Here is a 1083641-nt window from a genome sequence, read left to right as displayed (position 1 = left end):
CAGAAGAGGAAGAACTACTGGCTCCCTATTAAGCAAGCAACAGTCTGGCTTTTTAGAGTCCAAAATCTTATTCCCTCCACATAGTTGAAACAATACAGGCATTAGTTTAAGGCAGACATTGAAAAGGTTCTTTGCAGAAACCTCTGGCAAATTCCAGAAGCCCAGTAAAATTTGTTTCCTGGAAAGCTATTTGCTTTTTCTTGCCACCTTCTCTCCTTCCTCCCCTTAGGATTTTGATTGTGATCATTTTGAGCTACTTTTCATTTTTTTTCCTATTTTTAGAGTCTATGACTAATTCTTGCCCAATAGCAAGAGTCAGGAAGGACCTTCTATTTCAGCCAAGCTCTACTTTTTTTGGGTAGGAAATTGTCTTTCACAATATCTACAAATTTGCTTGATGATCTGTGGGTCCTGACAACTGGATTGCTTTTCCATTTTCTCTTTAACCATTGGGGTGGTTAGCTTGGGGGGCAGCCTTTCTGACATCATTAGTGGATAGGTGTTTAATCAGCCTTGAATAGATTAGGTAAGTTCACATTTCATCACTGGATGAATTAAAAACTGTTCTGAAAAAAAATTACAATCTTCTCCTATAACTTCTATCCATTAATCTTACTTTTATCACATGGGGCAGAAATAGCCCATCAAATGTTTCATAAAATCTGTCATATCCTCCTTTAGTTATCTCTTAGCTAGACTAAACATACCCAATTCCTAATCAGTTCTTGGTTATTCCTTCATTCCTTCTATATTTTTCAGGATCTTATACATGCTAGGCAAGCATTTTACCATTGAGCTATTCCCTCACCCTTTGGTGATTTTGTGACTCTTCTGTAGATGCACTATGGCTTATAAATATTCACTTTCAAATATGTCCCCTAGAAATGGACACATTTCCCCCTATTATGACTTGACAAGTACTGAGTAATTTAGGGACTGTTACTTCCTATGATCTTCTTAAGCAATTTCATAATTGTTACAGCTTAAAAAAGAGTAAGTCTCTTCTTCATATTTATTGAACACTTGCTTTGGGTCAGGTACCTAATATCTACCAAATAACCAACCTATCAAAAATTTCAATGGTAGAGGTTCTCTGTTCTTTCTTATCATGTGGGGCCAGGGAACGGCACAGCCACTCTCTTCTGATCCTTTCCACTGCCCTCTGCTGCTCTCTAGTTCTTTTACATGTTAAGTACCTCACTACCTCATTTATAGTTTCCCTCTGTACTCCAATTATGACCACCATTTTAAGTGAATTTACTTTTCTTTAGATGACCCAGGTATAAGTTGTATCTTTTCAATCATTTTCACCTCTACTCCACTTCATCATCATCTTTCCATTTTCCACTTTATTCTAAGCAGATGACCTTACCTTTTATTTCATTACAAAAATATAAGCCATCAGATGCTAATGCTAATTTTTCTGCTCTCACCTTGCCCTGCCACATAGCTTCATCCCTAAATGTCCTAGCCTCTTTTTGTTGTCTTGAAGGAATAAACATAGCTCTTTAGTTCAAAGCTAATCCATCTACCTGTGCTTTGGAGCCCATGATATCCCACCTTCTTGGGGAACTTTCTTTATCAGCAATCCCATTTCTCATCTGTCTTTCAACAACTTGTCCTTTTTTCTGGTTACTTCCCATCAGTATTTAGATATATTCAAATTTCCTTTATTTAAAAACAAGCAAAAAAACACAACTTTCCTTCAAGTGTATCTCCAACTGGCACTTGCCCTATTTCTCTTCTTCCATGACCATGGAAGATTTTCTAAAGTGTAGATATATGTTTCATTTCCTCACCTCTTCTTCAAAACTCAGCCCAACTCCAGTTTTTCTGACCCACTGTTATAAATGAGAAAAAGCAATGACATCCTATTTGCCAAATCCAATGAACAATTTTAAGTCTTTATATTACTGGCAGTCTCTCTGTTGTGTGGAACATAATTGATTGCTCTCATTCTACTTCTGTCCTCATGCCTCTCTTAAAACTGTCTACTCCTTGGCTTTGGTGATTCTGTACCTTTCCTGATTTTCCTCATTCCTCTTCTCATGCTCCTTTGTGGACCCTTCCTTTGCCACCCCTTAAATGACAGTCTTTTCCAGGATTTTTTAAATCATTCTATACATTTTCCCTAGATCAACTCATCCATCCCTATGGTTTTGTCAACCATGCTATTAATCTCTAGATCTTTATCTGTAGCCTGAGATCTCCCTTGGAGCTTTGGAGCCTGTATACTAAATTAGTACTAGACATGTAAAATATGATACATCCCATAAGTAACTTCAGACCAAACTCAGTATGTCCCAAATTCATCTTCTTTACTCAAACCCAGCCCTTCACCCCTATCTACCTCACTGCCAACATTTTGGTGACTTAAATTTCTATCCACACAGTTGTCCAGGCCTGAAACTTGCAAGTTCTCCTAATTTTTTCATTCAATCAAACATTGAGACCTATTAAGTCTGTCTTCTTAATATCTACGTGATATGTCTCTTCCTGAAGTTATTACAACATATTAGTCCTGGCTTTCCATTATCTCTTTTTTGAACAATTCAAATAATTTCTTAACTGGTCTCCCTGCCTCTTGGCCTATTTCACTTTAGTTCTTCCTCCATATTGGTGCTAGAATGAGTTTAATCTAATGTGAATCCAGTCACACCACTCCTGCTTAAAGCCCTATCATGGTTCCCCACTTCTTATTAGTAGAGTTCAAACTGCTCACTGGGACTAACAAGGCCCCTCACAACCTAACTCTGCCTACACTTTCAATCTTATCTCCTGCTATCCTTTCTTATTTTCATGCCCAAATGATATCAAGCTGAACACCCCATAGTGCCTCTGTCCTTCAAATATACTCTTGTCTATGCTGATAATGATCCCTTGTCCTATAGCCATACCCCTTCTTGGCTTTCAAACTTGGATTCAATATGTCTGGATAGATTCCCAAGAAACTAACATAGTGATTTGCCTCTGTAGAGAACTGAGTATCTGGGGAACAGGAGTGGAAGAGTTAATTTGGTTACCATTTTGTACTTTGTACCAAAAATCTGAATTAACTTCTTAGCATGTACAAGGCCCTCTGCATTCAGATACAAGCACAAAGGGGGGAAAAAGAAATAAAAAGAAAAAAAGTATGAGTTACCTATCCAAAAATAAATATTTTTTTTAAAAAAGTTCAAGGATTACATTCCTATAGAAAGTTCTCTTATCCTTAATCTCTTCCTCTATAGTTTTGCATTCCCTTCTGTGTACTCTTTTTGGGTCCATTATATGCTTTTATGATTAGAATAATCACATTTTGTTATAATTGAACTTTTAAGTTGTCTTTGTTCTGAGATTGTGGTGAATTATTTGATGGAATGGATTGGATCTTATACTTATTGCCTCAGAATATACCACAGTGCCCCATACATGTTTATGGAATGAATGAAGAAATGAGTGAAGAAATATTAATATATGGGATGCTCCAATTGTAAAATAGAGCTCCCAAGCTTGACTCTTTTCATATCTACCTCACTCCATCCTTTTTGCATGCATTTAGCCTAAAACAATAATTAAACTTATAATTGTTGAGTATTATCACATTGTCATTTTGGGCTCAGCCTCCTCCATGACTACATAGATCAGTTCAAAGTCCCTCCTACCTTTGTGTCGTTGGTAGATTTGAGATATATTTATATTTCCTATTCTGAGTCACTGAATCAGAATAATTGGTATAAGATCTACCATTTATTGAACACCTACAGTGTGTCAAGCTTTTACATTTGATTTTGTCATGGCATTTGCTTCAAGGTAGGTATTTTGATCCCCAGTTTATAGAGGAGGAAATTGAAAAAAGTATAAGTGCCTTGCCCAGGATCACATTGCTAGTAAGTGGTGACACTGAAATTTGAACCAAGGTTTTTTGACTTCAAAATTCATGCTTGAATCAGGCATGGTGGCACAGGCCTATTGTCCCAGGAGGCTAAGGCAGGAGGATCACAAGTTTGAGGTCAGCCTCAGCAACTAAGCAAGACCCTGTCTCAAATAAAAAAAAAATTAGGGCTGGGATGTCGCTCATTGGAAGGTGCTTCTGGTTCAAACTCAAGTTCAAAAAAAAAAAAAAAGTGCTGGCAATGAAACTCAGTGACCAAGTTCTGCTGCATTCAGTCTCCAGTATGCACCCCCTAAATTCATCCTTGATTCATAATACCACACTGATTGTAAGGGGCCTGCCTACTGCTTGACTGCCATTCAAGAGGTTCTCCAAGGTTGGCATGCATCCCTTGGTGCCTAGTGCTCACTGCTCTTCAAAGAAGCCATTTCCATCTTTGGACTGCACAGACCATTTAGAAAACTCTTATTTGTATTATGTAAAAGTTATAAATGAACCAAACAAGATATGACCAGGAACAGGGCCTTTTGGCTGTCTTCTATAACTTCCCTTCCACTCTGACCAAAACATTCTTTTACTCCTTTGGCTACAGTGATTCAACTAGTTACAGGCTCATCTCAACAAACAGTGTAAGTTTCCAGTTTATATTTTTCTATCTTATCTACAAGGAAATTATAAGAAACTTTGTCCAATGCATGGATGAAATGAAATATCCTATAACTATCACATTCTCTGATCTGCCAATCTAGCAACCAGATCAAAAAAAGGAAATGAAGTCTGGGAGGGATATTTGTTTTTTAGCAGGGCAATTTGTCAATGACTCAAAGTAATGAGTTTCCAGTGACATTTTCAGGCATCATTGAAAGGCTGTCAGGAAGATGATTTTTTTTGGGGGGGGGCAGTGGGCTTCCTACTGTTCTTCAAATGACATCTAAATAGACAGGGCCTCCCACTTTTATTGTTTTGAATTGTACATCACTCTTTGCTCCTGTTTATTTATTTTAGGTTTCCATTTCAATTTTCTTTGCTTGTATTAGTCTCTGTGTTTTGCCCTACCACATCTTTTCTCTCCCTAATTTATTTCCTAAACTCCTATATTTCCTGCCCCAAAAATGTACATGCACATGTGCACACACACCCCACATCCTCTGCTAAGCAGTGTCTGAACCCTTCCTCTACAAGCATTCTCTGTTGTTCCCAACTTGGGCTAACTATTACTCCTCCTGTGTGATGTAGTGGGAAGTGTATACAATGTCTGTCACAAAGCAGATACTCAATAAATATTAGTTTCCTTCTCTCCTACCTCCACAAATAGCTCTCAAATAATACTAATCACATTATGTTGTATTTTATTGTCTGATATCACTCAGTTATGAATTAATTCATTCATTTGTTTGTTCATTCAACAGATATTTGTTGCTTATCTACTGTGTTTACAAGTCCTATCATGTTGGTATCTGGGATTCTATGATTTCCAAAATATTGCTTTTCACTCTTTCTTTGTATTTCTGTATTCACAGCACCTAGCATAATGTTTGGTAAATAGAGTACTCATTAAATGTGTGTTAAGGGAAAGCACTTCCTCAGCAGTTTCTTTAATTGTGGTCCTTATATTACTTGCGGCTGGATCACTGAGGGTTGTAGGTTAATTCCCAGGTCCCTCTCCAAATCTACTGAATCAGAATCTCTTAAGGGTGGGCTGAACGAATCTGCATTTAAACTTAGTTCTGTGTTTCTTTCACCCTAAAATTTGGGAGCCACTGAGAAATAGGAGAGGGAAAGGAAACTAATGTCTATTTTTGAAAAGTGTTGCAAAACCAATTGAATAATTTTTAGTGCTTCTGTCTTCTGTAAGAAAATTAGTAAAGGGAGAAAATGGCATTAGTTGAAATTCTCTAAAAAGATTTTTAAAATAGACTTGGAATAGTCAACTAATTAAATGCAAGACTTTCTAAAATTGAAGATGAGTAAGTGGAATTATTGATAATAAAATCTAATCTTAATTTAGGCCAAATTTATTTATGATACCAGAGAGTTTTCATTTTTACAGAGCTGTATAACAGTAATATATATATATATATATATATATATATATATATATATATATGTATATATATATATTATATAACAGCATTATATTTTGATTCCCATATTGTGGACTTAGATTACAAATTATCACTATATGTCCCAACAGTATTTGTGCTTTGACACTGATCATAAATGTGATTTACCTAATGCCTAGTCCTTATTCAAGGATAGTAATGCTCATTTTCCATGGAAATTTGATCCATTTTCCTGTTTTATGCCATAATTTCCAAGGGCTCACTTTTATTTAAAGTGCTCTTTGGTAACAGATTAAGTATATAAGGTTTAAGTCAACCAAAGATAAACAGACTCTATGTAGACTCTTTCAGGAAGATTTTAAAAGTGGGATTTCATGATCATCTTCTTGGGTCTGGAACTGCTCATTTTTAGTTTGCCTTGACATGGTCAAGAGCTCATGGTCAAGAGCTGAGGTATCCTTGCATTTGGATATGAATTAAATATCCACAAATTTGTACTTTCATTTCCCTTCTTATAATTTCCTTTTTGTTTTTAATTTTAAACAAACTCAGGCTGCAGTGGTGGTATCACTGTTTCCAAGGGGAACTGAAAACTGCTATTTACACTCTGTCCACTCAATACCATGTCCAGTGACTTGAGATTTCTGAATAATGTCTCCTTTCTGGAACTGAGTGATTACCAGGACCAGAAATTCAGTGTTGATAATGTTGAGTATGAAAAATTACTGAAAGAGAACTCTACACTGTATGTGGGGAATCTTTCATTTCATACAGAGCCAATATATGAGCTCTTTAATGGATATAATGATATCAAGAATGTATTTATGGGGCTGGGGTTGTACCCCAGTGGTACAGTGCTTGCCTGACTTGTGTGAGGCACTGGGTTTGATTCTCAACACCACATAAAAATAAATAAAATAAAGGTATTGTGTCCCTCTACAACTAAAATCTTTTTTTTAAGGAAAGTATATTTATGGGACTGGGTAGAACTGGATAGATATGATTTCTGTTTTGTACAATACCATAACAGAGCTGATGTTGAAAATGCCATGCAATTCCTAAATGGGACTTGCCTAAATGACCATATCATTGGAACAGATTGGGATCTCAGTTATTTAGAGGGTAGACAGTGTAGCAAGGGCCAATCTGGGGGCCAGGTAATAGATGATTTTCTTGAAGACTTTGATGTTGGTGGGGGACGCTTTAGAAAAAAGGTTCAGGCCCACAACAGGAGAGGAATACACTAGAGAAAACTTTGCAGCTCATTTTTTTTAAATCAATTAAAGAACAATATCAGCTCTATAAATAACCCATTCCACAAGAAGTTTAAATTACTTGCTGAGCAGAAACCCTTGTGATGTAGTTTTCTCTCTGAAAATTTATTAAATGACACAAAATAAACAGAATCCTTTTGTTCCCACCTTTTATGTGTGTGTGCATGTGTGTATTTGTGCGCTGTGCTGGGGATTAAACCCATGGGCACTTTACTCTTGAGTTGCATTCTCAGACCTTTTTTAAGTTTTTTTTTCTCTTTTTTGAGACAGGATCTCACTAAGTTGCTGAGGCTGGCCTTGAACTTGTGGTCCTCATGTCTCAGCCTCCAAAGTTGTTGAGATTACAAACAAGCACCACCGTGGCCTGCCCATCTTAATTTTGTAGGTGGTTGACAAATTGCCAGTTTACCAGTTTGACTATTAAACTGGTCAAAAGTGAAGTGTTCTTCAGGAACGAATTAGATATATTAGATCTGTGTCCTATAAAGTCCAACTTCTAGGAAGACTGCAGTTGAATTTTATGAACACATTCCAGGGGCCCCAAATCATCATTTTTTAAAGTGCATATAAAATAAAGTCAAATAAATGGAAAATTTAAAAAATTATCAAAGTAACACAAGAATATTACTTTAAACCATAAAACGTCTGGAAGAGTTTATGATGAAATGAGACTCCTCTTGCTCTTCTCTTTCATATCTTAGGGCTATTAACTTTTTTTTGGTACCAGGGATTGAACCTAGGAGCACTCAAGCACTGAGCCACACCCCTAGCCCTTTTTGTATTTTATTTAGAGACAGAGTCTTTCTAAGTTGCTTAGGGCCTTGCTAAATTGCTGAGGGTGGCTTTGAACTCACAATCCTCCTGCCTCAGCCTCCCTAGCTGCTGGAATTAGAGGCATGTTCTAGGAACTTAGGCCTGTTCCTTAGGCAATAAGTTAATTTTTAAGCAGTTGTTTTGTTTGGTTTTTTTTTGTTTTTCATCCATATCGCTAAATAGCATGACTGCTTATTTATTTTCATTTGAAACATTATCTATTGAATTCCTGCCTTCATAATGGGGATTTAGGTCACTTCTTACTTCAGTTTGCACTTTTCTAATCTGCATCCTCTCAGTATAGTTTACAATACTTTACTTATGTTTTCTATTATTAATTAGTGTAGGCTAGATTATACTGCAGTAACAAATAACCCCTCAAATCTTACTGGTATAACATCACTAAGAGCTATTCCTCCCACTACATTTCCATTGTTAAATACCTGAGGTCTTTGTATCATGACATGATCATCCTCCCTTTTGGGTCCCAGGATGATATTATAATCACTAAGGGGATGGTGGTAGAAGGAAATTCAGTGGCAAAGTATGAGCTGGCTCTTTGAGCTTCCTCCCAGAAATGATAATATGTCACTTTTTACTCACGTTTCAGTTCTCAAAATATATTACCAAAGCTGACTTTGAGGGAGTGAGGGGGTGGGGAAGTTTCTGCTGGGAGAGGCCCCAAATACAATAGACATTCTTGTATTTTAACATAGGTACACCTCCATTTTTGTTCTACCACATAGTACTCTCCACTTTGTAAGATGAAGATGTTAATTCCCCTTAGCCTGTATATCATCTTTCCTCTACCCTTTCAACTTCCCAGCTTCTTTCATTGTACTTTTGATTTTACTTTTAATAATTAAGTTGTCCATGCTCTGTCTTTAATTCCAAATGGTTAAAATTAGTAAGGAATATTTTATTTTATTGTGACTATGTAAATACTATTCTTTAAAAAGCCAAGGAAAATCCAACAATTGTATTTTTCTTGAAATTGTTCATCTTTTTCTATTTTTTAAGGGTGGTGGTTGTTTACTTATTTATTTTCATAGTCATAGTTGGACATAACACCTTTATTTATTTCTATGAGGTGCTGAGGATCGAACCAAGTGCCTTGCATGTGCTAGGCAAGTGCTCTAGCACTGAGCTACAACCCCAGCCCTTTTGTCTATTTTTTACACTATTAGTCTTTATTGCATCCCCTAATTTTCTGCAAATTTCTGTTAAAATCAAGTCTTCTATTCCCCTACTCTTTTCCTGTAATCTGTCTGTCCTTATGCTCCAATCTGGGTTTTTTACACTATTGATATTAAGATCAGATAGTTCTTTCTTGTGAGGGGTTGTCCTGTGCTTTATAAGATGTTTAGTGGCATTCTTGACCTTGTATATCCATTAAATATAGTATCACATATGCACACAAATGTATGCACAAGAATGCACATGCACACACACACTCCAAATCTGACAACCAAAAATATCTTTAGACATTACCAATTGTTCTTGGTGGCAAAACCACCACTGGTTGAGAACTCCTATTCTAAGATAATAGTTGCCATCCAGGGACTTTTTTTTCACTATTTTCCTGGGTCTGATTGACCATATTATAGATTTTGTATTTCTCTCTTCTGTGGTTTACTACTTTGCTTGCTGGAACACATTATCAAGGAACCAAGGCAAAACATGTGGCAAATTGATTTTTATGAGTCATCTTTATTCTTCCCAACACTTTCTTGATAGTTTGAATTGATGTATAATTCTAGATGACAATATTATTTCCATCAGGAGTGTTAAGTCCCTTGTGCTCTAACATCCAATACCGGTCAGGTTTTTAAGTCTTGCTTTTTCTCTGTCAGAAATCTTGGTTTTCTCTTTATTATTGGTGTCCTGATGTTTCACAACAATGTTTATACAGTTGTATTTTGTTTTGTTTTAATTTACTATGATGGGATTTCAAGGGGGAACTTTCAATCTAGAGATTTGTACCTATTTTTAGAAATTCATTTGTATTATTTATTTGTTTCCTCACCCTCCATTTCCTCTGTTATTTTGTAATCCCCATTAGCTGGATATTGGGCCTCCTGGATTAATTCTCTAGTTTTCATGGGTTTAGCTATGTAAAGCATTATGGTAATCCTCTCCCTCTTGCTGGTCATTGGTTTAGTAGTAAAGACTTAAACCAATCAGAGATTGGCAATCCTGTGATGATAGTTATTATGCTCAGGGATAGATAACAAGCAATGAGAATCCAAGTGAGACTGAAATAAAAGATTTTTTACTTTATGCTTGAAGGAGAGGCATGTGATGTGAACAGGTATACATACAGTGATTAATATAAGCAGCTTTCTTATAATCACAGGAGAAACTAGCCCTAAGATGAATGGGACACTTCAAATGGTGAAAAGAGGGATCAAATATCCCCATGTCCTTCATGAGATAATTCAACTGCTGACTAACTGTATAGCACACATTATGTCTGGATGTCTTATTATGTAAGGAAATACATTATATTTTATTGTTTAAGCCATCTTGTGGCAGGATATTCTGTTGACATGGCAGCTAAAAGCAATCTGATCCCAAAGTTCACACATTTTTGCCTTTGGTTTCATCCTTGTTGTAAAGGAATTGAATCAATGCCTCATAAATTCAAGCATGTATTTCCAGGGTTTGTGATCTTCTGGAAAATTGGGTAAAATCACCTTCTTATTTTTGACTCCTTTACCTTGTAACCTGATGTCATCCTCTCTGGTCAGTAACTTTATTTCCTGAATCAGGAAGGAAAGGGAATGTCCATTTTTATGGAGTGATTATGTGCTAGGCACTTGTGATAATTAATCTGGGTTGTCAATCTGATTGGATTGAGATACTTTAAGATTCAGAGACTTCTGGGTGTTCATTGAAAGTGTTTCCAGAGATGAGACGTGCACTGAACCTTGATGTCTCAGTTCCATAGGCCTGGGCCCTGGATGAAAAACATGTGGAAGAAGAAAGAAGCCAAGTGCAGACATAGCTCAATTCTTGAGTGGGTACTTGGATTCCTCCTGTGATCACCAGAGGATATTGAACTTTAGGTCCTTCACTCTGCCAAAGTGGATTGTGACCATCAATTCTCCAGGGAGTTTCTAGGCCTTCAGTCCTGGACTGAAACTGCATTATTGTTCTTTCTTCTGAAGCTCCAACTTCTTGGACTGAGCAACCCCCTTGGTTTCTCCAGTCCTCCAGCCTTCAGACAGCCATTGTGGGACTATCTGACTTCAGGTCCTATAAACTAATCTAATAAATGCCCTTTTTATAATCATATAATCATTCTCATATATATATGAATGTGTGTATATATATATATATGAATGTGTGTGTATATTATATATATATATGAATGTGTGTATATTTTATATATATATGAATGTGTCCATAATATATATATATATATATATATATATATATATATATATATATATATATATATATATATATATATATATATATCCTGTTGGTTCTGTTCCTCTAGAGAACTCTGACATACAGAATTTGGTAGCAGGAGTGACTTCTGGAGTTGTTAGGATTCAAGATGCTTCTCCAGCTGGTAGTATGGAGAATACAGATTGCCCATGCTGTGAACTCTTTAAAGAGATATGCCAAGTAAATGTTTTTGATGATCCCAATTCACCATTTGAGAGAGGCACAGGAGTTTAGTGACTCTAAACATTATACTTCTGAACATTTCAGGAAAACTAAGGAAAATAATGATGTTGGCCAGTTACTTCTGGTTTCACAGGACAAAGGAACAAAGGAGAAGGATGAACTTAGAGATTCACCTTCTAGCTCCATATTGTCACAACCAATCTTAAATTTTCTCATTGTCCTCTAAAGGAGAACCTTTTCTCCTGCAGCCACAGGGCTCAGGTTGCTGAAAAACAGACACAAACCCTCATCCTGTGATTGGCTCAACTGGGAGGCAAGTTTAACTCTCAGCCTCAAAGGCTGTCTGTAGTTAATGTGAGGATATTGCTTGGGAAAGAATGGGATCCTGTAAATTGGGATGGAGACATGTGGTAGGAGGACCCTGAAGAAGCTGGAGACATTGAACACCTATGTTCCAATGTTTTTTTTTTCCTTGCCCAAGGAAGTAGCTTCCCCACTGTTACTAACAGAAGAAACATCCCCATCCATATCCTCTGTGGTATTGAACTCTCCACCTCTCCATGAGGGAAGGAATCCTACATTGCCTGTGGAAACAGTAATGACCTCCTATGAATGAAGGGGAGGTTAGGTCCCCTTGAGGATGGACCGTGGTACAATACCAAAGGCTTTCACTGTTAATCTTTCCCCCCATGCTTCCCAAAGAGACCTATGGCTTTTTACCAGGATGAGTGTTCATTGGGGAAAAGGTAATGATTGGACCTTTTGGGGACCACTAGACATTAGCTCTGAATTGACATTGATGGGAGATCCAAAACATCACCCTGGCCCTCCAGTCTAAGTAAGGACTTATGGAGATCAGTTGATCAATGGAATTTTGGCTAAGATATGACAGTTGGTCCAGGGGTTCCCTGAAAACTCATCCTGTGGCTATTTTCTCAGTCCCACAATGCATAATTCTGGTACATGTAATTAGCTTGGTAGAACCCCCACATTGGTTCTCTGAGTAGTGGAGTGAGGGCTATTATTGTGGGAAAGGCCAAATGGAAACCATTAGAGTTGTCTCTACCTGTGAAAATAGTAAATAAAAATTGCATCCCTGGAGGTATTGCAGAGGTTAGTGCCACCATCAAGGACTTGAAAGATGCAGGGATGGTGGTCCCCACCACATTCCCATTTAAATCTCCTATTTGACCTCTGAAGAAGAGAGATGGATCTTGGAGGATAGTTGATTATCAAAAGCTTAATCAGGTGGTGACTCAATTGTGGCTACTGTACCAGATGTGTTTTCTTTGCTTGAGCAGATTAACACATTTTCTGGTTTCTAATATGTGGCTATTGATTTGGATTTTTTTCCATACCTATTCATAACCCCCCCCCCAGAATCAATTTGCTTTCAGCTGGCAAGACTAGCAATACACCTTCACTGACCTCCTCTAAGATATATCCATGTCTCCAGTTATGACAGCCCTGTGTCATAACTTAGTTCATAAGGACTCTGGTCACCTTTCTGTTCTACAAGTTATCACACTGATACATTACACTGATGACATTATGCTGATTTAACAAGGTGATCAAGAGGAAGCAACTACTCTGGACTTATTAGTAAACCAGCTGAATGTTAAAAGATGGGAAATAAACCAACTAAAGTTAAAAGACCTTCTACCTCAGTGAAATTTCTAGAAGTCCAGTGGTGTAGAGCCTGATGAGATATCCCTCAAATTTTTTTTTGTACTGGGGATTTAATCCAAGGATGCCTAACCACTGAACTACATCCCCAGCATTTTTGTTTACTTTATTTTGAGACAGAGGCTCATTGAGTTGCTTAGAGCCTAACTAACTTGCTGAAGCTGGCTTTGAACTTGCAATCCTTCTGCCTCATCCTCCCCAGCCACTGGGATTACAGGTGTACACCACTCTATCCAGCTGAGATATCCCTTCTAAGGTAAAGGATAAGTTATTATATCTGGCCCCTCCTTCAAACAAGAAAGAAGTACAATGCCTGGTGAATCTATTTAGATTTTTGGAGGCAACACATTCCTCACTTGGTTGTTTTATTTTGGCCCATCTTCCAAGTGACTTGAAAGGTTACCAGTTTTGAGTGGGCCCAGAGCAGAAGAAGGCTCTACAACAGGTCCAGACTGCTGTGAAGCCTGCTCTGCCACTTAGGCAATATGATCCAGCAGGTCCAATGGTATTTGAGGTGTCAGTGGCAGATAGGGATGTTGTCTGGATCCTTTGGCAGGCCCTTATAGGTGAATCACAGAGTAGACCACTGGGAGTTTGGAGCAAGGTCGTATCATCTGCAAACCACTGTCTGAGTTCTTGGCCTGAAACTAGACCTTTGTGAAAACTGAATAATTGACCATGGGCCACCACCAAGTTACTATGCAACCTGAGCTGTCCATCATGAACTGGGTGCTATCTGATCCACAGGGTCCTAAAGTTAGGCATGCACAGCAGCAATATTCTTTCAAATGGAAGTAGCACATACATGATTGAGCCCAGGAGTGTCCTGAAGGCATGAGTAAGTTGCATAAAGAAGTGGCCCAATGGCCAAGGTTCCTACTCTTGTTACAATACCTTTTGTTCCCCAGCTTGAGCCTATGGCTTCATGAGCTGTACCTTATGATTAGTTGATAGAGGAAGAGAAGACTAGAGCCTAATTTACAAATGGTTCTGTACATTAGTGAGTACCATTGGAAAGTGAATGGCTCTAGCACAATAGCAACTTTCTGGGACATCCTTGAACATGAAAGGAAAACTTCAGTTTGCAGAGAGCTTCAGGCAGTGCAGCTGGTTGTACATTTCACATGGAAGGAAAAATGGCAAGATGTGTGACTGTATACTTATTCATGGGCTGTAACCAGTAGTTTGACAGGATGGTTAGGAGCCTGGAAAGAACAGGATTGGAAAATTGATGGAAAAAAAATTGGGGAAGAGGTGCGTGGATGGACTTCTCCAAATGGGCAAAGAATGCGAAGATATTTTTGTCCCATGTAGATGTTCACCAAAAGATGACCTTAGCAGAACAGGACTTTAATAATGATGTTTAATAGGACGAATTGGTCTGTGGATAACAGTCAACCTCTTTTTTTAGCCACCCTTGTCATTGCCCAATGGGCTCATGAACAATATGACCATGATGGCAGGAATGTAGTTTATGCCTGGGCTTGGCAACATGGACTTCCACTCAGCAAGATTGATCTGCAGCCATTCATGGGTGTCCAGTATGCCAGCATCAGAGTCTAGCCCAAAGCCCCAAATATGGTATCCTTGCCTGGGGTAATGAGCCAGTGACTTGGTGGCAGTTTGATCCATCTTGTAAGGGGCAGTAGTTCACCCTTACTGAAATAGATACTTGTTCTGTGAATAAACTTGTCTTCCTTGCTTCTGCCAAAACTACCATCCATGGATTTACAGAATGCCTTATTTGTTGTCATGGTATGCCATGCAGCATTGTTCCTGACCAAGAAACTTACTTCACAGCCAAAGAAGTGTGGTATTGGTCTCATGCTCACAGAATTCACTGGTCTTATGTTTCTGAAGCAGCTGGGTTGATAGTACAGTGGAATGACCTTTTGAAGATGCAGTTACAGTGCCAGCTAGGTGGCAATTTCTGGCAGGGATGGGACAAGGTTCTCCAGAAGGCTGAATGTGCCTTGAACCTATATGATACCGCTATATGATACTGTTTCTCCTGTAGCCAGGATTCATGGGTTCAGAAATTAAGGAGTGGAAAGGGGAACAGTATCACTCACCATTACTCCTAGTGTCCCACTATCAAAATGTTTGCTTCTTGTTTTTGCAGATTTATGCTATGCTGGCCTAGAAGTCTTGTTTCTAAATGGGACAATGCCCCTACCAGGAGGCACAATGATTCCAAGGAATTTGAAGTTAAGATTTCCCTCTGGATACTTAGGGCTTCTCATGCCTCTTAAGTCAACAGGCTAAAAAAGCAATTATGGTGTTGGCAGGGGTGAGTGATCCAGATTATCAGGGGCAAATTGGACTGTGATTCCACAATGGAACTAAGGAAAAGTATGTGTATATTGCTGGAACTCCCTTAGGATGTCTCTTAGCATTACCTCCTAGCATTAAGGTCAGTGAGAAACTATAGCAACCAAATGTCTCAGATCCTTCAGGAATGAAGGTGTGTGTTACCCCTCCAGGTAGATAACCAAGACTTGCTGAAGTGCTTCTTGAAGGCAGAAAGAATACAGAATGGGTAGTTGAAGAAGGTAGTTATAAATAACAACTATAGCCACATGACCAGTTATGGAAATGAGGATTATAATTGTCATGAGTTCTTTCTTTCCTATTTTGTTAAGAATATGTTTGTGCATATATGCATATGTATTATAAGCAGCCATGTCTGTTTCCTCTCCTCTCTTATTCCTTTATCTTGTAATAATATTAATTGACTTAATGTCAATGCTAAAAGTCATGTTAAATCTACTTTATAGTATTTAAGTTGTGGGATGTCAGAAGAGTAAACACCACCCAAAACTTTGCTGCATATTCTGGGGAAGAAATTAGTGCATTTTTTGGTTCTACAAAGGATAGTTATATCATGCTAGGTGAAATCATGACCTTGTTGTTGTGTTTATTTGGAGACTAAGTATGATTTAAAAAGATATTTGGGTGTCAGGTTAACATGGGGTGGATTTGTGATGGTTAATCTGCATTATCAACCTGATTGAATTAAGAGATGCTTTAAGATTCAGAGACTTCTGGGTATGTCAATGAGGGTGCTTCCAGAGATGACTGGCATGTGTGATAACAAACTGAGTGGAGAGACATACCCAGAATATGGGTGGCACAGTCAAATAAGCTGAAATCTGGATGGAAAAATGGCGGAAGATGGAAGAAACCAGTGCAGATGAAGCTCAATTCTTCTTGAGTGGGTGTTTGGATTGCTGCTGCAGTTGCCCAAGGATGATTCTTCTGAGGCTCCAGTTTCTTGGACTGAGTAGCTCACTGGTTCCTCCAGCTCTTATCTACAGATGGCCATTGTAGTATTCTCTGGCTTCAGATCCTGTAAGCCAATCTAATAAATCCCCCTTTTATAATTATATACATATATATATATGTATGTATATATATATATATCACAACACATATATGTGTACACACACACACACACACACACACACACACACACCCTATTGGTTCTGTTCCTCTAGAGAACCCTGACAAATACAGCACTTTATATTTAGAACACATTTATTCCTGTGTCCATTACCTAGGTGAGGAAACTGAGGATCAAAGAGGTAAAATAATTTGCTCAAGGGCATCAACTAGTAAGTGGCAGAGCTGGGATTCAAACCAAGAGAGTCATTAAGCTGATGCCCTTAATTAGAGTACTTTATTATCTCTTTCCCTTTCTCTCAGGCCACTAACTCTAAAACCTTCTGCGAGTTTCTTTTTTCTCAGGGAATAATTCGACTATATCACACTGGAGCTCTCTCTTTCTCCAGTAATCTTTCTGGCTTGACTTGCAGGATCTCTTAGATCTCACATCTACTGCCACCTAGCCATAGCTATTTTTACATTTAGGGAGAAGGAAGACCATCTGACAGTATTTCTGGCCAATTTAGCTTACTCTGCATACAGCAATAGAGTTTACCAAATTTTCAGCATCTCCCTTCTGCAACTTCCCTAAAATAGAAAAAGAAAATTTAAAGTCATTGGAGTAAAATTTGTTTTCATTACAGGGTGCTTTTGGAAGGAAATTTTGAAGTATAACTCAGCTATTCCTCCTAGTGGCTTCCCACTTGGATTGGTCCCAAGGATGTCTTCCTAGACTCAGAAAATGCTTTTAAGAATTTCTTCTGAATGATACTTTTGGTTAAGTAAAAGATTTTTTTTTTTACTGTGTGGTTGGAAAACTCCTCCAGTAGCTCTTACGATATGTTCCTCAATATCATGCTGAATGCATCAATAGATTAAAGGATAAAACCTACACAATCACCTTAATAGACTCGGAAAAAAGCATTTGAAAAAATGCACTACCCCTTTCCTTAGTAAAAGAAACTCTCAGAAAACTAGGAATAGAAGAGAATGTCCTCACCCTGATAAAGGGTACCTATGAAAACCCCATAGCTAACATCATCAGTGATGAAATATAAAAAACTTTCCCTTGATGTCAGGAACAAGACATTTCTATTCAACATTATCCTACAGGTTCTAGCTAGAGCAATTAGGTAAGAAAATGAAATAAAAGGCATTCAGATTGGAAAAGAATAAATAAATTTTTAAATTATCTTTATTTTCAGGTGACATGATTATTTATAGATAAAACCCTAAGGAATCCCCCCAAAAGAACTATTGGGATTAATAGTTCCACAAAAATTGCAGTATGCAAGATAAATATACCCAAATCAATTGTGTTCTAAATACAATTAATAAAAAAAATTCCAAAGGGAAATTAAGAAGGCAATTCCATTTACAATAGCATCAAAAAGAATGAACTACTTAGGAATGAAATTACCAAAAGAAGTGCTAAACTTGTACACTGAAAACTATAAAACCTTGTTGACAGAAACAAAAGAAGACTTAAATAAATGGAAATATATTCCATATTCATGGATTGAAAGATTTAATGATTTAATATTCATCGATTTAATTATTTAATGATTTAATAAGAAGATTTAATAAGAGGGTAATACCTCCCATATTGATCTATAGATTCAATGCAATTCCTATAAAAATTCCAGGTGACTTTTTTTGTAGACAAGATGATCTCAAAATTCATATGGAAATGCAGCAGTTAGAATAGCCAAAACAATCATGAAAGAGAAGAACAAAGTTGGAGGACACAAACTTCCTGATTTCAAAACTTACTACAAAGTTACAATATACAAGACAGCATGGTACTGGCATAATCATAGACATGGAAATCAATGGGATATAATTAACAATCCAGAATAACCTTTCCATTTATAGTCAACTAAGTTTTTTAGTTGTAGATGGACATAATAACTTTGTTTTTTAAATTTATTTTTTTGTGGTGCTGAGGATTGAACCAAAAGCCTCACACATGCTAAGCAAGTGCTCTACTACTGAGCTACAACCCTAGCCACAGTCACTTAATTTTTGACAAGGCCATTCAATGGGTAAAAGAATAGCTTTTGATAGAAATATGCACAATTGGATGTATACATGATGGGTGAAAGGACAGATATATGTGAAAGAATGAAATTGGACCCCCTACTTCATACCATATACTTAACTGAAAATGGATCAAAGATCTAAATGTAAGAGCCAGCACTATGAGACTCTTGGAAGAAAATAATAGGCATACACTTTTAGATATGGATTTTTAGCAATGGATTTTTAGATATGACACCAAAAGCAAGTCAACCAAAGGAAAAAGAAATAACTTGGATATTATCAAAATTAAAAATCATATCTGATAAGAAACTGTATATATCCGTATATGTAACATTTAAATAACTCCTATAATTCAATAATAAAATGATAAACCAATTTAGAAAGTGAGCATCCAGGCACAGTGGTACACACCTATACTCTCAGGTACTCAGGAGGCTGAGGCAGGAGGATCACATGTTTGAGGCTAGCCTGGACAAAATAAAAAATAAAGAGGATTGGTAGATGTACTTAAGTGATAGAGTGCCTCTAAGTTAAATCTCCAGTATCAATCAATCAATCAATCAATCTATATTGGGCAAAATATCTGAATAGGTGTTCCTTCAAAGAAGAGATACCCATGATGAATGAATACATGTTTCAGCCAGCTTTTTCGCTGCTGTGACTAAAGGACCTGATCAGCACAATTATAGAGGAGGACTCATGGTGTCAGAGGTCTTAGTCCATAGAAGGCTGGCTCCATTTCTCAGGGCTCAGGATGAGGCTGAACATTATGGCGGAGTGTGTAGCAGAGGGAAGCAATGGACATCATGGTGATCAAGAAGCACAGTATCTCCACTCGTCAGATACAAATATATACCCCAAAGCCACACCCCAATTCCCACCTCCCCCAGCCACACCCTACCACTTCCCCTACTACTCAGTTAATCCCTATCAGGGGATTAACTCACTGATTAGATTAAACTCTTACAACTCAACCATTTCTCCTCTGAATCTTCTTGCATTGTTTCACATCCAAACCATAACAGCACATAAAAAGATGTTCAACATTGTTAACCATTCAGGGAAACTGAAATCAAACCCAAAATGAGGTACAGTCAGGATGACTGTAACCAAAATGTCAGATAACAAATGTTAGTGTAGATGTAGAGAAATTGTAACTTTCATACATTGCTGATAGGAATGTAAAGTAATGCAACCACTTTGAAAACATTCTAAATGGTCCTTGAGAAGTCAAACATGGAGGACCATATGACCTAACAATTCTACTATCAGGATACATTCATGAGAAATGAAAACATGTTCATACAAAAACTTGTACTCCAATGTTCACAGTGCCATAATTCATTATAGCCCCAAAGTAGGAACAACCCAAATGTTCATATATTGATTATGGATAAACAAATTATGGTATACCCATACAATAAAATATTATTCAGTTAAAAAGAAATTAAATACTGATACATGCTACTAAATGAGTGAATTTTTTATTATTTATTTTTAGTTATTCATGACAGTAGAATTTTGAAAACACAATGCTAAGTGAATGAACCCAAACACAAAGGGCCATAGGTGGTACGATTTCACATATATGAAATATTCAGAGTAAGTAAATTCATATAGACAAAAAGAAGATTAATAATTTACAGGAGCAGGTGGTGGGATGGGGATTTGGGGAAAAATGACCACTGATGAGTATGAAGTTTATTTTTGGAATGGTGGAAATGGCATTTAAATCCATGCAAATAAGTTCACCCACTGAGAGAACATAGAGTGAAGACAGGGTATGGGGTGGTTCACCGAACAATGCAGTTTTTAAAAAGGTAAAGGAAGCATGGCAGCATTTAGTAAAGGTGAATGAGAAATACCTAAGAAGTTAGGAGGAAAACCATGGGATTATAGCGTCAAGACAGACAACTAGGAAGTGTATTTCAAAATGGAAGGCATGCTGAATGCTATTGAGAGCATGAGTAAAATGAGGACAGATAAGTGCTCATTAGATTTAGCAAAATGTAGGTTATTGACAACAACAGTTGTTTGGATGAAATGGTTGGGGTGGTGGGCTGATTATAATGGATTGGGAACTGAATGGGAAGGCAGGAATTCCAGACAGCATATTTACACAACTCTATATATGAGAAGTTGGCTATAAAGGGGATAGGATAAGTGGGATGGAAGTTGGAGGTTTGTATATGATCAAGGGAGAGTGTTTATTTTTTTAAGATCAGCAGTATTAGGACATGCTTGAACTCTGAAGGAAACTGCCCAAGGTGAGTAGGGGAGTGGGAGGGAGAGGGAGAGGCAGAGGACTGCAAAAAGAGAAAGGAGCTAATTAAAGGTGCATATTCCTCAAAGAGAATAAATGGAATGGGATTCATAGCATAATGGAGAGACTATTTACTTTCTTGTGGTATAATTGTATGAACTTAAAGTGAAAGTAATCAGCTAAATTGTGTAATTTCCCCCTGAACTATTCAGTATCTTGGGTGCATGCCCCAAGAAGGCAGATGGCAGAGGATTAGAGTTTTGCCAGGAGAATAAAATGAAGGAGAGATGGGCAAGGTAGCTGAGTGTACTTGCAAAGATGAAACATGCATTCAAGTTAGAGATGAAGTGAGGAGGGAGGCTGATGGACAGTGAGAAAAGTAAATGACAATGGATTTGAGGTCTTAGGAAGGCTTCTTACATATACATTTATCTACATACACATAGTTTCTTGTTTTGTTTTCTTATCCTAAGTGGGAAATCTATACATTCTACTAAGGTTAATGCTCCATCAATGTTCCTACTGCCAAAAATGACTCCTATATCTTTACCCTCTTTCTACTTGATAGTTCCCTTGAGACTATAAACAAGCCCAAATGTCTCCCACCTATACAATAGGCAACTTCTGCAACAACTACCACAACTGGACTTCTTTTCAGTCAAACTTGTTGAAAGAATTTGAAAAGTAAAGCAAAACTGATTGAGAAGTTGCTGTTTTCACTTCAAATCATTTGTTTGCTCTTTTATTTTTGCATAATTTTAGATTCACAGAAAAGTTACAAGAAGAGTAGAAGAAAGATACCATTTACCCTTCTCCCAGATTCCCCAAATGCTAATATTTATTACATTTTTACCACATTTGTCTCTTCCTTCCTCTCCCTACACACACACACACACACACACACACACACACACACACACACGTACGTACGTACATACATATTTTCTCATTACTTCTCAGACTTTAATGTACTAGTTTAAGTATTCACTGATGATTCTTGCCTGATTCAGCTATTATTCTGATGGAGGCCAAATGGTGTTTTATTTTTATTCCATCATTTCTCCTACGTTGATTATTACTGTAAAGATGAACTTTCCCTTCTTTCTCATTTGTTTATAGCAGTGTGGACTCATAGATTCTTATATTATTCAACGAGTTAGCATCTTTTATCATGATTATTTTAATGCTTCAGATTTCCAGATTTGGTCAGTGGAAGTCTCTTCATGCTGGCATTGTGTCTATTTGTCCATTTGACATTCCCTCATTATTTCTGAATGCAGTATTACTTTCTTACATAAAAACAATATTCTAGGCTTATATTGTATTTCTCTTACCCCAGCCATGAAACCATCCATTTCTTTAATAAGTACTATTTCTTTCAGTTGAGAATAGCATTTAGCAACCAAGGTCTGGATACCTGCTTATTATTATTATTATTATTTTTTAATCAGGCGTTGGACCCAAGGGTGCTTAACTACTAAGCCACATCCCCAGCCTTCTTTACTTTTTATTTAGAGACAGGGTCCTGGATTATTTGGGTGGACTTAATGTAATCACAAGGATCTTTATAAGAGGGAGGCAGAAGAACAGTCAGAGAAGGGGATGTGATGGCAGAAGCAGAGAGAGTGAAGGAGATATAAGTATAATATGCTGCTGGTTTTGATGAAGGAGGAAGGGTCCAAGGAGCTAGAAGCTGGCAAAGGCAAGAAAACAAATTATTCCCTAGATGGCAGAAAGGGTCAGTCCTGTTGAAACCTTGACTTTCACTCAGTGAGACTAGTTTTAGATTCCCTATCTTCAGGAGTGTGAGCTAATAAATTTGTGTTGTTTTAAGCTTCTAAATTTGTGGTGATTGGATACAGCAGCAATAAGAAACTAATATGCTTCACTCCCTGATATTCTACCATCCTGCTTTTCCTACCTTTCTGGCTGCTCATTGTCTACCTCCTTCTGGGGCCCCTCTTCATCCACCATTCCTTAAATGTTAATGTTCCCCAGGCTTCTGTCTTTAGCCCTACCCTCAACTTTCCTTGGAGCCTTATCTGCTCTCTCAATTCCAATTCACATGCTCATAATATCTACATCTGGGTATTCAGTGCTCATCTCTCTCCTGAGCAATCCACACACATATCCATTTATCTACTCAACAATTTCACTGGATTCTTTCATAGACTCTTTCAATTCTGCAAGTCCAAAACTAATCTCATTATCCTTCTCCCATTTCCCCATTCCCATTTCCCTTCAAAGTTTCCTTCTTCTTCTGCATTCCCTACCACCATCCCCTTTACCCAAACAGAATTCTGAATAATGTCTATATCCCTTGGAATGTCATGAAGCGTGTTTGTGATCTAGCCTCTGACTACTTGATCAACTTCTCTTCATTTCACTCCACACTCAGCCTATGTGTCTAGAATATTATTACATCATGGAAGCTGCTACATTTCCTCTGGCATTTTTGCAATTTTGTGCTATCTTTCTGAAATGCCTTCTTGCCCCCAGATAACTTCTAGACTGCTTTCAAGACTCCTCTTTCCCTGACTATCCTCTTGCCACTTCCACTGCTGATTATGACCTTATTGTACATGTTCTGTAGCAGCTTGTATTTATCCTATCTCAGGACTTTATCAAATTTTTGAATTTGTGTATTTAGCCCCTACTAGATTTTGGGTTCCTTGAGGAAAGGGACTCAATTCATATTGAAAAATTAAATTCTAGAATAATGAGTTTGGTTTATATAAGGTACCCATGGAAATCCATCGAATTGCTTTCTAGTCACAAGTTTTTATCTTATTGTATTATATGTTGTACATTGAAAATTATTTGAAATAAAATATAAAGTTGATGTATTGATTGTCATATAGCTTTTAGATATTTTTAATCATCTAATTCTGTACATCTGGACTGCATTTTCATTACTTAAAGTTTGTATTTCCTAAAAAAAAAATTTGTATTTCCTTAGAATGAAAGTTGAAGTCTCACCTAAAAGACTGTCTTCAGTGAACAGGTAAGCAATTTTCTATAGAGCTGCACATAACTGAGTTTTCATTCTTTCCTGCAAATAAATCAGGAATTAGAGACTCTAAGGGTTGAGAAAGACCTTTATATATCTCATTTTCCAGTGATTCTCAACCCGGATATCTCGTCTCAGGGATCCTGTAAATATGTAGATTCTAACACCTTGCCCCAGAGATACAATACAGTAAATCTTAGGTCAGTATTTCTAAAGTTCTCCTCAGTAAATTCAGATGAACAATCAATTTTTAGAACCCTTAATCTGGTCTACTGATCCTTCCAGGGCTTAAATACTCTGGATACCAGTAAACAGCATATATATATATTTTTTTTTTCAAAATTGATTATGTAGACTAATTTATAGGAAGTGTCTTTACAATACTGCCTTCCATGTATCTATTTTTTATTTAGGTCTTTCTTACATGCTATAATTAAATTAGATGAGATAATGCTTTAAAAAATCTCAAACATCAGGGGGCAGTGGCATACTCCTGTAATTCTAGTGGCTCAGGAGGCTAAGGCAGGAGGATCAAGAGTTCAAAGCCAGCCTCAGTAACTTAGTAAGGTGCTGCTTTAAGCAGCTCAGTGAGACCCTGTATCTAAATAAAATACAAAATAGGGCTGGGATGTGGCTCAGTGGTCGAGTGCCCCTGAGTTCAATCCTTAGTATCCACCCCCCCAAATCTCAAACATACACAGAAAGGATGTTATAAATGTATTTCCACATATCCATCATTCCTGTTTCAACAATAATCAACATGTGGACAATCTTCTTTTATCTGCAAACCAACTCATCTCTTCTTCCTCTAAATTATTTTAAAACAAATCCTAGGCATCCATATGATTTTCTCCAGGAATACTGAAGTGGTAATTCTAAAAGATAAGTTGTCTCTTCCTCTGCCTTTTTCTGTCCCTCGCTCATTATAATCAATAGACTATTCTTTTCACCTAAAAATTAGCATGAAATCATTAATATAATCAAATATCCAATCAGCTTTCAAAATACCCAATTGTGTCATAAGCATCTTTTAGAAGTTGGTTTGTTTAGATTAGGATGAGGTTTTTAGTTGTACTGTTAATACTAGTATTACCATTACATTCTCTGCCAAACAAACCTCTATCCTATACATTGACCTTCAGTGATGGGGAGCTTGCTGACTTCCATGGCAGCTCATTTTAATCTTTGGATAGCCTGACTATGAAGTTCCCATTTGATTTAAAGTATTTCTGTCTCCCTATGTCTCTCATCTATTGGGTCTTACACAAAACCAATCTGCTCTCCCTGCTCCATGACAGGCTGTATTGGTTTCCTGTGGCTGCCATAACAAAGTATCACAAACTATGTGGTTGAAAACAACAGAAATGTATTGTCTCACAGTTCTGGAGTTTGCAAATCTGCAATTAAGGTGTTGACAAGACTATGTTCCCCCTGAAGGTTCTAGGGGAGAATCTTTCCTTTTCTCTTCCAGATTTTTTTTGGTGGGGGTTCCTTGTTCCTTGGCTTGTGGCAGTGTAATCCAATCTTTGACTATCTTCACATGACTATCTTCCTTCTACATTTGTGCTCAAATTTCCCTGTTCTCATAAAAACACCAGTTTTATCAGAGTAAGGGCTCACTTTATTACAATGTGACTTCATCTTAATCAATCACATCTTCAAAGAGAACTTTCTCAAGTGAGGTCACATTCTGAGGTTCTGGGGGTTAGAACTTCAACAATCTTTTGGGGGCACACAATTCAAACAGTAATATAGCTATTCAAAACTTGAAGAGAACCATCAAATCCCTCAGTCTTCCCTTATCCTGATTAAACTTTCTCTAATCCTTCAACCATTTCTCAAACTTGGATTTATTTTTTCAAAAGCTCTGGTATTTATTGGATAATCCAACTTACCTTGCCAGTCGAAAAGTTGTTTATGTGTAGTTTGACCATTCAGAATAGATCCACAGTATCTCTTTGCTGGTTCCTCATACACTATTTCTATTTCTGCAGTCCAAATTTGAATCACTACACTTCTATATCTTTTTTCCTCTATCTCCCTCACCTTACCCCAAGTTATGTGTCCTTCTTCTGTTTGATTATTTATTTATTTGTTTGTTCAGTTATTTATTTATTCATTTTTGGTACTGCAATTTGAACGCAGGGGTGCTTTAACTACTGAGCTACATCCCAAGCCATTTTTATTTTTTATTTTGAGATAGACTCTCACTAAGCTGATCAGTGCCTCACTCAGTTTTTGAGGAACTTGTGATCCTCCTGCCTCATCCTCTCAGGCCACTGAGATTACCAGTGTGTGCCACCATGCCCAGCTCTTTTATTTTTCCTCCTTTATAATCGCACTTACTACACTATGTAATAATTGTGTAAAAATAATTAAGGATGTCATAAGTCAACTTAATGAGACAATAGTGTGTTGTGGCCATAAATAGGTGATTTATCAAGCAGTCATTTAATTCTTAGTATGTGCCAGGCACTGTAAATGGTGCCATGGGTACAACTTTGGATAAGCCATAGTCCCTGACTTTGAGTAGCTCATAATCTAATGAGGGATGTGAGCAGACAGGACAAATACAGTCAAATGAGAGCTGTGATAAAGGCCAGTTCAGGATGCCTTGAAAATACGGAAGAAAGCCATCTAACCCAGCCCAGTATGGAACCTATTAAAGGAAGCCTTGTTTGAGGAGATGATGTCTAGGCTGTCTGAGAGGATGACAAAAAGTCAGCCAGGCAAAAGGGGAGTCAATAGTGGGGGAATGGGGGAGCTGGGGATGTGGCTCAAGTGGTAGCGTGCTCACCTAGCATGCATGAGGCACTGGGTTCGATTCTCAGCACCACATAAAAATAAAATAAAGATGTTATTTCCACCTAAAACTAAAAAATAAATATTTAAAAAGAATAGTGGGGGAGTGGGCACAAAAACAGAGGCCACATTGTGAAGGAATACATAAAATGGAGAATTGTAATGTTGCAAGCAGTTTGGAATTGTTGAAACATTAGCTGTGAGACAGCAGTTTGCAAGTTTCAGGAGATTGGTATGGTCTTTGACGTAACTTAAACTCCATTCTGGTAGGCAATGGGGTGTTACATGATCAGATTTTCACTTTAAGAGACTAATTCTGGTGACTGTGTGGGGAACTAAATAGGGGAAGAACTGGAGGCAGAGAGAGTGGCTAACAGTTGGTTATAACTAATAGGTGTATGATGAGTTGAGAAATATTTGAGAAGTAGAATCACTAAGATTGGGTCAATTGGGGCTGGGGATGTGGCTCAAGGGGTAGGGCACTTGCCTGGCATGCATGCGGCCTGAATTCGATCCTCAGCACCACATACAAATAAAGATGTTGTGTCCGCCGAGAACTAAAAAATAAAAAAAAATTAAATAAATCTCTCTCTCTCAAAAAAAAAAAATTGGGTCAATGTTTACTAATGGGTGGAATGAGAGTTGTAAGAAGGCAAAAATGACTTTCAAATTTCTAGCCCGGGGATGAGAGGATGATGCTGTTAATTGAGGCAGGGAACATAGGAAAAGAATAAATTTGGTGAAAAGATATTGAGTTTGGTTTTGGAAATGTTAAATTTGAGGTGCCTGTGCAATTTTTTAGGCCTGAAATACACTTTTGGCCTGGAGATGGAGATTGTGGTGTCATCAGGATGAAGGTAAAAGTGGAAACAATGACAGAAGATGGAACCACCTAAGATAATTTGAAAAGTGGGAAGAGCCAAGGGCTGAGGACAGAATTCTTCTCAATACCCACATTTTAGGGGCTGTCAGAGAAGGGAAAAGAGAAGGATCACATAAGGGACAAAGTAAGAATAGTAAGGTGTGCAGGGAACTAGGAAACCAAAAAATGTCATGGAAACAACAACAAAAAAAGTAAACTAGCTGGGGCTGGGGCTCAGTGGTAGTGCACTTGCCTAGCATGTGTGAGGCACTGGGTTCGATTCTCAGCACCACATATAAATAAAAATAAATAAATAAATAAAGGTCTATCGGGCTGGGGATGTGGCTTAAGCGGTAGCGCGCCTGCCTGGCATGCATGCGGCCCGGGTTCGATCCTCAGCACCACATACCAACAAAGATGTTGTGTCCGCCGAGAACTAAAAAATAAATGTTGGAAATTCTCTCTCTCTCTCTCCTCTCTCCTCTCACTCTCTCTTAAAAAAAATAAATAAAGGTCTATCAACAACTAATATATACATTTTTTTAAAAAGTAAACTACCATTAAATGGTATGGGAAGTTCCAGTAAAATAAGGGTTTCTGAAAAGATTTTGTGTGATGCATTGCTAAAATCCAAAGAAATGCAAAACTTTATTCCCCTTTCTTTGTTCTAAATATTAGCTTCACCATTCTTTGTTCTATTAGCCTAATCAAAGAAGAAAATAGGGTTGATCTGACTTACTCTTAGTGAATACTGTGTTACTAATCAGTGTTTTAGAATTTTTATTAAATTGACAAATGTGTATTGATCACTTATTGCCAAGGCCAATGTCTCGGCTTGGCACCAGAATCACGAGGCACTCACAGCTTTGTAGGTTCAAACAGCAATTCTTTATTCCAGCTCTCACACCACCTCCACACAGGTCCAGGGGCAAATGCGTTCTGCTGTCTCCCGCACAAACCACCTACTCCCCGAGGCTATCTCCAAATCCCATTTTAATCTCACGAGAACTCAACGGGAACAAGCAGCAGGAACACCCTAATCCCAGCAATAATCTTCAACTTCCAACTTCCCTAAAACCCATTATCTTAAACTGGCAACGCCTTAAACTCAAGGAGCCGGTTACTTCCTCAAACCTGATCAGCTCTAAACCCGGATCTGCCTAGGTCCTTGAGCAAGGTCACCTCATTAAAGCATGCATGCAATGTCCCATCAAATGTCCTCTAAGCAGCATGGGGTACGCTTGGCAAGGAAATTTCGATGCGTCATTCCTACTTGGTAATGGCCCTCAGCAACTTATTTTGAGCCAAACATTGTTCTAGGCTCTGTTCTAGTGTCCTCAGTAAGCAACACTGACAGGATTTTTGCTGTTATGGAGCTTGTCATTGAGATATAACATTGCATAATGCTTATGAGCCTTGATCTAAATTCTGGAAAATCACTGGCTAAGCTATGTGACCATGGATAAATTAATTAATCTCTCAGCCTTCATTTCCTCATCTATAAAATTAAGAGATTATGGATTATTGTCATGAGGTTATTAGTGACATTTAAAGAGTTAATTTATATAAAGTGCTTAGAACAATGCTAAGCACACAAAAAGATCTTAGTAAATGTTATTGTGTTTGTGTGTGTGTGTGTGTGCGTGTGTAGAAGTGGGGATAAGCCAATGAATAAGAAAATACCAGTTGGTGATAGGTGCAGTGGAGATCATTAAAATGGGAATATTTCAAAGCAAGTAAATGTGTAGTTACTTTAGATTGGGTGGTGTAATCCAAAACAATGCTGTTTGAGTTGAATTCTGAACAAAAAAAGAATCCTGGTAGTGCTTACTCCAAATTCAACAACTTTAGCCCTTGAGCTAAATCTGGCTCACAACCTAATTTTGAAAATAAAGTTTTATTGCTTATGTATTGTCTATGACTGTTTCTACACTCAACAACAGAGCTGAATAATTGGGACAGAGATCATATGGCCCAAAAAGTCTGAAATATTTATCACTGGTTTCTTACAGAAAAAAGTTCAGCAGTCTCTGCTCCAGTAGAGGGAACAGCAAATGCAAAGCTCATAAGCATGGGCAAGTATGACTAGTACAAGGAACAGAAAAGAATACTCAAATGAATAAGAGGACTAGTGGTGTGAATCTTGTCTCAAAACAAGTCTATTGATCCTTACTTTGCAGAATCCACCTTCCTCCTTTTGAAACCTGCCCGTCTGTAGTTTTTGAATCTTTTATTGATATTTCTCTCATTTGTTTGCTTTCTCAAGGAGCATTGACAGTGGTTCATTGATCTTGTTTGCAGGTTCTTAGTAGCCTCAAGGTAATTCATTCAGGCTAGAATATTTGAACTAATTTAGTACTCTCCCTCCACTGTAGGCCAGTACCCTCCTAACAGATCAATATCAACAGCATGCAATATATCCATTCGTTGCTTTATTTTAAACTTGCATCACACTGTATTTCCTCACATAAATGTCTTTGAATTGGAATTTATTGTCATGGACCTAAAGTTAATTCTCATTAATATCTGTGATACAGACATACACATATGTACACACACCTCTATCTCTATCACACATGTACACACATGTGTGATATCTATGGCAGTGTTTCCAAAACAATTTTGAGAGATGCTTGAACCCTGTGAGACATTAATAAGTGAAATAGAATATAAATATTCCATGGCCAACTGTGTTTGAGAAATGCTAAATGCAGTTAAAATAGGTTTCATTTCTGGAAGGACTTCTTAGAGCCTTTATATGCTAATGTGTGCTGTGAGTCTCTGAGAGAGAGAGAGAGAAGGAGAGAGCTTCAGTCTGCAGCATTTCCTAAGCATGTTTGATCAATTTCTTTTCTCAGAATATTAGTTAATATCTTGAGGGATGCTAGTGTTTCTTTAGCCAGTTTAAGAATTGCTGGCATATAGGCAATTGAGGTACTAAGTTATGCATCTGTCCTTCCACCATGAAACTGCTGTGAATGCACTGGTCTTCTAAGATCTCTTTTCCATGCAATGTTCTCATTGCAGATTGAAGGTGGGGGTAAGTTCATGTTAGACTTACTCAGATCATCTTTGCACCAAACTCTTTCCTGTTTATTGCTATTCATTCAGAAAATGTTAGTATCTACTGTGATCTAGGTACTGTTCTAGGTGTTGGAGATGTATCTGTGATACAGACAAGTGTCTTGCTCTCATGCAATGTGTATTCATGTGTGTGCATTCATGCATGTATGGGGGCATATAGTAAACATGTTTATGTATGTTTACATTAATTTTAGCTAGTGATAAATTCCCTGGAGAAACAGAATGGGATATTATACTAGAGAATATAGACAGGGTACATTAGATATGATGGTAAGAAGAGGCTTCTCAATGAAGTGACGTATAATCTGAGAGAAGGCACTAGGCAGTCATGTGAATAGTAGAAGGAAGAGCATTTGAGCAGAAGGAAAAGAGCATGCAAATATTCTGGGATGGCTAAGGGCATTGTGTAGTTTCAGAGGTATCAGAAGGCCCAGTGTATTTGGATTGCAGTGAGCAAGGGTAAGAGTAGAACAGAATGAGGTTGAAAAGATAGGCAGGGCTAGCTAATGCCAGGTCCTGTAGACCATCTTAAGTATTTTGAATTTTATTCTAATGACAAAGCACATCGAAGAGTTTGAAACTGGGAACAGGTGTCAAATGATCATTTTGAAAAGATAACACTGGCTGCATTACTGATTGTAATTAGAAGTGGGGATGCCAAAATACGGCTTGGTCATAGATTGAATGAATGTTGGGCATTGCAGCAAGGGAGGTGTAAGGTTGACATCCCAATGTCTGGCTTAAGTAGTTGGGTGGTGCCATTAACTGAGATGAGGAGGAGTAGAAACTAAGAGCTCTCTTGTGTCCACATTAAGTTAGTGATGGCTATGAGACAGCCAGGTGGAGATGTAAAATATTTAGGTGGATATGCAAGTTTGGATCTAGGGGCAAGATCAGAGATGGAAAGATAAAATGGAGATCCATCAGCATATGTATTGTACTTAAAATTTTGAGATTAGAGGAGGTCAACTAGGGAGTGAGTGTCTATGGAGAAGGGCGCCAAGGTCTGAGCCCTGGGGCATGGCAACCTTCAGAGGTAGAAAAGCAGGAGGAGGAAGCCACAGAACCTGAGGAACAGGCAGTGAGATGGGAGGAAAACCAGGAAGACGTGGTTTCATGGAAGGCAGGTGTGACTCTGGTTAGAAAGCATGGCCAGCAGAAAGGTTTTAGACTTAGTTATAAAGTCACATTAAAACTCCAGAAAAATATTTACCAATGCAACATAGTTAGCAAACATACAACATATATATTGTAGCAAGCACAATTTGGGTAAGTTACAAAATTGATAATAGCAATAGTAGAATATAAATCAAAGGAGAATAAAGAGTACCAGGAGCATGTCATTTCTCCATACTGGGAACATATTTATTTTAAACCACTCTCTCTTAAGCTGCCTGCATAGGCTATTCACAACCAGTGTTTTAGAACAATGTCCTATTGATGAGTCCATGCCAAAAGTGCTTTTCTTCTTACCATCTTATTAAGAGTCCCCTGGTTAGAAAAGCCTTTCTTTGGTCAACCTCTGGATTTCAGACAACTAGCTGCTTCTTTTGAGAGCGGTATGAAGGTCCCCTTCTGCAGAAGCATGGATTCTGTTGCACAACAGAATCACCCTTCTGTGAATTTTCCTCCTAGAACAGACTGGGCTCTGTGCTTCTCTCAGTAGAAAGTATCTGGAGCCATTCCTCTCTGCTCCACATTCTTAGCTGGAAAAAATAGCCCATAAGCTATCCCTTTCATACTGTGGGCCTGTGGTGTGGTAAATCTGCCTCAGATTAATTCAATTAAACACCTCAAGCTGAATCTGTCAAATGTCCTTTTTCTTTTTCATGGGCCAGATTTATTTTGTTAATAGGATCAACATATGTTCTATACAAAGGTAACCATTAAATAATTATAAACAAATAATTTCATCACATACTCCCAGCCAATTTTGCATCTCCTGCCAGATACAAAACATTTACTTTAATAAATTTACAGTGAGTAATTTACATAAAACCACTGAAAGTGAGGATATTTTCAAAGCAGCTGCTTATGTGCTGTGATTAGCAAAAATCTCCCACCCCCCATTCCCACCCACACACACTATTAGTCATTCCTTTGAATTAATACATTGAAGGCCTCTGTTAAAATTAAAATATTATCTACTAATAGAGAGACAAATGAAGCTATTAACATTTAGCTCAAATTAGTTGGTTGAATTCTTAATCATTAGCAAGATTCTTTGTGAACAGAACCCAGAAGTGATTAAGTTTTGAGGAGGAAAAGGAAAAGTCCAGAACATGGGCTGCTGCTGCGGAGGGAAGATGGAGTTGGGGAGCTGTTAATAGAGCTCTGGTGAGCCAGGGGCTATTTTAAAAGCCCTGGAAGCTCAGGTGGAAGGGAGATTGCTAAAATGTGAAGGATAGGATAGTTTCTAAAGGATGAGAAATTCCATTAAAAACAAATATCCTTTATTGTCAGTTCTGTCAAGAACTAGTTACCTTTTACTGGGAATGTCACTGATGAAAGTGGTCACTTCTTCACATTTTAGAAAATTATCTGGCTCTCTGTAGAGAGCATAGCAGGTGAGATTGAAGGATTCTCAAGGAACTTCTGACTCAGTTGGGGGTTCAATTTGGTTTTTGGAGACATACCTTAAAATTTTGTTTGAAAATGACTAAAGACAATCTCACTGCACAATATCTAATTATGAAATGAATAAAATCAAACACCAACCTCAGTTCCAGGATCACACTGTTTGCAAGGTGCTCCCATCTCCTGAAATGTACAGATATTTGGTTTTTTATGCAGATAGAATAGTCTGTACTTGTTGTGATAAAATATACATAACACACAATTTACCATTCTAATCATTTTTCAGTGTGCAATTTAGTGGCATTAAGTCCACTCACAATGCTGTGTAACATACTATTTCCAGAATTTTGCATCATCCCAGACAGAAACTCTATGCTTTAAACAATAATTCCTTAGTTCCCCTTCCCATTAACCCCTGGTAACCTCCATTCTGCTTTCTATCTCTTTGCTCCTTGCTCTTTTAAATGGCTTTTGAAAAGGCAATTCATGACCATTACAAAAAATTAAAACAGTACAGAACAGCATATACAATGTTAACTCTTTTGGGTTTGATTTTCCAACCTATGCTTCACCTCCAGACTATCAGTGTAATCAGTTTCTTGGGTAGCTTTTTCAGAAGAGTGTCGATGTATGCACACACAGACATATAATACCTCTTCCTTTTTTACACGACTACTAACAAATCATGCATAGTTGTTGTTATTGTTGTTGTTGTTGTTGTTGTTGTTGTTCTTCTTCTTCTTCTTCTTCTTCTTCTTCTTCTTCTTCTTCTTCTTCTTCTTCTTCTTCTTCTTCTTCTTTTTTTTTTTGGTACTGGAGATTAAACTTAGGGATACTCAACCACTGAGCCACATTCCCAGCCCCTACCCACTTTTGGTACTGGGGGTTGAACTCAGGGACACTTGACCACTGAGCCACATCTTCAGCCCTATTTTGTATTTTATTTAGAGACAGGGTCTCACTGAGTTGTTTAGCACCTTGCTAAGTTTCTAAGGCTGGCTTTGAACTCTCCATCCTCCTGCCTCAGCCTCCCAAGCTGCTGGGATTGTAAGTGTGCCATTGTGTCTGGCAATGCATGCATAGTTCTTTCCTGTTTTTATTTAACAATACCATATATACTCTAATATATACACACATCCAATGTATGCATATGCATATATGTGATTGTTTTTAGCAACTACATAATTTATTTATCTGCTCTGTTATGGTGAGATCAACAGACTTCTCACCCATTAACATTTTTTTGTAGTACTAGGGATTGAGCCCAGGGTATTGCATGTGCTAGGCAAATGTTCTACTATTGAACTATTTTGAGATACCCTCACCAAGTTGCCCAGGCTGGCCTCCATCTTGGGATGCTCCTGCCTTGGTCACCTGAGTAGCTGGGACACAGGTGTGCACCACCATATCTAGCCTGACTCATTAACTTTTTAAAAAGCAATTAACTTTTTTATTGAGGCAAAAAAACACATAATATAAAATTTACCCTTTGAACAATTTCCAAGTACACAGTACAATATTGTCAAGTGCATGCATATTGTGCAACAAATCCCCAGAACTGCCCCCATCCTGCATGACTGAAACTCTACACTCATCAAACAACAATTTTCATGCCCCCACGCCCTAGCCTCTGGCAACCACCATTCTAATTTCTGTTTCTATGAATCTGATTTATTTTATCTTTTTAGACTCCTCATATGAGTAGAATTATTCAATATTTGTCTTTTTTGATTGACTTATTTAATGTAGCATAAAGTTCATCTATATTGTATCATGTGACAGGATTTCCTTCTTTTTAAAGGCTGAATAGTATTCCGTGGCATGTATATATCAGATTTTCCTTATGCATTAATCTGTTGATGAACACTTAGATGATTTTCATTTCTTCGATATTTTGAATAGTACTGAAATAAACATGGGAGTGAAGTTGTCACTTCTATTTTAGAGAAGGATCCATGTGCTGCTGAGAAGAAAGTGTATTTAGTCAAGATGTCTCTTCTATATACAGATTTCATTTCTTTTGGGTACATACTCAGAAGTGGATTTGCTGGATCATATGGTAATTTTGTTTTTAACTTTTTGAGGAGACTCCATATTGTTTTCTATAGTGGCTACACCAATTTAAAATCCCTTACATAGTGACTGCACCATTTTTCAACAGTGTGCAAAGGTTCCAATTTCTCTACAACCTTGTCAGCATTTATTATTTTCTATAATAAATATTTAATATAATGGCCATCCTAATAGGAGTGAGATGACATCTCATTGTGATTAGTGATGTTGAACATCTTATCACAATACTTGTTGGCCATTCATTCCTCTTCTTTAGAAAAAATGTCTATCCTTTGCCAATTTTTAGTGTTTTTGATTGAGTTCTAAAAGTTCTTTATATATTCTGAATACTAATTCTTTATCAAATATATGATTTGCAAATATTTTCTGCCATTCTGTAGGTTGCCTTTTCACTCTGTTGATTGTGTTCTTTGTTGTACAGATGTTTTTAAGATGCATGTAGTCCCATTGTTTATTTTTTGCCTTTGTTGCCTGTGTTTTTGGTGTGACTCATTAACTTTTACTTCTCCTAGGGCTGGACTTTCATCAGGGTAGCTTGGTTGTGATTTTTGCCTTTGTTTCCACCTCAGTGCTCTCCAGCACATTGTTTAACAGGGGTGTTGGCTGAATACTATTGGTTCCCTGACAGGATACACCCAGAGCTACCTTAATTTTTCTGGACTTGTTCCCATACACAATAATGGAAGGCTTAACTGAGAGGAATTGTTTCCTCCCATTTTATGGCTTCTTTTCCCTTTTCACCTTTTGCTCCTTATTAGAAATAGTCTTTTCTGGGGCTTCCTCTTCCTTTCCTCTCTCATTCACCTTGTGAGTGGGGCGGTGGTCTCTGAGCCAATGAAAGGTCAGCAGACAGGCCGACTCCAGACCAATGGGAGGCTCCAGGGTTCCAAATGGACCAATCAGCTTTTTAGGGATATTGTATACCTGGATAGCTAGCATCTGCCCCATTGTCCTCCTTGTATTGACCCTCTTGTTTTGCTCAACAAGGATTTGAAGATGCAAAAAACGCCCCTACCCACACACACACTCTCTCTGATAGCTTTAATACATCTGCATAACTTCTGCCCAAGGCCAGTGTTACAGAGCCATTCTCCCTTTGTAAAAAGAAAGAGGGGTTGGGTTTCCTTCAATTGTCTGCCCTTTTCTGTCTCCTCCACTATTTTTGTTTTACTCTGTAGTTAACTTTGCATAGAGGAGCTTCGTCGGGAGGACCTGTTCGATGGACCCAGATACTCTCTTCTCATTGGCGGGTGCAACGGCCTTTTCCTTGTTCTAACCTGGGGGTTTGTGGGGCGAGGGGGCTGGTGGGTGGGAGAAGAGTTTGGCCATAGTCTTCCTTCTTCATTTCACACACATTCTGCGCTCTTCCCCTCTGTCTCTGTTTCTCTCTCTCTCTCTCTCTCTCTCTCTCTCTCTCTCTCTCTCTCTCTCTCTCTCTCACACACACACACACACACACACACACACACACACACACACACACGCCCGCTCGGGCCCCTCTCCGTGTGTCTTCGTTCAAGATGACAGGGCGCTGGAGAAAAGGCTGCTGGAATCAGCTGGTAGGTACAGTAGTAACCCGAACCCCACCCACCCTCTGTCTTTGCTTGCTCAGGTTTCTCCGGTCACTCCTGCCAGGGGAGAAAACATGTAAACGCGTCTCAAGAGGAGGGGCTGGGGGAGCTGGGAGTGGCGGTGGCGGTGGAAGGTGAGCCCAGGAAGGTGGCCCAGCGCCCCTTCTGCCGGGGCCCCTCCCAGTGCTCCCTTGGGGTGTCAACCTCAGCCCTGTATGCTCCCACTCCACCCCCCTTTTCGAAGGGATTGCCTTTTTTTTTTTCCCTCTGCGGCGGCGGAAATGACAGTGGTGCTGCTGTAGTGTCATGGTGCTGCCCCTGGACTGAGGGGCGAAAACTCTTAAGTTTAGCCCGGGAGATCCAGCCGCGGTAGCGTCACTATTGCCGTGCAGTCCCCTGCGGAGCGCGCAGGCTGGCGGATTCTGCTGGCTGCGCGGCGGCGGCAGCTGAGCGGAGGCAGCGAAGGCGAAGGCGGGCGGCGGCCTAGAGTGGTGGTGGCGGCGGCAGCGACGGCGGCCCGGGAGCTCGCGCCAGAGCCCGAGCCAGCTTGCTGCGGAGGCAGGCGGGCGCCCAGCGCTCTTGAGCGCGCGTAGGAGATGGCTGGCACACGGGAACGCTATGGGTAAAATGCGCCCCCTCGCCGCGGCCCTGGGGGTCCAGTGTAGCCGTCCGCGCAGGGCTCGGCCCGGGTTCCGGCTACTCCTCAGGTGCCACTGGGGCCCGGAGCTGGGCAAGGTCTCCCGGGTCAGCAGAAAGGGGTGACGGGGCCCATGAAGCCGGGGCCGGCAGCAACAGGGACCCTGGCCTGTCTCTGGCTCCTGCCGCTGCCCTCCTGGGACGGTGTTAGCACTCCTGGGTGCCGGGCGGGGGTGGCTGGAGGCCTCCCCGGGGCCGGGTGGTGCGGGGCAGAGCAGTTGAGCTGCTCTCCCCGGCGCCTGGGCGTGAGTCTGGGAAAGGGCACTGCTGCCTTCCCACGCTCTCGCGGCCAGTAGCCTCTTCAGCCCGGGCGGCGCCCCTGGGTCGGCCGTCTGACCAGCGGTGCTGGCGCAGCAGCCTGTGATGCTGCGGACACCCTCTCGGCGGGGAGGCCTGGCGAAACTTAATCCTTTTCTAGCCAGGGGAGCGATCCTCGAGTCTCCGTCTGGGTGGTTCCTTATTTCTGGCCTAGCTGTGAAACCAGCTCTGTGGGGGAGAGGGAAAACTTACATATGTCCACAGGACAGACTGCGACTGAACCGGGGGAAGGTGGGGATTTCCATTTCTGGCTCGTGAGAATTAAGTAAATAACGGCAGAGTAGATTTACAGAAACATTACTGGTGATGGTCCGGTTTAGCACTTAGTGTGCAACACACTATTTTCAGAGGCATTTCTTCTTAGAGCAACAAATTGAGGGTCCTGGGTTCATTGGGCTTTCCTCTCTCTTTCTCTCTCTCCCCCCTCTCCCCTCTCCTCTCCTCTTCTCTTCTTCCTCCCCACTCTCTCCTTTTCCTATCTCTCCTTCTTCCGCTTCTTCTTCCTGTCCCTCTCTGTCTCCCCCACCCATTTTCAAGATCACTCACTTTATTCCTGCCTTGCAACACCTACTTACTCACTCAAACCTCCCACCAGAGCCCCTCATCCCCAGCTTTTCTCCATCATCCTGTGCACTCCCAGCCATACGGCTTCTTGTTTCTCAACCACGTTGCCTTTTTTTGAGGATTTCTGATTGTGGGATGGGTGGATGGTTATGGTTGCATGTCTTTGAAGAGGAACCCTTATGAAAGAATATCTTGAAAGCAGCAAATAGATAAGTACACTATGGGGATTAATACATGTGATTCTTAAGTTGAGCCTTTAACCTCATTCTTTTACATCCCTGTACTCCAATCAGTCTCTCTGGCAATGTTCCAATAAAAGGGGGTTGCCAATTTTGGAGTCCCCCTCCTCTACTTCTCTTCTGTTTGGGAGTAGTTTTGCTTTATCCCAGATGATTACCCCCATACACCCCTCTATCGCTTGTACACTCACACTGCCCTGAGGGAGGGACAGTCTTTGCTATTTTTATATATTCCTGCCCAATTAACTTAATACAGATATATAATGTGAATTAGATTTCTCCTGATTGTTCCTCACAACTTGATTTATGTGGTTGAAATACAGGTCTAGGAGCCAAGAAGATCAGAGAGTTCATCCCAAATCTGATGTTGCATTGGCTTTATGGCCTTAGGACATTCCTATGACCTTTCTTTCATAGTTGGTTACTTGTATAAAAGGCACAATATTGTGTACTGGGTATTGTGAGTCTTGGCTTGGTCCTTTGAAGATGAAAGGATTCTATAAATCCTCAGTATTCTACTTCTCAAAGAAAGCACTTCATTTACCTTTTATGGGGTTAGTGGACTGACTGGGTATAAGTAGGGACCCTAGTTTACCAAAATATTAATTTGCCATTATTAGTTCCCTGGGATTCAAGTCTATCATTGTACTTAGGTACTAAGTCTGTTTTTCCCCAGTGAATGTACAACTGTATGAAAACATACATACAAGTAGGCATACAGAGTAATGGTGATGATTTTAAGTCGAGTCTTGCATCACATATAATGTACTCTAAACAACAATCTGAGTCAGACTCATTCAAAAACAACCTCACCCATTTTTAGCCCATATGGGGGCAGTTAGCTAATTTCTAATGAAAAGTGGCATAAATAATTTTAGACTTTGCTATATTAACATGATTAGCATCTGGCAGCAGTGAGTCAACAATATTTATTAAGCACCTATGATGTGCAGGGTCCTCTGTTGACTGGACTAAGTATTTGGCCCAGTATTTTGCTCTCAGCTCATTCCAGGCTAGATTTCATACTTGTAGCTCCAGCATTAGGACGGGGAAGTGCTGTGCAGGGTAGGGGCAGAGGGCTAGGTATGTAAAGGGCTTGTCATGTTTCTTCTGTTTACTCTCAAGACTGCTAAAATTCTCATTTAGCATGTTGTACCTTGTAAGGCCACCTCCAGGAAATACTGTTGCAAATCAGTGACTTGGTTGCTTCATAAGCATATCATCTGAACAGTGCAAATTGATTTAAATGAAATTGGTTTAGTTAATCCCTTGTCTAAGAACAGGGCAACTTGCTTCAACTTGCAGAACTTAAAGTAGTGCCAGTGGAGTCTCATAATTGCATCCAAATATTGCTCTGGGTAGTGAGCCTGTCCATTCCCCCATCCCTCCTCCCATAAAATCTGCTGACATCACAGCAATTGAGAAGGAAACTATAGAAGGAATATGTCTTTATCACTCAGAAAAACTCATTGGCTTGACGATGAGGAGAGAATTCTGTGTGTTCATTTAGTCCCTTAGAACTCAAGTTTTCTCTTATTGAATAGTGACATAGATATGCCCTAAAAAGGGTGAAAACAGGGCTGAGGTGCAGTCTCTGTCTCAAATGGCTGTTCTTGGAAGTACCTGCTTGGTCTTGTGTGTGTCTGTCATCTAATCTTTATGGATCTCGGTAACTCCCTAGCTGTTATGCCCTGGAACTGGGCTCTTGGGTTCTGAGTCTTAAGTCCTTTGCTACTAAGGAGCTGTAAGAGGCATAAGGGTGCTCCATTTCCATTTAGCATTAAATTTTTGTCCTCTCTTCTGTGCAAAAGAGAAAAAATGAGGCTTTGTGTTCATGAAGTGCCTCCTTACTTAAGCTGGGTTTCTTGACTTGGAGAATTGCATCATCTAAATATGAAGTGTAACATGTTCATACTAGATATCCCATAGTTCAGGAGAGTTTGAAATGCTTCACTTTTTCGTGATTGAAAATTTGATATGAAGGTTGTATTGCACAAAGATTGATATTTCAGGTCTCTCAAAAAGCATTGTGTTCTTTGCTGAGCAGTTTAAAAAAAGAGACTAGAGAAGAGTTTCTCAACCAGTGTGTTAGGTCACATTAACAAGTCAGAAGATCAGACAAGTGGCATTGATATAAGAAATTCCAACTTTAGTTATCCCCCTGTGCAGATAGCTATTCCCCTTTCAGTTTCCTCTTCCTCTGATAATTGGTATTGGCATCCACTTTCATTTATTAAAAATCTTCTTAGAGTTTTTTTATGGGCTCTAGAGGTTTGTGGCTCTTCCTGACTGTTACTGTTTTCATATTCCCCTTCTTTGTAACCATAGGCAGATACAATGTTTTTGTTAGTCAATCTTCCAGATTCTGTATTTTTCCTTATAAATTATATATGCTGATAAGACTACTAGATGATATAAGCTGTTTAAAATATGAGTGATGGAGGGATTTTGAATAATGTGTCAACACCCAATCACTCCCTTCTTCATGTAGAGTTCACCTGAATACACACTAGGATGTTGGTTCAGGCTAACTGGATTGGCAAAGTATCATTTGTAAAGAGTTATCCTACTTGGGTTCTTGTCTCCTTGCAATGCTCTGACTGCCTGACCTTGGCCTTTGTTTCAGCCTCTTTCCTGCAGGTCAGCCTTTTCTGTCTCTGGAGTATCTTGAAACCAGATGATCTAATAACAAACACATTATATAATCTAAAATCCTCCAGAAATATAAAAATCCCAGTATTTGCAATTTGTCCTGATAGGATCATAATGCAGAGGCATGGTAAACAATGTTAATTCAGGACAGTGAAATGTCTAAATATATACAGCCCAGAGGTAGAAAAATGGTTTATGGTCCAGAATCCTCTATCACTTTTTCTATAGCCCTTTGTTAAGTGTTGCTAGGATCCATGTGGTTCCCAGGAGAATAGAAGCTTGATTTCAAGTAGGCCTCTGTTCTCTGTCCCTTGTTTCTGACCTGAACTTGGGGTCCTCGCAGCCTAACATTCAACAGCAGGTCTTACATTCATATATATTGCAAAATTTATTCTGTAAAAATAGAGATGACTGGCCCATCCAGGTGGACTGCTGAACTTAAAAAAAAAATCACAAATATTTCATTGGGAAACAGGCTGAGAAAAATAGTCCTGGAATAGATGAAAAGCTGTACTGATAGCAGTAGGTAAATTAAATTTGTTCTCCATTTGTTCTCCAACCTTCTAACCTTGCCAGTGTAATCTGCATTAAGATAAAGGCGTTATGAATTGTACTTAGGATTCCTGTCAATTATCATGTGTTACCTTGGCAAATCCGTTTCTTGGTTACTTAGATTAATCTTTTGCATTTGCAGCAGATTCAGGACTATTAGTTCTGCTACTTCCATATTATTTTAATGTTTATGGTGACTATACTATATAAAATACCCAATGGTTGGATTTAATTATTGAAAGGAAAATATCATTAAATCCATATACTATAAAATATTAAGTAGGCTTTAATAACCTATTAGACAGGAACTGCCTGTGGTTTTCTCTGCCAGTCAGTAATCAACCTCCAGTCCTGAGCTCTCTCTGTGTGTTGTGAGAGCTTAAGAGAACAGAGACAGTGTTTTTTTCCTTGGGGGGGGGGGGATCCTAGCCTAAAGGGGAATACATAGGAGACTAAGCAATACCATAGACCCATGCCTTCCAACAATCTTGTGGGGAAGTGTGATTATCCTCCATTATGACAATCATGTGTTTGGGATGAATTTCCAAATATTTTCAGCTTGTAAAAAAATAACATGTTTTATGTGTATCCTCTATGAAGTATATGATGAGAATATTTATATTTGTCAAACAGGTTAATTATTTTCTTTTATCCTCATCTGATCCTCACAAGAGCCTGTGAGATGCATAGGACAAGTATTTTTAATCCAATAGATATGGAAACTGTGGCCCAAAGAGATGAAATGACTTCCTTTGGATGGTTCTGCTAATTTGGTTTAGATCCTGGACTACAACCAGACTCTATTTGGATGATCAAATAAGATAATGGCTTTGAAATTTGAAAACTATAAAATACTATACAAATGTAAGGTAACTATTCTTATGAATTACAATTACTTAATACCTAGCCCTCTTTTTGGGGGTTTCTTTTTTTCTTTTTCTTTTTCTTTTTTGTCCTTATCCTCTATGGTAAGAATTCTACACATTGTTTGCATAGAATTTGAACTTCAAAGGGTCCTTTGCTAATCATAGTGTCCTGGGATTTGGTTGTCTTCTTTTTTCAGTTGAAAAAAAGAAGTTTATACTCACCTGTGACTCCTCTCTACTTCAGTTGTCCGCTGGAACATTCATTGTAACTTCTTTGAGATACAACAGGCAAAACCATCCACTGTAATTCAGCACCTTGACTTAGCCAAGGGGAAGTCATGCATTTTGTTCATTTTTAGTTCCCTTGATGATGATGTCCATCACTTGTTAGCCTTTCTAGTTAAAACTAGAAATAATAAATAAGATTTGTGTTCATATTAGCTAATTTACAATAATCTAAGTTATCTTTCCTATTCATCAACAAATAGCAGGAGCTCTATAGTAATAAGATGTCAGAGATGGAAAGCATCTTAAAGATATTATTTGATGATTCTAGTACAACTTAAACAATATTTTACCATGGAGGAAACATTAGACTAAGCCATGACTCATCTTCTCATTCCCCTACAGTTTCTAATATTTTAAGGAAGATCTCATGGGAGATTAATGTTGATATTCTGAACAACATTTATTTCATATTAATTTATTTTTAAATAAAACCTTACAACTCAGGTCAATTCTTAATCTACACCCCAGAGGTCAGGCTTGGTTTGATACTCATGGATTTTCTGTGAAGGAAAAAAGATTGTGGCTCCTCAGGTAGGTTGGTAGGTAGGTAGGTAGGTAGGTAGTGAGAGCCCAGAACCATGTTCTGCAGAATAGAAGATGAAAACTAGATGATGTATTAGCTGCTAGAATAAGTGGACATTTAAGTATATTCAGATAACATTTTAAGTAATAGAACTCTGCCAAGTGCAGATCAGAGTTATCTAGATGCTGTATTTAGAGGGCTATGCTAAAATCAATCTTTCATCTTGTAAGGGTAGAATGCATTGTTTTTTTCTGAAATTTTAAATTTTATATTGAGAAGAATCAAATAATTCAAATTGCCTTAAGAAATAACCAAAAAATATGAATGATAAATTGGCAACTTCAAATTACCCAATTAATAATAGATACATATGTATATATTGCATTTACAATAAATTACAATATACATACATACACACAGACTCATGTGCTGTGTAATGATGCTTCAGGCAGTGACAAACTGCTAATATTACAGTGGTCCCATAAGATATCTGTCACCTAGTGATGTCCTGCTCATCAAAACTCCTCTTTTATGTTTCTACCCAGGCACAGAACTTTCTGATAACTCACTGATGAGTTTATACTCATTAGTTTTTTTTTCATGGATTTTAGCCTAAAGAAGAGAGCAGGATAAAGATAAACCATACAGAAACAATTTTATAATAGAACAAGGGAAAATACATAAACATATATTTGACTACACAGCAGTAACTCAATGATTTGGAAGCAAATTAATCCAGTTATATGCACATGGGCATTTGCTTCTTAACCCACTATGCATTTGCATTCTGTATATAGGATACTATAAAAACTTAAATTGAGTTAAAGTTTGTTGCTCAATTTAAGTTTTTATGGATATACTACATACAGGATACCAGGACATATACCAAATGGTCCTACCCTCCCAGGCATTTCCTTAATTTTTATGACAAACCATTGCATTTTCTGGAATAAGTTTCATGATTACTTGTCATCGGGTTGCACCTATTAGGTCTTGTCTTTGTCCTTAGCATACCCTTTAATTCCTCATAGATCACTGATGTGAAATCTGTTTGAAGTTGCAACTCTATGTTATTGTTTTGTTTTTGTCATACCACTTCCTTCTTCTAAAATTACGTTGTGATGATAGGAGTAAAATATTTTTCAGGAGCTACTTGAATATTTTTAGCTGAATAAAAATTGTGAGTTGAGAATTTTATGACACCTGTTGATCATTAACAATATCTCAGGGCATTGCAAAACTTAGATAGGGAATCACTGACCTAGAAAAACAATCAAAAGAAGTAAGCAATCCAGTAGAGTTCGTAAATACTATATAATTACACAGTTAGCAGTATAGTACAGTGGTTAATTATTTCCACTCTGGAGTCAGACAGATTTGGATTTGAATCTCTCTTTTTAAAAAATTGAGCTACAATTCACACACCAATATATTCACCATTTTAAGGTGTTTAATTCAATGATTTTTAGTATATTAAAAATGTGCAACCATCACCACTATATAATTAATTACAGAACATTTTCCTCATCCCAGAAAGAAATTGTACCTGTTATCATTCCCCCTCCCCCTTTCCTGACCCTTAACAACCACTAATCCACTTTCTATTCCTGTGGGTTTACCTATTCTGGTCATTTCACATCAACAGAATCATACAATACACATGGCCTTTGTGTCTGGCTTCTTTCACTCTGAATAATGTTTCCAAGGGTCATCCATGTTGTAGCAAGTATCAGTACTTCATTCCTTTCGCAGTCAAATAATATTCTATTATATGTATAACCATATTTTCTTTATATGTTCATCTCTTAATGGACTTTTGGGTTTTTTTCTTTTTGGCTACCATGAATACTGCTACTGTGTACATTTTGTGTACAAATTTTTCAATGAGTACATTACATTTCCAATTCTTTTAGGTATATTCCTTGGAGTGTAATTTCTGGGTCTTATGATAACTGTTTAACATTTTGAGGAACTGCTGAACTATTTTCCAAAGTAGCTGCACCATTTTACATCCCAACCAGCAATGTATAATGTCTCTAATTTCTTCACATTCTGACTGACACTTGCTATTTTATGATTTTGGCTTGTTTGTTGACAGCCTTCTTGGCATATGTGAAGTAGTATTACAGTGTGGCATTGATTTGCATTTCTCTAATGGCTAATGATGTTGCGCATGTCTTTATGTGTGTTTTGGCTATTTGTATTTCATCTTTGAAGAAATGTGTATCAAACCCTTTGCCTATTTTTAAATTGGGCCATTTGTCTTTTTATTGTTGAGTTATAAGTTTTCTGTGTTTCTAAGATGCCAGATTCCTATCAGATATGATTTGCAAATATTTTCTTCTATTCTGTGAGTTGTCTTTTCACTATGTTGATGGCTCGGTTGGCTGCCCTAGAGTTTTAAATTCATTTATATTTTATTTGGTTGTTTGTGCTTTTGGTATCATTTAAGAAGCTGTTGTGGGCTGGGGTTGTGGCTCAGAGGTAGATCACTCTCCTGGCATGTGTAAGGCCCTGGGTTTGATCCTCAGCACCACATAAAAAATAAATAAAATAAAGATATTTTTAAAAAGCTGTTACCTAATCTAAGTTCATGAAAATGTATACTTTCCTTCCAAAAATTTTATTGTTTCAGCCTTTACTTTTCCATTTTTTAATTAATTTTATATATGTTATGAGGTAGGGCTCCAGCTTCATCCTTTTGCTTGTGGAGATCCAATTGTCCGAGGACACATTTGTTGAGAAGATTCTTCTTTGTGTATTGAATGACCTTGAACCTCTTATTAAAAATAAGTTGGCCATAAATATATAGGTTTATTTCTGGAGTTTTCTCCATAAGTTTGAATATTAGCATTACTATTTGCAAACAAGTATGACCTTGGACAAATTATTTTCTTGTAATAATATTACCACCTTTTAGAAAATTGAGGAAGCTAATTGAGATAATGTATGTAAAAGTTTTTTGATATTCATGGAGGTATAGAAAAATAGAACAGTTAGGAGGATGCTGAATCACTAAGAGTAACCACAACCTCATAAATGAGAGTTTATGCATATAAATAAATGTTTGAAGAAGTTAATAAAAGTATCCAGTTCCCCACCATTGGCTAAAGTAAATACTATATGATAATAAAATAGAACAGAATAGAAAAATTACTTACAATAAGCAACAGATTGTAACCATTTTACATTGTTCTTCATAGAGCTGAAATCAGTTAAGTTTGGTTACTTTGAGCCCTGTGCTGCTTGAGTTTTCTGTCAAGGACTCTTAAGAATCCTTTGAAAGTTATGGACAAGGGGCTGGGGATGTGGTACAGTGGTAAAGTGCCTTTGGGTTCAAACTCCAGTATGAAAAAAAAAAAAAAGAACAAGTATTTTTGACCTTACTCAAGGTAATCCTGACCCATTGCACATTTTCCCATGCTCAGTTTCATAGTGAGTTTCAATGGTCACGCCGATTTGGGAACACATTTTAGGGCTTCAGCAAAATAGGAGAACATTCCCTCTGTGTAGAATAACTCTTCTAAGACAGGAAAACTGTGGCACTCTGGTAGATTTTATATAGGTTTCGGCCATAAATGTGCTTTCCCCAATGCTTCTGATCAACCCAGGTAGCTTCTAACACAGACGCTGAGGAATGCAGACATGCAGCCCTGGAAGATAGTAGTAGAAGTGTAGTGTGAAGTGGAGATGGCCCTAGAGCAAAGAGATATGATTCTGGAAGTGATCAGAATGAAGGAGACAGATTTGGAGGGACAGAGAGTCAAAAATAGAAGTAGAAACATGCTCTTTAGAATACTCTTATAAATAGTCAAGATAAAATACAGTGAAGGAAGTGAGATGATTGAAATTAAAGTGTAAAGAGCACAGGTATTGGCATTAGATTGACCTGTGACTGAGTATTATGTTCCCAATTGATTTACTTAATAACCCTGAGTCCCACTTTCCTAACTATATGATGAAAATAATAATAATACCTTCCTCACAGGTATTGTGAAAGAATTCAATGAAATAATGTGTGTAAAGTGCTTAACATTGTACTCAGAATACAGGAGGTACTCAATAAATGCTAAATCCCTTCTTACTGCTACTTTAAGGAATACTTTATTAACAACTATTGAATACCTAGTTTGTGGAGGTGTCATGCTGTGAATAAAAATATGAAATCATTGATGTCCTGAAAGAGCAGAGAGAGTTCACTAGAGATACAGATATGTAAATGAAATGAAACAGAATGTTCTGGACGTCACCAGTAGTTGAAGTTATAAATGTAAATGAGAGAACTCCTAGGTTTATAGGCTTGATATTTACCAGGCAGAGATAATTGGAAAAGGAGCTGATATTATTTTCAAGGATAGTGGGGGAACACAAGTTCATTTATGGACATGTTGAATTTGAGCATCTAAATGAAATAAGGTGGAGCTATCTTAGCAATATTTCTGCCTTGAGCGGAAATTGGAATCTTTCTTTTCTGAAACCTTTTCCAATTCTAAGATTCTGATATATATGTGCATATTTTAATTTTTCATCTCTATAAATGCACATTAATAGGTTTTATAAGCTATAAAATACTGACCAACAATTTTCAAGTACTTACAGATTGTAAAATAAAAATACATGTCTCAGGTTTTAGTTTTCAGTTTTCTTTAGCACACATGTGCTAGGCATGCACTCTAATACTGAGCTACATCCCTAGATCCACATCTCACATTTCCTTTGAAAAGTGGTTACACACACCTTTGAACCTATTAAACTAACTGAGAGTGGTTGCTTTACAAAGAGTCTTCCCTTTTATACCCCACTTTCCTATTTTTAACTAGATTTTCATTAAGTATCTAGCTAGTTCAGTGCACTTAAAAGATCTGATTTAGAAACAGCCTTTGGGTGTACATCTATTGTACATATGCACTAGGTTTAATTGTACTCAGTATTTATGCATCCTGTGAGAGGTATGCAGATATTACTGATAAATATCTGAGTGGAATAAAAAATTCAAGCCCCCATGAGGTTTTGAATGATGATAGTGTGATGATGATCAAAAGCTCAAAATCAAAAGATGCCTTTTTCTTTCCTATACTAATAGAATTAACAATTTCACTCAATTAAAGATGTTTTATATTTTTCCTTATTTAAAGCTAACTTTGAATATTTATGTGTGTGGATTTTAATTAATGGAAGATACATTACAGTAAGATCTGTATAGCTCAGAAATACCTGTAGGAGAATGGTGAGACTGAGAGGCTAACCAGGTTGTTAGTTTCATGTCAGTTGGGTGATTTCTTTTACTCTCTGATGCACACTAAAATGAAAGTCTCCAGATCTTAAAATTTCTGGCTGCTCATCTGGCTAAGTTCTATCTTGATCTTGATTTGCATCTGGTTATGTTTTAGGAAGTATTAAAAGACATATGGGAGATAAGCTTCATAACACACTTTTGCTAGTTCAGTGGTGTTTAAAAATAAAATCAAACTGAAGCCACAAGGTAGTATGACTACCATTGATCAGCAACTATTGCTGAATATGTCAAAATTTAAAGTTCATTCCCATTTGACTTGATGGGTTTTCTGAAGGTGAGGAAAGAAAGCAAAAGTGAGAATTCTCATTTTTTGTTTCTACCAACTCAGTTTACTAGAAATGGGATGTAACAGACATTTCCATGTGGGATAATAGGAAGTAATTCAAGTTCACACTCTGAAGAAGAACTTATTATCCTGCACTGAGAACCACATTTTTCTAAAGTTATCTCTCCTTTTTCATGCAGGCTCTCAGAATGGAATCATTTCAGGAAGTAGAGAGTTAGCTTGAAATATGGGCTTGTTTTCTTTCCACTGGATGTGAAATAGGAGTAGCCCTTATATCTTTCCTTGAAGTGAAATAGAGAACAATATTGGAGAATAGAGATTAAGAATTTTGCAGGGCCTTCAACTCATCATAGCCCTGGAGAAGAGATGTCAGTGGAGAATATGTGAGAGAATGATCATGCCAATATTTTGAGCTGGAATGGAAATGTTAATCAGAAAACCAGAGGTGGCCACTTGGCTCATTTATTAGTGCAAGAGGATAAATGCAGGCATTTGTCAAAAACAAGGTTTGAAGAGGGAAGAAAGGTTTCCTGATTAATTCCCAAATTACTTTCCTATTGCTCAAGCATCCCTGGGTAGTCCAGCATGTAAAGTCTCGATTGGTTAGAATATAATTTTGCAATATCCACTTTTCCTTTGGAAATACTTAATGACTCTTGCTTTGTATTCCTTACAGGTGAAAGCCCAGCCTCTGTGGTTCTTAATGCCTCAGCAGGATTATTTTCACTAAAGATGGAAACACTGGAGTCTGAATTGACCTGTCCAATCTGCCTCGAGTTGTTTGAAGACCCCCTCCTGCTCCCTTGTGCTCACAGTCTGTGCTTCAGCTGTGCCCATCGCATCTTGGTCTCAAGCTGCAGCTCCGGTGAATCCATTGAACCCATTACTGCTTTCCAGTGTCCCACGTGCAGGTATGTTATCTCGCTGAACCACCGGGGCCTGGATGGCCTCAAGAGGAATGTGACCCTGCAGAACATTATTGATCGCTTCCAGAAGGCTTCAGTCAGTGGGCCCAATTCCCCAAGTGAGAGCCGCCGGGAAAGGACATATAGGCCCAGTTCCGCCATGTCTAGTGAGCGAATTGCTTGCCAATTCTGTGAGCAGGACCCGCCAAGGGATGCAGTGAAAACATGTATCACCTGTGAGGTCTCCTACTGTGACCGTTGCCTAAGGGCCACACACCCCAACAAGAAACCTTTCACTAGCCATCGCCTGGTGGAACCAGTGCCGGACACACATCTTCGAGGGATCACCTGCCTGGACCATGAGAATGAGAAAGTGAATATGTACTGTGTATCTGATGACCAATTGATCTGTGCCTTATGCAAACTGGTGGGTCGTCACCGAGACCATCAGGTCGCCTCACTGAATGATCGATTTGAGAAACTCAAGGTAAGGGATCTGGAAAATATTCCTTACATGACTTTGACTCTTAACACATTGTTATACAGTTAGCAAGTTCCCTAATAAAATGGGTCACTTTTCCTATAGACAACTGAGTGATCTCCAAGTTGTTCTCATGAGCAATAACCTCACCTGCACGCTTTCATATACTTCTGGATAATTCTAGGGGAGTTAGCCCATGGCTCACTCCACCAGTAGTCCATCCAGAGAACCAGCACCCTCTGTCAGTGGCATATTGCACATTGCATATCTTTGCTATGATCTTTCTACCTCTTCTTTTAAGTATGTGAGTGCCTGTGTAGGTGTACTACAATAAGCATATGCACTGATTTGCATGTTTGGGTGTGTCTCTGTGTAGGTGTGGGTGGAGGTGTCTGAGTGTATCTATATAGATGAGAGATTTTTGTGGAGGAAGTTAGCATATGTTTGTGTTTGCATGTTCAGTGCAGTAAAGAAACAAAAGTATTGGGGCTGGGGATGTGGCTCAAGCAGTAGCGCGCTCGCCTGGCATGTGTGCGGCCCGGGTTCGATCCTCAGCATCACACACAAACAAAGATGTTGTGTCTGCCGAAAACTAAAAAATAAATATTAAAAATTCTCTCTCTCTCTCTCTCTCTTTAAAAAAAAGAAACAAAAGTATGCTATTGGCCATTACAAATTGTCATTAAGCACTTAACACTGGTAATTCTAAACCTGCCTTAAGAATAAAAAAAAACTCAAAACAAACAACAAAAAATTTTAATGCACCACAAAATTAGGAGGGATAATCAAAGACCTGTACTAGCAATTTCAACTAAATGCAATAAATATTTAATTCAGTATTGAATTTTGTGCCAGTGCTTGTTATTGTGGGCTACAGACTGAAGCACTTGTTTGCAGTACCCACCTGGGAAGTTCCAAGTCTTTCATTTGTGTTCAGTGGACAGTGGACAGTTTTCTGAAGTTGTAGCATCTGAAGTTTATGTGCAAGTCAAAGTTCCTATTTTTTTAAAGTCCTCCTACCTCACATTGATGCTAACAAATGTCATATGTATTGTTTTATTCCCATTGCCTGCTATGTGGTATAATTTTTCTTAAGAATGAAGCTACAAAACAAAGATTCCATAAAAATAAAATCTTTAAATGGATAGTACTATTATTACCTCAAAATAGGACCTGAGTACAGAGGCCAAGCTAGAATAAAGAGCTAGATAGGGGCTAGGTGTGGTGGCGCATGCCTGTAATCCCAGTTGCTTGAGAGACTGAGGCAGGAGGATCTCGAATTCAAAGCCAGTCTCAACAATTTATGGAGGAACTAAACAATTCAGTGAGACGCTGTCTCTAAATAAAATACAGAAAAGGGGTGGGAGTGTGGCTCAGTGGTTAAGTACATCTGAGTTCAATCCCCAGTACCAAAAAAGAAAGAAAGAAAGAAAGAAAGAAAGAAAGAAAGAAAGAAAGAAAGAAAGAAAGAGCTACATAGCATGTAAGGAGAGCAAGAAGGGAGTGAATATTTTCTTGCTTCCATGTTCTGGGAAATTCTTTCAAACTTATGTAAAATATATAATGTTGATGAGGGTAGCAGTAGTCAGAACAGAACACTTTTTCCCTTCTGTAATTTGTTGTAATTAATATTGAGAGTGGTCACATTGATAATGGTTTGTGCCAATTCAGGTTATTATTTATATCTAATGTGTATAAAATTCAATGTTTATCATTTGATTTCACTCAAAGTGATACTCTCATTCATATCAAGGCAACAGAGGGGGATTATCTCATTGACTTCAGTCCTTAGAATCATAAAATTTTAGTCCTTATATCTGGTCTAGCCGAAATCTTACACTTTAAAGCTGCATAAACTGAGTCTTTGAAAGTTTAAGGGATTTGGCCAAAGTCACAGAATTGTTTAGTAGTAGGAGAGCTGCAACTAAATCTCAGTGTCTAGATCAAATTGACAATTTTTTCCATTGTAGCCTTCTGCCACTTTGTTTTGGATGTATGTTCATGAAATGTGATTTGAAACTTAACTTTATGCTCTAGCAACTGCACATTTCATGGGTCATAGATAAATGATTAGCAGCATCAAAGAAAGGGCATATTATATAAACTTACAACTTCATAGTGGTGATAGATGGCGGTGGGATTGTAGGAAGAATGGGGGGATTTGGAGAGGATGGAACAATCTCTGCCAAATATTTGCAGGTGTTAGGACTATAATAAGGCATTGGCCTTGAGAAATTTTCCAAACAAATATCCGTATCCATATGTACTGTTGAGATAACAAAAAGACTGGAGAGAGTAAGCCTGTATCTACTGAACACCAACTATATGAAAACATATGAAAACATTGGATGATTGATTAGACATTTGGCATCATACAGCTATATAACTCTTGTCTCAAGGGATAGAGGAAACATGAAAGTATTTATCAAAAGATGCTTCAGTCTGTGACTAGTCAGTAATTTTTAGAGAAAAAAAGAGCAGATTTTTAATAGTTCCCCTTTCGTTTTTTAGGAAATGTGCAGAAAATTTTGATTATAAATTAAGTGGAAACTATTTTTGCTCATTTTTGGACAGAGAGCGGAAACATATGAATCATTTCCAACTGTGTGGTTTGTTATGTTGTCTGGAACATCTTGGACTTTGGGGAAGAGAAGGAGGTGCTGCTTTGTGTGTGTGTGTATGTGTGGGTGTGTGTATGTGTGTGTGTGCGTATGCACACGCTCGTGCTCATGAGTTTGGTGGGGTCATTTTTGTTTGGTGCCAAGTGGAAAATGATATTAGTTCCCCACATTAAGCAGAGAGCAGTTCTGATTTTTAGTGTCATATATACTCACTTCTTTGGGTTAAGTTTAAATTAGAGAAGCATTTAGGATTATCCTCTTAATCTGCTTGATTCCTCCCCAAGGAGAAAAGAAGAAAGCTGGCTAGAAGAAGCTGTGGGGGGGAGACTGTCTGAGCATATTCCCCTGGCCCTGAGAGGGGCAGGGAAGTCCTGTAAGAGGAGAGAAGGAGAAAACTGATTTTATTTATGTATATCTCAAAGAGGTTGACTTTCTGTCCTGTAACTAATACAGTGTTTATTTTTACTTTTCAACTCTGGAGCTTTGTTTTTAGTGTTTATAACTAACTTTTATGTACTAACTTCTCTGATTAAGATTAGTTGTTTCTAATATTTGCTTGTTCAGCAAAGTACAAACAAACCATTATGTTATAGATGAAAGGTTAGAATAACCAGAAGCCGGCTTGTCTTCTTAACATATACTCAAAATGAATTAGAAAGCTTGGGGATACTTACATAGTATCAGGATCTTATTTAGTTGTCTAGTCTGCCTAAAAGATTGAGATGCAGGACACACATCCTTCAAAAGGCTACCAGTGGTTCAATTAATTCTTCAATTTCAAAGGATACTTGTGTTCTTGATAGTTAGTACAGTTGTAAGACCTACAAGAGTAATTATTTTGTTCATTGCTTTTGTTCCTGCTTCTCTTGCTTCTCACTTACTAGTCCCAATATATATCTTAGTTCATGATATGCAGTGCATTTGTATAAAACTATTTTACATTCCAGAATTTTTATCATCCCATTAGTTTCTCCCCTTATCAAAGATTGATATTATAACAATGATTGTTGACTTTATAAAAAGTGGTCAAATGTTGGTGGCTCTCTATTGCTGATAGACCTCAACTTGATACTCTGTCCTATACAACTTGGTTTCTATGCTGCTCATTTATCATTTCCCATTAGTACTCTGAAACATTCTATCTTCATTTACCCTCTTGTCTCTTAAACATCCCATTATCTTTTCTCACTCTTAACTTTTGCTAGTGCTATTCCCTTGGCCTGCTTAGAAATTATACCTATTTTTAGTGCTCAATTAAAACCCTGAAAGTCCACTCCAACGTACCACAGGTACATCCATAAATTCATTGAGATTAGTTTCTTTAGTTCCTCCTTAGTGCTTAGCACACATAGTATGCTTTTGAAATACAAATGAATTGCCACCTCAATGGATTTGCAGGAAGTATACTATTTTCTATAGCTTGCTTTGGTTCTCATCTTAGTGGATATAAATTGGTCTTGCCACTATGAATACTTTTGAGGTCTGAAAAGTCTCCAGTAAACCACTGACAATCTTCAAAACCAGAGTGTTAGCAAAAGTATGGCATGTCCTTAATTTTAAATGCCTATTCATTTTGATTGCTGGATTTTCCAACTGCCTAACCCTATGGTGACATCTGTATAAATCAGATGTGATTATTATAATTCTCTTTGTGAATGATGTCTTCACATTTCCATGCCCACAGCCTGCCAAAACTATAGCTGATGAAAACCAGGGGGAATAGAGGAATTTCCTGAAAGGAATAAACAAGCACATTTTCTTTTTCTCATTACATTTCCACAAACTCATTACTACAAATAATTCTTAAATGAAGTTACATTTACATATGAGGGATCTCGTTGTTATAAAATATTACCTGGCACTGGAGTAAGCATTTTGCCAGTGGGAAATACACACACACACACACACACACACACACACACACACACACACACATAAAGAGATTCCAAAACAGAGAGAACCAAAGATTGCCAGACAAAGAAAAAGGAGATATGAGACTTGGAGAATGTTCAAAGGAAAGCCACAACAGGAGTTAAAAGGTTGGAAAATATGATATTCTAGAATCTTATCACAGTTGATTACTTGTCCTTCTTCCTACTCAGTTGCTCTGTCATCCACTTATCCATTCTCACTCAGCTGCCACCTTTTCCCAGTTGTCCACTCACCCACTTGACACTCACTTCTGTTGACAGAGACAGATACCCTCTCAACTTATATATCAGTGGGCATTTGACTATTTCTGAACCAGTATGAGTAGAAGATAAAAGTAAGGAAGAAAAATATCTTTATGAGAGATCAGCTTGAAAGAGGATATATTTCTATACATACGTATACATCATTTTATATGAATGTGTGTATTCTTGCATGAATGAGTGCCTGAGAATGACTCTGTGGCTGTGTATCCTTGTTTCTTTTTGGGGTGTGTGGCCCATAGTGGTCATGGCACACATGTGTGGATGGGAATAGGCCCAATAATTGTCAAGGGGTTTCTCAGTTAAACCAACTAATGGTCATAAAGTCATTATTTCTTGTAGATTTGGCTTCTTTGCTGTCTCTAACGATTCAATTTGCTCCCCATTACATATAATATGTATAAATCTGTACATGTTCCCTGTAACTATATGGGTAAAAATGTATTTTATTTTATCTCTACTCAAAGAGTGTTCTAAGACTACTTTGATTCTTTGTTCTTTTTCCTCCATGATTTATATTGATTTATCTGGCTTTATACTAACTTAATATTAATAGAATCCTGTGTTGAAAGATTTTTTCTGGTTTTTTTTTTGGGGAGGATCAAGTTTAACAAGTACAATACTCCTATCATTTGTGCTCTTATCTTTCTGTTTTTGTTATTTGTTTTGTACTAAGTCTTCTCTTCATCAACATCTGAAAGGTGCTAATGATCATTAGTCTGAGAATAATTTTCAAATGTTGACTCAGATTGTTTTGGGGTTGATAAAAATCCTGTTTTTTTGGGAGGGGGGAAGAAACATATTACAGAAACATAATACAGGTGAGGAAAGATTAAAGAAACAAGAATTATTAAACTCAAAGCAATGGGGTTTGAAGGGAAAATGTGATAGTGACCTTTAAGTTCATGAAAGGTTGAAATAATGAAGTAACACCTTGTTCTTTGTCATTCCTAGATAGAACAGCTCCGAAAGATAGAGTTCTTGCCTAGTGTGCACAAGGTCATAGGTTAAATCCCCAGTATCTAATAAAAGATGGAATAGTTAATAACCTAAATTATAGCATCAGGGATTTAGGCTAGGGATTCATTCACTCTTTTAACAATTAATGAATACTTGAAATTTACTGAATGCTTTGGACATCGTGGTAGGAGCTGGGGACACAGAAAGACACAGTCCCTACCAAGAAGGGTCTTTGAGTTTAGTAGGGGAAACAGACAAGTAAATGGAAAGTTCTAATTCAGAAAGGTGAATGCCATGACAGAGATTTTCTTTCACAAAATGCTCTGAGGCACAGAGGATAAGTCAAGGCAAGAATTTCATCAAGTCAAAAACAGAGAATCATGAATGAATTTGTCAAGAGTAGAAGTCCTGGGCTGGGGTTGTGGCTCAGTGGTAGAGTGCTCACCTAGCATGTACAAGGCACTAGGTTCAATCCTCATCACCATATAAAAATAAGTAAATTAAAAAGGCATTGTGTCCAACTAAAACCAAAAAATATTTTTAAAAGAGTAGAAGTCTCAAACTAGAGAGAGTCTGTGAAGAAAGAATTGACAGGACTTGGCATATAACTGTAGTGGTTATAGATGATGGGGAGAAAGAAATTTAAAAAGATTTTTGAGTTGCAAATATCTTGAATAATTATATTATTCAAGGCATTGTCCTGGCATTGAGAACAGAAATGGGGAAATTAGGAAAAGGCAACAGTTTGGGTTGAATGTTTTAACTTTAGGTTTGAATTTAATGTGATTGTGAGTCATTCACCTTTAACTTATTCATCAGAATTTACTGGACATCTACTAGATTCCAGTCACTAGGAGAGGTTTTGGGGTTGCAGTGATTAATGACAGGATAGTCTCATCCCTGGTGGAGCTCTCAGTTTAGTGTGGGAGACAGACAAGTAAGGTCATAGTTATAAGACCGTGTAGACATAGGGAGTTGGGAGGGAGCATAGGAGGGGCACTAAGAGATTTGGGGTAAATTTTTACATCCCCTCCAATCAGGGGATGGGGTGGACTCAGGGAAGGGAATGTTCTAGTACAGAGAAAAGAATGTGTTCAAACATCTGGAAATAGAGAAGCATGGAGTAAATATGGAGTGCTCTTAGAAAGGAAAAGGTAAGTGTCCTAGATGAAATTGAAATTCAGGCCTTTCCAGTGGCAGAAAAGTCCAAGCTAGAGAAATAGACTGGAGTGGCTTCAGCATGGAGGTAGATTTGTGTAGTGGTGAGCCAAGTGGGGGCCAAGAATTTAGCCTTGCAGCATACTCATGTTCTAGAAATGAAGGAAAACAGATGAAAGATAAAAGAAAGGATATGCATGAGAGGCTGGCACAAAAGAGGAAGAGTGCAAGTGGAATACAATCCTGAGGCCTTTAGGAAAGTAGAGTGGCTTTGGCTAACTATTCTGAGTGGTAGCAAACTAAACACTGGATTTAGATTTTTAGTTTATATTTTCTTTTAGAAGGTCCTAATAAGGGGCTGTGGTTGTAGCTCAGTGGTACAGCACTCACCTAGCATGTGTGAGGACTGGGGTTCAATCCTCAGGACCACATAAAAATAAATAAATAAAATAAAGGTATTGTGTCCATCTACAACTAAAAGAAATGAAAAAAGAAGGTCCAAATAATAATTTAATCATTTAAGTTAGATAATTAATTATGCTCTGTGCCTGATGATGGGAAAAATGCAGATGGTTAGGGTAGCATTCCTGATGAGGGGAAATGAGTAGGTGTGTGTCTTTGTTTGGTAGTTACAGAGACTTCTGTAAAGAAGAGAAATGCAACCTGCTTCACCTGGCTTGAGGGTCTAGTTATTCTCTAACAAGCCTCAAGTAGAGTAGGCCTATGTGATATACATCCAGTATATCACCTGCATTTCATTCTGGGATGTAGCCTGTGTCTATACAACAGCAAATAAATGTTTGGGGAAAGAATAAACTCTGGCATAAGGGTGTGGGCTTCAGTTTGTGGACCAGATGGTGTGTTCTGTTGTTGAAAGGCCATATGTAATTCATACATAAAGTGACAGACTGAAGCGAAAGCAAAGTAAGTATTTTAAGACAAGCAATTTAAAAAAGAAGGCAGAATGTGACCCCAAAAGCATGTGAAGATTCTGGCTTCTGGCTTTTGGAAGAGCTAGGAATATCTGTGTGTAGACAGGATGTCTAAAAAGAACATGTCAACAATAGTAATGGGGTCAATGGCTCAGATTATTTTTAAAGATGAGATTGTCTTCTGTCAATTGGGAAGAGTCAGGCTTGGATGTATTATCCTTTCTTCCCTTCTTCACTTCTCCCTCTCCTACTCACCTCAAGGTTCAATTTCCACATCAAAACTACAAGATTGGAATCTTGCCTAGGTTTAGATAATGTTCCCCTTGTACCTGTTAGAAAGCCAGATAGATACAGATATTCAATGGCAATACTAGATGTTTCAGTAGAACAAACAGAAAGGCTGCATCCCATTTTAGTCTTTAGAATTTACTGTGTCAGGTTGGTGCATGTAAGCGTGCTCATAAACGTGTGAATACATCTGCCTTCATAGAGTATGACAGATGGAGATCAGAGTCCAGTTTGTCCTCTAACAATAATCTCTTGCTTTAATGAAGAGCTGGTGTTTTGATGCATGGCCAAGTTTTTTTGAGGGAGCACGTAAGAAAGTTACCTGAAATAACCTGTGACTAGAGAAGCTAAAAAACAAAAAAAACAAAAAAAACCCCAGCAATTGTTTTGATAGGGTTAGACAAGTCATTTTTTAAAATTGGATGGATGCTTTCTGGAAGAATAACCTGTGCCCACCTTTCTCAGATGGCAAAACATGTTCATCTTTGGGAAAGGTACTATGGAGCACAAAGAGGCTGTCTATATAACACAAATGAAGTGGAACATGGGTAAAAATGGAATCAGTGTAGACTGCCAATTTAGCTAACTTGGGCCGTTTGAATCTCAATTATGCAAGCCAGCTAAATCTTCTCCTTGTTTTGTGTTGTTTAGACACATGTACAGTTTTGTAAGAGCTAGAATGATATAGACATCTGGAGGGAAAGAGGGTCTCCCAGTTTCATAAACAAATTGGTTTCTCTAACCCTCACAAAGGGGAAGCACAAAGGACCCAGAGGTAACCTCCTGCAGCAGGAAATGGGAGCTTCATCCTGCTCTCCCTGCCAACCTCCTGTCCCCATTTCCTCCCAGCAGATATCTCCATTCCAATCTCCCCTGCCACTTTGGCTCTCTTGCTGTCATGGTTCAACTATTCTGAGAAAGTTGTACTAACTGAGTTTAGACAGAGGGAACCTGGCCCAGTCATTAACAGGACTGCACAAGAAAAGAACAAAACAAACCAATTCTTCAAACTAAATGACAACAAAGCATGTTTATTTTTACCTAAAGAGAATTTATACACACTCATGTGCACATACTCACATGTATACACACACACACACACACACACACACACACACACACACACACACTTTGTTTACTCAGAGTATAGACAAGATAATCTGTTGGCCAAATCAATCAAATCATTCAAACCTAGAATGGCCCAGAATTTTTAGTTCTAAATTATTTGTCAGTGCTAGGCTTGATAAGGAAAGGGTGAGGAAACAGGCTGCATAATTGCTTCAATTCTCTGCTTCCCTTTGCATATGTTCATTATTGAGAATCAATTCCAATTTGAGAGGAGGCTTTAATTCTTTGTAAATGAATAGGAAGTGAGTAAGTAAATGTTCGGTGTTTTCCTCAAATTATGTCTCATAATGTAAGAAAACAGTGGCAAAAAGCCATCAACAGATGGTGTTTTCATTAGCCAAAGATTTATTTTTCAAAGCATTTTCATATTAATGAAGCAAGGTTGAAATTAGAATCATCTTGTCATTTCTAGTTTGGTGTTGTTAAAATGCACTAGCATTCTGCAAATTGCTAGGGGGTCAGAGCAAACTAACCATTTACCATAATTTTGTGATGGTAACCCAAGGCCCATAGTCTAACCAGACCCAAAATTATGTGTTCATTTCTAATTTTTGTTTTCAGTGGCTTTATAGAGAAGGCGTGAGTCTCAGTTTGGGGCCATAAATGAGGAACACACAGCAGGAATCTTAGTCCTGCTCTACACTATGAATTATTTATGAGTTATCAATTTCAGGACCAGTGTTGCAACAGGTCGCTTATGATTGTTAAAAAAAAATTCCCCATGGAATCCTATGTTTGAATGGAAATATTTCACAGTTGGAAACAGATTTCTAATACTGTTTCTGCTCTGCATTTATCAATACACATTATATTTACCTAATAGGTTGATATATTCATTTGTTGATACATGGAATTTCCATTGATTTAAGAATTTAGACCACTTGTAGAGGAAATTGTTGACCAATTGGATGTATTACCAATTCCCACTCTCTAATTTAAGTTAGATCTTTTGACCAAACTGAGCTCTGTCACAGTTACCTTACAACAAAACTTTTGAAGAGGAGTCTAGACTTGTAGCCTCTACTATGTCACTAATGACGTACTCTTTAACCCTATGATTTGGCATCTGTTTTAAAAACCCTACTGAAATTCCTTTTTCAAAGGCTATCTGTGATCTCTAATTAGCGAATCTAGCTGCCTTTTACCAATGCTCATATTTCTTGTACTCTCTGCATATTTGACAGTGACAAATCTTTTCTTCAAATGTGTTTCTATTCATTATCTTCTTAGCTTGGCTCAGACCTGCATTAGCAACTGCCTAATATTTCAGTCTTCTAACCAGTGTCTCTTCCCCCAAGGCTTTCCTGTTTCAGTCTGCCCCACATACTGCTGCTAGGTAAATGTCTTAAATGAAACCCTGATTATTACATTAGCTTGCTCAACAGCCTTTGGTAAGCACTTTATACTGGAAAAAAATGTATGTACAAATTCATCTATACACTTCATAACAGGACTTTGATCTCCATTTCCAACCTTGTCCCCTACAAATCTCTTTGTACCCTCTGTTCTAGCCATCTAAACTACCATTCTCTGAACAGTATCTCTATCCCTTCCTCCTACCTTTCTTTTCTTTCCTTTACCTCCCTCCCTCCCTCCCTCCCTCCCTTCCTTCCTCTCTATATCTCTGTTTCTTCCTCCTTTCCTCCCTCTTCACTGTATTCCTTTCCTTTCTTTTTGAGATGAGATCTTACTTATATTATCCAAGCTTTCCTGGAATTTCTGGGCTCAGGTGATCATACTGCCTCAGTCTTTCAAGTAGCTAGGCATGCACCACAGTGCCTAACTACTTTATTCATTTTTACTTTTGCTCATGCTTTCCTTGTGCCTGGAACACCCTGCCCTCTCCCATCTGTCTGATAAAATCCAACATATACTTCAAAATCCATCTTAATTTCATGTCCTATCTGTGAAGTCACTGTACTGAACAGAGTAAATGCTCAATATATTTTTGTTATATTAAAAATCCAAACTGGGGCTGGGGTTATAGCTCAGCGGTAGAGCACTTGTCTCGCACTTGTGAGGTACTGGGTTCGATCCTCAGCACCACATAAAAAAATAAATAAAGATATTTTAAAAAGTTACCATTTAAAAAAATCCAAACTGCTGTTTTCCCCCTATCTGGTATCTATTTAGCTTAGAGATCATGCCCAAATCAATTGTCAATACTCTGCCTTTTTCCTTCTTCCCTTTCCTTGTGCTTACTAAGAAGACCACAGATGGAGATGTTAGTAGGATTAAAGAAGGTCAGGGAGGAAATCCTCAAGCCAAGAAAAGTGTAATAAATGTTGAAAAACCACTTTTATGGAAATAAAGCTGAAGAAAATGAGGCACTTGGCAAGAAGGGAAGCAATGGTTAAGGTGGTCTTCAAAATCCAGTTTGAGGGCTAGGGTTGTGGCTCAGCGGTAGAGTGCTCACCTAGCACGTGCGAGGCCCTGGGTTCAATCCTCAGCACCACATAAAAATATATAAATAAAGGTATTGTGTCAAACTACAACTAAAAAAATAAATATATATTTTTTAAAAATCCAGCTTTAGAACAAGTGAAATCAGAATATCCAGCCTAGAAATACATATGTCTGTGTGAATATATCCTCTGAGATATATTCGTAGGGACAGTGCCCACTTAATGAGCTATGATACTTAGTAGATAGGAAAGGGCCAAGAACACAAGCCCCCTCTCTTCATCCATGTCTGCTCACTGCCCACTGTTATTCTTATCCTCTCTTTCAAAAGTTCGAACTTTGAACAATTAGAAACCATTAATAACCACAGAGACATCAATGAAGCAGTTAATAAGACTGAGAGAAGGAATAATATCATGACAAAGGCCAACAAGGTGGTGTATTACATTTGGAACAGACTTTGCGGTATGTTGGTATGTTGGATGAGAAGGTATTGGGACAGGTCCTGGAGGAAAAATAGCCATCAAAGATAAAGACTTGAGGAGAGAAAAGGATTTAAAAACCCATAATTCATCTAGAGTAAAATAGCACTCAAATCTTTACATAAGGAATAGGAGAGAGTTGCCTGCTTAACTGAAAATATACCGGAGTTCCAAATACTGTTCTAGCTACTTTATTTTCAACAAATATGCAAAGTACTCTCCTAATGTGTACATAAAAGAATGCATGTGCTAATAAATGATGGTAAGCAACGGATGTCCTCTTGACATAGTTGAGGCCTTGTGTTTGAAGCTGAGCATATCTGTGGATGATGCCTTAGTTCCAAAGAAGGAATGTTGTGAGATGCAATGCTTGATTTTTTTATGAATTTCTTTTTGATGGAGCCTACAGATAAATTTATAGTGTCATCAACAAGAAGACCAACAAAGTAAAACAAAACACAAAAACTAGAGTACTGAGTCAAAACTGTGTCTAGGGGATAGAGATCTGGGTTCCAATCCTCACTTTACTGCAAACTTATATGACTTCAAAATGCTTTACACTCACTCTGAAGTTCAGCTTTCTCATCAGTAAAATACTAGCATCTCCTTTGTGAAATTGTTACAATATATTAATGGTATATATGAAATTGCATGGAGTATAATCTGGCAAGCAGTAATCATTCAATAAATTATAGTTTTCTTAGTTTACTCATTGGTAGAAGAGATGCTACCAATTTTTATATGCTATAAAATTACTATGAGGGAAAATTGAGATATTTGCTATGAGATATTTTGAAAAGTTCCAAATATTATAATATTATAAAACATTACATTTTTAATGTTAATAAATCCCTACATCTACCTACAAAGTGAGGAATATTGTCTTTTGCCCAATAATTACACTCTGGAACAGATGGACAGCATTATTAACTAGTATCTAGAACAGGCCTGGCCTGTAGCAAGTGCTCAATGAATCTCTGAAATATCTATTTATTGAATGATGTCTACATGATATTGGTTCTTGGTCTCATTGTTCTTTTTCCCCCCCTTCTTCCCTGTTTCCCTCTGGCTTCACATTCTCTGCGATGACAGCAAACTCTGGAGATGAACCTCACCAACCTGGTTAAACGCAACAGTGAACTAGAAAATCAAATGGCCAAACTAATACAGATTTGCCAGCAGGTTGAGGTATGTAACAGAAATATTTGCAATTTTTTCAGAGGACCTGGATTGGGAAATCATTTGGGACTTGTATTTTGACAGAGTATAGCTCAGTCATTTGGAACAAAGGTCAGAATGGAAGTTTTAGAAAGTCTCATTCCTTTAGGATGTTTGTCCTAAGAAGAAAAGTGACAGATATCTATGTTTTTAAAAATGGGTAATGGTGATAATTTGCGGGGATAGCAGTTAAAGAGGGCATCCCTCTCCTTTCCAAAAAGCAGGTAGTATGAGAATCAGAGATGAAATGTGCTTCTTCTTTCACCAAACTGGACATTATCACTGCCTAAAGATTTTACTGGGGTATCATAAGGAAGTTGGGAACTCTGAGTCCTTGAGCTAAGGTGAGGGACATTAGTGTAATATTGTTTCTGTAACAATATGATTAAGACTGCTTGCCTGTCCTCCCTTCATTCCCTGCCTTTGGTCATAGCTATACCATGCACCCTACCTGGCCCTCACTCATCGTCTTTCCTCTTATTCTTTTCATCAACAAACAATGTCTACATTGAGGTTGTCTGTGTATTGTAAAGTGCTGTACAAGTGTAAGGGTTTTTAAAAATTGTTACCTACATAGAATATTAGAGCATAGCTCAAAAGAGAAGTTGACTTCTTCTTTATTGAGCATCATGAAAGAAAGATTTTATTCCTTTCTCTTTCTCAACAACATGCACAAAACTTCAGCTTTATCAGTTTAGTTTTGTTGTTGTTGATGGTCCTTTATTTTATTCATTTATTTATATACAGTGCTGAGAATCAAACCCAGCGCCTCACACATGCTAGGCAACCACTCTTAACTCTGAGCCACAACCCAGACCCATGTATCATTTAGTTTTATGTTGCTTTTGTTGAAGAACTGATCATAGGCCTTAAAATCTAAATAGGGCCATATAAAAAAATAGAGGATTCCTCATGGGTAATGATGGATAAGAATGTTTCTGATTCTATTTAGAGCCTGATTTTCTAGTTCTAATCTTACTTGTATGATAGATGAATGTTAAGTGTTCAAGTTTATTTTATTTTAAGTAGTTAAATATTTTACTATAATACCACCTGGGTATTCCTATTTAAGAGACTGTAGAGACTTTGTTTCTTATAAAGCAAAGACTTGCTCTTATTATATGAATAACGCCACATCTTCCAGTTGTTTGGACTTAAAGTCTTAGGTTTCCTGGAGTAGAGTGTACTTGTATGAGCATACCATTGCAACTTAATCCCTGTGCAGCACTCTGTGGAACAGAATGGTACTTTATATAGGTATATATGGTACTGGTTAAACTTAGGTGTGAGAGCATAGAATAGGATAGGGGATTAGAGAAGAAGCATAAGACATAAAAGAAAAAAAATTGGAATGTGAGTTGGAAAATTGGGTTCTAGACTTGGCTGTTCTGTTAACTGGCCACATAAATGTAAGCAATTTAACCTCCCAGCTTCAACGTCCTTACCTATAAAATACGGAGTTAAAACTGACTCTACAACCTTCAGTGTATTTCCAGATTTCATATGTCACAATCTGTAAATGGTTACTTTATTCTGTACTTTTTCTCTACTGTCTCATCCTTTCCAAGAGGGGAGAAACAAAATAGTAGTTCAGAGTGTTTTTCAGCTAGTCAGAATCCCTCTGTGTTCTGTTCTTTCAAAGCTTCTGATTATGCTGCTAGATTACAGCATAAGAAATCCACACTGGTGAAGGGACAATGGAGTATTGTGAATAAGAGACTAGATAAGTGATCCTTTGGTTTAGAACTTGCATGATTGAAGGTGGAGTAACACTTAATAGTGAATAAAATATGATTAGAAATTATAATTATCACCTTTCTCATTCTAATCAAAAGACTATTAAACACAGACAAGTAGTAGTCAAAATAGCAAAGTAAGTGGTTTATTTCTATTGCTCATTTATGTTAGCACCTCTCTAGTGTTTCATCTCCTCACCCCAGGGAAGCTTATCACTGTGACCAGCCTTACCCAAACACAGCCCTATTCCAACCTTTCCCAGCTCTTGCTGCCAACCAAGCCTTTACATTCCGTGCCCTACTGTTTTCAAGTGGCAAGGAGCTAGTCCGCCCTCCCAAATTAATTCATCATTGTTTTGGTAGGGGAGGACTCACTCTGACCTTTTGGATAACAGTTGATGCTTTATCAGTGCTTTTCTGAAGTTAGCATTACACCCTGAGCCTTAAGGAGGTGGCACTAGTATAAGTAAAATAAGAGGGGAAAGTAGCCCTGTGATGAGCTAGCAAAGTAAGTATTCAAGGAAAACTCTTAAGGATGTTTGTTAAATCCCATCATGTATGTACTGTCTGTTCTGGCTACACAAAAAGTCACCTTTTACTAGTACTTCTGTATGCATGTCACCATACCAGATCCAAAGAAAACAGTGCAGATGCAGTGTCTACTTTCTGAGGGTTTACACTACAAAAGCCTAACCTGATGTGGATATCCACATGCAATAAATATGGACAATGGGATAAAAACATTAACTGAAAACTAAGAAAGAATAGTGAGATAATATAATAAATGTTGAACATGAAAGTATATTTTTCTGGGTTAACTTCAGGGTTTTTCAGTTTAGGATTCTATCCTTGATAGGGGCCTTATGGGATAGCTTGTGGAAGGCCATGTCTGTCCTCTATGACATCATCCTGTGTGAAAGGTTAGGGCTGTGCCCTTACCTTCCCCTTAATAATAGGGTGAATCCAGGCTACTTATTATATTCATTCAACGCAAAGCCTGTGTGTCCAAAATGCTTCAGGACAAGCCCCAGGATTAGAAATGGAGTTAAAGGAGGGATTTGAAATTTCATAAATGCTTATAAATACTTTATAAAATGAAATAATAGGATACTGTCAAACTTGAGAACCAGACACTTAAGGATGGTTTGGTTTGTTTTCATTTTAACTAATCCAGATTCGTCTATAAGGAATAACTATATTCACAGTGCAAACCAGGCATTTTACATTGGGTGGGGGTGGAGGTTTCACATCTAAGGCACTTCTGAGAAAACTGGAATAGGCTATTTCCCTGCCAAACCTGTTCCCTTCCTTATTGTCTGCAAATGTTTTTGTCACAGATTGACTTTTCATAAAGAAGCCATAAATACTGCCTCCCTATCCTAGTTCTTTCTCCCTGTTCTCTATTCTCTTCAGAAAGTAAACAAAGCTGCAGTCTTCCTATTATTACAGAAACAGAGATTAAGATCACCACAGATTTATTAGCTGAATTGTAGCTTGTTATAGTTGCTGCTCAGCTTTCAGAATTCAGTAAATAGGCAGTTGAAAATAATTTCTTTGGGGGCATGGGAAGGAGGTAGAAGCAGATCAAGACTCCCTTTAATCTGGTTAAGGAAGGGCATGCCTTGACCTTGCTACTCTGGCCACTTGATCTCTATATATAGTTCTTTGTCCTGGCTCATCAGGCATCCTTTGTTTATATTTCCAAAGGAAATCTCTGTATAATGCATAGTCAAGGAAAAATGTATACCAACAGATGGATACTTCCTTTTGGCTTCCAAGATTCCATGATTCTGTGAATAACAAACATTCCTGAAAAATAGCAAAGGGAAAAGTAAATACTTAGTAATCACTCAGTCAACAGTACTTCTTGGAGCATACACGACATGCTCAATATGATGATCATCTTAGAAGCTACAAAAGAAATACACATGGTTGATGACCCGCAGGAGCTTTTAGTATAGCTGGGGAAAGCACAATATCTAGTGGAAAATTATGCAGTACAGTAAGTACAAATGAATGTAATAGAGCCCTTACAAGTTTACTTTGTTTTGTTCTTAGCTTTTAGGACACTGAACACATTAAAACACTTTCCTGGAAATTTAATGTGCCATCTTCTTTTTTCCTCTCCAGAGTTGCTACAATATGATGAGTTAATCTATCCCAGAAGCTGCATGGGCAGGTTGCTTTTTTATGGCCCTTCACAAACCTTTTAAGGAGCTGGGTGGCCCTGCTTTTTCAGGCTTAGGACAAAGAAGAAAGAAAGAAGATGAGTTAAAAGAGAAGAAAGAGAGGTTTCCCTTAATTTGGGGAATTTCAGCTTTCTACCTAGCACTGGGTCTCAGCTTCAATCACTTTTAGAAATATTTCTCTTTGGAGTTCACATTTTAGGTGGCTTGTTCCTTTCCCTTTTCTGATGCTATTGCTCCCTGGAAGGGTATTAGGTTTGGGAAGAGCAAAAATCTTGGGGCCTATGTACTAGCGGTTTGACCTCTTCTTCAAGCCCCAAAACAGGTCTTTGAAAAGCAAGTAATTTAAAAAGCACTGCTATAAATGTTTTTAGGAGATGATCCCTAAATGTTTTAGGAAGATTGAGCTAGAAGAAGGAATGGAATGTAAACAATTCAAGTACAAACATGTTTGTTGGAGGAGCCCTCTATAAGCACTGAAGACATGATAAAATGCAGGTGTGATTAGGGTGAAACAAGTGTAATCAGGAAAAATTTAGTGGAGATAATGCATTTTGGTCAAATGTCAAAGAAGAAAAAATAAATTACTTCTCTTTGCTGGAGAGGCACACAGCAGAAGTATTAGTGAGGATGGGAATGACAAATCGTATCATTGAAATGGTTCCCTAAGCTTCTGGGTGTATAACAGTAAATAGAAAATGATTCCTGCCCTCGAGGAACACAGATTGGTTGAGAATCTTACTGGCAAAATGGCAAATAGAATATGAAGTGATCATTGTTGTAATGAAGGTAATTTCAAGATGACAAGCTAAGATAGAAGAAGAAACACCTAATTCTGCCTGAGGGACTTGAGAAAGACTAAAAATTGGAAATATAAATGGAATTATCTTGAAATATGAGTAGAATTTTGCCAACAAAAATGAGATAAAGGAGAATAGGTGATGATATGCAAGAAAATAGAACGGTCATAATCCTAGAGATATGTATCAGAAGTTTGGTTCAGCCAAAATGTAAGTTGTAAGAATCATTGCAAAAAGTGAGTCTGATGATCAGGTAGATGCAATGAGAGAGACTACTAGAATGATCCATAGCTTTATGCCTTGGAGGGCTGAATGGGTCTGTTGCCTTTACCTAGGTTAGGAAATAGAGTTCTTTTTATACATGTGAGGTTTGTTGTGCATGGCTCAGAGAGTCAGGTGGGAAATGCCTGTTAGGCAGCTTGTTGGCTGTATCTGTAGGTTAGGAGAGAGATCTGGGAAAGGGATAAACCTGGAAGTCATCAGCATCTAAGTAGCACTTCAAGCCGTGGAGAATGTGCAGGAGAAGGGGAGCTAAGATGGATTTCCAATAATTGTTTGTTGCTCAGAATACAACCACAATTGATCTTCTGAAAATAAATATAAAGACTGTGGTGCTTTAATGAGATTACCAAGGTATGGTATATATTTTTAAAGTTAAATATCAGAAGTAAACTCTTCATTTGTGGAAAGAATAAAAGTTTTAGGTTTCATGTTTTAAAGACTACAATAAGAAATAACAGTGAGTATTTCCTCTCCACCAGGTGAACATTTTATATGTGTTAACTCATTTAATCCTCACAAAAATTCTATGATGTAAACATTGTTGTTATTCTTGCTTTGCAGTTAGATAAATGGAGGTACAGAAAGATGTAAGTGATTTGCCAAGGTCATGCCACCAGTAGGTAACGTAGTGGGGATTTGAATCCAGATTCTTTTTCTTCAGAGCTTGTACCCCTAATTGATCTATTACACATTCTTTTGCAAGACTAATGTATATACTACTTGGATGTCTCCTTGTCACTGGTGGTTCCTGGACCCATTTTTCAAGATGACTTGTAGTGAGTAAGAAATATGAGATAGGGATGTGGGTTCTGGAGGAGAGCAAAGGAAAGGTGGAAAGAACAGTTAAGGGAAGAGGAATACCATCAGAAACCAAGGATCAAAATTTCAAAGGAAAAGAGATCCTTATGGTATGAAAGTTTTGATAGAATCCATTGGTGCAGAGAAAACATAGAATAAAATATAATTAGTGATCTTTGAGGGACAAAGTTCTGTGCAAAGATGAAAATAGAAGATAGATTTAAAGAGGTCAAGAAGAAAGTAAGTTGTAAGGAAATGCAAAGCTACAAGGAGTTGGATCATGAAAATGAGAGAGAAATAGGGTGGTAGTTTTTATCCTTTTGAAGTGGAAAACAATTGGAATTACAAATAAACACATGTGTAAAGCTCTTGTTTATTATTTTGTTACTGAGTAACTAACAATAGAACTTACTAGATCCACTACTTCCAACCACACATGCTCCCCTTCCCTTCCTGACTTGGTGTTCAGGCACCTCTCCAAGGACTCTCTTGCCCATTTCCAGAGCTTCCCTTTCTCAGTATGGGGGATTGAACCCGAGAGTGCTTTACTATTAGCTTCTTTCCCAGCCCTTTTAGTTTTTGTTTTTATTTTGAGACAGGGTCTTGCTAAGTTGTGACCCTGGAACCTGCTATCTTCCTGCCTTAGCCTCCTGAGTGGCTGTAAATACGAGTATGCACCATTGTGCTCACCAAAGCCTTGTTTTTATAACTTGGTTCCCCTAGAAATGATATGTAGGTTCTCAGATGCAGTGTGATATGGTAGCTTTGGAGGTGGACAGACAGGAATCATGCCAAGTGTGTAACTGAACATCTCTGAGCTTCAGTTTCATCATTTCATCATCTATAAAACTTGGACTGATATCTTAAAAGGAAAAGGTAAGACATGGAAAACTCCTGTTACTGGACCTGGCATTATAATCAAGGCTAAATAAATGGTGGTGTGGGAGAAGAAGGGGTGGAGGGAAAGGTAGAAAAGGAGGAAGAAGAAGCAAAATAGTAGTAGGAACAGTTGTTGATAGTAGTACTTATGGACATCATACCCTTTGCTAGAGATTATCCTATCCTTGACCTTAGGACTTCCAGAGGATTTATCACTATCTCTGAGGGGGGTGGAGGAAAGTCATTCCCAAAGGTTCACAATTTCAAATATAACATATATGAACCAGAACTTTCTTTGGAAAGAGGGAGGTGTAATGAAATTGCAGCACGAAAAATGCTGGCAATCCCAGTCCTATGGCCTTATTCAATAACCCCTGTAAGTTTGAAAAGGCCATAAACTAAAAAAAGATTCTGTGCTCCATTAGCTGCTAGTTGTCAGTTACTAACTTAAACAAATTTTATTTGGTAGGCGAAAGTTCGTTGCCCTTCTGCAAGAATATCTAAGGAATTCTTTACATTGATACTTCAGTAAACTTGCCTTTTATCCTGCCCAAAGCCCTCTGGATTACTGCCTCTAAGAAAAGGCAAAAGAGAAATTTTAGGGAGGGATGCATCTTTCATTTTTTGACTTCTTTGGGATTTTAAAATGTTTATTAGCCAAAGTATTCTGTTAGTATTTTTTGTGAGAGATGGAAGAGTAAGGGAAGCAGACATAATAGCTCCTGAGAAGGACTTGAGCTACCAGTGCCTTATGAGAATAAAATACCTATTTTGAAACTACGGTGGAATTATAGGAGAAGAAAATGGTTTCCATGGACAATGCAAGAATAAGTGCCTATTGACCTAGTCATTCTATTCATTTATATTTGAGTTCTGACTAATTCAGTGTATTTCATTCAATATATTAAGTATATAGCAATTTACATTTAATATATGTGAAAAACTTAAATCAGCTGCAATCTGAATGTGGGCATAGCCTATTTTTATACTAGAAAAGAAAACACTTTATAATATTTCAGACACCTAAGGTGTTCAGTCCTTTTTCAAAAATGCTTTGTGACAATTCTTGATGTATTACAGTGAAATAACATCTTCGATGCCATTAAATGTTGCAGTTGAAATATATGGAAGAACATATAATATGGATTAGGGATAAAGTGAGTTGGGATTAATATTGTTTTCCTTCCTCACATATATAGGACAGGAAGGTTTCGGGTATGGTCATGTTTTCTTAGCCAAAATAGTTCATATAGGCATGCATTATCATTCTGTTTTTACATTTTGCTTGGGTCCAATGAATCCCCTCTTGTAACCCCATTTATAATCTGCTGAATCCCTCTTCCATTACCATTCCTCAGTGTTCAAATTCCATATGACACTAAATGACCAGAACACTTGCCTAATTTTTCTCCCCTCCTGCTTGCTCCATTCTTCATGATCTGCCCAAGTTATGTATTTCCAATGAGCTCTTGGAAAGTTGATACCTAATAAAGACCTATCAAGCCTAACTTGCACCTTTGAACATTTTTGGTCCTACTCTTACCTCCATTCTCTTCTGCCATCAACCCAGCCAAAAACCCAAATTAAAAAACAATTTCAAACCTAAACCAAACATCCATTACCACAACAGACATGCATACAGCTGTTGAGACATCCTTTCTGTCTCTGCCTGTCAAGGAGTCCAGCTGTGTGGTATGGTTAAGCAGGGACTGGGAAGGAGAGAGAATCATATTTGAATAATTTATTCTGGGTACTGTGTAGCAGGCATTCTTGTTTCCAGTCTCACTTAATGTTTATGACAACTCTGTAATATAGTTGATATTCCCATTTTGTAAAAGAATTGGAGGTTTAGAGAAATTAGATGCCTAACTCAAGGTCACACATAGGATAAGCTGGGACTCTACTCTATATCTCTCCTACCCCAAAGCCCATGTTCTTGCCATTGCACTAGGCAGCTTTTCAGAGAAGCTGTTTGTTTGCTTGCCACTGATTAATTTGTGTTCAGAAAGGAAGGAAACAACTCTGGAATTCCCACTGTTTTTCTCCCCCAAATAGTTTTAGCTCTGGAAGAATAGATGGTCTGTTTGGGGACTTGACATTACTGGATCCAAGGCAAACCTCTTATGTATCCCTGCCTTTGGCCTATCTTGATAATCCAGAGTGGCTCTATCCTAAGAGTCCTTCTTGGGTAGGGAGAAGGAAACTGCTAGCATTGGCAAAAGGAAGCAGTAGTGCCCAACATCAAGAAGTTACTTGCTCATATTATTTTTCAGGCAGGTGGGAGGTGAAAATAGGATGGGTAGTTCCAGGTAGCAGCATTATTCCTAGCCATATAGTCAGTTTATTATAGAATCTGCACTTTGTTTTGTCAGACTACTTAGCTAGGTCCTCCTTTTTAAGGCTTTGCATGACCATGTTGCAGGGTAAAAGTTGTCTTGATGAGACACAACTTCTCTTTCATTTTTTTTCCAGGATTCATTACCATCCCCCAGCTTTCTTTCTTTTTATTGTCACATTATTATTATATATAATAGTCTGATTTATTGTTACATATTCATACATGCATACAGTATAATAGTATAATATGGTCAATGTTGTTCCACTTTTTCTTCCCTCCTCCCTCCCCCTGATCCCTTTTCTCTGTTCTATTGGTATCCCTTCTCTTTTACTGAGTTGAAAAGAGAAGGGATTTTTTAAAAATCTTCTCTAGTTTCTACATAGGCAAGAAAACATACTACTCTTAACTTTCTGAATTTGTCTTATTTTGCTTAACATAATGCTCTCAAGCTCCGTCCATTTTCCTGCAAATGACAGTTGCATTATTCTTTATGGTTGAATATAACTCCATTGTGTATATATATCACATTTTCTTTATTCATTCTTCTGTTGACAGACACCTAGACTGGTTCCATAATTTGGCTATTGTGAATTGTGCTGCTGTAAACATGAGTACACATGCATCTCTAGAGTATGCTGACTTTAATTCTTTTGGAGAAATACCAAGGAGTAGTATGGCTGGGTCATATGGTGGTTCTATTTTTAGTCTTTAGAGAAGCCTCCATAGTGATTTCCATATTGACTGTACTTATTTTAAATTCCACCAACAGTCTAAAACTGTTTCTTTTTCTTTTTTTTTCTTTCTTTTTTTTTCTTTTCTTCTTCTTCTTTTTTTTTATTGTTGGTCGTTCAAAACATTACACAGTTCTTAATACATCATCTTTCACAGTTTGATTCAAGTGGGTTATGAACTCCCAACTTTACCCCATATACAGATTGCTGTTTCTTTTTCTTCATGTCCTCTTCAGCATTTATTATGATTTGTATTCTCTTTTTTTCCCTCAGTGTTGGAGATTTAACCTAGGGCTTTGTACATGCAAGGCAAGTGCTCTACTACTGAGCTATATCGTAGCCCTACTATTTGTATTTTTGATGTCTGCCATTCTAACTGGAGTGAGATGAAATCTCAACAACAACAACAAAAATTTGTACCAGGGATTGAACCCAGGGGTGCTTAATCACTGAGCCCCATTCCCAGCCTTTTTAATTTTTATTTTGAGACAGGGTCTCACTACATTTCTCACAGCCTCACTAAGTTGCTGATGCTGGCTTCAAATATATGATCCTCCTGTATCAACCTCCTGGGTTACTGAGATTACAGGCATGAGCCATGCTTGGTCTCAATGAAGTTTTGATTTGTATTTTCCTAATTGCATTTTTCATGTATATGAAGGTCACTTGTATTTCTTCTTGTCTGTTTAGTTTGTTTGCTCATTTATTGGCTAGGTTGTTTATTTATTTATAGTTCTTTGTATATTCTGGGTATTAATCCTTTAAGAACAGCTAGCAAAGATTTTCTCCCACAACCCCAGCCTGAGACACAGATTTTCTTAACAGTTACAAAGAGTTTGGCAATAAGGAGGTACTCTCTAAAGCATATTTCTGTAGGTTCTCTCTTCATGCTCTTGTTTCCTTGGGTATGTAGAAGCCTTTTAACTTGATGTCATCCCATTTATTGGTTATCAATTTTATTTCCTGAGTCTTAGGAGTCCTATTGAGAAAAGTTGTCACTTGTGCCTATATGTTGGAGTGTTAAGCCTACATTTTGTTCTAGCAGTTGCAGGATTTCTGGTTTAATTCTTAGGACTTTGATCCACTTTAAGTTGAATTTGGTGTAGGGTGAAAGGGATCTAGTTTCATTTTTCTACATATAGATATCTAGTTTTCTCAGCACTGTTTGTTAAAAAGATTAGACACAGATTTTCTTTCTCAAAAATATTTTTTAGTATTTTTATTTGTTTAAAAAAGAATATCAGAAAAAGGAAAAAGAATATTTTTTAGTTATAGTTGGACACAATACCTTTATTTTATTTATTTATTTTTATGTGGTACTGAGGATCAAACCCAGTGCCCTGTACATGCTAGGCGAGGGCTCTACCACAACCCCAGCCTGAGACACAGATTTTCTTAACAGTTACAAAGTGTTTGGCCATAAGGAGGTATTCTCTAAAGCATATTTAACATTACCTTATTGAAAACAGACTAAAAACAATAAATATAATACCACAATGACAGCAAATATATATTTCCTTTGAAAAAGAGTGAGTATGCTGTTATTAAGTGTGGATCCATGTCCTTTGATAGAATTATTATCAAGAAGTGTGTGTAGGGTGCTGGGGCTGTAGCTCAGCAGCAGAGCACTTGCTTAGCATGTGTGAGGCATTGGGTTTGATCCTCAGCACCACATAAAAATCAGCAAATAAAATAAAGGCATTCTGTCCATCTACAACTACAAAAAAAATTTTTAAAGGAATGCATGTAGTACTGTGGCTGTGGGTCAGTGGTAGAGTGTTTGCTTGGCATGCATGAGGCACTGGGTTCAATCCTCAGCACCACATAAAAAAATAAAAATAAAGGTATGTGTCCACCTACAACTAAAAAATACATATTTTTTAAAAAGAGAAATTCATGTATATCCAGGAAATCAGCTATTTACCACCTGAAGACAGAAAGGGAATCCCATACCTCAGCTCATTCTCACTGCTTCTCCTTTCACTTAAGTCAAATCTTGAATTCATATTTACCCTATCTTGGTTTGTCCTAGGAGCATTCAGTACCCCAAGAGATTTAAGTGCATGAGTTCATTTAATCTGCACAATAATCTGATGAAGTACATATTATTCTCATATTACAAACAGGGAAACTGAGACATAGAGCAAGTAACCAATATGTTCAAAGTCACACATGGAGTGTCAGAATGGGGGTTTATATGCAGTTTGACTCTAAATATATGCTCCTAACCACTGTGCTGTGTTAAAAGTATAGGTCAAAACACAAGATTAATCAATTGATGGCTCTATGTGCAATGTTCTGCAAGTTGCTGATTATTGTGTTTATGGACAGGGTAAAGGAGATGTTTGTGTTACCAGTCTTGGTGTGTTACATAGGTGTGTGTCCATGTGGGAATGATGCAATGTGATAGTAGAGCAGTATTTTGGGCATGCCTTTCTCTGTACTGATAATCTCTTTAGAACATGCATCTTAATGCCCTTGTGTGTGGTATGTATTATGCATCTATTTTATAGATGGCAGCCTGAGTGTTCATCTCTTGTGTTTGGGGATATGTGTGTGCGTGTAAGAGGATTTATCTGGGAAGAAGTGTGTATGTTCAGTGAGAGAATTCATGTTTTAACCAGGTGGTGGGGACTGCTTTTTCCTACCAAGGGTTCTTTTCAATTCCTTGCGTTTTTCTCCACATAAGCAGAAGAACTGGAACACAACAGGAGGATCCCCTGGCCTTTTGCTTCTTCTAATTGGAAACATTGTCTTTTCTGTTCAGAACTGACTTTCCCCTCCCCTTCATGTAAGAAGCATCTTTCAGCTTCTCCTTAGTAACCTCAAAGGCACAAAATAGTCATTGGCTTTGGAACAATTTCTAAACTGATAAAACTTTAGCTCAAAGATTGCATTCTACCAATGGGAGTCCATATTGCATAGAACCATTGAGTTTCAGTTTTTGCTTCTTCATTCTACAGAGTAGTCATGCCCTGGCATAGAACAGCAGGCATGTGAATGCTCAAAGGTATCAGGTGCAGGGGCAAGTCTAGGACATGAAGTGACAGGATTAGGTAGGGGATGTAAAAATGATAGACGAAGAAAAATTATGTGAAAAGGAAAGGGAACCAATCAAGGATGCCAGTTTATAGTGCACATACTATGAAATTCTTGCCAAATTTGTGGGATGTTCTAGCATCTGAAGAGCTCTGTGAGGAGCTCTGGATAGTCTAGCCCCCTGGGGCTAGTCTGGGTTTCTGATTGCCAAAGGTCATCAGTTCAGAAATCCAAACTAGGGGACTGGGATTGTAGCTCAGTGGTAGAGCACTCACCTAGCATGTGTGAAGCACTGGGTTCAATCCTCAGTGCCACATAAAAATAAATAAAAAGTAAAGGTATATTAAAAAATATTTTCTATTAAAAAAGAAATACAAATCATTTTGGGAGGATTCTATTGGCTTTCTAATGGAACAGAATTTATATTATATTGGTAGCTCAGTGAACATTTATATTCAAGAAGTAAAAATCTGATACCACAGATGAGTAGGCAAATTGCATATTGTCTGCATGCCAGAGAGTAGAATTAAACACCCATGCTTTCACACTCAATTTCTGTAAAAAACAGAATATTGGCAGCAAACCATTGTGGGGGGAACCCACTGACTTACAGTGATTACAGCCAAGTCCCATGCTAAACCAGTGACACATGATTAGCCTAAAAAATGAAAGCCAATGATGTTCACAAGGTTTTGGTGTCTATTATTTATGGACTTAAAATATAACTAACCTTCTAGAGATGCAGTAAAACTTTCATCACCTTTTTCCTTTCTTAATCTTTATCAGAAAGTATTAAGATTCATTATGTGTTTAGCATTGTGCTAAATGCTACAGGGCATACAGCAGGTGTGTAAGTCACTATCCTTTTTTTCAAGGACTTTGTAGTCATTAGAAGTTACAGTATGAAGCATTTGCAAGCAACACAAAATAAAATAATCCATGTTAAATTGTATGATATTAACCAGAAGCACTGTAGTAGTTTATTAGAAGAGGGGAATTAAAGAAGGCTAACATCATCACTACTATCAATGCTAACACTAATTAGCATTTACTATGCACCAGGTATTGTGTTAAGTGCTTTACATGTATTATTGCATTTAATCTTCTCAACTATTGGGAGAGGCACTATTATCCCCAATTTTTTCATATGAATAAATTTAGATAGCTAAGTGACTTATCCAAAGGGAGTGATAAGAGGCTAGAGAGGTACTAGAGAGGTACATAGGGACTTGATCACCAAGAATCTTAAAAGCCATGTTAAGAAGTTTGGAATTTATCTTATGGTCAGATAGAATTTATCTTATTGCATCTTAGCTATTGAATCTTAGCATAAAACCATTTTAAGCATGGGAGTGGTGTGTTTCCAAAGAGTATGCTGCTTGGCGGCTGAATTAAGAATGCTTTTGGGAAGATAACACTGGAGACAGAGATACTAGTCAGGGAATGTTGTAGCACAGTGCTTGGCACATTGTAGGCATTCAATATGTGATTGTTTGAATGTATGTGCAGATAGATTCATTTAAGGACAAGATTTTGGTGGACATATAGCAAAGTAATAACTAGTAAGAACAGAAAAGAGTCTATTTGAATTGAACCTAGGAGGTAAAATATATGGAATGTGATGATTCATTGGATATGGAGATGACAAAGTTAGAGAAAATAAGAATGATACCAGATGTTTCTGAGGAGGCAGTGGTGCCCTTCTTTGATTTAGAGAACATTAGAGAAGAATCAAATTTAATGGAAAAAGGTGTGGGAAGGAGATGAGTTCAGCTTTGGAAACACTGAGTTTTTGGTGTCTGTGATTATGTAAATGAAAATATCTGGTAAACAGTGAGATACATGAGTCTAAATTTCAGAACAGTTTTAAGAGAGATAAATGTTAAGGGAGGCAAAAAGAGGTCTTTTTGAGGCAATGGAATTGTTCTAAAATTGAATTGTGATTGTGGTTGTATAATTTGTAAATTTACCCAAATCACTGACTTATCCACTATTAAAATGGATGAATGTTATGGCATATATATTATATGTCAAAAATTTTTTAAAGATAAAAAATAAGAAAGATTAAATTGTATCTCAATAAAGATTTTGATTTGATATATTTTCTTATATATGATAATCTTACCAGACTGATAATTTTAGATTTAAAGAGAACTGGAGTCTCTTGGGTTTATCTGTGATGCTTTTATCTACTTTACCAATATTTATGCTAATTATTTAATTTCCTAATTTCTTTTGCCTCAACCAAAACATTAGAAGCACTGTGGTGAGGGCTGGGAATGTGACAAAGTGATATGGTAGTTACATGGAGGCCCTGGGGTCAATCCCCAACACCACAACAAATAAACAAACAAACAAAACACTGTGGTGATATCAGATATCTTTGCCTTGTTTATGATCTTATTGGAAATGGCTTTAGCATTTTACCATTTAGTATATTTGCTATTTGTTTGAATCATATTTAAATATTGTCTTTATTATTTAGAGTTTTTATTTTGCTGGCCGCTGAATTTTGTTTTGAAAGGTTTAGAATGAACAATGGAAAGATGATGGTTGAAGAATGGATGGGATATCATAAAGATACAGAGAATATCAGTGGAGTAGATGAAGGAGAACAAGAGTGAGGAAGGAAGGAAAGGAAAGGGGAAGAAATATGGAATAACAAAATTGTGTTATATACATATATAAAGGAACCAAAGGGAATTTCACCTTTATGTATATATAGATGAAAAGAAGTTTAATAGAATTGAGGAGGTAAAATAGAGGGAAGCAGAGGGGGGAAAAAGGGGGAGAGAATGGGGATTCAAATCAAATTCCTTGCATGTATGATTTTGTCAAATGAACCAAAATACTATGCTCTAATTTTAAAAAAGGTTTTAAATATTTTAACATAGTTCTATAAGTTGATATATTTTCTAATGTTGAGTCATTCTTTTATTCCTGGAATAAACCTTATTTGATTTTGGTATTTTAATTCCTTTGTTGTCCTGTTGGATTTCTTTTTAAAAATTTATATAGAACATTTTTGTATATATTCAAAAGTGAAATCAATCCACAATCTTAGTATTTCTCATATATATAATCTCCAGGAGTACTTAACCACTGAGCCACATCCCCAGTCCTTTTTATTTTTCATTTGAGATAAGGTCTTGCTAAGTTGCTGAGTCTGGCTTTGAACTTGTGGTCCTCCTGCCTCAGCCTCATGAGCCCCTGGGATTACAGTCATGCACCACTGAGCTCTCTGGTTTTTTAAAAAATATATTTTATTTAGAGACAGGGTCTCACTAAGTTGCTGAGGCTGGCCTTGAACTTGCGATCCTCCTGCCTCAGCCTCCTGATCCACCAGAATTACAGGTGTGGGCCACCACACGTGGCCTGATTATATTGTTTTAGGTTTTGGGTATTATAGTAGATTCACTAAATGCATTTGGGTTGTTTTTATTTTTCTCTTTGGCCTTTAATAGCTCAGACAGCTTAAGAATGATCTGTTCTTTTAAGAGTTTATAGAATATGACTCTAAAATCATCTGGAATCTTGGAAAAAAAGATAGATCTTTAGTCACCTCTCCAGTCTGATGTAAAGTTATCAATCTCTTGAACCTATGTTATTTTTTATTGGCTAAAATTAGGTAGTATGCAATAGATTAGGCTATTTGCCATAGATTGTATATAATATTCCCTTACCATTACTTTTATATCTATCTAGTAGTGTGATGGAGCTGGCTTGCCAATTGTATGCCCTTTTCCCCCATGGCGAGTTTAGTGGCTATACATTGGTAGCATAAAATCCACCATTGTGGGAATTTTTATACCAGGAAAACCAGTAAGCACTTCAAATTGTGGCCAATAATTAAATGTTTACCAGCACACTATTGTCTTTATAAATGAGTATTATCTCCTTTCACTTTGTTGATGTTGTTTTCTTTTGCCTTCTCTTGTCCCTTAATCAGGATTTTCAAATGATCAGCTTTTGGTCTTAATTATTTTTGTATGATAGTTTCATTTTGATTTGATTAATTTCAGATTTTTAAAAATGAATTTACTCCTAAATATCTTATTTTATAGTCCTCTCCAGTTTTTTAAATTAAACAGCTAATTCATGTATTTTCTAATTTTTACATTTTCCTGAGTAGAACTTTAACTGTATCCCATAGATTTTGGTATTAAGTTTGAGCCCTTTTTTATTTTCTAGAGAATTAACAATTTCAGTTTTGATTTTTTTCTTTGATTCCAAGGTTATTTAGGAGTATGTTTCTTAATTTCTAAGTCGTTAAGAATTTGGAGCTTCATCTTTTTAAAAATTTTTCTTATTTTACAAGATAATGGTCAGAGATGGTAAACTATAAACTCTTTACTTTTTAAATGTACCTGCATTATGTTTTTTGTGGCTGAGTCAATTGTGAATGTTCATGAATGTAGAAGAAGAATGCATATTTTCTGTAAGGTACAAAGTACTATAAATATATAACTATTACATGGATTTACTGGTAGTTTTATTTTTCAAGCCTATATTCCTTTTTTTTTTTTTTGGTCCTGGGGATTGAACCCAGGCATACTCTACCACTGAGCTACATCCCCAACCCTTTTATTTTGAAGCAGAGTCTCTCTGAGAGACTGAAACTGGCCTTAAACTTGTAATTCTCTTGCTTCAGCCTCCTGAGTCATCAGGATTACAGGCCATGTGCCACTGTACCTGGCTCAGATCTTCTATATTCTTGCTTTTTTCCCTCACTTGATCTGTTTCATATTATAACTGTATATTATTTTCTCATCATCATCATGTCTCTCTCTCCTCTCTCTCTTTCTTTCTCTCTCTCTCTCTCTCTCTCTCTCTCTCTCTCTCTCTCTCTCTCTCTCTCCCTCCCTCCCTCCCTCCCTCCCTCCCTCCTCTCTCTCTCTTTATTTTTTGCAGTGCTGGGGATTGAACTCAGGGCCTCACACATGCTACACAAGCCTTTTACCACTGAGCTACATCCCAGCCCTTCTCCTTCTTTTCTTGAGAATATTTGTTTCCTAGAAGTGAATGGTCATTTTAAAGTTATTCATACATATTGTCAATAATCTGTATTTACTGAAGCATTTATACTCCCACCAGAGATGTACCAGGGAGAAGATGGTGCTTTCATGTTTTCCTTTATCATGTTGTTATAGAACACTATTGAATTCAGTCACATACACATAGACTTTTTGTTCATCTCTCTAAAAATAATTCTTGGATGCCAGGCTATAGTTGAGAACAGAAACTTCCATTGGGTTAAGGTTAGTGCTGCAAACCTAATGAATATCATCCAATGGGCCTAGTATCCATGGTACAAACAAAACTTTTGAATTGTAAGTGCATGGTTGTTTCAATGCATAAAAAATGTCAGAGAAATCAGAAACAATTTTCAATATGCAGTTGAATGTCCCCTGATGGACTTAAGTAGTCCCCTCCAAAATTCCTGCTGCTCATGCATCTCTCAAGTTTCTGTCTTTTTTCTACCTAATGATAACCTTTTCTTCTTTCCAGTATCTCCTTCAAAACTTGTTTTCTGATATACTGAAATTCATAATGCTGCATGCCTGAATGAAACCCATTGTACAGGGATCTGTGTTTTCATAAAGGACATGCATTCCTAAAGATGGAATTTTAAGTGTCAATAATGAGGGTGGGAGAGATGTATAGAACCTGATGAGGTCTCCTGTTTTTTCACTATGAAACAACAGCAATTATTCATGAGAAATACACATGGCCTTTGAAAAAATCAATATCAGATTCCTTTTCATAAAGTTCCTGATTCAAGCAAGACATTTTTAAGGGTAATTTTTTTTCATTAATGGGGAAATTTAAATACAGAACAAGCATTAGAGGAATAATATTGATGGATTATTTTAATCATTCTTATGTGATAAAATTTCCTTTGTTGTTTGAGATGCCTACTGAAGTATTAAGGGTGAAATAACATGGTGTCTTAAATTTATTTAAAAATACCCCAACAGAAAAAGGAAGGGGCAGATTAAACACATGTAGAAAAGTGTTGATAGCTTCTTAAGCTGTGTGTGTGTGGGGGGGGTGGGCACATGGAATTTCATCATATTCTCTAGTTTTAAATATCTATAGAAAATGTTATATAAAATGTTTAAAATGATAATACTAATATATTTTCACTGCAACCAGGAAAAATGCCAAAATATATTTAAAATTTTAAAACTTTCCCTATTGTTTCTAGTGACAACCTACAGCCTAGCTTATTTTTCTGGTACACCAAATCCATTTTTTCAAAGTCCTACATCCCCACCCCCAGGACTATCCCAGTTTTCTCCCATGCCTAATTTATTTTCCTTTTTGTCATATTGTTTGAAGCTCCTCAGTGAGGAGAATGTGACAATAGGGAAAGATCCAGGTGCAAGCTAAACCACATGACTGTGTATACACAACCCACGGGAAATGGGCTGTTAGTAGATGCATCCTTTGTTAGAAAATTTTATTTGGAATCTGGTGCTGAGTATGTGAAATCTGATCTTGGTAAGAGATCATAGACAAGAAGTGCTACAGTATATTCAGATAAGACTAACTGAACAAGTTTGCTCACTATTCAAATAAAGGCAACCCAGCCTTTTAGGTTCTACTTAGATGAACTTAAGAATAATTTATCTGATTTTTAGAATGGAAGTAATTTCTGAGTAATAGCTCAAAGTTTTAAAATTATTTGGAAACACATTTGCATGTACATGCATATATACAAATATAAGTTTCCATCTAATGTCAAATAACCAACAAAAGATTATGGGCATGCATGTCATAAGTTATAAACCAAAAGTTGAAATGCCAGCCATCCTATATTATAATAAGACAAATAGAGACATGAATCAAAGACTGATTTTTAGTTTTCTGGGAAAGAAGTACTGGCTGTTTTCAGATAAGGGTGGCAAGTTGTGGTGGAAGAGGAGTAGGGAAGGAAGTCAGTATTTGACTTTTACTGTGTTCCAGGTAGTGTAAGATCTTTGTCTCTATTATTTCATTTGTTGTGAGATAGCTAACATTATTTCTATATTACTGATAGAAAGATTTGGCTCAGAGATGTTAAGTGACTTGTCTGAGATCCCTCAGGTTATAAGTATGAAAGGTGGAATTCAGACTCAGGCCTATTTGACTTCAAATCCATGTCCCTTTCTACTCTAGTCTGTTGCCTCCTGGGAGAAAAAAAAGTGCTGAGAAGAAATGGAAACTTAGCATGTGAAAATCCTCAAAAGAGAGAGTGTGGCTTCCTCCAAATAATACCTTTAGCTACAAAGACAGTGATCAAAGGGCAGGGTTACTTTGATGGTTTGAATGAGACATGGGTAATCTGCTGGAGCCCTGGCCTTGGAGTTAGAAAGCCCAGTTTGGGAGTTGTAATTCCATCACTTGCTAGCTTATATGACTTCAGTAATTCACTTTACCCTTCTGTTTTTTAAAATTAATTAATTAATTATTTTTTTTCACATTACCCTTCTGGTTCTTAGTTTCCTTATCCATAAAATGCATAGAGAAGTGCCTGCCTTATCTATCTCATAGGGTTGTTGTGAAGATCAAATATAGAGATCAAATACATCTGAAAGCACTTTATACATTAAACCTTAACAACTGTGTAGCTATAATAACTACACAACTGTAATTGTTTTCTTTTTTAACAGTAACAATGTGTTAGATGATTGGATCCTTGGAATTTCCCAGTAGATGGGGTTTCATTCCCTTTTGGTTTATTCCAGAAGCCATTGAACTTTCCAAAATGTGGAACCTTGAGCCACAGGGTTCAGATTTATGGTATATATGGTATACCCATAGTTAAGGGCTATTCCCCACATGCCCTCACCATTTTGATACAGGCAGATGAGATTAAGAGGAACTCAAGGACAGACCTATATGGAAAAGAAGCTCCATAAAGGTAGCCTTTTGCCTAGCAAGTGTGGGGATGGGGGATATACTTGCTTTGCTCTAGTGATAGTAGAGAGAGATTATAAATTATAGACATTATACATACATAAATACACATATATGAACCTCAGGGCATTTTAACCATAAGGCAGAACCCATCCAGATTCCTGTGTAATCTAGGGCCTGTGTAAACTAGGGCCACCTCTGACTCCAGTAAGACTTTTATAGTACCTCATTTTTGGTTGATAATTTTTAAAAAATTTTCCTCATTTTTAAATTTTAATATGTTATGTATGACAGTAGAACACATTACAATTCATATTACACATATAGAGCACAATTTTTCATATCTCTGGTTGTATATAGAGTCACACCATTCATGTCTTCATATGTGTACTGAAGGTAATGATGTCCATCTCATTTCACTATCTTTCCTACCCCCATACCCTTTCCCTTCCCCTCCCTCCCCTTTTCTGCTTTGCCTTATCTAGAGTTCATTTAATCCTCCCATGTCTTTCTACCACATTATGAATCAGCATACTTAACTCACAGAAAACATTTGGCATTTGTTTTTTGGGGATTGGCTAATTTCACTTAGCATTGTATTCTCCAACTCCATCCATTTACCTGCAAATGCCACAATTTTATTCTCTTTTAATGCTGAATAATATTCCATTGTGTATATATACCACATTTTTTTATCCATTCATCTTCTGAAAGGCATTTAGGTTGGTTCCACAGTTTAGCTATTGTGAATTGTGCTGCTATAAACATTGATGTGGCTGTGTCTCTGTAGTATGCTGTTTTTAAGTCCTTTGGGTATAGGCTGAGGAGAGGGATAGCTGAGTCAAATGATGGTTCCATTCCCAGTTTTCCAAGGGTTCTCTATACTGTTTTCCATATTGACTGCACCATTTTGCAGTCCCACCAGCAATGTATGAGTGTGCCTTTTTCCTCACATCCTTGCCAACACTTATGGTTGTTTGTCTTCATAATAGCTGCCATTCTGACTGGAGTGAAATGAAATCTTAGAGTAGTTTTGATTTGAATTTCGCTAATTGCTAGAGATGTTGAACATTTTTCCTATATTTGTTGATTGATTGTATATCCTCTTCTGAGAAGTGTCTGTTCAGTTCCTTGGCCCATTTATTGATTGGGTTATTTGTTTTTTTGATAAGATTTTTGGGTTCTTTATATACCTTAGAGATTAGTGCTCTGATGTGTGTGTGGGAAGAATTGTTCCCAAATTGTAGGCTCTCTATTCACCTTACTGATTGTCTCTTTTGCTGAGAAGAAGCTTTTTAGTTTGAATCCATCCCATTTATTGATTCTTGATATTAATTCTTGTGCTATAGGATTCTTATTAAGGAAGTTGAGGCCTAATCTGAAATGATAGAGATTTGGGCCTACTTTTTCTTCTAATAGACACAGTGTCTCTGGTTTAATTCCTAGGTCTTTAGTCCATTGACTTGAGTTTTGTTCATGGTGAGAGATAGGGGTTTAATTTCATTTTGTTGCATGTGCTTTTCCAGTTTTCCCAGCACCATTTGTTGAAGAGGCTATCTTTTCTCCAATTTACGTTTTTGGTGCCTTTGTCTGATATAAGATTATTGTAATTATGTGGGTTAATCTCTGTGTCCTTTATTCTCTACCATTGGCATACCAGTCTATTTAATAACATGCTGTTTTTGTTACTGTTCCTCTGTAGTATAGTTTAAGTTCTGGTATAGTGATGCCACCTGCTTTACTCTTCTTGCTAAGCCTTGCTTTAGTTATTCTGGGTCTCTCATTTTCCAGATGAATTTCATGACTGCTTTTTCTATTTCTATGAGGAATGTCATTGGGATTTTGATTGGAATTGTAAATCTGTGTAGTGCTTTTGGTAGTACGGTCATTTTAACAATATTAATTCTGCCTATCCAAGAACAAGGGAGATCTTTCCATCTTCTAAGATCTTCTTTAATTTCTTTCCTTTGCATTCTGTAGTTTTCATTGTAGAGGTTTTTTACCTCTTTCGTTGATTCCCAAGTTTTGTTTTGTTTTGTTTTGTTGATGCTATTGTAAATGAGGTAGTTTTCCTCGTTCCCTTTCAGAGGATTTGTCACTGATATACAGAAATGCCTTTGAATTATCAGTGTTGATTTTGTATCTTGCTACTTTGCTGAATTCATTTCCTAGTTCTAGAAGTTTTCTGGTGGAATTTTGTGGGTCTTCTAGGTATGGAATCATATCATTGGCAAGTAGTGCTAATTTGAGTTCTTCTTTACCTATCTGTATCACTTTAATTTCTTTTGTCTCTAATTGCTCTGGCCAATGTTTCAAGAACTATGTTAAATAGAAGTGGTGAAAGAAGCTGTCTTGTTCTAGTTTTTAAAGGAATGCTTTCAATTTTTCTCCATTTAGAATGATGTTGGCCTGAGACTTAGCATAGATAGCTTTTATGATATTTAGATATATTCCTGTTATCCCTAGTTTTTCTAGTGTTTTGAACAAGAAGGAGTGCTGTATTTTGTCAAATGCTTTTTTGGGGATCTATTGATACGACTATATGGTTCTTATCTTTAAGTCTATTGATGTGATGAATTACATTTACTGATTTCTGTACGTTGAACCAACCTTGCATCACTGGGATGAACCCCACTTGATCATGGTGCACTGTATTTTTGTATTTGATTTGCCAGAATTTTATTGAGAATTTTTGCATGTATGTTCATTAGAGATATTGGTCTGAAGTTTAATTTCTTTGATGTGTCTTGGTTGGTTTTGGAATTAGGGTTATATTGGCCTCATAGAATGAGTTTGGAAATGCTCCCTCTTTTTCTATTTCCCAAAATAAATTGAAGAGTATTGGTATTACTTCTTCTTTAAAGGTCTTGTAGAATTTGGCTATGTATCCATCCAGTTCTGAGCTTTTCTTGGTTGGTAGTCTTCTGATGGCATCTTCTGTTTCATCACTTGAAATTGATCTGTTTAAATTGTGTATATCATCCTGATTCAATTTTGGCAAATCATATGACTCTAGAAATTTGTTGATGCCTTTGATATTTTCTATTTTATTGGAATACAAGTTTTCAAAATGATTTCTAATTATCTTCTGTATTTCTGTAATGTCTATTGTGATATTCCCTTTTTCATCACAGATGTTAGTAATTTGAGTTTTCTCTCTCCTTTTTTTCAAAAATCCAACTTTCTGTTTTGTCAATTTTTTTCTTTAGTTTCAATTTCATTGATTTCAGTTCTGATTTTAATTATTTCCTGTCTTCTCCTGCTTTTGGTGTTGATTTGTTCTTCTTTTTCTAGGGCTTTGAGGTGTTATGTTAAGTCATTTGTTTATTTACTTTTTCTGCTTTTAAAGAATGAACTCCACACAATGAACTTTCCTCTTAGTACTGCCTTCATATTGTCCCGGAGATTTTGATATGTTGTATCAGGGTTCTCACTTACCTCTGTGAATTTTTAAATATCCTCTTTAATGTCTTCTGTAATTCATTGTTCATTCAAAAGCATATTATTTAGTCTCCAGGTGTTGGAGTAGCTTCTATTTTTATTTTATCATTGATTTCTAATTTCATTCCATAATGTTCTGATAGAATTCAGGGTAGTATCTCTACTTTTTTTGTATTTGCTAAGAGTTGCTTTGTGGCATAATATATGATCTATTTTAGAGAAGGTTCTATGTGCTGCTGAGAAGAAAGTGTATTCATTTGTTGATGCATGAAATATTCTATATATGTCTGTTAAGTCTAAGTTATTGATTGTATTATTGAATTCTGTAGTTTCTTTGTTTAGCTTTTGTTTGGAAGGTCTATCCAGTGGTGAAAGAGGTGTGTCACTCGGAATTATTGTGTTTATGGTCTATTTGAGCCTTGAACTTGAAAGAGTTTATTGGATGAACATAGATGTTCCATTGTTTAGGGCATATATAATTGTTATGTCTTGTTGATATATGGTTTCCTTAAGCAGTATGTAATACCCTTCTTAATCCATTTTGATTAACTTTGGCTTGAAATCTACTTTATTTGATATGAAGATGGAAACCCGTGCTTGTTTCTGCAGTCCATATGAGTGGTATGTTTTTTTCCCCAACCTTTCACATTCAGTCTGTGGATGTCTTTTCCTATGAGATAAGTCTCTTGGAGGCAGCATATTGTTGGGACTTTTTAAAAATCCAATCTTCCAGTCTATGTCTTTTGATTTGTGAGTTTAGGCCATTAACATCCAGGGTTATTTGAGACATGATTTGTATTCCCAGTTATTTTTGTTTAATTTTGGCAATTTAACTTGACTTTGTTTCTCTTTTGATTGATTTTCCCTTTAGTGTAATATCTCCCTTTGCTGATTTTCATTGTTATTTTTCATTTCCTCTTCATGGAATATTTTGCCAACGCTATAGTGTAGGCTTTCTAGTTATAAATTCTTTTAACTTTTATTTATCATGGAAAGCTTTTATTTCATCATCAAATCTAAAGCTTATTTTTGCTGGATATAAGATTCTTGGTTAGCATCCATTTTCTTTCAGAGCTTGGCATATGCTGTTCCTGGCTTTGAGGGTCTGGGTTGAAAAATCTGCTGAGATATGAATTGGTCTCCCCCTATATGTGATCTGATTCTTCTCTCTTATTGCTTTTAAAATTCTAGCCTTATTCTCTATGCTACACATTTTCATTATAATGTGACTTGGTGTAGATCTGTTGTAATTTTGTATATTTGGTGTCCTGTAAGCTTCTTGTATTTGGTTTTCCAATTTGTTCTTTGTGCTTGGGAAATTTTCTGATATTATCTCATTAAAAGAGATTGTGCATTCCTTTGGTTTGAAACTTTGGGCCTTCTTCTATCCCAATAACTCTCAGATCATTTTAATTATAAACATTCTTAACTCATTCTCTGACATTTCATCAACCACACAGTCCATGGTTCTGTTATTGTAGTATCCTGGTTTATTTGGGGCACTTTCCTCCCCGCCCTTTTTTTTTTCATGTTGTCTATGTAATTTCCTTATTTGCAGTGTGGATCTGAGGTATCACAGTTCCTACCCTATAATCTTGTAGTTTCTGTGCAGATTATCTGTACCTCACCTTGGTATTGGGCTTCCAGACCCTGCCAGTGTCCCAGGATGGATGCTACTGCAACTATAGGTTGGTGGCAGCAATAGCAGGAGCTAACTCAAGATAGCAGTGGAGGTGCCCCAAGATGGATGCAATGTCTTTCAGAATGTGGCTGAAAGGGTGGGCCTTACACTGACTTTGGGATGCCTGCTTCAAGATGCAGCTACTTCTAGGCCCTGTCTGTTGTCCTAAGGTAGAGGCTATTGCATGAGGAAGGTAATGGGGATGGCTGCAGTGTCTCAAGATGGAAATTGATTAGACCTGGGCTCCCATGTGGTTGTGGCGTGTGGTGGGGGTGGACCTAAGCTTACCCTGGGCCCTGATTCCCACGCAGGTCAGGGAGGCAGATCTGGGCTGGGTCTGAACTCTGGTGTGTGTCAGCCAGTGGTGGGATGGACTTGTGCCTACTCTGGACCCAAGCTCCCCGTGCAAGTCAGCGAGGCGGGTCTGGGCTGAGCCTGACTCCAGCGGGTATCTTTTCTGTTGATATTTTTGACAACTGTTTCTTACTCCTGCATCCAACCATGGGCGGGCTAGTAAGAGTATTTACTACTATATAGAACAGAGATTGGATGTGGGATGGTGTGTATTCATCAATTCATTAACAAATCTTTTAATGAGCTTCTAGTACATAAAGCACTACTCTGCTCAGAGAATAGTAGCACAGAAGAGGCATAGTTCTTTCTCTCAAGGAGCAAAGAGAAACTACAATTGAAGGTAATTACAGTATTATATTTTTATAAGCAAGGAAACATGTTAGATATCTTTCCTGCTTACACACCTATTTCTTCTAAACTCAAGCTATTATCTTTTGGGCTCTGAGCCTGGGGGATTGTGTTAATTATGGGGGAGCCTAGAGCAGAAAAACAAGCTCAGGCCAGCCAAATTCATTCCCAGCCAGTGATGTGAAATGTAATTGGTGTTTTGTCAGAAATTAGTAGTTGACCTCCTTTCTGGCATTGACCTTCTTGTCTGAATTAAAGAGTAGGTGGTAGTATAGTTTCTGGTAGGGAGAGAGACCTTCTTACCTTAGGAGTCAAGGCTAACCCTGTATGGAGATTGACTGCATTTGGAAATAATGTCTATGAGCTTATATGTGGAAGGAAGAGTAAGGGGAAAACAAATTATGACCCAGTATGTTCCAGAAAGCAAAGCAGACTATATTCAGAAACTAATTTAAAATAGACCAGATGAACCACAGTGAATTTCATCTTTATGTCTATCTATAGGGCACCAATTTAAAAAGCAATAGATAAATAGAAGGAAGACCAATAAGAGTATAGAAAAGGGAATAGGGGGAGGAAAAGAGGAAGTACTAGGTACTAAAAGGAGTAAATTATATTCCATGCATGTATGATTATATAAAAATGAACCCCTCTGTTATGTATAACTATAATGCCCTAACAAAACCATTAAAAATAGACCATATGATAAAATTATACTGATTGTTGGCTCCGTAGAAAACTTCAGAATATATAGTGTATAACATTAGGAGTCACAGTTGTTGTCACTGTCTTAGTAGTAATAGTAAAACAAATTTAAAAAAAACCAAAATACAAGTATTTGACAACCTAGCATATATCAGGAAAGATATTAGGTGCTTTATATATGTTATTTAATTTAATAAATATATACAAAATCACATGAGTCTAGGTATTAGTGTTATCCTCATTTACAGAAGAAGAAACTGAGTCCATTTACCCCAGATCAAATAGGGTTTTGGTAAGTAGCAGAACCAGGAGGCTAACATGTGTGTGTGTGTGTGTGTGTGTGTGTGTGTTGGTGGTGGTGTTTGGCTTCAAAGTCCATTTTTTAACTACTTCCAATTTTAGTTTAATTTATTTTTGGTTCAAGAAAATATGCCCTCATCCCAGGCCTCCCAGGATCCCATATTCCTTGACATTGCCTTTAGGGAATTTGTCTTTACAGCCCTTGCTGTGATCTTTGTCTGCCTCTGTCTCTGTCTCTGTCTCCCTGTAAGTTTCTATCTCTTTCTCTTTTTCTCCTTATCCCATCCTCACCAAGGTAACCTGGCCAAGGCCTCTAGTCAGGACCCCCCCATCCCTGTGGACTTTGCTCCATAGAAACCTCTTAAGTGTAGTCTTTTTCCTGACATATAAGGGATTTGAGATCTGTGGAAATATATCTTCAAGACATCTTTGTTACCATAGAGTTGGGATTATTCTAAGGCTTCCCTTCCCACTAATCTTTTCATAAAGAATTTCTCAGGTTCTTGTTCTTGGGGCTCTTTCCTGGTACTTCTCTATCTTTTCTCACTACCTCCCAGCCCAGCCCTACAGCTTCAAGGCAATACAAGCCATTCATTAGCTCTTTCCACTCTTCCACTTGTGCTTTGTTTCTCCTAGTGATCATCTGGCTTTCTGAATGTAGAACCAAAGGGTTTTTTTCCTCTTTGTCATCCAAAGACCCCTGCCTTAAAATGTGTGACTTCTTTCTCAGGACAATGCCCTAGTTTGAATTTCTGTGGTCCTTCTGATAGAGATTCATGGCTCTGTATGTATATAGGAGTATCAGGATGCTGATACCTTCTCCCAGAAGTGAAGGCCTTAGGGGAGGAATGCTTGTATCAGACTTGAGTATAAAGAGGGACTAAATTCTCCCTATAGTCCTGTTTGAGGCTAAAGAGGGCATAAGCTTTCACTGGCTTGCCTTGCTCTTCTTTGCTTATATAATTTCATGGTTGTGAAAGGCAGCAAAAAGGGTAGCTTTGAAAATGCCCTGGACTAGGAATTTGGAATCCTGGATTCTGATACTGGCTCTGCCACCTGCCATCTACATAAACTCAGGCAGTGTGGCCTGTGCATATCTCTATTACTTGGCTGTATCGGAATTTCCTGATTACATGTTATTTCCTTCATTGGAATATAAGCTTCCTGAAGGCAGTGGCCGTGACCATGTCTCATTCACTTTGGAAACTAGAGTTCCTAACTATTCTTTCTGACATATTTGGTCACCTTCAGCATCCATTTCTACACTGTTGTGGGAATAAGCTTTCTAAAATGCAACATCCCTCATATCTCTCCTTTCCCACAAACCCTTCAATGGTTACCCATCACCTTTAAAATAAAAATTTATAAGACTCATTACAAGAGGAACCCTGCCTATCTTACCAGCCTGTTCTTTTACCATCTGTACCTTATACTTTGTTCATTCATTCCACAAATATTTAAGCATATTTTTGCCTAGAGACAGGCACTGGGAACACTATGGTGGACATGGCACTTATCTTCATAGAAATTACACTCTCTCCCTTTTCTTCTGGCTGACTACTGCTTGTTGCATAAGACTCAGTTCAAGTGTCACCTCTTCCAGAAAGCCATCACCCATACACCATGCTTTTCTCTGAACCTCCCATATCTAGTTCAGGGGTTCCTCCTTTGCAATCTGTACCTACTTTCTTTTTTTTTTTTTAAAGAGAGAGTGAGAGACAGAGAGAGAGAGAGAGGAGAGAATTTTTTAATCTTTATTTTTTAGTTTTCGGCAGGCACAACATCTTTGTTGGTATGTGGTGCTGAGAATCAAACCCGGGCCGCACACATGCCAGGCGAGCGCGCTACCGCTTGAGCCACATCCCCAGCCCAGTACTTTCATCTTAGCACTTATATGTGCCAATTTGTCTCTTCATCAGACTAAACTGTAAATACGGATACTATACCCTATCCAGTTTTCTTTTTATACCCAGCACATGACTTGGTACACAAAGTATACTGAGAAAGGATAAACAAGTAAACAGTACCCTCTGGTGGCTAGCTGATGAAAGTACAATTTTTTCCTTTGGAAGTATGATTGGAGTACAGCCAATAAACTAGGAAAAGCAACATTTTTTTTTTTAATATTGGGAAAGAAAATATTTCAGAACACATGGCCTTCTAGAACTTAGGTTGTTATTGTAACATCTTTTTTCATAATTCAGCAAACAATATTGAAATGACAGAACAGATAAAATAAAATCATTTTGAGTAATTGTGTAAAAAAGGAAATTTATCTCATGTAATGAAGAAGCATAACACAGCACATTCATTACACAGTATCCATGGGGAATTGGTTTCAGGATCCCCTCAGATATGAAATCCACAGATGTCCTTACATAATATGGTGCAGTATTTGCATGTAACTTACCCACATCCTCCAATATACTTTAAATAGCTCTAAAGTACACTTTATACAATATAATGCTATATAAATAGTTGTTACGCTGTATTATCTAGGGAGTAGTGACAGAAACCCTGTGCATGTACAGTGCAGATACAATATCTTTTTCCAAATATTTTCAATGTGAGTTTGGTTAAATCTACAAATATGGAACCCATGGATACTGAAGGTCAAATTACACATTTTTCTTTATATCTTTATTGCATGGCCAACACACACATATTCATTCATTCCACAAATATTTATAAAGCACCTAGGGTATGCCAGGCATTATTCTATGTGTGGAGGCTGCAGTAATGAACACAATGAAATATTTAGCCTTATGGAATCTACATTCTACTGGGGGGAGATGCATAATAAAACATGTATATTATAAAAAAATGTATATTCTTAGCTGGACTCAGTGGCACATGCCTGTAATCCCAGCAGCTCCAGAGGCTGAGGCAGGAGAACCATGAGTTCAAAGCCAGCTTCAGCAAAAGCAAGGCACTAAGCAACTCAGTGAGACCCTGTCTTTAAATAAAATACAAAATATGGCTGGGGATATGGCTCAGTGGTTAAGCACCTCTGGGTTCAATTCCCAATAGCTAAATAAATAATAAATAAATATTCTTATTAAGGATTATAAGTGGTATAAAAATAAGATAGAATGAGGTACATGTGTGTGAAAGAGAGAGAGATGGAGACAGAGAGAGAGAGAATTTCTGATTCAAGTCGTTTATCATATATGTGCAAGGGCCTGAAGATGTAATAGGATATATGAGTTAGATTTTCAGAAAACTACAGAAATATTGAGTCACTAGGATTGCCTAAGAGGTTGTGGGACTTCCCCAAAGTTTGTGTTTTCTTTTTTCAAATTTTTATCTTGAAGTAGTTTAATTTCACATGGAGGTTACTTAACAAATTAAAAATTCACATATATCATTTACCCAACCTTCCCCAGCACCAATATCTTACATGACCACCTAATTATGAGAATCAGGAAACTATCATTGTTACAATAATATATTGAGCAAACTCCAGGCCCGATTAAATTTTTTTGCCAGTTTTTACATGCACTTAGCTTTCTAGGTACATGTATATTTGTGTGTGTGTTTGTATATGTTTGTGTGTGTGTGTGTGTGTGTGTGTGTGTGTGTAATTTTAACACATGTATAGATTCTGGTAATCACCACTGTAATTAGGATGGCATAGTTTATCACCCCCCAATCTCATTCGTGCTACCTCTTTATTGTTATATCTGCCTTCCCTTGCAACCACAGATCTGTTTTTCATGCTTATAGTTTGGTCATTTCAGGAATGTTATGTAAATGGAATCATATAGCATGTAAAATATTGTGATTTTCTGTTACTCATCATAATTCCCCTGAGATTCATTCAAATTGTATGAATAGTTTTTATTTTTTACTTTTATTACCAAATAGTTTTCTATTGTGTAGATGTTTCCCAATTTATTTGTCCTTTCTCCAAGTAAAGAACTTTTCAGTTGTTTTCAGTTTTTGGCTAATGCAAACAGAGCTGTTATGAACATTCCTGTAGGTTTTTTTTCCCATCGACATAAATGTTCATATTTCTAGGGTAAATGCATAGTGCTAAGAATTGGAAAGTTTTATGTCTTCAGAGGAGTTTATAAGCAAGTGCTATGCTTCACAAAATAAGCAGTAGAGTGGAAAGAACACTGGGTGGGGAGTCAAAAGATCTGACTCTGGACTTGGCACTGTCACTTCTTAATAGTAATGTTAAATAGGCCCCACCCCTCTCTAGGGCTTATATTTCTATATATAAACTAAAAGGATCAGAATATATGATTTTGTAGTCTTTTCTACATCTATTCCTTTCATGGTTCTGAAGACATATGAAAGAGGTTTCTCCCTCATTTCACATAAAATTTATAGCTATGTAAGGAAACTACTATATGCAAAACCTAGGTTATATATTCCCACTTTTTATTTCATGTTTTAAGCAGTTACCTGATATGAAAAGAGACATGGGGGATACAGTAACTAACCTTAAGACTATAAAAGTTTGGTGATCTGAACTCTGGAGAGGAAGAACTCCAAAACCAATAATGAATAGCCAAAAAACAAAAGCCATTCCTAAAGCATATATGTGGAACAAAGTGTCCTTGCTCTCTGTCTCCAATATGTTTATTAGGTAGACTAGGTAAAATAAGCATGGAATATGTGTGTGTGTGAGCATTATTTATGTTTTCTAAATATATTTCATTTTATGTATCTCTACAGTATATTTTTCCCAAAAGGAAGGAAATACACAAAACACTTGCAATGGTTAACTCTAGGGAATGTGATTATCTTGACAGGAAATTCAAAGGGGAAAAGAAGCATGTTTGTGAACATTCTCTCTCTCTCTCTCTCTCTCTCTCTCTCTCTCTCTCTCTCTCTCCTCTTTCACACACACACACACACATAGTGCACACAGAGAGAGAGAGAGAGAGAGAGAGAGAGAGAGAGAGGGAGAGAGAGAGAGAGGTTAAAATCAAAGACATGAGGCAGACTATAAATACTGGCTGATATTTACTACTAGTTTTATGATCCTGGACAAGTTACATAACTTCTATGTTTCTCAGTTTCTTCTGTAGAATGAGAATGATAATAAGAGGGTCTACCTCACAGGACTAAGTATGAGTTAAAATATATGAAACATTTAGAATAGTGCCTAGCATGTGGCAAGTACTAGAAAAGGGTTCACTATTATATATTTTTCCCCCAAGCTGACAGGAAACCTCTCAGTCAATGTCTTCCTAGAGGCCTCCCATAGTCTGTGGTTTGGAGCCCAATTCAGTAGCATTCTTTCACTGTTAGAGATGCCTTAGCTGCCACCTCCCCATCCATACTACTTTTCTAACTCAAACAGCCTATTCTTCACCTACTTCCAACTCCACCCTCTTAATCTCTGTCCACTTTTCCTGCCAAAATATAATAACTTAGGAACTGAGACCATAGATTGCTTAACTTACTTCAGTAAAAAAAAATAATAATAATAACCTCCTAGCCTGTAGTTACTCCAGGAGAGGAAACTAAAACTCCTATTAATAGTTTCACATATCCATTAGTACTTAAGTGGCCACCTCTAACTAAATCTAAAGAAACAGATAAGAACCCAATGTGATAGACATAATTATCCAAAGTACATGTATGAAGACACGAATTGGTGTCAATATTCTTTATATACAACCAGAGATAAGAAAAATTGTGCTGTGTATGTGTAACAAAATTTTAATGCATTCCGCTGTCATTTATTTTTTAAAAAAATCAATAAAAAACAATAGAACCATTAAAGAAATTACTGCTTCATTTAGTTATTTTTATATAAAGCTAGCAGGACCATCTTTGAAATGCTGTGGTGTTTCAAAAACAAAAAGGAAAATAGTTTCTCCTATTTATTCATTTGAATCTTCCTGATACAACAGAACTGTGCCACTGAAGGTGCTGGTGTGTGTGTGTGTGTGTGTGTGTGTGTGTGTGTGTGTGTGTGTATGTGTGTATGTGTGTATGTGTATGTGTGTGTCTCCTCAAAGTGCAATCTGGTTTAACACATTAGCATCGTTGCTGCCACAGTGATTGCTGTCTGCTTCATAAACACTGCATTTTCTTATAAAAAAGTAATGAAGTCTTTGCAGCTCACTAAGATGACAAAGCTGTTCATAACAACTTCTTGATAATTTATCAGATGTCCAATTTACCTCCTACTTTTCCTTCTCATTTCCCTTGTATAGAAAGCAACTGCATGTTGAATGAAGTCCAATTCAGCCTTTTTTCCCTGATGTTATGGAATCTGAGAGAGTGGGCTAAGGGCAATTGTGGGAAGTGGGGAGCTTGTCATGCCCTCCCACTTTGAGTACAGTGCCTGCTTTCTCTCTCTACATTGTTCTCAACAATACTTGAAGTGTTACTATAGTGCTAAATTCCTGACATTTCATCCAGGTACTTTCAGAGACACAAAACGACAGCACATTCTTTATAATAGATCTGCAACCTCCATTTCCAGCCTTATTTCCTCCATTGTATCTGTCAGGCTGATTTGCTTTACCCAAGCAAATTCTCTACTTTTCTGCCTGTGCTTTTGCTCATATTATTTATAACATTCTCTCTGGCTGGAATTGTCTCCTTAAATCCCACTTCTTTTTATGTTTCTATTGGTTCTCTTTAGTTATGCATAACATTTAGGATACATTTTGACAAAATCATAAAAGCATGGAATATAATTTGTTCTAATTCAGTCCCCAGTACTTCCCCTTTCCTTTCCCTCTTCCCTTCCCCTATATCCTTCCCTCTCATTTACTGTACTTTTTGCTATTATAGTTTTTTTTAATTAGTGTCTTGTGGATATACATGATGGTGAGACTCACTGTGGTATATTCATATATGTACATAGGAATGTTAGGTCAGATTCATTCTACTGTTCTTTTCTTATCCCAGTCCTCCTCCCTCCCCTTCAATCTCCTTCATCTACTCCACTAATATTCTACTTTTTTATACCCCCTTATCTTGGATTATCTTCTGCATATCAGAGAAACATTCAACCTTTGACTTTTGGAGGCTGGCATCTATCATTAAGCATGATAACCTCCAGTTCCATCCATTTATTAGTGATTATCATAAAGTCATTCTTCTCTATGGCTGAGTAATACTCCCTTGTATATGTATACAACATTTTCTTTATCCATTCATCTGTCGAAGGGTAACTACATTTGTTCTATAGCTTGGCTATTGTGAATTGTGCTGCTATTTACATTGATCAAGAACAATTTAGCTACAGGAAACCTACCTGAATTCTGTGGTTGTCCTTTTCTGGACAAATATTGTTTTCCCTTCTGAAAGTTCTAGATCTTTATTTATATCCTATTATATTATTTGTTTTGTTGTTTCCTAAATTATAATTAGTTATATCCTCGTTTTATCTACTACATTGCAAGTACCTTGATGGCAGAAGTGTTGAGTCTTATTCCCACTCAGGAAATGACAAGCACTCAACAAATGTTTGCTGAAATAAAAACTTCCCCAAATGATATTTAATGCTAGAATTTCAGAATCTTCTAGGTGGGATGGGAATATATATTTGGATAACAGATTTGAAGAAATAAACCAGTCTGGTATTTACTGTGTAGAGTAGAAGACACTAAGATGGAAAAGTCAACAAGGATCCTGTTGCCATATAAACACATCGCATTTGCGTCTGGTTATATAGAATCATCTACTACTGTATATATATTGTTCCACCTGAACAGGAAATGTCAGTGCCTTCTATACTCCTGTACAATACTCTGTAGGACTGATGGGTAGGACTGAGCTGAGGGGAGAGTGTGAATGGGGAAGTTTCTCATGGGTATAAATACGGAGGGAAAGCTGATAAACTTTATTTATTTATTTTACTAGGAATTGAACTCAGGAGCACTTAACCATTGAGCAATATCCCCAGTCTTTTTTACTTTTTGTTTTGAGACAGAGTATCTCTAAATTGCTTAAGGCCTTGCTAAATTGCTGAAGCTGACCTTGAATTTGTGATCCTCCTGCTTCAGCCTTCTAAATTACAGGGATTATAGGTGTGAGCCACCAATCCCAGCAAGGCTGATGAACTTTAATCATAGGAATAAAAGACCTATAGAACAAACATATGAGAGACCTCTTAAAAATTATCAAATAAGTTCTCTTTAAGAAGTTAAGGGTACAAAGCTCTAGTCCATTTACATTTTAAAATATTTTTTTTAGTTGTAGCTAGACACAATACCTTTATTATTTGTTTTTATGTGGTGCTGAGGATCGAACCGAGGGCCTCGTGCTTGCTAGGTGAGCCTGCTGCCACTGAGCCACAATGCCAGCTCCCACTTACATTTTAATACAAAATTGAAACAATTGCCAAAATAGCTTTTGGTTGTTTGTTAAGTTTATTTCTTCATAGTGACCAGCAGTAAAATTCTTCCAACAAGGGACTTGTATATTTGCATTAGGGAAGAGTGGAATTTTGGGAGGACTGGAGGTCTTACTATACAGTCATTCTTTGGGCTGGGAGGTAAGAAAGAACTTCAGGAAGTAGAGTAGAATGGGCACTTTGAAAGAAATAACACAAATCGAAAACAATTGTCATCTTTGGGAAGAAAGTAAAAGTGCACAGAGCAGAATGAGGACCTGGGGACTTACAAAGGAAGCCTGTGTTTCTAGGGCTTAGGTCCTGGAATATTGAGGCTGGGGCTCCTAGTCTTAAGCATCACAAACTGCCTCTTAGAGGTATTTTTTTTTTTGAGGTGGGTAGATTTGCATAAGTAGATTGACAAAAATTACCCTAATGGTATTTTCAAGGAGGATAAATTGTTCCATAGACATAAAGCACTTTAATCAAACCCACTAACCCCAAACAAAGAGCAAAGGTCAAATAAAGAGCTGGGGTCTTCCATAAAACAAACAACCAAGGACACTTAAGGATATAGCCCCAGTTATTTCCAATAAGGGTTAATATGCATGTAAAATACCTTACTGCATTTTCAAACAAAACATCTGGGCTTTCAAGTGCCTTCCAAGCAATTTAAGTTGTTTTATTCACATCATGAAGGCAGTTTTTCCCCTGGAGTATTTCCTGTTCAGAAAACACTTAAATACCCTGCTCTTTTGGGCTGCTTCTTGACATGGAAAGATTTTAATGCCACTCTTTACCTTCAGTTTGGGATTTTGCCTCTTCAGCCAAACTTCTGCTCCACCAGTCATGCTGGGTTGTTTTATCTCCCCTGATGTTGCTGTCCAAAGACCCTTCTTGCACAAGCTCCCACCCTTTAACTTATATTTTATCTACAAAATACATTTACGAAAGTGTGTTTTCTAATGCTTGGCATTATCATTTTGATATTCTACTGTGTTAAAGTAATCAGTAAAATGTTTCATAAGCATTCACTGTGTGTAAAGCTTAAGGCCAGGTACCAAGGGAGGAGCAAAGTAGCGTAAAAGCCTTTCCTTTCCTCGGAGCTTGTTGTCTAGATTTTTCAGCAAGGGACTATTTGACCTTTCCTTTCTATTCCTGTTATCCCCCCTGGCTAGGCCCTGTTCACATCACTATAGCTTCCTAACTTGCCCGTAAGGTTGCAATTACCCCCATCACATCAATCCCAGTTTCTCTTCTCAAAAGTCAACTGTGGTCATCCTCCCATCATATTACCTTCCCTCTATTCAAAACTATTTTTTTTCAAAGATAGCATATTGCCTGAAGAATAAAGTTTGGCAATATGTTATCTTACACAAACCCTATTGCATGGTTTGAAATATACCCCCACTCTTACATTTAAATCTAAATCTTACTCCATCTTTAAGATTCAATCCAAGTCCCATGACATTCATGCATCTTTTCTCCATTTCCCCACTGAGGGTCTGATCTTTCCTTTCAGTTTCTGTGATTATACTCTACATCATTTATTTGGTGTTTAACTTCTGCTACCATGACTGGTTTGTTTTACATGTATAAGCAGCTTCCCCATCTAGATTATAAATTTATTGAGGGCAGAACTTTAGCATAATGCATTGCACACAAATATGTTTAATACCAGTTTGACAATGAAGATGGTGTTTTTTTCCTGGCTTTTGGGTAAAGAAAGATGCTGGAGGTAGATTAGTTGAGGAGGCTATTGCAATAATAATCCAAAAGGGTGATTAATGAAGGCCTCAATTTATTGACTCCTTGGCTCAGATCATCACTTTATTACCAAAGGAGCCTTAGCAAGATTGAAAAGAATGGAAAGACTTTAAGACTGTTGTGAGTTTATGTGGGGGATGAGGGAGAAGTAGAAGTCAAAGTTTTACTGAACCTGACAAACTGTAGTACTCATAGTAACATTGACAAAAAATAAGTCAGGAGTGAAGGACAAATCGGGAGAGGAGATATTTGTCTTTAGATATAGTGTAGAGAGTTTAGGATAACTTGGATGATCAAATGGATGTGCCTAGCAAGCAGAAAAACAAAAACAAAAACAAAAACTTTTTATCATCATTGAATTCAATCTAACAGATATTTACTTAACATATCCCATGTGTCATTCATTATGCTGGAGATACACAAAGTCAAATAAGACATAGTTCCTGGCCTTCAGAATTCATGTTTAAGTGGGAAAAGCAGACTAACAAAATTGCTATAAGATAGTAAATGGTGTTACTGAATTATATATAAAGTGCTATGGAAATATAAAGAGGGGACCAATTGATTGTGTATGGGAAGCTGAGAAGAAGTTACAAAAGTGATGACTATGGATAGAACTTTGAAAGATAAGTAGAAGTTTGTTCAATAATGTGGACATGCCCTTCCAAGGAAAAGGGTAATCATAGGCAAAGTCACAGAACATGAAAGTTCATTGCATTCTAGGGGAACAGCAAGGACTCTGAAATGACTAAAGAAAAAGGGATAACAGGATAAAGATAAATGGTACAAAAAGACATAATGATTGTCAGAAATCAAAGATGTGTTGTTATATTAATCTGGAGAGGCAATATGTGTAACAGGTAAAAATATAGACTCTGGTGTTTGATTCCCTGGATCCAAATCTCACTTCTACCACTACTAGCTGTGTAGCCTTGAGCAAATCACTTAATTTCTCTGTGCTCAAGTTTCCCTACCTGTCAAAGAGGAGTGATGATACCTGTCTCATAGGATTGTTTTCAGAATTGAGAGAGCTGATATTTGTAAACTGGTAAAGCAGTGTCTATCATAGAATAAGTGTTGTGTAAAGATTAGTTCAAGAACTAAATTATAAGTAACGAGGTTGCACACCATTTTTTACTACACCAGTAGCAGCTCAAAAAGAGAAACTATAAACGGGCAGTGCCTAAGTTTCCAGATACTCTAAGCAAGGACCCAAGGAGAATTAGATAAATCTCTTATTCTTGGATGAGTGTGAGTTCCTTGAGATGTTAAGATATCTGCCTTGGGAAGGTAAATACAATTTAGGGAAAGGAAGGGTAGTCAGAGGAAAAAGAAAGTGCAATGGCCAGAGTAGGAATGTTCACTTGAAATAAGTGGAAGCTCCCATTGTGCCATTCTCCCTGGAACATAGAAATAAAGCAAAATAAGTTTGTCACTCACTGGCTAATAGATTTTATTTTGGTTAAATAATAAACAGGAAATTATCCAGTAGGGGCCTTAGAGGCTGGGAGAGGAGGTAACAGGTTCCAGGCAAAGATATCTTGCTGGGGTTGAAGTATGTAGAGGAACCTTGTAAAAGAAAGATAGCAATTAGAAATGCAGCCCTGCCTTGCTAATGAAGCACAGGTAGCCCCTTGAGTTTTGATGCTCTCAAGTAACCCATATCTATTCCTCAGCCTTCTAGAGCTCTGCTCGAGTGATCCTTGAATAGACTCTTGGAATGATTGTGCTTCCCTGTGTGACTGCTCTGTGTGCTGCTGAAATGGAACTGAACCTCGTCTGCCCACCCAGCCTGCCAAAGGGTTTCACTTGACAGAACTTGGTTTGAATTCTGGTTTTACCACTTTCTAACTATGTGACTTGGAGCAGGTCACTAAAATTCTCAGAGCCCCAGCTTGCCTGTCTGAAATGCAAATAAAAATTATTCCTATGTCATAGAGTCATATGGATAATTATATGAAATTTTTATTTCTAAAGTGCTTGGCACACTAAATGTTTGGAAAAATGTTAGTTGTTGGTCCCTTTCTTTCCCTTTACATTTAGGCAGCCTCCAAATGCGCTGCTCTCATTTTAACCACTTCTGGTGGCTCTGTACCATATAATATAAATAGTGATAGAGATGAGTAGAAAAAGAAATCAACCCATGGAAAGGCAATAAAAAATAGTATTCTTTTTCAATTCTATCTACACATTCATATATTTAATGTGAAAATGTATCTGCACATTCATATATTTAGAAGGTAGAAGGGAACAAGGAAACTGAAAACATTTTTGGTGAGGACAGCTAAAAATATATTGTTGCATTGTTATCTTAATATTATTGTGCCTGTGGAGAAGGATCCTCTTTTCCTGACATACATAAATCTCCTTACCCTCTTTACAAAAGAACATCAGGAGGACAGGGTGCTGGAGTAAAGGGAATTGCACAGTGGGAATAACATGCCCCATCTCATCTGTCCTTCTGCCCAGCTTTCCATTAACCATCATGACCTACCAGAGGCCCGGAGAGCTTCCTATCTGTGGTGCTTCAATGCCCTTGCATCATTAATATCATCATCTCTACTCTTCTTCTAGGAGTGGATCTTATCGAGGGAGGTATGGAGGAAGTTGTGCATGTTTAGCTGTCAGTCCGAATCTTTTAGAGCCAGCAGGGGACAAAGGCAACAATCACTGTGTAATACTCTGGACTTTCTTGGCAGGTGAATACTGCTATGCATGAGGCAAAACTTATGGAAGAATGTGACGAGTTGGTAGAGATCATCCAGCAGAGGAAGCAAATGATTGCTGTCAAAATCAAAGAGACAAAGGTAAAGCACAGCACTTCAGTGAAGCCAAGGAAGAGTTGACTCTATAAATGAAAGAGTTGAATCCTGATGATTGCAGTTTGAAATTAGATCATGAAAGCAAGAAGAAATGAGGTTATAGGAAGAAAGGCAAAGAAGCAATGTTTGGCCTAGTGCTATGGATCCAATAAGAAGTATAGCAGATCTGGATACTGGAAACATATTATACCTTGGCCTAGTTGTTGGTTTCATGCGTGTATATATGTGTAAACATTCACTGAGTTGTATACTTAGGATCTGAGTGCTTTACTGTTTATTGTAAGTGAACACAAAGAAAGAAAAAGAAAAAAGTAATGATAGAAATATTAGTTAGAATTATGGAAAGACCATGAATGTCACTATGAGTACTTTGGCTTTAGACTGAATGGTGTTGGGAAGCCATTCTAGAAGACTGATTGATATGGCCAGAATGTGCAGAGCAGATCTTTTGATGCTGAAGTCTGGGAAGTACATTAGGAGGCTTACAACATGATTCTTCATATGAATTGTTGAAGACCTAAAGCAGAATGTAGACAGCACACACAGAAGGAAAGAACAGAATAGGTAGTGCCAACAAGAAAATGATTGGAATCATCCAATTTATTTAAGTATAAAAGATGAAGGAGAGAGAGAAGTCCAGAAAAACTCCCAGATTTTTAAAAACTTGGGAACTGAAGAATCATGGTCAAAACATCAGCTGTGAGCCTCCATGCAGCTATATGGTTTTAGGTTTGATGGCCTGCTGGTCAGTGTTAGTGATCATAAGCTCATGCTGTGGGCACAATGTAAAAAGTTATGAGAGTCTGGTTTGATGGTCAATACTTTATGCCATGCTGGGTAGCTCCAGTTAACAGGAATGGAAGCTTCCAAGAACACAGATTTGTGTACACACAGGTATGTGTAAAGATATTTAGAGAAATATATACATAGAAATATATATACTCATAAAGAAAAATGAGGTACTTCTTATGAAATTTATGTGCAAAAGTATATTGACAATAAAATGTAAACAATGGTGATCTCTAGGTGTTAGCATTTCTTTTTTATACTTTCAACTTTTTAGCTTTTCTATAATGAGCATGGACTGCTTCTACAATCAGTAAAATTAATATTATTAATATAAAGAAGAGGTAGATAACAGAATACATGGCTGAGTGCAACATAAGTAAGGGAGCTGTAGATTGGAGGAGGAGGGGTTGGCAAGAGAGTTTTTAGTGGGTGGGGTGAGAAGGTGAATGGTTAGTAAAGGGATCATGGGGTATTAATAAGCCTTATTTTTAGAATCACTGCAGCAGATCTCCTTCAAGTTGTTTTATTGTTTTTAATTAAGTGCTGTGTCTTTATCTTATTTTTTCTTTGACTAATTCCTTTAAGGTTATGAAACTAAGAAAGTTGGCACAGCAGGTTGCTAATTGCCGCCAGTGTCTTGAACGGTCAACGGTCCTCATCAACCAAGCTGAACATATCCTCAAAGAAAATGACCAGGCACGGTTTCTACAGTCTGCAAAAAATATTGCTGAGAGGTGGGTTTCTTATATTCTTTTGAAATGTCCTGTATTGTGAAAAGGGGCAAGCTTAAAGTCAGTGAATTATATTCAGGCATGTATATAGCAGCTGTCATTTGAAGATTTTACCAGCTAGGTAATTCTTGAGCCTCAGTGGTAAATTTCCCTGTGGATTTCTGTATCATTCTCTCCATCTTTGCAGCCTGCTAGTTCTTTTAATGCGCAGCCAAACATGAGGCCTAGCTATTGCCTCCTCTCCTTGTTGCTCACTTAGAGCTTGAGCTCTCTGTGATGGTAGTGGTGTAGGGTCAGAAAAACTTTTGGTTACATTGATAGGTGTGTGCCTTTCTGAAGGGTACATGCAGTTTCTATTGTTTTTATTAAATTCTTGCTTTTATAAAACATCTAGAGCAATGATAATTCGACTTTTATTTAGTCACTTTCTTCTTTGAAAATCTGATGAAAGTCATGAACCTTATTCCAGAGTGGAGAAAATGCATTTTAATCTGTACAATTAGAAAAATGAGAAATTATACCCCAATGATACAAATGTATGAATTGCCAAGATCATTGTAATGTCATGTGTAGATATTAATAAAAATGTAAAAAAATGCATTTTAGATGTATACACAGAGAATTTTGTATATAATTTTATGATGGATTTTTAGAAGCCCATCTATAAACTATTGGCAGAGTCCATGGCCTAAAGTGAAACATTGTTGAGTATAATCTCCAAGGCTTCAAGGGGATACAGTAGATCATTAGGCCAGACTTAACCTCCTGATTTCTCCCTCTCATTCATTGGAGAATTGGGTTCCAGGCTCATAGTCTTCTTCGTATTGCCTGTGCACGATTATGGTGACTTTAGCTGCACCCACATGACTGACCCATCTAATGCTCTAGCCATTTAGCACTGCCCCCCCCAACAATTGTTCCTCCAGTGACTCTCACCTTGGCTCCACTTCATCCACCCACTCCCATGGACTACATGCTGAACCTTATCCTCACTCAGAGTTGCACTGAAATCATAAAGTGAAGCATCCCACTTTTTAATTACAACCTCCATGCTTAAAACTCTTTGCTTCAAATGCATCTCTATTTTTGAACTTCATTGGGACTTCTAATCTGGACTCCTATTCTTTTTTCCTCCCTACCAGCTACTTCCTGTCTTCACTTCTTTCTTTAACCTATTTTGGATCTGTGATTTCTTCCTTCAGCTATTCTTTTCAATCTGCCCAATTCCATTGCTCATTGTCCTTTTATCACATCCACCTGATAAAATCCTAACCCCGAATCACTCCACCTATTCTTAACATTTTCATGCCTGTATTTGAGTTGCAGAACTTTGCTGGAAAAATCACATAGCCAAACAGGTTGGTACTATTTTACCAAAAATGTGTGGCTTCTCATCTGACCTGAGCCTTAAGTACTGACTTAAAATCTTGTTGTGTTGCTTTAGTCCACTTCCTTTTTAAGTCATCTCCACACTTACTATTTTAAATCTTTTGTACTAGCTTCAAAATTGCAACCCAGGCTCCTTCCTGCTTAAGTTCAGGAAATGCCTGCCCATCCTTTTAAACTGAAAATGGTGGGTATGAAATGATAAATTCCTCATCTACTCATACCAAAGTGCCGGACACACCTACATCTACATCCATTACTTCTACCCTCTTTCTGTGTACAATGAAGAGATGTTCCTTCATTTGTCCTTTGACCACATGCCCTCTTTTTTCCCATAGCTTCAATTTCTGCCACTCTTTAGTTGACTTCACATCCACATTCAAAACCACTAATGTCTTTCCTACCTGAAAGCAAAAACAAAAATCCCTGAAACTTTCCTTTCTTCATATCCTCTCTAGCTGTCACCATATCCCTCTCCTTTTCTTCACATTAAACTACTGTTAAGACTTTCCAGGTCCTCACCCTTAATTTACCATAATATTTTAAATATATTTATGTCAAGTGATACCATGTGCATGATTAGAAAGTAAAATATTATTGCAAATCACGTTGAAAGAAATATTAATCTTCTCATTTATAATTTCAGATCTATAATAATAATAATAATAGCAACAGCACCTTACTTTATGTTGGGTACTATGCTAAGTCTTTATAAGGACTAACCATATTTAATCCTCATAAAAACCTTATGTGGTAGACTCTGCTACTACTACCATTTTATAAATAAGACAACAAGGTTCATAAAGGTTAAGCAACCTGCCTAAGATCACCCAACTAGTGATGGGCAGAAGCTGGATTCAAATCTGTGGAGTCTAATATCATCATCTACATTTTCTCAACAAAGCCAAGCAATTTCAACTCTATTAGATATTTCAATGGGCATAAACTTTACATTTATAAATAGCATTCTTACGTTGCTACTTTTATTTTCTCTTTTTAATCTTAGATATCAATTGACATGCAAATTTGGCAACATTTTCCTATTATTTTTTCAAATATTTTTAGGCTAATTCCTTCTTCTATTTTAGGGATTCTAATTACTTGTGTATTAGGGTGCCTAAAGCTGTCCTATGGTTTAATGATGTTCTTTTTGTTTGTTTGTTTGGATTTTTTTTTTCCCTCGGTGTTTCACTGATATTTTTTCAAGTTCATTAACTTTTTCTTTTATAATGACTAATCTGCTTTTGACCCCCTCCAGTGTATTTTTCATCTCAAATATTGTAGTTTTAATCTCTAGAAGTTTGGGTCTTTCTAAAAATATCTTCTAAAATATCTACTTAGGATATGCAGCCTTTCCTCTAGTTTCTGAACATACAGAATAAAAATTTAATAACTATTTTAATGTTTTTGATTGCTAATTCTAACATCTGTGTCAGATCTGGGTCAGTTTCAATTGGTTGATTTTGTTTTCATGATGGGTTGTATTTTTTTATTCTTTGCATGTGGTATTTTTTTTATCAGATGCCAAGTTTTGTGAATTTTATCTTGATGTTTTTTTTAATCAGATGCCAAACTTTGTGAATATTATCTTGTTGGCTTTTTTATTGTAAAGATTTGTAAACTTTGTTCTGAGACACAGTCAAATTACTTAAAAATAGCTTGATACTTTTCAGACTTGTTTTTAGGTTTGTTAGGAGAAGGGCTGGTGATATACTTACTTAGCAGTGGAATGCTTGCCTATCCTGTGCAAGGCCCTGTACCATCCCCAGCACTGCAAAGATTAGATGAGAGCAGAGAAGTGTCTAGTCTAGAATAGTTTTTCCTCACTACTGAGGTGAAATACTTATGAGTGCTTTATACAGTGTCTCATGAATCCATGATTTTCTGGAACCACTGTGGAAGCAGACAATATTGCCACTATTTCTGGCCCTATATTACCATCAGAGATTGTTCTCCCTAATCTTTTTAAGTGATTCTTTCACAGCACTGGTAATGTCTTCCCATGTATATGTTGATCAGTATTCTGTTGAATACTAGATGGAAACCCTCTGAAGATCTCTAGAATTTTCTTACTGTAGCTCTTTACTTTCTGGTTTTCTGCCTTGTGAACTCTACAAACTTATTTTCTCTCCATTCTTCACTCTGTCTCCTTAATTATGGGAAGTCAATCAGGCTGTGCCTGGATTTTCTCTTCCTCTACAAGTTTACATTCTTAATTTTTAATTTTTTGAAACAAAATTTCTCAGTGTTTCTTAAGAAATAAAAGCACATAAGAAGCAAAATTTTTGAGAACTTTGTCTCAAAAATATTTTAAATTAATTTTCATACTTCACAGATTATAAATAAATTTTGTTTATAATTCTGAAAGCATGACTCCATTGTGTTCTGACTTCCAGTGTTGTGTGGATAAGTTCACTGTCATTCTGATTCCTGGTCTTATGAATATGACATATTTTTAAATGTACAAGTTTCTTTGAAATTAGCATTATTAGACAAGTTATGATTGTATACATTAGTGGTGTACAATATGATGTGTTGATATATGTACATGATATGGAATATTAAATTGAACTGATTAATATATATTTCACCTCACTTATATTTTTGTGGTGAGACATTTGAAATTTGTTCTCTTAGCTGTTTTGAAATATACAATATATGATTATAGACTGCAGTAACTCTGCTATGCAACAGATCTTAAAAACTATTCTCCTGAGGAGGGAAGGGAAAGGAAATTCCTGGGGAATGAGATTGATCAAATTGTGTTATGTGCATGTATGAATATGACATAATAAATTCCCCTATTATGTATAACTATAATGCACCAATAAAAATAAAAATGATTGCTCCTGTCTAAGTGAAATATTGTACCCTGTAAGCAATAACTTCCAATTCTCTCCCTCCACCAGCCTCTGGTAAATATTGTTATATTCCCAACATATATGAATTGGACATTTTTAGATTTTACATATAAGTGAGATTATATGGTATTTGTCTTTCTCTCTCTGGCTTATTTTACTTAGCATATGGTCCTCTAGCTTTATTCATGCTGTCATGGATAAAGCTTTTAAGGCTAAATAATATTCCAGTGTGTGTGTGTGTGTGTGTGTGTGTGTGTGTGTGTATGTATATATATATATATATATCATATTTTTTTATTCATTCATCCATTGACAGAAACTTGTGTTGACTCTATATATCAATTATTGTGAATACATATAAACATGGGGAGTTTGGCATGTTGATTTCAATTCCTTTGTATATACATTGAGAAATAGGACGGTTGTATTGTATAATAGTTCTATTTATCATTTTTTGAGACACTTCATACAGTTTCCCTTAATGGCTCTATTAACTTACATTCTAGCTAACAGTGTAAAAAGGTTCTCCTTTCTCTACATTCATGTCAGCATTTGTTATCTTTCACCTTCTTAATAATAACCATTAAAATCTAGAAGGTTTTAAAATCCTATCTTTATACCAATAAAATATATGAAAGTCATTTCTTTAACCCAGTTTTTCCAAAATCTTACCAAGTTTTGCTTTGATTATGCATCTTTGACTATTCATTTTTCTGGATACTCAGGGAGTCTTTCCAGTCTAAACACTAGTGATCTTTGATTCTGAAAAATTTTCTCTTATTATTCACTAATAACTTCCTCCCCTCTATCCTCTCTCTATTTCTGGGACTCTAATTAATCATGCAATTGACATCCTAGATTTTCCTCCAATTAAAAAAAATGTTTCCTATTTTCCATGACTGTTTATTCTTGTTTTAGTTTTTTTATTTCCTTAACTTCTCTTCCCCATCTTTCTTTAAATTTTTTAATACTTTTTATACCTTTATTTTATTTGTTTATTTTTATATGGTTCCTGGGATCGAACCTGTGTCTCAGGCATGCTAGGCAATTACTCTACCACTGAGCCATAACCCTGGCCCTCTATTAAAATTTTAATTCCAACATTCATATTTTTATTTACAAGGGTTCTTTCTAGATATTTTTTGGCATTATTCTTGCCTTTTTGTTTCTCTTTAGCATGATTGCTTTGTGGATTCAAATTATTTGTCTTTCTGAGAATATTTTCATTTTAAAAAGTTTCCGTTCAAATCCTACATTGTCTTGATATCTTCCAAGTTTCTTTTCTCTATTAGTTTGTTTTGGTTTCTGTTCTCTAAATTTCTAATAAGTTTTCGGCTGCCTTTTTTAATTTAAGCACTATAAGATGTCTGGAAGCTCAGAGTGGATGGGGGCAATTCATTGCTTAGTGAACTTTGCTGTAGTAATACAAGGTAGAGTGCCAGTTTTTTATTGAGAGACCTGAAGTGTCAATTCTATAGGCATTTTCTCTTGGGTTATTTTCCCTCGGAAGAAATTCTCCAATCTCCTGCTTTGGTGGGTGGGGGTTATAAGCCTGGCTGCCAGGATTCTGGGAGCCAACTGGGGAAAGAGAACTGAGAGATTTAAGACTGCTTTTAGTATAATGTCAAAGCTCTGCAGAAGGCAAACCTCACATCTCCTGCCAGGATGAGGGAAATGCAGTCTCTGATTGAGTGAATCTGGGATCTAGCTGTTCTTCATGCAAACTTTCAAATTTGTGGCACTAAATCAGTTTGATGTTGTTGGCTTCCTGATCTAGCTTTTTCTGATCTGTTGTTGGTTACCACACACCCATCCCTTTCTAGCTTCCAAACATATGTTGACAATCTCTTAATTATTGGCATCTTTTTTTCCATTCTCTTTGTCTTTGTGGATTTATGATGCTTTATTCTTTGTCATTTCAGTGGGATTTCATGAAAGCAAAGCTAAAACATGTATTGAAACCAGTGTATTTAATCGTTACCACTTACTCTTCAACCGTGTAAAGTTTTCTCCCACTTCCATATCTTTGATAGTGCTTTTTCTTGAAGATCACTAAAAAAAGATCTTGTTGCTAAATATAGTAGCCACTCCTTTTTTTCATCTTTGTCTTTCATCTTACTTGCTATCTAAGTAGCATTTTCTCTGCCGATCATATTTTTTGTTTGCTAACTCCATTTTATTCATAGTACAAATAGGCAGTTACAATTGGTTATCACTGATAATCAAAGCCACTGGTATAACAGTCTTCATGAAAATATATTGTACAATGGAGAATATACAGTAATAGTCTTTTCAAAAGCAGTGGTTGCAAACATCCATCTTTCTAAGAAATATACCTGTTATATAAATTCAGACAATAGAAAGAGTGTGAAATAATAATGCTTATTTTATGGAAAAATGAAAATAATTTTAATTATGACCTATATGATTTTAAGTAATTAGAGTCCTCTTAGATTGGATGTAGAACATAAAGACATTTTCCATAGCTTACAACCATCCTAGTCAAAAAGAACTGAAAAGTTAATAAGTAAGTAGAATTGCCATAACCAACTGTGTTCAAACCATTTTTGGTACAAGGAATTGAATTTACGGGCACTTGATCACGAGCTATCTGCAGCCCTATTTTTGTTTGTATTTTATTCAGAGACAGGGTCTCACTGAGTTGCTTAGTGTCTTGCTTTTTAAAAAATATATATTTTAGTTGTTGATAGACCTTTATTTTATTTATTTGTACACAGTGCTGAGAATTGAACCCGGTGTCTCACATGTGCCAGGCAAACACTCTGCCACTGAGCTACAGGCCCAGCCTAGTGCCTTGCTTTTGCTGAGGCTGGCTTTGAACTCACACTCCTCCTGCCTCAGCCTGCTAAGCCTCTGGGATTTTAGGCCTGCGCTGCCATGCCCAGCTTAAACAGAATTCTTTAGGTACAAATTGTAAATTGTTTTAACTCCAGCTAATTAAGGGAAATAAGCAAGAAGAGAACAGTATTCAGGTTTAAATGACTTTCATTGAGCTCTTGACTAAACTAATTTTTATGAGAAGTTCATTTTTTTTGAGAGAGAGAGAGAGAGAGAGAGAGAGAGAGAGAGAGAGAGAGAGAGAGAGAATTTTTTAAATATTTATTTTTCAGTTCTCGGCGGACACAACATCTTTGTTGGTATGTGGTGCTGAGGATCGAACCCGGGTTGCACGCATGCCAGGCGAGCGCGCTACCGCTTGAGCCACATCCCCAGCCCAAGTTCATTTGTTTTTAACCTAAAATGATTTAAAGATTATTTTATGAACTCTGAACATTCTAGTTCTTTAGTTTTTCTCAAGGAAAGAGAACTTTGTATGCTTAATATTTTTCCTTGCAATTGGAATCTTCCCTTATCTTCCATGAATGTTCCTGGTTTCATTTCTTTCTTTCTTTCTTTCTTCCTTCCTTCCTTCCTTCCTTCCTTCCTTCCTTCCTTCCTTCCTTCCTTCCTTCCTTCCTTCCTTCCTTCCTTCTTTCTTTCTTTCTTTCTTTTCCTTTTTTTAACCTATTTGTGATCGGTTTTGCCTTTGTGAGCAATTCTCCCTTGATCTATTCCGTTAATGCTATTGCTCCTCTTGATTCTGATTTAGGATATTCCCTTCTCTCCCTATACATTCTCCTCTTTGCCAACCTATTAGCTTGTAGGGCTTCAATTACCATTGAATTATCATCAATTACCATGTTGATGATTCCCAACTTTCTGTGTTAATCTTTTTTCATAGGCTCAAATGTAGTGTGTGGTGTAGGTGGAATAAATGACTGTTTATGTGGTATGACTTGAGAATCAATTATCCAACTTTCTCATTGGTTTTTCCCAGAGTCTGAAATTCTTTCCCACCATTATTCCTTATATTGTCTTAAGGCACCATGACTTCAAATAAAATTAAATTTTAGATAAAAGAGCTGTCTCTTTCCCCTTAGAAATAGCAATTGTTATATTATCCCTAATAGAGATCAATACCTTGGGAGACTGCAACAAGATGTGGATATTGTGTTTTGCAGAGACAGAAAGACATACACACCCACATCCCACTGCATTACTTTAACTGATTCTTAACCTTCCAGCCACCATTAACATTTGTGAATTTAGCATTCTAGTGGTTGAATATGTGTGTGTGTGTGTGTGTGTGTGTGTGTATCATATGGTCATATTGTATATACTGCATTATATCCTACATTTGAAACAACATATCACAGGTTTTTCCCTATCAGTGTAAAACCAATGGTCTAGTGATATTTCATCTTTTGATGTATAATACAATGTTTAACTCACTCTCCATTGTAAGGCAATTAGGTTACATACACTGTGTTGAATGCCCATGTAGTTGTGTCACTGCATATATCTAAATTATTTCCTTGTTAAAATTTTTATGAAGTAGAACTGCAATGTCAAAGAATATTTCACTTTAATGTATTTTAATATTCAATGCTAAATGAACCTTCAAAATTTCTATCAATTTCAGTCCTAATAAAAGTACCCCTATATCATCATTATTTATAACTTACATGCTATCTCATTTCAATTTATATTTCTTTGATTTCTCATGTAGTTTGGATTTTTTATAAACTTGTTTTCCATTTGCTTTCACAGTTTTTGAATAAATTCTTTCTGTTTTATTTGTCTACATGCCCATTACCACTTTTTACTTGCTACTCCATTTCTGGCACCTTAAAATCCAGTCCAATTGCTTCTAATTTTGTCCCTTTCCAGTCCATCCACTGCAGTCATAATACTCTTCTAAAAACATAAATATGAGCATATCACTCCTCTTCTTAAAATGCTTCAGTGGTCCATTATTCTTATTATAAAGGCAAAAGTTTGTAACATGAGGTCCTACAAGGCCCTGCATGACTGTCTCATTCTCCAGTCTTCAGGCAAAAGAGAACACACATACCCACACTGCCGTTGCTTAGCTAACTCCTATTCATCATGTAGGTGATTGCTCAAAATTAACTTCTTCTGGGGAGATTTCCCTTAGATTCCAAGTCCTGAGGGTGACTCCCTTTGCACATTAGTTTTGCTTAAGTATTTGTTGAATGGGTGGGCTGATGGATGGATGGATGGATAGAAGAAAGAAAGATTGGGGAGGCCAGGAAGAGATTTTATGTACCATTATTTTGGCTGAAATTTTACCCTAAGGAGTTATCTCCTTATTCACCAAATCTTAGAAGACTGGCTGTTAAATGTGAGACCTAAAGATTTTACCAAATTGTATTTGATTTGTGTATGTGTGTGTGTGTATATATATATATATATATATATATATATATATATATTAGTTGTACATGGGCACAATACCTTTGTTTTATTTATTTATTTTTATGTGGTGCTGAGGATCGAACCCAGGGCTTCACATGTGCTAGGCGAGCACTCTACCACTGAACCACAATCCCAGCCCCTTGATTTGTTTATATTGATCTGTACTTTATTCCCAAAATATCTCTATTTTCAAAAACATACAAGAGATATTTGTAGATGTGTATGAGGGCATGCCTACATGAGGATATGTATTTGTTCAACTCCCTATCCCCTTATAATTTGTTCCCCATAAAAATTTCCTTTCTTAACTTTCTACATGTGATGCTTCTTCCTTCCACCCTAATCTGCATGTTGTTATGCCAATTTAATATTTCTTTCCAGCCTATCATTTGCATGCAAAAAGATCTTCATTGGCTTTGATTCAGAAGATCTGATATATAACTTAAATATATGTATTTTGTTAAAAGCCCTTGCCCCCCAGGTAATTCTGATGCAGAAACATGGTTAAGAGTTGCTCAAGTGTAGCCAGGTGAGGTGGCATATGCCTATAATCCCAGTGGCTTGGGAGCCTGAGGCAGGAAGATTACAAATTCAAAGTCAGCCTCAGCAATTTAGTGAGGCCCTAAGCAACCAGTGAGACCCTGTCTCTTAAATAAAATATAAAATAGAGCTATGGATGTTACTCAGTGGTTAAGCACTGCTGAGTTCAATCCCTGGTACAAAAAACAAACAAAAAAAGATTTGCTCAAGTGTGTAAAACATACACCATTTTTTTTAAATAAAAGGAATAGTAGAAATGGTTATGGGTACAGAGGTTAAAGTCAGGTGGACAAAGGTTCAATTATATTTTGATCTTTATTCGTTGTGTGATTTGGGGCAAGTTGCTTTGTTTTTTCATTGTGTCAGTTTTCTCACTTGCAAAATAGAAATTGCATCTACTACGTAGGGTTATGGTAAGGAGTAAATTATATAATGCATTAAAGTATATACAAAATGTCCTATATGTATTAAACACTCAATAAATCTTAGTAATTGTATTGTTGTTGCTAGTAATTCAACAATTATTTATTCACCATATTTCCAACACTGTTTTAGGTACCATGGAAAATTAAGAAGTACAAAATATGAACCTCGTTCTTGAGTCTCTTAGAATTAGTTGGAAAAATAAAATTATTGTAGCATATACAATATATAACAATAAAATGAAACATAAATAATATAAAAGATCAAATAAAGGACAGGATTTACAGTAAGGTATTAACCCAGCATGTCATTTTGTTGATTAGCATGAACAAAATAGAGAGGGAGGAAACAATTTCTCAAACTGCTCTTACCAAGCCTTCAGAGGTCTAGTTCTGATGCTGCCTGCCAGATGGAAAATGATGCAGAGGGGAAAAAATCCTGTATTTACTTCTCAAAATTAAGACAGGATGGGGGAGTATGTTTGAGGGGTGAACATATGTGAATAAATATGGTATAACTCTTAATTGGTTCCTGACGATTAAAATTGAAATAGTTTCTGTTGGAAAAGCACAGCTATGATGTTTTCAGTTAACAAATCAAGCCTTACAGTAAGTCATTTATTTTCACCTCGTTAAACCAGAAATCAAACACTGGATGAAGGTTGCAAACCTATGTTGATGTATATTGATGAACTTTTTTTCTTTTTTTTTTTTTCAGGGTCGCTATGGCAACTGCATCTTCTCAAGTTCTGATTCCAGACATCAATTTTAATGATGCCTTTGAAAACTTTGCTTTAGATTTTTCTAGAGAAAAGAAATTGTTGGAGGGGCTAGACTATTTAACAGGTGTGAAATTACTGTGCTTTCCTTCCCATTTTAATTTTTCAATGAGCTTTTAGTTTAAAATAATCTGAAAAGGACAATATTTACAAGTAAATGATTTTGCAATCTTTAAAATGATTGTAAAATATAGAATGTGTCTTAGTTTATATAATTGGAATGAAAAATGATTTGTCAAATATTTCTGGAGTCAGAAAGGGTATACCATCCATACTTAAAGGTAAAACACAAGAAATTGCTGAGTCTATCAGTTATATATTTTTAACTGTTATAAGGGTAAAACATAGGTAAGAATTAGGGAATATTATAGAATGTCCCACATTGTTAAGTCCTACTCAAATGGTTTTAAGGAAACTTAGGAATCAACAGATCAGGAAGAAAATTGTAAGAAATAACTGGCTTGCAGACAACTTTAGAAAATACAGGATACCAAACAAATGTGATCCCTCTTGATCTGTTTTTTTCTTTAAGCATGAGCTATCTCAGCCTTACTGAGAATTTATCCTCTCTAACATCGGTTTTAGTTACCATGTTTATTTTTTAAATGTTTTGTAAAACATTATATCCAGTCTCAGAGCTATTAGGACTCAGGATTAGTTTTCAAGACATGTTTTGCATATCAGAAACATCTGTCAAAAGTGACAGGGTACAATTGTTAAAATGTCTGAAATAGAGGGTAATAAATGTCTACAAAAAAGAAAATAAGGGATACAGCCTGCCTGTTAAAAATGCTGCTTATATTGAGGGATATTGAATGGTTATTTCCTAAGAAAATATACACACACTAACATTATATTTATAGCTGTTTTGTTAATATATTAACATAGCTATCATTTACTGAACATCTACTTTATACAGACACTGTATATTAATTTTATATAATTAATCCTCACAACAAATCTATAAGGTAATTATCATCCCCATTTACAGATGGGGGAACTCATACTGATTTGCATTTGAATATACTATCAAACATATATAATAAAACTCATTCTGAAATATAAATAAATATGCTAAGAACCATGTAATAAGAAAACCATGTGGCTACTTTGCTCTAATACCTACATATGTGTTTATAGGCAGACCAGACAGCTGGGGTGATCATCATAATAACTTAAGCTTGTATGTTGGCCTAAAATATTTCATCATTGAAATAAAAGTACTTTGGGAGAGCTTAAGTCTCAGCACTGTACTTCAGGCTGCATGGTTCTTGCAATCCTAAGTTTTTCTAAGAAAACGTCTCCATGGATAGGGTGCAGCTCCGTGGTAGTGTTTGCCTAGCATGTCCAAGGCCCTGGGTTGGATCCCCAGCACCACAAAGCAAAACAAAATAATGAAAACTACTCCAAAAGATGTTGGGTTAGGCAGAAAGAGTAAGGATTATAAACTTGGATAAAGGAGAATGTGCTTTCCTTACCGTCTTGTCTACCTTTCCTTACAGCCCCAAACCCACCATCCATCCGAGAAGAACTCTGTACTGCCTCCCATGACACCATTACAGTCCATTGGATCTCGGATGATGAGTTCAGCATCAGCTCCTATGAGCTTCAGTACACCATATTCACTGGCCAGGCTAACTTCATCAGTAAGTCATGGTGTAGTTGGGGCCTGTGGCCAGAGATAAGGAAATGTAAGGAAGCAGTAAGCTGCTCAAGATTGGCCGGGGCGCCACGAGGCAAGTGTTTGTAAGACATGTTAGGTTGTTTAGTATAGTCTTTCATAGACAGTGTAAGCTCCTCAGGGCATTGCAAAAACTTTATTTATGGGTGGACAAGCAAGTTGTGTATTTCCTTGCTGGGCAGTCACTGGGGGCACTCACATTCGTTTATGTAATCTCTAGCCTTTTCTCAACTAATCCATGGCACTCCACTCTCCTAAGGAGAGCTCTGCTCAGCATTTGTTCCTGGACAGTTAAGCTACCATCATCACTGATTCCATGTGTGTGAACATCTCTTTCCCTGACTCTTCTTCCACTTCATTATCATGATAAAATGTTTTGTTCAAAGACTATTACTTCCTTTGGTGTACTGATTTGTATTAGTAAACATGGTGACAAGCCTCCTGCCTCTGTCACTCTTCCCTTTACTCCTTCTCCCTTTCCATGAAAAATTACAGTAAATATAAAAACATGTCAGTGGACCACAAAATGAAAGATGTTATAAAGCAGTTGTTTAGCTCACCTGTTATGATGGTTTCACCCTCTGGCAGAGTAGGAACTTGATTCATCTATTGCCAGTTTACAGGCATTGAACTGAAAATTCCCCTCAATGCACTTGATGGGAGGATAGAAATAAAAGCAATATTAAAGCTGGATTCAAGACTGGGACTGATCCCCACCCTATGGTTGCATCTCCATAGCTGCAAATCAATATTTTTTTAACTTTGTGTTTTTCATTTATGTCTGACTTTACAGGCCAACATGAGAGGAATTTTTCTAACTGATCCCTCATTTTGGACTTCCTTTTCCTATTTTGTGACAATTCTGGGGCAGAATTCTGTTTTGTGACAATAGTGGGGAGGGGATAAAAGAGGACATTTGGGAGTCGAACACTAAAAAACACTTGCCTCGTGCAGCTCCAGCCTAAGCCACTTGGCTCATGTAGCTAAGTTCCTGGATGTTTCTTCAGTGACATACCTTTCTGTACTTGTCTTTCATGTTCTTAGAAAGTCTTAGAGCCAGTATCTGTGCTTCTACTTCCTAATACGGGGAGAACAGTCATTCCCTGAGAGTTGAGAGCAAATTTAAAAATTGACAAAGATCTAAAGGTTGTCACCTTTTGTTTTCAAAGTTATATATTCCTTTGTAAAGAAATATCTGAAGGATAATTCCTAAGAGTGATAGAATTATGACATCTTAGAATTGGAATGGACCTTAGAGGTCTACTCTAATCTTCTCTTCTGCCAGACATCCAGTAAATTATCATCTTGTCTCTGCTTGAACATTGCCAGTGATGGGGAGCTCACTTCTAACAAAATAGCCCAGTTGATTTTTGTATAGCTATAAATAATTATCAGTGCTTCTTTTCTCTTCGTAAATAATAATAACAATAATACTTTCTATGCATATTATCATTGCCATTTATAAATACTCCTACATATATTATTTCATTTGATCCTTATGACTTCTTATTTAGCCATATGAAGTAGATTATATTGATTTTATTTCATACATTTAAAAACTGAGACTCAAGAGAGTTGCCCAAGGTCACAGAGCTACAGAATTATGGAGTCAGGATTGAAAACCAAACCTGTCAGAGTTCAAGCTTAATGCTCCTTGACTTAAACTATATCTACCAGTTAGTAATAGGTCTGGTATTTTGTGCCTTATTAACAAACCTGATCCATCTTTAACATACCAGTTCATCAGATAAATTTTAGGTAACTTGTATATGTTCCATCTAAATTTTATCTTTTCTTGGCTAGTTATTTCAGTTGCTCCTCATACAGCATGGTTTTCAGACCCTTTCCCATCCTGATATCCTTTTTATTAACACTCTCCTGTTTGTTAAAGTGGTTTACAAAGTGTGATGTAAAAAGGGTGAATAGCATATCCAAATGTGGTCACCACAAAATATTGCTGGATTATTTCTCTTGTACATGAGTCACTGTCCTATTGCTCTGTACTCTTACTTTTTGTATTTTGGTGGCCATATTGACTACTGACTTCACTGAGCATATAGTCAACTGAAAACTCTACGAAGTCCAAATCCTATTCCTGTAATTGAGTATCTGAAACTCAACACCTTGCATTTATCTCTATTATATTTTATCTGGAACTCATTCATTGGCACATACCTATAATCCCAGTGACTTGGGAGTTTGAGGCAGGAGGATTGCAAATTCAAGACCAGCTTCAGCAACTTAGCAAGATCCTCAGCAATTTAATGAGACCTTGTCTCAATTTTTTTTAAAAAAAATAGCTGGGGATATGACTCAGTGGTACAGTGCCCCTGGGTTCAATTCCCAGTACCACCACAAGAAAAAAAAATCTGGTTAGATCTAAACCCTGATTTTCGTATGCCAAGATCCTTTTGAATCCAAATACTTTCCAATACATTTGATTTCCCTACCAGCCTGACTCTTATTTCTTCCATTGAAAGAAAAGTGCAGTAGCACAGGAATAAAGGAAGAGACCCCTGAAGCAAAATTTCTAATTGAAACGGGAAATAATTTTATAAGAAATAAAGATGAAAATTCAAGGGGTAGTAGGGCCTGCCACTGTGGACTGAACTCCAGTTCTGAGAGCTACTTCCCCTTGAGGTTTTTTCATGTTTTCTTTATCCACATGTTTCTTTCTTGATGGTTAAAATTAAGGCTAGAAAAGTAGTTCTCCCTGTTTTTCAACTTCCTTCCTTCCTTTTAAACCATCTTTCCACCTCTTGTAAGATTTGCAATCATGACCAATACTGTTTCAGATGATCGTGTTAGCTGAATGAGAATTCCAACAGATGTTAGTCTTCCCAATTATTCTTTTTTCTTTCCTCGTCTCAGTTTTGTATTTTGCATTACAAAAGCAATGTTCATAACCTGTGACTGACTAGGCAGTCTATAACATACTACCACAAAGATATAACTTTTATTTTCCCTCCTTTTCTTTCCCGTGCAAATGCTCTCTACTATTCATTTACACTAAGGTTCATAGAATTCCACATTGTGGTGTTTCCCTTTTGAACAAGAGATAAACTTCTGTTTCCATAGTTCAGTCATAAGTCCCATCTCATCACATCTCAGTGATAGTTAGAGGATCATATATTCATCCAATTAAATTTAGAAATAATTTCAAAATTACAGAACAGTTCAAGACTAGCACAAAAAAAATGCCCATGTACTCATCACCCACATTAACCTGTTGTTAATATTTTTCCCCATTTCCTTTGTCATTTGAAACATTCTATTTTTGGATTTATTTATTTTTCTCTGCATTTTTATTGGTGCATTATAGTTGCATATATTAATGGGGTTTGTTGTGCCATGTTCATACAGGCACACAATTCTCTTTTTTTTTTCAGAACTGTTTGAGAGTAAATTGCATACATCATAGTCTTTCACCCCTAAAGTCTTCAGTGGGTGTTTCCTAAGAATAAGGACATTCTCTTACATAATCATAGTACAGTTATCAACTTTGAGAAATTTAACACTGAGGCAACACTTCTATTTAAACCATCATTCATATTCCAATTTTGACAATTAACCCCAAAATGTTCATTATAATTTATAAAGAACCCAATATTGTCCTTTATAGTCTAGGATCAGGTAATGCATTTAATTATCATTTCTCTTTTTTTAATATATGTATTTTTTAGTTGTTGTTGGACCTTTCTTTTGTTTTATATGTGGTGCTGAAGATCAAACCCAGTGCCTCACACATGCTAGGCAAGTGCATGCTGAGCCAACAACATCATTTCTCTTTAGCTTCCTTTAGTCTGGAACATTTCCTCAGCCCTTCCTTGTCTTTAATGATACTTACTTTTTTTGTAAATATTTTATTGGTTCTTTTTAGTTATATGTGACAATAGAATATACTATGGCATAATTATAAAAGCATGGAATGTAATTTGTTCTAATTCAGTCCCCTTTTAATTTCTTTATTATACTGTTCCTCATTTTAATGTTTCCTCACAATTATTTTTGGGTCACACATTCATGGATGGAATACTATATAAGGGATGTTATGTCCCCAGGGTGTCATATCTAGAGGCACATGATGCTGACTTGCCCTTTATTGGTTTTTTTTTTTGCCCTTTATTGTTGATACTGCTTTTGATCACCTAGTCAAGATATCTTCTGGTTTCTTCACCATGCCATTTATGTTTTTCTTTTGCTACTAATAAGCAATCTTTTAAATCTGTTGATCATTAAAATGTTCTGCTACAACATCAAACCCATCTCACCTCACACCTGTTTTAGCATCAATTGATTTTTGTCTTATCCATTCTTTACTATGATGATAGCAAGATGATGATTCTCCAGCTGAGTATTCCCTCCCACAATTACAAGTTAGCACTCATATTTCTATTGTAAGCAAGAGCCCTACCCCTTGTACCCCCTCATTTGTTTGTTTACTTACCAGTATGGACTCATGAATTCTCCATAATCAATAATTTATAATTCTTTACTGCCCTTATTTATTTTGGTGCTCAATTTGTCCAGCTCTGGCCACTAGTAATCTTTCAGGATGACTTCTGAGTCTTATATTCATTCTCCCATCATTTTCATGAGGACTTCCTTACTTTCTGTCATTAAAAAAATGTTCTAGGCTTGGGGCTGGGGCTGTAACTCAGTGGAAGAGCACTTGCCTAGCATGTGTGAGGCACTGGGTTTGATCCTTAGCACCATATAAAAATAAACAAATAAAATAAAGGTATGCTGTCCATTTAAAACTACAAAATATTTTTTTCAAAAATGTTCTAATTTTGAACTTATCCTGTCCTAGCCTTGAAATCAGCCATTTTGTTCAATCAGCCTTGGTTTCTTTTAGTGGGAGAAGTAGAGACCAAGATCTGGTTATTAGGTATACACCTATGTAAGCATATGCATATACCTATAATATACATACATATATACTCTGTGTGCACACCTATATGCCCATACAAAAACATATGTAATCATCCCTTGGTATCCAGGTAAAATTGGTTCCATGATCTCCTAAGAATACCGAACTATACATATGTTTAAGTCCCTTATATAAAATCATATAATGTTTGCATATAACCTACACACATCCTCCTGTTATACTCTGAATCATTCCTAGATTACTTATAATACCTAAAGAAATATAAATGCTATATAAATAGTTATGGTATTGTTTTGGAAATAACGACAAGGAAAAAAATCTGTACATGTCCAGTACAGATGCAGTTTTTAAACATTTTGGACATGTAGTTAGTTGTTTCTTTAGACAGAGAACTTCAAGATAAGGAGGGCTGATCTATATATTTTAGAAGTCATTCAGTCACATCAGTGTCAATTCCAATCCATCCCCATGAGTTCTTTCTCACCTTCCCTCATTCCATATTTATATGTTCCTTCTTCCATAGTGGGAACCTTGTCTCCCAACAACATCAATATATATATATATATACTTATTTACTCAATATCATATCTAAAATACTTTCAGAGTTGCTCTGCTCATATGTCTACAAACAGAAACCACCTAACAATAATTCAAGGGTCTGCTTGTAGTTCTACCATCCCCATTGCTGTGGTGTGATTATTATTTATTGGAAATTCAGTTGTCATTAGTTCCAGTCTAATTTTCAGTCTTTTCCCATCCTTGCTGATTTAACTCAAAAAGATATACTCAAAGAAGTATCATTTCCTCCCATGTCCTTTTAAGACTTTTTTTTTAGTTGTAAATAGATACAATACCTTGTTTTAATTATTTATTTTTATGGGGTGATGAGGATAGAACCCAGTGCCTCACACATGAGAAACAAGTGCTCTACCACTGAGCTACAACCCCAGGCCATTCTCCCATGTCCATTTAATCCTCTTCCTCCATCCTCATCCTTTCAGGATAACTAACTTCATTATTTTGGGGGTTATCTTTCCTATTGCTATTATTGTTGTTTTGCAAATACAAGACACTTTATTATGTTCTCACTTTAATTTTTCTCTCAAAAGTGTGGCATACTATAGATGCTTTTGTTTAACTTTTTACAATTCATCATATATCCTGGAAATCACCCTATATTAACTCATAGAGATCATACATATTCTTTTTCTGCAGATATATAATACTTAATTTTGAAGTTTTTTTTTTATTTTTGGAAGTGTATCTAGAAGATCATATAATTTCCTCTTTGTGTTAAAATTTTATGTGCACTTTTTGATTCACATGTGTATTGGTACATAGATATGCAGGGTCTCAAATAATATTCCTGACTGTTATCCTTATTGTCTTTTCATAAGAATCACCAGTGCCTCCATGTACTTATTCTTTATACAACATAGGTTTGCTTCCTATTATGTTTCTTTTTCTAGTTTTAATTTAGGCTTTTTCAACCTTCCCCCAAATGAATTATAAAACCCTTTTGATCAGATCTCTTGCAAAACACTCATGACTTATTATTTCCAATTTCCAACCTCAGTACATCCTTTACTAGAGCTGCATAGAAGTGACCAAATCCATTACTCATTTTCCTTGCCCTTTCCATCATCTGGTAGAACTGTGGTTAAAAAGTGGTAAGCTGACTGAAAAAAGAGATAACAGCAGAGGGAAATCTAGATAACCCGTAGACTAGAATGTAGGTTCTTCTTTTACTGAAAGCTAGTCAAATATATATTTTTAATTATGTATATCCCCCTTTTTTAGTCAATGTTTATAGTCTAAAAGACCTTCAAAGTCAGAAGTCTGGATCTCTGATTTCTTTCCATACTTTGGAGGGGAAAAGGTTCCAGATGATAATGTGTTCCTAGACTATCCAACCCCAGAGAAGTATGAGAATCAGCCAGGAAGGGACAAAAATGTACAGTGTCAGACTGAGATGACATCTTATTTTGATTATCATGTAATCTCATTGACTTCTCTGACACTTTGAAACCCAGCAAGATTGGTACATGTGAAGATGGGTACTAAAGAGGAATCATAAACCCTGAAAGCCTCGTAAGCTTACAGAGACAAACACTGTCCTTAACTCCATTAAATGTGATGTAGTGGAGAGATTACTAGACTGGGATTAAAAGATTCTACTTAGCACTCTCATCAAAAATCTATGACCTCAGGCATGTCTTCTCTGCATTCTAGTTTCCCATTTGTAAAATGAGGGAAATTCAATGTCTAGGTGTCCCTTATGCTTTGAGTTTTCATGTTTCTGTGCTCTGCACAGGACTGCTCCACCCATGAAAGGCCAGATTCAGCCTGTAGAGGAATGGGCACTTGGGGTAAAGATCCAGTGACTCCATAAGAATGATGGTTCTGTGTATTTGGCATAATGGTCATTCCTGAGTTATTTGGCAAAAAAATGAAATAACCTAACTTTTGTTAGTGGTTACAAGTCAAGAACGTGGCATAAGCCTAGCTCTGTGGGACTAAAAAATAGTGGAATCATAAGCTCTTGTTCATTTCATTTTGTTGTCCAGGACTCAAAAGAAAATGAATTCACTTTGGGGGGCTTATGATTGAATTTTCAGTGTTCTTTTCATCTTCTCTTTAGAACCTGTTTATTGATGTCCTTGTCTTTTCTCACTTTACAGGCCTGTATAACTCAGTGGATAGCTGGATGATTGTTCCCAACATTAAACAGAACCATTACACAGTGCATGGACTTCAGAGTGGAACACGCTACATCTTCATTGTTAAAGCCATAAACCAGGCAGGCAGCCGGAACAGTGAACCTACCCGACTAAAAACTAACAGTATGTTGTGATTCTAAAAGGAAAGATCCATTTTCTTCTCCCCAGGAAGGATAACCCGAGCAGGCACCCACAATAGTGTGTGAGAGCAGCGGCACTGTGTAGAGGAGCTTTACTCTTGTAATTTGTGTTTTGAACAAGAGGTTTGTTGGTGTCTATGGGAAATTTGTGGACAGAGAGATACATAAAATAGCTGATTGTTTGGGAGAATGTAACTGAAACGTTTTTCTCTGCTTTTTCCTGCCCCCATGCTTGGTGGAAAATTGAGAGAAAGACCATTATTTGTGATTATGCAGCAAACCTCTACTGCAGAGAAGCCATATCTGTTAGGAATGCTTTTGACCACAAATAATAGAAAATGTAACTAACTTAGCTTAACCAGTAGTATTTGTTAGTAACTCAAACAAATAGTTTTTTATTCTTTTGAATGCACAATGAGTGTAACTCTTCATCATGTACAAACACAAGAATGTTATCAAAATTGTAATGGGTTGCACTCCATGTGTGTATAATATGTCAAAATACACCCTACTGTCATGTATTTCTAAAAATAAAAGCAATAACAAAAAAGAAGTTTGAAGGTAGGCAATTCAGGGCTGGAGCAGCAGCTCTGCAGTATCATAAATGGCACTGGTACCTTCTCCTTTTGTGCATTGGCTTATTGCCATGTGATCACAAAATGGCTACTCCAGATATCTTATTTCTTTTAAAGATAGGAAGACAGAATTAAACCATTGGTACACATGATGACTATCTCTTCTATCAGGAAAATAGAAAACTTCCCAGAAGTTTCTACCCCTCTGACTTTAGTTCCATCTCATTAGCCACCTTTGGCAGCAAAGGAGGATAGGAGATTGGGTAAAAGAGAATAAATAGGGAATGAGAATTGGGCCAGCCAATAGTGTCTGTCACAGAAGCATTTTAATAATAAAGATTTTGCCATACCCAGCAACTGGCCTCTGATAACAATGCTTTGGTCGTATAGTTATAAAGAATTCTCTGTGGTGAATGATCCTTACACAATAAATGTTTTCTCTCATCACTGATGATGCACTGTCACTCAAAGATGCCTAATGATATTTTGTTTACATTCCAATTTAATGAGAGCAAAAACTTATTCTTTTGCTGAGTTCTTTTCAGGTTTGTCTTCTGTTTTTGCCACCAAACAGCAGTTGCCTTATAGGTACTCCTCACTTTGTCCCCCTCAAATATCATGATACTCCTTCTCTTACAATCTACCTGAATTTCAAACCACCCACTGAAATAAAGCAAAGTACAAAACATATTTGAGGACAGAAGCCTTAGAGACATCCCTTTTAATTTGATAATATATTCTAGTGGGAAGCTGACTAGCTCTCATATACTTAGAATATGATTTCAGGAAAATACTCATATGAGAGATCCAATTTTTTCCTGCAGTGGTGAAATAAATGCCTTTAGAAGATAATTTTGTTGGGGATTGGCCTCTATTCTTATTTAATTGAAAATGTGGCTTCTGATCTGCCTCCTTAATATAGTCTAAACAGCAGCCAACTTGCACTGACCAAAGAATGATCATTATATCAAGGCTCCACTGCTATTGATGGTCCTGGAAGACAAAAGTAAAATTCTTAAAAGCTTCATCATGCTTTTTCTCTTTTCAATTTTTTCAGGCCAGCCCTTTAAACTAGATCCTAAAATGACTCATAAGAAGTTGAAGATCTCCAATGATGGATTGCAGATGGAGAAGGATGAAAGCTCTCTGAAGAAAAGTCATACCCCAGAGAGGTTTAGTGGCACAGGGTGCTATGGGGCTGCAGGAAATATATTCATTGATAGTGGCTGCCACTATTGGGAGGTGGTCATGGGTTCTTCAACATGGTGAGTGGATCCAATTTTTCTTTTTTCTTATTCCCTCTCTTTTTAAATCCCTGGGGATTCAATTTTATAGCATAACCATAATATCAATAAGACATGGTTTAAAAGTATGTGATGAAAATCAGTCCTAGACAAAATTTCCATTTTTAATAAGATTAAAATTTCCCAGAAGTTTCTACACCTCTGATTTTAGTTCCATCTCATTAGCCACCTTTGGCAGCAAGGGAGGATAGGAGATTGGGTAAAAGAGAATAAATAGGGAGATGGAAATGACTACATAGCTCTAATTGCTAACTTTTCAAAGTTCTATTGATATTAGCATTTTGTAACTATTGAAGGCAAAAACATGTATTCTACTTCTTATATGTCCTATATGGTGTCTAGAACAACTCATATAATTTATGAATGTGTATTTCTCTCTCCTTTCCATTGTTTCACAGGTATGCAATTGGTATTGCCTATAAATCAGCTCCAAAGAATGAATGGATTGGCAAGAATGCATCTTCATGGGTCTTCTCTCGCTGCAATAGTAACTTTGTAGTGAGACATAACAACAAGGAAATGCTAGTGGACGTGCCCCCACAGTTGAAGCGTCTAGGTGTCCTCCTGGATTATGACAACAACATGCTGTCTTTCTATGACCCAGCTAACTCTCTCCATCTTCATACCTTTGATGTGACCTTCATTCTTCCAGTGTGTCCAACATTTACAATCTGGAACAAATCCCTAATGATCCTGTCTGGCTTGCCTGCCCCAGATTTTATTGATTACCCTGAGCGGCAGGAATGCAACTGTAGGCCTCAAGAATCCCCTTATGTTTCTGGGATGAAAGCTTGCCATTAAATTTCAAGAGAGCATATAATTCACTGGCTCTCCTGTTCAGCAGTTCTTCCCCTCAGTTAGTGTTCAATATACAAGATAAAAATAAAATTCATCTGAAGCATACAAAATAACTAGATATTGTAGAGTTAATTTTTGTGCATTAAAGCTTGTATTTGAATCAGTGTAATTGAGTTCCTCAGAACAAATTATCTAAATAGTCTGGGTTCAAGCCATTGAAGATGAAATTTAGAGAAAGCCTCTGTTGTCAATGGACAATTAAAAATTCCCAGTGATTTAAGAGTTTAAATTATATTGGAAGGAATTAGGGTAATTCTAGATAATAATGTAGAAAGATACTCTGAACAAGGATCTAGCCAGCCAGAATAGGGTATGGTTGTCAGCCTTTCTAGTACTGGCCAGTTTGGCCAAGTAGAATTTTGAACAGTGTCAATTGATCACATATTGTATGTTTCTTTTAATAAAAACCTACAAGCAATGCTTCACTACAAAGAAAACATGGGTGTATATATAATATATAAAATAATCAAATTCATTTTATATATTATATTTACAAAATAAAAGTTTTAATTTGCACATTTGAGTGATAAATATACTGGAAGGAAAAATAAATTACACCATTCATTTTTTCCCTAAAATAAACCACAAAATCAATCAGCATTTCTCCCCTCCCCCTTCCAACTCTTCCTTCCCTCCTCTTGTCACACACACACACATAATAGATGCAATCATTGACATAGACAGTGAGAAGCACTCTTGGTTCGATTAAGAGAGACTTGAGGAGAACACTGTACAAGAGATGCTATTGCTAGATAGAAAACTGATCCAGGTGGAAGTGTCCTATGTGGCACAATTTCATGGATGATACTTAATAGAGGAGATCCATCTGAATTGTTAAAAATTATATCAGAATATTACAAAGAAATATGGTTTCATCATTCACACATATATACAGTTCCCAGAATTAGGCCAAAACAGTTGTATAATGCAGCTTCTGTAGAAACTTGCTTTACTTAATCAGTAAGGAAGGAACTGTATAGATGCAACAACTATTTGCATATAAATATACTGTTTTCAGATTTTAAAAAACCCCAAAACTTCTGAAGTGCTCAAATGCCTGAGAATAGTTTGTTATTGTTAAATGAGGTTAAATACTATTTCCATTTGCAATCTTCTTCACACTATTCATTTACTTAACCATCTTTTCAAATGCAGACATTAATTTCATCCTCATCAGCAAAGTTGAAGGGAAATGAACTTCATGGTCTATGATTTTTGCCAGTTGTATTGCAGAGACTAAGAGCTATCAGATTCATAGCTTTCTCCTTTTCCAGGAGCTAAGTCTTCCCCAAGGAGTCTATTCTTTGGGAATTGTGATAATACTGTTTTGCAATTATGAAGTGATAGCTATAGCTACAATCACTTGTAGATTGGAGCCTTAAAGTAATGTCAAAACTCTGCTCCTCTTCCTTTCCTTCAGCATGGTAAATGCTCATTTATTAATTTGTTAAATAAACTATTAGATGCCAGGTAACACACTACTGCCCTGAGAATGCACATATTAAGAAAACAGTTCTTGCTCTCAAATGGCTTATGATTCTGCATAAGAGAAAGAGTATCTCTATAAATATCACCCAATTACAGATATTGTTTACCCAACATGGAAAGCAAGACTGATGCAGATATAAAAGGAAGGCTCAAATTTATACATGTAATGGTAAAGTCAGCGGCTTTAAAGACCGTATGGACTTACTGCTAATCAGGAAATGAGCAACCCCAGTAAGATTAAGTAGTGCTGGCAAGCAGCTTACTGTAATGGAAAGCCTTTGGGTTATAATTTTGGATTAGAATAATCCTAGTTTCTCTGCTATTTACTAGTAGTGTGACCAAGGGTAGGCATTTCACTTCTCCAAGCCTTTGTTTTCTTTTCTGTAAAATAATACTTCACAGGCTGTTTCAAAGATTTCAAAAGATAGCAAGTGGGGGCTGGGGCTGTAGCTCAGTGGTAGAGCACTTGCCTAGCATGTGTGAGACACTGGGTTCCATCCTCAGCACCACATGAAAATAAATAAAGATATTGTGTCCATCTACAATAAAAAATAATAAAAAAGATTGCATGTGGAAACTGCCTAGCACAGCACCTGGCATTTAGTAAGTGTGTCATATATATTAATCTCCTTCTCAAAGCCTTTTACTGCCCTGGGACAATAATTTTTCCACCCTACTTTTGACTCAACCTGGATTAAATTTCTCCACCTCTCACTCTCTCAACCAGACTAACACCTGATCTCCTAACTGAGTTATGGGCCCCTCTTTGGAACCCACATGGCACTCTAAGTATCCCCTCCCTGAGCAATAATCACAGTGTATAGTAATGTTTTTCAAAATGTGGTCTTCAGAACACTTATGTTAGGATTACCTTCCATGATTTGTTTGTTAAAACAATCGATTTCTGGACCCCGCATAATTAGACTATTGGAAACAGGCGGAAATGTACATTTTTGTCAAGCTCCTCAGGTTATTCTAATGCACATGAAAGTTTAATGTATAATAATTATCTTCCCTATTAGACTGGGAATGCCTTGAGGGCAAGGACTTTGTCTTCTTGTTGTTGTTGTTGTTGTTGTGTTTTTAATACTTGGCACAGTGTCTGGAACAGAATAGTTGCCTGTCTAATGTTTGTTGAACAAATGTATGAATGAACAAATGAACAAGCAAAATTTATCTCTTGTACTCTGATGATCAGGGTGGTATTTGTTACTAACTGGGCAGAAAAGTTTGGTTACTTCTCCATTTTGTCTGTATTGATATTATTTTGAAAATGCAATAGGGCTCATACATATAAATGAGCATTGTTCTCCTCAAATACACTTTGGCAGTCATCTTGGGGAATTGTCTTTGGAACATGTGACACAATTCTTTTCAATAACACTTCAATTTTTTTCACTTTGTTCTTTGAAGGTATGTTTAAGTTGATTATAGGCTAAAATCACTCGGAACTAAGCCTACTAAATAAACTGGGAAGTGAAACAGTTTGAGTTAAGCAATGAAGTTTGACTGTAAAGTCCCAACTTCTGAGCCAAATAATGAAGTGACTTCCAAGATACAGCAAAGTTGCAAAGCACACAATAGGGATTCCTCAAGTCCCACATATTGACTTTAGTAAACTTAAGACTTTCGTAGAATCCTGGCAGTGCCAGGAACCATAAGAGAAGCCATTGGCTGTCTCTAGCTTAACCCAGTTGCACAAGGGGAATAGAATCTGTATTTAACATCTTCAAGGAAGGTGACTTCATAAACTTTTTTTGTTGCTTTACTCAATCTATTCTCCACAGCTCTTTCTGCTAGAAAATTATTTTCTGTCTGTAGTTTATGCTTTTTTTCACTTTTTATATTGTCTTCTTGAAGAAAGCACAAAAATAAAGTTTAGCCTGTTTGAGAATATGAAAGAAATTTTAATGCCACATAGAGGTTCTGGCTATTTACCTATAAGTAAGAGTAACTGCATCTGGCTGTATTTTTATTATGTCATTCCATTGTGTATCTTTAGATGCAGTGAAATTCCAATTGCAGCAAAATCACTTATACATTCTTTTCAGCAAATATACTCTAGGCGAATTTTTTAAGCTTCCATGGTTTACATATTTATATATGATGACTACCTGGATGGAGCAATCCATGGATGGACTTTTGAATTAGCTCAAATATTTGATACCCTTTCTTCCAAGAAATAGAGAAAGTGAGGCAGGTAGATATGAACCACACCCACACTTATTTCTAGCTCCTGAAGCCAATTTCAGCCTTAGAGCCATTGGCTGTATTTGGCTGTGTATTACAAGTTGGCCAGACATTGCCATCAGGTCGGGAAAAGCTGCCCTTTATGGTGTGGTCTGCCGGCTTCAGACATATGCTGTGTTAATGTTATTGGCTAGAATATTTATTAGACTCTTGTTGGACTATTTTTTATCAAATGCTTTATCCCAGGCTTGTTTGTACTGGGAGTTCTGGACCAATAGTGTCTCTCCCAGTGAAACAAATATGAGCATCTGTGAATTAAACACAGTCTCATCCCTCTCTGAAATATCCCAGCCCATCCAAAATGCTATATTATGAATTAAATAAATATATATGTATTCATGAGTTCTTGGCTGTCTGTCACTGGAATTTAATTGGGGGAGGACTAAATGAACTAAATGAACAATTATGGGTTACTGGAATTGGGTAAGTGACTTGGGGGAAAACACTCATAATATGTAGAGATCTGTGCAGAGAGGGGTCTAGGAGGTCTGGAACTCAGGATCCAATAATGAAGACTTTTATTTTAGGAGCAGTATACAGTCACCTCCAAGGAAATAAAGATATAAAGTCCAAAGAAATATGACACATCCAGTTTCAGGAAATGGAATGGAAGTTAGGAACTACAGGAGAACAAGTAAGTCCCTAGTGCCAGAACTCATTGGTTAAGGTCAGAGTAGGACCAGAAGCCAGTGAGCTAACTTATTGTTAAATAATTGCTTTATAAGAGGAGCCTAGGAATGGTAGGCAGTACCTCAGGGTTGGTATTTAAAAGAAATTTTAATGCCACATAGTAATTAATCAGATTTGATGTTGCCCTGAGACTAAAAGTCCATGCAATGTGAAGCAAACAGGGCAGTCAAGTAGGGAGTTAGAGTAGTGACTTGAAACGAGGTCAGACCAAGGGCCTACAGAAGTATAGCCCAAAGGCAAGAGGATTAAAATATAAAGGAAAAAAACCATAAAGGAGACAAGAATTTGGAGTATTAGGGAATAATTGGTCTAATTGGTAATCTGGAGAAATGCCAGATATGAGGCCACTGTCCACAGCTGTTTTAGTCAGCTTTTTAGCTGCTATGACTAAAGGACCCTACTAGAACAATTGTAGAGAAAGAACTGTTTATTTAGGGCTCATGATTACAGAGATTTCAGTCCACAGAAGTCCAACTCCATTCCTAGGGACTCCAGGTGAGGGTGAACATCATGGTGAAAGAGTGTGGCAGAGGGAAGCAGCTCACATCACGATAATTAGGAAGTGGAGAGAGAAACTCCACTTTCTAGATACAAATATATACCCAAAGCCACGCCCCAATTCCTGCATCCCCCAGCCACTCATTACCACTTCAGTTACCACTCAGTTCATTGCTACCAGGGGATTAATTCACTGATTGCGTTAAGACTTTCACAACCCATTCACTTGTCCTCTGAACCTTCTTGTATTGTCTCACACGTAAGCATTTGGGGGCACAACTAACATCTGAACTGTTAGGTGCAGGACAGGCTGAGTAAGTTGTCTGCAGGGCATGCCAAACAAAGTTAGCTGCAGGATGACCTGGCCACTGAAACCCTCTGTCTGGTTCTTTATCACCTGTTTGCTTCAAGCCCAAACGCCCAAGCCCCTGCTCAAGGCTGAACCATAGCCCGCTGCTCAAGGCCGAGCACTTAACCCCCTTATGCCAACAAGGCAGGTTGCAGACCCAGAGACCCCATTAGATTTGGGCTATAAAAACTCCTTCCTGCTGGGCCCCTCTCTCTTGCTCTCTCTGTCCTCTTGCTCTCTCTCTCTTGCTATCTCTCTTGCTTTCTCTGTCTCTCTCTTGTTCTCTCTCTTCTCTTCTCTTTCTCTCTTTTCTCCTCTGTTGCACTGCTGTAATAAAGATCTCTTGGTGCTCCAAGTGTTATGGTCACTTTCCTTTCATGAACCATAATAACAGTGAAGGTTTTCAGGTGTTTTTTTTTTTTTTTTTTTTTTTTTTTTTTTTTTTTTTTTTGGTCTATGAATGTGTGATGTGATGTTTGGAAAGACCATCTCTGTTCAATGTGCCAGAACAAAGAAAGGAATCTTATACGCTATGTAGGAAAAGAGTTGGCCCCAGAATCTCAGTGAAGCAGAGCCCATAGGTGGGGATGAGGGGGTCTCAGTTACAAATGTTAGGAGTAACAGAGATCAAGAAAGTTCTGTAGATACAGGGGGTATATATAGCATGATAGTTAATGAGAACGAGTCCTCCACTGTGAATTTGCAGGAGTGGAGAAGGAAGTGATCTTATAAATGCAGGGCACAATGCACAAATTATAGTTGTGACTGATCTGGCCTGATTCAAGAAGCATTTATTGACCACTCATTATATTCCTAGCACTCTTCATTTCAGTGAGGGGATCCTAAGATGAAAAATATTGTGAACACTCATATTAGAGCACCCAAATCAATAATTCTCAAATACTGTTAGGTGTCTGAACTCAGTGAGTTATTGATAATTGAGAAAGGAGCATTTAATGGAGACATAGGGACAAAAGTGGAAGCTCTTATTAGTACCTACTATGGAGACTTGTTCCTAGTAAATTTTTAGTGAATGCTGGTAAAATAGAAACAGAACCTGATCAGCAGACTAACAAGCAGGAGTCACCATCACCACTTATATAATTCCCCCCTGCCATGTACTCCTGACCCAGCATTCCTGTAAATGTGTATTTTGGTTATTCTTTAGGGCCAGGCTTCTTCAAAGAGAACAGTTAGAAGAATATATGAATTAGTTATCAATAATGTGCTAATGAAGAAGTGTGGGCAAAATACATACCCCTACCAACTACTTACTCTACCTCTTCCTTTTCATAAATGTTAACAAGGACCTTTTAAAGACACACTTTCATTGTCATCTAGGGGTAACAAGGTGGGGAGGGCAAGCTCTGAGCTTTCAGATTTATAAGGGTCAACAGACAATGTATTGGAAGACTTGTAGGGAACATATTGTGAGCCAAGAAGAATCCTTCAAATACTGGAATATAGATGCCAACTCTACTTTCTGTAAGGTTGGCCTCATATAGAGAATGCAAAGAGAATCTGTTACTCCTCCAGACAAATTGAAAGTCCCAGAAAATGGACTGATTTTCCCTTTGATGTACAGGGGCAGGAAAAAGCCATTATGAGCTACACCTTTTTTGTCCAGCTCAACTCCCTTTGTAACAAAGGAGGGTGCTATACCAGAATGTGAAATTCACAGCAAGCAACTATCAGGCACATAAGGCAAGGCCAAATTCAAGGCCTGGCTGATTCAACAAGTAAAGATAAAATGAATCACTTTTAGATTTGTTGCATTTATTATTAACAGATGGTTGTTAACATAGTGAAACAGAAAGCACCAGAAGTTCCAGTTTCTATGGGTGCTTCTCCCAAACACAAGAAAGGACGACTTTGGGGCCAGAGGACTACCATGTGAAGTGTGGGATACATCCCATGCTGAGAAGGCAATTCTATACTGCAGCTAAATGGCTATATATTTTGTAGTCCTGTTCTGAGGAAAATGGGTCAGGAAGCCTTGTACCTCATCAGAACCTAGATGGTGGGAGGTGATGAAAAACTGACTCACACAGCCTCCCAGGGGAGATAAGGAGACAAGTGGTGATGGCTTTGAAGCATCTCCTCTCAGGCTAGCCATACTCTTGTGCTCTGGGAAAGGATCACAGGCACTCTGACAAGACTAGTTGTGTGTGGTTCAAGCCTTTGTCTGCCAGACCTATGTGAATAGTGTAACATCTCCAAAGTGCCAGAGTGAAGTCCTTCTACAGAGGCTTCCCGAAGTTTCAAATAACTTTCCTGGGGGTGGGGGAAAGCAAAAGGAAGTAAGTCAGGGTCTAGTGAGAAACCTCCTTTCTCTGTCCCTTCTGGTGACCTTCCATTTATGTCCTTCCCTTCTTCTCAGCTTCTTTGGTATAGAGGGTGGACATGGTTCAGGGATTAAAGGAATAATGGGAGAATAAAAAAAATACAGGTCTCGCAATATTCAGTACGAAGGCCAGAGAATCCCAAGGCCCAAAACCTTTGCTACCTCTAGTCCTTATTTTTTTAATTAATTTTTTAAATTTCAGTTATACATGACAGTAGAATTTATTTTGGCAGATTATACATACATAAAGTATGACTTACTTTATTTAAGTTCCCACTCTTGTGGTTGTACATGATTTGGAGTTACCCTGGTCATGTAAACAAATACAAGGCTAGGAAAGTTATGGCCAGTTAATTCTACTATCTTTCTTATTCCTCTTCCCCTCCCTTCCCTTCATTTCCCTTTGTTTAATCCATTGGATTTCTATTATTCCCCTCCCCAGCCTCCCTTGTTTGGGGTTAGCTTAAGTTTTTTAAATTATCAATTGAAGTATATGGGTAATTTACAAGGTCTCTGCTAGCCCTAACTGGATTTCCATGAATGCAAATTTAGTGAATGTAGTGATAGAAGCTAAATCTGTATACCTGCCCAAGAATGTTGGGACATTAAAATAGATCACAGGGAATCCTAATGACTACAACAAAGAGGCAGATGACATACCTTTACTTTAGTGGGTATGGAGGATTCACTTTTGAAGTGACTATCCTCCCCCATACCCACTTCACTTCACTTGGAACTCCAATCTCTCCCACTTATATTTGCATCTTTAGTTTTAGTTTTTCACTTCAGACCTTTCCCCTTATCCTGCTTTACTCACTGATAGTACAAGATGCAAATACTGCTCTAGATAGCCATGTCTCAGTTTCAACTTTCACAATCTTCCATGTGTCTGTGTAGGAAATTGCTAAAGCTATTCCATATTCCAAGAGTAGAACAGGTCTTTTGATATAGCAACCAACAGGGTCCTTTGCACCACCTTCCCAATCATTGCCTTTCTCCTACCCCTCCACCAAATTTCCACAAATACACACCTTATCTGACTGAGAAAGAGGGTCTTGGTCTAGCCATTAGCCCAAATTATCATTCAACCATCTATTTATTGATTCATTCAACAAATTATTTGTCTATAGTCCCTTTGTGTTAGGTGCTGGAGTTCAGTAATAAACATGTCTACATAGTCCCTGCCCTGATAAAACTCATAATCTAACGAGGCAGAGATACACGAATAAGCACTTTTCTAATCATAAGAGCTATCATTAATTGATTGCTTATACTGTGCCTGACAGTATGCTAAGCTCTTGGGATGCAGTGATTCATTTAATCCATTCAGCAAGCATATGTAATAAAGACTATTATTACCTCCCTAGAACAAGAATAGTTAATCCCTACATCCTGTGCCTAGACCAGCAGAGAGACACCTGGCAACTGCAGGCAAGGGTGTTAGCCATAATTGCCTTTGGCATGGAGTATCAAGTTTAAGAAGAAAATCATCTAGCCCAGTAGCTTCTGGGGTCAGTGTTGACCAGGAGGGATTTCCAAGTTTTCTCTAGACATCCTCAAAATCTCTCTTCTGGAGCAGTTTCTCCACCGCATTTTCCTCTCCTTTCCCTCCTGCTCCCCAGTGCCCCACCTCCTTCCAGGCCGGTCCCTCCCTCTGGGCCGCCTCCTCCACGAGTCATTTCCCCTTCCCCCGCCCCAAAGACTTTGGTTGTCTCTTGGAATCCCTTCCCCACTAACAGGAAGTAAAGAAAGGCAAGCTGCTTTGGGAACCAGGTAAGTGCTTTCTGCTGCGAGGATGGGAAACAACTTCCCGCACCTGGATTCTGAAGGACCCAAATAGGGGAAGTTCCCGTAGACAGTTCTGCTGACGTCCCTGAAGTTCCTGTGGTCTGAAAGCCTAGTGGCTGGCTGTGGAAGGTGCAATACCTGTCTCCTGGGACTGGAGTGTAGTGGCAGTCCAGTCTCACAGGCCTGCGGAACTGTGGTGGGTTTGGGTGGGATGAACTCAGCGGCTAGGGAGGGACCTCACCATTGTGGAAGCTGGAGGGCGGGACGGGTCGGCTCCAGAAACCAGCCATTGCTAGGAAGCTGGGGGAAAAGGTTTCGAGGATGCTGATGGGAATGGGGGCGTTTGCAAGTGAGCCTATGGTGAGCTGGGAATGCATGTGTGCGAAGGGATGTGGAGAGGTGGGTGTGTGAGTGTGGAGGCGCCTGTGTGCAGGGATATGTATGTATGTGTGGAAATGTGTGGGGGTGTATGGTGATTATTCAAGTGTGGGTGTAGGGGGTGGTGCATAAGATAAATCTTGTTATGTTCCTGCGTGGAGGGGTGTGTGTTGGGATTTCTTGTGGCGCTTCTGGAGATGTGTATGTGTATGGAACTGTGTGAAGTGATTTATATGCATGTGTGGAGTGTGTGGGGGTGCCGCGTACATGGGGTGCGGGTATGTAGGCATTCATGGGGAATAGAGTTGAGAACCAAAAGGAAAGAGTTGAGAACCAAAAGGAAAGCTGACCTACCGAGGGAGTAGGGACTGACACTGCTTGTGCGCCCACGTGCGACTCAGGTAAAGATGTCACAAAACCTCTGGCTGACAGAACTTGAAGTCAGGATTCTCAATGGTTTGTGTTTTGGGGGGGTCTTCAATTTGCATATGGATTCCTGGGCCCCTGCATGACCATTTGACTCCAGATTATGGTTTAAAGGGGAATAGCAGATCCCAAAATAGCAGATCCAAATAGGTTACTTTGATACTTGTCATTGACTGTTTTGATTTCGTGAGAGCAGAAATGAAACTTGACTGAGCGGTTCTCTAATCTTTCTGTGGGCCTGTTGGCTTGCTGTGATAGGTTTGCTGCTCCTGTGAGACAAAGTGCCCTCAGAATGAGGGGAGAGGTTAAAAAACATGATCACTCCCCAGAGTAAGTTTGCAGAAAGCTAATTGTGATACATTGTATGCAAGACCCTCTCAGAGGGGATCTTGGGAACTCTAATAGTCTCAAGCTTTACTTCTCAGCTCTTTGTTAAGTAAGGTTGGAACAAAGATTTTCAGTGCTTCCTTAGGGTACCCCTACCCACAATTTTGGACAGTCACTGGATAATTTGTGAAGTAGGAATGTAAGTTTGGGACTTTGTTAGGTGACTAGGAGACAGCAGACTTGGATTATGATCCCATCTTTACCATGAACTATGTATAACCTTAAGTAGTTTTCTTAATCTTCCCATGCCTCACTTTCCTCTTATAAAATGGCTCATGGGGCAGCTGAAAGTATAAATATGACTATAATAAATTCCCAGCACATGGAAAATAGTAGTATACCTAGAAATACACACACACACACACACACACACACACACACACACACACATACACACACACACACACACACACAGTGGTCTGTAGGTATCCTAGGAGAATTGTCTCCAGGGACCCTAGTACATACAAAAATTATCAGATGTACAAGTCCCTTATACAATAAAATGGTGTTCAATTTGCATGTAACCTGTGATATCCTCCCGTGTACCATAAATCATCTCTAAGTTACAGTGCCTAATGCAATGTAAATGCTATGTAAATAGGTTTTATGCTCTATTGTTGAAGCAATAATGCAAGGAAAAGAAAAGTGAAAGCTGTTAACAAGAGAGTGTTTGAAGAGATATTGATGTGATGCACCCTGGCACCAGACTGGATAGGGAGTGAAGCTGCTATGGAATGACCCCTGAGGGTTCATGTGTTAAAGGCTTTGGTTGCTGGCCTGTGGTAATATTAGGAGGTGGTGGAACCTTTAGGAAGTTCAGATACAGGTCCCCTCCCTTGGCTTCTGGGGATTGAATTCAGGGCCTAACAGGTGCTAGGTAAATGCTCTACCACTGAGTTACATCCCCTGTCCCAGTACAGGTTTTTAAAAAATAATTTTTTAGTTGTCAATGGACCTTTATTTTATTCATTTATTTATATGTGGTGCTGAGAATCAAACCCAGTACCTCACACATGCTAGGCAAGTGCTCTACCACTGAATCAAAACCACAGTCCCCCAGTACAGGTTTTTAAAAGAATAGTTTCAATCCTTTTTTAGTTGGATGCACAGACATGGAGCCTACTGATAAGGAGGTAATAAGGAGGACTGATTGAAAATAAATATACATATATAAAATATATAATATGTATATTTCCAAAGAAGTTAAGGTAAACATTTTATTCTGAGAGAAGATATTGAATTGATTTGTTTTTGGTTTATTCTAGGCACTCCTAGTTGTGCATCCTCAGTCAAAGTCAACTGGATCCAGCCTGTAAAGTCACACATCTACTAATTCTTACCTGAATTGCTGTTTTGGTCTCCAATCCTTCACATTTGTCTGCTTTCCTCTCCTACATTCTTCAATTGTACCCTACTCCCCCACTGTCTAGCAGTGTCACCTTTTGTAAGATACCTCATTTCTTTAAATACTTTAAAAATGATCAATGATATTTACCATGTATGGATTTTGTGAGGAGTAGCAGAGATGATGTCTGTAGATTGGCCCATAGTAGTAATTGCTTAATAAATGGTAGAGGAAAAATGGTAAGAGCAGTGAAACTCCTAATAAAAGAGTGGTTGAAGTGCTTTGACACTTCAACTGGGTAGGGAGTGAAGTTCCTATGGTTTGGATCTGGAACATCTTCTAAGGGCTCATATGTTTTTTAAAAAAACTCCTTTTTTTAAAAAAGTTTTTTAGTTGTTGATGGATATCTATCTATCTATTTATTCATCCATTTATGTATTTATATGCAGTACTGAGAATCAACCCAGTGCCTCATACATAGTAGGTAAGTGCTCTACCACTGAGCCACAACCCCAGTCCCAGGGCTCATATGTTGCCAGCCTGTGGCCCTATTGAGAGGTGGTGGAACTTAGAGGAGGTGGGTCCTAGTGGAAGAAAGTTAGGTCATTGGAAGCATACCCTAGAAAGGGATGTTGGGACTTCCCTTTCTCTCCCCCTCCCTCCCCTATTCCCTTCCATCTACACTACTGACCTTTCTGATACATACATATATATATATATATATATATATATATATATATATATATATATATATATATATATATATATATATATATTAATTAGTGTCTTGTGGATTTTTGAAAATTGATGGTATACTGCAGGAATTCCATGTCTGCTCAGTGAGTATCTTCAGGTTATCAGTGCTTTCCCTGGTCTGACAACCTATGTTAGGGAGATTCAAATACCTCCTCTGGGAATTACTGATTCTCTCTCTCGGTAGGGACTCCTGGGCTTTCCCCATGGCAGGCACATCCCAGCTTTCTTGAGTTTGTTATCTGTTCCTCTTGAGGATATGTTGATTATTGTTTGTTTTTATAAAGTTTGATGGAAAAGTGTCTTTCATCTTGACAGAAGAGTGCTTCCCCTGCCCACTGAGCTAAAGCATATCCCACACTGCCACCATATGTTGCCTTTATTAATTCTTTTTCTATTCTAAGACCCAATATTTTGGGGTTTCTCATTGAGTTGCCTCCCTGTTTTTCCTTGTTTTCTTACCACAGTTTGTCACTGTAGAACTACTAATTTAATTCACTCTTGGAGAGCTGCTGTAACACTGTGGATTCCTCTGAGCTGCCATCTTTATATATTCTTATGTTGATGGATACCCAGGTTGTTTTTTACTTTTGGGTTATTATGGATAAATCTATATACTTTTTTAAATAATTCTCTTTTAGGACATATGTTTTCATTTTTCTTGGGAGATACCCAGGAATGGAATTGTAGGACAAAAAAGTATGTTTACTTTTTTGAGAAACTTCTATACCTTTATATTATTTTACTATTTCACCAACATCCTCATAATCATTTGGTAATTTCAGTGTTTTTCATATTAACCATTTTGGTGGGTGTGAAGTGGTACTTCATTGCAGTTTTAATTTGCATTTCCCTAACAACTAATATTGAACACATGTGTTGTTGGCCAGTTATATATCTTCCTTTGTGAAAGATCTCATCAAATATTTTTCTCATATTCTCTTTTTTTCATTGTAGTAAAATATATATAACAAAGGGCTGGGGATATAGCTCAGTGGAAGAGCAGAATTGATATAAAATATATAGGTCATAAAATTTGACGTTTTAGCCATTTTTAGGTATATATATCAATGGAATTAAATTTGCATTGTTGTGCAACCATCAATACCATCAGTTTTCATCTTCTCAAACTGAAACTCTGATAGTATTTGTTATGATTTGGATATGTGGTGTCCCCCAAAAGCTCACTCATGTGGGTGGCATGCGAGAACATTTACAGTTAAAATGATCAGGTTAGAGTATGAGAACCTTAACCTAATCAGTAGATTAATCTACTGATAAGGATTGTCTGAGTGGTAGCTGTAGGCAGATAGGGTATGACTGAAGGTGGTAGGTCACCAGAGGCATGACTTTGGGGTTCATATTTTGTCCCTGGTGACCAGAGCTCTCTTTCTACTTCCTGGTTGCCAGATCGTGAGCCGCTTTCCTCTGCCATACCCTTTTGCCATGATATTCTGCCTCACCTCATGCCTTCATGTTAGATATATTGGTCACAGTGATGGAAAAGCTGATGAAAATACCATTAAATATTTATTCCAGGTTACTCTTTCCCCCAGTTCCTCACAAACACTATTTTCTGAATGCATGAATTTGACAACTCTAGTTATATAAAGGGAATCACTATATTTGTCCTTTTGTGCCTAGCTTATTTCACTTATCATAATGTCTTCAAGACTCATCTATTTTATAGCGTGTGTTGGATGTTCTTTCCATCTTAAGGCTGTATAATATTTCGTTTGTGTGTGCGTGTGTATATGTGTGTATATATAAAATTTTGTTTATGCACTTATCCATTGATGAATATTTGGGTTGTTTCCAGTTTCCAATTTTCTTTTTAATTTGCATTTTAAATTAATTTTATTAATATTGATTGGTTCTATTCATATACCATAAAATCCACTCTTTCAAAGTGTGCATTTTAATTATTTTTACAATGTTGTACAACTATAACCACTATATAAAATCCCCAAATATTTTCTACATCCTACACAAAATCCTCATACTTACTTGTAGTCAACACCAATTTTCCTTTATCTCCAGCCTCTTGCAACCACTAATCTACTTTCTGTATCTATTAATTTAAGCATTCTAGGAATTTCATAGAAATGGAATCACACAATATGTAGCCTTTTGTTTCTGGCTTCTTCATTTACTATATTTTTCCTTTTTTATTACAGCATCATAATTATACAGATTTATGTACTTATACCCATAATTATAATTGGGTTCATATTGATAAAATGATACATGTAAGAATTTAATTCAAATCTCCATTTCCCCAACTTTTTCCTTCCTCCCTCCCTCTATTCTCCTTCTTCTACTCTACTAAACTTCCTTTCTTCTACCTATATATAAAGGTGAAATTCCCTTTGGTACATTTTCTTAATCCATTCATCTATGGAATCTGGATTGATTCCATAATTAAGCTATTGTGAATTGTGCTGTTGTAAACATGAAGTGACTGTATTGCTGTATTATGCTGATTTTAGATCTTTTGGATAAATACCAAGGTGTGGGATAGCTGGATCATATGATGATTCCATTCCTAATTTTTGAGGAATATCCACACTGCTTTCTAGAATGGTTGTACTAATTTGCAGTCATACTAACAATGTAAGAGTGTACCTGTTTACCCATATCCTTGCCAGTATTTGTTATTAATCATATTCTTGATAATTGCCATTCTGACTGGAGTGAGATTAATGCAAATCAAAACTACATTAAGATTATATTAATATTAGTTTTTATTTGCATTTCCCTAATTGCTAGAGATGCTGAACATTTTTTCATATGTTTCTTGACCATTTGTGTTTCTTCTTTTGAGAAGGTTTTGTTTAGTTATTTTGCCCCTTTATTGATAGGCTATTTGGTTTTTTGGCATTGCGTTTTTTTAATTCTTTATATATCCTTGAGATTAATCCTCTGTCAGAGGAGCAGCTGGCAAAGATTCTCTCCCATCATAAGCTTTGTAATTTGATGAAATCCCTCTTATAAAGTCTTATTTTTGTTTCTTGAGATTTAGGGGTCTTGTTGAGGACATTGGTACCTGCACTTATATGATGGATTGTTGACTCTGTGTTTTCTTATAGCACTCGAAAGATTTCTGGTCTAATTCCTAAGACTTTAATCATTTTGATTTGACTTTTGTGCCATGTGAATGATAAGGTTCTAAATTCTGTATATGGATATCCAGTTTTCATAGCACCATTTATTAAAAAGGCTATCTTTCCTCCAGTGTACATTTTTAGCACCTGTGTCCAGTATCAGATGGCTGTTAATATTTTTTTCCTCTGTGTCTTCAACTCTGTTCCATGGGTCTTCAAATGTATTTAAATGCCAATACCATGCTGTTTTTGATACTATAGCTGTGTAGTATAATTTGAGATGAGGTATTGTGCTGCCTCCTGTATCACTTTTCTTATTCAGAATTGCTTTGACTATTCTGGGTCTCTTATTCTTCCAAATGAATCTTAGGACTATTTTTTCTAGTTTTGTAAAGAGTGACATTGGTATTTTGATGGGGCTTGCATTGAATATGTCTATTGCTTTTTAGTATCATGGCCATTTTGACTATATTAATTCTATCTGAGAACATGGAAGGTCCATTCATCTTTTGTGGTCCTTTTCAATCTCTTTCTTAAGTGTTGTATAGTTTTCATAGTAGAGATAATTTACCTCCTTGGTTAGATTAATTCCCAAGTATTTAAAAAAAACTTTTTTTGAGGTTATCATGAAGGGAATATTTTTTCCTGGTCTCTTTCTCAGTTGAAGCACTGTTGGAGTATAGAAAAACTATTGATTTATGATTGTTGATCTTGTATCCTGCTACCTTACTAAATTCCTTGATCAGCTCTAGAAGTCTTCTGGTGGAATTTTTGGAATATTCTATATATAGAATCATGTCATCAGCAAACAGTGATAATTTGTTTATGTGGTTTCTATTATTTTCTTGTTGTCAATTTCTAGGTTCATTCCATTATTTTTCGATAGAAAGCATGATCTTTTTGTATTTGCTAAGATTTATCTTGTGACCTAGAATATGGCCTGTTTTGGAAAAGTTCCATGTCCTGCTAAGGAGAAAGTGAATTCAGCTGTTTTGGGGTGAAATATTTTGTAGATGTTCATTTGATTCATAGTTTTATTTAAATTGAATATGTTTTTATTAACTGTATACTCTGATAATCTATTGGTGATAACAGTATGTTTAAATATTCAGTATTGTTGTATTGGGATCTATGTGAGGTTTAATATCAATGATTATTTTTATTAATGTAACTGGATGTGCTGACATTTGGGACATAGGAATTTACTATCATTATATCTTCTTCATGGATTGTTCCCTTTACCAGGATGCAATGGCTTTCTTTGTCTCTTCTGGTTAATTTTTACTTGAAATCAGCTTTGTCATATTCACATATAGCTACTCCAGCTTGTTTTTGAATTTCATTTGTCTTAGATACTTTTTTCTATACTTTTACCTTCAGCCTGTGAGTGTATGTAAGGCAGTGATTCTCAGGTTTGGTCTTTTAATGTTGTCCCAGATTTCCTGTTTATTCTGATCATGTTCTGTTATTTTTCCCCTTTAGTGTATTCCATGTACTCAATTGATATATCCTGTCTTGCAGGCCTGAGGCTCTGTATTCAAGGGATGATGTTCTATTTTCTGTGCATTCTAATCTGTTGGTGATTGTTGATGACTTTTAAAAAATATTTTTAGTTGTTGGATGCAATACCTTTATTTTATTTATTTTCATGTGGTGCTGAGGATCGAACCCTCATACGTGCTAGACAAACTTTCTACCACCCCCACCCCTTGTTGATGTTGTTTTCAAGTGAATTTTTATTTATTTATTTATTTATTCATTCATTCATTTTAGTTGTAGATGGACACAATACCTTTATTTTGTTTATTCATTTTTATGCGGTGCTGAGGATCCAACCCAGAGCCTCACACATGCTAGGCAAGTGCTCTACCACTGAGCCACAACCCCAGCCCTCCATTGAATTTTTTTAACTTATTGACAACAGGTTACTTTATCCAGCTGTAAAACATCAAATGACTTGAATAAATACCAACCTAATTTGTTATTTCTATATAAACCCGAGATTATTGCTGCAGATAATTTTAGTTGGCAAAGTGCTCTCATAAGCTCTACATTTAACTAAGTTTAACTTTTAAAGTACAATTTAGAATCTATAATCACAGGTCTGCATGGGTTAGCAAAAATCAAAAGATAGCCTTATATACACTTAGGAAACAGTGTTAATTATCAGAAATTGACTTAGTCAAAGCAAACAGATATAAGACAAGTCTTTCAAATGAATATGGCCCTTCTAAGACACATATAATGTATAAAGAGAGCACTCATTGATTATCTTGCTGGAAAACCTACATAAATTTTATTTTATAAACTTTTACATAACACTTAGTCAAGACTTAGACAGATATAGTTCTCAGATGCATACATTTAACTAGTCACATATATTTAGGGTGTCAACTGTATTGTTATAACCTAAGTAAGAATTGTTTTTTTAAAATATTTTTTTAGTTGTAGTTGGACACAATACCTTTTATTTTATTTATTTATTTTTATGTAGTGCTGAAGAGTTGTTTGTTTAACCAGTTCAAAGTAATCATTTAAGACTTTTAAACAGGTGCAAACTCTAATTCCTTTAAGACAGTTTCCCCAAGTAATAAAACCTAACAAATACAAGAAAATTATCCTTTTTTTAAAAAAAAAATATTTATATTTTTAGGTGTAGTTGGACACAATGTCTTTATTTTATTTACTTGTTTTTATGTGGTGCTGAGGATCAAACCCAGGGCCTTGCACATGCTAGGCATGCACTCTACCGCTGAGCTACAACCCCAGCCCAAGAAAATTATCTTGATAGATAAGAGCTGATCAGGGTTTCAGACTTTGCTTCCTATTAAAGTTCAAATAACTTTGTGCTCATTATAGCCAATTTGATCACAAACACAAACTTTTTGAGATTTATCTTCTGCAAATCTTTTGTGAATTACTTAGACCTGCACAACTTGTTAACATCCTTAGTTTTGCCCTCTTTCATTTTGGGCTTTAGCACAAGAATATTATTTTACCAGACAAAATACTTTCTCACCCAGAAACATTTATTTTACCTTCAAATTTTCCATACTAAAATATTTCCATACCTATAACTTTGTTTTATCTTTTCTAGTTTCAGACCTTTCTTAAATTAATACTCTGAAATAATTCTTATAAATGTTATCTGTTTCATTCCAGGAGAGGGTTGGACAATACAGCATATGCAAAAACTGTGCCTTAACATTTTCTCTCCCAGATTGCATGTAAGGGGTTGGAGCACAGGATATTTTTTAGCCTGACCTGTCTGCCTTGTCATTATCATGATGCCATCAACTTTAAGTGAGTTTTCCACTATCACTTGTACCCAGAGGCTCCTTTTGGGTCTTTTTCTTATATTGGACATATTGATATGGAATGGAGGAGGCCCTTTACGTTCTTTTTTTAGGCTTCCTTGAAGATCCGTTTGCAGAGGCTGTCTACAAAACACAGGTTGGCCTTAGTTTCTTTTTCTTTTCTGGGTACAGTTGTTTATTCTGCCAGTCTCCCCATGCATTTAGTTTGATGGGATAACATTAAAGCAGGAACTACTTTGCCCCAGTGATGGATATCCACTGGCCAAATGAGGTGTCCTGTCAGATCTTAAAAGGGGAGACTACTTCTGTCCCCAGGCTATAAACCAACAGTGCTAGAAATTACTGTCCCGTCCTCTGTGGCCCACAGCCTCCAACTCCCATGGGTAAACGGGGTGGAAGGCAGGGCAGAGAGGAGATTCTCTTGGGCCATTTTTTTTTTACAGCTCAGGCAGTTTTTCTGGGATTTCCCCCCCCCTCCCCCGCTAGTTTAGAGTTAGTTTCCTTGACCTTAGTGATATGATCTTCAGCTGCCTGGGGCCAGGCAGAGAAACAGTGCTGGGAGCGCCTACACTGGGTTTAAAAGATTGAAATCTTTTTGTAACCCTTTCTTCTGGTGTCCTGCTATCCTTATTCACCTGAGGCAATGCCTTTAGGCTCCTTCAAATTAGTTCCTGACTGTTCAGAATCCTTATCATACAGCTGCATAAATGCCTGTACTTACAGAATCTGTTTCATATACTTTATCCCTGACAGACTAACTTCAACTTCAAAATTGTGTAATAACCCAGAAAAACCATTCGAAGGCTAGATTGTGTTACAGTACTCTGTCTTTCTCTTAGACAGGCTTATACCTATAGGTGGCCCATTCAGTCAAGTTCTCTCTGCTCAGGAGACTACTGGTAAGATCAATGCAGCATGGCCCATGTCTTAAAGGGCCAGTAACAGATACAAAAGAAAAAAAAAACAGATGAGAAGATCACCAAAACCAGGGCTGACAGATGGGAACCTTTAAAACAGAGAGACCTGCACATACAAATTTCTTCTACTTACTTTACCTTTGACAGATCAACTCCAATTATGCAAACTTGTATAATAGTCCAGAAGGCTATTCAAAAGCCAGATCATTACAGTAAAACTTTATCTTCAATAGGTTTATACCTAACAGTGGTCTTTCTAACTTACTTTACCTTTGACGGACTAACTTCAATTGCATGATTGGACAAAAAATAAACACAGAGCGAGACCACCAGAGTGGATCCCCAAAACCATGTCCAACAAACTGGAACCTTTAAAACAGACCAGCCAAGATCTTTCCCAAGAGGGTACCTATAGAACCAATGCAAGTGCCCAGGTCACTATTGGGTCAATAACAGATACAAACAAAAACACAGACAACCAGAGGGAATTCCCAAACCCAAGGCAAATAAACAGATGACAACCTAGAACAGACCAGAAGGGAGCAAATAACTTTACGTTCTCAAGTCATACTTAATCTTGACTCCTATATCAGCGCACCATAGATGTTCCCACAAAGAGGGACCAGATGTGTAGAATCAAGGGTCTTGACGTGCACACTGGAGGACTTCAATGGCCAAAGTTGTTGCAACTTTCCTGAGTTCAGTTTCCTTTTTCTTAAAAGTGGACCACAATGGAGCAAGTACACTGTTTGGGGAGTGCAGGTGGGAGTTCCCTGAAGCAAAAGGAACTTCAGCTGCTGCTGGGATGGTCCCTCAGTCCTTTCCTTTACTCACAGGTACAGCTCCTGTAGTGCACCCAAGGCAAACTCACCCATCCCCTAACTCTCCTGCATTTGGCTCTCAAGTTCACAGCCTCCTTGCATCCTCAACATGGAAGTGGGGTTCCTTGGAGAGCCAAGCCTTCTCAAGAAAGCTGGAGCAAGGGCTGCTCTCAGGTCCCACCTGCAGTACCAAATTTGTTACCAAAAGTTCAATCTTTTCTCCGATGCCAATCCATTAATGAGGACACAGTTTTGACAGAAAGGAAAACAAAGTTTTATAGCTTTGATAGCAAAGGAGAAACACAAGGGGCTCCTGCCCCAGAGGCTATGATTCTCTCAAGTGAATTTTTATGTGCCTTTAATTTCCAAGAGTTCTGATTTACTTTCACTATTTCTATTTCTTTATCCAGGTGGTCTTTCATCTCCTGTATTTGCTTTCTTAATCAATGCCTTAGATCTTCTTTTAGTTCATTGAATATTTTAATAATCAATTTTTCATAATCTTTCTCTAGAATTTCATCTACTTCTGTGTGGGATCCTTTTTTGAAGAGTTCTGTATTTGGGGGACAGGGGTTTGTTTGCCTGTTTCCTTATGTTTTCAGGGGTACTGGATTTGTGCATCAATTGATGTGTATACCCTTACTCTTTTATATGTGTGTAGTTTTTTTTTTTAGTTCTGCAATTTCTGTTTTTGATATATATGTAGATGTTAAAGGGGAGTGCACATGAAGTTCCCTTCTGGTTGTTCCTTCTTGGAGCCTGGTTTCTGTTCTGGGTACTTTCTCTCCCCTAATTCTATGAGTTGAAGTTATATTTAGGCTCAGGGTGGGGTTAGATCTTGTGTGGAGTGAGATTCACTATTGTTTGGCTAGGTTGTAAAAATTTCTCAGCAATAGGGTTTAGTCTCTAATCTTGAAGTGTCCCAGTCACTTTTCAGCCCCTCTTAGAGTGAGGGAGGGGGTGGGTTAGGAGTAGCACTAACATCAGTAACTGATGAATAAAGGTCTAGAGTCTACTTTGATGTCTATAACAGTAATTGCGACCTTGCTGAGACGCTGATGCTGAGGGACTGCTCTGAGATGCTTCTTTCCTCTAATCAGCCACCTCAATCCCCTCCTCCAACATAATTCTATTTTGTTTCTTTGGTTTTTGTTTTGTTTTGTTTACTTGGGATTGAACTCCTCAGGGGTGCTCTACCACTGAGCTATATCTCCAGCCCTTTATATATCTATATCTATATCTATAACTATATTTATCGATCTATATAATTTTTTTAAAGAGAGAGAGTGAGAGAAATTTTAATATTTATTTTTCAGTTTTCAGTGGACACAACATCTTTATTTTATTTATGTGGTGCTGAGGATCAAACCCAGCACTCTGCGCATGCCAGGTGAGCATGTTACTGCTTGAGCCACATCCCCAGCCCAATATATATATAATTTTAATTTTGAGATGGGTTATTGCTGTGTTGCCCAGGCTAGCCTCAAACTTCTGATTCTCCTGCCTTATTCTCCTGAGTATCTGGGATTATAAGAGTGTGACACCATGCCTGCCACACATGTTTTCAAGGGACATCTATGCTAGATGTATCAGTTCTTCATTCCTTTTTGTGGTTGAATAATTCTTCATCATATACATATATCACATTTTATCAGTTTATAAATTGGTGGGCATTTGGGTTGTTTTCATGTTTTGCTATTGTGTACAGTACTGCAAGGAACATTCTTGTACAAGTTGTTTGAATACTAGTTTTCAGTTTTTTTGAGTATGACTTAGGTGTGGAATTGCTGGGTCATTTGGTAATTCTGTTTAATTTTTTGAGCAATTGCCAACTGTTCTCCAGAGTGTCCACATCATTTTATGTTCCCACCAGCAATGCATTAGGGTGCTAAGTTTTCTGCATCCTTGCTATAATTTTAAAAATGAAAAATAGCAAGGATGTGGTATAGCCATTCTAGTGGATATGAAATGGATTATTAATCAGCTATAAAAAGGGAACAAAGTACCAATACATGGTATACTATGCATAGGCCTTGATAATATAGTGGCAAGTCAGAAAAGCCAGATACAAAAGACCATATATTGTATGACTGCATTTACATAAAATGTTCAGAATAGACAAATCCTTAGAGACAGAAAATAGAATTGTGGCTACCAAGTACTAGGAGTACAGAGGGAATAGAGAGTGTCTGCCTTATTGATGCAGTTTTTCTTATTGGGGTGATGTAAATGTTTTGGAATTAGTGGTGATAGTTATAAAACGTTATGTATATACTATAAAACATTGAATTGTACACTTAGAGTAACTTTATGATATGCTAATTATGTCTCACGTTTTTGAAGTGCAATCTCATTTTAGGCTTGGGAATGAGGGTTGATCTTTGAATTTTTATTGCATATATAACTAATCCTAACACAAAAATAAGCAAAGGACTGAATGAACATTTTTTTCCAAATATTAAAAGGTGGTAAGCATCATTAATCATCAGGAAAATGCAAATGAAAATTACAGTGAGCTATCACTTCACATTTATTAAGATAGTTGTCATAAAAAAAGACAGGAAAAAACAAAAGTTGGTGAGGGATGATAAAAAGGGAACCCTTGTATTCTGTTCCTGGGAAAATAAATTGGCACATAGTCATTGTGGAAAACAGTGTGAAAGATCCTCATAATATTAAAAGTAGATTTGCTATATGATCCAGCTATTCTACTTCTGAGTATAGAGTCAAAGGAAGTGGAATTAATATTTTGAAGAGAATTCAGCACTCTCACATTCATTGCAGCATTATTCAAAATAACCAATAAGACAGGGAAAATTATACTATCTCCCCCATTTTTGGTAGCATGCATAATGTAGAGTCATCACGTAGAGTTGAGCAGTTTGTTGAATGAAAAGGCACACAGCCAAAGATGTGAATGGGGACTGAAATTATCCGATACTCTGTTATAACTTGTGTGTCCCATGGAAACAACCTGAGTGTCTGTCAATAGATGACTGGATAAAGGAAATGTAGTATGTAAAGGAATATGAAAAGAAAGAAATCTTTCCATTTATAATATGGATGAACCCATAGGACATTACACTAAATGAAATAAACCAGACACAGAAAGAAAGAACTGTATGATCTCCCTTGTATGTGGAATCTAAAAAAGTTGATCTCATAGAAGCACAGAAGAAAGGTGATTACCAGGAGCTGGGGCTCTGGAAAAATGGGAAAGTGTTCAAAGAGTATAAGCTTTCAATTACAAGATGTGTAGGTTCAAGGGTTCTAACATACAGTACAGTGACTATAGTTATACTGTATTGTATACTTGATATTTGATAAGAGAATAGATCTTCAGCATTCTCACCACATAAAGAAAAAGAAAAACTGAAGTGACTGATATGTAAGCTTGATTGTGGTAATCATTTTACAGTGTATGTATATATCAAACCATCACATATACCTTTAACATATAGTTTTTGGTTCTCATTTATACCTCAATAAGACTGGGAAAACATTCTAGTAAATTCCTTATTTTTGGCAGCATGCATTTTGTAGAGTCACCATGTAAAACTGCAGTTTGTTGAATGAAAAAACACACATTTATAGATGTAAATGGGGACTGAATTTATTCTGTACTCTGTTCTTACTTATGTACCCTAGCTTGGTGCTGTGTTGTCTCACAGGAAAGCATATAATTTTATCATTTTATTATTCAGCTACCTAGAGGAGACAATCTTATCTGTCTTCTTGGAGAGGGCACCTTTTAATACCTTGCATAAAGATTTCAAGTGTTCTAGTGGTAATCCTAGTACAATGAATACTTTCCTATTCTGGAATTTGGGCCATCTCTCAGCCTTTACTCTAGCTGGAACTGATATCCAGCAATAAAATACCTCCCCTATAATTCCCAAAGCATGTTAACTTTAATTCACTCTCACATATAACTTTTATATTAGAATTCTTTACTTACATATAGCAGAAATTGATTTGCATAAGTTAATTAAAAACAGGGATATTTGGAAAGATACTGGGTTGATCAAATTCAAATTGAAATGCTGAAAATCAAGGCCTTGAGTTCAGAAACCAGGGAGGCATTTTGGTAGTAGAACTCCAGAATCTTCAATCAAGTTTAAAAATTTAAGGATAAATAATCTGATTATTTCCTTGAGGTATTTTCATTTCTTATTAGAGCAAAGGTCAGTGAAAGAATGCCAGATGAATAAAACAACAATCAAAGGAGGTAAAAATAGAGACATGTCAATATATATAAATATTGGATATGTTGAATAAGCTTTTTATTGGGGGTGGGTACTGGGGATTGAACCCAACACACTTAACCACTGAGCCAAATTCCCAGCCTTTTAAAAATATTTTATTTAGAGACAGAGTCTCGCTGAGTTGCTAAGTGCCTTACTAATCTGCTGAGGCCAGCTTTCTACTTGCAATCCTCCTGCTCAGCCTTCCGAGTTGCTGGGATTATAGGCATGTGCCACTGTGCCTGGCTGAATAATCTTTTAAATATATAAATTGGAATATCAGAGGAAGGGACTAGATTGGAATAAACAATTAGGAGTCAAAAGGATAATTGAAATAATGGACAAGTCTTAGATTGCTCAGGAAAAGAGCAGGAGACCATGCATCTCTCCATCTCCTTTATCCAGGACAGACACTTTTACTGGAATAATTTATAGCTAGAGCATTGATTCTTTTTTTTTATGGTGCTAGGGATTGAGTCCAAGGCCTTGCACATGCTAGGCAAGTGCTATGCCATTAAACCACATCCCCAGCCCAAGGATTGATTCTATCTTGAGGGGGATAATGATATTCCTAGAGACTGGGAAAAAATATAATTCTACCTTGGAAACATTTCACATGATAGGAATTAAATTTTTATGTATAGATTTTAGTAGCATATGACTTCTTTCTGTCAAAGTTATAATAAATGACATCTTATTTTTTTCTCTTAACATTTACCATTTGTATTGTACCTGTCCCCATGCTAAGCATTTTATGAATGCCATATTATTTAATCCTCACAATTAATGAAGTAGATATTATTCTATCAATCATATTTTACATGTGGGTTACTGGAGTCTTAGTTTAATTTACTCAAGTTCATTTTTCTAGAAAGATTGGAAATGGGACTTAAAGTTTATGTGAGTTCAAAGATATATCTACTCCATATAAGATGATAAAATACATTAGCTATAGTTTAGGATTATTTAGTCCTTACTATATACTGCATAGTGGACTGACTAAAACTTTATATGCCTTATCTCATTTGGTCTTCTTAACCACCTTATAAGGAAAGTACTGTTGTTATCTCCACTTAATGAATAACAAAATCTGATGTGTAGAGATGTTAATTCCATGGTTGTCACATAGTAAATGGTAGAATCAGGGTTTGAACATACTTGTTGGATTCTAAAAGTTCTGTGCTTCACTAATCCATTTTTTTTTTATCAAGAAGAACCAAATCTTAGAACAGTGGCTTTCTTTGCTGGCCATGTATTGGAATCACCTGGAGATGCTTTTAAGAAAATCAATGCCAGACCTCACCAAAGATTCTGATTTATCAAGAGTATGGGCCAGTAATTGGATTATCTTTAAAAGCATCTATCCATTCAATTTATTCATCAAATATTTAATATCTACTCTGTGCCAAATATGTACTAGGCATATGTGTTCTATCAAGATTTATCAGTTAGCTATTGCCACAGTGGTATGTAGCAACCACATAATCTCTGTGATATTAAGCACTTATATTATCACAACTTTGGAGGCCATCTGGGACTCAGCTGCTTAGCTCTATTGGGCAACTGTAAGACTCTACATTTTTGTTCTAGGATTATGGGTAAACTAGATGGTGTGCTTCACATACTCCTCCTTCTTGGACCAGTGGACTAGCTGAGGATTGTTTCTCTTAAGACTCCTCTCCTAATAGTAATGGAATTACAAGACAGGGAGAGATTCAAGATGGCAGATTAGAGGAAGGCTCATTTCTAGTTGCTCTGTGGCTTGGAATTCAAGTAGCAGGAGTATTGCTTCTCACTGAGGTGGGTGAAAGAGCAATCTTGCCAAAATTCAATAATTGGACAGAGTGTCTTAGAGACTCAGAAATTCTGGCATATTGAACAAAGAAGAAAGAGTACATAAAATCAAACTGGTTGCAGCAGAGGCAGCAGTCTGGTTTACCACAGAGGGGACAACACAGAGAGAAACACAATAAACAAATTTGCTACAGAAAACCCTGTAGATCAGAAAAGCTGCCTGAACTTTGTTGAACCGGAAACTGCACCACAAACTGATGTTTTTAAAAGTGGTCTGTATTTCTCAACTGGTAAGCGGAGAGCTGAGGCAGGAGCCATTTTGAGATAGCCATGTTGCAGCTAGCTGTTTCAGGAACCCAGGAGATCATAGCAAACATAGCTATATTCTCCTGGCAAGTGCCTACTGTGTGGCATAGGGTGTATCTAGCAGAAAACATGAAAGAAACAAGCACAGGGAAGATTGTTCCTGGGGGATTCAGTTAGAAAAATGAAGAGGAGCTGAGTTCACTTCTCCTTTGAGTCTGATGGCTCATGTGACCAGCTGAAGAGGCTATGGAGTCTTAACAGGTGGATGTGAATATACTCAATGACTAAGTGTGGATAGGCTGTGTTTGTGGGCAGCAGAGTGTGTATAGAGTTGGTTCCCCTGCCCAGTAAGTAGAGTTCTTGGGAGGATCCTGAAATTTAGACTCCCATCAGAGATCAGCATCTGAGGGGGCCTAGGGGTGTGTTGATCTAATCTCTCCAGAGCAGATAGCATCCAACAAAATCCCTAAGGCCTGATTAATCCTACACCCTAGCTGCCAGAACTTTCCTTATAGAATTTTGCAGCAGCCCACTCTCGGAGTGCATCTGTCTCGTCTGTCCAGACAAAAATCCAATCAGCAGTACATACCACTTCATCCAATCTTAAACTGGTGAGAAGGGAAACTAAAAGCTATTTTAGATTCAATCCTTAGACACTTGAAATGGCAGCTTTGTGAGCAACACAAAAAGAGGAAGCACTTAATAACTCCCAGCCCTTGCATGCATGCATACCCCCCACCTCAGTACAAAGCCCATATGACCTAGCTAGCTCTACCATTTCTTGGTTTTCATCCTGAACAATCTTGTTACAGTGATAACATGTACCCCCGTGTTTATAGCAGCATAACCCACAATAGCCAAACTATGGAACCAGCTTAGGTGTCTGTCAATAGATGAATGGATAAAGAAAATGTGATAGATATAAACAATGGAGTTTTCATCAGTCATAAAGAAGAATGAAATTATGTCATTTGCAGGAAGATGGATGGAACTTGAGACCATTATGTTAAGCAAACTAAGTCAAACCCAGAAGGTCAAGGGTCATGTGTTTTCTCTCAAATGTGGAAGCTAGAGACGAAAAAGGAAAAGAAAGGTTGAGGTGGATCTCCTAAAATTTAAAGTGGGATCTGTAAAACAATAGAGGAAAGTGACCAGGGGATGGAGGAGGGGAGGGGGGAAGTGCAGGGGAGTGATATTAGCTAAATTTATTATATTGTGTGCACATATGAATATATAGCAACAAATCCCACCAGTATGTACAACTATAATGCACCAATAAAAATGTGGGGAAAAAAAAGAATTTCAAGAGGGGGCATGTCCAATTATGGGTGTACTGTTTTGGTCAAAGCAAATCTCAAGGTTGAGCTAAAAGGAAAAAATAGAAAAATAAACCCCACATTTTTGTGTAGAATTGTAAAGTTCATGGCAATGACTATAATACAGTTTAGGTGAGAAAACTGACAAATAACAATAAGTGTAATACATTGCAAGGTCCTTGCTTAGCATCTAGATGGTCATTTTTAAGAAAAAGTTTTGCTTTCCTGCCCAAGGTCCTGTCTGAGAAAGGTTCACCACTCCCTCATACCAACCCAACCCTTCACTGCGTAGATTAGGACCCATGCAGCTCTGATTCCTGAGCCTGCCCTATAAAAGTTGGAACCCAAGCCTGTATTGCTTCTCTCCTTCTATGGAGAGATGGCCTTTATTTGTCAGCTCTGATAAATAAACTCTTGTGTGTATCTGTGCCTGGTCTTTGTCTTTCATTTCTTGCTCACCCACCTCCTGGTTCCTTGCTTTCCCTTCATACAAAAGTAAATGACTAAATATATTAGAATGTGATAATTCATATTGCAAAGAAGGAAAATTAGTTCCAGATGGTAGTATAAAAATGATTCTAATATGCAATGGTATAACTGAAAACCACTTTTCTTTCAATGTGAAACCTAAAAAGAAAGAAATCTGGTCTAGCATTTCCTCAGCCATTTTGAAAATGGTAACACAGACCAAGAAAAGTAAATAATTTTACACAAATTCCATAGGTAGACAGAAATGGAAATAGGGCCCATGTCTCTTGATTTTCTAGACTATTTTTTCTAAACTACAGCATTCCAAGTCTTAGAATTCTCTCTTTACCAAGATCACCAAAGATATTTTGTAGAAGGGTATTATAGCTGTTATTTCTATTTTCTTGATTTTCTAGGATGAACAGTCAGAAGAAAAGATATGGAACCTGCTTGTACCTGGAGTTTGTTGTCTGCAGAGAAAGGTAATTGAATGAATAAGGAGTATTCTAGATAAAACTTTTCATTCTCTTTCTTTTATTTATCATAGCCTTTGTGATTCTTCTGAAAACTTAAATTTTTTGTTAGATATATGTGTGTGTATGTGTGTGTATCTTAAGATATTACTTGGATACAGTATTTACTTCTTAATTTAGAATGGACTGCACAATTTTTGTGTTGCCGAAAATGAGGAAAAAGAAAGCAGAAAGGTGAAGAGGCAACTGTGGTTTATTATTTTCCATAATCTCCAAAGCATTCATAATCATATAATCAGAAAAGGCTCATCATCTCCGTTTGCTGTAACCACAGCTTTCTAACAAGAGAGCACAAAAGAGCAAAGAGTAAACTTTGCTAGAGTCCTCCCCTGGTGGCTGATTCCTGAACTACAAGGAATGTTTAGCAGCTGGGAACAAAACCTGGTACCAGTTTCTTGCCTTCTCATTTCTGTGACATTCTAATGTCTGCCTCTGCAGACCCTGCTTCCATCCATCCACCTTTATCACCCATCTAGTCACACCTTCTCCTAGAGATTGCAAGTAGTAAACAAACAATAACTACTACTATAGGAATGTGGACTTGTATGCTTGCTTGTTTATTCTTATTTATTTACTTTTATGTGCACGTGTTTGGATTGAACATGGATATATGTATGTGAATGTAGGCCATTGTATATATTGTTAAAGGCCAATGCTTTATTCTTTCCCATTTACCAAGTTAGGCTCAATAGGCTAATTAATGTTCAATGGAAAGAAAAATAGCAGAAAACAGTCATTTCAAGTATTGTATACATCTTTTTATGCCTAAATTTTTCTTATTAATCATAAGTTAAAATGTTCACAACCCATATATGTATATAAGGGAAGTTCTTACATTTTCCTTTATGGTGGACATTAGCTATAAAATATCTTTGTGGGTACATTAAAAAAAGATGTGAAGTGACTTACTTTGTTCCTTGTATTTCTGTTTGAGGAACAGTATGAATGGCTGTAGCAATGTGGCTATATTTCTGTTTGTTTCAGGTATGAAGGTATATTAGGTATGAAGGTATATTTGTGCTTCTCCTAACTCAAACTCTTCCTCCACAGCTGCTTCTTGTTCTCTGGCTTCGTTTTTCAAGGAAGGAGCTTACAGGTAGATGTCTTTTTTATTTTACCCTCTTTTTCTATTTTGGGATTAGTGTCTCTCATGAACCACCTTCTCATCCCCAACCTTTTCACATTTCCACTTTATTCTTTAGCAATCATTAACAAAAGTTGTTAAGAGACAGATGTAGAAATTTTTATAGGCTAGCAAATTCTCTTTGGGAATTATGTAAATAAGGATCAACAAACTGTAGCTAGTAGGCCAAATCCAGCCAGTTGCCTATTTTTGTAAAAATGTTTTACTGGAAAAGACTATTCATTTACATATTGTCTATGGCTGCTTTCATGCTAAGATGGCAAAATTGAGTAATTGCAATAGAGACTGAAAAACACAAACTATTCATGACAATTTTTTCAGAAAATATTTGCCAACTCTTATGTGGTTCAGCATTCCCCTTCATTCTACAGACATTGTTTTCCAGGAGTTAACAACTTTGCTGTTAGGGTTCTTTAGTCATTTAAGACCAGAAAATGTTAGATTAAATGAATTTAAATAGCCTATTTAACTTGAAATAAAGAAGCATTTCATAAGCTAATATCTAACATTTAGAAACCCGGGGAAATTTATTTGGTCACAGAACACCTTTTTACAGCTTTCCTTACTAATATATCGCATAATAATGTTCTAAGGAACAACTCATTTGGAAAATACTGTGTAGACATTCACATAACAGTAGTTTTAACTGGATATCGGATTTCCTGAGTTACTTTTTCTAGATGCAGGTGAAAAGCTACTTAGTATAGTGTTTAAGCACATAAACCTCAGATAAACCTGGATCAGAATTAAAGCTCTTTCATTTACCAGAATTGATCAAGCTACCAAATGCCATAAGGAGGACTGACTATATAATTTGCAGTTTTGTACAAAGTGAAAACACAGGATCTCTTGTTCAAATGTTAAGAATTTCAAGACAGCAATAGCTGAATATTAAATCAAGCATGGGTCTTGAGCATGAAGACCTGACACACACTCCAGAAGCCAGTCCTGGTTATATGTTTGAATTTCTTCATCTATCAAATGTGGACAATACCTAACTTTTGAGATTGTTTTGAGAATTAAATCAGAAATGTATGTAAAGGGCCAAGCACAATATGAAGCACAGAATATTTAATAATAAATGAGTTGCTTTTAATTCAAAAGCATTAATAGCCATATTCAATAAATATGTATTTAGTGTCCACTATGTGCTCGCCACTGTGCTAAATATTCTGGGTACTGTGGTAAAAAAGACAGATAAGACCTTTGTTGTCATTTAGATTATTATTTAGTGGGGAAGACAAATAATTGAAGCAAAAAAATAAGATAATTATAAATTGTGATAAGTGACATACCGGGAAAAATAGGGTGCTGGGAAGAGGAATAGTGGAATGAATCTTAATTTTGGTGGCCAGGCAGAATCTCTTCTGAGAAGTCCTATTTGAGATCAGAAGTATAAGAAGAAACTCACCATGGGAAGAACAGGAGGAAGAATATTCAAGGTAGAAAGGACTGCTAGTGAAAAGGCTCTGAAGTAGGAGAGAAAATGGTATTTATGAGAGGCTTTGGTGGAGGAAGTAAGGAGAATGATATAAAATGAGGCTGGGGAAGGGAGGTAGGTAGGGTCCAGATAATGGAATACCTTGTAGAATGAAATAAGGATTTTGTTTTTTAGACCAAGTGCAATGAAAAGCTCTTGAACTATTTTGGACAGGGCAGTGACATGATCTAATTGATGTTTATAGAAACTCACTTTGGCTACTTGGATCAGATAGATAAGAGTAGAAAAGTAGGAGTCTGTTTCAGTAGTCCAGTAGAGTTCATAGTACCTTGGACTTATGTGATCTTGAGGACATGCTGATAAATAAATGAATTTGAGGCTTATGCTTTTTAAAATTTTATTAAATTTCATTTCTAAATTTTATTTTTATTAGTTCTTTTTAGTTATACATGACAATAAGATTTATTTTGACATAATTAGAGAATCATGGAATAAAATTTGTTCTAGTTCACTCCCCAGTATTTCCCCTTCCCTTCTCTTCCTCTCACCCCCCTATTCCCTTCTCTGCATTACTTTGATCTTTTTGCTATTTATTTTTAGTTTTTTTAATTTGTTTTGTGGGTGTTCATGATGGAGAGATTCAATGTAGTACATTCATATATGTACATAGGAATGTTAGGTTACATTCATTCCACTGTGTTTCCCTATCCCATCCCACTACCCTTCTCTTTGTTTCCTTTTTCCTACCCCACTGGTCTTCTTTTTTTTTTCTTGGTACCAGGGATTGAACCCAGGGGCACTTAACCACTGATACCTATCCTCAGCCCTTTTTATATTTTATTTTGAGACAGGGTCTCAGTAAGCTGCCCAAGGCCTCACTAAATTATTCAGGGCATCACTTAGTAGCTGAGGCTGGTTTTGAACTTGAGATCCTCCTGCCTCAGTCTCCCAAGCTACTGAAATTACAGGTATGCACCACCACACCTATCGTTTTTTTTTTATTTTCAACCTCCCCACCTTATTTCGGACTAGCTTCCACATATCAGAGAAAACATTCAACCTTGGACTTTTTGGGTCTGGCTTATTTCACTTAGCATGGTAGTCTCCAGGTCTATCCATTTACCAGAAAATGCCATACTTTCATTTTTTATGGCCAAGTAATACTCCATTGTGTATATATACACGTTTTCTTTATCTATTCATCTGTTGAGGAACCCCTAGGTGGTTCCATAGCTTAGTGAATTGAGCTGCTATAAACATTGATGTAGCTGTATCACTAATTTTAAATCCTTTGAATATATACTGAGGAGTGGGATAATGAGGTCAAATGGTAGTGTTCCATTTCTAGTCTTTTGAGAAATCTCCTTACTGCTTTCCAGAAATCCCTTTACTGCCTCAGCCCCCTGAGCTGCTGGGATTATATGCTTTTGCCACCACGCCTGGCCTGATACTTGTATTCTTGATGATCGCTAAGGCTTATTTTTGAAGGTATGAATAATAGACCTTGTTAATTGACATAGATAATTGAAAGAAAAAATAAACATCTCAAAGTTTTTCTGATCAATTAGATGGCATCATTTTTTAAAATCTCTTTTTTTAATATTTATCTTTTAGGTGTAGATGAACACAATACAGTGCCTTTATTTTTATGTGGTGCTGAGAATCAAACCCAGTTCCTTCCCATGCTAGGTGAGTGCTCTACAGCTGAGCCACAATCCCAGCCCCAGATGGCATCATTTAACTGAGATAAAAGATGTCTGGGTGAGAGTAGTTTGTGGGCACTGGGGATAGATAGGTATATAAATCAAGAGCTCAGGTTTAGACATGTAAAATTTGAAGAGCCTTTGAGTCATCTAAGAAGAGATGGTAGTGATGGTGGTATTAGTCATAGTTGTTGTTTGCATTGCTGTCTACGATTCTGTGATTATTTACTCTTGGTGTCACCTCATTAGACTACCAGGAAATATACAGAAAACATTTAAGGGAAAAACACCTAAAAATAGGAGTTGATAAATGTTATCACCATGACAAGCATGTAGAGTCACGGCTGCTTCTTGTAAAAGAGAATTGTGTATCAGAAAAGACACCATGTGGAATTCCTCAACAATATCATTTTGTTAAGATGGAACATGTATTTTGACTATCTCATTTATGTCAGTTGCAGAGAAATCAGCCACACTAATAATCTTAGTGCTGTTGAACTGATCACTAACATATTTCAAGACATAAAGGGACCAATCCTGGACATTATACTTCTATATCCAGAGAAACTTCTATTTATTCTTGATGGATTTTCTGAGCTGCAATACCATGGGGGTGACCAAGAAGAGGATCTTACTGATAATCCCCAGGAGAGGAAGCCAGTAGAGATACTCTTGTGCAGTTTGGTGAAGAAAAACTTTCCTGAATCCTGTCTCCTAATAACTGCCCGGCTCACAGCCATGAAGAAACTCCACTCTCTGTTAAAGCAACCTATCCAGGCAGAAGTCCTATAGTTTACAGATGCTGAAAAAAGAGCATATTTCTTGAGTCAGTTTTCAGGTGCTAATGCAGCTATGAAAATCTTCTATGGTTTGCAAGACAGTGAAGGCCTTGACATTATATCTTCTCTTCCAATTGATTCCTGGATGTTATGCAGTATCCTGCAGTCACAGGGAGATGTTGATAGAACTCTTCTGCAGTCCCTTAAGACCATGACTGACATGTATCTGTTCTACTTTTCTAAGTGCCTCAAAACCCTTATAGGTATATCAATGTGGAAGGGACAAAGTTGCCTGTGGGGCCTTTGCTCTTTGGCTGTGGAGGGTCTACAGAAGCATCGGGTTATGTTTGCATTTAGTGACCTCAGAAAACATCGAATAGGAGTTTATGATACTGACTGCATTTTTCTCAATCATTTCCAAAAAAAAAATGAAGGAGATGTCAATGTCTATACTTTTCTTCACTTCAGTTTCCAAGAATTCCTGACTGCTGTGTTCTATGCCCTGAAGACTGACAAAAAAGGATATTTTTTTGTCATGTGGGAAAAACATGGCAAGAAATATTCCAACAATATGGAAAAGGGTTTTCATCACCAATGATACAATTTTTATTTGGCCTCTTACATAACAGAAAAGCAAAGACTGTGGAAACTACTTTTGGGAGAAAAGTCTCTCCAGGACTTCAAGAAGAGTTACTGAAGTGGACCAAAAGGAAAACAAAGGATAAATCTTCTAGATTACAGATTAAATCAGTGGACTTGTTTCACTGGTTGTATAAGATACAGGAATAAGAATATGCAAAAAAGATAATTGATAATTTACAGTCAATTGTACTACTCCAATCTACCTATACAAAAATGGACATTCTGGCTATGTTGTTCTGTGTAAAAAGCAGTCACAGTCCTCTTTCAATGTCTCTGAAGTGTCAGCACCTACTTGGGTTTGAGGAGGAAGAAAAAACCATGGCATTAATGCCAACAGCCTAATCAGTGAGTATATTCATATCCTTCCTCTAGTTTTTTTGGCCTTATTTCTTTTTTATTACTTATTTATTTTAAGTACTTAGGCATATGATCATTTCAAGTGTCATCAATAAGTAGAAGTAATCACCTCAGCTTTTCATATTTTATGTCAGTCAATAATGTAAGGATTTACTGATTATCTACCATGCATTGAACACTAGCCTAGGTAAACAATGAGGAAAGCTAGTTTTTTGAGCACTTACCATGTACTGGGCGCTGCGTGTGTGTGTTTGTGTGTGTGTGTGTGTGTGTGTGTGTGCGCGTGCGTTTTGTGTGTGACGTGCATGTGCACATTAGTCTTCATTGTCACTCTGTGGATGTGCTTTATCATTATAAAGTGTTATAAGCATTTAAAATCTTCAAGATCCACGATTTTGGTGTCAGTGACCATTCTGGGAAACTTTGCAAACCTAACATTGGATTGGTTGTCACTCTTCTGCATGTATACTTCATCACTGAGACCTCAAAAATTTCCAGGTTAAGAAGAGGAGCTACATGTCTGTGTATCTTTCTGTAGCACCTGAGCTCTTCCTATCAGACCTTTATAGAGGACTGAGAGCTGAAGTTCAAAGAGACATAGGTAAACCACTATAATAATATGAACTCTCTGTATACGAGAAAATGCAATTCTGCTTCCTTTTTATAGTATGGATTCTGTACACTATATAAAACAGTTCTATTGACTGATTAAAGCAGTGAATAACTATATCAATCTGTTCCCAATATCTGAGTTATGAAGGACAATGCCTCTTCCTTATTGTGGGGCCAGCTGAGTGGTAGGGGACCTTGAGGAGAAGAGTGAACAGAAAGATCTCTTAGAGGAATGCATTAATCCTATTCTTAGCTCTTATAGATGGATTTCCTCAGTTGGCTGTAGCATAGAGGTGGTAATGGGCAATGGAGAATTTGTGTTTGAGGGAAATAGGGAGGGACAGGGAGTGCAAGAAGAGTTTGTTTAGAACTAGCAGGGACAGGGGTAGGAGAGGTTAAGTTAACAAATAATTATGAAGGATCTTGGTTATAAGGTCCCAATGAAATCGTTGTATATTATAAAGTAAAATAATTGACAAATACATTTGAGAGATTTAGAAAACTCTCAAATACATTTGAGAGATAGAAACAAAAGGGGCTTCTGATTAATTCTGGGTTTCCAGAAAGTCAACTTTAGATGGAGTCTCCATCCCCTGCCTTTATTGCTTTTATCAGAGGGCTTAAATGCCTGTCAAAATTTAAGCCAGAACATTTCTTTCCCAACATTAGCATATTGGTGAAGTGAGACTACACTGTTGAACTTAAACTTGAGTTTCAATTACTATAATTAGTTTTTCTATTTGAACGGACAACCAAGAATCAGTTATATAGTACAGGTAGCTTGAGGAAGTCACTTGATCTCTTAGAACATCTGCAAAGTGGTGATTATAATTTTATTTATTTATTTATTTATTTATTTATTTTACTTGTCCGAGATTTTATTAGCAGGACCCTAGTGGCAAGTCACAGAAGTGGGGGGGGGAGAGAGGAGAGTAAGAGAGACAGGGAAAGCAAGAGAGTAAGAGAGGGAGAGTAAGAGGGCGAACACGAAGAGGGTGTTGATATTTATGGGCTTAACACAGATGAGGAGGAGCAAGGCAAGTGAGCTGTTACTTCTTTATTGGCCAAGAGTTCATGCCACTTCAGGGATTGGAGGTGCGCCATTCAAATTTTGCATCATTCACAGGGATTGGAGGTGATGGTTTGCGCACCATTCAGTGCATCATGGACCTCAGCTCCTGGAAGAGAAGCACCTCCGGGTGCTATCTTTACCAACATTCCTCCCTTTTTTGTTTTGGTTTGGGGCTGTCATACTTGATCTGGCTACTTCCTGCTGAGTAGGGGCATCATTTAGAGGGAGGGAGGTCAGTTGGTTGGAGAAGAAAGGCCAGGAGGCCCCATATCCATGCACTGAAGGCATGGATTTCCTCTGGGGAGAAGTCCATGAATGTGCCCTGAAACTATGAAAGAAACAGCATTAATTTCTGGCATGTCATCCAGTCTGTAGGGATGGTAGGAAAAAGCCTATGCCCAGGCGAAGGCAGATTAGAACATAAAGCTGAAAATCAAGGGCTTATTTTTTTGGCATGGTGGGGAGAGATGGCCCTTCGGTGGAGTTGTCATTTGGTATCTTCATCTTTCAGCACTCAGTGGAGATTTCTTGGGATGATTGGATGTGCATTTCGTCTGGCTCATTGGCCAGTATCTGGTAATACCTGAGGAGGAGCTGGTATGTGTACGGCCTGGGTTCGATCCTCAGCACCACATACAAACAAAGATGTTGTGTCCACTGAGAACAATCTGCAGGCTGCCGGTGGTGGATGTCAGGCAGGCGATCAGAGGAGTGGACTATGACAGGAATGGCTGGGCTCAGAGTTTGGGAACAGGGTTCTGTCTTGAGCCACGGGGATCCCCGTCCCGAATTTCGGCATCAACATAAGGAATGGAGGAAAAGATCTGTAAACTCAACAAGCCAAAAAAACCATTTACCTATCCAAGATTTTATTAGCAGGATTGTAGCGGCCAGTCACAGAGGAGAAGGGGGGAGAGAGAGAGAGGGAGGGAGGGAGGGAGGGAGGGAGAGAGAGAGAGAGAAGAGAGAAGAGAGAAAGAAGAGAGGAGGGGGGAGAGAGGGAGGAGGGGGAGAGAGGAGTGGGGAAGAGAGAGGAGAGAGTAAGAGAGAGAGGGAGAGCAAGAGAGTAAGAGAGAGGTGATTATAATTTTAAAACCCAATAAATAAATAGAAGGAGAACCAGTAGAGAGAGGGATTATGGGAGGGAGAGAGGGAGGGAGAGAAAATGGAAGCACTAAGGATTGAAATTGAGCAAATTATATGAATTTATGAATATGTTGAAATAAACCCCATGGTAATGTATAACTATATAACAAAAGTTTTAAAATCGTGATTATAATAGTCATTATGTTAAGAGCCAGATAACCTTGATGCCTGGCACATAGTAGCATGGATTTGGAGTAAGACCCGATTAATAGTCTCAGTTCTTTGTCAACTTATATGATTTTGACCAAATTGCTTAACTTTTTGTGCCTAATTCCCTAATCTGCAACAGGGGGTGACACCTTCTAAGGTTTTAGAAGAGTCAATTAATACTAGCATAGAAAAAGAAGCCAAAATAAGCTTTTTGCTTAAAGTTTTAAAATTATTTTTGTTTTCTCATCTCTTGTAGGTCCTTTTAGATGCGCAGTTTCCTAGTGTCTCAGCTACACTTGCTTTGCCAAGCACTGTGTAATCCATAATGTAAGATCAAAGATCTGAAGTAAGTTGAACTTTACTTTAAACTCTGAAGTATTTGCAGGTAAATACTCGGTTGCCAGAAATTGCACTGTGAGCTTATTGGACCTGAAAACAAAATATAACTAGTGTTCAGTTTGTCCATAGTGGAGTAGCAAATAAAAAGATGCTACAAACCTAGAAGAAAGGTGTGAGTAACATCTTTGTCCACATGCCTGGTTTTTGTAGGTATTGTTTCTGCACATAACAATACACTGCAATGAGGGGGTGGCAAGTTGTAACACCTAAGAGATTTGTCTGTGGTTCGTTCTGGATCTACCCCTCTTCCTTTTCCTACCAGACCCCTGAGATCCTTCCCGTAAATTTTCTTTCAGTTGGGTCCTGTCCTACTGTGGAACTGCAGTGTGGTGATCATTTTCTCTCCCCCCATGCCCAATCCACTGCCCCCATTTATTCATCAAAGTGCCCCAAGAAGCCCCCATCCTGGACCTTTTGGATATTTGTCCGCATTACAAGCATATAAGCACAAGCCTCCTTGATTTTCCATATCTATTTTGCCACATAGATCAGTGTCTGCAGTCCTTCTCCTGTCCTATCCCAGAGGAAGAAATGGCCTTTCCAAACCCAAAGAAGCCAGTAAATTGTTTATTTGTATTTTTGTGAACATTTCATTGTTTTACTTTCACATCACAGAATCTTAAAACAATATAAAAACCTTTCATCCAGCTGACCTATATTCCACCCTATCATCCATGCCCCCAACCTATTGCCTTCCATTCCCTGACCCCTAAGACCACCCTCTCTAGGGTAATATCTTCTTTGCTAATATGTTTCCAGATCTTTTCTCTCCTCACACAAATAGGAATTTGTAACATAAGACAAACATAATCTATAAAGATATACAGCATACATAAAGATACAGAACTATGGAAGGTTTGTTTTACACAAAAGTGACTTATATAATTGTTTTTTTCGTTTCACAGAACAGTAACTATGCCTCAAATACAATATGTGGACTCTACCTCATTCTTTCACATATTTCTTGCATTTTCAAGCTTCTTTCTGTGGTCTCCTTCCCTATGACTCAAGTTTCTCTCAATATTCAGAACTCTCTCTCAACCACATGTCCTGCCTGTCACATTCAAACTTTGTCCTTATAAACAGCTTCCCCTCAATGACTCCACTTCTGCATTTCCCATTCACTCACTCCTTGCAGTTTGGCTTCTATCCTGCCACTCCCCTGAATTTGCTTGAAGATCCAAAGTAAATGCCAAGCCCAATGGACATTTTCAGCTTTTGTTTCTCAGGGCCCCTCAGCCTACATGACCTTCTTTTAAATTTGGTTTCTAGTTGTAGTTGGATACAATACCTTCATTTTATTTTTATGTGGTTCTGAGAATTGAACTTAGTGCCCCACATGTGCTAGGCGAGTGTTCTACCACTGAGCTGTAATACCAGCACCCCCTACACACCTTCTCTTTTGATTCATCCCCCATTCAAACTGTTCCTAATTATTTTATTGCCTCCAGCCATCTCCAGCTGGGATGATTTTAACATTTTGTGGATATCTAGAGACACTTTTGTCTGTTATGGCTGAGTGAGTGGGGTGGGTACCATTGTCATTTAGTGGATAGAGGCTAAGGATTCTGCTGAACATCCTACAGTGTACTGGCAAGCCCCCCATAATAATGAATTATCCAATTGTAACTGTCAAGAGTACTGAGGTTAAAAAACACTGTCTAGAGGGATATAAACAAACCAAAGACATTTATGAAATGTAAAGTTTAAATAGCTGGCCCCTCATTTGGATGGTGATTGTCCACACCCTTCCCAACAGGAGGCAGCCGAAAGTCACATCTCTGCTGGATGTCCCAGAGCCATGGCAACTTTCTGGTATGTAGGTCCACAGTCCCTAGGTGATGTTCAGGACTCATTGTGCTCCAGTTGCACACCTCCTCCCCATCCTTCCACCTGAGGGCTAAAGCACACTTTTAGTCCCCTTCAACACAGCTTATGGTCACCAAGGGGAAAAGCAGACCAACCTCCCACCTACCCACTTCCCTGACTCACTCTCATCTTCCTCCCACCTCTCCCCCTCCCACTGGAGGTTGATTTCCCATTGGATATGCTTTTGTTATGTTTCACATTTATGAATTCACTGAGAGCTTTATAGCCAGATTCCCTTACCACATTTTTCATGGTGGTGGGTTGGAGGAGAGAATGGTCTAGATGAGTATACCCTCTGAGTGTTATGAGTTTCTGACTCACCTTGGCAGTGGTATGAGTTCAGATCTGTCTCTGGTTTCATCTACTGATGAGTGGGGAGGATTCTCCTCTCATGAGACTGTGCAGTTATAGGAGTCCTTGCCGGCAGCTGGTGCTGCTGGCTTCCTTTGTATGCAACCCTGTGGGATTCCCTTGGGGTGGCAAATCTCTGCTGTGTTAAGAATAAATGTGGGGCAGGGCATGATGGTGAATGCCTGTAATTCCAGCCACTCAGGAGCCTGAGGCAGGAGCATTGCACATTCAACCCAGCCTCAGCAACTTAGCAGGGCCCTGGTAATTCAGCAAGACCCTGCCACAAAATTTCATACACACACACACAGCTGAGCATGTTGCTCAGTGGTTAAGCACCCTTGTGTTGAATCCCCAGTACTAAATTAAGCAAACCTGAGTTAACCCCAGACTTGTTCCAATTATTTCTTATTATTTATTTAACTCCCTTGGAACATGAGCCATTCTATTCATTTTGCTCCTGGGGACTTTGGGGATGCAGGAATTCCTTTTACTTGACAAGCCTGATGGAACTCCCCAGCCAGTTCCAAAATTTTCTTTTTAAAAAAAATTTTTTTTGGTTGTAGATGAACACACAGTATCTTTATTTCTATGTGGTGCTGAGGATTGAACCCAGTGCCTCACACATGCGAGGCAAGTGCTTTACCACTGAGCCACAGCCCCAGCCCTCCAAATTTTTCTTTGATGGTTTTTTGTTTCAAATTTCTCTGCTGGTACCAGTTTCTGACTGGGAAGTAATCTGACTCTCCAGAATAGGAACCTATTCAAGTTAGCTTAAAGAAAAGGGTATCTAGGGCTGGGGTTGTGGTTCAGTGGTAGCACACTTACACTCTTGTGAGGCACTGGGTTCGATCCTCAGAACCACATAAAAATAAGTAAGTAAATAAAATAAAGTTATAAAAAATGTTTAAAAAAATAAAAGAATATCTGGGTAAAGTGGATCCTCATGTAGCATGATTGCAAGATGTGAAAGGAATTGCATCATAGCCACTCTCTCCAGTTCTCTAGAGTTACTGGATCAACTCCTCTATGCCTGTCTGTACCCTGGAAACTCATGCTGGTGTCCTCTAAAAGATACCTCTGTAAAGCACTCAGTTTTGCTCCCCTGTTTTCAGGGCCAGGCCTCAACAAAATCACTCACTGCTTTATTGACCAACTCCATCATGACTATGGCATCTACCTCTCAGTGCTGATGATCTAGCCTGGGAATCTGTGTGGCTCAGGATAAGACTCAAATGACCAGTCCTATTTCAACCATCATAAGGACTAGGTGGGCAGAGGATGGCCTTTTATATACATGGATTTCCAGGCCCACCAGACACTAGGATGGGGAAACAGACAGACAGACATAGATCTATCTCTATTGATCTATAGATAAATCTATAAATCTACAGATCGATAGATATAGATATATGTATGTACACACACATACAGAAGCTTCAGTAATTCTAGTGTTGAATGATAATGCTCTGTAATACAAGAGGTGTAATCTGACCTGGCATGGTGGCATATGCCTTTAATACCAGCTACTTGGGAGGCTGAGGCAGACAGATTCCAAGTTTGAAGCCAGCCTGCACCACTTAGTGAGATCTTGTCTCAAAATAAAAAATAAAAAATTAAAGGGACGGGGGATGTAGCTTGATGGTACAGCATCCCTGGACTCAATCCCCAATACTACAAAAGGGGGGGGGTAATCAAAGCATGTCTTTCCCTCCACCACCTACACCCTCCCCATCTCTCATCCCTTACTTCCCTCCCACCCTTAACCCCCACCTTCCACCCACCTCTGAAAATTGATTTCCCACTGGGATATGTTTCAGTTCTATTTCATATTTCTGAATTCACTAAGGGCTTTGCAGCCAGATTCCCCTCCCACAGCGGAAGCAACTTTCCCTTCGTGAAAAATTCACAGCTTTACACCAAGGGCAGTCCCAATCCCCAGGCCGGCGAAAAACCGGAGGTTTTCTCTGCTGATGGGATTCGAAGTCTTTCCTATTAAGTATTTCTGGAGGGTCTAATCCCTGGGCCCCCATATCAGACCACCAGAGGCTAACATCAAAGGCTGAGCTGTGGGGAAGCAACTGAGGTGGAGTAGGTGCTGTGACCATGCCTGTTGGTGGGGATGGTAAGGGTGAGGCTGGGAAGGGGGACAAAGGGGATGAATATGAGTAAGAGAATGAGGCAGGGAGCTGAACAGAGAGGGGTTCTGATGAGGCTATGGACCCAGAATTCAGGGTCCCAGCAAGAGAAAACATGGTATTTTCCATGGATCTGTGTTCTCCCTCCCTCTGCCCACCAGAGGTGTAATTTTTTGGCTCAGTAGTTCCGAGAAGCTGCAGGAAGCTCCCACCCATCTCCTGTTCGGCCTCCATGGGGGCGGCTCCCACTGTATCACTCTCCTCTCCTCTTCTTCCTCCTCCTCCTGTAGCATCATCTGCAGCAGCTGTTGCTTCTTCCATCTCACCTGTTACTTCGGTCCCTGCCCCTCTGGCAGTGGCCAAGCCTGGTCCCTCTACAGCCTTGTCTGGGAGGGCCCTCAGCTCCTGGGGATAAGTGGGCAGGGCTGGAATATGTTCTGTGGGAAAGTCAGGGGGCAGACCTACTATTGGGGTAGGGGGTGGGGCAAGGATGGTGAGGTAATCTTACCGCCCTGAGAAGCTTCCACCTCAGTAGATCCCGCTCTTTCTGCACCTCTGCCAGTTTGGCCTGGGCCAGCCGCAACTGGAAGGCAGCCTCCTTGCGTTCCATCTCCTGCTGAGCTCCAAGCTGCTTCAAGTCTGAGGCCAGGGCATGGGCAGCTGACTTGTGTAGTTTGGCAAAGTCGTGTAGCCACTGCACCCTGCGTCCCTGTAAATGCCCCTGCCTGCGAGCGAAGCGCACACCCAGAGCCAGGCTGCTCCAAGCGCAGGCTTCCTGGGCCTGGCTGGACATCTCGCTGTCCTCCACGATGGTTCTGATCTTATCTTCCACCTCCTCCCAGGACAAAGACATATTCTCAAGGTAGAACTCAGGGCCTTTCACGTGCCTGGCCATCTTCTCGTTGATGAAGGCCACAACCTTGCCATGGCGAAACCCACTACAGGGGTCGTCAGGTTTCAAGGCCATGATGTTTCAGGACCTTATGGCTTCCTGGTCCCTGGGAGATGGATCAAACATTTTTTTTCCTTTTTATTTATTTTTTGTGTGTGTGTGCTGGGGATCAAACCCAGGGCTTTGTGCATGCAGCTAAGCTAAATGCCAAACCGCGGATCAAACATTTGCTGTATTCTTCACCTTTAGCCTTCTCCCTCACCCCTAGTCCTCCATCCCCATCCCTACCCTGTTGCCCTTAGTCCCCATGCCCACCCCTGCATCACCTGTAGCCTCCCACTCTAGTTGCCCTTAGCTCCCCACCCATACTCACACCGCCATGACCCTTAACATCTCTCCCCTCACCCATACCCACCACCTGCATGGCCCATAGCCTTACCCCATGCCTTCAGTCCCCTCCCCCACCCTTAGCCCCTCCCCTCCCTTCAGTCTCCTCCCCTTTCCTTGGCTCCCCATCCCTTTCTTCTCTGTCCCACCCACTCATAAAGAGCCACCTCTGCCTCGGTCCCCTCATAGAACGCTTCCCACCGGGCTCACCAGAGTAGATACAGGGCTACCACAGCCCTCTCCCAGGGAGAAAGGGGTCCTTCTCGCTCCGAGGGCTCCGGGAAAAGGGAGCCACGCGGCCAAATCTCTAGGCTTTTACTCTAGGACTGTTCCAACTCCCAGAGACTGCGGGGGTGCCGGGGAGGGAGAGCGGAAGGTCCCGCCCCCTCCTGGGCTCCTAAGGGAACCCACCACGTGGCTGAAAGCCATCGAAGGCGGGAAGAAACGGGACTGGTTAGAAAAGACCCAGAATGAAGAAAATGAAGCTCTCAGAAGTCAGTCCAAAAGGTCCCGCCCCACCATGATGGTTTGTTCCACGCCTGGTGAGCCCCTCCAATATTTGGAATATTCTAGAACAGGAAGTAACTCCAACACCTCTGTGGCTACCAGTAGCCCCCAAGGAAGAGGAGAAGCCAGGAAACAGCCCATCCCCCAACGCCCACCCAACGGGACACTGCAATAACTTTGGTAATAAACAGTGGCTATTTCCATCCTCAAAATGTGCCCTGAATCTGTTCACCCCCATCCCTGATATTAGTTTAGACCCCCTCATTTCTTCCCTCAACCACTGCAGCTCTCTGACATCAGATACTGACCCGATCTAACCGTCATCAGTGCGATGTGATCCTGTCTCTCAAAACTTTCAATGACTTTCTGAGGCTTATAGGATAAACTAAAGAGATCCTAGGGTGAGTCCCACTTTTTTTGGCATTTTTATCATCTTGAATCTCAGTTTCTACCTATGGGCCCAGGATGAGGACAAAATGTTGAAAGTACATGTAAAGTTGAAGAAGTAATGGTTTGTGTGATCCCATTTTTAAAAATATAGAAATAAATCTCATATCATGTATATGTAATCTAGTATATCTTCATATATTTCTATAATCAGATAATTGGAGTGGGAAAGGGTGGCACCACACTCTTACCATAGTTATCTCTGGAAGGTGGAGTTGGATGGAAGGTTAGAAAAAAGTTTTTAACTTTTAAAATACATCTTTCTGTGATATAATGTGTTATAAACATGTAATTACATGTATATACATATATTTATTTATTTATTTATTTATTTAAAATATGGAAAGTTATATGCCAGCATTTTAATAATGGTTCTTTGGGTGCTGGAAATATAGACTATGGGTATGGGTATGTGGGGGTGTGTTTGTGTGTGTGGCCTCCCATCTGCTAGGCAAGCACTGTACCCCTGAGCAATATCCCCTTTAAAAAAAACCAACTTTATATTTTTGTCTATTATAAAGATTTTTTATAATAAGCCAGGCACAGTGGTGCATGCCTTTAATTCTAGTGATTTGAGAGGCTGAGGCAGGAGGATCACAAGGTCAAGGCCAGCCTCAGCAACTTAGGGAGACCTTGTCTGAAAATAAAAAGGACTGAGGATGTGGTAAAGTACCCCTGAGTTCTATCCCAAGTACCAAAGTTGTTTTTTAGAATAAGCATGATTTTTTTTTTCAAACTTTTTGAAAACCTTTTCCCCAATAATGTCTGATCATGACAAATAATTTGTAAGTACCTGAAAAGCACATATCTTCCTATAATTCCACCCTCCCCCTATCCTGGGAGAAACCCATTTTAATTATTGATACACATCTTTCCAGCCTTTTAAAATAGGCAATAGAAAATAATTTTCAGTTTCTTAAAGGAGGCCTCAGTATATTTTCTCTTGCTTCCTCGGTTTTGCACAGGCTATTCCTTATGTGGTTGGCCCTCAGCCCCTCTGACACTCTTTCCATTCCTGTTCTTATCTACCTAGTTTCTATTTAGTTTCCATTCCTCTTACATAGGCACTCAAGCATTTCTCCCTCTTATAAGTATTCCTTGATTCTCCAAACCCCCTTCTGAGCTAGGCTGAATTGTGCAACATTTTTATGTCCTGATAATATGTGATAATATGTTTTGTATACCTCTTGCAGTACTTTTCACACTATATTATAACCTAATATTTTTAAATCTTTTTCCCCATTAACTAGGCATTACTTGAGGGTATAGTTTGTCTTAAATTGTCTTGTTTTGAACATCTCACATAGTAGTAAGCATTCAATACATTATTCATTAAATAAATTGAATGTGCAAAGAATACTTTTAAAAGAACCATGTTTTTTTTCCTTGTGATATCTTTTTCTTCATATACACTGATTTTTCTGCCACCTCACAGCTCTTGTGGTAGGGACCTCGCCTCAGTATTTGAAACCAACCAGTGTCTGACAGATTTGGAGTTTGTAAAAAATACCCTGGAAGATTCAGGAATGAAGCTTCTGTGTGAAGGACTGAAACAGCCAAATTGTACATTACAGACATTGAGGTAACTGGTAGCAGGATAATATGTTGTTTGTGTGCATTCCATTTTTTGGTCACTTTTTATTTGGGGGCAGGGTGAGAGCATAAATTAGGTAATGAAGCTACTTTTCTGTTCTCTAAAGGTTTTTTAAAAAAAATATTTATTTATTTTTTAGTTGTAGTTGGACACAATACCTTTATTTTATTTATTCATTTTTATGTGGTGCTGAGGATTGAACCCAAGGCATTGCACATGCAAGGCAAGCGCTCTACCACTGAGCCACAACCTCAGCCCTCTCTAAAGGTTTTACCACCCATGCCTTATCTCTCCTGCATCTTGTGGGTCACTTGCTGCTGTTCTTAGCACCAGTCAGTGGCTAACTGAGCTGGAATTTAGTGAAACAAAGCTGGAAGCTTCAGCTTTGAAATTGCTCTGTGAAGGCTTAAAAGATCCAGGTTGCAAATTACAGAAGCTCAAGTAAGTTGCAATTGTTAGTTGCTATTCTGCAGGAATATTTAAAAAATACACAATTCAAGATGGGTGTGGTGTTAAAAAGCACATTTCAAAGAGTTATGGAAAACAAGAAAAAGAGTGACAATCCCTGAACTTGTCCTGTGTAACAAGTTTGGAAAAAATATTTTTTAATCTAAATGGCTTATAATCAATGTCAATATTAACTTATTGAGTACTTATTGAGTTCTTTATAATAAGCACTGTGCTAAGTGCTTTGTATAATAATTTCCTTTAATCTGCGTACAGCTCTAAGAGGTTCAGATTATTGTACCCATTTTAGCAGAGGAGGAAATGGAAGCCCAACATCATTAGGCTAAACAACATGGCAAGGGCAGAATTCAAAACCCAGATTTATATGAATTCACAGTCCATTGTATTCACCTTAATTAAATATTTGTCATCACATATGTATTAGTTAGGGTTTGACAGAGAAACAGATGGATAGGATGTTTGTGTGCATGTATGCATGTACACACACCCACACATGTGACAGTGTAGAGATTAATTTTAAAAGTTTGGCTCATGTGATTATGGAGATTGGCAAGTCTGAAATCTGCAGGGGAGGCTGGCAGACTGGAAACCCAGGGAAGAGCCCATGTTACAGTTAAGTCCAAAGGCTGTTTGTTGATAGGATTTCTTCTGAGAAGAAGGTCAGTATTTTTCCATTATCTTTCAACTGATTAGACATGTTTCTCCCACATACATTTTTCAAAGTCTACTGATTAAGATACTGATCGCATCTTAAAAGTACCTTCACAGAAACATCTAGAACAATGTTTGACCAAATATCTGGGTACCACGGACTAGCCAACTTGACACATAAAAGTAACTCACAATATATATGTGGGATTTTAAAAAATTTTGGCAGCACTGGGGATTGAACCCAAGGGTGTCTTACCATAGAGCTACATACTCAGCCCCTTTTTAAATTTATTTTTTATTTTTATTTTTTAAAAATTTTTTTAGTTGTTGATTGGCCTTTATTTATTTACTTATATGTGGTGCTGAGTATCGAACTCAGTGCCTCACATGTGCTAGGCAAGCACTCTACCGCTGAGCCACAACTCCAGCCCCCCTTTTTAATTTTGAGACAGAGTCTTATTGTTGAGGATCTCAGTGAATTGCTGAGGATGGCTTCAAACTTGAGATCCTCCTGCCTCAGCCTCCCAAGTAGCTGGGTTTATAGGCATGTACCACTGTTCCAGCTTATATGTGGGATTTTTAAAAAGCAAAAGCTCTTTAGCATTAAAGCTTTATTAAATCCACTTTGAGAACTCATTTTATACAAAGTATCCCTTTTTAAAATTTCAAAACTGGGGAACTATAAATACATTTCCTTATGAACCTTCTTCAAGACTGAGTTTGGTGTATCCTCTACTCTTGCTCTGTGCCTTCTCTCCCTAAAAGTAGACCTCAAACTCCAAGATCTTGACTTCTGGGACAGCTTCCACGGCAAGGTCCCAGGATTGCTGGACTGGCATAAGGGGAATGTACCTGTCCCTGATGGAGCAGAACCTTACCAGATATGAACTTTGAATAGTTGAACCACCAAAAGTACCTTTTGGGAAAAAAAATTGCTGATGAATATGGTCCAGATAGTGAGCCCAACCTGTGGATGTGGGTGAAACCCAATGTGGTGTATCCCCATGGCAAGCTAGAAAGCGGAGGATCTGATGAGTGAGTTCCCATCCCCTCAGCCACTCCTGAAGGAGGAAGATTCCAGCTGCTTAGAGGTCACAAGGGCGAAATCATTGCTGCATTCCTCCAGTGAGCAGTCTCTCTTGGAAGCACTTCACCTCTTCCTCCAGCAACTGGGAGCTCCCTGAAGAGGAGGAGGCTAAGGACCAGGATGACAGCTCCTCTGTGGCTCTCTGTCTCCTCACTCAAGGGCTCCCCTCCAAAGGTGGTGGCTTCCCAAAGCCATCAGCCCAGAGGGAAGGGCTCTGGTCCCAGCCCCCTCTCAATTACTTCCACCTAATTGCCCTGGCACTAAGAAACAGTCCCTGCTGTGGGTGGCCTCAATACGTAGCAGATCTGCAGTTTCATTTGTCAAAACTTCCCCTTTTTCTGGACAGCACAGCACCAAAAGGCTGGAAGAATACTGTTCATCACAATCTCTGTTTCTGTGACAGCTTTCAGAAAGTGTCCATGTGATGCTCTTCCTCTTTAACCTTTAACTCTAAGAAGCAAAGTCTGCCATGCCCTACTAAAGTTTCTTTCAACAGCCAAAAAAAAAAGACTTAGTTTGGAATATAGTGAGTCAAGAAAAAAATTGAGGATTAAAAGATCGTAGTGTATATCTAGAAATTCTTGAAAGTGGTAAAAAGAAAAGTTGATGGAAAATGGTTCAGGAATTTGACTACTTAATATGGAGAAACAAAGATTAAGGCAACAGGGAAGTCAATAAAAAACACTCTTCATTCCCCAAAATGAATATTATATGGATGATTCTGATAAATTAGGTTTCTCTAAGGATGGGAAACTAATAATAGTGGATATTTAGATAAGAGGAAAAGAGGGCTGGGGTTGTGGCTCAGTGGTAGAGCACTTGCCTAGCACTTGTGAGGCCCTGAGTTCAATCCTCAGCACCACATGAAAATAAATAAATAAATATCTATCAACAACTAAAAAAAATTAAGAAAAGAGGAAACACAGTGCATTGGCTGTAAAGTTTATTAAGGACAATTATAGAATTTTCCCTCTGGGATTTGAAAGAAATGAGATAGAGTGTTAAATTAATACAGGAATTTAAAGTTAGATTAGATTATTAAGATTTCGGCAGTCATAGTTGTGCCAGGGCACCAAGATGTCGTTTCCAAAGTATAAGCCCTTGTGTCTGGCCACTCTACTCCCTACCCTTGACCCTGCTGAGTACATCAAATACACCATATCTCCGGAAACCCTAAAGGCGCAAGCTGAGAGGTTGGCCATAAGAGCCGGCTTAAACGGGGGTATCTGCTTCAGTACAATGACCCCAACCGTGGAGGGCTCATTGAAGATCCTGCCTTAATTCACTGGACCTATGCAAGATCGGAAAATATCTATCCAAATTTTAGACCCACTCCCAAGAACTCACTCTTAGGAGCTCTGTTTGGAATTGAACCCCTGTTCTTCTGGTATTATGTTTTCAAAACTTATAGGAATAGGAAGGAAAAACTTACTCAGGAAGGAAAATTGGACTGAAAATTTAATATCTCCTATTAAGTCTGGCAATGTTGACTAATATATTCTTGCTTAATAAATCTTCTAATAATCATTTTAAAAAAGATTTCCTCCCAACCCTTTTCTAAGATAAGTCAACGTTTATTGAGTTCCTACTGTGAAACACCTTGTTTTGGAAACATTTCATAATTTTGTGACATGCTTAAGATTTGGGGTCTTGGGCTGGGGATGTGGCTCAGGCAGTAGCGTGCTCACCTGGCATGTGTGTGGCGCTGGGTTTGATCCTCAGCACCACATACAAGCAAAGATGTTGTGTCTGCCGAAAACTTAAAAAAAAATTAAATAATTCTCTCTCTCTCTCTTTCTCTCTAAAAAAAAAAAAAAGATTTGAGGTCTTATAACTGTGAAACTTTTTTTTTCTGTTCATGTGGTATTATAGGTAGAAAGTTAGTAGTATTCTAAAATGGCCAATTCTATCTCTCTTCATCTTTCTTTTCAGGTTGTGTGCTAGCCTCCTCCCAGAAAGCTCAGAGGCTGTTTGCAAGTATCTTGCCTCTGTTCTCATTTGCAACCCACATCTCACTGAATTGGACCTGAATGAAAATCCCCTTGGGGACAAAGGAGTGAAGTATCTTTGTGAGGGTCTTAGACATTCCAACTGTAAATTGGAGAAACTAGAGTAAGTTTCTTACAACTCTCTTGCATCATCTAATGATCACTTGTTGAGTGCAAGCTATGTGCTTGGTGCTTCCCAGAAGTTATCTCACTTTATTCACTACTTAGAATAAACATAAAGGGCAGACTTTCTTATCTGTATTGTACAGATGAAGACACTGAAGATTAGAGGAAAAGTGACTTGTTCAAAGTCATACTGCTAATAAGTGATAGTCAGGATGTGATTCCAACATATATCTCCAAATCTGATATTCTTTGTAGTATACCACAGCTTTGTGTTTATAGGAATGACATCAATTATTAACTACATAAAATATACCTATTATGTATCCAAAGATTGTGGGGATAGATGTCAGTGGTGTTATCAGAAGTTCTTCATGTGACAGGGCTACCCTTAAGAACATAACAGATACTTAACCATATTGTGGAATCGTTTAATGTCAGATGAGCTCAGGAAGAGGATGAGGTCACTGTTGGCTGGAGACATCAGGAGGCGCTTCTGTGAAGGTGGTGGGACACGAGCTGGAATTCAAAGGAGGAAGCAGGGAGCCTGCTAGGACATGCCCAGGAATCCCAAATGATGACAGTGGCTGATTTTTCTTTTCTTTTCCTCTGATTAGCTTAAGCAAATGTTACCTCTCAGATGTGAGCTGTGTGGAGCTCTCTTCTTTCTTGCAAGTGAGTCACATTTTAAAAGAACTGTTTGTGTTTGCCAATGTCCTGGGAGACAGGAGTACAGCATCTCTGTGAAGGTCTGCTGCATGCAGAGGGAGTAATTGAGAATCTTGTGTATTGTCTGCTTATCCTTGTCCTCATGAGCTTTTACATTTGAGGATCAGCAGGAATCCCAGCTGCTATAGTTAACAGCCATCGTGGTGTCTTCATCTTTCCAGGCTTTCTGAATGTTCCCTCTCTGTAGCTTCCTGTAAGCCCCTTGTCCAAGTCCAGAGCTCCACCTGGAGCCTGACAAGACTGCTTTTGATTAATAACAGAATTGAAGATTTGGGACTGAAATTGCTGTGTGAAGGATTAAAACAGCCCGGCTGTCAGTTAAAGGATCTGGTGTAAGTATTCTGGACTATAGCCATAGGCAGTTTCTTGATAGTTGAGCAATTCCCCAAATTAAATATTTCTTGGCCTGGTGATTGAATCTCCAAGGAAGCAATAAATGAAGAGCCAGATAATTTAGAGGGAATAAATTATCCTTTCTCCACAATCACTGCTTTGCTCTGACCCAAGGGATTTTTTTCTAACGTGGCACTCTAATTATCTAATGTGATTTTCTGACGGGAAAACACAACTCCTAAAGTAACCTGGTATAGATGAAATGTCATCAGCTTTCTCTTCCTTAATTATTGGCAGGTTATGGACCTGTCATCTGACTGAAACGTGTTGCCAGGATTTTTGCAGTACACTCTATACAAATGAACACCTGAGAGACCTTGACCTCAGTGACAATGCCTTAGGGGAAGAGGGCATGAAGGTGCTGTGTGAAGGGCTGAAACACCCCTGCTGCAAGCTACAGTCCTTGTGGTAAGTGTATGGAGATTCATGTCTAGTGAATTTTGTTTTGTTTTGTCTTTTTTTTTTGTACCAGGGATTGAACCCAAGGGTGCTTGACCACCGAGCCACATTCCTAACATCCTCAGCCCTTTGTTATATTTTATTAGAGACAGGGTGTTGCTGAGTTGCTTAGGGCCTTGCTCAGTTGCTGAGGCTGGCTTTGAACTTGTGATCCTCCTGCCTTGGCCTCCAGAGTTGCTGGGATTGCAGGTGTGCATAGCTGTGCCTGGCTCTAGTGAGCTTTTGTTTCAGGCTATTTATGAAAGGGAAGGCCACTATGGAACTTGGGATTTCACAGATTTCTTTCTTAAATCTTCAAACCCTTCAGGTTAGCAGAATGTCACCTCACAGGTGTGTGCTATGGAGCCCTTGCCTCAAAGTCTTCAAACAGAAATGAGAATTTAACATTGCTAGACTTAAGTGGAAATGACCTCAAGGATTTTGGAGTGCAAATGCTCTGTGATGTACTGATTCATCCAATATGCAAACTTCAGATATTCTAGTAAGTCACTATGGTCGGGGAAATGGGCAGCGGGCCCTTTTCAGGACAGGCACATTAGGTTTGGTCATCACTCACTTTAGTGAAGAAAGAGAAGTAAAACTGAAGGCAGACAAAGCTTAGACAAAATAATAAAGTAAGTTTAAGGGGAGAAGCTGAGAACAAGCAGCCTTGTATCTTGCTACTAAAGGAAGAAGCTTGGTAGGGGAAAGAGAGCATAGGATCTAGATTTTGCTAGGTCTGGCTCAAATCCTGGATCTTAACATCTACTGGCTACATGACCAGCATGCTAACTTAATCTCTCTGAATTTCAGTATCCTTGTCTGAAAATGGGGATGAAGCTGGTATTGACTACCCAAGGTTAACATGGGCACTGGATTTAGATGTACAACCTTTAGCACATAGGAAGTACTCCATAAATTTTAGGCCCTTTCCATTTCTACTTTTAATACATTATGGAATGCTTAATATGTATATTTTAAGTGTCTCCAAAACTCAAGGGGATGAAGCTGTAGTTGTATAATTACGGAAGATGGAGGTCTTAACCCTCCCTGATCAGTGTCCGTCTGTCAACTCAGTAGGCTGGCATAACACACAAAGTAATTCTTAATTACAATACAACTGTGCTCTGTTGGCAACTAACTAGTGGCCAAATGACCATTTGTTTCTGGCATTCAGAACTGGAACACATAATGGAAAATAAAGCCTGAAAATAAAAATTCCACATTCCAAAATCCATTTGATAGGTTGAATTGTAAATGAAAACAGCATAAAGGATGGATTACAAGTATGTCTAAAACAAAACTGGTTCTTTACTAGAGAATGAAGTCTGCTGGTACCAAAGGCTCAAGAGTGTGGTGATTATTGCCCAAGCAGAGGTAATTATGCACAACATTACAAACCTCAGGGATTAGGGACCTTCATAGTGTCTCTTTCAAAAAGATGTAGATGGAGCCTTTATTTTCAAGAAAGTTAAATAAACTCAGCTACTAACTTAAGGTTTATTTAAATGAAAGTAGTTTTAACATGGCAGCACCCAACAGTGTGTATGGTGCGGTAAAGTTTCCAAATAATAGCAAGAAGAAATTATTTTGGGGGGGATGGTGTGCAGTTACTTGTTTTTGTTGTTGTTATTAGTTTTAAATTGTTACACTATTTCCCATTTCTCTTATGTTTTTAACCTATGTCTTTTAACCTATAAGCTTTAATTATGTTTTCAGGCCAACTTTCAAACCCTCATAACTTGTCAATCCACAAGTTGAGGGCAGTGTGCAATTGTAAATTTGAACATAAAATAAAGGACACACAAACAGAGTAGAAATAATATGTTGATTTCAAATAAATTTTGAGTGTTAGAATGTATACAAAACAAAACTGAAATCATTGGAAACAGGTACTAACCCAAGTTAGAGGAACATGTGGATCATTTAATATAGTGAGCCAGCGATGAGTCAATCAAGAAGAGCCTCCTGAGAATTGTCTTCTCTAGAAATTATAAAGGCTATAAGATGGTTATTTTCTATGAGCTGCTTCAGTGCAGGGTCTGAATCTTGTTCCTCATTATAGTTCCCCTGGCACAGTGCTTGGAACTACATATAAGAAGCCAGTTAATAATTTAGATCATCCAGGGCCAAAGCAAGAAGATAATTATTATTATGTTTAATAAAGACTAAGTGTCTAGATGTTCAGAAGATCAAGAAAAATAAAAAGTGTGTCCTTTAAATGACAAAGCTCATCTTCAGTCATTCCACAAGCACTTATTCCATACCTCTTATGTGTCAGATTGATGTTTCAGGTGATGTAATGAAACAAGAATGAATAAGATATGAGACATCGTTAATACTTTTCAGGGGCCAATGAGCCCAGTAGTAGAGAGATACCTAAACTCATTAAAGCAATGAGATAATCAACCAAGAGGTATTAAGGAAGCCATTGCAGGATACACTAACCCAGCTCAAAAGGGTCAGGGAAAGCTTCTTGGAAGAAAGGCCACAAAAGTTGAATGTTTATGACTATAGCTAGGGGAGGTGGGGGTAATGATGGAGGAGGGTAGTCCAGGCTTAGGAGATAGCATAAGGAAAGGTACCCAGACAACAAACAACATGGTTTATGGTTCATGATGAGAACAGGGGTGTGAAATTTCTGAGAACTTTGACATTGCTGGAGCACAAATTGCTAAGCGGTATGTCAGTAAATGGGCCTGGGGAGGAGTCAGGACCCTCATATATCATATGTGACAAGTTAGACTTGTTAGTAGAATTTGAGCACATATTCAGTCGGCTCTTTATCCTACATGCTCCTGTAGTAATAGTACATTTTGGAACCACTCCTTATCCCATATTTCCAAAGCTAGATGGGAAATCAGTCTATGGTTGCTGCTGCTTCTCACTGATCCTTGGTGTTCATCTTGAGAACGATCCTACCCATTCAAACAGAAGCTTGGTAACTGAACAGTGATGTACTGGTTGTTCCAGAATCCCTACTAGCCCTGCAGTGACATTACACTTCCACTCCACAGTTACAGATATTTTAATCTATATGCAAATATGCACTTATTGTTTTATAAAGTACCATTTGTGTCAGGGTAGCTGAGTGTGGAGGAGCTCCATTTATCACCACAGGTATGTACATGCTGAAGGCTTCTCTTGCTTACCAAGGCCTTTTGAGTGAAGCAATGTTCACCATTTAAGCCTTCCTCTTTCTTCAAGTCAATTTTATTTTAGTCATCTTGGCGTCTTTCCCAGCCAGTGGACCTTGGATGAGATTCCCTAGCTCATCCTTGATACTTGTTCCTAATTTTAAATGTAGAAATAAAGGATTGAGAGTTCTCTTTACTTCCAGAAGACATCTAGGCTTCCTGATAAAATTGCCCCTGCAAACCCAGTGATAAATGCTACCTATAACAAGGGAAGGCAGCTTTTGTTAGGTCACTCAAAATACTCTAAAGGTGTTCTTACACTTGTATGGCATTAAATATACACCTACCATACAATTATATAAATGAAGCCATTCATTTTGCTTTTCTAGATAAAGATTAGTTTTTATCCACAAAAAACTATACTTCGCTTCATAATTGAAAGAGTTGTCTTTTGTAGTCAGTAGGCTTTAATCATGGATACATATATTGAGTTTGAAGTGCCTGAGAAACACTCAGGAAGTTTTCTAGTAGGTAGGCAGCTGGATACAGGAGTATGCCCTGGGAAGCAATCATCTATGTAGAAATGATATCTGAAGTTATGGCAGTGGTTAGTATCTGTTAGGAAGAGTTAAGAGAGAAGAACATGAAAAATCTCTCTGGAGGAATAGGTCCTGAGCAATATCAGCTTTTAAGAGGTAGCTATGGAAAGGAAAAACCATGGAGAGAACCAAGAGAGAATGGTGTTCTTGAAGCCAAGGGGAAAATGAGTTTCAAGGAAGAAATGCTCAACAACATCAAATGCAGCAGAGAGGTCCATTAGAATGAGTACTGAAAAGTGTGCATTGAATTGAGCAATTAGGAATTTATAAGTGACCTTATGAAATGATATTTTAGTGGTGGGGTAGGTTCAGAAACCATATTGCAGTAACTCGAGAGAAGTAAGTAAATGGAGAGAGCAGAGAGTACTTTTTCAAGAAGTTTGTGAAAAGTACAGATGTAAGGTCACGGCTGGACGGAGGTGTGGGGCTGCAAAAAGTAGGGAGTTCTCTTTTTGCCTTGAGATAGGTACGTTTGTAGGCTTAGATAAAGAAGCCCATAGAAAGGGAGACATTGCAGCTACAGGAACAGGAACTAATGGAATAATGGAACAGGGGGTTGGACAAGGCAGGGACAGGAGTGAGAATCTAAGAGGAAAGGAGTTAAGGCTGGGGGAGGAGGTAGATAAATGAGTGGATGCAGTAATTGATTGGTGCCATGGAGCAAGTATGAGTGGGAATGTTATCCTTTAGAATAGGAGAGTTGCTTCAAGAATCTGCTGGTTTGACTTTACTCAAGATTTTTTCTTTTTGTTTCTCACAGCATTGACACAGATCATTTACATGAAGATACATTTAAAAAGATGGAAGCTTTAAAAATGAGCAAGCCTGGAATTATCTGGTAATTTCCAAGGAGAGCCTCTGAAAAGACTTCATATAGACTCTCTCCATTTGGTACCACCTTTAACAGATGTGCAGTATTGTTTTTCCAAATCTGTTAACCTTTGCTGAGGAATCTCCTATGAAACTAGTATCAGTGATTGCCATTTCTTACATAAAACCGTCCACTAAATAGGATGTAAAAGACAGAAGCACCTTAGTTGAAATGTTTTCAGCAATAATACCTTATATATTGTATTACCATGTTAACTGTACTGTCACAAGAACCTCTAAGGTGGGAAGGTTAGGTTTAGAAAAGTTGTGACTAACTCCAGGTTACACAGATCATTAGTGAGAGAGCTGAGGCTGGAATTCAGCCAGGTCTTCCAACTCTTAGACCATGCAAAAGAAACAGTAGGAAAAAAACATGAATGAGTCTACTTAAACAAGATCCTTGAATCGATTAAAAGACAAAGGAGTATACAAACATACATTATATCTTATGGTGCTGATTTTAAGTAAACTTATATTTCATGAAAGAGAGAGAAATGAGCTAGATTAATTGGGAAAGTCTCATGGAGGAGGTAAGACTTGATGTTGGTCTTGAAGAGTGAGAAGGATTGAGATAGACAAAAGTATAATAGACCTTGGTTTTAAGACTGCAGGGTGACACATGCCTGTAATCTCAGCAGCTCAGGAGGCTGAGGCAGAAAGATTGCCAGGCTCAGCAACTTAGTGAGTTTAAGGCCAACCTCAGCAACTTAGTAAGACCCTGTCTCAAAAAATAGAAAAAGATTGGGGATATGGCTCAGTGGTTTGGCATCCTTGGGTTTAATCCCTGGTACCAAAAAAAAATTAGAATTTAAAAAAAGACTGCAAGGTTACATGGCTATTTTTGTAAGTATCTCATTAAAAGAGAAAAGAGAGAAATATTTGCTTTAGAATTTCGTGAGCTACCATAGTATCCATACTACTACTAGGCTCCTGAGAGTGCTCTCCAGTTCCCAGTCTTAATTCTTTTTCTGAACCTTTTTAAAAAATATATATTTATTTTTTACTTGTAGTTGGACACAGTACCTTTATTTTATTTGTTTTTATGTGGTGCTGAGGATCAAACCCAGGGCCTTGAATTGCTAGGCAAGTGCTCTACTGCTGAGCCACAACCCCAGCCCCCTTTTTCTGAACTTTTAGTATCTCATAAATGTGTTTGTATTTGTTCATGGGTTACCAAGACTAACATACTCCTCATTCCTGACATCTCACTTAGCCCAACAATGATCATTCATAGCACCCTATTCTTATCTCTGCCTAGTTTTCACAAAATGTCAGATGAGACAAATGCAGAAATAGAGTGCCAGGCAAGGAAAATAACAAAAACTCATTGAAATAGATGTGAATGGAGTATGGGATCAACAGAAATAGGCTGGCCTTATTAAAGTGTAGAGTTGTTCCTGGAAGCTATTCAACTACCTGTGCGACCCTGAACAATTCACTTAGATTCCTAGAACCTCCATTTTCTTATCTATAAAATGGGATAAATTGATTTTAGCCTTGAAGGGCTGCTTCCCAATGTTTCCTTCTCCACAGTAGGCATCAATTAGTTGTACTTGTTTGTATGAGTATGTGTCTATAGTATCAATCAGCTGTATAGTCTTTGAACTCCTAGATTTTCTTGCTGTAGTAATCCGAGTTAACTTTCCATTTGAACTAAATATGTGCTAGAGGCAGTGAATCTAGTGGTAGAAGAAACAAAGTGAGACAATACTTCAGGTGAGAGATTGTGGAAAATCCAGCTGTTCCATGACCTTATCCATAATTGTATATTTTTTACCACCTCCTGGGAGATGGTAACTCTCAGTAAGGAGACCAGGCTCCCATAAGAATAATAATCAAAATAGTTTGTTCCCAGATTAATCAAGTTCCCTTTACTCATTTAACATATATTTATTGAATATTTATTATATGCCAGGTTTTGTGCTAATGTTGGGTTTACAGAGATGATTATGCCTTTTCCTGAGCACTTCCCCTCTTTTGAATTCTCTGATTACCCTAGTTCCTCTGTCAGTCTGGTAAAAATATGATAAAACTCAGTCACATTAAGAACTTAAAGATATAAAGTTAAAAGAAAAATTGCAAAACTGTGTGTGTGTGTGTGTGTGTGAAAATCATGTATATGTATTTGTATGTGTCTGTACAGAAAAATGTATGGAATAATATATATGATTAATCACAAATACTGATAAGCTCTGGCAGGAAGAATTTGGCAAGCAGGGCAATAAATAGAATAGGAAAGAAACTTTTTATCTATATCCTCCTGTTCTACTTGATGTTTTTACCATGTACATGTATTACTTTTATAATTAATAGACTTGCTGTTAAAAATAAAAATCATACTGGTGAGTTATTTTTCTTCTTTTAAAACACTTTGTGATACTGGTGCAAAGACAGACATACACAATGAAACAGAATAGAGATAGAAATATCTACCCTCATTGGACAACTGATGCAATGCAAAGAGATAATATTTTCAACAAATCGTGCTGTAACAATTGGATAGACATTTGCAAATGAATGGCTCTACATCCTTAATTCATACAAATATTGGCTCAAAATATAGCCATCATGTGCTACCTGTCCTCTGCTTACCCTCCCTTCACTTTTTAAATATTTCAAACTTTCTCTTGCCCTTCTACCTCATTTTCTGTTTACTTAAGGAGCTGTAATTTTACTACCAGTTAGAACAAGGCCAGAAGCATCACAATCCCTGATCTCAAATTATACTGCAGAGCTATAATAACAAAAAACAGCATGCTATTGGCATCAAAACAGAGATGAAAATGAATGAAATAGAAGACACAGAGACAAAGTCACATAGTTACAGTCATCTGATACTTGGCAAAGCTGCCAAAAATATGTTAGAGAAAAGACAGCCTTTTTAACAAATGGTGCTGGGTAAACTGGATATCAATATGTAGACAATGAAACCAGATGCTTATCTCTTGCCTTGCACAAAAGTCAAATCAAAGTGGATTAGAGATGCCAGAATTAGACCAGAGACTTTTTAACTGCTAGAAGAAAACACAGTGTCAGTACTCTATCATGTTGCCAGAGGTACTGACTTCCTTAACAAGAACCCTATACCTCGAGGAATAAAACCAAGAATCAATAAGTGACATGGCATCAAATTAAAAAGCTTCTGCACAGAAAAGGAAGCAAGCGCATGAAGAGAGAACCTGAAAAATGGGAGAATAGCTTTGTCACTTACTCCTATGACAGGGAATTAATGCCCAGAATATATAAAGAATTGAAAAATCTTAACACACACACACACACACACACACACACACACACACACACACACAAAGCCACCAATCAATAAATGGACAAAATAACTGAATAGGTATTTCTCAAAAGAAGAAATACAAATGGCTAGCAAATATATGAAAAAGTATTACACATTCGTAGCAATCAGTGAAATGCAAATAAAAACTACACTAAGATTTTATCTCACTCCTGTTAAAATGGCAATCCTTAATAATATAAATAATATAAATGCTGGAGAGGATGTGGGGGAAATGTTACTCTCACACATTGTTGGTGAATCTGCAAATTAATGCAACTACTTTGTAAAGCAGTGGGGAGATTCCTCAAAAAACTAGAAATGAAACTACCAAATGACCCTGCTATCCCACTCCTTGGTATTTATCAAAAAACAAAACCCCTAAAATTAGCTCACTTCAATGTTTATTGTAGCACAATTCACAATATCCAAGTTATGGAATCAACCCAGATGCCTATCAACAGATGAATGGAAAAAGAAAATGTGGTATAGATATACAATGAAGTTTTTTTCAGCCATAAAGAAGAATGAAATTATGGAATTTTTTGGTAAATGGATAGAACTGGAGAGCATCATGCTAAATGAAATAAGGCAGATTCATAAGCTCAAGGGTTGAATATTTTCTCTTATATGCAGAAGACAGAGCAAAATTGAGCCACAACCCCAGCCCCTCTATGGGTCATTCTTATGTGGAGTCCTGTGCATGATTCTCACCTGCGCCCTTTACCTCTGCCCAGTGGTATTATGGAAGTTACCATGACTCCCAAATCTGTGTTACCCCTTGTGTCCTTTTGCATTAACCACATTCTGTTTATCTCTCTGATGCAAAATGGCATTCAGAGATTGAGAATGCTGAATAGCTCCTCTTTCTAATTTTTTTCCATGGAAGCACATCGTCAGGTTGATCAACATCATTATTTCTTAGGAAAATGAAAATTAAAACCACCATGAGCCTCAACTACACACCCACTAGAGTGGCTAACATTAAGGTTGACCACATTCAACATTTATAGTGATGAAACTCTAAAAAATTGATTATGAATGTAAAATTGTATATCCAATTTGGAAGAAAAATTTCAGTTGTTCACAATGTTACTTACATACCTTATATCCAAACTATTTTATTCTTAGGTATTTACTCAAGAGAAATGAAAGCATATGTCTACATGACTTGCATGTGAATGTACATACTATCTTTATTCACAACTCAAGTCCTCATGAGCAAGTAAATGGATAAATAGACTGTACCATATCCATACAATATAATACAGCAAATATAAAAAGAACAAACTGTTGATGCATGCAGCAATTTGAACGAATCTCAGAATAAATATGCTGAGTGAATGAAGCTAGGAGAAAAGGATACAAACTGTATTATTTTGTTTTTATAGATTTCTAGAAGATTCAAAAAGTACTGTATTTGTGACAGAAAGCAAGTAAGAGCTAATTTGGGAATAGGAATGGGGAGATGAAGAGATAGACTCAAAGGGGCACAAAAAAACTTTTCTGGGTGATAGATATGTTCATTATCTTGTCTTTGATGATTTCAGTCAAAAAATTTCAAGTTGTATTTTTCAAATGGATTCAGTTTGTTATATGTCAATTTTACCTCAATCGAGCTATAAACACAAATATTCATACACATATTCATAAACATGTCTGAAAGAATCATTTAAGAACACAATTTTCTAACTCCCTTATTCTACAGATGAAGAACCTGGACTCCAAATAGGTCCAGGTAACACAGTTAATTCATGATAAGACTGAGATAGGATCTTAAATATCCTTATTCCTGTTCTTGTTCTTAGTACACCAGAGGAGGAATTCAGATCAACATAATAAATTTCATTTGGCGGATTTTCAGGCTTTTGTGTCATACCAGTGGAAAAGACACACTTAATGACAAGTGGTGACTTTCCCAGGATCTTTTCAATAGTGTGCTGGAACTGACTTGTACTGATTCATGAGTGCTGTTGGTTAATTTCCAAAGGAAGTTTTCAAGTTAGTGGTTGAAAGAAGTCATTATTAAAATTTAGATCATATAAGACTACAATTAAATAAGTTACACTAAAATAAATTTAATGAATACTAAACTCATCACTTCCTAATAATTTTACTACAATCTGTTATTAAAGTTATTTACATTTTTATAATCTGTGTAATAGAAATATTAAATAACTGTGTTTTATTTTACATCTCTTCTCTTTTCCATTCAGTGACATCATATTGGTAGCCTGAAATTGGCCATAGTGGGAGTGTCTACACCAGATAAATGATCAAATATTACAAATCAGGGATCTCCTTCCTACCCAAAGAACTTGTTGTTAGATACTAGTGCATTTCTGCCTTAAAGCATCATTTTTCTCTGGCATTCATTTATGTCTGGACTGGAAGACAACCCATCAGTGCCTAAAATCATGCTAGATAAACAGTGGACCATCAGTAAGTGTTCTAGGGAAACTATCCATCCCAGTTTGCCCAAGACTTTTCTGCTTTTAACACTGATTATCCCAGAATATCCTTCAGCTCTGGGAAAGCCAGGATGATTGATCATTTCAGTGTTCACATACTTTTCAAAAATAGGAACCAGCTACTAAGGAGGCTGAGACAGGATGATTGCAAGTTTGAGGCCAGCTTGGGCAACATAGTGAAAACCTGTCTCAAAATAAAAATGAGAAGGGCTAGAGATGTAGCTCAGTGGTAAAGTGTCCCTGTATTCAATATCCAATACCACAACCACCAGAAAAAAAAAAAAGAATCAGGTAAGTAAATCAATTGAAAGGTATAACATTTCTTGGAAAATTAGACCATCTATGAGATAAATAGTGGACACTATAATCCCATACATTAGATGGGGCTGGGGTTGTGGCTCAGTGGTAGAGTGCTTGCCTAGCATGTGTGAGGCACTGGGTTTGATTCTCAGCACCACATAGCTATAAATTAAATGAAAGTCAACTGACACCCCCAAAAATATTTTTTTTAAAAACCCATACATTAGAGTCTCAGTAGTATCTAAGAGTAGAAGTCAGGGCCTTACACATGGTAGGTGCTCAAGAAATATCCATGGGTAGTAGCTGACTGAGAGAGGCAGTCCTACAGTGGGAATGCAAGCTCAAAGATGGTGGAGAGAGGCGAACAGAAAAAACTGAATCAGCCATGAATAAAACTGGGAAGTAGCTGATATTTTTTTTTTGCAGTGTCCTCCAATTTAGGCATTTACTGATGTGCCTAAATCAGGCCTGCCATGTTGTTCACTAATGCTCCAGAACCTTCTCTTCCACCCCTCTCACCACCCAAACTCCCTTACTATTTATATTTTAGGATCCTAGGAACAAACTAGGAGCTAATCATAGGTTAGAATTTAACACACTGCAAAGAGAGTCTTATTTTCTCACTATGCAGTGCTTTTGAGAACCTTAACTCATGAGAGAGATAGGCAGGAAAAACTTTCCCATGCTGCATAGATAATTGCTTACTGAGCACTTGGGTAGAGTGATTCTTGAAAAGAAGTAAAGGAAAATAAAACAGATGGGTCCTTCCAAGCAAACACCTTTGGTATTCTCAATGTGTTAACAACCACAATAAGCACCTCAAAATTATGGCCACCTATTTAATGTTCACATATTACTCTAAATGGCTGTGCCATTTTTATCTTCTTTTTCTTGAGGTCTTCCCCAACTTTTGTCCACCTCATATCCAGATTTATTTCCACCTGGAGTTGCCAGAATTTGGTAGTGTCTCTGTCTCTGTCTCTCTCTCTCTTGCTTTTTCAATTCTAACCCTGAAAAAGTTGAAGATGCAGTAATATGTTCTATTTCCTAATGTGAATGTATCATGCTCCATCTCAGCAAGCAACTTCTTTAAGGAAGTGCTTAGAGTATGCCTTCTTTTATAAAAGAAACAGAAAAAGATAATAATAATAGCATGAGGAATTATTACAGTTCAAGAACTTTTTTTGGATACACCTTATGCTTTATTATATTCTCTTATTTAATTCTATGAAGTAGGTATTTAGTTTCTGGATGTTATATATGAGACCCAGTACTGTCAAGCAATTTGTCAAAGGCCATACAGGTAGCAAATGGCAGAGCTAAAATTCAAACCTGTATCTGATCCAAAACTTGTGCTATTGATAACCATACCTCTTTATGTAGAATCCAGCTTGGATTGGAGGAAGAAGGAAGAATGGATATATAAGAATTATTCCATCTGAAAAATATGTATATACTTCCTACTCTATGCTGGGTTTATGGAGTATACAAAAGGTGAATATGCACAGTTTCTGCCCTTAAGGAAATTATTTGGACAGAGAATATTTGACCACTGTTCTAAAAGTCTTTAAAAAAAAAAGAATTGGATCAGTACCATAACACAATAATAGCTAGTATCTATTGATATAGATACAATGTATCAGGCCCTCTGCTGATAAATTCTACATATATTTAATCCTTGTGATAACTCTGGAGCTATTAATTCATTGAATACATAAGGAATCAAGACTAGTGGAGAGTCAATTACTTCTTTTTGTTTGGGAGGGGGTACCAGGGATTGAACTCAGGGGCACTTGACCACTGAGCCATATCCCCAGCCCTGTTTTGTATTTTAGTTAGAGACAGGATCTCACTGAGTTGCTTAGTACCTTGCTTTTGCTGAGGCTGGCTTTGAACTCACAATCCTCCTGCCTCAGCCTCCCAAGCTGCTGGGATTAGAGGTGTGTGCCACCATCCCCAGATAGAGTTAATTACTTCTGTAATTTAGAATAGTGTGTAATTGAGCTCTTCAGAGGCAGAAGGAGAAAACTGGACTCAACATTGACTTGTCTGTCTTTCTGAGTGAACTGAACCAACGCAGTGCCTATAAACCACCAGCTACTTCAGTATCACCTGTCCCTTAGCCAGCATTGAATCTGAGGCAGTGTGGCTCCTGACCTTCACTTTACTTGGAATCTTGACAACAGTGAAACCCATCAGAGTCCCTTCATTGGCCACCACCACAAGTACCCACTAGCAACACTCTTTTTTATTTAAAACCATTTATTCATTATGGATGTATTATTTGCCACTGAATGGTACACTTTAAAATACTTAAAATGGTACATTTTATGTGATATGGGTTTTACCACAATAAATTGAATATTTATTATACAAAATGTTGTTTTATTTTTAAAATAAGTCTAATATGATTTGCATGGTTGCACAAAGTTATCTTCCTGCAAAATAAGGTTCAAAAGATATAAAATCAGGGCAACAGAATTTTTTTCCAAAGAGACCAGTAGGCCAGCTTATTGCCACCTCAGCAGTTTTGAAGAGAAGCATTGCCTCAATCATCTCCTGCATTCTCATACTATTTTATGTTGCTTCTCCTCAGCCCTTCTTTCACATGTCTCCCTTTTTTTCACAGACATTTCCACTAAGTTTCTCAGGTCCTTTGTTGAGTGATGAAAAAGCTCTCCTACATCATCCTTGTTGAATGTTACTTTCACCTCCTTGCACTGACTCTGGCTTTTCCCCAGGGACACTCCTTATAGGACAGTGCAGAGTTAAGGGTATTTTACTATAAGTACTGGAGGAAGGACTGACATCTTCTTGATTTTCTGAGGCAGCTTCCAGACCATTGTTTCTCTGCCATGTGGAAACACAATGTTAAGCACATGCCAATTGCATCAATCACTTACTGTACCTTATGTCTATTGCCTAGACACTGGCCATGCTCCCAAAATGATCCAGGTCTTTCAGCCTCTAATATACAGACTTACTCTTCAACATTCATGTGATTATCCCAGGGAGCTTAAATGCCCATCTAGTATATTTATCCAAACCTTTGCCCTAGCAGTTCCTGACTTAAAGCCCAGTTACTTTAACTTGTCTCTGTTTTATTCACACACTTTCTTGGCTACCCTCTAATGTTGTGCAGCCTAATGCAGGAGCCACTAGCCACAGGTAGTTATTTAAACTTAAATTAACTTATATTAAATAAAAATTAAAAATCAGTCCTTCATGGAGCTAATGACCAACATTTCAGATAATGCAGAGAGAAAATTTCCATTATCACAAAAATTGTATTAGACAACATAGTTCTCAACATTCTTTTCACACTTAACTGCTGCACCTCAGATATATTTTTAAAAATTTATTGTGTATCTTTAATTTGCTAGGTGTGGTGCAAGGCTCAGAGGATACAATGGTGAACAAAACATATGTCATCTATTAAGGCTTACTGTATAGCTATAGTAACCAAGACAATGTGGTTTTGAAGGAGGGATATATGCACAGATCTTTGAAACAGAATTAAAAACCAATAAATAGATTCACAGAAATATGCCCAACTTCTTTTTTCTTATAAAAATGCAAAAACAATTCAATAGAGGAAAGATAGGATTTTAAACAAATGATATCAGAGTAATTGGACATTCATAAGTCAAAAGAAAAAATATACTCTAATCTCAACTTCACTCAAACAAAATTAAAAAGAATCATGGACATAATTTAAAACTATAAAACTCTAGAAGGAAGCACAGAAAAAAATCTTTGTAATCTAAAGATAGGTGAAATTTCTTAGATTTAACACCAAATGCACAAGGAAAAATTGGACCCCATTAAAGTGTAAAACTTTTGCTCTGTGAAGCACCCTGTTAAAAGGGCAAGCTAGAGAACAGGAAAACATGCTGACAAACTACATATCTGACCAAAGACTAATCTAAAACATATAAAGAGCTGTTAAAACTCAACAGTAGAGACTGGGGTTGTGGATCAGTGGTAGAGTGCTTGCCTAGCATATGTGAGACACTGAGTTCAATTCTAAGTACCAAATATAAATAAATGAATAAAATAAAGGTCTATTAACATCTATTTTTTAAAAAACTCAATAGTATAAAAACAGATGATTGAATCCAAAAATGGGCAAATGACATGAAAACATATTTCACAGAAGAGGATTATAGAGGACACATAAGCACATAAAAAGATATTGACCATGATTAGCCATTAGATAACTACAAATAAAGCCACAACAAGATATCACTACAGGGCTTGGGATATAGCTCAGTTGGTAGAGTGCTTGCCTCACATGCACAAGGCCATGGCTCAATCCCCAGCAACATAAAAATATATATATCACTACACTTCTATAAGAATGGCTAAAATAAAAAACCATGTGTTAGCTTTCCATTACTGTAAAAGATAACTGAGATAATTAGTTTATAAAGAGAAAGGCTTGCAGTTTTGCAGATTAAAGTTCATGATTGGTTGGCCTCATTGCTTTTGGGCCTGTGGCAAGGCAGTACATTATGGTAGCAGAGAATGCCCAAACCATTCACCTCATGGCAGCAAAAAAATAGAGAGGAGACCAGTGTTCCATAATCCCTCTCAAAGGCATGGCTTTAATAGCCTAAGACTTCTCACTAGACTCCACCTCTCCTTACCTATTAAAGTTTCCACCATCTTCTAATTGCACCAGCTGAGCACCAATTTTTTTTTAACACATGAGCATTTGGGGGACATTCCAGCACCACCAAATGCTTGTGATGATACAGAGACTCAATACAAAACTCATATATTGCTGGTGGAAATGTAAAACGGTGTAGCCACTCTGGAAAACAGTTTGGCAGTGTCTTATAAAACTAAACACAAAAGTACTATATGACACAGAAATTGAATTTCTGGCTATTTTTCTCAGAGAAATGAAAATTTATGTTGACATGAAAACCAGTATGTGAATATTCATTGTAGTTTTATTCATAATAACCCCAAACTGGAAACAATCCTGCCATTTTTTCAAAGGTTGAATGATTAAACAAATTATTGTACATGCTGAGAGGGAAAAAATTAAAGTGGTCCAGCTTTATTATTCCATTTATATAACATTTTTGAAATGGGGGAAATATTAGTGGTGGCCAGAGGTTAAGAAAAGAGATAGGAATGTTTGTGACAGGATATGGGACAGAAGTTTGTCCATAATAAGAAACATTAAAGGTCCTTGTGTTGGTGGGACTGTTCTGAATCTGGACTGTATCAATGACAGTATTTTGAATATGATATTGTACTATAATTTTGCAGGATGTTCCCCTTGGAGAAAACTAGGCAGAGGTACATGAGATTTCTCTGTATTACCTCTTCTAACTTCATGTGAATCTATAATCATCTCCAAATAATAAATTCAATTTAAAAAGCCAAGGGTGGCAAAGAGTTCAAAAAGGAAGAAGTGATTAATTGAACCAAATGCTGCCAAGAAGTCAAGTCAAATAAAAAATGTTCATTAAGTTTGACAATATGGAGGTCATTGTGACCAGAACAAGAGCTACTTTGCCATAGTAAAGGAGCTAGAAACCAGATAGAAGTGAGCTGAGATGTAAACAAGAGGCAAAGAAACAATCATAGTAAGTAGAAACAACTCTTTAAAGAAGTTTAGCTATGAAGTGGGGGATGGTATCTTGAGTCAAGTGCAAGGTTAAACAAGTTTTAATGTTGTTTTATTTTGTTCTTAATGGAAATACTTCAATATATTTAGACCTGTTTGGAAAGATGCAGTGGAAAGGGAAAAGGTGAACAGAGAGGAAAGATAAGGGATCAGCAATTGTATTAAGGCTCTTGAAAGACACATACAGGGATTGTCACTAGACAGAAGTAGTAACTACTTTTCAAACACAAAATCTTATTCAAAGAGAATAAGATGAGGATGGAAATGTAAAATTTTCTCTTTGATGTAAAAGAACAGGTGTAAGCAGGGGAAGATATGAAGGGAGAAGGGAGGTACATTAGAAAGAATCAGGGTTTGAAGAGGCAAAGAGTTTGAAACATTTGTTCTGGAGAATGAGTTAATCACAGCAATGTAGTAGTGTTGTGTACCTATTTAGGATTGTTGATCTTGAATTTCTTGTAAACATTATGCCCTGCTGTGTGAATTTCTTTAGCAGTTCTCAGAGAGAATAGGGTTCAACAAGGTGGGGGCTTGACAAAATGAATTTAAGACAAGGTAACCTGGACTACTGGCAAGAATGTTATTGAAATGATGAACCATGAAATCTAAGCTAAATGATGAGGAAAATAAAAATGAAGGGCTTTGATAGAGTTGGAAGAAGTAGAGGGATCCATGGACTTGAGGAGCTCAGGAATGATCAGAGTGTTAGCAGTTGTGGCTAGAAGTTTCGATGCTTGAATTTGTGATGTTGACTAATTCTGTTTCTGGAGTGAGGCAGCTTTAGGTAATAAGACCTTAGGTGTGGCTAAGATGAAAGAGGTCATTTGCATTGAGGAGGTCAAGGAACTGAGTGGCAAGATATCAGATGGGTTATCCTTGGGGATGTTGAAATCAGTCAGTTTAGTAGCAGAGCTTGAGATAGGAAGAAAGACTGTGAACCAGGACTAAAAGCCATTGATAAATGATAAATGTATGAAAGTAATCAAAGGTAAATTCATGAGTGACTAAGAGGGGAATAGGATATAATTGAAAAGCCTGAAAGGATCAGATTTGGGATTTATCGTTTTCATTTTTGTGTCAGGAGCATAGGGAAGTAATGGTCTGAAAGAAGAGATGGGGAGAAGCAGGAAGCAATTCACCCTTCATGTTTCTCTGAGGACAAAAAAAAAAATACTCTAGAAGGCTGCACTGGAAACCACCAGGATTTAATAAAGCTTAAGAGGTGAAAGGAATGCTCAATGAGTGTGAGCATTTAGGAGAGTTTGCTTAATATGTGACACTTCACCATGTTTCAGGATGTACAGAGGAAATTTTCTGGGCCTCAGGTGGGAATGGCAGACTGGAGCGGGGGCAAGAAATTACATGGTATTTTGGAGATAATGGCAGAAAGGCAGATAGGTACCAGGAGAAGGAAGAGTGATGGCAACTTGGATGAGGGGGCCTATAGATGTAGCCTCAACAGACTGTTACAGGAGGGTGGAAACTAGGCTTAATGGCCAGCATTCTCTCAATTCTGTAGTCTCTTGTCTACTTGGATTAACATGGGGGCAAACGCATGGGTTACACTTTTTGTACTGGTATGTCTCTGGAATGGCACTGGTTCTAGATGAGTTAATTTCAATCTCAATCCTTGTGACCTGGAGCAGCAGCATCCTTGGTAGCTAGAGCTCTACTTCTCTGACCCAATCCTTCTATTTCTCTAGTCTTTATCGTTATTAAAGCTATCCTTATAATTCATTTAATCCCCTAATCCTTTGATCCCTCCATTATCTCTCATACCCTATCTTACCGATATTTTCAACTGTTTCATCCAGGTCTCTCCATTACCCTTGCACAATGGCAGTTGCTATTGCACAATGTTACACCGAAATTTCTACCTTCTATGAATGTCAATTGCATATTTTCAACAGGGCTTTACATAGTCATGAATCCATGTGTCCATTGTCAGCATTCTCTCCCACTTTTCCATTCACCTAAGAAGCCATGTTAGCCTTTTGCCTTTTTTCCCAAATACCTCCCCCCCCCATCTTTCAGCAGATAACCTAGACTCCTACTAAACCATAAGTATAGAGGCCAGAAATAACCTCAACTACTCAAACATATACACCCCTCACAAACTTATAGGCATTTAAAGTTAGTCATGCCACCTATGCTTTGTACTTTCATTCTTTCCTAAGAATTTTGAGCCATTATTTGATGACCCTCCTTCCCTGCCATCACCCCCAGCTATATATTCAAACTTTTTCTTTCTACTAGTTCTTTTTGCCTGCCTCTCTCTCTCTCTCTCTCTCTCTCTCTCTCTCTCTCTCTCTCTCTCTCTCTCTCTCTCACACACACACACACACACAAACACAGCATGAATATGCTCAAGTATAATTCAGCTTTAAAAAAATAAAATTATTCTTTCAAACAAGTGTTTCTCCAATATTTTCTGCAATTATGTATTTTTATTTTTACTGAATTAATGACACTTCCACTGTAAAATAGCTTTTCTTGGTGTGGGAGAGAAAGAAAGAGTGAGGAAAGTAAGAAAAGAGAAGGGGAGGAGAGAAGAGCACAGATGCTGACAGTCAGAGAAATGATGTTTCAATATAGTCTGTAGAAGTATCTGGTAGCTATTACAATGATGCTTATATAGAACATTTATTAACATGGCAAAGTGTCCACAACACATTTAACTAAAACATAAGTTACAAAACAATGTATATGGTTTGATTTCATTTTTGTAAAAGTGTGGCTTTGTGTGTATAGGACAAATTCAGACCAGGAAGATAAATACCAAAATACCAAATGTTACCCATAAATACTTCTGGTTTGTGGGGTACCTTTTATTTATTATCTTCTAAACCTTCTACATAGTTTTATATAAAATATAAAATTTTATATTTTATTTTTATGCATTTTATTTATTTATTTTTGTGGTCCTGGGGATTAAGTCCAAGGGTGCTCTACCACAGACCTATATCCCCAGTCTTTTTATTTTTATATTTAAGAGACAGGTTCTTGCTATGCTGATGAAAATGGCTTCAAACTTGTGATTCTACTAACTCAACATTCCAAGTAGTTGGGATTACATGCATGTGTCACTATGCCTGGCTATACATGTAACTATTTCCCCTCTTTATTGTTTCTTTTGGTTATATATAACATTAGGATTTATTTTGACAATATTATAAAATCATGGAATATAATTTGCTCTAATCCATTCCCAGTACTTCCTTTTTCCTCCCTCCTCCCTCCCCTGTTCCCTATCCTTTACTCTACAGGTCTTTATGCTATGTACTTTTATTTATTTTCTCTTTTGTTTTTAAGTTAGTGTCTTATGGATGTGCATGATGTGAGCTTCATTGTGTGTATATTCATATATGTCCACAAGAAAGTTAGGTCAGATTCATTCCACTGTTCTTCCATTATCCCATCCCTCCTCCCTCCCACACAATCTTCTTTATCCAGTCAGCAATTATTTCTTCTATTTTAATGGAACCACCCTGTTTTCCTTTCTCTACCCCCTTATCACCCCTTTATTTTTAACTAGCTTTCACATATCAGAGAAAACATTCAATGTGTATAGCAGTATAATTCACAATAGCCAAGGTATGTTACCAGCCTAGGTGCCCTTCAACGAAAGAATGGAAAAAAGAAAATGTGGTATATATAAACAATGAAATATTACTCAGCCTTAAAGCAGAATGAAAGCATGGCATTTGTTGGTAAATGGATGCAACTTGAGAGTAGCAAGTAACTTTTGAAATAAGAAAAAAATAACCTCCTTAGATATTAGGTCATCTACTTCCCCTGTAGTTACTACCCTATATCTCTCTTTCCCTTCAAATATGAAGTTTTTGAATAATCTCCATTCACTGTTTCCACTTGTCTTCTCTTCTTTCTCTATTCTGTTGTTTATAGAAAACACACCATCTACTGAAACTATTCTCACCAAGGTTGTCTATGTTATCTTTGTTGCTAATCTCTTGCATGATTTTCTGTATTTATCTGACCTGACCAAACTATTTGTCTGTATTTGATACTATACTATGGATTACTCTGTTTTTCCTTACATTCCATCACCTCTTGGATATCAGGACCAATCTTTCCTAGATTTCTTGGCAACAAGCATGTGAACTGCAAAGGCAGACAAATCTGGGTTTGAATCCCAACTCTGCACCAGCTAGCTAGCAGCATAAACTCAAGCAGGTTGTTTTCATATCTCTGAGCCTCAGTTTCCTTCTCAGTAAAATGGGAACATAATGGCTACTTTGTAAAGTTTTGTTTGGTATTAAATAATAAATGTGTAAACCATTTACAAAATAGTTTACTGTGGCTCAGTAAACCATTTAGTACAATCTTTTGCACATGACTAGTTGTAGTAAATAATACTAGTGGCAATAGTAGAATTATTATTCCCAGATCTCTAAATTCTCTTTTCAGCTTCTCCCTTAAAAGTCATTGCTCTTTAGGGCCCTGTCCTGGTTCCTCATCTCTTTTGATACTTCACACTGTCTCTGACTGATTCCATCCATGCTTATGGCTTCAACTACCACCACATGCTAGTAAACTGTGAAATATATACCCCCTTCCAGACCCTTTTTCGGAATTCCAGACCCTTTTTTTAATTTTCTGCCTGAGGTTCATCACCACTTGGATTTTAGAGCTGGGAAGATTATGCATATCAGTGGAGATCACTTTGTTCCCTGGGAAGACATTTGTAATGTGTAGAGGTATTTTGGTTGTCATGACTGCAGGGTTGCTACTGACATCTAGTGGGTTGAGGCCATAGATATTGCTAAACATCCTATATGACTTCCCCCTACCACAAAGAACTATACTACTTCAAAACTTAATAGTGTCAAGGGGGCTGAGGTTGTGGCTCAGTGGTAGAGTGCTTGTCTAGCATGTGTGAGGCACTGGGTTCGATCCTCAGCACCACATATAAATTTAAAAAATATAAAGTTCTATCAACAACTAAAAAAATAAAATTAAAAAAATGTTAACAGTGTCAAGGTCGAGATACCTGGTATAAGTACTCTCTAAAGGGCCAGCTCTAAAATTCTTGTAAAGGACAACCAAGTAATCATAAACATGGACACTAAGGTTTAGAGAAGAAACTGACATGGTTAAGGTCACAAAGGAGTTTCAGTGGTGAAGTGATTGTTGCTTCTATCTTGCTCCTTATTTACCTTCTACCCCTCCTGCTGCTCTTCCTCTGCTTCATTTGCAGACTCTTTTCCTGTATTTACTCCTTAAACAACTGCCTCTTCATTATTCTGACCTCATTTCTGCCCTGACTCAAAAACACTCCCTGTCTCTAAATAAAATACAAAATATGGCTGGGGATGTGGCTCAGTGGTCTAGTGCCCCTGAGTTCAATCCCTGGTACCAAACAAACAAACACTCCCTGAGTGATTTTGCCTACTCCAAGAGCTTCACCTTCAGGCTTTGTCAATCACTTCCAAGTCAGTATTTCTAAGCTGGACTTTACACACTTTACTACATATACATAGGCCTTCTTGATGTAAACATTGTTGTAAATGTCCAGTTTTTTTAAAAAAAAAACTTAAATAAAGTTTTAAGATAAAATTCACATAACAGAAAATCCACTATTTTAACCATTTTAAAATGTTCAATTGAATAGTTCTTAGTATATTAAAAATGTACAATCATCAACTACCTAATTCCTGAACATTCTTATTGTCCCAGAAAATTCACAGCAATGGAAGAAAAACTTGAAATATATTAAAATAAAAACTTTGGGAGTGTCAAAGGACACTATCAAGAAAATGAAAATATCGGACAAAAAGGGAGAAAATATTTGCAAACCATATATCTGATAATGGTCTAGTTTCCATAATACACAAAAACTCTTACAGTTTAGCAATAAAAATACAATTCAATTTGGGCTGGGGTTGTGGCTTAGTGGTAGAGCGCTTGCCTAGCACGTGTGAGGCACTGGGTTCAATTCTCAGCACCACATAAAAATAAACAAATAAAATAAAGGCATTCTGTCCATCTACAACTACAAATCTTTTTTAAAAATACAATTCAATTTTAAAATAGACAAAAGGTTTGAATAGACATTTTTTCAAAGAAGATAATCAAATGGCCAATAAACCCATGTTTCATTATTTGGAAAAGGCTAGTCAAAATTGCAATGAGATACCTCCTTGAGGTGTACACATTAGATGGCTATATTACAATTAGAGAAATGCTGAGGACATGGAGAAGTTAGATCCCTCATACAATGCTCTAGATATATAAAATGGTGCAGACACTATGGAAAAAAGTTCAGCAGATCTTCAAAAAGATAAACAGAGCAGGGCACAGTGGCACACACCTGTAATCCTCAGCTCAGAAAGCTGAGGCAGGAGGAGAGTTTAAAGCCAGCCTCAGCAAAAAGCTAGGTGCTAAGCAACTCAGTAAGACCCTGTCTCTAAATAAAATACAAAATGGGGCTGGGGATGTGGCTCAGTATTCCACTCCTAGGTATATACTCATCAACTGATAAGTGGATAAACAAAAGTGGTGTTTCCATCCAATGGAAAATTATTTAGCAAGAAAAAGGAATAAATTACTGATACACGCTACAACATGAATAACTACTGAAAACAGTGTATTAAGGGAAAGAAGCCAAACATGGAGACCATTCAGTGTGTGATTACTTTTATTATTTTTAAAGAGAGTGAGAGAGAGAAGGGGGAGAGAGAGAATTTTTTAATATTTATATTTTAGTTATTGGCAGACACAACATCTTTGTTTGTATGTGGTGCTGAGGATCGAACCCGGGCCGCACGCATGCCAGGCGAGCGCACTACAGCTTGAGCCACATCCTCAGCCCTGTGATTACTTTTATATGAAATATCCAAAACAGGCAAATCTATAAAGACAGAAAGCAGACAAGTGTTTGCCGGGGGGGGGGGGAATGAGGAATGATCTTTTAATGGGTAAGGGTTTGATCTTTAGTATAATAAAATGTTCTGAAATTAGTAGTGATGATTGTACAACATTGTGATAATACCAAAATCCACTAAATAGTATTATTAAAGAATATATTTTATGGTATACAAATTATATCTCAATTCCTAAAATGAGTTCTCCTATAGATTCCTATACATACTGATGTGAACTAAAGGTAGAAACTTCAGTTCACAGTAAATGAATCTAGAAGCAGAGAATTGTTGACTATTTTGGATGAGGAAAAGGGTCTGAATTTCATTAGGTACCAAAAGGTGAAAGGTTACCCTGGGATTAAATGCAGCCACAGATAACTACATTTAGCCAGTACCCAATGAGTCTCTAATTCCCAGGATGTGTCTAAAATAAAAAATGTTAAGAGCTTGAGCATCCCTTTCATGTATAAACAGAAAAAAAGTCTTGGTATATTTTGTGGATCACCCAAAATGGGAGGCCTTGAGTTAGACAAAGGCTATTTTGTAAGGGCTCAGAGATGCTATTTTTAGTTATCATATACATAGTTATCCACTTATCCAGAAAAGTTCAGAACCCACCATTTGCAATACCTGAAGTCCTAGAAATCCTCTGAATTTTCCTTCTTTGTTAGGATGAGGGAATTTTGGAATGGTTGTACTTCTGTCTGCTTATAGGAATTTGTCTTCCTACAATATATTATGGCTTAGTGAATCTGGGTCTGGGGAAATAATTTTCCTTACAAACTGTATGTCCTTTTATAGTCAAAGTTTCCAAGAGATAGAGTCCTCTTGAGAAGAGGTTAGATCAGGTAAACACAAGAGAGAGTTATGTACTATTGGATCAAGGTAATTCGGAATTAGGGAAATTGTAAATCTTAGAGATTGTGGTTGAAAATTTGAGAGAAGTATGAAGGGGCTTGTATCAGTTAGCTTTTCATAGCTGTGATCAAAATACCTGACAAGAACAATTTAGATGAGAACAAATTTATTTTAGCCTCATGGTTTGAGAGGTCTCAGTCCATGTCTAACTGACTCCAAGGAAAACATCATGGTGGAAGGGTGTGGTAGAGGAGAGCCCCTCAACTCATGGCAGCTAGGAAGCAGAGGAAGAGCATGGAACCAGGAACAAGATATAATTGCCAAAGGCACACACCTAGTGACCAACTTTCTCCAGTCATGCCCCTCCTACCTACAGTTGCCACTAAGTAGTCCATTCAGATTATTAATTCATAAAATGGGTTAATCCACTGATGAGGTTACAGCTCTCATCATTTCCCTAAAGCCCCACCTCTGAACCTTTCTTCATTGGGGATCATGCTTTCAAAACATGAACATTTTGGAGGACATTTATAGGTTCAAACCATAACTGGGCTTAAGTGAAACCTTGTGGCTTTACAAAATGAAGGGAATAGAGGCCTTGATAATGCACAGTAGTTGAGGGAAGCCATGATAAGATAGCATATTGAGTCATCAGAGGATGAAAGAACAAGAAAAAGGTCCTTTGGGTATACACCTAATAGCAGCTGCACATTCAACCACAAGTGTTGGGTTGACAGCCTTCCCTTCCCCCTCCCCTTTCATGGAGGCTGTGGGCGGGGACTTTCCATCTGCCTGAGGAATGGCCAATCAGAAGCTGACGTGTCAACAGACCCAAGGACCAGGGGTTCCCACCAGCTGAAGCAATTGCCCTGTCAACTCACATCAGCCCTGACCAACCCACGACAGACACAATACCCCAAAACTGGCTCAGCCAATCTGCTATCTGTAACTGCAATTTAGATGGCCCAGGCCCTCCTACCTCCAGCTTCCCTTATTAGCATTGTTCTTGCCTTTCCCGCCCACGACTTCCATGGCCCTCACCCTTTCAAGAACCTGTGAACCTCACCCTGGAGCACCCCTAATAAACCTTCTTTGAGTGCCTTATTCTTGTTCCATGGTTCCTGATCTTGCGTGCCCTTTCTGCTTTACAAGTTCTAGTCTGAATAGGTTAGGGAGGGTGGAAGGAATAAACAGAAAAACATGTTCAGAAATTAAGCATCCCAAAGAGATAAGCAAAGGGTTAGAGAGAGGGAGTGTATGTATTTCACTGGTAAATGCCACCACTGAGGTTATTATTCTGATGAAAGTTGAGAGGAAAACTAGAAGGAATTGTGGGATTGTGGCTCTAGTGTCTACTAAAAAAAGAGGATGACCATTTGTAAATAAAAAGAATTATTTGTCCTTGCTGATACAAAGAGGATTATGGATACTAGGGGATGCCTTCATTGGAGGAAGAGAATCACTTTGCTTTAGATTGAGCAACCTATATACGGCTGTGAGATATAATAAAAGAAGTACAGTTAAATTTGAATCTCAGGAGGCTGGAGTTGTGGTTCAGTGGTGGAGTGCTTGCCTAGCACATGCAGGGCCCTGAGTTCAATCCTCAGCACCATATAAAAATAAATAAATAAATAAATAAAAATATTGTATCCAACTACAACTAAAAAATAATTATTTTTTAAAAATTGAGGGGCTGAGGCTGTAGCTTTGTGGTAAAGTGCTTGCCTCACGTGTGTGAGGCACTGGGTTCAATCCTTAGCACCACTTAAAAATAAATAAAGATACTGTGTGTTCATCTACAATTAAATATTTTTTAAAATTTGAATATAAGATAAGCAATGAGTCCTCTGGTAGTATAAGTGTGTATAAAACATTTCATGGGGTATACTTATGTAAAAATATTGCTCACTTATCTGAAATTCAAATTTTTAATTATTTTTGTTTGTTAAATCTGGCAAAGAACTTGAATGTCTTGTTTCCTTGCTGAGACAGATTTAGCATACCCTTGTTGACGTGTGTAAGTTATTTCTTAGGGAAAATATTCACAAATCCCCTTTAAGAGAATTTCTCCTATCTCTGGAGCATTTGCATATCTGAAATGGTAGATGTATGGGTCAAAAGGTGAGAGGTAATCAAGAAAAGAAAGAAAAAATCCAGCAGAACAAAGGAGAGAGAGCAGATGAGGAGGGTCTTAAACAGCAGAAATAGTTAGACAGGAGGAGACCCTTGGAGAAGGTTCTTTAAAGAAAAGACCCAACATCTAAAACTGGAATTTTTCTTAATTGTATTACTTTTTTCTGCTTTTTTATAAAAATATTTTTGAAGTTGTAGACAGCACATCTTTATTTTATTTTATTTATTTGGTTCTGAGAATCAACCCCAGTGCCTCACACATGCTAGGCAAGCACTCTACCACTGAGACACTTTTTTCAGCTTCCTTTTGCCAGTGAAAGACTGTGGTGTATTGTAAATTAGCTATCTTCCTTTTTGTTCTAAGGCATTATATGCATATGTATGAGTCTTGACATATCCTAAGACTCCCAAATGAAGCACTGCAGTTGAAAATTGTCTTATTTAAAGTCATGTTTTTAGCTCATTACAAGAAAAGGTCCAACATAGAAGAAGGCCTTGTCCTACCTTACAACCATCATCTAATTCTCTGATCTCAGAATATAGAAATGTCAGAGAATCCCCCCCCGAAAAAAAAAAACCAAAAGAAAAATAGAGGGGAATGATTTTGGTTAGACAATAGGCTATCCCTGTCAAAGAATCACAATTTGAAACTTTGATGTTACACCAAAAAAGCATCACATGGATAGGAAAAGAATTAAACATTTAACACTATAGTAGTCTCCGAGAAGGGAGGAAGAAGGTTTTTAGGCTTTCTCTCTCCTTACCTGAAACTTTAGTGGGCTCAAAGGTCTATTCAAACTTCATGGCACCAAAAGTGCAAGGACAAATATAAAGTGATTCAAATAGAGGTTACAGAGTTTATTCAATTGCTGTGCATCAGGGAATAAACTCTTCAACATTAGTTAACTCCTTGAGCTTATGTAAGATTTAAGGTTTTTATGAGATGATTCTTCCTTGGGATCAACTCTTTTTGGTTGCTGTGAGAACAGTTTTTTCCAAAATCTGTGTAAGGCTATGAGTTGTGTGTAAACTGATTAATGTCATTTGAGGTACAGGGAATGAAGAAGTAGAAAATTAAAAAAAAAAAAAAAACAAGACGACAGAATAAAAAGAAAGGAGACAAAGTTTTAAGCAAGGAAAAAATGGGGTCTATTTTAATTCTTTTAAAGTTCTCCCAGCTTCTACTATTTGTGTACTCCCCACTCAGATACATAAATTCCTAAGTTCAAACCTAAGATTTTCCCTTCTATTAACTGAGCTCTAATCATCCTATTGCTTCCACCACTCAATACTACTCTTCATGATAGTTCTACTGCCCTCTTATTCTCTATCCCATAGCTACAGAATAGGTCACAGCTGTTAAGATGGGGACCACGAAATTAGATAAGGCTTCATGAAGGAGGCAGTATCTGAGTTGGACCTTGAAAGATAGGACAGCATTTGCCAAAGTAGAGTCAGAGGGAAAGACCTGATAGGAGACAATGAATGGTTTGAGTATGTTCGTTCTTCAAATAGGTGTCATGGAGTACCTTTTTTGTACTGGGCATTAATCATGTTCTAGGTAAGAGTATGGACTTTAAGAAGAAAGGCTCAAATCCCAAACCTCGCCACCTCCTTGTCAAATCAGTGTTTGGGGATTAACCATGAAATGATCAGTGAAACAGTTAAATTGGAGACTCTGATAAACTGAAGAGCAAAAGCCCTGTTTAACAGGGACAACTCCTGCACAGATGATGGCTGTTATAGACACAGTGGCTTGGTAAGATTCAATATTCTGGCATTTCAAGAAAAGCTAGGATTCTGGAATTGGTGTGAAATTTTTTAATTTTTAAAATAGTGGCCACTAAATTCAAAATAATAATGTGTAGGACAAACTATACATAACTGTAGGCTGGAACTCCTCATGTTTTACGAGTTTGCCATTCTGAGTTCAAGGCTTAACTCTAAACAGTAGTCCCCGCTTATCTGTGTTTTTATTTTCTGAAGTTTCAGTTACCTGTGGTCAGCCATGGTCCAAAAATATTACATAGAAAATTCTAGAATAAACAATTCATAAGTTTTAAATAACTTATTATAATATATAATTATAATATTCTTTTGTTATTAGTTATTTCTGTTAATCTCTTATTGACTAATTTAAAATTATACTTTATCATAGGTATGTATGTATAGGAAAAATACATAGTATATATCGGCTTTGGTACTATTTGCAGTTTTAGCCATCTACTGGGGGTCTTAGAACATATCCCTATGGATAAGTGGAGACTACTATATATAGAACAACAGGCTAGGCTCTCAAACTAGTGCCTCTGATTGGCCTCCAGACTTGCTTCTACCTATATCTCTCCTTCCTTTCTATTCTATGGCCCAATATGTTAAAACTGTTGCCTAGATTAGCCTCTATGTTCTTGCATGTATTGTCCCCTCTGCTTGATTCTTCGCCACATCTTCATTTCAATTTTCATCTCCAGGCTAGCTTCTATAATTCTTAGAGCCATCTCCTCTGAAAAGCCTTCACCAGTGCTTTATCTGTCTTCCACAAACCCTGTGTAATACTTACTACACTGCTCTTTCATTTCTTATCTACTATTTTTTTCTTGTCCACTAAACAAAGTAAAAAGCCTTATTCATAAAGGCATGCTAGAAATATTTGCTTGTAAAATGAATAAATGAAACTAATATATGTGTCATCTGTCATATGTAAACATGAACCAAGAAAAATATAGAAATCCCCTTCTCTACCCATTCATCCATTCATTTAGTAAATATTTATTAAGTACCTATTATGTGTCAGGGATTGTTCAAAGGGATGGGGATACAGGACTGAGTCTGCTAGACAAAGTCTCTGCCTTATGAGTGCTCATATTTTAGTGTACAAATATACTAAACCAAATATATACCATAATTTAAGAAGGCAATAAATGCTAGAAGGATAAAATAAGAGTAGGGTAAAGTGATAGAGGGTGACGAGTGCACTTTCAGAGAGGGTAGTTTGGGAAGGTCTCTCTTAGAAGGTGACATTTGAGCAAAGTCTCAAGGGAAGGGAAGGAACACATCATACAAATAACTGGGGAACAGCATAATAGGTAGAAGGAACAGCAAATGCAAAGTCCCAGGGTGGAGAATGCATAGAATGCTTGAGGATCAGCAAGGAGGCCAGAGTGACTGTGGAAGAGTAAGTGAGGAGGAGAGTGGGAGATGAAATCAGAGAGCAATAGAGGGCAAGACCATGTTGTTAAAACCTACTTAACCACCATTGAAGACATAGCCTAACTGAATAATGATGTAAGTCAATTTTAGCCTTGCTGGGATGAGTGGTGGCAGTCCCAAAAGTTATGCATCCTTCAAAATAACTTTCCTTACAGACACATGCTTCCTTTAGCTTTCTCTTACCCACAATCCTTTCCACAGGTTTCTCAGATGCAGGCGTCACAGGTGACCAGTCACTGTTTGCCTTGGGAGGATCATGAATTGGTGGAGATTGGCCAAAGTTCTTTCCTGCTTGTTGGGGCTGGAACCAGGTTGTGCACCTCCACCCAGTTGGAAAGGGCTTGGAAGCTGTTATATCAGATACACTGCTATTTAGAACAAGTCTCAAGTTTCCCACCTCTGTACCTCTCCCTTTCCCAATAAGTCACCCCCAAATGGTAAGGAAACCTGTATTCTACTCCCTGCTTTACCTCTACAAAATGTTGTGAGACCTTGGGCAAGTTTGGCACTGTGTGAAATGAAGGATTTGGATTCTATGCTTGAATTCTGTTAGGTCACATCTGTGTCTTAAATCTTTCTGCACGGTGGGTCACCTGATTTCTAAGCCTGGAGGTGGGCCTTTTGTGACCCTCCTCATGTTGCCCTACCTATGTGTAAGCATAGCTGGGCTTCTTATTGAAAATCAGCATAGACAAGTGGTAGGTTTTGACTGAAGTCCCCAAGGTCTTTCCTCTCAAACATCTGCTTCCTTGGCTTCATTTCTCCGTCATGCCCTGATAGTACCACCATTAGTCATTTCCCACAAAGGTTGGAGACCATCTCCAGGGGTGACACCCAGGAGCCAGAAGGCCTGAAGGCCCTCCCTACTGGGACTGGGTTTATTCATCATCCTAGAGAGGAAAAACGAAGGGCCTCTCCACTGAAAGAACATAACACAGGTTCTGAGACTGTCAGAAATCCACTGGAGGAGGCTCAGGTGGGACTCACTCCTGAGTGTCCTTAAGAAGCTCAGAGTCAGTGAGCCAAGGGGTACTAGTAAGTTCACTGCCGGGAATGCCTTAACAAATGGTGGCTCTAGAGACAAATTTAGCTGATCACACGGTTTGGTTTAGGGCTAACTACTGTGTAAACTATTCCTGAGCAGTGCATTTTTAATCCACTAAAGGAGCATAAGGAAGACACAATTTGTCAAGTCCTGGCCACTCAGAGGAAGGCTGCACATACTTGCTCTGGTGATCTCAGCTTTGAACATTCCCCAGATTGTTGCTGCAAAGGATTGTGGGAGCCCCAAGTCTTCCTTCCCATCTAAGTATTGTACTAGGCAGGAAGAGTGAGGCAGAGGAGGAGTTTTTGGAGGTACAGAGTCTTTGTTCAGTCCAGAGGCCCAGCACCTGGGGTCAAGGAGGAACCCCAGGTGGGGGAGGAAGACAGATCCTTTCTCTTAGACTTTAAGGGTTAGAAGAGTTTATGAACTCAACCAGGTCTGGGTCCCAGGCTCAAATTGCTTTCTTTGTGAGCTCTCCTTGTAAATATAGAGGCATAGAAGGAACCAGGATGTTTCTTTCACTTTAAAGGAAGAGTCACAAGACCACAGGAAGTGGATTGGGTAAGCAGCAGGGGCTGGTCTGACCTGTTGGAGCTGGAGAGTGCTTGTCCCCTCTAAAATCCATTACTTGGCTATCCTCAATTGTTGTCATGTTGCAAAATGTCTGTGTGGAACCAGCTGTGAGATTGTTTTTCTTTTAAGAGAAAAATCTTTACAAGAAATTTTATCAAAAATTTCCCACATTTCAACATTGGAAATGAGTTACATTTTTATTTATGTAACAAGCATGTTGATAGAACTTGATATCTGCAGGCACTGTTCTAAGCATTTTGCAAATATGTAGTTCTTATAATAGTATCATGATGTAGGTCTTATTACACTTCATCTTATGCATGAGGAAAATGAAGCACAAAGAAATTAAATAACTTGTGCATGGTCCCTTAACCAGTAAGTGGCAGAGCCTGAATTTAAAACCAAGCTGCATAACTCTGGAATCCATGCTCTTTGTCACTACACAATGCTGTCTGTCATTAGAACAAGCACACAGGCAAACCAGAGGCAGAAAAAACAAAGCACATGCAAAACAGCATGCAGGACTAAAACCAAATAAAACTAAACGAAACCTAAAAAACATGCCTTTGTTTGCTTACTCTGCTTTAAATGAAATCCAACAGAATTTGCCAAATTTGCAGCTATCTCCAGCTGTCATGGTCTACTTTGTAAGTTTCTTCATGCTTGACTCTCACCTTAACTCTTTTTTTCTCTTTTAGATATTTCCAATGCTGATTTCTTTCTATTCCTCCCATCCAAGCAATCTTCTCTCTTCTCTTTTTGCCTTTCTGTCATTCTTGCCCTCTGAAATGCTACCTCTCTTTCTTTTCATTGTCCATTCTAGATCTTTACCTTCAAAAATTTTGCTCTGGTCTGATCATTACACACAGTATACATATATTGAAATAACATACCATGTCATATAAATATATACAATTATTATTTGTGAATTAAATTTTAAAAATTCAGGGCTGGGTTGGTGGCTCAGTGGTAGAGCACTTGCATAGCATGTGTGAGGCACTGGGTTCAATTCTCAGCACCACATATAAATAAATAAAATTCTATCAACAACTGAAAAAGTAAAATTTAAATTAAAAAAATAAATTTTAAAAATCCTGTTCAAATCCTCCCAGAATCCCTGTTTCCTGCCAGGTAGACCCATGGAACTCATTCTTCAATGAGGATTTGGGGGCTCACAGACATCTCTTGCTGTAGGCCCTATTGTCTTTTCTGTGTTAGTATTTATTTGTCATTTGTTTTGCTTAATGCAGCCTTTCATAATCATATCTTCCTTCATATTAATACCTGTTTTGTATGTATTCGTCTTGTGAACCTGGGGTAAAGGGACTGTGTTGACTATGTATTTACTGTCCTTTTCTCAATGCTTAGTGGTCTTATCATGTTATGGACAAGGGCACAGGATTTAGGCTGTCTAACTTAGACCCAAGTTCTGGTTCTGCCAATTATAAACTAAGTGTTCGATAGCAATCCATGTGCCTCATTGAACTTCATTTTCCTTATCTGTAAAATTAGTAGTATAACTAATGCCTCCTTCATAGCATCATTGCAAAAATGTAATTAATATAAAATGCTTAACCCAGGGCTTGACTCATCTGGTAAGCTTTCAGTATTTGGTAGCCCTTACTATGTCAGAGGTGTCATTAACCAGGTTGGGCAGCTGTGAAATGCTTCATTTGCTTGACTTCAATCATAGGATCTCTGGCTTTTAGGTTTAATTTCACTCAATAATGGTATTCTTAGGGAGTGCTGAATAGAACTGGTTTACAAAACAGGCCCTGCAATCATACATTAGAATGTGATTTTCCATGGTTCAATCAAGCTTCACTTTTCTCAAATGAAAGGAAGTGGAGGATTTAGGATATCTCAGATTAAATAGGGATGTGTGTGTTTTTATTTGTGTGTGTATGCATGTGTGTGTATGTCTACCTGCACATGTCTACCTGTATACATGTGATTTTTTTTCAAAGCAGACTTTATTACATGTGTTTGTACAATGCGTCAACACAAATTGCCTAGGAGTAGGCTTCCCCAAACACTTTAATGTACACAGCAGGCTGAGTCACACTATCGGTTAACATGGAGTTCCTGGTACTAAACCTTTCCAGCCTCCCTACTATCGCTAGGTAAGCAATCCCAGGCTACTCAACGAAAGCTGACTCATACTTATTGACTTGACAAAGGAGAACTTTCTGCATAGTTCTTCCCTCTAGGAGTGGAAACAAGGATTTTCCAAATTCAACTGGACATAAGCCTCTGTGGCCTTCCTTAAATATATCCCCAAAGTACCCCTGTTTCACAGCCTTATTGAGGCCTACATCTGGCATTTTTCAGGAAGTCTCGGGAGGGTTCCTAATAAGACATCCAAAGGGCACATTTAGGAACTATATGTTCACACTAGTTTTATTGTTGAGAGCAATTTAAGTCCCTATTTGTGGGGATGGCAGGATAAGGGGTACTCTATTAAAATCACTAGAGCATTACAGAATTAACTTGAGAGTTTTGCTTTTTACAGTCTTGAGTTTGGGACTTCTGACATCTTGGTTTAGAGAATTGTAGAATTATACATTATTTCCTCTTCTTTTTATTGTTTTTAAGGCAACTCCATATACTCCTGGGATAAGTTTATTATTGTTGTAGATATGATTTTCAGTTTGTTTTTCAACAAATATACCAGACCATGTGCATCCAAATGAGTGCTTTCCTTGAAAATAGTTACTTTGGGATACCACAAACTTAAAAAAGTGAAACCAAAAAGAAGCTAACCAAACATTTCTTAAGTACTTACTAGGTACCAATACCATTCCAGGTTCTTAAATCCACAGTAAAGTAACCATAAATTAAGAGCACAGATTCCAGAGACAGCTAACTTCAGCCGAAGTTGTAGCTCTAGCATTTATGTGGTCTTCAAAAAATTTCTCTTAGATCTTCAGTTTTAGAAATTAGTTGATTACTGGGGACTGAAGCTTTGACAAGCAATACTTTTGAGGGATGACTGGCAGTCATTTCACAACAGGGAACTGATAAAGTAAAATAAAAATGGCTGCTCACTAGCTGTATGCAGTAAAGGATGAGAAGAGAAACTAATAAGTACAGGTTGGAAATAGGAACCAATGGTACTACCTTATGAAGAACAGAACACCACCTAATTGCATATGGAGTAAGACGCAAGCTATATAATGGAAATATTTGAGATGAATTAAGAAGAATAAGAATGAATCCTGAGTCCATCTGTTGCTATCCATGAGATTTGTATAAGTTGTTTAATTTCCCTGTGCTTCAGTTTCCTCACCTACAAAAAGAGGTTAATCGGAGCTCATCAAAGTGATAGAAGGATTAAGTAACATATAAAACACTTACTGTAATGTCTGGCCAAAGATGAGTATAGAAGTGTGAGTAAAAATCACCAAAATATGGTTCCTTTTCTCTTAGAAGCTTGCAATCTTACAGGCATGAAGAGAACAAGTGAGTGAATAGCTACTTATACCATAAATACTGTGCAAAAGGTATCAACTAATTCTATAAAGGTAAGATTACATCATGTACGAATTAGTATAAAAATCCATGGAGGAGTTAGTAGTGAGGCTTATAGGATGAGTAGATATTTTTTGACAATTAGGCTTCAGAGAGTGATCTAATAGAAGGTAATTGCTAATGCAAAGGTGCAGGGGTGTAAAAGTGAGACACATGTTCAGGTAATAGAGAGTATTTAGTTTTGCCTGAAGATGACTTATAAGACATTTGCCTGCTCTGACATTCTTTGTTGTTATGAATAGCTGAAAGTATACAGGAAAGTCATGATATCAATTGAATGACAGATAAAAATGTTTATATCCAGGGGGGGAAGCAATAGAGAGTCATGGAAGATTTTTGAGCACAAGAATGAAATGATTGGACTTTAGGAAAACTTATCTGATAGGGTTACAAAGGCTGAATTTTAGAGGGATAAAGTTTGGAGGACAGAAGATGGGCTTTGAAGCTACAGTAACCATCCAAATGAGAGATAATGAGGATTAAACTAGAGTATGGCACAGGAGAGAGGAAGGAAAAGAACTGAAGAGAACTTTCACGGTGTCTTCAGTAGAACTTAGTAATGGTACAATGGCATTACAAAAGTAATGGCAGGGTAAATAAAGATAGGACCCAAAGAATACCCCAATGGAGAGTTAGAATGATGGCACCAGCAATGGTGCTTGGAAAGTGGCATTGTTTTGGAGACACAGGGTGATACATATGAGAGGGACTTTGAAATACCAGTGAGGCCTATAAGAGATGCTTAGTAGGCAACTGGAAAAAGGAATGATGCTGTGATTGCTTAAGGAATTTTTGAAACACCTTCCTTGGAACCATTCCAACTGAAATAAAAGATTTAGACTGTAAGCACTGATTAGATTGTGCCCATCCATATGTAATTCAAAAATTTCAAAATTGTACAAAACAATAATATAGATATATATATAATTAAGTCAAATGAACTCCAATTCTTATAAAATGATTATTTTGATGATTAAAAATGTATATGAAAAATTTTAGCCCCATATTTTTTTATTATATCTGTGTATCTCCATCTCTCTTTCATGTTGGTGCCAAAAGAATGAGATTAATCACTTTTGGGAACCCCAGACTGCCTTCTGAGCCAGCCCTCAACATACACAAATGTTAACAGCCTTTTAACTGTATGACTGTGCCTCATGTCTTGACTAAAAACTAGCAGTAGTGAACCTGATCATCTTGTTAGAATTAGTCCTAAATAACCTGTTTTCAAAGAACAAATCTCCCTCACTATTGGCAAACCACAAAATGGTTTGTCACTATTTAGGTCATTAAGATATTTAAAAATTTTCATCTTATTTCACAAAAATAAATTCCAAATTAATTCAATTCAGATTCATAAATTCATCCATTTGAAAAATAGTTCTTCTTAATTTTTTTTAGTTGTAGATGGACATAATACCTTCATTTTATTTATTTATTGTTTTATGTGGTTCTGAGGAATAAACCCAGTGTCTCACACGTGCTAGACAAGTACTCTACTACTGAGCCACAACCCCCAGCCTGACAAATAGTTCTTGAATGCTTGCTTTGTGTCAGGCACATTTGTAGACCCTTGGGACAAATAGTGAATAAGACAAACAGAAATCCCTTCCCTCTTGAAACTCATATTCTAGCATGGTGAGAAAATGAACAAGTAAGCTGTGTAGTACTTTAGTTCCCCACCTTTATCCATGGGGCATACATTCCAAGAGCCCCAGTGGATTTCTAAAACTGCAGAGTACCAAACCCTATGTATGCTGCTTTTTCCATATGCACACATACCTATGATAAAGTTTAATTTATAAATTTGGTATAATAAGAGATTAATAATATCATAATAAATTAGAAAAAATATAATAATATACTGAAATAAAAGTTATTTAAAACTTATGAATTATTTTCAAATTTTCCTTGGGCAATTGAAACCATGTAAAACAAAACCTTGAATAAAGGAGGACTACTGTATGTTAGAATGTAATGAGCACTATGAGGAAAAGGAAAAGGTAAGGGCTTTGGGAGGGCTGGTGTGTGGGAAAGTTGAAGTTAAAAATTGTGAGCAAGAAATACTTTGCCAAAAAACTGACAATCAAGCAAAGACTTTGAGGCAATGAGGGAATCAGTCCTGCTAATATTTGAGGAGAAAGAGTCATAGGCAGAATAAGCCTGGTACAAGGGCTGGGGTTGTGGCTCAGTGGCACAGCGCTTGCTTCACACATGTGAGGCACTGGATTCGATCCTCAGCACCACGTAAAAATAAACAAAAAAATAAAGATATTAAAATATATATTTATGTGTGTGTGTGTGTGTGTGTGTGTGTGTGTGTGTATAAAGAATAAGCCTGGTACAAATGTTCTAAAGTGTGGGACCGTGCTTGACTATTTGAAGACTCAACAATAAGGATGGCTGGAGCAGAGTGAAAGGGGAAATATGGTAGATGAGGTCAGAGAGTAGCAGAGTTGGTGAGACAGACCATTTTGGGGTCTTCTAAGCTATTTTTAAACACTTTAAAATTTTAATCATATATTTTATGTATCTTAAATGTTGTCATTTCAAAGTGTAGTCAGCATATGAATTAATTAAATTATGCTTTAATTTTTCAGGTTAAGTTTTTGAAATCTGATATGCGTATTATAGCACATCTAACCTCAAACTAGTAACATTTCAAGAGTTAAAAAGCCGTGTGTGGCTTGTGATCACCAAATTGGAGAGCATAGCTCCAAGATAAATATAAAGTACACTAGGATTGACATTTTCTTATCACTACCCTCTTCACCAACTACCTAGAATGTGTCCACCAAGGCATTTAACATATGAGCTATGAATCTTTAAATTATTTTGAAGTCTTTAGTTTTTACTCTGAAAGACAATTGGATCTAATGCAGAATCTGAGCAAAGGTGAGACATGATTTAATTTACATATTAAAAGGATCCTTTGGCTGCTGTTATGAGAATAGGGTGAGAAGTACAAGAGTGAAAATAAGGAGACCAATTAGGAAGTTATTTGCAGTGACATAGGGAATTGGTGATGGCAGCTCAAACTAGGGTCAGGGGCAGTGAAGGTGGGGTCAGAGTCTGGAAATTTTTGATCATGGGGTCCAAAGAATTTGCTGACAAATTAGATGACATGTATGAGGGGAGAGGAATTAAGGATGACACCAAGGTTTGTCCTGAGCAACTGGAAGTTCAGAGTTTTTGTAACTGAGATATAAAGAGACAAAATTATAGAAGTATTAGAAAAATAAATAGTGCTATGTATTATTTAATAATAATATGGTATATTTCTATAGTTTTGGGATTAGAAAGGTTTTCTTAGGGAACTCAGAAACTACAAGGAAAAAAAATCAATAGATTAAACAAAAATGTAAAATTTATGGTGAAAGACAAAATTAAAAAGTAGTGGATTTTTAAAAAGTGATGGATTAGAAGAAAATTCAACAGATGCAAAAATAGACATTAAGATTAATAATATATACAGAGTACATCTTTATATACTTAAATTAAAGGACACCCAAATGTAATAAATGGACTAAGGCAGTAAATAGTACACTGAAAAAGGAACACAAATTATACAAGAAAACCTGTAAAATAAAAAGAGGCTCAATCTCATTAGAGAAATACAAATTGGAACAACAAACAATACCAATTTTTATAAAGAATTTCTGGTGGACAATTTTACAGTCTACTGAAAGTTTAAATGTTCATGTCCTTTGATCCAGTGATTCCATTTCTAGGAACAGAAATAATCACAAAAATGAGCAAAGATCTAGACAAAAGGATGTTTGTTACCCCATGCTTATAATAATGAAAAGCTGGAAACAATCTAAGAATTAAGCGATTGGATAGTTAAATAAGTTATTATACTATCATATTATAAAATATTTGGCAGCCTTAAAACAGATAAAATAGTCCTATGTAGTTGGACATAATGGCAAAGATAATAGAAATGCTTTTTTAAGAAGAAAAAGGCAAATTATAGAACAACATATATAGTACCTTTATGTTAAGGAAAACTCTGCGTGTGTGTGTGTGTGTGTGTGTGTGTGTGTGTGTCTGTATAAGTGCATAGAAATAGTGTGAGAAAATGATAATCTCCTGTTACCTGTAAACCTGAGCACAGAATTACACATGTGGGTGAATAAATGGGAATGAACATTTTTCTCTTTGTATACTTCTTTGTTCTTTAAAATCTTTTTGCAACCAAAGCATATTACTTTTGTAATTTTTAAGTTAAAAAGAAGGATAAATCAGATACTACATATTTCTGAAAGTTCCCAAGGTTGAGTCTTGGAGGCAGTAGCATATTTGTTACATTATAATCACAGCATGCCACTGTGCAGTATGATGGGAACAGCTTCTAATGCGTGCTATGTGGCCTTGGGAAAGACACAACGTTTCTGAGCTTCAGTTTTCTTATATAGAAAATGTAGATAATACCTTTCCTATATATTTTATTGGACAGTGGCACAGATAAAATGGAAAAGCAGTTTAAAATCATAAATCCCCATACAAATGCAAAGACTGATATTTTGTGTTCCAGTTAATGGCTCACTTCTTTCAAGCAATAGTCAATTATGATTGAAATTCAATTCTAAGAAAAGAATGTGGATGATCTCTTAGAGTTTGTTTTAATAGAATTACCCCTGTGGCAGTTAGATTTTAATTGCAGCAATGTAGACATTTTACTTAAATGTTCCAGAATGTTTTATGTTGTATGAGATATCTGGTGCAGAGGGGTTTTGGCAATACCCTTAAATCCTACCCTTCGCCCCCACCCATATTGAATTAATTAACAAGATCTTCTTTACTTATACTTTGTGCCTAGCACTCCCCTATAGGCAGATGGTCATACCACCAGGTTTATTTGGGATTGTCACAGTTTATGCTGTCTGTCCCATGTAATTGCTAATAATGCCCCTTTCACTCTCAAAAATATGCTAGTTTTAATGATACATTATAGAATCACTTTACTATGGTCACTTATAGGGCATGAAAAGAAACACAGGAAGCCCTTGGTTTATAGGCACCAGACTTACAATCTCTTTTTTTCACCCCATCTCCATAACACTGGCTTGGAGTGTTATTGAAAACGCTTGATTAGGGTTGGAACATTGGCCTGTGACTAGTATACAGCATGAAGAAAGAAAAATTATGGGAGACCATTTAGGAAGCTGCTATGGTAAGTCAAAGGTAAGGAGCTGATGAGTATCTGGACCACAATGGAAGCAAAAGGTTGGAGAACAGAAATATTTGAGAGTGTCATAGGTAAGAAAACAACAGGACCTAGTGATCTTTTGGAGACTTGGTGGACTTTGCAGTCTAGGCATATCCAAGGCGGAAATGAGCTAGTATGGACCTCCAGAGGGTCACTCTACAAATTGTTCTTCTCTGCAAAACTTCCTCCCTCAGACCATTCCTCTTTTATTGCATTGGCTAGTCCTCCTGATCAGAGATTTATTTGGGATAATACAATTTTCCTATTTTTAGTAGTGCAAACAGATTGGGGAATGGTCACAAATTTTTTTTTTCTTCCTAACATGGAACTGATATCTGCTTGTGCAGAGGAGGTGAATATTTCTGGGAGGAATAAGGATAAAAAGAAAAGAGAAATTTTGGAGTATTGAATATTCTGGGGAGACTTTCCTTCAGACCAACCTAGGGACACAAAGGGTAATGAACATCAGGTCAGAAAAGAAAGTGGGTGTCAGGGACATGCAGTATTTATTTGGGTAAAACGTGTTCTCTTGTTCATGACTTGTGTCTTGGGAAAAGAATGGAATGTTCTTTCTCTGTCTCCTACTGTTCCTTCTCCCCCATCTCTATGGCCAATACCCAGAATTCAGACTGGTGATGAACTATTTGCTACATAAGCTTAGGAATGAGACTTCTTTTGTCAGGGGCGGGGGGTACCAGGGATTGAACTCAGGGGCACTCAACCACTGAGCCACATCTCCAATCCTATTTTGTATTTTATTTAGAGATAGGGTCTCACTGAGTTGCTTAGTGCCTCACTTTTGCTGAGGCTGGCTTTGAACTCACGATCCTCCTGCCTCAGCCTCCCAAGCCACTGGGATTACAGGTGTGCGCAACCATACCCAGTGAGATCTCTTAATAGCATTGTTTCCATAGGAATGTGTATTCTGGGGTACATTTTGGGACACACCTTTTCATAAGTTGGGAGCTGTCTTTATAAGACCTAATATTGCCCTGTAGTAGCTTACAATTACAATCTCTGGATTTAGGGTAGACTCTGTTAATAAATAAGAAATTATTTGAGAACAATTAAATGCCAACTATAAAGTATTGAGTGACTGTAAGTAAAATGTTAATTTATGCTAGGAGAAGCCCAGAGATTGTGGTATATAAGTTAATCAAAATCTTCACATAAGACAGCATGACTAATTTGTACCAAGAATTTGAATGAGTGAGGAAGAGGAGAGAAAAAAATTCTAAGTAGTTTCAGAAATCACCTGGAACCAAAGTTTGGCATAAGACATGAACATGGATGGGGAAGGAGGAATTAGGCCTTATGGAAGCAAAATGGCTTTCTGAAAAGTAGGGGGACATTGGCTTGGCTAAGATCAGATGGGGTCAAACATTTCCTGTAAATTAATGTTCATAAAACTATCACTTGAAACTTGCACACATTTCATGTGACCAAATGCTTTGAAGTGATAAATCTTGATAGCATTTTTCAAGTGGATGATTTAATGTGGTTAAAGTTCAGATGAGGTGAGGACCAGGTCTTGGATGGCTGGGAATTCAGATGAAAGACTTTGGACTTGCTGAAAGAGTCCATATAGGGTGTTATTGAAAATGCTTGATTAGAGTTGGAACATTGGCCTATGACTAGTATACAGCATAAAGGAAGAAGAATTATGCGAAACCATTTAGGAAGCTGCTATGGTGAGTCAAAGGTAAAGAGCTGAGTATCTGGACCACAATGGAAGCAAAAGGTTGGAGAATAGAAATATTTGAGAGTGTCATAGGTAAGAAAACAACAGGACCTAGTGATCATATGGAAAGAGCCAGAGGAGGCTTTTAGGTTTCCTAGTGTAACTTAAGCATGAGAGGAACTCTATAAGAAGTTCATAGTCACATAAAGCCTTCTCACCTGTGCAGTTTCCCATGTCCTCCTAGTGAACCTCCATTTCCAAGGAAACCCTATAGCAGCTATTCAGTAACTTAATTCTGCAAAAAGTTTAGACTCATCCAATGGAAGTCCTCAAGCATTTATTCACTAATCTGATTTTGCAAAATTAGGTTAGTGAATAAGTGCTATAGGGTTTCTTACTTGGAAGACAAAAAAATAATTCATTCTAGTTCCAGTTTTGGTGGAAGGTAATGACAACTGCCAGTTCTTCCAAAAAGGTGACATGTCCAGTGTTTGTTCACATAGAAATGAGTTGCTTCAAAACCCATGTGCCCTTCCTGTGAACTGCATCTCTCCAAGAAATCTTATAGCACCAATTTACTAACCTAATTTGTAAAAGAAGGTTAGTGAATCATTGCTAGAAGATTTTCATGGAAATATTTGAAATTAATTAATTTTCTCAACTTTTATTTGTATAAGCGCTCTTCCAACTGTATCTTTCAACTCAAGTACAATTTTTTTTTAATAAGACTGATTTTAAACAATGAGACTTAGAGAATCTGGGTACAATAAACAAGAAGAATTTAAATACATGGGTTTATTATTAACACAGTAGCAAATATATCAAGGATACACACCCCATGAAAAGTGTTTCAAAGAAACACAAACCCGCTCTGAGAAAGGTCTGTACCCAATAAGTAAGCCCAAAGAGGCATGTTTGCTTGGTGATGCCCAGAAGATAAGCCTGGCAAACCTCAGTGTGATTGAAGAAGCCAGTCTGAGGCTCAGCCTAGGTCAGGCAAGCTACAGGCTCCTACTGCTCCCAACGAACTTCAACACAATGGTCTTCACATTCTGGAAGGCTTTTCTGATCCTAAACTGCCTTGCAGGTAAGGAAGGGATCTCCAAACCACTACAGATAATTGGAAATGAAGCTTTTAGATTGAAATTATAAATTTTTGTATTAAAATTTCCTCTCTATACTTCAAAGGAATTTTGATTAGCATGCTGAGTAATTTTAAGAACTGTAGCTTAACAAATATGTGCCATGTTAATATTTGGGAGTCCAGTCTGTAGTAAAATTGTGTTATGGGGCTTCAGGATTGACATTTTCTCAGAAAAAAAATCATACTATCTTTCTTAGTTTAAAAGTTGGACAAGTAAATTTGCTCTCTTTGAAACCAAAGTTTGTGCTAAGGATAATTTCTCTCCTCTTTTATTTAGTGTTTCCCTTAATCTCACGGTGATTGACTTGCTTTGCTACAGCAAGCAGAACCTGGGTTTAAGCCTGCCAGGGCTTACATGTGGGAAGGACAGAGATTCTATGAGCACTTTATTATCTAATATTGCTTAGGGATTTTTGGTTTTCCAATCCTAAGACTGTATTTTGGAAAATATGTGAGTGATTTATTATTGCGTACAACATGGATGATTTTAGGAATTCAAATAGAACAAATTCATTTTTGAAGTCAAAATCCCAATAGTGGTTAAAAGGCTGGAGAGATGACTAATTTGGAAAATGCCTTAGTCATTTTTCTCCAAATACCAGATACATTTTGAATCTGTTCTAACAGTAACCTAAACCTCATATTAAATACAATAATATTGTTTATCAAAAAATCAGCTAATTTTTAAGCCATTGGTAATGTTAGATCCTCTTTAAAGTGAGGTTTGATAAGTACATTTAATGAAACAAGAAAATGCTCAAGATAAAATATTAAGTTAAAAAGCAGGAAACACAAAACTGTAATAAATTTCTGGAAGGTAATATACTGAGGCACTCACACTGGTAATCACTGGGTGATGAGATTATGGATGATTTTGATTCTATTCACCATCTATTTCATACTTTCCAGGTTTTCTATAAAGAGTATTATTATTATTATTATTATTATTATTATTATTATTATTATTATTTTACAGTGCTGGGGGCGTTAAACCCAGGGTCTGCTGCATTCTAGGCAACACTCTACCACTGGGCTATAGCACCAGCCCCTATACTATTTTTAACATTAGAAAAAATGTTACTTTGAAACCTAACATATGGTTAGCAATAATTCTTTAACTATTCATTACTAAATGTTGATGCTGAACAAAAATGTTGTATGGTGTCAAGTCACCAAAAGGCAATACTGCAAATATCCCATTGCCTAACCAGTCTGTATAGCTGGAAACACATGTTACTATTTTCCCTCACACCAGAATATTCATTTAAATTTAATTTCAGACAGGAAAAATCTTTATTCCTTCCAAAAGGGCTTCCAATCACAAGCCAATTGGATCAAACCCCAGGCCCTCTGCACCAACTCTCTAAAATCATGTCTATAGCTGACAATTAATTCTCTATGTGAGGCCTAACCCTGGCCTATACTAAACACAGGGTTTGGAACAGTTTCAAGAATGATTTTCAGGGGCTGAGGCTGTAGCTCAGTGGCAGAGTGCTTGCCTAGTGTGTGTGAGGCACTGGGTTAAATCCTTAGCACCACATCAAAATAAACAAATAAAGGCATTCTGTTCATCTACAACTACAAAAAAATTTAAAGAATGATTTCACTATAACAAATATATATGTACATATATATCATATATATATATATTTACTGATTATAAACATTTTTATAGTCACCGTAGGAAGGTTGTAAAATGTAGACATATATAAATAAGAAAACAAAAATCATCTGTAATCTTACCACTCAAATTTGGGTGAATTCCTTATCAATATTATTTTGCAAATGTATATTATATTAAAAATGAAGCCCATACCTTTTATGCAGCTTTCCTGTTGTTTAAAAAATTATCTAGCATGATGTTGGGATCTTACTTCTGACTTGTAGAACAAGGCCTGATCAGAATGACCAATAACTACTTCAGAGTGTCTTTTCTTAAATTACCATATAGCTGTTTTTGTTGGTATATATTATATGCTGTATATCTATGCATGCCTGATCTAGCTGGTCCAAAGCAAAAAATGGTAGTCAGCCCAGCAGACAAAAAAGAGGGTATACTATCTTGTTATTTGCTATACTTACAGATGTGTGGATATCAGAGAAAGGAAGATTTAGGTGATCTATACCTGCCATTCATAGTGATCCAGATCCTTCAGTTGATCCAGATCCTGCAGTTGATCCAGATATTACTGAGGGACAATTGGCAGTATTTCCAACAATGTACAATTTAATGCCCCATCTGCACTTGTTTCAGAAAGAATATCACATTTCAAGTATAGTGCCTGGCACATAGTGGGAATATAGTAAATGGTTGTTGAAGGAATGAATTAACTTCCTAAACTCTAAACATTCAGAAATAATTTTCATATGAATATTTAAAATCAATTTCCTGTACAAATAAGCAGAGTAGTGTTTTTTAGTGTTACTCTCTCCCCTTATTTTATTTATTTATTTATTTATTTATTTATTTATTTATTTATTTATTTACTGTGAATTGATCCCAGGGACACTTAATCACTGAACTACATCCCCAGGCTTTTTCAGTTTTTATTTTGAGACAACATGTCACTAATTTGCTGAGGGCCTTACAAAGTTGCTGAGGCTGGCCTTGAACTTGTGAACCCCCTACCTCAGCCTCCAAAGTAAGTAGGATTACAGGTGTGCACCAGCATATCTGGTTCAGAATTTATGAATTTATTTTAATCTTATTTTATTTTCAATGGCTTCCTTTTTTTGGATTAAAGGGAACTGTTTATTTTGCTGCACTTAAATGGTAGACATTCAGGTTGCTGCTAATTTGCTATTGTAAAATCTTGTTTTTTCTTTTTTAAATATTTAATTGATTTTATTTTTAAATTAAATGACAGTGGAATGCATTACGATTCTTATTACACATATAGAGCACAATATTTCATCTCCTGTTTGTATATAAAGTATGTTGACACCAATTCATGTCTTCATACATGTACTTTGGATAATGATGTCTATCACATTCCACCATCATTGCTAACCCTCTGCCCCCTCCCTTCCCCTCCCACCCCTCTGCCCTATCTAGAGTTTGTCTATTCCTCCCATGCTCTCCCCCCTCCCTACCCCATTATGGGTCAGTCAGCTTATGTCAGAGAAAACATTTGGCATTTGTTTTGGGGGGGATTGGCTAACTTCACTTAGTATTATTTTCTCCAACGCCATCCATTTACCTGCAAATGCCATGATTTTATTCTCTTTTATTGCTGAATAATATTTCATTGTGTATATATGCCACATTTTAATCCATTTATTGACTGATGGGCATCTAGATTGGTTCCACAGTTTAGCTATTGTGAATTGTGCTGCTATAAACATTGATGTGGCTGTGTCTCTGTGTTATGCTGTTTTTAAGTCCTTTGGGTATAGACTGAGGAGAGGAACAGCTGGACCAAATGATGGTTCTATTCCCAGTTTTCCAAGGAATCTCCACAAAATTACAATTATACTAGACAAAGGCGCCAAAAACCTGCATTGGAGAAAAGATAACCTCTTCAACAAATGGTGCTGGGAAAACTGGAAATCCATATGCACCAAAATGAAATTAAACCCCTATCTCTCACCATGCACAAAACTCAACTCAAAGTGGATCAAGGACGTAGGAATTAAACCAGAGACTCTGTGTCTAATAGAAAAAAAAAAGTAGGCCCTAATCTTCATCATGTGGGATTAGCCCCAACTTCCTTAATAAGACTCCTATAGCACAAGAATTAAAACCAAGAATCAATAAATTGGATAGCCTCAAACTAAAAAGTTTCTTCTCAGCAAAAGAAACAATCTGTGGGGTGAATAGAGAGCCTACATTTGGGAGCAAATTTTTACTCCTCACACATCAGATAGAGCACTAATCTCTAGGGTGTATAAAGAACTCAAAAACCTGAGCACTAAAAACACAAATAACCCAATCAATGGCTTCTTAGGAGGTTTTAGTTTAAACCTGAATTCATGAAAGTAATTGTAATGAAAAATTTCTTCCACAAAAAATTCATGACTATCATCAAGATACTTGTAACATGTATTAGTCACCTGTTGTAACGATATGTTAATATTGCTTTCATTTTCTGGAGATATGTATTATACTTGTGAAAGAAGTAATATATTCAAAATTTGGTTTTGCAGTCAAATCCAAAAGGTGAATGATCACTTGGTTTTATTATTTTGTAACTCAAAACAAAGCAATTATACCTGAAGTTACTGTAAATTAAGTCACTTCAAATGCATCATTTTTTAAAAAAAATATCTATTTTTTAGTTGTAGTTGGACACAATACCTTTATTTCATTTATTTGTTTTTATGTGGTGCTAAGAATTGAACCCAGCCCCTCACACGTGCGAGGCTAGCGCTCTACCACTGAGCCACAACCCCAGCCCCCAAATGCCTCATTTTAAATATGGCTCATTGGGAGATATTTTTGCTATGGTATATTACGAGAATAATAATCTTCCAAATAAGCAAAGTACTTGACCATATTATAGGCATTAAATGAATGAATTAATAACCATTACCAAATTGCAAGACATTTTAAAATCTTCTTAAAATATTGATGTATGCACCTTGGATTATTTTCCTTTGATAATAAACACTGGATTATAAAAGAAGTAAATCATAATTCAACCACAGATACATTTTTGTTTTGTTTTTTAATCCAGCCAAGTTAGTTAGGGGCATTGCAATCCTCAGTTTTGTTTAAACCAGGTATGATTCTTTAGCTTATTATTTATTCACATTCCTGTTAATGTAGATATTTTTCTGACTTTATCAAATTTAAATAATTTTTCAATTTAGAATTAATTAATCTAAGGAAAGACAACTGTTTTTCTCCTGACATTCACAGAATTAACTCTAGTTTAGGACCAAATTTATACTGTTCACTACCCACATGTGATTAAATTTAAATTAATTCAAATTAAGTAAAATTGTAATGCCATTTCCTCAGTCTTACTGGCCCAATAACTGCATGTGGATAGTGGCTACTAAACTGGACAAAGTGGAGATAGGATATTTCTATCATCACAGAAGTTTCCGTTGAATAGTGCTGGCTAGATGGTAATCTAACAAGGTTAAGTAATATGCACTAGATGAATGATGCTACATTTTAAAAATGCCAATCTTAAATTACATAATTCTTAGCTCTGAAGTGTATTGTTACTATGTTAAGGTTGGACAATGTCTGAAAGTCTTTTTTTTTCCAAAATTTAAGAATTGGTTATGGGGCCAAATATTGGGAATCTAGGCAATAAAATGGTTCTCAGGTTTTGCCTTGCAATCACTACCTATTTACAAGACAATGTGTAGTATTCTCAAAAATATATTGTCTCACTTTAAATTCTGAAATCATCATCTGAATTCCAATGTGATATTACTGAGCTTTTATATGTATCAAATTAGTTATAGATTTTACATCTTCTATTTTTTAAACGTTAGAAATGTCTGAGTCAGATAAATAGTTCTCAAGCCCTTGGTTTTCATTCACTTCCATTCTGGACTGTGCTATAAATGGCTTCCTGCTGCACTGACATGGCAGGCAAAGAATGTGTCTGTCTTTTTCATTATGATTTTCCCAGTGTTTAGCACTGCTTAAGACACAAAATAGGTGTTTGCCAGATATTTGTTGCTAGGCTCTGTGGTCTCTTCCATGCTTTGTCTTATGTGAGAACTGTGCTTACTCTACCATTAAGCACTTTTTACTGAGACTATCCATCAAATGGTTGTTTTGCCTTACATGTTCACATGTAACTATCATTGATCAATTTCATAACAGATACTGAGACCCAAACAAGAGAACAAAAATATTGTCAAATCATCTCTCCAAAATATCTCTGTTTTTAGGGAAAAGTTCTTGGGAACTTCAATGACTATCAAATTCCCAGTTTTATCCCTTTTATTTTGGACACTTTAAAAGACATTCTAAAGTCATCATTTAAGCACAGCCACAGATGTGGCTAACTTCCAGGAGAAAGGAGATGAGCTTTTTGAAGACAGGAGGAATCCTCTTCCCCTCCAACAGAGGAAAGCAGCTTTATCCAATGAAATTTATGTTGGAAAGAGTAGCTGCTCTCTGAAGACCAGTTTTTCTTTTGGGAAAGGCATCATGGGAAAGGAAATTATGAGAAGAATAATATTGCAAGAAGGAAAATGCATGGAATTAGAAAATCCTGTATTTGTGCCTACCCTAAAGCATTTTTCTCAATTCATCAGTGCATTGGTTGTCATGTAAACTGTCTGCTGCCAAGGTAGGCCTGGCTATAACACAAAATACAGCTATTGAATCCAGGAAACAAAGGATAATCAGTACAATGGTTTGCTGTTTCTTTTACTTCTTCAAAATGTTTCCCAATCCCCTAAAATCCTTTTCTATGACTGCTGTCATTAAGAAAAATGAGAAAGTCTTTGGAACCTCTCACTTCATAGGTAGGCAGAATTAATACTGTTAAAATGGCCATATTACCAAAAGCAAGCTATAATTCAATGTAATCCCCCTCAAAATGATATTCTTCACAGAACTAGAAAAAAAGCAATCCTAAAATTCATATGGAAGAATAAAAGATCCAGAATTGCCAAAGCAACCCTGAGCTAAAAGAACAATGCTGGAGATATCATAGTACATGATTTTGAATTATACTGCAAAGCCATAGTAACAAACAAACAAACAATAAAAGCAAGGTACAGCATAAAAAGAGTCACATGGACCAATAGGACAGAACAGAAGACACAGAAACAAATTCACACAGCTATAATCATCTGATTCTCAAAAGGTGTCAAAAACATACACTGCAGAAAAGACAGCCTCTCTTACAAATGGTGCTGGGAAAACAGAATATCCATATGTAAAAGAATGAAACTAGATTCTTATCTCTCACATTGTGTAAAAGTCAACTCAAAATGGATCCAAAACTTAGGAATTGGATGAGAAACCTTGTAATTGTTAGAAGGGAAAATATTTCAACACACAGGTGCAGGCAAAGATGTCCTGGTTAGTATTCCTATAGCTCAGGAAATCAGAGGAAGAATCAATAAATGGCATGTCATCAAATTAAATGACTTCTGCACAGCAAAATAAACAATTAATAAAGAGATAACCAACAGAATGGGAAAGATCTTTGCCAGTTATTTTTCCAACAGAGGATTAATAGCCAGAATATATAAAGAATTAAAAATACTCAACAAATGCTTCCCTAACTAAATCGTTGTGTTCATTTGTTCATTAAGGGCCTTGACTTACCCATATGTTTGTCTAATTTGTATATTTGTACAATAATATAACTCATAGGAATTTTAATCTCAATTGTCATGATAGCATTTCTAACTTTGGGGGAGGTGGTACTGGAATTAAATCCAACATTACTAATATTTTTTTGGTAATGGATTGAATCCAGGGGCACTTAAACACTGAGCCACATCCCCAGCCCTTCTTATTTCTAACTTTGAGGGTCTTGCTAAGTTGTTCAGGGTCTCATTAAGTTCCTGAGGCTGGCTTTGAATTTGCAATCCTTCTGCCTCAACCTCCCAAAGGCTGGGATTATAGGAGCAAGCCATCATGCCCAGCTTATCACATCTCTTTAAATCCAACTTTCTGACTTTCTTTGTGGGTCCTTGTTCTGTACCATTCTTTATATACCTTCCATTGCAGTAATTCACCAATCTCACCTTTCCATGTGGGTTCCTTGTTATATCACTCAGTTTCCTCATGCTGTACATTTTTACTTTTCTTTGCAACAGCAACTTCCAAGTTTGGGCATCCTTTTTCCTTAAAATGTAGTCTCGGAACAAGTAACTAAACATTCTTCAAAAACAAACAAAAATAAAGTACCTTCAGAATAAGGTTTATAGATGATTTGCACAATGGTTGAGTGTACCTTGCATAATCTGTTCTCAGAACATCAGGGTGCCCAGAACACAAAATCAAAAGTGCACTTTGATACCAATTTGTAAGAATACTGCTACATTCAAGAGTCATAAAAGAAAACTAAAACTTAAATAAAAGCCCACTAACACTCACCCAGTATGAAATAGATAATTTGAATAGCCCTATAACCATTAAAGAAATTGAATTCATAATTTAAAAAGCTTCTACAAAAGAAATCTCCAGGTCTAGGTAGTTTCAGTGGATATTTCTACCAAACATGTAAAGAATAATTAACATCAATTTTGTATATTGTCTTCTAAAAAATAGAAGAGGAGAGAACACTTCATCTCATTTTATGAGAACAGTATTACCCTAACACTAAAACCAGACAAAAACAGCACAAATAAAGAGAATTACAGACTAATATCTCTCATGAACTTAGAAGTAAAATATTCAATGAAACACTAGCAAGTTGAATCAAGTAGTGTCTAAAAAGAATTACACATCATGACTAAGGGAGATTTATTTCAAATATGGAAGGCTGGTTCAACATTCAAAAATTATTCATGTATTTTCATGTAATAATCTAAAGAAAAATTATGATCATATCAATTGGTGCAGAAAAAACATTTGGCAAAATCCAATACTCATTCATGAGAAAAACTCTTAGAAAGTTAGGAATGACAAGTATGTAAGTTTCACAGAGCTACTATAAAATGTTGCCACAACTGGGTACTTAAAACAAGAGAAATTTATTATCTCACGTTTCTGGAGGCCAAAAGTCTTAAATCAAATTGTTCTTAGGCTTGATTACTTTTGAAAGCTCTGAAGGAAGATCTGTGCCATGAAGTTCACCCTCATGACTGCTGGGAATTTTTGTCATTTCTTGATGTGTAAAAGCATCATTCCAATCTCTGCTTCCATCTTTACATATCATTTACTTGTATGTGTGTATGTGTAAAATTTTCCTTTCCTTTTACTTATAAGGACAACAGTAATTGGGCCAACCCTGAATGCATGATAATCTCATATAAATATATTTAACTTAATTTCATCTGCAAAGACTTTATTTTCCAATAAGATTAAACTTCAGAATACTGGGGGGTAGGACTTAGACTAAACTTTTTTGGGGACACAATTCAACCCACTGAAGAGAATTGCTTCAATTCAAAAAAGAGCATCTACAAGTAACATATGTCTTTGTACTTAATGGTGAAATAACTGAATGTTTTTCTCCTAAGATTAGGAACAAGGCAAAGATATCCACTCTCACTCCTATTATTCAACATGGTACTTGATGTTATAGCCATTGTAATCGGGCAAGAAAAAGAAACAACATATAGATTCAAAAGGAAGAAATAAAACTCTGTCTACGTGACAGAAGACTAACATCTAGATTGCATAGAGAACTCTCAAAACACAACCATAATCAATCCAATTAGCAAATGGGCAAAAAATATGAACAGACATTTCATCAAAAAGTTATAGAAACAGTAAATAATCACAGTGAAGGATGTTTGGCATAACTAGCCATTAGGGAAATGCAAATTATCAGAATGATTAAAATAGAAAATGGTGACAGCGTCAAATGCTGGTGAAGATACAGAGAATCTGGAACACTCATGCCATATTGATAGAAAGGTATAATGTTGCAGTCACTCTGGAAAGCAGTGTGACTTTTCTTTTTACATAAAATTAAACATGCAACTACCATATGACCCAGCTATTACACTCTTGGGAATTTTTCCCAGAGAAATGAAATTTCTGTTCATGCAAATATCTGTACACAAATACTTGTACTTTTTTACTCTAGACAAAAACTGGAAATACTTCAGATGCCTTAAATGAGTGAATGGTTATGCTCTGATGCATATATACCATCAGATATTACCAAAACAGCCAACTACTAATATAACTTGAGTGGATTTTCGAGTAATTATGCCAAGTAAAAAGAACCAGTGCCAGAAGTTTACCATGATTCCATTTATGGCACATTTATGAGATGACAAAATTTTAGAAATAAAAGACATATTAGTAGTTGTCAATTGTTAGAAGCAGGGATAGGGTACATGAGGGAAGTGTCAATGCTTTTAAAGGGCAACATGGGGCATATTTGTGGTGATGGAAGTATTCAGTATCTTGACTGTAGTGGAGACACAATCCTACACATATGATAAAATTGAATAGAACTAAATACATGCTCATAGTTGCATGTGTACAAGTACAATTGGAGAACTATGAATAAAGTCAGTGTGTGTAGTATCAAAGTCAATATCTTGGTTGTGATACTATACTATAGTTTTTACAAAATATTACCATTGAGGGAAACTGAATAAAATGCATATGGTATATCTTTACTGTTCCTTAGAAATGCATGTGAATCTATAATTATCTATATTTATCTTAATAAAAGTTTCAATTAAAAATTATTGAGATGGAGGTAGGGTGGTAGCCTAGCATGTATGAGGTCCTGAATTACAGTCTCATCACCACAAAAAATTGAGGACCCAAAATATTTTTATGTAAATTATTTCTATTTATATGTGCTATGTTCAAAATTAAAACTGAGAAAATAATTTTAAAAAATACACAAACACACATTTCATTAGCCACTAGAACAATGACATCATTACCTGTCATGTAGATTTTGGGAAACTCCAATATACTCATGAGAGAATGAGAATGAAAAAGAAAATAAACAACATCTTAGTATTGTTATGAATGTAATTTTGATCTTGCAAATACCCCTCCAATGGTCTTAGGGAAGGAATAACCAATTCATCCCAGTTTTCCTGGGATGTTTCTGGCTTTAGTCCTGAAGTCCTATAAAAACAAGTATTGTTTGCTTGAGACATATTGAGTTTCAAAACTAAAAGTCCCACATTCAAAGGACTCTTGATGCTTAGAAAACTTGGTTAGTTGTTATCCATATTTATGGACCTTTTCGAGGCTCTTGGACAAGAATGTATGCAATCCTTAAATAGGAGGAATTCCCAATTCAGTGCTATTGTCTCATCATCACCTAGGTTTTGAATATCTTTACACTGCAACTTGTTAGAAACTCCCCTTTCCCTGGCCTCATTGTTTGCTCAGTTTCCCTCTATGGTTCATTCCATATTCTCCTCCTCACTTTGGATTCTGTAAATAAGATATTTTTGAAAATGTTTTGTGACCCAAAAAAAGTGTCATCATAATCTAAATGTGTACCATTGTTTTTCTGATCATTATCTTTTCAGGTCAGGTTAACCTGGTGCAAGTGACCATCCCAGACAGTTTCGTAAATGTGACTACTGGATCTGATGTCACTCTTCTCTGCTTCTACACCACCACTGTGGCCTCCACGGACAAGCTGTCTATCCAGTGGTCTTTCTTTCATAAGAAGGAAATAGAGCCACTTACTGTAAGTTCCTAACCTCTTCCCCTTTGCTAGTTCTGACTGAAAACTGTTGGGGTAATTATGTGAAGGAATGATATGCCAGTGACAACAGTGACAGAACCTGAGATACAAAGTTTGAAGATAGATGTCTAGCGAAGACCATCATGTAAGTGAATTTGCCTTTGTGTTCTCTTCATATTGTTTTATACCTGTTATCTCATTTATGTACAGAGATAATAAGTATAAAACAATATGAAGAGAACTGTGTGTATCATGTATTCTATACTAGACAGAAATGTCTTCTCATGAGTGAAATGAATAGTAGTTCTGAAAGAACCTCCCCTCCAAATATCTCCATACTGTCTCAAAGACATTGGATCAATTGCAAGTCCTAATTAATCTGCAGATCTCTTCATCACTTAATATCTTGGATCTGTCTGTTAAGGGAACTGGCTCATTGAACCAGACTGAGTACTGACAGAAGGAGACTACTTATATGGATAGAGAGGGAGCCACAGTAGAGGTCAACCCTAGGTAAACAAGAATAGCATAAAGCTAGAGGCTCTAAGTTTCGGGGGGGGGGGATCGCCAGAGGATGGTAGATAAACATCAATAGGGGAGGATTATTCCACAGGCAAGATGCCTATTCCCAGATTTTATTTATCCACCCTTGAGGGTAAATCCTTCTTTAAATTAGCAAAAGGATTAAAATTGTATTCTCACAGATATGTGTGTGCATGTGTTCACATATGTACATGAGCACATATGCAAAAATGCCCATATATACCCCTTGAAGAAAAAGGTCTTTAGCTTTCACCAAGTTTTCAAAAAACATGCATGAACCAAAGTGGAGTTTAGAGAAGAGACCAATCAGTGTGGTTTGGAATATGCAGTTATTTTGAGTCTTGAAGGAAAGTAAGGGTTCAGTTAGTAGAAAGATAGAGGGAGAATAAGTTGAGTGAGCTAAGGAAGGCCTAGGGGCAGAGGTGGAGGGGAAGGAGGGCATTGGAGGAGGCGCACCTTGGGCAGTGTTGCTTCAGCCAGTAATGTTCAGTGCTTAATCCTTGATTTTACTAGAAATCCTAAACATTTGTCAGCAGGAAACACCATTCAGGGGGAGATTGCATCAATGTCACTATCTAGTCAAATAATTTTCTTAGTACTGGTTACCTCGGACAGATATTTGAATCACTCCGTGCCTCTCTTTAAAATATGATACAACAGCAATACTCAGGAGAATTAATTGACATAATGCATATGAAAACATTTGGGAAAAATATAAAGCCCTCTAAAGTTTATCCCATGTAAACTCCATTATGATTAGCAGCAGCAGTAGTACCACCACTACTAATAAAAACAATTTTTCCACCAGTTTCCATCACCCAAAATGTCCTGACCCAAGACCTTGCATGTTGGAACCAAGTAAGAAATTATCAGTTTCCATTGCAAGTTGCTCTCGCTTTGAATGTGGATGGCAATAATCACATGATCTTTTTAAAATCCTATTTTCTGACTAGTCTTTTCAACAAACTCTTCATCTGTAGGCTTGAAGTTCTTCTCATTTTTCCAGTAGGGACTGAATTTAGAGAGTCTTTGCTAATATATTTTATACTTGATACTCAAATCAAGATGGTCTCACCTGCCTGGAGGCCAGGCAAAGCCAGTCTGAGTTCAAAAGCCCAAATTCTTCTATATGCCTCCTTGACAATGGAATTCACAGGGCCTCTTCTTTCTTGAACTATGTAGCTAGTGAGGGAGGAAGCTGCAAAGCCAAAGGGTATTATGACCACCAGTGAGTACTATTTTTTTTTTTTTAGATCTAAGAATGAACGGGAAGATATGATTAAACTGACTGTGGATTGAGCTCAGGGCACTTCTTAGAAGAACTTTGAAAAGAAAATCCATTAACAGATAGGTATTTAATGAGTAGTTTATTTACTTGCCATTTGCCTCATTCTTCAGATGTCAGGTACAGCTGCAGCAAATAATTCAAGATATTTACTCTTTGGGGATGTCCAAGCCAAATGAGGTCCTCTCTACTGAGCTGCTAAGTCAGAGAACATGCTCCCTGATCTTAAAACTGCATGAGATCTGTTTGCTATGCTTGAGTTTTAGCCATATGGAGGACAGGGTAGAGTAGGAACATCTCTTAACTTGAGAACAGTGAAAACCAACCCCCTTAGCACAAACCTCCTCCTCCTGTTTTCCTGTTTTCCTTCAACTCACCCTGACCAGATCCTCATTATAAATATTTGAAGTCTCTGTTTTTGGAGAATGGAAACCCCTTCCCTCTCTCCCCATATTCTGCAGGCATGTGCTTTTCTGTGCTTTCCCAAATGAGTAGCTTTAGAGCCCCATTGGAAATCTCCTGACGGATGTCAGTTTATTGCTGTGCACTTACTTACTGGTTGGTTGACCTTACAGAAGTCACTTGACTTTTCAGAGATTTAGTTTTTCCATCTATAAAATGGAACTACATACATACCTCATAGCTTTAATTAGAAGATTAAATGAGATGATGCTTGTGAAGCACTAGGAATCCTTCCACACTGTAGCATTCAGTGAATTTGAGCTAATTTTAGTGCCATTGCCACTCACAAAATGGTGATTTTGCAAAATTCTTATTCCCCCTCATGCTTTGGTGTACTAGAGGGACTGAGAAATGGGAACAGGGAACCCAGCCTAACAAGATACACTTAGTATAACTGAACGGCTGGGACAGAGCTCTTCAGGGACATCGTGGCCCTCACTGGCTCACAGATCCACTGTCTTCAGGGTCTCTGTGGCCAGAAATAGAGCCTAGATACCTTTTGTACTGCTTCATTTTCCTGAACAGAGATTCTGCTCATCAAGGGATTGCAGACTTCCTGGGTTGAGATAGTATTTTTTTAACATGAGAATTGGCCTCCTTTTCAAGACCCTTTCCTCTTTGAGCACTTCTATGCATTCAAAATTCTGTAGAGCATGCAGTATGTTAATCTATGGATTGCTGGTGGGACATTTTGGGGATGCTAGAAAAACACTTTTGTGTTAGTAGACAAGTCAATGATATGGGAGTAAGATGTTGCCAGACTGACCACTGAGTGATTCAATTCAACTCCTGGGTTGATACAATAGTATAATTCAGCTCTCAGATCCACCCATTTCTGCTCAAACACAGCATGGCTCGTGCCTCAATACTGAGGGTTTGGAGGAAAAGGCAGTCAGTCAGTGTCTAAAAATGGCGCATACAAGAGACGCTCGGGGAAGATGTAGCTGGACCTCTCAGGTAAGAACACCTGTTGGTGTACTACTAGACTCCTTCACTGTTTGCAGTCTCTAGGGCACTGGCACAAGCTTCAGGAGTGGGATGGAAGGGTCTGAGTTTAGTGAAAATCCAGATAAGCACAAACCCTTGGCAAAACCAGAAAAGTCTTGATTTCACTTTCTCATATCCACACCTAGAACACTTTTCAGCCTCTTTCAAAAGTTTCAGGACCCTATTGCTGCCCTCATCTGGGCAGTGACCCATCTTCATGCCCATCTTCTCCTCCTCCCCCAAATTGTTGTGTTAAAGTAGAACTGACTCAGAGACCTGGTATTTCTCAGATGATGTTATTTCTTTGTAACTGTCCCATCTAGGGGATTCCTTTGGTAAGCAGCAACTACAAAAGTAACCCACAAGTTTTCTGACTCAGAGACAAGAATATTCATTAGCATGGTGGTCCGTTTAGAGATGGTCTCTTCTCATAAAATTTGGACAGTTTCAGATAGTCAGTTCTTTGGCAGGGAATCTCAGCTGAAAACTCTGGACCTGGTAGGCTAGCATGGAAATTTTGGACGGTCTGATGGACCTCTGGTTTCACAGAGGGCCTCTTCTTCCGCCTAGCCTATTACTGGTAAATTTGCAGAATTCACCTGCCCATGAACAGAATACACATTGACCCTCCTTAGCATGAGTCTCTTAGACAATACTCTTCTAGAATATTTATAATGGAAGGAACCCTTTGACACACTCATATTCCCAAAACATGCATAAATTGTACAACAACTTTCCAAGGACTTAGTGCCCTCATGTTATGTGGCTTCTCAGATTTTCCAACCTGGTCTGATCACTAGAGTTATGTTAAAACATTAGAATTATGTTAAAACAGAGTTATGTTAAAACATTTTTCTAATGTTGGTATATGGGGGAGTTCCATCACCTAAGGGGCATTTTATAAAGGAGAAGGTATTGATTTGATTGTTAGGACTTGGAGTCACTACAGGGATTTAGTGGATGCTGCTAAAGATGCTAAATATCCTGCAAAACAGGACAGACCCACACACACAAAAAAAAACTGCTTGACCAAAATGCTAGTATCACCCTTATTGAGAAATGCTATAAATTTTCCCTCCCTCCCCACCAAAGTTACCTATTTTGTGTCCCATTCCTTAAAGTCTCTATATTTGCTATATCTGATAAGTGAATTTAACACTAAAGTGCTAGGGAGTGGCAATAGCTTATAGTGTTGTCTTTCAAAGAAAAGCACTTAAGCTGGAATCTTCTATGACTTCACCCAAAAGTAGCAGATGGTAGGATGGTAAGAGAGTGGTTTGAGGGCATGAGAGCCTTTCTTTTGGTATTTTATTTCCTCCATATGCAATCCCAACTCTCATAGTACAGACCAGAGAAAATTCTGGGCTTGAGATCTTTGCCACCTAATCCTCTCCCCTTGGCTAGCCCCTCTATGGGAAGTACCAGAAAGCAAGAAGCTTCAAGGGAAATAATGTGTGGTTTGTTGTGGACGTCCATGCCTTCCACATCTCCCAAAGGAAACTACAAAAGTAGTTCTGGAAACTAAAGGCATTTAGTAACTCCAAGTCTGACTCAAATAGAAAGCAGATGAAATTCTTTCAACCCTTCTTGTTTATACACCAAGTCACTAGTTTGAGAGCAGTGGTATAAAGTTGAAGAAACATCTTTTAGGACAAATCTGGCTCCCAGATGCACAGCATCGTGTGACTAGGAACTTAACACAATAAGAGAGGAAAGCCCGCTCTGCAAAGAACTCAGAGGCCTGCAGTGCAGCTGGCAAATGTCAAGGGCATCATGTAGTGAACCTGCTTAGTGTGGGAAGCATCAGGCCAGTGAATAGTGCAATTGGCAAGAGGAAGATCAGACTGGAATGGGATTAAATGGATCCCAAGGGGAAGGTTGCCTGAAAATTATCTTCCTTGCCTCAGGCAGGAAGGATTGTGAGTGCTACCTGAATATATTCAGTGGGAACAGAAGGTGTGAGTTCCAGGTCTGAATGTAAATTGATTGTGTAACCTTGGGAAATGCTCTTCCACTACTGGGCCCTCATTGGCATCTGTAATAGAAGAGGATGAATCAGTTTGCAAATAGGAGGCCTCTGGACTAGATTTGGCAAGTAGAGATATTTTGGTTAGCTCTGTGTTTTTGTTTCCACAGTGTGCACTGACTCCCCATTCACCACAGTTACCACCATCCCTTATGATCCCCCCACTACCCGCCAGTCTCTCCCAGCCATTTCCCCATATTTAGAATATTCACCTAGCTCCTAAAGTTTCCTTAGCCTTAGAAACCATGAACTAAGTGATCTCAAAGATGCTTTATAACTAATTTGATATTGTGACTCTACACGTTAAACTCTAGCATCACCAAGGGAGCAGGCAGAGAGGACCTTGGAAGAAAACAGTGCTGTTTGCTATGAACAAAGGCACAAAAGAGAAAGTGGGCAAAAAATTAACAAGCACTCCTTAAAATTCCTTTATGAATTTTCTTAAAGCAGGACATCTTCACCTCCCACTCTACCCTACCAAGGATGTGGCCTATTGAATATTGGAGGCTTTTCCTAGACCTCAATTGCTTTGATACCTAAATTGACAGTAATATGTCTTTGAAAAGTTTACAGGCCACACAGGATCATGGGTTGGACTTTGGTCATTGTTCAGCTTTGATTTTTAAAAGAGTTATTCTTTTGTGGAAAATAGAACCAAGTTGCAGTGCTTCCTATGTGATTAGATAAGCAGTTTCAGGAAAATGATTCTTTCTTTTTTCTTTACAAAGACAGTGTGACAGAATGGACTTCCTCTTAAGGAAACCCCCTCCATCTATGTATTCAGCTGCCATCTAGCCACTTTCCCTCTCACACAACACCCGGAGGCCAAGATGATTTTAGGTCTCCATTATTATTCCTCCTTCCTACCTCCAATACCATTTATTGTTATTTATGACAGGAGAAAAGTGATTAGACTGCAGTGTGAAGAGATAGGATAGAAGGATGGTAAAGTTCTTTTTCATGGGTAAGTTACAGGACCAGGACCTCATTGCTTATTTGCTAATTTTACCTCAATTTATGCCCAACTAAGAGAGTTTCCCAGTGGCTTCTTTTCGTGTCCTAATTCTAGCCTAAAATACACTCTATTGGGCCTCTGATCTCTGTAGAAACAAGGACTTTTTCACCTGGATCCTCTGAGTTTCAGGCAGGACTGATGTATCTCATTGTTATGTAATCAGTAGTAGGGCTGACCTGTACCCAGTCTTCTTGGGGACAAAGAAAATGGCCAGATGTTTAAGTTCTAAAGGGATTTATTGATGGACAGCAGGCTATATTCCAGGTAAGAGGCAATGGAGCCTCAAATTGTTGATCAGAAAGTGAATATGCCAGGGTGGCACATGCCTGTAATCCCAGCAGTTTGAGAAGCTGAGGCAGGTGGATTGCGAGTTCAAAGTCAATCTCAGCAATTAGTGAGGGCCTAAGTAACTTACAGAGACCCTGTCTCTAAAATATAAAAGGGGCTGGGAATGTGGCTCAGTGGTTAAGCACCCCTAAGTTCAATCCTTGCTACAAAAAAAGTGAATAAGGTAAATGGCTTTTGAAATACTGACACCCCCCCCACCCCCGTCTCACTTGAATACCTTGAGTTAATACCTCTAGTTCATAAACAAGATCACTCTGAGACAAAAGGCCTCTGGTTCAGTAGGTATGAATTATGAATTATAAATGGCTGTAGTTAGGGCAGGAAAGAAAGCATGTTGATGTTAGAAAAAACAGAGGAGACAGTTGTTTTTTACATAAATATGCTTGGTTCTTTAATTTTGCCCTCCAAATCTATCTTTCTGTGTTAGTTTTAATATATATAGACTTCCTGCTTAAAGGAAAAGACATTTGAATTTATCTAGACAATATCTTTTGATTTTATGATTACTTTCTGTCTTTTATCAGTCAATTAGGTAAATAGCTGGAATTAGGTGAACTGAGCTCTAGTCCTGTCTCAACTGTTAATTTTGTGTGTGATATTTTTAAAAAACTTCTCTGGGCTTCAGATTCTTCTGGAAAGTAAGGGGACTGAATTAAACGAACTGTAAGGCCCTTCTAGTTGATTTTATGAAAATGATTAGTCTCTTGGACTAAGGCAATACCGATTTATTGAACAATAAACAACAATCACTGAATGCCTCACATTCATACAAAACTGACAAAATACATACACAGCACATATATATTATGAAGGGACCTCAGGGATTACTTTGCACAGTGATTCCCAAGCTTTAGTCACTCATGTATCATCTTCATAATTTTTGTTGTATTTGTGGAACACCAGTATTATTAATTACTTAATGTTTTCTATGCTGACTTGATTTCTTAGAATCTTACAAAAATCTGCCTTAGTCTGACCAAAAGTAACAATATACATGAGGCTGCATATTTGGTGTGTTAGATATGTCTCTTTGAAACACACATTAAAATTAGTAGATTTTCATTTAGGTACTATCTGAAATCAATTAAAGTGCCTATACTTGGGGAATACATATCATACTTTGGAAAACATTGCTCTGGTTCCTTGTTCAGATGTGGAAACTAAAGGTTAGAGAGATTAAATAACTTTGTTTCTTATCACAAAGCAGGTTGCCATGGAGGCATGACTAGAGGCCACCTCTCCTGCCTATGCCATAGTCAGAGGTAGAGCACAGCCAGAGGGAGAGCTGTGGCCAAAACCCAGTCCATTTAACCATTAAACCAGACCTCTTTTTACCACATCATATTGTTCCCACAGTTCCTTAGACTAATTATGAACTAAGTATCCATGTTCTTTAATGGGACTAAAACGGGACTAGAATCCAGATCTTTCTTAAGCCTAGTAAATAACAACAACAACAATAATGATGATGATAATAATAATCCCTTTTGGCTTAAGATGTGTCATTTTAGCTTTCTGTGTCTGAGTTCCCTTATTTGACATGGAGAGAAAGATGGTAGATACAATTGACTAAGCATTCCTAGGCCTTTTACTAGCTTATGCCGTTTCATACTCAGGAAACTCTAGGAAGGATTAGGGCCAGATGATTTCTCAGGAATGTTTCTGTTCTGAAATCTGACACTTCTTTTTTTAATTTTTAATTTGTTTTAATTAGTTATACATGACAGTAGAATGCATTTATGCACTTTGATATATCATACATAGATGGGATATAATTTCCCATTTTTCTGAGTATACATTTTATAGAATCACATTGGTCATGCAGTCATATATATATATACATACAGTAATAATGTCTGTTTCATTCTACTATCTTTCCTATCCCCACATCCTCTCCCCTTCTCTCCCTTCACTTTCCTTTACCTAATCTAAGGTAACTCTTTTCTTCTCTAGTGCTCCTTCCCATCTTATTGTGAATTAGCATCCGCATATTAGAGAAATCATTTGGCCTTTGGTTTTTTGGGATTGTCTTATTTCGCTTAGCAAGACTTCTCCAACTCCATCCATTAACTAGAAAATGCCATAATTTCATTCTTCTTTAAAGCTGAGTAAGTCACGAAATCTCATACTTTTAACAAACAGAGGAAATCCAGGTTTGCTTATTTGGAGGCATTTAGGTGTATGAAAAGAATATGAACATCCGAATTTTTAGAGATATCAGATACTATTTTTGAGTAAGGTAAACTCAAATCAAAAGTTTATGAAGTGGGGCTGGGGGTGTAGCTCAGTGGTACACAATTGCCTAGCATTTGTGAGGCACTGGGTTCTATTCTCAGCACCACATAAAACAAATAAATAAAATAAAGGTATTGTGTCCATCTACAACTAAAATTTTTTTAAGTTTATGAAGTGGTAAAAAAAATGACAGTTTTTATTTCCTATCAGACATTTGGTCCTGTTTAACAAGTTTCCTTCAGGAGGACTCAGCATGTGAGCATTTTGATCTCCTAGACCAGGTTTAAGAGTTAAATGATGTCAGCTCCAAGCTGTCCCCTCCTCTTAGAATAGGCATACCAGCTCCTGCCAAGATGACATCACAGAGTTTATCTGAGGTAATGACTGTGAACAATTGTAAGAAAATTAAGTTCCCCCATGAGCTGACAAAACCTTGGTCACAGAGACCTATTCCCCAGAGAAGAAAGATGCTGCTTCTTATCAAAGGTAATATGAATAGAAGGAGCTTCCAGATAACTTATCCTAGTCATGGACACTCTCTAGTTCTCATTTCTGTTATTTTCTGTCCTAGGTTTACTATTCTGAAGGTGGAGAAGGTCAGGCCTCTGGACAATTCAAAGATCGAATTATAAGGTCCACCATTCCAGGTAATGCGTCTATCACTATATTGCGTATGCAGCCAGCAGACAGTGGAATTTACACCTGTGATGTCAACAACCCTCCAGACTTTGTTGGCAATAACCAAGGCACTCTGCACGTCACTGTGTTAGGTATGGACACTTTTATCTTCTTGGAGCAACTCAGGACAATGAATGACCAGGGTACCTAGTTATGATGCTAAACAGATCTCTGGGGATAAATATACTTACTGTTCCTTTCATTACCAGGGAAACAGAGACATACCACCAACTCAACCTGTACAAGAACACTGAGAAATCATTAATAAAACACGTAGAAGCAATTTCCCAAACAAAAAGGGCTGCCAAAATGACAACAGTAGATAATCCAAACTCCGAATAACTGTATTTCTGAAGAATTCAATGAGAACAGATGAGTCAAGTCACTGTCCACCCCAAATGATCACAAGCAACTATTTCAGAGGGAACTTCCATCCAATTAGAGCCAGACTTACCTGGAGGAGACAAATGTCAAATTATTACTTCTCCCAAGTCTACTACAATTCCATGAAATCCTAATAGCAGGATTTTCTCTTTTAAAAATGCTCATGCTATTTGGAAAAGGGGACACACATTAGGCCATTGTTAAGAACTTCTGTATATACATATATTCATTATATGATGTTAAGCAAGTCATATCTGCTCTCAAAATGAATTTGGAGTAGTTCCTTGTATTCAGGATTTATTGACTGCCTACTTTGTCCCAGGATGGATAGGGTCATAATAAGTGATGGAGACATGTTTTCTGCCTTTAGAGGGCTCCAAATTTTGGTGATCTCTAGTGATCCTTCCAACTTTTATCTGACAGGACAATGGGGGCTAAACCCTGCAGGGCCTGGGAGTGGGAAGTACTAAAGGGTGGAAGGAAAGGACTGACAACACTTACTCCCTACCCAGTTTACTAAGCATTTCCTACTTCTAAATAATCCTAAATGGAGTTGATGTAGTCATTGCTCTTCTCCAACTATGTGTATACATCATACAAAAGGAGACATTAGATCAAATCAGTAATAAGAGTTGCTTGGAAAAGCAGCAATTGGTAACAAGGTGCATACCTAGGAGAACTGCTCACAATTGCCTTAGCTTTCCACTGATATGATGGCATACAAGAATAGCTAATGTTTACCATGAGGTTTGCCACTGCATCTAACCACCTGGAAAAGAGGGAAAAGTACCCAAGAGCTAATGTTTAAGATTGGATTAGTTCAACCCTTTGTGTTTTACCTTGCTGAGCACTGTGCTAGGCATAGGGGTACAGAGACAGAGAAAAGAGTTTATGTTCTAGTTTGAAAGACTAGCCATATACATGGGAACTAAATGGTGTGGTATAAGTGCCAAAGCATCAAGATGGGAGTCAAAAGACCTAAATTCTAAACCTTATTGTATACTCAGTGACTTCATGCAAATCAGTTCATTTTTCTCTGGTCATTGTAAGATGTGGTTATAACTTCCCTGTCTTCTTTAGTGATTTGTTGTAAAGATAAAATGAGATATCGGAGATTAAAGAGCTCTTTAATGTTCAAATAATTTGAGAGATTAATTCTCTAACTGATTTTGTTTCTCCCTGACTCCAGAGTGTTCTGAGCAGAATCAATCTAAAGAGGCAAAGCTTCTTCAGAAAGGACTTGGAAAATAGTCCTGAGATAAACTTAGACAAGAAGGTTGATGTTCTTAAATTTAAGCTTCAGAAGATTCAAATCAATTTCTCTAAGAAGTTGAGGGTAACTCTCCTGTGAGTTATTCTTTCCAATGAGTCTTTGAGTCAGCTAATTCCTGTCATGACTGTTTCATGACTTTACATTCAGCTAGGACCCAGGCAAGGAAAGAGACCAAAGGGTCTATAGATTTCTTTGTTCAGGAAGTCTCAAAATTTGTATCTTTATTCATTGGGTGAAAAATAAGCCATCCTACAAATTTAGCCTTTCCAGAAATTTCAACATGGCTAATTTATCTTTTTTTAACTTTTATTTTATTTATTCATTTTTTAATGCAGTGCTGAGAATTGAACCCAGTGCCTCACACATGCTAGGCAAGTGCTCTACCACTGAGCCACAACCCCAGCCCCTGGCTAATTTATCTTTAAAATGCAGAGAGTATTTGAAATTATCAAATCCCATTGCATATGAGCACCTATTCTGCTTGCTCTACTGGGGTTTAGCAAGGTGGGTATAGGTGGGTATGGGAGACCAATTGTGGAAAAAGATAATCATGTTTCCTTAATGATAGCTCTTTGCAGTAAAGTGTCTTTCAGAGACATTTTATCATCCAGCAGTGAACACCAATCCCATATTCTACCTGTGCATTCATGAATTCATTCATCAAATCCTGAGCACATGTGTCAGTGACAGTGGTTAACAACAAAGTTGGGAAGATGTAAAAGATAGGTCCCCAAACCTCTAAAAGTTCAATCAAGTGAAGGAGACAAATATGTAACATAAAAGCTTTCTTTGGAGGTGTGAGAGGATAGTTGTAAGGGCACAAGGAAAAGATCTAAACGCTGTGAAAGGAGCCAGGTGTGGTGGTTACACCTGTAATCCCAATAGCTCAGGAGGCTAAGGCAGGAGGATCACAAGTTGAAGGCAAGCCTCAGGAACTAGTGAGGCCCTAAGAAACTTAGTGAGAGCCTGTCCAAAATAAAATAAAATAAAATAAAAAATAAAAGGGTTGGGGATGAAACTCTGTAGTTGAGCGCCTCTGGGTTCAATCACTAGTACAAAAAAAAAAAAGAACAAAAAGCTGTGTAAGGGGAACTAGAAAAGGCTTATTAAAGAAAGAGACTTTTATGCTGACTGTTGAAGGATGTGCAAGAGTGTGTCATGCATAAAAGGGGCTGAGGTGGCAGGGTACAATTTAGGTGAAGGAAATGGCAGTAAGCAAAGAACCAGGTGGTTTGGATGAACATTCATTTGAAAGATTTCCATTAGTTATGACAACCTTGGAAAATCAATCTCTGAAAAATATCGAGGTCAAGTCTGAATAATTATTTTGTGTGCATTTGGAATAAGCATTATCTCCCTTTTGCAATTTGGCACATAAAAATAAAATGATTAATTTAGAGAAGGTTTGAGAACACACTGAAGCAATTTCATTTATTTTCTGAGGTAAGACTTCTCTTCCAACACCAATTCTGTTGAAAGCAATAAACCTAAAGGGTAGATCAATGGCTTTGCCAGTGAAATATTTAGGTTCTACAGGAGACTTTAACCAGATAAAATGTCAATTCAATTTTGATTCAGTAGTTTTGGAAAATATGTAGATTTGGCACTTGTTTCAAAGTGATTCACTAATTGTTTTGTCAATAAAATAAAAGAAAGATGTGTTTAGCAAAAAAATTTTTAAAAGCCTCTCTGGGTTTGAATCTAGGCTCAAGGAATGAGAGCAAGTCATTACAGGGTTCTGTCTATAATTTAGTTCAAGTCTGACTTTTTCCCAAGGAAACACCCATATTTAATTTTTGTTCAAATTGTTATATCATGCTGGACAGTTATAAATACTCATATTTTTTAAAAGTAGAAATTCTAGTTATAGTTGCAATGGACTCCTGGTCAAATGGCCTAGTTCAGGATAGGCAAACCAAGTTGGAATTTGGGAACTTCTGAGAAAACCATTGGTAAGGAAGATAAAATCAAGAGCTAAGTATAAAATCCTTATATGTATTTTTTTTTCTTTTTTCTTTTTTTTTAAAGAGAGAGTGAGAGAGGAGAGAGAGAGAGAGAGAGAGAATTTTTAATATTTATTTTCTAGTTCTTGGCGGACACAACATCTTTGTTGGTATGTGGTGCTGAGGATCGAACCCGGGCCGCACGCATGCCAGGCAAGCGTGCTACCACTTGAGCCACATCTCCAGCCCCCTTATATGTAATTTTGATCATTATCTATATATATGATTAAGGATAGAATGAGCTGTGCAAAGTAAGATGAATGGGGAGATTCAGTTTCAGTTTTCCAGCTTCTTCATCCAGGTATTTTCATAATTAGCTAAAAATCATTCACATCCCAAACCACCCTCATTATAACTCCTTCCTCCTCCTTATTCCTTTCCCTAAAGCCTGCTGTTCTACATGCATTCTTTATCACAAGTATGGCAAGATCATGCACCCAGTTGTCCAATTTAAGAGCTTGGAAATCATCATAGATTCCACAATCTTCCCTCATTCCCCGTATCCAGTTGCCTCTAGCTTAGTACCTCTTGAAATTGTCTCCTTTTCTCCCTTGGTTTAGGTACCCCCAATGTTAGAGAGATCCATCTAAAATGTTAAAATAACCATCATCACTAACCTGTTTAAAGTCTTTCCATGATCTCCCTGCTCTTAGAATACATGGATTGTAAAGCTCTCCAAGGTATGACTCCAGACACTCTCTAACTTCATCCCTCATCACTCTCCTCTACACCACTTCAGAAATGTGTCAATGTTACTTTTATATCCCTGGAACTTAGTCCAATGTCAGGTACACAGGAGGTACATAAATAAATGCTTGGTGTGAAGGCAGAATAGAGATTGCATTGCTGTGTAGTGTGCACACCCAAATAGGTTTCCTCTGCTGATGAGAGACACAGGCAAATTCAAATCTCCCAACCATTTTGTGTCACTCCCAGATGAATAAATGAAAAACAAGACCCATAAAGGAATAAACAAATATAGTATTAATAGAACTATTTTTAGAGTGAATAGAAACAGTTTATCTCAAGTTATTTAAGGGTTCTATTTTCCTTTAAAACTGATTTTCAAGTATAAGCTATGTTCATAGTTGTTTAGTGTTTGCTTACATTTGGCTGTTTTATTAAAGGCATATTTTAAGACACAATGCGGAAATTCATGGTTATAAATCTGGGGAGGAGGCAGACAGAGACACTAGTTGAATCTTAATGGCCTCCTGACTAGAATGTCCCAGCACCTGAAGTGCTCTACTCCCATCTGGTGGTACAATCAGAAAACAGTAAAAATAAATAAATAAATAAATAAATACACACACACACACACACACACACACACACACACACACACACACATTTATGTACCACTCATATACCACTACATATATATATATATATATATATATATATATATATATATATATATATAATTTTAGTAAACATATATTCTGCAAAATGAAAGTGAAGAAGTGACTGCAGTAGTCACAGGCTGCCATGCATCCTGGCAGGAGTTTTACTCTTTGCAATTGCCTTACAGTCAAACCTTCTAAGCCACTTTGTAGCATCCAAGGAAGACCAGAAATGGGCCATAGTATTTCTCTGACTTGCCTCTCTTCTTTTGGAACACCGTCTCCTGTGTACCATTGGTATAAACTTGAGGGAAATAATGCTGTGCCAGTGAAAGAAAGCTTCAGTAAGTATCACCTTTGGCAGTCCTTGGCAGGGCCTGGTTTGGTGGGTTGACTGATGGCATATGTGGCTGGCTGCTCAATATTGTCTTTTTCTTGGTTGGGGGAGAGGAATTTAAAAAGAATACCTGTCTCCCAACATAAGACTCTGGTCTTAACTACTCCCCAACTTCCAGAAGCCAGCTCTAGGTATGGTTCTACTTGGTGGTAGATGGGCTACCTTTGGAACAGACCCAAGATGTCCCTGGACATCTTATGAAAGGGAGGGCAATATGGGGGAGTGGGTGGGCATTGAATGATGTATTACACTGACATGATTCATACCTATATAAGATATTTTAATAGTCTATTTCCTGGTTTTGACAGACCCAAACACTGGAATTTTGGTTATTGGAAATCTGACAAATTTTGAACAAGGTTATTACCAGTGTACTGCTATCAACAGTGTTGGCAATAGTTCCTGTGAAATTGATCTAACCTCTTCACGTGAGTTGGCCATATATCTTTAACAGTTTCTCCTTGAGTCTAGTAGCCTGGACCTGTACATTAATTAGGATCTCTGGTTGGTTGTTTCTGCCTCTCTGGAGATTTGTGTGCTTTATTTATAGATTGATATGATGAATGTTCATCCTAATATCTAATGCTTACATAAAGCTTAGTATGTTCCCTAAATCTTTTACAAAAAGCAAATTGTTTCAGCTTTGCAAAAATCTCTAGGGAGAAGATATTGATATTTGATAAATGTAGCAATCTCATTGACAGTATCAGCCTGTATTTCTCTTTATGATGCTATTGATATATTCAGGTGATACTGTAGCTATATCAAACACAAAGTTCACAAATTTTCCAGTTCTTAACTATTTGGTAAGATCTGTCCCTAATAATAATAATAATACTCTCATCCACAATCACTTTTATGTAACAAACACTTGGCCAGGTGCTCATGAGCATTATTTCACTCAATCCTCCCAACCGTCTTATGTATGGAGGAAGAATATATTATTAGCCTTATTTTATTGAGGAAGACACTGAAGCTCCAGGAGTTAAATTACTTGCTCAAGGTCATTGAGTTAGTAACTGGTAGAGCCAGGTTGTCTCTGAACCTCAATCATCCTGTTCAAATGTGCTTACTTTCTCTCTAAGCACAATACTTATGAGCCCTGGAATTGTCAAATTGAACCCATCCAGGGGGCTAATTTTCTTCATTATTTGTCCTGAAGTTTGCTCTTCATTCTCATATCACTTTCAAGTAAAACCTACAAGACATCTGGGGTAGAGCACTTGCCTAGTATGTGACACACTGGGATCAATCCCCAGCAGAACATAAAAATAGATAAATAAAATAAAGGTATCAAATTCAATGATTTTCTGGAAGTCTTGGGATTAGGGATAATGCATTTTAAAAATAAACAAATATGAAAAAAAAGAAAAGAATGGTGGCAACCAAACAAATACCCCAATAAGGCAATTATTAGCTTTGAGTAAAAGTTTTTAAAAATGTTGTACAAGGAAGAATTGTAGTATGTTATGTTCTTTGTCTGTGTGCAGTATTTACGTGGTCATAATACTGCAAGCTTTGTTTTAACTAAAACTTGTGATAGATTAGGAGAATGTGGTGGGATTTGAGTGAAATGTTGTAAAAGAACTAAATGTCCAGGGTAGGAAATTAAAACAAAAATGAAGATCAAAAAAGGTAGGACATTCCAGGAGAAGTACAATAGAAACACAGAGGCAAAGGTACTTTAAAAAAAGAATCAGGAGTGCTTGCCTGTAGTGATTGGGACCCAGAGATGGGGAGGAGTGGAGCAGAAGGTCTGCTGTTTTTGTCAAAAGTTTAGAACTATTTGACTTTTTAAATTAACTTTTTAAACTTTTAAAATTATTAATTAAATTAATTCCCCAAAGTTAAAGGAATTATTTAGTGATTCAATTTGCCTCCCATCTCAAAATACAAGCTGTCCATCCTTGTTTGAGAAGAAGTGGATGGGGATGAGCCAGCATAAAACCCAGACATGTTCTTTCAGGGACAACACCTCCAGGCTTGAAGGTCTGGGGCTCAGCTGGATTGTCTCACAGTAATTAAATTTTTCCATACTCTGATGTAATAAACCAGATGCTGGTTTATCAAAATAGCCATATTCCTTCCTAGTAGCCAGAATGCACAAGGCTCCTCAGTGATCATGGATTATGTGAGGTAGAAGGTTTTTAAAAACCTATTTCATCTATGCTCTGAGAAAGCCTGGTGAAATGTCCCTACTTATAACAGAGGCATATTTCTGGTGACTAGATTGCAACTCCATGCTCTGTCTCTTCCTGTCTCCCTCTCTTTCTGAATAAATTAATACTGAACACTTTCTTCTCTAAACCCAACTTCTAAAACAACCTTGCTTGTCCCAACTCAGCATATTTTTTTCTCTTTGTGTGTAAATGTCAATGGATTAAGTTACATAATCAAGCCTGTCATCTTGCTTCACTCACTCTAAATCCAACTGGCAGAGTTCTAGGGCTTTCTGTTCCATCAGTCTACAGGAGACACTTCCCTGCTATGCGAATGTTCCAGATATTCTATACCAGTCACAAGCACACACATGACATGACAATTTGTTTCCCTTTACTAACCATCTAGCTGTTTGTGTCCTCTAGACCCAGAAGTTGGGATCATTGTTGGTGCCTTGATTGGTACCCTGGTAGGTGCTGCCATCATCATTTCTGTGGTGTGCTTTGCAAGGAACAAGGCAAAGGAAAAAGAAAGAAAGAGGAATTCTAAAACTACCACAGAACTTGAGTAAGTTCTCATTACTTGAATACAAACTTTTGGCTTGTTGTCTTTACTATAATACAAACATTTTTCAGACATGTCTCTTTTAGTCAGTCATTCCTAAGCACTCCTTTTAGCATCAGATATCACAGGTATCTTTCTACTCATTGCTTTTACAAAAAGAATGATAGTGGCTACCATTTACTGAGTCCTGTGTGCCACACTCTGTTCTAAGCACATATGCACATCAATTCATTTAACTACCAAGACCACACTTTTAGATCCAAGAAAAACTTTTATGATATAATGCTAACATACTTGTCTTTATAAAAGCACAGCCATAAACATAATTTTAAATATTTTTTTTATATAACAAGAGGCTCATGATGGCAAAAGTGTCTAGGGACCATAGAAGTCATAATGTGGCCCTGCCATCAGCCCATGCTCTTAACCACTCTCCCGTTTCTTTAGTGAAGAACACACTCATTCATTTGTTCACCCATCTGCTTGCTTCCATAACTATGTGTTGGGTACCAACCAGGTGCCAAATGTGATGCTAGATAGAACCAAAGATAAAGATAAATCACAGCTGTGAATTTAGCCCTCAGAGTCCTTATTAAATTCACCCTGATATTAGTTTTCTCAACTTTTAAACACTGTTCTGACATTCTTGAATTTTCAATATATTTTTGAGACCTAACCCTTTTGAACCCCCAAATGGACGTACAGCATCTGACAGTGAGCCAGAATATCAGAATTAACAGATATCCTGAACAGTCTAGGAAGGACCTGTGTCACTGAAGCTATAGAGTGTATGGCTCCACATGAAATTTCAGTTATCAAATCCCTAACTTTATCTTTTCTGGACCTTCTTTCTTGTAGACCAATGACAAAGAAAAACGAAACCCGAGAGAATGAAGCCATTCCAATGGAAGATGTTATCCAGCTAGAAGCAACTCTGCCACCCTCCACTCATGACACTGACCCTACTATCATCTTGGAACCAGACCATGAGCCTGCCCCAAAGCCAGAGCCTGTCCCAGCACCTGTCCTAGGAAAGGAGCCTGTTCAGATGCCTGAGATTGAGATTGAGCTGGAGCCAGAACAGGAGCTGGAGCCAGAGCTAGAGCCAGAGCCAGAACCAGAGACAGAGCCTGGGGTTTTGGTTGAGCCCCTGTGTAATGAGGAAAAGGATGTGATTAAGACATAAATTAGTGCCCTGAGTACATCATTCATCACTAAGGAACCCATTCATTGTATCTGGAATTCACTTGACCTAACCAGTCCACACCCCCTCCCTCCATTCTGACCAAGCCTCTTCTAACAAGGTGCTCATTTTTAACATGAATCAAAAATAAAAGGGTCAGGATAACTATTAAATAAATGCAAGGGTTCCTGTATCATCAATAGAGAATACCTAAAATTATACTAACATGCATAATAAATGACAAGGCAAGTGATTTCTAACTCATTTGAAGTAATTTTTCTGAAATATTCAGAAATCTTTCTTGTTTTTAGCTTTTCTTCATATGTTCCACATGCACACATGACAAAGTGGCATTAATTAGATTCAATATATTTTCTAGGATTAGTTAGTTGTCAGGCTTCCCTATTTGTTGTTATATTTACCACTAAGAAAAGAATTTGACAGCACTATCTCATAGATTAGGAAAAAGTTCTTCAAAATCAACAGAGGTGTGTGTGTGTGTGTGTGTGTGTGTGTGTGTGTGTGTGTGTATTTTAGCATTTAAAACCAGGTTTTATAATTGATACATTTATCCTGATAGATTTCCGAATGAATCATCCTGGTGACTAATAACTAAGCACAGCAGAATTTTAAAATAATCCAATATTTAAATGCCAAATACTATACAGGCAAACAATTAGAAATATAATTTTCCTTCAGTGAATGCAAAGCGTTGATAGATGATGTACAAGTTAGCTTTGAATAGGTATTACGTTATCACTGTGATGTTACTTTTATGTACTTTGAAGGGGCACACTAGGAAGGTGTTCTCAATGAACACTTCAGATCTATTTTAGATAATAACAACTACTTACAAAATCTGTTTTACTGTTGGTATACTCCACATTGATAAAGAGATGTTATTCTTGTGTATATGCTACATATTAACAAAAATGCATTGATATCTCCTTTTCTTCACTTGTTAAGTTTTTTCATGATCTTATTTCACTCATATCTCACCTTGAAGAAATTTACAGGTAGACACACTTTTTTCACTTCTGTAATCAATTGTATTTTAAAACTTATTTTAAGGCTCAATAAATAATACTCAATAAAATCTGAATTTGATGACTGCTAAGGTAAATCCTTTCATAAACAACTTTATTGACATATAATTTATGTCATTAAACAGCACCACATTTGATGAATTTTAAGTTTTGCATATCCACAAAACCATCATACCTATCTAGATAAAGATATTGCATCACCCCAAATACTCCCCCATGTCCCTTTGCACAATCCCACTATACCCTGCACCTCAGCAAACGATGTTTTCTTTTTTAGATTTTTATTTATTTATTCATTTATTGGTTCTTTTTAGTTATTTGTGACAGCAGAATCCATTTTGATATAATTATACAAGCATGGATTATATCTTATTCTAGTTAGGCTTCCATTCTTGTGGATGTACATAATGGTGGGTTTCACTGTGATGATTTTATATATGTACATAGAAAAATTATGTCTGATTCATTCAACTGTCTTTCCTTTTCCTATCTCCCTCCCTTCCTCCATTCCTCATTGTCTTATCTACTGAATTTCTACTTTTTATCTGACTTATTGTGGGCTAGCTTTTACATATCAGTAAAAAGTTCAACTTTTGGCTTTTGGGGACTGGCTTATTTCACTTAGCATGAAATATCAGAGCATCATTTTTCATAAAAACCATCCCATTCACAATAGCCTCAAAAATATTTGGGAAACAATCTAACAAAAAAAAGGTTAAAGACCTCTATAATGAAAACTACAGAACACTAGAGAAGGAAATTGAAGAAGACCTTAGATGATGGAAAGACTTCCCATGTTCTTGGATAAGAAGAATTAATGTTGTCAAAATGCTTTCTATCTCTATGGATTAGTTTTGCCTTTTCTTTCTCTTCTTACAAATGGGATTACATAGTATGTATTTTTGTGTGTTTGACTTTCTTCTAAAGCGAATCCTTTTCAAGAGAGGTATGGATCACTAACTTATCACATCCAGATTTACATAAAAAGAATTTTTTTAAACTACAAAGTCTCTTCTCTATAGATCATACCTACATGCCAATTGAAGTAGAGTCTTTGTAGTTTTTAAGGTGGATTGAAATGGAAATTAACACTCATTTGTTCAGAGCCATGGAGAGAAGAGATAGCAAACTTATGTATTATCTTTGATCTGTCAATTTGCAGTCAGTCTCAGAGTTTTGAAGCATTTATAATTCCATTAACGGAAGACAGTACTATAATATATGGTGTCTCATGGGTACAGACAGCAAAAAGATGAAGGTCTTAAGAATGACCTAATAATCCAAGATTAAACACTAAACACTAAAAATGTCAATTATCAGAATGTTCAAGTAGCTGGAATTAATTTTCCGCTTCTACTTTGATAATAGAGACAAATCACAGGAAAAGACTGACAACTGTCAATATTACACCCCTAAATTTCTGAAGGATCAGTGGTGATCAGGTAGAAAGGCAGTATTGGCAGTCTTGTAGAGCTCTGTCCTTATTAGCAATGTTCTGTTCGAAATATTGATATATAGTTGTGTTGATGGTTTTTAACTTTCTTGAAATCATGAATCACTGTGAGAATCTGCAGAACAATCTGGTCCCCTTGTCATTGAAAAATGCTTATAAAGTGTCATATGCAGTTTTAGATTAGTTATACACTCCCTGAATGCAAGATTAAGAAGAGTGACTTAGTTTGCTGTTTAACAGAATCATGATTCTAAATGATCTTGACAGCTTGGAAGATGAGCTGAAATTAATACAATAAATTAGACATGAATGGATGGAAAATCTGGAATTTAAGTAATAGAAAACATGTTGTCCATGTAGAAACTATATCTGGATAAGGTTGGGAAGTATGTGAGTTTCATCTGAAATGGTATCTTTGGATCATTTAGGACTCCTTCTTGGTCATTGCAGCAATTTATTTTCCAGACACCCAGGCTTCCCATGCTCCTATTTGCTTAGGAACCTACTCAGGTCTGCATCCCCCAGGCAGGATTAAGTACTCAGAACCGACTTCTACATTTTCCACCTTTCAAAAGATGCCTGTTTTGTAAACTTGTTCAGTGAACATGAACTTTCAAACTTTCATCATCCTGTGATTTCAATCAGGTTGATAAACGAGTCCTCTTAAGGAGAATTTACACCCCCTACCTTTTTTGGCAGTACTGAGGATAGAACCTAGGGACACTTTTTACCACTGAACTACATTTTCAGCCCCTCAAAAAAATATTTTTGAGACGGAGTCTAAGTTGTTAAGGTTGGTCTCATACTTGCAATCCTCCTGCTTCACTCTCTAAGAGTTGCTGGAATTACAGAACACTCCTGTCTCAGACTTCCAAATTGCTTGGATTATGGGACTCTCCTGCTGCAACCCTCAAATTACTGGGATTACAGGATTCTTCTGCCTCAGCCTCCAGAGTCATTGGGATTACAGATATGTACCACTGCATCCAGTAGGCATATTTACATTTTAAAAGGAACTCTTGAATATGTAACCCTTAATTCAAAGAGTCCAAGTGTTGGAATCTCAGGTACTGGAACAATCCAGAAGAGAGAGATTTCTGGACAAAAGAGCATTTTTGGTTCCTTTCAAGTCAAATTATGTGGGTTGCCATCCACTCAGCCTACTTATAAGGTCACTCTGGTCAATACAACTTCATCCCAGTCTACTTTAAGTACATCCAAGACACAATCTATATGTATGCTTGTGATGAATCCTGAGACTGGTAAGATAACGACATAACAAATTAAGTATACTATATCCCACTTGGGCAGTAAAATGGGTTTATATGTTGAAGAGCAGCCCGATAAAGAAATTTTTTTCCAGCTTCCTCAACACTGGATCAGAAGATATTCTGACTAGTTAAGCTCTGACAAAATTATTTCAGCAAAATATTTTTTCAGAGACAGTATTAAATTATTTTTCTATAAGCAGTTAAAATTTAAGTGGGTAGTCCCAACCAAACCTCAAGCCAGGCTTGGGTTTAACCATCTTTTTTTAAAAAAATTATTTTAATTTTTTTGTAGCTGTAGAAGGACAGAATTCCTTCATTTTATTTGTTTATTTTCATGCAGTGCTAAGGATCGAACCCAATGCCTCACAAGTACCAGATGAGTGCTTTGCTACTGAGCTATAGGCCCAGCCTAGGTTTAACCATTTTACCACTCAAAAGGATTTCCAGAGACATCTCTAAACTCTTTGTTTTTGCATTTAGCATCCAGGGTATGCCAAAATCAACAGAACATCCTTTTGGTGGTAGATCCATATTCCCTCCTAATTCATTTCTTTATACTGTAACCCATTGGACAGTTACTAAAAAGCTACAATGTAGTAAGCACTGTTGTTGGTGCTGGTGGTGCAACAGAAACAGTGAGCCCTTATCTTAATGGTGAATGCAGTTTTGCTATCTTTGACAAGTTCTTGTGTATTACCAACAATTGTGTGTTGACTACAGGAGAGGAAGGTTGGAATTTGTATTGCATTGGAGAGAGTCTCCATATTATAGTGATCTGTGATGAAAACACAGTAATTCTTGACCAATAGATAAAAACCCCACACATATTGATATCTCTTATGCCCTCTAAAATACCAGGTGATTCCCCTTACAGAGTGTATGGTAAAAATTTAATATTAGCCTTTTACACTGGCCTCTGTGTCACTTATGTTTGAGGAACTTTCAGTAGGAATTTCAGAGCTAGAAAAGAGGTTTAAGATCAATAGTACTCAATCTTTTTCAATCCCAGTACACTTGAAGGTTATAACGCATATAATAATCTCTCCTAACAATGATGAGACTGCAGATAAGATATGATGTAGAATTATATCCTTGATAGGGAAGACAAGGAAGGGGTCAATGTAATTTCAAAAAGCTGGTTCATTCATATATATTGCCACAGAGGAGAAACTTTTGAGTAAACAGATGTAAAATAATCTGCTTGAGTTATACGAAAAAATGAGATGAGATACAAAGTCTGGTTCCCAGTGTGTTTCAGTCAGCTTTTTCATTCCTGTGACCAAAAGATCAGACAAGAATAATGTAAAGGAGTAAACGTTTATTTTGGCATATGGTTTCAGAGGTCTCAGTCCATAGACAGCTGACTTCATTTCTCTGGACCCAAGGTGAGGAAAAACATAATGGAGAATGAGCGTAGTGAAAGAACATAGCTCAGGACATGACAACCAGGAAGCAGAGAGAATTCTGTTCATCAGGGATTAAAATATAAGCCCCAAAAGCACTCCCTAGTTACATACTTCCTCCAGTTACACCCTACCTAAAGGGAGTTATGCATAGTTAATCCATATCAATGGATTAATACACCAATTAGGTCGTACCTCTCATAATCTAATCATTTCACATCTGAAAACTCTTGCATTGTCTCACACTCAAGTTTTTTGGAGACACCTCACATCTAAACTATAACAAGTATAATACACTTTGAACTGCATCAAACTACTAATTTCCATGAGAAAAATTTTTTATTAATTAAAGATTGTTTTACAATGTCTACATGCTGGAAAACAGGTTAGAGGACCTCATTAAATATTCAAACTCACTAATCCCACTTGTCTTTGAAAATTTGGTGTAAAAGCAAAGAATTCAAATGACCAGGGCTCCAGGAAACAAACAAAACCTAATAAAGAAAAGGAGTTCCTCCTTTCAACAACAGTTACTAGAATAATCCAGAGGAGAGATATATATCTGGAAAAGGAGATTCTCAGCTTCTTTCAAATCAAATCATGTGAGTTGCCATCCACTCAGCATACTTATAAAGTCACTCTGGTTACTGGAACTTCACATCAAGCAATTCTACAATTCCCTGTGGACACCAACTGGGTTTCCGACAACATAATTCAATAGCAACATTACCTGGAGTTACCACAAACCCCACAGATCAAGGGCTAGGTCTCACAAGACGGCTCCCTTCAAACACTAGTCACAAGTATTGGGTGCCCATCCTAATTAGAATAAGATATACTCCATGTATGTATGTCAAAATATACTTTACTGTCATGTATATCTAAAAAGAACAAAAACAAATAAATAAAACAAGTATTGGGTGCCCAGTGTATTCATATTTCAGATTTGGATGCAAATTGGGAATTCTCACAATCTCCTTCTCAGGTTGGATAATTTGTTATAATGGCTCACAGAACTCAGAGAAATACTTATATTTAACAGTTTATCAGAAAGGATAAACGATATAGATGAGCAGTCATCTGAAGAGGTAAATAATTTGAGGTTCAGGAGGGTTCTGAGCATAGTTTCTGTCCCCATGGAGTCAGGGTGCATTATTTTTCTGGCATGTAAATGTGTTCACCAACCTTGAAGTTTGTTAAACCTCATAGTTTAGGGATTTTTATGGAGGTTTTATCATGTAGGAATAATTCATTATTAACTCAATCCCCAGCCCCTCCTTCTGGAGAATGGGGGATGGAGTTGACAAAGTTCCAAGCTTCTGAACATGGCTTCTGATGAACAGATCCATCCTGAAGTGATCTAGGAGCCCAGGAGTTGCATCATTAGAACAAAAGACAAGCCTATTATAATGGAACTCATTTAAATTCACAAGCCCCAAGTTGTTTCTTCTCATTCTTCTTCATGTCCTGTTAACCTGTTTGTAAAGCCAGTTTCTCCATTCCAGTTTCCTAAAAGCCATGTCTTATGCTGACAAGAAAAGTTAAAACTGCCCTCCCCCAAAGCCCTGGCACCAACAAAGGTCAGAGAACTGGAATTCTAACATACCCCTCCTGGAGTACAGCTTGGCTAAACCTACCTATGCATATTTCCTGGCTTTTTGTTCCTATAAATTATAACGGCAAAGGCAGATTGGCTGTTTTCCCAGTTTGGGCTGAATTGTGATTAAATTCATTTTTCTTTTTTTAAAAAATCATTTTCTCTTATTGCAGGATGCAGGTAGGCAACCAATCTAGTTAGTTGGGACCTCAGTAGCCTCTGGCCTAGGCCCTGGTAATACCATCACCTAGGAAACTCAAAGGAATTTAAAAGCTTCATGTAAGATACTCCTATAACTTCCAGCACTTAGGAAATTACAAGGGTTTTAGGAGCTCTGTGCCAGGAACCTGGGACCAAAACCAAACCAGTATTTCTTATGTCACAGCCAATTTAAAGAAAAGTACAGGGTAGGTATTACAACTAATGGGTTATTATCAAAATGCCAGAGTACCTGCCATTTAGTCCACTGTTTTGGAGTACAAGCAAAAAATAAAATGTCTTAGGAGCCAGGAAAGCTAGATTTTGGTATTGACTATTTCTACAGCTCTGGGTGTTTTTCATCTGTAAAATAAAGATGATTTCAGTTTTCTTTAAGGCTATGGTAAGAATGGATATAAAAAATTTTAAAGTGTGACAGGGCTACATTATTGTAGAATCTACATGTCTTGACAATTGGTTCAGTATTCTTTTGTTCTTTCACTCAGGGATTCTTTTTTTTAATACCTATTATTTTTAGCTGTAATTTAGTTTACTTATTTTTATGTGGTGCTGAGGATTGAACTCAAGGCCCCGCACGCGCTAGGCGAGGGCTCCACCGCTGAGCAACAACCCCAGCCCCATCAGGGATTCTTAATTTGTTGGGAATTACAAATCTCTTTTGAGGATTTGTGTAAGCTATGAAACCTCTTCCTGGTAAATGCACAAAGTTCTGCATTCAACTTTAGACAGTGAATAGAACTGTGGAACTGGAATCATAGACCCCGAAGAACCCTCGTACTACATCAAAATGGCTAGCAGACTGATTCAGAGGCTTAATAGCGTAACAGAATATGGAAACAGAAAACAGTAGATATAGTCATGTAAGGATTTCATTGTAGTGTATTTGAGAAATTGGGGAATAAAACACTGGGATCAGTTAAATTATCACCAAAAATTCTATAATAAATGCACTTACCTCAAATCTTAGAACTTTGCTGCAATTGTCAATTCTCTATAATAGACACTTAAGAATTTAATTTTTTCCACTATTTCCATTGACCCGTTTCTTCCATCTTATATTCTCACTTAAACTCTGCAACTGAATTATCATTTTTTAATTCATTTTGGAAGTAACTGTAAAACATTCTGACCTTGAATCACCTTTATCTCTCTCAGGTATACTATAGAACAGGTAACAATCTGATCAATATTTCATGCCATTAATATAATTGTTTATACAAATCTGTGATTTAAATATTGTTAACAAATCACTTAATTTGAAATACCAAAAGCGTATAAATGACCTGAGGCTTGGTTCCATCTGTACTGCTTATTGAAAAATTCATACTTAAGAACTAGAATGAGTTTTCTTTTATGTCCACAAAACCTATTACCTCAGACAATAAACTCAGTATTTATGAAGAGAAGCTCTTTAGTCCAAATAGACCCTATTAGAACAAACCTTATTCTCTGGTCATACTAAAAAAAATATTGGAAATACATAATTTCCCCTTCCATCAATTCTATCTCCAGCATTCAATATAGAAAGTTTGTTCTATAAGATGCTTCCCTGGCTGGGGGTGTATATCTCAGTGGTAGAGGACTTTCTTAGCATATGTGAGGACTTAGATACCATCCCCAGAACCAGAAACAAAGGAGATTCATGTAAAAAGTTTTGTATGTCAACAACCAGTTCCTGTTTACAAAACTCATGTTAGTTACTGGCCATTAAGTCTTGGACTCCAAATTAATCAGTTTGTGGGCTGATTTGGATCACTTATTTCAAGAAGTATTTGTAGCACAAAATTCAAATTAAAAACAATTTGAAGAGTCACTTGGAGTTCATTAGATTTTATGATTGATAATCATTTAAGATGTTTCTCTAAATTGAACTCAAATTTACTTATTAATTTCATTTTGCTCTAGATTTAGTTGGCAATCCAGAAGATTACTATTTTTAAATATTTAGTTGCAGTTCAAGCTCCACTAATTTTATTGACTTTAGAGATACTCAAAACTGAGAAATGTAAATATATTTCATGATTTTAAGGTTTAAGTGAACATCTGACTAACTTGCAAGAAAAATTGGGAGATTCTTTCAATATTTTATTTTTTAGTTCCTGAAATACAAATCAAAATACCTTTTGGTTACATAGCACTTGAACAAGCTTGATACTCTTTTCAAAACATGGTGAACCAACACAGACACTTGACATTTTCTTTTTAAACACAATACAGATTGTTTTGGAGGAAAACAGCTTATCAGAAAGATGCATGGATACACAGAGTTAGGATATACCCACCAACTTAAAATTTGGTCCACTAAAGTATATTATTAATCTTCCTATAACAAAAATAAATTAACCCTCACAGTTGAAAAAACAGAAATATTTGGCATAGGCTTCTGAGTGAGCTTGAAAAACAAGTTGTGTTTCAACTCTGTAGAGGAACATACAAAATCCACCTAGAAACATCTGACAGAAAAACTGGTCTGTTTGCTATTGGGATTCTTCTGCTTCAGAAGATGAGTGAAGGTATACTAGAGGGTGATGAAGACCCATAACAGCCACAGAATCACTTACTGAGAATTAATCAAAATTTAATACAGAATAACACAGGACAACAGTACAATCTCAACAGTTATTCAAATGCCTAAAAAGCAAGTTGTAAGCTTAGAACAAGTACCTCAGCAGGAACAATACAACACATTTACACAATTTTGAAGGTGTGATACTCTGTGTACAAGTGCCTTAGGTTCTGGAACCTTGGGACAACAAAACATACAAAGAAAGAATGTACCCAAACTGCTTAACCTTCAACCATTCTCTTGAGTATTAAACCCAGGCCACCTTTGGCCACTTGCAGGGGTGTCTTTTCTTCCTTATTCTCAATGTATATACTTGCTCCTTGGGACACCAGCAGCTTTGCTTCTTCTACTCTCTCCTCATCACAGGCTAAGTGTCTGAAATCAAGGATCACAAAGACCAATTAATCACTAACAATTCAATGTAATAGTTAGGATTTCCTGCAAGGTAGTCTAAGCTACATATTATTAGGCAGTGGTAGGTAATATTGGGAAGATATTTCATCAGGAAAGGAAAATCAGTTTGCATGGGAAAGACATATATTTATAAGTCACAATCACTGGAACAGCCTTATAACACCAGTTCATAAATCAGAATCTTGGTCTTAGTACAATAGAAGAATGGATGTACATGCTAATCTAATGCAAAATTTCCTCATTTTATGAAAATTACCCCCAAATACTACATGAAATAATTCAAGGTTTGAATTCAGAAAAGCCTAGATTCATAAGCTGTCAATAGCAATTTGTGTGGTTTAAATTTTGGTAAAGCAATTAAAAAGATTTTATCTTGTTTGATGCATCTGTCTACTTGATGTTAGCAAAGTATTATTACCACCATTTTGTAGTTAAAAATTGTGACAGAGGTTAATGTTCTTGGTCAAAATGACATGGTTTAGCAGTAAACCGGGTGGGGAGGAAACTAACCTTTGTCAGGCACTTATAGTTTGGCAGGAAGCATACTAAGCACTTTATATGTTATTTTACTAAAACCTCATAATAACCTAGTGTGGAAGGAATTATAATACTAAAGATGAAATTAAGATTCAAGAAGATTAACTAACTTCCCTAAGTTAGTTAATATTCATATTTAACATGTTAGAAAGTGGTAGAGTCTGGATACTATTCCTAAATCCTATGTTCTTCACAGGACCCTAAGTTGCCTATTTTCTAGACTGCTTCCAGACCATCCTGCCTTTCAAATTATGGAGAAAGAAGCTGGAATATGGAGGTCTTTCTAAACATAATAACTTAGAATTATAGGAAATATATTTAAATTAAGAGTTTAAAGTCAAACTGGAAACCTTATTCTGGACTAAAAAGATGACTCAAAAAAAGGACTCACTCTTTGACAAAGAAGCAAAGTAACAAAATACTGTGAAAAAGAAACCAAGGTAGGGTAGGGCTTCAGGTTATACACATAAATCATTCCAGATGGATTTAAGAGTTAAATGCAAAACAATAATAATGACTCTCAATCAATACATAAAAAATCCAAATAGCCAGGCATGGTGGTACAACCCTGTAATCCCAGGTATTCAGGAGGCTGAGGCAGGAGGATTGCAAGTTCAAGCCACCTCAGCAATTTAGCAAGATCCTGTCTCAAAATAAAAAATAAAAAGGGCTGAGAATGTGGCTGAATGGTTAAGCAACAAGGTTCGATCCCAGGTACCAAAAAATGGCAAACAGAAACACAAAAAGAGAACGACAGCAAAAACAAAAAACCATAATGAAATGTGAAACAAAACCTGTAATAAAATATAAGTAAATACGTAACTAGTTGCAGGGTAAAGAAAAGCTTTTCAGTCATGAGGGAAGATTAATAGGTTTCAGTACAGAAGTTGAAAACTTGAACAAAATGAAAAGACAAACAGAGAAAAATATTTTCAACTAACATGGCAGAAAAGTTAGTATTTTTACTATATCAAGTCAAGAGCACTTAGAAGCCAATAAAAAAGAAATTAGTTCTCCAAAAGGAAACTGAGAATGGGACACCAAAAGTTATAATTTAAAGAAGAAATATAATTAGTCACAGGCATTAAGATTCAAAATCAATGAAAGTAAAAAATGTAAATTGCAACCATGAAATACCATTTTTCACATAATAAAACGATAATTTCAGTGTTGATGAGAGGGTAATAGGTATCTTAAAATGCTATTTGGAGGGTTCAATGATACAACTCCTCTGGAAGCAATATGGTAATGCATAGCAATGGTCTTATAATGTATGTGTTTGTTGAATCAGCAATTCAACTTCTAGGAGTCTATACTAATGCAATATTCAACAATATGGCTAAGGATTTTATACAGAGTCAATAAATGTAGCATGTAGTGGAAAACTCAAAAATTGTTTAAATATACCATAATAGAGGAATGAGTAAATTATGGCACATCCATACAATGAAATTGTACATAGGCATTAAAAATGTTTTAAACAGGGGCTGGGGCTGGGGCTCAGTGGTGGAGCGTTTGGCTAGCATGTGTGAAGCACTGGGTTCAATTCTCAGCACCACATAAAAATAAATCAATAAAATAAAGGTATTATGTCCATCTACAACTAAAAAAATATTTTAAAAAATGTTTTGAACATATTTAATGACCTTGGAAAATATTCCCAATACACTATGAGGTGGAAAGAACAAGATATAAAACTACATATACAGTATGACCCCAGTTTTTCTAACATATACATATATATGTAGATAGATAGACAAATACGTAAAATTATAATATTTGCATGTATAAGATTGAAAAGAAATACACAAAAATGTTATCAGGGTTTGTTTCTGAGCGGAAACATGATAAGCAATTTCAATTTTTATGCTTTGGTATACATTAAAAGTTTTTGCCATCAATTTGCACTACATTTATAAGCATGATTAAAAAAATATGATGTGTAAGAATTATTGCAAGAGGGCTAATGTCAGGTAGAACACAAATGACTGCTACTTGTCACTTACAGAGGAGTGTTACCCTCAGTGTCTTGGATGTTTGTGGATGCTTTGTAGTACAGAAGAATATGAATCATCTTCAAGTTACCCTTGGCTGCTGCCCGGTGCATTGCTGTAGCCTCATAATGATCCTTAGCATCTGGATTAGCTCCACCTTCTAGTAACATGACAGCAATCTGGAAAGACAAAAAAGGAAACAATGCAGAGATCCATTTGTGTTTTGCACACATTTAGAACTCAAAAGAATTAGGCTAGGGATGAACCAATACCTCATGCCTGTTTTTAGAAGCTGCATAATGTAGGGGAGTACAGCCATTTTGATTGACAGCATTCACTTGTGCACCTTTTCCCAGGAGCGCCTTTACAATTTCATCCCGGCCAGCAGAAGCAGCAATATGAAGAGGAGACCAGCCTGCCTGTAAGAGGTGGGTCATACAAAAGTCAGAGGCCAAAGGTACAGATATCAACATGAACAGATTTTAAACATTCTTGTTTCCCCGCCATTAAGCATTGTGGAAAACCAGGAAACCAGAATGTGTAAAAAGAAGAATAACCCCAAATCCCATAATATAGACATACTGATACATAAGTCTAATTCTAATGTGCTTTCTCCCATACAAAACTTTTTTTTTTTGGTGGTACTGGGAATTGAACCCAGGGCCTTGTGCATGTGAGGCAAGCACTCTACCAACTGAGCTATATCCCCAGTCCCCCATACAATACTTTAAAAATATATATATATTTAGTTATAGATGGACACAATATCTTTATTTTATTTTTACTGAGGATAGAACCCATTGCCTCATGCATGCGAGGTGAGTGCTCTCCCTCTGAGCCACAATCTCAGACCCCCATACAAAACTTTTTAACATTGAAATTGGGACTGGAGGATATAAATTTCCATGTACATTTTTTGTAATTTCCACTTATAATGCTGGTCATTCTTTGGAATTATACTTTGTTGTTTCTATATTATTTTATCAATACTCACCAAAAAATTCCAACATAATAAAAAGGGTATACAGTCTTTTAGGGGCCATAAGAATAAGGCTTAATTGGTATTTTTGCCCTAAATCACAGAGTATGTGTGACAAATTAACATTCTAAAATAATACAAACACTAGTCTCAGGCTTGATCACCAGAGCTATGCTGTAACTTCCTCCTTTTGAAGGTTGTAATTTTGTTTATGAGCTTAATACTCATGCTTCAGTAAACAACAGTCTGGAGTCGAAAGATAATTGGGGATTTATCAACTGTGTCAAGTACTCACATCATCTTTATCATTCACTGGCACTCCAAGTTGCAGCAAGAACTCAACAATTTCAGTATGTCCGGCTGAACATGCCCAGTGCAATGCAGTTCTGCTGTCCTACATGGGGAACAGAGAAAGACTATAATAAACATTCATGAAGAGAAATAGAAAGCCAAAAGGCAGAAAAAGTAACATTGGTGCTAAAAACAAGAAATGGAGAACACTGGATCCCCAGGTAAGTAAACTTAAAATCTTATCGTCTACTAGTATGAGAGCTTAATTTTATCAATATGGGGTGAATAACATCAGTGAATATAAATAATTCTGGCAGAGTACAGCAATGAAAGCAATAGAGCTAGAAACTTATTCCAATGCTTTAGCAGAATGGAGCTTTGACAATTTATTACTACATTACTTATATACCTGTATGTCAGACACTGTGTTAGAAGGTATATATGCATCATCTCATTTTACCACCCCCATCCTATACACTAGCTATTATCAGCTTTTACAGATAAGGAAACAAAGACTCTTTAAAGCCTACCTATTTATCTAAGGTCACACAACTTATCCAAATTCTGTCTAACTCTGAAATCTCTACTACTACACTGAACTCAAGTTAGATGTTCTAGAAAGAACCAATGAATCTTATGGGGGTGAAAGTGTTTCTAAAACTAGTTGAGATTATCTATATGATCATTTTTAAAAACATTACCCACAAATTAAAAAGTAACAAAATGTTTTTTTTTTTAATTTTATTTATTCATTGGTATGTGGTGCTGAGGATCGAACCCAGTGCCTCATACATGCCAGGTGAGCGCTCTGCCACTGAGCCATGACCTCAACCCGAAAAATGTGTTTTTAAAAATAACTAGGATTTAGTCCTGTTTCTCAAAGAGAATCACTATTTACATTATTATATTTCTTAGTTGGCCCTGTGTAATAGAAAGTGGTATTATTGTTTATTTTTTGCAGTGGCAAGGATTGAATCTAGGGCCTTCTGCATGCTAGGCAAGAACTCTATATGAGTAGCTCTGAAATTAGTAATATTTTGCCACATCTGCTTCATCTAGTTTCCCTCAATTACAATCTCTATCATGACTCTTCACTCCTATTTTGGCACTTAAAATATAAAAAAGTATTTTCTTACATAACTACAATACCACTATTATACTTATTAAAATTAACATTAACTCCTTTATATGATCTAATACTCAGTGTGTATTCAAATTTCCCCAGTTGTCTCCCAAATATCTTTTTGCAGCTTATTTAAAATCAGGATTCAAACAAAGCCCATAATTTGCATTTGGCTACTACATTTTTTTATGTGTTCTAATTCTAAATAGCCCCTCTCTTCACCTCCCCCCACCCATTTTATGCAACTGACTAGATGGTTAAATTTTTAATGGAGTATTATTAAATCTCAATATGCATTATTTTTATTAATTTAATAATTATTAATTAATTTAATAATTATTGCCATGTCACAATGAAGGCACACTAGGCAAATGTAAGGGAATTTTCAGGTTGGGTAATAAAGGAAAGTTCCAGAAAAGAGAAAACAGTCTTCCTTATTTTGAATTATCTTCCAAAAAGATACAAAATAGAATATTTTAAATATGGGACACTGTCTTACAGAAGGCAATCTATCTATATATTTGTTGCCCTACTGGGGGGAACCATGAATCTTTGTAGAAATTCAATGAAAGCATGAGGGTCCTTTGAACAAGGGAAAAGAAAGAAACGCTTCCCAATAGTCTATTCATTTTTGTTCTGTTTAAAAGGCGCATTCATTCACTATGGAAATCCCACTCTTTCAAGGTCTAACTTGTTTTATCTTTTTCAAAGCCTTTTCTAATTATCACGACATTTGCATCAGGTCTTCCCATTACATGTTCTGAAAGTACCATGTAAACTTCTTTCCCATTTATTTACCATTTGCAACCAGACATATGTTTTTGTAGTTATTTTATTAATCGACTGTATACCCAGCTCCTAGCAAGCTTCCTAGGGCAGAAGAGTCGTTCAGTCAAACGTGTTCCACTAAATACAATCACTAAGGGTAAAGAAACCCACAAAATAAAGCTTTCCTCCTCACGTACATCTCAAAAGACAGTGCATTTCTGAGAAATGCGGTAGACATTCTAGAAATATCCAAAATTCAGCGAGCTAAGCTCCGAGCCAAAAAAAATATTTGAGGTCTGCCTGGCTAGCTCCGGCAGCCCGAATATGAGTCCTGAGGTGACCCCGGGGCGCGGATGGGGAGGAGAGGGCGGGGATCTGCCCCTCGTGGAACCGGCCTCTGCTTGGCCCAGGCCCGGGAAGACGTGTAAGGCTGCGGGCAGGCCCTAGCGCTGCTTTACCTGGTCAGTTCTAGTAGCCAGTGATTTATCGGCCAGGATGCTCTCCTTCAACTCCTCCAGCTTCCCGCTGTAGGCCAGGTTGCAGACCATCAGGTTAGACACACACCCCTCCATTTCGCTTCCCCAGGATCTCGGTGAAGCGCAAGGGACTCCCGCCTCAAGTCCCAGGCTCCTGCTGCCAGTCAGGAGAGACTAGAGATCCACCAATCACCACTTTTCTCGTTCCCTTGTTTCTTTTTCCACCGCGTGGCGATTCTGGGAGTTGCAGTTTGAAAGCAGTTCCGGGCAGGGAGGCGACTTTCCTGTCCTCACGGACTCGGCCTCTAGCAGTGAAAAACTACAAGTCCCAGGGTCCCTTGCGACGGCCATAGTCAAGTTGCCTGTGGAATTGGCCCAGGATGACAGCTGGAGAATGGAGTCAGGTACGGGGAGCGGCTTCGTGTGGAACTCTGTGAAAGAGCTGGGGTGGGTGGTCGCTGTTGGGGCATTGAGTCGGCCACAGAAATCGGTTGCAGAGGCAGGGCAAGAGAGTTACGGGAGCCTAAAGGTGCTGTCCCTCGGGGGGCCCTGACCTGCACTGGCAGGCGGAAGGGACAACAGTTGGAGCTGAATACAATCTCCAGAGCTGGAACCAGTGACTGTGGTTACCCTCCCCCTCCCCGCCACCGCCCCAGGAGTAGAAAGAAGTAGGGTTTAATTATTCTGACATCTCAGAGGAGTGGCATCAGAGCAGGGTTCTGCTCTAGTAGTGATAGCATATAACATCATTCTAAGATGATGTGCCAGTGTGATGCCAAAGGCAGGGTGTGATGCCGTGGGAGCCACTTGATATCTAAGAGAACTCAGTGAGTCCTTAGCCTGGTGACATCATTACTTAATGAGGGTCCTCTTAGGGATACAGTGGTATGGTGTTGGCATTTTAATATCACGATAATAACTATGGCATCGAGGCTTTACTACAACTATTTAAGTTAATAGTGTTTCTTTTTATGGAAATTTCAAATAGTGCCAAAGCAGAAATGATGCAAGGCTTATCCTTTATAGGGCATATCCAGAAGGGCATTATGCCCAAACTAGGTAATTATAAGAATGAATACATTCAGGAAAGAGATTGGTTGTATTTATGTTTATCCTGTTATGGTGTAGAAGAGGGCTTACTTAGTAAACTCTCTGTTAAAAAAAAAGTAAATATTTTAGGATTTTCGGGCCAAAAGGTAAAATCGAGTATATTTTATAAGCATTTATATGACAAGAGAGAAGATTAGTTTTGACAAATGTTCATTGATGAAATTCAAACTATAATAATAACTTTTTTGTAACATAGGACTACTAATGAGAAGAATGGAATTCTTTTGGGGATAGCATTTTGCTTAATTGGGGTTCAAAGTTGGTGTTCCTTATCATCAACATTGACTCCAAATGTATCTATTAATGCTGATCTGTGATGAGATTTTATCTATTTCATCTTTGAAAATGTCTTTTCACACAAATAGGTACTGCCAGATACTGATATTAGTCCATGAACATAAATTTTTATTTAAATACATTTTTAAAATTTCACAACAGCTTTGGATTTATAAAAAATTTTGAAAGATAGTACAGAATTCCCATTTATCTTTCACCTAGTTTCCCCTGCTGTCTTTTCTGTTTTAACAGCTTTATTGAGGTGTATTTACATATCGTAAAATTCACCTATTTCAATTTTATAATTAAATGATTTTAGTGAGTTTACAGAGTGATGCAGCTGTCACTATAAATAAGGAATAGAACACTTACCTTCCCAATAAGATCTCATGTCCATTTACAGTTTATCCTCATTCCCACTCCAGCACAGGCAACTAATAAATCTATTCTTGTCTCTATAAATTTGCTTATTCTTTATACCTCATGTAAATGAATCATGTAGTGTATGGTCTTTTGTGTCGGGCTTCTTTCATGTAGCCTGTTTTTGAGGTTCAATCATGTTGTAGTATATATAAGTACTTCCTTAATTTTTATTGCAATTAGTATTCTATTTTATGGATATAACATGTTTTTGTTTATTCACTAGCTGACAGATATTTAAGTTGCTTCCAATTGTTGGCTATTATGCTGCTGAGAGAATTTGAGTGCAAGACTTTGGGTAGATATGTTTTCATTTCTCTTAGGTAGATACCTAAGAATGGAATTACTGGATCATAGGGGATTTTTTTTTTTTGTGTGCTGAGGATTGAACTCAGAAGTGCTTAATCACTGAGCCACATCCCCAGCCCTTTTTAATATTTTACTTAGATACAGGATCTTCCTAGTTGTTTAGGGCCTGACTGAGTTGCTGAGGCTGGCTTTGAACTCGAGATCCTCTAGCCTTGGCCTCCCGAGTGACTAGGATTACAGGCATGCACCACTGAGCCTGGCTAGATCATAGGGAAATTTTATATTTAACTTTTAAAGAAATTGCAAAACTGTTTTTCAAATAGCAGCACCATTTTGCATTTCTACTAGCAATGTACGTTGGTTCCCATTGTTCCACATTTTCAGAAACATTTGTTATTGACTCTATTTTCTATTTTAGCCATTCTAAGTAGGTGTGAAATATCTCATTGTATTTTAAATTTGTTTCCTTAATGACTAATGACAGTGGGCATTTTTTTCAAATGCCTTTTAGTCACTGATATGTCTTCCTCGGTGAAGAATCTGTTCATATCTTTTCTCATTTTAAAATTGGGTTATCTTTTCTATTATTGAGTTGTAAAAAGTGTTTATGTATTCTAGAAACAAATCTCTGACAGTATATTATATATAAATATTTTCCCCCAGTGAGCTGTTTATCTTCTCCTTTTCTTTAATATTTTTTAGTTGTAGATAGACACAATACCTTTATTTTATTTATATTTTTGTAGTACTGAGAATTGAACCCAGTACCTCACATGTACCAGGCAAGTACTCTACCACTGATCCACAATCCCAGACCCTATTTTCCTTGTCTTGAAGGTGTCTTTTGAAGTGAAAAAGTTTCAAATTTTGATGATATCTTACTTATAATTTGTTTATTTTATGGTTCATGCTTTTTTTTAAACCTAAGAAGTCTTTACCTAATCCAAGACCTCAATGACTTTCTCCTATCTATTCTTCTAGACATTTTATTGTTTTTTTCTCATATTTAAGTCTATGATTCATTTTGAGTTAATTTTTCTATATGGTATGTGGTAAAGTTCTAAGTTCATATTTTAATGCTTATAATCAAGTTATCCCAGCAACCTTTGCTGAATATCTTTTTGTATTTGTCACAACTGATGAACACACATGGGTATATTACTATTAACTGTACTCCACACTTTATTCCAGTTTCACTAGTTTTAAATCTGAATGGTGTCCTTGGTACAATATTACACTCAGGCATTCTGTCTCTTTAGGCTCTTTTGGTACAATTGTTAAGGTTTCTTAGACTTTGCTCATTTTTATGGTCTTAAATTTTTTATGTGTACTTGTCAGATACTTTGTAGAAAATTCTTCAATTTGGATTTCTCTGGTGGGTTTCTTGTGACTTATACTGGGAGTTATATTTTTTGGATGAAGTCTGAAGAGATGAAGTGACATTCTCATCATAGATTATTAAGGGTACATAAGCATATGATTTTAATTGAGCCTATTCATTGTGTGGAAGAGAATTCTATTAGATTCATCATTCTCTTAATATTTACCTTTTAGCATGTCATTATATTGCAAATTAATAATTTTCACTTGAAAGTTAGGTGAAAACTCCTCAAATGAACATTTAAATGAATTCTGGAATATGAAAATATCCTTTGTGCTTGCTCAAGGTCCAAAAACTGTTGTTGAAAGTTTGAACTCAGAAAATATATATGTGGCAAATTTGTATGGAAATGGAGATCATGTTTCTTGTCTTAACATTTTTTTAAGGTCAGCTTTAGGACACAGAAAATTTCACCCTTGCTAGATGAAAAGTTTAATACACTTGTTTATAAATATATACTGTTCTGTATACTGTATTGAGAATGATAGAAATATCTATTTCTATCATTCTCAAGCTTCTCTCCCCACAACTCCCAGTTCTTGACAACAACTAAAGTGATTTCTGATACTAGTTTTTTTAAGTGTACAATTTAATGATTTTAAGTATTTATCAAGTTATGTTGCCATCAGTATAATATTTTTATATTTATTTATTTATTTTTATGTGGTGCTGGTGATCAAACCCAGTACCTCACATGTGCGAGGCAAGTGCTCTTCCACTGAGCCACAACCACAGCCCCTATCAGTACAATATTATTTCATCATTTACATCACCCAAGTGAGACCTTGTGCCTATTTTCAGTTACTTTGCATTTCTACCCCAAACCCTAGGCAACTACTCATCTGTTTTGTGTCTATAGATTCTTATTTTCTGTATTTGTAACAGAATAATACAGTATGTAGTCTTTTATGTCTGGCTTTTTTCATTTAGCATAATAATTTTGATATTTATCCAAATTATAGCTCATATCATTACTTCATTGTTTTCATGGTTAAATAATATTTCATTTTATGGATCTAACACATCCTTTTTATTAATTCATAAGTTTATGGGCATTTGAATTGTTATCACCTTTGAGATGCTATGAATAATGCTGCTAATAAACAGTTGCATACAAATTTCTATGCAAGCACATGTTTTCATTTCTCTTGTGTTCATATCTGGGAATGGAATTGCTGGTCATATGTTATCTATATCTATAGTTTATGGTAGCTATGTTTTATATTTAATTTAAACTTGTTATTAGTTTTTGAGGAACTGACATACTATTTGCCAAAGTGGCTATATAATTTTTTAACTTTTTTTTTTAGTTGTAGATGGACCCAATACCTTTATTTTTAAATTTATTTCCTCATATGTGGTGCTGAGGATGGAACACAGTGCCTCACACATGCAAAGCAAGCACTCTTCCACTGAGCTACAATCCCAGCTCTTGGCTATACCATTTTTAAAAAAAAATATTTTTTAGTTGTTGATGGACTTTTATTTTATTTGCCTATTTATATGTGGTGCTGGGAATTGAACCCAGCGCCTCACACATACAAGGCAAGCACTCTATCACTGAGCTAAAACTCCAGCCCCTATGACTATACCATTTTACCTTCCCACTAGTAACTTATTTGGGCTCAAAGTTCTCCACATATTTACAAATACATACTTTCTTTTTATTATACTCATTTTAGTGGGTATGAAGTGGTATCACATTTTTGTTTATTGTTATGATTTGTCATATCATAGGAAGTATATAAAGCATCTTGATATTACTTGTAATTAAATGTTAATTGTTAAAATGACTTTACTATGATGTAAGTTTCACATATACATTGTTTTGCCTTGTAATTTTATGTTGAATTAATTAAAAAGCATTTGAAGTATGCAGCAAAAGCTATATTTACAAAGCCATTCAGTGTTCATTAATAGTGATTGAAGGAATTTCTCCTAACCATTTAAAATGTAAAAATCATCCTTACCTTGTTTTCCATACAAAACATGAGATTGACTGAATTTAGCCTGCCAACCATAGTTTGCTAACAACTGATGTAGAGAAAAAGTACTCTGTATTTAGTAGATGCTTGGTAAATACTTACCCAGTTTATTATGAAGGTAGTGTAGACCCATTGTATGGTATTCATAAAGAATTGTGTATAGTGACATTTCCTCATAATGATACATAAAGGAACTGGATCAGATTGTTATAAGCAGCTGGGAAACTCCAAATGTCTCTCCTACTGAATGACTTCTTCAGGTAGTCTTTTATAGACAATAAATTGTGCTTTTATTTTATTTGGTAGACATGGTAGCTCACTTCCAACTCAGACTCCCTTAGGGCCAAGGGTAAGGTATTCTTGACTTTTTGCAAACTTCAAAGTAAATGTATCTTAGAAGAGAAGCTTTTTTCTGTGTCTGGCCCCAAGTTATGGAAACAATGTGTTTGCTGTTTATAGCTATCAAGGGACAATGGGAACTCTGTTAGGGTCTCACTCCCTTGCTACTTATATGATTGAAGTTCCCCTATTGCCTTTTCTATTAGTCGCCTAGACTAAGTGCTAGAACAAGCCAAGGTAAGTTTCTAGACTTAAGTGTAATGCTAATAAAAACTAGCAGTAATAGATCACATGTGAGATATTGTGCATATCCCATGTAACCCTTTCAACAACCCTATGAGGTAGGTATTATTGTTCCCTAGCCCATACTTTTTAAAAATGAGAAAACAGGGATAGAGAAGTGAAGTAACATGTTTAGTAAAAGTTGGAGCTAAAATTGAAATTCAGGCTTATTTTTACCTCAAAGCCCTAGCATATGACTACTGCAACATACTGCTGAATATTACTGAAGATGAAATTATGTGTAACTGAAAATCCCAGATGATACAATAAAAATTTCTGTCAGAATTCTTTGGGCTGTAACTCTGTCTGATTGTGGGGAAATGGCATGTTTTTCATGTTCTAGGTTAATATGATCCAATAGAACCTTTTGTGATGTTGGTCAAGATCAATATCTACTATTGTTCTTGCATGGTAGTCATTAGGCATATGTGGCTATAGAGTACCTGAAATGTGTTTAGTAACTGAATTCTAAATTTTATTTACTTTTAATTATTTTGAATTTAAAAAGCTTCATCTGGCTAGTGGCTACCATTTGGGACTATGTAGAAAGTTAAGTTTTCTCCACTTGCTTCTTTTAAATCCTTACTAAATATTTTACCTAATGCAAATATTCTTTCTATGGCACACCTGGGAATGAATACTTTCTTTTAGTGAAAAAAAATGTGGGGGTGGAGACCACACACAGAGTATATGCAAATCACTTAACTGCATGACAATCATAGGAATAGGTTCTGTGTTATCTAGCATGGAACCCCTCCATTCATACCACTTACTAGATAAATTTTGAACAACTGGCCTCAAAACCCTTCGCAATTAATTTCTCATTGGTTGCAAATGTTGCCAGCACTTCACAATTGTGATTGCCTAGTATGTGATGTTTTAATCTGTGGCTATAATATACTTTAATCACATGTGTTTTTATTTTAATTTGTTATATATGATAGCAGAATGTTTTATAATTCACATTACACATATAGAGCACAATTTTTCACATCTCTGGTTGTACACAAAGTAGAGTCACACCATTCGTGTCTTCATATGTGAACTTATGGTAATGATGTCCATCTCATTCCACTGTCTTTCCTACCCCATTCTCCCTCCTCTTTCCCTCCCTCTCCTTTTCCCTATCTAGAGTTCCTATATCTCCCCCCTAAACCACATTATGAATCAGCATCCTTAAATCAGAGAAAACATTCGGTGTTCGGTGTTTGGTTTTGGGGATTGGCTAACTTCACTTAGCATTATATTCTCCAACTCCATCCATTTACATGAAAATGCCATGATTTTATTCTGTTTTAATGCTGAGTAATATTCCATTGTGTATATATACCACATTTTCTTTATCCATTTATCTACTGAAAGGCATCTAAAATCACATGTGTTTTTTAATCCCATTGTTAAATGTCCTTGGTATTGTATGTCACTGGCCTATAAAAAGTTTTCTTATTTAAAAATCTATCCCTTCATTAAACTGGCATACTGTTATAGACTATTATGGTAAAACATTTTGTTTATTTATTTTCTGAGTTTTAGCTCTCACACGTTTGTTTTGGAGTTACTAGCTTTTAAGTGATTGCTTTTTTAAAATATATGAATAATAAAAGGTCCATATGAAACTGTAAAAATAGCACAGAAAGATTCTATATAACATTCATCCTGTTTACCTCAATCATTAGATTTTACATAATTATAATATGAAAAACAAGAAACTTTCATTAAAACAATATGTGCTTATAGTTTTATATTATTTTTCACATGCATAGATTCATTTAACTATCATCACAATCAGGAAATGTTCTCCTGTGTTACCACTTTTTAGTCATGCTCATTACCTACCTCCACCATTCATAACCCCTGACAAATACTAGTTTGTTTTTATTCTACTCTGCCATCAAGTTTGTATGTCACATTTTGGTATGATGTATTTTCATTTTCATTCAGTTTAATTAATTTGTTTACTTAAGACTTCCTCTTTGACCTATGGATTATTCAGAGGTACATTGCTTAAGTTCCAATTGTTTGAAACCTTTCTCATTTTCTTTCATTTCCCATCTTTTAGTTTGATTCTATAATAGTTAGAAAACCATTTTAAAGATTGAGCAACAAAATTTCAGTTATTTCAAACTTGCTCATGTCTGTTTTATAACTCAGGATATGGTTTTTCTTGGTGAATGTTTCATGGCAACTTGAAAAATGTATATTCTTCTATATTGGGCAGAGTGTTCCATAAATGCCAATTGGATCTTGTTGGTTTATTGTGATGTTCACATCTTCCCTATCAGTTTCTGAAATAAAGGATGTTGAAATCCCCAACTATAATTGTTGACTTATCCACTTCTCTTTTCAGTTTTATCAGTTTTGCTTCATGTATTTTAAGGCTATATTGTTTAGTGCAAACAAATTTGGGATCCCTATGTCATCTTGATGGATTGGCCTATTTATCATTAGGTGGTTCCCCCCTATCCCTTGCAATTTTCTGCACTCTGAAATCCACTTTACCTCATATAATATAGAGATTGTTCCTTTAAAAATCATGTTTACATGATACAGCTTTTTCCATCTTTATGTTTTTAGTCTGCCTATATTGTTGTATTTGAATTGAGTTTCTTGTAGACAGCATATAGTTGGATCATGTTTTTATCTATTTGCCAATGTCAGTCTTTTATTTGATACGTTTACACAATATATATTTTATGCAAAACTTCATATGTTAGGGCCTAAGTCTGCTGTTTTGTTTTTGTTTTCTGCTTTGTTTTATCTGGCTTCTTTTGGGTCATTTGTAACCTTTTTAGAATTGTGTTTTGACTTACTTATTGTATGTTTGAGCACATGCACGCTCATGCATTGGTAACATTATCAGAGATCCTGTGTTGACATTTTAACAGTTTGAGTAAAGTATAGAAATATTACCACTCTTTCAGTCACTTTACTCTTCCATTTGTGTTATAATTTTCTTAAATATTACTTCTATGTACTTTTAGAATCACATCAATGTTATGATTTTTTGCTTTAGTTGTCAATCATAATTTAGAAAACTATGAAAAACAAAGAAAGTCTATTGTATATACCAATATTTTTACTCTTTGTGTTGTTATGTTTTTTTCTTCCTGATATTCACAGATATCTTCTTTCATCTTCCCTTTCCATTTCAAAAATTTCCTTCAGTCATGCATTCCTTTAGATCTATCTGATGGCAATGAATTCTTGGTTTTTCTTCATTTGATTATATCTTTATTTACCCCCAAAGGATGTTTTATCTGGATATAGAATTATGGATTAATAGCTCTTTCCTCTAGGCACTTGAAAAAAAAGTACATTTCTGTTTGTGCACCAAGGCTCTTGTTAAGAAGTCTGTTCTCATTCAGTTTTTCCTCTATAAGTAAAGTGTCACTGTCTCATAGCTTTTAAGATTCTTTTCTCTTTCTTTATTTTTGATTATGTTGACTTCATGTGAATCATTTGCATTTATAATATTGGGATTTGTTCAGCTTCTTGAATCTATAGGTTTATATATTTTGCCAAATTTTAAAGATTTTCATGTTATTTTTCGTGATTTAGCCATTCTAGGATGTATATGCACATTAAAACATTTTATCGTACACCATAAATGCTACTTTTGTCAATTTAAAAATTAATTAATTTATAAAATTTTGGAAGCGTTTCACCAATTATTTTTTGAATACTCTTAGCCTCACACTGATTTTTTTCTCTCATTTTGGTACTCTAATGACATGAACGTTTAATATACCATTATAGCCCCATAGTCTCAGAAGCTCTGTTCACTTTTTTCTAATTTCTTTTCTTTCAGTTGTTTGGACTGTGTAATTTCTATTATTCTATCACCAGTTTCACTGGTTCTTTCCTATGTCATCTTATTTTTGCTATTAAGCCCATCTAGTGATTTTTTTTTCGTTTGGTTATTTGGTTTTTCATTTCTAAAACTTCCATTTGTTTCTATTGTATACATTCTATTTCTTTTCTGAGACTTTTTATTTTTTAAATTCATTTCCAGCATGTTTATAATTACTTTTTTGAGTTTTTTCTTTTTAAAATGTATTTCTATTAGTTCTAATCAGTTATACTTGACAGCAGAAAGCTTTTTGATTCATTGTACACAAATGGAGCACAACTTTTAATTTCTCTGATTGTACACCATGTAGAGTTGTACCACATTTGCAGTCATACAGTTACCTAGGATAATGATGTTCATCTCATTCCACAATTATTACTCCCATGCCCCCTCCCCTCCCTCTCTCCCCTGTAATTACTTTTGGAAGCATTTTAAGTTGGTTTATTTAAAGTCTATTTTTGGATGATTCCAATATCTATATCATCACAGTGTTGGTGTCTGTTGAATATCTTTTCTCATTCAAATTTATATGTTCCTGTTTATTTGCAACATGAGTACATCTTTATTACATTCTGGACTTTTAGATTATGAGACTCTAGATCTTATTTCATTCATCTGTTTTAGCAAGCCTACTCTAACACCATTCAGGGGGAATGGGGTATGCATACATTAATGCCTAATGGAGGTGAGAATTTAGTTTCCTACTCACCATATATTGATTACAGGATAGGAGTAGGAGTGCCATTGTTACTGGGTAAGGGTAAATTTCAGGATCCTCACTAGGTCTACACCATTACCATCCAGACTTAGAGAAAGAGGCCTCTATTACCATCATGTTTTGGGAGGCTCATTGCTGCCTGGCAGGGATGAAAATCCTAGATCTCCAATCTACATTTTCTGTAACTACCTCATGGAGAAGGGGAATGGTATGTATGACTATTTCAAGCCAGATGAAAAGGGATCACATGAAATTAGAATGGAGATCAGTAAATTAGAGGTAGGGAGGAGAGAAGAGAAAGGGGAGATACTAGGAAATGAAATTGGTCAAATTATGTTATGTGCGTGTATGTATATATTTTAATGAATCCTGCTGTTATGTATAATCATAATGTACCAATAATTAAATAAAGCCAGATGAAGGTGGAAGTCTAGACTCCCTGATGAGAGTAGTGGTTGAATTGTAGTTTTTCTCTGTGGTGCTTGACTTGGAAATTATCATCTGAAAGTGTTCTGTCTTTGTAAACTTCCCCCTCCCTGATCCTTTGACCTAAGATAAGCTAGCTTTTTGATGGATGTGGGTGCACACTCATCAGTTTGCTGGTTTCCCTATCACAAGTTCTAGTATATATTATTTAAAAACAAAACTCAGGCCAGGCACAGTGGCACACCCCTGTAATCCCAGTGTCTCAGGAGGCTGAGTAGGAGGATTGCGAGTTCAAAGTCAGCCTCAGCAAAAAGCGAGGTGCTAAGCAACTCAGAGAGACCTCATCTCTAAATAAAATACAAAATAGAGCTGGGGATGTGGCTCAGTGGTTGAGTGCCCCTGAGTTCAATCCTTGGCACCCCCCACTCCAACACACACACACACACACACACACACACACACACACACACACAAAACAAACAAACAAAATCACCTCAGGAAACTCACTCCTATATCATTTCTTGGGCCTTTAGATAGATCCCTAGCCCAGACTTCTTTCTACCTATTATAGACACATGAGAGATGAATCATAAATATATTTATAAATAAATATAATATATAATGAATATATAATGAATACTTATTTGTAATGCCCAGTGTTTTTAACTATGCTTACTGGGAGAAACAGGGAAAAGTGAATCTACTCCATCTTTTCATGGAACCAGAATATATAAGTGGTTACTTAAAGAAGACATGGATGTTGTATAATTAAGAACAGGTAAATTTACTCAGATCTTCATTTCCGGATTCCCAGTTCCTGCCCACCACCTTTTAATTTTTTGTTTTTATGAATTTGATGCCTTAAATGTTTAGATATCTCATTTAAGTAAGATAATATAGTATGTGTATGTGTATATTATAATTAGATAGATAGAGATATATCTTTCATGTCACTTCTACTCTTGGTTGTTCATAACAACACTACTATGAACATGGGCATCCAAGTATCATTTTGAGACCCAGATTTCAATACTTTTGGATATGTACCCAAAAGTGGGAATGCTGTACCACATGGTAGTTCTTTTTTAAAATTTTTTTGAGGAAATTACATACTGTTTTCTATAGGGCTTGCATCATTTTACAATCCCATCAATATTGCATAGCATTTCAACTTCTCAACATCCTTTCCAACATTTCTTGTTTTCTATAGTCATCCTAAATGGATGTAGTATGATATCTGATTGAGGTCTTAATTTGTATTTCTCTGAATATTAGTGCTGTTGAACATCTTTTCAAATTCTTATTGGCCATTTGTATATCATTTTTGGATCAAAAAATCAGGCTATTGTGATTTTTTGTTGTTAAGCTGTAGGAGTACTTTATATATTCTGGATATTAACCCCTTATTGGATATATGATTTTCAAATATTTTCTTCCATTTTTAGGTTACATTCTCACTCTGTTGATTGTATCCTTTGATGCACAAATGTTTTTAAATTTGATATAGTCTCATTGCCTATTTTTATTGCCTATGTTGATGTTATATCCAAGAAATCATTCCCAAATCCAATGTCATAAAACTTTTCCTATGTGTTTTTTCCTAGGCATTTTATAGTTTTAGGTCTTATGTTTAAATCTCTAATTCATTTTGAGTTAATTTTTGCATATGGTGTATTATCAGGATGCAACTTTATACTTTTGCATGTGGATATCCAGAGTTCCAAAATCATCTCTTGAAGAGACTATCCTTCATCATTGAGTGGTTGGAACCCTTGCTGAAGATTGTTTGAACATATATACTAGAATTCACTTCTAGACACCTTATTCTATTACATTGTTCTACTTGTCGGATGCCTTTATGCCAGTATCATACTGTTTTGACTACTTTAGCTTTGTAATATTTTTCAAAACCAGAACATTTGAGTCCTCTAACTTTCTTCTTCTTTTTAAAAATTGTTTTGGTTATTCGGGGTTCTTGGAGATTCCGTATGAATTTTAGAATGATTTTTTTTTTCTGTTTCTGAAAAAAAAACAGTAATTGGGATTTTGATAGGGACTGCACTGAATCTGTATATCACTTTAGGTAGTACGGACATTTTAACAATATTAAGTCTTCAACAATCCATGAGTATGGAATGTCTTTTCATTTACTTTGTCTTCTTTAATTTCTTTTAGCAATGTTTTGTAGTTCTCATTGATATACTTCTATATAAAAATAAAAGTTGATTTTTATTTTTAAGAATAAAAATTCTTTGCTAAACCTTGCTTTTCCAATAATATCAAGGTATGTAACTGTGGATAGAACACCTTTCTTAAGTCCCACAATTTCTTTGCTGCTTGGAAAAATTACTGCTATGACAGAGGCTTTGCTCATTTAGTTTACTGAAGCTTTAGCTGGCTCCTTTGTACTATAGTAGAATGGGACCAGGGTCTTTATCTCATCTTTTTCTTTATTCACTTTCATGAAATTTCCCTAAGTACTAGTTGTCTTCAGTGATTCTGAACCTGAGGCTTTGGAAGGATTGCCTAATTGTGGCAACCAAGAAAGCTAGCACTAACCAATGGATGGAGAGACTCAAACCCAGCCAGCCCCAAGCTTTGCTTTCTTTAGGAAGCTTTCGGGACTATGCTTATTACCCACATTCATATTCTTAATCTGGTTTTCTACAATACTTGTCTCTACTGTTCAACCCAGTACTCTTCTTGTCTTACCAACTACAGTAGAATCTCTATAACCTGACTGTTTCTGGGAAAAGGGAATTTTTTTCCAGATGGCTTCCCCCCCCACCAATTTTTTTTTTCCAAATGACTCATGATTTTCTCAATCTAACCATCATGAGATTTTAACTTTTTAACTATTCTAAATGGAGTTCTCCAAAAGACACTGTATTCCCCTGACTTCTTATATAGAATAGATGCATCATAATTTCATTTGAGTGGGTTAAAGGTCATTATTAACTACTAGTTGTTATCCTATAAAAACCATGATATTTTAAGGCATATTGAAAAGTTTTTTTCCTAATGTTTGCCCCTGTAGTAAATGGTCCCACATCATTAAGGCTGTGTGTGTATTTGTGTATGTGTGTATGTGCAAATATGTGAGTCCTTTTAGATTTTCATGATTTTCTGTATCTTTCTTTGTGATTTGACCCTTCTTGCTGATGTCAAACTACTATTGTAAAAGTGATCTCCACTCTGCAGCTAGGTGGGCTCAACAAAGCCTTCTAGATTGGACTTAACAGCAGAAGGGATCAAGGATCCTGAAAGTTTCAGAATTTACCTTCTCTATCCCATTTTGTTTATCTGCATGTTTGCTCTAGTTTGGAGAGCTTTATTGTTGGACTAAGAACTAAAACTCCAGGAACAGGAGCTACTAGGGCCCTTGAAACTAGATCACCCTAATTTTTCCTTCTTTCAAGCTCCTTTCACATTACCAGGCTCTCCAATTGGGGTTTGCCTATTGGGGCCCTAGAAAGAACAGTTGGTGACAGGAAGTGTTTTGAGTAACTCTAGCCTTTATCTCTTCCTCTCATCAGAGACACAAACTTCAAAAGTGCACAGGAAAATGCACTTTCCATTTGGACCTCTTGCAAAGAGTATTTGGGGTGCTAACAAAGAGTTCAGAGTGAGGAATATTATTAAAATTCATTATAGGAGCTGGGGCTATGGCTTAGCAGTAGTGCACTGGCCTGCATCTGTAAGGCACTGAGTTCAATTCTCAGCATTGCATATAAATAAATAAAATGAAGATCTATCAACAACTAAAACATTTTTAAAAAATCTTTATAGTGGTCATGATGTATGGCAGAGGGTAGGAATGGAAGCAGCTTTCAGAATAAATTATTTTAATATTCAGAATGCAGGGGTACTTTGGCACTATGTGTACTGCTTGTCTGTTGCAGAAGAAATTCAAAGTTCTCAGTGTATCATCTGAATACAGTGGATGTTTCATGGCTGAAGAGTCATCTAAAACTCATAACTAGGAATATCAAGGAAGGAGACTATTAATTGTACTTCACTTTATACATCTATTTTCAGTACTTGTTGTAATGGAATTGTTTCAACTTCTCAGAGATATTAGAATGCAAATATAGTTGCTGATCCCGACTCTCCAGTGAAATGTAAGATATGTGAAACTGGAGTACAAGCTTTGAAATGTAAGTACATTTTCTATTGGCCACACCCAGACACAAGCTCTTATTAAACACTTAGTTCAGGACATATTAACATTTCTTTAAAGTTTACAAAGCACTTTCATATCAATTTTCTCATTTGATCCTCACTTTAGGCCCATGGGGAAAGTATTATATTCATGAGGATAGGTAATATTAGAGAGCTTGCAAGACTGGCCCAAGGTGACTTGACCATAAAAGGCAGAGCAGAAATAGAACCTTGCTCTCCTAATTCATAGGCCAGCATTCTATGCAGTCTGTCTTGCAATACATACTTTATTGCAATAAGATTTGAAGAATGAATTTGTTAAAAGGTAAGCTTGAGTACATTAAAATTATAAAGAGTTTATTTGGGCAGATAGGGATTCTTATATTGGATGACACCAAACCTTAAGTAGTTTGGCTCTGCAGAGGGGGCATGAAGGGAAAACTTTTATAAGGTACTTGAAGAAGTAAGGCAAAGAAAATATTTTATTGGTTAAAATAGAAAGTCCCAAGAGATTAGATGGTTTCTAATTGTTGAATTCTTTTATTAGAGGTTATTTGGTGGTTTCCAATTGGTTAAAGTTCAGTTTCATTTTCCTGTCTATAGAGAGTTTGATATTGGTTTGGTTAAGTAAGAACTGGGGGACTGGAGTCACCTTAGCCCAGTGGTCTTCCTTTTTATGTAAAAAATCCAAATTCAGTATATTTCCCTGATGAAGATCAGCTAATGCTATTGAAGGAGAGAACAATTAATAAATTTGCAAATTCATAATCAAAGTGAGTCTGTAAATATACCTAATATTTTTAATAGTATAAATTTAAAAAATCTAATAAATTAGCCTTATAGATAACATCTGAAGTCTGTAACTGTTTTCATTTACATTTTGTATTTTTAAAAACATTTTTGGTACTAGGGATTTAACCCAGGGGTGCTTTATCACTGGGCTACATTCCCAACCCTCTTTATGTTTTGAGACAAAGTCTCACTAAGTTGCTGAGGGCCTCACAAATTCACTGAGATTGGCCTCAATCTTGTGATTCTCCTGTCTGAGCCTCACAAATTACTGGGATTACACTCCCAAATTGCTGGGATTACAGGTGTGTCCAACTGTGCCCAGATTTTCATTTAGATTTAATGTGTGTGTGTGTGTGTGTGTGTGTGTGTGTGTGTGTGTGTGTGTAGGGGGGTATTTCTACTCTGATAGTGAAAGAGCATATTATTTTAGCATAATTTTGATCTCTATTGCCAGTCTATACCATACATAAATCTAATATAGAAACTTACCTTTTTCTTTTTTTTCTTTAATAAAGGTATACTTATAGGTAGTAGATCACACAAATATTAAGTGTACACTTCAATGAAATTTTATGCATATGTGAGCTCCACCCAGGTCAAGATATAGACATTTCCAGCCCCTCATAATTTTCTCTTGCCTCCTTCTGGTTAATAACTTTCCCCAAGGTTAACAAGTATTCTGAGCACTGTCATCATAAGTCAGTTTTGTCTGATTTCAAACTTTAAAATGTCCCTATTGATGAATTTGGGTTGTTTCTAGGTTTTGAATATTATGAATACAGCTACTATGAACATTTTTTATCATAGTTTTAGTAGATATAAACACTCAACTAAAAATATAAACCTTGGAGTAGTATCACTAGGGTAGGTATAATTTAAAAATAAAAAAAACATTTTTAACTTAGAAAAGTCTTAATGAAGGAACTAGTGTGTGAGCAGCTCATAAGGAAACACTTTATGAAGAGTCATAGTTGAAGATGAAAATGGGCCTACATTTGTTTAGCAGGTCAAGATTCCTTGCCTGTCACAAATTAGAGAATAATTTTGCTTTTATTATTTGGTTGGGTCTTTCATGGGTAGTTATTTATTTTCCTGGTATCTGATACATGCGGTGAACATCAGGGATAAGGAGCCATTTAATTGTGAGCTCTATCTTTTTTGGATGGGGTCAAATTGTCTTGGGTAACATGGCTCAAATGGTCTTAAAACAACATAGGAAAATCAAGTTTGCTTTACAGAAATCTTCCTTAGGACTAACTTGGAATACATCTTTTGTTTTGAAAGTGAAGGTACATATGTAATGTTATGGAATCCCCAAGCTGAACTCTAGCAGTGTAATTTTACATGACTTAGAAGGTAAAGAATTTTTAAACATCATATGTCTGCTGGCGATGTTTACTAATGAAGTGTGATGTTGAAAGAATATGGTGAAAATTCCTGTGGTCTGGGAAGAGGGTGAGGTGGTTGTAAACTAAGGAGAAAACTGGGAAAGTGCTCAAAATGAAGAGTACACTTTCTGGAAAGGGCTCTGTGGTGGTTTAATCCTTAACGTGCTGCCAGAGACTGGCATTAACCACTTCCTCAACAAAAATAGTCACTTTTGGTCTTTTTTAAAAACAGAATTTAATAATGAATGGCAAAATATAGTTAAAACCATGAGAATTTGTTTTATAGGCATTGACTTGCTGTGTCTCTTGTGTTCTGCAAATGCACCCAGGATAAATTCTGGAGGTCTTAAACACCCTTTAGGGGCTCCATGAAACCTAAGCTAAGTACAGAATCCTTACCAATGCCACCACAGCCAGCATCTCTTGGCCTCTCCAGTCTCAACCCTTGCCAGTTCCCACACAGCACCACCACTATACAGTCTCTCAGACCTCAGCATTTTGATACAGGTTTTCTCTGCCTGGATTATCATTTACAGGTCTGATTTGTTTAATTCTCACTCATTCTTTAAGTCTGAGTGTTAGTTTAACCTTTCTTTCCAAAGCTTCTTCTTTGCCCCAGATTGGCTTAGGTGACTCTTCTTGTGTTCCCTTATCCTCCTATGTAGATGCTTGCCATACTGTATCAAAATGAACTCTTCCCTTCTCTCCCTCCCTCTTCTAATTAGACTCAGAATTGTTAAAATATGTTGGTATCCACAGGGCCTAATGCATTGCTGGTCACATGGTAGGCACTCAGTAAAGGATTGTTACATTGATATTTGGATAGACATATCAATCAACTTTTAGATTTTCCAACAAGCCCTTTCATTCAATAAACATTTGGCCTTAGGGAATGAATTATTGCAAGGTACATGATCATAGATGTAGGGGATACAGAGATGATCACTACCTGCACTGAGACTTTAAGGAGTTCATTTTAATAGCAGAGAGATGACACATATGCAAACAACAATGACTTAAAATACAAAGGGCTCAGTGCTATAAATAAGATATAAATAAAGGACTCTGGAAGTTTAGAAGAAACTGTTCCCAACTTCTTGTTGGAAAAATTGAGTAGAGTTGATCAAGAAAGTAGCATTGGAGATAGGGTTCAAGGGCAAGTAGGACAGAAATGAACAAAGATAAGAACATCCAGTGTATCATGTGGTTTAAATTGGCTGAAAAGAGTAGATACCATAAGGGAATAATAAGCAGTAGGAAACAACTGGAAATGTAAGAAGTGGCACTATTGGAGAGGCCCTTAAATGCCAAGTTGATGAGTTTGTGTTTAATTTCTATCAGTCTTGGAAGACCATGGCAGATTTTCAGTGGTTTAATGATTCTAGCAGAGAGATTCCTTAAAATTAATCTGGCAATGGTGTATCTTGGTGTCTTCTTAGTAAATCATCATTAAGTAATTAGTTGGTAAGCTGACAGTTTTACTGAACAGCTTTATGAAAAACTTTGAAGTATTTAGTTCCTTGAACTTTTTTTTTTTTTTAAATTTTAACATTTATTTATTTTTTCTTAATTCTCGGCGGACACAACATCATTGTTGGTATGTGGTGCTGCTGGGGATCGAACCCGGGCCGCACGCATGCTAGGCGAGCGCGCTACCGCTTGAGCCACATCCCCAGCCCCAGTTCCTTGAACTTTTTATGCCAATTTTTCTCACTGGAAATCTAGAGGAGGTAATAGATCATACGACCAATTAGCTCTGAGAAATGAAAATTGAAATTGACAAAGAAAAGAAAGACTACCAAGACAGAAATGCCTCATAAAAACACATAGACATATAAAGTGTTGTTTGCTTAGGAACTGTGTCCAAAACATTGTCTTTAGCTGTCTGGAAAAATATGGACATGGTATATGAATTTTACTGTTAATATTTATTCCTTTGGGGGTAGTTTTAGGTCATTTCCAGTTAAATATAACTACATCGATCTATCCTCAGACTGTCTACTCTTACTCTTCTCTATAAACAGTGGGTGCTGTGCTGCATTGTCAGTTTGTTCCATGGTAAGTTATAAAGAACCATAGCATTTTTTTTTGCTACTTTAGGCTGGGCCTTCAACACTCTAGTCCTGAATTATTACAACAACATTCTTATTGGTCTTCTTGTCTTCAGTGCTTTGAATCAAACTTTTTTTATAGCATCAATATATAGCAGGAAGAAGACTTAATGGAGAATGAGATTAATTCTGTTTGAATCCTGGTTATACTGCTCACTAGCTATATGACATTGGGCAGTCTTATTACCTCTTCTGAGACCCTGTTCCGTAAACTTTACAATGGAGCAATAGTCCTTGCCTTGCCCATCCCAAGGGACTGGCTCTAGGATCATGTGAAAGTGCTCCGAAAACTGTGAATGTTCTTATGGAGAGTTGAACTCTACTGACTTTATACACTCCATAACCCATTGCCATGCTGCTTCTCTAATCTCATTTCTCAATATTCCCCAGAACTACCCCCATCTTCATGCACATATACTTATAATATTGGTTTCCCTCATCTGGAATATTCTCCATTCTGTGTCTGCTTATCAAAACCAAGCAATAAAGACCAAATCCTAACTTCTTGAAATATTACCTGATGACTCCAAATGCTTGTTCATTTCCCCTTTTCTGAAATTTGACAGCACTTAGTTATTGTCAACATTTGCCTGTACATTGCCTTTTATTATTCTTTCTTTTACATAAGGCTCATATGTTTAACTATACTATGATTTTATGATGCTTTGCTGGCTTACTTTGTATTTAGAAAATGTTTATGAGGATGTTTCATAGAACCAAATTCAACATAAATAATTGTTGGTTCATTTATTTAGAAATTCACATAGAAACTCTCTTGAGAGAGATAAGTTAACCCATTCTCTCTCTCTCTCTCTCTCTCTCTCTCTCTCTCTCTCTCTCTCTCTCTCTCTCTCTCCCTCCCTCCCTCCCTCTCCTCCCCTCTTTGTACTAGGGATTGATCCTAAGGGTGCATAACCACATCGCCAGCCCTATTCAATTTTTAAAAATTTTATGACACAGTTTCACTAGGTTGCTTACAGCTTCACTAAATTGCTTAGGCTGGCTTCAGACCTGCAATCCTCTTGTCTCAGCCTCCTGAGCTGCTGGGATTACAGGCATGTGCCACCACGCCAGGCTCATCTTTCCTTTTCAGGATTTGAAGGACTCTGCCTAAGAGCTCACTCTCTGTCACCACTTCCTATAGAACCATAGAAAAGTCCTTAGAATAGAATTGTCTAAATGGAACTTTCTGTGACGGTGGAAATGTACTCTAACTATGCTGTACAATATGATAGCCATTAACAACATGGGGCTTTTGTGTGCTTGAATGGTGGCTAGTGCTATGAGGGACTGAATATATATATATATATATATATATATATATATATATATATATATATATATATATATATATATATATATATATATTTGTACTGGAGATTGAACCCAGGGCCTTGTACAACACATGCTTTAACATGGAGCTACTCCCCCAGCCCCTGAATTTGCTTTAATTGTAATTTAAAACTGCATGTAGGGTTGAGGATGTGGCTCAAGCGGTAGTGTGCTCGCCTGGCATGAGTGTGGCCCGGGTTCGATCGTCAGCACCACATACCAACAAAGATGTTGTGTCCACTGATAACTAAAAAACAAATATTAAAAATTCTCTCTCTTTCTCTCTCTCCCCATCTCTTTCTCTCTCTCTTAAAAAAACTGCATGTAGCTAGCAGCTACTATATTAAACAGTACAGGTCTGGACTAGCGGCTTTTTAACTTTTTTGATCACAAAAACACAATGAAAAATACTTTTACATCACAATCTGGTCTATATATACACAAACAAGCTTCATGAAGTAATACTTATCATTATTATATATAATATGCTCTAATATTTTGTTCTTGTTCTATTCAATTTCATTTTATTTTTTGTATTTTTTATTTTGCAGAATCACATCGGTTACACACTCACATTTTTACATAATGGCATATTAGTGACTGTTGTATTCTGCTACCTTTCCTATCCCCTACTATCCCCCCTCCCCTCCCCTCCCCTCCCATCTTCCCTCTCTACCTCATCTGCTGTTGTTCAATTCTCTCCCTTGTTCCCCCCCCTTTCCCCTCACAACCTCTTCTATGTAATTTTGTGTAACATTGAGGGTCTCCTACCATTTCCATATGCTTTCCCTTCTCTCTCCCTTTCTCTCCCCCCTCTCGTCTTTGTTTAATGTTAATCTTTTCCTCATGCTCTTCCTCCCTGTTCTGTTCTTAGTTGGTCTCTTTATATCAAATAAGACATTTGGCATTTATTTTTTAAGGATTGGCTAGCTTCGCTTAGCATAATCTGCTCTAATGCCATCCATTTCCCTGCAAATTCTATGATTTTGTCATTTTTAGTGCTGCGTAGTACTCCATTGTGTATAGATGCCACATTTTTTTTTATCCATTCATCTATTGAAGGGCATCTAGGTTGGTTCCACAGTCTAGCTATTGTGAATTGTGCCGCTATTATCATTGATGTGGCAGTGTCCCTATAGTACGCTCTTTTAAGATCCTCAGGGAATAGTCCGAGGAGGGCGATAGCTGGGTCAAATGGTGGATCCATTCGCAGATTTCCCAGGTATCTCCATACTGCTTTCCAAATTGGCCTTACCAATTTGCAGTCCCACCAGCGGTGTACAAGTGTACCCTTTTCCCTACATCCTCGCCAACACTTATTGTTGTTTGACTTCATAATGCCTGCCAATCTTACTGGAGTGAGATGGTATCTTAGGTTGTCCTCATTTCCATTTCAGAAGATTTGTAGCTGATATACAGGAATGCCTTTGATTTATGTGTGTTGATTTTATATCCTGCCACTTTGCTGAATTCATTTATTAACTCTAGCAGTTTCTTTGTAGACCATTTTGAGTCTGTTAAATATATTATCATGTCATCCGCAAATAGCAATAATTTAAGTTCTTCTTTTCCTATTTTTATGCCTTTAATTTCTTTTGTCTGTCTAATTGCTCTGGCTAGTATTTCAAGAATTAAATTGAATAGAAGTGGTGATAGAGGGCATCCCTGTCTTGTTCCAGATTTTAGAGGGAATGCCTTCAATTTTTCTCCATTTAGGATGATGCTAGCCTGAGGTTTAGCATATATAGCTTTTACAATGTTGAGGTAAGTTCCTGTTATCCCTAGTTTTTCTAGTGTTTTGAACATAAAGGGATGCTGCAATGTCTCAATTTCATTTTATTAAATGCTGACTGCAACACGCTATGTAGATTACACAACCTACTAATGAATTATGATCTGCTGTTTGAAGAGCATACAGCACATTATTATAGATGGAGAGTCTGAGGCCCAAGGAAGTACAATAGGTTCTCCAACTTCATATAGCAAGTTAACTGGCAGGCTGAGACTAGAACTTATATTTTGAAGTTCCTAGCATAGAGCAATTTCCAACAGGAGTGGAAGGTGTTTCCTTCTCTTTTTTTTCCTTACCATACTGGGTGTTGGAGAAAAACAGTTGATACACTCTTCACTGAGACTAAATATTGTCAGTTTCTTGATTCCTCCATGAGCCATGAGTTCACTATTGAGTATCAGTGCTTTTTAGTTTTGTTTCAGTATCCAAAATCAAAGATACAATACCATGGAGGCTAATTTTCAACCCACTCATTGAGTTGGTAATGGCACTAATGTGAAACTGTCCTCCTTGGGGATACAACTATGTTTTCCATCAATCACTCAGTGACAAGAGAGTAGCAGGTTCAGGTTGAATTTGTTGATAAAGAGTCAAGATGATTCTCACTTCAGTTGTGGAAGAGGTTCCTCAAGTCTTCTTAAATTGTATAGCCAATCAAATAGTTTTCCCCATCTGTACACCTAGTGTACTACCCTCTCTGTATGTCTTATCAACAAAGATGGTAGCAGCAACTTTTTTTAATCAGAGGAATTTAATTCTCCTCTCAAATCTAATCTCTCTCACTTTTTCTTTGAAAAGTACATCTCTAAAAAAAGTAGTTATCAAAAGCAAAATGAGTCACCAATTTGGAGATGCTATGGTTGATGTGTCACACATTTCTGACCAGTTTGTTCATGGAAGTCCATTTCCCCATGGATATTTCCAAGTGCATTTCTCAGTCAGTAGACAGCAGGCAGCAATTTGTCTCTAAGTGAAAACAATAACAGCAGCAACAACAAAAATACAATTGACAAGGCAACGAGATTTTCAAAAGTATCGCTTTGAAGAAAGTACAGAAATAGCTCAGTTTTACATTACATTTGTCAGTGGGCTAAGCATTGCTTACATCAGTGGGATAAATTGACCGAGACTTCTGAGAAATATCATATTTTATGGAGCCAAGTTATCTACAGCCCAATTAATTTTTCTAACTGAAAGCCAAAGGGTGCTAAGTATACTGGTAATTTCTTTTCTTATTTGTCCTGAAATTTATCAGGTATAGCTTCCTCTGCTCAACCACTGCCTGCACTCATCATGTTAAACAGAATCTCTTAAATTCCTCTCTACTTGAATGATACTCTTTGGTTAATAATCCCTAGTGTGGTTGCTGGGCATGGTGACATATGCCTATAATCCAAGTTCCTGGGGAGGGTGAGGCAGGAGGATTACAAGTTCAAGGCAAGCCTCAGCAATTTAGTAAAACTTTAAACAACTTAACAAGAGCCTGACTTAAAATTTTAAAAAAAATTACATTGAAACTTGGTCTATATTATTGTACAGGGGATGTGGCTATGTATACTGGGGAAGTGGCTCTGTGACAAAGTGCCCAGTACAAAAAATTATTTCCTAATATAAGTCTAAAAACACTGTTCTATTAGAGAACCAGAATTTATACTAGTCTATAGAGAAACCATTCATGTCTTCTGTGTTATTTGACAATCTAGCATTGCAGGGGCTTGGCTTGCTAGGTAAATTCAAGGAAATTTGCAATTTTGAATAGGAAAAATCCACTTGAAAGGCTAAGAATTGTCATTTAATCTTCTATTTTCTCAGTTCTTGGTTGTCAGAAAGGTAGGACATGGGAAGGAAGATGAATGAAATGGGGCGGGGCCTATGCACAGATGAGCAGAGGCTGAGAAAGAACAGGGCAGTAGGTGAACCCTGGAGGAAGGGGATGAAGGCACATTCTAGGCTGTACCAGAGTTTTGGCCTTCTGGATTTTCTTGTGCCTTCTTAAGCCCTGCTAACCAATCTGCCATCCACCGATGCTTCTCTTCAAAATCACTGTGTAGGCCAACTTCCCTTTCACTTGTTTCCAAACCTCTCCACTCTTTGTTAACCAAATCTACCAGTCCAACATGTTCTGGATCAATCAAGCTTCTTTTTCCTCTGCTTAACCCCATATTTTTTTCTGCCAACATCTCATCACTCACACATGAAAACTGCAAGTTATTTTTGACTTTCTCTCTCACTCTCCCGTGCCCCACTCCATACCTAAGCTGCTTGCCAAGTTCTTTTGGTGTTCCCTCAACCGGGAATTTCCTCCCTTCCCCCTTGCCATTTCTATTTTATTGCTAGCAAAGCTCAGCTCTGATGCTACCTTTTCTAAGTTGGGGAAAGCCTGTTTACTCCCAGTTGAAATTCTATTTTTCTTTTCCTCCCCCTGCCTTCCACATCACTTGTCTTTCATTTACCCATTGTTAGTTGTTTCTGGAACACTTTCCTACTAGATGAAATGCTTTTGGAGGATAGAGGCTGTATCTCATTTATGTTTTATTTTCCATGCTTAGCCTATAAGTAGGTACTTTGTAAAGTTTAAGCAATGGAGTATGAATGAATACTCAGCCATTACCATACATATTCATCCTTACAGATGTTTTCGTATGTTTTTGAAGATGTGACCTGACAGTATGTTAAATATGTATGTATTGCTGAGAAGGCTGTTTTGGAACCAGCAGTATCCTGGCAAAAGCTGTTAGAATGGGTGACCTACTGGGAAGTTAGCCCATATCTCAAGCCCCTCCTGCCCTTAGATTTTCTGATCTTTTTGATTCTACTTTAGAGAATTTGTGGTGTTTCTTTTTTTAGCACAAGCTTCACAGAATCTAAAAGCCTGATGTACAAGTGTCTTTGTTAAGCTGTAACCAGAAAAAAAAATGTTTTCAAAGCAATTTTCTCATTTACTTGCAATTTCCAAAATAACCCTTAGAAATGTAGTCAATCACTAGAAAAAGTAAGAAATCAGCAAAAATAGCAGAGCAAAGACCTCTGAAAATTGTCTTCATAATAGCAATGAAAAAACTGACAGCAATTGTCAGAATCAACTTTTTCAGAACTCTGGAAATGAACTAAAGGCTTGCAGCAATTCTGAGAATATTTATCCACGAAGACTGACAAAATGTTTGTAAGAGTAAACTTTGTGGTGTTTTCACTTGCCTTATTCCAAATTCTTTCTAATGTTGTTCTGCAGTAGCTTTCAAAATCAACAGAGTATCATCACAGGGAAATGCAGCACCCTAGCAGCCAACAAAAGAGAAAAATGGGGTTGGAGTTCCTTTAAAGTTTCATTTCTAGAGAATTCTATCTGTCTTGTGGTAACCTGGAAGATGCTACTTATAAGACAGTATTTATTTGATCTGCCTTGAGGCACAGAAACTCTTCTACCAGCATCTTAAAAAACAAACAAACACCATTAAAGACAATCAATTAAATTCTAAGCTGCCTAAAGCAGTAGATAATATTTCCAACTAACCAAAAAATATTAAAAGGAAAAAATGGGGAATAAGATTCCATGAAGCTGTAAAAAGCAGGGGCATATTCTTAGGAATCTCAACTGAAGGGGAAGCAAGGAATAAGAGAAGGGTGAGTGAGACATGAAAGAGACCAAGCGGAGATACACACAAGAGTTTATTTGTCAGAGTTGACAAATAAAGGCAATCTTTCTGTAGGAGAGAGAGGCAAAACAGGCTTGAGTCCTGGGAATTTTATGGAAGAGGCTCAGGAATCAGAGTGGGGTGAGAGGGTCCTAATGGTGGTTAAGGGTTGGGTTGGTATGAGGGCCTTTCTCAGAAACACCCTTGGGCAGAAAGTGAAACTTTTTCCTTAAAATGTGGCGGTCACTTAAGATGGCCATCCAGATGCTAAGCAAGGACCTTATATCGACCACACGTATGCATACCCAGAGCTGTGTGCATGCTCAAAAAAGACCTGAATAGAACCTAAACACTCACTCTAGCTGATCTTGAGTTCTATGCTTGCCTGGCTGGGAGTTTAAGACATGCCTCAACATGTACATAGAGCCTTTTGACCAAGACTGGTAGACCTTTTTCTTTTAGTTGTAGATGGCCACAATACTATTTATTTATTTATGTGATGCTGAGGATATAATCCAATTCAGTGCCTCCCACATGCTAGGCAAGTGTTCTACCACTGAGCTACAAACACAGTCCTGACACTGGTAGACTTTTTGGTTTTAGGAGTTTAAGGAAAGCTTTGTGCTATTATTAACTGGCTGCTAAGCTAGCCCAACAGAACCTTCAATATAACAAAGTAAAATGTAACAGGTTGCAGCCTATTGTCCCTCAGGCCTTAGAGCAGTTATTTCTTGGTCCACCAAGCTGCATATTCTCTGACTGTAGTGTCTCCTCCTCTTTAAACAGGCTGACAGGCAGGGAACTGATATCAGGTCAATATCTGGTTTGTTAACTTTTAAAGGCAAGACAAATGTAGTTTGTGAAAGAAATTTTTTTATGAAAAGTATTGCTGTTAGTCACAAGTACTTTTGTTGGAAATTAGATTTTACTTCTACACCTCAAACACTTCCCAGATGTCTTTGTTGTCTAAGTCCTTGTAGAGGACCCCATTCTTCTTTCTTCCCCAAATCCACTTATATATAACTTCCCCATCACTGCTCTTTGCTTCTTCTGTTCTGTTAATGTCATTTTCTGTTATAGTTTTCATTTGTTCCATTCATGTAGCTTTGACTCAAGGCTGGCAATGGTTGGACACCCTGCATTCTGTCCATCTATCTTGTAAGAGTCAAGAAGAATAGAGACTGTAATGACCTTCTTGCTAGCCTAGCTGGGCCTGGGAGGTGTGAAGAGCCAGAGTCAAATTCTTTGGCTACCATTTTGCTCAGAGCCATCCCAAATGAAGCAGGGCAGTTGTCACAGACTTTAAAGGGCTGTACTAATTTGACCAGATAGCTGGGCAATGAGTCACTGGGACAGGGTTGGCCATAGAGAATTTTTTTTTTTGGCCAGTACTAAAAAAAGACCTAAGGCTTATATGCATACATTGCCGTACATTGATCCAATGCCACCGTTCCGCACTCCTTCCAGGGTGCAAGAGAGTGTGCCCTTTTCCCACAGTTCTCTCAAGCAGCTAATTTTCTGATTTTTATTTTCTTTCTAGGCTGTAGTGGGTGTTCATTTTCACCTGATTTCTCCTGCCTGTGAGGGATAGAGGGTGGAGTCCAGAGTTACACAGTGTGATTTACCCCGCCTCAGTCCACCACCTCCTGGGGATGGCCTGACCTGAATGATCATTTTTAGCCTGGCATTTCCTGAGTGTGGGCCAGAGGCTGAGGCCAGCAGCAGAGAGGCTAAGAGGGCACAGGTTCCCTGGCAGATTTGGTGGTGATGAGTTTTCACTGGGGAACAAAATGGTGGTTTGATTTCTAACTTCTTTAGGTTTGAAACCCTGCAGAGACTATAATCTTTAATAATTAAAACATACTGAGGACAAAAGCTATTTAAATCTCTAAAAGACTGGAATTTGGTAATGTTTCAAGAAAGGAAGTACCCCAGGCTGGCTATTTCTAAAAGTGCTTTACAGATTGTAACTTCAATTTCCAATGGGGTATTTTGAGCAGATAAACCTGTTTTCCTGATCAGAATAGGCTTGCTTTATATTTAGGAACATTTATTTCTGTGAAGACAGCATGCTTCTGCCTTTGAAAACAAAATCAAAACAATTTGTCCTTTCAAATGAATTAAACATATCTTACTATGCCATTTGCACAGGAAACTACATCCGTATAGGGAATATTTGGGAGTGTCCCTGAAGCTACTTACATCTGCACAAAGGGACCTGTACTCTCTCTCTGAGCTCCCTGCCTCAATAAAACTCAGGAAGCTGCTGGGAGTGATGTTTTACGCCTGTAATCCCAGTGGCTTGAGAGGCTGAAGCAGGAGGATCACGAGTTCAAAGCCAGCCTCAGCAATGGCAAGGCACTAAGCAACTCAGTGAAACCCCATCTCTAAATGAAATACAAAATAGGGCTGGGAATGTGGTTCAGTGGTTGAGTGCCCCTGAGTTTAATCCCTGGTACTAAAAGAAAAAAAAAAGTCAAGGAGCCTCCAAGAACCAAGAGAAGGTGTGTGTTGAGTGTCTTAGCTTTGAACTTGAAGTATATTTTCGTATACAAATAGCACTATAAAGTATGCATATCCTATAAATTTATTTTTTCTGGTTACAAATTAAAATAGATTTTAGTGGACTGGCTTAGAAATTTATTTAGTATATAGAATATTATTTTCTTGGAAAATTACAAAGAATTTGGAGATAGCATCCCTTCATGTGTCTGTCTTGAGTTTTGTTTTGTTTTACAGACCTGTTCCTCATGGGTAAATTTGAATTTTAACTTCTCTCATATTACATGTCATAAGTTCTGAAAGTGTGGCCTATAAACTAATAAAGTTTAGTTTTATTTTATTTGGTTACTTTATCTTGAGAGATAACCATTGTGGTATAAAATAGGAAAAAAACAGATTGTTTTTTGATACGCCCACATTCAGCACTCAACACTTCTGACACCAGATTGGTGTGTGGGGAGGTGTCCTCACATACCAAGAAATTCTCTAGCAGATACCAAGAAGACATCCCATAATTTAATTTAGTTCTGACGGTATTTACCTGGAGTCAGTGTTCCATAGATTAAAGGCACAGTGCCACAAAAACTGCTCCCAATTCAGATGCCAGTTACAAGTCCCATCCTAGGTTGTGACCTGTGCTCTTGACTGTCTGGGTCTTGGGGTTCCTACTACCCCTTCCTTGGGTTTGATAATGTGTGAAGATAGCTCACAGAAATCAGGGAATCACTTTACTTATATTCATTTATTCATTATAAACAATATTGGAAAGGATGCAGATGAATAGCCAGATAAAAGAGATGCAGAGGGCAAGAAAAGGGAGAAGAGGTGTGGCGCTTCTCTGCTCTCTCCAGGAACACTAACCTTCCAGGCACCTGCACATGTTCAGCAACCCAAAAGCTCTCCCAACCCTAGAGTGCAGGGATTTTTATGGAGGCTTCATCATGTAGGTGTGGTGTTTTTAATTTAATTTACTTTAATTTTTTACTCAATCTCCAGCCTCTCTGTCCTTCCTTGAGGGTGGTGATGTGTTGAAGCTCTTAAGCTTCTAATTATTGCTTGGGTCTTTCTGGTCCCAAGCCCCCCTCAAAGAGCCCACCAAAGTCACCCTATTAGAATTAAAAAAAGAATGCTCCTATCATCCATGGAATTTTGAGGGATTAGAAGTTTTGTGTCTGGAACTGGAGTCAGAGACCAAGTATCAGAACAGAAGATGCACCTGGCATCTTCAGAATTCAAGAAATTACAAATGTTTTTAGGAGCTCTGTGCCAGAAAACAGGGACAGAGACTAAGTATATATTTCATATTATATCACAATATCCCACTAGACATTGTGAATCCCAAGAACAAGTTATATTTATTATCAGCCTCAAGAGTCTTCTTTGCAGAAGCCATATGTGAATAAAATGGGAAATAAAAATACTGTGAAAACATCTGGTCTTTCAGCTAAAATATTCCCATTTTTATAGTTATACAATCTTCCAGGGCTTATCATAGCTTCCTTTAAGCCACTGGCCACTAGAAACCTTACCGTACAAACATTGTGATACCCCCTGTGATGTGAGTAGTAATGAGCTACACGGGTATTATTGTTTTACCTTGATACACTCCTGCTAGGAGAAGTTTGCTAAGTGGCTATTTACAAAGAAGGCCACATGGTGGACAAAAAAAGTTTTAAAGCAACTGTGGCCAAATTTTTTAGAATTTTGTTTTAAATGGGATTGTGAGAAAGAAATGGTCAAAAAAAGGAGAGAGAGATGTAAAGAGAAAACTTTTCAACTAAAGGATTGTGAGGGCTTGTGTCTTTGTTTTTCAAGGGAAAAGATTTGCTTCTATTAGATTCAAGTTGCTGACTCTTCAGTTTCAGAGCAAAGGTAACAATCAGCAAACCACTGAAGTAAGGACCTTTTATTAAATTTTGCTTGTGTTTCTTTCTTTCATTTTCTTTCAGTTTTGTCCAAGTGTGAAAACCAGATTACTATTTTCACTGACTACCTAGAAGAATTTCCAGATACAGATGAGCTGGTATGGATCTTGGGGAAGCAGCATCTCCTGAAAACAGGTAAGTTTTGGTAGCATTTGTCTGTGAGAAGCCAACTAAGGTGGGCACCTGAGGTTAAGGACCTATCCTTTTTTACTTCTTGAGTTGACAGAGCATTACCTTGATAAATGTTGATGTTACTCTGAGGAGGATTTATCATGTAGAGAATGGAATCTAAGCTTCAGGCCCCTTGCTTACCTCATAGGCCCCTTCCAAGGCCCTTAGGCCCTAGCACTGTGTTCATAGGGGTATAGGTTTTATGCAATTTGTAAAAAAAATGTATTTTTGTTCTTTTCCTTAAAGGAGAACCCCAAATTATAGAAGTCTTGGGTTTCAAAAACACAGATCTACTGGTATCACTAACCAATATCTAGTCTTTGGTGACTAGGCTATATATTTCTCATTCATCTCACATCCTTATCTTTTTAGATGAAAACACCAGGGACTTCTAAACAAATCATGACTCTCAGAAATATGAGAATTCTTATGTTTTAGATCTTTTCTGACTAGAACACTGTCTCAGTTTATTCTGGTTTTACATAGAACGTTTAGCCTCTGCAGTTAGATGGAAAGGGAACTTGAATTTCTCTTCCTTACCATCACATTCTTATAGATTGGGAAAGAACTTTTTGCCCTGAAACTGCTAACATCCCAGCACCCAGATAAATCTGAGTTCAAAAGAGGTAGATCTGAGATTTTTATCATTCTAAGGAGAGAACTTCTTCGGAGGCCCTTAGAATGAGGTAAGGAACAGGAAGAAGCTGATCAAAAGACAGGAGAGGAGGCAGGCCTTGCCCCTTCTCTTGAGTCTGACTTCCTGGAGCTAGTAATTAGGATACTTTGCATGTTCAGATTCTTCTCCTAATTCAGGTAAGTCACTTTATCTTTCTAGATCTTAACTTCCTTCCCTAGTATTTAAAATGAGGGGATTGGAGAGGACATTTTCTACTTCTGCTATCCATCATAGCAGGTATACCCAGGTTGCCAAATAGGCCCATATTCAAATAAAATGTTGGGAAATGTCTTTCAAAGTGAAAGTATCATTAAAATGTCTGCACAACCTTCCACCATAAAGCCAAGCTAGAAGGCATAGGGACTGCTGAGGCAAGAGCAAGTGGGGTCAGTGTTTGAGAGGCAGGTATAATAACAGCTAACATTTGGCACTGGCTTACTGTATACCAGGCACTGTCTAAGCACTTTACCTATATTATTTTGTTGAATACTCACAATTCAACAAAATATTATAATTCTCCCCATTTTATAGATGAGGAAATGGAAACTCATAAAGGTTAAGTAACAAGGCCACACAGCTGATAAGCAGCAGAATCAGGGTTTAAACCCAGCTAGAGTATGACTCCAGAAATCTTACTTTTTTTTAACCATTATACATCTGCATCACAAAATGTGGTAGGTAATGGGGGCATGAAAGGGAAGGAAAATCTAGAAAGCTCAACTTTCTGATTTGCTTAAAGGAAAGGAAGGAGAGAAAATAGAAAATATTTGCAAAAGTTGAATTTCCTTTTTTTTTTTTCTGTACCAGGGATTGAACCACCAATACAGCAAATGTAAAGAGAAAATCTTTCAACTAAAGGATTGTGAGAGCTTGTGTCTTTGTTTCTCAAGGGAAAGGATTTGCTTCTATTAGATTCAAGCTGCTGACTTTTCAGTTTCAGGGCAAAGGTGTTCTCTATCACTGAGTTACATACCCAGCCCTTTTTATTTATTTTGACACAGGGTCTCCTAACTTGCTGAGGCTGGCCTGAAACTTGCAATCCTCTTGCTTCAACCTCCCAAGTAGATGGGATTACAGGCATATGCCACTGTGCCGGATTTTCTTCTAAAGTGCAACAACTGTATAAATTATATACAGAATGCAAATATGAATGTGCTGTTGAAAAGAGGGAGAGAGATGACTAAGAAACACAGAACTACATCTAAATATAGGTGGAAATGAGGAAGCCATATCTATGGCCATGGAATTAAATTCACATCATAAAATACAAGAAAGCATGCTTTGAAAAATACACAAAAACATTGGAGATGTTATATATTCATTTAGATTATGAATACCAGTTTCGTTAGGTACTACAGATAAATTTCTCACACACTTAATTTGCTTAGCAGGGACAATTCCTTTTCTGTTAAATGAATGCACTTATACTTATTCTGTTAAATGAATGCACACACACACACACAAACACATTCATACACAAACATACAATCCCTTAGTTTTAGGTAATAGATTGTGGGCACTGATGAGAGATCCATCCAACAACTATCATTCAGGCTGGGGATGATTGCCTTATTAGTGGACTATCTCAGATCCTAGCATTTCCTATTCATTGTCTTTTGGCCATGACCTCAGTATTAATACCTGGGAAGACTATGTAGCTGAATGAGAAAGAGACAGGAACTATGCAGTGTCATTGAATCAATTAGTAGAGTAGCTGTGGTGAGGAGAAATATTGAAATTATTTGACTAAAATGAGATTGGGTTTCCTATTAATTTCCCTAGCCCCATAACAATGGAATTGAATAGTTATTTGAAAATAAGTTTTGCTTCTGGCTTAGAAGTCAAATGCAGACATTTTTAGATGGGATATGGTGATTTAATTTTAATTTCACATTTAATTACAGAAAAATCTAAGCTGTTGTCTGATATAAGTGCTCGTCTATGGTTTACATACAGAAGGAAATTTTCACCAATTGGTAGGTATACCATTTGTTATGCTTTCTTCCTTTTAGATAGCTTGTCTGAGGTTATCAGTGACTTCACAGAAACCTCAGAATTCACAGCTCACTATGGCAAATAATTTGATTTAGGGAGGTTGGAAGGTCTCACACTTCATCCAAATAGTTCATTACTGAAATACCTTATCACATATGGTTCCACAGTGTTGACATGTTATGGCAGTATAGTTTTGACCCTACTGCCAAGTGTTCTGGCACCAGATGGCATTACTTGTTTTACTTTTGAGAGTAAAGAAAGAATAACATAAGCTTTTATTTTGGGTAACATCAATTAAATTATAGTCTACTGCTTTGTAGAACTACTTGATTATTAAGGACAATTTGTATCTTGAAGGGAAGAAAATCATTCCTTTGATTTTTTTTTCTTATTAAATGAAAGCACCTTGACATTGGGGGAAGAATTAGAGTAGATTTTCTTAGAACTAATTTTAATCCATTTCTAGCTGCCATCTAAAAAAAAAAAGACCATTCTAAAAGCTAATAAGTACGCTCCTTTTGAGAGGATTTGTAAAATGTTTGCAAGCTGGGTAGCTACTTCCTAATATGGACCTATAGGAAAAGGGCCTACAAATGGTAGAAGGTACTCTCCTAAGAAGAAACCTGACCAATTTTGACACAGGAATGGACCTTGTAATTGAAATGAAATCAACCTTTCTGTGAATGAGCAAATATGAAGTCTACATAGACATTTTCTTTGCTCTTCACAAAAAGTCCTCCGAGCAGTAACAGAAAAAAACAATCTAGAATACCCAGTGTTTCCAAACTGTTAACTTTCTCTGGGTGAGGAGGTCTTTGCAAGTCTGAAAGGCATTTCCAATTCACTCTGACAATGTTTTGGGAATAGACAATTTATTCTTTATGTGGACCCCATTGCACCTTTTTCATACTACTCTGGCCTATAATTCCAGCATTAGCAAGAGCAAAGGACATCCCTTCCAGCTCACAAATTGTCTTACTTCTCCCTATTTCACTTTAGCAAATTTCTTTCAGTCCTTACAACAAAAGGAAACCTTGGCCCACTTGTCTTATTATTTTATATTATGACTATTCTCATAACATCAAGTGTTTGTATCATCCTGCATGGGTTCTAGCACACATTCATTTAAGTCTCACGACACCTATAGAGTATGTACACAGAGTATGTACTATTATCCCCAGTCTATAAATGAGACTTGGATATATAACTAGACTGGTCTTCTAATGCCTAATCTAGGGCTCTTTCCTCTATATTAAATTGTCTTTGTTGTTGAGATCTTCATAATATTTATTTATAACAATTAAGAGCCTTCCGAATCTCATTGGCCATTTTGATGACTACCTCTCATAGTATTTGTTCTTAAACTAAGGCAACACTGGCTTCTCTGAGAAGTTCAGAGCCATGCAAATGAGCTGTGCAGGGCAGTTTGGTCTGGCGAGTGATGACATTGAATGGACTAACTGTTGCTAGTCATACATTTCAGTACAGTCACCTATCAAAATTGCATGCATACCTAGATGTCTCCAAGCAGAAAATCCAAAGGGCAGGTTTAGTTCATTTGTTTGTTTTGTCTTTGGCCACAGAACCCATTTTGATTGATTCAGCATTGTTATTTCAATTTCCAACCCTGTACCCAAATCCTGTTTGATCCCAGTATATCTCTTGCCTCCGTTTTCAAAGAATGCCTGTCTTGTGTGAGTCCCAGATATGCTGATGCCTCAGGAAAGGGCAATTTAAGGAACCCATTCATAAGTCACGCTCATCCATCTTGCCAACAGGGGGAACGGGCCCATCATCAGATGCTGGCTGGGGATGTATGCTGCGCTGTGGACAGATGATGCTGGCTCAAGCCCTTATCTGTAGACACTTAGGAAGGGGTGAGTTCCATTTTTCTATAAACTGCTTCAGAGAACTCTGTAGTATCACTTGCTGCTATTGGTTTAACATTAATACTCAGCTTTAGGAACACTCAGTAACAAAGCTGCAGGCTCTAAAATTGCTCTCTGCAAACTCAAGAGGTGGGGCTGACAAGTGAATGAGGTCCTTCATAAGAAGGAAACACTGGCATTTCCTTGTGACTCATCAAGCCAGAGGGTTATTTTCCTGGGACAGAATTGAGCATTGAGGCAGGTGTGTCATTTGGAGTTTCCATCTTTGCTATTGTTTAAAAATACCAAATAACAAAGGGAGCAGGAAGAAGGGTGTGGTGGTAAGTCTGTTTCTTGACCTCATTTAAAATACCCATCTGATGAAGGATGGAAGTGACCTAAAGGAAGTGCCTAATGAGGGAGCTGGTGCTATTTTCGTTTTTGGTTCACTGAGGATGTCCATTTGATGATGAAGGAATCCTTACATTAGCTTCCTCAGGAGCAAGCTTCATTAATTAAGAACCTTCGGGTAACCATTGTTGGAACTCTTTGAGTCTTGCTTTTTTTAAGACATTGTGTGTGCTTCCCTGTGGGCATCTGGAGGATGACTCTGGCTGGATGCCAGTTCAGGCACTTGGGTGAAAGTCCATTTAGACTTTGGGAAGAGAGAGTGAAAGGACATTTTGGATGAGATTGGGCTGCTGAATTCATTGGCTATTGCTAATTGAGGTATGGAAACTTCGCTCCTGTTCCCCACCTATATAAGCTCAAAGATCCTGCTACAGTTTTCAAAGAGGATCAGCGAAGGGCTGGGGAGGTTTTTAGGCATATTGCCATTTTTTTGTTCAGGCTTTAGGACATCCTGTGTCACTGATAGTATCATAATTTCTATTTTACAGATGAGGAAACAGGCTCATGGAGGTGAGGTGATTTGCTCAAGGTCAAACAGGAAGGGACCATACATAGATGGGGGATAGAATGCAGATCTTCTGACTCCTTGTCCAGTGATTTCTCTACTATACACATATTCTTGATATAGATCACTTCTTATTATTTAAGTTTTTCTCACTTATAAAACACTTCGAGATAATTTTTTCTGGAAGTAAATTTTGGAAATGGGGAACAGCCACAGTCAGCAGTCTCAATCATTGCAATATAAAAGCAAGTAGTAGGAAACATTTGGAAAGCAACCTTGTAGTTAAGGTGAATTAAAATATGTAACTTTGTAAAGAAGTCTTTTGGATTGATTCTTCTTCAGTCACTTTAAAATGGAGAGGCAGTGTTCACTTAGCACTGTCATCAGCAAATATTTAATGGTACTTAGCAGCCAGCTAATCAGGATTTCCCCAGACTTGGACAATTCAGTAGCTTATGAGAAAAAGTTGGATGTGGTTCACCTTTTGAAGGATGTGCTGGATCTGAAGTTTAAGACTTTGGTTTTAGAAACATCAGAAGCAAAAGGGAACTGAAGAGTCTAAAGATAATGGCCTTTGGCTTCAAGTGCATTTTAGCCATTAATTCAGGCTCTCTCTAAAACCTCAGGAGAGAAATTTATGTCTTGGACATAAACTAAGCCTCAGAAATCTGTCCCATTAGACAGAATTCCTAGAACAGAGAGAATGGGAGTAGTGCATCCTGTCCATAGCTTTGATTAAATAGCATTTCTGTAATTGTCATCAGTAAGTTCTAAGTGGCCTATGTAGGATTTGGGGGGCTGTTCCTAAGGCACAGATGGAATTCCTACATCTGCAGTGATTTTGGCTGTGGTCTTACGAAAGCCTCAAACACCTGATAGCAAAGGTATTTTTTTTTTTCAAAGCTCAGCCCGGACTTTTTAAAAGGTGTTATAAAAATGGAAGCATGCAATTTTTAAAAAATTTCCTTAGCTGTGAATTATGTATCTTTCCCTGTAAACTGCTATATGTCGGAATAGACCCCATCCCTAGCCTTCTGTGAGACCCTTTTGGTGATACTGCCAGAATGTAAGGGAAAAGCCATTGCTGTCCATTTGGAGCTGAGATATTATGGCATTTGGGCTATACAGGGATACACTGCCAATTTTTTGTTGACTTCCTATTTACAATAGCTGGCCAGAAGGACCTTTGGTGATACCATTTTTATATAATATCTTTCTAGCTCCAGTCCTTGAATTAAGTCAAATCCTTGGTCAACTACTTATTTGGCTTTTGCTTTATATCCACTGAGTCTTTGAAAAATAGTCAGTTTCCAGATGTCTTTATCATCCAGATGAAAGATACTTAGGAATATTCTAACTCCATCATTCCTGTCTTCTAGATGTTATACCTTTATTTTCCTTCTACTTTGTAGTTACAATAGGAGTGCTAAGAGGTAAAAAACAGTTATAATAATGATTTTAGCTCTTTTTTTTCTTCAAAAGACTGGAACTGGGAGAAACAAAAAGAACAACCCAAAGAATACCAACGGATTCTACAATGCTTCTTAGATAGAAAAGACTGTTGCTATTCTATCCATCAAATGGGTAAGATCCTTAATTAGTGGTTTGAAAGGAATACCTATACCTGATCTTTTTCTTTTTCTGCCTTATATAAGTGACTTTTATAAGTTGTCCATCTGCTTAATTATTTATGCAAACATTTAGGAGTTTGTGGCTCATTGGAAGATATTTTGCTAACATGTCAATTTTTTCCACATAAAAACAGCACAAATGGGTGTAGGAGAAGGGAAATCAATTGGCGAATGGTTTGGACCAAACACAGTTGCACAGGTGTTAAAGTAAGTAAAAGAGTCTAGCATTTGCCTATTTTACCATTTCCTATGCTTCCCCCCTCCAGCCAACTAAACCTTCCATCAACCTAAGTATTCTTGCATTCCCACTAAGCCATCAAACACCTGTATTATTTTGCTCAGACAGTTCTTTGAAATGTATACGTGTGGACCTCTATCTTGGCTTAACACAGTTGTATCTACTGTATCAGTACATATGGCTTTACCCCAGGATTTATCCAGTAGCTCATCCTACAGATTGATGTGCTTGTGCCAGGGAGTTATTAGCCTGGGGGTCCTTTGAAGTGAAAAGGATTAAGCAGTAGAGGCTTAGCCAGTCTAAGCAAGAAATGGACCCCCCCATAGTTTAAAAATCCATTAATTAATTCATTTAAGGTTTACTGGTGCCTTTCTTATGTTAAGTGTTGAAATGAACTAGCAGAACTCACTGCCTATTGAAGGAGAGGAACCCCTAGGGAATTCCCCTAGGGAATTCCTCACCCATTTGTCATCTCTTAGCTGACTCAAGGTAGCCCAGTGTGGTACTTTTTGCAGTTATCCTGTTAAATTCCAGAATTTGTCTCCAAATGTAACAGGAAAGGTCAGGTTCAGCTTTTCAGAAGTTAATGGGGCATCTGATGTTCCTATACTGCGCAGGCCACCTTTCTTCTTGTCCCTCCTTCCTTCCTGACAGTTTGTTAATGAAAACTCAGGGCAGAAGCTAGATTTTTCTTGTTCACTCTGTAACTCTAGCACATAAAACTTCATGGCACACATAAATACTCAATAAATGCTTGATGAATGAATGAAAATGGCAGCTAGAATTTGGGGCCAGATTTAGGGAGGAGAAGAATGAAACTATCAGGCATCCTTTGGTACAGTGTATTTCAGTTCCTGGGCATTATGGCAGGGCCTACTCCATGTAAAGTACAGAAGGGGACCTGTTTCAATTATTAGCAATTATTCCACTAAGTAATTAACTAAACTGCTTTGGAAATATGCATGTGTTGGGAGCAGTCTGGGCTTTCTCGGGATTGAAGGAAAACTTATAATGTAATTTTCCTAACAGGAAACCACATTTTTGCCTTAGTCAAGAGTGTCATTTGGGTATCATTGACTCTGCTGAGCAAGGAAGTGGCAGTCTTTCAGGAACTGCTCTAGGAACCCCGGGCAGAAAGTGTAGAAGGTTAGAACTACTATGCTGAGCCTAGAACCTGATTTTTAATTACTTCCCTTAGAATTTCCTTCTTTCTTCTGAATTTTGAGGTTCCTAACAGTAAACAAATGGAAGCACATAATTTAGCCCACATAATTTATGTGGGCTCTGACTATTGTGGTTGTTGTCATTAACAACAATATGGATGTTCCTGGAATTACTGCCTGATAAACCTGTTGTAAGTTGAAGATATCATGAGTTGAAAGCACATTGAATATATCTAACTTACTGAACATTACAGCTTAGTAATATGGTCCATTGTAGAGTATGGGCTGTTTCCCTTGTGATCCTGTGGCTGACTAGGAGCTGTGGCTCACTGCCACTGCCCACCATTACAGGAGAGTATCAGATGCACCAGGCATAGTGCTGCATGCCTATAATCCCAGTGACTCAGGAGGCTGAGGCAGGAGGATCACAAGTTTGAAGCTAGGCTCAGCAATTTAGCAAGGCTAGGAGCAACTTAGCAAGACCCTGTCTCAAAACAAAAAATAAGAGAGGCTGGGGATGTGGCTCAGTTAAGTACCAATGGATTCAATCCCTAGTACTAAAATAATAATAATAATAATAATTATTATTATTATTATTATTATTATTACAACAACAACAACAACAGAGAGTATTGGGTGGTATATCACTAAACTGGGGAAAGATCCTGATACTCAATGTGTATTGCTTTTGCATCACAGTAAAGTCAAAAAGTTTTAGGTCACACCATCATAAGTTGAGGAATGTCTCATACCATCATCATCATTTTTATTATTATGGGAAAAAATAATGCATTAAAGTGAATGTATATGTACAAATATGACATAATGAATCCTACTATTATGTATAATTATAATATACCAATTAAAATAAGTAAAAAAATAAAATGAATGCAATACAGGTGTAATGTTAATTAACTTCTTCCTGGGAGCTTCTTTGATAGAGAGAATGTTTTTTTTTCTTTTGTCCAATGAGACTGGACTTTACTCATATAACCCAGAAGTAGCCAAGTTAAACATGTCTTTTCTCAAACTGGCAAGGGAAGAAGGTAAGGGGAAAATGGGAAGGGTGATTTACTTCAGCCTCAGCTAATCTCTCCTTTAAAAGGGTTTTCTTAGTAATCTGCCCTGATGTCATGCAGTTTGACACTGTCTCTCTTCAGCCACTGACTAGTAAGGCCCACACACTTGAGTCATATGTGGTCTAAGTTTCTTTAAATAGGGTTCTCAATGTAGCTGGGAAGGAAATAAGAATGCATCTTTCTCTCTCATTCTCTCCCCTCCTCTCTCCCCCTTTCTCTCTCTTTCTTTCCTGAGACTCACTATGCATATTATCTATGCTCCCCTCCAAATATATATATATATGGTGCTGGGATAGAACCCAGGATCTTGTGCATGCTGTTCAAGTGCTCTACCACTGACCTACACCCAAGTCCTATATATATATATATATATATATATATATATATATATATATATATATATAAAATGACAACATTATTTCCTCTTTTTTTTTTAAGACAAGGTGTCAGTCAGAATGTCTTTATTTAAGGAAACAAAATCTCTTGGGATTTAGGGGTCAGATACATAGGTAACTTTCCTTTTTCACTCAGTAGGAGTACCATCGTTTATGAGATATATGTTTCCATGCTGGGAAGTGGAGTCTTCTTTCTGAGATTCAAAGATAGTCCCTAGACATGGAATGTTCCAGAGCTCTTTCAAAGGAGCCAGAGATAACCCAAACACCAGCCTCTCTGGTGACATCAGAAACACTGGGCATAAATTGTACTGCTTCCTACTATTTCCATTTCCCTGATTGTGACTCATTATGTGTTCCTTTGCAGAAAACTTGCTTTATTTGATGAGTGGAATTCCTTGGCTGTTTATGTTTCAATGGATAACACAGTGGTCATTGAAGATATCAGTGAGTTCCCTAGCCTGTTTACCTTCCTGGTTGGTGGGTGATGAGTTTGTTCTTCACCATTTGAAAATCTGGGGTTCTCTGGCCTGTTCTGCCAGAGAAACACAGGGCTCTGCTTCTCTTTCTTTTTAGCCTTCTTAATGGGAGAAAAACATTAGGGGGTTTTGCTGCCTCTCAAAGAAGTATCAGTTCCCTTCCCTGCAGGACAACCAAACTCTGTATAATCTGTTAAACTACCAGTAGATGTCTCATGGAGGCCAACCCTTGTCCAAGCCTGTGTACCTTGCCATGGGATTTAGAGAAACCCAAAGACAAAGTCCCTGTCAAGACTTGCAGGCTAGTTGAGAAATGAGATTCTTTCCATGAGCCCAAAATACCTGTACTGAGCTAAGCAAGTGCTCATGGGCCAGCAAGAAGATCATGAAGCTAAAGGAATGGCTTAGGCTTCCTATAGGAAGTATGGCCAGATGGGCTCTGGTGGCTGGGGTGGGGGCCTACCAGGCAAGATAGGGAGCATGTGAGGTCCCTGTTAGTTTTATCTTTGTAGTATCTCCTAGGGCTAGATACTTCTTACTCACCCAGCTCTCTTGCCTTTTGTTTCTAGAAAAAATGTGCTGTGTCCTACCCTTGAGTGTTGACACAGCTGATGAAAGCATCTCTGATTCTCTGACTGCTTCAAACCACAGTAAAGGCACCTCTGCCTTCAGCCTAGCCTGGAAACCCCTGCTGCTCATTGTGCCCCTTCGCCTGGGCATAAACCAAATAAATCCTGTGTATGTAGACGCGTTCAAAGTAAGTTGCTTCTTCCCCAAGCCCATTGCTTCCTGCCCATCACACCGCCATGTCAGCACAGAGATCCGTGAGCAGCAGTCCACAAGTGAGTTGAGAATCTTGCATTCTCTTTCCCTCTAGGAGTGTTTTAAGATGCCACAGTCTTTAGGGGCATTAGGAGGAAAGCCAAATAACGCCTATTATTTCATAGGATTCTTAGGTAAGAAAGGATGAATCGCAAGTAAGTCATCATGGGTTAGGGGAGGGTATGGGGTGAAGGTGTGCATGGGAGACCAGGCAGTTCCAGTAAGTGGGCCCCCATCTAGCTCAGGGATATTCTGACCTCTGGTCAGCTCCTTCTGGGTTTAGCCTGACCTACAAAGGGTAATGCTGCCTTATGCCTGATGGAAAGCAGGTTCCTTTTCAGTACCTCCATATTTTCCTCTTGATAAAATGGTTTCAATTTCTCATGGGATTGCCCCAAGGTCACAATATTGCTCCAGAACATCTCTTTCCTGCCTGTGGAACCCAGGGCAGTGAGGTTTCTGTCCCTTAGCTTTGTTGATCTCCTTCTTATGGAGGTTCAGGCAATCAGGTTAGGCGGTACATTCTCTGGCTTCCCATGCCCCAATAGCTGGGCTTGCTTATTCAATGTTCAGAGTCATGCCAGGGTGGAAATTAGAGGTGACAAAGATGAAAGTTTCTCTTTCCCAATAGTGAGAGCTAAGCCTTAAAACCACTAACCTCCTAATGTGGATCTTAACTGAGCAGCCTGGAATTTCCTGCATAGATCAACACCTCTGGAGACCTAGGCATCTTCCTTACTATCTGTGGCAAAAGACATTTAAGGCTCTGATCACACAAAATGAGCTAGCCCAGTGCCTTTTAAACTTGAATGTACCCAGGTTACTGTAAGAAGCTAATAGAATGCAGAGTCAGTATGTGTGGGGCAGAGCCTAAGATTTACTTTTGTAACTAGGTGGTACAATGCTGCTGGTCCATAGACCATGGTTTGAGTACTCAGGGCCCAGATACCCAGTTAGTGCTGAAGACCATAAGCAGGGAAGCCATACATCCAGGGGAATTTGGCACAGGATGCCTTTGGCAGGAATAGAGTGCTTAGAGAATGGGCTTCAAGGAAGTTATGAAGTTAGATTGGCCACCAGGCAAGGAGAGCTAGAGCAGTTATAAGGGAATGACATGAAGGAATGTATGTAGGACATGGTGGAGATGGCCTTGATCATCCTCCCCAACCTGTGTCTTCAGAGATTTGGGAAGGTTTGGTGGGATGGTAACAGGCAGACATACCTAACGTTACACATCAGTCGCCTACTTGTTAGCAGTATGACTATAGGGAGAGGATATCAACTTTTTCAGTCTCAGGTTCTTATGTGAAATAAGCTAATGCCTGACTCACCATTAGGTCATGTCGCAGTAAAGCCTTCAGAAAAGAGCCAAGTACATAGATCGTATACTCTTAGTGAAAGGTGGCTTCATCCCAACTCCTTTGTTATTCCTGGCTTCCTCTAGAGGGTGGTTGCTAAGCAGCTGCCTCTGCTCTTTCCAATGCTGCCATCTACTGGTAAAGCCCGAGAACTACAGCATAATGGAAAGTGGAGCCCCTGGTGGCTTCTATTTTTCTAAGTATGAAATCCAGTATTTGGAATTATGTAAGTTTAAGATGCTCTCTGTTTCTAAGCTTTTAGGTTCATGTCAAAGAAAATATTTCAAAAATATGTAGTCAGCCCTCAATATTTGTGGGTTCCTCATATGTGGATTTGACCAACCCGGGGATCAAAAATATTTGGAAAAAAGTTGTGTCTGTACTGAACACATATGGATTTTTTTCTTGTCACTGTTTGCAAAACATCCCCATAGGGTAGAGAATGTCATTTTCATCTTCTACGTTATGTAATTAAAAGAGTTATTTGTCAAGGTCACCTAGCTAGAAAGCATTGTGAAGCCAGGATTCCATCCCAGTTGGGTCATCTCTGCCTACCACACTTCATTGCTTCCCTAGTGGCCCCCTGCATGGTGAGAAGCTGGGAAAAGCTCTATGTGGGAGGCCCTGACCACCTTGGATGAGATTCTGGTTGTCAGGTCTTGCCTGCCTCAAGAGAAGGAATGTTTGTTCTTTGCACTTGGACATAGGTTGCTACCTGGAGAACCACAGCACTAATGCTTACAGGGCTAACCCTGTCTCTGTAAATGGTTGACTAGCCTGCTTCTTCTTCCTGGGCCTCAGTTGAGAACTTAATTCAGTCTTCACATAATTTCTATAATTATTTTATGATTTTTAGTGTCTTCTCTTATAATCACCATCAGAAAAGAGGCAGCCTGTAAAGCTCTACTACTACTACCACTACCACTACCACTACTACTACTACTACTACAACAGCACACACACACACACACACACACACACACACACACACACCACCCATAGGGAAAGGTCCTGGGCTTAGTCAGACACATTGTTATTATTCTCAGCACCTTAACTGGAAACACTCTGGTGGCAGAGAGTTTGGTTATAGCTTAGCTTTGCCTTTCTATTTTCTTGTCTTCAACTTCCTTATCCTCTCACTTTTCTTTGGTCTTAGGCTTCCTTCTTTACATCTTGGTTGTTACTCTTTAGTATGATCTGAGGTTATTTTGATACAATGAATCTCACCTATCTATGGTCTAGAGGATGTGTACCTTGACTTTCATAAAGCAACTCAGACGGGATACCGTATATTTGTCAGACGGGGATACCGTATATTTGTAGGGGAATTCTTTTGATTTGAAGAAAGATACTTCTGTGATCACCTTGTATTTGTATTGTATTATACATATTTCACAGAGGTGAAATCTTCTGGTTCTTATAACATCCTGTGAGGTAACTCACATAGGCCCAATGACCCCAGTTTAAAAACAAGAAAATTAGCACAGAGTTAAAGGATTTCTCTTTGGTTTACAGTACAGAAAAGTTAAACTTTTCAACAGACATCAAAAATACATTCTTTACCAATGGAAGAATATAGATGTACATTCCTGGATGCCATACCAGAAAGGGTATTTGGGACATCCCTCTCCACTCCATTCTTTTGCTGCAAATAGATGTCTCTTATCACCTGAAACAATTGAGGACAGAGACCCAGATGGTGCTCAGGCCTGGACAGTGAGATTAGATGCTGCCTTAGGTACTTTTACCTATTTGACCTGTGCTGATGACCATTAGAGGAACTATTAGGTCAAAGTAGATATTTTATTATCCCAAACTCCTGCCAGGACATTTGAGGGCTAGGTTTTTTTTCAATGAAATGAATGTAGTGTGGATTTTCTCTTATATGTAAAGGCCAGGCATCTCCAAGTGAGTTTTCCCGTGAGGTGCATCTGTACTGCTGTTTATGTAGCAAAGATAGTGCTTTCTGTTAGGATTTACTTACTTGCTAACAATGACTAACCTGTTACCAAATCAAGACCTGGAGTTAGCAGTCCTCAGCAGAGTTAGCAATTCCCCTTCAGTCTGGGTAGCATTTCTCTTGAAGGTTAAGGCCTGTTCCCTTACCAGAGGCACTCTCTTAAGCATAGATCTGAGAACTGATGATCTTGAGTGAGATGCTTTCCAAGGCCAAAAGAGGCAGACAGCTCCCTAATAGCTCCTGGACTCAGAGCCTGGTGACTCTACTATCACTTCTTTGCTACTGCTGCTCACAGAGCCTGCCATGTCATCTGTGCTCTCTCATTCCCACCTTTTCCCAAACATGTCGCTTTCCATTTTGGACTTGAACTTTGAGGAGATGTAAATGCTAGGGTCAGTCTTCTCATTGAATAATTAGAGCTGGGCACAAGTGGCTTCTTTTAAGCATGCTCACCCTGGCTTCAGGCTTTCTGTCATCCCATTCTCATTGTCACCAAGAAAGGGGTTAGGAAAACCAAGGGGCCTTTTCCTAAGGATAGCAGTGGGGCCAGAGCCAGTAGTTATTCAAATGTTAAGCATGTCTCATTCAAAACAGGTGATGAGCTCATCTTTTTGGACCCTCACACAACCCAGACCTTCGTTGACACTGAAGAGAATGGAATGGTTGATGATCAGACTTTCCATTGCCAGCAGCCCCCACAGAGAATGAACATCTTGAACTTGGATCCTTCTGTAGCATTGGTTAGTATCTGAAGGTTGGGGAGGGGGTACAATGCCACCCTGTTACATATTGGTTCCCTGGGAGTTATTTAGGTTGTTAGGTAGCATGGCTCACCACCCCCATGAGAGGCAGCATAATCTAATGGGAAAGGAAAGGACCCCAGAGACAAACTGCTCAAGTTAGAATTCATGCTCTGCTACCTCCTAGCTATAGACTGAGTTTTGGATTTTTTTTTTGTCACAAAACAAGGGAAACGATAGTTTCTTCCTTGTAGGGTTATATGAGGTGCAAAGTGCATAAGACACTTAGTAGAGGGCCTGGCACACTGCAAGTATTCTACAAGTGTCCTTATTAGTATTATCACCTTTCGTCCTTTTCCATCAAATTATCACTCATGGGCACAAGGAATAATATAGGTATGGCTGGGGCATACCTCCTGGGAGGACAGTGTCCATTTCTTGATGCATACATGTCAAGAAATTACAGGTTTTCCCTGGAAGCATGATTGCTGTCATCATGCATTGAAGGGGCATCTGCCTGTGAAGTAGCCAGGGGTTTATAGGCCTGTCTGTTCCCCCGTTAACCCAATCGTTAGAACACTAGTGATTAAGAGCTGACAAGTCTACCTCTTGCAATGAACTATTCTTTAACTACTGTGGGATATCTTTGAGGAGAAGAAGGAAACTGCTGGCTCTGTCTATTCTAATAGACCATTCCTTAAAGGCCAAAGTCACCTATTAAGTATTGCCTCTAACTAAAAGTACTATTTGGCTTCTATTTGCTGGTTTATTTGAACATTCTATAGAATTGTGCATATTTGTTCATTTTATGTGATAGAATTAACCCTGTGCTTTGGAGACTCATCTTCAAGTTAAAATATCTCACAGGATGGGTGGAGAGGGACAGGGAAAAGAGAGAGCAAGTGTTAGAGAAGCACAGAGACAGAGTGAGAACAAGCAAATCCTAATGTATGTATCTAAGTGAGGCAATGGGCTAGGAGACAGAGAGGACCAGCCAATCTTCCTCTCTTACTGGAAATGCACATGGGCAAGAGGGTGACCCACCTCCTAATTCTCAGCCAATACCTTTATCTTGCAATTCAAAGGGCAATTCTAAGTTGTGTTCTTTTGCTTTCCCTCCCCCAAGGGATTTTTCTGCAAAGAAGAAAAAGACTTTGATAACTGGTGTAGTCTTGTTCAGAAGGTAAAAATGTTTGTTTTCCTTAGTCTTAAACATGAAAGCTCTTCAGTCTAATTCCTTTTTAAGATTGCTTTTCATACTAACATAGACCTAGTCTGATGTAATTTTATTGTAAAAGAATGAAACTAAGCAACAGACAATCTTTCAGACATGAAGATTTGTGCATAAATTTGGGGAAACCAAAGAAAGTATGTTTTGTCTCAAACATACTTGTAATTTAATGTTTCATCCCATTAAGCACACAAGTCATTTGAAAGTCAACCAACATTCTATTGTTTTAACCTAAAAATGCCAATTTCACATTGATCAATCCTAAATTCTTCCTTACTCTATTCATAACACTGAGATGGTTAAAGAAACCTAAAGCACTTTTGTACTTGTTTTAGTGGTCCATTTATAGCTTAATATATTCCATCATGATTTAGAGAGCTTGTCCCTCTATTTACTCTCTTACTTATATAAAATATACACATGCTACCTTTTAAAGGAATCACAATGTGCAGAAATCCACATGAAGTTACTGTTTCTTTTTGGTATCTTGTGTGATATCACTGGCTCTCCAATCTTTTTCACTTCCTTCCTCATTATCAGCCTCTAACACATTCCATATAGATGAAAGATATTGATAAATGCTTATTGAAAAATGAAGGGAGATCATAGGGGTTAATTTAAAAAGCATTGGAAAGGGTGGCAGGAGATGTGAAGTTCTCTCTGCAAAACCAAAGGATTCAAGAGATGCAGGAAGCCCAGAGCCTTTGCAAGCATAAGGAGGAAAGATATTTTTCTTCTCAAGTGAATGAATAGTTAACACTACTGTCCTTAACTGAATCTGAATCACAAGTAATAATTTCCTGAGATATAATAGAAAATTATTTTTCAGAGCATTACTTATATTTCAGAGTGTAGCAAAACTGTATTGGTATCACAATTGAACAAGAAATTAATCTAAAAATAACTATGGTAAATGGCAGAAAGATCAATAGAGTAGAAGGAAGGGAACAGGGCTGAGGGAGGAAAGGGGAGGAAGAGGTACCGAGGATTGAATTAGAACAAGATATATTTTATGCTTTTATAATTATGTCAAAATGAATTCTACTGCCATGCATAACTAAAAGGACCAATAAAAAACAAGAATGAGAATTTTATGATAAGACTATGTCTGTTTAAATTAGAATGTATACCTTAAATGTTGGATTACAACTGAAACCATGCCACTATGTACCAATATTTTCTTGGAACATATTTATTTTGATTAAATAAAATTTCTTTGGAGCCAATAGTTCAGGAATACCTCACCCCTAAATTGAGCTGGGCCTAGGCTTCTGGCCTTAGAATGGAACATGGGCAATGCATATAGGGCTTCATGAGCTATTCCCTCCAGGGTACTTCCTGCCAGGCCAACAGTATCTAGAACTGAAGATGGCTCAGGTCTTCAGATGGTTCAAGTAGATGATATATATACTTGCTATATCATTTTTCCAACCTGTCAACCTCTTAGGGTTTGGGGTCTCAGATTGCCAACTGGACAGAAACATAGTGACTGCAGTATTTGCAACTGTTTCTGTATTTCCCCAGGAAATTCTAAAGGAAAATTTAAGGATGTTTGAATTAGTTCAGAAACATCCATCACACTGGCCTCCCTTTGTACCACCAGCCAAACCAGAAGTGACAACCACTGGGGCAGGTAAGCTTTTATTCAGAGCTTTAGCTCAGGAGACCTACACATAGTTTTTTTTTTTTTTTTTTTTTTTTGTTGTTGTTTGTTTGGTTGGTTGTTTTATTTTGGTACCAGGGATTGAACTCAGGGGCATTCAACCACTGAGCCACATCCCCAGCCCTATTATGTATTTTATTTAGAGACAGGGTCTTGCTGAGTTGCTTAGCAGCTCGCTTTTGCTGAGGCTGACTTTGAACTTGCAATCCTACCCTCTCAGCCTCCGGAGTCGCTGGAATTACAGGCATGTGCCACCGCACCCAGCTATAGCACTTGTTTTATGAGAAAGAAGCAAGTGTGGCTAAGGCTTTCTTTGGACAGTAAAATTTCTGCTCAGCTAGGCTGATCAAGGAATAGTGTTTCTGATTATTTTAATTTTCTGCTGAGCCAATACTTGCTGATTTCAAAGAATGACAAAAGAAGAGCATGAGCTCAGTGTAAAAAGTTCTATGCAAATTCAAAATGACTAGATTTTGAATCACCGATGCTCTAGTTCAGAAATAGCAAATAAGAAGCCATGGGTGATTCAAAAGGTACCTGGCAGGGCTTGCAGAGTATCGGCCAGATCACTGTGATCAGGCCTATGAAAACAAGTAACAAGTCTGGTTATTTTAAGTCTTTATAGAGAATGTTTCATCCTTGGCAATAGACCTAATTGTAAGTCTCCTCCAGACCAGCCTTTCTTTAGCAAAGTGATTTAAAAATCTGCCATCACACCAAGTAACACACTGATTGGCCACATCAACCCAAGTGTCAAGCTTTCTTTCTTTCTCATTTCTGTATTCTGATAGAATTCATTGACTCTACTGAACAATTGGAGGACTTTGACCTGGAGGAAGATTTTGAGATTCTGAGTGTGTAGAATAATAGGAACTCAACTTGGAGGTCTGTCTTCCATCTGGCACAACATGAACATGAACTTGTTATATAAAACTTTTGTAGTCAGCAAGTGCCTGGTATGCCAGCAGCATACAAACTCAATAGCAATCATGACTGAGCCAATTACCATTTCTCAGAAAAATAACAACAACAATGACAACAACCCTTCCCCAGGAAGAAATAGAACAGTCATGGAGTCTAGAAAGTTTAGGAGGAGTTCATTGCTTCTCAGCTTGTTTTACATGGCTACAGAAAATCTTCAGCAGCTGAAATGAGGACATTTGGAAGACAGACAGCAACTATCATCTTGCTTCAAGCACCAGCAGATGAGAGATGGTTACACTGTTCTTCATCACTCTTTCAGGTGTGACCTCTATGGAACTAAATAATAAGAAGCAATCTGTTCTCTCGCTCAAATAATAAAGTAACTGAATCAGGGAGAAAAAGTTCTTGTCAAATTATTTGAATATGTATTTTAAATAACTGTAATATATATCCACACATTTGTCAAGGAAAGTATGTCAAATGTACACTTCTTGGTTATCTTGCTATTTGATGGGTCCGTCTCTCCATCCTTACTGGTACTTTTGTCTAAAGTCAACTTGTTTTTAAATCATATCATGATCACTTAAATCATAGGTCAGAACATTTTTTTTTCTCTAAAGGACCAGATTGTAAGTATTTTAGTCTGCAGGCCATGTGGCTTCTGTCACAACTACTCAATGGTGCAAAAGCAGCCTTACAATATGCATGTAACTGAACATGGCTGTAGGCCAGCACAACTTCACAAAAACAAGTGAAGGGCTGGACTGGGCCTGCAGGCTGTAGCTTGCCACGCACTTAAATTGTTGGTTTTTGTTTGAGGTATTAAAAATAAATTGTGTTTGAATTATACTGTTTTGGTAGATGGCCATATGTAGAAAGAATGAATCATGTGGTGACATTCAATCTGTGCATTAAATACATTTCCAAACCATTTCAAGACTAGTAACTTACTAAGTTTTAAAATATATATTCATCAGATTAGCTCTGCTAACCACTCTGCTGTGAGTATACACAAGTCTTTGCAATATCTTCCTGTTTTCCTTTCCTTGCCTTATTAATTCTCTGCATTTCACATGGCTCTGCATTTCACCCCTATACTTAACCCAGTCTCCTAGGAGACTAGCATGTGGGATTTGGAAACTACCACCAACCAATTCACTTTCTTTAGGTTCCATGTTTTTCTTTTTTCCTTGTAGATTAATGTATTCCAAAGATTTAAAAGTCAAAAGATGTAAAATGGTACTCAGTAAAACCCATCTCCTTCCCATGGGTCAGTTCCCTTCCTTGAAATCTCCCAATGTTATTAATTTCTTATTTATCCTTCCAGAGGATGGATTTTATGCATATATAAATATATGTACATACTTAAGTATACACACATAAATACATGCATATATGCACACATGTATAGCTTAAATTTGATTTTAATGACTTGAATAACTCTCTACTTTTAATTTATCCGTAAATGATCCTGTGGGCACAGGTGTACAGAAAATCCTTTCTTGAGTAGCAAGTGATGAGGTTAAAAGCAGTTGTAGGCTTGAAGTATGCTATGGATTTGTTGGCCAGTAGAGGACTTCTTCAACCCTGACTTGGATCAATTTTCTTGATCCACGAAAATTGTTTTATAATAGAGGTTAGTGAGAAAGGATGCTAGAAAAGTTCTCATCAAAGAAAATCAAAAGAGTCAAATGTTCAGGTTTTATTCATTTTATTTGCTATGTACAAAGTTGATACTATGCTTATTACTCAGCTAGGAGATGAAGGTGACAGTAGTTCAGTTTATACTGATTATGCTTTGTGTTGGCACAGTTTACATAATACTTAAGGGAACAGAATCACCTGGAAGGTATTGTCTCATGTCAACATAGCAAAGAATGTTTTGGGAAACTGATAATTAAAGAAAATGGCTAAAACAAATCCCACAAACAGTATACAGTATACTTTATGGCCAACTCAGGCTTGCTTAGTCTGCTCACTGCTAATGAGAGGAATGTGCTAGATTTTTATGAGGTTTGAAAAACATATCAAAATAGTTTAAAAGGCTACCTGTAAAAGAGCAGTCAGATGACCAATTTAATGGAAAGTCTCTAATAGCTTCAGAATGCAAAGGAACCCAAACACTGCAGCTTCAATTTGCCACATTGCACACATCTGGATGGCATTTGGAATAAACAGGGACTTCTGAGAAATCAGGACACAAGATTTACCCTTTTGTTCCTGGAGTCAAAAGCAAAATTCACACCTCCTTACCCATCCACCCTCTACCCCTGGCCCAGGAAAGAGGGTTGTGGTTCTCATTTCCTTTTATGGGTTTGGCCACATATGTTACATCCTCTGCTCTCCTTTGGACTGGGCCAAGTTCTCTGTCTCTGGCTGGGGGACAGCCGGCCTGGAGGAAGTGATTTGTGTGGGACCTTATAGAGTTATTGGGCCCCTCTCAGCTGCTGGCCTTCATGCCTCCTTAAGCAATATGGGGCCCAGTCTTGCTTACTCTGGAAGGAGCCAGAGTCACCCCAGGCTACTGACTGGCACCTCATTCTAGTTTTGTTGCCTGCCTAGATATAGGGGACTGCCTTGAATAGTGAGGGCTTGCTTTGTGCAGAATTCAGCCATCTATGAATGTTCAGTCAGAAAAAAAAATTCTTAATGTGGAAACACTGGGCTCTGGTTTAACCAAATAATGTGTGGTGGCCTCTGGTCATAACGCAATGACTTCTTAACTATTGTGAAAACTTTTGTGATCAAGACAGTGAGGAAGGCTAGCAGTCTGAGAAAGTGGTGGCCCAGCAAAGCTTTCTGAGGTAGCCGTGAATAGTCACACAAATATCCAAATCAAATGGTAGCACCAGGTTGATGGAAACTTGGAACAGCAGATCTCAGCAGGGTGAGCTCATCTACTGGGGCAGAGGGTTGGGTGGCTAATGTCTAGCAGTCCAGCCCAAGTGAGACTCCAATGTACAATTTGACAGATAGGTAAAGGGCTCAGGCCTTCCTTCTTCAGACTGTTCAGGTTTGTGAGGTGGCCATTGTGAAGGGGTAGAGAGGGCAAGGGGCAGAGTGGCAGATGCCACCCTACAGTCTTTTCATACACACCTGGCAGCGGCTGACCCGGGTATGGAGCTGGCCAGCTTTCAGTGTTTCAGACACTGGCTCCTCCTTAAACTGCTGCCTTTCTTCCACTGTCGTCAACCAGAAACTGTACTTGTTGGCAAAGTAGTGGCAGGTGCCTCGGGCACCACTGCACTCGATGAAAGGAGTGGCCCGAAAGTCCTCGAGGCAGGAGCCAGGGGAGACCAGGGACTGGCCTCCACCCTCCGCCCCAGCAGCAGTGTGCTGAAACAGACGGGAGGTTGTTTGGTGAGCTATGCCTGCCAGAGCCTGGCATGGGGAGGTGCTGCAGGAGGGCACACGTGCTCCACTCCTAAGCACTTGTCCTTTGGCTCTGTCCTAGCTTCTAGCCAACATGCCCCAAACTGTGTTTTAGGGGCAGAGGCCGTACATCCTCCCTTGTAGCAGCCTTCAGGGTTGGGGCGCCCCCCCTCCAAGCTCCTTAGTTCCTTCCTAACCCATTATTCATGGCTAATGACTACATCTCAACCAGGGGTTCCCAAACTCTGAGCAAATGAATCTGAGAAAGGTTGGATTAAGGTAAATTCCCTAGGGTTCTCTAAGAAGGGAAAGAGTGTACAGTATGCCACAAACTGCTTCCTCCAGGACCCCTCCCTTAGAAGCATGTCCATCAATAGCTCATACCCTGAAGTTCCCTTTATTAGAACTACTTATAGTTTCAATCTGTGTCACACACACCCTTCAGGGTGACATATAGTGTTTGTTAGCTGCCAAGTAAAGGAAAGCCTCATTGTATTTGGCCTCATTGCAGAGGATTTCCTCAGCATTTGGTTTCAGGGCCACTCATGAGCTGAGGGTCTCCAGTCACTGTATCCACAGGCAGCAGCCCCTCATCTCCCCATACCCCACCTCTTTCCCTTCACCTCAGCTGGGCTGTCATCTGGACCACATAAAGTGGGGGAAGAGGCTCAGTATACACCTGTGTCAACAAATGACCAACAGGACATATGCCCAAGTTGGACCCCTAACTTTTCAGAACTTTGAGAGAGTGAAAGTCTCTATATGACCTTTCAAGTGACCCTTCCTGAGAACTGAAGCAGCAAAGATTTCCTCATTTTGACCCTCAAAATAGAAAACTTGCTAAAACACAGGACACATCTCCCTACTTTACAAAACATCAGGCAATGTGTATATTCAACTTTGTAGATGACTCAGGCTTGTCATGGTAAATGTCAGTTTTTACAGGGAGTAATTATGCAGCTTGTACAATTCTTGGGTCTCCTTTAAATTATTTTCTCTCTTGTATCTTTTTGTTTGTTTCAAGATGTCTTATTAGGCAGACCACACTTTTACCCTTAAGAGGACAAATATCCTAGTATGTTGGAATTATGTAACATAAGAGCGAAGAGATTCTGAATAAGGGTTGAGCAAAGTACGTGTGATTGAGTACATAGCCTTTTTATGTTTTTTTTTTTTTTGTGGAAGCTTAGGGGCCTTTTCTCCTTATTTCCTGGTTTGTGGGCAGAACAGAACAGAAAAACAGGTGACATGGCTTTGCATTACTTTGGGACAAACTGCCCAATGTTATACCCAGGGCATAAAAAAGAAGTTCCATATCCCAAAGTAGGTACACTAATGTACAGGAGCTTGTGGCTTTTGAAAATTCTTCAAAGATGCTGTCTCACCATCTCATCCCTGGTAATTAAACAGAGGAGCTCTGGCAAGGCAGGGTATTTCAGTGGGTGCCACACTGATTTCCACAGGGGTTGTCCTGGCTCTTAACTTGACTTTTCATTAGATGAAACATCCCCATGTGTTCATGAAATATTGGGTGAGTGACTTGATGCCTCCTTGGGCTTATATCTGTTCTCTTTCTTATCAACAAACATAACATAGCTGGCCACTGCCTTCTCCCCCAAATGAAGAGGCACTAAAAATGCCAGTGATGGCATATAAATACATCATGTCTTCATCTGAGCCTTTCAGGAGGAAATAGCAGTGGCCAGAATGGGTCTTGGAGGGTGAGACAAAAGTAGGCATGCCATGCTCAGACAGACCAGGGAGAGTATGTCCTGGCCCTGAGTTGGGGCTAGCCTCTCCCTCACTGTCCCCTCAGATTTTAGTGTGCTTTGTCCTCTCCTTGGTGGTGGCATAACTAAAGCAGGCATAGAAATGATAGGGCCTTAGCCTGGAATTCATATTTGTTTCCATCCTGAAACATGGTGTACAGACTGCCATCTTCCCCCACATCCAGAACTATATGCAGAACTGAGATCTCTGGTGATTAGCCAAGCCCAGGTCAAGCATTTCTCTTCTTTTCATGCTCTGCTTTTTACCCAGTGTTCCTTGAGCCTGGAAACCCATCTTGAGGGGCAATCCCAAGGCTTCCAGCCCTCTGCTGGGGGGAGGGGCAGTTCAGGGCCTTACCATGAGGAATGAGTACCCAATCCAGAGGCTGCGCCAGCCCAGGGGACACTGTGGGATGGTGATGTCCTGGCTGTGCACGGCAATGGCTTGAGAAGGAGCCTCACACACAGAGCAGCGGCTGATGTACTGGGGAATCTGGGTCTGGCCAACAGGCATCATGGGAATGGGGGCAGTGGTAGAGAGCCAGTAGGATTTATCATTGCGCCTAGCATAGTGACACACTTCATTGATGTTGCAGTAGATGAAGGGCATGGTGCTGAAGCGAGGTAGGCAGGAGCCAGCAAAACCTGGGAGGAGAAGGTGGGCAAGGACAGGTAAGGTCTGGCTAAGGGGCAGCACCACCAGGATTGAACTAGATGATGGTTTGAGTTTACATCCAAATGCTTTACCAGACCACAGTAGCTCTCTCCTGACAGTCCTGTGACACTGTCCATATGTAAATGCACCAGGGAACTTTGATAATGATGAGAATTATTTTATAAATTGAATAATTGCTCCGTAATTAATCTGCTTTATAAAACCAGCATTTACTAGACTGACTCCACATTTAAGAGTTGGCACACCTACAGATAATGCAATTAATTCTTGGGTAATCATCATTGTCCTGCAGGCCATGTTATTATTGTTACTGATAATCACTGATAATTAATGGAAGCTTAAATGCCAAACGCTATACAAAGTGTTTTATATTGGGTGATTCATGTGCTCCTTACACTTCCCTATGTGGAGGTAGTAGAATTAGCTTTGTTCCATTAAGGATGAAGTAGAAGCTTAGAGAAGTTGAATAACTCATCCAGGATGCATTGCTAGTAAATGGTGGGGTCAGCATTTGAACCCCAATTCACTTGACTCCAGAGCTGGTGCTTATAACCTGCTACACAACAGTGGACCCAAAGGGATTGGAAAAGAGAGATTAGCTGTTGGTCATCATGTTGACAGGTGGCTAGGGTTAGCTTTCAGAGCCAGTACTTACCAAGGTCCTGATTGTGGGCTTTCTCCTGCCCCTCCACGAACAGCAAGCTGTAACCCACCCACAGTTGGCTCATCCCAGTGGGGCACAGGGGAACCTGTTCCGACTGGCTGTGCTTCACCAATGTGTAGCCCACTCTCACGCTGTGCCCGGGTATTCCGGGCCTCCCAAAGGGGCCTTGCTTCCCTGGAGCTCCTGAGAGGGAGAGAGTAGAAAAGGGAAGCGTGGTGTAGCCAATGATGACATCAGCTACTCACTTGGTGCCACACATTGTGCAAGGCACATTATATATGTGGGTCATCTCACTTGATCCACACAACCACCCTAGGAGAGGGTGCTATTATTAGCCCAATTTGTAGATGAGGAGTCTGAGGTTCAAAGCTTCGCAATTAGTTAGTGATGAAGTCAGAACTCTAATTCAGATGTACCTGGCTATAAAGTACACCTCCCAGCTACCTGTCCTTGAGCTCACTATGAGTGGGGATGAGAGGGTAGTGTGTGATCATTCTTGGGCCCAGCCTTGAAGAACTTCATAAGAGATAACTATGGCTAGGATATAGCTTGGCAGTAGAACACTTGCCTAGCATGCTTGAGGCTCGGGGTTCAGGTCCCAGTATGAACAATAAAAGCTTTGCCAGTTTATGGTGGCACATGCCCATATTCTTGGCAGTTTGGGATGCTCGGGAGGCTGAGGCAGGAGGTTTGCAAGTTCAAAGCCAGTGTCTGCAACTTAGGCCCTAAGGAACTTAGCAAGACCTTGTCTCAAAACAAAAAGTAAAAAGGGCTAGAGATGTAGCTCAGTGGTTGAGTGCCCCTGGGTTCAATCCCATTAAAAAAAAAAAGATAAATATGTAGCTGCTGAATCAGAGGCATTAAAAGCAGTGTTGAACCCTGCCCTCCTTTCCTGCCCATGGTGGATTTGGCTAATGGATTCCAATAAGGTTCTCACTCAGTCTCAGAAATGTTCTCTAATCAGAACATTGATTTGCAATCCTTGATATAAAATGGAAGGTAAGTAGTAAAGGTATGGACGGACATTCCTCATCTTAAATGTTATCCCTTGAACCACCCCCTCCCATCCATGTCAGAATCCTCAGGCAGAAAAGGGGAGGTACAGGGCAGGGGACCATGTTGTGGTATAGAGTCCTGTGGCTGAAGATCTGGAAGCGAACCCAGAAGAGGATTTGGATCAATTCTTCACCTTCTGCAATTAGTTAGTGGGGTCACAGGCTCATGGGGTGGTTGGTGTGAATGAGCAACAGCACAGCTTTGAGCCTTGTGGTAGAGTCAAACTTCACCATCAACTGAATAAGTCTCAGATTTGAGTCTCTGACTCATCCTCAAGCCTCAAACCCTCAGAAACCCTCTGCTCCCTGGTGTGACACCATCAGACCTTCAAATCCTGGAGGGCCTTGCAGTCCAGGGAGACCAGGATCACCAAGGGCCCCCGGTGGGCCTGGAAGCCCACTGGGCCCATCTTTGCCAGGAATGCCAGGTAAACCTTTGAAGCCTGCAGGAGAGAAAGCCCATGGAGTCTGTTATGGTTTGGATGAGAGGTTTCACCCCAAAGCTTACATGTGAGACAGTGAAAGGAGGTTCAGAGGAGAATGATTTGACTGTGAGAGTCTTAACCCGATCACTGAATGGGATTAACTGAGTGGTAACTGAAGTGGTAGGGTGTGGCTGGAGGAGGTGCAAATTGGGGTGTAGCTTTGGGGTATATATTTGTATCTGGCCAGTGGAGGTCTCTCTCTCTCTGCTTTCTTATCACCATGTAAGCTGCTTCCCTCTGCCACATACTCTGCCATGATGTTCAGCCTCACCTAGAGTCCCAAGGAATGAAGCCTGCTGTCTATGGATGGAGACCTCTGAAATTGTAAGCCCTTGAATAAACCTTTTCTCCTCCACAATTGTGCTGGTGGGGTTAGTCACAGCAGAAAAAAAGCTGACTAAAACAGGAACAGTGGTGGTGCTCAATGTAGAGCATCCAGTGGTGCCCTCCCTAGGGAAAGGGGAATCTATCGTGTCATGCTAAAGATTTACTGACTGACAGCTTGGTACACACACTGAGTGTTAGAGCCAAAGCCTGCCTGGGCTAGTTGTTAGTTCAAAGGGTCAGCTCTGCCCTGACACCATACTTTCCACTTAGCTTTTCTGAGGCCCTCCACACACTCCCTTCCTGTCATCCTACCAGTAATGCTAAGAAGTCTGCAGGGCAACTGCCAGCATCCCATAGCAAAAGTGTGGACACTGAGGCCCAGGAGACTGCTAACTTGCTCTAGTTGGGTCCAAGCTAGGTTTGAGAAGTCAAGTTTCCTGTCCCCAAGCCCTGAGCTTTCTCCAATGCCTCATGCTGCCCTTTATGCACCACAACAGTCCCTCCATGTCTCATCAGCACTTTAGAGAGGGACAAGCTATTTGGAAGAGTGACTGTGTTGTGCTCACACATTCTCCAAAGTCAGATACAATCACTACCCTGTTGACTCTGTTGGCCTTTCCCCTACTTGGCAAGAAGCATGGAACCTTGTAAAGAAGCAAAGCAAAAGGCTGATGAAGGTGCTCCCTTGGAGCTGGAGTTACAAGCCAGCTGCTTCAGTCCTTAGTCAAGGCCATTTCAGCTTCCTAAGAAGTCCCCTTTCTCTGGTGCCATCCTTACCTTGAAGACCAACAGGGCCTTGAATGCCAGGGTCCCCTGGGAGACCAGGGATGCCATCAATGCCTGGAAGACCCAAGGGTCCAGGTGGAACCTGGACAGCTTCTGCAATGGGTGTTTGTCCAGGAGCACCTTGGGGACCGGAGAAGCCTGTGGGCAGGTGGGGGGTAACAGCATTGTCAGGCTGAGGAAAAGGAAGACAGGCTGGCTTCAGCAGATTTCCTTTCTGCCCTGTCTGTCCTCACAGTCCCCACTAAGTACAAGAATGTCTCTCACCACCCTTTGCACAGTTTTCCTCTTTACCCATCTATCACCCAGTGCCTTGGTAGCTCCTTGAGGTCAAGGACTAGGTTATACTCATTTTTGTGCCTTAGCTCAGGGATACAGCAACTGAGGGGATGAATTCAACCCCAGAGGTTCAGCTGCCTAGGATCCTCACCCCAGCCAGCTACCTTACTAGTGATCTGCTTGGCAATTCATTTAACAAGTACTTCTTGGGTGCTTACTATGTGCCAGGGACTTGCAAAATCTGGGAAGAGAGCAATGAATGAGATAGACCTTTATGGAGATAATAATCTAGTGATTAAAGATGCACAATTTGACAAATGTCCTTAATCTTTGGGCAAGTCATGAGAAGAGCTATGAAGGCAACAAATAAGGCAGTGACAGTGGGAAGGAGCACAGGGTGGTATGGTGTGCAGCAATTTGAGAGAGCAACCAGTGGCCTGTGACAAGTAGGAACATTAAAGTATTGAAAGGAGTCAGTAATTTGAAGAGTACAGGGACAAAAGCAGTTTTGGAAGTAGAACTAGTGCAAAGAACTAGGCAAAGGCCCTGTGGCAGATCAGGTCTGGTGTTTTTGGATACCTGAAAGAGGTTAACTGAAGAGGTCAGTGTGGCAGAAACACAGGCGCAGTGAAGGGAGAGGACTGGCATGAGAATGAAAAGGGAGGTATCACATAGGGCTTTGTGGGCTATTAATTTATTTCTATGATATGGGAAGATGCTGGAAGATTTTTATTGGCTACTATGTGAAAAAATGATAGTTGGGGGTGGGGAGGAAGGGTGCTGATTGAGAAACATTGGTGGCTTGAAACTTGGGGTAGCAAGTGATCAGATGCAAAGCACATTTAACAGATACACTCTTCAGGACTTGCTAATGGATGGAATGTGTGGAAGTTATAGTGGGGCTGGTAAAGGATAGAGAGAAAAGTTCCTCATTTCTAGATCGAGCAAATGAATGGGTGTTGATCTGAATGGATCCCGGTGCCCACTCATGAAGAATTAATGCAGGAAGAGGAGGTCAGGGGTAGGATCTGTGGTGGCAAAGCAGCAGTGACCTTCAGTCCTGGGAACAGATGGAGGCAGAGTTTTTCCCCAATGTGCAGAAACGACCTCCTGAGGTGGGGCTTGATCCAGCTACTTCAGGCCTCCAGGACTTCCTGGTATGGCCAGCAGTGACCCCTGATGGAACTTTACCCCAAACCTTACCTTTCTACTTTGAGCTTAGGTTCAACTCAACATATGCTCTCAACTCACCTCTTGGCCCTGCCTTCCCCTTTATCCCAGGGAATCCTGGATCTCCAGGTGGCCCAATCTTGCCTGGAGTCCCCATGAAGCCAGGCTCACCTCTCATGCCTGGCAAAGTGTAAAGGAGAGCAAATCAGACCTGCCATGACAGTGATGGTAGAGTGGAGACTGGGCAGGGGTGAGGCGGGGAGAAGCATTATCAGCCTCCCTTCCCAGGGCTGCAGCAAGGAACTCTTTTTAACTGCTAAGTGGGGAGGGGCTCAGCAGCCGGCCAAACAGCCATACCTTTCAGTCCTAGTTCTCCAGGGAGCCCAGGGAAACCTGGAATTCCTTGGTGTCCCTTGGGCCCAAGAAGGCCAGAAATTCCAGGGAAGCCAGGGTCTCCAGGGTCACCTTGATCCGAGGATGGCCCAGAGGGGCCTGGGGGCCCATGAGGGCCTGGGCGACCTAGGGATAAGATTGGAAGATGGATGAGAGGTGAATGAGCAGTAAGGAGTCACTGCTGAAGGTATACAGACTGACAAGAAGTTAAAGCCCATTTGAAGGACAGAGAATGTTTCTTTGGCATCTATGGAGTCCCAGGGCCCAGACATTCCCAAACCCTTGGAGCAAAATACAGACAGTTCAAACCCCAATGCCCTGGCTAAGGGGAGGGATGTAAGGCCAAGCAGACCCATGCACGTCTAGCAACAGGCCCAGAGCTGCACGGGATCCTCCCAAACACTAGACAAAATGGGGCAGCTGGTCCTCTTCGGAGCTTCTTGTTTTTACCTCGTTCTCCATCTAGGCCTGGTGGTCCAGGGTCACCAGGCTGTCCTGTCATGACTGAGGGCAAGGAGATGCCTGGGGCACCAGGGGAACCAGCAGGGCCTTGGAGACCTGGGAAACCTGCAAAGAATAAATAAACAGGGCTGGGTGGGAGCTGGGTGGGCTTTGTGTGCCCAGGAGAGGGCCAGGTTGTCTCAAAGAAAATGGAAGTTCACACAGAGAAAATGGAAGTGCTTAGATAGAAGCCAGACCAGACACTGCCAGCAGAGGGCTCTTCTCCCCTCACCTTATCTTCCCAGCAAGCAGACAAAGTAACTGAGGAGGGCTTAGAATCCCCCTTTTCAGCTGCAGCTTAATTTTATTAGGACAGAGCTGTGGAAAATTCTAGCTCCTCAATTTCACTGGTGAGAGAAATATTTTAGGCTGATTTCCTCCAAATCAGAAATAAAAGAAGGCATGCCTGAGCAGCTGGAGTTTAAGTTTTTCACATGTTCTTAAACCTCCTCTCCCCATCAAACAATATTTCATAAGTTAGCCAGTTATGTCTGATCCTGTACAAAGGTTATGGACATAAGCCTCAGGCCCCAGGCAGTCAGAATGGAGGTGGCAAGAGCGCTGCACATTGCTGTGTCTTCCAGGCTTCTCAGCTATCTTTAGGTAAACTGGAAAGCAATCTTTTATAGGTAATTCATAATATTAGCTGAACGTTTGTGCCATTGCTTATAGAACAAATTTCTCTGTACTAATATCTTCTCCCTTTTTGGATAAAGAGAATAGTCATTTATTAGAATACATATACAATAGTTTTTTGCTCAGATTTTAATAAAGTTGTACATGTTTTGTTTTGGGAACAATTTCTGCTACATGTTCAAAATCAAAACTTTCATTTATTAAAAATTTATTTAATATTAACATGTCAAATACATAGATGGTAATCTCAATGGGAAGACACATGTATACATATGTAGATGTTAATTTTATACATGTAGCACTGAAGAAATGTTTTACTTTGGCATATTCTAGAAGATATTCAAATGAAGAGAAACTGATTGATAAACTTCTGGTGGTTGCAATTCATTTGTTTGTTTGATGACAAGAAAATCCAGCAATATTAATGTTAACTTTCCCATCATCTTATATCCATCTAAAATGACATGTAAACTTGTAAAGAAAGATGGCAGATGAGTTAATTCAGATGTTTAAAATTAGCACATTAATTGATTAAATCATGAAGAAATCTAAAGATAAAAAATATAAATTTTGAGAAAAGATTCAATAATTTCATGTCTAGGAAGGAAAAAGCAAAAACAAAATGGAAAAAAGAAAAACTATCTGCAAAACTATGCGCTGCTACTGGTAGCATTGTCAGTTATGCCTTGGTGACCCTTTGAAGTATTTTTCTTTTTCATGGAGGTAAAGATCTGAAAAGAAAGACGCATTGTATATTTTCCTGAAATGTATTATTCTGACATATACTAGAAGATATTTCAATGAATATTCAAATGCATGTATATAATTTAATGCATGAATATACATGTATATACAGGGCTTGTATATTTATATCAGCTGAAATTATGCAACATTAATATGACACTACATAACCACATATAATAGAGTCAGTGTGTTAGCCCACAGATTATTAAAGTTCCCTTCCTAGATAATTTTTTACTTTTTTTTTTTTTTTGTAGTACTGGGGACTGAACCCAGGGGTGCTCTACCACAAAGCTACATCCCCAACCCTTTTTATTTTGAGACAGAGTCTCACTAAGTTGCTGAGGCTGGCCTCAAACCTTTTATCCTCCTGCCTCATCCTTCCTCCTGAGTTCCCTGGGATTATAGGCATGTGCCACCACACCTGGCTTCACATGCCAGTTTTTGAAGCCTCCTCTGTCCTTTACCTATTTCTTGATTTATAATTATAGCAATATATAATAAAATCTGAAATAAAGGCACTGCTTACTTCAAGTAGTATAAAAATTCATCTATTTATTTGATTAAGAATAAAACACTTCTACTAAGCAGGCCTAAATGCAAAATAGTCTATTTTTCCAAGTCATTCCAGTGTCAAAAGTCCTAAAAAACTAATTATGTTATGGCAGTCTCTAAATATTTAATGAAAATATGAAAACAACAGTGCAATTGAAAATTTTTTAGCTAAAGGTAAGGACAAGAAATGTTCTATGGAGTTTTCTCAGAGGTAAAACCTTATTTTGCACTGACTTCCATTATCAAATCACAGGTTCCTATGGTGGGGGTATGATACATGCTGCATTGTTTTTAAATAAATTATTTTAATTAGATATTGAGAGGATACAATATTGATCAATATTGATGAATTATTGATTAATAATATGTAAATAATAATCCAGGTACAATGAAAACACCTGTGTTCCAACTACCCTATTTGGGGAAAAATAAGATAACATTACCTTTGGACTTTCTTGTGCACCTGCCACAGATTCTACCCCTTCTCTCCCTCTCTGAGGCAACCACTCCTGAATTTTGTGTTCTTCATTCCCTCACTTTTTATCATAGTTTGACCATGAATATTTGCATCCTTCAACAATATATTGGTTATTTTGCTTCTTTTTGAACATTTATCAATGGAACCATACCAAATATATCCCTTTGTGAGATGCTTTCCCCACCCCAACATTATGTTCCTGAAATGTATCCATCTTGACATGTGTTGTTTACTGTGTAATTGTGGTCTTATTACCTCAGCTAAAGGAAATGAATTAATGACCATTCCCAGTCAACATTTGCAAACAGAAAAGAAAATGCCCTGTGCTTTTATCTGATCCCCTGTTCTCTATGTCTTGTGAAAGAAGCCACTGTGTCTCTGTAGGCTCAGGCCCTGCTTTGAGCCCTTCCTCTCGAGAAGCTGCTGGCTTTCAGAAAAGAACAGGATGGTCCAGACCAAAGGATAGAGTAAACACAGAAACAGCAGATGCACCAATTCAAAACGCAGCAGAAAATGAATTAATTTGTGAATACAATTTCTGGGAAACATATGAACATTATGCGAACATAAACATAAACTAAGTGCAATGAGACTCCAGGCCCCAGAGCTATGAGGAACAGAACATTTTGCAAATATCATTTCCCTAGGTAACATGCAATAATATAATGACCAGCACTGATTCCTCACAAAACCTGTGAGGCAGATTCTGTTATTACATCCATTTTCGGTGGGGGCGGGGGTACCTGGGATTACACTTATGGGCACTTGACCACTGAGTCACATGCCCAGCCCTATTTTGTATTTTATTTAGAGACAAGGTCTCACTGAGTTGCTTAGCGCCTCGCAGTTGCTGAGGCTGGCTTTGAACTCACCATCCTTCTGCCTCAGCCTCCTGAGCCACTAGAATTGTAGGCTGCACCACCATGCACAGACTTTTATTACATACATTTTACGGAAACAAACAAGTAAGGGCTCATTTGGAATTGAGGGACAAGGAACTTCATTCTTCAAGGTCATATAGCTAGTGAGAGACCTGAAATCAGAATCCCACTGGTCTGACATCAGAGCCCATACTCTTAGCCATGATGCTAAACTGAATTCATTTTCTGTTTTACAGTGAGTGGGATCAATGAGAACTCATTTCTTTCTTTGGGGAAAGGGAGGCTCTGAAATAGAATTCAGACAATCTGTTGAGTGAGGGAGTGAGATCAAGTGGTATCTGATTTCCAGTAAACCCAACAAATACTAATTTAGTGCATGTTGTGGGCTTGTCCTTGGAAGATACTTATTCTTAGCCTTGGGCTTTTTCTGGTACCATGATGTCTTCCCTAAATCCTGGAAGTCCTATGCATACTGGACACTGAGGAAATTCTGGCCAGTCTCTCACTAAGTGGACAAGCACTATCTTATAGGACCACTGAGCCAGGCTCTGACCAAGAGAGGCTTTAATGTGAATAAGGAAGAGTGAAAGGGAACCTGGAGACTAGAGGGGACTTGGTAACTGCTCCCTGACACCCATTCACTGGAAAGCCACAGGCACAGCCTGTCCTTTCTTTCTCAGCAGCCCCCATGGGGTTTTGAGACTCCCACAGATATTGAAGACATGAACAAATCAACCCTGCAGTCCATATGGCTCTGATGAACCCCAAACCTGGACCCCCATCCCGACAAGTCCTCCCTCAGCTTCATGAGCTCATTTACCTCTGCCACCTTTTTGTCCTCTTGGGCCTGGTTTCCCTGGAGCTCCAATGACAATTCCTGGTGTTCCTTTTTCCCCTTTGGGACCAGGAAGGCCAGCAGGCCCAGGCACACCAGTAATACTGGCTCCTAGGAAGAGAGACAGAGGGAGGAGACAGACTCAGCAGGGATAAGGCTCTCCTGTCTAGCCCACTTGTCTATGCTCTGGAGAAACGATCTCATTCAGGCAGAAAGATAAGCCCTATCCTTTCCCCCCCTTACATTAAGGAACCATAAACTGATGTCTGGTGAAGAGATCTGTAAGCCCAAGTATATGAAATAGACCACAGTCAAGGGCTAGTCCCTACCAGGTTTTAGAAAGAGCCGGTGGTATCTTCCTCCTTGCCATTGAGGGTCTTCCTTACCTGGAGTTCCATGGGTCCCCTTGGTGCCTGGAAGCCCATTTAGGCCATGTAAACCAAGAGGTCCAGGCAATCCTGATGAGAAAGAACATCAGAAATGGCAACAATTTTCCACCTACCCACAAAGCCACTTTAAGGTCTTCACATTAAAGTTCTGGTTTTCCTTAAGGGCATTAATGCCTTAAAGGAGTATAGCTCACACCTAAATTTCACCATGTACCCTAGATTCTCATGACTCCTATCAGAGACAAATATGGCTTTAAGAGTAGGATGATAACTAATTAGGCATCTTCAAGAACATAAGTGGTAATAAAAAACCTTTGGTTTTCAGCTCCCAGAGATTCACTGCCCAATCTCTAAGTCAAGGAATGGCAACATTTCCTGGGCAACCAACTTCTGTTATGGTTTGGATATGGTTTCATGTATTGGAAGATTGGTTCTCAGTGTGGCAATGTAAGGAGTGTTGAGACATTTAAGAAGTGAGCCTTAGTGGTAGTTAATTTGCCCTCAACAGAGATTAAGGTATTCCTCATGGGACCCTGTGTTAGTTCTTGTGAGAGTGAATTGTTACTAAAGAGCTCTGACTTCCTGTCTTGCCATATTATCTCTCCCTCTTGCATATCCTCCACTATCATATCATCCCAAATGAGGTAACAAAGCCAGGGTTAGGAGGGTATTCTCACCAGATCCAGTGCCATGCTGTTTGGACTTTCAACCTCAAAATTGTAAGCTAAATAGATTTCTTTTCTTCGTAAGTACCCAAACTCAGGGATTGCATTACAGTTAGGGGCAACTAATACCTTACTTGCTAATTCTTCTCTGTGAAGCCCATGTTCTTTTCCCCTTCATGCTTGCCCACTTGTTTGGGGGTGGCTAGCAGGGATTGAACTCAGGGGCACTCAACCACTGGGCCACATCCCCAGCCCTATTTTGTACTTTATTTAGAGACAGGGTCCCACTGAGTTGCTTAGTGCCTCCCTGTTGCTGAGGCTGGCTTTATATTCATGATCCTCCTGCCTCAGCCTCCCTAGCTGCTGGGATTAAAGGCATGCACCACCATTCTCAGCTTGCCGACTTTCTTTCCTTTTCATTCTTCTTTTCCATTATTCCTTATGGGCCCGGTCAGTGATTCCCTTGGGGATGGCTTACCCCTAGCTGCTAGCTCCTAGCTACTATCTTCTTAGATAAAATAGTAGTTGTCCTTTATGGAGGTAAGGATACTTTTCTCCACTTCCTTCTCTCAAATACACATACCTTTAGGTCCTATTAATCCAGAGGGTCCTGGAAGCCCAGTTGTCCCTGGATGACCAGAGGAACCTGGAAGTCCTGGGTCTCCTCTCATACCTGCAATCCCTGGAAGTCCTAAATGTGAAACAAAGGCAGAAGTTCAGGATGGGGCATGGCTTGAAGTTATTCTTAACTTTTTCAGAATAAGGTTGTCATGTGGCATGGTACCTGGGGAGCCAGGAAGACCAACATCTCCAGGAATACCAACTTTTCCATGATCACCCTTGTTTCCAGGAAAACCTATATCACCAACCAGTCCACTTTTTCCTTTCACACCTATGAAATCAACACAATTGCTGAGTGGTAAGATCACATTTGTAGCAGTGTGTTCTTCTGTAGGAAAGGATGAACAGGAAAGTAAAACCATTCTGAACTTCTGAAGGGATCTGATCCTATGAAGAATCTCTTGGGACTGGGTGTGTAGCTCAGTGGTAGAACACTTGCCTAGCATGCGTGAGGCCCTGAGTTCCAAACCAAACACCACAAACAAACAAACTAAAACAATGAAAGAAACAAACAAAATCTCTAAAAAGTGCAGTGGTGGCTATCTTCACATTTGGAAAGTACCAACTGATTGAGAGTTATGTAGACTTGTTCGGGGCACCTTCCAGAAAAGGAAGCAATAGATTGAAATGTCAGAGAAACACAGTTTAAATAACAATCTATACATTAAGGGAGGGATGCTATTATCCCAAAGGTCTTTGCTAGCTTTTGCAACTTAAAGAGTAGGCTATTTTGCTTGAGGAATGTATTCTGCACTGGATGGAAGTTGGAGAACTTGGGGTTCGTGTCCAAAATTCCTTCTAATTCTCAGTTTCAATGAGTCTGTGAGGCACATGAGACAAAAATATAGCAATCTTACCTTTAAAACCTGATTCACCAGGCTGGCCCGTGGGTCCTGGGATACCAGAAATTTCAAATGTCTGGCCCTGATCTCCTGGTGATATCAAGACATTGTTCAAACGATCAGGAGAAACTATAAGTCATTCTGCACTAAAGAGATCTTCTTAACATATTCTTTTTCATATTCAAGATAACCAAAGGAGCTCTTTGACAAAATTATCTATTGGGTAAAAGGTGACTAATCAATTACAACTCAGGATCTGGGGTGCTACCAGGCTACTGGCATGAAATGCTGTTACATGCAGCAAATCTCCATTGGGAAATATATCGCTAGGCTCAGTATAAGCAGAGATGATGATAGATGGGGCCCTAAATCATCGCCAGAATGGAACTGTATTACCAGCAAGGATGGGAAATTTTCCTGCTCAACAGACTCAGTTCATCAGGGGAAGAGACAGGAGCTGAGGTTCTCCCCTGCTGCTGAGTCTGGAAGGCAGATGAGCCAAACTCTAAAGCCAAAGGACACCCTTCTCTTGGCACCATGAAAGTCCTGGAGATCTTGGTAGGTATCATGTTTTTTGTTGCATATAGAACTATAGATGGGGTTTGGCCAATTCATTTCCCCATAAACACTGAGTCTACTCCCAAGGCAGCTCTGGGCCTACTAGAAATTCACCCTCTTATAGAGAAACATTAAAAGAGAAAATGTTCCTTACCTTTTGAGCCTGGGAGACCAAATGCTCCTGGGAGTCCAGGAGCCCCAATGAGACCTTGTGAACCCTTCAAAGCAATACAGGAACCATCATTTCTGCCCAGAGCTCAGGGCTCCCCATCATTTTATTCCCCCTCTGTTCCCTAAGCCATTGCTTGAGAGATGTCTATTATACACAGTCAGGATAGACTGATGTATATTCTGTAAATAGGAAGGTGAAAAGCCAGGGGTCAAGGCACATACTTCGGGTTATTAGGGGCAGGATACTATGTGAAGATTAATCCTTGTCATTCATAATTCCTCACTGCTTATCAAAATTGAAATGTTGGCAAATCAATGTGTGGCTGCTCTAGCAAGTCTCTTAGAATATACAGAACATGCTAGGCCTGGTGGTGCATGCCTATGATTCCTGTGACTCACAAGGCTGAGGCAGGAGGATCACAATTTCCAGGCCAGCCTCAGCAACTTAGATAGTCCTTAAGCATTATAGAAGACCCTATCCCAAAAGAAAAACATAAAAGGACTGGGGATATAGCTCAGTGGTAAAGTGCGCTTGGATTCAATCCCCAGTACAAAAAAGAAAAGAAAGAAAATACAGAACACAACAATCCAGGTACCAGCACTCTGGTCAAAATTCTAGAACTATGACGCATAAAGACAAGTGTTGCTTAACCACATAGGGCTAGTCCTTTGCCACAGGCTCCACAAGAAATGAGGTGTTTCTGACACTAGGTAGCAGGCTGTTTGTGTGCAGGTGCTAGAGTGTGAATTTGATAAATATTACAATCATTTTCACAGGAAAAGCTGCCTTCACTGGCTAATGTCTAACAGACTGAGTCTGGGAAGTGGGCACATCAGCTGCTATCAGCAGAATTCTTCTACTGGTACCAAATATGGCTTTGATTCATTTGGATATGTACCCAGTAAAGACATATCACAGTGTTTTGGGCAGAAAGTTCAGTACTGCATTGTGTCACTGTGCCCACCAAACCATCATCCAAGACACCCCTTCATTCTGCCTGTTTCCTTACCTGGTCTCATCTGGCACACTGCCATAGTTACTCCTAATTATGAGCCTCTGCTCACATTGGGGCCCCTTCCAAAATGGCTTCCCACTTTATTTTCATCCCTCCTCATTATGTGAGTAGTCAGGACTATTCATTTTAGAACTATTTTTTTTGTATGTGTATACATTCAGGTATGTCTGAATTTTCTCTACCAGATGGATGGACACTTTTAAAGGACAGAGACTTCACCTGAAGGGAGCACAGGTATTGTGTCCAGTTCATTTTGACCCTGGATATTGCTATTTGTGCAGAGCCTGCCATGTGTCTGACATAATGTTAAGTACTTTACATGTAGCATCTCACTTAATCCTCATTATTTTCTGAAAGAGATTTGAATATTATTCTCTTTTTCTACAGAGGAGGAAAAGGAGTTTCAGGGAAATTAAGCAATGTGCACAAGATTACAGAGCTAATAAGTGATGGAGGCAAGATCCAAACTCTAGTTTGTCTCACAGAAATAAGCTTACTCTACTCTGACTTTTAAGAGTCCAGAGAAACCAGGCTTAAATTTTTTGCTAGTTGTTGCCCCTTATGGAGCTTCAAAGACCTTTCTATCAAAACATCAAGAAGTCTGTACTGAATTCTTACAATGTGCCTGACTCAACATGGGATGCTGGCAGTGGGGTGCAGAAAAGAAAAGCATGTAAGGTTGTTCTTGTTCACAAGCCCTGGAAATCTCATTGAGGAAGTCAGATCCCCCACAGAACCAACTAGATCAATGTAAGCAGTGAGAAGTGAAGAGTGCCAGCACAGCAGGAGCTCAGAGACTCATACAGAGATAGTGCTGGGCTGGGGCCTAAGGGGCAGGCAGGTATTGGCAAATGCAGAAGAGGGAGGAGGCTCTGCCATGTGGAGGAGATAATGTGAGCAATGACACAGTGGTGGGGATGTTCAGAAAGGGTGAGAAAAATCTGTCAGACACAAGGAGAGGGTTTTATTTGAGGATGTCTTAGGGGAAGGGGTTGGAAAGTGGGCTGAGATCAGTAAGGTGGGCACTGAGGGCATGTCCCCCTATACACAGGCCCTTCTTTGGTGGAAAGACAAAGATCTGGGCACACTTACACTTTCTCCTGGCATTCCTGGGAAACCTGTGATCCCTGGGGACCCCTTCAGGCCAGGTAAGCCCCGTAGGCCCATGGATCCAGGTGGGCCTGGCATCCCAGTAAGTCCTTTGATAGTGCTGGGGAAACCAGGAGCTCCAGGCAGGCCTGGTGACCCTGGTCGGCCAGCCTCACCTTTGTCACCTGGGAAAGAAATAAAAGGACTTGGCAAAATACTCTGGATAAGAGAAAACCAGCTCATCCAGACGCCCTGAGACACAGGCAGGAGGAGGGGTATTGGTTTGGGGAAGGGAGGTGTGACTTTTAGTCTTATGGGGCATGATGAGACTCCAGTCAAGGGCAAGTAGTTCAGTGCCCATGCCCCACTATCTGCCAGGCTCTTCCAGGGATGTTACAGACTGTGATTCAAAGCCTTAGTTCCACAGTGGTAATTGTAAATTACAGTCTTAAAAAATCCAGGCAACCATCAGGCACAGAAAAGTCAGCCTTCTTGGACCCCTGGCTGCCACCCACACCACTGCACTGTGGGGCCTTTTCTCAAGAAGGAAGCCAAGTCTGGTTGTAAACTCTTTCTTGGACATTTCTTGCAACCATTCCCTGTCTCAGCACCTCTGGGCCCAGGAAATCCATTTGATCCAGCTGAGCCCTGAGAGCCTTTGTCTCCTTTGAACCATAGGTTCAGCATTGGAGGTCTTGGACTGGGTACTCCAACTGGACCCGGATCACCTCTGTCTCCTGCAAAGATGAACATTAGGTAGTGTGTGAGAGAGATTAGATATAGACTCAGACTAAGGTAGAGCTTTCATATCATTTCTTTCCATGCTACCCCCAGACTTATTTATGGGCCATTTTCATCCTCTTCTCCACTCCCATTTCCCCAAATTTGCATTTTTGTGTATGTAAATCTCCTTCTACAAACCCAAAATTAATCAGTAACTTTAGACCCATAAGAAAACTCTTCTCCAAGGATCATCTGGGAGATGTATGGATGTAGCCTTTGCTATGGTTTGGATAAATATCCCCCAAGGGCCCCATGTATGCAGCCTGTGGTGCATTGGGAGGTGGTATAGCCTTTGAGGTGGTGTAGCCTTTGAGAGTAGGGCCTAGTGGGTGGAAATTAAGTCTTTATGGGCATGCCCTCCAAAGGCGCTATGGAACTCTGGAACTCTGGTCTCTCTCTCTCTCCTTCCCTCTCTCTCTCTCTCTCTCTCTCTCTCTCTCTTTCTGTGCTGGGGATTGAACCCAGGGCCTTGTGCATGTGAGGGCAGCACTCTACCAACTGAGCTATATCCCCAGCCCTCTTTCTCTCTCTTTTTTCCTTCGTGGCCACCATTATGTACTGCCTTAACACAGGCCTAAAGTCAAGACAACCATATGACCATGAACTGAATCTTCTAAAACTAAGTCAAAATAAACTTTTCCTTGTTATAAATTATCTAAGGTATGAGTTACAATAATGGAGAACTAACATAGACAATGGGGACTCTTGGGGATGGACTGATTTTGCACCACAAGATCATCATGAGCCTTTGGGGACTAGAGGCAGAATGATAAACCTCATTTCTTAAAAACTTGGTGCACTAGGAGATGGTGGAAACTTGGAGAGGTGGGGACTAGTGTGAGGAAGTTATGGAGAATGTCCTCAGGGGATTGTGGGACTCTGGTCTTTTCCTTTTTCTCTTTCTCATTTGCTTCCCAGACACCATGGAGTAAGCAGCTTTCTCCATCACATGCTCCCTGCCATGATATTCTGCCTCGCCACATGACCAAAGGCAATAGGGCCAACTGCATGAACAGAAACCTCTGAATCCACAAACTAAAATAAAACTTTCTTCAATTAAGTTGTTTTCTCTCCAGTATTGGTATGGTAATGGAAATCTCAGTAACACAGCCTGTATTCTGCAGTGTTAACTCAGAAGTGATTATTAGTTTTTTGGTTTAAAGGACTTTATTCAGAAGCCCCAAATCTTATTATTTAACACAGGGTTGTTATAAGCTACAGAAGTGACAAAGTCAACAAGCAAAAGGAACATTGAGAAGGGTGGCAGTTCCAGCATTCACTTCTTCTACTCACCTTTTTCACCAGGAATCCCAGCCTGTCCAGATGTTCCCACTTTTCCGGCTGACCCAGGAATCCCCTTTAATCCACTTGCACCAGGAATACCAGGGAGACCCGGAATGCCCGGAAAACCTACCAGTCCAGTGGACCCCTTCTCACCTGTTGGGAAACAATAAATTCTATTATTATCCCTGTTCTACAAATGAGGAAACCAATGGGGCTTAGAGAGGTAGAATTACTTGTCCAGAGTCACACAGCTAAGAAGTTTCACAGAAGGGAATAAAACCTAGGTTTTTCTAACTCTAAGTCTCAGTCATTACTAAGCTCTTAGTCATTACACATCACTTCACTCCCCTGAACAGGGATGTAGCACTAAGCAACACAAAGGAATGAAGCAGGAGGTTCTTATAATTCATCAAGTTAGAATTTATGTGTGGCACAGAAAAAAAGTCCTAGGGCCAGGAGGCAGGGAGAGAAGCTCTAGCCTACCTCTGATGCTAACAAATTGTGTGCCTTTGAATCACTTTCCCCTTCTTAAAACAGTGATGCCCAACCAGTAACAGTGATGCCCAACCAGTGATGTCTGTCAAGGCAATCAAAGGAAGTAAGAGCTATCAGGTTCCATGATGGTGCAAATGAGCAATTTCAGTGTGGCTGGTACTGCCATGGGCTTTTCATTCTTTCTTTCTTTCTTTCTTTCTTTCTTTCTTTCTTTCTTTCTTTCTTTCTTTCTTTCTTTCTTTTCTTTCTTTCTTAGTTGTACGTGGACATAATACCTGTATTTAATTAATTAATTAATTTTTATGTGGTGCTGAGGATGGAATCCAGTGCCTCACACATGCCAGGCAAGTACTCTACCACTGAGCTACAGCCCCAGCTCTGCCTTGGGCTTTTTGGACCATGATATTCAGCCCAGTGTTACATAGCAAGTAGTCTATGACTTACCTTAGGCAGTCTTACTTTAGTACTAGGCTTGTCCAACTATCTTCACCAGAAGCCCTACCCACCTCCCTTTCTATTGTTCCCCATTCCTGGGCAGAGAGAAGGGGCAAAGCTGGGCAGCTGGTACTCACTAGTATTCACTGGTCACTTCACTGGCCTTCTTGATCACTTCACTTACCCTTTGGGCCTGGGAGGCCTGGCAATCCAGTGACTCCTGGCAAACCTGGGCTCCCCAAGAAGCCAGTTAGCCCCGGAGATCCAGGAAGGCCTTTTATCCCAGGTAAACCTCTTTTTCTAGTTGATCCAGAGTAACCTTTCTCGCCTTTTTGACCTTTCTTTCCAGGATGTCCTGAATCAGCACAAGAGAGAACACAGGACAGCTGTTAAGCAAGGCTCTGGACAGATCTGGGCCACTGCCCATTCCCATAGCTTCTGGTTGGTTGGCTTGTTGGGTTTTGTAAATGGCCCTTTAACAATGACATATGCAAGCTGCTAACAGGCAGTTAGAGTTCTTAGTTGGCTGGAGCATTACTATCTACCACCCAGAGTGCCATGCCAAATGGCTATTACTTCCAACATGGCACAATAGCTGGCAGGGGGAACAACCTCCTTGCGATTTAAACTTTTCCCTTTATGAATGTGGCTCACGCTTTAGCTTCTGAATGGAGCTCTGGGAAGTCAGGGTGGCAACTGGGCTCCAGTTTCCCCGGTACTTCCAGCCTGAATTGCTCCACAATTGCTGTTTCCTAAGCCAATAGGTGAGGGAGAGGTTAAAGCTGAGCTGTTGTTTCAGCCTCCCAGGGAGCCCTGGATGCAGGGCTGCCCTTTTAATCCCTCAAGCAAGCAGTTAAGTCAGCCAGTTCCTTGGCATTAGGGTTGAAAGACCCCCTAGTGCCAAGTACTGTAGAAATCTACAAGGCCCATTTGATCTCCTAGGTATTCTGAGCTGTCTTTCACCACGCTTTAAGTTGGTCAATGGGATTAACCTCCTGAGCTGCTGCCAAAGTGGAATGTTCAGGTACAAAGCAAGGAAATTAAAAAACCAAAGGATTAAATCAATGACGACAGAGGTATTTGGGCCCCCAAGGACCTAAATGAATGGCTGACTTAGCTTTCTATGGAATGAAAAACATCAAGTAGCTAGGAGCCCCTGGATTCCATTGGGAGGCTGTGAAGGAGACTCCTCAACAAGGGAAGGAAATTCAATGGGAGCCAACCCCACAGCATGAGATCAGGGATCCTTGGCCCTGTAAGCAAGGCCATGTTATAGTGTATAATCAGATAAATCCCTGGTGGGGATCTTAGTCTGTAAGCTTGTGTGCTGTGTTTTTTCACCTAGGCAGCCTATGTGAAGACCCAGAAACACAGAAGGACAAAGGGGATAAAAAGGATATTAACGGCTCTGCAAATAACTCAACTTCAGTCACTGGGGCTGGAGCAAAGGGGAGATGATAGGGTCACTGAGGCAGTGTAAGGACATAGTGCACAAAAAAGACAAGTTGCAAACATTAGGTTGAAAGCAGGGGGTGCAGGGCCCCACCCTGAGTGAAAGCCACTTTTTGGCAATCATACTTTGCTCAAGCTCCTCCTCAACCCAAACTGAGCTCCCCACAGCCCCAGAAAAGGCAGTAGGATGCACTAGACCCACTTGTACAGCATGGGTGGCTTCTCTAACTGGGGAAGGCAGGAGGCCAGGTAAGCATGAAATGGGAGCATCAGGCTATGGGGGAGGGGGCAGGAAGTGATTTGTTGTCATATTTTGGAAGTTAAATTTCAGCAATCTGTTTTTCTTGGCACTGCCAGGAAGCCTTGAGATGTGAAACTTAAGAGCTGAGGAAATTCAAGTCTCTTTCTAGGTTCTGACCAGATCACACTGCCCAGAGCCTAAGTCTGTCAGGCTAGGGTTCTTCCTCTGATGAACCTACCTGAAGTTCCTGGAAGACCTGGTGCTCCTGGGACTCCAGATTTGCCCTTGATGCCATATGAACCAACAGACCCTGGGGGGCCTGGCTTTCCCACTTGTCCTGGTGTTCCAGGGCTGCCCCGCTCACCTTTGGGGCCTAGCAGGCCAGACTTTCCATGCAAACCTAATAAAAAGGAGGGGTATAGATAATCATAGCCATATTAGAGACTGAATCACCAAAACAACTTCCAGCAGAAGAGCTTGGCTGCAGGTACCACTGTCTTCTCAGCTCTAGCCTTGTTGCCTTCCCCAGCAGAAAGCTAGAGTCTTTGCAAGAAATCTGATTAGTCATTATGGTCACATCTGGAATTACCAAGGTAAGAAAATGGACCTAGTCTATTTAGGGAAAATTTCCTAGATAAGAGAGACAGAACAAAATGATATTTCATGTTAAACACCTAATTACCCATCATCCCAGATTCATGTATATATTCATGCAAGTACACAAGCTACTGTAAAGCTTTCTGTAGATTGTTAAATAAGAGGGGCAAAAAGAGTCACCCTTGGGTCCTGGAAGGCCAGAGTCTCCAAGAAATCCTCTGTCCCCTGGCAATCCTTGTAGGCCTTGCTCCCCTGGAACACCATTTTCAGCACCAAAGACGTCACCAGGGGCTCCCTTGGAACCTGGTAAACCTGGACTTCCAGCCTTCCCAGGCAAGCCATCTTTTCCAGGAATCCCAGGAAATCCAGGCAAGCCCTTCTCTCCACGAGATCCAGGAAATCCTAAGTGTTGAGAAGCAAAAATTAAAGGTCATGGATGTTTAGAAGTGATTTTTTTGGGTAGATATTTCTGACACAGTTTTTTTTTCCCTCAAAGGTCACATATTAATAAAGGTCAGGGGTCTCTCTATTCTGGGAGACTTGTGCAGAGGCAGAGACTGTGTACTAAGTGACCTTAAGGAAGTTCTAGTTTTATAAAGTTGGCCATGGACAGAGCTCAGTAACCTGCTTCCTGGGGCTTGACAGGTACTGAAAAGCACAGGTAACACTCAAGGCCTTCTAGTAGAAGCTCAATCTCTTTGGGAGTTGTTTAACTCTTGCTGTTATATCCCCCTCTTCTTGGGTGAAGAGAGGATAGTGGAGAGAACCAAAGTTTCCAATAAGCTCTGGGACAGGTGGCCCAACATGAGCCCCAAGCTCCATAGTAGCAGCGGTTCAGAATCACCTGGGGTAACACAGAGATTGTTGGTTCCACCCTTGGAGTTTCTGATCAGTAAGTCTTTCAGACAGTATGAGAATCTGCATCACTAACAAGTTCCCAGTTGATGTAGAAGCTGGCCCAGGGAACACAGTTTGAGAACCATTGGTGCAATATAACCCCATGAAGCTCAGGTCAGAACAATAGGGTGTGAGAAAAGGGACAGAAAGAGACAACTTCCCTCTGACTGATCTAGATCTCTTTCTCTGACCTTTTAAGGAGTTGACCCAGGAAAATGCTATAGTAGACAACCTGGCAGAGTCCTAGCTCTGTCACCAGTGTTTTTGTAATTTTGGCAAGTCCTTTCCATCTGGGCCTCAGTTTTCTCATCTGAAAGTCAAGAGATTGTTCACTGATCTCAAGTGGCCCTTATTGCTCTGATATGCTGACACTCTATGGCTCTATGGTTTATCTTGTCTGGGCATGAAATCAAACCATTCCAACCACACCAGAGAGCAAACCTAGCTTCCCATTGTTGGTCAAGGGTAGCCACAATCTAAATACACACACTGACACAAAGGATAAGCAAATGAGAAGCTCTTTTCCTTACCTGGCAATTCAGGGAGGTGAACTAATCCTGGATTTCCAGGCTCTCCTTTTTTTCCACGAGATCCAGGCTGACCTGCAGTCCCAGGGAGGCCACGGGCCCCTTTAGGGCCTAAAAATCCAAATGTAAGTAGTGAGGGGAAAGGGAATTAAACATTCCTGGATATAATTGGTGATGTTCAGTCAAGACTCCCAGTTTCCTGGAGGGCCTCTATTATTCTCGCTTCCTCACATTACCCTCTCCAGCAGACATTCTGTTCCCTCAATCCCTAAGGCAGCCCTTAGGGAGAACTGTTGACCCTCAAATGTTACTGGGCTATACTCTGCTTCTTTTGGCTCATGGCCTGTAAAGTGTCCTCAATGGCCTTCTCTGGTCTTATTCCATACCTGGGAATCCGGGAGCTCCTGGGAATCCTGATGGACCATATGATCCAGGAATAATACAAGGCAAGGTAATTCCTGTAAATGGTAACATGTATAAATTACATGAACCCACTTAATCAGGGAAGATGTCCCCCTAGCAGGCTCTTTTACTTCCACTCCATTTAATGGGACAACCAAGTTCTCCCCACTGAGAAGACAGAAGCTCTCACAAAAAATCTTGCCATAGGAAGCTCTTGGGAATTACTATGAGTGAAATTTCTTACAGATGAGAATGCCCTTAGTGTCCAAGTGCCAGGATATCACTTATCAAACTGTTGCTGTCCAATGGGCCACCAGTCACCTATGCAGTGGGTGTTACATAACAAGGTTTGCTAGAGGTGGGCTGTGCTAGAAGAGCAGCAGATGGTAATTGCCTATTCACCCTGCCTTAGATAGAGCCTCTCTAGGATGGGTTTTTGGGGTTAGTACTGAGGGTCCACTATGCCTACATTACTAGATTGGAAGGTTTGAAGTCAAGATTCCTCAAGTTCATAACTATTCTTTTCTGGAAATAAAACTTTGCCCAAGGCATTCGGTTCTTTTGATAACCCTTCATTTGTTATCTAGTGAAGCCCATTAATTTTTCTTGGTCAGGTGCACCCATAAGTCTGTACCAGGCAAATACCAAAGACCACTCTCTTGGCCATGACAGACAAAAATGAGGACCTCTACCGCAGCACCTTAAGTGGAACTATCAACACTGATACTCAGGGAGGAGGTCCAGTCAATTTCAATATTCAAGATGTTAAAATTGGTATGCATAACCTTCCCCTAGCAAATTATTTCTTGCTCATTCATAATGCAAACAAAAAAGTCCATAGGATCACAGAGGGGAGGTTTAATAAAATACTGGTGAACAAATTGTTTGTGGGCTCCCTCAAGTGCCATTTGCAAACAATTGTTATGCTAATTAAAATTAGCCTAGCATATTCATTAAAAGAATCCCCCAAGGTCTGCTTTAAACCACAGGACCAATAGTTCTAATGAACTGCTATGGCATTGCCAGTATTTAAAATAAATCACAAATTGTATTTCTGAAAAATATATAGAGAGCCTATGACTCAAACTGCTTACTGAACTGGCTGACATTCCTCTTCTGAGTCCACTTCTATTTTCCAACACGAAGCCTTGGCATTTTTAAAATTTTTAGTTATAGATGGACACAATATCTTTATTTTATTTGTTTATTTTTTATGTGGTGTTGAGGATGGAACCCAGTGCCTCACATGTGCTAGGCAAACACTCTACCACTGAGATACAGCCCCAGCCCCAAACCTTGGCATTTTTATCCCACTTATTTTATTTCTAAATCAAGACTGGGAATTGAACGATATAATATATTGGTTATGTTGAGTCTGAAGCCAGACAGACTTGATCTGGAATCCTAGTTCTGCTAATAATTATCAATGAAAGCAAGATGCTAAACTTCTTTAGCCTCATGTGTAAAATGGGAACTACATATCTCATATGGTGTTTTGTGAGGACCATATTAAACTGCTAATAGCACTTAGAATAGTGCCTGGCACCCTGGCATATGCTCAATGAATAATAGATCTCCTCGTGCTTGCCTTGCATCTAGCATGCCATGAGGCCTTGGGTGACTCCCAATACTGAAAAAATTCTTTTTTTCTCATACTTAAGGAGAAGGAGAGTTCCTGCAAGGCTGTCCCCTGGTTTCTTCCTCACTCAGGCTAGTGACACTACTTTGTAGCCTGGGAAGCAATTTTCTGCTTCTAGATCTCAGGCTTTTACAGTCATGTTTCCACAGGTGGAAAGATGGCTTTAGGGCTGGATCCATAGGTGGTCACAACCACCTCCATCCTGTCAGATACTGAGATGACAGAGCTATTTCTGAGAATCATATCCCAACTCTGGAAATACACTCTATAGGCAAGCACTGCATGGTAAGATGCTTCACTGAAAGGAAGCTTCTATGCCTGTGCTTTGCTCAGGCCTGGGTCCTCTGAACTAAGTAGAAGAACTACCTCCACAGCTGGTGTCATGAGAGGGATCTTGTAGAAGACTCTTCTGGCCACAACTATCTCCATAGCCCATTGACTCCAATGTGTTGAACTCTTAACCATTGTAGCTCTATTGCTTTATGTATTACTTAAGAAACAAACTGGATAAGGTATAAGTGTCTCTGGGATGGGGTCAAACACAAAGCCATCCATCCCCAATTTATGAGCTCAGTGTCATAGATTCTTTTCACCTGTGACAGCCAGATCAAAACAAAGACTTTAAAAGATGGGGATGAAGACAGGCATCTGTTCCTGTACAGGAAAAATAAAGATAAAAGGAAGGTATATAGAAACTACAGGAAATTGAGGACACACTTCCCTTCATAAGTTTGTCCCAGGCCGGTCCTATACACTGCACTACTTGTATGCTGCAAGCATGGGTTCTAAATGGTGAGACAGTAAGGACTTCACATCATATTGGTAGCTGGCTTTTACTTTACATCTTGTCTTCTGCATTCGTAAATTCAAAACATTCTCAACAAAGCAGAAATCAGCCTTACCTTTGTTCTGTTTTGTAAGTGCAACAAATGACCCAATTATTCCAAATTTTCACACAAATGCCCTAATTCATCTTTAGAATACAAAGGACCTCTGGTTATAAAGATTTCTAACATCTTGATTTGCTCTGTGTCCAATGAATAAAGATCAGAATGCATGGATGATTGAAGGCACCTTTCGAAGGCAAGGCATGGCTCCAGTTAAAGTTCGGAAACTACAGTTGCTTAAGTCAGAGATTAGCCAAGCCATCAATATGCATGGTGAAAAGTATCAGCTCCTCTCAGGAGCTTCATGCCCATTTATTTCTGTATTCCCCCCAGGAGGTATGTGTTAGGGAGCCCTTGAAGCAGTGCCAGTGTCAGTGTCAGCCTTTGCATCTCAGCCTTAGAATCAGCCCTCCCCAAACAGGGGCATCAGTGTGATACTCAGGGCATAGAGTGTCAGAAACAAAAGTGAACAAAAAAGGAAGGAGCCTCTTGCCAACATTGGTGTCTGACTAAGCTAGCTCTCACCTCCCTCTGTGTCTAAGTCTCCTTTACCAACCTTTTCCCTGCAGCAGCAATCACCTAGACCAATCAAGTAAAGCAGAAATTAAAGCAAGACAGAAATTCGTTGAGGCCTAAGGGAAGTCTTGTCTACAGTCCAGATATGCCCACCAACCAAATCTGTTGTTTGGAATGAGTAGAGAGTGCTGGCATCCACACAGGATCATGCACACAGTAGCTGCTTCAGTAATAATCAGGGTGATGGATTACTATGAGCATCTGGAGCCAGAGTCTCTTTGGAAACAGCCAGTTGTCAGCTTGCCCAGGGTTTGTAATAATTCACACTACTAGGTTGAAAGGCTTCGGATGACTACATTCCCTTTCTTGGCAATGCAGCTGTCTTAGCCTAGGCTATCACTGGCAGGGGTGGGTAAATTTAAGAATGGCATTTTAATATTTTTGTAGCAACAGAAAAGGCTATAAGCAAATGTCTGAAGCTCACAAGTTATTTGTTTTTAAACTATGAGAAAACTAGGTTTGAGGAATTATATTTGCTTATTACAGAGAAAATGAGAAAGCCAATTCTCTAAATGAAATAATTGTTTTGAAAGTCTTGGTACTATGACAAGGACATTTTCTGTAAAAGGCATCTTCCAGGCTAAAGCTGACTATAGCACTATATTCATGAGAACTTTCTGTGTCCAGGAACTAGTAAATCCTGGAATAGTAGTGATCCCATGGGTGCCAGGCATGGTGGCACATGACTATAATCCCAGTAGCTTGGGAGGCTAAGACAAGGGGATCACTATTTCAAAGCCAGCCTCAGCAATGGCAAGGCCCTAAGCAACTGAGTGAGACTATGTCTCTAAATAAAACACAAAATAGCGCTGGGGATGTGATTCAGTGGTTGAGTGCCCCTGAGTTCAATCCCTAGTACCCACCCCCCAAAAAAGAAATGATCCCATAGGCTCTCCTGTTGACTCAGCCTGTTTTTCAAACAGTTGTAATATTTCTATTATCCATAAGATTTGAGAGTGAATAAGGGTTTTTTTGAGGTAGTAGGGATTGAACTCAGGACCTTGAATATACTAAGCAAGGGCTCTACCACTGAGCTACATCCCTAATCACAAGAGTGAATAAGTTTATAGGTACCATATTATTATAACTCAATTTATAATCTAGTTGCCTGCAAAATGGGTTGACCTAGATTTAAGACCCACTGTTGGCAGAATAAAATTACCATTAAGATTGTTTCTGGAAAAAAAATGAAAAACAAACAAACAAACCAACATTGTTTTGGGAAACAGAGCTGGAAGCAAAGCCATAGCTGATACCAGGTCTTCCAAAGGCAAAATAGTATCGTTTGATAACATTCCTCATAGCCTTCATAGGAATTTGTGAAATGACTACTGACTTGGATTTAAGAATCATGAATCATAAATCATCAAGTTTTTATCATAATGCTCATTACATCAATTCACAAAGATAGATTTTAGAATAAATAAAAATTTACAAGACCTTTTAAAAAAATTCTTCAAGGTGCCAAGGTGGAAAGAAAAGAAATTGGTCTAAGAAATAGCCACTTGGTGGATGGGAAGGCCATTTATTCTGCAACTAAATGTTAGTCTCCTATGGAGCGTTGTACTCACTATCCTAGGCAGGTAGAGACAAGCTAAGAAATATTATTTACCCTCCTTAGTTTCCAGAGACTTACAGTGTGGTTGGGCAAAGTAAAAGCACTATTTAAAAGAGATAAATAATTTAGCAATATATGATTAGCTATACATTTTAGTAGCAATGGCATACAGTAGAAGTCAAGGGAAAGCTTAATGGAAGAAGTATGGCTTATGTTGAACCTTGAAAGATGAATATGATGTGATTACATAGAGAAAAGAGGAAATGCACTACAGAAAAAGGAAACATAAGCAAAATATTTGAGTTATAAATGAACATATTTGTGTTCAGTATAGTGAAGATTGTTTATTACTAAGAGTATGAGATAAACTTGAAAAGGTTCGTTGTGTCCATGTTTTGGGAATTTGGGGAATTCCAGGCTGAGGAGTTTGGAAATTATTCTTCATTCAGTAGGGACTATTCATAGCTTTGGACTAGGACATAACTTGATGACATTGGCATTTTACAAGTATTAAATTGGCAATAGTGTTCATAGTATAATTGAATGCGATGTCTGGAGGTAGGAAATGAGAAACTACTTAGGAAGTTGTCATTCACTCACTTATCCATTCATCCATCCAACATCCAAGCAACCAACCATTTATTCATTCCAAAAAGTATAGAGGTATGTGATGAGCTAAGCATGAGATAATAAAAACTTAGTAGCAAGAATATAAGAGGGGCTGGGGATGTGGCTCAAGCGGTAGCACGCTCGCCTGGCATGCGTGTGGCCCGGGTTTGATCCTCAGCACCACATACCAACAAAGATGTTGTGTCCACCAAAAACTAAAAAATAAATATTAAAATTCTCTCTCTCTCTCTCTCTCTCTCTCTCTCTCTCTCTCTCTCTCTCTCTCCCACACACACAACCTCTCTCTCTTTAAAAAAAAGAATATAAGAGGCATTTCAAAGGAAGAAAAAGAGATAACCTCAATTTTTCAAACTTCTGATGACTATAAGAACTTAAGAACACTATGTTGAACGAAATAAGCCAAACTCAGAAAGTCAAGGATCATATGAAAATTGAAGGCATACCAGTAGAGGAAAGGGACAGGGGGGTAGAAGAAGTGAAGGAAGGGGGAAAATGCTGGAGAGTGACATTGGCCAAATTATATTGTTATATTATGCTCATGTATAAATTTATAACAATAAATCCCACCATTATGTACAACTATAATGTACCAATAAAAATGTGAAAAAAAGAGGTAAAAATAAAATTGTGATGCCACTAAGGGAAACAGAAAAGTTGTGGAATAAAGTTCAGATGAAGAGCTGTTCTGAGTGTATTGAAAGAAGATGATATTCGCATAGGACATTCATAATATATAAGCAGGACTGTCATTATTATATAGCCTAAAATCCAAGTAGGAAAATAAATTATAAATGGGAATTAATATAATAAGTAAGGGTCAGATTAAATGCAACTAGTGCCTCTGCACAATCCAAGATTCCATCAACTGAAGAAAGGATCTTCCCTGCTGATGAAATTACCATACAACTTAGAGGACACCTTGTCTAATTCCCCACTCATTATTTTGATGACATTTGCAGTAAATGGTCATCCAGCTTCTCCTTGAACTTTCCCTGGGATTATGAGCTCATAACATCCGTAAGCAGCTCTGGGACATTTTCAGACTGCTCTGTTCCTCACTAAATAGAGCTGAAATCCATATTATTCTGCCTTCTAAGCTTATCACAATACAATTATGATTCTTTTCTCACTTAAAAACGCTTAAGAGGATTAAAAGTAGTGATTATTGTCAACCTATTCTCTTCTTATGACACATTTCATAGAGTCATAGTTACTCTAAAGGGGTTGAATATTCAAGTCCAAAAGTCATCTGGTTCCATGACTCACCTGGAGGTCCTCGGAGGCCTTTTTGCCCTGGCAATCCATCTATTCCTTTATCTCCAGGAAGCCCATGGGGTCCAGGAAGTCCTGGTAGCCCAAGTCCTGGAGGGCCAGTTGGACCATGATGGCCTTTTTCACCAGGAAGTCCTGGGAACCCCTTTTCACCTGGGAAGCCCTGTCCACCATCACCCTAGATAACACAAAAAAGAATGAAAGTCTATCTCAGAGACTTTCTTGGAGAGTCCTCTGATCATAGGAATAAGTTAACCAATATGACCAATGATTGTTTCACTAAAATTCTCCATGATTGTAGTTTATTAATCAACCTTCTCTGAGTTTAGTTAGTGGGAATGGTCTTTCAATTCTGTGTGATCTGATACTTCAAAAGGTTCTCTGCTGTGGGGAGAGGGCAGGCAATGAGCAGTATAAGAACCCTTGAGGTCATAGAAAGCAGTTGAATTACGTGAAGGAGAAAGCTACTGAGAAGCTGAAACATTTTCAAGTACATTTGGTCAATTGTTACTAGCATTTATCAAAGGAGACAATGATCATTCTGAGAAAAAGATTCCAATTTTACAGGAAGAAAAGCACAGAGCCTAAAATGTCATTGTAGAGCCAGGATGAGATGCTCCAAACTCTATTCTGTCCTGTTTTCCTGGTCCAGGGGCCATCAGATCTCCCCTAAGTCAGGTGTGAGAATTTACAGAGTTAATTATCCAGGAACAATCAACTTACCCGAAGGCCTGGCAGACCTGGTAAACCTGGTACTCCATTCTTGCCTGGGGCTCCTGTTAGACCAGGGAACCCTTGGGGGCCAGGATCACCTTTCTCCCCTGGCATGCCAGATCCTGTACTGAGAGTTGGTTCACCCTTCTTTCCTTTGGGGCCTACAAGACCTGGAGGCCCAAACAATCCCTGACAAAACAGACAAAAGGGAATATTGGGGAGATATAGACTTTGTAGAATTCTGGCACATATGATCTAAGGGGTCCTTGGGTACATATTGGTACTGCTCTGGACACTTGATTACATTGTCATCTTGAATAATAACTGCCCCATTTTCTGTGTCCTTTCTAAATTTTGAAATATCTGAGAGTTGAAATCTCATCTTAATTCCTGTTTTATCTTCAGGGCCCAGCATGGTGCTAGGCAAATGTAAATAATTTTGTGGGAGGAAGGGAAAGAAGGAGGGAGGGAAGGTTATAGTGCAGAGGGACTTTAGAATTCTTTGTGTTATGGATCAAAACCCCAAAGCTTTGTTTTATATCCTTCTTTTATGTGCTTTAGGAAAGTGATTGGTGAGGAGTGAGGGACACTTGAAAGCTCCCTTTTCTACCTCAGGGCCAAACTTTGGCAAGACTTACTGGAGCCCCTGCTGGGCCTTGTGTGCCCACTGAGCCTGGATCTCCTCTGGTTCCTTTAAGGCCTGGAAGGCCCATGAGACCTTGTGGCCCAGGCAGACCTGGTTCTCCGGGTGGGCCAGTATTGGGGACACCACCATCACAAGCACAAAATCCTGAGTCCCCTGGGAGAAAAACAGATGACATAAAATAAAGTGGGTCCTCTATCTAAGAAGAAGGAAGACTTGATATTGGTTATTTGTGACTTGAATAACTTGCCTTGGAGAGAATCAAGAGACCTGCAGAAAAGAGACTTAAATGAACTAGGCTTACTCTCCCTCAGAGTACATCTGTGCTAGTAATTCAAATTCCATTAGTCTGGGATGATGTCAGCCATCCATTGAGCCCAATGTGCAATCACTGTTGAGAACCACTGACTTAAACTTAACCAACTGAGAGTCAGAAAATAATAAGCCCTGAAACTGAGAAAACAATGTGTTCTTCAGATTAGTATAGGTTGAGTTTAAATGCTCTGAGATAGAAGTTTTTTTTTTTTTTTTAATCTTGGCATTTTGGATTAGGGATATCAACCCATAAGGTCTATGCAAATATTCCCAAATCCAAAGAATATGAAATCAGAAACATTCCTGGTCCCAAGCATTTTAAATAAGGGACACTCAATCTGTATTTCTCAAGTGTGTTCATGGACCTCCCACATGAGTCACCTGTTTATAAGGCAGCTTTCTGGGCTCTGTCCAAGTATGAATCAGTCAATCTTAGAAGGCTAGACTCAAGAATATAGTTTTAAAAACTTTCCCTAAGTGGTTCTGATGTAGAATGATGCTTGAAAGTCACTCTCACTATTCTAGACTTAGAGAAAACCTTTTGGGCCCATGGAAATTTAAAAGGGGTAGCATTAGTTCTCACTCCTTTTTTAGGAGTGAGAACGATATTGAGAAATACACCAGCCATGTAGAGAGTCAGGGAAGAGCCAGAATTAACATCCTAAATTCAGTGATTTGCAATTTAATATCCTTTGCCCTCACATAGTCTTCCTTGAGTCTGAATAATAGAGATCAATATTGCTGAAATTTCTGAACTAGGTCAAGACCTGAGAATCTGAAACAGGTCACTGCTCCTATACTTAGGCAGTGGTATTTTATGAGAGGGCACTGAAAAAGACAGAAGAGCTGTTAATTCCTGGAGAGAACAGGAAGTCTCAGATATCTGAAGCCCCTAAGCCATCCCTAAACCTCTGCCACGCACGCCTGGGTTGCAAGCATAATGAATTGATTTCTTTAAGCATCTTCCCTTTAGAGGAAGGAATGGAGAAATGACCCAAAGGCAGAAAGAAGATGAGAGAATCAGTGTGGTGGAAGGCTAGGTTCATTGATCAGCTCTTCAGCACCATTGGGGACTTGGGTTGTTTTCCTGGAGTTAGTTTATTCAATCTCAGGTCTTGACCAGTTCAGAGCCCTTTCCTTCAGGCTGAAGGTGATGATAAGTGGCTTCCAGTCTTGCCCTTGCAAACTGGTTAATACCCTGACAGCTAGCAATAGCTTTAGCAGGTGGAGGGAGTATGAAAAGCAGCCTCCACCATTGTGTCCTATGTGACCTCAGTTGCCAGTCTTGGTCTTAGAGTCCTAAATATAGCACTTCCAATAATCCTGTGATCAAAGCCCCTCTCAAGAGTCAAAATTACTTCCATTCAGATTGCCAAGGCTATTGTCTTGCTTATTCCCCATAAAGCTGAATCTAAGAAGCTTGGGGGACAAAGAAACTCAAAGGGACAAAATCACCTTTTACTCCTTTGAAACCTGGGCTTCCTTTTGGACCTCGTTCTCCTCGGAGACCAGGGAATCCCGGTTCTAGGCCATATAAGGTTCCAGTCTTAAATGGTGAACCTGAAGGGGAAAAGATACATGAAAGATTGGCAGCTTATAGAACTCAACTGACTTGACTTGACATAGAAAGTCCCTCACCAAGGCCTGTGTCCTTGAGGCTCACCACTCAGAGACGAAAATATCTAAAATGGGGACCTCCAAGTCTGAGGCAAGGAGCTAACAAATCCTTTTGGCTCAATTTATTCCACTAATACTTAACAGAATTTTTACTATGTCCCAGGCACTGTGCCAGGCATTGGATATTCAGGGATGAACATGGTGGCTTCAGTAACTCAGCAGGCCCAATATATAACCCAGAAAGCCCCCTTGGGACAAAAGAGAAAATAGCTGCAGGATGAAGTGGTTAGGAGATGTTAGGGTACAAAGAAACATGGTGGGGAATATTTCTAGTCTTTCTTTCAGAATCTGGATTCCCATATTCAAGTATAATATCTAAGAAGAACAGACTCTATGCAAGCTTTTATTCATTCATTCATTCATTCATTCATTTGGTGCTGGGGATGGAATCCAGGGCTTCATACATGCCAGGCAAATACATGCTCTACCACCAAGCTACACCCTCATCCCCACCTACATAGGCTTTTTTAGTAGCCACCTTGAGGATCTGGGCATATCTCCTTTCTTAGTCTTTCATCCCATTCCACTTGAACTCCCTGAACCAGGGGAAGCTCAAAATAGTCAATTATACTTCTGCAGGAGCTGAAATGCCAGAGTGCTGAGGGCTGAGAGCAGTGAAGGCTGTAAAGAGAATCTACAGAAGCTGAAAGGCATTAGGTGTTTTTGACCATCAAGATGGCCCCAGCTTGCTTGTTCCTTGATGAAGAACATTGTGGTATAGATGATAACAGCAGAGGCAGGGTTGACTCAGACATTATGGAGCCTTCATTGCTCCCCTCTGTAGTTGATGTTTCCTCTTTTAGCTGTTTAACCTGAGATACTTCCTCAAAACTCATGACTGTTCTGTAGTATGAATCACACCTGATCCAGGTCTCAAGACCATAGAAAAAAATGAACAAAACTTACCAGGTGGGCCTGGTGGGCCTGGTGGGCCTGGTAGGCCTGGGAAACCAATTCTTCCAGGAAGGCCAACTGTGGTGGGGCCTGGGTTTCCTTGGTCTCCTTTCAGGCCTGGAAATCCCTGAGGTCCTAGGGCACCTGGTATGCCTGGAAGGATAAACCAACACAAAAATGCTCACCTCTCTACTTTTCAGGGGTATTACAATCAGTGGCATATATGGTAAACAATTCAAGGAAAGCAACTGGGAAATCATTTGCCCTTCTCTTGCATCAGAGTTGAAATGTTCCTAAAGGATGAATGAGCCTAACCTTTTGGAAAACTGAAAACCAAAGGACAGAAACATGGTCAGGAGCAGTTTCTTAGTGGTAAACTTGAGAGGAAAACTGAGTCTTTAGCCTCTGACTTCTCAAGTTTTGTTTTTTTTTCCATTTTGAGGCTGGGCCCAGCTGTTCTTCCTCCAAAATTCTGCTTTAAAAGCACAGGTATCCTTACAGAGGCCCATCTCCATGGAAATTGGGAACTGGTGAGTTTAAAAGTAATGTCTAAGGTTTTATATCTGTGATAGTTCCCCCTCCCAGACTCTAGCATGTTCTTTCTCTGCTTGCCACTACAGAGTGACACAAGAGTATACTCTTCTGAAGATTGGTGCAAGGAGAATACCCATAGGATCCAAGGACCAGATAGTGCTTGAGTTAATCCCAGAGTCAGAGTCTGGGTACAAATTTGCCTTTGGGCTTTTGTTAGACTCTCTTGGCAAGCATCAACCAGAATGGCACTTCAACAGGAGAGTGATAAGGTTCCAGGTGCCAGAGGTACGCCTCTGATTGCAGCAAACCTCACTGACAGTCTGGGATTGTCTGTCCAGCTATGGTACATCATTTAAGTCAAAGGAAAGCTGTTTACTCAGATTGGGCTGGCAGTAGGAGAACTTACTGACTGTAGTGTAACTTACCTTTGACCTTGGCTATGTGTGTGCCCAGACCCAGAATCATTAGAAAAGGCTGTGAGGGACCAGAGTGGACACAGGAATGATCTGTGCAAGGGTTGGGTTAGGTTTTGTTTTTTTTTTTTTTGTACCTGTTAAGGCTGGGAGACCAGGGGGGCCAGAAGGGCCACGCTGGCCCTGGATGCCTTCATCTCCTTTAAGGCCTGGGAGGCCTGGTATACCGGGGTCCCCAGGATAACCTGGCATTACAACAAAAAATAAAACAGTAAACAAACACATCAGAACCCCACCAATGTCACAAAATACCCAACAAAAGATATGGGGAGCTGTCATGAAGCTAGAAATCCCTTTCTTGACCTTTCTGGGTTTCCCAGATGCTAATGGCTTCACATGATAATAGGCCTATGGAAGGCAGTATTCTACTAGGGTTCAGAATTGGTCTGGCTAGGGCTTTCCTTCCAAGATTAGATCTGGTAAATGGTAGGCAAGTTCTTCCCCTGCTACTAATCTCCTGTAACACCTCAAATGTCTACCATTTGGGTTAAGATGAAGTCCACTATTTGTGTTATATACATAGGGTTCCTGGAAGCAGAAAGCCACTGTAAACTATCAATATCAGACAGGGCATGGAACTGAGAGAATGAGAAGAAAGAAGTAAGTTTGGAGACCCAGGTGGAAGAAGCACTATAGTAGAAACCTTTGACCAGGCAAGAAGTAGCTAGAGACACTGGGCATCTGAATCTTTGGAAGAGGCAAAGGGAAGAGTTGGACACACAGTAACTAGCAAAAGGAGAAATGAAGACAAACTTTCATACTGTTGAGGGTTCTCAATAACTTGCTCCCCTAATCCTGTTATTGGCAAGCACAAGCATGTATGGGATCATCTATATGAGACCCTGAGTGTTCCATAGTATTGGGCTGAAACCAGCCCATATAGGGAGGATATTAATCCTTTCCTAAGCATCACTAGGAAAACCATTTTTTATGAAATTCAGGCCCAGGCAGACCCAATTTCTATTTTTTTTTTGTACTGGGGATTGAACCCAGGGGCAATTTACCACTGAACTATATCCCAGTGCTTTTTATTTTTTTATTTTGACACAGGGTCTTACCAAGGGTTAGGGTTAGGGTTAGGGTTCGGGTTAGGGTTTGCTCAGGACCTTGCTAAATTGCTGAGGTTGGCCTTGAACTTGCAATTCTTCTGCCTCAGCCTCCCAAGTCGCTGGGATTACAGGCATGTGCCACCATGCCTGGCCAAATTCTACTCTTTTTTAAAAACAATATATATTTTTTAGTTGTAGTTGGATGAAATACCTTTATTTTATTTATTTATTTTTATGTGATGCTGAGGATTCAACACAAGGCCTCACACGTGCGAGGTGAGCGCTCTGCTACTGAGCTACAGCCCCAGCCCCCAAATTCTACTCTTGATGGAACCAACACAAAAGTGGGAGGCTGAGTTTGTCTTCTCTGCCCAAGAGACTGGAATCAGTTCCATTCCCCAAGTTCAGGACGCACGAAGGGCCCTTAGTAGGGTCAGCAATCCAGTGGCTGACAAAGTATCGTATTATTAATTATGAGGGATGTAGAATTTAATGTCCAGTCTTTTCTTCTCCCATCAAATCAATGAAGAGTTGCACCTGAGATCACAGCACCACCTTCTTCGATGTCTGGGCCTGGCAGGCCAATGCCACCCTTTTCACCCTGCAAAGATTAAATACATTAAACACAAATATTTCTCTGACCTCATCACACAAGATCTATGTGTTCTCATAGCCAGTACCTAGGAAAATGAAATGTTCCTCCTTCTCAGACCCTTGATTTCAAGGGCCAACTAGTCCAGAGTTAATTTCAAAGGGCAATAAATTTAAGTCAAAGGTGACACAAGGCAGGCCAGAGGCCTGACACTCCATAGCAAACCTGTCAAGGACAAGGAATCCCAATTTTATTTTGCAATACTACTTAAGGTCATTCTGCTTCTGGGCCTTGGAAATACATCACAGGCATAGACAACATGGACATACTCAAGAGGTGCTAAGGAGGGAGCAGAATTTAAAAATGTTTTCTACTCTCAGCAGGCTTGGGACTGTAATACTGTCACTAGCTTTGTTAGTGGGTGATGTCAGGTAGAGAAAGTCAAAGGAGTCCTAACTCTCCCAAAAGAGGACCTCAGGCAGCAGAAAAAGATATAGTGGAATACCCAAGATAGGTGGTAGGCACTGTCTGCCCCAGGTGCAGGCAACAAGGGATACAAGTCTGTAGAGAATTTAAAAATAATAATAAAACCTAAAAGTTGGTAGTATCTGAGGAATGCTTATCAGCTTGGTGTGCTCAAAGTATGTTGTATGTATTTCTGGAGGAAAAATATACTATCTAAAACATCAATATTAAAAACACTTCATTTAATATGTAGGCATTTATAGTAATTCTTCACCTTTCCACCTCCTGAACCCTAAATTTTCACTTCCCAACCACATTACCTTAACTCCTGGAAATCCATTCAGCCCAGGAAAACCTGGAGGCCCCATCATGCCCTGTGACAGAAACATAGTTATCACTAAGTTCAAAGAATAAGTGTATAAATGGAGCTGGTATTTGAATTAGGCTAGGGCAAATTGCACAGGAATTTTGGCTGGCATTCAGGGTATGTGTGGCTTCTAACTGACTCTGGAAGAAGAGAAGGCAATATGGCACTAGACAGTCGACTTGCATATTAGGAAGTACAAAGGTCACAAGGCTATGGCTACAAGCAGGCTAGCCATGCTAGTCCCCAATATCATGCCAAAGATGTGTTACCATATAATGACGTGGCAAGGCACCAAATGTGACATTGGATACCTATCCATGCTCTTAGGTGAAAACAAAAGAGATTGGCTAAGATTACATTGTTAAGGTTAAGTGGAAAATTTGCATTCTAAGCAATGTCTGCATTTGGCCATGTTAAGAAAAGCAAGGAGGCCTTTTGATTAGAATTTTGTACACAAGTGCTTTACTGATATTAACCAAAATACCTGTGTCCCTGGAGGGCCTGGGACTCCTTCTAAACCAATAGGACCCTGTAAAGAGAATAGCCACACCTTAGAAAGATTATTGGCCCACACTGGAAAAAGTTGCTAGACTTACATAATAAAGCTCTCCAACTGAGTTCAGGATTTAGTGGCCCCTAAAGTCAGGTAAGAGAATGTTCCTAGACCTGACTTAATGACTTCTTTCTAAGCATTAATCCATCAGGCTGGATAGCATTTGTAAATGGAGCATTTTTAAAAGCTAAATAAATGGAAACATTTTAAGTAGTAGGTGGAATTTGGTAGAAGGGCTGGGTGGTATTATACTTAGTTTGCATTAGTTCCAAGTCAGAGGATTTTATAATAGATTATGGGACAGCCTCTTGTCTTCCACCTCAAATACATTCTTTGTTGGTGATTATGTGTTTTTAAGACAAGAGAGACAGAAAGATAGAGAAAGACATGGCAGGGTAATGAGTGAATATTGTGAAATACTCAAAAGAACTCCTAAAAACTGCGTGTACAAACTTAAAAACACAGTTCTATATAATGTTACTAATTTAACTAAGGCTGGCCAACTACTTATAGTTGAAGATCTAAGTGCCTTAAGCTAGGATCAGATAGGCTGATGTTTATTTTTCTGTTCAAAGTGACATTATTATTGTCTACTATTGACTCCAAGCTTACTACTTTCTATAATTACCCAAGCTTATTTCTGTCCTATAAAGATTGCACTTGTTCCTCTTTATTCCATCCTTGTGCTATGTCCCATCTACATTCTACTGGGTGAGAATGGAATGAAAGAAAGACTTTAGCTCAGAAGATAATTTACATGAGGGCAAGGATAGTAAATAGGCTGAGCAGCCACCTAGAGTAGGGAGTATATCATTCCTTATTCTAGAGAGACACTCAGTCAAGGGAATAGGGCCAAATAGAGAGAAGGAACCTATCAGTGGGCTGAGGGAGAGAAACAAGAGAAACTTAGGTGGCTATCAAGTACATAAAATAAAGGACCAGACATTAAAGAAAATGGATCAGGTGACTTGACAAATTGGGGAAAGCAACATTCCAGGTTCATACCCTAGGTCCTGGCAAACCAGGGATTCCCTTTTCTCCCTTTTCACCAATAGATCCAAGTTCCTAGAGGAAAAAAGAAACCACAGGTTATGATATTCTTCTTCTCTTAAGTCTCCAAGCTCCATTCAAAGGAAGGAGGTAATTTCAAATCAGCTCCACTGTTCCATTAAGGAGGCTAATCATTTTGCTGAGTCTCTTGCCAATGCCTGAAAAGCACATAGGGCCTGAACATAATTTAGTCTATTGCTTCAGCATTCCTTTTTGATTCTAGAAGTAATGTCTTTCCCCGAAAACACTATTACATGTATTTATAACACCATGAGCTAACAGCATAGGAATAATAAAATACCTAATCTCTTTGATTCTAGGGAACAGGAAACTAACACACAGAAGGGTTAAGAATCAATGAAAAAGTCAGGTCTTCTGTCATTCATTTCTGGGTCCTTTCATGAGAATCAGCTGTCTTCTACCATCTAGGAAATGGACTCTTTGACCCACAGAAGACTGTGCAAATCCTTGGGGGTCTGTAGTTTGATACTAGAGGGAAGAATTTTCCCCTTTGGAGACATGATGACTGCAACATCCTTTTCTGTAGGAAGGATTATTTCTAACCAGAACTCTGCAGCTCCATACTGGGAATGTAGGGTTCTTGCCAGGTCCTAGAAGTGTTGAAAATGGAACTGTTAAGATAGACTCCAGTCCTTCTTGCCCTGCTCACAGGACATGAGGGTGAGTAGCCATGGGTATGAATTGGGGATTCTCTAGGAAAAAACAAGGACTCCAAGAAGCATACCGAATGTGAGAGAGCTTCCTATCCTGTGGGTATCAGGTAAACATCTGGTCCCCCAAGATACAGAAGAGTTCATTACTAAACTGAATAAAGTCTTTAATGGAAAACTTAAGTGGGACCATTTTGTTTTAATGGAAAACTTAAGTGGGACCATTTTGTTATCATTGTTTGAAATTGCCTATTTTGGAGCATAGATTTTGGCAAATAGCACTTGGGCCTATCATGAGAGTAAAGGAGGCAATGAAGCTTTCTCAAATGGAAACTTGTGAAAAGATGCTACATGTTGTAGTGGCACGTCTCCTATTGTCCACTTAATGTGACCTGGCTCAGCTGGTGTGAGGGCACGGGTCCAATCCCATTTGTAGCTTTTTCTTACTCTTACATACTCAGTGCATTCCCATGGGCACTGAAGGCTTTCTAGGCTTAGGGTTTTGTTTTTTTCCTTAATGTGGGTTGCTTGTTGTTATTGTTGTTGGTTTTTATTATTGTGGGGAGGGTATGTGGCTGTGAAGGGTCCAATTCAAAGCAGGTTTTGCTTCCTACTTGCCTTTTCTCTTTTCTACATCTACAGTTGTGTGTCAAACAGCTCAGCCCTTATGCTGAATAGATTTTCTAATTCTAAAGGACTGTGGGTCAAACTGAATGCAAACTCGTTTGAAGTGTTTGAAATGTTTTTTTTTTTTTTTTTTTTTTTAACATTTCAAATTGGAAACCACTGTATGCTGCCACCTGGTGGAATGTGTCTATGGGCCTCTGGCCTCTGAGTTTGAACACTTCAAGCTGTCTTCCCTGACCTGACCAGGAAAGCTGTGATAGCCAGTGCTGCCCTCAAATCTTAAAGCACTAAGATTAACTATGTATGAAAGTTTTGTAAGCAGAAGGCCTCTGTCACACTCTCTTCTGTTTCCCTCCAAGGCGCTGTTACTGCTGCCTGAACACATCCACGGTAGTCCAGTAAATGATTGCTGAATTGAAGGCTTGGTTAATGAATAAACTTGTTTTAAATTGGTTTAAAAAGTTGTTGAATTGAATGGAATAATGACCAAGAGAAGGGGCAAGCAGTGAAAAATAGAATGCCCAGAACTATCTCATGCCCCCCACTTATCTTGCTCAGTTATAAATATAAGGGGACTTTGTACTCCTTCTTTAGAAAGCAGAGAAAGCCTCAAGATTCTTGCTTTCTCAAAGAGAGAGTCTGAGAACTAGCGTTACAATGTGAACAAAAATAAATACATGAAAAATGTAAGAAGGAAAAAATAAAGAAATGTGTGCATGTGGAATTGAGCCATTAAAAGATAAATGGCTTGGCAAGTTTGCTGTAGTCTCAGCTTGTCTTCCAGCACAGGGAGGCACCGTACAGGGACCCTGCTGAACAAGCTATTCTACCAAGTTGTCCTGGGACCTGGCCCATCACAGCCAGCTCTTGTTGAAAGTGGTCCTGCAATGGCTGCTCCCACACTCCTACTCCCCAGTGACCTGGAGAGCCTCACTACAGCACTAGCTTAACTCTTTCCTGCTCTCCTGCGCCCTGGGATCCTGAAGATTTTAAGTTCCAGGGATACCCAATTGAAATAAAAGCCCACCTACCCATTAGTTACCTCAGATCCACTCAATAGTTACTTCAGGATGTGACAGTTTCTTCTCTTCTGCTTCCCCTCACCTCTTCCAGTTTGCCTTCTGGTTGCTGGCCCCTTGGACAGAGGGCACATGGGTATACAAATATCTCTGATAATCTCCATAGGAGGAACTGTACCCTACAAGTGTGAGTGTGCTGCTGGGGATGGAGTATAGGAAGCTAGAACTGAGCCAGAAAAATCAGGGTTATTTGGTCACTGAAGCTAAAGCAAAAGGAGGTCTAAATCTGTTAGATTGGGTACCTTGTCTCCTGCAAAAATTTGGGCTCAAATGGAAAGGAAACAAATGGCTAAAGGGGACATCTTAGATTCCCTAGAGATTTGCATCCTCAGCAATGCCTTGTTTTGCAGTGAGCATAGATAATTGACAGCTGATGAGAGGACTTTGGATTTGAGAAGTGTGTTTCCCCTGAAAAGCCCAGAATGCCCCAAATGTTACCACCTTTCTCCTCATAGCTTTTCTGCCAAAGGTACTTAGGAACTTCCCATTAAGCAGATAGACATATTAGGAACAAAGCAGTTACATGATTTGGCCACAGTAACATTGAATCTGTGCTGAAGTGGGCTCAGAACTCTGATTTCTGTTTCCACCCTATGAAAATATGCTGTTCTATGTAAAAGGAGGTATTTTCCAGCTTTGATTTCTTTGCAACTGGCCGTTTCCACTTTTCAGCCCTCACTGTGAAATACCCTCACTTTTCAGCCCTCACCAGAAATACTGAGATTGAAACGGTGTTGCAATTTATTACTGCACATTGTGGTCAGTCAGTTTCTTTTTATTTTATAGGACAAAAGGGAACAGATTGAAATTGCAACAGAAGAAATCCTCTGAGCTCCAACTGAAGAAAAGGCGTGACCGTGAACCACTGAATCCTATAGCACCAGAGATCATAAAATCCTTTCTATGTGATTTAGAGACAAAACACCACCACCTCGGTGAATAGAACAAACTGGACAGTAGGGGGCAGTATGGTATGGGGAAAAAAAACCCCTAAACTGGCTAGAATTCGAATGTGATAGACATCATTATCCAAAGTACACATATGAAGACACGAATTGGGTGTCAACATACTTTATATACAAACAGAGATATGAAAAATTGTGGTATATATGTGTAATAAGAATTGTAATGCATTCTGCTGTAATTTTTTTAAATCAATAAAAAAAATGAATGCCAATCTCAACTCTGCTAATAACTAGCTTTGCAAATCTGGACAAGAATCTTCATCTGTTCAAGCCATGGCTTCCTTGTCAGTATGAGGCATAAGCCAGGCTTATCCCAGGCTTATCTCACCTTGCTTACCTCACAGGGTGCAAGATGGCTAGTCAGAATCTACGCGAAATGCTCTACAAAGAAAGGTGCAAGGGCTGGGGCTGTAGCTCAGTGGAAGAGCGATTACCTTGCACACATGAGGCACTGAGTTTGATACTCAGCATCACATAAAAAGACAAATTAAATAAAATAAAGATATTGTGTGTCTATCTACAACTAAAATACCAATTTTAAAAAGGCCCAAACCTACTTGCAAAGAGCTCTTCAACAGAAATATAATATGAGCCATTATATTTTCAATTTTCTAGTATCCACATTAAAAAGTAAAATAGAGATTTGTTTCACAATGTATCTTATTTACCTAAATATACAGTAAATATTATCATTTTCACATTGAAGTAAAACTTGTTTCAGAGATATTTTAGGCTATGTTTTTCATACAATTTTTTTAAGATCCGATGTGTATTTTACATGTACATTACATCTCATTTCAGATCAGTCATATTTCAGGACCTCAGTAACCATATGTGGCCACTGGTTATATTATTGGACAGCACAGCTTTGTATTTTGTAAAGAAACTTCACATAAATTGTGAGCAGGACCCCAAAAGACTAAATATGACCACAGCCATATTACAAATATACAGACAGAGGTTCAGCAACTGGCCAAAGTACCAAAGCTGGAGCTTGGTGTAAGGACTAGGTATTTGTATATGACAGCAGGTTTCTGTTGCTTTCTGATTCATTAGCTGCACAGCTGATTAAAATCAAGGACACTGAACAAATGATTCTCTATGCTCACTTGTTTCTACAGAGTAATAGGAATCCTCATGGAAGCAACCTGTGTCACTGGCTCCCTTGTTTTGCTTTCTGGCCATCCAGAGAGAGACAAAGTGTTTCAAAGTACTGCAGGGAAGGACTGGAGACATCTATCCCCATTGTGAAAGCAAGCAGGGGCAGGACTTGTCACCTTTGATTCATTATTTTTCCTCTTATTTTCTACCTCAAATCCATGAAAATCTTGTCAGCTTCTTCAAAACATCTTATGATTTGAGATAGATAAACCAAATATATCAGTTTTATTTGTTTTCTCATTCCAACAAGGCAACTGTAATTATATATACATACATATATATATATATATACACATATATATAATAAATTTGAATTTTTGTCTTATTAGCTGATATCAAGTAATTACTGATCATTAATTAGTGATGATGATATTGTCACTATGTTTTAACTCAGTTTTAGAAATACTGTGGTATTTATGATGAAATGATATTTGCTTCAGATTTGCCATGTTTTGCTAATTGTTGAATCCAGGTGATGAGTACCCGTGGGGGTCATTATGGCATTCCCTCTGTTTTTGTGTATGTTTCAAATGTTCCATAATAAAAAAATATAACATGTTTACATTTTGAATTCATCCACTTCTTCCACTTCCATTACTACCACCAGAGTCCAAGCCACCACCATCATTGTTTGCCTGGCCTTCTGTAATAGCCTATGTTTGCTGTTATATCCCCTATCCTCTCTCCCACCAGTCAGAGTGATCTTTAAAAAAATACAAGTCAGATACTTCCAATGGCTTCCCATTAAACTTAAAAACTACATTGGATCTGCAAAGATGGCCATGATCTGGCTCCTGCTTCTCTGTTTCTTGTCCTTCCTTGCTTACTTTGTCCTGCCCACTTACCTTGATGTTTCTCCAAAGTGATGAACTTTATCCAACTTCAAGGCCTTGGTACTTAATGGTTCTCTTGATCTGAAACTCCCTGGTCCTTTCCTGACTTGCTGTCTCATAATATACAGGTCTCTGTCCACCTATCAGTTCCTGAGAAAGACCCTTGTGGGGACTCTGTCCCAAGTGGTCCACTCTATTCCCCACCCATATTCTATCACTTTACCCTTTTTCCATCTTTTATATGATGATATATGAACTTTCTTTTTTTGTGTGTGGTGCTAGGGATGGAATCCAGGGCCTTGTACATGCTAGGCAAGCACTTTACTACTGAGGTACACTACCAGCTCCTGTATTTACTATGAATTTAACTCATGTTTATTTTCCATATTCTCTGTCACTCTCATTAGAATATAATCACAAGGACAGAGACATTTACTTAATGACTATTGTAACCTCTTTTATGGTTTAGATATGAGTTGTCCCCCCAAAGCTAACATATTAAACAACATAAGAGAGTTTACAGATGAAATGATTGAGTTGTGACAGCCTTACTGGAAAGGATTAACTGGATAGCAACTGTAATCAGGTAGATTGTGGCTGGAACAGGCAGGTTACTATGGGCATGCCTTCAGGGTTTATATTTTGTCCTTGTTGAATAGAGTACTCTCCCTCTCTCTCTCTCTCTCTCTCTCTCTCTCTCTCTCTCTCTCTCTCTCTCTCTCTCTCTCTCTCTCTCTCCTTCCTCTCTCCTTCTTGATAGACATGGCCTGAGTTTCTCCCATCCTCCATGCCCTTCCACTGTAATGTTCTGCCTCACCTTGGGCCCAGAACAATGGAGTTGGCTGTTTATATACCGAGAACTTGGAAACCATGAGTCCCAAATAAACTCTTCCTTCTGTAAACTTGTTCTTCTCGTGTCTTTTGGTCACAAAAGCAAAGTAGTTGACTAAAACAGCCCCTGAGTTCAGTAGAATGCCTGCCATAAAGGAGCCCCCACAAAGTATTTGCTGAGTAAAAGAATCTGAGCTAGAAAGGCAGATACAAAAGTAAAGATAGGAATACTAAGAAGACTTACTATTTACTAAACATTTTATAAGTTCCCAGTATGCACAAAGCCTTTTTATTGCATATTATCTCATTTAATTCTTAGTCTACTCTATAACTTTTTTTGTAGATGAGGGAACTAAGACTCAGAAAAGTTAAGGAAATTTAAAAAATCTAGAAACTGATGAAACCAAAAGTCAAGCCCAATTCTGTTCTAATGCTAGAGCTTGAGCTGATAATCTCTAAAATATACAGATTCATGGAGAATCACATTAATGTCCTCATGAATTCAAGAATCAAGAAAATTTCCTTAAATGCCTTATTATAGTGATACTGGTAGCATTCTCTTCAACCACCATGAGAAGAGGTCTTTCTGTTAGCCTCCTAGTGCTAAAGGTTTTGTCCAATCAATCCATTTAATATATGTTGACCAAGTAGGAAGACTTACCGGGAACCCTGGAGGGCCACTCATGCCTGGGAATCCTGGAGGCCCTGGTTCACCCTGGAAAATATGCCAAAGGCTAGTAAGTAGCATCAGGGAGCAGCAAACACAAAGAAGGATGGTTTTCTCAAAGAATTTGGGCTGGGGAGTGAGGAACTTATGGATATTAGGACTGGTGTAGGTCCCCATGTTGCCCGATTGGCAGCTGTATCAAGATATCTTGTTTAGGGAGCCCTTTGCCATGTACAAAGATCAAGACCCATGACTGTCTAAAACAGAATCTCAAATGCATTGTCTGTTTAGAAGACAGAAAGAATGACTATTTTTTTTTCTTGTGGAAGAAACTGTTCAGTGTGATTTCCTGTAACAAACTATAGGCTACAAAGAAGTTACTGATTTGGGACTAGAATAACAGTGACAACTTGCATAGGCACACATAGTGTTCTCTTCTGTCTTTCCCTTATTTGCTAATTTATCTATAGGTACCATAGAAGGGCTCCCTAAGGTGTGCAGGTGATCAGGGAGGCAGACAACCTTTTATATGCTCCCAGAATTTCCTAAATCAATGATTATTTCCTGTAAACTTGGAGGGGCCTGGAGCTTCTATAAAGGCAATATTAAAAGTGTGAGACAAATCATGCTTGCCAGCTTGGGCCCTTTAACCAAGGGAAAAAAATATGATAAAACTCAAAGGAACCCTAGGAAGGAAGGAAGGGAATTCAGGTTAATGAAAAGTTATCTGCACACCTTAACAGAACAAAGCCATTCAAATCCAACCATGTACATAGTATATATTCACCTATGCAAAAATAAGATTATGAAATATCTCAGTTAAACAAGGTTACAGGGTTGGTTTTGGTAGTTTAGATCAGGTGAATCAGGACATCTGCTACTAGCTGGTGACAGTATATCCTATTGTAATGTCAAATTTTGAGGTCAAATAATGTCTTCAAAAAAATAACTCAAATGGGATCCTAATTAGAATAAGTTATACTCCATGTATATATAATATACCAAAACACATTTTACTGTCATGTACATCTAAAAAGAACAAATTAAAAAAAGATAACTCAAAATGAAACATTTCTATGGTATGTGTTCTGTTACAGTGCTTTGGGGACAACCTAAGTATTGAGATGTTTGGGAGTTAGAAGGTTAAAAACCCAAATGTTTAATTCTTGTTACCTACACATTGAAAAACAGACTCAGGCTTTTTAGAAAGCTTTTCACAAGGTACAAAAAAAGAAGGCTTTACTCTTAGTCCCAAGCAAAGGTCCATTACCTAAAACCTTTCATTTTTTTAGAATACTCTCATATTACAGATGAATTCTGGTATTAATAAGAAAGGGATTATTAATTTTTTCTGTTCTAAGTGTTTAATACCTTGGAGCCTTTCTTCCCTTTGGGGAATCCCATGAATTCTAGTTCCCCAGTAGATGGTGGTGGTCCTGCGGGGCCAGGGAGGCCAACATCCCCCTGTAAAATCAAAGGGAATATTAAACAAAGGCTAAACCACACAGACTATTTATCCAGAGGGTGAGTCTGGATGTAATTAAAAAATAAACTGTCCATTACTGTGGTTGTTTCATCCTTGCATTTATGAGGAAACAAAACTCTCATTGCCAAGGGATTGAGAATTATAAGCCTGACCAAATGAATTTTGTACCAGCACTGCAGAGGGAAGAAGCAAGATAGATAAAAGAAACCCATGGATTCATGGTTGCCATGGTCATGCACAAAAGGGTTTTTAGAAGACAGCCACAAAGGGGTTTCAGCAAGGTGAACAGCTACCTCTTGGCAACAATGATCAACTCTAACTGGTATAAATCTTTGCCAAGAATGCAAGCAGAGGCAGTGAAGTGTTTATTGGGACATTAGAGGCAACAGTTGCTCTTTCACAAAGCAGTGTTATCCACAAGAGCCAGGCAGGAAGAGGTGGAGGGCAAGTTCCCAAGCCTCCTTAGAGATTCCCAAATCACCATACAGTTTATACAGAAGGAAATGAGGGAAGGAGAGAAATAAAACAGAATTGTGAAAGAGAGGTTAAGAAAGAGACAGATGAGATAGACCAGTATAGAGAGAGAGAAGAGAAAAAGAGGAGAAGGAGGAGCAGGAAGTATTAAGGGAAGGGAGGAAGCAGAGAAAAGGAAAGAAGGTGATAGGATATACAAAATCACAGGGAAAATCAGGTGGAGGGAAGTGAAGAAATATTTTAGGAGGGTATGTTTGTTAAGACAGGTAAGAAGCAGGGAGATGACAGTATTTTGAAAGATAGAGAACCACAAAAGCTGATGTGTCACATGTGTACATGCAGCCCTCAAGGGATACCATCAGGGAAATTATGTGGATAAGGAAATGCCCATTTCTTAAGGTGAAGAACCAATCCCCTATGGAACTGGAGACTATCATGCTAAGTGAAATAAGCCAAACCCCAAACACCAAAGGCCAAATATTCTCTCTGATATGTGGATGGTTGGGGGAAGGGACAGGGAATGAGAATGGAAAAGACAGTAGAATGAATTGGACATAACTTTCCTATATTCATATATGAATACATGACCACTGTAACTCCACATGTTGTACAACTGCAAGAATGGGAAGTTAAACTTCATGTATGTATAATATGTCAAAATACATTCTACTGTCATGTATAACTAAAAAGAACAAATAAGAAATAAATTATAAAGATTATTATCTCATAAAAAGAACCAATTCTCTTTCACAAGCAGGCACATGCTTCAAGAAATTAGAGACATTTCTTGGAGCATGTGTAATGCAGATTGTATTTTCCAAAATCTGTTTACCTTGACTCCTTTCTCTCCTTGGAAACCTAACCCCATATTTCCCTGGGGCACAGGGGTACAGGGAAGAAAAACAAAATCAATTACAAACAAGTTCCAGGAACTTAAATTGAAATGCAGTATTATTTTTCTCTTACCGGAAAGTAAACTTAACCAAACTAGTATCTCTCTGGAGAAACCAGAGTACTAAGTTACAGGAGATAGAATGCCATAAGACAATGTATACTTACATCAGGACCAGGGAAACCAGGGGGGCCTGGAGGACCCTAGATTACAAGAAAAGAGTTAGCACCTGTCAATTTTCAAAGAATATGGGCATGTTGGAAGTCACTGGGGATAAGTCCTCTTCCTGGCTTGGTGAAGACTGGCCTTGTTATAGCAGATTCTAGCTCCTTCTCTCATAGTTTCTATAATCTCCTGAGAAAACTCTCAAATTGACCTGGTAACCAAATTCATGCTAAGGTAATGAAGACTTCATGTATCATTCTTCCCAACAGATCCAAAATTTAAAAAAAATATATTTTTAGTTGTAGATGGACACAATACATTTATTTTGTTTGTCTTTTTATGTGATGCTGAGGATCAAACCCAGTGCCTCTCATGTTCTAGGCAAGTGCTCTACCACTGAGCTACAACCCCAGGCCCACAGGTTCAAAAATTTTAAATGATGACTCGATGAAAGTAAGCCAGAGTCACAAGCAAAGGGATGTCATGTGTTGCACATATACCAGTGAAACACATATTTGATATCAGAAAAATAGGTAGGTAGGTAGAGCCATCCAACATTCAATGCTGAGAAGAATTTTGAAGCTTTATGTTCAGGGTATGTGACAGAAGTGGTGGTGGTATGATTGATTAGCAATGTCTGTCTTGGGTAAGGGAGCAGAAGGTAGCAGAAGATATGTCATGTTTCTGCCATCCTTGGGCTATACTTTGAGTTGAGCTGAACTAGGAGGCTTTGGAGTTATAGATTGGATGGTAAGAAAGACTCTGACAAATAAAGATAACCAATAGCTCCTAGTAAGAACATGTTTCATTTTAATCCTCCAGGAAGGGAAGTTGCCCTTCTCTACTAAGACGGCCTAGATTATATAGGCTTACATTTAATCTGTAGCAAGGTAAAGAAAACAGTCATGTCAATATTGTGATCACATACGAGATTTAAGTTGGTCTTACTTGTAATCCTGGTGGTCCTTTGGATCCTGAATCTCCAGGAGATCCAGGTGGTCCACGTGGGCCCTAGAGTAGTAAAGTTTTACCATGATCAAAAAGCAAGACAGTTTTCCAAGAAAAATAAAAACATCTATGTGCACAAAATTAATAAAGAATGTTTACTGCAACTTTATTCATAATAGTAAAAAAATGGAACTATCCCAGGTATCCATTGACACAAGGACTGATAAATGAACTATAATACATCCATATAGTGAAATAAATACTCAACAATAAAAAGCAACAATCTACTGATATATGAAAAGTGTGGATGACTCTCAAAAGCACTGTACTAAATGAGAGAAGCAAGACTCAAAAGGCTATACTTTACAATATTTCTTATATATGAAGTTCTAGAGCAGACAGAAATTAATCTATGATGGAAAAAACCATAATGGTGGTTAACTTTGGGGTAGGGACAAAGATTTACCGGCAGGAGGCAGAAAGGATTTTCGAGGTGATGTTCATGTTATATTCCTTAATAGAGGATTGGATTACACAGTAGTATGCATTTGTGAAAACTAAGCAAATGTACATTCAAAATCTGTGAATTTTACTGTATGCAAATTTTATATAAAAGAAAAACCTGCAAACAAACAGTGAAGTTTAATGATAATATGCTATAATATTTAGGAGTAAGTGTTCCCATTGTAAGTTTACTTTGCAGTGCATCAAGAGTAGGGTGAATTGATAGAAGGATGGATAGATGGATAGAGGAGGGATAAATCAAGTATAATAAAATATTAATGGTATGTGTTTTCCATTCAATTTTACTCTATATTTTAATTTTCTTACTAAAATGCTATAAAAAGATAAAAAACTAAAAAGAAAGAAAAAGAGCTATTTAGTGTCAGATAAAGTAAATGTCAAGACAAAGAATATTTACAGAGATTTTAAAATTATCATAATTAAAGAGGGGGTTCTTCATAATGATAAATAAGTCATGAAGAAGACAATATTAGATGTATCTATATAACAGCAGAGCTTCAAAGTATGTGAAGCCCAAACTGACAGAACTACAAGGTGAGGTGGGCAAATCCACAATTACAGTGGGAGATTTTAACATCTCTCTCTCATTAATTAATAGAACTTAAAAAAATGAGGACATTAAAGATCCAAACAACATTGTCAACTACCTTGATCTAATGGATACTGATTATATTCAACAACAACTGAATACATGTTCTCTTCACATGCATATATGGAACATTCACCAAGGTAGATCATATGTGAGACCATAAGCCAAACCTCAGCAAGTTTAAAAGGATTAGAATTACACAGAGTATGCCCTCTTAACTGCAATGAAATCAAACTAAAAATCATTAAAAAGATATTTAGGAAGTTGTCAAATACTTGGGAATGAAACAACACACTTAAATACTCCATGGGTCAAAGAAAAAGTCAGAAGGGAAATTAGAAAATGTTTAGAACTGAACACCAATTCTAAAGGCAAGGCAGAGAAATCAAACAAAAGACTGGAGAAATGTAAGGCCTGGTTCCACTGGGAACCTTGTAACCTAATCTGCTATTATGGTATACAACATGAACATCAATCAGAAAATTTCCTCCTGTCCCTTCCCAGTAAATCTTTGCCCTCATCCCAAGGCTAAGAGAGGTCAGGACTTAGGAGGAAAAAAAGGGAGGAATTCAAGGATAGTCCCTAAGAATGAATGACAATATAAACACTGCTTTGAAAAGAACAGCCTGTTTTCTCTTTACTGATCACAAATCTCTGGTTTAGTCATTAAACAGCCTATCCTCAAATCTAAACACTTTCTATATGATGACTGGGTAAATAGACACTGTACTTTTTTGGACAGGGAACAAATCCCTAAGAGAAGGTATGCAGCAAAAACAGTGTATGTTATTTTACAAACTTAATGATCACACCATTTCAACCTACTTTGTGTAGCTCCAGGGGACCTATATGCCCTTGGCCCTTACTCATCTTTGTTTTTGTGTAGGCTTGCATACCTCTTGTTTCTTGCCTAAAGCCTCCTCCCACTGCCTGCAAGTCTAAACATCATCCATACTTGTCAGAAGCCACCTTCTCTAAGATACAAGTCTCCCATGATGCATCTTTAGGTGAGTAGCATCTCTTCTTCTAAGTTGTGGTGGAATTCTATTTTATTTCTTTTATAACATTTATTTTAAATTAATGTTTTAAAACAGTAAATTATCTTTCACAGCAGTGCCTCCTAGTCTGGTAATCACTGTGGAATTCTTATAACACATTCCTTCCATTAGTTTTTACATGGGGAGGGGAGGGACTGTGTCTAGGTTGCCTTAGGGAACTCATAGCACTTTGCTTCTAGGAGGTATTCAATATTGTTGAGGATTGAAAAAGGAAGGGAAGAAGGAAGGAATATAGGAAAGATGGAAGAAAGAAGGAGCAATTCTTAGGCTACTTCAAAGGAAAGTGATGACTATGTTGAGTTCAAGGGGAAAGAAACCTCTTCTTTGTACTGGGGATTGAGCCTAGGGATACTCTACCATTGAGCTATATCCCTAGGCCCTTTTAGTTTGGAGACAGTCTCACTAAATTGCCCACACTGGCCTTGAACTTGAGATTCTCTTGCTTCAGCCTCCTGGGTTGATGGGATTACAGATATGCACCACTGTGCCCAACAAACAAAGCTCGTTTTTAAAAATATTTTGCTTTAGTTGTAGATGGATGCACCATCTTTATTTATTTATTTTTATGTGGTGCTGAGGATCAAACCCAGTGCCTCATGTATGCAAGGCAAGCGCTCTACCACTGAGCTACACTCCAGCCCACAAAGCTCTTTTTAATACAACTTAAGGCCTTTCATGAACAATTATCAGAGTCCCTAAAAAGAATTTCTCATATGGAATACCTTTTTAAAATAAGTGTGTTCTAGTTCTTTTGTACAGCACTGAACACTTAGTAGATGCTTGCTGAATGAAAGGTAAGATACTTTTCCTAATACTTCCAGAAAAAACAGTAATCCCCACTTATCCATGATTTCATGTTTCATGCTTTAAGTTATCCCCAATCAACCACAGTTCGAAAATACTAAATGGAAAAAGTATCATGGATTTAATGGTCAAATGAGCTTTACATAGTAGTCTAATGTTATATCCCAATGCCTAAGTCACTTCATCTCACAACATAGGCATTGTATCATTTCATATTTTTGAAGAAGGGTAAACACAGTAAATTAAGGTATTTTGAGAGAAAGCAAAACAAAAGGGGCTAGAGAGTATATCCACATAACTTTTATTACCATATATTATACTTGTTTTGTTTTATTATTAGTTATTTTTGGTAATCTCTTGCTGCATCTAAATGACAAATTAAACTTTATCGTATGTCTGTATGTATAAGAAAAAACATAGTATATATATAGGGTTTGATATTATCCATGGTTTCAGGCATACATTGGCAGTTTTCTAACATATCTCCCACAAATAAAGGAGGGCTACATAGGTTACTGACCTAAAGTCTGAAAGCCTGTCTGTTGTGAAACTTGAGGTAGACAGTTCATCTTCTTGGTACCTTCTCATCAAAAAAATGGGAATTGTATGACCTGTTCTATCTCAACTCTGTAGATTGCCTTAAGAATCGCTATGAAGACCTTCAAACACCATACAAAACAAAACAAAACAACAACAAAAAAACACCACCTGTGACTGTCGACTAAACACTGAGAGCTCCATACATAAATAACAACTTACAGGGATTCCATCCAGTCCAGGTAATCCAGGATCCCCCTGAGAAACAGACAAAGGCGGGACACTGAAGAGATTAATCAATCAGGCCTACAGTATTTTAGACAACTAATCTAGGATTCATGGAGATAAAATGCATTACAGAAAACCTGGGCCTCCTCTGCCAACATTTCATGTTTTAAATATTGCATGAATTGGACATATTCAACCATTTACTTTTTTCCTATGAAAAATCTGGACTCTTGAAGACAAATATTATAGCCTTGGCTGAACAGGATTTCATATTTTACTTGGATTAATTAATTTTCACCTTTGCTAGGAACTTATCAATTAGAAACTGCTTCTGCGGGCTGCTGATTTTCCTGCTCTTTTTAGAGGAAGGCAAAGCTACCTTCCCGTGTGCCTTCATCCCCAGAGAATCTGTGCCCATATGTATACAATGCAAATCAGACATTTCAAGGGAAAATCAACAGAGCATACAGTCTCTGATTACGTTTTAATTACTTTGCAGCATCTTAAGCCACTGTATGAATCTGTAATATAACCATCTTGTGGAAACTGCTGTGTTCCACTGGATCTAGGGTCTCTTTGATTTTGGGCAAAACCATTTAATCAATGTTTGCTAAGACAATGGCTATATTTTGACACTTACTAGTCTTACCCCACTTGGCTTGCAGTCAAAAATCAGCTCTCTGTAGCATGGAAATAGCACTGCCTGGGGTTAAACTCTTTGGTTAACTGGCTGTTTGGCTTTGAGCAAGTTACAAAGCCTCAGTACACCTCAGTTTTTCTATCTGTCAAATGAACAATATAAAATCTGATAATGGCAAGGTCCTTCCCAATTACTGTTTATGACATCTATACTTAACAGCCAAAACCCTGGATCATCTCTAGTTCTCCAGTTACACAACCCCATCTCTGTCTTCCAGAGCAGTTTCCAGTGTCCCCTGCTGTGTACATTAATGGAAGTCAGAAAAGTACCACTGAGTAGCTGAGTGAGCTTGGAGCATCTTCCCCTCAGATGTTGGGACCTTAGATTCTCATCTGCTATCAGGGCAATGATGGGTTCCTTTCCTACTCTGCAAAGAAAAAGGGTCAATCCTTTGGAAGAAGGATTTATGAGACTCCACAAGGATATCAGGCAGCATATACTAAGAGTACAGTCACAAGAAAAAAGAAGGTTTTTGACAAGAGATGAAAGTTTCCATCTAGCTTCAGAGCTAATGAGCATGTTTTTGCATATATGGAGCGCCCAGCTAGGGTGACAGGATGGTATGCAGAGGCAGAGAAGGCCAGGCCAGGATCCTAAGCTGGTAGCCACACTGAGGCAGACAGACATATATGAATTAAAACTAAGATATACACATGTCAAGGATTCTAGGATATTCCAAAGATATCTGCCTCTAGAAAACGTCTTGGCTTGTCAAAGAAAATTATACCCATGCAAACTGTTGTGTCTCTTATTTTTGGACTAGATCCTACAAGGCAGATCTCTTTGGCAGTATAGTTGCAAACATTTCTGTCAGTGTTTGCACCACAAAAGCTCCAGATCCTTTTAAATCCAGCTTGGTCTGCTCCTTAAATAGAGACACAGATGCTAGTTGTAGAAATACTTTTTATTGGAAGTGGGGCCTAATCCTGGGGAGCCCATCTTACAACCTACTCAGCTGGCTGCCTTAGAGATCTTACCTTCATTCCTGCGAAACTCCCTGGAGAAGGAATAGGTTCCCCTTTTGAGCCTTTCTGACCAGGGAGCCCCTGAATAAAATAATAAGAGAAACTTGTGAAGAAACACATGCATGCATAGTTTTGTTTATAGTATGATCTGATTAGATGGAGGATGGAACTATGAGAGCCTGAAATTATTTGGCTTACTCTATGACAGAACTGGCTGTGCTAAGGGGCAAAGCATGACTCCTTAACAGTTGCTAGTGTCTCAAGGTTAGATGTCCATTCCTCCATTCCCCAAGTCAAAGGTATGTTAAAGGATATGGATTAGACAGAAGAAAACTTAACATTTATTCATACCATTGATCTGAACAAACACATAATCCATAAGCCTAGAGTTCACTACTCTACCCCCAATAGGTATAAGACACTGACAGAGCCTAGGACAAAGGTCATCATTTTTTATATAAAGAGCCAGATATTTATTTAGGGTTTGTGGGTCACATCTGGAATCTGCCCCATATTTTTCTTGTTCTTTCTTTTAAAATATCTTTCAAATGTAAAATTAGGCTATAGGGCAAGTGCCATTGTGCACCAGTTGTAGGCCTCTGGTCTAAAAGATACCTATAAAACCATTGTCATCCTCTGCTTCTATCACACAACTTCCACCTCAACACCTGTGTAAGGGGCTGATGCGTCGTGCTGTTAACATGGAAAACAGCTCAAAGTACCCAATCCCAATCTTTGAACTAGATTTCTTTTTTTGCTGTCTCAGTGGCAAATGCTGGCTAATATCTTCTAAAGTTTGTCCTCCTGGGGAAAATCAATGTCCTTACATCTAAGGGGAAATCAGGATTAGTACTGGGGGAAGGGCTAAGCTTTGGGGACTGAAGTGTTGACTGAATGATGGATTCTTTGAGTGCAGGGACCATTGGTATTATAAAAGAACAACATGGTCCCAGAAGCATAAACCAGTTTCTTTCCTAACACCGCCTGTTTCCCCTTATTCTTGTGGTCACTATTGTTTTCAAAGAGGCTTCAAAGAAACTGGTTGAATAGAGATTCCCGGGTATTCAGCAGGGGGTAAGGTTCAGCTTAGTAAAATACATTCCCAAATTCCTATTTAGGCTTAAGGTAAGGTTTAGGGACAGGATTAAGTTTCTACCCATGTCCTGTGTTCATCAGGGGATGTTTTATTACCTCAGGATCTCTATTCTTTTTGGGGGCAGAATTCCCTTTCCTTTATCACCACAGAAGTATTCTTTTCCTCTCCCCTGTTGCCATGGCAATGTTTGGAGGCCTTTGTGATGCACACAGATTATTCCATGTTAGGAATATATCTTTTCCTACAGCCTCCCCCTTCAGCTATACATTGGTTTGGTCCTTAGATGTCAAGGTCCTTTATGGCAATCTGGGGTTTGTGATTTGTCTGTTTGTCTGTCTCACTTTCTCACAGGTACACCCACAACCTGGTTACTGAAGGCAATGGTGATGCTATTCTAGTAAAATGCCAATTAATTCTTGTAGCTATGAAGCTATTTAATGGATACACTGGTTTCTAGTTAAAAGTCTCACATAAGAACCCTTATTAATTTAAATGTTTTTCAAGTGAGGTTAAAAATTGGCTTGAAATGTGTTATTTTCTCTTTCCAGCCACTTTAAAAGAAACCAGCCTTGCAAAGATATGATATATACTAGAGATTCTTTAGATCCAAATATCTGAGCCTTATCTGGAGGAATATAATTAAGTAAAACTGATGAGACTTGAGTCTAATAAATATCAACCCCACAATCAAGGGTAATGATGTGGGGTGGGGACTAGCTTTTTTCAACCTCAGCACCAGTGACACATTGGACCAAAGGATTCCTTGATTTGGGGGGGGGGTGCTATTCTGAGCCCTCAGTTGAGACATGGAAAGATATCAATAACAATTGCCAAATATCCCCTGAGGGGCAAAATCACCCTGGTTAAGTACCATTGGTACATATCAAGCTTGCCAAGCCTCTGGGACCTTGTTAATGCTTCTAGATCATATGTAAACCTTCCAAGCATTTTCCTGTATCCACTGATGAGGGAACATGTCAGATAGCCCAAGTGTATATTTTGCTCTGAAATGTACTATAACCTTTTAACAATCTTGCCGATTCCAAAAGCAATATTTAAAGAGCAACGTGAAGTAGTGTGGCCTGTGTACACCCCCTGCAACTGGTATTCTTTAGACTTGTGTTGCTGTTGTGTTGCCAACACAGATTCCAGCTTTGGACAAGGGACTGCAGTGACTGCCCCAAAGAAGCTTAATGAGGTTGCCAGATGAGCAGAAAAAGAGCATATTTGGAGGCAAGCAATGCCAATTAAATTGAAGTGCAAAGATCTGGAAGCATACAGGTGGTCCAAGAATCCCAGGATAGCCATCAGGGCCTGGAAATCCAACAGCTCCTCTAGTTCCATTACAGCCATCTAGGCCAGGTGGACCTCTGGGGCCTGGCTGTCCAGGGTGGCCCTGTTCAAATAGAAAAGAAAGGATTATGTCAGCCACAGGATTGTCAATTAATCCAAAAGGCTCTACAGTGAGAAAAGTCAAGAATCCTGCTAAACTCTTGGCTCCTTGTCTATTTGCTTAACCCCACCACATATGTTCTCTTATCTTTCTTTTAGACTCAAGTACATGTGTCTAATTGCAGCTCAAAGATACCTCTTCTCAAAGGATCAATACTTTTAATAGGATTCAAGCTGAAACTAAAGGGATCAAGCACAAACAGATGGAATATATAAGGTTCTATAAGTTCACATTCCCTGAGTACAAAGATGTACTAAAGTGGAGCTTAGCAGTCTGGCAGCTGAACTGCTCCCAACAGAAATCATGCCAGGCTGTGGGAATACTTTGACCAGACAGATCCTGGGAAGCCTGGCATGATTTCTCTATTCGAAGCTCTGCATGGGAACTGATGCTGGACTTTGGTCTACAGAGCAGCAGCAGTTTCCACAGTGCCTCCTCTCCTGAAATCTGCTTGGTCCAAAATAAGCAAGTCCTGCAAGAACCACACTTTCAATTTCATTTAATCAAAATCACATTTCAGGTTACTGCCTCATTTAGGGAACTGTATCTTCTCTTCAGGAAGAGATTCTGGGAGTCTTCACTGGGAGACTCAGGATGCAGATTGGAGCAAGAGGAGACAGAGCACAGACTATTTATTTCCCCCATGCCCTTGTCCACTGGCTATATTTCTGGCACTAGCCACATTTCTCTAAATTCTTAGGTCCTCTTGGGCAACAGCTATTTTATGGTTCCAGGTCTCATTGGGTTCCAGTACTACAATTCCATTTTTCCTCTTTGGATCTACGCTGTTAATCGCTTTGAGTTAGTTCATTTGCCATCTATTGTTTATCTTAATCCCTCCCACATCCTTTAAGTATACTCTTTATTCAATCTACTCAGTTAAATTCTTGGGTGTACTACCTACTTCTTGCTGGGGTGACCAGTAATGACCACTGTAAACTGTTCCAGTGGAACTTCCTAGGGGTTATCTCTCAGCTGGGTAACAAGAATAAGTTAAGGCAAAACAGGCTGGTGCAGGAGTCTTCCTTACTCCTGGATTCTCACTCTTTGGTTTCTTCATTTTTCACTTGGGCTCATTCCTTTGATACTTTTGTCACCTAAATTCCTGATATCTCTTACCTGCAGGATTCTAAGGTTATCTGTTCACTCTTTTTTTACATTAGTGGAATTCTCGAGAATTGAAATCTGATCTCGAACTCAGACTTTCCAGCCCTTTCTCATCCAGCTGATACTATGGGATGGTAGACAATACACATTTTGAGCCATTCAGAATTGTGCTCTAATGTTAGCTTTGCCTCTTCCGAGCTGAATGAAGCTTCAGTTCCTTCATCTCTACTGTGGAGCTGAATAACACCTACTTTATAGGGTTGCTGTCAAATTTAAGAATGAATAATGCCTACCCTATTGCATTCTGGTCAAAATCAAGTGGGATTAGATTTACTAAGTAGGAGTTCAATAAATGGTAAGTTTTCTCCCAGATAAGTCAGCGAGGGTAAGCACAAGGCCAAGTTCAGCCTTCCTCTTGATTTTCAGGGCCACGGAATTTCCGGCACTTTGCTGTTTCTGGTTATAAGTGATGACTTTACATATGTGTGTGCCAGTTTTCTAAGAGAGTGAGTATAGCTTTTTGAGGAAGGAAGCCTTAGTTCAATGTAGCCATAAGGGACTGAGTACACAGACTAGGAATACTTACTGTATTCCAGAAAAACACTGTTCCTCAGAACCCAGTTTCAAAGTTCCCACTTAGTGAGTGGTATGTGTCCACTTTGGGGATATAAATCTAGTGTGCTCATTTATAAGCCTCTATGCAGGGCAATGTCTGAGGTTGACTCCATGGGAAAAGATAAACATAAATTGCAAAGAACAACTTGAAAACCTCTGCTCTTCCCAACTTATTTGAACTGCAAGCATTTGACAAATGTACATTTGTTATTGGTACCAACAGCCCCAATTCACAGTTGAGACATCATTAAAAGCCACAGCCCCTACTATCCTCAGTCTACATTGTTCTGATATGGAAAATCTTGATGAATGCTTGTTTGTTCATTCTCTCTACTGGTTGTTGTGCCCCTTGATGCAAAGATTCAGGTTATCATGAAATTATTACTCACCTATTCATGTTGAAATTGTCTATATGACAACAAAGATGGAGTTTTGGGACTCAAACCAGTGACACTTAAGTTAATGATCAGCCTATATTAAGAAAGGAACCAGATCCATGCAGTGATCCAGTTTAGTAAGTTGTGTTGCAGAAGCTGATGGTTTCAGTCAAATTGCTTAATAAGTTGTTAAAAGTTGAAAAAAAATAGTCTGACTGGGCCTATGGTATCTTTGTTTTCCTCTGTCTGAGGGAGTCAAGCCAGTCTGAGAATTATTGCTCAAAAAAAAAAATAGAGGTTGGAGTCAGTCCTCTAAATCTTGTTAGATATCCAGAGGGATGCTGAACTCAACTGTAGGCCTCCAGAGCCTCTGGGAGGAGCAGAAGATTTAATCTGTGCTCTCAGGAAGCTATGAGACTATCACACAGGACAAGCAATAACTACCATTGGGCTGTATGTAATAAGAAACTAGAGTATGTGAGGCATTGAGCAAGGCCTCCTGGGACCTCAGAGATGGAAGGAAGAGGCAAGAACTGAACAAAAGATGCTCAATACATACTTTTTAAATAGCTAGAAGAGAGGAAAAAATAAGGAAGAAGGATTTCATGGAGTAATGAAGCTTGAGACCTGAAGCTAAAGAATTCAAAAGTCAACAGAAAACATAGACAAGCTTTAGTCAAGGGAAGGACCAAGGGAGTGGCAGTGAAAACTGGGAGCAACAAACTTACTGGGGGAGTATGGACAGCTGCAACTCTTTCTCCTAAGCAATGAAGACCCAAAGAGAAGTGATCAACTCCTGCAAGCTCTAGAGCTCTTTTGATTACAAGTTGAAGGCAGAAGTGTCCAGCTGGACCTGGGGACAGGTTCCAACTCTGATTTGGAAGTAGTGTGGGCCTCATATGATTTACTTTATTTTACCTCCCATTAAAAAGAGACCGCAGGAGGAAGGGTGTGTTAACACTTTAAGCTCCAAATCCTCCACTCATCTCTGTCAAAGCCAGGTCTATAGGATGAATGGTAGAGGCTGCTTCCATTTTTCTAGTTTCTCTTACCCTTGGTTCCAAGAAGGTACAAACTCTGACTGGAGACTGGCTAAAGTGATGATAGGAACACAGCCATAAGAAAATGCCAGGAGATGTCATGAAAGGATGGCCATTCCCATCCACTTTGTTTTCCCACTGGCCCACTTCTGGGCATTTTTCAGACTCTGAAGTTAAATAGAATGCAGAAAAGTGATAGTTGACTTGTTGATATGTATAACAAATACAAGACAAGAGAACCTTCTGTTCTCCAAATCCACAAATGTCTATTATATTTTGGGAGAAAATGGACCAGATGATAATATCTCTGAGGTCATAGCTATAGCCAAATGCTTCCTTTATATACCCACAGTATAGTCCTAGCACATAGCAGATGATCATGAAATTTTTACAGGTTAAGACAAAGAGATCTGCAATCCTTTCATTAATACTAGATTATGTAGCATAACAAAAGAAACTCTTAAGTCTAGGACTCCCAAAGCATGTTTTGATATCGATTGGAACTCCTTGAATTTGTGGAAGGATGAAGGCAGAATCCAGGGCCCCTTCAAATGGAGGAGCTTCACTTTTTCTTTTTTGTTTGATATACTGAGCTTTCTGCACAAGATCTGGTCCTCTCTTAAAGAAGACTGAAAATCACTGCACTAGACAAACAGCCCAGGCTGGGGTTTGAATAGAGAGAAAAGTGACTATGGGCAAAACCAAAATGTGGTAGCCAGTAAGTTCCAAAACACAATACAGTAGGATTTTAAAGGCTGAGGAAATGTTACCATGGAATCTCCAGTGGTGGGTTAAGTGGAAATATAGGACAAAAATGGAGCAACTACAGTATTGGGTTGGATGGAATGGAGAAAGATATATCTGCAAGCTCCCAACCCACTACTTTTATGTAGCAAAGCAGTGTATGCCAAGAGTCTATGTCCAAGTGATCTTTGGAATAGTCACTTTATAAAATCTAAAGGGAAAGTCACTCTGAAATGAAGTAAGGCTGAAAAGAACAAACTACTGAGACAAAGTATATCAAGATATCATTAAGGCGGGGGTTGTGGCTCAGTGGTAGAGCACCCGCCTAGCACATGCCAGTCATTGGGTTCAATCCTCAACACCACATAAAAATAAATAAATAAAATAAAGATATAAAAAAAGATATCGTTAAGGACTTTTTCTAATTTGCATATACCTTCGTAATCCTCCTATAACGAGCATGTATATGTTCTAATATGGCTCAGCCTCTGTACCTTAGAAACAGTCCCTCATCTTCAATCAAAGCTTCCCTCAACTTACAAGACCTTACCCATTTGGGCTAAAATAGGGATGGTTTCTTATGGATGCATATGCCCCTCTACCCCTCAGCAGTCTGACTTAGGGCTTCCTATACTTGAGTACATGGGTAACTGTGACCACTGCCCTTCCAATTTCACCACACACATCTCAATATTTGACCCTAAGCATGCTTGCATACGACAGGATGTTGCTAAGGCCAAAGTACCCCAGCTGTGAAGTAGAACCTATAGGATGATATTAAAAATGCATCTGTGGACACTTACCGGAATCCCATTGATGCCAAGAAAGCCAGGAACTCCCATGGGACCCTTAAAAAAAGGAGTAAGCAGATGAATGTAAGAGACAATCCCATTTATGGAGTGGGGCATACTGGGGATTGAACTCAGGAGCACTCGACCCCTGAGTCACATCCTCAGCCCTATTTTGTATTTTTATTTAGAGACAGGGTCTCACTGAGTTGTTGAGGCTGGCTTTGAACTCACGATCCTCCTGTCTCAGCCTCCCAAGCCTCTGGGATTCCAGGCATGGAATTCAATTGATATCTGCTAGATTTGGTAGGTTTGTTTATGTGATTCAAATACCTAAGTTGTTAAGAAATGCTTTGTATTTCCCTCTCCACATTGTGTGGCCTTGTTCCCTACTTCAGTGCTAAGTGATCACTTGCTTTCACCTAAGGCCTTGGATGTGTCTGTGTTCTGAGATGAGTTATCATCCTTATGCAGTATAGTGTTAAACTTTAAAATTAAGGCTGAATATCACATGCTGCTTTGACATCTGGAGAAACCCAGGAGGGCTTCGAGAGGCCTAACCATGAGTTCCCTCCCCACCTGCTCTTTCAGATAAAGTTCTGTAGCCAAACCACCCTCTTTATCAAATGGACCAGGTGCAGTTTCTGCTTATCCCTGAATAGCTGCTGCAATACCCTGCTGGACCACTGAATTATTCAAACAAGTCAAATCACGTCATCCTTCAGGAACCAGGGCTCTTGATACATAAAGTCTGAGACCTCTCACAGCCTCTTAGTTCAGTCTTCCTGAGCACAATCACTATGTGGTCTTGCATGGTGTGCGGTGTCCTCCTCCCTTGAGCTGTGAGTCTATATAAGTAATAAACTGCTATCGACCTCATCTATCCAGTATTAGGTGTCGTGTCTTCAGCCATTCCCATTATTTTAGTGTGAGAATCCCTCCCTCACCAACCAGGTTAATAGGAGGTAATTAAACTAGGCAGGGAACATAAACTGAGTTGCTAAACTCAGTTGGCCTGCCACCATGATATTATCACTCTCCTTTCTTGTAGTTTTCCCCTCTATTTCTGGCCCAAATTTCTACCAAACCTTCTGAGCTCTTGACTCCCAGTCTCTTTTCTGGGGTTCTTGTTCTCTAGTATCTGGCTGAATGGACTTCTGATCTGTGCCCAGTTTCAATGAACATGATTTCTCTCCACAGTGAGTCCACTTGTCTGGCAAATAGGTAATAATGTACTTTACAGTTTGCTTGCCCATGAGAGTCTCTCCAGAAATGGGCTGAACCATCAGCAGTATATCACTCATCTCCTCTTTTTTAAGTTTTAGTTGTAGATAGACACAATACCTTTATTTTATTTATTTATTTTTATGTGATGCTGAGGATCAAACCCAGTGCTTCCACTTGCTAGGCAAGCGCTCTACCACTCAGCCAGAACCCCAGTCCCCATCTCATCTCTTATTAAAGTATGTAGCTGGACACTGAAGAAATTCACTAAGTATTATTCCCAAAATTGAGCAGAAGTGAGATTGACAATTTTTGGCCTTAATGCTTATGATCCATGCATCACAGGAAAAGCAAGCTTTGGTGATCTTACCTTATCTCCTTTTGGTCCATATGGTCCCAGAGGGCCTGGGGAGCCCTTTTCCCCTTTCAATCCTGATAAACCAGTAGGGCCAGCAAAGCCTTCAGGACCTGTGGGACCTTGAAATCCAATTGGTCCAGGTCGCCCCTAAGAGATGGACAGAAGGAGTGCAATTAGTCAATACAGAACTCAACATCAACACTTTCCATTTTCCCATGCACAAAGAACACTGTCACCACTTCATTAAATAATTTTGGCTTACAGATCTCTGAGGCATGCCAAAGTTCCAGACATGGATCAGAAAAAGGCTATTTTAGGGGCTGCTAAGCTTATTTGGATAGAACACATTTTATAAGCTCATTTAATAAGATTCATGTGCACCAAGATCCTTCAACTTTGTACTTCTTAGGAGATTAGTTATTCAGGCTGGATAATATTGTCTTCTTCCCAGTGAATGCCAGACCATCCATCAGATTGTCAAAATAGTGAAAGAACAGAACACCAGAGAACATTGTGGCATTTTTAAACTCACATCCAAATGGCCAGCCACAAGCTTGCAGTGAAGTTTGGAAATGGCCATGCTTAAAGAATACTGCCCCAGGGGGGCAGGGAGGGGAGAATCTAAAAACCTCTGAGTTGACCAACCTGTCCGAATTCATCTTTGGCTGATCCCAGGATCCAAATTGCTGTACCTGGCAACAGATACTTACAGGGAAAACACAACACACACACACACACACACATACACATACACATGTACTGTTTACTTGCTCTTCCTATTCTCCCTCCTTTCCTCTTCCCCCAATCTGAACAGTGTTGAATGTGTAAAATGCAAGGAGCCTGTGAATATCTATTAAGCATCAATTATGGTAGCAAGAGAGAGCAGCCTGAGGATTTTGAATGCCCTGGTTATAAAATGTCTGTAACAATTAAGTCTGAGAGTTCAGGCTGACATTTTAAAGCAGACTGAGACTGAGAATTAACCCCAGTGGGTACAATACAGGCAGCCTGGACTATCATTTAGAACAAATCCCAGTAGGGACTGAATTTTCTTGGCAGAAAAATGAAAACCATTAGTAATGTGCATTACCTCTCAGAAAACACAACACCATATCAGGTAGAGAGCTTATTTTCATAAATGCTCCATCTCCACCTCTCGGCCTCTTTACTGACTGTCTGCAATTTCCTACAAATCTGTGACAAAATCTGGCAAAAGTCCATTAATCATACCCTTTACTATTAATATTCAAGGTTTATCTTTTTTACAGGGCTCCAAACAGGACGGATGCCTTATGCAGTGTCTAGAGTCACAAACTGGAGATACAAGTGGCCAACAGCTGTGCTGGTCCTTTGGAGTATAATTTTTGATGTCAATCAAGCCCGTGAAGACTTAGGACTCATGAAAAGAAGTAAAAGCCACTCTGCCTAAGGAGATGCATTTCTCTGGGGCACCACCTACCACTCAACCTTTCACAAACCCAATATACAGGCTACAAAGGGTGGTAGGCTAAAAACTGTCTAATAGGGTTGCTTCTGAGAATGAAGAAGATAGGAGGTTAGTGTTCACTCTTGAGGATGTTACCTCCCATCACTGGAATTTTGTTTACAGTGATTCTGTTGTTTACTATTGTAATTTCCATACAATCGATACGTGTGTATAAGGAGAAAAAAAATCTCTGTCAAAAAATCAATTGATGATACATGTGTGCATCTATTTCTAGGCTTTATTCTGTTTACATGTACTTTTATGCTAAAACCACACTTGCATGATTACTATAGTTTTCTAATAAACTTCCTTTCCAATCTGTAAAGAGTAGGGGGGGGAGGGAGAGGGAGAGCGAGAGGGAGAGGGAGAGAGAGAAATACTTTAAAACAATTATGTTGGGATGCTGCTAAGAATGGGCAAAGAAGTCAAAATCTGGGTTCCAAGAGTACTGTACACAAAACCATCACAAACAGTACAGGTCTGGAACACAGCACAAGTACTGCAGGAACACAGGAGAGACTGGCCACGGATGTTTGAGGAATGCTTACATTTGGCCTATAGCTGGGGGAAGTCATGAGCCACATCTGGATGGCCAAAAGGGCCCAGCCAAAGTGGGCCTGGAAAGCCAGGCAAGAAAGTTAGAGAGTTGATGTGGTAGGACATAGAGAACTATCTGGGAAGAAAGCAGTGTTCAGGGCTGAAAGTCATCAAGGAGCATTCTGGAGAACATGTGTGTGTCAGCAGGAGGCCAGGGCAGCCTGCCTGAGGCTGGAACAAGGGAGGCAGATAAGAACCAGCTGTTGGGGAGGAGAACTCTGCTCCGAGGGAGGATGGGATCAGGATGGGCTTGCTGAGGTCATGTTATTACTAGCAGAGAAGACCCAGTCAGGGCACTGAATGCTTGACCCAAATCTGAGTCTTGCCAAAAGTTTTCCCACATCAAGGGAGGCGAGGGGGAAAGCATGATAAACCATTGAGTGCCTACTGAGAGTGGGCCCAATTCCCATCCTTCTCACACCATTAGAGGAGCTTGAGCAGTGCCCAATATAGGCACAAGGACTGGCACACCCCACCTCCACTCCTTTGCCTTTGAGAACACCAGGGCAACACCCAGGGCAAACAAGAAGACATAGGGATGAGGTGATTCTAGGGCTATACTTAACAGGAACTCTGACTGCAACCAGCAAAGGCAGGGGTCCATGGCCTGCTTCCTTTTCCTTGGCTGGGTGGGCATGCTAAATTTGTTGATGCCTCTGTTCCATTCACAAAGATGAAAGTGAGTTTCTTAATGACCTCATGAGGGCTGGGGTGGTGGTTTCCTGGTAGAGTACTTGCTTAGCATGTGTGAGTCATGGGATTTGATTCTCAGTACTGCCTATAAATAAATAAAATAAAGGTCCATGGACAACTAAAATAATATTTTTTTTTATAAAGACCTCATGAATCTTTTTTTTTTAAAAATTCCAACTCTTTTATCAAAGGGGCATTTGAAAAGGTACCACTTGGAGAATCATGGACTTCTAGGCTGACCCCCAGGTTTTTAGAATGGTGGGCATGTGAGCAGGCAAGCTTCAAACCTGTCAGATTGACTTCAGAACTAGAAGCAGGGCTTGTGGCATATGCTGAGGCTCCTGAGGCACTATTCCTCTTGAAATCCCTCCTCAGTGTGGTGCCAGGCCCTTCTGAAGTCTGGAACCATAGGATATGATGATGACAAGGAGCCTTCCCACCCACTGAAGTCCTCTCTTATAGTGTGGCACACAGTACCACCAACAAAGAAAAATGGTTTGTTTTGTCAGTCATCTCTTGATAACATTACTCTGTGGCTCATCACGGTTTGGTCTTTTTTGCTCATCTCCAATGCACACAGTTTCTGTCCTAGTACCCAATGTACTGTTGAAGATTAGTACTAAATCAGTGATGGATTGTTTTTTTTTTTTTTTTTTTCCCTCTAGACACTATCAGTGACAATTTTCCTAGTGGCCAGCAGAGGTCAGTGTGAGAACACAGAGAATACAGATAAGCAGGTGGGTGGGTGGGCCTCTCCCACTACAGAGAAAAAGAAATCAAACCAGTGTCAGAGAAGTCACAGAATGTTCGAGCAGAGAAGGCCCTTGGAGACTATTCAATCCAGGGTTTATTTTATACATGGGGTGGCGGAAGGAGGCTGAGAGAAGAGGAAGGACTTGCTTAGGTCACATAATTAGTGGGAACAGTGTAGAGCTTAAACTAGACTGCCTGCTGCCAGTGGATGGCTCTTGCCTGTTTGCCAATGGCAGATGTCCTAGGGGGTCCATCAGGCTGCCCCCCCTTGCCCTGGGTCCACCCCTGGGACTGTCCCCATCAGTAGGCTGCAGCAGCCAGATGCTCACACATCATTTCTTTCTTCCTAACCCTGATCATTTCACAGAACCAATCTGAAACATCATCACTGTTTGGACTGCTAGCAGAATTTCAATAGGCTTGGACCAATGCCCTGCCCTGATACATGTCATTTATTTTGGCAAATAGACCCAGACAGGGCAGAAGGGACTCCTCAAAGTCTTTCCAACAAGCTCTCCCTCCTCCATCTGCTCAGGATTTTAAATGTGCACATCAGGGACTAATTCTCAAGGGAATGGCTTGGGATTTGTGCCTAAGGCCAGGGACTACAGGTCCACAACCACAGTCCAAGCCGGACGCCTCCTCCTGGCTATGGGCTGGGAACAGTGTGCATTTTAAGATTGCCTTTGATCAGACCCAGACAGTTGGGTAAAGAACCCAGAAATGGAGCTGTTTATAAAGTAGTACACATATGCAGAAATAGCATCCAGGAACCTTAAAAGCGCATTCCTCAGACTAGGTAGAACTTCGAAAACTGATGGAGGTGGCTGACCTTTCATAATGTGGCCCCCTTTGGCCCTTTTTATCCATCCCTCAAAATTCCAGTGTTCTTCTCCCATAAAATTAAATTTTGTTCTTAAGGAAGAATCTGAAATTCATTCCCACCAGCCCATAAATGACTGACAAGTTAGAGCTTCAGTTTTCCCAGGGGATTTGTAGTTAATGGTGAGCAAAATGTTAAGTCAGGGGATGCACGGGATATTTATGAAGCAGGGATCTTGCATATGATTACTGCGAGTTAATGAATGGAAAACACCTGAAACATAGAACAAAAGTATCGGTTCCCTATCCCCTTTAGGTACCATGATGGTAAAATGGAGAAGTTAGGATTGAGTACTCAATGCCCATTTTGTAAGTTTAGCTAAGAGATGCACAGACATTATTGAGACACCATCTTTGGGGCAGAAATGTGTGACTGGGAATGAAGGACTATGTATGCTGTCACCCCACATCTGTGGGGGCAATTCCCCTCTTATTGAGGTATGCTGTCCTGGTTCTTCTGGATACTTGGATCCTCAGTGTGCTCATTCTCCTAAAGGGACCTCATCTATATGCTAAGGACTCCCCAGATCTGAACCTCCAGCCTAGATTTCTCTTCTGAGTGTACCAGATCCTTATAGCCAATGACTTATGAGACCTCTCCATCTGCAGATTCTGTCTCAACTCAACATGATCAAAACAGAACTCACTGTCATTATCCTTAACCTTATTCCCCAGACCAACTCCTTTCTCTCAAGTTACTGGAGTGAACTCAGTATATGGCACCATCCATTAAGTTGACTGAGCCAGAAATTCAGGGATCCTCCATCGCAGCTCCCTATACCTTGGCTCCTACCCACATCCAATCCATTAGCAAGCACTGCCAATTCAACTTTCAAAATATAATGCAAATCTATACATTTATCTTCAGATGCTTTTAATTCAGGTCTTCCTCATCTCTCTCTCCTAGAGTGTTGCCACAGCCTCCCAACTGGCCTACCATCCTTCAGTCTCGCATTATTCTCTCTAGTATCCTAGCTTTTCTGTATATGTCTCTGCTCTCCTGTAGAGCTCCTATGTGCTGAGAGCCATAGCCAAGTCCGAATGATGCATGGCATTTTTGCCAGAATGGAGTGGTTGAGAGGTGATGCCAGCAAGCCATTGAGATGATAATGGTTTTGTTAAACTGTGTATATTAGACCCCTGCTGTCCGCCTCAGCCTGCTACTTTGGAGTTCTCAATGGTTTATCATGCTTTCCCCCTCACCTCCCTTGAGTTCTGTGCTAGATATGTATGCTTGTTGGTAAAGATAAGATTATAAGAAGTAACTGGAGGGACTGGGGTTGTGGCTCAGTGGTAGAGCACTCGCCTCACATGTTTGAGGCCCTGGGTTCAATCCTCAGCACCACAGAAAAATAAGTATATAAAATAAAGGTATTGGATCCAATTACAACTAAAAAAATAAATATTTAAAAAAGAATTGGAGATGAAGTCATGAGCAATGAATTTTAAAAATTGTACTGTATACACCATAATTCAAGAGGAATTCAGGGATATGTGAGCTCACAAGAGGACAGAGAAGTAAGGAAAAGGCTAACAACATGTTAGGGAATGCATTCCAAATATAGAGAATTGTGGGAATTAATAAATTGTGTAAGCAAGGAATAGTTAGAAGCCTAGGCCTGGCAAGAGCTGAGGTAGCATCTCAAATAATCAGTGAGAAAGGGCAGGAGATGCTAACCTGCAAAAACTTCTGGGTGCTGGGGTGCTTGCCCTGGTTCATTAGCTATGTTTCATTTGGCTCTCAATTTAGTTCAGAATTTAATGAGTCAGCTTGGCATAGTAGCTAAGAGGATAAGATTTTGAGTCAGAAAGTTCTGGATTCAAAATCCGTTTTTACCACTGTAAGACTTTGGGATGTAGGACAACTTTAGTTTTCTAATCTATCCAATCAAGAATAATATTAGTGTCTACCTCAGAGGGTAATTATAAGAATTAAATGATATAATTTGTGTAAACCATGATTTTCACTCCTTTGTATGCATATAAAACACCTGAAGATAATGTTAAAAGACAGATGGCTTGGCCTCACCCCCAGAGTTTCAGATTCAGTAGGTGTGGTTGGATCTAAGAATTTGCATATTTATTCAGTTCCCAGGTGGTACTGATGCTACAAGGTTGAGACCAAACTTGGAAAGACTCTGCTAAAAATCATTTAGCATGCTACCTACCATAGAATAAATATACAGTGAAAGTTACTTGTTATTGACGTATTTTTCTTATTTAGGAAATGATTGTGGCTTGTGCAGTTTTGGGATTCACAATTCAGCATTCCTTTCTTTTTTGTTATCGAGTAATGAACCTGGCACCTGCAGCCCTTTGAGTTGCTTAGGGCTTCGCTAAGTTGCTGAAGCTGAGTTTAAACTTGTGACCCTCCTGCTTCAGCCTTCCAGCCACTGGGATTACTCAGTATTCCTTTTTCACTATGGTTTAAGGCGTCTCCCCTTCTTTCTCCTTATGGCACTCAGGAGGAAGGGCATGTATAGGAGAACAAGACCAGAGACAGGAAAATCATTGAGGCAACTGTGACATTCTGGAGAGAAATAACACTGACCTGGATTAGGTTCATGACTATAGAGACAAGGGAGAAAACAGATTTCAGAGACTTTACTTTAAAAGACTTAGTGTTAGATTGGAATCAATGGGTAAAATTGAGGAAGATGCAGCAGAGCACGGTGGCATACTCCTGTAATCCCAGCAGCTCAGGAGGCTGAGGCAGAAGAATCATGAGTTCAAAGCCAGCCTCAGTAAATTTGTGAGGCCCTAAGCAACTTATGGACACCCTGTTTCAAAAAATAAAAAGGGCTGGCGATGGGCTGGGGTTGTGGCTCAGTGGTAGCATACTTCCTAGCATGTGTGAGGCACTAGGTTTGTTTCTCAGAACCACATAAAAATAAATAAATAAAGGTTCATCCACAATATATATATATATATATATATATATATATATATATATATATATATATATATTTTTTTAAAGGTTGGGAATGTGGCTCTGTTGTTAAGCGCCCCTGGGCTCAATCCCTGGCACAGAAGAAAACTCAACCAAACAAACAAACCTGAGGAAGGTACAAAGGATGATTCTTAGGTTTCTTTTTGGTCAACTGAGGAGATTTCTTCATTAACATGAGGAAACCAAGGGGAAGAAGAGTTTTCGGTAGAAGATGAGGAGATCATCTTTGGACAGGTGGAATTTAAGATGTCTTGGGAACATCTAGGGAGAAATTCAGCATTGTTTTCACCACTAGACTGGAAGGTTCGAGGGCATGGAATGAGATTGGCTCACAACTGTATCTCTAGAGATGCAGCATCTGGCATTCAGTGCACAAGGATAGCATAATTGTGGAATAGATAAAAATAGGGAACTAGTGTTGAGGTTGTGGCTCAGTGGTAGAGTGCTTGCCTAGCATGTGTGAGGCACTGAGTTTGATCCTTGGTACCACATAAAAATGGTATAAAAATGTTGAAAAAAGAGAAAAAAAACAGAGAAGTAAACATGCACTTGGAATCTTTAAGAAGGTTTCTTCCAAGTTTCATTAGCTAAAGGCAAAATGAGATTAAAGTACTGTTGCTAGCCTGAAAACCCCATTGTAATCTTCAAGGGTAGGGTGCAGAGATCCATGACCTCCAGTTTAGAGACTGAGTGGATGGAGTTTTACAATTCATCCTTATTCTATAACTGGAATTTCCATCTCAGCTATGGGGTGTAGTGGGTATAAAAAACTTAACAGATTTGGGGGACTCCTCCCACCAGGGCCCCTTATCTTTGGACAAATTTGTTGCTGTCACATTTTTTCAATAAACTTGCTGCTTGCTTACTATCTCTGTGTCCTTTCATAAAAAAACAAACAATAACAATGACAATGAAAAAATCCCAACAAATTCTGGTCTAATAGATGGGGTTTTCTCCCCTAGCCATGAAAATGGTAAGGAAGATATTAATGTTAATACAACAGCAGAACATGTAAGAAGATTCAAACCAAATTTTGCTGTTCCTTTAGGTCATCACAATACATGTGTGAAGTATGCTGTGGCCACTAAGCAGCAAAGCAGTAAGCCAATGGGGTTGGCTAATGTCACACAGGTGCTCAGTGGCAGAGCAGGTATCAGGGCCTCCCAATCAACTTGTTGCTCCTTTGTTGGAACTAATTAAGATATATATATATATCTGTAGATAGCTATATCCCACTCTTCTAGTAATGACATTAGTAGAATTTTTTATAGAAATAAGGAAGGGAAAAAGAACTTGGGTAGCTGAAGAATATATGTCTAGCGCATGACAGGGAAAGACTCATATCATGTAGATACATGGATCCATTTTGTGGCCCAGGAAGTCCGGGTTCAGATTTATAATGTTAGCATCATCCTCAATTTGCCAGCAAGCACAACGATCCTTTCTATCCAAATAAATACAGAAATAATAGACAGATTAGATAGTGATTGCTATCTAGCAAAGAATGAAACACTCAAATTCTCAGTGTCTGCCAAGCTAAGAAACAGTATCAGAGGCTCCCCCTCAACACACAAATGAAAACACATTTCTTTTCTAGTTCTGTGGCTTTAATCAGTGTTTGAAGCAGCCAGCCCAGGCATGAAGACATGCATCTACATGTTTTGTTTGCAAAGACACACACAACCATTCCATTGGCTATTCTCAGCAGCACTGACTCTCTGCATTGAAGAATGCTCTGAATGTAGAAACACAAAACCACAGTAAGAGCTATTCTGGGCTGAAAATATTGTTATTATTATTGATACCAAAGACATTTATCTCAATTTGCCTAAACTTTTCACTGGAAGAGGTACTATTTAATAGAAATTTACAAGTGGAATCAATGAATTCATCCAGAATCCTTCAAGAAATAGCACTACCTAAAACTTAAAAACAGAGAATTTCTTCTTTTTCTCAACCAACATGGTATCCTTAATTGTTTTGCAGGCAATAGACAGTTAAACAGGTTCTAGTAGACAAATTCTGATGTCATAGAAGCCCCTGGTGCTAGCATATTAATTCAGTGGAAGAAGTGGGAATATAAGCATAATATACTAATTTGGTCATCATTGATTGTGCTAAGCAGAAACTAGAGTATTTAGTCTTTAAATGTTACATTTCCCTTGTTCCTGGGGAACATCTAGATAGAGGCAGATAAGTAGATGAAGAATTTTTAGGTCTTTCTTTTCTCCATAATATTTTCATAAAATGCTATCAGATACTAAAAGAAACTTTCCTTTTGGGTATTTTGATCATTGGGAATTGCAAAAACCAAAAATCAAGTAAAAATGTACATATGACCAACAGTTGGCCATAAAAATAAAAATAAAACAAACACCTCTGAAGTATTACAATGGTTGAATGAGGCCCCACATTTCTTGGAATAAACATGTAGTTTATAAAAATCCCTCAGTGTGTACTGAGTTTCCAGACTGCACAAGAAAAGAAATACAGATCTATTGGGGATGAATTTAACCTAAAACTAATATACCTGTTGGGAAAACATGGAATACTTAATTTGCTATAATTTTGTTTTCCTTCTTAGAATTTAGAAGGGCAACTTGAGATGATTTGATGACAGAGGCCTCTTTAAAAAAGCCTTCTAGCAAACTTGGATTGATGTTGTGCTTGCCTCCCAGAAATTATCATGTTTGAGTTGGGTATGGTGGTGCACACGTGTAATCCCAGTAGCTCCAGAGGCTGAGGCAGGAAGATTATGAGTTCCTAGCCAGCCTCAGCAATGGTGAGGCACTTGGCAACTCAGTGAGACTGTGTCTCTAAATAAAATACAAAATAAGGCTGGGAATGTGGCTCAGTGGTCGAGTGCCCCTGAGTTCAATCCCCACCCCAAATTCCCGCATTTGAAGAAAAATCATAAGATTTAGGTCCAATTCCCTAATTCTAACTGTATGGCCTTTTATTTTTAAAATTTGTTCTAATTAGTTATACATGACAGCTGTGTGATCTTAAGAAAACCAATTAATCTCTAGGTCTTTGTCTTTTCATCAGTAAAATGGGGACATTATTTGCCCTATTTCCTGAGTTGCTTTGAATATCAGTTGAGATACAAGACAAAGTTTTGTTTTTTGGGGAAAACATGAGTAACTAAACTTCAATTTCCAAAAACTCCTCTCATTTCCAGGCAATAAACCTTTAAATGAATAAAGGCTCATGAAGAAGAGATTTCAGTAGAACGAGATTGAATGAAATAAGGAGCAGAATTTAAAGTAGTAAAAGGTGGGGAAAATTGACTGTCTAGCACAAGATTCTCATTATAGCTTTAAAATGATTAGACCTGAACTATTAAAAATATGGGGTTTATTTTAAAACACACAGTTTAATTACAATCCAGAGTCAATTTTTTTTCTTCAAGTTTTTCTAGCAAAACATAGCCCTGGTTTTATAATGAAAATCACAGCAGCACAGGACTTGCCAGAAATTCACTTTGCAGCAATTTTTTCTGTAGTGTATCTATTCCATTAGACAAGGGGTACTTTTAGCATTTTTCTCTGACATAATAAATTACCCATCATTGATATACTACACAACCTTCGGTCCAAAATGGAACTGGTGTAAGCTGATTGCTTCTGGATCAATGCTGGCTTCCCTGATTTTCTGGTGAGAAGCCATCAAGTTTGGGTAATGGGAGTAACAGGGAGCATCCAACTACTGCTCCTTAAACAGAAGAAAGGTAGAATTTTAAAAAATCCCTGTCTTAACTCACTTGCTAGAGAACCCAGGGAGCTCTGAGAGGGAAGGGCAAGAAAAGTAGGGCAGCAATGTATTGACATAGTTTCAGTGCTGTTCCCATGCACACTTACACCCCTGATTTCATTTAAAACTAGAGGAGCATTTATATCCACACCCATGCAGATAAACAGATACACACATGCTCACAGGTGCAGGATTCTGCTAAAATGGTAATGTCTGTTGGTAATCTGGCATAGCTTACCATATATCTTCCAGGCAGCAATGAGTTTGAATTCAAGAAGATGGCATGACTTAAAGCTCCCCTCCCACCCTGCTTCTCTCCTAGTGTATGCAGTAGTCTCTGTGGAGAAGTAAAGCTATCCACACATCCATATAAAGGAAAAAAGGGGATGAGAAGGGACTACAAAGGGCAAGTAGAAGCTCCAGAATCATTAGTTTGCATCAGAGAAGACCCTCAGATTTCAAAGTGTTTCCACATCCAGGACTCCATCTAATGTTCATAATAACCCTATCCTAAATGTGCCAGGGAAAGTAAGTGAGGCCAAGAGATTAAATAACTTATCCAGGGACAGAACGTTTATACAAGCAGAGCCAGGTCTTCTTAGTCCCAGTCCAGTACTCTTTCTACTACTCCCTTTAAAGAGTAATGGGTCAAATCTCTGTCAGAAATTCTCACTAAAATGTCATGTAATTCTACCCCAAACCCTGGGTCTGGAGGACATTAAATCCTTTTGATTTTTTTCCCCTTAATCCACCTTGTTGCTCAGGGCATCTTTATTGACCACTAAGTAGATACAGGAAGAACGAAGAACTCAAATCAATCTATTGTTCCCTCAAAACTAATCAATTCAGTAAATATTCATTGTCTACTATGTACCAGCCATGGTGCTATATGTTGGCAAAACAGATGAATGTAAAATTGCCTTGCCTTTGAGGAGCTCTCAATCCAAGTTGAAAAATAAGTCTTGCACATTCACAAGTATACTATAATGCAGAGGACAGATGGAGGGATATGATACTGAACCCAATGATTGTCACTGAGTCTGTCTTGAGGGCAGTATAGGGTCATTTTATTCTTCCAAACTAGAGAGTGAAGGAAGATGTGTAAAGAAAAAGTCCCAGAACAAGTTCTGGTAAGTAATAGAGAAGTAGAGAGGGTCTATTTGCAATTGATCTCAGTTTTATCAATAAACCTAAGCAGCAGGTCACAGGTAGAGGGAAGTTAGTTGAGTTGAGGTTGACTGGAAAGGGCCAGGGGGACATGCTGTAGAGAACTGGCAAGAAGTCAACTTTTAGAAAAGCACAAGGGCCTGCCAAGTAGCACCAAGACCTATGCAAACACTAGATGACATGCTTTGGTTAGGGGAATGTTCCTCAAACAATAGTTGGCAATCCAGGAGGAAGAGCAGGCAAAGCAGGTGGTGGTGGTTTCCAGGGTTGGGCACTAACACATCAGAAGAATTGGAGGTGAGGCTGAAGCTGGAGGAGAGGCATAGGCCCAATTGGAGGATGATAATAACATTGTGGAAATACCTGATCTTGGGTTTCTGCTGAAGAGTGAACCAGAGGGGAGCTAGCAGACAAAACAATGATTTACTAGAAACTTTGACCTTGCTCAAAGTGAGAATTCTGAACTACTCATAGATATAAATTACATATAGCACTTAGTACTTGGGTCAATTCTTTAAAGATAAATCTGGAGCCAGAGAGAGCAACCTAGAGATCCACACCTGCAGAGAATCCACTAGCTGATTAGCAATAGGATCCCACATCTACCCCAGACTGAAAGTCCCATCGCTTGGCTTAATATTGAACTCAAAGAGAGATGGTTTGGGCTAATGCAGAGAAAATGGTGCTAAGTAGTATGTTGATGGCCTGTGTAGGGAGGAAAGCAGGTGGCTCACATGCTCATGACTCATGGAAGACTTGGGTTGTGTCAGACTTCTTCATCCTCCCTACCTTCCCTACTTCCTACTGTCCCTACCTACCTTTCCTTTCCTATTGTCACTGACTTTTTTGATAGCTCACTCTGCCCAACTGTTTGTTCTCTTGGAGCAAGGAAAACATTTGAAACGACTCACAGATCAATTATCTTATTTCTAGAGAAAGCAGAGTTAGGAATAAACCAGGAAACTATCCTGAGAGGAATCCATTGGAAATTGGGGAAGGAGGGCATAAAACCTGGAAAAGGAGGCAAAACAGGCCAAACTCTAGGACTTGTGAAAGAAAAACAAAAGTGGAGTGGAAGGTAAGGGAGTGGACAGTCTGGGAGTAGTCCAGGAGTCTGACTTGGGAGGGTTAACTGGGGACGAGGCGCCATGTTTTCCTTCCCCTTCCCCTCCATTTTTCATTCTCTGATTTTATGAGGATTTTTAAAAGCTTCTAGATCTGGTGCTGGCAATCTTTCAGAAAAAGTTACCAGAGAATTCTGTATAGATAAAGTCACCAATGAAGCCTGCCACAGCCAAGAGTAGCAACAATCATCCTCTACAGCTGAGTAAAAAACAAACCTCAGGTACTTTCCCCTTCCAGGCTTTGAGTGCTTCAGGTCCTTTGGACTGAGAACCAAGCAGCTAAATCACTTCTCTTGCTTTGCTGACTGACAAAGAGAGGTTTCTTTGTTAGTCCAGTTTCAACCAGTCCCTGGAACTCAGAAGTACAAAAATAGTTGGTGGGAGTGTAATGGGGAGATCTCTAATAAGGCCATTTGGGAGAGGGAAAATCTCCCAAAGGTGAAGCAAAGGAGCACAATTATAGGGAAGGTACAAATCTGGGTACAGCAAGGATAACTTTCAATGAGCTGTTCTGAGGCTCCTATCTCTTGGGACCCTGTTTGGGTAACTATTCTTCTTCTCCCCTGTGTCGTCTGGACTAGTTGCTTTCCTTTGATCTGCCTGATACTAAAACATAAAACAGACAAAAATCCTTCCTCTGACTCCCTGATTCCCATCCCCCATACACTATCACCCCATCTCTCCACCATCCTTCCAGAACAAACTTCTTGATGGACTAGCCAAAACTTACTACCTCTACTTCCTCCCCTCCTACTCTCTCCAATTCCTGGCAGTCTGGGCCTACTAAATTTATCTCTTCTAAGAGTACCTTCTGGAAGTGTGTGGTGGCATACTCCTGCAATCCCAGTGGCTCAGGAGGCTGAGGCAGGAGGATCATGAGTTCAAAGCCAGCCTCAGCAACTTAGTGAGGCTATACACAACCTAGTGAGATCCTGTCTCAAAATAAAAAATTTAAAAAACTGGGAATATGGCTCATTGGTTAAGTGCCCTTGGGTTCAATCCCTGCTACCAAAAACAAAAACAAAAAAACAAACTTTGTCCAGTTCACCTTTCTTTCCACTGATGTACTTTGCCAAAGTAAGTGCTCATTTGATATTGGTTATCTGAATTGAGGGGATTGTAAAAATACTGGTTGAATTATAATGAGGGAACTCTGAAGTAATTCATAATGCTTTGGAAATTACTATCCATGCAATATTCTGACAAAAATGCTATGTGATCCTCATTTTAAAATAAATTAATCATATATCCCAAACTAAATATTGGATGAAAGAGGAAATACAAATTATGAATTAATGTATGATTTTAACACTTGAACCATGCTAATGTTTTCTGTACTCTCCAAATTAAAATATGAAATATGGAGGGGGAAGGATCTCTGAATGAACAGAAACAGAAACAAATGGTGTATGAAGTAAACTGTGGTAGGTAATAATTGGGAGGGGGTATATTGGAGACTTTTGGAGTGATGATAATGTTCTATATCTTGGATCTGGTTGGGCATTACAGGGGAGTGTTGACTTGGTAAAAATTCTTCATGTTGTACACCTATGGTTTGGGCACCTTGTATTTATAATATTTTAGAAGTTTCTAAAAATAAAAAATGAGACATTATAAGAGGTTCACAAGTAATACAAATTATATATATAAACATTTAATATAGTGCCTGATCCATAATAATAACACTTATTGCTGACTGTAAGTAAGGCCTGTGATAAGCACCAAGGATGGTCTCACTGAATACTCAGAAAAGTCTTGTGAAATAGATACTATTATCACCCACAATTCATGCATGAGGAAAATGAAGCAAAGATAGGTCAAATAACTGCACAGAAACACAGTTGGAAAGCAGTCGAACCATTATGCAAACCCAGGTAGTCTGACTGCAGACTCTGCACTTTCAATCACTAACTGAATTTCCATTTGGAAAATAGTACTATTATGAATGTTGTGTGTGTGTGTGTGTGTGTGTGTGTGTGTGTGTGTGTGTATACAACAGGGGGAGTGCAGGAAGTTTAGAACCCTGAAAGTAAATCACCCTTTCACAAAGCCATTTTCAGACGACATATCTTTATGAGGGATGGTCTCTGTTGTATGTTAAATGTTATAATTTCTAAGTGGTTCAACCTGGAAGCTCTGGTCTGGAGAAAGGTGGGTTCTGGCTCTCCTTGTCACCTGCCAGATTGTTTTAATGGTCTTTCTTTTTTCCTTTCCAAAATGATTAGACTCTATTTTTCCATATGTGTGTGTGTGTGTGTGTGTGTGTGTGTGTGTGTGTGTATGTGTGTATGTATGCATTACAATACATAATGGTAGGGTTCATTTTAACATATTCATAAATTCATGTAACATAGTTTGTCCTGTTTCAGTCCCCAGGACTTCCACTTTCCCTCCCTATCTCCCTCCCCCAATTCCCTTCCTCTACTCTAATAATCTTCCTTCTATTTATTTATTGTTTTGTAAATGGTGCATCATACTTATATATAAAATTGGAGTTAATTGTGACATATTCATACACACACATAGTATAATTTGGCCAAGGATGTGGCTTGGCAGTAAAGCACTTGCCTAATATGTGAGTCTTGGGTTCAATACCCAGCACAATGAAAAAAAAACTTTTCATTTTTAATAAAATTTTAATTTTGGAATAATATTAGATTTATAGAGAATTGCAAGAGAATTATAAAGATTCCAGTGTTCTGTTACACCTCTCACTTCCATCATCTGGTTTCTCTAACATTAACATTTTATATAACTATTGTACATTTATCAAAACTAAGGAATTAACATTAGTATGCTACTATGAACAAAACTCCACGCTTTCTTCAGATTTCACCAGTTTTTATATTAATGACCTGTTTCTATTCCAGGATCCAAACCAGAATACCTAACTGCATTTAGTAAAATACATTTAATATTTTTTAAAAAATCATGGTAAAATACATAACATTTATCCTTTTAAACCATTTTAAATGTATAGTTATGTGGCATTAGGTACATTTGCATTGTTGTGCAAACATTGCCACCATACACCTCCAGATATTTTTCATCTCTCCAACTGAAACCAGTAAAATGCATTTTTAAAAATAATAAAATGCGTTTTTACAACAACAAAGAAAACCTATAGTCCAGAGTAGCTAGAGCCAAAGAGAAACACCAACCATGCAATTAACAACTAAGTTGCAACAAGACCAGACAAAGAGATTGATTTATATGGGAACCATGGAAACAGCTAAATATGAGCAGTACATGTAAAAAACATCTAGATTAGGCTACCAGTAAACGCTCTTTAAAAACAAGTTTTGGGCAATAATAAGCAAAGCCACCCATTTGAGTAAAAACCATCACCTGAATAAGAGACTGCAAATGGGCTTGAGGGGAGACAATTCTATAAAACTAATCCCAAAGATCACCAGGAGGAAGACGACGACTATACCTCTGTTTTTAGAAAAGAACCTAAAACCTGTCATTGGACATACTATTTGGAAGTTACACAGCAAGGCACATGGCACCTGAGTGAGTGATCAGATGCCCAGTGTGGATGTGTCTGTGGTCCTTGTAAACCCACAAGCACATCACTTCATGTATTCTGTACCATCAAGAATTGTCAGTAGAATGCACAGTTAAGCACCTGGTACTAGAGACGATTGTATATGTCAAGATCTCACAAAACGAGACACCATAAAGAAGGAGGAAGATTCTCTAGAGTAGGAATATGTTAGATGTTCTCTATCAGTGCTTCTCAAATGATATTGTGCCTATAAATTATCTAGGGATCCTATTAAAATACAGGTTTTGACTCAGTAGGTCAAGAGAGAGACCTAAGGGTCTGCACTTCTAACAAGCTTCCAGGTAATGTTGATGCTGCTGATCAGTGGACTGCATTGCCAGAGCAAGGTTGTAAAATAGTATTTATAAACTTGGCTTCATACTGGAATCACCTAGGAGCTTTAAAAAATACTGATCTTCCCAGGGGGCAGTGGCATACACCTATAATCCCAGGAGTTCAGGAGGCAGAGGCAGGAGGATCTGAGTTCAAACCCAGCTTCAGCCATTTAGTGAGGTCCTAAATAACTTAGTGACACCCTGTTTCTAAATAAAAAATAAAAAGTGCAATCCCCAATACCAAACAAACAAACCTGATCTGGGGTCTCATTCCCTGGGAGTTTGATTTAATTAATTGGTTAAGGGTATTTTTTGATACTCTAACCCTGAATGTGACTGTACTAGAGACAGGGCCTTTATAAAGGTGATTAAAATTAAATTAGGTTATAAGGCTGAACTCCTGATCCAGTAGAAATGGTGCCCTGATAGGAAGAGCAGAGCTGTCTCTTTCCATGTGAGGTCACAGAAAGAAGACAGAGCCCTCATCAGAACCTGACTATGCTGGTACTCTGATCTTGGACTTCCAGCCTACAGAATTGGGGGGAAAATTCTATTGTTTAAAACCACTCAGTTTCTGTTATTTTGTTATGGCAGCCCAAATTGACTAAAGTAAGGTATGGCCTGAGCATTGGGATTTTTAAAAGCTCCCCAGATGATTCTAATGTACAGCTAAGGCTTGCAAAGCTTTCCTTTAAATAGTAGTTAAACTGCATGAAACATCAAAGATGCAATCACCCATGCACCCATGTCAAGACAAAAGCTATCAAATATGCTTGGCAAAACATCAACCCACGTCACCAACTAATTACAGGATAGCCACAAGCTTCTCTCCTGCTCAAATATCTTAGTCATATCCATCAAGGACATAAGTGCCTTTCCCCAAAGGTGGGACAGTTTATGTGATGTCTACAAATTGACAACTGTCATATTTTGTCTTTTAGCCTCTTTAGGAGAAATGCTGTGGATAATATTATGATTTATATTTTCTATCTGTGGGCTTAACCATGGCATATGATCTTTTTATGTCAATGAGCATATGGGAAATCCTGTGAAGAATGAATCGTTCAGACATGTTCACTACTTTTTTGCCTCCTTCACAAGAGAATGATAGGAAAACAATCACTTTTCTCTGATTATATCAGGTAAGCTTGCACTGTCATAACATATAAGTGTTCACTTTTAAGCAGCATTCTCAGAGTTGACGCACTCAGAATCAACATTGAGTTTGGTCAGAAAAGAATAGATTGTATTTGAAAGAGTTTTTACAACAAAAATCAAAAAATGTAGGGAGATGAATCAAGATCTTTCATTGATCAACTAATGTGTACTGTTGTCATCGATTAAAAAACCTCTCTTTGGGCTGACCAGTAATAGCACAATTCCCCCAAATCTCAGGCCCAGGGAACTTGGAAACATATATCTATGCACTTGATTTGGTGAAAGGCAAAGCTGCTGACAAGCTGATCTACAGGGTGGTTCCTAATCAGGGAACCTTCCTTGAATTGCTGTAAAGGTTGAATGAGGGGCTGGGGCTGGGGCTCAGCAGTAGAACACTCTCCTAGCACATGTGAAGCCCTGGGTTCAATCCTCAGCACCACATGAAAATAAATAAATAAATAAAGGTATTGTGTCCAACTACAACTAAAAAAATAAATATTTTAAAAAAGGTTGAATGAGAATCTTTGATGAAAAAATACTCTGAGAATGGATTCAGTACTTATTAAACATGGTCATAGCATGGTGATAAGGTCATGCAAATGTTTGAAGGTGATGAAGTGGTTGGGATGAGGAAGTTTCAAGCTGATTCAACAATCCTAACTACCACTTCCTTGCCACACGCAGATAATAAATAAAAATGAAAATCCCTAATAGAATCCTTGGGTTTATGCTTTTGCTAGTTAGCTCCAGCTACTCACCTCAAATAGAGCCAGCTTTGGTGGCCAGAGAACTGTACTTAAACCACAACAAAGATGTCAGTTTTCAGATACTTTTCAGGTATACCCTGGATACATTAGTAGAGAAAAGAAGATATCCTGGAGGACCAGTCACATGTTACAAAATACAGGGTCCTCACATATTCTCTCCCCGATAACTTGGCTAGTATTTTCCTCTTTAACTGAAAAAGGAAATAAATTTGCTGGGGGTAGAATCACAGAGGAAAACACTTCATCAGAACATATGACAATGTGATAAAGCAAACAAAACAAAACAAAAACACCCTCTTTTACAAATCTTAGTACCTTGTTAAAAAGAAGTAGACTATTTCAACAGGATATATATGTGTATTCATGTACACACATGAACAGATCAGTCCAATAATATTCCAAATGCCTTTACCCAAAAAACCTCCTTCAATAGTCTGCATTCTTTCCAGATACTTCCAACAGAAGTCTCACTATTGTGAGATATTTTCATCATTAATGAGCTCAATTAAATGGTGCAGTGAGCAGAGGGAACACCATAGAAATGTCAACATTTACAGGATTCCCACTGAAGAAACTCTGGGTCCAGTGAGTGAAGCTGAAAAGCTGGATATGCCTGAACACCCCCTCCCCAAAACTGTGGTTTATTCACCAGCATCTTTGCATTTAGCAAAACAACAATTATAGATCACTGAGCCCCATGTGAGAGTGATCATGTATCTCAGCCACACTAAGGAGACAGGATAGCCTATGAAATAAGTTTCTATGGTCATCTGCATGTGAGTCACCTCAAAAGAGGGTACAGACTCCATACTTCCATGTGTAGGTGGAATTAATGAGCAATTTTTACATCTTGTCTACAAAAGGTGTGCGTTTTAGGAGTGAAAACAATTTATACCTTGGCTACTGTCATCTGAATTCAGTGTAGGTCCCAGTGACCTGGAAGAGAAACATCAAACTCTACAGCCTGGTATAGTCTGGGCCACAACCAAATGATATTCTAGATTTCTCAGCAAATAGAAGGCTGACAGAGGATCCAAGAATTGAGAGGTCAGCGTAACCTTCTGACAGAGGCTCTAACCAACATTTTAATAGACTGCATAGAAGCAGCCAAGAGGGAGATAAACATGTCAAACTGAAGCTGCTGCTATCTCTATTCGCTTTCTCTTTCTGTTTCCATGGCACTGATCACTTGGATGCCTCTGAACAACTGTGGAGGGGGGATGATTGTCTTTTCTCTGTTATCTTAAAAGAGATCTGGGACTCCTAACTGCTTCATCCCCATTTTCTTCATTTCTTTCTTGTGAAACAATGTCAGATCTGGGTTGGTATCGCAGGGGTGTTATTTACTAGCTGTGTGATCCTGGGCAGATAACCTTTCTGTGTCTCAGTTTTCTTATTTTATGCATGGGGTTAACAATAGCACCTACTTGTCAGGATTGTTGTAAGGATTAGATGAGATATCAGTCAATCAAAGTTCCTGACTGTAAGCAATAGAAATCAACTCAGCATATATTAATCCCCCCCCACAAAAAAATGATTTACTAGAAGAACATAGAGCAGGGGTGGCCAAACATTTTTATTTTGCTAAGGGCCAGAGAGTGAATATTTTAGGCTTTGTGGGCCAAACTGTATCTTTTGCAAGTACTCAGCTCTGCCATTGCAGCATAAAAGTAGCCAGAGACAAAACATAGATTAATCTGTGTTCCAATTAAACTTTCTTGTGAAGAAGGGGTGGTGGGTCATATTTGTATTGCCAGTCTGTGATACAGAGATTTCCAGAGTGTGCAAGAACATGAAGGAAACTTTAAGGACTAGTTAGCAGGAAGAATCTGGCCAGGATACCATCACCACAGCCACTGACTACCACTGTTGTTGAATTTTGTTTCATTGTCTTAGCTCCAGTTGCTTTATATTGAAAGTTCCTGGGAATATGTCCTATTAGCCCAGCACAGGTCCTGTGTCTACATCCCAGGACGTATCTTTCACTATGAGAGGTGGCCCCAGCCTTGCACCAAGTTTCATACAATGGGGGATTCCTTCCAGAGAGAAAAAGCATTTAGATGCTGAGTGATTAAAATGACAAATATTTGTTGTCCCCCATAAAGTTCTTAGGATACTGCCTTACACACAGGAAGTTCTTGGTGATTATGATGAGGATGATGATGATGCTTATTATTAGTAGCAGAGCATGGACACAATGCTTGATCCATATGAGTGCTCAGTGGGCTCTAGTCCTATCCTCTGCTCCTCTTTTTCTCCATTCCTATAATTCAATTCCAAACCTTCACTCTTGAGAGGTAGCAGGACTTAATGCTCAGGGTCACAGATTTTAGAGATTGCTCAGGTTTGAATCCTAACCTTATATAGTCAGTATCTGTAGTCAATATCAGTAGCTGTGTAACCTTGGGCAAGCTGCTTTTTATCTCTGTTTTCTGTGTATAAATGCAATGATGAGAATAATAGAACTTGCCTCAATAGAGGTTGGATTAACTGAATGATTTTGTATAAAGTGGTTAGAATACTGCCTCATACCTAAATGTTTATTACGGTTATTCTCTTTCCTCTTATAACTGCCTTACTTCCATTGTTTAAACTCCCCAGTCTGTGTCTCCTATCCAATTGTTTCCTCAAAATTATTATTATTATTATTATTATTATTATTATTATTATTATTACCATTATTTGGTATCAGGGATGGAACCCAGGGGTGCTTAACCACTGAGCCACATCCCCAGCCCTTTTTCATATTTTATTTAGAGATAGGATCTTGCTAAGTTGCTTAAGGCATCACTAAGTTGCTGAGGCTGGCTTTGAACTTGCAATCTCCTACTTCAGCTCCCTGAGCTGCTGAGATTTACAGGCACATTCACCACCACACCTGACTATTCCCTCAAACTTTAGCTGCACATTTTTCTCTGCCATCAGATCATTTCTGTTGGGATGCTGAGCTGTCATCCAAAGAAGCTCATAATTCCAAATAATCATTGCCTTTCCCCCACTACCTCAAACAGGAGTCCTCAGAGTCACCACTGATTCCCTTCCCTTCGTTCATCTGCTATTGATCACTGAAATCTGCTCACACTTTCGGTAAAATGTCATTTGCATCTGTCTTTTCTCTTCCATTGTCATTACATTTGCATTTCTGGCATAAAGTTTTAAAATAGCTTACCAACTTGTCTCCCTGCTTTTACTTTCTGCTCCAATTGTCCTCCACCGCTGCTAATTCATTTTGTGCACAATAACCAGATTCAGCTTCCCAAAAGATGAAAGTCTACAGACCATTAAGCTACTCAAAAGCCTTTGAGTAAGGCTACCAGAGCAACTTCAACTGAGGTCTAAGAATGAGCTTCAGAGAGTTCATAGCTCACACTATCTCCCTGAAATTAATTATATGAGAAAGTGAATATCCATGAATAGATTTCTGAGGAGAGGATAGTAGTTTCCACCAGACTCTCCTTTGAGTCTGTGGTCCTACAGTGTTTAACTGATGTCCTTAAATGGTAGTATCCAGAATACTGGAGTAGTCCAAGATGGTTCTTTCAGGTATGAAAAAGAAAATATTAGAACTTTTGTGCTCATTTTATTACATGATTCTATATAACTTTTGTGTATGCTTTATAATGTATTAACAGGTTACTATAAGTATACAGTTTATAAATAAATACACATTGATTGGGGAGATGTTGTGGTATATATGATCAAATTTTTTTCTGAGGATACTGCTATAAAGGATCAAATAAAAATTCCCTTTGGGGCTGGGGCTGTGGCTCAATGGTGGAGCACTTGCCTAGCATGCGTGAGGCCCTGGGTTTGATCCTCAGTACCACATAAAAATAAATAAATAAAGTAAAGGTATTGTGTCCACGTACAAATAAAAAGTAAATATTTAAAACAATTCCTTTGGTCTTTCCTCTCCAGCCTGAAGCTATTTTTTCCCTATCCTTATCTCTTTTATGTGAAGACTCCACATATATTATAGGCTCATTCCCACATCTGGACCTTGGTTCATGTGCTTCTCTTTGCAAAGACTACCTTCTTCCTTCTTCTTTACATATTAAAATCATATCCATTTTTCACACCTCCAGGAAAAGTCCCACCTCCATCAAGAAGTCCATTCTGGCTGATCCATCTGCTACAACACTGCAAAACTCTCTCTCTGGAGCACTCCTCATGGCACTTAAGCAGAGATGTATATGTTGAAATGTATATGTTGCATGTTCTCTCTCACACCTAGAAAGCAAGCTCATTAAGGGAAGACTATGGAAATATTTTCCATATCCCTGTAGGACTTAGCACAGTCCCCAAACTGGTGCTTAACCCAGACTTGCTGAATGGAAACAAAGCAATAAACTGCTTGGGGTACAATGGGATGTAGAGCCCTCTGATGTTTCTATATTCTAAATTATAAGGCTATTGGTTGCACAATGAGTAAACTCACAAGAAGAAAGGAGTATTCAGTAATTCCTGATGGTCTGGAAACCAAGTATCAAAGGGTAGAAACACTGAGCAAACATTACTTGCTTTATTCACCCCAGAAAGTTTTATACTTCTAGTCTATTTCATTATGGGTCCCAATTTTCTGTTAGACTAATTCAACAAATGTATTTAAGGGGAAAAGTAATAATGGTTGATAATGTATTTAATGCAAGACCTCATTCCAGATAATGGCTGCACTCAGAGACCTTCACTGGAATGATGAATAGTCCTCAGTGTAGACACTAACAGAATTGGATGGGAAGATATGGCCCTAGGTTTTCCTCATGTCCTTTGCATCACACTCCAAAAATGAAAGGCAGAAAAGGATAAACAGGGCACCAAGTGCCTGTATGAGGTCAAAGTAGGCACTAGAGCCCTCTTCTCTCCATTCCTCTCCAGGACTATGTGACTTCCACTACATCTGCCTTCTCCCTTCCAGCAGGCTGCAGTTGAATAAAATACAATCTGTGATTAAAATGCCCTCCATTGCAAAGTTCCATGTAGGTTGCAGTGACATGAAAGACATAGAACTTGAAAAATAGTACTTCAAAATCCAAATAACTCTAATTTTGAAACTAGATTTATAGCAATGGGTCAACCCCCCTCAGGCTGTGGAACTCCGAGAACATTAGAATGGCATCCCATTCCCATCTCTGTTCAGCAGGAAGTCTGGAGGATCAGAGAAAAAGCCAGCTGGCCAGGTCAGGAAACCCTAAATTTCCAAACAATTTTCAATTAGCTTTAAAGTATCTGCTGTCTATAGAGCACTGCCTTTTACTTCAAGTTTTTTAGTAGTGGGAAAGGGACTCTGACAGCTAGAGGCAATATTAAGACCCCCCAACAACTCCCTGAGAAGGGGCCCATTGGAGGAAAATGGCCCTTGATGTTTTGAACTTCCCTCTACTACAGAGTGGCGGATACGTTTCAGGCAAACATACTGAGATGAACTCTTTACCTATCTCAATTCCTCTTGGCTACAGTCTATGAAATAATTAATTCTAGCCCCCTTGTCATCACTTACATGATCTAGAGAAGTTCATGGGCATTGATGACAAGGCTGTCAACCTCTCCCTAAAGCACCATTCCTTTGTGTGCATAGGCTCCCCTTCCAGTCTGCTCAATCTCTGGAGGACAGGGGCCTTTGTCTCGAAAATCCCTCCCTCCACAGTACAATCAGGGCTTAAGTGACTCCCTGGGCCTGTAGAACCGGTCACAATGCCCCACGCTTCCTGCCCTGAGAGCCCAGAATTCATGACCGTGCAGATAAATGAATTATACACTTGGCCAGAGATTAAGCCTGGTCCTTTGTACAGCAACCTCTGAGGTCTGGGGGAAGATTTGACCTGTCAGGATCTGTGTTCATTCTGCCTTGATGAGAGGCAGAGCAAAGCGGTCCTGGCTGTACAATCCCACACCCTGGGGTGTGATAATCAGCAAATTGCAGACAAGGAATTGGCTATTGCCTGATTCTCATTGTCCAGGGCCCAGGCTGAACTGTTCAGTGGCTGGCAAGCTGTTTTTCTGACTCCAGATGGCAGACCCATCTCTTGCCAGGCAAGCCAAGAAAGAAGAGCCTCCTGGGCAGAGGTTCTGCCAGAAAGGGAGTATCAAGGGGCCAGATGCACAAGAGCTAAAGTTTACCCAGAATCCTACATGGAGACTGAGGCAGGAAGGAAGCTTAGGTCCGAACTCTGCTTCCTTGGCTTTAAACCCAAAGGTTTAGATATAGCTGAGAGACCAAGAATATCTTTTTAACAACAAAAGCACAGAAAAATGCCACTTCAAACTGATTTCTTAACATGTCAACTGAATAGCCTGCAAATGTGAGTCACTTCAAAACCAGACATCTTCAGATTTCCGGAGGCTTTTGTATGCCAAACACGAGCTGTCTGTTGTCTGAAGGGTAACACTCTTGTCTTGACTAACTCCTCATGTCTCCCTCATGTTTCTGTTTAAATGCCTCTTTCTCAGAGAGAACTATCCTGTTGCCCCCATCTACATCAGATCTCCTTGTTATAATCACTAATCACACATATCCATTTCTTTCCTAGTGCTTATCACAATTTTTAATTATCTATATTTACTTTACTCATCTGTCCAACACATATTTATTACACATTCACTGGCTCTGTTCCAGGCTCTGCAGATGCCATAGTGAATGAAGCAGATGAAATTTCCTGTCCTCATGTAGCTTAGATTATGTGTATAGCAGCAAAAGTAATGTTATATGATAAAAAGGGCCCAAACATGAATTTTCATGCCAATCTTTTTCTACACTGGACATTGAATATGTTATAGTATTTGGTAATAAGTAATTGTGTTTTTCTTTCTAGCTCAGATAAAGCTGACCTTAGTGCATAACAAGAAAGTGGTCATTAGAAAAGGAATAATTTTCCTTGTACCTATTTTCATTATCTATTCAGTCAACAGAACACACATTCTCAATGTTAATGCTTTTATGATAACATTTACCTCTCTGAATTGTGACTTTTAATCTCCTGGTCTCCTTCTATTACTGGGTAGTTAGCTGCTTGAGGGAAAAGACTGTCTTAGTCATCTTTGTACCCCTAGACCCCAGCCTAGTGTTCAAGAAATATTTGTTGAAATAAGAAATCTGGGAGCCTTATTGTAGGTGCTTTGATTTGCGTATAAAAGCCCAGGACTGAAATAAGAATAGAGGATGCATTCATCCCACGGAGTCTAGGATGAATGGCTAGAATAGATATAGAATCTTCCATTTTTTCCCAAGCTGGTAAGGGCACTATCTGGTTCATAAGCCTTCCCTCAGCCTTCGGAGACTTTATTCTAGGATTTGTGGGTTTCTGTGGGCACCATCTTTATTAATTTATTAAGGTATATGTTAGAGATCACAGTGTATCTTTTATGTGATGAGGACTGTTGAAGAATGGACTATGCTTGTTTACAGAATTGTTTGGTTCATTGAGGCATAAGGGGAAATCCTTTGTTGATGAAAGTCTTCTAAAATATTGTCAGAAGCAAACTTCTTGTCTTACCAGGTACTGTCAAGTGGAGATGACAGAAAATCTTTCTTTGCTGTTGGAGAACTACCTGGGCCTCCAAGTTACTTTCCACTAGATCTTTTTTCTGTTTTTTGAGACTGTAGGTATGGAGATTCCTTGGAAAATTGGGAATGGAACCACCATTTGACCCAGTTATACCTCTCCTTGAACTATACCCAAAGGACTTAAAAACAGCATACTATAGGAACACAGCCATATCAATGTTTATAGCAGCACAATTCACAATAGCTAAACTGTGGAGCCAACCTAGATGCTCTTCAGTAGATGAATGGATAAAAAATGTGGAATTTATACACAAAGGAATATTACTCAGCAATAAAAGAGAATAAAATCATGACATTTGCAGGTAAATGGATGCAGTTGGAGGACATAACGTTAAGTTAGCCAATCCCCCAAAACCAAATGCCGAATGTTTTCTCTGATATAAGGAGGCTGATTCATAGTGGGGTAGGGAGGGGTAGCAGGGGGTATAGATGAACTATAGAGGGGTGGGAGGGGAAGGAAGGGGACATGGGGTTAGAAATTATGGTGGAATGTGATGATCATTATTATCCAAAGTATATGTTTGAAGACACACACACACACATAAGAAATGGACTAAATGACTAGGGATCCCAGGACACTACCTAGAGACTGCTTTTTTTCTGGGCTTATATCTCTGATTTCTTCTCAGATCATTTTCCTATCACATATGATTCCCCCTAAAAGAAGAATTCTACAAACAACCCTAGTAGCAAAGGTTCTATCCTATCAAGGTTTTATTGAGCATTTCAGTAAGATATTGGTAATCCTATGGGCAAATTTAATTTAAGGGAAATCACTTTCACTCTTCTCTAAGGTGGCTGAAGTAGAGTTTCAACAAAAGCACCCCTGAACAGTTGCAGTTGACATCAAGGAACCCTTATAGATTGGTTTGAGCCAACAGAATCCTAATCCCAAAGAACTTTACAAGCTAGTTTGCTAAAATGAAAGGAAAATGATGAATCTCTGTCTAGGTAAGAAAAAAATAAGACCAATCAGTTGTACTTGTTACATTCACATTAATTTGAGGCTGGAATACTCATTTTATATTTCTTGCACAATTCTCAAAGTCTTTTATTAACAAATATGGTAACACTAGTAGTCACGGTGAATACAACCACCTCCATTAGTTCTGCCTATCTTGGGGCATTGTGCAGAACAGAAGAGGGGTGAGAAGTGGGTATAAACCAGGATGCTGGGGGATGGGGGAGGAGAAATAGGAGTGGGTGGGGAGAAGGGAAGTTAGATTTGAAGAAACCACCAGTGGGATAAAGCATTTTGTTTACTTTACCTTATCTGGGCAAATCCTAACTTCTTAACTCTAGAAATCAAAAAGCAACAATGGAAAATGGTGACTCAGGGGAAAAGCAAACTCTGACCCAAAGTTTTGTATAAACTCTTCTCTTGAACTGCCAGGGAAGTTTTCCAAAAGCTGGAAGTTGTAGAACGCTCTACCCCTCTTGAGAGCACACTTACAAAGAATTCTCGGTGTTAGTTTTACTGATTGCTCAAGCCACTCTGAGTCCCACAGGGTAAAAGAAAAAAGGACACCCCAAATGAAGGGGCTTTACTTCCTGAAGAGAGCTGTCTGCAAAGTTCTGCTCCGATAGCCCACTGTTTGAATTGGACCTAGGAGAGGGTCTACCTTATCTAGAAGGGCCTGTGTTAGTGTCTACACTTTAGTAACTTTAAAAAGTAGAGCAGCATATCTCAATGTGAGTGTCCATTTTTCTTTGAGGACTGAAGGAATGAGGAGGGAGAGAATGTTTAATAAGGAAACTCAGTAGCAAAATATACTTTCCTCTTGTCTGCCCAAAGACCACCATATTCAATACACTGTTCTTCAAAAGCCCTTTTCTCTTCTTTGTTTTTCTCCCCTCTTTCCCTAATTTTGTTCAGATACAAGTTCTGTGTGTATTCTGATTTTCAGTTCTCTCATATCAGTGGTTCTATCAACCTCAGCCTGTTAACAAACCCTGAATCTTTGCTCACCCATGTTCTTTTTTTCATACTTCTATCTAATTATCTGGCAGTCAGAACATTTGGGCTCTCTTCTAACACTGGGTTTTTATGACAATAATGAACTCTGGCCCAAACCCCTAAAATATAACCTTCACAAAACTTATAAAATTAAGTTAAATGACAAAACTTTGGTAGAAAATTCGTATCTTCAGTATTAGCAAAACAGCTGATAAGAAGTCATAAGAAGTCAGGAGGGAGTAAGTAGTAGGATGGTATCAAAATATCCTAGCAGTGAGATAAGATATTTGGCCTCAGATCTACCTTCAGCTTTCTGTGATCGTTAAGGAGTCCCTCCTTTTCTCTGGATTTCAGTTTACTTATTTGAAAAGAAGGGTTTTGAATGAAATCACTACTTTTACAAAAAGGGATTCCCAAACCACTGGTACCTTGAGGTGCTACATGGATAAATCCTTTTCATTCTAATTGGTTTTTTTTTTCATTCTACTATAAATTAGCAAAACACTGGTTTTCCATTTCTGGTTTCATTTAAAAAAAATTTTTTTTAGTTATAGTTGGATACAATACCTTTGTTTTATTTATTTATTTTTATGTGGTGCTGAGGATCAAACCCAGGGCCTCGCATGTGCTAGGTGAGCACTCTACCCAACCCTCTGGTTTCATTTTAAAATACATTTCATTCAAGCAAAATTGAGAATCAAATTGAAGTATTTAGTAAAATATTAAGCACCATATATAGCAAGGATGAAAGTATTGTACAAATTTCCACTTGCATTTGGTAAAAGATAAACTAGAGTAATGGCTCTATCATCTGGATCAGTGAAATAATAATATTTTACAACATTTAATATGTGTCAGGATGTGCTAGTGTTTTAATATATAAATATACATCTATATCTTTAATATACATAAAACCATGTGATATTCATAACCACACCTTATTATCTCTAGTTTTAGATGATGAAACTGAGATATAGAGGGGCTAAAAGCTTGTCTAAGACCACATACCATAAGATTTAGAGATAGGATTTGACCTTGGGCAGATGGGATCCACAAGTCACACTCTTAAAATGCTATAGCAGTCATTCTCAAAGTGTGGTTTCTGGGCCAGGAACATCAGTATTGCTTGGGAGTTTGTTAGAAATATGAATTCTCAGATAACTGCCCCAGACCTACTGAATCAGAAATTTGGAGATGGAGCCCAGTTGATTCTAATTTGAGTTTCTGGTTCAAACTTGCATGTGTACTACACTACACTATACTGAATCACACTATGGCAAATGCAAAATGAGAAGAATGTGATTTGGAATGCAAACTGAGAGTGAAAGTTTGTGCAAGATTGGTGAAATTTGGATACATCCAATAGCAGCAAGGATGCAAACAGGTTAAAAATATATAAACTGAGGATGAAAGGAAGTGGAAGAAAGTAGGAGAATAAGGGAGTCACAAAGGACAATTGAGAAGACTATCATTTAGAGGGCTGGAAAACAGAGAAGGACCCAGGGAAGAAGGAGTTGATGGCTTGCATTTTTCGCTTACATGACAAAATTTGATTAATGATTTTTAGTGGTGATGAAGAGGAACTGACCAGATTTTGAAGAAATAGATGACTGATTCAAACCAAATGTTCTGAGGGTCACAACATGGGTGAAATAATATTTACTTATAGTGCTTAGGTCAGAGTAACAGTCAGAGATGAAGATTTTCCAATGAACCAAGCCCAGTGACTATTAAGAGTTTTGTGGCAGCCATGAAAATGTGCCACTCAGAGCTCCTGCTTTGTGTAGCATACTTGATAGATGTCCCTATTTGCTGACTCTCTGAATCTGTGTTTGAGCCAAGGTCATGTTTGAAATGGGCAGTTCCCAACCAATGTTTATGGCAAGAATACTAATGAAAATCCATTTCTGTGAAGCAGAAAACTCTTTTGATGGTTGACTCTAACTTGAGAAGCCCCTATTGGACTGACTGAAACTTTCTTGAAATTGTGTTGCAATCTGAGGTTCTGCTTATCCAAACCTGTTTCCTTCCCTTTCTTCTTCACAGGGTCAGAACTTGCACATTGTTCTGAAAGCTCCCACCTCCTCCAGCCATTTCCCTTTTTCCTTCACAGGGACCTCCCTACTAAATCTCTTGCAAATATAATATCATGTTGGAATTTACTTTACAGAAGGCCCATACTAATAAAAGGTTCTTTAACTATGACTTTCTGTATGGGTGAAGACTGACTTTGGAAGTATGTCAGGGTTCAATGGCTGGAAGTTAATATAACTTGAAGTTAAGGAAGGGGGTTAAAGTGGAGATTTTGACAGGCTTATCCCTAGATTTTTACAACAGAGGACCTGTTTTATTCTGGTTCTCTCAATAATTTAAAGGCAAATGTGAGGCTTTTATTAAATAAACATTTGTAAACCTCACATTTATTCTGTTTGTTCTCTATGTGGAAATGTTCTAGTACTAGACCTTGAGCCTGGTAGTGTGGAAGGGGTCAATGAAATGAATGAAATGGAATGGATGAATCATAGTGTGGGACGAGACAGCTTCAATCTTGAATGACTGGAAAGTGTCTGGTTCCATGTGATAATACAATACGGATGGTAGTGACAGCAAAATGAAGAAGAATGATTTGTCAGAAATTAAAGGGGCTAATAATGTTGGCAGTCAGACTTTCCTTTCTAAGAGTGCAATATGTATATTATGGGAGGGATCTCTCCTAAGCTAAATTAGCCTGGGGAGAAGTAACACCTGAGGTGCCAACATTATAAAGATAGTTTGTAAAACAGATGAAAGTGTAGAAAGGCTCTGGGGTCTTGCTGAAAGACGAGCTGAGATGACATGGAAATAAAAAGCCCCAAACTTTAAAAATTTTACCTTTTTTTTTTTTTTTTTAGTGGAGGGTACTAGGGATTGAACTTAGGGGCACTCAACCACTGAGCCACCTCCCCAACCCCATTTCTTTTATTATATTTAATTTTTTTTAGTTGTAGTTGCATTCAATACCTTTATTTTATTTATTTTTATGTGGTGTTGAGGATCGAACCCAGGGCCTCACATGTGCTAGGCATGTGCTCCACCACTGAGTCATAACCCCCGCCCCCCGCCCCCCCGCAACCCTATTTCATGTTTTATTTAGAGACAGGGTCTCACAGAGTTGCTTAGTCCCTCACTGTTGCAGAGGATGGCTTTGAACTCGAGATCCTCCTGCCTCAACCTTCCGAGTCTCAGGGATTATAGGCGCCCAGCACCTTCTCCACTTTTGTCTTGGTGGAGTGAACACTCATACCCTCTTCTCTCTTAAGCTACCCTAGGTGTGTAGCCCACTTCTTCTAAGACCCTGGGGTATGGCACAAGATAAGGTAATCTTATAAAGAAAATTATAGATATAAGTCACTAGCTGAAGAGGTTATCTTCCAATGGAAACTGGGGTATCCGTCTTCTTATCAATGCTTTCAGTAGAGCTGAGCTGATTCAAACACACTGAAATTTAGTTTAAAGGATTATAAGAACCCAATTTCAAGAATAAGAATGGGATCCTTAAGACATAGTGAAGCTGAAAATAAAAAAAAAGGGGGATGGTAAGCTTCTCTAACACAACTTGGTTGGAATGTTCAACAGCAGTGTAGGATATAAACACATTTTCTAAACAGAAGCACTGAATGTTTATTCAGAAACAGATGCATCTGGCAGTCAAGTGATAATGCCATTAGCCACAATTATACCCTTTTCTTGATTGTTCATTTGTAGTAATTATACTATTTAATAAATAATAATGGTGTTTCTCACTTTACAAATTGTTTAACATTACAAATCTAAAGAAAGCATGTAAAAGTACAACTCATGGGAAAATATAACAAATAATCTGTTTGGATGTGACCATCCCACATATTAATAGTTAACCCAATGTATTTGCCAGGCCTTTCTGGCCTCAACTGTCTAGGCAAGTAGACTTCATTTCCAGTACACTCAAGAGTGATGATAATTCTGCACCAAACATCCAAGGTACAATTACCATATGGTAGACTGGAAACAGTGTCTTGCTGGACTCAATGAGTCATGAGGTTGGAATCTAGTCCCATTTTTTTCCCCCACCAACTAATTGTGCAACATGGGCAATTTCCCTTCCTTCTTTAGACCTCAGTATTCTCATATATAAAATAATGGAATTAGATCTAGTGTCCTCTAAGGTCCCTTTCAGCTACAGAGCTGAATGCATTTTATTGTTTTTATTTCTTACAAATTGATCACATTCACATGGGAAAGATTACACAGAGAAAATAACTTTCATCTTAAATGTTGCCATGTAAGTATCCTAGTTTCTTCATCCTGGCTGCTTGGAACACTGTACTGAGAACAATTCTAAGGCTAGGTCCAAGTTCAGAAGGAGAGAATGCCAAAGACAAAGAAATAAGTGAGAAATGATAGCTTTCGTGAATGGATTTATCATTCCAGACATAAATACTATTGCTTGGGTAACTGGATCATATTAATTAGAAGCCTTCATTCTAATTAGCTTATGGAAATAGAGTTTAGTATTTTTTTCCAATACTCCAAAACTTATGAGTGCTACATGCTCTCTAAAATCTATCATGGGAAAGTCTTGACTAAATAAGTAATGTTTATAAATATTTAGTTATACTACCACTATAAATAGTAATAGCCAATAATAATATTAGTATTTTTATATTATTGCAAATATTGCAAATTTGGAAGTGCAAAAGATGAGTCTAGGAAGAACATCTATCTTCTATGCCACAGCTGATTTTCAACTGAATGTGATGTATAATGAGGACCATGAGTACATGTCATTGTTTTCAATTCAGACAGATTAATAACTTTATGCTGTCAGTGCTATGAGATATAGATCAATAAACTATTACATGGAAAGAAAACATTTGTAAATTAAGTAAACAAGCTCCTTTTTGTATGAAAAACGTATAATTAATGTGGGATAATGGAAGATGATTTTGTTCAATCTGCTATGTGTGCCTTAGAAGGGACTACAATGATACTGTTTTCTCAGCTTAAAATATAGTGGTTAAAAGCATATTAATATTTCAGATAGAGTAAAAAAGGAAAATTAGTTCAATGACTTGCCACCCCCTTTCACTTTTTAGTGGAACTAATAAGAACTTGGAATTGTGCAGTTTGAAATCCTGAATATTTGAATATATCCCACCTTCCATACTGGAGAAAAAGCATATCTGCTGGGAAGTGTTTAATAACAGTTTTTAATTATCCCCAAATTAGAAACCACCATTTTAGAAGAAGGCACAGATAATAGCCTTCTTCATAGAGCTGGTGAACACCATTGCTAACCATTTAGCATTGTGATGTGTATTATGCTGGTCACCAGTCACATGTGGCTATTAGATTGGAATAAATAATATAAAAATTTCAGTTCCGACTATTTATGCTGGATACCCAGGCAATGGACATCATGAATTAATTAATTTTTGACTATTTGGTAGCTGAAGGGAAAGCTTCTTCACCTAAAGAGGCCCCAAATATAAATGAAAGACCCCAGGAAAGAGAAGATGCAGGCCAGAGGGAGGCAGCATTCTGTGTTGCTCAGTGACCCATATCTCACCTAGTCAGAATACTGCATCTCAGAGAGTCTAAGAGGACCCCTATACAGCTGATTTCTGCAGAAATCACCAGCGCTGTGACCCCTGTGCAGGACTCCAAGCCTCAGCATTTGAGCAGGACTCCAGACTTCTGACTCCCAAAACCCAAAGCACAGAGTTCAAGCCCATGCAGGACTCTTGAGTGCCTTAGCAGAATCACCTATCAGCATCTCTGCAGAACTCCCAGACTTCACTCCACTCCCATGCAGGTCACTCGGCTGCTACCTACCCCACAGCACAACACCATGGCCCAGCTTCCCCCCATCTCACCAGACACCCCATGGCTGGAAGCAGACTTCCTCCATTTTGGCTCACCTCCCTCTCCATATTTGGTGGGGGCAGCTCCCAGATTGGTTCTCCATCTGGCCAGGTATCAGGTTTCCAACTCCCTCCTCTCCCCAGCAGTGGTAACTCAACATAGTAGCTTCCTGGCACAAAACAGCTCTCAGTTAGATAGGTATGCAGTGTGACTAGGGTGCTGCCCATGGGAGCCTTGGTGTGAGAGGTCCAACAGTTGGGAACTGCTAAGGGAGAGGGAGACGGGTCCAAAGTTTGGAGCCTAACAGAGAGACCAGGAACTGGAAAATCTCCAGGCAAGATAAGGAGATAGTACTGGGTGCTTAGGTCATAAGAGTGATCCCAAAAAGAGACCTGTGAGATGCAGTCTCCCTGCAGGGACTGGCAGGTGCCACTCCCCGCTTCCAGGTGCCCTGCACCATGACCAGTCTTCTCACCCTGGTTACCTCCACTATCCTAAGGGCAGAGACACCAGCTTACAATGAACAACACCACCTACTGGATGAGAAGAGAAGCAGGAAAGATACGTATCTCTAAACTAGCAACAATCCTGGTTTCTTCCTTCGAGTATTTTTTTTTTTATCTCTTTCTATTCTACCTCTCTATCCTCCAGCCCTCACATCCCCAAAATATGTGAAACCAAGAACTTTGTCTGAAATCAGATTTTGAGGACTGAGTCATCTGAATAACATAGAGGAGAGGTCTTGGAACCCTACAAGAGCACTACAAATCTATAGGGTTAAAACAATAACAATCTAGACCAAAGGAGCTGAATATGAAGACACACAAGCAACATGAAAAGAAAAGGGAAGAAAGTGCCCCAAACAAATCAAGACATCACATCATTAGAATCATAGGCAGCCACAGCAGAAGAAATTACAGGGAAGGAGTTCAGGATGTACATGGTTAAAATGTTCTGTGAATTCAAGGAAGATATAAGAGTGAAAATACAGGCAGTGAAAGATCACTTTGACAAAAAGCTACATAAACAAATACAGGAAGCAAAAGATCATCTCAACAGGGAGACAGAGGTTCTAAACAGAAATCCTTGAAATAAAACAAACAATAAACCAAATTAAAAGCTCAAATGAAAGCATCACCAACAGAGTAGACCACTTGGAAGTTAGGACATCAGACAATGAAGACAAAATATATAATCTGGAAAAGAACATAGACCACACAGTGATAATGGTAAGAGGTCACGAGCAGAACATCAAAAAAATATGGGATAGCATAAAAAGAATAAATTTAAGAGTTATTGGGATAGGGGAAGGCATAGAGGTCCAAGTCAAAGGAATGAACAATCCATTCAATGAAATAATATCAGAAAACTTTCCAAACATGAAGAATGATTTGGAAATCCAAATTCAAGAAGCCGACAGGACACTGAATGTACAAAATCACAACATATCCACACCAAGGTACATTATAATAAAAATGCCCAACATACAGAATAAGAAGAGAATTTTAAAAGCCATGAGAGAAAGGAATCAAATTATATATGAGAGAAAACCAATTAGGATAATGGCAGATTTTTCAAAACAGACCCTGAAAACTAGAAAATCCTGAAACAACATATATCAAGCTCTGAAAGAAAATGGATGCCAACCAAGAACCTTGTATCCAGCAAAATTAAGCTTTAGATTTGAAGATGAAATAAAAATCTTCCATGATAATCAAAAGTTAAAAGAATCTATAGCTAGAAAACCAGCACTACAAACATCCTTGGAAAAATATTCCATGAAGAGGAAACAAAAATCAACACTGAAAATCAGCAGAGGGAGTTAGTATACTCAAGGAAAAACTAATCAAAGAAGAAAATCAAGTCAAGTTAAATAATAAAAATAAACAAGCATGTCTGGGAATACAAACCATGTCTCAATAACATCCCTGAATATTAATGGCTTAAATTCACCAATCAAAAGACATAGGCTAGCAGATTGGATTAAAAAAAGATCCAACAATATGCTGCCTCCAAGAGACTCATCTCATAGAAAAAGACAGACTGAAGTTGAAGGATTGGGAAAAATCATACCACTCACATGGGCTGTGGAAGCAAGCAGGGGTTTCCAACCTCGTATCAAATAAGGTAGACTTCAAGCCAAAGTTAATCAAAAAGGGATAAAGGTTTTGATTAAAGGGATAAAGACATTATATACTGCTCAAGGGAACCATACACCAACAAGACATAACAATCATAAATATATATGCCCCAAACAATGGTGCAGCTATGTTCATCAAACTGACCACAACACAATAATCTTGGGATACTTTAACACACCTCTCTCACCACTGGATAGATCTTCCAAACAAAAGAAACTATAGAACTCAATAATATAATCAATAACTTAAACTTAACTGACATACATAGAATATTTCAACCTGCATCAAGTAGATACACTTTCTTCTCAACAGTACATGGATCCTTCTCTAAAATAGACCATGTAATATGCCACAAAGCAACTCTTGCAAATACAAAAACGTAGAGATACTACCAAGCACTTTAGTAGATTATAATGGAATGAAATTGGAAATCAATGACAAAATAAAAAATAAAAATTACTCCAACACCTGGAGACTAAACAATATGTTACTGAATGAACAATGGGTTGCAGAAGATATCAAGGAGGAGATTTTTAAAAATTATAAGAGGTAAATGAGAACATAGACATAACATATTGAAATCTCTGGGACATTATGGAAGCAGTACTAAGAGGAAAGTTCATTGCATGGAGTTCATTGCATGAAGTTCATTCCTTAAAAGAAAAACAAGTCAACAAATAAATGACCTCACATTACATCTCAAAACCCTAGAAAAAAGAACAAATCAAAAGAAAACTCAGTAAAAGGCAAGAAATAACTGAAAATAGATCTAAAATCAGTGAAATCAAAACAGAAGAAGCAATTGAAAAAAATGACAATACAAAAAGTTGGTTCTTTGAAAAAAATAAATAAAATTGACAGACCCTTAGCTGTGCTAATGAAGAGAAGGAGAGAGAAAACTCAAATTACTAGCATTCCTGATGAAAAAGGTAATATCACAACAGACATTACAGAAATACATTTAGAATTTATTTTGAAAACTTATACTCCAATAAAATAGAAGATGCTGAAGGCATCAACAAATTTCTTAAATCATATGATTTGCCCATATTGAATCAGGAAGATATACACAATTTAAACAGACCGATATCAAGTGATGAAATAGAAGATGCCATTCAGAAGCTCACCAACCAAGAAAAGTCAAGGACCAGATGGATACACAGCCGAGTTCTACAAGACCTTTAAAGAAGAACTAGTATCAATACTCTTCAAATTTTTTCAGGAAATAGAAAAAGAGGCAGCACTTCCAAACTAATTCTATGAGGCCAATATTACTCTAATTCCAAAACCAGGCAAAGACACATCAAAGAAAGTAAACTTTAGACCAATATCTCTAATGAACATAGATGTAAAAATTCTCAATAAAATTCTGGCAAATCGAATACAAAAACATATCAAAAAGATCGTGCACTATGATCAAGTGGGGTTCATCCCAGGTATGCAAGGTTGGTTCAACATACAGAAATCAATAAATGTAATTCATCACATCAATAGACTCAAATATAAGAATCATATGATCATCCCAATAGATGAAGAAAAAGCATTTGACAAAATACAGCATGCCTTCATGTTCAAAACACTAGAAAAAAATAGGGATAACAGGAACATATTTCAACATCATAAAGTTTATCTATGCTAATCCCCAAGCCTACATCATTCTAAAAGGAAAAAAATTGAAGGCATTCCCTCTAAAAACTGGAACAAGACAGGTATGGCCTTTTTCACCACTTCTATTCAACATAGTTCTTGAAACACTGGCCAGAGTGATTCGACAAAAGAAATTAAAGGGTTATGTATAGGAAAAAAGAACCTAAATTAGCACTATTTGCTGACGATATGATTCTATACCTAGAACACCCAAAAAGGTCCACCAGAAAACTTCTAGAACTAGTAAATGAATTCAGCAAAGTAGCAGGATATAAAACCAACACCCATAAATCACGGGCATTTTTGTATATCAGTGACAAACCTTCTGAGAGGGAAATGAGGAAAAATACCCCATTTGCAATAGCCTCAAAAAAAAAAAAATACTTGGGAATCAATGAAAGAGGTGAAAGATCTGTACAATGAAAACTACAGAACCCTAAAGAAAGACATCAAAGAAGACCTTAGAAGATGGAAAGATCCACCTTGCTCTTGGATAGGCAGAGTTGATATTATCAAAATAACCATACTACCAAAAGCACTATACATATTTAATGCAATTCTGATCAAAATCTCAATGGCATTCTTCATAAAAATAGAAAAAAAAGCAATCATAAAATTCATCTGGAAAAATAAGAGACCCAGAATAGCTAAAGCAATCCTTAGCAGAAGAGTGAAGCAGGTAGCATCACTATTCCAGACCTTAAACTATACTACAAAGCAATAGTAACAAAACAGCATGATGTTGGCATCAAAACAGACTGGTAGACCAATGGTACAGAATAGAGGACACAGAGACTAACCCACAAAATTAAAATTATCTGATATTAGACAAAGGTGCCAAAAACATGCATTGGAGAAAAGATAGCCTCTTCAACAAATGGTGCTGGGAAAACTGGAAATCCATATGCAGCAAAATGAAATTAAACCCCTATCTCTCACCATGCACAAAACTCTACTCAAAATGGATTGAGGATTTAGGAATTAAACTCAAGACTCTGTGTCTAATAGAAGAAAAAGTAGGCCCTAATCTTCATCATGTGGGATTAGGCCCCAGCTTCCTTAATAAGATACCTATAGTGCAAGAATTAAAACCAAGAATCAATAAATGGGATGGACTCAAACTAAAAAGTTTCTTCTCAGCAAAAGAAATTATCTGTAAGGTGAATAGAAAGCCTACATCTTGGGAGCAATTTTTTACCCCTAATACATCAGATAGATCACTAATCTCTACAGTATATAAAGAACTCAAAAAGCTAAGCACCCCCCCCCAATAAACCAATCAATAAATGGGCCAAGGACCTGAACAGACACTTCTTAGAAGAGGATATACAATCAATCAACAAATATATGAAAAAATGTTCATCATCTCTAATAATTAGAGAATTGCAAATCAAAACTACTTTAAGATATCATCTCACTCCAGTCAGAATGGCAGCTATTATGAAGACAAACAACAATAATTGTTGGCGAGGATGTGGGCGAAAAGGTGCACTCATAAATTGCTGGTGGGACTGCAAATTGGTGCAGCCAAATATGGAAAGTAGTATGGAGATCCTTGGATATTTGGGAATGGAACCACCATTTGACCCAGCTATCCCTCTCCTCAGACTATACCCAAAGGACTTAAAAATAGCATACTACAGGGATACAGCCACATCAATGTTTATAGCAGCACAATTCACAGTAGCTAAACTGTGGAGCCAACCTAAATGCCCTTCAGTGGATGAATGGATAAAAATAATGTGGCATATATACACAATGGGATTTTACTCAGCAATAAAAGAGAATAAAATCATGGAATCTGCAGGTAAATGGATGGAGTTAGAGAAGATAATGCTAAGTGAATTTAGCCAATTCCAAAAAAACAATGCCAAATGTTTTCTGTGCTATAAGGAGAATGATTCATAGAGGGGTAGGGATGGGGAGCATGGGAGGAATAGATGAACTCTAGATAGGGCAGAGGGGTGGGAGGGGATGTGAGGGGGCGTGGGGTTAGAAATGATGGTGGAATGTGATGAACATCATTATCCAAAGTCCATGTATAAAGACACGAATTGGTGTGACCATGCTTTATATACAGCCAGAGATATGAAAAATTGTGCTCTGTATGTGTAGTAAGAATTGTAATGCATTATGCTGTCATTTATTTTTAAAAAATCAATTAAAAAATTGAAAAAATAACTAAAAATTTCAGCTCCTCAGCTGCATTGTCTACATACTTAATACTCAATAGTTACATATAGCCAGAAGGTAGTGCTATAGACGCCAAAGGTGTAGAACTATTCCTTCACTGCAGAAAGCTATACTGGATAGTGATGTTCTAGAAAACATAAACCTGACACCTGTGTGGGTAGGGGTTCCAAGATGACTTATGGGTTCATAAACTGCCACAAAGATTCATAGCTGGAAAACATCTTAACAATTTGAATTAATCTCTTTCATTTTATGAATTAGGAAACTGAGACCCTGAGGAGGTCATATAGCTAATCTGTAGCAGAATTGTAATTAGAACACAGGTTTCCTGATTCTGGGGCCCTTGCAAATTCTCTGGTCCTGGTAACATGTCTAGAGCATTTTCATGGTTGCTCTACTAGCCAGTATTGGTAGCTCTAGACCACTGACCAGATGTTTCCATCATCTTCCTCCCAACCCAAGTGTATTTTGGAAAGAAAACATGAGGAGAACATTGGTTGGAGTCAGAGGTAGGGAAGGAGTGTGCAATTATGCAAGTAAATAGCTAGTTCCAGAATTAAGAGTAAACATTCCAACTGATCTATAAATATTTGACCAAAGTTATACATCTGAGGCCCAAAGAGGCAGGTTTGTTCTTGGCATTTACAATTAAAATAGATTAATCTCCTGACACAATGTTAATACTAACCTTTCTTAACTATAAACATGTCTTAGGGTACTTTGCTGTGAGTATAAATGTATAGGAACACATTACTCACTGGATAACCAACTCTTAGTGAAAATACAATGGTCTTGTTCTCAGTGCACATGAATGTGAGGGTTGCATCAGCAAGGGGTTTGTTTGGTCCTGTTTTCCATGGAGGGTAAAGGGAATGGTCTTGTTTACAAAGCTAATTAGGCTGTCCTCCACAGGTCTGAGGGCAGAGGCTTACCTGGGTCAGTCCAAGGCTGAACTGTCTTATGACGATTCTAGGATAATACATTTTCACTGGCTTTGATTCTCTCCACTACTTGGAACCAGGTGTCAGTGTAAGACATTGGGGTTACAGACATGACTAGGCCACAGTTTGCTATTCTCATGTTATTTCACAGGATTGGTCTGTGAGCTATATAATTCAAAAAAGTACACCTCTACCAAGAAGTTCTGAAATGGGAAGTGTAAGAAAAGCCAACTTATATTAACAAATCTTTTCAACCTCAGGCTGTTTTCTTTCTTCACAACTGGGTATTGAACCCAGAGTTTACTTAGGCAAGCACTCTACCACTGAGATATGCCCTCAGCCCAATATCAAGCTATCTTTGTGAGGTCCTTTTACCTGTCCCCTTTGGAGTCATTCTTTCACTGAGTCATGATTCTTCGTTCCTGAGAGTACTGAAGGTATCAGGGACTTTAATGTATTATTTTTGTTGACATTTAAAACCAATGATCTGAAAAGGGAATATTTAAATCAAATATATTAATCATTAATGGCAGAAATTCAAGCATAAATTTGGAAATTAATGTAATTTTTAAAGATGGGTTTTGAAGAAGAAGGAGAGTCCTGGTGCTGACTGTCAATTTCACAGTCTCTGGTGTGACCACCCCTGTAAGGCTACCTTACAAAATTAATGTGAAAGAAGATAAAAATAAAGGCAAAGCTTGTAAAGGAAAGAAATCTAGTCTCTTCCATTCGCTTCAGAAGAGACTAGCAGGACCAATCATGGATTGGTGGATAACATGTCGATTTGCTCCCACCAATTCACAGTTGACAGACTTTGTAGCCCTCTAGCTTTTGTGTTTATTAAACCTGTCTCTTAAGAGCATTAATTGTCCTACATTTAATTTGGTTTTCAAAAAAAAATTAAACCCTCACCCCAAGCCCTTCTTTATACAGGCAGAAGATAGTGGAACCTACATTTAATAAACACTCTGATACATTCAGGAACTGTTTTAAAAAATGGATGAAGAGCTGGGGTTTAGCTAAGTGATAGGGCAAGTACTTAGAATGTGTGAAGCCCTGGGTTCAATCCCTAGCATCTCCTCCAAAATGGATGAATGACTACTGCAGGAAGATCCATAAAACCAACACAACACATTGCGTGATTATGTAAAAATGAACCCCATTCTTAGTATTCCAGAATGCATGAATAAAATCATTTAAAAACCACCTCAGCCATAATAAATGATAGATTCTGGTGATAAATAAGGCTCAGGAAACTGAAACAGTTTACCACCTAATAATACAAAGTCAAAGTGGCTAAACTAAATCCATAGAAAAAAGAGAATTGACACCCTCCTGATGAGGTTCTCAAATTAGATTCCTGTGTCCCACTTCATAGAGCAGTGACTCTCAGTTTTAGCTGCACATTAGAATCATCTGGATTCCCCTCTAGAGATTCTGATTTAATTGGTCCATCATTGAACCTAGGCACTGATGTTTTTAAAAAAGTTTCCCAAGAGATTTTCCAAGATGCACTCAGGTTTGAAAACTACTGCCTTAGAGCACAAGGTTCAGCTCAAAATTTTCATTCATCTGAGGTATTATAAATAGCTTAAGACAGTGGTTCCCATTAGCATCTTCCAATTTGGTTTCCAGAATTACAGATTCCTGGGTCTTATCCCCATACTTCCAAATTAAAATATTTATGAATTGGTCCCAGGAGTCCCTAATTTTATAAGCTCCTTGGATGATTCTTGTGCAGTCAGCATGGGAGGTCCTGGTTGGAGGAAATGCATATGGGAATTACTTAATTAAATCTTCTGTATGTTGGGCTGGGGTTGTGGCTCAGTGGTAGAGTGCTCACCTAGCACATGCAAGGCCCTGGGTTTGATCCTCAGCACCACATAAAAATAAATAAACAAAATAAAGATATTGTTTCCAACTATAACTAAAAAAATAAAATATTTTAAAATCATCTTCTGTATGTCTACTATTGTGCACACCTGTGGCTCTCACCACTGGTTGCTCCAATGCCTGAATCTCACTTCCAAGGGCTCTTATTTAACTGGATTGGGGTGGACACTAGGTATCAACATTTTTTATAAGTTCCCTGTAATTCTATGTGCCATCAGATTTGGAAACTACTGGCTTGGAGCAAGGATGGTAAAAAAATAGCCAGCCCTTAGATTTATGGCAGGCATCACTAATCAATTCTGGCATTCATTCTTACGGTGCCCATTTGTGGCCTCATAATTCTTTTCACTATATTGTTCTATTGAGTCACTCTCATGCATGGAGTGGGCAGGCAAATACTATTTGCTATCTTTATCTTAGAGTCTGTCTGGCAGAAATCTAATGACCTCTGGAGATCCCTTCCTGGCTTTTATTTCTAGGTGTAGTACTTAAATGTTCAGATTATTTTCGGACAGGACGTTGCTCTGAAGCAGAAGTTGGAAGCTAGAAGTGGGGCAATAAAGACAGCCATCATCTAGCTACCTCTACTACCCAGTGAAGCACTTTCAACCTCAAATTCTGCTGCAAGTAGAAAGACTTATACAGAATCATTTACTTATTCATATTAGGTTAATGGAGACCCTCTGTAAGACCACCTAATACCAACTATACAGAAAAAGTAAAGCATGAAGAGAGTTCACTCAGTGTTTACCCCTAACACTGATGGGATCCTGCATGATCTTATTTGTACATCCCGATTTACTTTCCAACAACATTCCTCCTGTTGAAGGCTGCCTTATCATAAGACCCAGTGTAGTGAACCTTTGTCCCAGGCCATTAGTATGCAGGAGAGCACTTGAACTTCAGAATTAAACTCCTACTGTGCTGTTTCCTGCTTTGGAGAATAAAGCCAAGTGAGCCAGAAGTTTCATCAGTTTTTTCTCTAGCTGATAATTAATGTGGTATGTGAAGAGAGCATAAAGAACACACTTTTTTCTTCTAAAAAGGGGGCCTCTTTCTCTGGGGCCTGTTGTTTCAACAAGTGCAGAACAAAGAACTGCAAGAAGACAGGTTTCCCCACAGCTAGTACCCTGCAATAAAGCACCTTTAAAGGCAACAGATCATATTTCTGATTAGGACTGCAAAGGTAATTGCACATTAAGCATGCCAAGGTCCCAAAAGTCCATAGATGATGAGATCACTGTGGGATGCAGGCAGCCTGGAATAAGGGAAAGAGCAAGGTCTTTGTAGGCAGAATATGTTGAGTGGCTCTGCCACTTATTAGCTGTGTGACTCTGGGCAAATTACCTAAGCTCTCTTACCTTCACTTTTCTCACCTACACAATAGAGGATTAAAATGAAATCTTTCTTCTAGGGTGATAGAAAGGATTAAATTTGATAATAATAACTTTCTGTAAAGCCTCTGTATAATAGATCAGTTCCTGGCAAACAGTAACAAATGAATGATGGATGGTATAATTATTTGAGAAGGTCACTATACTGCATTGACTTTCCATTCAAAATCCATATTCACCTTTCTCAAAGGATGATTTCTGGACAACCAGCATCAGAGTGTCCTAAGGGAGGTTGTTAAAATTCAGGTTCCTAGATGACATTCTAGATCTAAGCACTGTAATTGGATTTGGGTTTGTTTATTAATCAGTCATTTTATCAAATAAATATTCTGGGTGATTGTTTCACATTTAAGTTCAAGAACCACTGATATTTATAGTAGGTCAATTATATCTGACTTGTCTCACAAAAATGTAATTCATTCATATGGGGGAAATTATGTACAAGTACTTAAGGCAAATGATACTATCAATTTTCTAATAGTGTTAAATGATATCTTTCAGATGACCAAAAAATGACATGGAATTAAACTGATGTTCCAGATTTAGGGAAAATCCTAAAACATAGGGAACTTCCCTCACCTTCACTGCTTCCTTCTTTATCTACAAGTAGCATAAGAATTACAAAGGCATATTTTGAGTGGATTTCACAAAGATTCCAATGTTGTTCTTAACTATTATTTTTGGGTTGTGCTGTGAGCTAGGTACTGGTGTTATGGCAGCAGTGAATGGGACAAAGTACCTGCCTTCACTAAGCTCATACTAGAGGAGATAGACAGTACCTTATTTACAAAGTTTAGACTAAAACATATCCATTCATTCATTCACCCACTCCCTGTCTTTTTCAACAAACACGGAAGTTGCATCTACAGGAAGACAAAAAATTCAAGTAATTACAAGTCAGTAAGGACTTCAAAGAAATATATATTGCTAAGGGATTATGTGTCTGAGGGAGGAGATTATCAAGTAGAGCCTAATAAAAGGGGTTATTTTTATACAAAGTGATATTTGCTTTGTGAACTGGAGGGTGAGTAAGCCAGGTAAAGGGCTGGGGGTGGAACTGGGAGAAGCTGATGAAGAGCATTTTGGGGAAGATGAAACTGTTCATTAAAGGCCCAGAAGTTGGTTGAAGAGAACATACTGCGTTTAAGAATATTATAATGGCTGCTGAGGATAGAGAGGGAAAGAACTGCCCTAGAAAAAAAGTGGAGGGAAGATTTAAAACATATAAGCACATTTAATCACCCAATCTGGGTTATCAGGCCAAGGCCTTTTCTTTGAGTTTGGGTGCTCTGACTGAAATTTCACAGACTCGTTCTTTAGTTACATCCCTCATGTATCCCATCTCATTTCCAGTGTCAGTTTTTGTTTTAATTTTTAATAATAGAGCTGGTTTAAGGTCTTTCCAAAGGATTGAACTTAGATTTCATGGAAACAGTGCTTCCATTTTACATTCATATTTCATAAATTTATATTAAATTACCTAATTATAATAGCAAGTACAACTGGCATAAATGGATTTGGCAATAACACAACTAATTCTTGGAAAGTGTTCAACTTGATGTGTGGGAGCAGAAGTATGAGGGTCTACTGAAAGTAAAATAATTATCACGAGTTTCCAGTGTGTCCCAAACATTGGTCAAGATATATTTCATCAAAAAGGAAAAGTATCAAGTGAATCCATTAAGTAAGTTTAGGTCAATAAGGAGAGATATTATTATATTAAAGAGTTTACTTAAAAATATTTATTTTAAAAAGAATAATTTTTAGGTATCATAGTCTCAATTTACCCTTGTAAGCAATTCTTTCTAAAAGTCCCCTAAATATTCATTAACTAACAAATGGTCAATATGTATTTATTTAGTGCCTACTATGTGCCTGGCATTTTTCCAAGAACTTCATAAATGCTATTTTATCTTAATTCTCACAAACACCATATGAGATAGGATGTTTTACACCCACTTTATAAATGAGAGAATATAAGAGTTAAGAAACTTGCCAAATGGCACATATCAAAAGAGATTCAGACTCGGTGTAGTGCCACTTACCTGTAATCCCAGTAGTTTGGGAGGTTGAGGCAGGAGGATCACGAGTTCAAAGCTAGCTTCAGCAACTTATCAAGGCCCTAAGCAACTCAGTGAGCCCCTGTCTCTAAATCAAATACAAAATAGGGATGGGGATGTGGCCCAATGGTTGAATCCCCAGAGTTCAATCCCCAGTACTGGGAAAATGAAAAGAAAAAAAAAAGAGAGAGAGAAATTCAGAGCACATGAGAGGCCCTGGAGTTTCATCCCCAGCGTGCGCGCGTGCGCACACACACACACACACACACACACACACACACAGAAATTGATTGATTCAGGCCTAAAGCTGTCTAGAGTCAACACTTATTACTATTTATACTATGTTGCCAACCATCAGGCAAGTAAGTCCGGAGTCACAGCATGCGGTGACATTCTGCCAGCTGCTTCTTTAATTCTTTTCCACAGTCCAATGGTGGAGCATTCCAAAGCAGGAGGCACAATATCTATGGCAATGCACCTAGCCAGACTTCTTTGCTTCTTCATCTTCTCTGACATGGAAGCTACAGAGTTCTCTTTCACTAGCAATGAGCCAGCAAAACAATCAGGGGCCAAAAGCAGATACTGTCTGAATTTATAGAGGTTCTTTATCAGTAGAAGCAATTTTTTTTTCCAGTAGCAACTTTTTTTACAACCTCATCCCTATTTGTTTCCCCTCTGGATTACATTGTCATTTTTGAAGGCACAAGGCCAAACATTTTCTCTTGGCTCTACTATTATAGCGACCACTCACTTACCTTCTGCCTCTAGAAATCACTGCAAGTAATCTGTCTTCCAGTCTTCGGTGGAAGTATGGGAAAAGAGAATATCAAAGCTCAGCCTCTTTGCTGTGGCTGAGCCACATTAGTTCTTACAATGAAGAGATGAGACAGAGCCTCACTGAATGGTTAGAGCCAGCCAGCCACATCAATCAGCTGCTGCAGGAAAAAATATATCAGGAAAGAAAACTGTGACAAGAAAAAGGGAGGGGCTTTCAGAGCCTGCAGACATAGCAACCTCTCTCTAAAAAGGTTCATGAGAGCAAAGTACACTGTCCGTGCAGGTCAGCTAGAAACCCAGAGGATGCAAATTTAAGATGGTACCTTCTACCTGTAGGATGCCAGAGACCAGATTTAGGAGTGTAAGTGCATTAAAAGCCATAGGCACTGAGTTGCCATGGAGACTCACACCTGAGAAAATCACACAGGCTGTATTATAGATATCAACTCACAACCCTTGAGGCTAGCATTGAACAGCTTGGTTCTAAAATTCTACCCAAATAATACTGGGCAGAATGGGATAGATTCATTATTTCAGGACCACTGAGGAACTCTATAAGGACAGTCAGGAAAGGGCTAACCCCAAACTAGCCCAGACCTACTAAAGTCTAAGTGAAGCTCAAAGTCAGCAATAGGCATGTAGACAGATCTCTGGTCACTTAATACTCTTATTCTTCAAAGGACCATAGTACTTCAGTTTTGAGGTATTTGCAGTTCAACCATCATGTGATGTTTGGATTTTCGTTTTCAAGTCCATTTGTATTAAAAATGAAGATTAAAAAAATAAAAATAAAATGCAAATGAATATATTGGTATGTCTGTTTCAGGGACATACAGAATTTATGTCTGTGTGTTTTGGTGTGTGAGAGGGGATTTCATCAATACTCTACCCTGAGCAGGTCCCAGTGGAAGAGTACGAAGGTAATGATGACTGTGAATGAGGGAAATGGGCAAAATCCCAGAGGGATAAGAAAGGAAGGAAGGAGGGAAGGAAGGAGGAATAACCAAGCCACAGAATCATCCCTGAAGATCCCTGAAGAGCTACAGACCTTTAAGTAGCCAATAAGGTATATATTATGGCATATTGGAGGTCATTGTGGCAAAAAAGTGGAGAGAATTAGAAATCATGAGGGTTGGGTTTGAATTCCAGTTCTATCTAAATTTTATGTGTGACTTTGAGCAGATCACTTTAGGTCCCTGTGTATGATATATTTCATTTGTAAAATGGGAACAGTCATATCTGCCCTACCTACCTGTGGCACATTGTACTTTTTACCCCAATTCTTTGTCCCCTTTTCTATCCAAGCCATTTGACTCATTATTTTTCCATAAAAGAGATGGAGTATATTTTCCATTCAATGACTCTGGGTTCTATAATATAACTTTCTATGGTAAACAGAATGATATGTAAGTTAACAGTAAGCCAGGTATAAGCCTACACTTTAAGAGACATTCTATGCTTCTGTTTACTTTTGCATCACAGCCTTAAACATGAAAAGAACATGCCTAGACCAGCCCACTAGTCCTAGGAGAATGAGGAACATGTGAAGCAGAGCTACTCAAAGCCTAGATCATGTAACCCCCAGTTTACCACAGGCCCATGATTGAGCCCAGATTAAGCTGGTCAATGCTCAGCAAACTTGCTGACTAGTGAGAAAAGTATAGCCAGTGAGTTTTGGGATGGCTTGGTACATAGTGACAACCACCTCGTAGATGATATGAGTTTTACAATGAAAACTTTCTCATTTTTGAAAATTTCCAAGGTTTATACTAATTAATGTTCTAAGAGACACTAAGTAGCTCAAAGGTCTGGGAAGGACAACAAAGACTAGAACAAAAGGAGATTGAAAAAGGATGTCTTAACAAGAAGGCTTTCAGGCCTCTTTAGACAACAGGATACCAACAGCTCTTCACTCTGCTTCTTCAAATACTTGTTCTGTCATTAAATCAGCCATAAAATTCGTCAGTGTTGGTGAAGTCTTGTGGGTTGTGGCCGGCAAGCTTGCTGGGCAATAATTCTGTCGGCTCTCCATTCCAAGCAACTGTCTCTGAGAGCTCCGAAAGCTAAACACAGGAAAACCACACCAGCCACAGGCCTCATTAACCAATAAACCCTTGATGGAAAGCAGGATCTCACACGGTTGTTTCTGGTATAAAACTCCCCCAAGGGAGGGGGACAGTTGTACTTAAAAATCCCATTGGGCTGACTACAGATGCTCCTATCCTTTACGATTTACTTCAGAGTCTAGGTCAGGCCAGTGTTTCTACCAATAAAATAAATACCAGAAGGGATATTTAGGAGATTTTGGCAAGAAAAGTATAAGTAAATGTAAGAGCAGAGGCAGGGGTATTTTGAGACATAATATTAACTGGACTCAGTTGAACAGAAAGTAAATTATTTACACTTTTAAGGATTCAAGGCAGACTCAGCCATTTAAGGGAAAGCAGAATGGCCATCTGCTGCTTCAGCAACAAGTGACCAGCTTACATGTCACACGCCAAGGCTTGAACCAAAGTCAAAAATATGAATCATAACCAGATGCAGCCTCAGAAAGTTCCTCCATGGGGGTCTATGAAGGGAAAAAATGTCATGGGCTCTCTTCCTTAGCAGCTGGGATTGCAAATTCTCACTTTGTGCAACTGTCCAAAGGGAGATCTCTCCATTACAGAGGGTAAGGAGCAAACTAATTCAAACTACTTTATTTCCACCTTGTGAAATTCATCCCCCCCCCACCCACCTGGGCAAGGAACACACAACAATGGATGTATTCCCTATATTATCCAGGTGCCTTCATGGATACCCAAAAGCACCTGAAATCTAATTAACCAGTTTTCCCTTCCTCTAACCACAAAACCAACATAGATCCCTTATCATCAAATTCCTTATTACCATTTTACCAGGACCAGAATTTGCCACCCTCCCATCTCTCACTCCCGCATGCAACAGGTCCCTCACTTTGCCTTTTTTTTTTTCTTTCAGGTACATCTCTCTTTTTATTTCAAATAATTGTATTGACATATAATTCACATTTCATACAGTTTACCCATTTAAAATCTAAAATCCAGTGGTTCTTAGTAGGTTCACAGAGTTGTGTGACAGTTTTAGAACATTTCTGTCACAGAAAAAAAAACTCCATTATCATTAGCAGTCATTTCCCGTTTCTCCCTGCCCCTGTATGAAATAGGCAAACACAGGTTAGAAAACATACAGTAAGTTTAAATGTAATTTTTACACGTGTCCTTAGTTTTCTTTTGCTGCATAACAGCTTTCCACAAATTTATCACCTTGAACTTTGCAGCTAAAAACAACACAAATTTATGAAGTCACTGTTTCCATGAGCCAGAAGTCTGAGCATGTTTAAGCTGGGTTCTCTGCTCAGGGACTCTCAGTGTTAAAATGTACTTTTATTATTAGTTAGTTATGCTGAGGCCAGCAGATCAAGAGGTATATGTCATGGAAAATACAGTTTATTACTCACAGTTCCCAAGAAGAAGGGGCTTGCTATGCCACTTAGGGCCATATTGGGAAGCATCAGGGTGTGTCAGGAGGCAGAAGAAGTGAGTAGACAGCATGAGCAAGAGTCTTTCCATAGTTTTCTTGGGAAAGGCAGGGCAAGATAGGATATGCAAGCTCAGGATTGACTAGTATGAATAATTTCAATGGCACTTGGATATAAGGACTATTTCTACTTTTCTGGTATTTGATCTTATGGTGACTGGGCAGAGGAATATTGTTTCCTGGCATACAACACCAAGAGAGAGGAGGTGGTTCAGAGTATGGATTCTGATTTTCTCTCTGGGTACATGCTTGGAATCAGCCTTTATTCCTAGCAGGTTCTCTTAGGTACTATGCTACATGGCCTTCTCACAACATGAAGATTGGCTTTTAAGCCAGATAGAAATTCTCACATCATATAACATAATCATGGAAGTGACTATCTCAGCACTGTTGACATGTAACATAATGTAATGAAGGGAGAAACAACCCACCATATTCACAGATTCTACTACACTCAAGGGGAGTGGATACAGAAAAGGGGTATGAATCTTAGAATTCTGCTTTCCACAATATGCAACAATTTATATGTCTATATTTTCATGAAGAAAGAGTTGAGTATACACACACACACTCACACACACATAACCATTTCAGTTAAATGGGGTTCAGGTGGTAGTCTTCATTAGATGATATTAATTTTTATTCTATAAAGTAATTGAAGGGAAAGAATTAAAATGGGAATGAAGGAGGGAAGGAAGGAAAGGAAAGGGGAAGAAGAAAGAAAGGAAGATCCTCCAATTACTTATTAAACTAAGCATACATTAATTTGTCTATGTCTCCATAATATAATCCCAACTATGTTCAAGGAGTCATCTTCCAATATATCCTTAGAACAATCCAATATTCAAGTCAAGCTAAGTATCCTGGCCCATATCTACGTTGTGATTTTCTACTGTATGGCACACTCATGTTACTGCACTGCCTTATTTCTGCCCAAATCCCTCAATCCCAACCAACTCTCAAAGGCCACTGCTGTCTCCTCTATTGTCATTTTTTTGTACCAGGGATTGAACCCAGGGGCACTTAACCACTGAACCACATCCCCAGCTCTTTTTATGTTTTATTTTGAGTCAGGGTCTCACTGAGTTACTTAGGCCTCACTAAGTTGCTGAGACTGGTTTTGAACGCATGATCCTCCTATCTCAGCCTGCTGAGCTGCTGGGATTACAGGTATGCACCACTGCACCTGGCTCTATTGCCATTTTTTAAAAAATATTTTTTAGTTGAAAATGGACCTTTATTTTATTTACTTATATATGGTGCTGTGAATTGAACCCTGTGCCTCATACATGCTAGGCAAATGATCTACCACTAAGCCACAACCCCAGCTTCTTTATTGCCATTATTAATTCACCAACCATGAGGTATTTCTTCTTGCTTTTGAAATTCCTGAGTAATAAGGCATAGGGATAAGTTCCCAAAGTAGGGTTATACTTTCTAGGTTTTGTTCCTGGCTCTTGCCACTTTCTAGCTAGGTAATATGGGATAAATTGCTTAACCTTTAATAAATCAGAACCACTGTTAAATGAGATAAGACAATTGAGAGAAGAAGGAATATAATTCAGAATTGAAGGTTAACTAGAAGAGGAGGAATTGGAATTGAAATCTCTAACACAGAAAACCAAAGGAAACTACATATGACTTCAGAGGAAAGCAATTGTTTGGGATCAAGATTTGAGAAATCAAATGTCTGGGGTATAAATAAATGGAACTTTGAAGTCAAAGACCAAAACAGAACTTTTGCCTTGGAAAAATTTCCAGCCAGACTATCATGCTAAGTAAAATAAGTCAATCCCAAAAAAACAAAGGTTGAATGTTTTGGTTTATATGTGGAAGCTAAACTACAATAAAGTGGGTAGGGTAAGAAAAGAAGTTTAGTAGATTAGACAAAGGGGAATGAAGGGAAGGGAGAGAAGATAGGAAAAGGAAAAGACAGTGGAATGAATCTAACATAACTTTGTTATGTACGCATAAGAAAATACCTATGTGTATCTTATTATCATCTCCAAGAATGTAGTCCCAATTAGAAGAAGATATATTCCATTCTTGTATAATTTTATCAAAATGGATTCTACTGTCATGTGTAACTAAAAAGATTTTTTTAAAAAGAAGGGAAATTCTCCAGCCAAGGTCACAGACACTAAACAGGAAGCAATTGCTTCATGAGACTAGGCAATGCCATCAGTGATGTTTCCAAGGCCATCTTTCCAAAACAGAGCATCCTTCCTGTTTAGGTCTCTTTGTAGCAATATATAAGTATGTTAATTCCAAGTGAGAAAATTTCATTTGTGAGTTCTTGAGAAGTGCATTTACCCAAGAGAAGTAATCATCTCTTTTGATAATTTTCTCCTCCATTTATACCAGTTAGATTATGAGAGGCAAAGGCAATTGTTTTCCAGATCCCTGTGCTTAAAAGGAATCCAGTATTCCCTCCTGTATTTGGTATTCTGTTCTGGCACAGAGGGGCACAAAAGGATTGCCAAACCCTTCCAGGTTCCCTGGAAAGTTAAGGCTGTACCATGATCACACCAACTGACATTTGAAATTGACAGTTGATAAACCAGGTTAACTCACCTTGGACTTGTATTCTGATTCATACATCGTAATTGTGTTTATTTATAGAATAATTTGGAGCTATATCACTGAAAGATACCATTTTAAGCTCTAAAGAAATAACTATACTATTAGCTGGGTGCAGTGGCACATGTCTGTAATCTCAGCAGCTTGGGGGGCTGAGGTAGAAGGATCGTAAATTCAAAGCCAGCTTCAGAAATTTAGCAAAGCCCTAAGCAACTTAGCAAGATGCTTTCTCAAAAACAATATTAATAAAATGGTAGGGCTGGGGCTGCAGCTCAGTGGTGCACATGTGAGGCACTGGGCTTGATCCTCAGCAATACAGATATTGTGTCCATCTACAACTAGAAAAATATTTAAAAATTGGTAAAGCACTCCTGGGTTCAATCCATCAGACGAGATGAGCCTTGTGCATGCAAGGCAAGCACTCTACCAACTGAGCTAAATCCCAAGCCCCTCTATCATTTATTTATTTAGCACCTACTATGGTCAAGATTCTTCGCCTGTATCTTTCAACCCTTACAATAACACTGCCAACTAGGTAATCTTATCCCACCTGTGAAAGAGAAGGACATTTGAGGGCAGCAAAATGAGAAGCTGCACAATAACTCTTGTGGATCTCTGTCCTTTCTTTGATCCCCCTGGAGTAACTAAGGACCTGAGCACTTGGATAAAGATACCCCAAAGCAACTTCCTCCTCCTAAGACAAGTGGCACCTCCCATGACAGCAGACCACTCTGATATTTTAGATGTATCTGCAGCTAGGCTCAATAGAGGGGATGGGGAAATGAATCAGTGGAATTAGAAACTTAAGGATGCCACCCTCTAATTGGCTAATCCCCAAACACATTCCCTTACCTTTCTGGGGTACTTTTTTCTTATCTGTATCATGAGAGGGCTGGACTAGATTAATAACTTGAAAATTTTTGAAAACTATGAAAAACTTGTTCAAACATCTTTCAGAAGCTCAAAACAGTGCCACTGGTTGGACGAGTGAAATTGAGAAGGGCAAGGACAGCTTTTGTGGCATTTTGCTCAGTATCAGGGATTAGGGAGGAGTCCATGGTTTGAAAACACAGTTCGACTAGGTATCTTTCCAGCTTGAACATTTGATGCTTCACAAACTGGACACTTTAAGATTTTTACCATTTAACTCTCCCTTCCTCAAGTTGAAAATAGAACATCTTTCAAGGTGGAGAACATGAAATGCTAATCTTATTTTTCTGTTCCTGTACCTATTTCAATTCTGTAAATACTTGCTATGTGCCTGTTGGTTCAAAGAATGCTTGTCTTTACCTTAACATGAATATCCTCCTTTGGCCAGAGGGTGACCCTCTAAGGTTTTTGGAGGGAAGCGAATCTCAAAGATTATCATTCTATTCTCTTCAGTACCTAAAGCTGACTGTTGTGGGATCTGACATCCTTGATTATAGGGAACAGCAGGACACAATGCTTTATAGCTGGAGCACTTAAGAAAGCCTTTAAAATCTACCATGACAATGGCATACAAAGCGACAAGAATGTATTAGACATGGGCTTCCAAGGGAAAAAAGGGCTTGGGAGGAAAGTAGAGCCTCATTAATAGAGGATGTTGGGGAAAGAAGATAGTTGGATACTAATTTGCTGTTTGAAAAGATGTTCTGGTGACAGAGGGTAACATCTGAAGAAGGGCCACACTTGAGAAATGTGAGCAAGATAAAGAAACGCAAACCATAGAGGCAGAAAAATTGTAACACATTCAATAGTAAGTTTAGTGTTATATTTATTGATTTACTAATACTACTCTATTGCCCTGCCTGACTGGTAGAGGAACGACAGCTCTTGTGCTTTAAATTTAATCCATTGAAAAGAAAGATACAAAGACCTAAAGATGAATTGTCCTTTTATATCATTGGGTGAAACTCTCAATGATTTTTTTCCCTTAAAGACCACAAAAAATCCTCTTTGAATTGCCTTCACTGGGGGAAAAATCACTATTTGGCTCCAAACACTTCACAGATCTGGAGTAAACTAGTTCAAAGGATGTTGCGTTTTCCAAATCAATAAAAAAGAGGAGTCAGAAAGAGGGGCACTCAGCTAGCAAGTGTTTTCAATTTGCAGTATTAATAGTAATTGTCAGTTCAAGTTTTCACCCCTCTCTTTTGATAGTCATGGTCAAAGAGAGTTTACTTAAAATAAATGGAACCAAGTTCTAGTTTTCAAAGCTCATATAGCATCAAGCTTCAAACATGCTTCCATGTCTAACAAGGCTTACTTCTCACCTTCCTCTGGAAAACAACTTAACCTCCTAATATCAATTTCCTCATTGTGGAAACACTTATCCAATCCCATCAGTTATTTTCCCTTTTCATCAACTCTCTATTCCTATCTTTCATTTTATCCAACAACATGGGCTTACTGAAAACAAAACTGTATTTGACAAACATCATTTTGTCAAGTCAATATCATCTGCTCTCCCAAGTAGCCTGGGACTATATACTCTAGGTCTCCTGGGTGTCCAAAGGTAAATCAAATCAGACAAGGCAGACTAGGTCAGTGACTGCGTTTACTGGATCTATTCCATCATGTGGACAGGTCTGCAGTAGAACCCAAGGGGAAAGAAACTTCCCAGAGTTTGCAATTCGGAGTCCAAATCAGCACTGGAAGTTTCAGCCCAACCTCTTCTGCCCACACATTTTTCTAGGTTATTAGTTTGCTACTCCAGACTTCTATGGATGTGATGCAAACTTCACTATTACTTGGTGTAAAGAATAATGATGGTGGTGATGCTAATCATAGAGAAGCAACGTGATTACTGGAGGAGAGAGCTTTCATGGGGGGAAAGTGGAAATGTCACACTGCAATGTCGAAGGAGAAGGTTGTTAAAGTAATCAAAGCCATTAGCAACTAGAAAGTACCCAGGCCTGACTTCCTGAAGATTTTTTGGTCTTAGCTGCTCAAGACAGAGCTTGTGCAAAATGCTTTGCAAGAACACTCAGGGAGCCTGCCATAACACTTGGATTCTATGGCACCTCAAAAGAACTGCAATGTTTTAATCAATACATTCCTATCTGATAAAAATAGATCAAGCAAACACCCACCTACTACCATTCTCTGAAAAGAGTGACATGCACTTTGGCATGATGAGAGCAATAATACCCCCCTATAAGTCATGAGAGGCTATTTGAAATGCCCAATCAGTTGCAACAATCAGGTGATTTGGGATTTAGAGGTAGTTATATTGTCAACCAAAAGTAAGTCTGGGTAGGAGTTAATGTGGTCCAGAGAAAAGGTTGTGTGCTAAATTTTTCTTCGTTAGGAAGAAGGCAATGCAGTTCTAAGCCATGCAGTGCAAATGTCCCTGTGAAAGTTGGCTTTGTATGCAGGTGTTAGTTGCTTTATTAGGAAAGAAAGTGAGCCATTTCAGGACTAAGGCATAAACACACTGAGTAACTCTTGTTTCTTAGCCATGATAAACATAGTCATAAGTCAAACAAGTTAAGCTCCACCTCTAACTTGGTGTCACTGATTTGGGAAATGGAACAACTCTGGCAGTTTGTTTGAGATAAGCTCAAAAGTATCTGGAGGTGTGGGGGCTGGAATTTAAACAACTTCAAACTGAGTTACTCATACTGAAATTTTTGGCTATAAAAAACACTGAAGGGTAGTGTCATTCAGGTTATTTTTAAGCCAGATGTCATAATTAAGTCAAATTGGGACCTGCTCTGAACTCTGGTAAGGTTCTGAACTTGAGAAGTGATTGCTAGTTGTCCTCCTACTTTCATTCCTCCATTTTTCACCAAATGGCAGTATGCTGACATTATAGCCAGGGACAATAGGCACCCCCAAAACACTACAGTTCTTGATCTTACTTTCAGATGAGTGTGACATTGTGGCCAAGTTCTGTCCCATGGGATGTTAACCAAAATATGTCATGAGATTTCTAAGTGTCTTTAAATGTAGGGGCATGCTCCTTATCTCCCTTCTTGCTGTTGGAATGCAGATATGAAGCCTTGAGCTAATGCAGCCATTTTGAACCAAATTTGAATTCAAAGTTAGAAAAACCTGGGTTCCTAATGACCCAGATTCAAGCCCTCAGCTACCAACATGGATTTGTATATCATCTCAATGTCGAATTTTTCATTTCTATTCAGGACTTTTAAATGTCTTTCATATCTTTATTTAATATAATTTTAATCTTTCTTCTAGGTACTTGAACATATGAAAAACATGTATGACAACTTTTCAAAAGTCTTTGTCTTCTAATTCTATTATCTGTGTTAATTCTGGGTCAGTTTCAATTGATTAGCTTTTCTTACTAGTGGTCAGTATTTTCCTACTTCTTTTGAATGCCTGATAGTTTACAGTTGGATTCTAAATGTGACTTTATTTTGTTGGTTGCTGGATATTTTGTATTTCTATAAATATTCTTGGGCCTCTTCTGGGATAACATTAAATTACTTACAAACAGACTCTTTCAAAACTTATTTTAAATTTTTATTAGTTAGAGAAAATATTATGTATATGTATGATGAAATATTACTCAGCCATAAAGAAAAAGGATATTATGGAATTTGCAGGTAAATGGATGGAACTGACTATCATGCTAAGTGAAATAAGCCAGTTTCACAAAACCATAGGCAGGACATTTTATCTGATATGTGGATGCTGACACACAATAAGTAGGGGTAGGGAGAATAGAAATTCAGTAAATTAGATAAAGAGAAATTAAGGGAAAGGAGGGAGGATGGGAACAGGAAAGTCAGTAGAATAAATTGGACATAACTTTCCTATGTTAATATATGAATACACATGACCAGTGAAATGAAACTCCACATCATGTACAACCATAAGAATGGGAAGTTATATTTCATGAATATATAATATGTCAAAATTCATTCTACTGTCATGTATAATTAAAAAGAGCAAATAAAAATTTAAAAAAATGTTAGTAGACAAGTCTAGCACATCCCTGAATCTAGGGCTAATTTGGCACCACTATTGAGGCAAAACCCTTTGTGTACTCTGGTGTCCTGTGAATTGGGGAATTTTCCATTCCTGCTGATGGGTCAGGCACTATTCTGAGCCCTATATGATCTCTGAGGATTGTTCCTTCTACTCCTCTTGGGTGGTTCTTTCTTTAGCCTAGGTGAGTTTCCTTATACATGTGTTGATCAGTACTCAGCTCAATGACTCAAGGGGGACTCTCCATGTAGCTCCAGAGTTCTCTGTCTCTTCTTAAGTACTCTATCATGCAAATTCTAGCTGCTTTGATCTTCCTGGACTCACAGAATCATTTCCTTATCACTGGGCTCTACTTCAGCTACCTCTCCCCATACCACTGCATTTAAGGTGGAGGCAATCATAGGATTCACTCTGTTTATTTTTTGTATCTTCAGGATCATGGTTTTTGGTTGCTTGATGTCTAATGTCTGAAATCCTTTGTTTTCATTTTGTCTGAGTTTTCCCTTGTTTCTGGCTGGAAGGTAAATCCAGTCCCTTTGACTCCATCTTGGACACAAGGGGAGAACTTTTACATCAGTGAGAAATGCAAGACTGTATTGTTAAACCACATGTTATTTTGTATTTTCTCTCATTTGTAGGCAGACTTGATTCTAACAAGTATAGGGCTGATCCTTGATTTATTTAGAAGAGCTCCTAATTTTAATATAAAGAAGTTAACATTTTTGGAACAACCAAAGACTTGAACAGCACCAAAGTAAGGTCAAATACCTGGATGAAAACTGAAAGCTCTGTCATTTCCCATGAGGAGCATAGTGCTTAAGCAGCCAAATCAATCCCAGCTGGTGCCAGTTGACAAAATAAAGTACATTTTTCACTTAGTGAGATTAATTTCTCATTCATGAAGACAGTTCATTCTAATTGGACAGAAATTTATTCAATAAACTTCTTTTTTTTCCCTGAGAATCTACTACAGCCTAGGCATTAGGCTAAATTCTAGGGATATAGCCATGTATGGACTAGGGCATAATCCTCCACTAGCAATTCACAATTTAGATAAGGAACTTCTTATATAGATAAGTTCCCTTGTCATGTGAATAGCTCATGAATTTGGCTAAGAGGCTTAGTGCCAGCTTATTTAAAAAATAAATCTCTTCAATTTTTTTTCTTTTAATTAGGGATAATGCCTTTTCAACCCATGATTCTGCAGTGAACCAAGTAATTTATACTTTCAGCATAAAGAGGCTTCTCCTGGAATAGGATATTCACACAAATTGAAAGTTTTACTGGTATCATTGCAATGAAGAAATATGTTGGACAATGCCCTAATCAAATGATGAAATTTAACATTACCAATCGTTGGAAAAATTACATCATATTTCTCCTGATGTAGAGCTCTGAGAAGAACAAAGTATTGCAGTAAACAAAAAGTTTAATCTTAATGTATTCATGAGGAATAATCAGAAAAATTCAATTGAGAAACATCTGCAAAAATACTTTCCTGGACTCTTCAAAAATGTCAATGTAATAAATAACAAAAGATAAAAATAGGTGGGGGCCTGGCAAACTGTTCTAGATTAAAGGAGATCAAAGTAACTGACAATTAAATGCAAAGCATAATCTTTGATTGGATTCTGCATCAAAAACAACACAGTTATCAGGACATTATTAGGACATCAGGAAGCTCTAATTCAGACTTCATACCTGTATAATATGTCAATTATATATTTCCTGGGCTTGATGACTATATTGTATAGATAGGAGAGTGCTCTTGTTCTTAGGAGATTCATATCCAAGAAGTTAGAGGTAAAGATGGACTGGGGTTGTAGCTCAGTGGTAGAGTGCTTGCCTAGCCCAATCCTCAGTACCACATAAAAATAAATAAATAAAATAATAGTATTGTGTACATCTACATCTAAAAACCCACAAATGTTTAAGAAAAAGAAGTTAGGGGTGAAGAGTCAAGACATTTGCAACTAATTCCCCAGCTGTTCATAAAACATACATAGAGAGAGGTAGAGCAAATGTGGAAAAATATTAGCAACTGGTGAATCCAGGAAAAGGTATATAGGTAGTAATTGTACTGTTCTTGCAACTTTTCTGAATGTTTAGAAATGTTCAAAATAAAAAAAGTTGGCAGGGAAATCAAAAGCTTGTGACAAGTTAAAAAAAGAATTAGCTTCTCTAATCCCTACCGTAGGCATTAGCTTTGGCTTCCCTGAGAGGTTTCATGGGGAACCAAACCTGGACTTAACAGAAGCAACCAGAAGTTCCTCTGTTCCTCTGGGCATTCCCTTAAATTGTTCCAAGCTATGAAATATCCTAAGCTACTGCTCTGCACTCACTTCTCCCATTTATTTTCACATATTAAAGCCAGGCATCTTGGGTGCTCTCTGTGGTAGAGCACTTGCCTACCATAAGTTAAGGCTCTGGGTTAAACCCCAGCTCTGAAAACAAAATAAAACAACAACAACAACAAAAAAAAACACCCTAAATGACACTCACACTTTAATTCTCATTGAATTTATTTAAACTCAGGAAAACAATGGACTCAAAGTTAGAATTTTGCTTCCAGTGGTGTGCTGAAGCTGATCTGGGCTAACTTGTACTTTTCAGCACTGATTCACAGCAGCCAATCTCATTGGTAGCTTGAAATCAGTCATGGTGGAATAATTTACATCATGGAAATCAGCAAATGCTACAAAAGGACCCCCACCTTTACCTTCTCCCTGAACCAGTGGTTAAACATTTACCAGAATACTACTGATTTTAATCCTTGCCCTGTGAGGGGTGTTCTATAGACACTGTAATTGTTTTATAGTCTTTTCAAAAGATTTTGAAGTTCTATGAAGATTGTTAACAAAACATGCCATGGCCTGTATAGTCAAATGTAGGCTTTGAATAAACTGAAGATATAAGTAAGAAGAAAGATGCATACAGTAAAAAGAAAAAATGTTGGCTGTGCTCTCATCCCAAAAGACTTTTATCTGGGTAGCAATTTTAATGAAGTAGAAAAGAATGCAGGGCCAGGAGACAGAGATGGCTTTGTCACTTACTTACCTTATAAATGTAACAAACTCAATTACCCTTGCTGAGCCACAATTTTCTCATCTGTAAAATGTAAGGGTTAATTGAAGTATATATCTCATGGGGCTACTAGTAGGTGGTATGGGATCACCATATCTATCAAATTGAGATAAATTTTTAAAAAATTTTTCAGTTGTAGATGAACACAATACCTTTATTTTATTTATTTATTTTTATGTGGTTCTGAGGATGGATCCCAGTTCCTTACCCATGCTAGGAAAGCTCTCTTCCACTGAGCCATAACCCCAGCCCCAAATTGACAGAAATTTGAAATAAATTTGATAATCATCAGACTGATATTTAATGAGTGCTTACTCAATGACAAACATAGTACTAATTTTTTAGACATGTAATCTGAATTAGATTTTACTGTATTTGTACAAATTTAGAATTATTAATACTCCCTTGAGCTTAGTTAAACCCATGCCCAAAGCAATGTAGTATATGGCTAGTACGCATTTATTGTTACTGATAATCCTGTGGATTTGTGAATAATTGAATTTAGTCCGTGTAACAACCTACTGAACAAGCAAGGTGTCTATAACTGTAACTAAGCTTCAAATTAGTGTCTTACTAATAAACAGCAGAGTAGAATTAAGCCCTTTGAGGTCCCAGTCTAATACTACGGTACCTGTGTGATGTTGGTCACCGTATTACCCATTTTCCAACATCTGCAAGAGGAAGGAGTTGAATTTGAAGACCACAAAGGGCCTTCCAAAATAAGTGCATCTTGATTCTGGGATGACCAATTCTTTCTAGTTTGTCCAGAAAATTTTCAGTTGTAGCACTATAAGTTCCATATTTTGGAAAACTTCTTAGTCCTGGGCAAACCAGGATGATTGGTCATCCTATTTGAGTCTGCTCTCTCATTCACAGAATACATTCAGGCCTCACCCTAGGAAAACATATGGAGCTCTACTACCCAGCTCCAGGCACTTCACCCGCTCAGCTCTCATTAACACCTTATTTACTGATAATTTCTCAGTGTCTTTTGTGGGCTCTGCCTGTCCAATATTTTCTCCATAATTTTATCTCCTGGTGATAGCCATGGGTAACTTTATAACGTATGTCTTTCCAATCTTTTCAAAATATTAGGTATGCATAACTTTCCTATGTTCATATATGAATACACGACCAGTGTAACTCCACATCATGTGCAACCACAGGAATGGGATCAGAATAAGATATAATCCATGTATGTATAATATATTAAAATACACTCTTCTGTCATGTATATCTAAAAGCAAACAAACAATAAATAAAATATTAGGTATGTATTATCATACTTATTATCATTACAAAAATGTGATCATATTGTATAAATAACTTATTTCCTATAATTCCCATTAAAATTGTATCATAAAGAATTTTCTAAGTCATTAAACATTCTTCAAAGACACGTCATTTTAAATGACTATGTGATAGTCCACAGTAAGCGATGTAGCATACTTTCCCTTATTTAATAGTTTCCCCCACTAAAAGACATTTAAGTGATTTTTCCCCATTTTTTGCTTTTATAAACAGAATTCTGATGAATATCTTCATTCATAAGCCTTTCTGTACTGCTTTCTTTCTTTCAATTAAAGTCATAAGAGTGGAATAATTAATGGGACAAAGACTGAACATTTTTGAGGCTACTGATAAATAATGCCAAAATGCACAGAGGATTAACCAAGAGGAAATTTCCAGTGTTAATTTTAGAGACACATTTGGAAATGGTTTGGAGAATATTTGGGTGAATGTGGAACTTCACTTTATGTATGGCTCTGAGGAGAAAATTTAGGTTACTTTAGAATGTACTTTATAGTTAAAATCTAAGAAGGCAAACAAATTGTTTATAAAATATTTAATGTACATTGTATTACTGTGGGTGGCATTTTAGAAACATATGACAAAGATGATACAGCAGAGACCCCTTTTATAATCATTAGATAGAGTATGTCTCTGCCTATCATAAGGCATGTGGCCTTATTTTATAATTTAGTATTATTATAGTACTACTATAATTGTACCTTTGGTAACATGACAAAGGGTTGGTTATGTTTTTAATTTATTTGATACAAGTCCTTGGTCTGAAACAGTTCCAATTATATATAGCACTGTTCTTAAGGAAGCCATCTTTGGATATTACTTGCAGGACTGCATTTATAGTAAAAAGTAAAAAAGGGTACCATTTATACCACCATTCTTTCCTCCTCCACTGACCACAAGAGAGGAGAAAACATTCAGAGGTAGCTTTCAGCCCATTTCAATCCTCCAAAGGGATCAAGGTACTTTCCAATGGTGACTGCCCAATTACAACTGTCTTCCTTCTTTAGTTATTTCCTGCTGGGGCTATTTCTGTAGCAACCAAACTCCATCCTTGTAAAATGGGACCACCTCTTAAAAGAACTGCTGTCATTTAATTTACCAGGATGTTACCAAGCTCTTTAGGGGAGTAACAGCTTGTTGTGTTTTCTTTTATAGTTCAAGGAATGGATATAAGAAATATGAAGTAGATGGGGAGAAGCTATTATTCTATTTGTGACTACTAAACATTAGAATATATGAGGCAATCAAGACAAAATTTCGAGGACACATTTACAGGCCACAGATAACTTATGTGCAGCAGCAAGAGAAATGAAATCCTGAAAAATCACTAATCTGTTTCAATGCAACTCAGAATTTCTCTTAGCACTTCCATGAAAGTCTCAGACCCCACTTTCAACCCTCGGCTTACTGCTGCCTTCACACAGTAGGAAAAAAGTGTGACCCCTACTTCAACAACTGTCTGACTAAGTGGTGTGTCAGTTTTACAGTTGAGATAATTTTATCCTTGTGTCCAAGTCTTCAAGTGCATGGCCTTTAGTTATGAGCAGTGCTGTTTTGGGAGGCATTATTATAGCATAGTGGTTGAGGGCATGCATGTCTGAACTGAACAGATCTGGGACTGAATCTTAGCTTCACACTTTTGCAGTTATGCTATCATTAATTTCCTTTATTTTGAAAATGGGGAGGATAATAGTATTTACCCCCATAAGATAAATTAAATGAAATAATTAATGCATAGTAAAGTCCTTAGCCAAGTATCTCACATAGGGTAGGTAACTAATAACAGCTATTATTATATTAGTGTAATTTGAGTATCTGGTACTTGCTTGTAGATTGTGTAGGGGCAGCTCACTGTTTGGAATCCTGTTGTTTACATTGCCCATATTTAGATGAGACCTTGGAATCTACTTAAACTCAAAACTAATAACCTAGCTTGGAATCTGCTCCAGGTTCTCTTCCTAACTTCCTAACTCTAAAATAGCCCATGGGTTATAATCTCAACTATATTTGGGTCTTTGGCCTCTACCCAACTACATAGCTCTGTCAGGATTACTTGGTCTACTTCTTTAGGTCAGACCCAATCTGACTCTGTGCAACTTCTGGTCATGCTGAGTACCCTACATGTGAAGTGAAGTTTTGCTTTTTGATGACAACTGGGAATTACTACAGTTTCTTAAAGAGTGAAATGCTGTGACTGCTGTGAGGAAAGCAGTCAGAGATTTCATGCCAAAAGTGATCTTTATGCTTTTAGTTGATTAAACTGGCAAGGATTTGCAGGAACTATTTCACTTGATTGGTGTGCTACCTGGCATGCACTTCCTTGCTTAATACATGCTTTTTATCAAAGCTTTCCTTGTGGACAGGCAGCCTAGGGAGATTCTAGGCCATATAACTTGATGGGTGCTCTATAATTCCCCATTCCACATACCCACTGATGCTACAAAAATAACTGCCACTATTTATTGTGCATGTACTCTGTTTCAGAACATTGCATCAAACATTTAGTATGTATATTTAATTTAGCCCTCATAGCAGTCCTGTGATATATGTACTATTATTACCTCCATTTTTTCAGCTGAGGAAACTGAGGCTCACAGCGATTAATTCAGGGTTACACATGTAGCCTGGGGTGTGCAGACTGGAACATAAAATCCAAGCTTGATGACAAAATTCTGTTCTCATAACTATGCTAAATAATGTCTTCCTAGTGAATGCAAGCGGGCCTAAGAAGGTGTAACAAATTAGGGTTTCATAAGACTTTTGGACATTTGATGCAAATTAATGCCACCCTGTGAGAGATTTTGTGAGGGATACTGTGTACTATATGAGGGGAGGTGTCCAGTAGAAGGGTGGTTGCTAGGGACAACAAAACCATCAATCCCTTGAGGGACAAAAGAGGACAGGAAGTGGAAGAAAGAAACAAGAAAATTACAATGTTTTTCCTATAGTGTCTCTATTAAGGAAAATTATAATGGACCATGGCACAAATAAAGGACCACCAGGGAGACAGAAAGAGCAGCATGGGTGGAGGGGGCACAGAGATCTGCCTTTGACTCTCAGCTCCCTCTTATCCACTATGGGAACTTGGCAAGTCATTTAATCTCCATAAATCTTAATGCAACATCTGTAAAATGGGGTTTAAAATAACTACTCTCCAGGGTTATTGTGAATATTAAAATGAGACAGAGTGATGAGATGTTCTGAAATTAGTGATAATGGTTGCACAACCTTGTGAATACACTAAAAACTATTGCATTGAACTCTTTTAAGGGGCAAAACCTATGGCATTATATTTATATCTCATTAAAATTATATGGGACAACATATATGAAATACCTAACATTATGCCTGACATACTTTATATATGGTGACACCTATCACTATCTCATTGTTATGTATTATCCATATAATTTTGATGATGATGATGATGAAAGAGATAACAATTAATATATCTCTGACAGAAAATCCTTATATCTTAGTAGGAAAAATACGTATCTATGAACACATTAGTCAAGAGGAGGGGATGAGCAGGCAGTTTCTGTATACATTTGGCACAGATGGAATTACTAGGCAAGGAGCACATTTGGCATCTACAGGAAGCTTCGGGGACTCAGACAGCTGGGTCACCTTTCCAGAATGAATTACAGCTTCCCCCTTGGGCTCTATCAACATTTCTTTCAGGAGCTTTGGCTATCTGTGGGCCCAGATGGATACTGGAGGATCTTTAACAAATAATAGTAGAAGTGCCAAAAGCCACCAATAGCCCAGCCTGTTGGAAATCATGGTGGCCTTTATGTCACTTACATATTTAATTAAGTATCTATTGGAGAGTTTCAAAATAAGATTGTCATTTGAAAAGAGTTAAGAAAACTTAGAGGCTGACTTAATTTTTAGAAGAACTTTGATTTGACTGGTAAGTTCAAACTCAAAGAAAAAAATCACTGATTTGAAAGTTTTATTAATGTAATTCCTTATGAAGTCAATGATTTGGGTTTTGTGGATTAATTTTTTTCCCTTCGCTTGTTTATATAAGCCAGATTAAAATTTTTTCTCTGCTCTTGGGCAGGTCCCATCTGGCAATTTACAGATAGGCCGATCCATCTGCAAAGCAGATTGGTTAGTGCATATGGGATATAATGCAAGAAAACAGGAGTGTAGGTTTTGGATGGTCAGGGACTAGAAACATATGGGTTTTATTTAATAATATTTCCAAGTCTGGGTCCAAGTTGTGGATGTTTTGTTGGTGTGGGTGGTGAGGGGAGAAGGGAAAGCTAGCCATCATTTAATGTGCCATAGTTGGCAGTAGTTAATAGCATGAATATTATAAAAACTAGACATTCTATTTTTAATGGAAAAAATAAACTTGGTTCAAAGTTTCTATTTGGTTATTACCTCATTTTCACACACAATGCTGCCAAATTATGTTATTAGAATGATCAGCAACACCTAATGGATGTTTTGAATGTTCACAAGTTTTCTAATAAAATTCAGGTTGTGTGCTTTTTATAATGGGTGTTCTCCAAGGGACCATATTCTCAGGGCAATGTAAATGCCACTTGCAAATTTGTAAAGATGATAGTAGGACTGGTAAGTGTTCAAAGTTGCTCAAAGTTCAAAGTTCAGGATGACTGAAGAGGATGTTAATCCAGTACTGACTGTAAGAAAAGTGAATTTATGTTGTTCCCTTTGTCAAACTCAACAGATAAGCTCTGTTCATGTTAGAGTTGGCTACAGTCCTACTTCTGCCCCATACCTGGGAGGAGGTTTTGGGATGATTAATGGGTGGGAACCATTACTCCCTCCCTTTTACAGTCCCATCATTTATGAAAAGGGGAGTTAAAATGGCTAGGGTGTGACTCCCTTCTGGAAGCCTGTTCTCAGGAGACTCTAGCCACCCATCCCACCCCAATTAATCTCTTCATAACCTATTTGTCCTCTAAGGTCCTGCTCTAGTCTCATGCTCTTATCAGTTACTCCTATCATGGAAAACTGATTTCTGTATATACATGTAGATGAATATATATTCTCCTATTGAATAAAACTCTATACAAGAAAGGATAGAGACAAAGTAAACATTAATCTCATTCTCAAGAATCTCCTGGCCAGGAAGGAAGAGTAATAATAATAATAACAGCAATACCATCAAAAATAGCAGTTGTAGGGTAGTGGTGATGATGACTATTGAGCATTTAATGTTTGCTAAGTGTCTTACACACTCAACCTCATTTAATTCTCACAATAAATTTTAATTTATCCATTTACTCATTTAATGAAACAAATAAGACCACATTTGCCTCTGAGGGCAAAGGAGATTAGAAACTTTGTCTGTAAATGTAGGTGGAGAATTAAAGGAATGGTATCCTGGACCAGAAGAAAGCCCCCCCCCAACCTTTTATTTTAAATAAAAGAGAAAGAGAGAGAAAAGCCATTTCAAATGGTGATGGCAGGTCAAGAGAGATGAAGGCTGAAAAATAATTGGAATTATTATTATTATTTTGTGGTACTGGGGATAGAATCCAGGGGAACTTTACCCCTGAGCTCTATCCTCAGCTTTTTATTTTTAACTTATTTTTTGTTTAATTATTATTATTATTATTATTATTATTATTATTATTATTATTATAGTACTGAGGATTGAACCCATGTGTGTTCTACCACTGACCTTTATCACCAACTCTTTTTATTTTTATTTCAAGACAAAGTCTCACTAAGTTGGTTTCAAACTTGCGATCCTCCTACCTCAGTCTCCCAAGTCATTGGGATCACAAGCCTGTACCAGTGTGCCCAGCTGATCACTGGAATCATGTTACTGGTAGCATTTATAAGAAATGGTGGCAATGAAAGCCTGTTTAGAACAGGTTCAAGAGAGAAAAGGAAACCATAAATTCTGAGTATAAACAAGTACTTTAAGGAACTATACTATAAGGGGAGCAGAGAAAAGAGAAAAGGAATGGTTAATGGTAGAAGAAAGTTAAGAGGGTTTGATAATAGTAATACACAAAAATCAATGGAGTACTTACTTTGTGCTCTCTATATATTACCCTGTTTAATTATCAAAACAACTCTGTGAGATAGGTAGCATTACTTCCAAGCTGCAGATGAAGAAACTGAAGCTCATATTGATTAAACCATTTATCTAGTGCAGAGTTTCTTAACCTTGGCATTACTGACATGTGGGGGCTGTCCTTGCATTGTGGAATGTTTAGCAACATCCCTGTACTCTACCCACTAGATGCCAGAAGCACCCCACCACTTGTGACAATCAGAAATGTTTCCAAACATGGCTAAATATTCCCTGGGGGACAACAATACTTATTTTATTTTAAGTTGTAGATGGACACAATACCTTTATTTTGCTTATTTATTTTTATGTGATGCTGAGGATGGAACCCAGTGCCTCACATGTGCTAGGCAAGTGCTCTACCACTGAGCTACAACCACAGCCTCACAACATTACTTGTTGTTGAGAACTGCTGAGTAAAGTGCACACATGTTGTGTATGATAGATCCACAGTTTAAAAGAAAGATTGGTCTGACTCCAAAATAATGCTCTCAACCATTGGACTCATTTATACTACCAAGACAGCATATTTCCCTACCCTGGTTTGGGTACCTATGAGCCCATGGAAAGTGGGAAGAATATGTGGCCACTAGAGTGAGGTCAAGTTATATTGAAAGATTATTTTACCATACTTCTAACAGGCATTCATGCTCATGAGTTACCTGGCTTAGCTAACTTGCATATTGTCTCTCAAGTTTTCTCTTTTGTCTTCTCTTCTCTTTCTCTCTCAGTGTTCCCCAGTCTCAACACACACACACACACACACACACACACACACACACACACACACACACACACCCCACACCTGGTCTTCATAACCAAGGAAAAAGATTTTTTAAAATTTTTTGTTGGTTCATATTAGTTATAATAACATTAGGAATTATTTTGACATAAGTATAAACGCATGGAGTATAGTTTGCTCCAATTAAGTCTCCAGTACTTAACCCTTGCCATCACCCTCCCCCTCCCCTGTTTCCTGTCTTCTACTCTACTGATCTATTTATTATTTTTTCTAAGAATATATTTATTTATTTATTATTTTCATTTGTTCTTTTTAAATATACATAACAGTAGAGTGCATTTTGACATATTACACATATAAGGAGTATAATGTGATTTTTCTATTTATTTAAGCACTCTCCAAAGTTTAAGTTTCATCTCTACTGTGGGTTTCCTTTTCCCTATATGTATGTAGGATGAAGGAGTTAAACTACATGATCACAAAAGTGATTTTCTGGCTCTAACATTTGTCCTGTGATACTAAGTGCCTTCCCTTTTTATGAGGTAAACATTTGGTGGGGAGCAAGGGACATTTGAGGACTTCCAGTTCTGAAGATGGGGAAAAATTCCCAGGCTGTGTTTGTTTCTGTGTTATGTCTGCTTTCCATCTGGCTTCTCCTACCACTAAGTGCCAAGAGACACTCTGGTTTGGGTCATGGGGCAGCAGGTCCACCAAGTCAGTGGTTCAAGGCTACCCTGGGAATATCAGCTGCCAGAGCCCTCTACCTCACCAGCATTGCCTGACCCTAAAGGATCACCTGGAGCCTGCTGTGGGGCATATTGCATGTGGAAATAGGCACTGTTCTCAGGGCTCCCATAGGTTGGGGGGATTTCTTGGAGGCGATGCAAAGAGTTCATGTTGACTTCAGGGTGGGATTGGGTTCTTCTCAGGAATCTGGGAAACTTGCATGGAGGCCCTGTGGGGGCTGGTCAAACTGTGGAACTGGATGGGAGTTCTTGTCATTAGACTGTACATGGGGAAGCAGGGCCCTGGTGCCTCATTTTATGGGGGATGGGATATGAGTGAGGAGACAGGTGACCTTCCTGCTCTCAGAGCTCAAGCTTGGTTTGGACTTGATTTAAAAGGTGAAACTCAGTGAGAAGTTAATTTCTTATTGTAATAAAAGGAACTGGAGCCATGGGTCCCATTTCTGATAATGGATTGTACCAAGTCACTAAACTCCTTGTCACATGCCTCAAAAACTAGTTCATGTTAGGCACTGAAACTCTGCTCAGCCTCTCTCTATTTCTTATCTGTGCCTTTGTGGTACATTTGAATTTAAAGAAAGAAGCTTGTGGGTTGTGTGGAGGTCAATATTAATATCTAGGTGGTATACAGTAAAATGCATTTTTTAGTTTGTGGAATGCCTGCATGGGTTTTAAGAACAACAAATGTTGTTTTACATATGTGTAGCTTTTTCTTTCTATATAGCCTCAGTTAATCATTCTTCAACTGAATTGCAAAGGCCATGTTTAACCCCTGGCTCTCATCCCTTCTTAAGCTTTGTGAAGTTTAAGACTCTGTTCTTACAGCAAAGGGCCCCTGTCTGGGGAGCCTGTTTAGACCTGTCTCTTCCTTTTGTTTGCTTTCTTTTTGTCTCTCTCTGGGGAAACCTGGCTGCTGAACCCTGGTTACCCCTCATTCTGCTTAGGGCCCCACAGCATGTTTTCCACAGCTCCTTCACTCATAGCTTTATTGGCATTCCCCCAGCAACATGTGAAGGGGGCAGTAATCACTGATTCGTGTCAGGTCTGTGAGGGAACCCAACTAAAGCAGTGGAATGCCAAGTCACTACAATTACTTCAACTAGCAAAGACATGTACAGGGACAGAGACCATGATTTCTTTGATATGGATGATAACTAAACATATACATTAATCTCCTTGAGGGTGGAAAAAAATGAACATTTCTTCTTTTCATTGGGTTTTCAAAAATTAACGAGTAAAACTATACTTATTTTAGCTGAGGATAAAAGGTATAAAAGATGCCACTGCAAAGCCAAGTGCCTTGTTCAGTCCACAGTATGAGACTGCCACGCTCATAGCTAGTAATTCAGAGTTAGGGCATAATTCCAAGGCATCTGGCAGATTTTCCACTGGCCAAGCTTTAAAATCTGTCTTCTATAAAACAATGACAGCCTTCGTTCATGATGTCTCAAACCCTACCTTTTATTTAAAATCCCCACAACAAAATTTGTTGAATAGGAAATAGATGCTCTTTCAGAAATAACTGAGTTGGTCTTTCTCCCTATAGTAACTGCTACAGGAGTTCTTAGTGTTATACAGAGAAAGAAATCTCACAGTCCTTCCTCTGGAATCAAGTTGGGGTTGTCTCAGTGATGCAGGGTTTAGGATGGATTAACCTCAAGTGGAATCAGTAGGGAATAACCATTGGAGACACTAGTTTCTAAGGAGTTAGAGGAATGTCAGGGAAAGAAACCAGCACTGTTTTTCAGAAAAGTTTTAAAAATTCATCTAAAAAAAGACAAACCCCATCACCAAGTCACGAGTCTGGGTGAATATGTTTGTAAGTTCCAAAATAGAATCATTTGTAGAAACACAGCATCAGAGGAGCAGAAAATGCAAACTTTCCATTCTGTTGTGCTAGGGGATTTTGGACATTCCATTTAACCTCTAAAAATAGGAATAAGAATGTGGTGCACATCTGAAATCCTAGCAACTTAGGAAGCTGAGGCAGGAGAATCTCATGTTCAAGCCAGTCTCAGTAACTTAGTGAGACCCTCACCAACTTTGTGATCGAAATTTAAAAAAAGTGTGGGGATATAGGTCAGTGGTATAGCATCCATGGGTTCAACTCCCAGCATTATCATTATTATCATCATAAAGAAAAAATTTTAAAAAATGGGCTGGAGATGTAGCTCAGTGATAAAGAGCCCCTGGGTTCAATTTGCAGTACTGAAAACAAATAAAATAAATATAGGAAGACCCTAGTATCTGCCTTTCTCTCACTTCAATCCACCCTATATAACTCCCATCAAATTAATCTTTCTAAGGAAACATTTTTTGTCATAATATTTTTAAAAGAGTTGGCTTCATCATTCCAGACCATACCAATCTCTCTGTTTGAGGTCTTTTGCTCTGCCATTCAAATTTTTAATCAGATGCAGTGCCAGGTAGTTAAACACTAGTGTGTGTGTGTGTGTGTGTGTGTGTGTGTGTGTGTGTGTGTGTGTATACTCTCCTTGGAAAGAGCCTGGTGCTTGCAATATGTTGGCAATCCTCACAGTTCCTGCACTGACATTTAGCCCCCCAAGGGCTTTCTTAAATGTTTGTCTAGTGAGCTTGAACCTCACACAACACAATGAAGAAAAATAAAATACAGAATATGGTCTATGACCTCCACCTCTCTAGATTTTTAAGTGGAGGTGGTCATTAAATAATTGGCCATGTGCCATATTTGTTAAAATAAAAGCCCTTTTGAAAAGATGACAGTGAAGCAAATTTCTGCAAAGCAATGCAGATTTCCCATTGACTTCTACTAGCGTGTAAGAGAGATGCTAAGCAATTAATTTTGTTAAACATTCTTGGAAGACTTCCATTAATGCAAGTTTTTTCCAAAGTAGACACCAGATTACTTCCCTGACATATACTTGGTAATCTCATCTTCAAACTCTTCTAACTCCACTGTGGTGAACTTCCATATAGTGAGTGGCCTATATAAACGGACAGACCTGCCTTAGAGTTATAAAAACTTGACATGATTCCTCACAAACCTTGTCATTTCAGATGAAAACCAGGCTTTTCTTAAGCATAGAGTTCATCTCTTTAACCTTTAAAAGACAGAAATATTAGAAAAACATTTTAAAACTCAGACAAAGATATAAACAGATCCTATACATGCAGTCAGGAGTTATTACTCACTGGGGAAGAAGAAGAAAGGCAATTGATTTGATGATATCTGGTCTATGTCTTAGCACATTTTCTCCACTGAGTAAGTATTCCTCCATTCACAACACTGCAGCCACATTGAGTAATGCAGGAGCTGCGTTGATTATAGCCATGGGTTTAAGAGGCCATTTGACATGGTGAGAAGAATACTGAACAGGGAGATGGAAAACTTGGTTCACATCTTCATTATGCCACTTACAAGAGACCTTAGGAAAGTCTCAAACTTTCCAAAACTTTCTTCTGAGCCTTTTCATATTGAAAGTGAGGGAAAGATCACTTATAGTCATGCCTCGAAGGTCTTTTATAACCCATGATGCGACATTTGGGGGCTGAATCCAACCTTCTAGGCTTATGATTGCATGATTTTAAAAATTCTTTTGCTATTTACTATTATTAGCTAATATCTCAAGGCACAATATATACTTATAGCAAAATCTTTTGTTATGAAGAATGACTATCAGTCCATATTCCTGGTAGTCTCCTTGATTATTCTTACATTACTTTTTGTGATTTCTCTTCATGTGCAATTAGATTATCATTACTTTTACTTCATAATGAGGCTGATGAAAAAATTTATTCTATGGATAGAAGTGTGAGCTTTGGCACTTTCATGTACTTAGATTTTTAGTATTACATTCTATACATGGCTTATTCTTTTCAAATCACACTTCAGTGTCAGGAGCCTCCAGTAGCAGCAATAGAGAAGCCACAGCAAGTGAGTTATGTCTGAGGCAGCTGCCAAAGTAGCACTTGAAAGATAAGACATTGTCAAACATCACCCTTCATATCTCACTGAAACAGTAGAAAGCATGATAAGATACTCTACAGGCTAGGACCATCATGAGACAGTAATACTGTGTCTGACTTAGATCATGAGAGCAAGCAGATCCTTTGAGATCACATAGTCCAAAGCCCTCATTTTACTTAGGGCTAAACTGAGAGCTCAAGTGAGGAAAGCACCAGCCTGAAGTCATCCAGTTGGCAAAGCTCAGTCATGATACTTAGATCTCTGGAGAGATAGAACAGTGTTCTTGACCCCACAGCTATGTATTTATCTTCTCCTCCAGGTCCTTGGCTTCTCTTTAGCAGAAGCCTCTGTCACTAGTGTGAAAAACATACTCCATAAATCCCTTAATGTTCCAATATTATCAAATAAATGATTAATATCATCTATAAACAGCTGTTGGACTATGATTATATCTTGATGCACAGACACCAACTTTTTAACATTATCATCAATTATCCTAGACATAGATAATCATATTTAAATATATAGGGACACTTGATTTTCTACCTCCCTCCCTTACTGCCACCCAGTGGCTGCTTCCCTGTTCAGACACTTCTTACCAACTTTCCTCGTTCCTCCACAATGAAAAGGAACAAGGGAGACACAAGAACATCAATTTTGCAAAAGTTTAATAGGCTTTAAGCAAAATGTTTGGTGTCGAGGAGAATGAAATCAGTATCTGAATGAAAGTTAGGGTTACCTTTGACCCTCAATTATTCACGAATGTCCTCATCTTGAAGGAAGAATGAATTGCTGGTAGTAAAATAAAAAAAAATTTGCCAAATCCCTTGCATTGGCATCTACAGAGTAAGAAGTGATTGGGCAAAAGTAGAGGTCATAGTAAAAGGAACTCAGAGGAGTTAGGAAGAGCAGATTCCCAAAGCAAGCTATAGGAACCAGGGTGTGGAATAAAAATTGTGAGAAAATGACTACCTTGGCCCTTTGCCTTCTTTCAGCAGCTTTGAGTCCTCCTAGGCAGGAGACATCTATTGGCTTTATAGTGATCTAAGAAACAACCCAGGATATGAAGGTTAGAGCGGCAACCACGCCCATGTAAAGTGGTTCAGTCAGTTAGTTAGTCTTTCATGGAATAGTGTGGAGTGCACACTGTCCATGCAGAGACCAAGAAGACCCAGTTTCTGCCTTTTAGTTGTTCACGAGATAGTGGAAGGCACACAAGTGAACAGTTTACTGCAATTCAGCATGAGCAGAATGATAAGACAAGATAACCTTGGCTTTGGAAATCATGTCAAAGAGAAGTTTGTGTCTGGCTTTAAGGGATTCATAAATGAAAGCAAGTTAGCAGGAAAAGGGTGGCATTGGACATATACGCACAGTACACATGGAATGAATAACAGGTATAAAATCTGCAACATGTCAAATGACATGCCAGGTTCTGAGAACTAGAAATAGTTTAGTGTACGTGTGTGTGTGTGTGTGTGTGTGTGTTTGCTTTTTTTCTTTAAAAATTTTTTTTTTGTCTTGTTTTGTTCTCTGTAGGGGAAGAGGGTTTCTAGTGATGAGAGGTAATGTTGAAGATGTGGTCAAGAGACAGGTCATGGAAGATTCTAATCTTACTAGAGTTAAGATTTCATCATGGACCTGGGGTTGTAGCTCAGTGTTAGACTGTTGCCTAGCATGTGTGAAGCACTGGGTTCGATCCCCAGCACCACATAAAAATAAATAAATAAAATAAATGTATTGTTTTCATTTATAATTAAAAACATTAAAAATTATATTTCATTGTGTAATCTATGTGGAGCTATTGAAGGATTTTAAGCAAGACTTTCATAATAATATTTTTGTTTTAGAAAGATTAGGGCAAAAGAATGGGAAATGGATGGGAGAGAGTGAGATTAGAGGCTGGGAGATGTGGCTGGAAGCTATCACAGTAATCCAAGCAAGAAATGATATAGACTGAATTGGAGGAATGAGAATGGAAAAATTGGATGGATTTGAGTTTGATTTAAAGACAAATGGAAAAGACTTGATGATGGGCTGGAGGTGATAGTGAAGAAGGGAAGAACAACTACATTTTCTGGCTTCAGTAACTGAGTACCTGGTGGTGCCTTTTGCTGTGATGGGGAGACACATGTAGGACTTGGGAGCAAATATGTATGAAGGGGGTTGATGATGGAGTTGTGAGCAAGGCATGTTTGTGGTGCTGGTAAAAATCCAAGTAGAGATATCCAGCAAGAAATGGACAATGCTGACCTGAAGTTAAGAATGTAGGTCAAGGGCTGGGGTTGTGGCTCAGTGGCAGAGCACTTGTCTAGCATGTGTGAGGCCCTGGGTTCAATCCTCAGCAAGACATAAAAATAAATAAATAAAATAAAGATTTGTGTCCAACTAAAAAATAAATACATAAAAAAAGAACATAGGTCAAGCTAAAGCTTGAGATTCAGGAAACCACCCTATGACTGGCCAACATTAAGTACTGGGATGAGGACAGACCCCTGGGGGATCCCAATCAAAGTATGAAAAGAATTAGAAAACATTATTATGAAATCCAAGGGAACAGAGAGTTTCAGGAGAGAAGGAGGTGTCATGTGCAGCAGGAAGCTCAAGGAAGACAGAAGACAGAATGAAAATGTCCACTGGGTTTGGCAACAAGTTGTTTAATGGTGACCAGTGTCAAAATTGAGGAAAACTTACAGAGAGATGAGCAGTACATGGGCAATGAAGGCATCAAGCTCGTTTTCAGGCAGTTGTAGAAATGCTCAGGCACCAGAGCAGGTCTTGGGCAACATGAGCTTTAGCTTTGAAGAAGTAGAGAATAAGAACATAGGTGTGTGTCATAAAGTGATTGGTCAGGGCAGGAGGGTGAGTGTGACTGAGTGTGTGTGTGTGTGGGGGGGTACGGGACAAACAGGGAGGAGGAAAAGGTGTACTCAGCAATTGCTTAATTCAGGAGAAAATGAAAAGACCTCTTGGTTTCCATGGCATCAGTCAGTAATATAAGGAACACCAGCTGTTTTCAGGAGGAGAACAAACTGAAGAACTAGTGGTTAGTTCAACTGGGCTCTGGAATTCATGGGAAGCACATTTTGTGGTAGAGAAGTGAGAGGCTGCAGGCAACAGATAAGGAATTCTTAAGAAACTTGGCCTTAATTTCACATGAAATTCTAGTCTCATATGCTCTCAAGCAAGGACATTGATTCTCAAGCCATGGAATGAGACAAATAGTCCTTATCCAATGGAGAATATAATATTCTCTATTTTTTAAAATTCTAGCACTGCTAGATTATGTGTGTTAATGCTACTTCAGATGCTCTGGATAATGAAGAGTTTACCATGTTGTATAAAAAAACAAAACAGAACACTGCTAAAATAGAAAAAAACTGAATATTGAGGAAAACTGGGTTCAGAACAAAAGATACATCCTTCCTTCCTCCCTTCCTCAACTTCAGAGAAACACACACTGATGGAGTGTAATGCAGAGATAGCTTTCAGATCCAGTAGGTGAAAAAGGGAAGAATTACAATGTCAACCTAAAATGTTCTGTTCGTTCAAAGAACAGGGAAGAAATACCAGACAAGAGAGCAGCTCAAAAGAATGATTCTTTCAGATAAAACCTATGTCCACGAAAGAAAGAAAACTGAAAGTCAAATATTAAATCCAAATGTAAATGTCCAAGAGAGAAAACCCTTTATTTAACTCTAGGAGGTATATCATCTTTTAAAGTTGCCATTCTTTTAAAGTAAGCTAAATAAGATTTAACTAACAGTCTGGTGACCTTGGGCAAGTCACTTATCCATTTATTTGTTGCATATAGATACTATATAGCCCCTGAAAGGTGCACTGTGAGGCTTTTGAAAGTGAAAACTAGTGTACCAACATCAGACAAGAGCTTTACCAGGCAGGGCATACCTTGGAGAAATCAGTTTGAGAAAGATTCAATCAAAATGGTTTGTATTGCAGCTTGCTGGAGTGCTAGGTGTTGTATAAATGTCCCAGTCAGTTCAACAGGATTTTGGCAAAGGAAAAGTACATACTGCCCAGCAAGTTATGTGCTTGATGTCTCCCTAAGGCAGGAGACAGGCCTGCCAAGGGCTTCAGCATTGCTCAGGAGTGACCCAACCTTTTGTTCTTCTCCCAGCTCGAGAAGAACAGCTTGAAATCCAAATGGGGCCCCCTGTTCAGCTAAGGAAAACAGTCTCAAATCTTTCTGACAACTGCACAAAGGGGTACAGAGGGGCAGTTCTGCAGGGTCAATAGTGCTGTGGCTAGTTTAAACACTACCAATTGGCCCTGGGAACATAGGAGGGAAAGGAAGATGACTAAATGGGATCTGGCATCACGCAATATGTTCACATTTTGCCTCATGAACACCAGCCCCCTTATCTATTTGGAAAACAAGACAGATATTCTTGCTCTTGATTCATAAAATACAAATTGGCGTGGTTTGATAACCTTGACAAATGTTCTCAGAAACTTCAGACTTCACAAATAAACTTTTAGGAACATGTTTAATCACATAGAGGTTGTCTTTTAAATTCTAAAGGAAAACATTCTGAACAGGAATCTTCCATTTTCCTCCACCTCCTACCCCTTCAGCCACTTATCTGTTTCCAAAAGAGAAGCTAGACTTGGGCTCCAGATGTTTGGAACCCAATTGGGGGCTCTTCATGGAGTAAATCTACTGCTCTCCATCTTCAAAAATCCAAATTGCAGCCTGGGGTTAAACAATGAGGTCATTATAAGACATATTTGCCTGATGTAGTACTGATCTGTGGTTCAGATATAGATTTTCTATTTTTAACGGACCCCCAATTCAAAGAACAGTTCAGAGCTTTTTCTGAGTTTCCTGCTTGTTGGGTCTGATTAGCCATCTCTCTTGCCATAAGACATCAGGAAATGTTCCTTTGTGTCAAACCTCAAATTGCATCTGCTTCCACTTGGATCATTTTTATTTGCTCTATCTTTGCAGAGCTAAAGCCAAAAAGGAATCTTCATGTAGGACAGTAGTTAAAGGATTTGTCCAGTGAATTCACAGAAGAAATACCCACTTCCAATGAAGATGTGAAAAGATGCTTAAACTTACATATAGTCAGGGAATGGGATGATTTTCATTCACCATATTTGCAAAATATCAAGTGTTGGCAAGGGTAAAGAAACATGGGCACTCATTTACAATGCTAATGGGTATATGAATTGGAACATACTTTGTGGGGCTATTTGCCAGTAGCTTCAAAAGTTAAAAATGCTTGTTTTATTATTCTGATCCTTATTATCAACTCAGAGATGAGTATGTCCTGTTCAAATATTTCCACTATAACATTGACATTTTATAAAATAATAAAAATTCAGGAACAACTTGAGTGCCTAGTAAAAGGGGGATGGCTGAATTAAACTATGGGATAGAAGAAAAGATTTTAAAGACATAGTAAGTGGAAAAAAAGGCCCAGAACACACACACACACACACACACACACACACAAACACACAACTCACATGATTCTATTTTGGAAATAAAACCATATAAATACCTTCATTTTCTGGTTTTATTTCCAAAGTAGAATAATAAATGACATTATATAAATGATATATGGCATTTCACTTTGTACTGCTTACATGCTAAGAATGCATTTGTAAGTAGAACAAATAAAAAAATAAGAATAAAAAAGAATGCATTTGTATATTTACTGCATTTGTATATTTATTTTTCCTGGTTGTAGATCAGAGTCAAAGGCATGAGCCTTGGTGGCTACAGTGAACATTGCTTCCCTTGGGGGAAGTAGTGGGTAAGTGAGTGAAGTAAACATGTGAGAAATCAAAGGACCCAGGTAATAGCCAGGAATCTGTCATCAATTTTCTTTGTGACCCCAGGAAGTCATTTTCCTTCTGAGTCTTTTCTCTGTAAATCAGTGGCAAGATAAGAAGCTCACTAAGATGCCTTCCCTTTTTGATATTTTATGATTCTCTAAGTCTGTGTCGTTAATGTATAATAGGTCTGATCCTTTTTGATGAAGAGGTGGCTTTTTATTCTCTTCCTTCAAATTCTGGCATGGTTTGACATTTCACTTTACTGCAAATGGAAGATAATGAAAGAGAAGGTGGAGCATTCACCGTGTTCCCTGTTTGGCTATGTTTTTGAAAGTTCGGTTGACCTATTTATGCTACTACCTTCCTTTGACAGTGGAAGCTCTTTGGCTTTTTTGAGTGTGATGAGAGTGCACACATAATTCTGAAAGTTGAAAGATATGAATTCTACAGGGTGATCATAAATTATGAATATGCATACATATGTTTAATATATTGGACTGCCTTGAATACTTTTTCTACAACTTCATTCAGTAAAAATCAGAGATGTAATTCATTGGAGGGGGCTGAGAATTTACAGGAATTGATGTAAATGTTGTGTCAACATATTGTGTTTGTTGCAAATTGGACCACCTGTTGCCCAGAGCAGTAGGGAAAAACCAAGTGGATATAAATGAGTTATGAAAATTTGTACATATCTACAAACATTATCACAATCTGCTTGTGCACAGTCTAATTGACACTTGAAAATACTCTGATGAAACTGGGGAAACCTTGGCATTAAGTCAATGAAGGAAGACTACTCTTGGTCCCTCAGAGACTTTGACCAATCTTGTTCTATCTGTCATTATTTAGCAAAACTCCTTCCAGCTGACCCTCCTCACTTTGCTTGTTCCATGAGGTCAGAAGAGTAAATTCTAAGCAATTTAATTCTAAAGAAAACAGAAAGCAGCTCCCCCCCATGACTATTTGTCTTTCAACAATGCCATCAGTGACTTACTCTCGCTCCCTTCTCAGGAGAACATTTACAGGTCTCACTGCAGTCTTGGCCCCCGCATGGCTTTCCATAAGAGTTCTTCTCTCCCTGTTAAAAAAAGAAAAAAAGTTACTATAGCATGTGAACCTTAGCTACACTCCTCCTAACAATGTAAATTTTGTAGTTGACTAATGATTTCATCTTCTGGTGTCATTATTTGAAAGAAAAACTCATCTTAAACTAGTATCCCCTTAGGTCAGGTCTATATCTCACCAAATTGCCAGTTTGGTAGCTGCTTTGTGAATTGTGATTCAGACATTGCCTTGTTGGTAAAAATTCTAGTCACAAAATACAAGAGAATCTTTTTACACAGGGCTGGTGTGAAAACAGGTGTACAGTAACTTATGGGTTTGTATTCACTGAGGGAACAGTAGCTGTAGGAGAGAACCTAGGAGAAATTCAAGTGTTAGACATGTAGTGAAGATAAAAATGGCCACCTTGCACTCTGTTCTCATCTTCTCAGGCTCCATTTTTGCACACCATTCAAACTGTATAGTGGCATCCCATCCCCAATGAGTCAAATTCAAACTCTTCAGGTGATATCATATAGTATCACCCAAACTCTCCAACTTCATTTTCCCCCTCTTCAGCTTGATGATGATGATGATGATGATGATAATGATGATTATGATGATTAGCTGAATTTCTACAAGGCCATCACATGATCTGACATATACTCTGACTTTGTCCAACCTCACCGCCTCATTCTCTCCCTGGCTCACTCAAGCTTCAACTGCTTCAGTGAGCATTCATTCAGTAAGCATTTTAAAATATCAAGCCTGTTCTTGCCACAGGACATCTGTACTAGCTGTTACTACTTCTTGGAATATTTTCCCTTTGTTTTTTTTTTTTTTAAATTGGTGGCCTCTTTTCATCATCCAGGTCTCAGTTCAACGGTCCATTCTCAGAGAAGCCATTCCTGACCACTCAGCTTCAGGAAGTCCTCATTGCTTCCAATAATATCCCTTGTTACTTTTTCATCATTAGATATTTAGTCCTGGACCACTATAATGCTAACTCCATTAAAGTAGGACTTTTATCTGTCTTGTCCAATATTGTATCCCCAATGCCTACAACAGTGGATATTACTCAAGTAAAGTTTGATGATCACAGAAGTAGAGCTATGATTTGAACATAGGTTTGACTGACTCCAAAGTCTTGAACTTCACCTCTATGTTTTAGTGTTTCCTAAGACCTCTCTATACCAGAGCCTCAATACAAGACTCCAAACTGAGGGAAACTGCCATTCTGACCCTATCCACCTTGGGAAAAAAAGCAAAACATAAATTCTAACTAATATCTATAACAAAAACTTTATCTCTGGGATGGATTTAGTATCATCCAACTTTTTTGTTTAATGTTGGTCATTTTTTTTTCCGACGAGAAAGGCATATTTATGAGCCAGGCTCACACTTAATCATTCTTGCCTCTGTGTACTGTGTGCTTTTTCATGATTCCAAGGGATCACTGTAAATTTCTCAGATGGTCTCTTATCTCTTTAGACATTCCCACAATACTTTATCACCACAGCACTTCAGTAATAAGGTAGTGATGGCAGAGCTATGACAAAATATTGCTATTTTAGATTCCAAACACCTTCCTGATATGAGATATTTTATCTCTCTTCTATGCCTTTGACATGCTAAGTGCTATTGTACACTTTCCAGTTTGCCCTCCATTTTACAGTATATAGGATGAGCAAGTTTTTCATAAGGGTGAGATCAAGAGGTGCTCTGGGAGGAAGAAGCTGGGAGCTGGCATAGAATAAAGAACAGAAAGAGCAACATTGAATTTAACCTTCATGTTTGCCATCACTTTGTCTGATGTTGAATACTATATTGCTTGGGATTATGGATCATTTGCAATGGCTTCTCCATATATATTTGTATTTTCCAAGCAGTCTTCAATGAATAAGTGTATTAGAGGAAAATAGAGACATGTTATTAAATGATAAAACACATCCCTTTAACAAAGAGGACTCAACAGGTGTTGCAAAATTTGAACTGGCATCTGTCTGTATGTATGGCCTACTTCCAAATAGTGTCTCTGTGGGTATTCAATAAAATTGGCATATAAAAAAAGAATAAGCAAGATTATAGGGGATCAATTTTGTCTATCATAGAGTAAAAGTTTCCAGATCTTTAGTATGGAGGAAGAAGACTGGAGGCAAGGGGGTTGGATAAGAAAAGAAAAATAATCCCAATGTCAAGAGCTGAGCAAAAACATAAGGAATTTCTGCTAGAGGTGTTTCAGGAATTCACCAGAACTGGAGGCTGACACCTTCCTCCTAACAGACAGGAAGTCGTTACTGTCCTCTGTCACTTAAGAAAGTAACTAGAGAAGCCCTACTGGCCACAAGGCAATTTCCTGTGATGATAGCCCTGGCAGTTTCCCCAGGAGTGTTCAATTACACTAAGGTGGGTGGGGTAGAGTAGTTTTCAGGGAACATGACCAGACCAGGCCTCCTGCTCTGTCCTGACTTGCCTGGGGACACTCCAACCCCTGCTTAAGCAGGCCAAGGTGCTGGAGTCATTCCCACCTTAAAATGCTATCCCCTTCCTTTCAAAATCCAACTGTCCTTATGCCCATAGAAAATCAAAACTGGAAAGGCCTTGGAAGATCACCTAATACAGTGGTTCTTAACTCTATCAGACCAGCATGTCATTTTTATTACAATCATTTATTAATCTGCCTTCATCCTAAAAAGAAATTCATAAGAAGGTATAATAAAGATGCAAGCAATAATTTTAAAAGTACACAATATTACCTAATTATATTGCAAAGAAAAACAAAAGGAAAATCATTTATAATGAAACAATATGTATTTCAATATTTAAAAGCACATCCATGGCTATATGAGAAAACATAATGAAGTAGTGAGAGGCTAGCATTTCTACACAGAATCATCATGAAAGCCACAGCCTGCTGAAACAGAATAAATGACATTGGGTTGTGGTATTGGTGATTCAAGTATCAGGAATGCAGTTAGATTGGTGCAGTGATTCTCTGAAATGTGAATAACTCATGGTCATGTTCTGGAAGAAAATTACAGTCTTCCCCTTATTTTACTAGGTTGTTTTAATCAGGAAAAATAAAACCATTAAAAATTCACTTCAATATGTAAAATGTAATCACATTCTAGACTCAGACAATTATAAAGTTTTCACCTCCATGAATGTCTCGAGTCTAGTAGGGTAGGATGGAGTTCAATACTTTGTAGTGTATAGAACATTTATCATTTAAGGCCCCCACTTATTAAATGCCTCTCTTGCATTTGAACAACCAAATATGTCTCATAATTTCCAAAATACCTCCTGAGGGCAGTGTACTTCTATTTAGCACCACTGTTCTACCCCAAATCATCCATTTTACAGATGAGAACAATGAAGGAAATTACTTTGGTCTGGATCACACTGCTAGCGAGTAGACCCCAGCACTTCTGAGTCTAATGCTATATTCTTTCCACTGGTCCATATGTCTCTATTCCAGGTTCAAGGTCCATTTCTGTCATGACCTCACCAGCTCCAGTGAAAATCCACAGCACTCATTAAATGTCCCATTCAATGGGTAAACATCCCATTTTCTAAGGGACAGTCTTTGTACAGCTGAGAGTCTTGTTTCCTCATCCAGACAGCATGGTCTATAATGGAAAGTCAACCTACTTTATCTCTTCATATATCCCCATATTGTTAAAGAGGCAAAACTATGTTCTAGCTACTACTTGAGGCAGTATACCTTGGTTAATATTATAAGTTCTGGAGCCAGCCTATACAGGTTTAGGTTTAAATAGTAACTCTTAATATTTCCTATTGTGTGAACTTAGGCAAGTGACTTACCTCTCTGAAACTCAATTTTCCCATATGTAAAATGAGATGCCAAGAATATTTGTAGTATTGGGTTTGACTGGAAGATACAAGGAATGCAAAGCATTGTGGTAACTCACTATATACACTAAATGTATTACTTTCACATGCCAGACTACTCAGCATTTCTGCAACATTCTGGTCTCTCTCTGCAGCCAATTTTCAAATGGTATGAACTATTATTGCTGTGCCAGTTTGTCTATAACTGATGTCTACTCTGCTTGGTCAGAATGTCCACTTGGATTTACTTTTGTCTATACCTTATTGCCAAATTTCTGTGAGAGGTGACCAGGGATAGGACCCAGGGATGCTCTACCACTGAGCTATAGCCCCAGCCCTTTATAATTTTTAAATTTTGAGACAGGGTCTTGCTAAATTGCAGGAGCTGGCCTCAAACTTGTGATTCTTCTGCCTCAGTCTCCTGAGTTGCTGGATTATGGGTGTGTACCACTGTGCCCAGACTGATTGCTAATTTTTGTTTTTAGATAGGGTATCTCTAAGTTGCTTTAGGGCCTCACTAGACTGCTGAATTTGGTTTTGAACTTGCAATCCCCCTGCCTTAGCCTCCCAAGTTGCTGGGATTATAGGCATGTACCACAGTGCCTGGGCCCCAACTGTCATTTTTTTAAAAAATATATTTTTAGTCGTAGTTGGACACAATACCTTTATTTTATATATTTATTTTTATGCAGTGCCAGGCCACACACATGCTAGACAAGTGCTCTACCACTGAGCCACAACCCCAGCCCGTCAAAAAATTTTTAATGTCACTTTTATCTCACACACTTATTTCCTTGCTGATTTTTTTTGGCCAAAATGCCCTCCTACCTGATTTTCCCATTTACCATAAACCAAATTTCTATTCATTTTTCAAAACCCCGGCAGAAACACCCTTTTCTTGGCAGAGGTGTCCCCAAGTTCTGCCTTCCTCTCAGCAATTTCAGGCAGAAGTTCTTGTTCTCTCCTCTTTGCTGATAATGATTTGTTATACTTTACTCAATCTATTTGGTTCTTCCATCAGACTTGGATCAGGACTGTGACTTACTCTTCTCTACCTGACACAAGCAGGTAATGGAATGTGAAATAATTGCTCAGAATAAGTCAGTTACAAGTGTTAGATTAGCAAAAGCTATGATTCTTCCTGTCCCCTTAGTTTCCTGAAATAAAGAGTTAAATCATAGTATCCCTTCCACTGAACAATACATTTTTCTAGTCATCAACAGTGCTTTCTGCTATAAGTGGTGGCAGGGGTGACAATGATATAAAAGATATCCCAGGAAGCAAGAGATTGGATGTAAGCAGAGTGTAGCATGGTTTGCAAAGCTCAGTTATCTTCATGAGCAGTTTGTTCCAGAAGCTTGGGTCATAGAAGGCTGATTGTATAACATTTTATTTTGACCATGCATTCAACAAATATTTATTAAGCACCTACTACATGAACATGCACTGTAATAGATACGGGTGTAGAGCTATGGCCATAATTGAAACCAAGTCCCTGTTCTCAGTGTTTATAATCCAAATGGAAGATACAAAATAAACAAATACTGATACTTGTCAGATGATATGTGCTTTGGAAGAGAATAGATCAGGTTATGAGAAATAGGAAGCACTGGGGTCACAATATTATCTTTTATAAGAAAGTCAGGAAAGGTCTTGATTAAGAGGTGACTTCTGAGCAGAATACTGTTTCTCAAAGCTCAGTCCTTGAAGCAGCATTATCACCCCCAGAAACTTGTTAGAAATGCAAATTCTTGCCTACTTTCAGGTCTACTAGATCATACACTTTAGAGTTGGGGCTTGGATTTATATTTTTACAAACCCTTCAGGTGATCCTGATGAAAACTAACATTTGAGTAACACTGCTGTAAAAAAAATGGGGGAGCAAGCTATGTAGATAAATGGGGAAAGAATATTCTGGCAAAAGGAAAAGCAAGTACCAGGGTAATTGGTGAGAGACTGTGCTTGGGATTTTGGCTAAATAACAAGGAGGCTAGAGTGCTGGAATGAAGAAGAATGGGGCAGATGGTGAAGCCAGAGATGGAGCAGGGCCCAGATCATATAAGCTTGTATAAGCCACTTTATGAACTTTGCCTATGGAAAGTCATTGAAAATTTTTGAACAGGAGTGACATCAACTTATTTACCTGCCATGTGAAGTATAATGGGGCAAGGGTGAAGGAAGAAGGCAAACTTAAGAGTCTATGGTAGTCCAGCAGATGGATAATGGTCACTTGAACCAGAGGGGCAGTTGTAGTGTCTGGAAGAAGTGGGCAGGGGGTGCGATTCTAGATTTCTTTTTGCAGTGCGGGGGATTGAACTTGTGCACGCTAGACAAGTGTTCTAGCACTGAGTTCTCTATCACTCAATCAGGCCTTCTTGATAGATTTGAAGGTAAAACTGCTAGTATTTATGGATGCATTGGTTATGGGATGTGATTGAAATAAGGGCTTGAGGGATGACTCCAAAGTTTCTGTGCTAAGCAACTAGAAGAATGTGATTGTCATTTATTCAGATGGTGAAAATTCTCAGAATTATTGACTTGTTGGGGGAAGTGTATCAGGAATTCTGAGTTTAAATTTTTTTTGTAGTTATAGATGGATACAATACCTTTATTTTATTTGTTTATTTTTATGTGGTGCTGAGTATTATGCTAGGCAAGCGCTTTGCCACTGAGCTACAGCCAAAGCCTAGGAATTCTGGTTTTGAGATGTCTGTTAGACATCTAAATGGAGAAATTGAGTAACTAGCTCACTATGAAAGTCTGCAGTTCAAGCGAGATGGATAGCTTGGAAACGTACATATGGTGCCTTAGCATAGACTTAAAAATGTTGTGTTAACAAACACCAGACCTCAATGGTTTAATACAACAAAGTTTTATTTCCCACTCATGTCACAATCCAATGAAGGATCAGTAACTATCTTTCAAAGATGATTCTTTGAAGGATTTCTATGCCTCCTTTGTCTAGCAACTTCACTATCTCAGATGTTAGTACCTGTACTCTTTTTTATTAATTACAAAAAAAATTAGAAGTGCTGGGTAATAAATCCACAGCTTCACACATACTAAGCAAGCACTTTTAGTAGCTGCTCTTGATTCCAGATGACTGTGATGAATGTATCTCTCATGCTCATATTTCTCTTAACAAGAACCAGGCAGCTTGAACAATGTAACATCATGAAAAGCAAGAGAGAATGTTGATTATATGGTTATGGCAATCTCTTCTACTATTGGTATATAAATCCATGAGTCTAAGATATGATTACCAAGGTAGTGAGCATAGGTGAAGGGAAGAGAAGACATTCTTATAGGAATCACTAAGGTACTTCAATGTTAAGAAAATGTGAGGAGGCATCAGAGAAGGAGTCTGAGAAAGTGGATCTAGTGAAAGTATTAGAGAATCAAGACAGAGGAAGGAGTCCTGGAAGGCAAGTGAAGAAAGTGTTTCAAAGAGATGAGTGATAACTGTGTTAAATTGGTCACAGGTCAAGTAAGATTAGCTATGGGAGCATACCAATGGATTTAGCAATGTGATAGTCGGGACTAGGGAAGTATCAGTGGGTTGGTGGGGCTAAAATCCGGATTGTGATGAATTCAATGGGAAGTGATAAGTTGGAAACTAGATGCTATGGTTTAAACCTAAAATGTCCCCCCACCAAAGTATCATATAATTGGAGATAGGATTTTGGGGAAAATGATTGGATTATGAAGGCCCTGACTGCATCAGTGGATTAATCCATTGATGGATGAATAAACTACTGGGAGGTGAGACCTAGTTGGAGAAAACAGGTCCCTGGGGGCATGCTCAGGAAGGGGGTATCTTTTCTCTGGCCCCCTTTTTCTCTCTGTTTCCTCCTCTAACTGTTCTTGTCAGGTATTTCTGTCTCAGTAATGAAAAGCTGACTAACATACTAAGAGAAATCCAGTATAGTCGATTATTTCCAGGAGTAAAAGAAAGGGGAGAAATAGTACCATAGTCAGAAAGGAATATTGGATTGAAATAATGCTTTTTTTAGGATTGTAGGAAACAAATGTGCAAGTATTTTGAGGAAAAATGTGTTGATACAGGAGACAGAGGAGAAAATTTGGGGGGTAATTTTAAGCAGAGAACGTAGTGTCTCATATACAAATTAATGGAATGTCCTTAGATAAAGGCATGGGAAGTTTATCCACAGTGACAGTGTGAGAAGACAGAATATGTGGATACAGATACAAGTAGGTTGGTTGGTGTGGAAGTAAGACTGTGAGGAAGTTCTTTCCAGTGAAGCATGAATCAAGTTCAAGAGTTTAGAATTAAGAATGTAGGAAAGATGAAGTGTGAAATGGTCAGTTAAGATGGTAGGAGAATGTATCAGCTAAGGACATGTGGAAGGATTGCAAAGCAGCTCTGAAAGTCCACTTGAGATTGATGGTCATGCATTTGAAGAAATAACCAGTTACCAATACTGTAATACTTTGTTCAGATGTATGAGTAAAGATTCAGATTAGAGGATGAGCTGCATATAATCAGTGTTGGGGTCTGCTAATGATAAAGGAAAGAAGAGGGGAAAGGGAATCAAAGGTATAAGGAAAAGTGATGGACTGTGAGTCCTGAGTTTCCTAAGAAGAGAAATAAGAATAGGCAGTGTGTAAAGGGCAGTAAAAAGGTAGTAGGATCAATGGATGATTGATCCTGTGGGGTTGAAGAGATGCATGGATTTTAGGAGTGAGACTGTGTCTCAGAAGAAAGAAGAGGAAGTAATGGAAAGAGGTTAGGGCCTGTTAGTACTTTACATAGTGCAAAACAAGATAGTCCATGGAATATAATAAATGTTTCTTGAATTATCCCACTAACTGGTGATTGAAATGGATGTTCAACCCTGGTTTCAAACAATATAACAAAACAATAATATTTTAATAACACAGGCTTCTTCAAAATACTTTTCACACTGAATCTCATTTGATTTTTCCACCACCAATCTGAAATAGATATTTTGATTGTATGTGTATGTAGTGACATAGACACAAAACAATATTACAATGATTAATTTATATCTTTGCCTGCCATTTTTGACATTAACTTCCTTTGAGATAAAGACCTTGGTTTGTTCAACCATAAGACAAATCAATTTAAATCCTCTAGGCTTCAATTTTCTGCACTATAAAATGTAACAATATTTTACTTTGCAGGGTTTTGTGAAGTTAAAGGACATAATGTCCCTAGTAAAGTGTTTGGCACATACATTGTGCTCAGTGTTAGCTGGTATGATCTATGATTGTAGTATCTAAAATTATGAAGGAAGATATTAAATAGGTGCTCATTCAAAGACCAATTCACATTTAAACATGAGGAAATGGAGTCTCAGTTATTAAGTGAGTTCCTCAACATAAGAAGTCAAGTACCAGAATTGGAATAAGAAACCAGTTATCCTCTGCCTTTTTTTCCCCAACAGATTTGCTGCCACTAATTCCAGTAATTAGCCTGAAACTGAGAAGTAAGGAAAAACAATAGAAATATTGGGAATGATGCCTTTTTGTACACTTTTCACACTATTAACTTTGCTTACTTTACAATATTACTTGTACTATTTGTATACTTTCTAAAAAAAATCTTCACATGATTCTCATAACTACTTTTGAAACAAAAAAAAAGAATTTTTATATGTCCATTTTCTTCTTTTAAAATTTAATTTATTTTGATTAGGTATATATGATAGCAGAATACATTCCATTCTCTAGATTAAGAAAAAAATCTAGAGTTTTGGAGAATTGGTGTCATTTGCTATTTAAATGACAGTATGAAGGCTCAAACCAGGGCTTCTCTTTTCAATGCACAGCTAAACATCTAAGAGGGAATAATAGTACAAGATGCTGAGATACCCTTTCAAGATCTTCATTCCCTGTTGCTGGCATCAGGGTATGGAAATCCAGAGGGGCCTCTGTTGTTCTATAAAAACTGTTTCTGAGGTCACATTCATAATAAGGGTTATCACAAGCATCTTCTATGAATCTAGCCAAGGACTTAACTTTTATCTCACTGGACTGTCCCAGTTACTGAGGTGGGCACTATTACTGTCATCATTTTACAGATGAAGAAACTGAGGCTTAAAAGGGTTATGTCAGCTGGAGAGTGGCACAAATTCAAATCCAGTTTTGACTCAAATCTTAGAACTCTTCCACTAAGCCAGGTCCCCTTTAGCATCATCCTAGTTTTCTGAACTTTATGCTAGTAATACAGAGAATCTGACTCGACTTTGAGCAATTCTAAAACAAAACCCATTTTTGAAATATAAACAAACACAGACATTAAACCAAGCTGGGTTCTGTCCCACATTTGATGTTCATTTAAGTTTTAAGAACATCTCCCTATGAGTTTATGAATGAAAGACTCTGAGAAGGAAGTCATCTGTGGGAGCTGGCTCCCTGCCAGGTAGGACTTGTCACCTCCCCCCATTAAGAAGCTGACACCAGACATTGCTGAGTAGTTCAGGAAGGCATTTTCCCTCCAACATCTGCTCAACTGTATTTGCACCATACACAAACATAACTGACAGGGTCAGGGAGTGGGAGAGGAATAATAAGCACGCTGTATTTCACTTGAAAAGCATGATGATACAGTATTGTCCACGTAGAACTTAAAGTAAATTCACCAGGGGTTGGGGCTGTAGCTCAGTGGTAAAGCCCTTACCTTGCATGCGTGAGGCACTGGGTTGGATCCTCAGCACCACATAAAAGTAAATAAAGATACTGTGTGTTCATCTGAAACTATATATATATATATATATATATATATATATATATATATATATATATATATAAATTCACCAATCATATGCTTACCACTCAAACAGAAAAACTAAATGTTGCCTATAATGTTCTTAAAATAGTTGCTTCCCTTTTATCTGCCAGTATTACTGAGTAGCTATAAAAGACAAGCATTTCCTAAGGCTAGTCACTGGGAGCAGAAGAGGAATGCTTAAGGCTTAAGACTGGAAGGGTCAAAGGATCAGAGGTCCTGGTATCCATGTAATTAGGGTGGCTAGATTTAGCAAATAAAAATACAGGATGCTGAATTGTTTGAATTTCAGAAAAACAACAAATAAACTTTAGTATGAGTATGTCCTAAATTATTGCAAGTATTTTCCATGCAATATTTGGGACATACTCCAATTAAAATTTAACAGAGTGTACCTTATTTTATCTGAAAATCCTACAAATAATATCATGACAATTGTGTGATAAGTTCTGTTGTGAGGTGTGTCTAAATAATTGTTAGTAAAAAATTTCAAAGTACAAATTCTGCCAAGTAGTTTTTAGAAAATTAAGAGAGGACTCAAATTTCTTTTTGTAATTGAGTCATTTTTACTTGTTTAAATTCTGAGATGCTATCCTAGGTAGGAGGAAAAAGGTAGAGTTATAACTAACATTGCAAAGATTAAGTTCATTCACTTACTCAACAAATGTTTATTGAATGCCTGCTGTGTACCAGCTACTGTGCTAGATTCTGGGGATACAATGATAAAAGTTAAATATGACTTGTATATGAATACTCATAGCAGCTTTATGCATAATACACCAAACTGGAAATAGCTCAAATGTCCATCAACAGGTGAATGGACAAACAACATATGATATATTTGTATAATGGGATACTTATTATTCATGAAGGAATGAAAAAATAAACTATTTATAAATGTAACTGCATGACTGAATCTTATAGACATTGGGTGAAAGAAGACATAAATCTAAGAGCATCATATTCAGTATGAATCCCCTTATAGGAAATTCTACAACAGGCAAAGTGCATATATGCCAATAGGAATCAAGACTGGTGGTTACTTCCTATGGTGATGGAGCATAGAGTTGGTTGAGGGCATAAGGGTACTATCTAGGATTAGGGATATATTCTATATTTTTTGAGGGGTAATGTTTTTGAGTGTACACATTATCCTAAATTCATCAAGCTACATATTTATTATCTGAAAACTTTTTGTTTATAAACTATAATCCAATTAAAACAATAGATATAGTCCCTGCCACCATGGAATTTACATTCTCATATGGGATACAGATACTTATACAAACACTTTATGATAATTGTAATAATGGTAATGGGGAAAAAGATGATACAAATATTTACAACTTCAAGTCATGAAAACATCAACATTTTTCCTTCACTCAGCAAACATTCATTGTCTACTCCATGCCAGGCACTGGTTTATATACCCTAGTGTATACTGTTAAAGTAGACTTGGTTCCCTGATCTTACAGAGCTTATATTATTACAGGGGAGAAAGACACAGTAAAAGTAAATGATAATTTTCAAATTATAAGTGCATTGTATGCCAGAAATGAGACTACTAGAAAGAAAAGGGAACACAAAACAGTGGCATCTGGATTGGTGGGATCAGAGGTTCATATAAGAGAGTGTGGTTTAAACTGAGGTCTTAAGAATGATGAAGCATCAACTAGGGCAAGGGATGGAGGTGAGGCAGACAATCTTTCTGGAAGAAAGGATGGTATATGCACATGCCCTATGGTGCATGGAGAATGCCTATGGAGAGAGAGAATGGCACACAAGAGAAAGTAAAAGAAAGCCACGTCAGTTGGGCTGGGGTTGTGGCTCAGTGGAAAAGCACTTGCCTAGCAAGTGTGAGGCACTGGGTGCGATTATCATTACCACATAAAAGTAAATGAATAAAATAAAGGTCCATTGAGAAACAAAAAATACTAAAATAAAAAAGAAAGCCACGTCAGGTGTTGTGATGCATGTCTATAATCCCAGCAACTCAGGAGGCTGAGGCAGGAGGGTTGCATGTTTGAGGCCAGCCTCAGTAACTTAGCAATATCCTGTGTAAAAAAAAACAGTTGTAAAGAGAGGGCTAGAGAGGTATGTCAATGGAAACCACGCATGATCCCCAGTAATATAAATAAATAAATGCCAAGTGGCTGAAATAAGAAAGTAATGGGGAGAGTGGCATGAGATGATGCTGTATAAGTAGACAAGGACCATTTTATGCAGAGTCCTTCTAAGCCATGTTAGACAGTTGATTTTTATCCTCAGACAAAGTACAAGTCACTTGATAATTTTCATTAGAGAAGAATTAACATGATAATATTGAGGTTTTCGAGAAATCATTCTAGATTGGTCTAGTGACAGTGTGGATGTGGATGGAAATAGGTGGTAGTGAGTTGGGGAGACCAATTAGGAAACTGTTGCAGTGGTTCATGTGAGAGAAGATAGTGGCCTGAACAAGGATTATGGTGGTTTAATACTGAGAAGGAAATGGACTTAGAAGATATTTAAATAGAGGGGACATAACCAGAAATGGACAAGGCTGGAACAAAGGCTTTCTCACACAGAGTCTGTGTCACTGATTTGAAGACAAGTTTAAGGCATATCTGTTATATATAAAGGCACTGTGTTAGGCACTATTGAAAAAAAGACAAACATCTAGAAAATGCACTGGTATTCCTTGAACTTGAAGAAATAAATACCAGATAAAAGAAAGAATTATGATCAAAAGAAGAGTGAGAAACACCATGAAGAAGGTAAAGACATTATCTTCCTAAAATGTAGATGTGATCGCGTTTTGTCTCCCCTTAAAAGTCTTTAATGACTTCTCATTACCTACAAAATTCAAAATCCAGACATGACATTTAAGGGCATTATAAATCAGATTTGACCAATCATTGGAGGCCCATATATCACCTCTTGTACACTGGACATAGAGAAATATTCATTGGTATTTAATTTTCCTGGAATACCTTTCATATTATATTTCTGTGGAAATCCTAGTCATCCTTTTCTCTCTTTTTAAGTAACAGCTTTATTGAGATATAATTCATATACCATACAATTCACACATCCATTGTTAAAAGGCACCTTCCCTCTTTCCAATTAATAACACTTTTAATGTCTAATTATTATGTCTGTTGTCCACTCTAACAGCCTTCCTTTTCAACTACTTCACAGAAATTGTGGTGAGTGTTATCCATTAAAAATACACAAAATTGGGGCTCGGGATGTGGCTCAAGCAGTAGCACGCTCACCTGGCATGCATGTGGCCCGGGTTCGATCCTCAGCACCACATACAAACAAAGATGTTGTATCCGCTGAAAACTAAAAAATAAATATTAAAAAATTCTCTCTCTCTCTCTCTCTCTCTCTCTCTCTCTCTCTCTCACACACACACACACACACACACACACACACACACACATACACACACACACTCTCTCTTTAAAAAATACACAAAATTATTTCAGGTGATTAGATTTAACCTTTTTTTTTCAGCTGTGCAATGAACGCATGGTGAGTTTGCATGTTCTTCTATGTTCTGCAAGCCTACTTACTATTCCTACTACTAGACCTCAGGTATGCAGGGAGTGTCATGTACTTCAGTGTGTCTGGGCCCAGAGTTTCTTTCTTTTTTTTAAATACTTGTTTTTTAGTTGTAGTTGGACAGAATACATTTATTTATTTATTTATTTTTATGTGGCACTGAGGATCTAACTCACATGTGCTAGGCAAGCACTGTACCACTGAGCCACAACCCCAGCCCCTGGGCCCAGAGTTTCATTGCTCATTATTGTATGATGCCTTTAGAAAAATCACCCCAAGTTAAAAACAAAAAATCATTTAGTGTTTCTACTTGTGAGCCCAAGTTAGGATCAAAGACTCTCTTAAGAACTGAAATGAACTCCTAGAGGAATAGGAAAGGAATGGGATTTCCAGGACAGAGGCTGCAGCCTTTTGGAAATATCCTGATGGATTACCTCCTCTAGTATTAAGTCCAAATGGTCAAGTATACTGCCATTTCTTCCTTCTGTGCTAGGAGGAGGGAATCTAACACATGCCCAGTTGAGATAGACAGGGAGTCCATGTGGAGTTAATCAACAGTGGTAACTATGAGAAAACAAAATGGAAGACAAATTAAAGTCATTTCCTTGAAGATACTTCACTAATGGTGTAGAAAGGCTCTAAGGCCTATGGGCATCAATAAGGTTAAAGCTGTTTCACCTTGGTCAGAGATGAGGAAAGATGATATCCTGGAGAGAGGACTCTAAAACATAAACATAGAATGGCATGCAGAAATCTAGTCTTTATGACTAGGGGGATAAACAAGAGGGGGAAAATCCCACAAAGTACAAAATGTAGTACATAGTAAACCAGAACCTCTGTCTTAATTTGACAAAAAGAAGTTACTTTTACCTAATTTTATGATTTCACATTTAAGCTGTGAATTCTTTGGAAGTTAATTTTCAATTTTCTTTTAGCATGAGCAAAACAAACCAACTGGTCACATACGCCCGAATTTCTAAAATTAGGAGAAATACTCCTAATCCCTTCTAATATGCAGAAAATAGAAACTAGTCAAGTAGTCTACTTTAGTTGGTGGGAACAGACTTTAAAAGTATCATGTCAAAAAAATAAACCATTATATGTCATAAGCAAAGTTTAACCTCCAATTCATTTTTTTAGGGGGGCTCAGCCAAGCCCACAGGCAAAGGAGTGGTCTAGTATTTGTTTCCCATTCTGTGTTTCATTATTTCAAAACTAACTTACTTTCTGTTTCTAGGTAGAGTAACATGAAAACTGGTTTTATTAAAGGTTTTATGTGGAAGGCCTTAGCTATATCTTTGGTAATTCATTTGCAAGACATTATCTACCAAATCTCACTGAAAAAGATACAGATGATCTGAATAGTCCTTTATCTATTAAAGAAACTGAATTATTAGTTAAAAATCTCCCCACAAAGGAAACTCCTAGGGCATATGACCTCACTGATGATTTCTACCAAACACTTAAACCAATCCTACTCAAATTCTTCCAACTTATCAACTTATCAACTCAATCTGTGAATCCAGCTCTACCATTACAGACCAATATTATTCAGGAATATAGATACAAATATTTTAAATAAAATTTTTGAAAATTTGAATCCAACAATATATAAAAACGATATTGCATTATGACAAATGTGATTGGGGGGGTAACTGGGGATTTAATCCAAGGATTCTTTAACACTGAGCTGTACACTTGGCCCTCTTAATTAATTAATTAATTAATTAATTTATTTAGTTAGCAACAGGGTCTCACTAAGTTGCTTAGTGGTACAATAAATTGCTGAGCCTGGCCTTAAACTTGCAATTCTCCTGTCAGCCTCCCAAATTGCTGGGTTACAGGCATGTGTCACTGTGCCTGGCTGATCAAATGAAATTTATTCCAGAAATTGTAGGTTAATTTAACATCCAAAAATCAATTAACATAATTCATCATGTTAGCAAACCAAAAAAGAAAAAAAGTGATTATCTCAAAGATGCCAAAAATGAAACTGATAAAATCCAACATCCATTCTTATTAAAAATACATACATCCGCATATATATGGTCTACTGATTTTTGACAAAATTGAAAAGGTAATCCAGGAGAGAAAATATAGTCTTTAACAAATGGTACTGGAACAACTTGACATCCATCCATATGCAAAACTGATAAATAAATAACTTTGATCTGCACCTTATACTGTATAAAAATCAACTCAAAATGAATAACAGATATAAATGTAAGATGAAACTTTATAATTTTCACTAGAAAATTAGGAGAAAATCTTTGTACTCTTAGATTAGGCAAAGATTTTATAGATACAATATTAACAACTTGATGTATACAAGAAAATTGAGAAATTAGACATCATTCAAATTAAAAACTACTTTTGGAAAATAATCTTAAGAGAATTTAGAGCCAAGCCTAAGACTGAGACAAAATATTTGCAAATTACAAGCCTTATAAGGAATTATTGATACAAGCAACATTATGAATAATATAAAAATAATTATGTTGAGTCAAACAAGCCAGAAAAACATACATATTCTATATCTCCATACATAGAATTCTAGAAAATTAAAATTTATCTGTAGAGACAGAAAGCACACTTCCTATTGATCAAGGATAGGGCCTGGTGGAGAGGTGTGGCGGGAAATTACAAAGAAGTACAAGACAACTTTTAGGGGTGATGGATATGTTCATTGTCTTAACTAAGGTTATACATTTATGGCTGTAATCATGAGCCTAAGTCTATCAAACTGTATACTTTAACTACGTAATGTTTATTGTAAGTCAATTATACCTCAGTAATACTTAAAAAAATCAGCACAAATTATTAGGGTCACTCAAAGGGACACAGAAGCCAATCTGATTAGACTTCCAGTGGCTAAATAGTGACAATTTGAACACTGATAATGATTACTGTGGGATTGGGGGTATATCTCAGTGGTAGAACATTTGTCTAGCTTGTGTAAGGCTCTGGATCCTATCTCTGAGCACTTCCAAAACGTGTGGGGCGGAGTGCGGGAAGGGAACTGCAAAAAACAAAATGCTTAAATTATTTAACATAGCACGATCACATAATGATACTCTCCCTACACACACACACACACACACACACACACACACACACACACACACACACACACACCAGTCACTTTGGAAGATGCTAGAGAAATAACTAAGTATTTTTAAAATTGATTTTAAAAAAGGTTGTGAAATCAAGAATTTATCCTGCCTTTTCTAAATGAACCATAACTCAGCGTAACTTTAAAATTAATGAAGGGATGTTTCTTCTAAATGAAGTATTCAAGCATGCATAAGAAGAGACAGAGTTATAGAATCAACATTTCAACCACCAATGAAGTAATGGATTAAGGCAATAAATATCACCAGCTGCTAACATCACAGAAAGAGGAACAAGCAGACATTTTGTGCATTAATGACAGAAGAATATAACCCCAACTGATGAAATCGCCTTGCAGAGAAAGACTGAGAAAGGGGAAGGAAGGAGAATAATGAAATCTGATCAAATCTATGGACCTAATTACCAATACTTAACCATACTTTCTAGTAAATGCAGAGGAATGGAAATTGACAAATCAAAATTGTGGGGAATTTACAGGGCAAAGGATCCAGTTTCTTCAACAAAAGATTGCAAAGAGGGCTGGGGTTGTAGCTTAGCATGCGTGAGGCCCTGGGTTCAATCCTCAGCACCACATAAAAATAAATAAGTAAAATAAAGGTACTGTGTCCAACTACAACTAACAAATAAATATTAAAAAAAAAGATTGCAGAGACAAAAGAGACATTGAGAGGAAGCTATAGATTAAGTGATTTAAAAGACTTACAGTCCAATTGTAAAACATGGGTGTAGAGACTGGGACACTTGAGTGTAAGGAAGCAAAACCATTTATGAGACATTAAAGGAATTTTGTTAATGTGATAGTGGAATTTTAGGTGTTTTCATAATTTATTTTTAAAAGATACATAATGAAATACAGATGAAATGATTTCTGGGATTTGTTTCAAGGTAATTAAGGATTGAAAGAAGTGAGGATAAAAGAAATAAGATTGTGTAGGAATTGGTCAATTGGAAACTGAGCAATTGGAACATGGAGGCATTTTAATGTATTATTCTATTTTATAAGTGTTTGAAAAATCATTTTTGAAAAAGAACTTAGGCTTCTTATCTGGTGAATGTGTAGACTGAGAAGAATGACTGTGGGCCTAGCACATGTGAGGCCCTGGGTTCGATCCTCAGCACCACATAAAAATAAATACATAAAATAAAGGTATTGTGTCCAACTACAACTAAAAAAGAAGAATCACTGTATGTGGGAGGTGAAGGATAAAGAAGATTCAAAGGAAGCTCCTTCAGCTTGAGTAATAAGGAGCATGGTATTATCACTTGCTGAGATAGGGAAGCAAGGGATAGGACCAATATTGTGTGTGTTTACAGATGGAAGTTTGATTATCATTAGTATTATTATCAAGAATAAAGGACAAAGTGAAATGCACTTGGGTGCTTTTCTTGTGGCTTTATTTTCCCACCTTGTCCTATCTTTTCTGAATTGTCATATTTTGTAACAGGGTGCAAATCTCTTTGTACAGAGATCACTTCTCTACATTCCTAGAGTCCAGCACTGTGCCTGGTAGTTAGTAGATGCCTGTATTACTCAGGGCCTTCCAGAGAAAAAGAACCATAAGGACTTGTGCATGTTTTTCTGTGTGTGTTTGTAAGTATGGATTTATTTTAAGGAATTGACTCACATGTTTGTAGGTGCCAGCAAGTTTGAAACTTGCAAGGCAGGCTGGCAGGGTGGGGACGAGGGAAGAGTAGATGCTACAACCTGGAGTCCAAAGGCAGTTTGGAGGCAAAAAATCTTCTTCCTCAAAACACCTGTCTTTTTCTCTTCAGGCCTTCAATTTATTGAATGAGTCCCCCACATTTTATGGAGAATAATCTACTTTACTCAAAATGTACTGACTTGAATATTCATCATATCTAAACTGTCTCTTCATAATAACATGCAGACTGGTGTTCAACCAAATATCTGGGCACCATAGTCGTCTAGCCAAGTAGACACAAGAAATTACCCACCACATTGTTTAATACTTGTAAATATGATAGAACAGAAATCACCTGTAGACTCTGCATTTGTATATCTACTTCTGAACATCAAGTAGTGAGTACAAGGGGTACATGGACATCAGGGAACACAAGGCTGCTGATTCAATTTTAATTAGACAAAACAGTGTTTTAATAAAGCCTGCGAAACATGAAATGGAAGAAATTTAGATGTGGATGGAATTTACTTTCAGATTCTAGTCCCTGCTTTATTACTGACTGGCTGAGTGACCTTGAGAAACTCACTTTGCCTTTGTTTCTGCTTCACTGATAGCAAAAGCAAGTCTTAGAAATTCCTTAAGTCAAGTGTGGTATAGTAAATGAATGATCTGAGCTCAAGCCTTGCTTCTGACATTTACTAGTTCTGGGCAAGTTACTTTTTTTTTTCTATACTAGGGATTGAATTCAGGGGTGCTTAACCACTGAACCATGTCCAAGCATCCCCTTTTTTATTTATTTAATTTATTTTATTATTATCATTAGTTGTTCAAAACATTACATAGCTCTTGACATACCATATTTCATACATTTGATTCAAGTGGATTATGAACTCCCATTTTTACCCCATATACATATTGCAGATTCACATCGGTTATACATCCACATATTTACATATTGCCATACTAATGTCTGTTGTATTCTGCTACCTTTCCTGTCCTCTACTATCCCCCTCCCCTCGCCTCCCCTCTTCTCTCTCTACCCCATCTACTGTAATTCATTTCTCCCCCTTGTTTTCTCCCCTTTCCCCACACTTCCTCTTGTATGTAATTTTGTATAACCATGAGGGGCTCCTTCCATTTCCATGCAATTTCCCTTCTCTCTCCCTTTCCCTCCCACCTCTCACCCCTGTTTAATGTTAATCTTTCCTCCCTGCTCTGTTCTTAGTTGCTCTCCTTATATCAAAGAAGACATTTGGCATTTGTTTTTTAGGGATTGGCTAGCTTCACTTAGCATAATCTGCTCTAATGCCATCCATTTCCCTGCAAATTCTATGATTTTGTCATTTTTTAATGCAGAGTAATACTCCATTGTGTATAAATGCCACATTTTTTTTTTATCCATTCATCTATTGAAGGGCATCTAGGTTGGTTCCACAGTCTAGCTATTGTGAATTGTGCTGCTATGAATATCGATGTAGCAGTATCCCTGTAGCATGCTCTTGTAAGGTCTTTAGGGAATAGTCCAAGAAGGGGAATAGCTGGGTCAAATGGTGGTTCCATTCCCAGCTTTCCCAGGAATCTCCATACTGCTTTCCAAATTGGCGGAACCAATTTGCAGTCCCACCAGCAATATACAAGTGTACCCTTTTCCCCACATCCTCGCCAGCACTTGTTGTTGTTTGACTTCATAATGGCTGCCAATCTTACTGGAGTGAGATGGTATATTAGGGTGGTTTTGATTTGCATTTCTCTGACTGCCAGAGATGGTGAGCATTTTTTCATGTACTTATTGATTGATTGTATGTCCTCCTCTGAGAAGTGTCTGTTCAGGTCCTTGGCCCATTTGTTGATTGGGTTATTTGTTATCTTATTGTTTATTTTTTTGAGTTCTTTGTGTACTCTGGATATTAGGGCTCTATATGAAGTGTGAGGAGTAAAAATTTGTTCCCAGGATGTAGGCTCCCTATTTACCTCTTTTATTATTTCTCTTGCTGAGAAAAAAACTTTTTAGTTTGAGTAAGTCCCATTTGTTGATTCTTGTTTTAAACTCTTGTGCTATGGGTGTCCTATTAAGGAATTTGGAGCCCGACCCCACCATATGTAGATTGGAGCCAACTTTGTCTTCTATCAGACACAGAGTCTCTGGTTTAATCCCTAGCTCCTTGATCCATTTTGAGTTAACTTTTGTGCATGGCAAGATAAAGGGATTCAGATTCATTTTGTTGCATATGGATTTCCAGTTCTCCCAGCACCATTTGTTGAAGATGCTATCCTTTCTCTATTGCATGCTTTTGGCAACTTTGTCTAATATAAGGTGGTTGTAATTTTGTGGACTGGTCTCTGTGTCCTCTATTCTGTACTATTGGTCTACCTGCCTGTTTTGGTACCAGTACCATGCGGTTTTTGTTACTATTGCTCTGTAGTATAGTATACTTTAAAATCTGGTATTGCTATACCACCAGTTTCACTCTTCCTGTTTAGAATTGCTTTTGCTATTCTGGGTCTTTTATTTTTCCAGATGAATTTCATGATTGCTTTTTCTTTCCAAATTCATTCTTCGAGGCCAACATCACCCTGATTCCTAAACCAGACAAAGACACTTCAAAGAAAGAAAACTACAGGCCAGAAAAAGCATTTGACAAAGTACAGCATCCCTTTATGTTCATAACACTAGAAAAACTAGGGATAACAGGAACATACCTCAATATTGTAAAAGCTATCTATGCTAAGCCTCAGGCTAGCATCATTCTGAATGGAGAAAAATTGAAGGCATTCCCTCTAAAATCTGGAACAAGACATGGATGCCATCTATCACTACTTCTGTTCAACGTAGTTCTCGAAACACTGGCCAGAGCAATTAGACAGACAAAAGAAATTAAATGCATAAAGATAGGAAAAGAAGAACTTAAATTATCACTATTTGCAGATGACATGACCTTATCCCTAGCAGACCCAAAAGGTTCTACCAAGAAACTTCTAGAGCTAGTAAATGAATTCAGCAAAGTGGCAGGATATAAAATCAACACACATAAATCAAAGGCATTCCTGTATATCAGTGACAAATCCTCTGAAATGGTAATGAGAACAACCACCCTATTCACAATATCCTCAAAAACAAAATAAAATACTTGGGAATCCACCTAACAAAAGAGGTGAAAGAACTATACAACAAAAACTACAGAACCCTAAAGAGAGAAATAGAAGACCTTAGAAGGTGGAAAGATATACCTTGTTCATGGATAGGCAGAACTAATATCATTAAAATGGCCATATTACCAAAAGTACTCTATAGGTTTAATGCAATGCCAATCAAAATCCCAAGCTTCCCCTTTTTAAAATTTTATTTAGAGACTGGGCCTTGCTAAGTTGCTGAGGTTAGCTTTGAACTTGTGATTCTCCTGCCTCAGCCTCCTGAGCCACTGGGATTATAAGCATGTGTTACTGCGCCCAATTGACCTTAACTATTGTACTTCATTGCTTCTTCTTGGAAAGTGTTTTATAAAAGACCCAGACATTTGAGATTTTCAAGACATTTTTTTACTAAAATAATCAGTGTGTACATGTGTATGTCTGCATATATCTATATATACATAGTTCTAATATTTAAAAATTGTGATGTTAAGGAACCAGAGTAGATCATTTTTTTCAAAATCCAGATAAATTCCTGGGTTTTACAATGAGGGTGAGGAAAGACAAGTAGCAAAGTCAATAAGACGACCATGCCTCCACTTATCTGTGATATTTGACTATATACCATATTTTGCATGAGACTGACATAGATTATTCCTAGTAGCTGCCAAGTACCTAGTGTTTACACTCCATCAAGCACTGTGCTATGTCTTTATATGAATTACACTATGTAATACCCTAAACAATCCTATTCAGCAGATGAGAAATCTGAGGCTAAGACCTTATATTACTTGCTCAAGGTCATACAACTAGTAACAAATGCAGTATTCAACTCAAGTTCAGAACTCCTGTTTTTAACCAATATGCTAGATTTACAATGAAAGCATGCTAATTTCTCAATAAAATAAATGTAGAATTACTATATGATCCACCTATTCAATTGCTAGGTACATACCCCAAAGAATTGAAAACAAATGTTTATAACAGCTCAACTCATAATAGCTAAACTATGAAACCAACGTAGGTGCCCTTCAACATATGAATGGATAAAAAAATGTGATACACACACACACATATATATGTATGTGTGTACACACACACACACACACACACACACATGCATACATATGATGGAATATTATTCAACCTTAAAATAAGAATGAAATTAAGGCATTTGCTGGTAAATTGTTGGAGCTGGAGAATATCATGCTAGGCGAAATAAGTTAATCCCCCCAAAACCAAAGGGTGAATGTTTTCTCTGACATGCAGATGCTATCTCACAATAAGGGGTTGGGGAGCTTGGGAAGATTAGAGGTGCTTTGAATTAGGCAGAGAGGAGTGAAGGGAGAGAAGAGGTATGGGTGTAGGAAGGATAGTGGAATGAGTCTAACATTATTACTATATATATATATATATATATATATATATATATATATATATATATAACTGATATAACTGGTGGAATTCTACATCATGTATAACCAGAAGAATGGGAAATTATAATCCATTATAAATGGTGTATTAAAGTGTATTTCACTGTCATGTATAGCTAATTAAAACAAATAAAAAAGATTAAATTTAAAAAAAATGAATTGAAAACAAGGGTCCAAACAAAAACTTGTACATCAATATTCATAGCAGCTCTATTTACAATGATAAAAGGGTAGAAACAACTCAATTGTAATTGGAAGAATGAATAAACAAAGTGTAGTATACTCATACAATGAAATATTATTCAGTCATAAAAAGAATGAAATTCTGATATGTACTATGACATGGGTGAATCTTGAAAACATTATGCTAAATGAAAGAAACCATGCACAAAGGACCATATGTTCTATAAATTTATTTGTATAAAATATTCAGAATAGATAAATCAATAAAGATAAAAGAAAATTTGTTGTTACTAAGGGATGGGTGTGGGCAATGAGGAGTAATTGCTTAATGAGGTACATGTATGGTGGCCAAAAGTTCTTAAATTAGATAACAGTGATGACTGTATAATATTGTAAATGTACTTAATGCCACTGAATTATACTCTTTAAAGTGGTTTAAAGGTGAATTTCGTGTTATGTGTATTATACCATAATAAAAAATTATAATCCAGGGCTGGGGTTATAGCTCAGTGGTAGAGCACTTGCTTAGCATGTGTGAGCCACCGGGTTCGATTTTCAGCACCACATATCAATAAATATATAAGATAAAGTATTGTGTCTTTCTACAACTAAAATAAATAAATAAATCCACTGATCCTTGATTTTTCCCTATGTCTAACTGTGTTTTTCTTGTTAAAGCATTATGAGTATTTCTTGTCTGCTGGCCCATAAACACTCTGGACTCATTTCCCCTTCTATGCCTAACTCTTGCTGTCCCTTTATTATTCTTATTTGGACCTGCCCCCTTCTCCAGCAATTTAAAGTCTATCCTTCCTTCACAGTCTAGCTCATCCATGAAGACTGTCTTAATTATTTATTCTCTTCTGCCTCTAATCAGGAAACCAGGAATGATGTAAGTAGGCCCACTTTAGTTTTATATAAAAATTAAAACTACACAACTGTTTCTAAAACCACTCTTTTTAGTTCTCAGGTCAGTATCCTTTCTGTTAACATTTCAGTGTCTCCCATAGTACTTCGTATTTTCATATGAGTTGGCATACTCATTGCATATATACATATACATTCTGGGAGGGCTTCCTGTCAGCCTTATCTCTCTGGTAAGACACTCCTAAATGGTAAATCCAGTTACCATTCTTTGAATCACACTCTCAAGTGCTGAGAGATAGTACATGCCCAATAAATACTTATGATAAATGATCTACACATTTTCACAATGGGCCTTAAAACAATTGCTGACATGTAAAATAAGACAACAACCCATCACTCTATCAGAAAGAAAACATCTGTTTATTCTATTGTATTTTCAGTTTCTAACAAATCAAAATCACATGAACTTTTGCTAGTGAAACAAGGAGCAGACAGACAGCATTTCAGAAGAGGCAAGGGCCAATGATCAGAATCAAGCAGATGTGGGAGTAAATGCCAATTCAGTATTTACTAGCTGTATAACCTCAGGCAAGTTACATTATCCCTCTGAGCTTTGGTTTCTTTGCCTGTAAACATGGGATATGAATAATTGTACCTACCTCATTGCTTTGTTGTGAATATTAAATGAAATAATGCAAATGTTAATACTAGGCACATAACAAGCACTCAATGTTAGTATTTGTGATTATCAACTGTTTCCACAAACATCCCTCCTAAGGGAACAGTTTATTCATAGACGCAAGCCTTAGAGAAACATTCTTCTTAATTGTCCATCGTATGGCAGGTTCAACCATTAAGTTCTAAATGGTGATATCATGACCCAAAGATATAGATTATGAGGCTCAATGATCAATTCTGGGAAAACACAGGCTGGTGCTATGGTACTGAATTATGACCTTATAAGTCCAATTAGCAGTGCCAGCCAGATTCCTTTTGGAATAACTGCAGCATTCCTAACCCTGAGAACAAAAGTGGGACTTGAAAGAAGGGTTAGTTTGCATCCTGGCAGATGAACAAGGGATCTGCTGGTGGCTTTCCAGCTGATAATAGGGAAATCAGTGGACGGGAATGAGATGGCATTCCCAGTGTTTAACCGTAAGAATAAGCCTTTTAATTCCCTAAGCCCTGTGGACCTCTTGGACACATGGTTATTCATCAATTTTCTTCAAACATTTGATTGCCCATGCATGCCAAGACAGCTGCCCAAATTTGAGTAGACTGGCTCATGTCTGGGCACAGGGATTTGAGGCTGAAGAGTGATATTACATGAGGTGAAGGAACTAAGGGAGTCAGGGCAGGAAATGTCCTTGAGAATAAAATAGTAATCTTTATAAAGAATCAGCAATGCAAACACATTTTTTTTCAGGCTATTCTTGCTCAGGAATCCAAACCTCTGTCAGTTTTGATGAAGGGTTTAGAAAAGCACTGGAGAGATTTCTGGGATTGCAAACCCACCAATGGTAGACAGTTGGCTGCTTCCATAATATGCAATCTCAACTTGTGGGATTTCTTTACCAAGGTTTGATAGAATGGTTTGCTTGCTTTTGGGGGCAAGCTGTCTCCAGCTCTTTCTGTCAAAAGTCATAGCTAAAAATGAAATTGCACATCAGGCATGGTGGCGCATGCCTGTAATCCCAGTGGCTTGGGAGGCTGAGGCAGGTGGATCATGAGTTCAAAGCCTCAGCAAAAAGCGTGGCACTAAGCAACTCAGTGAGACTCTGTCTCTAAATAAAATACAAAATAGGGCTGGGTATGTGGCTCAGTGGCCAAGAGCACTTGAGTTCAATCCTCAGTACCCCCCCACACCAAAAAAGAAATGAAATTGCATTATTGTAAGCAGACAACTAAGCAGAGCTTTGTTTCCTCAGGCCCTAAGATTGGTTATATACGTTGATTTATATAATTTGATGAATGAGATTTGCTTAAATCTGGTGAATGAGATTAAAAATAACAATTGTAAGCTTAATTGATTTTGGGCTATGTATAGTATGAAATGAACAGACAGGTGTGACAGGCAGGAGTTTTATGATTTTTACTGTCACACTAATCTTCACAAGATAGAAGAGAGTGCCTTCAGACAGCCTGACTGACTAGTTCACTTTAAAATGGCTGTCCCTCTGTAAATTGGTACTACTATGGAAATCAGTATGGAGGTTCCTCACAAGACTAGGCATGGCACAACCATATGACCCAGCTATACCACTTCTAAATATTTAACTAAAAGAATTAAAGGTACCTTACTACAGTGATACATGCATACCCATGTTTATAGCAGCACAATTCACAAACTACAGAACCAGCCTTATGTCTATCAATGGATGAATGGATAAAGACAATGTGGTATATATACAAAATGGAGTTTTATTCAGCCATAAAAAATGAAAATTATGTCATTTGCAGGAAAATGGATGGAACTAGAGACCATCATGTTAAGTGAAATAAGTAAAACTCAGAAGATTAAGGGTCATATGTTTTGTCTCATACACTGGAACTAGAGAGGAAAAAGGAAAACAAAGATAGGGGAGGATCTCTTAAAAAATCAAAGGGAGACTAGTAGAGGAAAGGGACAAGGGGTAGGAGGTAGGGGGAAATGCTGGGGAGAATATTGGCCAAATTATATTGTTATACTGTGTGTATGTACAAATATGTAACAACAAATCCCATCATTACGTACAATATAACACACCAATGAAAATGTGGAAAAACTAAAATGACTATCCCTGATTTTCTGCTCATATTCAGTTTCTCTTGTGGTTACATAACTGCCCCCTTTCTGTCAAACATTGGGGGAACAAGATTTTTTATTCTAATTATATTTTATTTTATCAGTGCATTCAAATTATACATAGTAGTGAGATTCATTGTGATACATACACACATGCACATAATTTGGTCAATCTCATTTCCCATTGCCTTTCCTCTCCCTCTCTTCCTCTCTCTCCCTTATCTATTTGCTCTACTCTACTGATCTTTCCTCTTCCTCCTCCTTATTTTCATTAGTACACTGTAATCATGTGTGTATGTGTGTGTGTGTGTGTGTGTGTGTGTGTATAAAAAATCTGGTAGATTTCATTCCCCAGAACTTCTCCATTCCCTCCTCTCCTCCCTCATTCTCAATTCCCTTCCTCTACTTTTTTTTAATTGGTTCGAGTATTGTATTCTTGTCTAGCCTGCTTAGCTGTGAGCAGAAAACAATTAACAATTGATCACAGGGCAGGAAGAGAATTCACAGGTACACTAATCAGAATAATAATTGTTGGAAAACTGGGAAATCCCTATGATTATGCTACATGTGATTCTTAAAGTGTTCCTTAAATTCTATTGGAACTTATAAGATTTATATGGCATATTATTATACATATTGGAAATTCTGTGGTTACATTTTCTTTATTTTATTTTCTTTTTTTAAAATTTTTATTGTTGGTTGTTCAAAACATTACATAGTTCTTGATATATCATATTTCACACTTTGATTCAAGTGGGTTATGAACTCCCATTTTTACCCCATAATACAGATTGCAGAATCACATCAGTTACACTTCCATTGATTCACATATTGCCATATTAGTAACTGTTGTATTCTGCTACCTTTCCTATCCTCTACTATCCCCCCTCCCCTCGCCTCCCCTCTTTTCTCTCTACCCCATCTACTGTAATTCATTTCTCCCCCTTGTTGTTTTCATCTTTCCCCTCACTTCCTCTTGTATATAATTTTGTATAACCATGAGGGGCTCTTCCATTTCCATGCAATTTCCCTTCTCTCTCCCTTTCCCTCCCACCTCATGTCTCTGTTAATCTTTTCCTCCTGCTCTTCCTCCTTGCTCTGTTCTTAGTTACTCTCCTTATATCAAAGAAGACATTTGGCATTTGTTTTTTAGGGATTGGCTAGCTTCACTTAGCATAATCTGTTCTAATGCCATCCATTTCCCTGCAAATTCTATGATTTTGTCATTTTTTAATGCAGAGTAATACTCCATTGTGTATAAATGCCACATTTTTTTATCCATTTGTCTATTGAAGGGCATCTAGGTTGGTTCCACAGTCTTGCTATTGTGAATTGTGCTGCTATGAACATCGATGTAGCAGTGTCCCTGTAGCATGCTCTTTTAAGGTCTTTAGGGAATAGACCGAGAAGGGGAATAGCTGGGTCAAATGGTGGTTCCATTCCCAGCTTTCCAAGGAATCTCCATACTGCTTTCCAAATTGGCGGAACCAATTTGCAGTCTCACCAGCAATGTACAAGTGTACCCTTTTCCTCACATCCTCGCCAGCACTTGTTGTTGTTTGACTTCTTAATGGCTGCCAATCTTACTGGAGTGAGATGGTGTCTTAGGGTGGTTTTGATTTGCATTTCTCTGACTGCTAGAGATGGTGAGCATTTTTTCATGTACTTATTGATTGACTGTATGTCCTCCTCTGAGAAGTGTCTGTTCAGGTCCTTGGCCCATTTGTTGATTGGGTTATTCTGCTGGTCAGTAGCAGGTCCATCTACCTTGCAGGCTCGGGCGGCTCTGCCCCTCCGTGGGCCACTGGGCCTGTTCTGTCTGTAGGTTGCAGGTCTGTCTACCTTGCAGGCGTGGGTGGCGGCTCTGCCTCTTCCCCAACCAGGGCGATGTGTCTACCACACTGGGCCTGTTCTGCCAGTGGGTCACAGGTCCGCCTACCTTGCAGGGTCGGTTGGCGGCTCTACCCCTCCGAGGGCCCCTGGGCCTATTCTGTGGGTGGTAGCAGTTCCGCCTACCTTGCAGGGGGGGGCGGCTCTGCCCCTTGTATCCTGTTAAAGTGGATTCTGCTGGGAAGGAATCTCTTTGGCCGAACTCTGGTGATGTCACCTCTCTACTATGGTGGGCCCCAGGCTCCTAGCTGGAGTGTCTGAATGGAGGGGTGGGACTGGCTTGTCTCTGGTCTGACTCGATCTCTGGTTTTAGTTCCCGGTTCGCTATTTCATAAAGGCTTGGTTAGAGTCCCTCCACGTCGCCTGCTGAGCCAGGCAGGAGGCGGCCATTCGCCGCGGTGGGCCGGCGGGGCCGTTCACAGAGCCAGGACAGTGGGGGCCATTCACAGGGCCGGGCAGCAGCCGTTTGGTGGTGACTGGCGGGACTGGACCTCTGCACCACGTGGCCGAGATTCACTCATCTAGGGCAAACTTTCACCTCCAATAAACTTACTAATTCCCGGAAGGTCTCCTTTCAGCGGAATTTTGCTAGAAGTTTCTCAGCAGGAAGAATCTAGGCGTATTAATGTGTCTCTCTGATCCCATTAATGAGGAGGTACTGAAAGTGCTGCCTCCCCGCCATGTTGGGTCCCCTCTTTATTTTATTTTCATTGGTTCTTTCTAGTTGTATATGACGGCAGAATCCATTTTGATATAATTATTCAAGAATGGAATATGTGTTATTGTAGTGAGAGTCTCATTCTTATGGATGTACATGTGGTGGGATTCAGTGTGTTGTATTCTTATACAAACATGGGAAAATTATGTCAGATGCATTCCACTGTCTTTCCTTTGCTTATCCCCTCTACCTTCCTCCATTCCCCATTGTCTAATCTATTATTGCATTTCTATTCTTCCCCTCACCAACCTTCCTTATTGTGGTTAGCTTCTACCTTTCAGAGAAAACATTCAACCTTTGGTGTTTTGGGTCTGGCTTACTTCACTTAGTATGATAGCTTCCAGATCCATCCATTTACCAACAATGCCATAATTTCATTCTTCTCTATGGCTGACTAATATTCCATTGTGTATATACACCATATTTTCTTTATCTATTCATCTGTTGAAGGGCAAATGGGTTCCATCGTTTAGCTATTGTGAATTGAGCTGCTATAAATATTGATGGTGTTGCATCACTGTAGACTGCTGATTTTAACTCCCTTGGATATATACTGAGGAGTGGGATAACAGGGTCAAATGGTGGTCCGATTCCAAGTTTTTTGGCTTCCTCTACTCTTTTTATCTCTCTTATTTTCATGAAATTCCTCTTTTCTACTCCTTTCTCCCTCTAGTTTCCACATATGAGAGAAAACATTTGACCCTTGACTTTCTGGGCCTGTCTTATTTCACCTAGCATCATGATCTCTAGTTCCATCCATTTACCAGCAAATGCCATAATTTCATTCTTCATTATGGCTAAGCACACACATATTAAAAATCTATTCACATACTGATGGGCACCTAGGCTAGGAAACAATATTTTTAAATCAATATTTCTGACTCTGGGTGTTGGAAAAAATAACTGGAAAGACTTTCAGGAAACCAGGAGTAGATAATGAAGCAGCTCAGAACACTGGGCAGATGCCTGGCTAAATCAGACCAATGCTGTCTGAATCCCACACCAAATTCCTGCTGTTTTATTTAATTTATAGAAAGAAGCCTATAATTGACTGAAAAATGATATTAAGGACTCCTATTAATGTCCCCCTCATTGTAATTATTCTCAGAAATTCAGCTCTTAGCAGCCCAGTTCAGACCCCACCTTCACCTTTCCAAATTTTGACAGCTCCTTGTAGTAGGAGCCAAATCCTAATCATCCACATTCTTATAGATAAACTTGTCCTAATAATAGCTTCCAATATAAGTAGACAGGTCTGCCTTCTTGTGGGTGACAGCAATATAACTAGGAAATGAACAGATTTTTTATCTCAAGTTTACCCAGCCCTCAGAGCCCAGAGCGCTGGCTTCAGGTACCTTCAATGTTGTTCAGTTTCTGTCCTGAACTACTCTCTCTGACCTGCTTTACCCTCTATGTCTTGGCCTCCTTTTAAATATTTCTGGCTTCTGACTTCATGACTCATTTTCCCCACTCAGTCTTACCTTGATCTGATTCTTGCCACAGCTTCTCTGTTTTTGAGCTATCTGATTTCCTTCACAATGATGCCAACTCTTTCTTTTGCTATGTTGCAGTTGACTGTCCTGGATCAACATTATACTTCTCCAAACTCATGCACAGGACCCTGATACTTCAAATCAACCCCTTAACTAGTATAGCTATAATTCCTGGAGCTCACTTAACACTTACCACAGATAGCCTTTTAATGCAATATGTTCACATTCATTTCACAGATAGTGAGAGAATTTTATGTTATGGTATGCTTGGGATGTATAGTTATTTTCTAGGGAAGCATTGAAGAGTTCAACAGAACATTCTGTAATGAAAGAAATGCTCCATATGTATGCTGTTAAACTGGGTAGCCACTAGCCCTTTGTGGCTAGTAAGCACCTAAAATGTGGCTAGTTCAATTGAGGAACTGAATTTTCAATTTCAACTCATTAACATTTAAATTTAAATGACCACATATTGTTAATGAATGCCATACTGGACAGTGCAGATCTAATGTTTAGATCTAGAAATGGACTGACTTGGTTGAAAAGCATGCCCATTTTCAGTGCTTCTAGATAATCTTCGATGGTTGTCTATGTTACCCCCCCCAAAAGGTAAACAATAACTTAAATATCTAAGATGAGAAGCCAAACATATAATGACTACAGGCATATAATAGACCACTGCAAAAGAGTTAAAATGAAAAACAGAAGTGTAATATCAATGAACTTTAAAACATAACATTGAATTAAATATCAAGCAGTATAATGTGTCCCATATCACTTATATAAAGTTTAAAAGATATAAAGTGGTCTTTATATTTTTGAGGAATATAGTAAAATTATAAAGACAGCTGAAAGAATGATAAATATCTGAAATTTAATTTTCATTGAAAAATAATTTTTTTTCTTCCAGGAATTTAGAATCTAATACAAGGGTGGGTAAATAGGAGGACAAGTTAAACTTATATATTTATACAAGTAATTGTACTTATAAGGGCCTTGAGAGGGGAACAAAGTTTTAGAATCTTATTGACTTCTATATTTATGTGTGCAAGAGATTTTGACAGAATGACAAACACGTGCTTTGTCTAGGACTTGTAATGTTGACAGACACTCAAGCAACAGGGATGTTTCTAAGTTCTCTGTCATTTGACCTGTCTAAACTCCCAGTGGGCTGTACTTTATTCACATCAACATGCAAAAGAGCAGGTACTCAATAACATGTATACAAATTGTTCTCTCTACTTGGAAATTATCAGATTCTCTAACCCACTTCTAATTTGAGGTTGAACTCTAATGGCAACCCTTTTAGAAAACCTTTCCTAACTCCCCCAAGACAAAATTAATCACTCCTACCGTTAAATAATTTTTCTTCCACCTGAAAAAACAGCAATGGCTTTTGGGTCAGTAATGAATTTTGCTCTTTCATTTGAGAGCTGTATTAGATTATATAAAGAATCTCAGAGTACAGGTGCAGTGGTATGTACATGTCCCAGTGACTCAAGAGGTTGAGGAAGGAGAGTTGCAAGTTTGAGGCCAGCAATTTAGTAGGCCCGTAGCAACTCACTGAGACCCTGTGTAAAAATGAAATAAAAAGATACAGGATTGAAGTTCAGTGATAAAGCACTCTGGGCTCAATTCCCAGTACATAAAGCAAACAAACAAAAACTAAAAAATAAAAATTCCAGAGGATCTAACAATGAAGCCCACCAAATATGGAGAATTTGATGAATAAAATTAAAACATTTGAGATAAGACCAGAGATGCAAAGTCTCCTTAAGAGAGACAGCAGCTAGCCAGGCACCTTGGAGCATGCGTGCAATCCCAGCATCTCCGGAGGCTGAGGCAGGAGGATCATGAGTTCAAAGCCAGCCTCAGCAAAGACAAGGTGCTAAGCAATTCAGTGAGACTGTCTCTAAATACAATACAAAATAGGGCTGGGGATGTGGCTCAGTTGTCTAGTGCCCCTGAATTCAATCCCTGGTAATATCACTCCCCAAAAAAGATAGCAGGGGCTGGTGTTATAGCTCAGCAGCAAAGTGCTTACCTTGCACATGTGAGGCACTGGGTTTGAACCTCAGCACCACATAAAAAGAAATAAAGTAAAGATATGTGTCCATCTTTAAAAAATCTTTCAAAAAAGATAGTAGAGATTCCAGGCTGATAGCCATTCAGACGGTAACCCAATCAATGTTACTATGATATCTAAAGAAAAAGAGTTCACTGGGAAAAAAAAGGTCAGTTAGAAATACTGAAAGGATTTTCAAGAGGAAATCCTTGGCAATGCAGTACTGCCAAGGCTAGGAAGAACCTTTGGCTCATGAAACCTACTTTTTATTCACTGAGGTCAGCACATTCCCATCCTGAATATTGATGGATACAGCCGATTAGAGTTGTCTGCCAGCAAATATTAGGGTTATACAACCAACTTTCCTTGCAGCAGTATCAAAAACACCAAGCAACCTTCTTGTTATCTTTTGGATCCCCACATGAATTTTCCTACAGGACAAAGACTTGCTCATGTGAGCATGGTTCTCACCAATTATTTTTTTCATGATAAATCAATAGATTAGTATTCCAGTGGAGGTGCCCACCTCTTGTGGCTAGTGTGTCTGTCCTAAGAAAATGACAAAATGACAGATTCCCTACTACCTCTGAGCTGACCAGCTTAATTTTCGTGGTAGGCAAGGCTTTGGGCCAGATCAAGAAATGTGAAAGAGGAAGTAATAGGACACTCAAAGGGCTATGCATTCTTCCCTGACAACATTCCTAAGCTATCACCACTGTGTAAAATATTCCCAATGGACCTTCTTCCCAATAGACTCTTTATTTAGGTTTTAAACAAAAAGCACATTATGCTGAGTGAGCCGTAAAAACTATGGAAGATTCTATGGATAATTTTAAGAGGAAATCTTCTTGCACAGGTGTGTTTTGCATCCCTACTTAGAAATAAAGTTTTCAAGGGCAGTTATTTTTTGCCAAATTCTTTGGGTCTATAAGCAAGCACAGCACAATGCTTGGCTAAGTAGGCACTCAACAGATCCTGAATGAAACAATGATTCTAAAAAACCAGATGGTGGAATTTTAGAGCTGTATGGGGCTGGTTTATAGGATCACAAAAGAGACTGTTCATTTATTCAAACATTTATTTAAAGTGCCTGACATATGTTAGATACCGAATTATACATTGGGGATACACTAGAAACAAGGAAGACATGGCTGTTGCCCTTATGAAACTTCTTTGTTTCACAGAGTTGTTCCAAGTAACAAGTATATAGATAGGCTGTTAGGTTTTTATCAGACTAAAATTTTAGAAATTATATTAAAAACTATGAAGGCAAAGAAGATAGTGTTATGAGAAAGATCAATAGGAAAGACTAAATTAGATGAATATTTAGGGATGGTTATCCTTCTTAGGTAATTTCATTTAAACTAAACCCTGAAGTAGTAGTTAGCCATAGTAGTTAGTGGGAGAAAAAGCATTTCAGGTGAAGGGAATAAATAATATACAGTCTCTGAGTTGTTAAAGAGTTCAATGTAGTTAAAGAATGGAAAGTGCAATTAGAATGTAATAAGTAATGGAAAGAATTGACTGTGTCGAGACTAGAAATGCAAGCAAAGTCAGATCACACGGAATCTAGTGGGAAGCATTCCAAGGGATTAAAGCAGCAGCAATGACCTGAGCAGATCTGCATTTTGTAAAGATCACTTTAACTGCCCTCTGTGGAATATACTAGAAGAGGCCAGTGGATACAGGGAGACCATTAGGAGGCTGCTGTAGACATTTAAGCTTGAGATGATGGTGGTCTGGAATAATGAGTGGAGTTGTTTGCAGTTGCTTTGCAATAACACCTGGCATTCTGACCGCCCCTTTATCTGAGATAAAGACAGATTACAGAAAGTTAATAGGAGACAAAAATCAAAAGGGTTTGGCGAACAATTAGATATGGGAGTGATGGAAAAGAAGGGAACAGGATAGTGTGTACATTTCTCCTTGAGCAACGGAGCAAGTGGCAGAACAATTCACTGAGATGAAAAAGAATGGAGAAGATCAGGTTGGGTTTTGTGAGGAGAGGAAAGTATGATATCTTTTGTTGAGTTGATATATCACTGAGACATCCAAGAAGAACTATTAAGTAGCCATCTCAACTGCAACAATCTCCTAATTTGTCATCATGTTGCCCACCTTCAATAGCCAGTCATTCTTCTAAATGATAAGTCAATAAAATCTGTCCTCTGCCCCAAATCCTTCAGAGGCTCCCCATTTTACTCAGAGTAAAAACTAAAAATCTTTACAATGGTTCATAACACTCTAAATTCTCTCCCACTTTACTGTTTTAACTCTCTAACATAAATCATAAATTTGGGCCTCCTTCACTTCATTCTAATCACATTGGCCTTCTTGCTAATAAATATCAAATTTATACTACAGGGCCTTTGAACTGGCTCTTCCTTTTTTCCCCCCTTGGGACATTCTTCCTCTAGGTATCCATAAGGCTTATTTTCTTATTCATTTCCCATCTTGGCTCAAATCTTACCTTCTCAAGGAAGCCCATTTTGACCATCTTATTTAATATTGAAACCTCCTTCCTAGCACTTTCAGTCTCCCTTCACCCAGCTCTTCCTTTCCTTTCTATCATAATACCGATGACCTTCTAGCACACAATATATATGTGCTTACTTATGTGTATTGTCTGCTTCTTCTCTTGATGTAAGTGAAATATAGCTGTTGTCTATTTTGTTTTGTAGTGAAACCTAAGTGCCTAGGAAGGTGCCTAGCACAAAGTAGGCACTTAATAAATATTTACTGAATTAATGATGTCCAAATGGGTCTGGAACTTAGAGCAAATGTCTGTACTACAGATATAAATTTGGAAATGATCAGTATATATGGATTCTTAAGCACTGGAAATGCTTAATATTGACTAGGATACAAAGAAAAGAGGGCTTAGGGCCAAGCCCTGGGGGGCTCTAACATTTAAAAGTAAGAGAACACTAAGACACTAAAACAGAGTAAGAGGGAACATTCAGAGAGACAGCAAGAAAGTAGGCAACTTGGTTGAGTACTGATGAAGGATCCAATAATAAGAGAGACAAGAAGTTCACTACTGGATTTCAGAACACTTTATTCAGTGTAGGTTCCTCATCTCTTGCCTACATCCTTGCAGTTGCTTTGCAATAACACCTGGCATTCTGACCACCCCCTTTTCCTTTATATCCTATAATACCAAAACCAGATTAATATTCCTATAAACAAGTTGTTCAATATTTAGTGAGATGGTGTGAAAAGAACAAAATTATAATCAGAAGAATTGACAACTAAAGCAGTATATTCTTGGGCCAGGCAAACAAACAAACAAAAACCCTCATCGCTCCCCAACTTATCCATCTAGAAAATGGGAATAAAGATATCTGCTCATTTCACAAGATTAGCTTGGAGATCAGATGAAATGATGCATGTATAACATCTGGGACCTATTCCTCCAGCAGTAACCAAATCTTGGAAACAGGCAGGAAATATCTATCTCCTTTCTACTGCTGTAGACTAAAGTGCCTGAAGTAGAAGGAGTGGATGAGGTGTTGTCATGGGAACGAAGGCTAAGATCAAACCCATTCTGCCTCTGCAGACCATGCAGTGATTTGTGGCTGCCCTTGGCCTTTCACAGGCTTCCTAGCTTATTCTCAAGAGAAGACTTATGATTTGTCAATGATCACCGATTTCTCCAGAGGGAGGGAAGGTCATTCTCTTTTCTTGGCAGTTGTCTCTTTTCTTCTTTTTCCTCACTCAGAGTGTTACCATCTCCAGAGAGAGGACTGCCTCTCTCCACTTTCTGGATACATCCTATAAATTGTGGCCTTGGGTTTTCATTTTATGTTAACACTAAAATAAACATATATGATAGCACTTTGAAAAAGTCCAACTTAAAGGCATTATTGGTTGCTTATGTGGGGGATGGCACTGTGCTAGTTGCTGTCTTAAGGTGACTAAGATTCACTGGTCTACAAGAACTGTACATCTCATTAGAGCAAAAATTGTACATATTCATGCAACAAATATTTACTGAACACCTATTATGTACCAGCCATTGTTCTAAATCTTAGGATTTGTCAGTGAACAAAAAAAAGATTCCTATCCCCATGTAGTTTATATTCCATTGAGAGAACAATTAGGTATAATATACATATAATACAGAATAACCCATATTAATTTCCATAAGCAAGATACAAAGACAATTCTGAGTTAAGTTAGTGGTTAATCAAGATATTTCAGCAATATACTGCAAGGAGATGAGCCTAAACTTTGCATTTGACCTGGATTCAAGTTCTCCCTATGTTACTTTAGTACCCACAAGCCTTAAACAAGTGACTTAACTTCATTAAGCCTAATCCTTAAAATGATAGGGCTCATCCACTCATCCAGTGTCCAAAAGTGACTCAGAAAATTCAGCTGTCAAGCATTTGCTGATTAAAATTTACTTAATGTAGATATATCAAGAATCAAAGGAAATGTAGCACTTTTGTGCCTGGCCCAATATCTGCACACAAAAAGGTTCATATTTTCCATCCATGAGGAGTTTAATTTAAAAAAATCCAAAATATCCAAAATGAGTGTACTACTGGTTATACTCCACCAAAACCCAGGAAGTTCACTTTTCTGATTAAGCCAAAGAGCAGTTTGGAAGAAGCAAAACAGGAGATAGCTAAAAAATATTTAGTAGGTAGAAGGTAGAACCTGTGTGTAATAGTTAGGAACATCCAATTTTTTTTTGTGTGTGTGTGTGTGTGTGAGATGCTGGGAATGGAACCCAGGGCCTTGCACTAGGCAAGCCCATTACCTCTGAGCTACATCTGAAACTCAGTAATATCTAACTCACAAAACATCTGTTAATTTCTGCAGTTGTGATATTAGTTTTGAGGTTATATAAAACACTCACTTAGAGATACATACTGAAATATTTCAGGCTAAAGTTTTAACATAATTGTTTATTTGAATTTAGATTGTATTCAACTGTTAAATTTCAGAATATGAATATTTTGGTAGTAATCCAGATTTCCAGCAAGATTTGCACAACCTGATTGATACACCACAAGTACATAAACTGATTTGCAAAGTTACACCCTAGCCAAGGTCATTCTCCAATTCCTACCTCATTCCCATCCAAACACTAACTACTAATTCAATTCATTAGGATTTACTGAACACCCACTTTATATGTGTGCAAAGGCTAGGGTTTGACATTGTACCCATAAGCTACAAGGTAGACTCAATTCACTTTAACAAAACATTTGCTATTTGTAAGGCACTATAATATGGCCTTATCCTTCTTGCCATCTAAATCAGGGAGCAATGTTACGACATGATCTGGATTGGAGAGACAACAATCTAGGGAAGACAAAAATTGATTGAGATTTCCAAGTTTGGATATAATGTTCAATTACAGAACAAAAAACTTAGCACTTTTAAAATGGCCCCTCTTTCAAGAAGAAACATAACAAAGTAGTTTTGATTTGCATTTCCCTAATTATTAGGGATGTTGAACATTATTTTATATAGTTGTTGGCCACTTATGTTTCTTCTTTTGAGAAAGAAGAAACATAAGTGCTATTTATTGATTGTGCTATTTGCTTTTCTTGGTGTTAATTTATATCTATGTCTATATCTATTTATCTATATAGAAACCTATATATATAGATATATATAGACACATAAAAAGGTTCTTATTCTCCATCCCTAAGAAGTCTAACAAAAAAAAAATCCAAGCAAAACAAGTGATTCAAAAGTGTATATATATATATATATATATATGTGTGTGTGTGTGTGTGTGTATGTTTGACATATATATTAATTAATTTGTCATTTACACACATATTACATATATATTAATTTTCTGTCAGAGGACCTCACTATTATGCATAACTATAGTGCACTAATAGAAATTGAAAAAGAAGAAGTATAACAAGACAAACATTACCAAATGAGAAAAAATATATGTAGCCAGAGACATTGAAATTGGGATCAGAGATGAACAGGATTTAGAGACTGGAAGGACCTTAAGTTTGATATTCAGTTTTGCTGATGAATTAACTCTTAGTTGAAATGAAAAACAAAGTATTCATTACTCAGATAATAAATGTATAGCATGAGTGAGGCACCAGAAAGACTGTATAGTAAGATTTCAATTTTACCCTTCTATTCCAAATTAGGATGAAGATGAACACTATTCACCAGTTATTTTTGGCTGCAAAGGCAAAAAGCCAAAAAAAAAAAAAAAAAAAAAAAGCAGGGGCTGGAAAACTGGAGAGAGTTAAGTTGCCTGCCATTTAAACACACGTAGCCATTAACAAAAGGTGGCCCAATCAAGCAGCATGGAAGAGCAACAATAGTGAAATTGATTAGACATCCTTAACTGTCTATTATCAAATGGTAGAGATAAAATACAATTGCTTGATTTTTGTTGTTTTCTATTTCATAAATGTTCTGTCTGCAAAGATCCACTCTGCTGATTGTAGTTAGTAAGTACTGGACCTATCTTTTCAAATCCCAGGAATGAAATTAACTCCACTCCCAAAAGTAATGTTTCTCACAGGTTCAGATCTACATTAAAAGTACCAGAACAGAACTCCATGACTAAAGTCAGCCCCTAGAAACACCCAAAACATTAGTTTCCTCTGAGAAATGTACTTAAATGCAGAAGTTGAATTTGCCTTTTGCTTCAGGGAAGCAGACCAAAGCTTTCAAAACCCCTTCATATGGTAAGGTAGTGATCCCAGCCAAAGAACAAAGCAACCCAGGACCTCTCTCCTGGCCACCAAGAATAAACAAGAAAGAAGGAACAGCTTTACAAACAAAACAAAAACAAACTATCCTCCCCTTCTGCTTTCTTCATCCTACTTGGCAGAATCTCAGAGTTTTCGGGAAGATTTTGGAACATAAAAAGATTTGTGCTTAAGATAAAACTTGAATTCTGCTGAGGCTCAGCACTTAAGGTCTTTCCAGAAGGCATTTTTTTTTCTGATATTTCAAAAAGATACTTTTAGCTTTTCTTGAGCAATTTAAGTCACACATTAAAAGGCATATTACCAATAATTCATTTCTGATGAATGATTATGAGAAAAGAATGCTTTACATTGATTCAAAGTATTGTTAATTATCAACCATCATTTGTTTCTGAATCAAGATTCTTTGATTTCAGATTGACAAATTTATTTGCAACTAGGCTTTTGGGGTTCAGATAGCTGCTTCATAAATCATGTCCTTATGTAAAAACCATAACCATTTTCCTCCATCAAAAGCAATGAAACCTTCACAGGAAAGTATCCAAGCAGAAATGCAAGCATCTGACCGGATATCATTTATAATTCAATTTTACATAGAAATTAAATACAAACTGGGCCTAACCTACTACACAGGTCTCAGACTAGATTAAGTGCCTAAACTAACCTGGAATATATCATAGACATATAGGGTGGAGACCTGTTCCTAAGTCCTGCCCTCACAAGATTGGGTTTTGTTACCTGGCTTTGAGCGCTCCAAATAAACAAAAGTTGCCCTAATATTTTTAATTTATACTTACTAAAACCTCAAAGACTATGTTGCCACCTCTCCATCCCATGAGACTTCTTGAAACAAACAAATCTGTTTTCAGATGATTTTAAGTATGTAATAATGAAGAATGGATTTTGCCACTTATCATCCACAAATGGACCCAAATTACCAAAGTAGTTGAAAGTCGGCATAATTACAGTTTATCTAAATAAAACACATGTAGTCATCTTCTGGAACTGACAGAAGGGCATGAGTTATAGCACCATCTGGAATTGTGGACAAGGCAGATACATGTTGAAGCCTAAATTAATAAAAGCTGAGCATAGCTAACAGCTCAAGCATAGGAGATCAGCATTAATGAGATTAACTCTTAGACTGCCCTTGTACATTTACTCTACCTGATTACAAGGGCAGGTATGAGCTTTATATCCCCCTCTTTATGCAAGCTGAACACATTAAATGCAGATGGGTACAGTATGGCTGGGGTGACATTTGGTAAATACAGGTGGGGCCAATGCAAATTTTATGGATTAGTGATTATTGCCCTGGGTCAAGAGATTTGGGAGGAATCCATGTTCAAGGTTACAGTGGCACTGTGCCTCCTTCAATAGTATGTTGTTAATTTTCATCATCTTTGTCACAGATATATAACATCATCCTAAAATTATGTGTTTCTCAACTCTGGCTATATATTAGAATCACTTGGGGAGTTTTGAATAATCCCATTGTGCAGGCCCCATCCCAGATGAATTAAATCAGAATCTCTGGAGGTAGGGGCCAGGCATTCATATTTTTTAATATATATTTTTTTAGTGCATTATAATTTTACAGAATTGTGGGGTTCATTCTGACATTCATTAATGCTTATTACATAATTTGCTCCACTTCCCCAGTATTACCCCTTCCTTTCCCTCCTCCCTCCCCCATCCCTACCTCTCCTATATTTATCTTCCTTCTATTGATTTATTTTTAATTGATGCAGTATATATAAAAGTGGAATTCATTGTGATATAGTCATACATGCACATAGTATAATTTGGTCAATTTCATTCCACAGTTCCTCCCCTTTGCCATTCCTCCCCCCTCCCCCTTTATCTCCTTCCTCTACTCCACTGTTCTCCTTTCCATTTTCATGAGAGCCTACTTTAAAAAAATCCTAATTTCTGTCTACCTTCTGCATATGAGAGAAGACATTCAATCCTTGGCATCCATATTTTTAAAGCTGCCTAGGTAATTCTAATGTGTAGTCAATGTTGAGAAGCACAGGTCTAAATGTTGTGATTCACAAGAGGGAAAACTGGGGACCCTTGATAAACACCAACATTGCAGTGGAAGTTCAGCTAGTCCTCAACGTGGGGATCAACCACTACCTTACAACTGGGTCCAGGCAGATACTGCCTTCCCGTTGGAGAAGACAACCCACATTTAATGAGTATTAGATACATTGTGCAGGCGCTGCATGCAAAGGGCTTCATGTACTCTGTCTCATTTAATCCTTGAAACCCCTACAGAAGATGCATGACTGTTATTGCCTTTTTCTGAGAAGAAAACTGAGGCAAGGAGAGGTAAAATGATTTTCCTAAGGTTACTCAACTAGTACTCTTAACTACTCTGAAACAAACAAACAAAATTACTGTCTTTCACAAACCATCCAAAGGTTCTCTTTAGTCACATTGTTTTTCCAAAGAAAAAGGTTTCTTCTATCTGGAAGAAGTGTACAGTTCAACCCTAACTCTTACCAAAAATAATGCACTTTACCAACAAATAGTGTATGTAATTTACTATAACATTTAAGCAACTCCTAATTAAGAATTACATTTCTCAAAATATTCTGTGGTTATCTGTCTTTCAGTTTTAGCCTTCAAGGAAGAAATTGAACTCAGGAAACATGTTAGAGGAGGACCTGTCAAGAAAATTTACATTTTAGACTAACAGCCAAAAGCAAAGATTCCAGAGAGGTCAGTTCCTTTACCTTACCTTTTGGTAAATCCTGTTAGCCACTATTCCCAAGTTAATAATGAGCATCTACTAAAGAATTTAAAAAAAAAAACACATTAATTTCCTAGTCAGTCATCTAGTATTGTTAGTGTGCCTGGTAAATTTTTTGAGAGTATTGTTTCACTAAAACCAAGACTGAGTAGAGGGAATGAACAAATTCCATTTCCACCAGTGCCCCACTGGGCTGGACATATGTGAAGGATGGATGGCCCCAGGATACCAGATCAGACCTTGTATGGTGAGCTGCAGTAAGGCAACCCCAAGCAGGGAGGGCAGAAGAAAACCTATTAAAGCAGCTCTGAAGCCCCACTTCAAACAATGGGGCAGAGCTGCAGGCAGCAGGAAACAAGCAGCAGGCAGGCCAGGCTGGCTAGGCAATAAGGGAGTGCAGGAGGGGGTGTTTTCTGAGCTCCAGGATGACCTCAGAGCAGAGTCCCAATCAACCACCACATCGGCACAGCTGCAATTGTAACTCAAAAACAGTCTTTGTGAGTACAGTGGTCTATGGAGTGGAAAGGGCTGAGACTGTCACCCTGGTCTTTTTAGCCCCATCTGTACTCACAGATAACAATCCCCATTAGTAGTATTATCTTCAAATGCGTGTAGAACATCAGCATAAATATAGCTAACATACCATTTCCGTGAATACAAATAGAGTGGCAGGACCTGTGCAGAGAGGATAATAATCTATGATAGCTTTTCATTTTGTAAATGGATTTTCTTTACAGACAGCTATTTTTCAAAAAAAAATTCTATCTGCATACAGGAAACGAAAAAAATATTAAAGTATGTACACTAAAATGTTATCCATGTTTATCTCTGGATCTTATATAACAGGTGTTTTTAAATCTATTTTCTTTTATTTGCTTGTATTTTCTAAATTTCCCCTAAATAAGTATGGATTCCTTGGGTCATTTTTCAAATTTTCAAGGGATTTTGTTGTTGTTGTTGAAATTTTAAAAATAAAAAGAAACAAAAAAACTTTTGAATGTTTTAATTTACCCTCTATCTCAAAGATATCATTAGAGAGAAGGGATTAGCATTTCTAAAGATAGCATATGACACAATAATTCATGTACCCTTTGAGGGAAAAAAAAAGGTTCTATAAATAAGTCACAAGAGGCCTTGGCAAGGGCTTAGTCTTAGTAATAGAGCCAGTCCTAAACTCTAAAAGAAGAGTTGGCCAGAATACCAATTCTACTGAAATTCAGAATCCTGGCAGAGAAGAAACACTCATTTTTTTTCTTGACTTTCAGAATCTTACCTTGGAACAATACTCTGAGTTTGGTTTGTCATTCGCTACAAGGATTGGGAGCAGTTGAATGCTGAAGTCAGTTCATCCAGCTCAAGGCAGTGAACTGTGTGCGTCTTTCAGCTCGGCATTCAGTGCCCATCACATGGAGAGCTACTTGTAAGCCTAGGCAAACTGTACAAATCAAGACTTTCTCCTCCTACCATAGGGAGCCAGTTGTTAAACATGGGGATATTTAAGTGTCCCCTTTTATATAGCAGAGTCATTGTTTGTCTAATGCCTGAACTGGGGAGTGAAAACTTTTTCTCTTTTACTACAAAAAACCAAACCAAAACAAACAAACAAACCCAAAAAACCCAAAAAACATTGCTTTAAAAAAATGCAGACATTGGAGCCAATTCAAATTTAGCTATTGGTTCTACCATTAGTGAACTAGGGTATCTCATTGTCCCTCCTGGGCCTCAGTTCTTTCATCTCTGCTATGGGAGAACTATTCTCAGATGGTCCTTTCCAGACAAGTACAACTGATGATTCTGAGCTAGAGAGAGACAGTTCTGTTAGGGGCTCAGATTTTGAAAACAAGACAATCTTTGGTTTAGATCTTAGCTATGTGTTTAATAACATCTGTGTGACCTCAGGCAAGTTACCTGCTTCTCTGAGCCTCCATTCCCTCATCTGTAAAATAATAATAATAATAATAATAATAATAGTAGTAGTAGTAGTAGTAGTAGTAGTAGTAGTAATAATAATAATACATTCATTATAGGGATGTTCTTAGGATTAGATGAGATCATTCTTCGTAATCATAGGATCAGACACCAATAAATGCTTGCTGTAATTATTGAACCTGTTCCCACTTGTCCCTAACACAAAAGTGCCTTAGAACCATAGGAAAAACTTGGTTTGCTAAGATAAGTATGAGTCATTGCCTAGACTACATTAGACAGATAGTATACTCTATTACAGATTAATCAACATTCGAAATAGTGGTAAAGTATCCCTTACAACTTAAACATACACAATAAGAGAAGGAAAGGCTTAACATTTATGGTCTCCTATGCTAGGCACTTTATAGACTTGTTCACACTCCATGGGTGAGCCAGGTGTTTCACCATTTGTTTTGGGTTTTGTCCTGGGATTCAGAGATATTAGATAACTTGCAAGGATCCATACTGAATAATTGGCAGAGTCAGAAACCTCTCCAAAAGAGGTCATCTCCGACCCCACTTAAGGATTGGGAAGCTAAGTTTCACAGAGACAAACATGGGGGAAATTCTGTTGATTAAAGCATAGAAAAAGAGATAGAAAGGAATTCTGGAACAAAAATATCATCAAAGATTTTAAAATAAAATTTGTAATAGGTCTGAAATTATGGAGTGCTAAATTGAACACTCTATACAAATTAGCCTAAATCAGGAGTGGTATTTTGGAAAATTCACAAAAAGTTCATCTTTTCCCTAAATATTTTGGGATGGGACCATGCCTGTCTAGTCTCACAGGGCAGTGATTCCCAAAATCTAGCCCCCAAATAAGCATCATCACCATAATTTAGGAACTTGTGAGAGATGCAAATTCTCCATCCTAGACCTACTAAGTCAGAAACTGGGAGCTGCACCTTTATCCCAAGCTCTACAAAGCATGCCACCATTTGCAAATCAGTGTTTTGCGATACATGGAAAGAATGGAAAAAATTCAAATTAGACATCTAGGAAATTTTTTTTCTTTTGGTGCTGAGGATTGAACCCAAGGGCGTTTAACCACTGAGCCAAATCCCCAGCCCTTTTGTATACTTTATTTAGAGAAAGGGTCTTGCTAAGTTGTCGAGGCTGGCTTTGAACTTGCAATCCTCCTGCCTCAGCCTCTTGAGCTGCTGCTTGTTTACAGGCACAAGCCAACATGCAGGGTAAGAAATCTTTATACATGAATATATTTCATTGCCATGTTTATGACTGGTGACAATATAAGTGAATATTTAAAGTGCTTCAGACTAAAAAAAAGACTGAAATCATTCATCTTTTCATAAGAAACAAGTAACTCTTGCAGAACACTGAGCTTCGTCTATCTTTGCCACATATCCTCCCCCCCCAAAAAAAAAACAACTACAATTGGTATTTTTTGAGAATGGTTTCTGAAAGATAAATAATACTCAAAGGAGCTTAATAGTTAGTACTGACTCCCTTTCCGGCTGGGGGGCAGTGGAGGGCTGTGAGTGCCCCTAGTTAACTGTCAAAATCCAACCCTTTCTTTCTCAAGAGCCAGAATTTGAGGTTTTAGCCAGCAATAAGCAGGCAAAGTTTTGCTTACATTGCTGAGCCTGGGCAAGGACAGTCAATCCCTCTGAAATGGCTTCTGTTCTGGCATTTAATTCTCTGTTCTCTCCACAACAAATTCTCCTGCAGCCAAGCTTAGCCTCAGGGGTCCCGGTCAGCTCTCAGGTGCACATGCTAGTACCATGACTTTACTTCATTTCAAGTCACATTACTGTCATCCCCCAAAGAATAGTGCCCTATTGACAATTTCCTTTTCATTACTAAAGTGAAATCAAATGGATTTGTGTTTTGGAAAGATGTAATTGTATCACTGTTATAAATGTTAACAGTGGCTATTTCTGAGGAAGAGATGGTCTTTTTGTTTTTCTTCTTTATACTTATCTTCATTTCCTGATTTTAAAATGAATTGTTTTGGGGCTGGGATTGTGGCTTAGTGGTAGAGCACTTGCCTAGCATGCTTGAGGCCCTAGGTTCGATCCTTAGCACCACATAAAAATAAATAAATAAAAATAAAGGTATTATGTCCATCTACAATTAAAAAACAGTTTTTAAAAAAGATATTTTGTCCATCTACAGGTAAAATTATTTTTTAAAAAAATGAATTGTGTTAGCAATGGATATGATTTAATTTTTAGTTTTGAAAATTTAGATTTTAAACAAAAAAATGAATAGTATTTTATGAGACTGACACTCTGTCTTCTGCACCAAAAGGGCAATAATATAATAATAATTAGCAGTGTTTTAAAAAGCAGATGATGGGGGAGGGGGGGCTGGGGTTGTGGCTCAGAGGTAGAAAGCCTGCCTAGCATGTGTGAGGCACTGGTTCGATCCCTAGTACCACATAAAAATAAAATAAAGGTATTGTGTCCCACCCACAACTAAAAAATAAAATTTTTTTTTTTTTAAAGCAGATGACTCTGCGTGTGAGTTTCTATATGTGCCTGTGTTTGTGTTGAAAGGGCAGCTGGAGAGACTCTCCCAGCCATGCCATGAGAAAATAAAATCCTGGGGCCGTCATCTACTGCTAAGGCTGTATTGCCTCAGGGATACATCACAGATAGAAATACCCTGACAAAACTGCGCCTTGATTTTAAAGTCAGATATTTCAAAATTCAACAGGAAGCTTCATGCACTATGAGGGGCAGAAAGAAAAAGAAGACAAAACCAAGAGCAGCACAATAAAGTTATTTCCATTGGGGGGATAATAGTGATGTTATGTACAAAGAAAAAGCACTGAAGCCATGTATCTCTTCAGGTAGCAAGAAACATAAATGAACACGCACTTAAGCATGCACATGCACACAAACACACACATACACACACAGAGAGGTAAGACAGTGTAAACAAGCTATCTAAGTATGCACTGCACAAGTCTTGTAATCAGGGATCATTTCCTGCCAGAAGGCATACTGGCAGGTAAAATATCCTTTGCAAATTGCCTAGGTAATTGCCACCTTAATACAAAACCTCCTCCTCCCCATCAATGTGGCAAGGTCTTTGGGACACAGGAACCTCAGTCAGAATGCTCCTGCCTTTAGCCCTTGTTTTGGAGTGTGGAGAGCACAGGTATCTGGAGGAGTATTTGTGAGGCTGTTTTGAGCTTCTTACCTGTCTATTGCCTCCCTCTTATGTCCTCCACCTCCAGACAGAAAGGGAAGAACATACCTGCCACATAAGAAGTAAATTCTCAAATTGTGTTTAATGTGAATACAACCTAATGTTCTCCTCTGTAAGATGTGAATAGCAAAGTGATTGCCTCAAAATTGGTCATTTACTTTGCCAGGAAGCAAAGGTATCGATGTGCTTTGCATATATGCTTCACAGAATCCTCATGATAAACACTTGGGGACACATTAATCTCATTTAATGGACAAAGAAAGGGTACCCTGAGAGGAATAAACCACAAACAAACCTCATGTATGGAACACTTACTGTGTTTCCGGCACTGGGCTATAGGCTCTCTAAGTATTTTCTTATTGAATCCTTATTTCCCTGGATCAAGGTTGAGAATACTAGTGGGATATGCAGTGGTGATCCTGGTAGTCCTTGAAAGCCACAGCATAGACCTGGACTCATCTTCAGAGCATAAACTTTTTCATAAAACATTACTTTAAATGTTTCAGCAAACAATTATATTTTGGATGAAACTACAAAACAGGTCTGAATTTTTAAGATAAAGCATAAGAACTGAACTACAGTGGGTGCTTTGGGCCACCATGACAAGGTCCCTAAAGGGTATGTGCTTACTGCCCTGCCATTAGCATTAAGCTATGCCATGCAGCTTCTAAACAGAGTGGCAGGCTATTCTTGCCTATCCTCTTGTGAGACTTCCTATATCTTCACAGTTGTTCTTTGTGGGTATGTTTTTTTGTTTGTTTGTTTTTTGTTTGTTTATTTTTGTTTTTTTGCTGGGGCATTGAACCCAGGGTCTTGCACATGATAGTCAAGCATATTACCACTGAGCTGCATTCTCAGCCCTAGGACTTTACATAAGGAAACATATACTGGCTTTCTTTCCTCTTATCAATCCCTCACAAGTCGAATCCCACCATTTCTTTCCGTGACATGAAGTATAATAGGTCATAGATTGAAGGGATGATGGTGAAATGAGCCTTCTGACAGGGCAGCTGAACTCCACAGGGTAGCAGTAACAAGAGATAAGAAAGAGATAAGAAAGGCCACCATCCTCAGTGTTTGTAGGTCCTAAAGCTCTTCCCTGTAAGACCTGGGTTCTACTTCTCAGTGTGATGAAAAGCTAAATCTTTTCAGAAATTCCTTCTAAATTGTACTTCTGCCTGATTATCACTTCCCAGGTAATCCCAAAATTCATCTTCTTTTCTATTAAGGAAGACAATGAGAAAACAGGCATCCATACACAGAATATCTCTTGGTTGCCCTGCAAAATGACTGCCATTCCTGACTCTGTGGTCTTGGCATATATGTGAATAACCTCCAGTTCATTTATAATTTTTTTCACATGGTTGAATATCTGTATGGAGGCACTGCATTAAGCTTCAGGAGGATGTAAAGATTAGGAGAGAAGGCTAAAGAAATTCAGACCATCAAAAGATCACTTCCCACTGAGGTAGCATTTAAATGAGCTTCAAGGGATGGGAAGAATTTCATTAGGTAGAGATTACAGTGTGGGAGAGGCATTCCAAGGGAGAAGGAACACCATAAGCAAGCATTCTTTGAATGAGGGGATGGTGGGAAATACCTAACCAAAGAGCACAGGGCATATACAGGAAATGAGGATAAGTCCTCCAGGATATATTATGGAAATGGCGGGAAAGAGAGATATTGGAAAGGTTTTAGAGTTAGGCTCAAGGGTTTTTGATTTTATTTAACTAGCAGGGAAGTATCACTACATGTGTAAATGCAAAGTGATGCAATGAGAGAAGTGTCTTAGAAAGATTAATACAGAAAAGCAGGAAAGGAAAAAAGACCTTGCAAATGAGACAGATTAAGGTACTACACAGGAAGCAAAGGGAATGAATGGTAAGATGTGGTCTTTTCCCTCAAAAATCACATTCTCACATAAACTAAAATTAACCACCACTATGACATGCTTCCTTGCTGTTTGATCCAGTTTGAGTACTTTATTTTATTTTTTTAGCTTATTTTATTTATATATTTATTTATATGTGGTGCTGAGAATTGAACCCAGTGTCTCACACATTCTAACCACACACTCTACCACTGAATCACAACCCCAGCCCTTGAGTGCTTTGTTAAATGACTCTGACTATACAACTTCCAAACACATTTTCCCCCCACAGGTGCTATATTTTGTGGCACACCGTAGCCCTGAATTTTGAACACTTGTGACCTGCAGCCGTTTCTCCTTTCCTTATATTAATGCCTCTTCATTCGTAGGAGGTAAAAAGAAAAGGTTCACAAAAATAGACTTTTTCTTAGGATGGTCTTTAATTTCCCTTTCCTTACTTTATTTAGCAAACCAGGCCTTTACAGGGTAGCAAGGCTCAAAGCTTCCATAGCCAACCTCTCCTGACTCCCAAATCACCTGTGCTAATTTGCTGAACAGACTTCTGAGATTACAAGTAAATATCATTTAGGAAGAAAAACATGCTATCTCTATGGCAACCTGAAAGTCGGAGAGGGAGCCCACCTTGAAATCACCAAACAATGGTCTCTTTGAGAAGTCTCTAGGGCCTGAGTTAGACAATCTCCTATTAAGAGGTTGGATGCTTTTAGTGTATCTGCTTTTCAAGCCCACAAATATAAGCCCCAACTCTTGACATTCCTACGCAGGTGGTCTCTTTTGTTTCTACAACTCATTGAAAAATAAAGCTGTGGTGATAAAGAAATAGAGAAAGTTCATTCATAGGGTAGATGGTTATTGAGCACCCACTGGGTGCAAATAACTATGTTAAATATTATAGGGACAGATACCATGATAAAAAGGACAAGGTCTTACCCCTTGAGATGTCAAGATCCACTTAGGGAGAACCTTGGGAACAAAAGAGGGAGTGACCAACATTATCATCTACTCATTTTACAATGACAACTGTAGGAGACTCTGGTGTTAGAGAGATCAGATGCTTGGATTTCCAAAGCAGTTCTGATGACATTCACTGCCTATCCAACCTAAATGATCACAAAATGTCCAAGAAATTTCAACACTTTAAAATTCAAAGTATATGTTCCAATTGTTTCTGTAACTGAAAGGATTTCTGTACCTGAAAGGATTTCTCTAACAGAGAACCACCCCAGTGTTTGGTTCAGAAATAGAATCACTCTGCTTGTTTATTCATTCAACCCATATTAATTGAATACTTCCACATGTTACATGGATACAGTGGTGAACAAGACAGATAAGGTCCCTGGACTCATGGAGTTTATGATCTGGCAAGATGATATATACTCAGACAATATAAAGAAATCAGATAATTATAGATAATGGCTACAAACAATAAAGGAAATCACAAAACGATGTGATAGTATGGGTGGTCAGGGAAGGCTTTACTGAGAAGATGACATTGTGTGGATACCTGATGGTAGAGTCAGCTACACAAAACTCTTAGGGGAGAAAGTTATGAATAGAGGGAACAGCAAACAGTTTCAGAGATAGATAACAAGACTGACTATGGGACAGCTACTATTCAAATTCTTTATGTACTGAAGTTATTTAATTCTCACCAGAACCCCATGAAATAGATACTTTAAATAACTTAATTTTTCAGAAGAGGAAACAAAGCCAAAGAGAACATGCAAGACTCATCTATGATCAACAGCTAATAAATCATGGCAGGCCAGGGATTGAAATCTGGGCCATCTTGCTTTGAAGTCTGTATCTTTTCCATATGGGAGGAGAAGTGTTCACAATATAAGAATTGACTTTAGAATTGGATTTGCATAAAACAAACTTTACAAAAGAGCCTAGGAAGTTACAGGGCTAAGCCAGTATCTGGGCTTCTAGGAAGGAAGGAAGTTTGGTGAAAGAATACATTTCATATTGGATCAGATTTAAAAGATAAAATTTTGATCTAAGAATCATCTCTGAGCACCTACACTTACACTTAATATAACATTCAGCAATGTCAGGGGGAAAGCCAGGAAATACCAGAGTATAAAGATATTAGCCCTTCTTATAAACAGCAATCATAAATCCAAGTTTCTATCACCTACCTAAAGAGCTCTCCAAGAAAAATAGTCTGATTAAATGAGATAAGTGTGAAGAAGCTGGCAACATGTCATCAATTCAGTCAGTTCAGAGATGTAATCATTATTCTTCATTTCCCTGGAATTTTTCATCTGTAATACTTATCCATTAGATTAACATGAGTAAAAAAAAAAAAACATGTTTCATCTGAAAAAAAAAAACCCTCAAAATGACTGCAAACATTGAACAATTGTCTTCATGATATAACAAGAAAGAGTAGAAAAGTCTTTTCCATTCATTTGAAGGGGAAACAAGGAGGGTTTTGACCTCAATAAATACTTTTTGTTCATATCACCTCATTCTGGACCTTCTTCCATTAATTTTTAGCTGTCTGAGATTTTAGCATTATCTCTTTAATATACACACATATCTACAAAACAACATATACAGATAATTCATGCAGTGAGTGCTTACAATGACAGGTAGACAGCATGAAAATATTCAAGGCTAGGACAAGAGAAAAAAAAGAATATTAGAGCTGGAAGACATCTGGTGGAGGTTTTTAGTTTTTGTTTGTTGGTTGGTTTTGTTTTGTTTTGTTGGTATTGGGGATGGAACCCAGGGCCGCTTAACCACTGAGTCACATCCCCAGGCCTTTTTATGTTTTATTTAGAGACAAAGTTTCAGTAAGTTGCTTAGGGCCTGGCTAAATTGCTGAGGCTGGCTGTCAACTTGTGATCCTCCTGCCTCAGCCTTCCAAGTCACTGGGATTACAGGCATGCACCACTATGTCCAGAGAGTTTTATCAGAATGCATATTAAGAATGGGACTGTACAAGGTTCCAAACCTGCAACCAGCAGGATAGGCCAAGGCTCTTCTTCCTGCTATGTCACAGTGTGTAGTCCAGAGCTAGGTGGCTTCTCAGTAAAATCCTGATGAAATTATTTGAGTCCATCTCAACTTTGATCCTATAATGTTATTCCAAGCTGGAATCTGATAAAATTTCACTTACTCCCTGGCCTCAGTTTCGCTACTTGATAACCACTGAGATATAACACTGAAAAATATAGATTATCAATCAAATAAAATTGCTTCTGTGGGGCTGGGGCTGTAGCTCAGTGGCAGAGTGCTTATCTTGCATGTGTGAGGCACTGGGTTTGATCTGCAGCACCACGTACAAATAAACAATTAAAATAAAGGCATGATGTCCATTTGCATCTCAAAAATTTTTTAAAAATTGTTTCTGTGATTTCTCATTGCTTTTTAGGATGAAGTTCAACTTCTTTAACATGGCATGCAAGATGTTCACTCATCACCTTCATTAACCTTCCTTCTTCTCTAGAACTTCCTCTCTTTCATCCCATGCCTTCTGCAAGCAATGCTACTTATCCCTGTAATGACACTTCAGGCCTAGCCTACTGGTTTCAGGTTTGGGATCTTTCCTTGCTTCTTCCTTTCCCCCTTCTCCTGAATAATGCTAACTTGCCATTTTTTTTCCCCCTTGGGGACTTATAGGAAAGTAACTCTGGCAGTTAAGTACACAGAATAGGGATTGGCCAGAGATTGGGAGCCCTTCAATTGTTAGGCATTTTAGAGTCTTGTAACCTTTATAACACAAAGGCCTATTAAAATAGTTGTGACCTATCTCCAAATAATTTGTTACAAATAACTGTTAAAGTACCAAAGTTTGAAAATGATTGAAGGTAGATTTAAAGTTATTCCTAAATAGTATAGCACTCAGGTTCTCTAAGAAATCTTACATGACATGTCCCCTGATACATAAGCTGCACTAGATGCTTTCAGCATCTTTGTGTATGCCAGTTAGAACTCTGTACTGGACTTTTCAGATTTCTTGTCATTCTTCTCTACTGGGCCATGAGTTCCTTGAAGGCAGGGTGAATATATTGTTCATTTCTGTATTTTCAGTGCTGGGCTGAGCCCCTGGCAAACATTTGTTTAATGGGAACACGAATACTGACATGTAGTAAATGAAGAGAAAAGAGTAAGAATTTCTTTGAGGAATAATATGACTTTACTTTGTTTCACCTGGAACACTGAAGCAGACCTAAATTCAATGGATAATGACTTTTAAGAACTTTTCTTATCTTCTCATTCTGTTTGTTATAACTCAATTGATATTGTGTTGGACATGGGAGACTGCAAACATAATAAAGCAGAAGTGTTTCTTCATCAATCTTTTCCTCTGAATTCTATCTATGAACTGAAAACACAACATAAAATATGGGTAGAATAAAATGGCAGAAATGGAGAGTTAGGAGTCCTGATCCTTTCTAGAGGGTGATGTTTCTAGACCAGGTGTGCAGAGAGGGTATATATTCAAAAGATCTTTAGAATCATAAGGAACGGTTCTGTACTAGAGATAAGCAGTTTAAACATGGTTCAAAACAGAGAAGAACCCCAACCCCTTCTGGAAGCAGATATTTCAATAGTTCTCAGAATATATTATCTCCAAGTCTTTGCTCATTAATTATTCTCTACCCTTCCTGTATCATCAACCTTTCCTTCTCCTTTTCTACCTCCTAAAAATGTGTGTTATTTCCTTTAATCCTCAAAACAACTCTATGAAGTAGACAATATCATTATCTTCATATTAGAAAGAAGAAAGTTGAAGGCCAGAGAATGAAGTAAATTATACAAGGTCACCCAGATGGTCAATGATCAGAGTTGGGACTCTAATCTAGATTTGTTAACACCAAAGTCCTTACCTTTAATCACCCTGCTAATATTGTCTTCTTATCTAACTCAACCAAGCTGTAATTGCAGGTTTTTTCCTATTATCCTATCTTCCAAGGTAATGGAGGTTAACCATCTATACTAGTTGTGCAATACTTTTCCCTGTACTAGGAGATTCATGGTTATGTCTAGCCCTACTCACTTTTTCTTGGAATTAAACACAGATGGTTTAGCATTTAGATTCTATTTAGCAGATCTTTAGTTAAATCAGACAAACTTGGAAAAAGATGTAAATTCCTACTAGATGCTCATTCTGTGTTTCTGGCTCAATACAAGTTCCTGTCTTAAAGTGGGAGCAATGCATAAATATAGAATGTAAGAGTCAGGAGCAAGTGAGCAAATGTGTTATTTATTTTATATGGCCATAAGTTCAGGATTATAGGGGCTGTCATCATTTGCCTTTGGAAAGTACAGTTTTCTGGGAAATACTACCTGCATAACATATTTGTAGATAAGGAATTAAGAAGTTCCATGTGTATGTCTTACTTGGGCAGAATCAACAGAGGTGATTCAGAACTGTTATATTCAGAGCAACTCTTAGAAGAATGGACACAGATGGACAAAAGTCGTTCACTTCAAAAGAGAAGTATTTCTAGGCACACCAATATCTGTGTCAATCATATTTGGAGGCAAGCAGATGTTTGGGGTCTGTGTGGTAGCTAGCACTGAATGGCTTCATACAACTGGTAAATGATCATGAAACCCAGAGATCTATCTAATTTTCTTTCATTTCAATTGGTAAGATTCCCCACATCCTTTTATTCATGTCAAGATCCAAAGGTCTCACTTTTCCATTCTGTTCAACTGTGACTCTCTCTGAACACGAAGTTGTCAACCAATCAATTAATCTAATGTCTACCATGAAAACAATGTTTTGGGGAACACTAGGACATTTCATATAAGACAGCATTGGGCTCTCTCAAAAGCTTACAAAGGGCTAATATTTGGGTGAAAAGAATAACTCAAATGAGAAGATTATTAGAATCTACTGCTTGAATCCATGACATGCTAAATGAGAATGTGAACAGGTGTAAAGGATTTCAGAAGGGAGAGCACAGAAATCAATGTTTTGGGGTGAGGATAGTCAAGGCAGTATCATGAAGGAGTTGCCACTTGAACTCTTGAGGGACCAGGGGGTTATCATTTATAAAATCTAAGGAAGGGATTTACAAAAAAAAATTTGTATTTATAAAAAAATACAAACAGGATGGGGAATGATTGATTGGAGAGAGAAGGATGAGTATGGAAAATGTGTCTGGGGCCAGGTGCTGGAGGACTTATGTTTACAGTAAAGAGTTTAACTTTTATCTTATAGCTTGAAAATGAAAGCTATCATGATGATAGTCTACAGGATATTGCAAACATTGATTTACCATTTTTAATTTTGTGGAAACCAGTCCCCCTGACCCCTCCATGCAATATTTAATTATTCTTCTGCTATCATTTTTAATTCTGTTTTCAAGGATTTTTCCCCTTATGGTTGATTAAAATAATATATTGATGGCATGAACCCCTAGCTCTAGGGCCTTTATCCCTTAGCAGTCACAACCTGAAAAGTCACTAAGGCCTATCACACTGTACTCAGCTTAATTAACTGTGCAAATAGATTGTTTCTCTAACACAAAAATTATCTGGAGAGAGAAATAAAAGGATAGAGAGGGAAGCTGTGAGAAGCAGAAGCCAGAAGACAAATTTATCTCACTCAGGAAGCCATACTGGTTATCATAACAATAACAAATATTTATAGAGGGCTTTCATCCTGAAGAATCCCAGAGCCCCAGAGCAATGAATGCTTGTGGTAAATAGATTAAAGGAGCTACTCAGCCATCCAAGAGAGGAAACCCTCTCTCTCAGGCCCAGTGCACTAAGTCATTCCTGGGACAGCATTCGATTTTAGCCAAGGAATTTTAAAGGAAGCTGGATGGAACTTCCAAGTCATAAAACCTAGACAGCATGCACAAAGAACACCTCAGAATCTTTTCACAGGAGAGCCTGGAAGTAACAGACATGCCCATAGTCATCTTAAGTCCCTTGCTTTAAAATCACAGCAGCTTCAGAAGCCAGTGAAAGCTCACTGTTTTGAGATAAAAGAAGTCATACCATCAGACATTGTTTTAAATCTAAACCATAGGTTTAACTTACTGACAAACACTTCTAAATAAGTTAATTCAGTAAGTATTTTGTGAGTGTATTACAGAAGAAGAGCTTATAAGCTCTTCAGAAATTCAAGACATGCATTAATAATAATACAAATGTTTGTTCCAGTTCCATGTTTACATATAACATTAAGTAACTCTATGATCTTGGACGAGTCATTTGATATATTTGGATCACAATTTCATCAAACTAGTTGTGTGTGTGTGTGTTTGTGTGTGTGTATATTTGTGTGTGCGTGTGTGTGTGTGTGTGTGTGTGTGTGTGAGAGAGAGAGAGAGAGAGAGAGAGAGAGAGAGAGAGAGAGAGAGAGAGAGAGAGAATATACAGAGAAAAAAGTGCTATTTAACTCTAGTTACTGTTTTGCCTGCCTGGAAGAGTGGTCACAAGCCATTTGGCTTGAGGTTCCCTTTGAAAATCTGAGAAATACAATTAGAACTTTGAAAAATACAATCAACTAAATAGTTCAGAGATTCCCCTTAATGATAAGTTTAATAAAACATTTTAAAAGAGGAGCAGACTGCAAGAAATCAGAACTTGGACAAATGCATAAAACACTGATTTATAGGGATAAAGTAAATCATAGAGGTCACATAGTCTAGTGGTTTTCAAATGATTCCATGGAGGGTCAAAATTCCTTGGGAGTACTCATGTTCTACCAAAGGGACCAAGAGGGCTAGCCTCCCAATCCAATGATGAGATGTCCTCTGTAACATCCTTACTATTTTTGAAAAATAGTAAAATAGCCTGTGTTGAAGTAACTACAATTACTGGGAATGCCTTTCCTCTCAGGGTAGCCTGTTGCTCCTTTGAAGAACTCAGACTACTAGATGGCTTTTTATTCATATTGAGCTGAACTTCATTTCCTGTAGCTTCAACCTATTGATCCTAGCTCTAGACATGTAGCAATGTTGAACAAGGTCAACCCCTTTCTCCCCATGACAAGCCTTAAAATATGTAAAGACAGATTTTTTTTGTAATATTTTTTAGTTGTCAATGGACCTTTATTTTCTTTCTAACCCAGTGCCTCACACATGCTAGGCAAGTGCTCCAACACTGAGACACAACCCCAGCCCCAACATAGATAATTTGTCCCATAGTCTCTTCCTTTTTGGTCTCAATAGCCCCACTTTTTCCCAAGTGTGCCCTCAAATCCTAAGCCATTCTCTTCTGAACACAAGTCAGATACTTTGTGCTAAAGGGTAGCCCAGGACTGCCCTTAAACCCTGAGGTATGTTTTAACATCAAGTGCAGAAAAACAGAAGGCAATCAAGTCAATTTGGTGTAGAGATTATGCAATATTTACTTCTATTTATGAAATGTGAAATTACAGTAACTCAAAACAAGGATAAATTTCTAAAAACTCTGTGGCTGAAGAGAACTACACTAGCACAGGGCAGAGTGCACTGTATGTGTGTGTGTGTGTGGGGGGGTAATATATGTCCTACTAGAAGGCACAGACATAAAGCAGGATTATTACTTGGTAGAGATGTCATAAAGAAGGAACAGTGGGATAAGCAAAAACTTTCCCCCATTCTTTTTGATCCTTGAAAGTCCATGATTCCATGAATCAATTACATCCAAAAATAGCTTATAAATCTCTACCATTTGAGATGATCAGAACTTCTTCAGAGGTCTTCAAGAATTGAGTTAGTGGCCGCACACAATGGTGCAGACCTGTAATCCCAGCAACTTGGGAGGCTGAAGTAGGAGGATGGCAAGTTAAAAGCCAGCCTCAGCAACTTAGTGAAGTTCTAAGCAATATAGTGAGACCCTGTCTCAAAATAATAATTAAAAAATACAAAAGGGCTGGGGACGTGGCTCAATAGTTAAGTGGATGTGACCCAGTGGCTCAGTGGTTAAGCATCCTGGAGTTCAATCCCCAGTAGAAAAAAAAGAGTTGAGTTAGTAAAGTTCCCACAAAGATTCTAGTGGGCATTTAGGAATGTAACACCACAGCAGCCCTTGTGGTTGCATACAAGATCTTTTCCAATAGGAAAGGAGGTAATCAAAATAAAAAGTAGAGGATTTATTATTTTAGCCCCCAAACACAAGAAAAACTTGCCCCCAAAGCACAATACTAGTAAGTAGAAGAGTGAGGCTTGGAAACTGGATGTTCAGACCTCAGAGCCTGTACAAATACCAGGCACATGGATGTGCATCTTAAATTTTCAGAATCTGCCTGCCTGCTACCTGTGAAGGAGCCTTCAAAGGTTCTTCACTCACCTCAGACACTCTGTCTGGGTTTGGGTGGTATAATGACTTGCATTTTATTCTGCTCCATTTGTTCTAAGTTTTTAAAGTTATGCTTTGACTTTACTATTCTGATAGGGAGGTCTTTTTAGTTAGGCATATTTCACTCCCCCATCACAGTGGCCTCTTTTTTTTTTTTTTTTTTTTGGTACCAGGCATTGAACTCTGGGGCACTCAGCCACTGAGCCACATCCCCAGCCCTATTTTGTATTTTTTAAATTTAGAGACAGGGTCTCACTGAGTTGCTTAGCACCTCACCGTTGCTGAGGCTGGCTTTGAACTCAAAATTCTGTCTCAGCCTGCTGAGCCACTAGGATTATAGGCATGCACCACCATGCCTAGCTCAGAGTAGCCTCTTGACAATCCTAATCAAGATTGCAGAATGCAGAGCAAATTAAAAGAGACTTTGCCTATACCCTTAAAATACCCTTTTCTTCCACAATCAATTCAAGGAACTGTATATATATATATACACACACACACACATACATACATACATATACCACACACATATACATATATAAAAGTCATCAATGGACTTTATATGTGGTGCCGAGAATCGAATCTATTGCTTCACACATGCTAGGCAAGTGCTCTAGAACATTCTATGAAATAAAATATAAGAAAATCACTAAAAACTCCCCATTGTCTAATGAAAGGAAGAAAAATTTAAGGTTTTTAGTGTGATACATGCTATATAGGACCTATGTAGTGTGATTCTCAGCTTAATTTTGAGTCCTGATTCCCCTACTCCCAGCATTCACACATATCCCATGACATACCCACACTTGATGACTTGCCACTCCCTAATAATATCACATATTTAGTATGTATGTACTCCTGCTATTCCATCTGTCTAAGACCCCTGTCTACTGGGATTCATATCCAACTTCCAAATTCAACCCTAATTTCTTCCTGCAGCCTTTTCCACCTTCTCACTTCCCAAATTAGGTAACCACTTGAACCATACTCCCGAGATAGTGCTATTACTGTATTAACAAATACTTATTAAAGTCACTTGTTTATACACATTCATTTACATGAGACTCAAAAGTGGAGACTTTATCTCAGTCATCCTCAGCTTCCCAAAACTACTGCAGTGTTTGGAGTAGGGTAATGTTTGGGAAATTCTGAAAGATACACAGAAGAAAGCAAGTAAGGATTCTCTCCTTTGACTAGACCTTGAGTCAGGGTAAGTAGCCCATCTTAATTTTTGAAGTGGCTTACACAGTGGCTTACACAGAGAAGTCCCATAATTAACTTCTGAATAATTGAAAGCAGATTTTAAAAATATTTCTTAAACACAAGATCATTAAATGTATTGTTGTCCCCTATGTGCCTAGTTTCAAAGTTGAAAAGTATATTTAAATTGGGAAGCAATTCAGTAACAAGAGAAGCAACCCCACATGCTCTAGAAGTTTGGAGAAGAGAGAAGGTTGTGTGGGTAAGGGACCACATAGAGAAGAGGGGTCTTATAAGGATATAATGATAATGCTAGAAAAGTCAAATGAGGTTAGATTATTAGCTGTATCAAAAACCCTCCAGAGAGCACTTGGTGGTAGAGCGCTTGGCTAGCACATGTGAGGCACTGGGTTTGATCCTCAGCACCACATAAAAATAAATAAATAAAATAAAGGCATTGTGTCCATCTACAATTAAAAATATATTAAAATAAAGACCCTCCAAAGGGCTGGGCATGGTGACACACATCTATAATCCCACAACTGGGGCCGGGGGGAGGCAGCTGAGTCAGAAGGATCACAAAGTTGAGTTCAGCCTCAGCAGCTCAGTGAGAGCCTCAGTAACTAAGCAAGACCTTATCTCAATATAAAAATAAAAAGGGCCGGGAATGTAGATCAGTGGGATAGCACCCCTGCATCTAATTCGTAGTAACAAACAAACAAACAACCTCTTCCAAAGAGCTTGGACTTTCCATTATAAATTCTTATGCAAGAACTCAATTATTATCTTCACACCTATATTCTTATAGAAATATCCAGTATATAAAACACATTTTTCCTATGCATTATTATCATCTGAACATCATAACAACTCTGAGACTTAGGTAAAGTGTTTTGTTCTCATTTCCATTTTACAGGAAAAAAGAAATTAAGGCACAATGAAGTCAAGTCACATTCCCCAAACTTACCTACACCTGGATTAGAGGTAGTACCAAAACAAATTTTTATGACTCCAGTCTAAAATGATTTTTCATCATACTATGCTGCAGACTGCCACTTTAAACCAGAGGGTCCCAAAAAAGGGCACTTTTGAAATTATCTTCACATTATTTCAATCTTCTGTTTAACTGCAGCTCATTATCTGGCTAAGGAAATCTGTCTTTAGAATTACAATTCTCTGACCCAAAAGGATATTAATTTCCTTCTACTTAGTCATTGAGGAGTTTCTCTCTGCCCCTTCTGTTCTCCAAGTACATTAAAGAAGAATGAAATTATTGGAGGAAGAATGTGGGGAGGCACCTGCTAATCTATTTTGTTTGCTGAAATTCAATGGAACCAGTTTGAATCCCTTCATGAAAACATCAGAGCCTCCTCCCTGAGGCCTTACCATTGTAGTTTTGTTTACCCTGCACCTTTTGTTTGTATCTTCCAGCCTGGAGAATTGATCACTCTGTTATTGCCTATTGTAATCCTCTAGGAGTATATTGTTCTACAAATTTCCCTTCTTCAGAGATTCTGTTTTGCAGATCTGCATGGCTAGGGGATATATAGTGTATGACATCAGTGTTATATGTGCCTATGTCTTCTTTTTAGTTACAAAAACAATGTGTTTTGCCACTTTATAATTAACCAGGTCCAAATTCCATCAAAGCAGCTCAGGAATTAGGAAATACTTTATCTAGGAAGAAGAAAAAAGAGACATGGACTCATTTCAAAGATCTATAGAACCTGCAATATCAAACAGGTGTTAGAGACCCAGCATGTTCTCAACCAACCTTTAGAAATTATTAATTGCTGAAAATGGGATAATGAAATATGCCTATTTCATAGGGTTACTGTGAAGTTTAAATGTATAATATATACACAGCAATTTTCACACTAACACCAGAGGAGGCTCTCAGTCAGTGGTGGCTGATGCTCTCCCACTTACTCCTACACTTACTCTAAAAAGACATGAAAGAAAACTTAGACCAGTAGAACAAATCCCTGTGTCTTTAATGACAGGACAATGAAGAATCCAGTTGTTATCTGTTAAGCTATAGTTACACAGGACTCAGGCAGATCATTTGGATCAGTGATTCCCATTCTTAGACTGAGACCCATAGTAAGAAATGCATTTTACATTGTTTCATAAAAACAATCATTCCCAGAAATGCCATTGGAAATTTTCAATGTATACTTTTACAACATTGTCCATTTTGTTCTATTAAATTAGTAAACAAGATCTATACAAAGGATTTTTAAAAATGGGTTTCAACCTGCAGTTTACAAAATACTGACTTATATATTCCCAAACTCCATTTCCATTAACCAAGAACAGAAACAGTGGTCAGCAGTAATACTATCTAGATTATTGGTACTACCCATCCTTCACATTCTTATTTTTATTTTTATTTTGTACCAGGGATTGAACCCAGGGGTGCTTTACCACTGAGCCACATCTCCAGGCTTTTTGTAAAGTAGTTGATAGACCTTTATTTTATTTATTTATGCACAGTGCTGATAATCAAACCCAATGCTTCACACATGCCAGGCAAGTGCTCTACCACTGAGTCACAGCCCCAGCTCCCCCGTCCATTTTTCATATTTTATTTAGACACAAGGTCTCACTATGTTGCTTAGGGCTTTGTGAAGTTGTTGAGGCTGGCCTCGAATCTGTGATCCTCTTGTCTCAGCCTCTGAGTCACTGGATTACAGGCATATGTCATCATGCCTGGCTCATCCTTTTAACTGAAATGTTTCTTTTGAAAATATTCCCTGATCTCTCGAGTCTGAAGTTAGCTCATGATCTTTGTCATATGCTGCTTTCTTTTCAGAGTACTTACTGTAGTCGATAAATATATTTACTTGTGTGGTTTTAGTGTGGGTGTGTGTGTGTGTGTGTGTGTGTGTGTGTGTGTGTGTGAATATGTATCTTCCTCAATAGCACCTAAGGTCCACAAGGGCGGGGATTTTGTTCATTTTCATTAGTATATTTTAGCATCTAGTCCAGCCCATCACTTAATGCATAAGAAGTACTCTATAAATCCATGCTGAATGAATAAACAAACTAACAAATGAATAAATAAAGGTGTTCATAGAGCCTTATGTAAACCTGGTTAGTCACTTAACCTACAATGAAATAATTTGTTGGTTTTAAATTCCAAAACGAAAAATTTGCTGAGGTTCCATTACAAACTGTGTCCTCCCATAGAATGTAAGTTCTAAGAGTGATAGAGTCATGTCTGATTTTGTTCTCCAATGTACCCCAGAATCAGCCCAGTACCTAGCAAACAGCAAATAATTCACAAAGTCTTGCTGCATTAATACTAAACAAATAGGTAGGACCTCTGGAACATTTTCAAATTTCATGAAAAGTTTTCAAGATGAACCTAATGATTACAGATGACCTCACAACCCAGCCTTTATCAGTACATGTATCACAGAATTTCAGGGGTGAAAGGGACCCTACCCACTAATCAGGGTTAGCAAACCTTTTCTGTATAGGATCAAATAATAAATGCTTTGGCTTTGTAGGCAACTTCTCAACTCTGCCATTGTAGTGAAGAAACAACCACAGATACTTAACTGGATCTGGCTGCAGTTTTCTGACTGTAAGCCTACTCCAATTCTAATTCTGATATTTTATAGGTGAAAACTGAGTGGATCCTTTCCCCCAAGAGAGGAAATGACACAACTTAAGGTCACACAGCTAGTAAATGAAAATGGGGATCCTCAATTCCCAATTTTCCTGTGATCACATGGCAGTCATGCTTCCTTGAGTCCTAGTATTGGTACCACCCCATCTTGTTTACTGAAGTTAAGGGGCTCTATCTTAAATTTGGTATGCATTGGGTTTTTAATTTTACTTTTTATTTTACAATCCATATAGTCTGAAAGTCTTGGAGGTGATCAGTTTTACAAAGAGAGTATACAATTCTCTTTTGCTCAGATTCCAGGAGTTATATACCAGTAGGTTCTCTGAACAAATAGTTCTGCCTTCTATAACATTAGGTCTTGATGGACTAATAGGAGGTGGAAGCTCTTTTATGTCATGTCCTTCCATAAACTTTACCGAAATATGTCACAAATCATTCAGTAGCAAAAATTTACTGAGTTCTGGGGCTGGGTCTATGGCTCAGCGGTGAAGTGCTTGCTTCATACATGTGAGGCACTGGGTTTGATACTTAGCACCACATAAAAATAAAGATATTTTAAAAATTCACTGAGTTCCTACTACACAGGCTGCACTAAGCCAGGGTTGCAAAGGAAGGGATGGTAAGGATGAGAATATTGGTAGCAGCTAACTTCTTTGAATTCTGACAATATGCCAAGTCCGTTATGTATATCTTCTCTAAAACCTCAATATGGTGCTTCAAGGAAGAATCAATTAGACCAAATTGTGTCTGATCCACATCCAAACTCTGGGCTCTCTCTAGTATTACTTCTGTTCTTTAAGGCTGCAGATTCCAAAACACCCTTCAAAGGATGATAGATGAAGAATTTAAAGCTTCTGGAATGGAACACTAGTATGCATTCATATATGTTCTTATCACTTACCACTCCCCTCACATGCTCACCCATGGCCATATTTTTGTATCTCTGAACTCACTGAACCTCTCCACATTCCCTCAACAAGTGATGACCTTGCACACTGCTGTGTCTTTACATAGGCTGTCCATTTTCCTGGGATGCTGCCCACTAATGGCCTCTATTCTACCAAGAGTCAGCTCAAATATTACATCATCCGTGACACTTTCCTGATGCCACTGGAGAGGGAAAAATCAGGATTTGTTCCCTGGTTTATCACACTTATTATGAACTCTACTGAGACAGAGGCTGTCTTACTGATTTCCCTTTGAGAATAACATCTATTGTGTGTTTTTAATACAGAAAAGCATTAAAAGGGAAAACCAGAATGATAATTCATCTCCCAGAAACCCCCTTTGGCCTTTAAAGATGAAAGCAATGTATGAACATGGTAGGAAAATTCAAATTGTACAAAAATGTATAAAATCAAAATTAAAAGTCTTCCACTCGCTGACCCTTATCACAGAAGAAATTTTTTAGAATACTTTCTTTCCTATTATACTAGAAATACATCAGTATGTATGTCAAAATTTATGTATTATACAAGGTATCTTATTAAGAAATTTTCTTTTTTCCTAAAATTTCAGTTTATATACCTTATTTTTTTTCCAATTCATTATATATCTGAGACTTTTTTTCAAATCATCACATATAGTTTAACCTCATTCTTTTAAGTAGCTGTAAAGGATATTATTTGGAATGAGTAAATTCGTTAACTCCAGTTTCCTATCTGTGGACATTAGGATTTTATCAATCTTTTTGTTTTGGTACTGGGGATTGAATTCAGGGGTTCTCTACCAGAGTTACATCCCTAGTTATTTTTATGTTGAGACAGATTCTCACGAACTTGCCTCAGCCTCCTGAGTTCCTGGGATTATAGGAGTATACTACCACCCCTGTCTCTTCTCGAACTTACTATTAACAACTGTCACTGCAATATAATTTCATTTAGTAACTCCTTGTGGATGTGAGAAAGAACTATATCTCATTGAACCAAAGACTCATCCCAATTTCAGAGATATTCAAATGTGCATAAAATGCAGATCTATTAAGTAAATATATGTCACAGAATCAATAAAATATGGTATGTTTGTGGAATAGTCACCAAGAAGTAGAACTGATAGATCCAAAGAGTATGTGAGTATAAATTTTGACACATATTACCTTATTGCCCAAGAAAAAGGCTACATCAACTTCCATTCTCACCAACAGAGAATGAGAGTGACCATTTCCTCACACTCTTGCCAACACTTGACAAGAGCCAACTTTTTAATTGCCAAGAAATGAGACTATACATAGCTTACATTCATGAAGTACAGTTTGAAAATCACTGCAATAAATGCCTTCTCAATATTTCAGCCTGGAGACACTCTGATTTCTTGCAAAATTTCAACAACAAACTGAACTCAGCAAGTTAGAAATTTCTAAGTAAAAGTCAATTCGAAAAGGAAGTCTCCATTCAGAGCAGAATTTCTGAGCCAAAGCACAGCAAGACAAACAATAAGGACAGATGTAGTTTTGGACATTTTATACAAGAAAAACACTTCTCTCTTCCCACAGGCACAGCTGAAACCACTCAGATTTGAAGCAAGAGTTCAGCTATCTCTGTTCTCTCTCCTTTCTTTGCTTAGCTGATTGTCGTCTTTGATTTCTAGATCCTTGTTTTAGTCAGCCTTTAAATCTGACCTAAATCATGTATCTTCTGGGAAAAGATCTATCTCCTCAAGGAAAGTGCTTTGTTCTTTCTCATTTTAGCCATTTATCTTGACATCTAGATAGCAAAAGCCTGCTTGAGACCAATGTACTTTCATTTGACATAACAGTTTTGATGGTTTGTTGTTGTTGTTGTTCTCTTGGTGTTGGGATAGGTGATTCTTTAATTTCATATAGTTCCCACTAACTATATAGTTTACTAAGAGTGAGGTGGCTACCTGGTGCAACTCCTTCCTTGAGATAAGTAAGCTCATAGGGATCTTCGACAGAGTGACCACTTAATCAAATGCACCAGAGAAGAGCAAAATTCAACAAGTATTTATTGAGCAATTACTGAATATCAGGTGCTGTCTTCAGTGCTAATGGTACAATAATGAGCAAAACATCCCAAATATTTACCTCTGTGTCTCTGTGGAGAGTGTGTGTGTGTGTGTGTGTGTGTGTGTGTGTGTGTGTGTGTGTGTATGTGTAGGGGATGGAGTGGGAAGGACACAAACAATAAAGAAACTAAAATATACAGGATGGCAGGGGGTGATAGTGCTATGGAGAAAAATAAAGTAGGGAAAAAGGATAGGGGATACCAGGGATTAGTTTAGATATAATTCATTGAGTATCTACTATATGCCATGCCCAGGGTAAGTATGTTCTATACATGATGAAATAAGACTGAGGGAGAACAAAAATGGGATAGAAGTAGAAAGGAAGGAAGAGAACAGGCACACTTAGCTTACCTGTGTTTATGGTACTGGGAACTGAGCTCTAGACCTTGAACAGGCTAGGTTAAGTGCTCTACCACTGAGCCTGCCAATGCTACAGTTATCTTTAGAATCACAATGAGGGATGACAGGGGTGGACCAAGAAGGAAGAAGACAAAGTGACTCACTTCTCCGGTTTTCATTATTTAACATTTCCCTTATGAGGGATTTACTTAGTAAGTTATCTAGTAAGATCAGACACATTCCTATTCTGATATTAAACATATCACCTAAAGGCAAATCCATACCCTTTTGGATAACTCCTCTTTTTTCCAATCACACAGTAATTAAATATACAGAGAAGAATTTAGTGTCAAAAAGTGTGTCCAGTGCTAGGGGTTGTATGTGTAAAAAAATTAATAAAATGAGCAGCGCAAAGTGGCACATGCCTTCAATCATAGCTACTTGGGAGGCTGAAGCAGGAGGAATGAGTGTCTGAGGCCAACCTGGAAAATTTAGTAAAACTCTGTGTTAAAATAAAACAAAAACGATTGCAGATGTAGTTCAGTACCTAGCATTCATGTAGCCCTGGGCTCAATCACAAGCATCACAAAAAATAGTAGTAGTAATAGTAATAAGTAAGTAAATAAATAAATAGGCAGATAAAATGAGTAAGTTCTGTGGAGAGTTATGGGTTAGATCATTGTAGGTTATGACAGAGGTGCTACATGGAAAAAGGCAAACATAGAAGCATGGAAAGAATTCTAAGTATAAAAGATGGGGGGAAAAAAGAAAGAACAAAAGCAGGGGGAAAAAGTCAATTGGGGCTGCTGCTGAGGTCATGGGAAACAAGTAAAAAACGGAATCTCCACTTTGCTTCCTCTGCATAGACTTAAACCCCCACCCTCAAACGAGCATTATCAAAGCCAAGGATTGGCCAAAGAGCTTTTCAAGTGCTTTGCAAAATCAAGGAAACTAATAGTCACTTTTCTCATCAGGGAAGGCTAGGCTTCTCAACATCAAAGAATGGCCCCTCTTTTCAGTGGGGCAGCTTCCCACAGCAGTACCTGGCTCCCTTAATCTCAGTAACTACAATAAATGCACAAGCCCCCTTTTGTGTGGATCTCCTATCTAATCAAAACTAATCACTAAACAGATCTTTGCCTAACATATCTTTACTCAACAGAGGCTTCCAATAAACTCTTGGGAACGAGGAGAAGGGTGGTTTGGCTGCTGGGCTATGGGAAATGACTTCCTTGGTGCTCTGTGAAAACTCTACATTGACAGGAATTAAATCAGATATATCCAAAGGCACTTGGAGAACAAGGATAAAGTCAAAATGTCTACATTTAGATTGACTGGGACCAGGCAGATCCAGATACTGACAAAATGAAAATAGCAGAGATATCTCAAAACTTGTTTTCTGATACAGGAACTAAGGAAGTCTCATAGTGTGTGGGGGAGGGTGCTGTTGTGTAAACTGACAAGAAAATCCTCAAATTAAAGATGATAAAGCTTTGATTCTAAGGAAGAGCTAAATAGGCCTCATTGTGTAAGCTAACTTGCCTAGCAAAATAGTCAAGACAAACCAGGGCTCCAGTAATTGGGACCTATAAATGGCCACCGTTTATTGAGTGTTTATAGAAACTCTGTGAAGTGGCTCAGATGAGTTCATTTATTGTTCAAAACAACCCTTTAAAGTATATACTATTATTATTCCAATTTAATACTGTTTAATATCAGTATTGGTTCAGTTTTGGACCACTATAATAAAGTGAATCACAAGAATTTTTTGGTTTCCACCACACATAAAAGTCATCTTTACTGTACATTGTAATCTATTGAGTGTGCAATAGCATTATGTCTAAAGACATGCATACCTTAATTACTAATATTTTATTGCTATAACATGCTATCTTTTGAGACTTTAGTCAACTATAATCGTTTTGCTGGTGAAGGGTCTTGCCTTGATGTCGATGGCTGCTGACTGATTAAGGTGGTGGTTGCTGAAGTTTGTCATGGCTCTGGTAATATCTTAAAATAAGACAACAATGAAGTTTGCTGCAGAGATTGACTCTTTCTTTCAAGAAATGTTTCTCTGTAGCATGTAATGCTGTTTGACAGCACTTACCCACATTGGAACTTCTTTCAAAATTGGAGTCAATTTTCTCAAACTCTGCCACTGCTCTGTCAACTAAGTTTATGTAATTTTCTAAATCCTTCATCATCATTTCAACAATGTTCACAGCATCTTCACTAGTAGTAGATTCCATGTCAAGAAACCACTTTCTTTGCTCACCCATAAGCAGCTCCTCATGCATTTACTTTTTATCAGGAAATTGTAGCAATTCTGTCACAACTTCAGGCTGCCCTTCTTGTTCTTCTGCTATATTCACATCTGCAGTTACTTCCTCTCCTGAGGTCTTAAACTCCTCAAAGTCATCCACAATGGTTGAAATCAACTTCTTCCAAACTTCTGTTAACGTTGGCATTTTCACCTATCCCATGAATCACTAATGTTCTTGATGGCATATAGAATAGCAAATACTTCCTAGAAGGTTTTTGATTTGCTTTGTCTAGATACATCAGAGGAATCACCATCTATGGCAGCTATAACTTTATGAAATATATTTCTTAAGTAATAAGATTGAAAGTAAAATTATTCCTTGAAGCATGGGCCACAAAATGAATGTTGTGCTAGCGGGTATGAAAACAACATTAATCTTGTACATCTCCATCAGAACTCTCAGGTGACCAGGTACACTGTCAAAAAGCAGTAATATTTTGAAAGAATCTTTTCTGAGAATAAGTCTCAACAGTAGGCTTAAAATATTCATTAAACCATGTTGTAAAGGGTGTGCCATCAACCAGGCCTTGCTTTTCCATTTATACAACACAGGTAGAGTAGACTTAGTATAATTCTTAAAGCCTCTAGGATATTCAGAATGGTAAATGAATATGGGCTTCAACTTAAAATCACCAACATCACTGGACCCTAACAGGTGAGTCAGCTTGTCCTTTGAAGCTTTGAAGCTAGGCATTGACTTCTCCTCTATAGCTTTGAAAAGTCCAGAATGGCATCTTTTTCCAATATATGGCTGTTTCATCTACATTGAAAAATATGTTGTTTAGGTCAGCCACCTTCATCCATTATCTTAGCTATATTTTCTGGATAACTTGCTACAGTTTCTATATCAGCACTTAGTGATTCCCCTTGCACTTTTATTTTGTCGAGATAGCTTATTTTTTTTTTCCTTATGACACACATTGAAACTAGCAGAGGCTGGTTCAAAAGTTTCAGCCTCTACTAGTTTCAAACTTTTGTTCTACAGTTTCCCCACTTTTTCTCAGCCTTCATAGTCTTTAGGGGAGTTAAAGCTTTGCTCTGGATCAGGCTTTGGCTTAACAGAATGTTGTGGCTGGTTTGATCTTCCATCCAGACCAGTTAAACTTTTTCCCATTAGCAACAAGGCTGTTTCACTTTCTTGTCATTTCTGTGTTCACTAAACTAACAATTTCCTTCAAGAACAGTTCCTTTGTAGTCACAATTTGGGTGTTTGGCACAAGAAGCCCAACTTTGGGGCTGGGGCTGTAACTCAGTGGTAGAGCACTTACCTAGCACATGTGAGGTACTGCGTTTCATCCTCAGCACCACACAAAAATAAATAAAATAAAGGTATTATATCCATCTATAACTAAAAAGAAATATTAAAAAAGAAGCTTAACTTTCAGCCTCTTTCAGCTTTTGATGTCTTCCTCACTTAAGCATAATCACTTCTAGCTTTTGATTTAAAGTGAGAGAAGTTCAATTCTTCCTTCTGTTTGAACACCTTGGAGGCAGCCCATTCTAGGGTTATTGATTGGCCTCATTTCAACATTGTCATCTTTGGAAAAAGGAGGACCAAGGAGAGGGAGAGAGACTGGGGAACAGCCAGTAGGTGGAGCAGTAAGAACATACACAACATTTATTGATTCATTTTGCAGTCTAATATGGGTGTGGTTTTTGGTGCTGTGCACAAATAATTATAGCAGTAACATCAAAGATCACTGTAATAGGTGTAAAAATGGTGGAAATGTTTGAAATATTTGGATTATTACCAAAATGTGACACAAAGACATTAAGTGAGTACATATTGTTGGCAAAATGGGGCCAACAGACTTTCTCAATGCAGGGTTGCCATAAACTTTCAATTTTGTTAAACACACACAAATACACACAATATCTGTGATGCACAATAAGGCAAAGCACAAGAAAATGAGGTATGCCTTAGAAAATTCTGACTCAGAAGTTAAGGAAGTTGCCTGAAACCACAACAAAGTGGGTAAGTTGGGGTTCAAACCTTGGATATATCTATCAAATTCCAAAGTGTGTGTTCTTTCTACTTTTTCACACACATTAAATATCTTTATCTGAAATGCTTGGATCCAGACATGTTTTTGATTATTTATTTATTTATTTATTTTTATTTTGAAATGTGTGCATATACATAATGAGATGTTTTGGGGATGAGGCCCAAGTCTAAACAAAAAATTCATTCTTTTAATTTATACCTTAAACACACAACATGAAGATAATTTTATACATTATCTTTAATGTGTCTGCATTTTGACTGCAACCTATCACATGGGGTCAGGTGTGGAATTCTCCTCTTGTGGTGTCATGACAATAATCAAAAAGTTTTAGATTTCAGCTTGGTGGGGTGGTGGACTCATAATCCCAGCTATCCAGGAGGCTTAGGAAGGAGGATCTCAAGTTCAAGACCAGCCTGGGCAACTTAGCAACAATTTTTCTCAAAATAAAATAAGTAAGAAAAGGACTGAGCTGTAGTTTATGTAGAGTACTCTGGGATCAATCCCCAATCCTCTTTTCTTGAAAAAATAAAGTTTTGAATTTTGAAGCATTTTGGATTTGAGAGATTCAATGTGTACTCCCTTTCTAGGAATCTAGCTAATGCATGTGATATAGAATTTTCTCAGTCATGTATTTTTTACCTGCAAGACTTTTTCTTATTGTTGTACTGAGCCTTAATACAGAAGCCTTCAGTTCATTCCTCTGCCCTGTAATCTTTTTTCTCTCTCTCTTTAGCCACGAGACTTATTGAGAACTTAAGAGCTTGACTGATTAAAAATTTAAAAGCCACTCCTCTCAAAGAAGTCTTCAAATACTAGAATTCCCTGGTTGGTAGTTCCTTGTGTACTCCTGACCCTTGCATTTTGGAGAGGGTGACCTAAAGTTTGGAGAGTAGATGTGACAAGCCAAAGGTCAAAGAGTTGCAGAATGGTGAAGTATGCGTCAGGACTAAACCAAGATATCCTGAATCCCAGTCCAGCACTCTTTTCCCTCCAGTCTCCCTCTCTCTCTTTCTCAACCTCTCCCCTGATTAAGCTGTCCTGATTAAGCCCATTGCAGCCCCCACCCCCAGTCCATCTTACATACTTCATCTTGTTCATTACTATCCAAAACAGAGCCTCTACATCAGTCAAGCCTGTCACCTTAAGCCCACTTCAGTGCTCATTTACTCTAGAGCCTCTTCACACATATGCATAATGTTTGTGGCTTATAGATTTTCATAACTAGCTTAACCACCTCAGATCCATCATCTCCTTTTTCTTTTATAATCCGTGTATCTCCAAGTGGCCTTAAAGGTGCTTAGTAAACACTGGTTAAATTAACAAATGTTGTCTCCTTGGAAAAAACACAAATATTTGCTAAAAGAATATATTCTTCTCCAAAAGAAAATTTTAAAAAGGCTAAAAAGAGTCCTTATCAGTTCTCATTAGAATTTGACAAAGTATACACTAGTTAATTAGCCCTTAGCAAAGGCTTGGATAAGAGTCTGCTGATGCTAATTAACCCCAAGCCGCATGCAAACCAAAGGCAAAGAAGTGGGAAAATATTTTAAACAAATTTTATTTTCAAGAGAGCTTGCTTACATGAAAACCAAACATGGCATATTTATAACATTATGTGTTTAACTGCTGTAGCAACTGAGCCAAACTAAAAGTAAAGGGACCAGGAAAACACGGCAATTCATCTTCAAAGCAACTTACACACTGCTTAATTCTCAAAATACCTCTTTGAAGTAGGAAAGTATTACTGTCCCACTTGAACAACAGGGAAATTAAGAAGGCCAGGCTAAGTGACTTATGTGTGTCTAAAAGTGTCCAAGGCATATGACTTGGAATGGATATTTTACACCTTCATTAATGCTGGTAAACCACTGGAAGAATTGTCCCTAAGTACAGGTGTGCCTGACATTTTAGTCATTGAAGGTAATTTTAAAAGGGGTATTGGGCTGGGGATGTAGTTCAGTGGTAGAGTGTTTGTCTGACATGCACTAAGGCCCTGGGCTGAATCCCTAGTGCCACAAAGGAAGTGGGGGTATAAATCAAACCCTATCTTCAATACATACAGAAGGTTCTCAGTGTGAGTGAATTCTTTGGTAAACAGCCCCCTCATTTATCCATTTGGTAAATAACCTTCTGCCTTTTTAATCACAAAGTCCCTGGACAAGCAGTCTGACCAAGAAAAAGAGCTAGAATCCACCAATATAATCACAGAAGTGCAATAATTTACGGTGTATTTTTCAAAATGTTAATAACTGCTTCATTCATTATACTGATTAGACTTCACACTTGCTTTAAGGATGAGAGTAAGGGTTGACCATCCATGACACAGAAGGATTGTTGTTATCAGCATTTGGCAGAATTTCATTCAGCTATTTGAAATCAGGAGAGAGTGCTCTGATTCATTTTTAAAAGGCTTGCAGCCTCTTTAATAAAATTTACAAAAGTATTTTCAAAGCATTAAGTAAGTAAGCGGGAAAGAAAGTGCAATGAAGTTGTCTTTTCTGAGTTGTCTGTCCCCTGGAAACCATTACCATCCATCTAAGTTAGCTCAAGGACTTACTATCATTTTAAGTAATCAAGGGGAAGGCTCCAGGCTTTCTAATCTAATTGCCATCTCCAGGGAAGTGGCTTCTTCACTTAGCTAGGTTGAAGGAAAAGAGCATCTCTGGGGATTAAGAAGTGAGTGATTTGAACTGTAGATTTTTCAATCATTTTGATGGTGCTTGTCTCAGGAATTAAGGGTTTTTTTTCCCTTCAAATTTGTTATTTAATGAAAGATGCTGGCCTGTGTGTGTCTGTATAACAATCTACCTCTTTGGTAATTGTCACTAATCTGTGATGGCTGGCATGCTTCTCCTAACCATTTCAAGGGCTGCAAATTGCTAGTCTTGGGAATCTCTGCTAATCTGAGTGGAAGATGAAAGAAAGTAGTATTATCCTAAAAAAAAAAAAAAGACTTTTTTTCGGGCTACTTGAAGAAGAGACATTTCATAATAAGAATTGGTGAGCTCAGAAACTTACTATGATTTCTGAGATTCTTGGAAAATGCCACCAACCCTTGTTTTTAACATCCTTCAGAGAATTCTTTATAGAATAGTTGCCCTTACCTATTTCAAAACTATCTTTTCTGCAACTCTCTTAATATGTGACTCAGGCCACTACTTGATTTCCAGCATTTGCAATCCTCAATTCTGGAGCCATTTTCTTACCACCTGCAGTTTCAGTAATGCTTCAAGCCCAAGAAAAAAACCCCTAGACAATAATTGAGGGAAAGAACATTTAAAGAGTTCTAACTCAACTTTTTATTGTATGGTTAATGTCACTAGCATCATGTCCTTGCTATTCTAACCCTATTTCTGTACTCTAGTTCTCATAATGTGATGGCTCATCTATTTAGTTAGTTCACTTCATCAAACTTCAATGAGCACCAATTACGTGCCATGCACCCTAGTTAGGACTTCAGGAGAGCTTAGCTTAGTCACATTTCAGACGTGTAATCTTAAAATGTCACTATATTTGTTCAGAGAGATATACCCAGGGTGCTATTAGAGTCCATAAGAGACTTACTCACCACCTTGTATGTTTCATAATAATGCAAACAGGTTCCCTTCATCTCTTTATGTATTCTTTGTGTCATCTGAGTTTCCTGGTACCCTTAGTTCCTTAGTTTATCATACTAATATTTGTAGGGTTGGAGTCCTACAGACATATTCTGAGGAATATATACACACAGTAATATATGTATTATGTGTGCAGATGTGTATGTATTTATTTTTCTCTTACAGTTTCAGTGAATCAGGAATTTGAAAACAGCTTATCTTGGTGCTTCAGGGCTTGACTCTCACATTACACTGAAATCAAGATGTTCGCTAGGGCCTAAGTTATTTGAAAGTTTGCCTAGGGCTGGAGAATCAACTTCTTATTTAATTGACAGTATAATTTTTCGACACATATAAATGTGTATTGATCAAAATATAGTATTTCACATTTGATATCTAATATATACAAGTGGCATAATCTAACTCATATAATTGGCAATATGATGTTGAGTGTCATCAGAGGACCTCAGTTTTTCTCCCATATGGGCCTCATTATAGGGCTGAGTGCCCTCACTCCTGTAAGGAAGATATGGCACACAGAGTGAGTGATTCAGATGGCTAAAATGGAAGCTGCAATGTCTTTTATAATCTACCCTTAAAAAATCACACACTGTCACTTCTGCCATATTCCACACAGTTATATTCTGAGTCAAGGTGGGAGACTACACTAGAGTGTGAACAGTAGGATTTGAGAATTGGTGGGAATCATCTTGGAGACTGGCTACCACCAGTACAAGAGCAAAGCAAAGAGGGACGGAAATTAATTGGGGGAGTGGGAAGGTGGTAAAACTCAGAAACAAACAACACCTTTGAGGCCAGGAACAGTGACATGCACCTATAAGCCCAGCAGCTCAGGAGGCTGAGGCAGGATTATGAGTTCTAAGCCAGCCTCAACAACCGTGAGGTACTAAGTAATTCAGTGAGACCCTATCTATAAATAAAATACAAAATAGGGCTGGGGATGTGGCTCAGTGATTGACTGTCCCTGAGTTCAATTCCCAGTGCCAAAACAACAACAACAACAAAAACACCCTTCATAACTATTCTACTTAAAGTACTTATGCCTTTCTGGCATTCAGTACTCTTTACTCTTAGTTTTCTTCACAGAATTTAATACTACCTGAAGTATTATGTATTTATTCATTAATTATGTTATTTGTGGATTCCTCACCAGAATAAAAGCTTCATATGAAATAAAGGACTTATTTTGTTCCCTATTGGCACCTGATAACTTTAAAATAAGTATTTGTAAATATCTGAATGTAAAAATTTGAGTTCTTAAAAGTTCCACATTCCCTGATTCCATCCATAGATACTCTAATTCTAGAAATTTATAAATCTATCCTATTTTGAAAGCTTCCCAGAAGATATTAATAATCATTCAGGGGTGGGAATCACCACTGTAAACAAAATGAAAAGTTGACTTTGATTGCCTAAATAAATGGCTTATCCTAACAGAAGGGTATCTGGAACTGGAAGTAGAATTGATCATTGGATGGATGGATGGAGAGAATAGAGAAGTGTATTATGATTTTACCTAGCTGCAAGTACTATGAGAAATCAAGAGGTAGCATAAGATTTCATTTACGCAATATTCATTGAGGTCCTACTAGGTTTGGGGCAGTAGTGTAGTCATGGGAAATACCAAACTATGGATGAAGCAGACAAAAATCCTTGGAGTCATAATTTATATTGCAGTGGGTGAGCTGAAAGTGGAGATGGCATGAGAAGCAGCGTGCCAAAGGTGTGCAGAGCACATCTGTTGGAATATGAATAATTATACAGAAATTAAAGTAAGCAGGCAACGACTCTAGGTGATAGAGAAGAATTACAAAGAAAGGTACTTTTTAAAAACAATGTGCATGTACTGCCTTTATATTTAATTATTTTTGTTTTCATGTGCCAAATATTATCATGAGCATATTAGGGGTAACAACTCCTCTATCATTGCCTGGACCCTACTCCTTCATCTCCCATTCAGAACACAAAGGAGCACAAGTACATTTATTATAAAATTTTATTATAAATCTTATTGTAAATAAACTTTATTATGAAAAGGGTTATTTTTGAATTGTTTGAGGTTGTTTTTTTCATTATGGGATTTTTCAGAACCTTTGATATGTTTATATGTATTGTGAATCTCCATAAGAAGAGGAGAATCTAATAAACCTATTTTCTAATTTCATATGACCTCAGAGCCCTCTCTTTCCCTAAGAAACTCCCTAGTTCCTGTGTTTCATGTGTGGAATACTCTGTGGAAAATGTTGACTTTGAGAAAAGTTGGAAATTCTAAGCAGTAGAGACTGACTAGATGTTTACCAGACTTGCTTCTTCTTCTTTGGGGGCATATATTCAGATTATAATTGCCAATCTTACTTGAAATTAGTACAATCATGTGACTGAATTCTGGCCAATGAAATATGAGAATTCTTTTATTCCTCTTCCAGATGTGATCCATAAAATCTTCTTGTGTAGTATTCCACATACTCTTATCTGCCGTCAGATACAAAGGATTCTATGGAAGACGATGAGGTCTTAGATCATGATTGGCAAACTATATCCCACAGGCCAAAGGCAACTGCCACTTATTTTGTAAATAAATTTTATTGGAACACAGCTATACCCATCTGTGTAAGTATTGTCTATGGCTGTTTCTACTCAACAAATAGATGAGTAGATATGACAGAGACTAACCTACAAAGCCTCTACAGAAAAGTTTGCTGACCCCTAACTTTGTGAGCAGAGATTTAATGGAAGGAACCTCTGTCCCTGAGAAACTTTATAGATCAGAGGCACTCATTTCCTCTATAGATCCATAATGGACATTTATTATATTAAACTCCTGACATTTGGGGTTTGTTTGTTACCACAATTGGCCTAACATTAAAGGATGCACTGGGTATTCTGTTTGCCTGCAGATCAACTCTCTACCTTTTGCCACCTTGTTTTGTGCTCAGGGAGAATACTTACATTTTTGTGAATAGTCACTTCATTAAGCTTTTTAATAGTGCTGTAAGTGTACCATCTGTTTCTTGATAAAACCCTGACTAATATAAGGGGTAGCTTTGACTCTATTTATATTTTTTAAAACCCATACATTTTGGTATTTTGTAATTATAAGTTACTCTCAATACACTTCATAGCTGATGGAGATGTACTCATAATATTATGGCATATACATATGAAGAAAAACTAGATTTGTCTCCATATCACATTTTCAGTAAATTAACATTGATTTTGCTGTGCTGGGAGTTGAACTGAAGGCCTTGAATATATTATGCAACTGCCAGCAAGAGAATATTCCTACAGAAAATGGAGTCCCACATTCTTCTCTCAGCTCTTCTGCTGACTCACTTTGTCTTTTCCATTCATATTTGTCAATGACCAGAGCTCTTCAGAAGGCTGGAAGTGTACCCTACAAACCTCTCTGTCCCCAGTACTTGATAATGATCCAAAAAATTCACTAACTTACCCAATATGCTAAAGCATACAATCTCCTGGGTTTATGCATTTATGGAGATTCTTCAGCTGGGGAGTTTCTGCTTTATACTCAATTAACCAGATAATACCTTCAATCCAGTAATTTAAGAGCACAAGCTAATAGAGATCTTAGTATATTTAATTAACACAGATTAAATTTAAGAAGGCTATTTTTTCACCTCTGAATCAAGAATGTTGTTCATATTCTTTCCTGTATAAATTGCTCTCTACAGCTTAAGGGGATTATCTCAGTAAACTACTTCATAAATAGCTGAACTGCCTTTTAAGAAAAAAGTTTAACTGAATCACTTTTTAGAACTGGATTTCTTTAGAGCTGGAGGCATAGATCATGCACTGGCCAGAGTGAACACTGAAGTCTCCACTGGCCTACAGGTTATTTACTGAGCTTTATAACAGACAGGGAATGGGATATACATTGAACCTAGGAGTTTTTCCATAAGGCAATAACATCAATTTCAATCCAGAACAATCTGTGGTATTGATTAGCTTTTGGGATCTCTTTCATCACTACTGATCTATCTCATCTTTTATTCAACAGCTCCCTGAAAGAAATTTAGAGGTAACTGTAGAACACCTGAGGCAAATCATACTTGTAACTTCTCTGCAACACTATTAGCTCTCCGTTTACAAACTCTCCTTAGAGAATGGAGAAAATGTGCAATTTTCAGCACTTACTAAGACTTACACTATAAAAGACACTGAGCCTGAAATCAGAAGCCCAGAGTTCTTGAATCACTAAATAGCTGTGTGTGCTTAGAACAAACCACCAAACTGGTTTGGGTCTCATTTTCCTCACACATGAAAAGAGGAAAATGAGCCGGGTGTGGTGGTGCATGTCTGTAATCCCAGCGGCTCGGGGGGAGGCTGAGGCAGGAGGATCATGAGTTCAAAGCCAGCCTTAGCAATTTAACGAGGCACTTAGCAATAAGTGAGACTCTGTCTCTGAATAAAATACAAAAAGGTCTGAGAATGTGGCTGAGTGACTAAGTGCCCCTGAGTTCACTCCCTGGTACAAAAAAAAAAAAAAAAAAAGAAAAGAAAAGAAAAGAAAGAAAGAAAAGACTACTAGAGATAAACAGGGACATTTTGCAATGATAAAAGGAAAATGTAGCACTTATAAATATGTATGCATCTATCAAAAGAACTTCAAGATACAAAAACCAAAACTTGACAGAAATGAAGAGATATAGAGACCATTCAACAATAGTATTTAGAGACTTCAATTTCCCCACTTCAATAATGGATACAAAAAGTAGGTAAGGGGATGGCAGTTGTGGCCCAGTGGCAGAACGCTTGCCTAGCATGTGTGAGGCACTGGGTTGATCCTGAGAACCATATAAAAATAAATAAATAATAAAGGTACATCAACAACTAAAAAATATTTAAAACAAAAAATAGGCAAAAAATCATCATGGAAATAGAAGACTCGAATAACAACATAAGCTAAATAAATCCAACAGACATCACTGGAATATCCAATCCAACAATAGCAGAATATACATTTTTTCTCAGGTGCACATGGAATGTTTTCTGGGATGGACCATATAATACACCATAAAGTAAACCTCAAATGCAAAAGGACAGAAGCAATACAAAGTATATTCTTCAACCACAATGTAATGAAATTAGAAATCAATGGAAGGCAAATATTTGTGAATCTCATAAATGCAACCAAAAGCCCTAAAAAACAAATAGATCAATGAAAAAATTTAAAAAAGGGAATCAGAAAATACTGTTAAGATAAATTAAATGATATCACAAAAACCCAAACTTATGGGATGTAGCTCAACCAGTGCTGAGACAGAAATTTATAGTTATAAATGTCTATATGAAGGAAAAAGAAATATTTCAAATCAATAACCTAAACTTACATGTCAAGGAATTAGTAAAAGAAGAGCAAATAAACTTAAAATAAATTAATATGATGCACCATAGCAGTAACATTTTTTAAAAATCTACATGACCCTCTTAGTAGAGACAGAAAAGTCATTAGATAAAATTCAGATTTCCTTTACAATAAAAACACTAAACAAACTAGAAATAAAAGGGAACCTCCTAAGCCTGATAAAAGTCACCTAAAAAATCAACAGATCATATCATATTTAATGATAAAAGACTAAAAGCTTTCTCCCTAAATTCAGGAAAAAGAAAAAAACTTTTATTCAGTATTGTACTAGAGTGGGCTGGGGTTGTGGCTCAGTGGTAGAGCACTTGCCAAGCACTGGTGAGGCACTAGGTTTGATCGTCAGCACTGCATATGAATAATAAATAAAATAAAGGTATTGTATCCATATAAAACTAAAAATTTTAAAAAGTATATATAGTACTAGAAATTCTAACTAGAGCAGTTAGGAAAGAAAATGAAAGAAAAAGGCATCCAGATTGAAAAGGAAGAGGCCAAACTATCTCTGCTTACAAATGACATTGTCTTATTCTTAGAAAATCCTAAGTAATCCACCAAAACACTATTCGAGCAAGTGGAAGAATTTAGTTAAGTTAAAGGAAAAAAATGATATACAAAAATAAATTTTATTTCTATAGGCTGGCCATGAACAATTTGAAAATTAAATTAGGAAAGCAATTCCATTGACAATGGTATTAAAAATAAAATATCTAGGATTTAATTTAACAAAATAAGAGCAAAACTTATAGTCAGAAAACTATAAAATAATTTTCAAAGATATTAATAAAAATCTAAATAAATGGGAAAAATCATTTTTTCATGAATCAGAAAACAATATTTTTAAGATGGTAATATTTCCCCTAATTGGTCTACAGATTTAATGTTATCCTATAAGAATCCCACATGGCTTCTTTGTATAAACTGACCTGCTGATTCCAAATTCATATGAATTTCAAGGGTACTAGATGAACAAAAACAATTCTGGAAAAAAAAGAACAAAGTTGGAAGAATCATACCTCCTGATTTCAAAACCTATTTGAAAGCAACAGTAATTTTGACAGTGTCATGCCATTGTAAAGACAGACATATATGTCAATGGGTAGAAGCAAGAGCCCAGAAATAAAATATATATCTTGGCGAACTGAATTTTTTTTAAAAAAAAAGTTGCCAAGACTATTTGGTTGGGAAGAAAGTCTTTTCAACAAATGTTGCTAGTTAAACTGGATAGCCATATGCAAATAGTTAAGACTGCTACTTCCCCCCATATAAAAATTCAATTAAAAATGGAATAAAGTCCTAAATATAAGACCTAAAATCAAAAATAACTCTTAGAAGAAAACACAGGGGTAAATATTCATGACTTCAGATTTGTCAATGAATTCTTGGATTCAACTCTAAAAGCATGAGAAACAGGAAAATAGAGCAGATAGATTATGTGAAAATTTAGAAAATTTATGTTGCATAGAACACTATTAAGAAATTTAAAAGGTAACCCACAAAACGGGAGAAATATTAGCACCATATATCTGACTTGTATTATTCAATGATAAGAGACAATTAACTCAAGGGGGAGGGAAGAGGGGGAATCATGAACTGAAATGATTTCCATGCATGTATGAGTTTGCTGAGATTAATCCAACTGCTATATATAACTACAACACTCTAATAAAAAAAGACCATTAACTGAATTAAAAATTAACCAATGATCTGAATAGGCATTTATAAAGAAAATACATAAATGACCATGAAAGATATTTAACACTCATAGCCATTTGACAAAGGCAAATCAAAACTGCAATGAGTTAATATTTTACACCCACTAGGAAAGCTTCTGTGGTCTAAATGTTCGTGTTCCACCAAGTTCATTCGATGAAATCTTACCTCCCACCAATGGCAATAGTATTAGAAGTTGGGGCCTTTGGGAGGCGATTAGGTCATCAGAACAGAACTTTCATGATGAGATTAGTGCCATTATAAAACAGGTCCAAAGAAGTTCACTCACTTTTTCCACCATTTGAGAAAACAACAAGAAGGCTATCAATGAACTAGGAAGTGGGCCCTCACCAGAAAGTAAATCTGCCAATATCTTGATCTTAGATTTATCAGCCTCCAGAATGATGAAAAATAAATTTTGGCTGTTTATTAACTACATATTTAAGGTATATAAATAATAAAAGAAGATAGCAAGTATGTGATATTGTGTTTTTTCATACACTACTGGCAGAAATGTATAATGGTACAGGCCTCTTGGAAAACAGTATGTCATATCCCTAAAAAGTTTACATATGGCTATTATTTGACCCATCAATTCTACAATAGTACATATTTAAGAAAAACATAAACATGTTTATGAAAAAATTTGCACACAAATGTTCTTTTTTATTTGTTCTTTTAGGTACACAAATGTTCTTTAAAAATTTTTTTAGTTGTAGATAAACACAATATTTTTATTTATTTTTATGTGGTGGTGAGAATCAAACTCAGTGTCTCACATGTGCAAGGCAAGCACTCTATAGCCCCAGCTCCACACAAATATTCTTACATAATAGGGGCTGGGGTTGTGGCTCAGCAGTAGAGTGCTCGCCTAGCATGTGCGAGGCCCTGGGTTCGATCCTCAGCACCACATTAAAATAAATAAAATAAAGGTATTGTGTCCAAATACAACTAAAAAATAAAAATATTTTTAAAAATGATATACATAATAGCAAAAAGTGTAAAAAAATCTTACTGTCCTTTAACTGATGAATGGAGAAGCAAATATAGTATATCTATGTGATGGAATGTTATTCAACCATAAAAGGGAATGAGGTACCAATATATGCTATAATTTGATGAAGCTTAAAAACTTTAAGCTAAATGAAAGAACTCAGTTAAAAAAGACCACATCCTACACAATTTCATTTATATGAAATGCCTAGACAGAAACCACATTAGAGTTTACTTAGGTACTAAACAGATGAGCTTATAAGAGGGTTACTACCAACAAATATGGGGTTTCATTCTGAGATGTAAAAATGTTTCAAAACTGACTATAGTGATGGTTGCATACATCTGCAATCATACTAAAAACTACTGAAATGTACACCTTTAATAGGTATGGTAGGTGAATTATATCTCAGTAAAGCTATTATCCAATAATTATGAAGACATAGACTGAAAGAAAAGGATGGGAAACATATCCCTTGCAAGCTCTAATCATAAAAATGCTGCTATGGTTATATTAATTACTTTTAATCCACCCATCTTCTACACTAAAACTGAAAGTTCCTTGAAAGCAGGGGTTATAGAGAACTGGGCTATAAATTCCTAGCACCTAGCACAATGTCTGACATATAGAAGATATTCATTATCTACTTGTGGATTCACTAAATTATTAACTGATTGATTTGCAATAAAATTAATTGTAACCACTACTTGCAAAACAATGAATGAATTTCATACACATGAGAACACAAAAAAATTAGGCATAAAGGAATATACACTATTATGATTCCATTTTTATGAATTCAAGAACAATACAAACTAATCTATGATGATAGAAATAAGCCTGGAAGTATTCTATACTTGATCCAGGTGGTCATTTTATATATTGAGTTGAACAGTTAAGGTTTGTATACTTTTTTATTGAATGTGTGTCATTCTCATATTTGAGAATTAATAGTAAAATAAAAATTAATAGTAAAAATGATATGGTGTTCTACTTAAGTTGAAATTGTATTAGTTTTTCTCATTTAATAATTTATTTATAATTTAATTTACTTTATGTACTTATAAGAAACTTTGTTTTAAAACATAAATCTGAACAAATTGAAAATTACTTAGTCATACTTAATCTTTAATAAGTAGAAATACTTTATTTCTAGCATTTTAGGACTTTAAAAATAATGTTATGAAACATAATGTTTTCAATATTTCAATATGATGAGATTTTATTTGATGACTATAAAGATCACTTTGCTTTATTCCATGGTAGTAATTGCTAATAGAGTTTTTCTTCTTCTTCCCCTGTAACTATCTGGAAATATTTTCTTCTGGTGTTTCTTAAGTCTCTGTGAAGTTAATTAATGCCTTACATGAGTCAGGGTGGTAATAATGATCATAAATTCAAATATGTCCTTAAAATTTTCTTAAATAGACTCAAACTTATTTACTGTTTCATATTTTAGTTTGGGTGAGATTGTTTAGTGATGAGAGAAAATACTTCGTGAAATATGAAAGACACAGCATTTCCTTATTGTATAAAGCATTCTCTAAACTTAGTATACCTGATGTTTTTCCTCTGAATATTCCAAATGGTCATTTACTTATTAAAACTTACATTATTACACAAAACAATGATCCCTTTATGAATACAGATTCTGGGGGTCTAAATTGCCATGCACTACTTTATCAAGGAGGCATATTTATGTATATTATTGAGTGAATTTTTTTATGTTAATAGCATTAACATTTGGCCCAAGACAACCAATTTACTACTGCTTACTTTTGTCACTTAATATGCTACAGAATGAAAACGCAAGTAGAGAAGTATCTTTTTTTTAAAGAGAGAGTGAGAGAGGAGAGAGAGAGAGAGAGAGAGAGAGAGAGAGAGAGAGAGAGAGAATTTTTTAATATTTATTTTTTAGTTCTCGGTGGACACAACATCTTTGTTTGTATGTGGTGCTGAGGATCGAACCCGGGCCGCACGCATGCCAGGCGAGCGCGCTACTGCTTGAGCCACATCCCCAGCCCGAGAAGTATCTTTTCCAAGTAAAATTTTACTAACAGTTAGTGACTAAAGATTAAATATGTGTTACTGCATGACCTCCCATATGCTATCTATAGAACATCAAAACCTGATTCAAAGTTTAAAGTGTGAAGAGCATATCAATTTGGTGATGTTTTAGTCCATTTTCTGTTGCTATAACAAAATATCAGAGGCTAGGTGATGTATAAAGAAAAGACGTTTATTTAACACACAGTTCGGGAGGTTCAAGGGTGTTGCAGCAGCATCATCTCACCATTGATGAGGACCTCATGACAGATGGCATCACAGTGAAGAGAAGATGTGTGAGGAGAGATCACAGGGTAAAACAGGAAGCCAGAGAGTGGATAGGGACCATACTTGCTCACTTTTGTGAGGACAATTTCTTCCACAAGATCAGCATCAATCTCTTCCAAGGCCAAAGCCTCAAAATGACCTAATTACCCTGCATTAAACCCTGCTTCTTAAAAATTCCACCACCTCAATACTGTCACACTGAGGACTAAGCCTCCAACACATGAACCCTTTGGGGCATACCTCATCCAAACTAACAGAAGATTTAGGGGAACTATTCTCTATAACAGAATCTGTGTACACTATGAAATGCACCTCTTTGCCTAAAAGGAGAGAGAAGAAGTTACATATATACTTTTTCATAAATTTCAAGGGAAACATTATAAGGGAAAAATTATAATAAATGGATACTATAACAATAGGTATCTCATATTTTCCTTAATCCAATATCTGGAAACCATTATACTTGACAAAGCAAAAATAAAATAGATCCATGGATAAAATAATTTTGGTTTGTTCTGGGAGTCTGATTAAGCAGGAGAATCCTGTTTTCATATCTCCTTTACCTTTCCCTGTGCCATGAATTACATTTTATATTTGACCCTACAGTTCCAATTGCAACTTGAACAAATGTACTATGTTTTTGCCAGTTTTTGGAGCCTAACTTATGTCATAAGAGTCCCTCACCGAGATAGACAGCAATCCTTTTTCAAAGGATTCCACAATAAGAGGGGCTGACCTCATTTTCCCTTCCAGTTCACCATTTTGTAGTTTTCTGGTGAATCAGAACAAACATTATTTGTTTGTGTTCTTCATATTCTTCATTTAAACATGTCTGATCCAGGACAGTTTTAACCAATTAAACCATTCACACTGGACATTCTTACAGCCAATTTCTTCTGTGGGTTGAAGTGTATTAAAATGTTAACTCTCTTTCCTTTCCCATGGTACCTCCTTATTCTGTAAACTCTGTGAAGTAAAATATTAATGAAGAAAGTTATTAAATGAAAGTTCTTAAATAAAAATATTAATTCTTTGGAGCACACTGCCAACTGTCTGTGCAGTAATAAGAGTTGGATGAAAACTGCTTTCCCCAGGTATGTGAGAGCACTAGCCTGTACCTGTGCCTCTCACTGTTCACACATTCCTCTGTTGTGGAATTCAGGTCAGAAACTCTGTATCCCCCACCTCCACCCCTCCTCCTACTCTTTCTACCCTCCCTTCTCAAGGCCTCCCAAGAATGAATTCACAACCTTGGAATGAAGAAGGTGAACAGAGCCTTTTCTTTACTCGTCTTAATGTCTGTGCATTGGCCTGGGTTTTCCCAAACTGAGTGAATTAATCAAATGTGTCGGGAAAGAGGTTTCTCTCTTCTCTCTCTCTCTCTCTCTCTCTCTCTCTCTCTCTCTCTCTCTCTCTCTCTCTCTCATTAAGTGCACTCCAGCTCAAAGGCATTTCTCTTATCTAAAGTCTGGGGCCCAGTGCTTGGACTTCTGGTTGTAAGATACCTATAGAAGCTCTGTTAACTCTTTCAGAACAGAAAGGTATGATCCAATATTACCTCTCAATGTGAAGTTATCTTTCACCAGGTTGGTTGGGGAAATAAGGCTTACAATTCAAAAACATTTTGAGGCATCATATGTTTAAGTTTTATAAAATGATGTCACTCAGAATGTGAATCACAGGACAAGAGTTCAGTGTTGACTAGAAAGTCAAGGAAGACAATGTGATTTTACCTGTGCTCCTTATTCTTTCTAATTTCCATGTCTTCTTTATGGCCTAGCTCAAGTTCCACCTGATCCAGGAAGGCTTTCCTGACCACCAAGATGAATGCTGACCTCTCTTTGTATTTTGATCACTCATTACTCGAACTTGGCATATACCTCAAAACTCTATTTATAATGACTGTCACTGCCTACATATATCATGTCTGTCCACATTGGATGCAACTATCTCCCAAAGCATTCTTGAGAATGTTCACACATCATTCATTATCTTCCACAAATGCAGTTACACACACAGTAGATTCTGAATCAGTCAGACTCTCTCTCTCTCCTTCATTAAGCCATGTTCTAACTATTCTTCAAGGTCCACCACAAATAAACATGTGATCTATAAAACAATAGTGTATTTGCTAATACAAATGCAGTTTCAAGACAAGTCCCTCAGCTCTCCCTTCTTATCAAATTGCTACTTTCAAAATCTCTCCTACAGATTCTAAATTTGCCACAGTGGTGATTATCTGTTCTTTGGAGACTTCCCTAACCTTCCAAAAGGGAGAGCTATTCACTTAACATTCAAAAAATTTTAAAGTACTTATCTTCTTCCTTTTTTTTTTCTTTTTGGATAAGGGATTGAGCCCATGGGATGAGCCAATTCCCAACCCTTTTTATTTTTTGAGACAGGGTCTCACTTAATTGCTGAGGCTGGTTTTGAACTTGTGATCCTCCTGCCTCAGCCTCTTAAGTTGCTTGATTACAGGTGTGTTCCACCATACCCATCTGTATTTATCTTTTTAAATTTATTTTTTAGTTATAGGTGGACACAATATATTTTATTTTATTTTTATGTGGTGCTGCGTATTGAACCCAGTGCCTCATGCATGCTAGGCAAGCGCTCTCTCTACCTCTGAGCCACAACCCAGCCTCATGTTGTTGATCATGTTGTTGATCAAGTATAGTCATTCTTGTGCATTTGTCTCTTTTTCTGTTTCACAAACAAGTTATTAACTTACTGTGTATTTTTAGCCAGCATGTTCTATCTCTTTTTCATCTGCCACAGCTCCTGAATGCAGCACTGTGGGCATTGTTAGCACTGAAAAATGACATTGAACAAACTAAAAATATTCAGGGCAACAAAAATTCTAAGCAAACATAAAAAGCAAATGGGGGCCATGTACTCACAAAATAAACCACATGGAGAGGTATACTGATGCATTTGTATCACAAAGACATTGCAGGGAACTGATACTCATTTATACCTATTCCTGATTAGGTCATCAGCTTCTGCCTACTTGTAGATCCTCCTAGTGTTGACCACCCTTAATGCCAACACATCTCTCTACAATGGATACAAAACAAATAAATTCCATTGAAGTCTATTAAGAACTTCCAATTAGACAAAAAAATCTTTTTGAAAGGATTAAGTAGCTGACATTTTGTTTCAAAATGGCCAACTAAGGCACAACGTGAATAAGGTATTTACTGAGCTCCTTTTTCATGAAAGACCCTGTACTGATGATGTGAGGATTTAATCCACAAAGCAGGTGGCTATTCTTAAAGTTACTGTGAAAGAGAAAATCACAAAGCCATGAGCAACATATGATAAAATAGTTAAATAAACCTCAGTTTGCTAAGTCAAAAAGTCCTCTCCCCACCCTGCCCTCACAGCAAAAACTGACTAATGATGAATCAATCTTCACAAACCCTTGGCACTGCCCATCTATTTTAGGCATTATCAAATTTTGAGTCATTTTACTTTAGCAATTACTTCTGCAAATTTTCCCTCATTTTATGGAAAGAATCAAACTCTTAGAAATCTTGTGACTTGGAAACCCTTGGCAATTATTCATGATTCTGCAGCATTTTTTTTCTTTGTGTCACAGACTCATTTGGCAATGAAGGTTTTGGACGCCTTCTTATAATGTTCTTAAATGCATAAACTAGAACACTTAACAGGGTTTCCTATTATTTAAAGTTCAAGAATAAGCAAAACTATTCTATAGTATTGGAAGTTAAGATAAATGTTATCTGTGGGGGTTCTATTTACTTGGGTGCTGGTAATATTCTTGTTTCTTGTTCTGAGTGTTTGCTAGTTACATTGGTATATTTACCTTATAAAATTTATTGAGCTATTGGCTTGTAATTTGTGTACTTTTCTGCATAGATATTCTATTTTAATTAAAACTTCAAAAATAAAATTAGTTGTAAAAGATTACAAAGGAAATGTAGTACACTAAAATACAGTTCCATTATCAGACTCTTAAGGGATCCTGTCTCCTGGTTAAGACCCTAGGTTAAGAACCGAGAAAGGGCCAGGCTTGATGACACATATCTGCAAACCCAGAGACTTGGGAGGCTGAGGCAGGAGGATCACAAATTTGAGGCCAGGTTGAGCAACTTAGCAAGACTCTGTCACAAAATAAAATTAAAAAGGTTGAAGATGCAGCTCAGTGGGAGAACATTTGGCTAGCACGCATGGGGCCCTGGATTTAATACACAGCAACACACACACATACACACACACACACACACACACACACAATTCAGAAAAATAGAGATAGGGGATAGGGTATAGAGAGATATATGGGACAGGATTCCCTCACTTCTATCAGTTGATAATCTGGTTGTGGAAAAAAGGCTGACAAACCTAAAATTTGGAGAGACCAAGAAGTATACTTTTAAGAACCAAATGAGAGGGAAAGTTAAAAGAGAAAATTGAGAATAGACACTTTGGAGCTAGAATGTCAGGGAAGAATAGCAAAAGCATGTGGAATCTATGTTGTAAATGGAATCATAAAAAATATTTGGATAAACTGAAGGGAGAATATCCTTTTTTGTGGTATGACCAGTCAAGGGCTTGGGAGGCACTATATCTATTTGGCTATGGTGAAGGAGGCACATCATACATCAGTAGATAAGTATGAAATAAAATGGGTAACTACTACTGGATACAGAGCAGGAAGGGGAATTGAAATTGTATTTCTTTTTTTCTTTCTTTTTTTTTTTGGTACTAGGGATTGAATCCAGGGGTATTTAATCATGGAATTATATTATCAGTGCTTTTTATTATTTTTTTTTATTTTGCAACAGGGTCTCACTTAGTTGCTTAGGCCCTTGCTAAATTGCTGAAGCTGGCTTTGAACTTGTGATGCTCCTGCCTAAGCCTCCTGAGCTGCTGGGATTACAGTTGTGCATCACAGTGTGTGGCTGAAACTGGATTTCTTATTAATAGGAAATCATTTAGAATTTTTTTAGAAAAAGCAGTAAGAATATTATGGTTTGGATATGAGATGTTCCCCAAATGTTGCTGTGTTAATTCAGGAATATTCAGAGGTGAAACACTTGTATTGTGAGGCTTGTTACCTAATAAGTCCATCCTAGTTTGAATGGGCTAACTGGGTGGCAATTGTAGGCAGGTGGGGTGGCTTGAGGGGGTTGGCCACTGGAAGCCTGCCCTGGAAGGGTGCATCTTAACGGAAGCCCCTTTCCTCTACACCCTCTGATTTCCAGATGTCATAAGCTGAGGAGATTCCTTTGCCATGCCCTTCCTTCTGCCATTATGCTTTACCTCACCTACAGCCTACAGCAATAGAGTTGGCCGACCATGGACTAAATCTCTGAAACCATCAGCCAAAATAAACTTTTCCTCCTTCAAATTTTTCTTGTCAGGTATTTTGGTCACAGCAACATAAAACTAACTAACACATTCAGATCAATGTAATAAACATTTACTAAATGTCCAATGTACTATGTTAGATTTTGCCCTTGTTAATGGCTTCAAATAGTCTCTAAGATTCTGCTTTGTGCCTTTTATAAGTATTAGACCTATCTAATTTGTAAATGGCCAAATTACTTTTACATTCTAGGTTGGTATAAATTGGACTGCAGTTTAAAAACTCAGACTCTTTAGATATTACAGATCAAGCAAAACTGGGGCAAAAAGACAATAGGATATGTTTCTATTTGGGTCAGAAACATGCCTGAAAGTTTTTAGTTGGATTGTTTCCAAGTGTACTGTTTGTCCAAGTGTTTTTCCTTCAGGCAATGTTCTTTTCAACACACAAAATGCTGGTGCTGGATGGAAGATGAGACACCCAGAGAAGGCAGCAGATTTTAATAACCATTGAATAACAATGATTCACCCTGGTATCTTTCTTTATTAACCATGTTGAAAGTTTGATAATGAAAAGAGACCATAGAAAAGCTCATCCAAGAACATAAACCCAGATGATAGAGAAACTTCCAAAATCCCCAGCCCACTTGTATTTTTTCTACTTGTCTAACATGGAGGTCAAACTGAGTTGTAAGCTATAGTATGTCAATTTCATGAAAAAGATAGTGGAGATGGCTGATTTCAGGGAGTTTACTGTGTTCCTTTCGGTGCCTAAAAGCAATTCTATCTATGTCATCATGACTACCAGTCAAGGCATGCTTTATTATTTCTGCAAGACACACAATTCAGACTACACAGCTGCCAATAAAGCATTTCTTTTCTGAAGACCACAGTAAGCCTCCTTTTTTGTGAAACAGAAATAAGTAGAGATTAATAATTACCAGGAAAATGTGTCTAAGATAATCCTCTCAGAAGTGATTTCTCATCCCTATTTACTGCTAGGCTAATATTTTGGTGTTACTACCCTAAGAAATAGTAGTCCTAGGTTCACAGTTTAATTTTGCTTTCTCCCTCCTCTCCTTCTTTGTTCTCTGCTTCAGAGTTTCTCAATACATAAGACTTCTTTACTATGATATTAAAGTCTTTGGCCATAAATCACAACATACTGATGAAAATATCTTACTATTTATTTAAACATGGAATAAATTAATTTTAGCATTTTTATACCAACACCCAAATTTTCATAGCCCAGTTATTTTTGCCCTTAACTTTAGACTGGAGTTGTATCTCTGAGCAATGATGAAAGGAATGTGCCTTCTATCTGGGGTCCAAATGTAATGGGGTGAAATTGCTCTGCCTCATCTCACCTGAACCTCAGAGTAAAAAGCCTTCTGCAATTTACAGTCTGGTCTCAGGAAAAAAATCTCTTTTTCCAAATCCTGGCCTGAAAAAGCCAAAAGATAAAGCTTCAAATCCTGTACTTTTGTTTTGAAAAAACATGTCTGTGTGTGTGTGTGTGTGTATCCTATGCATATTTAGAAATAAATACACATACACAAATAACAGACTTTGCTTCATATATAGTAATGAAGTAAGCCTTCTTTTCAAGCATGTTGTAAATGTTTTTTTCCAAATGTGGCATTGGGCTTCTAACTTTTTCGGGTTATATTTTCACACAAACAAGATTAGAAAGTGGTCCAGTGCCACATCACCACATCATGTTCACATGTTCACAGGGAGTAACCAAACTAAAAAAGACAAGAATGGGATCCTAATTAGAATAAGTTATACTTCATGTATGTATAATCTGTCAAAATACACTCTACTGTCATGTATATCTAAAAATAACAAGTAAAAAAAGAAAGGAGTCCAATGTATCAGTATTTTTCGTTATGTTCAGATTTTTATAATACACTTAGAAAGTTGTTCTGTACCACATATTTAGAAGAACATTGTCTCTCCAACTCTTCTAGAATTTCTGCAGTTTTTATCTCTTTCATTTAAATTTTTATTATACTTCATATATATTTTGGTGTATTGTATGCAATGCAAATTTGACATTTTCAATCTTATTAGTCAACTATCTTCACAAAACTAATTGAGTTGCTACCTTCACTGTATAAAAAGCTCATGGGCATATTTAGAAATGTTTCTGAAAATGATGAAAAAGACAATAGGATATGTTTCTATTTGGTAATTTCTTGAATCTTTAGAAATGTACACATTTTATGACTTAGCATTTTAACTTGTAGTTACTTCCTAAGTAAAATTACAGATCATTACAAAGCCTTAGCTATAAGCAAAATGTTAATCACAGCATTATTTATAAGACCTTATGTTGAAAGAAATCTAAAGTGTCTAACATGGTGGAATAAATTATGATATATCCATTTGATATAACACAATGTAGACATTAAATTAGATGATGTTTAAGGCCATTAGAGATAGGATATAAAACATTTTTTATATTGATAAATTAAATAGGAGGCTACAACAGATTAATATAAACAGTATGATCATATCTCTACAAATTATAGATGCATGTATGTATATAAAATCTATTGGAAAGATAAGCACCAAATAGCAACTGTGGAATAATGGGTACTCTTATTTTTCTTGTTTATGCTTTTCTGTTTTTTTTTTTACTACTTTCTTCAGTGAAGTATGTATTTTTGTAAGGAAGAAATTATAAATGTCATTTTAAAATAAATAAAATTTACAAGATTTACAGGTTAACAGGGAGTAACCAAACTAAAATATGAGACAGAAAACTTACTATATATTGCTTTAAAAATGTTTCATCCTCTATGGAGGTCAAATTGTCAGGAGTTATTAATGTAATGTTATGTGAAAATCTCTCTCCTGAGAGGGAAATTTTTTTCTCCTTTAATTTGTTGACATGGTAAACTACATCAATTTACATCCTAATGTTAAACTACTGTTGCATTGCTGAGTAGCATCATGGTAGAATTTTTCTTTTTATATTATGATAGACTTAGTTTTCTAATATTTTGTTTAGAATTCTTATACTTATGTTCATGAAAGGATCTGCATATTTTCTTTTTTTTTTCCATTATCATTTTTCCCCTTTAAGAATATCATGATCTCTTAAAAGGAGCTGATTATGAGGTACTCCATTTTTTTCTATTCTCTGACATAATTTTCATATAGGAATTTGTATAGACTGGGGTAATCTGTTTCATAAAGGATCATAAAAATTAAATTATAGAATTCAGTTCTTTAATAATTATTATAAGAATTTATCCATTTTATTCAAATTAAAATTTACTTACAAAAATTTATGTTACATCCTCTTGTTATATTTTTAATATCTGAAACATCTAGAGTTACATCCTCTTTTTATTTACTCATATTGATTATCTGAAACCTTCTTTTCCTTTCCAGAGGTTTTTCAGTTTTATTAATTTTTTTAAAAAACAACTTTTAACTTTAATAATCCTCTTCACTGAATGTTTGTTTTCTGTCTCATTAATTTGTGCTCCTACCTTTATTTTCTTCATTTTTTAAGGGTTATCTTACTTTTCTTTTTCTAATTTCTTAAGCTGAATGCCTATGTGATTATTTCTGAGTATCCTTTTTTATTATAAACATTGAATATATATATTTTATTCTCATATAAATATCACTTCATCTCAGAAATTTTGATATGTAGAATTTTCATCATTCAGTTATAATGTTTAATTCTATAGCAATTTCTTTTTACATGTTTTTAATATCTAAATGCATAAGAATTACGAAAATTATCATTTTGTTGTTGACTTATAACTTCAGTGTAGTTAGACAACATATTCGGTAGATGCATATTTCTTTTAATTCCACTGTAATTTACTTAAGGACATAAATGCACACTCAATTTTTATATATGTTCCATGTCTGCTTGAGAAAAATATGTATTCTATAATTGTTGGCTACAGTGTTCTATAAAAACTCATTACATCAATCTTGTTAATTAGGTTGTTCAAACATATTACATCTTTGTTAATTTCCCATCTACTTAAAGTATCAATAATACAGGGATGTGTTTTTAGATTTCCCTGTAAGATAGTAGCTATGAGGATTTCTTCTTGTATCAAATTTTATATTCTATTGTAGTTGGTAAGTGATCTGCTATCAGTCTAATTGTAGTTCCTTGTAGATCTGTTTTTAAGATCTTCTTTTTGTTGATAGTAGTGTCCTGAAATTTCACTATAATATATTCAGGCTAAGATATTCTCTCTCTCTCTCTCTCTCTCTCTCTCTCTCTCTCTCTCTCTCTCTCTCTCTCTCTCTCTCTCTCTCTCATACACACATACACACACACAGATACAGATACACACACACACACACACACACACACAATTTCCCCCACCCTCCTCATCCTGTTTGGTATATACTGGGTTTCCTGAGTCTAAGGATTCTTCTTTCTCAGCAGTTATGAAAAAAATCTCAGCAATTATGTCTACAAATAGTCCTTTTGCTCAATTCCCTCTATTCTTTCTTTCTGGGGTTCTAATTAGAATAGGAGCTAAGTTGTTCTTATTCTGTATTTCACATCTCTAATTTTTTTTTGTATTTTAATTCCATGTCTTACTGTCTTTTCTGTAGATTATTCTATTTATCTTCTGGTTCACCAATTCACTCTTTACTTGTTGTCTGATCCGATGTTTCAATCATTTGCTGCATTTCTATTTCAATAAACATATTATTCAAGTTTAATTTCATTATTTTTCAAATTTGCCTGGAAACTCCTAACGGTTTGTCATTTCTTGTTCATCTTTGTGATATACCCCTTAATTTTTTAATGCTGATAGCTATTGTGCTCTAAGGATAGAAATCTGCTCATTATTTTTTCTGCCGACTCCTGTTCATGCTGGATTACCTCCTCAGTACATGATGATCTTTGATTATTTTGAACTCTTTCCCTGTAGTCTATTGTAAAACTGCAGATCTAAATTTGGATTTTTCTCCCAAAGAGTATTCCTATATGTTTCTGTTGGCGAAGGACCACTATCAACTTGGGTCTACCTTGGTCACTTCATGTGTCTTGATTAATGAGGTTTATATGCTACTTCCCTGTGTCTCCTACCTAGCTGCTAGTGAATTAAAGGAACAACTTTAGGATTTTGCCTTCAGCATAATACCCATACTTCTGTCTTGCTTATTGCTTTCACTCTCAGTTCTTATTTTGGTTCATAGTTATTCCTTTTGATTTGAGGGACTTGGGTAGTTCCTGGAGTCCCGCCCTCTAATTTCTGTGATCATAAAATCATACTGTTGTGAGTTGGAGAGTTCTCTTAGTATGTATGTTTATTAGGTCACATAGCTTCCACTTTCCAGAATTATAAGAAATAATTTTGTGTTCTTTATGAAATACCCAGTCTGTGGTATTCTGTTACAGAAGCACAAAACAAACTAAGACTCTTTATTCTAATAACTAACAATAATGAATTGGCAGCTATTACTTCATTTTCACTTTTTAAGTAGTTAAATCTTATTTATTTATTCCTATCAGAGAATTGTAACACTGATTATCCTTATACATTTGGCTTCCAGGAACTTATTTCCTCTATTGATAAATCCTACACCTGCTATAAATCTTTTTGCTTAGTGTGCTGGTCATCTGACTGTTGCTGTGATAAAATACCTGAGAAAAACAACCTAAAAAGAAGATTTATTTTGGCTCCTGGTTTCAGACTATGGCTGCATGGCTGTATAGGTTTGGGCCTGTAGTGAAGTAGAACACCATGGTGGAGAGCATGTGGAAGGCAAATTGTTCATCTCATGCTAAGTGGGAAGCAGAAAGAGGAAGGGGTCATGGTTCTAATATCCCCATTCAAGGGCACACTCCCAAATACCTAACTGTCTCCCACTAAGTCTTATCTCTTAAAGGTTCCACCACCAGAGTACCACAGGCTTGTGATCAAGCCTTTAATACATAAGCCCATGGAGGACATTCAAGAAGCAACTATTACACTAGAGTGGGATGGAAGGAAGATAAGAAGCTATAACTCCAATATACAGATGGTCCATTTCTCAGTTTTTAGATAAAGTATTAATCAACATGCCAGTGCAGGTTTCTTTCCCTTTTTAAATTATAATGATTGTGCCTGTTAATTGTACAAAATAATGGGTTTCACTGTGACATTTCCATACAGCATATAACATGTTTTGATTAAATACAACCTTCTTACTACCTTCTGTTACCCACATTTCCCTGTTCTCCTTCAGTAGAAGTTTCAGTTTGTAGAAATTTCATGATTTAGGGATAGAAACTGTAAATTCATCTCATGTATCACATTGATCAGTGAAATAGTTAAGTTCATTATTCTAAAGCACACATAATGGTATAAGTCCACTGGAAAACAATGAGTTCTATCTGTTCATCTCACTAGATCAAAACTCAACATAGTATTTATTTGTTCCTTCCTCAATTACTAAGTACATCATTAGGCAGATACCTCCTATCAAATATGTATTTTACCTTTCCCTGTATTCTTGTATTCTTAGTAATGTGTGGTGATGTAAAGATGCTGAAGTGAATGAAATAGAACTGAATATTAGCCATATACCATTTCCAGTTTTTAACACTGATATGATCCTTTCTAGTCCTCAAAATATAGTTTAAGTCGTATATTATCATGAATATTTTAGTTTTTTAATCATGTTTAAATCAGTCTTTTAAGCCAATGTTTGACAAACTTTCTTTTTGACAGTAGCATCCTCATCTATTGCCATTGAAACCAAATGTACAATAGAAACACACACACACACACACACACACACACACACACACACTCTAGAAAACCAAGTTTTTCTAATTAGAGCATGAGTGAAGGAGCTATTCAGCCTCTTCCTTGTCTCCTATAGCTCCTCAGAACCCTAGCACTTTGAGAGACAGTTTGAAATTTAGTATCATCTTTAGCCTGTGCGTGAGGTCAAGGTGCTCGTATATTTAACATCAGCATACAGTAACTATTTTGCAAATACTGGTGTTACACCCTGGCTCTATTCTCAATTTGTTCTTTTTATTCTACATTTTCTGCTTGAATAAACTCATATGTTCCCATAGTTTGAAATACCATCAGAATGTCCATCAACCTTCCATCTATATCTAGCCCAAATCTCTATGAAAGACTAATAATCAATTCCAACTGTCTTACAGTTACTTCCACTTGCATGAACCAAGGGAGGTTGGGCATTTCAAACTTAACACAGCCCAAACTGATGTTAAATCAGTTTCTACCTAAATTTTTCCCTCTTCCTATGTTGTTCATATCAGTCTTTGACATCACTATGCTGGAAACCAAGGATGAAAATTTTCCTCAAAAATTACCTTTCTCCTTACCCCAAATGTACTAAATTATGATATCCTACCAAGTTTATCTCCTAAATATTTCCTGAATCTATCTTTCCACTCCACTTTCTATAATCCCTGCTTTTATCTTAATCTCTTACTTTCTGGACTAATTAGGGAAATTGTCACCTAAATCATTCAATTAGCATTTTGGTATCCATGTTTATGCTAGAATCTTCTAGTAGATTGCTAACATGATAAATTTCAGGCTTCTTATTATCCAGGGTCCCCCTTGATCTGGAGCTTGAAATCAAGGTTATTCTGGCATTGTTTTTCATATATTTTCATGCTTTTCTAACAGTGAACTATTTGAAGTTTCCCATACATATCATGCTGGTCCTAGCTCTAGTTTTAGGCTCAATGCACATAATTCTGCCTGAAATAACCTTTCTATTGTCACTCTTTTTCTTGGATAGCTCTTATCTATCATTTAGGATGTCCTATCAAGATTGTTTCCCTGCTGTGATTCTATAATAAACTTTGCATAATTCAATAAGAACAACCCATAATGAATGTGATTGAAATTTGTGTGTTTGTCTTCTCTGCTTCTTGAGGGCAAGAACTGATGCTATTGGTGATGATGGTGATACAATGTTTTATTTGTGGAAGGAAGGAAGGAAAAGAAAGCAAGCAAGAAAGCAAGCAAACAAGCAAGAAAGAAGAGTTCTTTGACTTTTTAAGCAGCAACAGTCTAAACATGCCTAATACAGCCTGTATTAATATCTGACTGCCAAGGTTTTAATAGCATCTGTGATTTTAGTACCAGAAGTCTCAATTGTAGGAGCAAATTACATAGAATGGCTTTGTTATGACTGCTAACGACTTTTAGATGGTTGCTTAAATCTAGTTTTATAACTAGAAACTATCAAATCTAAAATCAAATGTTTCTGCCTTTCCCATGAGAGATTAATGCTAAATTTTAGACTCTGGAGAGCCTAAAACATAATTTGAGAAGAAGTGAGAGTGATCTATTAGTGAGTATTCTGATCTATTATTGAGTATTCAGCAGTAGTAACTTTTCTTCTTTCTTTGGATTATAGTATGGCTTCCAAAAATCTGCAAATTCCAGCTGAGGAACCCCTTACCACCCAAAGTTTGGGACACTCAATCAGGAGACAAAAAACTTTACAACACTGTTAGAGAAAAAGGAGAAGGAAACAAAACGAAAATTTCATTTTAAATGGAAGGAGGACCAGGAGTTAAGGGAAGTTTCTTTAAAATCCAGAGAAGTGAATTTAAATATAATTCTGGAAATATATATTGAATGTCTGTCATCTTAGGCACTACAAGGAATACACAAGCAAATAAAACATCACCCCTCTCTCAAACAGTGTTTTCCAAATCTGTGTTACAGAATCTAGAGTTAGTATCTAACAAAGATGGGCACTTGAGATTAAGCATTCTACAATGTTGTAAAATATATGTAAAATAGTGTTTTCCACCAAACTCTGAAGATGCATGAAACTAAGACATCTATTTGCCAATTCTGTTTCTGTTTAAGAAATTCAAAAATATGCTGCTGATGATGGTGGTGGTGATCTGGGTGATCATGACAGTACTGGTTATTGTTTACTGATTTTTCATGTGCCAAACATTCTGAAAAGTCTGCCAAATTCCTCAAAGACTTTATATACATTGTCCTATTTAATCCTCAGAATACTCTGATATATGTACTATTGTGATCTCTATTTAACAAACAAGGGAGCCAAGGTTCAAGAAGCTTAAGTAGCTTATAAAGGTCACGCATTTTTTTCTATTATTATTTTTGTAGGGGGTGGTGCTGGGGATTGAACCCAGGGCCTTATGCATACCACTAAATCACATTCCAAACCCTTATTAGTATTCTTTCAAGCTTATGAATCAGTTCAATTATAAAAACAAAGAAACAAACTTTGTAGTCATTTGTACTAACAGCATCAATGTGAATTTTACTTTTCACTTCTGTGTAGAAAAAAATTGAAGGAACAGACTGAACTATAGACAATGATAAAAGACTCCAATTGTCATTCACAGCACCTAGTTTCATTTTTTTTTTGTGTTGAAAATCACAGGCAAATATCACATATATGAACCTGTGAAAAAATTTATACTACTAAAACATTACTTAAGTGCTTTCTGTATTGTGGTTCTGTGTATGATTTCACCTGGGGACAAAGAGTAGTTTGCCATTAAAAAGTTTTGAAAACCACTGATCTAGGACATTTCAGCATTGGACTCTGGTAATTGAAGAGATGCATTTAAGTGAAATATTGAGGACCCTTGGTCTCCACAGCAAGACACCTTGTGGTTGCCATGCCTATCTTTTATTCAGGCTGTACTTGCAGAAGACACAATTACCTTGAAGAGAAGCAACTTGATTTGAGTACACGAGGAAAGGAATCTAGCAAACTGCTCTCCTTAAACTGCACACACTAAAGCTTCCAGGAGACCTCCCATAATGGCTACAAAAATAGGAACTTGTTCTGATGATGATGATGATGAAAATTTTTATTATGTACTTATTATTACAAGGAAACTAGGAGGTTAAGAACACTTGCCATAAGTAATCAAGTGATTACCATACTACATGATTTAAAAGTTTTATCTCATTGATTCCTCTCAACAATCCTGGGAGATGGGTACTATTATCATCTTATTTCATTAATGCCAAATTTCAGACTTTGATAAGCTCAATGTTCACTTGTACAAGGTGTCACTGCTAGGAAGTGGGTGAATTAGAATGGAGCACAGGTCTAATACTACCTTCTGTGCTCTAGCTTCCCTCAACAAGACAGCTATGCAAAATTTCCATTATTATGCTGTTTTTATTTTAAGCCCCTCAAAGGTAGTAGGGATGGATGGGAAAGCATCAGGCAGAAAGTGGATTGGATGCCAAATTTCTTGCTGAAAATTATGCCCCTAAGGACAATAGTAGCACTGTATGATCAAGGGTGGAGGATGGTCTTCATTTTTTCATTGAATGACTAATGAGATTGCCCCTACCAATGTTTTCCCTAAGCTGGGCATGTTCAACTCCTGTGTTTATTTCAAGCAGCTCTTTCCAAGCTTGTCCTTTGAAGTTTTCCCCAGTACCCTTCTCTTATCATCCAAGAGAAAGATCCTCTGGGAAGGTAAAGAACTTGAAATTAAGGAAGGAGTTTTTCAAGTGGCTGTCAAGCACAGCAGGTTAGAGGGTGTTTGGAAAGTGATCAGTATGTTTTATTTTTTTCTGAAGATTACCATCCCAAGATCAAGGATCAAAGTCCTTAAGCCAGTGAAATTTTCTCCACAGTTCAGGATGCCTCACAAATAGAGAATCCAGAGGAAAATATAGTGGTATGGCCACTATGTTGATGAGCCTTTTATCACTCCTTAGTTTCTCAAATTTTGTACCTCTCTCTAGTCTTAAATTACTTGTTTAATTGATTTCACATTTATTGAACATCTACTCTGAGCAAAAGCATTTTAGTGGTTACTGAGGTAAGGACATACTAAAACAGTATGGGAACTCAGTAGAAGTTTTCAGTGTAGACTGGGAGGCAGACATATAAACCAGATGATATGGCCGATAACCAGATGGTTGGAGTTCACTAGAGTTTTCCAGAACATATTGATGTATAACTTTAAAATTAAATAAGGACATGAAATCTGCTGCTGATTGGTGATAGTAGTTTCTGCATAAAACATGGTAGGAGTGAAAAAAATCAAAGTTGGAAGAAAAATTAAAGGTCATCTCTATTCAATTTCTTTTGGGGAAGGACTAAGTTTTGTAATTTAAAAATAAATTACCTCCTAAAGCTTTAACCATGAGTACACCATTAATATTATCTAACAAAATTGTATCTTCATAAATGTTACTATTTTAGCGTGAATGAAGGCTTTCATTGCACCCTTTATGTTAAAATTCCAGCCATTCACAGCACTTTATTACCCCAAACATTCAGTCTACCAAATGACATTGGCACCAAAACCTCATTTCCATCATATCTGAATGAAAAATGAGTTGCTTTTAAAGCTTAAACAGAGTGTTTACTTCTACACAAAACCTATGCCAGCCCACCTAGGACAACAATCATTTCCCAAAATTTTAATAACTGCTATCTGTCTAGACATCACCTCATACTAAGAAAGTGGGAAAAGCTGTCAAAGAGTAAAACAATCAACATCATCAAAGGTGAAAATTTTAGGCACAGCAGAGGTAAATGAAAAATAAACAAATTGCACTTTAATATAATGATTAATGTGCAAGAAAGATAAGCTTAGAGGTGGGCCAAGGTAGGCACTAGTTAATATCTTCTTTAAAAATATTGCCAGTAAGTCATAATTACATATTGGGATCATAACATCTTTTTGAGGAGGTACCTTTCACTTGGCAAGTGGATAGTGTCTTAAAATATAAGGAAACAGCAGACATGCCTGATGATTATGAAAATAAGTTTACACTTTATTTTCTAGATGCCAGTTGATAGGAAAAGGTAGGCAATTTTGTCTGCTTTGTGATATACAAAAGAGGAGTCTGAAATATGATGACTTAAAAAGTTGTATGGGGTCTTTGTGTATATGTCTCACTATTATGTGGGAAATTGGTTACAACACTTCATTTTATAAATGAAGCAACTCGGCAAGAGTTGAAGTAAATTGCCCAAGGCCATAGTGACAGGTCCAAAAGTCCATCCACTTGCTACCAAATGAGTTTCCATTTTTCCCACTCCCTTAAGGCAGAGGATTGGATAAGGGTATTAGATCATCTATTAATTTAATTTATCCAGAATATTCCAATAACAGAAGGAAAAACAGAGAGTAAGATATACACTTCAAATACTTAGAATTGCAATTACCTGAAACTTGTAAATCCAGGGTGCCTATGCATGCCAAAGTTGATGCTTAGAACATTAAGCTTTATTGCCAAAGCTGCAGGCATTTCAAGTCCATCTCTTTGGTTTCATTTTACCCCCTCTAGTGCTGTTTGGAGGGAGGGCTTGCTCAACCTTGAGGATAGAGGTATGATCAAAGGGAAGAAGAGAGATTTATGGAGACTTTGCAAGTGAGGCCACAAGGATGCCTATTGTGCCAGGGCCTGCATTTCACAAGCTAAAATAGGCATTTTCACAAAAGCACACTAGATCTTAATGAAGAGGCCCAGGAGATAAGCCTTATCAGGAAAAACAAGACTCACAGGAATAACATTAGTGTTTGTTTTAATAGAAAAGCAGGAAATGTATTTTGGTATCCATCCAAAATGTCAGCTCTGAAAAAGGAGTGAGAGATGGTGTCAGTAGATTTGTATGTTTATCTAGCTTTCTAAAAATAAGTGTTGTATGTAAATACTGGTTTATTACTATTCACTATAATTGTATTAGAGTATCAGGCACAACATTAGGACAAAGATTTATAGTCTCTCAGAAATATAAGATACATGATAGCACAGTGGTCAAAGGTTCTATGTCCCTCTCACTGGAAATGTAAATAGAGATAGATTCTCACTGCTCAACATGTCTAAGCCTAGATCAAAGACACTCATACATTGAGAAAGAATAATGAATCAGAATTATGTTTAAGGATGCATCATGATATGACACTCTTCTTTCTCTGTGTATCTGTGGAGTTATCATTCCATTCCTCTGCTGTCCCAAATGGTTTGACAAGAGCACTATCTACCTTTGCTTCTCCTGTGACCCTTGGAACCCAACCACCTCAGCCCCCATCTCCATTAAATGAAGAGGGAGCCCAATGACACAGGAAAGGTGGGTGTCTAACAGTAGTGTATAATGAACCAAGTGGGAACACACCTATTAGTCAAGCAACCACTGAATAACAAAGGGCTTGTCCTGACCCAGGACACAATACATTTAATTCCATGTTACAGCTAATCCAACCTAATTCTGGCACAATCAAAAAATCAGCACAGCCTGCAGTCCCAAGTAATTGATTTGGTGTATGCATGCCAAAGAATCAAAGCTGAGGGTGTGACTTTCTTGTTAGTCATTACTCCACAGTCTGTATCATTTGACTCATTTATTCTTGTTTGAAGAAAGCTAAAGGTTTGGTATTATTTTATTGTGGATTTTGGAAGACATACTGAAAGACCCTAGCCCAGTTAGCCTAGTTACCTAAGGCCAAGATATGAAACCAAGATACCAGGCAGGCCATAAACAGGTTCAGGCACCAGGCATGCTCTCCCGACAACCGGTTGAAGAACAGAGCACCTGCATCCTGAGGCATGAATGAATAAACCGGAACAGATAAGCAGGAACAGAAAGAATAGAATGCAGACCTGTGGTTTTTGGAATGCAGACCTGTACCCCCTAGGTGGCCTATATGCTAGATTTAAACAAACCAATAAGAAACCTGTTGCTTCCCGCGCGCTCGAAACCTGTCCTAAACCCTATAAAAATCTCTGTATCCCCAAGCCCGGTGTGCCAGTTCACCAAAGCTCCGGCTGAGGTTCTGCTGGGCACCCGCAGGCGCCTGTGTCCCAATGAACCAACCTCTTGCTTTTGCAGCCAGTGTTTCGTGTGATTCTCCTTGGACAGGGATACGGGGGTCTTTCATTGGACGGGGGTCTTTCATTGGAGGTCCCACCGAGATAGCCCCCCCACCCCTTCTGGATCCCTGCCCTAGGACCACCGGCATCACTGGGAGGTAAGCTGGCCAGCTCATGTCGTGTTTGTTGTGTTGTCTGGTGTCACTTCTATGTCTGTAATGTTTGTAACTCTTGGCTGATACTTTGTTTCTATGCGCTGCATTTGTACAATTACGCGTAGTCGCTTTGTATTTTGGGCAGCTTGAGAAGGAGTTGACGAACTCGGACTTTTCCCCTGCCACCCCGGGAGACGTCCCGGGGAGCACTTTGTAGGCAGCGGCGAAGCTCCTGCTTTGCCTAAGCCATTTGGTCTTTGTAGGCAGTGGCGAAGCTCCTGCTTCGCCTAAGCCATTTGGTTTTGTAGGCAGCGGCGGGGCTTCTGCTCCGCCTAAGCCATTTGTTTTGAATTTGGGCGGCGCTCTTTCTATTCGGTCTGATTGTAGTGTTATTGTGATTATTGTGTTATTGTTTCCGTCTCTGTATTCTATCTCCTCATCTAAAATTAACATGGGGCAATCAATCACGACCCCTTTGAGTCTCACCCTCAACCATTGGCAGGACGTCCGGAATCGGGCAGATAACCTCTCGGTAGAAGTCAAGAAGAAAAAATGGATAACACTTTGTACTGCAGAATGGCCAACACTCAATGTGGGTTGGCCAAAAGAAGGTACATTTAACCTAGATCTTATATTACAGGTGAAGTCCCAGGTTTTCATCCAAGGTCCTCAGGGACACTCTGACCCTACATCGATACCTGGGAAAATTTGGCCTCTGACCCTCCCTTTGGGTCGCCCCTTTCTCTCCGCCTAAGCCTGCTCCATGATCTCCTTCCGAAGCCCCACCCCCAGCCCCAACCCGTACCGGCTCCTGATTCCATCCAGGTTTCCTCGGAGGAAGAAGAAGAACAAGTAGATCCAGCCACCAATAACCCTCCGGGTCCATCCCCCACGGTCGGGAGACGTCCCCAGCCCCTTTCTGTGTTCTGAGTGGATTGTCTGTAGTAAAGTATTCTGTGAAGTATTTGGTAAAGTATTTTGTAGCTGATGGATCCGCGATCCGCCTGAGTTTCTGGGTAGCAATCCACGACGCGCTGCGAATTCTGTGGCCGCGCTGTGAATTCTGTGTTTTATGTTTTTGTTTCTGTTGTCCTGTCTATCTCCACCCCAACACCCTGGCAAGAGAACTAATCTCCCAATCTGGGGTTGTCAGACCCAATCCGAGGGGGATGCTCTCCCAATCTGTTTGTCTGAAGGGAAGGCCCCAGTCGGCTTGGGGCCAGCACCCATTTTCATTTTTTTTGACAATCTGAAAAGGGAATCTATGTCTTTGTGTGTGTCTCTGTGTGTCTTTTTGTCTGTGTCTCTGTTAAGTGTAATGGTGAGCACTCTGGACTCTGAATCCAGTTAAGTGTGATAGCATTGTTTTACTTTGAACCGATGCAGAGTCCCAAATTCTAATCTGCTTTAGAGGTGTGGAGATAACTTTAGCTACATTTTAATCTAAATTGTAAGCAAGATTAGGGAAGCAGTGTTTTCTTTTCTTCCCATAGTTGGCCTGAGTACACCCGCTGCGGTTAAGGAATGCCTGCTGGGGATCTAAGAACTTTGATATCTTGCTTTAACTTTTCTCAAAACTTTTCTCATTATTAAATTGGCATTACTTGGCTTTGGGGATGGGAGCCGAACTTTCAGTCATAAATTCTGTCCCAGACGGGGATTCCATACCGAGGTAAGTGCACGCACCCCATGTCTGTTTGAGATGCATCTTTCTCTCTCTCTTTCTTTCTGGAGGTAAGGTGGGCACCCGACGGCTACTTAAACGCAACTAGTGCAGCCGCCACTCTACAAGACTCGGGTGAGAGGTTTCTCGGCCTAGGCAGCTCTCAATCACCTGTTCGGTACAGAGCAGGCATGTTGGGTTCTGCCAAAGCCGCTTCCAAAACTTTTCTGTCTGGGCCTGGAGAGCAATTGGCGTGAGTACACAGTGTCCCTAATCCCGATCTGCCTCGGATGCGTGGAGGTGGAGGAAGGAGTTTGGAACAACTGCGGAATCCCGGTCTGGGATACTCTCAGACGTTTCCAAAGGTTCCTTTCTCTTGAGCCCTCTCCCAACAGCCCTCAGGGGTATCTAGGGTGATCGGTAGATGAATGGCATTGAGGGAAAGCCCCAATCACATTTGCCTCCGTATGGGCTGTGCAACACTCCCAACCCTGCATCCATTCCTCCTGGATGCTTCCCTTCCTTCGAGGGTCAGAAATGTTAGCAATTCAGGTTGTAGGACTGAGAAAAAGGCATGGGATAATTAGTAAGATCTGCCCAGGTTCCCTAAGGTGCATAGGTAACTTTCAATAGTCTGTTTTACCGCCCAATGTTTAAAATGAGCTGTGTTCCTTAAGCTGCTAAGAACAAAGAAAGTACCTTAATGATCCTGAAGGAACTTCTTCTGATGGTGGCTTTTATATTATCAAGAAAGATCCTATTCTCAGTTTTGTGTGAGCAAGTTTTTCTAGTGTAGGAAGATAAATTGTGACTTATGGTTAAAATGCCTTAGGCATAAAGTTTCTGCTCAAGAATTCCGGTTTTCCCAGTTCCTTCCAGACCTCAGCCAGGGCTCAAGCTGATATGCAAACAGAAGCAGCTTGGAGCTCAGGCCCAAGGAAAAAAAAAAAAAGGTAAAGGTGTCTTTTACCTGAACTCAAACTAGATTAAACCAGAGTAAATTGTATGGCATTTACTAATTACTGGCCAGTCAACTTTTTAGGATTTTTGCTTTTTTCTTAGATTCTGTATTTTTATTTTTTTCTTTGAGCTCATGATTTTGTTCCTACAGACAAGTTAGTGTTTTTCTGATAAGTTCTATTTTTGATCAACTGGAGTTTTTTTTTTTTTTAACATTGCAATGAGATTTTACCTGAGAAAGCTGCAAGGCCTTCACCATTGTGTTATGTGTTACACTTGTGTTACGTGTTGTATGTCGGTATGTCTGTATGTGTATATGTCCATATATCCTGCAGTGATATGACAATTGACAGATGAGGAGCGCTCATGAAAAATTTTAAAAAATGGATCCAAATATCTTTGATTCACGTGATTCAAATGGTTCAATTTAAATTGGGTAAACAGATGAAAGTAAAGATGTCTTTAAAATTAAGCTTATAAGTTTTTCTAGGTGTTCAAAAAGGCCCTAATAAAATGTTGATGTCTATGAAATAATCTGCTTAGATTCAAAGGTTTACAGGTATTGTTTCAAAATGTGAACAGAAGGAGGTTAACAAATAAAAAAGAAAAACTAGAAGGTTCTAGGTATGGATTTAATAGAGGGAAAGTGTGTTTCTGGATAGGAGTTTAAGTAAGTGATAAAGAAGGTCTGTGCAAGTTGGTTATAAGTGTAAGTTTTTGAGCAAAGTAATCTTAAAGAAATTAAACAGCTGGTTAAACAAGTGCTGTTGTTTTAGAGAATTGTGCTATGTTATTTCTTTAAAAGCTAAATTTGGTTAATATAAAATCATCAATGTAATTATGGTGTTATTAATGTGTTCATATCTTCCAGGTATACAAATCTGTAAGGTAGAAGCTTTAGAAAGAGCATTATATCAACCTGGTGTTCTAAAACTGTATGGTAATTTTAGGCTTAAAAGAAAAACATGTTGGAAATTTATTTATATCATTTGTGTTCTATAACTGGACTTGTTATCAATAAGTTATGTGATGTTCCATGTTACTTTTTACACTGAGATACAATTTAGATGTATTTTTAAGTTAATGAGAGCCTAATCTATGTAAAGGTTTTATTGCAAAACAAAAGTACTTTGCTACTTCTCTACAAAAAGTTAAAAGCTTTCAGCTTTTCTTTAATTCATGTTTTAGGTGTGATATTATATTGTGTTAGCTAATATTCATGTAAATTTGAGCAACAATTTATGTAAGCTTTGTAAAATGATGTCTAAAAAGCAAAGATCAGCTTCAGAATTTAAGACTTATGATGAGCCCCGCCTCACTTGGGATAAGGCTGTATGTCCCATCTCATGTGAAAGTGACCATGAAAGAAGTAGGCCAGATTTCAGTGCATTTAAGGTTGTGTCAAAAGTTGGTTTTTGTCACGATTGCCAGGACCTCAAACAGGGGATTATAATGTATAACTCTGCCAGAATTCAAGGTAGCTATTACATGAACTAAATATGTTTTTATCCTAGTTAGTTTTGTTTTGTAGTTTGCTTTTAGATGGTCTAAGGATTGCCTGTTAATGTTTTAAAGAGGTACTGCTTTAAGAACTCACAACCTGGGTTAACTTAAGATAATGAGTTATCACCTACAGGATAGAGAGATATGTACTAAAGCCCAGTACTTAGTATAAAGCTGTTGAAACTTATTTGCTAGATGTTTAAGATTAAGTTTTAAAATTAAAGTTAAAGTTAAAAGGGCCAAGAAAACCAATATTTGGCTCTTGCCCTCTGAGTCAGTCTAAATCAGGGATAGGGGACTTCTCCAAAGGGCTTTGCAACTCTAGGCCACATAACCTCCTGATCAGGGAGATTAATGAGACCAGTGGAGGACAGAAAGCCAATCAGTGCATTTGCTGTGAAGAGGAGGGTCATCAGGAAAGGGAGACATCCCTGATGCTTCCGAGGGAAGCCACATGGTCAAGCAAGGCCTGGACCCATCCTTGCGCAAATGGCACTAGCAGAACTGAGAAGCTGCTGTGAAGTTCCCGAGGACTCCCAGGAGGCTGACTGTTAACAATAGGTAGAAACAGAAGTCAGTTTGACTTGCTTCATCTTAAACACTTAGCAAAGACAGTCAAAGCCAAAACACAGCTGTTTCTGGGCATTTTAAATGATAATAATAGTTAAATGTAACCTCCAACAATAAGTAAACTGGAGGCTGCAAAAGAGACTCTTAGGTAGGAATGCCTGATAACTGTCAAAGGGACTGCTAGAGTAGTTTTAGTCTAAGGCCTTTATTTCTAACCAACACAGGTAGGCTTGATGTTTGCTAGTATGGTTATCCAGCCCTAAGTAACAGAATTAAAGATTTCTCTATTAGACACAGGTCATACTAGTAAAAGGATTTTGCAAGATCAGATGACATTAAATTATTAAACTATATCTTAAGGGAAGGACAACTGTAACCCTAAAAGTTAAATGTTGTGTTTACATCCCTGACATTTCTGGCAATGTGACAAATATCCTTAAAGATTTACATGCTCAGATAGAAGCCATGTCCTCAGCAACTTTGTCATTGAAACAATATCTTAGCTCCTGGTTCTTGGTACTTCCTGGTGGAAAACATTGTTAGTCTTTGTCTTTGCCATCATACTCATTGGCATATTCCTGTACTATGGCATTTATTGCTGCATCAATACGGTTCCAGTACTAATGAATTCTTGTTTCTCTTATAGACCACCCATCACTCAAATGGCCCTCCAGCCTATCATGGACCACTCGATAGACCCGATTTTTAAAAGGGGATTCCAAACTGCTTGCCCCAACATCGCCCCTTTTTTGTCAGCCTGAAGAAGCCAGAAAGATCTTCGCCCCCTTTCCTTACAGCAGTAAGGAGTTCCCAAATTAGAGGGGGGAATGAAGCCAGATTTAAAGTTAGGTAGTCAGTGTAGTTAGGTAAATCAGGTCTAATATCGAGTGAAATCTAAAATGGAGGCCATGCTGGGAATGACTCAGGGAAAACACAGGACAATGGATATAAGATTCTATCCATGATAAAGAAAAAGGGGGGAATGAAAGACCCTAGCCCAGTTAGCCTAGTTACCTAAGGCCAAGATATGAAACCAAGATACCAGGCAGGCCATAAACAGGTTCAGGCACCAGGCATGCTCTCCGGACAACTGGTTGAAGAACAGAGCACCTGCATCCTGAGGCATAAATGAATAAACCGGAACAGATAAGCAGGAACAGAAAGAATAGAATGCAGACCTGTGGTTTTTGGAATGCAGACCTGTACCCCCTAGGTGGCCTATATGCTAGATTTAAACAAACCAATAAGAAACCTGTTGCTTCCCGCGCGCTCGAAACCTGTCCTAAACCCTATAAAAATCTCTGTATCCCCAAGCCCGGTGTGCCAGTTCACCAAAGCTCCGGCTGAGGTTCTGCTGGGCACCCGCAGGCACCTGTGTCCCAATGAACCAACCTCTTGCTTTTGCAGCCAGTGTTTCGTGTGATTCTCCTTGGACAGGGATACGGGGGTCTTTCATTGGACGGGGGTCTTTCAATACCTTGAATGTTTAGTATTCTTAATGCCATGCAGGAGGATAGTTATACCAGTTAGAATAACTTAAGGTAAAAAGGCTTTATTTGGAGGTCATCATGCTACAGATTCAGCACTCCTGTCTCAAACAAAAATTTTACATAAAAACATGGATCATGAGAGAAATTAATAATGTTAAACTCAGGTGCAAGAAGATGATAGGTTTAGCTGGGCATGGTGGCACATGCCTGTAATCCCAGAGGCTGAGGACACTGAGGCACGAGGATCCTGAGTTCAAAGCTAGCCTCAGCAATCTAGCAAGGCCCTAAGCAAATCATGGAGACCCTGTCTCTAAGTAAAGTGTTAAAAATGGCTGGGGATGTGGCTCAGTGATTAAGCGCCTCTGGGTTCAATCCCTGGCACCAAAAACAAAGAAAAAGAAAGAAAAAGATGATGATGACAGGTTTAATCTTAGCACCCTTGAAAAGAAAGAAAGTAATCTGTTGGATAGAACTGAGTCAAAGGATTGCCTGGTTTACACAGTTAATCATCATACTGGGGGCCTGAGTCATTTGCAGTCTATCTGAGCTGATTCAGCTGTCGTCTATAGGACCCTAAAGGGAAAAGATAACTTAACAGGTCATTCAAAGAATTTGCATGCTTCTAGCAGCATTTAGACAGTCTCCACTGTCTTGCTGGAAAGAGGATACACTGGCCTTGCCTGGTTTCTAGACACTGCAGATAAACTGGTTTCCCACCTTGGTCCATGGCACTGTGAAGGGGTTGCAAAGACTGAGAGCAATGTAGGAGTTAAATGTCTATTTCCACTGGTTTTCAGGAGCACTGTAGGTAATATTTAGTGGTTCTCATCTGTGCAGAGCTGTTCAGAACCATCACATTCTCAAGAGACACTAATTAAAGGTTTCATTCTCTCTCCATGTCATTTGTTACAAAGTATATGGGTTCAGGGTTAAGTCCATGGCCACTGCAGGGCGCAAAGGGAAATTCATACCGACATGGAAAAGGCAGTGTATGACGATTTTTAATGGGAATCTCTAATCAAACTTCTCAGAGTTATGCTCAGTAGTCAGTGACTAATAGGTTGAGGAGGAAAAGATTATATTCAATCTGCCTGTTAACTACAAGACTTTAATCAATTTCAGTGGAAAATGCTCTGAGGCAGAAAGAAACATAATAGGACAGTGATCTAATCTCCCAGAAAGCTTGATGCCATTTTCTATTTTATCTCTCCAGTGGGGGAGATGTTAATGCTGAGACTATTCCTAAGTGTACTCTACATCAGAATGAGGAAGAAGATGGTCATTTGGCTCAAAGGCCCATATGTCTTTTCTATGAACTGTTGAAACTTGAATTTCCTAATATGGTTGTAGTACATCATACCCAACATATGGAGGGGCTTGTTGGGGATTGTGGCAAGTCTATGAACTCAAGAGTTCTTGCTCTTCTCACCAAGACAGGCAGTAGATTTGTACATCTAGCATCCAGAAACACTGGTGAAAACAAAATATGTCTTTGAACCAGCTTTGGACCATGGGTCACCAGTTTGTAACCTCTAGTCTAGACTACAATTATTAGAGGATTTTAGAGAAAAGGAAGATTAATGGAAGGAGGCCAGAACAGTCATTGCATGTTTTGTGGAGGTAGCATAATTTGAATGGTTCTTGGCAGATGAGTAGGATTTTTCTCCTCTCCAACTAATTCCTTTCATGTAAACATATATTTAAAAGGTCAACAAACATCACCCCACACATATCCACTATATTTGTCTCTAAGTACATATTTATACAAGGCCCATCAATTTAGAATCAGGGAAACATATCCTTTTCTCATTGACAGGATTTATGAAAGAATGAAGGAGGCTGGCAAAACTTTCTTTCATGCTGTTAACTAAAATTTCATTTTCTCCAAGAAAACTTTCCTTTCCCTTAGTCACCCCAACTGATTACTTTAGGATTTAATGCTTGTGCCATTTATTTGGTTCACAGAGGAGCCTTACAATACAATAGTAGACCTTTTGTCAGGTTAGATATTTCAGGGCCACAGGATGTGTAGAACAGGCATTGCAGAACTGTGGGAAAACCAACTGATTCAACTTGTTACTCTGTAAATGGTTTCTCTACCTATCAGCTAGGTCAAAACTTGTCATTAAGCTTCAGTACCTTTCATCTAAAAATGGGTATGACAAGGATTGGGGAAGTGGCATGTGCAAGGCCCTGGGTTCAACTCTCAGTACAGCAAAAGAGTGGGGCCATAATAACATCTACTTATATAACTGCCAAATAATTCAAATTGTGTAGCATATGTGAATATTCTGAACACAAGTGTAAAGGTAATAATATTATTCATCATTCTAGTCTGAGAATGAGTTAAGTTCACTCTGGAAGAATGATCTGCCTTTCAATTCATTTTTTGCAAAAAAGCAACTCTCATTATGCATTATTATTTATGGCTCCTAATACCCTTTCATGATGAGAATTTCCAAGTTTGGGGCTGCATATGGGACATAAGACTTAAACAAAGGAGACCTGACTATATTGTTGAGGTTCCACCTGAGAAACAACAGTGAAGAACAGAGTCTAAAGGAATAAGCATGAGCAAAGACAAAGTCACCAGTAATGCTGAGTGAAAGAAAGATGCTCACCTAGAGGAATTAATGACAAAATACCTGCCATACAACATAAGCCCACAGATTCTCAGTCACCATTGAAATGTAAGTAAATGTTTGGTTTGGTTATTTTTCTAGCAACCACTTGTACATCCTTTTCCATTCTTCCTCTCTGCCTGTCCTTAATCCTACTGATAAAGCAGTGAAAGATAATGGTTAAAAACAAGACATTTCAAATGAGACTAGTGGTGATTAAATTTCACTTCTGCCACTTGCTTGTCTTGTGACCCTCAGTAAGTTATTTAACTTTCCTGAAACTTAGGTTTTTCATTTGTAAAATGTAGAAATAATAGCATTTTGGCAGAGTCCAGCACACAGCTTATTATTCCCAATAAGTATTCATTATCATTGTTAAAGAAGATAATAAACACTTTGTTAAAGTCTCCCCAGTAGCGATCCATACACCAAAATTGTCCTTTACCTCTCCCAAATTACCCCATTAAATTTTCATCAAAGATCACCCCCACAAAAAGGGAACAATTTTGTGGTCATGCAGAAATTACTTGTACTTTCTCGTGATATATGTAATTTGGGATAATGTCTAGGAGTATCAGTGATCAAAGAAATGAATCTTTTTAAACAGTGTGTAATAAATGGCAAAGAAAGCATTTGCTTTTGGTGACCTTCTCCAGTAGGGAGTTCCTAGGAAGATTTAAAGATTACACAGCTTAATGAATAACTACATACTCATACCAACAGCAAGCCTTATTTAAAATTTATTTTCTTAGCTCTCCACCCATTTAAGTGTAAAATCTAACAAGCCAGGTCAACAGGCATTTATTAAGTGCTCATTATATGCCTGATATCATGTGGAATATAGAAGGATAAAATAAATGATGATTAGTTTCTATTTCCCTATTAAGTGGGAGAAAAAGCTGACTGTACTGTAAAAGAGGTGTCATGATTCAACATAACAGTAGTAAAAGATGATGTAAAGACATGTACCTTGATTAATTAGGAGATATCTGAACTTCTATTTTCTCATCTATAATTAGTACAATACTGTATCTTTCTTTTAGACTTCATAGGGCTCCTGACAGGATCAAATGAGATAGCACATAAAAAAATTAGTTACTGCACACAAATATTAGATGCTGATAAAGTATTCATACTGTAATATGAGAATGAGTGTTAAAGCAGCAGCAATTCACTATAAGATGAGAAAGGAGAAATTGCCCATAAAAATGCAAGTACAGGAATTTTGGGGGGTTCCGCCAAAGCACACTGTCTGACACCAACAGTGCCTCAAACATACAGGAGGAAAAAACTTACCACTTTACTTCCCTGAGGTTGTTGTAAGGATGAAATGAAAAACATAAATCAAGTTCATGCCATGATGTCTGACACATGGTATTCTCATCATTGTTTTGCTGTTATAATTATATTGTTATTACTAGTAATTAATAATCTACATACTTATGGAGTGAGGGATGAAAGCACTAGTAAGTTTAAATTCTGAAACCCACTTAGAAGCCTCCAAATGCCATTGAATAATCTCTGTATTAATAGACTGGACTCCTCCCCCACCTACCAAATTATTATTCCATGTACTGTAGGTAGAAATTTTTAAAAATGCTCAGCACTGCATGACAAAATAGGAGTAAACCCTTATTGTCAAATTCGGTGCTTATTAGTGGAGACAAACACCAAGAGAATGTTATTTTACTCACAATATTAAAACTCAGTATAGCATCCTACCTAGATTTTGAAGCTTCTATGCTATACATGTAGATGTACATGTAAATGACTTCTAACAGACCTACCAATGCCACATGGGCCTATTTGAGAAACATTGACATAGAAAGGTAAACCATATTTTATGAAAATGTCTTTTGATAATGAATTGCTGTTTTTTTTTGGATTGCCACTTTAAAAGTCAAGTACTGATGAAAGAATCTGTGTTAATCACTGCCTTCCTTTACTGTATCAAAATACCAGAAAAAAATCAGCTTCTAAAGAGAAAAAAGGTCTATTTTTGGCTCACAGTTTGGGAGGTTTCAGTTCATGGTAGGTGGGTTGGTTCTATTGTTCCAGAGGCTGTGGTGAAGCAGTATATCATGGCAGAGAGAAACATGGTAGAGCAAGATGCTCACCCCATGGCACCAGATAAGCAAAGAGAGAGAAAGAGGCCAAGGTTCCATAATCTCATTCAATGACATGTCTCCCATGACCTAAGACTTCAAACTATGGCCTAACTCTTAAAAGTTCCACCAGCTCCCATTAGCACCAAGCTGGAGAGTAAGCCTTTAACACATGGGCCTTCAGGGAACATTACAGATCCAAATTACAGCAGGATGAAGCATAAGTTTAAGAGTAAACATTTAAAAGAATTATTAAGCTGGGTGCAGTGGCACATGCCTATAATCCCAGCTGCTAGGGAGGCTGAGACAGGAGGATCACAAGTTCAAAACCAGCCTCAGCAAAAGTGAGATGCTAAGCAACTCATAGAAGAAAAAGTAGGCCCTAATCTTCATCATGTGGGATTAGGCCCCAAATCCCTTAATAAGACTCGTCTAGCATAAGAATTAAAACCAAGAATCAATAAATGGGATGGAATCAAAATAAAAAGTTTCCTCTCAGCAAAAGAAATAATTGTGAGGTGAACAGAGAGTCTACATCCTGGGAGCAAATCTTTATCCCTCACACATCAGATAGAGCACTAATCTCTAGGGTACATAAAGAACTAAAAAAGCTAAGCACCAAAAAAAAACCAAATAACCCAATCAACAACGGTCCAAGGACCTGAACAGACACTTCTCAGAAGAGGATATACAATCAATCAACAAATATATGAAAAAATGTTCAGCATCTCTAGCAGTCAGAGAAATGCAAATCAAAACCACTCTAAGATATCATCTCACTCCAGTCAGAATGGCAGCTATTATGAAGACAAACAACAATAAGTGTTGGCGAGGATGTGGGGAAAAAGGTACACTTATACATTGCTGGTGGGACTGCAAATTGGTGCAGCCAATACGGAAAGCAATATGGAGATTCCTGGAAATCTGGGAATGGAACCACCATTTGACCCACCTATCCTTCTCCTTAGACTATACCCAAAGGACTTAAAAACAGCATACTACAGGGACACAGCCACATCAATGTTTATAGCAGCACAATTCACAATAGCTAAATTGTAGAACCAACCTAGATGCCCTTCAGTGGATGAGTAGATAAAAAATGTGGCATATATACACAATGGAATTTTACTCAGCAATTAAAGAGAATAAAATCATGGCATTTGCAGGTAAATCGATGGACTTAGAGAAGACAATGCTAAGAGAAGTTTGCCAATCCCAAAAAGCCAAATGCCGAATGTTTTCTGTGCAAAAGGAGGCTGACTCATAGTGGGGTAGGGAGGGGGAACATGAGAGGAATAGATGAATTCTAGATAGGGAAGAGGGGAGGGAGGGAAAGGGAGGAGGCAGGGGATTAGCAAGGATGGTGGAATGTGATGGACATCATCATCTAAAGTACATGTATGAAGATATGAATTGAGTGTCAACCTACTTTATATACAAACAGAGATATGAAAAATTGTGGTATATATGTGTAATAAGAATTGTAATGTATTCTGCTGTCATGTATTTTAAAAAATACAATAAAAAAACACAAAGTAGGGCTTGGGATGTGGCTCAGTGGCTGAGTGCCCCTGAGTTCAATCCTCTTACCCCCCAAAAAAGAAATTATATAAAACAATAAATATGTAAATTTATAATAAATTAATATGTGTTTAAATATATAAATACAGATTTTCTCACTCAGATCATAGACTCCAGAGATCTATCAAGGAGCTGACTAAAATAATTTTAAATCATCAAAATTGTAGGGAAGATGAATTTATATTCCCTCACAATAATTATCTATGGTTAATAAAAGTTAACTTTTATAAAAACAAAAATGAACAAAGGGGTAGAGAGAAAGGAAGAGTGCAAATTAACAACAGTAGTGACAATAATAATAATAATAGATGATATGATACATCGAGTTTACTCTGTTGCATACAATATGGTAAGCATTATATATATATATATATATATATATATATATATAATCTCAATTAATTTTTATGACAACCCTATGGAGAAACACAGCAGAGTCAACTAGCTGTCCTGCTCCTACCTCCAGAGTGAAGGGTTATTTTTGGGAAATGCACCCAATGAAGAAAAAAAAAGAAGAATTATTAAGAGTTTGATATTACAGCAATGTTCCTTAAACTTAAGAACTTGTGGATCTCCAAGAAAACGTTCACTGACACTCAAATGTAGACTCTAGTAATGGAAAGCAGTGGTTCTTTTGTAGCTTTTAACTAAGTTGATACAATAAAATAGGTGCTAATAGGGGGATGTTGGCTCCCTTGCCTCTAAGAATGTCTAAATAAACTAGTTGAGAATATCTGTGGTTGAGCTATTGTAGTGGCAATGATATTTTGTTGACTATTTTCAAGTAGTTTGAATCACTTCTCTTTTGTTATCTAAAAGCCTAACATTTACACCTATGGTTACTATAGAAAGCGAAAAGGCATAAAAAATAATTCATAGCCATGAACTGCTAATGTTTATGATAATCTTCACAAAGGTCTCATAGCAGATTGGCCATGAGTTGAAAATTGTTGAAGACTGGTGGTAGGAACATGAAATTACATTATAGTGTTCTCTCAGTTTTGTTCACATATGGAATTTTCCACGAGGAAAACAAAAACTGGTCTGGTTTCTTTTTTGTGTTTGTTGGGGGTTGAACCCAGGGCTTTGCCCTTGCAAGGCAAGCACTCTACCAACTGAGCTATATCCCCAGCCCCGAAGAAAACTGGCCTAGTTTCCAAAAGACTACAAAAAAAAGGAGTCTATGATAAAATTATATAGAATATATCTCTATCACCACAGATATAAGAAAAACTGACTTCAACTCTGCAGCAATGGCAGGTGTCCTCAGATATCTAGCAGATATCTAGCCTTGTGATTCTACATATGATAATAACCCTGCTTTTGGTGTCAGAAGAATAATCAAGATCAACTGATGTCAGAGGACCAACTTACAAGAAAACTTGAAATTATCATTCTGATGGTTACTGTGTGGCATTCTTTGAAAAGGTTCTTTCTTCTAAATCTACAAATTATATTATTTAATCTATATAAATATTCAATGGTGAATTACTCTACTACACCCTGTGCAGAGACAGGTTTGTGGTACAAACCAGTATCCCTTATCCGAAATGCTTGGAAACAGAAGTTTTCCAGATTTGGGATTTTTTCAGATTTTAAAACATTTGCATATACATAATGAGATATCTTGGGATGGACACAAGTATAAACACAACATTCATTTCGTCTCATATATACCTTATACACATAACCTGAAAGTAGGTTTAAACATTTTTCACAATTTTGTACATGAAACTAAGTTTCATACTTTGGAATTTTCTTCTTGTGGGTTCATGTGGCAGTCAAAATGTTTTGAATTACAGAGCATTCTGGTTGTATTTTTGGATTAGGGATGCTCAAACTACCTTGCAAATACACTGGACCACCTATGTCACATGTGTCACAGGAAGTCTCTCTGTCCCTGTGTATTAGAAATATCTTTATATTAGAAATGTCTCCTTTATCATGTACTATTTTTAGTGATAGTCTCATTGACTGGAGCTTTTCCTAGGCCATTATCAACAGAAACTTTGGTTAAGGCAAGCTGTCACACTGAAGAGCTTTATAGCAAACTATACATGATAGAAGCCCACATCAGGTCATACAAAAAAGAACTTCAAATTCAGATAGGTTGACATAACATATGCAGTATAGTCTCACCAGTCCATCGGTTCTATTTGTATTTTAAACCCAGAATACTGTCTGACACTCGAAATACTGGTAAGAAATGAAACTGTGATAATACCATGTATATAATGCCTTATTCGAGATTGAAACATAGCATGTACAGTGAAAATTGTTATTGTTTTCAGTCTTATAGTCAGGATCATGTTACTGATACATTCAGGGCCAGTGTTTTGTTTACTTCAAGAAGGAATACATGCTTGTTGGCATAAGAATCTCAGGAATCTGAATTTATGACATGGAATTCATCAAAATACTCAAAAGGAGACAGTTAAATGGAAAATCTCTTCTCTTCAAGATTAAAGACCAGATTCTGTTGTTGTCTCTGGGAGTAAATTACACTGCTGTCAGTTCTATAACTTTCTTTACAGTAGGATCCAGCAATAATAGGAAGAAAGAATATGAGTCAGAGATCCTGAGTTCAAGTTCAGGCTCCTGTAATATTTTAACAACTAGTTACATACCAGTGGCCAAATCATTTAATCCCATCTTTATGACTGAGGATTACAGAATTATATTCTGTTGCCATAACAAACTGCAGGAGGTGAGTGAGAGTCATTTTATGAAAATGAGAAGAGAATTTTATTTTATATCTCTGTAGAATACAATTATAGTAACATCAAAAGGGTAAAAGAAATCTATATCAGGGTGGGGGGACCCATGTTGCATTAAACAACAGTGGCACCATACACAAAAATTATCAAACTAAAAAAAGTTGCCTGATTCTGCAGAAGCCAGGAAACAAGTATGGGTGAGACTAAAAGAAAACAACTTAACAAGATACTTCAGAGGAAAGGACAAGAATAGAGAGACCAACAATGTGTGTGTGTGTGTGTGTGTGTGTGTGTGAGAGAGAGAGAGAGAGAGAGAGAGAGAGAGAGAGAGAGAGAGAGAGAGAGAGAGATTGAGACTAGAGATTCAACCCCAGGGGTATTTTTCCACTGAGCAACTTCTCTAGCCCTTTTTATTTATTTATTTTTTAATTTTAAGATAGGGTCTTGCTAATTTGCTAAGGCTAGCCTCAAAAATGAGATCCCCTCCTGCCTCTGCCTCCTGAGTAGCTGGGATTACAGGTCTGTACCACCACAACTGGCTCCAGTGATGTCTTTCTACAGGATGCATTTAGTAAGTGTGTGAGAGGGGCATTAGTAGTGCTTGCTGAATATTTCCAGCTTTGTACCTTCAAGACATATGGCAGGACTGTAATTCTTGGCTCCCAACTGTCTCCTGATAGAGGCTGACCAATTGTATGTGAGAAAATATGTCCCATCCAGACACAAGATTTAATTAGTAGTGCAGTGCAAGACCTCCAGAGCTGTCTTTCCCTCTGCCATGACAATAAGCAATGTTCCAGAAGGTGGCTACCCCATCTGGGTCTTAGATTGATGGACATGTAATAATCTTTGGGTATTTTAAGCCATTGAGATGCAGGGAGTTGTCTACTATGGCAGCATAAGGTACCGGATCCCAAAAGAATGAATGGCAGTTATGAGGTCAAGCAATTTATCTAACAGAGGGCAATAATAGTTTGGCTTTTTTTAAATCTAGACAGATGAGCCTCAATAAGGGTCTTTTTACTTCTCAGAGACTTGTGCTTTAAAATATTTTGAACAGGAGTATGTTACTGTTATTGGCAGCTAGTAGTGGACATGAAAAATATAAAGGACAGCTCAGGACAGGGCAGGCTCAGGGGATTGGTAACTTGATATAAATCCTTCCTCTCATTCTGTTCCAAGTAAATAGTGACTGAAAGTCATATGGCTCTTCAATGGCCTATCCAGAAGAACTGGCTCCAGGCCATCTTGAAGCAAGCAGGTGTCCTTCATAATAGAGTTGGCACCTTCATTTGTCATTCTATTTAATAGCAAAGTGGGCAGAAAGCTGAATAAACAAGAAAGGGAGAACTACATTTTATCCTCTGAGGCCCTGAAAGGTGACCAGGTTGAGAACAGTGTTCAAAATTTGGGAGAATGAGATTTAAGAAACAAAACAACAGCAATATATATATATATATATATATGTGTGTGTGTGTGTGTGTGTGTGTGTGTGTGTGTGTGTGTGTGTGTGTGTATATACACCTATATGTATATATACATACACATATATACATATGTATATATGCATATATATGTGTGTGTGTGTGTGTGTGTGTGTGTGTGTAACTAACTAATCTCTTAACTAAATTATTTTCTCTACAAGACTCAAAGGATCACTGATACTACTTTAGTCAGAGCTTCTAATAGGCATAAGGCTACAAATAGATTAATGAACAACACTACAGGAAGTTGAGGCAGTAAGTGCTGGCTCTCTTCTTGACATGACCTCTGTCCACTAGCAACATCTTAAATATGGGAATGGAAGATGACACATTGTACCACAGTGATATGAGGATTTTTGGCCAATGACAGCTCCAATTTGTTCAGTACTTTAGGAGCATCATAGCTCATCCAAACCATATGAGCTAGGTGTTCTATTTTCTCAATAAGGAGACTAAGGAATATCAAGAGAGTTCAGAAGCCAAGCAAAGGGAAACAGTCAAGAAGGACAAGTGAGCCAAAAGTAAGATTCTGCAGATAATTCAATGAGGATAAAGATTGGCAAGAAGCAATTTAATTTGATTATTAGCCCTTAAGAATTCATCTCAGTGAACTAGCTGTAAAGGAAACCAGAATACAAAGAAATGAGTGCCAGAAAGGTGACTGGAGACTTTTTTCATGAAATTTGGTATTTCACACTCAGCTTACCTTTATCCACGTAAATCTCATCAGAGTTATGTATGCAGTCTTCTCCCAGAAGAATGCACGTGCGCACGCGCACATACCACACACACACACACACACACACACACACACACACTAAATTTAACATGCAATTTCAGGGTGTTCATAGACCTAATGAAATCTAGCTGAGGAATGAAAGATACATAACAAATTGAAGACAAAGAGGTGGGACTATGGGAATGGTACACAGGTGATAACAAATGCATGTGTAGTATTTTATTTAAGCTGGTGATAGTCATATAAGTGTTCATTGTACATTTTATATATTATCATTTTGTTGTCTCAAATATTTAATAATTAACTTTTTCAAACAGAAAAATGGCTATATAACTGAATATATTTGTTTATAGAAATACATATTAAAGCAGTCAAGGATGATGAGCATAATGTTTAAAACTTGTTTTCTAATGGTTAAAGAAAAAAGATTGTAATTTAATCATTTAAATTGTTTGTCAATTTGTTTTCTTCTTTCTTTCTTTCTTTTTTTTTTTTTAGAACCCAGGGCACTTTACTACTGTGCCACATCCAGAGCTCTTTCATTTTTTTAAAAAATTTTGTGACAGGGTCTCACTAAGTTGCTGAGGCTAGCCTCAAATTTGTGATCCTCCTATCTCAGCCTCTGAGTCATTGGGATTACAGGTTTGTGCCACCATATTCCATAAATTTGTTTTCTTTTTAGTATTGTGTCTTTTTTGCCTTTGTAAATTTTTGAAACAATTTCAAAATTTCATAAAATTTTCAAATGTAGTACAAATAACAAATCTTAATGGGACATACATCACAGATATACAGGGAAGGTATAACCAAAGTCACAGAGAAATGTGCACATAGAAATGCATAGAAAGATCTTCCAAAATACTGATAGGAACAGGTATCAATTTGACTCTAAAGCACAATGTTTTTATGTCAAAATTCTTTTCCTCACTTTCTTACACTCTGACTGAAAACAAGTAGTCAACAGACCTAGAAGTAGCAATCTCTCTCAGCACCTCTGCCTATCACAGCCACTGAAGAAATTGAGAGGCTCAAGCTACTCTCATTCTTTAAGGATGGTGAGCTCAGGTTCAGGGCTCAAAACAGATGCTGGATATGAAAACAGGGATAAGCTACAAATTTCTCCTAGTATAACCACTATGCCTTTCATTCTTTCCATAGTTTTAGGGCATATTTCAGTAGGGCAAAATCTGATAGGAGGAAGAAATAGGAGAATCTGGAAATTAAAGGGTTAGAGCTGCAAACATCTTGACAAAGATACTGTTACATAGTTCTCATTATTCCAGTAACATCTAAAACTCAGAAAATGAGGGCTGTAAATGTAGCTCAGTGGTAGACAACTTGCCTAGCATGTGTGAGAAATCGGTTCCATCCCCAACACCCCCCAACACATGCATACACACAAAAAAAAACCTCAAAAATGATTTTATTGCTCTACATTTGAGATTTGAGTCTTCAAACAACAACTAATACTGAAAACCCCACTAAATTTGCTACCTACATTATCAGTTTCAAACTTTGTCTGCTAAGTTTCCTTTAAGGAAAGAGTATCTGTACAAATGGCACTAAACACATAAATAGTTTATAAGAGCCAATGGTTATATGACTTGATGGAATGTGAGAACTAGATTTGGCAACTGATAATAAAATGAGAGAAATGTGCCTCCAATGGAAGGGAATGAAATGGTCAGTGTCAAGTTCCTAAACAACAGTAAGATTTAATTAACACTTACTAGGTGCCAGGACCTGTGCTAAAAATGTAATGTATATTATCTCATTTAAACTTCTAAATAACTCTATGAAGTAGATGCTATCATTTTACAAATGGAACAATGAGACACACACAAAAAGTTCAAATAAGTTCCTCAAACAGAAACAGCTGAGAAATTGCAGCATAGACCTTTGAACCTTGATCCCAAGAACTGATACCAGCACCTGGGCCACAGTAACATCTATTCGATTGGGAGATCCTGTTTTTAATAATATGATTACTGAATGTACACACACCTGGCTTATGCACCTAAAAATACTCCACTGATTGGTATTTGGAGAAAATTTGATCCATATTGATCTCTTCTTTCTTTCATCTTTGATAGCACTTCATTCTGGCCTACGAAGTTTGACAAGTGACTATCCTATAATTCAGTGTTTTGAAAATGTGGAGATATTTCAACAATTCTACCATATTAGATTTTGATTTCATTTTAAAAATATATTTTTAACTATTTTAAAAGTGTAATCAAACAAAGCAGGCACTACTAAATGTTTTAGATGCCAAACATTAACACATTGGAAACCACTAATGATTGAGTTAATGTGTTGCCAAGTTAAATGTATGTTTGTGTTTGTATGAGTATGTGTGAGAAAGAGAGACAGAGCAAGAGAGGTGTATATATACCTGGAAATGGAGGTTTTCTTATGTGTCTGAAGATAATCCTAAAATGGCAAAACATCCCCACTCTATAATGCCTGCTATTTGTGTACATCAAGATTTCTTCAACACTAACCAAAATGAAGTAGAAATAAACAACAGACTAAGATTTCTATAGCTCTCAATTTCAGTTTTTTATGTTCTCTTCAGTCTCTTCCTTTTTATTGACTTTACAAATAAATGATAAAACTTTCATTTACTAGCAGAATACTTGTTTTGATCTGGTTTTTATTTTTGGGGCATGAGATTTTGTTTGGATGGAAAAGGGTCTACTGCTGTAAAATTTGAGAACTGTTCTGTTTTTTGGGGAAACTTCATTATCAACATCTACATTATTATCTCTGAGCATGCTTTGGATATCTACTTGCATGCTGGGCACTGGAAGGTATTTATGCTACTTCTTCATATCTCAAAGGCAACGTAAATCTTAATCTAAAGTTTATCCTCATATTTAAGGAATCTTTTACACTCATAACAGGCATTTTAGAATGTCTCTGCCAACCCTCTTCTTTAAGTAAGGAAAAATGATCACTCAAAGCCTTAGGGAGCAAGGAAAAAATATCATTTAACTTTCATTCCTTCCCCAAGAGAAAAAATCTGTCTCCCAAAGGACCGATTTAGCCTCATTGCCAAGGGTGTCAGAACAATGTAGGAAAGCCTGGTATTTCTGGGTAAATAGCTTGTTCTTTATGGTCAGGGAAATTTGCACTGAATACCACAAACTCCCCCTCAGTACAAGCAAACCAGACTAAAAGATAATGGCAAACTAGCCCTATTGTTGTTAGACAAAGGAGGACTAGGACTTCAGAAATGCCTGGGGAGGTGCTTTTAGGCATAATCTTTAGTTGGGACCGAGGTCTCCACAGGAGATCTCAAAGGTAGAGCAGCACAGGTAGAAGTGTTTTTTGGGAAACTAGAACAAGTATAATAATAATTTTACCCCCTTTTCTTCCCAGGGAAGCATGAAAAACAAATTCAACAAATAATTAAGCAATTTTCTCTAAACAGTCGCCCAAATGGGCTCACAATCCATTTTTAGTAGAGAAGCAATCACAGTAAGTGAGGGAAGAAGAAGAGCAACAATAGTAATAAATTTATAGCTAATAATGTATTTAATGATTTGCCCTAAGGTCATAAGTAATAGTGGAGTCTGTATCTGAATTGAGAAATATTTGGCTTCAAATGCAAAGCTCTTAATCTTTTTTACTGCTCCAAAAAATATCAAAAGAGGAAAAAAAATTAGGAAACAGAACGGTATGCTTAAATATGGAAGTGCAAAACAGCTTAGAAATAGAAACATACCTTGTGGTTTGCCTAAATTTTATAAATCTGGAAGGATCAGATATGTGCTGAAGAAGTGGGCCCTCCATAAATAAAGGGTTTGTTATTGTGCTGATACATAGTGAGCAGCCAGTAAAAACTTATAATGCCAATCACACCTCACATAGAGAAATATGCTATAACACTGACATTATGCAAATGCTCTGAAGATTCAGGAAGCAAATAAAAGTGCAGGACAGGTCCAATCCTCTCTAATTCCTCCAGGATTATTTCATAAAGTGTTCTGCCTCCCTTCCTCTATTTCACACTCCCAGTGCTCTGGCCACAAAAGCTTAGTACCTGATATGTTCCTTCCCACACCAGATCAACCACATGTCTGGAACACAAAAGACACTAGATAAATATTCAACGAATGAAGAAAAATAGGTAAAACAGTAGCAGTCAGAAGACCCAAAGAAAAGATTTCAGAAAACATATTTCCTAAAGTGGGTATTAAGAAGGGAATAATATGTCTGTCTATAGAGACAGGAGGAATGCAGGGGATGAAGAAAACAGAAGGAAAAACAGTAATAAATATGCATGGCATAGTGAGTCAATATCACAAGTATGACTTTGATCTAAATATGAGGATGATAACACGAGATGGAGTTGGCTGGCACAAAGGAATGGCAAGATCATATTTGTGTTTTAGAATAAGCCCTGTAACTTGCAAAGAAGACTGATATCAGGATATAGGGTGGGGAGGCATGGGAAGAAAGATTGAACTAGAACAGTTAGGTCTATTGTAGGGAGTCCAGAAAAGAAATTTAAAAAAAGCCTGAAGCAGAGAGACAGCACATTATGATGGGTTGTAACCAAATTCTGCCCTTTGTTGGATCCGTGACCTTAGATAAATCAGTTAATATCCTTTGGATGCAAATATTTGCCCTACATATTTCACAGAGTAGTCTTGAACCATTAACAAAATAATTTGCAACAATGCACCTTGTAAATTTGAAACACTAGAAAAGATGTTATTATATGGTGGAAGTGAGAAAAAAGTGAGGGAGACAAGTGAGAAACATGACCTTTGTTCAAGACACACAATCACAAATGGGAAGGGTCTTCTCTAACATGTCCCTTTTTCTCATCTGCTCATATATCAGCTGTCAAAATTGAGAAATGGTTTTTAATTTTTCACTGACATTAAAAGAAATAGAGGACAAGCTACTGGAGAGGCTGAGGTAGGAGGTTCATAAGTTCAAAGACCTCCTGGGCAACTTAACTGAGACCCTGTCTCAAAAATAAAATAAAAAGGATTTGGGGGCTGGGGATGTAGCTCAGAGGACTTGCCTCTAAGGCACAATGCTTGCCTAGCATGTGTGAGGCCCTGGGTTCCACACAAATTTTTTTTTAAAAAGCATGAGGATCTAGCTTAGTGGTAGAGTGCTTATCTTTGGTACTGACTGGTTCAATACTCAATATGATCAATGAATCAATTAATGAATCTGGAATGGAATGGGAATTGAGCACCTACTTTGCACAGTATGTTCACATACCTTATGTCGTCTAATTTCACACAAGGCCCATAATAATATCTTAGGAGGAAAATATTATTCTTTCTTCTGGAGATGAGAAAATTAAGTCTCAGAAACATAAACTAAGTCACACAGCTAGGAAGTGTGGACAGAGGAAGCATTCAGCAGAAGCCTAATTTTGGCATTCTTTCTCTTAAAAATCAAGCCATTGAACATGGTTGTTAGTTTTCCATCATTATATATTGTTATTGGACTCACCACTAGTAATTCTTAAGATAGAAAAGGAAAGACAGTTATTGCAGGTGATTTGTAGTACATCTGTGTACTCACTTTAATTTTATCAATTGATCACCTATGTTATACCTGTTAGAATCCTGGACATTGTAAATACAAGGTTGAAGAGGGTGACACAGTCATATAAGCAAGGGGATTTCAACACCACATGGTTAAGTGCTATCAAAGAGGCCTAAGGAGCTTTGGAAGCACAAGGGAAGGTAAAATGAGTTTATTTTGAAGAGGCCTGAGATTGCTTAATTGAGAAAATGGCATAATATCTTTGTATTAAGGATGGTGTAAGAGTTCACTAGATAAAGGAGAAGTTAGAAATGATGGAGAATATTCTAGACAAAGGAGACAACATCTCCAAGATTAAAGAGATGTGAAAGAACATAAAATCATTTGGGAATGGTTCAGTCTAAATGACATGAATTATACACTATGAGTTTGGGAAAGAAAGCTGGAAGGAAGAAATGCATGAGGCTACAAATGTAGTTGAGACTAGATAAGAAAAGTCCTTAAATTTGCCAAACCAAGGGTGTGTATTTTATAGTGGAAAAGTAGGAAAGCAACATAGGTTTTAAATCAGGAGATAACACAATTGGATTTGTTGTTAGTAAAATAACTGCTGGCAATGTAGAGATTAGAATGGAGTCAAGAGGTAAAAAAAAAAACAGTTTGTATGCTATTGGTGTGTGATGATGATGATGCTTGGAACCAAAAGAGTTAAGAATGGAAAAGTCAGAGTCTACATATTTTTGGTAAAACTAATGGAATTTGTGGAGAAGAATAGAGATAAAGAGAGTTGGTGGCTGACTGTGTAGTTTCTTCCTGAAATTGGGTGGATGGTGATAAAAACAAAGATAAAAAGGATCACAGCAGGTTGGAGTATCAATGGGAAGGGTATGAAATAGGTTCGACTTTTAGATATGTTGTGTTCGGGAAACAAAAATAATTGTACCTGGCTTTAGTTGTTGAGTATACTTACACTAATTCCTAGGCACTATTGTAAGTTCCAGAGCATATAATTTAGTATAAGTACTCAACTAAAGCCAGCTACAATTGAGATTGAGAGAGAGGAAAGTGGGGGGGGGTGAGGATAGTTATTGAGAGACAGGTACAAGGGCTTAGTAAGAAATTGGAAATATAGGTTAGGAGCTAAAAAGCTATGTGTGGGCTGGAGATACAAACTCCATAGTCATCAATGTAGAAGAGGCATAGTGAAAATCCTTGAGATAAGACATCATAGAGTGATAAAAGTCTCAGAAAAGGAGATCATTTTAAGGATTGCAGAGTGATGAAGATTATAAGCTTTCTAACTAGAAAGATCATGACGAACTTGTCTACTACTGTGTCACTAGGGCCTAGAGTAATATTTGAAATTCAGTGGTTGCTCAAAAAATATTTGTTGAATATATAAAATCTTAAAAAGATCAGAGAAGCATAAGAAGAATCAATGAGCCATAGTGTCCTGGAAATCAAAGGGAGAAAGGAGGTTTCAGAATGATAGGAAAGCTAAACAAAATGTAGAACAGAATAGAAACTACAAAGAACACATGGCGGTAGGTACTTGGGCAACCATAAGTAGACTGAAAGAGGGCAACTGTGGTGGAGTATACTCAGTCTAGAATATAAGAAGTTGAAGGATTAATAGTCATTGAAAAGGAGTAGACAAATGCCATGCATTTGGCAGTAATGTCACTGAAGGAATGAGAGTTACTGAAAAAAATGAAGCTTTGGGTTATGTTTGGTTTTTAATTTGTTTTTTCATAATGGAGGAAACTTCAATATTTTTCCTAGAAGTAAAAAAGGAACCCTAGGAGAGGAAGAGATTAAAGAAGGTAAGAGAGTAGATAATTGCTCTTAGATAATTTTCCCATCACTGTTTTCTCTTGGGCATGCTTATCAGGTTTTCTATGTACATTTGGTTAGGTTTAAAAAAAAATCAAAGCCCTGTGATCTGCTTCACTGGAACATTTGGTTAGTTAAGAAACACTTGATAGTTTAATACAGTCTAGCGTTTCCTAATATGCTCTTAATATACAAGACCTCTCTCTCTCTCTCTCTCTCTCTCTCTCTATATATATATATATATATATATATATATACACACACACACACACACACACACACACACACACACACACACAATATAGGACAAGCCAGTATACCCAGTAGCAAAATTATGGCATTATCTATATAATTTAATTCAAGCAAGCAATAACCAATATGCATCAATAATGGAAGTCAAATTACTTTCATTTTATCTTAGTGAGATAGGGCAATAGCATTCTTTTCCTGTGATCAAGCTTGACTATAAGCTTAAAGAATATATGGGAATATTTACTAGAGATTTTATACTATGCCTAAAAGCTAAAAGATTGTTAGTATTCATAGACCAATACAAATCCCCCTTTGCCTGAAAAAATCTTAGAAAATGACATTTTGTTTACTGTAAAAACTAACTGCCTAAACTAGGAGTTCTTTTATAATGCCAGGATTCTTTTTTAATCCCCGACCATCTGAAAAGCCTACTAACTCATTTTTAGAATAATATTCTTGGGCTGGTTGTGTAGGTCAGTGGCAGTGTGTGTGCTTAGCATGTCTGAGATATTGGGTTTGATCCCCAGTATTGCAAAAAGAATAACATCAACATTATTAGAATATACAATAAAATTTATGAGATTGCAATAGAAATCAATTATATTGAAATAAAATAGAGTGCATGCTTAGCATGCAAAAGGCTCTGGGTTTGATATCCAGCACCACATGAAAAACTACTATTCCTAAAATAATATAATAAAAATTCATGGGATTACAGTGGAAACTAATTACACTGAAATACAATAATCAAAACACATAATAACATTCAGAAGCTAGAATAAAATAAAGGAAAGGGGGAGGGAAGGATAAGATCACATAAAGAACCAATTAAATACAAATTAATAGATGAGCAAAAAGAAGTCTAAGATGAAAGGGAAAGGGGAGGACGGAAGGGAAAAGGAGAGGATCATGACTGAAATCAATTTCCATGCATGCATGAGTTTGTCAGGATGAACCCAACTACTATGTATAAGTATAAAGCTCTGATAAAAATAATTTTAAAACCACATAATGAATTTGTGATATGGCAATGTTAACTTAGTAATGCACTAAATAATGTTTTACCCTCCATTCCTTCTTAAAATGTTTATATTTGATCTATAAATAGTTTAAATATATGATCATTCATATATTATCTATGTACATAGTCACTTGAGGATTTACTTGATAGTGTAATCTTATATCTGTACCAGTGTTCTCAGACATCCCAAGAAAAATATTCTATGTTCACATAAACACATACATATACTATATATTGAAATTATTCATGGCTAGCAGATATGGGAGATATGCCAGCAGGCAAAGCAGATGACCACCTTAACAATTCATAGAGATACTGCCCCAAACGAGGAAAATACAACTCTTGATCTTTAAAGTAGAAAGATATTTTTATTCATCTTTGAACTCCTTTAACATGATATTCACAGTTTGATGACTGCTATAATGACTGGGAAAACCACAGTGGAAAGGGCCAACCTAGGCAAGTTACAACTTTAGAGATAGAAGTTGGTATTTTGGATCTTGACTTGAAAGTGGTTAAAGGCATTTTATCTATGCTAGCTGCAGAAGGGACAATAGATACATTTTTCTCCTTTTACTCTTCTCCCCAACCCAAATAATTCTCCCAGTAGGTTTTTAAATTTAAGTATGTTTGGTCCTATTAGAAACTTTTATGAGAGTACATCTGGACAGGGGCAAAGTAGGAAGAACACTAAGGACTATGACTACTATGAAGCATGTTTTATCTATTAGACATGATGGCTTATGGTGACATTTATACTTTTTTTCTCTAACAGGATACAAGTACATGCATGCAGTAATTTATCATTAAGTAGTCTCTCTTTTGATTTTATATATACACACACACACATTGTGTGTGTGAATGCTCACACAATATGTGTGTATGTGGTGCTGAGGATTCAATTCAGAGATGGTTTACCACTGAATTATATATATATATAATATATATGTTATATATAACTCATATATATGAATTACAAATATATATATATATATATATTTGTAGGAAGACACAATACCTTTTTTTTTTTAATTTTTCTGTGGTGCTGAGGATCAAACCCAGTGCTTCACGCACACCAGGTGAGCGCTCTACCACTGAGCCATAGCCACAGCTCCCCGACTCCTTTTTATTTAGAGACAGGGTCTTGTTGAGTTGCTTAGGGCCTTGCTAAATTGCCAAAGGGGTCTCAAACTTGCAATCCTCCTGCCTCAGCCTCTTGAGTCACTAGGATTACAGGCATACACCACAATGTCTAGCTATAAGTAGCCTAATTTTAAAGAAATGAATATAATGACCTCCATTGCCTGAAAAAGTAAATTCTTAGAGAATTAGAAACAATATTTAAATAAGCCTAGCATAACCCCTCATATAGTCAGACACTTATCTAAGGATGATTTTGGATATTCTGGAATCTTATTCACTAGCTCACTCAGATAAATTGAACAAATATTCACTTGAATAATCATCAACCCTTTAAACTAAATTTACAGGAAACTCATCATTAAATCCTAGATTTTAACATTTAGCTTTCCATTCCTGTGCATTTTGTAAATTCTAAAAACAAGCACCTAGATTATCCTATCATTAAATGTATACCAATATTCCATTATTGGCACCTTAATTCTCACAGTGAAGAGACTTTCTCCTAATGATATGCAACATAATAACTGTCATTTTGCTTACAATAATTATTTTCATTACTACTACTCAAACAAGTGGTATGGAGAATTCAATTATGTAAAATCAGCCAGGTATGGTGGTGCACACCTCTAATCCCACTGGCTTTGGAGGCTCAGGCAGGATGATCACAAGTTCAAAGTCAGCCTTACCATACTAGTGAGGCCCTAAGCAACTTAGCGATACCTGTCTCTAAATAAAATATAAAAATGGGCTGGGGATATGGCTCAATAGTCAAGCACCCCTGGGTTCAATTGCTGGCGGCAATAAATAAATAAATAAATAAATAAATAAATAAATAAATAAATAAATAAATAAAATTAAAATAATATCATTCTACCACCTCCAGTACTGGGGAGTAAACCCAGGGCACTGTACCACTGAGCTAAATCCCTAGCACTTTTTATTTTTTATATTTTGAGACAGGTTCTCACTAAGATGCTGAGGCTGGTCTTGAACTTGCAATCCTCGAGCCTCAGCCTCCTGAGTTCCTGGGATTACAGGCATGTACCATTGTGCCCAGCTCTTGTCTAAACCATCTAAAAGATGATAAATGCTAAAAACCTAGAGAGTAAATTGGAATTGAGAACAGCAGATGAGGACCAGACAACACAACACAGATGAGAATCCATTGCAGAGTGTAAATGGGATATCTCTCTCTCTCTATATATTTTTTTTTCCTGATATATATATATATATATATATATATATACAATCTTCCTCTTAAAAAAGTCATATATATGACTTTTATATTTTTTAAATTATATATATATATATATATATATATATATATAAAATCTTCCTCTTGAAAAAAAAATGACACCCAGGTTGGGGATGTAGCTCAGTTGGTAGAGTGCCTGCCTCACATCTCACATGCACAAGGCACTGGGTTCAATCCCCAGCACCACCCACACACACACACACACACACACACACACACACACACACACACACAGAGTCATGTCATCCTTTAAGAATGTATCCTGTGACTCTCTTTATTTTTGCCAGTTTTCCAAAATTTAGAATATCTTTACAAGGTAAAAATATATCATGCATAATCAAACCACAACGAAGGAAGCAAGTATGGACTTAAATAAGACAAACAATAAAGTATTATCAGTGGCTCTAAAGGTTTATTTATCTCCCCATGGTCATGCATACTGATATAGCAGATGACATTGTAAAACAATGAGAAAATATCTAGAACCTATGCACCAAAACAGTGTTTGATTATGAATACTCTGATACTTGGAAGAAATGGAAGCATCATCTTCCAGTCATATCAAATGAGAGAAGATGCAGTATCTGGGAAGTCTTCAGTATACTGAATGATCTATAGTGCTTTTCCCAAAAGTACACTGAGTAAGATCAGCCAGAGTCTAAAAATAAATGTTTTTCTGGAGGATATTCTGCCCAAGTATGACATTTTTACAAGTGGCAAGATTCCTGGACAAATTGTGGACTAATCAAAATCTGGCATTTTCAATAAATGTATTATTGAGCCTCAAGGTAACACATAACTAAACTTGTATAATGGAGGAATCAGATGGAAAAGTGCACAGAGTCCTAGATCAATATGTCTGCTTACAAAGAGTAGAATATACTCACATAAAAGCCAATGACCTGATTTAAGGGGTCAGAAGGTTTTAGATTTTAAGTTTTCTGACATTATTCTCTCTTCATAAGAGACAACATTTCACCTTATTTTGACATTTTTTTAAAGACATTATATGCTGGGATGAAGTCCTCCATTTTTCTCATAAGCATGTTAGGTGATTTTGTTAGTTTGAATTAAGTATGGTTCTAGAAATCATATTTAAAATATTAAAAACAGAGCCAATCTACTAAAATGATCAAAACCAGTGAGATAAATATTTTGAATATATTTTTATCTGTTATCTATATAGTAAATTACTACTAATATTAAGAGGGTTGTTTTAACACCCCGGTAAAATAATACTCAATAGTAGAACAACTTCATATTTGAATTCAACAGTTAACTTTATTTCTGCCGGCATAGTTAGTCCAACTGGAAAACTTCAACATCTCAGACTCTTTAGGTCACTTTACCTTTGTGAAATTATCCTTATAATTCCATTGGGTTTTTTTTCCTGATTTTTGGGATCCACTCAACTTTTTAAAATTAATTTTTGTAGTTGTATATGGACAAAATGCCTTTATTTGATTTGTTCATTTTTATCTGGTGCTAAGGATGAAGCCCAGTGCCTTATATATACTAGGCAAGTGCTCTGCCACTGAGCTATAACTCCAGCCCTCCACTAAACTTTTCTTGAAATGATGTCTACATAAATTACTTTGCATGTAGTCTCCATAGGATTTGTGAATGATATTAAAACAGTCTAAGAAATGCTAACTTTAATACAGTTTTTCTGACTTAACTACTTTAACGTTTCATTTTCTGATGATACAGAAAACCAGGAAAAGGAAATAGCAGGTAGAAACTGAACATCATATAGTGATATTAGTTTCTGGTACGGTCAAAAGACTAAGAAGAAAATACTAAGTTTAATTTCTATAATATTTGCAGCAATTTTCAAGTCCCACTCCTTGGTGCTCTCCTCCCACTCTGAAAACTTGTGTTCATGTTCTTGTACACCAGGGAAAATTTCTTCTGCTTTGGAGATCGATGCAGAGGAAGGCATCAGATGTCAGTCATCTTAAGTTGTCCGGAAGAGGCTCAGAAATGTGTGCCTCTTATGTCTTCTACTTTTATTTTCCCAACCCGTTACAAAGTTTTAGGACAGGAAGATGCCTGGGTCCCAAGGGCATTAGCCTAACACAGTGCTTGCTGTTCCTCTTCAAGAACCCTGTTAACTCCCATTAGAAAGGAGAGCGATGTGAAGTCAGTTTCGCAGTACGACTCTCTGTAACCCCCTAACACAAACACAAGAGGTGGAGGAAAGGAAGGGGTCCAGAGAGGAGGAGGGGAAAAGGGGTCAGGAGAAGACTCACCGCTTCTGCCAGTTCTTCTACCAGGCAAAAGGAAATCAGAAGCAGCCACAACCTGAAACGAGAAGGATTGTGAGTAATACTGGATCTCTGGGCTCTAAGGGTCTTGCGGCCGCCGGTAGCCCCCCAATCCTTTTTTGATGCCTGATTCCACTTTCTCTACAGTGACAGAAGTACAAGTATAGACCGGGCTGGCAAAGTAGCCCGAAGTAGGAAAGAGGAGGGAAGCTCGGGGCAGCAACAGCTCACCCAGGGTGCATGCTTGCGGCTCCTCAGACGCTGGGTCCCGGGAGACTAAGTGGCTCCGCGGCGCTGGCTCATCGGGACTCCGTTGATGCTCGGCAGCTGCTTTCTTACTCAGGACAGAATAAGAGGGCTAAGTGGCTCAGTTTAGAAAAAAGCAGTTAGCTTCCTGATAAGAAGTGCCCCAAAGGGAAAAACGCTCGGCGGTGCCCGCTACAACTTGCCGCACTCAGGAGATAGTTCCATGCGCCAGGAGAGGAAGGAATGGAGGGGAACGGGGCGTGGCCGTGTGCTGTCAATCATCCCCCCTACCTTGGGCAGCCGGTTGTCTCTCACATTCAGGCATCTCTACATACAACAGTTCCAGATGTCTTCACAGCTTTATGCACAGGCCTCTAGAAACCAATATACTAAGACTTAAGCAACTAGGCATTATATCTTCCATAAACCACTGATAATTTACACATGAATAGAATTAGGCATATTACTCCTATATCCACAGGCCCCAAAGTGCTCATGCACACAGGCCAAAATGCATGCAATACTCAGTCTAATTAATTGCACACTAAGCACTTGGGAAGAGAAGCGGGAATCTCTGGAGCTGTAAATCTACTTACTCTAAACTCAGCAGAACCTTAGAAGGAATGGGCCCGCGTGAAACAGACCCAAAAGACTCTGTTCTATAAAGTGGTTAAACCTAGGGAATAAGATAACTGTAATATTCTGAAGAATTCTTCAGCAAATTCTTCCTGAAAGATCCAAGGAGTCCACAAATGTATTTTCTGGGCTTTTTGGCACTTAAAAAATAATCTATCAGGATTTCCAAAGTAATGTTCAAGTCTACTTTATTTAGGAGCTATCAATTCAACTGCCATCAACTCTGTATACATATTTCCCATTAGGAAAATGCACTAAAATGATTTAATCCCTTGTCATATATCCTTCTGAAACACAAGAGCAATACCTTTTGTTAGGAGGTAAATATTAATTATGTAATTCAATGTAGTTAAATAAAACGATGTGACTGTATTAGGACAACATTCAACCATATGATAATTCCTAACACATACAATGTTCCCAAATTTTGTGTACATATCACACATATCAACTATTCACACACACTTAAATGTTCATTTTCTTCATCTATAACTCTATATTTCCAATATTTTTACACTTTCTACTTGTACACAGAAACTTTGTTCTGCGAGCACTTGAATGGCAAAGACACCCAGCAGCCCAGAAGGCTGCGACCAAAATTCGTTTCTAATGATTAACAATAAAAAGCACAGTCTCTCTGAGATCCATCCGCTAAAAAAATAGTCCCAGCTCAGGTCTATTTGTAATTGGCTTTGATGCTCATACCAATGAGTGGAACTGGGCAGGGAAGAGCAGTGCCAACAGAAGGTGCAAATGAACGAATAGGAAAGCTTCCCAGTTGAACTCGCGGTGTTCAGTCTACTGGTCTAGAAGTTTCCCTCCCCCAAATAACTGAGCGTCACTCCCTCGCAGGTTGCTGGTGGAGTCTAAAGCTGTGGCGGAGTGATACTTAAATTCCCTGGTGCTGGCGGGGAGGGGGCGGTGCGGGAGGGGGACTAGAGGGCGGAAAGTAGATCTGTGGGACTTGAGTGAGGAAAAAGTTTGCAAGTCTGGACAGAAGGGAAAAGTGCTCCCGAGAGACCGGCTTTGGGGAGGGGAGGGGGGAGGGAAGAATAGCTCGTCTTCTTTTTCTTTCTTTCTTTTTTTTTTTTTTCCTGTTTCTTTCCCCTCTCTCTACTTGAAAAGCTTCTTTCTCTTCACCCAAGCCGACCTACACAATTGGGACACCCTCGCTGTCCCTTTCCTGCTCTAGCTCTCTCCCAATAAACCCTCAAGATTATGTCAGTTGGCCCGAGCCAGCCGGGGATTTTGTGCGGGTGCTGAAGAAACTGCGGGAGCCGGAGAAGAATGAAACTGCGTGGAGTCACCCTGGCTGCCGGCTTGTCCTTACTGGCCCTGAGTCTTTGGGGGCAGCCCGCAGAGGCTGCGGTAAGTCCTCCCCCGCCCCATCACCGCACTCTCAGGCTTAAATCACTTTTTGTCCCTTTACCTTCTTTTCTCCTTCGCCTTGTCTAGGGAATTCCAATTTGCTTTCACTTGTTTAGGAAGAAACATCTTATTTACGACGCTGGTAACTCAAGCCTTCTGAAGTCCAAGGGAGAGTTTTAAGTGTTTAAAAATAGGGTTACTTGCTTCCCAGCAGCTAGCTCTTCTGGGGCAAGAGCAGAGGCAGGGTGGGAGACGATTATTAATGGATCACTAGGCTCTGGTGGGTATTTAAAACTTTTCCTCCCCTCCTCCGCCTTAGGGTGTTTCCCAGCCTGCCGGCTAACCTTTTCACTACTTGTACCCAGCCCACGCACTCTTTTTTAAAACTTTGCCTATAGTTTAATATTTCGAGCATACTAAAATCCAGCTTCCATCAAAGTAGTAGGCGACCCCATAGAAGTTCGTCCTCTTTCCTCTTTCCTTAAGCAACATGAACCACTGGTCAGTAAAAGCCAATGACCTGCTTTCCCCTATTGACATCCTTGCTATACAAATGCTAAGGTATCCTACCAAGCAAAGTGTGGTAAAGACAGATGGCCTCAGGCTTCAGGTCTTCTGAGTGTTTTTTTTTTTTAAGTGATGGTTTTTGTTTGTTTCCTTTTTTTTTTAATTCACAAAGACAGCTGAACAAATTGAGAATTTGCTCATCACCTATTTAAAAGAAATAATTCTAGTTTTTTTTCCAAACAGAATGAGCTTTTCTGAGTTAAAAGGAGAGTGGGGGAGGATGTATATGTGAAATGACAGAGCAAAAAGATCCACTGGGTTTTAGGAATTTAGAATTAATACTTAAATATCTCTCCAGAAGGGTATCTGTGTAGTCCCACCCACTATCCTTCTGGTGATGAGAGGTAGATGCAAATGAATGAATGAGTTTGTCACAGAAAATGTTCTCCTGCCAGTATCTATCATCCCTAATTTCACTTAACCTCTAAAGAATAAGTGTGTGACAAATTATTTAAATGTTTTATTTGAGTGATCATAATGGCTGGTTTTAAAAACACTTTAATATGAGATCATGGCTTAGGCCTTCACATGGTTGAGTGACTATCAATTCTGCAGTTGCTATGTTATAGCTTATCTAAGTCCTTTTAAGTTAGCTGTCTAGCTTCCCTACAGCACTCAGCATGCCTCAGACCACATTGCCCTCTTTCTGTTCTTCAGAAAGTGTGTACTCAAGGTATGAAAACTTACTTTCATATTACTGTGAGCACAATACAATTATGATGGCAAATCTGCTGAAAAATCATACATATCAAACATTTTAAATTATGCATGATATAATTTTCCTCCATCAAAGTAAATAAATAATTTGAAATTGCTTTTTTGATGCAGAACATCATTAATGGGGTAAGGTGTAGCCAGTCAAGAGAGCTGTAGACTGTTGTTGAAACTACAGTTGTGCTATTAAAAATAGTTCATTTTGAAAACATCTTAGTATCTACTGCTTATGGCATTTGTCCCTGGGGGCAAAGATTTTGTGGATATTTCATTAAATATTTGTCTCTTTTTTTATGTCGGCATTGCTATTAATTTTATGTGCACCAGATACCAATTACACAGGTATGTATAGCAACCCTACACATCAATTTATATTAAAAATGATGTTTCTTTTTATGATTGACAAAACATGGGGGCAACCTTGTTTTCTTGGACCTTAAAGTAGTGTTCATGAAGAAATTACAGTTCTTTTCCTTTTTCCTCCTCTGTGATTTTTAAAAGTCATTTTGCATTCCATTTTCTTATTATTAGAATATTATACCTTCGTTAAGCTAGAGATTTGATTTTCGTGCTTCACATATTGATATCCTAGTTGGATGAAAGTTTTAATTATGTCAAAAATATGAATGGTATCTGCTCTCCATAGTAGTGCTAACGATATTGGTGACCTTCTTCAGAGAGAAACTGGATGGTAGTGGGCTAGTTGTTGACTGAAGTAGTCTAGTATTTAGGTCCTTATATCAAGAAGAATATTGCTACTTACATTGCTTTATTGTTTCATAGTTAAGTGATTTCTTTATCTTAATGTCATACCAAGATTGGATATCACAACATGTAGATTTTCTCAAACAGTGTTCGTTAGGTGGCATAAAGTAATTGAAAGGAGAGCAACAAGAGAAAAAGGGAGGTTTAGATTGAAATGGGAATATCAGTTTTTGCCTTTTTTATTGATGCATTATAATTTTATGTAATAGTGGGATTCATCATGCTATATCCGTATATGCATAGAACATAATCAGACTCATTTCATTGCCTAATATCTTCTCTTTCTCTCCCCTCCTTCCTTCCCCTGATCTACTTGTTTTACTTTACTAATCTCCCCTCTTTTATTATTATTATTGTTGTTGTTGTTGTTTTAATTAGTGTAGAAAATAGCATATTTTTATAAGATAATCATACTTGTATAGACTGACTCAGTAGGATATATACTTAAATTTATAGACATGGATATATGTACAATGTAAAATTACACTACTTTACTATCCAAATGTTATTAAGTTGGTTTTTCTGCAGTAAAGTGGGTAGATTTCTCTAATTTAAATATATTATGTGCCTTGTAACCAGTGGCAAGTATTCATCAAGGGCAGGATTGTGGTTTGTGGCCATGAAATAATTTTTCCTCTAAAATCATAGAAACAGTTTGCCATCATTGTCTTTATTATCATTATAGTTTACATTTTTGAGTGTTTATTATATCCTAGGCACTTTGCTAGTTAGGTAATAGACATTGTCATAATTAATTATGTATGTGTGGTGGGCGGTGCTGGGGATCAAATCCTGGGCTTCATGCATGATGAACACTTGTCTTCATAACAGACTTATTAGTACCATTATTGCAGATGAGGAAAATACAAATCATAGAGGATAAATAATTTGCCAAAAATCACAGATAGTAAGTTGTAGAGCTGGAAAATTTTAATTTGGACAATTTGACTCAGATTGTTTTCCATTAACAACTTTTATACTGCTTCCTTTGTATGTATGTAGTCAGTAGAGATTTAGTTAGTATTCAGAGTATTTGGACTTCTGCTACTTTTTGGGGGGAGGGTGACACAGAAGGTACAATAGAAATGATGGCAGAGATTGCATCTCTTCCTGCTGATATTAGAAGAAGTAGCATACCTTGATGGTAGATGAAGCTTTGGACTTAACAAGATCAGAGTTTGATCTCTAAATTCTTATTTATGAAGAGTGAGGTAAGTTAAATGCAATTTAAAAGCAGTTGCTATTACAGGTTGTCTGATTTTACGTAATCACAATATATAAAAAATAGATTTATAAAACAACTATAACTTATGGTAGATAATTGACTTTAAAGAAAAAATTATCTTATGATTCTTTAATTAGTCAGTTTCCACAGTAATTTTAAATATGCTGAACTTTTCAGGAATGTCTACTGTGAAAAAACAGTGTATATGTGGTTGGTGGCACATTTCTGTTTAAAATATTTAATTCAGTTTTATTGTTGTTACCAGTTTACTTACCCCATCATGTCCAATTATATTAATTTACCTACCTATGTGTCTTTAGTCTTATGCATCTGTTTATATATGTGTATGTCCTGTGACTGTGAAAGAGTGTGCATATTTTTTCCTATTTTTTTATTTGACTGAATGATGTCTGTAAAAAACATTATTTCTCATCATACTTTTGCCCACAGTTTTAGCATCTAGTAATGTTTTGACCTGAATATTTATTACAGTGACAAATGGTGATTTTAATTTTCAAAAAATTATATTAATTAATTGAATTCTATAATGGAATGTTTCCTTTCCCACTATTATTGGTATCTTCTTTTCAGTATTAGGGATTGAACCCAGAAATATTATCTCTGAGCTACATTGCCAGCCTTTTCTTTTTTAATGAGAGCTATGTGGTTATACATACATAGTAGTTGGGTTCATCCTGAGAAAATTATGCATGCATGGACCTCAATTTCAGTTTATGATCCCCCTTTTCCCTCCCCCCTTTCCTCCCTTCCTCCTTCTCCCTCCTCTATTGTAGTAAACTTCCTTTAGTGCCTCTGTTTATATTTGATTGGTTCTTTTTACTTATATATAAAGGTGAAATTCCCTTTGGTATATTTATATTATACATGCACATAACGTTATTTAAGAATTAATTCTGCATTGCCTCCCATTACCCATCCCTCCACTCTTTCTAGATCTCCTCATTCTGTTACTGATCTTCCCTGTATCTTTATAATATCCTATCCTTTCCTCCCCCTTTCTTTTATTTTATTCTAGCTTCCACATGTGAGTTTCTGAGTTTGGCTTATTTCATTTAGCATGATGTTCTTCATTTCCATCCATTTATCAACAAATGCCATAATTACATTCTTCTTAATGGCTGAGTAGAACTCCATTATGTATATGTACACATTAATTCAATCGTCAATTGACAGGCATCTGGGTTGATTCCATAATTTAGCTATTGTTAATTATGCTGCTATAAATATTGAGGTAAATGTTTTGTATAGTATGCTGATTTTAGTTATTTTGGGAAAATATCAAGGAGTGGGATACCTGGGTCATATGGCAGTTTCATCCCTAGTTTTTTTGAGGAATCTCCATACTACTTTTCAGAGTGGATGTACTAGTCTGCAGTCCCACCAACAGTGTACAAGTGTACCTTTCTCCCCCACATTCTCATCAGTATTTATTGTTTTTTTTATTATTGGTCATTGTCAATCTGACTGGAGTAAGATGAAATATTAGTGTAGTTTTGATTTTCATTTTCCTGAATGCTAGAGCTGTTGAACATTTTTTCATATATTTATTGGCCATTTGTGTTTCTTTTAAGAAGTTACTGTTTAGTTCTTTTGCTCATCTATTGAATGGGTTATTTGGTTGCTTTTAGTGTAATTTTTTGATTTTTAATATCTTCTGGATATTAATACCCAATCAGAGAAATACTCAGCCCATTTTTTAAAAGTTATTTTGAGACAGGGTCTTCTTTAGTTGCCCAAGTGGGTTCTGAACTTGCTATTATCCTGCCTTGGCCTCCCCAGTGACTGAGGTTATAGGAGTGCTCCACCCCTATAACCCAGCTCCAATATTATTGTTTTAATTTATATATTTACATAGTCATTTATATACTTATAGAACTATAGACTTAATAAATGTTGTATTGTATGGGTTATAATGAATTATGCTCCTAGTACAGTTTTTTAATTTGATGCCAAAATTACTACAGATTTGGCCAACAGGCATCCCTTCACATTAGCTTCTAAGTCTCTTCAACATGTTTCTATCATTTGTTGAGCATTCCCTTACTTTCCAGCACTACAAAATGTTCTAGGCTCATTTCTACTTTCCTTGCTCTAATCCTGGAATAAGCCATTTCTCCAGGGAGCTCTGATACATTTTATTAAAGAGTGGTATTTAGAAACCAAGATCTGAGTGCTTGTCATGCTCATTGCCACTGCGATGTCATTGCTTCTCGTCCTCAGCAGACAAAACTATAAAATATATGTATATATACATAAACACACATCTACTTTTATATCAATTTCTTAGAATCTCTATTGTGTACGTGCGTGTGTGCATGCTTGTGTGTCTGTGTGTGTGTGTATGTATATGTATTTTTCTCTCTCTCTCTCATAATGGTGTGTCTGATTCCAGTCCAAGAGCACTAAATAAATATATCTTTGATGTAGTGGGATCTCACATTTTTTTTGTATCTTTCAGACATATTTAGTGGAATTTGTAAAGATCTTACTCAGAGGTTTTAACTTGGCCTATGGACAGACCTAGAATCTAACTAGTAGATGTTTGACTTTTAGTACAATAGTAACTTCTGGGCCTTTATTTCCTCATTGGCAAAAGGGAGACAGCAGAACTTATCTCACAGATCATTTTGAGGATAAAGTGAGAAAAGTTATGTAAAACACTCAAAATAATGTTTCGTTGTTGTTTTTTAAACTATTTATTAACTTGTCCTTTCTCTTCTTGGTTGGGAGGTTTGTTGGGGATGGAACTCAGAGCTTTGCACTAGGTAAGCACATTCTCTATCACTGAACTTCATTCTCAGTCCCTTGACTTGCCATTTCCTGCTTCAATTTTTCTATCTGATTTTCAAGGCCTATTGTGATTTCTCCCTTCATCAAACCTTTTTTTTCATTACATTTTACAATATACTCCCTCCATTCTAGCCTAGTTAAGTTTTCCTACAATCTTTTGAGTACTGCATACATATTTGTTCTCCATCTTGATTTGAATCCTATGGATCAAAGACTTTGCTCAATTCCAGCATAATATTTACATTTATTCAACACATATTTGTTTAACAAATCCTAAGTACTCAAGATTTTGAAAAATTTTTAGTTGTAGATGGACACAATACATTTATTTATTTATTTTTATGTGATGCTGAGGATCAAACCCAGTGCCTCATACATGTTAGGCAAGTGCTCTAACACTGAGCCACAACCCCAGCCCCAGTTCTCAAGAATTTATTTACATTTTTTTATTTCTACCCTCATAGAATTATATTTTTTACAAAATTATTTTGTGTTACACACTATGCATAAAGGTAAGTAAGACAGGGTCTCTGACTTCATGAAGTGTACATGCTAGTAAGAATAGATAAAAAGTCCTGTGAAACTTTCCGTTACTATCATATCAATTGCTGATGTACCCTTCTTTGAACATATGAAATATTTAGCCTCTCTTAGTTTAATATTAGATTTTACATACTTTTATTTCATGGGATTTTATCTGTTTTTTTCTATTCATTTATATACTCTTTGGAGGGAATAAATATATATTTGTTTATTCATTTAACCAACTTACATGTTGATTTTGTCTGAAGATAGGTAATAAATATACACTCAATATTGGGATATTGGAAAATTCCGTAATGTGCAAAGAAGAAAATAAAAACCTGTTTATAGCTTCTGTAGCCCAGAAAGAGCTTCGTTTATTGTTGTGATGATTTTCCTTTCTATGTAACTATTTTAAATTAAATTGATTAAAATTTAAAATAATTTAGAATCATTCTATATACAATTTTTATTTCAATGTTTTTACTTATGAAGCATTTCCCCATTATTAAAATTTTTGTTTTTTAATATTTATTTTTTATTTGTACACAATACATTTATTTTGTTTATTTACTTCTATGTGGTGCTGAGGATTGAACCCAGGACCTCTCACATGCTAGAGGAGTGCTCTACCACTGAGCCACAACCCCAGCCCCCAAATTCTTGATTTTAAACTATTATTTTTTTTAATATTTATTTTTGTAGTTGTAGTTGAACACAATAACTATTTATTTATATGTGGTGCTGAGGATCGAACCTAGGACCTTGCACATGCGAGGCAAGCACTCTACCACTGAGCCATTACCCCAGCCCCTAAACCATTATTTTTAAACAATTATTGTCCTGTATACACCCAATACAGTATTTGCTTATTCACTTTAGTAGGATATATTTTAAAAATTCAAAATTTTTAGCTATTTTAGTAAGTGCCACTGTGGACATTTATTTTATATGTGTGTGGGTGTATAAAAGACATATATATGTATATATATTATACATACACACATATATATGTATACACACATATATATTTAGTTGTAGGTGGACGCAATACCTTTATTTTATTTTTATGAGGTGCTGAGGATTGAACTCAGTGCCTCACACATACTAAGTGAGTGCTCTAGCACTGATCCACAATCTCAGCCTGCTGTGGACATTTTTTATTCTATATTATTAACTTTTTTTTTTTTAAAGAGAGAGTGAGAGAGAGGGGGACAGAGAGAGAGAGAGAGAATCTTAACATTTATTTATTTTTTCTTAGTTCTCGGCGGACACAACATCTTTGTTGGTATGTGGTGCTGCTGAGGATCGAACCCGGGCCGCACGCATGCTAGGCGAGCGCGCTACCGCTTGAGCCACATCCCCAGCCCCATATTATTAACTTTTTACTTATCACCACTGCCTCCTTCTTGGGGAATTACTGGGTTAAAGGCTATATTTAGTCTTTGATACAAACAATAGACTCTGACATTTAGAAAGTCTATTATCAGCCTGGCACATTGCCACACATCTATAATCCCAGCTACTTTGGAGGCTGAAGCAGGAGGATTACAAGTTTGAGGCAAGCCTGGGCAGCTTAGAGAGACCCTGTCTTAAAAATAAAACTAAAAAGAGCTGGGAATATAACTCAGTGGTAGAGTGATAGACTAGCATGCATAAAACCCTGGGTTAAATACCTGATACCATGTGCACGTGCGCGCACACACACACACACACACACACACACACACACACATGCCTGTATCAACAGATAAATTATGATTGCCTTTTATAGTGGTTGCTGTTACACCTGTTAGTACTATTTTCACTTTTTTGAGTACTTTTTAATTTAAATAAAATTTATTTTTTAACTGATACATAAAAATTCTACATCTTAACAGAATAGCATGTGCACTGTGTTACCCTGTTAAGGTTAAACATGTATTTGAATACAGGTTAAACATGTATTTGTGCCCTCAAAGATTTATCATTTCTTTATGGTGCAAACTTTCAAAATGACCTCTTCTAGCTTTTTTGGGGGGAGGGTAGGGGCGGTACCAGGTATTGAACTCAGGGGCACTCAACCACTGAGCCACATCCGCAGCCATATTTTGTATTTTATTTAAAGACAAAGTCTCACTGAGTTGTTTAGTGCCTTGCCATTGCTGAGGCTGGCTTGAACTCCCAAGCCTCAGGGCACTTCTAGCTTTTTGAAATGTAAAATACATGATTGTTATATATATTAACCCTAGACTGCAATAGCATACCAGAACTTCTTACTCTTATCTAACTGTAACTTAGTACCCATTGATCAACCTCTCCCCAGGTTCTGGTAACCACCATTATACTCTAAACTTCTAAGAGATCAATTTTTATAGTTCCACCTATGAGCCAGGACATGTAGTACTTGCCTTTTTGTCCCTGGCTTATTTTACTTAACCTAATAAGCTCCATCATTGTTGTCATAAATGACAGGATCTCATCCTTTTTATGGATGGATAGTATTCTGTCATTTATATGTACTGCATTTGCTTTATCCATTCATCAGTTGATAGACACTTAGTTTTTTCCCCCTTTTTCTTGACTATTGTGAATAACACTGTAAGAAAGTAGGAGTATAGATGCCTATTTTACCTGCTGATTTCATTTCCTTGGCATATATACTGAGGAATGTGATCACTGGATCATGTAGTAGTTTTATTTTTAGTTTTTCAAGCAACAATCATACATTTTTCCATAATAGCTATACTAATTTACACTCCCATCAGTAGTGTTCAAGCTTTCCCTTTTTTCCATTTTCTTCCAGCAATTATTATCTGTAATCTTTCTAGAAATAACCATTCTTACTGGGTAATATCTCATTGTGGATTTGATTTGTGTTTTCCTGATGCTAATTAATTATTGCATATTTTTTATGTACTTGTTGGCCATTTGTATATCTTCTTTTGAGAAATGTCTATGTAGATGCATGCCCAGTTGTATTGGGTTGTTTTTTTTTATGCTCTTGAGTTTTTGGAATTCATTAAATATTCTGGACATTAACCCCTTGCCAAATGTATTTTTTGCATAAATAATGTCTTCTCCCGTTCTGTAGGTTGCCTCTTTATACAGTTGTTTGTTTCTTTTGATGTGCAGGAGCTTTTGGGCTTAAGTAACCCTATTCCTTTTGCTTTTATTTTCTGTGCTTTGTGGGTTTTGTCCGTAAAATCCTTGCCCACTATTTCCACTTTTACATACAAGGAATTTGAGGCTCATGGAGATTAAATAATTTGCTAAGGTCATACAGTTAATAAGTGATTGGGCCAGGATTTGAAACAGTGCAGTGTAGCTCTGGAACCTGCTGATGTGATTTTTTTCCTCAGTCCCTAATTCATATATGGTAGAAGTTAGAAAAATAAAGGTATGTGGAAATGTTGAATAATTCCCACTGTTCTTTCTATAACTCCATCTAACTGTTGACTTGGTTGACCCCATCCATTAATAATTCTTTACTGTTACTGCCTAAGCCATTTATCCTTAAGGACCTAAATTTTTATTTTTTGAAGTATGCATCCCCTTACTTTTTCCCTCTGGACAAAAGGTGGAGCCTGCCCATCTTGAATGCTTCTCCCCCTTAATTCTTCCTAGCTTAGCAAAGGTATGGCATACTCTCAATCCATTGACATTCTCTCTCTTTCAGGAGAGTTTTGTGAATACATCTAGAATGTAATCCCCTTCTGCCTAACATCCTCATCTCCTTCACCAGACCTTGCACTGTAAGTCTATCAGGCTTACACTTAAATGGCTGTGCCTTGACTTAGTTTTGTCCCTCATTTCATCCTTAGTGGTATTCTAGAAACTTCGTTCATTGTTAATCTGTTCTCCCCACTTTGGAGTGATAATAACCCAGCCTGCATCTTCTCTTTTTAGAAAATCAAACTTGTAAGTACCTGTGGAACAAGAGGTTCCCCATGCTTTTTGGCATTCTTCCCACTTTACCTTCTCCCTGCAATTCCTCAGTACTTAAATGGCTTTATTGCCTACTTGCCAGCCTTGTTGCTTGTGCAATTCAAATGTACTCCTCTGTAAAATCACAAACTGTTATGCATTCTGGCTTTTCCAGGTGGCATTTGAATAGCTGAACTTTAAGCTTCTGAATGATAAGAGATCTGCTCTTGCCAAATTAATTTCCAGAATGGTTTTTACCAGTTATACTCTATCACTATTGTATAAGAGAGCCTGTGTGACAGTTTTAATAATTTTTTCCTATGTTCTACAGTGACTCTGGAATTGCCGCTCAATTGATTGCCAGTTGGTTGTCTGATTTGGTCTTATCCTCTAATGATTTTCTTTTAAAATGTAATCATTCCATCATCTCATCCTCTTCTGACAATAGCAACCATGGAACAGAAGTCACTTCTGAAAATATATTCTTGCTGATTAACATTATAAATGAACTACCCAGACACATGGCCAAGGCTTTATTATAAAGATTTATTTTTAATAGCAGTAATTCTTGAGGTTGTTTAGAGAGGCATCTTTAGTGTTATATCTGATGCATAGGCTCCTATCATTTTAACCAACCAGATTCTCATTTTATGCATCAGTGCCTGAGTAAATACCTTCATAATCTGTCCAGGTCCAACTGTCCTTATTCCTTTAGGGGCTTCTGCTGGCCTTTAACCAAAAGGGTAGTCTGTGATGGCATTTGCTATTCTTTTGAACTGAGAACCTTGAATCCCATGTTATTTGCTAATTATAGACAACAAAAATAAAATTCTATGAATGAAATAAGCTTTTGCTAAACTTAATTTTTAACTTGTTCTTTTTTAATCTGAATCTAAACATTGGATTTATTTATTAACTTATAGAGAGACTAAATCACCATTGATAAGTGAATGCTAATCTGGTTAATTATGTTTTTGACAGTGAGTAATAAAATAGGACTCTAAGAAATTCTATTAAGACATTTGTATCATGATGTAATTCAATCATATAGCCCTCTTTATTTAGGAACTGGCTGGTTTGCTTCCAGAATTTCATGTAGTTTGTATAACATAGAGTACTGAAGAAGATCTGAAAGTTTGAAGGGAAAAGTACTCTTAAGAGTGGGACACTACAGAAAAAAATATTGTAGTCTGTATTTATAAGCTCTTCCATACCCTGCTAAAGGAGAGGAGGTCCTTTTCTGTCCATAATCTCACAATGTATCAATTGATACAGTGAAATGTTTTTGTATGTGGAACAAAGGCATAATCATGCCTCTTTATATATGGTAGAGTACTTTCCATTGCAAGTGGTAGAAAACATGAATTCAGTTATCTTAAACAATAAAGAAAAATTTAACTCCCATAATAGTAAGTTTGGAGGTAGATTGTTTCCAGGATTAATTCAGCCAAATAATGACACCATTAAAGATGTAGGATTTTTCTATTTTTCTGCTATGCATATTATACCTATTAATTTGCTAACTAGATTAGTACCCCTGGTACTCACAAGATGACTGCTATGGTTCACATGCAGACACCATAATGTCTAGTAAAAACATATGAATTCTTCATGTATATCCCTTTGTATCAGGCATGTAATGTTTATAAAAAATCTCACCTCTCCATTCTATATACCATTGGTTTGTGTTATATGTGTGTGATTACACCAGTACATTTGGCAAATGGAGTAGGACCATGAAGGTAGATTTAGACCAGTAACTTACACAACCACTCCCCACCAAAGCACATTGCTACCTAGAAAAGTTAGAGGATGGGAAAATCTGAATAAAAATTAAGGATTTTTTTTCAGGAAGGAAGCCACAATTCCTGTTCCTTAATAAAATAATATATTTGTAAGAGATTGGTATTTGTTAAAATATCAAATAATTATTTAGATAGGGAAATTAATGTTTTGTAGAGTCATGCAAATGAAAGATCTTGACTATATAACTGTAATCTTTCTAGAGTTGGAGGGACATATTGGGTCTGGGGAATTATAAACAAGAGTAATTTATTTCTCATAGTTCTGGAGGCTAGGAAACTGAAGATTAAGGCAGATTTAGTGTACTGTGATGACTTGACCTGCTTTCTGGTTCATAGAAGGTACCTTCTTGCTGTGTCCTGAACAGGGCACTAATTCCATTTATGAAGAGTCTGCCCCATGACCTAGTCATCTCCTAAGATCATTACCTTGGAAATTAGGTTTTCAACATGTAAATTTGAGGTGGGGACAAACAGTTAAACCATAGAAAATATGGAGACCGTTTTACCTTTTTCTACTGTTTTCACATTTGTAGATGGTGGGTAGAACTACTGGTAAAGTGTATCAAATTGTTCTAGTAATTATGTTCTTCATAAATACATACATATATATATGTTGTAAATGGACACAATACCATTATTTTATTTTTATGTGGTGCTGAGTATCAAACCCAGTGCCTTCCACATGCAAGTTGAGCACTCTACCACTGAGCCACAACCTCAGTCCTATATTCTTCATACTCTTGGCAGGGAAAATCCAATTTTACGTAACAGTGTCTTCAGTGTAGCATTGATTTTTATTAAATCTTGACCCTCGAGTGCACATCTTTTTAACATTGTGTATGACAAAATGTAATGTATACATGAAGCAATTGAATAATCTGAAGTAAGGTGATTGTTTCTAGCAAAAGCACTTGAGCAACTGAGTTGTAGGCTGAACTAACTGATTATTACATGGAACACATTTTTCCTTGAAATGAACAACTATGACAGACTAGGGTTATTTAGACTTCAATATGTGACAGGCAGTTTCTCAAAACTGAGCAAAGTGATCCTATTGTTTTAAGGAAAACTACTGTTGATATTTGTTATTAATGAAAAGTTTGAGGTTTTCAAAAGTAAGAATTAGAATTTTGGAAAAATCATCTGCCACTGTTAAGTGACAGCTTTCCAAATCTTAGAATTTTCTAATGAGATTGATAATATGTTACTGTATGTGATTTTTTATATTGACAATTATTTTCATTTTGGAAGATATATTTTTCATAAATATATATTGGCATGTATTATTGTCACTTTAAAATAAATAAATGTTTTAAATATTAGGATTTTTTTAATCTAGGGGCTTACACATGTTAGGCAAGAGCTCTACCATAGTGCTACACTCCAAGGCCCCAGTTTTCATTTTTATATGGCACATATTGATAGATATTACTGATATAAAGAAGTGTTCTGGGGGTCTTCAGTTTGTAAACCACTGCTCTACAGAGATGAACTCCATCATTTTACAGGAAAGTATAGTGACTGATGAAAGATGTAGTTACTTATATGCAGAGGCAGGGATGGAAGCTGTCATCTCAGAATCTTACTCTCATCCCTTCTTCAGTATACCACATTGGTCTAGGGATTGTTGAGCTGGCAATATGATTTTGTGATTTTATTCATTTTCGTAGATGCATAAAATACCAAACAGAAAATGGAAGTACCAGATTGTACTCATTTTTTTTTTCTCTTCTTTAGTCAAATTGCAAAGTCAGTTTTTTGTTCTGGTGCTTGGCATTGAAAGAATCATTCTTGCTTTACCAACCAACCATAGCAGAGCCAGGCATAGTGTCACACACCTGTAATACCAGCTACTTGGAAAGCTGAGGTAGGAGGATCATAAGTTTGAGGCTGGCCTTAGCAATTTAGTGAAATCCTTTCTCAAAAAAATATTAAATAGGGGGCTAGGGAGGTGGATCAGTAGTTGATCACTTGGCTGGCAGATCCTGGGTCCAATCACCAGCATTACAAAATATAAATAAGTAAGTAAATAAATAAACAAATAAATAGGACTGGGACTCTATATCAGTTGTAGAGTATACAATCCCCATTGTATACACACAAAAAATATAATACATAGCAGAGATGATACTGATAAAGGCAGTAAGGCAATGAGCTAACAGTTATTTTTTTGGTAGAATATCTGTGAAACCAGAGCTCTTGTTTCACATATTTTTACATTCGCCACAGTGTACAGACTTTCCTTGTATATAATTGGCTCTCAGTTGTTAGTTGTTGAATAAATGTTGAATTTGGGGAAAAAGTAGTTTTATTGGGAGAGCACTAAGAGTCAAGACCTGGAATAAATGGATTAAATTGTAGGCACTCTTGACAACAAGAATTTTCTAATATGCTATTTAGTAATAGGAGTATTCCATTGCTGAATTGTTCAAATAGAGGGTAGGTACTACTTTGTTAAAAATACTCATGGAGTCTTTTTCAATTTTAAGAATCTATTGTTCTGATTGTTAGAAGGCAAATTCTTGCTGAGTTCAAATCTGCCTTTGTAATTTTAAAGAACTTTAAGGTATAATTGGCATACAATACAGTACATGTATTTATATTGTACGCTTTTTATTGTGACATGTATACACCTGTGAGACCAACACTACATTCAGGAAAATGGAACATATAAATAACCTCAAAAGTTTTTTATGCATTTTTTTAAAAATATTTTTTTAGTTGTGGTTGGACACATACCTTTACTTTATTTATTTTTATGTGATGCTGAGGATTGAACCCAGCGTCTCGCAGGTGCTAGGTGAGTGCTCTACCACTGAGCCACAACCCCAGCCCCTTTTATGACTCTTTTTTAATCCCTTCCTTCTTATTCCTATATCTTGTCCCCAAGTAACCATTGATCAACTTTCTGTATATTAGTTTAATATACCACATTATATTGATGGGAATTTGGATTATTCCCAGTTTATCTTTATTAAATAAAGCCGCTATGAACATTTTTTTGCATTTAACTGTATTTTATTTAGGTATAATTTACATAAAGTGATATGCACTGATCTTAGTTGAATAGCTCAATCATTTTTTAAAGCATATATACCTAGGTAACCAACAACCAGGTCAACATATATAATCTTTCCAGTACCCTAGGAAACTCCTTCATGCCCCTTTTCTTTCAATACCTTTTGTGTCCTGTGTAAAAAATCATAATCCCTAAGGTTGTAAAAATTGAATTTTCCTTCTAAAATATAATTTCAGATTTACATTTTCTTACTTATAGAAGTAACCAGTTGTTCTAATACTGTGTACTAAAAAGAATAATTCATTTTTTCATTGAATGACCTTGCTTGGCTTTATTGAAAATCATTTGAATGTTTATGTTTAGGTCAAAGTCAGAACTCTACTGTGCTATATTGATCTGTTTGTATATTTTTATGCCAGTACCACACTATCTTATTACATTGGCATTATGATGAGTTTTAAAATATTTCAGTATAAGTCCTTTAAATTTATTCTTCTTTATGATTCTCTTAGCTATTGTATAGTCTTTTTCTTCCATAAAAATTTTAGATTCATTTTGTTAATTCCTACTGAAAAAATTTTTGAGATTTTGGTAGGGTTTGCAACATTTTATAGATCAATTTAGGATCAAATGAAATTGTAAAATTATCGATTTTTTTGAACATGAATACTGCATACCTCACTATTAATTTAGATATTCTTTAATTACTCTCATCATAGAGTTCATGCATATAATTTGCAAATTTCTTCCTGTGCATATGATTATTTCCATTTTAAATGCTATCATTTTAAAAAATATTATTTTCAGTTGCTCATTGCTAAGATGTAGACAAGTCATTCATTTTTATATTGATCTTTTAATCCTAAGATATTAATAATTATTTTATGGTATGATTTACATAATGTTAAATTCATTATTTTAATAATGAATTAAATTCACCCATTTTATGCAAAGTTCTGTGATTTTTGTCAATTGCATACATATAACTGTAGTCTCTAATCAAGATATAGAACAACATTGCTACATTTATTCATTAGTTCTAGTATTTACATCAGTGACTTTGGATTTTCTGTGTACACAATCATATCATGAAAATAAAGAGTTAGACTTCTTTATTTTCAATTCCTGTGTCTTCTTGTACTGCGTACCTTATTGTACTAGCTAGGACTTCCAGTACAAATATGATAGAAGTAGTAAAGTATGAAATAATTTTTTGCTCTCTGTCTTTTGAGGAAGATATTCAATATTTCATGTATGTTATCTGTAGGTTTTCTATAGTTATACTTAATTTATTGAAGAGGTGTTTTTCCTTTCCACTCTGCTGAAATTTTTAGAAAAGTAATGGTTGTAAATTTTCATCAAAATGATTTGGATCTGTTTAAATAGTCATATTATCAGGAGTTTAGCTGAGCTGCTGGGTATCTGAATAGTTGATGAAAATAATAAGCCAAAATGAAAGTAACTGTCAAGTTTTTAATCGCTTACTGTGATTTTATAAGCAAGAGGCTAAACTGGAAAAGTGCTGAGGTCTTTACTTCCCAACCAGTTATATTTTCTCCATGATAAGGTGTATCATTGCAGGCTTGTCAGGTAGGGCCATCTCACTGACAAGGGAGCCCTGGACAAAAGGCTCTTACAGTTTTGTGGACCCAAGGTCTTGAGGAGGGAGAGGGAAAATATTAGTAGTGGAAAAGTACATAGTACTGAGTCAAAATGGAAAAAAAAAAGTGTCTTCAAGGATTTTCTCTACTTCCTTTGCTGTGAAATTTGGGGACAAATCTTTGTGTAGTCGTATACTTAGTTTCTCTTGGGTAAATATTAAGGAATGAGATTGCTGGGTTGTCTTTAGTATATTTTTAAATTTACAAGAAACTGCCAAACTTTTTTTCTATGTACATTCCTCCAGTGTACAAAAGTAATAATTGTTTTTAATTGTCCCCTCCATTTGCTATTATAATTCATTATGATTTTAGCCATTTTGATATGTGGATACTGCTGTCTCATTATAGTTTTCTTATAGTCCCCTTTTAATTTATTTTCAATAAAATTCCCTGTCTTCAGTATTCTGAGTTTTGATAAAACCATACAACTTTGTAACCACTACCAAAATCGAGATTCAGAAGAGTTCCATCACCTTAAAATATTTTCTCATGCTACCGCTTATAAGCTTATAATTACCCCTTCACCTACCCACAATTCCTCACAATCACTCAAAATATTTTCTGTTCCTATAATTTTACTTATTTCATAAATGTTATATATATTGAATTATATGTAGCCTTTTGACTACCTTTTAACTGTTAGCACTGTACATTTGAGCTTCATTCATATTGTGTACATCAATATGCCATTCTTTTAAAAATTTGTTTTCTTAAAATTGAGTGGTAAAAGTTCTTTGTACGTTCTAGATATAACATCTTTGTCTAATACACACGTCATGTGGAATGTTCTTCCATTTGGTGGCTTTACTTTTCCTTTTTTGTTAAAATTTTTTTTGTAGTTGTAGATGGACAGAATGCCTTTATTTTATTTGTTTATTTTTATGTGGTGCTAAGGGATCGAACCCAGTACCTGACGCATGCTAGGCAAGTGCCTTGCCACTGAGCTACAGTCCCAGCCTCCTCCTTTTCATTTTTTATATTGGAATTTTCAGGGAATAAAAGTTTAATTTTTACAAGGTCAAGTTTATCATTACTTATGGTTAGGATTTTCTATGTCTTTTGTAAGAAATATTTGACTGCCCCAAGTGACCAAGATTTTCTATTAGTATTTGCATTTAAAATTTTTTATCATTTTAGCTTTTGATCCATTTATTTTGTGTATGATGTTTGGTGAAGATAATAATTCAGTTTTCCTCATGTGTTTAACTAGCTCCAGCACCATTCTTTGAAAAATCTGTTTTTTCCCTGTTGAATTATCTTGTTACTTTTGTAGAAAAGCAACTGACCAATTACATGTGAGTCTTTTTCTTTTTGTATTCTAATATGTTTTACCCATTTGTATGTTTTTTCTCATGCTGATAATACACTGTCTTCATTACCATATTTTCATAATAATAAAGATTGAAATCAGTGCAAGTTTTCCAAATTTGTTCTTTTTCTTCAATTTTTTGGGCTTTCCTTTTTTGCATTTCTATGTAAATTTTTACAGTCATTTAATATTTCAGCAATAATTTATACTTTTTATTGTGTATATTTTATGTGTAATTTATTAAACTTAACTCCTAAGTATTCATATATTTGAATGTTATCATGACAGCTTAATTTATTTTCCATTTTTAATTGTTAGTATGTATAAATACAATCAATTAATTTCTATTGACCTATTTACTGTGGTTTGCTAAATTATTTCTAATAGATCTTTTATGGATTTTTTTTATCTATCTACATGGTTATGTCTTCTGCAAATCAAGATAGATTTACTTTTTTTTGGTACCAGAGATTGAATTCAGGGGTACTTAACCTCTGAGCCACATCCCCAATACTTTTTATGTTTTCTTTTGAGACAAGGTCTTGCCAAGTTGTTTTGGGCCTTGTTAAGTTGCTTAGGCTAAATTTGAACTGGTGATCCTCTTCCCTCAGCATCCCCAGCCACTGGGACTGCAGATAAGTACCACTGTTCCTGACTGAATATTAACATTTTGACATAAATCAAGTTAATATAGTTTTGGGAAACCTTCCTAAAATATGAAGAATTTACTTAAGCTTTAGTATCACTTTTGAGTAGTTTTCCAAACTGGCTATTAAACAAGTCAATTTGCCCAGGCTCTAAGTCCATGTTTTTTCTTTACTTTGTCTCAAAATAGAAAGGTCAATTCCTTTTGCATTGTGATATTTTAAATTAAGCTGTTCATTTTCCTCAAATATAGGTATGTTTGTTAAAGGTTTCTATTGTTTTGAAAACTTCATTTCCCCTGGTTGTGGGTTACCCCCTAAAGATACTTGATATATTTTATAAGAAGGGAAATAATGGCTCCTTTTTCTTCCTGTTCATATAGTCAGGTGAGTTCTTGGGTTTTTAATTTTTAAAAAATATTTTTACTTTGGAGTGTGTACACTCAATTTATAAGAATTGGTTAATAGTGAATAAATTCACTCTTAGCACTAACCTTTCTGAATTCTGTTTGCTTGCTTATCTTTTATAGCCTATTTTGGTATTCCATTTTTCTCTACCGTTGCAGTAAAGACTTCTTTTTGTTATAGCACAAGCTCATTAGACCTTATCATACCCTTCATGTCTTCATTTATGAATACTGTATAATGGAAAAAACCTCAGAATAATGTTGTAAAATCACAAGTGAGATTGAACTGAACAAGGTCACCTTTTTGAAAGGCTGAAAAAAAGTTTCATCTTCAGGGGCTAGAATTTGTTTTCCTAATTTTGACTGCCACTTTTCAATTTGTAGATTGAAAACATTTATAATAAAGACATGGGCTTATAAATTATCTGAATGCTAGTAGATTTTCATACCCATATTCTAATGTTTACTCTGTTATACATGGATTCAGACATCTTCATTCTTCATATATTTACATTGTTAAAATTTGAAGTTGGTAATATGCTGAAACAAGGCGGGTTCACAATTGGGTCTTTCTGATATCTGAGAGGTATTTTAAACATTGTGTTACTCAAGGTTTGTTTTCTAACTAATTTGGAAAGATTGAAATTTTGGGGTGAAAAAAGGGATTAAATTATTAAAGTTCATAATCTTTTCCTTAGTTTGCTTTATATCTACTTTTTCATCTGTAGTCTTCATAGTACTTAAAATATTTTGTCAATAATTTTGAGGTGTTTAAACATTAATAGGATGGGAAAGTGTTATAGGAGACAAGAGTAGACATAGGTTCTTAGGAAATCACAGTTAATGAAAATATACACTCACAGGACCATTAACTTGGTTGCTTTTGGGTAGAGTACTCTGATGCCTAAAATTTCATGTCCTTTCTTTGCCATTGCCTTAAAAATGCAGCAGCAGAATTGAGGGTATATCTCAGTGGTGAGCATAAGTAAATTCGAGGCCCTGGTACCAAAGGGGAGAAAAAACACAACAGCAGGCTAAACTTTTTTTTTTATGTTAACATAGGACTTCTGTATGATAAATGATTATTTAAAATTAAAGGGAGAGAGTAGATTTAGAAGATGATATATACTAAAATAAAATACTGTTAGCAAGATTTTGGGTCATTTTTCTTCCTTTTTGTGCATTTTTCAGTTATCTACAGTAATGATAATTAATTTTAATATAAAAATGTTTTAAATTTTAAATAAAAGAATTATTTAAATATTATTTCAACATTTAAAAAAAATTAAGCCTTTCCGGGCCCAGTGGTACACACCTGTAATCCTAGCAGCTCAGGAGGCTGAGGTAGGAGTATCAAGAGTTCAAAGCCAGTCTCAGCAAAAGCAAGGCACTAAGCAACTCAGTGAAACCTTGTCTCTAAATAAAATACAAAAAGGGCTGTGGATGTAATTCAATGCCTGAATGCTCCTGAATTCAATCCCCAGGACCCCCTAAAATAAAAATAAATAAATAAAAATTTAAGCAAGTGTATTGCCAAAACAGTGTTGATTTTCTCATTCTGTCTGGAAGAGGCATAGTTGAATGCAGTTGGCAGAAACAAGAGTGGCATCCCATTAGACATGCAGTGTTCATGTTCTTTGGATTCTATACATCTTCATCATTCCTTTGTCAAGTAGTCAGAGTATAGTGTGGGAGGGTCATTCAGCTTCTCCACATTATTGTCTTTCTCTCTTCTATCATAGCAAATCATTGGGAAAAGCAGGACTTGAGTGTTAGGTTAGACTTTATTAATGAAGTAGATTGTGTTCAGAGTCTATCCTAGAAACCAAAGAATGAGAAACTGAAAAGATGGCCTGCTTTAGTATTTGGGTGTTATGAAGTAGGTACAAATTCCTTTGTTTTCATGGCTCTCCAAACCCCCTGCAGTAGTTGGCTCTATAGTTATTATGGCAAAGTAGTTTAATAGTTTAGTTTGAGCATGGGCATTGACATCGGGTAGATTTAAATCATGACTTTTCCACCCACTTATTAGATTAATAGTGTAGCCTATAGTGTCTTAATGCCTAGCATAATTTTTTATTCAATAAATAATACTTGTGACTTTCTACAAGCTCTGTAGAATCCTTTTCAAATATAATTTAGCTCATCTTAGGCCTAGTTATTTGTATTCTTTCCTGATCACTTTTCTTCATCTCGTCCATTTTACCATAGAGGGGAAAGATGTCATCAAAATATTTGTTTAATTTATTTCTAGAGAGAATTGCTAAACATTTTGTGCATTGTATGCATATATCAATATTTGGTATATTAGAAAACAGATATAATCATAGAATAGTGGTATCTCATTAGAAAATATAATGGTCCCAAAAGAGGGACAGAAAAATAGGGAAGTGGGAGTAGTTAAAAAACAAAATGAGAACTAATATATAAACAAGAAAGCAAATTTATCTGCAGTTAGAGGAAAGAACTGTTAAAAGTGCTTTGCCCACTTTGATTTCCTGGGAAGCTTCATAAGATTTTAAATTATTAAATTGTTTTAGTTGAATTAAATATTTAGATAATCACAGTATAGACAAGTAAATCTGTATGCATATGTGTTAAATATATACAGGTTTGTTATACCTTAACTAATTTAAAGTTTCCTTCTTACCCGAAGGAAATTTAAATAAATACTTTGAATATTTCAGTAAATACAGCATGCCATTTAGCAAATTTAAGGGAACAAGTGAATAACTTAGCTATTCCAACAATGTTTTGCCTCCGCATTCCTTGGCGCAAACAGGGACCTCAAGGAAGCGTCCCTCATGGGAGTTGCCTGGGGAGATCTTACTGAAAATGTCCAGGTCTCAATTCAGATTCCTCTCCCTTCTATTTTTTTAAGAAGTAGCTTTATTAAGGTATAGTTTGCATACAATAAAATGCACCAATTTTGTGTACAGTTTAATGCATTTTGACAAATGTGTACACCACAACAATTACTGTATTGAACAGTTTCATCACTCCAAAATGTTCCCTAGAGTCTCCTAGCAAACCTTACCCTGTTCCTGTATCCTGGAAAACACTGATCTGCTATCTGTCCCTATGAACATTTGTGTACAAGTTACTTCGTACATACAATTTTCATTTCTATTGGGTGAATTCAGAGGAATACAATTGCTAGGCAATATAAAAATATGATATATTCAACCTTAAAATAAAGTGCAGAAATATTTGCCAAAGTAATTGCATTATTTTACATTTCTACCAACAGTGTGTATGATCCCCCCCACACTGTTTTTTTTTTTTTTGGAGGGGGCTGCTGTTTGAACTCAGGGACTTGAAAATGTTAATCATGCTCTGCCAATAAAACTATAGTCCTAGCTTCAGGATATTTTTAATTATGGCCATCCTAGTAGATATGAAGTAGCTATCCTGTTTTAATTTTCATTTTCCTGATGTTTAGCATATTTAGGGAGTTAGTGGCCATTAAAAGATTTTTGTGACAAATATCCTTCCCAAAATTTGCCTGCTTTTAAAAAAGTTGGATTGTCTTATTATAACTGAAAAAGTTCTTTATATATTAATTACAAGTCTTTTATTACATGTATGTATATTATATACAGACACAGATATATAATATACACTCACAAAGTATTTTTCCCATTTTGTGGGTTGTATGTTTTTTAATGATGTAGTTTAATTAGAAGAATTATAATTTTTTAAACAATTTTGTAGTTGTAGATGAACAGCATGCCTTTATTTTATTTGCTTATGTTTTTATGTGATGCTGATGATCAAATCCAGTGCTTCACACATGCCAGGAAGGCGCTCTACTACTAAACCACAACCCCAGTCTGAATTTTAAATTTTTTATTGAGTTCAGCTTTTCAGTTTTTTTTTCTGATGTGGAGATTCACTGTGGTGTATTTATATATGTACATAGGAAAGTTAAGTCAGATGCGTTCCACTATCTATTATTTTTTGTCATTATTGCTTTTTGTATCATATATAAGAATCCTTTAATTACACTGGAGTTTCAGGTTTTGCCTGCTTTCTTCTCTATGTTTGATGATTTTAATTTTCAGTCCATTTAAAACTATTTTTGTGTATAGTAAGTTAAGGTCTTGGTTCAATTTTAAAATTTTTATTGAGGTAAAATTCATAGAACACAAAATTAGCCATTTAAAAATGAACAGTTGGGTGACATTTAGTTTTACTGCGTGCGACTTCCACCTCTACGTAGTTCCAAACCTTGCTATTACTCCAAAATAAAACCCAGTAAATAGTTTTTCCTTCATTATACCATTCCCCAGCCCCTGGAAACCACCAATCAACATTCTGTGTCCTTGGATTTACCTATTCTATATATTTCATATAAATAGAATCATACATTATATGTTATGGGTGTCTGGCTTTTTTCATTTAACATATATTTTCATGGTTCATTTTTGTTCTGTCATTTCTCTCTAATGCTTCATTCTTTCAATTTTCTTCTTGGCTTTATAATATTGCATGGTGTGCAGTATTAATGAGTTCTATACCATTATCACATTTTGTTTATTCATCCTCCTATCTGATTTTTTTCTACTTTTTGTCTATGGTGAATAGTGCTGCTCTGAAAATGTGTGTGCATGTTTGAGTACCTGTTTTTAATACTTTAGGGCATATACCTAGCTAGTGAATTACCGGACAATATGATAGTTCTATCTGTAAGTTTTTAAGGAAATCTCAAACTGTTTTTCAGGTTGGCTATACAATTTTGTATTCCTACCAGCAATGTATAATAATTCCAATTTCTCCACATTTTTGCCAATATTTGAAATGGGGCTATGCTGTGCCTCTGAGCTATAGCCCCAGCCCTGATTATCTTCTTTATTGAAATGTCTATTCAAGGCCTCTCTTAGTCAGCTTTTCATCACAGTGACCAAAATACCTGAGGAGAACATTTTAGAGGAGGAAAAGTTTATTTTGGCTAACAGTTTAGTTCATGGCCAGCTGACTCCATTGCTCTTGGCACCAGATGGGTGTGGCACAAGAAAGAAAGCTGTTATCTTATGGCAGTCAGGAAGGGGGATCGCCCAAGGATAAAATATAATCCCTAAGGACACACCCCCAAGGTGCCTGCTTCCTCCAGCCATTCCTTATCTATCTATAGTACTACCTATTAATCCATTCAAATTATTAATCCAGCAAATGGATGAATTCACTGACCAGGCCACAGCTCTCATAATCTAATCATTTCACCTCTTGGACATTACTACATTGGATGTTACATGAGCTTTCAGGGGATATGAGCTTACCCTTATATACAAACCATAACAAGACCTTTGCTCATGTTTAAATTGGGCAGTTTGTCTTTTTGTTGTTGTAATGTTCTTAATGCATTCAGAATATTAGACAGATATGTAATTCACATATATTTTCTCCCATCCTGTAGGCTATCTTCACTTTTGTAATAATGTCCTTTTGTGTATAAACATTTAAAAATTTTCATGAAGTCTAATTTGTCTTTTTTTGTTTCTTATGCTTTTGATGTCACATATGAGTTCATTGCTAAATCAAAGGCCATAAATATTTACCTCTATGTTTTCTTATATGGGTTTCATGGTTAAGTTCTTAAATTCAGATCATTGATTCATTTTGTAAATGATGTGAGTTTGAATTCTTTTTTTGTGTGGATATTTAGTTGTCCCAGCACTATTTGTCAAAGAGACTAATTTTCCTTCTGAATGGTCTAGGCATCCTTAACAAAACTCAAAAGTCATAGTAATGTATTGGTTTATTTCTGGACTTCCAATATGGCAGTACCACACTGTTTTGATTACTATAGCTTTTTTGGGGTGAGTACTGGGTATTTAACTCTGGTGCACTTGACTACTGAACCACATCCCCTGCCCTATTTTGTACTTTATTAGAGACAGGGTCTCACTGAGTTGCTTAGCACCTCGCTTTTGCTGAGGCTGGCTTTGAACTTGCCATCCTCTTGCCTCAACCTCTTGAGCTGCTGGGATTATAGGTGTGATTACTATAGCTTTTTAAAGTAAGTTTAGAAAAAATCAGGAGGTCTGAGTCCTCCAACTTATTTTCTTCTTTTCTAGATTGTATTGGGTATTTGAGCCCCTTTGCAATTGCACATGAATTTGAGGATCGGCATTGCCAACATATCTGTGTGGAGGGCTGTTTGCAGTTTATTAGAGATCTCATTGAGTCTGTAGATATCTTTGGGTAGGATTGCCATTTTAACAGAATTCATTCTTCAATCCAGAAACACAAGATTTCTTTCCATTAATTTAGACCTTTATTTTTTTTCCCATCAATGTTTTGTATTTTTCTGTGTACAAGTCTTTTACCTCCATGGATCAATTTTATCCCTGAGTATCTTATTCTTTTTGATTGTATCAGAAAGGGAATAATTTTTTTTTATTTTAGTGGGATTTTTTTTTATTTTAGTTTTCAACAGATTTTCATTTTTTATTTGTTCTTTTTAGTTATACATGACAGTAGAATGTATTTTGACATATCATATGTACATAGGAAAGTTATATCTGATTCATTCTATTGTCTTTCCTATTCCCACCCCGCTCCTTCCCTTCATTCTTCTTTGTCTAATCCAGTGAATTTCTATGCCCCCCACCTTGTTATGGTGAGTTAGCATCCCAGTATCAGAGGGAACATTCAGTTTTTATTTTGGGGGGATTGGCTTATTTCATTTAGCATGGTAGTCTCATCCATTATGGCTGAGTAATATTTCATTGTGTATATGTACCATGTTTTCTTTATCCATTCATCTATTGAAGGGCACCTATGTTGGTTCTATAGCTTAGCTATTGGGAATTGAGCTGCTGTAAATATTGATGTGGCCATGTCACTGTAGTATGCAGATTTTAACTCCTTTGGATATATGCCAATGAGATGGGATATTGGGTTAAATGGTCATTCCGTTCCAACTTCTGAGGAAACTCCATACTGCTTTCCAGAGTGGTTGCACCAATTTGCAGTGCCACCATCAATGTATGAGTGTAACTTTTCCCCAACATTCTTGCCAACATTTATTGTTATTTGTATTGATAATTGCCATTCTAACTGGAGTGAAACTGAATCTAAGTGTAGTTTTAATTTGCATTTCTCTAATTGCCTGAGATGTTGATGTTTATATATTTGTTTACCAATCATAATTATTCTTCTGTGAAGTGTCCTTTGCCCATTTATTGATTGGGTTCGTTCTTTCTTTTTTTTGTGTGTGTGTATGTTAAATTTTTTGACTTCTTTATATATCCTGGAGATTAATGTTCTATCTAAGGTGCAGATGGCAAAGATTTTCTCCAATTCTGTAGGCTCTCTATTTACATTCTTGATTGTTTCCTTTGCTGTGAAGAAGCTTTTTTGTTTAATACCATACCATTTATTGATTCCTGATTTTACTTCTTGTGCTCTAGGAGTCATGTTGAGGAATTCAGTTCCTAAGCCAACATAATATGTAGGTCCCTATTTCTCACCCTGCATAAAACTCAACTCAAAGTGAATCAAGGCATTAGACCAGAGACCCTGTACCTACTAGATTTTTTTCTGTTTTGAAATTGTACCCCAACCTTTGCTAAATTTGTTTGTTAACTTTAGTAGTTAATTTATGACTTTCTACATATAACATCATGTCATATCCAAAGAGAGATAACTTTATTTCTGTCTTTCCAATTTGGATGCTTCTTATGTCTTTTTCTTGCTTAATTACTCTAGCTAAGTACTCTCAGTACTATGCTGAATATAGTTGGTGAAGTAATCATCTTTGTCTTGTTCCTGATCTTATAGGAAAAGCTTTCAGTGTTTTACATTTTAGTATTGGGTCAGCTGTGGGTTTTTCATAAATGATTTTTATCATGTAGATTAAGTTTCTTTCTTTTCCTAGATCTGAGTGTATTAATCACAAAGCAGTGTCAACTTTTATCAAATGCTTTGTCTCATGTGAGGCTATGACTTTTCTTGCCTTTGTTATATTAATGTGACATATTAACATTGTTTCTTTTGTTGGAACCATCCTTGTCTTTGTGGGATAAATATCATTTGGTCATGGTATAAAATTATTTTAGCATGATGTTGAATTTGGCTTACTAGCATTTTATTGATTTTTGCCTCTGTTTTTATAGAGGATATTGGTTTGTGAATTTCTTTTCTATAGTATCTGTTTGTTGTTTTGTTTTCAAAGTAATACTGGGAGTACAGAATGAATTTGGTAATATTTTCTTCTGTTATTTTGGAAGAATGTGAGAATAATTGGCATTATGCATTCTTTCTATTTTCATAGAATTTGCCTGTGAAACTATATTGTTATGGATTTTACTTTGTTATGTTTTTTATTATTGGTTCGGTATTATTACTTGAAATCTGCCAGATTTTCTATTTCCTCTTGAATTAGTTTTGTTAATTTCTGTGTTTCTGGGAATTGTCCATTTCATTTAGGTTGTCCAATTTGCTCGTGTACATGTATTTTCTTATAATCCATCGTATTTCTCTAAGGTTAGTAGTAATCTCTCTTTTTATTTCAGTTATTTCTATTTTTTCTCTTTATTTTTTCAATTTAGCCAAAGGATTGTTGATATTGTTGATCTTTTCAAAGAACTTTCTTTTGGTTTAATTGATTTTTCTTTATTGTTTTTTATTCTGTATGTTGTTTATCTCCATTCAAATCTTTGTAATTTTCTTTCTTGTACTAATTAGGTTTTAATTCACTTTTCTTTATCTAGTTCCTTAGGATGCAAACTTATATATCTATATGAGATCTTTCACTTTTGTTTTATTTTTGGTACTGAAGATTGAATCCATGTAGCCTTGTGTGTGTTCTATTTTAATTTATTTGCTCTTTTTAGATATACATGACAGAATATATTTTTGACATATCATACATATGTAGAGTATAACTTCCCACTCTTGTGGTTGTACATGATGTGGAGTTACACTGGTTGTGTATTCATATATGAACATAGGAAAGTTCTGTCCAGTTCACTGTACTGTCTTTCCTTTTCCCATCCCCAGGGCCTTGTGCATGGTAGGCAAGTATTCTACCACTGAGCTAGGTAGATCTCCAGCCCCCTTTTTTTCCCTCCCAAGTATGTGTGCGTGTGTGTACATGTACATGCACATCGGTGGGGATTAAACACAGGATGTTGCACATGCAAGGCAAATGTTCTACCATTGAGTTACAGACAGGATCTTGCTAAACTATGCAAGCTGACATCTTGCCTCAGCTTTCTGAGTAGCTGGGATTTCAAGTGTGTACCAAAGCACCCGGCTCTTTTAGCCTTTGAAATGTGAGAATTGACTGCTGTAAATTCCCTGAGACCATTCCTGTTTGTGTTTTCATTTTTCTCTCTTTTCTAAGTAATTTATAATTTTATTTGTAATTTCTTTTTGACGTATTAAGAATGTATTCCTTAACTCTCTATATTTGTTAATATTCTAGTTTTATTTATTTGTGGCTTCATTATACTATATGTAGTTGAATATAAAATTTTGTATGACTCAATTTTTAAGAATATTTATTGAGACTGGAGAAGAATGTGTATTCTTCTATTGTGTGATCTTTTCTTTTCTCTTTTTCAGTGATGGTGATCAAACCCAGGGCCTTGTTCATTCTAAGCAAGCTATCTATCACTGAGCTACATCCCCCGCTTAACATTTACATAGCCTTATTGATCTTCTGTCTAGATGTTCTATCCATTTGTTTATCTGGGTACATCTTAATCTTTCCTTAATTTTTGAAAGATTATTTTACCAAATATTGAATTCTTGCTTAACACTTTCTTTTCCTTTTAGCAGTTTAAGTATGTCATCTCACTGCCTCTTGGCCTCTCTGGTTTCTAAGAGATATTGGATTTTAATTTATTGAGGATCTCTTGTTTGTGGTACATTATATCTCTCTTGTACCTCTGAATATTCTTTGTCTTTGTGTCAATTGATAGCTTGATTACAAAGAGTCTTGATGTGGATCTCTTTGAGGTTAACTTACCTGGAGTTCACTGAGCTCCTTCAGTCATGTCTTTTATCATATTTGGACATTTTCTGGTAACATTCATTCAATTATTCTTTCTAAGTCTTTCCATCACTCTCTTCTTCAGGGTGTCCCCTAATGTATATGTTGGTTTGCTGGATGATGTCACTTAGGTCTCAGGCTCTGCTCAGTTTTCTTCCTGCCTCTAAGACAGAATAATGTTAATTGTCCTGTTTTCAAGTTCACTGATTATTTCCTCTGCCAATAATGTTGGTTCTATTTTCAATTTCACTGATTATTTCCTTAAATTGGCTATTGAATATCTCTAGTAAAATATTATAATTTTAAAAGGTTTTTGATAAAAAGCAAATACTGTAATCCTTAGTTCTAGAACTTCTGTTTTCTTTTATAATTTCTGTGTCTTTATTGAAATATTTATTTTGCTTATTCATTGCTTTTCTGGTTTCTTTTTGGTTTTTCCTCTATTCTTTTGTTTAGCACTTTGAGAAATTTAAGACAGTTGTTTTAATGTTTTTAACAAATAAGGCCAATGTCTGTATTTACTCAGGGAAAGAAATATTTTTTTCATTAAATGGGGAAACATTTTCTGTCTCTTTATATGCTTTGAAAGTTTTTATTAATAGTTTGTTGTCAGAAACCTAGCCCAGGCAACCTAGTCAAGGAACTCTTCTTGAATCATGGCTGTGTGAATTGTGGTACCCACCCACATAAAACATAGAAAAAAAGGTGGAAAAAGGAAAAGTGAATTCTATGCAGTTTATTGAAACTGGTGAGAAGCAGCTAAATTGCTTCTCCTGCAGGTCACACAGGAGCAGTTACAATTTATAGAAAGAAAAGTCAGGTGATATACATATGTACAATTAGTTAGCCTGTGATAAATATGCCAGGGCAGGGGGAGATTTCCATTCTCAGTTTCCTTGTAGTCTGTCAGGCCAGAGGAGCAGCCCTGTAGCCTTTATTCTCAGCATGAGGAAGTAGCCTTCAATTTTAGAGTGACCCTTAATTTCAGTCTGTTTCAAACTGGGCATTTCCAGTATTTTAACATAGTAAGTGGAAATCAGATTCTTGCCTTGCACCAGTGTTTGCTATTTTGTAGACAGCTACAGTTATTCACTTGCTTAATGATTTTCCAACCTTTTTTTTTTTTTTTTTGGTATGGGGATTGAACCCAGGAGCACTCAACCACTGAGCCACATCCTCAGCCCTTTTTGTATTTTATTTAGAGACAGATGCTCACTAAGTTGCTTAGGCCCTTGCTAAGTTGCTGAGGCTGGTTTTGAACTCTTGCTCTTCCTGCTTTAGTCTCTGGAGCCACTGGGATTACAGGCATGTGGCACTGCACCTAACTCCAACCTAGTTTTGCAAAGACCACATCCCTTGTTCTGTGTAGAGATCTTTGCTCATTTTGCTTATGTTCAAATATTGTTTTGATAGACATTTCCTCAAATTCCACAAATCACTAAAAGAGACACGAACTGTGAAAGGAAGAAAAAAATCTCTCCTGTCTTCTTTAATGCTTAGCCAGGCAATGTATAGTGAGACTGGAGATCAGCTAGAAGTAAAATCTTAGGATTTTCTCAGTTCTTTTTAAAATGGCTCCTTCCTGGGACCCACACCTAGGTTTTTAAATTCTTTAATATACAGAGTACTTTTCAGTGCCCCATTTTCTCAAGGAAACTCTTTGCAGTTCTTCCAGTTATAACTTCTGCTCCTCTTTTCCTGAGTTAATTCCCTCTTCTCTCTGGGAACTCCTTGAATACTTCTGCTCCCATAATGTAACTTGTATGGTGCACCAATTCTTCAGGTAACCCCAATACAAGTTATTGGGCTTAGGACTGGTGGGATCTTGGCTTATATGATGGAAAAGAATTTTAGCATATACCGGTAATAGGCATAGACACAAGTTTATTTGGGAAAGTAGATACACATTCAAGGAGGCAGTCTCAAGGGAGATAAAACAAGGAATACATATTGAAGGGAGAATGTGGTCTATGTTGAGGAAAAGAAAGGCATTTTGGGGGTACCCTGCCCTTGTTTTAAAGGAAACTTGGTGAGAGGAAGGTATGGAGAAGTATGTAGGAATGCTGTCATGCTTGTGATCTCAGCAGTTTATGGTGGTCTTGTTAATATCAGGATGTTTAGGTTGATGTGGTCTTCCATTATCTGATCAATACATGATGCTGGAAAGTCCCGTAAACATTGAGTCCTTACAATGTATATCTCTTTGCTAAATCTATTTATTGGGGGGGTTAACTAATGGGGCATAGGTAGATTTACAGAATACCTGGGAATTGGGGAGTGACAAACCTGGGAGAGACTGGCTTAGAGAGTGACAGACCTGGAAGCATATTTGGAACTACTGAATTAAAATTTTATTTCCTTTCCTTTCTTTATGTCTTCTTTCTGTTTATTTTAAAATTTTTCTTCTATCTTACCTCAGTTGCAAAGAGAAAACACTTATTTAAGAATAAAGTTTTCTCTGCTCCCTCTGCAACTAGGAACAAAAGTCCTTCACTGTAAACATTTCTGTTCTCTTTAAGACTACCACTGAGCTAGGAAGGCAATTGAATGAGGCAAACAAAACCACTACAGACTATTCCTACCCTTTTTAAGTTATGTTTTTCTTGATTCAACATTTTCTTGGTTGTTGTAACTGTGGATTATTTTCCAGAGTTCTGACAAAATTGGTTCTAAGAATTCCTACTTGATTTTTCATGTTTCTGTAGAGGGACAGATGCTTTGAGTTGTCCACTCTGCCTTTTTCACTGATGTCCGTTTTTTTAGTATAATATACAGTTGTTCTTGCACCCCCACTCCTGTTTTTTTTTTTAAGATAATCTTTCTCTATTGAATTCTCTTTTCATCTTTGCTAAAAGCCAACTGGCCATATATGTATGTGTCTGTTTCTGAACCCTCCACTCCATTTTGTTGATCTACATGTCTATCCTTGTGGCAATACCACAGTCTTGATTACTGTACCTTTAAAGTAACACATGAAATCAGACAATGCAAGTTTGTCTTAACTATTATAACTTTCTTGTATTTCCATATAAATTTTGGAAAAAGCTTTCCAATTTCTGAAAAGTCTGCTGGGATCTTGATTGGGTTTGCATTTAATCTGTACATCAATTCACATTAACAATATTGAGTTGTCTTATACACATTCATGGTATATTCAATATTTTTGTTCTGATTTAATTTTTCTTAGCATTTCAGTGCATCAGCTTTATTACAATTTCCAGTAGTTGTAACAACTTTTTGTAAATTGTTTTTTTGTATTTTTTATTTGTAGATGGACATGGTACCTTTATTTTATTTATTTATTTTTATGTGGTGCTGAGGATCAAACCCACTGCCTCACACATGCCAGGCAAGCATTCCACCACTGACCTATAACTCTAGCCTCTCCAAAATGTTTTCTGAAGTGTAATGCCATACTACCATGTTGATTTGTACCTTTTTTGTGTGTTGTGCAAGGGATCAAACCCATGGACTCACATATACCAGGCAAATGCTCCACCACTGAACCACAACACCAGCCCAACTATTTGTAAATTCTTAACGATTTTTAATATTCATTATTATTGTATCTTTGAAAAAAAGATGGTTTACTTCTTTATTTTCAACCCATATGTTTACTGTTTGTTCGCCCTGCCTTGTTGTACTGGCTGAGATCTCCAAAACAATACTCGGTGTAATTGGTGGGAATGAAATAGTGAGATCAGCCATATTTATCTTGTTTCTATTACCAGTGGCTAAGCTTTCACTCTATTACCATTTAAGATGATGTTAGTTCAATGGTTTCCAGTGGATGGGGGAACTTCACCTACCTGAGTGAAACAGACTCCCTTTGAAATTAAACAACTTCCTGATAACTACTCCTACTTCCTCTTGTTGAGGAAAGACACCAGGGAAATAATCACTGATATGTTCTCTGGCTAAGCACAGAGTAGCTAAATTTGCATACATGTTTTTCCTGCCTTTTGTCCTACTCTGCATCCTATTCTCTTACATAAGCTTTCCTTGCCCTTGAGCCTCCCAAAATTGAGATGCAAGATAGAAAGGTCTCCTCTATCTTCCTTAAAGTTGGCTTTGAAGAAACCTGTTTTTCTTGCCAACCTGTCTCCCTAGTTTTCATGGAGGACAACTGCTGGTAAAAATCAAATGCCCCTGGACTCTTGGCAACGTCTGGAGACATTCTTGGTTATTAAAATTAGGAGGTGTTATTGCTATCTAGTGAGTAAAGGCTAGAGATACTGCTACACATCCTATATTATACAGGAAAGGCACTTAGCTAGTGTAACAAGGAATGCAACAAGGAATCATCCGCCTGAAATGTCAATATGGCTGCTGTGCTAGCTATAAGTTTTTTAAAAAATATATTTATTTAATATTTGTTTTTTAGTTTTAGGTGGACACAATATCTTTATTTTATATGTATGTGGTGCTGAGGATCGAACCCAGTGGCTCATGCATATTAGGCGAGCACTCTACCACTGAGCCACAATCCGCAGCCTGATCAGATTAAAGAATGTGCATTTTTATTCCTTGTTTGGTCAGAGTTTTCATCAGAAATGACTATTGATTTATGTCAAATATTTTTATCTGCATCTACAGAGATTATACAGTATCTTTTCCTTTCTTCTATTAATGTCGTGAATTACCTTGATTTTTTAAATGCTTAACCAGTCTTGCATTCTGGTATAAACTTCACTTGGTTGAGATACATTATCTTTTATATGTTTTTTTTTTTTTGATAAATGTGTTCCTGATATCCTTGAGTTACTTACGAAACATTGGTTTAAAACTTTCCCTCTTCTCTCTCTACCCCTTCTACTGTAAATCATTTCTTCCATTTATATTATCTTGTCTTACCCCTCCTTTCCTCTTATATATCATTTTGTATAACCCTGAGGATCGCCTTCCATTTCCATGCGATTTCCCTTCTCACTCCCTTTCCCTCCCACCTCTCATCCCTGTTTAATGTAAATCTTCTTCTCAAGCTCTTTGTCCCTACCCTGTCCTTGGTTACTCCCCTTATATCAAAGGGGTCATTTGGTATTTGTTTTTTAAAGATTGACTAGCTTCACTTAGCATAATCTGCTCTAATGCCATCCATTTCCCTCCAAATTCTATGATTTTGTCATTTTTTAATGCAGAGTAATACTCCATTGTGTATAAATGCCACATTTTTTATCCATTCATCTATTGAAGGGCATCTAGGCTGATTCCATAATCTTGCTATAGTGAATTGTGCTGCTATGAACATTGATGTAGCAGTGTCCCTGTAGCATGCTCTTATTAGGTCTTTAGGGAATAGACCGAGAAGGGGAATAGCTGGGTCAAATGGGGAGGGGAGGGGAGGGGAGGGGGGATAGTAGAGAATAGGACAGACAGCAGAATACATCAGACACTAGAAAGGCAATATGTCAATCAATGGAAGGGTAACTGATGTGATACAGCAATCTGTATACGGGGTAAAGTTGGGAGTTCATAACCCGCTTGAATCAAACTGTGAAATATGATGTATTAAGAACTGTGTAATGTTTTGAACGACCAACAATAAAAAAAAAACTTTCCCTCTTCCTTCTGCTGTCTCTTGTCTCTCCTTCCCTTCAACTTTTATGATGTCTTTGTCTGGTTTTGGTATTAGGGTTATGTTTATACCGTATAACTCCCTTTTCTTCTCAGGGGATGGTTTTCATGTCCTGCAACTGAAATGTAATTCTTACAACCAGAAAAATCAGAATTTAGAAATGTTTATTTACTATATTTACCTAACATTCTGTAATTGAACATAATAATATTTGTGTAATAAAGCTTATAAATTGTCACATTAAGGGGAATAAAGACTATAGTAGTTTTATATAGGTTCCTATTAAATATTTGTTTAATTGACTTTTGGTGCCAGACTTAGGGTCTGGGTTTGGAAAAGCCTATGGTTTAATACTGAAACTTGATTGGTGTCTTATATCATTTCCAGTAGATGCAATGTACTTTAATTGCAAAACACTAACTATATAAGTAGGCAAATTTTAAAATAAATATTTTAGAAAAATTGGAAATATCTATAATGCTATTTCCATACTTGCTCCTGAGACATTTTATCTTTGTATAATCCATTACAAAATGCAATAACCAATTCAGAGTCTATGTTATTGTTTTTATTTTTGGTACCAGGGATTGAACTCAGGGGCACTCAACCACTGAGCCACATCCCCAAGCACTATTTTGTATTTTATTTCGAGACAAGGTCTCAATGAGTTGTTTAGTGCCTTTTCATTGCTGATGCGGGCTTTGAACTTGTGATCCTCCTGTCTCAGCTGCCCGAGATGCTGGAATTATAGACATGCATCACTGTGCCTGGCTCTATATTATTCTTATGAATTTCAAATTTTTATACAACTAGCTAAGACTCATATAAGGAACTTGATAGCCCTTCTTAGTCTATTCTAAGTAACTTCAGCTACTCTCCATAGATTCCTGACAGATCTCCCTACTTTCAAATCTCTCCTCTACTCCCAGTCACTCAAATTTATTTTGAGACATTTATTCACAGATTTTTTTGGCGTTTTTCACCAATAATTTTAAAAGACGGAAAATAAATTTAAATTTTCATTGCGCTGGTTTATTTTCATTACCATACCTGCATTAGTATTGAGACTGTTTACTAGAAGCTTTTCTATCCAAAGAGAAGTATAAGATGGGGTATAACACAGTTCTTTTTTAGTGTTATCCCTGCCACAAGCACAGATAAAACACTCTTATGACTCTTTCTTACTAAAAATTGAATAGACACTTAAAACCTGCACACCTGTTTTTGAGATAAAAATGGAGATGTATTTTAACAAAATATTTTAATGTAATATTACAAAAATTATTTATAACAAGTCAAATCTTAGTTATACAATCTCAATGAAGATATTTTTGAAAAATTTGAAAATTAGTAAGAAAAGGATTTGTTTCAGTGTTCTAAATATCATTTTAACACTAAGGCCTAGAAGTCATCTTCTGAATTCTTTTTGCAAAAACACTTAGTGGAGTTTGGTTATGGGTGGATATAACCTTGTCCTTTCAAAAAACATCAACAAGGAAATAAAAGGAAAATACACTATTTGGCACAATATGCTTTCTTCATAGCTAAATTTTGGTTATAAGTACTTGAAATACAGTGATGAGTGTTGTTGTTTACCCCTTGATTTAAACATATATACCAATGTGGAAAACTAATGACTTACAGTCTGAATAGATGATATGGTGTTTTTAAAATGAATTTTTATAATGAAAGTTATCATTTTGAAAATTTGATCTATTTGTCTATTGCCTGATGCTTATAAATGCCAATATAGTTCTTCAGACCATAAACCTGACCCTAACAAATACTTTCCTTGACAGTTGTCCATTACTGAGAAACAGAGGAACTTTGTGCTTTTTATTTAAATTTTCTCAAAATTTGGCAAATATTCTACAAAGAACTTTTCTCACTTGTGGACTAATTTAATAACAATGTTGAAATAGTATAGAATGATGGATTAAAATTTGGAAATACTAGGTTCTTTTTACTGGGAGCAACATTTTAAAAGAGGAGATAGAATAAAATGTTAATAGTTTAAGCTGAAAATTGATGTATTTACTTTTAAAGATTGGTATTATTGTTGGCTTTGGAGATATGGTGCTGTATGGGATAGGTAAGGATACTATTCTCAGTGAAGTTTCTGTTTAGAACCAGAAACAAATGACTTTTTAATCCATTCATGAAGCAAAAGTATAAGCCAAAGATAACTTTGGACATCCTCAGCCTGTGGGATGTATTTTTATCACTTGGAAATGAATGAAATATGAATTCCAAGAATACATGAGTTATTTCCTTTTTTATTTACAATAAAATTTCTTATTATAGTCCCAATTAAGGTCATTTGACAGCTTTATAGATATTGCCCAACTTAGTGCTCTTCTGTGAGACTTAAATGACAAATCAGTGCTTATTTCATTTTACCATTTTAAAAATATTTTCTTAATTTTGATGAAAACACATGAAATTTGCTGTTAATCATTTTAAGCATACAGTTCCATAATATTAACTATATTCACATTGTTTTATGACACTTATTTATAGCTTAAAATTGAACAAGGTCAAATAGGGTGGCAAAGTATTATCAGTAGATTCATCACAACTTATAGTCTGAAAAGATGATACAGTGTTTTTTAAATGAATTTTTATATCTCCATGCAAGTTATTAATTTTTGGCTGACTTTAGAGTTGGGTGAAAATTTGTCTGAGGCTTTCTTGTCAAGAAATGCTTTAATTTTTTTCTAGTACTGGGTAGTGAACAAAGGGGGGTCACTGTACCCTGTGGAAACTTTTTATTTTGAGACAGGCTGTTTCTAAGTAAAAGAATGACTTCCAACTCAGGATCCTCTTGCCTTAACCTCCTGGGTCACTGGGATTACAGGCAGATACAATTATGTCCAACTATGCTTTGAATATTAATTGGAGGGAGGAATTACTATGGCCTCTATTTGTTGAGGAAGGTTTCCATGGCATGGGTACAATCAAAACTTGTCCTTGAAAGATAAATAAGGACATAGAATGGCCAGGGGAAGCCTTGAGGTATTTGGGAAAATTGGAGAAGGAAGCCAAATTGCTGAAACAAAATGTGGATCCATTAATGTGCTTGATTTACTTGGGCTTTGTGAGTCTAAACAGCTAACGCAGCTTCATGCTGAGAATGTGGAAAATAAGTCTTACCCTTCTGTTGATGGGTAAGAAATATTAGGGCTGAAAAATATTAGGATATTTTTAAAAAGTAGTAATGCTATTAGCCCAATTAACTATTTCATTTTAGTTGGCATCAGGCATTTAATTTGCCATATATAATAATTTCTTAGGGCTGTCCTTACAAATTGCTTAAAATGACAGAAATTTGTCTCACACAGTTCTGGAGGTTAGATGTCTGAAACTAAGATGTTGTTAGCAGAGCTGTTCTCTTTTTTAAGTCAATGAGAGTATCCTTTATTTTCTCTTCCTAGCTTCTGGTGGTTATTGACAATCTTTGCATTCCTTTATATATAGATTCCAGTTTATGCCTTTATCATCATATGGTGTTCTTCCTCTGTGTGTGTCTTTAAGTCTAAATTTTCATCTTCGTATGAGGATATATGTCAATGAATTAGGGCTCATCCAAATCCAGGATGGTCTCATTTTAACCTGATTTCATCTAAGATGACCTTCAATTTAAGATCACATACAGCAGTATGAATTTTGTGGGGACATCATTTAACCCAGTATACCATGTATAAGAGAATTTCTTAATTGTACCTCCAAAGGACACTGTGAAAAATATTTTTGTTTTGATATATTTGATCCATATGCCAAATAAAAATAGTATTATGTTCAAATGTTCATATTGATTGTCCAAAGTTAGAGTTTCCCAAATTTTTCCAAACAATTCTAAAATGGAAAACAATACAAATGTTAATTTTTCTTATTTAAATTTATCATAATCAAACAAATGATGATTACATTAGAAAGTGTTTGAGGGAGGAAGTTTGTGAGACATTCCTCAGACTTTTGCATTGCAATGCATATGCCAGGTTGAGCAGTGAATAGTTTCCTCACCTGCCAGGAGCTCACAGTTCTGGTAATGGACAAATTACAAAATACAGTGTTGAGTGTAATAGTAGAATTGTGCATAAAACATAGGAAGAAATAATTATCTGAATTTCTTTGTATTAGAAAAATAAATTCTAGGTTTCACCAAGGAAATAATGTATGCATAATGTGTGTGTGTGTGTGTGTGTGCGCGCATGTATGTGTAAAAGAGAATTAACTGATTAGATTTCAAAGGAAAATTAAATAACTGAGATTGTTTATTTTATTTTCATTAATTCAGAAGTAAGGACCCACACATGTGTTAGTACAGTTCCTCCACTTTTATGTCAAAATTATTGATGTCTTCATTCCAGAATGTTCTTCTATGACCAAATATTATCGTCTTTTGGAGCTAGACGATCTACTAAAATTCTCTTATAGCTAATCAGAAATTTTCAGTAGAGAAAACTTATCATGTAACACTATGAAAGAAGCATCAGCCTGGTTAACTACTTATTTTGTGACTGAAATAAAATGGTACCTTTAGTTCTTACCCTGCCTGGAGGTGGTTTTTAAGCAAGGGAAACTAGCTGTAATAATTTCCTTTGGCAGATGAACTGTGATCCTTTCAATTGTTTTTCTTTTTCTTCTTTATCCTTACATTTATTTTTTATTAGTTAATACATTGATGTGGTTCAAACTTTGAAAGCTGTAAAAGAATATGCAATTAAAAGTCCTCCACCTTTTGGACCCAGCTACACAGTTATCCTTCCCAGGGGCAACCTGTTAACATTTGTTATTTTTATTTCCAGAAAAATTCCATGCATATACAAGCATGGACACTTGCAAACATATTCACAAATTGTTTTGTGGCCATGCTTTTATGCATTTTCTTCATGTTGCTTTAGAGCATTTCATATTAGTGCATAAAGAACTGTGGCTTCATGATACTAATGATTACAAAGATATGCCATAATTTATTTAACCAGTCCCTCATTGAGTCCCATTATTTAGCTTATTTCCTGTCTTTTGCTATTGCATTTCTGTAATGAATAATCTTGTAAGAGGTCACTTCAGATATGTACTATCTGTAGGGTAAATTTCTAGAAATGGAACTGTTGGTTTTCATGGTATGTATCTCTGTCATTTTGATAGATAATGCCAGAATGTCCTCTGTAGAGGTTGCACCAATTTATACTTCCTCCAGCAAATGTATGTATCTGTTTCCCTGACCCTCACTAACACATTGTGCTTTCAAACTGTATCTTTGTAAATACGATAAGAGGGAAATGCTATCTCATTGTGCTTTTAATTTGCATTTCTGTTCTAAGGCTGAGTATCTTTTCATATATTTGAAACATTGTGAATTTACAAAAATGATTTTCTGTGTATGGATGGCTGGAATGCTAGTGGATTGATGGGCACAATGTCCTCAATTTATACTGTGAACACATTCAGGTACACAGAGAACAAAGGTGATTCTAAAGAGCATTTTTTAGGTCAAACCAAGGCTAAACCAAGAACACTTTATGTATTTTAAAAATTCACGAACTTTTTATAATTCACTCATTATACAACTAATATATCACATTTGACAAAGAAACAAATCAACATCTCATATTAATTTTTTTTAGTTTGCAAAATAGTTTACCAGGAATGCATGTTTCTACAAAGAAAAATTGTTTATTTTAATACAAAATAATGCATCAGAAAGAATTCAGACATGGATTTGTATGTCTTTTTTCCTTTTTTAAATTGATTCGTTTTAGTTATATAAAACATTAGTATACGATTGACATAACCACAAAACATGGAATAGTTTTAACTGATTTAAGTTCCTCAATAAATTTAATTCAATATATTTGTTACTTATGAATACACACTATACTTTATTAAAATATTTTTCATGTTCCAAGAAAAATAGAATTATCCTTTATTTAGAAATTTGTCAAAGTTAGAATTTACATGGAATTATTCAAAATTATTACATATTTACCTTTGAAATATGTGTTTGCAGTTTTCTTTCTCAATACCTAAGCTACATTACAGGAAGGTTAGAAGTTCAATGTACATTTAAATGTGTTCACTGATTCATAAATGGCTTTGGACTCCTGCATCTAACAACAAATTTTTCTCCGAGCTTTGTCTTTGGCACTGTAGATCATCTCTACTATAGATCATCTCTATTATGGTACTCATCAAAGTTGGCCATGTATCATCATTAGTTATTTATTTGTCTGCCTTTCTCACTAGATTGTGAACTTCTGTAGGATACAATTTATATTTTTCTCTATCACAGGCTTATAAAATGTTTGTTGTTTTGAATTGAATCACATTTATATTGGAATCTGAGGTTGTATTTACAAAACATTTTTTTCAGTTACTATTTCGTTTTATTTTATATATAAAGTCTTATTCTAATACTTCCCAAATTAATTTTCTGATAATATTATTGATTTTGAATTGAAAATTATTTGAATTACTACTCTACTGATGTAAGTGAAGAGGAAGTGGTATGCTTTTTTTGTTTTGTTTTGTTTTTTAGTACTAGGATTGAACCCAGGGGCACTCAAACACTGAGCAACACCACCAGCCCTTTTTTGTATCTTTATTTAGAGACAGGGTCTTGAAAGTTGCTGAGGCTGGCTTTGAAATCGTTATCGGTCTTCCTTAGCCTCCCAAGGGGCTGGGATTACAGGCATGCACCAGTATGCCCGAAAATAGGTATATTTATAATTGTACTTATATCCTTGCTGGTCTTTATTTTTCCGTTGAAGATCCTCTTTCTTTCTCTCTCCCTCCCTCCCTCCCTCCCTTCCTTCCTTCCTTCCCTTCCTTCCTTCCTTCCTTCCTTCCTTTCAACAGTACTTATTTATTTATTTATTTATTTATTTATTTATTTATTTATTTATTTATTTAGTGGTGCTGGGGATTGAACCCAGGATCTTGTGCATGAGAGGCAAGCACTCTACCAACTGAGCTAAATCCCCAGCCCCAGCCCCTCTGCTTTATTTGTAGTTATAGTAAGTTGTAAATATTTAGTGGGTATGTTGGATACTTTGGTAAGGGATATAAATTATTTCTTATCACTTAGTTTCCTATCTTATATAGGAAATTTGACACATACAATTAAAGTTCTGGTCATTGCTAACATAAAGTAATTTATAGGTTTTTTTTAGCCTGATTAATAACCTTTTAAATGATATGTTGTTTTTCTAATTGAAATTTTTTATATAATTCTGGATTCATATGCAATTTTAAGAAATAATATAGAGAGAACCCTTGTACACTCTGCCCATTTGTCCCTAATTCTAGTATCTTATAAAATGATTGCATACTGTCATAACCAGGATATTAGTATCAATACATTCCATTACTCTTATTTCACCAGTTTTATTTCTGTTCATTTGTGTATGTGTTTTTGTCATATGTATATGTTAATATAATCTACCACCACTGTTAAAAAACTAAACACCAAAAAATCCCTGTATTGCCTTTTTATAACCCTCCATCATCCTAACTACATGGTAATTACTAGTCTGTTCTCCATTTCTAAAATTTTGCCATTTCAGAAATATTATATAAATGGGATAATACAGTATGTGACCATTTATGATTAGTTTTTTTTTGGGGGGGGGCGGGGAATACCAGGGATTGAACTCAGGAGCACTCAACCACTGAGCCACATCCCCAGCCCTATTTTGTATTTTATTTAGAGACAGGGTCTCACTGAGTTGCTTGCACCTCACTGTTGCTGAGGCTGGCTTTGAACTTGCAATTCTCCTGCCTCAGCCTCCGGAGCTGCTAGGATTACAGGCGTGTACCCCAGCACCCAGTTTGTGATTATTTTAATCATCATAATTCCCTACAGTTCCATCTAAGTTCCTGTATTATTTTTGTTATTGAGTAATTCCATGTTATATATGTACCACAGTTCATTAACTCATTCACACGTTGAAGGAAATCTGGGTTAGTTCCAGTTTGAGAGTATTTTAAGTAGAGGTGTTATGATTTACTTTATAGGATTTTTTCCATTACTTTAGGATAAAAGGTCAAGGATGTAATTGATGGTGGGGAGTTATCTTATGGATATTTTTATATTATTATATGGTAGTTCTATGTAGTTTTATAAGAAACTGCCAAACTTTTACACAGTGGCATTTCCATCCAAAATAAATGCTACAATCCCACAATGGATGGATGATTCAATTTTAACATCATCAGTGTTTGTTGTTTTTACTGTTTACTAACTTTAGCCATTCTTATTGGTAGATAGTGATATTTTAATATACTTGTAATTTGTAGTTCCCTAGTGGCTAATGATGTTGAGCACCTATTGATGTGCCTGCTAGGAGCCACTGCAAAGTATTACATTCATATGGAAATTGGGCTCCTACTGTTCACTTAGGCCCATTTGGGGACTCAAGTTACAAGACTCCTGGAGAGTTCCCATTGGTTGGGGAAGGATGGTAGGAGGGTGTTCCGGGGGAAGTGGAGCCCCCCGGGTCCGGTAGGGACACACGTGTGTGGGTGTGTGGACCGGCTTGTTAGGGGGACGCACACGGCCTCTCACAAAATAAAACTTTGTTTCAGTTCCATCTGGCTTGTGTTTTTGTGCTCAGCCGGATTGCAGCATCGCAAGCCGGCGTGCACTGACAGCGACCCGCGAAAGCGCCCAGCAGGAAGGCAGCAGGTGAAAACAGCAGCGGGCAGAAGCGGAGCCAAGGCTCACGCGGGCCCCGCCGTCCAGCCTGCAGCATGTGCCTGTTTGTCATCCTCTTTTAAATAATTCTTCATGTCTTTTGCCCATTTTCTAGTTGGATTGTTTGTTTACTGTTGAGTTTTGAGAGTTCATTATATAGATAACTAATACTTTGTTGAAATGTGATTTGCAGACATTTTATCCCAGTCTGTGGTCACTTATTTCATTCTCTAAGCATAGTCTTTTTCAGAAAAAATTAATTTAAATCTGATAAAATTTGAGTTAACAATATTTCATTTTATTGATACTGCTTGTGATGCAAATCTAAGAATTCTTTGCCTAGCCCCAGATACTAAAGATTTTCTCCTATTTACTCTTACAAAAAAGTTTTACAATTATTTTACATTTAAGTCTGTGATCCATTTTGGATTAATTTTTGACTTCACAGAATCTTTTCTTTTAAAAACAGGATCAGCTGAGGAGTGGCTAGGGCAGGGTCTGCTAAGTTGTGGAGCCCCTCTCACCATGTCCACTTGTGGCATTTCATCCATACTTGGTTTTTGTGTTTTAACTTGGTTTTTGTGTTTAAATGCTATGTTAATTTTTTTACTTGAAAATAACTTTTAAGATGTAATCAATCTTGGGACTGGGGTTGTGGCTCAGTGGTAATGCACTAGCCTGGCATGTTTGAGGCACTGGGTTTGATTCTCAAACATCACATATAAATAAGTAAAAAATAAAGATCTATCAACAACTAAAAAAATCTTTTAAAAAGGTGTAATCAATCTTGATACAAGCAAAAATGGCAGAATAGGAAATTCTGAAATGTTTTTATAAACACACCAAATAAACTAGGAAGTACTCTTAGAATCAAGCATTTTGGAGACTAATCAAAAGTTTATAGAAGCTGGGAGAACGCTTAAAGCCAAATCTTAGTAGGAAAGATCTGTAGCATTTTAACTTACCCCGTTTCCATCCCCTGCCCTGTAGTTTGGCAGACACTTTGAAGACAGTAGTCTGCATTCCACCATAGTAGTACACTTAGTATAAGTTCCTAATACTGGAGGGCGTATAAGTGGCTGTAGTTTTAAGAAATTGTCCTTCTTCAGTATGGAGATTCCTTGGAAATCTGGGAATGGAACCACCATTTGGTTGAGCTATCCTTCTCCTCAGTTTATACCTAAAAGACTTAAAAACAGGGACACAGCCACATCAATGTTTATAGCAGCACAATTCACAATAGCTAAACTGTGGAGCCCACCAAGATGCCCTTCAGTTGATGAATGGATTAAAAATATGTGGCATATATACACAATGGAATATTACTCAGCAATAAAAGAGAACAAAATCATGACATTTGCAAGTAAATGGATGGCATTTAGAAGATAATGCTAAGTGAAGTTAGCCAATCCCCCCCAAAACAAATGTTTTCTCTGATATAAGGAGGCTGACTCATGGGAGCATGGGAGGAATAGATGGATTCTAGATAGGGCAAAGGGGGTGGGAGGGGAAGGGAGGAGGCAGGGGATTAGCAAGGATGGTGGAATGTGATAGTCATCATTATCCAAAGTACATGTATGAAGACACAAATTGGTATCAATATACTTTATATACAACCAGAGATATGAAAAATTGTGCTGTATACATGTAATAAGAATTGTAATGCATTCCACTGTCATTATTTAAAAAAAATAAAAAATTTAATCTCAAATAAGTAAATCACACTATGTCCAAAAAGAAAGAAAGAAAGAAAGAAAGAAAAAGAAAGAAAGAAAGAAAGAAAGAAAGAAAGAAAGAAAGAAAGAAAGAAAGAAAGAAAGAAAGAAAGAAAGAAATTGTGCTTCTTGTTTTTGTCCTTAAAGGACTAGTTTACAGGATTGACTTTTGTTTTGCCTAACTCAGATCCCAAGACTGAAGCAGCTACCTTGGGGGCATTTGTTGAAAATAATTAAAGGCAAATATGTTAGCTGCTACTTCCTACAGCTAGGGATATTGGTTTGACAAGTAGCAGATCAACTTAAAAACTCTGGAAGAAAGTCTGGAAAATTAGATGCTTTGGTGAATCAGGACTTTGAAAAGCTCCCTCATATTTCTGGTAATTCAGAAAGCCAATGCACATACCCAAAGCTATGTGTATGCCCAGAAGAGACCTGAAAAGGCCCTAAGCTTCCATCTCTAGTTGACTTTCAGGATCTAAACTAGAAGAAAGTGAAAGCTTAGGCAGAATAGTAACTTCTTGGTTGAATGTTGAAGGTGTATACATTTGCAAAGACCAGGAATTTGTGGTTGTTTCAGACATTTTAGGAAATCCATCTCAAATTACTAACTACCCATTAAGACAATGGAACAGAGACTTCAGTGGCTACATACAACAAAATACCAACTCTACAAAATCAATTCGGAAGAATCATTAAACAAACAAGCTGCAACTACTACAACAAACTTCACTAAGAAACCCTGGAGAGAGAAGAGAATGTCATTTCTAATTTTGTATCATTGTAATATTCAAAATGTTCTGTTTTTATAAAAAATATGTGTCATGCAAAGAAAAAAGAAAGTATGGCCAATAGTCAGGAAAAGAAGAAATTAATAGAACTGGACCCTGAGAAATTTCAGACATTAGAATTACTAGTCAAAGACTTTACATCAATTATTTTAGCATCTTGTGTGTGGGTTAGGTATGTGTGTTGCTGGGAATTAAACCCAGGACTTTGGGCATTTCATCAATTTTTTTTAAAAAATGGCCAAAGAAAGTCAGATAAACCATTAGAATATCACACCAAATAGAGATGAACAAATAGTTTTTTGAGACCCTGCTTTCAATATTTGTGAGTATATACCTGGAAGTAAAATTTATGGATCATATGGAAATTCTATTTTTAAAAATTTGAGGAATTACCATACTGTTTACCATAGTAGCTGCACCATTTTACATTCCAGCCAACACTGCACAAGGATTCCAATTTCTCCACATTCTCACTAACACTAATCATGATGATGATGATGATGATGATGATGATAATTCATTTAAGGTAGTAACTCATTGTGACTTTGATTTGCATTTCCCTAGTGATTAGTAATATTGGGCATCTTTTCATGTGCCTTTTGTCCATTTCTATATCTTCTTTGAAGATGTGCTTAAGTTTTTTTGTCCATTTAAAAAATTGGATTGCTTGTAATTTTATTGTGGTTATATGGGTTTTAGATATATTCTGCATATTAATCCCTTATAAGATAAATTATTTGAACATATTTTTCTCCTATACTCGAGTTTGACTTCTCAGCATATTCACTCTGCACAGTGTTTTTTAAATTTTTGTGTCCCATTTATCTTTTTTTATTTTTACTTTTTTTGTCCACTTTTTTGGTCTCATGTCCAATCAATCATTGGCAAATTTAATGTTATGAAATATTTCCTTATGCATTCTTTTAAGAGTTTTATAATTTTAGTTCTTTAATTCTTTGATTCATTTTGAAGGATTTTTCATTTTTAAAGATGTAATAGCTGCACTCATCTATGAAAACAAATAGGAAGGAATGAAATTATTAAATGGAGGAGATTTAACCTGCCATATAGTAAATGGGCAAGTGAAATACTTAACACAACCAGAAGGTTAGTAAAATATGTCTTTATATAGATTGATAGGTAATCAAAAATGACTGATAATTATTATGTCATCATAACCTAAAGTTAAATTTTGGTTTTCTTTCTATCTTGTGATAGGTACACACTCACCCCATTTCCTATCAGCCAGTGAATTTATGAGTTTTGTTCCACTTTGGAAAACTGTTTCCCAAACAGTACCTGACTCTGTTAGCTTTCTCTTTTTCCCAATTCTCAAAGCTTGTCTCACTTGATCTTTATGCTGGGCATTTTTCTTTGCTAAATATTAAGTATAGTTGACATTCATTTTCATTTTTATAAAGAAAGTATTGTATAAATATTTTTAAAATTGACTAGTTAATTTAATACTCTTTTAACTATAGACTTCTTGTATCTGTAGAATTGGCTAAGGACTGAAGAATTTTAAAATTTTAAAAGGGCTTTTAAAAGAATTTTAAAAGGGCTATGTGTATAAAACTGATCAAAAAGCATTAATAAGTGAGTCTGGAATTGTACATGATTATGTACAATTTTACATCAATTTTAGTAATCATAATCATTAGAAAATACATAACTGGTGGAAAGACCCTCAAGTTTATCAATAAATATAGTACACACATATGAAGCAATTTGGATAGAATGTATTCAAAGAAATAAATGATGTCAAGTAATAATAATTCTATTTTATAAGCTTACTCAAGTAGTAGCCATTTAGGAAATGTACTGGGACAACCTAAAAGTGAGACAATTTCTTTCTTAATTCAGCCTTCTTTGAATGAGTGACTAAGATCATTCTTTATAGTACTTTTCTCTGTTGTTTTTTATTTACATTCTTCACATTGGTGAATCATGTTGGTAGTAGAAATAATAAGTCAGTATACATGCTATTTTTTTCAATGTTGGTTCTGTTTGTCTACAAAAAAGAATAAATGAGTGGATAATGTATCTATACTCTGAAATGGAGATTACAGACACCTTATCCTTGTTTCTATACAATCATCAAATATAGTACTATTTTTCAATTTAGGAAGCCTACCAGTCATGTGGGGGAATTAACCAACACTTCTCAAATCTAAAAACTAATGTAGAAAATGGTATCTTTTAAATGACTTTTGACATGTTAGTCAGTTTTCATTTTTAATGGTTCTGTACATTAGTATTTTGTCAGATATTGACCAAAGCTGTGCCTGAAATATACTGTTAACTTGTGACTGTGCTTTGCTTATTTCATGATTATTTTTATATTGCCTGATGCTCAGAAAATAATTTTAAAGTCTCCATAAAAATTGATTGCAGTGATTTAAGTCTACCATTCCTTCTTTGTTTTTAAAAATTAAAATTTAAGAATGACACTATATTTAAGTACTGTTTCTGACCTAAACAGCTCTAATATTGAGCACTGTTTATAGTTTTGCAGACTATTTTCACAAGCACAACAGATTCAGCATTATGAGAACTATATAAAAAAGCTGCTCCAAGATTTAATAGTATCCATTATTGAATTGTTTGAAACAATCATTATTGATTGTTCTAGAAAAAAAGTTTACTTGGACACATGACTATTTCTATAGGCCAGCATTTTATATACAGGATCTCAATGGCAAATGGGTGATGAAAAGAGCAGAGGAAACTTTGGGCAAAGGGGAGGGAGAGGAGGGGAGGTGGCGTGGGGGCAGGAACAATGGTAGAATGAGGCCAACATCATTATCCTAGGTAAATGTGTGACTGCACGTGTATTGGGACTCTACATTTCATAGAGAAATGAAAAGTTGTGCTCTATTTGTGTGCAATGAATCAAAATGCATTCTGTTGTCAACTAATTAGAATAAATTTTAAAAAATTAAAAAAGAGCAGAGGAAGAGAAATATCTATGAGTAAAGATATAATCAGCTGTAGTTAGTACAAAGGTCAGGAGATTTGATGACATCTGATTCTTTTTTCCAAGTTTTCACTTTGAGTTGCTCGGATCTTCTAGAGGAAAGAAAATATCACAAGTTTTAACACATTCATATTCCTTGAAAGAAATATTTCAAGTTTTAAACACATTTGTTCTATTTTCTTAGTTTGTGTTCCAATGTGTTATAAGCATTTACTTCCAGAAGGACTTTATATAATGTCCTGATGTTTTTATTCAAATGTATTATTCAGTACATTTATAGGTTAGATAATAGAGCAAGAGGTTTATGTGGGAATGATTGTTTCTCTGAGTATTCATCCAGTGAATCATCTACAAGTTCTTAAAATGTCATGTTTTAAGATATATTAGTTATAGATATTATACTGAATAAACAATCCCAGTTTTGGACAATTAACATAAAAGTAAGCTTTTTCATCCTCCCATTCTCTCTACCTCCAAGATTTTGTATCTTTGGGGATTTATATTATATTAAATATTTATATTCAATGCACTTGATGTGTTTATGCTCTGGGTTAGAGCAGGATGCTTAGATATTCAGCTATGAATATTGAAAAAGATGAATGAAGTGTGAGGAATTATGCTATCTGATATTAAATCCTAGTATATAGTCATAGTTAATCAGAACAATTGTGGATAAACACATAGATCAGTGAAATGAAAGAGAGAATCAAGAAATAGAACTGAACATATTGCCTCAGCTGTTTTTTGATCACTAAAGAGTAACTTCAGTTTTTTAAATTAATTTTTAAATTTATATATGACAGCAGAATGCATTATAATTCATATTACACATATAGAGAACATTTTTTCATATCTCTGGTTGTATACAAAGTATATTCACACCAATTCTTATCTTCATACATGTACTTTGGATAATAATGTCCATCACATTGCACCATCATTTGTAACCCCATACCCCCTCCCTAACCCTCCCACCCCTCTGACCTATCTGGAATTCATCTATTCCTCCCATGGTGCCTCTCCCTACCCCACTATGAATCAGCCTCCTTATATCAGAGAAAACATTCGGCATTTGGTTTTTGGGGATTGACTAACTTCACTTAGCATATTCTTCTCTAACTCCATCCATTTACCTGCAAATGTCATGATTTGTTCTCTTTTATTGCTGAATTATATTCCCTTGTGTATATATGCCACTGTTTTTATCCATTCATCTATTAAAGGGCATCTAGGTTGGTTCCACAGTTTAGCTATTATGAATTGCACTTCTATATACATTGATGTGGCTATGTCCCTGTAGAATGGTGATTTTAAGTCCTTTGGGTATAGACTGAGGAGAGTGATAGCTGGGTCATATGGTGGTCGATTTCCAATTTTCCAAGAAATCTCCATACTGCTTTCCATATTGGCTGCACCAATTTTCAGTCCCACCAGCAATGTGTGAGTGTGCCTTTTCCCCCACAATCTCCCCAACATTTATTGTTGTTTGTATGCATAATAGCTGCCATTCTGACTGGAGTGAGATGAAATCTTAGAGTGGTTTTGATTTGCATTTCTCTAATTGCTAGTGATGATGAACATTTTTTCATGTATTTGTTGAATGATTGTATATCATCTTCTGAGAAGTGTCTGTTCATGTCCTTGGCCTATTTATTGATTGGGTTATTTGTTGTTATGGTGTTTAGCTTGTTGAGTTCTTTATATACCCTAGAGATTAGTGCTCTGTCTGATTGTGAGGGGTAAAGATTTGCTCTCTAATTCACCTCACAGATTGTTGCTTTTGCTGAGAAGAATCTTTTTAGTTTGAATCCATCCCATTTATTGACTCTTGATTTTAATTATTGTGCCACAGGAGTCTTATTAAGGAAGTTGGGGCCTAATCCCGCATGATGGAGATTAGGGCCTACTTTTTCTTCTATTAGACTCAGGGTCTAATAGTTTTATTCCTAGGTCCTTGATCTTTGAGGGTAATTTCAGCTTAATGAAGAAAAGCCTTTTATTTTTTTGGTACCAGGGATTGCACCCCAGGGTGTTTAACCACTGAGCCATGTCCCCAGACCTTTTTCATATTTTATTTAGAAACAGGGTCTCTCTGAGTTGCTTAGGACCTCGCCAAATTGCTGAGGCTGGCTTTGAACTCACAATCCTCCTGCCTAAGCCTCCCGAGCCACTGAGATTACAGGTGTACATCACCGCACCCAGCAAAAATAACCCTTTTAATGAATGATGCTGGAACAATCAAATATCCATAGGCAAAAAGGTTTATCTTGACCTAAACATCACACCTTATAAAAATTTAACTAAAAATGGGTTATGAGTTCAAATGAAAACTGTAAAATTTTTAGAAAAAAAGGAATAAAAACCTTAGTACCTAGGCTAGATGAAGAGTTCTTAAGACTTCATCCCCAAAGCTCCGTCTATGAAAGGAATTACTAATAAATTGGACTATATCAACATTAAAAGAATTTGTTCTGTGAAAGTTCTTGTTAAGAAGATGAAAAAAAGATAAAAAGTCTCAGTACAGATGGAGTAAATCTTGCTAAGCACATAGCCAACAAAAGTTTAGTATTTAGAATACATTAAGATCTCTCAAAACTCATAGAAAAAAGAATACCATTAGAAAACGGAAAATGAATATACATTTTACATAAGAGAATATACATGAAATGAATATTATTGGAAAAGTTGGTAATAAAGATATTTGGAGAAAGAGATGTGTATAGACCTCCCTGTATGGGCCAGAGGCCTGAAGATATTTGTGTTTCATATGCATGTTCACCAAAGAGTAACCTCAGCAGAGGATGTTTTGATAAGCAAGTGAACAGTGTCCTGCTCTAGACAGTCTCTTTCCCCAACCATTCTTATATTTGCCCAGTGGGCTCATGAGCCAAGTGGCCATGGTTGCAGGGATGGAGCTTATGCATGGGCTTAGTAACATGGACTTCCACTCATCAATCCTGACCTGACTATAGCCACTGCTGAGTGCCCAGTCAGCTTGTGGCAATAACCATCATTGAGCATCTGTTATTGGAACCATTCCACAGGTTACCATTCAGCTCCCTAGTAGCAGGCTGATTGATTACACTGGACCTCTTCCACTCATGGAAGAGGCAGCATTTTGTCTTTATTGTAATATACACTTTCATTACAGGTTTATCTTTCTTGAACTCAATTCTTCAGACAAAACTACTATCAGTCAACTTAGAGAATGCTTCATTCCATCATCATACTATTCTACACAGCATTGCTTGTGTAGGAACTCAGGGATTTACTTCATAGCCAAGAAAGTGCAGCAATAGGCCCATGTTCATGGAATTCACTAGTCTTACCATTTCCCCTATTATCCTGAAGTAGCTGGCTTTACAGAATAATGGAATGGCCTTTTTTTTTTTTTTTTGTACTGAGGATTGAACCCAGGGTCATTTTACCACTGAGTTACATTCCCAGTACTTTTTCTTTTCTTGAGTCAGGATCTCATGCAGTTCTCAATTTTTTAGGGCCTCACTAAGTTGTTAAGGCTGTCCTCAAGCTTGCACTCCTCCTGCCTCAGGCTCCTGAGTCACTAGGATTACAGGTGTGCACCACCATACCTGGCTAGAATGGCCTTTTAAAGATTCAGTTATAGCACTAGTTAGGCTGTTGTACCTTTCAGGGGTGAGGTATGGTTGCTCAGAAAGCTGAATATGCTTCTGAATTCTCTTCCAGTATATGGTTCTGTTTTTCCAGTAACTAAGATTGACAGGTTCAGGTATCTAGGTATGGAAATGGAAGTAGTACTACTCACCATTCCCCACTAACACAATTTTTGTTCCCTATTCCCAGGATTTTATGTTCTGCTTTACTAGAGAGGTCTTAATCCCAGAAGCAGGAATGCTTCTACCAAGACATACAGCATGATCACATTGAGTTGGGACTACCACCTAGCCACTTGGGACTCATAGTACCTTTGAGTCAACAGGCAAAGAAGGGAGTTAAGATGTTGGCTGAACTCTTATCAGCATTTTTTGTAAAAATGCTACAAAATGATATAAAACTTGATGTTTTGTTACCTTTACACTGATGCATTTTATTTGTTGGTGGTGTTGATGATATTTTTTGCTTTCAGGTTCCAATTGGATATTGTATATAGTAATACAATTGTATGTAGAAATATGATTAATTTTTGGTCTCCTTTTTCCATTTACAGGAATTAATTTTAAGATTGATTTTTGCATATACTTTTTGTATACTATGACTTTGCTCAATTCACAATTAGTTCTAGGTGATATTTTGTAGGTTCCCTAGGAATTTTTACTTAGAAAATCATGTGAATTATGAATTGGAACATTTTTATTTCTTCTTTTCTAGTGTCTATTGTTTATATTTCTTTTTGTTCTTTAACTACTCTGGCTAAGACTTCCAGTTTAATATTGAATATGAGGGATGAGAGGGGATATACTCTGGTCTTCATTCCATAATCTTTTTAAGTCTTTCTCTACTATATATTATGCTAGCTCTGTATGTTTGATAGGCATTTATTATTAGGCAAAGGGAATCCCTCATATTTCTAGCAACCTGAGGTTTTAAAAATTTTTTAAGGTGAAATCTTCCTGTATTGCCTAGGCTGGTCTTGAACTTCCCAAATCAAGTGATTCTTCTGCTTTAGACTCCCAAGTAGTTAGAACCCAGTTCACTGTTGAGCTTTTACTATGAATGAATGTTGAATTTTGTAAATTCTTTTACTGCATGAATTTCTATTCTTTAGATTGTTAATATGGAGTGTTGCATTTGAGTTTCAAACATTAAACTAGCCTTGCATTCCTGGAACTACTCCATTTTCTCATGATGTATATTTCTTTATGTATATTACTGGCTTTGTTTAGCTAATATTTTATTCAAAATTCTTGTATTTCTATTCATGATGGATCATTTGGTTGTGGTTTTTCTTTTTGGATTGATTTAATATACTTTTGGTGTTAGCATATTGCTGGCCCCCAAAGGAATTTGGGACGTGTCCCCTCTTCTGTTTTATAGAAGAGATTATATAGAATTAGTAGTATATCTCCTTTAAATATTTCTAGAATTTGTCAATACATTTAACTAGCATCAATAGATTTTAAGAAGGTTTTAAACAATAATTAAATTTCTTAAATGTTATATGTTAACATTTAAAGAAATGATTAAATGATTGAAGTTATATGATTTATTTGGGGTGAGTTTTATAATTCAAAGTTTTTAAATAACTGGTCCACTTTATTCAAGTTGTCAAATTTGTGAGCAAAAGAATTCTTCATACTGTTCACTTATTATCATGTTCTTTTGGATTTATAGTGATATCTTCCCTTTTCTTTCTTATGCTGATGATTTCTTAGCTTGATTATAGAGTTATATCAATTATATTGACATTTTTTAAAAAACAGCTTTTGTTCTTTTTTATTTCTCTATTAATTTTTTGTTTTTAGTTTCATTCATTTCTGCTCTAATCTTCCTGCTTTTTTATTTTAGTTTTTTTTCTTTCTAACTTCTGAAGGAATTGTATGAATGCAGCACATTTTGTTTATCAATTCATCAGTTGATAGACATTTGAGTTGTTTATTCATACTAAATGTACTTAATTCTATTGTAAGTAATGCTACTATGAACATTGTGAATGAAGATTTGTGTGGAACTTTTTACATGGATGCATATTTTCATTTATCTTGGGCATGTATCTAAAAGTAGAATTTCCAAGTAGTATGGTAACTCTGCTTAAACCATTTTGGGGAACTAGCAGTTTTCTTTGCTTTCTCGTCCTTTCATTTTACTTATTTATTTTGGTATGAAGTTGGGATCCTTCCTTCCTTCCTTTCTTTTTTTCCTTTCATTGGGAGTCAAGCCCAGGGCCTTTTGCATGCTAGGTACTACACACTCTACCACTGAACTATATCTCCAGCCCCCTAACATCTTGTCTTGTAAAATGAGTACATCATTTTATATTTTCACCAGAGAGCCTTTTGGGAGTCTTAGAGAAGCCTGTTATAGAGTGCCAACACTTTGATATTTGTAAATCTCAGAAGTTTCATACTCCTGTGCTAGTTCACAATTGATCTTTAGCAATTCTAATTAAACTGTCCTACCTGTTTATACTTTATTGCATTCAGATTCAGTATCGTCTTCTTTAGGTAAGCAAATGCTCAGGGCCTGCTTCTTTATTGAGATTTTGGGTTGGTTGTTTTTCCTGTGATGATATTTGTTTGTTATCTCTAATAATAAGTCTAAAAAGTTGTTAACCTGCAGCTTGCTTGAACTAAGGGGCACTTGACTACTGAGCAATATCCCCAACCCTATTTTGTATTTTTAGAGACAGGGTCTCACTGAGTTGCCTAGTGCCTTGCCTTTGCTGAGGCTGGCTTTGAAATCATGATCCTCCTGTCTCAGCCTCCCAAGCCTGTGGGAGGTGTGCACCACTGAGCCTGGAAGCTTTGTTATTTTTGCTGCATGTTTAAGAGTAATGTCTTTAATCTCTCTAAGCTAAATGTGCTAGTTAATACTGGGTTTTAGTTGTTATTCATATATTTTGGATTCCAGTGGGGTTTTCTCTTTGTTTTACATAAGTTTTTTTTCCTAGTCTATTGCTTGATTATTCTTTTTTTTTTTTTTTTTGTGGAGGGGGCGGCTAATGGGAAACAAACCTAAAGGTGCTATACCTCTGAGCTAATCCTTAACTCTTTTAATTTTTTTTTTTGAGACAGGGTCTTACTACATTGCCCAGGGTGACCTTGAACTTGCAATCCTCCTGCCTCAGCCTGCAGCTTATTTATTTTTTTATGATGGTTTTTTTTTTGCTTGTATTTTTGTTTTATTTTGTGGTACTTCAGATAAAATCCAAGGCCTCACACATGCTAAATAGTCTACCACTGAGTCATATCCTCATCCCTCATGTTTGTTTATGAGAAATTTGAAATTTTAATGAAATCTAATTTGTCATTTTTTTCTATTATTGTTTCTTTTTTATCATGTCTAACAAGTCTTATCCTATGCCAAGGTCACAGATATCTCCTATGTTTTCTTTTTATTTTCTGATAGATTTACAGTGTTAGCTTTTATATTTAAGGACATTGAAGTAATTTTTCATAGTGTGAAGTCGTTGTTGACATATCTGTTTAAAATATAGGTACACTATTATTTCATCAAAATTTATTGGGGAGTTTTCTTTTCTCAGTGAACATTTCTGCCTCTATTTTTAAAAATCATTTGACTTTATTCATGTGGCTCTAATAGTGGATCCTCCATTTTGTTCCACATACATTCACTTAGTAATGTATTGTGATGGTTGCTGTAGTTTTCTAAGGAATCTTAAAATCAGGTTGCATGAGTATTACAACTTTCTTTATCTTGTTAGTATAATTTTGTATAGTTTATATCCTTTACATTTCCATATAAATTTTAGAGTTGCTTTGTCAATTTCTACAACAAAGTATAAGGATTTTTAAAAATTTATTTATTTATTTTAATTTTTTATATAGACAGCAGAGTGCATTTTAATTCATAGTACACATATAGAGTACAATTTTTCATGTATGGATTGTACACAAAGTAGAGTCACACTATTCATGTTTCTTACACATACTTGGGGTAATGATGTCCATCTCATTCCATCATCTTTCCTGCCCACTACCCCATTCCTTTCCCTCCCTCCCCTTTGCTCTATCTAAAGTTCCTCCATTTCTCCCATGCCCCCCCATCTCAACTATGGATCAGCATCCTCTCCTCATATCAGAGAAAACATCCACCTTTTGGTTTTTTTGGGGATTGGCTTACTTCACTTAGCATAATATTCTCCAACTCCATCCATTTACCAGCAAATGCCATGATTTTATTCTCTTTTAATGCTGAGTAATATTCCATTATGTATATATACTACAGTTTCTTTATCCATTCATCTACTGAAGGGCATCTAAGTCGGTTCCACGATTTAGCTATTATGAATTGTGCTGATATAAATATTGATGTGGCTGCATTACTATATAGTATGCTGATTTTAAGTTCTTTGGGTATAAACTGAGGTAATGGGAGAGCTGGGTCAGATGGTGGTTCCATTCCAAGTTTTCCAAGTAATCTTCATTTAATAAAATTCAGCACCCCTTTATGTTCAAAACACTAGAAAAAGTATGGATAACAGGAACATATATCAACATTGTAAAAGCCATCTATTCTAAGCCCCAACCAACATCATTCTAAATGGAGAAAATTTGAAGGCATTCCCTGTAAAAACTGGAACAAGATAGGGAAGCCCTCTTTCACCATTTCTGTTTAACCTAGTTCTTAAAACTCTAGCCAGAGCAATTAGACAGATGAAGAAAAAAATAAAGGGATACAGATAGGAAAAGAAGAACTCAAATTTTTAATATTTGCTGATGATATGATTCTATACCTATAAGATCCAAAAATTCAACCAGAAAATTTCTAGAACTAATAAATGAATTCAGCAAACTAGCAGGTTATAAAATCAACACCCATAAATCAAAGGCATTTCTGTACATCAGTGACAGATCCTCTGAAAGAGAAACTAGGAAAGCTATCCCATTTACAATAGCCTCAGAAAAAAAAGATACTTGGGAGTCAACTTAACAAAAGAGGTGAAAGATCTCTACAATGGAAATTACAGAACGCTAAAGAAAAAAATTAAAGTCTAAAGATTTTTATCGGGAGTGCACTGAATATATGGATAATTTTAGGGAAAATTATCCCTTAAGAATATTTAGACTCTAGTATACATTTTCATTTATTTAATATCTGTATATTTCTATTTCATGTCTTTTAATTTTTCTTAGTAGTGTTGTATCTTTTTCATTTTATACATCTTATACATCTTTCATTAATTTTATCTTTTAAGTATGACTTTAGATGCCACTAAACATGGTGTTAACTTAAATTTTTCTTTTAAAATGATTTATTAATTTGGTTTTGTATAATTACTTTTTATACCATTATTAAAATTTACTTATTTAGATTTATAGCTTTGTGGATAACCTGGAATTTTCCTCATTTTACAATCACATAATCTTCGAATACAGACCACTTTAATTTTCCCTTTGCAAATACTTATAAGGAAGAAAACGTACCCTTTTTTTCCTTGTTTGATTGCAGGGGCTAATCTCAAAGGCAAAATGTTGAATAAATATGATAAGTGAGGGACTGGGGTTATGGCTCAAAGGTAGAGTACTTGCCTCATGTGAGACCATGGGTTCGATCCTCAGCACCACATGAAAATGAATAAGAAAAATAAAGGTATTGTGTCCAACTACAAATAAAAAATAAATATTTAAAAAATATGATGAGAGAGGATATTTACATCTGTTTTCTAATCATAGAAACATCTTCAATATTTCACTATTATGTTGGAGGCAAAGTTTTTACATGCACATCATCTGGTTGAAAAAGTTCCTTTCTGTTTTCAGTTTTATGATCATTATCATGAGTGGATCCAATGATTATAATATTTTATCCGTGAATTTTGTCCAATGATCCTATAAAACAGTATAACATATTATATATATGTATATGTATATATATATATATGTGTGTGTGTGTGTGTGTATGTTCATACACAATATATATTTGCCTCGAAATGTATTTATATACATAAGCATACACACACTGAGAGAGGCTGACAGATTGACAAGACTCTGGAATTAGATACATCAGTACATTAATATAGAGTCCAGCTTTGAATGTTGAAAGTGAGTATTTTTTTACTTTCTTTCATAGTTTTTCAGGAGTTCTATTTTTTTCTGACTGTGAGTGTTACTTTATAATTAGAAAGTATAAACCTGAAATGTTTTCATTCTTGGGAATTAAAAGAGGATTTCTTAAGCTATCACTGGCAGGTTGGGAAATTACTAAAATACAATGTGGTAATTAAAATTCTAGCAATCTTCACATTTTACATTTCCTCTAATCCACCCACCCAAGAGCAGAACATTAAAAATGTCTAAGGAGGTACATTCTTTCAGGCTGTAATGAAAATTGCCAAGTGATTAAGGGGACACATCTTATTTGGAAATAAGTCCAGGGCTTTGTTTTTCTTTTTTAAAGTCTTAAAGAAATGAAATTGTCGGGCTAGGGGTGAGGCTCAGTGGTAGAGCGCTTGCCTAGCATGTATGAGACGCTGGGTTTAATTCTCAGTACCACATATAAATAAATAAAATCGATTGACATCTATACACACACACACACACACACACACATATAAAGAAATGAAATTGTCATTCCGTTTTCACTTAGAGATGGAAGGCTACTCAATGTCAGGTGACACAGAAGAATTTGGCTTGAATTTTTAAACTTAACAAGGGAAAAGAAGATGAAAAGAATTATTTTGAAGAATTTTCTAGCCAAATTTGGTTAATATAGCCAATGATAAGATAAAGTAAAAGTTTTAGAACATGTAATATCGTTATCACTCCACTTTTTCAGATAATTAAGAAATAATGTCTATTGCTGAGAGTCTCAAGAAATACTAAGGTGAAAGCATGGATATTTCATCAAATGCTTGTTTTTATATTAGATAAGTGACAGTTTGTGGGTGTTACCTAAGCTCTTATTTGGCCTTGCACAAAAATATGCAACAACTGAAGTAACATTAAAAGAACAAAAAAAGTAGTGTACCTTTTCAGGTATTTCTGACTGTCTCTCTATCTATTACTAACAATAGAATTGTGTAGAAAGATATGATTAGTTAAAGCATTAGTATACATAAGAGTGTTTCAGATCAACAAAGGAGGGTTGAAGATAGCAAGAAAAATGGGAACAGAAGTTTAAGGAAGAGTGAAAGGATGTTGGGAGATGGAGAGAAAAATTAGAAGGGTTTGGGACATAGGGTAAGAAAGATTTCCTAATTCCCAAATTTGGCCAAATTCAGAGTGCTTATATCAGGAACTGTGCCTAAAATATATTCTTCAGTTAGATTAGGACTAAATGACAGTAGGGACAAAGAGGTTGTGGAAAGATGAAGGAACAAAGGAGAAGAGTAATATCTTATTTTCCCTTTTTCTCTGGCTCATTATCTCATAATACATAGTCAGAAGACTACCTACAGTTTTGTCACTTGGGATGCTTATTACATTGAGCCCTACTCCATATTTAAAGAATTTATGAAGGTTTGATGCTTAATAAGTTTATTAGTTAATTTAGTTTGAAAAGTAATGATATTACAAATTTATATTTTCTCATTTATTAGTTGTTATTATGGACTGGATTATGTTCTCTCAAAATATGTATATTGAATTCCTGATAATCAGTGTATCTGTATTTGGAGTAAGGATGTAATTAAAGTCAAATGAGGTCATACAACTAGGACCCTATCTGATAGTATAAGTGTTCTTTAAAAAAGATACACAAGGGCTGGGGTTGTGGTTCAGTGGTAGTGTGCTTGCCTTGCATCTGTGAGAAAATGTGTTTAATCCTTAGCATGACATAAAAATAAATAAATAAAATAAAGGCATTATGTCCATCTGCAACTAAAAAATATTTTTTAAAAAAGACACACCACAGAGTTTACTCTTTCCCTGTTATGTAAGGACTTTTTAAAAAGTCAGCTATCTACAGAGAAGAGAGACCTCAGCAGAAACCAAATAACACAGGAACTTTGAACTTATTTAAGCCTCTAGAACTGTGAGAAAATTAATTTCTATTGTTTAAGCTACCTAGTCAGTAGAATTTTGTGATGGTTAACTAAGTCAGTTGAAATGCTATCAAAGATTAGATAGTTCCACCCATCTATTATTTCATCACTAAGTGATGCAGTTCATATTTAAAAGGCAGGATAAATGTTTTATGCTTTCTTTTTATTTACCATTTACTTGGAATATTGTTCTTATACTTTATATAATATGGGACATAATCTTTGGGAATATTTGAATTTAACAATAGTCAGTCTTTCCTAAAACTCTTTGTTGGACACAGATGTTGAGGACCACTGTGCTAGTTTACATTGCTCAATTCCAAGTGTTAGACAACAAAGGGAAGTTAGAGAATAGGATAGTGTTAAGAAATAAGGTCATAGAATTATCAGGAGATTCAGATATTGCAGGACCACCTTATAGTCTACAGAAGAACTATAGGCAATCCATGGTTTAATTATAATATTTTCTAGCCATGTTTTATCATTTTATCTAAAGGAATATTGTGTTTAACTCGGTGCAGTAGCTCACACCTGTAATCCCAGCAATTTGGGAGGTGGAAGCAGGAGGATCACAAGTTTGAAGCCAGACTCAGCAATTTAGCAAGGCCCTAAGCAACTTAGCAAAACCCTGTCTCAAAATAAGAAATGAAAAGGGCCAGGGACTTAGCTCAGTGGTTGAGGGCCACTGGGTCCAATCCCTAGTACTAAAAAAAAAAAAAGGAATATTGTGTTTAACTCCTTGTTACTCTCCTTGATGAAATTAAAGTCACTATGCTTTTCCACTTCCTTTATCTAAAAAAACTAATGTCTTATTTAGCCTGGTTTTGGGGTACCTTTTTTTTAGTTTCTGTAATTCCTCTCTCTTTAATAATACTGATGTTTATCACTTTGAGTTATCTACTTTCCATACTTTAAAAAGAATCTCAGAAGTGTTTATAAGAAAGCTTACATTAATTTAGTATGTCATTATTTGAAACTAACAATGTGAATATCATCAAGAGTTATATTGCCTGGCCTTAGATAAGGAATCAATTTTCATTCTTATTTATTTGAAGACCACCTTCCATGTTGCAGATGAACTAAACAGAATTTCTAAACACCAGACAAACAACTTCTCTGTTGGCTACATTCATTTTTCTAAGCAAATTTTTTCCCTATAAGCTTTGGTTCCTTTTAGGTTTTTAACCCTCTTATAGGTTTATGTTACTCATTGTGTCTGTCTTGTTTTCATTACCATCTTTTTTCCTTGATTCACATGATTTAAAAATCTGATTTAGTCAGAATGTTCCCTGTGGTGTACCTCTGGTTTAGTCACATGCCTGTTTTCTTTTGCATTGTATTCCCGTGCTTGTAAGATAGAATATTGCTTTCATAGAACTGCCCTTAATCACAATTATTTTAGTATTTGACAGTGAAATCAGAATAGTTAAGTGGGAACTTTCCAAAGTCTGCTTATTACTTTACAAGGTATACAGCTGTCTATGCTCTGCTTTTTCTTACCTTGCTTAATATTAACAATACCAATCTGACATTATAGGTTTTCATCAGTTTGTGACTCTTACTGCCAAATATCAGTGCATTCAACTATGTTCCTCAGGATTAAAGTCTAAAATCCTTTTGTTGGAAATAATCTGATTTCAACCATCTTCTCAAGACTGAGCCTTTTTCATTTTTTAAATAATACAATAGAAGTATATTCAGTTCCTGCTGTTTAATAGTAAAATAATCAACTTCAAAAATATTCATCTGGGGGCTAGGGATACAGTCTCAGTTGGTAAAGTACTTGCCTCACATGCACAAGGCCCTGGGTTCAATCCCCAGCACCACACACACAAAAAAATATTCATCTGATGAAAACTTTCATTGATTAGTTTCAAGAAGCTGTTGTGTATCATAACATCAATGGAATGTTTGCAATCACAGCTAATTAGTGTCTAAGATACCAGAAATGTTAGTCCAGGTTCCTTATGGTGCCTTCTCCAGTGGAAGTTGATTGATTTGAGTCGGATGATGATCAGGCTGATTCCCTATGCATTTTTTTGCAGTTTATTTTTTATAATAAATAAAATGTATTTGTCAATAATAAAACGTTCTGGGGCTGGGGTTATGGCTCAGCAGTAGAGCACTCACCTCACGTGTGCAAGGATCCTCAGCACCACATAAAAATAAATAAATAAATGAATAAAGTTATTGTGTACAACTACAAAAATATTTTTTAAAAAATAAAACCTTCTGTTTGAAATTCCTCTGAAGAAACTTTTCTAGAATGAATTAAATAGTTCAAATTAATTTTACACTGTATAATAATTACATACTCAGAGTTTAGGGATGATTAATCATTACATATAAATGCTCCAGGAATAATATTGGTATGTAGTATTTAAAATTTGATATTGGTATAATCATTGATATTATAGCAGTGTTAAGGAACAATAATGAACAAACGTTGTAGACTATTGACAAAACTGGTATAAAGAAAAATTTCAACTAAAGTACAAGATCCATGGAGGTAGATTCTATGTACCAGTTCATCTTTCCTATCCCTTACAATATCCGTTACTTTTGAGATAGTAAAGCTTGAAATACATGTTTATGGAATGAAATCATATACAGCTTATCTCTTCATATTGCAGAGGGTTAGTAACTAGAATTGTGACCAATACTCCCTCAAGAATAGAGAGATAGGAGCTGGGGTTGTGACTCAGTGGTAGCGTACTTGCCTGGCATGCGTGAGGCACTAGGTTTGATTCTCAGTACCACATACTAATGAATAAAATAAAGGTACATCAACAACTTAAAAAAAGAAACATTTAAAAAAAGAATAGAGAGATAGCTGGGTGCCGTGACACAAGCCTGTAATTCCAGTGGCACAGGAGGTGGAGGCAGGAGGATAGCAAGTTCAAAGCCAGCGTCAGCAATTTAGCGAGGTGTTAAGCCACTCAGTGAGACCCTGTCTCTAATAAAATACAAAACAGGGCTAGGGATGTGGCTCAGTGATCGAGTGCCCCTGAGTTCAATCCTGGTACCCCACCCCCCAAAAAATAGAGATATATTCCATTTTTTAAAAATCTAGCCACAAGTCAATATATTATTGTACATTCCATTCTCCTCCAATTTTGTCTATTCACATGTAGCTTTTTTTTTTTTGATACTGGGATTGAACTCGGGAGCACTCATCCACTTAGCCACATACCCAGTCCTATTTTGTATTTTATTTTGAGACAGAGTCTCACTGAGTTGCTTAGGGCCTCACCAGTGCTAGGGCTGGCTTTGAACTTGTGATCCTCCTGTCTCATCCTCTTGGACCTCTAGGATTACAGTGCCTGGCCTGTAGCTCTTGTTCTACTAGAGGTAAAGTTTTAATTTCCCTTTATGACTTTCTGCTGTTATATTTGTTTCATTATTTTTTGTTTTAAATTCAGTGTTGCCCTGAGTTATGTTTGTATTTCCTTGGTCAGTTAAAGTTGCATATCTAAAATAATTTTTCTAGTTTATATATAGTTCTTAAAACTTTTCACCCAATACTCTTAATATTATTTTCCTAAAAAAGAGCTAGTCATAAAAATGAAGTATAGTTTCAAATTAACATAAGATTAAGTAGCAAATTGCCAGGTTGTTGCTATTTTTTTTTAAATAAAAGCTCATTAGAATTGGGGATGTGGCTAAAGATAGAACATTTTCCTGGCTAGATCAAGGCCCTATGTTCAATACCCAGCACCTGAAAAAAGAAAGCTCATTGATTAACTGTAGGTATGTAAAGCATATCTTGGATTCTTTCTGCCTGCAAAGAATTCTCTACTTCCATCTTTCAGATCTGTTTATTGAATCATTTTTTTCTTGCTTGGACTTCCTAATCACCGTAAAGTAAGGTTAAGCAAAGCATAGATTTTTGTCATGACAAGAGCATGAAGTGACAATAGATTTTGAAAGTATAAAAATTGAAACTATTGTTGAGATGATTATTCTATCTGAGTAATGAGTATTGAAGAAGTACTGACAGCTTTAATATTAAGAGAAAGCTGTAAGTTTTTTAAAAATATTGACAGTTTCTAGCTTACTATAAGGGAAGGGCTGTGAGGGCATTGGTGCTAAATTTTCCATCCTTGATAGATGATTTTATGTAATCAGTGTCCCACAATCAAGAACATTATTAAACATGTATCATTTTTTCCTGTTGGTCACAAATGAAACAGCCAGAACTAAAGTATTCCTGCTTTTGGTAATTATACTTACCTATGTTTTTTCTGATTTCTACTGGAAAATGCCAAGGGACTTTTCATGCATAAAACATGCCTTACTGAAAGTGGTAGCAGAGCTTCTTGTTTTGCTGCCTATGAAATAAAGATCATATTAGCTCTTCCTATTGTGAATACCAGCTGCTGAGATGATCAGCCAGTAATTCTGTTAGAAATGCACAGGAAATGCTGGTCCACTTGGTGTAAGGGCAAAAACCAATTTCTTCTTCTTACCTTCCTGTAAGCAGGCAACAAGGAGGCCTAGGGCATGTTAGTGCATTTTTACACTGGCATCGAGCCCTGGAGTTGGGCTCACTGAGTCTTAAATGCACTTAGAACACAGGTTTTGACTGCTTCATAGGAGACATTCCAGACATATTTATGCTCAGCACAACTCTAAAGTTTTTATTCTTATTATCATGGTACTGTGGTCTTTTTGTTTGCTTCTTTTATCTGTGATGTTAGTACTTTTCCAAGGCCAAGTTAAAACAAATAACTACAGATAAGTTCAACTTGTGCTAATCTCTTTATATTTATAGAACTGCTTTATTGCAATCCTGAGAAAGATATTGAAAAACAGCATATGTCTGTACATGCCCTACAGAATGGAAAGATGCAGTGCTGTCAATAGCTAGTACATAAAGATTCTTCTCACCATAAAACCAGGGTTCATCTTACTTCTCAATATAATTTTTTTTTAGTGAAGCCCTAACTATGGTTAACACATTTATCTGGAAGTAAATCATTCTCAATAATGTTGGAAGGTATTGTAACATCCAGAAATATAACCTAAAATCTAATGGTTTTATTGTGTCATTCATGTTTATCACACCATGATTTTGAAAAAGTAATGTTTTGTTGAAAAATTTGGATACTTTCTTCCAAAGAAATCGAATTAGTAGAAAGAACGTAACATGGAGGCAAAAACCAAAACTGAGTTCAAGTGTTAACTTATTGTGTGGTCCTAAATAAACACGTTAAAAAACTCAATACTCCCTCTAAACCTCAATTTCTACATCTGAATATAGAGATACATATACTTGCATATATCATAGCATTTTTACTAAGAAGGTATAATAAAATATTTCATACTATTTGTAAATTTCAAAGAGTTATACAAATATTGGTTTTAACTTTTGTTGCTTTGCAACCCTTTCATTCCAGACTTCTCAATACAACAATTCCATGTGTATAATCCCTTACAAATAATGTTAGATTGGATAGTATCATTTGAAAATGGGTTTCATTTTATTATTAAAAACGCACATGTAATTATCCTAAGTACATGTATGAAGACATGAATGGTGTGACTCTACTTTGTGTACAACCAGAAATGTGAATAATTGTGCTTTGTGTGTGTGTAGTATGAATTGTAATGCATTCGGCTATCATACATAACAAATTAGCATTTAAAAAATGCACATATAACCATATTTTCTTACCAAGCTTTTATATTAGCTATGAATGGCAATCATTATAACAGAAAATATTATCTTTAACTATTGTATATCCCTCTCCATCCTCAAAGTAAAACAAGTGCTTTCAACTTAAGAAATTAAATGTTTCCTCTTCTGCTTCTATTATAGCTTTTAAGAAAAAATTAAATAGATTCATTGAGTTGATCTCATTTTAAAATCATTTTAATATGTTACTTGCTTGAGTTCCTGTTGAATTTTCTTAAGTGTTAAGCAGGTTAAATGTCCACTGCAGAAATTACTTAAATCTCAGTGTTATGAGCTGTCTATCTTGTGAGCTCCTTATCACTGGAAATATTAACAAGATAAAACTGAATGGCTAGAAATATTTTAGGTGACTCTCATGGATTATACAGAGATAAGAAGTAGAAAGTTGCTAATTCTGTTACGCTGTGATCCTTACTTCTATTTATTTTCCATTTTAGGTCATGAACATGCTTATGTATAGTTATTTTCTTCAAATATTGTTTATTCCACCTGAAAAATTTGGGAAGTCCTAATCATCAGGGAAATGCAAATTAAAATTACCATTAGCTTAATACCTCACCCTAGTAAGGATGAATAGAATATTATTAAAAAAAACAACTGAAGATAAGTGCTGGTGAGGATGTTAACAAAAGGGAACTCTTGCAAATTGTTTTGTGTGAATTAATACGACTATTAGAGAAAATAGTAGAGAGGTTCCTTAAAAAATAAAAACACAATTGCCACTGGGAATATAGCTCAGTGGTAGAGTTCTTGCTTAGCATTCATGAAACTCTGTGTTCAGTCCCTAGTACCATACACACATATAAAAGTAGAACTGCTATGTGATCCAAAAATTTCACTATTGGATATACATCCAAGGGAAATGAAACCAGTATGTTGAAGATACATCTGCATTCCCATGTCCTTCCAGAACTATTCACAATAGGCAAGAAACACAAACAACTTAAGGGTCCATTCACTGATAAATGAATAAAGAAAGTATGGTACATATACACAATTGAATACTGTTTAGCCACAAAAAGAATAGAATCCTGTCATTTACAACAATATGGATGGGACAGGATATTATTATATTAAGTAAAATGAGTCAAGAGCAGAAAGACAAGAACTATACCATCTCATTCCTATGTAGAATATGAAAAAAAAATGTATCTTTAGAAGTTGAGAGTTGAATGGTGGTACCAGGTTGAGAAGAGTACAGAGGAGGGAAGGATGGGGAGAGTACAGTGAAAAGATTGTTCAGTGGGTACTAAGTTACAGTTAGATTGGAGTAAGAAGCACTGGTGTATTACTCCACAGTAGGGTGACTATAGATTACAATTATCTACTGTACATTTCAGAAAGCTGGAAGGATAAATGTTCTAAGAGATAGGTAAGTTTAAGCTGATTTAAACATTACACAATGTACACATGTATCGGAACATCACAGATTACTCCATTCGTATGTACAATTTTCATGGTTTTATATATCAGTTAAATTAAATTTAGAGCCTGGCACAGTGGCACAACCCTTTAATCCCAGTTACTCAGGAGACTGAGGCAGAGGATTTCGAGTTCAGGGCTACCTTTGACAATGTAGCAAGATCCATATCTCAAAACAAATGAATAAATAAAATAAATTTAATGTAAATAAAATAAAATATTAAAATTCTAAAAACAGAAGAAAAACTTTGGGTAAATCTAGGGGTAAATCTACTTAAGTATCATATGAAAAGTAAATTTTGTGTGTGTTAACTTTCAAAGCCTTTTTTTCTCTTTTGAGGAAATACTTTATGTTCATCGTATGTAATTTATCTCAGTCTATCTAATAACTACTTATTTGTTGTTTCTCTAATTCCCCTTATTATGTTATAATATTCTTCTGTCAATATACAGTGTTTATTATTTTCATATATTCCACATTAATTTACACAGAGCTAGCACTCAAATAAAAACTTGTCAAATTTAATTTATGATCCTTGGTACCTAAAACTTTGTAGGAAAGTTGTTCTTGATTAAAATAGCTTACATTTTGTTTCTTTTCTATCTGCCAATCATAAAATCCACTCCTAACATAATTGCCATACTGATTTAGGGTAACTTTCTAACATAGAAATCCCATTTACTCAAGTGCCACGAGAAGGATTCAATATTCTAATTAATAAAAAGAGTTCCAGTTCATGTATTTTCAAATGACATCCAAAGGGAAATAAAAAGATTACCTTAAATGAGCAATAAGCATAGCTTCCTCACCCCAAATATAAAGTTTAGGGATTAATCTGATGAACTTTTCTATGGATTTTGAGGTTTAAAATACTTGTAATGAAGTGATTGGTAATTTGTCCAGAGTAAATGCCAGATAAGACATGTGAGTAAATGACAGATGACTGATGTCTTCAAATCTTTGGGCTCACTTTGATCAATGGTGACTTTATGAGTATCCTTAAAGGGTGGCATACTTCTTCTGCCTGGTGTTATTCTTGGGCCTTCTACCTCCTTTCTCCAATCTCCTTCTTCCCCTGCCCCACTGGAAAAAAAAAAGAACAAAGTTCTGCAAAAACTCAATTAGCACATTTTATTCTTTGAATATCTTATAAATTCCAATGTTTTTAATAAGTAGACATCATCGATTTTGTTAGTATTGGTGAATTGCATGTTATAAGCATCATCTTTTAATAAGTCTCTGATATTTATTTCTAAGTGTGTAGAAAGTGTCAGCTTCTGCTTTGGTTAAAAAGCTTTCCAACTGATTAATGTCTTCATGTATAATTTGATTTTTTAAGAAAGATTTTTGGGAGAAGGGGCCCAGCCGCCCATCCGTGTGGTAGGCAGACCACCCCAACTGGAGGAGGGGCCAAGCTGCTGCCTGCACGGTAGGCAGACCACGCAGCCTGGAGAGGGGGCATAGCCACCCGCCTGCGCAGTAGACAGACCACCCCAACTGGAGGAGGGGCCCAGCCTCCTGCCTGCACAGTAAGCAGACCACACGGCCCAGAGAGGGGGCACAGCCGCCCACCAGTGCAGTCACCTGACCGAGCTTTGGACAAACATAAGGTCTCCCCAACACCCCCCACCTCATCAAACACCTTATGAGAAAAACTGATGGAACTCATCTTGGAAAATCCCACCAACCCTTAAAACCCATCAACCGGTGGTGTAGCTACCAGCTCGGTTCTGCAGCGGATCAGGCACCTGGTTTACATCTCAGAGAATAAGAGTAGAGAGGCCACAGGTGGAAGCTCAAGTTCTCTCACACTGACTACCACCACCACCCTGAACCCAGAGACTCAAGCTAGGAATAGACAATGCCACCCACTGGAAGAAAAGAAAACAGTGTTCTGAGAGACATTTTTTTTCTTTTTTTCTCTTCTCTTTCTCTTTTCATCCATTCATCCAGTCTCCTATACCTTTCCCCCTCTGGTCCTCGCAACCTCAACATATGTGAAACCAAGAATTGTGCATGAAAAAGGTCTTTAACAACTGAATCACCAGAAAAATATAATATAGAGGAATTGCATATGCCCCACATCCTTCCCCCCTTTTATTTATTTTCTTTTTTATTTTCTTTTTCCCACTCTCTTTTTTCTCTCTTTCCTTGTTATTTGTTTTTCTCCTTCTTACTCCCTCTATTCCACTTGCAACTCCCTAAATTTTACTATTTATAAGTAGGGTAATCTTATAAATACAGATAGGAATTTGAATCTATACATTCTTCCATAAATTACCCATTTATTGGTTAGAGCTTTACAAAGTTACTAAGTTAGTTTAACTCCATACCCTCACTCCTTTCACCCTAAACATAACATCCTACACCTGAAATTCAGTTTTCTTCAGGCTACCAGAAACGGTATGCCTTTCATGAAACTAATGACTATATTTGTAAATGATAATCGAAACCAACATTTGTAGACATAGAGTCTAGCTATAAATGTAGTAATAAGGAAAACGTGTGCTTAGATGATGTACTATTGATATTGGGAACTGTTAACATTGTCTTTCTCCACAAAAGGGAGACTTTGCAACTATACAAGAGCAATATAAATATATAGGGGGAAAATCAATAACACAACAGTTTCACAAAGCAGAAAGAAACGTGAGGAATATGAAAAGACAAGGAAAGAAAGGACCATAAGCAGTGCAGGTCAACTCAACTTTAGAAGAGGTAATATCTGCAGCAGATGGAATGTCAGATAAAGAATTCAGGATATACATGCTTCAGATGATCTGGAGTCTCAAGGAAGACATTAGACAGCAAAATCAGACAATGAAAGCTCACTTTGACAATGAATTACATAAACAAATCCAAGAAGCAAACAATCAACTATACAGGGAGATAGAGGTTATAAAAAACAAACAGAAATACTAGAAATGCAGGAAGCAATAAACCAAATTAAAAACTCAAATGAGAGTACTACCAGCAGAGTAAAACACTTAGAAGATAGAACATCAGACAATGAAGACAAAGTATTTCAACTTGAAAAGAACATAGACAGCTCAACGAGACTGTTAAGAAACCATGAGCAGAACATCCAAGAAATATGGGATAACATAAAGAGACCAAACTTAAAAGTTATTGGGATACAGGAAGGTATAAGAGTCCAAACCAAAGGAATGAGCAATCTGTTCAATGAAATATTACAAGAAAACTTCCCAGACTTGAAGAATGAAACAGAATTCCCAAATCCTAGAAGCCTACAGGAAGCCGAATGTGCAAAATCACAAGAGATCCACCAAGACACATTATAAGAAAGATGCCCAGGGCTGGGGATGTGGCTCAAGCGGTAGCGCACTCACCTGGCATGTGTGCGGCCTGGGTTCGATCCTCAGCACCACATACAAAGATGTTGTGTCCACCGAGAACTAAAAAATAAATATTAAAAATTCTCTCTCTCTCTCCCTCTCTCTCTCCCCCCTCTCACTCTCTCTTTAAAAAAAAAGATGCCCAACATACAGAATAAGGAGAGAATTTAAAAGCTACAATAGAAAGGAAACAGATTACATTTAGGGGTAAACCAATCAGGATAACAGCTGATCTTTCAACACAGACTCTGAAAGCTAGAAGATCCTGGAATAACATATTTCAAACACTGAAAGAAAATGGGTTTCAACCAAGAATTGTGTATCCAGCGAGATTAAGCTTCAGGATGGAAGATGAAATTAAAACCTTCCATGATAAACAAAAGTTAAAAGAATTTGCAGCTAGAAAACCATCTCTCCAAAAAATCCTCGGCAAAACATTACAGGAAGAGGAAACAGAAAATAACAATGAAAAGCAACAGTGGAAGGTAGTACAGTAAAGGGAAAAAATAATCAAAGAGGAAAAACAAATCATGTCAAGTAACATAAATAAACAAATATGGCTGGAAGTACAAACCATATCTCAATAATAACCCTAAATGTTAATGGCTTAAACTCACCAATCAAGAGAGACAGGCTAGTAGAATGGATCAAAAAAAAAAAATCCAACAATATGCTGCCTACAGGAGACGCATTTGATAGGAAAAGACATACACAGAATGAAGGTGAAAGGTTGGGAAAAAAACATATCACTCATATGGATCTCGGAAACAAGCAGGAGTGTCCATACTCATATCAAATAAAATAGACTTCAAGCCAAAGTTAATCAGCAGTGATAAAGAAGGACACTACATACTGCTCAAGGGAACCATACACCAACAAGACATAACAATCATAAATATATATGCCCCAAACAATGGTGCAGCTATGTTCATCAAACAAACTCTTCTCGAGTTCAAGAGTCAAATAGACCACAGTATAATAATTATGGGAGACTTCAAAACACCTCTCTCACCACTGGACAGATCTTCCAAACAAAAGTTAAATAAAGAAACTATAGAACTCAACAATACAATTAATAACCTAGACTTAATTGACATATATAGAATATACCACCCAACATCAAGCAGTTACACTTTTTTCTCAGCAGCACATGGATCCTTCTCAAAAATAGACCGTATATTATGTCACAGGGCAACTCTTAGTAATTATAAAGGAGTAGAGATATACCATGCATCCTATTTGATCATAATGGAATGAAACTGGAAATCAACGATAAAAGAAGGAAGGAAAAATCCTGCATCACTTGGAGAATGAACAATAGGTTACTGAATGATCAATGGGTTACAGAAGACATCAAGGAGGAAATTAAAAAATTCTTAAGAGATAAATGAAAACACAGACACAACATATCAGAATCTATGGGACACAATGAAAGCAGTTCCAAGAGGAAAATTCATTGGTTGGAGTTTATTCCTTAAAAAAAGAAAAAAAAACAACAACAAATAAATTATCTCACACTTCATCTCAAAACCCTAGAAAAAGAACAAAACAACAGCAAAAGTAGTAGAAGACAAGAAATAATTAAAATCAGAGCTGAAATCAATGAAATTGAAACAAAAGAAAAAATTGAAAAAAATCGACAAAACTAAAAAGTTGGTTCTTTGAATAAATAAATAAGATCGACAGACCCATAGCCATGCTAATGAAGAGAAGAAGAGAGAGAACTCAAATTACTAGCATACAGGATGAAAAAGGCAATATCACAACAGACACTACAGAAATACAGAAGATAATTAGAAATTATTTTGAATTCTTATTCTCCAATAAAATAGAAGATACTGAAGGCATCGATAAATTTCTTAAGTCATATGATCTGCCCAGATTGAGTCAGGAGGATATAGACAATCTAAACAGACCAATATCAATTGAGGAAATAGAAGAAGCCATCAAAAGACTACCAACTAAGAAAAGCCCAGGACCAGATGAGTATACAGCAGAGTTTTACAAAACCTTTAAAGAGGAACTAATAGCAATACTTTTCAAGCTATTTCAGGAAATAGAAAAAGAGGGAGAACTTCCAAATTCATTCTACAAGGCCAACATCACCCTGATTCCTAAACCAGACAAAGACACTTCAAAGAAAGAAAACTACAGACCAATATCTCTAATGAACCTAGATGCAAAAATCCTCAATATAATTCTGGTAAATCGAATACAGAAACATATCAAAAAGATCGTGCACCATGGTCAAGTAGGATTCATGCCTGGGATGCAAGTCTGGTTCAATATAGGGAAATAAATAAATGTTATTCACCACATCAATAGACTTAAAGATAAGAACCATATGATCATTTCGTTAGATACAGAAAAAGCATTCGACAAAGTATAGCATCCCTTTATGTTCAAAACACTAGAAAAACTCAGGATAACAGGAACATACCTCAATATCGTAAAAGCTATCTATGCTAAGCCTCAGGCTAGCATCATTCTGAATGGAGAAAAATTGAAGGCATTCCCTCTAAAATCTGGAACAAGACAGGGATGCCCTCTCTCACTACTTCTGTTCAACATAGTTCTGGAAACACTAGCCAGAGCAAATAGACAGATGAAAAAAATTAAAGGCATAAAAATAGGAAAAGAAGAACTTAAATTATCACTATTTGCAGCTGACATGATTCTATACCTAGCAGACCCAAAAGGGTCTACAAAGGAACTACTAGAGCTAATAAATGAATTCAGCAAAATGGCAGGATATAAAATCAACACGCATAAATCAAAGGCATTCCTGTATATCAGCGACAAATCCTCTGAAATAGAAATGAGGACAATCACCCCATTCACAATATTCTCAAAAATAAAATAAAATAAAATAAAATACTTGGGAATCAACCTAACAAAAGAGGTGAAAGATTTATACAATGAAAACTACAGAACCCTAAAAAGAGAAATAGAAGAAGATCTTAGAAGATGGAAAAATATACCCTGTTCATGGATAGGCAGAACTAACATCATCAAAATGGTGATATTACCAAAAGTTTTCTATAGGTTTAATGCAATGCCAATCAAAATCCCAACAGCATTTCTTGTAGAAATAGATAAAGCAATAATGAAATTCATATGGAAAAATAAAAGACCCAGAATAGCAGAAGCAAATCTAAGCAGGAAGAGTGAATGAGGCGGTATAGCGATACCAGACTTCAAATTGTACTACAGAACAATAGTAACAAAAACAGCATGGTACTGGTACCAAAACAGGCGGGTGGACCAATGGTACAGAATAGAGGACACAGAGACCAATCCACAAAATTAAAACTATCTTATATTTGAAAAAGTGGCTAAAAGCATGCAATGGAGGAAGGATAGCATCTTCAACAAATGGTGCTGGGAAAACTGGAAATCCATATGCAACAAAATGAAACTGAATCCCTTTCTCTCACCATGCACAAAAGTTAACTCAGAATGGATCAAGGAGCTTGATATCAAATCAGAGACTCTGTGTCTGATAGAAGAAAAAGTTGGCTCCAATCTACATATTGTGGGGTCAGGCTCCAAATTCCTTAATAGGACACCCATAGCACAAGAGTTAAAAATAAGAATCAACAAATGGGACTTACTCAAACTAAAAAGTTTTTTTTCTCAGCAAGAGAAACAATAAGAGAGGTAAATAGGAAGCCTACATCCTGGGAACAAATTTTTACTCCTCACACTTCAGATAGAGCCCTAATATCCAGAGTATACAAAGAACTCAAAAAATTAAACAATAAGAAAATGAATAACCCAATCAACAAATGGGCCAAGGACCTGAACAGACACTTCTCAGAGGAGGACATACAATCAATCAACAAGTACATGAAAAAATGCTCACCATCTCTAGCAGTCAGAGAAATGCAAATCAAAACCACCCTAATATACCCTCTTACTCCAGTAAGATTGGCAGCCATTATGACGTCAAACAACAAGTGCTGGCGAGGATGTGGGAAAAAGGGTACACTTGTACATTCCTGGTTGGACTGCAAATTGGTGCCGCCAATTTGGAAGGCAGTATGTAGATTTCTTGGAGAGTTGGGAATGGAACCACCATTTGACCCAGCTATTTCCCTTCTCGGACTATTCCCTAAAGACCTTAAAAGACCATACTATAGGGCTACTGCTACATCGATGTTCCTAGCAGCACAATTCACAATAGCTAGACTGTGGAGCCAACCTAGATGCCCTTCAATAGATGAATGGATAAAAAAAAATGTGGCATTTATACACAATGGAGTATTAGTCTGCACTAAAAAATGACAAAATCATGGCATTTGCAGGAAAATGGATGGCATTAGAGCAGATTATGCTAAGTGAAGCTAGCCAATCTGTAAAAAACAAATGCCAAATGTCTTCTTTGGTATAAGGAGAGTAACTAAGAGCAGATCAGGGAGGAAGAGCATGAAAAGAAGATTAACATTAAACAGGGATGAGAGGTGGGAGGGAAAGGGAGAGGGAAGGGAAATTGCATGGAAATGGAAGGAGACCCTCATTGTTATACAAAATTTCATATAAGAGGAAGTGAGGGGAAATGGTTAAAAAATTAAGGGAGAGAAATGAATTATAGTAGATGGGGTGGAGAGAGAAGATGGGAGGGGAGGAGAGGGGGGATAGTAGAGGATAGGAAAGGCAGCAGAATACAACAGACACTAGTATGGCAATATGTAAAAACATGGATGTGTAACCAATGTGATTCTGCAATCTGTATACGGGGTAAAAATGGGAGTTCATAACCCCCTTGAATCAAATGTATGGAATATGATATGTCAAGAACTATGTAATGTTTTGAACAACTAATAATAAAAAAGAAAGATTTTTATTATTGTAAAAAGAAGATATTTACTGTTTATAGAATATATGGCAAAATACATTAGTTTTGTCTCAGAACATGAAAGGAAATGAAAATCAGTTTTAAATATTAGAAAAGTCAAGAAAATGATGCTAGCTTTGGCTCTGTCATTTATTGGCCCTCCATCTCTTTGTGTTTTAAACAACAGGAATATATTAGCTAATTTCCAAGAACTCTTTCAACTTCTTTAATATTCCTTTATTGATAACTTTTATTAGGAAGATTTAGCAAGATTTGATTTTGGGTTGTGATAACTTATAAATAAAGGAATGTAACAAAGTGATATATAAATGTTTAACCCAGACTGTTGAAAAAAGTTTAATTCATGGCTCCACAAATAGAGATCTTTTTTTAAAGGGTAGCCAGGCTAAAGATAACTTCTTTTTTATAATATGAGATTTAAAATAATATCAGACTCATGCAAATGCCCATTGTGTGGTAATATGGCATAGAATTATACAGATACAGGTTAAAAAGTTTAGTGGTGAAAACTGTCAATTCTTTTCCTCATCCCCTTTGACTTTTCAGATAGGTTCTTTAAGGGCAAAAACTTGCAAAAAATTTTTGCTTTATCAACATTTTTTTTATGTTTACTTTGTGCTATGATAGATGAGGTGTTCTTTCTACTACCACTCTTATCTCACTTCTTGAGTTTCTTCCCAATGTTGCAGTATTTTCAATTAAATCAGTAAATTGTGTTTACATTATTTTGAAAATGTGAGTATCATGAATATGTTGCTTATTGTAGTGCCAGGCAATACTCTGTGAATACATTTATTTTCCTATGTAAATTTTTCCCCCATAGTTTACAATTACTTGAATTTTTTTTTCTACTGTATTCTTATTTTTTTTCCCTAAAGCTCTATCCTCTCTAGTTCCCTCCCTTTCTCCCTGGGAGACTACACTGGGAATACTATTATAAGTAGTCTCTTTTTTGTTTTCTGATTTTTGTTTATGGTGTATAAAATATTATAATGATTTTACATTTAGCTACCTTACCAAGCTTTATTTGGTTTATAGAGGTTATTTTGAATTTTCTCTCTGTAATCAAATAATCTGTGAATGACATTTTTCTTTCTTCTTTTCCAATCCTTTTGTTTCCTTTCAACAATGGCTAGGGCTTAATTTTATCATATTGTATTTAGGAATTTTGCCTCTATATTTATTGATAAGATTGGCTGGTATTTTTTCTTTCACACTCAGTCCTATTTAGGTTTGGTTTCAAGGTTATGCTAATTTTATCCGTCCTGTTCTCTGGAATATTTTGTTTAAATTTTTTTTGTTCTAACTTAATTGCATGGTATTTAGAGATAATATGCAGTATGAATTCAGTCCTTTGAGATTTCTTTAGAATCACATATTCAAAATAATGTAAATGCAGATTACTCATTTAATTGAAAATAGTATAATATTAGGAGTACACTGGTCCTTCAATGTATGGTCAGTTTTTATAAACTTCCAGGGTGTACCTGATATAAATATGTGTTCTTCATTTGATGTATTGTATATGTCCATTAGAATAAGTATGTTATTCAGGTTCAAATCTCTCTACATCCTTACAGATTTTTTTTGTTTACATGTTCTACCAGTTGTCGGAGGTCTGCTTAAAATCTCCAACTATGACTGTGGATTTGTCTATTTATATTTGTATATCTTATAGTTTTTAACTTGATATATTTTGAGAATGTTACAGCTTATACAGTTTATGGTGGTTTCCTTTTAGTATCTTACCTGTGAACCAAACCTTTTATCATTCTGAAGTGATACTGTTTTATTTTTCAGAATAAATTTTACTTTAAAGTCTACTTTGTCTGAAATTAATATAGCTATACCAGCTACCAGCTTTCTGTGGTTATTATTTATGTATGAATCTTTTATCTATTATATCAACCTTTCCATGTTGTTAACAAAAGCTTGGTCCTTGTCCCCAATGTCAATCCAATAATGATGATACAGTTTTGAGAAAAAGGAAAATAAAATTTTATTGCTTTACTAGCAAGGGAAAAACACAAGGGACTCTTTTCTGAGAGGCTGTGATTCTGCACATCATGGGGAACAGGAGTTTTTAAAAGGTGATTCAACGGTTACATTCCATGTGTGCTGTCTGGAGCTGTAATTCACTTATTAATTTGGGAGATAGTAATTTCTAAGATCTTCTGGTGCCATCCCCAGAGTACTTCTTTCCTGTGATGAGTGTGTGCTCAAGGGTAGATAACTCTTCCTAGAATAGGGAAGAAATGTAATCCTGAGATTAGGGAGGAAAGTTTAGGGAGGAGAAGGGAGAGAGGAAGAGAGAGAAACATGTCCATTTAAAAATAAGTCACAGTGGCAGAGCAGCAAGGGGTACATTCAAAGCATAAAGTGGATCACTGTTATAATGTGGCCTTATGTTTATAATATCTCTAATGAAAATCATACATGTTGAAATATATCTCATTTTTTGCCATTGAAGGATATTTGTTTTGGGTGTATTTCTCAATATTTCTAACTTTTTAATAATAACATTTCCAAAAAAATTGAAAGATAAAATTAGTGTCATTATATCTTCATGTAGACTTAGTACTTGTTAGCAATTTGCCATGTTTGCTTTATGTCTCTTGCACTCAAGTGTTTCTCAGTATATTCATCTACTTAAATCTTACAAGGGTGTGTACATTTCTTTTTTTTCTAGGCCATTAAAAATAAGTTATAGATAATAACGTTTCATATGCCTAAACACATCAGTATATACATCATGCCTTACTTAAGGAAAAGTACATCATACTACATAAACATAATATAATTAACAATTTCAGAATATTAGCAATATTTTAAAAGGATTATCAAATATTCAAGATAATAGTGGTTTTTAAAATTCTCATTTCTGTTCATATGCTGCTTTTGTTTATTCTCTTATTTTTTTTCAAATTCTGGAATATGTTTGAAGAAAATTTTCCATGAATCTTTTATGTCTCTGTACATCATAAGAGGAGAGGAACTGTCCTCTCAATGAACTCTGTTTTGAAGGTTGTTTTATAGTGAACAACTTGAAAATAGAGATAGTATCTCCCTTTGGAAGAAAGGTCAGATTTGTTTACCTTCTAACATAATAAAGATAATATCTCCAAGCAAAAATCAAGCAAGTTTACTGCCCATTATAAAATATGTGGGTTCTCTAAATTCTTGATTTCTCTCCTGTAATAATAATGCAGCTCAGGTGAAGGCATCAACTTGTCTGGTTAGCATCACTCAGTGGAAATTGGTATTCAGGGAAGCTCAGGCTATTGCTTTCAGTGATAAATTGTCTCTGATCAAGAAGTCTTGTATCTTCTACAAGCATTCATGAAATACTAGCAAACTAACTTGTTAGCTTGCAAATAGGGAATAGTCTCAGACCTTTCACAGTTACTGGCAGCATGGATTTCCCATATATTATTTCTTGACACTGATTTTATAAAAGTCTCATTGAAATATGTTTTTCACACCATCTAGTTCACTAATTTAAAGGGTACAACACTTTTTAGAACATTTATAGTATCATGTAACATTCTCCTGAATCAGTTATAGAGCATTTTTATCAAGCCCAAATGAAATCCATATCTCTTAGCTTTCATTTCCCATTGATCCCCCACTCCTCAGTCTTAGTCAACAGCCAATCTACTTGTTGTTATTATAGATTTGTCTGTTTTGTTGATTTCATAATGAAAATCATGTAGCAGGCAGGATATTGTATCTGTATGATACCTGTATGTCTCACTTCATGCCATTACCACATTAGTTGGAGTACATTTGTAGTAAGTATTTTACTCCTCTTTTTCAATATTGTTTTGGCTTTTGGGGTTTCTTGCTGTTACATATAAATTCAATGTTATTATCAGGTTGTCCATATATATACTTGGAATTTTTACAAAAAATTGCCTTGAATCTGTAGAAAAATGTGAGTATTACTGTCTTAGGAATATTAAGTTTTCTGATCCATGAATATGGGAATTCTTCCTTTATTTTATAATCATTAAATTATTTCAATAATGTTTTGATATTTTTAGAATATGTGTTTTGAATTTTTGGCTCAGTTTATTCCTAAGAATTTTATTCTTTCTTATGTGGTTGAAAATGGATTTTTCATTTCATTTCATGCTATTATATAGAAATGCAATTGAATTTTTATATTCATTGTGTACCTTATAGTCTTTTTGAATCTATTTATTAATTCTAATAGGAATTTCTAGATAAAAGACTTTGTCACATGTAAAAATATATGTTCTTTAATTCTTGTTTTTCAGTATTGATGGTTTACTTACTTGCCTAAATTTCATGGAGAGAATCTTTTAGAATTATTTTCAAGAGAAATGACAGAATGGATATCTTTGTCTTTTTTAATATTTTTTAAAATTTTTGGTAGTAAATAGACACAATACCTTTATTTTATTTATTTATTTATTTATTTTTATATCATGCTGAGGATTCAACCCAGTGCCTCACACATGCTAGGCAAGCACTCTACCACTGAGCTACAGATCCAGCCCTCATTCTGATCTTACAGGGAAATGATTCAGTCTTTCATTATCAACTATTGTGACATTATTTTTTTTGTATATGCCTTATATCAGATTGAAGAAGTTTCCTGCTATTCCTACATTGTTAGTAATGTAACCTCTTTCATTCCTGATTTATTTTTTTTCTGGCGGTTGTGGTTTGAAATTTTGTTGACCTTTCCTAAGCACCACATTTCAGTTTTGTTGATTATCTCTATGTTTTTAATCCTTCATTTTATTAATTTCAATTCAAATTGTTGTTATTTTCTTCCTTCTCTTCAATTGAGGTTTTGTTTGCTCCCTTTTACTAATGTCTTGAAGGGGAAGTTATTTATTTCATGTATTTTTAAATGTAAGTTTTCAATATTATGTATAATTCTAATGCACTAATAAAAATATTTAAGAAGAAGAAAAATATAGACATTCAATGCTCTAAATTTTCCTCTAGGGGCTGGGCATGTGGCTCAAGCGGTAGTATGCTCGCCTGCCATGCATGCGGCCCGGGTTCGATCCTCAGCACCACATATAAGCAAAGATGTTGTGCCCGCCAAAAACTAAAAAAATAAATATTAAAAAAAATTCTCTCTCTCTCTCTCTCTCTCTCTCTTAAATAAATAAATAAATAAATAAAATATCCTCTAGTACTCCTTTAAATATCTCATGTGTTTTGGGTACTTGGTTGTGTTATTTTCATTCATCTTACAATATTTTAATATATGTTGTATTTTCTTTGACTCATATATTCATAAGGAATTTTTAAAAATTTTTTCCATATTCTGTGAATATCAAATTTCCTTCTAATCTTGTTTTCAAATTTTATTTCAGTGTGGCTTGGAAACATACTTGGTATATTTCAATTTATTTATTGAAAGTGTTTTTAATGGCCTATCCTATGATCCATTCTGGAGAATTTTCTGTGCATTTATTATTGGACAAAATGTTGAATAAATGCCTGTTAGGTGTTGCTGGTTTGTAGTATTGTTCAGTTCTCTATTTTATTATTAATTTTCTGCCTCACTACTGTATACCCATTATTGAATGTGGGGTATTGAAGTCCCCAAATACTGTTATTAAATTGTCTATATTTCTCTCTTCAGTTGGGACAGTTTTTGTTTCATGTGTTTTTGGGCTCTGTTGTTAGGCGCATGCATAATTGTCATTGTTATATCTTCCTATTGAATTGGAACTTTACCATTATAAAATACCTAAAAGAGAAGATTTTGAAAGCTTCTTCTCAGCAAAAGAAACAATCAATGAGGGGAAGATAGAATCTACATTTGGGGAGCAAATTTTTGACACACACATGTCAGAGCACTAATCTCAAGTATATATACAGAACTCAAAAAATTAACATCAATAAAACAAACAACCCAATCAACAAATGGGCTGAGGAACTGAACAGACACTTTCAGAAGAAGATATACACTTGATCAACAGACATATGAAAAAATGTTCATCATCTCTAGTAATAGAGAAATGCAAATCAAAACTACTCTAAGATTTCATCTCACCCCAGTCAAAATGTCTGTTATCAAGAATACAAACAACAGTAAGTGTTTTGGTGAGGATGTGGGGGGAAAGGCACACTCATATATTGTTGATGGGACTGAAATTTGATGCAACCACTCTGGAAAGCATTATGGAGATTCCTAAGAAAACTTGGAATGAAGCCACCATGTGACACAGCTATCCCATATACACCCAAAGGACTTAAAGTCAGCATACTATAGTAATGCAGCCACCTCAATGTTTATAGTAGCTCAATTCACAGTAGCTGAACTGTGGAACCAACCTAGATGCCCTTCAATAGATGAATGGATAAAGAAACTGGTATATACACACAATGGAGTATTTCTTGGTATAAAGAGAGAATAAAATTATGGCATTTGCAGGTAAATGGATGGAGTTGGAGAATATCATACTAAGTGAAGTAAGCCCATTACAAAAATACAAAGGCCAAATATTCTCTCTGATAAGTGGATGCAGATCCATAAAATGTGGGGTATGGGAAAAATGGAGGAACTATGATTGGTGAAAGGGGAGGGAGAGATGGGGAGGGGGCATGGGAGCAGGAAAGATGGTGGAATGAGATGGACATCATTGCCCTAGGTACCTGTATGACTACACATATGGTGTGATGCTATATCGTGTACAACCAGAAAAATGAAAAGTTATGCTGCAATTGTGTACAATGAATCAAAATGCATTCTGCTGTCATATATACCTAATTAGAATAGGTAAATAAATAAATTTAAATAAACAATACCATTTCCTGTTACATAAGAGAAGATTTTAAAATACATAATCCATTATTGTTATTTAAAACTTGTTGCACCATAGAACACCAGAACTTATTTCTACCAAACTACATTGTACCCACTGATTGGCCTTACCTTCTCCCTCCTTTCTCTTACTCTTTCTCACATTGTACCTCATAAATATGTACAAATATTATGTATCAATCAGAAATGAAATGAAATGAAAATTACATATTCTTTTGGTCAACTTCTATTTCTTACTGAAACAAACTTTAGGATGGGTTCCTGGTATCTGAATTGTTGCAAGGTTCTTTGGGTAATCTTAATGCATCCAGGAATTTGCATGTTTTCATTTTAGTACAGGAAATTAAAACCAGGGCCTTGTACATGCTGGGCACGTGGTCTACCACTGAGTTACATCACCAGCCTTTTAAATTTATTTTTAGACAGGGTCTTGCCAAATTTCCCAGGTCAGCCTCTAACTTGAGATCCTCTGGAGTAGCTGGGATTACAGGTGTGCACCACTGCATTGGGCTGCAAGTTTGCTTTTTACTTGTACTTTTAAATCTAATACCTGTTATAGTTGGGTATTCATAATCTGAAAGTTTGAAACCCAAAATCTGAAAAGTTTTGAGCTCTGACATTATACCACAAGGGAAAAATTTCCACATGGTGCAATTTTGCTCCATGTAAAAGAGTATTTAAAACACTGTTTAATATTACCTTCAGGCTATGTGTATAAGGTTTATATAAGATATAAGTGAGTTCATTTTTACATTTGCGTCTCATCCCCAAAATATTTCATTATGTATAAGCAAATATTCCAAAATCTAAAAATAATTGAAAATTAAAAACACTTTGGTTCCAAACATTTTGGATAATACTCAAATATATACTTTTGTTATAGTGGCCTAAGATGTAAATTCATAATTTTCTGTACTTATCCCAGCACCATATGTTAAATGACTCATTAATTTCACATTGATTTGACATGCCAACTTTTATAATATAGTAAATGTGTGTGTAGGGGGTCCGTACACCTGTGTGTCTTTTCTGGCCTTAGTATTTTAGTTAGTTAAGCTACCACTCTTTGAGTAATACCATACTGTTTTAATTATTATAGTTTTATGATGTGTTTTACTAAGTGTGAATACAAAACCTTCCTTAATTTTTATTTTATTATTTTTCCCATAATAACATTTTAAAAGATTATTATAATTCAATAATTTTCTTGCTTTAACTGTTTTGTGTGATTTTGTAGAATTAATTTTCCACAGTATTGAAAAGATCATAGTTTAGCCTTATCTCCTATGATAGTTTTTTTTCCACATTTACTTAGTAAATGAATTTCAAACTGAAGTCTGTAAATGTTAATTTTACCTCTTTGCCTCATTCAATTTTTTAAAATCTTAGTGCTTAATATGGCCATTTTGCCTCTAGATATCTTTCTGTCCATTTTTCTGAATTGAAGTCTAGGTATTCACTTTTTTTTTTAACCAACCTTTTATTAATACTCTCGGGCTCAAGGGAATTTGTGTTAAGAATTATTGACTATACACTTATTTTTGCTTGGTGGATCCTAACAGAATCACAGTGGAATCTGGAAGCTACATAATTAGATCACATTGTCTATGTATGTCATTTTTACAAGTGAAAAAATGATCCCAGAGCATGGGAATGCTTGTCAATGAGATTGTAATGATTCAACTTCTGAAGTAAACTATGGGAATATTTCTTGTGTGTTAGTGCTTTTTTCCATTACCATTATCTGTCTTATCATTTTTTTCATTTTATTCTAATTTAAATTTGTTTGTGCATAGTTTTTCTTTTCTTTTTTCTTTTTTAAATCTAGATTGGAAGCTCCTTAAAGGCAGCACCTACATTTACACATTTTTGTACAGCTCATAGACATAATATTGTGCTTTGTACTCTTTGAGCATTTAATCAATATTAATGGAAATTGTTTTTTAAAAAAAGTTACTCCATTAATCAGATGTCTAATTAGGGCTATTTCCTTGTGGGTGCCACTGTTATAACTGTATAGAAAGTGGCATCTAGTGGTTGGTGTGTGTATTACAGTTGCCTGGTTTTTGTTTTGTTTTTAACCCATGAGTACCAGAGTCCTTCCCATAAGCTAGGCAGAATAAATAAAATTCAAAATTTAAACTTTAAAGCTTATTTTTAAAATTTATCTATAATTCCAAAATGTTTTAAGTAGTGATCTCTCTAAAGAAAACTACAAGTTAATTAATAAAGAAGTATAAAAAAAGATGAAATTACCAATTTTTAAGAAAAATATTGCATAAAATCACTTGTAAAATCACACAGAAGAACATTAAAGGTTTTGTTTGTTTATACATTATACTGAGATTTTTGGACACTGATTAGTGCAAAATATTGTAAAGAAATCACATAGTTTTATTCCATATTAATGAAATCCTATTATCCAGTTGCTTTGCATTATTCTCAGAATCTTTAATTCATATTTTAAAGAGGAAAATCTCCCCATAAAGACTGAATATGCAAAATTATACCATCTTCTACTTACAAAAAACCCTTATGCACATATATTCATATATTGTGTATAGTCATTCATTCAACTTCAAATGTTATTCTCACATTAACAGCCATTTTGGATTTGCAGTAACCTTTGCACCTCTATTAATGCATGTAATTGGATGCTGAGAGTGTGCACAATCTAAAATTTATTTTTTCACAAAGAATATTTTATATTTAAAATATAAAATATTTTATATTTTATATTTCTGTCTCATTATAATGTATTTTTTGTATATAGGTTTATTCTTTCTATTAAAGAACAAAGATTTATTGTCTTTTTATTTCTGCTTGCACTTAACATAGTGGCTGGCACAAAACAACACGTGATCAATAAGTATCTGTTGAATTATGTTAACATGAGTTGCATCTTTTTCATTTTTATAACTTTCATACCTAAAAAATTTTCTGGCCTGTAATCATGCTCACTTCATGTATGATGAATGAGTTTGTCTGAATAAAACTGTAATGTAGTTAACATGTAACACTAAAATCAGTGTACAACCTAATCACCTATTTATAATAAATAAATAATGGCTGCCTGACAGACTGAATTAGAAGTGTCAAGAGTACATCTTCTACTAGAATAGCCTCTTGCAGTTGATTGAGAGATCTTCTGTCTTCAAGCCATTGTAGTTTGCTCTTATAATAAGGAAAAGAGATTTCAGCATGAGGGTGGCTTCTAATTTCAGCTGCATTAGTTGATAAGGATTCAGAAAGATGCTGTGTTGTAGACTAAAGAAAGGGAAGCACGGAGCCCTGCATAAGCCTGTAATCCCAGCAACTCTGAAGGCTGAAGTAGGAGGATCACAAATTTCAGGCCAGCCTCAGCAACTTAGGAGACCCTGTTTCAACAAAAGGGTAGGGAATGGGGATGTGACTACAGTAAACTGCCTTGGGAAAAAAAAAGTAGAAAGAAAAGAAAGTATGGAATGTTGAGTAGGAGGGAAAGGCACTTTTTAAGCCACAGACTCTTCAGGTTGAGCACTGATGGATGAACTTTATTTGGCTTTTGCATCATACAAAGGTTTCAGTTAAGTTAGTTTGTTGATCTCTCTGATGAAAAGCATGCCATGTTCTTGTACATAAGTAGTAAGCTGTCAACCTAAGTTACACTAATTACTATTTGTTTTTTTAAGCTGTTCAGATTCATGCCAGAGTAAAAGATAGCTATGGATGGCAGAAGTTATCTACTTTCTTCTTATTTACTGTACACTTTTATTTTAGAGGAAGTTGTTTTTTGTTTTTTTTTTGTTTTTTTTTTTTTGGTTTTAGGACCTTACTTCCTAATATGAGCGAATTAAGGTGTTAGTTGTGGCTATTTAGAACATTTAGGCTGTGAAAGCAGCTTTTTTGGTAAAGCTTGGAGCTGTTAGAGGTTGAGCTGCTGTTAGTGATGGGGGAGTAGAGGCAAAGAAAAAAAGTGGTAAAATACAGCATTATGTATTCTGTGTGCCATGACTGCTCATGAATGCAAAGAAGCAAGTTGACTTCAAGTGGGAGCTATCTTTGACTAGTTGCCAAGTTGATTGCTAATTTAGATAGAGAGGTGGCTTCTTTAAAGTAATATTAGGAGAAAAACAAAGGAATTTCTAGAACTTGGACATGTGACAAGTCACATTACAAGGAAGTTATATGAATTTCTTTTTCATTTTATCCTCTTTATTTAAAAAGATATATCTTTCTTTAGAATGATAAAAAGTATATTAGATCATTATGAAAAGCTCAAACATAAATGTATATAATAAAAGGTTAGAGCTTCCCCAAAGGTAACTGTTGTTTGTCATTTCTATATATCCTTTCAGATAGTTCACTGTTTTTTAAAGTTTGGATTACTGAGTTCCACTGAATTCTAAGTCAAGAATTTGATTTTCAGTTTCATATTTAATTATTTCCCTTGTTTCTTTTCTTTATAGGCTTGCTATGGATGTTCTTCAGGATCAAAGTGTGACTGTAATGGTATAAAAGGGGAAAAGGTAAGATTGGAGAAGGCCTTTTAAAGCTTAGTAAAACCAGTAAAATACTTTTTTAATACATTTTCAAAATAGGGCTTCTATCTGAACGTGTAAATAAATAAAACAAGTTCTACTCTCCTGCTTATTTTGAGAACTTATAAAGATTGGATTGTATCTCAGGGATCAGCTAACATCTTCTTATAAAAGGCCATGTAACAAATATTTTAGGCTTTGTGGGACACATGAGGTCTGTGTCACATTTTCTTCTTTCCTGTTTGTGTGTGTGTTTGCTGTTGAGATGCTGAAACTGAAACCCAGGGACTCAGACATACTAGGCAAATACTCTACTACTGAGCTACATCCTAGCTCTTCTTTCCTTTCTAAAAACAGCTTTTTAAAAGTGACCAAGAAAGTTCTTGGCTCTTGGACCAAACAAAATAAGCTTCTAACTGCATTTGGCCTGAAAACTTTGATCTACCCTTATTAATCTTGTTGAAGTCACTGACTTAATAGGCAAAAAGAAGAGAATACTTAAGAAAATTAAACATGTATCAAGCTACTAAGATGTGCTGGATACCAAGCTAGGCAATTCCATGTAGTTTTCTTTAGTCCCTGCAAATTATTGATAGGTGAATGTCTATTTTTACCTTTTCCTGTAGCAGCACCTCCTATTGTATGGATATGATGACTATAAAGCAAGAATAGGCAAGTATTAAATAGCCTAAACCTAGCCATTGTAAGTTAGTGACTTACATAAAAATTCAAAAAATAAAAAAAGGATAGTGAATTGGTGAATTTTAAACTAAAGAAAATTATATTAGGAGAGAGGAGAATCTCACTCTGGTCTCTACTTTTGGGAGTTCAATAAATGTTTTTGAATGAATAAGTGAATGGTTCTACTAATTATATATGGAAAAGTTTGGGATAATGCCATAAGGGTATATTCCACTTAGGAATATGGAAGATTAATTAGCATAGTAAGATGTTTAAATGTCCTAGATCAAAGAAAACCACTTGTTTGATTATTTTGCAGTTCTTTATTCTCAAGCCCATTTGACCTTTGTAATCCCTATTTTCCCAACAGAATACCCATTAATATTAATTAAATAATTTTCTATGGAACACTTATATGAGTAGCATTAGTTTGAGGGAAATAGTTTTGTAGTAAGGGTGTTTTCTGTAGTGATAAAAAGACTAAGAGGGATTCATTCCACATCATAGTGCAGTGACTGTTATCACATTAATTTATCTGGAGATAAGAATTTAAAACTCTGAACAAAATATAATATCTAATTGATAAGATAGGATAGTTGCCAAAGGAATAAAGTGGAAAAGATTCTTTAAAAAAGAATGAACACTATGGGCTGGGGTTGTATCAGTGGTAGAGCACTTGCCTACAACTTGTGAGGCACAGGGTTCAATACTCAGCACCACATACAAATAAAATAAATAAAAATAAAGGTATTGTGTCCATCTACAACTAAAAAAAATGAAGAAGAATGAATATTAGGTGAATTTAAATTTATATTTTTTCTTCCTGAGTATACCCCATGTGTGCATGTTAGAGGATGGCTACAACCCTGACAAAAACCCACAGTTAGAATGCTTTGAGATTTCAAGAGAAAGAGTTGAGGATACCAGAAAGGCTTGAAAGTAAGGGAAGATGTGCTAGAGTAGAAATAAACAAAGACAAGAGAGTTTAAAAATATGCTTAAAGATTCCACTCAAATTCATGGTTAAATCCTGAACTTCATAGGTATAGGGAAGAGTCATACTACCCAGCCCCCCCCCAAAAATGATGGAAGTACATGTACATAGATTTAACTGCAGTTCATTGAAAGCAAAACAGTTTTAAGTTTGAGTTCACCTGATTCAACTATTATATTTTCAGCACTGGGGGTTGAACCTAGGGCCTCATACATGCTAGAAAAGTGTTCTACCACTAAGCAATATCCTTTTTATGTTATTTAACTTAGTATCAGTCAAATCTTTGTCACTGTAACGTAAATAACTGACAAGAACAACTTAGAGGAGAAAAAAAGTATTTAAGCTCATGATTTCAGAATTTCAGTCCATGGTCCATTGACTCTATTGCTGTAGGCCTGAGTTGAAGCAGATCATGATGGCAGAAGGGCATGAAGGAAGAAAGTAACTCAGCTCATGGCAGATGGAAAGTAGAGGGGAGGAGAAGAAGGGGCCAGGGACAAATATAGTCGAAGGCCATGCCTTCATTGACCTGTTTACTTCAGTCAAACCCATCTGTCCATAGTTATCCCCCAGTTGTTCATTCAAATTATTAATACATCCAATAGATTAGTCTACCCCATTTATAATTCAATTTCAACCTATGACCATTGCTACATTGCTTAACACATGGGCTCTTTGGGGGGCAGTTTTAGATCCAAATGATACCATTTATTTTAAGATGATGCCTCACTAATGTGCTCAGGCCAATCTCAAACTTTTAATCTTTCAGCCTCAAACTACCAAGTATCTGGGATATGGGCATGTACCAGCATGCCTGGCATTAGCTAACAGTTTGTTACAACAAAAAATCAATACTCTTCAGATAGAGATAAGAGAATCCAAAATTTCTACATATTACCTGCACTATCCAGTATGCAATTAAAACTTACCAAGTTGAAAATCAACTCTAAAATAATACTGATGTTAGAATTTTTCAGTGAAGAAAAATTTATCAGATAGACTTAATAGCAGAGCTGAGATTTAAAAAAAGAAAAAGGTCAATGAACTTTAAGATTTAAAGTAAAAAAAAAAAGATCTCTGAACACAGGAAAAAAATGAAAAAAAAATAGAAAGATTAGGGCCTTAGTGACCTGTGTAACTGTATCAAATAGTCTAAAATAAATGTCAATAAAGTCCTACAAGGACAGGAGAGAAAGATCAGAGGGGTAAAAACATAATGAAACATGGGACAGTATTAATGGAAATAATTCCCTGCCACTAGGTGAAAAATATAAATTTGTAGATACAATAATTTGGACAAACCTCAAGTAGGATAAAAGCAAAGAAAAATACACATAGTTCCCATCATAATGAAACACTGAAAAAGAAGCCAAATAAAAGAAAATCTTAAAAGCTAGAGAAAATTCCTATTGCATACAGTGGAATGATGACATGAATGATGATAGTGCCCTTCACAGAGAGAGTGGATAATATGCAGTATATCATTAGAAGTTGACAAATTCTGCAAACATAATGATCATACAGTGAAAATATACCTCAAAAATAAAGGAAACTTTTAAGATATTTTGCAAAGATAAGAATAGAGAATTTGGCATAAATGTACTGAGAGAGAAATTTCTTCAGGTTAAAGGGAAATGTCAGTAGACAGAAGTGTGAATTTGCAGGAAGGAATGAAAGGCACTAGAAATGGTGTATATGTGGTTAAATATAAAAGACTATATCCTTTTCCTCTCTCTTATTTAACACAAAAGAGGATTTAAAGAATAAGATCATAGCTCCAAAATACCCGAAGCCAAATCTGACAGAATTAAAGGGACAAATTTACAACCATAGTTATAGATTCTGATACTCCTACCTCAGTCATTGACAATACTCAGAAAGTCAGTTAAGGGTGTAGATGATTTGAATTGCACTATTAACAACCTGGCCTTATTGACATATAAAGAATACTATGTCCAATAACTACAAAATACAATTTTTTCAAGAGCACATGGAATTTTTAACAAGATAAACTATATTATGGGCTACAAAATAAGACCATAAAAATACCAAAAGTTTAAAAATATGAGTATCCATTCCCTGATCACAGTGAAACGAGTAAGAAACCAATAAAAATCTGTAGAAAAACCTCAACTATTTGGAAATTAGAAAGCATCATTCTACATAACTGATGGATCAAGGAAGAAATTGGAAGGAAAATTGGAAAATTTTGTTTTTTGGAATTGGAAATTATTTGGAATTGGAAAATGTTGTATTTTGTTTAAAAGCAACAATTGAAAATTTGGAATGACATGAAAAGAGTGCTTAGGTGGGAAACAGCTTTAAATATCTATGTAAAAAAGAATGATTAACATTGGTGATCAAAATTTCCTACTTAAGTAACTAGAAAAGGACTAGTAAACTAAATTTAAATTAAGAGAAAGAGGATAATAAAGTAAAAATCAATATATATGAACTAGAAAACAAATAATAGAAAAAAACTTACCCAAATTTGTTAATTGATAGATTGATAGCATGACTGATAATACAGAGAAAAATAAAAATACAAATACCAGTATTAGGAATGACACTACAAAAATTAAAGATCAATAATGGAATATTATATATATGTTTATAAAAAATTTGACAACTGGGGCTGGGGTTCTGGCTGAGTGGTAGAATGCTCGCCTAGCACATGTGAGGTGCTGGGTTCAATCCTCAGCACCACATAAAAATAAATAAATCAAATAAAACTATTGTGTCCAACTACAGCTAGAAAAATATTTTAAAAATTGGCAACTTAGTTGAAATGGACAAGTTCCTTGAGAAATAAATATTATCAAAACAAAATAAATGAATAAATAATAGAATAAAATAAGCAAAAGATTAATAACACTGTATTTATAATAAAGATATTAGATTTTCAATCCTTTCTACAAAATCTCAAGTTTCATAAGGTTTCACTGATGAATTCTATTAAACATTTATGTGGGAGACAATGTCAATCTTGCATGAAAGCATTTAGAAAATACAGGAATAGAGAATGTCTTCCATCTGCATGAAGTAAGCATAGTCCTGATACCCAAACTAGACAGAGACAAAATTGCCAAAACAGAAAACTACATCAGTAGCTTCTATGAACACAGATGCAGAAAGTCTTAAAATTTTAGCAAATTCTATTTAACAACATATAAAGTATATAATATACTAGGAATGCGTGTTTCATTTAACATGTGAAAATAAAAAATTGTCATTCATATATTAAATACTAAAATATTTTAAAGCATAAAGAAATAAATCTACCATCCACCTTAATAGACAATAAAGAATGCATTTTACAACTTCAATTTACATTGGTGATAAACTCTTAGCAAAGTAAGAGTAGGAGAGATTTCCTCATTAAAGGGAATCTACCAAACCAATTCATCTAAAATTATATGCAGTGGGTAGTTTGTTATTTTCTCCTAAGTTCAGAAACATATCTGCTCTCACCACCTCTATTCGAATATCACTAGTATAGTAAAGAAGAAAAAATAAGCAAAAAGCATCCACTCTGGAAAGGAAGAAATAAAGCTGTTTTTTTCTTTGCTGCTATTGATGGCATAATTTGTCAATGCAGAAAATTCTATGGACATACACTAAGTTGTTCCAAAAATTTATTACTGCTTTTAGAAAGATTATTTTAAAAACAAATAAATTAAGATCAATAAAAAATCAGTTCTATTTCCATAGTCAATTTTCTATGAAAATTAGGAAATTGGAATCATAATAATGCCTTTGAGAATAACAAAAATTTGGAAAACTTAAGACTAAGTCAGACAAAAATATGCAATGTCTGGACACTGGAAACTATAAGAATATTGCTGGAAAAAATAGAAGACCTGAATAAATGGAGATATATATCATGTTCATGGACTGGAAGGTTCATTATTTATATACTGTAGGCAGGTAGGGCATGGTTCAAGGAAGTAGGTCACTGGAGGTGTGCCTCTGGGATTTATATTTCCCTGGCACCCTGTTTGTACTCTCTCTCTTTCCTGGATGTCATGAACCAAGTAGCTTTGTTCTGCCATTATGTTCTGCCTTACCTTGAGTCCAGAGCAATGAAGTCCATCAACCAGGGATGGAACTTCTGAAAGCTTGAGCCACAATACACTTTTCTCCTCTAAGTTGTTCTTGTTGGGTCTTTTGGTCACAGTGATGAAAAGCTGAATAACAAATTACATTTCATCAAAATTAGGAATTTCTTCTTATTTAAAAGTCATTGTGGGGCTGGACACAGTGGTACATGCCTGTAATCCCAGTGACTCAGGAGAGCAAGGCAGAAGGATCACAAGTTCAAGGCTAATCTCAGTAACATAGTGAGATCCTCAGCAACTTAGTGTGACCCTATCTCAAAATTAATACACACATCACATATATGGGGCTGTGGATATATAGCTCAGTGGTAGAGAATCCTGAGATTCAATCTCTAGTACCTGTCCCCCACCCCCACAAAGACATTTTTAAAGAGAATTAATGAAAAGATAGCCCACAATCTTGGAAAAAAGATTGTGAATCATATGTCTCTTATAAAACTTGAATCCTGGGGCTGGGGTTGTGGCTCAGGGGTAGAGCACTCGCCTAGCATGTGTGAGGCCCTGGGTTTGATCCTCAGCACCACATAAATACATTAATTAATTAAATAAGGTCTATAAAAAAAGAACTTGTATCTAGAATATTTAAAGAACTCTTAAAATTCAATAATAAAACAAACAACCCCAACTAAAATTAAATTAGAAGAAAGTAGCAAGAGATTTTAATACACTTGATAAAATCCGATATATAGGCGGCAAAATCACACATGAAAAGATGTTCAACATTATTAATTAGGGAAATACAAAACAATCACAAGGAGATAGCACCATTATAATATAATCTAAATATTATTGGCCATACCAAGTATAAGTGAGGATGTGGAGTAATTGGAACTATTGTAGATTGCTAGTGCAATGTCAAATGATGCAAACACTTTGGGGAACAGTTTGACGGTTTCTTTAAAAGTTTTGACTTGCTATCTATTGTATGACCCTGTCCATTCTTAGGCATTTATCCATTAGAAATGAAAGCATACATTAATATATAACTAGTGCATTAATAATATTCATAGTAGCTTTATTTGTAATAGCCAGAAAGTAGAAACAACCAACTGCCCATCATCAGGTAACTTAATGAACAATTGAAAATATCTATGCAATGAAACACTACTCAGCAATAAAAATAGATTAACTATCAGTAGCCATCACAACATGTTTGAATATCAAACAATGATGCTGAGTGAAAAGTTAGACAAAAGTATGATATGTGTGATTCCATTCATATAAAATTCTGGAAAATGCAAGTTTCATTAAGAAATAGTTTAGTGTTTAGTGACAGAAAGCAGATCAGTCAATGCCTGGGGTGGTGGGATTGGGGTAGACAGCTAGAAGCACAGGAAAGTTGAGGGCACAAGGAACCTTTTGTAAGTGATGGATATGTTCTTTATTTTGGCTGTGGTAATGGTTTCAATGTTCATTATTTTTCTTTTTGGGGGCAGGGGTTACTGGGGATTGAACTCAGGGGCACTCGACCACTGAGCCACATCCCCATCCCTATTTTATATTTTATTGAGAGACAGGGTCTCACTGAGTTGCTTAGTGCCTCCTTTTTGCTGAGGCTGGCTTTGAACTCGGTATTCTCCTGCCTCAGCTTCCCGAGCCGCTGTAATTACAGGCATGCACGCTGGTGATTTTTCACACAAAAAATGAAAATCATTCTATCTAACTCATATTGTCATTTGGAATAGTAAATAAGATAAAACATTGTGAATTTGTAATAACATCTGGCATATAAAAAACATTCAGTATGGGTTAGTTGTTATTATTGTTGAGTTTTAAATGCCTGTGATGTTTAAACCAGTTGTTCATAGGAATTTAGCTTTAAGGAGAAACATTAATACGTGAGATTTCCCAGGGAAAGAGAGAGAAGATGATCGAAAAAGAGCCTACAGTGATACCAATAATTAAAGAACAGGTAGAGGGAGAATATTATTTTACAAAGGAAAATAAGAATGATTTTTTTTTAATATTCAACTAGGCGGACAGGATAAACCAGGTTTTCTCTTTAAGTTTGATCTCTTGATTTCCTAAGATTTAAGGGTTTCTCAAAAAAAAATTCTCTAGCCAAATGTCTTTATAGGAACCTTCTTAAGCAGATACTAATATAACAACAGCCCAGGCAGCACCCAAGAAAGAAAAAGTATCCATATCTATAAGGAAACTGATCCACAGATATAGACACACAACATCATTTTCTGTTTGTTATTGTTAGTAAGTAACAAAAAAATCTTGAGTATTTTTAAGGATTAAATGAACCCCTAACAGGGTAGCAAAGAGTAAGCACAAAACCTATGTCAGTCTTCCCTACCATCTATATTAGGAATTGGGTAGAGGACCCTACACTTAACCCTTTCTTACTCAAGGCTTCTGTAGTTTCCATTCAGAAAACTTTAACCTTTGAGAGTTTCAGAATTGCTCTTCTAGTTTGTATGTTGCTGGCCAATCACTGACCTTCTATCTTCCTTACTATAATATTTTTCAATCTGCTATATGTGACATTATAGAATCTAGTGTGAGGAGATTTCAGGATATATCCTTTATTACATGTATTATTTATTAATTCCAACACAATTAACATAATTAACTTTTCATCATCTTCCACTCTTTAGTCTCTTTTCTTAACTATAACCCGGAAAGCAGTTTCATATCAGAGAAAATATAGCTTTCTTCAAATATTATCCTCAAGTTTTGGCAGAGGTATGCTCTATATAGCAGTTGAAATCCCCAAAAGTAGCTGTTTTCCACTTATGGAACTCTACTAGAACTAGATTTTTTTTACCTTCTTGCCTTTCTTTCTGACTGGAATTTGCAATAGAATTTTTACTGCTACCTCTACCAGTAATGAGCTATTTAATGATTTCAGGTAGTTTAGTTGTATAGATTTTGAAACTTTTAATTTCTCCCTTCTTGACCTGTTTTCTTCAAAGTAATTAATTGAGGTTGATGAGTATTAAATCACAATTTTATGACTCATTGAAACAACAAAGGAATATATGTGTAGAAAATGTATACATAGTAAGTAATTATTGTCAAAGCTACAGAAGTCTACTGTATATCTTAAACTGTAGGAGAAATATGTATGTACTGGCCTGTGGGTCAGTTTCCTTACACATACAGATGCTTTCTCTTTCTTAGGTGCTGCCTGGGCTGTTGTTATATTAGGAACTGGTAAGAGGGTCCTTATAAAGACATTTGGCTAGATAAAGTTTTGTTTTTTTTTTGAGAAATCCTTAAATCTTAGGAAATCAGGAAAATGTTAGTAGCCTTCTATATGGAAGCACACGCCAGGAAGCTATGAGCCCTTTAGTTCTTAAAGTACATGGTGGAGAATTTTGTGATTGGTCTCCATAGGACTATTGGAGTTTATACTCTTACTATTATTGGCTGTTTACAAATTAATTAACCCTTTTATGTTGATCTAAATAATATGCTTGCTGGCTTTTCTACCCCTGCCTTTCTGGCTTTATAGATATATCAGATAACTACCATTACCTGATAAGATGTGATGGGCCCTCACTGGTAGGTAGGCAGCCCTCCTGTGCTTGTGTTAACTGCTATGATCAGAATTGAGATTTGAGTCAAAATTCAATTATTCTGAATAGAGGTGGTGTTTTCTTGTATCTTTTGTTTTCTACACTGAATGTGCATTTCTTTATCATATTAATTTTACAATCAGAAAAAAAATATTAAAAAGTTGATGTTCTAAAGATTTGTTCTGGCCAATTTAATTGAATCTCCAACCAGCAAATGAATTTTTACTCTGTATAATCCTGCAGTTCTTCTACTTTACAACAAATCTGGAAGCTTCTCCAGTGGTTTCTTTTTATACTTCATCTCTTCCCCATGCTTTTTTCATGTAACATTTACAAACGTGATTTCCTGGTCCTATTGCCATCTTCCTTGTTAAAATCTTGATGTTAGTATGTTTAAATCTCACTTTATCTCTGATATATTCTTTAGTTTTATAGGAGATTACATTACTATGTGTGATATAAATTTGGCATGATTTGTGTTTTTCTCCTTAAATCTTACAGTTTTCTTCATGTTAATAAAAACTGTGAATTCAATATCATTAAATTGTCAGTTTTGCTGGGCACAGTGGTGTACGCCTGTAATCCCAGCAGCTTGGGAGGCTGAGGCAGGAGGATCATGAGTTCAAAGCCAGCTTCAGCAACAGTGAGGTGCTAAGCAACTCAGTGAGACCTTGTCTCTAAATAAAATACAAAAAAGGGCTGGGGATGTGGCTCAGTGGTCAAGTGCCCCTGAGTTCAATCTCCACTACAAAAAAAAATAATAATACATCATGGTCTATATAGATATTTGATCTTTTGAGTATCAACCATGCCTGTGCTTGGAAATTAAAAAATGACCTTACCTTTAATTCTTGTTTCATTGCAGGGAGAGAGAGGATTTCCAGGTTTAGAAGGCCATCCAGGTTTGCCTGGATTCCCAGGTCCAGAAGGACCTCCAGGGCCTCGGGGACAAAAGGTATGTTCAAACTACTAAAACCACAGGAATTGAGTCATCTTAAATGTGAGACTAGGTGTCAAATCAACTAAAAAGTTATTGAATTCTAGTGAGAAAATATTAAAATCAAACATTAGAATGATGAGGAGTCTATAACTTATTGATTTTTTCTTTTTCCCTCTATTTCTTTTGCATTACAATTCTTAATACAACTTTATACCACAATTTACATATCTGTTTGTTTATAAGGTATGTTGACACCAAATTCACATCTTCATACATATATTTTGTATAATGATGACCATCATCTTCCACAATATTTTATTTTAATTGAATATTATTACTATATTAAGATGTTTTAGGAAGATGTTTTTACTGTATTTAGCTGTTGGGAATCCTTTAAAAAAGTTCTTTCAAGAGCTCAGCTGAACTGAGAAGAGCCAAGGTGCTTAGTGTCAGAGTAGCTCATTAAGACAGCATATCACATTGGATGGGGATGTGACTTGGTGTTAAGAGTGGTTGCCTAGCATTCATGAAGGCCCTGAGTTTTATTCTCAGCACTGGGAAAAAAGCCATAATGAAAGTAACTGTTGAACCTTTACTGACTTACTGCAGTTTTATAAAAAATGAAGTGAAACTAGAGAAAGCACTAACTTCCCCATTGTTCCATTTTTCTCCATGGCACAGTACCAGCAAGGGTTAGATGGATCAGCATAGAAGAGTGGAATAATTTCACTGAAAGTGTATATAGCCCTGGGGGTAGTATGTCAGAAGAGAGGAGAAGGGCTAGGAATGGAAAAGTATTGAGTCAGTGCAGAAAAAGTTTCTTCAGGGTTTTACACCAAAGGAGGTCTCTATCGAAGGCCCTAGCTAAAGAAGCTTATATGTATAAGAGAATGGCCACCTGGGAGAGCTGCTTCAGAAACTGCAGTGCATTGGCTATACACCAAGTTTAATGTCTGAAGGGCAGCTGTCATCCATGAGGCCTACCATGAGGTTTTGGGGTAGACTTGAAAAATCTCACATAGGTGTTTGAGTTCCACCCTTTGATTTTTTAAGATGTGAGTTAGAAACATACTCATGGACCTGAATATGTTGTACTTTAAGGGGCTATGTAAAAATGCTTTCAATTAGTTTGAGACTAATTCTAAGCAGGGTGATCAGAGCTGCCTAGAATATTAAATGTAAAATCATGAGGCATAGCTGTTGCCATGCCAAGAATAGATGCCCCATAGCTTGCCCAATCTACTTTATAGAGCTAGGAGGCATTTCTCTTTAGTCTTATGGGCTGCTTTACTTTGCCAGTTTTAGTGTTCTGTGTGCAACACAAAGTGCTGGCAATCACAGAGACCATTCCTTTGTTGGCCAGCAGGAATCTGACAGCTATAGGGTGATTTAACACTACTAAAAGCCAAGGAATTTAGGCCAGTCTGTTACACCCCCAAAGCTGAGGTATTATCATTAATGTCCTCTGCAAGAGTCAAGTACAGGTCCAGTACCACCTTTTTACTTGAATGATTCTGACAGAGGGAAAGGTTACCTGGAGCTTATGCATGAGTAGAGAGGCTATAATGCCACCTGGAAATTCTCCTGAGTAACCAGAGTCGTCTCTGGTTTTGGAGTTCCTCTGTTATTCCATGAAGTAGGATGTGCTTAATGGGGAGACTGTTATGAATAGTTGAGTATCTTTCATCAATATCCCATTATTTGCATTTGAGGGATATTGAAAGCCTGAATTTATGAAAAAGAATAGTACACCAGTGGGGCCATATGGGGCCATACGTAGTTCTGGAAATGTAAAAGTCATTGATTACAATGGGGGTCATCCAGCCAAAAGTCCATTTTAATGGGCAGGACTTGAGTGTAATTGGAAATTTGTGTAATGTGGAAAGGCCACTGCTGTCAAGGTCAGACTGCTCCAGTGATTGACCCCATATACCTTTTCCCTAGATGTTTCAGTTGCTCCCATTTTAGACAGGAAGGGTTTGACATCTGAAAAGGTATTTTGTTCCTCTAGTGTCAGAGTTCAATTGTGGCAACAAATCAGGTGCAAAGTTGGGACACTTGGAGGTACTAAAATGGTCTGTTTACATAAACGTTATTTTTCAGTATTCAGCAACATAGCAATCAGATGTTTATCTATGGGGTTGGGCAGTGGATGCCATATCCAGAAGTTTTGTCAGATTCACCTGGAGTAGGCACATCAATGCATTTGACAAGGAGTAATTCATACAGGCTATTCTGTGGGAGAGAGAGAGAAAAGAGAAGTTTGATTCATTACTCCAGCCCTCATACCCTGGTTCATGGATCAGAACGTGTTCTTGTCCTATCAGTTAAGTGGACTGTATTCATTGATTTCAATGTGGGCAGTCTGTCCTGTACCATGAGCAAGGAAAGCATCTTTGTGTGCTTGTTAAGATTGGAAATAGGAAGAGATAATAGTGAAGTTTCAGACTCAGAAGTTTCTTTCTTTTTGTTTTTAATGGATCTTTTGGCTCAGTGCCCTTTTCCATCTGTATTAGGTAGAGTGGTGAAGTGATATATGAAAGAGCAAGTTCTGTTCATTTGCCTGGAAGGAAAATTGGCTTAAAACCCTTTTTTTCCTAATTTTATTATTGTGTGTAATGATGGTACATCATATCATTACAGTATTAAGGAAATCAAATGGATATTCACCAGGTAGTCCTCCCAATAAAGGAGGAAAGTTAAATGCATGAATACATTTTAACATTTATGTATGTCAGAGCTTAGATTTTGAGAGAATACTGACCATGCAGTAGTTTTGTTAAGTTTCAAGAACTGACGGGTCCTATACTAGATTTCCTGAATAGAACTTGAACACTGAGGAAATAGTAGGACCCTAAATGATGGCATAGAATTTTGGTAGATGAGCCATTCAACTGCATTTACTGGTTCTAATAACACTTAGAGAGCAACAAGAGCAGAATGATTCTTGTGTACCCAGTAGTGGCACAGAAGTAGAAGTAGCAGAAAGATATGAGCAGCAATTCATGAAGACTATTGGCATGGGATATCTAAGTGAAATCCAGTTTGAACTAGACAGTCCCACCCCTCAACACTTTAGAACTACTTAAGCTCTCCAAAACTTAGACACACTCTCATGAAAATGAGCTGGGGGGTGGGGGAGTGCAGAACTCCAATTGACTGAGATTAAATTTCAGCCATGTTATAAAAATGGGTGCTTTGGAACAGAAATTAAGTTGAGCCATAGAAAAAGTTGCATTTCTTGCATATAGTTTTATCTGGTACTGGAGGCTGAGATTCTTACCATGATTATTGAGAGGTAACAGTTTTAATAGACATTAAAAGAAGTTAATTGCATCAGGACTTCTTTGAAATTATTTAGCATTAACTGGAATTATTATAACTTGTAAAAATATGTTTGTATGCAGATTATGTATCATATCAAAAGCATTTTAATATTTTGCTCTGATTCTATTTTAGTATCTATAAAAAAGAACATAAGTGGGCTGGGGATGTGGCTCAAGTGGTAGCGTGCTTGCCTGGCATGCGTGCGATGCTGGGTTCGATCCTCAGCACCACATACAAATAAAAATGTTGTATCCGCCGAAAACTAAAAAAATAAATATTAAAAAAATTCATTTTCTCTCTCTCTCTCTCTCTCTCTCTCAAAAAAAAGAACATAAGTGCTTTCTAAACTTTTAAGTTTCTAAATTTTTTAATGTTTTATTTTTTTAAATTCTTTTTAATATTTATTTTTTAGTTTTAGGTAGACACAATATCTCCATTTTATTTTTATGTGGTGCTGAGAATCGAACCCAGTGCCTCATGCATACTAGGCGAGTGTGCTACCACTTGAGCCACATTCCCAGCTCAGGATTTCTAAATTTTAAGTGCTTTGTATTCCTGTGTCCAGTATGACTTCAGGTTTTCCAAAATAAGTGAATTCTAGTATTAGTTATTCTGGTACATGTCAATACATATACTAAGTCAAAAACTTTGTAGGATTATTCTTTATTGTACACTCATATTTATAAAAGTAAACATGTATGAAACAAACATTTTATATATGTATATATTAATATATACATTACATTTGTGTATGTGTATATATTTATATATATTTTGAAAGGAGTTTTTTTTTTAATGGTACCAGGATTGAACTCAGGGAGTACTTGACCACTGAGCCACATTACCAGCCCTCTTTTGTATTTATTAAGAGACAGGGTCTCACTGAGTTGCTTAGGGCCTTGCTGTTGCTGAGGCTTGCTTTGAAATCACGATCCTCCTGACTTAGCCTCCCAAGCTGCTGGGATTACAGTCATGCACCATTGCACCCAGCTTGAAAGGAGTTTTTATTATTTAAAATAAAATTTAGTTTCTTACCTTAATGTATTTAATTGGTGCATTATAGTTACACTTTAAAGTAGAATTCTGTAATATATTTATACATGTACATGGCATAATTTGCTCAGTTTCATTTAGCGGTTCCTCCCCTTTTTCATTCTCTCCTCCTAGATAGACAATGCATTCACATTTTTCAAGATAAATTAACATAAGAAGGTATATAATGAGAAAAATCCTTTCCATTTATGTTCATTAGTCACTGAGGTATACACACATACTTTTACTCCCTTTGTGAAATAGTAGTCATTATGTTTATCTTTTGTTTTTCACTTAATATAAATTATAGATATCCCATATGAGTACACACAGACCTCCTTATTATTTTCCATGGGTGAATTTTATCTTATTGTGTATATAAGTCACAACTTATTAACCAGTCTTCTATTGATTTAGATAGTTTTCAATTTTTCCTACTATAAACAGTCTTACTAAGACATATAGATTTAATTAGATATCCTTACACCAATAAGGGATTAACTGTAAGATGAATGATTGGAAATAGTATTGCTAGATCTGAGGGTATACATATATTTTTGTAAATATTCCCCAATTGCTTCTCCAAAAGTTACATGATTTAGCCTTGGTTCAGCCATATGTAAGAAGATCTATTGCCCTATAGCTCCACAGTACTATAATGAAACTTGGATTTTTGCCAGTATGATAAAAGAAAGTGGTCTCTCAATGTAGTTTTAATTTGCATTTCTATTTGTATGAGAGAGAATGTATTTTTTATATGTCTGAATAATCATTTGTCTTTTCTTTGACCTGTATATTTATATCATTTGCCCACTTTCCTATTGGAGTATTGGTATTTTCATATTTACTGAGCTCTTTATCTGTTAGGGAGATTCGCTCTTTGTTATACTGTGAGTTGCATTATTATCCTCTACTTTGTCATTTGTTTTTGCTGAATGTGTACATGTATGTCTATGCATTTATGTGTCTGTATTTTTTAGAGATCCTTTTCCTTATATCTTGTGGAATTTGAGTAGGAAAAGCCTTCCCCCACTGTAAGATTATATAACAATTCTCAAATATTTTTCTCTGGCAATTTGATATTTTTTTTTACATTTAAGCATTTTACTCATATGGAATTCATCCTGATATATGGCTTTTGATATAAGATTCACATTTTTTTCCAGATGGTCTCACAAGCGTCACACATCATTTTCTCCAATAATATGCAATGACACTTTCATTATGCAGTAGTCTCCTCTATCTCCATTTTTACTTTCTATAGTCTCAATTACTCATGGTTAATCACAGTCTAAAATATTAAATGGAAAATTACAGAAATTAATAGGTCATATATTTAAATAACTTTTATTATAGTATACTGTTGTATTATTCCATTTTATTAGTTATTATTATTAGTCTCTTACATGTCTGATTTATAAATTTAACTTTACCATAGGAATGCATGTAAAGGAAAAAACTCTCTATATATATAAAAACATATATAAAACATATATGATATTTAGATAGATAGATAGATAGATAGATTGATTGATTGATTGATTGATTGATTGATTTGGTACCATCTGCAATTTCAGGCATCCACCATGGGTCATGGAATGTATCCTCTTTGAATAAGGGGGAACAAGTAAACCAGATTCATCTGAATGTATGGATTTGTTTCTGAAACTTCCAGTAGTCATCCAAGGGTCAGCTTATTGATGTATCAAAACTAAACTATATTAATTCTAGAGGCTTTATACTATATTTTTATACCTAACAGGACTAGTGACCCCTCCATGCTCTTTCATTATTTTTTTTCTCAGTGTTCTTGCTTTTTTATTTTTCTACATGAACTCTGGAATCAGTGTCTAGTTTTTAAAACTCATTATATCTGTTTTCATTGAATCAAATTTGTAATTAAATTCATTGAGAATTGACTGTTTGGTCCTGGGAATTGGACCCATGAGTATGTTATCACCAAGATGCATTCCCAGCCCTTTTTAATTTTTATTTTGAGATGGGCTTTTACTAGGTTGTCCAGGCTGGCCTCCAACTTGCCAGCCTTCTGACTAGTTGAGATTACAAGTATGTGCCACCATGCCTGCCTGAAAATTGACTTTTTGAATGTTGAATTTTGTTATCCTGGAACAGGGAATGCCTTTTAATTTTTGCAAGTTCTCTTTTGTGAACTTCAGGCATGTTTTAACCTTTTCTTCTTATGGATCTGTATTTTTCATGTTGCAATCATTACTAAATATTTTATCATTTTTTTTGTTGCAGTTGTAAATTAGATATTTTTTCCTCTTATGTCTTTTATCTGGTAGTTATTGGTATAAGAAAGCTGTTGTTTTTTAATATTAGTTTTATACACAGTTTTTCATTAATAATATTTTTTCTTTTAACAAGCTTGTGTTTTTCAGACATACAATCATATAACCTGCAAATATTAGTAGTTTTACCTCATCCTCTCTTAATGTTTTTTCTTTTTTAAAAATGTTGCACCAAGGATCAAACCCAAAGCCTTATGCATGCTCAGCCAATGCTCAAACACTAAGCTAAACCCCCAGCTCTATCCTTTCTAATATTTATATCTTTAATTTATTCCTCTTAGTTAACCATGTTGATTAGTACAACTGGTACAATATTGTGACATCTGTGTTTTATTTCTGCAATCGGTGGAAAGGCAAACAAAATATTCATTGAGCAAAAGTTCTTCTATTTGTTTTAAAGTGGGATTTGATTTACTTTAATCCTCTTAGAAATACATTTGAAAAAGAAAGAGTAGCTTATTAAATTTTTTTTAATTTAGTTGTAGATGGACACAATACCTTTATTTTGTTTGTTTATTTTCATGTAGTGCTGAGGCTGGAACCCAGTGCTTCACATGTGCTAGGCAAGTGCGCTACCACTGAGCCATGACCCCAGCAATTATTAAACTTTTTAAAAGCAGAATGTTGTAGGGAGAACAATCGTTTCCCTTTCCTGCCCCAAAGATATCTGTATTATTGTTCCTAGAACTTGTGAATATATTTGGTACATGTAACACAGCTAGGTTTTCTTTATTCATTTTTTAAAAGAAAGTAGTTAATAAAAACAGAAAAAAAATTTAAACTTTAAGTAATGCAATTGTGACTGAAAATGGATAAATAAATGAAGACACATGTGGGTAGCCTCTTTTGCATGGAGTTGTCAACAGAAGCTACAAAGGAAGGTTTATAGTACTTTCTCAGTCCTTCTTAAGCTCTGCCAGTAGAAAATGACTTACAAAATAAAACAAAGTTTAAAACAGAAAATTCAAAAACAGAATTTTGGGGCACAGAGATAATGCTATTTATTTGCAGCATGGCAGATTGAGGACAACATAGAAACTGCCCATATTTTCACCTCTTATGTTGTTTATGCATAAATGTTTTGGGGGATGTCTATACCACTGTATCATCTTTGTTTTCTTGCATGACTCATATATAACTTTATGTATGTAAAATTTCTTCTATATGTCAGCAGTTTTCTTCTCAGTCAATAAAGATTCTTCCTATTTTTGATTATATAATTTACCCCAGTGCTTTTAATTGCAATAATAAATACTTCTTCCTTGGATATGTAATTTCTCCCCAAATTTCACAAAAAATAGTATGTTATATTGCCATATTGCAAAAATTAGTTATTTGAGTGAATTTTTTAAGAAATAGGGACTAAATATATTGTATTTTTCAGGGTGATGATGGAATTCCAGGGCCACCAGGACCAAAAGGAATCAGAGTAAGCAATATTCACTGTATACCAAGTGCTTTACTCTTGGAAAAAGGTAAAACACAAATGAACTATTATGAGAGAACTGGAGAAGATCCACTTCGAAATGATGGAAGAAAATTATTCTTTATTTAAAAACTTAAAATTTAAGAATTGGCATATGACTAAAATTAGCCTTTTTTGTATTTTGATAGTTATATATTTAGATGTCTGTTTAAATGTATATAAGATGATTTTAGTTTATGATTAAGAAACATGAAAATGCTAAATTCAGAGGTTTTCCCCACTTTCTTTAAAATCTTTATCATATAGTTGATTCAACCCAAAACTTCTCAAGCATTATGATCATGTCAGCCTGCTGGGCTTCAGAGGGCTAGTCTCCTCAGGCTACATAGCCTCTCATTTTATCATGTACAAGTATTATAAAATTGTGTATCTTGAAGAAGATTGGTTTAAACAATTAAAAGAATAATTTCTTTTAGAAGAGTACATTTCCCTAGTTTTAACTTGCATGATTTTTCGAGTTGTAGAGTTCTGAAAATCAGGATGCATCTCAAAACTAAAATTCATATTTAGTAATTTTTTATCAAAAGCTTTAGGTTCACATACATTTGACTGTTTTCTGGAATTAAGAGAAATCTAGTTTAAAAATAGTACTAGGTTTGAAGGTCATATTTCACTTTTATGAGCCTTGTTATCTTCATATGTTAGAGAGTTAAACAGCAGAATCCATTTTTGCTGAGAAATTCTGTCTTTATGGACTGATGTGATCCCTTACTTGGACTATAAAATACATGGGTTGGACATTACATGTTTATATGTATGACAGAAAACAACATTCTGATTCTTTGATTTTTGAAAATTAGTTAATGTACAAATCTTACATAAACATTAAAATCACTGTTAATTGTATCCGTTTTAACAATCCAGAGCTGTCTTATGTGCTGTGTATGACTGAAGTGAACATGATACTGGAGAAACAAAGAAGACTCAAAACCCTTAGTTTATTTTAGCATACATTCTTCTTTGTTTTCTGTAATAAATAGTTACCAATATACTATTAAATGTCTTCATGATAATCATAACATATTTCATAATAGTTATAGTTACCATTAACTACATCCTAAGCTTTGTGGAGACTAAAAAGAACTGGCCATTCTATCAGTTCCCATATCCAAATAGCTGGAGGTATTTGGATAGTCCATGCCACTCAACAACTTCAGAAGTGCCTGAGCAAAGGTAGCCTAATAGTTTCAGCATCCTCATGTATCAACTAATATGTAGTTTTTGACAGTTTTTTTAAAAAAATTATTGTGGAAAATGTGAAATGGCTACAGATGTAGAGAGAATATAATGCATTTAACATCTATGTAGTTTTCTCCAGATTTCAAAAAAATCAGAGTTTTTGACAATTTTGTTAAATCTCTTCCCCTGCCATTTAGTTTTTGAAATGTTTAAAGTAAATCTATCACTTCATTCATTCTATTAACACTTTATTATGCCTCTGTAATGGACAAGCACATCATCACTGTAGGAGTCATTTTTCATATACTTTAAAACTTAGTCTGCATTTAGATTTCCTCAGTTGTCTCAAAGATGCCCTTTACAATTGGTTTGTTCAAATCATAATCCAAGCAAGGTCCATGTATTGCCTTTGATTGCTGTGTTTCTTATGCCTCTTTTATAGTGCTATTGGAAAAACTGGGTCATTTGTATTATACTGCATTCCACATTTTGAGTTTGGCTGATTATTTCTTCATGGCATCATTTAAATTGTTCCTCTGTCCCCCATATTTTCTATAAATTGGATGTTACCCTGCAAGAGACACTAAAGTAGTTTCTGGGGACTCAAAAAGAGCTATACATTAAAGATTTGTGTATTTACTGCATTTAAATCATACTGCAATAAAATTAAATGGCAAAAGTGCACTTTGTAGGTAGCATTGTACATTTACTATAGAATTACATCATGTCGTACAAATATCTGGCTATCCTAGTTTTTGAGACTGGGTTTATTCTCTGGTCTTACATAATGTCAGCCTTTTTCTTGAATCAAAAATTTCCCCACCATCCTTCACCAAGTGGTCCAGCATCTGTTGATGGTCATTATTTTGTTGAGAATTACAAAATGGTGATTTTTAAAAAATATTCTGTATCCTCCTTTTTTAGCTATAATTTTAATAAGCTTATGAGTTGCTACACCAGCAATTTCCAGTGGTGATCAAGGAATATTTTTTGTGAAATTTTTTATGGTAAACACTAGAACTTAGTGTTTCAAACAATTGTAGTCATTATTCTTTTTGAAGTCCAGATTGTGCCATCTATGGCTTGTGGAGGGTCCTTGTCAGTGTGCCCTTCTAACAAAACTTCCACTGATCTTTGATAGCTTTCTTGCTTTCTGGCACAAGACCTTTCAGACTCATCTTCTGCATTTTCTCCATAGATGTAGCTATAATAATGCTGCAGTAACTAACCTCAGATATCATATTTTGTTTCATAATTTCTAGTGTATCTTGGAGATAGACTCATAGAAGTGAGTTGCTAGGTTAAAAGGTAAATGCAGGTGTAATTTTGCCAGATACCTCTAAATTTCCCTTCACAGTATTTGAATCCCCATCAACAGTGTATGAGAGAACCTTTTCCCCATAGCCTTACCTATGGGAATGTTGTCTCACTTGTATTTTTGCCCATTCTGACCAGGAAATTTAATTTAAGGATCTTTGGAGGTGATCACATTAACATCCTTAGAGGCAAATGTATTTGCTACCTCCTCTGCTGAATTCATTATTCATGGCAAACCTGGAGAACTTGTTAGAAGAAATGTTTCTTCCACTGCTTTGCTTACTCATACCAAGTGCAATGAAAATAGCACTCCCTAAAATAAGAGTTCCTTCTTTAGTTTTCTATAAAAGAAACTTTTAAAACACATATAGGGGATGGGGTTGTAGCTCAGTGGTAGCACACTTGCCTGGCATGTGTGAGGCACTGGGTTCGATCTTCATCACCACATATAAACAAACAAACAAATAAATAAACAAAGGTTAAAAATTTAAAAAACACATATAGGTGGTTTTTCTCTAATATTTAAAAGAACAATGAATGATAATAATAAATGAGACACATTTTGTTTATATCTAGTCTAAATATAAACTTAATAATGCCTTTAGGTAAGATATAGTTTTTATTGTTATTGGTTTTTATTTGATTCAGATATTTTTTTCTTCTTATAGGGTCCTCCTGGACTTCCTGGATTTCCAGGGACACCAGGTCTTCCTGTGAGTAGAGTGCTTGCCTAGCATGTGTGAATTCCTTGGTTTGATCTCCAATACCACACAAAGAAAAAATAGAATTCCTTAAAAAGTCATCTAAGAGGGCTGGGGCGGCGGCTCAGTGGTAGAGTGCTTGCCTAGCATGTGCAAGGCCCTGGGTTCGATCCTCAGCACCACATACAAATAAAATAAAGATACTGTGTCCAACTACAACCAAAAAAATTAAAAAAAAACATAAAAAAGTCATCTAAGAAATAATATACATGTCTTGTATCCCTTTTCAAAGGGAATGCCAGGCCATGATGGAGCCCCAGGACCTCAAGGTATCCCAGGATGCAATGGAACCAAGGTAATATTTCTTTAGCTTAATATTAGGCAATGTGCTTGATAATAATAGACTTAAAAATCTAAAGAAACCAACATGAAGAAGTTGAAGACAAGATGTAGTCACTTCAGGGCTGGGGTTGTGGCTCAGTGGCAGAGTGCTTGTCTTTTATGTGTGAGGCACTGGGTTTTATCCTCAGCACCACATAAGAAAGTAAACTACTAAAATAAAGATATGTCAAGATCATTTTATTGTCTTGAGAAACTAATAAAAAAAGTTTAAAAAAAGATGTAGTAGCTTCATATCTAGGGCATAGAGTATATTTTGACTTAACATTTTTTCAATATATTAAATGTCAGTAATTTCTTTAAGCATGCATAATAATCTGGGATAATGCATTGGGTTAAAGATTCCTTACCAAATCCTTTTTTGGTTTCGTGAATAGTAGGATGACAGTTAAAAAGGAATTAGGATATGTATGTTTCAAATATCATATCAGTTTTTAAGAGTAATAATTGGGAATGTCATTTATTAGTTTTGGAAACTAGATACAAATTAAGTTTTGGGATATTTCATGATTTAATATTTTTAACTTGCTAAATTGTTAGTATGAAACTAGCAACTCCTTTCTGTCAGCAAAAAAATGATTCATTTAACAGTTTTAAAAGAAAAACATATCTTTAAATATGGCCAACATTTTTTTTTCCTGACCCAGTTTTCCTTTCTTTAGTCAACTGTTTGGATTTAATGTAAGGTGATAGATAACAAGGAAATTTGCTTTTGCACACTTACATATTGTAGCCTTTGTTCTTATTCCCTTACTTTTCTCCTTTTCCTTTAGGTAATGCAACATGTTATTATTCTCTGTATCTATTTATAATTTTCCACTTTGCACATCATATTCTGTGAAACTATTTGTGAAGTACCCCGCCAAATTTTATATTAGGGCCCAAATTTAAAATAACATGAACAAATTGTTTTCACTACAAGGGCCATATTTTCTGATAATTTTTGTAGTACATACTCATAGGCAATATAATTCTGTTTACTTCCAGTATTTCTCCAGGTCATTATGACCCTTGCCATTGATGTTGTTGATGATGATGATGATGATGATGATAATACTTTTTCAGTGTTTGGATTTGTGAAGCTTTCTTGTGTTCTTCCTTTGGGCAGGGGTAACCATTAGTGATAGGACCAATGGGAAATTAGTTTACATGAGACATTGTCTATTAAAGTAGGTGGCATTCTTTTACTGGTTCTGGTTATTTGTTGACATGTTTTTTGATAGTATGCTTAAGCAGCAAACAGACCACTAGACAAAATTTTAAATTCAAAGATCTACACTTAGTTTACTATGCTATATGATTAAAGGGACCTTGTTTTTTTTTTAAAGCAGTAGATCTAATGATTAATTTGTATTTCAGGCTAGTGATTATGTAAACAATAATTTTTTAAACAATTTTTATAGATTTATTATGCATACTTTCAGATTAGAATGTTTTCTTACATTTCTCATTTTGTAACTAAAAGAATGAACCCTAGAGTTGAAACTATAATTTATGGATTCTTTTTTTTCTGTCATTTAAACTTCATGTACAAACCACTTTATTTCTATTTTTTTTTTCTACGTGTAAAAGTGGACAGAGAGGGGTATTAGACAGTTCAAAGGCATGCAGATGTAGTCATTTTACTCTTTTAAACCTTCTGACATGGTTGTTTCTAGGATTACTATAGCATAGAGGTATTTGAAAGAAGGTTGCATTGGGGTTCTTCTACAGTGGTTTTAGCTTTTGTTTTCTAAACCAAATGTTCATATTAGTACTTTACAATAGTGAGTGGGAAAAATTCGGTGCCTAGAAAACATAATGACCTACAATTGCTAGAACTATTGCTATTATTGTCCTCTTGGTGATATTAATGGCCTTCTTTCTTACCATCTTTTCTTTTTTATAAAAATAATTTGAAATAGTTTACAATAAAAGAAAAATGCAATTGGGCAGTTAAAATAAGAATCTATATAACATATTGGCAGGAAATTGGGGCAAATCATTAACTATTAAATGTGATGAGAATTGGGAATCCGTTGTGTGATGGTTTTAAAATGGATTTCTCAGAAGAAAATGACAAGGGAAGATGGGTTTTTTTCCCTTTATTTCTGATAGAGATGGATGAGTAGGGATGAAAGTGTCTTAGCAGGTTGAATTGGTATGGGTAGTTGATGATGTAGTTATCAGAAAGGGAAGTCTCATGAATTTGTGGCAATCTGGCACATTTCAAAATGCCAGACATTCAAAAATGGTTTTTGCAGAAATCTTTTCAATAAGTCATTGTTTGTTGATATATTTATTTTCCTGCTCCTCCATTCTCTTTATTTTAACTCCTTCTAGGGAGAACGTGGATTTCCAGGCAGTCCCGGTTTTCCTGGTTTACAGGGTCCTCCGGTAAGTTACAAAATTTGGGATTATAGTGAACACAGAAATTCACAGAAGATACAGATGTGTAGAGAGTGAGATCAACATATTTATGTGCAACAAACACAAGTATCTTATAGTAATATGCCAAAGAAAGGTTTTTTTAAAAAAAAAAAAGTTGGTAAGGCAAAAGCAAGGATTCTATGATATTTATTATAAATGTTATCTCTTAAGTATCATAAGATACAGCAATGACCTTATAGCAGTTTTTTAGTTCATATTCTATTTAGAAACCATTGTGTTCTTTTTTCACTATTCTCTTCATATATATATATATATATATATATATATATATATATATATATATATATATATATTACTTTTTTTTCTTTTTAACAATAGGGGCCTCCTGGGATCCCGGGTATGAAGGTAAGCATCTCATGCTGAAAAGGTAAATGTTTTGAATAAAATACTTGGAAAGTTTGCAACTTCAATGGGATAATGATTCAGACTTATCTCAAAAAAATGGATGTTTCTATAAATTGTGCAAATGTACACATAGAAGCTCTCCTTAACTAGCCCCCTCTTTTGGTTTTAAGTACATTCTTTCTGCTGATGTACTAGAAAAAGTATATATCACACTTCTTTCTTTTCTGATATCTTTAATCCTTATCACATTTTACTTTGATGCAGTTAACAGTCTGCTTTCTATAGAAATACTCTTCTTCCCTGAGTTCTGTGGCACTCTACTATCCCTCATTTTTCTTTTGCATCACTGATTACTTTGCAGTGTTCTAGGCAAGCTCATTCTCTTTTCTCCGGCAAGCATGAAGACACAGTCCTGACCCTTTTTGTCTTTTATCAACAATTTTATTAATGATTATTATGTAGTTACTGAGTACCCACATTAATTGCTCCAAATCGGACTTTTCAAAATGGACTTTTCAGAAGAAAATAACAAATCTGAGTTGGATGCATGTGTTCAACTGCCTCTCTGACATCTCCACTCAGATATCCCCCGGATATGCAAATTTATATGTACCAAATTAATCTACACCCCTAAATAAATCTAGTCTTTCTTCTGGCTCCCATGTCTAGAATTAGCATCACTACATGACACTTTTACACAAACTCAAAACCAGAGGTTTACTTTCACACACCTCTTCATTCCATTCTGTTACCGAATACTATTAAATTTTCCTATAAAAACTATCTTAAATTCATTTACTTTTCTCCATTTCCATTGTCACCCCAATAACCATAAGAGCTTATCTGAACTACTACAATAATCTCTTAACTAGCCCCTTTCTCCCCGCCCACCACCTTGCTGTTATCTCTCATATCTAAGCCTGATTTATTCTCAAGCAACCAAGAATGATCATATATAATGTAAATCAATAATTTAATCTCCCTGATTATAAACCTTCAAGGGTTTCCCACTGTGTTTCTAAATTATAGTCCACATTCTTTTCCTTGGCTTCTAAAACCTGTATGTTCTAGTCCTTGCCTCATTTATAGCCTTATCTTAAACCACCTTTTCATTGGCTCACTGATCACACTGATCTTCAGTTATTTGAATGTGCAGAACTCTTTGCCTTTGGAGTGTTTTGTACTTACTATTTGCTCTTTCCCCCATCTTTATCTCATTCACTCCTTTTTATTTTTCAGACCTCAATCCAAAAGTTACCTCTAAAGATTGCCCATATTTGACTACCGAAACTAATTTTCTTCACTATTACTTTATCACTCAGTGTACCATGTCATTTTTCCATAGCCCTTGACAGAACATTATCCTCTTATTTGTTCATGTGTTTTGTCTGCATTTCCTCTTTTTATTGTTAAATCCATGAGAACAAACAGAGTTCTTGATTATTTTCTTCATTACTGAGTATCCAAAGGCTAATAATTCTTGGCAAATACTTAATAATTAATAATTATTATTATTTTTAATGAATTATTATTTTTTTATTTTTTAAGATTTTAATTTGTTATATATGACAGCAGAATGCATTACAATACATATTACACATATAGAGCACAATTTTTCATATTTCTGGTTGTACACAAAGTAGAGTCACACCATTCATGTCTTTGTACATGTACTTAGTGTAATGATGCCCATCTCATTCCACCGCCGTTCCTACCCCCATCCCCCCCTTCTTCCCCTCCCTCCCGTTTTCCCCTTTGCCCTATCTGGAGTTCATATAATCCCCCCATGCTCCACCCACCACATTATGAATCAGCATCCTTAAATAAGAGAAAACATTCAGCATTTAATAATTATTTTAAATGAATGAATAACAGAACTTACCACAAGCATTTCATAATTATATATTGTACTTCTTTATATGCTGGTTACTTAACTCATTTTCCTTTAACTGGTAATTTGTTCATTAAACTATTGAGATGGCTTGATCTTTCACTAAGGTAACAAATAAAACTTTGATCATTATTTGCATTCTTGCCTGTTTTCATGTATGACTGTTAAAACATCCACTGATGGTTTCTTTTTTAGGGGGAACCAGGTAGTATAATTATGTCATCACTACCAGGACCAAAGGGTAATCCAGGATATCCAGGTCCTCCTGGAATACAAGTAAGTATCCAATGATTTTTCTTCTTTGCTATATGATTAAATCACAGGATCATAGCAACTCTTCAATATTTAGTATCCTCTATTTTGGCCATAGAAAATATCATCTGAAGTTTGCTATATTGCTTATACCTTCTACCTGAAAATAAAAACATTCTAGACAAGGGAGAATTTTAATAAGGTCTATTTTGTTCTTTTGTCTTTCTAGCCAGTGTCCATGGAAATGTTTGCTTTGGGGAATTGGCAGCAGAAATAAGTTCCTATGTTCTTATTCTTGTGGTATATTGAGCAGTAGGGTCCCCTGTAAATGGTCTTAGTAAAAATTTAAAAAATTGGCCTCCCATTTAATATATTTAAAAATATAATTTGTAACACTATCAATTATGTATAACATCTGAACATATTTTGATGGTTGAAAGAATACAATTTATGCATGCTAAACATCAAATGTAATCTTTTTCTTTAAATTTTTTTGTAGTTGTAGATGGACAGCTTGCCTTTCTTTTATTTGTGTATTTTTTTATGTGGTGCTGAGGATTGAACCCAGTGCCTCCCATGTGCTAGGCAAGAGCTCTGCCACTTAGCTACAGCCCCAGCCCTCAAATGTAATCTTAAGAAAAAGATCATGTTAGCTTACAGATAACACCCATAGAGACTGTGATGACTTTTAGGTATTTGTAGAATAGAAGGTCAGTTTCTGAGGGCTTACAGTTCATGAGAATTGATCCCTTTGCCAAAAAATGAAAATCAGAACTTTCTTGTATTTGATTACTGAGATACAGTATAATTGGGGACTTTTTCTTTAGCTCTCTTCTCATTCTTTACTTGACATCATCCATCCATGTTTTCTTCAGATTACTCAGTCTTCCTCTTTATATATTGTTATTATGAATATTTGAAAATGCAACAGAATACATGTGAAATAGATGTCCATAATGAAGCAAAATTATAAAGTGAATACCTGTGAACCCAACACCACATCTAAGAACTAGAACAGTACAAATCATTTTGAATCAACTTGGGTATTTCACAATCGCAGCCCTCCACATAAGTTTTTATTTGTGAATACACTATAATTCATTTCATTACAGAATAATATAGACTTTATGCCTAGATATAAAATTATAGGTCTCAGCAAAGGCAAATTTTTCATTTTTAGGATGCCAAATTATATTCCAACACTTGTCTCATTCTCTTATCACTATCCCAGTTAATCTCATTTCCCTTTGTCTTCAGATTAATTTGTTTTAAAATTACACTACCTTGAAAACAAAAATCCCCACTAAATGCCTACCTTTTTCACTTGATTTTATGAATTTGCCTTACATGTTTGCCTACCTTTGTTATCCATCGTTCTTAAGCATAAGCTTTCCAAAAAATGTATCCATTCTGTGTCAATTTCTGAGGGCTTGGATTCCGTTAGAGTTATTTAATCCTTTTATATGTATACATTTTAAAAATCTGCTTATAATACTGTAGGTTGATAGAATATAGAATTCTGGCAACAAAAGTTTAAATTTCATCCATTTAGTTCTTTGTGAGATACAGTAAAGGGCTGAGTTTTGGAGCTTTTGTTTTTTCATTCTTTTCTTTATTCACTTTATAATAGGGCCCAGCTGGTCCCATGGGTATACCAGGGCCAATTGGTCCCCCAGGACCACCAGGTTCGATGGTAAGCTTCTTCTATAATTTTATTTTTTCTCCCTTTATTTCTAACCTTTTTTTCACTAACGTTAGTGTTATTTATAATACATAAAAGTATTCATAACTGTAATTTTGTTATTTATGGATGATTTTTGTTATGTGAACAGTATGCATTCCATGTAATAGTTCTCCATCATAGAGACAGAAAAAATGAAGTACATAAAATGAAAAATTTGAGGACTAGGGTTGTAGCTCATTGGTAGAGCGCTTCCCTAGCATGTGTGAGGCACCGGGTTCAATCCTCAGCACCACATAAAAATAAATAAATAAAATAAAGGTATATCAACAACTAAAAAAACTTTAAAAGATGAAAGATTTGAAATAAAGATTTATCTTTTCTTTTTTGCAATTCTGAGGATTGAACTCACTCCTTTGACCATCCTAAGCATGCACTCTACAACTGACTTATAACCCCAGCTGAAAAACTAAGTATTTTGCTGGTTGCCTCTTGATAAATCACTGTTGAGGTCAGTTCTGGCCATCTCAGGAAATCTTCTAAGGCAATCTTCACGGAATCCTTTAGGTACTGGATGAAATTTATTTCTTCAAGATTCAATTTTTTTGTTTAAGAAAAATAAAAAGAGCTTCACAAAAAAATTGGCCTTAATTTCTTAGGGGGCTGGAAGATACAGTAGGATTGATGAAGGGGACAGCCACACTGCAATGGAATCATAGATTTGTGTACCCTAGTAGAGAGGCAACAACTTCTAAAGACCCCGATTGCACAACCAGTCCTCTTATTACCTCTGCGGACACTCTTGTTTTCTACCCTAATAATTCTAAGTACTTTCACCCTTGTAATACCAATATTTCATTTAAGTCATGTTTTGGACTTAGAGCTTTGCTGTTGTCAACTTAAAAGGGCAAGAAAATTGTATTTCAGTCAAAATAATTTCTCACATGCCATTCTCTAATCTACCATATATTTAAGTGACAGTTTTCATTATATTTTTATAGATTGTACATTTTGGTAACAATTGGTACTCTACTCTTGAATGAAGGAGACAATGTTTGGTAAATACTTAAAAGAACCTACCAGAAATGATTATGTTTTCTGGTTTCCTGGAACTCCTTGGGAAATGATTAGGAAACCTGTTTGTTAGTTAGTTTGTTTGTTTAGGTGCTGGGGATTGAACCCAGGGCCTCATGCATGCTACATTCCCAGCCCCATCAGTTTGTTTTAGTTGTAGACTTCCTATGGAGCAAGAGTCCCTGGATCATGGCATTGTTTCCCTAGTTCTGCTGTTACAACATTAGTGTTCCCTGGGTAGGTTGTTAAACTTTGAATTTCCTTGACCCTTATGGACACTTAACCAGTTCACTCCACACTTTTGAATGTTCTTTCAATTAACCCTTATTCTGTAGGCAAAGCAAAATCTCAAAACTGTTGCCAAGATACAATGTGTAAATAAATGCATCCATTGCAAATATGAGGTAATGTACATGGGTAGATAAATAACATTTAATTTTTCAAACTTTGAAACATTCTCAAAAATGCAAAGCATATTGCATAAAAAGAAAACTGGATTTAAAAAATAAACGCATGTTTTTAAGAGCTACAGCTTAACAAGGCTGGCAGTGTAGCTCAGTGGTAGAGCTCTTGCCTAGCATATGCAAGGCCCTAGGTTCAATCCCCAGTACCAAGAAAAAAAAAAAAAAGAACTAGATCTCATTTCTTTGTGTTAACTCAATTTACCCATAATTCTGAGAAAAGAAATAGGATACATTTGTTGAAGTTAACTTTTTTGAATTGATTTTTTTGTATGGTGCTGGAGATTGAACCCAGGGCCTTGTGCATATGAAGCAAGCACTCTACCAACTGAGCTATAGCCCCAGCACTTAAATTGATTTTTGATATTGGTGCTACCCTTCTCTTCTACCCATTCTCTCTGCTCCTGCCCACACCCATTGTGTTGCCAGAAATTTCCACCTTCATCTAGTTTCTTTGAATTGATTTAAATGTATGTTGCTGACTACAGTGCAATTAGTTTAAAAACACGTTGTTGTTGTTGTTGTTGTTATTTTTGCTGGGCTAGGGATTGCATGCTAGGCAAGTGCTTTATCATTGAGCAACATTCCCAGGCTGTTTTATCCCTCACTCTTTATGAAACAAAATAATTTTTCAATAAAATTATCAATATAATACTTTTATCCTTTCCTATGTCTTCTTAGGGCCCTCCTGGCCCACCAGGACCACCAGGACCAAAGGTAATATTCTTTTTCTTTACATATTTTATTTAGTGTGGATTTTTTTCTTATTGTCAATGAGATTTTAATGAAATCTCTCTCTTCAGGGGAATATGGGCTTAAATTTCCAGGGACCCAAAGGTGAAAAGGTGAGTAAAGAGTTGGTTATTCAGCCCTAGCTTTCTCTGTTCATAATCACTTGAAATGTCTTTTATGTTCCTTCCCCTGCTTCTTGCAACCAACACAGTTTACATGTTATATTATTGTCTGTGGTATATAATGACATATCACAATCTTATTTTATTTTGTAAATAGGGTGAGCAAGGTCTTCAGGGCCCACCTGGGCCACCTGGGCAGATCAGTGAACAAAAAAGACCAATTGATGTAGAGTTTCAAAAAGGAGATCAGGTGAGTAGGTGAAGAGGAAATCAATAAAAATCTTGTTATATATGTTAATTAATGTGATCCTGGTAATTATTTCACAATATATATGTATATTGTACATCCTAACTATATACAATATTTGACAATTATAGCTAAGTATAGCTGGAAATATTTTTTAAATCCAAAAAATTTTTGCTACTGAAGTGACATTTCAATAAAATGCATAATAGGCTGAAATATGGTTATATATGAGGGTATTTTTATAAAACCAAGACTTGGGCTAATTAAAATTTTAAAATATCTTTTGTGGCATATCATTCCATACCATATAATTTACCAATTTAAAGTATACAATTCATATTATGTATTTGCAGTATAGTGAAACTATTATCACAATTTAGTTTTAGAAATTTCTCCCCCCAAATTCCATATCTATTAGGTGTAACTCCCTATTTATCCACAAACACTTCAATCCTAGGCAACTGCTGTTTATTTCTTGGCTCTGTGGATTTGTCTAATCTGGATATATAGATTGAATCATGCAGTCTGTGGTGTTCTGTGTCTGGCTTCCTTTATACAACATAATTTCAGACTGAGGATATAGCTCAGTTGGTAGAGTGCTTGCCTCACATGCACAAGGCCCTGGGTTCAATCCCCAGCACCACAAAAAGAAAAAAGATATAGAGCATAATGTCTAACTACTTCATTCCTTGTATGACTAAATAATATTCTACTGTGTGAATGGTGCATATTTTGCCCATGTATCAGTTGATGTACATTTGGGTTGTCTTTATTTTTAGCTATTTGAATAATTCCTGTATAAAATTAGGTCATGGTAGGGTAGATTGCATTGTCTTAGATGACTGTATTTTCTAGATTTCAGTGATAATTTGAGAAATATGAGGTTGCTCAAAATGCCTTTCTTATATTTAGAAATAGTTATCTGATACCTCTACTGGAGTAGATGAATGGATCAAACACATTTTTATTTCTTACTGGTCCATCTTTAAAAACACACAGTTTGTGGAATTTTGTTTCACTCAAATCTAATGAACAGAGTTAAGAATAAAAGAAAAATTATATCTAAACTCTGTCATCAATATGGGCCATTTAATTCTCTGCCAAAATGTATGTGTGTTTTCCAGATATCATATTTAGGCATTTCTCTTATTTATAAAAATATTTTATGAGGTTAAAAATTATTAATATTTTTATTTAAGTGTTGTCTTGTTTTGCCTCAAAACTACAAATTAGTGTGGTAAGTGAGCAAAGATGGATCTAGTTTCGTTTGCCTACCAATTTCAAATTCAAGTTAGAAGCATTCTCTTTGGTTATACTATATTCAGTTGTTAAAAATGTTTCTGGCTACCTCTAGTAGTTAGTGATAGCCCATATTCTAATTTTAACATTGCTTTTCTTTCTCCTACAACTATATAGGGACTTCCTGGTGACAGAGGGCCTCCTGGTCCTCCAGGGATACGTGGTCCTCCAGTAAGTAACCAAAAGCATATTATCATCATTTAATTTAAATTGATATTAAACACAGTATCCCATGAACCAATGTAAAACTACTTTTGTGTGTATAGGGTCCTCCAGGTGGTGTGAAAGGTGAAAAGGGTGAGCCAGGAGAGCCAGGAAAAAGAGTAAGTGTTATCAGTACTAATACTCTTTGAAGAAAATTCTAAATGTGTGCATTCCTCTGTGTGAGTATGTGTTATTCTTTCTTCCTACATCCTTCTTTCATTGCCTGAGAATAATCATTCTTTGTATACTTATTATGATATTGAAGTCAAAAAGTCTATTTAACATATTCTAAGGTAGTATTAAAGCTTATTATATTCTTTAGCCTTATACATCCTAACTAATAAATTTATGTTCTTACTCCATCATTTCTTTGACCCTATAGGGTAAACCAGGCAAAGATGGAGAGAATGGCCAACCAGGAATTCCAGTGAGTTTCTAAAGTCCTCTCCCCCAAAAAAACTAGTAGTCTTAGGTGGTGGTAGAAAAGAAAGATGACAAGGAGTTTAGAGTTTGGAAATATTTTAAATGAATGGATATTATCCTGTTTGTCTTTTGGATATGAATTTGAGATACTTCTATATTAAAGTCAGATTTATTGAGATGTAATTTATATACAAGAAAACAAATAATATTTAGCATAGAGTTCTGTGTTTTAATAAACATATAGTTGTGTAACCGACATCATAATCAAGAACAATTTCATCACCTTCAAAATTTCCCTCATGTTCTTGTATTTATTCCCTCCCTTACTCTCACTCTCTAAGCTCCTGGCAACATCTGATCTGGTTTCCATCCACATAATTTTGCCCATTCTGGAGTTTCATAAAGATGGAGGTATATACTATGTAGCCTTTATTTATTTGTTCTTTCTAGATATACATGACATTAGAGTGTATCTTGACATATTATACATATTAGAATAAATATAACTTGTTCTTATCAAGATCCTATTATTGTGGTTCTATATAATATGGAGTTACTCTGGTCACATATTCATATACAAGAATAAGAAAAATATATCCAATTCATTCTACAGACTTTTCTGAACCCTCCTCCCCCTTCCCTTTATTCCCCTTTGTCTATTCCAATGAACTTTTAATCTTCCCCTCCCTTATTGTGGGTTAGCATCCACATATAAAAGAAAACATTCAGCCCTTGGTTTTGGGGGACTGATTTATTTCACTTAGCATGATATTTTCCAATCCCATCCATTTACCAGCAAATGCCATAGTTTCATTCTTCTTTATGGCTGAATAATATTACATTTTGTACATATACCACATTTTCTTTATCTATACATTTGTTTAAGGGCACCTAGGTTGATTCTGTAACTTGTTTATTGTGAGTTGAGCTGATATACACATTGAAGTGGCTACCTTACTTTAGTATGCCAATTTTAAGTCCTTCAGCTATAGACTGAGGAGTGGGATTACTGGGTCAAATAGTGGTTCCATTCCAATTTCTCTAAGGAATCTCCATACTGTTTTTTAGAGTGGTTGCACCAAGTTGTAGTCCCAGTAGCAATGTATAAGTGAACCTTTTTCCCCACAACCTCACCAACATTGATTGTTACTTGTATTCTTGATAATTGCCATTCTGATGGGGTGAGATAGAATCTCAGTGTAGTTTTGATTTGCATTTCTCTAATTGCTAGAGATGTTGAACATTTTTTCATAATTTTCTGACCATTATGTTTTTCTGTGAAGTGCTTGTTCAGTTCCTTAGCCTATTTGTTGATTGGGTTATTTGGTTTTTTTCTTTGGTGTAAGATTATTTTGATTCCTTTGTATATCTTTGAGATTAATGCTCTGAGGTGCTAGTGGTAAAGATTTTCTACCATTTTGTCTGTGTAGCCTTTTGAATTATAATTCTTTCACATAGAATAATATATTGTACTGTGTATTGATAGTTCATTTCTTTTTTTGGCTCAGTAATGGTTGTTTGGATTACTAAGTTTTGGTTAACTATTTACACATTAAAGGATATTTTGGTTCTTTCTGAGTGTCAGCTATTATGAATGAAACTACTATGAACATTCACATACGTTTTTTTTGTGTGTGTGTGTGAACATAATATTTTTTAGTATTTTTTTGTGTGTGTGGTACTGGGGATTGAACCCAGGATCTTGTGCATGCAAGGCAGGCACTCTATCAACTGAGCTATGTCCTCAGCCCAAAATATTATTTTGATGGATCATTTTTGCCAGTGTTCTCATTGCTTCTATGGAGGAGAAGGTTTTTTAGAATTACTTGCTCTGCCATTTTTGCTGATAATATTCCTCTATGTTTTAAAGGGTTTGCCTGGTGATCGTGGTTACCCTGGTGAACCAGGAAGGGATGGTGAAAAGGTAAGAACTGTATTATTTTGAAGAGGGTGGTTTTATTCTAATTCACATAATTCTTTTCTGTTCTAAAGTTGGACTATAAATGAAAAAGTTATAAATATCTTCTTTTGTATTCAAAATATGCCTTCATTATACATCTTTTGGTGTTGCTTCTTTTTCTTTATACCCCATCCTCTAAATTTCCTTCCATTACCCTAAATCACAGTCCATGTGGTAGAAACAAATGAAGAATTATTTAACTTAAGCATTCCTATTGCAAAGTCAGTGTTTTTGCTTTGAGCATGTATTGGCAAAACTTTTTTTCTTCCAGAAAAAATATTCATCATTTTTTTAGTGAGGTGCTCTGGCTAGAAAGGATTATAGCTATAAGTTTAGAATGTCTTCTTTAAATATTTCCATTCTGTATGTAATTATCATCTGTAAGTTTATTATTAATTCTTTGTCTTTTCCTTTTCACTAGGCCAAGGCAGCCTGACTAAAGTCGTTTATTTAGCTATATATTTTAAATGTAACTTGGAAAGCATGTATAAGATAAAAAGTTACCTGATTTTAAAAAGGTCACAAAATATCCCATATCCTAAGACCTCTGTTAATTGCTCTGTATCAAAACCAGAATGAAAAGCTTTGTTTTTCAAGCAATTAGGTAAAGGTGTTATAAAATGTGCCCTCTGGGAACATTCAAGTGGTTTATCTGTAAACTAGATCCAAGTGTTACTTTGGCCTGAAAGATACAGTTAGAATGAAGGGAAGCAGCAACTACTAAGAAAATGGGATTTTTTTTTCAAGTGTTAAGTTTAAATTATTTGACAGAATAATGTCTTATACTAAAATGAGTTTTTATATAAATACAAAGTTTCTGTGAACAAATCTAGATCAAGAACAAAGGTATGGGACTGGGGTTGTAGCTCAGAAGCAGAGCATTACCTAACATGTGTGAGGCACTGGGTTCAAGCCTTATCACCACAACAAAATAAATAAATAAACGGCTTTCTGTTCATCTATAACTACAAAAAAATAAATTGAAAAAAAGAATAAAGGTGTGAGAGACATCTATCATTGGGTCCTGGCCAGTAGACCCAAAGTAACAGTTGAATATTGTATTCTCCAGGCTGTTGTAGCTATCAAAGATGAAAATTTTGTCTGAATTTGTCTTTCATTAGCTTTTTAGAGCAAACTCATAAAAGCACTTACAAGTTGTTACCTGTTACTGATAATTAAGTCCCCTGCCTCTAAAATATATGTCATGAATTAAAAATGACACTAGATTATTCCCCTGAATGGTTTTGTGGGAAAGAATACAGCTGAATGTAGCAAAAAGTGATAGTTTTAAGTGATTCTTGGGGTACCATTTTTTCATTATCTTCTTTATAGAATATTTGTAGTTTGCTAAAAAATAAGAATCCTGAAACCAAAAAGTGTTACAGCTAGAAGTCTGGTCCAAAACTTCAATTTTCAAATATGTTCCAGAGAGGTTAAATGATTAAGTTCATGTAGCTAGTGCATCTGAGACATCATCACTGGTCTTCCTCATCTTATCCCAGTATTGTCTTATTGCATTACATTGTGTTTCTCATTTTAAGTATTTTATTATTGATTTGAGTCTTTTATGGAACTTAATTATCTCTTATATTTTTGAGGAAGTTGATACTTTCTTCTGACTTTTACTAACATATTTTACAATTGCATTGAACAGGGCCAAAAAGGTGACATTGGCCCTCCTGGGCCTCCTGGACTTGTAAGTTTTTTAAGTCTTTATTTATCAATTTTAATATTGCATTATTTTTGTGCATTAATTATAAACTCCCTACTTTGTCAAGTCATTACCAACTTCTATTGTCTTAGAAATCTGTACATCTAGGAATTTCAGTAGTGTTGATCTCAAGGTCTTTGTACTGCTCTGTCTTTGTATTACTTCTCCAACGTAAAGGTCCAAAATTATGGCGTTGGATTGTTTTGCATCATGATTGCCAAAGCATTTCTCAAGCAACCAGCAGGTGGTGCAAGAGTTGCTTACAAAGGTTCAACCAAAGAAACTCTTGGGTAGGTGAGGATGGTCCTTTCCCCTGCAGAGCTCAGGACAAAGATGGATTCGGTCCTAATAGGTTTTCTCAATTTGTAATTGTCTGATTCACACCTCTTTCTTTCCAGAGTGTGTGCTTTCTAGGGGCTCTTAATAACAAATATAGGAAACTGCTCTATGAAAGAATAATTGGAGGGTTTACAGATTTTCTGTCATGTTTGCAATGACCATGAAATTTAAGTCAGGTTTATTTTTAACCTTATTAAGAAGAAAATATGATTGCTGAGGTTTGACAAATTGGTTTTACTTTTGTTGAAATTTGGTAAGATTTTATAGTTTAGATGACATTGAAGCCCCAACAGTATGATTGCATAAGCCTTATTCTATATGTCCAGACACTTTGGTAACATTAAATCTTTTTGTTCATAGTGAATCTCAGATATTAATACTTAGAACTATACAGAGTATAATGAGGATATACTGACAGACAAATCTCTTAGGTAGTTTTTATTCACCTTTATTTTAAAATCAAAGTTTCAGTTCTCTAGGGGGAATTATCCTTTGAAAACAAGATAATAAAATTTTGATGAGTATTAGAAGAAATGGAAATTTTGAGAGTGGGGTCCTATCCAAGTAGTTCCCTTTTCCTTTTGAACCACTGTCCCAATCCTGGGTCCCAAAATTTTTGTTCTCCTTTTGTTTAAACATTTTTATATAGAGGTAAGAGGAAACACCACTGTTTGCTTGTAGGTGTTTATTTGTACCTCAGACTGACAATTTCCTAGATATGAAATTTATTTTCCTTTGTATATGTATGAGATGAATTTTTAAATACTTACCTAGTATGAAGTTGTTTAGAATAGACTTAAGTCCTGAGTTCTAAGAAGACAGAGAACAGGTGTGATCAGTTAATTGGGTTGAATCAATACAGTCTTCATGGAATAGAGGAGGTTCTTTTTGTTGTTCTTTGTTGTCGGAAGAAAGACATGTGAGTGAGAATAATGAAAAACTGATATAAGGCATTACAGATGTTTGGAATGGCATATACAAAGGCATAGATAAGAATGTATAAGTTGCATGAAGAAGTTATAATCAGACTTTATTCTAACAAAAAATCCATTGCTAGAAGTAATAGGAGATAAAATAGGTGAGAGAGTTATCATAAGTGAGAAGTGGCTTTACAGAATCTAGGATTGAAAATAGCATCAGATATAGTGAGGAGTAAGCAATTTCGAGTGCTTAAGCAGAGTAGTAATCACAGAAAAATAGGTTTTTGAGGAATTATATCCTAGCAGTAGACATGGATCCAATGGTTAGCCCAAGTGCTTCTGTTAGTCCAAGTGTGAGTTGAAAATAGTAGCTGTGGCATTTTTAGTAAAGAATTGTTAGGCTTTAGGTGATGGAATGACTTGAATGTGAATTATAAGAGACAGCAAAGAATTCATCTAGATTTGTCACCCTGAGGTTCAGAAAGGTGGTGACATTGTTACTGGTATTAAACATTTCCTAATCAATCAGATGATAAGAATATTATAGAATGTGCCTCAATCTATATAGAAGTCTTAATGATTTTGCATCTGAACACCTGGTAACAATAAGGCATTATCATATTTAGCTGCTAGATTACTTTCAGGAGAAAAGCCTCTTCCTCTTTGAGTTCCTTTATTTTCTCTCATGATAAGGTAATTCCTAGACCTGAGACTGGTGTGACTATAGGAGAAAAAGGAAACATGGGATTAGCTGGCTTGCCTGGAGAAAAAGGAGAGCGAGGATTTCCTGGAATACAGGGTCCACCTGGCCTTCCTGGACCTCCAGGTAAAATAGACTCTACTCATGTTGTGCTAATTGCATCCTTACTAATCAATCCGTGTATATGCTTTATCATACTGGTTCCAGGGTAAGCGTAGCAATAGAAGACATGAGTTCTTTTTAATTGACAGATTCTGCCCAACTTGTACTATAGTGTTTCTCTTTCTTGCCAAATTTTTCACTTGTAATAACACAAAATAAAACAAACAACAAAACTAAACTTACATGATACCTTTTTATCCTAAGAATCCAATTTCTACCTTTTATTATTAATAAATAATACCAAACAGTTCTGTGACTCAAAAGGCAATAGGTGAATATTCATACTTTTCATACTACTAAGGAAGAGGATGCTGCCCTATAATGCCTAGTTTTTATTCATTTAAAGTTACAGAAATATGTAAATAGAAATCTCCATTGTGATTTTTCTATTTAATAAAATCTTAGGACTCAATATTGAGGTTTATATCATTCTCTTTGATAATAGCCTATATAGTATAGCACTTCTGATTTGGCCACAGATTAAGCACTGCCCTTGTCTAGCATGTATTTTCAGTGTTCTCTGAAATGGGGTGATAGTTGGTATTTATGTCAAATTTACCAATGCATCTGAGATAGTACCTAGCACACATACATATTCAGTAAATTGTGGATCCTTTCCCTTCAAAAATAATGTTAATGGAATATTATCATGATGAGTGACACCCATTGATCCTTGCAAGAAGAAAGAGAATAAATGTGAGCTTAATTTTGTTCTAAATTTGTACTCTAGATTTCTAATCTCCAGATCGAGGACTAAATATATATCATATCTGAAAAACTGAAATAAGGAAATCTTCCAGGGTGCAGTAAGAGTTAAAGAGTTGAGAAGTATGAAAGAAAAATTGGGGTATAAAATAGAATAGATTTAGAAGCTCCTAAATCAATCATGTGGGAGTTCAAGGAGGAGAGAACAGGAAAAGAGGTAATATTCAAAAACAAATAGTAGCTGAGAACTTACATCTGCTTTAAAAAAAGCACAAAACCAAAACAAACAAACAAAAAAACACACAAAGCCTGTGAAAAAGATCATGAAGCACTAAGTAAGTAAAATAATAATACAAAACCCATAACTAGACAAATTATAGGGACATTTCAGTATTTAGGCATTAAAAAAACTAAGAAAAAGGCAAATTACCTACAGAGAGCATTGAAAGTCAGGGGAAGAGATAGGATACCTATGAAGTTTATCACCTCCAGACCTTCTCTGAAATAGTACTGGAGGTTTTATTCTGAGAATAAGGGAAGGAGTTCAGGATGAAGTGGACATGAAAGAAGGATGAAAGAAACAAGGGTTAGAAAAGGTATAAGTAAAGCTTAATAACTCTAAATGAGGTTTTTTTTCTGAAAGGCTTTTAGCTTGTTAATTTCTTTTATTTCTTTTTTTAAAAAATCATTTTGTTGTTCTTTATTTTTATGTGGTGATGGGGATTGAACCCAGAGCCTCATGCATGCTAGGCAAGTGCTTTACCACTGAGCTATATAACCATCCCTCTAAATGAGTTTTGATAATTAAAAATAATAAAAAATAGGGTCTGGGGTTGTGGCTCAGTGGTGGAGTGCTTGCCTAGCATGTGCGAGACCCTGGGTTCAATCCTGAGCACTACATAAAAACAAATAAAATAAAGATATTGTGTCCAACTACAACTAAAAAATAAATTTGAAAAAAAGGTGCTTTAAGTAACAATCTAAAAGTGGAACTGTATATTTCAACATGAGATGTGTAGGTACAGAAGGGATCAGGGAGTCAGAGAGGGTTCTTTGTTGTTTTGTCATATTAGAAGGAGAAAAATATAGGTATTGTTAACCATAAGTTTTTAGAAAAGTATAGATTTAAAGACATGGGTTAAACACTTAAAAGTAACTACTAGAAAATATTAGGAAAAAATGCATAGCTTTATACACCAGTAAAGAAGAAAAGGGCTAAAAACCCTCTATGCAGTAGAAGTTAGGATTGGGGCAAAACAAAAATAAACCCAGGTAAATAGAAAATAAAATATGAGGTGAGTAAAAGAAGTTAAAAATAAATCAGTAATTGAAAAAATGTGAAAAGACCAAACACCAATTAAAAGATACTAAAATAAAATTGGGATAAAAATATCTTTATACTATACACGATAGACATTTCTAAAGCAAAAAAAAAAAAGAAATTTGAAAATAAAACAGTGGAAAAATCTATTAGATGATATCAAAAAGAAAGCTAGCTTATCAATTTAATAATATGAAATAGAATTCAGCACAAAACACATTAAATGGACAGGTATTTTATATGTATATATAGATAAATTATGCCACAGTGGATATAAAAGTCATGAAACTTTATGTACTTAACAAATGACTTTGTATATATAAAGTGAAAACTTATAAACTACAAGGGATAAATGTCAAATCCCCAACATGTCAAATAGTTAAAAATTAAGGATAAAAATAATTTGAGAAACACAATCAAGCTATCTATGTGAAAGAGAGAAAAAAATTAAACAGCATAAAATATACATTTCTTTTCAAATATACATGAAATATTTACAGAAATTGACTCTATTAGACCAGAAAAATCTACTATATTCAGATTATTCTCTATGATCACAGTAAAATAAAGTGATGATGTGACAACAAAATCACCAAAGAACATTTTATATTAAAATACAATTACAAATAACTCTAAAGATGAAACAAATGGAAATGACAAACTACAGAATGCAAAGCAACAAGGAAAATACTTCATATAAAAACTCAATGAATATAGCCAAAGCATTACCCTTAATTTATCACAAAGTTAGAAATACTAAAAGTAATTGAAGGGTTGGGGTGTAGCTCAGTGACAGAGTGCTTATCTAGCATGTGCAAGGCCCTGGGTTCAATCCCCAGTACCACAAAAGAATGTAAATGAGCTAAGTTGAAAACACAAACACATGTATAAAAAATGACAGATGCAAGAAAAGTTCAGGGAAACATTTGATAAACAATTTAAAACAATTTTAGTCAGGTATGGAAACTAAAAGATGCTATTGAGAAAAGATTGAAATGAACAAAACTCAGCAACTATAATCAAGATAAAAGTGAGACAAGGGGTGGGGCGGGGTGACACACACCTGTAATCCCAGCAGCTCAGGAGACTGAGGCAGGAGGATCACAAATTCAAAGCTAGCCTCAGCAGCAGTGAGGCCCTAAGCAACTCAGTGAGATCCTATCTCTAAATAAAATACAAAATAGGGCTGGGGGTGTAGCTCAGTGGTTGAGTGCACCAGAATCCAATCCTTGGTATCTCCCCCTCAAAAAAGTGAGACAAGGCACAAATAAAATTAGCAAATAAAAAGATATTACCATTATTTAAACTTTAAACTAAAAGCGAACTAATTATATCTTAATACATTTGGAATTGTAAATGAAAAGTTAGACTTCTTATGGAGTAGAAAAGAAATGATTAATATTGTCCTGAGAAAGTAGGAAATGTAAGTGGATCAATTAAAATAGAAGATTTTGAAATGTTGGTTCTCCACTAAAAAAAAATATTGATTTTTATGGGTGATTTTGTGGCTTAAGTCTACCCCACTGTCAAGGAACAGATAATTCCCTATTTTAAACTATTTCAGAACACTAAAAAACTTAATCCAATTTAAAAACATTGATACCAAACCACCAAGGGGATAACACTTCAAATAAGTATAATTCAGCCTTATCTATGAACATAGAATAAATAATCCTAAATAAAATATTATCAAGTCAATTCAGAAGCATACTAAATAATGACATTATAACATTGCTATAAATGACTATATTAACAATAAAAGAGAGTAGGCCAATAAATGTAGAGAAATTCACAGTAGTAATAAAACAAATACATGTATAAAGATAGCAGAAGATATGTAAGAACTCTGTGGGATTTTATAAGCTTTATTAAATACAATAAAATTACTAAATATATAAAGATGTACTTCATTGTTACTTTATGTAATAAGTTGGTATTATAAATAATCAATTCTACCAAAAGTCAGTCTTTAAATTCAAATTATTCACACTTCTAATTCCAGTGGGTTTCTAAAAATAAAAAGTGACAAGGTGATTCCAGCATTAATTTAGAGGAACAAATCTATAAGTGAAGATGATTTTTAAAAAGAACAAAGATATATGTAACTTCCTTACCAGCTTTAAATCCATATAAAGCTATAGTAACTAAAAAGTGTATTAACAGTACAGAAATATTAAATAATGACAGTGGAATTGAAGAATATACAGATTGAGAGTCATGTTTACATGGGAACTTTGAAATGCCTATTTTATAACTTTCTTTTATTTCTGAGAGTATCAGAGTAGGTAGAAAATTATTAATACTTTCCATAAATAATAAAGTCACCTTGAATTATTATTTCTTATATTTAAACTTATTTACATTATTTGAACAACCTTTCAAATATTGATTATGATGGAAAAAATAAGAACAAAATAAATCTTATGTTAAAGGAAAATCTAATAATTACTTAATGTCTCATTGAGAACCAAATTAATATCTTTAATGTAAGATCATTTTGATCACTTTAATGAGTGCTCTTTCTTATCTTAGGGACTGCAATTATGGGTCCTCCTGGTCCCCCTGGATTTCCTGGAGAGAGGGGCCAGAAAGGTGATGAAGGTCCACCAGGAATTTCTATTCCTGGATCTCCTGGACTTGATGGACAGCCTGGGGCTCCTGGCCTTCCAGGGCCCCCTGGCCCTCCTGGACCTCACATCCCTCCTAGTAAGCTTTCTTTTTCTCCTGTTATGTTCTATTTTTGTTTTTGTTTATTTCACTTATAAGTGAATCCAGCTAAAGATTGGCATCATTATTTGCATTCCTGATGTCTAGGAGATTCTATTGAAGATTCTTCTGTTCAGTTTGGGTGATTCTTTGATGTTTAAATTTGCTCTTCAAATGTATCTTCAAATACTATTATTTACAATATTGTGTCTTCCTTTTGGTTGTATTTCTGCAAAGAAATTAATGAAAATAGATATTTTTTCTAGACTATTGGACTTTCATGTAGTCTTCTGAATATTTCATAACAATTAGCTGCTATGCTATTTCTTTGTCTAATTTAGGTGATGAGATATGTAAAGCAGGCCCTCCAGGCCCACCTGGATTACCAGGTGATAAAGGACTACCTGGGGAACAAGGAGTGAAAGGTATGATTCCCAAACTTTGTTCATTCCTTCTTTTTTCATAACATCAGCAAAATTCCCTTATTTTATCTTCCATCCTACCTCAGTGATTCATTCCCTGTTCATACACCAAGATCATCTCATGAATAGTACTATATACCTACATAATCTTGATTTCATAAATCCAACTTTTGTGATCATTTATTTCCTATCTTTCTAACTCACTATCTTCCTTCATTCCTTTGTTCCTCCATCCCTCCTTCCCTCCTTTCTCTCTACCTCCCCCCCACACTTCTTCCTTTCTTTCTCCAGGGATTGAACTCAGGGCCACTCAACCACTGAGCTACATCCCCAGCCCTATTTTGTATTTTAGAAACAGGGTCTCACTGAGTTTCTTAGTATCTCACCACTGCTGAGACTGGCTTTGAACTCGCCATCCTCCTGTCTCAGCCTCGCAGGCTGCTGGGATTTAAGGCGTGTGCCACTGTGCCTGGCTCCTAGCTCACCACCCTTCATAATCTTACTACAACATTACTTCAACGCCATTGAGATCCCTTAACTTTTTGGTGTCCTTCCTTTGCTCTTAACTTCATCCCATGATCAATCATTGGAATCAGTCTTATTCATAAACCTTTGATTCCTTTGTACTTCCCTAACTTCCTTGTACTTGCTAGGAACTAAAGTGTAGCCTTAGTAGTTTCAAAATTTCTACCTCTTCTGAGCCTGTATCTTCTCTTTTCAAACTCATTATACCTCCTTCCCTATTCTCATTTTAAGATTCTGACCTACCTTCATACTTCAATGACCAATTAAAGTAATAACAACAGTTATTATACATTGCTACCACCACATTTACACACATACTTGAATTTGTGCCACTGTACTCTACTTTCTTGCCTATTGCTGTTGCAACTCCCATATAAAGCCAGTTTTTCTATTTGCATAATAGATTACATTCCCTTTTGTTTCCCCAGGGATTTTGGTCCAGAAATTTTTGCTTCTTCCACATCATCAAATTTTCCCTACTGGATAATTCCTTGCAGCATACAAATATGCTTTTTTATAACCACTGAAAAAATATGTTAATGGTAATCCCACTCCTCCTACAAGCTACTGTTCTATTTTTCTGCTCCCATTTGCAGCAAAACTCCCCAAGAATGTTCTGTTCACTGTTTCTAGATACCCTCCTCCCATTTTCTTTTTTCTTATTATTTTTTCTTTTAATGGATACAACAATCATAAAAGTTGTACTAATGTTAATGGTGTGTTATATAATGTCAACACATGTATACATTGTATAATATTTAAATCAAGTTAAACAGAGTTATCTTTTCAAAATTTATCATGTTATTGTGGTGAAAACATTCAAAATCCTTTCTTCTAGCTTTTTCAACTATACAATACATTATTATTATAATAGTTATCTATAGTTGCCACACTGTGTAAAAGTATCTTCAGAGCATCTTACTCCCCTCTGACTGTAACTTAGTACATATTGATCAACTTCTCACCTTCCCTTCCTACTGTCTATTGTTCTAAGCCTGTGGTAACCACCATTCTCCTCTTAACTTTATGAGATCAACTTTTTAAAATTCCCCATATGGTGAGATCACATGCTACTTGTCTTTAGGTATCTGCCTTACTTCACTTAGCATGATGATCTCCAGTTCCATATGTGTTGTCACAAATGACAGGATTTTCCGCTTTTTGTGACTGAATAGTATTCTATATGTAAGTGGAATAATATTGTGTACCAAATTTATTTATCAATTCATCATTTAATGATTCCATAGGTTGTTTCCATTCCTTGGTTATTATAAATGGTGCTGCAGTGAACATTGGCATATAGATGATGCTTGTATACACAGATGTCATTTCCTTTGGATGTGTACCCAGTAGTGGAATTGCTGCATTATATGGCAGTTCTATTTTTAATTTTAAAATAACCTTCAAAGTATTTATTATACTGGCTATACTAATTTATACTCCCACAAACAATGTGCAATATTTTCTCCACATCTTTGCCAGCACTACCTTTGGTCTTTTTTATCTTGGCCTTTCAAAGCTGGGGTGAGATGCTAACTCCTTCTGGTTTTGATTTGCATTTTCCTGATAATCTGTGATGTTGAGCATGTTTTCATATACCTGTTGGTCATTTGTATGTTTTTTGTATGAAATGTGTATTTAGATCTGTTACCCATTTTTAAGTCAAGTTATTTGTTTTTTGCTCTTGAGGTTTTGAAGTTCCTTATATATTCTGGATATAAACCCATTGCTAGACATTTACATTGCAAATATTTCTCCCAATATCTAGGTTGTCTAGTTTGTCTCTTGGATGTTTCCTTTGAGGTACAGAAGCTTTAGAGTTTTGTGTAATAACATTTGTCTATTTTTTCCTTTCATTTCCTATGATTTGGGGGTTTTTGCTAAAAAAATTTCTTGTCATTACAATTTCCTGATACATTTCCTTATGTTTTTTACTAGTAGTTTATAGTTTCAGGTCTTACTTTTAAGTTGATCTTTGTAACTTATGAGAGATAGGGGTCTAGTTTCATTCTTCTACAGCATATATCCAATTTTCTCTACACCATTTATTAAGAAGACTGTACTCTCTCCAATGTGTGTTCTTCCAAAATCAGTTGGCTATAGACTTATGCATTTATTTTTAGGCTCTCTGTTCTGTTCCATTGGTCTAGTTGTCTTTTTATGCCAATACCATGCTTTATTGATTACTCCAGCTTTGTAGTATGTTTTGAAGTCAGGTGGTTTAATGCCTCCAACTTTGTTCTTTTTGTTCAAAATGGCATTAGCTAGGGTTGGGGCTGGGGCTCAGGGGTAGCACAACTTGCCTGGCATGTGTGAAGCATTAGGTTCAATTCTTAGCACCACATGTAAATAAGTAAAATAAAGGTCTATCAACAACTAAAAAAATTTAAATGGCATTAGCTATTCAGTATTTTTTGTGGTTACATAGATATTTGAAATTTTTTTTCTATTTGGGTGAAGAATTAATAGAGATTGTATTAAATCTGCAAATCACTTTGTGTAGTATGGACATTTTAACAATAGTGATTCTTCCAATCCATGAACACAGGATGCCTTGCTACTTTTTTCTCTTTTTAAATTTCTTTCATCAATATCTCATAATTTTTGTTTTGCAGAGATCTCTTACCTCTTTGGTTAAATTTATTCCTAGATATTTTATATTTTGAATCTATGGTAAAAGGAATTACTTTCTGATTTCTATTCCAGATAATTTGCTGAAACTAGTGTATAGCAACATTACTGATTTTTGTATATTGGTTTTTGTCCTGCAACTTTCCTGAATAATTTATTAGTTCTAAAATTTTTTTGGCAGATATTTAAGATATATCAAATCATGTCATCTGCAAACAATGACAATTTGACTTTGTTTTCCAATTTGGATGTCTGTTATTCCTTTCCCTTGCCTGTTTTGCATCCAAAACTATGTTAAATAAACATGTTAAAAGTGAGTATCCTGATCGTGTCTCATATCTTAGAAAATCTTCAGCTTTCCCCATTTTATTTTCTTTTTCCCATTTAATATAATGTTATCTTTTGGCTTATTAGAAATGGTCTTTATTATGTTGAGGCATGTTCCTTGTATACCTAGTTTGTTCAGTATTTTTATCACAAGTGGATATTGAATTTAATCAAATGCTTTTTCTGCACAAACTGAGATGACCATGTAGTTTTTGTCCTTCGTTTTGTTGATATGATATATCATGTTATTGATTTGCATATATTGGACCCTCCTTGCATCCCTAGAATGAATCCTACTTATAGGAAGTAATTTTTTTTAAAGTGCTGTTGAAGGGAGGGAAAAGGAAGGTAAAGGGGAATGAGAATGATCACATTATGTTATGTCTATGTATCAATCTGACATAATGAATACCTTTATTATTTATAGCTATAATGCAGCAATTATCAAATATTGTGACCCAACTCTTTAAATTGACTTTGAGACTACAATAAAAGTGCATTTCTGAGTAGGGAAAAAAATAAAGTGTTGTTGGATTTGGTTTGCTAGCATTTCATTGAGGATTTTAAAAATCTGTTTTTTAAGGATATTGGCCTGTAGTTTTCCTCCTTTTGTTGTGTCCTTACCTGGTTTTGGTATCAGGGTAATACTTGCCTTATAGAATGTGCTAAATGACTTCTTTTTCTGATTTTTTGGAATAACTTAAGAAGAATTGGTATTCTTCGAATGTTTGGTAGAATCAGCAGTGTAGCTATCTGGTTCTGAGCTTTTCTTTAATGGGAGGTTTCTTTTATTACTGATTCAATTTAATTAAAAAGTATTGTCAGTTCAGGTTTTTTGTTTCTTCAGGATTCAGTCTTGGTAAGGTGTATGTATTCAGGAATTTTCCCATTTCTTCCAGAATATTAAATTAGTGAGTATATGCTTGTTTGTAATAATCTCTAATGAGCTTTTGTATTTTTGTAGTGTCAGTTACAATGCTTCCCTTTTCATCTTTGATTTTCTCTCTCTCCTTTTCTTAGTCCAGCTGAAGGTTTGTCTATTTTATCTTTTCAAAGAACTAGCCCTTTGTTTCATTAATTTTTTGTGCTGTGTCTTTGATCTCCATGCAGTTTATTTCCACTTTGCTCTTTCTTATTTCTTTCCTTCTACTAATTTGGCATTTAGTTTGTTAGTGATTTTTTTCATTGCTTCAGATGCAGTGACAGGTTGTTTATCTGGGAGCTTTATAATTTTTTGATGCAGTCATTGATTGCTATAAACTTCCCTGCTAGTATTGCTTTTGCTGTATCCCATAGCTTTGGGTATGCCGTGTCTCCAGTTTTCTTTTAGGTGTTTTATCATTTTACCTTTCACATTTTGATCTTTGTTTTTATCTTCAGTTAATTTTTATGTATAGTTTGAATCAGAGATCAAAGTAGTTTTTTTCTCCTATAGGTATACTGTTGACTCAGTATTATAATACAAAAAACCATCAAAATTTTATTAATACTTTTGTATTACTTATAATAATGTATTCATTTCATTAAAACATGTATTGGAAATCATGACCATATATGTGTGAGTCTAATTTTGACCTCTCTATTCTTTTTTTTTTATTTATCTCTCCTTGCATCAATACCAGACTGTCTTAATTATTGTGGCTTTGTAGTAAGTCTTATATATTGTAGATTCTTTGTATTTTTATACATCTAAGAATTATATGTTCAACTTTTAATTTTGAAATGCTCAGTCCTTATTCCTCTTCCATACCTAAACTCATTCATCCAGTCCTTTGACTTTTAAAAAATTTATATATGATAGCAGAATGCATTATAATTGTTATTACACATGTAGAGCACAATTTTTCATATCTCTGGTTGTATACAAAGTATATTCACAACAATTTGTGACCTCATACATGTACTTTGGATAATAATGATCATCATATTCCACCATCATTAATAACCCCATGCTCTCTTCCTTCCCCTCCTACCCCTCTGTCCTATCTAGAGTTCGTGTGTTCCTCCTATGCTCACTGTCCCTATCCCACTATGAATCAGCCTCCTTATCTCAGAGAAAACATTCAGCATTTGTTTTTTTGGGATTAGCTAACTTCACTTAGCATTATCTTCGCTAACTCCATCCATTTACATGCAAATGCCATGATTTTATTCTCTTTTAATGCTGAATAATATTCCATTGTGTATATATGGCACATTTTTTTATCCATTGAAGAGCATCTAGGTTGGTTCCACAGTCTTGCTTTTGTGAATTGTGCTGCTATAAATGTTGATGTGGCTGTGTTCCTGCTGTATGCTATTTTTAAGTCCTTTGGGTATAGTCCAAGAAGAGGAATAGCTGGGTCAAGTGGTGGTTCCATTCCCAGATTTCCAAGGAATCTCCATACTGCTTTCCAAATTGGCTGCACCAATTTGCAGTCCCACCAGCAATGTATGAGTGTGCCTTTTTCCCCACATCCTCACCAACACTTAGTCTTGTTTGTATGCATAATAGCTGCCATTCTAACTGGAGTGAGATGAAATCTTAGAGTGGTTTTGATTTGCACTTCTCTAATTGCTAGTGATGATGAACATTTTTTTCATATATTTTTGATTGATTGAATATCATCTTCTGAGAAGTGTCTGTTCAAGTCCTTGGCTCATTTATTGAAAATACGATGAACTTGTCAATTACTTCCAAATTTCTGTCTCCTGTCCAGGTATAACTCTTTGCCTTTAGATTTGTGTGTGAAACTACTTAGTCAATGTTTCTTGACATCCTGATCAAGTTACAATCCTAATTTCTGCTACTTCCTTTTCCATAATTGCTTTACTGCCATCTTCCCCTTCTTACATGAAAAGTAGTCTGCTCTAGCCTTCTAGTTGTTTCAGGTTAAATAACCCTGGAGTCATCCTTGATAGCTCTCTTCTTTTGTATTCCATGTATGATCCATGAGAACATCCCATTGGCTCTACTATAAACCTAACCAATTCTGATCATCTTCATTGCTGTAACTCCGGAATGAACTACCATCTCTCTCATAGAACCCTATAGAAGTAGCCTCTTAAGTGGTTACCTAGTTTCCATCCTTGCCCTTAGAGCTTATTGTTAACATAACAACCTTTGCTTTTCTTTTAAAATTCTTCTACAAGATTCTCATTTTACTCATAATAAAAGCTATTGAGTTTACCATGACCTATACAATATTCCATAAGAACCCATTCCTTGTAAACAGTTCACTCTCTGATGTGGTTCTACTTTATTCTGCTCCAGCAATCTGGTCTGCTTGCTATTCCTTATGCACATGTGACACCTTCTAAGTTTTTTTTTCTCGTGTATTTTCTTTTCAATGAGGTCTACCCTGACCGCTCTATGTGAGTTTGCAACCTTCCTTCCACTCACCCATCCCTAGCATACCCAATCTCATTTACCAAGCTCTGCATTTACTACAAACATAACACTTTAATATATTTTAAAATACTTACTATACTTAATATAATAAAATGTTTAATATATCATTTATTGCCTTCATTGTTTATCATTCCTTTCTACTGGTGGAATGTGAGCTCCACAAAGGCATGGATTTTTGTCTGTTTTGTCTGTCAGTGTATCACAAATACCTGGAACAGTACTTGGCATACAGTGGACACTTAGTAAATATTGATCAATGAATTGATTCTAGACGTAAGCTTCTCTAAATACACTGTTAGGTAGAAATGTTATCCCTTACTACTATATTCTTTAGGACTTCTCTAAAGAAGGTTTAAATATCCCCTTCCAGCCAGACATGGTGGTACATGTCTGAAATCCCATTGACTCAGGAAGATGAAACAGGAGGATCACTAGTTCAAAGCAGCCTCAGCAACCTAGGAAGACTCTATTTCAATGTAAAATAGAAAGGGCAGGGGATGTATATCAGTGGTAAGGTGCCTCTGGGTTTGTTTAATCCTCAATACCATCCTCAAACCATCTCCAAAGTATTCCTTCTAGGTAATAATTTTTATTATAATTTTTACCAGGTGACAAGGGTGACACCTGCTTCAACTGCATTGGAACTGGTATTTCAGGGCCTCCAGGCCAACCTGGTTTGCCAGGTCTCCCAGGTCCTCCAGGTAAAACATTCTGCATAAAATATTTCTTGGATAGATTCTAGTAAGTTAGAGTTAATAAATACCAGCAAGTACAATATTATACATAACATGAAATATTAAATTTATTTAAGATAAAGGATGATTTCATTTCAAGACTTTAAAAGAGGAAAATAAAAATGAAAATTAAGTGAGATAGAATGGGATTCTTATTTTAAAACTTGATTTCCTGACTTGATGATTTCTATGAGCTTTATTGAGGTTGCAAGCTCAAAACTCACATTATTTTATGTGTATGCATGCTAGGATCTCTTGGTTTCCCTGGACAGAAAGGTGAAAAAGGACATGCTGGAGCAATTGGTCCCAAAGGATTACCAGTAAGTTTGAGTATATTATAAATCAAAAAGAATTAGAGGAAAGTCATACACACTTTGAGTTTCACTTATGGAGTGATTACATAGTAGTTAGATAGATTATAGATAGATAGATATTTTCTATAGACACGTATATAGAGAGATAGATAGGTTTTATATTAAATTATAATTTATTTGATTCCTTGACCCTCCCTTACTTGTGCCTTACTTGATTTCATTATTTTTTACACTAAATGTTATTGTTGATGGATTAAACTGTAGATAAGAAAGTATTACAAAAATGAAACTGATTTTTTTTCCTCTTTCTTGTCCCCCTCTACTTTGATATTTCCCCCACTTAGGGCATACCAGGAGCTCCAGGTGCTCCAGGTTTTCCTGGATCTAAAGGTGAACCTGGTGACATCCTCACTTTTCCAGGAATGAAGGGTGACAAAGGAGAATTAGGCTCCCCTGGAGTTCCAGGGCTTCCTGGTTTACCTGGCACTCCTGGACAGGATGGATTGCCAGGACTTCCTGGCCCCAAAGGAGAGCCTGTGAGTTGGTTTGATTTTCTTGGTCTTTTAATGTTGAATTTCCACACTGAAATGTTTTCTAGGAGTTGGGTGTGGTGGTGTGCACCACCCAGCTACCTTGGAGGCTGAGGCAGGATAATTTCAAGTTCAAGTTTGTCCTGAGCAACTTAGTGAAACCCTGTCTCAAATTTTAAAAAATAAAATAAAATAAAAGGTCTGAGTATGTAACTCAGTACATGTGCAGAGCCCTGGGTTTAATCACCAGTATAAAAAAAATAGTTTCCTAAATTAAAATAAAGGATAGGCCTTGTGCTGAGTTGTACACCCAATCTATGCTCAAAAAATATGATTACATATAGTAATAGAACACCATTACTTGTAGTATTTCCTTACTATTCTTATGATTCAGTTCAACTTCTAACACATTAGTATACTACTACTAGATATGAATAGGTAGGCAGGAGATTAAGATGCTTGAGTCATCATGAGGTTCATCCATTTCTTGTTCCACATATTTATAGCTGACAACCATATATTTGTGCTTTTTATGTAAAGTATGCTTAGAAGTTAGTATGAGTATATGGCCATGTTAAATGTACCACAGAGCCAAATATCAAACATTAAGGAGCAGTCTCATTTTGGGCATAACACATGGCCCAGAATGTTTAGGTTAGAAGTAGATTTTATAATATGTTAGCTAGACTATAACCTTCTTGACTTTTATTAGGTTGTAAGCTTCATAAGAGTTGAGATTTGTGTCTACTTATATTCTCTGCTATATTCTCACACTTAACACATAGGACAAGCTCAAATATATTTGTTGAAAGAGTGAATAACTAAGTGAATTGATCCTACATACCAACCATTCCATAATAGCACCTATATTTATGTAGCTGTTAAGAAAAACTATTTATGACTGTATCGTTTCCTTAGTTATATTAAATAATACCAACCTAAGTCGGGCATAATGGCACATGTCTGTAATCCCAGAGGCTTGGGAGGCTGAGGCAGGAGGATCATGAGTTCAAAGCCAGCTGCAGCAACTCAGAAAGTCCCTAAGCAAGACCCTATCTCTAAGTAAAATACCAAAAGGACTGGGGGTGTGGCTCAGTATATAAGTATCCTTGGATTCAATCCTCAGTGCCAAGAAAAAGAAGAAAAGAGAGAAAAAGAGACCCTTGACTTAAAAAAAAAATTTAAAAGGCTGGGGATGTGACCCAGTAGTTAACTATCCTAAGGTTCAGTCCCTGGTACAAAGAATAATGATAGTACCAACCTACAAATAGTTGTATTTATTTTAAATAAAATAAAATATTTTATTTTGTCATACTTTAACATTTTTGCTAGTATATTAAGTGCAATATATTTCTGTAGTAAACTTTTCCCTTTTCAGGGTGGAATTGCTTTTAAGGGTGAAAGAGGTCCCCCTGGGAACCCAGGTTTACCAGGTCTCCCAGGAGATATGGGGCCTATGGGCCCTGTTGGTTTTGGCCCTCCAGGCCCAGCAGGTGAAAAAGGCATACAAGGTGTAGCAGGAAATCCAGGCCAGCCAGGAATACCAGGTAAGTTTACTCTTATTATTTGTTATATTTTAAGTTTTGTGCTTAAGAGTGTACACATATTATCATGTAGATGCACTTGGCTTCCTTTCCTGAGAGATGTATTTCCCTAGCCTTTTATATTTGGACTCTTCAGAGCTCCATAGCAAGGGAAGACAATACTTTAAGGGTGAATTCTTTTTAAATTTTTGTTCTTTTTAAGTACATGATCTATAATGCAAAGTTTAATAAATAATTATAATAGAAACACACATGTAATTATCACACACATCAAGAAATAGAACATTGCCAGCATCCTAAAAACCTCTGCCTTCTTGTTCCTGTTCTTGCCTGATCATCATACCCTTCTTTCTCTCCAAAAGTAACCACTGCTGTGACTTTTACATGATTTTTTTCCATTTCCCACTGTTTTATCACTTATATATGCATTCCTAAAAATACTTCATTTTTGCTTCTTTTTGAGCTTCATATTAGTGGAATCATAGGGTAAGTGTTCTTTGTTTTAACTCAGTGTGTAGCTATATTATATTAATTTTCATTGCTGTATATATATATGTGTATATATATTATTCCATTGTGTGTGTGTGTGTTTTACAATTCATTTATTCATTCTTTGTTCAATGAATCAATGGGTTATTTGCAATTTGGACCTATTATAAAAAATATTTTTATGTACAGTCATACACAAACACACACACACACACACACTGGTGTTCACATGCTCACACTTCTGTAGGGCAGGGGTTAATAATAACAACACATTGACCAAATCCATCTCATTATCTGTTGTTACAAATAATTCTTATTTGTACATATCCATGCCCAATCACCATTGTCTATAGTTATTTTTTGAGCAATAACAGCAGAAAAGAGTACTTACTAAAGAGACCATATGGTCCACAAAGCCTAAGGTACTTACTCTCAGGTCCTTTTCAGAAAAAGCTTACCAATCCCTGAGTTAGAGTATATATTTAAGATTAACTTTTATGAAGTAGAGGATATGACATTTTGAGGCAGCTTGACTAGATATCCAGAGCAAATATGCCAATATACTAGCATAAGAAATGTTGGAGATTTTATTGCTCTACATATTTGCTGATATTTTATTTTGTCATACTTTAACATTTTTGCTAGTATATTAAGTGCAATATATCTTGGCAGTTTCATTTTGTGTTAAAATTTAGTGCCCTCTCATATATTTATTGGCCATTTGATTTCCTTTTTGTGAAATGTTTGTTTTTACCATTTTTCCTATTGGAATATTTGTTTTTATTATTGATTTTGAGAAGTTCTTTATATATTCAGTGTATTACTTCTTTGTTAGCTATGCATTTTGCAAGAAATCTTTACTTACCATGGTTTACCTTTTGTTTTTTTAACATTTTTTATTATTAGTTGTTCAAAACATTATTCCCTGATGTCTTTAATAAACAAAAATCAGATTTAATATGGTCATATTTGTTGGTCTTTTTCTCTCATGGTTAGTGCTTGTTATGTCATGTTTAGGAAATTCTTCTTTGTCCTGAGCCAATTTTAAGCCTCTCTTTCAATTAATGAGAAGTGGTTGTACTTGGACTTTGTACATATAAAACCTAAAAGTGTCATTAGCTAACCAAAAATAAATACTTTCCTTGTTTACTACAATTTTTAAACTGACTTACATTTTAAAAATATATTTAAAGATACTATCTTGTAATAGGGTTCTCCAAAGGATTGAAACCATTAGGAAGAATAGATAGATAAGAAGGGGGTTTTTTAGGGAAATTGACTCACATGACTATGGAGACTGAGATGTCCCACGATAGGCTTTTTGTAAGCTGGAGAAGTAGGGAAGAAGGTAGTGTATCTTGTTCCAAGTCCAAAGGCCTGAGAACCTTGGAGCTGCTGGTGAGGGTCCCAGAGTTTGAAGGTTGGAAAAACTGCAGTTGTGATTTTCAAGAGCAGGAAAAAATGAATGTTTGAGCTCCAGAAGAGAGAGAGAACAAATTTGCCTGTTTTCTGCCCTTTTGTTCTATCCAGACCCTCAGATGTTGCATGATCCTGGACCACACTGGATGAGGCAGGTCTTCCTTACTCAGTCCACTAATGCAAATACCAATTTCTCATAGAATCACCCCCACAGGCATACCCCAAAATAATGTTTTACCAGCTATCTCGTTATCCCCTAACCCAGTGAAGTTGACATCTAAAATTAATCACATCTTCAATCATGGAAATTCTTTTTTTTTTTAACTTTTTTTTTAGAGAGAGAGAGAGAGAGAGAGAGAGAGAGAGAGAGAGAGAGAGAGAGAGAGAGAGAGAGAATTTTATTATTTATTCCTTAGTTTTCGGCAGACACAACATTTTTATTTGTATGTGGTGCTGAGGATCGAACCCAGGCCACACGCATGCCAGGCGAGCACGCTACCGCTTGAGCCACATCCCCAGCCCATCATGGAAATTCTTAAAGCCATCATCTACTTTTTCTCTTTGAAATTTCTTACTTACATTTGATACTTTCCTAGAATATATAATGTGGTATTGTTTTCTTGTGGGTTTTTGTTAATTTGCATTTTCAAAGGATTTTTGACAATTCCCTCTTTTGTTTTTAATTAGATGAGAGTTTTAGTCAAATAAACACTTTTCATTCACCACTGATCCATTCTTGTTTTCAGGTCCTAAAGGTGATCCAGGTCAGACCATAACCCAGCCAGGGAAGCCTGGCCTGCCTGGTAATCCAGGCAGAGATGGTGAAATAGGACTTCCAGGTATGTGAGGAATTTATTTCAAAATATCTCTACCACTTGTTAGCTTCTTTTTTTTTTTTTTGAATGTTTCCCTTTCAACAACTGCTGTTTCTTTCTCAATAGGTGACCCTGGACTCCCAGGCCAACCAGGCTTTCCAGGAATACCTGGTAGCAAAGGAGAACCAGGTATCCCTGGAATTGGGCTTCCTGGACCCCCTGGTCCCAAAGGTATGTTGGAATGGATTTTAGGCAGGGTACATTACCTGGTTAGTATGACATTATTCTTTGATAATGAATCATTAATAACTTTTCTGTGTGCTAAAAAGAATTTAAATGAAATGTTACAGTGTCTATGCACTTTAAGTTCATGATGTTTAACTAAAATGGTATAGTCAATAAAAAAAAATTTAAGTTTTATATATATATACACACATATATACATATATGCAAAAATTATTTCTAAGCCAAAAATCATAATAATTATTATATTTTGTGTTCATCATTATGTCCTCTGAGTTTCAAATGGTTCCTTACACACAGAAAACACTCAGTAGATACTTGTTGAATTAGTGGATTGTATTAAACAAAATAAAGATCTACTGTATACATTTATCCACTGTTTTACCTCAAATAAAAAAACTTTCTTGATTTATTGAAATATTTTTTACTTTTGCTTTACTTCTGCTTTATTCCTCACAGAACTCATTCTTATTCAAGGGTACACATTCATGTGAGAACAGTTCTTAAATGTGTTCTTACTCATTTATACCAAATATTTTCAAAAGCCTCAGATTTCATTTTATATGTGGAGGTACAGATAATATTTACAATTGTTTTTTTTTCCATGGGGGGAGTACCAGGGATTGAACCCAGGGGCACTTAACCACTGAGTCACATCTCCAACCCTTTTTAAGATGGGGTCTGGATAAGTTGCCTAGGGCCTCATTAAATTGATGAAACTGGGGGGCTGGGGTTGTGGCTCAGTGGTAGAGCCCTAGCCTAACATGTGTGAGGCATTGGGGGCTTGGGTAGTGGCTCAGTGGTAGAGCACTAGCCTGGCATGTGTGAGGCACTGGGTTCAATCCTCAGCACCACATAAAAATAAATAAATAAAATAAAGTCATTGTGTCCACCTATAACTAAAAAACTATTTTAAAAAATTGATAAGACTGACTTTGAACTTACAATCCCCCCTACCTCAGCCTTTCAAGCTACTGGAATTTCAGGCATGCACCTCCATGCCTGTCTCTACAGTTGTTTTTAGCTCATTTACAGAAGTATATGGGAGACATTTTATCCTATATTCAAATGCAAGAAGAAGCTCCTCTGAGTTTTTGTGTGGAATTTATTCCTCACGTTTAGTTATGTCTTGTTGTGTAAGAGTAATTTTTTTCACCAGAAGAATGTATCTTCTGCACATTACCTCAATGTGAAAATAAAATGATCATAAGGTGATTGAGCCAGACTATCAGACATTTGTAAGGCTTGATCCCAAGTAATCATGCAGTATGTCATTGTGCTTTTAACATGTTACTATAGCCACTAAGCATATTGATTAGGTGAGAATGTGAGGTTGATAATTTTAATATATTTCTTCAAGTGTCTTCTCTTTGGGAACTAAAACATGGCATGTTAATTTTACAGGTTTTCCTGGAATACCAGGACCTCCAGGTGCACCTGGGACACCTGGAAGAATTGGTCTAGAAGGCCCACCTGGGCCACCAGGCTTTCCAGGACCAAAGGTCTGGGCATTTTAAGTTATTCCATCTCATTTTCCTATATCTTTAGTTCTGTCTGTTTAATTTTTGACACTATCTTAAGTTTTTAGGGTACAGACAAAATCTAACTGATTATGTTTTAATTTCAGTATATTTAACACAAAACCTAATAGTCCAAGAAGTCATACTTGAATACCAAAAAAAAGAGCTTTTGATCTTGTATTAAAATGGCCAGTTATTTAATGATCAGCTTCTCCGTTGTTTCCCTACACTATCCTATTTCATATCTGGCCATGCTTGTGCAATGATTGATTGAAAATGTGTTGAATGTATTAAGACTTTCCCATACTGTTTCCTTCAGTCCCATTTCCATCACAGATACTGTTGTTGCTATTAACAGTAATAATAATCATAAAAGATTTGTATTTGTTAGTATTCATTTCTTTATCTAATCTCAAACTACCCTTAGTCATCCTTCAGCAAACTGCTGCAGTATGTAATTATCCTAACTGAGCCTGTATTTTCTCTGAGCTTAATTAATTTAAACTTCCTGTGTTTTATCATTATTACTCCTTTTCCATGGGAAAAAGAGTTGACCATGACCTTGGCTTCCATGAGCAAACCATTTCTCTGTTGGTTGATTATTTTTCTTTTAATATAAAAATTTTCAAGTAAACACAAAAGTAAAAAAGTAATACAATGAACTTTCATATATGTATATCATTCAGATGAAAAATTATTAAGATTTTATCATAATTACTTAATGTATTCCTTTTTTCTTTCTGAAATCTTATCCAAAATCTCAAAATCATGTTGTTCGACCCACAAATACTTTGGTGTTCACCCCTAAGTAAGTGGACATTTTATATAAAAAATCACAATGACATTATCATACTTGGTCAAATTAATAATAATTATTTGAGAGTATCTAATACTCAGTCTATAATCACATTTCCTTGTTTGAGTAGATGTTATTTAATCTCATGTTCTGTGCTATCTCTTTCTTATTCTGAAACCAGTCCAACTCATTTAATTTGTTTTACAAAACCCTGTTTTCCACCCTTCCAGATGTTCTTTTTAAGATACCAATTACATTTCATTTAATTTATTCTCTTCTTCTCCCAATGGAAAAAAGAATATTACTTTGTATTTTCTGCTTTAAATTCCCTCTAGTAAACAATAAGCACTAGGAAAGTCATGGAAGATTTTGTTGTGTTTTGTCATGTGTATGTTTAAGGGAGAGCCAGGATTTGGGTTACCTGGGCCACCTGGGCCACCGGGACTCCCAGGTTTCAAAGGAACGCTTGGTCCAAAAGGTGATCGTGGCTTCCCAGGACCTCCAGGTCCTCCTGGACGTACTGGTTTGGATGGACTACCTGGACCAAAAGGTATGGAAGCTGTTGCTACTTCTCAATTTGATTTTAACTTTTATAGTAATTGAAACCTGTAAGAAAGTTTATGGGTGACAATCCCAATTGCCTGGAAAGCACATACTGTCCCTCTGGTACTGCTATATTTTTTTTTAACTTTCCATTGACTATTTTTTTCTTTTATTTCATTGCATAGATAATAAAAAATATAAATTTATAAAAGTAACACTGAGAAGTATTTTATTCAACTCATCCCCTTATACTCTGTTCCTCTTCATTTCCATATTCACTTTTTAGTTTCTTGATAGAATTCAGGGGCACTCGACTACTGAGCCACATCCCAGCCCTATTTTGTATTTTATTTAGAGACAGGGTCTCATTAAGTTGTTTAGTGCCTCACTTTTGCTGAGGCTGGCTTTGAACTCATGATCTTCCTGTCTCAGTCTCCTGAACCACTGGGATTTGAGGTATGTGCCACCATGCCTGGCTATAAACATATGTTTTATTTTCTGCATTTCTTGAAAGATAAAGAAAATAAAATACCCTTTGGCTTTTTTTCACTTTGCTTATTTCACTTAACTGTAAATCTTAGAGATCACTCCATAGTACATAGACACCTTGAATGAAAAAATGGCTGCCTAGTTTTGAGTTGCATGAATATACTTAAGTTTATTCCACCAGTTACTAATTGCTAGAATGGATTTTTGCCAGTCTTTTCTTATTAACCAATCATGCCACAGTGAATGTACTTTTGCACACATTATTTTGGATGTGCTTATGTATACTAATAGAATGGAGTAATGAAAATGGATTTTCTGAATAAAGGGTAAATGTACCCTAAGTATTGTCAGATTCCTCTTCATTTGCACCATTTTACACTCCAACCAGCAATGTAGGAATGTGCCAGTTTCCCCAAAGCATTGCTAACTGAAGGTGCTGAAAAACTCCCAAATTTTTGCTAGTTAGCCTGATAGAAATAAGTAGGTTTCTCAGTATTCTTCTATTTTTAAATTTTTATGGTAGAAAATTTAAAATATACGAAAAAAGTAAAAGAATTATACAATGAACAGTCATATTCCACTGTCTATAATTAACATTTTCTCTCCCTGCCATACTTAATTTTTTTAATTTTCAAATATAGAGTCTAGTGATAGAGCATTGGCTAGCATGCTCAAGGCCCCAGGTCTGATCACCAACACCAGAAAAAAATTATATGAATAGCACAAAGTTATAATACACAAGCTTTGTCACATATCTCTCTAACTATCCCGCTCTCTACCTGTTGATTTATTTTTGCATGCATTTTAGATAAATTACAGCAGGAAACTTGTACCTAAATACTTTAACATGCCTAACATAACTAAACTTTCATAGCTGTTTATTTTTTTCTTGTGATATTCACATTGAATGAGATGCATAAATCTTACCAATACATTTGCTAGATTTTTCCAATTTATACACCTTGTAATCCAAATTCCTATCAAGATATCATCCCAGTGCTGGGAATGTAACTCAATGGTAAAGCACTTGCTTCGCATGCACAAGGTCATGGATCCAGTCCCCAACACCTCAAAAAAAAGAGAGCATCCCAGAAATTTTCCATATGTTCCCATATGGTTAGTCCCTTCCCCAACATCCATAGTTGGCAACTCTACTGCTATGGTTGTTTTATTATAAGTTCGTCTACACCTGTTATAGAACTCCTTATAAATGGAATCATACAATGTGTACATTATTTGTAAGGCTTCTTTCAATAGCATAATATTTTTGATATCCATCCATGTTGTTGTGTTAATCAGTAGTTACTGTCTTTCAATGAAATTATTGAATGTTACTGTTTGAATATAGTATGGACACCTGGTTCAAAAGTATCATCATGAAAAATAGAATGGTGTGCTAAGACATATTTAATTAAAATAAATAAATGCTATTTATGATTGTAACAAAATGTATGTTACATCCTCAGTACCATATAAAAATAAATAAAATAAAGGTATTGTATCCAACTACAACTAAAAAATATGTATATATGTATGTGTATATATATATATATATATATATAAATTTTCATTTCCTTTTTTAAAATAAATAAATAATTTGAATTATTTTCCTTATTTGCCTTGACCAGGCGATCACTGTGTAATTCACAAAATGTTTCATCACAAAATTAATAAAAATGTGCCTAATTATAAGAAGTATTAAGACTCTTTATTATTAACACCTTGAGAATGATAGAATTAATTGGTTAATAAATCATGTACATTAAAAGGAAGACTAAGTGACGTCAACTGTCCCCAAATTCATGTTGTGTAATGTTTGGTGAAGTTAATTTAGGTACTGAAATTGAGTGCTCATCTTATGTTAAATTATGAAACTGTAATTATGTAATCCCTCTCTAGGTACTTATGTGTACTTTTCTTCTTGAATGAATGTCCAGTTTTTCAAGATCTTTGTTGAATATTATGGGCCTTTTTACATGGGTATTGTGGTTTTTGAGGACTGATGACTCACCTGTTATTAATATCTAAACTATATTTATTTATTAAAGGTGATATTGGACCAAATGGACAACCTGGGCCAGTAGGACCTCCTGGGCTGCCAGGAATTGGTGTTCAGGGACCACCAGGACCACCAGGGATTCCTGGACCAATAGGCCAACCTGGTAAGATTGGAGTTAATAGGTATTTTATAGCAATCATAGCTTGGTTAGCTCATCAATAAAGTGAAAACTATGTAACCATCTTTGACAAACCTATTTAAGATATAAACTATCCATATGTATAATTTTGTATGTAAAATTATTCATATGTAAAATTAAAAAATATGGGTCAGAGCAAAAGAGTTACTTTAATCCCCAATATCTCCCTTCCTGTTCATCTAAATTTCATTTATTTCCACTAATGCAGTTTAATCAATTGCAATTTGTTATGATTGACATAATCATTAAGCTAGATATAGTTTTGCAAGCATAGACTTTAAACTCCTATGCAGCAATAATACACCTTTGTCTGTGGAACCTCCAAACATTTCTTACCATATGAACTAATGTTAGGGCTCACCAAAGAAACTCTTTAAAAATATAATATACAGGGGCTGGGGTTGTGGCTCAATGGTAGAGTGCTCACCTAGCATGTGTGAGCCACTGGGTTTGATCCTCAGCACCACATAAAATTAAGTAAATAAAATAAAGCTATTGTGTCCACCTGCAACTAAAAAATAAATATTTATATATATATATATATATGATCGCCTCTAATAGGCGATCACTGTGTAACTTAGGTCTCTAAACTATTTTTCTTGTATTGTTTATTTAATACTTGAAAAGTATTTGTCAACATGTAACTTAATGGTTTTTCCTCCATAAGAAAATGATAAGGTTCTTCTCTGTTTGTGTGAGAGTATATTGAGATTGATGATTTTGAGTCATCTGGTGATGTGAATTCTTATTATTTTAATCTAAGCAGTCATAGTAAGGGCAAACCTGAGGCTGACATTATGTTATTGCAAAGTACTATGAAAATAAGTAAAATTAAAACAAAAATGGAATTTTTAGTCATTCCTTAATTTATATGAGTACATCAGAAGACTTAAAACCATAGTTCAGAATATGGATGCATTTACTTTGAAGCCCTAGAAATATATTTTCTGGGATGGGGATGTAGCTCAGTGGTATAGTGCTTGCTTAGCATGAATGAGGCCCTGGGCATCACAAAAAAAAAAAAAGAAAAGGAAAGAAAAGAAAGTGTATTTTTCTGGCCTTAAATGACTGTAGGTATTTTGTTAAAAATCTAGATATACCAATTAACAGTATTAAAAGCCTATAAAGTAAAGGCTATTTTTATTGTGTACTATGTTTTAAAAAATGATTTTTAAGGCACATTGTACCTTTTTCAATGGTGCCAGACATGTCACTACCAATTTTAAAATAAGAAAGCTTTAGATTGATGTTTTGAACCAGGTTGTTATAAAATAGTTGTTTTATCACTCATGAAAAAATTATGATTCCAACTATCATGCAGAGAATCTTGAGAAAAACCTATTTTTAGGCTTGGCCATTATAGTCTTGACCTGCTGATTCACAAAGATGGATAAAAATGAATTTATCACTTCTGTCGTGTTTTATTATTTCTTTTAGTTCCGGAAAGTACATGAGATTATGGGAACATTTTGAATCATTTAATCACAGCTGAGTGAGAAGTCACCATTAATACCAGCCTGAACAAAACACAAATCTGTGTATACATGCTTCATGCTTTTCAAATTCAGCTAATACTCTTCAGTGTTTCATTCATATAATGTTCTCTCCCTCTCTCCTTTTTCTTTTTCACTTCTGGGATTGAACCTAGGGGAATTCTTTCATTGTGCTACATCCCCCGTCCTTTCTAAAATTCTTTAAAATTTTGAGACAGTATCCCCCTAAGATGCCTAGGCTGGTCTCGTACTTGCAGTTTTCCTACCTTATCTTCCAGAGTAGCAGGGATTACAGACATGCATCACCGTGCCCAGCCTTCCTCCTTTCCTCTGTTACTATATTGATTTATAAAGTCTAGATAAGATGTGCAGGGGTGTAATTAATAGTGCTGAATTTATCTTCATCTGTTTCTTCCATAAATATATGTTTTGACATAGAATTCAAGGTCTAAACTAACAGGCTTTAACAAATAAATGAAGATCACAGCAATTATCATGAAGATTATTGAATGCATAGTGAATATAGAAATGTTATCAAATCATCTTTTTTTTTTACCACGGCAAGACCACATTCATATTTGATAGTAGGCACATGTAGTCATTTTTAAAATAATTGATTAGTTGTAGATGGGCAAAATATATTTATTTATTTTCATATGGCACTGAGGATCAAACCCAGTGCCTCACATGTGCAAGGTGAACGCTCTATCACTGAGCTACAGCCCCAGCCCACATGTAGTCATTTTTAGGTTAATTTTATTTATATCACCAAGGCAAAATATTGTCTTAGCCTGTTTCAAAAATGTTATGATTTCTTTTCATGTATTTCAGTAGTATTGGATCAGCAAAACAGTTACTAATATCTTCATAAATATGACTTTGCTGAAATATTAACTCTAAATTTTTATAAGAAACATATTAATATACTCGTTTTGTTTTGCAATAAGACTTAATGCAAATTATTTTATATTGTTATCTCTACAGTATAAAATGTTTGCAATATGCCTTTCAGAGATTTTTTTTTGACTCATGTTTCCTACTATTATTTACTTAAAGTAAGTTTTACTGTTTCCCATTTTCCAAGGCAGACCATACAGTTTAACACATGTTTATAAACTAAGGTCCTGTTGAATATCATTTCCTCATGTGACAGCAGGAAATAAAAGAAAAAATGCCAAGTGATGAGAAGCAGAATGCTTTTCATCCCATGACCTACTAACCCAGACAAAAATGGAGGTTCTTGATTCTTATTATTTAGTTTGGCCATTAGCTGGAAGGTTAATGCTTTAGTGATTTTTTTTTTACTTTTTTTATATTGTTTTTTGATTAAATATATTCTATTCTATCTCCACAGACATGTTCCTCTAACCTGGGCCAAATGTGTTGTAATGCTTGCCTATTATCAGGAAAAAGTGTGTGACTGAGTCAGCTAAAATGAAAAGCAATATTTACCACCACTGTGAATCAAAACAAATCAATAAAATACAACAAAATCCCAGGGATTGTTCATTCAATTTTCATAGATTAAGAATACAGTAGGGGCTGGGGTTGTAGCTCAGTGGTAGAGTGCTTTCCTATCACATGTGAGGCACTTGGTTTGATCCTCAACACCATGTAAAAATAAATAAATAAAATAAAAGTACTGTTGTGTCCATCTACAACTAAAAAAAGATATTTAAAAAAGTAATATACTATCATTTGCTAACTTTTTTGGTGGGCTCTGAAAACCTTGGACAGTGTGAGGTTGTGTGTGTATTTGTGTGTGTGTGTGTGTGTGTGTGTGTGTGTGTGTGTGTAGAAAAGTTTCCACAGGGGGGTGAGGATATAACTGAGTGGTAGAGTGCTAGCCTAGCATGTGTGAGTTTCCCTGGGTTTGATCCTCAGCAGCCCTCCCCCTAAAAAAGAAAAGTTTCCACAGATAGTACATGGTTTTTAAATTTTCCCTTTTTTTCCATTAACAGTTACATTTGGCTGCCAGTAAATTTAGAGCATCTCTATACTCCTATTCATTTAATTCCTGTTATTGTATAAGGAGAGTCAACAGAAGTTTTAAATTTATATTGATTTTCTTCACCCTGGATCGTACCAGGATGCCTATTTTTTACATCTGTTCATGGAAAAGGTCTATGTTGAGAAAAGTACAGCATATTGTTTGTTACTACTACTAATAAAAACAATGAAGAACAAAATCTTTGCCTAGTTCATGCAAGCAGTTTACTCATAGTCATCCAGTAACAATTATTGGTTGCTTTCTACCTAACTTGTTAGAGTATAAAATAAAAATATTTTTAACTTCTAACTAACCCTTAGGAACTTAAGTTCCAATATGATATTGAAAAATATGAAGGTAAAGATAAACACATGTACCAAACTGACCTTCATCAAAAAACACTACTTTTGTGAATATAAATATTTCATTGTCTTTATTTACAGATACATTTTACTTATGTTATATGTTATATGGACTTATGAGAAAATGTTTAAAATAGTTCCTTTGCTTGTTTCTAATACAGTAAATGATAGTAATGAATTAATATCTAATAACTTCTATTTGTAGACATTTTTGTTCTAATCTTTTCATGCTTAGTTTTGTTTCCTAACCTAATGAATCTTTTTGCAACTTACTTCTGCTTGGGTGGCTCAACTTGTGGCTGAACTGTGATTTTCTGTCTCTCAAACTTAAGGTGTACTAGGTATTGTACCTCTTAATCAAAAGCTACATCTTAAAGCTTTAAATATTGAAAACAAAATATTTCTCCAGATTTAAATCTTTCGTTTCTTTTTATTATTTTATATATGCTCTCTTGGTGCATATTTTAAAAGACACATTATCTTATTGAAAACTCAGCTATTAGAAAACTATTTGGATTACAGTATAACAACATAGTCAGTGGTCCATGTAGAGCTATTATAATCTTATTAGGCATCTTATCGTACTTCACAAATATAATAACAAAATCTCCCTCCCCTCTGTATAATATTTTACTATGAAATGGCAGCATAGGAACTATCACCATTACTGCAACTAAGAGGAATTCTCTAATCTTTGCATGGATTTTATCAATTAAAAAGTATGATAAAGGGGTTGGGACTGGGGGTCAGTGGTAGCACACTTGCCTGGCATGTGTGAGGCATTGGATTTGATTCTCAGCACTGCATATAAATAAATAAAATAAAGGTCTATCAACAACTAAAAAAAATTTTAAAGCGTGATAGAATATGAACATCAAGCAAATTTTTAAATCCCAGCATCTTGTTCTCTTATGAAAATAATCACTTACGAATTTCCAACAGTAGATTTAGATTTTATTGTTGAAAGGATACTCAAATGATCATTTGGCTTAGTCTCCAGCTTCCAGTCCATTATGGCATTATTCCCATTTAGTCGATGAGTAACAATATTAAGTGACTCAGAAGAAGGAAGAAGGACAGCTGTTAACATACTAGAGTGTGAACATGTACAATGTGTTCTGTTTTTTTCTTTTTCTTTTTTTTTTTTTTTTTGCCAGGGATTGAACTCAGGGGCACTTGACCACTGAGCCACATCCCCAGCCCTATTTTGTATTTTATTTAGAGACAAGGTCTCACTGATTTGCCTAGCACCATACTTTTTGCTGAGGCTGGCTTTGAACTCACAATCCTCCTGTCTCAGCCTCCTGAGCTGCTGGGATTACAGGCGTGCGCCACCATGCCCAGCACAACGATTTTAATGTAATTCTTTTCACATAAATATATTGTGTTTTGACCAATTTGTTTCTTGGAGTGGTTTAGTCTCAGAATCTTACTAAGGTTAAGCATTTTTGTAATTTTTTCTCTGTAAAATTCTGGTTGGAATACTGAGAAATGAAAGTTAACAAGAACTAACAGGAATGTATTATTCAAACATCTAAAGCAAAGCCAAAATGAAATCAAAAAGATTCTTATAACTGAATTATTCAATAATTAATCATTTTTAGAGATGGTAGGAGTGTGTACTAATAATTCATAATGTGTTAGAACAATGCAAATCCAAGTGTGGTCAGTGGGCCAAAGTCTACAATGGGACAAGGACAGTCTACAGTGGTTATCAGTCTACAATGGGATTAAGAATAAGCATTTAGAAACTTTTAATAGCAATTTAATGTGTAATCATATTCATTGAGCAGAGTAACAAAAGTAGACATCTTTGATTTTTATTTCATGTTTTAGTAATTTTATTATATTTTACAAAAATTTTTAATCTATGATGAACTAGGAATTAAGGAAAAATTAGTTTTGAATCAGAAGTAATTTGATAAGCACCATTTTAAAGGATTATAATTGAAAATCCTAAAGCTTGATTTTTCAGTAATTTTATGTGGATGATGCTAAAAGTATGTCTAACATACTCTTAGGTTTGTTATACAAAAAGTTCTATCACTTGTTGACTAGAAAAATAACCAGGTGTATCTTTTAAAACTGCCTTAATAGGTGTTGATATTGATGTTGTTATCAACTAGGTTTGCATGGACTACCAGGAGAGAAAGGAGATCAAGGACCTCCTGGGTTTGATATTCCAGGACCCCCTGGTGAGAGGGGCAGTCCAGGAACCCCTGGAGTGCCTGGTCCTGTGGGACCTCCAGGATCACCAGGCCTCCCAGGAAAAGCAGGTGCTTCTGGATTTCCAGGTAATTTGCTTACTGTTTTCTCTGATTTTGGATTCAGGAAATTAATACTAATATGACTCTGGTAGATTATTGTCATGTTGCACTTTTCTGGATTGACACTGTCAAGGAAGTGTGCTCAATGTCTTTTTTTAAAAAAAATTATTTGTTCTAATCAGTTATACATGGCAGCAGAATGCTCTGTGATTCATTGTACACAAATAGAGCACAATTTTTTCACTTCTTTGGTTGTACCTCAATTTGCTGTGTGCACTCTCAGTAGAGATGAGAGTTCCAGTTATGTATTATTGTATAATAAACAACTCAAAAACTTAATGGTTTAAACCAACCTTTTTATTTTTCTCAAGATTCTGAGTGTCAGAAACTAAGAGGTAATTTCCTGGGTCATTTATCTATAACCCATATGGCCCCAACTGGAGTTATTGGGGCTAATGGCACTTCTTTGATGTTGAGTGTACCTTGGTTCACATAGCATCTCATAATCCATGATGCCTCTTTGCATGACTTGAGCTCCTCACACCATAGGATCAGATTAGGTGCTCTCCTTCCAGGACAGCTAGATTCCAAGAGAAAGAGTCTCAGAAGCCACAAGTGAGTGTCCCCAGGACTCCATAGAAGCCTCAAGACTTCTTTTGATCTAACCTTGGGAGTTATATAATGTCATTTAGTCAAGGGTAAAACAGAGAGTCAGCTCTTATTCCAGGGGAGAGGGTTACCACAGAATGTATATGCTGGGAAATATGTTTCATTGAGAGGCCATCTTTGGTGATTAGCTGCCACAATGAATGTCTATATTCCTGGGTATTGGCAATAGTGGGAACTAAGGTTACAACAGGTGAAAAAGGTAAAACTTCACAGTGCTTTCTTTCCAACCTATAGTTGTTTTGCAGTTGACATCTTAAAACTTATTTTTTATCTTTCCAAAGTCAAAAAAGGCAAAAATTACTTATTGATATTCTTCAAAGGTGCCAAGGGTGAAATGGGTATGATGGGACCTCCTGGCCCACCAGGACCTTTAGGAATTCCTGGACGAAGTGGTGTTCCTGGTCTTAAAGGTAATATTCAGAGTATGCTAGCAGATGTGTATAAGAAACAAAATTTAAAGATTCCTTTATGTTGGTACAGAATATTTTTATGTGACTACTTCAAAATGAACAGTGCTTAGTGTTTTCTTTGTATGCATTTAAAAAGCTCTTGTTTTAAATTTAGTGATATACTTAGTTTGGTACCAGAAAACATGGTAAATGCTTAGCTCTAAATATAAGGATTAATTTTTTTTTGGCAGGGGCAGTCTATCATTGTCAAATAATTACAGAAGGAAATATTCTTATTTGAGTTTAAAACTGTGTATGTGCTCAAGAAATTCATAGACTTTAACTTAAGCTGCATAAATGTTTTGGGTTGCTAGCAGCCAACCCAACTACTAAACATATAAACTATATATGTATTAATTGTGGATGGATAAGTCCCATCTGCTTTGCCTTCCCCCACACACGTTGATTTTAGGTGATGACGGCTTGCAGGGTCAGCCAGGACTTCCTGGCCCTGCAGGAGAAAAAGGTGGAAAAGGAGAACCTGGCCTTCCAGGCCCACCTGGACCGATGGATCCAAATTTCCTGGGCTCAAAAGGAGAGAAGGGGGAACCTGGATTACCAGGTGAGTGAATGCATGTATTTATGGATGTGTTTTCTGATATGTCTGAAATTTAATTTGGGGGAAGAGGTGGTACTGGGTATTAATCCCAGGACATTCTGCATGCCAAGCATGCACTCTAGCACTGAGCTACACATGCCCTCAGCCCCTGAAGTTTAATTTTTAGATAAAATGAAAAGTAACTTGTAATAAGAGAATTCATCAACAAAGCTTACTTAGATGCATCAGATGTTGCTAAAGAACATTAATTTTTACTTGGTTTATAATTTTTGACAGATCAACTTTTGTTCAAATATTTTCTTTGTAGTTTTCCTATCACAAGCTGGGAGATTTTAAAGTAGACTTAGCCAGTCACCTTCAAGCCTTACAGAAAGTAGTATAGGATGTATAAGATAGAAAAGGATATATAGCCACACTCACTTCAAAAATAGATTTCATTGTTTAGGAAATTTGCTACTCCTTTTCATTTTTTCCTCTTGAAATCAGATGGGGATGAATGGCACATTGTTGAACTGTAGTGTTTTGATATCCATATCAACTTGGCTTTTAAATATAGTTCACTGTTATTCTACCTTGGAAAAATAAACAAATATTGGATTCTGAATAGCCAAGTTCAGCCGTGGGGAAAGTCATTGAAAGTAGGTCTAGGGAACAACTGTGCTATTATAGTTGATTTATTAGAAGCAAATAAGGTATGAAGTATAATGTGGATTTTTGAAATTAAAAAATATCCTTTTTCCTTTTTATAGAAGTATAACATCTTCATAACAAAACATTACAAAATATAGATAAGCACAAGACAATATATAAAACACTTATAGAAGAAAAAAACCCAAATTTTCAAATCTCTTCCAACCCAATCTATGTAGAATAGCCTTTCAAACAATATGGAACATTAAATCCGGTTATGTTCATTTGCAGCTTGTAGTAAATTTATAACTCTTTTTGTGTTCCAATCATTAATATTTTCAATTGTGTATACATGTGAATGTGTGTGTAGAGAGATACCATGCTTTCTGTATAATAGGAGCAGTAAACTGTACTTGACCTCTACTATGGGCTTATTAAAGATAGCTGTTGAATTTGAGAGATAGTCTAGGGATTATCTGTCCCAGCTTCTTCATTTTATACTGTAAGACACTGAAACACAAAGAGAGAAGTTACTTTATTAAGTGCTCTGATTTTTTTGGTGGTAGATTAATAAAAAGTAGAGTCGTTAGTATGAGTCCAGTATTAATGGTTCATACCACATCAGTTTATTTATTTCACTTAGTGTTCAACACTTGGGTAGCTTGTTTTGCCAAACTAGTTTATTGGATAATGATAATTAGCCTAACTAGTCTCTTTTACTCATCCTTGGAAGGTATTCCTGGAGTTCCAGGGCCAAAAGGCTACCAAGGATTGCCTGGAGACCCAGGGCAACCTGGACTGAGTGGACAACCTGGATTACCAGGATCATCAGGTAGGTATCATAGGGCACTTATTTGAATGACTTGACCCAGAATCCTGGAAAAGTAATTATGTATTTTTCATGTTTGATGATGCTTTGGATCTGGTCATGGTAACACGGAACTCACTTTCAACAAAAACGTTTCCATTTGGCCCGAGTTTCAACAGATAAGATTTGTAGGATATTTTGTTTTGCTCATTGAGTTTCTTCTCTTTTATGGTATCAGTGTATATATAGAAGTATGGTTCAAGTACGTTCTATGCTTTATTTTATATGTTGCAAATGACAATTATAAACCTTTTATAAATCACAGTGTGTGTGTGTGTGTGTGTGTGTGTGTGTGTGTGTGTAGGTTACTGTTTCCTGTTTTGTTTTGTTTTTGCCTTCAGATAAATTTGTCATTACACTATTTTAAAACAGATGACTGCCAATTCCATTTTTAAAAATTTCTAGGGGTCTGGGGATGTGGCTCAAGTAGTAACGCGCTTGCCTGGCATGTGCAGGGCACTGGGTTCCATCCTCAGCACCACATAAAAATAAAATAAAGATGTTATGTCCACTGAAAACTGAAAAATAAATATTTAAAAATTCTCTCTTCTCTCTCTCTCTCTCTCTCTCTCTCTCTCTCTCTCTCTCTCTCTCTCTCTCTCTCTCTTAAAAAAAATTCTAGGGATGAAAATTTCACAATCTGCCTTGGTAGACTGTTATAACATTAATAACCCTTATAGTAAATAGGATTTTTTTCCGATACCTCACAAAATTCTTTCTTGATGTTTCTTAAGCCATTTTCTTTTAGTATGGATCATACAGAAATAAAGAACAGGTGGTTCTTTTCCTCCCTAAAATCCTTGAAGATCTGTTAATTTGTTTTAGACTCCATACCACATTGCCTTGAGGTAGTATGAAAGAAAAATTCTTTCCTTCTTTCTCCCTCACATCTTTTGCATTTTCTTCTCTTCCCCAAGCTAGAAATCAATGTGAAAAGAAAAAAAATTAAGGAAAAATAGTGTTTAAGGTAACAACACCATGGTCCTTGGAAAACACCTAGATGATATCATAGAGTTGATGCACCTACGCTCTAGGAAGAATATACAGACAGAACAGCTATGCCTGTTGGGGGTGACTGCCAAGTGCCTCTACATCAACCTATCAACCATTATCACTCTCTGGCCTACTGTACTAGGGCTGTATCATGACAGGTTACTACCTTTGCTCTTCCTGGTCTCATATAATCAGGCTCTATATGGAAAAGCCATGTATGAATCTATTTTGTTATAATTATTAGCACATACTAATTGTACAAATCAATGAATTGTTTCATTGTGAAATTTCCATGTGTGTATACTGATTTAATCATCATTTATTAATCTTAATAAACTCATTATATTGATTTATCTTTGAAAATACAAAACAATAAGCATAGTTATACAAATGCAACAAATAGAATCTTAGGTGATTAGAAAAGTTTTAGGGGAAGAAACAAGATATACTGGTATTTTTAAAAATTATATTAGGAGACCTCTATTACCAAATTATATTGTAATAAGTTGCTAACGAGATTCATTTTATTTTTTTGTTTTCTTTCTCTCTCCAACTCCCCCTTTTTTTGCAGTACTACTAAGATTGCTTGATGTTTCATGCTGAGTTATATCTGTAGACCTTAATCACATATTAATGTTTAACCCATCAAATCCCATGCTGGAGCTTATTTGTCTTAATTTTACCAATTTCACTATTCTAGGTCCCAAGGGTAACCCTGGTTTCCCTGGCCAGCCAGGACTTATAGGACCTCCTGGACTTAAAGGAAACATAGGTGACATGGGATTTCCAGGTGAGTGAATACTTCTCATATATTTAGTTCTATTAATGGAAGGTGATTAACTATCTTCTTTTTATCAGAAGAGTCTAGTGTAAGGGCCTGGGGATGTAGCTCTGTGGTAAAGCATTTGCTTAGCCTTCATGAGGCCCTGGGATTGATCTGTAACACTGAAAAAGAAAGGAAGGAAAAAAGGGGAATTTGTTAGGGAAGAAGAGGGGAGAAAAGAAAGGAAAGGAATTAGTGTTGATAGGTTCAGACTGGGACCATCTTTAAAGTAATCAATGGATAGAAGTCTTGTTTCAATTTTTTAATGGCTATAGGGATTGAATCCAGAGTTTTACACATGGTAAGAAAGCACTGTACCACTGAGATATATCCCAGCCCTTGTTACAAAAATATTTGATGTGGGGAATTAAGGAATAGAACTTTAGAAATTTTAAAAGTTAAAATTCACAAGCATATCTGCTCTCTAGCTGTGTCCCTTTTACTTGAACTTACTTTAAAAATAGGCCTTTATATGATCCTGACTGTGAAGCTCATTATGATATAACCCAAGAGTTTACAGATTTTGGTTTTTTATGTTTTGCTTGGTCATATGCATCTTAAATATGCCATCATTAAAGAATATTTAATAAAATATTATATATTACATATTTTAACAGGCCCTCAGGGTATGGAAGGGCCCCCTGGACCTCCTGGACTTCCTGGAAAACCTGGCTCCCCAGGATTACCTGGACAGAAAGGAGACAAAGGTGATCCTGGTGTTTCAGGCATTGGTCTTCCAGGTCTTCCTGGCCCAAAGGTAAAATCATATTCTAGTCATATGCTTGAGCTGTTGTAATTTTTTAATTAATACTAATTCTTAATTCTTCATTAAGAAATTTATTGAATGATACAGTAGATACTGGATAAGAAATATGTTCCTTCTCATTTCTCTTAGATTATAAGAAGATATGTTTTCAGGTTTGCACCAAATCCAAAAAAAAAAAGGAAAAAAAGAAAACTTTCTGGTTTCTTTGATTTTCCAGTACCTTAATCTCTGAATATGTTTCAGTAAACTAAAGGCATATTTTTGCTTGGTTTTGGTTTTCCCTTTTTAGTGGTGGAGTTGTTGATGTTTTTTCCCTAATATTATTATTAATTATTTTGAAATATTTGAAAACAAAGTGATTTTAGCAGTTAATTAAAGTATATTAGTATGCCCTACTGCATATCTGGATTAGTTTGTTAATACAGTTTTACATACTTCTGTACTCCCCTAGTCAGTATGAAAACTTGGGTGGTGTTTCTCAAGTAATCAAATTTAGAACATATTTAGAACCATTAGACTCAACAAGAATCTACGAACAACTGCTGAGTTCCATGTAAAAATGTAATAACTCCCTTAATCATGCAGTCAGAATACAGAGCTAAGGTGTATTTATGTTACCCAACTTGCATGGAATTCGTGAAAATTTCTTCTTAAATAAGAATTTATAGAATTATATTTTAGAGATGATTTATTTCTTTGCAGTGCTGAAGATTGAACTCAAGGTCTTTCACATGCTAGGCAAAGCACTCTACCACTAGGCTAAATCTCCAGCCCTTATTTTATTTTAAGACAGGCTTTCACTAAATTGTCCAAGATTTGTCTTAAACTTGTGATCCTCGTTTACTGCTTTCCAAGTAGCTGGGACTACAGGCATGTGCTACTGCACCTGGCAATAATTTCCTTTTGAATGTGTTTCAGTAAACCAGAGGCATATCATACATAATATACAAAAGGACTATAGTTTAATTGTCCACTTGATCCACTTATGATAGAAGATAATCAACAACTTATCGAGGCCATAAGCAACTGAGCAGGAACCTGTGACAATATAAAAAAAAAAAAACAATAAAATGTGCTGGGGGTGGGGATGAGGTTGTGGTTCAGCGGTAGAGCTCTTGCCTAGCATGTGCGAGGCCCTGGGTTTGATCCTCAGCACCACATAAAAATAAATAAATATAATAAAGGTATTTTAAAATAAATAAATATTAAAAATAAAAGTGCTGGGGATATTGCTCAGTTGTTAAGCATTCCTGGGTTTAATCCCCAGTACCAGGAAAAAAAAGAGAGAGATTCAAGAGAAGTTTCTGCATATTAATTCCACTTTATAATGTAAAGTCTATTGAAGTAAATTTTAATTTTTATGTTATATTTACATCTTACAGTAATACATGAGTATATGTTTTATTACAAAATAAAACACAGAAATATAAAGAGTAAAAGTGAAACTCTAATTCATGCCCTATTCTATTTTTTCTTATATTTTCCCTATAGAAGCACACTTTCAACAGAAAGTAAAGTTTAGGAATTTAAGTTCTCTTCTCTACACACATTATATATGTAGAATTATTGTGTACACTATACTTAGCCTTGTTTTATCACTTACATATTTTTCTTTTTCAGTGTATCTTAGTTTTATTTGTCATGTACATTCTTTCTGCAGACATGTATATAATTATTTATGCTGAATAAATAGATTCCTAAAAGTGAAATTGCTGGGTCAAGGATAAATGCATTGATATTTTTGTGTCTGTAAGTTTTTATAATAATAGTAACATATGAACTTGACTTTAAATTGCACTCAATTTGGAAAGATATAAGTTGAGAATATTCTTTCTACATGTTCACAAGCTCCAAATCCCCTTTCGCTTTTTTTTTTCCCCAGGGTAATCAGTTTAAGCATTTTCTCATTTACTCTTCCAGAAAAGTGTTTTAATACAGATATGTGCATGCATTTAGGATATTTCATTACTTTTAAAATTCCTTTTTTTACATTTAAAAATCCATGATATTGGAGTACATCTTACAATGGAAAGAATATTTCAATTAAACTTGGAAGCATTTTCCTCTATTATGGATATGTGAAATGATGCTACATCTTCCACACCGAAATGTCTTTGTGTAATTTTATTCACATACATAAAACCATGCTGTACATCTACTTACTTAGCTGTCATAGCTTAGGAATTCTTGACAATCCTATTTTTATTAAATTATTTATTTATTCTAATTTGTTATACATGATGGTGGAATGCAATTCATTTCATATTACACATATATAGCACAATTTTTAAGTCACTGATTGTACACAAATTATTTTCATACATGTACTTAGGGTAATAAAGTCTAACTCATTCCACCATCATTCCTACCCTCTGGCCCCCTCCTTTTCCCTCCCTCCCCTTTGCACTATCTAAAGTTCCTCCATTCCTCCCATGCTCCCTACCCATCAATTGCCATTAGGAGTCAGCATCCTCATATCAAAGAAAACATTTGGCCTTTGTTTTTTTGGGATTGGCTTACTTCATGGCGATCTTTTTTTTTTAATCAAGCCATAAATATGTACATCATTCTTTTTGTAATTATATGCTATATTCTATGTGGTTTATGAGAAATAATTTAACCTATTAGGAATACTGAAGTCATTTTTATAGTTTCATGAGTCTAAATATATGATACTGAAAATTCTTATTCATATTTTACATATATATATCTAAAGAATCTTTGGTAAATATCACCATAGAATAAATTCTGAGCAGAGTTGCTAGGACCCAGCATGTATTTGCCATTGTAATATTGATAGTTCTGTCATAGGTTTCTATCAGACATCTCTACTCATTTATATTTTTGTGATTACAATAAAATGTTTTCTATTTTCTCTTCATTTTGTAAATATTGAGTATTATCAATTTTTCTAACTTTGCCAATTTAATAGGTAATAAGTAAGATATAATTATTTGTTTATATTTGAATGTTCCTGAATACAAGTAAGGTTCATGTGTTCATATCTCTTCTGTAAATTGTCTAGTTTTACTCTGCCTCATACTTTTAGGTAAAGGATAATATTCAATACTGATTAGTAAAAGTACATTATAAATAGTGAAGTTACATTCACTGTTATATATAGCCACAAATATTTTCTCCACATCAATTTTTTGTCTTATAATACTGTTCATTGGGGTTGGGGCTATGGCTCAGCAGTACAGTGCTCGCCTTGCACATGCAAGGCCCTGGGTTTGATTCTTAGTACCACATAAAAATAAATAAATAAAATAAAGTTACAAAAAAGTAATAATACTGTTCATAGTATACTTCCGTATGGAGAAGTTTTAAATTTTTTACATAGGTGAATTTGTATTCATTTATTTCATTCAAAATATATCTATTGAATATGTGTAATGTGCCAGGCACTATGCTAGGTGCTGGGGCTACATCATAAAAGAAACAAATGCAGGGCTGGGGATGCAGCTCAGTGTTAGAGTGCTTGCTTAGCATGCAGTTGATCCTGGGTTCAATCCCCAGCACCACCAAAAACTGAAGATAAAAGATAAAGGAAAAAAAAACTCACTGCCAACCTGGTACTTTTATGTAGTCAAGGAGATATACATTAAACAAAATAAATAAGTCTGCAATATGTTAGAAGGTTATAAATCTCAAGATAAAATGTAGAGCAAGGGATGTAGATAGGAATTGCTGGGAATTGTTAAATTTTGGAACAGGTCATTAATGGAAAATCTCTCTGATAACAATTGAGCAGTGACATCACTGCAGTAAGGGAGTGAGTCATGCAAAGACCCTAAGGTGGGGGCATACCTGATGTGTTTAGGGAACATAAATGAAGCCAGTGAAGATTAAATAGAATGAATGGGGTGACACTAAATAGGAGATGGCTCAGGTTGGTAATCAGATTATCTAGGGCCTTATAGGTTATAGTTAGGGCTTTTATTCCTGACTAAAATAGGAAACAAATATAAAGCATAGTATGATTTATTATATATTAATGTATATTAAGTGTGTGTGTGTGTGTGTGTGTGTGTGTGTGTATAACAGCTGCTGTTTTCAAATAGATAATAGAGGAACAAGGATGAAACATTAAGGTTTTGTAGCTCAGTTTATTATACATAGGCCATCATTCCTTTGCACATATCTGATACATACAAGTTTCAGTTACAACTTAGTTAAATAATACTGGTGCACAACAGCATGGCTCCAATTTCAGTTACCATGGTATATTAGTTTTCAGTCCATAAATTACAATGTAAATAACAGATTGCATCATGTTTGGTGAATAGTCATTTTACTTCTTTCAAATTCTCTGTCAGTTATTAGTCACCATGCATCTGTTCAGTTCTTGTACTGACAGCAAATAATGTAGTTGTGTTACAGCCCTGTCTCCCAGTGATAAACCAATGTGGTATTTTACAAAAATGGAAAATTGAAAGAGGAAATTGACAAGTAAAGAAAAAAGTGCAAAAACATATGGAAAATGGAGCTGGGAGTATACTAGTTGTAAATTGCATGCTTAGCATATGTGAAGCCTCACAAAATATTAAAAAGAAAAAGTAGAAAGGGGGAAGTGATAACACTGGAAGTGAGATTTCAACCGGTTATAAATGGAGTTATAGAAAAAAAATAGCCAACCATAGGAATGTAGACCCTGCCACTATTTGAGAGTCTATAGGAAGCCAAGAATGTAGCTTATGTTGAACAAGATAAATGAGAAAAGTGGCATTGATGAAAAGAATGAAGATATTACAGAGAAGTGATGCCATCAGAAAAATTCACAGTAAAGGAACTCTTGGAGACATTTCACAAGATTCAAAGTGCAAAAGTTAAAATATTGGAAGCTGGCTGGGGATGTGGCTTAGTGGTTAAGCACCCCTGAGTTCAATCCCTGGTACCCCAAAAAATATTGGAAGCTGATCCAAACTTAGAAAGTAATGGGACAATTTCTGTGCCAAGGCATAGAAAATATGTGTCCTACAAATTGTAAGCTACACAGTGAAAAGAATGGAGCCACTGTTCAAACTACTCTTGGTGAATTTTTGTTTCCTAGATAAATACTAAGGTTTTAAAATTTAGTATTCCTTTTCATAAACAATTTCAAGCCTGCCTGTGGTATAATAGTTAAATTGTATTCTGCAATTTAATCTCTAATTCCATTAAATAGAATTTTGACTCTCCTTTGGATGAGCTTAAGGTTTTGTAAATTATGTGCAGTGTATCTAACTCTTCACATCTTATATCTTCCTTTTGCATGACATTTTTTGCAAATCCATTTCTCCCAAGTGATTTTTTTTTTTTTTTTTTGCTGAAACATGTCAGATTGTCAGTTTTGGCTAAGTACTCTCAGTGTCTCTAATTAAAACTTAGATAACTCTTTTTAAATTTTTTTTTTGCTACAAAAAACACAATCTCTAAAAATTAAGTCATAATTATTTGCTTTCCAAAAGTCTACATTTCTTTTTTTAATATTTATTTTTTAGTTTTAGGTGGACACAATATCTTTATTTTACATTTATGTGGTGCTGAGGATTGTGCCTGATAGGCGAGCACTCTACCACTGAGCCACAATCCTAGCCCTGTCCAAAAGTCTACATTTCTTTAGAATAAAGATATCCCATCTCTGAGGCTGAGTAGTATCTACTATTCAGGCTAGACCTTTAATTTATATAATTTTTACAATAATCCTGTTATAGGAATATTTTATTTGTTCTTTTTAGATATACATGACAGTAGAGTGTATTTTGAAATATTATACATACATAGAGTAAAATTTAGGAAGAGAGGCTTAAAAATAATAAAATACTTTCTGCCTTTACTGAAAAAAAAATGTTATATTTCTGAGTTGGTGCTAAGTTTTAGAATTAATTTAAAAAACTTTAATTCTCAATGTTTCTAACATTTTAAAGTAGACTAAATAAATGTAACTTACTGTCTTTTTTATTTCCATATACATATATAACTAACATTAATAAAGAATGCTTTAATATCTTAAACTTTTTTTTTTGGTACCAGGGATTGAACCCAGGGCTATTTAACCACTGAGCTACATCCCCATCCCTTTTTAAGTTTTATTTCAGGACAAAATCTTACTAAGTTGCTTAGGCCCTTGCTAAGTTGCTGAGGCTGGCTTTGAACTCCAGTCCTCCTGCCTTAGCCTTCTGAGCTACTAAGATTACAGGTGTGGGCCACAGTGCCCAGGTGTATCCGTATTTTAATATGGCACAATGGTTCTTACCTCCATTACTCACTTTATCTTAAAATTTAGCCATATTACAGATGCAGTGCAGTTTCTAGTATAATCCTGGATTTTTTGTTGAAGTTGACAAGCAGTGGCTGGGGTTGTAGCTCAGGGGTAAAGTGCTTGCCTGACATGTGTGAGGCTCTGGATTCGATCCTTAGAATCACATAAAAATAAATTAATAAAATGAAGATATTTAATTTTTTTAAAAAAAATTGACAAGCGCATTCTAAAATATATATAGAAATTCGGGGGACCCAGAATAGTCAAAAAGTCATGAAAAGAACACATTTGAAGGACTCACCTTTTGGATTCCAAAACTTACTACTAAGTCTTAGTAATCATAAAGGTGATACTGGCATAGGATAGACATAGACACTTGATCTTCCTCAAAAGGCCTAGAATTGATTGTCATAGGATAAACATAGAGCTGAATGAGATAGATTAGAGCCCAGAAATAAATCCAGACATTTTTGGTCAACTCATTTTCAATAAAGGCGTTGGGACAATTAAAAAAAAACATTTTCAACAAATGATGCTAGGACAAGAGTACATATATAAACAAAAGGATTAATTTAGATCCTCTACCTCATGTCATATACAAAGATTAAATCATGGAGTGGGATTGTAGCTCAGTGGAAGTACACTTGCCTAGCATGTGTGATGTACTGGGTTCAATTCTCAGCACCACATAAAAATAAATAAAAATAAAATAAAGGTCCATCACCAACTAAAAAATATTTTAAATCAAGATTAAATTGCAGTGGGTCATACCTAAATATAAGAGCTAAAATATGGAGATCTTAGAAAAAATACCACTAAATCCCTATGATGTTAGGCTAAGTAATGGTTTCTTAGATATGACACCAATAATCCAAAGAAAAAATAAATTGGACTATATTAAAATTTAAGATTTTTTGCAAATAATAGGTAAAATATTTTTATCTAGAATATATAAACAACTCTTACAATTCAATAGGAAAACAAATAACTAATTTTTAAAAACATGAATTGGACCTAGCAGACATGTAAAGAACATTCCATTCAGCATAACAGAATATACATTTTTACAAGTTCACAGTATAGAATAGACCATATGTGAGGCCAAAAATCTTAATAAATATAAGAAGATTAAAATTACACAGTTTGTCTTTTCTAATCCCAGTGAAGTTAAACTAGAAATTAACATAGAACAAAAACTAAGAAAATCCACAAATATGTGTACATTAAATAACATACTATTAAATAACCAATGGAAAAAAGAAAAAACCATACGGGAAATTAGAATATATCTTGAGACAAATGAAGATGAAACCACAATATTCCTAAACTTACAGGATGCAGAGAAGGCAATACTAATGGAGATATTGATAGCTGTAAATGTTTATGTTAGAGAAGAAAGACCTCAAATCAAAAACCTAGCTTTGAAGCTTAACGTATTACAAAAAGAACAAACTAAACCCAGAGTTCACAGAAGAAAGAAAAGAAAAATTAGAGCATAGGCAAATAAAATAACAGTGGAGAAAATCAACAAAATCAGGGAGTTGGCTCTTCAAACACATCAACAGAATTTAAAAGCCCTTAGCTAGATTGACTAAGAAAAAAGAGAAGACTCAACTAGCTAAAATCACCAAATAGGGTACATTACTACTGATTTTACAAAAATAAAAAAATATATACATAGGAGAGTACTAAGAACCAATGGTTGTAGAAGCCCAAAATTTTATAACCAAGATGGAAATTTTTCCATAATTCTATGGAAAAATTCCTAGAAACACACCTACTAAGACTGAGTCCTAAAAATAGATTATCTGAATAGACCTATAGCTAGTAAGGAGTTTGACTCAATAATCCAAAACCTTCCAACAAAGAAAAGCCCAGGATGCGATAGCTGCACTGCTGAATTGTACCAAACATATGAAGAGGAATTAACATCATTCATTTAAGAGGTGGGAAAATTTACAAATTTGATGTGTGATGCCAAGATTACCCCAATACCAAAGCCACAGACACTAAAAGAAAACAACAGACTATATCCCTTCCAAATATTGATACAAAAATTCCTAAATAAAATTATAGCATAATAAATTCAAAAACATATCACTCAGTCATCTCAAAGCATTAAAAACATTTGACAGAGGCTAGGGCTGTGACCCAGTGGTAGAGCACTTGCCTCGCATGTGTGAGGCCCTGGGTTTGATCCTCAGTACCACATAAAAAGATTTTTAAAAAATGGTATTGTGTCCATATACAACTAAAAAAGGTTTTTAAAAAGCATTTAACAAAATTGGACACCATTTCATGATAAATACACTCAACAGACTAGGAATACAAGGAAACTATACCATAATAGACACCATATAGGAAAAACTCACAGTTAGTTTCACCACTTTTTTTCAGGATATTACTGGAAATCCTAGCCAAAGTAATTGATAAGAAATAAAAGACATCCAAATTATAAATTATTTTTATTCAGAGATGATTCACATGGTTTTTTTTTCCAGTACTGCTATTGAACAGCAGGGCCTTTCTCATGCTAGGCAAGCAGACATAATCCTATATGTACAAAATGTCTACAGCGAGTTCACACATGAAAAAAATCTGTTAGAGCTAATAAATATTTTTAGCCTAGTGGCAGAACACAAAATCAATACACAAAAAACTGTTATGTTTCTATCTACTAACAACCAACAACCAGGGAAGGGTATTAAGAACACAATCATATTTGCAATAGCATCAAAAATAAAAAGTAATATTTAGGAATGAGTCTAAATAAGGAGGTAAAAGACTTGTACACAGAAAACTAGAAAATACTGCTAAAGAAAATAAAACAAATAAATGGAAAAGCATCCTATGTTCCGTAATTGGAAGATTGGTGCCCATACTACCCAAAGTGATCTACAGATTCAACAAAATACCTGTCAAAGTCCCATGAGCATATTTTACAGAGATAGAAAATTCATCCTAAAATTTATATGTACTTTCAAGTGACTCTTTAAGTTGCCAGATCAATTTTGAAAAAAAAAAGTCAAAGGACTCATTGAATTCAAAACATATTACAAATCCATAGTAATCAGGTCAGGGTGGTACTAAACTAAAGATAGTTAAATAGACCTACAGAGAGTGAATCCCACTATTATGTACATCTACAAGAATGGGATCCTAATTAGAATAGCATATACCCTATGCTTGTATAATTATACCAGAATTGATTCTATTGTCATGTATAAATAAAAAGAACCAATAAGAATTTTTAAAAGTTCAGAGATAAACCTTGTATATGATCAAATGATCTTTGACAAGGCACACAATCTAAAAAAGACAGTCTCTTCAACAAATGGTGCTGGGAAAACTAGATGTCCACATGGGAAAGAATGGAGTTGAACCCTTTCCTTAAACCATATGCAAAACATAAAATTGATCAAAGACATAAGTCCTAAAACTATAAAACCCTTAGAGAAAATATGGAACAAAAGCTTCATGATATTGTATTTGGCAATGATTTATTGGTTACAACACCAAAAGCTTAGGCAACAAAAAGAAAAATAGATAAAGTGTATTATACCCAATTTAGAATTTTCTGTGCATCCAAGAAAAGTATCAACAAAGGGAAAAGGCAACTCACAGAAAGAGAAAGTAATGTACAAATCATATATCTGATAAGGGTATAATTTTCAGAATACATAAATAATTCCTACCAATCAACAATAAAATTACCCAAGCAGCCCAATTCAAAAATGAACAAAGGATTTGAATAGACCTTCTTCCACAAAAGATATAGTTATGGAGAATAAGTACATGAAAAGATGGTCAGTATCACTAATCAGTAGGGAAATGCAAATCAATACTACAGCGAGGTAATACTTCATACGTATTAAGAAGATTGTTATAAAAATAGTAAATAACAGGTGCTGGTAACTGTATGGAGTATGTGGAACCTTTGTGCATGGCTGGTGGGAATGTAAAATGGTTTAGCCACTGTGGAAAACAGCATGGCAATTTCTCAAAAATATAAACAGACTTTGCATACAATCCAGAAATTCTACTTATAGATAAATATCCCAAAGAATAGAAAGCAGGAACTCAGATATTTTTATAGCTATGTTTTTTATAGGTATGTTTATACCAGCATTATTCAGAATAGCCAAAAGGTGGAAGTAATCCAAATGTCCATTATTGGAAGAATGGATGGACAAAATGTCATATGCATGTACAATGGAATATTATTCAATATTAATATAGAATGAGGTTTTGATATGTGCTACAATATGGATGAACTTTGAAGACATTAAGCCAAGTGGATGGAATAAACTTATCACAAAAAGTCAAATTTGGGGGCTATGGATATAGCTCAGTAGTAGAGTACTTGCATAGCATGCACAAATCCACAGTACCACCTTAAAAAGCAAACAAAAGACAAATATTTTATGATTCCACTTATATGAGGTTTCTAGAGTAGTTAAATTTATAGAAAGTGGCTTGGTGGTTTCCAGCACTTTGGAAATATTGGTCAAAGGGTACAAACCTTCAATTATAAGATGAATAATTTCATTGTATATGTGTAGTCTATCATCATCTTATAAAGTAGATATATTATCTACTTATAAAAATACTGTTTTTATTTGTCTTAAAATTACTGTCTTCATTTAAAGACAGAGTTCTAGAATCTTCAGAGTTTTTTAATATTTATTTTTCAGTTGTAGTTGGACACAACACCTTTATTTCACTTATTTATTTTTATGTGGTGCTAAGGATCGAACCCAGGGTCTCACACTTGCAAGGCAAGCACCATAGTGCTGAGCCACAACCCCAGCGCCCACCCCAAGAGGTTTTTTTTTTTTTAAGTTGTAGATGGATACAATTTATTTATTTATTTATTTATTTATTTATTTATTTATTTATGTGGTGCTGAGGATCGAACTCAGTGCCTCACACTTGATAGGCAAGCACTGTACCACTGAGCCAGAACCCCGCCCATGGAATCTTGAGTTTTGATGAACAGATGGGTGTTTTCCTTTCATTTAATTTTGAATACATTTTAAATAATGTTATGTGCTGTGGTTACTAGAATGGCAAATACTATGCTAATATGGAGTAACATGATTTTATGAGTCATATTTTTCTCTAATGTTTCTTTAGCATTTGAGCTACTTTTGGCTTCACTGAGTTGATGTTTGCAAAAATTTCTTGGGTAGTTAAAAAATACTGTTGAACCCATGATCTGATAAATTTAGTTCATATTATTTTTCTCTAAGTTCATTACTTCACAGATACACATATTATATTTCATTTGGTACCTTTTGTCCAGTTCAGACAGCCTTGAACCATTATTTATTAGTTTATTCCTGTTAGCTTATCATTTTACCAGCTGGGAGAGCTACATACATTACAGACTTGAAAATCTTATTGTATACTCTCTCCTGTATATTGATTTATTAAATTCGTGGTTGCTCAGTGGGTATAAAGCTTCAGTTATACAAGGTGAATAAGTTCTAGAGATCTGTGGTATAATACACTGCCTATAACTTACAGTATTATTCATCTTAAAATATATTAAATGGATTAATTTCATGTTAAATGCTCTTAACCACAAAATACACACATACACAAAAGAACACAAAGAAATTTTTAGAAGTGATAGGCGAGTATCTTCATCCACTAGTTTCCCCCATCATTTTATTTTATTTCTTTGGTTGACACATAAGACTTACATATATTTATGATGCATACTGTGATGTTTGGATTCCTGTATACATAGGGTAGCAATCAATCTGGGTAATTAGCCCATCTTTCACCTTAAACTTTTATAATTTCATTATGGTGTGTATATTAAAATTCCTCCCTTCTAAATGTTCTGAGATATATAATACATTACTATCAATTACATTCACCTTGCTGTGTTGTAGAGCACCATAACTTACCAAACCTGTTGATCAACCTCTTCCCCTTCTCTCCTCTTGACTACCCTGTCTCTTGTCTTCCCTATTCTCTCTGTTTCTGATAACCACTGTCTGCTCTCAACTTCTGAGATCCCCTTTTCTGGTTCCACATGTGAATGAGATAATATGATATTTGTCCATACTTGACTTATTTCACTTAATGTTTTCCAGGTTCATTCGTGCTTTTTATGGTGGACTACTATTCCATCATGTATATATGCCAAATTTTCTTTATCTATTCATCTGTTGATGGACATTTAAGTTGATTCCTTATCCTGGCTATTTTGAATAGTGCTACAAAACCATGAGAGTAGTGTATTTTTGACATGTTGATTTCATTTCCTTTGGGTTTATACACATGAATAGGTTTTTTTAATTGTCTGGTGGTTAGTTCTATTTCAATTTCACTTGTTGTTGATATCCTCTGTCTAAATTATAAACTTGAGTGACTCGGACCTTGCCATTTATGGATTTGTTTGTGGTACTCTTAATTTCTAGTACAGATAGAGCTGTAAAAATAATTAATAATTTTATGGGGAATACAGAGCAGGATATCATTTTTACCCTTTCTCACCAATTATTTTCCATTCATTTAATGAGTTTTTTCCTAGTGGCAGTGCTTCTTCAATTTTACAGTGTCAGGCAAAAACCAAAAAGGTTGATTTTCTCACCATCTTTGATGTTGTCTATGAAGTGGTACAAACTGATAATTTTTCTGCAAACTGATAATTTTATTCTGTCTCTTAGATTATAATATGGAATGGAAGAGAAGGTGTTATTAGTAAGACATAGTAGAAATTGACTATGAACCAATGCTCATAGATTTCATTGTTACTAGGAACTTAATTGTGAAAGTGTTTGAATTTTAACAACAAAGATATCAAACTGAGCCCTTGTTCACCTGAGCTGTATGTGATACAACACAGTGACCTTGAAAGCAATTCTAGTTACGGGCATTTTTTAAAAACAAGTATGCTAGTCTTCCAGTATTACTGTATTTTCGGTTGTTCCAGAGTGGTAGATTTGGCTCATTACTATGGTATATTCCATTTCAGAATTTTATCAAAGCTTGACATTAGAACAAATGCAGATATTTGCAACAGTTAAGCTCTTGAAGTACAAATAGACCTGAATCTTCTTAGAGTGATTTAAGGATTCCTGACCAGTGTGTTGAGTTTCTGAGTTCTCTTCCTTATTTCCTCTGGCTTAACTTCCTTGAAACTCATTGTTTTCTCTGTAATAATATGAATAATAAAAGGTTATATAAAGCTTAATCTAGTAAATTTTAGTCCTCTTCAAAACTCTTAATAAAATATTTACTCTCTTTTTAAAATATATTTGGTTTGAAGGACTAGGCCTATAAGGTGATGAGAGGAACTGTATTAGGGGACAGTGCTAGCTGAACTTAGAGATTAAATTTCTGTGTAGAATTTAACATATTTTAGTACAGTAAGTAATTCAGAGTTTGTAAACTGCTTTTCAGGCTTACCATTAGCAGAATATTAGAATTTTTTCTCATTTTATTTTGATATATAAATTAAACTCTTTCATGTATAACAGGACTTATAATAATTAATTCAAAGCTTTTTCTTTGTAAACATATAAGATGAAACCATTTCAAGCCAAAACTTTATTGTGTACCTAAAAATGAGCTAATTACTTGATTTATAAGGGGTTAAAAGAAACAAAAATGTATCCACAGCCCAAAATTCTTAACTGTTTTTTTTTAAATAACAGAATGTAAGGTGAAAAGGCATAAATTTAAAAAGTTGTTATCACCATACCTAAACACACAAGTCACAACTAGAAGATATTGTTCACCCAGACAATTGTAAATACTAAGTGAAGAAGGAAATATTCAGTAGGTGATGGCAAACACTGACATTTTGTTGAGGAGGTCATGATTCTTGTGAGCAGAGCACTGAGCCCTGTGGTAGAGATTTAGAGTTATGAGGCATGTTTTCATTATTACTGGGAAAAACTTAATTGTGAAAGTGGTTATGAATTATTATAAGATTCTGTTAGAAGAAAATATAATGCAAATATTCTATGAGAAAAAAATTGTAGCAGCTTGTATTGGTGCAGGCCTGTAATACCAGTAACTCAGGGGGATGAGGCTGGAGGATCACAAGTTCAAGGCCAGCCTGGTCAACTTAATAAGACCTTAAGCAACTTAGTGAAACCCTGCCTTAAAATAAAAAATAAAAAGGGCCCCTGTGTTCAATCCCCAGTACTAAGATAAAGAGAGAGAGACAGAGAAAGAGAGAAAGAGGAGAAGAAGGAGAAGGGGAAAGAGGGGGAGGGAGAGGAGGAAGAGAAGAAGAGAGAATGGTAATATATGAATTGTCTATAATCACAGAGATACTTTTTTTTAGTTTAATCATTATTATTTCAAGTGTATGTTTTAAAGTTTTTTTAGTTGTTAATGGACTTTATTTTATTCATTTATTTATATGTGGTGCTGAGAATTAAACCCAGTGCCTCACACATGTGAGGCAAGCACTCCACCACTGAGCCACAACCCTAGCCCTTCAAGTGTATTTTTAAAATCATAAACTGGGTTTTGTAATCCAAAGCTGAACCATTTATTCTTCATCACTTTGAAGCAACTCTAAGCTCTTAGATTACATCTCTTTGTCCAGAATAGCTTTAAGGAAGAAGTAGGATTTTAAATGTCCACTGAAGAATTGATAGACATATTCTTGTTAAGATAAAATTTGCCTTTTACAGTAGAACCTACTGTACCTATTGTTTGACATGCTTTCTATAAGCAATGAATTGCATTGTAGCACAATAGGGATGAGTATTACAGGTTCTGAAATCAGACTGGATTCAAATTCAGATTCCACCACTTACTAGTTGCATCACTATAACAATGGGATAATAACAATATCTTTCTAAGATTAGTAAAAATAAAACAGCTAACTACCACTGGAATAGCATGCGCTCTGGCATCAAGTAGACATCGGTTCAAATCCTAATTCTGCTACTTATTAAAGAGCTTAGGCACATTATACTCTAAAATTCAGTTTTCTCATTTATAAATAAAGATGGCAAAACCTAATTCATAGGGCTTTTGTGATGATTAAATGAAGCAATTTATGTAAAACACTTAACAGAGTATTCAATGTATAGTAAAAGCTCTATAAATAACATTATGTTGTTACACAATCAAAGTCATGCAAGACTTCGTTTTGATCTTTTTATTTGTGTTTTCAGGGTGAACCTGGTCTGCCTGGATACCCAGGGAGCCCAGGCATTAAAGGTTCTATGGGAGACACTGGTTTACCTGGATTACCGGGGACCCCTGGAGCAAAAGGACAACCAGGCCTCCCTGGATTCCCAGGTAAGTATTCCTTTTCTTTTTGTTTTTATTTATTGGTTCTTTTTAGTTATACATGACAGAAGAATCCATCTTGCAATAATTATACAAGCGTGGAATATATCTTATTCTGTTTAGAGTCCTATTGTTATAGAAATATTCCTTTACTTAAATGCCTCCTTCTTTCCTTCCTTATCTACTCTAACAAGTATCCTGTAGCAACTTCTTATTCGGCCAACTTTCATTCTATCTCCCAATCAGATACTGATTAGCAACACAGTCTCAAACTAACTCTTTACCTCACTTTGCCCAAATGTTTTTCTCTATAAAATGAGAATGAGTATTACCAACTCAGCAGGACAATATCCTGTGGGAAGAGAGACTTGTTTGGTGGAGTGTTTTTCAATCTTTGACTGCTAGCCACAAATCAATTAAGAGGCCTTACTATTTTTGTAGGTGATAATATACTCTGCCAGGCCCTAGCCTACTGCTGATTCTCTTAGAAAATTGTACGCAAGCACACAGCTGGTGGCTGTTGGTAGAACAATCATACTGTTCATTCAAATGGCTGAGACTGAGTCATTCAAGGAAAGGGACTTAGCTCTATAGTCAAGTAGTTAGCCTGAAGTAGATTATTGAACATGCTTCTGTTTAACTTTTTGTTTGTCTTTTTAATTGCATGGTGGCATGGACGAGTAGGTTTTGGATTACTATTTTGTTAAACTTTTTAATGAAATATAGCATGAATATATATATATATATTTAAGTACCCTGAAGTATACAAGAGTATAGGTGAATTTCTACCTATGTATATGTACCATGAACCCATCATACATGTCAAAATACAAAGTAGTTCCTTTATAAATTTTATCCATGCCACTTCACAGGGAATCCTCCCTCTAAAATAACCATTACTATAAATTCTGTCAACATGAGTTATTTTGCCTGCCATTGAAATTCATGTAAATGAAATCATATGGTATGTATTCTTTCACTCAACATTTTATCTTTTGAGTCATTTATTTTGTTTCTTGTTTAAGTAGTTTCTTCTTTATCTTGCTATGTAATAGTCCATTGAAAGTCTGCCACAATTAATTATGCATTCTCCTTTTTATGGACTTTTGGGTGTGTCCAGTTTGGGACTATCATGGAAAAGAATGTTCTTAACATTCTTTTACATGTCTTTTTATAGACATAAGTACTGATTTTGTTTTTTATTTCATTTTTTTAAATTTTTTTAGTTGTTCATGGACTTTTATTTCATTTGTTTATATGGGGTGCTGAGAATTGAACCCAGGGCCTCACACATGTTAGGCAAGCACTCTACCACTGAGCCACTACCCCAGCCCAGGCATGATTTCTTTTCTATAAAATCTTAGTAGTACAATTACTGAAATAAAAAAATAATAATTACTAAAATCATAGGGTAGGTGTACATTTAACATTGGTAGATGGTACCATAGAGTCTTTAAAAGTGGTTTTATAAATTACAGTCCTATCAGCAATGTGTGATACATCTTGTTATCCATATCCTGACCATCACTGGATACTGTTACTCTTTTTAATTTTTAGCTATTCTGATGGACATGTATTTATGTTTTGATTTATAATTTTCTCATAACAACAAATGCCTTTTTATATTATGCTATTAGCCATTTGGATAGTATCATTATAAAGTGTCTGCTGAAGTTTTTGTTGTTGTTCGTTTTCCTTAGGGTTATTTACCATTTTTTCTTATTGATTAAGAGCAATTCTTTGTATATTTTGGATATGGGTCCTTTGTCAAATACATGTGTTGTAGGTATATTCTCCCTGTTTCAGATTTACCAGTCACTGTCTGAATGCTGTCATATATTAAACAAAAGTTGTTCGTTTTTAATAAATTACATTGTAGCAGTCTTTTCTTTCATGGTTAGTGCTTTTTTGTATCCTATTCAGTAAACATTTGCCTATTTAAAGCTTTGGAAATATTCTCTAATTTTTACAGCCTTTAATGTTTAAAACTTTCACATTTAGGTTTATGATCTACACTATTTTATAATGTAAGGTAACAATCATGTTTGTTTTTTTTTTTTTTAGTTTTCCCCATACAGATATCAGTTGCTCCACACTATTTTAATAATGCAATTACTCCTTTTTCAGAAATTCAAATGACTGTATTTATGGGGATCTATTTCTACATTCTGTATTCTCTTCAGTTGGCATATTTTTTATTCTGATTTTAATAAAATATTGCAATGCTATCTGCATTCTGTAAATTTATAGTAAGCCTTAAAACATAGTAGTTTAATTACAGCAACTTTGTTCCAGTTTTTCAAAGCTTGTCTTAGTTAACCTACATCATTTATATGAATTTGGGAATAATTTATCAGTTTCCATTAGAAAAATACCTTTAATGATTTTGATTAAGATAGAAATAAATCTAGATAAATTTAAGGAGAATTGATATTTTAGCAATATTTAATCTCACAATTCAATGTATATGTACTCTCTCCATTTATTTAGGTATTTAACTTAATTCGACAATGTGTTGTACATTTCATTTTATAAATCTTGGTAATCATTTGTTAAATTTATGTCTGGAAATTTAATACCTTCTTATAGTGTTTGCCATGATATTGCCTTTTCATTTTCATTTTTGAATTTTTTATTGTAAGTAGATAGAAATAATTGATTTGGGAATATTTAACATGTATATATACAGAAATTATTGATTTCATTTATTAATATTGAGTGTGCTAATAGATTTTTTGCTATTGTAAATTAACATCACCTTAGATATTACATCTTATTACTTTTTCTTGTCTAATTTCACTGGCTATAATTCCAGCACAATGTTTAATAAAAGTAGTTGTATTTTACATCTTTATCATTTTCATAAACTCAGAGGACTATGTTCACTAATTTTCTATTAAATTTAACATTCTATGTCTTATTATAAAAAATTTTTCTATTCCTAATTTATTGACAGTATATATTTATCAAGAATAAGCATGAGGGGCCTGGGATATAGCTCAGTGGTAGAAAAATTGCTTAGTGGGTGTAAGACCCTGAGTTTGTTCCCTAGCACCACAAAAATAAATAAGAATGAGAGTGAGTTTTGTCCATTCTTTTTTCTGAGTCTACAGAGATTATCATGTTTTTTTCTTCTGTTGATATAGCAAATTACACTAATTGGCTTTTTTTGTCAAAACAAACTAATATTGTTGGGATAAACTCCAAGATGGTTATGCTGTATATATTATTTTTAAGTTATTGTTGGACTTTGTTGGGTCTAATTTTTAGATTATGTCCTAGATTTGATCCCCAGTACCACCAAATATATATACATATATATATATATATATATATATATATATTTATATTTATGTTTTCTCTTTCTCTTAATCAGTCTTGCTAGGCATTCATTGCATTGTATTTATTGTTAAAAGTTAACTTTTGAATTGTGTTTTCTCTGTGGTTTGATTTTTCTTTCATTGGTTTCTGCTTATATCTTTGTTATTTCTTACCTTCTTTTTACAAATTTAATTTTGCTGTTATTTTTCTAGCTTCTCTGATTGGAAACTTAGATAATAGATTTTTCAGTTTTGTCTTTAAAATAGACATGTTTGAAACTTTAAATTTGCATTTTCCATATAAGGAGCATTTAAATGAATTCCACAAATTTTGTTCCTTTGTGTTTTATCATTTAATTGAAAAAAATGTTCTAATTTCCTTGTTAATTTTTGATGCTATTGATAAGTTATTTAGAATTTTGTTGCTCAAAATATAGATATTTGGGGGCTTTCAGATATCTTTTAATTATTGATGTTTTGTTTGATTCTGTTGTAGTCAAAATATATAATTTGTATAATTTAACTATTAATACTTATGGAGACACATCATATGGCCCAGTTTATGGTTTGTCTGGGTAAATTTTCCCTGTTCACTTAAAATAACTTATGATTTGTAATTATATGTATTGTTCTATAAGTGTCCATTAGGGCAAATTGACTGATAGTAAAAATTTTTTATACAATTTTTGTTAATTGCTCTTTGAATTACTATTCAATATGCTCTTAATCTCTTCCACTTTCCTGAGAAATTTTTATTTTCATTTTCTTTTTAGAGTCAACCTTATTTCTCCAAAAATTCTTATTTTTCACCCATTATATACATATTTGCCTGCAAGATTCTTCTTTGTGCTAGATATATTAAGTAATCTAATTCCTTAAATTATTTAATGTATTTACTATAAGTAGTTTAAAGATTTTTTTCTGCTTATTCCAACATTCTAGATATCCATGGGTCTATTGCTACTATTAGTTCTATTCTTATGAATTAGTGTCACATTTTCCAGAATATTCAAATGTGGTATTATTTATTGTTTATTGAATGATGTGGATTAAATTGGATAAAGATACTGAAATTTGTGAAATTTATTTGAAAAGTGCTGAATATCATTGTAGTAGATAGTTTAGTTTCTGAGAATCAACTTGGTTTTGCACTAATTAAATGTATACTTTCCTATGTTCTTTGTCATTAGTCTTAGACCTGAATGTGGGCCTTACTCAATGTATAACCTTTCTGGTGTCACTTCCTTAAATCTATTTTATTTATTATTTCTTTTAGTGAACTCTGTTGGCAGCAAATTATCTTATCACTCTTTAGGAAATGTTCTTATTGTGCTTTTATTTGTTTTTTTCAGTTACATAATAGATAAAATATCAATATATCCCCGAGGAGCAGTATTCATTGCTCCTACTTATTCAGTGAAAGATTGACTCATTTAAGTACTGCTGTACAAAGATCTTGCAGATATAGTTAAATCAGTTCCTAAATCGGTTCCCAAATAGGTTCATTTTAATATACGGAGATAATTCTGGGTAGGCCTAATACAATCACATAAGCTCTTTAAAGACGGAGTTTTCTGCAACTGATAGCAAAAGAAGACATAAGAGGAATTCAAACTATGAAAGAAAATTCCACATAAGGGAGGATCTCCATGCTCATGTAGTAATGGCTCACAGAATGAAAATATGGGTGGCCTAATGAACTTGAGAATGGTTTCCAGCAACCAATCTTCAAGAAAACAGGAGCCTCAGTCCTATAACCCCAAAGCCAAATTTGGCCAACAACTTGGATGAGCTTAGAAGTGCAATTCCATAGATAAGAGCCTAGCTAAACCAACACCCTGATTTTGGCCTTGCAACATGCTAAGCAGAGAACCTAGCTCATCTGTACCTGGGTTGTTATCTATAGAAACTATGGAATAATTAATAGTATTACTTTAAGTTATTAGGTTTAGAGTGATTTGTTACACATTTTTTAAGATTTTTACTTCCTTTCCAAATATGTCTGCTAGTGTTTATTTTCAGATTATTTGAATACTTGAATACTTGCTTTTGTATTCTGTCCAGTTTTTAATTGTAATTATTGTAAAAAGGGGCTGTAGTATTGTAATCATTGTGAAAAACAGGCTGCAGTTGACTTAATCCATTTTGACTGACCCCAGAATTTAGGGGTAAATTTAATAAAATATTTGTGAGGTATGTTCACTAAAATCTATGAAGCCAGCTATGAGAAAACTTTAAATACCAAAATATATGAAGATATATAGAATATTCATGCATTTGGGAGATCAGAATTGTTAAGATGCCAGTTGTCCCTATGGTTACCCATAAGCTCAAAGCATTTCCAGCTAATAAACCCTGCAGGTTTTTATAAAAACAATTAACAAACCAATTCTAAAACATGTATGGAAATGTAAAGGATTTAGAACATCCAAAAAAAGTAAGAAAAACATAGTTTCAGGACCAGATTTCAAGATGTAATTGCATAAGGATCAATAAATAAACAGAATATTATGTAGTAAAATTAATTTTGATAAAAGTACCAAATAAATCCAAAATGGGAAAGTATAATCTTTTCAGCCAACTTTCCTGAAATGCGTGTATGTTCATATGGGGAAAATGAAACTAAACTCATATGTCACATTGTATAGAAAAATTAATTTGAAATGGATCTTAGTTCTAACATAAAAACTAAAACATCAAAGCTTTTAAAACAAAACTAACTTGAGGATAGGCAGCATTTTCTTTGGATACAGAAAGCAGGTACTGTAAAAGAAAACAATATTAATAGGTCAAACTTAATCAAAACTTAAAACTTCTGTATATCAAAGGACACCATTAAGAAAATGAATAGGAAAGCTACAGACTAGGATAAAATATTTGCAAAATGTATGTCTGACAGATTATTAATATTTGGGATTTATGATGAGCCAGACATTTCACAAAAAAGGATACCAGATGGCTAATAAGTATATGCAAAGGTGACCAATGTCATTAACGATCAGAGAAGTGTACATTAAAACACATTGAGGTGGAACTACATGCCTACCAAAATGACAATTATATATGTTGTGCAAGGATCTATAACAACTAGATTTCCTATACATTGTTGTAAATGTAAATTGTCTTGGCAGAATTTTTTATAAAATACAACATACATATACTTTACTCAGGGACTCAGCAGTTTCACTCCAAGATAAATTAAGACTTATCCACAAAATGTCCTGTGCAGAAATATTAATTACCAAGACAAAACCTGATAACCCAAATGTTAAACAGCAGATGAATAGATTTAAACATTTGTGAAATGGAATCCTACAAATTTTACCAGTGTAATATGGTGGTAGATTTTTTATGCTTATGACTATATATAATAAAGGCAACCTCTTGATAAATAATTTGAAAGCTTAATATTATTCTTAAGAATTTCCAGAAGTCACCAACATGTTTTCAGTTCCTTTTTGCTCCTCACTGTTTCAGTGCTAACACTGTAAGTTTATTTGTTCTGATTAGTTATACATGTCAGTATAATGCATTTTGATACATCGCACATAAATGCTGTATAACTTTTCATTCTTCTGGTTGTACATGATATAGGATGATACTGGTCATGTAGTCATATAAGCACATAGAGAATTAATGTCTAATTTATTCTGCTATCTTTTCTATCCCATGCCCCTTCCCCTCCCTTTACTCCCCTCTGCCTAATCCAAAGTACCTCTATTCTTCCCTAGCCCCCTCCCGCTTATTGTGGATTGGCATCCCCATATCAGAAAACATTCAGCCTTTGGTTTTTTCTATGGAACCAACCTAGGTCCCCTTCAACAGATGGATGAAGAAAATTATATATATATATATATATATATATATATATATATATATATATATATATATATATATATATACACACACACACACACACACACACACACACACACACACACACACACACAATGGAATATTACTCAGCCTTAAAGAAGTATGAAATTATGGCATTTGCCAGTAAATGGATGGAGCTGGAGAATATCATACTAAGTGAAATAAGCCAATTCCCCAAAACCAAAGGCCAAATGTCTTCTCTATCAATATAAGTTTTAAATTTGAACTGAAGCTTTCAAAGTGGTGTGGTATTTCTTTATTTTTCCCCATTCATTTTATTGTTTTGTCTTATACAACAATGGATTTTGTTACATATTTGTTCATGTACATGATATAAAAATATAATTTGGTTAAAATCATTCCTCAGCATCGTTGCTTATAGTTTGTAAAATTTAAAAAAGTGTTTCTGATAGTATTAACCAATATGAGCATGTGAATTCACTTTTACTTAATAATTTCCAACAATGGAAATAACTTTCGAGTGGCAAAATAGGTGTATATTCAATTCATATATAAATATATACATATAAGTTGCTAAGATATAGTTACTAATATAATATAGAAAGGCATAAATTCAACCAACTGTATCAACAACATATAAAGGAAATAGTTAAATGTTCAATTGTATACTATAGAATACTGTGCATTTATTAGAGGCAATGTTTTAAATCTAGAAAATAACGTGTTCATTTTAAAAATTAATTTGTTTTAATTAGGTATATATAACATAATGCATTTTGATTCATTGTACACAATTGCAGAACAACTTTTCATTTGTCTGGTTATACATGATATAGTGTCATACCATATGTGCAGTCATACATGTACCTAGGGTAATGATGTCCATCTCATTATAGGAACCCCAGGCCTTCCTGGACCAAAAGGTATTAATGGTCCTCCTGGAAATCCTGGCCTTCCAGGAGAACCTGGTCCTGTAGGTGAGCATAAAAAATAAGACTTTGCTGTTCTATAAAACTAAAGCTTATCATATTCAGTTTGGGAAAGTCAAATCATGGTTAATTGTGAACATTTTCAAAGCATGGAAATGTTTTGATCATTCACTTAGTGCTTAATATTAAGAACAAAATGAGTGACTTTTAATAAATTTACCTAAAATTACCTTTATGGAACCTTCTTTTCTTGGCTCACCTTTTCCTGGAAGAGTAGATTTGAGTATGCTATAATAGAAGATGGAAGCTCTGATATATTTTTTAGAGGGGGTGAAGCAGATTTCACATATCTTGGCCCATGTAAGCCCTATAATATACCCTGTTACACCTAACATCATACTCTTGTATATTCTATAGTAATTTTAAAATGATAAACTCAAAAGCTTTGAATACGGAGTGATTAAATTGTTCCTTTATGACATTATCCCCTCCTCTTTTTTCATTCTTTATTTTCATAAGATTTCATGAATTAAAGGGGTGTCTCAAAAGCACTTTATATCTTTTGGATACAACTATTTGAAACTAGTATGGGAAAATGGGGTGGATAGAAGGAAAATGAATTAAAAAGATGGATACAACCTGCTGTACTCTGTTCTTTAGGCGGTGGAGGTCTTCCTGGCCCACCAGGACCTCCAGGTGAAAAGGGCAAACCAGGTCAAGATGGTATTCCTGGACCAGCTGGACAGAAGGGTGAACCAGGTGCTATACTTATTTTAGTTTTTCCTAATGCTCTGATTTCCTCTTTGTTTATTCTCATTCACCCTTTTTATCCATGAAAAAATTACATCATCTTTCTTACCTTCTAAGAAAACCACATACTTTTCCCTCCATAAATATTTTCTTCCTCTTCACCCTGAGAATATCAGCTGATATTTGTTGATTAAGCTGCATCCTTCTTACTAAAAAAATCCAAATCCTGTCTTGACTAGTTTTTCACAATAAGAAGTTACTCAGCTATTTCAAATTTATTTGTTTTACTATGCAATCTATATTCCATTTATATATTTTATAAGATAGAATTGTATAAAGGCATATTTGACACCACAAATAGAAGTTTTCTCATGTTAGAATTGTTCTGTGTTAGAAGTAAGTCTTCTGGGACTGGGAATGTAGCTCAGTGGTAGAATGCTTGCCCTAGCATGTGCAAGGCTCTGTGTTTGAGCCCCAGCACCAAAAAAAAAAAGAAAAAAGAAAAACAGAAAAGAAAGAAAGAAAGAAAGAATAAAAAAGAAAAGAAAGAAAGAAATCTTCTGCATGTTTTACCTGATATACAGTGATATATGTTGTAACAATTAAAAACTTTAATGTCTGAAAATAATTTGTCCTTATTTTAGTTATATTATCCATTTGATAGTTTTGTTTTGTTTTGTCTCTGACAGGTCAACCAGGTTTTGGAATCCCAGGACCCCCAGGACTCCCAGGACTTTCGGGTAAACCTTACTAAAACATGCTAAATCAACCCATAAAATGAAAATGTTCTCCAGTACAATTATTTTTCCATCTCTACCATTGAAGTTGTAAAATGCCTATATAAACCCCCAAAACCGAAAGCTAGAGCTATACCGTAGAGTATTTCTTATTTAGCAACTTAATATAAAAGTAATTTATATGTAGATATCTCTTCATTGACTTCATCAATAAATGCTGAGGTAATGACACAGAAAGAAGACAAAATTGTGGGATGAGAGAGACTTTTGGAAACTCATTTAGCTATGAGGGAAAAAAAAAACACTCTTTTCTCCCCATGGGAAAAAAAATGTTAAGATAACAGAAGAAATCCTGTAGAAATATGCACCAGTAATTAAAATGTTTCTTAAACTCCTTGTTAACACTTTTTGTATATTTGAATGGATATATGTGCACACATATCTACCTTTGCTCTGTCTTTCCTCTCTAGTGCCTATTATCATTGTAAGCACTAAATAGTGAATAGGAAGATTGAGCAGACATATGGATATATATGTTTTTGTACTGAAATAACCATGGGCTATTCTGTGGAGGCCTTTCTCAAACCACAAATATATCTTGTAGAAATTCTGATATCCTTCTCATGATCCCAACATGAAAATTATTGCTTTAATGTGCAACTGTTATGGCTCTTAAGAGTGTTAGTGGTGTAGAAAGAAATGTTAAGAACATTTTGTCTGGATTGTAAATCTTTGATACAGGGGTTTGTAGGGACACAGAGCAACCATTGAATATCCTTATCTTCCATTAGTCTTAAAATTAGAACATTTATTCTAGGTATCATTTCCAGCCATCTTTAACTTTACAGATATTTTATACTTTTTAATTTTTCTCTCCTTTTTTTCTCACTGGTCATGTGACCATTGCTCTCTGTTCTAATAAAAGGGTACCTTTCAGGATGCAATCTATTATTATTTCAGCATTTCTATACATACTCTGATAAATATGTCTAATAGCAGATACATATATTTAATAGGAAGAATGATTTTTTTGTATGTAGGTTTTGGATTGACTGTGGGATAGCAATTACCCTAGTGAATTCATTAGTTGTACTAATAGCTTTAGCCTTATAGGCAACCCTATAATTCAGTACCATTTAATGTGTTCTCTAATGTCATTTTACTTTCATAGGCCAAAAGGGTGATGGAGGATTACCTGGCATTCCAGGAAACCCTGGCCTTCCGGGTCCAAAGGGTGAACCAGGTTTTCAGGGCTTCCCTGGTGTGCAGGGTCCCCCAGGCCCTCCTGGTTCTCCAGGTCCAGCTCTGGAAGGCCCTAAAGGCAACCCTGGGCCCCAAGGTCCCCCTGGGAGACCAGGTATGTTCATGAGTGGTAGGGGAATGCTCTGTTTATTAGTCAATTTATTTAATTTTGCTGGCAGGTTATTCAGTCTTTAAGAGTTTAGAATTTATAATGTAAGAACTTATTATAGGGCTGGGGATGTGGCTGCAGTGGTAGCGCGCTCGCCTGGCATGCGTGCAGCCCGGGTTCGATCCTCAGCACCACATACAAACAAAGATGTTGTATCCGCCAAGAACTGAAAAATAAATATTAAAAAAAGAACTTGTTATAAGCACATAGTTTGATTTATACTTAGCTCCATCTATTTCCATGCCATCTAATTATTCTTTTCAGTAATTACCTTTATCATTTATTTAAAGTTGAAGTAAACTAAAACAACTTGGATGGGAAAAAGGAAATAGTGGTTTATTAGTCTTGCTATTAAAGATAAAGCTATATATATATATTGATAACCTGACAGCAAAATGCCACCTGCATTATATGAACTTCTCAGCATGTCATCACAGAAATCATTTTAGTGATCACCCAATAGATGCTTGTGGTCTATACCAGAAGTGTTGCTATGGTTCTGTCACATGAGCAGCAAACGTCACCAAGAAAAAAAAATTATCTTTTCTAGGAAATAGGCAATCAAATTTGTCTTTGGCATCACAGCATGATAAAATTGACTAGCTATCTCTTAATACCAACCTCATGTCTATACCTCATTTGTCTTGTGAACACCATTCACTTCTCTAGTTTCTAAATTTTGCATCCAATGTTCACCTTTTCATTTTGTGTCTGTGCTATGTCATTTCATTTTACTAATTTGGAAATGCTCATTTTCAGCCTTGATTAATGTTGCTGAGCCCAGTCACTGGTGATAGGTTATTAACAAATTTGGGGGACTTGGTATTCATTTTTTCTATTTCTAGTAATGAAAAATTTGACCTTCACTGATGTAAAGAAGAAGAAAAATCTAAGTTTAAAGTTGCAAAGCAACTGTCCTTTTATCCTTTGACAATCCCTGACTTACTATTAAAGTACATTTAAAGTGAAATTTTTCATTAAATTTCAGTAAAATCTTGTGATTAGAATTAATTTAATAACATGCTCTAAAATATGAATTAAATGAAATCACATACTATGTTCAGAGGCATCATTTTCAAAATCATATTTTTATCTGATCTTACTTGACTGTCCTTGGAGGGTATTATTTAAGGTTTTACCTTTCTTTACTATTACAGAAAACCAGTGAAAATCTTCTCAGCCATGTTAACTCTCTTGCATGTAATATAAAGAAATGAAGCAAGTATCTTGTTTTGCATGTGATAATTCAAATAAACCAAACTATTATCCTTTATATATTCTAATTAGCATTATGGTTATTCAGTTTTACTCATAATGGAACTCACTGTTGAACAATACTTTAAAATATGTCAACATAAAAACAGTAGTCACAAAGATGCTTTAAAAATTACCATTTTTAAAGAAGTAATAATGAAAGCGCTCAGAAGAACACATCTGATGAGTATTGGACTTCTTGATTTGTTTATAAACTATAAATTTAAATAGAATTTTGAACCCTGTTGCTCTTAGAATTAATTATTCTTCATCTGAGCTCATAGCAATGATTATTTTAAAAATGATATTTTTGCCTTCACAAAATGGCACATGTGCTATTTTCATTAAAGCTAAATATTAATGCTAATTGGAGATAATTTGGTTTATATACAAATGCATGAATGTAAACTTTCAGAATATTCTGCTATTGAATAAAATTTTTAACTTGAAAGTATTTAGTGTGATGCTTTAGTTTCTTGATATTTCTAACAGTTTTGATATTTTTCCTTTTTGTTAATGATGACATTGGGCCTTGGTGAACTTTGACCCCTATCCAGGTCCTCCAGGTTAGATCCTTAACTCCAAAGTAATACCTGCATGAAGTTTGAAACTGTTCTTATATATTTATATACCTATATTTATGTATGTGTGTATATATACATAATGTGTGTGAGTATATATATTTATATACATACACAAACTTCTCTTGTATCTAATATTTCATATGTTTGAATATATTTAAGAGCATATATGCCAATTCAATTCTTACATGGTGGCCTATCTCTACAAGTTGTCAAGAACTTTTAGAATCTAGTATTTCCTTTTTTTAATCTTTTTTTAAATTTTTTAGTTGTTGATGGACCTTTATTTTATTTGTTTGTATGTGGTGCTGAGAATTGAACCCAGTGCCTCACACATGCTAGGCAAGTGCTCTTCCATTGAGCTGCAACCCCAGCCCTTAGAGCCCAGTATTTCTATTGTAATGACTCCACATTAACTAATTAGGAAAACTTACTTACCACTTCAAAATGCACAAATTTGTGTCCCTTTTAGTTGAAAATCTATGACAAACTGCTTTGTATGGTATTATGATATTTTACCTTACTTTTGTAGTAGAGTATATTTCTTATCTTTGCCATATATTGGTTAGTGCAAATGAAATTGAACTATCAACTAGGCATAATGGTACACACCTATAATCACAGCTACTTGAAAGGATGAGGCTGGAGGGTTACTGGATCCCAGGAGTTTGAGGCCACCCTGATCACATAGTGAGACTGTTATCTAAAAAACAAACAAGCAAAAAGAACTGAATTATCCATCAAAAAGGAACTTTTTAACAATAATGTGTATTATTAGATCCTGCAGATATATAATCTTTGACTTGGCATAAACTTCTTCCCATTTTGGCTTGTCACATTATTCTAAATTCTACTGCTATGAAAAAGAACTAATAGAGTAGAAAAAAAATCAATGCAATCAACACAAATTAGAGGCTCTTAAACTTATCTTAATCACACACATGTAAACAGTACAAAACAAAGAACAATTATCAAGAGCTATCCAAAGGAAAATGCTAATTCTTAGTAAGAATTAATGTTCACCTAATCAGAAGTGAAAAAAGTCACAGTATTTGAATGTATTGTTTATTATTTAAAATAAATAGACATTTTCAAATTTCTAGAGAGGATTAAAAGAGAAAAAAGTATATACCTGAAACCTGGAAGGACATTTTATCTTCTTACAAATTAAAATTCATAATTTTCAAAATGAACAATTAAGAAACTTAAGCCATCTTTTCTATCCAAATTGATTCCCTAGTTTCTTACTCCCCTAAAGTCTCATTTCATTGAACCACAGAATGCCAGATCTAGAAGAATTCTAATTTTTATATATATCAAAAAGAAATTACTCATATTACATATTAAAGATGTCAGGACAGATTTTATTGAAGACTACTACAGTAGCGAAGGGATTCCTGAAATAGAAGAGTGTAACTGAGCTCAACTCCAGATGCAATAAAGACAAGTAGAGATTTATTACCAAGGAACAGAACAAGGATATCAGTGATGGAAAAAATATTAAAATCAAAGTTGGGGGGGGAGATATTCTTGCCAAACTGGATTTAATGGAATTCTTGCTAAAGGTGGACCAAGGGCTTAGATACCAAGGGTGAAGGATGAGGCACTTGGTCAGATATTGAGAGTTGGAGGACTCTCCCTATACTGATTTAGCAGGATTCTTGCTGTAAGTGGGCTTGCAGACTATACACAGGCCCAAGGATGAAACCTAGCTAAGAAGAGAACTCTTGGATGCACCTGTCCAAATTTGGTCAAGGAGGGAGTCTTTGTCACATGTGAAAAAACAGAGGGCCAAAGAGTTTAAAAACTTGCTCAAAGTAATATTGTTGGTTGTTGGCATAATTGGAACTTAGGGCTCCCCAACATTTAGTTAAATGTCTATAACTCTAGTGGTACCATATCATACTTCCACATATCCTATGACTTGATGCTTTTAGATCTGGTCTCTTGTTCTAGTTATTAATATAAGTTAATGGAACAAAACTATTTATACCATTTCAGGAAACACTCAGCCATAGCAGACTGGGCCTTCAATCCACATTCTTGTTTTCTGTTACCTCAAAATTTCCATCCACCCCTAATAATTGCTTTTCATGGTCTTTCTAAATGGGTGTCAAGAAGGTTAAGATAGAAGGTTGCGATTTAACTATCATCCAAATAAAGAGAAGACCACAAGGTACTTTGAAGTAATTTTAAGTCCTGATCTGCCTATCTTGCCTAGAATTCTGCTACCCTGATGACTGCTAGACTAGACTGTCAGCTACGAGTTTTCTTTTTACTGAGGCACTAAAATATATTTGAAGGGAAAAAAAGAAAAGTAGCCTCATTTACTTTAAATCAGATTTAACAACTTCCCATTTACCAAATGTGCTCTAAATTATAGTTATGCAAACCTGGTCTCTGTGGTTGTCTTCTTTGTAATAGTTGAAGACTGTAAACTTAAGTGAAAACTAGATTTAATATTGTGTGAATGTATAAATATGTAACAACAAGTCCCACCATTATGTTCAACTATAATCTATCAATAAAAAATATGGAACAAAATAATTTTTATTTTTTTTCAAAAGAAATCTAAAAAAAATAGATTTAAAATAATACCTGTCAACTCATCAGCTTATCTATAGCAATTACCACTTACATACAAGACTTTAAGTGTTTATTTTGTTTTCTACTTAAACTTTGTTAGGTCGCTTGAAAAACAGTGAAGTGAGAGCCCCATATACAAAATTGATTTGGCATATAACTCATTAAAATGTAACCTTTTAAAAATTGACGTCTTAGAAGTTTTGCTATGAAATTATACAAAATTTTTCTTGTTACTAACTTAAACCAAAATGTCATATTTCAATGAGATTTTTTCTAAGAGTTCTTGTTTTGAGCCCTTCTATGTCACATATACATGGGTCTATACTTGAACTCTGAACTATGTTGAGTAGAAATTATAATAAATAAATATAAAAAGTTAGTTTGCTGTGCATGGTTTAGAGACAATTTAAGCAAAAAAAAAAAGCCAGTTTTAGCTTTCTAAATTTAAAATGATCAAATGAGTTAAAAGCTTTATTATTGGGCAGTGATGATAGTGTTTCTTATTTATGTGGCACTTACATCATATAACGTACTTTTATTGTAAGCTCCTTGAGGGCAAAGTTTGTGTCTTACTCATCTCTGTATTCTCTGTAACACCTTGCAACTGGCAGAACTCAAGTCTATCTTTTAAAATTCGGCTTTGATCATTAAAACAATCCTGTGAGGTAGGCTACAGTAGATAACACTATTCCCATTGTGCTCAGAGATTTAATTGAGAGGATGAGGCTGGAGGATTATATATTTTATATATATATATATATATATAAAGTAGCAGAGTCAAGAATAAAATCCTAGGTCTTCTAACTCCTGGGACTCAGTACTTTAGCACAATTTATTCTCTCTGCTAAAATTAAGTGTTTATAAATCATAGCAAGACTTGTAAGAAAAGGAAATTGTGTTTATAGTCAATTAACACTAACCAAGAGGCATTCTATTTGTAGGCTTTTATCTTTTTATTTAATGATCCTTGTTTTAATAGTGAATAGCCTGTCTTAATATGTGCATTGAATAATAATTAAGTAATTGTGATATTTTCTATGGTTTGGGGAGGGATTTGCATGTAGAATTTCTTATAGTACCCCTTCATTGATAGTCTTTACATCTTTGGAAAATTGGAATCTTTTATTTTGAAGTTCAGTGGTATACATGTATATACAGGCTTTTTCTCTTTAACTTATGGCAACTAGTAATTCACAGAAGAAAGTCTCTTGATAAATTGTGGGAAGAAATCAGAATGTGGCTTCATAGAATAATTTTCAAATAAGATGAACAAAAGTACATGATATATTTGTAATGGCATACTTGTATTTTTATTTTTCTATTTTGTCACAAATGATCTATGTATTTTTTTGTCATTGAGACCTTTAAAGTTAATTATTATCTCAGTCTGAACATATTAAAAATTTTCACTGGGTTGTTTATATGAAAGAATTGCAGAAGCCAAGATTAATATAAATTCATCCAAAATTACCAGCTTGTTAAAGAAACTGAAGGCTGTCAGTGAAATGGTACTATTTTGCCAATTTTAATGTTTTGAGAATCTAACTTTTGGGAAACCACAATAGAAATGTTAACATATCTTTAGTAGAGTTTTCCATTTTTCTTTTTAATTAATGAATACAGGGAGCTTATTCTCTGGACTAAGCTCTATTTAAAAAGGTTTGGCTCTCTACTCTCCTGTATGGTTCTGTTTGCATACTCATTATGCTGAAGGTTTAGAAATGCTGGCAAAGAGGATTATTGTTTAACTTGTGCTATAATGTGAACCACTTCTAACTCATAATCTTATTTTGTACTGTGTGATGTCTGATACTGCTAACATCGATCTTTGGGCTTTGGTGAACTCTGATCTTCCCAGGTTTTCAAGGTTAGACTCTTCACTGGTCAATTCTTTTTTGTTGTTGTTGTTTGTTTTTTTTTAAGCTTTATATATGTGATAAGAGAAATGTACTTTATTTTTCTGTAATTCAGAAGTTATTGAACAGTGTTGTCATCCTCAAACAATATCTGCTTGAGTTTTGACATTCTAGTAAATGTAATATGAGTTGTGTAGAATTGTGTTTGAAATTATATCAGGTCTTCGTGGTTTTGATTGTTTATAATACATAATCCTATTTAGAGATATGTTGAATTTTTAAATGAAAACAATTTTTACATTATATATTTCATTAAGACAATTATTTAGGCAGGCATCTGGCCCATTTATGATCTCTACATATTGATTTCAGTTCCTTGATTTTTTTTTCAGCAGGGGGGGGGGCTCACATTGCCCTGATCTATGTGTTCCTGTCTCTTTTCAGTAAGGGAAGAGGGAAACTATTGAATATTGTTAAAAATAAAATCTATATGTCCCTTATGTCATTAGTAACTCATTAATATAAATTTAAGGAACCCTAAGCAGCAGGTTTAAATTAACTTAAAATTCCCAATATTTCCTTTTAATTGCAAAAAGAACAACACCCCCCTTTCTGTTTAGTTTTTCAAATGATACAGTTCTGGTAACTTAACTGGGAAAGATGGTCAGTTGTCAGAGAATCTTTTCCCCTTCTTAAATCTTACCTTGTAGTCGTCATCAGGATCATTCACAGATAGTTTATTTTTCTCTTAATAAGCTGATTTGCTACCTGACATCTAGTCTAAATCATAAAACTGAAAATTTGCTAGTAAAACCCTATATACTATATTTCAGCTAAGCAACTACGTCTTTGGGCATTTTTTTTAAAGTATAAAGTACCCCAAATTTTACTTACGATTGGGAATTTTTTCTTACGATTTTTGTGTTGTCTGGTTTCCAAGCTAAGATGATTATTTGAATTCAATTGTTTATGATAAAGACAGTTATTACACTGTTGTGAACCTGCTTTATCTTTCTCATGTGCAAGATGGAGTAGTGTTACATAATGAAATTACATAGAAAACTGAAAGATTAAAAACAGGCTCACATTTTTAAATATGTTCATTCTTTCTGTTTTAGTAGTAATAAATATAATAACAGCAGCCGAGCACAGTGGTGCACACCTGTAGTTCCAGCAACTTGAGAGGCTGAAACAGGAGGATTGCAAGTTTGAGGCCAGCTTAGCAAATTAACAGGGTCCTGAGCAATTTAGCAAGACCCTATCTCAAAATTATAAAAAAAAAAAATTAAAAGGGCTGGGAATGTAAATCAGTGGTAAAGGGCTTCTGGGTTCAATCGCCAGTACCAAAAAAAATAATAATAGTAACAATAACTATAAAAACAACACTTTTATCTTACTGTGTGCCAGATACTGTGCTAAGTAATTCATACATGTTATTTCATTTAATCCTTGCAACAACATAGTAAAGTAGATGGTATTCTTGCTTTCTTTTTTTGTGTGTGTGGGGGGGTACCAGGGATTGAACTCAGGGGCACTCAACCACTGAGTCCTATTTTGTATTTTATTTAAAGACAGGGTCTGAATGAGTTGCTTAGTGCCTCACTTTTGCTGAGGCTAGCTTTGAACTTGTGATCCTCTTGCCTCAGCCTCCCAAGCCACTGTGATATTGTTTTCATTGTATAGAAGAAATTGAAAGCAAAAAGATTAATAATCATGCTTAAGTTCAAACAGCTAATGAGAAATATTGCTGGGGTTTAACCAGCATTCTACTCCAGGGTCCAGTTTCATAATCACTAATCCATTCTGTCTTGTTAATATGGAGCTCTTCATTCTGTCATAAGAGTGAAGGAAACTAAAGTTTACATTTAATCTCAGATCAAAAAGATGACCCATTGTCTTTATGTAAACTAAGTATTCTAAATTCATATGACTGTTATGATTCCATAGAAGTAATATCTATAGGGGTTGGGCTTGTAGTTCAGTGGTAGAATGTTTCTCTAGCATGCAAAAGATCCTTAGTTTGATCCACAACACCACAAAAATAATAATAGTACCTACATATTTTCAATTTTATTGTTGAAATCAATAAAGAACTAAGGCTACCAGAGGAGAAAATGTATAAGTGTAAGCTATGTACTGTTGATTACTTAGGACTTTGTAATCATTAAGTCCAGAATATTTAGTCTCAGCCTTAACCACCAATCACTCTGTAAATATGTAGCATCTATTTCCCATCTGCTGACAAAAGACTTGGCCAATGTTAAGTTCTCCCTGGTGCTCAATGGACCTGGTATTGTTACAGGGATGGGGCCTTCTGGGAAAATGAGATAGCACAAAGACCTCCACTTCAAACCCCTATTCTTGTGATCAAGTCAGAAAGATTTTAGACATTTCACTCAGAGTGTAACAGGAATGAGTTCATTAAAGGGATAGGAAAAAGGAAAGGGAACAGTCATCCGCTCTTTGAGGCCTCTCCTGCATTTCAGTTTTATTAGGGATCCTAGGGAAGTTTCCAGAGACTCCCGCCTAGGTATACTTTTTGACTTTTGACTGATAGCAGGGTGACAACAGACTTTCATGTCCCTATTGCCATGACAACTGTATGTCACCTTGGCTCCTGCTGCTTGGTTCTAATTGGATTCTTAATCATACATTCTTACAGATTTTATTGTTAAGAGGAATTATCCTTACCTCCCTGAGTTTCAGGATCTGGTCACAAAAGACTCCCCCTTCAGGGTAACTGGGGTTCCTCTTATCAACTTTATTTTGGGCCTGCATTTCTCCTGAAGTAAGCAGGTATTTTGCCAAGGAGTGTGAGATATCCTGTCCACTGAGGCCATGCAGGGCTATAGGTAAATTGCTTCTTGGAAAAGAAAGCATATGGGAGTCAGTACAGTGGGCCCATTTTATAGAATTATTTTTTAACCCTCGTGTTCCCACCATCCTTGTCTTTCCTCTAACAATATCTTTATTTAGAAAGACAAGTTTTAAACATAGCATAATGAAAAAAGCTTAGCAGCTCACAGTTGAACACGCCTGTAATGCCAGCAGCTCCAGAGGCTGAGGCAGGAGGATCTCAAATATGTGTCTATATTATATGTATATTATATGTATTACATACATTATATATTATATGCATGAATATTATATGTTATATATATATATATATGGGCTGGGGATGTAACTCAGAGGTTAAGTGCCCCCACGGTTCAATCCCTGGTACTCCCTTCCACTAAAAAAGGCTTATCAAAATCCCATTTCAGGGGCTGGGGTTGTGGCTCAGTGGTAAAGTGCTTGCCTAGCATGTATGTGAGAGGCCCTGGGTTTGATCCTTAGCACCACATATAAATAAATAAAATAAAGGCCCATTGAAACTAAATATTTTTAATCCCATTTTAAATTATTTTATTTGTTCACAAGATGTATGTAGAATTTCTGCATGAGGCCCTGGGTTCAATCCCCAGTACTACAAATAAATAAACGGATGAATGAATCTATCAAACCTAGGATCTTGTGCATGCTAGGGAAGAGCTCTATCACTGAGCCCATGAAAACATTTTTAAATAAATTTTAAGAGTACTAAATTAGTAATTTTTAAAAAATATTTTTAGGTGTCAGTGGACCTTTATTTTATTTATTTATATGTGGTGCTGAGGATTGAACCCAGTGACTCACACATGTTAAGCAAATGGTCTACCACTGAGCCACAACCCCAGCCCTAAATCAGTAAATTTTTGACATTCTCAAATATTTCCAGGTACCAACCATATCCCTAAAATGAAATTAAAGTTATTTGTTTCAATATCTTAATTACATAGTAACAAAAGCTGAATAAATATAACTTCTTTCAAATAGAGCAGTTTTTTCTTTTCTTTTTATTTTTTAAATGCATTTGTTTCTTTTTATTTTGCTGGGGATCCAACTCAGAGCCTCACAAGTGGTAGGCAAGTGTGCCACTACTGAGCTACACCCCCAGTCCCAAGTAACTTACTTTTAATCACAGGGAGACAAATGGCTTCAATCCTTAATAACCATACAGCAGGGGTTCTTTAAGTGTGATCCTGCAACTAGCAGCTTCAGCTTATTCTGGATTTTTGTTAGAATGCAAATACTTGGGCCCCTCTCTAGCCTGACTGAAGCCAAAATTCTGGGGGTGGGCCCAGGATTTTTTTTTTCTGTTTAGTTACACTTTTTTAGGATACAACTTGACATAATCACAACTCAGGGAGTTTATTTTATTTGTGAAACAATGCATTCCAATTCAGTCCTCAGCACTTCCCCCTCCCACTTCTCTCCCTCCACTCCTGTCATCCCTTTTCAATCCAAACTCTAAGTTTACTTCTTTTATTTTTAAAATTAGTGTCCTGTGGATACACCCAATGCCTGGACCTACTGTGTCACTTTCTTGCATGCACATGCATGATCAGAATCATTCTATTGTTCTTCTTTTTCCCTGTCCTTTCTTCCTCCTCCTCAGTCCCCTTCATCCAGTTTACTGATCTGGCCCAGGATTTTGACAAGCCTTCCAGGTGATTCTGATATCTTCATTCTCCAATTTCAAAAGAGTGCCCCATTGTGTCTCTTTCATTTCAGTTTAAGTCACTTTGTTAAGGATTACAGAAGTAAATATAAGAATGTCCTGAGTCCTTTTTTTAGATAGAATTTGTTGGTTTTATTCTATAATCCAGCATTAATAGCAAAAATGACTCAATCTAATATACATCAGGAACAGCCTATATATTTTAATGGAATTTCAATTTTATCCCACAAATTAATACAAAGATTATTAATATTTTAAAAGAATGACATTTATGCTGCTTGTATACTATACTGAAATGTGGTCATTTGTTGTGCATTATCAAGGTCTACCAGGTCCAGAAGGTCCCAGAGGTCTTCCTGGAAATGGAGGTATTAAAGGAGAGAGGGGAAACCCAGGCCCACCTGGGCCACCTGGCTTGCCTGGTTTGAAAGGAGATCAAGGACCACCAGGACTTCCGGTAGGAAATGGAAATAGATATTTGAGAGAGGAATAGGGGTGTTTGCATTCAAAATGAGAATTCTAAGCTATAACATTTTAATTAGTGTTCACCTGAAAAGCTCTAAGTATTGCTCACTGGTGAACTAAAAAAAATGGTGAAGGAAAGTTTTCCATAGTCTTCCAACTAAAGGGGTCTTCAAAAGATACTTCACTCTCAGTGAAAGCAAATTTATGAAAAGGAGACATGTATATCAGAACATTGCATGTGCATGAGTCCATCCATAGGGAAGTGATTATGGTAAGTGGAAATATTTTAGACTTTAAATTATACAGTTAGGGTCAAATTTCAGTTCCACTGCACACCTATGCTTTGTGACTATAACAGACACTCTTGAGTTTTTGTCTGCACCTATAAACACAGAACAATAGCATATCCACTCCTGTACTTTCTACCTTGGTTGGAATGATCCAGAGGGTCATATACTTCTTTATGAATCTTTGAAACTACTTTCATTTATTCAATCAGATTATTGGTAGATTTCACAGACAGTCTGGGCTGTCTTCTAACTGTGAAAGTTACTTTATAGCAGGAAAAAATATATATCATCTAGAAAATAGTGGCTCTTAAAGTTTTCCAGTATCTAACCTTTTTCCCATAGCATCAAAACTCTTCTTCTAGTTACCTAGACTTAAAAATTTAGGGGATGGGGTTGTGGCTCAGTGGTGGAGTGCTTGCCTAACATGTGTGAGGCCCTGGGTTCGATCCTCAGCACCACATATAAATAAATAAAATAAAGGTCCGACTACAACTAAAAAATATTCATTAAAAATGTCATCTTAAGTAACTGTATAGTATAATTGTCAATTTCAAAAAATTGATCATCAAAATAGTATTTTAATTTCTACCTTTAATATCCCAATTGTTTCAGTTGACCTGGTAATGCCCTTTTTAGCACTTCTTCTAGTATAGGGTCTATACCAAATCATGTAATTGTCATGTCTCCTTAGTCTCTTTCAATCTGGAATGGTTCTTAAGCCTATGTTTTTTTTTTTTCTTTCATGACCTTAACATTAAAAAAAAAAAATTCATCCAGGCGCCTTGTGCATGCCTGTAATCCCAGCTACTTGGAGGCTAAAGAAGGAGGATCACAAGTTCAAAGTCAACCTCAGTAATTTATTTATTTTTTAAAAAAATATTTTTTGTAGTTATAGATGGGCAGCATGCCTTTATTTTATTTATTTATTTTCATGTGGTGCTGAGGATTGCACCCAATGCCTCATATGTGCTAGGCAAATGCTCTGCCACTGAGCTATAGCCCTTGTAGCTATAGCTACATCCCAGTCTCAGTATTATCAAGGTCCTAGGCAACTTAGGGAGACCCTGTATCAAAACTTTTTAAAAAATGAAAATAAAAGTACTTGGGATGTAGCTCAGTGATAAATTGCCTCTGGGTTCAATGTCAAGTACCAATAAATAAATTAATAATTCAAAAAATTGTAACCTCATCCCATCTAAAAAATGGAATATAATTTATTTTGTCTGATTTTTCTTCATAATTAGATTTAGTTTATGCATAATCAATTGGAATATTACATGGGTGATATTGTGTCTATCTCAGGGTAAAAGAGAAGGGGCCCCCTGATGTCCCTTTGCTCCTTATTTGTGATTTTAATTTTGATAATCTAGTCAAGCTGTTGTCCAGTTTCTTCTCTTTATGGTTGTTATTTTTCCCCTTGGAACTAACAAGCAAAACTGGGGAAAAGGACATTAAAATCATTCAAATATGCTGTTCCTTTTGAAAATTTCCCTGCATTGAATATCTATCAGTGAATTTTGCCTCAACCAATTTCTACTGGGATAGTGGCAATATCATGATTTTTCCCAACTCTAGCATTCCCTCCACATATACCACCAGTCAACCCTACTGTAAGCAAGAGCCCTCCCTGCTCTCCTATTTATTTACAAACTTTGGATCAGTAGGGACTCAACATTTCTTGCTTTTTTTTCAATGATTTATAGATTTTTAAACCATTGTTACTTATTTTCATGTTCCCATTGTCCCAGATTTGAAAGACCCTTTGAAGTGGATCCTATGACTTTCTATCATGCTTCTCCCCACTTTTTATTTGGCATTATCTTATATTTTGGCATAACAGGACATTCTTGACTTACCCCTTTTTTATTCCTACTATTATGAGGTTCATTGTTCAACATTTAAACTACTGTAGAAGCCTCTAGAACCTAATACCCAGGAGCATCTTTCACCAGGAGAAGACCTCCTGTACATACTCTTATTTTTCTAGTGCTAGAGATTGAACCCAGGGGCACTCTGCCATTGAGCTCCATCCCAGCCCTTTTTATTTTTTATTTTGAGACAGGGTCTGAGGCTGGCCTCAAACTTGGAATCCTCCTACATCAGCCTCCCAAGTTTCTAGGATAACAGTAATGTGTCCCCAGACCCAACTTCAATTGCCTCTTAAATGAACTTGCCATTCTAAATTCTTTCTTTAGACTCATTCTAAAGCTATTTTTTACTCTTCTTCTCTCCACAATTTTAATGGTCTCAAACCCAATTAAATAACAGGCCCTACAGTGTGTTTGCTATTGTCTTTCAAACTTTGTCTTGTGTACATGTGATTCTAACACAAGCACTCACCACCTGAGATCTAAACTACAAAGGAAGAGTATTGTTAATAATAAAATAATATTTAACTAATTATTAAAAACATGCTCCATATCCAACCAATTTTCTGAACAGTTAATATGAACTATCTCATTTAAATATATCACTGCCAATGCACAAAGTAATTGAACTATTTTTTCTCCATGTTAAAGATGAGAAAACTATGAATTGAAGAAGTTAAGTAATCCCACAATGTAATAACAGGTGAAGGTGGGATTTGAATCCTAGAAGCACTCTATAAACAGTGCTATAAAACATTCTCCATTGTCTCTACCCTCATTCCCCTTCTTCCCCTCATTTTTTTTCCTAACATTGATATTGATGATTTTATTTATTTAGGGTAATCCTGGCCGGCCAGGTCTCAATGGAATGAAAGGAGATCCTGGTCTCCCTGGTGTTCCGGGATTCCCAGGTATTTGAAAGGATGTTTTGAAGTTTCCCTTTAAGTGAAACTTTTTTGGGACAAGATACCCGTTTTCTGGTTTGTCTGAGTAAAGCCTATGGCTCTGCTGCTTTGATGTGATGGATGCAATGTGCAATTATATGTACCTTCTTTTCAGGCATGAAAGGACCCATTGGAGTACCTGGTTCAACTGGCCCTGAAGGGGAACGAGGTCTTATAGGGCCCCCAGGTAAGAATTATTCCTGAAGCTAGTTACGACTGATGCTTAGACACATTAAAGAACTTGAAAGTTTGCATTCTATCATTCATCCAAACTGTCATGCATCTAAATCCACAGTTCACTAATGTCATAAACCATTTTATTAATGTAATGTTGATAGCAGACCTTTTAAATTTTAGATACAAGATCAACAAGAATGCTTTAATTGAGATTTTATTGGCTTTTATACTTTTAGTTGAGTAGATCACAAGAACAATCACATATGTATGTTTGTTCATTTTTATATTTAAACAGTTTGTTTTGCTAAGAGGCTTATAGAGGTTTCCTTTAAACTGTAAAAGAAGGCATCTGCTGCAGTTCCCTACCAGTTCAGTGGGTCCCTTGACAAGTACAACAAATAGTGAATTGCAAATAATGTTAGAAGCAGAATGGGCTTGTCAGGGAATGAGATTGTCTTCCCCTGACAGAAGTGTTTGCTGCTTCATACTAGATTAGATTTTGTAGTAACTGAGTTATGTTCAAGGCTCAAAAATAAAGATGATGTGCCCATTTTTTCTATTGGCCCTAAGAGAATTATTTTTCTGTCTTCTGGTTGAGATAATGGTAGTGTTCCCAACATATTTATGTTGGATATGGCAGCAGTCAAATGCCTGTTTCTCTCATACCAATTCTTATACCGAGCTTAGGTCACTTTGGCATTCATTTCTTCTGACTTTTCTTTTCCCCACCTCAACATTTGTATGTTATGCCTCATAGGTCCTCCTGGGTTACCTGGTCCTTCAGGACAAAGTATTATAATCAAAGGAGATGCTGGTCCTCCAGGTGTCCCTGGCCAACCTGGACTAAAAGGCCCACCAGGACTACCAGGCCCTCAAGGTTTACCAGGTACCTTTGTCAATCATATCTTTAGGCATGTCTACTTAAAACATTTTACAGGGCTGGGGTTGTGGCTCAGTGGTGGAGTGCTCACCTAGCACATGCGAAGCCCTGGGTTCGATCCTCAGCACCACATAAAAATAAATAAAATAAAGGTATTGTTTCCAACTACAACTAAATAATAAATATAAAAAAAAAACAGGGCTGGGGATGTGGCTCAAGCGGTAGCGTGCTCGCCTGACATGTGTACGGCCCAGGTTCGATCCTCAGCACCACATACAAACAAAGATGTTGTGTCCACCGAGAACTAAACAATAAAAAAAAACATTAAAAATTCTCTCTCTCTCTCTCTCTCTCTCTCTCCTCTCTCACTCTCTCTTTAAAAAAAAACCATTTTAAATGTTTCCCTTTTCCATGTCAGTTTGTCTGTGATAATCAGAGTCTCAGCAACTAGTAAAATACCAGATCACCACAGGGCCCATTTCCTTTTTTCTTAAAAATGTTAATTTCATATGCTGGAATTTCTTTTAGGCCTACTGGTATTCCATTTAGCTTGTCTGGTCATTCTAATTTGAAAGACTAATGTTAAAAACACTGTAATGAAATGGACATGCACTTATGGTCTAGTGCTTTCTCCAACCTCACCCAATAGAAAGATGTGGCAATTGGGATGGAACTTGGGATCAAACACAGGGCCTCATGCCTGTGCTGGACCACTTACCTACTACTTTCCCAGACTACTTTCCCTTTTCTTTTTTGGCAGTACTGGGGACTGAACCCTGGGTGCTCTACCGCTGAGCTACATGCCCAGCCTTTTCTATTTTATTTTTTGAGATAGCATATTTATAAATCACCCATGCTGGCCTCAGATTTGTGATCCTCTTGTCTCAGCCTCCTGAGTCCCTGGGATTATAGACCTGCACCACTTTCCCCTCTGATTTAAAACTAACTTTGTTCTACTTGGCCATTTGACTGTATGCTTACAGCCAATTTCGATTATACAACTAACTTCAATCTTTTCCCCTTTATTAAATGAGTGTCAGTCTATCCATAAATTAAGTGTACCTGGCAGTTACAGCCCTCCATCTGGTGGGATAGATAACAAAAGTGGGGACCTGCATTCCTATCTGGTTCTGAAGATGAGGAGAGTACAACTACCATATTAAGGGGATCTCCTCAGAGGCAAATGAAATGTTTAAACTAAGGCTGCATTCTTGTCTGCTTCTTTTGTCTGAGCTACTTCTTCACTTCTCTGGATTTAGCATAAAACTAGAATTTGAATGTAGTGTCTGAAGAGCCTTAAGTATTGGCTAGGGCTGTGTAGCTCAATGCTAGAGTGCTTGACTAGCACATATGAGGCACTGGGTTCAATCCTCAGCACCACATAAAAATAAATAAATAAAATAAAGGAATAAAAAAGAACCTTACATATGCTAGATCTATCTGGATGTAGGCTTATTCTATTCACATTTGAAAATCCCATTTCTTTTCCTGTAGGTCCAATTGGCCCTCCAGGAGATCCTGGACGCAATGGACTCCCTGGCTTTGATGGTGCTGGAGGGCGCAAAGGAGACCCAGGTCTGCCAGGTCAACCAGGTAAGACAACTAAAACAGTGCTTCTGATGGTGGTCTTTAAGACTGGGAGGCCTCAGGATATAGGCCTCCACTTAGAGCTCTGAGATCTTCCTTTTGAGAAACAGAGCTGGCTAGTGAATCTAGAGCTCTAGAAGTCACTCAATAATAAACTGCTCCTGATAATATTGACTCTGGTATCCATTAAATTTCCATCTATAGTCAACCTACTTCCAAAAAGAATTTGAGTCAACTTGTAATTTAAAAAAACACTCATGTAAGATTGCTAAATAGGAATAGAAGATCATAAACTCAGTAGACTCTTGTTATATGTTAGCAACTCTAGATAATATAAATATAACTTTAAATAATATAAGCATAAATAATTTGTATTGGCAAAAAATATCAGTGGCAACAAGGTAGAGTTGTAATACATATGGCCTTCCTAGAGCCAACACCCTTCCAATTCATTAATTTCATATTTCCAGGGAAGAAACAAGTAGGTGTCAACCTCATCACAAGTATTGCTATGAATTTTTTTAAAAATCCAAGACTACATGTACATAGTGGTTAAACACCTGTATACAAAGAAAACTTTTAAGTAAGCTCAAATTAAGAGGCTGAATGGTTAAGGGAAGCCAATAATAGATGGAAATAGGCAATTGGGGCCAGGCACGGTGGCACACACATATAATTCTAGCACCTGTGGATGCTAAGGCAGGAGGATCCCAAGTTCAAGGCCAGCCACAGCCAATCAATAACACCCTGTCTCAAAATAAAATAAATAAATAAATAAAAAGGTCTGTGTAAAGGGCCCCTGGCTTCAATCCCCAGTACCAATAAATAAACAAAGAGAAACTTTAAAATTATATATGCCTATATATATATATATAAGCATTTTGTAAAGGCTTCTACAGGACACTCTCCCTATTTTCTAAACATCAAGGTATTCCTGAGAATAATTTATCAGACAGATTCAAAGGAAAGTGTTTTTTTTAGCACTGAATCTGGCAGACCTGTAGAAACAACACCCTTCCTTTTTCCTTGATGAACAAAACAGCAGGCTGAAATTTGGTCATGGGAATCAGACTACTTTAGTATAGCAAGAGAATAAATTACATATAGGCTCCCAATCGTATCACTTCTTCCCATCCATAGTTTCATTAACCTACTATTTTAGGGCCTGATGTCTTCAAGCAATGCTAGAGGAAAAACAAATACATTTAGATCTCCTTGAAAACAGAAACCATATGTTTATTACTTGTAATTGGTGCTCATGAAATATTATGATGGCTTTATAGACACTGTAAATATTGAATAAATTAACTAATTAAATGAGGTCACCATGTTTTGTCAATAGCCATAGAGTGGGTCAGATCTTACTTAGTCTTGTATACTGATGATTTCATGGAAATAGGTACTCGTGGTTTGGATGGGCCCCCAGGACCAGATGGATTGCAAGGTCCCCCAGGTCCTCCAGGATCCTCCTCTATTGCTCATGGATTCCTCATCACACGCCACAGCCAAACAACTGATGCACCCCAATGCCCAGAGGGAACAGTCCAGGTCTATGAAGGCTTTTCTCTCCTATATGTTCAAGGAAATAAAAGAGCCCATGGTCAAGACTTAGGTAAGATAATTGGCAAATTATTTCTATTGTGCATTTTTGTTTTGAAATTCCTGTTGGATTCTAGGGTAACCTTGGACAAAGTAGATCACCCTTTTCTTTTGTAGATTTGAAATTGAAGACCATGTCAAGGTCAACTGAATATATTTCCTGTGATTTTTAAATAAGTAATATTTAACATAAAATAAAGGCATTAATTAGCTAGTGTGAGGTATATTCCTTGGCCTAAAGAAAAGTATTTTTCAAAAGGGCCCCATTTACATTCAGTTAGCTTAGTTATTAAGGAAAATTAAACTGTTCTCTGTAGTATAGCAGCTGCCTGAGTGGGCAATGTTTATAATTCATGGAGGATAGTTTCCTCTTCTCTGAGACTGGTCTTCATCAAGTTGAAAGATAAATTCTGAAAAGACTTAGTTCCTAGATCCAAGAAAGTAAGGTCATTGCTTAATTAAGCTAGTTTATAGTTCCTAAAACAATACCTTAGTTTTACAAAATATTATCAGAGTAACTTAAAGTTATATAAAACATCATATTTCCATGTAGAGTCTAGTTCATTTCATGTGTTTCCATGTATCTTTTCTATACTGGTATGGGCATCTTGGTTGATGAAATGAAGCTGGATTGGATGACTTTCAAGGACTTTCTCATTCCCAACATTTCTTTTCCTGGAATTTTGATGTTGGATATTGTGATCTCATTATTTGACCCCGGGCTCCTATTTAGAATTTACTATTTTATTTGTATAAAGACATTTAAAGATAGTCTGAGATTGTAGTTTCTGGGATGTCTATACTTGGAGGCTTCCTGAGGTCTCATTAGCTGGGCCATTCATTTTATAAAAACAATTTAGCAGTAGAACCCCAGAGGTCTGATCTTCTCACTCTGTTCCCAGGGCATATGGCCATACCCACTGGTCAATTCTGGCTCATCGGAGTAGAAAGAAATGGGAAGCCAAGGGCCATAGATAAATTTATGTACCCAAATAAAGCAGAAGAAAGTTTGCCCAACTTTCTTTTCCCTCTTCTTTTTTCTTTCTCTTATTTTTCTCCTTTTCATTTTTTTGTTTTCGTTTCCTCTTTTGCTTCCTTTATGTTACATCCTTTCTAATTTTACAATTGACAAATCTTCATTAAATTAATGTTATTTTAGACAAGTTTAAATATTTTGTATCTCATTAATAAAATAGTATCTTTAAATATTTTCCTCTAGTCTTTCTCCCATAAAATTTTTCTTCTTTTTTGTCCATTCTCTCTTCACTGACACAGTCTAATGTATAATCAAACTTGTAAACTTCAACTCTGACCTATCAGGGCAATATGAAACCATGAGAAATTTAAAAATATAATGAAAAGATAAAATGGAGTCTTCTATCCAGTATGTCATCTTAACATTTCAGAATGCATGTATTTGGTCAATCAAAAACAGTCAGTTTGCATTCAGACTTGGAGATTACAAACTATCCCTGACTGTGGTATAGTTTTGGCCTTAGACACAGGAAGGCTGTGATAGGGCTCAAAATCCCAAGACTGGTTCTAGATTACACAGGCCTTTCTTGTGCTCATTCAGTTATTAAATTAGAGATATCTTGATGGATAAACAAAAAATTCTGGTAAGTTTGGCCTTGATACTAAAGAAACAATCACCTGATCAAATAAATACAGTTTTTATTTTGATTAGTAGAGGAATTATTGTATGTAAGAAAGAAGATGGAGGAGACAGATACATGGAATACCAAAAGTTTTCTCTCTGGGAGGAAAAGAAAAACATAATGAAACCTATTTGTGTAGTAGATCCTTATGGTTTCAGGGTATGGAAGGCATTGGGAGTGGATGGGATCTCTGTCTCTGTCTTTTTAAATTTGGAGACTATAATCCAGGATCTTGTATTATTGTGGGCTGGCAATAGCATATACATGACAAATAGCCATGATCCTATCATTATGGGCCTTCCCATAAAAGTACCTCTTCCTTTTCTTTATGAGACTAGGGATATTTCCAACTCTGTCCAAAATTTAGGCAATAGATTAGTTTTCTTTTAAAATTACTATAATAATGTACAAATGCTTTTACATTTATTATATAATTTGATTTTCACATATATGATAAAAAATATATGACTTTTTTTTTCTTTATACAAGGAACTGGCTAACAGATCACACAGGTAAAATGTGATGGAGAAAGGAATTGAATTCAACCCTTGCCATTAATGCATGCATCCTTTTTACAGTTCTGCCATGCTGTCATTTATTCTTACATGACCTCAAGGCAGTCACTTCTTTCTAAGCCACTTATTTTTTTTTCTGGGAAAATAGATAAATCAGACAAAATAGATTAATTTTGACTTGAGGAAATTTGGAAAAGACTCTTAGATTTATCCCAAACCTATTATATTAAATTCCATATGATTCTGATGACCCACTGTCTTTTTAAATCATATTCAGTCTGAGATTAAACATACCGTTTTGGATACATGAAGAATTTCCAAGAGGTATACAAGCATAATCTTAAAGGAATCAATTTTCAAATCCTTAGTTTCCAAGGATTCCTAAAGTTAAACTGTATATGAATGTGCTTCTGGTAATACCTTTCCCATATTCCCTTTCACCATCCCCAACTCTATAAAATATCACACTGTGCCACATTGACCTGAAGTATAAATACTTCAGAGACAAATTCAAAGAGGCAATTTAAGATAACAACTTTGTTAAAGTCTCCATTAACTGAAACTCTATAACTCATTTCTAATATGTCTCATTAAGAAATATACCCCCAGCCAAGAAATCTATTTCTTAATATGTCTCATTAAGAAATAGATTTCTTGGCTGGGGATATAGCTCAGTTGGTAGAGTGCTTGCTTCACATGCACAAAGCCCTGAGTTCAAACCCCAGTACCACCAAAAAAAAAAAAGAAAAGAAATAGATTTCTGGGCTGGGGTTGTGGCTCAGTGGTAGAGGGCTTGCCTAGCATGTGTGAGGCACTGGGTTCAATCCTCAGTACCACATAAAAATGAAAAAAAATTAAAAATGTCTATCAAAAACTAAAAAAAAATATTTTAAAAAAGAAATATATTTCTGGAGCCGGGTGCAGTGGTACATGCCATTAGTCCCAGTGGCTCTGTAGGCTGAGATAAGAGGATCTCAAGTTCAAAGCTGGCCTCAACAATGGTGAGGCAGTAAGCAACTCAGTGAGACCCTGTCTCTAAATAAAATATAAAATAGGGCTAGGGATGTGGCTCAGTGGGCAAGTGCCCCTGAGTTTTATCCCTGGTAGCAATATTTATTCATTCATTCATTCATTTATTTATTTATTTATTTATTTATTTATTTCTGGGGCTAGTGGTGTTGCTTAGTGGTAGCATGTCTAGCATGCATGAAGCCCTGAGTTCAATCCCCAGCACCTCAAAGAAAGAAAGAAAGGGAGAGAAAACAAATCTATTTGTAATAAAAGTTTACCTTTTTGTTTAGTAATTATCAAAATTTACAGTGTCTTTATTTTTAATCAGTTGTAAATTAATAATAATCATGATCGATCAGATCCATAGAACACCATTAGAAATTTTCAAGCACTATGAAATTATAAAAAGTAATTCAAGACTGAAATGTGGCTCAGTAGTAGAGTGCTTGCCTAGCATGCTGGAGGCCCTGGATTCAATCCCCAGCACTGGAAAAAATATGTAATGCAAAGAGAAAGGGGTCTGTATTCAATATGACATTAGATAAGTTGAATTAAATATCAAATTTCTAGTTAATGAAATTAATTTAATTTAATGTCTTTAGATAATTTTATCTAGTCTTTCTCCCACAAAATTTTCCTCCTTTTTGTACTCACTACACTGACAGAGTCTAGCTTACAATGAAAATAAAATATTTAAAATTGGGCATGGTGGTGCATGCCTGTCATTCCAACAACTTGGGAGGCTGAGACAGGAAGATGGCAAGTTTGCAGGCAGCCTCAGAAACTTAGTAAGACCCTGTCTCAGAAACAAAAAGGACTAGTGATATAGCTCAGTGGTAAGGCACACCTGGGTTCAATCCCCAGTACTGCAAAATAAACATATAAGTAAATAAAAAATAAATAATCAACCCATAAAGACTTATGGTCATAGAATGTTTAACAAAGTTATTTTATTTAAATTTTTGCTTCAATAAAATATAATAAGATGATTAATAAAAGATTCCCCAAAATAAAAAAAATGCATTAGGATTAAACTATGTGAAAGTAATGGAATTGAAATATAATTTCCAAATACAAATGGAACAATGTATAATTTTCAACTATTAAAAATAATTTCACACATTTTTAAATGGTAATGTTAAATTTCAAAGTATTACATTTGCAGTATTTAAAACAGTGATGCAAAAATTTGCTTTTAAATATCAGCATTCACGAAACACCAGCAATGACAACTGGCAATGTAGAAATGTTCTTTGTAAAGTTCTAGACCCTGATATTATTAAGTAGACTATACAAGGTGGATTTGGAGCTGAGACACAATAACTAATAGCTTAATACTTGCATGGAATCAGTTTCACTTCTGATGAAAAAAAAATAGATATCATATGTGAGAGGGAACCTAATTTTTATCACCTTTTTGTGAGTGAATGGAAACAGAAAGGCTCATTTACTAGTGAAGATAATCTTATTGTTTCTACCCACTCTGTACTTCAAAGTCTAGTTCCTTTTCTTTGTATTCTCCTCCATCCTTCTTTCCTCTCTTATTTTTTGCCTTCTTACTTATTCACCTCCAAACCTATCTGTGGTTGCTGTACATATTGGTCAGCACTATTATTGTCTCCAAGTTTAAAGAGATTGGGGATATCTTAGAAGAGAGGGCATCCCAGAGTAAAAAATATTAATATTAGAATTCAGTGTACATCCTTCACTTTTACATAGTAAATTACCAAATATTTTCCATAATATATTATCTTTAACAAGATGCATTACCAGCTAAAAAGTAGCACTGGGAAATACGTAATGAGATAGAACAAAAAATGTCTCATAAATTGTAAATTATATCCTGATTTTATGGGCATGGGTTATGGCTCAGTGGTAGAGCACTTGCCTAGCATGTGTGAGGTACTGGGTTCAATCCCTAGCACCACATAAAAAAGTAAATAAACAATAAAGTTATTGTGTCCATCTACAACTAAAAATATTTCTTAAAAAATATATCCTGATTTTAGAAATGTCAAGATATGAATAAATCTTAGAATATAAGAAATAAAGTGCAGGTATTATCTTAAAAATGTCATCTTCTTTTTTGAAAGATTGTTTGTTACTGTTTTAGAAGAAACTAAGGTGTTATCATAATGCAGTCCTTCCTCTTTCTCTTTCTAATTCTTCCTAGGGACAGCTGGCAGCTGCCTTCGTCGCTTTAGTACGATGCCTTTCATGTTCTGCAACATCAATAATGTTTGCAACTTTGCTTCAAGAAATGACTATTCTTACTGGCTTTCCACCCCAGAGCCCATGCCAATGAGCATGGAACCCCTGAAGGGCCAGAGCATTCAGCCATTCATTAGTCGGTGAGGCATTGGTTTATCTTTTGACTTTTACCAACCCCCAGTTAATTTAGGTAGTCAGAAATTAGTCTGCAGCTAATAATCTGATGATATTCCTCCCAGTTAAGTAAACAGTTGTGCTTTTTAATATTCAATTCAGTGGTTTTAGTTTGATCTGTATTTATTGGGAATCTGATTGCCACCAGGTCCTATGATACACATAGTGTAGTATACAAAAACTATAGTCTAATCATTAGATAAATATACATAAACCAGTCTGATATATGACAGGTTTAGGCTAAATGCTATGATGGATTAAATAGAAACATTAAAATCATAGGGAAATGGATTTAATTTCAACTGGCAAAATCTAGTTAGCTGTATGGAAAAAAATGTATTTAAACTGATCTGTCCATGATGGATTGAAAGAATTTGAGGCATAGACCAACATAAAAGGAAAAGACATACTAGGCAGAGAAAATGAAAATGAGTAATACATTACTGTAGCTAGAACATAGTATTTAACAATTGCATGTGGAGAAATTATTAGAAAGTTAGCTTGGGCTCAGATGGTAGGATACTTTCAGTACCAAATCATAGCTCGGAATTTATTTGGTATATTATGAGGAGACTACCAAATTTTTGAGCTACACCTCAGGGAAGATTTAAAAAGCCATCAGTTTATAACATGGATTCCAGAAGGGATAGTCATGAGGTAGAGACCAGTTAGATTGGATAGAATTGCCTTAGTCCTGATGTGAATGGATTAGATCTTCCAGTGGGGGACACGTATCACATCATTAGGATAGATAGGATTTGGCAGTTGATTAGCTGTGGGAAAGAGAAAGTGATAGCTAAGATTTGGCCCATGAGTAACGAAGAGGAGAATGGTACTTTAAATAGTGATTTCCTGGGGTTTTGGAGCCTTGGACCCTATTTAAGTCAATCTCCCAGGAATGTTGGATATTGGCACTTTTATTCTGATCATGATCTAGGGTTCCAATAACTGTAAAGGATGAATCACTGGAAAGTATAGTTCCTGTAACAGTGAATATAAAGATTAAACCTCATTTAGTCTTTGTAACAAACTCAAGATGCCCTTTTAAATATATTTGTCTAAATCCTTAGAGAATGTGTGTGAGCTTGCATATGTGAGCAATAGTTTTATCAGTCTTAACTTTGAGGAGTAAAAAGTTCTCTAAATGTAATATGTAGGCAAAATGGGCTAATTTGGTCTAAGTCATACTTCAAGAGATCCCCTGGTCTGGTAGACTCACTTGTATTTAACAATCTGGTAGACTCACTTGTATTTAATGTGTTGCTGTTTTACTTGATTTTGAATTTTTCAGCCACATCTTCAAGTGCCTGAATACGTGCCCACCATTCTGGATGTTGTAGTTATTTGGATATGGCCAAATACTATTGTTAATAAGTATGCTTTGGACTAAGAATAATGAACAGAGGTTAAGCAACTGTCTATTTGTGTTTTATCCAGCTTACCAGACATTATTCTTAACCATAGTTGTAACGTCACTGAATGTCTACTCTCTCACTGGGCACTTTGATAGCAAGTAGTATATGAAATACACTTAATCAGACTCTTAGAACACTTATGGTATGGACTATAGGAGTATGAATACTAAAAATCAAGGCAGAATATAAAGTGAAATGTTACAGCAGTGGTTCCTAGTTTCCTGAAAAATGTTTAAAGTTTCAGTTTATAATTTTTTTGTATATTAGAAGATAGTGCTTATGCAAACCCAATTCTCAAAGTGCTGTTTCCTCTTTTTCTCCAGCCCTAAAGATACCTTAATGGGCCTCCCTATCAGGAAGGCTTCCAAAGAAGCAGTGTTGCTACTTACCATATACTCACTCTGTAAATTATGTTCTCTCTCCCTTTTCTTTACCAGATGTGCAGTATGTGAAGCTCCAGCTGTGGTGATTGCAGTTCATAGTCAGACCATCCAGATTCCACATTGTCCTCAAGGATGGGATTCTCTGTGGATTGGTTATTCCTTCATGATGGTATAAAACACTCTTCCTTGCTTTTGTCATAATAATTCACTGTCCATCGTATGTTTATTTCTCACCACTTTGAGGAATCCCTATAACTTGCACAGTAAGAAGCTTGAAGCTCAAATAGCTTCTGTTGAAGCACTGTGTTCCCCCTTACACATTTTCTATAATATATTTTCATAATTTACCTATTTGCTTTTGTAGACCGCCCTTGGTGTGGAGACTATTGTTACCTCTGGTCCTGTATTTGTGAAACTAAGCTAGTTACACCTCACTGGATATTCACTAAGATGTTATGGCACATAGTATTGTGGCACATTTTTTTCTTGTATTTTTTAGCATACAAGTGCAGGAGCAGAGGGCTCAGGTCAAGCCCTGGCTTCCCCTGGATCCTGTTTGGAAGAGTTTCGTTCAGCTCCCTTCATCGAATGTCATGGGCGGGGAACGTGTAACTACTATGCCAACTCCTATAGCTTTTGGCTGGCAACTGTAGATGTGTCAGACATGTTCAGGTAAGGTACTTATGGCTTTAATTCAGGTCCAAAGCTTCCTTCAGAGATGACAGGGAAGAAAGAGAAAATTCATGGGTGGTTCATCCCTAACAAATGTTGGGAATTTATTGGACTGTGTCCTTTTTTCTTGCTTGTTTTCCTCATCTCTCTGACTCAGTTCAAGAAAACAAACCTGACCAATGTTGATGAGTATGCTTAGAGATGGCTCACTAGTCTTCTTTCAATAACAAAACAGAGACAAGGAACTGTTTGTGACCTGTTTAATAAAAAGGCAGCAGCTCATCTACTAGAATGAGATCAACCCAGGAATGGAAGCTGTGATCTGTGTTTTCTACTCCAATTCAATGATCTCCTTTCCCAGAATGTTTTTCATTTTTTGTTTGCTTATTTTTGGTACCAGATCTTCATCCCAAGGATGCTTAACTATTGAGCCACATCCCGAGCCCATTTTATTTTTTTTTATTTTGAGACAGGGTCACTAAGTTGCCTTGGTAAGTTGCTGAAGATTTTCTCAAACTTGGGATCCTTCTGCCTCAGCTTCCTGAGCTGCTGGGATTATAGGCATGTTCCTCCATGCCTGGCTCAAGAATGTTTTAAAGGCTCTCATCCAAGTGTTTAAATGCATAAGATCACACATAATACTTGCACCTCAGGATACTTCAATCTACTGAAATTTGTTTTCAGTATACCTTTATTGTTTTTATGTGATAGTTCTTTTGAGTTATCTTTACTTGATACTTTTCTTTTTTTATCATTTGTCAGAGGTTTTCTTTTCTATTGAAGCATTGTGATTATACAGAATGGAATTCATTATGCCATATTTGAACATGCACATAATATAATTTGATCACTGTCATTCTCCAGTACCTTCCTTTTCCCTCCCTGATACTATTTTTATGGTCCTTATCAAATACTGATCATCAGTTACCTGGATCTTTTTCATTCAAGGAACACCAGAAAATGTATCAGAGAAAGAGAAGGAGAAACAAATATACAAGATAACTGGTGGGGAAAACAGTCACAAAAATGCCTTTGTCCAATAGTGGCTTTTGGTCCATGCGAGTCACTCATTAGGTCACATTGCTCAGAAGTAAACCATTGAATCAATCAGTTGAGCCACTTAACACAAGGAAAATGTTTGGGTATGGATTTAAATCAATAATACAATTGAAATATCAAAATGTTAAAGAATTGAAGTCAGAAAAGGTAATTCTAATTGTCTTCTTTCTTACTTCTCAGTAAACCTCAGTCAGAAACACTGAAAGCAGGAGACTTGAGAACACGTATTAGCCGATGCCAAGTGTGCATGAAGAGGACATAACATTTTGAAGAATTTGTTGTGTTTTTAAATGTGACATATATATAAAATTCCCAGGATTCATTATCTCACTCTCCCCAACTTTACCACTGCTATCACCAATGGTGCTACTATATATGACCAAGAGAGCATGCTGACTGGTAACCATGAAGATTCAGATGTACCTCAGCAATGTGTCAGAGCAAGGCCTCTCATTTTTTTATGAAAGAAATCAGGAAGTGAATTTACTTTATGGGTCCAGAATGATTTCTCCAAGGATTACAAGATGAAGATTATATATTTTGCCCAGTTAGTAAAACAGCACATTAAAAATTCAATTAAGAGAAGAATCACACTGAGTAAAATAAAAGACTGCAGTTTGGGGGAAGAATTATTTTTCATGGTGCTACTAATCCTACTGTATCCCAGGTTTTTAATATAAAAGTGTTAAGCTTATTTTGCTCTGTAAGTAAAGAATGTGTATATTATGTAAACAGCCTTTTTGCTCAAAATGTTGAGTCATTTAGATGTGACCTGGAATGAATCACTCTTAACAGAAAATGTAAGAATGCCTAGAATACAGACAGCAAGATTTTATATGTGAGAGAATTTATACTCTTACATCATTACTACTGAGAGTAAATTTATTTTGAGTTTTATCCCCTAAGTTCTTATTTGATATTTTAAAAAATATAGGTCATTTTAGCCACTTTAATCAGAATTTTAAAGGTTCATATTACATATCAAATTATAATATCCAATGGAGTAGTTTCTTTTTTTGCTATATTCTCCAAGACAAATGCCCCCTGTTTTGATGTTTTTGACATCTTTTTTCCGTTCATCCCTTACTGGGCAAACTCCCCAACAATTTTGAGAAACAAATTTACCACACAAACTTAACTTTTTTTTTTTCCTGGTGCTTCTTATGTAAGAATTAGTTTCCTGTGGTCTCACATTTACAAGAACTGGGAAGACAATACTTAGACTTCCCTCTTCAATTACAAAAAGCCAATCAATGTTTTTTACTCTTTTTTATTTTAAACATTTTATTATAAATAGTCATAGGATACCTTATTGCCCTAGCTGTCATCTTCTCACTGAATGTTTTTTAACTCACCAATATCAATTTAATTAAAGATATATGTTGTAAGGATGGTTTGCTGTGTGTCTCTTCATCCTATGTGTAAAAACCTGCTCGTTTCCTTATAGGCTACATATATGAACATCAACAATTATTCCTTTCTCAGGGAATCAGCTTCTGGAGACTTGGATCATTCTGATAGCTGATAGAAAACATAGTAATGTAAACTTTTACCAGTGAAGAAGTCAACCTATTAGAAGGTATTTTTGAGACAACAAATATCTTAACATTGTGTTGTTGAGAAAGGGGGCAGAACTAGTTTCTATTTGGAAGAATTATTAATAATGTTTAAAGCAGATTAGTGAGTTAATATTCCTAATTATTAAGGTTGAATCACATGTAGCTCTCTAAAATAGTTGAGGACTTGCTAAAAATAAAAGGCATTAAAAGCCTTTATAACAAAATTGTATGTTACAGCTAAAGTATAAAACAATCAAAATGATCCTAATATGAACCCTTGTAAAATCTAAACTTAGACTTCTGTGGTGGTAAAATTTGGGATCTCACCAATGGTAATGAATAATTTTGTTGATTTTGGCTTATCAGTTGTAAATTTTAGCATTTTTCCCATGTAGCTCCATGCATGAAAACAGTGATGGGTGATAGAAACTAACCGAAAATGCCATATTGCATTCCATGGGTTTTTCAACATGGTGTACATTCAAAGATTGCCCCTTGAGTTCAAGATGCAAATACTAATTCTACAGGTTTTGCTGTTTGTAGCATTCCCTCTTATATATAGTGGTTGAAGACCTTGGCTCAAAAAGAACCTCCTGACTTTCAAGTTGTTCTTAAATCCTTTAACATTCCCCAGCCCAGCTTCGTTGTTTGAAGTACATAGACCCAATCCCTTCCAAGATCTTAATATTATTGACCATTCTTTACCACTGATTATCCCAAAGTTACTCTTGAGCCAGCTGTTCTAGTAGTTGCCTTGGTAAGTTTTCAGTAATCTGCAGTCAATGGTTTCCAACATGGACAAGCAGTAAATGAGATGCTCTGCTTAATCAGCTAGTTTGACTACCAAATAGGAATGTTAACCAAATGTGGTTTTACCCGTTAATAAATATATCTTGATTCCAATGTTACGTAGGAATAAAATCCTAATGTTCCACAGTTATACGGAAGAGTTGGTCTGTGGAAACCTCTACTCCTGGTATATACTTCTTATTTGGAAAATAACTCCTGGTAACACCATTTCCACTGTAGGAATTGTATATGTAATTCCTTTTACTTTCATACATTCCTTTTTATTTATAGCATGTTGGCTTGATCTGCAAGCTAATGCCATGTTGGTATTGTACTCACTTCCAAAGGAGGTTCTATGGTGGTTCTGTTGGACACTTTGTAATTTTATAGAGTTTTTTTCCCCATCCAATAGAATTTGAAAACCCCTTTCTAGTTCTTATGGTGCCTAGGAGGTTCTTTGCCTCAATTAGCATCATTAATTGAAAACTCCCTGTTTATGCCAAGCCATCAAAAGTTGATTCAGAAGTTAACACAAGAGGGCACTATTGCCTATAAAAATAAATGAGCATTTGTAATGATTCCTTGAGTTCATTGTTGATGGTGGAGGTGGGTTTTATCTAAAGACTTACCTCCAGAGTCCTTGTTTTAAGTTTCATGAATTCTTTCAACTTCATAAAACTCAATGGCAAATATTCTAAAAGATGACCCAGATTCCCCATTTCTGTATCCAAAACTAAGGGGCAGTTTAGCTCTCAAAGATTCTCCTCCTAAAAGCCTAATTAGGCCTTTTTCTTTTTTTTTTTTTTTTTTTTTTTTGGTGGTGTTGGGGATTGAACTCAGTGCCTTGTACATGTGAGACAACACCCTACCGACTGAGCTATATTCCCACCCCTAAGAGGCTATGGCTAGGAATTGGCTCTGGTAGCACTTCCAGGCCTTTCAATACAAAAGCAAAGAAATTGCTTTTGTTTGGCCAATACTTCAATTGGCTTCTTTGGAAGAGAAGCTCTTTTCTCAGGCTGGGCTATGCAAACATCTTCATCCCTAGGCAGCTCCAAAATAAACTGAATAATATTTGTAAGTCATATATCATTCCCATCTTAAGAGCAGTGGGGTTTTTTTAGTTGTGTTTTTTAAAAAATATATTCAGTGTGCTTTGAAGATTTGTATGGTGGAAAAACTCACAAACTGAGACTTTGAAGGAATCAAATCCAGATAAGCCTGTCTCCCAAGTTCTACATTTACAAACATTTATTGAATGCTTATTAGCTGTAAGGTACCATGATAGATAGCAGTCCAAAGTCAATTAGAATGATGTGGTCACCTTAGTATATACTCTGGAGAAGAAATATGCTACTCTGCCTTTAACCCAGATGTCATATCTGTGTATCTTTCTCTGACAATAATTTGACTCTTACTTGGGCTTTAAAGAAGACTACCTTGAATGCCTCAGTAGCAATAAGTGTAAAACTTTATGTAGTTTTCATTAAAATGCCATTCTTTACATATTTCAGTTAAGCCTCAACACCTGATGCATTCAAACAATACAAGGATTGGACTTCAATTTAGAGATGAAAAGTTGAGCCTTAGAATGGTCAATGACTTTCCCCAAACCACAGGACAAATTACTAAATTCTTCTCTCAAAATCTACTCATCTTCTAGCCATGAAGATGTGTGTTTCAAGAAAATCAGATCCATTATGATAGTGATTCATAGGGTTCAAGTACAAGGCTTTCTGCCTTCTGAGAAGTGCTATACTGCGTGTTTTGGAAATCTTGGTTCCCAGGTAAGAATGAGTGCTTTTCATAGTACCACTGTGGCACCTGAGACCCTTTGGAATTAGCCCTTGGACACAGGAAACTTGTAATGAATTTGCTGTACCTTGGGGGTATTCCTGTCTGTCTGGTGTAAGCCTCTGTAGCTAAAGAAGACCTGGTGGTGCATGGCTGAGGCAGGAGGATCTTAAATTCAGGAAAAGTGAGGCACTAGCAACTTGGTGAGACTCTTCTCTAAAGAAAATGCAAAATAGGGCTGGAGTGTGGCTCAGTGGTCAAGTTTCCCCAAGTTCAATCCCTGGTACCCCCCACAAAAAAATAAAACCTTATGGGTCCAGCCTGATGCCCACCTGATGTGAGCTTCCTCAGGACTTTTGAATCAAGATGGGCTCTTGCAAATTGAATTGTCTGGTCTGCAAACTCTTCTACGGACTAATGATATAAATCTAGTCCTTTTAATTTTTTGTTCTGAGAGACAGTTGCTTAGGGCCTCCCTAAATTGCTGAGGCTGGTCTCAAACTTGCAATCCTCTTGTCTCAGCTTCTCAATTCACTTAATTACAGATAGTACTCTGGGGAGGGGAAATTAAATCTTATTTACATTTAATATAGATAAACACACAGAAACAATATGAGTTTGCTAACTATATTCACCATTAGTGATATTTCATATGTAGTTGTTTTTCTAATTTGGCTCCTTTCAGCAGAAATTTAGGATGTGGATCAGATGAATAAACAGCAAGCCAAACGGGCCAAATAGTAAAGCATTATTTATCAGATTACAGAGGCAGGAAATGTTAAAGTTGAGAACTCTCTACGCCAAAATTAGGCCCTGCTTAGTTTAACAATACTCAGGAAATAAGCCTGGCTTTGAGGTTACCGGGTTTAAAGTGGGGATTAAGGGCTGGGCCTGTGGCTCAGCATGGAATGCTTATCTAGCATATGTGAGGCCCTGGGTGAGGCCCTGGGTTCCTCAGCATCACATTAAAAAAAATAAATAAAGGTATTGTGTACACCTACAACTAAAAAAAAAAAATTAAAACTGGGTTTTAAGAGTGTTCTTAAATTGACTAGCACTTTCAGATGTAGCAGCTCTTGCCCACCTTAAGACCAGCCACAGAATAGAGCTCCACCCCCCATGGAGTGTGAAGTGATAACAGCCTGAAGCCATTCTCACCATCACTACCTTCTACCCTAGGAAACCTTCTGTTTCTTTCATCCTCTAAGCAAGCAGAAGTGGCCTTGGGTGCATGAGAATGCGCTAAGGCTTTTCACCTTGAAGCTCTGTTTTTGCTTCATCTATTTTAATAATCTGTAGATAGATGTATAAATATTTGTATTTGCCAGGTCCTTTTAGTGAAACTATTCATTTTTTCATTAGGATATTGGCAATATGGTAAAGAAAATGCTGATATTCTTCACACTGAAATTTACAAAGATGGCAATTTGTCCATATACTTTTTCAAGTTTTTTTTTTTTGTGTGTGTGTGTGTGTGTGTGTTTATGTCAACATGATACTTGGTTTTCCTTCTCATTATTTTACTGTAAATCTTTTTTTTTTTCTTTTCTTTTTTGGTACTGGGAATTGAACACAGAGGCATTTTAACACTGAGCTACGTCCCCAGTCCTTTTAATTTTTTTTTTTATTCTGAGACAGTTGCTTAGGCCCTCCCTAAATTGCTGAGTCTGGCCTCAAACTTGCAATCATCCTGCCTCAGCCTCCCAATTTGCTTGAATTACAGGTATGGGCCACTGTGCCCACCAATTCCAAACCTTTCTATTTGAAATACATTTCTAGGAGTGCATGAAGTTGGATCTTAATTTTTTATAAAACTGGGCAGTCTTTGCTTTTTAATAGAGTGCATTTAGTGTGGTTATTGCTAAGGTTCAATTTGAATCTATCATCTTGTTGTTTTCTCTTTGTCCCATTTGTACTTTGTCTATTTTTCTGCCTTGTTTTATATTAGTCATTTTTTTTTCTGATTCAACTAACCCCCTTTATAGCATATCAGTTAATTTGGTTAATTTAGTGGCTAGAGTTTGATATTCATCATTAATTTTAGAGTTTGATATTCATCTTTAACTTATCATAGTCTATATTCAAGTCACATAGTACCTCTTCCTATATGCTATAAAAATGTTACAATGGTATACTTTCAGTTCTCCCCTCATGAGCTTTGTGTTATTATTTTCATACAGTTTACCCTTATGTGTTAGAATCCTCATACTATATTATTATTTTTCTTTGAACAGTACATTCTCTTTTTTATTAGATATAACTCATACTATAAAATTTGCCCTCTTAAAAGGTACAATTTAATGGGCTTTAGCATATTTATAAAATAGTTCAATCATCATCATGATATAAATCCAGAACATTTTTATCACCCCAAAAAGTAACCCCATGCCCATTAGCAGTTTCTCCCTATTTCCCTATCCCTCCTGCCCTCAGCCCTAGGCAATCCACAATGTCCTTTGTGTCTCTATAGTTTTGCCTATTCCAGGCACTTCATAGAATTGCAGTCATACTGTGTATGGCCTTTTGCTTCTGGCTTCTTGAACTTACAGTTATGTACTCAAGACTCTAGCATCCATGTTGTAGCATATGCCAGTACTTCATTTCTTTTCTTTTTTTTCCAATGGAAAACCCACAGGAAGTGGGCTTTATTCATCAGTTTAGGATGACAACAACAGGAGTAATTTTTTAAGCTCAAAAAAGGAAGTTTGAAAGATAGAACAATTCATTATTTGAGTAAGTAAAAGGGTTTAGGAGAAAATATGACTTAATTTTCAAAAATTTATCAAGGAGGGCCAAGGTTTGGTGCCCTGGACATCCCTTCTTGCTTTTTCTCATTATAGGACATTATTAATCTTAATGATTTTTCTGTACATTGCTTTGAGGAAGGGGGATGTAAGAGAAGAATTCTACCATATTGAAAAATCTTAATTTCAGTTCTTCATTTCTTCATTACTTAAATGAAGTGAGATTTGTATTACATAAAACTAATTTTTTACCATATAGAGGATTGAATTCACAGATGTTCTATTACTGAATTACACCCCAGTCCCTTTATTTTATTTTTTTAAACTTTTTTCAGATTGAGTCTTGCTAAGTTGCAGAGGCTGCCCTCACACTCCTGATCCTCCTACTTCAGGTGTGGGACACTGTGCCTGGCAAAATCAACTATATTTTTCAGGACTGAGAATCAAATACAGGGCTTTGTGTGTTGTTAGGCAAGTGCTCTGCCACTGAGCTACACCCCAATCCCAAAACTAACTATTTTCAAGTAAACAATTCAAGTGGCATTGAATATGTCCCCAATGTTGTGTAACCACCACCTCTATGTAGTTGCAAAATATTTTCCTCATCCCAAAAGAAAACTTCATGTTCATTAAACAGTACATCCTCATTTCTTCTCCACCCAATCCCTGACAGCCACCTGTCTGCTTTCTGTCTCTGTGAATTTACTAATTCTGGATGTTTCATATAGATGGAATCATACAACTTGTGCTCCCCCTTTTTTTGCTGGGTTTCTATCAGTTAGCATAATGTTTTCAAGATTTATTTGCATTATAGGATGTATGAGTAATTTATTGTTTTGTATATGGCATAATAATCTATTGTATGGATAGACCACATTTTATTTATCCACTTATCCATCAACATTGGTGTTGAATTGAATCCTGCAACCTTTTGGTAATTGTGAATAATGCTGCTGTGACCATTCATGTAGAAGTATTTATTTGAGTACTTATTTCCATTCATTCAGACATATACCTAGGAGTAGATTATCTGGGTTATATGGTTATATAGTAGTTTTGTTTTTTTGTTTTTGTTTTTCTTTTTTTTTTTTTTTTTGGTACACAGGTTTGAAACCAGGGGTGCTTAACCACTGACCCACATCCCCAGTTCCCCTTTTATAAAAATATTCTATCTAGAGTAAGGATCTCACTGAGATTCTCAGTACTTTATTAAGATGATGAGGCTGGCTTTGAACTTGAGATCCTCTTGCCTCAGCCTCCTGAACCACTGAGATTACAGGTGTGCACCACTGCGCCTGGCAGATATATTATAGTTCTATATTTGGTTTCCAGAGGAACTGCCAAACCATTTCCTACTGTAGTTGCTCTAACTTCTATTCTTACCAGCAACACACAAGGGTTCCAATTTTTTCCACATCCTACTTAAACTTGTTTTTTGTCTGTTTTTAATTATGGCCACCCCGATGAATGTGAAGTAGCATCTCATTGTACTTTTGATTTGCATTTCCCTAATGACTACTGATGATTATTAGCCATCTGTATACTTCTTTGAAGAAATATCTACTTTTAAGCTTTGCCCATTTTTAAACTGGGTTGTCTTTTTATTGTTGACTTGTAAGAGTATGTTATAGATTATGGATGGTAGCCCCTTATCAGATATTCAACTTCCAAAGCTTTCTCTCATTTGGAAGGTTGCTTTTGTATTTTCTTGGTGGTATCCATTAAAGCACAAGATGTATTAATTTTGATGAAATCTTATTTATTTTTTTCTTCCTTTTATTTCTTCTTGTTTCGTGTCATATCTAAGACACCCTTTCCTAGTCAGAGGCATGAAGAGTGACCCTCTGGGTTTTTTTTTTCCAAAAATTGTATTATTTTGGGTCTTACATTTAAGCCTTTATCCATTTTAAATTAGCTTTTACACATGAAGTGAGATAAGAGTGTAAATTAATTTTTTGCATGTGGCTATTCAGTCATTCCAGCACCATGTTAAAGAAACAATTAGCTGGGTACAGTGGCATGCACTTCTGTAATCCCAGTGGCTTGGGAGGCTGAGGCAGGAGGATCCAGTATTCAAAGGCAGCCTCAGCAAAAGTGAGGTGCTAAGCAATTCAGTGAGACCCTGTCTCTAAATAAAATACAAAATAGGGCTGGGGATGTGGCTCAATGGTCAAGTGCCCCTGAATTCAATCCACAGTATCCCCTCCCCCAAAAAAATAAACCTATTCTTTCCCTCTGGGCTAAATTGTCTTGATACCCTTATCAAAAAATAATTGAATACATACCTAATTAAAATTAATTAATTAAAAAACAATTGACTGTGGATGCTATGCATTTATTTCTGGATATTAAATTATATTGCATTGAAATACTTGTCTGTCTTTATTCCAGTACCACACAATCTTGATTATTGTAACTTCATAGTAAGTTCTGAAATAACTGGGTTTGAGTATTACACTTTTGTTCTTCTTTTTCAAGATTGTTTTGACTGGTCAGGCTCCTTTGTAATTCTGTATGAATTTTAGAATCAATTAGCAGGGGGTGGCTAACTAGGATTCTGATAGATTTTATTGAATCTGTACATTGCTTTGGGAAATATTATATTTTAACACTATTAAGTCTTTCATTCCATGACCACATGATGTTTTCCCTTTTATATTGGTCTTTTTAAATTTCTTTCAGTGTTTTATAGTTTTTAGTAGTAAGTCTTACACTTCTTTTGTTTAGTGTGTTCTTTTTGATTTTACTGTCAATGAAATTGCTCTTAATTTCCATCTTTTTAGAGTGTTCATTTCCAGTATATAGAAATATAACTGCTTCGTTTTTTTGTTTTTGTTTTTGTTAGTTTGTTGTTTGTTTTTCTTTTTCTTTTTTGCTCAGATCAAACTCAGAGCCCCCATTCATGCTAGTCAAGCTCTCTACCACCAAGCTATATCCCCAGTCCTTATTATTTTATTCTTGGACAGGGTCTTGCTAAATCGCCTCCACTAGCCTCCAACTCACAATATTCCTGTTTCAGCCTCCAGAGTAGCTGACATTGCCACCTTCTATACCTTGCTCCTTTTTTAAAAAGATATATTTGATTTTATATTCTGAAAGTTTGCTGATGCATTTATTAGCTCTAATAGTATTTTAGTGAATGCCTTGACATTTTCTCTATATAAGGTCATGTTATTCACAAATAAACATAATTTCTTCCTTTATAATCTTTATGTTTTTATGTATTTATTTTCATCTGATTGAATCAGGCTAGAGACTTAAGTATGATAGTAAATAGAAAACCTAAGCCACACATGGTGGTGTGTGCCTATAATCCCAACAACTGGGGAGGCTGACACAGGAGGATTGCAAGGTTGAGGCCAGCCTCAGCAGTTTGAGGCCCTAAGCAACTTAGTGAGACACTGTCTCAAGATTTAAAAAAAAAATGTACAGGGGCTGGAGTTGTGGCTCAGCAGTAGAACACCTAGCATGCATGAGGCCCTGGGTTCAATTCTCAGCACCACGTAAAAATAAATAAATAAAATAAAGGTATTGTGTTCAACTACAACTAAAAAATAAATACTAAAAATAGATGTAGAAAGTGCTAGTTAAACACCTAAAATAGAATAAATATAAAAATGGAAATAATAAGGGCAAGAGATGTATGTAGCTCAGAGCATATGCATAGAAAGTGCAAAACCGTGGGTTCAGATCTCCAGCAGCAATTAAAAAAAAAAAAGAAGAAAGAAATTGGATTTTTTTTTCTAGTTGTTGATCCAAGGAGGAAAGTTTCACTCCTTCACTATTAAGTATGATGTTAGCTGTGGGTTTTTCATATATGCTTTTTATCAGGTTGAGAAAGTTCCCTTGTATTCCTAGTGTTGGCTGCTTTTAATCATGAAAAGATATTGGATACTCAACTTAGTGAGGCCCTGAGCAACTCAGTGAGCCCCTGCCTCTAAATGAAATATAAAAAGGGCTGAAGATGTGGCTCAGTGACTGAGCACCCCTGGGTCCAATCCCCAGTAAGTCCAAAAAAAAAGGTATTGGATACCGTGAAATGCTTTTTTTCTGCATCAATTGAGATAATCATATGGGGATTTTTCTTTTATTCTATTATTTAGATGTATTACATTGATTAATTTAAATGTAAATATAACTTACTTCTGGTATATAACCATGCTAACATGATGCTGAATTCATTTGCTGATATTTTTGAGAATTTTTTCATCTTTCGTTATTCATAAGGGATATGGCTCTTTAGTTTTCTTATAAGTTTTTTATCTGGCTTTGGTATCAGAGTATATTACTGGCCTCTTAGGGTGATTTGGAATGTATTGCCTTAACTTTAATTTTTTGGAAGAGTTTGAACAGGATTGGTGATAATTCATCATTAAATGTGTAATAAAGCCAAATGTCAAATATTATGGTGTGTGCTGTAATACTAGCTACTAGAGAAGATGAGGTGGAAGGATAACTTGAAACCACAATTTCAAGAGCAGCCTGGACAACACTGAGAGACCGGTCTGATTTAAAAAAAAAAAAAAAAAAACAAACCTTTTTCATAGAATTCATCAGTGAAAATATGTGGTCCTAGGCTTTTTATATGTTGTTGTATTGGGTTGATAAATATGTTTTTAAAGATTTTGTGTTTCTATCTTTAAGGAATATTGTTCTGGGTTTTCTTTCCTTGTGGTATCTTTGGTTTTAGAATCAAAGTTTTGCTATTTATGAGGTTTTGCCCTCATGGAATGAGTTGGGACACTTTACCTCCTTTTCTGTAAAATTTGTGAGGGATTGGTGTTAATTCTTCTTTTAACATTAGATAGAACCCACCACTAAAGTAATGTGTCCTGAGCTTTTATTTGTAAGAGGTTTTTAAAAAGTTAATAAATTCAACCTCAGTATTTGTTATATTCATTCAGTTTTCCATTTCTTCTTGTCAGTTTTAGTTGTTCATATCCTCCAAAAAATTCATCTATTCCATCTACTATATCTAATAAGTTTGAATATAATCCTTCATAGTATTATGTAGTCATTTTTATTTCTGTAATATTAGTAGTAATGTTCCCTCTTTCTTTCCTGATTTTCATAATGGGAGTCTTTTATTTGCTCTTGGCCTAACTATGGCTTATCAATTTTGTTAATTTTTTCAAAGAACCAACTTTTCATTGTGTTAAACTTCTGTATTGTTTTTCTATTCTCAATTCTCCATGTCATTGCTTTCTACTCTAGTTTTATTATTTTCTTCTACTTGCTTTGTATTTGGTTTGTTTTACTTTTTCTAGTTTCTTTTTTTTTTTTTAGAGTGAGAGAGAATGAGAGAGAGGGAGAGATAGAGAGAATTTTAACATTTATTTTTTAGTATTTGGCGGACACAACATCTTTGTCTGTATGTGGTGCTGAGGATCGAACCCGGGCCGCACGCATGCCAGGCAAGCGCGCTACCGCTTGAGCCACATCCCCAGCCCTTTTTCTAGTTTCTTTAGGTAGAATTTTAGATTACTGATTTAAGGTTGTTCTGCTTTTTGTTGTTGTTGTTACCAGGGATTGAACTCAGGGACATTCGACCACTGAACTTCATCCCCAGCCCTGTTTTGTATTTTACTTAGACACAGTGTCTCACTGAGTGGCTGAGCACCTAGCTGTTGCTAAGATTGACTTGAACTCGCAATCCTCCGGCCTCAGCCTCATGAACCACCATGCTTGGCTATCTTTCTGCTTTTTAATATAGGCATTTGCAAAGCTACATTTCTCTCTAAACATTGTTTTAGCCATACCCCACAAGTTCTGGTAAGTTGTGGTTTGTTTTCATTCATTTCAAAGTATTTTCTAATTTACTTTGCAACTTCTTCACTTATTCACTGTTTACTTAAAGGAGTGTTAGCTATTTTCCACATATTCGTGAATTTTCCAAGTTTCTGGGGCTAATTTCATTCCAATGTTAGAGAACTTACATTGTATGATTTCAGTGCTTTAAAATTTATTGAGAATTATTTTATGGACTAAAATATGTTCTATCCCAATGTAATTTGAAAACAAGGTATATTCTGTTATCATAGGGTTGAGTTAATTTATAGTATTGCTTAAGTCTTCTATTTTCTCATTGATTTAATGCCCAGTTGCTTTATGTATTCATGGATTATATATATATATATTATTCTATCTTCTTAATGGATTCACTTTTTTAATCTTTTTTTTTATACTGGAGATTGAACCTAGGAAACTTAACCACTGAGCCACATCCCCAGCCCTTTTCTTTTTCTTTAAAAAATTTTTTTTGAGACAAGGTCTTGCTAAATTGCTCAGGACCTCCCTGAATTGCTGAGGCTGATTTTTGAATATATGATCCTCCTGCCTCAGCCTTCTTAGCTGCTGGGATTATAGGCATGTACCACTGAACCAGGCTTGAAGTCAGCCTTTCATCCTTATAAAAAGTCTTATTTCCACTAGCACTTTCTGTCTCCAAACTCTATTTGTTATTCATATAGCCATTCTAGCTCCATTTTTGTCTGTTTTCATGATACATTTTCTTTTGTCCATTTAATTTCAATCTGTTTAGGTCTTCACATCTTAAATGTTTATCTGCTAGGTAGCATATGCTTGCATTGTGTTGTTTATATCCTTTCTGCCAATCTCTCCCTCCCTTTTGAATGGATTGTTCAAGCCATTTACATTTAATGCAGTTAATGAAAATGTAAAATTTGTGACTGCCATTCTGCTTCCTCAGTTCAGGAAGGTGGCTTGGGTTCCCCTACCCTGCCCCATGGCCTGAAATGGTTCTCCTTGCAGTCAGCCAGGAAAGTTGTAGGGATCACCAGGTTTCTCATCTCTCAGGGATCCCAGTCATTAATTGCTTGATGCCCAATATCTTGAAAACCCTTGTTTCATGTTTAGAATTTTGGGGGGGTAGGGATTGTCGGTTGATCTTTTGTTTTGTTTTGTTTCACTTTTTGCTTTTTCAGGTGGCAGAATAAATCAGGGTTTTCTTGGTCAGAAGTGGAAGTCTTCCTGAAGCTCTTATTTCTCCTTATTTAACAATGACTTGATACCAGCACAGTATATATTCATGACCACATTAGGTTAAAATCGTTCTAGAGGATATTGTTTACTGTGGGGCACATTTGGCTTTCAATGTAGAGTCATCTGTTATATCTCTTGTAATATGAATATTTGTATTAGAATGGCCTAGTCTCTTGTCTCAGTTGTGATTTAGTAATTGGGAGTTTCAATTAAGATATTTTTTTCTCATTCACTCTAGCAAGATGAAGTTCTATTTTCTCTTTTTCTGAGGAAAGTGGAAAATTTTGTTTTAAAGTCTCTGAATTTACAAAAAGAACTATTGTGAGCACCAGGTTTAATGAAGACATTCCTTAGTGAGGATGGGGAGTGTCAAAACAGGGAGGGAGAATAGAAAGATGTCCTTTCAAATCTTATATGGCAAACTCTCATCTTGCTTGGACTATCCTGATTCACAAAACTCCAGACTATCAACTCCACACAAAGAGTGAACCAGCATTTTCTAAAGTGTTAATACTCTGGAGTTGGCTTTAGAACTACAAGAAATCTTAGATATAATATAGAAGAAGCCCTATCAGCATTCAACTACTTCTCTCTTCATGTCTTCTCTTCTTTGGAGAGGTTATTGCAATCATCTTTCCTAGCTATCCATGTCCTGATCAAAGGTCTAGTAAAGGAGTAGGATGAAATGTTTAAAAGATTTATTCTTAGTCTGGAGTTACATGACACTCTGCCACTTTCCTGCCTCTGCACCTTGTCTCTGTGTCCCCTTTATTATTATTATTTCTTTACATATTTCCACAAGAAGACATGGTTACCTTGCAAAGATTTTTCAGCTATCTATCTTCCATAACATATCTACAGTAACTAAAATATTTAGCTATTATTCTAAGAACTAAGCACAACTATCAATATCTCTGGTCTTCCTGGAATGACCATAATTTTAATTTAAGGGGGGACAAACAATAAATAAACAAGGTCAGAAAGATGGTTCCTAAGTTGTTTCTGAAGATGTTAAAACTACAATAACAGAATTCCGAGCAAGAATGTATTTTAATATATTTTATATATACTTTCAAATCCATGAAAATGATGCAGAAAATGCAAAAATGTTGAAAACCTTCCTTGGGGTTGCAAGTGTGGAAATACAGAATGAACTGAAAGCTTCACATTTTTCTGTAGACACTTAAGAATCTGCTTTCCATTTCAATATTTCCTTGCTCCTTTTGTTATTGAAATGCTAATTCAGATTACTACCAGTGAAAATAGAAGACCCTATAATGGATATTCTGAGGTTGAAACGTCAAGGAGTAGATTGCTTCTAGTTCAGTTCTATGGACCCAAATGTTTAATATTAAGTAAAATCAATGGCTTCCTCTTAAATTCTCAGGACTTTATTCTAAATAAGTTTCCCCATTTACATAGCACAGCACTGATGTTGCTGACAAATTCCAATGTAGCATGCAACAGTGGTTCCTAATTGCTTTAGCATTTATCATGCACAGGAGACAGGAGGGAAGTTGTCTCATTTTGTACAGCTCAGTTGCATTTCTTATCTCTGAAGTACACTTAAGCAGCAAACGGGACTTAAGGTAGCTGCCTGAAAACCAGCATCCATTTAAATGCATGTCTAGGAGGGAAAATGAATTGGATTTTCTAAAACAGAATACAGTCCAACCTAATTCTGTGCATTAATTTTGCATAATTTCTCCTTTGCACATTCTATAAATTGGGGGCCATGATCTGGTTTACCCATACAAATTCACATGCACACATTTTCCTGGTTGGGCCTTTTGTCAGTTTTGTTTTCAAAACATTTTTAGAAAGCATTTTGGAACATTTCCAAGATGCCTTTTGGGGTCAATTAGCACCTAGTAATATTTTGTGAAGCTGTCTCTGGGAGGTGCTTAACTAGTGTATACTTATGCATCTTTTACCTGACAAGTCTTCTGAAAGGTTTTATGTTTTAAAGAAACAGGACCCTTTCAGATTCTACAGAGAACATTGGTTACTATGTATGAGACTATGAGAGTAAAGAAATGGAAGCTCTGGTTATGCATTCTTGGATATAGATCATTCTTTCTAGTGAGTTCTACTGATTATTGAAGCAGCTAGTCTGTGCCTACTGTTCCAGGAATTCAAGTCCTATGAACACCAAAATGAATATACAAATATCACTTGAACTGATGGGCATGGAAGTGCCTATTCATATATTTTTTAATTTTTATTTGTTATTATTGTTATTATTTTAAGTGTCTGTTGGGGATGAATAAAAACATTTGGGCTATGCTCTGACAAATATAGATTATCCCCATGATGTAGGGACTAAGAGTTTATATATATATAGTGTGTATTAATAAAATTATATGAAGATGTTTATACATTTATAAAATGACACAGAAGCTAAATGATGTTGTTGACAGTTTCTAATAATAAAGGCATTCTAATTATAACTTCCCATTGTGATACTGCTTTGCATACATCTTCTCAAGCTGCACAACCAATTCAGTTCTTTGCATATACACAACTCATGTGACTTATAGATTTTTCACATGATCTGGGACCTGCCTTCCTATCTTGTTATCCAGATGCTTCCATGGATACCTCTCTCCCCCTACTGATTCTTGGGTAGGCATTGGTCCCAAATTTGGTCTCACTGCTCTTCTATGTGGCAAGGATAACTTGGTAAAGAAAAAATGGGGGAGGGGCAATTATTTTTCTAGCATTTCTTTAAACTTTTGATTTCTAATAAGGGTGACATAATTTGCTAATAATTGTTGTTATTAAATCCATTTTTTTCTACATTCCAGAATGCAAAACTGCTGTCTTACCATTGGTTTAATTTTCATGTACTCACATTTTTCTTCCCAGAGGTTAAAAATAAGGAAGGGCATGTTTGGAAGTGCAAATGCCTGTTATCCCAGCTACTTGGAAGGCTGAGGCAGGAGGATTGTAAGTTCAAGGCCAGACTTGGCAACTTTGTTAGTCCCTATTTCAAAATTTTAAAAATAAATAAATAAAAAGGAGTGATTATGTAGTTCAATGGTAGAAGGCCCCTGAGTTCAATCCCCAGTACTACAAAAAGAAAAAAGGAAATGAAAAGGGAGTAATTTAAAGGATATTACTGAGTGGCAATGAAGGAGACAATTTATAAATGATCGCTTCAACCTAGTTGCATATGTGCATCAATGTAGGATTCACATGAAAATTCAGGTAAGTCATTTCCTAAGTTGTTCTGCACTACTATCACCTCCACACTGGCAGACTCAATAGTTAGTTGACTTATGTTTCTAGGCAGAGAAACTTTAACAGGGGCTGGTGCTGTAGCTCAGTGGTACAACACTTGTCTATCACATGTGAGGCGCTGGGTTTGATCCTCAACACCACATAAAAAATAAATAAACAAACATATTGTGTCCAGTTACAACTAAAACAAAAATTTTTTAAAGTAATTTTAATATAAACTTTGGATTACCCCTATTGAAAAATGAAGCCAATTATACCACAGAACAGGAAAACATATTATAGGGGAGTAGAAACAGCAGTATTAAGAAAAGATAAGGGCTGGGGCTGGGGTTCAGTGGCAGAGTGCTTGCCCGGCACGTGTGAGGCACTGGGGTGGATCCTCAGTACTACATACAAAAAAAAGCAAATAAAATAAAATAAAATCATACTGTCCATCTACAACTACAAAAAAAAATAAAAGAAGAAAAGATGACTCTTCACACGAATAACTTACATGAACACATTTATTGCAAGTAGCTCTATGGAAAGGCAAGTCAGATATATATATAAACACTATACAGAGTCGCAAGGTTGTCTCCCAAAACTGCAAATGAGATGTTTACAAAGAAGAAAGTATAAGAGTATTTACAAAGGAAGACAAAGCCAAAGCAACTCAAAGCAGATCTGTGAAGCAGAAATAGCAAATGTAATGAGCTGTTGGAACTGTAAGGTTTTAGTTTTTACTGACCAAGTAACTATGTGTGATACCAAATTAATGTAGAGGTCACAAAAAAATCGTTCCATCATTGGTTTTTCTTAACAGCAGCATAAACTGATAGCTGGAAGGTAAGTGATATGTTGGTACACATACTCTATATGAGATTCTCCCAGCACAATACTGAATAAATTAATTGTGTCTGTAAACTAAGAAGTAGTGTCAAAAAGATTGCATATTTGTTATGCTGTACCTGTGACTATTTGTACCTGTTACTATTTGTATGTACTGTTGTGTATGAGGTTTCCATTCATTTATTCAGCAAGTGTTACCTCTGTGCTGTACCCTCAGTACCCTGTCTGCTGGCAGCCCCCAAACCTAACATGTAAATAAATGATATAGCATTTCCCCCTAGGAAAAAAAAACTTTTCTTCCCACAATTCTGAATGATAATGCCTGAACTTACTTGATTATAATTGGTGACAGAAAGCTTGAAAAGAGGCTGCCTGAAGAGCACATTGTTATCATAATGAACAAAAGCCACACTGCGTTATTTGAGCAGGTTGAAAAAGAGGAGTCTGAAGGGACTGATAAAGCTGATGCACTACTAATGACCAGGAACTAGAGCAGTGACTGGCCCTGTAGCCACACCCTCTCCTCAGCACCCTTCACAAGGGGAAAAAAAAGCCCCCCCCATCCCTTTGGTTGGTAGGCAAGGGAAAAAAATAGAAGTCAACTCGGTTATTCAAGAAAAGTTAGCAACATGTACTATAAGCCTGCTCAAAGATAGAAGTACACGTTCAAAGACATCAAAACCGAGTGGCAAAACACTTTAAATATTACGCTACTTCAAAGTTGCACATTAAATGCGAAGCAATTTTTTTAACAGAGTTACACACAACAGGTACATCTATAATCACATGTTCACAGGTACACAAAGGTATGCATACACACAAATGTGCATACACACTAGCACTCACACACTTAAGACACTCAAACACTCACACCCATCTGTGATATGATGAGGTTTGCCAGTGATGGTACAAGCCAAGATTTGTGTGCCACCACATAACAAAGCTCTAAGCAAGCTTCAAGACCTTTGTGCCTATCCTCTGTGGTCACCACCTGTTGGTGTCATGTTCTCAAAGGTCCAGGTTCCTAAAATCTTAATTCAGTTTCCATCAGAGACAAGCAAAAATAGGAGGGGGAAAGCTTGCTCTGATTTTTTTTAATTTAGTACATCTTATATCAGATCCTTGTCCAAAGGAAACAAGGCCTTATAAGAGGTTCCTTTTGGCTTAAGTTTAGTCAGAATATCAATTGATAAGTACACACTACTTTCTTGAATATGGGAAACTGATTTCTTTATAGGAGTCCTGGGCATAGGAGGGAGTGTGTATGTTGGGGAGAGGGCCAAAAAGAGCGGGGGTAGAGGGTGGAAGGGAAGAGAGAAAGGCCCAGGGATGTAGAGAGGGGCCTATGAGAAGCAAATTTTGGGGAACATTGCTTCTTTGGGGAGAAATGTAGGTCTTATAACAAAATTTAAAAATAACTGGTTTGGAAATGCTCAATTGATTTGCAGACAGAACTTCACCATGTTATATATAAACAGGTAGCTAGACCTGCTCCTCAGTTCTGTCTTTAAAATGTTGGAAATGTTCATTCAAGATGTTTCATTGACATTTAATATGGACAGATAATTGTAGTTTTCTTTATGAACAAAAACTGAGATATCTGTCCTTTAGTCCTGCCTTTAAAATATTGAAAATTCCCCATCAAGATATCAGTTCAGTTGTCGTTTAAATCCTTGATCAAGAAATGTTCTGTGTATGTACTATTCAGAGAAAGAATATTCCAGATCATACCTACCTTCTTATTAGTATAAGTTGTTTTTTCTCATCTGCCCTTGTTTAAAGGTTTTGTACCTTCAAAATTAATCTACATATTATGCATCATCAAAATTGGTATTGGCTCATTTTACAGGGAAATAATGGTTTTAAGAGAAAAGGAAACAGTTACAAGATGCTAACTTTTACAACATTCGTTTCCTTTCAAAGACATAGATCATGGAGGGAAACTAGACAACAAAAAACAAAGCACAGTGTGAATATTCTTAACTCAAAATCAATGGATCCAGAAGGCAGTAGTAAAGATGATCTCTGTGTAGGATCATTCAACTGCCAGAGTCCACATGTAGGATTGTAGAAATTTAGGTTGCTTTCTATTCAGAAGCCTCTGAATTTCCTTTCTTATAGGCAGATCTGGAGTAGACAAAGATGGAAATCCTTAAGTGTCACTTTTCTTCTAATGTGTTTCTGTGGTAATGTAGTCACTCTACAAAAAAAGATGATAAAAGAAAAATTATTTTCAAGATTAGTACAAAGAGCTTTTACCCCCACCATGTTCTAAGACAAAACAAAACAAAACAAAATCTAACTAGAAATTTGTGAGACATTTTTGAGATTTCCTTGGCATCGACATGGTTAATCAACTCTGCTGGCTACCTGTGAGGTACTAGCACAAGCTGGGCAAAGACACAGAGCATTTACTCCTCTTGCCCCCAGTCTACCATTTCTGGTGCATAGTAGCACCCACAAGTGAGAAAGGCATCAGGCAGACAAAGAGAATGTTTTATTTCTCCTATATGCTTGATTATGCCTTCACCAGGTTATGTGGCACCAATCAAAGGATTTAAGCACAGCCATGGTGATAGTCTCATGACCCAAATACAGAATTTCTTCTAAAAGAACAAAATCAGACCTGTAAAGGAGATTTGATTGAAATTTCCACCTGTCTAATAAAAAGAGGTTACAGTGTTACTCTCTTGGCTTTTTGCTCATTGGACATGGGATACCAGTGTTACTTGAAGACTGAGTCACATCAAAGTACCAATTATTCTAATGCATTTGAGACAACTTCAAGAATCCATAAGAAGCACCCTCCCAGAGTAGACTTCAAGTACAATATTTTGAATTAAACTGGAATTATACACTTTATTCATTTTTTCATCAGATGTTTTGATGAATGCAACAAACTTCGCAGCTATATGAAGCATTCAGGTCTCCATTCCCCTCGTACCTACTGGGGCTACTGGTCTCAATTCATTGTTTGGATCCTCTTCTCATATTAAAAAGGAAAAAAAATGAGTCTATTTTTTCTAGGATATTTTAGATTCTACTTATTTCTAGGATATTTTAGATTCTACAGGACGAAATGTGCCTGTGACAGCCATAGGTTAACTGTGAGTACTTGTTAGCAACGCAGTCCTTTATTTATTTGCATAAAATTAGGCCATACTAGTATCATGGAATTTTTTCAGATATCAGAAATGTGTTTTTTTTACCTAATGTTGAGGTTAGAAAGGTGTCTCACCTCATTTAATTTACTGTTTTGTTTTAATATAAAAATATTTTCCTGGGTTGGGGTTGTGGCTTAGTGGTAGAATGCTTGCCTGGCATATGTAAGGCACCAGGTTTGATTCTCAGCACCACATATAAATAAATAAAATAAAGGTTAAAAAAAAGAAACAACATTATTTACTTTTAAAAAATCTTTCTATGTTCATACATACCACACTGAATGTGCTTTAAGGGGGCTTTCTTACTCTCTTCTATGATACAAAGGATTTAATATGAAATATAAGTTAAGCTCCAAAAACTATGTCATTGGCATTATATTAAGCCAGAAATATGGGGCATTTGTTGATATTGGAGTAGTTTTTCTTTCTTCTTTCCTTACTCTAAATTATAGGCTCTACTATATAAAATTTAAAAATATATATTTTTAGTTATAGATTGAGACAATACCTTTATTTTATTTATTCATTTTTATGTAGTGCTGAGGATCGAACCCAGTGCCTCACATGTGCTAGGCAAGCACTCTACCACTGAGTTACAACCCCAGTCCTCTTCTGTAAATTTGACTTATATTTACATTGCTTTCCTATAATACCTACACCAGTGTTGGGTGAATGCTTGATGACTGAGACCTGGCACATAATTGTGTAATTTCAAGTTTACAAAATATGTTTGTTGATTCCTGATTAACTATCCTAGTAGAAAGGAATAATGCTTTCCAAAACAGGATAATCCCCAAATAATTTAACTTGCTTCTGAAATGCATTGTGGGAATTTGAGCTTCGGATTTGCCTTTATAATCCTGTTTTACTTAGGCCAATATTAAAATTAGTTTACATTCCCTGAGCATATTCCAAAGAACAGCAAAAGGAAGCGACTTGGATGCTTCCTGGGTGGCAAAAGAAAGCAATTCGGGATTAAACCCAAATCATAAACAGTCTACAGAATGAATACTGTCTCCCGTTCATTTTTATATCATTTCACCATGAGAAGAGTAAATGGCCATGCTTTAAATAATGTGGTCTGTTTTTGAGGTATTATTCCTATTTGATACTGACAGGTTATAAAAAATTACCTTGTTGAATATTCTTATTTTCCAGTTAATCAAAGATCTTTTAAGTTAATTCCACACCTTTTTAACAGGTGGCAAGGTCTTGAAGTAATTTCTCTCTATAAGAGAGGAAAAGTTAATAGACTCTGATGGGTCAAAATATTTCCCTTCTACTTCCTCCAAATCCAGCAGGTATCATTTTCTTCTAAAAAATGAAAGAGGTAAACTTTTCTGTTTCAACTTCTATAATGATATAAACTTTAACATTAACCTTTAATATACTAATAAAGCACATATGACTTCAATATCCCTGGAAATTTGTAGGGCGAGCCAAGAAGGCAGTTCCTCCAGGGTGTTCCAGACCTCTTTATATGAATCATAAACCTGCCTCTATTACTGTTTGAAGTCCAAAACAGCAATAGTTCCCCTGCCCAGACAGAGGTGAGACTGGAACAATGTATTCAGTTATTCTCTTATTCTCTTTTCATCCTCTCCAATCTTTTTGTCTAAGTTCTCTTTTCAACTCCCGTTTTCCTAGAACTAAAAAATGTTTTGTCATGTTCTATTGAAAATCCTCACTCTGTCCATTTAGTCCGCATTGCTATCCCTACAATCAACTGGTGATCACATAAGCAAGAGGCAACCAAGTAAAACAAAACGTCAAAGGCAGAAAAACAAAAGGAAGTGAAGGAAAATGAAAGTGTATACCCTAGAGATGAATATATAATAATACAATTTTATTATTTAGCTTCACATTATGTTTGGATTATTAGTGTTTTTCTCTTCAGTAAGAATAGTCATCACACTTTTTGGGGCCCTGTGAATGTATAGGAGGATAATTGTCTAAAACTTTATTAAAAAAGTCTTAGATCAGATGATAAAACATATTTCTCCCTATAATAGCAACAGTTGTGACAGAATACTCAAAATAATCTGTAAGGGAAAATAATGACACTTGTATACCTCCGTATTCTCAAAGTCAACTAAATCATTCCAAGCCTGCCCTTCACTAAGCAGCCCTGGACCACCTATACATGTTAACTCCAGTCGCAATGATCTGGATACAAACTGGAGATCAGCTACAGGATTTTCAACCCAGGTCAGTTTCTCCACTATCTCCCAACCCACACTTGGTCCACTTCACTCTGCTGCCTAGTTACTGCCAACTCAAAGAATGCAAGTTACTAGAATTCTAATATAGGCAGTCTCCAATTTACAAAAGAGACATATTCCAAGCTTCATTGTTGAGTTGAAACTCAGAATAAATTATCTCATAGAACACTGTCATAAATAAATGGTGAATAAGTTCGTAGCTTTGTCTACACATGCCTATATTTAACCTGTGCAGTTCCTGAACTAATAGAGAAACTACTTTGACTACATCCAATCATCATTTCTCTGAGAAGATGCATTGGAACTTTCAATTTGAGACTCCAGGGAAATACACATGTAACAATAGAAATAGTGTCCCCTGCACTCAAAATGCTGAAATATATTTGGAGCCAGGGTGACATAGAAAGGAGACTTTGAGAAGAGCTGCAGCCATAATAAGGATTCCTTTAAAGCAAAGACTGAGGTTAAGGACAAGGTTAGTATGCTTTTAAGGTGAAGGAATAAGTTATTAAAAGTTATTATAAAAAGCAGGGGTTAAAATTACATTTGCTGGTCACCCTTTCACGGGCACCATAGGGGCACGTGCGAGCAATTTTCAAGATGAAATTAAAGATAAAGATTTCACTGATATTCTGTTTCAAGTCTACAAGTAGAAAATCAGTAATCATAGAGAGGCAAATTATATAAATTGTGAAAACTAGCTAAAGTGCCTACAGTTCGTGGGGAATTGGATATTCAGTAAATCCAGAAGATCTGGCTAGCATCAAACATATTGTGGTCAATCCAACCATGAAAATAGCTTTAAACACCAGGACAGCTGCGTCTGCCAACAAGTCAGAGTACAGTAGGCAGCACAGGCTTGAAACTGTACAAGGATCCCTTTCAAGGGAGGCTGTTCCTGCAAGCTAAGCACAGGAAGGCTATGAACTAGGAACTAAAAACATCTAGGGAGGTCCACTGTGGGCCCCGTGGGACTCTCAGGATGGCCCTCTCACCCTTTCAGAAACCAGGAAAGGCATGGTTTTCTGAGAAAAAGGGCACAAGTCTGGCAAAGGGCACATGAGGGCACAACTCACAGAATACAATCAATGCAATCCTAATAAGGAAGGAGTATCAGGAAGCTAGGGGACAAAATAGCAGTAACTTTCATATCTCACTAAATAAATATTTAAGCACAAATTTTTCATTCAAAAAGGATTTAATTCCTTAGGTAAAAAATGCAAATCATATATCTACATATATAGATCCTTAAAAAATCCTATTTCTCAAGTGTTGAGCCTACTTTCCCAAAGGACAGAAATGTGAGCCCCATAGCTACATAAACAATAATAAATACTTTAAAATTAGAAATCTGATAGTTCTGCTAATAATGGAGTATGCTGTAATGTATTCATTTCATTAAAAAGTAGTTTTTGTTTGTTTGTTTTTTTGGTATGGGGATGGATCCCAGGTCCTTGTGCATGCTAGGCAAGTGCTCTACCACTGAGTTACCTTCTAGCCCTTAAAAAGTTTTAGGTTTTTTTTTTTAATCTCACATTTCTCACTCAGGACCAAGCAATGTTTTCCAGTAAATGATCCTCAACACCTAAGAGCCGGCAGCACCTCTTAGACAAAACATACTGCAGACTTTAATTAAGCATTTTACAAAAGCTATTTTCCAATACTGCCAATAAAATGTCTGGGCTATTTTTACATAGTCTTAAAGACTTAAAAAGGTGCTAAACAAAATGAACTTAATTTTAAACAAGGATTTTTATGTCCTCAGGAGAGGATTTGATTTTCAAGGCTTCTAAAATCTACTTGCCTGACTGCCAAAAGTAAGTTTACTTTTTAAATAAATGAACATCTATTTCTACAGCATGTTTTCTTCTACCTACCATACTTTATCCTGTTTGCCCACTGTGGTAATTTAGATTACAATATCAGATTTTATACAGAAAGAAATTAAATGAAAAGACTTTTTGATATAGCTGGCAGATGTCACTGGATTATTAGGAAAATCATAAAAATCTAATTTCAGTTAAGGAAATGACCATTTATTAATGGACATTTACTGAATACACCCTCAGTTCATTTTCATTGCTTTCAATGTTTCTGTAGGAACTAAATAGATACACACATTATTTGTGCTTGGGAGGTAAAGATTAGCTAGCTCTTCCCCAGATCAAATTTAAAACATTCACTTCCAGCCCAAGTCAAATTCTTTTATTCTAAGGCCCTGGCAAACAGTTCAATGTAATGAAAATTACCCAAACCCTGGCAAATGGTCCACAGTTAAAACACTCCAAATAAGTTACAACAAAATTTGCTACTATCAAATTCAAGCAAACATATAAATTTCCCAGTCCTTGCCTATATGACAATCTTTCATTGATATGAAAATAACTGATTGAACACCTGATTAAAAAGGGAACTGTGCTGTTCTAGGTGGGGCACTGGATTTGAAATCAGATGTATGATTTAAATTTGCAGTTTTGCCACTTACCTTTTTGACCACAGGAAAATTCTTAACACCGGCTTCATTTCCAGTACTTACCGTTCATCAGTAAAATAATGTATGTGAATGTGCTTTGCAAATTATAAGGCAATCTGCAACTGGAAAGCATTCCCTCAATCAACAACAAATTGACAATTTAACAACAGTCCATTTCAAATCACATACAGTACTCCTTACTTCTTCCTACACTGGCCAGGCACATCTGTTTCAACATGAAGTTTTTTGGAAGCCTGAGTTAGTTCCCAAAACAACTAGCTCCCTGCCAATGACTCGGAAGTATTTTGGTTCATGTTTGGCGATTAGGGACAGGAAAAGAAAGCAAGAGATCCTGTTTGAGCTTTTATGCGTGTGTGATATTCTGGCGTGCTTAATTAAAGCCCTGGTCCTTGTTTGATGGAGATGTTTTGCTAATGTCTGAGAGTTTTATCCTGGAAGCTTCTCTCTTAAAATAGAATGAATGCAAATGAATCATGATTGCCAACAACTTTAGCTAACTTTAATTGAGCGAGGTCCTATTTAATTATTGTAGGTCAAATACCTCATTACTCCAAACAACTTTCCAAATTGTGGGGAGAGGCCGTTGAATGTTGCCTAAAATAAGTGACCCATCAATGGTGGCTGAGAAATCTCCGGGATATCCAGGTTTTATTCTAGCAATTTGTAATAAATAAGTTAAATACAATAAAAATAATTTGCTCCTACTCCTATAATTTATGGCAATGAGATTTGGCAGGGATATATACACTCAAAAGAAATTTGGGCATCTTATAGGTGATAGCAGTGCATAAAATTTCAGAAGTTAATTAATTATTTTTGCTTTTAAATACCAGATACTATCATAAAATAACTAATGGCTGACCCATTATCTCATACCTTCTAGAGCTGTCCTTTTCATTCTCCTATCTCTTAAATGAAAAACTAGGGAATTTTTCACCTCAATTTATTTCAAACTATCGATTCTGTATCAGGTAAAGTAGTAATAGAAGCAAAGGGTCATACATTGATTAGGAGTCAGACTAAACCACACAAGAAACTACATTTTCCTCTTAAATGCTAACATATACTACAATCCAAAATGTGAACACTTCATCTTCAACAAATGCTTTAAAAGATTTCACTTATTTTTTAAAAAAGTAATATCCAAGTTATATTTCTGAGTGTTTCTTTCTGACTTGAACAAATGCCCTTAAAGTACTTTCTCATATGCAGAGTGACTGTAGATAAGTGAGATTATTAATTGTGTTTCATGAAAAAAGCAGTCTCATTGATGATCAGCTTTCAACTGTGAAGAGCGTGACTATGAAAAACTCCATGGAGTATTTTAAATAAGACTAACTGAAAAAAGAAATTTGTGATCAGAGAATTTTAATTTTGCTTTGTATATCTAAATGTAATAAGAGTAACAACAACACTGATAATAACTACATAATAATTCATGTATAGAACTTACTATGATCCAGGTATTGTTCTAAGCACTTTCCATAAAATCAAAAATACTTTTAAAACACATAACTCCTAACACTATGTATGACTTGCTTCTCTATCAGGGCACTTTTTTGTTTCCTAGCAAGGTCTTTTTATTTTTTAAACATTAAATAAGAAAATGAAGAGAGAGAAGAAATAGGTAAAAGGTATTCTACAACTTTATACTAAGAAATGATCAGATTCATTCAGCCTGTTCAAAACACTTGAAGACATCACTCTACTATATCAATTCACATTAAAATGCTAACCAAAAAGTCATCTCTTGCAATGGGTATTTTACCACATCCCCACCCCATTCACACACCCCCATTCCTTCTCTATATATCAGCAAATAATGTGCAAGAATCACCCTCAACACCAGGCATTTTTCAAAAACTTAATCCTAAATTTAAATGGCGAAATGTCACTTCACTGCTAATCCAATGACACAATAAAAAATATCTTCCATTTATAAAGTGCTTTAACCTCCCAAATTGCTACCACATTCAATCTCTTTAATTTAAGTGTCTGCCTTCCTGTGAGATACTGTCTCCTTGCTGTAGTCACTCAATAAAGTTAGGAATCCCCTCAATATACAATACATTTAGAAAATGTCAGATCTCCAAAGTAGTTACTATTACAATGATCATCGGATCTCAGTAGTCTTTGTGAAGGCAAGGTTTATTTGAAGAATGCTCAGATTTCACTATTTTTAATTTTTACCTAAGCAAAGATTATTGGAAAGTATAGGCAAACCTGCATGAAAACTCATCCCTTTCATAAGCAGCTATTTTGATGTATGAACTATTTTGATGTGCATTTTACATCAAAATTGTAAACCTTGTCTTCAGCAGTTAGGCTCCAACTTTAGCTTGAAATCAATTTTCAGGTGCACTTTACCAAATGAAATACAGTGGTTTCTGAAAAGCTGATTTATTAATTAATTTCTTAGAAATGGAATTATAAATTTTAAATGGAGTAGTGGTGCTATTGTATGTGTGTGTGTGTGTGTGTGTGTGTGTGTGTGTGTGTGTGTGTTGGGAAGGAGGCTTACAATTTAAAGGACATCTGAATTGAATTCTTTGGCAAGCCAAAGCATCCTTTTGTCGTTTTAATGATCACTCTTTTAGTGTGTCTGTGCTGCAAATGTGAGTTTTTGTATGGCAAGTTTTCTATAGCATGAGGAGAAAGGGGAGGTGGGGGGGGGCTACACCTGCACTAAATGGGGAGCTTGTTAGGTGACTGTTGTGATCAGTCCCGGACTTGTTCTGCCTGATCAAGCACAGTGGGCAGAGATCCAATCACAAAAGCATTCCACAAAGCAAGCAAAGCAAAAATCTTCACTAACTGACTACTGGAATGAAAGCTGCTGGGGTCCATCCCTTCCCTTCACTAAAAAGAAGCATGTTTTACTAAAAACGGAAGGCAGTGGTGACTATGAGGACAGCCTCTTTTGCAACCATTCGTTGAAAACGTCTCAAGACAACTTTGTGCAAGTTGTACATAGTAGATTTACTCTAAGTTTTGTTTCTAAGAGCAACAGATCCTACTCTTACTTCTTTGGAAAATTAGCCCTTTAAAAACCTCCCACTGTTCCAGGGTAGGCTGCCCCTGGGGTCAGCTTTTACTTCAGCCTAGTTATCTTGCTTTCCTTGATTTCCCAGAAGACGCACCAATTAGATGTTTTAAATGCCTTTTAAACCTTTGAAACAATATTCCTATCCATTATCAAGTTGTCACCACACCCTCTTCTGAAAGGGTGGCAGGTTAAAAGAAGAAAATGAAGCACAGCAAAGATGACTTGCCTGTCCCTACCAGTGACAGAGAAAAGAGACACACGGTTTCTCACAATTTATCCTGTGTAAAAACAAAGCAAAAAAAGATCAACACAAAAACACATTCCAGAGCCAAAGATAAATACTATCTTCTTTTAATCATCTCCTGTTTTGGATTAATTATGCGTTGTTACCCGCTCCCCCCTTCATTCATGGTAACAAATGAGATTTAGCCTTTTTGGTCAATCACAGCAAACCAGCAAAACAATGACTGCATTTCAAAAAGCATCATCAATACTTGATTGTTACTGCTTAATATCCTGTGCACTTATTTAATTCCTGCACTTAAATATAGGCATTTGTGGAAAAGCATCTTTTAGTTGTTGACTTGAAAATGAGGTGATGGGTTGGTGGCACTCAATTTACCATGTCCTGCTTTGTCTTATCATTTAGAAATGGAGGATGTTTGAAAGCATCCTCTTGACCTTTAGTTTTAACTAATTCTAAAAAGTAGAATCAATGTTTCAATGATAACCCGCTTTGTCTAAATTTAGGATTAGATGAAAGCTTAAGGTTTTACAAAGATCAAAATGGTTTCGTGTGAAAATTTAAAACTGAATTCTACCCACCACGTTAAATAGCACCAATAATGAAATGCTACCTCCCTTATCCTTAAGGCTGTGGACGGTAGCGCTTCAGCTCACTCATTAAGCAATGACCATTAACTTTATGGGAATTAATTATAAAATTACCAACCTCTTTTTGGAGAGTCGAACTTCTTGTTGTCAGGTCTGGCAAAGTCCATTCTCACGTAAGTGTCATCCTCATCCTCATCCTCAGAATCTTCTCTCTCCGGGGGTCTCGGCCCCAGGCGATGGCAAGGTGGTGGTGGGGGAGCAGCAGCAGCTGCTGCAGCTGCGGAAGCGGCCCCGCCCGCCGCGTTCACACCTCCAGCAAGGTCGGCTGCTGGGTCCGGGACTCCTGGATTCGCGCCTTCAGCAATGTCCTGGGCCCCCCTCACCGGCTCGGCAGCAGCAGCATTAGCAACAGGTAGGAACCAGCGGGTGGAGGCGGAGTCAAATCCAGCAGCGGCCTCTAAGCCCGCGGCGGCTGCGCCTATGCCCGGGACCGCAGCTAGCGCGGAGGCCGCGGCTAACGCGCGGCCCACGGCTAAGGTTGGCGCCGCTGCCGGAGCAGCAGCCAAGGAGGGGGCAGCAGAAAGGTCTCTTTCGAAGCTGTCAGTCGGGAAGGCCGAGACAACGGCCCTGGCGGCTGCAAAGAAACTTGGCGTAGGGCTTTGTGAGCGTCTTCTCCCTTGCTCCTCCTCCTGCAGCAGCCTAGCTACAGGTGGTGGTTCAGAGGATCGGCTAGGAGAGAGAGAAACGTCCATACAGCACTCAGAAAATGGGTCGACCACGTAGATTCGACCTGTTTCAGCATCATAGCGAATGGCTCTGTCAGCAAAAGGCACGGCTGGTGTCATTGCTGGGTTGAAAATCACTTCAATGTATTCGCCCTCTGGCATATTAGCATTGCTACCTGTAGCATTGGGAGGAAGAGGACGAAGTGGCCACCTAGCACCATCCAGAGATAGGGGGTTGGCACCTGGTATAGCTCTTAAGAGATCTGAGAGGCGGCTTGCTGGATTTGGAAATGGCACTCCGAATTCAATATTCACATAATTAGAAAAGGCTGGCCGTCTGGGGTTGGCGATTATGCCCCATGAATCTGGCAGTCCTTGAGCACAGGGGGCTGACATATTGCTATCTCTTTTAATGAAGTCAATGTTGACGTTGTCACTAGAGCTGTCAGCTTCTCTCTGCTCCTGTGTGGGCTTTTGTGGTTTGGGCTTGATTTTATTTCCTTTTATCATGAAAGAGAGCCGGTTAGGTCTCTTAGCCTTATCCTTTGGGGGGCCATCGTCTAAAGGCTTTGAAGGTGACTCCCCATCTCTAGGCTTTGAGAATGACCCCTCGGCTGAAGGCTTTGCAGGTGCATCTTTGGGGCCCCAGTTAGATGAGGCTTCCTTGTCAAGGCCCCTCCCCAGGAACTTTCCAGGTAACATTGGTACATACTCACTGTGGTCACTCTGTCCCAAGGGTGAGCTCTGAAAAGGATTTGGCAGCGAGAAGTAGGAGCTCCAACTTTTGGATGAAGAGCCACCCTGAGGATTTCTGGGGTTTTTTGGAATTGCACCAGCGCCAGGCGCCATAAACATGTAGTCACTGTCACTGTCATTGTCCTTTGAGTCATCCTCTTTGTTAGGATCAGGTGCTTTGGGAGGACTAGGGGCAGGTGGTGGGCTCACTCTAGGAAACATCATCATGTATCCTCTTGAATCTTCAAAAGGTGATTGAGAGTGGCGCTTTTTTGAAGCAGAGACATTTTGAGGAGCCATTGGCATATAATCACTGGAGCTTGCAAGAGGAGCAGCTACCCCTGGCCTCATTGGCACATATGGGTCATCTTCATCTTCATCAAAAGCTCTGGCTCTGTGGGGACCACGAGCTGCACCTTCTAAAGTCTCTGTGTCTCTCACCTCTTTGGCTTCTTTGCGTTCTTTTGTGGCTCCTCTGTCAGCACAAAAATAAAGGCGGAATCTTCCCCCAGACTTCCCTTTTCCACTAGTTGTTCCGGCTGGTGGAGGTGGAGGTGGGGGTGGGGGTGGGGGCGGAATTTGCTGTTGCTTGCTTTGAGTTAATTTGCCAAAGTAGGATCTTTTCTTAAGAGATTTTCCACGGTCACCATCACCATCTGAGCTTTTCCCACTTCCTGAGCCTTTGCCGCCTCCAGAGTTCTTGCCACCACCTGTGCCATGGCCATCTCCCGGTCCCTGGCCACCACCTGAGCCAGGCCCACCTCCAGGTCTCTGGCCACCACCTGAACCATGACCACCTGCGGTGCCCTGACCATCTCCCGAACACTGGTTTCCTCCACCACTCTGGCCTCCTGAGCCCTGGCCGCCACTTGAGCCCTGGCCGCCTCCAGATCCCTGCCTCCCACCTGAGCACTGGTTTCCTCTTGAGCTCTGGCTACTGGAGCCTTGGCCACTTGAGCCCTGGCCACCTCCTGAGCCCCGGCCATTTCCTGAACCCCAGTTGTTCATGGGCATGTAGTCGCCTTCACTTCCTTCCTGACTCTGTTTGACCTCTTTCCCTTTTCTCCCAGAGTTGCCGGAGTCGGAGCCAGAGGCTTCACAAGCTCTGTTATTGGGGTCTTCTTCAGGGTGAGGGGCACGTACCGGGCTGGGCGCTAAGCGGCGTAAAAAGCTGGCTGGCACTGAAACCGCTCTCCTGGACCTGCGCCCTCTGGGCAGGTGCAGCCTTCCTTGCCTGGAGGGATGCAGAGGCTCGCTGGGTGTTACGTAGCGCCTGGTGAAAAGCATCTCATCTTCTCCATCACCGATGGACCTAAGGTGGCAAAACTGCTCAAAGCGGGACCTTCGGAGCCAGCCGCCGGGCTCGAGCGGCAGCAAGCCCAGGTGCCTCCTAGCGGACAGCAGGGTTAACAGGTGGGCGCCAATACTGATGCTGTAACTGCGGCAGCGGGCTCGGTATTCATCTGCACACAAGGCCCTCATTTTCTCCAAAAACAGCTCATGCATGTTTTGTGCCACTACACAATCATCGACCTGCATCCACAACTCCCCTGGACCGATAACGGTGGACCTGCCGACTTCTAAGAAGAAGTACTGCTCTGAGTGCCCGCAGCGACGGATGCTCAGGAGCTGGACGACCACGCTGGCCACTTCGGTGTTCAGCCTCACAAATACAACCTCCTCGTCGGTAAGACACAGCCGGAACACGCCGCTCAGCTCTTTTCTATGCCCCAGCCCCCTGGGTTTGACTACTACCTGCCACACATCTTTGTAGAAGGGTGGCTCCGCCGCCGCTGCCGCCGCTAGCGCGGCCGGCTCTCCGTCCGGCTGTGCGCCCAGCGTGCCGCAGCGGCGGCGCTTGCTCTCGAGGATGAGGCGGCTGAGCAGCAAGTACCAGCTTTCTTGCTCCGACTCGTTCTCGGCCACCATAGCGAAGTACTCGTCCTGCGTGAAAAGGGCAATGAGGTGTCGGTACCTTGCATCAGCTCGCTGGCTCACGGAGAAGCACTGGTACAGGGTGATAACGCGCCGCGGAGGGATGAGCGCGGGGACCGCTGCACCAGAGGCGGCAGCCGCTGCTGCAGCCGCCGCAGCACGGACACTGTGCCGGAACTTCCTGGCATTTTCGTAGTATTCTAGCCGAGCTGGGGCGTCAGCGGTCTCGAGTTTGAGCACGAAGTAACGCCTATGCCCATGCTTCTGTTTCCGCAGGTAGCCGCGTTTGCAGACTTCGTCCCCGACGGGGAGGTCCTCCTCTTCAGACTCGGAGTCTGACCGGGAGCCAGTGGCCGTGGAGAGCCACATGGCTCCCGGACAAGACGACCCGGTCCCAATGAGTGCGGTCGGGGTTCCCGAAGAAAGAAGCGGGGTGGTGGTCACCGCTGCTAGAGCTGCCGCTGCTGCCGCTGCTGCAGCTCTCAGTCTCCTTGTCGCTTGGTCGCGAGCGAAGGAGCTACTCGCCATGGTGATGCACGATGGTTTTAAGGTGAGCGGAAAGGGGGAGGGGGCACTCGAGGAAGGGAGGGTTGGTGGAAGAGGCCGTCTACCCCCATCGGCCCGCCCCAGCCCCCTCCCGCCTTGGCCCGCGCCCCCGCCCACTTCACTCTGGGCGCGCGGCAGCGGGCAAAACAACACGTGACTGCCGCCTCACGCGGCGGCCGCTGCGGATCCAGCTACCGGCGCAGTGGAGGGGCGCAAGCGGCCACCAGTAGAGGTGTGCAAGGGAGGGGGCATTGAGCCCAGGAGGCGGGTCCACCTCCAGCTGGGCCAAGACCCCCTGGGTGAATCTTAGGACCTGTGGGCCACCGGAGGACCCATAGGAGGAGGCGGGGTTCTTTGGCCACCTTGGTCCTAAAGGGGAGCCCAAAAAGGCAGGAGGAGGCGGGAGGAGGCCAGTGGGGTGGAGGAGAGAGCGGCTAGCTATCAGGGCTGGGTGTGGGCACCACAGTTAGGGCTTTATTGGCTGGAGGGGGCAAGAAGTGGTAGGAGGGGGAGGAACGCCAGAGGCGCCAGGGAGCAGAGCTGGCACCGTTGCGGGACGGTTTGTTTGTTTATTTGGGAAGCGGGAGCCAGGTGAAACTGTTGCAAGACTCTGATTGGTTGGGATAGGAGCCAATGGGAGGGTCCGACAGGAAGGCGGCCCTGAATTCATTAGTTTGGGGGAAGGGAGGGGAGCTGAAGGGCTAGGGGGCGTGGCTGGGGTCCCAAAGTGGGCTTCGCTGTCTGGTTGTCTCGCGCTCAGCGGTAAACAACCCTCTGCAAGTAGCTGTTAATGGTGGTGATAAATTCGTGCAAATCCCAGAGCCACAGTGACCTGGGGACCGAGTCGGGCGCCCTCTCTCTTTCTTCCTGTCGCTCACATACATTCTCTATTCCTATCACAGTCTGGTCCATTTCCTCCTGCTGCACGCGGCCGGCCCTACTCCTCAGGAGAAAGTGTCCACAACCCCTGAAAACGTGTCAGCCACCAGGGCGCTCAGCCCTGCCGCCCACCGTGCTGCAGGAGCTCCAGAGTCTGCTCCATCCCTGACATGAATAGGACACTCGAATAGCAGCGATGCCTTCAAAATGAACACAATCTTTAAACAGAGCGCATTTCTAGTCCACGAAATACAGGTTCGTTAGAGATGGTGTTGCTGTTTATTTAATAATGACTATGAAAGCACAAATTTGGGGGCCTGCGAAGTATACAGCCATGTTGAAAAAAATCAGACTGGATTCTTAATACGCAAGTGTTGAGCTGTCTTGATTTTTTTTGTGTGTGTGGGGGGGGGATGCTTTGAAAGATGCCTTTAAAAGAATCTCAAAATATTAAGTTTCTCTTTCTTCGAATGAGACCAAAAAACTTTAGAAAAAGAAAGCTCGTCCCTAGAACAAAGGACCCTACCGAATACACATCCTAGAATATATTTCACATCCCTCGCGTCAAGAAAAGAAGGTCTTTACTGCATTTTACTTTACAAGTTGACATCACAAAAATAAGAGCTACTGCCTTCCTTGTTTCTGCAAAAACTGCTAGAGTGTAAGTGCAACCTCCTGAAGTCAGTGTCTGTCTCTGTCTCTCTCTGTCTCTCTGTCTCTCTCTGTCTCTCTCTCTCTCTCTCTCTCTTTCTCTCTCTTCCCCTCTCTTCCCTTTCTCCCTCTCTCCCCCTCTCCCCATCTCTCTCTCTCTGTCTTTGAATAAGGTTTCAGACTCTTAAGGGTGAAGATGGGTTGAGATTACATTAAAGTGTCAACAGAGTGACCACATTTGCCATGAGTGATTTGTGGAAAGACATGGTATTTCTTTCCAAAACAATGTAATGTCAGTTCACCCTTGCTCTAGGATAGTATGGCCAAAGGTCTTATTTATAGTCTAACAGTAAACCAGGCTATGTATATACGTAATGAAAATAGACACCATCTCTTGCTCTTAAGAATTTATTCTCTTAGAAACGACATAAACATTTGAATAGATGGCACCTTTTTAATGCTCTGATTTGGAGGGAAAAATTGGTTTTGATTGTCCTCAAAACATTAGAAATAATCATTACTATTTCCTTTGCTGCCAGTGACTTACAAATATAGTATATTCACAGGTGCTAGAAGCAAAGGTGATTACTGAAAGAGCCCCGTACCCGGAGGTAGAATGGGTGTGGATGAACCATACTACATTTCAGCTGCCTTGTCATATATTTTCAAGATTCACTCTACTTATAACCAAAATGATAATGAATACTCTCATTTGAGTTTTATACAATAGATATTAAGATGTTTTCTGTATTTCCAAGCCCAAGGTTTTGCTTTAGATAGAAATGTGAAAACAAGGCAATGCATTGAAAGGTGCTTTGAGTAGTAACATGACATTTTAAAATATATTTAAAACATTAAATGCATGTTAAATAAAATTTGGAAAGTATCAAAGAGATTTAAAAATCCCTATGTTTCTTTATTTCTCCTATGTATATAGAGTTTTTACATAGAACAGTAGGCTTTTGATGTATATAATTTTGCATCCTGTTCTTTTCACTTAACACTACATGATAGCATTATGAATCCGCCAAAACATCATTTAAAATGTAGTATAATATCCCACACAGTTGTAGTATTATATCTTGTCAGTTCTAAGGCATATTAATGTACTTAATTATCATTTTGCTTTGGGGGCATTTAGATTGTTTTCAAAGTTTTTCATTACTACAAATAATACTGCAACAAATATCTTGTACCTGTGGCTTTTAAAGTATGTTTAAATTATTCCATTGGGGGTGGACTGGAATTACTGGGTTAAAATATATGAACATTTAGAACATTATTTTTCAGAAATATTACATCAGTTTTCTCTGTCACCAAACTGATTGCCAGCATTGGACATTTTAATTTTAAAAATATTACTGATCTAATGAGTGACATGTTTTTCCACTGTTCTTTTAGCATACATTTTTGTTTTCTAGTAAGATAAAATGTTTGTATGTATATTTACTGACAATATATTGCCTTATATAAAGTCATTTGCCCTATTTATTGGATTCCTAGTGGGTTTTTTTGTACTTATGTGTGTGATTTGTTTTAACAATAAAAATATTAAAACTTTTTCATATTTGTTACAAGCTTCTTCCCACCTACTAATTTTTTAAACTCACATTTAAAAATGATTCTCTTCTATTTTTGAAGATGTGTAAATTTGATTTAGTGTGGTTTGTAGCACAGTTTAAAAGGGAGCTGCAAATACACATGAATATCCTGAGCTCTTCTAATATTTTTAAAGATATCATATATCTAAGTTCATATGCTTAAAGAGAAAGCTAACTTTGTTTTCATATCAACAAACTATAAGAGAGCATCTAAACTAGTTACATATTACTGTTAAAAAATACTGTATGGTGCTATTCTGTAGGGGAGAAACCTAGGAGTAATCAATGTGTTTAAAAAGTGTGGAAATAATTTTTGAACAATCATAGTGAAAGATTAACTTGGTGATCACTGTGAAGCCAAAGTATATTATTGGGCTACAGCAAAGCAGAATTAGAGATATAGTGAGCTATTTCATAAAGGAGTTTTACTTTATGAGTGTCTGAAAATAGGAGAAGATTTGGTAAGTGTTAGTACTGGTGAACAGGAATAACATCTGACTACAAGAACATTATTTTTCCCCATAGGTCAAGCAAATTTTCTTAGTCCTAAAGTTGTTCCAACACTGAAGTTCTTAAAAGAGACCATCGTTACTGAATTCACCAGATGCTGCAGCTTGTCTGATATGTATTTAAACTTTCATCTTCCTGGACAACTTAATGATACAGGATAGTTGTTTAGTTTAGGTCAGGTTTCAATAGGCAAAATAAAGCAGAGGGGTGGTACAGAAATCTCAATGGTTCAGGCAAAAAATGGAGACTTTGTCCAGAACTCACCAGATGGTTGCTTTAATATGAGTTCCCTTCTTTGATTATAGGGTCTGTCTCTTAAATTTTGTTTTTATTTTGAGGATACAGTATGTCAAAATGCTACAGTTGCCTTACACATTCCATTATAATGCCTGTAAATTTGGATTCTGAACCAAAAGTCTGAAATACAGATTTTTAAAACAACAAATGAAAAGTAATAAAACCTACAATATTTTTATCTTAGTTTGCCAATTTAGCCGAGGATAAAAAAAACTTACAAGCATTGCAGCTCTTATTTTACATCTGGAAACTAAGGTAAATGGATAAACAGCTATGATACTGTTAAAAGAGATTCCACTTAATGAAGAAATATGCCTTTTATGGGGTTTTATGCCTTTAAAAGGAACTTCCTGTGAACCTTGTTTTAAGAAAGCAATTGTTTGACTGAATTGATGAGTCAGTGATAATAAAGACTCATCTGTTCCTTCCCTTATCCACAGTATCATTAGTATCTAAATTCAACTTACACTAAAATCAAAATGGATAATTGAAATGTGGATTTACTTAGGTGAAAAATTGAACTGTTGCATTAAATATGGATGACATTATTCAAGAGAATAAACCTACGAGGAAAAGTAACCAGTATAAAAGAGCTATTATTCTTGCTCAATGTATAAATTATCCTTTAAATATTAACTCTATAATCTTTGTGAGCTAATGTCCAATTATGCTGATCAAAATATGGTGCCACTCAATATTCAAAAATAATGCTTGTAATAATAGTCGTTTTTTCTGTGTTTGGGCATAAATAAAAATCATGTACAATGAATTATGCTTTCTATGCTATGCAGGAATAAGAGCTGCCCTGTGATTTGTGGCTGTAGCACCATTTGCAGATGATGGGTTTGCTTCTCAGATTTTTCACTTCTGTGCTACTCAAAACCTCTGCTGGAGAAAGCAATGGTCAAATGCCTGATTGCTGCATGTAGATCAGGTCTGTTTGCTGCTTTTGTTTCCTAGCAGTTTCCAGCTAAAGTAGTTAGAACAAATATGTGGTTTAATTAGGCTCCTGAAGCTTCCCTGTTATCTGAAGAGTCAACTGAAAATCACACATTCTTTCCCTCTTCCAAAAGAAAAGTTTCACTTGAAAATGACTTTTAATAATGGAATCTGGTAAATTTCATGTTAATGTCATGATTTCAACCATATACGTTGTAAATGCTAATATAAACGAACAATAGAAAATGTTTCTACTACTGTTTCTTGTGGGTATCATGTAGCAGCTGTTTCTGAGTGTCAAACGATTATCAATTCTCAATCCCATATCTTCAAAGGTTAGAGTCTTTACTTTGTAAATTATATATGGTCATGAAGTCATTACAAGATTAAGATTTTCTCTTTTTTGGTGGGGTGTGGATTTAGCCAGGGTCAATTTACCAATGAGCTACATTCCCATCCCTTTTTTTTCCACCTTGAGACAAGGTCTTACTAAATTGCTTAGGGTCTCATTAAGTTCCTAAGGCTGACTTTATGCTTGAAATTCTCTTTCCTCAGCTTCTTGAGTCACTGGAATTATAAGTGTGCACCACCACACCCAACTCTAAGGGTTTTTTTTTTCTCTTCATTTTCTTGTTATGTTGCCCACACTGACCTGGAACTCCTGGGCTTAGATGATTACTCTCCTTTCAGCCTCTCAAGTAGCTAGGACTACATGCATACAACCCATGGCCTGCTGACACCACTGTAAACCCTCTTTCTTACCCTCTTGCTGCATACAGGCCATTCTTCCAAATTTGTCCCTTGTTCTATTATGAGACATTCTCATTGTCATTGCCCACCCTTCCAGTTAGGTTGATTTCTTTGGGGCATCTGGTATATAATTTATCCATTTTTACCTTTACCTTTAAAGGAGTTAGTATTATAAACTTGCATTTTCCTTTGAATATTTAGAAAACCAGATATTAAGATAATATGTGTATATTTATCATTGACTCCTCTTTCTCCAATCCTCACATCTTCCTGCATTATCTATTAGATTGTATGTACCCTTCTTTCACTTTTGTAGTCACCATCCGGGTGTATGTCATAATCAGCTCTCCCTGGATGGCTGAAATACCCTCTTAAACTGGCTTCTTCCTTCTTCAGTCTCTTCATATAGCCAACAAAATATTTTTGTAAGTATTTCACTTTTATCATACCATTACATGCTCAATGACATATTGAATCCTCCTGCCTTTTCTTCTGCTATATCAGAACTAAACTTCTAATCCTAGTATATGAAATTCCCTCTTCCCATTGCCACCACAATCAAATCTCTTTCTTACCCTCTTGGTGCATTGCAACCTATTCTTCCAAATTTGCTCCTCATTCTATTACAATACATTCTCATTCTCACTGCCCTCATTTTCCAGGTAGATTAATTTCTTTGTGGTATCTGAATATAATTTATCCATTTATGTCTTTACTTGGGCCAATGCTCATATATAAAATTTCCTCCCTGTCCTCATCATCTACTGATGTAATCATCTTTCTCAAGAGTCAGATCAAGCTGGGTACATGGCACATGCCTGTCATCCCAGTGGCTTGGGAGGCTGAGGCAAGAGGATGGCGAATTCAAAGCCAGCCTCAGCAATTTAGTAAGGCACTAAGCAACTCAGTGAAACATTGTCTCTGAATAAAATACAAAATAGGGCTGGGGATGTGGCTCAGTAGTTAAGCATCCCTGGGTTTAATCCCTGATACCAAAAAAAAAAAAAAAGGAAAAAAAAAGAGTTGGACCAAGACTAACTTGAGAGAGCTTCCCTAACCCCCATAATCCTACTACAACTACTTCCTAATCTTCTTAAGCACTGGATGTAAGGAGAGCTAAGGATTTAGTTAATATACATGGTAGAGCTATATTATTACTAAATGATAGTCATTGTTACATGAAGCACACTTTGCTACCACTTGGTAACTACCTTCTGCCCTTAAATTGCTGTCCCAAAAGACCTCTTGCCCACCCAATTGTCCTGGGCATTCCAATTCCTCCCTCAGTACCTCCCACCTCTCCATTATCCATAAACTACTTCTGCCAGTGTCCAAGCTCTCCATGACTGATGGCAAAGCCGCATGACTTCAGACTGACTTAGCATCTTTTCCTCTTCAAAGGAATTGTGCATAATAAGATATATTGCCTGCTTGTATACATATATCAAAATATATTCCACTGTCATGATAATCAAAAAGAACGAATCAAAAATAAAACCTTCATCAAGGAAAAGTACTTATCAGTTCTTTTTAAAAATATTTTCTTTAGTTGTAGATGGACACAATATCCTTTTTAAAATTTATTTTTATGTGGTACTAGGGATCGAACTCAGTGCTTCACACATGCTAGGTGAGCACTCTATCACTGAGCTACAACCCCAATCCAAGTTTTTTTTTTGTACCAGGGATTGAACTCAGGGGCACTCAACCACTAAGCCACATCCCCAGCCCTTTTGTATTTTATTTTCAGACAGGATTTCAGTGAGTTGCTTAGCTGCCCTTAAATTGCTTAAATTGCCCTTGCTTTTGCTGAGGCTGGCTTTGATCCTCCTGCCTTAGCCTCCCAAACTGGTGGTACTACAGGTGTGTACCCAGCTCCAGTTCTTGACACCATTGTTTCTCTTTTCAATTCCCACACTAGCATATAAGCTCCCTGTATTCTGTATATACACTCACCATGTATTCTCAGAGCCTTGAACAGCACCTGACACAATAAATACTTGCTGAGTGAGTGAATGAAGATGAATTATATATGTTTTGACATTAAAATAAAGATATCTCAGGGGCCAAAAGTGCTCTTGAAAAGGATCATCTTCAGAAACTCTGCAGGAATCTTCATCTATATTTTTTGTGCTACTGGGGACTAAACTCAGGGCCTTGCACACACTAGGCAAGTGTTCCACCACTGAGCCATAACTGGCCCTCATCTCTGTTTTTGTTAAATATGCTCTTTCTCAAGCATCAGTATTTGAAATTTCACCAACCTAATTTACAGTCGTTTTTATTTTCCAATTTTTGTCTGATTGCTTACTTTCTACTTCATTTTCATAGCAAATGTACAGATAGAACTTCTATATATTATGAATAACCTGATTTTCTTTTGAAAAATCTGTATATCCAATCAGCATTTATTTGTAGTGTTTCTGATAGTAAAATGTGTTCCAAGTTTGAAACAATCATCTTACAAACTTCTTTTGAAATGCAAACATTTGACATTTCTGAAATTTCATTTAGTCTTTCCCTTACTATCAGGATTGGTTATGGATATAAGTACTTTACAGTTGCTTCCCGAGGGAGTGTTTTATCTTCCCAAGTATTTTGTAAGTTATACCCAGGGCAGACATTCTATTTCTCTAGTTGAGTGTGCCTCTTCATGGTGAATAGTACTGCATCATTCAATGTACTCTTCAGTATTTAGGGCCACTGTAGTTGAAAGTCATCATTAGAGATCACATTTTGTTTAGGCTTGTTAATCATTCTTTCTTGTCAAAAGTTTTCACATGAGGTTTATTTTAAAAGAGCAACAATACAGGACAATAAATCATAATTATAAAAATATCAGCAGCAGAGGTTTACAATATTTCATTCTTCAATAATTATATGTTCCCTCTTCCCCTTAAATACATCATCAGAGATGATCATGAACTATTATAAAAAGAATGTTATGTGAATTAAGGAGTTAAGAAGTGAAATGTTTGTGATTATTTTTGGGGGGACAATTTTAGACTAAAGAATGAAAAGAGAAACAAAGAAGAAAAACTCATTCTTTGACCAGGAACAAGGAAATTTACTCTCATAACAAACTGCTCCCTTTCATCTGTGATGATATATTCAAAATACCTGGGATCATATTTCTTAACCTGAATGATAGGTACATGGGCATTCAGTTTGTACTTATCTAAACTGAACATCTTTATCTCACACACTTTTCTGTAGATATGATACATTTTGTAACCAAAGAAAATGGAAAAATTGATCCAAAGAAGGGTGCATATTAATACTTCACATTGACTCAAAATCAATAACCAAGTATAATATGTCAAAATACATTCTACTGTCATGCATAACTAAAAAGAACAAATTCAAAAAAAATTTTAAAAGGAACCAAGTATAAGTCATTCACTCATTTGTCTAATTAACTTTTAGAAATGAATAGCATTAATATTTGGATATAGTGTTTAAAGAAATAAAGTTTGCATCCAAAATTAACTGTTCCTTGGAAAATAAAATTAGTGCTTTCAGTATTAAAATTAAAAAATGTTTTGCCTACCTGAGAAGATTTCTTGAAAGATTGTTTCCAGATTTCCCTAAAGACTTTTGTCACATGGTTCAGCACTCCCCTGGAATTTACAAGATGTGACAGAATCAAAGCTGAGAGCACTCTAAAAAGTGAAATGTGTAAGTTGAGAAACCTTATTCACAGTACCTACTTGTACAAGGTGATATTTCTCAAGAAAAAACTTACTTTTCCCCTTGAATCCATTCATTTCTCTTCCATTTTCTCTCTTTGTATATGTGTGTATGCAATATAATTGTGGCTTTTCTGAATTTTTTCTCATGAAAAAGATTTGTAAATTTTCTGAGGATAGAGGTGATCTATTGTCCATCTTTCATGCTCCCTGCATGGCTTAACTCTTGTTAGTTACCTGATACTTTTGCTTGATTTGCAAATGCATACATGTCATATTCTGATAGCTTGTGACTCCTTGTGTCATCCATATTATGCCCAAAAGAATGTGCTAGACAATATAAGAATATACTGTCTTGTATATGCTCCGGAGACAGTCATAATCATTAGTTGTTAATTTTCAGGGTGTTTATACAATTAAAATGATTAAAATATAAATTTGAAAGCATGATGTGATTTGGAAATCTTTTAAAATATTATTCATTTACAAATCAATTTTGAAAATTTTCAGACATTCAGGTTAAGTTGACTATTTGGTGCTGACACACAAATGCATCCCCTGCAAAAATCTTACTCAATTTACTAGTACAATAGGTTTATTCCTAAAATAAATCATGGCCCAATGACTCAATATTTGAAAAAATATTCCTTTAAATTTCCAGTACTTAAGTAGAAACTGATTCATTATGCACAATTTTTCTGTGAATTCAAAGTCTAGTATATTAAAATTTAATCATTATATTGTAACATTTTGCAACATTACAAATGACTTTCAGAAACTACATTGTAATACATCTCTAACTTCTACATGGCATCATTCAACATTGGTTGAGTTACTATTTTATGAGGATTGTACATGTATGATTTCCTTTTGTTTTACAATTACAAGAACTCACCCATAACATACAAACTCCGGAAAGTAAAACTTTCTTATGTCTTCTTTTACCTCATGCCACCTCACAAACTACTTGACCTGCCTTTTGACTTTTCTTATGCTGTGATAGAACCAATATATGATAGTGACCACAATATTAATTTTTAGTACAAAAGTGATGTGAAAGCTGACCATGATGGTATAATTACATCAACTCTAGATCTGAGGCAGGAGGATTGCAAGTTTCGGCAATTTAGCAAGACCCTATCTCAAAAAAATACAAACACAAGCAAAACCAAAAATGAAACAGTCTGGAGATGTAGCTCAGTGGGAGTGACACTGGGTTCAATCCCCACTACACAAAAACAAAAACAAAACAACAATAGATAAAGAGTGATGTGTAAAGAAGACTGTACTGTAACTCAGGAGAGGTGGGTTTTAGTACCATTTCTTCCACATATTAGCTTTTCTTTTTGTTGTTGTTGGTGTTGGGTTTTTTGTACCTGGATTGAACCCAGGGGCGCTTATCCAATGAGCAACATCCTCAGCCCTTTTTATTTCTCATTTTGAGACAGGGTCTCTCTAAGTCACTGAGGCTGGCTTTGAACTCCCAATCCTCCTGTCTCAGCCTCCTGAGTTACTGGTGAAAGGTGAGTGACTCACCCAAGATGGAGATTCAACTAAGAGATTTTACTGGGGGGGTGCCAGAAGGAGAGGCAGAGAGCAGAGAGAGAAGAGGAGGAGGGCAGAAAGAGAGAGAGAAAGAGGAGAGAAAGAAGAGGAGGAGGGCAGAGAGGAAGAGAAAAAAGAGGGCAGAGAGAGAGAGAAGAGAAAAAGAGAAAGAAGAGGAAGAGGGGAGAGAAGAGAGCCTGTGTTTACAAGCTTCGGATTAAGAAGGGTTGCATGGGGGAAGTGGCGAGTGCTGATTGGCAGGGTGACTCAGGAACAGCCAGGAGACACTGTGTCCTCAGGGGACTGGTGGAGGAAACCTTTGAATTTGGTGCCAAGGCTTGGTGCCCTTTGGAGAGGAGGGGGAGGAGTAATGGATTCCATGATATCCTCGTAGAAGGGGAAGTCCCACACACCCAACATCTGGGATTATAGACATGTGCCACAGCACCCAGGTTAGCCATATGATCTTTCCTTTGTGAGATGAGGAGAGAAAGGACAGACATGTACCCTCCAGTTTCTATACTGTTCCTTATTTTGAACCATCCACAAAGTGTTTTAACAATTTAAGATCTTCTTAAATTATTAAACCATAAATGTGGTTTCATCATTTTTTCTTTCATTTATTCATTCATTCAAAAATATTTATTGCAAGTCAAGGTGAGTTCTAGAGAGGGTGCTGCAATTATAGCAGTGAATATGATGTACAAGGTTTTTACTCTTGTGGAGTTTATATTGCAATCAGAGTAGCCACATGAATAAACACAAAAAAAAATTATTAGTGTCAAGTGTGTTGAAAAATGGAACTGTAACATAACTGTATTGGGTGATCAGGGAAATTTTTTCTCAAACAAGAAGATTTTGTTCTCAGAAATACCAAAGGAGAGAAAAGATTACCCATACAAAGATCAGAGGAAGAATTCCAGGCAGAGGAATATAAATCACTAATATATAGAAACAGGTGTGAGATTGGAGTGTTGGCAGAATTAAAAGAAGGCCAGGGCTCTAGAGCATAATGGGGTCAGAGATGGAGGGGTTACATCAGGGAAGGGTTTATAGGTCAAGGTGAGAGTCTGGGATTTATTTGGAATGCAAGAGACAACCATTTAAAATGTTTTAGGAGGAGAGTGATATGATCTGATTTATGTTTAAAAAAGGACACTCTCATAGCCACTTGGATTATAGGTGGTCCAAAGTGGAAGCTTGAAGAACAACTAGAAAAATATCTTAGTGCTCCAGATTAAGTAGCTTAGACAAAGATAATAGTGGTGAATTTAGAGATAAGTGAACAAATTTGGGATATATTTAGAATACAAAGTCTACATGACTGGCAGAGGGATTGGATTTAGAGTGTGAGGGTGGCGGGTGAATTAAAGAACCCTCAGTTGTTTGGAGTGAACAGCTTTACTGGAGTCCTTATGAATTTAAACATTTTTACACATACTGGAACCCTCTGAATATTGAACTTTATAGGATTTTATTTATTTTCTCTTTCTTTATTGTAGACATATATTCTTTTGTGTAACTGTTGTCATCAAAGCATGATATTTAAACACAGTGATGCTATTTTATATTATTTTACACAGTTACGTTTATTTATGAACATAACCCGAACCCTTGTTATTTTCAGCATGACTATATTATTCTCATACATTCCTCCCCTATTATTATTCCTATTATCACCCCAATATTAAAGTGTACATTTTAAAAAAACACTAAAAATTTAAGTTTTGGTCATTCTCAGGTCTGTTTTTCATCTTTTTCAAATATTTATTAAGCTTAGTAGGCTGAGGTAGGAGGATTGAAAGTTCAAAGCCAGCCTCAGGAACTTAGTGAGGCTCTGCGCAACTTAGTGAGACCCTGTCTCAAAGCACACACACACACACACACACACACACACACACACACACACACACACACACACACCTGTAGATGTGGTTCAGTTGTTAAGTGTCCCTGGGTTCAATCCCTGGTACCAAAAAAAAAATTATTAAGCACCTTCATCTACTAGTGAGAAAGCATTATCTTTGTAATGGGTGCTGGGATTAAATCCAGGCCTCATATAAGCTAGGCAAGTGCTCTTTTACTAACTTAAATCCCAAGCTCCATCTATTTTTTAAACAATCAAATAATTTTTAAAAATTGTACTTTGTTATATATGACATCAGAATGCATTACAATTCATACTACACATGTAGAGCACAATTTTTCATGTCTCTGGTTGTACACAAAGTAGAGGCACACCATCCATGTCTTCATACATGTATTTAGGGTAATGATGTCCATCTCATTCCACTGTCTTTCCTACTCTCATGCCCTCTTCCTCCCTTTCCCACCCCTTTGCCCAAAGGGCATCTAGTTTGGTTCCACAGTTTAGCTATCGTGAATTTTGCTGCTATAACATTGATGTGGATGTGTCCCTGTAGTATGCTGTTTTTAAGTCCTTTGGGTATAGACCCAGGAGAGGGATAGCTGGGTCAAATGGTGGATCCATTCCCAGTTTTCCAAGGATTCTCCAGACTGCCAAGCCCCAACTTTTTCTTTGAAATTAAAAAAAAAATTAGAAAATCCAGTGCAACTCTAAAGTTAAGATTGGAGGGGAGTAGGTGAATAGAGCACCCTAAAACAACTGAGGAACTTCTGCCATACCTAGTTTCAAATATACTATTAATTCCCTTTGTGACAAATGTTCTCATATGTAATCTGAATTAACTGATGGTTGTAGCTATCTTCATGTTTAGTTGGGATATAGAACTCACACATATGAAGATGACTCATGGCTTTATGGTAGTCCCTTTTTTCACATTATTGTGGTGCTACCCCAGAAATTTTGAATGTAATCATTCAATCTCAGATAACTACACAAAGCAAACTGATGTGCCTTCTGCTGATCTTTCTCAGCTGAACATAGAATGCTACATTGTTTGAAGTTTTTATATTCAGAATGCCCTTGAAATGTTTCTTCTGTTCTCCTTGCTTATTATACCCTCTCTGAAGATCACTGTACCTGCTTTCATCCACCCTTTTCATTTAAATTGTCAAGATTCTACTTTGCCATTTAAAGTTAGAAAGGACTCATAGAAGACATTAATGAAAACTTCTAAAGGCCATCAGCCTGTCTGTGGGAATCCTAGGATTGATAGCCATGTCAAAGATGGTGTGACAACTCTTAGTGCTTCTGTTTAATCTGGAATTGCACTTATGTGTAACATACTGTCAGGATTATGTTTACGTTATTGTGATCGTTGGGTTTGTGCACATGGTTTAAAAAATTAAGTAGCTCTGCAAAACTTGTTATAAAAACAGCAGGCTTCTTCCCCCATTTCCTCCCCTCCAAAAACAACTATATTCAACTCTTATATATTTACCTTTGATATATAATACTATTTCATTTTTCTTTCTCTTGCATGTGGATTTCTAAGTGTCCCGAAGTCACTTATTGAATATACTCTTCTTTCCCCTTTGAGTTATCTTGGCATCTGGGTAAAACACAGTTAACCAAGAGTTTATTTCTGAGCTAGGTGGTGGTGTGTCTATAATTCCAGGATTGGGAGGCTTTGATACGTAAATCATTTTTGAACTAAATACTTAAATTGTTGTGTCTTGACTATTTGGTTTTAGGTATCTCACTATGGAAGCATTTTGTTCTTTTCACATAGACAGCCAAACCCACTCCACATAATCCATTCTTCCCATCTCTTATTTTCCCATTGTATGTATACCATATCTACAATATTTTGAGTACATAAATGCAATTAACAGATGAGCTAGCTAGAATACTATGATATTTTACATTTCTTTTACAACTTTTTGCTGTTCTTGGAATTAATCATTGCTCTTGATATTAGTACTAATTTAATAATACATTCTCTGCCCTTTTTCTAAGTATGTTTTCAATTCAGATACAGGAGAATTTAAATTTAAATTTATTTGCTGTCCTATTTTCCATTTTTGCTCTTTGTTTATATTGATATTCCATTTCTTCTTTCATTTTAAAATTTTTCCTATTTTCTAAATATTTCATTTGACCTAGCATATTTTTTATTGTTCCAATATATTTTCTAATATTATTGGAGATATTGATTAATTATAATTATTCTCTCTGCATGTGACAGAGAAAATTTATTGCCTTCTACATATCTTGGAAAAGTGTAAATGGTTAGGCAGCAGGTGGCAAGGACAAATTTTTTTATTTGTTTCATACGGGAATGCTGGTGGACATTTGTTAAAGGTAAAACAGTCACCTAGGATATCTTGGAAGTCAGACCACATGCTGCTGGCTAAACCTGCAGTGTTAGAGGAAATGGCTTTAAAAATTCATAATGATGGTCTATCTTTACTTTGTGCTGCTTTTAGTTACTGAGTTGTTTTACAGGAGAGACAGTGCAGTCCAAAGATAGCCAAAGGAAAGCATGTTAATGCTTGTGGTTTATATTCCAGTTTTACTGATGGGCCTATATCATGCAGAACTTGCAGGGTTATTTATTTATTTACTTTATAGTACTGGAGATTGAACCTAGAGTGTTCTATCACAAAGCTACATATACTGCCTTTTTTAATTTTTTATTTTTATTTTGAGATAAGATCTTGCTAAGTTGCTGGTCTCAAATTTGCAATTCTTCTGCCTCAGCCTTCAGAGAAGCTGGGATTACAGGTGTGTGCCACTGTACTTGGCTTACTTACATGTTTTTTTAAAAATATATTTTAAAAATACTGTTTAGTTGTCAATGGATCTTTATTTTTAATTTATTTATATATGGTGCTGAGAGTTGAACCCAGTGCCTCACACGTGCTAGGCAAGCACTCTACCATTGAGCCACACCCAGCCCTACTTACATGGTTTTAAAAACCAATAACAGTTAACATTCCAAAAGGAACAGTGGTAATCAATAAGAGAGTATTAGCAGGAGAGAATATTTTGCCCCCAATTATTTTTCAGGAATTTCTGGTTAAGAGTTTTATTCTTGATAATGGAATCTAGCAAAAATCAAAGTAAGAAAATTTCCTTCTCACTCAAATTATTTTTAGATCTCTAGGTAGAGATGAGTAGGTTGAGAAAGAAAAGGTCAGGTAAAACACAGAAACCAATAAATAAAAGACCAAACACATGATAAAGAACTTAGTACAGAAAAGATCTTTGTATGCGTTTACTCCCTCATGGGATTGTCCAGAGGTAACAGGACTTGGACTAGAAGCCTGTAAATTTTTAAGGATATCGGATTGCTAAAGAAGCCACAAAGGAAAGCTGCAAGCGGTTGTAATAAAATGACATAAAAACTCAGTGACTGGACTAGGGTTGTGGCTCAGTGGTGGAGCGCTTGCCTAGCACATGTGAGGCACTGGGTTTGATCCTCAGCACCACATAAAATTAAGTAAATAAAATAAAGGTATTGTGTCCATTTACAACTAAAAATGTTTTTTTAAAAACCTCAGTAAAGTACTAGTTACAAATCTAATAAAAATATGTGCAGGATCTGTATGTTGAAAACTACAAAAGACTGATGAAATAAAGACCAAAAGAAGTGGAAAAATATGTGATGTTCATGGGATGGAAAACTCAATAATCATAAAGATATTCATATCCTCTAAACTGATCTATAGAGTCAATGAAAACTTAACTAAAATCCTAAAAGATTCTTTTGTAGATATCAATAAGCCAATTTCTAAAATTCATATAGAAAGCAAAAGATTTAGGTTGGATAAAATAATTTTGAAAAAGAACAAAATAGGACTCATGCTTTCTGAATTTAAAATTCATTTTTCTTATATGAATCAATGGAATGCGTTATTTATGAAAGACCAGACATAGGGATCAAAGGAACAAAGAGAAGTTCCAGAAACAAAAATGTAATGGCAATTCAATGGAGAAACAGAAAATCTTTTTGACAAATGATACTAGAAAAATTAGATACCAATATTGGAAAAAAATAATAAACACAAACCCCTTGATATTTGATCCCTATCTTGCATCCTATACAAAAATTAATTCAAAATCAATCATAGATCTAAATGTAAAAATATAAAGGTATAGAAATCCCAGAAGAAAATATCAGTTAACTTTCAGTTAGACAGAATTTCCTTTTACATATGACACTAAATGTAAAGAAAGGCATGGATGAAATTGACTTCATCAAAATTTAATCAACTGTTCTGTGAAAGACACTATTAAGAAAATAAAAGAAAGACAAAATAGACTGGGACAAAGCATTTGAGCCCTATTTTTTTTTTAATTGTATGGAGTATTGAACTCAGGGCCTCATGCATGCTAGGCAAATATTCTATTATTAAACCACATCTCCGGGCCCTGGACAAAACTTTTGAAAAACATGTACTTAAGAAAGCACTTGTATCTAGAATATATAATGAATTCTCAAACTCAAAAGAAAATAACTCAAAAGTGGAAAATGTTTCGGCAGACATTTCACAAAAGAAGATCCACAGATGGCAAATAAGCCCATGAAAAATGCTTAGCTTCTTGGTTACACCCCCAGCCTTGATGTCCAGCTTCCTTTGCTCATCATCATATCTGTGAAATTCATCCATATTGTTGTGGTATTGCTAGTGTATCCTTTATTATTATTATTATTATTGATAATTTTATTAAGTAATATTGCATCGTATGAACATACTATGATTATTTGTCAATTATTTGATGATGAGTGCTTTGATTGGTTTTAGGTTTTGGTTAAGCATTCTATATATGTCTTTTAATGGTCATATGCACTCTTTCTTTGGGATATATATACACAGAAGAGAAATAGTTAAGTTTTAAATCATACGGTAGATATTTAATTAACTTTGTTAAAACAAATTTTCAAAGTATCTTTACAATTTTACATTACCGGAAGGAACATATGAGAATTCTTCTTACACATTTTTTTCTGACAGTTAGTACTGTGGATATTTTTAATTACAGCCATTTTGGCGGATAGTGCTTCATTATGGCATTAATTAGCACCCTCCTGAGACTACTGGTTGATGGCAAACACCTTTTCATATGCTAATGGACATTTATATATTTTCTTTTGTAAAGTATCTCTTTAAGTTTGTTTTCTCATTATTTCATAGTTTTTCTTTATAGATAGTCATTTGTCAGATATATGCATTGCAGATATCTTCTGCAATCCTATAACATACTTTTTATTATATATGTGATTTATTTTTAAACAGACTAACCAGGACATAATTCACATCTCACAGAATTTACTTATTTCAATAGCTTTTAGAGTTGTGCAATCATCAACACAATAAATTTTGGAAAATTTTCATTACCCTCAAAAGAAACCCCTAACTCACCAGCAGTACCTCTCCATTGTTGCCTAATGCCTATTATGCTTTCTGTCTCTGTGGATTTGCCTATTCCACAAATTTAATGTGAATGCAATCACGCAAAATGTATTTTTTGTGACTGACTTCTTTCACTTTGAATAAACAAGGTTCATTTATGTAATAACATGTAATGTATTATGTTACAGCAAGTAATGTATTTCATTACATTCTATGACTAAATAATATTCCTTTATATGGATGTAGTACATTTTGCATATTCATTCATCCATTGAAGGACATTGAGAGTGCTTTCAGGGATGCAGTTGTAGCTCAGTGGTGGAGTGCTTCCTGGCACATGTGAGGCACTCAGTTCACTCTTCAGCATCACATTAAAAAAATAAATAAATAAAATAAAAGCATTGTTCCCATCTACAACTAAAAAAATATTTTAAAAAAGAATGCTTTCATCTTTTGGTTACTAGGAATAATGCTGCTGTGAACATTCTTACACATGATTTTAGGGACATATGTTTTAATTTATCTTGGGAATATATCTAAGAATTGCAGGACCTTATATTAATTCTATGATAAACAGTTTGAGAAGTCCGGACCATTTTCCAAAGTGGATGTACCATTTTACATCCTTACTAGCAATACCTAAGAGTTCTTGTGTTTCTATGACTTCACTAAAACTTTTTATTGTCTCTTATTTTTTGGGGGGGGTATAGTTATCATAGTAGGTGTAAAGCAATATCTTGTTTTGATTTTGATTTGTATACCTCTCATATCTCTGAAGGCTAAAAACTGTTGAGTATTCTCTCTCTCTCTCTCTCTCTCTCTCTCTCTCTCTCTCTCTCTCTCTCTCTTTTTTTTTTGGTAGTGGGAATTGAACCCAGGGACCCTTTATCATTGAGCTACCTTCCCCACCATTTTTATTTTTTATTTTGAGGCAAAGTCTTGCTCAATTGCTTAGGTCCTCCCTACTTTGCTGAGGCTGGTCTAAAACTCGTGAACCTCCAGTCTCAGCTTCCCGAGTCATTAGGATTACACATATGAACCACTCTGCCTGGCCTGAGTAACTGTTTTTGTATTTATTGGACCTTTGTATATTTTGGGGATAGAAGTGTATTCAAATATTTTGCCCATATTTAATTTGGTTATTTTCCTTTTTATTTTTCAGTTGTAAGAATTGTTTATATATTCTGGAGACAACTCCCTTGCCAGGTGTAAGATATGTGACTATTTTCTCATGCCCTGTGTGATTGTCTTTTCATTTTCTTCATGGTATCCTTTTACACATAAAGGTTTTTGGTTTTGATGATGTTTGTGATGATAGTTTGAACAGTTTTTAATGCCAATAAAAGTCTAGTGTGTCATTTTAAAATTATTAGTTTTTGGGGTCCTATTTTAGGAAATTTTTCCATCCAAAGGCCATTAAGTCTGTACCTTATGTTTTCTTCTTGAGATATTTTGTTTTGTTTTACATTTATAAGTATGATATATTTTCGATTAATTAAGGCAGTCTATTTCTGGGTTCTATATTATTTAATTGGTATTTTTGATCTTTCTGCCAAAACTACAACATCTTTTTTTTTTTTGAGAGAGAGAGAGAGAGAGAGAGAGAGAGAGAGAGAGAATTTTTAATATTTATTTTTTAGTTCTCGGCGGACACAACATCTTTGTTGGTATGTGGTGCTGAGGATCGAACCCGGGCCGCACACATGCCAGGCGAGCGCGCTACCGCTTGAGCCACATCCCCAGCCCCATCTTAATTATTATAGATTTATTCTAAGTATGGCAATCTAATAGTATAAATGCTCTTTGTTCTTTTTTTGTTAAATATTGTATTTTAGTTGTAAACAATACCTTTATTTTATTTATTTATTTATTTTTATATGGTGCTGAGGATCCAACGCAGGACCTTGCACATCTGAGGTGGGCACTCTACTGCTGAGCCACAACTCCAGCTCCTCTTTGTTCTTATTCAAGATTTTATTGCTTATACTAAATTATTTGCAATTTTATGTGGATTTTAAAGTTAGTTTGCCAGTTTTTTTAATTTTTATTTTTTAAAGAGAGAGAGAAGAGAGATAAATTTTTAATATTTATTTTTCAGTTTTCAGTGAACACAACGTCTTTATTTTATTTTTATGTGGTGCTGAGGATGGAACCCAGTGCCCAGTGCATGCCAGGCAAGCACGTTACCGCTTGAGCCACATCCCCAGCCCAGTTTGTCAGTTTTCACAAACATTTTTCCTGGGATTTTGATTTTGATTGCACTGAATATCTAGTTTAATTACATGAGAACTGGCTTCTTAACAGTATTTTCTTCTGATTCCTGAGCATGATATAGCACTCACTTTTTATTTATTTGTAACAATGTTTTGTAGTTTTGTTGTAGAGGTTTTGTATCTTTCACTTAGTCCTAGCTATTTGAAATTTTTGTTCTGTATATGAGAAATGGCATTTGAAAGATTTTTCAATACTTTGTCTCTGGAATTTAGAAATACAATTGTTTTTGTACACTGATTTTGTGTCTTTCTACTTTGCTAAACTATCTTATTTATTCGAATGATTTATCCCTATTTGCTTGTGCATATTTTGGTATATTATCAGTGAATAATGATAGCTTTGCCTCTTCCCTTAAAATCCTTATGTCTTTTATATAATTTCATTTTCTGTCTTATAGTTATAGTCATGTTCTTTAGTACAATAATGAATAGAAGTGATAATAATGAGCAATTTTGTTTTTTCATGATCTTAAAAGGGAAAGCTTTCAATTTTTTAATGAAAAATTTTTCTCCTTCCTTCCTTCCTTCCTTCCTTCCTTCCTTCCTTCCTTCCTTCCTTCCTTCCTTCCTTCCTTCCTTCCTTCCTTCCTTCCAGTGGAGGAGATTGAACCCAGGGTAGCTATCCCTTTTTTATTTTTTTCATTTTGAAAGAGGGTCCCATGAAGTTGCTGAGTCTATCCTCAAACTTGTGATCCTCCTGCTTCAGCTTCCAAGTTGCTGGGGTGACAGATATGAACCACCACATGTAGCTGTTCTAATGAATTTTTCCAGATGTCCTTTATCAGATTAGGAAAGTTCCTTATACTTTGTTTTCTATGAATTTTTCTCATGAATAGACTTTGAATTTTATCAATTTTTTCTATACCTATTGAAATGTTCAATTGGTTTTTCTTTTTGTGGTGCTGGGGATCAACCTTAGGATCTCATGCATGATAGGCAAGTGCTCTACCACTGAGCTACATCCCCAGCCCAGGTTTTTCTTTATAAATCTTTAATATGATACATTACATTATTTGATATTAAAATTTAAAACTTTACATTCTTTGACTAAGCATGTTTTTAGAGTAGTATTATTTTTAAATACATTTCTGGATTTAGTTTATTAATACTTTGTTTATAAATTGTATATCTTGGTTCATGAATGAGGTTGGCTTGTAAAAATGAAATTGTTTGGTTTTTGAATATTAGGTATTGCTCAATGACAAAATCTCGTGGATCTGGACTTCACTTCATAAACACATTTTGTAAAAATAATTCATTTACCTAAGGGTTATGAAACTATTCAGGTTTTCTATTTCTTTTTGTTCAATTTTGGTAAGTTGTATATTGTGTTTCTTTCATTCCTCCAGTTCAATAGACATATAATATATATTCAATAGATCTTCTGTAGAACTTATTTTAGATTCATTTTAATGAGTAAACTTCTGGCTACAGACCAATTTTTTAAAAATTCATTATTTGGGGGCTGGGGTTATGGCTCAGCGGTAGAGTGCTTGCCTCACACGTGCAAGGCCCTTGGTTTGATCCTCAGCACCACATTAAAAAAATAGATAAAATAAAGTTATTGTGTCCAACTACAACTAAAGAAAAGAAATATTTTTAAAAATTTCATCATTCTATTGTTGTCCTTACAAGGTATTTTTAGTTTGTAAAATTCTAGGTTGAAAGTTTCCCCCCTCTTTCAACACATTAAATGTATCATTGCATTATCTTCTGTTTTCCACTGCAGATCTTGAGACAGCTTGTATCATACCTTTGAAATTAATTTGTCTATTCTGATTTTTTAAGGTTTTCTTTTTGTTTTTAATAGTTTAATGTTGATGTGTCAAGATGTGAATTTATTTTTATTCATCTTCTTTGAGAATCAATATATTTCCTGAATCTTTGGATTCATAACTTTGATTAGTTCTAGAATGTTTTCTGGCACTATCCTATGTGTTGTTTTTGACCTATAATTTCTCTCCTCTCCTATTGAACTCGAATTGGACAATTGTTAGATATTTTCACACTGTCTTCTAGCCCTTTTACTTTCTTACCATCTCTCATTTTTTTCTGTCTTGCTCTTTCTATGAGTGGCACTTTAAAACATTTCTCCACTTTTCTACTTATCTAATTCTGTCTTTAGTTTTGTCTAATCTTCTGTTAAATCTGTCCATTGAGTTTATAATTTTAATTATTATATTATTTATTTTTTGGAGTTCCATAATATTATTTTTTTCAAATTGCCACATTCATTAATAATTTTCAAGCATTTCTTATAATACTTTTGGTGCATTTGTTTTATATTATATATTTTATAATCCCAAGATTTCAACTTCAATTTAGTTTGATTTCATTGTCTCTTGCTTCTGTTGGCTCTTATTTGTTCTGATTTTTTTTTTAATCATATGGTCATAGTGATTGTTGACTGTTAATTGCTTACTTGCTTTGCAATTTTATCAGTGGAAATTCATTGGATCCTAAGTGAAAGCCCACAGAAAATGTTTTGATTACATATCTGAGATGTCTGGGAGTACCAGTAGTCTGAAACCACTTTATTAAGTTTTCTGACTTTTTGAATCTCCTTGGTAAAAGATATCTAGTATGTATATCTATTAGAAGTTTCTCAGCTGATTTCTTCTGATTAAGAAGTTCAGTGATGATTTTTCTATCACCCTCAGCACCTAGGTTCAAGGCAATTAATTCTCCTTTTGGCCTACTGGACAGTTGGATTTATGTGTTGGTTACTCTTAAACTGACCTCATATGTTTGAGGTTCCAGATTCATATTAGGGACTCTTTTTTTGTAAGCACATTTAAACATTTTTAATATTTCTGTGTGCTTTTTTATATTTAATTGTTTTCCATATTTTATGGTGCATTGTAATTATACATAATGGTGAGATTCATTACACATTCATACATGCACATGATATAACAATATAATTTGGTCAATATAGTTCCCCAGCATTTCCCCTTTCCCTCTACAGTGAATTCTAATTGATTTCTCACTTTGAGAGGTTCCAGAGCTTTGTCTTTTTCTTTTTTTCCATTAAATGTCCAGAAAGTTGCATTTAGTTTTATCTAGTTTGCCAAGTGTTACTAACATGAATATTTTAGTGCTTTACCTAGATTGCTGGGTAACCATGTATTTTTCAGTTTACTTTATCCCTGGTCTAACAATTCTTCAGTATTTGTGAGATCATAAAAAGCACTAGAATATTTTAAAAAATCATTTGGATTATCATTATTTTTCAGGTGGGAGATTAGTATGAGGTTGTATCCTGTTACATTATTACAAATACAACCTAACATACTTTAGAGAAGACAGGACATACTGTGCTTTATGTTTTCCTATATTTTTTTAGCATTGAACAAAACTTCACACTATTTTTGGTGTGAGGACCTATTTTTAATTTTGAGATAGTCATGGTTGATAATAGAGTTGATCCAGAAGGACTGGAGAAAATATGTCATTTAATGAAAAACAATTATGTTGTCTGATATTGCCATTATCAACATTATTTCCTTTCTTCATGAAGACAAGATTACAGGAGATAAGTTTAAAATATTTTGGTATTATTCATTGCTTCATGTTTTAAGAGAAAATCTTTAAAGGCATCTTTTTGTATTGCTATATTTGAAAACATTTTATTGAAATCTTTAGTGTTGTTTTTCTTTAGAGTTGAGATAAATTGGAATGAGAAGTATATTAAAACATCTTAACAATTTCTATGGATTATAAGGATTAATCTTTCAAAGTGTGAAAGTATATTTGGATGAGTGAACTCTATTACTTCTTTAGATTTCACCATTCTTTGAGTCTTTTTTCTTTTGGTTAGTGACACTGTAAAAATATAGAATGTCCTGTATTATGCAGTTTTCTTGATAGTATAATATTCTTTAGTGATAAAATAATTTGAAAATCCATACATTTCTGCTGTAAATAATTGATTTGTCATAATCTTGTCAAGCAATTTTATCATTTGAATTGGAAGTTACTTTCAGTTAATCTTTATAATTTTCAAATTTATGACATTTCCCTGAAGTTGTATATACTGAGTTCCTTCAATCTTAATCAAAACCTTCATTTTGTTGTTATACTCTACAGAAGTATTTTATGAACAATTACAATCTAAAATTTCTACCCATTTATACCAAGAATAAAAAACTTCTATCTACAGATAAGAAACAATATATTTTTTGGCATTTCTGGATAGTTATGATGTTATAAAGAAGTGGAAATTACTATGCTCATTTAAATACTATTTTAAGTATATGTGAATTAAATTTCAAACAAAAAATAATTTAATGTTGTGAAAGATCTAAATATCAGTGTTAGGGTTTCCAAATCTGTATATAATCTGTTATAATTTATTCAATGTCAACGATGAAATAAACTTTATATTCCTTTTTGTCCTTTTTGTCACTTGTACTATAGTGCTAAGACTTTTAATGTCCCCAAGAATCAAAAACACAATATTCAATAATTATGAAATTTAAAAATATCAATAACTTCTTAAAAAGACTTAGATGAATTTGTTCATTTCTAATGTGAAATATGAACATCATTTTAAATATACTTGAACAAATATACTCCTTAAACTGAAGTTCTAATTCTTGTGTTTCAATGATAAACCTATCATTTTGAGATCTTTTTGAAAATTTTTGCATTTTTTCTCATAGTGAGTTTAAGTCTAATAAATTTGTGGTCTCAAATATGATATTGGAACTTGAAGACAGGGTAGTAACAAAGGGGCCCATCTCTGATGAAACCAGTCTAATCTTGCTTTCAGTTACTTTTCTTAACTACTATCTTAACTATTTTCCTTCCCAACTTAAAAATCTTTAGCGTCTCCTCAATACCCAAAAGATAAAAGATAATAGCCCCACATATGTGTAATAAGAATTGTAATGCATTCTGATGTCATATATAAATTAAAAAATTAATTAAAAATGATATACCCTTCATACATAAAAAATCCTTCCTAGTACATGCTGATCATCTCTCTAGACTCCTTTCCTCTTTATTTCCCTGTCTCATCTCTGTCTCTATCATTTCTCATCCCTGGTTGTCATTTTCTCATGCTTTAGTCATATGTATATTTTCCTTCACTGATGTAAAGACTCTTTTTCATTGCCAAGGCCCAGTTCAAACCTTCCTGCTCTGCCTTATCTAATTACCTCAGTCATTACTTCACTGTTGGCCATGGTAGATCAGGCTGCATTAAAATAGGCCCCCAAATTTTATCACATTAACACCATATAAATATATTTGTTTATCTTTTAGCAGTTGTGAGAACACAGAAACCCTAGAGGTTAAGACAGGAGGATCACAACTTTGAGGGTGGCCTTGGAAATTCAGTGAGACCCTAGCAAGTTGTCTCAAAAAAATTTACAAAGAACTGTGGGTGTGTGTTCAATCTGCAGTATAAACAAATAAACAAAAACCAAAACAATAACAGTGAAAAAACCTGACACAGTTGTGAGAGATTTTTCAGGCTGGTGGGGCTTATTTTGTATTGTCCTTCAAGAGATGACTAAAAACATATGAATGTATAAAGAAAATGTAGTTTAGATATACAATGCAGTATTACTCAGCCATAAAAAAGAACGACTTTATGACATTCGCTGGTAAATGGAAGGATCTGGAGAGTATCATTCTAAGTGAAATAAGCCAATCCTAAAACACAAAAGGTCAAATGTTCTCTCTGATATGTAGATACTAACACACAACAAGGGGGAGGGAAGAATAGAAGTTCATTGGATTAGACAAAGGCAATGAAGGGAAAGGAGGGAAATAGGAATAGGAAAGACGGTTATCTGACATAACTCTCCTATGTACATATATGAACACATCACAGTGAATCTGACATCATGCACATCCACAAGACTGGGTTATTAATTATAATAAGATATATTCCATGTTTGTATAAATATGTCTAAATAGATTCTACTGTTATGTATAATTAAGAAGAACAAATAAAATATTTTAAAAGGAGTAAAGTTGAGAAGGCACTCCAATATTCAACATATGGTTTCCAAGTGGCCCTGTATATTCACATTCTAGGAAGCCAGAAGGGGGAAAGAGCACAGAGGATCATGCATTGGAGGTCTTAGGGTTCGGAATTGGAAATGGCTTCCATCATTTTTGTTCAGATTTTACTGGATACAGAATATTTGGCTGCACCTAACTCCATTAGAGGCTATGATGTGCTAAGAAAAAAAGAAAAATGTTATTGGAGAGTTAGGATTTCTACCATACTTCTTAAGGGGTGCCCATAAAACTAATTAAGTACATTTCCATTTGTAATGCAATTAACTTTTAAGTGTTTACCTCCCTTAATGGTCCAGTTTTGAACTCTGAATTTGTAATTCATTTTAAGCATCTTCCATGTGCCAGTGTTGCTGTGCATATTACAGTGCTCAATGTATGTTCATCAAACCAATGAATATATAAATTAGTGAATGAATATTACAAACCAATGAATATATAAATTAGTGAATGAATATTAATATTACCATAATTAGGTTCTGGGGAATGTAGTGGTATTTTACACTCTTGCTAAAAATTCACCTGGTCACTTGAATAATTGTTTTAACCTTCTATAAAAATATTTTAACATTGTAATAATAATAATTCTTTTCTATGGTAGAGTCATGTTTCCAAATTAATTAGTTAAATAACAGAGTTTAAATATTGTAAGGAAGGGATTAGCAAACTTTTTCTCTAAAGGCCAAAAAATAAAACCAGATATTTTAGATATTGTGAAACATAGTCTCTGTAAAACCTACTCAGTTCTGACTTTAATGTGTGAGTTGTTTTGGCCCATAGCAGGCCCTAGATTACCAACATGTGATATAGGGTAACATATATTAAAATATAAAATCACTGGGTATTTTTGACTCCTAAATGTGTGAATGATTATCAAATTGGTTTTAATGATGACAGGGAAAGCCAATACAGAAGGATGTTACTGTGGGGCAAGATAGCATAGACTCATCGTTCTCTATTCTTTGGCTCTAGACATAACTACAGAAATCACAAAGGGATTCCAAAATGTGCAGATAAAAAGGTAGAAGAGCTTGAGAACTCAGAATTTGGAGGATGACACTGCAGTGAGCTCCATCTTTTTTTTTTTAAATATAGTTGTAGATGGACAGAATGCCTTTATTTTATTTGTTTATTTTTATGTGGTGCTGAGGATCGAACCCTGTGCCTCATGCATGTTAGGCAAGCGCTCCATCTCTAAGGGCCCCAGTCCATCTTCATCTTTTTTTGTATCTCCCATGCATCCTGAAATGTGTGCTGGGGAGTTCTTCATTCCAGAAAAAAACAACAGGTGTAGATGAAATAATACTAAAAATAAAACCAAAAAAAAAAATTGCTGTCTCTAGTCCAAAAACCCCCAAAAGGAAAATTCAGTAGGAACTCAGCAACCAGGCCTGCTCAGTAGAAGCAGTAACAAAGTGGACTGACCCTGGGAGTGTTAATTAGTCTATGCTCCATACTTGTCAGCAGAAGTGGGCACAATCCACTAAGAACAGTAAAAGGAGAAACATGGAAGGAAAACTCACCCCATGCACAACACCAGGAGGCAGGGAGTCCACTCTGACCACTGAAGAAGCACTACTATGCCTGGTTTCTCTTTGCTTTTCATAAATAGCAGAGTATGAATCAGGGCTAGTGTCTTCTGACCCTCCTGCCAATGACAAGGGCCACCCAGACTCAGTGGCTTTTGGCTCCTCTGTCTGGTGGCAGAAATTGGTCCATGTAGGTGTTTTCTTCTGAATGCCAAAGCAGAAATATAGTGGGAAATCCAACATATTTTTAATGAAGGTTTTAAACAAATGATGCTGGAGCAATTGGGCATCAATGAGAGTTGGAAAGAATCTCCACTTAACCTCACTTATGCAAAAATGAACTCAAAATGAAACATGATCTTAAATAAAACTTTTAAACTTTTAGGGGAAAACATAGTAGAAAGTCTTCAGGATTTAGGTTAGGCAAATAGTTTGCAGATTTAATACCAGAAGCACAATTCACAAAAGCCAAAATTGATAAATTTGACGTCTTCCATTTAAAAACTTTTGCTCTTTTAACGACTATTAAGAGGATGAAAAGAGATGCTACACACATGGAAAATATTTGTAAGGCTTATAGCTCATGAAATATTAGTGTCTATTAGTGTCTAGAATATATAGTTATCAGAACTTAAGAGTAACAAAAAACAAAACAAAACAAAACAAAAAAAACAACCAAACAGTTCAATTAGAAAAATGGGCAAAAGACACAAATACACATTTCATTTAAGAGAATGTATGGTTGTATGTGTGGATGTCAATTAAGCTCATTAAAAGATGTTCAATATCACTAGCCATCAGGGAAAAACAGATTAAAATCACAATGAGCTGGGCACTGTGGTTCATGCCTGCAATTCCAAGTTTGGGAGGCTGAGGCAGGAGGATTGAAACTTCAAAGCCAGCCTCAGCAACTTAGCAAGGACCTAACTCAGTGAGACTCTGTCTCTAAATAAAATATAAAAAGGGCTGCTGATGTGGCTCAATGGTTAAGTACTCTTGGGTTCAATCACTGGTACCAGGAAAAAAAAATAGTGGATTCATCACAGAAGAGAGAGAAAGGGACTTTCTAGAATGATGAAAATGGAGATCCCAGCATAATAGTTGCTCAGCCAACTTAAGGAGAGTAACTTTAGGTTGGACTAGGACTGTAGACAGCATCAGTGAAAATAAATAAAATCGATAAGGGATTTAGCAGGTTTTATCATTTAAAAAATTGTTTTGAGGTCATTTTATAGCCTTATCAAAAAGTGAGGGTAGACTTAGAAATTCCTATTATTGTATGCAATTTTTAACCCCAATTTAAAAATAAAAAGTTATATGTAACATGAATTATAACAATAAACTATCACATAGATTCAGCACTGAATAATATTTAGGTAGATATTACATAAAAAATAGTAGCTGGTTGCACACACCTGTCATCCCAGTTGCTTGGGAGGCTGAGACAAGGAGGATTGAAAGTTTAAAGCCAGCCTCAGGAACTTAGCAAGGCCCTGAACAACTTAATGAAAATTGTCTCAAAATAAAAAGGATATCAGATGTGACTCAGTGATAAAGCACCTCTGGGTTAAATCCCCAGTACCAAAATAAATACATAAATACATAAATACATAAAACTTAAAAAGAGCTGGGGATTTGGCTCAGTGGTTAAGGGCCCCTGGGTTCAATCCCTGGTACGAAAAACAAAACAAAACAAAAATAATGTACTATCACTATGTATTTATCAAAATAGCTAAAACAAGAAACAGTAACAATACTTATTGCTGGGAAGGATGAAGATAAACTGGATCACTGACAAAGTGATATTGGAATGTAAAATAGTATACCCATTTTGAAAAAAAAATAGTTTAGCAATCTAAAAACTAAGCAGTCAGCTTTCATATGAATCAGAAATTTCAGTCATGGGCAGTTATCCCAGAAACATGAAAAAATATGCTGACATAAAAAGTATGCATATAAATGTTCATAGCAGCTTTATTCCCAGTAGCTACAAACTAGAAACAACTCTGATGTCCTTTTTTAGATAAAGAATAGATATTTATTTCTTATAGTTCTGGAGGCTGGATAGTTCAAGATAAAGGTGTTAGCAGGTTTGATATCTGGTAAGGGACATGGTCTTTACTACAACGTCCTTTAATAGATGAGTTATTAAATGAACTGTAGTACACTAATACCATGGAATACCACCCAACAACAAATATAAACAAACTACTGATACACATGACAACCCAGATGCATGTGTAGGAAATTGTGCTGGATGAAAAAGGCCAATCCTGAAGGGTTATATGCTAAATGGTTTTATTTATATAACATGCTTAAAAGGACACTATTATAAAACTAGAGAACAGATTAGCAGTTGCCAAAGGTTAAGACTGTACAAGAGAAGAGGGTGTGGTTATAATAGGGCAACATATGATCTTTATGATGACAATATTGTGCAAATAAAAATGGAAAAATATGAATAAGGTAGGTGGATTGTATCAGTGTCATTATAGGGTTGTAATATAGTACTATAGTTTTGTATGATGTTACTATTTTTTTATACTGGGATTGAACACAGGTGTCCCCTACCACTGAGCTACATTTTCAGCTCTTTTTCTAATTTTAAGACAAGGTCTTGTTAAATTGCTGAGGCTATTCCTCCTGCCTCAGCCTCTGCAGTCACTGTGATTATAAATAAGTGCCACAATACCCAGCACAATGTTACCATTGAGGAAACTGGGCAAGTGTATATGGGATACTTTTGTATTTTTAGTGCAAATACATGTGAATCTACAGTGATCTTTAAAATAAAGGTCAATGAAAAAGCATGATGTTGGCACACAAAGAGTTAGAAGCTAGTTAAATATTCAAGATATGATTGTTAAAATTCATAATAATGTTGCATTTTGATACTCAAAATGGGAAGCAAAATTATGAGAAATAATTTTATAGAAAATGGCTCTAAAAATGAACTTGAATTAATAAAAAATCAAAATATGAATATCAATGAGATTGACATGCTCATATCTCCTCTGGCAGTAGCACCAAATTTTTGTCTTAAATTATAATAAGTAATTTTATTGATATTTTGCTGCTCTGCTTTACCTTGTGAAGTAATGCTGGAATAAACTATCAGGAAGGTGTGGATTTCCAGATCCCTGCTGGACTTCAGTCTGTGTTGTCAAGATCACTCCTGTTTTGGGGCCATAATTACTGCTCAATTAGAAACCATTTTGTAGAGGGAGGAGGTTTTTGTTTTTCAGGTTTTTGTTTGTCAGAAAAGAAAACTGGAAAGAGCAGAAAGCTGACAGGGTAATTTTTTTTTCAGAATATTTTTTTCTTTAGAAGTTTACCAGAGAATGTCAATTCTATAAGATAAATATTTCTAGGTATCACTGGGTTTAAGACATGGTTAGAGGACGTTGGGAAGAGAAGGGAGACATGTTTGACTTCCATAGCATCCTAAACATAGATTCCAGATTGTTTTTCACTCTCCAACATGTTGTATTTATTTGAGGACTCACCATGATGTTATTTATCTTGTTAGGTGACCAATTATGGGAGTAAATCCCTAAATTAACTTTTGTGTATGTGTGCAGGGGGGGTTAAATCAGTGGATATTAATGATCTAGAATATTTTCCAGTTCTGGTTTTTGGCAACAGATTATGACTTCAAGCTACTGTACCACCATTTCACTCTTCAGTGTCCACAAAATACTTGAATAAATGGTACATTAGGTCTATATCATTTATCATCAGATTCCCTACTCAATTCCTGTTCTATACGTCTTAAAAACATTTTACTATCAATTTAGAAATGTGTTGGAGAGTAATCCTTGAAATTATGGTTATTTTTTCCTTCCCTGGCCACATATTTAAGATTGCTTGTTTTTCCATGTAGGCAGTTTTTTTTTTTTTAATGTGCCTACTAGCACACCACCTTCCAAAATCTCTTGTACTTTCTCACACAGCCATTTTCTTTTTACCAAGTCTTTTCAAGTCTTCTGTAATGAATGTAAGATTTGTTTTTGTTTTTGTTTTGTTTTTGGTACCAGGAATTGAATCAGGGCCATTCTACCACTGAAGCACATCCCCAGCCCTATTTTGTATTTTATTTAGAGTCAGGGTCTCACTGAATTGCTTAGTGTCTCCCGTTGCTGAGGCTGGCTTTGAACTTGTGATCCTCCTGCCTCAACCTCCCTAGCCACTGGGATTACAGGTGTGTGCCAGCACACCAGGCTTTTTTTGTATCAGGGATTGAACCTAGGGGCATTTAACCACTGAGCCACATCATCACCAGCCCTTTTCATTATTATTTATTTAGATACAGGGTCTCTCTAGGTTGTTTAGGGCCTTGCTAAATTGCTGAGGCTGGTTTGAACTCGCAATCCTCCTGCACTGCTGGGATTAAGGCATGCACCACTGTGTCTAGTGACATGATAACTCTTTATTCCTAAGTATTGTCTTCCTGCCTCAGCCCCTGAGTCACTGAGATGTAGTTTATTAATTTTATTAACACATGTTACACATAAAAAAATCTTTCCACTCACAAATTTCTTATTACACTTTCCTTGTCCAATCCTCTACTTATAGTAGGTATATTGAATCTTATACACACAAAAACATAAAGTTGGCTCTCTATATCTGCAGGTTCCACATCAGTGGATTCAACCAATTCCAACTACATAATAAAAACATATTTTTTAAATTTGTTATCTGAGCTGGGCATGGTGGTGCATGCCTGTAATCCCAGTGGCTCAGGAATCTGAGGCAGGAGGATCACAAGTTCAAAGCCAGCCTCAGCAACTTAGAGAAGTCCTAAGCAAGTCAGTGAGACCCTGACTCTAAATACAGAAAAGGGGGCTGGGGATGTGGCTTAGTGGCTAAGCACCCTTGAGTTCAATCCCCCGTATCAATAAATAAATAAATACATAAATAAATAAAATTAAAAATTGCATCAGTACTGAGAATGTAGACTTTTTCTTCTCATTAGTCCCATAGACAGTAGTATTTGCATTGTGTTAGGTATTGTAAATAATCAAGAAATGATTCAAAGTGTATGGTAGAAGGTGTATGTATGATATGCAAATATTACACGATTTTATAAAAGGAACTTGAGCATTCACAGATTTTGTTAGCCATGATATGGAGGTTCAACTGTATTTAGCATTAGAAATGGCTAATTTTTCTCCTCCAGATTGTTTTACTATTCAGTTATATATTCTTATATGCTGCTTTCTATATGGATTCAGCTATTTTCGTTTTAAAGCTTTTAGAGAAATAACTTTAAAATATTTATTTATATTGTATTCTTAGTTATTTTGAATGATTCCCTATTTATGTCAATTGTTCATTTAAGAAACTATTATCCTTGGTTTCTCCCAATTTTCATTGTACCACTATCAGGATGAATTACTTAATTTTTCTGTCCATAAGTTTTCTCACCTGAAAAATATGAAATAAGAATAGCACCTAGCTCTCCACATTATCATTATGAATAAATGTGGAAAGACTTAAAATGCTTAGAAGAGAGTGTACCACAAAATAATATTAAAAATGTTAGCTTTTATGCAAATGTTTTTCCAAGACAGAATCTATGGTACCTAGTGTCAGAAGAAAGGAAATTTTAAGAGTCACTAATTCAATTTAGCTGCAAATGTTATAGAGCAACATATAAGCAATGTTATAGAGTAAAAATTTATGAAACTACTTTAATACATTAATTTAATTATCTTAACAACTGTGAGGTAGACTACATTACAGATACAGAAACTGAGGCTCAGAAGATTTAAATTATTTCTTTAAGAATGTATAGTTGAAGCAAGGACTTAAACTCAGAACTTTATTCTCTGACCACCACATTGTTTTTTAAAAAAATTTTTAATTATAGACGAACACAATACCTTTATGTTATTTATTTAGGTGCTGCTGAGGATAGAACCCAGTGTCCCAAGCATGTGAAGAAGTGCTCTATCAGTGAGCCACAACCCCAGCCCCCCCCCCGCCACGTTGTTTATTTTAACATTCTGTTTTAATTTTAAAATATCAGAATTAAAGTTTTGAGACCATATGAAAAGGCAATGTGAACAATTGGAGGGAAGTGATACTATTCGTGCCCATAGTAGGATAATAGAATAAGTAGCAATGGCAGAATGAAGAACCTAATTCAGACTATCTGTCTTCAGAACCCATGTTACTAAACAGTATACTACACTTCATTGCCTCTCTTTTTTGCTCTGTATTTTCACCATTACCACCATAGCCCTAATCCTTCTAAAGGATTCCATCTCTTCTTGTTCTCTTTTGCCTACAATCTATTCATCCCACTTTAGTCTGATCAATAATTGTGGGTTACCACTTCATTCATGTCATAATCTTTTTCAGAAACAAGTCGATTTTCCAAATTGCATGACAAATAAAGTCCCAAATCCTGTCTCTCTTACTCAAATTTCTCTGGAATCTGAGCTCTCTTCATTATCTAATATGACTGCCCACTGTTTACCCTTTGCTCTACTCAGATGAATGGTTGGACAAAACATGACTCATTCATACCTTTATGTTTTTACTAGCTCATGAAATATTCTGTGTCAGATAGAATTCTGTGTAGCAAGTGATGAAAAGACCAACTTAAATAGTCTCTAACAATATAGGAAATTTACTAGCTCATTCAACTGAAAAATTCAGACATAATACCTTCAGGCAAGGGTTGGTCTAGTGGCTTAGTGATGTTACCAAGGATCTAGATTCACTCTGAATCACTTCCACTCTGTTTCAGTGGTGTCCATACCAATCCTCAAGGACTACACATTAATACATATATTCTCTACCACACACATGGTTGTAAATTCAATCTTCTTAATACACTATCCAGGAGAAAAGAAAAACCTATATCCCAGAAAGTGTACTGAAGTTTACTCTGATAGGATCCTTTCAGTATCTACTTCAAATTAATTACTGGGCCCAGAGGAATAAGAAGCAATAATTGGTTTAGGCTTGGGTTACATGCCAACCCTCAAGTCAGTCACTAATAACAGGAGGATAGAATATCCTGATTGACTTCAGACAATTACAATGCACACCTGGAGGTAGAGTCAACTCTGCCTAAAGCCCTTGGCTGAGAATCATGGATGGAATGGTTCCCCAAATAAGAATTAAGTGCTATTGCCAGGAGAAGGGAAAAGTAGGTGTTTACGTAAGGTACTCAGCAAATATGTGCTATAGTTCCCCTCTCCTCTTTGAAAATACAAATCTTGTTCTTTGATGTCCAACTTAATTTTGCTCACTCTTGCTCACACCAATATCTGAAGCCACAATATCACATACTATTATTGTATATGCTTTGTGCTAATTCTGTTTTCTAATATATATATATATATATATATATATATATAGTGTGTGTGTGTGTGTATAATATATATATATATATATACATACATATATGTGAAAGCATTCTCTAGTAATTGGTTACAATGTGTATATATATATATATATAGTATATTATACACACACATATTTTAGTTGTAGGTGAACACAATTTTTTTATTTATTTTATGTGGTATTGAGGGTCAAACCCAGTGCCTTCCACTGAGCCACAGTCCCAGCCCTTATTCTGTTTTGATAGTTTTCATGTTTAGAACTTGTGACTCCACAAAATGATAAGGCACACACTATGTTTTCTAACTCTTCATGGCCCCCATAGTATCCAGAACATTTCCGGGAACATAGCTAGTGCTATACAAGCACTTATTTGCTAGACTTCTTGAGTTGTTGAATTAGGTACAGCCATTTTGTTCGTGTTAGTCATCATCAAGATGGATGTTGATTTTTCTGGTTCACTCAATCTTTTGGTTCGCTACAGCAATCATGAGGATAACAAAATAAATGGATTGGTTAGGCATCAGTCCACTCATTGGGCACTTATAGATAGGTATAGCCTTGCCAATAAGTAATATTTGTCTGTATGTACCCAAAACATGTTTCATAGTTTTGTGTATGTTTTTGAAGACTTATCTTTTTGTTTGGCTATAGTTATTATTAAAACCATTTCTATGGAAAGCATTCTCTAGTAATTGGTTACATTTGAGTTACTGGTAAGTGCTTTCCATTTTGCAGTGTTTACTTGTATTAACTATTGTACCCTGTTTGGTGTATGTCCACCTTAACCTTTTTCTATTTTGTTTTATTATATTTTTCATGTCCCATAATTAAACTTCTGGAAAAGAGCATTAGCCACATTGAGTGCAGTTCATCTTGTACAAATAATCCATTGTTTGCCTGATTTCCTCTAAATGGAACACTCAACTTTTTCTCCTAATCCATGGGACTTCTATTTTTTTCTATTAAAAAATTAAGTGGATCCCAAAGAGTTCTCCTGTCCTTTTTTATAAGAGGAAAGTTTCAAAGGGTACTGAAGAGATGGAGTGGTTGGTTGAATACCAATGAGATGACTGGTATACAAAGTAGAGTAATGGAAAAATATAACATTTGAATTTAGGAGATCTCAACCAGAGTCTGGATTGTGCTCCTTAAATGTATGATCTTAGAGAGTTCACTTAGCACTTAGGAGGAAATTTAAAATAAGAGAAAAAATTTACATCTATGCAAGAGGTTGTGGAAAGATGCTGTGTGTAAACAGGTCTTGGAAATTTTCAAGTATCTTCATAAATGTACTAGTTATAATTATGGCAAGGGAAATTTTGGAAAGTGACCCCTTTAAAGGTAAAAGATAAAGAGTATTATGATATCTGCAAGGCCTGAAAGATCTAGTTTCAGTCTCTCCATCTTCATTCTCCTTCATGATCTTAAACACTCCCTGCCATACTCTTCCTCATTACCAGGTCTCCAAATGCTTTTTCTGCTTTTGAAAATTTGCGCAAGCTAGTAGAGTAGTATTTTCCCCAGTTCATCTATAATTAGTCCTGCTCATTCCTCAGGTATCTAATGAAATTTCATTTATTTATGAAGATAGAGACTAAGTAAGTTTTGTTCACTGTTTTGTTAAGTGTTTAATAAATATTATTGATTGACTGACTGAAGGACACATTATTTACTCTCATTTCCACTAAAATTTAATTTGAAATATATTGATAAAAGAATCATTTTCAAGTCAATGCAATGTCTAGGTAGAAACCAAGTGGGGCATAAATACTTCTCTGTTAAGTAATTTTAAGATTTTGGAGACATCTATTTCAAAGCACAACATAGAAATCTTCAAGTTAAGTGGAAGTAAACTGAAGCAGCAGTAAAGATCTACACTGAAAGCTTCTTGTTCTAAAAATTTTTGATTAAATGAAATAAAACCTTAAGGCTTAACTTTGAACAATTTACACATGTTAATAAAGAGCCTATAGGGGGTGGGGATGTGGCTCAAGCGGTAGCGTGCTCGCCTGGCATGCGTACGGCCCGGGTTCAATCCTCAGCACCACATACCAACAAAGATGTTGTGTCCGCCAAATACTAAAAAAATAAATATTAAAAATTCTCTCTCTCTCTCTCTCTCTCTCTCTCTCTCTCTCTCTCTCTCTCTCTCCTCTCTCACTCTCTCTTAAAAAAAAAAGAGCCTATAAACATGGAATGGAGAACTTTCTTCTAAAGGCTAGTACGGAGTAATCATTATTATTTGAGAAATGTGAGTTAACTAAGAGTTATATTTCTTTTTTTTAATTTCTCCTGAACATACAAAGATTTCTACTTTCTAATTCTGTACTTTTACCCATCAAATATTTATCACTTTTGATTTTTTTAAAAAATATGGTTTACACGTGTTACATGTAGACAAGGAATATAAAATCACAAATTGACATTGTGGTGCTTAGTCAACTGGACAGTTTAGTGAGCACATATACTTATGGATTGGTGCAAAGTGGGATTATATTATGTGAATTCCTTGTGATTTTCTTTCTTTTTTTGTACTGGGGACTGAAACTATGGGTGCTTTACTACTGGCTACATTTCCATCCCTTTTTGTTTTATTTTTAGACAGGGTCTCACTAAGTTGTTGAGGCTGAATTTAAATTGTGATTCTTCTGTCTCAGCTTCCTGAGTCTCTGGGATTGCAACAAATCTGTTATTTTTTTATTGTGGTAAAATATACATAAGACAAATTTTACTCAATTAATCACTTTTTTGATGGTTCTGGGGATTGAACCCAGGGAGTTGTACATGTGATGCAAGCACTCTACCAACTGACCTATATCCCCAGGCCCCTTTATTAGTAATTTTTAAGTATACAACTCAGTGGCATTAAGTACATTCGCAATATTGTGCTATCATCACTATTTTCCATTATTAAGACCTCTTAAGAAACAAGAAATTTGGGGTTGGGGGTAGTGGCTCAGTGGTAGAGTGTTTGCGTTGTATGTATGAGGCCCTGGGTTCGATCCTCAGCACCACATAAAATAAATAAACAAAATAAAGGTATTGTGTCAGGGCTGGGGATGTGGCTTAAGCGGTAGCGCGCTCGCCTGGCATGCGTGCGGCCCAGGTTCGATCCTCAGCACCACATACAAACAAAGATGTTATGTCTGCCAATAACTAAAAAATAAATATTAAAAAAATTCTCTCTCTCTCTCTCTCTCTCTCTCTCTCCTTCTATCACTCTCTCTTAAAAATTAGAAAGTTTAAAAGGTATTGTGTCCATCTACAACTAAAATATATATATATATATATATATATATATTAAAAGGAACAAAAAATTTTATACCCATTAAACCCTAACTTGTCATTTCCCCCTCTACCATTGCAACATATATATTATTTTATATCTCTATGAACTTGCCTATTTTATGTACCTCATGCAAATGCAATCACACAATATCTGCCCTTTTGTTTCTGGCTTATTTCACTAGCATATTTTTTTGAAGTTTCATACATGTTGTAGCATATATACAATCTATTTTTTGTTATTTAAAAACATATAGTTATGCTCTGTGTCAGTAACATGAAATACAAAATTAACTAAGAGTTATATTTCTTTTTTTAATTTCTCCTGAAAATATAAAGATTTCTACTTTCCAATTCTATACTTTTACCCATCAGATATTTATCACTTTTGATTTTTAAAAAAAAGTGGTTTTACACACATGTTGTGTGTAGACAAGGAAAATAAAATCACAAATTAACATTGTGGTGCTTAGTCAAGTGGAATATATCTACTGTTAATATGATGGCTGTACAACATTTCTTTCTAATATGGACTTATAATAATTTAATTATAATAAATTATAATTTATTATAATTTAATTTCTTTCTAATATGGATTTATTATAATTTATTATAATTTAACACTGAAATTATTTGCAATATCTAGTGTTATAAACAAAACTTTGGTGGGCATTTTTATTATTTTTTTATTTTTTTTTCACATTTTGGCACTGGGGACTGAACCCAGGGGAGCACTATACCACTGAACTACATTGTGTGTTCTTTTTTTTTTTCTGGTACTGAGGATTGAACCCAGAGGCTCTTAAGCACTTGATCCACATCCTCAGCCATTTTAAAAATATTTTATTTAGAGACAAGCTCTCACTAAGTTGCATAGGGCCTAAACTGCTGAGACTGGCTTTAAATTCACGATCCTCCTGTCTCAGCCTTCAGAATTGTTGGGACTACAAGCATGCACCACCACACCCAGTCTTCAGTGTTATTTTAATTTTTATTTTGAGATAGGGTCTTTGAGTAGTTGAGGCTTGCTTCGCACTTATAATCTTCTTACCTCAGCTTCCTGAGTTGCTGCAATTGGAGCCATGCACCATTGCACCTAGCAGCATTTTTCACCTTGGTCTGATTATTTGTAGAAATTGATTTCTGATTTTAATCCTTCAGAATATGCACATTTTAAAAACATTTGATCCTTAGTGACAAAAAGCTCTTCAAAATGCTCTTATGAGGGAGGATAGCCACCTTTGGTAGAATAATGTTGTTATCCACATCCATTTGATTATTTTTGTTGATATGATGGACAAAATTTACTTTTGTTTGAATTAATTTAATTATTAGGGATGTTTAACATTTTTTATTGTTGTTGATTATCTTAAGGTTTCTTTAATAACTTGCCTGTTTATGTTTCTTGCTCATCTTCCCTAGTATTGTTGCCTTTTCAAATTAATTTATGAAAACACTCTCATATAAATATAGTATATATTTAATTAATATATAATTAATTGTGTAGTTTTATTCTATAAAAATAACAAATAAATGAACAAATGAGAAGATAAGCTAGTAAAATCCCATCACCTAGAGGCAATACTTCTGACTTTTTGGTATATATTCTTAAAGAATTTCTCCATAAATATGGGATCATAGTATGAGTAACTATTTTTCACTTAATTTGCTGTGATTATTTCTGCATCAACATACACATATATATCTGCTTGTGTTAATACACTCATAATATTTCATTGCAGTAAGTAAAATGTTAAACCAACTTCTTATAATATTTAGATTGATTCTAATTGAATTATAAATGGTGCAATGGGCATCTCTTGTATGAAATACCAGCATGTCTAAAGAAAATTTATTTGCTAGGTGCATGCCTGTAATCCCAGCTACTCTGGAGGCTGAGCCATGGGGCTCTCTAGTATAAAGCCAGCCTCCAGCTAAGGTTGTGGCTCAGTGGTGGAGTGCTTGCTTGGCATTATGTGAGGCACCGGGTTCAATTCTTTGCACCACGCATAAATAAATAAACAAACAAACAAACAAATAAGTGACCATCAACAACTAATAAAATATTTTTTATTTTTTATTTTTTTAATATTTTTATTAGTTGTTGATGGACCTTTATTTTTTTTCTTTTTTTATTGGTTGTTCAAAACATTACAAAGCTCTTGACATATTTCATACATTAGATTCAAGTGGGTTATGAACTCCCATTTTTACCCCAAATACAGATTGCAGAATCACATCGGTTTCACATCCACATTTTTACATAATGCCATACTAGTGACTGTTGTATTCTGCTACCTTTCCTATCCTCTACTATACCCCCTCCCTTCCCCTCCCATCTTCTCTCTCTACCCCATCTACTGTAATTCATTTCTCTCCTTGTTTATTTTCCTATTCCCCTCACAACCTCTTATATGTAATTTTGTATAACAATGAGGGTCTCCCTCCATTTCCATGCAATTTCCCTTTTCTCTCCCTTTCCCTCCCACCTCATGTCTCTGTTTAATGTTAATCTTTTCTTCCTGCTCTTCCTCCCTGCTCTGTTAGTTGCTCTCATTATATCAAAGAAGACATTTGGCATTTGTTTTTTAGGGATTGGCTAGCTTCATTAAGCATAATCTGCTCTAGTGCCATCCATTTCCCTGCAAATTCCATGATTTTGTCATTTTTTAGTGCTGCGTAATACTCCATGGTGTATAAATGCCACATTTTTAAAATCCATTCATCTATTGAAGGGCATCTGGGTTGGTTCCACAGTCTAGCAATTGTGAATTGTGCTGCTATGAACATCGATGTGGCAGTATCCCTATAGTATGCTCTTTTAAGGTCTTCAGGGAATAGTCCGAGAAGGGCAATAGCTGGGTCAAATGGTGGTTTCATTCCCAGCTTTCCCAGGAATCTCCATACTGCTTTCCAAATTGGCTGCACTAGTTTGCAGTCCCACCAGCAATGTACAAGAGTACCCTTTTCCCCACATCCTCGCCAGCACTTGTTGTTGTTTGACTTCATAATGGCTGCCAATCTTACTGGAGTGAGATGATACCTTTGGGTGGTTTTGACTTTTATTTCTCTGACTGCTAGAGATGGTGAGCATTTTTTCATGTACTTGTTGATTGATTGTATGTCCTCCTCTGAGAAGTGTCTGTTCAGGTCCTTGGCCCATTTGTTGATTTGGCTATTTGTTGTCTTATTGTCTAATTTTTTGAGTTCTTTGTATACTCTGGATATTAGGGCTCTATCTGAAGTGTGAGGAGTAAAAATTTGTTCCCATGATGTAGGCTCCCTATTTACATCTCTTATTGTTTCTCTTGCTGAGAAAAAACTTTTCAGTTTAAGTAAGTCCCATTTGTTGATTCTTGTTATTAACTCTTGTGTTATGGGTGTCCTATTGAGGAATTTGGAGCCCGACCCCACAATACGTAGATCGGAGCCAACTTTTTCTTCTATCAGACGCAGAGTCTCTGATTTGATATCTAGCTCCTTGATCCACTTTGAGTTAACTTTTGTGCATGGCGAAAGGAGGGGATTCAGTTTCATTTTGTTGCATATGGATTTCCAGTTTTCCCAACACCATTTGTTGAAGATGCTATCCTTCCTCCATTGCATGCTTTTAGCTCCTTTATCAAATATAAGATAGTTGTAGCTTTGTGGATTGGTTTCTGTGTCCTCTATTCTGTACCATTGGTCCACCCGCCTGTTTTGGTACCAGTACCATGCTGTTTTGTTACTATTGCTCTGTAGTACAGTTTGAAATCTGGTATCGCTACACCTCCTGATTCACACTTCCTGCTTAGAATTGCTTTTGCTATTCTGAGTCTTTTATTTTTCCATATGAATTTCATGATTGCTTTATCTATTTCTACAAGAAATGCCGTTGGGATTTTGATTGGCATTGCATTAAACCTATAGAGAGCTTTTGGTAATATCGCCATTTTGATGATGTTAGTTCTGCCTATCCATGAACAGGGTATATTTTTCCATCTTCTAAGATCTTCTTCTACTTCTCTTTTTAGGGTTCTGTAGTTTTCATTGTATAAATCTTTCACCTCTTTTGTTAGGTTGATTCCCAAGTATTTTATTTTTTTTGAGGATATTGTGAATGGAGTGGTTGTCCTCATTTCCGTTTCAGAAGTTTTGTCGCTTATATACAGGAATGCCTTAGATTTATGCATGTTGATTTTATATCCTGCCACTTTGCTGAATTCATTTATTAACTCTAGCAGTTCATAGACCCTTTTGTGTCTTCTAGGTATAGAATCATGTCTTCCGCAAATAGTGATAATTTAAGTTCTTCTTTTCCTATTTTTATGCCTTTAATTTCTTTTGTCTGTCTAATTGCTCTGGCCAGTGTTTCGAGAACTATATTGAATAGAAGTAGTGAGAGAGGGCATCCCTGTCTTGTTCCAGATTTTAGAGGGAATGCCTTCAACTTTTGTCCATTCAGAATGATGCTAGCCTGAGGCTTAGCATAGATAGCTTTTACAATGTCAAGGTACGTTCCTGTTATCCCTAGTTTTTCAAGTGTTTTGAACACAAAGGGATGCTGTACTTTGTCGAATGCTTTTTCTGCATCTATCAAGATGATTATATGGTTCTTATCTTTAAGTCTATTGATGTGGTGAATAACATTTTTTGATTTCCGTATATTGAACCATCCTTGCATCCCAGGGATGAATCCTACTTGATCATGGTGCACAATTTTTTTGATGTGCCTTTGTATCCAATTCGCCCGAATTTTTTTGAGGATTTTTGCATCTAGGTTCATCAGAGATATTGGTCTGTAGTTTTCTTTCTTTGAGGTGTCTTTGTCTGGTTTCAGAATCAGGGTGATGTTGGCCTTATAGAATGAATTTGGGAGAGCTCCCTCTTTTTCTATTTCCTGAAATAACTTGAAAAGCATTGGTATTAATTCTTCTTTAAAGGTTTTGTAAAACTCTGCTGTATACTCTTCCGGTCCTGGGCTTTTCTTGGTTGGTAGTCTTTTGATGGCTTCTTCTATTTTATCCATTGATATTGGTCTGTTTAAATTGTGTGTATCCTCCTGACTCAGTCTGGGCAAATCATATGACTTAAGAAATTTATCAATGTCTTTACTATCTTCTATTTTATTGGAATATAGGTTTTCAAAATACTTTCTAATTATCTTCTGTATTTCTGTAGTGTCCGTTGTGATATTGCCTTTTTCATCCCGTATGTTAGTAATTTGAGTTCTCTCTCTTCTCTTCGTTAGCATGGCTAAGGGTCTGTCGATCTTATTTATTTTTTGAAGAACCAACTTTTAGTTTTATCAATTTTTTTCAATAGTTTCTTTTGTTTCAATTTCGTTGATTTCTGCTCTGATTTTAATTATTTCTTGCCTTCTGCTACATTTGCTGTTGTTTTTCTCTTCCTTTTCTAGGGCTTTGAGATGAAGTGTGAGCTCATTTATTTGTTGGTTTTTCCTTTTTTTGAGGAATGACCTCCAGGCGATGAATTTCCCTCTTAAAACTGCTTTCATTGTGTCCCATAGATTCCTATATGTTGTGTCTGTATTTTCATTTATCTCTAAGAATTTTTTTATTTTCTCCTTTATGTCTTCTGTAACCCATTGATCATTCAGTAACATATTGTTCATTTTCCATGTGATGTAGGATTTTTCCTTCCTTCTTTTATCATTGATTTCCAGTTTCATTCCATTATGATCAGATAAAATGCATGGTATTATCTCCACCCCTTTATATTTACTGAGGGTTGCCATATGGCATAATATATGGTCTATTTTTGAGAAGGATCCATGTGCTGCTGAGAAAAAAGTATATCCACTTGATAATGGTTGATATATTCTATATATGTCAGTTAAGTCTAGGTTATTGATTGTGATATTGAGTTCTATAGTTTCTTTATTCAACTTTTGTTTGGAGGATCTGTCCAATGGTGAGAGAGGTGTGTTGAAGTCACCCATAATTATTATGTTGTGGTCTATTTGATTCTTGAACTTGAGGAGAATTTGTTTTATGAACGTCTCACAGCACCATTATTTGGTGCATAAATATTGATAATTGTTATGTCTTGTTGGTGAATGGTTCCTTTTAACAGTATATAATGTCCTTCCTTATCCCTTTTGATTAACTTAGTCTTGAAGTTGATTTTATTCGATATGAGGATGGCCACCCCTGCTTGCTTACGAGGACTGTGTGCGTGATATATTTTTCCCCAACCTTTCACCTTCAGCCTATGTATGTCTTTTCCAATCAGATGTGTCTCCAGGAGGCAGCATATTGTTGGATTTGTTTTTTTAATCCACGTTACCAGCCTATGTCGCTTTATTGGAGAGTTTAAGCCATTAACGTTTAGAGTTAATATTGATATATGGTTTGTACTGCCAGCCATTTTTGCTTATTTTTCTTTCTTTTTTGTAATTTAGTTTGTTTCTCCATGATTAGCTCCCCCCTTCCCACCCTCTGTCATTACCAAGGCACTTCCCACTGATGGTTTTGGTTGTTGTTTTTCATTTCTTCCTCGTGTAGTGTTTTGCTCAAGACACTTTGCAATGCTGGTTTTCTGGCTGCAAATTCTTTTAGCTTTTGTTTATCATGAAAGATTTTTATTTTGTTGTCGTACCTGAAGCTTAATTTTGCTGGATACAGAATTCTTGGTTGGCATCCATTGTCTTTCAGTGTTTGAAATACGTTGTTCCAGGATCTTTTCGCTTTCAGCATCTGTGATGAAAAATCCGTTGTTAACCTTATTGGTTTAGCCCTGAATGTAATCTGTCTCCTTTCTCTTGTAGCTTTTAATATTTTCTCTTTGTTCTGTATATTGGCTATCTTCATAACAATGTGTCTTGGCGTTGGTCTACTGTGATTTTGTGTGCTCAGTGTCCTGTATGCATCTACAATTTGTATATCTGTTTCCTTTTTTATTTCTGGAAAGTTTTCTGTAATTATTTCATTCAGCAGGTTACTCATTCCCTTGGTTTGAATCTCTGTACCTTCTTCTATCCCGATGACTCGTAAGTTTGGCTTTTTTATGTTATCCCATATCTCTTGGATGTTTATCTCGTGATTTTTAACCAGCCTTTCTGAGTTGGCTAGACTCTTTTCAAGATGATATATTTTGTCTTCATTATCTGACGTTCTGGCTTCTACTTGCTCCACTCTGTTAGTGATACTCTCAATTGAGTTTTTAATTTGGTTTATCGTTTCCTTCATTTCTAGAATTATTGTTTGATTTTTTTTTTATAATCTCTATCTCCTGATAAAGATGCTTAACTTCTTCTTTTATCTGTTTATGTAATTCATTTTCAATGTGTTTTTTCACTGTTTGGATTTGCTGTCTCGTATCCTCTTTAAGTTCCATTTCATCTGTCTAAGGTATTCCTTGAGTTCTTTATATGACCATTTTTCTGATGACTCTAGGTCCTCCTGAATGTTTAGGCTGCCCTGCATTGTTTGTACTCCTTTTCTTCCTTGCTTTTTCATGCTGCTCATGTTACTTCTGGTTCTGTTTGACTGCTGAGTTACTGTTTACTCTTATAGATTTATTTTATGCTTGGGAGGAAAGGTATTAGAAGGGAAGGAAAGAAGTCACTGTCACCGCTCGTTTCAATGAAGTTATCTCCTCCACCCGTGATGTCAGTTCTCTGCCATGGTGGTATCCCATGCAAATGGTGACCGTTCGTTCCCTTTGCCGAGTGACCAATGCAATGGGTGGTTCCTGACTGTCTCTCCCAAGCCCCATTTCAATCCTGTGGCCACTGCCTATGAAGGCTCGGTTGGCTTTTACTTCTGGGGTTTGGCCATTTCCTGCTCACTGTCTTTCTCATCAACTGATTTTCTGCTTGCTGTTGAAGAGACCGTTACAAGAACTGGCCCTGACAAGCACTTCCACTTCTGAACTCTAAAATATTTTTTTAAAAAAGAAAAGCCTCAGCAACTTAGTGAGGACTTAAGCAAACAGTGAGACCTTGTCTCAAAATAAATAATGTCTGAGGATGTGGCTCAGTTGTTAAGCACCCCTGGGTTCAATTCCAGGTACCATTAAAAAAATAATAACAGAAAAGAAAAAGAAATTGGTGCCATGAAGCACACTCTGTTACACAAATTTCTTAACATTATCCAATATTTTTCATTAGATAAATACCTAGGAAGTAAAATAGTTTCAATGTTTGAGTACTTTTGATACAAATTGCTAAGGTGCCCTCCAGAAAATTTACAATTTACCTTCCCACCATGATACTTTAAAGTGGTGCCCATTTTCTTCCTCAACACTATTTTCATTTTTACTAAACTTTGCTAACATGACAAACAGAAAATGGTATCATTACATAATTTGCATTTTTGGTACTTGGGACTGAAGCTAGGTCCTCATTATGGATAATGTGTGCTCTACCACAGAGCCACACCCTCAGCATATTTTCATTTTTGATTACAAGCAAAGGTGAATTCATTTCAACTTTCTCTTATCACTTACTAGTCATTTGTATTTCTTGTTTTGTGTGCCTGCTTATGTTCTTTGTCCATCATTTTTACATGCTAAAATGTGCGCTTCTTCTTATTAATTCATAAGAGCATTTTTAAAAATATTTTTTAGTTGTAGTTGAACAGAATACCTTTATTTTGTTTATTCATTTTTATGTGGTGTTGAGAATCGAACTCAGGGCCTCACACGTGCTAGGAGAATGCTCTACTGCTGAGCCACAACTCCAGCCCCCATAAAAGCACATTTTATTTTAAGGATATCATTCTTTTGGCTGTCATATATTTCAAATATTGTTTTTTCATTTTGGTTTTTGCCATTTTTATTTTATCAATGTTTTCCAATGTATGGCATGTAACTATAACTTCTTTTGGAAAAAAGAATCTTTTCTGCTGTAGTAATTGCTTAATTTTTTTAATTCTAAATTTTGGTTATTTGAACTTAAACTTCTTTTTGTCCTTCCTTCATTCCGTCTTTTTGGTACTGGGGATTAAATCCAGGGGTGTTTTGTCACTGTGCTGTATCCTAGTCCTTATTTATTTTTAATTTTGAGATAGGATCTTTCTAAGTTGCTGAGGCTTTCTTGGAACTTGTGATCCTCCTGCCTCAGCCTCTTAAGTCATTGAAATTACAGGTGTGTGATACTGTGCACAATATTTCTTTGTTATTTATTTATTTATTTATTTATATTTTACCAGTATTGGAGATTGAACCCAGGGCCATTTTACCATTGAGCTACAACCCTGGCCCTTTTAAATTTGTTTTGAGACAAGGTCTCCAAAAAATATCTAGACTGGTCTTAAATTTGCAATCCACCAGCCTCAACTTCCTGAGTAGATGGGATTATAAGCCTGTTTCAGGGCATTTCTTCTTTTTTAAAATTACTTTTACTCAACAGTTTCATTTTGAAAAATGATAAGCCTACAGAATAGTTGTAAGAGTAATATAATGACCATTTATGTATATTCTTTAGCACTTTTACTAGGTTTCCTTTCTCAAAATTTCTCCTCTATTGTTAATATATGCACATATTTAGTCATTGTTTGTCACTTAAATATGTTTATAGATAAACATTAAAATGTTATGTAGTCCAATAGTTTCCTTTATCCATTCTGCTTTTAATATTGGAAAATTTCCTTCATATCACAAGATTATATATATATATATATATATATATATATATATATATTAACCTGTTTGTGCTAGGTTATATTTTTTTCCCCAAGGGTGAGCCAACTTTTTTTCCTATATAAATAATCCCTACATATCAATAAGCTAGTAGACAAGAATATGCTAGGGAAAATAGGTAAAATATATCATTAGACAGTTTGTGGAAAAGAAAAATAACTCTTACATATATGAAAACATTCAAGTTCACTTGTTAAATAAATGCAAGTTAAACAATTGCAACATAACATTTTTCCTCTATCGGATTAATAAGGATCAGAAAGCTTATAATAGTATATACTGAAACCAGTGAAGGGAATCAGAAAAAAGAATGCATTCCTACTGTGAGGTTACATTGGCACACTGTGAGGTTACATTGGCACACTCTTTGTGGAGGAATCGGATTTTGGAAATAACCATCAAAACGAAAAAGGGGCAAACTGATTTAGAAATTTCACTCCTGAGTGTTTATCCTTTAAATATAATCATGTTGAGTAAAATAATCAATGAAGTCTTGTTTGTACTAGCAAAATCTGAAAAATATATTATGATTCACCTGTACAATGGAATCTATGCAATTTTAAAAAGAATGAGGCATAACGTGTAGTTATATGGAAGGATATCCAAGACAGGATTTGTTTTTATTTGTATTTATTTATTGGTTCTTTTTAGTTATACATGACAGTAGAATCCATTTTGATATAATTATAAAATTATGGACTATATCTTACTCTAGTTAGGATCCAATTATGGTAGGATTCACTGTGATGTTTTTATATACAGGCATAAGAAAACTGTGTCAGATTCATTCTTCTGTCTTTCACATTTCCTATCCTGTCTCCCTCCCCTTATTCCACATTATCTAATACAATGAACTTTTATTATTCCCGCTTATTGTGGGTTAGCTTCTACATATCAGAAAACATTAAACTCTTGGCTTTTGGGGACTGTCTTATTTCACTTAGTATGATAGTTTCCAGGTCCCTCCATTTACTGGCAAATATCATGAAGTCATTCTTCTTTATGGCAAGTAATATTCCATTGTGTATATATACACCAAATTTTTAAAAAATCATTCATCTGTTGGAGAGCATCTAGGTTGGTTCTATAGCTTAGCTATTGTGAATTGAGCTGCTGTAAACATGGATGTGGCTGTATCACTGTAGTATGCTGATTTTAACTCCTTTGGGTATATGTTGAGGAGTGGGATATCTGGGTCAATTGGTCATTCCATTCCAGGTTTTCTGAAGAAGCTTCACACTGCATTCCAGAGTGGTTGCACCAATTTGTAGTCCCACCGGCAATGTATGCATGCACATTTTCCCTCACATCCTCACCAACACTTATTGCTACTTATATTCTTGATAATTGTCATTCTGATTGAAGTGAGATGGAATCTCAGTGGAGTTTTAATTTGAATTTATGTGAAAAATAAGTTGTAGAGCAGTGTGATATTCGAAAATTTGTGTGGGAAGAAAAGAATACAAAAATATACAATCCTTGAAAGTGTAGGTATTTTCTTGGCAGGATACACCAGAAACTGGTAAGAATACAGAAAGGTGTAGTATCATGGGAGAAACAAAGATTTAGTCAGTTATATCTACTTTATCTTTTGAATACGTTTTACTACTGGCATTGTTGCCTTCATCATATATTAAATGCTTCTATGTACTTAGATACTTTGATACTGGTCCGGATGTTCTATTTTTTTCCGTGGGGGGGAGTGTGTACTGTGGATAGAACTCTGGGGAAGTTTACCACTGAGCTCCATCCCTGGCCCTATTTTGTCTCTATGAGTTGCTTAGCATCTTGCTAAGTTGCTGAGGCTAGCTTTGAAGTAGAGATACTCCTGCCTCAGCCTCCTGAGCTGCTGGGGTTACAGGCATGCACCACCATTCCTGGTTGGATGTCCTATTCTATGAACTGTCCACTACAACTGTTCTCTAGCACTATCCTATTTTATTAAACATTATCTGATTCTTGACATTTAAAAATACTTAATAAGACAGATTGCCATCCATACCATTTTTTTTTCTCAAAAATTTCCTTGGTATTCTATTTGATTTATTTTTACCATATGACTTAATCATATTTTTATTATAGATCTCCTTTCCCCCAATACTACTGGAATTTGATTGAAATGAGGTAAAGTTTTAATTATTTTTTTTAAAATTCATTCCAGGGCTTGGGCTACAGTTCAGTGGTAGAGTGCTTGCCTAGCATGTGTGAGGCACTGGGTTCAATCCTCAGCACCATATAAAAATAAACAAATAAAGACATTCTGTCCAACTACAACTACAAAAAAAATTTAAATTCATTCCATAAGAATTTATGGAATACCCATTATGTGCCAAGCACTGATACACATGGTGTAAATAAGGTAAGCCAGTGAATAAGTCCAACACTAACACTGCTCTTGAGGAGCTTACAGTATAGAAAGGAGTGGTGGTAGGTAGATAAGTCATAAATCATTAAATAGGTGCACAAACAGGATAATTTCAGACAGCATGTCATGAAAACACTTAACTATGGTAATGTGAAATGATTACCTATTGTCCTGAATGGGTAGGGTTAGTTTAGATCAGGTGGCCAGTCCAAAGAGGTGACACTTGAACTGAGCATTGAATGATGAGAAGGTCCTTAGTGAAGATCTGAAGGAAAAGAATCCCAAGCTGGAGCTAAAAATTAAGTGTTCTGTTTTTGTACACATGAAATTCGATATACCTAAGATTTATCAGAGTGACATGCCAAGTAGATAGTTGGATATATAACTCTGACAGTCTGAAGGGAGATCAGGGTTGGAGTCATCAACACATAGCTGATACTTAAAATCATAAGACAAGGTAAGTTCACTTAGAGACAACACAAATAGAAATGAGAGAATGGTTAAAACAAATCTTTCAGAAGTTCCTGGGAGAAGGAGAATCCAGAAAAGGAGCTTGAAAAGGAGCAAGCAGGAAGGAAGAAGCCACAATGGAAAAGTTATTTTGTAAATGCCAAGAGAAGAAAGCATTTGAAGAGGGAGAGAGTGGACACATCTTTATTGTCTTCACACTGAGAAACAGGATCTTTCTCTTCATTTATTTCAATTTTCTTATGTCTCTTCTGTCTATTAGTACAGTTTTATGATTTTTATCACAGAGAAACACACAAAGTATTCTCAATACACTCAAAATATTTAGCTTTTACTTTATTATAGTTTTATTTTATTGTTCATTAACAAATTAAAAATATATTTATGACATACAAAGTGGTGTTATATGTATACATCAAATCAAGCAAATTGCATATTTATCATTTCAAACAGTATTTCCCCCTTATATATGGTGGATACAATCCCAGACCCCTGGTGGATGCCTGAAACCACAGATAATACTAAACGCATAATATTATACATATATTATATAAACTCATATATATGATGCTTTTCCTATATATACTTAACTATGATAGAATTTAATCTATGAGTTATGCAAGTAAGAGAGTAATAATAAAGAACATAATACAACAATTATAGCAATATATGGTGACACAAGTAATGTGAATGTGGTCTCTCCCTCTCTCAAAATATGCTGTTGAACTTTCAACTTTTCACTTAAAAGAAGCATTTTACTGGTCCTCTTTTGGAGTATTCAAATTGTCAGCATCACTGCTCTTCAACTTTGTGACCATAATTAAGTATTTGAATACCACAAATGCCATGGTACTGTGAGAATACATGTGACATCTGAGATGGCTACTGAGTGACTAAAGGCAGGTAGTGTATAAAGTGGGATAAGCTGGACAAAGGGACAATTCATATCCCTGGTGGTTGGGCATGAAATTTCAACACATTACTCAGAATGGCTCACTATTAAAACAGATTGAATGAATTATCCATTTAATATTCTCAGACTGCAATTGATCACAAGTAACAGAAACTATGGAAATTAAAACTGACTACTGTAATTATTATTATTATTATTATTATTATTATTATTATTAGAAATAGTAGTAGTAATAGTAGTAGGAGCAGAGATTGAACCCAGGGTGCTTAACCCTTGAGCCACATGCCCAACCTTTTTTTATTTTTTGGGACAGGGTCTCACTAAGTTGCCTAGGGCCTCAATAAATTGCTGAGACTGACTTTGAACTTGTCATCCTCTTTCCTTGCCCTGTGGAGTTGCTGGATTACAGGTGTTCGTCACTGTGCCTGATTTATTTTATGTTTTTTTTTGGGGGGGGTACCAGAAATTAAAGTCAGGGAACTTAACCACTGAGCCACATCCCCAGCCCATTTTTGTGTTTTATTTAGAGACAGAGTCTCACTGCGTTGCTTAACACCTTGCTTCTGCTGAAGCTGGCTTTGAACTCAATATCCTCCCACCTCAGCCTTCCAATCTGCTGGGATTACAGGCATGCACCACTGCACCTGGCTTGTTTTATTTTTTGTTGAGACAGGATCTTGCTAAATTGCTCAGGCTGGCCTCAAATCTGTGGTCCTCCTTCCTCAGCCTGCAGAGTCACTGGGATTACAGGTGTGTGCCACTATGCCTAGCTGAAATTTCCAGTTTAAGTGTAGCATAAGCATATGTAAAAACTTCTTAAATTGAAATTTCAAGAAATTGTACTTATTTTTTGTGGTTAGAACATTTGAAATTTACTCTCTTAAAATATGAAACATTTATTATGAAAACATTATTATATGAAAACATTATTAACTATGGTCACCATGCTATGCTAAAAACATATTACTCAGAGCTGTAGTTGTATCTCAGAGCATATCTGAGGCACTGGGTTTGATCTTCAGTATCACATAAAAAATAAATTAAACAAATATATTGTGTCCATCTACAATTAAAAAAAATATTTAAAAACATTTTACTCCTTCCTAACTGAACTGAGTAACATCCCTCCCTGCTCCCCCACCTCTGGTAACCACCATTCTACTCTCTACTTCTGAGTTGGGTTGTTTTAGATTTGATATATAATTAAAATTATGAGGTATTTCTAATTCTGTCCTGTCCATGTTGTGAAAAGAACAAGATTTTGTTTTCTTTATCCATCTGTCCATTGATAGACACTTACTCCATTTCTTGCCTATTGTGAAAAGTGCTACGATAAAAATGGGAATGCTGATATGTCTCTTTGATATACTGATTTTACTTCCTTTGCATATATACCAAGTAGTGGGACTGTTGAATTATATAATAGTTCTAATTTTGAATTTTTGTGGAAATGCCCCACAATTTTTCATAGTAGCTGTACTAATTTAAAATTTAAACAACAGTGTACAAGGGTTCACTTTTTCCCATATCATTGCTAATACTTTTCACCTTTTGTCTTTTTTCATAATAGGCACTCTGTCAGGTGTGAGGTGACATAGATTGAATTTTGTTATATATCTTTGGTCATTTATATCTTTTTTTGAGAAATGTATTCAGAATTTTGACCATTTTTAAATCAAGTTAATGTGTTTTCTTGCTATTGAGTTTTCTGCAGTCCTTATATACTATGGATATCAATCCCTTATCAGATATATGACTTGCAAATATTCTTTCCTATTCCATAGGTTTTCTCTTCATTCTGTTGATTTGCTTTTGGTCCTTTCTGGGGAAGAGCTTTCTAGTTTGATGTAATCCTATTTAGTCTATTTTTATTTTTGTCGCTTGAGATTTGGGGTCATATAAAAACTTATCACCCAGATCATGTAGCTTTTCCTGTGTATTTTCTCCTACTAGTTTTACAGACTTCAGATGTATGTTTCAGTCTTTAAACATTTTGAATTTATTTTTGTATATGATGTGAGAAAAGAGTTCAATTTAGTTCTTTTCAAGGAGGACATCCATCTTTCCCAACACCCTTTATAAAGAGGTTTTCCATTTCCCATTGCAGGTTCTGTTTTGAAATTTAAGTACCCATAAAACCCCAATTTATTTCCGGGCTTGTAATCCTGTTGCATTAGCCTATATGTCTTTTTTTTAATGCCAGTACCATGTAGTTTTAATTGCTATATCTTTTTAATTTAGTTGGAAATCAGGTATTGAAAGAGACTGAATTTGCCTCCCCTCTGAAATTGGGGATGGATTCCTCATGTTGGGAGCCTGGGAAGGCTGCAATCCAAACCCCTTCCCAGCTGTTTCTCCAATCTATTTCTGCATCTGTAACATCATCTCTTTAGGTATTCTGAGTTCTAAAGAAAATCCTTTGGGATACCTTATCTTCTCCTCAGTTAAAAACAACAACAACAACAGAAAAACATGTTTATCTCAAAGGGAGACAGACACTGAACCCAGGAAGTCCTAGCACATTTTTATATGATAAAGGAGACTCCAGAACCTGTGAAACACCTGGGAATCTCCTTTCCACCAACAAGAAGGAGGCGAAACCTGCAAAACTCTTCTTTTGTCTTCATATAATTAACCCCTTTCATATTAGAAGCTTTCCTCCTTTCAGAGCTTTTCCAGATGGAACTTTTGGAACAATCAAGTTTCTTTCATCATTTTTTAAGCTGGCTTTCGGAAAAAAAAATTTTCTTATCAAATTTCTTATGAATATCTCTGGAGCAGAGAGCAATGTAGCCTACCTAACCTCTTTCCTCCCTGGGAGGGATCTTGTGCCATCCAGTAATAGTAGTATGATATGATAGATATGATCTTTGTCTTTGTTTTTTTTTTTATTCAAGATTTTCTTGGTTCTTTGGTTTTTTTTTTGTAATTACATATGTATTTTAGTATTGTGTTTATAACTTCTGTGAAAAATGACCCATTGATTGTTCCTGAGGATGTTGCTTTATTATCAAATATTTGTGAATTTTCCCACATCTCTCCTGTTACTGATTTACAGTTTTATGCATTGTGATCAGAAAACATTTTTCATATGATTAGAGACTTAAATTTTAGAATTGTTTGGCCTATCAGATGAATGTTTCATGTGAACTCAAGTACAATGAATGTTTTGTTGCTCTTTGATGGAATGCTCTGTATATGTATGTTAGATTCATTTGGTCTAAAATATAGGTTAAGTCTGGTGTTCTCTTAATGATTTTTTTGTCTGGATGAACTCTTTCTTCAAATACTGCTGAGGGGAGATATTTGCATGACTTGACATACGTTTTTTGTGGTACTGGGGAATGACATGGGACCTTCTGTTTGCTAGGTATGCACTCTACCAGTGAGCTACATCCTCAGCCAATTTTATTTTATTTTGAGACATGCTCTCACTAAGTTTCCCAGATTGCCCTTGAACTTGCAGTCTTTCTGCTTCAGACTCCTGGGTTCTTAGGATTATAGGCATAACCCACCACACCTGGCTTACTTGGAGGTTAAAAAAAAAATCTGTTATTGCCCAATAATTTTTGTTAAAAAGGGGTGGAGAGTGGAAGAAGGTAAAGATAATGGAAAAAGAGATTCATTTGGAGAATACTGTATACAAATCAAAATATCATGACCTCACATTTGGTAATATTAAAAAGAATAAAGAAGAAATTATACATTCAGCATAAACTTTATATTTCACTGAAGGGAGCACATCACAAGGACTTTTTTGGGTTGTTTTCAATACAGAAATATTATCATCAAGTTTAAATTATGGGATAATGACTCATAATTTGAATGCCATGAAAATTGTTTTATTTGTGAAGGTGTGTGTCTAGTTTAGAAATTGCCCAATTCTTTGTGGTTTAGAACCTGTATGAAGTCCAAAGACCTATTTTTCTCCTTGATCTCTCCTCCAGAATATACTAGCACTATGGTTAGGAGATAGGAGACTGATACATAACCTTAAAATCAGTTAATAGCAGTGAACTCTCACATAAATACATGGATAAAATTGGGTGAGTATGAATTTGATCTCATAGTTTATGAAGTCAGTAATTTATAATTATATAATGTGAAGTGCACTCTTGTAAATAGGACTGAGATAGAGTTATTTTCTTGGTGTATAACCTATATAAGGAATCATGAAATAGATTGTTGGATTGTTATGTAAAATATCTAATATTTTTTTCTTGATGACTTTTAGTGAATATCAATAAATATTCCTAGAAATAGGAAGTGGTCTTTTCTGATATACAGAAAGCTACAAGCAAAGTGCTCTTCTGGTTCAGAAGTGAGGAAAAGTGGTAGGATTTTCTTTTACCAAATTCTTGGATGGAAAGTAGAGCTCATGTTTATTCATTCAGACTTAATTATTCAACTATTAGAATCTTATTCTTTTCCACACAGTGTGGAATTTGGAAGGAAAGATATGGTTCAATTAAGTGGGATTAAATTTTATTTTCTTATGTGAAGAATAAATACCCTTGGAAGAAACTGTAACTGCTTCCTAGACTATATTGTAGGACAACCAGTTGTATGCAGAGCCCATCCAGTCTATATACCAATAGAGGAGATATTTTAATTTCTATGTCTTGGTTATTTGATGAATGGCACCAAGTCTGAAAGTGAGAGAACAGGCTTTGGAAAAAAAGCTGCCTGGGTTTAACTCTTGCTTCTGAAAATCATTAACTGTATGACCTTTGCCAAGTACCTCAACTTTTCTATGCTATAGTTTCCTTGTCTATAAAATGGGAATGAGGACTTAAAGTGCAGACTAGAATTGATAGACATATATGTCCCTGCTCCTTCCTGCTAAATACAACTTTAATCCCAAGAAATAATGCAGGAGGAGAATTCTGAATGGTGATAAGAAGAAGGTGACCTGGTTTGGAACCCAAGGACTAGGAAGGCATATTATGTGCCCCTAAACAAACAGATGAAGGTGACTCAGGCCCAGAATTTTCTGACTCCCAACAAAAGAGGGCAGCCTGGGTAGGCACATTCCTCCTTAGATTGAACAAGAGTCTCACCTGTAAGACCAGGTAAGCCTCAAAATTAAGGAAATATAATTTGATTAATTGGTAGTCCTATTTACAATAAGCAGCCACACAAAGTGCTCTTCTTCCTGAATTGGCCTGAGACTCTGCTTCTTCATTGAGAAATACTGGAATAACAGGCATTGGCAAGAAAGTCCCCATCTCTACAAGTGACCTGCCTCAGAAAGCCTTTTTGTCCCTGCATGCCAGACTTCTTTCCACTGCCCAGAGACAATTGGTCACACAAGTCACACCAGCAAGGAACACCATACAGACATGCCTCTTGGCAATTTTCATGGCATTCAACACCTTGTCAGACATGCCTGGACCCTTTAGCTCTCCTGGTCTTGAGATCGCTTTTACTTATAGGGATGAGATGAGCTCATTAGTGGAGTGGAGAAGACAGAGGAGGTAACCAGTGAACTTGAGGACAGATTGATAAAAACATCCATTTGGAATTATAGAGGTAAATGTACTGAAAAATAAGGTACAGAGCTTCAGGGACCAATAGGACAATGACAAAAGATCCAATATTTGTGTCATCAGGGTCTCAAAAGAAGAGAAAGATGGGTTAAAAGTATTTAAAAAATAATGCCTGAAAATTCCAAAGTTTGGTAAAAGACATAAACCTATATATTCAAGAAGCTAAGTGAATTCTAAATAAGATAAACCCAAAGTAATTCATGCCATGATACTTCACAATTAAACTTCTAAAAACATAGGGATAATTAAACATTGGGTCATTGGTAGGATTGAATGGCATGATTCATGGAAATTTCCTGGGCTTTAGAAAGTGGTCTAGAAAATATTGTGATCGATCATTATGAGCTTTTTTTATTGTCTTGAGAGACATTCAGAAATTATCCTTGAATATTTAGGAAGTCTATTCATATCAATATGTCCAGAAGCAGGGGCTTTCCACATCTCGTATACGATCCATAACCTTTCAGAATTTGAATGATCTGTTTCTGTTTGTGAGAAAAAGGTGGGGCAGGAAAAGAACTGGCATCCAGTCAGTCCTAGCAGGAAAGCGATGGCATGCTTAAATGGAGAAATGGAGAAAAGTTTATCAAAGGCACTATTAGCAAACCATGGGCAGGGTTAAGGGTATTCAACAAAAGATCGTACAAGATGCTAAGACCAGAAATAGTGGGGAGCCTATAAGCGTAAAGGGAAAAGAGGACTGCAGTTACCAGAATTCACAAAAACTATATAAGAGGACTGCCTGATGAAAGATATAGCCTTTTGTTCGAAAGACAGATAGCTCACGTTGATGGAGCAGAGAGGGAACTTGGGAAATAAATATCCTGATCTCATTTTACTGTCCTTTGATCATTTCAGAACCTTTCATTGGCCAAACCTAATAGGAAGCCAGAGAACAACATGACCTGATGATGCAGCCCATAAAGCCATTTCCAAGGCCACAGAACAGGATGAAGAACAGCAGAAATGGATCTGAGAAACTAAGAAAAAGTAGCAAACATAGGAAGTTTGAGTCAATCAGTTATTCACACCTTAATATGAGTTATTTCATGCAGCAACCAGTATAATTTCCTCTTAGCTAATCAGCTGAGAGAATAAGAACTTGAAGAGAGGAGAAGTGAGGAGGGAGATTACTTTTAGTATTACTCTATTTTGTAGAAGGCATCCTGGGTGGCTTTGAACTTGGAGAGGTCATGAGGCACAACAACAGCCTGGATAATGGTGAAGAGAGAGGATCAGGAAAAGAAATGAGAAAGATAAAAAAGAATTTAGGAAACTCTTCAATTTTGTCTATAGTCCTAGTGGTCATCAACTCCCCCTCCCTGGGTTTCCAGTGGCATCTGAGCTGATATGCCATACAAAATGAATAAGGATAACCATCTGACTATTAGCTTAAATCTTTCAAAGTTTAGCATTATCTTGGGAATGACTACTGTCTGGGCTTTTAGAATTTCGAAGAGATATGCCTACATTTGCTAAAGCAACTAAGGAGAATAGACTTACAATCAACAGTTTTAAAGCAGGAATTTCCTCTATACAAATATTCTCAGAGCTCAGCATACCTAATGCATTCTTCTGAACACTGATAGTTATCCTACTAGCCAAGTGATTAAACCTCACTATAGACATTCAAATAACAATATCTCTTACATGTGGTATTCATCATTGGGTGATTCTGAAGTCACATTTGTAACCATCATTAACCAAAAGAGCCACATGATTGACTGTGGTATGTAGCATAGTACCTCTTGCAATCTAGTGTTCTAATGCAGAAACTTGAAGTGTGTGAAAAAGGCACCTGTAAGTCAAGGCAACTTATGAGAATTGAAGAATCTCTCTGGTAAAAGCATATCAAGAAGACACAACTATAGCTATCAATAGAAAAACTGAATCCTAAAGATGTTGCTTTTCTTCAGGTCTCAGATCTATTCTAGGAATAATCTCTGTTGTGTTTGTGTGATTGTGAGAGTGGATAAGACCACGTTGCTAGGTTCATGATTTTTTTTTTGAGAATTTTAACATTTATTTATTTTTTCTTAGTTCTTGGCGGACACAACATTTTTGTTGGTATGTGGTGCTGCTGAGGATCGAACCTGGGACGCACGCATGCCAGGCGAGTGCGCTACCGCTTGAGCCACATCCCCAGCCCCGGTTCATGATTTTAAATAAGGAACCACTCTCCTGTTCACTCCCATTTTTAGAGGGAAAAGATATGTTTCTCCCCAGATTTTCTTTATATTTTATGGTGGATGGCAGATAAAATAGGCTCACTGAACGTTTTATGGATTTTATTATGACAACACTAATCAACATGTATAAACTCATATTTTCTAATGGGCAACTAAATTCAAATAACATTTCTGTAATGAATAAAATTGAAAAACTGGGCAATTATGTGTCTCTTTTTTAAAAAAATGGTTTATCAGAACTATGTTGAGAATCAGAATGCATTTATATTCCCCAATGTTTGTCTTTATATATGTGTGTGTATGTATGTATATGTGTGTGTATATCTATATCTATATCTATATCTATATCTATATATATAGTTGTTGGACACATTACTTTTATTTTATTTATTTTTTTATTTTTATGTGGTGCTGAGGATTGAACCCAGGACCTCGCACTTACTAGGCAAGCACTCTACCACTGAGCCACAATCCCAACCTCCTCCCAATGTTTGTATTTTACTATTTATAGATAAAGCTTTCCAATAGGTGATAGATTTTCTTATTATTAAAATCTTTATCAATGGCATGCCTGATGGAAAAGTGATTGTTATAGCCATTTTGAAAAAAGTTTCAATATTTCTTGCAGGCATTTACTTAAGTAAATGGGAAATATATGTTCATACATAAAAATCTGAATATAAGTGTTTATAGAAGCTTTATTCATAATCTCCCAAAAGCAAAACCAAACCAAATGTACATCAACTAGTGAATGGATAAACATACTCTAATACATCCATCCATATAATGGAATATAGTTCCTTAATAAAAAGGAGAGGTACATTACATTGATACATGCAACAGTGTGGATGAATTGCAAATATGTATTACTTAGTGAAAAAAAACTGACTCAAAAGACAAATGGGGGCCTGGGGTAGAGCGGTAGAGCACTCACCTAGCACATGCGAGGCCCTGGGTTCAATCTTCAGCACCACATAAAAATAAATAAATAAAATAAAGGTATTGTGTCCAACTACAACTAAAAAATAAATATTAAAAAAGGCTACATGGGATCCTAATTAGAAAAATTTATACTCCATGTATGTATACTATGTCAAAATATACTCTACTGTCATGTATATCAAAAAAGAACAATAGAAAAAATTAAAAGGCTACATATTGTTTGATTCCATTTATATGGCATTTTAGAAAAGGAAAAGCCATAGGACACAAATCAGACCAGTGATTGCCAGTCGCTGGGGAAGATGGGAAAGTTTCACTACAAAGGGGCAGAAGAGAATTTGGGGGGAACATGGTTGTGGTTACATGTTGCATGAATTTATTAACATGCACTGAACTCTGCACCAAAATACTGAATTTTTCTGTATCAAAATAAATCATATTTAAAAACATATTGTAAGGTATTATTTAACCATTAGAGATAACAATTACTCAGAGTAGATTAACTACTTGTTGAAATTTCCAAGCCTTCGCTTCTCTTCTTACCCACATTTTGGCTGGTTCTACCAGAAAATGACTGCAGCTAAAATGAGAATGGGCTAAACTTTAAATCAGTTATATTTATTTTGGAAAGTTTACAGGTAAATATAGGAAAATGAAGGTCTAAAATTATATTTGGGGTATGTCAAAGATTGCAATGGTCTATCCCCATTGTTCTGAGACATGAGAGCTCAAATTGCTTTTGTGCACATGAATTATCTCTCTGAATGTTTACCACATCACAAATTACACCTGAGATATGTTAAAAATATTTATTTTTTAATTCATTTCAAATGAGTAGTAACTTATATACCAACATAACATATATTTGTTTAAAATCCCTCTACTTTCAGAAAAAAATGTAATGTCTGACTTGGTAGAATATAGCTGGATTCTCCTAACTGTTCCTGTATTTTATCTATTGTGATAACCCATTCCACTGTAAACTTGTAAGAAGATGAGAATAAAAAGAAAATTATATTTTAATATTATTATGAAGTGCTGGGGTTGTAGCTCAGTGGTAGAGCACTTGCCTAGCCTGTGTGAGGCACTGGGATCAATCCTCAGTGCTGATACAAATAAATAAAATAAAGGTCCATCAAAAACTAAAAATTATAATAATTTTAAAAATATTATTGTGAAAACTGTTTTGATCTTATGGATACCCTGAGAGGGTATTGGACACCTACAAGAGTTCCAAAGCACACAATGAGAACAACTGTTCTATAGTACCATGTAGGAGAAAGGAAACAGTATTTATGAAGACACCTACTACAAGCTTGGTACTGTCCATAATGCTATGCATACACTATTATCATCCCCATTTTATACATGAGGAAATAGATGTTAAGGGCCATTGAGAGATTCAGTTTACACTGGTAGTAAATGGCAGAATTAGAATTGAAAACTACACCTTCTGCTTCTAAAGCTAGAGCTTTAGCTTTCTTCATTGTACCCTGACTCCATATTTACTAATAATTAATAGAACCTGCTTCCATTTGGTAGTGGAAAAAAATGGGACTTTATATTACTGGAACAACTGGAGATTTTACATAATTACTGTTTTATTTCTTGTGTTTGGAATTCATTCTTGATAACATTGAAAGGGATTAATGGCTCTGAGAAAAGCCATGCTAGCACAATGCTAGCAGAAGTGCATTCCAAATTCCCCTTTCAGAATCTTCCGTTTCTCTGTCTTTTCAAATGCAGAGCACAATCACCCTCCAACTACCTTTTTGTCCCTCAGTATCTCTTGCAGGAAGGGATCGATAAAGCTAATTCTCACTTAGGTGTTAGGGATTTAATGATACTCGTCCGAGGAGTATTTTTACTACCTGAGGGGTGGGGAATGGCTCTTATTCATCTTTGTAACCCCAGCAACCTGTACACTGTCTGGAACTGTCAGTGTTCAATAAATATTGGTTGTCTTTATAGAATAATGGGAAGTAAAAAGCCAAAGAGGGAGTTATTAAAACCAAAGAAAGAATGGAATTTCAGTCATCAGAAGGGAAAACATATTTATTGGACAAACAAATCAAAACCTACATAATACTATTTATCTAACTGCATATAGGGGCAACATTTGATCTAATGTAAATACACTTTGAATTCAATTTGATTTTGTTACTCATTCGACTCTGTAAAGTAGATATTATCAATTTGATGATAATTCATTTCTTAAGATGTTAAGACCAGCTGTTTATTACAAACATTAAAACGGATGGCTTTTCTCACAGGTGTTGGAGGGTGCGGGGGTGGGGGGGACTCCATTTCAACTGACAACAGTATTGTTAATTACTTATCTCATTAATGCTTTGTCTTTATTATAGCTTGTATAGTATCAAAAGAAAGCTTCTATTCATCTTTGACATTTGTTCCATGTAGAAGTTTGACCTAATCTAAGAGGGAAGGAGCCTAGTCACTGTGGAAGAATCAAAATTGAGGCATGACACATTATATGTATATTCTAATAAACTAGTCTCTGCCTGTATCAATATCAATTTTGACTCTGGCCAAATTGTGTTTACATTGCATGCAGGTTTTAAAAAATCTTCAGAGGAGTAGTGCAAATTATAATTGTGTGTGGTGATTAAGGAAATGTGTTTTTAATTTTGAATTTGAAAATAACCATGTTAAAAGTAATAGCTTTCAGCCAGAATTCATCCTAAAAATGCTGATGGAGATTGGCTCATAATGCTTGCAATATTATTAAAATTTTGTTGTGTTGTTTGTAATCCTTTCTAACTTCCTCTTTCATGATTCCAAGACTGATACTGGGTTTGTTCATCTATAAATAATGATTGATAGGCAAGGTTATTAAATTTTGTGCTGTTGAAATGGCTGCCTTCTAGAATAATAAAAAGTGTTAATTTCCTATCAACCTGTAGAATAGGAGCCTGTTATAAAACCTAAGGGATAACTTTCCTTACCCATGTGTTTTTAGTAAAGGATTTGTCTGAGAGGAATTCAGCTGTTACTTGTAAAAGTTCTTGGATAATACCACTGGCTACTTCTTTCAGTATATGTTGATGTCTTAATTCTGCTCTAGGACTTGGATCTCCTATACAAGATGGGCAAAAGGAATCAATATTTATGTGCTAAAATTATTGAGGTAAGGTCATGGCTATATCATAGGGAATATTCAAATGTGATTGGAACTTTATTTCTTCATCACTGCTAAACATAACTGAAAATTTTACTGGGCCAATTGGATTTAGATAAGTAGACTGAAGTAATAGCACACTGTGAATCTTGCTAGTTGTTTCTCAATCAGCAAATATAATCACTTTTCTAATCCTTTCTTTTCTTCCCTAAAAGCCTACTTTGGGGTGAAATGCTTCTTCTCTCCTAATCTTTCCTATTTTGGGGCGGGGGATTGCCATCAGTGTAATACACTTGGTCTCTCTTCACCCTTCACTACTCCTCACCAAGAGAGATGGAGTGATATGGTTAGGTTAATGAATTTGAGAACAAAAACTGTATTTGTTAGGCCTCCACCATCTTTCTTGGAAATGATCTGCATTGTTGTTCTTTTTTTTTTAATTTGTTGTTATTGTTGTTTGTTTTTGTCCTGGGGATTAAACCCAGCCTTTTTGTGTGTGTGTATTTTATTTAGAGACAGGATCTCACTGAGTTGCTTAGCACCTTACCATTGCTGAGGCTGACTTTGAACTTGCAATCCTCCTTCCTCAGACTCCTTTGATGCTGGAATTGCAGGCATGCACCACTATGTCTGACTGATCTGCATCTTATTTTGGTCTTGCAAATGATGGACTATCTACCCATTGCATGGGGAGAAGCCTGCTCCCATATGGCAGTATCTGTGACTGGGTGGATATCACTGTTAATTCTGTTGGGAAACCCTCTTGACCAATAATAGCTACATCTTCCAACCTATCCTCTCATTGTTTTGTCTTATCTCACATTTGATTCAGAATTAAGGTAAAGAGTGACCTTTCTAAGATGCCAATACCAGTCTCCTTTATCCACCTACTAAGCCATTTTTCCCAATGGAAACTACTTTTGCATTTACCTGTCAATTTATCTGTTCCATTCTCTTTCTGTGGTTCCCACCAAGTCATATGCTATCTGAAAGGATAGCAGTTGTTACTATGTTTACTGGTAAATTGTGTAACTTTTGATCTTACTTTGAAATAACGCAACATCTTAGGAACTAAATAAAAATCAATAACAAATTTGAAGTAGAGTTTGTCCTAAGGCACAGTAAATTAAAAATTGTCTTGGCCTCATTGCCCAAGGGGCTAGGTTGTGAGGAAGAAGTGATTCCCTTTGCAAAAAACTGAATTATTTGAGACATTTATTAAAGAAATGACCTCCTAAAATCTCTAATTATTTACAAAGGGAAAAAAATTGGACAACTTCTTCCCACTTCCATCATATCTACTTAACTGTATTTTCCTCTTTTAATGTTACCTTAAATGCACATTTGTATTTTATTTTACTATAAGTAGATTTAGGAATATGTAGAGAGATTGGATGGAAACATATGGTGTGATTTCCTCCATGTGGAAGTGCCACACAAAGAAAGTCCTGATAGAGGACGCAAATTTACCAGACCAGTGGAAACCAAGCCAAAGAGTGTCATCTTCATACTGCTCTGAATTTCAGAAATGACAGAAAGCAGGCACTTTGTTACAACCTAAATCTGAAAATTCAAATATAGCAAGCATTCATTCTGTTACTAATATGTTCATAACTAAACATAATGGGGAACATGAAAATGCTGCCTACCTCAATGTAATCACAAAGCCCTGAAATGGACCTAAAGCTCAAACTATGCACCAGGATTGCCAAAATGTTTAAACAAGCACAATTTATATGGAGGGCTTCCAGTGTCTATGACTTCAGTTCTGAGTAGCATAGCATAATGTCAAACCTCTGAGAGATAGTTTCTTTTTATTTATAGCACCAGGGTTTGAATCCAGGGTCTTGCACAAGCTAATCGACTGTTCTAACACTGAGTTACATCTCTGGCTCTCTGAGGGTTAGTCTTGGAGCATGAAAACATATAGTCAAAAAATAGAGATTAGCTAGTCTCCAACTCAATGTGGAAATCTTAACTACAATATCCTTTATAGGTGGTCATAGTTGTATAAAATGTCTTTGGACTTCACTTGATCAGGGAAGATTAAAAATCTTCCACAAAAATTGAGACTATTGTTGAAAGAAGACAAACACATTTAGGCTCTATCTAATACATAGGAAGAACTTAAAGCTAAGATAGTACCGCCAGCCCTTGGATTTTAGGAAACATGGATTTTTATCCACTTCTACTAGTTGAATTTTATTTAAATGTGTCACATATTAAAACAGGAAAAATGAAAAGTTCTTATCAAAATGAAAAATATAAATATGATATGTTTTATACATTATTCAGTAATGTATAAAACATATCCACTTATATAAGGTCTTTTAACCAGAGGGTGATGCTTGACCTTATGAGAAAGTAGCACCATCCTATGATCAATTAGATAAAGATGTCATGGTTAAAGATATCAAAACCAATTATGGGAAGACTAGAAGAAAGTTTTATTAGAAAGGGAGGGAGGGAGAGAGAGAACAGACACAGACAGAGAAATATTATTATACTATTATAAATATATAGATTTAATAGATACAAAACCCTAACAACAATGGAGTGAATCAGAGCATTTAACAAATGGCAAATAACATGGAAGATTCATGAACACTATTACAAGCAATGAAATATGTTACAAACCTTAAGGAGAGCAGAGAGCCAAGTCGTGTTTATTAAGATTCCCCATAGGAGGTACAGATAAAATTGTGAGTAACTCAAATGTGACCAACTTGAACATGTGCTAACTTCTAGGAGCATTTATCCAGGGTGTACCATAAGGCCTGTGAAACTGGTGTTTACTACCCATTACTGCTGATTTTTATGACCCTATCAGAAGATCAGGTACCTATCTTCAAAGATTGTGAAATTTGAGGCAGCAAATTGAAGGACTTGAGAACCTGGGGAATTCATTTTTTTGGAGGGGTGGGGTTTGTTTTTCTATTTTCTTTTTAGGCTGAGACAGAGGGCCATAAATAGAATGAGGCAAGAGAGGCACCAGGGTGCAATATTTAAGGAGGCACTCATTCTGAGTGTCATGAAAGTGCATGGTCAGCAATTTCATATCCCTGAGAGCTGATGCCTTCTTAAATTTTGTCCTTTAGAAGTTTCTGTTGCTTCACAATGGTCCTGGCCCACAGAGATTGGACAGTAAGGAGTGGGGTTTGTTGGTAGTTCTTTCAACAACAGTGTCAGCAATTGTCTTGGATCAGGAATCTTTCTCACTATTAATGGTGACCCCACCAACCTGATTTTCCCATGGGACTGGTGAGCTACAGGCATCTTTTATTCCCAGGATTGGGAGGGGCTCTACTTTGTTCACCTGCTGCTCAGGTGCTAGTGCTGACAGGACATGGAGTACATAGCCTTCTGCACCTGGCAAATACTCTCAGTCCTGAGGAAGTCTCCAGGGGAACACTCCCCAAAATAAACTTTTAAAAAGACATGTTTATAGCTTTTCTCTCACCCTGTAGGAATGTGCACATTTGTCTCTGTCACTAGTGATGCTTCTAATCTAGGGTTTCATAGTTTTCATCTCTTCAACCATCTCTAAGTCTCCTTTATTTATTTTTTTGGGTACTGGGGTTTGAACTCAGGGGCACTCAGCCACTGAGCCACATCCCCAGCCCTATTTTGTATTTTATTTAGAGACAGGGTCTCACTGAGTTGCTTAGCACCTCACTAAATTGCTGAGGCTGGCTTTGAACTCATGATCCTCCTGTAAGGCTCCTTTCTTTCTCCACCCTTAACCTGCAGCTGAAGATGCAGCACTGAATTTGTGGGTTCCATTGTCCAGATGCCTGGGATCTGAGATAGGGATACCGAGACCCTGGAGAGCCATGACCAGAATACCTTTATAAGAGCTCAGAGAACCTAGAGAGGTAGGTGAGAAATATTACAGGGAAAAAGCATCTTGAGGATAAAGGGAATTAGATGTGTGTTTGGTGATGTTGGTGGTGGAGTTCAGTTGGAAACTTCTCCTACATGTAGCTTGGCTTATGTATACATCTCTGGTATGCTAGGTAAGAGAAGGTGCCATCCACACTTGGTATGTAGAAGATTGCTGTATCCTGGGGCCCTGGTAAGAACACTATACACCTCCTTATTTTCCCTTCATCTATCTGGAGGATTTGCAGGGTTTCCAAAGAGGAATGTACTCAAGGGTCCAAGTTGTCACCCAGGAAGTGAGGTATTCATCTCCTACCCTGATTCTTTCACGAACCACTGTTGCCAGTGCACAGTTGCATCTGGGCTTCAAGACCTTTGGCAATAAAAGGATGAAAAATAATTGAGTATCAGTGGTAAGGCTATAGGACAATACGATGAATAATTTTCTTTAAAAGAAAGGACATAAGGATGATCTCTATTGCTATTCTTCTGGAGAAGTTAATCATAGATGAGAATTGATAGCTCTGGACATTGGTTCATTTTCAGTAAGAGCACTTTAGAATAAGGAATAGAATGAGTAAGAAGATAAAATGCAGAGGCCAGAGAGAGTATGGTGATAGGTTGATCAATGGGTACTAAGTTGTAGTTAGATAGGATAAGAAGTTCTGTTGCACAGTAGGATGACTATAGATAACAATAATGTATTGTATATCTCAAAAAGCTAGAAGAAAGGATTATAAATGTTTTCTTTTACCATAAAGAAATGATAAATTTTGAGGATATAGTTAAGTTTAAGTTGATTTAAGCATTAATTAATGTATAAAAGTATTGAAACATCACATGGTACCCTACTAATATGCACAATCTATATGTTTTTATGTATCAGTTAAATTTTTTTAATTTAAAAAATCTTTCTTATGGCTTGTTCAAGCTCTTTAGCAGAGGTGACTCTGAGCTCAAAGAAGCAGATTACCCTTTGGGAGCCACAAGAAAAGTTGCAAATTTTAGTGAAGTGAGTAGTTGTCCAGCCTCAACTCAGGAGCAATTCTAGCCTGTCATCTTTTGTCTACACAGTGACCCCAAGGATTTGCCCCATTTGAGAGCAGCTCCACAGCTGGCCCCTGACACACCCACAAGCTGCCTACACAGCAGCCGCCTTTACTGTGAGGCCAGGATGGGGGTGGAGTATCATCTGGCTGCTTCATCGGATTGAGTGGCTGGAAAGAATTCGGAGGGGAAGTCAAGGGGGGGGGGATTGTGGCAAAGAAATGAAGAGAAAAAAGTCAGTCAGCAAGGTAGTGCCTAATTACAACAATGATGGAAAATTAAAATGGAGTGCATATGACCATAGGCAACGCTGCTCCTATGATTTTAAGTCTGCTCAGTTTTGGACCCTCTCAAGAAGCTGTAGGGCAGAATTTGTGTGTTGTATATATACGCACAGTTGGTCTTGGACAAAATGGTAAGGGTAGCATAATTTATCTTTTATGTATTGATATGTTGATCAAAAATAATTTTACAAGTTTAAGTAAAATATGGGGTGTGTGTGTGTGTGTGTGTGTGTGTGTGTGTTGAATTCCTAGAGGCACATAGGATTTAGCACATAGACTGGTTTAAAATGCCTGTCATTGCTGCATTCCCTAGCCTCTTGTTTTGCAGCTCTGCTCAGCTCATCCTCTCTCAGACTGGATTTACCGCCCCCCCCCTCCTGCCCCCGTGTTTTGTTCCTCTGCCTCCCTCCACTTCAGGTCCCTGGTCCTTTTCTCTCTCAGCTTCTTTCTCCCTGCTGCTCTCTCAAGTCAAGCTCTCTGTACTCCCCTTCTCTGTACCCCTCTCTCCCACTCTCTCCTCCCTTCCCTCTTAATCCCCCTCCTGTTTTTCTTCTTTCTGATCCATCTGCTCAGACCTCCCAGATTTCTCCCCCTGGGGCCTCAGTGTTGACGTTCAGCTCTCTCCCTTACTTCCTTCTAGTTCAAGGCAGGGAAAGAGAAAAAAAAAACCTTTAAGTTTTTGCATACACTGAAAACTGCCCTAATTAATCCTAATTGTGGAGTGGGGGTTGGAGTGAGAAAAAAGGAAAAGTTGAGATCAGTTTGAATTAATGAAAAATCTAAGCAATAGAGCATTTTGAAATAAATGTGATTTATTACTTTTGAATACATATAGTAATACTGCTAACTGAAATAGGATTTGAGAGACTTATATGCTTTAACAAAGAAATAGGAATTATTTATAATTAGCATTATTTGAACATAAATGTAGCTGCTAAGCCTCTTACTCTTAAATAAGTTGATATTTCCTTTATTTACACTCTAAATCCACTAGCAGACTCTCCTTTCATAGCTACAAGTGAAAATTCCACTATAAGCTTTCTCTGTAATGGCGATGCAGATGGTCCCTTATAACAATACTTTGTTGATCTGCTTACTAAAATAACTGACAAAAATGTACAAAAAATACTTTGGTCCCTATCTATTTCATAGTTTTTCTCCATAAAGATTATGAGGTCTTTTCCATTGCAGCTGGTAAACAGGAGAAGGAAGTGGATATGTATTATTCTGGAACTGAATTATGTGAATGGATATGTATTTTGTGTGCAGATCTATGGACGACTTTCTGTGAAGAATTACAGAAATGAGAAGGATGAAAGAGGATTGTGTGTAGAGTGGCATACATAAGGGAGTCCAGCTATATGTGCATAAGGTCATGGTATATACCTGTACTTGTGTTTGGGTGTCTCAGTAAATGTATTTGTATCAGCGTGTGTGTGTCTGATATCTGAGCCTTTATATAGATCTGAGTCTTTATATAGACAAGTTGTGAGACAACTTCTATAAACATTTGAGCCAAAGCTTGAAGGAGCCCAGAGAATGATTATGCAGATTTCTGGGAGGGAGCTTTGCAGCAGAGGGAATAGCTAGTGCGAAAGCTCTCTGGTGGGAGCATGCATGACATTTTTCAAGGCACGGAGAAGAGGCACAGTGAACAAAGTGAGCCATTAGCAGGAAATGTGATCTAAAAGGAAGTGGTCAAGAGTAGGTGGGAGATTTAGTCATATACTTCTTTTCCTATGCTGTTCATCCTCATTTTAATTTCCTCCTATATGAAATGATTGATAAACAGGATGGTGAGGTTTTCAAAAGAAAATATATATAAGTAGCTTGGAATATTGTAGGCCCTTATGAAATGATAATTTCCTTAGCTCCTTCCCACTCTCCTTAAGTATCCTGTGACTAGCCCTTTCACCAAGTGCAGGGAGATTTGGTGAGAACACCCCCATGTTTTCTAACTTTCTCTTGTTATGGTTTGAATATGAGGTGTTCCCCAAAATTTCTCATGTGAGACAGTGCAAGAAGGTTAAGAGAAGAAATGATTGGGTTATGAGAGCCTTAACCCAATCAGTGAATTAATCACCTGATTATTTAAACTGGGCAGTAACATAAGGCAGGCGGGGTGTGGTTAGAGGAGGTGGGGCATTGGGGACATGGCTGTGGGGTATATATTTGTATCTGGCAAGTGGAGTCTCTTTCCCTTTCCATCCTCCTCCCTCTCCCCCTCCCTCCTCTTCTCCCTCTCCCTCTCCTTCTCCTTCTCCTTCCTGATTATGAGAGCCACTTCCATCTGCCATACTCTACTGCCAAAATGTTCAGCCTCACCTGGAGGAATGGAGTTGGCTGCCTATGGACTGAGACTTTAAAATTGTGAGCCTCCAAATAAACTTTTCCTCCCCTACAGTTGTTCTGATCAGGTCTTTTAGCCACAGCAAAGAAAAATCCAACTAAAATGCTCCCCTCTCTCTTTCACTATATTCTGTATTTAAGAGGATTTGTTCTGGCCTTCTTGCCAAGGCTAACTCTTTCTACCTATGCTTTGTATTCCCATCTCTTTCCACTCTTCATCACCTTTTTTGCCTGCATTTTCAAACCCTCCCTTTCAACTAGCTCCTTCCCTTCTGGAGACAAGTATGCACAGGCCTCCCTTACTGTAAACTGCCTTCTTTCAACCCTACTACATACTCAAGCTACAGCTTCATCTCTCTTCCCTGTCAAATTTAAGAGAGTCACATTACTTTTTTGTCTCAATTCACAGCTAATTTGACTTCCACTTTCCTTTCTATATAGAAATTATGTTGTCTTCTTCACCAATCCAAAAGTATGTTTTTAGTCTTCCTTATTCTTGATCCCCGTGCAGTGTGCTTTGATGAAATGAGCACAGGTTTTAGATCAAAACTAATATGGACTCAGATTAAAATTCTGGCCCTGCCATAGTGTGACTTTTTTGAGACACATATTTTTCCTCTTTTTTTAAAGAGAAAAATGGTAAAGCAATGCCAAAGGTCAAACAATAAACTTGGAAAAAATTGAACATGTATAAGAAAAGGGGCGGATAGTATCCACCTTGTTAGGAGCTAGTATACATTAGAGAAAATAGAATGTAAAGCACCTGGGATATAAAAGGCACTAATTAAATGGTTTCTCTCTATCTTCTCTGATGGCTTCTTGAACTGTTTTTGGGTGATTTTTCTTTTCCTACCTCCTTAAAAAGATTTTGCCCATGGATCTCCACTCACATTGTATTGTACCTCCTCAGTGTTTTATCTACTTTCACCTCTTCACTAATAACATATGTCTGAATGGATTTAGCATCTAGTTCCTAGATATCTAGAAACATCTCTCTTGTAATGTGAATTCCAGTGTAAAGATCCATTCCATTAAAGTAGCTCCCCCCATCCACTATTTCACTTTCTACAGTGTCAGGTACCCATAGCCAATCTCAGCCTGAAAATACTAAGTGGAAATTTCCAGAAGTAAGCATTTCATAAGTTTTAACTTGGGTGATGTTCTGAGAAGTGAGATGAAGCTTTGTGTTGTTCCACTCCATCCCACCTGGGGTATGAATTATCCCTTTGTCCAGCATATCCAGATGTATAAGCTACCAGCCTATTAGTCATTTAGTAGCCATCTCTGTTATCAGATCTACTCTTACGATGTTATCACAGTGCTTATGTTTAGCTAACACTTATTTTACTAAATGGCACCAAAATAAAAGAGGAATGATGCTGAAAATTGAGATATTCCAAAGAGAAGCTGTAAGTGGTTCATTTAAGTGAAAAGGTGAAAGTTCTCCACTTAAGAGGAAAAATCATGTGCTGAGGTTGCCAAGATCTACTGGAAGAATGAATTTTCTATCTATAAAGTAGAGAAGAAGGAAAAAGAAATTTGTGGTAGCTTTGACACCTCACTTTAAACTGCAAAGGTTACAACCACAGTGCATGGTAAGTGCTTTGTTAAGAGGGAAAGGGCATTAAATTTATGGATGGAAGACATGAACAGAAAACATGTTCCAATACGTGGCAATATGTTTCTGCCAAAAAACACTGAACCCATATGAATACTTCAAAAAGGGATCCCCTGAAACAAATGATGCTAAATAATTTACTGCAAGTAACTTACATGGATTCAGGGAAAGTTTTTGACTAAAAATATACATATGTAGTGTATAATGTTTTTATGTATGGTTGCAGGCATCCGCTGGGGGTTTTAGGATAAGGGGACACTATTATATGTACTGTGTGTGATTCTCATTTGGGGATAAGTGAGAGAAGAGTTTGATAAGGGCATGGGACAGAGAGATGAGGTCAAGTACTAAATTCTAGGCTATGAACTTTGGCTTGATAAAGACAGCCGAAGAAAAGGAGTTCAGTCAAGTGCAGTAACATAATTTGAATTTGGTTTCTTTTGAAAATATTTTTAGTTGTAGATAGACACACTACCTTTATTTTTATGTGGTGCTGAGGTCCCAGTGCAGCACCTCAGAAAGCACTGTACTACTGAGCTACAATCCAGGATCAAACCCAGTGCCTCAAGCATGCTAGGCAAGTCTCCTACCATTGAGCCACAGTCCCAGGCCTCTGAATTTAGCTTCTTTATGAGGGATACACTAGAGCAATGAGAGGCTGGGGTATAGAAGCCATTTAAGAAGATACTGTGATAATTAATTATTACTTCGTATAATTTTAGAAAGAAAAAAACTAAGTTAAACCCAGGGAGTTTTACAGAGAAAGGATAAGAAAGATTTGGCACCATATTGAATAGAGTGTAAAGATTTGAGAGGCATTGACTATGTTCTATAGCTGCAAGAATGATACACTGGAAAAATTAATGGTGCTGTTGGTGCTAATGGTGAGGTTACGAGGAATTCTCATTTTGAATAGGGTCAGGCAAGTGAGAAGGGAAAATGATTAAAATTTTGACAGATTAAATTTTAGGGAACAATAAGAGACCCTAGGGATAATACCTTGTAGACAACTGGCACTAGAATACAGAAAAGATGAGAAGAAGTTTGAATTAGTTAGTGCTGGTACTGAATGAATTAGAGTTATTTATATACAAGGAGTATCCAAAATGAGGAAAATAGATGAACTCCCCTGAAGGAATGAAGACAAAAGGGAATAGATTGGGGCGAGAACTCAACTTTGGAAGATGGCCAGAGGGAATAAGTGGGAGGAAGAAGGAAAGCTGGAGAAACTAGAGACAGAAAAATCAAAAAACACAAAAGGAGGAACACTGTGACAGAAGCCTACTGACTTTTGCACTAATTCATCAGTCCCTGACTGACTCTTCGGTTATGTGCCCACTCTCTTTCACTCCCCCACCTGGGTCCCAAGCTTTTTTTTCCTTTCATTGTTTAGCTGGGCCTCCTGGGCCTCAGAGCCTAATTGTTATTCCCACTCTCAATTCATGCTTCCCTGCATCCATCAGCTATTAACCCTTCCTTCATAGGTAGGTAGTTAGTATGATCAAGTGTAGTCACTTGCAAAAAAAATACAAAAGATATTATCTTTAGTGGTTTGGTAAGTGATATTGCAAAACTAGGATCCAATTGTATAGGGTCTTTCTTTCCCAATAGAATGAACTGCAGGAGTAAATATAGCTAATCAGTCTTATTTATTCAGAAACAATGAATGAAATAATGTCTCTAATGCATTCTTTAATTTTGTGTTTTTTAGTTTTAGATGGACTTGATACTTTTATTTTATCTATTTATTTTTATGTGGTACTGAGGATGAAACCTAGTGCCTCACATTTGCTAGGCAAGTGCTCTACCACTGAGCTATGACCCCAATCCCACTAATACATTCTCAATCCTTTAATTAGTGAGAATAATGTAGGTAAATTAATATATAACATGATTAATAAGAGAGTGACTGACATCTTCTAGACTTACATGCATTATTTTTCTATTTTTAAAAGTATCCACTCTTCAACATATGCCTTGCCTCTATTTGTCCTTTCTTTCTTTTCTTCCCTCCTCCTTCCTTCTGTCTGTTCTTTCCGTCTTTTCTTTCTTTCTTTCTTTCTTTCTTTCTTTCTTTCTTTCTTTCTTTCTTTCTTTCTTTCTTTCTTTCTTTCTTTCTTTCCTTCCTTCCTTCCTTCCTTCCTTCCTTCCTTCCTTCCTTCCTTCCTTCCTTCCTTCCTTCCTTCCTTCAAATCACACCGCCTTACTTTCAAAGGCTTATGTTGCACATAAATCTATAAATCCTATCAAAGACTCAAAAATATTTTCATACTAACTTGCACACAAAGTTTTTCCCATCGTTCTGGAGATCAAACCCAGGACTTGATGATGCTAGCAGGTACTCTACCACTGAGTTACACTTCCATTCCCAAACAAAATCTTTATTCACATGTTTTTATGCTTTTATCCAGCTTAAGTATTCAGGCAACACTCAAAATAGGATAAGTAAATGTCATAGTAATCCAACATAAGAATTTATAATTTTCTATTTTTGTATCTGTAATAATATTTTGTGAATAAGTGTACAACCCAAGGCCCTAATACTGCATTTTTTCAGAAGTAGGTTTTTTCCTCCATTATTATGTTTTACTTCATATAGTTCTACAAAATTAAAAAATTATTATTTTTGAGAACTCAAACAAGAATAGTTGAAGAAGAAATGGTGAAAGTCAAAGAAGATTATGAAGTCAAAGAAGATTATTCTCAAACCTCGAGATTTAATGGTGTTTGCTTTGTTGGGTTTCAGATTTATATAGAACCAGTTATTCCTTTCTTCTTTCCTATTTATCCCTTTGGGGAAGGGATATGCTTATTCCACCATTATGTTTTGGAAGGGCATAACTTTTTTATTTCACAGTATCCAAGCTGGAGGGCAACTTGCCTCAGGATGAATCATACTTAAAGTCTCACCCATGCCTGACTTAGATGATTTTTAAATGAGACTTTTGAGTCAAACTTTAAGGTTGTAGCTGAGATGAGTTAAGTATGTTGAGGCTATTGGGATGCAATATATGCATTTTGTATACAAGGAAGACATGACTTTTGGGATGGGAGGCCAAGGACAAGTATGATGATGAATAGCAATTTACAGACACATATGGCTAAACTCAAAAGCACAAAAATAAAATCAAAGCACAAAAATATACAAAGAAATTCATAGCTAGGTTCATCATGGTTGATCTTTTGAAAATCAAAGATAAAAACTTGAAAGTAGTGGAAGTAAAATGGGATCTTCCATACAGAATGTCTTAGCCACTTTGTGCAGTTATAACAAAATGTCAAAAACTTGCTAATTTATGGACAGAAATTTATTGTCTCGCAGTTATGATGTCTGGGAAGTCCAAGATCAAGATGCCCATGGGCTTAATGTTAGTTGAGGGCTTGGTCTCTCAGTTACCAAGATTATGCCTTGAAAACTGTGTCTTCACATGGAGGAAAGTGGAAGGGAAAAAAGTGAAAAATCCTGTGTGAAACCCTCATGAATGGCCTTAAGGAGCCTTCATGAACTAATCATCTATTGACGGTTCTAGATCTTAATACTATTGCATTTTACATTAAGTTTCAACATGAATTTTGGAAGACACACATCATTCAAATCCAAACATTCTGTCCTTAGCCACCTCTCCCAAAAGTCATGTCTTTCTTATATACAAAATGCATTTATTGCATCCCAATAGCCTCAACATACTTAATTCATTTCAGCTTTAACCTTAAAATCTGACTCAAAAGTCTCATTTAAAAATCATCTAAGTCAGGCATGGGTGAGACTTTAAGTATGATTCATCCTGAGGCAAGTTGCCCTCCAGCTTGGATACTGTGAAATAAAAAAGTTATGCCCTTCCAAAACATAATGGTGGAACAAGCATATCCCTTCCCCAAAGGGATAAATAGGAAAGAAAAAAGGAATAACTGGTCTTATATAAATCTAAAATCCAACAAAGCAAACACCATTAAATCTTGAGGTTTGTGAATAATCTTTTTTTGACTTCATTCTTCACCATCCAGAGAAATTAGGCAACAAAAATGATAAAAGAAATAAAAATTGATAATGAGGAAATAAAATTATCTTTATTTATATATGTTCATAAATATAGAAAACCCTAAAGAATGAATGAATAACAACAATAAAAAATTTAATGAAACAAATAAATTCAGTAAAGCTGAAAGACAAAAAACCAAGATACAAAAATCAGGAGTGTTTATATTTAACTAATAACAAACTATTTGTATGAGAAACCAAGAAAACAATTCAATTTACAACAGCATCAAAAAGTAAGTTACTTAGAATTAAATTCAACCAAGAAGGATATGTCTATACCGAAAACTATGAAACATTATGAAAGAAATTTAAAAAACACAAATAAATAGAAAGATATTACAGATTTGTTGATTGGAATAATCAATATTTTCAAAATGCCCACATTACTCAAAGAGGTCTACGGATTAGGTATAAAAATCTGAAGACATTTTTTCATAGAAATAGAAAAACAATCCTAAATGTTATGGTTTGAATGTAAGGTGTCCCCCAAAAGCTCATGTGTAAGACAATGCAAGAAAGTTTAGAGATGAAATGATTGGGTTATGAGATCGTTAATATAATCAGTGCAGTAATCTCCCAGTAGGGATTAACTGAAGGGTATCTTTAGGCAGGCAGGGTGTGGCTGGAAGAAGTGGGCATTGGAGACATGCCTTTGGGATATATATATTTTGTCAGTGGTGAGAGAAGTCTTTCCCTGCTTCCTGGCGCCATGTTCCCAGCTGCTTTACTCTGCCACACATTTCTGCCATGATGTCCTGCCTCATTTTAGGTCCTGAGGAATAGAGCCATATGTCTATGAACTGAAACCAATGAAACTGTAAGCCCCAAAATACACTTTTCCTCCTCTAAAATTGTTCTTATCAGGTCTTTCTTGTCACAGTAATGAAAAAGCTGACTAAAACACAAAGTTTCATATGGAACCACAAAAGATGTCAAATAACAAAAACAATCCTAAGAAATGATGAAATTAGATCGCTTTTCTGATTTAAAATTATATTAAAAAGCTATGGTGATCAAAACAGTATGATACTGGCATAATAACAGACACATAGACCATAGATAGAGAATTGAGAGTCCAAAATAAACTCACGCATATATGCTCAACTAATGTTTGACACAGGTACCAAGAATGCACAATTAGGAAAGGATAATCTCTTTAACAAATGATGTTGGAAAAATCAGATATCCACATGCAAAAGACTGAAATTGGGCCTCTATGTTACATCATTTACAAAAATTAACTTAAATGGATCAAAGATTAAAATATAGGATCAGAAATTTAAAAAAATTCTAGAATAAAACATGGAAAAATCCCTTAATTAGTCTTGACAACAATTTTTTTTATTTGATACCACAAATGTAGGCAAAAAAGTAAAAATGGACATGAAAGAATGTATTAAACTAAAAAGTTTTATACATAGAGAAAGAAAGAAATTCAAAATGGAAAATAAAGATCAAATAGTCACTGTTCGCAGATGACATGATGTCATATATAGAAAACCCTCTAAAACTCCACCAAACAAATAGACAAAAAGTGACTAGCATTAATAAATGAATCATTAAAATTGCAGGGAACAAAATCAACATACAAACATCAGTAATATGGCTATGTACCTATAGTGAATTATCTGAAATAGAAATCAAGAAAGCAATTCTACCTACAATAACTACAAAAATAACTAGGAATAAATTTAACCAAAAAGATAAAAGATCCCTACCATGAAAATTATGAAACACTGATGAAAAAATTGAAGAAAATATAAAAAGTGGAAAGGCATCTTCTATTCATGGATGAAAAAGATCAATATTGTTAATATGTTCATGCTATCTAAAGCAATTTATAGATTCAATGCAATCCTTATCAAAATAATAACACCACTTTTAAAGAAAAAAATCACTTCTAAATTTTATATGGAACCACAAAATCTCCAAATAGCGAAAGTAATTTTGAGCAAAAAGAACAAAACAAAGGCATTACTTTAGCTGACTTCAAAGCATAAAACAAAGATGCAGAAATCATCAGGAAAACAATTCATTCACAATAGCCTGAAACAAACAAACAAAAAAACTTCAGAATATATCTAACAAAGGAGGTGAAAGACCTCTAAAATGAAAACTGTTGAAGAAATAAACTGAAGAAGACACAAGAAGATGGAATGACTTCCCATGTTTCTGGATTGGCAAAATTAATATGATTAAGATGACCATATTACCAAAAGCAATATACAGATTCAATGCAAGCCCCACCAAAAGCATGAATGACATTTTTCACAGAACTAGAAAAGAGAGTTCTAAAATTCTTTTGGAAGAATAAAAGACCCAGAATAGCCAAGGCAATTCTAAGCCAAGAAAGAAATACTGGAGGTACCACAATACCTGACTTCAAATTATACTATAGAGCTATAGTAACAAAAACTGTATGGTACTGGTATAAAAACAAATACATAAACCAGTAGTACAGAATAGAAGACACAGAGACAAACCCACACAGATACAGTCATCTGATCCTTGACAAAGGTGCCAAAAAGATACATTGGGAGAAAAGATGGCCTTTTAAACAAATGGTACTGGAAAAACTAGTTATCCATATGTAGAAGAATGACAACTAGATTCTTATATCTCACCATGCATGAAAGTCAACTCAAAATGGACCAAAGACCTAGGAATTAGATAAGAAATTGTGCAACTCCTAGAAGAAAAGGGTCAACATTCTAACATAGAGGCATAGGCAATGACTTTTTCCATAGGACTCCTAAAGCTTAGGAAATAATGCCAAGAATTAATAGATGGGATGACATCAAATTAAAAAGCTTCTTTGCAGCAAAGGAAACAAAAATATGAAGAAATAAACTATAGAATGGGGAGAAAAATCTTTGCTAGCTATTCTGACAGAGGATTAATATTTAAAAGATATAAAGAACTCAAAAACACTAAACACCAAAAGTTAATAAATGGGCAAATGAACTAAAGACACTTCTCAAGAGAAGAAATACAAATGGCCATCAAATATTTGAAAAAGAATTCAACATTATCAGCAATTAGGGAAATGCAAATCAAAACAACACTGAAATTTTATTTCATTCCAGTCAGGATGGCAGCCATCAAGGTTACAAACAATAATAATAGCTGGAGAGGTCGTGGAGAAAAAAGAACACATCCATATGGTTGGTGAGATTTTAAAAATTAGTATAATAGCTATGGAAATTGGAATGGAGGTTCTTCAAAGAAGAGGCATATGACCTACCTATATCACTCTTTAGTATTTATCCTAAAGAATTAAAGTATTCATACTATTTGTATGCATGTATCACATGCACTTCATGCATGTGATACATGCATACAAATGTTTATAGTAGCACAATTCACAATATCTAAACTATGGAACCAGCCTAGGTGTCATTCAACAGAGTAATGGACAAAGAAAATATGGTATATATACACAATGGGATTTTATTCAATCACAAATAAAAATGAAATTAGGACACTTGTAGGAAAACGGATGAATTTGAGAACATTATGTTAAGCAAAATAAGCCAAACCCAGAAGGTCAAGGGTCATATGTCTTCTATGTGGAAGCTAGAGAGGAAAAAGGGAAAGATGGGGGCATTTCAGGAAAATTGCAGGAAGATTAGTAGAATAGAAGAAAGGGACTGGAGGAGAGAGGAGGAAAAGGAGGGGCAAAGTGCTGGGGAATGACATTGCTAAATTATCTTGTTATGTTCTGTGCATATACAAATATGTAACAACAAATTCCACATTATGGACAACTATAATGCACCAATAAAAATACAAAAATAAAATGGAAAGCAAACGTGTTAAAATTAAAGCAAAAAATAAATAAAAAAGAAATAAGTATAAAATAGATGTAGTAATCAAAACATTATGGTATCAGCATAAAATAGATATCTAGAACAATGGAATAGAATAGAGAGACTAGGAGTAAACCTACATACCATCAACCAACTGACTAGGAGTAAACCTACATACCATCAACCAACTGATTTTTTATAAAGGTGCTAAGAACACATATTATAAATAAAACAGTCTTTTTAATACATGTTATTAGAAAAATCGCATATCCTTGTACAGAAGAATGAAGCTACTTCTTACCAGTTACAAATATCAACTCAAAATTAATTAAAGACATAAATGCAAGACCTGAAACTATGAACATAAAGAAAAAAAACATAGGAAAAATTATCACTTTGCCCCAGTCCAAATGGATATTATATAAAGAAAGAAACATGACAAGTACTGGTGAGGATATAGGGAAAAGGGAACATTTGTACACTGTTAGTGGGAGTGTAAATTAGGACAGCCATTGTGGAAAACAGTATGGAGCTTCCCCCCCAAAAAATGAAAAATGTCATAAGATCTATCATAAGATCCAGCTATCCCACCACTAGATATATACTCAGAAGGAATAAAATCAGTATGTTAGAAACATTGCACTTCTATGTTCATTGAAGTACTACTCACAAGAGCCAAATATGGAAGCAAACTGTGTCCATCAAATGGTGAATGAATGAAGTATAATACATATACACAATGGAATACTATTCAGAAATATAAAGAATGAAGTTCTGCTATTTGTGACAACATGAATGTAACTGAAGATCATTATGTTAAGTGAAATTAAACCAGGCATAGAATCACAAGTATTGGATGATCTCATTCATATGTGGAATCTTAAAAAAGTTGGTAGAAGTTGGGAGTAGAATGATTTCCAGAAGCTGGAAACTATAGGAACTGGGAGGGATGGAGAAATGTTGATCAGTGGGTACTAAGTTACATTAAGAGAGGAGCAAATCCTGTAAGAATTAAGGAAATTGAATTTGTAATTAAACAGTTTCTAAAAATGAAAATTCCAGGCCAATTTAGTTTCACTGGGGAACCCTACTAAACTAAAAGTTTAAACTACTAAGCTAAAAGAGGAATTTTCATCAATTCTACATAATCCCTTTTAGAAAACAGAAAAGGAGAGGGACTGTCCCAGATCAGTTTTTGATCCTTGTATTAGCCAGATTCCTATCAGAAAAGGATAACATAAAAATATAACTAGTGTGTTAGTTTTCTATTGCTCCTGAAGCAAATTACCACAATTTAGTGGCTTTAAAAAAACACATGCTTATCTTAAACATGCATTATCTTAAAATTTAGTGCTTCAGAAGCCCAAAATGGGTCTCACCAGGCAAAAATAAAAGTAGCCTGCATTTCTTCCTGGGGACTCTAGGAAGAAAATCAATTTCCTAGAATTTTCCTGCTTCCAGAGGCCATCTGCATTCTTTGACTTATGGTTCCCTTCCTCCATCTTTAAAGCTAGCAACTGCAGGCTAGCTTCTTTTCATGCATCATTTATCTGGTTTTATTTTTCATAGTCACATGTGCCTCTGACCACATCTGGGAAAAGTTCTCTGCTTTTAAGAACCTATGTGATTAAACTGAGTCCAGCTGGATATTCCAGCATAATCTCCCTATCTTGAGCTCTTCAACTTAATTATATTTGCAAGGTCTCTTTTGCCATGTTAAGTAACATATGCAAAGGTTTTGGGGGTCAGAATGTTTTTGGCTTTGGTATGGCCATGATTCTTTCTACCAAAACTGAACACCAATACCTCTCATTTTAACAAAATACTACCAAATATAATTCAGTATTATATAAAAATTATATACAATGAAAAGTTCAGGTTTAATCCAGAGATAAATGCGGATCAACATTTGAAAAATAAATTAATTAATCCAATATTTTATAGGCTAAAGAAGAAAAATCCAAACCTATCAACTGATGCAGGAAAAAAACTTTGACAAAACTCAGTACACATCATGATGTGATGACCTTGTAAACCTTGAATAGAGAGTAACTTTCCCATTTTGATAAAATGCATCTATAAAACTCTACAGCTAACATTACAGTGAATGGCAAAATATTGATTGCTTTCTGCCTACTTTCTGGAAGCATGTAAGAATGTGTCTTCTGCCACCACAATTCAATGCTGTACTGGAGGTCTTGTTCAGTACAATAAGACAAAAAAGAAAATAAAAGGTACATGGATCATAAGAAAAGAATACCCCTATTTAAAGATGACATGTTGGTCTTACAGAAAATCCTATGAGTGTACAAAAAATATTGTAAAGGGCTGGGTTGTGGCTCACAGTGCTTGTCTAGCATGTGTGAGGCACTGGATTCAATCCTGAGCACACATAAAAATTTAAAATAAATAAGTAAATAAAATAAAAATTTATTTTAAAAATCCTGGAACTAATCATTAAATTCAGAAATTTCACAGACTACAAGATCAGCATAAAAATATCAGCTCTGTTTCTAGATTATAGTAATAAACACATGGAAACAAATATTTAAAACGTATCATTTTAATCAGTAAAAATAAGTGAAATACTTAGCTAACAAAACATACAAGATTTGTAGGCTAAAAACTACACAACATAAATGAGAGAAATCAAATAAATGTTCAGGGACAGGAAGATTTAACACAGTATAGATGTTAATGTTTCAGTTTGATCTAGTAATTTAACAGAGTTCCAAACAAAATCCCACAAAGATATTTTGTTGATGTAGACAAGTTTATACTAAAACTTACATAACGAGACAAAGGAAGTAGAAGGGCTTAAGCAATTTTGAAAAAAAGACAATTAAGTTAGAGTAATCACTATCCTTGAGTTCAAGAAGTATCTTACTATAATAATCCATACTGTGGAGTATTGGTGCAAGGGAAGAGAATAGAGCCTGGAAAGAAATTAATGAATACTTGGTCAACTCATTAAAAGAAAGATGAAAAAAGCAAAGGACAGTCTTTTCCACAAATTATGCCAGAACAATTGGATACCAAAAAATAAAATGAACAACATCAAAAGAATCTTGGCCTATTATGTTATACCTTATACAAAAATTAACTCACAATGGATCAGACCACAATTTAAAAGATAAAAGTTAAAACTTTAAGAAAAAATATGGGAGAGAACCTTTTGGCAAAGGACTAGGTGAAGAGGTCTTTAAAATGTTTTTAAGAGGGGAGGAGAAGGGGAGAAAGGAAGGACAGCAGAATAAAATAGACATTATTATCGCTGTATGTATATACGTGACTGCATGACCAATGTGATTCTGCAACTCGTACCCTCAGAAAAATGAGAAATTATACCCATCTTATTCAAATGTATGATATGTCAAGATCATTGTACTATCATGTGTATCTAATTAAAACAAATAAAAACTAAAAAAAAATTTTAAATTGACAAGTAAAATTTGTGTATATTATGGTGTATGACATGATGTTTTGTTACATGTATACACTGTGGAATGGCTGAATCAAGCTTTTCTTTTTTGAGGGGGTACCAAGGATTGAACTCAGGGGTACTAGACCACACAGCCACATCCCTAGCCCTATTTTGTATTTTATTTTGAGACAGGGTCTCACTGAGTTGCTTAGTGCCTGCATAAATTGCTGAGGCTGGCTTTGAACTCGAGATCCTCCTTCCTCAGCCTCCCAAGACACTGGTATTAAAGGTGTGCACCACCATGCCTAGCTGAATCAAGCTATTTAACATATGTATTACCACATATATTTTTTATGGGGAGAATACTTAAAATCTACTCTCTGAAATTTTCTAATATAAAATGTATTAACTGTAGTCACCATGATATATACCAGATCTCTTGAGCTTATTTTTCCTAACTTAAATTCTGTGTTATTTGATAAACAGCTCCCCAATCCTCCTATCTCACAGTTTCTGATGAGTACCATTTTACTCTGATTCTATAAATTCAAGTTTTTCAAGTATTGTCTTTCTATGCCTGGATTAGTTTCACTTAACATAATGTCCTCCAGGTTTATCTATATTGTCATGAGTAATAAGACTTCCTTCTTTTTACAAGCTAGATAATCATGTGTATGCCATATACACAGAATTGTGTCTGTATATCATATTTTCTTTATCCATTTATCCTTTGATGGACACTTAGATTGATTGACTACTATGAATAGTACATACTGATTTCATTTCTTCTGATTGAAGAATAAATTGGCTCTGATTTGCTCATTTGATAGTTAGACTTTTAATTTTTTGAGAAATCTCTGTACTGTTTTCTATAATGAGCTGTATTAATTTACCTTCCCACCCACAAGTATGCAGGGGTTCCTGCATACTAGTTGAAATTGTTCTACATTTTCACTAACACTTCTTGTCTTTTGCTTTTTGATAACAGTCATTATAACAGGTGTGAGAGAGTATATGAATGTGATTTCAATTTGTATTTCCCTTAACATTTTTTATGCTAGACACTTTACTATATATGTGTTGACCATTCTGACATCTTGTTTTGAGAATTGTCTATTCAGATCCTTGGCCAATTTTAATTTCTCACTATACAATATAATTTTATTTTTCACTATAGAGTTGTTTGAGTTTTCTATGTTTTGAATGGTACCTCTTTATCAGGGGTATCGTTTGCAAATATTTTCTCCAATTCCATTGGTGTTCTCTTCATTATTTTGATTATTTGCTCTGCTATGCAGAAGGATTTATTTTTAAATTTGATATGAACACATTTGTCTATTTTTTATTTTGTTGCATGTGCTTTGGAGATGATCATATTTAAAAACCATCACCTAGGCCAATGTCCTGGAACTTTCCCTCTGTGTTTTCTTCTAATAACTTTACATTTTTGAAACTTCTAGTTTTTTAGCCCTTTTTGAGCTGATTTTTATACATTGTGTGAGATGAGAGTCTTAAAAAAAAAAGAAAAAAGAAAAGGAATGAGCTACTGATATCCCAGCAGCTGAGTCTCAGTTAAGAAGACTAAAAAGAGCACATTTCATTCATATAAAATTGTAGAAAATCTGATCTATAGTGATAAGGCTGAGGTTGCTGATATGTAGTTGGGATAGAGGGAGAGACAGGGTGGATTGATTACAAAGAGGCACAAGAAAACTTTTTGATTTTGGTAACGGCTTCATGGGTATATATTATCTGTCAAAATTTATCTAGTTAGAATTAAAATATGTGGATTTTGTGATATATTAATTATAACTCAATAAAACTGTTTTAAGGACATATATCTGTGAATATTTAAATTGTAATTCCTATATTTATCCCCCCCCCCCGCCAGTATAACTTTTCCTCACTCCTTCAGGACCTCACATGGGCTTTGGTGGAAGTCATGGGGCAGCCCCAGCAGGTCTAAATTGGGGTGGAATGTTCAGTGCTTCCGGGCTTCACAAGATGGACTCCTGATCTTGCTGTGAATGGCGCAACTGTAATGCAGTTTAACTTAGAGCTTAGGAAGCACATAAGCATCGGAAACACTCTCTCCGGAAATGTCCTTGATGGCTTCAGCCTCTACAGTGATGTTTTGAGTGGAGAATGACGAACTTCTTAATGGCCTTGTCCTTGGGCACTGTACTGGGCATAGTCTGTGTAGTGAATAGGCTCCACCTGGCCATGGCCCTTTTTAGCATGACTACTATTCTTTCTTTTTTTGTCATCTTGGAAGCAAGGTTCCGATAGAAGATATCTGTGTATTTTTGAACTAGAAAAGAGCACACTAAATCCAACATTAGCAGAAGTGAGGAAATAATAAAGATCAAAGCAGAAATATATCAAATAGAAAATAGGAAAAAAACATAGAAAATAATCAATAAAACTTAGTTTATAAGAAAATAAACAAAACCAATAAGCCCCTACATAGACCAATAAAAAGGAGAGAAGGCTCAAATAACCAAAATCATATATGAATGTGGAGCCAGGGTCAGTGTAATGCCAGTTTCACAGGAGGCTGAGATTTTCTGATTTAAAATTATATTACAAAGATATAGTAATCAAAGCAATATGGAGTCAGACATGGTGGTGCACTCCTATAATCCCAGCAGCTCAGGAGGCTGAGGCAGGAGGATCAGGAATTTAAAGCCAGCCTCAGCAACTGCAAGGTGCTAAGCAACTCAGTGAGACCCTATTTCTAAATAAAATACAAAATAGGGTGAGGATATGGCTCAGTGGTCAAGGGTTCTTGAGTTCAACCCCAGTAAACAAACAAACAAACAAACAAAACAATATTGTAGTGACATAAAAACAGACTCAGAGACCAGAGGAACAGATGATAGGCCCAGTAATAAATCTAAACATGTATGGTCAACTAATTTTGACACAAGGACCAAGAAGATACAATGAAGAATAAATAGTCGTTTTAATTAATGATTCTGGAAAAACTGAATTTTCACATGCAAGCAAATGAAATTGGACCCTTATCTTACACCACGTACAAAATTCAACTCATCATGGATAAAACACATAAACAAAAAAATGCAAGACTATAAAACTCCTAGAAGGAAATATGAGGAATCCTCCTTGACTTTGGACTTAGTACTGATGTATTTTTTTGTATATAACACTAAAAGCTTATACTACAAAAGCAAAAAATAAATGAATGAGACTACATTAAATTAAAACATACTTCTACAGAAAAGGAAACAACCAAAAATGCAAAAGCAAACCGTAGGTTGAGAAAAAATCCTTGCAAATGTGTTCAAGATAATGGGTAAATATCAAAAATTCATAAAAAAAACTCAACAGTAAGGAAAGAGCAAAGGAAATTAAATTCACAACCTTGTAAAAAAAAAAAACAAAACCTTGCACTCCCATGCTTATGAAAACATTATCTACAATAGTCCCCCAGTAGAACATTATTTAACCTTAAAAAAGAGGAGATTCTGCCACTTGCCACAGCATAGATGAAGCTGTGAGACACTATATTAAGTGAAATAAACCAGACACAGAAAGGAAAATATTGCATGATCTCACATATGAAATCTGAAAAAAAAAACCCGCAAATATACAGAAATAGAGAGTAAGGAGTGGATTGTGATGAGGAAATGGGAAATGTAAATCAAAATATACTAAGCAGCATATATGAAGGATGAACAAATTTAGAGACCAAATGTACAACATGAAGACTATAGCTAACAGGAGTCATATAAATAACTTTTGCTAAATGATCAAATTGAAACTGCTCTTGCTGCACACAAAAACATGTGAGATGACAAATGTTACTTTGCTTTACTATAGTAACCAGTTACTATTTACATATATTTAATACCATTGTATTATATACTCTAAATATATATGTATATATGTATATATATATATACACACACACACACACACACACATATACATATTTATTTATTTATTTTTATTTATACATACCAGGGTTTGAGCCCAGAGGCACATAACCACTGAGCCACATCCCTAGCCCTTTTTAAATATTTTATCTCACTAAGATACTTAGGGCCTCATTAAGTTGCTGAGGTTGGTTTTGAACTCATGATCCTTCTACCTTAGCCTCCCAAGCTGCTGGGGTTATAGGCATGTGCCACTGTGCATAGCTAAAATTTATTTTTTGAAGTACATTTTGTTTTATGAATATTGTTTCAATCAAGTTGATTTAATATAAAATATGGAAAAACAAAACCAATAACCACTGTTGACATTTAGGTGTATACTTTCTGGTGTGTCTCTATTTACATGTTTGGAGGTTTAAGACTATTTTAAAGGCATTGGACTATATATATGATTTCACACTTCATTCATTAAGAATATATATCTATGTCAAAAATATAAATTGACATATTATTTTTAATGGTTTTACAACATTCCATTGGACTTATACATTGTTCTCTAGTTAATTTATTCCATATTGTTGATATATATATTTGACAACAGGGATTGAACCTAGAGGTGTGTAACCACTGAGCTACATCCCCAGCACTTATTTATTTCTTATTCTTAGGGTCTCCCTAAGTTGCTTAGGGCCTTGCTAAGTTGCTGAGGCTGGCTTTGAACTTGTGATCCTCCTGCCTCAACTTCCTGAACCATGACACTTGTTCTTAAATATTTCAATAGTATATACAAAACTGGGATGGACATGCTTGTACTTGTATCCTTGTAAAGTTGTCTTAATATATTCTTATAATAAATTATTATAAATTATTTCTAGAATGAAGGATTTTTGGGGAAGGTTTTGATACATACAGTCAAATAAATACTAGAAAGGGTTATGGCAACTTATCCTTCCATGAGAAATATATGAGTGTACCTACTTCTTCATATTCAGTCATCACTATATATTTCTATTTTTGTTGGATAATCTGATGTGTGAGAAGTGGCTCTTTTGTAGCTATTTTACATTACATCTGTTTGAATAATATTGAGGACATATATCATTTAGGGTTCTCTAAAGAAAAGAACCAATAAAGATTTATTGTAAGGATTGGCTCCTGTGATTATAGAGGCTGAGAAGTCTCATGATCTGCCATCTTCAAGCTGGAGTTCCAGGAAAACTTTTGTTGTAGTTCAAAGGTTTGAGAGCTGGAGAGCCACTGGTGTAAATTCTAGTCCATTTCTTTTGACCTGAGGAAGAGGAGCATTGAGGGCAAGAGAAGATGGATGTCTCAGTTCAGTCAGGCAGAGTTAATTCAACCTTCAGCTGCCTTTTTGTTGTACTCAGCCCCTCAATAGTTTGAATGATGCCCACCCACATTGAGGACGATCATCTGCTTTACCAGTCCACCAATTCAAATTCTAAGCTCTTCTGGAACAACCTCTCAGACACAAGCAGAAATAATATTTAACCATTTATCTGGGCATCACTAAGGTGTTGTTTTTCTTATTTATTTAAAATAACTATTTTATGTTGAGGTCATTAACCCTTTGCCATGCATATAAATAAATATTTTTCCTCATTGGTTATTTTTCTTGTCTCCTGACTGGTCTTTTGCAGTATAGAAGCTTTGAATTTTATATTATATTTATAATTTATATTGCAAAGCTAAATTACTTGTAGTGAACAAGAATCATGTTTAATTCAGCTTATCTTTTGCACATTACCTTGTTCTATATTTACTTGTCACTTATAAAATGTACGAATGCCTGGAACCATACAAGTAGAGCACTAAGAACAGTGCCTTGAATATACTCAGTACTCAATAAATTTGAATGATTCATATTTTTGTCACCATTATTGTGATGGATAGTTTTATATGTCAACTAGACTGGGCTAAGGGATGTACAGGTATCTGATAAAAAAACATTATTTCTAGGTGTGTCTGTAAGGCTGTTTTTGAAATAAATTAATATTTGGATAGGTAGACTGAACAAAGATCTGCCTTCACCAATCTGGAGGGAATTATCTATTCACAGAGGGCCTAAAGAGAATAAAAATGCAGAGGGTGAATTGAATTCTCTCTCTTTGAATTTGGGACACCCATTTTCTCCTGCTCTCAAATGTGGAGTTCCTAGTTCTTAGAGCTTTAGACTCTGGGACTTAGAACAGCAGCACTTCAGTTTCTCAGCCCTTCAAAACTGGACTGAGAATAATACTATTGGTGACCATAACTATATCTAGAATCTATTTGTATGTTTACCTCTGAGATAGATAAAGACATAAATGTCCTATGGGTTCTGTTTCTCAGGAGGACCTTAATACAATTATAAAATTAATCAGCAAGTCTGTTGACCTGGGAAATAGGATAGTTGTATCAAGTCCAAAAATGAGTTTTGGGGTTGGGGTTGTAGCTCAGTGGCAGAGCACTTGCCTGGCACATGTGAGGCACTAGGTTCAATCCTCAGCACCACATAAAAATAAATAAATAAAAATAAAGGTCTAGAAACATGAGTTTTCATTGTGGCCTCTATCCTGAAAAAAAATACCTCATCCACACATACATCATCCATTAACTCCTTTCTTTTGCATATAAAATAGCTTAGTATTTAAAGGCTTAAATAGATCAATCAGAAAGTCTAGTTGTCCTTTCTCTATGCTTACAAATCTACACAGAATTTCCATTTGGGTGTGAGAATTTTTCAATGGACTGTTCTGGTAAAAGAAATACTTCCTTAGCAATTATTAAGAATACAAATAATTATATGTATTGGCAAGGATGTGGGGGAAAAGGTTCACTAATACATTGTTGGTGGGACTGCATATTAGTGCAACCACTCTGGAAAGCAGTATGGAGATTGCTTAAAAGAGTAGGAGTGGGACCATCATATGATCTAGCTATCCCATTTCTTGGTATATATCCAAAAGATTTAAAATCAGCCTACTATAGGGGTGTAGACACGTCAGTGTTTATAGCAGCACAATTTACAATAGCCAAATTATGGAATCACTCCATATGCTTGTCAAGAGATACATAGATAAAGAAAATATCACACACACACACACACACACACACACACACACACACACACAATGGAGTGTTACCCATCCATAAAGAAGAATGAAATTATACTTGCTGGTAAATGGATGAAACTGGAAAATATCATGCTAAGTGAAATAAGCCAAGACCCAAAAAGTCAAATGTTTTTCCTGATATGCAGAAGCTAGTCCAAAATAAGGAAACAGAGATAGAAAGGGGAGGGAAAAAGAGAGAGAAAGAGAGGGGGGGGAGGGTGCTTGGTAGGAGGGAAATTCCATGAAAATAGAAGAAAGATCAGTGGAATAGACGAAGGGGTTTAAGCTGGGGGTGGGGGTGCAAGAAGAAAGGGAAGTATTGGGGACTGAATTAGAGCAAATTACATTCCATGCTTTATAATATGTCAAAATGAATCATAATATCAGTATAACTAAAAAAGTCAATCAAAATAAAATAAATTAAAAAAAGATTTACTGAGAGTTGAGCCTGAGTTTCGTGAAGAGAAAACTTTCAAACATCATATATTTCCAGTTTCTATAGCTTCAGCCCTCATACAGAATGAGACTAAACAAAGATAATAATGATACTATGAACAGGAATCTGTAGCAGTTGCCAAGTAGATGAAAGAATCTGAGACTAGATTGATACCAGGTGGAAGGAAGTTGTCTGAGAATAGGAATGGTAGCCCGTGATTGAATAAGGTGAGTGACTGACCAGAATGAAGATAAATAGTTGTAATTGGCCATCTCTCTTTTAGTAGGGCAAGTGATAAGTAGAGATTTTTTTCATGCTCATATTTGTACTTCAGCCAAATTATATACAGATGCTTAAAGCACTTAGAATACATGAAGTTGAAGTGAGGTGTCATGAATATAACATTGACCATTCATTCATTTTATGAAATGAAATTTAGGTAGAAGTAACGCTGAAAATTGATACTTAAACCTAAGAAGTCATTGCAACATTTAATCATAATCATTAACTGTGCCCTAACTGGATCAATTAAAAAAAATAAAATGAAACTACAGAAGACAAAAGAAAATTGTATAAAATTGAGACATACACTTTATTGTACTCAATGTTGATGCTTTTAGTCGGTTGTGCAAATGTAGGGGTTTAATTGTAACAGAGAAAAAAAATTACATATGAATTTCTTTTGAAAATATCTCTGTTGGTCACTTAATCAATATGGCTTGTTGCAACATGCAATTTGGCCAATGATAGATGACAATGAGCTCATATTTTTTATCTCAAAGTCAACCAGGTGGTAGGATAGGACTTTTCAGCATTTATCCCACTGTAGAAATGAGAGTATGATAAAATACCTCCATAAGTGTGTAGAAAACCAGCAGAAAGATTACAACACCTGGGTATAGTACAGAAATAAAGAAAGATGCATTAAATGGCTGGGATTGTGGCTCAGTGGTAGAGTACTTGCTTTGCATGTGTGAGGCACTGGGTTTGATTCTCTGTACCACATATAAGTAGATAAATAAAATAAAGGTATTGTGTTCATCTACAACTTAAAAAAAGTTTTTAGAAAAGAAAGATGCATTGAAGAGGGAGAGAAATGCTATTTTATATTACCTTCATCATTTCTCCTCTAACCCCAGGCAGAATGGCATGACTCTTTGCTTGTGGGAAGGAGAGGACAATGAGCAACAGATTTTTGTCTCAACCTCTACTGGGTCAACCTCAGTGCCCTTGGCCCCAGATTTCAATCTGGTGCTCACAGACTGAGGCTTTAGTTCTGTCCTGACCCCAGACCACATCCTGCATCCCCAGCCTCCAGTCTTGCATCCCCAGCCTCCATTCTTGCCCAGTTCTCAAAAGAGAACATCAAGAAAGGAAAAAAAAAAAAAAAAAAAGGAAGAAAGAATCCTAAAAAAAAAAAAAAAGCCAGAAAATTCTTAGCAATGAAGCTGGTAAATCCTTAGCTATCAATGTTTATGCTGGAAATAAATGGGTTAAATTCTCCAATAAAAAGATGGTATTAGCGATCCAAGATGGCAGGCCAGAGGAAGGCAGCATTCTGTGTTGCTCCATGACCTGGGACTCAAGTAGTGAGAATATTGCTTCTTTGTAAGTGATATTCCTGCTGAAGCCAGATTTACAGATAGGTAGTTAGTGTAGTCAGGTAAATTAAAGAAAGTTAAAGAAAATGGAGGCCATTATAGAGAATGGAGTCCAGGAAAGCAGAGCAGCACTTAGGGAAATTGAAATGTTAATGTCTCCAAGGCCTGGAACCCATCCTAAGAAACTGTTAAAGAAACAGCTCCCAGCAAACAGGGAAGTGCTAATCCACCCCCGCCCAAGGCCCTTCCTGCCCAGATTACTCCTTCAGCCCACCTGTCTCCCACCTTTTAGCCCTTCCCACCTACAAGAAAAAGGGAAACAAAAGGCTTGAATGTGGGAAGACTAAAAGAAGACCTTAGCTATAAAAAAAGGAAGACCTCTCTCTTCCTTGAATTCTGCCTTTAGGGTCCCCTTCTTCCTCAGGGGAGAAGTCTTTTCTGCTGTCCTTGAATAAAGCTTCTACTTTCCACTCTCCACTTGTCTTGGCTGCTTCTCTGGTGTTATACTTCAGCATTCAGGGAAGCAAGGACTCTTCACAGGTAAACAGCGGTAACACTTCTCCCACGTAGGAACCATGGCTGCTGTGCCCATTCAGGGCTCCAGGCCTCAGCATCAGAATAGGTCTCCCAACTACTCGCCAGCACAGCACTATCCTGTGTCCCAGCGGGCACCAGCAATACCCGCACAGAACTTTGCCCCACCCGTCCAAGCAGAAGTCACTGATGCCACTCCTAGGTGGGACACCTGGCAGCTTCCCACACACAAGAACTCTGGCCTCCAGTCCCATGTGGAACCCCATCTACCAATGTGGGGCTCCCCAGGTAGCCACTGTTGGGAAAAGTATAAACGGCAGCCATACCCCAGAGAAAAAACCCCAACACGGCGCCTAAGGACTTCTCCTTCCTACCTTCTTCTTCTCTGCAGTGGCACGAAAAGTTCCCTCCAGTGATGTGAACTCTCCTGCCGGCGCCAATTTCAAATCTCACTGGCTGGGAACCTTAGCCCCAATAAGAACTAATTCCTGGGCTCCGGAGCCGATATCTGCAAGAACTTGCCAATAAACGGGTGGCCTGCTATTTATCTAAGCCCTACCATCTCCCCCTTAGTTCTATATAAGCACACAGCTTTTTGCAATAAAATTGGAATTCTCCCAGCGAAGTGTCTTTGCGTGGGGAATTCTTTCAGCCACCATCTTGGGACTCTGCAGCAGTGGTGATAGTCCCCTATGCGCGGTAGCCTGCCTGCACCCGGGGAACTTCACACAGGCCCTGAAGAAAGCCAACAGCCACAGAGCTGGTTTCTGAACTCATTATCCAATGCCACCACTGGGCTCCCCCCACATGACTTGACAGCCCACCTCTGAAAGCAGGCGCCTCTATCTTGGGTCACCTTCATCACCATCTTCAGTGGGGGGCAACTCTTAGTTTGGAACTCCTACTGGCAAGGTACCCAGTTTCTAATTCCCCCCTCCCCCCAGCAGGCAATTATTATCTACAATATGCTCAGTAGGTTTGTAAAAGGGTTTACAGTTTCTGATGGTGGACAAAGAACCAAGGGTGAGGAGCAGGATGATATGCTGACGAGGTAGGAGGTGAGGATATAAAATTGTTATATCTTAGGAAGTGTGAAAGAGAAATCTAAAGAGGAAGCAGGAGAAGGGAGAGGATATAATTTTGGGTAGACAAGTAAGTGAGAAGATAGTAGAGTACATATAATAAGTACACATATATATATTAAGAAAAAGAAAAAAATGTTAAAATAGTAAAAATTGGAGAAAAAAAGAATATACAACACAACTGTAATATACTATTCAGACATCCCAGACCTCAAAAACCTAATTCATGCAAAGTACTTGGTTTCACATATGTTAGGGATATCAAGGTGGAAGACATAGACTGGCAGATTGGATTAAGAAAAGATCCAACAATATGCTGCCTGCAAGAGTCTCATCTTATAGGAAAAGACATTCAGAGACTGAAGGTGAAAGGTTGGGGAAAATCATACCACTCACATGGACTGTGGAAGCAAGCAGGGGTTTCCATCCTCATATCAAATAAGTAGACTTCAAGCTAAAGTCAATCAAAAGGGATAAAGAAGGACATTTTATACTGCTTAAAGGAACCATTCATCAACAACACATAATAATAACAGATTTATATGCCCCAAACGATGGAGCTTCACATTTATCAAAGAAAATCTTCTCAAGTGCAAGAGTCAAATAGACCACAATACAATAATTCTGGGTGACTTTGACACACTTCTTTCACCACTGGATAGATTATCCAAACAAAAGATGAACAAAGAAAATATACAACTCAATAATACAATCAATAACTTGGACTTGACTGACATATATAGAATATTTCATCCTTCAATGAATGAATACACTTTCTTTTCAGCTGCACATGGATCTTTCCCTAAAATAAACCATATATTATGCCACAAAGCAACTCTTAGCAAATATAAAAAGTAGAGATGCTACCCTGAATTCTATCAGGTCATAATGGAATGAAATTGAAAATCAATGATAAAATAAAAAATAAAAGCTATGCCAACACATGGAGACTAAATAATATGCTATTGAATGAACAATGGGTTGCAAAAAACATCAAGGAGGAGACTAAAAAAATTCTTAGAGGTGAATGATAACACAGATACAATGTATTGAAATCTCAGGGACACTATGAAGGCAATACTAAGCAGAAAGTTCATGGCATGGACTTCAGTACTTAAAAGAAGAAAAAGTCAACAAATAAATGACTTAATATTACATTTCAAAGCTCTAGAAGAAGAACAAATCAGCACCAAAAGCAGTAGAAGAGAGGAAATAATTAAAATCAGAACTAAAATCAATGAAATTGAAACAAAAGAAACAATTGAAAAAATTGACAGAACAAAAGTTGGTTCTTTGAAAAAATAAAGAAAATTGACAAACCCTTAGTCATGCTAATGAAGAGAAGGAGAGAGAAAACTCAAATTATTGACATAATAATGAAAAAGGAAATATCACAGCAAACACTACAAATATACAGAAGATAATTAGAAATTATTTTGAAAACTTGTATTCCAATAACATAGAAAATATTGAAGGCATTGATAAATTTCTAGAGTCATATGATTTGCCCAAATTTAATCAGGATGATATACACAATTTAAATACATCAATTTCAAGTAAGGAAATAGAAGATGCCATCAGAAGCCTACCAACCAAGAAAAGCCCAGGACCAGATGGATACACAGCTAAGTTCTACAAGACCTTTAAAGAAGAACTAATACCAATATTCTTCAGTTTATTTCAGGTAATAGAAAAATAGGGAGCACTTCCAAAGTCATTCTATCAGGCCAGGATCACCCTGATTCCAAAACCAGGCAAAGACACATCAAAGAAAGAAAACTTCAGACCAATATCTCTAATGAACACAGATGCAAAAGTTCTCAATAAAATTCTGACAAATTGAATATAAAAACATGTCAAAAAGATAGTGCACCACAATCAAGTGGGGTTCATCCTAAGGATGCAAGGTTGATTCAACATACAGAAATCAATAAATGTAATTCATCACATCAATAGACTTAAGATAAAAATGATATGCTCATCTCTATAGATACAGAAAAAGTATTTGACAAAACACAGCACCCCTTCTTCTTCAAAACACTAGAAAAACTAGGAATAACAGTAACATATCTCAACATTATAAAAGCTATCTATGCTAAGCCCCAGGCCAACTTCATTCTAAAGGGAAGAAAATTGAAGGCATTCCCAGTGAAAACTGGAACAAGACAGGGATGCCCTCTTCACCACTTCTATTTAAAATAGTTCTTGAAATATTGGCCAGAGCGATTAGACAGATGAAAGAATTTAAAGGAATACAGATAAGAAAAAAAGAACTCAAATTTGTGCCATTTGCAGACTATATGATTCTATACTTAGAAGACCCAAAACATTCCACCAGAAAACTTCTAGAACTAATAAACGAATTCAGCAAAGTCACAGGATACAAAATAAACACCCATAAATCAAAGGCATTTCTTTATATCAGTGACAAATCACTGATATAAAGAAAGGGAAACAAGGAAAACTACTCCATTTACAATAGCCTAAAAAAAATTCTTGGGAACCAACCTAACAAAAGAGGTGAAAGAAATTACAATGAAAACTACAGAACACTAAAGAAAGAAATTAAAGACCTTAGAAGATGGAAAGATCTCCCTTGTTCTTGGATAGGCAGAATTAATATTGTCAAAATGACCACACTACCAAAAGCAATTCCAATCAAAATCCCAGTGACATTCCTCATAGAAATAGAAAAAGCAGTCATGAAATTCATCTGGAAAAATAAGGGACCCAGAATAGCTAAAGAAATCCTTAGAAAGAGGAGTGAAGCAGGTAGCATCACTATAGCAGACCTTAAACTATACTACAGAGCTATAGTAACGAAAACATGGCATTGGCACAAAAGTAGACTGGTAGACCAATGGTACAGAATAGAAAACATAGAGACTAATCCACATAATTACAGTGATCTTAAACATACATTGGAGAAAAATAGCCTCTTCAACAAATGGTACAGGGAAAAGTGGAAATCCATATTCAACAAAATGAAAATAAACCTCTATCTCTCACCATGCACAAAACTCAACTCAAAGTGGATCAAGGATCTAGAAATTAAACCAGAGACGCTGAGTCTAATAGAAGAAAAAGTAGCCTAAATCTCCATCATATTGTATTGGGCCCCTACTTTCTTAATAAGACTCCTATAGTGTAAGAATTAAAATCAAGCATTAATAAATGGGATAGATTCAAACTAACAAGCTTTTTTTTTTGGCAAAAGAAACAATCAATGAGGTGAATAGAGAGCCTACAGCTTCAGAGCAAATTTTTACCACTTGCACTTATCTCTAGGGTATATAAAAAACTCAAAAAGCTAAACACCAAACAACCAAACAAAAAACAAATAACCCAATCAATAAATGGGCCAAGGAACTGAACAGACACTTCTCAGGAGGTGATATACAATCAATCAACAAATACATAAAAAATGTTTAACATCTCTAGCAATTAGAGAAATGCAAATCAAAACTACTCTAAGTTATCATTTCACTCCAGTCAGAATGGCAACTATTAAGGATACAAAAAAAATAGGTATTGGCGAGGATGTGGGGAAAAAAGCATACATTGCTGGTGGGACTGCAAATTGGAGCAGCCAATATGGAAAGCAGTATGGAGATTCCTTGGAATCCTTGGAAAACTGGGAATGGAACCACCTTTTGACCCAGCTATCCCACTCCTTGGTCTATACCAAAGGACTTAAAAACAGCATACTACAGGGACACTGCCACATCAATGTTTACAGTAGCACAATTTAAAATAGCTAAACTGTGGAACCAACCTAGGTGCCCTTTAGTAGATGAATGGATAAAAGAAATGTGGTATATATACACAATGAAATATTACTCAGTAATAAAAGAGAATAAAATCATGGCATTGGCAGATAAGTGGATGGAGCTGGAGAATATATTGTTAAGTGAAGTTAGTCAATACCCCCCAAAAAACAAACGCCAAATGTTTTATCTGATATAAGGAGGCTGATTCAGAGTGAGTTTGGGAGGGGGAGCATGGGAAGATTAGAAAAATTCTAGATAGGGCAAAGCGGGGGGAGGGGAAGGGAGGGGGGTAAGGGGGTAAAACAGATGGTGGAATGAGATGGACATCATTACCCTAAGTACATGTATGAAGACACAAATTGTGTGAATATACTTTGCATACAACCAGAGATATGAAAAATTGTGCTCTACATATGTAATAAGAATTCATTCAGCTGTCATATACAACAATTAATGTACCCAGCTCAACAAGATTTTTTTATGTAGATAATATTATACCAAATTTATATGGTATGTTAATCCATTCAATGGACATAACAAAATACCTTAGAGTGGGTAATTTAGAAATAGCATTAATTTACTAGAAGCCTTAGTTCAAATTAAATAAGAGAATGAAATAAAAGGCGCCTGAATGGAAAGAAGGAAACAAAATTATCTCTGAATTACATGAACACGACCTCTAAACACTCTATCAAAAACTGTTAGTTAATAAAAGAATACAATAATGATGTAGAGTACAAAATCAAGATACAAAATTAGTAATCTTTCTATAAACTAACAACAAATTACCCAAAAATTAAATCAAGAAAAATCACCTTTACAATAATACTTAGAAATAAATTTAACCAAATAAATGAAAGCTCTATACACTTAAAACTATAAAACATTGATTAAAGAAACTAAAGAAGACAAAATAAATGGAAAAAAATACATGTTCATGGATTAGAAAAATTAGTATTGTTAAGATGTCTACATTAAACCATATTTGGAGGAGAACTAGACCACCATTTGTGGGATAGTGTCAAAGAATTTGTAGACATAATTTAAAACCATCACAAATACTATGAAAGAAACAATATAATAATCATTATCTAATATTTATTGAGGACTTATGTGTCAGATCTGCTTCTAAACTCTTCATATACACTAGATTGGGACAGAGGGGAATGTGAGGAAGGGAGGGGGAGATGAGAATGTGAAAGACAGTAGAATGAATTGGACATAACTTTCCTATGTTCATATATGAATACATGACCAGTGTAACTCTACTTCATGTACAACCACATAAATGGGAAATTATACCCCATGTATGTATGATATGTCAAAATCAATTCTACTGTCATATAAAAATAAAATAAAGCAACTGAATGATTTTTTAAAAAGATGTCCACATTACCTAAAGTGATCTCCAATTAAATGCAAAACCTATCTAAATTCCAACAACATTTTTCACTGAATTAGAAAAAATTTAAATTTCATATGAAACCACAAAGAACCCTGAATGGCCAAGCTTTTCTTGAGCAAGAAGAACAAAGCCAGAGATATCACACTACCTGACTTCAAAATATACTAAAAAGCTATAGTAATAAAAATAGAATGTTGTTGGCATAAAAACAGACTCATGGACCAATGGAAAATAAGAGAAATCCTATGAGCCAATGTGCACAGAATTGGAAAAGCAGTCTCCACAATAAGTGGTGCTCATAAAAGATAGGAAGAAGAATAAAGGAGAGTCTTATCTCACACCAAATATAAATATTAATCAAAAATGGATTACATTATTAGGTATAAGACCAGAAAATATAAAATTACCACAAGAAACTATTGGAAAAAAATCTCTATGCCATTGATGTGAGCAATGAATTTTGGATACGATCACAACAGCACAGGAAACAAAAATGAAAATGGATAAATGAGAGTAGATAAAACTGAAGAGTTCTGCACAGCAAATAAAACAATGAACAGAATGAGACAACCTATGCAATGGGAGAAAATATTTCCAAAACATACATATGATAAGGGATTTATTTCCAATATATATAACTCAGATAATCAATAGCAAAAGAAAAAAACAGAAGAATAACTTGATTTTAAAAATCAGAAGGTTATCTTATATAGACATTTCTCAAAAGAAGACATACAAATAGAAATGGTCAACAGGTATATGATACAATGCTTAAGATCACTAATCATCAGGAAAATGCTAATTAAAACCACAATTATTTATACTATTATAATGAGAAGATACATCATGTCTTGGCAAGGGTGTGGAGAAGAAGGCACCCTTATACACTGTTGGTGGGAATATAGTTTGGTGCAGTCATCCTCCAAAACAGTATGAAGCTGGGCACGGTGGCACAGGTCTCTAATTCCAGAAGCTTGGGAGGCTGAGGCAGGAGGATTATGAGTTCAAAGCCATCCTCAGCAACTTAGTGAGGCCTTCAGCAACTCAGTGAGACCCTGTCTTTAAAGAAAATATATTTTAAAAACCCAGTATGGAATTTCCTAAAGAAATACAAAATACAACTATTACATGTCCTAGCAACCCCACTCCTGGATATATATCCAAAGGAAATGAAGTCAGAAAACAAAAGTGATGCAGAGATGCCTACATTTTAATATATATGGTTGCAAAATTCACACTAGCTAAGATTGTATTTGTTAGCAGATGAATGAATTTAAAAATGTAATATCCTTATGGAGTAGAATATTATTTAGTTTTCAAAACAGAAGAAATGCAGGTGTGGTGACAAATACCTGTAATCCCAGTGGCTCAGGAGGCTAAGGGAGGAGGATGACAAGTTCAAAGCCAACATCAGCAACTTTGTGAGGCCCTAAGCAATTTAGGGAGGCCCTGTCCCAAAATAAAAAATAAGAAGGGCTGGGGATGTGGTTCAATGGATAAATCCCCCTGGGCATCCATGGAAAACAATAACAACAAAACACAAACAAACAAACAAAAACCAGAAGGAAATTCTGACATTTGTGACAACATGGATGAATCTGGGGGGCATTATGGTAAGTGAAATAAGCCAGGAAAAGAAAGACAAAAACTGCATGATATTACTTGTATATGTATTCTAGAAAAATTGAATCCACAGAAGAGAATAGAATGATGGCTGAGGTGTTTGAAGGGAGATGTTGATTGAAGTATACAGAAATTCAGTTGGATTAGAACAATAAGTTCAAGATATCTATTGTCTAACATTGTTATTCTAATTAATAATAAGGTCCTTTACTGTCTGTTCTCTCCTCCCTCAAAATAAGTATGTGAAGTAATGCATGTTATTTACCTCAATTTAGCCTTCCCACAGCATATATGTAATTTAGAATATCATGAACATGACAAACAGAATCATTTTTATCAGTTGAAAGAAGGAAAAGTAGGAAGAAAGGAAGGCAGGAAGGCAGGTAGGCCAGTCAGCCAGCCCTATACCTCAACTCCCTGCCCAAACTGCTGATATCATGCTTCTCTCCTTTTCTTTGTAGATTCTGCAGAACTCTTGGAGGCTTCTGCATCTCCTCTTTCAGCAGGAACTGTACCTGCTGGTTTTGCTGTGGAGCATAATAGTGCCTTGCTATCAAATGTTTGGAAAGGGTTTGATTTAAATTGTAAATAAACATGACCTGCAAATGATCTTTAAGGCAATTTCTGTTTCTTTGGATTTCAAAAGGGAGTTTTCCCCATTCGTTAAGGATTAGAAAATGAGAACTAGTGATGCTTCAAGGACCTCTTCTCTGATGTAACTCTTTTTCACATGAAGTTGTCTGTAACTTTTAATGTAGATCATCCTCTCCTTTTGGTTTCAATGAAACTGTACATGGTCCTGATCTTGTCTTCTCTCTCTCATCACCACATTCTTTCTCTTTTTCTATCTTAATTGTATCTCTTCTCATAATCTTATCTCCCAAATGTACATACTTCAGTTCATTATTTGGCTCTCTGCTTTTCTCTATGTATACATTTTCATGCTGCTTCAAATGCCACCAAAGTATGAATGAGTTCTATTTTTCTTCTCCAGATCTTAATATGTCTCTAAGTTCTTCTCATTTTTTAACTTCTTGCTGGTTGTTTCCACTTACTTGTTTCACCCAAACTCAATACTGGCTGAAATAAGTTCACTACTTTGTTACTTTTCCTGTAAAAATGACTATTTTAACTTAACTAGTTTCATTAACAGATTGATTTCTTAGCTGTGAAATTTGACTTCTGTCAATTTTCCTCACCTAATCACAGAGTTCTAGCTGTTCTTCCTTCCCCATTATTCTTACCTTATCCCTACCTTTTACTTCCCATTGCCAACCCCATGGTGTATGGTCCTTATTATTTCACACCTATTGTGCTGTTCCCTATTTATGCCTAGTATACTATACTGGTCCCTCTGCCTCCTATATTTCTATCCTCTAAACCACTTGAGCAAAAGGCCAGGTTCATCTCATCAATAAATTATTCATATTGTGTCATTAAATGCTTAAATCTATTATCTCTTTTATGAACTCCTAACTCTTTGGTTTGACACTGAATCTTCTTAATAACATGGCCCCAATAATCTTGTCCAAATTTATCTTCCATTATTTTGTAGAAAAATTTTAACTGTTTCTCTACTTCAAGATTGCTACAATATCTCTGCTGGGTTTTGATTCTATATTATTAAAATCCTATAAAGGATTATTATTAAACCAGATAGCTCAATGTCCATTAAGATTTACTGTTTATTATTTATTTTTAATACCTTTATTTTATTTATTTATTTTTATGTGGTGCTGAGGATTGAAACCAGTGCCTCAAACATGCAAGTGTTCTACCACTGAGCTACAGCCCCAATTCTCATTTACTATTTTCTTTACTCTTTATTTCTTCATTTTTCCTAGAGTGCATCCTTTAAAAATTACTTTAGTTATAGTTCAGATCTGCTAATGGACATCTTAGCTTTTATTTGTTTAAAGAAGTCTTTATCTTTATTTTTAAGTGACCAACTGAAAATTTCTAGGTTGGTAGTTATCTTTAAGCTAATTGAAGTTAGCATCCCATTGTTTTGTGGTTTCTTTTGAAACACAATTGTCAGTCTCATTAGCTCCTTTGATGGTAATCTTCTATTTTTCATTCAGGTTGTTTTCACGGTGTCTCCCTCTTTGTTTACTGCCATTTCACTATGATGGATTGTCTCTCTGTTTACAGCCATTGCACTGTGATGTTTCCAGGTGTGGTTTTCTTAATATTTATTTTGGTTATATTTCTAGTTTTTTAAAATTTATGAATTAGATTTTTTTCATTAGTTTAGGAAAAATTTCAACCATTATCTCCTCAAATATTACTTCTGTCCCACATTTTTGTCTTTTTTCTTTTTGTTTATTCTGTTCTATTTGTCTGTGACTATTCTGCAGTCAAAACCATACACTCTTGATTATTGTGATTGTACAAGTCTTTAAATCAAATAGAATCTGAGATCCTTCCTCTATTTTTTCCAAAATTATTTTGTCTTTGCTAATTTCTTTGCCTTTGCCTATGCTATGATCTTAATATTTCTGCCCACCCACACCCAAAATTCATATGTGAAACTTACATATGTCTCAGTATTAAGATGTGGTGCTTGGGGGAGTTGATTAAGTCATGACGATTTTGCCCTCATAAATGGGATTAATGCCCTTACAGAAGAGGTCTGGAGGAATTTGCTCCTATCACCATGTAAGGATGTAGCAAGAAGGCACCATCTTTGAAGCAGAAAGAAGACTTCAGCAGACACCACATGTGTAGTTGCCTTGATCTTGAACTTTCTAACTTCTAAAACTATGAACAATAAATTAATGCTATTTCTAAATTACCCACTCTAAGGTATTTTGTTATGTCCATTGAATGGATTAACATACCATATAAATTTGGTATAATATTATCTACATAAAAAAATCTTGTTGAGCTGGGTACAGGGCACACTCCTGTTAATCCCAGTGGCTCAGGAGGCTGACACAGGAGGATCGTGAGTTCAAAGCCAACTTCAGCAAAAGCGAGGTGGTAAGCAACTCAGTGAGACTCTGTCTCTGAATAAAATACAAAATAGGGCGGAGGATGTGGCTCAGTATTTGAGTGCCCCTGACTGAGTTCAATCCCTGGTACTCCCCTGCCTCCCAGAAAAAAAAATCTTGCTGAGATTTGATAGGAATTACTCTCCTATATATCAATTTGGGAAAAATGGAACCTTTACTTTGCCAAGTCTTCCAATCCAATAATATTTTTTTTAAAGAGAGAGAGAGAGAGAGAGAGAGAGAGAGAGAGAGAGAGAGAATTTTAATATTTATTTTTTAGTTCTCGGCGGACACAACATCTTTGTTTGTATGTGGTGCTGAGGATTGAACCTGGGCCGCATGCATGCCAGGCCAGCGCTCTACCGCTTGAGCCACATCCTCAGCCTCAATAATAAAAATTATAACTTTATTTAGATTTTCGAAATTTTATTTTATTGCTGGCTGTGGTGACACATACCTGCAATCCCAGAGGCTTGGGAGGATGAGGCAGGAGGATTGTGGGTTCAAATCCAGCCTCAACAAAGGCTAAGCAACTTGGAGAGACCCTGTCTCTAAATAAAATACAAAATAGGGCTGGGGATGTGGCTCAATGGCCAAGTGCCCCTGAGTTGAATCCCTGGTTCCCTCTCAAATATTATTTTATTATTTTTCAGTCCCATACATGTTTTTACACTTATATTTAATTTATTTTCAAATGATGATACTCTAATTTTAAATATGTGACCACATGTGTGTTCCTTGTTAGTATAGAGAAATAGGGTTGATTTTCTTATTGGTGCATTACAATTATACATAATTGTTGGAGTATGATTTATTTTTGTGTTATCTACTGACTCACTTATTACTTGTAGGAGCTTATTTGCAGAATCTTTGGAATTTTCTACAAATACCAAGTGATCCACAAATAAAGACCATTTTATTTCTACTTTCCAATCTGTATTCTTCCCATTTCCTTCTTTTTCTTTTTTTCACTGGCTACAATGTCCAGTACTATGTTGAATAAGAATGGTGAGAGTTGATATCCTTGCTTTGTTTCCATCTTAAGGAGAAAATAGACTTTTACCATTAAGCATAAGTTTGGTTTTACTTTTTATATGGATTCTTCTTATGAAGTGAGGGAAATTTCTTTTTATTTTTTCCTAGAGTTATTGTTTTAATATTGAATTGGTATTGGATTTTATCAATTTTTTATGCATTGATTGATATTATCATGTGTATTTTTTTCCTTATTAGCTTGGAAATATGTTGAAAGACACTAATTTGTCTTCAATAAGTAAACCAGACTTGTATTTTGTAATACACTCCATGTGGTAATGGAGAACAATATTTATACATTGATGAATTCTATTGCTAATATTTTATTTTATTTTTGGAATTCATTATAAATATTTTCAACAAATAGCCTATATTCATAAGAGATATTGGTCTGTAATTTTCTATTTTGGGTACTGGCATTGTCTCATTTTGAGATCAAGGTAGTATTAGTTTTATAAAATTTATTCCCTCCTTCTTTCCTCCCTCATCTATTGTCTGGCAGATAGTTTGTGGAATTATTTTTTTAAATAGAAATTCTCCTGTGAAAATTTGTGGGGGTGGGTAAGATGTTACATTGGATTAAAATTTCTTTGTAGATATAGACCTACCAAAATTATTTCATTTTGAATGTGTTGTGGTAGTTTTGTTTTTAATGAGTTGGTCTGATTTAAGTTGTTAAATTGGTATGTGTACAGTTGTTTGTAGTATTTCTGAATTCTTTTGATGTCTACAGAGTTCATAGTGATATCCTTGGTTTTATTCCTATATTGGTAATTTGTATCATCTTTTTACTTTGTCTTGTTAGAGGTTTGTCAATTTTATTCATTTGTTCAAAGAACTGGGTCTTTGTTTCATTGATTTTTGTTGTTGTTGTCAATTTCATTGATTTCTGCTCTTATTTTTACTGTCTTTCCTTCTGCTTATTTCAGGTGTATTTTTGTTCTTCTTTTTCCTATTTCTTTAGGTGTGGGCTTAGACTATTGATTTAAGTCTTTACTGCTTTTCTAATGTAAGTATTTTGTGCTATAAGACTGCATTCATTGCTGCTTAAGCTGCAGCTCAAAAAAACTGACATATAATTTTTATTCTCCAACATATTTTTATTTCACCTGGGAATTACTTTTTGACTCTTGGATTATTTAGAATTGTATTGTTCAATTTCTCTTTGAAGATTTTCTTGTCATTTTTCTGTGAATGAATTTCAATATGATTACATTGGATCAGATTCAATATTTTTTATTATTTCAATTATTTCACATTTGTTGAGGTTTGTTTTTATAGCACAGGTGTATATTGGTGTATATTTCACCAGCAATTTGAAAGAGTATATATTCTGCTGTTGCTAGGTGCAGTGCTCTATACATGTTGATTATATCCTATAGCTTGATGGTGGTGTTGAGTTTTTATCTTCTCTATGCTGATAATTTTCTGTCCAGATGTTCAGTCAGTGTTAACAGAGGGATGTTTATTTAAATTTCTAACAATTACTGTGAATTTAAATGTTTCTTCTTTCAGTTCTACAGTTTTTGCTTCACATATTTTGTAGCTGTTTTGGATGGTACATATGTATTAGATATTGCTATATCTTCTTGTTGGATTGATCCTTTAATTATTATATAATGTCCCTCTCTACTTTGGGTAGTTTTCTTTGCTCTGAAATTTACTTTATCTGACATTAGTTCCCGCTTTTCTTTTGTGTATCTTTTCTCATTATTTTACTTTGTATCTCTCACTGTCTTTATCTTTGATATAAATTTCTTTTAGACAGTTTGGCAACATTTTCAAACCCATTTTTTTTAATCCCCATCTAATTAGTTTCAATAAATCCTTTAAATTTAATGGAATTGTTTATCCACTGTCATTGCAATTGTTTGTCCTGTATAGCTAAATTATTTTTTTCTCTGTTTTCAAGCATTTTTTCGTTAGTATTAAGAAATTTTACCATGCTTTTTGGCATGGATTCTGTGGGCTTATTTTGTGTTAGGCTTGAAAATTCTGAATCTTTAGGCTTATGTCTTTTGCCAAGTATGACAATTTTTCAGCATTTTTTCTTCATTTTTTTTTTCAGCACTGCTCTGATTTTCTTGCTTTTTAGGACTCCAGTGTTATACATGAATGTTAGATTTATTGTTACTGTCTCATAAGTCCCTGAAGATCTGTTCAATTTTAAAATATGTTTTATCTGTATTGCTACAACTGAGTAATTTCTATCGAGGTGTCTTCAATTTCCACATTTAAAAAATTCCCCTCCATTTTGTTCTTGTGCCTATATATCCATTGCATTTTAATTTTTTAGTTTTACATTTTCCACTTGATTCCTTGTCCTTATTTGTGATAAAATATACACTACATAAAAATTATCTATAGTGATATATTCACAATTTTGTAAAACCATCATCAGTATCTAGTTCCAGAAATTTTCCATTACTCCAAAAGGAAAGAAATTCTATACCCATTAAAAAGACATCCATAATCCTCCCTTTATCCAGTCCCTGGAACCACCAATATACTTTTGATTCTATTGATTTCCCTTTTGTGTATATACTACATACATTGAATTGTACAATGTGGGGCTTTCTGTGTCTAACATTTTTCACTTAGCATATTTTTTAGGGTTCATACATGTGTCAGCATTTATTAGCACTTCATTTGTTTTAAAATATAATTTGTAGGAAGAAAAGATGGCAGAAGGAGGAAGGGTGGACTTTCCTGTTTCTCTGTGACTTGGAATACAAGCAGTATTAGTACTGCTTCCCAGAGAGATGGGTGACAGGGAATTCACCAAAGTTCAATATCAAAATCATAGAGAAACAAAAATTTGGGTGTGTTGAACATACATAGGACAGGAATCTAGCCAGTAAAGTTGGCAGTGCCAGTTAGCTGCAGTGGGGGAGAGGTGATACAGATAAAAAGAGGAAGAAAACCTACGAAAACATTTGGTATGGCTAAACCTGTGGAACAGAGACACTTTCTGATCTTAACTTAAGCAGAGGTAGTGCAGGCAGCTGGTGCACAAAAGGTGCTCCACTGACAGAGAGCAGAGGTGGAGAGCTATCTTGAAGAAACCAGTTGGTGTCTTTCTGTTGAAAGATACTGGGAGTTCATAACAAGCATTATCAGACATGTCCTTGTATGTGTCAGCTGTGGGATATAGAGTGTATTGGCAGGACACAACTGAAATGAGCACAGAAAAGATTGTGTCCAGGGGTACTCAGGCTGGGAATATCAAGAAGAGTGCAACTGACTTTCTCTGGACAGGTAGTCACATTTGTACTTGGGCTTTTGTCCTGGAAAGCCAACCTTCATGGACAGTGGAGTATGTGAGACCACCAGAGTGTTAGTTGCCTTGGGTTGAAACTACAAAATGTTGGTCCCTTGGAGTGGAGCTCATGGGATGCACCAAAGATCCAGAAACCCAGCAGATATTGGCATCTGCTCAGCAATCTGCTCTCTTGAGCAGATACTACCTGACAAACACCAAAAGTTGATTAGAGCTAAACACTAGCCATTAGAACTTCACATTTAGAACCATCTTCATGTAGCATATATTTATTGAATATTACTCTGTACCAGAAATATAAGGAAGCATTAGAACACTAAAATAAAATTCATTTTGTGGGTCAGAATTTTCCCCAATTCTACCAAACCTTTCTTAATATTTATTTTTTTAGTTTTTGGTGGATACAACATCTTTATTTCATTTTTTATGTGGTGCTGAGGATCGAACCCAGCGCCTTGTGCATGCCAGGCAAATGTGCTACCGCTTGAGCCACATCCCCAGCCCTATCCCAAGTATTTTAATGTCATTGCACTCATACACACATTCATACACACACACATATGACACATTTCTTGTTTGTACATTTAATTTGCTAAACAAGGTATTGTTATAATACCGGAGACATTAGCATAGCCATTGTCTGAATTTCACAAATTCTGAACTAGTGGAGTGTGAAAGAATGTATCAATTACAAAAGGATACAAAACCAATAAAATAGATTAACTTTATATTATATAAATAAAATATGCCACACCTGATATTATACTGAATCTTGAAAGATTTATGGGTTAAGCTATTTAAATGTGAAGAACTAGTCTTAAATAAATCTAATAATAATGGCATAATAATGGCTTGACTATTAAAAAAAAAGAGAACTCTACTTCAGCCCTGACCTAGGTGCACATCTATCTAGTTTGCCTGGAAAAAATTCCAATTATCATTACTTGCCATTTTGTCCTGCCTTACAGTCGTGAGAAGGAAAGCTGATAGTTATTACAACTGGTTTCAGTTCCAAACCCTTCTTGCTGGCAGCTTAGTGAGCAACTCAACTTAAACAGGATAGGTTTAACAATCCTCAGTTCTTACTTTCCCTAAGGTGTACACAGCCAAAAAAAGTAATGAAAAAAAGGGCAGATGGCATAGGCAGTAAACATTCATCTTTCTCAACAGTTTTGACCACCTCAGCAGAGACAATTCCTGTTTTTCAATAGGAGTTTTCTCCCTTTACATGTGGCATATATACAGAATGGAATATTACTCAGCCATAAATAGGAATGAAATTATGGCATTTGCTACTAAATGGATGGAACTGGAGACTATCTTGATAAGTGAAATAAGCCAATCCCCCCAAAATCAAATGCCGAATGTTCTCTCTGATATGTGGATGCTAACACACAATAAAGGGGGAGGAGAAAGAATAGAAGTTCACTGGATTAGACAAAGGGGAATGAAAGGAAGTAAGGGGGATGGGAATATGAAAGACAGTAAAATGAATTGGACATAAATTTCCTATGTTCATATATGTATACATGGCCAGTGTAACTCCACATAATGTACAACCCCAAGAATGGTAAGTTATATTGCATGTATGTATAATATGTCAAAACACACTCTACTGTCATATATATTTAAAAAGAACAAATAAAAAAAATTTTAAAAAGACTTTTTCCTTTAAATTACTGATTGAGTGTGTACGTGTGTGTGTGTGTGTGTGCATTCTTGCTATGTTGATTGGCTCATATAAATATACATTTGTATATATGTATATATACATTTTATTCTCCTTTTTATTGCCATTTTCCCAGCTTCATCTGTTTGTTATTCTGCCTTGTTTTGACTTTATAGTGTTAGGGGTTTTTGTTTCTTTGCTTTGGTTTGACTTTGACTTTGCTCTTGTTTTTGTTTTTCTTATTATTCCTTCTTTTTCCTTTCTTCACTCCCTAATAGCCAAATTTGCTTTCTCTCTTTCTCTCTGTCTCTCATTATTTATCTTACTTTTAAGTTATTATTTTTATTGACATTTTTATTTGCTCTAATTAGTTATACATGACAGCAGAATGCATTTTGTTTCATTGTACACAAATGGAGTACAACTTTCCATTTCTCTGGTTGTACATGATGCAGTCACACTATTTGTGCAGCTGTACATGTACCTAGGATAATGATATACATCTCATTCTACCATCTTTCCTACCCCCATTCCTCCTCCCTTCCCCCACTCCCCTTTGCCCAACCCAAAGTTTCTCCATTTTTCCCATGCCCCTCCCCCCATTATAGAGCAGCATCCACTTATCAGAGAGAACATTTGGCCTTTGGTTTTTTTGGATTGGCTAACTTCACTTATCATGATATTCTCCACCTCCATCCATTTACCTGCTAATGCCATAATTTCATTCTCTTTTATTGCTAAGTAATATTCCATTGTTTTTGTATACCACAGTTTCTTTATCCATTCATCTAGGTTGGTTCCACAGTTTAGCTATTGTGAATTGAGCTGTTATAAACATTGATGTGGCTGTGTTACTGTAGTATGCTGATTTTAAGTCCTTTGGATATAAACTGAGGAGTGGGATAGCTGGGTCAAATGGTGGTTCCATTCCAAGTTTTCTGAGGAATCTCCATACTGCTTTCCATATTGGCGCACCAATTTGCAGTCCCACTAGCAATGTAAGAGTGTACCTTTTCCCCTACATCTCTGCCAACAACTTTTTCAGTTATTTTTTTACTCCCACTTCTGTATAGCCATCACTTGTTACCTCTTTCATGCTTTAGTTTGGTTTATTATTTTTTAATAATGTAAAACCTCTTTTGCCCTCTTCTTTTTATTTCTCTTAATGAACTTCAATTTTACTCTTTTACAGAACTATTTAGTTTATACAATTCTTGCCCACACCATTCATGTTATTGAAGTTATCAGTATTGTGGAGGGCTTAATTAATACCAGAAGTATACTTTAATGCTAGATCCAGTTCATGGTTGTTTATTGGTATTGCTCTTTTGAAATACTGACCCTGACATTCCTCATTTAGCTATAATTAGTATTGTACATATTATACTAACTCTCAGACATTTATTTTAATGCCATTTATTGATCACTACACTTGTTGCTATTGCTTGTATCCTTTTTTGAAGAGGGTCTGGGAAGCAACTGGTACACTATGAGTTTAAACAGTAGAGTCTCTGCTGTAGAGCTACATCCGTGACTCAGTCAAATGACAGGACATCTTGCTTTATGCATAAAATAACCCTGCTCAAGCTTCAACAATTTTTTAACACAAAAAATTGGAAAGACAAAAACTCCAACAATTATGCCCCAAGTAGGATTGACTAGAGGGAGACACCAGGTTTCACTCTTAGACAGTTGCCTCTACAGAAAAGTCAGGGAAAGACTCCAAAACAATATTATAGCAGCTCTCCAAGAGTAAATTCAATCAACATTTCTGTAGTAGCAAATTCAGAGGAATTGGTAATGGAAACTAATACTTGGATTACATCGAGCCTACATTTTGAAGATGAGATACCAAAACAATAGTTATAATAAAATAAATAAACTACAAGGCAAAGGATATCTGCATAAAAGAGGAAGAGGAATCCATCTCAACAGATGTGCAAATCCAAGACCTCAAAACATGAGGAAACAGGCAAACAAGTCTTCCCCCAAAATTTACATTCCCTAAAAAAAAGAACTTATAGACAATTGAAGGGGATGAAATTCCAGAAAAAGAATCTTAAAAATTGATTATTAAAATGAGTAATGTGCTAAAACAAGATTTAATAAATTAACTAACAGAAAGCAAATACAGGAGGTGAAAGATAATTTCAATAAAGAGAGATTTGGGGAGCTGGGGTTGTGGCTCAAGTGGTAGAGTGCTCACTTAGCACCTGTGAGGCACTGGGTTTGATCCTCAGCACCACATAAAAATAAAATATAAATATTGTATTCACCTAAAACTAAAAAATAAATATTTAAAAAAGAGAGATTTTTGAAAAGAAACCAATAAGAACTCCTGGAAATGAAAGACATAATAATTTAAATAAAATTTCACTTGAAAGTGTCACCAACAGATTAAATTACACAGAAACCATAATTTCAGGCCTCAAAGACAGGGTATTTTAACTGGAACATTCAGTAGGCAGTAAAGTAGTGGTGGAAATGTAGATTTCCTCCATGGTTTCTACTTATATTGAGGTAGTAATAGTTGATGGGGAGAACCCTATTACTACCTAGCTGTGTATTGGCCCTGCTAGGATATCAACCTCCTTCTCACTGGGTACTCAGATGGCCTCTGAGAGAGAGAAAGAGAGAATAAAACCAGCAATCCTATCAAATTAGGACCCCATCCTTAAGACCTCATTTAACCTTAATTACCTCCCTAAAAGTCTTATCTGAAATTATAATCACATTGGGGGTTAGGGCTTCAACATATGAAATTTGAAGGACACAATTGAGTCCAAAGTGCTCTCCCTATGCTTGCTGAAGTTCTTTTTTATAAAGGAACAATTCACTAGAACACAAGTTAAGACAATGTTTTTTGACTATATCCAATTAACTTTGTAGTTCTCAAAGTGATTTGGTATAGTGTTTTTCACATGATAGATTTTTTTTTGTTGAATGAATAAATAAATGGTTGAAACACATATGTGGAATTGAAATTTTTCATCTCTAAGAAACATCATCTGTTTCCTTCAAAGATTCATCACTCTAATATCCCAACTCATTAGCATGAATTTCAAAGTCCTTTATAATCTAGCCCCTGCCTACATTTCTTTTTTCATCTCCCACTGATTCCATACCTGTCACCTAGAATCCAGGCACACCATATGTCTTGCTCTTCTCTAAACACATTCTTTCACAACTCCAAACTTCTGCCTGAGCACAAGTTCTTTTGTTAAAATGGCCTTTCTTTTTCACCAGGCAGTTCCTTCAAGACCTTTTTAAAGTGTCACAATCTTTATGAAGAACTTATTCCCGCTGGGAAAAAAAAGGTGTTTCACTCCTTTGTAATTCAATAGTATTTTCTTCATGCTTGTATGAGAGCACTTCTCACATAGTTCATAGTTGTTTATTTATGTCTGTTTTTCCCAGTTGACTGTGAACTACTCAAGGGCAGGAACTCTTGTCTCTTTACTCTTCATATTTCTAGCACCTAGTGAATAATACATGGTGGGTGTTCAGAAAACATATGTACTTTTCAAATATACAATCTGATATTATTTCGGCTAATCTTTTTTTAAAAAAAATATTGTTTAGTTGTTGATGGACCTTTATTTTATTTATTTATATGCAGTGCTGAGAATCAAACCCAGTGCCTCACACTTGCCAGGCAAGTGTGCTAGTGCTGAGCCGCAGCCCCAGTCCCTTGGCTAAATTTTTTTATGTGGAAATGGAGTTTGGTTTTATTTAAAATGTTAATAATGTAAAAATAAGACAAATAGTAGAATTTGTCATGTAATCTTGTATTTATTTTACATTGATGGTTTAAGAAATTTTGTGACATATGGACAAAGTATTTTCCCAAAAGGCTGGTAAATTTGATGTCTCAGAAGTTAAATAGCCCTGAGGAATAGTGTGTGTGTGCATACACAAGCATTTATACTTGTAATTTGCTTTTTCTGATTCAGCATGATTTTTATTTGGGCATGTATCTCTGTAAATTAACCGAATTAATATGCATTGCATCTAGAGAAAAATAGTTAATTTGACTTTCCACTACACATATTAAATCTGCATTTTGTCTAGATAGGCTGTATGCAGACATGTGTTTATCCAGTTTATTCAAGATGTTTTTCATTAGATTTTAAATTTCTAATATTGTTCCTATGATGGAGATTGAGAGATACAGAACATTAAGTGAGCAGAGTTTAAAGGGAAATTGGCTTGGTTTCATAAACACACAAAAAAGGGAAATTTAAACAAAAGTTGAAATAAATACTTACAACTAGATCTCTGTATATATGAATTTGTCTATATAGGCTGATTGAAATGTCAGAAAAATATTTTGGCCAATATAAGATTAAATATATGGGGACTAGGGCTGTAGCTCAGTGGTAAAGCACTTGCCTAGCATGTGTGAAGCACTGGGTTCGATCCATATAAAAATAAATAAATAAAATAAAGGTATAGTGTCCATCTACAACTAAAAATAAGATTTAAAAAGATGAAGTCTATGAGCATTCCCTTTCTGTATTTTCTGGATTAGTGCTTCTAAGTGCAGTTCCTAGACCATAAACAAGAGCATCACCTGAAAATTTATTAGACACTCAAACTATGATCCCTTCAAAGACCCGTTGAATCAGAAACTCTTGGTGTAGAGCCCACGATATGTCTTTCAATGAGCACTGCAGGTGATCCTTTCAATTCAAGTTTAAGGACCACTGTTTTTACATTTCTGCACTTTATGCATTCCATGGATAAGTATACAGTTTTTCTTCATTTTTTTAAATTCATGGTGTTGATTATGTACTGTTTTCAGTTTTTGACTATTATTATGAGTACTATCTCAGCTCTCTTTGCCCCTGGGCTTTTGTGATGTATAGATTCTTAACCAAGAAACCCAAAGTCCTTCTTCCATCCTTGGATTCCTACTTTGGCTCCCCAGCTTTAGAATATAAACTGCATCTTGCCACTCTAGAAATCCAAAGAACACACACTTGAACAATAAAAATCACAATACACTGTTTTTTTTGGGTGTACTAAATGTGTGTGAGAGTGAAATTTACCTAAAAGTCTCATTCTATTTCTGGATATTTGTTAGGATACAATAAAACAAGTGTGGAGATAAATATCTATACAATTTTTCACTGAACTTTATTTGCAATATTGAAACACTGGATGCCTCAAATGTTCATAAATAGGGGGTGATTCATAAATTCTTATGTATATGTTATTAGATATTAGATATATGTTAATAGGATTTAGTGTATCAGTATGCACTGGTATGGAAAAATGTCCAAGATACATAATGTAAAGTGAAAAGGCAAGACCAAGTTGCACAACAGTATTGTTTATAATGATTTCACCACTTGGGGGAAAGTTACCCCTTGAGTTTTCAACTCAATAGATATGTTTTTTATTTATACTGAGAAAATGAGATCTGCATTTATTGACAAAAATATGACTTTAACTAAAAATAATTACAAAACAGCATGCAGCAAACAGCTTTCAGGAGTAGGGTCTATCTTTTTTTTGGAATGTATGTCATTTATTTTTTAAAATTTTATTTGTTCTTTTTAGAAGAACAATACTGTTATATCCATGACAGTAGATTAATAAATTGCTTAGGGTCTCAGTAAATTGCTGATGCTGGCCATGAACTTGTGATCCTTCTGCCTCAGCCTCCTGAATCACTGCGGTTACAGGTATGTGCCACCAAGCCTGGCTTAAAACCTCTCCTATGTAGTCAGCAAGATTAGTGTCTATCTTAGTAAGGGTTTAGGTTGTGTAGGTTATGCATTTGATAAATCTCACTAAGTGGTACCATTAAAATATATGTATTTCACTGTATGTGAGCTTTTTCTAAGAAGCCATAAAAATATTGGACTCCAGTTAGAAATAGACATACAGAAGTATTTAGTGGTAAATTTTGCCCATGTCTGCAGTTTAGTTTGAAAGAGGTCAAAAATTAAGATAGACTGATCTATGATATAGTGAACAAAATGTAAACAATTGCAGAATTAAGGTACTAAGCATACAAGGATACACTGTATACTTCTTTCACTGTTTCTGAATGACAATTTTCATAATGAAATCTTGAAAAATGATGTGGGTAGTATGCTCACATTTCAACTCTCCTTTTCTGATTCTCCATGATTTTGATTTTAGCATATTCTCTGTAAATTAACAGAATTAATATAAAGTTGCAATACAAAAATATTTATTATTTACATAGAAATATATCCAATCTTTTAAGTGAACCAAACAGCTTATAAAAATTATAATACAGTATGATACCATTTCTGTAAAAACCAATATGTTTATACAGACAAATTAAATATCTGTAAGAACATACATGGAATCATTAACACTGAAGATCCCTGGGGGTTGAGATAATAAGTGAAGCTTTCATTCTCTCTGCACTGTTTTAATGTTTTATAATATTCATGTACATTCAGCAAAAAACTCACAAAATACATTTCCATTTAAAAATTTAATTAATTGGTTTTAATAATGACAGATGGTATAATTTAGAGGGAAAATGGGAACTTTCCAAACCTCTGCTTGAATACCTCTGGGAATCAAGAGCTATCTACTTCAAAAGACAGTCTGTTCCATTGTTGGGATAAGCCCCAATTGCAAGAATATTTTTATAGCAAGCTGGAATCTACTTGCCTCTATTTTCTTTTTTTTTAAATTGTTTTTTTATTTGTTTTAATTAGTTACACATGACAGTATAATGACCTCGACATACCATACATTTGAATCAGATGGGATATAATATCTCATTTTTCTGAGTGTACAGGTTGCAGAATCACATTGTAACAACACTGAACAGGATGGCATTCTACTATGTAGTGATGTCAATAGTGTAAAGGTAACTGAGGTAAGTCACTGGCACAAAGTATGAGTTTTGGACATAGACAAGAGGGAACAATAGTGTTTGAAAAGAAGGCATGGTAACTGTGAAGAGATTTGCCCCAGAAGCTACCTAGAACAAGAGCTACAAATTCATAGAAAAATCACCTCAGCCAGCTTTCTGGGATTCCCAGTTTTTCTCAGCAGGCCCGGGTACATGATTTTGTAAGGTGTACTGTCATTCTGGTAATTCTGCTTAACAGGAACTCTCCTCAAGGTTGCAAACTAGGACTGAAGTAAGTAGTTGTGCTACTAGAAATTTTCTAGCAATCATAAAATACTAAAGTTGTAGTCAAAGTATCAAGATAGATGGGTGTGGTGGCACACACCTGTAATCCCAGTAGCTTGAGAAGCTGAGGCAGGAGGATCTTGAGTTCAAAGCCAGCCTCAGCAATGAAGTGAGGCCCTAAGTATCTTAGCAAGATAAAATATAAAAAAGGTCTGGGGATGTGGCTCAGTGGTTAAGTGCCCCTAGGTTCAATCCACGGTGCTCCCCCGAAAAAATATCAATATGGTGATTGTTTTGTATGCAGTTTTGCCTTAAATACGTGTTTGAGGAAAAACTTGTCAGGTTTGCAGATGATGCTGAATTTCACAGCGGCTGCTAAATATTCTCAAAGACAGAATGCAATTCAGAAAGATCTTGACTAATTAGGGAAAAAGCCCATACAGACAGAATGGAATTTAAAGGGAAAAAGTACAAATTATTAAGTTTAGAGTGGACTGATGGTTAAACACTTATGTAAAATAAAAGGAATGAGTAGAGTGGAGAGGATCAGAATTTAGCAAAATGTTTAGCATAAAGCTGTTGTGGGAAAAGCATCCAACCAAATACGAGGGCAAATTTAAGGTTAAAAAATTCTGGGAAATGGTTCTTTATATCATAAATTTGTCAGATCTCTCTCTCTCCTCCTCCTCCTCCTCCTCCTTCTCCTCCTTCCCCCTTTGTACCCATTTATTTACATCTTGCCTTTACCCAGAAAAAGAGTTAATTACTCTTACAATGACACATAAAATAAAGTATAATATAAATTAAAAGTAAATGAAAGGGAATAGAAATATGAGGACATGAAAGGACTACAAATGGGACTCAAATAATTCAAACTAAAAAGACATATGTCCTTTCCATTGGTGAAAACTTAGCTTTAAACTTTTTAATACTAATTATAAAAAGAGTAAAAAAGAAAGCAAGCCAATTATATGGTTTAGAAGTGTATGCTTTGTATGGTAGACCACTATTATAATAAAATGTGGACAATGTGGAAATGTGATTAAAGAAATCAAAACATTAGTCTTATGAGGGAAAGTTAAAGGAACTGAGACTATTTAGCCCAAACAAAAGAAAACTAGGGGATGACTTGATGAATATTTTCAGATGTTTCAGGAGACATTATGTGAGAGACTGAAAGGAAATATTTTCCATGCCCAATGGAGAATAATTTAAAAAAATGAACTTCATTTAATATAGTGACGATCTGTGCAACATTCAATCTACACAACAGATAAGAATTTGTATCCAGAATACATGAAGAACATCTACAAGTTGATAATAAAACAATGAAACACTTAATAGAAATATCTCTCTACACTGATTGATACAAAAAAGATTTTTTTTGAACCAGGGATTGAACCCAGGAGTGCTTAACCAAATGAGCCACATCCTCAGCCCTTTAAATTTTTTTTGTAGCTGTAGATGGACAGAATGCCTTTATTTTATTTATTTATTTTTATGTGGCTCTGAGGATTGAACCTAGTGCCTCACATGTTCTAGGAAAGTGCTCTACCACTGAGCTATAGCCCCAGCCTCCTAGCTTTTTTGTATGTTTTATTTTGAGATAGGGTCTCAAATCACAATGTAATATCATCTATCTTTTATAACTATTCTACTGTATGTCCAATGCATACAAAAGATAAAGAAGAATAGGTACCATAACATACAAACTCAGGGATATGGGTTCGATTCTCAGCACCACATATAAATAAAATAAAGGTCCATCATCAACAACAACAAAAAAAAAAACATTAAAAAAATCTTTAAAAAATGCACACTCAAAACGGTGATTACTTTGAGGATATGATCTTTAGAATTGATTTGAGAATAGTGTAAAAGGGAATTTAGCCCAATATAACATGTTTTTATTTTTAAATATATTGATTTCAAATATAATAGTGGTCTACCATTAGAATTTTAAAGAATATGTTAATTTCAAATAAAATTAATTTAAAAAGGCAAAAATAATAAAAGGTATGAAGACTTCTACTGTCCTAAGGGAATATTTTTTGTTTTATTTGCAATGCTAGATATTGAACTTAAAATCTTGCACATGCTAGACATGTGCTCTACAATTGAACTACAACACCAGAGGAGAAATAGCTCTTTAGTGTCAGGGTTTAAAGACATCAATAGAATGTATACTTGGTTGAGAATAAATTGGTCATATATATCCACATATAGCATACTATAAGCCAGTATTTTAGGGGAGCATTTGGTACTAGGATGCTTATTTCAACAGTGTTATAATATCAAAAGTTTGTAAAAAATTTAGATTCTTCATTAGAAGAATGAAGTGGCTAAATTAGTTTTTTTAATATTTATTTTTAATTGTAGTTGGACACAATACCTTTATTTTATTTATTTTTACGTGGTGCTGAGGATCGAACCCAGGGCCTCACACGTGCTAGGCAAGCACTCTACCACTGAGCCACAACCCCACCTGGATAAATTAGTTTTTGTACACTCCATTCATACAATAAAATACTTAGCAGAATTTCAAAAGAAAGAATTGGCTCTATATTACTGACATGGAAAGATGTCCAAGATACATTATTAAATGAAATATGTAATATAGAGAACATTGTGTAAAGTGTATTTCCATTTATAAAAAGAAAAGTAAAAAGAGTAATCCTTAGTCTTCATCCCCAAACCAACAAATAAGATCAGAATGGCGAACTCACCAGACATAGTTAATCTCATACAAGATAGCCTCAGTACACCTATGACTTGGAAAATATAGATTACCTCAGCCAAGAAACATCAAAATAGTTTTTACCTTACAATAAAACATTTGTAAGTACAATAATAGTAAAGGAATACTTTGGCATAGATGCCTATATAAGACTAAAAAATGTTATCTGGGAATCAAGGTAAAATGTGAATAATGGAGAAAACTAGGCAGTGATATTTAGGTGGATGTTGGATGAGCCATTGAGGCTGGGTGGGAAAAAAAAACACTCTAAAAGCATAGGTCCTATTCTAAGGAGACAATACAGGAGAACACGGACCAGTGTTTCTAAAGGTGTGATTCCACGGATAAGTAATTGGGTGTTACCTGTCTATCTTTTGAGGTAGATAGGTAGGACAATAGACACTTCATATTCCATCTATAAGTGGTGTTTTCAAATATCCTGGCCTATTTTGACATTAGATGTACTTCTCCCCTGGCTTGTGATGCCCTCACCATCACAGATCAATGTAACTTGATGTTACAGTGGGTGTGATGTAAAATCAGACTATGACATGTCTGCAAATTTCCATGCTAAGATGGACATTCCCAGGTACCCAAAGTTTCTATTAGTTAAACATAAGCAATTTGTTAGTAATAGAAAAAAATTCTAAATAATCCTGAAATAGAAATGAAAACAAGCTGCAGTGAACTTCTGTCCTCTTTATAAGTTTTGTTGGTGCCATTACCATTATTTAAAAAAAATTTAGTTGTTAATGGGCAATTTATTTTATTTATTTATATGTGGTGCTGAGAATCGAACTCGGTGCCTCACACATGCTATGCAAGTTCTCTACAACTGAGCCATATCTCCAGCCCACCATTACTGTTATTATGTGGTGATTCTCTGCATGCAGATTCAAGCCCTCAAAAGACTATTTTTTTTTCTTTATCAGGTACTTTGCCCACAATGAGATTGCCATGTCATCAGATGAGGCCAGTCATTGTCATGATTCATTCAGTATTGTGGTTAAATATAACTAGCTCATGTTTTATCTTCAAGTTGAATCACAGTTATTAGTTTTCCCTCACTATCCATTTATGTCCGAAAATAGAAGCCTTTACTAAAACAATTTAATTTGATTATTAAATACCAAAGTAGATTGTTCACACAAAACAGTGTTACCAAAGTGTGGTACTTGGATTACCTGTACGAGAAATCACTGGAAGCTTGTTAAAATTATACATCTCTGGGGTCTGCCTCAATTCTATTAAATAAATCTCTAGGAGGTGGGGCCCTGGAATCTGTCATTAAAATTAGCTTCTCTAGATTTTGGCATACACGCAAATTGATCTACCATTAGCCTGTGTGATGGCTATAGAAGCAGAGTTGGGGAGAATAAAGTAGTGAGAAAAAGCATTCTTTTCTTCAAAAAAGTGATAACTTAAAAACAAATGAGATGTGTGGAGAAAGGGGTTAGGTGAGTTGAACATTACCCTATGTTACCTCTCTTAGGATATAAGAAAATTATCAATTTTCCTATTTATGATAGGAAAGTTTAGCCTAGAGAAAGCTACAGAGGATAAATATATGCTCATGTTAATGGTGACACTGATAGACATCTGCTAGATATCTTTTCAGTAAAGTAAATTCATTAAAAGTACAACTAAATGTGATTGAATTTTTCTATCTTTGCAAGTCTTTATATGAATAATTCACAGATTAGAAAAAAAAGCAATCCTTTGTCAGGCCATGCATGTGGCTCCTGACTTTTGGTGCAGAAAATATGGTTGCCTTAGTTATACAGGACTGAACCCAGGGATTATGTGTAACACAGACAAGTAGATTTGTGTGTCATCCACGAAGATGATAATTGAATTCAAGAGACAGGTGGCATTGACCCTGGTACAGTAAACCCACCACATTAGGAACTGTGCAAGTTGGTGGTTTTAGAGTTTCAGCAGAAGCCAATGTTATGGGCAATCAGCACATAGCTGCTAATCTCTTTTGATAGCACTTTTAGCTTGGCTGATTTATTAATTCGGTAAAGGAAGAGGTACATCTATCTCTCTTGTTGACAGCTTCTAGAAAAAACTAACTTTTCTCCTTTTCTCATAGTGAGGACCTCTATAACCTTTAGATTTGGGGAGCTCTAACAGTTTCTCCAAGAACAAACAGGACCTCATTTGTATAGTAATAAAAATGCCCAAATGAGAGTCTGAAGGCCTGTGGTAAATGCTTTAATCTGCAAGTATAGAATCAGATACTATAGAGGAAGCCAAAGATATGAAATGCAAACTAGATGAAGACTAATAATACTGAGGCCCAGACTGAGGAGTGTATTTAGGATTACATAAAAATTCATGGTATCAACAGTAGTCAGAGAAGTAGCTGTAATAAAGAGAAACTGTGATTTGATGTGGCACTATTTTTCAGTGATCCTAACAAGCCAAGTTCAGAGTATGAAAATCCAAAGATTTTAATACAGTGTATTAACAACTCACTCCATATATTTGACGATGAAAAAAGAGAAAATGAAGATATTTTAATGCCTACTATGTACCTGCCAATTTATACTGTCAAAATCTCTATTCCCTCAGTGAAGGCAAAAAAAGCCAAAGGCTCACAGAAGTAACACACACAAGGTAAAAATAGCTTATAAATGACAAAAATTGAATTGTATGCTACTGCTGTCTTATTCCAAAAGCTGTGTGCATTATACTGTAAGAGTCTGGCCACATACTATTTAACAGGATTTTGTGTCCCATCAACCTTTTATCCTTTAGGACCCTACCTTGGACATAAGAGTACCATCAGGGTTGAGGTGCCAATGGTGAGTATTAGTTGGCTGTAGGTCATAAGAGATGACAAAGGTCTTTACTTTCATTTCCTGAAGCCTCACAGTAATTTTATGATGTAAGTACTATTACCATCCATTTTGTATCTGAGGAAAAATGAAGTACAGAACATTAAAGTAACTCATTCAAGGTCATTCAGCTAGTAGTACATAGCTATATCCAACCTAGCATATTTGCTTTAAAACTCCTGTGTTTGATTCATGTCATATTGTCCCATAGAAATAAAGAAGTCAGGTGTTTTTTGTTTGTGTTCCACGGCCCCCTGTGTTTACAGGTTGAAGAACCAGAAGAGAGGGATGAGAATAAAAGATCTTTTTTTTTGGAACCAGGAATTGGACTCAGGGGCACTCAACCACTGAGCCACATTTCCAATCCCCCCTTTTTTTGTATTTTATTTTGAGACAGGTTCTCTCTGAGTTGCTTAGTGCCTTGCTAAGCTGCTGAAGCTAGCTTTGAACTCACAATCCTCCTGCCTCAGCCTCCTGAGCTGTTGGGATAACAGGCATGTATCACCACTCTCAGTTCTGTATTATTTCTTATTACCCTATTTGAATCAATAATTTGGAATTAAAATTTCAACTAAAAAGAAGTAAGGGGAAAAAAGTAAAAAAAAGAAAAGAAGGAAAAAATGTTCTTTTTTTTTTTTAACTGCGGATTGAACTCAGGGGCACCTAACCACTGAGCAACATCCCTAGCCTTATTTTGTATTTTATTTAGATGCAGGGTCTCTCTGAGTGTTTAGTGCCTCACTGTTGCTGTGGCTGGCTTGAACTCACCATCCTTCTGAGCTTCTGGGATTACAGGCATGTACTACTGTGCCCAACTAAAAGATCATTTTTATTGGTGCACAATAATAGCAAAAAATAGTGAGTTTCATTGTGGCATATTTGGACATGCACAATAACAATTTGATCAATTTCACTCTCAGATACCTCCTTTTACCTTCCATTCTTCCTTCCTCCTGACCCCCTTTCTCTACTCTAACAGCCTTCCTTCTACTTTTGTGCCAACTCCTTTTCCCCTTCTAGCTTCCACATATAAGAGAAAACATTTGATATGTGTTTCATTTCAAACTAATATCTCTCCTGTGGCCCTGAATTTATTGTTTCTCTCAGCCTGAATCTTGATTTTTATTATAGTATTCAGTAAAATCCCTAGTTCCTCTTCTATATATTACTTATCCTATTTCAAATCTCTCATCACTGTGATCCTTTCTTGAAACCTAACACTTCCACTGCTTTCTCTTACTACACCCCTAAAACCATTCTTGTTCCTTAACATCTTTCTCTTCATTCCAATCCATTATGTAGGACAACCTCAAATTCCTACCAAATATTAGAACACATTTCATCTTACCTCTCTACTTTATCTCACCAAAATGGAACCCTGGGTCTCATATTCAAATACAGGTTTCTCTATTGACTCACTAAAGGTATCTTTGAGCTTATTGGTGGCTCTTAAACTCAATGCAAGTGAAAATGAAGTTCATCAGTGGCACTTAGAACTTTACCGTAAAGTGTGAATCACAGAAGATCATTGCTGAAGAGATACTCTAGTAATCCCTTGTCCAATAATCACTAGTATGGTTTGAATATGGTTTAATTGTGTCCCCCAAAGGTTCACATGTTTGAAGCTTTGTCTCCAGTGTGGTGATATTAAGAGCTGGTGGGAGACCTAGGGTTAGGTTATTAAGTCTTTGGGGGGGGGGGGTAATATAGTTATCATGGCAACCTTGAGTTAGTTCTTAGAAGAGGATTGTTATAAAAAACAACAACCCTGGCCATTCCCAAGCCTATCTGGCTTTCTATCAGGTGATGTGATTTCTCCCTCTCACATGGACTCCATTATGATGCCAGTTGCCATGAAGTGATGCAACCAGGAGGGCCCTCACTAGACAAAGTGCAATGCTTTTTGGACTTTAAAACTCTTTAAGGTAAATAAATCTCTTATTTATAAATTATCCAGCCTCAATAATTTTGTTATAGTAATGAAAAAAATAGTCTAATAGATCTCCTCTCCCTGAACATTCTTCAAGACCACATGTGAAGCCTAGTGGTTTCTCCTTATACTTCATATATCTGAAGGTTTATTCATACATTAATCATAAAATATGGTATCCTAGACCTGCTTCTCTCCTTGCCACATTTTTATTGCCTTCATTACTGCTGCAGTCTTGGCTGGGCACAAGATCACGAGCCACTCACAGCTTTGTAGATTCAAACAGCAATTCTTTATTCCCGAACTCACACCGGCCTCTACAAACACGTTCAGGGGAAATCCAAGTTCTGCCGCACAATTCACGTCCCAAATACTTTCTCAATTCCACGAGAACTCAACTGGAACTCAGGCAGCAGGAATGCCCTATTCCCAGCAGCAATAACCTTAAACCTGGAACTTCCCTAAACCCAGATTGTCTTAAACTGGGAACGCCTTAAACCCAAATTTTCCTAAACCAGGATACTTCCTAAAACCTGCAGGATACACCCTAAACCTGGATCCACCCTGATCCTTGAGCAGGGTCACCTTTCTCAAACACACATGCAATGTCACAGCAAATTTCCAAGGCAAGTCCATTTAACATGGGGTACGCTGGCAAGGAAATTTCGATGCATCATTCCTACTTGGCAATGGCCCTCAGCACATTACTGTGAGAAACTAGCTCTAGATGACTTTTTTTCCTCTCTACTTTGCCATCTCAGTAATGTCTAAAGTTCGTCAGTATTTCAATAAGTATTTACTATTTGTGACCAGTCTGATGCCAGAGATAAAGGAATAAAAGTTCTTCTAAATTGTTTTAGTTTGTCTTCTTTTTACATTTGCTACACACAAATAATAGGCCTTCTTCCAACCCAGCTCTATTTCAAACTTTAATCTTAAAATTTCTGATCTCATTGTTACACTCAGTTACCCTGATTTCACTCACATCACTCATATTATTTCTCTTCATGCCTTGCTGGGCTCCCTCCCCAGTCTGATTGCCACTACTCATTCCTGTACCCTTTGTTATTGTTGAGTTCTTGAACTTCCATTCTTGTCTAACTCACTAACTTCTGTCTCAGTGTTCTTCTGTAACAACCCATACTTAACTACTATATCTCCATCTATCCAATTTTCCCTCTTATCCACTTCATCTGCCTGGTAATGTCTCTTCACTTATGTTTCTGCTTTTGCCTGCTTATCAAATCTCAACTTAGGTTTTTATCCCTCTTCTGTATTTTTTTGTTTTGATTTGTTGTTTTTTAGGGTATTTTTCTGTTTATTATTTGCCTGTTGCCCCTAATTGAGTAGGTATGCCAATTATTTGCCTATAGTCTACCCCATAGTGAATCTTGATAACCATTCAGATCACACTCTATGCCAATTCTGCTACACTGCTTGTCTTTTAGAATCTTTCCAAGTTTATATCTTCCCCTTTCAAGAGAAGAAAAAAAAAAACCAAAGTAGTTATCATATTCTGTGCTAATATTGGCATTTAATTGAAAACAATTATATTTGAAAACAAAGGTCCTATTTTCTATTCATATTGTTTATTTTTTTTTCATTTGGCTTATGTTCTGTGTAGTGTATTCAGAAGTTAGCAATATACTGATAGTTTTAAAATTTGTATTCATTGTGGTCTAGTCTAAGGTGTATTTTCTCTGGAGACAATAAGATGATAGACAGAAAAAATAGTGCACTCTATAGGGAAGAACAAATAGTAAATTTATGATTTAGAGAAGAGTTTACACTTATAGTATTAAAAAAAACTGTTAACTAAAGTTTGCTGTTGTCCCTTGATTTTAATGACCTATATATACAATTACTTATGGAACCTCTTACCACCATCAAACACAAGACAAATGGACTTCAAATATTGTTGTAAATTTCAAACACACTATTGTTTATTCATGAGAATTAATGACTTTAATCAAAATATATTTAATCTTACTAAAGCTCAACAAATTAATGGTCTTAGCTGTTAAAAGGAAGGTAGATCCTTATTTTTAATTATTAATTACTCTTCAAAAGGAAGTGGAGTTTGCTACTTTGAAAACATCCCTTGCCATTTCTACTAGGAAAGGAAAGGTTACCTAACTTCTCATATTTGAATGCTTCTGCTAAACTGAACCAACCTTTCCTCATTCATAAACATATTCTTTTTTTAGAGAGAGAGGGGGAGAGAGAGAGAGAGAGAAAGAGAGAGAGAGAGAGAGAGAGAGAGAGAGAGAGAGAGAGAGAGAGAGAGAATTTTAAAATTTATTTTTTAGTTTTCGGCCGACACAACATCTTTGTTTGTATGTGGTGCTGAGGATCGAACCCTGGCCACACCCTGGCCACACGCATGCCAGGCGAGCGCCCTACCACTGGAGCCACATCCCCAGCCCTAAACATATTCTTTAATGTCGATGAAGCTCTTGGCTTTTGAGCTACCAAAATTTCTATAAACCCTTCAAAGCCATTCCAAATAAGTACCCAAACTATGAAGCAGGGATGAGCCTTCTATGAGAAGGTGGCTTTACTACTTTAAGAAAAGTTCTCTACACCTTCCTACCATCCAAATTGTCATCCTAAATTCCTTCTGTAAAAACTGCCAGAACATGTGACTGCCTTTAACCATGGTGACCTCTGTTTTTATAATGATTCCTCATTCCCCCATGCAGTCTGACCAACTATTGTGGTTTACCTATGAGATATCCTCCAAAAGTTCATGTGTGAGACAATGCAGGAATTTGCAGAGGTGGAATGATTAGCTTATGAGAGGTATAATCTAATTGGTGGCTTAATCCATTGATATGGATTAACTGAATGATAACTTTAGGCAGGTAGGATGTGGCTGAAGGAAGTAGGTCACTGGGGCTTTGCCTTTGGGATTGATATTTTGTCTCTGATGAATAGAGCACTCTTTCTTTTTTTCTCTCCCTCATCCCCTCTCTTTCTCTCTCTCCCTCTGTCTTTTTCTCCTTCATGTTTACCATGTCCTAAGCTGCTTTTCCACTGCCACGCCATTCTCCTATAATGTTCTGTCTCACCTTGAGCTCAAAGCTATGGAGTTAGTTGACCATAGACTGAACCTCTGAAACTGTGAGCCAAAATAAACTTTTCCTCTTCTAAGTTGCTCTTGTCAGTTGTTTTAATCACAGTGATGAAAAGCTAACTAAAACACCACCTTTTGCTCTTTCTTCAACAATGACTTTAAATTTTGCTTTCTCTGAGAAGCCTTTTCGATGCTGTACCTAAAATAGTTAATTTTTCTTCCCTGATGTCTTAATATTTTGACAAAGTATAAAAACATTCCCCAATTTACATTCAATGATTTATTTATATGAATTCCCTCCACAGTATATTGTCATCTGCCATATTCAAGGATGATATATTTTTCATCCTCACCTCCTAGAATGGTGTCCATCATGAGTAATTAATTAATTATTTAATAAATGTATTGCTTATATTATAATGCTTGGAATAAATAATTAAGAAATCTATAAGTATCTACTATATTAAATATTATACAGAATGCATTAGGAATTAATTATAAATGAGTGATTAATGTAATCTAGACATGAAAATCTCATAAATTTTGAGATAATCCAGATTGACCAAACTCCAGATTCCTTTATTTAGAAATTCTTCTTTCATTTTTGAAAAATAAAGGCAACTATATTCAATGAGACTTAAAACAACATGAAATTATTTTATGTAAAGTAATTTATATCCTAATTAACAATTGTTCTTTTTTGATGTATGCATGTATGTTTTAATTAATGTTTTCAAGTGCTGGAAAGGGAATCAAGGGCCTTGCACATGCTATACAAGCATCTAACACTAAGCCACATGCCCAGTTCAACAATTAATCATTCTTATCTTTTTTCTATTGAAGCAGATTCTCTTTTTTTATTTGTTCTAATTAGTTATACATGTCAGCAAAATGCACTTTGATTCATTGTTTACAAAGAGAGCACAGGTTTTCATTTCTCTGGTTGTACACAAAGTACAATCACACCATTCATGTCTTCATATATGTACCTAGGGTAATGAAGACCTTCTCATTCCACCATCTTTCCCACCCCCATGCCCCTCCCCTCCCCTCACTCCCCTCTGCTCAATCCAAACTTCCTTCATCCTCCCTCCATGTGGATTAGCATCCGCTTATCAGAGAAAACATTTGTCCTTTGGTTTTAGGGGGTTGGTTTATTTTGCTTAGCATGATATTCTCCATTTACCTGCAATGCCAAACTTTTATTCTTTTAATGAAGCAGACTTATTTTAAGATACAGTTTTTTGTTAGCTTATATTGAATTAAAATGTGTGCTTGAGAGCCATGACACTTAGTAGGGAAAGAACTCAAAGTAGGAAAGAGCATAGAACTAAATTTGAGCCATATAGTTCATTCAGAATGGGAATAGATCCAGAACAAGCTACTTTTAGGCCAAAAGATGTACTGAAATCCCTTTCTTAAAGTTAAGACCTAATATATTAATTGTTTCCAATAAATATATTTCTCTTACACACATATTTTCCCTCATTCAAATCTATCTCAGCAAAGCATTTGATAGAATTTAAAACAAATGTTTCTTATTCTATAGTCCCACATCCTCAAATTTAATTTAATAGACATCAAAACCATACATAGAAAATAAAGTTTAGGGTATATCTGTAACCAAATGATAGGGAGACACTTGGAAAAGGGAAATGAGTCTCCTTAGATCTGTGAAATCTCTCCATTGTAACTGTTACATTCTAACCCAACTTTTGCCTTCTAAACCAACACTGTAACTTAATTTAATAGATTAGCCTTGCACTAAGTGAAGGGCATGGACCTCAGAGCATTAAGTTCACCTGTTTCGGATGGTATACTCTTTTCCCCACTGATTAAAAACAAAAACAAAAAACCTTCTGCAAAGTTTTATTCTTTATTATTAAGTGGGTAAATGTATCCAATTGAACTCCTATAGGCTTTCAGAGTTTGTCCAGAGATAAAGCAAACCTTTTTTTTCTAATGTTTGATGAATATTCAGTGAGTATTTGAAAGCATATCTTCCCCATAAGTAGATATTCTGAGTTCCTTACTATTCAGCCTCAGGTAACCTTGATATTTTAGCATGGATTTTCTGTTATTAAATAGGAATTACTGCATTTTTAATGTGTGAGGTATCTTCTCAGCAATACTCCAATTTAATTTTACTATAAACATGTATAGCTGGTGATTAGTTTAATGATTGTGCCATCTCTCTGGAAACATAAAATGGAGTTGAGAGGCAGGCACAGATTTTGTTTACAGTTGACATCAAAATTGATCGATGTTCTTCCAAGAGGAAACCAAATATTAATTTGTAGTCAAATTGTATGTAGGCATGAAGTAGTTGCTTGTGGTGGTAATAGTACTATGGAGAGGAATCCGAAATATAATATGCTATTAATGGACACCAAAACAGTGAGAGTTATGAGATCCTCATCTAGGCTTAATGCCTTTCCTTTTTGTGGTACTGGGGATTGAAGGTTTGAGTATAATAAATGCACTTCTACTGAGCTGCATCCTCAGCTCCAAGATGTAAATGTCTTTACTAATTGGTGTTCTTATCTGTAAAATGGGCAGCATTACTCTCCCCTGTGTATCTGAAGGGGTTGGCTAAGGTTAAATGATGTATTTATAGTACCCTTAAAAAAAGTCATTATTGATGTTTAATAAATAACTGTCATTATAAAGCCAACTCACAGAATTTGAGTTAGCTGTAATCCACATATATGAACGATGTTATTTCTAGACTATATAAGGAACACCCTTGAATCAATTTTAAAAAGATGGCATACCCAATACAACAGATAAAAGATTCACTTAGACACTTCTCAAAAAAAGATATCTAAAATGTTAACAAATATACAAATTATGCTCCATTTCATTATTCATTAGGGAAATGCTAATTAAAAGCACAATTAGATACTACCATATGTTGACCCAGAATTGCTAAAATGAGACATAGCAAATATCAAGAACAATTGATGGGAATATTATTCTAGAAAACTCATGAACATATGCATATGCAAAACCCAATTTCACTTCCAGTTACTCACCCAACATAAGTGCTTTTATGTGATCAACAAAAGACATGTACAAAATGCTCATAGCAACACTATTCATAACAGTTAAACATAGGATTCAAATGTCCATCAGCACTATGGATAGATATATTATAGTAAACTAAAAAACTTACAAAAGAATATATAGAGTATGAGGCCATTATGTAAAATGCAAACATAGGCAACACTAGTATTTAATGTTATGAACCAGGATAATAGTTATCCTTTATGAAGGTATGGCTGAAGGAGGCTTGAGGGTGGGTTTGGGATGCTCATTTTGTTCTGTTTTTCCATTTGAGTCCTGTTGCATGGGAATGTTCAATTTGTGGAAAATTCCTTGAGCTGAAAGTGTAGGTTTTCTTCACTTCTCTGCACTTATGTGACACTTCAATAAAATTTTAAAAAAGAATAACTGACATGTTTTATTAGGGCCCTGAGCTCCCTGGTTGGCTCTGGTATTGATTAGGTGTTTGCTACTAGGCAATAATTTGATCTCTCTGTGTCTAGCTTAGAATCTGAAAATTGTTTAGTACTTACTCTATCTTGTAAGAATCTTTGAGGTTCAATTAATTAATAAATTGTCAAGTCAGTTAATGAAGGGAACTTCTCTAAAACAAAATATAATTTTCATTGAAATATCTCAAGAGGCAATTTCTTATTATAGCTAATAATACTGTATTTCATATTTGAAATCTGCTAGGACAGTAGATCTTAAATGTTCTCATCTCATCATAGTTTGAGATAATATCTATGTTAATTAATTAATATCTTGATTGCGTTAATTATTTTACAATGTTATACTTCCAGTTACTCACTCAGCACATGTGCTTTTATGTGATCATATTTTATGCCTTAAACCCATGCAATTTTTATTTATCAATTTTTCTCCTATAAAACTGAAAAAATATTTTTTTGAAAAGGAACAATCTTTCATGCCATGCTCTTCTTTCTTTCCCACTGGCATGCAGTTTAGGGTCCTTTTCAACTATCCTCATTATTTTCCACATGTTCCTTATTGCTTACAGTAACTATGTAACATACACAAAAGAAAAATAACTTGTATATTTTTTTGAATATTGCAAGTTCAGTCAGTTTTTCCTTAAAAATGCTATGTGAATAGATCCATGAAAGGTTCTATAGCAGTACTTTCTTTTGGGGATTGAACCCAGGACCTCCTGCATGCTAGGCAAGTGTTCTACCACTGAGCTACATCTGTAGCCCCCAAATATCATTCTTTTTAAAAAATTCAGTAAATCTTGCCATGCTGTACAAAGACAAGATGACCACAACTACCCCTTTAAAAATGTGGTAGAGAAGAAAGGGAGTGCTAAAATTGAACCGAATAAATGTGTAGTGCTTTGACCTTCTCTCAGATAATAATGAACTTGCTTATAAAATCCTGTGCCTGCTGATGTCCTTGGAGGAAAATGTTCTATAAAGTTCAATAAGGTCTCAATTTTAAAAGAATTCACTTCCAAAAGCTTTTTAAGAACCCAAAGAGCAGCTGGTACAATTGTCCTGTGTTGTTTCCTTGGAGACCTTGTACTTCTAAGAGGAAAAACTCAAAGTCTTATTGGCTGTGACCCTGTATGCACAGATGCCTAGTTGTAGCTAAAACCAATGGGTGTCTCCAGAATCTTCAAATAAGAAATAGTAAACTAGCATTATCTAGACCCTACTAATGAGGTAAGAAACTCAAATTCTATGTAAGAAATTCAATAAACCCTGCCAGAGACAGGAGCTGGATAAGTTCCCCTTTGTATCTTAGTGGAATAAGGATATTACCCTTGTCTAATTCTGTTATTAGTTTCAAATCTTTCATATAATTTCTCAGCTAGCTGTTTATTCATAGGATAGCGGGTATTTCCAATCTTTAGAGAAATTGGTCTTTATCTGTATCAAGGCATAGTTTTAATCTGTCAACTTTGTTTTCTGTCAACAGAGAATGGCAGCAAGTGCTTCATTTCACCTTAGTCTGTCTTGCCCAGTCCACTCCTCTATTTGTCCTTATTTTCTCTTATTCGCCCCTCAGCCATCATCTTTCTTTCACCTGCTTGTCTACCTATTTTCTGCCTTTTTCTCTTCCGTCAACCATCCCTCTCTCCTTCTTTCTTTCTTTCTCTCTTTTATCCCTTCCTTTATTTCTAGTTATTTTTCTTAACTATGATGGTCCACATCTTCCTATGGACTTTATCCATCCTATATATGTTTTTCTAAAAATGTGTTCATGTGGGAATTGTTGGAGATTATGAGCAACTGTGGTTGTTTTAGTGTGGAGGATCTGTATGGATTTGGTACATATTTCATGATGATGCTTGCATATATGTGAATAAGCATACTCATAGTTGCCCCAGCTGACAGAAAAAAATTGTCTACTTTATAATTTTCTTTTTCTGACCAAAGTAACTTAGAGGATCTCTTTCATGGTTTTCCTTGCCCATGGGCTGATGAGGAGAATTTGATACCTCCTCAGTTTGATGTCACTACCTGCATATTTTATCAATAGTGGAAAGTTTAAGATGCAGAGGAAAATATCAAGGACCTGATTCATGTGCATGTGACCTGTGGAGTCACTCAGGGACCTACATTCAAAAAAAGAACCTAGAGCTTAATTTAATGCTACCCTATGCCATCTTGATATTCTTAATCATCTTTTCTTTGAAATTGGGTTTTGTTAGTTGTAGTCAGATGGGATAAAGAGAAATGCAGGTGAGCATAAGAAACACATGTGACATGTATGTTGACCATCATTTCATGATATGTGTATAGTATTTATAATGTCCCAAAGCACAGAATTCCCATAGACCTACTCAGCATGGGAGTCCAGCAAGATATGAGTAAGAAAGATGTTGTTAGTCAGAGATGTGGCTCATTGGTAGAACCCTTGCCTTCTATGCATAAGGCCCTGGGTTCAATCCCTAGCACAACCAAAATACAAACACACACACAAAAAGACCATCAAGAATCCCCATTGTAATCGTTCTTCCTCCTGTTACTTCCTCACATCATTTAACTATTTAATCTAAAAACAATGCATATAAGAAAAAGGAAAGATACAAATCATATACAGCACTGGTTCCTTTCCCATTCAGTCCTTCCATATTCTATAGTAAGCTGAAGATAGAGAGTGTTGGTAGAATATGAGATTAACAGTAACTAAAAGAAAAACAGTTCAGATTTATACAGTGTTTCCACTGTTGCAGTAAGAACAAAATGCATAAGAATGTATGGGCTATGAAACATGAATTGTAATTTTAGTGGTTCCATATATGAGTTTAATGCTGTTGTTTTTACATCTGAAATTGGCATTTTAGAGTATAATGATGAATGACAAAATGTAGATAGTAATTAATATTTTTTACCATTTGGAATGACATTGAATGACAAATAGAAAGCACTACTTAAAGTTAAGTGGGAAGGGGGAAGCAAGTCACAGAGGAAAAGGTATCATCAAGCTTTATATTTTAATACCGCTAATGGCCTTTTTAAAAACAAGAAGGCCTACATTCTTGCTTTTCACTGGCCCTTGCAAATTAGGAAGATGGTCCTTTTCAGATCTGATAATGTTTCTATTTTGGGGGAATGAGTGGATAGAGAAGGGTGTTTGTTTTCACTCAATAGAAGTGAGCTGGTGAATGTTTCACTGCTCAAAAATAGCACAACAGAAACAACTATTTCTTCTCATTATCATTTTCAGTCTATAACCCCAAAATTTAATTGTTTTGCAATTTCTGATTGGATTCATACAGTATACTCCTTAGAGCAAAGTGACAAAAAGATAGCATTAGAGATGATATCATCATAGTAAAATTTTCCCAGTTAGTTTATATATAATTATTCAGCCAACATATATTCATTTATTGCCTACTGTTGCAATAAGCCCAGTTCTGAGTACATAACTTATGGTAGTAAACAATACAGACAAAGTTCTTGTCCTCATAAAACTATTTTGATATCATTTAATATTTTAGTAATTGGTGAAGAATGATGGATTTTTGAAATACCAGCAAATAATATATTTTTTAAATATTTATTTTTTAGTTGTAGGCAGATACACATTATCTTCATTTCATTTAAAAAAAAATGTGGTGCTGAGGATTGACCCATGTGCCTCATGCATGCTAGGTGAGCACTCTACTACTGAGCCACAACCTCAGCCCCAAATAACATATTTTTATGATTTGTCATTTACCATGAGTTCACACACCTCTATTTACATAATCATGATAAAAAGGAGTGTTGAGTGATTTAGATGATGGAACTCTTCAATTTAAGTATGAAGGCATTCCTTTTCTCTTAGCAGCAGGTTTTTCCATTCAAATCATCTGAAGAATTGTTTCAACTCTTTGTCTTTGTCTAGGTAATAATCACTATTTTTTTCTCTTTGAAGTTATCTAATTAGTCTAAAGAGTGAATAACTCCTTTCTTATTCATTCAAGCTGAAAACCTCACTGTCACCTTTGGTCCCTTCAATTATAGCCCACATCTAATCAGTTCCACTCCACAGTAGTCTTGAGTTCCATTTCTTCCTCTCCATTACCTCTCCAGTACTCATTATCTCTCACCTGAACTCCTGCAATACTTTCCTGTCTGATCTCCCTGCCTTTTTATCCTGAGACCACTCTCCTTGCAGTTGTCATATTTGTTATTCTAAATTACAACTCTGATTGTTGCACTCCAGATCTCCAATCCTGCAGTGACTCCCCATTACCTTCGAGATACAATCCACACCCCTAACCTTGGCATTCAAGGTCCTTCACAGTATGACCCCAGTGTATCTTTTCAAATGTATCCCTTTATATCCTGAACCAGAGCCAAAAGCAATATCTTAAATGTTGCTCCCGCTGTTCCTTCCCCCTTAACCCACATGTTTTTGAAGTATATATTCTTTTAAAATTATTATCATTGTGTATATTTTTTAAATTTATTGGTTGTTTTTAGTCATACATGACAGCAGAATCCATTTTGATATGATTATAGAAGCATGGATTACATCTTATTCTACGTACAGTCCCATTCTTATGGATGTACATAGTGGTGGAATTCACTGTGCTGTTTCCATATATGTACATGAAAAACTATGTCAGATTCATTCCACTATCTTTCCTTTGCCTATCCCCTCACCCTTACCTTCATCCCCCATTGTCTAATCTACTGCACTTGTATTATTTCCTTTACCCCCTTTATTGGATGTTAGCTTACACCTATGAGAGAAAACATTTGGTGTTTGGTTCTTTGTTGGTTTACTTCACTTAGCATAATAGTCTCCTTTTCCATTGATTTGCTGGCAAATGTCATAAAATCATTATTCTTTATGGCTGAGTAATACTCCATTGTGTACATATACCATTATTGTGCATGTTGATTGTACAAAATATTTGGTTTCATTTTGACAATTTCATAAACGCATATAATGCATTTTGTATCCACCCTCCCTATTGCACTCTCTTAAGCCCCCATCTCTTGCTGCTTCCCTAATAACCCCTCTCAACTTTCATACAATCTTTTTCTTCTAGATTCTACATATGAGAGAAAACATGTGATTCTTTTATTGCTGAGTCTGGCTCATTTTTATTAACATAATGGTCTCTAGTTCCATCCATTTTCCTGCAAATATCATGATTTTATTCTTCTTTGTGGCTGAATAATACTCCATTGTGTATATATACCACATTTTTATTCATCCATTCATCTGTTGATGGACTTCTAAATTGATTCAGTTACTTGGCTATTATGAATAGTGCAACGCTGTATAAGTGCTTGCAGGTATCTCTAATGTATGCTGACTAACCCATATCTTTACATGTATAAACCCTACCTATCCTTTAAGTTCAGAAGTCAGTCTAGTAAGCCTTTCTTTCAGTTCTCAACTTCAAAACAGGAAAAAAAATTCTGAATCTTCTGAAATTCCAAATACTTAATTTGGAAACATCTTTCAATATTTACCTCTTTTCACCTTTGCATAAATTTTTGTAATTTGATATCATGTCATTTAAAACATTTTACTATTACATAATAACAATTATAATTTTATTATAACTAATTATCTAATATAATAATTATGATAATCTGCCTGTTGATATTTAAAACTCATACCTGTTCTGTAGAATGTATTAAAATGCTGAAAATAATGAGTGAATGGATGGATGGTTGGCTGAATGCTATTGTCCCACTAGGTAATCAATGAGGTGAATATTGAAAGGGTTAATAAAGATTACAAAGCCCTTTGAAATTCTCAACTGTAACATCTTATTAAATACCAGTATAAATATTATGCAAATGGGAAAATGTCATTGATCCAGGTGAGCAATCTTATTTGTGGAAGGAAACACTTGTATCTCTGTCAAAGCAAGCAAACAAACAAACAAAAAATCCTAAGATAGCCAATCTTGAGTAGTTATCCAAGATGATGAGAACCAGGCCTCATGAATCCCTTATGTCTTCATCCTTCCACACTTTATCCCTGAAATGTCTTGCATCATGTCCCTTCCTATCCACTCCCATGGTCTTGATGCAGAATTCTATATGTTCTATTATGTGTACCATTTTAAACTGCATACTGATCTTGTTTCCTCCAGTTTTACTAAATTTTAAAAATGCCTTAAAGTAGATGAAATAGAAATCATTTCCCTATTTTAAAATCTTTTCCCTTTGTCTACCTAAATATAGTCTAAATTCTTTACAGAGGCATTCGAGTCTGTAAAGTTGCTCAGTCTGACCCCAACATATTTGCAGTGGTCATCACTGAGATTTCCATCAACTTTTGAATAGGTTTTCCATATTTACAAAAATTCCTGAACATAGAGGCTCACCCTTTAACTCTAGGAATCGGAACTCAAATTTCTAGCCTCCTCTGCATTTAGGCAGCAAGCTTGTAACCTAGGATCTGCCAAACATGCACATTCATGTGAGATGTTGATTTGCAAGTGAGCAATATGAAGAAACTGGTTCTGTGAGAAAATCTAATTTTTCTGCCGCAAGTGGTGGTAGACATATATAAACTTTAGGAGCAGCCACAGCAGCAGCACAGATATGGCATTGGTACTGGCAGTAATCATCAAGTTGAGTTCCTGGCACTTAGCATTTGGCAGTGGCAGAGACTGTAATATCTTCCTCATAAGTTCTATGGTGTGGTTTTGGATATTATCCTTGGAAACTTAGCCTTAAACCTGTTTTTTCAGCCCTGCCAATGATACTTTAAGCCACCTAATATGCATTTACTTAAAATTTTTTTTTTGCTTTAAATAGTTTGAGGGGGCTCTGCTATATGCAGGTAAGAACTCTGACACTTCTTGTTCAGTCTATTATTGCTATTATTATTAGTTTTATCAATTATTTTATCATATGCTACTAAACCAAACTGCTTATTCATTGCTCCATACCTTTGCTCCTCTGCTTAACATGTACTTTATAAACCCTACCTTTTCAAGCCTAAACAATTCCTATTGTTCTTCAGAATATAGCATGAACCACTTTGAGCATATGTCCTGGCACCCCTCTTTCACCCTTTTAATTTATTTCATCACAGTGTTTACAGACTTTGTTAGATTCCCAAAGTTGGCTATCTTCCAGTGAAGTTCATATTCCTGAGGCTATCCTCAAAGTCATAGCACCTGGCATATAGGCATATAGATATTCCCAAAATGTGCCCCCCCACAACAACCTTGACCTCATTGTTTTGCTAGGAGTCTTTTTCTTTTGCTTTAATTAAATGTAATGGTTTTATTACAAAAATGCTGCACATATATAGTCTCATTTTTTTAAAAAAATCAACACAGGAAAGGCAAAAACAAAACAAAACTAAACTAACAAACCTATTAATAATGGTTTCCCAATCCCAGGGCAATAAATGTACTTATGTTATTCCTACTCCATCTCTAAGCACATAGAAACTCAATAAATATTTGTTGAATTAAAAAAATGATTCTCAAGAAACACTGGGGACTTATGTTTTCCAATCTGGCATTTAAGAAGCTCAAAGACACTACACTGCCTTAACAAGTAAAACGCTGAATGAACTTTAAAAAATCAACAGTGTTTCTTAGATCTATCAAAGAGGTTAGATACTGAGCAAATCACTCCCCTCGAAATTGGAGAAATGGACTGTCAAATGCACAAAAGCACAGCTTGCTGGAACAGAAACCCAGGAGCACAAACTTCCTCAGGAATGAGTGCTGAAGTAGGGAAACCTGAATTATAACTGACTAATTGCTGGAGGCTCAGTGCAGACAAGTCTGAGAAAAACCTCAGGGGGACCCAGTCATTGGGTGGTTTCCTATACTTTTGAGAATTTTACTTCCTGGAGCTCTACCAGATTCTCATAGAAAATGTTGGAGAAAAATCTACTTGTGCTTCTAGCAGAGGCAGGATAAAAAGAACCATTTTGAAATATGCCAGAGTATTCTGTTCTTTTTCACAAAGTCTGCCCTCAGGAGAAACTATTTAACCAGTGCCTAAGCTGCTGGGGTTGAAGCAAAGCATAATTGACCTGGAGGAAGGAAATATTCAACTTCAGGGCATTCTAGCTACCTGTCCCACTTGTACATATATACATATATGTATATTTATATATTCTAATACACACACAAATGCAATATTTTCCATTATCTGTGTTTTGCTTTCTGCGGTTTTTGACACCTGCAATGAAAGGTGATCTAAACACATTCAGAAATTTTAAAAGTTCCAGAAATAAACCATTAATAAGTTTTTAATTGTACTTTGTTCTGAGTAGCATGATGAAATCTCCCACCATACCACTCGTTCTATTCTGTGTCACTCAGGATGGGACTCATCACTTTGTCTAGTATATCTAGTGGGTAATTGTATATGCTACCCACCCATTAGTCATTTCATAGCCTTATTATCATCAGGCAGACTTTTGTAATATCCCAGTTTGTGTTTAGTAGCCTTTATAGGGTAGCCTAACACTGCATCACAATGTCTATGTCATTCACTTCACTTCTTCTTATCACATAAGCATTGTATCATCTTACATCATCACAAAAAGAAGGGTGAGAGCAGTACAATAAGTTAGAGAGAGGAAGATGACATTCACAAAATATTTATCACAGCATACTGTTATAATTGTAATATCTCCTTATTAGTTATTGTCAATCTTACTGTGCCTAATTTACACATTAAATTTTATTATAGGTAGGCATGTGCAGTTAAAATTGTATACAGAATTTGATACTATCTTCAGTTTAGTTCCTTTGCCATTATTGTTGATTTTATGTATTTGTAGAATATATTTTAAAACTAAAAATGATATAAAGCAAGCATTGAAAGAAGTCTCACTATCTTCTATATCCATTCTACCTAGTTTCAACTCATTGACTGTAGGTAACATCTTTTAAAAAATATTTTTTAGTTGTTGATTACCTTTATTTTTTATTTATTTATATGTAGTGCTGAGGATGGAACCTAGTGCCTCACGCATGCTAGTCAAATGCTATGCCACTGAGCCATAACTCTAGCCCCGTAGGTAACATCTTATTAGTTTCTGTTACTTTTTTCTTTTTTTTTGTAAAAATCAGGGCACTTATGGGTAAGGATATTCTTTCTCCTTTCTTACATTAAAGATAGGGCACTATACACATTTGCTTGCACTTCCCTTTTTAATTTTTAATTTTCTAGTTGTTAATGGACCTTTATTTATTTGTATGTGGTGCTGAGAATTGAACCCAGTGCCTCACACATGCTAGGCAAGTGCAATACCACTGAGCCACAACCCCAGCCCCTTGCACTTTCCTTTTAAAAAACCAAATTCACCCTTGCATTCATTACATATCAATTTATAGAGATTTTTCATTCTTTTTTACAGCTACATAATACTCCACTGTGAAAATGTGTTGTCTTTTATTACATTTCCCTTATAGACTTTTTTATTGTTTCCAATGTTTTACATTTATAAATAATGCCACCATAAAAATTCATTTTGGGGGTATCTTTTAGAGAATCATCTTCAGAATTAAATTCTGGAAGTATAAATTTTAGGCAATAAGTATATGTAGTATTGTCCAATAATGCAAAATCCCTCTTCCATGCCATAGGAGTTGTACCACTTTGTATTCAATCTAGAGACATATGAGAATGATTTTTAAATTATTTTTTAGTTATACATGGACACAATATCTTTAGTTTGTTTATTTATATTTATGTGGTGCTGAGGATTGAACGCAGTGCCTCACATGTACGAGTCAAGTGCTCTGCCACTGAGCTACAGCCACAGCCTGATATGAGAATGATTTTTAAAAACAGCCTCTCCAAAAGTATTTTATTAAGCCTTTGAACTTTTGTCATTCTGATAGATTGGAAATTATCTATTGGATTAATTTTATTTTACATTTCATATTATGAGTGAAGTTGAACATCTTTTCATATTTTTAAAGGCCATTTATATATCACTTTAAAAATTGTCTTTTTCCTATTTTTTTAAATTATGGTTTGGTCTTTTTTCTTAATGATTGAATTACTTGTGTGGTAAATATACTGTGATATATGGTAAAAACCTTTGCTTACAGTTTATATTTTGATTTTTTATGTTTTTTATATATTGTATATTTTTACAAAATTACATATATGAATTGATCAATATTTCCTTTCCATATCTCTAGTTTTGTATGTTAGCACTGAGGATTTAACCCATAGGCACTCTCTCTAACACTTAGCTCCATCTGGAACATTTTATTTTATTTTATTTATTTTGAAGACAGCATCTTGCTAAGTTGCCCAGATTGGCCCCTAACTTGGGATCATCCTGCCTTGGCCTTCCCAGTAGCTGGGATTGTAGATGTGAGCCATAGTAACTGACTCTCTCTCTGTCTCTGTCTTTGTCTCTCTGAGTCTCTCTCTCTCTCTCTCTTTCCATATATATATATATATATATATATATATATATATATTATACATGGATTATGTATATATTATATATAACATGTATATATTATATAAAACACATATGTTATGTATATATGTAATTACACATGGATTTTAAATCATAGGTAGAAAGACTTTCCCGACAATGCACTTTGTATAATTTCATTTTTGGTAATGAATATCTCACATCCAACTGGGTTTGTTCTTTATGCTGTGAGGTGTGAATCAATTTTAGAAAAGTTTTCCAAATAGGGGCTGAGGTTGAAGCTCAGTGATAGAGCACTTGCCTAGCACACGTGAGGTGCCGAATTTGATCCTCAGCACCACATAAAAATAAATAAATAAAATTGTGTCCATATACAACTAATTTTTAAAAATTTTTAAAAATAATTATACAGTTTTCCTAATAGTGTTCATCAGAAAGCCGATCTTTAAGGCTGGGGTTGTGGCTCAGTGGTAGAGCGCTTGCCTAGCATGTGTGAGACCCTGGGTTTGATCCCCAGCACCACATATAAATAAATAAAGGTATTGTGTCCAACTACAACTAAAAAAAATATTAAAAAATAAATCCCATCTTTATGCTTAATTTGAAGTGCTACCTAATCACATACAATAGTTCCATATTATTGCATGTGCATTTCTTTTTAAGTAGGTTATTTCTAGCATATATAAAAGATTTATTTCTGTATATCAATATATTTTTATTTCTCTGCTCTCTGGTTAGCAATATTAATTTATAAATTTTCTTTTTAGCAATATTAATTTACCAGTTTTTTATCTTTTGGAATTTTTATGAAAAAAATTGAAAGTAATGTTTTTAACTTCTTTCTAATGGGATTTTGCACTCATTTCCCCTTTGCCAAATTTTATACCTTTCATTTCTTTTAGTTTTAATTTCATTAATTTAGACTCTGCTATTATGCTCAAAAATAGTAGTGATGGCCAACATCTTTACTTTGTTTCTTATTTTAAAGGGGAGAGTTCTAATGATTTTCAGTTATGTAAAATGCTTGATGTAGGTTTCTGTAAGACACTGTTAAGATATGGAAAGTCTAATTTTCTGATAAAAATCTGCATGTTTGTTCAATATTATATTTTTCATTATGTTGATAGTCATATGGCATTTTTTTCTTTTACAGTTTGTTAATGTGTAAGTTTCACTATTGAATTCTCTAGAATGTATCTACTCTTTATTAGGAGATGCTATTCTTTTTAATTCTTTGATTTCACTTGTCAATATTTTATTTGTGATTTTTTCATCTAAATTCATATGTGCTGTTAGTCTATAATTTTCTTTCCTTGTGATGCATTTTCCTTCCAGGTATACAAAATGAGAAAAATACAATAGATAACGCCCATCTTTTTTAATGCTCTGGAACAGTTTGTATGGAAATTCTCTCCTTTGAATGTTTGCCTATAACACCACTTGGGCCTTTAATGTTTTGGAGGGATTTTTTGTTTGTTCACTCAAATTTCTTTTCACATTTTGATTTTTTCTGGACTGATTTATGTCATTTTGTTCATATTACATTTCATCTAGATTTTCAATTTAATTTATATGAAATTATATATAGTTTTGTCTTATTTTACAATTCCATCTGTATTTGTAGTTTTTCTCTTTTGCTTTATTTTTTTTTAAATTTCCAATTTCTGTTTTTTTTCTTTTGACCATACTTTTGAAAATTTAGTTAGTTTTATTTCGGATTTTTGCATCAATGTTTTCAATTGTGAGGAAGATTTTTGCTAACAGAACATGAAGTTTTTGAAAGAAGCAACTCATGGGGCTCCGAGAAGCACAATAGAGTAGATAAGCAAAAACAGAGTTAGGAATGTCCCCCAGAGATGTAGAAAGAGGATCATTTGGGATTATGCAGGCAGCTTGCAAAATAAAAACAAAGGCAAAGAGTGAGCTGAGAGTTTTAGAACAAGGTAAAGTCCTGAAGGCTGTGGAAAATCACTGAGTCACATTAACTCAGGGATAAGAAGTGGACAGGACTATACAAAGGCCAGGTTTTGTTTCCAGTGGAGCAGAGGGGACAGTGCAGACATGAGCTACCTAAAAGGCACTGCTAGGTGAAGCAGGGATCAGATGATGGGAAGGTACAGAGTGCTTAAGGGTTTGTAAGTTAATGAATAAATTCAGGGGGGGAAAGACACATCCTGGAAAGTATATAAAGAAGCAGATAGACAATGAGGATTTTGCCAGTGCTCCCCAAGAGTATGGTAAGTACAGGTTAACATTGCCATAAACTTATATTTTTGCCATAGTCAGAGTGAAATCAGTAATTCAGAGGTGTCCATGAATAATTTAAACATTAAAATTTAGTGAAGAATTAATAATTTTAAGTATTTTATGACTGTGACTATTTTATCAATAGAACGACTCCATAGTATAGGTAGCATTATAACCTTTATGTAATAATTTAAAATGAGTATGAATAAGATGAGTCTTAATAAGATTGAATAATTTTTCCAAGGTAACAGAGCTGGGATTTGAGTCTGTTTTGCCTAATAGTCTATGTGCTATACACAGAGCTTTTTCTGAACCTTCTCTACCTTTTACTATGAAGCCTCTTACGTGCTCAGTTTTTCTTTTGTAATTCAACCAAAATATCTTAGTCAATTTGTTAAATTCAAAGAATATGAAGTGAGAAGTGAACTCTTGACACAGCAATTTATTTTGATAAATGTTTCTGGTATGTATGTCTTTGTGATGCATGTAGGAAATTCCCAATGTGCCATATGAATTTCTTCTGTCCAGATCTCATAAAGCTTCAATAAATGGGCAGTAAGTATGTGTGCTATTGGGTGGTTAGTGTCAATGATAAAAGAGAGCCATGTAGGTCTATTGTTGTTCTGATCAATTCATGATTCTTTACTAGATTTATAAATGTTCTTGTGCAGTGACGCTTAATTTAGAAGTCTTGGGTAAAATAGAAATAGGATAAAAATCCTTTTGGAATTAAGCTCATTGAAATGTCTTTTGAGCAGGTTAGGATTCTTGCACAGGAAATTTTCCATTGCATTCTCATTCATCAAAATACAGAATTTCCATTTCAAGTAGTTCCTATTGCATGTGCAGAAAGGAGGTGTGCAGCTGGAGAGTCAGGCCTTTAGTGTTTAACTGTGAGGAAAAGCCCAGTATTATATTCAGGACATGGTATCCATGGCAACTTGCCCAGCAGCTTTTTAACTTTTCAACCTATCAAAAGATGGTTTCTTTGGTTTTCCTTCAATTTTCTTTCTCTGCTTTTTCAGTTTATAGTCATAATCATTCCTGATTCATGTAGCATTATTATTTATGACACAATAAAATGTTGAAAGATCATATTAGATTGTCACTAGTATTTTTTTATCAAGGGTAAATAGATAATCTTCATTAATCCAGACTCCTGTAATTAACAATCTTTGAACATTGTGATTAGGCAAGGCTGGGCAAAATCTCATCTATGTCTAAAAAATGAAGAGAAAAAAAAAAGCCTTTTTAAGCAAGATACGATTGACATTGCATTCATACACATATAAACAGCTGTTAGACTCATTGCAGAAAAGCCTTGTTTACTTGAATAGTTTAGGGATGAGAGGTTGCAACTGATTTACTTTCCTGGATAACTGAAAGTTAAGCAGAAAACCTTTATATTTTTAATGTGTGTTACAAATTCCTCTGAAAGGTGCTAGTTTACATTCCTAGTTTAGCAATAGAGACCACGGAAGATAACCGGCTCTTTCTTCCATGCCTTAGAATTCTGCAGTCCTTGAGGCTGATGGCTCTGCAAGTCAGTGATCTTTGTTTGGAACCACATATGTAGCTGCAGAGATGCAGAATGTAGAAGAGAGGGCTCAGTGTGTGCTGATGCCAAAACACACTCTGAAAGTTTCTTTCGTTTTGAAAATAAATCCCTGATATCTGATTATTATTTTTTTTTTACCTGAGGCAAAAGCTTGTTTATCTGAAGCAGCACAGTGCTCTAGTTAATAGCATAGGCTCTGGAGTCAGCCTATTTGGGTTCAAATCTGGGCTTTACCTTTATTAATTGTATGATTTTGTGCAAGGTACCTAACCTCACCAAGTCTCAGTTTTGTCATCAATAAAATGGAGAGAATCATTGAACCTATTTCATATGGTAATTTTGAGAAATAAATGTGACAATTTATACAAACTGCTTACAGTAGTGTCTGCCTCCTACACAGAAGTACTCAATAAAGATCAGCTATCATTAATTCTCAGAAAGATGGAGTGCTAAGGAAGAATCTGCTTCATAGAAAAACTTTCATAGCTGGGTTCAGGGTAATTGCAATTGTACTAAACAATCCATTCAGAACTCTGTGGAGACAGATCCTTTACTAGGCAAAATTTTCTTAACATAGTTGGAGTAACTGTCTGCACTTGAAAGTAATAAAAATGCATGTCTTTAAAAATACTGTGTATTTCAGATTTTCCACTACTTCAGCCTAGCCCTGCCTCCAGTGACTCACAATAGTGAGACTATATTGGGCATTGATTTAGCAGTCTATGTGTGCCTTCAAATGTGTGCCAACACTGAAAACAATTCAAAAACCAAAAGGTAGTTTTGTATCCCCTTTGTCTAATCTCTGCTTTTTTAGTGGTTAGAAGATTCAGTTATTTTTTTGTGTGCTTCTCAGAGAGCTGTAGTTGTTTTTACAGTTGGCTTTTTGCCTTTCTATTACCTGAGGCATGTGCTCATTTCCTTAGAAATATATTTCCTATAGGTTTTAATTATTTAAATAAAATAAGTTCATGCATATATACCAATATGATCATTTCGTACTTCCACAATTGTTCTGGAAAGTGAATCTACCAGGGAACACGAAAAAAGTGATTAGAATTTATTTTAGTTGCAAAATGAAAAGGTTTGACAGAAAATTCTACCTTTGAGATGCTAGTATTTGGGGACATTTGTGTCTTATTCTGCCCTAATCCACCCTTAGGTAGAGTTTCTATGGAATCACCCTAACTCATTTACCCTCTCTCTTTCACACTTAAATGTTAATCCAGTCTCTCACCTCTGCCCCTCCTTACCCCAGTCCCACTCCCCTCTTCTACCACCTATGGCTTTCCCTACTCTTTCTCCCATACCTCCCCTTTGTGCCTAAGTAATCTTTTGAGGGCTTGAAAAATGTGTGTTTTTCTGGATGTATCCTTTTGTCCTTTTGTTTCTGCCTCAGAGTGTGCACGTGTCTTTGTAACTGCTGAGGACTCTGTTCACCATTGTGTATGCATGGGTGGGTGACTATATGTGTCTCCTATGAAAGAATATGGGTATGTGTTAATATGCTGCCTATACTCTGCAAATACTCCTTAAATAGGAGTATAAGAACATCTACAATCCCCATTGCCCTCCTTCTCAGAGCTACCTTAAATTTTCTGGCAGGATTCCTGTAGAAGGAGGCCTTGACTCTGAGAGAAGGGTGCAGAGGCTTGGGTTTTCCCACTCTTCTTTCTTCCTTTTTGTCTGTTTTGAGAGCAGTGGCCCCTAGTAACTCGCCCTTTAACTCCCCCTTCCTACCCATTTCCCTCCTCCTCTTTCTAGGCCGTGCCAAAATCTCCCCAGCAACATCTAACGGGGAAAGGGGTGGTGCAGGGAGAGGGGGACACAACCAATCACTGGTTTGGGAAAAATATACAAGTTAATGAAATGTTGGCTCAGATATTGTTCCTGGATCTGTGGGTGAATGTGAGTTTTCTTTGTACTAAATGGACAGATTAGCAGTATCGAGCAATAGCATATTGATAAGAGACCTTTTGATTAAGAAGCAAAAATACTATCAAACTTAAAACATGCTTAAACATTTAGAAATGCCAAGGTTGTTTGATTATACTGAAATCTCTCCCCAAACCTTATTAAAATTGAGCAGAACACCGGCAAGCTTACCTTTCAGTAACCTGCTATGAATTCTGATCACCCTGCAGAACCACACAGAGGACTCTTTCTTCCAACAGAGACCTTTAATTTGGCTGAGAAGATGGAGATCTGGATTCTAGTTCCATTTCTGCCATTGACCTACTGTGTGACCAGTGACACTTTGCTTAATATTAAGGCTCATCTTCTCCACTCTTGAAGGAAAACTCTGTTTACTCCTATATGTGTTCACATAATTAGGAACATGGGATCAAATATGTGATTTCCTTTGGGGGGATATTTGCTGCAGCATTTGTTTAAAATTTTGCTAATAGGACCAGTCTTATTATTTTAAAGATGATTTTGGGTAAAATTGACATACAATATACTGTACACGTTTAAAGTGTACAATTGATATTTTGACGTGTATATACCCACTGAACTAGCACTACAATTAGTAGATAATGAACATGTCCATCACTCCCAAAAGGTCTCCCTGTTTTCCTTATTGAACATTTTTTCATGTTGTGATCCATATATCTTCCTTAGTGAAGTGTTTAAAATTTTTGTTCATTTATTTATTTGGTTGTTTGATTATTATTGACTTTTGAGAGTTCTTTATGTATTCTAGATGTAGGATGTTTATTATATATGTGATTTACAAATATTTTCTCTAGGTATGATGTTTATCTTTTTTACTTTCCTAAGAGTATTTTTTTTTTAGTATTGCCCTGAGATAGTATTACCCTGAGATCATAGACAATAATTGAACCCAGGGACACTGAACCACTGAGCCACATCCCCAACCCTTTAAAAAAAAAAAAAAATATATATATATATATATATATATATATATATATATATATATATATATGTGTGTGTGTGTGTGTGTGTGTGTGTGTGTGTGTGTGTGTGTGTGTGTGTGTTTAGAGGCAGGATCTCAGTTGAATAGGACCTTGCTAAATTTCTAAGGATGGCTTTGAACTCGAAATCCTCCTGCCTCAGCCTCCTAAACTGCTGGGATTACAGGTATATGCCACTATGCCCAACTCCTAAGATTATCTTTAAGGAGCAGAAGTTCTTGATATAGATGAAATCCACTTTTTAATTTTGTTCTTTTGTGAATTATGCTTTTTTGTATAATATGTTAAAAAATATTTGTTAGATCTACCTTAGAATTCTTGATTTAAAGAGTTCTTTAGAGATAGATTCTCAGATGTATTACCCATCCTACTGGATGTTTTTAACCTAGAGTACAAGGACACAATGGAGTGTCATTAAATATTTAACAGGTGGTTCTACAAGATTGAAAGCCCAAGTTTGTAACATTTGTCAGTTTCCATAGATGATTTTAAGTTGCCAAGTTGATGTGAGTTAATCATGAATTTGGGAAAAGATAGCATAGTCACATGCCAACATATAGTATTTGCACCATGCAGATACAATAGATACAAATTACCCTGAGATTATAGACAATAATAAAGTGCAATGAAGTAATTAGGAACTGATGAGTTTTGAATTTTTATTACCTTTGTTTTTAATATAAGTTATTGAATTGTAAAATTATGCAATTCACTTTTTAACAATGGTTGCATTTAACAATCAGTTTTCGAACTTCTGGAAAATTTAACAATCAACTCTTGCAAGCTAGTTCATGGCAATTCCAACACACCACTGTATAGACCATTAGTGGATCCCTCAATGGGTCCATGGGTAGAATTCAGGTTTGATTTTATATAAAAAATTACATCTATGTTTTTATTAACCTCTTAGGATTTCCTTTGATTATGAATGTATTTTGAAATTGTGGGTAGATCCATTGTTAGATCTTATTAATAAAGAATACATTGCCATATGAATTTTAAAATTTTGATAACTAAAATTCACTTTAATGCATTTTCTTTGCAAACTTGTTTACTTTATTTTAGGTTTTTAAAGGGGTTTTTATAGGCTTCTCCAGATTCTAGAGGGATCCTTGGCACACAAATTTTTTTAGGAACTCTTGTAAAAATTACAGGTAAAGGGCTGGGACTATAGCTCAGTGGTAGAGCGTCTGTCTGGTACATTTGGGGTGCTGGATTCAATCCTCAGCACCACATAAAAATAAATAAATAAAGATATCATGTCCATTTACAACTAAATAAATATTTTTTAAAAAAATATTACAGGTAACATCATTGTTTATAAATAATTGGCAGATGGACAATCTACAATCTCCTTGTTTAGATTACTATCATAAATGTCTACTTCCTTCTTGTTACTTAGATGCCTTATGGTATAAGGAATTTGGTAGATGTAAGTGGAAATACCATTTTTGCTATTTATTGATTTCATGACTTTAAGAAAGTTAATTTGGCCTTCTGTGCCTTATTTTTCAAATGTAATACAGAAGTAATGATACTTTCCTCAAAGGTTTAAGATGAAGACAGAATGATTGTCTGGCACACATCAAGTGTTCAATAAATTTTTACCTCATTTTGTTGCAATACTCAGTGTGTGTGGGGGAGGATGGTTGACCCATTCCAGGGTATCTACAGTCTAAATCCATCATATTAAAATTATTATTTTTCCCCTGAGGGGGAGTTCCTAAGTTAGAAGATACAATGATGCCCTTTCCTGCTTTCAATACCAAACATTGAGGTCTTGCAGAGTCTGCTGTCCTGTATTTGTCTCAGCTCAAGACTGGAACCAAAAATATTTCTAGAGAGAGAATGCTGGGTTCTGTACCACCAATTTGATTGTTTCATTACTTTAATCTGCTCCTGACTCTAGGCCTTTACTGAGTCTAGTCAAGATGCTGAGTGTCAAGCATTACCTCATTGAAATACACAGGCACTTCTTCAGGCAGGACACAGGTTCCAGGACACTGATGTAGTGACTTTCTGTCTTTTTCAGTCTGTGGATCTCTTCCAGGGGTAAAAAGCTCTGTGGAGCACCTGCACCTCCAATTCTCATTTGCCACAGGCAAAAAACAAAACCCAAACTCCTTAAAACTAATGGGAAGCCTGGCACTACTTTAAATGAGACACCAATGAGATGATGTCTGGTTTAAATGTCATAAGTGAATTATTTATTCATGCCAGAAACCAAAGTATAGTCTTTGCCATACTACAGATGTTAACACATACAAAATATTAGTTTATAGACCTGTTCAGATGACCTTTGGAGACCAACAGTGCTACTATTTGGAGATTCTATTCTGGGAGGTGTCATTTTCCAAGAGTACTTCATGCCCATTTATACCATATAGTGGATTCAAATATAAATTTTCTCTTTTTCTTAGAGGGACACCAGGAAATAGTGGGAAGAACACTAGATTTGAGGTAAGATGGATCTAAATTTTAACCCTTTCTGTGCTAATAACTAGCTGTCATTAATTTTAGCAAGTTTTCTCCACCTCTCTGAGCCTCAGTTGTGTCCTCTAGGACATAGAATCTACTCTATAGAATACTTGTGAAGGTTAATTAAAATCATACATTTTCTGTAGCCAGGTTATAACTCATTCATAGCACTCTCATTTTTAAACTTTCTTTTTCTAGGCCACAAAACTAAATTGAAATCAACCAAGAAACAGCCAATACCACATCAATGTCACATTTATAAATTTCAGAGGAAGAATTTGGCTAACAATGGCATCTATAGGCTTTTTAAAAATTACTTCAATCCCTTCCCTCATCCTATAATACTTCACTAAATTCACCATATTGTTAAAACATTTCCATATTCTCCAATTCTTATCTTTCTGACATATTTAATTTGCTAAACTCTAATGTAAGATCATACCAGTTACCCATTTCTTAACTTCTACAACCAATTATACTGAATCTTCTCTAGGAAATCACAGTTGTACAAATGAATGTTGTGGCAAATCTGTGTTCTCCAATCTCAGCTGACTCTCAGTTCTATGTCCCTGGTTTCTGCCCTTATCCAAATCTGAGTGACAATTCCAAAGCTTTTTGCCTCACCATCTCTCCACTCTCCACTCTCTTTAGAAGCTTACTTTAACTCTTATTTCACAGAGAAAATTGAGGCTATTACAGATAGACTCTCTCAATTTTCCATACCTAAAAATCACCTTTATCTGTAACCACTCTCATTTCCTTTCTTCTGGTCTCAGAAGAAGTTTTTCCTTCTCCTGTCCAAATCTAATATCTGTACCTGTCTCTGGTGCTTATCTCTTAGCATTTCTTCAGGAACCTCATTCTATCAGCTATTCTTTCTTTCCTTTGTATCTTCAATATATCTTACTCTTTTCCATTGGCTTATAAACAAGTCCAAGCTGCTCTCATGCTGAAAATTCATTAACCCTCACTGGACTCTGTATACTCTTCAAGGTACTACCCTCTCTTTTCCCCAAGCTTCTTAAAAAATGATTGACACTATTGTCTCCAATTTCTTCTGCAGTTCCCATTCTCTCTTTGCACCATTATAAAGTGCTATCTAATCCTAAATCTCTATCAAAACTGCTCTTGTGAAGGACACTGATGATCACCTAATAACCAGAGCCAATGAACCCTTTTTTGATTCTTATCTTACTTGATACCTTTGGAAAAAATTTGTATTGTAGATAATTCCCTTCTGGACACTCCTACATTGGCTCCTGAAACACTACATTTAATCTTAACTCTGAGAAGTCCTTCTCAGTTTTTTTTCTTTTTTCAGATATCGCTTTCTCTATTATTTTACTTTTAGTTTTTCAAAAACTAAAGCATGCTCTTGGCTGTCTCATATTCCTTAACATAGACAATATTCCTCAATACTGTGTTCTGTTTTTTTTTTCTTTTTTTTTCTTTGCTACCAAGGACTGAGCCAAAGGGTGCTTAATTGCTGAGCAACATCCCCAACCCTTTTTTATTTTATTTTATTTTACTTTATTGGGGGTACTGGGGATTGAACTCAGGGGCACTCAACCACTGAGACACATCCCCATCCCTATTTTGTATTTCATTTAGAGACAGGGTCTTGCTGAGTTGCTTAGTGCCTTGCCATTGCTGAGGCTGGCTTTGAACCAGAGATCCTCCTGCCTCAGCTTCCCAAGCCACTGGGATTACAGATGTGAGCCACTGAATTCAGCTGTGTTCATGTTTTTAACTACCATACATACAATGATTAAATTCCTATCATCAGTTAGCTTTCCCCACCATGTTTTAATTCCCTACTAGTGTTTTACAGTTGGACATAACACAGCTACTTCAAAGATAAATGGTTAGAAAATGAACTCATCTTGCCCCTAAACTGATTTCTAATCTAATATTTATTATATTAGAGAGTGATAATATAAACAATTCAGTTATTTAAGACATAAACCTAGGTCTTGTATCAGATATATGTCTTCAGTTTCCAACTGCAATGTGCCATTTCTAGGGTTTTTTGTTTTCTCCTGGGATGCATTACATACCCTTCCCTGATATGTTTGTTTATTTTTTTTCAGAAGAGCTGATTCCTGTGAGCCATGTTTCCTAGATTTTCATGTCAGGAGGCTCTGATTTTTGGATTTAACCAATAAGAAACTCCAGGGCTGGGGTTGTGGCTCAGGGTCTAGCACTTGCCTGTCATGTGTGAGGTACTGGGTTCAGTTCTCAGCACCACATATAAATAAATAAAATAAAGGTCCACTGTCAACTAAAAAATATTTTTACAAGCTCCAGAAGAAGTTGAAGAAAGGGAGGAAAAGATAATCCAGTGTCTCTTGGTATCAGGTGAATTTCTTCCATATCTTCTGCTAATGTTGGACAGGCTTTCTATGATTCCATCATTCCTTGGGTGACTTCTTCTTTTTGTCTCTGGTAACACCATGTTTCCTGTTATTCTTTTAGCCTTAGGAGCAGCAGAACTATTAATCTCTGTGTAGCTCCACCATTCTGTTTGTCTTCTCAATTCTTTCATCATAAATGTAACCAGGTATTGATATTTAATTGCCTTTGTGTTAGACATTTTGAGTCATTTCTGTTTGACTGGTTGGAACATGGATTGTGTGCCTATTCACCAAGCACTATAGATGATGTCCACTTAATATCCTTTATATCTGTCAATGCTTCCCCTTATTACTGCCACTGCCTTAGTTCAGGCTTTGGGAGTTCAATAAATACTCTGTATTAGGCCACCCTTTAACTTCTTGACTGTCCTCCAAGCCATAGGCAGATTGATCTTCCTAAACCATAAATTTAATAATTTATCCTACTAAAACCCTTCAAGAATCCACATATAGAAATGTTTCACAAATATTAATCATATGCACTTCACCCTCATATTTTTGCCATACTTGTGTATCGTATATACTACTATTTAGGTAATATTTTTCTTTAAATTTGTTATTTAAAAATTAATTTTGGCCAGGCACAGTGGTGCACACCTGGATTCCCAGTTACATGGGAGGTTGAGAGAGGAGAATCACAAGTTTAAGGCCAGCCTCAGCAACTTGGCAAAACCCTGTCTCAAAAATAAAATTTTAAAAGTTTTGTGTCTAAAGCTCAGTGGTAGAGCACCCCTGGGTTCAATCCCTAGTAATGAAAAAAAAAATTAGCTTTGCCCAGAGCAATACCACATGTGAAACAACAGGATTGAAGGTCTGATTTATTTTTTTCTAATACACATTAAAATAAATACCAATCTACTAAAAATAAGAATATTCACCCATGTACCAACCAAAACCATCCCTCATACATACAACATACTTTGTGACACACCATGGAATCAAGTCCAAACTCTTTACTGTGATTAATGATGTCTTTTGTACTCTGATTCTTCATCTCAGCTTCACTCTAGTTCAAACTGATAATCAACTTTTTCATGATCCCTCTGTGTGATATATAGACAATTTTTTGCACTTATCTGTTTACTTGTCTTTTTGTCCCTACTAAACTGTCTGTTATGTTTTAGCTGTGTGTGAGACAAGGCAAGGAGGTTCAGTGGTGAAATGATTTGATTGTGAGAGCTTGAACGGAAGTGGTGTGTCTCTGAGGGCATGACTTTGAGGTTTATATTTTATCTGGTGAGCAGAGTCTGTCTCTCTGCTTTTTGGTGGCCATGTTTGGAGCTGGTTTCCTCAGTTCTACACTTTTGCCATCATGTTGTCTCATCTCAGGCCCAGAGCAATGGAGTCAGCTGTCCATGGACTGAACCTCTGAAATATTAAGCCAAAATAAACGTTTTATCCCTTAATTGTTCTTGTCAGGTCTTTTAACCACAGCAACAAAAGAGCTGACTAAAACACTGTATTATGAAAATCAATGCTGATTGGTGTCCATATGCCTATGTTATTCTGGGATACTTGATGATAGTGATCCATTCTTTCCAAACAAACTCTCCTTAGACAAGAAGAACATTAATATATTTTACTGAAAAAATATTGTTTACTTCTTACCAAGACTAGACTGAATCATCAAAGTAGCATTTTATTCTTTCCAGTCTCTAACATAAGAACTCACCTTGATAAATTCTGTTTAGACCACCAAACATAGAAATTGGCCTGGAGTGTATGGATTGCAATTTGCATCCACATCAATTTCTGTACTTTTTTTTGTCTTTAGATCATAATAAAAGTATCCAAAGAAAGGACAAAAAGTTGTGTTTCTTTCTTTGTCTTTTGTATTTTTTTCTGTGTTCAGCAATACTAGTAGAACTGACTTCAGACTGTTTGATTTTCAGCTGAGGACAAGCTCAAAGCAAAGAAGAGAGATAAAGTTGCATGTTTTACAAGCAACATCTGAGATTCAGACCTGAATAGTACATTAGAGATCATCTAGTCCATCCCCTTCATTTTACAGATGGAGGGTGAATGGGGCCTAGAAAAAGGGAAATTCTAATCTAGGTAATAATTAATTAATGGCTTAATTAGCACACAGATCATATATATAATTGCTTTTACTGTTTCTTTCTGTCAGGAATGGGAGAGCAGCACTGAAGCCTGGGATCACTAATAACTGCCATATAAGACTACAGGGTGACCTTTGCCTATGTTTATATTCACTTGGATGAGATTCAGAGACTATATGAATCCATACTCTTCCAGGTTAACCTGCTGGAGGGATTCTCTATAGTACACAGCTCAATGACTATTGCTTTGTTTATGCATTTCTTTTTACAAAATATGCTCTTTGTTGTTAATTATTCTTTTTTCAAAGTAACCCTTGGATAATTTGGAGGAATTCTTATTTCAGAAATGGGAAAAATGAAGCTTGAGAACAGAACTATTGCTGAGACAGATGAGTAATACTAAGACTAAAACTGCTTTCATTAGTATTTCTAGATCCCAGAGCTGCATATCTAGTGCCTGTAATTTCTGATACAATTCTGGATTTTAAAAACAATTACTTCTGCTTTATTCTTTTGATTTCTGATTTGTGGTCCAGTGTTTAATAATAAACACTCAGAAACTTCTACAAGAAATAAAAGCTATAAATTTAGCCAACATAGACTTCTCTTTCAGATCCAGTGACTATTACCATATTAGTAGATAATAGTGCCACTCCTTTCTCCCCACTCTCCATTTCCCTGCTCATTAGACAGGGATAAGAAAGGAAGTGAAACACAAATCTCTACATTTACTTAATTATCAAGAGCCCTGATAAAACTTGTGATTAGAAAATAGGTAGAAATTAATGGATAAAAGTGAATTGTAGGGCTTACCTGTAGAATTACACTTAATCCATACTTTGCCTTTTCCCCATGACCCTGGTTAATTAAGAATTGACTGCACTGCACAGGGTTCTTTCCTGACAGAGGTGGCTGTCATAAGAGGGTATTGTATTACCTTTCTGTATTTATCAGCCCAGAAACCATTTCTCTGAGGAAAATATTCAGTAGAGGGAAATAAATATCAACATAGTAGTAGAGGACCAATCTTATTTTTAAATTATCTTCAATGACTGAGTTTTGGAAAAGAAAATGAAATGCAGTATGTACTTAGAGTAACATCTGTCCAAGCAATTCTTCTGCCAGATGTAATATGAATGAAGGCTTGAGGAACCTTATATACAAAAAGCTGCTGGACTTGAACTGTCTACAAATTATCTTTTTTGGAGAAGTGGCCAAACAATGTCTTGTAGCCTTTCAGAAGTTCCATAAGACTGAGCTGGGGTTGTGGCTCAGTGGTAGAGCACTTGGCTAGCATGTGTGATGCCCTGGGTTTGATCCCCAGCATAACATAAAAATAAATAAATAAATAAATAAATAAATAAATAAATAAATAAATAAAATAAAGGCATTGTGTCCAACCACAAATTTTATATATATATATATAAATTCCATAAGTCTAAGAGCTCTCAAGCTATATCTGTTATCTGTTTCTTCAAACGCAACCTAGAAACTAGCATTAGCTTACATTTGTAGGCTCCTTCACTTTCCAAACCCATTTCCTTACCTAGTTGGTAACTCACTTCTAACAGACTGGGCTTTTCTAATAAGTGTCTCATTTGGACTTTTTTTTTTAACCAAGCCTTGGCTAGACTTTCAAGTTTATTGTCTTAAGCCACTGTATTATTTCTCACATCTCATGTTTTAAAAATAACTTGCTAAAATTATAAGTATTGTGAAAGGCAGCCAAAGAAACACAAGCATTTGTGACTCTGAGTCGACAGGAAAGGTTAAGTGAACTGACATTTTTAACCACCTTAAAGAAATTTTGAGTGAAGGCAAGTAGAATTTTTATATTGGAAAATGTACTAATAAAAAAGGCATTTCAAGTGGTGGCATTTACAAAGACAGTTGTGTTATAATAGAAAAAAACTGAAAATTAAGGAAGAATTGTGATGATATAACTAAATATAAAAATAACTTTTGTTAGCAAAGAAATAATGATGGTGGTCAGCAACCACTTAAAATAGTTGAGTGTAATGAGCAATGCCTTGGGGTACTGCTGGGTGCCAGTGGTAGGCCTAGGGGTTGGGTAGGAGGAAGGGAAAAAAAGAAAAGAAAGCAAGTAGGTCAGTTGACAATAACACAAGATGAAAAAAAAAAGAAGGAAAAGAGAAACCTATGGACAGAGTAGCCAGCAACATTTTTTTCTGATATTTGGAGAGGACCATGAATTATGCCTATGGTATGTTTTAAACATAGGGATAAAATAAAACATTGTTTATAAAGTTATCATTCATTTTAAAAATTAGATTTCAGATAGTAGAATGAATTGGACATTATTACACTATGTGCATATGTGATTGAATGACCAGTGTGATTCTACATCATGTACAACTAGAAGAGTGAGAAGTTATACTCCATTTATGTATGGTGTGTCAAAATGCATTCTACTGCCATGTCTAACTAATTACAACAAATTAAAAAAATAGATTTCAGATATTTTATGAGTATAATCTTTACCCATGAAATGATTTTATACGTTATCACTGCTTTCATTATTTTAGTGACAGTGGTTGTATAATATAATTAGAGTGAAGTTAGTTGTAATATAGTAGCTATAAAATACCACTTCTGGTTTTGTTTTAGATTGTTTTGTGCATTGTCTGGCATAATGATACTCAACATTTTTATGGTTATGAGGGTGAGATTCTGTCCAAAAATCTGGGCATTAGTACATTATATAAAACCTTTCTTTAATTGACCCTTAAATAATAAATTATCAATATTACAGCAAAAAATCTTTTACATAAAATAACCACTTTATGTAGGATATATATACTAGGAAATATCTTAAAAAGAGCTCTACATCATTTAGCCTGCACCCTAAGATTTGTATGCTAAGATACATCCATTTCCTCAATGCTCTAAAAAAAACATGTTTTCCTTCTAAACATTGATGGTGGCACAGCATTATGCCTATGGTATGTGGTATATGGTATATGGATAGCTATTCTCATTGCTATCCCTACTTGTCATAGATTCCTGTATCTATGACCTGAGATGAAGATATGAACTTGTGTGGCTATAGAGAACTCACTGCTCTTCAGCATCTATCTTGGTGAGTGACTGAAATGAACAGAATTAAGTCTTGTCATAATTATTTGCAGAACTCTGTAATATTCCTTGCCTAGACAATCTTAAAGAATTATCAAATTTTTCAAAGCTACTTTTTGACCTTTAACTAATTTTAGCACCATTGCAAGTTACATATGTAGCTAAGCAATCAAACAACACAGAAAGATTTATACTAAAATAGAAAAGATGGAGTTATCCCATGCTCATACCTCATTACCCTCAATCTTGCTTCTCACTATTGACCTTTCAAATATTTAAAACATTTTCTCATATTTTCTCCAGATCTCTAAATAATATGTTTGTGTTACTATTTTTTAATTGACATGACTTACTGTTGATATCATGTTACACAGTGGTGAATTTGCATAAATTTCTTCCCCAACTCCTCTTCTCCCAGTTCTACCACTTGTCACCTCTGAAAAGTTAAATATAGTTTAACCTTCCTCCAGTTCCATGTCTCTTGATTTCTCACTTTATAAGATGAAGATCTCAATGTTTATCCTCTTCCTTTTACTACTCCTCATCATTTTCTACCTCTTAATCTCTATTAGCTATACCTTTGTTTTTATAGTATTAAGGTTGATAATATTTTATTTATATCATATTAGGTAACCATATTTAAGTGTCATGTAATGTGTCATTAAAGTGATTCTAAAGGTTAAATATCAGCAGTGTTTATATGATTATAACTATAGTGTTCATTGTATGAGAAAATTGTATGCTAGAATTATGATTGTTTTTCTATTGAAGCAATGTTATACTCCAATGCAATCAATGGAGAATATTTCAAGGATACATTAAATTAAAATACACTATACTGTTTTAATATTATGATTGTCCTGATCATACTCTTGAGTTATTTTAAACATTCAACCACAACATTAATGTAATTGCCTCCCTTTCTTTTTTTGCTAGATGTCATTGGTATATCAAGGCCAAGGCCATGGGATCAGTCACCATGACTCAACAGTAAATGCAGCAGTTCTTAAAATTAGATCAACAAAATATTTTTTTTCAGGGAGGGATATTTTATTGTTGACATTTCTTTGAAAATTGCTAGTAACATAATGGTAATAAAAAGCCAGCCAGTTTACTCAGTTTTATTATTATTTTTAAGTTCTTTATCTTAAAGGGCATCCTTTTTGCCTATGGTGTAGCAGATGACTCCTACTGTCCTTGTCCTCTATACTTATCCATGCTAATGACTACTCTCCCAGATCCCTCTTCTATCTTCCAATGGATAGCAGTTACTGTTGCACAGTGACCATTTTAGGATTTCACTTCTTATACTTTGGATTTTGGTCTGCTTTTTTCTCAGATCCTACCATTTTTTTGTTTGTTTGTTTGCCTTTTTGTTTTTCTGTAACAATTCTTAAGTAACTTGTAAGAAACAATGCCTAGGAGATAAACTTGCTGTTTCTTTTCATGTCTTTATTCTATTATGTAGTTGATATATTTTCTTAGTTTAAAATTCTAGGCTCAGAACTTTATAGGCATTGTTGTATTATCTTCTAGTGTCTGATATTGATAAATTCTTTGCCATTCTGATTCTTTCAAGGGTTTTTTCAGTAGGAATTCTTAGGATATTCTTTTTATTAGTGGTGTTTTATTCTTTGAAATTTATGTTTGTATCTCTTTCCATAGTTTTTAAAAATTCATGTTGACAAGTAGCTTATAAGACCTTCTAAATTACAGAAAGTTCCCTTTTGTGTGCAGGGAAATTATCTTCTATTATTTCTCCACATAGCTTTCTTATTCTAGATTATAGATTACTGGTTTAACTTTATTGTTTTTCCTAATTTTCATCTTTATGGTTTTATACAGATGAAAGAGAGGAGGTTTCGGTCTCTTTATCCATCAATCTTTATGACTTTATATTTTATTCACCTTTTAATTTCCAATAGCTCTTTTCTGTGCTCTGGGTGCTTTTTCTTGATGATACTCTTAAATTTGTTCATATTTTAAAACTTTTTGTTGGCATATCTGCATAATTAGTTGGATTTTTGTTCTGTTTTTCTTTTGATGGTAGTTATTTTGAAGTTATCTTCTTCACATATGCTATCTATCAAAGTTTTTTATCAATTTTTTTACTTGTCTTATGGTCAGTGACTATCCATTATTATGAAAAATAGAAAAGCTAACTAATAGCTCAATGCATATAAGTAGGGATCATGGTCTGGCAGGCTCAACTTTAGGATGAGTCAGCAGAGAATTAGCTGGGGTCCTAGGGTACTCTAGATGCCAGAATTAGGAGGGCTTTATTCTGATACACTAACTCTCACACCAACTTTTAGGTTCTTTCCAGGCAGCCTGAGGATAAATGCTTAGCTTCAAGGCATTTTTTTGTGAGGGAGTGGGGAAATGTGTGGATAGGAGATCAACGTTTCCATATTACAAAAATATACATAGATTCCTCCATTTTCAGGCCTCTTCTCACTCCCACTCTATAGTTCTTATGGAAAGATTTCCCAACCCATCTACTGCAGCTCCCTTTTGAATGTTTTCTAGGCTATGGCTACCTCTTTTCAATTTCACTAGTGACCATTTTTTGGTGCTTTTTCTTGGTTTCCAGAAATTTGTTGGAAGTCTCTTATATACTGATGATCTGTAATCAATTCCATTAACTGGCAAATCCAAGGGACCAAAGGAAGGGTGAAATAGCCATAGCTAAGTGAAGAAATAATAAAATAGTAGGAGATGAAGTTGGTGATTAAAGCATAAGGTTTTGGAAGTATGGAAGAAATTTGTATTTTCTTGCAAATGTAAAGGAAGACCACTGAGGATTTTCCCAAGGATAATGACACAATATGGTTTTTTATTTTTATTTTTTTTTGGTGCTAGGGATTGAACCTAGGGCCTTGCGCATACAAGGCAAGCACTCTACCAACTGATATATCCCCAGCCCCTATAATGACACGATATTGATTTTTAATTTATACATTCTTTTAAAAAATGTCTTTATTTAATTTATTTTTTTAGGTGGATCAAGCCCTGTGCCTCACATGTAGGAGGCAAGTGCTCAACCACTGAGTCCCAGCCCTAGCCCCTGATTTGTACATTTTTTTATTCCTTCATGATGTTTTTTAAAAATATTTTTTGTAGTTGTAGATGGACAGAATGCCTTTATTTTATTTGTTTATATGGTACTGAGGATCAAACCCAATGCCTCATGCATGCTAGGCAAGAACTCTACCACTGAGCTACAACCAGAGCCCCATGATTGTTTTAATGGAATTTTAATATGTCAGGCAGTATTGTGTAGTTGTTAATAGTGTGGACTTTTTGAACAAATGACTGGCTCTACCATTAACCAGCCATGAGATCATAAGACAAAAAATCTCTTGGTGCTTCCATTTTCTCATCTATAAAACAGAGATAATGATGGCACCTACCTGATAGATTTGCTGTGAAAATTAATATAATTAAGATAGCAATGCATTTAGAATAATATCTGGTTTACAGTTAGCACTATGTAACTATTAGCTACTATTAATTATGGTTGTTCATAATTATTGTTGGAGGAAGTGAAGATAAATATATGTAGCCAGTTTTCTCTCTTTAACAGGAGGTTCAGGGGTATTGATTTGCTGAGATAATATTTTTTTAAATAAAGGACCAGTGGACAGACACCTGGTTTTGGGTTACATATTATCATACATCACAAGAAGTAAAGGAAGTTTACCAAAATCTTTTTTTAAATCTTTATTTCATATATTCTTCAAATTTTAAATGGAGATGCTATCTTTATCTGCTGGAATTGTCCTTCTTTGTAGTAAAACTAGTGTGTGGTACTTGTTTAATAATGTATAATATGCATTATTTTTCAAAATAATACTTACTCATAATTTTAAAAAACCTATTACTGTAGAAATATAATGAAAACTAACTATTCTCTACTCAATTATGCCTAACTCCCCATTCCTCAGGTTCAATCACTTTTAACTTTTGAACTGGTTGCAGAAGAACTTCATATGTTTATTCCATTATCTTAATATTTCCAATTTTAGATTTACCTATTTATTTCCAGATGACATTTTTGGATTCCATTCTCATATTCACTGCCTTTTTGATCCCTAATCCTCTTGTAATAGTTATAAAATACTTTTTTGTTAAACCATTAAATGGTGTTTATATTATCATAGACACATAAATATTGCTCACTTCAGAACCAAGTTGGGCAGTGGGGTGGATATAGAGCAGCTATTTTCCTATAGCTATATTAATTTTCTCTCTTTCATTTTTCAATGTCTTTCTTAAAATGTCTTCCTGTTTTTTTTTGTTTTGTTTTGTTTTCCCCAGAAGTTTCACCATAAAGGTCTTCTATCCTGACCCTCTTGTTTCCAGGAGAAATCCTGCTTAATCCTCTGACCAATTGCTTCAAGCTATGCAATTGCTGTTTCTGTGCCTGTCATCCTTGGTTGCTCTCATAGTTTGGATACAACATTTCTTGAATACCATCACTTACTGTTTCTTTGTTTATTCCTTTGTTTTGCTAAAGCTCATCCTCAACTAACTTCCTATGAAAAGGTGCATGGGGGAGCTAAGTCTCCTTTGATTAATTGTTTGACTGGGAAGAGGATTTTTAGTAGAAAATAATTATCCCTTCAAGTTCTGAAACCATCACGCCATTATTTTCCAAGTATTCAAAAACTGAAAAAAAAAAGAAATTTGACTTCATTCTCATTTGTTTTAAATGACTTGTTTGGTTTTAATTTGAAATTTTTAGGTATTTCTTCATTCCTGGCATTAGAAAATTTTGCAATAACAAGACAGCATATTTGTGCTTCAATATTTGAGTGTGTGTGTGTGTGTGCGTGTGTGTGTGTGTGTATGTATGTACTTTTCTTTTTATTTGCTTTATTGGGAATAAGTAACTGATGATAAGTGTCCTGAAATTCTCAGAAGTTTTCATCCATGATTTTTAAATATAAATTCTTACTTTTCATTTCTGTTCTTTATTTCTTGAACGCCTGTTAGTCTATTGCCAGACATTCTAGTTTACCCTCTGATTTACTTAGTTTTTATTAACAGTTAACATTCAGTTAAATATGCATTTCTGTGATTCATTTTAGTATTTCAATCTTTTGTGTTCTGTTGATAATTGTTCTAAAATCTAACATATGGTTTATTTAAGTGAATATTCCATGTTTACCTGTAGAGAATGTGTATATTGCAGTTAGATTTCATGTTTTATAATGTCATTTAAATCTTCCATAATCTTACTAACATCTTACCTTGTTTTATCAATTACCATGAGAAGAATGTTAAAATCTACAACTCTCTGGAGCTGGGGTGAACCTCAGTGGTAGAGCATATGCTTAGCATGTGTAAAGCCCTAGGTTAAATCCCTAATACCAAAAATAAAAGAAATTAAAAAAAAAAACTTTCCACTATGAATGTGCATTTGTCAAGTATTTCTTTTCTTTATGTTAATTTTTATTTAGTTTTAAGATATGTTATTAGGTACACAAATCATTAGGATTAGTGTCTTCCTGGTGAATTGAACCTTTGTTATTATGACATAACCCTACTTAGTTCTGCTAATTTTCTTTTCTTTGAAGTCTATCTTATCTAATATTTATATTCTAGTAGTAGTGCTTGCATTGCATTATATGTCTTTTTAAAACTTTATTATCAATATATTTATTCCTTACATTGCACAGGAAGATACCTGTGCTAGCTAGCACAGAAACTAACATGGAAAGCAGGAATTTACAGCATTCTTGCCATTCTACAGGAAGAAATTCTAAAGAGTCACTAAGAATGATAGGCAGGTGTTTATTAGAGAGAAGGTGAGATGAGGACACACTGTATAGGGTACTGTATGAACTTTCTCCAGAGAGAATGGGTGCTGTTGGGGATTTTTAAAGGATTTGGGTTCCTTTGTTCTTGCTCTAGCTTTTTGCATACCCCCTTAAGTGCTTTATTATCCTTTGAATAGCCCTCAGAAAACTTGTTTTGTGGGGGTTGTGCTGATTTAGTCACAAGGGGAGGGTCTTGATGGCCTGGTCCCAACAGATAGGTTTTCAAATGTTAGTTTCCCCTAGGTGTCACAATCAACTGTGGCTGAGAGTGTTTGGACACATTAGTCCACAGCTTCCCAATACTTTTTTATATTGATAAGGTTTCCTCTTCCCTCCCCTCTTGTGGCTTATGGGCTCTCATTTTGATGTATATGTCTGATGTCTTTCCTGAAAATTATTGCCCTTTATTGTCTTTCCCCTGTCCACCTGTTCTCAGCTTATCTACCTAACACTTAAGTTTAAAGTATGTTTTTTTAAAATAACATATAATTGGGTCTTTAATAAATCAATCTAGCAATTTCTATCTCTTCACTGAACTGCTTAATCTATTTATATTTAATATTATTAATATGATTGTCTACCATTATGCTAGTTTAATTGCCTTTTTGCATTTCCTGTGTTCTTCCTCCTTTTCTGTCTTCTCTTTATTAATAATTTGTTAGCAATTGAATTTGTATCATTTTGGGGTTTTAAGCTATACATCTTTGAGTATATGTTTTCGTGGTTGCTTTAGAGATACACAATATGTTCCCTTAACTTAGCACAGTCTACTTTAAATTACTATTCTACAACTTTATAAAAAACTCACAACAGTATAATTCCATTCTCAGCCCATCTAGCGCTTGATGCTATTGTCATCACATACTTTACTTCCATGTGTATTTTAAAAGCTCACCAAACATTCTTATTATTTTCTCTGTTCTTTTAGATATTACATAATTTATTTTATTTACTATTTTTGTTTTAGGCTATCTGTAATCTTCTAGGGCATTTAAAAATGATCATTTACATTAACATGCATATTTACCATTTCTAGTGTTATTCATTCCTTCCTGCAGATTCAAGTTTACCCCAAGATGATTTCCTTTTGCCCTGAAAATTTTCCCTTTGTATTTCTTATGGTAAAATCTATTGGTAACACATTCCCTCAGTGTTGTTTGTCTGAAGATGTTTTCTTCCCAGCCTTTGTTTTTTATTCAGTTACTTGGTAGACAACATTTTAAAACAGTCACCCCCAAGATACTTGGCTCTTCATTGTTCACTTAACACTAATCTAGTTATCCTATGAAAGCAGTTTGCAAATGTAATTAAGTACCAAGTCAGTTGGTTTTAAGATATGTGGATGAGTTTGACAAAACAACAACCTCTTTTAAAGCAGATGTTTTTCTCTGCCAGATGGAAGAAAAGGAAGTCAGAGATTTGAAGTGTGAAAGGGAGATTCTCTGTTGCTGAGATATAGGAAACCAGAGGACAAGGAACTAAGATTGGTTACTCCTTGTCAGATTTTCAGGGGAAAAAGTGAAGGTTTTTAATCCAACAACTTGAAGGTACTGAATTCCGATAACAATAAGTTTGGAAATGTATTTTATCCAGTGTCTTCCAGGTGAGAACTCAACATAGCTGATACCCTAACATCAGCCTCATGATATCATAAGTGGAAAACCCAGTAATGCTGTGCTGTACCTCTGACCTACAGAAATTGTGAGATAACAAATGCATGTTGTTTTAATGTAATTTTTTATGTAGTAAGAAAATAATATAGGTTATAGTTTAACATTTAGTTAACAGTAAGATCTGACGTGTGCCATCCAGTTTTGTAAAATGTAGATGCTCATGTTACCCCTATCCCTATCAAGATTTAGACCATTAGCTGGGCACAGTGGCACACACCTATAATCCCAGTGACTTGGGAGGAGGATAGCAAGCTTGTGGCCAGCATCAGCAGCTTAGAAAAGCCCTGTATCAAGTAAAATTAAAAAGGACTGGGAATGTAATTCAGTGGCCAAGTAGTCACCTGAGTTCAATCCCCTGAACCAAAGAAAGAAAAAAGATATAGAATATTTTTATTATGCCAGAAAATTCCCTCAGTCAACCTTACCACAATTGAGTCACCTCTGATCTGATTTCTGTCATCATAGGCTATATGTACTTTTTGTATGTAGATTATTTCACTCAGAATATTTAGATTCAGCCATGATATAGGTCACTCATTTTATTGCTGAGTAGTATTCCGTGGCATTTTGAACATTACCACAGTTTATTATAATTCTAGACTAATTTTACAATCCTCCGCTCATTATTTTTTCAGCCCTAGTTTTTTTTTTAACATTTTTTTTATAGATGGATACACTACCTTTGTTTTGTTCATTTATTTTTAAGTGCTGCTGAGGATTGTAACCCAGCGCCTCATACAAGCTAGGCAGGCGCTCTTTCACTGAGCTACAACCCCAGCCCCTCCCCCTACTTTTCTAGGCTTTCCTGGGTTAATCAGATTAGAGTATACTTTATATATTTTATATAATTTTTAATATTTTATTTATTCCTCTTTTTATTTTTGAAATTATTATAGATATTATAATACATCTTTAAGTTATCATGGTCTACAATCAAAATATATCAGTTCATTAACTGGTAATTTTATGACAATGTGTATTAAGTAGATTCTGACTATTTGAGCTATTATCATATATTCTATTTTCACACATACAATAAATCACAACCTCCTTTGTCATAGTGTTTATGTTAATAGCCAATAGTGTTTAAGAGATTTAATAATGTAGGTATATAAAATAAGAATAAATGTGTTTAAAATTCTATTTTAATTTGTTGACCAATATAGTCTTCCTTATTTTTTCCCTTTCTTCTTGTAGAACCTACATTTCTCATATTATTTCTCTGTGGCCTATGTACTTTCTCTCAATGTGTGTGTGTGTGTGTGTGTGTGTGTGTGTTTTAACAATTCAGGTTTGTAGGAGATGAATTTTCAGCTTTCTCTATCTAAAATATCTGTATATCACCTTCATTTTTCTTTATTTTTCCCTTCCCTTCCCTTCCTCTCCCCTCCCCTCCCCTCCCCTCCCCTCCCCTCCCCTTCCCTTCCTCTACCAGGTATTAAACTCAGGAGTGCTTAACCACTGAGCAACATCCCAGCCTCTTTTATTCTTTTATTCTGAGACAGGGTCTCACTAAGTTGCTTAGGGCCTCACTAAGTTGCTGAGGCTGCTTTGAACTTAAAATACTACTGCCTCAGTCATGACCATGTCCCTAATGGGTGGTGGGAATGGAGTTCCTCTTGGTGGAATGGGTTGGCTGCGAAATAAAAGCTAGGAAACATAGAACGGGAAAAGAACCACAGGACAGAAAATATTTTCAAAATATTTTATATATAAGGATTGAGCTTCTATACTCTGGCAAAATGGAGCTCGCACTTGCTTTATTTAAATGGGGCGGGGGTGGGGGAGACATCAAAGGTGGGGATGTTTCAAAGGTGGAGTCTTGCTTTGTGGTATCTTGCAGTCAGCAGGTTGATTGACATATTGGCAGGTCACATGCATCTCAGGCCTGTGTGGGATCTCTGGTAGAGCTTGATCGGGATGTCCACCTGCATCAGGCGATCAATTTCTGTGGGGGTGCCATTGGAGGTTCCCAATGCCAGACTTATGTCCTCATCAGGCTACTATGCACAACATAGTCCACACACAGCCCACAGATGGCTGGTGACATCTCAGCTACTAAGTCACATGGATTATAGGTGTGCACCACCGCTCCTGGCTCCACCTTCATTTTTTAAAAAAATGTTTTTATAGTATTTTGATCTTCATTACTTTGGATAAGAAGCTAACTATCATCCTTATCATTATTCTCCTATATGTAATGCTACTTCAATCTCTGACCACTTTTAAGATTTTCTATTTACCTTTAGGCTTCAGAATGTGATTATGTGTCTAAAATTATGTTCTGTGTATTTATATTCCTTCAGATTTGCTTAGCTTTTTGATTTTGTGCTCTGGTATCTTTTTTCAGTGTTTAAAATGTTTTTGGCATTGTTGCTTCAAATATTTTTTATGCTTCATTTCCTCTTTTCCTCTTGAGATTCCAATTACATACCTGCTAGATCATTTGATAACTCCATAGGCCTCCTCAAGTGTTGTGTTTCTTTAATTTTTGTCATGTGTTTGATTCAGTTTGGATTATTTCTATCAGGAGACAGAATATCTCCTGGAGTTTAAAAATTCTTTTCTATTACGTTCAACCTTCTTCCATTACAATGACTTCTAATTTTGATTTTGATTTTTTTGACAGGATCTTACTAAGTTGCTCAGGCTGGCCTTGAACTTGTGATCCTCCTGTGTCAGCCTCCCAAGTAGCTGGGGCTTCAGAAGTAACATTTTTATTTTAGAGATTCTGTATCTTAATTCTACAATTTAATTAGTCCTTTTATTGTACTTATTAACACATATCAGTTGTATAAATTTATAGGATTCATTATAACGCTCACATTCATGCATGCATCATGAATTGATAGTGTCCAGCCACCCTTCTTCCCTCTCTCCTTTCCACTCTTCCCCCTACCAATAATACACTTATACTTTCAGGTTATCTTCTTGTAGTTCTTTTGTGTGTGTGTATGTGTGTGTGTGTGTGTGTGTGTGTGTGTGTCTGAGTGTCTGTGTGTTGTTTTTAGTTTCCACAGATCAAAAAATATGCAATACTTATATTTCTGTGTCTGGCTTATTTTGCTTAACATGACATTTTTTTTTATTTTATCCATTTGTCTGCAGATTATAGGATTTCCTTTTTCTTTATGGCTGAGTAATATTCCAATATGTATATATTCCATATTTCTTTAACCATTCATCTGTTGATGGGCATCTAGGATTATTTCATATCTTAGCCATTGTGACTAGTGTTACAATAAACATGGGTGTACAGGTATGTATTTTGTATACTGACTTCCTCTGGCTATACTCCCAGGAGTGGAATCAATGGATCGTATGGTAGATATCCTTTTAGATTTTTGAGCAACCTCCATATTATTTTCCATAGTGATTTTACTAATTTACACTCCCACTAAGAGTGTGTAAGTATTGCTTTTTCTCCACACCCTTGCTAGCATTTTTTTTCTTCATAATTGTCACTCTAATTGCAGTGAAATGGAATCTCATTGTGGAAATGATGTTACATTTCTCTGATGGCTAAAGATATTGAGTATTTTTTCATATATTTCCTAGACATTTTTATTTCTTCTTTTGAGAAGCAACTATTCATAACATTCATACATTTTTTTTCTTATTGGATTACTTGTCTTTTTGTTGTTTTGGTCTTTCTGTTGTTAATTTTTCATTATAAATTCTGGATATTAATCTTCTTCCAGGTGAATAGCTAGCAGTGATTCTCTCCAGTTTTGTAGGTTGCCTTTTCATTCTCCTGATTGCTTTCTTTGATGTGCAGAAGCTTTTTGATTTGATGGAGAATCACATTTGTCAATTGTTGCTCTTGTTTCCTGTGTTTGGGGATATTCTCCAGGAAATTTTCACCTGTGCCAATATCTTGAAGTTTTCCCCCAATGTTTTCCTGTAATAGTTTCAGAGTTTATATTAAGATCTATGATCCATTGTGAGTTGTTTTTATGCAGGATGGGAGATATTGATCAAGTTTCTTCTACATGATATCTGTTTTTTCCAATTACCATTTGTTACAGATGGTTATCCTTTCACCACTGTGTATTTTTAGCAACTTTGAAAAAAAATCAGTTGGCTGAATATACATAGATTTATTTCTCAATCCTCTATCCTCTATTTGTCTGTGTATCTGTTTTTATGCCAATATCATGCTGACTTTTTTTTTTTCAGTCTTTTGAAGTCAGGTATCATGATGCCTCCAGCATTGTTCTTTTGCTTAGGATTGTTGTGGCTATTTATGGTCTTTTGTGCTTCCATATGACTTTTAGAATTCTTTTTTTCTACTTCTGTGAAGAATGCTGATGACTGCATTGAATCTGTAGATCAATGTTAGCTTGGCAATTTTAAAAATATTAATTATTCCAGCCCATGAACATGGAATGGAAGACCTTTCCACAGTCTTTCTTTAATTTTCTTCTTTAAATGTTTTATAAATTTTACTGTAGAGGTCTTCCACATCTTTAGTTAGGTTTTTTTGTGTGGCTATTGTGAAAGGGATCCTTTTTCTGATTTCCAATTCTTCTTTTTGTGTGTGTGTGTATGTGGTGCTGTGGATTGAACCCAGTACCTTGTGCATGCAAGGTAAGCACACTACCAACTGAGCTATATCTACAGCCTTTTTTTCTGATTTCCTAGTAAGTTCATTATTAAAGCATAAAGAAGCTATTGATATTGTATGGTATTTTTTTCCTGAATTTGTTTATCAATTGTACAGTCTTTTGTTGGAGTTTTAACTTTTTCCTATATAAAGAGTAATATCATCTGTAAATAGATATATTTTACTTCTTCCTTTCTATTTGTATGCTTTTTATTTCTTTCCCTTGCCAAATTGCTCTCACTAAAATTTATATTTCTGCATTTGAATACAAAGTGGTGAAAATAGATATCTGTTTCTGAATCCTGATTTTAGAGGAAATGCTTTTAGTTTTCTCCTTTAGTATGATGTTTTTCATATATATATATATATATATATATATATATATATATATATATATATTCTTATTATGCTGAGTTATAATTTTCCTATACTTACTATATGCAGGGTATTTATCATTAAGGTGTGTTGAATTTTACTGAAAGATTTTTCTATATTGATGGAGTGATCATGTGATTTTTTTATCCTTGATTATATTCATGTGCTTCAGTACATTTTTTGATTTGCACATGTTGTATCATCTTTGCATGCCTAAAGTGAAACCAGCTTGATTCTGGTATATGATCTTTTTAACATATTATTGAATTTGATTTCCAAATATTTTGTTGAGGATTTTTGTGTTTATGTAGATCAGGGATTTAGTCTATATTTTCTTCTTTGTCATATCTCTGTCAGTTTTTGGTGATATGGATAAAATAAGTTTGAAAGGGTTCTTTCATTTCTATTCTATGGAATAGTTTGGAAAACATTGGTGCTCGACTTTCTTTAAAAGTTTGTTAAAATTCAGCAATGAAACCTGGTCCTGAAATTTTTGTTGTTGTTGTTGGGAGAATTTTAATTGCTGATTCAATCTCATTACTTGTTATTGATATACTTCAGTTTTTTATATCATCTTGGTTCAGTTTTGGCAGATTATGGGTTCAGAAATTTGTCCATTTCTTCTAGATTTTCCAAATTATCAGCATACAGTTTTTCAAAATATTCCCAATGATTCTCTGAATTTCTGTGGTATCATTTTTAATGCCTATTTTTTCAGCTATAATTTTATTTATTTGGGTATTCTCTTTCTTTTTAGTTTAGCTAAAGTTTTCTCACAATTGTTTATCTTTTTAAAAAAATCACCACTTTGTTTCATTGATCCTTTTCATTGTTTTTTATTTCTTATTTAATTTGTTTCTCTCTGATCTTTACTATTTCCTTCCGACAACTGATTTGGGGTTTGGTTTGTCATTTTTTTCTAAGACCTTGGGATGTTATTTATTAGAGATCTCTTTATTTATTTATTTTTTGATGTAATCATTCATGACTATAAACTTCCCTCACTACTGCTTTTGTTGTATCCCATGGGTTTTGTATTTTATATTTCTATTTTTGATTGATTCAGGGAATTTTTATATTTTCCTTCTGATTTATTTAATGGCCAACTATTTCTTAAAGATGTGTTGTTCAATCTTATACTTTCCATGTAATTTTACTTACAGTTGATTTCCAGTTGAACTCCATTGTGATCAGAGAAAATGCAACATAATATTTTACCTTTTTGAATTTGCTAAGATTAGCTTTGTGGCCTAATACATGGTGTATGTTAGAAAAAGTTTTATGTGCTAATAAAAATAATGTTTATTCTGAAGCTGTTGAATAAACATTCTGTTAACATTAAGTTCAAATGATCTATAATGTAATTTTACTCTGATGTTTCCTTTGTTGATTTTTTGAGGGGGTTTGGATGCTCTATCTGTTGGTGAAAATGCGGTATTAAAGTCAACCACTGTTAATGTTGGAGTCTATCTCTCTATGTCTAGAAATGCTTGTTTTAGCTGGGGATGTGGCTCAAGCGGTAGCGCGCTCACCTGGCATGCGTGCGGCCCGGGTTCGATCCTCAGCACCACAGACAAACAAAAATGTTGTGTCTGCCAAAAAATAAATAAATATAAAAAAAAAGAAAGAAATGCTTGTTTTATAAAATTGGATGTTCTGACATTCTTTGCATACAAATTTATAATCATTATATTGTCCTGACAAGTTCATCCCTTGATCAATATATATAGTGACCTTCTTTGTCTCTTCTGATTTTTTTCTTAAAATCTATTTTATTAGATACAAGACTACCTACTTTTACTTCCTTTCTGATTCTCTTTTCTGTGAATAAAATTTTCCATCCTTTCAATTTTGATTTGTTTATCTTTTCAGGGAAGTTGAGTTCCTGGTAGGCAGCATAATGTTGAGTCTTTTTAAAAATCCATTCAGCCAACATGTGTATTTTAATTGGAAAATTAAGATAATTTACATTCAGAGTTAGTATTGAAGGCTTTGTACTTTTCCTGTCATTTTAGTTTTTCTAGTTGTTTTGAGTAGTCTGTGTTCATTTCTTCCTCTCTAACTAATCTGAAATTTAATGGTTTACTGTATTGAAAGTATTTGAGCCTTTCTTATTTCTAATATGGATATCTATTATTGTAGTAGTATTTATTTTTTCATTCATGTGCTCTCATGATTGTGTTTATCTTTCTTCCTTTTCCAGTAACAGATTCCAAAGATTTAAAAATGGATTCCCTTAAGGATTGTTTGTAATGTTGGCCTAGTGGTTATGAAATCCTTTATTTTATGCTTATCTTTAAAGGTCTTTATTTCTTCTGTATTCTAAAGGATAACCTTGCTGGGTATAGTATTCTTGATTGGCAGGGTTTTGGTTTTTTTTTCAGGTCTTGAAATACATTCTTCTCTTCCCTCCTGATTTTTAGAGTTTCTGCTGAGAAATGTGCTCTCAGTTTAATGAGCTTGCCTTTAAATGTGACTTGGTGTTTTTCTCTTGCATATATTTTTTAATTAATTTTTGTTCATATATGACAGAATGCATTACAATTCTTATTTCACATATAGAGCACAGTTTTTCATATCTCTGTTTGTGTATAAAGTATCTTCACATCAATTCATGTCTTCATGCATGTACTTTGGATAATGATGTCCATCACATTCCACCATCCTTGGTAACTCCTTGCCCCCCCTTCCCCTCCCACCTCTCTGCCCTATATAGAGTTTGTCTATTCCTCCCATGCTCCCCCTTTTCTTGTATATTTTAATATTCTTTCATTATACTTTATTTTTTGGTAATTTAACTATAATATGTCACGGAGAGGTTCTTTTCTGGTCATGTCTATTTGGGGTTGTAAATGCCACCTCTACCTAGGTGTTCAAATCTTTCCCAAGTTTTATGAGTTTTGTGCTGTTATTTTATTGATTTTTTTTATGTTTTCAATCTGTAAACATTCTTACTGAGATATACCATTGATCCAGATATTTGATCTTTTAATGATGTCTTAGATAATTTGTATGCTTTTTAACTTAGTTTTATTTCTTCATTTCTGTCTGCATGTAATATTTTTAAATACTTGTCTTCAAAATCAAATATTCTTTCTTCTCCTTGATCTATTCTGTTTTTGAGGCTTTCAACTGAGTATTTTATCTTACTTACTGAATTTTCAATTTCAAAGATTTTTGCTTGGTTCCTTTAAAAAGTCTCTATCTCCTTACTAAATTTCTCATTCATATCCTGCAATGTCTTCCTTAATTCATTCAATTATATATCTGTATTCTCTTGCATTTCATCAAGTTTTTTTAAACTATTCTTTTGAATTCTTTATTCAGCATTTCATCCATTTTTAAATCTTTGGAATCTGTTACTGGAAAATTATGAACTTTAAGAAGTGTCATGTTACCATGTTTTTACATATTTCTTGTGTTTCTGTGTTGAGATTTTTGTATATCTCTTCCACCTTTTTATGTGACTGCCTGCTTAGTAAGTGCCTTTCTCCTTCTCTCTCTCTCTCTCTCTCTCTCTCTCTCTCTCTCTCTCTCTCTCTCTCTCTCTCTCTCTTTCTCTCCACCCCCACCCCACCCCCGGCCTCGGATTGGTGCTTAATCACTGAGCGACATCCCCAGTCCTTTTTATTTATTTTTTGTTTTGAGACAGGGTCTCGCTAAGTTGCTTAGGACCTTCTTAAGTTGCTGAAGTTGGCCTCCTGAGCCTCTGGGATTAGAGATGTGTACCACCATACCTGGAAGTAAGTGGTTTTCTCTTGATGATGTGTCTTGAAGTATCAGTTTGTTGTGTAGTGTTGAGTTTATTTCTAATTGTATCCTATAGTGTAATCTCCCTATGGTTTCTTGGTTGTAATTAGTGGATAGGTAACTAGGATAAATGATCTATATCTGAAATTAGTGCATAATTGAGTTGCAGTCTGAGGAACCCACAGTTTCTGTAGGTCACCCAGGAATGAGGACTTCTTGCTACTTCAAGCAGGTATTATATAGACAGCAGAATATACGGGGTGCACCTTCTGTGGGTGCTCCTAAAATGGAAGTGGAAGCCCCTATGAAGAAATGGGGTTTTCCACATGTACTGTCTATAGCAGTTACTTGAAAGCAAGTCAAATAGTGGTTGCTTCAATTATGGTGAATGGCCTATAGCTTTTAGCCTCTGTTTAGACATTGGTGCAGTTCCTGGTGTTTCTTGAGAAACAAGCAGCAGCTGGAATCATATTTTCCTTCCATGGTATTCACATTCAGTCTTGTCAGCAATGTGCAATCTGATAGTGTGTTGGTGTGACCAATGCAGAGGACCACCATAGTTGTCATGTCCAAAACAATTGTATTATTTCTCCTTATTACTGTGGAGGTGTTTTTCCAAGAGCAGGAAAATACAACCTCCAGTTGTGCTCACTTAGGAATGGGTCTATGGCTGGAAGCTTTTGTCCTTCCCTCTTATTCTTTAAGTTGGGCAGGACTAAATTGTGGCTAGAGTTGGGTACAATTCCTCTTGACTAGGCTCATGGTATAGGTCAGTGGCAGAAAAACCACCCAACATTACTGAGGCCTGATCCCCAGTACCACAAAAAAAGTAAAAATATTTAAAAAAATAGAATGCCAATGACAATAAAAAAGGGTAAAATAAATCAAAATAACAAATTAAAAACTTAAGAATGACAAAAAGAAGAAAATGGAGAAAAATAAAACAAAAATAGGGATAAAAGAAAAAAGTAAAACAAAACCAAAAATTTACCTACCCACTAAGGTGTTCAGATGAGGGGCATAGGGCAGATGATTGTGACCCATATTAACCAAGCTTTTCTCACTCTTATTACGCTGTGTGACCCATGAACAGAGCCCTAGCTAGGGGTTTATCATCCATGCCCCCCATTCTCTTACTTTTGGTGTTGACTAGGTGACTAGGATGAGTGATGTGTCCTGAAATTAGTTGGAATTCCTCTGAGCTGCATTGCATACGGGAATGAGCTGGCACAGAATGCACACTGTCCAGCAGAAGAGGCTTTTATGCTGCATATTCTAGAGTTGGTGCAAAGGTCAGAGTTGCAGTGTGTCACTGAATGCTTATAAGGGTGGGGAGGGGCAATGGACATGCAAATATTTATGCCGGGAGCTGGAACAGTAGAATCTGCATGACCTGCCACCCTCCATCTGGTGGCCTCAGACTTGATTCTCACATTATTTTATTTGTTTATTATTTTATGTGGTGCCAGGGATTGAACTCAGTGTCTCATGCATGCTAAGCAAGCGCTCTACCACTGAGCCACAACTCTGGCCCTAAATTTTGTTCTTTTTGAGAGGTCCTCTCTCTCTCTTTCTTTTTTTTTATTGGTTGTTCAAAACATTACAAAGCTCTTGACATATCATATTTCATACATTTGATTCAAGTGGGTTATGAACTCCCATTTTTACCCCAAATACAGATTGCAGAATCACATCAGTTACACATCCACGTTTTTACACAATGCCATACTAGTGACTGTTGTATTCTGCTGCCTTTCCTATCCTCTACTATCCCCCCTCCCCTCCCCTCCCCTCCCATCTTCTCTCTCTACCCCATCTACTGTAATTCATTTCTCTCCCTTGTTTTGTTTTGTTTTTTGTTTTTTCCTTTCCCCTCACATCCTCTTATATGTAATTTTGTATAACAATGAGATCTCCTTCCATTTCCATGTAATTTCCCTTCTCTCTCCCTTTCCCTCCCACCTCTCATCTCTGTTTAATGTTAATCTTTTTCTCATGCTCTTCCTCTCTGCTCTGTTCTTAGTTGCTCTCCTTATATAAAAGAAGACATTTGGCATTTGTTTTTTAGGTATTGGCTAGCTTCACTTAGCATAATCTGCTCTAATGCCATCCATTTCCCTGCAAATGCCATGATTTTGTCATTTTTTAGTGCTGAGTAATACTCCATTTTGTATAAATGCCACATTTTTTAAATTCATTCATCTATTGAATGGCATCTAGGTTGGTTCCACAGTCTAGCTATTGTGAATTGTGCTGCTATGAACATCGATGTAGCAGTTTCCCTATAGTACGCTCTTTTAAGGTCTTCAGGGAATAGTCCAAGAAGGGCAATAGCTGGGTCAAATGGTGGTTCCATTCTCTCTCTACTTCTTGGTAGCATGTCCTAATCTGCTTTCCTCTGTCACATTATTCTGCCGTGATGTTCTGCCTCACCTCAAGCCCTGAGGAATAGAGCCGTCTATCTATGGACTGAGACCTCTGAAATGTGAGCCCCCAAATAAACTTTTCTTCCTGACATTGTTCTTGACAGGTATTTCAGTCACAGCAACGAAAAAGCTGATTAAGACAGGGTATTCCTACATAGATTCCAGTATCCCCCTTGTTTTCAGTTACTGCTCCATAAATTTCAGTCAAGATAGGAACTCATAATTCTGACTCTGTTCCTTTTATTCCATGAGACTTCTGCTTTCTACATGGGCTCCATTTCCCTGAACTGGAATTTAGAAATTACCACAGGCAGAAATCCAGGGTATATGTGAACCTCAAACTGTGTGCTTCTTTTCTCTTGAGTATCTCAAACTTACACATCCACAATCAACTGCTTAAAAACTATTGCTTCATATTTTTTTCAAGAATGATGAATGATGCAGAGGCCTGTTGAGAATGCATTGGTCTGTGTTCATAGAAATCAGTTGGAGACATTTATAAACTTAGAACATTTAAACTAGAGTAAACTGTCAAACAGATTTCTCAACATATTCTCTGAGTATCCAAGCATTTTCATGAAGGATCCATTGTTACTCAGTGTAGTTCTAGCTGTAACACAATTCACTATGCCTTTTACCTTTAAGTGTTAGAAAAAGCAAGAAACTGAGCATTTTAACAAGTTCTTACAGCACTAACAAATGTGTATCCTGTGACTGTACTGTAATATTATAGACAATATGAGTATACTGTGAACAAGGCACTTACCCTACACCTCCTTCCCTATAGCTAGGTTTAGGAGTCAAGCAATTGCTTGATAGTCTTCCTAGCAGCAGAATATCAGCTAAACGATCTTGTCCAAGTTTTTTAATCACCCAGAGATGACACTACTGCAAATACCTATAAAAGAATTATCTGTAATGTGTCTTCTGAATTAAGTATCTGTCAAGGATTCAAATTGCCTTCTTCTTTGAAAAATTTTCAATGTTTCTTAGAAACCTGATGATTCCATGTCTGATAACATATTTCAATAATATTTGAGGGTTTAAATTGTGATTAATTAAATTAAACATAAAAACAGGAAAAATAAAGCTTCCACTATTTCAATATTACTTTCTTAGGCAACTAGCAACCTCCCTCCTCACTGCCACTCATGTGCAACGAGAGGAGTTGCTCGGAAGTCCTCTCCCTTAAAAGAGCAAGATCATCTAAGTTTCCCTGGGGAAACTCAATCTTTACATTGTTTTTCTTCCACAAAAGTCAAGAAGTTCTGAGTCACTTCATTATTTACTGAGTAAAAAGCTTGTAGTTTGATGCTTATCAGCACAAGAACACTTTCCAAGCTGTTGAGAAATTACTGCTTTCTATATATGTGCTACAATAGTGAACATTAGTCATATCCTTCATTCTTCCTCTTAGCCCCATGTGTTGGTCATCTTTTTGTCAGTATGACCCAAATACCTGACAAGAACTACCTAGAGGAGGAAATTTCATATTTGGCCCACAGTTAGAGAAGTCTCTGTCCATGGTTGACTGAGTCCACTGCTCTGGACCCAAGATGAGGCAGAACATCATGGTGAGAGGGCCTGGTGGAGATAAGCTGCTCAGCACATGGCAGCCAGGAAGGAGCAAGGAGAGAGATGAAGGTAAGGGGAGGGGCGGGAGAAGGAGGGAGGGAGGGAGAGAGAGGGAAAGAGAGAACATGAGAGGTATAAAATATAGACATCAAGGGTATTCCTCCAGTGATCTACTTCCCCCATCCATGCCCACCTACCTATAGTTACCACCCAGTAATCCATTCAGCTATAGATAAATTCATCCAGCAATAGGATAGATCTACTGATGAGATCAGAGCCCTAATCATTTTACTAAAGCCTCACCTCTGAACTTTGCTGCATTGAGGACCATACTTTCAAAATAAGCTTTTCAGGAGACATTCCAAATCCAAATCATAGCAACCTTGAAAGCCTGATCACACTCCCATTATGATTTGCCTACAATGTGAGAGTAATCTATATATAAGTCTGTACAAATTGTCATGGCAAACCTGTTGTAACAGAAATGAAGAACCACCACAGCTCCATATTTTTGTCTTTTATTATTTGTACTATTCCAAGTCTTTATGAGGATTATTTTCTAAATCAAGAAGAAATATTATTTTTGATTTTCAAATCAAGATATCATATCATCAGTAAATGAATGGAACTGGAGACTATCATGCTAAGTGAAATAAGCCAATACAAAAATCCAAAGGCCCAATGTTCTTTCTGATATTTAGATGCTAACATACAATAAGAAGGGAGGGAAGAATAGAAGTTCAATGATTAGACAAAGGGGAATGAAGGGAAGGGTAGGGAATGGGAATGGGAAAGACAGTAGAATAAGTTGGACATAAGTTTCCTTTGTTTACATGTGAATACATGACTAGTGGCACTCCACATCATGTACAACCACAAGAATGGGATCCTAATTATAATAAATAATACTTCATGTATGTATAATATGTCAAAGTACTCTACTGTCATGTGTGTTTACAAAGAAGAAATAAAAAATCATATATACAACAAAAAAGATATTGTATCACAAGTAACTCCATGGAGTCTCTTGCTAAATTCTTAAGATTATACCCATTGAACACATATATCTCAAATGTCTGTCCCTGCGAATTCTAGGTTACACTGAATCACCTACATTTGAAATGATGATACTGAAAGATCTTCCAGATTTACTTTACCTGATCAAATTGCACAATTAACTGCAAGAAATCTCAAATTAGCCTGGGTCTTGAAATGGACCAGCAGAGAGTATCCATAAGAGAACTACCCAAGGAATTTAAGCCCTTCAAAGCTGTCAAAATGAGTTATCTGTTCATAAAGAATGACTTGTATGGAGGAATTGCGGTATTTTTCAAGAAGGTACTTTTCTTGTTATCTTGGATACGCTAAATGTAGCATATCTGGGATCTGTTTGCATGAAAGCTTCAGATAAAAGCTATTTCTGAAGTTCTGGAAATGATTTTGATATTTTAAAGACTGTAAAAGAGTTCAGCCTGTGACAAGGCACCTACTTTTCCATGAGGGTGGTAGAGAATGGAGAAGCAAAAGGATCAAGAAGACTTAAGATTAAAGTACCCATATTGATTTTGGAGGGCCATTCTAAGGTAAGACATTTTTTTGTTGTTGTTGTTGTTTTGGGCTCCTTGTCGAAATCTCCAAGGCATCCCAGAACCATCTCCATCACATGTGGTACCAGTTGTTTTTCATACATAGATTCATAGTCACCACTGTTTTTGACAATATGGCCTATGCACTGAGATTTTAAATATGTTCTACTGTTTAAGAAGTTAAAAGTAACTCCTGGAAATTTGGAAAACACAGGTTGAAAAAAAGAATTACAAATGTCCATAGTTTTCTGCCTTACTCCACCTAAATAAAACAATTACCATTAATATTTTGTTATATTTCTGTTTTTTAAAAAATGCATTTAGATGTATTAGTTTTTTAAAAATCAAGTGTTTTTGCACATGGCAAATCACTTCTAAAACTACTTAAAAGCTTCTAAAATAAAAAGTAAATCTCACAGGGCTGGGGTTGTAGCTTAGTGGTAGAGCACTTGCCTTGCACCTGTGAGACCTGGGGTTTGAGCCCCAGCACTACATAAAAATCAACAAATAAAAGTAAACATATTGTGTCCATCTAAACTAAAAAAAAAATTTAAAAAGGTAAATTTCACATCTTTATTTCCACCTCCAGCTGCTCTTGAATCCCTCAGGTTTAAATACCACCTAAGTAGTCATTGGTTTCTACTTTCCAGGGGGTTTCCAATTTAGCATTTGATAATGCTTCTGTTTCTTGGTGTTGTAAACTGCATCTGTTGACAGCAGGGTTTAACAGTTAACAGCATAAACTCTAAAGCAGATTGCTTACATTTGAATCCTGGCTTTGCCACTTGCTGGCTTTGTGACCTTATGCAAATCCTTAATCACTGTAGGCCTTGGTTTTCTCATAAATAACAATGGAGATCCTAATCTGAGGGTGTTTTCATGAAGATTATATGAGTTGACATGTGTAAGATGTTTATAATAGTGTTTAGCACCTATTATGTGTTTAGTAAATATTGTTATTTTTGTTATTTGAAAGATTAAAATTGTAGCTCATTTTTATTCCATTCTACTCCCTCACATTTGTTATATTGTTTATAGGTTTTTTTTAAAAAATTGACTTCAACAATACATTAAATCTACATTTCTTGCTTCAACTTTAGACAGTATCTATTCATACTGAAACGTGAGATATGGAAGTTATTGAAATTAGAATCCTAGGTCCTCCCATTAACTAAATGATCAAATTAGTTAATATTTATTTTTCTTTTGAGACTATAATTATGTCTTTTATGTTTCTCTTAGGTTCTTGATATTTAAAATATGCTCCTTTCATCAATAGCTTTGGAACTTGTGAGCCTAGGACTTCAGTACAATTGTAGAATCTCAGAGGATACCTCAGATTTGCTGAAGCAAAATCTGCATTTTAATAAGGTCCCTAGGTGATTTCGAAACTCACAAAGGTTTAGGGAAAATGCTTTAGAGCAGAGGTTCTCAATAGCACTGCTTCCCAGGAAATTTTAATAGACAAGCAGGAATGAGGATCATTGGCTCATAGATAAACGTTATGGGGATCTAAAGTTACCTCAAACTCTTCTCTCAGGAACACTCAGGCCCCTAAATCCTCCGAGCCTCTCTCCTCCAGGCAGGTAGTTTGCTGACTTTAGAATGCAGATGCAGTTTTCAGGTTTAATCCTGATAGCATGTCTAAACTGCCAAACACTGTTGGCTCTAAGAGGGAGAGAGGGTAGTAGCTAGAAAGAGGAGCTCTATTGGCCTGGTGTTTGTGAATGCAGTTCCTCCTGCTGAAAACTGTCCTGTGGTCCACTTCTATACTTGTATTTCTTTAAGTTTAGTACTTCTCTGGCGTTATCTTGGAAGAGAATACTTTTCCTATCCTAGTTTTAGGCTACAATTTTCCTTCTTTTATTTCCTCCATGAATCAGATCCCATCTGCTTTCTATCTTTTAAGGATTTCCTCAAGCTTTCTGAGCTTTTGCTGAAAACCTTTCTTGTTTTCTAACCCAGTAATGGTTTAATTATTTTTGAAAATGTGTTTTGTATCATTTCAATGAGACTGTGGAAAAGAAAAGAAGTAAATACATGTGTTCAGGTCACCATCTTTCACCAGAACACCTTCCCTGGCTCAGTATAAAATATCTATGGTCAAAAGAATTCTCCAAACTCTCAACATCCCATCTCAACACCCTTAAGCAAATAGTCGTGATCAAGGAATCATGTGGAAACTAAAAATGCACTGAAGTGGTTTCTTCAGAGGGACTGGCCATGCTTGTTGGTCTTTGATTGATTCTTTTGTCATTTCATGCTCAATGAAATGAGTTAAGCTTGTTGATGAAATAATGGTATAATATCTCTGTCCTTGCCCAGGCTGTGTCTACTCAGACTTAGAAGAAAACCTGAATGTTCAAATTCCAGATGTTGCTCTGTTTGCACCTTGAACTATGTACTAACAGATGGTATATATTTAATAAGCAATTGTTAGAGGATGAGCAAATGAGTATGTGCCTGCAAAGCATTTATTTGTACCAGAGAGCTTTTGCCTCTGTGAATTGGTTAGAAGCTGAAATAAAGTGAATTTCTGCACTCTAATTTAGGTGACAGAGCCTGGGTCATATGAGTGAAGAGGCAGCTGTGTCATTACCAGAATGATCAATAGCAAAGGTCTTCATCTGGAGATTTGTCAATAGCCAAACCACTCTATTCCTCTCTAACATAACTATCCGTTGATATTTTAGCAACCCCTTTTGAGGACATATCAGAACAAGATGAAGAGACTAGTAATTCTACTTTAGTTCCTGAAATGGCCAAAATGGATTCGATTGGACTTCTTCACTTGCTAGAATAATTTGGCAGCTGATATCCACAATGGAGTTCCCTTTCAGCTTAAAGGCCATATTTTAGATAAGGGAAGATGTGGATTATGTATGCCAGGAGGCACTCTGCCAGACAGTGTTTTTGTTCCCCAGACTCTGTTATGGTTGCAGGCAGGGATTCATTGATGTGGTGGTAGAATGAGAATACATTATTGTTACAGGGCAGAATTTTAGTCAGGCTTTTCTTGGTGTAATGCAGCCTGATACAATAGAAACAATGCCTGAAGGAAAACCTCTCCACTAGCTCCCTGAGCCTATACAGCAAATGGCCAGATTCTAAAGGAATTCTGCTGTCTGTTGGATAATGTTGCCTTTGCTCAAAACACATGCTGGCCACCTGTGTCCTACATTTATCCCCTGTTGCTACTTAACCATCCATACTAAGAATGTTTTCTTAAAGACTTTCCCCCTCAACTTTCCCCTAGTTTGGTGACTTGGCTCACTTTTTCCCTTCTTTCCACCAGGGGCTGTTGCCTCACACTATTCCCCCCAAATGGGAGGGGAAAAAATAGTCTATTGACAAAGCAAAGATAAGTGTTTTAAAGGGCTAAAGTGAACAACAAAAGAATTATATGTGGAGGAGTTGGGCTTCACAAGCAAGAGAGACATTGTTGGAACAGAAAACACTCTTTTTTAAGAGGTCTTTTTGCTGGCACCACAGCATATGGTACTTGGTGAGGGTATGACTGTTCATATCCTGGAATTTCTTATAGGAAATAGCTACACTTCAAGTGGAAACTTTGCTAGGGACAGAGCCCTAGAAGAAAACAATCAAAAGGATTTGTGAAAACAGAGGGAGAAAAAGAAATATAGAGAGAAGAAGGAGAAGCACAAAGACAGCAATGTGAATGAGTCAATGGAAGGCTGTTTTTGCATGGCAACAGGAAGCCGTCTTGAAAGCTGTATTCCTTAATGTCCTACAATACTAGCTCTGAAGTAAGTAATCAAAGACAGACTCAGCACAGAAAGCAGATTGGGTGATCAACTGAGTAGCCTTACAGAAACCTTCAGGGAGAAGACATTTGAGTAGAATTCTAATGCTCTAGAAGGGCTATAGACTCACTGTAAGAGATTTTTTTTGATCTGCATATTCAGTTAGCACAGTACAATGGAAAATTAAATTTGTAGTCAGATAATTTGAGTTAAATATTAAATCTGTTACTCACTAACTCTATGAGCTTGAGCAAAGTAGCAAACCTTTTTTAGTCTCATTTTCTCTATTTGAAAACCAGGCTGTAACATTTATTTCATAGAAACCTTTTAAACATGTATTAAATGTGATCATATATGGAAAACATGTCCTTAAAATTATTTACCATTTTGTTGTTATTATTTTAGGGCATTATCTGTCAATTTACTAAAACAAAATATTCCTCCAGGGAACTGTCAAGTACAGCTCAAGACCACCAGGGAAATTATCTATGTGGTCTTTATTTGTGTTAATCTTGACCTTTGCAGCTTCACCTTTGTAATATTTACCAGTTCCTGATATTTTGGCTACTACAAGAGGTTCTTTTGGGGGCAAAAAATATGCCTTTCTCTTCCGCAGGTGGAAAAACTGGTGAAGGGTTTTTCTCAAAATAATAATTGAATTGCCCAAATTATATTGTTATATTGTGTGCTTGTATAAATATGTAACAACAAATCCCATCAATATGTATAACTACAATGTACCCATAAAAATGTGGAAAAAATAATAAGTGGAAATCTTTCATCATTAAAATTGTTAAGAGTGAATATTCAATAGCAACCAACTTGCAATATACCTATCTGTGGGGGACATGTACTTATAATCAATGAATTCTACAAGTTCAACATTCTGAATTTAAAAACCAAGGGGAAAAAACTAATGATTGACTAAACTGAGAAGAACATGGCATCCAGTTTGACATTTTCTTGTTTACACCTATGTGCTGAGATCAGATCACAGATGCAGCAGGCTAGTTGGGTGGTTCAGAGAAGGGTAATGAATTTTAATATTGAATAACAGTACCTAGAATTTACAGAACACCTGATATTCAAGTACTTCTCAGACATCATCTCATTAATTTTCAAGCCCATCCTGTGAAGCAGATGTTGTTTTTGGTATACTAATAGGAAAAACAAGTCTCCAAAAGGTCAAAAGACAGGGTAAAACAAGTAAGAGATACATCTAAGGATTAGAATCCAGGCCTACTGGCTCCCCACTTGACTCATTTTGTAGCTTTTTTGAAATGTCAGAGGTGATAACTTAGGTCAAAGAGATGTTCTTTCATCTACATCAAGTTAAGAAAAGGATAGTTATTAGAATGTTTCAACTTTGGACTTTGTTTGTTTGCTTGTAGATACTTTGTGATCAACCATAGCATCAAGTTCAGAACTGTATTCATGAAGTTTTATGAATGTTTACACCCATAGTCACCATAAAGTCCATACTATAACTATCTCCTGGGTGTGCTTCCCAAGTTTTTTTCTTGTATGACCTCTCTCCAAAATAAATATGTTAGTATTCATATATAAAGAAAGAAAATATTAAGTAGCTGAATCTCTACCCTTTTATTGCTGGAATTTTGATTTGGCCACAATTAAATAGTATCTTGAATATTTGCTTTTACTATTCACCATTTTATAGGCTTTTAAAATTAATTTCCTATGTGAAATAATTTAGTGGCATGTCTCAATACAATTTTAATCACTAGCTGATGTTTGGTAGAACTCTTAATAATTAGTGGGTTAAGATCCTAAGAAACCTGATATTAGAGGCAGTCTTAGAGTCTTAGATGCTATTTTAACTCCTCAAAATTGAACACTTATTTAGAAAGCAGGAAACTTATTGAGATTGTTTCAAAATACTATAACATCAATGGAGTAATTGAATTTTACCCCTAACTCTAAAGATTAGAAAACAATCCCTCATTTTTCAAATATATTAATTTATTGGTTGCTATTTGAGTGTACAGTATGGCCTTTTCTACTATAGACTTTTCATTACAGAATAACTATCAGAGGGGGTCTTAAGATATCTTGATAATAATAAGAATTAAAGAAAGATGATTCCATCTTTTAGCATTCTTTATTTGTTTTAAAAACTTACTTAGCAATGATAATTTTTCCCCCTTCTTACTCATTATACGAAATCATAGGGAAAGTAGAATCACTGATTTGGGGAGAGAAAATGTTTTCAGATATCGTGGAACAGTGACCACACTTCATTATGGAAATGATAGGAATTTATTTTTTATCAATAAAATAAATTATGAAAATGGAATATGGAATATGCCAGCTATAAGGATTGGCATTTTCTTTTCTATCCTCAAGGATTTTTGGTATTTCTCAAAGTATTTATTTTGCTTGGGGAGTAACATATTTTGCATTTGCATTCAGATATTCCCATCTCAGTCTTTATATTTCACTTAGGGCTTTTCCATTTTAATAATATCCAAGCTCATTCAGAAACACTGACATTCCTCTAGTTCTATGGAATCATTGAAAAGTCAAGAAGTGAATTTAATTCATTCTAATTAGAATCTCTTCAATTCACTCTAATCTCTCTAATTCTCACTAATATGTGGATCACCTTATAGTATGCTATATCATAAAGTTACCAGGACTTTATGGTTTTAAATTAAAAACACAAAATTATTCTTGTCATTTTCAGTTCAACATCCATTTATTGAGACATTATAGTGGGACAAACACTGTATGAGGCATTGAGATATAAAGATGAAAAGACACAGTTGCTGTCCTAAAGATGCTACAAACAAATGAGAGATATAGATATAGATATATTTAATTTCTAAACAAATGTGGTAAGTGGAGGTACACAAAAGTTGTTAGATGAGCAATCTCTTATTCTAGGTGAGAATCTATTATGTAACTCAAGATATTCTCCCACCTTTTAAACAAAATAATAATACTAACTTCTAATGTCTTGGGAAACTTGTTTAAACAAAGCCTCTTTTACCCCTTCCCCCATGCCTCTGTCTGTTAGATGCTGGTATATTTTGTTCAAAAAATTATAAAGTTTATAAAGACTAATTATAAAGTTTATTCCCTTTTATCCTATTTAAAAGACTAATTATAAGGTTCAAGTCCTAACTTTTATTTTAAAAAAGTATGCCTAAATTTTTCTTTTGACTGTTTGCCCTCATGAGGTACATGCTATTGTCTGTGCATTTCATGCTTAAGGAAAATGAGACTCAATGAGAAAGGCTTGCTCAAAGGTACATAGCTCATAACTGGCAGAGCAGGGCTTTAAGATATGGGAAAGTTCTTAATAATAACATAAATGTTTACAAAATTTTGATCTTGACATACATGTGATAACAGCTCTAATTTACTTAATTTAAAAATCTGACTCCCCACAATTTTAAGAGCCTTAATCTTATCCTAGGTTATAGAACCTGAGTAATTATAGTTTTCTAGTACTAGCCATAGATATGTATACTTGTGTTTGTATATACCCATAAAATGAAATAAATATATAATTATCAACACAAAGATATTAGTCCATGTACCCACTAAAATTATCTTGTATATGACAAATGGTATGCATGCTATATATTTGGAAACACTGCTCTATTCTATACTATTTGTATAGTTAATTTATCACTATTGCATGCAAATTTTGTACTGGGTATATTTGATTAAAACTTGGGTAATTCAGTGCTCCTCCTTCAATCCTCTCCAGAAGAGATTAAGTCAATTTAAAGAACAATGAAGCCAGGCATAGTGGTGCACCTGTAATCCCAGGGGTTTAGGAGGCAAAGCCAGCCTCAGCAAAAAGCTAGGTGCTGAGCAACTCCGTGAGACCCTGTCTCTAAATAAAATACAAAATAGGGCTGGGGATGTGGCTCAGTGGTTGAGTGCCCCTGAGTTCAATCCCCAATACCCCGCCGCCCCCCTCCCAAAAGAAAAGAATGATGAAGAACATCCAAAGATGTAGCTAATGCTCAAGTACTAGGGAAAGTGATAGGTGACTGGTGTAGCAATAACCAGGGGAAAACATCTCATTAAGAAGAAAATTTGAGCTAAGAGAACAACCTCACTAGCAAGTAGCTAAGAGGATAAAGCAAAGCACTGAGGAAACAGACACTTATTGGGGGAATTGGAGTTTATTGCCAGAGATTAGAGTGTGCAAATAGGTCTAGTTAGTGTTATTCTTGTGATGTGAGCTTCTCTCACCCTGGTTTCACTGTGACTTGCTTTAAGAAAATGTATGCAAACTCAGGGGCATCATTTTTTTTTTACACCATTTCCACTTTACTTGAGAGACTCCCAAGACCTCAGGTGCTGGCAGTGTAGACAAAGGGTAAGTGGTCATCTGGCTGCCTGGCTGTTCCAAAGGCCAACGGAACAGTTTGTGTGCGTGAGCAGGCTTGAGTTGTTATCATCTCTGTCTCTCTGGGATAAGGTGATGATTATGGATATTAATGAGGAGTGCTTGCTCGAGCTCTGGTAGACTCTATTTAGCTTAAACATGAGTTGTTAGTGTTGTTGTTTTCAATTTGTACCATTAACAGAAAACATTTAAGAAGAAAATATAAGATTAGGGATGAAACCAGAAGGCTTGTGGTGAAACCCAATAAGGTAGTATCCCCATTTTGTGTTAATTGGTTTTAACTAGCAATCAAATAGCCCAGATGGCCTCCTCTGGGAAAGAAAGCACTACATTTTAGGGAAATATATGCTTGTCCTTCTTCATGAATATTCGTAATCTTGTTCTTGCCAACATCATCATTTTTCATTTTGTCTCTCCAATAACAACCCAGATTTCATTTGCATGTTTTAAAGAATATGACATAGATATTAAATGATCAATCTGTGGAAAAATTTTCATTAGGATACTAGTTTTATTAACCTGAATGTTGGTGTAGTTTAGTAAATTGGGAAAATGTCACTGTTTGGAAAATAATAAGGACAACTAGAAACGAACTCCAGAAATTAACAATAAGACAGTAAGTTGTTTTTGAGATCTGGAGCCTTTCCCCACAAAATCTCTGGAGTAAGAGCTGATGAATTAAATGTCAGATGTGGAGCTAGCCAACCGGATAGGATTCAGAGAGACCGGGAAGGCTCGAGATTTGTGGGAGAAAGGTGGAGTAGTTAGTAGCATGAGAGTTATACCCAAACTGTCAGATTAAATTGTAAATTTGAATATGTGGTTCTGTTTTTATATTAAAAAATGAGATTGATCTTTCCATCTTCTCGGGTCTTCTCTATTTTCTCCCATTTGTTTTGTGTTAGAAACTAATTTTGGCAGTATGCCATCATCCATTCTACATGTTTCTTCTGTTTTTTGCAACTTTTTTCTATTACACATAGTATGTTTTGTTCAAAACAGCAGAAGAGGCTTACTGCTATTTACATGTCCATATCATAAACACCAGACTCAAGAGAACATGCATCCATATTGATTATCAATCTAAAACATTCAGCACTTTCAAAGGCACCAAATAGAACTATATATAGGATTATAAGGAAGCCACAGTTCCCAGCACTTACAGTTTAGCTGGGCAGACAAGGAATCCATCCACGAAAAGACAACTAATATGCACTCTAAAATTCAGTCTATGCCTTAAAAATATTTCAAATGGATAAAGCAAAACTTGGTAAAATTATTTCTCACACTTTCCAAGTGATACCTTTGGAGTTTATAAACTTATTCAAAAGCAGCTACACTGTTCAAAAGAATTTTTGGAAATCCTCTTGGATATTGTCTTCAAAGCCTGTGGTCCATTCTTTGGAATTTTCTCAGAGGTCAAAAACATTTCTTCTGTGAAGATGAAATTCATTTCAGGTAACAGGTAAGAGTCATTTGGAACCAAGGCTTGTGAGTAAGAAAGCCATATAAGTAATTCTCTTTGGGGTTAAATTGAGGTGTGCCTCCAAATCAATAATGCTGGTGTTCTTGGGTGGTTTAGAAATGGACTTTTGAAAGTAGTTTCCTTGTGTGAGTTTCCAAGTTTGTTTCTTTCTAGTGGTAATGTCGCTGTATTAGGTGGACGTTAAGGTTTAGATAAGAGTTATCCCCCAAAACCCCTATATTCATGCAGGAATATTCAGAGATGAAATAATTTGATTGTGAGAACTGTAACCTAATCTGTCCATACTTGTTTGAATGGACTAACTTGTATTAACTGTAGGCAGATGGGTCATGACTGGAGGAGGTGGGTCATGGGGATGCCCTGGAGGGTTTCATCTTCCCTGTGGCCTTACTCCACTTTTACTCTCTCCTTCCTTTCTGACCCCACCATGAGGCAAGAAGCTTTCCTCTAGTGTGCCCTTAATTTATGATGTGCTGTCTCACCTTGGGTCCAGAGCAATGGAGTCAGTTGTCTGTGGACTGAGACCTTTGAAAATCTGAGCACCAAGTAAACTTTTCCTCCTCTAAATTGTTCTTATTGGATATTTTAGCCGCAGCAATGCAAATCTGGCTAAAACATTGGACAACCTTCTAGTTATCAATAGGCATCTCCCTATCTGGATTTTATGGATTTTCAAGAAGCTAGAGATTTCTCCTATAGAAAGTGCCCTAGGTAAAGGTTTGATTCTCAGATCAGATCGCAAAAGTTTATTTAACTCTGTAGTATAATTGAAAAGGATAACACTTCTTCAAGTACACATAATCAGAATTTAGAGCTTCATTTTATCTATTGGAAAATGTCATTGGTGTTCAAACTCTCCCACAATCCTAGTAGCAGAATCTAAGATTGCCTCCCTTTCATGATGACAGGTCTAGGAACATCAGGGATTCTGGGTAGAGGAACAGTGATACATATTCCAGGCATTCCATTCATTTGTTCCCTCTATGTTCATAAAAGTGTCACTTCCTAAGGATTTTTAACTGGTGCTCACCCTTTTCAATGTATCCTGGTCATTGCTCTATTATTCATCCTCTCTTTCTTGTGTTTGCTTTTTCTTTCCACTTGCCCCCTCTTGTGGACTTGATGAAGTTTTTAATGGGGGGGGGACTTCCATTATTGTTAATATCCCCTGCTACAATCTATTCCTTCTTTTTGTCCTCCTTGTTGTCCAGCCTTCTGAAGAGAATAGGCCATCACGTTGTCCACTTCCTATACACACTGGGTTGGCTATAATTTGACCTGTGTCCTCAGAATCCATATTGGTAAATTGGTGATCAGAAAAAATTTTCTGGAAAACCACTTTCCATTTATGGAGACAGAAGCCTGACTGCAGAGTAAACAAAGATTGTACAGTGAAGCATTGAAAGCACAGATACCCACAATTTCTTGTGAAATTTTGTAGTGAAAAAGAAGAGAATATACATTTGCTGATATGGGGTGTTCTGGTCATGGGATGTGGGGAAAAAGATTCAAGCCATGGTTTTGATTAGATTAAAAAAAATCTAGGTGTGGGGTTGTGGCTCAGTGGTAGAGTGCTTACCTGGCATGTGTGAGGCACTGGGTTCGATCCTCAGCACCACATAAAAATAAATAAATAAAATATTGTGTCCATCTACAACTAAAAATAATTTTTAAAAGATTTATATATGATTGTAGTCAGAAGGAAAGAAACCAATGTAATGGGAAAGGTTGGAGATGTTATGCAGGATCTAAATGGGGAGTTTAGACTTGGAAAGAATGGACACATATTTCTGTGAACTGAATGATGACTGAGGTCTCTCTCTCTCTCTCTCTCTCTCTCTCTCTCTCTCTCTCTCACACACACACACACACACACACACACACACACACAATCTACAACGTAAATCATCAAGCTAAAGACTCAGGGGAGCTGATGGTGTAGTTCAGTCTGGAAACTAACATGCTACAGATCAGAGAAGGATCAATTTGGATCAATTTGAGTCTAAAGGCTGAATCCAAAGATAAAAAATTGAGTCCCAGTTCAAAAACAGTCATGTAGGAACAGTTCTTTCTTACTTGCAGGAGGCTCAGCCTTTTTGTTTTATTCAGGCCTTCAACTGATTTGATAAGACCCATTCACATCAGAGAGAGTAATCTGCCTTACTTAGTCTGCCAATTGAAATGTTGATCCCCTGCCAAAATACCCACAAAGACATCCCCATAATAATGTCTGACAAAATATCTTGGCACCCAGTCAAGTGGGCCTTCATTTTATGCCACTTCCTTCATCATTTTACCACAGCATACATTTCTGAATATGGGTTCCCACATCCTAAGAGACAATAAATTAGCCATGTCTATTATTAGTGCATTTTCTCCCTTACTGTTTTTTTTTTAATAGTAGAAGGTGCTGATAAGATTTTTCTTAAAAGATGTTCAAAATCAGTCTTCTAATCCAACAGGACTTAAGAGTCTATCTCAGATATGTGGGTGATTATAAATAGTGTTACTCATTTTAAATACAAATTAATCAGAAGACCATGTGACCATAGTGTTGACTCACTTTATTGCTATAATTAATGCTTAGGATCTTTACAACCAGCTGAAGAAATGCAGTGTTTTTTATATTTTCCAACCTGACTCAACCTCTAGCTTGGCTTTATATTCTTCATGTCATAACAGTCTTTCTAAAATAACTACTCAGAAGAGTCATTCTATACTTCAGGGCTGGATTAAACTATGACTTTTAGTATTGATCGTGGTTTCTAGTGTTAACTGACTATATATATTGCTGAGGTCATTCTCAATTCATCCCCTGACTGCACATAATATTCTCTAATATAGTATTATTGGGAGATGTGTATGCATTTGAAAATTAAATTGTAGAAAATATGATTTATCAAGTATGGGATTATTAATAGTGTAGAAGCATATGGCAAATAAAAACTACTTTTGAATTCAAGTTATCATGTTGTGGACCACTCACCATGGACAAATTGATAAAGTAAGAAAATGTCTTAATATTTTGTGTGGTTTTGAGGCAAAAACTGGCAAGTACTTCAAAGGTACAGGGGCATTGCTGAAGCCAACAGCATTCTGCCTGTACTTTCCCCTTAACTCCAGTTCAATGAGCAAATACCAATCTTGACCTGTCTCCAGATTTTTCTTGGAAGTCCAGAACGAGAAGGCTCAGTATCCATAGAGAACACTTGTCAAATCTTTGTTTATATGTTGTTATTTACAAAAGTATATCTCTTGGTTTAATTTAAATATTATAATATCTAAATAGTACAATATTCAAGACATTCAAAGTCCTCCCTGACTTATCTTTAACTATATTCAACATAACTTGGCCCTAATGTGAGACTTTTGGTTACTAATGGTTACATTTTTTTTTTACAGAGGTTGACCAGATGATTTATTTATTTATTTATTTATTTATTTATTTTTTAGTTTTTGGCGGACACAACATCTTTGTTTGTATGTGGTGCTGAGGATCAAACCCGGGCCACACGCATGCCAGGTGAGCGTGCTACTGCTTGAGCCACATCCCCAGCCCCCACTAATGGTTACTTGAGCACTCAGTTCCCTATACCAAAATTGTATATGCTGGACCAGTATGATCCTTCTATCTAATCATCTGATTTTATTTTAGTTTGGTAATGAGGATTGAACTCAGGGGTGCTTAACCACTGAGCCATATCCCCAGCCTATTGAGAGAGATGGTCTCACTGAGTTGCTAAATGCCTTGCTAAATTACTGACACTGGCTTTGAACTCGTGATCCTCCTGATTCAGCCTCTTAAACTGCTCGGATAGCAGGCATGAATTACCATGCCTGGCTTAATGATCTTATTTCTAACCACTTATTAAACAAGTTTTGTTTTCAATTTGCATTCATGGCTAATATTTTACATACTGTGTTGGAAAAATATCCAATATATTTTTCAGAAAGTGTCCAGCATAGGAGTGAAGCTAGAATCACTAAACTATTTGGTTTGGGGTATGCACTTCTTCATCAAAGCTTATAGAGTAACCTGCATCCCATTATTATCATTTAGATTTGGGTGTAAAGATCCCTAAGTGCTTCTATGTCCCACGTCTTCTGTGCTTTCTACAAAAGATATTCTTTGCAAACATCAAAGACAGCAATGATGAATGACATGCACCTAATGCATAAAATCCCACTCCCACATCTATTTGAAGGCAGCCTGCTTTTCTTTCACGGGCCCACAGTACATCAATCTAGACAATTCAGGCTGAAAACAACCACATAACAATCCAAGGTAATTCATGTAAAAGCAGAAGCTTTTTGCCTAAATTATCTAGGTAATGGTAGATGTGTAAAGAGGGTACTAAGGACATTTCTTTTGGGAGACAGACAATTAGATTATCCAATTTTATTGACTTTATTAGTGTCATTAGAAATATGGTGTGCTTAATTCTCAACGATGATTAAACATCCTTCTCTTTTATCTGTAAGAGGCCAGCCGTCAGATATCAACTTCCTGGAAAGGTAGCTGAACTCTAGAGCTCAGAGGAAATGTTTAGATGAGGAAAAGAACAGAGATAATAATGGTTGCTTTTGGAAAAATAGACTGCAATATGGCGTGCTCCTCAAGATGTCATAATTATATAGGTGTAAGTCAACATTTTGTTATGTGAAACAATGTAAGGACCAACAATATGCTATATAGAGCTAAATGCTTCCAAAATTTGTGTATTTTATGGTCCAAAGACTGAAATGAGGGCAATGTCTTAAAGAAGAAAATAATAGTAAATTCATTAACTTATTTTTAACATCTTGTTTCTATTACCCCAGGGCAGTTGTCTAAGCTTTCTACTCCGATCAACACTGTAAATATCTAAAAGTATAACCCTGGTGTTTTTGGTGTAAAATATAAAACTTGTAATATATAGAGATGTTTGAATTTCTAACATTCTTCTGGACATTTCTGCAATATTCTGCCAGACTCTAAAACTCGATTTGACAAAAAGAAACTGGAAACCTGCTGTTCTCCCTCTCATTTTCCCACCCACTGATTTTACCTTATTATACTGAGTTCAGAAGATCTCCAACTAGTTTATTAGAACAGATTTTTACTTTATTGAAGCTTGTGCTAGACTCGATTCCTATCCTACCTGGCAGATATCACACATAAAACCCTGTCTGCATATTGTTGGTAAGTGAAAATAAATGTTTTGGAAGCAGAAATGTGGGAAATATTATGCTTGTGACATTTACTTCAGGAATTTTTTTAAAGTTTGGATTCAGTAATTTGAGAAACTAGGTCTGGGATGTGTATATGTGAGTGTGTGTGTGTGTGTGTGTGTGTGTGTGTGTGTGTGTGTGATTTTTAAGGGGAATATAATGATTGAGAAATATGGTAAGAATGCCACAATAAGAGTGACTGAATATGGGCAGGAGGCTTGGGGTTGTGGCTCAGTGGTAGAGCACTTGCCTAGCACATGTGAGGCACTGGGTTCAATCCTCAGCATCACATAAAAATACTTAAAATAAAGGTATTGTGTTCATCTACAACTAAAATTTTTAAAAAGTGTAACTAAATGGAAATTTGTGCTTAATAACAGGTCCAATGAGTACTAAAGATCCCACATTGAGTTCTGTTTAACTCTCTTCCTCTTCTGAACACAAGTGCAAACAACACAGGGTATTTTTATTATAGAAAGATAATAATATGTACTGGTGTGGGGGGAGTGTGTACAGAATCATCATTGTAGAGAATATGTATAACCACATTGCAAACTAAACAATATTAATAAGGGTAATCTACCTGTACATGAAAATGGTTCTGCTATGTTGTAAGTTTACCAATAGTGTCATTTTGCCTATATAAATTTTAATTAAAGAAATAAAGAATAACATTATCTGTTGAAAGCTGTTCTTTTCTCCATTACTTACCTATGCACATTTTCTTTTCTGTTTAAATATAACATCCTGTACTATTACTACAAAGCTTGGCCAGGGAGGGAACGTATAAAGTTAAGAGATTGACATATAATCAAATGGTCTAAGAAAACAGAACATATAAGCAGACTTCAATTTAGTTTTTAATTTTATAAAAGGAACCAGAGTAGGCTTCTATAAGTTGTAATTGCCTGCTGCACAAGGATAGCCTCAAAAAATCTTCTGGGGACAGGTGTTGACAGCTGGATTTAAGAGTTAATCACTGGTTTTCTTCAGAATTAAAAGCAAGTGGAGGACGTACATTCAAAAACAGAGATATTTTATGTCAGGATTTGAAAGAGAGGAGGGAGAAAGCTGGTTAGATAGATGTACACTGGCTAATAAAAGGATCAGGATCAGAGTATTCCAAATAACAGTGCCATCTTCAAGTAACAAAGGAGAAAGGCAATGCGAGTTTGTCCAGAGTGACATTTCCTTGAATCTGTGACAAAACTAGTTTCCCTGTGAATTCTAGTGCTAGGACTTTCCATTGAGAAAAGCAAGTTTAAGTGCTTTAAACTCACAGCCCTGGAATGTATAAGTCACATCCTGGGCCAATCCTGTGGGAGGAGAAAAAATGGGAGATGGAGTTAAAGTGATGTGACAGTGAGTTTTTCAGATAAGGATAATAAGGTTCCATTCTTGATAGCAATTTGGGCTGAGTGAAGAGGTCTGAAGAGAGAATGCATAAGGTGGCCATGGTAACAAGAATGGAGAATTTCAACAGAAACATTTTGAGCCATTTCAGAGAGAGAAAAGATGGGTTGGATATGAAGGAGGAAAAACACAGTAGTGAGGCAATTTTTAAAACATAGGTAATGTTTTTTAGCTGTGTAGATGAAGAGGAAATTAAGGTTATGGAAACTGTTGAGAAAGATATTTAGATTTTGGAATGGCAAAATACAAATAGTTTTGCTTTAGTTGTACTTTATTGATCATAGAACAAGATGAGGTCCCTGAGGGATCCTCAGCCTTTCTTCCCATCCCAAGGAGAACGTGAAGCAAAGCTTCTGAACCTGGAGACCATGGACTACCAAAAGAGTCCATGAATATAATTCAGGCATCCCATGTAAGAGAAATATTTAAAACTTTGTTTTTGGTAATCCCTAAATGAAATATAGCATATTCTTTAATTGGAAATGTAGATACCAAACTACAGTTCTACTAACCATATCTATAATCCATCCAGTAATAATCAGAGATATTTGTGTATTGTGTTTTCTTATATATTTACAAATATTGTTTATATTTATCACTATGTTGAAATTATGGCATTTAGTAGATTTATTAATATATTTTATTGTTTAATGTAGCAATACAAAATACATGTGTTAATATATCACAACTATTTTTTAATAATTCAAAACTATATTTCATTGCAATTGGTTTTCTTTGAAATCCTATGTATTTAATTTTCTGTGTTTGAAGAGATGTTTAGAGGAGATTGACTTCTGGTATGACAGCATATGTAGCCCCATTGACCCTTGATCCAATTAAAATGGTAAGATTTATTTAGAAAAGAAACAACAACTATTTAAAGCTATGGAAATTGTCATAAGGGCAAGCAGAAAATGAAGAAAATTTATTCAAAAAAGTTTATGTCAATTTGGTAAGAAAAATCAGTTTTCTGCTCTCTCCCTCTGCTCCCTCAGCACAGTGAAGGGGGACCCCACTCCAGATTGTTGCTGCTGAGAACAAGGCTTCCTTTAACATTCACTTCCATTGAAGGGCTTACATCCCAAGAAGGTCAGAATGTCATTGTTTCTTTTTCTGCCTCAGCTGCCTATTGTATGAGGCTACGTCATAGGCAGTGTGGTAAAGAAGTGGGGGCTTCCTTTTTCTGTCTAATCTCCACATGTAGAACAGAGGCTTTATCTTGGGCATGGCACACTGAGAATACTGGGACCTTGATAGCCTTTAGTCTGGTTCATGAGGTGCTAGTTCCAGATCCAGAGAAGCAAGCCAAGAACTCCTCAATTACAATCACCCTCTTTCACCAAACACCAAGCACTGAGCTCCTATGGGGATTACCACTCAAAGAGAAGCTTGCAATTTTTGACACACACAGTTTAAGAGCTCAACTCCGAGACTTTCATTGGTGTGTGTGTGTGTGTGTGTGTGTGTGTGTTGTGCAAATCATGAAATAAGTAGGTCCTAATCTCTTCCCAAATGAACTGATTTACTTTATAGCAGAAAATGGAGAAGAACTTTCATTGGGTCAAAACAAGTAGGAAACACTGACCTCAGAATTTATTCTGATTAGAGTTGTTGTATAGCAATTCACACCCCAGGACATTGATGTAAACAGGTGAGAAATCAGCAGACAATTAATTAGTTGAGTTTAACAGTTGGGTGTGGTCAGAAAAACAGTAGTGGAGAGCCCTACCATAACACTGATCCCAGTGTGGCTAGGAGCATATCCAAAGATGTGCTTCCCTGAGGTGCAATATCAAATAGTTAATACTGTGGAGTCAGGGAACAGAATTCATTAAAGTAATCTACTCAGCAGCAGAGGAAATAAACAAGCACACAACAATAATAAGCCCTGAAGGGGAAGGCAGTATTCAGAGTTACTGCAATATTTAACCTAAAATGTTTAATTTTCTACTAAAATATTATGAATTGTGCAAAGAAATAGGAAAATATGACCCATGTGCTCTAAGTAGGCAACAGAAACTATATGTGAAAGTAAACAGATGCTGATTCAACAGGAAAAGATTCAAAGTAGCTATTATAAATATTTTTGCAGACCTAAAGGAAAGCTTGATTGGTTAAATAAAGAAAGATGTGGTGACAGTGTTACATGAAATAAATAATACGAATAAAACAATATGCATTTTCAGGAAGAATCAAACGTAGATTCTGGAGTAAAAAAGAAGAATAACTGAAATAAAAACAAATTCACTAAATGGGCTCAAAATAAATTTGAACTCTCGGGATAAAGAATTTACAAACTTCAAAACTGAAGAGAGACCAATAGAGATTATACAAACCAAAGAATAGATAAAACATTGATGAAAAATAAGCAAAACCTCAGAGAAATGGAGGATACCGTGAAGCATAAAATTCACACAGCAGGAATTCAGGGAGAGGAGAAAGAGAAAGAAGAAGTATTCAAGGAAATAATGGCTGAAAATCCCCCAAATTTACTGAAAAGCAGTAATGTACATATTCAGGAAGCTCAATTAATTTTAGAAAAGATAAATGCTAAAAGATAAACAAAAAGACATATAATAGTAAAAATTCTGAAAGTCAAAAATGAAGAGAAACATTTGAAAGCAGAAAGAAAAAACAACACATCATTTACTCCAATAAGATTAACAGCTGACTTCTTGACAAGAGTGAAAGCCTGAAGGCACTGGGATTATATATGCCAAGTGCTCAAAGAAAAAGGCTTTCAACTAATATTCCTATTTTCAGCAAAGCTATCATTCAAAAATGAAGGTGAAATAAATAATTTCTTAGATAATCCAAAACTGAGGGAATTTGTTGTTAGGAGAATTGTTTTACAGGAAATACTAAAGGGAGTTCTTTAGGTGGAAACCAAATGATCCCAAGTAGTAATTGGTATTCACACACCAAAAGAGCACAAGGAAAATCAATTATGTAATTATAAAAGACACTATTAATTCATATTTTCTCATTTCTTCTCTTCATTAATTTAAAAAACATCTGCATAGGGGCTGGGGATGTGGCTCAAGCAGTAGCGCGCTCGCCTGGCATGCGTGCGGCCCGGGTTCGACCCTCAGCACCACATACCAACAAAGATGTTGTGTCCGCTGAGAGCTAGAAAATAAATATTAAAAAAAAACCCATCTGCATAAAATAATGTGTATAGGGCTGGGGATATAGCTCATTTGGTAGAGTGCTTGCCTCACATGCACAAGGTCCTGGGTTCAATCCCAGAACCACACACACACACAAACAAAATAATGTGTATAAAGTTTTGTAGGGTTTATGCACTAGGCATGTAATATTTGTTCAATATATTTATTAACAACATCACAATGGAGAAAAAAGCTATAATGGACTAAGGAAATGACAGTATATGGTAAAATAATGATAATAACAATAAAGGCTAGTTTACTATCACTGATAAATATGATGATGATATTATAAGAAGGATATATATATATATATATATATATAGCTGGTTCTGATTCCTTAAGATGTATAAGGCTAATCCTAGAGCAATTAATAAAAAGTACAAAAATATAGTACAGATATCATTCATGAAGTTAAAATGCTACATTCTCAAAGCAAAACAAGCACTGCAATATGAATAGACAAACAAAAAAACATGAGACAAAAATTGTGATGGCAATCCTAAATCTAGCTATACCAACAATAGTATTAAATGTAAATAAAATACACAACCTAATCAGATAACAGATTGTCCACATGTATTTTAAAAACATGATCTAACTATATGGTGTCTACACAAGACATGCTATGTTTGAAGACAAAATAAATTGAGAGTAAAAGAATTAAACAGATATATAATGCAAATAATAATCAGAGGAAAACTGGAGTGGCTATAATATCTTAGAAATAGACTTTAAAGAAAAAAATATTATTAGATGATGACAAAAATATCAATCCATCAGGAAAATATAAAAATTATAAACACATATGCAGCAAATAACTCAGAAAACCAAAATACTTAAGCAAATTGACAAAAATGAAGGGAAATTTGAAAATTTAATAACTGAAGACTTCAATATCCAACAATCAATAATGGGTAGAACAAGTAGATCAGTGAAGAAATACATGAGTTGAAGACATTATCAAATAACTAGACTTAACAGATATCTACAGAATACACCACTAAACAACATAAAAAACATTCTTCTCAAGTGTACATGGGACATTTTCCATGACAGATTATATGGTAGGTCATAAAACAAACCTCAATAAATTTAAAAGGTTAGAGATAATATAAAGTATGTTTTATTACCATGATGAAATAGAATTAGGAATAAATAAAGGAAAAAAATTTAGGAAAGTCAATCACATGTAGAAATCAACAACATACTTCTTTTTTTTTAAAGAGAGAGAGAGAGAGAGACACAGAGAGAGAGAATTTTTAATATTTATTTTTTAGTTTTCGGCAGACACAACATCTTTGCTTGTATGTGGTGCTGAGGATCGAACCCCGGCCGCATGCATGCCAGGAAAGCACGCTACCGCTTGAGCCACATCCCCAGCCCCAAACAACATACTTCTAAATAACCAATAGATCAAAGAAGAAATCAAAAGGGAACAAAATTATTTTGACATGAGTAGAAATCATGACACAACGCAGCAAAGTTTATGGGGATTCAGTTAAAGCAATTCTTGGAGACAATTTATAGTTGTAAATGCCTGTATAAAGAAAGAACAAAAGATTTTAAATCTAATCTATCACCTTAACACACTGAAAAAAAAAGGAACACAGTAAACCCAAAGCAATTAAGAGTAAAGAAATACATTAAAGTAGAAATTAATGAAACAAATAATTTAAAAATATAGAAAAATCAATTAAATTAAAAGCTTATTCTTTGAAAAACTCGACAAAATCGAGAAAACTTTAGATGCCTTGACCCAGAAAAACCAGAAAGAAGACTCAAATTACCAGAATCAGAAATGAATGAATGGAAATATAAATTAGATTAATGAATACTATGAATAATTTTATTTTAACAAATTTTATTTTAACAAATTTCCATGAAATATACAAATTCATAGAGAAACGTGCAATATTGAAACTAACTCAAAAAAAAATGAACACTATGAATACATCTAAAATAAATGATGGGATTGATACGTGATCCAAAAAATTACAAAAAAAAAAGCCCAGACTTAGATGGCTTCACCACTGAATTCTTCAAACATTTGAAGAATTAATACCAATTCTTCACAAACTCTACCAAAAATAGAAGATAAGGGAACACTCTTACATCATTTTTGAAGGCATATTTCCCTGACTACAAAGCTGGGAAAGTGAATTACAAAAAAAGAGAAAGCTACAGTCTAAATTATCTCACAAATATAAACTCAAAAATACTAGCAACCCAAAACTTGCAAGACATAAAATAATTATAGATCGTAACCAAGGGGAATATATCCCAGGGATGCAAGATTGGTTTAATAGCCAAAAAATCAATTAATAAAGTGCATCATATAAATAGAGTAAAAAATGACAGTATTATTTCAGTAGACACAGAAAAGCATTTCACAAAATCTAACACCCTTTCATGATGAAACAATCAGTGAACTAGGAATGAAGGAAACTTCTTCCATTTTTTCCCCTTCACTGTATTGCTGCAGATTCATAAATGGACCCTTAATGCCTCCTAGGATTATTTTTGTTGATGCTGTCTATAATTGTGTCTGTCTGTGTGTATTGGGCAGAGGATGAAAGCAGGTATCTGTTATTCCACCACCTTGGTGATGTCTAACTGATGGGAAGGAACTTCCTCAATCTGATAAAGATCATTTATGAAAATCCTACAACTGATTTCATACATAATGGTGAGAGACTGGACAATTTCCTCCAAACAACAGAAGAATGACAAGGATGTCCACTTTTGCCACTTATTATTGACATTAAAATGGAGAATCTAGCTAGGACAATTAGGCAAGAAAAAATAAATAAAAGGACTTTCTGACTGTAGAGGAAAAGGTAAAACTATGTCTATTCACAGACGATATGTTCATTGTATACAAAAAAATTCTGCAGAATCCACTAACAAATGAATTCATCAAGTTTGCTGGATACCAGATAAGTATAAAAAAATCAATTGTGTTTTCTTATGTTCACAGAGAGATAAAAAATGAAATTAAGAAAGCAATTCCTTTCACAATAGTATCAAAAGAATAAAATACATAGGAATAAATTTAACAAATTAAATCAAAACTTATACTCTGAAAAGTACAAAGTATTACTGAAAAAAATTTAAATTATTATAGAAGATATAAGCAGTGAAAAATATCTTATGTTCCACAGATTTAATGCCATCACTACACAATGCCAGTTTAATATTTTTATAGAAGCTGACAATCTCATTCTAAAATCTAGCAAGGAACCTAGAATAGACAAAATTATCATTGAAAAAAATAATAAGGGAGGAGGACTCATCTCTCACTTTCAAAACTTACAGCAGCTCAAATCACAATAGCCAAGCTATGGACCCAACCTAGGTGCACTTCAACAGATGAACAGATAAAGAAAATGTGGTATATATACATAATGGAGTATTACTCAGCCATAAAAATAATGACTTCATAACATTTAAAAGTAACTGGATGGATCTAGAGACTACCATGCTAAGTTAAATAGGCCAATCTCCAAAACCAAAGGTTGAATGTTCTGTCTGATATATGGATGCTAACACATAGTAAGGGGTGGGGAGAATAGAAGTTCATTTGATTGGACAAAGAGAAGGGAGGGGGGATAGGAATAGGAAAGAAAGTGGAATGAATTTGAAACAAATTATATATATATATATATATATATATATATATATATGAATACATCACAGTGTATCTCCTCATCGCATACAACCACAAGACTGGGATCCTAATTAGAATACAATATAACCCATGTTTGTATAAATATGTTAAAATATACTCTATTGTCATGTATATCTAAAAAGAACAAAATTAAAAAAAAAAACTTACTACAAAGAATCAGTAATCAAGTCAGTGTGGTATTTGCTTAAGGTGAGAAATATGGATCAATGGAATAGATTTGAGACGCCAGAAACTCATAATCTATAGTTAACCAATTCTGGGAAAGGGTGCCAAGGTCATTCAATGGGAAAAGAGGAAAGGGAACAGGGTGAGGGAAGAGAGGGAGGGTAAGGCTAAGCACTGTGGACTTAATTGGAGCAAACTATACTTCTCACATGTATAATTATGTGAATAATTCATAGTTATGTATAACTATTATGAACCAATAAAAATTTTTCTCTTCATTCTAAAAAGAGAATAATCATTTCAACAATTGGTGCTGGGACAGCTGGATAGCAACATGCAAAATAAAGAATCTGGATGCTTACCTCACACTATATTAAAAAATAACATGCAAATCTAAATGTAACAGCAAAAATTGTAAAACTGTTATTTAGAAAAAACCCCAGAGAGGTAGATCTTAATGACCTTGGATTCAGCAAGGGATATGTGTTTCTTCTTGAGGTGGTAAAAGTGTTTTAATATTGACTTGGTTATGGGTGTACATGTCTTTGAATGTACTAAAAATGAAAAAGGTGAATAGTATGGTATGTGAATTATATCTCAATAAAATAATAATAATTATTATTATTATGTCACCAGGGATTGAACTCAGGGGCACTCAACCACTGAGCCCCTTCCCCAACCCTATTTTGTATTTTATTTAGAGACAGGGTCTCACTGAGTTGCTTAGCACCTTGCTTTTGCTGAAGTTGGCTTTGAACTAGCAATTCTCCAGTCTCAGCCTCCTGAGCCGCTGGGATTACAGACGTGTGCCACTGTTCCCAGCACAATAAAATTATGTTAAGAAAAAAAGAAAAGAAGTATTGTATAGAAATTGTTCAGCTGGTTTTACCAGATTACCAAAGGGCCCACAGCACAAAGAAAGATAAGAACACCTAATTCAAAACTACTGCAGCACGGAAAATTTAGTTCCCTAAAGCTGTGCTGTCCAGTATGGTAGCCACTAGTCATATGTGTTTATTTATATTTGAATTTAAATTAATAAATTTAAATTAAAAATTCAGTTGTTCAATCTCACTAGGCACATTTCAAGTGCTCAATAGCCAATGTGGCTAGTGGCTACTGAATTGGACAGCACAGATACAAGACAGTTAAATCATGGCAGAAAATTCTATTAGATAGTGCTGCTAATGCTGGTCACTCTCTACCCAAATTTAACTCCCACCAAATCAGGTATAAGATACAAATGGATTTCTTACAAAGCTGACATCAGTATCTATCATAGTGATGTACTGGGCTCCTGGAACTTTACATACTTTATCTCATTTAATCAGTTAATAGTCTGTGGTAGGATATTTTCCCATGTAAAAATAATTTTTTTTTTATTTGACAGGCTGACTTCAAATTGGAGTTTAACCTCTCAAGACCTCAAGAGGTTGGGATTAGTAATCATAATTCATAAGGAAGGAACTGCAGATAGATTGGATTCCTGTAATCTTAATTTAAAAGATGCCAGATATTTCAACACTTGTGAAATTTGCTTGAGTAGATGACTGCAAATTAGAAGATGAATATAAAGTGTCATTAATAGGAGAAAAAAATTTTAATCACTCTCATATCATCTGACTTACACTTACAACTCTAGGTGTAACAACAACAAAAAAAGCTATAACAGCAACACAAATATACAATTTAGCCAAGATTTAATGAAAAGGCTGTCATTGGCTTGTCTGACTGCCAGCTTGTGATTTTAAACTTGTATTCAGGCTTTCAGAAACAAATGCATTTCCCACCCTGAAGCCATCTTGTAGATATATTTTCCAACTCTCCCTTTCTTTTTTACCCTGAAATGTTCTCCTTGACATACAGTGCAATTTATAAGTATTGGAAACAGCTAAATATAAAACTAAAGTTAGGAACAAATTTGACAATATAAAGAAATTGCATCATTACAAGCTTCCAACAAGAAATGTTTATAGTACATTTATCACTGTCATTTGGCTTACACTGGCCTCCTCTTAGTGACAGATATTTTTTTCTGTGAAAAGTAGCTCAGGGAATTTTTTTTAGCAGTTCTTTAGTTAATAATACAAATGCCTGTTCAGAGAAGTCATGATGACCTTTAGCAGTGATTTAATGCGTGACTCATAGATGGACCACCAATGAGAGTCACATATTCTATTAGTGCCAAAACAGTTTTCAGTTTTACTCTTTTGTTCTTATTTTTAAAAAGAGAATAGGAAATGACATATTAATCATGCTTTTTCCTATTTGTAACACGTCATACTAAATTTCATGATTTAGAAGAAATTTAATGATTAATTAATTTACATCACAGCTGCTTCTAATATTGCTTTATGTAGTACATTTGTCATAAAGAAGGTGTATAAAGGAGTGATTCTCATCTATAAAAAGAAAGTAAAAATGGGACTAAACTCAGCATTGCTTTTCTGAACCTCATATGCATTAAACTTTTGAGCAAGTATTCTAATTAATTTCCTTTTCTTGATATGTTGAAAAAATTATTTGCTGTGAAATGCACTAACATTAAATGTACAGCTCAGTGAGTTTTTCTATATGTCCACACTTGAGCAGCTACCACCTAGATCAGCAGTAACCAAACTTTGTGTAAAGGCCAAAGAGTAAATAATTTAGACTCTGAAAGCCATATGCTCTCTGTCATAGTTACTCAACTTTCTGCTGTACCTTAAAAGCAGTCATAGACAATATGTAAACAAAAAGTCATGGTTGTGTGCCAGTAAATATTTATTTAGGAACCTTGAAACTTGGATTTCATAGACTTTTAAGTGTCATGAATTGTTATTCCATTTTTCCAAGTAGGGAAAATGTAAAAATCATACTTAGCTTCTAGGCCATTAAAAAAAATAGGTGGTGATTGATTTGGCATTCAGGCTGTAGTTTTCTGACCCTTTGCCTATGTTAAGATATAACACATTTCAAGCACCAAAGAAGTCTCCTTCAAACCCCTTCCCAGTTAATACTTTCCCTGCAGAGGTATCTGTCATTCTGACTTCTATCATTATTGATTATATTTGATTGTTCTTTAGCTTTGTATGAATGGAATCATATAGCTTCCACCTTTTTTGGTCGGGCTGCTTTCACTCACTCCTTGTCTGTAAGACTCAGTCATGTTGTGTGAATCAATAATTCATTTCTTATTTCTGTCATACTATTCTGCAGTATGAACGTATAATTATCCACTATTCATTTGTCCTACTTGTAGATATTTGGTCTGTTTCCAGTTTGGAGCTATTATGAATAAAGTTGTTACAAGCATTCTTGTACATACTTTTTGGTAGACATAAAACATTTGTTTCTCTTTAATCAATGTGTGTTTGAGGGTGGGAAGAGAGAGCATGAAATGTCCTCAAATTATTAGTGCATACACTTGTGAGACTATCTGAACATCTCTTTTATGAATTCTTACATGGAAATTATTCAGAGTCCAGTGTTAGAAAGAAGTGTGAAGATTACTAGTGGAAAAGATAGGGTGGAGAATTCTCTGTTGCAGTAGAGACTGCCACTTCCCAAGAGCGTAGAGAAAATCCTAAGATTGGAATGTGTGCCAGGCACCCAGACACACTGAAAACAAGGTATATCCATTCCATGTATCTGTTTTATATGGGGCATAAACCCAGAAAGCTTAATACTGCAGGGCAGCTGAAGCATATGAATGTCAGGTGACAATGGAGGTCTGGAAAATTGCTGGTAAATTCATCATGTCAGTCCCCTCTCAACCCTGGTTTCAGCTTTGGCACCTATATGCCTATAATTGGATTTGCAAGAAATTAAACGTGGTAAATAAAATGGAAAAAAGAACATACATTCTACAGTCAAAATTTGCCTCTAAGAAGTTTGCCTCTGAATAGGCGCTACTAAAATTTAATTTCCAAATTATATAGAACGGAAAAGAAACAGACATTGAAGATTTCCAAGGGAGAAGAAAAAAGAATGAAGTAATTTCTCTCTTCCTTTACAACTATGATTTACCTCTTTGTTGTGACTCAGTTTTTCTCCATTTCTGTCACTCTCAGTTTTTCTAACTTTCTCTGTGTGTGTGTGTGTGTATATTTGTTTTCTGTATTAATAAATATATATGCATGTGTGTGTAATTATATATATATATATATATATATATATATATAATTTCCATGTGGGTCTCTATTTCAATCTCAATCCTAATTTCTCTGTTTCATATTTTTTATGGGTGTGTTGCTACTCTTTCTCTTACTTGTCTCTTTTTCTCACTATATATCATTATCACTTAGTCTCCCTTTCTCTATTATTTCAGTGTATGAATATGTGTGTGTGTGTGTCTCTCTCTGTCTCTTTGTTGCTCTCTGTGTGTCACTGTGTGTCACTGTGTGAGTGTGTGTCTCTTTCTGTCAGTGTTTCTCTCTCTCTCTCTCTCTCTCTCTCTCTCTCTCTCTCTGTGTGTGTGTTTTCTTTCTGTGGGGGTCCCTGTCTTTCTCTCATGCCAAACTTACTCACACATATATACACACAAGCCTGTCTCCTAGACATAGAGAAAACAAAGCAAAGTATTCTGGAACATTGCACCTATTCAGAAAGAAGCACAGTGAAATGGAAGCTCACTAAATAAGAACGGGAGCACCTTTCACCCTCATTCTGCTTGTTCAACTGTCCAGATGAAAATGTTCTACATGTAAATTCTTGTTATCTTTTTGTTCCCCCTGGGGCAACTTTTAAATTAAGCTTGGGGGCTGAGGTTGTGGCTCAGCGGTAGAGCCCTTGCCTAGCATGTGCAAGGCCCTGCGTTAGATCCTCAGCACCACATAAAAATAAATAAACAAAATAAAGGTATTGTGTCCATCTATAACTAAAAAATATTGAAAAAATAAAATAAGCTAGCATCGTTGGTCTTAAATATTGGACAAATATGAGGATGCCTACAGAGTATGATTTGAGCAAGCTCACTCCTAGCAAAATTTGCCACAGTGATGTTATGAGATCTTTAGTGACTCATTTCATCAGCTTCAATATTGCCTCCCCACTTTTCTCTTCAGAAATGCAAATATTCAAATTGAGATGTTCATAGTTTATGAGAAATAGAAGAAAATCCTTTGGGCCACATGGAATCAGCGGGTGTGTGTGTGTGTGTGTGTGTGTGTGTGTGTGTGTGTGTGAGAGAGAGAGAGAGAGAGAGAGAGAGAGAGAGAGAGAGAGAGGAGAGAGAGAGATTGATTTGGAGATCTACTAGTATTTGTTGGGTGAACTTGGCCAAGTCACTTAGGTTCTGTAGACCTCAGCTTCCTGGGTCAAACCATGTGCGAGGAGGAGGGATGGTAAGGGAGTGGACTAGGCTGCACACCCTTCAACCCCTACTTTAATTAGAGACTCTCCCCTTGTCAGTCCTATATTGGGCTTTCAAGTAAGATTTTAATTGAAAAAAATTGAAGAGAACATTATTATACTACATAATCTATAAGGTTCCTTTGTACTCAGAATGCCTCTGATTCTAACCCTAAGTCCCAAGGGTGTAGAACTACCTCTAAAAATAATTATCAAGAATACAAATAACAATAAATGTTCATGAGGATGTGGGGGGAAAGGTACACTCATACATTGCTGGTGGACTGCAAATGGATGTAACCACTCTGGAAAGCAATATGGAGATTCCTCAGGAAACTTGGAATGGAACCAATATTTGACCCAACTATCCCACTCCTTAGTTTATGCCCTAAGGACTTAAAATCAGCATACCAGAGTTGTATAGCCACATCAATGTTTATAGCAGCTCAATTCACAATAGCTAAACTATGGCACCAACATAGATGCCCTTCAACAGATGAATGGATAAAGAAAATTTAATACACACACACACACACACAACGGAATATTACTCAGCCATAAAGAACAATGAAGTTATGGAATTTGCAGGTAAATGGATGGAACTGGAGAATATCATGCTAAGTGAAATAAGCCAATCCCCCCCAAAAACAAAGGCCCAGTGTTCTCTCTGATATGTGGATGCTAACATACAATAAGGGGTGGGGAGGGAAGAAAACAATTTCACTGGATTAGACAAAGAAGAATTAAGGGAAGGGGATTGGAATAGGAAAGACAGTAGACTGAATTGAGCATAACTTTCCTATGTTCATATATGAATACATGACCAGTGAAACTCCATATTGTGTACAACCAGAAGAATGGGAAGTTATACTCCATGTATATATAATACATCAAAATGCATTCTACTGTCATGTGTAACTAAAAGAACAAATACAAAAAATGAGGTATGACTAATTTAAAGAAATATATCCTGGAAAGGATGCCAAATAGTTTCATTACTCAGTAATTCTTCAATTTGTATATTATACTATTTTATATACTCCTTAAAAAATTCCCTTGGTATTTAAAAAAAAATATTTACAGGTGAACTCAATACCTTTATTTTACTTACTTATGTATGTGCTGAGGATTGAACATAGGAGCTCACATGTGCTAGGTGAGCGCTCTATCACTGAGCCACAACCCCAGCCCTTCCCTTGGTCTTTTGAGAGATATATCCATGTAATATTATAAACAGAAATGTGTAACCAAAATTCTATTTTCTCATTGGCTTCCCATTATAGGATCAAACAGTGAACATATCCATAGAAAATATTAGAATGCCCAAATGAATAAAAGTGTACTTAGAAAGTGGCCCCATTTCTTTTTATACCACAAAACATAAGGGTAAATACTTTTCTGAAAAATATTGGTTTGTGTCTATTTCACATTAAATTTGATTTTGCCACCATTAAAATATTTTATTAATTTGGCATTTGGGGGAATAAAGGGGATATTTGGAACTGCATATCTTTTGAAAGTCCAAGATAGAAGTTATTATATTCTCATCCCCAATAGTCTCTGGGATACTTAAACATAAGGCGTTTCCTCTGACTTTGCCTTGAAAATTGTCAAGTATGGGTTGCTACTCCTGAATCTAGTAGCTTTAGGCCATTCTGTAGACTGTTAATGAAGAATCCTTGTTGTTCCTATTGGTGCATGGTGTTTGTATGAGCTCTAATGCACAAAAAGTTCAGAATATTTTGAAGTAGCCCCATGACCCTGTTCAGCATTTCCAGTGGCTTTCAAACAAAGTTAATCCCTTTAAATGTGCTTCTAAAGTTTGTAAACAAAAGCTCCTTCCTTATCTTCCTAGCTTTGGCCTGCTGAACAATTTCAAGGAACCCTTCTGTGAATCCTTTGGGTTAAAGCTGAGGAATCTTATAATTATAAGAAGTAGTGTCTAATTTACAGTGTTAGGGAAAGTAGCTTCACATCAATTGACTCCCCTACTAGCTGAAGAAAATCCTCACAAATTCATTTTATATCTTCATAGTGAGAAATATCTCTATTCCAAGTGCTAGCAAAATCCTTCAAAACTACAAGTTAAAATATGGTGGGATGTTTCTTTTTACGAATTATCCACATATCTCTCCATTGTCAGGTTGTGGGGGCAGGATGCATGAGAATTCAGGTATCCTGGCTCCTTTCTGATTCAGAGAGACTTTAGTAGAACTCAGCCCCTATTTCTTCCCATTCTTGTGAAGTGTACAAGAAGAATACTTTGCTAAGCTATGAGAAATGCAGGATAAGGGGAGGCTAGTTTAAATTGGTGAGACCTTAATTATAAGCTATACAAAAAGAAAAGTTTTTTTAATGTTTACTTTCATACATCATAAAGTGAAATAGACTAAAGAAGGGATTCCTAATAGAACTTTCTCTAGGGAACTGTTTCTAGAAATTGGTAGGAAGTTTAGGTAATTAGCTTTAACAATTATGCATAAATGAAGGGAGTACTTAAAAAGTATTGATCAATGCCTAGAAAGCTATAAAGAATTTTATAAATCTTTGTAGGAAAATTTTGTTTAACATGGCAATTAGCTTAGGAAATTGGCTTCTTAGAGCATAAAAATAAAATAGTCTGATCCCCCATTTTCACCAATCTAAATTAGCAGATTCCAAACTAAGACCATTTGACTACATGCTGACCAGCTGTGGTTCGGCTCTGTTTGTGTTCACTGAATTATTTCCCCTATACCTCTGTATCCCTATCCCCAAATAATGTGACCTCAACAGGGTATTATTTTCATTGATAATAACTTTTGCATAGAAAGGAACCAGGAAAATGAGTATTGTTGTTGTTGCCATCATTCACCATTAGTCCTTTGGGAAATTAGCTGAACAAGGCAGCTTTCCTATATGCCATGTGAGCTGAGAAAGTAGGTCTGAAATTGTGGACCTTTCTAATAGGATTGTACCTGTATCTATGATGAAAGAGATCTCTTTGCAAACTAATTGTGTAAACAAGAGAAATATTAGCCTACTTCAGTGTGAAGACCTCAGCAGCAGCATTTATATCACCAAACTGAATGTCCCAATTATAAATGAACTGTGCCTATTTGTCAAACCACTTACAGATCTCTGAAGCCTATAGCTTTGCCTTTTATCCTCTTGTTCCAGTCATTGGGATTACTTTATGTACTTGAAAGTAATGAGATTGCATTCCCTCCCTCCCAAATATCGTATCACTCATACTTTTCATTTAAAGCAGACTGAACTTTCCCCCCAATTAGAACAAATTAGTGTTGTTTTATTTCATCTCAAAACCACTGAGCTATTGTAAGAGCAGAGTTGATAGCGGGCTCTAATGGGGCCAGAAGAGCTGAGCAGGAGAGAAAGGAACAACAGAGCAGAAGAAGTAAAGGAAGCAGGGATGATGACAGAAGGTGGGGTGATAATGGCAGTGGTAAAGACTCAAAGGAAAGAAAAATGAGATGAGAGTGGGGTGGCCTGGGGAACAGGGAAAGCAGCCTAGGGATTACAGAGTTGACAGGGTGTTAAGACTGAAAGAGGAGGAAGAAAAAAAAAAGAGTAGGGACAGATGTGAGATGGGTTGAGCCATAGAATGGGGACAAGCAGGGAGGGTGATGAAGGGGTTGCCCCATCTACTTTCAACTCATGTTCTCTCTATTCAGGAAAGAGTCCTAGTTTTCTGGCTGTATCTCAGTATTTCTATGTCTCAGGGCTCTTTTTTTTTTCAGACTGATATGAATATAGGAAAAAAGGTAGATAAGAGGTTGCTCAAGGCACAATACTTTTGTAAAAAGATGATGGTGTTGGTATCACAGTTTCATATTGATTCCTTGAAAGGTCTGGCAAGTTATCTAAACCCTTAGAACTTCCCTGGCCACATTCAAATTAAGGGCAAAAAAAAAAATACTATTCTCTAAAACCATGACTAGTAGCAAATAAAATTGAGTACAGGCAAGCGCTCAGCACACATGCATGGTCTGTCTACAAGAGTTGGTGTGAGGATCCAGAGTTATTGGTTATTGGCTCTGGATCCTCATACAAACTTTTCCAGATACACAAAACCTTCTGTAGCCCTTTATTTGTACAAAGTAGGTAAACCACTTTGTAATATGATTTGAGAGACCCAGGGAAGGTTTACCTTTGCAAGTTTCCTGCTCCTTGCCAAACATGTCAAATTCGCTAACACTGTAAACTCAGAGTTTACAGTGCTATTTGCAGACAGGTCTCTTTCAAATTTGACCATCTTGTCTTGGGCAGCAAGAAAAATATTTAGTTTCTGTTTTGTGCCATATATTTTTTCTTTCTTTTTTAATATATATATTTTTAGAAGTAGTTGGACACAATACCTTTATTTTATTTTTAAAATTTTTATTAATTGTGGTGCTGAGGATTGAACCCAGGGCCTCACACATGATAGACAAGTGCTGAGCCACAACCCCAGCCCATTGTGCCATATACTTTATATATGCTTCTTAATAATGAAGACAATGCTTGTAGAAACATGTAGAAACATGTGTTAACATGTCTTCCTCTTGGAGCTTCAGTTGTACTTCCAAATTTAGGATAAAGCAGGAAGCAATATAATCTGTGCATAATTAAGAATATTATTATATTTGAACAAATACAAATACATCATGAAATAGAAAGTAATTGAATGAATTTTAAAGGTGAAGCATCCCAGGTGTGGTGGCACATGCCTATAATCCCAATGGCTCAGGAGGCGAGGCAGGAGAATCGTGAGTTCAAAGTCAGCCTCAGCAAAAGCGAGGCACCAGGCAACTCAGTGAGACCCTGTCTCTAAGTTAAAAAAAAATACAAAATAGGGCTGGGCATGTGGCTCAGTGTTCAAGTGTCCCTGAGTTCAATCCCTGGTACCCGCCCCCACAAAAGATGAAGCATGAACATGAGACTGTGAAGTTATTTTCTACTGGGGTCATTTTGTCATGTGCCCTCAGATCCCCCAGAAATACAAAATCCATTTTGTTGAAGTTAGATAAAACTTCCATAACAAATAGACCCAAATTAAGATGCCTCAATCAAAAGAGAAGTTTATTCTTTGTTTATATTAAAGCATAAGGTGTGTGCTCTTGGTTAGCTGTTGGCTTTCTTCTATGTGGTGATTAAGGCTCCCTCCAGCTCTTGATTTTATTTTCTTTTATGCCAGTGTTCTCAAATATTAATGAGCATGTGAGTCTGCTATGGATCTTTTTTTTTTAAGAGAGAGTGAGAGAGGAGAGAGAGAGAGGAGAGAATTTTTAATATTTATTTTTCAGTTTTCGGCGGACACAACATCTTTGTTTGTATGTGGTGCTGAGGATCGAACCCGGGCCGCACGCATGCCAGGCGAGCACGCTACCGCTTGAGCCACATCCCCAGCCCTGCTATGGATCTTATTGAAATACAGATTGTGATTTGGTACCTCTGGAATGGGAACTAAGATTCTGCTTTTCTAAAGAGTCCTAACAAGATCAGATGCTGCTAGTCTTAGGAATGCACTCTGAGAAGCAAGGCTATAGAGAAATGGGTATCAAAACTGACTGCACATTAAAATTATCTGGTGAACTTTAAAAAAATTGGTTATTGTTTGAACCTGAAATGTCCTTCAGAAGCTCATGTGTTGATGGCTTGGTCCCCAATACAGCAATGTTGAGGTGGGGCCTTTGGGAGGTGATTGGATCATGAGTCTCTCAATTCACCAGTGGATTCATCCATTGATGAATTCCAACCTTAATGGGCTATGGAAAGTGGTGGAAACTTTAGGAGGTGGGGCCTATTCGGAGGAAGTGAGTCATTGGGCCATACCCTTGAAGGGTATATTTCTTTCCCTACCTCTCACTTCATCTCTCTCTTTCTCCCCTCTTTCTTCCTGCTTTTGACTGCCTTGAGGCAAGAAACTTTGCTGTACCACAGTCTCCCCACCATAATGTTAAGCCTAACCACAGGCTCAAAAACAATGGCATTAAGTGTCCATGGACAGAACTCTCTGAATCTATGTGCCAAAATAAATCTTTTTTCCTGTAATTTGATTTTCTCAGGTATTTTGATGCAGTAGTTTGAAGCTAACACAAAAATCAATTGAATTGACTTATAATTTATAAATAACAAATTGTACCCATTTAAAATGTACATGTCCATGAGTTTTTAAAAATATAATAAGCTGTGTAATTGTTACCATAAGCAAGATACACATCACTTTCATCATTACAATAACACTCTAGTTACCCTGTGGTCAATGACTCCCATCCCTAAACCCTCACAATAACCAATGTGCTTTCTATCATTATAGAGTACCTTGAATTTTCTAGAATTTCACATTAAAATCATATATTCCTGGGTACATTTGCTCATTGTAATGTTTGGAGATTTATCTATGTGATTATATGTATCAGTAATTTGTTCTTTTTATTACTGAATACTATTTAATTTTATGAATGTCACAATTAATTTATCTACTCACCTGATGTAGGTGAATTCACAATTGGATTGTTTCCAGTTTTGTGTGGTTATGAATAATTCTATGATGAACATTTATGTATAATGATTTGGATGGGTATGTTTTCTTTTTCTTGAATAATTATCTAGAAGTGAACGTCTTAGATCATACAGTAGATGTTTGTTTAACTTGAAAGTTAAACTATTTTTTTCCAAAGTGGTTTGTCTTAGGCTATTGTTTGTTATTATAACAAGATGCTTGAGAATGAATAGTTAATAAAGAAGAGGGGTGCTTATTTTGGCTTATCGTTCTGAAGGCTGGGAAGTCTATGATCAGGTGGCCACATCTGGTAAGGGCTTCACGCTACTGTAACTCATAGTGGAAAGATAAAAAGCAAATGGGCATGTATGGAAGAGATAAAACATTAGGGGTAGACTTGTTTATAGCAACTTGTTCATGTGATAAGTGATCCAAATCTGGTGAGATTGAGACTTTACATAAAAAAGCACTCATAAATTCCTTAGAACTCCACCCCTATAACCAAAACACCTCTCATTAGACTTTACCACCTAACATCATCACACTGGGTACCAAGCCTCAATATGAGTTTTGGTGGGGACAACCAATATTCATACCATGGCATGTAGGAGAATTATGGTGGATCTACATCCTCATCAACATTTGGAACCTTTGAGCTTTATAATTTGAGGCATTTTAATGGTTGTATATTAGTATTTAATTCTAATTTTAACTTTTATTTCTGTAATTAAAAATTATACTGGGGCTGTGGTTGGAGCTCAGAGTGGTAAAGCACTTGCCTAGCATGGGTGAGGATCATGGGTTTGATCCTCAGCACTACATAAACATAAATCAATAAATAAAGGTATTTCTTAAAAAGATACTGAATATATTTTCATGTTTATTGATCATTTATGTATATATGATTATTTATATATATTCCTTTACAAAATATCCATTCAAATATGTGCCCTTTAAAAATAGGTTTTTATTTTATTGAATCTTTTTTTGAGATATGTACCAGGGATTGAACTCGGGGACATTCAACCCTTGAGCCACATCCCCAGTCCTATTTTGTATTTTCTTTAGAGACAGGGTCTCACTGAGTTGCTTAGTGCCTTGTTTTTGCTGAGGCTGGCTTTGAATTTGTAATCCTCCTGTCTCAGCCCCCTGAAGCTGCTGGGATTACCATGCCTGGTTTATCCTGTTGATTTTTAAGTGCTCTTAATATATTCTAGATAGAGATTTATCTGTCAGATATATGTATTGTGAATACTTTTATCCATGTTATAGCTTGTATAGTCTTCATTTTATTCATTTTATGTCTTTTCATGAGCAGAATTTTAAATTTTGGTGAAGTCTGATTTATAAATATTTTATTTATGGCTATTATCCTCTATCTAAGAATCTTTGAATCTTTTGCCTCTGTCCCAATTGTGGACATAGTCTCCTGTATTTTTTTCTATAATTTTATAGTTTTAGTTTTATATTTTGGTTTCTGATCCACCTTGAGTTAATTTTTGTGTTTGTTGTGAGGTTAAGGATCAAGGTTCATAATTTCAATAAGTATATATATATATATATATATATATATATATATATATATATTTTATCCAGCATGTTTTGTTGAAAAGAATTTATTTTCTCATCAAATTGCCTTGCCACTTAATAAAAAGCAATCTAAAGTTTTTAAATTATTTTAAGATTTAATTTTAATTTGTTATATATGATAGTAGAATGCATAACAATTCATATTACACATATAGAACACAATTTTTCATGTCTTTGGTTGTACACAAAGTAGAGTCACACTAGTCGTGTCTTCATACATGTACTTAGGGTAATGATGTCTGTCTCATTCCACCGTCTTTCCTACTCTCATCTAAGTTTATTCTTAAGTTTTTGTTCTTTCTTTCTTTTTTTTTTTTTTCGGTACTGAGGATTGAACCTTGGGTCTCATACATGCTAGCAAGTGGTCTACTGCTGAGCTACATCCTCAGCCCCCTAAATGTTAAATGCTTTTTGTTGCTAATGTGAATGGGACAGTTTTCTTAATTTCTTTTTGGAGTGCTTGCTGTTATTGTTCAGAAACTACTGATTTTTGTATGTTGATTTTGTATCCTGAAACTTTGCTGAATTTGTTTGTTATATCTGACCTTTTGCTGCTGCTGCCGCCGCCACTGCTGCTGCTGTTGTCTTTAGGGATTTCTATATATGAGATCATTTTATCTGCAAGCACATAATCTCATTTCTTTCTTTCCTTTTTGGGATAACTTTTATTTCTTTTTCTTAATTATCACTATAGCTAGGACTTTCAATACTATGTTACATAAAAGTGATGAGAGTGGGCATCCTTATCTTGTTCTAGATCTTTTTCTAGAAAGACTTCAACTTTTCACCAAGTATGATGTTAGCTATGAGATTTTCATATTTGGACTTTATTGTGTCAATATAAGTTCTTTATGTAATTGTTGAGAATTTTTATTATGGATGACACTGAATTTTTAAATGCTCTTTCTGCATTTAAGAAGATGATAAAGTCATTTTTATCTTTCATTTTCTAAAGTAATATATCAATCAATTTGTGTATGTTGAACCATCCTTGTATTTCATGGATAAATGCCTCTCGTTCATGGTGTGTAATCCCTTTGATGGGCTATTGAATTTGGTTCTCTAGTATTTTGTTGAAGAATTTGGCAACTGTATTCATTAGGAATATTGACCTGTAGTTTATTTTACTTGTGCACGGTGCCTCTGACTGGCTTTGGTATCATTGCTAATGGCTTATAAAATAAGTTTGGAAGTCCTCTCTCTTATACAATTTTTTTGGAAGAGTTTAAGAAGACTTGACAGTAGTTATTATTTGACTAGTTGGTAGAATTGTCCATGAAATTATTAGGTCCTATGATTTTCTTTGTTGGTGGATTTTTCATTACTAATTCAACCTCCTTATTTGTTAGTAGACAGTTCAAGCTTTATGTTTCTTCTTAACTCAATATTGAAGATTGTATGTTTCTAGGACTTTATCTATTTATTCTAGGTTATCCAAATTGTTGATATATAATTGTTCATAATGGTCCTTTACGATCCATTGTATTTTGAGACATCCATTTTAATGTCTTTCTTTTTATTTCTTATTTTATTTACTTGAGCCTTCTCTCTTTTTTCCTTAGTCTAGCTAAAGGTTTCTTGATTTTGTTTGTATTTTTTAAAAAACAAACTCTTGGTTTTGTTGATTTTCCTATTCTCTAAACATATGTATTTGATTTATTTCTGCTTTATTCTGAATTATTTCCTTCCTTCTGTTAACTTTGGCTTAGCTCATTCTTTCTTCTGATTTCTTAAAATGTAAAATTGTTTATTTGAATTACAGTAAGCACAGGGAGCAAAAATAGACAAGAAGTATCCAAGTAAAAACCTCCTGTACAACAAAGAAGACAACCAAAAGAGTGAAAAGGGAACCTTTATAATGGGAGAAAATATTTGCAAAACAGGAGTTAATATTAAAATATAATGAACCCATACAACTAAATAGAAAAATGGTAAAAGACTCAATTTCAAAATAAACCAAGGATCTTAATATATATTTCTCAATAGAAGACATACAAATAACCAACATGTACATGAAAAGGTGCTCAACATCTCTAATCATCCAGGAAATGCAAATCAAAACCACAATGAGATATTACCTCAAACCCATTAGAATAGTATTATCAGAAAGACTAAAGATAACAAACATTGGTAAGGATGTGGAGGGAAAAAAACAAAGAAAATAGAACAAGGTCAGGGGAGCCTAGGGTAGAGATATAGAGCATTAACCTCCCACCTCTTAGAAAACTTTCATTTCTTTGCTTGACCAAATGCAGAATAAAGATGTTCAATGGAACATGAAAAAAAGAAAAGAAAAAGAAAAAGAAACTCTCAGATATTAGTAAAAGAAATGTAAATTGGCTGCAGCCATTGTGGAAAGCAGTATGGAAGTTCATCAAAACATTAAGAATGGAACTAACATATGATTCAGCAATCTTACTTATGGATATTTATCTGAAGGAAATTAAGTATGGATCTCAATGACATATCTCCATTTCCATCTCCATTTTCATTTCTGTCAAGATAATGAAAAAGCTTAAATATAAATATCTGTCATCAGATATATATATATATATATATATATATATATATATATATATATATATATAGAGAGAGAGAGAGAGAGAGAGAGAGAGAGAGAGAAGAATCTTCTCCATAAAGAAGAGAATCCTGCTATTTGCAACAATATGGATAAAACTGGAGGACATTTTGCTAATAAACCAACACAGAAAGATGAATACTATATGATCTCGCTTATATGTGAATCAAAACAGTCATACCCATAGAAGCAAACAACAGCTAGTTTTGCTAACTTTGGGCTTAATTTCTTCTTTTCCTAGTTCTTTAAGGAGTTCTGTAAGGAGTAAGATTATATTGTTTATGTAAGATCTTTCTTCTTTTTTAATGTAGACATTTATCACTTTAAATTTCACTTTTATTATAGCTTTTGCTACACACGTAGGTTTTGGTGTCTTGTGTTTCATTTTTGTTTGTCTCAAGATCCTTTTCAAATTACTTTTTAATTTTTTTCTTTGACCCAATGATTCTTTAAAAGTGTGTTGTTCAGTTACCAGATATTTGTAATTTTTTCCATTTCTCATTGTTATTGATTTCTAGTTTTATTCCATGATGGCCAGATAATAAACACTTAAATTTTTTAAAGATTTGTTTGCTTGTCTAATATGTGATCTTTCCTGAAGAATGTTTCATGTGTGCTTGAGAAGAATGCATCTTCTACTATTGGGTAAAAAATTTTGTATGTATTCATTCTATAGTGTTATTCAAGCCTGCTGTTTATTGATTTCCTATCTGGATGTTCTATCTTTTATTGTAAGGCATTTTGAAATCCCATACCATTTTATATTGCTGCCAATTTCTACCTTCAGCTCTGTCAATATTGGTTTTATATATTTATTTGGTATAGTTGGGTTCATATATTTATAATTGTTATATCCTTCTATTGAATTGACACTTTTGTTATTATATAATGATCTTCTTTGTTTCTCAGTAACTTTAAAGTTTATTTCCCTGGCATAAGCTTAGCCATCCCTGCTATCTTTCTGTTACCATTTATATGAATTATTTTTTCCACTCCTTCACCTTTAGCCAATATGTGTCTTTATTTCTAACTTGGTTCTATTATAGACAGCTTTACAATGGATCTTGATTTATTTTTTAATCCATTCAACCACTTTATGACTTTTGGTTGGTCAGTTTAATCCATTTAGATTTAATGTCAATATTGATAAGCAAGAACTCACTATTGTCATTTTGAAATTGTTTTCTGATGGTCTAACAGTTTTTCTTTGTCTTTCTCCTTCTCTTGACATATTCTGTTTTTATTTGAAGATCTTTTTGTTGTGGTTTTCGTTGCTTTGTTTCCCTTTTGTGTTATAGGCAATTATAGGCAATTCATGTTATTTTTAATTTATTTGGAATCAGTAACTGCAAAATTATTGCATTCTTTGGTGGTGCAAGGTTTTTGTCTTATAGACTCATATTTACATCTGCACATTTAAAGGAACATTCATCTCTCCAGATTTTAAGATCTGGCTTTGTTGGAGAAAGACCTTCACCTAGAGGTGGGTATGAGGGTGCTGGCTGAGAAGGGCATGGCAATTTCAGCTTTGGAGAAGAGGTGCACTAACAGCCCAAGCTTTAGAGAGTTTTCAGCAGTACCGTGTCTGTGGAATGCTATAAGCTGAGATCAGCATCAGTGAATACCATAAGGATCCTTGGCAGCCAATGCTGCAGATGACTGCACCAGCTGTGAGAGCTGTTAAGTTTTCTTTAAGTGGTGAAAGCTACTGTAGTCTTCCTATTCTCATTTTCACCTACAAAGGGAAGTAGTAGTTAAAACATCCCTCCTGGCACTAAGTTTGGTATATGCACATACTTATTATGGTGGTGACTGGTATCCAAATCACGGACATGTGTTAAATGATGTTGGAGCTGCAGTCCGGTATATGTGCATGGTTGTGGGTAATGGCTACAGGCATGGGAGGGCTTGGTATGGTGACAACCCTGATCCCAGAAAAGTGGGACACCAGGATGGCTCAGGCCCTGGAAGGAGGTGCAGTTTGTAGCAGCCATTCTGATCCCAGGAGGATAGATCATAGCAGTTGCTCCTGCCTTGGAGGAGAAGTGGTCAGACACTTCAGTGGTTCTTTATTTGGTGGGGGTGCATTGGTAGCATCTCTTAAGATCATAGTTGTGTTGTGGCTCCTTCTCTAGGTAGGTGCAGTGTTATGAACTCTGGGTAGCTCTGTCAACTGGATACAGTGCTAGTGAAAATGTTGAAAACTTTAGAGGTGAAAACTGATGGTATCTGCAGTAGTTTCAAGGGAAACTGGGATCCCTTTTCCCTAGTGGGGGTAAACTCCCTAAGGAGGTCCTTTTTGGAGCCATGTTGGGGCATGGGACAGCACAAATAAAATGCTTCCTACTCTTTTTACGTAACCATCACTTTTTTTGTGCTTTGCAGGATTTTTTTTAGCTTCCCCCCCACTCCATTCTGGAGGTCTCCCAGAGCTATTATTTTTATCCACATATATTTATTTGCTCATTTTGGAGGGGGCATACATTGGGACATCTTAATCTGCTATGTTACTGATGTCACTCAATAATTGATATATTAACAATCCTATTACTTCTTACCCAACAGCATTATTTTGCCTACACTCTTTCTCCAGAGATCCTGGTGCAATTGGTCCAGGTTGGCATTGGTATGACTAATAGTTCACCTTTAAAAAATATGCATTCCAATCTACAGTCAGTGTAGAGAACATCTGCTCCAGGAGCTCCTAGTATGCTGCATCTACCCAGACAAAAGAAAACAAGGTGGAGGAAGTGCAATTTCTTGAAACCTGATTTGGAAGTATTCGTTGGCAATAGCTACTCACATAGCTATACATACTTTGATGCAAGACGTCCTGTATGGGCAACTGTTTTCTAGAAAAAGCTGTGCATTATTGGAGGAAAGAATAGAATATGATGTTTTGACACTGCTCTCCTCAGTTTCAGGATGACTTAGGGAAATAATTATTATATTTAATTTAATTTAATTGTCTCAATTATTCTTTAAAGCAATGTTTTCAAAATGTGATTGACATATATACTGCATTTACTATTGGTATTACAGAAGACGGTTTTAAGTGATACACAAATGAACTTGTGTATATAGATATTGACAGGGTATTTATGGAAGTGTTTGGATATTAAAGGAAGTTATTTTAAAAAGTAAATTGGTAGTAAGAAATTTACTAAGTAAACATTAAGTACTGGTGTTATTTTGTTGTGACAAAGAATTGAGAATGATATGTGAATATATGAGGTTTGAGAAACTTTTCTAAAGAAATGATCATATTTGAAATATCTCTCAGTCATTATCTCTATAGGAGCAATCATTTACACTTTGAGTGAAAATAGAGTCCACAATCTAGAAAGATGGGAGCATTGCGGAATAGCTTGTACTGTGCCCAGTAAATAAATATTTTATGAATTTACAGTAGAATGTCATCTTTGCCTAATATCCTATTATAGCAAGGCTTAGGAACCAAGCAATTGCTCCAACAAAATATTTCTTTAGATTGAACAATGATACATGATTTTGTATTGCCAAAGCTCAAAGAACATAAAGCATACCACTCAGTTAAGGAAAATTAGAGCTAACTTCTTCTAGAAAAGGAGATCTTCTGGCTAAAGTAGATGAAGTAAATTTTTATCCATTTTACTATCTCATTATTTATGAGGGTGTTAGTTCCATTAATTTGTC

At 36.4% G+C, this 1083641-nt stretch overlaps 9 protein-coding genes, 1 long non-coding RNA gene, 1 other non-coding gene and 3 pseudogenes across 20 annotated transcripts; 8 read left to right on the top strand and 6 right to left on the bottom strand.

The window, feature by feature from the left end:
- Positions 1–36757: 36757 nt before the first annotated feature.
- Positions 36758–133526, top strand: Mid2 (midline 2). 5 transcript variants are annotated; one of them, XM_021725211.3, is made up of 10 exons: positions 36758–37006; positions 49975–50690; positions 63941–64036; positions 104364–104471; positions 105861–106009; positions 117214–117341; positions 118777–119010; positions 126531–126692; positions 128342–128549; positions 128987–133526. In XM_021725211.3, exons 2-10 carry the CDS (start codon positions 50031–50033, stop codon positions 129387–129389), a joined length of 2148 nt encoding a protein of 715 aa, XP_021580886.1. In that variant the 5' UTR covers positions 36758–37006; positions 49975–50030; the 3' UTR covers positions 129390–133526. The 5 variants fall into 5 exon arrangements, with proteins under 5 accessions (XP_021580886.1, XP_077890539.1, XP_021580885.1 ...); XM_078034413.1 differs by lacking the exon at positions 36758–37006 and adding an exon at positions 37134–37152; XM_021725210.3 differs by lacking the exon at positions 36758–37006 and adding an exon at positions 37160–37640.
- A 22194-nt stretch (positions 133527–155720) lies between these two features.
- LOC120888901 (ribonuclease inhibitor-like) lies at positions 155721–189422 on the top strand. The gene is made up of 11 exons (XM_078033928.1): positions 155721–158911; positions 160013–160058; positions 163706–164033; positions 174205–174567; positions 176351–176577; positions 180728–180907; positions 181524–181649; positions 181770–181967; positions 182266–182436; positions 182795–182968; positions 186963–189422. Exons 1-11 carry the CDS (start codon positions 158869–158871, stop codon positions 187042–187044), a joined length of 1938 nt encoding a protein of 645 aa, XP_077890054.1. The 5' UTR covers positions 155721–158868; the 3' UTR covers positions 187045–189422.
- Positions 164040–171332, top strand: LOC144371705 (uncharacterized). 3 transcript variants are annotated; one of them, XR_013431709.1, is made up of 4 exons: positions 164040–165016; positions 167224–167309; positions 168265–168354; positions 170167–171332. It is a non-coding gene; the product is annotated as an uncharacterized LOC144371705 (long non-coding RNA). The 3 variants fall into 3 exon arrangements; XR_013431707.1 differs by lacking the exon at positions 164040–165016 and adding an exon at positions 165511–165629; XR_013431708.1 differs by lacking the exon at positions 167224–167309.
- Positions 173099–173755, bottom strand: Tex13b (testis expressed 13B). Its single transcript, XM_078034411.1, has one exon. It carries the CDS (start codon positions 173727–173729, stop codon positions 173211–173213), a length of 519 nt encoding a protein of 172 aa, XP_077890537.1. The 5' UTR covers positions 173730–173755; the 3' UTR covers positions 173099–173210.
- On the top strand, positions 177840–179220 carry LOC101974926 (forkhead box protein R1 pseudogene; annotated as a pseudogene).
- LOC106144807 (NADH dehydrogenase [ubiquinone] 1 beta subcomplex subunit 4 pseudogene) lies at positions 179873–180270 on the top strand (annotated as a pseudogene).
- A 35373-nt stretch (positions 189423–224795) lies between the features above and the next one.
- On the top strand, positions 224796–256266 carry Vsig1 (V-set and immunoglobulin domain containing 1). The gene is made up of 7 exons (XM_040284088.2): positions 224796–224987; positions 236154–236317; positions 245787–245985; positions 251085–251240; positions 251602–251721; positions 253879–254020; positions 254876–256266. The coding sequence occupies exons 1-7, from the start codon at positions 224939–224941 to the stop codon at positions 255201–255203; spliced, it is 1158 nt and encodes a 385-aa protein (XP_040140022.1). The 5' UTR covers positions 224796–224938; the 3' UTR covers positions 255204–256266.
- Positions 256267–264253: 7987 nt separating this feature from the next.
- On the bottom strand, positions 264254–271570 carry Psmd10 (proteasome 26S subunit, non-ATPase 10). Of its 2 annotated transcripts, none has more exons than XM_005323369.4 (5): positions 271320–271568; positions 268975–269073; positions 267973–268119; positions 267713–267879; positions 264254–265130 (listed from the first exon to the last, which is right to left on the bottom strand). In XM_005323369.4, exons 1-5 carry the CDS (start codon positions 271431–271433, stop codon positions 264977–264979), a joined length of 681 nt encoding a protein of 226 aa, XP_005323426.1. In that variant the 5' UTR covers positions 271434–271568; the 3' UTR covers positions 264254–264976. The 2 variants fall into 2 exon arrangements, with proteins under 2 accessions (XP_005323426.1, XP_005323427.1); XM_005323370.4 differs by having other exon boundaries at positions 265050–265130; positions 267792–267879; positions 271320–271570.
- Trnav-cac (transfer RNA valine (anticodon CAC)) lies at positions 268337–268409 on the bottom strand. Its single transcript has one exon. It is a non-coding gene; the product is annotated as a tRNA-Val (tRNA).
- Positions 271571–271607: 37 nt separating the features above from the next.
- Positions 271608–322308, top strand: Atg4a (autophagy related 4A cysteine peptidase). 2 transcript variants are annotated; one of them, XM_005323367.5, is made up of 13 exons: positions 271608–271741; positions 302093–302203; positions 304820–304891; positions 306689–306787; positions 309177–309278; positions 309460–309532; positions 312568–312647; positions 313249–313436; positions 313557–313635; positions 317414–317559; positions 318686–318742; positions 320315–320423; positions 321245–322308. In XM_005323367.5, exons 1-13 carry the CDS (start codon positions 271732–271734, stop codon positions 321313–321315), a joined length of 1197 nt encoding a protein of 398 aa, XP_005323424.1. In that variant the 5' UTR covers positions 271608–271731; the 3' UTR covers positions 321316–322308. The 2 variants fall into 2 exon arrangements, with proteins under 2 accessions (XP_005323424.1, XP_040140063.1); XM_040284129.2 differs by lacking the exon at positions 313557–313635 and having other exon boundaries at positions 271609–271741; positions 313249–313521.
- A 763-nt stretch (positions 322309–323071) lies between these two features.
- Col4a6 (collagen type IV alpha 6 chain) lies at positions 323072–608196 on the bottom strand. 2 transcript variants are annotated; one of them, XM_040284113.2, is made up of 45 exons: positions 607921–608196; positions 607675–607726; positions 471770–471853; positions 390349–390483; positions 388770–388814; positions 383910–384026; positions 381547–381615; positions 379864–379899; positions 376129–376191; positions 375183–375218; positions 374956–374997; positions 373535–373627; positions 372158–372211; positions 365285–365344; positions 364211–364255; positions 363680–363733; positions 362840–362903; positions 361331–361438; positions 360259–360399; positions 359131–359235; positions 357356–357516; positions 356727–356906; positions 355998–356181; positions 349426–349497; positions 349043–349150; positions 347796–348017; positions 347257–347418; positions 345510–345680; positions 344405–344548; positions 342940–343065; positions 342332–342513; positions 340207–340270; positions 339510–339584; positions 338816–338923; positions 338615–338722; positions 337364–337435; positions 336963–337088; positions 332801–332917; positions 332315–332476; positions 332039–332137; positions 330503–330649; positions 329240–329356; positions 327850–328041; positions 326877–327163; positions 323072–324713 (listed from the first exon to the last, which is right to left on the bottom strand). In XM_040284113.2, the coding sequence occupies exons 1-45, from the start codon at positions 607929–607931 to the stop codon at positions 324453–324455; spliced, it is 5061 nt and encodes a 1686-aa protein (XP_040140047.2). In that variant the 5' UTR covers positions 607932–608196; the 3' UTR covers positions 323072–324452. The 2 variants fall into 2 exon arrangements, with proteins under 2 accessions (XP_040140047.2, XP_077890535.1); XM_078034409.1 differs by lacking the exon at positions 349426–349497.
- Positions 608197–609533: 1337 nt separating this feature from the next.
- Col4a5 (collagen type IV alpha 5 chain) lies at positions 609534–827479 on the top strand. The gene is made up of 51 exons (XM_078034408.1): positions 609534–609939; positions 697292–697351; positions 707551–707640; positions 715681–715725; positions 718947–718991; positions 719272–719334; positions 721701–721754; positions 722127–722153; positions 724240–724320; positions 725927–725989; positions 728194–728229; positions 728316–728357; positions 728524–728616; positions 730030–730083; positions 730179–730235; positions 730499–730543; positions 732410–732463; positions 734154–734195; positions 736163–736295; positions 740890–741063; positions 741405–741488; positions 748968–749060; positions 749343–749413; positions 749752–749943; positions 751316–751484; positions 754136–754228; positions 754331–754435; positions 755852–755949; positions 757163–757313; positions 759844–759957; positions 765965–766132; positions 767095–767184; positions 767636–767785; positions 769146–769244; positions 770974–771063; positions 771714–771853; positions 787262–787388; positions 795433–795513; positions 796126–796224; positions 796905–796955; positions 798124–798309; positions 809504–809637; positions 812642–812714; positions 812863–812934; positions 813682–813810; positions 815299–815397; positions 816791–817003; positions 822348–822525; positions 824412–824526; positions 824857–825029; positions 826269–827479. Exons 1-51 carry the CDS (start codon positions 609859–609861, stop codon positions 826348–826350), a joined length of 5058 nt encoding a protein of 1685 aa, XP_077890534.1. The 5' UTR covers positions 609534–609858; the 3' UTR covers positions 826351–827479.
- A 16229-nt stretch (positions 827480–843708) lies between these two features.
- Irs4 (insulin receptor substrate 4) lies at positions 843709–859833 on the bottom strand. Its single transcript, XM_005323365.4, has 2 exons — positions 855926–859833; positions 843709–846247 (listed from the first exon to the last, which is right to left on the bottom strand). Exons 1-2 carry the CDS (start codon positions 859728–859730, stop codon positions 846243–846245), a joined length of 3810 nt encoding a protein of 1269 aa, XP_005323422.3. The 5' UTR covers positions 859731–859833; the 3' UTR covers positions 843709–846242.
- An 86120-nt stretch (positions 859834–945953) lies between these two features.
- Positions 945954–953660, bottom strand: LOC101978281 (small ribosomal subunit protein eS26 pseudogene; annotated as a pseudogene).
- Between the last annotated feature and the right edge of the window lie 129981 nt (positions 953661–1083641).

The sequence above is a fragment of the Ictidomys tridecemlineatus genome, chromosome X (genome assembly GCF_052094955.1).
Source record: "Ictidomys tridecemlineatus isolate mIctTri1 chromosome X, mIctTri1.hap1, whole genome shotgun sequence".
In the NCBI taxonomy this organism is placed as follows: Eukaryota; Metazoa; Chordata; class Mammalia; order Rodentia; family Sciuridae; genus Ictidomys; species Ictidomys tridecemlineatus.
The sequence above is the reverse complement of the archived record's forward strand: the minus strand, read 5'-3'. Positions and strand labels throughout refer to the sequence as shown.

Coding starts and splice junctions, on each gene's coding strand:
- Mid2 (XM_021725210.3), top strand. Junction 126,693..128,341: donor TACCCGACTAAAAACTAACA/GTATGTTGTGAT, acceptor CAATTTTTTCAG/GCCAGCCCTTTAAACTAGAT. Junction 128,550..128,986: donor GTCATGGGTTCTTCAACATG/GTGAGTGGATCC, acceptor ATTGTTTCACAG/GTATGCAATTGGTATTGCCT.
- LOC120888901 (XM_078033928.1), top strand. CDS start 158,869: ATGGAACCTGCTTGTACCTGGAGTTTGTTGTCTGCAGAGAAAG. Junction 158,912..160,012: donor TTTGTTGTCTGCAGAGAAAG/GTAATTGAATGA, acceptor CTTCCTCCACAG/CTGCTTCTTGTTCTCTGGCT. Junction 180,908..181,523: donor TGTAAATTGGAGAAACTAGA/GTAAGTTTCTTA, acceptor TCCTCTGATTAG/CTTAAGCAAATGTTACCTCT.
- Tex13b (XM_078034411.1), bottom strand. CDS start 173,729: ATGGCCTTGAAACCTGACGACCCCTGTAGTGGGTTTCGCCATGGCAAG.
- Vsig1 (XM_040284088.2), top strand. CDS start 224,939: ATGGTCTTCACATTCTGGAAGGCTTTTCTGATCCTAAACTGCCTTGCA. Junction 236,318..245,786: donor AGGAAATAGAGCCACTTACT/GTAAGTTCCTAA, acceptor TTTCTGTCCTAG/GTTTACTATTCTGAAGGTGG. Junction 245,986..251,084: donor TCTGCACGTCACTGTGTTAG/GTATGGACACTT, acceptor ATTGCCTTACAG/TCAAACCTTCTAAGCCACTT.
- Psmd10 (XM_005323369.4), bottom strand. CDS start 271,433: ATGGAGGGGTGTGTGTCTAACCTGATGGTCTGCAACCTGGCCTACAGC. Junction 268,120..268,974: donor CAGTGAATGATAAAGATGAT/GTGAGTACTTGA, acceptor CACCTCTTACAG/GCAGGCTGGTCTCCTCTTCA. Junction 265,131..267,712: donor ACTGAGGGTAACACTCCTCT/GTAAGTGACAAG, acceptor CCTTGATTTCAG/ACACTTAGCCTGTGATGAGG.
- Atg4a (XM_040284129.2), top strand. Junction 306,788..309,176: donor CTGTAGACACTTAGGAAGGG/GTGAGTTCCATT, acceptor TTTCTTCAAAAG/ACTGGAACTGGGAGAAACAA. Junction 318,743..320,314: donor GGTGTAGTCTTGTTCAGAAG/GTAAAAATGTTT, acceptor GTATTTCCCCAG/GAAATTCTAAAGGAAAATTT.
- Col4a6 (XM_040284113.2), bottom strand. Junction 360,400..361,330: donor TGGTCTCCCAGCCTTAACAG/GTACAAAAAAAA, acceptor TTATCCTTCCAG/GCATACCAGGTGCCCTAGGA. Junction 359,236..360,258: donor AGGCCCACCAGGCCCACCTG/GTAAGTTTTGTT, acceptor TTTCCCCTTCAG/GTTCACCATTTAAGACTGGA.
- Col4a5 (XM_078034408.1), top strand. CDS start 609,859: ATGAAACTGCGTGGAGTCACCCTGGCTGCCGGCTTGTCCTTACTGGCC. Junction 730,236..730,498: donor CAGGAGAGCCAGGAAAAAGA/GTAAGTGTTATC, acceptor TTGACCCTATAG/GGTAAACCAGGCAAAGATGG. Junction 757,314..759,843: donor TGGACTACCTGGACCAAAAG/GTATGGAAGCTG, acceptor TATTTATTAAAG/GTGATATTGGACCAAATGGA.
- Irs4 (XM_005323365.4), bottom strand. CDS start 859,730: ATGGCGAGTAGCTCCTTCGCTCGCGACCAAGCGACAAGGAGACTGAGA.